Here is a 1,119,004-nt window from a genome sequence, read left to right on the forward strand (position 1 = left end):
AGATAAAGGTAGCTTCGGCAGTGAAGTGGCGTGGTACCGGTGATTATTGAACCACAGCCGAAATGGCGTGTCTGTTTGGCCGATATATTCTTGTCCGCAGATATTGCAATGTAGCATGTATATTACGTTACTGGAGTCACAATTAAGGCTTTCAGTTATGCAGACTTTGAAATCCGAGAAGTTCGCTTTGGATTCACGTGTTGTGACCATCTGTGGGCATACCTTGCATCGAGCTTTTCCGCAGGGATGGCACCCTGATTGAAGTTTGGGGGTGGTTGTTTTTGCTCTGACAAGAATGTCCTTCAGATTTTTATCTCGGCGGTACACCACGTGAGGTGGCTTCGCGAGGATAGAAGTTAGTCGTTTGCTTTGCCTGATTATGTTGAAATGGCGGGACAGTATGTTGTTGATTCGTGGCGCTGATGAGGAGTAAGTTAGTACAAGGTTCGTTTGGGAAGTCGTTTTAGATACTCTGTTTGGTCCCATAATAATATGATTCCTGTTCACGTTGCGAGCACGTAGTATGGCATCGTCAATAATGTCTTCCGGATAATTTTGTTGCAATAAAGAATGCTTTAGGTGTTCCGCGTGTCTGTCGAATTCCCGCATATCGGTGCATACTCTTCGGTACCGGTAGGCCTGAGAATATGGAATACCCGTTTTGCAATGCTTTGGGTGGATGCTGTTGAAATGTAGGTACATTTGACGTTCTGTAGGCTTTTTGTAAAGGTTTGTTGACAAGCGGTCATTTTCGACCGTGACAATGACGTCCAAAAAGTTAATGCTAGTTTTGGAAATTTTGTGCGTGAATTTTATTGACGGGTGGCATTTGTTAAAATCTTCTATGAAGCGGAAAAGACTTCCCTCATCATGGTTTCATATCATAAAAATATCGTCTAAGTATCTTCTGTAGTAGAAAGGTTTCAAGGTGCGTCCCTTAATGAATGGGATTTCAAGTGAAGCCATAAAGGTGCTCGCGAAGTTTGGGGCCATTTTCGTGCCCATTGCAGTGCCACTGACCTGAAGGAAATGCTTGCCATTGAACTCAAAATGGTTATAATTTAGTACAAGTTCAAGAAGTGTAAACAGTACCTCGCCACTTACACTAGTTGATGAGTCAGATTTCACATATTCAGAAACCATAGCCGCTATTCCGTCATGGTGGGGTATGTTGGTCTACAGTGAGCAGACGTCCATGGTCACCAAAAAACTGCCGCCTGGGATGTCGAGACTTGAAGTTTCATAGATGAAGTGGTTTGTGTCCTTTAGGTAATAGGGAAAATTTAGGGGGATGTTTTTTATTAAGAAATTGATAAATTCTGATATATTTTCTGTTGATGTGCTGTTACTCGATACTATCGGACGTCCCGGATTACCTGCCTTGTGTATTTTGGGGAGCAAATAGAATCGACCGGGAAATGAATGGTCAGGTAACATTGCTTTTAACATTTTGCCGGTAATTTTCTCGTCCCGTCGGAGATTGTGTAGGGTTACTTTTACCTCCCTTTCCAATTCGGGAATCGGGTCCATTGGAAGTTCTTTGTAGAATTTTGTGTCAGATAGTTGTCGTTCCCCTTCCTTTAAGTAGTCCGACGTGTTTAGAATTACTATGCAGCCCCCTTTATCAGCCGGTTTAATAGTAATTTCAGTGTTTTTTCGTAGTTCATCGAGTGCCCCTCGTTCTGACTTTGATATGTTGTTTCGAAATGGCCAATTTTTTTTCATACGCTCTGATGATATCTTTTTGAACTGCTGATATATACATATCGAGGTGTTTGTCCCTCTGCTCAACCGGACACCATAATCTGTCACCACCAATCACTCTATTCTCGTCCGTACAGTCCCTGCGATCATAAAAGTACTCACGGAGGCGGAGATTACGCGCAAAGTTATCGAGGCCTTGGTACAGTCCAAATTCATTGAGTCTACCGGATGATGGACAAAAGGTCAAGCCTCTCGATAAAAGTTGAAGCTGAGCGGGTGTGAGTGTTGTGTTTGACAGATTGAGGACACTTTTCTCATAGGTTTTCGGCTGCTCTTGGCTATCACGTGGCACGGGAGTGTCAGCGTCATATTCGAGAGGAAGGATGTTTTGATTAGAATTGCACTGTAGTTTCGAGTTCCCATTTTCTCCTCAAAGTTAGGTTGTGGTATGGTTGGTCCCTGGCGTGCTTGTACGGCCTCATTCCTATTTTCCTGTTGCAGAGCAGTGGAGCTACTGCAGTCCCGCTTGAATTTTTTATCTTTCACTACTGAAATTTCGCCTCTCTTATTTAGTTCATATCTTTCCAGTTCTCTTGCCTCATGCTCTCCGAGATTAGATACCAATTTCTGCGTGGCCTCCGTTACACTGTATTCGGCGGCCTTACGCTCACTATGGTCCGCAATGACCCAAGGACGCTTCTAGCAATATTTTTTTCCCACTTCCCCCTTTCTGCTTCACTTAGTGTAGACATTGAGGGGTCGCAGGCTTGGCGGAGGCCCTTAGGTGCAATTTCGTGAGATAGATATTTGGTTAGTTGTTCCGCGTGTTTTTCGCATTGCACCCGCTTTTCAATGATTTTCCTAATCGATAGAAATGAGTGAGACCATGCGTGTTTAAGACTGCCCGTACCTTTTGTTTCCCCGTGTCATTTGGAAGCCGCCGCCTTGGTCTTCGCCGCGTTTGTCCGCCTCGTGTTGTAAGGCCTCGCTGGTGGGAGTGGCGACGTCATCACTGCTGGGACCCTGGATGGCTCCTTGTGTCCCTCGGCTCCTTGTTGTTGAGTAAGTTTGGCACTGGAGTTTGCCGTGCAAGCCGTTGCCGCCGATCTCTGACTCACTGGTGGGACTCGCTGGCTCGCTGGCCTCGCTGGTGGTAGTGGCGACATCGCTGGCTTCGCTGGTGGTAGGGGCGACATCGTCACTGCTGGTGCGTTGGATGGCTCTGTGTGTCGCTCGGCTCCTTGTTGTTGAGGGGGCTTGGCACTAGAGTTGGCCGTGCAAGCGATTGCCGCCGATCTCCATGCTGCCGACGTCCATCGCAGCTTCACCCTCGTGTGCTGTGCCAGCAGTACGACTCCCTCGAAGCTTGCTTCCAGGAAGCGGCGCAGCGGGAGTGTTGAGAAACCATGTTCGACGTAATAGACGCCTGCTCCCAACAACCCGTAGTGGCAGAGACGGCGGGCCTCTCTGCTGAATCGTTGTACTTCCATATTAAACCAATTCATTGATTGCCAGTTCGAGTCCCGCCGCCGGCGATTGGGCGCGCGAGGTAGTGGCAGACTAAGATGCAGTGTCTCGATGTTCGGGCGCATCTGCCTCATTCGCTTCAATGCCTCCCTTAACGAATCCAGTGATCTTGAAGAGCTCGTCTTCAAGATGTCCGTGGTGCCCACGTGCAGAAACAACGTGTCCACCCGGTAAGGTAGGTACTCAAGTAGCGCGGAAAACATAGCACCACCAAAGGAGATGAAGCACGGCGTCGATGAATCGTTCGGGCAGAAGTGCGTGTGGACGTACCGCATGATTGAGTCCCCGATGACGGCACACTTCGTAGGGTAATTTGGATATCTCCGCGACAAACGCTCCATTGATGATGTACTGGCAGCCATGGTTCAGGTTAGTGGGAGTAATAATTCAATGGGCCAGTTAGTCTTCGTGAAGGTATGGGGTATGGCACAACGGGAGCGTTGTCAACAAGGATAAATATATTTATTTCCCAACAGTTTCGGGAGGGGTCCTCCCTTCATCAGGGGATGAGTTATACTGACATGAACTTCCAAAGTTCATTGCTGCCGCGTCCCTCTCGCCTTGAAAGATGTTTGCTAGAGTGAGAGGGAACTAAAAAAGGAAAGAAAAAAGCAAACGCACACCGGATTATGATTTTACAGTGTCTTACATTTTGAGTGGAGTGTACATGGTGATGGCTGCAGACATCTCTGTGGGCACCAGCTATGCTGTCACAATGTGCATATTGTTGCATGAGACAACTGTTTAGGACAAAAAAAAGGACAACCTGAAAAAAATATTTTTAGGCTAATGTAAGGGCTTGTGGTGAGGAGACTCACGTAAGGTATATGGTGCGTCATCTTGCAATAGAGAAGCAACATTTATACCTAGTCTATGTTAGTAGGAGTCTGCTAAACATTGGCCATACAAGCTTGTGGCTAGAGAAGGATGATGTCCAGAAGATACCCTCCTGAAATGTTAACCTGCACCGTTCTCCTTTGCCCTTCATGGTGCCCTGGAAGTTTTACCCTATAGGTACTAGTTCCTTCAGTTGGTGCTCTTGAAGGACTTGTGAATAAGCTCACTCTCACAACCTGCTTTACCCAAGGGCCAATCCTGCTGTTGGAACTTGTTTGCTTTGCAGAAATTTTGAACAGGAAAAGAAGCTTCAATCGTTACGCAACTAAAGCTACAGCATTGCAAGATTACTATGATGACTACACACAGACTTCCCACATATAGCTCACTAAAATGTCACCAATTACCTCTATGGTGAGCCTGATTGCGCCTTAAGACAACATGTGTGTTTCTTGATGCTATACTTTTTAATCTGTACATGAACCTTGAAAAAACAAGACCGTCACGTGCAGTGCATAAAACCAGTGCTTATGAATTGCAACGATGCCATTGAAAGCACCAGCAAAAGTAAACCCGCCCTGCTAGAAACCAAATTCTGCATGACGCCTGTAAATTTCCTGTTAACAAAGTCTTCCCGACAGCTTTATTACTTATATTTCTGCAATTTGCATATTCCTATCTCATGTATACCTTGCTGTCCACCCAATAGTTATTTACCTCTGCGGTGTTACTCAAGTGACCATGCTCATTTAACATACCTGCAAGCCTTTGTGCTAACCCAATAAAATTGGAGACTTTAATAAAGTAATGCTCTCTGTTGCTCAGCCCTTCAAAAATTTTTAGCATTCCCTTTAAACCCGTTTTTTTAAAGACTCAACTGGCGCAGGGGCGTGACTCATGAAAGGCATTTCCGAAGCTTGTGGAGCAACTAAAATCTCTTTGGAGCAGCATAAAAGCCGCCTCAAGCTTTTAAGCTAGAGCTGTTGCACCACATGTCACAGTGCACCCGTTCATGAAGATACACATTTACTTGAACATCTGCTCAACATAAACGTAGGCTTTTCGCTTTTCTGCAGACATCTCCAATATATATAGAGCTACCTAGCACTTTCCGGGTATTCACATGGTATTTGTAAATGGCTCTGGCTTTCAGTGATAGTTGAGCTACAATATTGAAGCACAGACTGGTAAGACTTTTTAAGCATTCTATTTACTTCCCCCCCCCAAAAAAAGAGGTCTGATTATATTATTGCTTTTATTAGTACAACATAATCATTTAATGTGTGGAGAAGTGTTTGCTGTCATTGCTTATGTACAGAATGTCGTGGTTTGAAGCACGACCTACTGTGCTCCTGACCTGCCCAGCTGGTGGTGGTCTATGGAGCTGCCTGCGCCAGCTCGGATTCCGAACTTCGCCGCCTATAAAGCGCTCGAGTTACCACAGCTGAGTTAACCCAGGTCGGCAATGCGGTCTTGTGCATGAGATCAGAAGTTCAAGGAAAATTGGAAATTAAGCAACGTGGAATAGGTAGGCTTGCTTCAGGAGCTCACGGGAATACACCAAATCAGGGAGTATAACGTGATATGGGATGGACATCATTTGAGGGCAGGGAAGCTAGCAGCAAGATAAAATTTCAGAAGTGATTGAACGAGATGGGGGAGGAGCGTTGGGCTAGGAAGGTTTTCAGCTACTTGTACATAAAGAATGTTAATACAAAATGGAGGAAGCCAACCAGGAAATTGACTGATACATACTTAGAAAACAGCAGGTGGCCAAACCAAAAAGAACTATCGGTTAACAAGAAAGCGAAGGAAACGGAGACTGACATGTGGAGAATTGGCATGATTAAGAAATCCGCACTAGAGATTTATCGAACGTTTAAGCACGAAATTGCCAAGGAAAGGATCTATGATAATACTCGGGGTAGTTCTCTACTGTTTGAGGCCAGGACGGGAGTATTGCGAACCAAGACATATCGGGCCAAATACGAAGGGGTAGACACAGTATGCATTGCGTGTGGAGAGGAAGAAGAAACTGCCGAACACTTGATAATGTTCTGTAAAGGGCTTCACCTTATAGTTCAGGATTATGGCGCAGAGTTTTTCAAAGCACTGGGGTTTAGGGACAGGGAGGGCAAAATAGACTTTAAGCGGGTAGAAATAACTAGAAGGAGGTTATCTGATTGGTGGCTAAAGACAAAGCACGAGTGAAAATTAAACCCTTCACGTCAAAGTACGAAACCTCAACCTCACTATTTAAAGGAAAAAAAAAGATAAATCTATTGATTAATTCACTAAGTATTACGGCTAGGTGGCGTTAGCCGCCGTCCGATCTAAAGGGTACAGCCACATACATCCATTCATACATCCATCCATCCTGAGCAGACATCTCAGCTGGGGTAACTCGCCCTACTTCCGAGCTGTGCGGAGGTGTTTTCGCGCACTCCGCCTGTTCAGCAGATTGAAGGTCGTGCAAGGTTGTGCAAGGTTGATTGGTGCAGAACCAGCGTGCAATGAGAGATAAATTTCTCTTCATTTCTGTATGTTTGTGTAACCATTATTATTTTTTCTCTCCTAATCAATAATTAGCGTTGCGAGTATTGTAGGTGTGGGACACGGGAACGTTGTAGTGACGTTGACCACGTGAACGGGCTAGGCGGCTGTTTTGAAGAAGGTTGGGGCGCTTGGTTAGTTGTTGAAAAGCTAGAGCCGAACACTAAGGGAACCTAGTGAAAGGTTACTAGCGAAATTGAACACGTTGTGTGTGGTGTAAGCGGCAGCTTCAAACAGTTGTTGAGGTACGAGAGTTAACGAAGGTGGCTGGATAGCGGGATTTGGGTTGAACGTAGGCCTGTTGGGCACTCGGTCCCATGGTCGCGCGGGCGATGGCTAAGGAGGCTAGGAAAACCACGAGCGAGAGGGAGCTGGTGCAGTGCGAAGAAATCAAGCGCTGGTGCTACTTAAATGAGACAGCATTCCCGAGTTTGGCTGACGGGCAGAAGGCGAGCTTTGTGTGCAGGCTGTGCGAGGCACTGAAGGCGGCCGTGCAGCGCATGCAGGCCAGCATCAAGGGGCTTCAGGGGGAGCTTATTAGGGCGGAACGGGAGCAGAGCATAGAACTACAAAAACAGCTCGGAGCGTCGCGTGAGCGGGAGGAGGCTACCGCCAGTTTATTAAAGCAAATGAAGGGCGGCCTTCGAAATGAAGGGCAAGGGCGGACCGAGCTAGATCAGCGGGTAAAAGAGCTAATGGCGCTTTGCCCCGGCCCCGAGCGGGGTGAGACGGAAGGTGTGGGTAGCGGAGAAGGCGACAGGCGGGAAGGAACAGGCTAGAAGGGAGGTCAAGGAGCCGCAGTGTTTGGCCACAGCACGGAGGTTCCGAGAACATGCAGCTCGGTGGCGCAGCGGTCTTCAAGCAGGGCAGAAACACAGGACAGACGGCAGAGAGAAAAACAGATGAATCAAACAGGGGCGCCATCACAAACAGGAAGCTAGTGATTGGAGCATAGAAGGGTCCTAGTGGTGGGGGATTGTAACGTGGCCAGGGTTAGGGATGGCGTCTTCAAGACAGTAAAGGAAGATGGGAGAGTCAGGGTGGAGGCACAGTCAGGGAAGAGCATGGTGGATGAACTGGCCAAAGCTCAGGAGGTTGTAGAAAACAGCATGGAGGGCGAAAATCTAGTCCTTATTCATGCTGGGCTCAATGGTGTGTTGAAGGGTAAGGATCAGAACCTTCAAAGAAAGTTAGAGGATGGGATGCGTAAGCTCCTAGAAACCTCTGGGAATGTGCATGTGACCATATGCACAGCCCCAGAGGTCTGGGGGCAGCCTCGTGGGATTGAAAGGAGGGTAGTGGAGGCACATTGTGTGATCAAAAGTTTGAGCAGGCAACTCGGATACAGCGTAATGGAAGTTAACCAAGACGTGTACGAGCCCGGTGCTCGCCTTTTTGCATAGGATGGCATTCACTACAGCGGTGCGACGGGCAGGAGGGTCAGTAAGAGAATGGGTCACCAAGCCCAAGCTTTTTTAGGGCGACCCAGAGCCCTGAGGCCAACAATGTAGCCAAAGACGGACCTAAAGGGGCACAAATATTCAAGCCACACGAAGTCCGTTGTAGAAAAATTCGACGTAAGCACAAGGACCGAGCTAAGTCAGACGTATGCTATATTAACATGCAGAGTGGCAGGAATAGGTTAAAGTGGAAAGAGATAGAAGAGCAGTTGAGGCAGGAGGAGCTGATGGTATATGGGGTTGAGGAGACACATCTTCGGGACATAAAGCCTGCAATCCGGACTACGTATGGGAATATTGCAATAGAACAGAAGGCAGCAAAAAGGGGGTTGGAATTGGTGCATTTATACATAAGAGCGTGGGTTGGCAAAGAGTCAAGCAGGGATGCATGGAACATTTATGATTAAGAGGGAAAGTAGCTGGGCAGATGACACTCCTCGGTTTGGTGTACTTGTGGACGGGAGCAAAGGCCAGAGAGGAGAACCAGGCAATGGTGGATTGTATATTAAAGGGCATTGAGGAATTATGAGATGACACTCCTCGGTTAGGTGTACTTGTGGACGGGAGCAAAGGCCAGAGAGGAGAACCAGGCAATGGTGGATTGTATATCAAAGGGCATTGAGGAATTAGGAGGAGAGTGCGAGATAATTATACCAGGAGGTATGAATGCGCACTTAGGAGACATAGATTGGTTATCTGACCCAACAGGCAAAATGATCATGGATATGTCTGAAAGGCATGATTTGATCATTCGAAACAGTGATGAAGGGCAAATAACAAGGGAGGTAGGAAGGCTTCAGTCGACGATAGATTACGCACTGATGTCACATAGGATGTATGATAGGCTCACGGGAATGCACATAGATGAATGTGGCTCCAGAAGTCTGGGTAGTGATCAGAAACGTATCAAGCTAAGTTTTGGAAGAGCAGCGAAAGTGGGAAGGAGACAAGATGAGCATCTACAGGAAAATTTTCATTCGGAAAGGCAAATAGAAATTGCTATAAACAAATTGAGAAAGTAATCACTGAGGATAATAAAACTGTGTGGACGTACACAAATCTAATTAGACTGTTTGGGCTAAACATGGCTAAGGCACAAGAGAAGTCACCCCGGAAAAGAAGACACAAACCCAAAAGTTGGTGGGATGAGGAAGTTAAGAGAGCCATAGAAAAACGTCAGGAAGCCTCTAGGGAACACAGACAGGTTAAGCGACGGGGTGAACCGACAGAAGATGTTGAAAGAACATGGGAAATCTTTCTAAGCTCTAGAAGGGAAGCATCCCTCCTGATTAATGAAAAGATTAGAAGAAAGGGTGCTCAGTGGCTGGCAGAAGTACATAAAAAGGACAGAAAGGCAGCTGCGAAATTTCGGAACCATCTAAACTCCCTAAGAAATGAAACAAATCTAGAGCAGAGGTTTATAACTACAGCTCAAGGTGCTAGGCTAGAAGGGTACGAAGCTATTGAATATATAAGAACAAGGGTGACCGAAAAATTTCAACAAAGAAGTGACTTATGCACCACAATAGACAGGGGTGGATCAAGTGGCACAATGGCTCCATTTTCACAACGAGAGTGGGAAAGGGCAGAGAAGAGGGTTCCAAGTAGTACATCAACAGGTCCAAATGGCATTCCAATTATACTGATAAAGACATTGGGTGCGAAGTCTAAACAGACTTTGAGAGAGGCAGTGAGCAGAGCTATAATCGATGGTGAAGTCCCTGATGGATGGAAACTTAGCAGGATGAGCATGATTTATGAAGGAAAGGAGGACAAAGATGACATAAACAACTACCATCCTATAACAGTGACATCAGTGGTCTACAGGCTGGCGATGCAGATTATAAAGGAAATACTGTAGGCATGGATAGAGGATGAGGGGGTGCTGAGGGAACTGCAGAATGGGTTTCGGAAACACAGCAGGTTGGAAGACTATCTGTTCTCACTGACGCAGTGCATCGAAATAGCAGAAAAGGAACTCAGGCTCCTGTGGCTAGCATTTTTGGATATCAAGAGAGCGTACGATAGCGTGGTTCAAGAGGGCTTGTGAGAAATACTGGACACACTAGGTGTGGAAGATGGAGTCACTAATTTTTTAAAGGAAATCTTTAAAAGTAACAAGGTAGTTATAAAGCGGAGAAAAACAGGTATCCAAGCCCACAGAAGTGAAACGGGGGCTTAGGCAGGGGTGTCCTCTGTCACCTTTGTTATTCATGACAAACCTACAAGGATTAGAGGCCAAATTAGAGAGAAGTGGACTTGGCTTCAACCTCTCTTTAGTCAAACAAGGAAAACCTATTGATCAGGCTCTACCACCATTAATGTACGCAGACAATATAGTGCTAATGGTCGTCAACAAGGAAGATTTGCTGAGATTGATGATCATCTGCGGTAATGAGGGAGATAGGTTAGATTTTAGATTCAGTAAGAAAAAATCAGCAGTCATGATTTTTAATGATAACGAAGGTACTGAGCTTAGAATACAGGAAGTCACGCTAGAAATAACAGATAAATACAAATATCTGGGCGTATAGATAAGCAATAGAACCGAGTACCTAAGGGAACAGGAAATATACGTGACAGGAAATATTGGTAACAGGAATGCAGCAGTGATGAAAAATAGGGCACTGTGGAAGTACAATAGGTATGATGTTGTGAGAGGAATATGAAAAGGGGTCATGGTGCCTGGGCTGACGTTCGGCAATGCAGTCTTGTGCATGAGATCTTGTGCATGAGTCTTGTGCAAGATTAGAAATTCAGCAACGTGGAGTAGGTAGGCTTGCCTTAGCAGTTCACGGGAATACACCAAATCAGGGAGTGCAAGGTGATATGGGATGGACATCATTTGAGGGTAGGGAAGCTAGCAGCAAGATAAAATTTGAGAAGCGATTAAGAGAAATGGGGGAGGAGCGTTGGGCTAGGAAGGTTTTCAGCTTCTTGTACATAAAGAATGTCGATACAAAATGGAGGAAGCAAATCAGGAAATTGACTGGTAAATACTTTGAAAACAGCAGGTGGCCAAACCAAAATGAACTATTGGTTAGGAAGAAGGTGAAGGAAACGGAGACTGACATAATTAAGAAGTCCGCACTAGAGATTCATCGAAGTTTGAAGCAGGAACTTGCCAAGGAAAGGATCTATGATAATACTCGGGGTAGTCCTCTACTGTTTGAGGCCAGGACGGGAGTATTGCGAACCAAGACATATCGGGACAAATACGAAGGGGTAGACACAGTATGCAGTGCTTGTGGAGAGGAAGAAGAAACTGCCGAACACTTGACAATGTTCTGTAAAGGGCTTCACCCTATAGTTCAGGATGATGGCACAGAGTTTTTCAAAGCACTGGGGTTTAGGGACAGGGAGGGCAAAATAGACTTTAATTAACTAGAAGGAGGTTATCTGATTGGGGGCTAAAGTCAAGGCACGTGTGAAAACTAAACCGTTCACTGCAGAGTATGAATCCTCAACCTCACTATTTAAAGGAAAAAAAAAGATATATCTAATGGTTAGTTCACTAAGTACTACGGCTAGGGGGTGTTGGACGCCGCCCGAACTAAAGGGTACAGCCACATCCATCCATCCACCCATCCATCCATTCTGAGCGCCGGTGAATGCATGGGAATGCATGGGTTGCCGCCGGTTAGAGAAGAGTTTCATCACGCATTGAGTAAATGTGACGGCTTTCTTGAATCGTTTTATTTTATGTGACTTTGAGAACCTTTTTTTGCATTTTAGTTGACATTTCAGTGCATTATGTTCCAAATATAATCGCAAATCAGGTACAAACACGTGTATCAGCATGCAAAACAAGAAAGAATGACGACATAAACAGGTTGTAAATAGCGCTGGCCACGAAATGTTTATTTAACTCATGATACCTGCTATATTTGTATACAATGGTAGACTTGTTGCCGTTGGATTACACTCAGCTTGCTTGCATTTACTGTCTGGGCAAGAAAAGGCAAAGACTATGACACTTGACAGTGTTTGCGGCATCCGGCGCGCATAGAAAACAACCCAATACAGATAATATTGCGCAGAAATAACTTCGTCTCAAATGGCAAATGTAGACCGCAGGTACATGAATAATGAATTAAAGACACTCTGCAATTGTTTTGACACGAAACAGCACTTCAAATAACTTATTCAACCCTAATTCTTCACACAATGGTTGTGTTTCAAAACCTAGTTGCATAACCACATGTAGTGACATGGTTTTCATATGTGCGCTCATCTTTCAATTTTGTTTGTTTGTTTGTTAATAAACAGTTGTGAGTATAGCGCGTCGTCGCTCACTTTCTTGAGGTTGTCGGTTTAGTATTTTTTTTTGCGCTAATATGCGTTTCAGTCTTTCATGCACCACCAACCAGCCCAGCAACTCACTCTTTTAGAGACACGTAGTCCTTTACAACACAGAAATCACCTTGATCCATTTTTTATGGACCTCGGTCACTGGAAACTGAAGAAAAGTCACATCAGAAGCCTTCCTTTGCCATGATTCGCAGAAAGGCAAGCAGCACACCACCATCGTGATGGTTAATTTGCACCAAGAAACCTCGCTTCGCTGGAGTACAAACTGCACCGACCTGCACGCTTCTGTCGCAGCTCGTGCCGCAGCTCGTGCCGAGCTGCAACAGGCAGCAAAAAATCGTCATTATACTTTTAAGTTTATTCACAAAGAGGTCTTTATTCATTTTAATTGTCCAGAGTGTATGCACGCGTAAACATTGCTGCTTTTCTCACAGCGTCACGCGAGCAGACTAAAAAAAAAAAAAGCGTGGCGACCCATGTTTTGGGCGCCAGCAACTGGTGCGGATGGATGGATGGATAGATATGGCTGTACCCTTTAGATCGGGCGGTGGCTAGCGCCACCAAGCCGTAATACTTAATGAACCAAAAACTAGGGCCCGGATTCACAAAACTCACTTACGAAAACATTTTTGCGCAAGAGAAATTTTGTAGCGTAAGTCGATTCACGAAACGAAAAAACGTCGTAAGAGGCCATAGTTGTCACATCGGCCGCTGCAAATAAAGCGCGCTGTGACTGCCCGGGAACATGTCAGCGATGGTGATGCAGTTGCTATATTTGCTTATGTCACCGAAAAGTGCTCGTAAGTGGATTCACAAAGCGAACTTGTGCGTAAAAACAGCATGGCTGAGAAAAAATCCTAAGAGTAATCCGGACCACTCTTAGGAAGAATGTGGCTACTTAGAACCTGCTGCCGCAGCGGTATACTTTGGTGCCCTGGCTGGTTTTGAGTTAATTCACGCCCATTAAGGGCTGCCTGATGACTGCTGGAGCGTTTTTATTTCTTTCGGCGCATTGAGCTTCGCGTGTTGTTTCCCTTGTACGCAGTGGATGGTGTTAACAACCACCATCGTCCAATAAGTTCGAAGTCGCAGTAACGGAAGAATTTTATTGGGCGCCAATGGCATAAAACTACGCATGTGAAGATTTGTGGTTGGATGAAAACCAATGTGATACGTGAATGGTCGGTGCATTCGAACGCGACATGGCATAGGATCAACCTTATTTGTTATGTTGTTGTGTTGCGCCCCATCTCATCCAATGAAAAGTGCGACTCGAGATCCTTGCCTCATTGGTGGAAATTACCACCAAAGAGGTTAATGGGAGCACATTCTTTGCACGCTATTGGAAATAAAAATGAGAGGAAGTTTTCAGTGAGTGGTTCCTAAAGTTTGTGCTCTAGTGTACTTTCATCGGCTCTAACTGTCCAATGGTTGCGATCTCTGAAATACAGCTGTCGATACACTTTGTGACGATGTGAAACAAAGCGTACTTTGTAAACCAAAGCGTATTAGGGGTGCGCGTGATTACGCATGGAACTACAAACAAATCATGCATCTTCACCTTCACTGTTCAGACACCGATATGGACCGTGATATTATGGCAAGCAATCGGAATGAAAGGACCCTAGTAACTTTGTATGACACCGAAAATATGCAAACCCTCACGATTCTGGAGCAAACCTTGGCTGAATTCATCCCTGCGTCAATTACCAGCCATTTAACTTGGCGCACGAACATTATTCAAAGGTAGAGCGAGCCACTGACATGTATTTTGTGCGACGTAGCGACCACTTGACCTGAGAATAATAGCGTTGCGAAGGCGAATCCCCTGTCGCATGCTCTGATCGAAGCAGACGACAAACGCGAGCAGACGACGGCTTGGCCGACAGGCACAGCTTGTGATTGGTTGTGAAGCAATACCCTTTACATCAGCTCACTCCGTGACGTTACCAAAACACTTCTTTCATCGGGCACTCCTGTCCTGTTCGTCATATCACCCCCCTCGCACATAAGAGAAAATTTTGTCACGCCGTGAAAATAGTGCAAGTACTTTCTAAGAGCTCTCTTATCATCTTATGTGCTGCGCAGTTGTCGAAAGCAACATGGCGTCGTAAACAGCATATCGGTCGGTGCGACTTTCAGCAAACGCTTCTCAAATGAGTTACTTCAGCGTTCGACCGGATGCGTTGTGATTACGGCAGCTGTTTCGGTGCGTGTAAGCAGTGCGAAAAGCTGCGGCAGTGCAATGGTGCACAGTGAAGCGCAGCGAAGCCTGTGCGTCAGTGTGGTTATCAAGCGGGGATCGGCGTCGATGTATCGACGGCAACTAGCACTCGAGAAGCCTGCAATGTGTGTTTGTGTGCCGGTAACAGTTTGTTCGCTTGACTTTCCAGTCTCTCAGTTTGGTGCTGTGCGACATTTCGGATTGACAGCGTTTTGACACGTTACTTGAGTGACCCCAAGTACGTACGGAAACGTATGAACTACGCGCTCGGTTCTTGCTTCGCCACTAGTTAGCTCGTACGCTTCTATTTACTTGAGAGCAATGTACTCTTCGGGAGTGAAACGATGTTCGCTGTGAACAGTGGTGCTGTGTTGACGTTCCAAGACTTGTGAACAAGCTGTGCTCGTGTGACCGAAAATTGAAAGACAGCGTTGATAACTATTTTGCCCAGCGAAGTCGTGGTGGGGCAGCTTGGCGCTTTTGTTTGTTAAGTCGTCACTTCTCCTTTTTGTGATAACCATAGTCCTAGCGCTGTGATGTGATCAACCAAAACTGCGAGATGCCACTTTCTGTTGTGGAACGTGTTACTTTGGAAGCGTGACTAGACTGTTCTTCGGTAACAAATTGAGAGTTCTATGTGGCAGCGAGAGCCCGTGAACGCCAAGCTTCCCTCCAGCCCCCCCAAAAAAGCAAAGATTTCACCGGTGCCTTGCTTTGGATGAAGTTGTAGGCCAATATCGCCTAACTACAGGTTTCCGAGTTCGTCTGGCCATCATTTTGCACGGCACTAGAGCCTTGAAAACAGCCGGTCATGGCCAGTTCTTACACTTTATCAATGGACGTGCACGCCTGGCCAGCCCTTCATTGCTGTCATCGTCAGTTTCCAGTCTGCAGATGCCCTTTGCCTGTTGGCCGTAGAGCACACTTGGTTCCTCATGACACCGACGGCTACTAAATGCTGCCATCGGTGAGTTCACCTTGCAGAACTAAATTTCACCGGTACCCTCTTGTATCATTCAGGCAGTTCTATAACGTGTCTATGGTAAGTTGAAGCATGAAAAATTTACTACTACTGTTATATACATACATATATTATAGAGCAAATACATAAAAAGTTTTCTGTGATTTGATACAAGTAAGCTCTTGTTTGATTATGACTCTTCACAGACTCTTCACAGATCTCTTTTTGGCTCTTCACAGATCGCAGAGATTGGTTTGTTAAGGTCCTGTGATGCATCGGTTGCACATTCTGGCACATCAATCCTCATCATTACTTGGAGCACCTGTACAAAAATAGGAAGGACACGTTCTCCCTAACTGTGCAAGCCTATGTCACTGCTGGGGCTGTTATCATTCAGCGGATGTGGCATGGAAGCATGCATGGCAGCCTCATTTGGAAGGACTGCAATCTGCTTGGGAGCTTCGAGGGCACAAAACTGCCTAACGGCTGGCTGCAAGGTTATTTTTTTTAATACATACGATTACGTGAACACCACTTACTGTGCACAAATTGAAAACCCAAGCATGGTTGCTTTCAGTGGATACCTGTAATATTCTTACACATAATTATTATTCAACATTTATAGAACTAAATTACAAGATAATTGGGAATGTTGAAAGCTGAAAGCCTGCAGCTTATGAATGAAACTCCAATTATCTGAGACTCAAAAGCTTGTGCTTTGAAACGAGCACAAATACTTTGACTCCTTATTGAGCTCTCGAGCTTGTGACTTCCTCTGTGGATCAAGTGCTCTGGAAGGAAATAGCAAGTGGGTGAAAATTGCCTGGCTGTTCACAACTTGCAAGCAGAAAGACCTATTGAAGAAGCCTCAGATGACATAGGGCCAGTAACTGCATCTTTTACCTAATGTAGCTTTTTCTCTCTCAGTGCTGTTGCTTGTGTTTCAGCCGAACATGTTCACCACGATTGCATAGTGATATATATTTTTCTGCAAATTGTACCTGACCTAAGTATGCATTATTGATCTCTAATGGCGACGTTCAGTGTGTTTCAAAGCCATGGCTTCTCATTTTTCTGTCTGTGGCTAGCCTATTTCAGCAGCAGAGCCATGCAGCTAGCACACATGCAATCCAAGTCATGGGGCGCTCCTTTGGTGTTCTGTGCAGGACACGGCATATCCATCCGGCAACACACTGGTATCAACAATAATGGTGAGTGTTGGTGGCACCTGTAGGAGCCCGTTGTGTTTGTTGCGTATGATTATTTCCCCTGATGAAGTGCATTTTTGAAAGGTTTTCTTCATTTAGAATAATAGATGTCAGTAACAAGCACACTCATAATCCACAAGTTCTTTGTGTCTTCTAGACTGCCCATTTGCTCCTATATGCGGTATGGTGAGCTGGCTATGTTAGACAGCCCTAAAGTTATTAACATTGGCTCTTGTGTTGTAATGCAGTCTAACTTGTGTTTCTTAGTGAACTTATTTGTGGTCTACTTCTCGCACCTAGTGTAAAGTCGAAATAAAAGAAACTCTATTGGCTTTTTATGCCTGTCAGAAGTTTCATGCCTTCATCTATAACACTGTGGTTTTGCTCTTGTATCATATTAAATATATTTTCAGCCTTCACTGTTTGTGTGTGTGTTGAAGCTTGTCATTGGCTTCTGAAAATACAATATCTGTAAATATGAGCACATAATTGACAACTATGCACTCTTGCATGTAGCATGGTTGTAACAATGATCTGTATTTTTCTAAGTTCCTGCAGTAACAAGGGGTTCGGTGCTCCACGGTCATGTACAGTGTATCAAGAACAGAGCACAGAAGACCAACAAGTATAAAGGGACTGCCAGTGACTGTTCTCCTGCTCAAAGTTTACAACAGCAGAAAGAGCACATTGTGATGTCAGGAGCAGCTGCTGCTTAACTTCTTAGCAGTGCATTATTCAGCAGTTCCTTTGCTTGCATTCGAAATTATTTAAATTTTGCATAGAAGATACCAAACTATGACACTAATTTAAAGGCTGCTGTAGTGTTAGTGGGCAAATATTTTTGAGCTTAAGTTTTTAACATGTGTGTTAAGTGCCTGCGTGCCTCTACATTTGCATGCCAGAAATCACAGCATCCATGGTAGCCAATGATAACTGTGTTTGCATTCTTTGTAGTACAAGAAGTAAAGCCATGGATGCAGTAATTATGTACTTAGTCGATGTAATCCTTCAGTGTACTATCATTTGTATAGCACCAATGATGCCATGAGTGTATAAGCTCTGGGAAGTGAATCTATGTGGATTATTTTATTTGGAAGGAAGAGGATCATCACTACTCCTAGTATATCTTGACAGTAGATTTTAGTGCTTGGGTATTATCCCACTGCCTGTCCGTCCTTCAACAGTCTACTTATCTACTGTGTAAGTGTAACTTTTTAAATGTATACTTTGCTCGGGTAACTTCGTTCATAATGTAATGCAAGTGACTTATCATCTATGCAGCTCTACTCAGACTAGAAATAAAAGTGTTTATTTTTATATGTAGCTATAGCATGCATTCACTTGTGTTTTTCTAGGTGCCTGTACAATTGTTTAGCCCTACAAAAGTGCTGGTATACTCTAATATTGAATCTGGCATCTTAAAATAGTTTGTTAGTGGAAGTAAGAATGTGTTTACAACCAATATTACTATCCTCAGATGAACTGTGAAAACTCTGTGGAAATTTATTGACAGTTTTTGAACGTTGTGAAGGCAAATGTTATGTTTTTTTATTGTGGTCCCTGTTTCATGCAAATGACACATAATCACTTTGCAGTGGCATAGTATTAGTTGTTATTTTACACATATGTGCTGAGCAACATCGCAGTTGAGGCCAGCAGCAAGACATACATGCAGTGCACTGGAGCATCACCTCACATAGTGTACAGTCTTTGCCCACCAGTAAACTCAATATTTTTCAAGCAGACTAATAGACAGCTGTATGGTAACTAACTGTGTTGGTGTGCAAACTTTGAAGTCTTTTTGAGGAGTGTTTTTCATCATTTTGTGAAGTGAAGTAGCTACCCAAGGCCAGAACTGGTGGGAATGTGGTGGTTTCCTCTCTCCAAAAGCACTCCTACCAGCTGCCTCAATGTTAGCATGGGGTGAATTCACGAACTGGAAAAATAATTGGTCTTTGTTTTTTTGGCCGAAAGAGTCACTTTCACAGTTGGGCCACCACGACGCACCAGAATAGAAACTTTTAGCGAAACAAAGTTGATTCTACTTTTAATAAGTGTTTTGGGGAAACGAAATGGCACCTATAGCTATCAATATAAACACTGTTTGCACCAAGGAGCTTATTAGCTTATAATTGTATTATTCATGTATTGTCTATAATTTACTCGCGCTGTGCCAACTTTCAGCCCAAGTGTCCTAACATGCTTTGTTAGTGGGTTGTGAATGAGCCAAGCTATGTAAATAAACAGAGTGATATTGCAGACATGTACAAAATATTGATGCACAGCCCTTTTCTTTAGCATAACATTGTCAAGGGCTTTATTCTTGTGTTTTTTTATAAAAACTGCTTGTCACTGGGCAGCAGCGGAAAACTATGCATCAAGCTTTTGCGAGATGGTTCGAGAAACACCGTGTTCAGACATAATAGTGCCGGTGGATTTCTCTCGTAAGTTACTTTCTGTAGTATATTCAGAATGAGTGTATTAGAATTGTTGTTTTATAGCCATTCATTTTATTATTTACAACTGAGTGTATGTATGTATGTATGGGTGTACATATGTATATGTGTGTGTGCGTATGTGTATGTATGTATGTATGTATGTATGTATGTATGTATGTATGTATGTATGTATGTATGTATGTATGTATGTATGTATGTATGTATCTTTTAAATGAGAATCCGTTTATCATTGGTGAGTAAGTTTGGTAATGATTTGGCTGAATTTATTTCTAGTTATTTCTCTTTTGAGCCATTATTTATTTCCATTTGTTTTGTACTGCATAAAAATAAATGTAACCTTACACAGAATATGTGTGTTCAAAAAGTTGTTTCATTTACCAACCTACAGTCATGGGCAAGAAATTTGGTAAAATGGAACAAACCTGCGAAGATTAGTTTACCGCATAGCTACTCTACATGGCATATCTCGTACACATTGTGTTGGTTGAAGATGTCGATTTCAAGCTTTCAATTTTAATCAGAATAAGCAAGCTATCACCCGTGGTTGTATATGTGTGTGATATTTATGCTTACTGTGATACCGGTTCGCAATGACAATTAAGGTCACAAACCTAGTCAAGCTGAATACACGAGTTTTGTCCATGCACCTTTCATCTGCACTGGAATTGTTGTTAATAAAAAATAAACTTCAGCATTTAGAAATTTATTCTAGTAACCAAAAGCAGGGTATCTCTTTTTCACACAAATCAAATTGCCATTGCTCTGTTCCATTTTGGACAATAGGGGACCCTCTCAGCAGAACTCGAATAACTGCTATAGTTCATTTTAACCATTGACAGCGACATTACACTGAAGCGTGCAGCATGACAAATAGCGGGAGAGAAGACACAAACTAATCACGCTGTTTGCGTCAGCTCTAACTGTCCGTGCTCTTTGGTCTTGCTGCATGTGATGATGCCCACCAAATTAGCACGAAAGCGTGTCCCTACAAAGGCAGTAGCTTGGCTGCAAGCAGTTAGCTCACTGCATGTGTAGATTTTCTTCAAAACACCGTGAAGACTGATTGCTGGTAGAATATCCAAACACGTGAAAAGTGATACACCAGGTATGTTATTGGTATTTCAGTACTGGACACTTTTGCGATAATAGAGGATGGAGGAGAAAATTATGAACCCTGAATTGTTTAATTTTTAAGGAGCACAGTACAGTGCTTTTGGAACAAAAGGGAAGTGAAAGAAGCAAGTGCGAAAGCCTACTTCTCAAAAAATTAGTACCCGCCACCACGCATAATGTCAGGCCGGGCAACCTCTTGAAAAAAAAAAAAGTGCTCAGTGATTCTGCGAATCGAACCACGTACCTCCTAGATTGTAGTTGAGCGCTGTAACCGCTCGTCCACTGCAGCAGTGCTTGAATTCACCCTATTGCTGATATATCGTCATTCCTTCGAATGAAGCCAAATGCAAAAACGTCCGGTGAAACTTTGTCAAAAATAGAAAAAATAGTTAGAATGCGTTTGCCCAAGGTTACTAGAAGATAGAAACCACCACGTGTGAATGTATAACGGTGTGCTATTTATTCTTGTACATTACTATCATGACGTTGGGATAGCCGGCGCTAACGTAGGCTACCTTCTCATAGTTTGCCAAATATAAATAAGAAAATAAAAATATATATCGGCCTGTGACAACGCTAATCAACTATTATAAGTTCACTGTCACTAGTGTCACTATCACTAAATGAATGCTCAGTTTGCTTCCATTATCGTTATTTAGGAAAGTTTTGGGTTATTAACTCAACTTTCCTAATTGGCATTGATTCTCACATCTAAGGACAGTCACACTTCATCTCGCTTTCGTAGTGGCTGTTACTCTCATATAACGCGTACTCCACTTTTTTATGCTCTACGAGCATCTGACGCTGCTTTGCGGAGACTTTCCCTGACGTCTGCTGGGCCAGAAAATTGTCTTTATTATCTATCAATTTCAAGCTTTCGCGAAGCCGAAACGAGAGTCTCTCTCTCTCTTTTTATCCTTTTCGCACGTGTGATAACGTCTCTCGACCTCAAGACTCGTATACACGTCCCTTGCTTTGTTTGCGCACTCAAACAACGCTGGATGAAATATTTGCACCGTGTTTTGTGAAAAGCATTAGCACTTACACACCTCCCGACGAGTCTCCCTCATTTTACGTAGACATATACCTAAGCGTAAGCGTATGCACGTTCTCGCATTCCGGCTTTATAAAAATGCTGCAGTGCATGGAACCAGCGAAATTGCGCTCACAATTTCATTTGATTACTGCTGTTATCGATTTCCGTACAATTCGTCTGCAGGCACCAAAGTCCCTCACGTGTCTTGTAATAAGAATATTGTAACAAAGGCTACCTTTGACTATAGGTACAAAACACCCTTACGTTCACCACTATACCGTGCTATATTGCACCGAATTAGTTAAGTAGCAGCGCAGCTTCAATGAAATGTAAGGTAACTGGTCGCGTTAAATAAGGGAAGGCATTCGAGGCACAATTTAAAACATTGCATGCATCGACTTATGTGTGGTTTCATTTATGTGATGCACCTGGAGTGTTGTTTATACTTGTACTTGGCGAGATAGTGCATGGATTGCTCGGTGGCTTAAGGCCATCGTGCAATTATTTTTTTAGCTACAGTCGTTGATTAAAGGCGAGTGCTTGGCTTTGCACAGCCCACCAGAACGTCTATTACAACGTACGCGGCATCCTGTAAGCGCTGTAGCAGACGCTCGCGGAACTGAAACTTAGATGCAGCAAATCATTGGCTATCATCGTATACTCTCGATGCTAGACGCTTTGCGTGCTACCTTGATATTATCGGCACACACTTCTTTCTTTCCTTGTCGTTTCATCGACTATCGTGTGTCCTCCTTGCCCTCTTAAGTGCCGAATAAGTTAAATTCATAACCGCGCTATAGTAATCCCTCCAGATAAGAGAACTTTTGGCTAAGAAAATGCGTAGCCAAAGAGAAAGCTTTGTGAATTCGGCCCTAGATTTGTTTTTTTTTTTCCTAAATAGTGAGGTGGAGGATTCGTACTTTGCAGTGAAGGGTTTCATTTTCACTCGTGCCTTGACTTTAGCCACCAATCAGATAACCTCCTTCTAGTTAATTCTATAGCTATATATATCCTGACGAAGGCCGTGCCACGGCTGAAACGTAGAGTAAACAATTATCAAATTTTCGTAAGTGTGCTCCTTTATTCTTAATTATATTTGCACCGGACCCACAGAATTTCTTTTTTGAATCACACACACACACACACACACACACACACACACACACACACACACACACACACACACACACACACATATATATATATATATATATATATATATATATATATATATATATATATATGAAAGTAGATGCGCTTTCACATAACAACTGTTTATTGTGCCGACGTTTCGACAGGAACCCTGTCTTTTTCAAGGCATAATACTATATACACATGTTCCATGCCTTTTTATATCCTGTCGAGACAGGAGGGGAGGGGTCAGTTGAGAGAGAGAGAGAGAACAAAAAGAAGAAGAAACAGCGAAACGGGAGAACAAACATTAAATAAAATATAGAAAATCTAGAAGAAGAAGCAAGACCGACACGGCGTAATTAGAAAGGGGCAGCATTTCAACAGAGTAGGGCAGAGGTAGATGAGGAATGTCATCATTGTCAACAATACCTCCCCCGCACCCACACTTCCCCAAGTGGGCAGGGAGCAGCCGGTTTTGTATTTCACCTTTCTGTGTAGTCCGCTGGCGGCTCCTTCCTTTTTGAAGTGTATGACAAGTTAATGGGGAGGGCTTAAGGGCTTTAAGTGCATGCTGGTGGCATCGGGAGGAGCGAAAAAGCCGGTGAATGAGGCACCGCCATCGATATTCATTATATGCATTGGCTCCTTGTCAGTGAAGGAACAGAATGTGCGTTAAAGGATTAACGAAGGAAAAAAAAAGAAGAAGAACAGGGGGGGGGGGGGGAGACTGTACCACTCCGGGACAGTCACCACACAGTTGCGGCGCACTGGGAAGATATGCGCGCATGTAGGAAAAAGTTAACGAAACCACCTAGCTGTCAGCTCCTTGTCAGTGAAGGAACAGAATATGTGTTGAAGCTTGACGAAGAAAAAAAAAGAAGGAAAAAAAAAGCAAAAAAAAAGGGGGGGGGGAACCGTACGACTTCCGGGACCACTTATCTGTGCGTTCCGGCTGTGCTTGATGAGGCAAATCATTTCTATGTTGTCAGATGCATAGGCCAAAAGCTTTGTTAGCGGGTAATATTATTGTCGTAATGAAACCGGACTGATTAGAGAGAAGCGTTTGCGTCTTTTAGCGGTCGTAACGCAGACAGAGTGCCTGGGTGTTCATTTATTCCGTATTTTATCGTGTTAAACTTGTAGATAAAATAAGATTACCGTTGTTCCCGTTCTCTGATTGTTCGAAAGTTGTTTTCTAGTAGTGTAACCCTGATGTCATCAAAGCTGTGGTCTTTTAATGTGCAGTGTTTTGAAAGTGGAAGGCCTGGAAGAGATCGTACATGTGCCCGATGATTGTTGAATCTAATTCTAAACGGAGTGTCTGTCTGGCCAACGTATTGCTTGTTACATACCCCACATTCCAGGAGGTATATGACATTGTCTGAGTCACAGTCTAGTGCACCTCCTTCGTTAATCCTTTAACGCACATTCTGTTCCTTCACTGACAAGGAGCCAATGCATATAATGAATATCGATGGCGGTGCCTCATTCACGGGCTTTTTCGCTCCTCCCGATGCCACCAGCATGCACTTAAAGCCCTTAAGCCCTCCCCATTAACTTGTCATAGACTTCAAAGAGGAAGGAGCCGCCAGCGGACTACACAGAAAGGTGAAATACAAAAACGGCGGCTCCCTGCCCACTTGGGGAAGTGTGGGTGCGGGGGAGGTATTGTTGACAATGATGACATTCCTCATCTACCTCTGCCCTACTCTGTTGAAATGCTGTCCCTTTCTAATTACGCCGTGTCGGTCTTGCTTCTTCTCCTAGATTTTCTATATTTTATTTAATGTTTGTTCTCCCGTTTCGCTGTTTCTTCTTCTTTTTTTTTTCTCTCTCTCTCTCTCTCAATTGACCCCTCCCCTCCTGTCTCGACAGGATATAAAAAGGCATGGAACATGTGTATATAGTATTATGCTTTGAAAAAGACAGGGTTCCTGTCGAAACGTCGGCACAATAAACAGTTGTTATGTGAAGCACATCTACTTTCAAATATATAACCTTGCGGCAACTGAAGTTATTCTTCTGTACATATATATATATATATATATATATATATATATATATATATACGTTTAAAGTTTTTTTTTGCCCTCACTGTCCCTAAACCCCAGTGGTTTGAAAAACTCTGCGCCATCACTTTAAAATATAGAGTGAGGTAAGTTGCAGCGCCACAGGGCGCATAGCGGCAGGCACTAATGCCAGAAAGGGCGTGCTGGCGCTTCGCTCGCTGGGCAGGTCAGTAAAATACAGAAGGTCGTGCTTCAAACCCTGTTCAAACCAAGGAGGATACATAAAACTTGTTGGAGTAGAAACCGCCTATGCACCACTACGGGAGAGAGAACCCGCACCGAGCGCACAGCGGCCATGTTGCGAGTGGCAGAAATGAGCCGAGCGCTGCCACATTCATGCTTCGTCGCGCTGCGGGTGAAGTGACTCGTGTGTTTATAAAGCAAAGAAAATAAGTAGTTTTGGTTGCAAATGTTTATTGCGACTTGCACGCAGCCAAGTGACATGTATAGAATTCAATTAAAGTGCACAGGCATCAAACAGTGAAGCTTAAATCAAACGCATCGTCAATAACATAGGTGCCTTACTGGTCAACACTGTCGAAATTTGGGCTTGTTGGTGCATTGTGACGACAGAAAACAGCGCAAAGAAACGGGGACACAAGACGAGGACACACGGCACAGGACACGCGGCATAGCACCTGTGCCATGTGTCCTCGTCTTGTGTCCCCGTTTTTTTGCGCTATTTTCTGTCGTTGCCTTACTGGTGGTTGAAAATTATTGCCCTTGTCAAAAGTGGTCTCACCTTACTTTTGACCATTTCTCGGTTTATTTCCTTCATCATGTGTTGTATCCTCACTTTTACCTATTGTTCAGCGATTTGCTTGCACAAACTGTAAACGCGATTATCAAGTGGATCGAAGTCTCGGATGTGTTGCTCTAGTTTATGGAACCAGTTTTTTTCGAAGGGCACTCATAGAACTTCCAGGATGAGGTGTTTTGATCCTGACTTCACCATTGTGATGGAATTACATTCAGGCTGTAGCCGCCTCCGTCCTTTCTCGACTTCTTTACAGAGGCTAATGGCGCCTCGCGACGGTGAAACAAGACCACCTAGGTTCTTACACTTAAATAAAGGTGTCATCTTTTCTGAATGCATGGCTGCTATGCACTCTTCACAGGTAGTCGTAGTTCAACTTTTCGAACAATGAAGCCTGCTCTGTATGGCATCACGGAACCGACAATAGCAGAAAGGCTTTCGGGCCAGTCAATGCGATGCGTATAGTCGTGGTCATCGGGCTGCATGACTGTTGTCTTGCGCATGGCAGGCAGATTTCTTCTTGGGTCTACCATGGCTGCAGGAGTCGTTGCATTCAATACGGAGGCAATGTCCTGAGATCAGTGTCCAGAACTTAACGTGACGTCCGTCTGAACCAATAGACGCTTTTATGCTGCTATAAACTGCGAAGCTGTTGGGTTGTTGTTATGGCCGCCTCGTCCACATATTGACCCAAAGAAGTTTTCGGCATGGTCTTGACTGAGTTTGTGTGCCGGCAAGCATTTCAGCTGACCCTGGCTGACAAGTTTGCCAAACATTCTTTCCATGCTTGCCGTGCATATCCAAAAACCAATGAACCCGCTTTTTTTAGTTCTTCTGTCACTGCACGTCCTGTCGGATCTCTCATCCCGTTTGTGTACGCTCAAGTCTAAGAAAAAAACGACTTCCAGCATGCTTCATTCCCCTTCCGAGGGGGCGCTTTGTACGACCTTGCCAGCGGGTTCCTCGAGTTCAAGATGTCAAACAAGTGATCAAAAGTTTTAGTAAACGTAGATGTTCCACTCGCACCCTTGAATTATTGGCAGCTTGAACTCTTATTCGCAGAAGTCCAAAGCGTCGGCAACTGAGGCACTCAGAACTTGTACGGCATATCGTACTTTCTTTTTTTGCTTTTCTTATTGAACGTAGGCTTTCGTAAGTTTTTTGCCGAGCCGCAACCCTTCTTCACGTTGAAGTGCCTCCGAAGCCACAACATAACCCCATTTCCCATGCTTCCCTTCAATGTCAAAGAGGTGGCTCATGGTTGCCAACAATTTGCGTGCAAGCTTAATCATATGGCAGGCATCTAAAATAATGTGAACATTTTTAGCGTTATCAGCTGGGTTGTCAAAGCTTGTAATAAAGTCAGAGTTTTGCTGAAGCTGAGCATCTAAACATCTAGCCATAGTAAAGTTCGACGAGGCCCTGTCAAACGTAAGAGAGACAACTTCGGCCCGCACTGATGCAAGTTTCTTGATACATTGCTTGGTCAGCCCCACCCTCTCTGCGCCAGTGAGTGAGTCAGTTAAGAAGTGCGCAACTGACATTTTGAGTCTTATCGGATGTTTACACCAACAATCATCAACAAACACGCATTTCTAGCATTAGGGAGGCTGCTATCAGCTAGGCCCGTTCCAAAGTCCACATACACGATTACTTTCTTGCGGACAAGTTCTACGTGTTTCTGTATGGCCATATCATCGATGACCAAATGAGCAGTACAGAGGTTCATTCCGTGATTGTGCAAACTTTTCGAGGGAAGAAATTGCTTAAGCCGTCAAGCAAGGAGCTCCATCGATGGATCGATACCAATCCCGAAGTGTGCGCTGTGACGGAAGGGCGCAATTGAATTTCAACCGGACATACTCATAAGCAGCCGGAGAATAAAAATGTAACGTCAACGCGAACGCACGGAGTTCTGGTGGGTACTTGCCTTTCTGTTCGTTACTATCTCTGAAGAGAAACTGTTGAATGTCGCTTGAAAAGGCAGATGTTAACACGTTTGAGCCTTCTTCTGATAGGAGTTATCACTCCCTGATTTTTCTGATGATTTCTCCTGCTGCCTCATTTCTCTTAGCAAGTCTTCACTTAGTCTGCTGCAAAGTCTTATTTTTTTCCCCTCAAGTGTGTTATCTTTTCTTCGGAGGCAGATATTGTTTTTGTACTACTGTTTGGTCGGTGAACACGCAGATGGCTCTTCAACTTCAGGCGCTACGCTGATGGGGGGACAATTACTGGATGGGCTGTCTCGATGCTCGCGCTCTCTGCGCTTTCATTTTACCTGAAATAGACGCAATATACTTTTTCCAACATTATAAGTTAGAGGGAAAAAGGGATAATAAACTTCATGTACTTTATTTGCTACCACTAACATAGCACTGGGACTGCAAAACCCCTGAGTTTTTCGCTTGAAGAAGCAACTTGTAGGCTCAGGGAGCTATCACACGTGAGCAGAGCGGACACTGCAGATACTTTTCTATTGAAAGACAAGGCATTCAGCGAGGTAGTGGTGGGGCAGGAAGGGAACAAAAGAGCCGGCGTCACAGGTGCAAGTAGCCCCCAGGTGCAGAACGCTCCAGCGGAAAAGTCACAGCATGTGATAATCGCCGGGGACTCAAATTTAAATCGATGCACAGAAGCCATCAAAGAGAGGGTAAGAGGTGACAAGAGGGTTGCAGTAGGGGCGTTCCCAGGACGCAAGCTGGAAGCAGTCATGAAGCAAGCGAGCGTCAAGCTCAAAACGACAGCTGATAGACGCAACCTCGTGATAATTTCAGGCGGTTTAAACGATGTCCTAAATGAAGATGCAGCAGGACTAGCAGCCACACTGGCGAAAGGCGTCGATGACATGCGCGCCACTTCTCCTAAGGTGCAGGTAGTGATATGCACGATACCGGAGGTACCGGTGCGTGATAGCAACCTGCAAAGAGCGGTGGTCAACGCAAACAAAGAGATATGGCGGATGAGTCGAGAGAAAGGCTTTGAGGTGGTGGAAATAAACAGAGAGGTGCATAGGTGTGGGGGTTTTCAACGAGACAGAATTCACTTCGATGGGCGGCTAGGTCATGAGGTGGGTTGGCGACTTACAGGACGCGCAGTAGCTTTTTTGGGGGGCAAGCGAGCCCTTCGGGGTGCAGGATAGCTAGTTTCAAAAGTTAATTAGAGCGCGAAAACTTGACACAATCACTCACACACGCACACACCCATGCATCAAACACACAGCGCTCACTTCCAGCTGATTTATTCATGGCTCGAAGGCTTGAATATATACAGGACACATTGTGCGCACACACACCAAAAAAGGCCAACAGCAACATTATCAAAACGTACAGTTAATCAATGTCATCGCCTAAGATCACACGGGAAGCGATGACTGCTACCCAGCCCTCAAGGATTATGCCACAAGTTGTGCCATATATCCATAAGGTCTCGCACAACCTTAAGAAAGTCGCGGCCAGGCACGGCATACCGATGGTGTTTTCCGCACCAGAAAAACTTGGAAGACTGTGCCAAAGTGTGTGCGATAGAAAGAAGCGAGGCTGTCAGAAGAAGCATGAGAGGGCCTTTGTTAAGTGTTCCATGGGGGTTGTGTACTCCATACCCTTATCCTGCGGAAAAGTGAATATTGGCCAAACCGAACGGTGTATTAATGACCAATTAAGGGAACACGCCCAAAAATTAACGAAAAGAGATGACAAGTATGCGCACCTGGTTGCGCATGTCATCTCGTGTGGATGTGACGCACGATTTTCTGAAACAAAGATTCTGGGCAGAAGCGCAAGTAAAACTGCACGTGAAGTGTTAGAAGCATTTTTCATTGACAAAAATAAAGATAACTGTGTAAGCGCCCCTTCAATTTCGTTGATACCAAGCGAACTTCAGTTTATCGATCTTAGGCGATGACATTGATTAACTGTACGTTTTGATAATGTTGCTGTTGGCCTTTTTTGGTGTGTGTGCGCACAATGTGTCCTGTATATATTCAAGCCTTCGAGCCATGAATAAATCAGTTGGAAGTGAGCGCTGTGTGTTTGATGCATGGGTGTGTGCGTGTGTGAGTGATTGTGTCAAGTTTTCGTGCTCTAATTAACTTTTGAAATGATCTACCAACTAGCCCAACAACAAGTTCTCTTAGGATAGCTAGTAACGAGGAAAACAATCAGGAGACTCTTCGACAGGTGGTATGGACAGATACGATTCCAAAGTGGCACCAATATCTAAGATACGTAGAGTCCGGGGCATAAATAGACGTAGCCACGAGCGCCGAGCCAATTCAGACATAGGGTATATTAACATGCAGGGTGGTAGGAACAGGCTGAAGTAGGAAGAGATAGAAGAACAGCTAAGGGAAGAGAGACCAATGGTATACGGTTTTGTAGAAACACATCTCAGGGACATGGAACAACCTCCAAACAATCCGGACTACGCGTGGGAATATTGTAATAGAACAGAAGGCAGCAGAAAGGGGGGTGGTATTGGGGCATTCATTCATAAAAGTACAGACTGGCAAAGGGTCAAGCAGGAGTGCAAGGAACATTTATGGCTAAAAGGGAAAGTGGCAGGTCAAATGACACTCCTTGGTTTCGTGTACTTGTGGACGGGAGCTAGGGCCAGAGAGGAAAACCAGGCAATGGCAGAGTGTATATCAAAGGACATTCAGAAGTTAGGAAGAGAGTGCGAGATAATTATACTAGGAGACATGAATGCGCACATAGAAGATATAGATGGGTATACCGACCCGACAGGCAAAATGATCATGGATATGTGTGAAAGGCTTGATTTGATCATTTGCAACAGTACCGAGAAGTGTGAAGGGCAAATAACATGGGAGGTAGGAAGGCTTCAGTCGACGATAGATTATGCACTGATGTCACATAGGATGTATGATAAGCTCAGGGAAATGCACATAGATGAAGGTGGCTCCAGAAGTCTGGGTAGCGATCACAAACGTATCAAGCTAAGTTTTGCAAGAGCAGTGAAAGTGGGAAGGAGACAAGATGAGCAACTACAGGAAAATTTTTATCCAGAAAGGCAAATTGAAATAGCCACTAAACAAATTGAGAAAGTAATCACGGAGGATAATAAGACAGTGTGGACATACACGAATCTAATTAGACTCTTTGAGATAGAGCTTGCTAAGACGCGTGACAAGTCGCCCCGGAAAAGAAGACACAAACCCAAAAGTTGGTGGGATGAGGAAGTTAAGAGAGCCATAGCAAAACGTCAGGAAGCCTCTAGGGAACACAGACATGCTAAGCAGCGGGGTGAACCGACAGATGATGTGGAAAGAAAATGGGCAACCTTTCTAAGCTGTAGAAGGGATGCATCCCTTCTGATCAATGAAAAGATTAGAAGGAAGGGAGCTCAGTGGCTGGCAGAAGTACATAAAAAAGATAGAAAGGCAGCTGCGAAATTTTGGAACCATCTAAACTCCCTAAGAGATGAGACGAGCCAAGAGCAGAACTTTATAACTGCAGCCCAAGGTGCTAGGCTAGAAGGGGACGAAGCTATTGAATATATAAGAACAAGGGTGACAGAAAAATTTCAACAAAGAAGTACTTTATGCACCACAATAGACAAAGACGAATCAAGTGGTGCAATGGCTCCATTTTCACAACAAGAGTGGAAAAGGGCTGAGAAAAGGGTTCCTAGTAGTACATCAACAGGCGCAGATGGCATTCCAATTAGGCTGATAAAAACATTAGGTCCGAAGTCTGAGCAGGCTTTGAGAGAGGCAGTGAGTACAATAATAATCGATGGGGAAGTTCCCGATGGATGGAAACTTAGCAGGATGAGCATGATCTATAAAGGAAAGGGGGACAAAGCTGACATAAACAACTACCGTCCTATAACAGTGACATCAGTGGTCTACAGGCTGGCGATGCAGATTATAAAGGAAAAACTGCAGGCGTGGATAGAGGATGAGGGGGTGCTGGAGGAACTGCAAAATGGGTTTCGGAAACACAGGAGGTTGGAAGACAATCTGTTCTCACTGACGCAGTGCATCGAAATAGCAGAAAAAGAACACAGGCCCCTGTGGCTAGCATTTTTGGATATCAAGGGAGCGTACGATAGCGTGGTTCAAGAGGAATTGTGGGGAATACTGGACACACTAGGCGTGGAACATGTAGTCACTAATCTTTTAAAGGGTGTCTATAAAGGTAACAAGGTAGTTATAAGGTTGGAAAAACAGGTATCCAAGCCTGCAGAGGTAAAACGGGGGCTTAGGTAGGGGTGCCCCCTGTCACCCTTATTATTCATGATGTACCTACAAGGATTAGAGGCAAAATTAGAGGGAAGTGGACTTGGCTTCAACCTCTCTTTAGTCAAACAAGGAAAACTTATTGATCAGGCACTACCGGCATTAATGTACGCAGATGATATAGTGCTAGTGGCCAACAACAAGGAAGATTTGCAGAGATTGATGGACATCTGCGGTAATGAGGGAGATAGGTTAGATTTTAGATTCAGTAGGGAAAAATCAGCAGTCATGATTTTCAATGACAACGAAGGTAGTGAGCTTAGAATACAGGAGGTCACGCTAGAGATGACAGATAAATACAAATATCTGGGCGTATGGATAAGCAATGGGACCGAGTACCTGAGGGAACACGAAATATAGTGACGACGAAAGGTAACAGGAATGCAGCAGGGATGAAAATAGGGCACTGTGGAAGTACAATAGGTATGATGTTGTGAGAGGAATATGAAAAGGTGTCATGGTGCCTGGGCTGACGTTCGGCAATGCAGTCTTGTGCATGAGATCTTGTGCATGAGTCTTGTGCAAGATTAGAAATTAAGCAACGTGGAATAGGTAGGCTTGCTTCAGGAGCTCACGGGAATACACCAAATCAGGGAGTATAACGTGATATGGGATGGACATCATTTGAGGGCAGGGAAGCTAGCAGCAAGATAAAATTTCAGAAGTGATTGAACGAGATGGGGGAGGAGCGTTGGGCTAGGAAGGTTTTCAGCTACTTGTACATGAAGAATGTTAATACAAAATGGAGGAAGCCAACCAGGAAATTGACTGATACATACTTAGAAAACAGCAGGTGGCCAAACCAAAAAGAACTATTGGTTAACAAGAAAGTGAAGGAAACGGAGACTGACATGTGGAGAATTGGCATGATTAAGAAATCCGCACTAGAGATTTATCGAACGTTTAAGCACGAAATTGCCAAGGAAAGGATCTATGATAATACTCGGGGTAGTTCTCTACTGTTTGAGGCCAGGACGGGAGTATTGCAAACCAAGACATATCGGGCCAAATACGAAGGGGTAGACACAGTATGCATTGCGTGTGGAGAGGAAGAAGAAACTGCCGAACACTTGATAATGTTCTGTAAAGGGCTTCACCTTATAGTTCAGGATTATGGCGCAGAGTTTTTCAAAGCACTGGGGTTTAGGGACAGGGAGGGCAAAATAGACTTTAAGCGGGTAGAAATAACTAGAAGGAGGTTATCTGATTGGTGGCTAAAGACAAAGCACGAGTGAAAATTAAACCCTTCACGTCAAAGTACGAAACCTCAACCTCACTATTTAAAGGAAAAAAAAGATAAATCTATTGATTAATTCACTAAGTATTACGGCTAGGTGGCGTTAGCCGCCGCCCGATCTAAAGGGTACAGCCACATCCATTCATCCATACATCCATCCATCCTGAGCAGACATCTCAGCTGGGGTAACTCGCCCTACTTCCGAGCTGTGCGGAGGTGTTTTCGCGCACTCCGCCTGTTCAGCAGATTGAAGGTCGTGCAAGGTTGTGCAAGGTTGATTGGTGCGGAACCAGCGTGCAACGAGAGATAAATTTCTCTTCATTTCTGTGTGTTTGTGTAACCATTATTATTTTTTCTCTCCTAATCAATAATTAGCGTTGCGAGTATTGTAGGTGTGGGACACGGGCAACGTTGTAGTGACGTTGACCACGTGAACGGGCTAGGCGGCTGTTTTGAAGAACACTCTAAGCCAAAAATGGCCAAAATGGGAGCAACGGCTGTTTTTACTCCTTCAGACTGACTGTTACTCTCCGAAAAGACCAAGCGGAACAAGATGGCCGACTTGTTCGAGAATGGGGGAGCAACTGTATTCATCTTAAGTTTGTAAGAGAGCAACGGAAGGAGGAACCGTTGTAAATGCTCTCGTCACGCAACGGTTACTCCCCGGCAGAACACCGCACACAAATATGCATGCCGCCCACATTGATATTCATGGGCCAGATTATTGTTTGTTCTGTGTGCCAAACTTCACCAAACCAAAACAGTGATTTATTTTATCATCCGTAGATAATAAGATAGCAGCGCTGGCTGAACACAGAAGGCCTGAGAATACAGTACGGCAAATACCTAACACACGCAGCAGCAGAATGGAGAGTTGGCACGTCAAAGCGGACCGAACGCCGAAACACGTGCAAAACAACGATAAAAAAAGCCTAGACACGCCGTTCGTCCGCGAAGTAAGGGCGTCAAAGTCGATCAAGCACCAAAACACGTGCATAAGGAGCCCCCCCCCCCCCCCCCCCCGCCCAAATATATCGGAGAAAAAAAAAAAAGCGCACCCAGACGCGCTTCTCATCAGCCATTCACTTAGTAGCACGCTTCACCGTGTAGGTTGAGGGCAGAATGACAAATCTGCGCCATCTGCGCCCGCACGACAAGTGTGGCGCTAGCGTAGCAAACGATGTAAGTCACAAAGTAATTTTTATTTAGTGTTTATGTTGACTAGCACTAAATAAAAATTACACTCAACTTTTTATATTTATTTATGAGTTTTAGTGTACCTCAGTTGGTTTTTATAATTGTATTAAGAGAACACGCTGAAATTATTGCGCTGACGCCTGTGCTGCCACTGCTCGACGTTTTTTTTTTTTTCGGCGCAACTAGGTTCGCGTTCGCACTACTTACTCATTTTCATATGGTCTGTGGTTGGCGAGCACATGGACGTCCGAGCTGTGAGCTATGTTTTGATCGTGTGTGTGTGTGTCGCAGATTTGCGTTTCTACTTATTCGTGATGAAGGTTAGTGTATATTTATCTTTATGGAGCGCGAAGTAGTTGTGGATTTTGCTGCTTGGTGGAACAAACACATCGTAAACACGTCTTCAGCTATCTGCAAGCCTGTTCGCTCGTCGGACAAAGGACTGTGCATGCGTCAGCGTATAGGTGAGTGGCATTTCCAGCAGCATTTAATGCTCTTACAATACATTGTTGAGTGGTTGCGCTATTGAAAGAGAAATGCTTTGCTCTTATTCACCGTATCCATTGCTAGCCGTATCGGACTAAATTACCTCTATTACCGCCTGCATACCCTTTTGCTTCCCCTGTCACCACTGCAGTGCCAGTGTACTTTTGCAATTAAAAGTTCATTTCCGCAACACTACCTCGCTTGAAAGAACATTGGGGCGGGGTTGTAGCTGCATTCATACTGGCACTTTTCTACCATTGGCTTTATGTAATGTTAACGGCTGAGTGTTGGGGCCTTGGGCCGCATTTTTTAGAGATGTAAAGTGTATGTAAATCAGTAAGTAAACAAATCATTGTCGCCTCACTTCACTGGCATAGCCAGGCGGTTGCGCACAGAATTTTTTTAGGCCGGGCGTAGGGAGCCCAAATTGACGACCATATTCGCTTGCCGGGCCTATTCAGATAAGCGGACCTCCCCCCCCCCTCCCCGCACGCCTAAAAAAAAAAATCTGCCCACATCACTGCGTCAGTTGCTTCACCTCTGCGCTGAACGTACTATTTTATAAGCGCACCATCAAGTGAGCAGTTTACATGTTCTGTTTACATATTGACAGAACAATTGGAGGAGGAATGACCCAAATCTTTCAGATTTCTTTAGTGATGCAAAACCTTAGCAAAACTGAATATTGTAAAAGACAATCATAAATGCTGTATGTTCTCGTTAGCACTGTCATTATTCTGCATCATGAAATCTTTATGCGCTGTGAAAACTTGGCATGCCGTTGAAGTCACATATCGACGTTAATACCAATCGACGAAAATTTTGACAACCTCAATAACGCCGTTTGGGATTTGCCGCATGCACATAATTAGGCTGATTCCCACTTGGCTGTTCTTAACCTGACTTCACTGCTACCAAATGAAACAATATTTGATGCATGTCTTTTACTTTTTTTTTCAGGGATATGACACAAATTTGGTTATACTGCAGATAAAGATGCTCCCAACGATGCTAAAGTACAGAAAGCAAGTGAATTTTGGTAAGTGCAGACTTTTTGTACTACGTATATGAAAGCATCGCTTTTTAGGGGCAAACTGTGCATGTGTTGGCCAGAGAATAGTTCATTATGCCACATGGTTACACTGGCACTGACAATTCGACATGGCTCCGCTGGCCCGTGTGTGTGCTCACACTGTTACCGTTAAGATAAAATGTTTATGTTTTCATTGCAGGGATTGCTGTTTGTACTAAAAAGCCAACTGCCAAGATTTGTTTACGCTGGTACTCCTAAAAGTATGCTTTCCCTATTTACATGGATTTTGGCTTGCACAAAGCATAACACTTGGGCCTAGATTCACAAAGCTGTCCATGCGCAGGCCTTCATAACAGCGTTTCTTGACTTGCCTTTACCCTGTTTTCTGCAGATGTTTCGTGGGTTTAAAAGTGCCACAGCATGTTGACCTCCCCCACTCTGAAATATTCGCGTTCAAAGTTTCACAAGAGTGGGCTTAACTTTCTTGCGCACCTCTTTGATAGTCCAAGATACTGAAGTGTTATGCTCTTACTAGAGGTGGCAGTGTTTCTAATGTTTGTATTTCCATCACATTGACCAAGTATGCGATCTTGGCTTGACTGGTAGCACATCCTCAACAAATGTCTTTGTGGCACATGTAGAAGGCAGTACAAAATAAATAGGCAGACATTCACACCGGGAGCTAACTTCTAATAATGCTTTTTTTTTTTTGGAAACCATGGTGTGCTTATTCCAATTTGTCTTACAAGCAGTGACCTGTTTGGCTGTGAATTAACAAGACGTTGAGCTAATAAAAGCTTCACATCTTGTTGCTCTCAAATATATATGTATTGGCAAGCTATCTGTGACACTGTCAAACAAAGAATCAGAATATCTGTGCATGCCTTAAGATATATTGATATATTGCTTCGTTTACATATCTCGTGGCTGGGACTCGTCAACCGAGTGAACAAATGCACCCTAGTTTTCTAAATTTAAAGCATTTTTTGAAGGTAGCACGGTCTACATTTATTTGTCTATAGTTTTGTCCAGCCGTTTGCGTCAGGTACAAAGAAATATACTGAAGATTATCATGTAGCCTCTGCAAATGGTTGCTTTCAAGCAGGCTTTGCATGCTTGGCTTGTGCCTACAGGTATTGCACAATTCAAGACGCAGCAGCGTATGATATAACAGTAGAATCGAGAGCAACTATGTGCACGAGCTAAATAAGTATTTTAACATGAGCGGACAGTACGTGTTATTTGCCACACACATGACCTCATTTAGAATGCCCATTGGTGAATTGGCTCATAGAAATGTCACTCAGCTGTGTATAGGAAACAAGTTAACTGAACCTAAGGGTATCTTTAACTGCTACAAATATGCCTTGTTGAGGTGCTGCACATTTTCTTCCAGAATATTGCTGTCTTAGACATCATGTGAAGAGCGTCTACCACATCAGCATTTACATGGCTTGCCAAGTAACGTTTGGCCGAACCTTCCTTTTTTTCACATTTCGTTTTGCAGTAGACATCCTAGAATGTAAGCGCTGCTGCAGTGTGTGTGACTCATTGTTATGAATCGATTCTGGCATGTTTAACCTCACACTTCTATTTTTTTCTTGCAGGAATGAGATGCTTCAAATATGCCTGCGGTGACGTTCTGCTGCGCTAGCGTGATGGAAACACCAGCTGCGAAACTTGAGTTCTTCAGAATTGGAGAAGTTGCCCTTCTCTCACCAATGATGACACAGACTGCCCTATGCTAGAAATTCAAGATTGTTTTTCCACGGATGACGCAGAAAACCTTTGATGTATTATGGTGTTTGTTTAGTGCTGGCTGTGGTGTGGCGAAGTCTACTTTTACGTGTGGTCACACGTCGCCTCATAAAAAGAACAATAAAGCATTTATTTTCCTTTCAATATTGTCCACTTTTTGTGTTAGAAGCACCCAAGCAGTGCTCTTCCAAGGAGCTCTCGCCATGTGTTAAGCGTGTGACAAGCATACTCGAGATACTCATTTCCCTAAGGAGTAACTGGAAGCATGTGCAGTTGGTTTTCAGAGAGTAACTGCGAACACGTGGGAGGAACGGTAAAGAGTAACTGTTGCTCTTAAAAGAGCAACTGGTGGGAGTAATGGTTGGTCGGCAGGGAGCAACTGGTGGGAGTAACTGTTGGTCTGCAGGGAGGAACTGGAGGGAGTAACTGTTCATCCCCCGAAGGAGGAACTGAAAGGAGAGCAACGGTTCCTCCCTCTGCAGTTACTCCTTTTAGGAGAGTAATGGGAGTGGCAATGCAATTGCTCCCTGAAAGGAGCAACCCCTATACCCCTGTTGCTCCGTTTTGGCTTAGAGTGAAGGTTGGGGCGCTTGGTTAGTTGTTGAAAAGCTAGAGCCGAACACTAAGGGAACCTAGTGAAAGGTTACTAGCGAAATTGAACACGTTGTGTGTGGTGTAAGCGGCAGCTTCAAACAGTTGTTGAGGTACGAGAGTTAACGAAGGCGGCTGGATAGCGGGATTTGGGTTGAACGTAGGCCTGTCGGGCACTCGGTCCCATGGTCGCGCGGGCGATGGCTAAGGAGGCTAGGAAAACCACGAGCGAGAGGGAGCTGGTGCAGTGCGAAGAAATCAAGTGCTGGTGCTACTTAAATGAGACAGCATTCCCGAGTTTGGTTGACGCGCAGAAGGCGAGTTTCATGTGCAGGCTGTGCGAGGCACTGAAGGCGGCCGTGCAGCGCATGGAGGTTAGCATCAAGGGGCTTCAGGGGGAGCTTATTAGGGCGGAACGGGAGCAGAGCATAGAACTACAAAAACAGCTCGGAGCGTCGCGTGAGCGGGAGGAGGCTACCGCCAGTTTATTAAAGCAAATGAAGGGCGGCCTTCGGAATGAAGGGGAAGGGCGGACCGAGCTAGATCAGCGGGTAAAGGCGCTAATGGCGCTTTGCCCCGGCCCCGAGCGGTGTGAGACGGAAGGCGTGGGTAGCGGAGAAGGCGACAGTCGGGAAGGAACAGGCTAGAAGGGAGGTCAAGGAGCCGCAGTGTTTGGCCACAGCACGGAGGCTCCGAGAACATGCAGCTCGGTGGCGCAGCGGTCTTCAAGCAGGGCAGAAACACAGGACAGACGGCAGAGAGAGAAACAGATGAATCAAACAGGGGCGCCATCACAAACAGGAAGCTAGCGATTGGAGCATAGAAGGGTCCTAGTGGTGGGGGATTGTAACGTGGCCAGGGTTAGGGATGGCGTCTTCAAGACAGTAAAGGAAGATGGGAGAGTCAGGGTGGAGGCACAGTCAGGGAAGAGCATGGTGGATGAACTGGCCAAAGCTCAGGAGGTTGTAGAAAACAGCATGGAGGGCGAAAATCTAGTCCTTATTCATGCTGGGCTCAATGGTGTGTTGAAGGGTAAAGATCAGAACCTTCAAAGAAAGTTAGAGGATGGGATGCGTAAGCTCCGAGAAACCTCTGGGAATGTGCATGTGACCATATGCACAGCCCCAGAGGTCTGGGGGCAGCCTCGTGGGATTGAAAGGAGGGTAGTGGAGGCACATTGTGTGATCAAAAGTTTGAGCAGGCAACTCGGATACAGCGTAATGGAAGTTAACCAAGACGTGTACGAGCCCGGTGCTCGCCTTTTTGCATAGGATGGCATTCACTACAGCGGTGCGACGGGCAGGAGGGTCAGTAAGAGAATGGGTCACCAAGCCCAAGCTTTTTTAGGGCGACCCAGAGCCCTGAGGCCAACAGTGTAGCCAAAGACGGACCTAAAGGGGCACAAATATTCAAGCCACACGAAGTCCGTTGTAGAAGAATTCGACGTAAGCACAAGGGCCGAGTTAAGTCAGACGTATGCTATATTAACATGCAGAGTGGCAGGAATAGGTTAAAGTGGAAAGAGATAGAAGAGCAGTTGAGGCAGGAGGAGCTGATGGTATATGGGGTTGAGGAGACACATCTTCGGGACATAAAGCCTGCAATCCGGACTACGTATGAGAATATTGCAATAGAACAGAAGGCAGCAAAAAGGGGGTTGGAATTGTTGCATTTATACATAAGAGCGTGGGTTGGCAAAGAGTCAAGCAGGGATGCATGGAACATTTATGATTAAGAGGGAAAGTAGCTGGGCAGATGACACTCCTCGGTTTGGTGTACTTGTGGACGGGAGCAAAGGCCAGAGAGGAGAACCAGGCAATGGTGGATTGTATATCAAAGGGCATTGAGGAATTAGGAGATGACACTCCTCGGTTTGGTGTACTTGTGGACGGGAGCAAAGGCCAGAGAGGAGAACCAGGCAATGGTGGATTGTATATCAAAGGGCATTGAGGAATTAGGAGGAGAGTGCGAGATAATTATACCAGGAGGTATGAATGCGCACTTAGGAGACATAGATTGGTTATCTGACCCAACAGGCAAAATGATCATGGATATGTCTGAAAGGCATGATTTGATCATTTGAAACAGTGATGAAGGGCAAATAACAAGGGAGGTAGGAAGGCTTCAGTCGACGATAGATTACGCACTGATGTCACATAGGATGTATGATAGGCTCAGGGGAATGCACATAGATGAATGTGGCTCCAGAAGTCTGGGTAGTGATCAGAAACGTATCAAGCTAAGTTTTGGAAGAGCAGCGAAAGTGGGAAGGAGACAAGATGAGCATCTACAGGAAAATTTTCATTCGGAAAGGCAAATAGAAATTGCTATAAACAAATTGAGAAAGTAATCACTGAGGATAATAAAACTGTGTGGACGTACATATATCTAATTAGACTGTTTGGGCTAAACATGGCTAAGGCACAAGAGAAGTCACCCCGGAAAAGAAGACACAAACCCAAAAGTTGGTGGGATGAGGAAGTTAAGAGAGCCATAGAAAAACGTCAGGAAGCCTCTAGGGAACACAGACAGGTTAAGCAACGGGGTCAACCCACAGAAGATGTTGAAAGAACATGGGAAATCTTTCTAAGCTCTAGAAGGGAAGCATCCCTCCTGATTAATGAAAAGATTAGAAGAAAGGGTGCTCAGTGGCTGGCAGAAGTACATAAAAAGGACAGAAAGGCAGCTGCGAAATTTCGGAACCATCTAAACTCCCTAAGAAATGAAACAAATCTAGAGCAGAGGTTTATAACTACAGCTCAAGGTGCTAGGCTAGGAGGGTACGAAGCTATTGAATATATAAGAACAAGGGTGACCGAAAAATTTCAACAAAGAAGTGACTTATGCACCACAATAGACAGGGGTGGATCAAGTGGCACAATGGCTCCATTTTCACAACGAGAGTGGGAAAGGGCAGAGAAGAGGGTTCCAAGTAGTACATCAACAGGTCCAAATGGCATTCCAATTATACTGATAAAGACATTGGGTGCGAAGTCTAAACAGACTTTGAGAGAGGCAGTGAGCAGAGCTATAATCGATGGTGAAGTCCCTGATGGATGGAAACTTAGCAGGATGAGCATGATTTATGAAGGAAAGGAGGACAAAGATGACATAAACAACTACCATCCTATAACAGTGACATCAGTGGTCTACAGGCTGGCGATGCAGATTATAAAGGAAATACTGTAGGCATGGATAGAGGATGAGGGGGTGCTGGGGGAACTGCAGAATGGGTTTCGGAAACACAGCAGGTTGGAAGACTATCTGTTCTCACTGACGCAGTGCATCGAAATAGCAGAAAAGGAACTCAGGCTCCTGTGGCTAGCATTTTTGGATATCAAGAGAGCGTACGATGGCGTGGTTCAAGAGGGCTTGTGAGAAATACTGGACACATTAGGTGTGGAAGATGGAGTCACTAATTTTTTAAAGGAAATCTTTAAAAGTAACAAGGTAGTTATAAAGCGGAGAAAAACAGGTATCCAAGCCCACAGAAGTGAAACGGGGGCTTAGGCAGGGGTGTCCTCTGTCACCTTTGTTATTCATGACATACCTACAAGGATTAGAGGCCAAATTAGAGAGAAGTGGACTTGGCTTCAACCTCTCTTTAGTCAAACAAGGAAAACATATTGATCAGGCTCTACCACCATTAATGTACGCAGACAATATAGTGCTAATGGTCGACAACAAGGAAGATTTGCAGAGATTGATGATCATCTGCGGTAATGAGGGAGATAGGTTAGATTTTAGATTCAGTAAGAAAAAATCAGCAGTCATGATTTTTAATGATAACGAAGGTACTGAGCTTAGGATACAGGAGGTCACGCTAGAAATAACAGATAAATACAAATATCTGGGCGTATGGATAAGCAATAGAACCGAGTACCTAAGGGAACAGGAAATATACGTGACAGGAAATATTGGTAACAGGAATGCAGCAGTGATGAAAAATAGGGCACTGTGGAAGTACAATAGGTATGATGTTGTGAGAGGAATATGAAAAGGGGTCATGGTGCCTGGGCTGACGTTCGGCAATGCAGTCTTGTGCATGAGATCTTGTGCATGAGTCTTGTGCAAGATTAGAAATTCAGCAACGTGGAGTAGGTAGGCTTGCCTTAGCAGTTCACGGGAATACACAAAATCAGGGAGTGCAAGGTGATATGGGATGGACATCATTTGAGGGTAGGGAAGCTAGCAGCAAGATAAAATTTGAGAAGCGATTGAGAGAAATGGGGAAGGAGCGTTGGGCTAGGAAGGTTTTCAGCTTCTTGTACATAAAGAATGTCGATACAAAATGGAGGAAGCAAATCAGGAAATTGACTGGTAAATACTTTGAAAACAGCAGGTGGCCAAACCAAAATGAACTATTGGTTAGGAAGAAGGTGAATGAAACGGAGACTGACATAATTAAGAAGTCCGCACTAGAGATTCATCGAAGTTTGAAGCAGGAACTTGCCAAGGAAAGGATCTATGATAATACTCGGGGTAGTCCTCTACTGTTTGAGGCCAGGACGGGAGTATTGCGAACCAAGACATATCGGGACAAATACGAAGGGGTAGACACAGTATGCAGTGCTTGTGGAGAGGAAGAAGAAACTGCCGAACACTTGACAATGTTCTGTAAAGGGCTTCACCCTATAGTTCAGGATGATGGCACAGAGTTTTTCAAAGCACTGGGGTTTAGGGACAGGGAGGGCAAAATAGACTTTAATTAACTAGAAGGAGGTTATCTGATTGGGGGCTAAAGTCAAGGCACGAGTGAAAACTAAACCGTTCACTGCAGAGTATGAATCCTCAACCTCGCTATTTAAAGGAAAAAAAGATATATCTAATGGTTAGTTCACTAAGTATTACGGCTAGGGGGTGTTAGACGCCGCCCGAACTAAAGGGTACAGCCACATCCATCCATCCACCCATCCATCCATTCTGAGCGCCGTTGAATGCATGGGAATGCATGGGTTGCCGCCGGTTAGAGAAGAGTTTCATCACGCATTGAGTAAATGTGACGGCTTTCTTGAATCGTTTTATTTTATGTGACTTTGAGAACCTTTTTTTGCATTTTAGTTGACATTTCAGTGCATTATGTTCCAAATATAATCGCAAATCAGGTACAAACACGTGTATCAGCATGCAAAACAAGAAAGAATGACGACATAAACAGGTTGTAAATAGCGCTGGCCACGAAATGTTTATTTAACTCATGATACCTGCTATATTTGTATACAATGGTAGACTTGTTGCCGTTGGATTACACTCAGCTTGCTTGCATTTACTGTCTGGGCAAGAAAAGGCAAAGACTATGACACTTGACAGTGTTTGCGGCATCCGGCGCGCATAGAAAACAACCCAATACAGATAATATTGCGCAGAAATAACTTCGTCTCAAATGGCAAATGTAGACCGCAGGTACATGAATAATGAATTCAAGACACTCTGCAATTGTTTTGACACGAAACAGCACTTCAAATAACTTATTCAACCCTAATTCTTCACACAATGGTTGTGTTTCAAAACCTAGTTGCATAACCACATGTAGTGACATGGTTTCCATATGTGCACTCATCTTTCAATTTTGTTTGTTTGTTTGTTAATAAACAGTTGTGAGTATAGCGAGTCGTCGCTCACTTTCTTGAGGTTGTCGGTTTAGTATTTTTTTTGCGCTAATATGCGTTTCAGTCTTTCATGCACCACCAACCAGCCCAGCAACTCACTCTTTTAGAGACACGTAGTCCTTTACAACACAGAAATCGCCTTGATCCATTTTTTATGGACCTCGGTCACTGGAAACTGAAGAAAAGTCACATCAGAAGCCTTCCTTTGCCTTGATTCGCAGAAAGGCAAGCAGCACACCACCATCGTGATGGTTAATTTGCACCAAGAAACCTCGCTTCGCTGGAGTACAAACTGCACCGACCTGCACGCTTCTGTCGCAGCTCGTGCCGCAGCTCGTGCCGAGCTGCAACAGGCAGCAAAAAATCGTCATTATACTTTTAAGTTTATTCACAAAGAGGTCTTTATTCATTTTAATTGTCCAGAGTGTATGCACGCGTAAACATTGCTGCTTTTCTCACAGCGTCACGCGAGCAGACTAAAAAAAAAAAAAGCGCGGCGACCCATGTTTTGGGCGCCAGCAACAGCTGCGGATGGATGGATGGATAGATATGGCTGTACCCTTTAGATCGGGCGGTGGCTAGCGCCACCAAGCCGTAATACTTAATGAACCAAAAACTAGATTTGTTTTTTTTCCCCTAAATAGTGAGGTGGAGGATTCGTACTTTGCAGTGAAGGGTTTCATTTTCACTCGTGCCTTGACTTTAGCCACCAATCAGATAACCTCCTTCTAGTTAATTCTATAGCTATATATATCCTGACGAAGGCCGTGCCACGGCTGAAACGTAGAGTAAACAATTATCAAATTTTCGTAAGTGTGCTCCTTTATTCTTAATTATATTTGTTGCACCGAAATTGTTGCACACAATTTCTTTTTTGAATCACACACACACACACACACACACACCCATATATATATATATATATATATATATATATATATATATATATATATATATATATATATATATATATATATATATATATATATATATATATATATATATATATGAAAGTAGATGCGCTTTCACATAACAACTGTTTATTGTGCTGACGTTTCGACAGGAACACTGTCTTTTTCAAGGCATAATACTATATACACATGTTCCATGCCTTTTTATATCCTGTCGAGACAAGAGGGGAGGGGTCAGTTGAGAGAGAGAGAGAGAAAAAAAAGAAGAAGAAACAGCGAAACGGGAGAACAAACATTAAATAAAATATAGAAAATCTAGGAGAAGAAGCAAGACCGACACGGCGTAATTAGAAAGGGGCAGCATTTCAACAGAGTAGGGCAGAGGTAGATGAGGAATGTCATCATTGTCAACAATACCTCCCCCGCACCCACACTTCCCCAAGTGGGCAGGGAGCAGCCGGTTTTGTATTTCACCTTTCTGTGTAGTCCGCTGGCCGCTCCTTCCTCTTTGAAGTGTATGACAAGTTAATGGGGAGGGCTTAAGGGCTTTAAGTGCATGCTGGTGGCATCGGGAGGAGCGAAAAAGCCGGTGAATGAGGCACCGCCATCGATATTCATTATATGCATTGGCTCCTTGTCAGTGAAGGAACAGAATGTGCGTTAAAGGATTAACGAAGGAAAAAAAAAAGAAGAAGAACAGGGGGGGGGGGGGAGACTGTACCACTCCGGGACAGTCACCACACAGTTGCGGCGCACTGGGAAGATATGCGCGCATGTAGGAAAAAGTTAACGAAACCACCTAGCTGTCAGCTCCTTGTCAGTGAAGGAACAGAATATGTGTTGAAGCTTGACAAAGAAAAAAAAGAAGGAAAAAAAAAGCAAAAAAAGGGGGGGGGACCGTACGACTTCCGGGACCACTTATCTGTGCGTTCCGGCTGTGCTTGAAGAGGCAAATCATTTCTATGTTGTCAGATGCATAGGCCAAAAGCTTTGTTAGCGGGTAATATTATTGTCGTAATGAAACCGGACTGATTAGAGAGAAGCGTTTGCGTCTTTTAGCGGTCGTAACGCAGACAGAGTGCCTGGGTGTTCATTTATTCCGTATTTTATCGTGTTAAACTTGTAGATAAAATAAGACTCCCGTTGTTCCCGTTCTCTGATTGTTCGAAAGTTGTTTTCTAGTAGTGTAACCCTGATGTCATCAAAGCTGTGGTCTTTTAATGTGCAGTGTTTTGAAAGTGGAAGGCCTGGAAGAGATCGTACATGTGCCCGATGATTGTTGAATCTAATTCTAAACAGAGTGTCTGTCTGGCCCACGTATTGCTTGTTACATACCCCACATTCCAGGGGGTATATGACATTGTCTGAGTCACAGTCTAGTGCACCTCCTTCGTTAATCCTTTAACGCACATTCTGTTCCTTCACTGACAAGGAGCCAATGCATATAATGAATATCGATGGCGGTGCCTCATTCACCGGCTTTTTCGCTCCTCCCGATGCCACCAGCATGCACTTAAAGCCCTTAAGCCCTCCCCATTAACTTGTCATAGACTTCAAAGAGGAAGGAGCCGCCAGCGGACTACACAGAAAGGTGAAATACAAAAACGGCGGCTCCCTGCCCACTTGGGGAAGTGTGGGTGCGGGGGAGGTATTGTTGACAATGATGACATTCCTCATCTAGCTCTGCCCTACTCTGTTGAAATGCTGCCCCTTTCTAATTACGCCATGTCGGTCTTGCTTCTTCTCCTAGATTTTCTATATTTTATTTAATGTTTGTTCTCCCGTTTCGCTGTTTCTTCTTCTTTTTTTTCTCTCTCTCTCTCTCAATTGACCCCTCCCCTCCTGTCTCGACAGGATATAAAAAGGCATGGAACATGTGTATATAGTATTATGCTTTGAAAAAGACAGGGTTCCTGTCGAAACGTCGGCACAATAAACAGTTGTTATGTGAAGCGCATCTACTTTCATATATATAACCTTGCGGCAACTGAAGTTATTCTTCTGTATATATATATATATATATATATATATATATATATATATATATATATATATATATATATATATATATATATATATATATATATATATATATATATATATATATATATATATATATATATATATATATATATATATATATATATATATATATATATATATATATATATATATATATACACGTTTAAAGTTTTTTTTGCCCTCACTGTCCCTAAACCCCAGTGGTTTGAAAAACTCTGCGCCATCACTTTAAAATATAGAGTGAGGTAAGTTGCAGCGCCACAGGGCGCATAGCGGCAGGCACTAATGCCAGAAAGGGCGTGCTGGCGCTTCGCTCGCTGGGCAGGTCAGTAAAATACAGAAGGTCGTGCTTCAAACCCTGTTCAAACCAAGGAGGATACATAAAACTTGTTGGAGTAGAAACCGCCTATGCACCACTACGGGAGAGAGAACCCGCACCGAGCGCACAGCGGCCATGTTGCGAGTGGCAGAAATGAGCCGAGCGCTGCCACATTCATGCTTCGTCGCGCTGCGGGTGAAGTGACTCGTGTGTTTATAAAGCAAAGAAAATAAGTAGTTTTGGTTGCAAATGTTTATTGCGACTTGCACGCAGCCAAGTGACATGTATAGAATTCAATTAAAGTGCACAGGCATCAAACAGTGAAGCTTAAATCAAACGCATCGTCAATAACATAGGTGCCTTACTGGTCAACACTGTCGAAATTTGGGCTTGTTGGTGCATTGTGACGACAGAAAACAGCGCAAAGAAACGGGGACACAAGACGAGGACACACGGCACAGGACACGCGGCATAGCACCTGTGCCATGTGTCCTCGTCTTGTGTCCCCGTTTTTTTGCGCTATTTTCTGTCGTTGCCTTACTGGTGGTTGAAAATTATTGCCCTTGTCAAAAGTGGTCTCACCTTACTTTTGACCATTTCTCGGTTTATTTCCTTCATCATGTGTTGTATCCTCACTTTTACCTATTGTTCAGCGATTTGCTTGCACAAACTGTAAACGCGATTATCAAGTGGATCGAAGTCTCGGATGTGTTGCTCTAGTTTATGGAACCAGTTTTTTTCGAAGGGCACTCATAGAACTTCCAGGATGAGGTGTTTTGATCCTGACTTCACCATTGTGATGGAATTACATTCAGGCTGTAGCCGCCTCCGTCCTTTCTCGACTTCTTTACAGAGGCTAATGGCGCCTCGCGACGGTGAAACAAGACCACCTAGGTTCTTACACTTAAATAAAGGTGTCATCTTTTCTGAATGCATGGCTGCTATGCACTCTTCACAGGTAGTCGTAGTTCAACTTTTCGAACAATGAAGCCTGCTCTGTATGGCATCACGGAACCGACAATAGCAGAAAGGCTTTCGGGCCAGTCAATGCGATGCGTATAGTCGTGGTCATCGGGCTGCATGACTGTTGTCTTGCGCATGGCAGGCAGATTTCTTCTTGGGTCTACCATGGCTGCAGGAGTCGTTGCATTCAATACGGAGGCAATGTCCTGAGATCAGTGTCCAGAACTTAACGTGACGTCCGTCTGAACCAATAGACGCTTTTATGCTGCTATAAACTGCGAAGCTGTTGGGTTGTTGTTATGGCCGCCTCGTCCACATATTGACCCAAAGAAGTTTTCGGCATGGTCTTGACTGAGTTTGTGTGCCGGCAAGCATTTCAGCTGACCCTGGCTGACAAGTTTGCCAAACATTCTTTCCATGCTTGCCGTGCATATCCAAAAACCAATGAACCCGCTTTTTTTAGTTCTTCTGTCACTGCACGTCCTGTCGGATCTCTCATCCCGTTTGTGTACGCTCAAGTCTAAGAAAAAACGACTTCCAGCATGCTTCATTCCCCTTCCGAGGGGGCGCTTTGTACGACCTTGCCAGCGGGTTCCTCGAGTTCAAGATGTCAAACAAGTGATCAAAAGTTTTAGTAAACGTAGATGTTCCACTCGCACCCTTGAATTATTGGCAGCTTGAACTCTTATTCGCAGAAGTCCAAAGCGTCGGCAACTGAGGCACTCAGAACTTGTACGGCATATCGTACCTTCATTTTTTGCTTTTCTTATTGAACGTAGGCTTTCGTAAGTTTTTTGCCGAGCCGCAACCCTTCTTCACGTTGAAGTGCCTCCGAAGCCACAACATAACCCCATTTCACATGCTTCCCTTCAATGTCAAAGAGGTGGCTCATGGTTGCCAACAATTTGCGTGCAAGCTTAATCATATGGCAGGCATCTAAAATAATGTGAACATTTTTAGCGTTATCAGCTGGGTTGTCAAAGCTTGTAATAAAGTCAGAGTTTTGCTGAAGCTGAGCATCTAAACATCTAGCCATAGTAAAGTTCGACGAGGCCCTGTCAAACGTAAGAGAGACAACTTCGGCCCGCACTGATGCAAGTTTCTTGATACATTGCTTGGTCAGCCCCACCCTCTCTGCGCCAGTGAGTGAGTCAGTTAAGAAGTGCGCAACTGACATTTTGAGTCTTATCGGATGTTTACACCAACAATCATCAACAAACACGCATTTCTAGCATTAGGGAGGCTGCTATCAGCTAGGCCCGTTCCAAAGTCCACATACACGATTACTTTCTTGCGGACAAGTTCTACGTGTTTCTGTATGGCCATATCATCGATGACCAAATGAGCAGTACAGAGGTTCATTCCGTGATTGTGCAAACTTTTCGAGGGAAGAAATTGCTTAAGCCGTCAAGCAAGGAGCTCCATCGATGGATCGATACCAATCCCGAAGTGTGCGCTGTGACGGAAGGGCGCAATTGAATTTCAACCGGACATACTCATAAGCAGCCGGAGAATAAAAATGTAACGTCAACGCGAACGCACGGAGTTCTGGTGGGTACTTGCCTTTCTGTTCGTTACTATCTCTGAAGAGAAACTGTTGAATGTCGCTTGAAAAGGCAGATGTTAACACGTTTGAGCCTTCTTCTGATAGGAGTTATTACTCCCTGATTTTTCTGATGATTTCTCCTGCTGTCTCATTTCTCTTAGCAAGCCTTCACTTAGTCTGCTGCAAAGTCTTATTTTTTTCCCCTCAAGTGTGTTATCTTTTCTTCGGAGGCAAATATTGTTTTTGTACTACTGTTTGGTCGGTGAACACGCAGATGGCTCTTCAACTTCAGGCGCTACGCTGATTGGGGGACAATTACTGGATGGGCTGTCTCGATGCTCGCGCTCTGTGCGCTTTCATTTTACCTGAAATAGACGCAATATACTTTTTCCAACATTATAAGTTAGAGGGAAAAAGGGATAATAAACTTCATGTACTTTATTTGCTACCACCAACATAGCACTGGGACTGCAAAACCCTTGAGTTTTTCGCTTGAAGAAGCAACTTGTAGGCTCAGGGAGCTATCACACGTGAGCAGAGCGGACACTGCAGATACTTTTCTATTGAAAGACAAGGCATTCAGCGAGGTAGTGGTGGGGCAGGAAGGGAACAAAAGAGCCGGCGTCACAGGTGCAAGTAGCCCCCAGGTGCAGAACGCTCCAGCGGAAAAGTCACAGCATGTGATAATCGCCGGGGACTCAAATTTAAATCGATGCACAGAAGCCATCAAAGAGAGGGTAAGAGGTGACAAGAGGGTTGCAGTAGGGGCGTTCCCAGGACGCAAGCTGGAAGCAGTCATGAAGCAAGCGAGCGCAAAGCTCAAAACGACAGCTGATAGAGGCAACCTCGTGATAATTGTAGGCGGTTTAAACGATGTCCTAAATGAAGATGCAGCAGGACTAGCAGCCACACTGGCGAAAGGCGTCGATGACATGCGCGCCACTTCTCCTAAGGTGCAGGTAGTTATATGCACGATACCGGAGGTACCGGTGCGTGATAGCAACCTGCAAAGAGCGGTGGTCAACGCAAACAAAGAGATATGGCGGATGAGTCGAGAGAAAGGCTTTGAGGTGGTGGAAATAAACAGAGAGGTGCATAGGTGTGGGGGTTTTCAACGAGACAGAATTCACTTCGATGGGCGGCTAGGTCATGAGGTGGGTTGGCGACTTAAAGGACGCGCAGTAGCTTTTTTGGGGGGCAAGCGAGCCCTTCGGGGTGCAGGATAGCTAGTAACGAGGAAAACAACCAGGGAGACTCTTCGACAGGTGGTATGGACAGATACGATTCCAAAGTGGCACCAATATCTAAGATACGTAGAGTCCGGGGCATAAATGGACGTAGCCACGAGCGCCGAGCCAATTCAGACATAGGGTATATTAACATGCAGGGTGGTAGGAACAGGCTGAAGTGGGAAGAGATAGAAGAACAGCTAAGGGAAGAGAGGCCGATGGTATACGGTTTTGTAGAAACACATCTCAGGGACATGGAACAACCTCCAAACAATCCGGACTACGCGTGGGAATATTGTAATAGAACAGAAGGCAGCAGAAAGGGGGGTGGTATTGGGGCATTCATTCATAAAAGTACAGACTGGCAAAGGGTCAAGCAGGAGTGCAAGGAACATTTATGGCTAAAAGGGAAAGTGGCAGGTCAAATGACACTCCTTGGTTTCGTGTACTTGTGGACGGGAGCTAGGGCCAGAGAGGAAAACCAGGCAATGGTAGAGTGTATATCAAAGGACATTCAGGAGTTAGGAAGAGAGTGCGAGATAATTATACTAGGAGACATGAATGCGCACATAGAAGATATAGATGGGTATACCGACCTGACAGGCAAAATGATCATGGATATGTGTGAAAGGCTTGATTTGATCATTTGCAACAGTACCGAGAAGTGTGAAGGGCAAATAACATGGGAGGTAGGAAGGCTTCAGTCGACGATAGATTATGCACTGATGTCACATAGGATGTATGATAAGCTCAGGGAAATGCACATAGATGAAGGTGGCTCCAGAAGTCTGGGTAGCGATCACAAACGTATCAAGCTAAGTTTTGCAAGAGCAGTGAAAGTGGGAAGGAGACAAGATGAGCAACTACAGGAAAATTTTTATCCAGAAAGGCAAATTGAAATAGCCACTAAACAAATTGAGAAAGTAATCACGGAGGATAATAAGACAGTGTGGACATACACGAATCTAATTAGACTCTTTGAGATAGAGCTTGCTAAGACGCGTGACAAGTCGCCCCGGAAAAGAAGACACAAACCCAAAAGTTGGTGGGATGAGGAAGTTAAGAGAGCCATAGCAAAACGTCAGGAAGCCTCTAGGGAACACAGACATGCTAAGCAGCGGGGTGAACCGACAGATGATGCGGAAAGAAAATGGGCAACCTTTCTAAGCTGTAGAAGGGATGCATCCCTTCTGATCAATGAAAAGATTAGAAGGAAGGGAGCTCAGTGGCTGGCAGAAGTACATAAAAAAGATAGAAAGGCAGCTGCGAAATTTTGGAACCATCTAAACTCCCTAAGAGATGAGACGAGCCTAGAGCAGAACTTTATAACTACAGCCCAAGGTGCTAGGCTAGAAGGGGACGAAGCTATTGAATATATAAGAACAAGGGTGACGGAAAATTTTCAACGACGAAGTACTTTAAGCACCACAATAGACAAAGACGAATAAAGTGGTGCAATGGCTCCATTTTCACAACAAGAGTGGAAAAGGGCTGAGAAAAGGGTTCCTAGTAGTACATCAACAGGCCCAGATGGCATTCCAATTAGGCTGATAAAAACATTAGGTCCGAAGTCTAAGCAGGCTTTGAGAGAGGCAGTGAGTACAATAATAATCGATGGGGAAGTTCCCGATGGATGGAAACTTAGCAGGATGAGCATGATCTATAAAGGAAAGGGGGACAAAGCTGACATAAACAACTACCGTCCTATAACAGTGACATCAGTGGTCTACAGGCTGGCGATGCAGATTATAAAGGAAAGACTGCAGGCGTGGATAGAGGATGAGGGGGTGCTGGGGGAACTGCAGAATGGATTTCGGAAACACAGGAGGTTGGAAGACAATCTGTTCTCACTGACGCAGTGCATCGAAATAGCAGAAAAGGAACACAGGCCCCTGTGGCTAGCATTTTTGGATATCAAGGGAGCGTACGATAGCGTGGTTCAAGAGGAATTGTGGGGAATACTGGACACACTAGGCGTGGAACATGTAGTCACTAATCTTTTAAAGGGTATCTATAAAGGTAACAAGGTAGTTATAAAGTGGGAAAAACAGGTATCGAAGCTTGCAGAGGTAAAACGGGGGCTTAGGCAGGGGTGCCCCCTGTCACCCTTATTATTCATGATGTACCTACAAGGATTAGAGGCAAAATTAGAGGGAAGTGGACTTGGCTTCAACCTCTCTTTAGTCAAACAAGGAAAACTTATTGATCAGGCACTACCGGCATTAATGTACGCAGATGATGTAGTGCTAATGGCCAACAACAAGGAAGATTTGCAGAGATTGATGGACATCTGCGGTAATGAGGGAGATAGGTTAGATTTTAGATTCAGTAAGGAAAATTCAGCAGTCATGAATTTCAATGACAACGAAGGTAGTGAGCTTAGGATACAGGAGGTCACGCTAGAAATAACAGATAAATACAAATATCTGGGCGTATGGATAAGCAATGGGACCGAGTACCTGAGGGAACACGAAATATAGTGACGACGAAAGGTAACAGGAATGCAGCAGGGATGAAAATAGGGCACTGTGGAAGTACAATAGGTATGATGTTGTGAGAGGAATATGAAAAGGGGTCATGGTGCCTGGGCTGACGTTCGGCAATGCAGCCTTGTGCATGAGATCTTGTGCATGAGTCTTGTGCAAGATTAGAAATTAAGCAACGTGGAATAGGTAGGCTTGCTTTAGGAGCTCACGGGAATACACCAAATCAGGGAGTGAAAGGTGATATGGGATGAACATCATTTGAGGGTAGGGAAGCTAGCAGCAAGATAAAATTTGAAAAGCGATTGAGAGAAATGGGGGAGGAGCGTTGGGCTAGGAAGGTTTTCAGCTTCTTGTACATGAAGAATGTCGATACAAAATGGAGGAAGCAAATCAGGAAAATCAGGACTGACATGTGGAAAATGGGCATGATTATGAAGTCCGCACTAGAGATTCATCGAAGTTTGAAGCAGGAACTCTCCAAGGAAAGGATCTATGATAATACTCGGGGTAGTCTTCTACTGTTTGAGGCCAGGACGGGAGTATTGCGAACCAAGACATATCGGGCCAAATACGAAGGGGTAGACACAGTATGCAGTGCTTGTGGAGAGGAAGAAGAAACTGCCGAACACTTGACAATGTTCTGTAAAGGGCTTCACCCTATAGTTCAGGATGATGGCACAGAGTTTTTCAAAGCACTGGGGTTTAAGGACCGGGAGGGCGAAATAGACTTTAAGCAGGCCGACTTAACTAGAAGGAGGTTATCTGATTGGTGGCTAAACTCAATGCACGAGTGAAAACAAAACTCTTCATTGCAAAGTACGAATCCTCAAACTCACTTTTTAAAGAAAAAGTAAATCTAGTTTTTGGTTCATTAAGTATTACGGCTTGGTGGCGCTAACCACCACCCGATCTAAAGGGTACAGCCATATCTATTCATCCATCCATCCATTCATTATCACGACGACAGCCGGTACCAACTGAGCGTTTTTCAACTGCGGCCCCTAGGGGCGCGTAAGTTGACAGTTGTTTGAGACTTGCAACGGTACACCACTATTTCGGAGGCTATGCAAAGTGTTGCGTTGTTGCACCGTCCACCACAGGTGACGCTAGTGACCGAGAACATTCTAAAATAAAGGAGGAAAAGGGTGTGACAGCCGTTTTTTTTCTCATGCGGCAGGCATCTTCTAGAGGAGGCGTTGGTTCAAACCTAGAGGTGTGCGCCGACTGTTCGGCGCGCTGCCGCCAAGAGTTTTCGCCGCCAGTGCCGCCGCCGCCGCCGCCGCCGACGACGTTTTTCATCGGCGCAATCGGCGCGCCATTTATGCGCTAGTACCGACTGTTCACAGATTTGTCTTTTTTTCTTTTTCATCTTGATGTATAGCTTCATTTCACATTTTATGTAGCCAGTAAAAACCAGGCTTCTTAGTTATCTTCATCCAGCTTCAGAGACCGAGAGTACCACTACGAACAGCGGCACAAGTTCGGTGGCCCCTGCATGAAATGACATATTCGACGAATTAACAAAAAATAAATGTAATATTGTGTAGTTCTTCACCTAACGCGCCGCACTCGCGCTGCACTGCTACCTTTTCATTTCTTCTGTGTATACGCCCTGTTTCGGGCACGATCATACGCTGCCATCTTGGACTGATAATGATGCCGTTCTACATCCATATGAATATTATATATACGTTGATGGTAGCATCATGGAAGCTTGATGGGAGCTTCTGAGAGCTGGTTCAGAGCGTTTCGGTGCTCGCCCTTTATGCCCTGGTCTTCCGAAAATTCTCTGCAGGAGAAAACAATGGCCAGTTTGCAAATATCTGCTAGGTAGCTTTTCTGTAAGGTTAGTTTTTCAACCAAGAACTCTCGTTCACAGGCTGCTTTTCTCACTCATTTCGTTTTTGCCATTCCTTTTTTATATCTTGTTGTGCTCGCTTGCCTTCACTGGAATTTGGAGAGGTGACATTTTGTTGTACTCGCGTGCTCAAAATGAGAAATAAAAGCGGTCTGTGAACGAGATGAACGAGAGTTTTTGGTTAGAAAACAAACCTTACAGGAAAGCCACCTTGTAGATCACTGTAGACTGACAGACAGCATGTTCATTCAGTTCAGGGCAGTCCGAAGAAATTGTCGTCTTCATCTCTGTCCGCCAAATGGGGGAGGGGGGCAGTGGTTAGAAGAAGGCACCTAATTTCTGCATCCCAGCAGGGAGCGCAGGGTGCAGAGAATAAGGATTAAAAAATCGAGAGAGGGAGAAAGAGAGAGAAAGTCAAACACTGCTTTTATTTCAACCCAGGAAAGAGAGAAGGTGCACGTTCAGTTCGTCACACGGCGAGAGAGAAACATAACGTAGGTCACAGTGCAATAATACGTACAACACATCACAGTGCAATAACATTGCATCGCATGTGCAGAATAGGGTCTGCAGCGCTAGGCAGGCTAGGGCTTGTGAGAATGGAAGACTTGCAAGCACCACAGAGTGTGAGAAACATACCTGACGAGGGATCCTAAGCTCTCGGCTAATTGTTCAGCGCGTCTCGTGGCACGTCGAACAAATCAAGCAGCCTCGATTTCAAACAGCTCTTCCTGGGCCGTCAGTCAGTCAGGCGTTTCCAAAGAGTTTTTGACGAGGGGAGCCAACAGCCCTAAAGAATTCGAAGTATGACTTGCGTGTTGTCGCCGCTTATGGCGCACCTCGAGAGCGTTGATCCGGAAGAAATCAGGGCAGGCTTAGCTGCAATCGTCCCCCGCGTCCAAGCGGCACCCAGCCAGGGAGGTCGATCTTAACATCTTTTAGACACACGCACATAAGCACGCACTGTTTCGCTCCAAGAGGGAATTGGTAGTGGTCGAATTGACGTACGTAACGTGCATCTACTATAAGAAGGCGTGCAGTGTGTGCGATAGCTTTTTTTTTAAAAGTCTTGTAATGCTAGTATATTTTCATTACATAGACGAGATATGAGGCCGTTGTTACTCGCATATATGTGGGTTAAAGTACTACAAATATTTATTGGCCACGCATGTCTTCTAGAAATGATACTCCGAGAAAAAGGAAATCGCTCCAACATTTTCGAAACTAAGTTTGCTCGTGGGAGTACTTGTTCTCTGTCTTCGCTTTTCCATGGTTCATGAGTGTTAAGCCCCGCTGCCGCTTCTATAGAATGGTGTACAATAAGCCGTATTAACGCAGTTACAGGACTTTTTTCAGACTACCAAGCATACGATCACCAGGCATTTTCCCTCCGGCATATTTTGATTAAAAGAAGCGACATATTTTTGCTGAAAACCCGTTGTATGCACAGGGGCCTGGTGCACAGATGTTGCATGTTGCAACTCTTGATAATGGCGAGTGCGAAGACGGCAGGTAAGAGCCTCTATGCTATTGTCTGTCAGGGGCGGCGCCAGGGGGGGAGGCAAGGGTGGGCTGGAGCCCCCCCAAAATTCTCGCCTGCCCACCCTATGCCCACCCAAGTGCCCGGAAGCATATATTGAAAACCTGGTAGGAGCAGAGCTAGCTTGCCCCCCCTCCCCGGAGGAACTCACTTTTCGTGGTTGCCCCCCCCCCCCCCCCAGTAAAAACATCCTGGCGCCGCCCCTGTTGTCTGTGCGTCCGGTGTAACGAAAACATCTAGTCTTGAGAGTGTTGGGTTAAACCATGCACTTTGCCCATTGCTATTTTTCATCATGGCGATTCTGAATAAAATTTTTGAGGGGCGCTATGTGGAGCACGCGGCCGTAGTGCTGATGTGCTATTTGGTGCTGGTACAAAGAGAAAACTAGCTTGTATCTCTTTAAATGAGTCCTTCAATTAACCCTATTCTAGGGGGCTGCATAGAAGACACACTTGGAAAAGTAACAAACACACTTGGAAAAGTACACACTGACACACTTGTAAAAGTAAAACACATTATAAGAGACCACTTCTGGTAAATGAAGGACTTATAGACCATCACCATCTAGACTGTGGTGCTCTGCAGAAAGATGTTGAGCCAATGACGCGCCGCATAACATTGATGTGTCCAGACAGAAATATACTCACTGCATTTGCTAGCAGCCTGCTCTGTGCACTGACTGTAAGTTTTTTTTTCAAAAAAAGTTTTTTTGTTTTTAGTGAGTTCAATAATTTTTAATTGGCGTTTTACTGATCCCAGTCCTCGAACGAGTTTAAATGAAGGTAATTGGTTTATACCTTAAGCAATGCGTCCTAGCATTACGTGCAAGCTCAGCAGATACGAGAAACATCTAGACAGCATATCCAGCTCTCTAAGTACTTATTCAAGTTATTTCCGTGCAAGTATTAGTTTTAGTCGACAAGGAATTCCAATACTTTTAGAGTGCACCACGTAGACATTTTGTGACACTCTGAAAGGATACCGACGTGTCAAGCTCCTCATGAATTACACCCATAGATTTATAAATTCATACAGCACAACGATCATGCAAAGAATCCGCGAAAATAAAAAAAAGGTATGCTTCGCGGCGGATAAGTTGCAATTATAAACCAACACATGATTATACTGGTTAATTGAGCATGGTCCCTCAAATACTATTCAGTTATTTCATAACTGTGACTTCTCTGTCATGCAACATTTTTTTAATTCTATGGATTCTTTGCTTTTGTCGCACAGGTTGGTATCACTTCCCGGTAAGTGGAGAGCTGCACTTGGTTTAAATGCACCTGGGTAGGGTTCACATTTATTGTTGACTAAAACTATAATAATGTGGCACTCGAAATGCCGAAAATCAAAATGACGAACTTTCGGAATGCTGAAATTTAGAACACCGAAAAATCAAAAGATACCGAAAGTGTAAAATCTCAAAAAATCAAAACACCTAACTATCCGAACGCCGAAGTATCAAAATGTCTGCGTCAGCTAGCTATACTGGAAGATGAAGTATCTAGCTAAATTAGAGGTTACGCCAGCACACTCGTTCACCCTCATTTCCAGTTGTATCTTTACATTTATCTAAAGCCTTCATAAAAATAGCAAACTATAAATTTTTCCACCTCCAATCGCACATCAGAGCGATTTCTTGCTTATTTCAAACAGTTTGCTCTGTAAGAAGTGGGGTTGTCGCTCCCTTGACGATGTCTTCAAGTTTGGCTTGCTTCCTCTTCATGGTAGCAATCAACCAAAATTGCATGGCTGTCGTAGATAACTTTCTTCGATATTGTCATGCGAGTACCATCTACAGGAAGGTCGGTAGTCACTCTGGCGTTGCAGTCTCTTCACTTCTCGCACCTCCAATAGTGCCTAGAATACACCTTCTTGTCAACAACATAAACATAACCACAACTGCAACAAAGTATTGGTTTTCCTTTTTGGTAACACACACCGCCACACATTTCCCTCCGAATTGGGGGTATTCGCGTGCATGGTTCGAGGAATTTTCGGCGATACGTCTTTTCAGCATTTTGATTTTCCAGCATTCGTTGTTTTAGGTGTTTCGATTCAATGGCATTTTAATTTTTTAGCTTTTGACATCCGACCTTTTAATAAATCGGCGTCTTGATTTTCGACATTTTGATAGGGACCCAAGCAAATACTCCCTAACCCAGACAACACAAACACAACCTCAGGACGTCCTCAGTATGCCTCCGTGAAGACAATATGACGCCCTCAGAATGTCCTCTTATGGAACTAGAATGGCACTAATCCCGTCTCTTTGTTCGTACACATAACAACCTCAGCACATCCTCAATACAACACCTCAGAACTTTTTCAGTATCTTTTCAGAACAACGATTGTGTGGCCGGTTCGGTACTGTGGGCAGTGATACTACATAGGATTTACTTCTTTTCTTGATATTTCCATACATCAAAAGAAAAACACCTGCGAGGTCTCGTGTATATATACTGTAATAATCAACAGACAGGTGACAAAACAAACAAAGCTTGTTGACTGAAATTTATTTAACAGTAATTAATCACAACTGACAGTTTTGTCAGGCATTCGAGCCCGCGTAAAGTCTGAAAAAGGAAAAGCAGTATCAAGGCAGTCCACACAGGTCAATCAACTACGTTTGTAATCTTCCTCGAAAGTTTGACACAGTGTCTTCGTCACCACGTGTATCGCGCCCAATGCACTCATTTGTGTTAGACGCTCCGCTCTGACAGCCTATAAGTACACTCGACACGGGCGTCGACTTGACTTGCCCGAGGTCAGGCCATGTGTCAGATGCAGAAGTAGATCCTTCCACGTTGGGACCATGCTGCTTCGAAGCACAATTGATATCTGGTGTGCCAGGCTGCTTCGAACCACACCTCGCCGCGGTCGGCTGGTGACAATGCATCCATGATCAGTCTGAACGTTGTGCAACCCAGCGCACCCATCAACACGGCAATTTACCAGGCGTCATCACCTACGACTCACACATACCTCACTTTTAACCATGCACACAAACAACAAAGGCCATGAACTTCCACTGGTACACTCCACCTTCCCTGACAGGGCCGCCGCTGCCATTATGACAGTCAGTTGGCTTGGAATGGCTTGGCTACTTGACTATCTAAAATGGTGCCGCATAGTCAGTGGTTGCCAGCTGCTAGTTTGTTATTACGCGCTACAGTGGCGTATAATGACTAATTTAAGGTGGTGACATTTGGGAACACACTGTTTGAAATGGACATTTCGCAATACCAAGTTCGATACTTAAGCCAATTATTTACGTGTGTCTCATTAAGCGAAACGCGTAAGTTGAAAATTTTCGGCCAAAAAAGAAACAAACGAGGTGAAAATATACAATAACTTTATGACTGTATGAAACGAACGTGTGAAGAAAGTTTTCACATATGAAATGCATCTATTTGGTGCGCAAAGGCCTTGAGGAATTATATCTAAGTGCTCAGTGCAATGTTCTGTCGTCCCCAAAAGGTCCTTGATAGGACCTTTTCCAGATGAATTGTTGTCCTCAGAAAGCACTCGAAAAAACGTTTGAACCGGATCTCGTGCATTGCTTTTGTCCTCTCCAAAACGTCCTTAAAAGTACTTTTTCAGGATAAATTGTTGTCCTTAAAAAGCACTCGAAAAGACGTTTCTGGGTCAAACCAGCTTCTGTCGTCCTCAGTAAGTACTAAGGTCAATGGAAACAGTGTGAAGACGATTGTACCATTAGAGGACGACCTCAGGACACCGAGTGTTGTCTGGAAATAAATCATTTGAATTAGTCTAAACAAAGCTTAATATGTTCTATAAATGCTCCTCGCTTCCACATAGCTTGTATTTCATGCTAGGATTCATTGTTACAAGGTATGAACACGTGCAAGCACACAGATAACTTAGACAAGCCGAAGATAACTAGTGAATAATTTTCTCACCTAAAACAAAAAGTAAACAAAAACTTTCAGTCAGTTCGCAATGAAAATCACTACTAAATCGACAGTTCAGTATATTTTACCCGGTGCACGTCAATGTAAACTTACGACCATTTATAGGCAAAAAACAAAAAAAAGCTTTGTTTAGCAAAATTTGATACCAGTTGTTCACACTATTTTGCATTACGTACGTTTAAAATTATTTTTCGCCTACAGGAAAACTACTTGACAATTCGTTAATACAATCTATTTCATGTCACTATTATCTGTGTATGGAAAAAAATCTCTAATATGGGCCATATTTTTCTTCCTTAAGGCAGCAATAAACACCCATGAAAGGGTTCGTAAAAATTATTTCAAGTTAAAGGGACAACCCTGTTCAATTGGACAAACTTTTCTCTATTTTAATATTGGAGTGAGATAGTGAAAGTATTATTGAGAATGTAGAACAGTTTTTTTGGCAATACATTTTACGAGTCAAGCTTCAAGCTTTCCGAAAACAATTCGCATGCGTCTCACGGTACTGAAAAATGTATGTCAAGAAGCATTTCAGGGGAAAATCTCTTGCTCTCTAAATAGATGATCCTCAATTTTTTAAAGCTAATCTCTAATGGTCAAGCGCCAAGGTTTGGTGAGTGGGCGTGGAATAGCCCAGTGATAATATTTGCCACATAAAGCTCTTTGTTTGCTCTAGATTGAGGTATAAAGTCACTTTTCACTTGGAGCCCCACGTGGTGTAAATTTCGTCTTAATGTAAACCCAAATTACGATTTTCTTAAGCCCGTATTTTTTTCTCATAAAAAAAAAACTTTAGTCTCCTAAAAATATAGGCACAATATACTCTCCCCAGAGCAAGCATTTTCTTACTCAGGTATTTATGCATAGCGCAACAACACAAAGAAATAGAACAGAAGCAGCGTCAGGATTATTTTACTGGTGGGGCACTCATGATAAGTGAGTTCCTTAAGGGTGGGCAGGGAGGCAGGGAACTTAGCCATTGTGTTGTGACTATGTTCTCTCTTGGGGGGGCAGTGGGGGGCGAATTAAAGTTGAGAGGGGGGGGGGTAGCTCCAGCTACCTGTGCCCACCCCTTGCGCCGCTACTTGGAAAAAATGCAAACAGAACATTTCGGCAAGATTTCTGGATGATTGTATGACAGAAAATAGCAGCAATATTGTTCAGCTTTTAACACCTGGCGAAAACAATTTTGCTTAACATAGGAAAACGAAATTCGTCAATCAAACGAGCAAGGTTATAGTAAATTTCGCAAACAACACTCAGACTACACTCTGCGAAATACGGAAAGATCCCACGTACGGCATAGGTTGGCAAAATAAATAAAACTAAGTCAGACTAACTCAATAACCATATATAAAAATATTTTGCTTTGGACTCACTCGGACCGAGACACAAAATTTCTTTCTATTTAAACTCACTCAAACTCAGAGTCGCCGATTTTTTTGTCAGTCGGATCCACTAATATTTTCCTCAAATATACCCACTCATACTCAGACTGATTAAAACGTTCCTCAAGCGGACTTACTCGGTCTCATAGACTCGCCAAATGTTTCTAATATATATATATATATATATATATATATATATATATATATATATATATATATATATATATATATATATATATATATATATATATATATATATATATATATATATATATATGTATATTAGCTTTCAACATACAAAAACAAAACAAGTTATTTCCACTGCCTCTTAATAAAAATATTAATGAGAAACTTGACATTCCATACAATTTTCACGACAGGCACATGCGTGCTGATAGCACTAAATACAATAAGTACCATATGAATTGGCTGCTATAAATACCTGTGCTATTTTGAAATTTGGTGATACTATGCTGGTATATACATTCGCCCACGCTTGTAATTTGGTCATTGTGCAGAATGCTGTTATATAAAGTTTTTGTCAGCAGAAAATCTGAGAACCATGATTTGACAGGGTCGCGTTCTTTAAAAAGTCTGTTACCTGTCCCGAGTTTCGTATCAGGTAAGGTGCATTCATGGTTCATTATTCATCAAGTCTTCCTGCAAAACACTACAAGAAAAACTTGTCTTCATTGGATGCACTGGTGTTAGTGCACATGTACGTGTTACCTACATAAGCTGAGTCTTTCGACAATACCTCATCAGTTGCAATACAACGCCTGTGTTTGCGTCTTTTTAGGTATGCATGATCGTGTTGTATTGTATGCTGCTTCCTCAAAAGGAAAATAATGACTATGTCGTTATCTAACTGCTGCAACAAATAAAAAAAAACAAGATGCAACATTTTTTTCTTTCAGTACTCCTCTTTCTGCCTCCCACCCCCCGCACACACACGCGCACCACAGCTATAAGCGTCCAAGAAGGAAGAGGGGCTGTCAACGGTTGCGCACCTGTCATTGCTTGTCTAAATGTTTCGGTGTGAGGGGGTTTCTCGGAGCAGCGAGGATGTAATGTACGACAGGAATCAAAGGTGAACATTCGACATAAGCCTGTCTGTTTTGGATAGAAACTAAAGGAATGAGAACTCCAACCAAAATTTATTTAAGGAAAACAAAAACCAGATGTTTCGAAGCTGGTCCGGCTTCTTCCTCAGGGGTGAGAGATTGGCTTCAAAACGTCATTTTTTAAATATGTTTTTGTTGGACTTTTCTCCTTACTTCAATGTACGAATAGAAGTGGGGATGGTGGTAAAGGAAATTATTGCCCTAGTGGCTTTCACAATACTTCATTAGGCAAAATATTTTCTGTTTTCATCTTGCTGTGTAATCTCCTATAGCCTTCTCATGACTCTCGGCTAAGCTTTGTTTTGTGCTCGGTAGCTCAGGGTGAGGTGAGTTTACGCGAACCTTACCTGCCTTCAAAACCAGTTACTGCATGAAGTGTCTCCTGAATGGATGAATCTGTGGTTGAAGAAAGGAAAAAAAAACACTATCTTTTCTTGGGAGAGCAGGGCTCAGTGGCTTGAAGGGAGGGGAGGGGGGAGTGGAAAAAAAAGTTTAGAAGTAGGAAGGAGGAGAAGGTTTGGAAGAACGTCAGTGCATACTCCCCGCGCCAGTCCCCATCCATAGCTATCTTCATCGCAGCCACATGTCGAGCACGTGTCTGTACTTTTCACAAATGCACGGAGCATGATGAACAAGCGGGTGCAGTTATCTTCTACAATTGATTCATGTTCAGCAGATATTATTGTTTGTACAGAGACTTGGCTGTCAGCCAAAATAAAGAACAGTGAAATATTTGAATGCGAAAAATCGTACAACATTTATCGTTACGACCGTGACGTACGTTCTGGGGAGGTGTATTGATTGGTGTCAGCAGTGCTCTGAAATCTTATGTGGTTAATGTTTCTTCCGGCCTAGAACTTATCTGTGTACGAATCTGTCTGCAAGGCTAAGATTTCATTCTCTGCGCATGTTACCGGTCGCCCACCGCCTCACCATCGTTTTCTGACGAACTTCATGATGTTTTAAACAGTGTCGTTATTAGTTACCCGAATTTGCCCTTATTTCTTTTGGGAGACTTCAACCTACCAAACATAAAGTGGCAAAGCGATATTGTAACCCTTACTCAAAATTCGTCTGAGTGTGTTGAATTCATAAACGTATGTTCTGACTTCAATCTAACCCAACTCGTACACAAACCCACACGCAATACAGCTACTTGTTCCAACACCTTAGACTTGATCCTAACAAACAAGCCAGCCTTGGTTACTTCCCTTAGTTACCTTCAAGGAATAAGTGATCATTCCATGTTACACTTTAATCTAAAGGCACGTGTTTCTTCTAACAAAAGTGTTAAAACCATCCGGGATTACTCTAGAGCAGACATCAGGTCAATAACAGAAGAAATAGAGCGATTCGTCGATGAATTCATGGCGAACTTTGAAGAACGATCAATAGAAGAAAACTCGTCTATTTTTAGAAATAAACTTGTATATTTAGCTGAACGTTACGTTCCACAAAGAAATGTCCGCACTAATCCCCGTTCGCCATGGTTCAATGCTACACTTCGACGCTTGCGCAACAAAAAGAAGCGATTGTTTCGCTCTGCCAAGAGAGTAGATAGACCCAGCCGTTGGTCCGAGTACCAAAACGCTAACGCCGAATTCTTCCATGAAGTTGCTAATGCAAAAAATGCTTACTTCAACGTTACTCTTTCCTCTTATCTACAAAACAATCTACGAAAATTTTGGTCCCTTGTGAACGGTAACAAAAACAAGATAGTGCAATTAACACACTGTGGCGAACCTGTTCCAAATAATGAATGTTGCAAGCTTTTAAACGATGCATTTTGTTCAGTTTTTCTGCGAAGTTCTTCGTCTTCTGTTCCAACAGCCCCCAGCCATAATTTTTTTCCTATGGACTATATTGTAATAGATTGGGTAGGAGTTAGAAAACTGATCAACAACTTGAATATGTCTTCTTCTGCGGGTCCTGGTGCCATAAATTCCAAAATATTGAAATGTACAGAGTTGTACTCATCACTAATTTTTTCGAAGATTTTTCATCAGTCTTTGCAGTGTTCATCCCTACCTGGCGACTGGAAAAAGGGCAAGGTGGTTCCGGTTCACAAATCAGGTAACACTAATTCACCGGAGAACTACCGTCCCATTTCATTGACAAGCATTCCATGTAAATGTTAGAGCACATAATATATTCACATTTAGTTAGTTTTCTCGAAGAAAATTCCTTTTTCAACAACTGTCAACACGGCTTCAGGAAGATGGTGTCATGCGACACCCAGCTTTTGTCCTTTACTAACGACCTGTTTGTTAACGCTGATCAAGGTTTCGATACTGACTGCATTTTTCTTGATTTTGCGAAAGCTTTTGACACTGTATCTCACGACATACTAATTCTGAAGCTTACCAAACTCAACATAGACCCTAATGTTCTCTCTTGGATTAAAGACTTTCTTTCTAACCGAACCCAGTACGTAACCGCTAATGACTGTTTATTCCCCTCTTGTGCTGTAACGTCTGGCGTACCTCAAGGGTCAGTACTGGGGCCGTTGCTCTTTCTTATTTACATTAACGATCTTCCCGCCTGCATCACTTTTTCAACCATTAAACTCTTTGCTGATGATTGCGTATTGTATCTGAAAATTTCTACCCCAGCTGACACCTTGAAACTTCAAACCGATCTTAACAACCTATCCGAGTGGTGCAATAAATGGCTTATGCGTCTTAACGTATCCAAATGCAAATACATGCGAATTTTGCGTCGTGATAATACTGCTAACACGTGCACGTATAGTCTTCATGCCGCTTCTTTATCACACGTCGATTCATATAAATACCTCGGTCTTCATATCACAAATAATCTGTCTTGGCAGATGCATGTTGACTATGTAACTAACAACTCTAACCGCATGCTCGGATATTTACGTCGCAATTTTTCATCTGCACCTTCATCACTAAAACTAACTCTTTACAAAACGCTAGTACGTCCGAAATTAGAATACGCATGTGCCATCTGGGATCCTTCCAAACATACTCTAATCCTCGCCCTCGAATAGATTCAAAACCGCGCAGCTCGTTTTGTATTTTCTAACTACTCCCGCTATTCTAGCGTAACTGCAATGAAGATGTCGCTAAACTTGCCCGATCTGTCGTTGCGTCGTAAATGTTCTCGGCTTTCACTTTTTCACAAAATATTTCATCACAACCACATTTTAAAAGATCAGCCTTTCACAAACCCCTCCTACATTTCATCCCGTTTGGATCATGGTTTAAAAGTTGGTGTGCCATCTAGTCGAACTAATCTTTATTATGACTCTTTCATTCCACGAACAAGCAGGGACTGGAACCACCTTCCCGCCGCCATCGCCTCCATCACAGATGTAAATAACTTCAAGGTCATCACCCACCAAGAAGTGCTTTTAATGTATTGTTGCTCGTTTTAGTTGTGAAACCCCACTCCTTTCTGTAATGCCCTCGGGCCCTGAAAGTAAATAAATGAAATGAAATGAAATGAAAACGTGACGGCCATGGCTGCCAGAGCAGAAAGAGAATAGGGGTCATTGGCAGGGCCGTCCCAGTCGTACGACTTGGAAATGTGGAGATGCAACCACGTACGCACATACCTATGGCCATTCCCACAAGAAAAAAAAATGTCCTAGATCACCTTTCTTGGGCAAGAATACAGAAAACTAGCTAAACGAGAAAACTGAAATAAATAAACAACCGATAATCTAACCACGGATTGTCACCACAGCTGCGGAAGGAAGGAAAAACGTAATCCGTGAACTCGGCACGAGCGGCTACACAGAGGCATTTATTCGCAGAAAACTGTGTATAAGAAAAGACACGGGAAACACGACACCAATGGCGCCGCAACCACGCCGCATGTCGACCCAACTTGAGCGCAGGGAACATCGAACGGAGCACAATGGCAAAACAATGCGACACCACTCGCAACATGTTTGCCCCATACCAGTCCCGAAGGAACGGTGTAAAGCTCGTTACGTTTTGTAGTCTTTCTGCATTCCTTGAAGAGCACAAAGAGCGCGAAAGATTGGGTACGAGAAACTTGAGAGTGAAAAACGACTTTGCCACTACGCCTTTTGCAGTGTGGACTGGGAAAACGCAATGATGGGTGAGGGACGACAGGAAGTTCTTTCGCGCTTCAAAGATGACTATGAGTGGAAAAGTGTTTATATGAGAACGAAAAAAATCTACAAAAACAAGGGCATCGCTATGTTGTGTCGGTACAACAGAACTGCATGCCGTTTGGAAAAAAATGGCAGCAATATCTCATAAAGAGACTCGAGAAATAAAAGCCTCTCTGATGGCCGAGAGGCAAAAGAATTCTTCGACCACATTTCAGCTTGAATAAATTTATTTCCGCGAGTGATAAATAATCACGTACGGCATGAACGGTGCGTTTCTGCCTCCTTCCTTCTTGAAATGTGGCCGCGAGAATTTTCATGGTACCCTAAATTACGCAGCCGATGTTTGATTGGTAGCACATGACATGACAAAAGCCCATGGTCTCTGTCATTGTACATTTTAACAAAACTTGAAATCCAGCCAGATGGCGCACTGCTATCGGGAAATTTTTAGCGCAAACTAATGCTTCCTTACGACGTTCACAAGCACCCATCCTGTCTCTTTCGTTCTTCTTAACGTCTTGTTTAGGGCTCACAGATTTCCGAATCGCCACATTTATTCAAGTGAAAAAACTGAAGTGACATCTGAGGGCACAAGCAGTTCAACGCAATAAAGAGAGAGAGAACGGGTGCTCGATTGCTCACGAATCGTGCTGCTTTCTCGTTTTTGAAGACACATGAATAATCAATCTGGAGCTTAGCACTTATTCTCCGTTGATTAGGTACATAATCATAGATCAAGCTCAGCGTAAATTCCTTTGTAACGTAATAAAGGTGACCTGGAGTGGCACATGTGTCACAACAAGCTGCAGAACCTATTCCATGCCTTCGTACCGTCATGCTCATTTAATACAAACGTTTGTAGATTGTATTACAGAAACAACATTAAAAGACCAAGAAATATTTAGTTCCTCCGTTCGTTAGTAACGCACTTCGTTATGTATTCTTCTGTTCTCTGGGAGCAGATCACGTGAGTTTTGTAGCATGAATTAACATAAGAAGCTGTTTCTATTTCACCACAGTCAGCGAATGGTGTACTCTATACAAACACATCTCCTACATTAAACTTCGTGCCAACACAATGCATACAATCCTCAATAACATCGCCAGAAAATATGGGTTTCACGGAAAGAGTTTGCTAGTGCTTCGTTATATATTAAAACGTCAAATTTAAAAATAGCACCACCATGAACGGGATCAACTCCATGGCCAAATTTCACTGCAAGAAGCGCTCGAATAACTGCACGTTCAGGTATGCAATAGACATTGCATGAGGTTTTAGGGGTGTGGTGACATCATTAGTTCAGGTTACATAGTTGTAGCGTAGAATTAGCTTTTTAGTCACGTTTACTATGCTTTTTAATGTTAATATTTCACCTCATCGGTCATTTAGTGACGGTAATTTAATTTCAACATCCTTAAATGAGAGTTATGAATAATTGATATCCAAGCATTTTTTAAAGATATATGGCTGGTGTTTATCAAAGGACCTAGAATGAGTTCCGGGGAGGGAGAGATATGAACAGTTTTATCATTTGAAAAATAAAGTTTTTTGCTTTACACGCCGGAAGGTCAATACGACAACAAGGCACGCCATAGTAGGAGGTTTTAAATATTCGGAACCATAGGTCGGCAAAATAAATGGAGCCTGTATAGACTCGCTCAGTAAATGTGCTTTTACTTTAGGACTCGATATAGGGCTCAGCCTATAGCCGGTATTTTGGTCACATGTATAATGACCAAAACATTTTTCTCTGCAAAACATTTTCGCAATAAACTGCTTTCATGGAGTAAATCAGCCCGACATTTTTTCGAATACACCTGAGGTAGTCACCAAAACGCCTTGGTCGTTTGGCGTGGAATGACCGATCAAACTTTACGTCGATACCATCACTTTTCGTCTCCACTGTCTCTTTCCAAGGTCGTGTACTTGCTTTCTTGACATTCAACTTCACAGTAATTTAACAAATCCGCATTACATTGGTTCTATAGAAGAAAATAGCTTGTGGTATACGCATCTTAAATAAAACTTGGCCGTGTACTTACGCCCCAGCTCACTGTTTTGTATCAATCATTTCTCCGTTCTCATCTCACCATATTGCCACGTGGTTGTGGCAATATGCCTGCAACAATCGGCCTTTTCTTTTTCCTTCAGCACCTTCAATCGAACACGTAGAAATCGGTACTGTTGGTCCTAGCAACCGAAATGGCCCGACGTGCACCGGTAGGCAATCACAGAGGCCTACGGAGGCCTATATTGGTGCCTTTTTATTGGGGAGGGGGGTATGTGGAGATATGTCGTGGGGAGGAGGGGGGGGGGGCACTTGCAAGTTTTTGACACCAGATGTGGCTTGCAGACGCGTAAGTCTAGAAAAATCACAAAGGGGGACACACATCTTGCAATAGCAGCCATTTTGTTTTAATATTTTGCAGGTTTTATTTTTGTTTATATAGGAATGAAATCATGCCTAGAAATCAAATAGACAAACGAACGTAGGTTCCCACGCTCGTAATTGCATTCTTCTATTGAGTCTTTTCCGGAACCAGTCGAGAGTGGCATTTGTGATTTCAAATGTCTCACACACCTGATGGGTGTTGAGCACGTGAACACGCAACAAAAAAAAGCATTAAAAAGTTGAATCTTTTATACATACTTATCAAGCATTCTTATTTGTGACGTCTTTAAGAGAAATTTTAATGGTGCCCACTTGCAAGGGGTGTTCCCCTCCCCTGACCGTGCACAAACGGGTCGGGGTGTCAACGTTCTGTGCAGGCGTGGTCAACCGGCCTCCAGGTCGTGACCAGTGTGGACTGTGTATCTGAGCAAATATTGAATTTCCTATCATCTGCACATATGGCCATCGACAGGTTTTTGTCTTCGGGGTAAACAAACTTTTCTTTCAACTTGCATCATGGCTGAGGGAGGGCGTCGTGTTGGCGTCGCTAGAGTGGGTAGCAAGTGCTGGTGCGGCTTGAAGGGGTCAAGTGCCCCTTTTGCACCACCCGCCTCGCCCACGCCCATGTCTACACTTCATTCATTGAACACTGCGGTGAAGACTAGTTGACTAAATGCGCAGATTTGTTTTCTTCCGCATCTTACACCGCTACATAAATTATTCTCATATTGTGAAAAGTAGGTATTTCGATTCGTTTGAAACTCAAAAGAGCGGTTTTCTGCAACCGCAATACGAAAACTCGTAGCAGAGGTGCTTCTTTTTTCGTGCAGCGTACATGTAAAAGTGAGATCTGATTAGGAAAAAGCGAACTGAGTGACGTGCGTCGGTGCTTGCTCAATGTTCAATGAAGGAAAGTTTCATGAAGTATGACGTAGCCAACAAAAGAAACAAACTGCTGCATCCTGAATAAAAAAAGAGAAGCAAAGTGCTGCACATTCGTGGTAGAACATGGACATATACTAAAATACGCGTATTGTATTATGAAAGCGAAATAAAAACTATTTTTTACAAAACGCTTTGCATTCATCATGATGTCGACACATCTGTGTAGTGTCATTAGTGCTATTTGGATGAAAATCCCTGAATTTCAACTAATTTAGTAACCTGTGGCAGAACAACCTTTTGAATTTTTAGTTTCGGTTTCCGTGCCGCCGGCGCCGCCGCTGCCGACGAAAATTGGCCGCACGCCACCGCCGATGAAATAACCGGCGTGCGCCGACGCCGCCGCCGCCGCCGACTCTGAACGACCCCCACGCCACCGCCGGTCTAAATCGCCTCGGCGCACACCTTTATTAAAACCTAGGCAATGCCCACAATGTTGCCAGCAAAAAATTGATGCACAATGTTGCGCATCATAGAGTTTCTCAATATTCGCAATGCACATGAACTATAGGTGGCGCGCGTGGGGATTCAAGATGGAGGACCGAGAGATGAACAACCATGTGTGATCAACTTGTTCACTGCACGTAGCACGGAGTACCTTTCCTTTCTCCGTGCTACGTAGCGTGTCGTAGCAGGCCAGCCTTTTGTAGTCTCTGTCAGAGTTGATTCTGAACGGCTGTAAAATGCCGCTGCCTTTTACAAAGCAGCTATCACTAGCGAATAATATGGCACACCTCGAAGCTTCTGAAGAAAGGATTCGGTGTATCATCGAGGGAGAAGAGGTTTAGAACGCCGGCCACCTTATTTGTTGTGGCGTCAAAGCATGCAACATTGACGCCGTTGCCATTCAAGGACTCTGCCTGCAAACGTCCCATGTTCGAGGGAAGCCTCATGAGCTGGAGTTCGTTTTTGACGTGAACAGTCGCATCAAGGTACGCACTACGTGTTCTTTATGCGGTCACAGTGGCTGCGCATATGTCTACACCGAACCGTCACTTACCCTATGTAAATATCGATGATTAGCATGTTCAATAAGTAATGCGTACGTGCTCGACATCGTGCCGTCAAGAACAAGAAGTGCGTCCGCGCTTATCTTACTGCACAGTATATGAAAACGACTATATGGCTGTGTGCGTTTTCGGAGTAGGCCAGAAAGAGTACGCTGTTCTCGTTCGCATATTGGATTATGATTGAAGGTAGTTAGTGCATGATATAAGATAGAGATTAGATAGCTAGTGACGGCGCGGAGCTGCGGACCCTGCTACGTTCGTATGCAATGAGCCTGTGAGGTGAAGGACGTGCGCTTCAGCGTGCCGCGCATAAAATTTGCTTACTCTGTTTCGCCTGCCTCAGCAACGAAAACAAAGCAAGATGCTTGGGGCGGGGTTGAAAGCACTGTCGTACAACCTATGTTACGTGGGTTACAAAAAAAAAAACGCCGCGAATAGCCGAAGCTCAAGCAATAATCGGTGTACGTTACGGTGAAAACTTATAATGTAATGTGCCCTTGGTATTCCGTTGAGTATGAAACAGGCTGTACCTTGCTATTTTTTCCTGCATTGTGAGCTGCACTTCCATACTTTAAAATTTTATTGTATTTTTGGCAAACTATCAAACACTCAAAATTCATGCACAGCGGCGATAAACTGTGTGTATGATGCCAATGATCAAGCAGTGTTCTTAACTGAATTTTAGGCCACTATAGTTATGGCGCTCCTAAATAATGAAATGTTACCCAAAGCAATCAAATTTTTTGTTGTAAACAAAACCGCAGTAGTAGGAATACCTAAAATCAGTTTCCAGATTTTATGATTTTATAACTGATCCAATTAAAGCATTTTTAGGTAAACTTTGGGTGGTTATGGTGCATGTGAGGATATGGTGGACCAAGTTTGACAGTTGCCAGCTGCCATCTGGAAGCAGCTTTCCTTTCTGAGCCTAGGTGACTAACACAGTAGTGCAATCTTTATTTAGAAGAAGTGCTACCATGTTCTCAAAGGTGGCTTATGTGCATAACCTACTTTCTTCTGCAGGGCCACTGCTCCTGCAAGGCCGGAAACTCTGAGCGTTGCAAACATATTGTTGCGGGTTCGCGGCTATGCAGCTATGCGGGCGGTGCGAAGAAGAAGACGACGACGTTTTGGGCTGTTCGAATATACACAACGGCTGCCATCTTGACTGCTGGAGTACTTTTCTACTCTAAAGTAGTAAATACATTCGCAACATTTTGGTGGAGGTGCTGGGTACGACGCAAGACGGAACTTCGAAGCGGACGTGTTCTCGACTGCCCGACCATGGCAACAGAAACCAATTCTGCCGCTCCTGTTTCAGCCGCGACTCCGGCGCAGCCTGTACAGCCGGTCGTATTGACGCAACCGCGCGACCCTGGCAACTTCTGCGGCACCGACCATGTTGACGTTGACGACTGGATTCCGAAGTTCGAGCGGTTTGCAGCAGTGTACCGGTGGGATCCTACGATGATGCTCGCCAACGTTGGCTTCTATCTCTGCGGAACAGCTGGCGCGTGGTTCGAGGCTCATGAAGCGGACATAACCAGCTGGGATACTTGCAAACAGAAGCTTCGTGACCTGTTTGGTAAGGCCGTCGGACGCCAGCGGGCCGCTTCTAAAGAACTCTCTGGTCGGGCACAAACTACGACCGAATCATATGTCACCTACATCCTTGACGTTCTCGCCCTTTGCCATCGTGCCGACCCCAACATGTCCGAGGAAGACAAAGTAAGCCATTTACTTAAAGGCATTGCAGATGATGCTTTTAACATACTGGTTTCCAAAGACTGTTCCACCATTGATGACATCATCAAAGAGTGCCGCCGATTCGAAGAGCTGAAGAGTCGCCGGGTCGCCAAGAATTTCTTGCGTCTTCCGAACACGGCCGCTACGTCATCTTGCGAGGACCTTCAGCCGCCATGCAGTCAACCACATAACAACGAGAGTGTGGTTCGCATCGTTCGTAGAGAAATCGAGGCCGCGTCTCCGTCTTTTCTGACCCGCCCATCTGATGATCGACCAACGATCTCGTTGATCCAACAGGTCGTGAGAGAGGAACTGGCAAACGTTGGGCTGCAGCCTGTATGTTCGTTGACGGAACCTCGGGTCAGTACCATAGCGCCTTCTCCTGCACCAGAAAGATTCCGCCGCTATCGTGATCCTGCTCAGTGGAGGACACAGGACGACAAGCCTATATGTTTTCATTGTCATGGTGTAGGACACATCTCCCGCTACTGTCGTTTCCGCACGTATCCACCTCGGTCGTTTCCTGGCTATCGACGTGACGACAACCACCGGCCCCTGCAGTACAGCGCTCGTGACGATGGACCGTACAATGGCACTCCTGCGACGCCAGTCCGCCGGTCCAGCCGTTCGCCGTCCCCGCATGACCGTCGCTCCAGGTCACCTCAGCACCGCCGCTATTCGTCGCCCCACCCTAGTGGACGCCCTTCTTCGGAAAACTGAGCAATGCAGCTCCCGGAGGTGACGCTGCATTGGACTCCCGACCTGAAAACCCTCTGCTGACCTTGACTACGGACAAAAACCTGCTTGATGTAGAAGTGGATGGCCTTCCTGTTACTGCCCTTATTGACACCGGCGCACATATTTCAATTCTGAGCTCTGACCTCCGTGCGCGATTAAACAAGGTCCTTACGCCGCCAGAGTCCCTATTTGTACGTGTCGCTAGTGGAGCGACCCCGGCTGTGCTCGGAATGTGCACCGCGCGTGTGAGATTCGCCGACCGCCAGACGTCCGTTCTATTCCATGTTCTCGCTCACTGTCCACATGACGTCATCCTTGGACTCGATTTTTTGTCCGACCACTCCGCTGTAATTGACTGCTCAGCCGGCGTCGTGCAACTTGACTTGCCTGCGGCCACCGAAGAGTCGAAGATGGTACAGAACAAGCTTTCGTGCGCTGAGTTTGTTCGCCTCCCACCCCAAGCCCTAACTTGTGTCACAGTTGAACCATATCCCAGTGTTCCGGATGGGGATTACGTGGTCTTTCCCTCTCCTGGTGTTTTACTGGCCCGCAACGTTTCCTCCCCGTACACCATATTAACTGTCACAGCGAACAAGACGTGCCTTCCTCTTCTGAACTTCGGACTCAGCCCTCAAATCCTACCACAAGGCATTGTTCTCGCCACTCTTTCACCGTCACACGAGTGCCAGATCTCATCAGTGTCACGTGAACTGGCCACAGTCGCCTCGCCGAACCCGCATAGCACCGACGCAGCCAACTCTACACGGCTCAACAATGTAACTAAGATGATTGCCTCAGACCTGTTGCCGTCTCAGGTCAAAGACCTCACTGATCTTCTCACGAGCTATTCGGACATATTTGACTTTGACGGTAGGCCCATAGGTCAAACATCGCAAGTCAAACATCGCATTAATACCGGTGATGCAGCTCCAATTCACAGGCGTCCCTATCGAGTGTCACCATCAGAGCGCCAAGTTATCCAACAGGAGGTGAATAAGATGCTCACAAAAGGCATCATAGAGCCCTCATCGAGTCCGTGGGCGTCCCCTGTAGTCTTAGTTAAAAAGAAGGACAATACCTGGCGTTTCTGCGTGGACTATCGGCATTTAAACAAGGTCACCAAAAGGGATGTCTACCCGTTACCTCGTATTGATGATGCCCTGGACTGCCTTCATGGCGCAACCTATTTTTCTTCGATAGACTTACGCTCCGGTTACTGGCAGATCGCCGTGGACGACCTCGACCGGGAGAAGACCGCCTTTGTAACGCCCGACGGTCTCTACCAATTCAAGGTAATGCCGTTTGGCTTGTGCAATGCGCCGGCAACGTTCGAGCGGATGATGGACACGCTTTTGCGCAGCTTTAAATGGTCTATCTGCCTGTGTTATCTGGACGACGTGATTGTGTTTGCCCCAACCTTTAAGTCTCACCTCGAGCGCCTTTCCTCAATTCTTTCAGTATTTCGAGAGGCTGGGCTCCAACTTAATTCTTCGAAATGCCATTTTGGGCATCGCCAAGTTACTATTCTAGGGCATCTCGTTGACTCCTCCGGCATCCGCCCCGATCCCGACAAAGTCCGAGCTGTCCTGGATTTTCCTGTACCGACTTGTGTCAAGGACGTTCGAAGTTTTGTGGGCCTATGCTCATATTTCCGACGATTTGTCAGAAACTTCGCAGAGGTCGCACGCCCCCTCACTGATCTTTTGAAGAAAGATGTACCATTTGAGTGGGGTCCTGATCAAGGCACGGCCTTTTCCCAGCTCATAACACTTCTGACCACGCCACCGATTCTCGCCCACTTCGACCCGTCTGCTCCAACCGAGGTCCGCACTGATGCTAGTGGCTACGGTATTGGCGCGGTTTTAGCCCAGCGTCAATCCGGTCACGATCGAGTTCTTGCGTATGCCAGCCGGCTCCTTTCTCCTGCCGAACGCAATTACTCTATTACGGAACGCGAGTGCCTGGCGCTTGTATGGGCAGTTGGTAAATTCCGCCCCTATTTATATGGCCGGCCTTTCACAGTTACCACTGACCATCACGCTCTATGCTGGCTTTCAGCCCTCAAAGATCCAACGGGGCGCCTTGCTCGTTGGGCTCTGCGCCTCCAGGAATTCACATACACAGTGGTTTACAAGTCTGGCCGTTTACACCAAGACGCCGACTGCCTCTCCCGGTACCCCGTTGACGCTCCAGATCTAGTAACCGACGACGCGTCCATCTGTATTTCCTCGCTCTCTGCTTTCGGCAACATGGGATGTGAGCAACGGCGTGACGCGTCCCTACGCGAGCTAATCGACCGCCTGAACACAGGCTGTACAGACAGTTCGCTTCGCATGTTCGTTGTCATAGACGGCATTTTATACCGCCGCAACATGCACCATGTGGGAAACGAACTACTACTCGTAATACCCACTCATTTGCACTCGACCGTACTTCAGCAACTACATGATGTACCAACGGCTGGCCACCTTGGTGTTGCCAGAACGTACGACCGTGTCCGCCGACGCTTCTTCTGGCCCGGCCTCTACCGTTCTGTACAACGTTATGTTAGGTCTTGTGAGTCGTGCCAACGCCGCAAAAGGCCAGCGGTACACCCCGCCGGCCTCCTTCAACCGATCGACGTACCTGCCGAGCCTTTCTATCGTGTCGGCCTCGACCTGCTGGGCCCTTTCCCTCTTTCTACCGACGGTAACAGGTGGGTCGCCGTCGCCATAGATTACTCGACCCGTTTCGCAATTACGAGACCTCTTCCAAGCAGCTGCGCTACAGATGTCGCCGACTTTTTGATTCAAGACGTCATCTTACATCATGGTGCTCCTCGTCAACTGGTCACCGATCGCGGTCGCTACTTTTTATCTAAGGTAATTGACGATCTACTTCGTTCTTGTGCAACCAAGCACAAGCTTACGACGGCCTACCATCCTCAAACAAACGGCCTCACAGAACGTCTGAATCGCACACTCACTGACATGCTCGCCATGTACGTGTCGACGGATCATCGTGACTGGGACATTGCGCTACCCTTTGTCACTTTCGCTTACAATAGCTCACGCCACGACACTGCTGGATATTCTCCCTTTTACCTTTTGTATGGAAGAGACCCGACATTGCCGTTCGACACGCTTGTACCCAACCCTGCCGACCTGTCCACAGCATATGCTCGCCGCACTATTAGCACCGCGGAGAAAGCCCGTCAGATTGCCCACCAGCGCCTTTCGGACTCGCAGCTCCGTCAGAAACGTAGCTATGACAGCCACCATCGGGACATCCACTTTAGTCCAGGTGACCTCGTTCTTCTGTGGACTCCGTCGCGACATGTTGGTCTGGCTGAAAAGCTTCTACCCAAGTATTCCGGACCTTATCGTGTGCTACGGCAGGTAACTGATGTTACCTATGAAATAGCACCTCTAAACCCTTCGATACCTTCCACATCTTCCGACATCGTCCACGTCGCTCGCCTCAAGCCGTACATCTCGTCCAACACCTGCTAACAAGCGCCGGGTCGGCGCTTTTCGCCGCCGGAGGTCGATGTTGCGGGTTCGCGGCTATGCAGCTATGCGGGCGGTGCGAAGAAGAAGACGACGACGTTTTGGGCTGTTCGAATATACACAACGGCTGCCATCTTGACTGCTGGAGTACTTTTCTACTCTAAAGTAGTAAATACATTCGCAACAATATGATTGCAATGTTGCTACACGTCAACAGGCAAGGAGCAGTTTTCTGTTTTTATTCAATTGTATAAACACCCGCCAAGCATACAGATAGCAAAACAACACGATCTAAACTTCCATCAATGTTTTCTACAGCTATGAAACTTGTAGCTCGGCGCTTTGGTTCACACTTGAAGATAAAACTAGTATGTGCTTATAAACTCGGCAGGGACATGGAAAGAATGAACATGAACAGGCGCCAACTTTCAGCCTTTATTTATCATCACCATATAATATATATTCATGATGCAGACATTTTCAAGTGCACGTAGTCACATGGTCATAATCAAACAGGTTACAAAAAGGCATGCAAAAATTTGCACTCACTATCAAATGATGATACTGATCTGTCGTTATCACGAGCATTGCCTTTTACAGCAACTGGCCTTCTCACACTCTCAGGCATAGCATACACACCATTCAAATCCATGGTGTCCAAAAGTCAGAAACAAACAAACATCAAAGGTGGTTCTAATTTTCCCTTCGCCCCTTTCGGCTTATGACTTTTAATGCTGCAGCAGCCAGTATTCAAATGCACTGATGCTTCTGGTGCCTCTAGTATGATTCGATGGGGCTACTGTCTCAACATAAAATGTTTGTAAACTCTGATGGTAGTACCAGAAGCAGCACCACCAAAAATATTTGTGCGAAAACCTTTCGCAGCATTTTTTTTTCAATTTGCCTCTCCTCATTCAAGTAGCTCAAGACTGACTGCACATAAATATTTTGTATACAAATGAGTGAAAAAGTAATTTTATGGTTCATTATGGTCTCTTCATGCTGTTTGGTTCATGCCAGAATCACTGCTAAAGACTCATTGATACAGAGCAAAACGAATTCTCAAAACCGGGAACATTGACATGCACAACAAAATGTTCAAGATAACTGTGTAACAGGCATGTCTCAGAAAGTGAGCCAACATCACAGGTTACAAACCAGTAAACCTTTATGTGCGACTTTGCAAAACATGCTCGACACGTGCTTCCCAAGTAATCGATTTCGCAGCACTGCAATGTAGCAGAAGCTATCTTGAGTGTTATTTGTGGTTCCTTTCATTTTAATAATAGGACTGGCATCCAGAACTTGGACCTGCTCACGTATACTGATGTTACACAAGCCTGGGGCAAGTTAAAGACGAATGCAGTATGTGAGGCCTGTAAACTCAAAGAACTGTGCCATGTACAGTCCAAACCGCTGCCCAGAACAACAAGAAGAAATATGCCAGCGACTGATTGCGACAGCACACCAGAGTGCATTGGCGCTGCATCAGCGTGGCAGAATGCACCATATTGAAAGCAATCAAGTTCGCGAGTGTGCCACTATTCAGGAGCAAATTTTAATTAAGCACATCATGAAGAATGAAATGGAACAATACAGTGAACTAATGTTTTATGACGTGGCATTCAGTGATGCGACAGCAATGAGAATTTATAAGTTTTCCAAAAAGTGACCTTGCGAAAAATGAGCTTCAATTCTACAACACACACATACAACTCACTGAAGAGGAGGCACTTCTAATGTGCACTGAGACAAGGCATCAGGACAACACAAAGTGGCGATGAGCCCGAAAAGTGAGGATAACAGAGAGCATATGTCACGCTTATTTTAGATACATTCCAAAAGAACAACATCTTGGGAAAGCAAGGTGTCCAAAATGCTCTCCGAAAGCTTCTGGGGAAATAACGCTACTTGTTAGGGTAAACACAGCGAACAATTAGCCATTGAGAAATACAGTAGCATAACCAGAAAGGACATTTCAAAGATCGGTTTCGTTGTTCACCCCAAGGTTTCATGGCTTGGATACAGCCCAAATAGTGTTGTTTTCAAGAATTCCAACCCTGCAATTTTGTTGGAAGTCAAGAGCCCTGTACTGGAAAAAACTTCAACTGCGGCCCAACTTGCTACGAAAAAGAAGCTTGCCTACTTAAAGAAGAACGGCGAAAACTTCGCTGTGAACCCTAGGCATGCATACTTCTCGCAGGTGCAGCTTGGCATGTTTCTTTTGAACTTGGCTGTTACAAACTTCGCAGTGTATTGAGAACTGGAGTCGATGATATTAACTGTACATAGAAATGATGACCACATCGACAAACTTGTCCGCAAGCTGCAATTTGTGTATTTCAAGCATGTTTTGCCGAACTTGCTGAGCTTGCTTAAGGATGAGCAGGCTATGCATTTCTGTTCATTAACATTTGGCCTCGTCCACTTGCTCTGCCATGTTAAGTTCTTAAGGACTGAGGGTAGAAAATTTAATAAAATCAGATTATATTTTTTGGTTGTTTGTGGTGATCGAGCTTTTCATAACAATATTCAATTCGCCATGCATTTTTATGTGTTTTGATAAAGCTGAACGATCTGGCTTTTGAAAACCAACTGGCGAGCAGCCAAGTCCCTTTTTTTCTCGGAGCGTGCACAACCTGGGGTTCCTGGCTCAAGTGAATATAAGGGTACTTGCTTAAGCAAGTTAGTATCTATTCATTGTTACGTTATTGCGCACCACTTAGATGACGAAGACTTTTGTAAGACCATGTGATACCATACTTTCACAATGTTTCCCATAGCCTGAAAAAAACTGGGAGCCGTGTCGAGTGCAAGCGGTTCTTCTGGCACCCCGTAGGTTCTCATCAATTTGCAGGGTAACAAAGAAAAATGTGACTAGAACAAATGCTTGCCAACTAACCACACGAACAAGTTTGTGGATTATGTCCAAAAAGTGGTCGTGTTATACCCCTCTCGTGCGGAAAGAATTACGTAGGCCAGAGGGGAAGGTGCCTTAATGAATGAATCCGGGAGCGGAACAGCACTGTGCACAAATCTGCACAAGGACACCCAGGCTTGCATTGTCGAGATTGCGGATGTCAGGCGAAGTCCCATGAAACCAAGGTGGTCGCTATGCAGTTATTATATGCGCGAAATCATTGAGGTGTCAGAGATTATTCGACTGCGGAATGGCTGCGTCAGTATGCCATCTGTGGGACTAATGCAGAAGGATGTAATGTATCTGTATTCGTAATGTAGGGTTGTACGATAGGTATGTGATTTCTCGGCATGTCTGGTTATCAGCAGTGTACTGTTTACATTTTTGTAAATCAATCTTTGTCAACATTTTTTTTCTAACCATGAAACATGATTGTACAAAAACATCATGTCCCCGTCTAATAAACTCAGTTAAAAGTTTGCGCTTGTGTCCGTGTGGTTCAGTCTTTGTCGTCTAAGCGGTGTGCAATAACTTAAAAATCAAGTGAATGGTTTTTAAAAATGAAACCAGCAGTTCTTATTAGCGTAACAGACTTCCGGAAAAGTATTATGGCTACTTAAAGGCACTTGACGCTGCTTTTCTTAACATTTAACATGTGTTGCATTCACCTAGGTTTATTGCCTTGTGTGTCCAGGACGTGCATGTAGGCGCTGTTCTGGGCATCTACTTTGAGTTTAGTTGCACTATTGTTGATTTTGTTGCGGTGGCTAATGATATTCTCCATTTATTTATGTGTAGCTTCCACACACCGTGATTTCGAGTAATTGTATCTGCACAGAATGCAAAAGAACCATGGAACACATACAGAACAGAATGTATCATGTTTATTTAAATTAAAAGCACCCAAAACTGCCATCTTTGAAACTGTTCTGTTTAAAATACCTGCATGGCCGCACTAAACACTATCTAGGCCGTTTGGGCATAACGCTGCGATATGATTTGGTGCAATCGACCGCCATTGTCAGTATTCGGTCAATAGGGACGGAAGTTACAGCAAAGCAAACCAGGAACAAAGAAAGGGAGATGATTCATGTCATGATTTCATGGCAGATGATCTATTCGAACAAAACAAGAAATGAACTTTTTTTTTCCACTTCAGCTCTTTATAAGACGATGCTATTTTTTGTTACCTTTGACCAATTATCAGAGCAACCTAAAAAAATTTGGCAGATCCAACATACCATGATAATCTTATGTTATACGAAACATGCGGAAGGGAAGTGACTGTGCTGTAATTGATTCATTCAGCAAAACATTACAAAATGATGCTAAAGATATGCACAAATGTTTTACGCACGCACAGTCCCATGTGTTTTATATAACCAGTTGTTAAGAGTTCCATAACAATTCCAACAGAAATGTGGATATTACCAACATCAGAAGTGGTTAACTGATATGTATCCCTTATGCTTGCGAGGACAGTAGTCCTGGCTAGTGCAACCTAAACTAACTTTGGAGGATGACACCTAACTCCAAACGATGTTAACTCGACATGAAGCCGGCATCATTGGAGTACATGGGTAATATTTAGGTTTATATAATTAGGTAGCAAGCACCACAATTGACACTGCACTGGCATTATGGCTACACAGGCTTTTTTTCAAAACTGTTTCGAGACCTGGTGTGGTACTATGATAGAATATTTGAATGCCCCAAAGAATCACCAATGTTTGTTCTCGCCATTCTTAGGTATATAAAAACTGTCAATCACCTTTCTCGCATTACCTGTCTACCACGACCCATGATAACAGGTATGGGCCACACGTGTCTTGAAGAAAGGTTTAGACGATGTACGTGACATGATTGTCCCGTTATTAAAATCATGATCAGCCACATATATTCTCAAAACCCTCTTATCCTTCCATACTAATTTTGGTCTACCCCAAGTCAAGGAGGCGATCATGAGGCATAGCATCCAGGCTTAAACAGCGAGACAGATAGCCTGCAGTTCGCTGAGAAATACCATGGTCCCTCAATACTTTTTACTGGTCATGAAACTCCCACGAAAGTTTCATATGGGGACAAAAGTGGCCACCAGAGGCACCACTGTATACAGGAGGGCATTGATCTGCCACGCTTGGTAGGGCAGGTGCGCGTTCGCAGAAGCGTTTGCCATCAAATACACTTCTTCAGATATTTTTCTTCTCTATGTTCTCGCTAACAAATCTTAGCTGTGATTAGTATTGTCAATATTGTACATGATGCGCGTTGTCAAATTGCCCAAGTCATTGATTGCTGGCAATATTTTTACTGAGAGTATCTGTCAAGTGACGGATGTGTTCGTGACATTTTTTTATATTTCTCGATTTCTGTATAGTCGCTTTCGGACTTAAACCGAACACTTCTTTTCTTTGTCCACTTAAATATCTCTTTCATTTTTTTCAGCTTTTTATGTGCGAAATATTTCTGCCTAACGGAGATAAATTTGTGTGCCACTTACCTATCAGTGGGTAGCATTTTGAACTTTGCAACAACGCTGCGCCTTGCAAGGAAATGTGGGCGAAATTCTCGGCATATTTTTTGCTGCAATTACTGGCAATTGTCAAGAATTCCAAACTGCCACGAGCACAGGAACATAGAGTTTATTTAAATCTGCGTGGATGAAACTGTGGATGAAAAGTTGGGAGATAGAGTGAATGACCCAAAAAAGCTCACTGAAATAAAAAATTATGACCCTGGTTTTCTCCCTCCTGTGGCCGGGCAGGATGGGCGACCACCAGCACGAAACAGTTTGTTTTGTTCGCGCGTAAAAAAGTGCAGACGGCACTTAATAAAAAAGTGCACAACTTCTGCCGTGGTGCTCACAAAATGTGTTCCACAGCCAACACTGGCCGAGGAATTGCGGTCGTCCAGCTAGATGTTTTCAAGAATGTTCATGTAGACATTGGCACAGGCTATATTGTCTATGGTGCGCATTTCAACATGTTCCTCCACAATTTGCAAGAGGCGCAATAGTTGCTCCGATAGCACTTGCAAAACTCCTCTCGTCTTAATTGCCGCCAATGCAGTTGGCTCTCGGGAGTTGCTTCTAAGTGTTTGGAGGCAGTCCTTGCCGCTTATTTTAGCAAACTTTTTTGCAACATAGCCGCCAAGGTAATCCAAAATGCAGTCCCTCGTTGACTCTGGATGAATCATATCTTGCATGCATTCAGCAGGCTCCAACAGTATATAATCAAAAAGAACCGCCAAGGTATCAATCTGAAACGCAAATATTTTTTCATACCACAATGGCAAGAGTTAGAAATTTGAAAAATGAAAAAGCAGAATAGAAGCTCGTTGTATATCATACGACCAGACGTGCATGTCATTAGCATCAAAGAGCTAGACAACATTCAGCACATTTCCATACAATGGAGAAACATCCAACGAGCAGCGTTGGTGTGCTATTAAAATGTTTACATGGTTAACAGTACGTTCTTTATGTTGAAAGAGATCCTGCATTTTTAAAAGAAGACGTAGACCATCCCCTTCAACTGAGGCTCGCTGTGGCGGATGGATCAAGTGGTTCACCGAGAGCAACCGGTAAATGAACAAAAATTTCTGAACCGTTGGCTGCCCCCCTGCTCCAGCAACATGCCTTGCTATGCCAGAAAAACCTCTGAAAGAGAGAAAAGTGCAAAGAAAATGTCTTCAACTAGCGAAAACGTTTAAATTTACCTCGAGGTGGTCTTGTCCAAAGTTTCCAACTAAAACATAGCGAAAGCCACATCTCAGCAGCTTTTCGACAAGCGTCACTGTGCAGTGCAAAGTCATTCTCAGAGCATTGCATGTTGGCTTGCTCAGAAAGAAGAGTTGCTTTTGCTTTGGTAAACTCTGGTTGTAAGTGTGCCACCTGTCAAGCCACTCGATGTTCTCCTTCAGTGTCTGAAAAACAATCTGATTTAATTGGAACTTGAAAGAAAGCGACTATAGCTTTGAAATATTAGGGCTTACAGCAATGTGTTCTGCTTCATTATACTGCACACCTTGTGGCCTCTTGGAATTTAAGCAGTCGAATAGAATATTCGTTCGTCTAGCAAAATCAGAGGTTGCTTTGGAGCCACGAAGTTTCACACATTCTTCTCTACTGCGATAGAAGTCCATTGCTGAAGCGGTGCTTTCACCGAAGAGCTGAAAGATTTTGGAGAAGTTATATGGCAGAGTGCTGTATTTTCATGAAGGAACAGCACTTTTTGATACATACTAATAATTAATGACACATGCTAGAGCAGACTTGCCTGGACAGCAAGTTTCACACTCAGTTTTTGGAAATCGTTGGGCCTGATGTGTGCTTTCGTAAGCTTTGGCACAGCCCGAAGTCCAGCTTGCTGCTCCTCGTAGTCTAGCAGAGCTTCAAAGTGGAAATGCTGTACTTCTTTGTCACCAGGCAACTGTTACATTAAGAAAAAGCCTGTGAGACAAAACAGCCAGAGCACTGTGATAACTTATCTTATAATGTGTTTTACCCACCAGGAATTTTCCAGCCTTCAGAAGGCTATTCCTGATGCACTTGAAGATGTGAGGTGGGTCAATTATGACCTGAATGACTTCGGAGGAATCCCATGGATGCTCAAATGACGTTGAGACTCTGGCGATATCGCCGCTGACACCTAAAAGGAAGACATTTCTATTATTAAGATCACGTACTAGATACCATCAGGATAAATATTGTCTATAAATATTTACCCAAAGAGTTCAATGCTGATCGGTTCGAAGTAGAGTTATCGCAAGTGACTGCATCCACAACGACACCGGCATTCGACAGGAGTACAATGCAATGCAGGACCAGTTTATCAATAGCGGAGCCTGGTGCAGCCCCTGACGTGCAAAACGCTCCGACAGTCTGCGACCAGTCACCGAGGAATGGTCGGAAAAGGAACACTAACACATGGTCACCATCTTTCACTTGATCAGTAGGCTTCGTGTGCTCTGCTAAGTCGATCTTTCCAAGCAGTGTCATATCCGATTTCCTTACATGAAGGCTCCTTCTCACGCTCATCTCGTCAAACATCAGGACCCCTAAAGAATAAAATATTACTTCAGCTGTTTACCTAAAGTCCAGAAAAATCAAATGCAAAAAAATAAAAATTGATACCTCGGCATTCTCTCTCTGGAATATTTCTCACTTTGTCTTTGAGGATGGCAAATAAATTTTCATCAAATCCAAAGCCGGCCTTCAGATTTTTTAGGTAGGAGTAGAGTGTGCGAGGGTGTGGTTGAGGCAGAAAATTATTCTCGTGAAGAAACGTATAAACTGCTGTCGATTTGATTTTCAGCAGTAAACAGTCGTAAAGCCATTCTTTTTTCTACCTGCAATAAATAAAATGCATATTTTTGTGTTTGCAGATTCTTGGCGCGGCGCCTTCCACCAGTCTTGGCCGATATCGAGGCAGTGAAACGATGTTCCCATTCAATGTACACACGTCCGCACGTACGATGTCATTTGCATCAAAATGTTTTTCGCACACGCGAACATACTTCGAGTCGAACGAAAATCCGACAGTCTCCTGTCACGGGATTGCACGTTTACACCTGTCGCGTTGTTCTGCGTCGGCTGGTAAACAGAACAGGGAGACTTTTTCAAGGTTGCCCTTGTATCCCGAGCGACAGCCCGGCACACAGCAGGTGTTGGGCATCGCGGTCACGACGAGGTGACCACGAAAAGAGAAAAAAAAAAGGCGCAAGCAGCACAAACAACACCACTCCGCGCTCACACTCGGCTAATGGCGACCAGCAGCAGGCGGCTTCGTCGTCCCCCTTGTAGCTACGCCAGCGCTGCGGCGCGGAAAGTGCGGGTGGTATATGAAGCTCTCCCATAGAGTTACGCGGGAGTTTCATGACCAGTAAAAGTATTGAGGGACCATGGAAATACTCCAAATTTAAGACAGACGATCAATTCTTCCTCAAATAAACCCAACATCAATACGAAGCTACCGAACTATAATGATGTAATGACGAAATGTACATGCTTCGCTAAACAAATGTGAAAAAGATCAACAGTAGATAGATTATTATCATTTAGTTCAACTGCCAGAACATGCTAATGCACAAAATGAAACAAACCCAAACACTTTACATGCAGTAAAGAAATATAGCATGCTACTGAAGCCTTAGAATACAAGGGAGATTTGGGCCTACCCTTTGCCTTTAAGGTATGTGTAATGTCACTCGTCATGTGCTCTATACACGTCCATGGTGTGAGCAGTCGGAAGCATCAATGGGTTTGGGAATAATAATGTGGTAGCATTAAAGAGCTCGTTTCACAGAAATTCAGGCGTCGAAATTGTTGGTTGTGAGTGAACAATCATCTTGTCCATGATTGAAAAATCGAGACATGTGCAAATAAAATAAGTAATGAATTTCTGGGTCCCAGTGAGGATTGAGCTCAAGCCATTTGCGTGGCTAGCAGGTCTTCTACCACACAGCTATGCATATGCTTAGGAGTACATCGAAAATAACTTCCTCAGCTCGAAAATGCAGTTAAAATAACTCTTTTTCACAAACACACGTGTCCTGGGTGGAGGGGGGGGGGGGTACAGCTGTGCATCGACATAGAAGAAAAAGATGGCTTCGTTTTCAAGTCTTCTTAGGTGATTGCCCAAGGGACCCTGTGTGTCGGTTCGTTAACTCAATAGTCTTTACATTGCACAATGGTGTGTTATCCCTCATGTTGTGCTGCTCAGCATCTTAAGCTTCTTCATTGACCTCAGTTTCTGACTACCTGCATAAGTTCTACTACATTTCATTGCGAACACAAGTTCCATAATATCACTCGAACCTTTACTCAGAGAGAATAGGGGAGGAGAGATTTACAATTCCGCCAATCACAATAAATATTTCATCAAGGGCACGGGCAACATCCCAAGGTGCAGGTTCCTTCAGAACTTTAAAAACTTTCATCCTCTGGATGACACGCTCGACATGCACACGTGCCCTGGCTATTTTTAGAGTCTTTTCTGAGTCTTTTGCCGTGAACTGCAGCTGTCCACGAAGAAACGGAGGGTGCACAACCCCCAGCCCAAGGTTTTCGCATAGCGAGCCCAAGTTGAAACCTTTGTCAACCATGACATCATCTTCAAAACTGTCGAGTTTTTCTAGAACTCCCGATTTCTCTACATAAGTCCTGTCCGACGCTCGGCCTCCGAAACCGCAGCTCACAAACGTAATTAAGCCAGCCGGTGAGACGCCAACAAGAAGCTTTGCTGTGTGTGTACCTTTGTAATGGGAGTATGTTAAAATTCTACAAGAAGCACAGTGCGATTTTTCTGCTGCAACTTCTGTGCAGTCTAGCACAACACGTACCTCTTTATATTCTTCAAAACATTTAGGCAGATTGCTTGCAATTTCTTGCTGGTTTGGCCATGGAATTGCACATTTCAGTACCGCTGCAAGGTTACACAGTGTGCTGTAGAAGTGGCGAGAGATGGTTGTGCGGCTCACAGAAAATAGTGGTGCCATACACACAAAGGGTAAGCAAGTTTTAAATCGCACAAGAACGAGAATTACTCGTTCAAGAGTAGACATTTCAGCTACTGTGTCTACAATCCTGCTCACTTCATTAGTAATGGCTACAAGGAAAGTCATTGATGACACACCAGTCAAAGCAAGCACAGTATTTTTTTATGTCAGCATATCTACAAGCCTGAACTGCTTCCCTACAATGGAGTCTACATCGACCTGGATGCCTTTGACTTGTGTGCACATGATATCTGGTACATCCTTCATGCACTGCGAAAGCTGAAGAAGGGCGTCTGCAATCTCCACTGTTGATACAGCTGTAGCAGTTGCACCACTAGCACATGGATGTGATGCAGTTTCCTGGCCCTGCTCTTGTACCTGCATGCAAGAAGGATTTCCCATAAAGACAGATTCAAGCCAATGCAAGAGTGCTGAGAATCTTCTGATTCTTGGAAGAAATGACGTCAAAGTGATTTAACTTGTTTGGGTTTAATTGCTATAAAATGCAATTACATAGCTCGTTTGGCTTTGTAATTGTTTTTTAAATGCTTCATATCATCACATGTATACACAGTTGCCTAACGACTGATGATTCCTGCCATATTGTGATGCCATGATCTTATACTGTTTATATCAATTTGTGCATACGGTTCAACCATTTTATAAGAGGCATACACCGGGGAGCAATTCTTGTCCTGTACATGAGATGTCTCTTGTGAGCAGGGTACCACGTAAGCATTTTCTTATGAACTTCTATTCAAATCTACGCACGCTAGTGTCTCTTATATCCAATTGTTTCTTACATTAGTGTCTCTTATAAATGGGTTCGACTGTATCAGTGTTCTGGCATCTCACTCCCTGCTTATCTTGTCAGCTGCTTGACTCATTGTTTCTGTGATAAAGTGGCATGTTGAAATTTTTGACTATGGAGCAAAATATAAGAAATATAAGGTACATGCTGCAACAACCCTATTTTGAAACAAGAGTATGAATGCTTGGAATAGTGAAATGTGGCATATTTTTTTCCTGAAGCGTCTATAAAATCAGTAGAAGTTTTCACTATATTCGATGATAATACATAAGTTGATATGCATTCCTTGAACCGTTTTGTAGTTTTACCCTGTGCATACCTTGCATACTAGCTCGTGTTGCTCACTTTATTCTCCGCTGTCGTCCTGCCAGCTATTAATCGTGCCAATATCGAAGGTTATATCAGTGTACGGCTTATGGTGGTAAAAAAGTTGCCAGAGGGCGTAACAACGCTTTGAGGGATACGTGCTTCAAGCTATTGACATAAAGTTGTTGTCTCTGGTTAGTATAAATCCTTATTTTAGTTTGCAAGCTTTCACCCTGGATGCATATAACTACAATAGCACGACATATTACAGCATATGATTGAGCCTTTACATCACAAAGGGCTCCATCGGGGTTCTCTTCATAAGGTGACACATGCACAGGTTGAGCAGGCTCCCAACATGTTCCTTGAGAAGCTGATCCTGCACAAAAGCAAAATGAAAGAATTCGTAAACATTCTGCATTACAAAAGAGTATACAGCCACAGTGACAGCTCAGAGTGTACTTACGATATGTTGAACATGCAAGCCTGAGGCAGTTTATATTAGAGTGATTGAAAACTGCTTTATCTTGGCCATAGCACGACATGGGTATACTTTGAATAGTTGTAGATTGGTTTACATTTTCTAGCCCCAGATGAGTGCAAGCAGCTCTACTGAGCAGCACATTTTTATTCTTGTTTGCAGTGATGTAGTCTAGCCATGTAAGTAATGCTTTAAGTTAGCCCTGTTTTGTCCTGAATTGCAAGATATTAGCTGGCATCAAAGGTTGGCAAACTCACAAGTGAACTCGCTCAAACTCGAAGTGGTGAGTCTGTGTATGAGTGAGTCGGGGTAAGTATTTTGTCAATTTGAGTCTGATTAAAAAAAAAAATGTTTTGTAAGCCTGAGGCCGAATGAGCCCTAAGGGCAAAATGTATTTGCCGAGCGTGAGTGAGCGCCACATGTTTTGCTGACATGCGTCTGGCATTATTACGTCTTGTGACCACCTGAAATCACTGCAAAGAAGCCAATTTTTGGAGAGTAAAGTAGTGTAACTGAAAGCTCTCACTTTCTGTCCTGTCATTTCTTCACTGCTTGAGCTGGAGCACACGAAAATGCCGTTTCGATGATGTCACAAGCCACATTCTATGCCTTGTTAGTTTTATTTTTTTTCCTGCAGACTTTTTAGAACATGCACTCGAAACTGCACAGCAGCTTTTTCATGTCAAATAGTCAGAGCGATAAGTTTTGGCAGCCAGCTGTTGCATTTTTTCAAAGACTTGGGCACTCTCAAGTTTCTTTCAAATGTGATTGCAAGGCACAGACTCAACACAAAAGACAAACAGAGACACAAAGGCAGTGTGAACTCTACATAAGGACAAACAACGACACAAAAACGCACTCTGTGTGTGTCTTCTTTGTGCCTTTGTTTATCGAAGTGGTGAGTGCACGTTTCAACCAATTGCTAATATTGGTATCATGCACTTATGATACTTTGCGTGAGTTTCATTGTGTGCATTCTTAGCATTTCCATGACGCACAATTCAGTGGTAGCCTTAATGACGGGTAGCATTGTTTTGCAGTGTCTGCAACATCATGGTTGCAGAAGAAATTATAATTCTAAGAAATCTTGGAGAGATGAAACCTTTGCCTATGGATAGTGTAGAGATCGCTGACAGCCAGTAGTGCTTAAATAGCTTGCAGCACTTTCAAAACAGAATTGGTTTGACATTACACAACTGACTATTTTCTTACAACTGACTATCTTTCATTTTAGTTACATTTCGAGTACATCAGGCATCTATACCTCCGCTTCTACGAGCCGTTCTTGTCAGTTTAATCAGTGTGGTGGTTTGCTGCGCATGCTCTCTGGCGTATTGCATCCAGCTAAAGATACTTCCTGAATCAAGGCATTGTTTGGTAGCCTCACTCTCTCTGTTGGCAATAATTTAAGAGTATTCAAGATTCTACGGTTGGAATAGCTTCGGCGGGCTCGCCTGTACCGTCAAGCCCTGCAAATACAACTTCTCGGGAACGATCTCACAGCAGCTGAACAAAAGAAGTGTCGTGAACTCTTCAGCCTCGTGGACCCTGTCCAGTCCATTTTTTGCTGTGTTCACGCGCTGAAAAAAACTTGCAAATATGACTATCTACGGGCTTACTATCTTTTCTAATCTAGCAGAACAAATGCCGACTGATAAAAAATATACCACAGTGCGACCCACTTATGGTCAATTCCATAGCCTTCCAAGGTTTCTTTGTTGTATGCCCTGTGTGGCGTGTCATAATAAATGTTAATAATAACAAACATACCATGCTCATGTCTAGCAGAGGCACGGGCATCTCGCGCTGCTGCTTCCTGAATCCTTGCCAGATCTTCTTTTTCATGTGTTCTTATGGGCATGCTCCGCGAAGGCACAGCAGTCTTCTTCAGTCGTCTTCGATTAGGTGTCCACAATTTGGGATCTACATAAAATGAGGATTGAAATGAAATCCTGCAAATTCACGTGCCACAACAACAATCTAATTTAGTGCATTACAGAAAAGCACATTTTGAATACCTTACTGTTACACGAGCATTCAATGCATGCGTGGTAGCCAATCATTTTACGTGATTCTGCATTCATAACGATGCATCGGCCATAGGTGGAATTAAAAATTAAATTGTTTTGTTGATTAAACGAAATTGCTAATGCACACTAATGAGACTTAAAAACCAGTCGCAAAGCTATCGTGCTAAAAAGCAAAGCCTGTGTCACAAGGAAATTTTTCTCGCGATCAGGGCTGACTTGCATCGGGCTCGGTCCAGATCAATCGCCCCTACAATGCCACTTGCGATTAAGTGTGATTGGGATTGATATGATCATGGTTTCGTTGACGTCTGCACCAAACATGATCCGGACAGGTTTTTGCCGTGTAACAGCGGTCAGTGTTGATTACGAAATCCAATCCAGATTGGCCCTGTGCACAATGAAAGAGCCTGCGAGGAAAGACACTTCAAAGTGCCGTCGCGTATTACGGTCTGTTAAAAAGACCGACAGAATGCCAAAATTAACGCTCCCTTCATTTTATGTGGGCGACAGACGCCCAGGCATTACCTCCCTAACTCTCCAAAAGCAACAATCAAGTGTTGCGGTGTTTACGTCCATCGTACCGCATCGACGGCGCCGTTTATTTCAACAATATTGTTAGAGCGTAATCCTTATACTTTCGTGAACAATGTCAACAATTAGCATTTGGCTTACCGATGCTGCTACAGAGCCCCGCCGCGGTGGTCTAGTGGCTAAGGTACTCGGCTGCTGACCCGCAGTTCACGGGTTCAAATCCCGGCTGCGGCGGCTTCATTTCCGATGGAGGCGGAAATTTCGAGGCCCGTGTGCTCAGATTTGGGTGCACGTTAAAGAACCCCAGGTGGTCAAAATTACCGGAGCCCGCCACTACGGCGTCTCTCATAATCATATGGTGGTTTTGGTACGTTAATCCCCACAAAATCAATCAAAAATGCTGCTCCAGAAGAAGTCTTCGGTGACAAAATGTGCGCTGCAAACCTTCATTGGCGGCGTCACAGGCTTGCCCATACGGACCCTCTCCACCCACTCCTTCTTGAGTCGCACGTCCAGCGGAAACGAATGAAGGCTTATCTCATCCTTCACCGCTCTGTTCGTGCACTGAGGCACGCAACACATCCTGTTGCTTTTAGATTTTTTTTTGCCATTGCGTGCATGAAAGTTGGTAAGAAACGAGAACCCTGCCTGGCGTCCCTCCTCAACGGATCATCCCGGAAACTCTAAAGTTCAAGTGATCACCTGTAGGGGGCGAAAAAATCAACCTTGGCGCGTTTATGCTTCAAACACCTGGAGTGGATCTACTAACCTCTCTCGGCACTCGCGCCATTGCACTTTTTTATAGGGGCGCCCTCGTCGGGGCCAAGTTTCAATTTTAAAATGATCAAATACTACATCTTTGCGTACAGCTACACATAAAACAACTTGTTATTCTACGAATAGTTCTTCTTAAACAAGTGCTGCGTCATCAGTTTTTTATACTAGTTTTTGCTCCAGCTGGCTCTAGGTGAGCAGCAGGCTATGGCCATCATTATCCTCATTTCAGTGTTCGCGGCGGCCAACGGTTGCGACGGCAGATAACGGCTCGCGGTACGTTCGGATGTGTCTCGGGCTGTTTTGTTTCGTTGTAAATGTTTCGAGCCTCTGCCGACCAACACGCTGTTTCTCGTTCTGTTTATTTTAACTCGTTCAAATGCTTTCGCGAAGGGAATTCGAGTGACTTCCTGGCAACGAAGCAACCGTTGAAGCTTTCATCTAATGAACACCCGTTGCAAGCTCGGGCCGGTGATGGAAACCAATTCAGTTTTTTTGAGGATGGTTGCTTGCGGGGCTAGTTGGTTTATTTCAACATATGTAGTTTTTTTTGTCAATGCGTAAGCGTCACACGGTGGAAGCAAACTGCAATATTAAATTTTAAAATTGTTTGACGTCTCAATCTGCAAACGGCAAAACGGTGCGTTACTTGCGGCTTGGCTTCGCGTGGGAACGAGTCGCTAACTCAATAGTTAATTCTGAAATTCTATCGCCAGGTAACACCAACTAGTCCATTGCGATGAAAGAGGGCCAATAAATAAATCACTGTCGCCTCGATTGTGTCTTCGTAGCTAGCCAATATATTAGTGCTAAAAACCTACGAGTTGATAGTTTACCGCTGTTGCGTTTGAGAAACATCACATAATTATGGGCGTGGTTTTGCTATAGTATGAAAGAAAGCGTCACGTAAATCACAAATACTTCTTTCTCTGTCACAGCCTCCTGGCCAACCTGACATGGAAGCAGCTGTGTACAATGGGCCAGAAACCTGCTACATGACATGCCCTGTGAAGAAGCAGCCCTGAGTGATACACGTGTTATGAGGTACCACTACATATATGTATAAAATACTGCTGTTTACTAGTTAACTGATTTTATTTCTTTACTTTGGAAAATTTCATGCATTTATTATGCATTGATTTCATGCATTGATATCTGGTGATTTTACTTGCTTTTCCAGACTGCCATGCAACGACTGGATGACTACCCCCGAATGTCCACTCTGCAAGTACGTTGAAACATCTGAACGTCCATTCCAACAGGTCATCTCGAACCTCACACATGCAATACTGTATTTGTGAATGTTTTGCCACGCATATCGTGTAGGGATGCTTTAGATTGGTCATAAGCATGGAATCTACACTTCAATAACCTTGAAACTGTTACACTATTAGTTAGATTGTGTGGCACTGCTGAGCTGAACAACACAGGTTTGATCCCAGCCACAGTGGCCATATTTCGATGGGGGTGAAATGCTAAGACGCTTGTGTGCTTAAGGGTTTGTTCAATTCGCTTGCACAACATGAACCGTTTTACAAAGGGCTGCACCTCGCCATTCGTTTCAGTGACGCAGCAATAGTATCCTCTAAACCATGCCATTCATTTCAAAAAGCGCAGGAGAGGTACAGCACTAAACCTAGTGTATGATTCTCCAGTACCTGCGACTCTGACGGCGCTGGTTTGGTGCAGCTGCACGCACAGCTTAACAAACAACATAGCATTAGACGTAGGTGCCGTACCCGCCTGTACAGACGCGGCGTGTTTTGCCAAGATTGCACCTCTTTAAATTAAGAGAACAAGAATAAAGATTCTATTTCGTCATTCACTTGTGATGCCACACTGCTGAACTCGGGCTGAACAAGTTCTGAACTCCTTGTGCACAGCTGTGAACCAGTTCCCATCTGTGCAGATGAATTAAACTGACCATTAAAAGGTGGAAGCTTGAAAATATGAAAAATGTGTCAACATGAAGTGTCAAAGAGCAAACGTTTCGAAGGCAGTCTTTTCTGCTGCGAGGCTAGCTACAATGTCATTTGTTTTAACCCCTGGAAGCCAGAATCAGTCTAAATTTGCCCACTACTGTACGTCTCACGATCACTTCATAGTTGGCATGTGAATCGTCGCAAATTATTAATTGCATTACAATATGAACACCCCCTCAATGCAGGGATCACCAACATTTAGTTGTGCCTTGTGAGACAATTTACAATGTACACTAAGAATTGTTTTGTCTTAATTAACTGTGTTTAGCTCATACAAGTTTACAAAAAATATACACCAAAGCTCATAAGGCTGCACTCAATTGCATTAGCTTTGCACATATGCTCAATAGGCTCCTAAAATAATAAATCATAAAGGTAATGAGCACCTGCAGCACCGCTTCATCAAAGTTGGAATGCTGTCGTGAAGAGCAAGATTGTGATCATTGGATGTGGTACTGTTATTTTTTCATATAGCAGAGAAAGATCCCAGTCTTCTTTGATCACATCTGCTTTTGTTTATATTAAGTTGTTATAGCTATAGTATCTACCACTACTAAGTGAAATCCTGTGCACTACGGTCATTTAAAAAATCTAGGAAATAACACAGGTAGTTGAACCATACCTCATCTTGACTTACCCACAGCCACACTGCAAGATAGTACGTATTTCAAGTCCTAACCTCTAAATGTAGCAGAGAGAAAACTACTTCAGCTCTCAAGCACAAGTATACTGAAAAAGTAAACACAATAGCAAGTGTGAAATGTGACCTTTATTGATCCAGTATTTAGACAGATTCACACCATGTGCCCCCAATTGATTTCAGGAGTGCTTGCTTGCAAGAGAGTGCTCAAGTTCTATCGATATGTCTATGCAAAAAAAAAAAGATTGAGCTCAGAGCTGAGCAGATAGTGTACTGTAAGAGCACCAACACAAATGTACGAAGAAGGAAATTGTACAATGCGTGCCTAAAGGTTATTTTCTTAGAGTCGGGTTTTTCGATCTGTAAGCACAGACCTCAGAACTGTTCCTTAAGCATACATGTTCGCTGCATACTCAGCAGATCTATCATCACCTGCAACGAGAAATTCTAGCTGTAGTAACTGTGTAACTTAACTCTAACAATAAATGTAGCAAGCCTGAAATATTTTTAGGCCCAACACCTAAATACATATTACCTATAATATAGGCTCACGGCTGATAATCAAAACTAGTGCCTACCCTGTATACACGACACGACATTGCACAATTGTGAAGTGCTCAATGCAGCATTGCATAGTGAGAAAGAATCAGAACTGTACGCATCCGCAATCGCTCATTAAACAAATTTAGCAAAACTACATTGCTCTCAATTTTCGAGCTATTTATCGGCAATGTGCAAGTTTTCTTTCCGATTTCACATCATGCATTCACTTCACTTGAAGATCAACACTACAGGGCAAGCGCCGTATCTGACGGCAGAATCGGACCCTTGTCCTGAAGCCACGCTATTTAACTCGGACGCCGCAACACATTGAGAGCGACGTTCATTCAGCGATCTCGATGTTCAGTTATATGCATATGCTTGTTAGCTTTCCAAGAGTCTTTACACATGGGTAGAAAGCTTTCGATATGTATGACTTGTTTTGTTCGGACCCGACCGTATACATTGGTTGTACCGGCTTGGACACTCGCAATAAACGATGCAAACCTTACTTGATTGACGTTGTTTTTTGCCATTTGAGGCCAACTAGGTCACCTGGCGATAATTATAGACGCAAAGCGCGATTTAGCAACGAAAAAAAAAAAACAGAGGAAGCGAGCAGCGCGAACCAGCCGCGAACTCTCCCACCTTCAGCAAAAAAAAAAAAAACGCGTTTGTTTATTGATGATGATACTATTACCCGCGCCATCTGGCCTCGCGGTATTGCAGTTCAGTGCGCCGCCGCTACGTATTTGCATGTTATTTTGATACAACAGCCCAAAGACCCAGTTTCCGTTCTCTAAACTGGTAGGTGTTCTGTAACTTTGCTCTCGCCGGCCGCTACGTGGCGCGACCGTTTGTGTGCATTGCGAATAGTTAATTTTAGGAAACTCTATGTAGCACACCAAAGAGTAGTCCTCGTCTTGCACATGCACAAGAAATCTGGGGACGTTTGCGTCGTGTTGCTTAGATACAACCAAGAAAAACTATATTTCGAGCATTTGTCCCTAGATTCGCGGGCGCTGGTGTGTTGCTGTCTCAAGCTCGCGCCCTGCCGTTCTCTGGCCTTGATCGAGCGAAGTTTTTCTTACACCGCGCTTTGTCTCCGCGAATCGTACAGCTCTCTCGTAGGCAAAGTAGTACGCAAATCACTGTCCCGTAGCCATTTCGTCAACACCGGGGTGACTGTACTACTTGCTCGATCGACAGACGTAGCGAGCTGCAGTGCACTGCCTTGCCACAAAAGGTAAGCAGTCAATTGTTTAGTTGTCCTCTGCGTGGTTGATCTCTATCCAATATGTAATGGCCAGAAATACCTTTCATATCAGACAGCGTGACAGCGTAAAGAGCTATGCTGCCGGGATTTGAGAACACTTTCCCAGAGGCTTCCAATGTAGATAAGCATTAAATTGCTGAATTCTTGGGCACGTGTTATAGCATGCTGAAAAATTGTGTAACTTGCTCCAAATCATCCTCTAATCACGTTGATATGCGAGAACAGCGAAATCAAACTGTGTTTTGCGTCGGCCATTTAGCATTGGAGAATAACGTTGGTGTAATTGTAATGGCCCCAAATGATTAGGTTGAAATATACATACGCACGCTTTTGTGGAACTGTACTGCGCTTAGTTCCATAGAAAACTAAAATTATTGCTTCAAGCGCGTTAAAAGAACAAACATCTTTGTTCTCTGTTGTGCACGTACAAAGGCAGTGAGGCCGAAATTGTGAATTTCAGTTTAGTAAATTTGTATTCGTACTGACTGTGTGCTTCTCCGCAGTGCACGTGCACAGCTGTGAAGCCGAACGTGTGAATGCCAGTTAGGTCATTTTCAATTAACTTTATCTTGTGCTTCTCGGCAGCGCGCGTGCATAGCAGTGAAACCGAACTTGTTAATGCATTGCATTGTTTGCTTTTCTTGCAGGCATAGAAGTGAGCATTCCAAGTTAAAAACAGTGCGTATTTTCCTTTACGTTGATGGAGCGACTTAAATTTTTCTTGAATTATGTGGAGGCATTTTTCATTGACTTGCCACCAAAATCCTAAACTGTCATATTACGGAAGAACACGTCATCTTTTGGTGCTCTCTACACATTGCTGTACCAGGAAATCGACATGGAGGCTGCCCCTCATGCGAATACATACTGGACGACAGAAGCGCCATGGGATGAATCTGTAAGCTACTATTCAGTCGAGCTGACATCCTCAAAGCCCAGAGATTGGGATCACGCATGGACCCAAATTTACTGACACACTTACTGCTACGCTCCACTGTGTACCGAAACAAGTGCCCCTGGAGCGTAGTGGTGCCAACACTCACACATATTATGTACGAGTGTACTTCATGTCCCAGTGAAGTGAACTCAATATAGACCAATACAATACCACATCAGTCATTAGAATCGCAACTTTCTGAGAAGTCCTTGAAGAGCCTAGTGGTTGCCTTAGACTAGGCCCCATTAAGCGGATAGTCGACGAAGCCCTAAGAGCCCTTCGCTCTGAACAACGCTTCAGCTATATAAATGTTCCCTCTATTCTCGCTACAGCCCAACATATGCAAGCTTGTTTGGACAACTTGCTTTGCTAACATCTGTGCATTCTGCCTGCGTGGTGCAATGGCTTCTCAACTTTGTGGGTGGTGGCGTACCTTCTTAAGTAGGCTGTCTGCAACTGAAATGAGGATAGCTTGAGATGGCTAGCACCAGTCAGCCTTTCAGCTTGACGCTGTGGGCAAGGTTTGCCCACAGCGCCAAGGTTTGCCCAGAGTGTCTGAGGCACGATGTGGAAATAGCTTGTTTAATAAGGCGGACTTCAAAGGCAGTAGTGCTATGTTAGTGCATGGTTCATAGCACCAGCAGATGCTAACACCTACAATAGAAAACCGGGTATCTAAACATCTAATTTGGCCATTCACTGGGAGTTCATGGGTTAGGCTAAATGGGCTCATCACATTAGAAAACGCATCAAGTATCACTTTGCTTTCTAGTTCTAAGTCACGCAGGTCACGATTTAAAACAATTAGGTAATCATGAGATACCTTTTGGAATATGCTAAGAACATTTTTATCGGAGATCGAGCCATTGAGTTCATAATTGAAGTGAGCAAGAAGTGGGTCACTAAGAAGAGAGCAATGCAGAAACTAGTGCATACGCCTTGCATCTGTAGGTGTGAGATCCCTTCAAACATTTCATACATAGATTGCTAATAAAAGCTTGGAATTTCTAAGAAACCGCTAGCAGAAATCCCTGCAGAATTTTGGAAAGCAATGACATCGTATTTCTCAGTAGAATGCTCAACACCCTCAAGGATTAGGTTATGAGGCAGGGTATAAAAAAGATCTTTGATGCCAATCGATAAAGCCTGATAGCACTTGTCAGTAAAAGTGTTAAAGACGTCCAAAACCTGGTTAGATTTAGTCACGATAAAAAGGTCATTTATTACTAAAAGATTGAAATTATGCTGATTCAGATTCACTGACAATCGTCCAAAAAGGAACGTTTACCTTGTGCATTTTGCACTAAGAAAGAAATTTAAAAATTGGTTTTGCTGTTATCGATTGCCTTTACCAAAAAAGCTTGTCACGCAGTCTTTTTGCATTAGACTTCTGTTTACTCAATAAAACATTGTAGTGAGAATCGACTGCAGTAATCGCTTCTCTTGACTTTGATTCAAATATTTTCGCTCAGTAAAACCGTGAACCACCTTCCTTATCGGCCAGGAGGATGTGGATATGGTGGTCGCGTAGAAGAGAAGCCGCTCATTGAATGGTTGGGTCGGATTTAAAGTTCTTGCAGCTGTTAAGAATGTTTACACCTTCTGAAAGACAACGTGCACTATCATCGGCAGAGGCTTCATGCAAAACCTTACGTAGAAAAGAACACTGTCCTGGCCTTAACTCCCTGAGTGCCACAGCAAATTTCGGTCCAAGGGAAGGAGCACAGGTTACGACGGCTGACAAAGTTACTTCACCGATGATGTGCGCATTGCATTGTCACTCTTACCTGTGTGGGGTAAACTAGGTCCTCAGTTTTCTCAGAATGGTATCAATATACGTGCTCTTTCCCAATAAACATTGTAGAAAATTCAACACTCATTGTCGCCAATTATGTTCGGTCCATTGTGTCTTTCTACACTGTAGTGCATCAAAACTCTTATTATTTCACGAGCACATTCAAAGACCAAACCATCGCCAAAGTCTTTGAGTCTCCCCATTTATGTTATGAAGGTGCATAATCATCTCTTTCGAGTGCATGTTTGGTAAAACAAACACCTTTAACTCTCATACGCCCTTTTGTGATCGGCAGCAAAGAGCTTCCGAGGTCATGTTAGCTGAACGTAACAAGGAAAAGTTTTATCAGCACCTTTTACTTTTAAATTATTGGTCTGCATTTACTAGTCAGATTTTTTTTGTTTATAAAAAGGGTGTGCTCATTATCACTGAGATGACCAGCCTTGGGGTCATCGTGAAGTGCCTCCAAAATCTGCGCCCTTAGAGAACGAGAAGCAACAGGAACCCAGCGCTGTCCTTCGGGGTGGAAGACAAAGCGGTAAAGGATTTAGTTCTCAGTCTTGAAGTTCCGCAGATGTCGACGGGCGCGAGCGTTGGGAGGACGTTATGTAATACGTCGCAAGGGGCCTTTAAGGGTTCAATAAATGATGATGATGACGAGAGGAGCCTTGAAGGCGCTGCATTATAAAGCGACTGTAAGTGTCGCTGCGTTGGTGGGATGCAAACCTCTCATTGTTGAAGGTAGAAAGACAATCGACAGCAGCGAGTGAATGAACTGACGGAGACACTTTGATGGGTTCACTCACAGTTGGCGACAGGCCAGGAGTGCCTGATGAGGATTGTAAAGGACAGCTGCTAAGGACATTGGCATCATTGTTTTTCTTGCCGGATTTGTAGATAGCGTCAAACTCGTATTCTTGGAGACGAAGTATCCAGCGACCGAGACGTCCACACAGATTCTTCAACATCGACAGCCACTACAAAGCGTGGTGGTCAGCGACGACGGTAAAGTGGCGGCCGTGAAGATATGGTCGAAACTTCTGGATGGCCCAGACAACGGCGAGACACTCCTGCTCGGTGATGGTGTAGTTTTTCTCTGCTGATGTGAGGGTGCGACTTGCGTATGCGATCACACGTTCGTCATAACGCTGTTCGTTGCAGAAGTACAGCGCTGAGTCCGTGCCCGCTGGCATCAGTATGGAGGAGAGTGGGTGCGGCGTTATCGAAATGATAAAGCACTGGCTCAGACGTGAGGGCACGTTTCAAGGTGTCAAAAGCCATTTGGCATTCGTCCGACCATATATGACGACCCCGAAGAAAGGAGTTGGTGAAGTGACGCAGCAATGATGGAGAAGTCTCGTATAAAGCACCGGAAGTACGACGCAAGGCCAAGAAAGCTTCAGAGCTCTTTGACGCGTTGAGGCACCGGGAAGTGAAGAACGGAGGTAATCTTGTCGGAATCAGGCCGGATTCCATCTTTGCTAACGAGATGTCCGAGTACTTTAATACTTTTGCTAGCAAAGTGGCACTTCTTGGTGTTGAGCTGAAGGCCAGTAGCGGCGAGACATGTCAGAACTTCATCTAGGTGCTGCAAGTGCTGTTCGAATGTTGAAGAAAATATGACGATGTCGTCAAGGTAACGTAAGCATGTTTTCCACTTAAGGCCCCGCAATACAGTGTCTATCAGTCGTTCAAACGTTGCTGGCGCATTGCAGAGGCCGAAAGGCATGACGTTAAATTCGTAAAGTCCGTCGGGTGTGGCAAAGGCCGTTTTTTCCTTGTCATCCTCGTGCATTGCAATTTGCCAATAACCGGAGCGCAGGTCAAGGCTAAAAAAATATTCCGCTCCTTGTAAGGAATCTAAGGCATCATCAATGCAATGCATGGGATATACGTCTTTTCTGGTTACTTTGTTTAATGCGCGGTAGTCATCGCCGAATCGCACCGAACCGTCTTTTTTTCTTACGACAATGACAGGTGACGACCAAGGGCTTGAGGAGGGGCGGATGATGTTCTGCTTGAGCATATCGGCAACGTGCTTGTCGATGATCTCGCGTTCGCTGGAAGAAACACGGTATGGTCGACGACGGACAATAGAAGTTCCGTCGGTGTGTATGCGATGAGCCACCGCAGAATTCTGGCTTAGAGCAGTGGAATGTACGTCGAAAGAAAATTTATGCTTGGACAACAATGCCAGTAGTTCGTCTGCTTGCGGGGGAGTGAGATCCGTGCTGATGGCATTGACGAGAGCCGTAGTAGGTGGAGCATCTGTGGGTATTGAACGTGATTTCACCAGACTGCTATCCGAAGCCACTACAGAGATAGGTTGTGTGTGCACGCTGGAAACTACAACAGTTCCCTTGGTCAGCAGAATCGGCTCATTGGTGATATTCAGTACTGCGAGAAATGCGGTGCCGTTGGAGAAGCGGACGAAACTCGATGAAAGCGCAATCCCTCTGGATAGACAACGGGCTGATGGACTGACTAGGACGTCACCGTGGTCAATGGAGTCAGACATAACCGTGATTACGTGCTCGTGGTTAGGTGGCACAAGGAAGTCATTGGCTGTTCGAAGCCGGTCACGTGATAATTACGAGGAAATATCATCCGTCTCTCGCATATGTATGAGTCGTTGTCGACAAGAGATGGAAGCAGCAGCATCAGAAAGAAAGTCCCATCCTAAAATAAGCATAAAAGCACAAGAAGCCAGCACTGCAAACTGTATATTTATTTATTTTATTTATTTATTTATTTACAATACTGCCAGTCTCTTACGAGACCAAAGCAAGAGGGCATGAGTATCAGAATACAATGAATGCTAACTACTTTCTTACAGGCGGCATACAGAACTGTAGTTATTTTAAAATTGGTAATAATAATCCTAGTTACACAGAAACATTAGACATGGGTATTTATGCACTCCAAATATTCACACATCGGAAGCAGCGAACTGAATATTTGCTGCATAAAAAGAATCAATACAGTTTTATACAGAGAAGGCATTGTGTATACTTATACATCCAAATAAATACTACTGGAAAACAATAATGGAGGTCATGGTTGAAGAAAGCCGTTGTCTCAAAGTATAGTCTCAATTTTTGAAGTGAATTCTGCCAGTGATGGTGCGTTAGTAATGGAGGGATCTAACCTATTCCATTCGCTGATTGACAGGGGGGAAAAGGATTGCTTGAAACAGTCATTGTTGGAAGAGTATTCTTTGATAGTGTATGCATGTTTATGTCGTAGTGTTCGTGATTCTGCCAAAGATATGTACCTGGATGCATCGATCCGGCTGTGGTTATGCCGAATGTGGTGTAGAAATTTGAGACACGCGATTTTTGCTCTTGTTGCAAGCGTGGGTAGACCGGAGGTTTCTAAAAGGTTTGTGGGCGAGTCAGTGCGTTTGTACTTATTATGTATAAACCTAATGGCCTTCCTTTAAACCCGTTCAACTTTTGCTATATTAGTAACACCTTGCGGGAACCACACAGTGTTAGCGTACTCCAAGATTGGTCGCACGAATGTGGTGTAAGTTAGGAGCCTAGTATCTGTCGGCGCGAAGGGTAAACGCCTTCGTAGAAAAAACAGTTTACGCAAAGCCGATGCTGTAACATTGTTAATGTGCGCATCCCATCTCAATTCGGAAGTCAAGGTGACGCCAAGATACTTCTGCTGCGTAACTCTTTGTAAAGGTACGCCGTTAATTGTATAGGTAAAGTCGGAGGGTTCTTTTTTCCTGGTTACCGTCATGCAAACTGTTTTTGTTAGGTTAATTAACATTTGCCACTGCTCACACCAGTGAGCAATCTTACTCAATGAATTATTTAAAGATAAATGGTCATCCGAACTGTTAATTGCTCTATAAATAATGCAGTCGTCTGCGAAAAGTTTAATTTTGCAGTCTATGTTATCAGTGATGTCATTTATGTAAATTAGAAATAATAATGGCCCTAGGATGGAGCCTTGGGAACACCTGACTTAACTGGGGCCGTCCACGACGATACTCCTTCGAAAACCACGAACTGTGACCGGTTTATAAGAAAGTCTCTTACCCAGTTCGTAATTTCCCCATCCCCAATAATGTTCTGCAATTTCGAAATCAGTTTAGTATGACACACTCGATTGAACGCTTTTGCTAAATCAAGTAGAATTACGTCAGTTTGGCCACGGTTGTTTATACTGAGTGCAAGGTCGTGGACAACCTCGGTAAGCTGCGTGATTGTTGATAAACCTTTCCGGAAGCCATGTTGATGGGAGGAGAGAAGATTGTTGTTTTCTAGAAAAATAGTTAAATGCTTAGCGATTATATGCTCTAGTATCTTACATGACGTACTGGTGAGGGATATAGGTCTAAAATTAGAAGGAACAGCGGTATCTCCGGTTTCGTGTATGGGTATCACCTTTGCTACTTTCCATTCTGATGGCAGTTTTGCTGTTTCTATAGATTTGCGATAAATTATGCCGAGGTATTTACTACACAGTTCTGCGTATCCAAAAAGAAATTTTTTGCAATATCATCGTGGCCACTGGCTTTCTTCGTGTCTAGATTCAAAAGTAGGTTAAGAATCCCGGGGTCGCTTATAACTAATGGTTCAATGGGAATTCGGGCTGTAGGCAAGGCCGCAGGAGTGGTGCCATTGTCATCAGTAAAGACAGATTGAAAATAATCGTTGAAGATATTGGCCTGGTTTGTTTTATCGCTATCGCTTAAACACGACTTTGTTTCAGCGGCAGGGCGAAAATGTTTCAAAAATCGGTGAGGGTTGTTTTTTATGTAACACGGAAGCGTTGAAGTAAAATATTGCCTTTTGGCGAAGCTAGCTTTTTGTTTGAAGTCTGTAATATGATGCCGGATCCCATCAATGAAAACTCTGTGCTGTGCACTGTGCTGATGGCCGTATCTGCGAGTCATTTGCGCTACGTAAGAGAGTGCCAGTATAAGGTGTGGTAACCTTACGTAGACGAGTACACAAATCCGCATGAATAGCAGAAATAGCAGCCCCCGTGTTCACCAATGCCTGAACTGGTACCCATTCCGCATACACTAATAACAAGTTGGCTGGGCCCTCTGTAGGTCTTGGTGTTTGTTCGAGCGATGCAGCTTTCCCTCCAAAAACTGCACCAGCTAGTTTTCCGAGTGGTAGTCAGAAGTAGGTACAGCCGGTCTCAGAGGAGATGTTGAGCTTCGCAGAGATAAAGGGTGCCATTGGCGTCCTGGATAGCAGGGGCGAGGTGCGGCGAGTGGAGAAGTCGGAGAAAAGGAACGTGTCGTAGGGCGTCGCTGGTACTGGTTCGGGGATGGCTCCGAATCCCTTTCGTAAACATCGTAGCCACGGCGTTCGTCCTGTTGGCGCTTGCGGCAAAATCGTGAAATATGGCCCCAAATGCCACAATAGTAACATATTGGGCGAGGTGAGCGCCAGAAGGCGTAGTGTGCTGGAGCTGTCACAGGCGCTGGTACTGGCGCTGGGACAGGCGAGTGTGGTGCAAATGCTGCTATGTTGGTCTGCGCAGGAACAGGATGCGCGTGTTCAAGCAAGGCAGGCGGCATAGCAGCGACTTGCGCATACGTCATGGGTGGTGTTGGTGGCACCGTAGTGTTCGATGGGAGAGTGCTAGCCATGGATAGTAACACATAGTAGCCATGGAAGAGAGCTCCTCTTTGATGATGTCACGCAGACCAGAAGATTGAGAGTGAGGCCGAGGGGCGGGTGCACATGACAACCCTTGCGCTTGAAGTTCCTCGCGAATCAGAGTGCGAATCAGCGCGCGCAAATCCGCATCCGAGGAAGGCCGGCTGTCACTGGCGTCTGGGTAGTCTGAGTGCAATCGAATGGCTTGGAGTTCATCAAGATGCTGACATGTCGTGATGACGTCCTCAACGGTGGTGGGGTTTTTAACAGCCAGAGCGTTAAACGCGACATGGCCTATCCCTTTGATGATGTGGCGAACACGATCAGCTTCAGTCATCGCCGAGTTCACGCGGTGGCAAAGGGCAAGGACGTCTTCAATGTACGAAGTGTACGTCTCCCCGGGATGTTGGGCATGCCCATTGAGCTTTCCTTTCGACACTTCGGAATGGATGTTCGGTTTTCTAAATATCCTACGGACTTGTTGAGCAAAAGTAGGCCAATTCGGGAAGCTGCTCTCGTGGTTCAAAAACCACGTTTTCGCCACATCGGACAGATAGAAGGCGACCTGACGAAGTTTTTGAGGCTCATTCCATTGGTTATAAACACTGGTCATGTCGTATTCTTTTAGCCCTACCTCGACGTCGTCGCGTGGAAGACCACAGAAGATGGGTGGGTCACGCTGCCGGGCGTTGACAATCCACGCAAGAATGGTTTGTTGGACAGGGATGCTGGATGTTCCGGGCAGCGGTTCTTGAGCCATGACAGCGGACGGGGAAAGCAAGCGGCGACCCGAACGAAGCTCCAGGGGAACGTGACGTCGGAGAGGACTTGGGGATCGAAGCAGCTCCCCCACTCTGTAAGACAATAGCAGCGTTGGAGTCTCGATGGCGTTTATTAGGCCGAATCGCCTGATCAACCCTTTGAACGAAGACGACGTTTTTCGTGATGATGATTATATACAGATGAAAAAGATGAAGGTCAAACGTCAATATTGTGCTTGCAATATATTAACTCCTCATGGTCACAAGCTTCAACTTGGAACTAGATAGAAGTACCATGTCTAAATATGAGTAGACCACATGACGAGAAGTGGCTTGACCAATTATGTGTGAGAAAACTGTACAGAACAGATAAGCTTGATTGCAGTATGAGTGACTTATGTTATGGCGGGGGGGGGGGACTTAGTCAAGAGCTTCATTGGCCTTAGCCGCCTGTTCAACACTTGCGCCTCCCTCTGCTCCCACGTGTGTCTCAGGATCATTTTTGTGCGTGTCAAGCGTGGGGGATGCTTTGAGCAGCCCCAGCTAATGTAATAGAGTGTAAGACTTCCTCTGCAGTAGGAGCAGGAATTCATATAGCACGTAGAGAACATGACACGTAATTTTTTTAAAGAGATAAACTCCAGTTTGAATTTTACTTCTGTTTATGACTTCCTCTTCTGCGATGTGTTTGTGAAGAGAGGCGTACACTTGTAGGGTAAAACACTGATGGGCAAGCAGGTCCTTCGCAAATATTGGGTTGAGATTTTTTTAAAGTGCAGAGACTAAGAAATCTGCTGAAGTGGCCAGTGTTGCTGCTCAGAAAATTCGAGCATGAACCACGTCATCCACCTTTTTTCGTAGTGCCATCTGGTATGTAAGAATCCTACTGATCGCTGAGTTCATTGCTCCATGTATGCATGTATGTGCAATGTATGCGTAGTGTCTAGCCTCATCAACTAATGCTATAGGGCTATACCATTAGATTGAACAAAAACTGATCTCTGCAAACTAAGAAGGAAATCACAGCTTTTTACTCAATTATACCTGGAAAAACCTCACAAAAATTTATATTCTTTATTCTGCCTAGGCCTTTGGTGTAACTTTGGCACGTACGGTGCGCTAGCCCTCCTATTGACTTAAAGGCAGCGTAAGAGCACCATTAACCTTTACCACATTAAGTCTCCTTGCAGATTCCATGAAAACCATTATGTAGATTGATACAAAATGCAAATGTGTGGCTGTCTTTTAACCATATTGTAACGCACTCTTCAATAAACTCTTTTAATTGGCTAACGTAGACAGGGCGAACTTGTGCCCGAGAATAGTAGCACAGCTAGATTGTCTCGAATATTCACTTCTGCCTCTTCTTCTACGTTGTCCTTTTTTTCCAACGCGGTTCGCGCGCAGCTGGGTCCCGCAGGGTCGTGCGTCGCAAACCGTCTAGAGGGCACAAGTATCGGCTAGAACGCGTAATTTGAAGTCACATTGTGTCATTGCCCCCCCTTCCAGAGTGCATCGTCCCGATGCTTGTGTCGAACTGCAGTTGCATGGCAGTCATTCACAAACCCTCGTCTTGGCCGTCGTTAACGTGAAAGAACATTGTACCTTTGGCGTTTCATTGCCTGTCGTGATACGGTTTCATCCTGACGACATGCACAGTTCCCGTGCGATGCCGCCGTCGGCATGAAATATCCTGTCCCTCTGGCATAACTTCGTAGTTGAGCGAGCCGACGCGGCGGAGCACTCTGTACGGACCGAAATAGCGGCGAAGCAGTTTTTCTGACAAGCCACGTATTCGTACAGGAATCCACACCCATACTCTGTCTCCTGGTGCGTGGTGGACGTCTCTTCTTCGCAGATTGTATCTATGCGTGTCGGTTTTCTGCTGTTGGAGAATGCGATATCGTACCAGCTGTCTGGCTTCTTCTGCTCTTTGTATGTAGTCGTGAACGTCATAGTAATTCTCGGGCGTCTCGTCAATAGGTAACATTGCATCTAAAGGTGTCGTTACCGTCCGGCCAAAAACAAGTTGGAATGGCGCCATCCGTGTTGTCTCTTGTATCGCAGTGTTATAGGCGAATGTTGCATAGGGTAATATTTTATTCCAAGTACGGTGTTCTATATCAACGTACATTGACAACATATCAGCCAGCGTTCTGTTCAGTTGTTCCGTAAGACAATTTGCTTGACGATGATATGCCTTCGTTTTCCTATGGCTGGTGTGCGTTAATTCCATAATACATTTCATCAGGTCGGCCATAAATGCAGTCCCTCGGTTCGTGATCAACGCTTTTGGAGCTCCGTGCCGCAGTACGATGTTGGAGACGAAGAATTTGGCTACTTCAACGGCTGATCCTTTAACAAGAAGAAGAAGAAGAAGATATTTTTTATTTGTCGCAAAAAATATACACGCATTGAGGTAGAATATACAGAAGGAGGTCCCATAGCACAAAGCTGAAAGGAGACCTCCTGTTAGAAAATGACATGTTGATAAGTACGACAAAATGGCAACAAAAAGCGATTAGGTAATTATTGATAGTAACAAAAACAACGCAAACATGCAATAAAACATGCCAGTAAAAATGGTAACAAAACAATGTTCAGTAATTGTGCATAACTATGAAAACAACGAAACATACAATAAAAATGGCAGTAGAATCGGGAACGAAATGACGTTAATTAATGATATACAGCTATTAAAAGAACTCCAATGTGCATGGGTAATAAATGTGAAAATAACGCACACAGTAATAGCTGTAAATGTAAGAGAACGCCGATATATAAATGAAGATGAGTTATGATTGCGAGATGAGATGTTTAAGTTCTTTTTTAAAAGCAGCTAATGACAATTGTTTAGTACTTAGTGGTACTGAATTCCAAAATTGGATAGCTGCAAATATGGTAGAATGCTTGCCGTAGTTAGTGCGTGCATGTGGTAGTAAAAAGTTGTTGTTTGAGGCAAACCTGGTAGGATTAGGATTAAACCTACCGGGTAGGCCCCGGTAGGTTTAACAATTGAAATTTCTCTAAAACGTTGACTGTTATGGTACCATTAAGACACTTAAATACAAGAATCCCTAATTTATATTTAAATAAATTACACACTGTTAGTACATTATGTTGCTGAAAAAGTGGGGATGCGCAGGAGATCGGTGAACTGAATGTTAGGATGCGAATAGCTTGGTTTTGGAGACGTTGGAGTGGAAGGATATGAGATGGATAGGTATTCGCCCATGACGTGATACAGTACGTGATATGACTGTGGATGAAGGCGTAGTACAGTTTAGGCAAAGTCTGCAAATTGTAGAATGGTCGTGCTTTAATTAGTGTTCTGATACCATGAGCAATCCTCTGTCTTATAAGTGAAATGTGATGATGGTACTTGAGATGAGCATCTAGAACTACTCCCAAGAATGTGCACTTAGTGGTACTAAGATGTCTGTGGCCGTTGATAGTAATGAGTCGCTGTCTCGGCATATCTGGGTAAATAGTCGGTCGCAACTATTATCCACCGTTTTCCCCATGACTACGTAGGAAATGGGCCCAGTAAGTCCATTACCACTTGTGTGAATGGGGCTTCTGGTGGTTCTATTGGTTGAAGGAGACCTGCTGGTTTTAGCGGTGGCGTTTTACGTCTTTGGCAGTCCCGGCAGGTTCTGACATAGTGTCGTACAGAGCTAAGACACTTCGGTCAGTAATATTTAGTGCGGATGCGTGCTAACGTTCTGCTTACTCCTAAGTGTCCAGCTGATGGATCGTCGTGGCAAGCCTCCAAAATCTCTGGTCGCAGAGGTGAAGGGACTTCAAGCAGGAATGTGACTGTATTGTTGTCAAAGTTCCTTTTATAAAGGATGTTGTTTCGTAGGACGAACGCTGACTTGCCGCGGACAAAAGGTCGTGGAACATCGACAGACGATCCTTGTAGGTACTTGATCAAGAGGAGTATCTCAGGGTCGGATCGCTGCTAATGTGCCATCTCTGATGGTGTCACAGCTCCCAAGAAAATAAAATCTTCACCATCCTCGGTGGAAGCAGAAGCAGCAGGTTGAATCGGAGCACGTGACAAGCAGTCCGCATCACTGTGCTTGCGACCTGACTTGTACGCAAGCGTGATATCATACTCCTGTAATCGCAAGCTCCATCGTGCAAGCCGTCCACATGGGTCCTTGAGATAAGCCAGCCAGTATAGCGAATGATGGTTGCTTATAGCTCGAAAAGGCCTACCATATAAATGTGGTTGAAACTTGCTGGTAGCCCATACCACGACAAGGCATTCTTTCTCGGTCGCTGAGTAGTTCACCTCAGCTTTCGAAAAAGTGCGACTGGCATACGCAATGACTCGTTCTTGTCCGTTTTGTCATTGGATGAGCACGGCCCCAAGACCTAAATTGCTTGCATCCGCGTGGATATCGGTTTCCGCTTCCTCGTCAAAATGCGCCAGAGCAGGATGGTTTTGGAGGCACTTTCGTAGTTCATTGAAGGCATCCTCTTGTTCGCGAAGCCATACGAAAGGCATTCCCTCTTTTGTCAGCCGAGTCAGTGGCTCAGCAATTCGTGAAAAAATTTTAACGAACCGTCGAGAATAGGCGCAGAGACCTAAAAATCGCCTAACAGCCTTTTTGTTTGTTGGCTTCGGAAATCTCGCTACGGCCTCAGTTTTTGCAGGATCTGGGCGAACGCCTTCTGCACTGATGACATGGCCGAGAAAAAGGAGCTCGCGGAAGCCAAAATGACATTTCTGCGGTTTTATCGTGTAGTCCGCTAATTTAATCGCAGTGAACACGGCCCGGAGCCTTTCCAAATGTTGCTCGAAGGTAGCAGAGAAGACTACAACATCGTCGAAATAAACCAAGCATGACTGCCATCTAAGACCACAAAGCACTGTGTCCATCATCCGTTGGAATGTGGCGGGTGCTGAACAAAGGCCAAAAGGGAGTACCTTGAACTCGTATAAACCGTCCGGTGTCACAAACGCTGTCTTTTCGCGATCTCTTTCGTCCACTTCTATCTGCCAATACCCACTTTTAAGATCCAATGAGGAAAAATACCTGGCATTTCGCAGCCTATCGAGAGTCTCATCAATTCTCGGCAGAGGATAAACATCCCGTTTGGTGACGGCATTCAGCTTCTGATAATCAACGCAGAAACGTAAGGTTTGGTCTTTTTTCTTCACAAGAACAACAGGTGACGCCCATGGACTTGATGAAGGCTAGATTACATCATCTTTGAGCATTTCTTTAACCTGGTTACCAATAGCTTCTCTTTCTCTTGGTGACACTCGGTAGGGATGCTGGTGTATTGGCCTCATGAACTCGTCGACAATGATGCGATGTTTGGCGATAGGAGTGCGTCAAACTTTAGATGACTACGAGAAACATTCGGCGAATTCCCTTAAAAGACCCTCTATTTGCTCTTTTTCGCTTGGTAGTAGGCCTGGCTCGATGTCAATGGCTGCAAGGACAGACTCCACGTCTTCGAAATCAGACTCATTGGTTTCGAAAGTGCACAGCTCCGTAACCTGGACGAAATCCTTGAGACTGGTGATGACGGTTCCTTTTGCAACGTGCTGCACCTCATTTCCAAAGTTTGTGAGTAGAACATTTGTACATTCGTCACGTAACTTAACTTGGCCTCGTGCCATGCAGATCCCTTTTGGAGTAGTAAAGCAGTGTTGTTTTCAGCAAATCCTTCGAATTCACTGAAGGAATTGTTGGTTACTGCGACAGATATGCTCGATCTTGGCGGCACCATGACGCCATCATCTGATATACAAAGATCATATACGTTTTCTTCTGTTTCAAAGGTAGCAATTGCGTGTTCAGTCGAGAATGAGACGGAAGATTCTCGCCAGTTAATTACAGTGCCATTAGCTCGTAAGAAATCCATGCCGATAATCAAGTCTCTTGAGCATTCCGGCAGCACAATAAAACTGGCGACGTACGTGAAACCCCGTATTCCGATTCTTGCTGTGCATATTCCAGTAGGGTCGATGAGGTGCCCTCCTGCTGTTCGAACTTGTGGCCCTTCCAAGGAGTCAGCACTTTCTTCAGTATTTTAGAAAGTCCGCTACTCATCACTGAATAATCTGCGCCGGTATCTACCAGTCCGAAGACTTCGTAGCCGTCAACGAACACACGTAAATCGGAAGCAACGTTACTATCAAAGCACCCGTTTCTGAATCGGTCGTCGTTCAGAGTCAGCAATGAAGGTTTTTCTGCATTAGCGTCGACTGCGGCCTTGCCTCCGTAGGTCGCTGACTCTAGTTTTCCCGACGTGGGCTTGGGGAACGAGACCTTGGGGAGCTTGCTGAAGGTCGGGGGCTAGGCGATCTATACCTCCCCGTTGTCGTTGCATGAGGTTGGTGTCGTTGAAAGCCACTTGATGTTTGACGACCTGACAGGTATTCTTCAATTTCCAAAGGGACGTTCACCATTTCGTGGTCGAGGTGCATTAACAGGAAAATCACGTAGTTCTGCCTGGCGGTAGTGGCACGTTCGGTAGAGATGACCAGGCTCCCCACAGTGGTAACACAGCGGTATCCTGTCGGGAGTGCGCCAGACAACGCTCTTCCTTAGTCTCCTCTCTGGCGTTGGCTGCAGGGTGCTCGGCGGCATCGGGTACTACACAGGAGTAGCCGCCGCGATGTCCGCACGTCCTGGAGGTCCTCGTAGTAGCACATCGGCATACATCATTCTCGTCTTCTGTTGTAGTGGCGGCCCTGGCTGTGCGTTGCTCGAAGGTTCGCTTACCACCTGCCTGACCTCCTCACGGATCACATCGGCCAGAGAAGCATCGGAGCGTTCTGGTCAAGACGCTGCTTGTGCAGCTCTTCTCGCAACACAGACCGCACCACCTCGCGTAGTGCTTCCATGCCGTTACCGAAGACTGGTGCCAACATGTCCAAGGAAGTGACGATCACATCCCAGTTGTATAACCTTGCTCGCTGTTGTAGCCAACGTTTTTAGAACAATTCAGTTTCACAGCTTCCCATAGGCGCCCACTATCCGGCGCGGCCGCATAGCGTGTCGCGGCCGCTAGGGGCGCTGTAGGCATGCTTTGCTCCGGTGGTCGCTGAGGCGCCTTCGTCGAGGTCGGACGTGTTTTTGGAGAGCTCCGGAATGACAGCTACAGATAAGTGTTTTTGCATGTTTCCAGCTTGCCTCTGTATGTAGCGTTATGAGAACGTAAGGCGCTAGCGTAAAGCTTGATTAGGTCTAGTACGGTGTACGTTTTTTTTAGTATTCTGTACTGTGTCTTTTTTTTCTCCAGCCACCACGTGGCTGAGGCCTGCGCGTAGACCGACCACGTGCATGCGCAGGTGCTGTGAAGTGTAGCGTATTTATTTATTATTGTGGTTCTTTTTGGCTTAGACCAGTGTATTTTAGTACAGTTTTCTAACACGTGGGCATCGGTAAACTGAGCTAGCCATGGTCAAAAAGACCGTAAACTGTTCAGAGTGCGGGATAGGGAGGAAGGTGGAAATTAGTGCGGAAGAGAAAGCAGAAGATGACGCCAAGTGTAGACAGTGCGAGTTCGAGGAGAAAATGAAAAATATGATGGCGGTCCAGAGTGGGCTCATGGAGAAAATCGCAGAGCTGGAGAATGCATTGGCGAAGGAGCGAGAGAAAACGTCAGCCATGGAGGAAAGGCTCCGGGCAGCCGAGAAAGGCCTATCGAAGGTCGTGAAGGGGAACGAAGACGCAGGTGACGGCGGAAGCATTATGGCGACGACCCCCCGTGCGGGAGAGATGAGGGAAACAGGCATGACAAAGGCAGATACATTGGCCACAGGGCCCAGCTACCGGGAAGTAGTTTTGAGGGAGGGAGGGAGCAAACCAGCAGCCGTGACTCACGCTAGTCACCTAGTCGGCAGCCAGGTGCAGGTTTCAGAAGGAATGTCTGAACAGGTCATCATCGCCGGTGACTCAAATTTAGTCCGATGCGCAGCGGCAATCCAAGAAAGGGTGAAAGGCGACAAGAGAGTTGCGATAGGGACGTTCCCAGGACAAACGCTGGGGACAGTAATGAGTCAAGCGGGTGAACAACTCGCAGCTAAAGCTAACAATCGTAACCTCGTAGTAATTGCGGGAGGGTTAAATGACGTCCTGAAAAAAGAATCGTCAGGACTAGCGACGACCTTGGCGAAAGGGGTGGATGACATGCGCACCGTGTCCCCCCAGGTGCAAATTGTAGTATGCACAGTACCGGAAGTACCAGTACGCAACGTCAACCTGCAAAGAGCGGTAGTCGACGCAAACAAAGAGATATGGCGAATTAGTCGAGAGAAGGGTTTCGAGGTAGTGGATTTAAACAGGGAAGTGCACAGGTGGGGTGGATTCCAAAGAGACAAGATTCATTTCGATAAGAGGCTTGGACACGAGGTGGGCTGGCGACTGGCAGGACGCGAAGTAGCTTTTTTGGGGGGCTCACGGGCCCTTCGGAGTCCGGGGTAGCTCGTAACAGGGAAAACAACCAGGAGGACGCTTTGACAGGTAGAATTGCGAAAAACCAGAGAAAAGGTAAAAGAAAAAGGAAAAAGGCGCGTGTTGCAATTAGTTACATAAACATGCAGGGTGGCAGAAAGAAGGCAAAATGGTTAGAGATTGAGGAGCAGTTAAACAAAGAACAGATAGGCGTGTATGCGGTTACAGAAACACACCTTAGAGACTTGGAAGAGCCACCACATATTAAAATTATGTTTGGGAAGGGTGTAACTGGACCATATCGGAAAGGAAAGGTGGGGGTGTAGGAATGCTAATTCACCGCGGAGCCAAATGGGTTAGAGTGAAACAGACGTGTTCAGAGCACCTCTGGGTTCTGGGCACAGTAGGTGGAAAGGAAACGTGGCTAGGGGTAGCCTACTTGTGGACGGGGAATAACTGCAGAGAAAAGAATCAGGAGATAGTGGATTGCATGAGTGCGGATATTAAGGAATTTGGTAATGGGGCCGAAATCATCCTTCTAGGGGACATGAATGCCCACATACATGACCTTGACGGATATTCAGACACCAATGGGAAGTTATTACTAGATCTTTGCGAGCAACATAGTCTGGAGATAGTTAAGACGGGGCCTAAATGTGACGGCCAGATCACATGGGAAGTCGGAAACAAGCAATCAAGTATTGATTATTGTCTCATGACTGAAGGAATTTACCACAAACTGACAGAAATGAGGATAGACGAGGAAGGCATTAACAGCTTGGGTAGTGATCATGAACGAATAACATTACAAATGGGATACGAAACTAAAAATATGAGCATGGAATCAAAGTCTGGCAGCTCGTATTTAAATGACAAACAAATAATAAATATAGCCGCAAGAGTCGAGGAAGAAGTAGGCGAAATACCAGGCAAGGACTGGGAGTATAGGGAGCTGTTACATCTAATGACGAAGGAGATAGGGAAAGAGAAGAAAACCGTTTGCTGGAAAGGAAAAAGGAAGCCAAAAAGTTGGTGGAACAAGGAAATCCGGGAGGCGATCGAGAAGCGACGCGAAGCATCACGGGAGCATAGAAAGGCAAAAAAGGAGAAGCGGCCGCAGGACGAAGTCAAAAAAATATGGGAAATATATTTGGAGAAAAAATCCCTTGTACAGAAATTGGTAGAGGCAAAAATTAAAGGTGAAAGTGAACGCTGGATGACAGAGATACACGAAAAAAAGGAGGCCGCGCCTAGGATTTTTTGGAGCCACATAAAGGCGCTAGGTAGGAAGTCTGTCACAACGCAACAACATATTCTAGATGAAGGAGGAAATCAATTGGAAGGGTACGAAGCGCTAGGTTACATCCAAAAGGTAACAGCCGATTCGTTTCAAAAGAGCGTCCAGGGGATCTCCTCGGTGAGTAAAAGTGTGGCGGAGAAAGCAACAGAGGAAGAGCTAGTACTAGATAATTTCAACTGGAAAAAGGCCGAAGGAAAAATTCCAAAGCGCACTGCCGCGGGTTTAGATGGGATTCCCGTTAGCCTCATTAACGAACTAGGACATAACACTAAAGAAGCATTGTTAAAAGCAGTAGAAAAAAGCTTAAAGGACGGACAAATACCGGACAGTTGGCGACAAAGTAGAATGAACTTAATCTATAAAGGCAAGGGAGAAAAGGACAAGATTCGCTCGTATAGACCACTAACCATTACATCGGTACTATACAGGTTGGCGATGCAAGCAGTAAAAATGAAAATAGAAACATGGGCCGAACATAACGATATTTTGGGAGAACTTCAGAACGGATTTCGAGTCGACAGGCGGTTAGACGATAACCTGTTTGTTCTCACTCAGTGTATAGAAATATCTAAAATAGAGAATAGGCCCTTGTACGTGGCTTTTCTAGACATCACTGGGGCATACGACAACGTTAATCAGGAAATTTTGTGGGATATATTGAAAGGAATGGGCATGGGCGACGACTGTATACAGCTTTTGAGGGAGATATACCGAGAAAATACAGTTTGCATAGAGTGGGAAGGAATGCGTAGCAAAGAGAACGTTGAGGTTAGCAGGGGTCTGAGACAGGGATGTCCTTTGTCCCCACTGTTATTCATGCTGTACATGGTGAGTATGGAAAAAGCGCTAGAAGGTAGCAACATTGGTTTTAATCTGTCACACAAACAGGGCGGCATGATGATTGAGCAGAAGCTTCCAGGTTTATTTTATGCGGACGATATCGTCTTATTTGCGGACAGTCGAGATGATATACAGCAGCTGGCGAATATATGCGGAAGGGAAGTTGAAGCTCTTGGACTAGGATTCAGTGTAACGAAGTGTGGTTTGATGGTATTCAATGATCCCTGTGATCAGACGGTGTCCATACAAGGCCAAGAAATACCGAGGGTAAGTGAATACAAGTACCTTGGAGTATGGGTAAATGAGAGTGATAGATACATGGAGGTACAGGAAAAAGCCTCGACAGCAAAAGGAAAGAGGAATGCGGCAATAATGAAGCACAGAGCGTTGTGGGGATACAATAGGTATGAGGTGCTTCGAGGTCTGTGGAAGGGTGTAATGGTTCCAGGGCTTACTTTTGAGAACTCAGTGGTGTGCATGAGGGCAGAGGTGCAATCGGGAATGGATGTAAATCAAAGGACTGTGGGACGCCTCGCGTTGGGTGCTCACGGGAAGACGACAAACGAGGCTGTAAAGGGCGATATGGGGTGGGCAGGTTTTGAGGCGATGGAAGCGCAGAGCAAAATAAGGTTCGAAGAAAGGCGAAGAAATATGAAGGAGAGTAGATGGGCAGAGAAGGTGTTCCGTTATTTGTATAGGAAGAGCGTGGACACACAGTGGAGAAAAAGAACTAGAAGGCTCACTAGTAAATATACGGCTGGTATTGTGAGCCATATGTCAGCAAAGAGCGTTAAGGGAAAAGTCAGGGAGGCGGAGAGGATTTACTGGATGGTGGCTATGGAGAAAAAACCGGCTTTGAGTAACTACCGAAAGGGCAAAAATGAAATAAGGAGGGAGGCATTTTACGATAATTCAAGGGGAAGCGCTTTACTGTTTGAAGCGAGATCGGGTTGCCTTAGAACGCGTAGTTATAAAGCAAGATTCAGTAAAGAAGAAGAACAATGCACATGCTGCGGGAAAGATAAGGAAACGGCGGAGCATGTTCTGATTGAATGTGGAGATATCCACCCAGGTGTACGTTTGGGCACGAGCCTACAGGAAGCCTTGGGTTTTAGGGACAACAATGGAAAGCTGAATACACCCGCGATTGAAATAAGTAAGAGACGGTTAGAGTATTGGTGGCAGAAAATTAGAGAGAAAGGACAAAAATAAATATTGGAAAAATAAAATATGGACAGTGTGCCGTAAATTGCAGAGAACTTAAGCTGAAAATTTACCTTTTTTCCATTAAGATAGAATTTATCGAAGTAGAGGCATTAGGCCAACATAAAAAAAAAAGGAAAAAAGGTTTTTTTTTTTTGTCGAGCCTGGTGGCATACTTGTCACCACCCCGTTATAAAGGGGACGCTCATAGCATCCATCCATCCATTCCATCCATGCTCCGCACTCTGCGCGTCGTCTGCTACACCGGAGGAAACGCGGTGCGGCGCGGCCGTGTTACCGCTCGCATTTCAAAGCGTTTCGCTTTGCTGGCGGAACAGTTCGTGCCAAAGCAGCAGTTTCTTCGTATACATGCATTTCTATGTTGCTGCGCCCATTTTCATCTGGTGGAATTACGTGTCTGGGCTCCATCTATAGCTACCGTCGCCAGTACATTCTTATGTGGGCATAGGCGGCCTCGCGCGAGCATAACTGTAAAAAAAAGACACCCTTCAAAGAAAACGTAGATGCAGTAAAACTTTTTAAAAGCATAGTGCTCGTTTCTGATGCCACATAGTCATGCGCCGTTTACCGAACAGACTCGTCAATCTGATTTCGGTGTTTTTTTTCTTTCCCATTCCCGTGAATCTTATTTGAAGATAACATGGTTAGAATAATAATACTGAGAAAGTAAAAATGGCAAATTCAGAAGGAACATATATTTTCTTGCACATACAGAATAGTATTGCATCGTTCACTGAGCAAGAAAGGCAGCTCAAAGCAGCTTAGCTTTTTTTCTTGCATTTTGAACTTTTTCCGTGACAAGCAGTTCACGGTTCTTCTTTCGAGAGAAGAAGTGCATGCGCATCAAACAATAGCATTTGATTATCTTTGCGGTGAGGAATTCATGGTGCTCATTACAACCAATTGCAGGCAGTGCAGTCGCATGAAGCCTGTCCAATACCATCCAGAAAATATCCCCGAACACTGCCGACGTTTCAAGCGTATCGTGCACAACCTCTTCTACTTCCTTAATTAATGCGTACAGCCTAAATGAGGCCTCTCGAAGGCATCCTGGCTTGAATGACCTCAACTCTGTCAGGCGCCTCTGGTTGAGCTGTGTTTCCACGGAGTTGAACTGATCGGGAGAAGCTGTGAGCAACGCACAGCATTCTTCGCACGTTATTGTTTTCGTGATTTTCTTGTGCACATAACCGGCTAGATAGTACACCACCATCTCATGTGCTCCAGCTTTTTGGTACCCATGATCCCGTTCGTCACAGCAAACGTCCTCGGTACAAACCATCCCCAGAAGCGTCTTATCCAGCTTTGCTTCAACGGCGAGTTTTAGCTCAGCTGCCGCTTTCGCCTTTTCAGCAAGACTTTCATGAATTGAAACGAGGACGCCCTTAGCCGGTTCAGAGCAGTTCCCCTTTACTTGCTTTTGTTCACCGCTGCCTTCATTGGCTTTCTTGCTCGCATTTGCCTTTGGAGGCGTAGGCACCGAGCACATACAGGTCGGGTTGTGAGGACAGAACACAGCTTGTGATGGACATTTTCTAATTTTCCTGTCACACCAGTGTGAGCTACCTGAATGCCTGAACAGATTTTCAAGCTATCTGTCTCATTGAGCAGGTGCTCGACGCTAGCAGTGCTGTCTACAGTCTTATGCAGTTGCTTGTGCATCTTGTTGTAACCGTTCACAACACAGCTACCATCATTTTTCACAATAACGGCCTTGCTCACTTTGAGCTCCCCTGCCACAAGTCGCCTGTCGAAAAAACACCGCAAGTTTGCCCAGAACATTCATCGACGATGAGTTCAAGCTTCCAGTCCCTACTAGGTAACGGCACTGTCACCAGTTCGTTCAGACAAACACCGGAGGAGTTCGTTGCTGAGGTGCTAGGTGGTGGCGTGATGCCCACTGCTCCAAGCGAATCGCCTAAGGACAAAGAGGCCTCTCTACACGAGCCACTCGAACAAGACGCACTTTCCGCCGATGCTTTCAAGCCGATTTCGTTCCGCTTTTTCAGTGATTTTCGCGTGCATGTCGTCGTTCTTGGCTTAGATATGTGCTCCGGCAAGCCAGGAAAGAGACGCGGCAACGCTCCTGGCACTAACTTCCAGTTACCACGGGGAATTAAAACCTCCTGGCCCTTTACAACATGCTTGAAATACTTTACAATGTCTTGCTCTTCGAAATGTCTTTCACGTACCTTGGACTTTTGCGTGAGGCGCCTGTTCTTGCGGTGCAGCATGTGTTCCCATTGTTTAAACTCCGTGGCCTTACGTGGTGGGGTAAAAAAATGATGATTTGCGGCGTCATTTCTGTAGCCACTCGTACATCCCGGCGCAAAACACGAAGGCATTTTCACAACAAAAAAGCGAACATTCGGAAACCGGAAGATTCAGGCGCACGTGTGGGGAACGAAATCGCTTCGAACGACGCGCGCCCGCCAAAGCACCCGCCTGTCCGCGCGCCCGATCAGGAGGAAGTGAAGAAAAGCGTGACTGCAGCGCCACTAGTTCGCGTGACCGCCACCACGGCCGCCTCGGGAGCGGAGCTGTGAAACTGAATTGTTCTAAAAACGTTGGTTGTAGCGTCCTTTCCATTGTAGTCGCCTTGGAACGAAACTCGGCGACGGTGCGCGGCGGGCTTCGAATTAGTCCGGCAAAGAGTTCTTGCTTCACGCCTCGCATCAGATGGCGCAGCTTTCTGTCTTCGCTCATATTTGAATCCGCTCGGCGGAATAGGCGAGACATGTCTTCCAGATACATGGCGACAGTTTCGTTATTTCGCTGATTTCTTGTCTGGAGCGCAGCTTCAGCTCTCTCTTTGCGGTCTGTGTTCGGGAAAGCAGCGAGCAGCTCCCGTCGAAAATCATTCCACGACTAAAAGGTAGCTTCGTGGTTTTCATACCACGTCCGTGCGCTATCTTTCAGTGCGAAGTAAACACTTCCAAGTTTGCGCTCTTCCCCCTATCAGTTAGCCTTTGCGACGCGTTCAAAGTGTTCAAGCCAGTCCTCTGCGTCCTCGTAGCTTTCACCGTGGAAATGCTTTGGTAGCATTAGCTGGTTTACTACTATGTTGGCTGGAGGGACCTGAGTTGTCATGTCGGTTGCGTACCCGTTCACAGCCGTTGATGTTCCAAGGGAAGTCGATACAGGGGAAAATTCAGGACCCTCACCACGTAGGCGTCGACTGCAGCGCTGATGAACAGGCGTCAGCTCGTTGGGTTGAAATCGCTGTGGTTCTGGACTGTGCTCCGTCACTCGAGAGGGACTTGGCATCACACCCAGCACCTCCACCAGATTTGTAACGCACTCTTCAATAAACTCTTTTAATGGGCTAACGTAGGCAAGGCGAACTTGTGCCCGAGAATAATAACACAGATAGATTGTCTCGAGGATTCACTTCTGCCTCTTCTTCTACGTTGTCCTTTTTTTTAAACACGGTTCGCGTGCAGCTGGGTCCCGCAGGCTCGTGCGTCGCAAACCATCTAGAAAGCACAAGTATCGACTAGCGCGCGTAATTTGAAGTCACATTGTGTCAATATTATATATCAATGACTGAAACCTGCTTGTGGTTACCTCAGGGTGAGTACAAATGTCTGAAGCCTTTGAAAACAGTTGAAATTGCAGAGTAGTTTTGCATGGCCCTTTAACTTCCTACATTTGTTTTTGTTCCCAGAAAAATCTTCAATTTTTCGGCATATAATTTCTGATATGGACTAGAGCAGCTAATGTGTATATGTAAACGTTTGTCAGGTTACTTTGAGGGCACAGGCCTTGCTCCTGTGATAGCTCCCACTCAGTGCTTAACCTTGTTTGTCTCCTGCTATTACTTTCATCTCTTCACCTGGTCCACTTAAAACCTTTTTCTGGGTGATTTGCCTTCACCTCAACCAGTACTGTTATTTTTTACTCCTTCATATCAAACTCTGTCATGAAAGTTGCTCACGAGGTGAAATCACACATCTTCTCGCTCAAACAGTATCCACTGTTTTTGTGCAGCCAAAGCTTTAATAAAGTGATGTGTGTGAGCCAAATACTAATTTTTTATTCTTAATTTGTAAATAATCATGTTTCCAAACCTAGTTGGTTTGGAAGCGTGGTTATTGCAAAAAGATTTTTACTTGGGACGGTGCTTTATATCCTTAAGAAACTTTCAGTAGCGCCTTGAAAGTCTCTTCTATTTGGGCTACTGAAACCTGCACAGACCCTGCTACCTTTCAACCCTACAATAAAATAATGAACAGTTCTTGTGATTCATATTTATTAGAATGAACGCAATAAGGTTTTTACCTACATTTTAGTGTGTGAAAAGATAGCCTTTATTTGTGCAGGTGCCCATGCTGCAAGTTCTCCGAATTGCACAAGCACAGACACCCAGCATGTACGTGCACTCCATTCTATTGTATAAGAATCCTTTGAGGCTGGGTGTTCTAAACGGTTTAGTCTAATTGTGTGCAGTGTTTATTGCGCAAAAATAAAGCACTCTTTATTACTGAAGTCGTGACTGTCTCTAGTAGATTACTTCAACTTTCACCTGGTGCACTTATTAGCTTAAACTTCATTTGAACTACAGAACGAAAAGGATGCGCTGACCAGTTGAAACAACGTGTTTATCATGTTTTCGCATCCAGGATAGAAGCCTTATTGACAATGAATACATAGCCAGAACTGGTTCATTTTGTTTAGGAGATAAAATATAAACATTTTGTTTGAAACAGCCTGCGTCTCTCACTTTTTTTCGGGTGCACCACGGGATACTGTCGTGATCTAAACTTCAAACCTTATTTAACATACAAAGTTAATGCTCGCTCAACTGCAGCATTTTTTGTTGACAACTGCGTAAAATACTAGGAGTAGCTCAATCAACGTTAAGATCTGTTCAGCATGTTCGATTAAAGGAAGAGGTCGACAAGGGCTTTACCATGGGGACAGTGGCTCATTCTTTTTACTACGTTGCATTTTTCTGAATAAAGCTTTGAAATTCAGTCTCTGGGATACGGCACAAAAAGCTAGAGCTATTTGCTGAACGTGGTAGCTTGTAATGTTTTACTTGTCACAATCTCTCAAGAGAGGGAAAAGTATCTCAATGGAGCCTTTTATCTGTATTTGCAATCACAAGTTGATTAATGGAATGGATAAAAAGGTTCAAGAGCAAACTTCTGAACTTCGCGTCGAATACCCACTGCCCAACAGTCAGCATGAGGTGGCATATTGCAACAATCTTACATTTATTTATTTATTTACGGCCCGTTTCTACAGACCAAAATGTTACAAAGCCTCAGCTAGGGTGAAAAATTTTGAGACTAAGATCTCTTACTTGAACACCTTGAGCTTAGCCAAATGTTTTAGCGTAATAAATTCTTCCCATATAGAAAAAGTTGGTTTCGTGCATATACGGTTGGCACCCGCAAATGACAGGTCAATCAAAGATGCTTATAAAATCGCGATTTCGGTTTCGGTTCTTGATTTCGTGAAGCGCCACCTGCATCCTGCAATAGGTGTCATAGCGACTTCCTATTTACTTTTTTGGCTGCGAGGCGTGCGCTGAACGTCGAAGCTTCAGCGCTGTTCTACATTTTATTGTGAAATGTATACGGATACACACGTGGCTATCATATTTTGCACCATCCGGAACATCGAGCATCAATATTTGATGTGCGACACTTCGCCTACTGGTCGTCAGAAGGTAAGCAAAACGCCACTGCATCCTGCACGAACTTTCGCCGCAGTCAGCGTGTTGAAGCGAATACCTGTTGCTTTCGCGGCGACCGCAGTCGTTGCATTTTATGAACGATGCTTGGCCGCTTGCACGTTGCATTAGCGACCAAGGTCTGGGTCTTTATGTGAAATAACTTGAGCTGCGCAAACACGGACCTCAGAGAAACAAACTACGTACCTCTTCGACACGTGTCCTCACGTATCTATCGATTTCTGCCAACTAGTGCAACTTTTTGACTGAATTTTTAAAACCATATCGCAGTCTTTCGCGTGCAAGGTCAAACATTGCCTTAGCTCTCCCCCCCCCCCCCCCCTTTTCTGCGCACAGAAAAAAAAATCGCTTAATATGCCCTCATTGGAGCGGCCCGTGGTTGCATAAACTGCAGCAAAAGCGAGACTTCAGCTAGTTGGTTTCGGTTCTTTTTGAAACTGCACAAAGACTAAACACAGAAAACACAGCGCTCGTGTTGTCCAGGCTTCTGTTTGAGTCGTCTTTTGGCTGTCTTAAAGTGAAGTTCCATGAAATGCATTGTTTACATGTTTCCTGCACCACTCGAAGCCATTGAGGATTTCGCCACAGCGGCAAAAGCGAGCCGGCCTCCCACCGGCTGCTGTCAATACTGTGCTGGCGTCAACCATCGGGGTATTCTCGGTGCACTTGTAAGCAACCAGCTTCTGTTTTCACCACTATTAGCGCAACTGTGTGTGGACAGCAATTGTAGCCGACCATCTCGAGCACACGTGAACGCGGTGGTTGAAAAAACAGACGCACAGTCTATTTTCTTCATTTTGCAGGCTCATAAATTTGCGCGTACGCATGTACAGCTCAACAGGCGCAAAATACGGCGGCATGCTCGTTTATTCACAATGACACGATATGGAAACCAGTTCGGAAAATTGTGGGCAATTACTTTACTGTAGTATTCGACTTTCTTCAGTATCGTTGCAAAAAAATTTTTTTGCTGTCTGAAAAAGTGATTTAATGTTGCCATAGTGGGTATAACCATCAGAATTACAATACTGCATGAATTAGAACTAACAGACGCTAATGCCAAACAACATTCAAGGGCGTTATTTATAGCAATTGTTATATAAATGCGAAATGGGCAAAAAGACAATTTCCTGCGACATATAATTACTACAAATAATATCTTTCCTTGCATTACTTTATGTTATCATTACTATTATGTCTAACAACAAAAAAGTAAGCCCTTAAAATGATTTCCTTAATACTGCACAGATTGTATTGAACTTCTGCTGAATGCTTGAAAAAGAATGGTGCTTTCTCATCCCTCCCACTGGCCCACACCTTTCCGTCACAATATGCATTGTTGTGAAAGCAAAATGCCAATACTGCATCCATTCTGCCAAATTTTTTTTTTAATTCTACAACATATGCAATAGCATCACACGCCAGCATAGTTTCTAGTAACTGTGTCAAAAAAGCATGGAGGTCGATGACCATGTAGTTTTAAGGAGTGCAAATGTAGAAAAATGTGTAAATTGGGGTGTCACACTGCTTGGTACACCTTAATGGGAATAAATAGCAACATCAAAGTCTAAGTGCCAAGTTGTCACACAAACCTTTTCTTCAATTTATTCCTGCCAAAGAGGGAATCTGCATAGAACCACCCGCTCAGCTCAGTTGCCAATAATCCAGACCATGAATCTTTTCAAGCTGTCTAGTGTAAGATTTCATAATGTAAATGTATTAACCACTCTCTTTTGTACACTGGCATTGAGAGTATAATAATTTATGTTTAGCTCATGCACTTTAGTGATGAAGTTGAATTAAAATTGCATACTTGCACTTGTTTAAAAGGGCATACAAAGAAAATGCTGCTTTTTGTATTTCCACAGCTTTCTGCATAGCCACCGATTCACCAAGTTCTAGGAGGTTCATTTAGACATATACTGTCATAGTAAAATGAAAGTACGCCTCGCCGCTGTGGTCTAGTGGCTAAGGTACTTGGCTGCTTACCCGCAGGGCGCGGGTTCGAATTCCGGCTGCGGCGGCTGCATTTCCGATGGAGGCGGAAGTGTTGTAGGCCCGTGTGCTCAGATTTGGGTGCACGTTAAAGAACCCCAGGTGGTCTAAATTTCCGGAGCCCTCCACTACGGCGTCTCTCATAATCATATAGTGGTTTTGGCACGTTAAACCCAACACATCAAAACGAAAGTGCATAAACACCGTGGATACACCTTTTATTTTATTTTTTTCTTCTGTTATTTGCAGCTTCTCTAAACCTGACTCGTATAGATCATTTCTTGGAGCCATCTGCTGCTTCAGTTTCTTAGACTTGGATCTTCAGAAAATGTCAACTTTGCTCTGCAGCTTACAGCGCCAAATAAGAGTACAGACTCCACAGGTCTTCCTTTGGCCAGATCCCTTGAAGACCTCATGTAACATACACATTGTGAATGCTGACTGAGCATATTGGTTCCTCATCATACTTTTAAAGAGAGCCTGCAAAAAAAGGGGGGGAGGGGATGAATACCAAAAGGGCGGGTGCCACCTTACAAACATTGAGGCATCACTCTCACTCCCAAAGACAGTACGTTTGAAATTCAAGACCGCAGAAATAAAGCGATTGGGGAGCGATTTGTTTCTAGAAGTGATGAACAACCAAAAGCAATTTGCCACTTTCAAATAAAAAAAAAACAAGCTTTTGACTTTCATTGTGAAAATGTGTGGCACATGACAAAGATGTAGACTAAGAAATACAGCGGATTGTCCCGTCGCATTTCCTATTGTTTTTGTGTGCCATACATATTCAGGATTTATCACCAACCAAGCCTATCTTACATCCTGTTAACTTCACTTTGCATAGATTCTCCTGTAGTTCTGACACTGATATAAAAACCGGCTCTGGTATATTGACATAAACTACAACCAAATCATTGCCATCTGTTCTGCCCGAGACTGGTTCCCTCTGCCTTTCAAAATGGCACTGATATTAAATTTTGTAAAATTCAGGCCAGATCACAGAAAAAAGTGAGGCATGTATGTCCCACTGACTCAGAAGGGTGTTCCGAAATGTGGGAAAACACTGTCTCATGAAGGCACCATCTCACGATTGTGTCAACAGGTATTTAGATTATCAAAACACTTCTTTCGCTCTCCCTTCGCTGGTATCCTCTCTCAAAGCCACTTTGCCCTATCGTTGAGCACCCCTCTTGGAGCTTTTCCGCCCTTCACATTATTTTTTTAGGCCTCCTTGATTTAAGCCTCCTTGACACACACACACACACACGTTATTTTTTACCTCGTATAACGCTATGGCGTTAGAGAGCTCGTGTCACAAATTACACCGTCGGCACCATTGGTTGTGAGCGAAAAATCGAGAAAGGAACAAATAAAATAAAGCATAAAATTTTTGGTCTCATTGAGGATCGCACCCGTTCGTGTGGCAAGCAGGTGTCCTACAACAAAACCACGATGTTACTTGCAACTGCTTCGGGAAAAACACTACCCAAATGCCATACAGTAGAAATAGTCTCCTTAACGCATTTTGTTCGACAGGTGTCATGTCGGAAACGAGCCTATTCAGCAATTTGTAGGCACATTTGGGAGGTCATCAAACTATGTCGAAAAAGGCCGTGATAGTGCAGCCATCGCAGCTAAAAACACACAGGAACTTTCAAACAGCTCTAAAAATGCACAACTACGCCCATCTAGCGGAAAACCTATCATGCCTTTCGAGAGGAGTTGATCAAGCAAACAGCAAACGCTAGATCATGTGCTGCCATCTGTGAGGCATTGTGAGACTTTATGCCCCTTCAAGGAAATGCCATTTCAACAAACCACAACACTTGCATAGATTTAGCTTTTCATTTTCACGATACGGTTAAAGAAGTGAAGTACTGCAGTTGCCATTTCGCCAACCATAAGGCGATGCTTGTTGCAGTTGGCTGGAACAGGTCTCTAGAAGAACAAGTTGAACAATTGCCAGATAACTAACGCAAGACAGATGACAGAACGTGACCATTTACAAATACAAGTGTCACGCCTACGCGCAGTTAATAAAGCACCATGTGACTATATCACTGTACAATATTTTCATGATGTTGTTATGAAAGTGCTGTTAAATAGATCAAAAACCTGTACAATTACTATAGATACGTCACACTTGCGTGTGCGTGTGTGTGTGTGTAACAAAACATAATAATAATTATACACTTAGCGGTTGAAGGGCACACTAGGGTCCAGATTTCACTATCATTGTCAACTCTTAAAGGCAAAGCTTAAGGGTCCCTCAATTTTTTTCCTCTCTCCTTACTTCTTTTCGCTCTCACTGTCCCTTCGATTCCCTCGCGAGTGTGTCGGTTGAGGTGTAATCACATGACAGGTAGTGTCAGCTCTAGCCTTGCCTCTACTTTTGTGGAAAGTAGGATGCATGTTGCGTGGAATAGGTGCGATGGACAGTGACTTTCTAGCGTATAGCGGGATGTGCTTTTCCCGGTCTACATCGGCGATGAACGTATCGCTCTAGTTGAGGTAGCGGACACTCTACACCCCATTTTCTTACATTTCTGTCTTTTCAAAAAGATTCATACACCTACCCCCCCCCCCTCCACTCTCGCGTGGCATGCAGGTGTACGTGCGGTCTCTGTGTTCCTAGAAAAATGTTTGCAGCGGGGAGGTGGCACACGCAGGAAACTACACGAACATCGAGGGCATGGATGCGGTGTGCATCAGAATGAGCTGTGCGTCACAAGGAGGCTGGAAAGGCATGGATTAATTGTTGTGTTCTGGGTTTTCGGTTTCGGTTTCGGAATGACATGTGCGGATGCCAGGGGGCGCCGCTCTGGCATTTAGGATGCCAGATCAGTTCGGGTTGTCAAGGTGGATGGACGTGTTTTTTGAGCGCTCCAGGTCGACTGCGCAGATAAGTGTTTTTGCATGTTTTGAGCTTGTCTTTGTAATTATAAGTCAGCGGCTGAAATCTTCGTAGCACTTATTTTATGGTACGGCTTTTTCGGGGGCCAGTCACCAGGTATTTATTAGTTAGTGCGGGTGTGTGTGTTTGCATTTCTTTGTTGTTTTTTTTCTTTTGCCACCCCGTGGGGGAGGTGCGCGTACATTGAACACACACATTTTTGTAGTAGAGCTTAGACTTTTTTTTCTCGTAGTGCAGGGTTCGAGTTCAGTAATTATCGAGTATAGGGACAATTGGTGTCAGAAAGGCATGGTTAAAAAGACTGTAAAGTGTTCAGGATGTGGAGTGGGTTTGAAAGTGGACCCAAGCGTAGAAGCGGATGGAGGAGAGGCTGACGCGAAGTGTAGGCAGTGTGAGGTCGAGGAAAAAATGGAGAAAATGATGGTTGCCCAGAGTGAACTGCTGGTGAGAATCGCCAAGCTCGAGACTGAGTTGGCGACAGAGCAAAAGAAAACGAGGGCAATGGGAGAAAGACTGAAGTCCGCCGAGGAAGCGCTAGCGAAGCTGAACAAAGAAGTGACCTACCGAGAGAACAGTAGGGAACCGGCAACCAGAACGGTGGAGAAGGAAAAGCAGGCAAGTTTGGAAAAAACAGGTTTAGCCGGTTCAACTGTCGCAATGCCTAGCTTCAGCGAGGTAGTGGTGGGGCAGGGAGGGAACAAAGCAGCCGGCGTCACAGGTGCAAGTAGCCCCCAGATGCAGAACGCTCCAGCTGAAAAGTCGCAGCATGTGATAATCGCCGGGGACTCGAATTTAAATCGATGCACAGAAGCCATCAAAGAGAGGGTAAGAGGTGACAAGAGGGTTGCAGTAGGGGCGTTCCCCGGACGCAAGCTGGACGCAGTCATGAGGCAAGCGAGCGCAAAGCTCAAAACGACAGCTGATAGACGAAACCTAGTGATAATTTCAGGCGGTTTAAACGATGTCCTAAATAGAGATGCAGCAGGACTAGCAGCCACACTGGCGAAAGGCATCGATGACATGCGCGCCACTTCTCCTAAGGTACAGGTAGTGATATGCACGATACCGGAGGTACTGGTGCGTGATAGCAACCTGCAAAGAGCGGTGGTCCACGCAAACCAAGAGGTATGGCGGATGAGTCGAGAGAAAGGCTTCGAGGTGGTGGAAATAAACAGAGAGGTGCATAGGTGGGGGGGTTTTCAACGAGACAGAATTCACTTCGATGGGCGGCTAGGTCATGAGGTGGGTTGGCGACTTGCAGGACGCGCAGTAGCTTTTTTGGGGGGCAAGCGAGCCCTTCGGGGTGCAGGATAGCTAGTAACGAGGAAAACAACCAGGGAGACTCTTCGACAGGTGGTATGGACAGAGACGATTCCAAAGTGGCACCAATATCTAAGATAGGTAGAGTCCGGGGCATAAATAGACGTAGCCACGAGCGCCGAGCCAATTCAGACATAGGGTATATTAACATGCAGGGTGGTAGGAACAGGCTTAAGTGGGAAGAGATAGAAGAACAGCTAAGGGAAGAGAGGCCGATGGTATACGGTTTTGTAGAAACACATCTCAGGGACATGGAACAACCTCCGAACAATCCGGACTACGCGTGTTAATATTGTAACAGAACAGAAGGCAGCAGAAAGGGGGGTGGTATTGGGGCATTCATTCATAAAAGTACAGACTGGAAAAGGGTCAAGCAGGAGTGCAAGGAACATTTATGGCTAAAAGGGAAAGTGGCAGGTCAAATGACACTCCTTGGTTTCGTGTACTTGTGGACGGGAGCAAAGGCCAGAGAGGAAAACCAGGCAATAGTAGAGTGTATATCAAAGGACATTCAGGAGTTAGGAAGAGTGCGAGACAATTATACTAGGAGACATGAATGCGCACATAGAAGATATAGATGGGTATACCGACTCCACAGGCAAAATGATCATGAATATGTGTGAAAGGCTCGATTTGATCATTTGCAACAGTACCGAGAAGTGTGAAGGGCAAATAACATGGGAGGTAGGAAGGCTTCAGTCGACGATAGATTATGCACTGATGTCACATAGGATGTATGATAAGCTCAGGGGAACGCACATAGATGAAGGTGGCTCCAGAAGTCTGGGTAGCGATCACAAAAGTATCAAGCTAAGTTTTGGAAGAGCAGTGAAAGTGGGAAGGAGACAAGATGAGCAACTACAGGAAAATTTTTATCCAGAAAGGCAAATTGAAATAGCCACTAAACAAATTGAGAAAGTAATCACGGAGGATAATAAGACAGTATGGACATACACGAATCTAATTAGACTCTTTGAGCTAGAGCTTGCTAAGACGCGTGACAAGTCACCCCTGAAAAGAAGACACAAACCCAAAAGTTGGTGGGATGAGGAAGTTAAGAGAGCCATAGCAAAACGTCAGGAAGCCTCTAGGGAACACAGACATGCTAAGCAGCGGGGTGAACCGACAGATGATGTTGAAAGAAAATGGGCAACCTTTCTAAGCTGTAGAAGAGATGCATCCCTTTTGCCCAATCAAAAGATTAGAAGGAAGGGAGCTCAGTGGCTGGCAGAAGTACATAAAAAAGATATAAAGGCAGCTGCGAAAGTTTGGAACCATCTAAACTCCCTAAGAAATGAGACGAGCCTAGAGCAGAAATTTATAACTACAGCCCAAGGTGCTAGGCTAGAAGGGGACGAAGCTATTGAATATATAAGAACAAAAGTGACAGAAAAATTTCGACAAAGAAGTACTTTATGCACCACAATAGACAAGGACGAATCAAGTTGTGCAATGGCTCCATTTTCACAACAAGAGTGGGTAAGGGCTGAGAAAAGGGTTCCTAGTAGTACATTAACAGGCCCAGATGGCATTCCAATTAGGCTGATAAAGACATTAGGTCCGAAGTCTAAGCAGGCTTTGAGAGAGGCAGTGAGCACAATAATAATCGATGGTGAAGTTCCCGATGGATGGAAACTTAGCAGGATGAGCATGATCTATAAAGGAAAGGGGGACAAAGCTGACATAAACAACTACCGTCCTATAACAGTGACATCAGTGGTCTACAGGCTGGCGATGCAGATTGTAAAGGAAAGACTGCAGGCGTGGATAGAGGATGAGGGGGTGCTGGGGGAACTGCAGAATGGATTTCGGAAACACAGGAGGTTGGAAGACAATCTGTTCTCACTGACGCAGTGCATCGAAATAGCAGAAAAGGAACACAGGCCCCTGTGGCTAGCATTTTTGGATATCAAGGGAGCGTACGATAGCGTGGTTCAAGAGGAATTGTGGGGAATACTGGACACACTAGGCGTGGAACATGTAGTCACTAATCTTTTAAAGGGTATCTATAAAGGTAACAAGGTAGTTATAAAGTGGGAAAAACAGGTATCGAAGCTTGCAGAGGTAAAACGGGGGCTTAGGCAGGGGTGCCCCCTGTCACCCTTATTATTCATGATGTACCTACAAGGATTAGAGGCAAAATTAGAGGGAAGTGGACTGGGCTTCAACCTCTCTTTAGTCAAACAAGGAAAACTTATTGATCAGGCACTACCAGCATTAATGTACGCAGATGATATAGTGCTAATGGCCAACAACAAGGAAGATTTGCAGAGATTGATGGACATCTGCGGTAATGAGGGAGATAGGTTAGATTTCGGCTTCAGTAAGGAAAAATCAGCAGTCATGATTTTCAATGACAACGAAGGTATTGAGCTTAGAATACAGGAGGTCACGCTAGAGATAACAGATAAATACAAATATCTGGGCGTATCGATAAGCATTGGGACCGAGTATCTGAGGGAACACGAAATATACGTGACGACTAAAGGTAACAGAAATGCAGCAGTCATGAAAAATAGGGCAATGTGGAATTACAATAGGTATGATGTTGTGAGAGGAATATGGAAAAGGGTCATGGTTCCTGGGCTGACGTTCGGCAATGCGGTCTTGTGCATGAGATCAGAAGTTCAAGCAAGATTAGAAATTAAGCAGCGTGGAATAGGTAGGCTTGCTTTAGGAGCTCACGGTTATACACCAAATCAGGGAGTACAAGGTCATATGGGATGGACATCATTTTAGGGCAGGGAAGCTAGCAGCAAGATAAAATTTGAGAAGCGATTGAGAGAAATGGGGAAAGTGCGTTGGGCTAGGAAGGTTTTCAGCTACTTGTATATGAAGAATGTCGATACAAAATGGAGGAAGCGAACCAGGAAGTTGACTGATAAATACTTAGAAAACAGCAGGTGGCCAAACCAAAAAGAGCTATTGGTTAAGAAGAAAGTGAAGGAAACGGAGACTGACATGTGGAGAATGGGCATGATTAAGAAGTCCGCACTAGAGGTCTATCGAACGTTTAAGGAGGAAATTGCCAAGGAAAGGATCTATGATAATACTCGGGGTAGTTCTCTACTGTTTGAGGCCAGAACGGGAGTACTGCGAACCAACACATATCGGGCCAAATACGAAGGGGTAGACACAGTATGCCGTGCGTGTGGAGAGGAAGAAGAAACTGCCGAACACTTGATAATGTTCTGTAAAGGGCTTCACCCTATAGTTCAGGATGATGGCGCAGAGTTTTTCAAAGCACTGGGGTTTAGGGACCGGGAGGGCAAAATAAACTTTAAGCGGGTAGACTTCACTAGAAGGAGGTTGTCTGATTGGTGGCTAAAGTCAAGGCGCGAGTGAAAATTAAACTCTTCACTGCAAAGTACGAATCCTCAAACTCTTTTTTAAGGGGAAAAAATAAATATAGTTTTTGGTTCATTATATATTACGGCTGGGTGGCGCTAGCCACCACCCGATATAAAGGGTACAGCCATATCCATCCATCCATCCATCCATCCATCCATCCATCCATCCATCCATCCATCCATCCATCCATCCATCCATCCATCCATCCATCCATCCATCCATCCATCCATCCATCCATCCATCCATCCATCCATCCATCCATCCATCCATCCATCCATCCATCCATCCATCCATCCATCCATCCATCCATCCATCCATCCATCCATCCATCCATCCATCCATCCATCCATCCGGATTTCAAGGCGACTGTAAAATAAAACCAGTGTGTGTTGGGTAACCGTGGAGTGCGTTTGCTGTTCTTCTCTTCGGCGCTTAGCGCGAACCCGCGTGTTCGGGCTGGTCGGCGTTCCCGCCGGCCGCGTACGTCTCCGTCGGCCGTCTTCTTCTTCTGCTTTGTCGGGACCAGCCAGCCCTGAACACATAATTGTTTTTTTGGAATTTGTGGTACACCGACGGCTCGTAGTGCCATCACGTGTGGCATCGTTGATGTGATGACAATCTGCATACGATGCGCGTGTTTATTTGAAAAAAAAATATTGGAGAATATTTGGGGGCCCTTCAAGGAACTGCCCCATACAAGCACTAGGTGGGCTCCCTCTTTCCAATGACGTCAGCAATGACCTAGGTCAACTAGACAGTCGGGTCGGAACAGCCAAGCAAGCCTGCGTCCCAGTCTTTTTGAGATGGGTAGGGTAAAGGGGGTTAGGTTTGGAGTATTGGCACAACCATACCAAGAGGAAAATGTTAAATTTTTCTCAAAGTGCTGGCACATCTTCATGCAAACGGGGTCAAAGTGTGCTATTCCTAGGCACAAAACAGTTTTCTTATTACAACAAAGGACGATTTGTGTCTCTGCCTTCCAGAGGGCCCTATTGGGTTTTGCGTATATGTGACAGCCAGAGTTCATAAAAGTGTGTGAACTTCTTAAAGGTGTGGCTCATAATTGATAGGGGTGATGACAATGTCTGGAGAGCGGAGCGGGCTGCCTTGCCACGGTCGTCAATTGGCTAAGGTGACTGTAACTGCTGTGGCTGCTAACTGTTAGGTGGCAGGATAAAATCCCGGCTGCGGCGGCTGTACTTTCGATGGGGGCGAAAATGCTGTAGGCCTGTATGCTCATATTTAGGTGCACAGTAAAGAACTCCAGGTGGTCGGAATTTCGGGAGCCCTCCACTACGACACCTCTCATAATCATATGGTGGTTTTGAGACGCTAAACCCCACATATCAATCAACACAGGCCCTTTTGTAAAGTTCATGCAAGAAATGTTAATAATGATCAAATATGGTGGACTTTTTCATTTCAGCCTATACAACTTACTTCTAAAGTGCTCTGCGACTAATTTATTCAATGTTTTTCACTGAGATTTAGCTCATGCAGGTCCTCCTCTACTATTGTCCTTTAGCAAACTAGTTCAATAAACATTGTTGTCATATTTATTTCGTCTTTGCATGAAACAACATGCCACGTTTTTACCTCGTATACTGCTACTACTCAAAGCAGCCGCAAAGTCTGTGTGGTATGTTTTAGTCGATGCAGATTTTGATGCTCTAGATAATACTGGCACATTCATTTGAGTGGAGAGGGAGCGATAAGAATCAAGTTTAAAAAAAAAGGGGCAAAGCATATTATGTTTGTCTAAGCCCCAAAGCGTGAATCTACCGAATAAAAAAAAAATCTGTGAGATATCGTTTACTAAAGAGACAGATTCATGTAGAATGCAATATCATTTGAGTAATATTATAATAATGAATGTCAATAAACAAATTAGAAAAAAATGAAAATCTTGCCAAAGGTGGGTACAAGGAAGTGCCAATTTCTTTAAATTTTGCAGGGAAATTATTTTCAAAAAGCTTCGACAATGTCTCTGCGAAAACAGCTATGTGTATACACAGTTATACATGCTTATTCATGCTGCAGCGACACCATCCCTTAATTGAGGCGAACCAGTGTACGAGCATACTTTTCAGGGATTTCTGGCGCTTCATGCAAGAAGCTTGTTTGGAATAGCATTCTCTTGTAGCAATTCGGCAAAATGTGCACTCACTGTACAATTTCTATAAACAGATAGTGCCAATAACGCGGTGCTTTTTTTCATCCAAGATTAATATTTTGATGGTAGAAACTCCTGTTTGACAGTATTCACAGAAATGACTATCACAGCTTTTAAGTGATTTGTTATTGCGATGGCAATTATATGGACAGTTTCGGCTGCTTTTTGCCGCCCCTGCTGCTATCATTCACGTATATGTATGTATGTGTATATATATACACACGCAGAGGGAAGGATGCGCTAGCCTCCTTTTTCTGCGAAGTGAACACCACTGAGTCGTCTGCGCAGGCGCTCGTTTCGTGAGCAAATAGGGAAGAAGACAATCAGCACTTGGATCTTGCCCGTACGGCAGGCAACAGCTTCTACGTGCTGCACTATTAACTCGAAAAAACGATGTCAAAAGAGTACCTGGAATGGCTGTCCACATATACATGCGCTCTACACATATTGAACTGCCACCAGCGGCGGCACACGACGTATAGCCTTTAGTACAAGCATGCGCTGCACACAGGAGGCGTTTCTCTTCATTGCCATCACAACGCACGAGCCTTGTTGTGGTCGTCTACTGTGACCACGCCGCAGGAAACTTGGTTACTTAACAAATGCATATTTACTGCAATTAATGCTGCTCCTATATATGCTAGCCTTGCTTCGCAAAACATTCGAATATGTTGCTATCGCATTCACTGCTTCGCCCTTTTGCCAAAACTGCGACTTTTTATAAAGCACTGATAGTCAAATTTATGAAGTGTGTGCGGACACTGTCCTACCACAAGCAAGCGAGACGCATCCATTAGGGGGCGAGTTCGTAACTTCTGGCCCCTTATACAACGATATGCGATACTTTATGCTCCCTACTCCGCCTAAGATCATTCCTCACCCTCGTTTCCCTTTCCCACCCTTTGCTATACTATACACTATGCGAAGCAATGCTCAGCTGGGAGCTGGTTGTCACATATTTGCTTTTTTGGGTGAATACTTATAGAGTTTTTGCGAACACTTCACGGCAGAACATTCCGCTGAAATAGCTCTGCTCCACTGTAACAAAAATCGCAAAGCCTCCGTGCAACACACAGCAGACTGTCACAATGAAACCTTGAAAGGGGGCAACTAATACTAGTACACATGCAAGGTACCAACTAGGCTATTTTTCGTTTTCCGTGCACAGACCCGTGAACACGCTACGAGTGCTGCCCTCACTAGTTCCAAGCCTAATTCATTTTTTTTGGTACTGCTAAAGCACCAATGTATTACACTCATTTTAGGTTACGATTGCCTGGCAGGTAAATGCACATAAAAATAGAGCAAAAGAATAAGCAATCACGATCAAGTAAAGAGGACTGAATGCCAATATACAGGCTCCTAGGAACCTTGTTACACTGGTGGGGCTATTCTTTGGCCTTTATTTCTGTTGTTGGTGCGTAACGGCTAAATAAAATAGTTTTTTGCCCTCTAGAGCATACCTGAACAGACTTGTACCAGTGCATGCACATGGCCCTGTTTACATTACAGTGTGTTCACCTTCGCACCTCACAGATGTTGCTACAGCTGATGGTGCAAGGAGAATGCCAATATCGTCCTTGTAAATTTTTCAACCATTCTTGAAAATGTAACTTCCATCCAGAAGTGGCAGATACTTTATTCGTCTGACCAGGTTATTCCTGAAATGTCAATAAAGATTACAACGTGGAAATTTTCTTTGGTTTTTATATTTAAAAATATTCAGACTGCATGCTAAGCTTCTAAAATTCATATTTATCAAGCACATTTACTAAACCAAATGAGCATGGCTTCAAAGAACAAGTAGAAACTACTAAAAATTTCAGTCCATAATAAGAATCATCATTGCAAAACTCTCTCCCAAGGCCATGAATCAAAACTATGTTTTGCATCATATTTCACAATAGCAGCACACTTTCGTACTTATAGTACATGCTGAAAGTGGGAAACAGCTTGTTATCCACAGGTTTTAGTGAATCTTTAACAATGTTCGTGCATGTGGTTGTTTAGTTACAATTTCTATACATAGTAGTGTAATAGGGTTTCACTGCAAAACAATGGACGCTCCATAGTGGCGTGGATGCAGATGTTCATAGCCAGCCAATTTAGTGTTAAGCAGAATAGTGAAGTGAGAAAATGCATCTGTTTTTTCAACAAGGCTTTCGCATAGATTGATTGGGCCACTTAGAGGTCCCCTGAAAGCGAAATTTCAGAGCCAGAATCTTTTGTGTTCCATTCTCCCACACACATAGGTATCTCAAACCATTAGATATTTTTCTGTGTTCTTGGGATGATTTCTAGGTCCTGCTTGCTGCTTACGCCAGTGGTGTTTTAAACATTGCAAGAAAGAAACAATCATTCAAATAGTGGTGAAGATAGTTTTTTTTCCTGATGGATATTGCGAAACAGGTGCCCAGCCAGCAGCTGCAAACAAAGTTCAGCAGAGGACTGTACCTGATGCTGCATCACCCACATCATTTTAGTCTCTCAGCAAGCTATGCCACTGCAGTTCGGCCTGGCACATAGTACCATAAAGTCTCATTAATTCAAACTCTGTTAATTCAAACTTACAGTTAATTCAAACTGTCCCCCTGGTCCTCCTACAGCTCGAGTATTTGAATAGGGGAAAACTTCCATTAAATCGAATGCATCGGTATCAATGGCTAATTTAGACTGGAAGGCCCTGGCTCTCGGCTACCTTCACAGAAATTGGCCTACAATCAGCACTTAAATTACTCAAGACTTCCATCTGTGTAAAACAAGTGTAGTCATTGATTTCCATCTGTGTTTTTATGGTTGTAAATCTAGTTTGCTGCTACTGCTGTATGGGTGGCACGACCAGTGTGGCGATGTTTGCCTTTAGCCGTGTTCATTCAGACAAGTTTCATTATTATTATAAATAAACTAATAAAAAACTAAATTTTGATTGCATTAACTCTGCCATGTAAATGAATGTGTTTTAGAACACAAATAGCCTTGCTTATTTTGTTACTTTGGCCCACTGCTCACGCGAATGAGTCGCTGCTTGTATGTGACATATCCCTGACTATTTAAATTCTCTTCACTGTTAAAGAATGAACTTAAGTTTATGACATGACCTGCCAAAATGAGCAGTATATGATAATTAGCAGGAACGAGTTCAAATGAGCCTTCTGTGGATTCTTGCCGCACCGTGTGACAAGATGTCCGTTCATTATAATGACTGCCCGCTAATTTGAAAAATTTTATAGTCTCCTTTGAGTTTGAATTAAAAAGCTTTTACTGTAACATAGTGCTCCACCGTGATTTTGTGCCGATTTCGAAAAATTTTGGTGGGTCTTTTTACGCAATCACTGATGCCAAAAATGCATTTCAACTAATGATGCTGGCACATTGCAGTGGAGCATTTTCAATTCAGTAAGATGATCATCAGACAAACACTTCTTACGGCATAAGAGTTGCTAACACTAGACGCTAAATTTTCTTCCGAGAGCAGAGCTCAGTGGCTTGAAGGGAGGGGGGAGGGAGTGGAGAAAAAAGTTTAGAAGTAGGAAGGAGGAGAAGGTTTGGAACAACGTGACGGCCATGGCTGCCAGAGCGGAAAGAGAATAGGGGCTGTTGGCAGGGCAATCCCAGTCGTACGACTTGGAAATGTGGAGCTGCAACCACGTACGCACATACCTATGGCCATTCCCACAAAAAAAAAAAATGTCCTAGATCACCTTTCTTGGGCAAGAATACAGAAAGCTAGCTAAACGAGAAAACTAAAATAAATTAACAACCGATAATCTAACCACCAATTGTCACCACATCTGCGGAAAGAAGGAAAAACGTAATCCGTGACCTCGGCATGAGCGGCTACATAGAGGCAATTTTTCGCAGAACACTGAGTATAAGAAAAGACACGGGGAACGACGCCGCATGTCGACCCAACTTGAGCGCAGGGAACAGCTAACTGAGCACAATGGCAGAACACTGCGACACTACTCGCAACATGTTTGCCCATACCAGTCCCGAAGGCACGGTGTAGAGCTCATTACGTTTTGTAGTCTTTCTGCATTCCTTGAATAGCACAAAGAGCGCGAAAGATTGGGTATGAGAAACATGAGCGTGGAAAACGACTTTGCCATCAAGCCTTTTGCAGTGTGGACTGGAAAAACGCAATGATGGGTGAGGGACGACAGGAAGTTCTGGAAGACTGGAAAAACGCTATGAGAGACGACAGGAAGTTCTTACGCGCTTCAAAAATGACTATGAATAGAAAAGTGTTTAAATGGGAATGAAAAAAAATCTACAAAAATACGGGCATTGCTATGTTGTGTCGGTACAACAGAACTTCAGGCCGTTTGGAAAAAGATGGCAGCAATATCTCATAAAGAGACTCGAGAATTAAAAGCCTCTCTGATGGCCGAGAGGTAAAAGAATTCTTCGACCACGTTTCAGCTTGAATAAATTTATTTCTGCGAGTGATGAAGGATCAAGTATGGCATGAAGTGCGTTTCTGCCTCCTTCCTTCTTGAAATGTGGCCGCGAGAATATTCATGGTACCCTAAATTACGCAGCCGCTGTTTAATTGGTAGCAAATGACATGACAAAAGCCCATGGTATGTGTCATCGTACATTTTAACAAGACTTGAAATCCAGCCAGATGGTGCATTGCTATCCGGAAATTTTTAGCGCGAACTAATGCTTCCTCACGACGTTCACAAGCACCCATTCTGTCTCTCTCGTTCTTCTTAACGTCTTGTTTAGTGCTCAGAACTTTCCGAATAGCCACATTTATTCAAGAAAAAACTGAATTGGCATCTGAGGGCACAAGCAGTTCAACGAGATAGAGAGAGAGAATGGGTGCTCCATTGCTCACGAATCGTGCTGCTTTCTCGTCTTTGAAGCCACATTAATAATGAATCTGGAGCTTAGCACTTATTCTCCGTTGATTAGGTACATAATCATAGATCAAGCTCAGTGTAAATTCCGATGTCACGTAGTAAAGGTGACCTGGAGTGGCACATGTGTCACAACAAGCTGCAGAACCCAATTCCATGTCTTTGTACCGTCATGCTCGTTTAATACGAACGTTTGTAGATTGGACTACAGAAAACACATTAAAGTCTCCGTTCGTTAGTAACGCCCTTCGTTATGCATTCTTCTGTTCTCTGGGAGCAGGTCACGTGAGTTTTGTAGCATGAATTAACATAAATTGCTGTTTCTATTTTACCGAAGTCACCGAACGGTGTACTCTATAAACAGATCACCTGCATTAAACTTCGTGTCAGCACAATGTATACAATGCTCAATTACATCACAAAAAAATACGTCTTTCATGCAAAGAATTTCCTAATGCTTCGTTAGATATTCAACCGTTAAAATTAAAAATAGCACCACCGTGAACGGGATTAACTCCGTGACCAAATTTCAGTGCAAAAAGCGCTTGAATAACTGCACTTTGCAGGTATGCAATATACATTCATGAGGTTTTAGATATGTGGTGACATCATTAGTTCAGGTTACATTGTTTTTGTAGAATTAGCTTTTTAGTCAAGTTTATTATGCTTTTTAATGTTGATATTTCACCTCATCAGTCATTTAGTGATGGCCATTTCATTTCCACATCTTAAATGAGAGATATGAATAGTTGATATCCAAGCATTCTTTCAAGATATAAGAGTGGTTTTTGTCAAAGGACCAACTCTAGACCGAGTTCCGGGGAGGGGGGAAATATGAACAGTCTTATAATTTGAAAAATAAAATTTTCGGTTTTACAAGCCGGATCGTCAATACGACAACAAGGCATGCCATCGTGGGAGGTTTTAAATATTTGGAACCCCAGGTCGGCAAAATAAATGGAGCCCACATAGACTCACTCAGTGAATATTCTTTTATCTTAAGACTCGATATAGGGCCCAGCTTATTGCCGGAATTTCGGTCACATATAGGTGACCAAAAACATTTTTCTCTGCAAAACATTTTCGCAATAGACTGCTTTCAATAGAGCAAATCAGCCCGACATTTTTCGAATACACCAGAGATAGTCGCAAAAACGCCTTGGATGTTTGGCGTGGAATGACCGATCAAATTTTACGTCAATACCTATCACTTTTCGTCTCCACTGTCTCTTTCCAAGTTCGTGTTCTTTCTTTCTTGACATTCAACTTCCCAGTAATTTAACAAATCCGCATCATATTGGTTCTATAGAAGAAAATAGCTTGTGGTATACGCATCTCAAATAGACTTGGGCGTGCACTTACGCCCCATCTCACTGTTTCGTATCGATCATTTCAGCGTTCTCATTTCACTTACGGTATTGCCACGTGGTTGCGACGTCAAAAAAGATGGTACGTGGGTTGCTCAAGACGACACTTTTTATTGAGTGAACATGTGCATAGGAAAGTGCAAAGTACTAGAAATTCGTGCTTTACACAGATAGCGGTAATCAGAGCATTGGTCGATGCGGTAATATGATCTGCGCGAAGGTACGTCGTCATTTATACTCGTAGCATCCATATCGTAGGTGCCTCAAGCTTATCAAAGATTCTAAAATAATCTAAAGTTTTCGCAGACAGCCAAGCGTCCTTTGCGCAAGGCAATTGATTAATATGTGGTGTTTAACGTTTCAAAACCACCACATGATTATGAGAGATGCCGTATAGTAAAGGACTCCAGAAATTTTGACAACCTGGGGTTCCTTCACATGCACCCAAATCGCAGCACATGGACCTACAGCATTTTCGCCTCTATCGAAAACAATGCAGCCGCAGGTGGACTTGATCCCGTGACCTGCGGGCAGCAGCCGAGTACCTTAGCTACTGAACCACTACGGCAGTGCCTTTGCGCAAGACAGTGACATAAAAATACAAGCAAAGTGGCAGTAAAATAATGTTGCGATAAAATTTCAGCAGATACGACAGGTTCCACTGTGGATGCTATTTTCATAAATAACTGTCAGCGGGTAGCCACGCGTTGCTAGTTGGATCGACGGCTTTGGGTATTTTGAGTAGGCAAAGTTTCTACCTAAAACATACGGCGTGACGACAGCACTCACGTTGGCTGCAAATTTTAGCGAAACGAAGTGCACGCTTCGGTTGGATGATATGCATATTATTAAGGAGCTGTTGTGTATTCCTCAAAGGTCGAGAACATCAACGGTTGAGCGAAACTTCGCTATCACATGCTGAACGAAAGGAATATATCTATGTAATGTTTACAGCCAGCCTATAGTCCGCAACCACAACTGACGGGGTGGGCCGACATCACTCCTGTAAGTCTATATATTTAGGGTTGTATCCGTTACAGTAAAAAGTAACTAAATACCTCACTCGTTACTCTAATAAAAAAAGGGAACGTTTCACGGCTCCACGTTCTATATATACATAAAAAAGGTAACGCATTACCATTACCGTAACCGAAAAGAACATAACGACTGTTACCTCTGCCGTACCTCCGGAATCATCAGTCTTAATCAATGTGTCTTTGCTGCAAAAAGCCACAATGAGAATTTTTAAATTTCCAATTTATGTTTCACACATACTAACCCAAGCAAAGATTATACTCAATGTTCAATGCACCTGGGTAGAGTTCGCACCTGGGTAGAGTTCCTGGGTAGAGTTCGCATTTTTTGTTGACTAAAGCTATAATAATGTGGCACTCGAAACGCCGAAAATCGAAATGACAAACTATTGGAATGCCGAAAGTTAGTACACCGAAAAATCAAAAAGCCGATTAAACAAGATACCGAAAGTGTAAAATGTCAATGGCGCTGTTCTTTCTTTTCTTCTGCTCTTCCTGCTTCACGATATGTTTTTTGCGCCTCAGTCTTCTGCACCAAGTCAAAAAATCAAAACACCTAACTACCGAAACGCCGAAATATCCAAATGTCTGCGCCACCTAGCTATACTGGGAGATGATGTACCTACCTAAATTAGAGGTTACGCTAGCACACTCTTTCACCCTCATTTCCAGTTGTCCCTATACATTTATCTCAAGCCTTCATACAAATAGCAAACTATATATTTTCCACCTCCAATCGCACATCAGAGTGATTTCTTGCTTATCGCAAACAGCTTGTGTGCGTTTCGTTGCCGAAAAATTGAAACGTCGTCATTGTCCGTGTTGCCCAGAGCAGCATCAAGCGATTTTGCAAACAGAACGCAAACGGAGCATTTCGGCAAGATTTCTGGATGCTTGTATGACAGAAAAATAGCAGCAACATTGTTCAGCTTTTAACACCTGGAACAAACGATTTTGCTTAATATGAAAACCAAATTCGCCATTCAAACGAGCAAGGTTATAGTACATTTCGCAAACAACACTCAGACTACACGCTGCGGAATACGGAAAGATCCCACGTACGGCATAGGTTGGCAAAATAAATCGAACTCACTCAGACTAACTCAATAACCACATATAAAAATATTTTGCTTTGGACTCACTCGGACTAAAAATGAGCGATATTCAACGTGGTCCGGCTCATACAATAAACGTCGGAGGAGCACCATTAAAAAACACATGTGAAAGAATTGCGATTGCCAAGCAACCTATATATATATATATATATATATATATATATATATATATATATATATATATATATATATATATATATATATATATATATATATATATATATATATATATATATATATATATATATATATATATATATATATATATTTTCCAACATACAGAAACAAGTTATTTCCCGTGCCTTTACATATTATATTAAAGAGAGACCTAACATAACATGCCATTTCCGCGACAGGCACATGCGCGCTGATAGAACTGTATACAATGAGTACCACATGAATTGGCTGCTGTAAATACCTGTGCTATTTTGAAATATGGTGATGCTATGCTGGTCAATACATTCGCCTACGTTTGTAATTTGGTCATTGTGCGGAATGCTGTAATATAAAATTTTTGCCAGCAGAAAATCTGAGAACCATGACTTGACAGGGTCGCGTTCTTTAAAAAGACTGTTACCTGTCCCGAGTTTCGAATCAGGTAAGGTGCATTCATGATTCATTATTCATCAAGTCTTCCTGCAAAACACTGCAAGAAAAACTTTTCTTCATTGGATGCACTGATGCTAGTGCACATGTACGTGTTATCCTACATAAGCTGAGTCTTTCGACAATACCTCATCAGTTGCAATACAGCGCGTGTGTTTGCGTCTTTTTAGGTGGGCGTGATTGTGTTGTATGCTGCTTCCTCAAAAATAAAATAATGACTAGGTCGTTAGCTACCTGGTGCAACAAACAAAAAAAAACAAGATGCAACATTTTTTTTTCTTTCAGTACGCCTCTTTCTACCCCCCCCCCCCCGCGCACACACACGCACACGAGAGCTATAAGCGTCCAAGAAGGAAGTGGGGCTGTTAACGGTTGCGCACCTGTCATTGCTTGTCTAAATGTTTCGGTGTGAGGGGGTTTATCGGAGCAGCGAGGATGTAATGTACGACAGGAATCAAAGGTGAACATTCGACATAAGCCTGTCTGTTTTGGATAGGAACTAAAGGAATGAGAACTCCAACCAAAATTTATTTAAGGAAAACAAAAACCAGATGTTTCGAAGCTGGTCCGGCTTCTTCCTCAGGGGTGAGAGATTGGCTTCAAAACGTCATTTTTTAAAGATGTTTTTGTTGGACTTTTTTCATCACTTCAATGTACGAATAGAAGTGGGGATGGTGGTAAAGGAAATGATTGCCCCAGTGGCTTTCACAATACTTCATTAGGCAAAATATTTTCTGTTTTCATCTTGCTGTGTAATCTCCTATAGCCTTCTCATGACTGTCGGCTAAGCTTTGTTTTGTGCTCGGCAGCTCAGGGTGAGGTGAGTTTCCGCGAACCTTACCTGCCTTCCAAACCAGTTACTGCATGCAAGCTTCCCCTGAATGGATGAATCTGTGGTTGAAGAAAAGGAAAAAGACGCTATCTTTCCTTGCGAGAGCAGGGCTCAGTGGCTTAAAGGGAGAGGGGGGAGTGGAGAAAAGTGTTTAGAAGTAGGAAGGAGGAGAAGGTTTGGAAGAACGTGACGGCCGTGGCTGCCAGAGCAGAAAGAGAATAGGGGCTGTTGGCAGGGCAATCCGAGTCGTACGACTTGGAAATGTGGAGCTGCAACCACGTACGCACATACCTATGGCCATTCCCACAAAAAAAAAAAATGTCCTAGATCACCTTTCTTGGGCAATAATACAGAAAACTAGCTAAACGAGAAAACTAAAATAAATAAACAACCGATAATCCAACCACCGATTCTCACCACAGCTGCCAAAGGAAGGAAAAACGTAATCCGTGACATCGGCACCAGCGGCTACACAGAGGCATTTATTCGCAGAACACTGTGTATAAGAAAAGACACGGGAAACACGACACCAATGGTGCCGCAACCACGCCGCATGTCCACCCCACTTGAGCGCAGGGAACATCGAACGGAGCACAACGGCAAAACACTGCGACACTACTCCCAACATGTTTGCCCCATACCAGTCCCGAAGGCACGGTGTAGAGCTCGTTACGTTTTGAAGTCATTCTGCATACCTTGAAGAGCACAAAAAGCGCGAAAGATTTGGTACGAGAAACTTGAGCCTGGAAAACGACTTTGCCATCAAGCCTTTTGCAGTGTCGACCGAGGGACGACAGGAAGTTCTTACGCGATTCAAAGATGACTATGTATGGAAAAGTGTTTAAATGGGAATGAAAAAAAATCTACTAAAACACGGGTGTTGCTATGTTGTGTCAGTACAACAGAACTGCAGGTCTGTTGGAAAAAGATGGCAGCAATATCTCATAAAGAGACTCGAGAAATTAAAGCCTCTCTGATTGCCGAGAGGTAAAAGAATTCTTCGACCACGTTTCAGCTTGAATAAATTTATTTCCGCGAGTGGTGAAGGATCACGTACGGCATGAAGGGTGCGCTTCTGCCTCCTTCCTTCTTGAAATATGACAGCCACAATTTTCATGGTACCCTAAATTACGCCGCCGCTGTTTAAATGGTAGTAAATGACATGACAAAAGCCCATGGTCTGTGCCATCGCCGCATTTTAACAAAACTTGAAATCCAGCCAGATGGCGCATTGCTATCGGGAAATTTCGAGCGCAAACTAATGCTTCCACATGACGTTCACAAGCATCTGTCCTGTCTCTCTCGTTCTTGTTAACGTCTTGTTTGGCGCTCACAACTTTCCCATTTGCCACATTTATTCAAGAAAAAGCTGAAGTGGCATCTGAGGGCACAAGCAGTTCAACGCTTAAAGGGAGAGGCTTAAAGGGAGAGGGGGAGTGGAGAAAAGTGTTTAGAAGTAGGAAGGAGGAGAAGGTTTGGAAGAACGTGACGGCCGTGGCTGCCAGAGCAGAAAGAGAATAGGGGCTGTTGGCAGGGCAGTCCGAGTCGTACGACTTGGAAATGTGGAGCTGCAACCACGTACGCACATACCTATGGCCATTCCCACATTGTTTTTGTAGAATTGTAGCTGATTCTCTTGCGAAGGCATCCCTTTCGACACCAATTATTCCTATTTTCCCTCATACAGTATACAATTACGGTGGCGCGATTTCGCACACTTAAAATCAGGCAAAATTTATCTGACCCTGCACTGACGGCTTCTCCAGAGTACAAACACTTGTTATTTCCCTGGCGCAGTGAACTGATTAAATCAAGGATGATGGAAGTTGTCATCACGAAATTTCGTTGCCGCGTTACCTCCCTCAATTTTTACTTGCATAGATCAGGCATATTGAATTCCCCTATGTGCATTTACTGTAATCAAGAGGAAACGATCAGTCATTTTTTATTACATTGTCGCCGTTTCGATTTATTCAGGCAAAGCATACTAGCACCACCTCTTCAAAGACTGGGCTTGCAACTATCACAACCTGATCTTCTTTCATTTGGAGCCTCTACACTGGGTTTCAGCCACAGGGATGTTTTATTCGCCGTTCAAGAATACATCACTGCGACTAAACGATTTTCTTGCTAAATTGCTGTCTCACTAATTTTCTTATTATTTTTTAGCAAACTTGATATCGGTATTTCAAATCAAAATTAAGTTACAAAAAAAAATTGTAGGAATGACGCAATGCTGAAAGTTTAGGGCAAATTCACCTTATAATCGGCCAATCCCCTTCTTTGGGTACGAGCCATTTGCACAGGAAAAGAACAACAACAACAACAACAGTTCAACGCAATAGAGAGAGAGAACGGGTGCTCGATTGCTCGCGAATCGTGCTGCTTTCTCGCCTTTGAAGCCACATTAATAATGAAACCGGAGCTTAGCACTCATTCTCCGTTGATTAGGTACATAATCATAGATCAATTGATTGATATGTGGGGTTTAACGTCCCAAAACCACCATATGATTATAATCATAGATCAAGCTCAGTGTGGATTCCAATGTCACGTAATAAAGGTGACCTGAAGTGGCACATGCGTCACAACATGCTGCAGAACCCAATTCCATGCCTTCGTACCGCGTCATGCTCGTTTAATACGAACGTTTGTAGATTGGACTACAGAAAACACATTAAAGTCTCCGTTCGTTAGTAACGCCCTTCGTTATGCATTCTTCTGTTCTCTGGGAGCAGGTCACGTGAGTTTTGTAGCATGAATTAACATAAATTGCTGTTTCTATTTTACCGAAGTCACCGAACGGTGTACTCTATAAACAGATCACCTGCATTAAACTTCGTGTCAGCACAATGTATACAATGCTCAATTACATCACAAAAAAATACGTCTTTCATGCAAAGAATTTCCTAATGCTTCGTTAGATATTCAACCGTTAAAATTAAAAATAGCACCACCGTGAACGGGATTAACTCCGTGACCAAATTTCAGTGCAAAAAGCGCTTGAATAACTGCACTTTGCAGGTATGCAATATACATTCATGAGGTTTTAGATATGTGGTGACATCATTAGTTCAGGTTACATTGTTTTTGTAGAATTAGCTTTTTAGTCAAGTTTATTATGCTTTTTAATGTTAATATTTCACCTCATCAGTCATTTAGTGATGGTCATTTCATTTCCACATCTTAAATGAGAGATATGAATAGTTGATATCCAAGCATTCTTTCAAGATATAAGAGTGGTTTTTGTCAAAGGACCAACTCTAGACCGAGTTCCGGGGAGGGGGGAAATATGAACAGTCTTATAATTTGAAAAATAAAATTTTCGGTTTTACAAGCCGGATCGTCAATACGACAACAAGGCATGCCATCGTGGGAGGTTTTAAATATTTGGAACCCCAGGTCGGCAAAATAAATGGAGCCCACATAGACTCACTCAGTGAATATTCTTTTATCTTAAGACTCGATGTAGGGCCCAGCTTATTGCCGGAATTTCGGTCACATATAGGTGACCAAAAACATTTTTCTCTGCAAAACATTTTCGCAATAGACTGCTTTCAATAGAGTAAATCAGCCCGACATTTTTCGAATACACCTGAGATAGTCGCAAAAACGCCTTGGATGTTTGGCGTGGAATGACCGATCAAATTTTACGTCAATACCTATCACTTTTCGTCTCCACTGTCTCTTTCCAAGTTCGTGTTCTTTCTTTCTTGACATTCAACTTCCCAGTTTTTTAACAAATCCGCATCATATTGGTTCTATAGAAGAAAATAGCTTGTGGTATACGCATCTCAAATAGACTTGGGCGTGCACTTACGCCCCATCTCACTGTTTCGTATCGATCATTTCAGCGTTCTCATTTCACTTACGGTATTGCCACGTGGTTGCGACGTCAAAAAAGATGGTACGTGGGTTGCTCAAGACGACACTTTTTATTGAGTGAACATGTGCATAGGAAAGTGCAAAGTACTAGAAATTCGTGCTTTACACAGATAGCGGTAATCAGAGCATTGGTCGATGCGGTAATATGATCTGCGCGAAGGTACGTCGTCATTTATACACGTAGCATCCATATCGTAGGTGCCTCAAGCTTATCAAAGATTCTAAAATAATCTAAAGTTTTCGCAGACAGCCAAGCGTCCTTTGCGCAAGGCAATTGATTAATATGTGGTGTTTAACGTTTCAAAACCACCACATGATTATGAGAGATGCCGTATAGTGAAGGACTCCAGAAATTTTGACAACCTGGGGTTCCTTCACATGCACCCAAATCGCAGCACATGGACCTACAGCATTTTCGCCTCTATCGAAAACAATGCAGCCGCAGGTGGACTTGATCCCGTGACCTGCGGGCAGCAGCCGAGTACCTTAGCTACTGAACCACTACGGCAGTGCCTTTGCGCAAGACAGTGACATAAAAATACAAGCGAGCGTGGCAGTATAATAATGTTGCGATAAAATTTCAGCAGATACGACAGGTTCCACTGTGGATGCTATTTTCATAAATAACCGTCAGCGGGTAGCCGCGCGTTGCAAGGTGGATCGGCGTCTTCGGGTATTTTGAGTAGACTAAATTTCTACCTAAAACATACGGCGTGACGACAGACTCACGTTGACTGTAAACTTTAACGAAACGAAGTCACGCTTCAGTGGGATAATCTGCATATCATTAAGGAGCTGTTGTGTATTCTTCAAAGGTCGAGATTATGAATGGTGGAGAAAACCTTCACTATCACGTGCTGGATGAAAGGAATATATCCATATAATGTTTACAGCCAGCCTATAGACCGCAACAACAACTGACGGTGTGGGCCGACATCACTCCTGTAAGTCTGTTTAGTGATGTATTCGTTACAGTAAAAAGTAACTAAATACCTCACTCGTTTATCTAAGAAGAAAAAGAGGGACGTTTCACGGCTCCACGTTATATAAATAAATAAAAAAGGTTACCGTTACCGTAACCGAAAAAAACATAACGAATGTTACCTCTGCCATAGCTCCGAAGTCATCAGTTTCAATCAATGTGTCTTTGCTGCAGAAACCCACAATGAGAATTTTTGAAACTCAAATTTATGTTTCACACATACTAACCCAAGCAAGGATTATACTCAAGATGTTCAATTAACGAGAATTATTTGTACAAATGTACTGAATCTTAGCAATGTTATATAGAAGCATAATGATGCCTGCACATGTGATGGCTTCTGACTCTGCAGTGACACAGGATGAAACCATTTTTTTTATTTGAGGATTACACTCAAAGTGAGGTTCAATAATCCACGGTATTCACAAAGAAACTATCACTGAACTCTCAAGAAATTTACAAATATTGGCCTTTTCTTGATCCTTCAGCGCCTTCAGTAAAGCATGTCGAAATCGGTACTGTTGGTCCTAGCAACCGAAATGGCCCGCCGCACGCCAGTAGGCAATCATGGAGGCCTACGGAGGCCTACATTGGTGCCTTTTTATTGGGGAGGGGGGATATTGGGAGATGTCGTGGGGAGGAGGGGGAACACTTGCAAGTTTGTGACACCAGATGTGGCTTGCAGAGGCGTAAGTCTAAAAAAATCACGAAGGGGGACACACATTTTGCAATAGCAGCCATTTTGTTTTAATATGTTGCAGGTTTTATTTTTGTTTATATAAGAATTTGAATCATGCCTAGAAATCAAATATACAAACGAAGATAGGTTCCCGGCACTCGTAATTGCATTCTTCTATCGAGTCTTTTACGGAACAAGTCGAGAGTGGCAGTTGCTATTTCGATTGTCTCACACATCTGATGGGTATTGAGCACGTTTACGCGCTACAAAAAAGCATTGAAAAGTTGAATGTTTTATACATACTTATCAAGCATTCTTATTTGTGAAAGGGGTCGGGGAGTCAACGTTCTCTGCAGGCGTGGTCAACGGACGCCGAGCTTGTGACCAGCATGGGCTGTGTATCTGAGCAAATATTGCATTTGATTTCATCTGCACATAAGACCATCGACAGGTCTTGGGGGGATGCAAACCCTTCTTTCAGCTTGCATCACGACTGAGGGAGCGGGTCGTGTTGGTGTCGCTAGAGTGGGTAGCAAGTGCTGGTGGAGCTTGAAGGGTTCAAGTGCCCGTGTTGCACCACCAGCCTCGCCCACGCCCATGTCTACACTTCATTCATTGAACACCGTGCTGAGAACTAGTTGAGTAAATGCGCAGATTTGTTTCCTTCCGCATCCTATACCGCTGCATAGAAGATTCTCACATTGTGAAAAGTAGGTATTTTGATTCGTTTGAAGGAAAGTTACATTCAAAGCAAGACAGATACTCAAAAAAGCGGTTTCATGCAATCGCAATAAGAAAACTCGAAGCAGAGGTGCTTCTTTTTTGTGCAGCGTACAGTGTAAAAGTAAGATCGGATTCGGAAAAAGCAAAATGAGTGACGTGACGCTCATTGTTCAATGAAAGAAGGTTTCATAAAGTATGACATAGCCAACAACAGCAACAAACTGCTCCATCGTAAATTAAAAAAAAGCAAAGTGCTGCACATTTACGGTAGAACATGGACATAGATTGAAATACGCGTTATTTTTTTATGAATGTCAAATAAAAACTATTTTACAAAACGCTTTGCATTCATCGCGATGTTGACACATCTGTGTAGTGTCATTTATGCTATTTGGATGAAAATCACTGAATTTCAACGAATTCAGAAACCTGTGGCAGGAGAGCCTTTTGAATTTTCAGTTTCGGTTTCTGTGCCGCCGACGCCGCCGACGAAAATTGGCCGCACGCCGCCACCGATGAACAAACCGGCGTGCGCCGACAACGCCGCTGCCGCCGACTCTGGACGACCCAACGTTACTACCTATTCTAGTAACGTTGGGACGACCCCCACGCCGCCGCCGGTCAAAATCGCCTCGGCCACGGAGGCCCCGGCTTCGGCGCACACCTCTGGTAGTGTCTAGAAATATACTGGCTAGAAAATACTTGAAATATAGTATATTCTAGGCACTATACCTCTAGCTGGTACCGCCCGCTCAATGTTTTTAGACTAGTCTAGAAACGTTGCGCCCGCTGTGATGATAATGAATGGATGGATGGATAGATAGATATAGCTGTACCCTTTCGATCGGGCGGTGGCTAGCGCCACTAAGCCGTAATACTTAATGAACTTAAAACTCCATTTATTTTTTGCTTCAAAAAGTGAGTTTGAGGATTCGTACTTCGCAGTGAAGGGTTTAATTTTCACTCGTGCCTTGACTTTAGCCACCAATCAGATAACCTCCTTCTAGTTAAGTCTACCCGCTTAAAGTCTATTTTGCCCTCGCTGTCCCTAAATCCCAGTGCTTTGAAAAACTCTGCGCCATCATCCTGAATTATAGGGTGAAGCCCTTTACAGAACATTATAGTCTCGGTCGCGAGCGCCACCGCGCGGCGCTTGCTCAAAACTGAAAGCAGGCCAACTCCGCTGGGAGCGCGAGCCATTCCCCAGGCATTGTTTAGAGGAGGCGTTGGGCAGGCCAACTCTGCTGGGAGCGCGAGCCATTCCTCAGGCATATATCTAGAGGAGGCGTTGGTTGTGGAGAGGCCGGCGTAGCGAGGGGCGTTGCTTCAAGGCTGCACCACACAATGAGCATTCGGGCGCTGTGTATCATCAGCGTACCTCACAAGGATGCGGCAACGACCATCTACTACAAGTAGGCTGCTTACTTTGCCTAGCTGTAACCAAAGCAATATGTGTTCTACGAGGCTGCGCGCATGTGCGGTTCGTGAGCTGCCCAAACAAAACGCAGGGTGTGCTGCAGAGGTCTGGTGCCTTCTTTTCTCTGAATGCACCGTTCTATCTCAAAAGTACGTCTCGATTATGTGATATGATTTAGACTCCAACCAAAAGTTTTGAAGAAACCCGACGTTTCGGAACCGACTTAGTTCCTGCCTCAGGGGAAACTGGGACTACGTGGTGATGGTAGTGGTTGTGGTTAGAAGAGGAGAAAACCACCTAATTTCTGCAGCCCGTTAGGGAGCACGTCGCAGTGCCTGGACTACGCAGCAGTGCACTCGCGGGGTGGTGAATGACCCCCCTCTCTCTTTCTCGTTTTGCCGTGAAGCACAGTCCGAAGGGTTCCGAGAGAGTGGTTGATGTTTCGGGCCGCTCGCTTTATATGCCACGACTCGAGTAGTAACCTTCTCCTCTCTCGTCTCGTTTTCAAGGATGGTCGTTGCTTCGAAATTGCCGGTGGTCCAACGTCTCGGCATGCTTGGCGACTGCGCTGCGCACTTTGTAGAGCTGCACGTCGTTGGCGTGTTGTTTGAGTCGTTTCGATAGGTTTTTAGTCTCGCCAATATGCGAAGAAGGGCACTCGGCGGACGGAATTTCGTAAACGACACCGGGGGTCCTGTTCATGCATTGTTGGCCGGTCTTTCGGACGGGGTCGTGAATTGTACGGCTTGGTGGACGGATTTTAGGTGCTGATATAAGACGTCTTCATCACGCAAAAGCAATCGTCCATATAACGGAGAAAAAGCTTGGGTCGTGGTGGGACGAAGCTGTGTGCTTTCTCTGCTATGTACTCTATGGTCAGGTTTGCCATCGTGACTGAGATGGAAGCTCCCATCGCGGTTCCACTGTTCTGCCTGAAAATAGTTCCGTTGTAGGAGAAGTACGCACTGGACAGGCAGAACTCCAGTAGACGGCAGAGCTCATCAACTGCCAAAGGAGGCTTTTCACTTACGCTTGCGTCCCCCTCAAGCGCAGAATGGGCAGAGGAGACAGCTAAGGGCACTGGCACATTTGTGAACTTATGCTCCAATGGCACAGAGCGAAAGAAAGAAGAGGCCCACGTAATTGCGGACCTCAGAAAAAACAGATACCCAAAAAACTTCATTCGAGCCGCCACCCGCCGCGCAGAGCAACAAAGGATATGAAAACCCCAATCAACCTTAATTGGCAGCCCCCCGAAATGCGTACCGGTCCCATACGTTCAGTGAGCCCGTGAGATGTTGGCGCAGATCTTCAAGAAGGAAAGGGTTCGCATCGCACATGTGCCTTCATGTACGCTGGGCAGCCTCCTCCCCTGCCTGAAAGACCGGCCAACAATGGACAGGACCCGCTGTGTCGTTTACAAAATTCCATGTGCCGAGTGCCCTTCTTCGTATATTGGCGAGACACAAAACCTATTGGAGCAACTGAAGCAACACGACAAAGATGTGCAGAAGCTCTACAAAGAGCGCAGCGCAGTCACCGAACATGCTGAGACGTTGGATCACCGAATAAATTTCAAAGCAAGGGCCATCCTTGAAAGAGAGCCGAACTGGTGGAGGAGGTTACTACTCGAGTTGTGGCACATACAGAGGACAGCCCATAACGTCGACCGCTCTCTCGGAGCCCTTCCCCCAGTGTATACACGTGGACTGCGCTCCACTGCAAAAGCGAGAAAGAGGGGGTCATTATCCGCCGCGCGAGTGCTTTGAAGACACCGTTGCTACGTAGTCCTGCAGTCACCCCTGAGGAAGGAACCAGATCGGTTTTGAAAGGTCAGGTTTCTTCAAAACTTTTGATTGGAGTCTAAATAATTTTCCAGTTTCATACCCAACCAGACAGCTTCTGCCAAATGTTTACATTCAAGTCCTAATTATGCATTGTTGTAATAATAAAGCAGACTCGAACAGAAGTGGAAGAGACTACGCTTTCTCCTTGATCCTCGAATACATGGCACCAATTTCACTATTAACTGAGTGAAAAGGGGCGAGCATCAATGAAGTGATAAGAAAATGTGTTTCCTAGAGCGGGGAAGAAAACAAAGATTGAGGAGGTGATCACAACTGACAGGACACCGGCGGTCGCAAGTAGAGCAGCTACAGGGGCTAGTTGGTGTTGTATCTTGGGTGTTTGTGCTTTGTATCGTGCAGGGACTGGCCCACCAACACAGACTAGAACTATTTTATTTCCAGGAACACAATGGAAAGCATTGCAAGAAAATATGAGGCAAGATAGAAACATTCACATTAGCATACTTATGGCAAAGTTTAGCTGTTTTCAAGAAGGGAATTTCATTTGAAAAGAGAATAATAGATGGTGTGCCAATACATACGTGGGCATGTGCCTGTGTCATCATGTGATGTTGAATTCCAGTGGCAGAGTCAGAACAACCTATGGACTCTGTGAGGGAGGACTTTACTCTGGCGTAATGCAATGCCGCCAAATCCGCGATTGAAACACAATCCGCACCACCAGAGCAAGTATAGAAGCGAAGAGGAAGAAGAACTGTAGAGTTGCCCAGAATATCTTGCGTGTAGACATTCCATTCCGCTAATTCCGCTTTCAAATTCTGTCAATTTACCACTCGTACATAGTAGTTTTATTGTCGGTGACACGATTCGTAAAACGGTTCATGCAAGAACTGCAGCTTTTTTACTTAGAGCTGTCGGAAAAAAACAAAAATGCGCGACAGCGGTGGCGCTACCAAGCGGGTGAACGCGTTGAAAGGAGTGTGCCACGCCAAGTTCTGGTCCACTTCGCCGATTTCGGCGGAGCAACATTTCCAGCTCCTCGGAGCCACTTCTGCTCTGAATACACTTCGACTCTCTCATTGACTCCCGCCTTCGCCTTCCCGCCTTCGCCTTCACTCTGCCATTGGAATTCAACATAAGATTTGGTTATGACTTGCTACATTTTGTCATCAACCTGTGACAAGTGATTTTTTCAAAAAGCGGCATACACTGACACTGCGATACACGTGTTTAGATGGCCCGGGTGTGCGATTAGTTGAGTTATTTCGATTCTCTTTTAATCTTGTGTTTAAACATCATTCTGTCGGTCCGTATACCTCCTACTGCATGTCCAGAGAATGTTGGAAACTACTTCCTTATTGCAATCCACAAACTTTCTAACGTAGTTGATGTCGCAAATATTACTCTGGCTTGTTTTCTTGCTCCCGTTTACCCTTTGACACATTTCAATGAGTTTTTGAGAAGCCAAGAAAACCAGTTCGATGTTCTGCACATTAGGAGTCTTTTTTAGCTCATGTGAAACCCATTCATCACTTTAACCATTGTTTTTAGCGTTATTGGCTTTAATCGCTTATAAGCCCCAGGCGCAAAGAGAATTCGCTGTTCTTCATCTTTTCCACTTGTATCTTGGCGCTCTACACCAGCTAAAAAAAGATGGCAAATGCACAGAGCTTCGGACCAGTTTTCAGGCCTCAGGTTTTCGTTTTCTTTTGAAGCTTTCCATGTTTCATATGTGTGAGAAAAGTGCCTGTAAATAAAATAGTTGTTTGTCTGCACTCTGTGTTTGTGGTATGTTCGTTCTGTTTCTGTACGACAAAAAAAGCTATCACCCAAAACATGTAATGGGTGGCACCAGCGATAGTCACCTATGTTAGCAAGGTTAATATTTGAGCGTGTGTAAAAGTGCAAATCAATTTATGCATTTTTTGCCATCATAGGAGTGTTCGTATCAGCTAGTATGGTGAGCATTTTGCCTGTATCGCTGAGATAAGATAAAAGTTTATCCAGATATGCAGAGTGGTGTGCGAAGTATTTACTGGTATTGTTCAAAAAATCTCTCGCTGATGGTTCGTTGCCGGAGGACTGGAAAACCGCGAGAATCAAACCACTCTTTAAATCTGGTGATATATGCAACATCACAAATTATCGGCCGATTTCATTGACATCTACTTCATGTAAAATCTTTGAGCACATATTTTTAAACATACAGAATTTTTTGAAAAGTATGAAGTTGTAACAGATGCACAACATGGCTTTAGACGTGGGTACACAGTTAGTCCGAATTACGCATGATTTTGCCGAAGTTATAAACAAAGGACGCTATATGCATGGATTTTAGTAAGGCCTTTGATAAAGTATCGCATAATAAATAATTTCACAAACTAGGTTTTAATATAACAAATAATACTCTTCTGGCATGGATTAGAGCTTACCTGATGAACCGTTGCCAGTACGTTTCTCTAAATGATACCTGCTCAGGTCGAGTTGATGTTGTTTCTAGTGTACCTCAGGGGTCCGTGCTTGGGCCTCTAATATTTTTGATATTTATAAATGACATCACCACTGATAATAATGTTAAGATTCAACTTTATGCAGACGACTGCGTGATTTATGAAACAGGTCAATCGAGGATCAGAATAAATTAAATGAAAACTTTCAAAGAATCATATCATGGTGTGGTGAGTGGCAAATGGCTATTAATTACAACAAGACGGTCTTTATGCGAATAACTTACAAAAAGAAACCACCTTTTTTTCCTTACGGGCCAAACGGAAACACCCTCTCGGAGGTCGATGAGTATAAATACCGGTGTCTTTGGTTCACAAATAATTTATCACGGTCAGAACACATAGATGTTGTTACGAATAAGGCATTGCATAAATTATTCTTTTTAAGACGATCCTTAAAATCAACAACTCCTTCTGTTCATTTCCTTGCATACAGTCCATTATATCTCCTATGCTTGAATATGCCGTGCCAATTTGGGACCCATACACCAAAACAATTATCAGCAAACTCAGAAGAATAGAAAAAAAGTAGTTTGTTACTTATATAACTCATTTGATCATTCCATCAATTACTAAACTCGTCAAACGATCTGGGTTGCCCTCAGTTAGCAATAGGGGGAGAATTTGCCAGCAAAAATTATTTTACCAAATAGTTAAAGAGCATTATAACATAGACTCCTCTCCCATTATCGCTTATTCTCAGGGTTACGAAACCAGGCAAAGACATTCTTTCACGACAACCCCTTTACTTGCACGAAATAACTGCTTTAAATACTCATTTTTCTCTAGAACTATTGTTTATTGCAATAACCTCCCCGACAATATTGTAACACAACTCTCGCTTTCCTTGTTTGAAAAATATTTGCAGTAGCAAGTTAGCAACCGTATATTCAATACTTTTTATTATTCATTCGAATTTATTGCATAATCTTGTTCAATTTGATAAATTGTCTCCTTGAAATTGTATTCTTTTTTGTGTTTATTGAGGTGTTTTTGTACTCTTGCATTCTACAGTTACTATTCTGTTAAATTCTGTTGTGTTCTTGTTTGTTTTCTTAGCCTTATTGTTTTATCTATATTGCCACGTTCCATTTCCCAAGTTTTTGTTATCGTCCCAAAACACCACACGATTCTCAGCGCAAACCGCGCCTGCAGTTTTCGAGAAGGTTCCAGACTGTAGTAGATCATTTCGATAAGATCACGCCCACTGTACGAACGGTACAGATTGTTCTGGAACCTACGCCACCGCCAGCGATAACACTAGAACATTCGACGGCAAGAGTATAAAATGCCGACGCGCTTCGCCGCTAGTCAGTTGTTGATCAAAGGCCGATGCTCCGTTCGCCGCTATCAGTCCGAGACTGCTATCTGTGCGAGACTGCTGCTGTAATTGGACTTTCCGTTTACCGGGCACAGGTTCGCCCAAATAAACAGTTAAATCCCAACCCGAAGTCTCCTGTCTTCGGCCACGTCACTACCCCGTGACATTTGGTGGAGGTGCTGCTTCGTTCATGTACTCGACGCCCCCGTCAAGCCGTGAACCCAGCCCACGTCGCGGAGAAGACACCGATGCCAACCAAGAGCAGCGAACAAGCCGTCGACAGCAAGGGCTACCACCGGAGTACGGGCTTCTACAAGACAAGGCGCGGAAGACCAAGGCCATGACCGCGACTGCAGCGACAATGACAACCGCAGCGTCCCAGCCCACGATGGTCATGCATCAACCCAGGGAACCACCAATTTTCCATGGGTCATCGTTCGAAGACCCGGAGTCCTGGCTAGAAATATACGACCGTGTGGCCACCCTCAACCACTGGGACCATGACGAAAAGCTGCGTCGTGTGTTCTTCTATTTAGAAGACACCGCAAGGACCTGGCTCGAAAATCGGGAGTCCACGCTCCGAACGTGGGATGTTTTCTGCAGCGCATTCCTGCAAACGTTCGTGAGCGTCGCTCGCAAAGAAAGGGCCGCTGCTCTACTAGAGACCCGGGTTCAGCTACCAAATGAGAAGGTTGGAATTTTCACAGAGGAGATGACCCGCCTATTTCGTCACGCTGACCCGGACATGCCTGAGGAGAAGAAAGTTCGTTTCCTCATGCGAGGGGTCAAACAGGAGCTCTTCGTGGGACTAATGAGGAATCCACCGAACACCGTCCAAGAATTTGTATCCGAGGCGACCACCATCGAAAAAACCCTTGACATGCGCACCAGACAGTATAATCGTCGCTTGACTCCAGAATGCGCTGCTGCTCAAGCCAGTGACCCCGAAAACCTGCGTGAAACGATCCGAGCGATCGTGTGGGAAGAGCTGCGCAAACTGTTGCCTTCGGCGCACCCTCAAGTGGATTCGATCGCCGACATTGTGCGAGAAGAAGTTCGGCAATCACTTCGAATTCCCCAAACACCGCTGCCCGAACCAGAAACTATGAGCTACGTCGCTGCAGTGCGCCACAACGCTCCTCCCCGTTCACGCCAAAACGCCGCCCCGTCGCACTTCCGTCGCCAAACACCACTGCCGCCACCACCCCCACCGACGACCTACCGTTCACCAGCGGGCCAGCGCAGTGCGCCGTGGAAAACCGACGTTTGGCGCACCCCTGACCACCGCCCACTGTGCTACCACTGCGGCGAGGCCGGGCACACTTACCGCCGTTGCCAGTACCGACAGATGGGACTGCGTGGCTTCGCCATCAATGCACCACGTCCGCAGCCAGGGGAACGGCCACGTGACATCGCCGACTACCTGACAGGAACTCAATGGACACCCCGAAGTCCTTCCCGTTCGCCGTCGCCCCGCCGCCGCATGTCACCGCACCCCCGGCAGTACTCCGGCCCAACGCGGGGCCGGTCTCCTAGCCCGTATCTGGGAAACTAAGGGCAGCAACCGGTGGAGGTGCGGTTGCTGTGCGACGAACTACCGAAGATCCTCCGACGACGACGACGCCGCGACGGAGCTTTCCGAACACAACGCCAACCAGGCAAAGCCCTGACGGCGAAAGCTCACTTACCGAAGGTGGCCTAACGACGCAACATGGAAGCAGCGGAACAAGCCGACGCAGCCGTGACCCGACGCCACGCCCTAACTGTAATGCGAGACGGCGAACTAGCGACCTCGACGTTCTTATCGACGGCCACAGTGTGACCGCTCTCGTCGATACTGGAGCTGACTATTCTGTCATCAGTGGGTCGTTCGTCGCGAAGTTGAAGAAAGTTAGGACAGCTTGGAAAGGCCCTGAAATCCGCACAGCCGGAGGTCATCTCATAACGCCTGCAGGAATCTGCACAGCGAGAGTCACCATTAACGGCCGTATTTATCCTACAGACTTCGTAGTTCTACAGCGTTGCTCGAGAGATGTCATCCTTGGCATGGACTTCTTATGCCTCCATGGTGCTGTCATCATCCTAAAAACAAAGTCGATAACATTATCCACAGAAGAAGCACTACCGCCGCGCACGCCGTCAGGACACCATGCCTTGAATGTGCTGGAAGAACAAGTCACCATTCCGCCTCGCTCAAGCGTCATTATGTCAGTCGGCGCTCCTAAACCACCTGACTTGGAAGGCGTCATTGAAGGCAGTCAGCATCTGCTGGTCACCCGAAATATTTGCGTCGCAAGAGGAATTGCAGAGCTGCGGGGAGGCAAAGCAATGGTTATGCTCACAAATTTCAGCAATGAGTACAAACATGTGAACAAAGGAACAACGGTCGCATACATCGAAGAAATTATCGAAGCCACCAATGCATTCACCCTCGCTGATTCTGCGGAACCTGCTCAGAGAAACCAAGCCCCTCCCATAGCTTTCGACGTCAATCCCAGACTTCCGAACGATAAGCAAGAACAGCTCAAGGCCCTGCTCCTGCAATACGAAGATTGCTTTTCGTCGTCATCGAAAATTCGGCAGACCCCAATCACGAAACATCGCATCATAACCGAAGAAAATGCTAGACCACTCCATCAGAGTCCGTACAGGGTTTTGACGCGAGAACGTGAGGCCATGAAGAGACAGGTTGATGAAATGCTGCGGGATGACATTATCCAGCCGTCCAAGAGTCCATGGGCATCCCCCGTGGTGTTAGTGAAGAAAAAGGATGGGACCCTACGTTTCTGCGTCGATTATCGCCGCCTGAACAAAATCACAAGAAAGGACGTGTATCCACTCCCACGAATAGACGACGCACTTGATCGGCTCCATAACGCCAAGTACTTTTCGTCAATGGACCTCAAGACTGGCTATTGGCAAATCGAAGTCGACGAAAGAGACCGAGAGAAGACGGCGTTTATAACACCAGACGGCCTCTTCGAGTTTAAGGTGATGCCCTTCGGCCTTTGCTCAGTGCCTGCAACTTTTCAACGCGTTATGGATACAGTACTGGCAGGATTGAAGTGGCAGACTTGCCTTGTGTACTTGGACGACGTCGTCGTGTTTTCCTCGAGTTTCGACGAGCATCTTCGACGCCTTGAAGCTGTACTTCAAGCCATCAAGAGTTCCGGGCTCACACTGAAGCCAGAAAAGTGCAGATTTGCGTATGAGGAGCTCTTGTTTCTGGGGCACGTTATCAGCAAGTCTGGAGTTCGTCCCGATCCACGGAAAACAGCCGCCATCGCCGACTTCCCGCCGCCCACTGACAAAAAAGCCGTGCGCCGATTTCTGGGCCTGTGCGCCTATTATAGGCGATTCGTGAAAAACTTCGCCCGCATCGCCGATACTCTTACTAACCTTACCAAGGCTGACGTGGAGTTCAAGTGGGAAACGCCACAGGAACACGCTTTCCAGGAGCTTAAACATCGCCTCCAGACGCCTCCGTTACTTGCCGATTTCGACGAATTCGCCGAGACAGAAATACATACTGACACAAGCAGCGTAGGTCTTGGCGCCGTTCTTGTGCAGAGGGCTGACGGACTTGAAAGGGTTATTAGTTACGCCAGCCGATCGCTATCCAAAGCAGAAGCTAATTATTCCACAACAGAAAAGGAGTGCCTCGCCATCATCTGGGCTACGTCGAAATTTCGCCCCTACCTCTACGGCAGGCCCTTCAAAGTTGTGAGCGACCACCACGTATTGTGTTGGCTAGCCACCTTGAAGGACCCTTCAGGTCGCCTCGCACGGTGGAGCCTGAGACTTCAAGAATATGACATTACTGTAATTTACAAGTCCGGCAAAAAACACTCCGACGCCGACTGTCTCTCTCGTGCGCCTGTCGACCAACCGCTACCCGACGACCCGGATGACGACTTCTTCTTAGGAACGATAACTACCGACGACTTCGCTGAACGACAGAGGGCCGACCCGGAACTTAAGGCCCTAATAGAATACCTCGAAGGCAGGACCGCCGAAGTCCTGAAGGTATTCAAGCGCGCACTTGCATCGTTCTTTCTACGAAATGGTCTTCTACAAAAGAAAAACTTTTCACCGCTTCGAGCTAAGTACCTCCTTGTGGTGCCTTCAGCTCTGCGACCAGAACTCCTGCAGGCCCTGCACGACGATCCGACGGCAGGGCACCTCGGTGTGTCTCGCACGCTCGCGAGGATACAAGAAAGGTACTACTGGCCACGTCTTACCACCGACGTCACTCGTTATGTGAGAACATGCCGGGACTGTCAGCGACGCAAGACACCGCCGACAAGCCAGCGGGGCTTCTGCAGCCAATTGATCCACCTTGCCGACCTTTCCAGCAGATTGGTATGGACCTACTGGGGCCGTTCCCGACGTCGGCTTTCGGAAACAAGTGGATCGTGGTAGCTACCGACTACCTCACCCGCTACGCCGAGACAAAAGCCCTGCCAAAAGGCAGTGCATCCGAGGTAGCTAAGTTCTTCGTCGAAAATATCGTCCTACGTCACGGCGCCCCGGAAGTCCTTATCACCGACAGAAAAACGGCATTCACTGCCGACTTAACTCAAGCGATCTTGGCATACAGCCAAACAAACCACCGCCGGACGACAGCGTACCACCCACAGACCAACGGCCTCACCGAGCGGCTTAACAAGACGATAGCCGACATGCTGTCAATGTACGTCGATGTCGAACACAAGACGTGGGACGCCATTCTTCCGTATGTGACCTTCGCATACAACACGGCGGTGCAGGAGACGACGCAGATATCTCCATACAAATTGGTCTACGGAAGGAGCCCGGCAACGACGCTCGATGCCATGTTACCCAACGTCACCGACGAAGAAAACCTCGATGTGAGCGAGTACCTTCAACGCGCCGAAGAAGCCCGACAACTTGTGCGTCTCCGTATCAAGAATCAACAGACGACCGACAGCCACCGTTACAACCTTCGACGACGCTTCGTGGAATACCAGCCCGGTGAACGTGTTTGGGTGTGGATGCCGGTACGCCGACGTGGACTAAGTGAAAAGCTTCTGCGACGGTACTTCGGACCGTACAGGGTGGTTCGACGTCTCGGCCCACTTGATTACGAGGTTGTCCCCGACGGCATCACGAACTCTCAACGACGCCGATCGCGACCTGAAGTCGTCCATGTCGCGCGCCTCAAGCCGTTTCATGCGCGTTAGCAAACTGAACCCGTGTTTTATTGTATTATTGTTGTATCGTAATTTATTCATTGTACTTTCTTGCATTATTATTGTACTTTCATCTTTAGTTAAAGCATCGGGACGATGCCTTTTTTTCAGAGGGGGGCAATGCCACGTTTCATTTCCCAAGTTTTTGTTATCGTCCCAAAACACCACACGATTCTCAGCGCAAACCGCGCCTGCAGTTTTCGAGAAGGTTCCAGACTGTAGTAGATCATTTAGATAAGATCACGCCCACTGTACGAACGGTACAGATTGTTCTGGAACCTACGCCACCGCCAGCGATAACGCTAGAACATTCGACGGCAAGAGTATAAAATGCCGACGCGCTTCGCCGCTAGTCAGTTGTTGATCAAAGGCCGACGCTCCGTTCGCCGCTATCAGTCCGAGACTGCTATCTGTGCGAGACTGCTGCTGTAATTGGACTTTCCGTTTACCGGGCACAGGTTCACCCAAATAAACAGTTAAATCCCAACCCGAAGTCTCCTGTCTTCGGCCACGTCACTACCCCGTGACAATATGCATTGTATTTTTCACTTCATGTGCTTTCTTTTAAAACTGTTGTGCCTTTTTTTTAATACTATTTATCAATGTATCACACCTGCTATAGTCTCTGCTTGAGAATGCAGTATCCTTAAATAAATATAGGAAAAGGCATCCTTTTTGTTTCCCCAAAATGGTCTGTAATTACACTGGTGAAACTATTATTGTTTTATCATGAATAGGGAGGCACTCAATATCTTGATTTAGTGAAAAATCTGAAGCTATCTCCGAGTTCAGATTTTTTTGTACATACGCAGCTAAGCCGCTACTCCAAGCATAAGTATGGTTGTAATAGTTGCAGTTATCAAGCAGGAAGGGTATACGTTACCAGAAAGCTACGTTCAGTAAAAAGTGCATTGATATTTGGTTTGTTCTGTGGAAGCAACTTTATCATGCTTATTTTTTAAAGGCACACTGAAGAGTAAAATGATTTTTTAAGCATTAGTTGAGTGCTATTTCTGTGCTGTGCTGGATCACGGCCGGGAGAGGGGGGAAGTGCTCGTGCAACACCCTGTTGGCGTGCGTGGCCTGGAGGGGGGGGGGGGGGGTGTGAGACAGCAAGTGGTTTGTTAACACCGCCACTCCTCCCCTGCCAAAGCCCGTGCACTCACATTGGTCTCACCGCTGAAAGAGCTTTATCAACGGGATAAACAACTTTATAAATTCACAATGCACTTATGCCGCACTGAAGAATAACTAACGACGGCATTAGTGCATGCTTTTCGACAGTTAACAAATCACACAACCAGAACTAAATAGAGCATCAACTAATGCATACTTGTTGCATACTTCTTGGTGCGTACCAAACCATCCGAAAAACAATGCTGGTCTTGTCGATTCTAGGTCTCATGGTAGCGCTATCTTTCCGAAAAATTAGACATAACTGAACCATTTTTTATGCAACCATTCATCGATGAAGTGATATATCGAATGAGCTTCTGTTTACATGTTTGATGAAGGCAAAATTATCTTAATATTCATAAAATTCATGTACACAGTTACGGAGTAAAACGGAAAACTGCTTCAAGTGCAAAACTATATGATTTCAAAAGTTTTCTAGCATTATCGTGCGATAACCTGATGAGTATTGTGTCTAGCTATTAATTGTATTTCGATAGTGTGAGAAGTTAACTACAAAAGAAGCCACAAAACATCGAAATAGGAAAAAACAGAGCACAAGGGACGTGGCTGCTTTAAACACGATGCATGCCACACCCCTGCTCTCTGTCTTTGTTTCTGCTGCTCTGCTTCGACGTTTTGTTGCTTCTTTTGTAGTTAACTAAGTATGTACCAAATTGATGTACATGGAGATCATGTTTGTGACTGTGTTATTTAGTCGCTCGGTTAAGCCGTTGTTCTGCGGATGGTAAGCAGTCGTCGTTCGATGCCTCGTGTTACTTAGTCGAAAAACTTCATCAACAAGCTGTGCAGTGAACGCTGTTCCTCTGTCGGTTATCACTGTAGATGGAGCACCGTGGTGCAGAACAATGTGGCACATGAAGAACTGTGCTACCTCAGAAGCCGTGGCTCGTGGTATCGCCTGTGTCTTAGCATAGCGGGTCAAATAGTCGCAACGTCCCATCGGACGATAACGGAAATAGTCCCATCGGAGGATAACGGAAATGGGCCGAGAATGTCCATGCCGACTTGGTCAAAGGGCTTGTGGGGTGGATCGATTGGCTGAAGTAATCCAGCCGGCTTGCTTGTTGGCGACTTTCGACGCTGGAATTCACGACAGCTTTTAACGTACTGCTTCACGCTTGCCGAAAGTCCAGGCCAGTAGTACGCCTCACTTACTTTGGCGAGCGTTCATGAGTAACCTAGATGACCAAGTGTGGGCTCGTCATGACACGCGGAGAGGACTTCGTCCCGCATGTCCTTCGGAACGACGAGGAAGTAAGCGCGGCTCGTAGAACAGGCGTTTTTTTTTGTACAGGACATTATCTCGGAGACAGAAAGACGTCACAACGCGAGATAGATGGCGAGGTATAACGGTGCTATGACCCTCCAGATAGTCGATGAGCGGTCGAATCTCTTCATCTTCTCGCTGGCGTCTGCTCAAGTCAGATGAGCCAAGGGCGCCCAGGAGACCGTCATCGTCCTCTTCTTCTTGATTGACTAAAGGTATGGGTTCACACGACAGTGTATCAGCGTCTTCATGCTTCCGTCCAGACTTATATACGATGGTCACATCAAATTCCTGTAGACGCAAGCTCCATCGGGCCAGTCGTCCAGAGGGATCACGTATGTTTACCAACCAGCAGAGGGCATGATAGTGTGTCATCACTTTAAGGACGACCATAGAGGTAAGGGCGAAACTTGGTGATTGCCCACACTACTGCGAGACACTCTTTCTCTGTGGTTGTGTAATTCACCTCGGTACGGGACAGTGAGCGGCTGGCATAGGCTATGACTCGTTCTTTGCCGTGTTGATGCTGGACGAGCACTGCGCCGAGGCCGATGTTACTGGCGTCAGTGTGCACCTCTGTGTCAGCATCATCATCGAAATTCGCAAGAACAGGGGCTGACTGCATCCGCTGTCGTAGCTCGGCAAAAGCAGCCTGTTGCTCGGTAGCCCATACAAACGGTGTGTCGTCACGTGTAAGGCGAGTCAAGGTTTCCGCTATCTTCGAAAACCCTCTAATAAATCGTCGATAGTCGGCGCACAAGCCCAGGAAGCGCCGAACAGTCTTTTTGTCTGTAGGATGCAGAAACGCGGCTACAGCGGCAAGTTTGTCAGGGTCGGGTCGGACTTCTTTCGCGTTGACTACATGGCCAAGGAATTTGAGCTCTTCATAACCAAAGTGACACTTCTGCGGTTTGAGTGTAAGATCTGCTGATTGGATAGCCTGTAGCACACTCCTGAGGCGGTGAAGATGTTGCTGGAAGGTTTCAAAAAAAAACGACATCATCAAGGTATACGGACAAGTTTGCGACTTCAGACAAGTAAGCACAGTGTCCATCATTCGCTGGAAGGTTGCGGGCGCTGAGCACAAACTAAAAGGAAGGACTCGAAATTCATACAGGCCATCAGGGGTCACAAAGGCCGTTTTCTCGCGGTCTCGCTCGTCGACCTCAATCTGCCAATAACCACTTTTTAAATCCAAAGAGGAAAAATAGCGGGCGCGGCATAATCTGTCTAATGAGTCGTCGATGCGTGGCAGCGGGTACACGTCCTTTTTAGTCACGCTGTTCAGCTTCCGGTAATTGACGCAAAAACGTAGCGTTCCGTCTTTCTTCTTGACTAGGACGACCGGAGAGGACCACGCACTGTTGGAAGGCTTGATGATGCCGTCGTCAAGCATTTCTCGAACTTGCGTACGAATGGCTTCTCGTTCCTTCGCTGACACTTGGTAAGGCTGTTGGTGTACTTGGCGGGCGTCGTCGTAAGTGATGATTCTGTGCCTAAAGATCAAGTCTGGCGCACCTTAGAGGAAGCAGCGAAGCATGACTTGAATTCAAGCAAGAGTTTTCGCAGTGCTGTCTGGTTTTCTGGTGTGAGGTTAGAATTAATATCGATATTGTTTAGAGACGTATCGGGGGCCTCCACTGCGTCCGACGAGAAGCAGATGGGAACGATGCCTAATTCATCCGCAAATGCTAACGAAGTGCCATGGAAAAGGTGTCGGTGTTCGTTGCTGAAATTTGTAACGCGCAGTTGAGATCGGCCATCACGTAGCTGTATGATACTCCTAGCCACACAAACACCTTGAGTCAGCGGGTGTTCAAAATTACTTTCAGCAATCGCTTCACGATTTCGCAATTCACAGCATGTGACGTCGACTATAACACTGGCTCTTGGAGGAAGCGGTATACTTTTAGCAGAAACTCGAAGAACGTCGGTACGTTGTTGGTTGTCCTGCTTGTCGATTGCTCGGTCAGCTGAGAAGGTGATGTGATTCTCTTGAAGATCAATGACAGCTCCATACTCCTGCAGGAAGTCAACCCCAAGAATAACGTCGCGTGAACATTCACGGAGCACAAGGAAACTTGCTATAAAAGTATAACCGCAGACCCGAACTCTGCTCGTGCAGGTTCCAAGCAGAGAGATGGTGTGGCCACCAGCTGTTCGAATCACGGAGCCATACCAGGGCGTGATTACCTTCTTTAGTAGTCTGGTCATTTTCCTGCTTAGTGTCAAATAGTCAGCCCCGTTATCAACTAAAACACCTACTGCATAGCCATCCATCAGCACCGGTATATCCAGAGAAAGCAGCACATATCGCTCAGTCGAATCGACACCCTTTACTGTTAGCGTCGATCGGAGTTCTTCAGCACGTCGACTGCCAGCGACCTCGCCTCCAAGGGTCGCTTGCGTTAGTTTTCCCAGCGGGGACTGGGGAACCGTGCGCCAGCATGGCGCTGTGGCGAAGATGAAGAGCGCCTCGGCGACGGTGCGCGCGAGTGCCGTCCAAAAGGCGATGGCATGCGCTGTTCAGTCAGGTAGTCCTCAATGTCCCGGGGTCGCTGGCCATACCGAGGAGGCGCTGGATATACTGAAAAGCCGCGAAGCCCGAGGCGCCGGTATGGACACTGGCGGTACAAATGGTCCGCTTCACCGCAGTGGAAGCACAAAGGTTGGCGATCAGGAGTCCGCCAAACATCAGATTTCCGAGGCGAAGCGCATCTGTCGTCAAGGTAGTGTGCTGGTTGTTCCGCAAGATGCACAGGGCTGGCGTAAACAAGGGGTGGGGGCGTGCGTGTGTTCTCTTAGTACCGTAAAGGCTGCGCGGACTGAAGTGAAACCGTAGGAGGTGCCTGAACAAACAGCGGGGAAGAGGAAGCTGGGCGCTTCAAGGCTTCCGCATAGTTCGCACGGTGGTAGTCAGCCGGGGCGGGTGTGGCGTTATCCAGACTCACAGGGTCACAAAGGGCATGATGCAGCTCGTCCTTGACAATGCTCACCGTAGGTAGTGGTGGTGTGGCAGCCTTTTGCAGCTCCTCGCCTACTATAGAGCGGAAAAGGTCGCGCAGACACTCGGTGTTGCTCCCAATAGTAGTGAGAACTTGAGCAGTGGACGTGTTCACTTGCCGCTCATACAGGGTGGATCCATGCTGAAGCATCTTTTCCATCGTGACGGCTTCGGACAAAAACTCGGTGACCGTGTTCAGAGGGCTCCGTACAAGGCCAGCGAAAAGCTGCTCCTTAACTCCCCGCATCAGTTGACGCAACTTCTTTTCTTCTGTCATACTCGGATCAGCCCTTCGGAACAGGCGCGTCATATCTTCCACATAGGTCATGACAGTTTCATTTGGCATCTGGATGCGGGCCTGGATCGCTCGTTCGTGGCGATCAGCACTTCTGTAAGTATCCAACAGCCGGCGGCGGAATTCGGGCCACGATGTCATCTGCTCCTCGTGATTCATATACCAGGTACGTGCTCCATCCTCCAAATAGAAGTACACACGCCGTAGTTTGGCCGCGTCGTTCCAGTCGTTCAAAGCAGCCACGCGCTCGAAGTCGACCAACCAGTCCTCGACGTCTTCGAGCTCGGTGCCATGAAACGGTGTCGGAACCTGTGGACTTTCGAGGGTGTACCGAGTAACCGGCGGGTTTTCCATACCTGTTAAAGTGGTTTGAACGGACGTGCTTATCATACTGGTGTGAACTGTAGGGTCTGCTTCAAGTGGTAATCCCCTGATCCTGCGGCTTGTCCGATGAACGGTGTTGACTCGCACTGGGCTTGTGGTGCCGCTTCCAGGAGGGGTCTGAAACATCCGTGAGGGGCTACTCAGTACCTCCACCAATTGTCACGTCGCTCCAGGGGGTGTCGACAAGGTTTAATGACATCTGAGCAACGGGGCTCTAACCAAGTGCGCGTCGGTTGGGCGTGTTTGCCGGAGCAGGGCCCACGCACACTTCGTTCTTCTCTGTGGTGTGTGCCTTCACCTTGGCATACGACCCACTACTAGAAGTAGGTGGCAATATATTTAGGCTGAAAACAGTACAATTGTTGTTATAGTCAGCTGTTACGCACAAAAATGAAAAAATATCACCATCTGTACTTTCCAGAAAGCTTAAGACTGTAATAGTTGAGCTTGTGACTGGGAAGTCTGGGGTTTAGTCCACATGTTGAACAAACCTTTGGTATCTTTTTTTATGTTGTAGGACTTTGCTACAAAACAAAAAGAAAAGCTTTCGTACCTGCCATGATGGCTAGTGACATTGAGGCCACTGGTATGATTGTGTTAATAGTTAACACCAGTGTATTTAAATCTGAGTGATTATTAAAGCAGCCTAGATGGTCGCAGTTCATCCAGGTTCCCACACTATCAGTAATGACTCGAAAGACTCCAATTAAAGAGTTTTCTTTTTAATTTTCTCGCCATTTTCCGATCAAGAATGCTGTGTAGCACTGATAGCTGCACGGTCGTGACCGAGGTGTACTGCGCGCGCAGTCATAACGCGAGATAAACGTGCAAGATAGATTATTACTGATGTCTAATAGAAAGATGCCCCAAATACGCCTTTTTGTTGACAAAGCCACAACTCCCGGCAGCGAGGGCACTATTTTGCTGTATCGCGACCCCTTTCGATGCATTGGCTACAGACGGCAGTAACTTGACGTTGGCAAAAGAGCAAAATCAAAGCAACGGTGTAAGCAAGGCTTGATTGCAGGAGATGTCGCACGAGTGTGATGTGCGTACGACGTATTTTCAAAGGCGCTTTTGGGAACGCAGCGGAACTACACAGTAACTCGTCTATCACCTTACGTGCGTCACGGTTACCAGCGGAAAACTATATGTGATCACATCATTGTAACTATACCAAATTTCTATGTTTGCCATTGTGCGGAACATCATTCGTATGACCATATCCCTCACGATGCAATTGTTTTGGAACAATGAAGAGGGCATACATGCTGAAGTAGCGACACAACTGACGGACGGCTCGTCAGGCTTCAACATGTGTGCGTAGGTTTCTACAGTGATCCATTAGTGAAAACTGGCATGGCTATACATGAAACGCGTTACTATTGTACGTCAAGCTGAGCGCGCCTCTAGCAAGTTGTGTACAGTGCATCGCTTACTAAGCTCACTGTATCAGAGCCGGGCTTTGTAATGTATAGGCGTGCATTTGCCCTTGCGTAGAGATATTGTTTCTTCGTGCTCGCTCAGAACGGGACCGAGCAAAGGTATGAAGACCATTTTGTCTAGCCAATGCAGTGGCGGCAAGTTGCCTTAGTTTCCACAAGCGATACACACTTGCTGTCCTGCACACAGGAGCGCGGCAGCGGACAGCGTGGTCGGTACGCGGACGTGAACCGTAACAGCGCTAAACCGTAAAAGTGCTTAAACGGCCTTGCCACATGTACTGCCGTGCAGGCAGTACATGATTTAGATGGATTGAGATATTTATCATTGGTAGCTTTGTCGTGATGACTTGCTGCCGCATTTGTTGGAAGCCGCCATCACGCTTCCATGACTCTCCATGCAGGCATCATCGCACTTGCGCCGAAGTCATAGTAATCAATGATCTACTAAGGCTCTTATTACAAATGTGCGAAATCGTAAGGTCTTCACAGCGACATATGCGAACGAATAAGCTTATGCTTATTCTAGGTTCGAAGTGAATTCTGATTTTGGTCAAATAATTTCTTTTCGAATTCAAGTAGTATATATGACATAATGAAAAATGGGCATATTTATCATGACCTAACTAACCTATACAATATTTTTAATGAAATAGGACCTCTTTGTGAATTCCCCCTTTTTTTTTGCATTCAAAATAAGTCTAAGATTCTATTTTCAGCAGGATGAGAGTCATAACCCTTAAAATACGTAACATTTCAATATTTATTATAGTTAGAGCATATAAGTCATCATAACTGGCTTTTAAGCATAATAAAATGAATTGATTTAAGAGTAATATTTTCACTTAAAGGGGCCATGTGACGCTTTTTTAAGTAGCCATAAAATGGATTCATTAAAGAAGCTTATTTATTGCCTCATGAATTCACCGCCGCAAATATTTTTAGAATTGGTCCAGTACGCGCGGAGTTGCAAAGATTTCTCGCACGCTGCTAGTGCATTCTCTCTTCTCATCCCGACGAAAGCACTGGAAGCTAAGCAGGGAAATTGGCACGAGGAAAGAAAATGCGTCACTCGTGCTTTCTGAGCTTGTGGAGTAATTAGCCGAGAGAAAAGTGTTATTTTTAGCTGACTGAGAATATTTTGTGAATTGCACGCCACGTGCTGTGCTATAATATTTGACTTGCATGTCTTGGGTAGCCTGGACTACCGATCGACAGTGTTTTGTGACAATTTTTCTGAAAAAGTATTGCGGGGCCCTTTTAAGCTTGAAGGAAGGCTTCGCGGCAGAGCATATTTTTTTTCGGATAGGTGCTGTCATGGTTTAGCATTCCTACTACAGTAAAACTGCCTTTACAGGCAGTACATTCAAAGTATCATGTATTTATTCTTTCCTTGTGAATACTTCGAAATTTTCAATAATTTAAGTTTGAACTGAACTAAATTCAATACCGTAATATTTGTTTGAATATTCGAAGCACTAGAACAATTGCACAAACCTGCGAACAAATATTCGTGAACATCAAATATTTGAGAAATATTCGAGTTGGAATATATAAAATTTTCTATATGTGGTTATCAAATCCAATACGAATATTACAAATGCAATATTCGCTGAAGGTTTGAAACTTTAGAATATTCGCACACCCCTAATTGTCTGTAACGATGCAGGAAATTGTGCCATTTTAGTGAGGGTAAAATTGTATCGTTTGTCTGCGTTAGGCAACATGAAAAGTTTAATTAAAGCAATTCAAGCTAGCACCCATATTTCGTTGCTTAAAGTTTTACACTTTTGTTGCCTGATATTGCCACAGACATTTTTGCATAACTGCACAGGCAACGGGAGAAATAACCTTACAAGACACAGCGCTGTGTTTTGTATGCCCCACTGTCTGCACTGCTTCACCACAAACTGCAGGAACCAACTAGTTCTTCAATAAGAACTTGTTGGGCGAGTTGATCATAACATAGTGTTTCTTGCACTAAAGATGCAAACCTTTGTTTCATCGGCTCTCATGCGTTTGTCTTTTTTGTCCCCAAAATCACAATATTTGTTACTCACTTAATAACAGCTTTACATCACAGATGGTCTGTTTTGTGCATAAGATATAAGGGGTTCTTTAAAAAGGTGTGTATATTACTGAATGACGCACCTCTGGTAAAGTGGTACATGTGTGAAACCTGATTTCTGCGTTGCCCACTTTAAGTTTAGCAATTTATGGCTGCTTTGTTGTCAGAGCATGACAGCAACACTAATGATGTAAGGGAATACTAGCCAACTGCATAACTTCAGTAGTAATCAGAATTTATTTTAGTGTGGAGACCGCATTGTGCATTTATGAGCAAAGCCTCTACTGACGTTGACGCTTCTTTTATGCTTCATCAACAGGCGATTCCCAACATGCGAGTTGCGAGCAAAGCACATAGAGGGCTACGTACCACTGCCCTCACCCAAGGGCTTGGCTGCTGCTTTGGCAACCTGCCTGGATGACACAGATGTGAGTAAACTAATCAAGGATCGACTTAAGTTTCCCTAGGCTTTCTGGAAGTGTTTCTTACTGCTAAGTGATATGGTTCCTGTTCTTCAAGCTTGGTATGATGAAAACAGCTGGCCAAGTTTCATCTTACTGATTAAGAACCATTAAAAAAACGTCTAATGATTAGCTAAACTGGGTGATTCACAATTTTTCATTTTTAAAAAAATTTGCATTACTTCAGGCACAATTTTAGTCGAAACACTGAAAATGAGGGGGGGGGGGGGCACATTGAACCTCTCACAATGACGGCTCAGGAGGAATCATCAGTTTTGAAAGCATTCATTAAGACTAAACCTTGCTGATGTTTTTCGTTCACTCACTGTTTCATCAGTGCATTTCGTTTGCTGTTGGTATGTAACAGCTCTTCGTCTCTTCAAGGTGCCTCAATTCGTACAATACCTGCAACGACGTCATTGTGACAAGTGTGCTGAAAAATTATAGGCCTAGTTTTGTTGTCCTCTGTTCACAATTATTATGTAAATGTTTGACATCATCTGTGAAGAACCTCTCTGTAGCCTTTATTGGTGCTGCGCGCTACGCCGTCCAAACATGGCGTGCCTTCCAACAATCCAAGTGTCCCAACAGTCTTTGCTCCGATACTTGTTCTTCTTTGCTTCTTCCGCAATTTTCTACATCCTCCGCCGCCGACAATTTCACTTGCATAATTCCAGGGGAGACAGGAGTTGTATCGGCCTCGTAATCTCAGTGTTGTTTGTTAATCTGATTCTGCATGCCCTAACGTGTCCATCTGTATTCTTGTATACCTTACAAATCCTTCCCATTTTTCAGAATGTTATAGGCACTTTGTCATCGCATATCAATACATTGTCATCAACACCTAATTAAATTTTTCTTTTTTGTCTTTTCTGAAGTGAGTGCTTCTGAGAGGTAGTAGGTATTCTTTGTACCAGTGGTTCCAGAAAGTGGTTAGCCATCGCTGACGTTCTCTCCACAGGCGCAGTGTATCTGTGTTTTTCATGGCCGTTATCGAACCTTCATGGTGAAGGAGGCTAGTTAGTCGTCGAAGAGCTATCGAATGAGCATGTGTTAGAGTTTAGGTTCTTTCGCTTCAGCAGAGACGTATGTTAATGGTATAAAATTGACCACTGCCTCGACTTCTGCTAAACTGTACTCAGTTGCCCAAAGTTGAAGCTGCCCTTCCCTAATGATCTTCAGAGGCAGCCTTTAACCGTTTGTATCATCTTTTCCCAGAATCCTTCCCATCATGAAGCATGTTCAGCAATAAATTTCCACACGATGTAGCTGGTCGCGCAAAAGTTCTGGACCTGAACATCTCGTAAAATCTCGTAGGTGCACTTCGATTCCCTACTAGCTGCTCTAAATGTTAGAGCGTTATCAGAATATATGACACTTCGTATGCCCCGCCGCATGACAAAACGTCGAAAAGCCAGAAGAAATGAATGAACAGTCATATCACTACATAACTCTAAATGAACGGCTCTCACTACTGCACACGTGAATACGACAACGTAGGCTTTCACAGTGCAATTTCATTTTACAAACACAGGTCCAGCTAAGTCGACGCCGCTGACTTGAAACGGTTTTGAGTGGGGAACTCTGTCTTTTGGAAGAGGAGCTCACGTCGCAGTAGGGTTTTTCGTTGGTAACTCTGTACTGCAGGAGCTGTGATTCTCAGCTTGGGCCTGGCCAGTAACTCGCTCAATATTACCCAACTGAACTTGGCCTGGTCCCTCAAAGCATGACCCAGGCCCGGCCGGAACCTCAGGAGAAATCACACCTACCTGGCCCCTAAGGGTAGTGCCCAAACATGGAATGGACAAGGAATTTCAAGTGGCAAATATTTACGTTTCATTGATGCATTCTTCACTAACACTTATTCTTTAACACTCTGAAATTCTTATTGCGGCGACACTTGTTTTTTGCCGTGAAGACAACCAGTTTTCGCGACGATTCTATTTAAGCAGTGTGAAATTTTGTGCACATAAGAATGGCAGACAAGAATGTAAAAGAGTAAACTACGAAGGATCTTTAAATGTCGGGTGCAATACAAAGCATGCAAAGGTGTTTGTAGAATGTATTATAGGCATTTGTGCATCTGATTTTTTTATCATGTGGTCGATACTACATCGGTCAGACGGGGCGCTGTCTGAATGATCGCCTTAGGGAGCAAGCAAATCTGATGCGCGGATCAGTGGGCAGCCACTTGGCAAGTCACTGTGCGAATTGTGGGTGCACACCGAAGTTTGATGAATGCCAAGTAATGGCAAGGTATAAGGACAAGAGGGCACATGAAATGAATTAAGCTTTTTGATTCGCAAATCGGGAACTGATTGTGTAAGTGCCCATCCGTCAATCTGTCTGATAATGAATACGAGTATCTTCTCAGGTTGTCATTTCAAGGTTGGAATAAGGTGGTCTGGCGCATGCGCCATTATTCGTCCCTTTATCTGTGTATGATCTCCTCGCCCTCTTGAATGTACAGTTGAGCCCACATATAACGGCCCCACTTAAAACGAACTTTCGCTTAAAACGAACAATATCCGTGTGACCGTGAAAATATACATTGGTTCAATGGCACGAAATCGCACCCTTCGGCCATCTCCACCGCTTCGCAACGCCTGCCACGCTGGCTCAAATTAGTTTCGTTTTTTGACTGGAAACGCGCCCAGAGCTGTTCCATGCGTTCTGGCATGTGCGTCGCGTGTGCGCGTCTTGCTCAATCTTGGTGTGCGTGTGTGGTCATGATGGCCGACGAGAGGACTAGCACGCTTTTTCGTGCCGCTCAACAAAACATCGAAAGTGTGACCACTTGGCTTGAGCATAATCTGCGCGTTAGGTGCCGCGTTGCGGAGCGATTGCTCATAGCTGTTGACCACCTGGCAGCCAACTTGCCGCTTCGGGTCTCCCGGTATTCAGCTGTGGAGATGGTGAATATTTCGTGGGCGGCGTTGACAGCTACATGTGCGCGAAACTATTTTCGCCAGGCCGACTTCGTCGATCATCAGGCCCGATGCCGAGCCTGAAGCTTCCGAACAGGACCACTGCGGCGGCGATTTGTGGCAGCGCGTCGTCGAGTCGGATCTGAGAAAGCGGGTGAGACATCTGTTGCGATTATTTAATGACGGCCGATGATGATGCCGACACTGCGGAATTGTGCACGGATTGGGGTATTGTGAATGAAGTACGTGGCGAGAGCGATTTGGAGGAATCGGATTGCGAGAACGACGAAGCTTTGGAGCCAGCGCCTCATGCAGCTTATGCCACGGGCCTCGGAGAACGAGCAGCCTGCCGTTTTAAATGAACTCAAGACCGCCCTTATCGCTTCTGCTCTTCGAAACACGTGCATCATGGACTTTTTGGGGCAAAAAAAGCTTGTGTTTTCACTCGCAACTGTTTTTAAAAGCTGTGTTTTATTTACTACGAACTTCGGGATACAGCGAACGGATGCCGCGTCACACTCAGGTTTGTTATAAGCGGGCTCGACTGTAGATATATTCCCGCCATCTGTGCAATAAAATTGGTTTGTCCTATCTCTCGGCTCTATCTTCCTTCTGAAAACATTCCCTGCGCACTAAGCAAGTATATTTCTTTCAAAAATGCAATACCAACCAGCCCAAGTAGCCACTCTTTTACGTTGCATTGCTTTGTGGCAATTAATGCCGTTGTTTCTGCAGATTTGTGGCGAAATCTGGTTGTGGAACTGGCACATGTCAACCACAGTTTTTTAATTAATTGGACTGGTGCCGGCCTCTCCTTTAAATTATCCACTCTAACTTTAACTTTAATTAAGTGGTGTTTTGATATAACTGAGTTCAAATTAACGAAGTTTTATTGTATCTCTCTTAGATTGCCGTTTGTCCTGTCTATCGTGCGGTTAGTCGAGTGAATGTAAAATAATTCTAAAGGAAGACGGGCAGATAAATGTCTTGCTGTTGTGATCATTTCTGCGGCGTCCCAGTCAATACTGTGGCCAGTTTCATTGTGGTGTTCCGCCAAGGCATTTGCAGTTGTGTGGCCCTTGGCGACGTCATTTCGGTGTTGTTTCAAACGTCGTTTCAAATTCCCATTCGTGCCAATGTACATCCCCCACATGGTATCCTGTAGATAACTCCCAGGAGATCCGTGCGCTTCAGAGGATCTTTTGCTGAAAAAGCTGTTGTCAGCGTTTTCCAGTAAGCACGTGGGCTATTTTAACACCATAGCCTTTAAAAATTCTTGCCAACGCCTCGCTTGTTCCCGCTGTGTAAGGAGTGGCTGCACGCTTCGCCCTTTCTTTTTCTTGGGCCATTTCACTACGGGGCTTAGCTGCATTACGCTCCCAAGTCCTGAGAAGTTGGATTGGGTAACCGTTCATTAACAGGTCCCTTTGGACCCTCTGCAGTTCTTGCGTATGTTCTGTAGGGCTGAAGCAGACACGGAATGCCTGGTGTTAGGAAAGGACTCAAAAGTGCTGTGTTTAGGTACGATTTGTGGCTAAAAGGACTTAAAAGCGCCGAGGGACGCCAAACCGAAACTGAAGAAGACGAGCGGAGGGCAGGTGGCACGAAGGCGATAACAAGAAATGAAAAAGAAGAGGATAAGAAGAAGGAACGTGCGAAAGCGAGCTCGAGCGTGGAGGCCACGAAGGCAGACGAAGCAGTGCGCTGCTCGAGAGGACGAGTTCCTGGGAGCGTTCCTGAGCCGGACGTGGGACCCGTACGTGTCGGCCAGGTCGAGCTCCGGCGTGTTTGCTCGGGGTCGAGTCCGCCGGCCGGTACAAGGTGCAAGGACGGGGCCTGCTGAACGGCTCCTGCCTGGGTGCAGTGGCCGGCAGCAGGTTCGTGGGCGAGGCCTACCGGGCGTGGTCCTCGTGAGCCGGGGCCTGACCCTGAACCTCAGGAGTTGCGATCCTGACTGCTGGCCGCGACGTCTGACTAAACGGCGCTGCACACGGTAGCGCATCCGTGTGCCGTCAGCCGTTCCAGCCGCTCCAGCCGTGCCACCTTTGCCCTCGCGCACGTCGACGACCGCATCATGTCGGGACAACGGGGACCCAAACTGTGAGGCAGCGTTTTCCTCTTGCGAACTGAGAACTCTACGCGCTGGACTCGGAGTAAGCGTAGCCGCGAGCTCTCCGCATGCTAGAGGTCTGACTCTCGTACATGTTGCGTGACGCTTGGCGTGTAGGGTTGGACATATAGTTTTATTTTCACCTGCCACTTCGTTTTCTAGTTTACAATATAACGTTTCTTTTGTTCGCATCCATTGTTGATGCTAATCCTTTTTCGTCCGCTATCAACAAACACAGTGACGAACGTCCTTAACCATCACAATTTCTGGCGTCCGCGAGACAGGACTAAGCTCTCGCCTCACATCTGAGAGCCTCACGTTGTTTGTGTGTGGCGGACGAGGATGGACGACAAGAGAAAGCTAGTTGAGCTAGGGAAGGAGATGGGGCTGAGGGGTGAGGCTTTGCTGGCATGGGTGAGCACGGAGGAAAAGGAAATGAGGGACCAGAGAGCGAAAGATCGAGAGGAGGCACGGCTAGCAGCACAGGTGGAGCATGAGCGTGAAATAGCTCGCATGGAGGCTGAAAGGCTCCTGCTCGAGGAGCGACGTCGTGTCGCAGAAGCGCAGCGGCCGAGCACGAGTTCCGCGGACGATAGTATGGGTGGTGGTCAGAGTTTTCGCAGCCCACACAAAATGATTCCGCCCTACAATGAGAGTAGGGACGAACTGGATGCGTACATCCAGAGATTTGAGAGGGTTGCCATGAGCCAAGGCTGGCCAACCGACAAGTGGGCCCTGTCACTGAGCTTGTGTCTAACGGGAGAAGCCTTGACCGTGGTAGGACGGATGTCTGCAGAAGACTCTACGGACTACGCAAAGCTCAAGCAGATGCTCCTCCAGCGGTTCCGTTATACAGAGGAGGGATACCGCACGAAGTTTAGGGATGCCCGGCCCGAGAATACTGAGACAGGTCGACAGTTCGCGGGACGTCTCTGTGGATACTTCGACCATTGGCAGGAGCTGGCGAAGACTCCCAAAACATATGATGCACTGCGAGACAAGATGGTGTCCGAGCGATTCCTCAGGCGGTGCGACGAGAAGTTGGCTGTTTTTCTGAAGGAGCGAGGATGTCATAACCTGGACACGTTGGCAACGACGGCTGATCAATATTTGGAAGCTCAGGGAATTGTGAATCTCGCTAGAGGAAAAGACGAAAAAGGGAAACCGATGGCTACAGCTAAAGTTGACACTGTCAGCGAAAGCAAAGGAAAACCGCTTTGTTTTCTGTGCAACAAGCCGGGTCATCGAGCTTCCGATTGCTGGACAAAGTCTCGAGCGCCCAAGTCGACGTCGTGCTGGATTTGTAAGAAGTCAGGGCACAGATCCGATAGTTGTCCCTCAAACTCGGGAAAACGTAGAGAGGCATCATGTTCCGTCTTGGGATACCAGAAAGCGCAGCATGAGAAATCAATGGAAGATGCGCCTGACAATCAGCATGAGAAACATTGTTATGACATGTGTGATGGGACCCAAAGCAACGCAACTTGCGACAACGGGTCAAAACAGATGCCAACTGTAAAGGGCTATCTCGAAGGGAAGCTGGTTACCGTATTGCGGGATACCGGTTGCAATACAGTAGTAGTGAAACGATCACTAGTTCCTGACTGCAACTTGACTGGCAACACCCGTACCATTCGCTTATTGGACCGATCTGCAGAAGTCTTACCAGAAGCAGAGGTGTACATAGATTCTCCGTTTTTCAGAGGTCAGGTGCTTGCTGTTTGTATGGAGAATCCATTGTATGAAGTCGTGCTTGGCGACATTGCGGGTGTACTGTCAGCTGCCCAACCAGCCCCGAAGCAGCCAGCAGGACGTCCAAAACTAGCACAGATTCACCGTGATCCAGTATGCACTGAAGAAGAACCTGAAGATGCAACCTCATCAGATAGAAGACGACAAGATGACATGTCGGTGGCTGCAGGAAAAGAAAGGAAAAAGCCCAGTGAACTGATTGTTCCTCGGATCCAACCCCTGGATATCAGCCGGGAAGCGCTAAAGAATTTACAGCACGCTGATCCCACGCTGGAAACCTGCTTCGCCGCATTGGGAAAGATCATATCTAAGAAGCCAGCAGTCACTGAGTTTGTGCTGGTACGCGACATTCTTTTCCGGCGCCACCGCACGGCAGAAAGGCGAGACTTGGAGCAACTTGTAGTACCCAAGGATCTTCGGAACACTGTAATGAAGATGGCTCATGAAGGCCTTCTGTCTGGTCACCAAGGGCAAAGAAGGACAACAGACCGTGTCCTTACAGAGTTTTATTGGCCGGGTGTACGGGCTGATGTGATACGGTTCGTGAAGTCGTGCGACGTATGTCAGAGGACCGTGCCTAAACACCTCGTCGGACGAGTTCCATTGGGAAATATGCCTATCATAGACACACCTTTTCAGCGGGTCGTCATCGATATTATTGGCCCGCTGTCACCAACGTCATCCAAGAGCAACAAGTATGTCTTAACGATGGTAGACTTCGCTACGCGTTACCCGGATGTGGTGGCACTACCGAGCATCGAGACAGAGCGCATAGCGGAAGCACTAGTAGAGATGTTCTCCCGCGTTGGAGTGCCCCGTGAGATAGTGAGCGACCGTGGAAAGTCGTTCACCTCGAGTCTCATGCAAGAACTCGGTCGGCTACTTTCATTTCGTCAGCTACCCACAACGCCTTATCACCCCATGGCCAACGGACTTGTGGAGAGATTTAATGGCACTCTCAAACAAATGGTTCGCCGCATGTGTCAAGAACGGCTGCAACATTGGGACAGATACTTGGCTCCCCTGCTCTTTGCATACCGTGAAGTTCCCCAGACGAGCCTTGGATTCGCGCCGTTCGATCTCCTCTACGGCAGATTTGTACGCGGGCCAATGTCGATCCTTAAGGAACTGTGGACAGGGGCCAACATCGATCCTGAAACGAAAACAACATACGAGTATGTTATAGATCTCCGGGAGCGACTGCAAGACACCTGAAAGGTAGCGCACGAAGAACTCCTGAAGGCGAAAATGACACAGAAGAAATATTACGATAGGAAAGCAAGAGTTCGACACCTATCACCCGGCGACAAAGTATTGCTGTTGCTACCATCTGATAAGAATAAATTGATCTTGACATGGAAGGGACCCTTCACAGTGCTTGAAAAACGCAGTGACTATGGCTACGAGATAGATCTCGGAACTCAGAGAAGTCTTTTTCACATTAACCTTCTCAAGAAATACTACGAAAGGGAGCCCGAAAGTGAAGCACAACAAGCTGCCGTTTCTGTGCAGTCAGACACTGTTGATGAGCGAGAAATTCCCTTTGTTGCCCTGCACCAAAGGGAAACATATAAAAATGTGTTAGTAGCGCCTAACTTGAACAGCCCGCAGACAGACCAAATTAATGAACTCCTGAGAGAGTTCCATGATGTATTTTCTGACGTGCCAGGGAAGACGGACCTCGTCGAGTGCAAGTTACGCCTTACCACTGAAACACCGGTAAAGGTACGCCCATACTCCATACCATTCGCCATCCAAGAAACTGTAGAAAAAGAACTACAGGACATGCTATCCCAAGGTATCATTGAGCCCTTGGAGTCCCCGTATCAAGCTTCCATCGTCGTGGTCAAGAAGAAAGACGGGAACACCCGACTTTGCATTGATTTCAGACAGCTGAATCGAGTCGTCGTTACCGACAACGAACCGATACCTCGAGTGGACATGATATTTGCCAAACTAGGTCAGAGCCGCTACTTTTCGAAGTTCGACTTCACCAAAGGGTACTGGCAGGTGCCGATGCACGAAGCATCGAAGGTCCTCACCGCTTTTCAGTCCTCTTCTGGCCTTTACCAATTCAGATTTATGCTGTTCGGCATCAAAACAGCGCCTGCTGTGTTCACCCGACTAATGAGACGAGTGGTAGATGGAATACCGAACATCTATCACTATTTTGACGATGTGCTCATAGCCACACAAACTTGGGACGAGCACATAACTCTCACCAAGTTTCTGCAACGTGCCAGGGCAGCTCATCTCACAATAAAGCCATCGAAAAGTGAGGTGGCTTTTGCCGAAGTGAAATTCTTGGGACACATTCTCGGGAACAATCTTCTCCGACCCCAGATTGAGACATTGGAGAAGATTCAGGCCGCAAAGAGACCAAAGATGAAGAAAGAAGTTCGCTCCTTTCTAGGTTTAACCGGTTATTATCGTGATTTCGTGCCCAATTACTCCGCTGTAGTATCACCTCTAACGGAACTCACTAGGAAGCGAGGTCCAAATAAGGTCATCTGGGAAGAATGCCATGAACAAGCGTTTGTAACACTACAGCGTATACTATCATCTGGTTCGGTACTGCGATCACCGGACTTACAAGAGCCATTCATATTGCGCACGGATGCATCTTCATCCAGCATTGGGGCCGTTTTAGTGCAGCGTCACGACGGCATGTTGCATCCAGTAGCCTACGCAAGCCGTAAACTGCTCGAACGGGAGTCACGGTACTCAACAATCGAAAGAGAGGCGCTGGCTCTTGTGTGGGCTATCCAAAAGTTTCATGTGTACCTCTTCGGAAACCGATTCGTGCTGCAAACTGACCACCAGCCTCTTGCTTACATAAATTCCGCAAAACACATCAACAGCCGAGTACTCCGCTGGAGCCTATTGCTTACTGAGTATGACTTTGTGGTTGAGTACATTAAGGGCTCCGACAACGTAGGGGCCGACTACCTCAGCCGCATTCGACTTCTCCGCTGGTTAGCGTTTAGTGGTGGCACAATTTCTTTTCATGTCAATTCACCTTTTCTCTAACGGAATGAACTTCTGTAAATAATGTTTTTTTTGGCTATGTTTTCGTTTTTGGGTACTCCACCTCGTGCGCTTGTGAAAAGTTGTTTTCCCCCTAAACAACTTTCTTGAGCAGGGGGATATTTGTAAGGAAAGGACACAAAAGGTCTGTGTTTAGGTACGATTTGTGGCTAAAAGGACTTAAAAGCGCCGAGGGACGCTAAACCGAAACTGAAGAAGACGAGTGGAGGGCAGGTGGCACGAAGGCGATAACAAGAAATGAAAAAGAAGAGGAGAAGAAGAAGGAACGTGCGAAAGCGAGCTCGAGCGTGGAGGCCACGAAGGCAGACGAAGCAGTGCGCCGCTCGAGAGGACGTGTTCCTGGGAGCGTTCCTGAGCCGGACGTGGGACCCGTACGTGTCGGCCAGGTCGAGCTCCGGCGTGTTCGCTCGGGGTCGAGTCCGCCGGCCGGTACAAGGTGCAAGGACGGGGCCTGCTGAACGGCTCCTGCCTGGGTGCAGTGGCCGGGAGCAGGTTCGTGGGCGAGGCCTACCGGGCGTGGTCCTCGTGAGCCGGGGCCTGACCCTGAACCTCAGGAGTTGCGACCCTGACTGCTGGCCGCGACGTCTGACTAAACGGCGCTGCACACGGTAGTGCATCCGTGTGCCGTCAGCCGTTCCAGCCGTGCCACCTTTGCCCTCGCGCACGTCGACGATCGCATCATGTCGGGACGACGGGGACCCAAACTGTGAGGCAGCGTTTTCCTCTTGCGAACTGAGAACTCTACGCGCTGGACTCGGAGTAAGCGTAGCCGCGAGCTCTCCGCATGCTAGAGGTCTGACTCTCGTACATGTTGCGTGACGCTTGGCGTGTAGGGTTGGACATATAGTTTTATTTTCACCTGCCACTTCGTTCTCTAGTGTACAATATAACGCTTCTTTTGTTCGCATCCATTGTTGATGTTAATCCTTTTTCGTCCGCTATCAACAAACACAGTGACGAACGTCCTTAACCATCACACCCGGGAATAAAGCGCGGCAATAACGGATCTCCTTGTTCTGATGGGGTGTGCTGAGTCGAAGCTGAGGTACCTTCCCGTGCGCGTTCGTTTTTTGTACACGCTTGTTTTTAAACCATTGGAGGTTCTCTCCACAAGGACGTCAAGAAAAAGAATTTGTCCATTGATTTCTTCTTCCACCGTGAACTGTATGCTTGCCTTGAAAGAGTTCAGGTGCTGGAGAAACTGTGCTCTGTGTTGGTGACGGATAATACAGAAGCAGTCGTCCATGTATCTTAGAAAAAACCTTGGTCGCGTCGCAAATGAGGAAAGAGCAGCACATTCCAGATCCTCTAGTGCCATGTTGGGTCAAACGACGGACACGGATGCGTCTATTGCTGTGCCGAACACCTGCTTGAAATATTGTTTGTTCAACACGAAGTATGTGTTGTCAAGACAAAATTTCCGAAGGCGGCAGACGTCCTCCTTTAAAAGGCATACGTTGAGGTAAAGAAGAGTTCATTTCAAGAAGTTTCTTGCAGAATTCCACAGGATAGTCAATGGGCACACAGGTAAACATTGAGTTCACGTTATAGGATACCATGACCTCATCGTCATCAAGGCGCACATCTCTTAATTGCTCGATGAAATGAACTGAGTCCTTGATGAAACTTTCGGTGAGCTTTGCTAGGGGTCGCGGGATACGGTGCAGGTAACGCGAGAGTTCGCACTGTGGTGGGCATGTGTAGTCCAGAATTGGCCGTACTGCAATGTTGGGCTTGTGAATTTTGGGGAGCCGGTACAAGGCCGAGGCCGAACCATTGTGGCAGAGCAGCTTGTAGTACAGGCTCATGTTTTCGGGCGAAACAAACTGGAATACTTCAACGAGCAACTTTTGTAGTTCAGATTCCACTTTTTTTTTGGGATCCCTCGTTAACTGTGAATATGTCAATGTGTCTTTGAGAAGTCTGTTCACTTTGTTGAAGTATTCGGCGCGGTCCAAGATTACAGTGGCATTTTCCTTGTCTGCGGGAAGGATGGCTATGTTCTCACTGTCTTTTAGTCATTTTAACGCACTTCTTTCTGCTGCCGGTAGCGGCGTAGCGTTTTTCCGCATTGAGGGGAGGGGGGGAGGTGGCCTTTGAGACGATCCCAATAGCCCGTGAGTGAGCCTCGTCAAGACATCGCTCAACAAAAAGCACTGCTTGTTCAATCGCACATGTCAACCGTTCAATGTTTGGTCGTGCTCCGATATTGTAATTAAGGCCGCGACTGAGGAGCCTTTCCTTTGCCCCATCAAGTTTGTACAAAGAGACGTTTCGAACGCCCAGCGAAGTCGAAATACGGAAATTCGTTTCCAAGAGAAGGCAGAACTTCGAATCCTGGAAGGCAAACCTCTTATGACGAGTAGCAGTAGCTGGGCTGTTGGCGTAAGGAAGGATGCCATGAAACTCGATAGGACGGCGGTGCTAAAGTCGGCGCTGGGCGAAGAAAATGTCGTTCTCGAGGCATTTGATTGTTGCCTTCGTTTTCAAAATACGGGCTTGCAGTAGGCGGCGTTCTGCTTGGGCAATAGTCTGTTTTCCTGTGGCAATCTTTACAAGAACTGGCAGCCGCAGGGATTTCGGGATGGGATCTTGCAGTGCTAGGTAGTTAAATTGTGAGTGACACTTAAACGAAGCAAATCTCGTTTTTAAGCTGACAAACTGACGAATGTGGGTTATAACAGCAAACCAATGCTTCTCTCAAGACTGATATAATCGAGCACCTGACGAACCATCGTCTGGTGAGGGAACACTTACACTCGCCAAGGTAAAAATGAAAGCAAACAGACATTGACGTTTTGGCCTCATACGGGACCCTTGATCACAATGAAGATGCCAGCATGGGCATGCGGCTATTTATATGTAAGGTGGCGCAATGCGCGGGGGTATATCTCTTGGTGTATATCGGTGTATAGTGTTGCACGCACTCAAAATGCGCTCACACTCAAGCACAGGAATGTGAGTCATTTAGCGAGTCCGGTTGACTTCAGGAACTTCAGCTGCGCCTTCGTCGCTTTCTGGCTTGAAGGTCGAACGTTGTGATGCTCCAAAATTGACTGCTTCGAAAGCAGCCAGTCGTCGAGCTGTGGTACATTGCCGAAAGCTGTTGTCTTTGGGAGCTATAATAAGGACAGTCGCCACAGTGATCACACGTAGCGTTGTCAGTCATCTCGATCCGGTTAGAAAAACTTCTTGAGAAGGACACTCCAAGCCACAAGTGGCAGTGGATAATTGTTTCGGATCGGAATAGTCTGTATGGGATATCCGTTCGGAGGCTGGAATGCAGCTGAGGATGTTCACCGACCTGCTCCAGGTGGCCTGCTGCGGGGGCCTGATTGGTAAATATCTCCTGCAGCCTTGGCAAAAACAAGCAGCCCAAAGCACCGAGTTCCTGTGGCACAGTACTCTGGCACATTTGCCGAAGTGACATAATTGAAAGCCAGACGCCCACCAAGATGCGGTATTGATTGGGTATAAAGAGGTCCCAGTCAAGATTAACAGCGTTTTGAAAATGGGACTCGAGTTTTGCCTCGAACCGCATGTTCCCACACATGACCTTCTCGCTATTAATAGAAGAGTGGCTAACAAGGCAGAAAAAGAGCAGAAGGAAAGGTGCCTACAGGAGAGTGTAGACAACTTTTTAGCTTAAACTAGAGAAGCCTCAGCGACGTAATGCGACGTAATGTTTCAGCGACGTAGTGTTTCTACAGCTCCACTTGTACAGTTCTTCAGAGGAAACAGTGTGTGTTTGCTTCAAGCTGACAAGGAAGGAATGCTTGTTGTAATGTCATTGGACTGCATCAAACAAAAAGCTGCCTCGATCATTTCCAAGAATATTGTTTCTGTGAAAGCCAGTGTGAAGAAGCTGTAGCTAGGTGCCACCAGCTTGAGCTGAAAAGTTTGGAAAAGTCTATTTCTCGAAGCAAAGATAATTGTTTGTCTATATTTTTCACGACAAGCACACATAAAGAGGGTGTGCCGTTTAGAGCCGTTGTGAGCGAGAAAGGATCCTGGTAGCAGCATCTAAGCAGATGCCTGATGAGGCATTCAAGCATAGCTTAGACATTGAGGATCCTTTTGGAACGAAAAATTTGCTCTAAGTGATAGATCTGTGCACAACAATAATTTTGTCGGGTACTTCTTTTCTGTCAATGTAGAGGATTTGTTTTACAGTATACCACATAAAGAACTCTTCATCATTGTGGTGAAGGAATGCATTGAAAGAAATGGGGAAGTACTGTTTCAAAACAGGGCTGAGAAAAAAAAACATGGGGTATTCATTGGTTCGTGCACAGCACCGGTCTTTTACAAAATCTTTCTCTTGGCCTTGGAAACGCGTTTGAAGAATGCTTTTAATAGTGACAAGGTGCTTGCTGTGAGTGGATATGTTGATGATTTTAGTGGTTCTTAGAAAGCAGGAGGGTATCGGTGTTGATCTTAGTGCCTTTAGCGGCGATGTGCATGAGATCTTAGAATATTTTAATTTGTTGGGGCAGGAGTTGTCATTTACACAAAAAGGGCAGTTGCAGTTTTTAGATGTGAAGCTTACGATTTTTCACTCACATGTATGTTGGGCTTGATATTCCACGCTCTTGCAAACCGTTGCTGCCGTTTGATTTGGCTCATTCAAAGACTGTGTAGCGTGCAATCGCTTCCATGAGTGCAAAATCCGCTCTCCATAAGTCATGCGTTCTTGCAGCCCCCGACAGATTTCATCAGCAAGTGCAATGGCTGCGGTGTTTAGGACATTCTGATGCTGTCCTGGTGGCCAAGTCGTTGCTGGAGAAAGTGAAGTTCCAGGGTTGGAAAAAAAAGAAGACACACGCATGCAAACGACACGAGCTCTGAGGGATCCCCTACATCCACAAAGTAGCGCATAACCTCAAGAAAATTGCGCCTAAGCACAATGTGCCAGTCATCTTTTCAGCGCCGTGCAAGCTGTCCAAGCTGTGTGCGCTAATCCCTGGCAAGGTTAAAAAGAAGACAAATTGTGGAACCAAGCATAATAGGCGTTACGTGGACTGTGCGGTGGGAGTAGTACATGAATTGCCATTTAGCTGTGGTAAATCATACATTGGCCAAATAGGCGGGTGTGTAAACCAGCGGGTCTATGAGCATGAGCTGTCATTCTCAAACGATAAGGGCACACATTTTTCTGCTCACTGTGCAGTGTGTGGCTGTGTGCCTTTGTTTGCTAGACTGTAGGTGCTGAGACGCAGTGAGGAAACGTTTGCACGAGAACTGTTAGAGGCATTCTACATAAAATCAAAAGGTAAAGATTGCGTCAGTAAGACGTCAGTGTGTTTGTAGGAGTGTTATTTTCAATAGCAATGTCAAAATATACTTCAGTTTTGATATGATCAACTCTGAAATGTGCGCGTCGCCACGTTTGGGACACATGATTTACTTATTTCCCACAGTTCTTTCATAATAAAATTTAGTTGGTAGTGAGCGCCCATTTCTATTGATTTGTCTCCCGTGTCTTGTCTTTTTCCCGTTCTAGTTTTATTTTTAGACAATGCACCAACTGGCTCAGTGACGCGTTCTATTTGTTTTCAACTGCATTTTTTAATAGCAGTAGCGTAATTTGAAATACTTATGTGACCTGGGAGTATATGCACGTCAATGTAGTCTCATCCATGTGTGCAACACAGTGAAAGTGTATGTGTTTACAAAATGTTTCTCCACCAGCTGCGGTCATGGCGGAAACAGGTGGACCAGCCACTGCAGCTACCTGCGTTGGAGCTATCCACCTCGGAAGGAACTCTGTGGCCTTTTGTCTTTGTAGAGAAGGTGTGTGTGCTTTTACACATTGAACAAATGCGATGTTTGAAGTTTAGCTTCCTAAAAATGCTCAGCAACACTCTTCAAAATGCTTAGTATATGCTATTGATTGGCAGTCTAGGCTACTGTGAATGTGTGAACTGAATAATATAACATTGCATGCACCAGGGTACTTGGACCTTTGTTTCAAAAACAGCTAAATATAGTGCGCTTACATCTTCGCAAACTACATCAATGGAAGAAAGGCCACATTCGTTTGATGATGTTGTAATTGTGAAAACATCCTTGGTAATGTTTGCATTACAGTTGAAACCCGCAATAACGAAATCTTGAGGGAACTAAATTCTCACCTCAACGAAATATTTTTGGAGCACACAAAAGTCAATGCATTTTGTAACTTGCAACTACCAAAGACTTTTTTATCATACTCCCTCATTAACTAAATTTTTACAACGAGTGCCCAATCATTAACTTTTGTAATAATAACTGCATTAAAGAACTACTCAAATGCATTTGTAGTACACCTAAATTTTTCAAAACTATTGCCACAATGCACTTTAACAGCTGCTGTCATATTTCTTGCCCCCCCCCTCCCCCCTTTCTCTTTCAAAAAAAAAAGAAAAAGCTGGCAATGATGATGATGATGGTCTGGCCATCAATACAGACTGTTTCACAAGCGCTTGCTGGTCTCTGGCAACATTGTTCATTCACTGGAATCGCGCCTTTGGAAACTTGCTGCTTAGCTTGTTTTTGGGTGGTTTTGGCCTTTATTCCTAGCCGTAGCTGCTTGTGTTTCGATGTTTTATGCTGATGAAATTGCTGCAATGAGGTGTTCGCAACTGGGGCACAGCTGTGTCATGCCACAATGCAGTCTGCAAGCCTGAAGTAATTTTATATGCTAGGTAAAGCGTTCTGTTTTTCAACTGATGGAGATAGAAATAATGCCTGCACTGCAACGCCTGCACTGCAGCGATCATGCAGAAAAATGGGATTCCTGCAATGAGGGCGTACGTTTGTTCTGCCCACTTCATTTAAGGCAGTGTAAAGCTCTGCACAGACTAACCACTGAGAGGCGATATTCAGATATTAGATTAGACAAAGGTCCTCCAATTATCGGGAACACCTCGGATGCGGTAAATTTAACTTGAAAGTTTTATTAATGAATGTAGTCTACTTGTGAGTTCGCATGACTCAGCCAATGTTGACGTCTTCACATCATAAGTACATTTTATTTCATTTCATTTCATTTTTATTTCCTTAAAGACCCCCGAGAGGGTATTACATAAGGGGTGGGTAACATACAATCGATATTTTTGTCACAATGATAAATGTGAAGTTACATTTGAAATATTATGCATGAAGCTTGATAGAGAGGTGATTGTGGCCATATCGTGGGAAAGGCCATTCCAGTCTTTTGCTGCTCTGGGAAAAAAAGTAGCAGAACATGTTTTAGTATGGGCACGCGGGCGAAAAACTTGAAGCGCATGGCTGGTGCAATGAGATATGTGAGCTGCAGGGATAATTGAGTGGGCATTGGATCGCAGCAGTGATGCCGGCGGCTGACAACCCCCTTTGTCTTTTTGTTCAGCTGGCTGCAATCCTTGGAACGTGCCCTGCTGCCTGCGCGGATCGACTGCGACTGCCTCCTGAGATCGACGCATGTCCCTTGTTTGACTCGTCACCTTGCGTCGACCATGGTTTGCCGCCTTACGCAACATTGAAACCCTACTTCGCAGAAGAAGCCAGTGTGACATCGTCATCAAGGCAGACGGACCACATAACCGGCTGGCGGAACCCTTCGCCCTTCAGTGGGCATTGGATCGCAGCAGTGATGCCGGCGGCTGACAACCCCCTTTGTCTTTTTGTTCAGCTGGCTGCAATCCTTGGAACGTGCCCTGCTGCCTGCGCGGATCGACTGCGACTGCCTCCTGAGATCGACGCATGTCCCTTGTTTGACTCGTCACCTTGCGTCGACCATGGTTTGCCGCCTTACGCAACATTGAAACCCTACTTCGCAGAAGAAGCCAGTGTGACATCGTCATCAAGGCAGACGGACCATATAACCGGCTGGCGGAACCCTTCGCCCTTCAGTGGGCATTGGATCGCAGCAGTGATGCCGGCGGCTGACAACCCCCTTTGTCTTTTTGTTCAGCTGGCTGCAATCCTTGGAACGTGCCCTGCTGCCTGCGCGGATCGACTGCGACTGCCTCCTGAGATCGACGCATGTCCCTTGTTTGACTCGTCACCTTGCGTCGACCATGGTTTGCCGCCTTACGCAACATTGAAACCCTACTTCGCAGAAGAAGCCAGTGTGACATCGTCATCAAGGCAGACGGACCATATAACCGGCTGGCGGAACCCTTCGCCCTTCAGTGGGCATTGGATCGCAGCAGTGATGCCGGCGGCTGACAACCCCCTTTGTCTTTTTGTTCAGGTTGGTCCCGCCCCGCCCCTTTTTTCTAAACGCTCAAACAACCTCTTTCTGCTGCTGTTCCCATGCCCAAGTGTTCTTGCCTGCACCGTTGTGGAGTGTGTTTTTGTTGCTAAAATGTTGTTGGTCAGCGGTGACGTCGAGCTCAACCCTGGTCCCCCGAAACAAGACCCTAGCAAACAGAGCAGTGACGTTCTTCTGGCTATTCAAGATTTAACAAAACACCTTGACCAACGGCATGACACCCTCATTAAATCCATAGACGAAGTGAAAGAAAACCAAAAGTTACTTGAGTCCAAAGTGTTAGATTTGACCACTCGGCTAACTGATCTAGAAAAACGAGTCGATTCGTTTGAAGAATTTTCAGACGGCTCTCACGTGCAGAAAATGATAGCCACCGCCGTTCGAAGTGAACAGGCTTTGCTCCGAGCGCGTCTGGATGAGTTCGAGGATAGGTCTCGTCGCGAGAACCTGATTTTCTACGGAATCGAAGATTCAGCGTCAGAAACTTGGGCCGATTCTGAAGAAAAGGTCCGCTTGATCCTTACCTCTACGTTAAACTTGCAGCTACCTGACGATGCTATCGTGCGTGCTCACAGGCTAGGAACGTTTTCGCGGCATAAAACTAGGCCCGTGATAGCACGTTTCGCTTCTTCCAAAACTAAAGATAGTGTTTTGTCCCAGAAGTCTAAGTTTCGTGACACAAATACATCAATCTGTGAGGATTTCTGCAAGGCTACACGCGCCACCCGGAAAAAACTAATCGACTTCGCCAAGTCAACTGGTCACAAATTTTCTCTTAAATACAATAAAGTGGTCATTGGCAATAAAATATACACCTACTGCGCATCTTCAGATCGTGTGTGCGAAATAGAAACGGACTCGCGTGTCCCCTCAAATCCTCCTAATCGCAACGATCCTGTCATCAGAGGCCCATCTTCTCCACTGTAGCTAGATGCTAACACAAGTTGTAATACCTCTAACCCTGACTGTTGTTTTTTGCTTTGTAACATCAGAAGTGTTATCAACAAGCGTGATGCCTTGTCTTCGTTAGTAAACACGTGCCTTTCCGATGTGATAGTTTTGACCGAAACCTGGCTGTCGTCAAAAGTTGAAAACCGTGAGATCCTGCAGTGCGACAAAAAATTTTCCTTTTTTAGGTGTGACCGTGGCTCGCGTTCTGGTGGCGGTGTCTTGATCGCTGTTTCAGAGGAATTCATGTCTTTTAAAATTCCCATTGTATGTTCCCTTGAATTGGTGTGCGTTCGAATCCGCATAAGTCACAAAGATGTCATTGTTTGTGCCTGCTATCGCCCTCCGAATGCGCCATCTGGTTTTTCCAATGATTTTCATGACGTCTTGAGTGACTTGCACGTGAGGTTCCCTGCCACACCATTTTTAATCCTAGGTGATTTTAACTTTCCTGATATTTCGTGGAACAACTCCCATTTATCGCCTGGCTCTGGCTCCTCTGAAAGCGCCTGCTTCTTTAACACATGCGCGCAATTCAATTTAACGCAGCTGGTTATGTGCCCAACTCGCATTACACATTCAAGTGCTTCAACTTTAGACTTAGTTCTGACTTCTCACCCCGATCTCGTGCAATCGCTTTCTGTTTTGCCAGGCCTCAGTGATCACGAAGCAATCGTTTTCAACCTCCCCTGCGCATCGCCCCGTAAACAAAAAAGTAAAAAGCGATTCAGGGACTACAGTAGAGCTGATTATGGAACCATTAATACCGAACTTGAACATTTCACCTCCGTTTTTCTAGAAGACTTCAACCAAAAATCTGTCAACGATAACTGGATGCTGTTTAAAAATAAAGTTACCGAACTCGTTAACAAGCACATACCACTACGCGAAATCGCATGTAACAGTCAATCACCGTGGTTCACGCCAACATTGAAACGCCTGTCCAATAAAAAGAAGCGCGTTTACCGCCAAGCCAAGCGTTCTAATTTATCTGAAAGATGGGAGGTTTACAAAAAGGTAGCCGATGAATACGGGCGTGCTTTATCCGCGGCAAAGGAGTCCTTTCTTCAGCAAACGCTACCGTTAATTCTGCAAAACAATCCCCACAAATTTTGGCAGGTCGTTAATGGGGGCGATAGGAAACAGATTGAACTTACCACTGACACGGACGAAGTAATTTCCAGTGAGAACGTTTGTATCACCCTTAACCATGCATTTTCTTCATTCTTTACGAACACTACTCCTGCCGTCCTTCCAGGTGTTCAAGCTCGCGATTTCATTGTGATGAATTCTGTACACGTTGACCGGGCCGGCATACGCAAGTTGATCCAAAACTTAAAAATTTCGTCGTCACCAGGCGTCGATAACATTTCTTCTAAATTTTTGAAAAACACTGACGTTCATTCCTCAATTATTCTGTCGAGACTTTTTGATCAGTCATTAGAAGAAGGTGTTCTCCCAGAGGACTGGAAGGTGGGGAAGGTGGTTCCCTTGTTTAAATCAGGAAACGCTCATAGTCCCGGGAACTATCGCCCATTTCACTAACCAGTGTACCATGCAAACTTCTCGAACATGTAATTTACACCCACGTCGTGAGTTATCTTGAAAGTAACGCCTTCTTTAGCATTCACCAACACGGGTTTAGGAAATATTATTCATGTGAGACACAGCTTCTGGCCTTCACTAACGATTTATTCTCTGCTGCTGATCGTTCATCTACTGTTGATTGTGTCTTCATAGATTTTTCAAAAGCCTTTGATACCGTCTGCCACAAGTTACTTCTTCTGAAACTAAACGCGCTAAATATTGATGCTAACGTCTTAAAGTGGATTGAATGTTTCTTATCTAACCGCACCCAGTTTGTAACTGCTAACGACCATTGTTCCCCGACTAGCCCAGTAACGTCCGGCGTTCCGCAAGGTTCAGTTCTTGGTCCCCTACTATTTCTTATCTACATCAACGACTTACCTAAAGACATCTCATCATCCATCAAACTATTTGCCGATGACTGTGTAATTTACCGTGAAATCCGGACTATCGCAGATAATCTTGTCCTTCAAACAGACCTGGATCACATTTCATCATGGTGCGACGCATGGTTAATGAAGCTAAACGTTACTAAATGCAAGGCTATGCGAATTTCCCGTTGTATTTCTCATAATGTACCGTGCGACTACACACTTAACCACAGCAATCTCGATCTGGTTTCGTCCTACAAGTACCTAGGAGTATATATTTCTAACAATCTTTCTTGGAACACGCATGTCGATTATATTACAAACAATGCGAATCGCACGTTAGGTTATCTGCGCAGAAACTTTTCTTTGGCTCCGACTAACCTTAAACTTCTGCTTTATCAAACATTAGTCCGACCCAAACTCGAGTACGCGTCATCAGTCTGGGATCCACATACCAATTACCTCGCTGACAGCATCGAGGCGGTTCAAAATCGCTCGGCACGTTTTGTCATGTCCAACTACCATCGCACGTCCAGTGTTACCTCGATGAAAGCCAATCTTCACTTACCCACTCTCTCACTGCGGCGTAAAATATCTCACCTCTGCCTGTTCCATAAGATCTTTCATTGTATTCCGTCTTTTAGCAACACTCTTTTCCAGCCCCCATCGTACGTTTCCTCACGCAACGATCATCAGTTTAAAGTGGGCGTTCCTAGCGCCCGCACGAATTTATATTTTGAATCATTCATCCCGAAAACTGCAAATGAGTGGAACCACCTTCCCGCCCCTATCGCTGCTATCACTGACCTCACTCTGTTTAAAAATGCCCTCTCTAACCATTTCGCGTAAATTCGCCACTTAAGTCACGCTGTGTTTTCTCTTGTTAGTTTTTTGTGTGCGCGTGTCATTCAAAGACGCAACCATGTTGAACATTGTTGTTACAACCACCCTGCCTCTTCTTCACATCACGCAGTTTTTCTTTTCTTTTATGGTTTTCAGATCGCCATTGTGCGCATATAATTTTGATTTGCTGTATTTCCTGATTTTCTGTACGATGTATACCCGCTCCTCTCTGTAATGCTTCGGCCTTGAGAGTAAATAAATGAAATGAAATGAAAATGTAAAGAGGGCGGTTAAGTGGAGAGTGAAAAAAACTTGTGAAATAATGAGAGGGTTGCGATGCGTCGGCGACATGATAAAGGGGATAAGTTACACGCGGATTTGAGGGATGAAACACTGATGTTGTATGAGTTCGAAGCATGAATAAATCTAGCTGCACGATTTTGAATGGATTCAAGGGAATTTGTAAGACCAACTTCAGGCAGGTTCCAAATGGGAGGTGCGTATTTTAACTTAGATCTAACTAATGATGTATAAGCAAGTAGTTTTACATGACACGAAGCGCTGCGTAAGTGGCGTTTTAAGAAGCCCAGGGCTCTGTTAGACGTTGATACGATTTTAATAATGTGAGTGTTCCATGACAAATTGTAGGATAGAGTGACTCCAAAGTATTTGTAAGTGGTTACTGATTCGACAGGGACGTTAGCTATGTTATAAGAAAAGCGAAGAGGGTTTAGACGGCATGTGAATGAGATTAGTTTGCATTTAGTAAGGTTTAAGGTCATTAGCCAGTCATCACACCTCTGTAGGATATGGTTGAGGTCTTCTAGTAATAACATTTGGTCAGGAGGGTCAGTGACAGTACGATAAATGACACAGTCGTCAGCAAACATGCGGCAATTTGAAGATAGGTGCATCGGAAGGTCATTAATGTAAATTAGAAATAAAAGAGGACCAAGGGCAGAGCCCTGTGGTACACCCAATGTTACTGGAAGAGGGACAGACAAACTATGATTTGTATACACTGATTGCATGCGGTTAGTGGTTAGTGAGGAATTCTTTTATCCAGTTAAGTACATATGGGTGCAAGTTTAACGAAGACAGTTTTAATATTAAGCGTTTGTGGGGTACTTTATCAAAGGCTTTTGCAAAATCAAGGAACATAGAATCGGTTTTTTTGTTAATGTCAAGGTTGGCATGAAGGTCATGAACAAAGATGGCAAGCTGGGTTTCGCAAGAGTGACCCCATCGAAACCCATGTTGAGAGTGATGAAAGAAGTTATGGGAGTCGAGAAAGTTCATGAGGTAAGAGTAAATGACATGTTCCATGAGTTTCCAAGGTACACTGGTCAAAGAGATTGGTCGGTAGTTTAGTGGAGAGTTCCTGTTACCAGATTTGAAGACAGGAATGTCCTTTCCCACTTTCCAATCGTCTGGGATGATGCCTGTTGAAAGAGATTGCGAAAATAACAAAACAAGATACTCCGACGCAGTGTGATGTATATTTTTCAACAGTTTGACATTAATACCATCTAGTCCAGATGCTGATGATAGCTTCAACTTTCCAATGAGGGATGAGATACCGTCAGCAGTAAAAGTGATTTCAGGCATGACAAGAGTGATATGAGAAGAAAATACAGATAAGAGTGCGTTTGGTTTGTTAGTAAATACAGATGAGAAGGCGTTATTGAAAGCATCAGTGCACTCTGCATCTGAAAGAACCTCTCCAGATTCTTTAGTAAGAGTGGAGCCGATAACTGCTTTAGGGTTAATTACCTGCCAGAACTTTTGGGGATCGTTAGTTAATATATTGGGCAAATCTTTGTTGAAAAATTTGAACTTAGCATCACGGATAGCCGTCACATAGGTTTTTTCAGCCTCGTAGTACTTATCCCAGTTGTGATAGCCTCCTTTTAGCTTGGCAGTCCGAAATGTACGCTTTTTTTTGTTGTCTAGTCGGTGCAAACACTTATTAAACCATGGCTTATGACTGTTAACACGAATAGTGGTTTTAGGGATGAAGTTGGCTATTAGGTCAGTCAGCTTTTGTTTGAAAACTAGCCAGTTCTCCTGAATAGAGCAGTGGTCAATTTTAGACTGAATTGTCGGAAGAAACACTGTAAGTTCATTATTTATAGCATTGTAGTTACCTTTATCGTATAAGGTTATAACTGTTTTATGTATGTGACGAGTAACAGGGCTGAAACTAAAGTCAGCATGTATAACTTTGTGGTCACTGATCTCACGGAGATAGTGAATCGAAGACAGGCTATCAGGACAAGTCGTTAGTATTAGATCCAAAACATTAGAGGAATCGCGTGAGACACGCGTTGGCTCCGTTACTGTTTTAGGTTGTAATCAAGAACAACACTAAGAAAATCACTAGTTTCTGCTGAGTTAGTGGTAGAAGTGTCATGTTCCCAGTTGATACCAGGAAAATTGAAATCACCGAAAAGAACAATTTCAGCTTTAGGATACTTTGATGTAAGCTGGTTTAAAATGCTTTGAAGTGCACGAGAAAAGTTGGGATTGTTATGTGGAGGCCGATAGCAAACACCTAATAATACAGATTGTGGCAGTGCCTGAACTAACACCCACAAAATTTCTAAGTCTGAGTCGATGTTGATAACGGAACATGGTAACTGATTACTGATTAAAATGGGGACGCCACCCCCACGAGAGCCTGTGCGGTCTTTTCGATAAGCAATGAAATCTGGTAGATCGGCGAGCACTTCCGCATCGGTGACGTCATTTGTTAGCCATGTTTCCGTTAGTATGAGAATACTGCTATCTGATGACTTGACAAGATGAGACATGTGATCGCGTTTTGGCATAAAACTTCGAGCGTTCGTAAAAATTACTGAGAAAGAAAGGTTAGCTTTTTGTTTAGGGTGACAATCAGTGGATTTAGTTTGACTTCGACACGATTGCTATTTAATTTCTTGCACTGTTTTTGAGGTTTCATTGAACAAGTAGTGTTTCTGGCCTACGTGTAGTGTTTTATAGCACAAAGTAAATGGGCAGGACTTCTGCTTTGTGAACTCGACCAAATGCTTTCTAGCATTTTGAACACGACGTGAGAAATCCTCCCCTTTGCTGTATGCCATCCCTTTCAGCTTACGTCCGCTTAAAAGGATTTCGTGTTTTGTCTTGTGGAAAGTGAACTTCGCGATTATTGGCCTGCATTTGTTGACTGAGTGGCGGCCGAAGCGATGCACGTGATCAATTTCTTTAGGGTTAATATTTATGCCTAAGTAGTGATGACAATGAGGAATGATTAGTTCCTCAGATTCAGCGTACGATTCCGAAGGATTAGCATCTGGTAGGCCGTAAAAAATTAAATTGTTATGCCGTGATCTGTTCTCTGCGTCATCCAAACGTGTCTCAAGGTCATTTGTTTTGCGAGCTGCATGAACGGTGCTACTTTTAATTAGTTCGAGTTCTGTCTTTAGGGGCAGCAGAGCTTGGTAATGTTTTTCCATATCAGTGATTCGTTTTGTTAGGTCGGAGAGGGCGTGTTCTGTTAATAGTAGTTGACTTTTCAGTACCTGCACTTTCTCTAAGAGAGTCGGCTGGCCCGCGGAAAGCTTTTGCAGTTCAACAAGTATAGTAGTATTAGGACCCGGATTAGACTCGATGTCTCCCAATACAAGTAGCAATAACAATCTCATGGCACTGACACACTCAACCACAGTCGTACAGCAGCAACGTGGGCTCGGCAGCTGCAGCAAGAAGTAATTACTGCTCTTCTTTGCGAAGAGTGATTGCGGAACACTAACCTGCATAGCGAAGAGCAGTGGATTAGTTGGTGACGAAACGAAGCAGCCACCAAGCCCACAAAGCGCTGCCGATGGGGGCACACCTTTATAGCCAGCGAAGTGGATGATGTTGCTGGCGATGGGGCTGACCATCCACCATTCAGGACCAGGCATTGTGATAGTGCTGACAGGCTGGCAGGTACAGGCAAGATGAAATCCGATTTTCCGGTTGTTCGGTCGATGGGCAGAGCAATGTCGAAGTGTCGCAATCCACAATCCGGCGATGTGTGCACAGGGGTGGACACACCGGCAACAAGAAGCAGATGCGTGACGACGGCTGATAACACCTGCATAGCGAAGAGCAATGGATTAGTTGGTGACGAAACTAAGCAGCCACCAAGCCCACCTCAATTTCTGAGTCACACTGAACACTTTGGATCGCAAGTGATCCCAATAAGCACTGCACTCTATGAAAAGTGCTCAGTGTGACACAGGCGCAAGCATTGTATTTGGAGGTTGTTTGCTTAGATGAAAACATAAATATGGCAGGTTGTCAGCTCTAGAGGGAAAGCTGAATGGTACAAGTTCACTATGGATCGGGCAACTCTTCTCTTGCATGATTACATTGTGGGTGCACTTTCAAGGCATGGACACAGAAAAGACAGGTGTTTCCTGCTTCTTCCCTGTCTGTGTCTTCAAAGCACACTCACGTCGCCGACATGCAGAACCAACTGGCGTACTGATAAACTTCTGCTGCAGTTTGTGCATTTTATTTTAGAACCTCTCTCATGTGCTACATCGAGCCCCTTCATGTAGTTGCTCACATAGCTTTAAACACATCCTTAGGAATGCACCAGAAATAATAGAGCAGCAAACTTAAACACACCATGAAAACACCACCGGGACAACTGAAAAAGCATTGCAAGAAGTGTCGCACCACTTAGGCAGGCCGTTTGGCATAAAGAAACACCAAAACTGTGTATTCACCCTGGAAACAGTTCACCCGCACACGCACACTAACTCACTCTTGCACTCATTCACTCACACTCTCTGTCCGCTCCGGACACAGTTCGCTCGTTTTTCCGCGAGCACTATGACGACGGGGCAACGGACCACTTTTTTCAGTGCGAGTCAAGACCTATGAAATTGCTGCAAGCTCGGCAAAGTAAGTTTATTGAATTTTGCGATGAAATGTGTCTTTGTATGGGTGTGGGAGTATTAAAATTTTTTAATATGAATCGAATACGAATACATAGCTTCGAATATGAATCGAATAATGAGGTGGAAATTTTTTCCACCAGTAATCTTTCACTCAATCATGTACTTATGTTGGAAACAGTACAATTGTTACTATAGTCAGTTATCGCACACAAAAATAAAAAAAAAATGTCACCATATGTTCTTGTCAGAAAGCATAAGACCGTAGTAGTTGAGCTTGAGACTGTGATGTGTCGGGCTCAATTCACATGTTCAGCAAACCTTTTGTACCCTTTTTTATTACAAGAAGAAAGAAAAGCTTTCGTACCTGCGATGATGGCTAGTAGGCATGAGGCCCCTAGTTCGATTGTGTAACAGTTAACACCCATGTACTTAAGTCTTAAGCCATTATTAAAGCAGCCTAGGAGGTCACAATTAATTCAGGTTCTCACACTATCAGTTTTGGTGTGAAAGACCCCAATTTTATAGTTTTCTTTAATTTTCTCCCCTGTTCTCACGGGTCACGCCACTAACGAGTACTTGGAGCGTTTTTTTAACTATATAGCAGTACATAGCAATACTCGTTATCTCGCTTGCTTTGGTTGCCTTTCTCGAGGACTGCACGCTCATCATTTTCCAATGAAGAATGCTTTGTTGCGCTGATAGTAGCACAATCGTGACCAAGGTCTACTGGGCGCACAGCAGTAATGCGAGGTAAGCGCGCGAGATAGATTATTATGGGCGGTAACGGCGCACAAACTCATGAGACGAAGAGAAAGGACCTTCTGTTCGTCCCCCGAGCTTGTGGGCTGTTACTGCCCGTAATGTATCACCAACTAGCTTAACTATTAGTCTTGCTTCAGACAGATGATTACTGATGTGTGATAGAAAGACGCCCCAAATATGCCTCTTTGTTAATGGAGCCACTATTCCCAGTGGTGAGTGCACTATTTTGCCGCATCGCAACTCCCTTCGACGCACTGGCTGCCAACAGCAGTAGACTGAAGCTAGCAAAAGAGCGAGATCCCAGCAACAGTGTAACAGAGGGTTGATTGTAAGCGATGTAGCTGCACGGGCGCGATGTGCGCACGCCGGATCTCTAAAGGCGCTGTCGGGAATGCAGTGGAACTACGCATTATACCGTCCGTCACCTTTTATGCACCGCTGTTAGCAACAGAGAACTATACGCGATTTGTCAATGTGGTTGTTTGGGCGAGTTGGTGATAAATGATTGTTTTGAAATGAGAGTGCAGTACTTAGACGCGGACAGAAAGACAGGCACAAGCGCTCAAAACTATACGCCATGACTCGTAACGTTAACAAAAGTGCATGGCCTTTTTTATGTTTTCCATGGCGTAAAAATAACACTTCAGCTCATTTGTATGACCATATCCACTATCATAAAATCATTTTAAAACTATGATGAGAGTATGCATGCTGAAGTAGCGGCACAGCTGACGGAAGACTTGTCAGGCTTCAACATGTGCACGTATATTTGTACGGCGAACCATTAGCGCAAACTGGCTTTGTTATACATGAAACGCGTTACCATCGTATGTCAAGCAGAGCACGCCGCTATTTAGTTAGTTGTGTGCAGTGCATCGCCTACTAAGCTCACTCCATCAGCGCCGCGCCTTGTAAGGTATACGCGTGCATGCGCCCTTGCGAAGAGATATTTTTTTTGTGATAGCAAATTCATGGACAGTCTCGGCTGTTTTTCGTTGTCGCCACTGCCATCATGCACCGTATATGTGCCTATCTATATGTATGAAAACTGAAGAAAAAAAAAATTGGCAGATCCCACGTATCTGGAATTTAGGCGAAGCACGCGTAGGGAAAGTGGCCGTGTTGCATTTTTTTTTATTGAGCGACAAGTCATGAAATGACGCTAAGTATATGTACAAACGTTGCATGCAGAGACATATGTTAAAAAGAGTTGCAGATGTTTATATAACCAGTTTTCCACTTGCACAACGATGTCAGCTGGAAATATGCTTTACCCACACCAGAAGCTGATATGAAGCGCTGATGCTCCCAAAGATGCTGGCCCTTGACCTGCTACATGAATCAACTTCAGCGCATGGCACCTAACCACAATTGATGTTAACCCGACGTGATGACTCTATGAAAAGAGTACATATCTAATGTTTATAAAATTGGGTAGGCAGCACTGCAACCATTGACATTTCAACAAGAATATCGTCTATTTGAAAAGTAGTTCCGAGACCTAGCGTAGCTCTGTGGTAGAGTGCTTAACTGCCACACAGAATCCTTAGGTTCGATTCCTGCTGGTACCCTGAAATTTATTATTTGCATCCGTCGGATGGCCAACGCTCCTTGTCAGGTTTTTCTCAACACTGATATTTGTTCTATGTTTTCGTTGGGTCGACGCTACCAATGTCCGTTATTGCTTAACGCTCACGTGTTAAAATTGACCAATTTCGTTCTCTTCGCTCCTGGGTAGATACTAAGTGTCAATCACCTGTGGCACATACCCGCTTACCAGCGGCACATACCCGCCCATGAGTGTGTGCCACTGTCTGGTGGGAAGTGTTTGACGACATACTCGACGGGATTGTGACATTATTTGAGTCTTGACCAGCGCGTCATATTCGTCAAACCATCTTACCCTCCCGTGCTATATTTGGTTCACGCCAAGTTAAGAGGGTGGTACCCACGAGAGCACCCGAACGTAAGTGGCTAGACAGACGGACGGACGGACGGACGGACGGACAGATACGCTCAAAGTTGCCGAAGTTCACTAAGAAATGCTTCGCATTTAAAAAAAGAAAGCCACCCACCCTTGGCACTCAGCTCGCACTTATCTCCCATGCAGATGGGACCGGGGGAGGGGGGGGGGGGGCTAGGAGCTTTCATTTTTCGATGGGAAGAATTGTGTGCCTTGGCCTTTCACGGGAACGATTGCGTTAGTTGCCTAGGCCACAAAGGTCACTTCACTCGCTGGGCAAGCTCCGTTTGCGAAAAGAGCGCGCTTTTAAAACACAGCGAAGTAACAACAGGGACACTCGTTAGTTTGCACACATATCTGTACCTGTGATTATGTTTTGTGTGTTGTTTTTGCTTAAACAGCCCTTTAAGCATGGAGCTTTAAATGTTGTTAGCTCTAGTCCAGCTGCATGTGCAAACAGCAAAGCACGGAAGGATGAAGATTTTGAAAGGTAAGGCTTTGAAACGGCTCAAACATCATCATTGCTAGCACACCCTAGGAGGAAGCTACTAATCTCATGCGAAGAATCACTGAGCTGACCCTTGACAGCAAGTCGTACGAGGGGAACGCATACGTAGCGACCCCGGACGGGGTTGTTCGCGGAGTCGTTCACGGCGTCGACGCGGGCACCCCACCTGAGGAGCTTATGGTGCATCTTTGAGTGTGCACGCAAGGGGTCAAGATCTTACAAGCCAGAATGCTAGGAAAATCCAAGACAGCGGTGATCACTTTCGATGGGAAGGGGGTACCGAGGTTCGCGAATTACTACGGAGGTGAGGAATCCTGTCACCGCTACTGACCCAAAAGGCAGGTCTGCTACCTTTGCCTTTAACTGGGTTACCGTTCGGACGTTTGCTCAACACCAAAACTCCGTGTGTGCCGACAGTGCCGACTGTGCAACCCTGGAACGGGGCATACTTGTGTGCCCAAGTGCAGGCTATGTGATGAAGCGCATCTCACTGGTGCTCACGAGTGCAAAGACCGCCCAAAAAAAGGCAAGACGCCCGCCCAATCACAACCAAGTAAAAGACGGCGGGAGGAATACCTGGCATAGCCGCAAGGACGGCAGCGATGGGAAAGACAAGCGATGATGGTTCAGCTCTGAGGGGGACACCTCCACGAGCCGCAGCCGGTCCCGTTCAACGTTGGCAACGAGGCAGCAGCAGGACGAAAGGAACCCAAACCCAAACCAAGAGAAAAAAAAAACAAGAAAACCAAAAAGGTAGGCTGGGTAGAAATAGCTGCCGATACCAAAAGCTCCGGCGAACACGCACATAATGCAAGCCATATACAAATTTAACAAATGCGCAAGCATCAGGCGGGAGCTTGAACTTACGCACACTAAATGCAACGAACTCACTCACAAGGTAGAGAGTTTACTGAAAGTTATCAAAGACATAAATATCGACGCAGGCGGCCAGGGTGAAATGCGCATTAAAGCAGAGAAGGGGAACTCTGGAAAAGACATACAAGTGTCACCGGCGATTGCTCTGAGGGTCAACCAGACCGCTTCCATGAAAAGCGCACAAACAGCACCACCGTCGTTGGAACAACAGCTGCAGCAACTGCAGCTGCAGATGCAACTGCAACAAGAACAAATGCAGTCGCAGCTGACACAGCAGCTTCAGCAATTTTAAAGCCATTTTTTCGAGGTGAAGAGTACTCTCAGGAAGAAACTCCACACTGACAAAATCAAGAAAAAGGCATACAATAGGCCTCCGTTTCCATCCGGAAGGGACAGTGAGCCCAAGCATACATAATGGCCAGAACCACTAAGGGAAACACAGAAAGACTAGAAATTTGGCAGTGGAACTGCCACAGATTCCGCAAGCAGCAAAGCACTTTTCGGCAATACAAGCAGACGACCCTTGTCAGGCCCGATATTGTAGCACTGCAGGAGACTTGTTACTCTCACAGCCTAACAGGGTACGACATATTCTTGAGCCAGACAGAGGGAAAAGCGACGACCTTGGTATCCAAAACGATAACGGCAATCCAACACCCGGCACTAGACACTGACATCGAGCATGTGTTAACGGAGATAATATCGCACAGAAGAGGTAAGGGGAGCATGTTCATTCTGAACGTGTACAGCCCTTCTAGGCAAAGGAACCCTGATTTCGAGCCACTAATAAAAGCAGCGAGCAAGTTAGCCAAGAAAAACGGCTTGGTGGTATTGGGAGACTTCAATGCGCAACACAAGAGCTGGGGATATGTAAAAGAAACAAGCAAAAGGAAGAATTTGACTCAAGTCTCAGCACACGCAGGCCTCGAATCGATCACGAACTTCATGAAGCCGACCAGAATGGGGAACAGTGTCAGCAGAGATACGTGCCCAGACCTCACGTTTGTAAAATATACCCATGACGTATATTGGGAAAACGCTGAAGAGAACCTTGGCAGCAGCCACTTTATTCTTTGGATGTCAGTCGCCACCGCAAAAGTGCGAAGAAAACTCGGACAGGTGAAAATAACAAACTGGAATGCCTTTAGACAAGACTGCATAGTGAAATCGATTCAAGCAATTGCAGAATGAAGTAAAGAGATCCGTGAGGCCTATGAAAACAAAGGCAGTGGAAAGGACGGACACCGCTCCTGAAATTGACAATTACCTTCTACTCCTATAGGAAGCTCGTAGAAGCATGACCAAGAGATGGAGGAGACAGAAAGGCAACAGAAAATTGAAAGAAAAATTGCTGCGTTAACGGCCGAAGCAGAGCAATACGCATAAGAGCTCTCTAAGCAATACTGGAACTAATTCTGTGACTGTCTTAAGGGCACACTAGGGAAAGCCAAAACATGGTCGCTGGTGAGAAACATGATCGATCCAACCAAGTCCAAAACAGAAAATAACAAGACGCTACACAAAATCGCCCACAACTTCCAAGGTAATGATGGGGACCTACAAGGTAAGATCAGGGAACAATACATTGGGTCTGTGAACATAAATGCCTGCACGGACCCCATTGAGGTGCCAAAAATGAAAAACTTGACGGCCCCATTATGCAAGAAAAGGTGTACACGGCAGTCAAAATGGCCATCAAGAACACAGCACCCTGAGCAAATAAGATCGGCAATGCAATAATAAGAAACCTGGGGCCAGAACATATAAAATCTATCCCGGAAATTCTCGAACAAGCATCGGGAAGGGGAGACTGTTACAATGGAGTGGCGACGCGCACAGATCATCACCAACCCAAAGCCAGGCGAAAAGCAAAGCTTAAAAAACTTATGACTTATTTCACCGGCTTTGTGCTTAGGGAAACTACATGAACAAATAATCACGATCAGCCTGCAAAACTACCTGGAAGATAACAACCTCATACCTCACACAATGTTTGGGTTCCGTCCAAAGCTATCAACGCAAGATGTCTTTCTTCTCATCAAAGTATAAGTTCTCAGCAACGTCCTTAAGTATGGAGAACACATATTACTGGAACACGTATTACGGGCAGCAAAGGCCGCAGGAGTCCTGGACTGAGAACCCATCCTCAAGCGTTCTGCAGAACACCGCTTGGCAGAACAGCTCCAGAGCCAAATAATGTTTATTCTCTCTCTCTTTGTGTGTGTTGTTTTCGTGCGTCATTTGTGAGCAGTGCGTTGCCTGTTTCTATCTACTAGCCGTTCTCAGAGTTACATTTGAAGTGATTTAATTGTTGGTATAACATTGATTGGTACGCCCTTGCGACAAAACTGACTTTTTTTTTCTTCGTGCCTGTAGCGCGGGATTCAGCAAAGGTGTGAGGAATATTAGGTTGAGCCGATGTGGCAGTGGCGAGTTGCCTTCGTTTCCACGAGCGATGCGCACTTGCGATCCGCGCACAAGGACGCGTCAGCAGATGGTGTGCGCTAAAACGCTAAGCCACACATACTGCTGTGCAGGCAGTACATGATTTAGATTGATTGAGATGTTTATGGTTGGTAGGTTTGCCACGATGACATGCTGCCGCATTCGTCGGTAGCTGTCATCACGCTGCCGTGAATTTCTATGAAGGAAGCGAAAGAAAAACAGCGCGTAACACAAGATAGTGACAGAGACGGACGAAGTACTTCGTCTGCCTCTGTCACTGTCCTGTGTTACGCACAGTTTTTTTTCTTCGTTAATCATGTACCAACCGGTCCAAATAAACACTTTAGTATTCCATGTAGGCATTATCGCTCATGCACCGAAGTCGTAGTAGTCACTGCATGATCTACTGAGGCCCTTATCGCATATGCGCAAAATCGTCAGTTCTTCACAGTTACATATGCAAATGAATATTCGTGGAATATTCGAGTCAGTTCGAATACTCAAAATTATTGAATATGTGGTTATCGAATCGAATGCGAATATTACAAGTGCAATATTTGACGAATATGCAAAACTTTCGACAATTCGCACACCCCTAGTTGTAGTCAGTACTTAGTCTTTACTGCCTCATTCTCGCCCCAATGAAATTTCTGCAAGAGTAAAACTTTTCGCTATCCCTGCCAATGATGATATTGTAGGTTTTAACTGTATTTGCTTTGAAGGGACCCTGTAATGGTGAAATGGCTTTTTTGAAGTTTTGTCAGTGTTTAGGCTTGAGAATCATCTAATCATTTGCACCATCAATCAAGCAACCTAATGTGTACTGAGGCCATTACGGACAATCCTTTTGTTCACCATTGCCTTGCCCCCTCAACTCATAAGTAGAAACCAGAACTTCAGGCGAAATGCCTATTTTTTCCTGGAGTCCAATTGGAGCCTATTCAAGTGTATAAACACAAACTAAGGAAGGGGAAATATTTTAATCCCATGTTTGTGCCTATAAGTGCTTATTTTCAGGTTCTTGTCTATATCAACTTTTCAGCGCCTTAAAAATGCCTTTTTGTGTTTGTCAAGCGCACCTTTTGCTTATATGAGCTTTTAATATGGAGGAAAACAAGGAGCACTTAGTGTGGCCATATTAACGACAACACCTGCATGGCATGCTAGTTTGCTTTTTTTTTTCGTTCATGTTTTTAGTTTCTGTTAAGGTGCAAATATGGTTCAAGGTAGTGTCGATGTGCAAATACGCTCTGCCATGTTGGTGAAAACAGACCATCGGTCAATGCACTGCCACAGCCAACGTACAACTGGACTCGGCCGATGCGCTCCGACAAAGTGACACTTGCCAACGCTCTGATAACGTCGAACTATAAACGCGCCTTTACGTGAGCAGGACTTGAACCCCAGCAAGGCTAGCATCTATAGGGCTAGCGGTTCCCCCTAAAAGATCTCCATTGCTTGGTTCGAGAGTAGTGCAGCATGGTAGTTGCGTGAGCGCGGCTAGAATGTACTAAAAGCGAGGATTATGCTAGTGTACCTTGTCCTTGAAGACTGTCGTCGCTAAGTTCGACAGTAGCGCAGCTCGGCGGTTGCGTGTGGGAGGCTGCAGTACAGTGTAGCTAGAACGTCCTCTAAGGAGCCAGAAATAAGCAAGGCTAGCACTTCCGTCTACAGCCTAGAACTACCAAGTTTCATTGACATTTTTTTTCATAACTGCAACTCTCGGACGTCTGCCGAGCGACCCGGAATAAATAAAAGATGTAAAGTGTCCTGGCGGAACACGGGAGAGGCCTTTGTCCTGCAGTGGACATAGTCAGGCTGATGATGATGATGATGATGATGTAAAGTGTCCTTGTCGGGAAACTGACCTGTGGATCACAGCGATACACCGTGGATCGAGAAATGGTATATGTGGAAAGCAGGGGAGAAGACATTAGAAAGCTAAAATTTTTGAAAGAAAAATATTTTCTTAGTGCGCAGGGAACGTTTCAGAAGGAAGATAAAGCAGAGAAAGAGGACAGAGCGCACTTTTACGACCAACTTTATTACACAGATGGCGGGAATATATGTACAGTCAAGAGGACGAAAAGATCACCCACAGACGACAGGACAAATAATAGCGCATGCGCCAAATCACCTTATTCTAATCTTGAAATGACAACTTAACTGAAAAGACACTTGTATTCATTATTCGACAGACTGACGGACGGGGCACTTATTAACTCAGTAACTGATTTGCGAATCAAAAAAGCTTCATATATTTCACGTGCTCTCTTCTCCTTATATCTCGGCATTCATTATCTCTCTGCTCTATCTTCCTTTTGAAACATTCTCTGCACACTATGGAAGTATATTTCCTTCAAAAATGCAATACCAACCAGCTCAAGTACTCACTCTTTTAAAGCTCAACTATTTTGCATTTAATGTCCACTTGGAAGCATAGGCATAAAGCTACCAACATTGCTTACACAATGGCCAATTTGAATAACCCCTCCCTGAAACTGCGCAAATAGCACGTTATTTTGTGGTCATTTCACAGGTACACAAATTCATTTTGTTATTTTTTTATCCGCATTCGTAAACTCGCATGCACAGAACTGGCATACACCCATTGCACAGATTTCAGCCATATGCGAAAGCTCCACTCACAAAACACACTTTATAGTTTATCATATACACTGTAGTAATCCACAATTTAAATCTTTCGAGCAACATCATGCAATAAAAATTGCCCGCAGCTTCCCTCGGGGGAACACTGAGGAGGATGCGGAGCATATAATTGGTTAACGGGGGTGTTAAAGTGCGACTTACTTGGGTCGATGGCTAAATTGGTTAACGTGGTTGTGAAATGGGGTGTTAAATTGCGACTTACTTGGGTCGATGGCTAAATTGGTTAACGTGGTTGTAGGAGGGGGTGTTAAATGAGTGAACACGTACACACGTATGCGAAAGGGCGGCGCTGGTCGAAGGGACGTCGATCATTGTGTTTGTGGATTCGTTGGAATTCATTTCACGCGACCTTGGACGTCGACGCGCCGTACAAACCAACCGACGAGCGGCAACTGAGCGAGCGAGCGCCGACCTTGAGTATATATACCGCGCGACGGCGCATGCACTGTCAGCTGTTGAATGTTCTCGAAGCGCGACGCCACATGCGCGTCCACTGGAGAATCAGGAGAATTGCAGATGTCGAACGCGGTGTGTAGAGGAGGAAGGGTGCACAGATGGTGGAGGAGTGAAGCGCGCGCGGTGTGTAGAGGAGGAAGGGATGCACAGATGGTGGAAGAGTGGGCGACGGCACGACGGCGCATGCGCGCGCGTCAGCTGTCGAATGTTTGAGAAGCGGTGCGGACGGCGCGGACGGCGCGGACGGCGCACTACAAGGCGCGAGTATAAGATGCTTCCGCATCTAAAAAATATGCACTAAGTGGTTGAATTGCCCACCAGCAACAGGATATCACTATCACCTTGAATGCTTATAAACAAAGCTTAAGGATCCCCTATTTTTTCGGACCGGCAGGAAAAGTTCGCCCAGTCCCCAATAGACCAGTCGCTGACAGGGTCACTTCAGTGCTTACATCTGTCTCGGACAAAAATCCCGAATTTCACGGGTTGTCTGAAGTGTCTGAAGTGTCGAGTGTGGCTGATTTGAATAGTCCAGATGCCATTAAAGCATTAAAAGTGCTAGGCCACAAGTACACTTCTCTAACTTCAGTGGACGTCAAGCGTTCTTTTTCGCATTAAAACAAATACTGACTGAAAGCAAGTACAATGCAAGCCTGAAAACCTTGAGATGATGCTGGTTTGTTACTACTTTCATAGCCTTTCCCACAATGTCTAAATACCCCATATTTCACTGTTCAAATTGTTCAATCTGTTTGAATTGCTATGATTTTTAAAATCATTTTTATGGATAAAATAAATTTAGCTTTCCCAAAGCACACAATTTGCCTGCTGTGTTTGTTAGAAGTTTAATATTTGTTCTGAAACATGTTACTAAAGTAATTATGAACTGCACCTATATAGTATGCCTAAACAATAGTTTTTAAGGTCTATTTATGCTTAATGACAATTTTTAGGCCTATTATAGGCACCTGAAACATTCTTTTTTTTGGGCCTGAAGTTCCGGTCTCTACTAATAAGGCACTCTGGCATCGCTGATTATCGCACTGCCGTCATGAGCAAGCTCGACAGTTTGAGCTTCCCAGTCATGGCCTGGGAGATATGTGCCTTCTCTCAGGCCATAGCCCGGCAGCACACTCTCTGGCAACAGATACAAAGTTCACGGTGTGGTTGATACCTCCTCTGACGTGCGACAACGGCTCAGGAACAGTGTTGCCAATCAATTTTCGGAAAAGGTCCTATGTTAAGGTTAAAACTACCCTCCTTTACCCTAGACACTACCCTACGTTTTATCCTACACCTTGATATAGTGCTGTGTAATGAGGATAACGGACAGACTACACTGTACGATATGTATGGGGATTCTAGAGCTGGTAGTGGCTTCAGTGGTTTGAAAATTTGTTTTGACGAGAGATTAACAAGCTTGAAAGGCAGCGGATTGGGTGAAACAAAAAAATGTTTTGTCATTTGTATGGGAAGAGCATTCACTCAAAGCTGAAAAAAAGATTCATCAGCAAGCAGTGTAATAAGGAATATTAGTGAGAACTAACAGTCGAAATTTCCCACTTTCCATTTCACAGTATCAATGATTGTTAAGGGTGGTACATGGATAATGCATTTTACTGTAAACATTGATGGGAATGCTTATATTTGGCGGCTCTTCCGCTGCCATCTCAAATTTTGGTCCGAAACGGAACAAGCGTGCCTCCCTCAAATTTGGTCTGATTAGCCTTCACCGTGGGGCGGAGCACTTGCTCGACATTTTACCATGAGCTCCTGACACCACCAGTACAACAGACAACACCGGACAGTTGCACGAAAAAAAAAAAAGCACACAGAGATATGTGCATTCATATTTTGGCATGCACATAAATGGCACAACTACAATCTGACTAATTCAGTATCGCATTATAAGTATCAATATAACAAATACGTAAATACATGAAATGAAAGTATATATATAGATTCATCTTTTTCAGTAATTGGAGATGGATATTTTTGACAATACAACAAATGAACATATGAACAGGATATTATAACATAATGTAGAACTCAAACAAACCAAATTATTTGTCGAGAAGGTATTGTATTGATTTTTTTCTGAATGTTGTCTATAGAATGTTTTATAATATTGAATAACACATGTTCATTATTGAGCAGATTGTAAATCTGCCTTTGTAGTAATTGTTTTCCATAGCTGGTTCCTGTTGATTGTCCAGAAGCCTTGTAGTGCTACTTTTGTGCCAAGGAAATGCTCATTTTGAACTAAAATCATGATGATGTACTAGTAGTCTGTGTGGTATTAGCGCACATCAAATTACCCGCTTGAGTGGCCTTCTGACGTAGCAGTTGCCTTGCCCGATGTTGTCCGCCTTTACTGGATGGCTGCTGGCATTAGGAGCAGCAGAGCACTGATCGGAAGAGCACATAGCAAGCCTTACCCAAGTTGCGGTTCATCTCTTGATCCTCCACACGCAAGTGTAGCGAGAACTCACGCAGATTTTTTCGCTGTTTCGTACGCTGGCACAGAAGCACGGCACTCAGCTGCTTCGAGTGTCGGGGTTCGTTCTGTGGTACACAGTGGAAAGCCATGCTGGTGTCTTTGCTGCAGCTCAAGCAGCGTACACCATTTGGGCATCCAGCATCGTCACTTGCATATGGCATTTTGTTGAACTTGCCGTCACTGTGGCTTGACTGCATGAGCGAGCGCTGCTCAACAAAAATGACACCCTTGAACCACTTGGGCTTGGGCTATTCCCCAGGGTAACGCTAATTGGTTCTTTTTAGCCACAAAGCGCACAGAAAGGAGCAAGCAGATCTTTGTTACATTGTGTAATGTACGCCAGGTTCTTTTTTATTATTGCAATTAGTTTGATTGCTAGTGATTAATTGTACTCTGGACTCTTGACATCACTGGGATCATTTCAAAATGTTGCACTCGTAGTGAATCTGGCAGCATACATTTAGCTAAAGAGCAAAACGATTTTTCCCATATTGGTGAGGTGCTATTTTACAATCCCAGAAACACCACTCTTACCGTGACACGACACTTAATAAGCGAGAAAACGTGTAAAAAAAATGTGGGTGATGACCCCATGTTGAGATTCCCACACCAAACACTGTCACATAAGAAACTTCGAGGGCGTGAGCTGGGTCCTACGTAGCTTCCAATTGATATACAGTACATTCTGTGGGTGCCATAGACTTAGCATATGAAGTTTCAGAAAATTTCACATGGTCAATGCCATGAAAATAGCCAAAATAGATTTTGAAATTTCTTACGCCACACATAGAAATTTTGGTATGAAATTTAAAAATGAAACTTCCACCTTGATTTTATTCACAAATAATGAACTTATGATAGTGAAACATATGTCATTAGAGTTCTCAATTAGTAAAGCACTGCTATTGATGGTATAGATGTTTTAAACTTTCTCCAACATTGATCTTTCACTCAGATGTAAATTATTTTTGTTCAGAGGAACTTAAAAAAATTGTACTGGCCTATTTATTCTTCCAGATCTGTTGGATTTATATAATCATTATCTTCCTTTTTTTGCCAGTGAAAGACTGCTTGTATGCTTTGACATGAGTTTAAATAACTGTACATAATGATAAAAAAGTTCCTGATTTTGATGATTATAATTTTGAAGCATGTGGAACAGTGTATTTTCAGTGTGATGTCTGCGATTCTGTTGCTGTCTGCTTGATGTTGGTCACTACTGTGTAAAACTTGAATACTTATGTGCATTGTACTTTTGATAAGAGGTGCTGTTAATTTGCATTACGATTTGTATGGTCTGTATGGTGTAGTTTTGTTTAAAGCTGCCAGATGCATTGTCTCTATTGATTTCACTGTTTAGTGCTTGTGTCTTTGAACAATGTGTGAAAAGTATTTCGGTACTCCCTCCTGTATAGGCCATTTGGTAACAGTATAAATAAATAAATAGATTAAATAAATAAATTTAGCATTCCTTTAAAAATCAACTCTTTCTCCCAAATCTTTATGGGGTCTCTGGCTGACACGTGCCTTCCTGCCTGAAATATTGGGTGATTAAGATACCTGCTTAATGTTTCTGTGAACGGGATAATGACCAGGGTTATACTGCCCATTGCTGAATGGCCTGGCTCTACTAACAAGAGAGGAAGAGAGCGGCCGGCACAGAGAAACTCAACAGCTGAGCAAAGAGTTGTAATGAAAAAAATTCTATCAATGGAAAATTAAAGATCCTCAGCTTCCTAGTCTAATTTTAGATATGCAAAATGAACTTCTTGTGTCATTTAGAAACTTCAGTATCGTCAAATTAATGATAGCAAATCTTTTTATGATGAGTACACTCTGTATTGCTGCACATCCATACATGGTACAATGTCTAGCCACATGTGAAAGAAAATTGCTTTCAAAAAGGTATTTGTGTTCCTGTAATGTTTGTTCCATGCTCCTGTTTGCTCCATGAAAGCGTGGCAAATGATAAAGGCACCTGTTGAAGAGCGCCCATTCCGCATGGAAATAATGAGGACAATATTTTACCTTGCCAATTCCTTTAGGTCACATCACACCTTCTTTCGTACCAGCTCCATATTATTATTGTACATTATTGTACAAAAGAACATTATTGGTAAATTGTCTGCAAAATTTTTCAGCCGAAGTGTTCGGTTATGCGCATAAGGAATAATGGCAATAGTACCTCTACCTGCTGGCCCCCAATTAGTCTCTTGGGTGGGAGCTCTTATTCTTTATATAATGAGCGTTAAAGGTCCACTGAACCACCCACCGGTCGCAATTAAGTTGTGGTGCTGAAATTGTGCACAAGTTTACGACGAACATGGAGCCGTGAGAATTTTTCGAAACGATGCTGTAATAGCGGAGTTAGACGTGCTTGATTATCGAAATCGTGACGATCTCTTTTTTGCTCTCTCCTGCTCTACCCTCTACTGTATCCTCTCCCAAAGCGGCTTTGCTCTCTCGCAGAGCGCCCCGGCTCTCATGCCCCTCCTTATCTCACGTGGCTCTCATGCCCCTCCTTATCTCACGTCATCGCTGATGCACTGCTTCAAACATCGTTTACTGTTTGCAATGCCGTTTACGGTCATGCAAAGAAGAAAAAACTTTGTACCGACGAGTTGTCATGGTATTATTTGCGAGGAAAGGTGCAAGAAAGATCAGCTAGGTTTTTTTTTTCTGCTTACGAAAATCGTCACTAGAGATCAGCCACAGCTTTAACACGCAAGAACTTGCCTTCGACGCAACATCATTGGTTATGTTTTCGAGCAGCTTACAAAGCAAGAACGATTAGCTCTCTGTTGCATATGTTAATGTGCATGTGCCGCACCGCATTTTTTTGAATAAGGTATGTGTGGAGGCATAATATCCAGCATGTTTACCTCAAACCTCATTAACATTGTGTATAGCATTCATATGGGAAGAATTTTTCACTGTTTTTATTGTTCATATAACTGTAGAAGTCTAAGACACGTCAATGAACTATAGGTATCACTCGGTCATCAAGCACCTGTTTCTTTCTGCGTGGTTCATTATAGCAGCAGTAAATGGAAGAATGACTCTGACTATGCTTTTCCTGATTATATGTGGCTGTGAGGAGACACCTGACACGATTGTATCGGGCAGAACTGCTCTGGCTGCAGTGCACTTCACAGATTTTCAAGTCTGTGGGATTCATAGAAAAAGAGCACTCGGGGAACATACCGAGTCTCTTTACGGTCTGTACGCATTTTGCAGCCTCGGCTTGAGCGAACGAATTGGGCCGCGGACCTGGCAGCTACGTAGCCGCATTGTCCCAAATTATAGTTGAAGCATTATAGCAAGTGTACTGTAGATGAACTGCAAACACACCATGGAGCGCCTTGAGACAAGTATTTTTTTCACAACACGTAGCTGGAAGTCATTGTGCCTTAGTTGCTCTTTAAAAGACACCTCGTTGCGAACCAAGCATTAAGACGAAGAACGGAAAAGCAGGAAGTGTCCCGAGAGCACAAACTGAGTGCCTTGCTGGCAAAAGGCAAGAGACTCTCAGAACCCAAGTTCGACAATAGGAACTTGTCTTCATATGGGCGAAATTCTGCAGAGTGCCAAGTTTTACGTCGTGGTCTCAACTTCAACCAAGCCAAGCAACCAGACAAGCAAGGTCGTGTATGCTGTGAAAAGTGCTATTAGTCTACTTGAAAAAAAAAAAAAAATTGATTGCGATGTAGTCTGTATGATAGTAGTAGGAATACTATCGAGGATTCACAAGTCAGGCTGCCAGCAAGTCCTCTCGGAAGACTAGTGAAAAGCGGTGAAGTTATTGCACGAACACAAAAAGACTGCCGTCCTTCTTGCCGACAAAGGCAACGTGACAGTAGTGCTTCACCGGTCAACATAGTACACTCGAACCTCATTATAAAAAACTTGAATCTTACTTGAAAATGAGTGTTATATTCGAAAATTCGTTATAAGGGTTTATCTTTAATACTATATCTATTACAACACTATTTTTCATTTATGTCGTTGTTACAAGCTGCCACTCTAGCGTCGCCAGCGCGAAGTCGGCGACGGGAATGACAGCAGGTTGGTTCGTTCCGTAAGCAAGCAGAGACAGTGAAGAGATCAGAGACGTGGGAAAACAAAACAAACTTTACTCTAGTGATATTACAGCAACACGGGATCTAATACAACACTTCAATACAACTAACAAAATACATCGACACTTGATACAACTAAGGAAATATATAACAGAAACAATAAATCAGCTTACGAGAGAGAACTATTACAAACTACACAAACTAACAAGAATAGACGACGGAGGAGAAATTTCGAAGATATAAACAGGTGAAGGCATACGTGTGATGACCGGCAGCGTTGTGTCGCCGACGGTCGGATGCGAGAAGTCGAAGAGAGTTCTGGCACGACTGCGATGTCGGCGGTGTTGCAACGCTGGTGGCTCCGGGAGGCTAGTGCTTGCAGGTGACTTCGAGCAGGTTGAGCTAACTCGAGGCGAAGTCCCGATGTCTACGTTGCAGACGTTAATATCGCGTCACAACTCGACGAACGGCTAAGTTTAGGTGGCCAGCCGATACAGAGCCACACTAAAAACTTCTAGAAGAGATGCTAGTTGATCTGTTTCTACACCATGTTGGTCAGCGACTAGTCTACCTAGCAGGGCCAAATCCTGCGCTTAAATCCCCCTCGTGTCTCCTCGCTCTCTTCCTTGGGGACAAGAGACCTCTACCTGGGTTCAATCATGCGCGTTTAATTGATGGGAAACACCGCCCCAAAAATATTTTGACCCCACCCCTTTTTAATTGGGAGAGGGCCCTCAACTAGCGAGAGTGACAACCTTTCGGGTTGTTGTCATACGGCTTGGCCACCAGAGCGTTTCCCAAGCTTTTCCCCGTGGGAACGGTCAACCGTTTGGCTCTCAGCCGGCGCGTCTCGTAGTCTAATCCTTGTTCGGGGTATACCGCGGCCTTCTACGACCTTGCAGACGCCACCACAGTTACAAAAGGATTAACCGTCGGCGGCGACGTTCTAAGAAGAGCACCCCATTTTGCACTTCTCGGCTCCCTTTCATGCGCCGCCGTTTCTCACGGTCAGTCGGGGAGTACGGCGCCCGTTAATTGCCGTGACGCGGTGTCGCCAAAAATGGCCGTCCGTGACATTGGCCCCCACTTTCAGAATGTTATTCATAACATTTGTTCACACGGAGGGGAATTTTTTCGACAACAAGGAACAAAACACCACCAAGGGAGACATGAGGACTGTCCCTCTCATACACAACATAAATAGGCAGAGTGCATCAAAGTAACAACAAAAGAAAAAACAAACAATTGTTAGAGTACCAGCTTCAGTTACACGCAACAATATCAATGCGCCATACAAACAAGAAGAGTAAATAGCCGTGTACGGCAGCCCTCAATACAGAATACACTGCACAAAGGTATACTACGAAACAAAACGGAACCGGTGCGCTCCTCTACTGTAGTGCAATCCTTCAATGTGCATTACAACAAGTAAAAACAACCAATGTACCAAGCAAAAAGAAAATAACTCAAAATACACTTCTTATACAATGAAATACGCACATACAAACAGAAAACAACCAACGAAAGGAAAAAAAAATAACATGCTCATAGACCTCAATTCTCAATGCGCGCAACGATAACTGTACCGGGTCCCGCCAATCTTAATCAATTTACGAAATCATTCGGTTTATGCTAACATCTTCCTCAAATGCTCATTCATGCCACATCCCCATGGCAGTGGAGGCATACGATGCCACACTAAACCTTTGAAAAACTAGAAAAATGACACATTTTCTCGGTGTTTACCTTATGCCAATTTTCGCACTCATGATTAAACTAATTCGAGGCTAACTTTCAGCCTTTTGGCTCGGCGGTTTTCCTTCTGAACAATTTACACCGCATCACGTAGCTTGCAAAAATTATGATTGAAGTCTGCATCTGCAAAGCAACACTAAGTAACCATACTTAGCACGCACGTGCAACAATTCTTCAACTGACCGCCCCCCTTTTCTCAATTAGATTCGCTTGAATCGCACACGATGGGTTCGCGTTCCCGGCGGCTTTCGAGCACGCCAGAGGTTACAAAAAGCACGAACGCCAGGCTGTGTCCTGCTGTCACGCCTCCTTCTGCATTTCGGCCGGCTCCCCTCAGGCATGTGCAAGGGACGCCAGAAACAGGGGGGAAGTCTGGGTAATAGTGTCTTTGTGGTCGCCCCCACGCAGTACTTAGCCGTTGTGCCTTTTCGACTTTGAACCTTCGGGCAAGGCCGCTTTCCCGAAGTCGTCGAAATGAACCGCGCGTTTCGTTCGGGTGACGCACCTCCTTTTCCCCCTCTACACCTGGCTCGCCGCTTGTGCCTCCATGAATGCCACCATTGACGTTTCTTGAAACGGATGAATGGCCTAGCCTTTCGTCTTTCTCGAGATGGAGTGGGATCTGCCCTAGGCTTACACAATGTGGTGCGCTTCCGCTTCTTTCGTTTTCGGTGATGTTTGCTTGCTCCCTTTCTCTCGATGTCATCATCATGTCGCTTCGGGACCTCAGAAGTTGGGAAGCTCGTTGGAGCTGGTGCTAGGTCTTCCCTCCCGATAACGCTTTTTGAACTCTGCGTCACGCGGACTGTCGGGCCAAATTAGCTTTGTCAACACTGATGAAGCCATCAACTGGGCCCTCTCCGACGGCATCGCTGCATTCCTGAAGCGTCGCGTCCTCGCTCTGATTCGCCACTGTGCTGATCATGCCTACATTTGACGATGTCGAAACGTACTCTTGAGGCACGAAGGAGGTTTCCAGCATCTCACTGGGCCCATTAGGGCTGCTGGCACTCTCCTCATCCATGCAAGGAGCGTCTTTTGACATCGTCTCTACCTCCAGACCGGCCAAGGCCTCGTTCTCAGCATACTCTACCTTGATGCATTCTAGAATATGCGGGCCCTTTTCTGGCGCGATCTTTGGTTCTAGCGCTTCCTGCCACACTTTAGCGTCCATCGCTTTTCGACGCGCCTCGCTTTCAGACTGTTGTCTTTCTGTTTCGCGCTTGCCCCGCCGCGGTGGTCTAGTGGCTAAGGTACTCGGCTGCTGACCCGCAGGGCGCGGGTTCGAATCCCGGCTGCGGCGGCTGCATTTCCGATGGAGGCGGAAATGTTGTAGGCCCGTGTGCTCAGATTTGGGTGCACGTTAAAGAACCCCAGGTGGTCTAAATTTCCGGAGCACTCCACTACGGCGTCTCTCATAATCATATAGTGGTTTTGGGACGTTAAACCCCACATATCAATCAAATCTGTTTCGCGCTTTCTTTCAGACTCTTGTCTGAGCTGCCCTTCCTTTGTCCAGACAGAAGTTCCGAATGTCCGGAGCATCTCTGCCTTAACTACCTCGTTGTTCGCGTTCTGCTGACTGAGTCGCGTAGCAGCTTCATTTGCCTCGCAAGGCAGAACCGTGAGTAGCCCTTGACACCATGTGTCTCGCTCAAATGACAGTTTCTCGCCGGCATCGCCGTGCTCACTGCTGGATCGGCTAACCCTGCTACCCTCACTGAGGCGAATCTTTAATTGCAGTAACTGCACTTCCCGTTCTCCGGCTTCCCTTGCCGCTTCTCGTTCTTTCGCCCTTTCTTTGCACTCTCTCTCCTTTTTTTGCGCTCTCTCTCCTTTTCTTTTTCCTCCCGGGCCTGTGCCCGCTCTTCTCTGGCTAACGCCTGTTCCTGCTGCTCCTTAACCCATTGTCTCAGTTCGGCGCCCTCGAGACCTAACTGTTTACCGTGCGCGATCCACTTATCCAAATTCATACACTCCATACTGCAAACTGTCACTATAATGCCACTATAAAATCAGCGCAATCTTATGCAGGCTGCAACCGCTTCAACTGTGTGGCTCTATCACCATGCTATCTGCACGGTTTTCGTTCACCCCTCACTGTCTTATTCTTGTACGGAACGTCCTGTCTCGCGGATGCCAGTTTTGTTACAAGCTGCCACTCTAGCGTCGCCAGCGCGAAGTCGGCGACGGGAATGACAGCAGGTTGGTTCGTTCCGTACGCAAGCAGAGACAGTGAAGAAATCAGAGACGTGGGAAAACAAAACAAACTCTACTCTAGTGATATTGCAGCAACACGGGATCTAATACAACACTTCAATACAACTAACAAAATACATCGACACTTGATACAACTAAAGAAATATATAACAGAAACAATAAATCAGCTTACGAGAGAGAACTATTACAAACTACACAAACTAACAAGAATAGACGACGGAGGAGAAAGTTCGAAGATATAAACAGGTGAAGGCATACGTGTGATGACCGGCAGCGTTGTGCCCCCGACGATCGGATGCGAGAAGTCGAAGAGAGTTCTGGCACGACTGCGATGTCGGCGGTGTTGCAACGCTGGTGGCTCCGGGAGGCTAGTGCTTGCAGGTGACTTCGAGCAGGTTGAGCTAACTCGAGGCGAAGTCCCGATGTGTACGTTGCAGACATTAATATCGCGTCACAACTAGACGAACGGCTAAGTTTAGGTGGCCAACCGATACAGAGCCACACTAAAAACTTCTAGAAGAGATGCTAGTTGATCTGTTTCTACACCATGTTGGTCAGCGACTAGTCTGCCTAGCAGGGCAAAATCCTGCGCTTAAATCCCCCTCGTGTCTCCTCGCTCTCTTCCTTGGGGACAAGAGACCTCTACCTGGGTCTAATCATGCGCGTTTAATTGATGGGAAACTCCGCCCCAAAAATATTTTGACCCCACCTCTTTTTAATTGGGAGAGGGCCCTCAACTAGCGAGAGTGACAACCTGTCGGGTTGTTGTCATACGGCTTGGCCGCCAGAGCGTTTCCCACGCTTTTCCCCGTGAAAACGGTCAACCGTTTGGCTCTCAGACGGCGCGTCTCGTAGTCTAATCCTTGTTCGGGGTATACCGCGGCTTTCTACGACCTTGCAGACGCCGCCACAGTTACAAAAGGATTAACCGTCGGCGGCGACGTTCTAAGAAGAGCACCCCATTTTGCACTTCTCGGCTCCCTTTCATGCGCCGCCGTTTCTCACGGTCAGTCGGGGAGTACGGCGCCCGTTAATTGCCGTGACGCGGTGTCGCCAAAAATGGCCGTCCGTGACAGTCGTTATAACTGATATTTCGTTATATATCCGGTTTCGTTATAGCGAGGTTTGAGTGTACTTGAAGATAGCAGAAATAGTGGAGGACTGCACAACGTGCAGTAAGAATAACAGGAATCTAACCTCTAAAGTCTAAAAGGCTTGTAAAAAACACTGATATTTTACAGACGCTTCCTGCATCAGCAAAAAGGCTATATTACCAGCTGCTATGCTTCAGTGATTCTGCTCCAGTAATTTACGGCTTACCGAAGATTTAAAAAGTGGGACGCCTTTCAAACCCAGTGTAGATTTCATTAGGTCAGCCCTGTACAGCCTGTACAGCCTTCACAGCATCATGGCTTCCCTGTCAGGCAAGACTGAAACCAACCTCCGGAATACCAATGACTGCATAAACCAGATTAAGAGTAACAGTGTGGACGCCGACAAAGTACTAGTTTCTTTTGATGTCTGCTTCCTCTTCACAAGTGTTTCCGTCGACCTTGCTGTAGACACTTCCAGACAGTTGCTTCAGAAGGGCACGACATTGGTGGATTTCACACCGTTCAACCTCACTGAGCTGTGCTTCTTGTTGCGGTTTTGCCTATTCAACAATTGCTTCTCGTAGAAGGGCGAGTTCTACAGGCAAGTTTTCGGTTGACATTTGCTTCTTGTAGAAGGGCAACATCTACAGGCTAGTTTTCGGTACCGCAATGAGAGCATCGATTTCTGTCACAACTTCGAATATCACAATGGAAGCAGTTAAACAGAAGGTATCTGAAACATTTCAACCGAGACCTAAAGTATTTCTAAGATACGTTCACAATGGCTTCTGTGTGATCAAAAGGCAAGATGTTCAATCTTTTCTTGACTGCTGTTAGGAAGCGCGCCTCCGTCGAGATTATGAAGGGCGCCACGAATCTCACTGCTGCAACCACTGTTTATGAAAGACGGCGACACCAACAGGGTCCCGAAGGCGCCACTGCTTCGAATTCCACCTGGAAGGTCACCAGCCGTTTGGTAGCGTAGGTTTCTCAGCTTGCGACTGCTTCTGCGCAGAGCTGATAGATGAGCGGACGAGACGATGGTGAGTTAAACAAGGTTTACGTACAGCATATATACAGAGGCAGTAAAAATTCGGCACTGGGGCCGACAGCTTAGAGACCCGAAGAGCCGAGCTCTCCTCTCTAACACATAGGTCTGCTGCTCGCGACGTGCCGCAGGGCTTCTTTTATATGCACCGGGTGGATTCTTTGAGTCACTAAATGTCCAACCAGAAGCGCCGCTGGTCGTGAGGTCAGAATCCTCCAATGGGGTTGCCGCTGGGCCACGTCATTCTCATCGAATCTGGAGCCGCTGTGCTGCACGTGGCTGCACCCAAGGACGAGTGACGTCGCCACGCATTGCGTCAGACTCTCCAGATAGGAAGTCGCTGATTGCTTCGACTGGCTCACTGGCTGAGGTGACTCACAGTGCGTGCGTGGCAGAAAGGCACTGCCGCGTGATGACGCCGTTGAGTTGTTCGCGTCAGGCGGGCTCGCGGGCTGGCCTTGACACAGATTGCCTTTTTCAGAGGCATGGACATTCGCTGTGGACTCGCAGGCATAACACTGCCTAAAAGGCGTCGAGCTTTCCATCAAGTTCTCGATGGAAGAAGAAAAAAGAGGATTGCCTCTCTTTCTTGGACGCAGTTGTGAAATGTGCTCTTACAGGCCTCGTCTTTGCTGTGTACCGAAAACCAACGCACTCTGCTAGATATCTCGACTATGAGTGAGTACATCCGGTATCCCACAAACGCTCAGTGATTCGCTCCTTAGTACAACAAGCCATTTGCATCTCTTCTGATCCAAGACTTGCAGGAGGAGCTCCGTAAAATTGAAAGTGACGTGATCCGGAATGGATGCCTCAAGAATTTTATTAGGTAAACAACTGAAGCCGTCATGCATATCCAGCAGCCAAACGGTCAAGCTCTGCACAACACGTCTCCACACAAGTGCACAGCGATTGCATACATTTAAGATGTAAGCGAAGCCCTACCTGCGTGTCCAAAAAATTGGGAGTGCAGATCACGCAGGTACAAGCAAGCATGCTTAAAGCTGACTTGCTGAATGGGAAGGACCCTCTCCCTCGGCAACACTTTCCTGGTGTGATCTACAAGATCTCATGCGCCGATTGCAAATCGGTGTACATTGGCGAAAATGGCCATTTCTGCAGGCGTCTAAAGCAATATAAGAATGACATCACAAGGGCCACACAGTGACAAATGCACTCGCAGATCTCGTCGAGAAGACGGGCCACAAGATGAACTGGAACAGTGCACGCATCATACCTACGAAGAAGAATTTGACGATGAGATTCAACCTTGAATCACTAATCATTCACACAGTGAGCAACACAATCAATAGATCATCTGTCACACTAAACCACATGTACTTCCAGATGTTGCATCATGCACTCAACGCTGCATAAGAACTCGTTGCTCAGCCATCATTTTATTGAGAACAAGGGATCCATAGAGATCACAAAACTCATTTTTAATTTGCTTTGACATTGGTCAGTGACCTGTTTTCAACAATGTCTTTACCTGACCAAACGGTATTCCATGGAACCCTTAACTATTGTGGATGAAAGCGTCACTGAAATCGCCCTTGTGGGTTGCTAGAATGACTTCTCCAGCACATTTGCTTTATACGAGAATTTACTGTAACGATTCATGGCTATGTACTTTTAGATCATGCATCTGTATATCGTATCCTAGAGCCTCTTGCTGAACTAAGTCTGCCATTCTTGCATTAGTAAACAAATTAAAATGTACATGTGTGACATAGACTGCCTCACCGGGGGTACCATTCGCAAATGAGCTACATTTCTGCTGGTAAGATACCTCATGTTTTGAGGAGCATTGTGGGCAACTGTGGGTGCAGGCTAGCCAGACAAACCAGAGATGGCTCGAGGACAAAAAGAGGTTTGTTTATGTACACGTCGACAGACACGATACTACACACTACATGAACACACACACTTATACGCGTTTGCAGGAGGGGAGTTAAGGTTGAAGTGGAACTCCGGTGCATTTTCGACCAAACTGAGACGATGCTGCTTTCACATATTATTGACAGTCTTGCAATAGCTAAGGTGGTTGATTTTGCCCAAGCACTCGTAAGTAATTTTAATTAAGCAATAAACGACAAGTCGGTACGGAAACAGGGAGCTGCTCCATCATCCAGGGGGGATATGGGATGACGTCATGAGAATCGGTTGCCGATTACATCACGAGATCTGCTACACTCCGCCACGGCTAGCCAGGGCGTAAACATAGCTCAGCCTCTTCCAACGCGTGAAAAGCAAGTTGGCGATGGGATTCGACATGGAATCAAGCTGTAGCAGCTCATCTGAACTTACCTCTGACAAGTTCAACGATGATTGTAGGTACTATCTGAGCACGGAAACATTGCCTTTTGATTTCGACCCACCAGTGCGTGATGCATCTGACACGCCCCGAATCGATTTCCTTGTAGCTCAATATTGGAAAATTTGAGGGCAACGACGACTGGCACGCTGTATGCAGCTGACAAATTTGAACTATGCTCGCGTCATCGTCGCCTCATAGAAGAAAGTGCGCGCTGCATCCGTCTACTAGGAAAGGCGCAGTTTGTAAAAAAGAGTAGGCCTTGACGTCACATACACAAAGAGGGTCACGTTTACAAGTGTAATTCCAGAATTGGCTACCAATTTTAAAATTTGTTTTCTTAAAAACTAAGTGGTTTATCTTTGTATAATTTGGCACTGATCATCTCAATTCCAACAAGAGCACATGCTCAAGGTTTTATTGAAATCGGTGAATATCGAAAAAACACTGGAGTTCCCCTTTAAGGTTCATCCAATCACGCCACACTTCTTGGAGTGTCAGTGTTGCAGTCACCTGAGTCCTTTTGGCGTCAGAAGGCAGGTTGCGTCCGGCTTTCCCGAGTCAGTACGGGGGCGTTGCCCGGCCTGGCAGATGCTCCCAAGGATCGTCTGAGCATGTCAGTCGATGGTACAGCATCACGAAGGGCGCCACAAACAAAATCTTGGACAACTCCCTGGACGACGTCTCGCATCGTGACAGGAACAACAGTCAGCCATGAGGAATGTCCCTCCAGACTGAACCCGAGGACAAGTGGGGCGTATGCCCAGCCCAGAATGAACCCGAAATTGTTGAAGCCAGAAAGAGGTCCAGGCAAGCAGGGTGAAAATGAGCAGCCGGGGCGTGGGCCGATCTTCGAACTCCAATGTCTCTGTGCGGTTAGCTGAGCTGACTCCTCGCTCGAGCGCTTTGCATGAACACACATATAGTCGTGCTTCTTCAGTTCACAATCACTATCAAAGTGATTCCCGCGCACTTCAAATCTACCCCACACACCGACCACAAGTAGAGAATCGGATATGTACATCGATAACAATAAACGTCAAAGCCAGCACACACTTTCTTGGTCAATATTTTACCACAAGCACGTTTCGGGAAGCATATTTTGTGAAGCACCTCATGTTTTGATGAAGCTTTCAGAGCTAGAGCTACACGTCAACACAGCTCATATTTTCATTTCAGAGCCCCTCTTTCAGCCATTGCAAATTCCGCTGTTATGGTCACCGCTTGTAAACATGCATGAAGTGTCTCGATGCACTGTGCTCGGTAGCAGCTTGTGCACATGCTGCGCCAGTTTTCACGCAATCATAGAGAGTGGTGGGGCGCTTTTACTTAGGCCGACTGGGTTGAGCCAACACTTCGCGAAGTTGCTACAGAAAAACTAAATATATCTACGGTGCCTACTGCTCTTTACAAGCATGGAGTTTTTTTTATTTATTTACAGACACTGCAGGCCCTTCTCGGGCCCATGCGGGAGTGAAAACAAAGACATTGACAGAATTTCAACATAGAGCTCGACAATACATCAGTGTTGCATCAGTAGGTCTATAGGCGAGGCTATGCATTTTGACACCAAAAAAATTGTCTGGCGCCTTGCCTATGCATTGTTGTCGCTGATACTGCCTGCTCCCAGAATAAAGCCACCTGGCCAATGTTCAAAATCTTTGATGACATGTGTTGGTTGCGCTGGTCATAAAAATGCCATGTCTCGTGCATATTGGTGTGTTGTGTACCGCTGGTAGCAGGAAAGCGGCGCACATCTGCGTGAAGTACAGAGGGGAGTTAGCCTGCCGTATCGTTGAGTTGCTGCTGTGACCTTAAATATGTATATTTGCTTGTGTGTATAAGTTTGTATATGCATAACTGAATATGTATACAGTAAAACCTCATTATAATGAAGTGGGATATAACAAAGCAATTGTAATTCCCCTTGAAATTGCCATAGACGCCCATGCATTTAAAACCTTGTCCTAACGAAGGGAAAATTTTCTCACAATGAATATAACGAACCATTCTTCATCTGCAATGAGCATTTACTGATCATTTTGGTATACGTCAATTCATTATATTAGACCGCGCCACAGTTTACATCTCATCACGGCTGTGGTCTCATGACGGCTGTGACAGTTTACGCCCCATCATCCGGGAGCCGCCTGCGACCTTCCACCCCTTGGTGCCAACACGCGTGTGGGAGTGAGACTTCCGGCCTCCCCTTTCCTCAGGAACTAATAGACTCGCGTGCGCAGCAACTCCGCGAGCGTGCGCGTCAGCCAGCCTCCACTCTCCTGTGTTGTTCCTTCTTGTTGTTTCCCATGGAAGAGCAACACCACCTCTGTCAGTTTCTGCCGCTAGACACGAGATGGACTACGGCAGGCCTCCCCTCTCCTCTGTCGTTCCTCCTTGTTGTTCCCTGTGGATGAGCAACACCACCTCTATCAGTTTCTGCCGCTATACACTAGATGAACTACGGCAGCGCCACACGTAAGCACAAAAATAAACAATCGAGCAGAAGTTGGCAATGTTGAAAGCCGTTGAGTCTGGCGTCAAGAAAAAAAAAGTCGCCAAAGATTTCGGCGATGTTGCTGCGTGCCGCGGGCGACCAGGCCCAGACATTGTGGGACGCTCTCCTTGACGCCGGCGTTATGCCTACTGCGACGCTTTCTGCATGTACGTCGGTGCCGATGCTAACACGACGACAACTGAAAAGTTGTCAGATGTGGAAATTGTGCCTGTGGTGACGGGTGTGCATCACAACAATGACGAATCTGTCGACACTTTGGAGCCTAATGTAGGCGAACCCGACGCCCGTGCAAGTGCTGGATGCGACAGACCTGCTGTGCTGCTTCTTTGGTGCTTACTATGATGGCGAGGATGGACTCGAATTAGCTGCTGCAGCTGAAAAAGCAGTCATCAGCGTGAGGAACAGTTGGCAAAGTCAATAATATTAAGGACTATTTTTCTTCGAAGTGATCTGCCAGCTGGTGTACTGAATTTGGCAGAAATAAAGTGCATTGTTCTTTGTTATTTTGCTATTTATTGCTTTCCGACGACCTCCTTTCTCTGCGCGGCGTGCTGCTGTTGATGTGTATATTTGTTGGTGTGTACATTCTCTCTTGCTGGCTGATTTTCGGTAGAAATGGATATTGCCTATAACGAACTAATGGTTATAACGAAGTAATCATGACTCCCACTTCAACTTTGTTATAATGAGGTTTTATATATATAAAAAAAAATGGTCATGGGCTGGGCATGTAGCACAAAAGCAAGATAACTGGTGGTCATCAAGGATCACAGACTGGATTCCAAGAGAAGGGAAGCGGGTGAATAGTAAACAAAAGTTTAGGGTGGGGAGATGACATTAGGAAGTTTGCGGGTATAAAGTGTCAGTAGCAAGCACAAGACCGAGTTGACTGGCCGAGGCCTTTGTCCGGCACTGGGCGTAATCAGGCTGTAGATAATGCTGATGTTATGTGTGTGTGTGTGCATTTTTCGCCCCCTATATGTGAAAATAACTAAAAAGAAAAAGGGTGTAACCCGTACCACCAGGAGGTATAACGGGCTCAAGCCAATCTAACTTAAATGAAGAGGGGAAACTTCCCAAGTTCTTTTTTTTAAGAATGCCAATTAATTGAAAAAAAAAACAATGACGAGGGTAAAACCTAATGAGTGCGGCATGAAAATGCAATAAATAAACCAGTTAGCTTCTCAGGGATGAGCAGGTCGACATGCAGCAGCAGTGTATTTCCCTAACTTCAGTGTTCGGGATTGGTGCGTGCACGTGTACGTGCATGTGTGTGTGTGCGTGTGTGCATGTGTGTATGTTTTTGCATGTTTATTTAAAATGCGTTGTCGTTGAATGCGGAAACGTCCAAACAAAATGACGAAGTGGGATGCGAGCCCGTAGTCTTGAGGATGGGCTATACGTTGATAAGGATTGTAGCAGTGGCCTCTCTGATGTCGGAGCCCATTTCTTCACCAAGAGCAGTATAGCCAGGCACGTCTGGCTGTCGTTCCAATCAGCTATGCAACAGGAAACCTTGAGCAGCCAGCCTGTTTGCCGCTGTGACAAGCTTTTCAAAAAAAAAGGGGGGGGGGGGAGGCTAGGGATAGGTACTTGCACAAGCGTTGCGGATGCTATGGTTCGTGTACTTAGGGAAAATGTAGTAGTGATGCTATCGTTATCAGTCGCAGACGTTTTCCCCACCTTTGTTAGCATGACTGCGACTATAATTGAGAGCATTTACGCAAAAGTTATGATAGACTACGATAGTAAGGGAGGTGATTCGGAGTATGTAGCGACGTCCTGATAAAGTATTGGTAGCTAATGCGTGTCTTGTGAATGACATAGAAACAGAGCTGTGCATGACAGTCACTAATTGAAGTAGATATGCACGAGATTTTTTATTGGTTCATAGCCCATAATAATATGCGGGTAGTGTTGTATCGCTGTTGTGCACACGTAAATGGGTCACGTTGTGTTGCATGTTTGGGCATTCATTAAAGTAGTGTTGTTCGCTCAAACAAGGTGCACCACACATACTTCTGTCCGATGCAGTTATATTAAATCGATGAAGATAATACTGAAAGTGTCCGTGACCAGACAAAAAGTGCGTTAGGCTTTTAGGAGAGGGGAACCATTGAGGAATTTTGTACGGACTTGTGATCCAATGAAATAGCGTTGTCTCAGGTTCCTAAATCTGCCAATGAGTGTGCCAATATGACTTCAAGATTTTATGAAACTGAGTCCGTATTGACCGAATTGATATTTTGGCGTAACGCACAAAACTTGATTTCCCTTCTGATGCAGCTGCTGCGTCAGCTAGTTCATTTCTCAAAACTCCCATATGGCCAGGTACATGATGCAGTTTTACAATTTTGCCTGACGAGATTATACGGTTTAGAAGCAGCTTGATGTTCCAAGTTCTTTCATCGTTATCAGTGAGACTTGAAAGTTTTGTAGAAGCGATAGACAGTCTTTGTAAATGTGGTCTGGTGTGTTAAAGTTATTTGTAAAACGGAAATGGGGTGCTTCTTGGAATGCAAATAATTCCGTGTCGTATGCGCTTGAAGCATTGCGGATCTGAATTTTCTTGACAGTTATGATTTTTTCAGTTTTTGTCAAAGCAATATATGCCGCTCTCGCCGCGTATGACGTGTATGAGCCATCAGTGTATACGTGAGTGGCTTTTGTTTTGAAAATAACCGCTTCTTGAGATGGTGAGAGTTTAGTGAAACAAAATTTATATTTTTTACTGGGGTGATGAGTCCACGGACTGCATGAATATAGTATGTCAGCCAGTTTGAATGTTTTTACACCTAATAAGTCAAGTTCCGGAGTATGAATAAGGAAAATTTTGCAGATAGTCTGTCCAACTCGAATGGTAACGGAGGTGCATTAGTGAGAATCTGTAGGGATGACGTAGGTGTGGTGTAAAATGCTCCTGTTAAAGAAATTAAGATGGTTTGCTGAACTGATAAAACTTCCGCCCTAATGAATTTTTATGGGAAGATAGGCCACCATACTGGAGATTATGTGAGAGAGGACACTATCACTTGACAGTAGAGTTGTCTAATGAGAGTACTGTTTAGTGAACGGTGCGATTTAACAAATGCGAGGAGGCGTGACGTGGACACTTCAGCTTTTCCTTTAATGTAATCAATGTGGGCATGAAATTTAAAGAGCGATCAAATAATACACCTAGAATCTTAATTTATTTGTTGTGTTTGAGAAAAACGCCATCCATGCGAATAGATGGGCGGCGTTTTGATGTACCCATGTGTCTGTTGTTAAAGAACAAAAAGAAGGGCTTCTCGGCGCTTATCATAACTTTTTCTTCTCGCGTCCATCCGGATACTAAAGCCAGGACACTATCAGCTTTTGCTTGAAACTGGAGTCGGGACATAACTGTGATGACAATGATGGTATCGTCCGCGTACGCCTGGCGGCACAGGAAGATTGAGTAAGCTGTGTATTACAACGTTCCGCAGTAGCGGACTGATAGGGTATCCCTGCGGGCTGCCAATGGTTGTACAAACTGTCTCTTGTGTGACATTGGTTGAAAAATTTACAGTGCGGTTCGATAAAAGAGATTTGAGTAGGCAGTACAAGTTTTGTGGACACCTGTGCTTAAGTAAAAAGTTTAAGACTACAGGATGCCAAACGCTATCGAATGCTCCTACAAAATCAAGAGATAAGACTATGGTAGGAAGTTTGGATGCCTTGTACGCAGCTAATTTGCTTTGGAGTGTGTACAGGGCTAAATTAGCACTTTTCTTATGTGTAAAACCGTATTGATTATTGTGAAGAAGATGATTATTGTGCAGAAAATAATACAGATGAGCATTTATGAGTCTTTTTAATACTTTACTGAAGACAGAGTTCATTACCATCGGTCTATATGCCTTAGGCGAATTGAGCGGACGACCTGGCTTCGGTATGAATATTACTTTTTTTCTTCCAAGCCTGCGGGAATTGTCCGATTCTTAAGGCAGTATTGAATATAAAATAGAAAAAGGGGGGATGGTATTCAAATAATCCTTAAATGAAGGTTAATCCGTCGTGTCCAGGAGCAGAGTGTGAATTGCCCTGTTTCATCGCACAATCGATCTCAGATATTGTAGAAGGAGGGTCAAAAGTGTGGCACAGGTAAGGACTAGTCACAATGTCACACATGATAGAGTATGGTGCATGTTGTCTTCAGAACTGCTGTCCACTACTACCTATGTATCGAGTAGGAGCCGGGGGGACTCCATTACCGAAGTTGTACGAGTGCCGTTAAGTAAATCTAGAGGAGGAAGAAAAGTTACTTGGTGGTGTTTTTTAAATGCGTTTTTGAAAACATCACCTTATAAACATTTCTTATTAAGAAAGTCCCAAATGTCTTTATTAAAGGATGATTTTGCTTTCCTGGTTTTATCCTTGTAGGCGGAGAATGCGTCAACGTACAATTTGCGATACATGTCTCGAAGAAGGGCGACGGCTGTTCGCTGATATCGTCGTCGCATAGCCCGAGCACGCTTACGTTCGATAGTCCATTCCGGGGTCCACCAACCATTATCTAATTTACTACGCGATGTTATGCGCCGTGAGTAATGTTGGCTTAAAGCGGAGTATAGGGTATAAAACTTGTCTATAACTATGTTTAAGGCTTCAGGTGACCCAATGTTGCAGCCGAATATCTTTGTGAACCAAGTATCGTCCTTTAATTTGTTAATAATTTTCGCTCTTCCTAGATTAATTAATCGTTTAGCATTGCTGGTATGTGCTTGCGAGAACGAGAATTCAATGTAGTTGTGGTCTGAGAGGGTAGGAATTTGGAGAACCTTTCTAAATTAGAGGCTTGACTTGCGCAGGCTCCGCTACTTTGCTGCAAAAGGCCAGCTATTCCCTTTTTCGGCTCTCTGAGTTAGTTCAGGGGTTGCTTTCAAACACCTTGGGATTCCGTTCGACACAGACTCGCCGCAATTACCAGTCGTATCATAGGCCGACCGCTGCCGGTTCCAACATGGCTGGCTCTTACCCGCTCGGATATGTCTGAGCCATAGGCCGTTTCTGTACAGCCTCCGATGGCAGGTGGTCACCCTGGTCTGGGGGATTCACCTCGATCGGATAGTTTGGCGTTTTTGCCGGATGGCAACAGGGCATCGCTCGATACAGATTTGCAGAATGTGCCAGTTACTTCCATTCCGGCAATCCCTGATATTCCTGACATTCAGTTGCCTGCTGCAGTGGGTATGGTGCAAAATGCAAAGCTGCCTGCCGTAAGTGATCAAATAGCGCAAGCTTCTTTCCACCGTGCGATCACACATCAGAAACAGATTCATGATATTTTATTCGATGCCTCATGTAAGGTAACTAATACGCATAGGTCTCAGATCATTGGTTTGCTGCAAGAAATCGTACAGGAGTTTACTGATATCTGAGCACTTGCAGAAAACCAAGGCGGCTGAATGGACGAACTTCGTCATCAGTTGGCCCTGTTGAGACATTCTGCCTCTCTCGGTGCGACACTCTCGGCTTCTCAGGTTGCCCGAACGGTCGCGACTTACGCGGCGGCAGCCGCGCGGAGCACGGCGCGTCCTACCACGATCCCGCTGATTCAGCCGGAGACTTGTTCTCGCCCTCTACGGCCATTGCACTGGTCGGAAATCGCTCATCAACCCACAACGCACACCACCAGGCGAGAGCATGAACATATTATGTTTCTAACACCACTCATTTCGTCTAACAATTTTGCCAATGAGGTCACGAAGATTATTAAGTCAAACATTGACCCCATAAAGAAAAACATTAGTGAACTGACTGTCAGAAAGAACACATCATGGATTAACAATATTAACAAACGACCGTAGCTCTATTACTAGGTTAAAGAATGCACTTGAAAAGAACGCAATCACAAGCATGACATTATCAGTCCGCTTGCCCCAAAAGCGAAAAATTCGCTTCAAACTCACTGGTGTAGACTCCGATATTCCATCCGCCATCATCATCTTTCAGCTAAACATGCGCAACCCGAACCTACATTTAGACCCGACCACACGCCGAGTGGCGGTATCGTACAAGGAGCGATCGGGCATCTTCACACATGTGCTCGAAGTAGATTCTTCCACCCGTCACTCACTGCTTGCTCAGGGACGAGTTCTTCTTGGTTGGACTGCATGTAGCGTGAGTGAGTACTTTAATGTGCGATTGTGCACATACTGTGCGACATACAGCCATACAAGAAAGTCTTGTCCTGTCGCCAACAAACCTGACAAAGTGGTGTGTACGAAGTGCATGGGAACACATCTTGGCGAAGCATGCACTTTTAGAATGAACGACACAGGAATTGCTTGCAATGAATGCCAAAATGTCTGAAGACCTAGTTCTCATTCAACTGGACACGAAATGTGTCCTATATTACTAGAATGTGTTGCCCGTATGAGGGCCAGAACGGACTATGAATAGTCTAAGAGGCATCAAAGAGGGACGCAGCGGCCTCTATAACATGCAGTGTTATTCACGGTTTTCTACATTAGTGCACACATCCTTTTCGACTCATTCCTATGGACTACACGGAGGTCGCTGCTTTTGCCACTGTTCCTCTAATCATGACATATTCATACACAAAATTACGCCAGATGGCACACACTTACAAGTAACTACACATCTGTCTTGGGTACCGTTAATTAGGGAGGCAATCGCCGGCTAATCATAAGGGCCGACGTATCGGCCCCTTTGAACCGCACCACGAAAGCGTGGACAATTCAGAAGTGGTCCTATTTGGCGCGCCAGCGGACGCCGGCTGTGGCCCAAAGAACAAGTCAGAGCCGAGAGTTAATAAACAAAACAAAATTATATTCTCAATTATGGCAGATCAAAACGATACACAAATATGCACACTCGACACTAGTTGAATACGATATGTCACCAATCAAATTACTACACAGTATAATCAGCCACACTCGAAACAACGAACACAAACAACAATACGCACTACAATGCAGTCGCATGCATCGAACAACCAAGACACTTAAAGACTAAAGAGTTCGAAAACTTATTCAGTCCAAAGTCCTTAGAATAAAAGTCTGAATGATACTCTTCCTAGAATCACTCACTCAATGTCCAGCGTTGTTGTCGTTCCGCTGCCCCCGAAGTTTCTCTTCCAGGAAACCTCGCGTCTTCAATCTGCCGCTCTCCAAGCACCAAACTTCTTCGCCGGTAACACGTCGGCTTCCCACGTGCAGCTGTTGCCACGCGTCTTCGCTCGCTGGCGGTAGACACACACTCTTGCCTGTAGCTCGAGTCTTCACCCCTTAGGTGAAAATCCTCTTCTTCTCCTTTGTCACGGAGGGCAAAAGGCTTTGCCGACAAGGCGGAACACCCTACGCACTCTGGCGCAATATTCCTTTTTCTCCTGCTTTGTCACTGAGGACAAAACCTTCGTCGACTACCCGGCGGAACACCCTGTGCACTCTGGGGCATACTTTCTTCTCCTGCTTTGTCACTGAGGACAAAACCTTCGCCGACTACCCGGCGGTACACCCTATGCACTCTGGTGAATACTTTCTTCTTCTCCTGATCTCCCATCTGCTGCTCGGTTAAATACCTTCCGCGCGAGATTCCAGAAAATTCTCATCATTTCGTCGGCGTGATACGCAGCGAAGGCTGGGGAAAGCGCGAGACGGTTCGAGGGCCGTCCGTGACAGATGACGGAACCCTGCATCACCACGCCCCTTTTCATCGAGAACTTTCCAGGGCTTGCTCGGCCGCCGATGTTAGGAGGTTCGTCGGCGTACCTACGCTTCCGAGGGAAGAGAGACGCGCGCCCGGGGAGTCTTTGGATGCTTGTTTTCTTTTTTTTATCGTTGACCTCGAGGCGTCTGCAAGGATTTGGCGGCGCGCCCTTTTGGAGCGCTCGTTCTGTGACACTGCCCCCCACTTTAAAAATATTATCTCATAATATTCAAAACCACACATACGAGTGCGAACAGTCCCCACACTCTCAGAGACTGTAACATAGGCCGTCGCTTATGACACCTCACATTCACAGTATATCACTCAATACAATTGTATATTGTAATTCAATCTCACAAGACATGAAATATAACCACAGGTACATGAGTACAGCACTCCATCACATATTCCAAACAATACAAATGTACAAAGTTCTCTCATTACAACAATTGTACAATACTATACATCACATCACCGTAACAAACGTTTTGACTCGCTCGACATACAGTTGTGACACAAGATAACAACAACATTAACACAACATGTGGCACTCAGCACTGCCAAACACATTCCGATTCGACCTCAGCACCTATCCTGGGTACTTCGAGCGGCGCTTGCGTCCTTTCTTGCAGTGCTCGCTCGATCTATTCTTGTTTTTTCTCGTTTTGTTCTGGCGAGCCCTTTGCAATGACGGTATCCGAGGCGACGTCTCGGCCATCGTTGTCAATTCCGACACCGTTAATGGGTCCTAATGTTCAACCGATCCTGTCCGGTTATTCACCCGCTTGTTCATGTCACGGCATTGGGCCTGGCTGGCCGACTCCGTCACCTTTACACTGTCGCTCGGTTGAAGTCGTGCCGACGTAAGTACAGCTGCCCAGCACGTGAACTCATTCAACACGATCATCTCCTCATTCACTGTGTCTTGCACCGTGGCTTCACCTTGGGCTCGAGTAAGATCCGTCACGGGATGCTCCTCCACTGTATCTCGCGGTCGCTGGGTTGGCGAGGGCTCTATCTTGGGGTCTTCTCCCAAACGTTTTGTACCATTCGGCCCTCGCGTCCCGTCGATGTATCCGATGACGAGGTAGTACAGGGGGGACGTCATGCATAGAGCAGTAACTTTCCCGCTCAAGTACGAAGTTTCAACCTCGATTTCTGCTTCAAGAAGCATCCGAACCGTGCTATTAATTAGGTAAACTGGTTTTGTTTTGCCTGTTAACTCACTTTCCCGTACCAAATTTTTCCGCGCGATAACTGTGGAGCTACTGGTGTTTCTAACACCGTAATCTTCTTGCCCGCAACTTTTCCAGGCAGCGTTGGCATTCCCTTCGTAACACCGGTTGGCTGTTTTGTCATTACCGCACCCACAATAGGAGGTTTCTCCCCATTTTTCAACTCTACGAATCCGTCGGTGATGGCATCACCATCGGATTTCGGTGCTGCTAGCACACAGGATACTTGGTGAGTTTGACTCGCTCCGTTACGACATGCGTCTGCTTTGTGCTCAGTCTGACCACACTTGAAACATTTTACAACCGTAGGGCTCGTAAAGATCGTTCGACAGCTGTTCGCGCGATGACCCACTCGGTTACACAGAAAACATCGCGGAACGCTCTCCGGTGCACGCTTCTTTTGTTCGGGTGCCGAGTTCTTCGAATCTTCGGGACACTCTTTCTTGACTTTGGCCAAATTTGTGCCACCTTGCGCTTCCAAGAATTGGTCAGCTAATTCAAGCATGTCTTCAAGTGACTCAGCCTTCCTCTCTTTCAAGTACAGCGACAGGCTTGGGTGGCAACTGGTGAGAAATTGCTCTCTAATAAGGAGCTCTCTAAGCTCATCGTACTCCTGCGCTGTCCCTGAAAGTTCAATCCATCTGTCGAAATAATGGCAAAGTCAGGCGGCATACTGCGTAGCCGTCTCACCATCAACTGGCTTTCCTGTCCGAAATCTGTCTCGGAATCCTTCCACAGTAAATCTAAGTTGCTTCAGTAAGGCAGCTTTCACATTTGCATAGTTGGCTGCATCGGTCGGCGTCAGCCTATCGTACACACTGAGCGCTTCACCACTCAAGCAAGTACTCAAAGCAGTTGCCCATTGATGTTCCGGCCAATTCAGGCTCCTCGCAATCGTCTCAAATCTGTGAAGGTACGCATCAAGGTCGTCCTTCCTTTCATCAAACGCTACGAGCAGCTTGCTTGGGTTCAAGCAGAAGCCGTGGTCCTCCCGTTCGCTGCTTTCAACTCTAGCTTGGACCGGAGTTTCACTTCGCTGTTGAAAACGGAGCCGCTCGAGTTCCATCTTGTGCTGCCGCTGCCGTTTCCTTTCAGCCATCTCCGCTTCTCTTTCTTCTTTCACCCTCTCAGCTGCCAGTCTTTTTCTCTCCAACTCCAACTTCAATTGTTGCTCTCTTTCTTCCTCGGCCCTCTCAGCTGCAATCCTCTCTCTCTCCAACTCAGCTGCTTTTTCTTCCTTGGCTCTCTCAGCTGCCAACTTCTCTCTCTTCATCTCAGCTGCCTTTTCTTCTTTGGCGCTCTTTTTTTCTTCTTTTTTCTTCTGGGTGACCCACTTCCGTAGTTCGGTGCCAGAAAGACTCATCTTCTCACCAAGAGCTACTAACTTTTCGAGATCCATGGTGTCTCGCAAATAAAACATTGCCGCTTGCAAAAAGTATCTGCCTAAATCAGTCTATCGGAACACTCTCCTGCACTCGTTAACGAGAACACTGAGCAACACACAAAATCATTCCGATAGCACTATCAAGAACTCAAGGCTCTTTCTCACTACTTCGGACACACTGTGCACCAAAAGGTCCTGTCGCGGACGCCATATTAATTGTCATGGGTCCTGTTAATTAGGGAGGCAATCGCCGGCTAATCCCAAGGGCCAAACTATCGGCCCCTTTGAACCGCACCACGAAAGCGTGGACAATTCAGAAGTGGTTCTATTTGGCGCGCCAGCGGACGCTGGCTGTGGCCCAAAGAACAAGTCAGAGCCGAGAGTTAATAAACAAAACAAAATTATATTCTCAATTATGGCAGATCAAAACGATACACAAATATGCACACTCGACACTAGTTGAATACGATATGTCACCAATCAAACAAATTACTACACAGTACAATCAGCCACACTCGAAACAACGAACACAAACAACAATACGCACTACAATGCAGTCGCATGCATCGAACAACCAAGACACTTAAAGACTAAAGAGTTCGAAAACTTATTCAGTCCAAAGTCCTTGGAATAAAAGTCTGAATGATACTCTTCCTAGAATCACTCACTCAATGTCCAGCGTTGTTGTCTTTCCGCTGCGCCCGAAGTTTCTCTTCCAGGAAACCTCGCGTCTTCAATCTGCCGCTCTCCAAGCACCAAACTTCTTCGCCGGTAACACCTCGGCTTCCCACGTGCAGCTGTTGCCACGCGTCTTCGCTCGCTGGCGGTAGACACACACTCTTGCCTGTAGCTCGAGTCTTCGCCCCTTAGGTGGAAATCCTCTTCTTCTCCTTTGTCACAGAGGGCAAAAGGCTTTGCCGACAAGGCGGAACACCCTACGCACTCTGGCGCAATATTCCTTCTTTTCCTGCTTTGTCACTGAGGACAAAACCTTCGCCGACTACCCGGCGGAACACCTTATGCACTCTGGTGCATACCTTCTTCTTCTCCTGCTTTGTCATTGAGGACAAAACCTTCGCCAACTACCCGGCGGAACACCCTATGTACTCTGGAGCATACTTTCTTCTTCTCCTGTTTTTTCCAGCGAAGAACTTGAACAAATGACAGATGCCTGTTAATCGCCTTTTCATGTATGATACATGTGAGCTCCATGGAAGATCTCTGTCAATTATAACACCTAGGAACTTGTACGATCGGAGGTGACGTATCCTTTTGCTGTTTATCAGAACGCTGTAGTTCTGCATTGGTTTGCGTGTAAATACCACAAGTGCACATTTCTCCGAGGAAATTTCCAGACCTCGTTGACGGAGGTAAACAGCAACTTGAGTGGCAGCTCTCTGAATTCGCGCTCGCAGCTGTAGACGTGTTACTGCAGACGTCCAAACGCAGATGTCATTCGCGTACATTGACAATCTGACAGTACTTGGCAGATGCTCATTGAGAGCTATTGGCGTCAGGTTGAATAGTACAGGTCTAAGTATGCCACCCTGGGGAACACCACGGTGGCTGTAATGTAGCGAAGTGTCACCATCCTCGGTTCTCACGAAAAAGGATCGCTCAGAGAGATAGCTGCGTAGCCACTGAAACATCCGACCACCCACTCCTACCTCCTTGAGAGCGGTGAGGACAGCTTCATGAGTGACGTTATCGTACGCCCCTTTAACATCAAGAAATAAAGAAGCGCAAAGACGCTTACGGCCTTTTTCATGTTGCACGTAGCTGACCAGGTCTATGACGCTATCAATTGATGACCAGCCACGGCGAAATCCCGTCATAGCGTCCGGGTAGATGTTGTGATGCTCCAGGAACCATTCTAGCCGTCCAAATACCATCCTCTCCATCACTTTGCCCAAGCAACTAGCCAGTGCAATCGGGCGGTATGATGTGAGCACCAATGGTGACTTGCCAGGCTTCAGTAATGGAACCAAACGGCTGGTCTTCCAGTTAACTGGGAGGGTGCCCTCTTGCCACGAATTATTGTATATCTCGAGGAGGGCAGTCCTCGCACACTCACCAAGGTGACACAGTGCTCTGTATGATATTCCATCAGGCCCGGGTGCTGATGTCCGTCTACACAAAGCCAGTGCTGCTTTAAGCTCATGAATAGAAAATGTCCACAACTGCTATGTTGCGACTATACAGGATTCTTTTCCTTGGATTCCTTTGGTACAGCCTACCTGTGTTAACCAACGCAAGTAAAACAAGCATACGAATGCTTCAAAGTGTCCAGGCTCAAGCACTCCGGATATGTTTAGGCTTGCCCCAAAGTGCGTCAACAGCGGCAACTATCGCCATCACAAGGGACAACCTTATCAAGACCCACATTAATGTGGAAGTGCTGAGGACACATATAAGACACCTTGCTCGAACCTCTCGACATCACCTAGCTTCTCTACCAGTGGTCCGACCATGCACATCTTACTGCAAAACAGTGACCGCACATGGTGAGTCGATCCCAACTTTGTTCGCTCCTGCCGCTAGACCTGTGACTCCGCCATGGTGCCTCGCTCAACCAATGAATAATATTAACATACCTGGCGTCCAGAAAAAAGCCAATTTGTCGTCACCGGCTCTTAAACAGCTCACACTACTTCTCTTGTATGAGAAATATCAAGACTCCACACATATATACACTGACGGATCGGTTCAGCCGGACAGCTTTACAGGAGCAGTAGTGATACCAAGGTTGGCCACGACAATTAAATTCAAGACATCTCACGCAACAACATCAACGGCAGTAGAATTGGCAGCACTTCGTGCCGCGTTGCAATTTGTAGTTGATAAACCTACACGCAAGTGTACTATTTTCTGCGACTCGAAGGCGGCACTGCCGTCTCTACTATCAGCCTTACGCCGTGGACCATACGAGCAGCTGGTACCAGAGATAGCAGAGGTTATACACCACCTGACTGAGAAAGGGCACAAAATTACACTTCAGTGGTTGCCCAGTCACTGCGGAATCATCGGCAATGAACGGGCCGATCAAGCTGCCGGCTCAGCCTACACAGAGGATCATAAACTGCGACTACCACTTTCTAGGACAGATGCTGCACGAAAGCTCCGCAGGCTTGTTCGCCAGCAAACCACATCACAATGGAAACAGCCACACTTCAAGCATGCCCGACTGTACTCGCTTGACCCTACACTATGTCTTCAAGTCCCGTCGAGGCTTTGCCGAGCAGACCAGACCCTGTTATGTAGGCTGTGGTTGGGCGTTGCGTTTACCAACGCCTACGCTTTCCGCATTGGGATGGCCGACACCGCTGCCTGTGGCCACTGTGACAAAGAGGAAACAATTCAACATATTCTTTGTGACTGCCTAGCGTATAGTAAACAACGACTATGCCTTCGCAAGGAACTCAACAAATTAGATGATCAACCTCTGTCGGAGCAGGGAATTCTGCAGTATCGTCAGGATGCGACTTCACAGAAGAGGGCCCTGAAAGCGCTACTAAACTTTTTGCGATCGACCGGCCTTACTGAACGGTTGTAGCTAGGACGCCCTTCCTGTGTGTGTTTTCGTTTTTTTTATGAGTGTGCGTGCGTTTTTTTTGTTTTTTTCTCTCTATCTACCCCCTCTTTCTTGCCCCTACTTCCCTGCCCCCAGTGCTGGGTAGCAAACCAGATGCTAATATCTGGTTAACCTCCCGGCCTTTCCTTTCTCACTCTCTCTCTCTCTTCTTCTTCTTCTCCTGATCTCTCATCTCTGCTGTTCGGTTAAATACCTTCCGCGCGAGATTCCAGAAAATTCTCATCATTTCGTTGGCGCGATACGCAGCGAAGGCTGGGGAAAACGCGAGACGGTTCGAGGGCCGTCCGCGACAGATGACGCAACCCTGCATCACCACGCCCCTTTCCATCGAGAACTTTCCAGGGCTTGCTCGGCCGCCGATGTGAGGAGGTTTGTCGGCGAACCTACACTTCCGAGGCAAGAGAGACGCGCGCCCGGGGAGTCTTTGGATGCTTGTTTTCTTTTTTTTATCGTTGACTTCGAGGCGTCTCTCCGGCGCTTTGTTGCAAGGATTTGGCGGCGCGCCCTTTTGGAGCGCTTGTTTTGTGACAACATCCCACAACATTACATGATATTTCTGTCCTCAAAATATTTGCTGGTTGCGTGGGTCACACTGTAATACATGAAAAAAGGCTCCTTACAGCGTTTCGCATTTTCGTTTCAGGGAAGGCGTCGCGCTTCTCATTTGAAATTGATCAGAACTATCATGACTCACAGCAATAACTTAAAATTCTTAGTCTAATCTGGACCATACACGTGATGCCACAAAATTATTGATAGAATACATGGCGCAACAGCATTGCAATTTCGCCTTCGTGTGTGACCCGCACATCCGCGCAGGCACTGTTCAAGGCATACCACACACGATAACAAAGTTCCACGCACCAAACAATCCTCGCATCATGCTTTTAGTACACAACACATTTTGATTATTCCCATTACACGTAACTGATTTGGTTGTTGCACTAAAGTGTGAAAGCTGGAACCAAACATTAATACTGATAGCTGTGTATGCCCCGCCGCAAAGACCTATCGATCCAGTTCTGGATAAGTTGCAATGTGTAGTATCATTAATCACAGGTTGTACTATCATCATAGCCGGAGATTTCAATTCTAAGCATAGAATGTGGGGGCCGGCTATAGGGGATGTTTGCGGCTCTCAAGTAGTCCAATCGGTGACGACAAATTACTTAGTCATGTTGAACAACCCCACCTCCCCTCCAAGTTTCACAACACCATATGAAGATTCTCGACAGATTTAACTATGGTTTCACACGACCTCATTTGCGATGCTTATCATTGGAACGTTTTCCAAATTCTTACCCTCTCAGACCACAACTACATTGAATTCTCGTTCTCGCAAGCACATACCAGCAGTGCTAAACGATTAATTAATCTAGAAAAAGCAAAAATTATTAACAATTTAAAGGATGATACTAGGTTCACAAAGATACTCGGCTGGAACATTGGGTCATCTGAAGCCTTAAACATGGTTATAGACAAGTTTTATGCCATATACTCTGCTTTAAGCCAACATTACTCACGACGCATAACATCGCGTAGTAAATTAGGTAATGGTTGGGGGACACCAGAATTGACTATCGAACGTAAGCGTGTTCGGGCTATGCGACAACGACATCAGCAAACAGCCGACCCCCTCCTTCGAGACATGTATCGCAAATTGTACGTTGACGTATTTTCCGCCTACAAGGATAAAATCATGAAAGCAAAATCATCGTTTGATAAAGACAGTTGTGACTTTCTTACTAAGAAATGTTTATATGGTGATGTTTTCAAAACAGCACTTAAAAAACACCGCCAAGAAACTTTTCTTCCTCCTCTAGATTTACTTAACGGCACTCGCCCAACTTCTGTAATGGAGTGTGTGTGTGTGGGTTTGTATTTGTTCTTATTTTCTATATGTCCTTTTAATCTGTTGTTATGTACTTTTATGAATTGACCACTAGCCAGTGTAAGCTACTAGTCCAGATAGCTTTTAATAATTGCTTACGATTTGTCAATAAAATTGAGATTAATTAATTGGTTGAACTATACAGTATGCTGTTGGAGTCATTGGAGCCCTAACAATTGCTGGCCTGTGTGTTGCACATTGCACTGCCTTACATTCGAGAGTTCAAATACTTGATGGGAACATTTCTGTGCTTGCTTATTAAGCCACTCTAAAATGTTCTTTCTGCAGGAAGGCTTGTACTTTGGTTGCTTGCCACTTGTGTCTTTGTCACCTACAGAGCATCCTGACTTGATTTCACTGTAAGTACATATCACCCCCACATTTTGGCTGATGCATTAAATGGATGATCATAGAGGACAAAACAGCATTGTAGTTCCACTTTTAGACTGCTATTTTGAACTAATTTTGTTAAGAACTGTGTGTACTTTTGCGTCGGCTGTCGTGTACTGCCCTTATGTGACTCTTGAGGTACGTTTGCTTAATTGACATTCTATAGGTAACCCTCACACTGGGCTCTAAAGCATGTAAATTTCTATACGGCTGGAGTTTGTTGAATGCGGCAACACATCATTTCATGCATAGTATGTTGTTGCTTTAGTTCGACTGTTACCGCTACAGGCAGAAACGTCATACTGAAGCCTCACTCGACCTGGTGAACAGTGCAATGTCATGGCATGATGGGTTTAAAAACAGAACTGATCGGCTGCCTATCAGCTTACTCTTGCCAAGGTTCGAACAGTCTACAAGTAGATGCTGCCAAACAAAAATGTCACATTATGCAGCTTGTATCTCGCATGAGGGGCGGTATTGGCAATACATCTTTATTTCTATCGCAAGAACCAAACATTGGTTCAGCTGAAATTGGCAAACATTATAAATAATACATGAGACCCTGGAAGATGGGTCTCTTCAACATCAGGGTTGAGTGACCCGGCAAAACTATACACTGACTTAAGCAGCCAGCATTATACACAACACCCCTCCCCCCTTAGCTAGGATTTATTTATTTATTTATTTATTTATTTTTACCCTTAAGGGCCTCTCTTGGGGCATTACATAAGGGGGGGGGAACAATCCAAGTACAAATTTCAATGAAAATGCAGTTCATGGTTACAGTTTTTGCATTACTAAAACATACAAGTAGCAACAAAAAACAAAAAGAAAACAGAGCATTTCAAACGAAGTATTCAACAGTCAATTCACGGTCAAAAATATACAGGCGGCAGAGAACAAACAACAAAAAAAAGACAAACAGCGATTAAGAGTCAAGGGTAGCTAGTAATAAATCTCTAAATTTAACAGCAACTTGTTCGCTGACAATAGCATCCGTCAAACCGTTCCACTCATCAATAGCCGTAGAAAGAAATGATTTATTAAAAGCGTTAGTAGAACCAAACAGACGTTGGATACTCAGGGAATTAAATAGGCGACGAGATGTTCGGACAGGCGGAAGTAAAAGTGAACCATGTAGGTGAGGAAAGCTGTAGTAAAGTTTGTGAAAAAGACAGAGACGTGAAATTTTGCGTCGAGCTGACAAAACAGGGAGACCGAGGGATGATTTGATTTGACTGATGCTTGCTCGTTTGTCATAATTTGCGGAGATGAATCTGGCGGCACGATTTTGGACGGATTCAAGAATGTTAATTAGGTATATCTGATGAGGGCTCCAAATTGCAGATGCGTATTCCATTTTAGTACGAACAAAAGTTTCAAAGGCCAATTTGCGAAGGCTTGCAGGTGATAATGACAATGATCTCCTAAGATAGCCAAGGGTTTTTGAGGCATCGGCAGCTAGTTTAGTAATATGCTCGGTCCAGGTTAGTCTGCTTGTAATTACAACGCCCAGGTATCGGTAAGAATCCACTTGGGATAACACTGTTGAGTTTAATGAATACGGATGGATGACGTTAGTGTGTTTTCGTGAGACAGACATGAACTTACATTTGGAAGTATTCGGCCTCATCATCCACTGAGCGCACCAGTTATCAATGATGTGTAAATCTTGCTGTAGTATTAGCTGATCTTCGGGAGTTGATATGCGACGGTAGATGACGCAATCGTTAGCAAAAAGCCGAACCGTTGATGAAATGCCGGAAGGAAGGTCATTTTTGTAGATTAAAAAAAGAAGCGGGCCGAGAAGCGAGCCCTGAGGGACGCCAGAGATTACTGGAGTAGTATTAGAATGGGCACCACCGATAACAGTGAATTGCGACCGGTGGGTTAGGAAGCTCTTAATCCATGATAAGGTCAGGGGATCGAGGGAAAGTGAAGAAAGTTTGTTGATTAGTCGTTGGTGAGGGACGAGATCGAAGGCCTTTGAAAAGTCGACAAAAATAACATCAGTCTGAAATGACGAATCAAGGTTGAGATGAAGATCAGTCGTAAATTCAAAAAGTTGAGTTTCACATGAGAGCTCTGAACGAAAACCATGCTGCTTATGAAAAAAGAAAGAGTGATCATCGAGGTGACGAGCAACATGTGAATATATTATATGTTCCATAAGTTTGCAAGCGATGCACGTTAGTGAAATGGGGCGATAGTTAGATGGGTCAGATCGCTTGCCAGACTTGAAAACTGGTACAACCTTCCCAAGTTTCCAATCATCTGGGATGAAACCTTCAGAAATGGACTGTTTAAAAATTATCTCCAAAAATTTACTAGAAATGATATTAGTAGCCTTTAAGACTTTGGCAGGAATATTGTCAAGTCCGGGGCAGCTGGATATTTTTAGTTTCTTTATCAGACTGCTGATGCCTTCGGAGGTAATGTCAATGGGCGGCATTTGTGAAAAATTAGATCTCGGCATGACTGGAATACTAGGAAGTGGTTCAGAAGTGAAGACTGAAGTGAAGTAAGTATTCATAACGTCCGCCCGTTGTGGGAGAGGAACGTGTGAACCATCGGAGGTGGTTAAGGATATATTTTGCGTGTTATTTTTAGGGTTGAGAAGTTTCCAAAACTTCTTTAGATTAGTTCGGGCAATGTTAAGCAAGTCATTATGAAAAAATTTCTTTTTGGAGCGCTTCAGCAAGTGAGTGTATTCACGAAGGCATGCGAAATATCTGTTCCATTTTGTTATTGACTCAAAGTTTTTAGCAGCGCGAAAAAGACGTTTTTTTCTTTTGAGATAGTTTAAGAGATTAGAATACCATGGTCGCTGAGCATCACCTGGAACACGAATAAGGGGGACGTGGTTATTGATAAGGGTTAATATCCGCTTGAACAATAACCAGTTTTGGTCAACTGTTCGGGTAGAAGCAGACAGGGTGAAGGAGACCAAAAATTTATTAAGTTCAGAGTTAATCGCCGAGAAGTTGGCGTTGTTAAAGTCGCGTATTAATTTTTTCGAAGGTTTTCGCGAAGGTAAGGCAATGGACAATGAAAACAATACAACATTATGGTCACTCAGACCGGAAATGCATGACACTGACTGAATTAAATCTGGGTTGGAGACAAGAACAAGATCAAGAGTGGTTGTGCCACGAGTTGGCATTGTGACTGATTGCGATAGGTTAAAAAGGAGACACAGTTCGAGGAAATCTCTGGATTGTCGTGAACTAGCACACAAGTTGTCCCAGTCAATATCAGGGTAATTAAAGTCCCCGCATAGCAAGAAGTTTGCCTGAGGAAACCGGGATGTCAGGTCAAAAAGAACATTTTGAAGGTCATCTGTGAAAGAGTGTTCGCAGTCGGGTGCGCGGTAACAGGCTATAAGAATGTTTTTGCACGTGGGAAGGATTATTTCAACGCAAAGAATTTCAAAATTGGCAGGATGAATGGCAGTCAGTCTGCCTATTCATCCACTAAGTCTCGAAGGTGTTGGGTTGTCTTTCCGGAAATGGCATGGGCCTGGCGTCATGGGCCTGGTGGCGTTGGCTTAAGTGGTACAGTATTGTCCTAGGGCAGCATAGCTGTTGGTTTTTCCTCAGATTCACTGGGACCTTGTGCCTTGCTGTTGCTGCCTTTGTCAAGTGAAGGGCTTGACGCAGGTGAAACTTCAGGCTGACCAGCTAGGACAGCTGCTGCTACTCAAATGGAAGTGCTTCTTCGACAACGAAGCTGTTCCGCGCACCAGCGGCACAAGTGGCCATTTGAAAAAGCAACCTCATACAAGGCTGAGCCAGTTGCACTGCAGGTCATGGCGAAACCCTGACCATAATTTTATGCAAAGACAGTGTCCTCAGGTTGGAATATGTTATGTGCTAGCAAAGCTCTTGCAAATTGGGAAGACTTTTCATGGGTTCGCATTGGGTGCAACCATTGGAGCAAGGTAGATAGTGGGCGCTCACTTAGTAAATCAGGATGGGTAGCATCTTGTGTGGCAGTGTGTGTAGTTATGTGCTGCTGCAGGGAGTCTGCCAGGCACTGTGCCCTGCTCCCTTGGATTATTTGCAATAGTGCCTCCTTTGTGGTCTGTACCATCCTTTTGGCCTGCTCATTGATGGATGGATGGAATCATGGGGATGTTACATCAAGAGTGAGGCTGGCATTTGTGAAACCCCGAAATTCTGTAGATGTAAATTGTGACCCATTGCCCAATACCAGGGTATCTGGCTGGCCATGTGCTGCTGTAAGGTACTAACTGCACCACTTGATATCATTGATGGCATTGGTATAACCTCAAGCTATTTCAAATGAGAATTCATCATAATGAAGAACATCTTTGGAAGAGGACTGCAAAATCTATCTGCAGATGTCACCATGAAGTCTTGGTTGTCTCCCATGGTTGAACCATTTGCTGTGGCATCTCTGGCCATGTTTCCTGGCAGGGAAATCACCGATGGGCCTGTTCCTCAATAGCTCGATCTAATCATGGCCATCATACATAGCTGCGGGCAAGTGTTTTTGTTCTGATGAAACCGGTATGACCTATGTGCAGGGTTTCGAGAACATGGAAATGCAACTTCTGCAGAATCATTGCATTGTTGCCCCACAGTAAGAATTTCTTGCGGGCAGACAGCTCGTGTTGTCTAGACACACATCATGTGAATTTAACAACTGGGAGCACACTTGGCAACCCTCTTCACACCTAGTTGAGGGCACAGGGAAGAACAATACTTTGGTAGAGTAAATATTTAGCCACATCATCTGCATGGACAGGGGATTCCAGAAGTTCTTCCAGAAGCATGACTACTTCGGCTGGAGAAGGGTCGTTCTAGTGCTGGTGCATTAGGGGAAATCTACTAAGACCATCTCCGTGGCTCATTTGTTTCCCTAGCCGGTGGAGGAGATGCTGGTATTTGTTCTGAAAGGTGCACCACCGCAGCATGCAGCCGTAGTTGTGAAGAAAGTAAAACCATAATGTGAGAAAACACACCTGAAGTTTATGGATTGCAGTGTAGGTATTTTATTTATACATTTATACATATACCAACAGCACCCTCTGGGGGCATTGTTGTAGGGGGGTTTACAAATTCAAAGTACATTTAAACCAGTGGGGACAAGTTGAATTGCACGGCACTCAAAAAATAAAAACAAATTAAAAACACCTAAATCACAGTATACAGTATCGTTATGTGACCACATACTCCTTTAAAAGGGAAGGAAACGCTGTGGAAGGGGCGGTCACAATGTTTTTTGGAAGACCGTTCCATTCGTGAATAGTTTTAGGAAAAAAATATTTGCATACGTTGATGTTCGGCACATATATTCACGCACTTTCAAAGGATGGTCCCGTCGTGATGAGATGTATTTTGGTGGTCTGATGTATTTGCCTTTATCGATCCCAGTTTTGTCGTTTATTAGATTGTAGAAAAGACATAGCCTCGTATATTTACGCCTAGAGGAGAGTAACGGCCAACCAAGTGAACTAACAATTTCGCTAGACCTTCTGGTGAAGTCGTAATCACCCGTCACAAACCGGGCGGTCCGTTTCTGAATGCGCTCCAATGCACCAATATTTAACTCTGCGGCCGGGTCCCAGGCAGTGCAAGCATATTCTAAAATCGGGCGTACATTTGACACGTAAAGAACTTGTTTAAGAACAGAGGGGGCGGTTCTGAAATTGCGGTGTAGGAAGTTCAGCACGCGACTGGCTTTAACTGATACCATGCGAACATGATTATTCCACGATAGTGTGCTGTTCATGACAATGCCAAGATACTTGTATTCATTTACCGTAGATAATGGTATCCTTTCCATGAAGTAATTTGTGATGAAAGGCTGCTTTTTCTTGGTAAACCTAATGACACAGCACTTTGACACGTTAACCTGCATTTTCCACGTACTGCACCATGCTATTACTGAGTCAAGGTCTTTCTGCAATTGTTCGGAATCTTGAGTGCACTTAGTTTCACGATATATGCAGCAGTCATCTGCGTACAACCTCACTTGACTGTCCACGCATTCAGCAAGATCATTGATATAAATCAAAGAGAAGCGGCCCCAGGACGGAGCCTTGTGGCACTCCTGAAATGACGTCTACATGTGACGACGACGCGCTATCGATGATGGTGCATTGTTTCCTGCATGAGAAACAAGCCTGTAGCCATGCCATTGTGTTAGCAGACATATTGAGACACGATAATTTTAGTAAAAGGAGCGAGTGTGTAACAGTGTCAAAAGCCTTGCTAATGTCTAAAAAAATGCAATCAATTTGGCTACCGGAATTTAACGTTGCGGTGATGTCATGTGTAAATTCTACGAGTTGCGTATCGCAGGAAAACCGTTTCCGGAAACCGTGCTGTGTTGGACAGAAAAAATTGTAGTCTGAAGATGCTTTGCCAAGTTCGAGTATATAATATGCTCAAGTGTCTTACAGGACACACACGTTAACGAAATGGGCCGATAGTTGCAAGTACTTGACTTGTCACCACTCTTAAAAATAGGAATTACATTTGCTCGTTTCCAGTCATCAGGTAATGCACCCTGTGATAAAGAACTTCTGAACACAGCTGTAAGAAATGGGCTTATTGAAAGGGCACAGTTCTTTAAATTGTAGTTTGATATTTGATCTGGCCCTGATGCCAAGTTTGCACTAAGGTTTTTTAAAAGAGATGCAACACCTTGTTCTGAAATTTCGAACTCCGCCATTTCCGATAGCGTTACTGTGTTGCACATTGTAGTTTGAACCGCTGACGGAACCAAAAACACAGACTGAAAGTACCGGTTAAAGCATTCAGCTTTACCTGCACTGTCCGACAAGTATTTAGTACCATCGTTTATATCAGGAATACCACCAGGAACCTTTGTCTTTCTTTTAACGTATTTCCAGACGAGTTTCAGGTTAGTTTTCACCTTAATACTCAGATCACTCAAGTATGCTCTCTCTGCTTTCCTCAGATCTTTGGTTATCTTCTTACCAAGTAGTTTCATCTGTGTGTATGTTTCAAGGTCTGACGTGTGACAATATTTGCGATAGAGACGATCTCTTTTGTTTATGAGCACTCGGAGTTCCTTATTTAGCCATGGTTTATCATTTCGTTGTTTGGCTGATATGACTCGTGATGGTACAAAAGTTTGAGTTAGAGATAGCAGTTTTGTTTTCAGCTCATTCCACAAGTCATTCACGTCAGAACACGAGCATAGTTCTTGAAACTCAGGTCGTCTAGTTTTGTTGAAATAGAAGCGTAGTCTACTTTTTCATATAAAAACACCTTTCTGGGCCCCGAAGCTCAATGTTGAGCTACAGCTAAGCACATTTTAACAAGAACAACTTCGTGATCACTAATACCTGGTACTGTAACAACAGAGGAAGCAAGCGTTTGATAATTGCAAAAAAACAGGTCTAATACGTTTGCACTAGTACTGCACACTCTCGTGGGGGCTGTCACAAGCTGGTATAACTGATGGGCATTCACGATTTCTTGAATAGCTTTATGTAGCAGTGACGCACTGTGAATTATCGGTTTGAATGAGGACCATGCAACGTCAGGTAGGTTAAAATGACCGGCAACTATTATGTATGTTGTATTTAGGTTTGACAAAATATTGCTTGAAGTAAATAAAGGTTCGGATGTTGTATTACTAGGGGGCCTGTAGAAGGAACCAACAGCCACAGTTGAGCCACCACTCAGCATAACTTTACACCACACAGATTCACACAAGTCACTAACACCATGAATAGGAACGCTACTGATATTGTTATGGATCATTAGGAATACACCACCTCCGTGCGCCGTGCGGTCCCTTCGGTATACTGCATAAGTCGACGGAAAGAATTCATGATCTGCGATAGTGGTATTGAGCCAGGATTCCGTGCCAAAAACTATGTGTGGTTTAGTCATGTCTAATAACGAAGGAAATTTTGTTCTTTTGTTTTTCAAACTGCGACAGTTAACTAGGATGCACGTTAGTTCATTTTCTCTCAATTCTTTTGTCAGTAAAATGGCATTTCGAGGTGATTGCTATCTACGACTAGGCAGAACTCTATCTTCAGCACTGTTATACAGGAATATTTGTTCATTCTTGAATAATTTATTGAAACGAAATCACCTTAAAATCACCACCCTTTCCTTTAGCGTATTGAATCAATTTTTGCCTCTCTAGCCTGACTTTGGGTGAATAGTCTTCAGTTGGTTTCCTTTAGCTTGCCAGAAGACTTAAGCACACGTTCTTTTTCTTTAAAAGATAGAAACTTCACTATGACGGGCCTTTTCTTCGCCGCCGAATATCGGCCTAATCTGTGACTTCGTTCAATTGTGTCAGGGGCAATTTTGAGCTGTAAGTCACTAGAACAAAAAGAAATAACTTTTTCTTTTGATTGTGCCCACGTTTCATTCTTATTATCTGGGAAACCATAAAATACCAGGTCATTTCAACGATTCCTACTTTCGCGGTCGTCCTGACAATCTTTCATAGCCTGACACGCACGCGCAAGCAATCCACATTGAGCTGCAAATTGCTCAAGTTCTTTTTTGCCCGTGTTACCTAGGGGGGGGGGGGGGTTATTTTCTACACAGGTTAATCTATCATTTACATCTGCCACTCGCTGCTCAAGAGCATGTTGCTCTTTTTGCACTGGATGTATTCCTTCTGTTATTTTTTGTTGAAATGCTTCGTGATTAGCTCGGATAGAGCTAAATTCATCAAAAATGGCAGACTGAGAGGTATGCATTGAAGGTAATGTCATGATGGTGTCGAACATCTGCTTTTCCTGTTGCGGTGTTAGAGGGCCTGGGTTTTGCTCTATATCCCCAGATAACAGCAAAATCATTTTCATCATATGACCACACGCGACAGCATCAGCTTGCAAGGCCGACAGGTAGCAAAGCACCGAACAAAGAACAGCAGTGGGATCTACAAGACTACAAGGTATGGTCTACAAGACTCCACTCTCTTAGGGCAAAGTGTATGTAGTTTTGCCAGGCCGCTTTGTTGATGAGCACCTTGAAGAACATGAGTGATTTCTGCTCACTTATACAGGCTCCCATCAGCTCAACACTGCAATGTCCAGCTTTGTTTAGATTGACCACTGTTTTAAATAGCTGTGACACCACCATGTGGGAAAATTTGGGAGCATTTTTTTTTACTGTCATTGGATTAGAAGTGCATTAGTGTTCCTTCTTTAACCTTGTTTACACCTGCATTTTCTCTTAGATGCGCTATAATGAGTGTGCTCGGTTGACGATTTAGTGGGGGTTGCCAGACATAGTGTACTCTATGCATGTCCTTCTGGTGTCTGGTCATTGTTATATTAAGAGTGGAGTGATGCAATGACATCATTTGACAGTAGCAGTTTGTCCTGTATTCTTTCCTGTAGTGTTGTTTTGTGCTAACAGAGTATTGAATGAAGGAGGTCGTTGACTACTTCGAATAGTATACAGAAGCCATAGTCTTTGATTGCTTGACAAAGAGCATTGCGGCACAGAATGACTTCATCAAGAATTAAGTCAGATACATCAGTAGCGTTGCTCATCAAGAATTCAGTCAGATACATCAGTAGCGCTGCTGATGGGAAGTGCTTTTGTGACAACATACCATATTGTCTAGTCAATTGCGACAGCAGTCGGTCTATTACTGTTGGCTGAAACGGGAAAAGGTCCTAGAGGATAGAGGCCAATCTGAGAAAATGGCGCATTCACTATACTTCAATGGGCAGCCAGCAGGCAACAGCGTAGGTGTCTTGTGCTTCTGACAGTGTAGTGTTGCACAGAGCGCCAAGGACCAGGTCAAGAAAATCACTGGAGAATGCATTCATACGTGTGTGTCACCCCTCGGTGATGGGTGCATCATGGAGCTGGGCCATAACATACGGACGGAGATTCGCAGTGGCAAAATGTCATTGCGCAGGATGAACATCTGTGTGGAAACATCAGGCCATCTGTGATAGGCTGTAAAGAAGAGTCACACCATTGTTTAATAGCTATGTTGACAAAGTCTGTAATAGAAGGAATGAATGCTTTACCTTCCACTGTTTAAGGGGGATCTACAGCAAGCCAAGTCAAGCAGTCGACATGCTTGTACAGCTGTCCATATTTATAAACAGAAAATGTATATTCTTAGAAATGCAGTGCCCAATGGCCGAGGTGTCTTGTTGGTTGGCCTTGAGCGAGGAGAGCAAGGAAAGTGCACGATGGTTTGTAATTACCGATAAGTGCCTGCCACACAAGTGCAGTCAGAATTTTGCAATGGCTCAATTAAAGCTTAGTGCTGGCATTCCGTGACAAAGTGACAGAAATGGCTTGCCTCTACAGTTATGCGGTGCATGCCCTGTTGCTGTTGTGCAAACACAGCACCTATACCATGACCACAGGCACTGACATAAACCTCCATAGCGGCAGAGGGGTCAAAGTGTGCCAGAAGTGATGTGTCGCGGAGGATGGCAACAAGCGATGAGAAGGCATTGGCTTGTTGACGACCCCAGGTGAATGCCATGTATTTTTGGGTAGACAGGTCAAAAGATGTGCTGCTTCTGCAAACTTATGGACAAACCGACACAAGTAGGACCACAGGCCAGGAAAACTGCCAACAACCTTGAACGAGCAGGGCGTAGGGAAATTTCGAGCTGCAAAGATTTTGCCAAAATGTAGTTGTATGTTTGCAGTGTTTACATAGCGGCTGGGTACCCAGATTTGGTGTTGCCCTAAGCGATATCTTGACGAGTTACATTTTATTTAGAAATATTGTCAACGCTCTATTGAGGGTTATTACAGGAAAGGTACGACACACTATACAAACAAATTGCAGATATAACTATACATCTCTCAATGATAAACCAGGTATACATATATACAAATCCGTGAAAGCTCTGCATTCCAAACGGCCCCACCGCGGTAGTCTAGTGGCTGAGGTACTCGGCTGCTGACCCGCAGATCGCGGGTTCAAATCCCGACTGCGGCGGCTGCATTTCCGATGGAGGCGGAAATGGTGTAGGCCGGTGTGCTCAGATTTGGGTGCTTGTTAAAGAACCCCAGGTGGTCGAAATTTCCGGAGCCCTCTACTATGGCGTCTCTCATAATCATATGGTGGTTTTGGGGCGTTAAACCCCACATATCAATTAATCTGCATTCCAAACGAAAAACAAACACCCTGATTCGCAATGCAACGAGTAACAACCGCAATAATATGGTCACGCAGCAAAGCACGACGCAGTTGTCTATGAGGAAAACAAGTTTATTGGAGCCAACCTGTGCTTCCCTAACAACTGAAAAAATACACAGGCGGCGAAGCAGCGGCCAGCAAAATGACGGGCACGCTAGTGAGCGTCGGCGATCGAAATGACGCGGCATCGGCTGTGCGGGAATTTATATCTCTCGGTGCGAGGGTTTCTCGAATAGTCGAATTGTATCGAGAACGCCGTGATAGCGTTTGTTAGAAACGCTGTTCATTCGAACAGCGCCTCTAACAAAAAAAGCTTGAAGAGTTCTTTTTATCTGACAACGCCTGAAGCGTTGTTCGATAGCGTTTGTTTAAAACGCTGTGGTAGCGTTTGTTCGAAACGCTGTGAAAACGGCGATAGCACAGGCCGGCGCAGCCAGGCCGAAAAAACAAAACACAAATAAACAAACCCAATGCATGGTTCGCGGCATTACCCCCCCTCTAAGAGTGCATCGACCCGATGCTAACATACGGGACAGTCCACACAAATTAAAGTTCGTCATCGTCCGTAGAAAGGTTTTAAGCAAATCACATGGACGACTTCAGGCCGCGTGTGTCGTCGTGATGTACGGGAGTCCCCATCGGGGATCACTTCGTACGTTAGTTTGCCAACACGTAGAATCTGGTAGGGTCCGAAATAGCGTCTTAGAAGTTTCTCACTGAGTTCACGTCGTCGAATGGGAGTCCAAACCCACACACGATCTCCAGGATGGTACTTGGAGTCTCGGCGTCGAAGATTGTAGCGTCCAGCATCCACCAGTTGCTGGTCCGTTATACGAGCTCGAGCGAGCTGGCGGGCCTCCTCCGCACGTTGGAGGTATCCTTGGACGTCGGCGTTGAGGTCGTCGTCTTCTACGTGCGGAAGCATGGCGTCGAGCATCGTAGTCGGCCGTCTTCCGTAGACGAGCTCGAACGGTGTCATCTGCGTGGTTTCTTGAATAGCCTTGTTGTACGCAAACGTGACGTACGAGAGGACTTCGTCCCACGTCTTATGTTCAACGTCCACGTACATAGACAGCATATCCGCGATTGTCTTATTGAGCCGTTCCGTTAGTCCATTCGTTTGGGGGTGGTACGCCGTCCTTCTTCGGTGATCTGTGTTGCTGTAGCATAAGATTCCTTGCATGAGCTCCGCAGTGAAAGTCGTTCCGCGGTCCGTGATTAGGACCTCAGGGGCTCCATGTCGCAGCACAATTTGGTTAATAAAGAACTTTGCAACTTCTTGTGCAGTTCCCCTAGGAAGAGCGGTGGTCTCTGCGTAGCGCGTCAAGGAGTCTGTCGCTACGACAATCCATTTGTTCGCGGATCGGGATGTAGGGAACGGGCCCAGAAGGTCCATTCCGATCTGTTGGAAGGGCCTCGTTGGGACGGCGATCGGCTGCAGAAGTCCGGCGGGTCTTGTCGGTGGTGTTTTTCGTCGCTGGCAGTCCCGGCAGCTCCGGACGTAGTGGGTGACATCGAATGTAGGGCGAGGCCAGAAGTATTTCGCCTTGATTTTTGTAATCGTGCGAGCTGTTCCGAGATGTCCGGAAGACGGGTCGTTGTGGCACGCTTCCAAAATTTCGTCACGAAGGTCTGTGGGGATGACAAGTAGATAATTCGTTCTCGTTCCGGGGTTGAAATTCTTCTTCACTAGGATGGAGTTTTTGAGGCTGAACGCTGGTAAGTTGCGCTTGAACGCCGTAGGCACGGTGACGTTGCGTCCTTCGAGGTAGTCGATCATGGCGCGGAGGTCAGGGTCGGCACGCTGCTGGGCGGCTAGGTCGCTCTCTGTCACGACTTCGAAGAACGCGCTGTCTTCATCGGAGTCCTGTGGTGGTAGGTCGACGGGGGCGCGGGACAGGCAGTCGGCGTCGGAGTGTTTTCTGCTGGATTTGTAGAATATTGTAACGTCAAGCTCTTGCAGGCGCAAGCTCCACCGCCCAAGACGGCCAGAGGGGTCCTTCAAATTTGCGAGTCAACATAGCGCATGATGGTCTGTCACAACCTTAAACGGTCTATCATAGACGTATGAGCGAAATTTTGAAATGGCCCATATGATAGCCAGGCACTCTTTCTCAAAGACAGAGTAGTTTCTCTCCTCCTTCGACAGACCACGGCTTGCATAGGCGATTACCTTTTCGTAACCGCTTTGCTTTTGGACGAGGACGGCACCCAAACCGATATCACTGGCGTCCGTGTGCATTTCCGTTTGGCGTTTTCGTCGAAATGAGCGAGCACGGGCGGGTTTCGCAGGCGTTGTTGCAGCTCGCAGAATGCCTTTTCTTGGTCGTTTTCTCAGCTGAAAGGGGTGCTTTCTTTCGTCAGGCGCGTGAGTGGCTCTGCAATGTGTACGAAGTTTGCGACGAAGCGCCGGTAGTATGCGCACAGTCCGAGAAACCTTCGCACACCCTTCTTATCTTTCGGCCTTGGAAAGTTTGCAATGGCTGACGTTTTTGCCGGTTCAGGTAGGACTCCTGCGGCGTTCACGACGTCCCCCAAGAACTTGAGTTCCTCGTACGCGAAACGGCACTTCTCAGGCTTCAGCGTTGACCCCGACGTACGAATGACCTCGAGTACAGATTCCAACCTTGTGAGGTGTTCGTCGAAAGTCCGGGCGAATACGACAACGTCGCCGAGGTATACGAGGCAAGTGTGCCACTTCAGGCCTGCTAGCACAGTGTCCATGACTCTCTGAAACGTTGCGGGCGCCGTGCACAGCCCAAACGGCATCACCTTGAACTCGTATAGACCGTCCGGGGTTATAAATGCAGTCTTCTCTCGGTCTCTCTCGTTCACTTCAATTTGCCAGTAGCCGGTCTTCAGATCCATGGATGCGAAGTACTTGGCGTGGCAGAGGTGGTCGAGGGCGTCGTCGATTCGTGGCAGGGGGTACACATCCTTTTTGGTGATTTTGTTTAGTCTCCGGTAGTCAACGCAGAATCTTCAAGTGCCATCTTTTTTCTTCACGAGTACAACCGGCGCAGCCCACGGACTTTTTGATGGCTGTATTATGTCGTCGCTGAGCATGTCATCAACTTGAGTCCGGATGGCTTCGCGCTCGTGTGAAGAAACACGGTACGGTGACTGTCTGGTAGGTCGGGCTTCATCTTCGGTTATTATCCGGTGCCTCGCCAAAGGTGTCTGACGTAACTTCGAGTTCGAGGAAAAACACTCGCTGTAGCGACGGAGCAACTCCAGTTATCTGTCCCGTTTTTCTTGCGACAGCGCCGGGTTCACGTCGAAAGGATGTGGCAGCCTGGAAGCATCTGCGCGTGCGCGTTCAAAGGTGGCGACCACGATCACTTGACTCGATTCTTGCGTTTCTTCGAGGAACGCAATTGCAGCGCCCTTGTTTAGATGCTGGTACTCCTCGGTGAAATTGGTGACCAAAACGTGGGATCTGCATTGCTTAAACCGCGCAATGCCTCTTGCGACAGACACACCGCGGTCTAGAAGCAACCTTTGGTCAGTCTCCATGATAGCGTCGACGTCAGGAGAAGCACCTTCACAATAGACGGCGATCATCAAGCTTGCACGGGGTGGCAGGGCGACGTGATCGTCGGCGATCCTTTCAGTAGCACGGTGTCCGAGGTTCGGCTGCGGCGTCGTGGAGTGATCCGAAGAAAACGTTATCGACCTGGTCTGCAGATCAATTAATGTGCCATTGTCCGTCAAAAAGTCCATTCCGAGAATTACGTCGCGGGAGCAGTTAGGCGAAATGACGAACTCCGAAGGGTACGTAGTGGCGTCTATGGTGACGCGCGATGTGCACATTCCACTTGGGGTCACGAGGTGGCCTCCTGCTGTGCGTATGTGCGGACCGTCCCATCTGGTCGTAGCTTTCTTTAGCTTGGCCGCGAATGACCCGCTCATGACCGAGTAGTCGGCTCCCGTGTCGATGAGGGCGACTACGTCAAGGCCGTCGATGGACAACTGGACGCCGGGGGCCGCTTTTCTCGAATTTCGGGTGCGTCAGGGCGTCGTATCGCGGCTTGCACGTGTTGATGGTCGGGCGCTATGCGAAGTCATCATCCTCTTCTCAGCGGCAGGCTTCGTCATTTCGGGTACGCGTCGCACAGCGTAGCTGTCGTCGTTTTCGGGGGTCTCGTCAGGGTGTCGTCGGGTCGTCGGGATGAGGGCATGTCGTGAGTCACGGTCTTGCGTCGTTGGAGGGTTTTCATTTTCTCGTCGTTGTGCAACCTCACCTCCAGAAGTTGCTGCTTTTAGTTTCCCCCTTGTGGGCTGGGGGACCTTCCACGGGGGAAGTCAGCATGGCTGCGACGGTTCGGGGATTGGTACGGGTAGGGCGACGGCGAACGGTTGAAACGGGATGGTCCACGGCTGGTGTTCGACAGGTATTCTTCGATCTCAAATGGGCACTGGCCGGCTCGCGGGCGGGGTGCATCGACGGAGAACCCAGGCAAACCCAGCCTCTTGTACGGGCAGCGGCGGTAGACGTGGTCGGCCTCTTTGCAGTGGTAGCACAGTGGACGATTATCTGGCGTTCACCACACCTCGGTCTTCCTGGGCGTCTGGTTTCAGGTTACAGGGGGTCGGGCGGGCGACATTGGGCGGCGGTACAGCGGGGCCTCTTGATGACGGGTTAAGACGGGTCGGGGTCGACGAGCAGCAGCGGAGTAGGTCATCGCTTGTGGTTCGCAAGATGCTTCCAACGGCGTGGAATTCCCCAGTGCTTGCTGAACCTCCTCGCGGACGACGTCGGTGAGGCAGGCGACTTCGGGCTGCGGCGTTGCTGGGAACAATTTCCTCAGTTCCTCGCGAACGACGGCGCGGATGGTCTCCCGCAAGTCTTCCGTCGCCAATCCAGGGGCGTTTAACGGGTTCACCGAAAGGGTATTGAGTGGTCTATCGTATTGCCGCGAACGCATATCCAAGGTCCTCTCGATCATCGAAGCCTCGGCGACGAACTCAGCGACTGTCTTAGGGGGGTTGCGTATGAGTCCAGCGAAGAGCTCTTGTTTAACTCCCCGCATCAGAAAGCGCACCTTCTTCTCTTCTGCCATTTCGGGGTCAGCTCTCCGGAACAGCATCTTCATCTCCTCAGCGAACAGTACACCTTCGTTAGGGTGTTGCATTCGCGTCTCCAACAAAAGGGCGGCTCGTTCTTTCCGCACAACCGTAGCGAATGTTTTGACAAATTCGCTCTTAAAGACAGTCCAGTCGGTTAGGGAGCCTTCATGGTTCTCAAACCACATTCGAGCTGCATCCTCCAAATAGAAGAAGACATGACGAAACGTTTCTTCGTCATCCCACCTGTTAAAGATGCGGATGCGCTCCAGCTTCTCCAGCCACTCTTCCGGGTCTTCACCAGGAGATCCTCGGAATGATGGGGGCTCACGAGGTTGTTGCAGAACGACGGGAGGGTTGGTAGCGCTGGTCATGGTGCCTGCGTTGATCATCGTGGTTTTTATGTCTTCTTTCCTTTTTTTTATCCTGGAGCAGTCCAAACTCTGGCTGAAGGCCTTGCTGTCGGCGGCTGACACGAGTTGGGCGTGCTTGTCGGCTTGGCAATGGCTTAGGGTTCATGTACCCCGCACCTCCACCAGACGTCACGCAGCAAAGGACGACGCAGTTGTCTATGAGGAAAACAAGTTTATTGGAGCGAACGTGTGCTCCCCTAACAACTGAAAAAATACACAGGCGGCGAAGCAGCGCCCAGCAAAACGACGGGCACGCTAGTGAACGTCGGCGATCGAAATGACGCGGCATCGGCTGTGCGGGAATTTATATCCCTCGGCGCGAGGGTTTCTCGAATAGTCAAATGGTATCGAGAACGCCGTGATAGCGTTTGTTAGAAACGCTGTTCGTTCGAACAGCGCCTCTAACAAACAATGCTTGAAGCGTTGTTTCTATCTAACAATGCCTGAAGCGTTGTTCGATAGCGTTTGTTCGAAAGGCTGTGGTAGCATTTGTTCGAAACGCTGTGAAAACGGCGATAGCACAGGCCGGCGCAGCCAGGCCGAAAAAACAAAACACAAATAAACAAACCCAATTCATGGTTCGCGGCAATATTTACAATAAATCACATAAATGTAAATCAAGTAAATGAACAAATTCACTAACATCACCTGCATTGACTATGTTACTCGGTAACCCATTCCAATCTTCAATGACTTTGGGGAAGAAGGTATGACGGTACGCCTTCGTCCATGCAAAATAAGGTTGCAGTACTCGTGTATGGTTTGCCCTCTCGCTTCGTTTCCCAGGTTGTTCTATGTAGTCATTTCTGTTAATTTTAAACTAATCTTCTAATAATTGAAAAAGAAACTTTAATCTATTTTGGGTCTGCGCTTGTGGAGCGTCTCCAGATCACATAGTTGTAGCATTTCTGTGACTGAGTCGTTCTGCTTATATCTCCAGCATATAAAGCGAGCTGCAAGCCGTTGTATCTGTTCAAGTTTATTTGCAAGCACTTTTGGTGGGGACTGCAGACAGTACTGGCATATTCCAGTATCGGCCGTATGAAAGTTTTAAAAGCAAGAAGTTTTACGTCCATACTAGCACCCTGCAGTTTTTTTCTTAATATGTACAATTTTTGTGAGACCCTAGAGCAAACATTGTCAATATGTGTGTGCCACTTTAGGTTATGCATTATTGTGAGACCTAGGTACTTAAACGCATTAATTGTCAACAATGTGTGATTCCGGATACAGTGTTCAAATGGAATTATCGTTTTTTTTCTAAAAATGTGGGTGACGGTAGATTTCGAATAATTGATTTCCATTCCCGAACCTTCACACCATGAGTGTAATTCCTTTAGACATTCGACTATGTTCGATTAGTCCTTCCTACCAGTCACTCGCATGTAAATTAAACAATCATCAGCAAACAGTTTAAGCTTAACATGGGGTTTTGCTATATCTGCGATATCATTGACGTATATCAGAAACAATAAGGGCCCTAGAACCGAGCCTTGTAAAACCCCAGAAAACACTTCTAGTGAGCTAGACATAGAGTTATCAATTTTCACGAATTGCTTCGTGTCAGTTAGATAGGCTTTAATCCAATTAAGTAAAAGTTGACTTAGTCCAGTGCAGTGAAGCTTATACAGTAATCTGTCGTGAAGTACTTTATCGAAAGCCTTAGCGAAATTATGCAGATGACATCAATTTGTTCATTCATATTGACACGTGTATGGAACTGTCGCCCCGACACAGCTGAATTGGCAGCCAAATGAAGAAGAAGACAACGTGGTTGTAGTGGGTCGGACTCTCGAATTTCTCCCGTTGGCCAGCATGACTGTGCGCTCTTTAAGTCGTTAGCAAGACCAGCTCTCGGTGAATAAATCTTCCCCGTAACATCTTTTGGTGGAAGGTGCTGGGTCTTCACACAACCCGGCTCTGGAACTCCGGAGTGGACGCCAGCTTTGTCCAGCCGCGATGCCTGAAACTGGCACTCAAGCCTCGCCATCCGCGCCGGCTCCATCACCCGTGATTCCCCCCCATCTTCTCGACCCTGGCACCTTTTCCGGGACGGACAGCACGGACGTCGAAGAATGGCTCGCATTATTCGAGCGTGTCAGCAAGCACTACAGGTGGGACGAAACGCTTATGCTGGCAAATATTCTATTCTACCTACGGGGTACGGCACGCGCCTGGTATGAGACGCATGAAGAAGAATTAACCAGCTGGGACACATGCAAGCAAAAGCTTCGCGATTTGTTCGGTCGGTCAGTTGCTCGTCAGATGGCAGCCAGGCAGGAACTCGCGTCGCGTGTTCAATCATCGACGGAATCGTACGTCACGTACATCCAAGACGTACTGGCACTGTGCCGGAAGACTGACAAAAACGTGTCCGAGGTGGACAAGATCAGCAACGTGTTGAAAGGCATTGCTGATGATGCTTTCAACATACTAATGTGCAAGAACTGCATCACTGTCGACTCCATCATATCTGAATGCCGACGATTTGAACAAGCTAAAAGCAGGCGAATCACCCACCACATCACGAGACTGCCAAACACTGCTGCGACTTCGTCTTGCGAGAATTCTGCAGCGCCCCGTTCACTTGCGCCTCCTGCCAATATCGCAAGGATTGTTCGCCAGGAGCTGGAAGCCATGGCACCCGCTTCCTATCAGCCCCCTGCGCAAGAAAACTGGGCAAGAGTCTCGCTTATTCAAGCCGTCGTACGCCAGGAGTTTGCTAACCTGGGTGTCCAGGTCCCCCAGCCCGCCAGACTTATGCCACAGCCCATGAGCACTCCTGTCCACAACGCTGACCACCACTCTGCTCCACTTGTCGCTGCGGCAGCTTCGACTCCTCGGTTTCCACCACGCTACCGAAATCCATCTGAGTGGCGCACGCACGATGATCGACCCATCTGCTTTTCATGCTCTCGAGTTGGGCACATCTCCCGCCATTGCCGCAACAGGTGGTATTTCCGGCCAAGCTTTCGTAATGTCGACCGCCGTCAGGACCGTGGGCACTATTCGCAACCCGGTTTTCCGGATGACCATATTCAGGACCCTTCAGCTTGCCGTTCATCTCCACGCTCCGAACCGTCCTACGCTGACGTCGTCGCCCAAAGAAACTGGTCTAGCCGCTCGCCGTCACCTCAGGGTCGGCCGTCACTCTCCCCTCAACGCCGCCGCTCTCCGTCACCCGCTTATTCTAGCCATTCCCCGGGAAACTGACGAGTGCAGCTCCTGGAAGTGGCGCTGCGTTGACGACTCGGAACGAAAACCCTCAACCGGCTACAAGTTCAAGACGCAATTTACTTCGGGTGTTCGTTGATGGCCACGCTGTTACTGCTCTAATTGACACTGGTGCCCAAGTATCTGTTATGAGTTCTACACTTCGATCTCGCCTGAAAAAAGTTCTCACACCAGCTATGTTCTCTACTGTTCGAGTTGCCAACGGAAGTCGAACATCGGTGCTTGGTATGTGCACTGCCCGCGTTACTGTTGCTGGCCACCACACTTCCGTTCTCTTCGCAGTCCTCGATGCTAGCCCACACGACGTCATCCTTGGAATTGACTTCTTAACTGCCCACTCCGCCCTCATCGATTGTTCTACCGGTATCTTACGGCTCGAACTGCCTTTGTGCTCCGATTTCACTCCTCCAAGTCGCACTCGGCTACGATCCGTGGAGTCTCTACGGCTACCGCCCCAGGCTGCTATGTACGTTCCTCTGTCACCCTTCCCGTCCGTTCCTGATGGAGACTATCTGGTAGCTCCCCTCATTGATTTGACCCTTACGCATCACATCGCATTACCACATACTATAGTGGTTGTTGCTCACAACACGGTGCTACTTCCAGTTCTGAACTTCTCTACGTCGACCCAAGTTCTTCTCCAAGGCATCACTTTAGCTGATCTTTCCACCCTCGATGAATGTTCGATTTGTTCCTCTACACCTGACACTAAGACCATGGCGAAACCTGTCATCACGTCGCAAAATAAGGCGTTCCTCGACAAAATGATATCTAGCGACCTCTTACCATCCCAAGTTGCGGCGCTCCGGGGTGTTCTGTTTTCTTACCTGGATATCTTTGACGTCGACGACCGTCCCCTGGGCCGCACAAGTGCCGTAACCCACCGCATCGACACCGGCGACGCCAGTCGACTCCAAAACGCCCTTATCGCGTGTCACATGCTGAGCGCCAAGTTATACAGACGGAGGTCGAGAAAATGCTGAGTAAAGACGTCATTGAGCCTTCATCGAGTCCTTGGGCCTCCCCTGTGGTCTTAGTTAAAAAGAAGGACAACACCTGGCGCTTTTGCGTCGACTATCGCCACCTGAATCGGATCACCAAGAAGGACGTTTATCCTTTACCCCGAATCGATGATGCGCTCGACTGCCTCCACGGCGCCAACTATTTCTCGACCCTTGACCTTCGATCCGGATACTGGCGAATTTCGGTCGACGACCGCGACCGCGAGAAGACAGCATTCATCACACCCGACGGCCTTTACCAATTCAAGGTCATGCCTTTTGGGTTGTGCAATGCCCCGGCTACTTTTGAACGTATGATGGACTCTCTTCTTCGCGGTTTCAAATGGTCGACCTGCCTTTGCTATCTGGATGATGTAATAGTTTTCTCGCCCTCCTTCGAAAGCCACCTGTCTCGTCTCTCGGCAATTCTTGACGTTTTTCGTTGTGCTGGTCTCCAACTGAATTCGTCGAAATGCTCATTTGGACGTCGGCAGATTAAACTACTCGGCCACCTTGTTGACGCCACTGGTGTTCAACCCGACCCTGACAAAGTCCGTGCAGTCCGAGAATTCCCGGTTCCGCGTTCCACACAAGAAATTCGCAGTTTTATTGGGCTCTGCTCGTACTTCCGCCGGTTTGTCTTCAACTTCGCAGATATTGCTAGGCCCCTCACGGATCTCCTCAAAAAGAATGTTGCATTTTCTTGGGGAAGGGACCAAGAACATTCCTTCGCGTCGCTAATTACCGCCCTCACATCACCACCTGTGTTGGCTCATTTTGATCCAACGGCTCGAACAGAGCTTCGCACCGATGCAAGCGGCCATGGCATTGGTGCTATACTCGCTCAGATACAGAATGGCACCAACCGTGTGATAGCCTACGCTAGCCGCCTTTTGTCGCAAGCGGAACAAAATTATTCTATCACTGAGCGGGAATGCTTAGCCCTTGTTTGAGCTATTGCGAAATTCCGTCCGTACTTATACGGACGTCCGTTCGCAGTCATCACAGACCATCATGCGCTTTGCTGGCTGTCGACGCTTAAGGACCCTACAGGAAGACTCGGCCGATGGGCACTTCGATTACAGGAGTACACGTTCTCGGTTGTTTACAAATCTGGAAAGCTGCACAGCGATGCTGACTGCTTATCCCAGCACCCCGTTGATCCACCTAGCTCCACTGATTTGGAATCCGATGCCTGCGTTTTAGCCATCACTGACTTTTTGAACGTGGCTGACGAACAGCGCCGAGATCCATCGCTGCTCACCATCATTGATCGCCTTCAATCGCGTCATGCTGACCCTTTTCTTAGCAGATACCTGCTTCAAGACAACGTTTTGTACCGCCGCAACTTACACCCCGACGGCGCGGAACTTTTACTCGTCGTACCGTATCACCTGCGAAAGGATGTTCTGCGACAATTCCACGACGCTCCAACTTCTGGACATCTAGGAGTCTCCAGAACTTACGACCGCGTCCGACGACGAGTATTCTGGAAGGGTCTGTACGGCTCTGTTCGCCGTTACGGCGCATCTTGCGACCTCTGCCAGCGCCGAAAGAAGCCTAGGACTCCCCCTGCCGGTCTTCTTCAACCTATTGAAGTTCCAGCCGAGCCATTTTATCGAGTGGGGTTGGACTTGCTAGGTCCCTTTCCTACTTCCACAACTGGAAATAAATGGATTGCAGTGGCCACAGACTATGCCACTCGGTATGCAATCACTCGAGCGCTACCAACCAGCTGCGCAACCGACGTTGCTGAGTTCCTGCTGTACGACATTATTCTCCAGCATGGCGCTCTGACTCACCTGCTCACAGACCGTGGTCGCTACTTTCTATCTCGTGTGGTTGATGATCTACTTCGATCTTGTGCTACCCGTCACAACTTCACCACATCTTACCACCCTCAGACTAACGGCCTTACGGAGCGACTAAACCACACATTGACGGACATGCTTTCCATGTACGTATCTACCGACCACACTGATTGGGACATAGCTCTTCCGTTCGTAACCTTCGCCTATAACTCGTCGCGTCATGAAACAGCGGACTACTCCCCTTTTTATCTACTCTTCGGACGTCATCCCTTACTGCCCTTCGACACACTGCTTTCATCAGACCACCCATCCTCCACCTCGTACGCTCAGGATGCAATCACCCGTGCCCTCACGGCACGTGCGGTAGCGCGTGCTCGGTTATCGTCGTCGCAGACAGCACAGAAGTCTCTTTATGACCGTCGACATAGAGATGCCGTTTTTTCTGCGGGATCTCTTGTTCTACTGTGGCTCCCATCTCGACGTGTTGGCCTCTGCGAGAAACTACTATCGCGATACGCTGGGCCCTTCCGAGTCATTCATCAGGTCACACCTGTGACCTACGAGATTGCCGCTACCACAAACTCATCAGCTGCTGCACCCAGAACGGAAGTAGTCCACGTTTCTCGTCTCAAGCCCTACAACGCCGACTCGCTCATTTAACAGGCTCCGAGATGGTGCCTTACGGGCTGGGGTGATGATACGTGTATAGAACTGTCGCCCCGACACAGCTGAATTGGCACCCAAATGAAGAAGAAGACAACGTGGTTGTAGTGGGTTGGACTCTCGAATTTCTCCCGGTGCCTGCATGACTGTGCGCTCTTTAAGCCGTTAGCAAGACCAGCTCTCTGTGAATAAATCTTCCCCGTAACAATATCTAAAGCTGTCGCAAAGTCATGAATAGTGCCTGCATGACTGTGCACTCTTTAAGCCGTTAGCAAGACCAGCTCTCGGTGAATAAATCTTCCCCGTAACAATATCTAAAGCTGTCGCAAAGTCATGAATAGTTTCGATAAGCTGTGTTGTAGTCGAGACTTTACTCCTAAAGCCATGCTGATAAGGATAAAAGTAATTTTTATTTTCTAGGAATGTGATGATATGCTTGACAATGACATGTTCCAATATTTTGCAGCAGATAGATATGAGCGATACGGGATGGTCATTATTGATGGACAACCGATCACCACTCTTAAACATAGGGACAACTATAGCTGTGCGCCAGTCCAATGGCACTGAACTAGTACAAATAGACTTTTGAAAAATAACTTCTAAGTAGTAAAATATCCACTCCGCATAACACTGCAAAAAAGGGGTGGGTATTTCATCATGCCCGCATGCTTTTTTGGAATCAAGAGACAATAGACTATTCAATACTCCTTCTCGACCGATAGTAATCTGACCCATTGTCTCAGATAAGTTGCATACTACATCCTCTGTTTCAGTGTCACATCTGCGCCTTGTAAAAACTGACTGAAAAAAAATTTTAAGAATATCTGCAATATCAACATTCTTCGTCACGATTTTATTTCCACGTTTCAGCTGGTCAATTTTATCGCGCAGATCGGACATATAAAGCCAGAACTTGCGAGGTGAATGTTTAATAAAATAACTCAACTTTTGAGCAAAAAAAGCGCGCTTAGATTCCAACAAGTATTTCTTCAATTCTTTTTGTACGCGTGCTATATCTTCGGAGCCATGGTTTCTTTTCCTCCGCAGCCTTTTTAACTTTCCTTTTTTGTGAATAATATCTCGTGTTATCCACGGATTGCGCTTTTTAGTCTGTTTTACTCTACTAGGACCGAATTTGTCGATGCAATATTTAATAATATCTTTAAAATGTTGCCACGATTCTTCTACTGTTTGGCGCTCGAATGGGTGCTCAAAATGACCAAACGAATACACCAGCATTTATTTATTTATTTATTTATTTATTTATTCATACTGCTATCCCTATTACAGAGATTTTAGCAGGGTGGTTACAGATATAATTTTCACGATGTTGGCACTCAAGAATGCATAAACCAAACAAACAAAAAATAGAACGGCATGATGTGAACAATCAGGTCAAATTTGCTGCAAACAACTTTAAGGACGGCTCCATCACTTGGTTATTAGTTAGTCCATTCCACTGAGTTACTGTATGAGGGAAAAAGGAATATTTGAAGCAGTTATTTCGGGACCGGAAAGGGGTTATTGTAAGTTGATGCCTTTGGCGGGTGGCGTACCTAGAAGAAAAGGAAATGATATTGGAAACATCAAGCTTATAATGCCCTTAATTATTTGGTAAAGAAATTGTAATCGTATTAAATGATTTCTTTCGGTAACTGAAGGCTTATTGGCACGATGTAGGAGTTCAGTTATAGAGAATGTAAAAATTGAAGTGTTATCCGCGTTCGTGTAATCTTTTACTTGCACAGTCTTATAGGTTCTAGCTCGTGAAACACTCAGTGGAATAGTAGCGGAGACCAATCTATGATCAGCAATTCCCTCATCAACACAGATATTATAATTGCACAATTTGTTTGATAGGAACACCAGGTCCAACACTGACCGAGACGAAGATGTTATCCGTGTATATTCGTGCACTATTGGGGTTAAGTTATGAGCGAACATAATTTCCAACATCTTTTCGCCACTATCAATCTCGACGTGCCAAGGCAAAAAAGCGTCCCAGTTAATGTGAGGCAAATTAGAGTCTCCAGTAAGAATTAGCCTGGTGTTCTCATTTACATGGGCACAAAGGAAGTTATTCAATTCATCAAGATAGTCTGATGCTGTTGCGGGTGGTCTATACACGACACCAAGAAGGTATACTGAGTTAAAAAGGCTAATTTTTCACCACACTGTTTCTGGTGCATTGCTTCGAACATGCACGGCCACAACAGAGTTTTTTACTATTATAGCGACCCCGCCCCCTCGCGACTCCCTATCAGATCTAAAGATTTTGCAGCTGTCTGGCACAATGCAGTTATCAGGGACATAACTGTGTAGCTACGTTTCAGTTATGGCCACCACATGAGGACTTTGTGGTAGCAAAACGTATTCAAATTCAGTTACTTTGTTAACGATGCTTCGGGCATTAAATAAAAGAAGTTGGAGCTATGTTTGTGGTGAAGAAAAGGGTGTTCCTAGCGCGTTAGATGACATGCTCTCGTTTCTTGTAGTGCTCCTTCCTGCACCGGCAGCTTCAAGAGCATATCTCTGTTTCTGTTTATCTACATGATTTTGCTACAGGTATCCTTCTTCTCCAGTGACATCGCAGCCGTATATATCACCATTTATTTTAATCTTATCATGCACCAACTTAACCTGCGCACGTCTAGCCCTATCTGAAGCTGCACTTTTCTATAGCTTGCGCCTTTTTTCAACCGTGTCTCGGGCATAGTCGTGGCTTATGGTTATATTGGCCCCTTTAAGTTTCTTCTTCAAATCAACAGCTGAAGCTCCCTTGCTTTCGGGAACACCAAAAACCAAAAGATTATTGCGTCAACTGCGGTTTTCATAATCTGCAAGTTTAGCAGCTTGTTCCTGCACGATATGCTCTAGCATCTCAATTTGTTTATTTATTTCCTGTATAACCGTAAGATAGCCACTTAATTTTTCAGTTTTAGCATTTAATGCACTGATTTCTTGGAAGCTAGTTCATCAGAAAACATTAAGTGTGGTAGACGGGTGAGTAAAATAGCTGTCAAAAGTAGTAAAAAAATTGCATTGTCTCCCACTAAATGGAAACATACATAGATGCAAAACAGCGGACGCTAACGCTTACACTGGCAGCAAAGTGGACGTTGGCACACATCTTGGCATTGTGCAGGAAGGAAACCTGGGGAGTCGCAAAGCACACCGTCATGGACTGGTGTTTCTTTTTGGAGTATGCCTATCTCTGCTAATGGGCAATGAGAGACACAAGACTCCGATTGGACACAGAGACCCGCAGTCCACTTATAGTCAATGTGCACACTTTGAATTTTCATTACTCAATAACACAGAGGAGAAATCTTTTACCGGCACTACCTTGGAAGTCAAGATCCAGTGCCTATATGTACGGGGTGATCAATGAATGGTTGTGCAGTGCTGGCAGTCGGTTTCTTTTATTAAAGAAACTCACTAGCAGACGTTGCCTGAGTGGGTGTTGAGGCGAGAAAGGGTCATGTAGGAAAAGAGAGGGAGGATAAGGGAACACGCATGCGCAGTGGAGGTGTAAACGTTGCGGGCAGGAATGCCAAGAGGAAAGAGAAGGGGAGCATCGGCGTTGCGAGTTTAGTGAGGGGGAGCAGATGTGCATGCGCAGTAAGGGAGGTCACGCTACTTACTGGATTGAGTTCGACCCTCAGCTGCTTCGCATCTAAAACAAAACAACATTGTCTTCACAGCAAAAATGGATGAACCATTTTATACATTGAAGCAGAGTCGATCATTCGTTTAAAGGTCGCAAAAGCTTAAATGGATAGTGCTATAGAATTTGTGGCATGCGTGTTCTTTGCTGTAAGCGTTTCCTTCAGCCCCAGGAAGCATGATACACGCATAAAGATTCGTGTATTTTTGCTAAATACTTCAATATTGCTCTACTTATACGAACCATTTTCGATTTCCCAGCGTCGATTTGGGCAGTGACGTCGATGCATAGGTGGCTTGGTCACGTGACCGCACAAGGCTGTGACGCACGTTAAGCTGAGTTTTGTTTGCTCTTACACACACGTGCCACACAAGCGCCAGCGAAACGAACACACTGGCAGTCACCATGGCCAGCTGCAGTAGTATCCAGGCAAGGCAAAAGGCAGCCAGAAGGAAACAAAGCATTTATATTTACAATATATGTACAGAATGTGGACGAGGAAGCCGCCCGACAGTAGATGCGGTGTACTTTTTATAGGCACTAAGACACTGAAGGAGGAAGGCGCGAAAGAGGTTCACCGAATCTGCTCGGGCAGATTTCGTGACCCAGGGACTCGCTTCGCGATCATGCTTGTATACAGTGAAATCTTGGTATAACGAATTTCAGGGGGCCGTGGCAATTAATTCTTTATTTTGAAAGGTCGTTGTAGTGAAAGCCCAAAAATGAACCTTAAATACTTATCTTCCAATGACCAAAACGACTTACCTTTACAAAATGATGGGTCCTTGAACTTGTTTTTCACGAAACAAAAAAACACATACACAAGTGAACACAAAAAAAAGTGCACGTTTATTAGTCAAATTTTTTTTTTTCTTTGACGTGTGCAGCACAAACTTTGCAGCGCGAAGGCCTCCAGGTAATCCACATTCCTGTGGTGTGATTCGGTTCCTTGTTCAGCCTGCTTTTCACCTTTTAGTTGCTGAAGAATATCCACTTTCTCGCTTAGTGAAAACTGCTTCCGCCTCTACAACGCAAGCTCATGTGTAGTAGCGTTGAGCACGAATGGCGATTCACTTTGCGGACGTAATAAGTAATCACTGAAAAGAGATGAACACGACTGACAAACCAGGCCTTCTAGAGCACATGTAGAAGTGACAAAGAAAGGAAAACCCGAAGCGTCGGGGCTGTGATCGCCTCTTCCGAAAGAATATTGCTAAAAAAGAAAATTTCTCGCGTTTCGTTTTCTGCTCCCTCGCTGTCTCAGGTTTTCTGCGCCCATGTTTCCTGCTCTGCAACTCCCACTCTGCCTCGCTGACCTTGTCCTTTCGTGTTGCCCTCGTCTCTGCGCTTGTAAACCTGCAGCGTCAAACAACAAAAAGAAAGAAAAGAAAGTCGCCCTTTTGCGTTTTTTTCCCCCCTCCACACCGTCGCGCGCATTTCGAGAAGCAAGGCGTCTGTACGCTTTGTCGTCGGCTTGCATACCGCTCCGGCGGTCGCGACGGATTTTAAAACATGAGTAATCGTAGTACTGAGGCGTTGTTAATATAATGCATAATTAAATTAATGTTCGTTATTCTGAAAAGTTTGGTATTCTAAGGTACGCAGTAGTTAAAACTATTAGCAGTCGGCACGGGATTTTTTAAAAGTTTGTTAATCTTAAAAGTTCATTATTGTGTGGTTCGTTCTACCGAGATTTCACTGTACTACTGTGTATCTGCTCGGGCAGATACACAATAGTATACAGGCATCCCAACAGATGCCTTCAGCACTTAAACATGCTGAATGCCTTTGCAGGTTTCAATTAGCCAAGAAGTGATCGAAACTCGGCGAGTAATACAGCAACCGAGGCTTTGTTTGTAAGTTGGGTACACTCGCTTCGGAGATGGCGGAGGTCACTCACGTCAATACAGATCTAGTGTGACGTTTCGACATTACTGCCCTCGCTTCTTTTATTCGGAAACATCAGTGTTTCTGCCCAAGCAATGGGCCTAGATTCCGAGAGTGAGCACTCAGCTACACTTTTAGAAGTGAATTAAAATATATTTTATTTATCTTATTTACAGAATACTGTAAACTCACCATGAGGGTTGTTACAGGAGTGGAAAATACAAACATTGTACAAGCAAGTTAATGTAACGACAAGATATCCAAACATTAAACTTCACTTCACTTTTATTTTCCTTAAAGACCCCGCACTGGAGGTATTACATAAGGGGTGGGGTTAACACACATTTTTTTACAAAATAGTGGCTACATACATTTATTGAAAAACAGCAGATTTTAGTTTTACCGAAAATGATGATGAGCAGGTGGTTTCGACGATATGGCGTGGCAGGCCGTTCCAGTCAACTGATGATCGACAAAAGAAAGATGCAGAAAATGTTGTAGTGCGGCTGCGTGGACGAGAAACTTGCAAGTGGTGCCCTGTGCGCAGCGATGTGCGCGGTGGCGGGGCCAAAATATATGGGGCATGATGAAGCGAGCTGTAGAAAAACTTGTGAAAAAGGATTAATGAATCAATGCGGCGCCGGTATGATAGCGTGTTTAAACCAGACTGTGTTTTTAGTAATGATATGCTGATGTTATAGGAATATGACGATTGAATAAACCTTACTGCGCGATTCTGAATGGCTTCTAGGGTATTGATAAGACATGCTTGATGAGGTGACCATATGGGAGAAGCGTATTCTAGTTTCGGGAGTACGAGTGACTTATATGCTAGAAGTTTTACGTGGCGTGGTGCATGACGCAGGTGGCGTTTTAGAAATCCCAGGGTTTGGTTGGCCGAGGCGGTAATGCATGCTATATGAGGCGACCAGTTTAAGTCATGTGAGAGTGTGACACCAAGGTACTTGAATGTATCCACTGTTTCTAGTGAAGTGTTAGCAATAGTGTAAGGTGTGTATAATGGCTGAAGACGGCGAGTGAAACATACTACCTTGCATTTGTTGGGGTTGAGGGTCATCAGCCATTCGTTGCACCAATCCTGAATATTGTTGAGATCATCTTGCAGAATAGCGTGGTCAGCATTGTTAGTGATTGTACGGTAGATGACACAATCATCTGCGAACATTCGGATTTGAGAGGAAACATGTAGAGGGAGGTCATTTATATAAATAAGAAACAGCAGAGGGCCTAAGACGCTGCCCTGTGGAACGCCAGATGTTACAGGGAGGGGGGCGGAAATGGAATTATTGATATGTACTGACTGTGATCGGCTAGCAAGAAATTCCTTAATCCAATGGAAAATATCGGGATGTAGATTCAACTGAGAGAGCTTAAGTAACAGCCGTTGGTGGGGTAACTTATCAAAAGCTTTTGCGTAATCAAGAAAAATGGCATCTACCTGTTTGTTAGTATCGAGGTTGATGTGCAAGTCGTGGATGAACATGGCAAGTTGCGTTTCGCATGAGAGGCCCTTCCGGAATCCATGTTGAGATGCGTGAAAAAAGTTGTGCCTGTCAAGAAACTGCATGATTTGCGTGTAGATGACGTGCTCCATTATCTTGCAAGGTACACTAGTCAGGGAAATCGGTCGATAGTTGAGAGGAGAGCTTTTGTTGCCTGATTTGAAGATTGGAACGACCTGCCCTTCCTTCCAGGAGAGGGGGATGCTACCGGATGATAAGGACTGCTCGAAAATAATTCTGAAATAGGCTGCGCAGATGTTCTTGGTGTTTTTTAACAGTTTTGTATTGATATCATCTGCCCCTGAAGTTGATGAAAGTTTAAGATTTTCAATTATGGCAATTATTCCTTGTTCGCTGAATTGGATTGCTGGCATGACACCTTGGACAGGGGGTGGGGGCACTGGTAGAGGAGCATCAGGTTCAGTGGTAAATACAGATGAAAAAGCAAGGTTAAATACATCAGCACATTCTTGCTCAGGAATCGCAATGTCGTTATGGTCGGTAATGACAACAGCAGTAGGTGGCTTGGGGTTTAAAATTTGCCAGAATTTTTGGGGGTTGCTCTTGAGTACACAGGGTAAGGTGTCATAAAAGAAGGAGTGCTTGTCATGACGTATAGCTGATAAGTAAACTTTCTCAGCTACGTAATATTTTTCCCAGGCCGTGGTACAATTTTGTTGCCTTGCGAATCGGTAAAGTCGTTTTTTCTTATTTTCTAGAGATTTTAATTTCCTATTGAACCAAGGTTTATTGCGGTTAGCTTGTACTGAAGTAACTGGAATGTGGTTGGCGGCGAGCTCAGTAAACTTTTGTTGGAAGATCGACCAGTTTGCATGAAGTGTGCGGCTGTGAAAATCGGTGCAAAAAGTCGAGTAAAAAGCGATAAGTTCGTTGTTTATGGCATCGTAGTTGCCTTTGCCGTATAAGCGTATTGTTTTTCTCCACGATTCTCGTTTCAGCAAGGTAAAGCTAAAGACTGCGTGGATTATTTTATGGTCGCTAATTTCGCGGAGGTAAGACATCGAAGATAGGCTATTTGGACTATTGGTTAGTATAAGATCTAAAACGCTGGCTGAGCCATGCGCAACGCATGTTGGTTGTAACACAAGCTGACTTAAATTGAAGTTAAAACAGAGATCGAGGAAATCATTATCGGCTTTACTCAGTGATGAAGGCGGATTACTATTCCAATTTATGTGAGGGAAGTTAAAATCCCCAAAGAACAATATCTGAGCGTTAATGTATTTTGTCGTGAGTGTGTTCAAGACGCAGCTAAGCTTTTCAATGAAGTCCGTATCTGTTCGCGGCGGGCGGTAGCATACACCAAGTAAAATAGTATGAGGAGAGGAACGGAAAAGTAGCCATAGTATTTCAAGATCACTGGGTGTATGAACAATGGTGCAAGGCAAGGTATCACTGACGGCAATGAGCACACCACCACCTCTGGAGTTCTGACGATCTTTGCGGAAAACATGAAAGCCCGGTAGGTCATCCATAACCTCTGCGTCGGATACGTCGGCAGTAAGCCATGTTTCGGTAAGTATTAACAAATTACACCCTGACGATAGGGCAATATTACATACGACGTCGCGTTTAGGAAGAAAACTCCGTATGTTAGTAAAAATTGCTGAAATAGCAGTGCTTGGGCGTATTGTTATCGAGCGCTGTGATGGCTGTCGATGATGTGGCAATTGCTATCTGATTTCTTTAACACGCTTCGCTGCGTCATCGTACATATACCTCGCGGATCCTATGTACAGGGTTTTATAACGTAGAGAAAAGGCGACAGCTTTCGCCTTTGCAAAAGCAAGAAGGTGTTTCCGGGCATTTTGTACTGCGCGGGAGTAGTCCTGACCAATTCTGCAGTTACTGCCTTTGAGCTTGGGTCCATTGGACAGGATTTTTTCTTTGGTTTTAAAGCGAGCAAATTTCGCAATTATGGGGCGGTTACGGCTAGTATTGTGGCGGCCGAGACGATGCGCACGCTCAATCTCGTCGGGATTCACAGTTAAGCCCAACTGATCTGAGCAAAGGCGAATGATTTTTTCTTCTATCTGAGAGGCAGATTCCGATGCGCCAGGGTCGGGAATACCGAAAAAGATTAGATTGTTGCGGCGGGCTCGATTTTCGGCGTCATCAATTCGTGCTTCTATGTCTGAGATTGCCTGGGTTGTCTCGGCAGTAGTAGACGTGATGGTTTTGACCTGTTGTTGCAGGGATTCGATGCGTTGACAGTGGCTCTCAACGATATTGATTCTTCTGCTAAGTTCACCTATTATGCTGCTATTTTCGGCGAGTTCGGTTTTTAAACCCTTCAGTTCGATTATTAGCTGTGATTGCCCTGCTGACAGTTTTTGCAATTCGGTTAGTATAGCGTTAGATTCCGGGCCGGGGTTAGTTTCAATGTCGCCTGACAGCAATAGCAAGGCACACAAGACATCAATACACTCTACAATAATGGATAACAAACACTGGGGGCTCGGCAGCAGTACCAGAAACAAGTCGCTCGATTTCTTAGCGTAAAGACTCAAAGGTCGACTAACCTGCATATTGAAAAGTAGCAGCTTAGGCAACTGTCCCGTGGCACAGCCGCCGAGCCCACAGTTGGGCGCGCGAGGGTGTCGCTCCTTTATAGCCGAAGAGGCGATTGATGTTGCTGACATAGGCGTATCCCAGGTGGCAATGGTGACGAAATCCGTGTCAGGGGCGGTTAGCTTATCATATGAGAAAGCAACCGATATACGGCCAATGCATGGTTCCACACAGGTTGAGGGTGCGTGCGGGATGGCCAGTATGGTAGCGGGCAGAGCTGCGCAGATCACTGCGATGGCGACGACCTGCATATTGAAAAGTAGCAGCTTAGGCAACTGTCCCGTGGCACAGCCGCCGAGCCCACCAACACACAAAGTACTAACACACAAAGTACTAACATTTTTACGTCAAGTATCGTGATCATGGGATTTGCTAATGTACATGACATACAAACATATATGTAAGAATACATGGCCTACAAAACCAAGCGATTCAAGAAGACAGTGTGAAAGCTTTCACCCGTACCCTGGTAGTTTAGCCAGAACTTGGAGACACCAACACGACATTTTCAATACCTTCTAAAAATTTTTGAAGTGTTCCTTACAATGACCGTGCTACAATGACTGAATCCGGTGCATTCCGTTCTCTTACTATGCGATAAAAAAAATGAAAAACGGTTGTTACAAAAGTATTCTTTGTACATTTGGGGGTGTTTTTGCTGCACTATTTCTTTCTCCTTTTTAACGGCGAAGGCTGAGGCATTAGTTTTAAAGTGGCCATTCAGCAATTGATGAAGAAACTTCAATCATATTTGCTCTATCGCGAAGTGTAGGCAGCTCTGCTCTGTGCAGAAGTTCGGAGGGGGAATCCGTTTGCCTAAAGCGTTTAAAGATACATTTTACCGCCTTGCGGTGTACATTCTCGAGTATATCTATGTTACTGTTTGTCGAAGGAAGCCACACTCTATTCGCGTATTCGAACATCAATCTTATAAAAGTAATGTAAGATAAGCCTTCATATCAGTAGTAGTATGACGTAACGTCCACTTAAAAAAAAAAACAACTTGTTCATTGCCTTTTTTGTCACCTTTTGTACATGCGCTGCCCATTTAAGGTCAGATGATATTAAAAGCCCTAAATATATATACTGTATTGAGTTGCTGTGTGAAAGGTGATGCCGTCGAGAGAGTATGAAAATAAGTTTTATTTTCTTTTTGCTTTCGTTTATCAGGACCGTTTTTTCAGAATTAATAATCATTTACTAGTCTTGGCACTACTGGGCTACGTTGTTTAAAGAATTGTTAAGGGCAAGCTGATCGGCAATGTCTCTGATCTCACTGTAAATCATGGACTTATCTGCAAACAATCTAATTTTAATGTTTACTGCTTCAACAATGTCATCTATGAATAAGAGGAACAAGAGCGGGGTGAGAACAGATTCGTGCGGCACGCCTGAAAAGACCGTAACAGTGTTTGAGTTATGCCCATTATAGTGCACAAATATGTAGCGATCTGCATCCATTCAACTATTGGATCGTTGCCTAGTTTTTCGATGATGAGTTTAGTGATGAGTTTAGAGTCTGACATGCGATCGGAGGCCTTAGAGAAGTCTAAAAGATTACGTCAATTTGTGATTGTTTGTTTATTGCCAGCCAAAGGTCGTGTATAGCTTCTGTGAGTTGAGTGACTGTAGATAGCCATTTCAGAACCCATGATGAGACAATGAGATGAGGTTGTTTTCTTCTACATACTAAGTTATTAATTTTAAGATAATGTGCTCAAGTATTTTGCAACTGATGCACGTTGAAGAAATCGGCCGGGAGCTGGACGGGACAGAAGTGTAACCCTTGATTTGAGCACTGATACAACTTTCACGATTTTCCAGTCTGTCGGCAGAGGACAATCACCAATTGACTTTTTAAATAAAAGGTGAAGGTACCTGCTAATGGTTTCAGCATAGTGTTTAAAAAAGGCATTCGAGATATCGTCTGGGCCACAACTTTTCTTTTTATCAAGATCTGAGAGCAGTGAAAATAAGCCGGGTGCTGTAATATTCAATGATGGAAGCGATCTGCCTTGGGCAATATGACGGGAACCCGGTTTAATGTTTAGGCTATTATCAGTGCTAAGAACTGAGTTAAAGTATGAATTGAAATTATTCGCCTTTATCTTGCCATCTTCAGCTGCAAATGCTGATAGTGTAGTCCGTTTTATGCCTATGTAGCGCAAGAGTTTATGGGGTGCGCTCCTTATAAACTTTTGTACAGTGTGTTCACAAAAGTGCTGTTTCGCATCTCGTACCTTTCCTTTTAAAGTGGTGGTTAGCGTTGCTATTTGAGAGCTAACACTTTCTAGCGTTTTGTTAGTCATTTTTGCATGCTTTATTTTGCATTTGAGGTGAATAATGTCACGGGTAATCCCATTGTGACTCCTTAAAACCTGTTTTCACTTGGGGATAATATACAGTGCATGATATGATGTTTAAACTGTACCCATCTATGCTTGAATCTTTATCTGCACAGCTTGAATCTTTATCTGCAAATCGGTATACTCATGGGACAAGTAGGTGATTATTGCCGCATCATTTGCTTTGTTAAAAGAGAGTGCATATTTTAGTGAGCCAGAGTGTCGAAACCGCCAAAGGTTACGCAGAACTATTCTGTAATCCGATATATCGTCGACTGTTTTAACACTTGCGCCATCGGTGGAAAAATGATCACTTACAAATCCAAAATCTAAACTGAGTGCGATTCTCCTTGCATTTCTGTATTTTCAAGAGAAAGCTGAGATCGATTGAAAGCAAATAAGAAGTCAATCACAATATTGTTAGACAAAGGACTTGGACTTGATAAGAACTAATTTACATCAGGTAGGTTGAAGTCGCCCGCCATGATAATCCTGCCACCGAGCATGTGCAAATTCTTGTAATCCAGGAGAGGATTTAGGTACATTGCATCGGCATTGAGAGGTCTGTAAACGGTGCCAACGTACATGAATCCATTGTTTAAGAAAAGGTTGCACTAAATTGCTTTAACACCATTCACGCCGGGCATGACCGTGTAGGGTAAGCGATTCCCTTTCGCAAAGAAAGTGCTACTCCTCCACCTCTAGTGTTTCTATCTTTGTGGACAATTGTGCAACTTGGTGGCACGATTTTATGGTCACATATATTTGAGTGTAGCCACATTTCACTCACAGTAACAATATCAGGTTTTAGAGCCAATAAAACAGCTTCAAGTTGGTCTGCTTTTTTTTGCAAGGCTTTGCACATTGACATTTAAAAGAGTTATGGGCGTGTCGTCGAAGAGACTGGGCTGTTAATGGTAGCTCCTCGTTTTTTTTTTTTTCATTTCAATATTTTTGCTGCGTTCATCCCAAGTGAAAAGGCGACCATTGATCTGAACTTTGTCATAAATAAGCCTTATCCTTTCCCCTCTACCACGGATTTCTTTCGTGATATTCCACATTTTTCTTCTAGTTTTACGCACACCAGACGAGTAGTCTTCACTTATTGAATAACAGCTCCCTTTCAGTTTGGAACAAGACTGGAGTGTTTTGACCTTGTCGCGATAATCAAGCAACTCAAGAATCATTGGCCTGTTTTCTGATTCCTCTTTTTCAGTTCTTCCAGGTCGGTGGATTAGTTCAATACCTGCAGTTGTTGTGTCTAGAGTATATGCAAATATTGTTTTTTATACAAAGTTATGAAGTTTTTGAAATGACTCATTTTGTTGTTCCTCAACTTCGTAGACAATCAGGTTTGTCTAACGACTTCTGTTTTCTAGTTCCTCGATTTTTTTTCATGCCTTAGATGTTTTTTAATTCTGCTATTCGCTTTATGCAATCAGAAACTTGCTTTTCCAATTCACTATTTTTTTCAAGCTTATTATCGATTGCACTGAGCTTTTGATTTGTGACAGATTTTTCTTTTTCAATTTCCTTTATATTGTCCACGATTGCCTATAGTTGCTTAGACCAATCGCCATCTGCTGGATTAGTTTTTATGTCGCCGCTCAGTACCAACAGGAGGTGGAGATAATTAGTCATGTTAGTAATCACTCTGCACGGTTACCATATGCGTGGCAGCAAAGTTAGGCAAACGTTATTGCTATGGTAACACTTTCTATATCGTTTGCTCACCTTTATAAAAAACTTGAACGAGTTTGTAACCCGCATCAAGGCATTGCCGCCATGCCAACTGTCGAGTGCTGCGCTGAAGAGCTGTTTTATAGTCCCATTGACAGATACATCCATCAGCGCCCCAAGTGGGTCCGATGACATCATCTTCGCTCCTTCGAGAATGATGTTTAGCCAATGAAAAATGATGAGCGTCAGCTTATTTTGATCGCTGGTCGAGAACATGGCTGGCAATATTGGGCCCTTTTCGATTTGTGGCAGCCCCGCTGGGACTAGCAAAAATCTAAGCTGCTCCTGTACAAAAAACATAATCGGGTTTGTAGACAGCATCGTGGCATCGCCGCCACGCCCATATATTTTACGCGTTTCTTGTGTTTGACCCTTCGTGTGGAGAGTCCTTGCATACAGAGGAAGCCCACAACATGCTTGGAATAGCTTTGAAATTTTTGGCACTACTTCTTTAACGTAGGGCAAGTGGTGTCTTTTTTTTTTTTAACTGTGTACTCCATCAGGGCTGGGGAAGGCAGTCTTTTCTCATTTTCGGTTGTCCGCAGTGGCCTGCTAATACTATGAGGGCAGGTATGCAATCAATAAAGCGCATCGTTTCTATGCGGGAGAGGATACGCAATTTCTTGGTAATATGGCTGAGATTGGGGTCGTAAACACAGAATCTCCAGCTGTAGCCTATCTTTTATCAAGTACAATTTGAGAGAATCAGGAACTTGAGGAGGGTTTGGTTATTTTCTTATGAATGATTTTATCCACTTCCCATAGTAAAATAAGCACACTCCAGGGTTGAGACAAGGTATGCAGTAGTCTGTTAATGGGTCTAGCATCACTGGTGTGTATTTCATAGGCTACGACGACTGCTTTTACCAAGTTACAGTCATTGAAGTCAAAGATGCCCTGGTAGGAAACGAGAATGCGGCTGAAAGGAGAGACTCGTTCTGATGTGATCTGGTTGAATATCACATTCGTGAAGTGGTCGCAGAAGGAACGTGACCAGAATGGCAGCAGTGGAGAATCGGTGGTCTTGGTGGAAACTGTGTAATTGGCTAGTCATGCCAGTTGCACATGTGATATGCCACATGGATAAACTTATGTCAAGAAACCAAACTGAAATTGAGGACAGGAAATTAAGTTTGATTGCATGTCACCACCATGTTGGGGAGCACAACAAAGCTGGTCAAGATAACATGAAGACAGTAATATAATCACCACTTTGTACTGGTGGGAATAACAAAAGAAGAATGTGAACAATGGCTTGTGGAGGAAGTCCTTGCTATCTCTACCTGTAAGTTTCTGTATTCTGCTAAAAGAAAAATTTGGATGGGGTGCCTCCTGTTTGTCTACCGTTCATTCTGTTGTCTCTGCTGCTTTTTATGCTGACTCAGGACAGGCTCTGAAAATGCTCAAGCGAAAAGTAATCAAGCCACGCATGATTACTTTTTTTCTGCTCGCATGGGAGAAAGCATTGGTGCTCCTGTGAATCTCAACGGGTCTGCTCACAATGTCTTGAGAACTTGTCAACTATGCTGACTCAAAGCAAAAAGGTGCTGAGGTTGCCGTGATCTCCTCCTCTTGTACAATGAGCTAACCGAACAGGTCTACCCAGGACACAAAACCTTCCCCCCTCCACATGGTAAACTAAACGAAGTGCAGGACAGTATGCTAGGGCTATTAGTACAAACAAGAACATACCCAAACCTGCTGGTAATTGACAACGTTTATCCATTTATTCCCACAACATGCAATAAGTCCCACGGCACCATATATCTCAATCATATGCTATGGTGTTGTTCGGCATTGTGCATCGACAAGGTGAATACTGAAAAACGGTGGAAAAAAGCTCAAGGCAGTCCTACATTAGAGGGACAATTGTGGGCAGTCCAACGAGCCCGCGAAGTGACTGAAAGTCAAGGTATTTCGGTCCAATTGTAAGAGCGGCCCACTTCGGGCTAGGACACTAGCGTGACTTATTGGAAATTAATCCATCCATCCAATTAATAAGCCAATTAAGAACTTCATTGTTAGCAGAATGCATTTATTTAAAAAAGAAACTTAGCTGCTTCAGAAGTGCTCACTCCTGAGCGCAAAGGTTCATCTAGCAGCTCTGTGTTTCCCCAGTTTTAAAAATAATGATGCTTCTGTTGCTGCAGCCCTGAGGTGACCATTGCTCTCTCGGCGGTCGAGGCGGTCGTCGAAGTTCTGGGTACTAGCATCACTTCTCTCACTGCGGTGCGTATAATTTTGTCGGAAATACAATACAGACCATGTATAACGTAACCGCTTTCAGTGCAAGACAGGTTACATTGCTGTCTGTTTTGACTCCCATTTAGCCTCATATGGAACTCCATAGAAAGGAAAATAAGACCTCATGTACACGTATATCACTTATTTTGCAGTCCCCCAAGATGAAAAACTGGTTATAATGTGATTGCCAGAAAATTTTTGTGACAAATGCAGTAGCGAGTGCACGTCTTAAAAGAGGCGCGCTGGGTGTGCCCCTGAGGAGCGAGCGATAGGGGTCATTATGGAGGAGTAAGGGATACAGAGTGAACGATCAACGGGCAGAAGGAGCGAAAAAGAAAAAAAAAACATGGCATGCTGCGAGTGGTTGGTGAGGGGAAGAAGGGCAGTTAGTTGCTTAGGCAATTGCTAAGCATTTGTACCGATGCCAACGCAGCTACAGTGTAGTTAAGTCGATAGCATGGCTCTGGCCGCTTGCTGCCAGCCGCAAGTGGTTCAACATGACACGAGCGATTCCTTCCTCATCAACTGCGCTAAAGAATTTCCTGTCTGGAAAAGCATCATTGTTACCGAGCTCACTACAGATATTGTGTTTTCTATTTTATTCATAAATTTGAAAATATTTTTGACTTTATGACTGGAGCTTTCGCGTTTGCTGCCAGCTCTCGGCTTTACATCAGCTTTGTGGGTTTTTGTCATTGTTGATTGCCTGGCTGCAAATGCAATCTTTCTATATTGCATGCTGTTCTTGGTTCAGTGCTTGAGTGCTATTTATTCGACGTTATGTCTTGGCCAAACTTCTCACAACCAGAGTTATCCAATCATATGAGTTGCGAAACTACGTTCCGAAACCTGGACACGTGCTTGGCTGACCTTGCAGGAGTGAGCTGACTGTCGCGCCATCTGGAAGCGACAATACAAAACACTGGGTTGTCACCTGTGCATGCGCTTTTTTTTAGGCTGCTCAACGCTGCACCCAACACTGGCGTTGTCGCCTCAATGGCCCTGGCTTGCATGGCGCCCACCGCCCCTGTCAGCTGTTTCCGCTCTGAAAAGGCGTAATCAAAGCCGTGTCAAAGCGTCTAGTTTCATTTTGTCGATGGTGGTGCTTGCGATTTCGTGCTACAATGGTTTTAACGCTGTGCCCTGATTATTCATTACTCCTCGTTTGAAAGTGTGCGCTCGAGACAGATTGCTTGCGGGAAGTTTGAGATGACAAATCCTCTTAGCGTTCCGCTGTGCAGTTCACGATGTGTCTCACAGACACGGTGTGAATGATGGTCGCACAAACAAGACACTGATATGGTAGAGTGCGAACTAAAGCACAACAGTACTGATCAGTACTTACCACAAATTGGCCGCTTTGCTTTGTGCGGAGTGGTTGAATTCCAATAATCGCGAAACCAATGAAACAGGCTGAAATACCATATCATCATAGGGTATCCCTAGCACGATGACAAGAAAGTGGGAACATTGAACATTCCTATTTACTTGTAACTAGCACTGCAAGCACACTTTTTTCATGTGCGATGTTCGTGGAGTTTTTCCAAAGGCACCGGCCTTTGTTGCTCGGGCAACGTCGTCTGCTGTCATTGACAGACTTACAGTTTCGATCCACCTGGATCATTGCTGCGCCCCACTTGCTTCACGCCTTACCACTCGTTATTTTGACGGTATGTAAACATCGTGGGCTCTCCACATGGATCTGGTAAACTATCGACTTCACTACACCATTCATTTGGTTGTGCGGTCAATGAAATTGAGTGGCGACGGATGCGGTGACAGAAGTATTGCAAAAAGCAGGTTCATCGCACGAACACGCTGCCTATAGCCACGTTACTTCTAGCGCAATCCGGGAAACATGAAAAAAAAAAACAGAACACCAAGAGAAAAAGGAGCTCCTCTGTCCTTTATCCTGTCTTCACCACTGCGTAGAAGTAACATGTTCTGCACACTGAGCCACCAACTCACCTGAAACACAGAGCAGGTCGTGCCTAATAACAAGTTATAGGTGCTTCCATGCTGTTTGGCAGAATGTGGCGGTGCTCACAATCCTGCTAAACGCAAAAACACAGACTATTGCGTGTTTTAGTTATTTTTACTGTAAAAGGATGGCGCGACAGTCTGCTCAATCCCACTATTTTGGCCAATGTCGTGTCCAGATTTTGATGCATGGAGCTTATTGGGAGTTTTGCAACTCATATGATTGAATAACTCTGCTCACAACAGTATACCGAACGCAAGGTTAGGCCTAATTAGTGTCATTGCATTTCAGTTGCATTCGTGTGCTACGTAAGTTGCGGTTTGGTACGGAATAAATGAAACTCCTTGTGGTGGCTGCTCTTGAAGGGAAGGGATGCATATCGTTAATGAAAATGAGGATGGCATGTGTGACACTTGAATGGTGGTTCACAATTTGATTGCAATATCTTGAAATGGGGTGCACACACCCGTAAAACCAAACAATTGGGTCTTTCAGCACTGCAAAGTTCAGATGTGATTCGACGTAGTTTCTGTGTAATGCACCTAATTGAGGCCGTGTGAAAAGTAGTCAGTGAATTTTTGTGGTGGGGCTTTTTTTTGTTCGACCTCCCTATCGCATTCATTTCGTTGGCAACATGGGTATTTGAACAATAAATTTTTCAAACTTTTGGAACTTTAAGTGGTTGTAAGCACCTGGCATCACATGCTTCGATTCTCAAACACGTGAGGCTGCATGCGCCATACGTTTGCACAAGTGCGGTTCTTGAAAAAGGTAGTTTTGGTTATAGTGTGGGTATTTACGACTCTTGACACTTACGTTATAAGTGGTCTATATTGTACATGGCAAAGTGTTTCTACAGTAGGTCATTTCTTAATTTGTGTTGATAGATAATTTATAGACTGGTTTCAGTTTGTATGTGTTTGAACGTGAAAGACAATTTTGAATTTGAATCATCCGATGATTATTTTAAAGAATGCTTTTCACGCCAGCGTATTTGTGGAAAGAAGTTGCAATGCCCTCACCTCACTGTGTCTCCACATATTCAAGAGAATGTGACTGTCAGTGAGGAAAGCAGATGGCACACACAAAGTGACTAGCCATGTCTTTGCTGCTTCAGATTGCGTGGAGGGTTAGGAGAGTCGAGTTGGTGCATAGCGCTCTGTTCGCCGGGGAGTGACACTTCTGTTGGGCTCAGTTGCCACCTACATTTTATTTAAGGAGTAAGCTTCAGACCACAAAAAAATAGCAGAGACAAGCAGTAGCGCTTACTAACAACCACTTTATTCTACTTGCAATAAATATATACGTCATAACTACAAACCTTGCATGCACACATGTAACAAGATGTGTTGAATACGTGGATCTGTAGCAAAGCTCTCATGCATGAAATCATATTCTGAGGGGTACAAAGATGTAGACCTATCACACTTACAATCAGCTGCCTCTTTGCATCTGCCGAGAATCAATGTCTCAAGAAATAGCAGAGAACAGTCGTAGCAGGAGTTAGATGAACAACAAAATGTGCTCCTTTGTCAACATTGTTCTTAACTTTATGCCCATGTTTCTCAAGTCGCTCATTCTTACCTGCCAACTTTTCCGAATCATCCGGGAGGCTCCCGAATTTTGACCTAATCTCCAAATTGTACAACTGTATCTCGAATCTCCTGAAAAGTGGTCGCCGCAGCAGAGGTGTTTTTTTTTTATATGTAAGCCTTTCCTGCTGCAACAGTTGCGGGGATGCGGAAAAGTACTCGTCTCTACACTTTTGGTTCACTGCAACCGTACCGCGCAGCATGTGCTGTTCTGGGCACATATAGTATCTGGGCAAAGACCGGCAGCCGCAGGATGCGCTTACCACTGTATTAAAAGAATGCTAGAGAAAGGTACCAAAATTTTTGCACCTGTCTTGGTCTCCAAATTTTGTACACTAGGCTTGTAGGTGCTTTGTGTCTTAGTAGAAAGGTGACAAGTACAGATTCTGTACAATGTGCATCTCTGATTGTTTCACACGATGGCAAGGCCATCTTACAATTCACATCACTTCACAGAAGCATCAGAAGTATGTTCATGTTGTGGAAGGGTAGGGTAACATCAGAAGTTTCTTCCAAAGGAGCTTCCAAGGCAGTGCAATCCGAGCAGAATGCCTATTCACGGGATTTCTTGTGGAACGCAATTCGCCACTAAATGTTAGGTATCACGCTGGGGGGTTGTTTCGAAAATGTCCCCGAAGCGGTACAGGTGGAGATGTACACTTGTCATTGTTGAAGAAATGGCTGCAGATGCCAAACACACAATGTTGGACATTCTTCTGAAACGCCATGCTTTTACAATTGCATTGGATGGAAGCAACGACAGCAGAAAATATCTCAGTCCCAGTAATTTTTTATATGCATTGAGACTGTGAGATTAATTACTAAACAAAAGTTCTTATGTTGTTTGGAATAAGTAAAAATTCATCTCAACCAAGTGTAAAGTTGGGGTAGTTTGCTAGGTAAGCATTCTGTGTTTAATATTTCCTAATTATAGAATCTTCCAAGGGTCTCAGCAAGTTCTCGAATGTTCTCAGCTGCCCTACTATTTGAACAAAGCTCCCTTCTATTCAGTACTCTAGGGAAACATACTCCCTCATTGGCATACCTGTGCTGCAGACATGCACACAGTTGCTGCAGGTGGAAGAGTTCTTGTCGGTGGCTGCCCCTTTTGGTCTGCTGCAGTTCACTCAGCCCAGTGTGGTTCGAGACATTCTCAGGGACAAGGAGCTGTCTGCACCGGCCGATGGTGTCTCCAAGGTATTATACCTTTTATTCTCACTAGCAGCCTCACCTTAACGCCCCGCCACGGTGGTCTAGTGACTAAGGTACTCCGCTACTGACCCGCAGGTCGCAGGATCGAATCCCGGCTGCGACGGCTGCATTTCCGATGGAGGCGGAAATGTTGTAGGCCCGTGTGCTCAGATTTGGGTGCACGTTAAAGAACCCCAGGTGGTCGAAATTTCCGAAGTCCTCCGCTACGGCGTCTCTCATAATCATATGGTGGTCTTGGGACGTTAAACCCCACATATCAATCATCAAATCAATCAGCCCCAGCTTACCTTTTTAAAAGAGTACCGGCATGATTTTGAGACATTGCGAAGCTCCTCATCTATCACACTAACTGATAACTACCGCTGCAGTTCAGTGTTCCACGCTATGACAAAGCTTGGCATGTGCACATGCGCTAAGAAAATTGTAGCGCAACCGCGGAGGTGGGTGAAAAAAAATGAGACCCGTGAGTTAGCTGTACTTCTATAACATAATTGATGAGAAGGTGGCTTTCCTTAAAGCTGCGCAGTTGCAGTAAAGTATGCATGACTTTTTTTTTTGGTCATCTTTAGGGCCTGTGCTGTGTTGTTAATCTTTTTACTATCCATATATATCTGGAATTTTACATTCAGTTGATAGACGGTGTTTGTGTCGTCTTCTCTGTATGTTTCGTTTGTGCTGGCAGTCATAACCTCCCTCTCCTTTCAATTTTTTTCCACTTTTAAAAGCGTATATATTTGCTCTCCAAAAATAAATGCACTTGCTGTCAGCCAGCGCTAGTCCTGTCTTATCTATCTCGTCCTTGTTATTTTCTTATGTTTAATCAACAAGCTCAAGTTCACAATATTGTCAAGTGCATTTCTGGTTCATCAAGCTCTGTTTCCACTTTCACCTCCTTTGATCCATCTGCGTGTTCTGCCCTCCTGGTACATGCCACGTGAAATGCCCGGCTACTTTTCTACGCCATGAAAAATTCATGCCTGCCTACAACGCTCGCCCAGCTAGTTGGCTTCTTTCAGCCATATAAGGGCTTTGTGCCTATGCGGAATACTGAAGTCTGAAACCCGGAGGCAGATTGAACTAATAATAAAAGGCCTCTTCGCATGCTCTCAATGAACCTCATCTGAGCCAAACATCTTCACTTCAAAGAGCACCTGAGAACAGCTTCACAAATGAGTGAGCTCCTCTGGTGTAACATCCTCTGCAACCTCTTGAAGAAGTCTAGGTCGCCTTGCCAGCTGCAGACTGTACTGAAGATAGGGGATGGGGCTCTCTCAAAAAAGAAATAGGTCTTGGAGCTAGGTCCAGAATTTTGGTCGCCCTAAAGGTCGACAAAACTGAGCTACTAGCACTCGGCCGCAGTGCTGCTTGATGGGCGTCCCTTGTGCTAAGCGATCGCATTGTTCTCAAGTGTGTAGAGGCCGTTCCGTCTAAACTAAGGGGTATTAAGAGACAACCTCTGGCGAGTGTTGTGCAGTCTCTTCACAAGGACAACTTCAAGTCACTTCAATCTGACAAAGAGGGCAATTTTATGGTTCTGGAATTTAACATGTACTGCCAAAAGACTTACAAAGCTCTGCAAAATGACTTCTGAGAGGCAAAGGATTTCCATCCTGAGAAAGCCAAGGGAAAGGCTCTTTAAAAATTCACAAAAGTTGGCTGTTCGAAGCAGTCAGCTTTCGTGAAAGGCTCCAAGGAACTGTGCCTTTTAGCATAAACATTGACGCATCAACATTGTTCACCTTTCCGAGCTATTGTTTCTGATGCGGGAACCTGGCAGAAATGTCTGGGAACATACCTACTGAAGCGCCTGAACTTACTTGAAGTGAAGGACCCCTCCATCATTCGGAAACCATCAGACATATCGCAGTACCTGCTTGACACACGCCCACTAGGAGTACAACGTTTTTTCAGTAGACATTAAGGACCTTTTAAGGGGGGAAGCTTATAGTTTTATCCTGTGACTAGTCTTGCATAACTGAGAGAAGAAGAGACGAGAAAGAAAAGAGGGCAAAAAAAATTGATAACCATTTCTTGTCTCATTTCCTAAATGGTGTTACTCTGCTACTACTCTCCAAAGTACCGCTACTCTTCGATTGGCTGCTGCGTGCCTTACTTTCCGATTGGCTGCTGTGCATGCTTTGCCAACGAGTGCCTCTCTCAGTCTTCTGGATAGTCGCTGTACGTGGCGGATCGTTGGTGAAGCATGATGGACGGAGCAGAGCGGCAAGTGTGTTGAAGACGCTTGCGCTCGGCTTCCTTGGCTCGCGTATCGTCAGTGTTACCCGCGCGCCGTCTGCATTCTTGAACATGATGGGATGCATGGGCGCATGCACGGACGGACGGACACACAGACGAATGCACGGACGGACGCCTCACCCCACTCATCATCATTCACTTCGTGGATATGCTGCGATTTTTTTTATTTACTACCCTAGGCAGCTCCTGCTGATGCTGCCCATGAAGGCATCAAAGTGTATGGTGCAACAGAATGTGGTCGGCACAAGCGTTGCCAGGTTCATGGATCTGCTGTAGCTCTACATTTTCTTTGCAGTCATTACACAAGACGGTGTCCTGTACGTGCAGTGATATGGTGTGTGCATCGGATCCTGCACAGCCTCAATCCTAAGTGACCGGCTTCCAGCTCATTACGACACGAAGCTGCAAGAAAGCATTGGAGAATTTGGTGTCTTCATGTATGGGGACAATTTTCTGGTGTTCGTCTGGGCGACTCCTAAAAAGACCATGTTTACAGGGGTTGCAGCGCAAGCACGAAAGTGCTGGAAAAAAAAAGAAGCAAAGAACGGAAGGCGAGGGATTGAAGGCACGGGCTGTTGCTCTTTGCCTTCGGTTCGTCACTTTTCTTGCAGCACTTCTGTGCTTGCACTGCAACCCCTATTAATATTGAATTCAATCATTTAGGCCAAATAGCCGTTCTTCCTGAAAAGACTACTAAAAAGATCGACAAGATTTTCGCCCACTTCTCGACATGCTCCTCCAAGTTCTCAATCAATAAGAAGCTCCATGCTAATGGTCAAATGTTTCCTTGACCCCAAGTTTTACTTTGGTGCAGCGCACATTTTCTGGCAGTATGCGGCTTGCACAGAAAAGGGCCTTCTTCCATTCATTTCTCATCATTCCAAGCTTGTCAAGCATGCTATTGTGCTGTCTGCAATGAAAGATGCCTCAATTAGGTCGTGCTGTCATCAAGCTGCAACAAGCTTTTCTCACCAAGTGGAGTGATTGAAGATGATAGGATTTCCCAAACACTTTTTACCTGGTTTAGCCGAAGTCATCCTGAGGGAGCTGTGGCGATATTCGACCACACCCCAGCCATTCAACAAATGGGTGAAATTTTTGGTGATACACTATTTATATGTAGTATCCCTATCTATCTATATGTAGTAGTATCTATATGTAGATATATATCTATATATGTAGTAGTATTAAGAAAGCTTCCACAGGCACCAGTCGGTGTTAATGTCGTCTCTTTGGCCCCTGAGTACTTCAAGTCAGAACAACTCAAGTACGGCAAGTCAGAAGTGCAAGAAGAATCATGCCACTTGCTTTGTCACGTGCAAGGCGGGTGTTATCTATGAGGTTCGCACAGCCTGTGGTAGCACCTACATTAAACAGACCAGTCGCTGTGTTGACGATCGCCTGCTTGAACATTCTAATGACATCAGAACCAAAACAGGTAGCAATCTGGAAATTCATTGGGCTGACTGCGGACACACCCCAAGCTTTCACCAGACTCGCATTATGCACCGGTACGTGATACATGGAGTCTTTGCCATCCATGTTGCAGGTCATTCATATAGTATCAGCTCCGCATATATCACATTTTATCTGACAGAGATTTACTATATCTGCAGCTGAACGGCTTGTATGACAAAATGATCTGTGCCTGTGCTAGGAAAATTCTTTGGCTCCCCTCCAAAAGGGTATACATTTACACTCCAAAAATAAACACAGTTGGTTGTCAGCACTAGTTCTCTTTGATCTGTTTCGTCCTTGTTGTTTTTGGGCTGTTTTTTTACTATGTACATTTTGTTCTTTTCCTTTGCATGTAGTGTTAATGCCCTCCTTGCACTGCACTAGTAAACACATGATATAACATATTTGAGTTAGATTTATAATTTTTCCTCCCCTAGCATCCATAAGATTACACCGCCATAGTGGACATTATCATGATGAATCGTCAACACAATTCACCAGATTTGTAAACTCTGCATCCCGGATGTGGTCGAAATCGCTTTCGGAGTTACTGGATGTCAATTCACTCTTCATTGTTTACATGCAACATGTACAATAAAAACAACCCACAGAGCGTCATGAGAACGTCAAGAGTCACCTTTTCCTTTCATCTGTTTATCTGTTGTCTTCGAATTTCGTGAGCATATATATGTACGCTCCTCAAAATAAAGATTTTGTTGGAAGTAAGCGCTCCCTTCTGTCCCTTCCCTTGTCCTATGTTTCTAAACGCGCTACGTCGATCAACTATGTCTTACCAACATGCCCAACTTTATACTCTAGTCACCTTTTCCTTTAGACCTGAAACGCACTGTGTTTACGCATCCATGTGACACCATTTCCTCAGTATCGAAATTGAAGATGGTTTTTTCATAGAAGTAACGTTAAAGATATATTTAATGTGTTCCAAGCAAGCATGATACACATTATAAGATTCATGGCACCAGCACCTTTATCAAAAGCAACTATATAAAAATTTCAGAAGTTCATGTCAATACTTCTTTAAGTGACATTCTGCATGCCCCTGACAAAGGACAGGAAGGCTTGCTACTTGTTGGACATCATCATCACTGGCGGAGGCCTTGTTTTCGAGGAGAACCTGGTGCACCTCTCCAGCAGTTGTTTCAACCGAGCTGCTTGCTCTCATTTTTGATATCTCCGGTGGCTGCAGCAGCTAAACATACGGCATATCGCTCTGTGCTGCATAGGGGTAGCAACAATTTGATATTACTATGGCATTATTTTGTGCAGCTGATTCTCCTATTCCGTAATGTATAAATGATGCCATTCCACACTTGTAGCCCAGCAGGACAGTTTAGAGCAGTCAAGAGGTCACTTTAAATATTTCTATCGCCCAAAATTTATATAATCAAAAATACCCCACTCCTCCCCCCCCCCCTAAAGAAAGCAAAGTTCAAGTTTATTTGTTGTGTAATATAGTGCATAATACGCGTCTGCATTGTCTTGTCGCTCCAAAGTGTCAGTTATCACATTCTGGGTAGTAAAAATACACCCACGAAACCTTATATTGGCTTTCTCACCAAACATGCTAAACGGACTGACATGTGTGTCTTGCAAGCAGATAAAGCTTTGTTACATTACCGAGAACCATGTACAATAAAAAAGCTGGTGTGGCCATTAACAAGAACCTTTTTCTGTGTAAAGAGGCAAGGCTAGAGCTTAGTGTAAAGCTGTAGAACTTATCTGCATAAGTTTGCAAGAGATGTAGCCAACAGTGAAAGTGCAGCTCTGAAATTTTCTTTACAGTTAAGACGCTTCGACTTGCAGCCCCATTTTGTGAACAACAGGGACGGGACATGTGGCATCATTGTGTCAGCAAGTTCTTGCTCAAAGTATTAATTAATATTGAGATGAGGGGTCCATTCATTACAAAAAGTTCTGTTGACGTGGTATGTTTTCTAGAAAACCACAATGACATTGGTTTTGCTTTACTATTGACGTGGAAGAGCTCTGTTTTGCATTGCCTCATCGGAAATTGTTTGTCGCTCTGAAAGAGTGCACTGATCCAAATGAAGTGATTGTTTTTCGATAAGCTGTAGGCATGTCAGTAGCGAACCTTTTAGCACTTTTGGAATTTTACCTTCAGACTACTTTTATCCAGTTGAATGGCCAGATTTATCTTCAAAAGAAAGCTATCTTTTTATCATTCATCAATTGCTCTCTTTATCACCATTTTAGTTGTACTACTAACACTGACAAGGTCCCTAAAGTTTTTCGTTATGTGAACGGCTTTTTACCTAATTCTTTTTAAGAAGTGCTCAGCCTCATATGAGAATGCGCTAAATAGTGCTCTTGCAGGTTTTAAAATAATGGGAAAGGACTGGCTTTCAATATTTAGCATCCACAGGAAGTTACCCCTTATGTAATGTCTCCTTCAGGAGTTTGTTGGTACACACCGTGTCCTCCACTGCTTCATGAGCCGGTACGTTGACCACGCGGTAAATCGCCGATGTGAGGCGCACGGTTCCAGTGGTGGCCACGTCGAGGCCTCCTCGTGGTAGTATCACGATCTTGAAATCGCTCCGTGGGAGTAGTGGCATTTTGCTCTTTCAAATGACTTGCTGCCTGATGTTACGTGGTTGTCGACGCGAACGCTGTCGGTTGAAGTCCGCTCCCTCGCCGGTGCAGGAGGGGGCTCCATTCTGGGTGTTGCTCTACGCGTTTGCACGGTTAATTTGGGTCTTAAATCCGATGGTGCACCAATCCGTGCCCTCAAGAAACTCTTCGGGGGAGATATCCTCCCCGTTCACTTGGACTTCCAGCGTTATTGGGCGAAGAAAGCGCCCGCGTCAGAGGAGACGCTCAGCGCATCTCGTCGGGTGGCCGGCTTTCGTGAGCGTTGGGCCAATGGGGCGCGGGTTGAAAACTTCTCAAATTCGGCAAAAAGTCCTTTGCCACCTTGAATTTTGGTGTCAGTGGAATCCTGGTCACTTTCCGCACGCGTTGTTGTAAAATTCATGGGCTGAATGACCGGAAATCACTGGCAAATAGTGAGCGGACGTGCATCACGTCGGCTCCGTCTCCTTCAGGAGTGAAAGCTTTGTTTGCGATTTTTTTACAGTAATTTGTAGCTTTGTGTCTCTGGTGATGCTGAAATTATATTTAAATGCTCTAACGCATAGTATAATTAATGTTAGTAGCATTAATTCAGAACGATTTTATACCAGTTCGAAACACCCACCCAAATATCGCAAGAAACTAGCGCCCCACAGCGGAGCAGCACCTGAAGCTGTTTTCGGATAGGGGGATCTGCGTGCGGTGAAGAATGAAAGGATGTGACAGATGCTTGGGCTAGTTGGTGATTGGGAATCAACATATTTGCACAGCGAAAGACTACAAGTAGTTACCACGTAACCACAGAAGAAGAGACAAAAGAAGAGGCAGCGCTCTTTCTGTCCTTGTCTCTTCTTCTGTAGTTACGTCGTAACTACTCGTAGTCTTGCACTGTGCAAATATGTTGAAAGGATGTGGCTGCTTTGAGTGTGTCCCTCTCAGAAAAAAGAAAAGCATTCCTAGCGTAAGCAGTCAAAATCAGCTTGGGAGCAGCCCAACAACAGAGCAAGAGGGGTGACGAACTAGAGTGCTCGCTGGGGGCCAGTCGGAGTATTGTGCGCTCCCCACAATTATTGATCCTGCAATGTCACAAGGGGAGTCTTGGTCTACGTCACACCACAGAAAATGCTGATTATTTATTTATTTATTTACAAATACTGCTGTCTCACAGTTCGAGACATTGCAGGAGTGGGTCCATAACAGTGAATACACACTAAACTAACAAAACACATGGTTTGGTAGTTCATTCAAAAAACTATTGGTAGGCAACTTTCGGAGAGAAACATCCAGATTATTCCACAATTCCACTGTGAAAAGAAAAAATGAAAACTTAAAACAATCTAAAAATGGCATGAAGGGTGTGATGTTGATGGGGTTAGACCTGCGAGTGTTTGCAACGGAGTTGGCAAAGGAAAAGGGCATGTCAATGGTGATTATCTTGTTCACGAATTTATGTAAAGTGCCGATACGCTCGAAAGTACGTCTGTGTTCAAGTGATTTGAGTGATAGACGTACAGCGTGTGACGAAGGCGAAAAATTGTGATCATAACGGTGATATATGAATCTTATTGCTTTTTTTTGAACACCTTCCAAGTGTGCTATGTCGCATGCGCAGTGAGGTGACCAGACAACGGAGGCGTATTCAAGAACAGGCCGTATCGGGGATTTGTATGCTGTTAGTTTGCATTCGTGAGTTGCATCTTTTAACGTTCGCTTCAAGAAGCCCAATTTTCGGAGCGCTTTCGAGCAGATTAGGTTTATATGTTTATGCCATTTTAAGTTCGGTGAGAATGTTACGCCAAGATACTTGTATTCGTTGACATGCTTCATAATCTGGCCATAGGAAAAACGTAGGGGTTCCTTCTTGTTTGTGAATGTCATGCTTACCGTTTTGTTAAGGTTTAGTGCCATTTGCCACGTTGAGCTCCAGGTACGGAAAGAAGAAAAAACATTATTTAACTGTATTTGGTCACGGGAGGTACTAATACAAGAATAGAGAACACAGTCGTCGGCGTATAGACGGAGTTTGACCTTTGTATTTTTTGTTATTTCGACAACATCGTTGAGATAAATTAGGAAAAGAAGAGGCCCAAGGACCGAGCCCTGCGGCACACCTGATGTGACAGGAAGGGATGACGAATGCGAATTGTTAAACGCGACAAACTGCTGCCTTAAATTTAGGTAATCTGAAAGCCAAGATAACAAGCGAATGCCGTGAGTGCCGCGCAGAAAGGCTTTTAATTTGAGGAGGAGTTTATTGTGGCAAACAGTGTCAAACGCCTTTGAGAAGTCAATAAAAATGGCGTCCACTTGATTGCACCTGAATACTCGGAAGAGCACGCACCCTCACTTTAAAATCAAATTAAAATATCTTCTAGTCTACGCTCGGCCCTAATAGTCGGTTTGAGGTGTCCCCGCATGTAGGACTATCAAACAACACAGGCATCTAAAGTTTGCAAATTTCGTGTCAGGGGTATTTTAAGGTAAATAAACTGAAAATAAACTAAAGAAACGGTCCAGTTTTTAGACCTGCAGTCATAGGTCAGCGAACTCACTCAAGAGTCGACCACTTGGACTCACTGAGACTGAGATCGAGCCGTGAGTCAGAATCAGTCCGCCTGAGTAATATTTCGGTAAGTATAAGAGTAAGAGAGTTTGGCTAAGGAAAATTTCAGTGATTATGAGTGAGTACAATACACAAAATCTATTTCTTTTACCGAACTAAGGTCCTGTCTACTCATTCTCAGCATTACTTACTATCAGCCTTAGCTGCATTCACGTTTATACTCACGTGTACTCACAGGTATTCCAAAGCAGTTTCGTTCATGCATCATTTCAACATTTATACATCAGAAGTGCAAATTACATAGGGAGACGCCCTGACCTCCCCCAACTCTTCCAGAGAAGTTCCTGATGAATATTTTTTATGTTGTCATTTTTTCAGTGAAAGATCTCCTTACTGGTTTGCAAGCACTTAAAAATTGTATTCGAAGGTACTATGTCAAATGTTGCCAAAAAGTGCACCGTTTACATGATATTGTTACGGGGGTGAGAGAATGAATGAAATATATTTACAAAATATACAGCGAGAGTCAGAGGCAGCTGCAGCCAAGATGGAAGAACAGCAGCAACAACAACCCGAGCACGGTCGCTTTCATCGTCTTCGTCGATGATGCTCTTTCTGTCCGACGTCGTGTAACATATAACCCCCCGCTGCTGGCAGCGCCGTCTTGGCGCCTAAAGGAGAGTAGGGTCATATGCGGATATGTACGGTTTGAGGCGGGTCACGTGGACGACGTCAGTAGCGGTTGCGGACGACGATGACTGATTGTCCAACGAAGGAATCTCGTATATGACATCGGTAAGCCGGCGTAAAACCTTGTAAGGCCCTGAGTAGCGACACAGGAGCTTCGAAGAGAGGCCAACGTGGCAGCATGGTGTCCAGAGTAGGACCAATTAACCTGGAGAGTAGGAAACTACTCTGTGATGACTATCGTAGCGGGCCTTCTGAGAGAGCTGCGAGCCAAGAAGACGTTCCCGTGCGATTTGGCGGGCCACTTGAGCCCGAGCGGTGGCATCCAGGGCGTACTCTGTTACCGTTTGCGTAGTTGATGGGAGAAAAGTCTCGAAGGGTAACGCTGGATAAATAGAAGGGGGAGAAGCCAGCGGTATCGTGGCGTGACGAATTGTACGCGAATGTCACATAGGGCAAAGTACTATCCCAATCAAGGTGATCTTTGGAAACGTACATGGAGAGCATTGTTGTTAATGTTCGATTTAGGCGCTCGGTAAGACCATTTGTTTGTGGGTGATAGGCCGTAGTGAGCTTGTGACGCGTCGAACACGAGCGAAGGATGTCACTTACTACTTTTGAAAGAAATGAGTGACCACGATCAGTCAGCAGCTGTCGAGGAGCGCCATGGTGAAGAATTACGTCATGAAGCAAGAAGTCCGCGACGTCAGTGGCACAGCTTGTCGGTAGCGCTCGTGTGATAGCGTATCTTGTGGCGTAATCAGTGGCTACGGCTATCCACTTGTTTCCAGTGAGAGAAGTAGGAAATGGTCCAACGAGATCAAGACCGACGCGGTAGAAGGGAATGGTGGGTATGTCTATTGGTTGGAGCGGACCAACTGGTGGCAAGGTGGAATGTTTGGAGCGCTGGCAGGACTCACATGCAGCAACGTATCGGCGCACAGAACGGTAAAGGCCTGGCCAGAAGAATCTACGCCGCACGCGATCGTACGTGCGCGTGACCCCGAGATGTCCCGCGGTTGGGGCGTCGTGAAGCTGTTCAAGTACAGCGGAACGAAGTGTCGCAGGAACTACGAGTAGTAGCTCTGGTCCTTCGGCGCTGGTGTTGCGTCGGTAAAGAATGCCATCGTGTAGAACGAACAAGTGTAGCGACGGGTCTACGTGGGGCGAGCGTAGACTCAGCATGATAGACCGCAAGTGAACATCGCTGAGCTGTTCCTCGCTTATGTCGGTGAAAGCCGACATGGCGAAGACGCAAGGGTCAGAATCATGTGCTGAAAGGTTAGGTGGGTCTACGGGGTGACGGGATAGACAGTCGGCATTCTGGTGCATCAGGCCAGATTTGTATGCGACATCGAAGCTGTATTCTTGTAGTTTCAAGGCCCAACGGCCAAGTGGTCCTGTTGGATCTTTAAGGGACGACAGCCAGCACAAGGCATGGTGATCTGTAATTACCGAAAAGGTGCGGCCAAACAAGTATGGTCGAAATTTTCCGACTGCCCAGACTAGTGCGAGGCACTCACGTTCTGTAATGGAAAACTTGCTCTCAAAAAGGAGAAAGGAGGCGACTGGCATAAGCAATGACGCGATCTTGTCCTCGTTGCCGCTGGGCAAGAACAGCACCAATTCCATGTCCGCTGGCATCGGTACGAACTTCAGTATGGGCTGACGGGTCGAAATGGGCCGACGGGTCGAAATGGGCCAAGATGGGTGGGGAAGTAAGTAATGTTGTAAGGGTGCTGAAGGCAGTTGCTTGGTCAGTACCCCAATAAAAAGGCATGTCCTTCTTCAGTAGCTCCGTAAGTGGTCGGGCAATGTCAGCAAAATTCTTCACGAAACGTCGAAAGTAAGAAGAAAGGGCGATAAAACTCCGTACATCTTTTGCGGAACGTGGTATGGGAAAATCTTTGACAACTCGAATTTTCTCAGGATCAGGTTGCACGCCTCGAGCACTGACAAGGTGGCCGAGCACAGTGAATTCCCGACGGCCAAAGCGACATTTGGAAGAGTTGAGCTGAAGTCCTGCTTTCCGGAAAACCTCAAGAACAGCCATTAGGCGGCTAAGGCGGCTTTCGAATGTAGGTGAAAATACGATGACGTCATCGAGATAGCACAGGCACGTGGTCCATTTGTATCCACGCAGGAGAGAGTCCATCATTCTTTCAAATGTAGCTGGCGCATCACACAATCCGAATGGCATAACCTTGAACTGGAAAAGTCCATCCGGTGTGATGAATGCGGTTTTCTCACGGTCTCGATGATCGACAGAAATCTGCCAGTATCCTGATCGCAAGTCGATAGATGAAAAGTAGGCAGACCCATCTAGGCAGTCGAGAGCATCGTCAATCCGCGGCAGTGGATACACGTCCTTACGTGTTACTTTGTTTAGGTGACGGTAGTCTACGCAGAAGCGCCAGCTGCCATCCTTCTTCTTGACTAGCACGACCGGCGATGCCCATGGACTGCAGGAAGGTTCGATGACGTTTTTTGTGAGCATTTCTTCAACTTCGTGCTGGATAACTTGTCGCTCAGCATTAGACACGCGATAAGGACGTCGTCGGATGGGGCTGGGGTCTCCAGTGTTAATCCTATGAGTTACAAAGAATGTCTGACGCAAAGGGCGGTCATCAAAATCAAAGATGTCGCGGTAAGATTTCAGCAGGTGCCGGATGTCAGCTGTCTGCGCTGGAAGAAGGTCCGGAGCGATCATCTTGTCGATGGTGGCATCCGCTGCGCTCTTCGAGGATGAAAACGGAGCAGAGGACGACGAAGATTTGGCAAAGAACGCCGAAATGGCAGCATCTATAGAAAAAACTTTTGCCAAAGACATATCATCTGGGATAACTTGAGCGCACCAGCTGAAGTTTAGAATCGGAAGAGATGCTGTATTTCCCGTGACTGTCAAAAGTGTGTGAGGCACGGCAACATTTTCGGCCAGGAGAACGTCGGCAATAGGTGTCAACATGTAGTCACCATCGGGAACAGGAGGGACAGATCTAAGGTTCACGTAAGTAATGGCTTGAGGTGCTAGGCGAACGTGATCTGCAGAACACAGACGGGGTTGAGCTGGTGCTGGGTCGTCATGGTAACACGGTAAATCAAGTTGAAGCATGCCGGTTCCACAATCAATAAGGGCAGAGTGGGCGGATAAAAAGTCCATGCCGAGAATAAGTTCATGGGAACATTTCTCGAGCAAAGCAAATAGCACTGTCGTGGAGAGATCAGCCACACTTATACGCGCGGAACACATTCCAAGCACGAGAAACGTGCCGCCGTCCGCAACCTGGATGAGTGGCACTGTGGGTGGGGTTAAAACTTTCCTAAGGCGGCAAGGAAGTTCTGAATTCATCACTGATATGTGAGCTCCTGTGTCCACCAGTGCAACAACGGGTGTGTCATCTACTTCAACGTCAATAAGGTTGCGTCGAGTCGGCAGCATGGTCAGAGGATTTGGCGGGCAAGTGGTCGATGCAGCATCACCTCCGGGAGCTGCATCATCTAGTTTTCCCGCGGCAGGGGGTCAGTCGGCGACGTTGGTCGGCGAAATTGGGGCGAGCGAGACGATGGGCGACGGGAGAGCGGTGAATGGGACTGGTGAGCATGCGGAGATGGAGAGCGACGACGATATGGCAGCATAGAAGGAACGTCTTCACTGGTGGCCTGAGGTGACTCCCGGTAAGTTTGAAAGCGTCCATGATCCCTCTCTGGCCGATGGGGGTACCCATAGGATGCCTGATGCCAATACCACCGAGTGTTACAATGGCGGGCCACGTGTCCGATACGGTGGCATTTGAAACAAATCGGGCGATCGTCAGCAGTCCTCCACTCGGCTGGATTGCGAGGCCGCGCCGGAAGGTTTTGGCTTTGGGCATACGAAACATGGGGTCGACGACGGTTGATCGACTAAGAGGGAGCTGTAGTGCACTCGGAGGCCAGTCCAGCATTGGAAAGCTCTTGTCGCACAATGGCGTGTACCAGTGGCACCATCTGAGGGCTAGAGTCACAGGCATGGGAGCACGTGGATGCAGGAGACAGAGCTTCAAGTTCACGTCTGATGATCTTTGTCACGTGCTCTGCGCTTAACGGCGTCTGTAGCGCAGGCCTGTCTTCGCATGACCAGGTTGCCGCTGTGTTTGGTAGTCGAGTGAAATTATTGGCGATACGTCGACTTTTTGCGGCCTCAAAACGCTGGCACTCCTTGATGATGGCATCGACCGTGTTGCAGTCCTTGCATATGAGAAGGTTGAATGCATCATCTGCAATGCCTTTCAATATGTGAGTTACTTTTTCGGTTTCTTCCATACTGTTGTCCGCTTTTCGGCAAAGGGCAAGCACGTCCTGTAGGTAAGTCACGTAGGACTCTGATGACGTTTGCGCACGAGATGCCAACTCCTTCTTGGCCGCTGCCTTTCTACCCACAGACTTGCCGAAAAGGGGGCGCATCTTTCCTTTGCACGCATCCCAGCTTCCAATTTCATCTTCGTGGTTCTCGAACCACACTTTTGCTGTTCCTTTCAAGTAGAACAGGATATTGGCTAACATAAGAGTTTCATCCCAGCGGTAATTCTTACTTGTACGCTCGTACAATGGCAACCATTCTTCGATGTCGACATCATCCGTGCCACAGAACGTGCCAGGATCTTTTAGCTGCGGAAGGACAACAGTTGTTGTTGTAGTCGCCTCGGCGGGAGCCGGTCCCTGGTTTGACATGGTGGAAAAATCCTAGCGTCAGCCACTGCAGAGCTCCGTTATATCGTGTTGTACCCAGCACCTCCTCTAAATGTTATGGGGGTGAGAGAATGAATGAAATAAATATATTTACAAAATATACAGGGAGAGTCAGAGGCAGCTGCAGCCAAGATGGAAGAACAGCAGCAACAACAACCCGAGCACGGTTGCTTTCATCGTCTTCGTCGTCTATGATGCTCTTTCTGTCCGACGTCGTGTAACAATATATTGGTGTGAACCCATTGGCTTTCGCGCTCTCTGCGGCCGTTCTCCCCTGGTACTGTACCGGAACATTTTCGTGCTCACTGACGGCATGGGTCGGTGCACCTAAGGCGCAATAAAATTCGCAACAAACGTCATGGAATAATGAACTGTGTTTTGTTCACTAAACAAAGCTTAACTACATTAGGCACATCAGTGTGATTTTTGTGTGTGAATAATTTAAAGCACATGGGCATATGAAAAGCAACTTCACATTTTTCACACTCTCATCGGCTCTAGGGCTTTTTGCTTTGCGCCTTAAAAACTCAGTTTCAGTTTCAATTTATTGCTTTCAAAACAAGATGTTACAACATGAACAATATACAGGCAAGGGTCGCAAAGTAAGAAGCTGTAGTGGGACCTTTGACTAATTATGCATGTACAGAGCGTAATGACTAGTACAACAAAAGAATGCAATATGGAACAAAATCAAAACAAGTGAGTTGGAGCATTTACAATTATATCAGTGGAACATGAATAAGCACATCAAGAAAAAACAAAAGGTACAGGTAATAAAAAAAAAGTTGATTTGAAAAGAAACTAAGCGAAGTCTGTGTGGATTCTGCTTGACTTTCTTTGCTCGGACATGGCAAGGCAAATGAGCCCAATCTGCGACTTGTAGGTGCATTGGTAAGGTCGAAACAGGCGGGTTTTCTACGCGTTTCTTCCACAATGCCTTGTTTAGAAAAAGCCGGGATAGTGCACCCTTCACTACTAAAGAAAACAAACACACTTACAAACAGCTAAAAAACATGGACATCTATGTTTATTTAGCGTATAATAAACTAAGCAAACGCTAAATGCAAAATACTGTGCTATTATTTATAAAACAATCTCACAAATAAACATTTTTTAGGCAGCCGGTGATTCGCTGGTCAAAGCCCTTTTGGCTTTGCCAACCTGGCCGGCTGAATGCCAGCCACGGACTCCAATGGGCTAAAGAGCATTGGCACTATGGTCACAGAAGCTAATTCTAGGCTGACGAACTCATCAGTCGACTCACTCAGACTGTACTCATACCCACATAGAGCTGTGAATCCCGATGAGAAATGTTTTGGCTAATTTGATTCCGAGTGAGTTCTCTTGAAGAAAATATTTGTGAGTGTGAGTTTTGTTCAATTCAATTCATCTTTTATTCCATTTTCCTTGCCATACATAAAAAAAAATAGAGGAAGCCTGAACAAAAAGTGAAACACCGTTCACTTTATGGGGATTTGGGCCCCCCTTACAAGGCATACAGCAGGACAGTAGATGTGGCACAAACAAAAACATTTGGTATGCAAATATGTGTTAGCAGATACCCCTTGATTGTACGTTTTGTATTTTTCTTTGTTTTTTAAGAACATTCTTGGTACTTGCAAGAAACTCCATGCTGTACTTCTGAAATAAGAGAGGTACTGTAAATATCTTAATTACATTTTGCGAACGAAGGAAAGGGAAATAAAAACTTTATATAAATGCATTAAGCTCTCAAGAAAAAAAAATGTAAAATTTCTCATTGGTGTAAACTATCGAAGAGACACACACAAAAAAATGGCGTATTTTTTTCATTTTCTTACTAAATGATTTGATCACAATTTCATGTTTTGTGAAGTAGTTTGATTGATATGTAGGGTTTTAACGTCCCAAAACCACTATATGATTATGAGAGACGCCGCTCAAATAGTTTAGCAGTTTTGGAAGTCTGTAACAAAGCACCTGCTGACTCATAACTAAACATGTATATGGAATGATCCTGTTTTCTGTATTTCAGAAAGGGTATGAGTGACACGCAAGAGACAGTAGGATTGGGCGTGTTGGTATAACATGATAAAGAGTGCTTACCAGCGTAAACGACAGGGCAGGAGGGGACAGGAGAAGAGACGAGACAGAGCGCTGAACTGCCAACAATTTATTTCTTGCGAAGGTCTTCACTTTTATACAGTTACCAGTCGGAATAGTCATGCGCAAAACATGACAATGCATAAGTACATCACACCGACAAGCAAAGGAACAACTTTTCCTTATCGGTGAGCGTGACAGAAAGGATGCTATACAGAAGTAACATATGTACAATGTGGATCACTATAAACAAGGATGGCTGTCCATGTGTGACTGCCGGCCAATATTTTCAGAGTGTACTATTGTTGCAAGATGCAGGGATCGCACCACACGCAAGATTATAGAGGTAGAAAAGATTTGCTCATTGAAAGATGCTTGTGTTAGCACCCCTTCTGTCGCACTCACCGATAAGGAAAAGTTGTTCCTTTGCTTGTCGGTGTGATGTACTTATGCATTGTCACTGTGTTTCGCACATGACTATCGCGACTGGTAACTGTATAAAAGCAAAGGCCTTCGCAAGAAAAAAATTGTTGGCAGTTCAGCACTCTGTCTCGTCTCTTCTCATGTCCCCTCCTGCCCTGTCGTTTGCGCTGGTAAGCACACTTTATCAAGGTATGGGTGAGTTTTCTGAAGCTGGGCTAATCTACGAATTCTTTCATCAAAAAGTTTAAGACATTGTTTGTATCTGAGAGCTAAGCTGTATGTGTGAAGATTTCCAGCACAAATAATGGAAAAATATGTAAAGAGTGGTTCGGTGTGTGCTTTGTGGTGTACTCTAGCTAGATGACGGATAGCTTTCTTTTGTAGTATATGTAGTCTATTTATTGTTTGTCAGTGTTGTGGTGCCTCAAACAAAAAAGGAGTAGTTCATTTGAGAGGAAAACAATACGTGATAGAGCAGTAGTTTAATACTACTTGGAAGCAGAAGTTGTGATTCTGCGAGTAGATCTACAGTTTTTGAAATGGGGCCAACGAGGTGGTTGACATGTGTATCCCACAACAAATTTTTATGAAAATACACTCCAAGAGTTTTGACACTGTTAACAATATCTATGGCGGAATTCCCCAAAACTAAATTACTCGTTAGCAAAACGTTCATTTAGGGTGGTGAAAATATATCTGCTTTGGTTTTGTTCAACATTATTTCTAATGATTTTAAGTTGCACCCCATGCTGCGACCATTTAGAACTTCGTTTATCTCACTTCTTACATTTTAGAAACTCTGAAAATAAAATAATAGTGTTTTATCATCTGCATATAAGAGATATTAAGGTTTGGTATAATTAATGTTATCTATTTATTTATTTCTGCCAGCTTGCGTTGCAAGCCATAAGCAGGAGTGGGTTGTACAAAAAAGCTAGAAGAAACGAAAGTAACGAACTGTGAATACACATTGTGGGAAAAGGAAAAAAAAGTTAGAGATCTGTCTTGAACACTATTTACAGCATGTGAAATACTGGAAACAGTATAATATAAAAAAAATGCAAAGTATTGAAGGTGAAAATGCCAGCAAGCAAATACATAGATAAAAGAACAGCAGAACAAAAGAAATGAACTGTAGCAAAAAAAAAAAAGCAACGACAGAGGAATGAAAAAAATGAAAAACGTGAAAGGAGTGTGCAAAACAGTACTTTGTTACTGAGCACTCACCTCAGCAACAAAAAGAATATCTTCATGTTCAAACATTGTGTGTCATAGATTAGTTAGAGCATGGACAAAAGATATGGTTGTGCTCTGCAGTACATATTCAGGCAATGCATTCCATTCGGGGATAGCACGAGGAAAAAAGACTGTTTGAAGATGTTGGTTCGGCAGGAATATTCAGTTAGTTTGAGTGAATAAGACGAGCGAGTATGGCGCCGGCCACACGGTTTGATGTACAAATCCTTGTTTATTTTGATATGCCCGTGGTGAATTAGGTATAACATTTTAAGTCTTTCTCGATGGCGTCGTATCTCTAGAGGTTCAAGGTTCCCGTCCTGTAGTAAAGCACTAACGGATGTGTGATGATGATAGGAATTCAAAACGAATCTGACTGATTTTCGTTCTCGGTTTAACTTGTGGTTGACTGGGTTTAGGGATCCCAGACAGAAGCAGCATATTCTAACAGTGGCCTAATGTATGTCTTGTATGCCAATAATTTTATGTTTCTTGTGCATTTAAACAAGGTTCTCCTCAGATATCCAAGCTTTTTCATTGCTTTATTTTTAATGTAAGCTATGTGACTATTCCACCTAAGTTCTGACGTGATCACTAGGCCAAGATATTTATATTCAGTAACAAACGATAAGTTATGACTGCTAATGCTATATACAAAGGGTAATGGATTCTCTTTTTGCGTTATGACCATCGAAACTGCTTTTTTTTTATGTTAAGGTTCATCTGCCATTCTAAACACCATGTAGCTATTCCGGATGAAAATGAATTCAGCAGAGCACGATCCTGATCTACCTGTTATGTCATTTATGGAAAGATTAAACAATAAGGGACCTAAAATGCTTTCTTGTGGAACCTTTGTAATTATGGGCTTACATAAGGATAGGTAGCCATCTATTTCCACCTGTTGCATCCAACGGCGGATGTGTCAATCCGGCTCAGGAAAATTTTTATGAGTCAAAGTCCAAGTGAGTCAAAGGGCAAAAGTATATTTCGTTGAGTCAGAGTGAGCTACACAAGCTTTGCCGACCTATGCCTGCAATTAACATGAATTTCACGTGTGCTGGACATATTACTCATGTGCACAGGAAGAGCTCCTTTCATACAAATTCGCTCATTCAAAGATGATGAAGAGAGGCATAGTAACACTTCGTTTAAAATCTGCACTTCAGAAGTCATGCATTCATGCTGTGCAAGATAGTTATGATCAACAATTGAGAGAAGCTTTTTGAGCCGGCCTACCTGGGTTGGTCGTCGTGTCTGTTTCTGAGACCCTCCTTAGGAAGATGAAATATGGCAATTCAAAAGATTTTGTGTAGTGCCTGGCGGACAAGCAGAGGCCAGCTGTGGTTCTGTACATGGACGACATCACTCACAAACTGAAAAAAGTTGGTTCAATGTGCTTCTCGGTCCCTAAAAAGCTCACTCAGCTGAGTGGTTGCACCACCTGTGTGGAGCAAAAAGGAAGCTGCTTAAAGAACTATGAAAAACGTTTTGTCAAGTGCGCTAACGATGTCCCCTGTCCTGCGGCAAACTCTACATTGGCCATACGAGGTTCTGTCTTATTTACTGACTCGGGGAACATGAGATAAATCTAAATAATAAGGAGAGAAGTTACTTCATTGACCAGTGCATGCTGTGCTTGCATTATGAACTGTAATTATGATTTTTAAAAATTTTAGGTATGTCACGAGTAAGAGGGCGCGAGACCCCTGATGGTGCACTTAAGCGTTCAGGTACGAAATTGGATTAGAAGGTTCGTGGCATGCGACACGAGCCGTAATGGGAAATCCCGGAGGATGAGCTGTCAATGTGCATTGGGGCTTCGAACTGTGAAGATCAGGAAAATGTGAGTCACTACCGCAACGGAAGCAGTAGAGCTGCCCAGTTCTGAGGCTGTTCGTTGAAGAGGCTCGGGAAGTGGGCGTTGATCTCGGAAGACTAGAGTGAGACTGGAGTGAGAAGACGACAAAGACTGGAACCCACCGGTAGTGAGGTCGAGTGGCTCGTTCGGCGAAAGAGGACGACAACTGTAGGAATGTGGGGAGGCTGTCAACGACAGAATCTGCGAACCGTCGACACGGCAAGGACACGGAGTCGTCGTGGCAACATGACCAACTGTAAGAACGTTTCGTTACTGAGACACCATCTTGGATAGATGTTGGATAGGGTTAGAGTTGGCTCTAACGCATATTGTAGATAATTTTGGTTTCAGTCTGAGGCATACTCTGTGTTTGTAAACAAACTGGCTCGCGCCGAACACCCTACCCCAGAAGACTTCTGGTGAGCCACTTCCGGTAATCCTTTTTCAATTGTCCCAGCGGTGTTTCCGTGATGTGTTTGAGTTTGCTGCTCTATTATTTTTGGCGCATTCTTTAGGATGTGTTTCAAGCAGCATTGAGCGGCTACACCAAGGGACTCGATGTAGCATACGGGAGGTACAGGCATGGCCACTGCTGCAGGTAACATGGCTCGCGTGGCCGACAGGCGCCGCGCAAAATATCCATTGAGGCGTTCTGATGAGCCCGGCTCCCAGCTGCGTGTGTTACGTCTAACAGGGGCGGACAGACAATGCACAAACTGCAGGACAACTTTATCAGCGAACTTAATTGGGCCAGTTGGTTCTGCATGTAAACGACGTGAATATTCTTTTTGTGGACAGGGAAAGGCAATTGACAGCGCACACCTGTTTTTACCCTGCAGTGTGCGCGTCTTCAAGGGCACCTAAATTGTCGATATGCAGCAGAAGAGTTGCGCGATTCATATAGTGAAGTTGAACAATTCAGCTTTTCGACTGGAACTGAAAACCTTTCTCCTGTCAAACCATTCACATATTTTCGTTTACGTCTAAGCACACAACCTCAGGATAAAACGCTTATTTTGGTGCCTCTGTCACACCGGGCACTTTTCATAGAGGTCAGCGGCGACCACAATTTCTCGTGATCCGAAGTGTTCGTGGGACTGAGAAATTATAAAATGTACTTATTATGCGATGACGTCAACTACGGCTGAGTCACGCACACCTTTATGGCTTACTCACGAGTAAAATATTCATGAATAAACTTTCTACTGTCCATGTTCACGCCGAAAGATAAAAGAGTTAAAATGCGGTGATGTTCATTAGCGGCAGAAAGGCAGGCGTTGAGTCATTTGTTTGCACAGATGAGAGCCCACTCGCTGGCGTCGCTTTAAAAAAATTTATGCAACAACAATAAAACGTGGCCACCGCGACGTACACTGCGCGACAATTCGTGTCGAGCGCGGCTACTTAGTGCCCCATGTTGTTTTGGACAGTGCACATCAATGGTGTCACTCGAGCACCTTGACAATTGATTTTCAGTGTTAGCTTTCAGGTCGTGCTACCCATTTCAAGTGTCAGTACACATATATCTTTCACGGGTGGAAGACGACAACGACTGATGTGTTCCCAATAACTGGGGGCTTTCGACTAATACAAGGTCTAAGTATCGCCTCCGTGCCATTAGTTGGGGCTGAGCTTTACATTGCCTTAAATAAAATGGGCAGAACAAACCTGGGTGCTCTTGGTGAGAATTCAGTTTTCTCGCGTGATCGCTGCAATGCAGGTGCTCTTTCTACCGTCATCGGTCGGAAAACAATGTTTTCAATAGCATATAAAATTTTTCAGGCTTGCAGACTGCACCCTGGCTTGACACAGCTGAGCTCGAGTTACGAGGGCTTCTTCGGAATAGTTTTATTCGCATAGAACATCGGACCACAAGCAGCCACGGACAGCAACGAAGGTTAAAACCCCGCAAAAAAAAAGCTAAACCGGAAGTTTCCTGGAGTGTTTTTCGGTGTACCCACAATGTTGCCAGAGACCAGCAAGTGTTGGCGAAACTGTCTATAGCTTGTGTTGCTGAGTTAATTTTATAGTGCTTAACACGAAATATGTGTATTAGTTTTCTCCATTCTTTGTATAAAGTGTGTTATGTTTTGCCATGCCCGTCTCCCTCAATCCAATCCTTTGGAAGAGCTCCCAAGATGAATTCGTGACAAGGTGGTATTAGACAATAAACGGCTGGTGGAATGTTAGCAGTGTTTTTTATTAGGAAAATAAGCGAGAAGTGCGTAAGCGAGAAGTGCGTATCTCCATTAGACTGTACAGTGCTGAAATTCAATTTCTTCCCACCTTAATGATTGTTTTTTGTTGTTTTTTTTTTATACTGATGTAGAAAGGTGTGTATCTGCTTTCATAAAATCAATTCTTAGTATGCATGTGTGCTCATCTGTTTCTTGCTGTGTGTCTTGTTTGTCGCACTGCTCACGACAGTTTCAATCTCAAAACATCAACTGTACTGATAGTCAACTGTTTTAGAATTTATTTTAGGAGAGATGGAAAGTAATCTACGCATGAACCTAGGGGGCGATAAACTACACCAGCTACAACACTATTCAGTCACAAGTAGCGTTTCAGCTAATTATTAAGTGCTCTAGGTGTCATTTAGACAATGGAAACGTAATTTATTCCCAATAAACATGGCTACTCCACCGATAAATGCCATATTTGGTCTGGGCTGTGACAGCATCGTATATCCAAGTACTCGTCTTGAAGCTGTGTCTCTGTTACTGCGATGACATTGTATTGAAATAAAGCATTGTCATTTTTTTGGTGTGTTAATAAAGAAGCAGAGGCATAAGTCTATATGCAAGAAGCCAATTAATGAGCTAGCAGTGAGAGGGAAAGAACAGGAAATCATAGTTTCACTTCAGAATAGATTCAAGGCTCTAAACAAAGTAACCTCGTTTAGAGCCTTAAAATCACCTTAATAACACAAACTCAATAACACAAGTTAACACAATGAACAATAATCCCACTAGTATTAAGAGTGTGCAGTGGAAGTTGAGGTACAGTCACTAGACAGGACACTGGCAAACTATCTCGGGAGACAAAAAATCTCAATAAAAGATGACAAACCTTGAAAGCCTCAAACGCAACCAACGAAACAGCTAGTGGAGCTATCAAAGTTAATCAATAGGTGTAAGGTGGCAGGCATCAGAAGGTATAGCAAGGAGAGAATTCAGCAGGCTGTAAAAAGCAATAGAAGCTTGAAAGCTGCAAAGGCAAACTTGTTCATCGGAAAAATCAGATGTATGCATTAAGGAACAAAGAATGCAATGTTATAACCAATATCGATAGGATAGTTGAGGTGGCGAAGCAGTTCTACAGAGAGCATTACAAAAGCTGGAACAACCAGGATGATATTGTGAGAAACAATAATATCCCAGAGTAATTCGACATCCCACCAGTAACTACAGGGAAAGTAAGGAAAACCCTAGAAGGAATGCAAAAAGGCAAAGACACTGGTTAGCAAAGGTAACAGCGGACCTGCTGAAAGATGGTAGAGTAATTGTGTTACAAAATCTGGCCACCTTATATGCGAAGTGTCTTTTGACGGGAAGGGTACCAGAATCTTGAAAGAATGGCAACATCATCTCAATTCATAAGAAAGAAGACGTCAAGAACTTGAAAAATTACAGGCCGATCAGCCTACCGTCCGTTCTCTGCAAACTATTTATAAAAATATTAGCTAATAGATTTAAGGTGATTTAGAGTGCAATCAACGAAAGAATCAAGCAGGATTTCGTACTGGCTACTCCACAATAGACCATATTGAGGTTTGAGATTTATTTTGAGGTTTATTTATTTATCTGTACATTGAAAAAAACTAAGCAAAAGCAAAAGGCAATAAAGCCTGAGGGAGGCTTTTGCTTCAAATACAGTCTGACACACAGAAAAGGTGTCTACACAATTTAGACGCAAATAAAACAAATTTTTAAGCAAAGACTAGCGTACAGTACATTATAATAGGAAAACTAAATGCTACAATGATGAAAAAGGAACAGAACAATATGCAGTAAAAATACTATCAATCAGGTAATCGAGAAATCAATCGGGTAATCGAGAAATGGGCAGAATACAACCAATCCTTGTACATAGCCTTCATAGATTACGAGAAGGTGCTTGAATCAGTGATCACTAGTAATGCAGGCACTACGGAATCAGGGCATTAACGAACCCAGCGTAAACATACTGGAAGAAATCTACAGTGGATTCACAGCCACCATAGTTCTCCATAAAGAAAGCTACAGAATCCCAATAAAGAAGGATGTAAGGCAGAGCGACACGATCTCTTCAATGTTATTCACCATGTGTTTACAGGTGGTTTTCAGAGCCCTAGATTGGGAATAGTTAGGGATAAAAATTAATGAAGGTAGGGATAAGAGTTAACAAATTACATCCTATGACTTCTGAACTGGACATAGATAGCAAGAGAGTAGGTCTAAAAATTAATATGCACAGAACGTTAGTAATGTGCAACAGTCATGGCAGAAAGCAGCGCTTTGTGATAGGTGGAGATACGCTGGAAGTTATAAAGTAATATGTTTACTTAGGACAGGTAGTAGCTGAGGAGCTGACCCATGAGATTGAAATAACTAGAAGAATAAGGATGGGGTGGATCACGTTCGACAAGTATTTTTAAATCATGAATGGTAATCATGAATGGTAATCCCTCGGTATGTATGTAAAAGCTGCTTCTTGGCGGTACTTACCTACGGAGTGGAAACCTGGAGGCTTACAAAGAGGGTTCAGCTTTAAATTGAGGACGACGCAGCAAGCGATGGAAAAGAAAATTATATGTGTAACCATAAGGGACAAGAAAAGAGCAGAGTGGGTTAAGGAACAAACCAAGGTTAAGGATATCATAGTAATCAAGAAGAAAAAATGGACATAGGCTGGGCTCATAGCGCGTAGGCAGGATAACTGTGCTTTATTGAGGGTTACTGATCGGATTCTCAGGGAAAGTAAATGCACGAAGAAAAGACAGAAGGTTAGGTGGGCCAATGGGTATAAAAAGTTTGGAAGTATAACATGGACTCGCTCTTCGGATTTCGTGCCGACCGGTTGTGCCCTCGCGATCTCCGACGACAGCACAGCTTTGGTCAGCTGGCTCGCCCTACGCCATCTCCTGCCGCCAACAAGAGCTCTCACTGAGTGGTGCCTCATCCTCGGACTCCTGCGACCGTGTCCATCTTTCCTATCTCCTCCTTGCTTCTGGGTGTCGTTGTACCTGTGCCACGCTCTCTCCTTCCCCCTCTCTATCTCTATACCTTAAATCCCATTCTTTTAATCGCCCCTTATCCCCATCCCTCTTGAGCTACTGTTGATGTGTCGCACTCTGATGCTGACAGTTACGGGTCTCACTTTATGTTCTTTTCTCTTGTAAGAATCTCATAAGTAAAATGTATAACATGGCAATGGAAAGCTTAAGAACAGGTTGATTGGTGGATCATGAAAGAGGCCTTCGGCCTGCAGTGGGCATAATCAAGCTGATTATGGTGATGGTAAACGGAACTCGAAATGATATTCTGCGCTAGCAAACAATGACTTAAGAATGTAGCGCATTGCAGTGTTGTCGCACACCCTTGTTTGCTAGTGCTGAATTTGTTTTCAAGTCATATTGAAACAAATGTTGAGTTAAGTAGGTTAGTAGCTGGTCGAACTTTTTTTTGTGCTCACTGATATTTGTTTATGTTTGTGCCATTGCCGTTCATCCTCTGTGTTATTGTGTTGAATGTTATCTGCTGGACAAATGTGTTCATCTATGAACGCTGGTGAAGCATCCCAAATGCTAATGTGGATGGGGTTCAGCCTCTTGTTTTTTCGCCGATTTTAAAACCAAGTCATTCACTTTGTAAGTGTAGAATTTCAAGTATTTGATGGCGATATTAGGTTGTTTTTTTGGTCTTCTATAGAACGCAATAAGTTCGATATTAAACTGAGCGATTTCAGAAGCTATGAAATTTGGAATTTGTTTCATTGCAAAAACTAAAATTTTATCTCGGTCCTAACATATTGATTCTATTAGCAGGTTGCTTTTATGACTGTAATGGTCTATTTGAATTAAGGTAGAAGTTGTCGTTTTTTGTTTCTCTGTGGTCTTCCCCAGATTTACCTGTTTTGTTCTTTAATGTTTAGACTTCTGCTCTCGATCCCTCAATGCTTTCATTGACGAATTTCATTGCTTGTTTTGCAAGGTTGAGCTTAGTCTTTATCAAGCAGGTAATAGGTTAAGCCCTGTCTCTGATGCAGTGCCTCAACCAGTTATGACCATTGGATTCCTCAAAATTCAGCTTCCCTTGATTCAAAGCACAGGCCTTCCAGCACACGTATCATACATTCTCACCAAGCATCTTACCCTATGGTCAAATTTGCATCATAATAAATGGAATATCTTGAGTGCTTTCGGAGGCAAGTGCATGCTGCCAACTCACAAAAAAAAGGTTATCTTTGGTACAGTACTAGTGTATCAGTCAGCCTAAAGGGAAGAATTAAAAAGTACCTAATTAGGGGCACACCCCAAGTATACCATATTTAATGAACGCACTCGCATAATAAACGCACCCCCAACTTCAGTCTTTGAAATTCGGATTTTTTTCCTCCCGTAATAAACGCACCCCCCACATGCGTCCTCTGTAGGCGAGCTATCCCACACCTGGTACCTTCTTGCCTACTGGATCTCTTTCATTTTTTATTATTATGCTGTCCTCCTTCGGCCACCTCAGCTCGCTTCCTCTCCATCTTCGCCCGCTGCTGCGCGCCATAATGTTTTTCTTTCTATCAGTGCCCGGCACATCCCCAGTCTTTTTTAATTATCTATGTGCCACAGCGGGGTTCACGAACAGCGCGAGTGTAGACACATCAGAGCTGATAAGCACACAGCAAACGAAAGTCACGAAACTGCCCGTGTCAACCGACAGTTGCTTCCTGCAAATATGAAATTTTAAGGTCCAACCACATGCACGCAATTTTCGAGCGACAACGACAGGAATCGCTGTCGTCATGGATGTCGCGAAGAGCCATTCGTAGCTATCGCGTGGCAGGTTTATAGAAAACCAGAATAGAGTCGCGTGTCGCCCAGAAAGGATCATGAAGAATTCCATAACATGGTAGCACCCCCGATTCTCGGTTCAGTATCAATTTGCTCTTCATGCTTGTTATATGCGCGTATTTCAAGGATCGCAAGACTTACCTTTTCTACAGTAAATTCTCATGTGGATAGCAAGGCGGCGGCCGTACTCTGTCGTCATCGCGGTCGTCACGGCGTCATCGCGGTCGTCACGTAAGGTTGCCGTGAAATTGGCAAAGTGCGTCGTAGCGCACGCTTTTGGGTGCCCCTCGCGATCACAGCAGATACCAGTGTTGCGGTTAAACAGTTGGGAGCAAAGATAGCCACGAAAAACTTATGCGGGGGCGGTGCGGGGACAGCTTGCAGAACAAAGCAGCTGTTCCAAAACTTTGTATGCATATGTCAATTGGGAAAGGCTTAAGCGAGCTAGCTTTTTTTGTATTACCCCATTTTTTCTCATCCCAAAAAGGTTTCCATAAAATTTGCGCCGCATAATAAATGCACCCCCAACTTTGCTTCAACTTTTCTAGAAAAAAAGTGTGCCCATTACGCGAGTAAATATGGTATACAGTGGTCGATTACATATGCATATGCTGGCTAATCTTTTCTATCCATCACTGCAAGTCAGCTGATATGTGCAACGCATGCGTAGTCTGTGTGGTACACTTTCCTCTCTTTAACAGTTTCTTGAAGACGAGCTACACCATGAACTTTATACAAGAGACTTCTTGGCTGGTGATATGCTTTCTGAGATCATTTTGAAAGAAGTGTACTGAATGGAGGTGAATTTGCGTGCATCTCAGTTAGAGCTGTCACCTTTGGCTGGTCATCCTCACTGTCCGGCTCGTCACTGTTGAGGCCATCATGTCGAAATAGTTCACACATTAGAATCGATTGTCTCTACTTCCAACAAAGCACTTGGTCATTTTCAGTAACGATGTGATGCAACCTTGGTGCTACAGGTTCTACGACCTGTGCCTTGCAGGTCCATGCTTTATCCGAGATCCTCACCACTTCTCATTTCTTCAAAGTCAGAGTAAAGGGGCATGAGGCATGTGCAATAGGTCTGTGAGTGGGAATGGTGCTACGGAAAAGTACCCGATGATGTGCTTCCCTGCAACATCCGCACATGCATTGGTGGGTGAAGGGCTCGTGGCACGTGACTCAAGCCATTGCCTCCTTTATTAAGACGCCCGATGAATGACTTGTGCTCCCAGCGGAGTCGGCCTTCCTTGAGTTTTGGGTAAGCACCATGCGGTGGTGCTCGCGAACAACACTATCTAGAGTGCCTCGATGCCCGCTTTTCCACTCAGAGTGAAGACATCTGCGGCGGCCGCCATTATCACTCCCGCTGCATACAGGTTTCGTTCTGGCTTGTAATGGCCCACTACCTTAGCACAAGTGATTGTGGCCCTGAAGAACTCAAAATTCAGGTAAAACATGATGAAGAAAACCAGCACGTAAGCTCTATAGCTTGGAGAAGACGCTGCAGGCACCACAATGGCAGAGGAAGCAGTTCAAAAGGTGGCAGCACCGTGAAAGGGAACATGCGCATCAGGGCACCCTAACACTATCGTCATGGCATTTTTTTTACTTGTGGCTCATAGTGGCGCGTCAGGCGAAAGTTGAATATTCAAGATCTGCAACTATATATGACCATTTTAGTGCATACGATACGGTTTGTCGATCTTCTCACCCTGCAAGTTTTGAGGTTAAGAATGTCGAAAGTATCCGGCGCACTGACCACTTTACCCACCATAGGCCCTTTCTTGCAACACTGCAAAAAGATTTGCGCCTCCACAGACAAGCACGTCTTTCCAATTGCCGGGAACCTCCTTCACTCATGCAGTCAGGTGGATTTTAAGCACTTAAATGCAACGTGTTTTTCAGCCCGAGCGTGAGCCTCGTTCTGTTGACTGGCTAGTTCAGCAGCTTTGCATATTTATTCCGTCTTGGCTAACGTAAGGACTTTAACTTTCAGAAGCTTCTCTCGCAACTTTGGCCGATGTATATCGACACCCCTGGTCTCGTATCATTGATTCGGTCAATTGAACGAAGTTGCAGCTTTGGGACAACATTTGCTGATCGCACAGGAAACGTTTAAAGGGCTCAGCTTTGTCTTGGGTTCCCTAGCAGAACATGTACCTTTTTTATCACTTGTTCTTGACAGTATTTCTTAAACTTCTGCACAACCATGGCATTCTGCTTCCAGGAAACTGAAATTGTTAAACCCTTCAAGTGCATTATCACCGGCCACGCTCAGCATCAGTGCAGCCATCAAAGTTTGGCTTTTCCGGGGATGCTGTCACCTTGAGAAAACAGCTCCAACTTCTGTATGACCAAATTCCAATTCCTAGCAATTGCGCTAGTGCTCCAGTGGCTTAACTAGTTTCATTTCATCGAATACACACAACAACGACGACCTGTCACGCCCTCATCGAGCAACACCATTTCTGACAGTTTGTATCAGTCAGCCGGGAGGCACCAGTTAAAGAGTGCTTTATTCGGGACACACTCCTAGTATATATAGCCGTTAACGACAAAGGCATGTGCTGGCTAATGTTTGCTGTCCGTCACTGCAAGCTAGCTGATACTCTGCACAATGCATCCGTAGTCTGCACGATTTGGCTAGTAGCAGTCAAGCTTAGTGAGGGGGATGCTTCATTAGATGAACAATCTGAAAGACCATGGTAGTTTTGTGCATGCATATATTTAGTTTGGCATTGCCTTTTTTCAAAGTGCATCTTTTTTGTGCCATCTTAGACGTTTTGATGCTGCATACATTGAAAAATGACAACTAGCAGAGGCTAGCTAGTTCATTTGGTGAATGGAACCTTTGGTGTCGTGCTACTTGAGTGACGCCAGAGCAAGCTGATGTGGCAGAATGAATGCTAAAGCTTTACCTACCACATTACCTACCACCGCACTACTGCTGTTAGTGTGCGAAGATGTGCTCTCACGTATCTGCGCGAACTATGATTGAGATAGAAGCACAGGTAATTTAATAATCTCAAAAGTGGAAGCTGCATGCGCAACCACTTTATGTATAGTAGGAGAAACTCCTGTCACGGGAAGAAAGCATAACGTTGTATATTAGGAAAGTGCATCCTCTTGCTAATACTGTCGTAGTCGCCAAAGCATTGACGCTCATTCATTTGCGCCATCATTTGATACTTTGTTGATTTTAACAACAGACGCTTATATTGCCGCATGTTGTTAGGCACCTACCGAAGTCTTGCCCCGCTTCCTGCTCTTATGAATTCTGCCACACCAACTGACAAGCCAAACGCGCCAAGCTAAACACGCCATGCAACGCTGGCTGGACGTGTCACCACATCACGCGCTGGACAAGGAACGCTGGCGGTTTTTCGAGGGGCAGCTCGAGGCGAGACGCAAGAGAAGTTGACGAGGTTTTGACCAGTGAGCTCACAACCTTTGTGTATTTAGTTGACGGGCACAAGTTCGCTATTAATAAATAGCTGTTTTAGCTTCCGGCACTGTATTTGTTCGTTACAAACTGGTGGAGGTGCTGGGTATGATTCCAAGCCCATCTCAGTATAGGGAACATAGCCCAGAAGCCCGAAGGTTGGAGCCAGTGCTGTTGACTCCCGTACACCAACGAACGAGTCGTCGCCTACGAGTTGAGCAGCCCGAGTTTGGTGCCCTCTTCGATTCTTCGAGACCAGCGGAGGATGTAAGTTCCGGAGCCCCTGCAATGGCCGCCCAAGCGACTTCATTTCCATCGCATATCGTCATGGACCCGCCCCGCATACCAGTGGTATTTCACGGTGATATTTTCCAGGATTCCGAGGACTGGCTCGACGGTTTCGAACGCGTTGCCAGACTGAACGGTTGGAACGAAGACCGGAAACTTCGTTACGTCTACGTGGCACTGCAAGATTCTGCACGTACGTGGTTCGAAAACCACAAAGCGTCCTTATTATCGTGGAACGACTTTCGAAGAGAGTTTCTTGCTACGTACCCAAACACGGACCGCAAAGAAAAGGCAGAGGCCGCTCTTCAGACGCGAAACCAACGGAACAACGAGAGTGTCCCCATGTACATTTAAGACATGTCTCGACTGTTCCGCCGGGCCAACCAGAACATGGCTGAGGAAAAGAAGTTGCGGCATCTGATGCATGGTGTGAAGGAGGAGCTTTTTGCAGGCCTGGTGCGTAATCCACCGCGCTCTCTTGCTGAGTTCAGATCAGAGGCGACCATGATGGAAAAGACCCTGCAGCAGCACGCGCGCCAATACAACAGGGACGTAAGCGTCTCATCTGTTAGCGCGGCGTCGACAACCCTCACGAGTAACATTGATCTCTTGCGTGAAATGGTGAGGGCTGTCGTAAGGGAAGAACTCCAGAAAATACACGACTCAAGCTCATCCAGCGATGTCCTCACTTGCCGACGTTGTGCGCGAAGAAGTGCGGCAAGCGGTTCTACAACCACAACCGCAGGTACTACAGCGCGCACAACCGGAGCCTCCGCCTCAGTTGTCGTACGCGCAAGCTGTACGACAGGACCTTGGACGCATGAATCGGACGGCTGCGACTGCTGTGATGCCTCCAACGTTTTCTCCGAGTACGCCGCTACCAATGCTGGAAGCAAGACCACGTAAGAGCGATGTATGGCGCACTGTAGACCGGCGGCCCCTTTGCTACCACTGCGGAGAAGCAGGTCACCTTTACCGGGCATGCCAGTATTGTCGAGCGGGACTGCGTGGTTTTCCAGTCAATGCACCATGCCCACGGAACGGTGAACGGCCCTACGAAATCGAAGAATACTTCTATTCACCTCAAGACACGCAACAACGGGAGTCACGTTCGACAGCATTGATGCGCTATTGGTCGCCGAGTCCTCGTCCGTCATCAAATCTCTGAAGATCACGTTCACCTAGCCCGCGGCGGGAAAACTAGAGCCAGCGACCTCTGGAGGTGAGGCCGCTGATATACTGACAACTGAAGACCCTCCATTGTTAGCCCGACAGGACGGCGGCAGTTACGCAACGACGGTCAAGTGCAGTAGTAGCGACGTTACCTCCGAAATATTAGTCACGATCGACAATGTCGAGGCCGTTGCGCTAATAGACACTGGTGCAGACTATTCGGTTGTCAGTAATGCTCTCGCAAAGAAGCTTAAGAAGGTGATGACTGAGTGGGCCGGACCTCAGATACGTACCGCTGGAGGGCACTTAGTTAGTCCCGTGGGGTTATGCACCGGAAGGATAAGAATAAGAGGGTTTGTATATATCGGCAGCTTTATTGTGCTTCCTGAGTGCTCCCGGGAACTGATTATAGCAATGGACTTTTTGCAAACAAACAATGCAGTCATTGACTTGCAAGAGTCCCAGGTTTCGTTTTCTACGGAGAATGTCATCGCCTTCTGTCATGCGGAGAAACCAATCTTTCTACCTCTCCGCATTGTGGACGAAGATGTAACCGTGCCGCCACGTTCCAGTGTGACCGTTCTTGTGAGGAGGGAAGTTCTTCATGACTGTGACGGATTAGCTGACGGAAACATCGGACTGCTACTAGAAAAAGGACTATGCGTGGCAAGAGGCCTGGTTAGCCTTCGTGATGGATGTGCGTATGTCCTATTAACTAACTTTCGAAATGAGCTGCAGCATGTTGCGAAGGGAACATCCGTAGCATCGCTGCATAAGTACGTGCAAGTCTCAGATGTTTGCACTCTTGATAAAGCTTCAGAGACAGTAGATAACGTATTCCAGTCAGTAGACATTGACAAAGAGCTCTCGTCATCTCAGGAGCAACAGATTGCTGACCTCATCAGAGAGTTCGCCGAGTGCTTCTTCACCTCGTCGAAAGTTGAACGTACTCCCGTCGCAAAGCACCGTATCGTGGTCGAAGAACACGTGAGACCTGTGCATCAGCGCCCATACCGAGTAGCGCCAAAAGAAAGGGAAGCCATCAAGAACCAAGTGCAGGAAATGCTCAACGATCATGTAATCCAGCCATCCAACAGTCCGTGGGCATCACCGGTAGTGCTAGTCAAAAAGAAGGACAACACTCTGCGGTTTTGCGTTGACTACAGAAAGCTGAACCAAGTCACAAAGCGTGATGTTTACCCACTTCCACGGATCGATGATGCTTTGGATAAGTTACGCAATGCTCACTTCTTTTCATCATTGGACTTAAAAAGTGGATATTGGCAGATCGAGGTGGACGAACGAGATCGCGAGAAGACGGCGCTTGTGACCCCAGACGGACTATACGAGTTCAAAGTGCTCCCTTTCGGTTTGTGCTCTGCTCCCGCTACCTTCCAGAGGATGATGGACACTGTGCTCTCCGGGCTCAAGTGGCAATCGTGTCTCGTCTACCTCAACAATGTAGTGGTTTTTTTTTCTACCTTTGAGCAGCACATCCACTGACTGAGAATGGTACTGGATGCCATTCGCGTGGCAGCACTGACCATCAAACCGCAAAAGTGTCTCTTTGGATTTCGTGTCAGCTTGGGTTCCTCGGGCTCATAGTGCGGAAGGCGTCCGCCCAGACCCGGAAAAGATTGCAGCAGTTGAAAATTTTCTGAAACCGCAAGACAAAAAGGCCGTCAGATGATTCCTGGGACTATGTGCCTACTACAGACGCTTTGTTGAAAACTTTGCTGAGGTCGCTGAGCCTTTGACACGGCTAACGAAAGAAAGTGTACCATTTTTTTGGCGGGAGGAACAAGAAGCTGCTTTCTGAGAGTTGCGACACCGTTTGCAGTCTCCTCCAATACTTGCCCATTTTGACGAAGAGGCCGATACAGACATACATACCGACGCGAGTAACGTTGGCCTCGGTGTCATCCTCGTTCAGTGGCAGAATGGAGAAGAAAAGGTCATTGCTTACGCGAGCCGCACTCTATGGAATGCTGAGTCTAATTACTCAGCGACAGAGAAAGAGTGTCTCGCAGTTATATGGGCCATCAGCAAGTTTCGCCCATACCTCTACGGCAGACCGTTTCGAGCAATCAGTGATCATCATTTATTGTGTTGGCTGGCAAACATCAAGGACCCTTCAGGAAGACTTGCTAGATGGAGCCTGGGTCTGCAGGAACACGACATAACGGTGGTCTACAAGTCCGGTCTCAAACACAATGACGCGGATTGCCTGCCTCGCGCACCTGTTGAGTCTCCATCATCTGACCAAGAACAAGACATTCCATTTCTTGGAGTTCTGAATGTGTCGGAGATGGCTCGTCTTCAGCGAGAGGACCCGGAACTACGCCCGCTTATTCAATACTTGGAGGGTCACCAAATTGAGGTACCACGTGTTTTCGTCTGTGGTTTGACATCCTATGTCCTCCGGAACGACGTCCTATACAAGCGCAACTTCGTAAACACCGGTGAGACGTTTCTGCTTCTTGTATAATCATCACTGCGAGCAGAAATCTTAGAAGCGTGTCATGACGACCCATTGGCTGGCCATATGGGTAGTAGCCGCACTTTGGCCAGAATTCGCCGCAAGTATTATTGGCCGAAATTAAGGGATTCGGTGCACCATTATGTTAAGTCATGCCGCGATTGCCAGAGACGTAAAATGCCACCATCGAGACCAGCGGGTCTGTTGCAACCAATAGAGCCACCAAAAGGGCCATTTGAGCAAGTGGGAATGGATTTGGTTGGTCCATTTCCTCTCTCTTCATCGGGAAAACGCTGGATTGTTGTAGCAACAGACTACATGACTCGATATGCTGAGACATCACCTCTCGCGAAAGGAACGGCGAACGAAGTAGCCCACTTTTTCGTCACTCAGATTGTACTACGACATGGCGCACCACAGGTTGTCATTACAGACAAAGGAACAGCATTTACTGCCTGTTTGATGCAGTCTGTTATGAAGCTCACCCACACCGATCATAGAAGGACTACGGCATACCATCCGCAAACAAACGGATTAACCGAAAGGCTCAATAGAACTCTCGCCGACATGATCTCGATGTATGTGGACGTTGAGCACCAGACATGGGACAGTATTTTGCCTTATGCAACATTTGCGTATAATACCGCAGTACAAGAAACGACACACTTCACGCCATTTCAGCTTATTTATGGTCGGACGGTCACAACGACCTTAGACACGATGTTACCTGTCAACGATTCGAATGAGAGTGACCCACACATCAGCGACTATATAGAAAGGGCAGAAGAGGCACGGCAATTGGCAAGACATCGTATCATTTTGCAACAAGGCTCTGATGCAAGTCGCTATAATCTGAAGCAGAGAGACGTACAATACAACCCCGGAGACAAAGTGTGGGTGTGGACGCCTATATGCGCACCTGGCCTATTGGAAAAACTGATGCGGCGCTATTTCGGCTCTTACAAAGTACTTTGCCAGTTAGGCACGCTAAACTACGAAGTAATTCCTGTAGGGCAAGTGTGCTCAACCCGACGCAGGAATCGCCCAGAAGTCGTACATGTAGTACGAATGAAACCGTACTACGAAAGGCACTGAACGAGACAACTAATAAATGTGCTCAAACATCAGATAAATACTCCTTTACAAAACTGTTTGACGTCAGCGTACGCATCGGGACGATGCGTTTCAGGAGGGGGACTAATGCTGCATGTTGTTAGGCACCTACCGAAGTCTTGCCCCACTTCCTGCTCTTATGAATTCTGCCACACCAACTGACAAGCCAAACGTGCCAAGCTAAACGCGCCATGCAACGCTGGCTGCACGTGTCACCACATCACGTGCTGGACAAGGAACGCTGCCGGTTTTTCGAGGGGCAGCTCGAGGCGAGACGCAAGAGAAGTTGACGAGGTTTTGACCAGTGAGCTCACAACCTTTGTGTATTTAGTTGACGGGCACAAGTTCGCCATTAATAAATAGCTGTTTTAGCTTCCGGCAATGTATTTGTTCGTTACAATATAAAGAAGGCATGACAACTGTGGCATCTGGTTTTGTTACTGATTAATTGAAATAACTTTAATACAATAGACTTTCAGTAAACGGAAATCTGTTAAACAGAACTACTGCTAAGCGGAACTATTTTCTCTGCTATGCTTGGTTTTGGGCTTGTATTCTGCATCTATGTTCTTCTCTCAGTAAATGGAGCTCCTGTTAAATGGAACATATTTTCCCTGTTCCTTCATATTCCATTTACTGAGAGTTTACTGTAATGTAATTGAAATTATTTTGTGACACTACCTCGTTATTCCAGGTGCCTGCATGGAGGCCAACAGCATTCCATGGAAAACCAGAGCTGCGCATACAGCTTCGGGAAATAGTTCAGTGTACTCAGGTTGGTTGATTTATGTTCTTATGTTTTGATTGTTGGATTTGTGGTATTCACATGTATGAGACTCTCAGTAAAAAGAAATCTCTTGCTGCTTGAATGAAACAGGTCCATTTTGTTTTATACTGGAGTTCTGCTACCCTGTCTCAGTAAACAGTACTCCTACTAAACTGAACATATAATTGATTTGAGTTTATTGGCAACAAGGTTGCAATGATGACTAGGCAAGCTTGAGAGGAACCTGGCCACCTCATGCATTACTTGGCAGCTTCACAGCAGTCGAACAGAATTTTCATCCCTTCAGGCTTTAGTTACTGCGAGCCTATTGTATATCATCATTTATATCACTTCAGCATCTGCCAATTTAACCTTATCACTTCAGCACCCACCCCGTTGTCTTCTACTTTGTGCGGTTCTGTGCTATGCATTCTGCTTAACTGTTTGGTTGCCATGAGAGAATGTTCATTTTTGTAGGTATGGGTAATAAGTCTGTTGCTTCTTTAAACAGTTCTCCAGCATGCATTGTAACCTACGAAGTTATGCATAATGGAATGCTCTTTCCTAAAAATAGCTATACTTCTAGAAAAATGTGGTATATATAACAATTCGGGATGAGCAAATATTCGAAATTTCGAGTATTCTTTGAATAGTTCAGTTCAGTTCAGTTTATTACCTTAAAGGCCCCCCCTTTTCTTGGAGGGGCATTACGTAAAGGGTGGGGTTTTATTTAGGTTAACAATAAGCAGTAAAAGTTGTTTTAGCATTGAAGATGATCAATAATACGGTCTTAAAAGGCAGATGATGAGGCGATGTTGGCGTTGTCCCGGGGGAGGCCGTTCCTGTCCGTGGCTGCTCCGTCCTTGGCCCCTTGTTCTGTCCTTGGCCCCTTGTTATTTCTAATATATATTAATGACCTACCAACGAACTTAACTTGTAACATACGCATGTTTGCTGATGACTGCGTTTTGTACCACACAGTAACGAATGTATCTGATCAAATTAGCCTCCAAAGTGACATTAACCAAGTGAAGCGTTGGTGTGAACGGTGGCAAATGGAACTTAATCCTAACAAATGTAAACTTGTGTCGTTTCAGCGTCGCCATAACCCGCTCACCACTTTCTACGTAATCTCTAACACTCCTGTTCAACTTGTGCAATCCTACAAATACCTTGGCCTAACTTTGTGCAGTGACCTAACTTGGGCTGAGCACATCCGGACTATCATCGCAGCTGCTAATCGTACTCTCGGCTTCCTAAAAGGTCATCTGCGCAACACACCCCGCCATGTAAAATTATTAGCATATCAGTCCCTCGTAAGAAGCAAGCTTGAATATGCATCGTCAATTTGGAGCCCACAACACGCGTATCTCATTGCTGCACTCGAATCACATCAAAACCGTGCTACTAGATTCATTCATTCCTCATATGCCTATCACATTAGCGTGTCATCTTTAAAAGAAGAAATTGGCCTGTCCCCTCTATCTTCCCGCCGCCGCATTGCCACCCTTTGCTTGTTTCATAAACTTTTTCACAGTCCACTTGCAATCGAACCTTACATTTCCCCCCCATTTCGCAGGTCATATCGCATTGGCCATATCTTTCAAGTTGCCCGTCAACGTTCCCGCACCGTTACTTTTGCTGCCTCATTTTTTCTTCGTGCAGCAAAAGACTGGAATGACCTCCCCCACCATATTGCAGCAATCACCTGTCCATCAACATTTATGCATAGCGTCACAAGCCATTTTTCAAACTAATTTATGGCTTTTTTTGTACATTTTTTGTAACCCCACTCCTTATGTAATGTCCCCTGGGGACCTTTAAGGTAGTAAAGTGAAATGAAATGAAATGAAATGAAAAAAGAACGAGGCAGAAAAAGCAGCGGTGCGCGATGATGGGCGGGCAACCTGAAATGGATGACTGGTTCGATGAGATATGCGTGCTGCGGCTGCTATATAATGTGGCTGATTGAGGGAAGAATGAAACAATTTGTGATAAAGCACGAGAGTTGCAGTGCGGCGGCGAAAAGAAAGGGGCAGTCCAGATTTCACTTTCAAAGATGAAATACTGATATCGTATGAGTAAGATAAGTGAATGAATCTAGCAGCACAGTTTTGTACAGCTTCTAATGCATTGATTAAATACGTTTGATATGGGCTCCATATGGCAGATGCATATTCTAATTTCGGTCCGATTAAAGATTTGTACGCACATAATTTTACATGTAGGGGGGCTAGGCGGAGATGGCGTTTGAGAAAACCAAGTGCTTTATTAGATGCTGAAACTACATTAGCGATGTGGGTATGTCATGATAAATGATAAGACAAGGTTATTCCAAGATATTTATAAGATGGTACTGATGCAATTGCGGTGTTCACGATGGAATACTGGAAGCGATATGGGCTGTGACGACAGGAAAAGGACACAAGTTTACATTTAGAAGGATGAAGGGTTATCAATCATGTGTTACACCAATGAAGCACGCTGTTAAGATTGGTTTGGAGGTACAGGTGATCATGCTGGTTACTGATAGTGTGATAAATGGCACAGTCATCCGTGAACATGCGAATGCAGCAGGATACATGATCGGGCAAGTCGTTAATATATATTAGGAATAGACGGGGATCAAGGACAGATCCTTGGGGAACGCCTGATGTGACTGGGAGAGAGTTAGATAGGTGACCATTAACAAACACTGACTGAAAACAGTTAGTGAGAAACTGTTCAATGCAACGAAGAATGTTGACTGGGAGAGAGTTAGATAGGTGACCATTAACAAACACTGACTGAAAACGGTTAGTGAGAAACTGTTCAATGCAACGAAGAATGTTAGGGTCTAGGTGCAGGTGTGAAAGTTTTAGCAAAAGGCGGCGGTGAGGAACTTTATCGAAAGCTTTCGCGTGGTCTAGAAAAATTACATCAGTCTGTATGTTACGGTCTAGGTTAGTGTGCAAGTCGTGAAGAAAGAGCGCTAATTGTGTTTCGCAGGAGAGACCTTTACAAAATCCGTGTTGTGATTGATGAAAAAATTACATGAGTTCAAGAAACTTGTGATTTGAGAGTAAATGACGTGTTCCATGATTTTACAGGGTACACTAGTTAATGAAATGGGGCGGTAGTTCAAGGGTGAGTCTCTGTTACCTGATTTGTACACTGGAACGATCTTCCCCGTTTTCCAGTCATCTGGAATGATTCCTGTGGTGAGTGACTGTCAAAAAATCAAAGATAAATAGGCGGCACGAATTGATTTACGATTCTTCAGTAGCTTAGAACTAATTGAGTGCATACCGGCTGATGATGAAAGCTTCATTTTATCGATTACGGACGCAATGCCTTCTTCGAAAAACGAGATAGTTGGCATGAATGCTTCGATGTTAACTGATGGTGACTGTGAAGGTGCGTCAAGCTCTTGAGTAAAGACAGATGCGAATGCGGTGTTAAATATTTCTCCACATTCATGGTCTGTCACTGGTTTGTGTGCGTTGTTAGTCAGTGTGATGTCGTGAGTCTGCTTTGGATTTAAAAGTTGCCAAAATTTCCTGGGGTTGCTGGTTAGTAGCTTTGGTAAGTCATCGTGATAAAATTTATGCTTGGCCTTCCGGATCTCAACTAGATATGATTTTTTAACTTCCAAGTATTTATCCCAGTCACTCCGGGTCTCGCAACGTTTGGCCGAACGGAACAGCTGTTTCTTTTTATTTCCCAGCCATTTTAAACATACAGAAAACCATGACTTATTGTGGTTAGTATGAAAGGTAACCCTTGGAATGAACACGTTAGTGAGCACACTTAATTTATTTTTGAATATTGACCAATTTTCATGTATTGTGCGAGTGGGAAACACTGATTTGTACTCAGAAAAAAAGGTGTTAAGGTCTTCAGTTATTGCATTGTAGTTTCCCCGGTTGTAAAGGCATATTTTTTTGGGGGATGTGTACTTTGGAGCGGAACTGAATGAGAATAGGGCACGTATGATTTTATGGTCCCTGATTTCTGGGAGATAACTGATAGATGAAAGGTTCTCAGGACTGTTAGTTATTATTAGGTCTAGGATGTTTGCTGTTTCTTGCGTAACGCGTGTTGGTTCCAAGACTAACTGACTCAGGTTAAAATTTAAACATACGTCAATGAAGTTTTTAGCCTCTCCATGACATAATAATGAGGAAATGCCTAGGTTATGCCATTCGATGTTCGGGTAATTGAAGTCACCAAAGAGAAGGATGCGAGCATTGGGGTAAGTGGCAAGAAGTTGCCTTAGGCTATTGTTTAGGTGCCTACAGAAGTCTGGATTAGTATGCGGTGGCCTATAACAAACACCAAGAAGTACTGTTAGGGGAGGAGCGTGACAAATGAGCCATAATGATTCAATGTTGGATGTGACGTGTACAACGGAACATAATATACCTTGGTGAATTGCGACCAAAATACCACCCCCTCGAGTACACTTTCAGTAGCTACAATACACGCGGAATTCAGGTAAGTCAGTCAGAATTTCAGTGTCTGAAATGTTATCGTTGAGCCAAGTTTCAGTTAATACCAGCATATTGCTTCCGGATGACAAAACAATGTTTGATAAGAGTTCGCGCTTTGGAAGGAAACTGCAGATGTTAGTAAATATTACGGAAAATGAGAGTGGTTCGGCAAGTGCCGGGCGTTGTCGGTTTGTAGGTACATGTTGACAGGACGATTGCTATGCGATTTCTTTAACTACCCTAGACAATTTATCAAAAATATAAGGTTTCGGACCGCTGTGCAGGGTTTTATACCGCAAGGAGAACTTAGCAGACTTAGCCTTGGCAAATGCTATTAATTGTTTTCATGCGTGTCGAATGGAGAGCGAAAAGTCCTCTCCAATGCTAAAGTTAGTATTTCTTAATTTCCGGCCATTTGATAGGATCGAGTTCTTTGTTTTGTAACATGCGAATTTCACGATTACGGGACGATTTTTACCGAGCGAATGATGACCAAGGTGATGAGCTCTTTCGAAGTTATGAGGTCCTACGGTTATTCCTAGATTATTATGTCCGAAATCGATAATTATTTTTTCGGAATCGTTCCATGTTTCGCTGTCAGTAGGGTCGGAGATGCCATAAAAGATGAGGCTATTTCGACGTGATCAATTTTCCCCATCGTCTAGGCGGTCTTCTAACTCCTCGATCTTGTGAGACATGCTGCTTGTGTCTGCCTGCATTTTTTCGATGTCGTTTTGGATAGGAATAAGGGCCTGGTAGTGTGCTTCTAGGTCGGCCATCCGTTTGCGTAAATCCGTTAATGTTCTATCAGTAGTGTTTAGCTCAGATTTGAGGCTCTGTACTTCGGTAATTACATTGGATTGGGCTGCGGCTATTTTCTCAAGTTCTGTCAACACGGCATCGTTTCCGCCAAGGCCAGGGTTAGTTTCCACATCTCCTGACAACATCAACAAGGAATGAATAACGGAAACACATTCGGCGGCAATGGTGAGACAGCACCGTGGGCTCGGCAACTGCACCAAGACGTAATTGCTAGATTTTTTGCAAACAGCGCGTAGGATTTACTAACCTGCATTGCAAAGATTAGCGGGTTAGATGGCTGCGTTGAGGTGCAGTCACAGAGCCCACGGGCGGTGTTGGTGGCAGGTGCGCTTTTATATGCAGCGAAGCTCTTGATGTCGATGATGATGTGGCCGTCCACAATGCTTTGGGTTCCAGTAGCCACTGCTCCTCTGGCGGCAAGATTATCCCGGGTCGACTGTTGACGAGTGACGGGTGGTAGCATCCTGACGCCGTTGCAAAGCACGGCAGTGCGTACCCCGATGACGCACCGGCAAAGATGTGCACTGAGGTTAGCAGTAGCTGGCTGGTGATCATACGGAAGATTGTCTGCATCGCAAATATTAGCGGTTTGAATGGCTGCGTTAAGGTGCAGTCACAGATCCCACGGGCTCTGTGACTGCACCTCACGTGTTTGCTATTCGATTCGATTCAATCTGAAATTTTACTATTCTAACTATTCGACCTTTCCAAAGACATGCAGTGAATGTCCAATTTGAAAATACCTCTTTAGATTGTTAATATGCTTCACCTCACTATATTTTCGTACTATTGCTTGAAATTAATCGAATTTCATAAAAACAAATATATAGGGTCAACGACAGATTAATATATAGTAGCCCCTTCAGATTTTTGATATGCTCCGCCACAGCACACTTTCGTATTGCAATAAAGCTGTCTTTTCAGGCTACGCTACATTCGCAGATGTATTGGCTCAAATAAATGTTGGTTTCAACATGGAAATGATTGGTGTGGTCAGGCCCGTAACTAGGGAGGGTTGAGGGGGTTCTGACCCCCCCCCTAAATTTTTTGATGCTTTAACTTTTTGGGTGATACTAAAATATTTACGCGCCTTCACAGTGACCACCAGCTGCCAAAGTTACACTGCAACTTTCCTGGCATTGTTTCCCTCTTTTTTTTTTCTTCAAACCTACCCTTTTACCAGAACACCTCAGCACTCCCTGCCCCGCACGTGCACCTGCCGTATTTGTACAGCTTTGCACTTCGCCCTTGCGTTCCTTCGAGTTTTTTTTTTTTTCGTCTTTCACACCGTAGTAGCTCCTTTATTGATTCCAGATGCTTTCCTTGTGCATTGCCGCTGGAGAAGTTATCCGTCTGTGCAGACCGCACGTGTCGGCTTTGGGTTTCTACGAAAAGCGCGTCTACTTCTGTGAAGTTAAACAGTTCGACAGCAATGGCAACACCAACACGACATGCGCAAATTTGCCAGGGAACGAAACCCCTAAGCGGAAAAACTCAGCGGCGCATTCTGAGGACGCAGGCTGCAGGGCAAACTTTTCTCAAACTGTAGTCCTCGCCACCGAAACGAATCATCGAAGATGACATCTACTGAAAGACTGGCATATCCGAGCAACTTCGAACAACCTTAACCACACGCAAGGAAATCTACCTCTTCTGTACACGGAAGGTATATGCGCCTCCCTACAAAGCGCACAAAGCGAGGATACAGCCGCACACAATCCGGCACCAGCAGTCAACTTTCACAGGAGAAAAAAAAAACGCCGCCAAGCTGGGCTGCGCGCGGGAGTACAGAGGCTGACGTCACAGCCTACAAAGTGCATTATTGGGGGGTCATGGCTATTTAATTAGCGCAGCCCAGAGAGAATTATGCAGGCGCCCAGGGAGCCGTCTGTGAAAAGGTGACTTTTTCACAGAAACGGAGCAACACCTCCTTTCTGGACTGTACCACGGGAGTGCAAATATCTCGGCAGTGCATTCTTGGGGGTTCACGTATATTAAGGGGAGTATGCAGTGCCCATGGAGTCTTCTGTGAAAAGGTCTTTAAGTAGTGTTAATCCAGTTTGCTGCAGCTGGAGTACAATAATGGGCCTGCATGCGCACCAGCTGTAGCGGCGTTCAGAAAACACATGTGCCACGCGGGAGCCGGCGCGTTCATCACGCTTCTACATTCTAGCCACTGTAAAGTGGATAAGAGAGGAAGAAAACATGGCCCGCCATTCACGCCAGGCAGTCGAAGCAGTCGCAAACGTCTTTTTAGAGCCACTGGCCTCTTCTGTGTGCGTGCACAGGATTGCGGCAGCAAAATGAAAAGACACTCTGCAACAACGAAGCAAAGGAGTCTTGCGTCTTACTTCAAGAAAGTTCGAATCAATGAAGCGGACGTAGAAGAACCGCCTCCTTCGAAGGATAATACTTCGCCCTCCTCAGCACTGGTGGAAAGCCAAGCGCGTCCGAACTTCTGTAGCGACTCAGGAGAATGCACCGGTTTATATGAATCACCTGTGAACGAACACAAGCAAGACACCCATGCGCCCCCGGGAAATGATGGTGGCCGCAGTGCAACTCCAAGTGATCTTTGTTCTACAGTCAACGCTGGGCAAAGTGACGCCTTTACCACTGGGCAATGCCCAAGGAAGGTGAGTGGCATGGCGCCTACACATTCTGGTTCGTCTCCCCTCTGTGCGACGAGTGCGAATATTTTGGACTTGGGACTGTCTCGAAAAGCAATAATGTAAATGGTCCAGAGACGATGGAGAAGCTGCTGCTCAATCCGTGGACCCCTCCGGCTATTATCATCCAGCCACAGGGAAAAGGAATCTGAAGTTCCAACCTCACTGGGTAGATCGTTACCCATGGCTTGTTTATTCAGAGAAGCTTCAAGGAGCATTATGCAAATATTGCATAGTCTTTGCAAGCGAGTGTGCAGGAAAAGGGGAGCTCCAGCACTTGGGCTGTTTTGTAACTAAGGAGTTCACCAATTACAAGAAAGCCATGGACGCCTTTAAGAGCCACGCATCCAGCAGTTATCACGCCTTGTCAACAACGCTATCGGAGAACTTTTTAGCAGTCCGGTCCCGCTCACAGCATGACATCTTAACACAACTTGACCACGGCCTTAAAAAGCAGGCGGAAGAAAACCACAAGAACTTGCTGCCAATAATAGAAACAATCCTTTTCTGTGGCAGGCAAGAAGTACTGCTCCGCGGCACAGACGACTCTGGTCCGATAAATATGTCTGAAGTGCTGCCATTCAAAAATGATGAAAATTTCTGCGCAATGCTTAGGATGAGAGCAAAATGTAGAGATGCCGCCTTGAGAGCTCACATGGAAACATCTCCGGCGAATGCGCTGTACACGAGCCCAAAAATTCAAAATGAGTTGATCACCCTCTGTTGTAAAATCATACAAAGAAAGATAGTGGAAAACGTCAACTTAAATTCGTGTTTTCAGTTCTAGCTGACGAGGCCGCTGATATATCTCACACCGCCCACATTTCCCTATGTGTAAGGTACGTTGGACACGACACGTCGGGAGTGCCCATTCTTAAAGAAGATTTTGTAGATTTCGTTCCCGTGTACGATCTCACTGGCAAGGCGCTGGCGAGCACAATCCTGAACAGCCTTAGATTTCATGGCTTTGGCCTGATCCTACTTTGCGGGCAAAGATACGACGGCGCGGCGTCAATGAGCGGCCACCTTAACGGTGTTCAAGCCTTCATTCGTGAAACAGCGCCCAAAGCGTTGTACGTGCATTGTAGCGCCCACTCGTTGAACCTTGCTCTGCTTCTCGCATGCAAACTCCCCAGCATCCGCAACTGTTTGGGAACTCTATCCTCAACCTGTACGTTTGTGAGAGCTTCGCCACAGAGGACGAACCAACTGCGAGACAAAGTAGAAGATTTAACACAAGAAAAAGAAAATCAGTTCTCTCCTTTTGCCAAACAAGGTGGGTAGAGAGTCACGATACACTTCACCGTTTTCTTGAACTGTACGTGCCTATTGTACAATTCCTCGAATATTTGGAAGAAGAGGCCGCGTCATCTGATACTTCATCAAAAGCTTCTCAACTGCTCAATACTATTACGAAGCCCGAGTTTGTCGTTTGGCTTCAGATCTGTAGCGACCTCTTCTCTTTGACACTGCCACTTTGCAAGTTTCTTCAAAAATTGACTGTGACTTGGCTCAAGCGTGCGATCACGTAAAGAATGTTATAGACGTTCTTTCCACAAAAAGGGCTAGTGCGGAAACGGAATTTAATAAGATTTTTCTGAAGTCGCTCTCTTTGCTGAAGATCACAAATGTTGAGAAGGCCCTACCACGCATCACTAGAAGGGAGATGCAAAGAAGCAACGTACCTTCTGCTACTCCCGAAGAGTACTACCGGAGGAATGTGTATTTGCCTTTGCTGGCTGACTTCAAAAATCAATTAAGAGACCGGTTCGATGCCCATAAGAAAGTCGTGGTTGGCCTTAACATGCTGCTGCCGAAATTCTGCGCATCGGCTAGCCTTTCTGATATTGATGATGCAGTGCAGTTTTACCTTGGCGACATTCCTTCGGCTAATGTTATCGAAGCAGAGTTCACACTGTGGGTGAACAAATGCTGCTAGATTGAAGAAAAGAATCGCTCAGCTTGTGCTTTACAGGCCTTAGAGATGTGCAACCGCGACTTTTTTCCGAACATCAATCCACAGCCTACTTTTTATCCTGGTGACTACCCGTGTCGACGTCGACCCCGGAACGGACTTTTTCCACACTGAGAAGGCTGAAGAGCTATCTTCGAACTCATATGAACAACGACAGATTGACCGAACTAGCACTGCTCAGCATCCATCGAGAACTTCAAGTGACCCCAGAACAAGTCTTCAGAGAATTTTGCAAGTTGCCGAGAAGGAAAAACTTCCTCGTTTAAACTTCCCTCTATGTTTCAAGAGTCGATTAAAAGCTAAACCCAGCTAGCCCAAGGTTCAACCCTTCTATCTTTTCGCAATTACGAGGAAACTATCCAGCAAGCAGAATGTGCGAACGGTAACAAGAAGATCGGAATGTCGGGCGACTTGTTTGTTTGCTTGCATACATGCTGTCTCTGACCGCCATTTTTGCGGCCCGGCGTAATGGCAAATTAACGGGCGCCGCACTCCCCCGCTGACCTGTGGAACCGTTCGCTCATGAAAAGACTGGCCTTTAGTGCAGGGAAGTACCGAATGGGGTGTTCTTCTTCAAACGTTAGTCGCCGATGTTTGATCCTTTGTACCTTTGGTGGCGTCAGCAGGGTCGTCAAAGGCCGCGATGCACTTCAAACTAGCTGTAGACTGCAAGACGCACCGGCTGAAACGAAGGAAACTGACCATTCCCACGGGCAAAACTGCTTGTGGACAAGCCGTATGAGAGAACCCCAACAGGTTGTCACTCTCGCTCAGTTGAGGACCCTCTCCTAATTAAAAGGGGACGTGGTCAATATATTTTTAGTGTGGGGTTTCTAACAATGAAACGTGCATGATTGGACCCATGTACAGGCCTCTTTTCCCCCAGGACGAGAATAAGGGGACACGGAGGTTGATTTAAGAGCAGGATTTCGCCTTGCTAAGCAGTCTAATTGCTGACCAACATGGTGTAGAAGGAGATCAAGAAGTATCCCTTAAGTGGTTGTGGCTCCGTGTTGGCTGGCCACCTAAACTTAGCCATTCGTCTAGTTGTGACGCGAAATTAACGTCTGTAACGTAGGCATCAGTACTTGAATCTCAAGTAAGCTCAACCTGCCCGAGATCGGCTTCAAGCACTAGCCTCCCGGAAACATCTGCGCTGCAACACCGCCGACATTGCAGTTGTGCCAGAACTCTCTCTGACTTCTCGCATCCGATCGTCGTGGACTCAACGCTGCCGGTCATCACAGGTATCCCTTCAGCTGCTTATACCTTCGGACTTTCTCATCTGTAGTTTTATTGTTGGTTAGTTTTGTGTAGTTTGTAATACTTCTCTCTTGTAAGCTGATTTATTTATTTTATATGTATTTTGTTAGTTTATATTAAGTGTTGTACTAGATTCCTCTGCAATATTCCTAGATTCCTCTGCAGTGCTACAATATCACTAGAGTTTTGTTTTTCCCCTCATACGTCTCTGATCTTTTCACTGTTTCTGCTTACGTACGGAACGACCTAACCTGCTGCCATTCCCGTCGCCGACTTCGCGCTGGCGACGCTAGAGTGGCAGCTTGTAACACATACATACCGTTTTTGTACCGCGGTTACGTTGTGTTACTTCATCAGGAGCCGTTGGTCGCGGTGTCTCCCCGGCTTTGGTGGTGCTATTGTCCAAACTTATTTCTTGCTTTAACCAGAATTTGAGGTTGACATACCAATTTCTTTACTTGGGTACAAATAATTGAAAAGTACCATCGAATTATTACAAGTAAGCGATGTACTTGTTTTATTCACGAAAATAAGCCAGTATAAATCTTAAAAAATGGCAGCCGTTCTGCACGTGACCCCCCCTCCCCCCCCCCCCCGAAAAAAATTCCTGGGTACGGCCCTGGGTGTGGTAGAGGTGGGGGCTCAATTGATACTGTTGTGAACCTGAACTTTTAGCAGGAAGTTCATAATATTGGATGCCAAAGATTATTAGTATCCAAAATTTCAGATGTTCTTATATAGTGACGTCTCCGAGGCAGATTTGGAACTCCACAACCTTCTCCACATCAATTAGGCTTCCACAGAAGTTGAAAGAAATAGCATGTGTTCCTGAGGTAAGGAAATAGCATGTTTGCCTCTCACGTGTAATGTGTTGTTCACAACACTGTGACTACCTCGTTTTGGTAAAATAATATCCTGGTATGAGCACGTTTGTGACTGTTTTGAAAAGTTTAAAGAAAAACGGGTGTGGTTTACAGTTTACCTTTGAAGTGCCAAAGGAACGATGCATTCAATTTCTGGACCTAAAAATGAAGTTGTCTTCTTTTCACACGTGTTAGACCTTAGATCGAAAAAACTATGGCTGAGCTATCATTCGGCCCATTCGAAGATAGTAAAGAATGGGATCGCAACTTCTTGCATCAAAGCTGCTTTCATGAAATTGTGCATACACTCAATGAATGAGAGCATTTACGCGCAGATCAAGCGCTTGAGGGGAGCTGGTTACCGAGATAATTGTATCCTATTGGCCTGTGAGAAGAATCGACGGGAAGGGAAAAATACAATGATTGGCACACGGGAAAAGGGGAGACAAGTTTAGGGTGAGAAAGAGCGGACAGTGGTCATCCCGTATCAGCACAACATTTCACATCGGTTGAAAAAAGTTGCTTTAAAATAGGGCGTGGGGGTTGTCTTTTCAGCTGAAAACAAATTATCGAAGATTTGCCCAGCAGTAGAAAGGCTAGCCAACAAGAAAGGAATGGGAATCGGACAGATGTAGCATAAACCATGGCAGGAGGTACGTTGAGTGCAAAAAAGATGTATACGGAACTCCTTTCAAATATGGAAAGGAATACGTCCGTCAGACGGGTCGGTGCCTGAATGTGTGCCTTCATGAACATGAGAGTTCACTAAAAGGGGCCCCTAACTCACACTTAGCGATGCACTGCAAGTAGTGCATCTGCCAACCGAAATTCGCAGACATACGGATAATTGATAGCCACAAGAAGTGAACAACGAGAGAAATAATCGAAGCGTATAGATTTAGGAAAGGAGCTGACAGTTCTCAGTCAAGCATTTCTTCTACTAAGAGATGCGGAATTTGCTTTTTTGGATGCTACATAACCAGGCGCATTTTTTTTTACGTTTTCTTTTCTTAGTTCTTGACACGTGGTTGTTTCCGGTTGTGTGCCATTGATTATGGGAGTGATTATTTTGTATATGACGTTGTTGATGATGACAGGAGGAGGTTGGAAATGATGTACATGCGTGTTATGTATTTATTAGTGTTCACTTCTGAATAAAGTTTTCAGTTGCTAGTAAGCGCTTGTCTGTATCCTCTCTGAGTGTAATTTTAGCGCTTGTTTCATCATGAACGTAAATAAAATTTGGCCTCTGCATCGCCTCACTCTATTAGACTACTCTGAAACAACATCTCACCAGCACTCCATCAACCTAGCGAAAAAAAAAAAAACACTTCCATGTTGCTATCTCATAAAATTATTCTTAGGAATCCTGTCCAGGTTCTTTTTTTAAGAGATTTAGCTTCAAACTAATCGAACAATATTCTAGAAACTTTCTAGAAATATTAGAAAAATATTTGATTTGATTCGCACTCACTCTTAAATATTTTGATTTGCTTCACTCCAAAACTTTTGCTATTCATACTGTTCTAAGAAAAACATGAAAGTGTATTTCTTGCTGCGAAGTGATTAATGCACTAAAAAAAAAAACACTATATTTATACAAACATTCAAAACAAAAAAATTCAGAATATGTATTTTGGAAATAAAGAACCCAGAATCGTTTAAATTATTCATAAATGTTTTACATAATGTATAATTATGTTTTATGTATAATTATGTTTTACATAATGCATTATATAAGAAAAATTCTGAAACAAGGTACTGTTTTACTGCCTGTGCCATGCAGTGAAGCATTTCTTTTTTTTTTTTTTGTGAGACATAGTGGTAGTTTTATATACAAACACGGTTATATAGTTGCTAACGTATAAATCGCTCATCCGTCCCATCCTCAAATATGCCTGCCCCGTATGGAACCCTCATAAAAAATCGGACATCAGCCCACTAAAATCCGTTCAGAAGAAAGCCATCCGTTACATTTTCCACCGTTACGACTGAAATTTCTCAACCTCCTCTCAACTTGCTACGCTAGGTCTGCAAACCCTGTCCGAGCGACGCGAGCTCGAATGCCTAAAGTTGCTGCATATTCTTGTTAATACCCCACGTTACGCATTAACTAACGAATATCTGTCTCCTGATAAACTGAAACCCACAAGGAATAGCCACAAACTCAACCTGACACCATTTCATCCACGTACTAACCTATTTAAATTCAGCTTTTTTCCACACACTATAGGAAAATGATTCGAATGTATTGCCTGGGTCAACTAGATCATTGCCTTTAGAAGATTTCTCGCATGAATGTATTGATTTGCGATTTGTTTATTAAGAGTTGTAATTTCTTGCTTGAATGTATTGATTTGGAATTTGTTTATTAAGGGTTCTATTCCTGTTAAGAGTTGTATTCTTGTGTGTGCTGATGTATAGCAAACCCACTCCTGCGATAGCCCAATTCGGGCTGCAGTATGTATAAATAAATAAAATAAATGAATAAATATCGAACTCACATATATTAGATTTATGAGTATATCGAACTCGTAAGTTATCCCCTTGAAATTTCCTTTGTGAAAGTATAGAAATTCGCTCGTTTACATCAAACGGTATTTTTACCCACCTTCGGATATATCGAACGCCAAGCGAGCTTGAAGGTGCGGTTCGGCACTCGCCCCCCCCCCCCTGGCGATCCCCGCGTGCGAGTTAAAGGGACGCTTTGGCACTCGTAGCACCCGGCGACCTCCGCATGGCACCACGTCTCCGCCAAAACCTGAAACGCTCGAAAAAAGGTAAGAGCGAGAGGGCTCGGTCTGCTCAACCTTTAACTTGGAATGACTTTTTTTTTTCGTTTCATTTTCTCTCTCTCATGCTTTCACGGCGTACCCGTCGACTCGGAGAGCAGGCACGAATGAGCTGCCATCCTCTTTTTGTCACCTTTTTTTGTATTTTTTGTTGCTGTTTTGCGAGTTATGATCAGCCAACCACAGCTCGTGCCTTTTGCTGTTGCCCTTGCAAGTAGCCATCGCCTTGCGAGCGCTTTGTTGCTTCCGTTGTTGCGTCACCTACGTAGGTACCCCTGCATGTGCAGCATTTCTCTTTTGCGTGCGTGATGTGCAAAGTCGCTGTGCTTGAATTGTCAACTTCTCGAAGCAGTACGTGCTTCTGCTTGTTGAGTGCTCCTACCAAGTATGGGTGGCATGGTGTTGTGCCGTTTTTGATGGGAAGCGACCCAGGCTTCATGAGGTATTCGCAAAAGTACAAAAGGAGGTCTGGTTCATTCTACAGAGAGTGTGGCAGGGCCTAGGTGCAAAGAAGTTTTATGTGATGTGGCACTGTCCAGCAGTATTTTAGTGCCCCGCCGCGGTGGTCTAGTGACTAAGGTATTCGGCTGATGACCCGCAGGTGGTGGGTTCGAATCCCAGCTGCGGCGGCTGCATTTCCGATGGAGGCAGAAATGTTGTAGGCTCGTGCGCTCAGATTTGGGTGCACATTAAAGAACCCGAGGTGGTCGAAATTTCTGGAGCCCTCCACTACGGCATCTCTCATAATCATATGATGGTTTTGGGACGTTAAACCCCACATATCAATCAATCAATCATCAGCAGTATTTTAGTGAGTCAGGAGGGCAGATACACATCAATTTTTAATGATGGCATTCTCTAAGTTTTTACGACTAGGCCCAGTGAGCCGGTCACCTCGAGTTTAGTTTGTGTGGTTGCTCCCTCAACCTTTGCGTGTGCTACGGGGATTCTGTCGCATTATCGGGCTTTACACGCAAGGTCCGTTGTTGACCCCTCCTTCATGCCCGGCGACTCTACTCGCCGGGGCAAAGGGTGGTTCCTTTCTTTGCGAAGGACTAAGCCGGCTAGCCGTGCTTGTTTCCTAGGGTACATTTGGTTTACATGCAGTGACCAAAGAGTAGTCCCGTCGTCCCCAAAAGACGGATTGTATCTCACTGTGCCCTAGTGGTAAAGACGGGCCGTGACCGCAAAGCGCCTTGCACCGATCGATAGCCCATCCGTCCGAAGGGGACGTCGCAGGCTCTCAGCCACGCAACAATATGAGGGCACGTCCACTTTAATTGTGGTGACTGAAGTTACTGCGCCGAAGGGCAGTCACGTTGTCACGTGTTTGAGTATGTCCGCTTCACGTGCAGCGCCGAGAGTCGCCGTGCCGAAGGATAGCCCCTTCGAGTCTCGCTGGGCCTTAACGGTCAGGAGGCTGGCCATGACCGCAGCGTGCCCTATGCGCTGCAATAGCCCACCTTGCCAGGGTATATTCACTTGGTGCGTCGCGACCGAAGTTGCTTCACCGAAGAGTAGTCCCTTTGTCGGGTCTCGTTGGCTTTTACGACAGGAGGCGGGCCACGTCTGCTTGGCGCCTGGCACCGAGCCGTGGCCCCCTTGCCAGGGTATGGCCGTCTGCCTGAAACAAAACTTCCCCCTCACACGACCCTGGGGGGGGAGGAAGTGCGGGGACAGATGTATGGATGATGATGGGTTGATTAGTTACATGAGACTCTGGGACCTTTGTGCCGCGCCTCCATCCTATGTGACAACGGCACTTCTTGTGTAGTTTTGGCCAGCATCAAAAAGCACAAGGCCCTTGACTTTGCGACGAAGTTGAGGGCTATTCAGTGTGTTGAGGTGGGCGAGAAATGTTTGATCGTCGCGGACGACTTCGGGTACCATGGAGCACTCCGAGTACCTTGTCGAAAAACAAGGCAGATATCAAGGCAAAAAAGGCGGAGCAGGTAATGTCTGGAGCCTGTCATTTGCTCGCTTCTGCCCATGGGAATGCAGAAAATGCACTGTATGCCTAGTTTTTAGAAGTGCGCGCACGAAGAACATTTTGGTGGATGGTCCGATGCTGATTGCCAAGGCCAAATGGTCTGCTGCTGCACTCGGTGAAACAACTTCGCCGACAACAGTGGGTGGCTTCACTGATTTAAGAGCGCTACAACATCATTGGCAAAACCAATTCTGGGGAGAGCGAAGCTGTCAGCAGCCAGGACGCCCAGCAGTGGATGACGAAGGAGTGGCCGGAAATCTCCACGAAGTTTTCTCCCGTGGAGATCTTCAATGCCTGGGGAGACAAAAACGGGCGCAGTGGTCAAGAGCTTCTGCAACGCAGGCTGACGCAGGATGACCACGAGCGCCTAGACGACGTGTTTCGCGAGTTGTCGTCCCGCTTCCCGGCAGCAGTACCACACGAAGTGTCTGCGGACGACTTCGTGGAAGCAGACTCCAATGTCCAGGATCTTCCGGACGAGGCGCTGGCTACGGGCACGTACCTGCCGCTGAAGTGGAGGCAGCATTTGGCATCAGTCGCCGTTGTATCGGCCACATAGAGGGAACCGGGCTGTCGCACCTAGACAGCCTTGATAAGATTGAGACTAGTGGCTTCAACATTTCAAAAACGAAGAAGCAGGCTGAGCTTAGCGATTTTTTTTTTCATGAAAATAAATCATTCCATTGCGGCTTGTGTCCGGAATTAGTTGTCATTCTTGAATGCGCCTATTGTAGGTGATGATCCACTGCAGGTAAGCTCTCAAGGCCTCTATTTTTTATATCGAATTTTTCATATATCGAACTAATTCGCGATCCCCATCGAGTTCGATATATCCGTCTTTGAGTGTAGTAGGTGACAGGATGAATGCGATAAAAGAAGAAGACTGCAAGCATTGTGGGGCATATAACAGCAAGGCTAGAAGAAAAAAATGATGACGTCAAAGATATGAATGAGAATGTGACGTGTGTAAAAGGGCCCTGGGTGTTCAACCGTGAGCTGGTCCCGAGGGTTGCCTGCTTGTGTTCCGGGTGCTTCAGCTCTTGTTCTATAGCATCGCACAGTAGACTCCGGCTTTTTGGAGGACGAGTCCAAGGAACCGCATGGGAGTCACAACGAGCCGCAGCAGCCAGAAAGTGTAATCGACTTGTGTATCGAGCACACCGCACCGTAGGCCTTGTCTGAGCCAAGTCCTGTCCCTAGCAGATGGCGCTGACCAGCTCAAGCGCGTGCGATGGGCTGGTCATCGAACTCGGAGCCTTCTAAAGTGACTGACAATGCAGCTCGTGCTCTATTACAAAGAAAGACTCAGACTCTGAAGTTCACACTCGGGCTTTACGCAACGCCTCTCCTTATGTATCGCCACAGAATGCTGCGAGTGCGAAAGCAATAATCACTTCATACTTCCTAGCTGCTCGCTCCTTTACTTGTCTATGTGATAACTTGGTTTTGAGCTAGTTTTATTTACTGTGCCCATTTTTATACGTTCGCAGTTGTTTTGGGATAGTGTGTGTGTCACATTAGTGGGAAATTAAAATGTGTTTGTTCAACTCTCCCGCCTCATCTATTCCTCCTGGCCGATTGTTGTCTGGAGATTCGTGACTGTTGCACTCACGCACTTCTTGCAAGTTTTTTTTTTTCCAGGAAAGCTTGCTGGTGTTTCAAAGGAATAGTGGCCCGCAGTGTGAACAATTCTTATATAAATCAGAAGTCCAATGAACATCACCAGTTCTTCAGGGGTCACTTCTTACCATGTGTGAACTAGGTTGGCGCTACATTAGCGTTCTGAAATATGCATCCAAGCATACTTTTATGTATCTTAGCAGACGATATTGGTCACCTCCGCTGAGATTTGTAGACTTGGCACGTTACCAGAGTAGGTTTAAGATTGGGTGCAAAGGTCAGCAGCTACGCATGCACCGTGGAGAAGACCCCTTGAGGTCATAAATGAAACCAACCGGTGAACGATTGTCGATGTCCCAGGCTGACGCAAAAGAACATCACTGTCCAAACTATTGGGATTGAAGCTCATTTCTACCTCACTTAACTCAATTGTAGTTGCAAGATAGTTACAAGAGGCACAGATTTCTCACAACAAATGCGCGCACCCACGCACGTGTGATGCCGCAGCCATGTGAGCGACTAGTGAAGTTGTATATACCCCTTTGTCCAGTTTAAAGGGGCATTGACACCAACATTTTGTGTCACTGGAGGCCTGTTAGCCATAACACGACACTTCATTTGCTGTAGCATGCAACAGATAATTAGTTACAGGCTCCTCATTATTGACCTGTCTCAGTGTTGGTTTGGGAGAGCTCTAAAAACGACAAGCTGTTAGGTGCAACTCTCACCACTTAACATGTGCAACTTTCAACCATACCACAGCACACGTAACTGCTGCACACTTCCGCCTGATCTGTATCAAGAAGTCCTTTTGAAGAGGAAACATGACAGCAGTGTTCGCAAACACAAAACTAGTGCTGTCACGTATAGAATTATTGATCGGGATGAGATTCTGTACATGATGCGCATATTTGCTTGAAATGTTTGAAAAAATATCGGAGTTGGTGTACCAGCCCTTTAGCGTTTATATATTGAATACAGTCACCACTTTTCTCCTTTATCGCACGCACATCAGTTATCACTTGAAACACTAGCACATGAAGACAATGTATAGTGTAGTATAGGGTTTTTGTGCACAGGATTTTTGAGCACCGACATCACTCTGTGGTAGAATACTGGATAATTTGTCTTATTTAGTTTCTTTTTGTTATTTCGTGTGATATCGGTTACGGGCACTGGCAGCGGCCGCGGCAGACAACTGTGGCGCGCATGTAAACAACAGCTTTCCTTGTAAAAGCTCGAGGTTAACTTTTTCATTTTTTTTGAAGACGTGTCAGTTTACTGTGTGAAACAGCTGAGAAAAGGCTAAGCCGCCTGTAGGCTTTCACTAAACACCTCAAGAACATATACACTATGCCAATACCAAACTACTAGTGCTGGAGATGCTGGCTCAGTGAATGGAAAAGAGGTGCTTTTCACAATTGGAACATTTCTTTGACGTCGACATGTTGGACAGTCATATTTACAACATGAGTGAGCAAATATTAGAGCTTTACATTAAGATCAGGCTGCACCACAGGACAAAGGAACAAAACCTGCAACTTGTGAAAGATGAAGTTAGGTCTTTACAAACCATCCTGTGGTCTTTTTAAATGCTGCCAGTGTATCAGCTTCTGGGGTATGTGGGCTAGTTTTACTTCTCTAATGCAATCATTTGCGGAAAAAATAGCTGCGGAAACACGCTATATATTACGTGGCCACCTTCCTGCCCGCCACAAGATGGCTGGCGGTGGTTTCACTGTACTGGAAGCTTCCACTCAAGGAAATTTTTGTAACCTCTTTGATCTGAACACCCTAACCTGTTGCTGTTCGAGCGTGTGCTCCATTGCCCCATTTTTTTCACCTTGTCACTGCACGCTTGTATAACGGCATGGACACTAGAGAGTTTTCGAACAGTGCAACACAAAGCTTTGCATTCACGTTCCGCATGCATTGTACACTAACCTCTATTCTCTTCGGGCTCCCATTGAGTGACGAATGCTAACGATCTGCTTGTAACGTCGGCAAGCTTTTCGCATACTTTTCTAAAACTAATTTTCTGGATTTATTTGCAAGAGCTTTTGACGCTGACTGTTTTTCTTCTTCTCGGCATCCGCCCCGCAATGTGCGCTTTGTTTATTTTGAAAGTTGAGGTTTCACCATCTGTTCATCACGTTTTCACTGTTCTCTTGCGATGGGCTGCAATAATTAGATGCATGACAAAATTCAAGCTCACATTTATAAAGTTCGGGGAAGAGGACCGCAAGAATTGTGCTACTGCTAAGCACTCTATCATGAAGTTCTTTATCGTGTGATGATTGGTATGGGAGAAAGCTTAAAAATGCACGCATGCTGATGCACAGATTGTCTGTCATTGAAGACGACCTTTTGAACCATGTGTGAAAGGTTAGGCTGGTGAAATTTTTCGTTGGCAATGGGACCAGAGTCACCTGCTTGTCGTACCCATGGAATGCAGTGTGAACGGCCCGATGTGAGCCCAGCGGCCGAGGTGACGGGAGTCCTGCAAGTGCACGCGGAGCTGGAGTGTCGGGAGCTCTCAGTTACCGTGGTTTCCTGTGAGACTCTGTCGCCTGCTCTGGCGCTTGGTGTACGACTCACGACTTACCAAGGTGCACAAGGTAAATGGCAGATTTGTAAATGCACGTACGATGGCATTGCTAACCTTCTTCCTTCATCCAGAGAAAGGTCAAAGTACACTCACACACAGCGTGGAGACAGCAAGGCAGCTGCAAACTTTCAACTAGTTGTTTAATTTAAAAAGCAGCAGTGTAAATAGATTCGTACACAGAAGGTCCAATCATCGCTCATGAAAACCTGCCACATTCAAAAAGGTCAATTTACACTCAGTGTTACAGACTGGCGATTGACACAGCTATTTCCCCGGCTCACAATCAAGGCAGGTTCAACAACATTTGACATAGTCTTATTAGCATTCCTCTACACAGTGGTGCACTCTTTTAACAAAGCTTTGCCCCGCCGTGGTGGTCTAGTGGCTAAGGTACTCGGCTGCTGACCCGCAGGTCGCGGGATCGAATCCCGGCTGCGGCGGCTGCATTTCCGATGAAGGCGGAAATGTTGTAGGCCCGTGTGCTCAGAATTGGACGCACGTTAAAGAACCCCAGGTGGTCAAAATTTCCGGAGCCCTCCACTACGGGGTCTCTCATAATCACATGGTGGTTTTGGGACGTTAAACCCTACAAATCAATCAATCATTTTAATAAAGCTTTGAATCCACAATCACTAGAATGCACAGATGCCCATACCGATATTGGCCAAACTTCTGCCTATGTTCTCTTAGCCTATCATTCATGCACTTCCCCAGCTGCCCGTTGTAAACCTCACCCCCTAGAAAATGGGAAGCAATACACTACATCATTTACCCATGAAAGCTTACACAGAGAGAGGCCTGCTGCCCAAATTCAGGGCTCAATACCCATCTTCCACTGGTGCGTAAGTGGGCTCATAGAACAGTTTTTTTTTTGCATACGCTTTATGCAACAATGTTTAAATTCCTGCATTGTTCAGTGGGCTGTGATAAATTAAGCAGGCATCACGAGAACTTTCGTTTGCAGGAAATAACACATGTGAGTGCATCTGCCATATCTGTTATAATATTGTGCTTGAATGGCTCTTGTTTCAAGAGCCGACCACTTAGTAGATTCTGCTGAATTTCAATAAGTGGCTTTTAGTTTGTAGAACCTTTGAGCTGACTACTGTTTGCTTTACAAGGTGCTTATGTTATGAGGTCCTATTGAAAGGGTAGTGGTTGAGGGCTTGTACGAAAGTGCTGTTCTTGTGTCCACTTTCGTCGCACGCCTGCTTGTAAAAAAGCAGTACACAAAGGAATTCAGTCATGTGCTTGACAAGGTACCGTTTGATCAGGTCCGAGAGAAATACAGTCGAATCTCGATAATTCTAACTCGGAGGGGCCCAAAAATTTATTCGAATTAAAGGAAGTTCAAAAAAATGAAAGCTAAATAAACGTAGGGTTCTCCATTGTTATGCCTGCGAGTCCACAGCGAACGTCCATGCCTCTGAAAAAGGCAATCTGTGTCAAGGCCAGCACGCGAGCTCGCCTGACGCGATGAACAACTCAATGGCGTCATCACGCGACGGCACCTTTCTGCCGCGCACGTGCAGTGAGTCACCTCACCAAGCGAGCCGGCGCCTTCCTGTCTGGCGAGTCTGACGCAATGCGTGGCAACGTCACTCGTCCTTGGGTGCAGCCACGTGCAGCGCAGCGGCTCCAGATTCAATGAGAAGACACGGCCCAGCGGCGACCCCATTAGTGGAGTCTGACCTCACGACCAGCGGCGCTTCTGGTTGGACATTTGGCTACTCAAAGAATCCACCCGGTGCATATAAAAGAAGCCCTGCGGCGCGTCGGGAGCAGTAGACCTATGTGTTAGAGAAAAGAGCTCGGCTCTTCGGGTCTCTAAGCTGTCGGCCCCAGTGACGAATTTGTAACGCCTCTATATATATGCTGTACATAAACCTTGTTTAACTCATCGTCATCTCGTCCGCTCATCTATCAGCTCTGCGCAGAAGCAGTCGCGAGCTGAGAAACCTACACTACCCAACGGCTGGTGACCTTCCCGGCGGAATTTGAAGCAGTGGCATCTTCGGGACCGTGTTGGCGTCGCCGTCTTTTGAAACAGTGGAGCCAGCGGTGAGATTCGTGGCGCCCTTCGTAACGTCACCGGAGGTGCGCTTCGCAACAGTGATTGGCAGCTGTGGGATCGGCTGGTGTCAGCGACATCGATGCGGTGAGTGCCTGATGTTTTCCCCTCAGTTCACCAGACTACTCTAGCTCAGGTTATAGTAGTTTAGAGAAGGGCTGTGTGAAGCATTAGAGTGAGCTTTGATCGTTTCAAGCAAAGTCGACCTGCTTTGAAACCAAAGTTAATGAGGAGGGGGTAAACACGGGAGTGTTAAAAATTGCTTGCGCGTCTTGCTAGTACACTTATAGTAGGTACGGCAAGTAGAATCTTAATAGGGGCAAACAGCAAGAGGCTAGTTTGAACGATGGAGAACCTTAAAGTGAAGGAACTCATCGAAATTTGTGAGGAACTTGGCATTACTTTGCGCCGTGCGAAACGAAAGCAAGCAATCCTTGATATCATGAAGAATGATGGAGTGTCAGCTGAGGAAGTCGATGAGGCCTGGGTGGATATCAAAGCACGCCGCGAAGAAGCTGAAAGGCAAGAAGTTCGCGAACGTGAAGAAGCTGAAAGGCGAGAAGTTCGCGAACGTGAAGAAGCTGAAAGGCGAGAAGTTCGTGAACGTGAAGAAGCTGAAAGGCGAGAAGTTCGTGAACCTGAAGAAGCTGAAAGGTGAGAATGCCGTAAGGAGGCCGAGAGACAGGAGCGCCTTGAGTTGAAACGAATAGAATTGGCAATCCTACAGTGTTCGCAGGCGCCTAGCGTAGCTTTTCCGACGATTCAGGTCAGCGGTTATAGAATTCGGGACCAACTGCCACTGTTCGTAGTAGGCGAGGATATGGCGAAGTATCTCGTCAAGTTTGAACACGTCTGTGAGCGAAATGCTTTAGAGTGGTCTCTTTGGGCGCAGAACCTGTTAGCTCTTCTTTCGGGCGAAGTGTTCGACGCGATAACTTGCTTGTCGAGGGAAGCGTTTTAGAGCTATGACGAGGTTAAGGAAGTGCTCTTGAGACGTTATAAGTTGTCACCCGAGGCTTTCAGGCAAAGGTTCCAGTATGCTAAAAAGGGGAATGAGTCACACGTTGACTTCATGTTTAATCAATTTAATTTAATGGCTTCATGTTTAAATAATTTAATTTAATGATTTAATTTAATGGCTCAAGGGCGAAGGTGTTTATGACGATCGCGATAAAGTGGTGGAATGCATTGCATTGGAGCAATTCTACTGCTGCATCGAGGAGGATGTCAAGATTTCGCTGCAGGACAAACTTGGTGAAGTACAGCTAAACAAGGCAGCAGTGTTAGCTGAGGAGTATTATACTCGCCGAAAGGTGCATAGCAGGGCAGTGCGCGTTGAAAAGGATGAAAGGAAAGAGGGTTTTTAAAAAAAACTCGATCAACGGAAACCCGTTCCACACCGTAATTTCAAGAAGGACCCGTCTCTTACGAAGGACACTGTAGGGGAAGGGCAAACGGAAGCGGAGAAATCGAGTGAGGTTCCTAAACAACGCACTGATACCACACGGGCGTTTGAATCACGGAAGCCGCTAATCTGCTACAACTGCAAAAAGGAAGGGCACATTGCGATAAACTGTAAGCAAAAGTTTGCTTTTGCAACAATCCTAGAATCGGAAAAGAACATGTGGTTGTTGGAGCCGTATATCCAAGAAATTAGTGTGAATGGGAAAACGTGTCGAGCACTTCGAGACTGAGCGACAATCATGGACGTTGTCCATCCTTCATTGGTGTCTCCGGATGACTTTACAGAAGAATGCGCGTGGATTAGGCAGGTCGCCGAGGAGCAGAGTGCTTGCTTACCAATCGCTACAGTTGTCATTGAAGGCCCATTCGGTAAGCTTCGCACTGAAGGGGCTGTGTCTGTCGCGCTTCTGAATAGTTTTCCTTATCTTTTCTCTAACCACTCAGAGCAGCTTCTCAAAGAGCAGGGTAAATCGTTCTTCCCCAACTTAGCGTACATGGCCCTCACGCGATCGCAAGCGCGGAAGCTTTCGCGGGAGCTTGATCTTGTTCAATGCGGTGAAACAAGTTCAAAAGCAGCAGATCTGTGTGATTACGCGGCGAGTCGACGGAACCTCAGACACGAAATTCTTCGTGTGAGTCATTTGTGCAGTCACTCGAGTGGCCCGTCGCCGAAGCGACTGGGGCGGTTTCCGTAGCAGGGGGAGACGACATGGCGCCATTGAGTCAGAGCAAGAGGAGTGCAACGCTCTGGTCTGTAGCGGAAAGTTGGAGTGACCTGTCGAGGGTTGATCGAGAGACGCTCATTCGAGAGCAACGTGAGGATCTCTCGATTAAAGCGCTAGTGGAAAGCCACATGAAAGCTTCATGAATGTTGTCGAAGGAGTACTACGACAAATTGGCAAAGAAGCGCGCTTTTAAAGTAAAAAGTCGGGTAATGCTGCTGCGGTCGTCCAAAGGGAAGAAGCTTAAGGTTCATTGGGAAGGGCCCGCCAAAGTAATATCGAAGCTTTCCGATATGAATTATGAAGTGAAATTAGGAAGGCGGCCAAACAAAATTTACCACAGTAACTTGAGGAAACCATACATTCAACGTCAAGCAGTCGTAAATCTGCTGTTGATTGCTTCAGAGGAAGAGGGAGCAGAAATTTTGAGTTTTATTGATGTAATCGAAAAGGGATCGGAGGTAATCTTGGGGCAGTTGAACCTAGAGCCTAGGTTAAGTGAAGTCCAGAAGGAGGACCTGAGAAGGAATGTTTCTTTTTATGAGAAATCTGGACTCCCATATTGTAGTTACACAGATGTGCATCGTCGCAAGTACGAGCAGTTGCTGGTACCACATAGGTATCGTCGGCTAAAACTGGCTGGTTACTGAGATGGAGCATGATGCTCCAACAGCTCAACTTTGACGTTTGCTACAGAAAAAAAGGAAAGCTAAACGCTAATGCAGACGCATTGAGCCATGCGTTTAATTAGTACCTTCTCCACCTTTCCGTTTCTCGCTGGCGATTCAGGGCAAAATTTTGACCTCATCACGACCTTAGCTGAGTGCTTTCGTCCAGAGTGAGCTCAAAGAGCCAACTTTATGTTGTATTCTATTTCGTTACGTTGTTGTATCTGTAAAAATTTGAGTTCTCATTTTAAGAGTATTGTGTCCCACATGTGCCTCTTGGAGTAGAGGGAACGAATTTCCGATAGACACGTAGCTAGGTATATGATGTACTATACTTTGTCTGGTGTTCTGTCGGGTGGCCAAGGGCACTTGCTTGTGTCGTGTGTTGTCTGTTGTCGAACCGTTCTTGACAAGTTGCAGAACCATCGACAAGTGCTGAAACCAAAGATCGTCAGAAGAGACGAGCGAAGCTGGTCGACAAGTTGTGGCGACAAGCCAGTGGAGCTGGGATCCGTCTTTAAGAATGGGATGTGTTCCCAAAACAGAGTCTGGTGCTGCATTCTCCCCATGACCCTGGAGGCGAACCTGGAGGGACCTGGCAAACGAGCGCGCCTGACATCTGAGCTACGTGGAAGCAGCTCGTCTTTCCGGCGCATTGTCTGGCAGCGGGGCTGCTGTTATGCCTGCGAGTCCACAGCGAACGTCCATGCCTCTGAAAAAGGCAATCTGTGTCAAGGCCAGCACGTGAGCCCGCCTGACGCGATGAACAACTCAACGGTGTCATGACGCGACGGCGCCTTTCTGCCGCGCACGTGCAGTGAGTCACCTCACCAAGCGAGCCGGTGCCTTCCTGTCAGGCGAGTCTGACGCAATACGTGACGACGTCACTCGTCCTTGGGTGCAGCCACATGCAGCGCAGCGGCTCCAGATTCAATGAGAAGACATGGCCCAGCGGCGACCCCATTAGTGGAGTCTGACCTCACGACAAGCGGCGCTTCTGGTTGGACATTTGGTTACTCAACGAATCCACCCGGTGCATATAAAAGAAGCCCTGCAGCGCGTCGCAAGCAGTAGACCTATGTGTTAGAGAGGAGAGCTCGGCTCTTCGGGTCTCTAAGCTGTCGTCCCCAGTGCCGAATTTGTAATGCCTCTGTATATATGCTGTACATAAACCTTGTTTAACTCATTGTCGTCTCGTCCGCTCGGCTATCAGCTCTGCGCAGATGCAGTCGCGAGCTGAGAAACCTACGCTACCAAACGGCTGGTGACCTTCCCGGCGGAATTGAAAGCAGTGGCGCCTTCGAGACCGCGTGTTGGCGTCACCGTCTTTCGAAACAGTGGAGTCAGCGGTGAGATTCGTGGCGCCCTTTGTAACGTCGTCGGAGGCGCGCTTCGCAACACCATACAGTGGCGCATGTGCATTGAGCTAACACACGAAGCGGAAGTTTCAGAAGACTTACATTTATTTACAAATCACAGGACATCTGTTATTAATTCAAGTAATCGGGGATGCGGCGCCATCTGCATATGTTTGCCTTGCAGTGAGTCAATCCATTTCGCACGCAGCTTGCAAAGCATTTCTACTTTGGTTTCATCGATCTCCTGGCAAGAGAAGTTGTGCGCGGAAATGTCCATTGCCGACACTTTCTAAAGACGATGGCAACAACGACTGCGTAACTAGCGGAGCCTCCCGCTCTCCGTTACGCAGCCCCAGCATGGCCACCGCGTGACAGAAAAGGAGGAGCGTCTGTACGCGGAGAGAAACAGATCGGCATTTGAAGAAAACCAGCACTCCACGGCAGCTTTTTTTTTTCTTTTGCTCTCTTCGCACGCGCCGTTAAAAAGAGAAGGACTAGGTGGCAGGGAGAGGAAAGGAAAAAGTGTGGCACTGGCGCGTGAGAGACCCCCCCCCCCCCCCTCAAGGCGCAGAGCCGTGCCCCCGGAATGGGCAAAAGCTGCAGAAGGTAGTGCCTTTTTCTTTTTCTTTAACCACACATTCATTCAACCCAGCAACATTTTTTTTTTCTTCTCTCTTCGTGCACGGCGTTGCAAGGAGAAGGGTCTTTACATGGCAGGGACAGAAAAGTAAGAAGCATGGCACAGGCGCGTCGTAGATTGGCATTTGAGAGAGAGAAAACATTCCACCGCAGCCTTTTTTTCCCTTTTCATATCCTTCGCGGGCGGCGTTGAGGTGCCGAGGTGCCGCGGCAAGATTGGGCCGGGGGGCTGAGAGTATTTTCGGAGCGGGGTATGTTCGAATTAACCGTCGCAAGTGCTTGGGTGTTCGAATTACCAGGCATTTTTGCCCATTGGAATACACATAGCTTTGACGGGACCTCATCGTGAGTTCGCATTAACCGGAAGTTTGAATTAAACGTGTTTGAATTAATGAAATTTGACTGTATAAATCTATAGTATGTCCTTGGTGTAGCTGAAGGAGGGTGGCAGGCTAAGTCAAGGAACTTCAGCAAACCCCTCCTTTTAGGGGCAAAGCTCCTTAGGGTCTGGGTCGTTCCCTCTATAGTAAAAGTAGTAGTAGTAGTAGTAGTAGTAGTACTAGTAGTAGTAGTAGTAGTAGTAGTAGTAGTAGTAGTAGTAGTAGTAGTAGTAGTCGTAGTAGTAGTAGTATATAGACATCTCTACTTTACGAGTGGCTCAATAGAAGGCATTATGTGAGGTCGGGTTGCCTTGGAACGCATTGTCATGAAGCGAGATTCAGTAAAGAAGAACAATGTACATGCTGTGGGAGAGTTGAAGAAGCGATGGAACATGTTCTGCTAGAATGCATTGATATCCACCCAGGTATAGCTACGTGTAGGTACAAGCCTACATGAGGCTTTAGGTTTCAGGGACAAACATGGCAAGCTGAACAAATCCGCGATAGAAGCAAGTAAGAGACAGAGTACAGGTGGTACAAAAGTAGAGATAAAGGACGGAAATAGGGAAAAAATGAGGTCATTCTCTCTGAAGAGGCAGAGAGATGGAACACAAATTTATATTTTTTTTGTTATATTAAGATCGGTTTAATCAAAATAGATTAGGCCAACATATAAAGAAAGATTTCTTTTTTTTTTTTTTTTTTGCGAGCCTGTGGCACACATGTCACCGCCCCGTTATAAAGGGGACGGTCATAGCATCTATTCATTCTTGGAAATACTATCACTAGTGTTTAATGGTTTTCGGTTTAGTGGTTTTTGTATATTATAGTTAGTGACTTCGTGTAGTTGACAGACAGACAAATGCTTGGCCCCACTCATCATCATTTACTCTGTTGATATGCAGTGTTTTTTTTTTATTTGGGAATAATTATATTAACACTCTCGGTTGGATTTTACTGCCGGCATCGATGTCAGTGTTATTCACACACACACACACACCAACGCACGCACGCATACCGCTGTGGCTAAAGGCTCCGCGAATAATGTTAGTTTAAAAATTTGTGGCGATTTTACCCGCAACAGAGATAATGTTGTTTATCTGCTTGAGTGCGTCCACTGTTTGCCAATTTCAGTATATATATATATATATATATATATATATATATATATATATATATATATATATATATATATATATATTAACCGGAAGTTCAAATTAAGCAAGCTCGAAGTAATGAGATTCGACTGTATATAGATACGTTTTATATATATATATTGTGAGCATTATTCATGCGCGTCATCTTGTCATATGTACATACTCATCATCATCAGTCTGACCTGTGTTGTGGGGCAGACGCTCGGCAAGTAAAAGAAGTGTCCGCAGCAAAAACGTTGCCTTACAAGTGGTGGAGAGTGCTTTCCGGTTCTCTGGTCCTCTCCCTGCAGCGCTTTTTCGTTATCTTCGACTAAGAACCATCCCTGGAGCTCGGGTCGGGTCGCCGTTTGCACAGTCAGCCCACGGTCATGTCGCAAGATAAGCACAACAACAACACGGCTCCATCCACCCCGCCTACACCCCTGGGCATGCCTTCATGTACGGTCACCGCCCCTCAAAAAGATCCCCCGATGTTCGACTGTCACCGCCCCTCAAAAAGATCCCCCGATGTTCGCTGGCCTTCGCGGTGAAGACGTTGAAGACTGGTTGGATGAGTATGACCGTGTGAGTGCGCTTAACTATTGGCATGATTCTGTGAAGCTGTCCTGCGTACCGTTCTATCTGACGGGGGTCGCTAAGACATGGTTTCTCAACCATCAGCTAGATTTCCCCGACTGGCCTACCTTTAAGCAGCAGCTCCGTCACATATTTTCTAACCCATCTGTACGTGCAGACATCGCCAAACGAAAGCTTGCTGAACGTGTCCAGCACTCCGGCGAGTCCTATACTTTGTACATTGAAGATGTCCTCGCCCTGATGTTGACATCGCGTCGCGTCGACAGCTCGATGGCGGAACATGACCGCGTTCGCCACCTGCTCAAAAGCATAGGCGCCGTCGCATTTATCGCTTTGACGGCAAAGAACCCCACGACGGTCGCGGATATCATCAGTACGTGTCAGCGACTCAACGACCTTCAACTTATACGTTTACAACCTGACACAAGAGATCTCAGGCCAACGCACGACAATGAGCTCTGTGTGTTGATACGGTCCATGATCCGCGAGGAGCTGCAATTCCAGGCCACCTCGTCGTCTTGTGAGCTCCGCATTACACCTTCTGCAGGCAGCCTCCGTAACATCGTCAGGGAGGAACTGGCATCCATGACGTGTGAGCAAGTCCCCAGCTCGCATACCACTCCAAAGCCGACATACGCTCAGGTGGTTGCAGCGTCACCTTCTCAGCAATCGTCGCAGTATGTGTGAACTACGCAACCCTCCCTAAATGTCCTCGCCCCAAGGGCACCACCTCCTTCTTTCCATGTCTGGCGTCCATCTCGACCGATTTGCTATTATTGCTCACGTAGTGGCCACATCTCACGGTTCTGTCGTCGAGGTCAACAAGACGAAAGGCGGGGCTATGGTGACTACGAGAGGGATGAGTTTGCCCCTGCTCCACAACATCGCCACCCATACGAACTGTACTAACGCCGCTCACCATACCCACAGCACTTCGATGCAGCCGCTACCTTCCGCTCCTCGCACCGTACCGTCGTTCCCCGTCACCTATGCGCCGTTCCTCGTCACCACTTCGTCCGGCTACCACGGCGTCTGATCATCGCCCGGAAAACTAAACAGTGCAGCTTCAGGAGGGAAAGCTGCATTTGGCGGACTGCATCGAACTCCTCCAGAACAGAGCACGTTAAAAAACCCCAGGTGGTCAAAATTTCCAGAGCCCTCCACTACGGCGTCTCTCATAATCAAATGGTGGTTTTGGGACGTTAAACCCCACAAATCAATCAATCAATCAATCCTCCGGAACACCCTTCAAATGTACTTTCAGTGTGTGTTGAGAGTATATAGACTAAAGCCTTGGTGGACACAGGTGCATCGCTCTCAGTTATTACTGTGGACTTGTGTTCCCGTTTGCGCAAAGTGAAGACACCGTATGATGGCCCTCCCCTTCGCTGTGCTAATGCGGTTTTCGTTCAGCCTTCTGGTGTTTGCACAGCACGGGTTTTTATTGAGGGCATCCTTCACCATATACAGTTCCTCGTTCTGTCATCGTGTACTAATGGGCTCATTTTAGGGTGGGACTTTCTCTCCTCAGCTTCAGCCGTGATATCTTGCCGTGAGAGGGTCATTCGCATGGGAGATACTGCGCTTTTGTCCGATAAAAATGCTCATAGCCAACGCTTCGTCACCGCTGATGACTGTTTTATTCCTCCATGTAATGAGCATATTCTGACCCTGACATCAGATAAGATCAGTACTCGTGATGTGTTCCTGGCACCATTTGGACGCTACATCTCTTGTGGGCTTACCATCGCTCCTAGCCTGGTGCGCTTTCATTATGGCAGAGCATTAGTTACGGCAGTTAACCCTACTTCTTTGCCTGTTGCACTGCCCCAGGACACCAGTGGGGTTTGCTTCGCAGATACCGAACCGCTTTCTTTGGTGCCCCTTCATGCAGGCACGTCATCTTTCTCTACGAATAATGATGACGATACTACAACGGCTGCTTTAACAGCCACAATAAATGCCGATCTCACGTCAGCGCAAAAGCAAAAACATTTGGGTATCCTTCAAAAACACAGTGCTTCATTTGATGTCAATTCCAAGCTTTTGGGTCGCACTTCCGTCGTCGTACATCGAATTGAAACGGAAGGCAATACAATTGCATGCCGCCGCCCATATCGAGTGTCATCTGCAGAGCGGAAAATAATCGAGAACGTTGCCGATATGCTCAAACGAGATGTTATCCGGCCTTCGTCCAGCTGGTGGTCATCACCTGTAGTGCTAGTCCGAAAGAAGGATGGTTCGGTGCGATTCTGCTTCGATTATCGAGCACTTAATAAGATCACGCGCAAAGACGTGTACACGATCCCACGAGTCGACGATGCACTTGACTCTTTGCAAGGTGCTTAATTTTTCTCCAGCCTCGATCTACGGTCTGGTTATTGGCAAATACCTATGCACGAAGCGGACAAAGAAAAAACTGCCTTTGCTACACCAGACGGGCTGTATGAATTCAACGTGATGCCATTCGGTTTATGTAATGCTCCTGCCACGTTTTAATGCATGATTGACACAGTTCTACGCGGTCTAAAATGGAAAACATGTCTCTGTTATCTAGATGACATCGTCATTTTCTCCTCTTCTTTTCGTCAGCATCTTGATCGTTTAGACGAAGTTTTGACGTGTATTTCTAATGCTGGACTTCAGCTAAACACAAAGAAATGCCACTTCGCCAACAAGAACATCAAGGTGTTGGGCCACCTTGTCAGCAAAGATGGCGTTCGCCCGAATCCTGACAAGCTTGCTGTCGTGATACGCTTCCCTCGGCCAGAAAATTGGAAACACCTACGAAGTTTTCTGGGCCTGGCGTCCTACTTCCCCTGCTTCATTAGCCATTTTGCTGCCATCATGTCGTCACTGCATAAGCTGCTGACATCCGGATCAATTTTCGCTTGGAACGACGACTGCGAGCGTGCCTTTCAAGCCCTCAAGCATGCTTTAACATCCGACCCTGTTCTGTGTCATTTCGACTAGAACGCACCTACATGTCTCCACACCGACGCGAGTGGCCAAGGCATTGCTGCAGTTCTTCTACAGCGGGATGCCACTTCACGGGAAAGAGTTATCGCGTATGCTAGTCGTGCTCTTACGGCTGCTGAACAAAACTACTCCATAACTGAGCACGAGTGCCTTGCTGTCGTCTGGGCCATACAAAAATTTCGACCATATGTTCGCGGACGCCACTTCACAGTTATTACAGACCATCACGTCTTGTGCTGGCTATCGTCACTGAAAAACTTGTCTGGTCGCCTCGGTCGTTGGGTGCTCCGCCTACAAGAGTACGATTTTGACGTCATCTATAAGTCTGGCAAAAGACACCAAGATGCAGACGCTCTCTCTCGCTGCCTTCTTCCACTGTCACCTTAGAGTACATCACGTGATTGCTCGTCTAGTGGGCAAAACACTGTGTCACCTCTCACATTATCACAACTTGCAGTTATCGACACGCCAGCTTCAAATCGCTGCACCGAGTTCGCCACACGCCAGCGTGATGATCCGTATTGCAATAGCATTATTCAACGCCTAAATGGTATATCACCTACTCCTAATGCTAGATTGCGCTGCGAGTGTTGAAGATTGGGCGAGTTGGTTCGTCGTACTTGAACTGGTATAGTGCATTACGGGGAAGAAGAAACGGCCGAGCAGACAGACACAAGAGGACAGAGCGCAAACTTCCTACTCACGAGTGTTGAAGATTGGGCGAGTTGGTTCACGAGTGTTGAACTTGAACTGAGTTGGAAGTTAGCGCTCTGTCCTCTTGTGTCGGTCTGCTCGGCCGTTTCTTCTTCCCCGTAATGCGCTATACCAGTTCAAGTAGATTGCGCCGACAACTACGACAATTTAAGCTCGATAACAATGTGCTCTATCGTTACGTTTACACTACTGATGGACACCGCTGGGTTCCAGTACTTCCGCGTTCTCTACTTCACCAAGTCCTTGAAGCCTTTCACGACGACCCATGTGCAGGCCACTTGGGATTTCACAAAACACAAAGCCGCATCAGGAAACGTTTTTTCTGGCCTGGCATTTCTACTTTTGTGGCCTAGTACGTTGTATCTTGCCATCTGTGTCAACGCCGGAAGCAACCAACTTCGTCTCCTGCTGGCCTTCTGCAACATATCCCGTGTCCCGAGACACCTTTCGCCATCGTTGGCATAGACCTACTAGGGCCTCTCCCCATCACGCCAGCAGGTAATCGTTAGATTGTGACTGCTGTCGATCACCTGACACGGTACGCAGAGACTGCTGCACTACGCACAAGTTCTGCTTCAGATGTCGCAGACTTCTTTCTTAACGCCATTGTATTGCGTCACGGTGCACCTCGCGTCCTCCTGAGTGATCGCGGCAAGACGTTCCTGTCCACCATAATCGAAACCCTGCTCACAACCTGGGGTACAGTACATAAGACGACGTCAGCCTACCACCCCCAAACTAATGGGCTGACAGAGAGATTTCATCGGACACTAACAGACATGCTATCGATGTACATCGCACCAAACCACGACAACTGGGACACGATTTTGCCTTTTGTGACGTTCGCCCATAACACCGCTGTTCAAAGAACTACTGGCTACTTGCCTTTCTACCTAGTGCACGGCCGTACACCGACATTCACCATCGACGTCTCTTTCCTAAATGTGGCAACCGACGCCTCGGCAACCGTATCAGAGCAGTTCATCACAAGGCTCGAGGAATGTCGGCAACGGGCTCGCCTTAATACGGAAGCCAATCAGCAAGATCGCAAGCAACGCTACGACAGCTCTCATCGCGACGTCTCCTTCAGTCCGGGGGATGAAGTGTTGCTTTGGACGCCCATTCGTACTTCAGGATTGTGCGATAAATTTCAGTCACGCTTCATTGGTCCCTATACAATCAACGAACAAACGTCACCAGTGAACTACCGTGTCACTTCAGCGACCTTTCTTCGGATCGTCGCTGTCGTGGTTAGGAGATAGTCCACGTATCGCGCCTGAAGCCATTCATTCGACGTTCCGTTTCTGTCTAAGACGCGTCCGGGCTGGCCGCTCAAGCGTGGGGGGGAAATAAGTGTGAGCATTATTCATGCGCGTCATCTTGTCATATGTACATACTCATCATCATCAGTCTGACCTGTGTTATAGGGCATACGCTCGGCAAGTAAAAGAAGTGTCCGCAGCAAAAACGTTGCCTTACAATACATATAAAATGTATCTATATACAGTCGAATCTTAAATAATCAGAACACGCTTAATTCGAACTTCTGGTTAATTCGAACTCACGCTGTGGTCCCGTCAAAGCTATGTGTATTCCAATGGGCGAGAACACTCTGTCATTCGAATGCGCAAGCATTTACGACAGTTAATTTGAACATACAGCGCTTCGAAGAATGCTCTGAGCTTCATGCCCAACCTGTGGCGGCACCTTCTACACCTCAACGCTGCGCGAAGGAGGAAAAAAGAAAAAGGAAAGAAAAGGCAATAATAGCAAAAGTTGGGCTAGTTGGTGGTTCGTACTTGGGAAGTAAAAACAGCGCAAAAATATAAATTCCTCTGTCCATGTCTATTTTTTTTACGCTGTTTTTATTTCCCAAGAAAGAAAAGGCTGCGGCACAATGTTTGCTTTCTCTCAAATGCTGATCTGCAACGCGCCTGTGCCATGCTTCTCCCTTTTTTTCGTCTCTGCCATGTAGAGACCCTTGTCCTTTCAACGCCGCGCGATGAGAAAAAAAAAAGAAGCTGCCGCAAAGTGTTCCTTCTCTTTCAAATGCCAATCTGCTTCTGTCCGCATTGAGGTGCTCCTCCTTTCTTGTCACGTGCTGGCCACACTGCGACTGCGACCAGAGGGTAGTAGTGAAGGCGCAGTTGTTGTTGTCGTCTTTAGGGAGTGTCGGCGCTGGACATTGCCGCGCTCAACTTTTCTTGTTAGGAGAATGCTGACGCCGAAGTAGAAATGCTTTGCAAGCTGCGCTGGAAATTTATTGACTTGCTGCAAGGTAAGCATGTGCAGATGCACATCACCGATTGCTTCAATTAATCATGGATGTCCTGTGATTTGTAAATAAATGTAAGTCTTCTGAAACTTCCCCCTCGTGTGTTAGCTAAATGTACATGCACCACTGCATGGTGAGCCCTCCGTTCATTTACCTTTCATTATTTGAACTTTTTTTAATATGAACAACTTTTCGGGCCCCTTTGAGTTTGAGTTATTGAGATTCAAATGTATATGAAACTGCAAGAAGGAAAAATAATCCTGGAAAAGGCTCTAGAACGCAGAATTGAACCTCCGACCTCTGAATTGTGAGTGTGAGGCGTTAATCATTGAGCAACAAAGGAGCATCTCCTTCAACGTTCAAACGGCAAGCTATTTATATCTACCACTTATCGCTGGCAATGGGCATCTCGGGGCAACTACTATTTTGTTTTCAGTATTACCAGCAAAATGGCGCAATGAGCGCACGTCGCCATATCGTCACGACCAGCGGCGTGCGCTCCCATCTCCCATGCGTACTTTGTCCGAAGGAGAGGGGGCGCTTTTGTGTGTGCTCGCTTACTTCACAGTGGGGAGAATCCTAAACCTTGGGCTCTCACCGCAACGATTCTGTTGTAGTTACTGGGTGCAAAACGGTCACTGCACTCGTTGTACAGTCTCTATTTGCGAAAAGGGTGCACTTTTCAGACACATCGAAGTAACAACTTAGACGCTTATTCACGTTCATCTGTACCTGTGAGTATGCTTCGTGCATCATTTCTGCGGGAGAAATCCGGGGCACGTTTCAATTTGCTTGCCATTTTTTGTGTGACCTTCCAGTTTGTTGCCACCGGGTTCATTGCTCGCCTTTACGGCAAAGCTGGGCCTTTTTTTATTTCTCAGCAGTCTCAGGAGTGCTCATACTTAGATGGACTGAGGGGCATGTGATGATTGTGACTCAGCAAATGTCTAATACAAACAAACATCATAAAAGATGCAAGCAAATTAAACTCATGCAAACAAGACAAAAGGAAACTCTTCAGTTTTCATTACTGTTATTCCTAACTGTAACAGCAGTCTGGTCACATGGGTCTCACAGTTTCATTTTTGATAGAATGCCCTTACTGTGTGTAGAGTCAACTCTGTGCCAAAGTTGGCTTCATGACGCATTTTGTCCATTGTCTACATTCTTAATGAGGTCGTACGGTCGTCCTTAGGTGTTAATGCTGATGTGGAAATGTGTCTCTGTGTTTCTTGAATGCTGATAAAGCAGCTGTTGATGTTGTTGAAGTAGTTAACAATAGTTAGTTGCTCTTTAATGTGCTAATGTATCCTCCCTTTGCTGCAATGTTCCAACAGGCAACTTTGCTTTTGCGTGAGACCTTGCAGCCTGCCGTCTAGCTTTGAATGATTGGATTCAGCTGGTCAGCTACACTGAAGTGCGCAGCACATGACGCACATTGTATTGTGTGCTTCCGTCTTTTGTCTATCTTTAGTCGCACCTTTACAGATTTTAAAAGAACACGGGGCATGTCAAGCTGATTAGTTGCAATTAAGGGCTCGTGAGGAGATGAGAGTGTCTAGGCTTGGCAAGCATTGCACAGTAAAGGAAAAGCACACCTATCATTGTGGCATGTCAGTGGTTCTCAGCCATGGATGCGTCGGGGACCCCTTATGGACTGGTGGAATTGATGGGGGACCCCTTGCATCAGAGGGGAGGGAGGGGGGTACGTAGGTAAATAGCACAACTGAAGCGTGAAACAGGTGTCTTTCATTCCTACCAAAAAAAAGCATCAAACAAACATACCGCATCACTTCATTTAAGAGAGTTCATCAATACGTGGCACAGTCGCACTTAAATTTGAGCGCAACTTAAAAAAAAAAAAAGCAGGTGAGGGATTCGCGGATCATAAAAATGGCTTCGCGAACCCTATAGGGTCCATGGAGCCCCATTTGAGAGCCACTGTGAAGTCAAGTGAAGTGAACTTTATTGCCAGATTGATCAAAACATGTTTAAACAACAAGGACGGTGGGATAAAAGCTGCATGTAGGCAGCTTGACTAGTTTCACCCCTCAGAACAATAACAGCAGCATCAAATATTAACAAGAATTCTTACTTGTCACTATAGTAAAATCGAAATACACAAAGTGAAGCGATAAGAGAAGAAGCAAAAAAAAAAAAATCTGTAAGAAACACACATTTTCAACAAACACACTCATGAACAACAAACATTTCATAAAATTAGTTGAAACATGGTCTTTTTAGAAATATGACTTATGTTGCCATCACGTAGTTTATATTTGTTTAGTATTGTAGGAAGGCAGTAGGAAAGTGTTTGAAAACCATAGTTTGTGGGTGGTCGCGGAACTGCCCAATGTTCAGTGTGTCGGTTTAGGCGATACAATTGATTTATTGACATTCGCGATGTTCTTCATATGAGCACTGCCCTTAATCATTTCATGTTTAAAAGAACTCAGCTGATACTCGTAAAGGTGGTCAACTCGGATAGTTTTTAACTTCAAAGATAAGTCACGCGTGTGTTCATTATGAGGTACATCAGCAATAGCCTGTAGGGCTTGTTTCTGTAGTGTGACTAGATGTTCTAATGATTTTTAGTGCTGCTTGAACAAAGCAGGTGACAATAGTGCAGATGTGAAGCAGATAGTGCATTATAGGGCTTTTTCTGCGCGGCAAATCGTATCGCGAGATTAGGTTGATCGGTCTCGAAAAACAGAAGAATTGTGTCCAGAGCTGTCCAGGTTTGGCACATGTAGAGCAAATAAAACGAACTGTATGTTGTTGTTTTGATCTGTGCAGTGTTGTAGGTGAAGGTTATAAATGGCAAGATGGTGTTTTGTGTCCACAATCCAGATGTTTTGTGTCCAGAATCAACATACATGGAAATCATGTTGACGAGAGTCTTTTTAGTTCGTTCCCTTAAACGTTAAACTATTAGCCCGCGGGTGATACGGAGTAGTGTGATGAAAATGGCACAAACCAAGATGAAGCAGGTCTTCAACATCGGCAACAAATTTCCCCCCGCGATCACTGATAATGACACGTCGGGATCCATGGTGTAATATAATGTCCGACAGCATAAACTGTGATACTTGACACGGCAGATTCAGCGTAGCATGTCAGGTGGTCAATGCCCACAGTAATCTATCGGTTGCCGTAAGTTGATTGCGAAAAAGGGCCTAGATGGTCAACATCGACGACATCAAATAGTGAACCCAAGAGTGCTGTGGGATGAAGTGGTCTGGCTGGCGGGGCTGTAAGACGCTTGTAGCATTGGCGTTGCTCATAGCCCACAGCGTATGCAGTCACGCTTCTACGCATCTTCAGCCAGAACAAGCATTCTTGTGTGTGATAAAATGCAGATAAAAACTCATATGGTCAGATGTTGGGTCATCGTGCATTGCCCGAAGTATCTGTTGTCTCAATGTTGTAAGCACTATTAGAAGTAGACGGGGGCCTACGCGGGAATAATTATTTTTGTAAAGAACGCCATCTTTTACGAGGAAACCGAGTTGACCATTCATTACGGAGGCAAAGAAAGAAGGGATACTGTGGTCACTGTGTTGCTCTATGTGAAAAGTTGTTAGGTCAGGAAATGGGGCATTGACAACTGCCTAATATTTGTCAAAGTTATCTGCGTCACACTTGGTTGTCGGAAGAGGAAGCCGTCAAAGGCAATTAGTGTCGACATGATGATGACCGCTTTTGTAGCAGACTTCAAAGTTGTATTCTTGCAATTGTAATGCCCAATGAGCAAAACAACCGGATGGGTCCCATAGTTTACTGAGCCAACATAAAGAATGGTGGTTCGCGACAATGGAAGATCAGCATCCGTAGATTGAAGGGCGAAACTTGTGCACGGCAAACAACTGTAAGACAATCCTGCTCTGTGACAGTGTAGTTTTGCTTCGGTTTGCTGAAACGACTGGCATAGGCAAGGACATGTTCAGCAGCTGCATGGCATTGGACCAAGACTAGCCGATATCTATACCTCTGACGTGGGTATGAACTTCTGTTGCATCAGATGGGCTGTAGTGGCCAAGTATGGGCCTTTATGTAAGACCAAACTATAGTTGGGAAAAGGACGACTCACATTGTGCTGACCACCGAAAAGGCGCGTCTTTTTTGAGTAGGGACGTAAAAGAGTAAGCAAGGTTGGCAAACTTTGGCACGAAGTGACGGAAGTACGAGCATAGGCCCAAAAAGCTTTGCAACTTTTTTACAGACTGAGGTTGTTTGAAGCTGCTGACTACAGCGACTTTCTGAGAATCGGGTGACCAAGAACTAGTCACGGTTGCCGATGTGACACTTCTTAGAGTTTAAGGTGAGCTTAGCTCTCTCAAGTCAGGTAGGAGCAACGTCTAGACAATGCTTGTGCTTATCGAATGTTCGGCCAAAAATGATAATGCCACCCTGGTAGCGAAGACAAACTTCCCGCTTAATTCCACACAATATAGTGTCCATGACGTGCTCAAACGTGGCTGGCGCATTGCATAGGCCAAAAGGCATTACATTGAATTCAAATACTAGACTGTCTGGGATTATGAAGGCTGTTTTTTTTTTTTTTTTCATTCGGATTCTTGGGGATTCGCCAATAGCCAGATCTCAAATCCACAGAAAAAAGGTATGATGCAGAATGTAAACAATCAATGACTTCATCAATCCTGGGAAGTGGGTACACATCTTTTTTTAGTAACAGAGTTGAGGCGTCTGTAGTCCATGCAGAATCGCCATGTACCGTCCTTCTTCTGGGCAAGAATCACAAGAGCAGCCCAAGGGTTACACGACTGTTGGATGACCCTTTTCTTGAACATCTCTGCTACCTGTTCTGGAACATCTCTTCTACAGCACGTCTTCTCAATATCGTAGCAATATTGATTTCAAGAGTTCTTTGAATAGAAATAACAGGAATAAAGAAATATGGTACGCCAAGAAATTGTCTGATAATTAACTCTTTCGTTACGACGCGAAAATGGTTGCTTTTCATGTCTCGGGAAGATTGTTTTTGCAATTTGGAAAAGTACTCCAGCACTCATTGCAGCATTCCGAACTTTACACAGCAAAATGCTCTTTCCAAAAAAGTATGTTGTAGGGCAACAAAAATATTTTAGAATGAATAAGAATGTGAAAAGTGTAGAATTCTTGGTCACATTCTGGTAAACAGTGCAATAAAAAACACAATATATGCAAAAATATTCAAAACAAAGAAAATTCAGAATATACATTTTGTTGATAAATGAACGAGGAACAGTATAAAAAATAATGAATGTTGTACAAAAATGTTTCTCGTCACATAGACAAAGAAAATCAGAACTGAGGGGCTGCTTCGTTGCTCGTGCCATGCAATGAAGCATTGCATAGTTTTTCGCGAGACACAAGTGTATTCGTACACTTTTTCTCAGTAAATTTTTGTTGTGTTGCAATAAGAGTCTCCTGGTGTTCTAATATAAGTAGATGGATACCTTTGATGTATATAAGTAGATGGATACCCGTGATGTGAATAATCCCTCTATAAAAGAGATATCAAATGAACTTCGCTATTTCATCTAGCGTCACCTCTTTCCATGAACCACCTTACAACGTATAGGTTGGTGTTTCAATATATGCATCCAAGCATATTTCTTTGCATTTTCATGCATATCGTAATAAAAAAAGAACAACATCGTACGCAGTTCTAAAACGTTTCGCGTTGCTCCGTAGTCAGGGCCAAGATGTGCTCCGGGGGCCATCTTGTTGTTAGGGGAAGCTCTATAGCCAGCGCCAGCACACTGCACCCCAGCGAGGTGTGAACCACGCACGTAACCAGAGTAGCTATAAGATTGTGCGCAAAGGTCAGAAGCTATACGCACTTGCGGCGGAGGAAACAACTTGAGGATGTAAATGAAATGAACCCATGAACGGCTGTGTGTGTGTCAGGCTGACGCAAAACATTGTTGCCATAAAACTTGAAGCTGAGGTGCTGTCATCCTCAAACACCAAGCTCATCGTCACTCAATTCAGGTAGGGTTGCAAGACAGTTTCAAGTAGTGTATGTGTTTTTTAGTCCTGATGCGCACCCATGCGCGCGTGACGATAACGCCGTAGGAGTGGCTAGTGACACTAGATGGGACCCTGTGTCTGATATACGGATGCAAGCAAAACCAAAGCTGCTGAAAACTGCCATAGAAGGCCGCCTCAACACTTTCAACATGCGACGGACCCTCGCAAATATTTTTTATAGAACAAATTTTTTCTGACTCCTAGGAACAGCTTTCTATTGAATATATGGCATAAATTTCTAGCAGTCATTACTGCTCAAAATAGTCAAATTGCAAAGCTGACACTTTAATTCGATATTTGGCTTGCAAAGGTTCTTTTCATCACAGAACTTTGATGCCACTGTACTATAATCCCGAGAGGCAGGCACTTCTGCCAAGTTCGCCAGCCTAGTGCACTTTTCCAACAATACACACACATTGGTTCGTGCGAAGGTCTGTCAAAAATCAATATATTGCCGAAATGAGCAAATTCAAATTGATTCTAAAAGTTGAGTGGCTGAACTACCTACTAAAAAGTGCTGGGTGGATGAGAAATAAATTTAACATGCAAAAATCGATGATCTAAAAGCGTCGATCACCGGTGATCGATTTGGATAGGCGGGGTAACGAAAGAGTTAAAGACTCGTTCTATTAGATATAGCATCGATACCAGCAATGCTATGGTTAAAATCTTATTTACACATAAGTCAGCCACATGAAATTAAAACTTACGTCCACAAGGTGCTTCAAATCAATGATGTGTGAGAGCCATGAGATGTGAAGAACATCCATGCTTCAGATTTCGTGACGAAGTATGAAACAAGATAGCGTCATTACAATTTGTGTCTTCAAGGTTAAAATCTTATTTACACATAAGTCAGCCACATGAAATTAAAACTTACGTCCACAAGGTGCTTCAAATCAATGATGTGTGAGAGCCATGAGATGTGAAGAACATCCATGCTTCAGATTTCGTGACGAAGTATGAAACAAGATAGCGTCATTACAATTTGTGTCTTCACTGTTGCACGCATTGTGGTACACAAGGCTGGTAAGTGGCTAAGGGTAAATGTCAGGGCGCTGACACAACTGAAAACGGAAAGAAAAATCGGATGAAAACAAGAGACACGTAGGCAAGAGTGCGAATGTCTATGTCCACATGCTTCATTCATTCATTCATTCATTCTTTATTCCTTAAAGACCCCCAAAAAGGGTATCACATAAGGAGTGCATTTACATAAATATAAGAAGAAAAAATTATGGTGAGAGAAATACAGGCACTTCTTTGATGAACTCAGATGAGTAGGTGATAGTAGCGGTGTTGTATCGAAGACTGTTCCAATCTACAGCTACATAAGCAGAAAAAAAGAAGATGAAAAAGTGACAGTGCGCACTTTGTGGCAAGCAACATTTAAAGAATGGCCAGTGCAACGGGATACTCGTGCTGGTGGCGTGTTGTATGGTGCGATGGCAAGGGAACTGTAAAAAACTTTATCTTAGCTTCATCTGTTGAAATTGCACGGCTGGTGTCATGTTGCTACACCTCAGCAAAAAGGACGTGCCCACCTCATCGCCTGCCCTCCCTGCCGGACTCTAGCAAGAAAATAAAATTATGTCAATGCCTTTAGTTTTGCTCACGTGGCTGAGTGGCACCAATACCAGCTTCAAAAATGGATTTCAGTCAGCGATTAAGGTTTCCCGTGGTAGTGTTGTCATAAATGCATGTCATATCTTAAGATACATGATACTGCCACATGGTTTGCTTGGGTGAGATCGAAGTGTGAAAGAAGACAAAGACGATCTCTCTGAGCTGCTGCTTGAGTAGTCGACTAAACGAGCCCATTTTTTATCAAGTTTGTCGAGAGTAACGTGACAAGACTGGTGGAGTTGCTGGGTACAACGTCTCGCAATCCACCCGATGCCCAAGACCCCGTCCAGCAGCCGGAACACAAGCCCTGCACCCGTGGACACTCCTGTTCATAGAGTAAGCCGCCGCCAACGAGGCCTACCGCCCGAGACACCAACCACTGACGCAGCGACTATGACTTCAACACAAGATCCCATGCAAGCTCCGACACCTTCCACGCCGATCTACTGCACCGTCCAGAACCCGCTCATGCCTAGCCCCTTTCACGGAGCGCAGCATGAAGATGTTGACGACTGGCTGAGTGAGTTCGAACGTGTCGCAGCGATCAATTACTGGGATGATGCCGCGAAGCTCCGGAACGTGTACACGTGCCTAAAAGACGGTGCCAAGACGTGGTTTTTGAACAGGGATGATGTTCTGACATCTTGGCGCGAGTTCCAGCGTCGCCTCCTGGAGACCTACAGGAGTCCCGACCGCCGCGAACGGGCGGAGCGTGCACTTCAATCACGCATCCAGATGCCCAACGAGACCGTCTCGATGTACGTCGAGGACATGACACGGCTTTTTAAGCGAGCGGATCCTGCTATGGCAGAAGAAAAAAAGTTGCGCCACCTCATGCGTGGTGTGAAGGAACAACTTTTTGCTGGTTTGGTGCGTAGTCCCCCCAAAAGTGTTGCTGAGTTCCTTACTGAAGCGGCAACAATGGAGCGAGTACTGCACCAACGGTCTGCCCAGTTTGACCGTCAAGTGAATGCTGGCTCAACTCCCGAGATTTTCGCCACCCCTGGGAGCAAGAGCCCCGAATGGATTCGCGAGATCATTCGATCTGTCGTCCGGGAAGAAATGGAAAAGATGTACGGGACAAGGCAAATCGATGTTGGTTCTATCACCAGTGTCATCCGCGACGAGGTCCAGCAGGTGCTGCACGCCCATCGTTTTCCGCCCACGTCGGTTGATCTGGAAACGGCTCCTGTGTCTACTGACAGTCGCCGTCGTACGTACGCGGAAGCCTTGCGATCTGCCACTCCTCTTTCGGGTCAAGGAGTCCCGATCCAGCCAGTGCCGCACGTCCCGATCCAGACAGTGCCGCACGTCCCGATCCAGACAATGCAATACGTCCCGATCCAGACAATGATGCCGTCAGTCGCGATTCAGTCAGCGCACGCTGATTTGGACATCGATAGTCGCCGTACACCGACGCGCAAGTCTGATCTCTGGCGTACGCCAGACAGACGACCCCTCTGCTATCATTGCGGTGAGGCTGGTCACATTTACCGCGAATGCCCATACCGGCAACTTGGACTGCGTGGATTTTCCGTCAATTCCCCTCGTCCCCGAATTGGTCAAAGGCCATGGGATATCGAAGAATATCTCGCGCAACAGCGTGCACCCTTTACACGACGGCAATCGCGGTCACCATCTCCGAGGAGACCCGCAGCCACTGGGCCACGTTTTGGGGTGACGGCACGGGAACGCTCCCCGAGCCCTCGTCGGGAAAACTGAAGGCAGCGGCCTTCGGGGGCAAGGTCGCTGGGACTCAAAGTGCGGAAGGCCTCCCATCGATGCTTGCACGCAGCGCCGAAGGCATTTCGTCAGAGAATAATCGCAGTGCCGAAGAAACGCCGACATCCGCATCTGAACTTAGTGACCGCGTGTCGCTCGACATACCTGTGCTGGTTGACGGTATTCAGGTCAGTGCATTGGTAGACACTGGTGCAGACTATTCGATCATCAGCGGGAGGCTAGCGAAAGATCTCAGGAAAGTGATCACGCCGTGGAATGGAACGCGAATTCGAACAGCTGGAGGACACGTTGTAACACCGCTGGGTCGCTGTACCGCAAGAGTGAAAATTCGTGCGTCAACGTTTGTGCTCAGCTGCCTCGTTCTTCCCGACTGTTCGCGTCAGCTGATTATCGGCATGGACTTCCTTCGGGAATACGGTGCCATCATAAATCTCCGTGAGCGCATCGTGACTTTCTCGACTCAAGGCGCAACAGATCGAGACGCCGATAACTGCCGTAGACTTGCGCTGCGTGTTGCTGACGACAGTGTGACGCTGCCACCTCGAGCAACTGTTCCCATCGAAGTCACTTGTGAAGACTTCCAAGACGGCGACGTGGTGGCTGAAAGCAACTTATCACTTCTGCTGCTCCAAGGTGTATGCGCCGCCCGAAGTGTTGTACGCGTCCGTGACGGACAGTCAACGATACTAGCTACGAACTTCAATTACGAGCACCGGCATCTTTTCCGTGGAACCACCCTAGCTTATGGAGAACCTGTTGCCGACGTCACGGAGTGCTTCGCGTCCGAGGAAACGCATGAGGATAAGGAATTTCTAGACCACATCGACATTAATTCCACGCTGTCAGACGAAAGAAAGGCTGCACTTCACGACCTTTTAAGTGAGTTTAGATCTTGCTTCGCCTCTTCTTCTAAAGTCCGTCAAACGCACCTCACGAAGCATCGAATTATTACCGACGATGACGTCCGCCCCATCCGGCAGCAGCCTTATCGCGTTTCTGCCAAAGAACGCGAGGCTATCCAGACACAAGTAAAAGAGATGCTCGCTGACGGGATTATTCAACCATCCAGCAGCGCTTGGTCCTCGCCAGTCGTTCTAGTAAAGAAAAAAGACGGAACGCTGCGATTCTGTATTGACTACAGGAAGCTTAATAGCGTCACAAAAAAGGACGTCTACCCGCTTCCACGAGTAGACGACTCCCTCGACAGGTTACGACATGCGAAGTATTTTTCGTCCATCGATCTAAAGAGTGGCTATTGGCAAATTGAAGTGGATGAACGAGACCGAGAAAAAACCGCGTTTGTGACTCCAGACGGACTTTACGAATTCCGAGTTCTTCCCTTCGGCCTCTGTTCTGCACCAGCCACTTTTCAGAGGATGATGGACACAGTTCTCGCTGGCTTGAAGTGGCAAAGCTGCCTTGTCTACCTCGATGATGTGGTCATCTTTTCCGAGAGCTTTGAAGAACATCTGAAGCATCTGAGAAAGGTTCTGGAAGCCATTCGCACAGCTGAACTTACGCTGAAACCCCAAAAATGCCATTTCGGCTATGAAGAGCTGAAATTTCTGGGACATGTCATTAGTGCAGATGGAGTGCGACCTGATCCAGACAAAACTGCTGCTGTCGCCGCCTTCCCTGTCCCATCAGATAAAAGAGCAGTACGCCGTTTCCTCGGCTTGTGCGCGTATTATCGCCGATTTATCGCCAACTTCTCTAAGATAGCTGAACCTCTTACGCGACTCACCCGAGATGACGTACCCTTTACTTGGGGTGCAGAACAAGATACAGCGTTCACAGAGTTACGACAGAGAATGCAAACAGCCCCTGTTCTTGCCCATTTTGATGAGGACGCTGCTACAGAAATTCATACAGATGCCAGCAACGTCGGACTTGGCGCTGTCCTTGTACAACGACACGGCGGCGTTGAGCATGTGATAGCTTACGCCAGTCGTACTCTTTCTCGAGCTGAGACCAACTATTCTACGTCAGAAAAAGAATGCCTCGCAGTCGTGTGGGCGACGACCAAATTTCGGCCTTACCTCTATGGTCGTCCCTTCAAAGTGGTGACTGACCACCACTCGCTCTGCTGGCTGGCAAATCTCAGAGATCCATCCGGCCGTCTCGCACGGTGGAGTTTGCGTTTGCAGGAGTTTGACATTACGATTGTGTACAGGTCAGGGCGCAAACACGAAGACGCCGACGCGCTTTCTCGAGCACCTGTGGGGAACGCTGTCAGGGGCTCCGAAGATGAAGATGCCTTTCTCGGAGCAGTTAGTGACTCTGAATTTATGTCAAAGCAGCGGGCAGACGATGAATTACGCCCAGTCATTGATTCCCTGGAAGGCCGCAACTCTCAGGTCCCTCAACACATTGCTCGCGAACTGTCTTCTTTTTGTCTAAGAAGAGGCATTCTTTACAAGAAAAACGCCCGTGGTAGCGACAAGGCCTTCCTACTCGTTGTTCCTACCGACATGCGTGATGAAATCCTCCTGGCGTGCCACGACGAGCCCACGTCAGGACATTTGGGCTATTCGCGAACTCTCGCCCGAGTACGCCAACAGTATTACTGGCCGCGACTATCAACTAGTGTACATCGATATGTGAAAGGCTGCCGTGAGTGCCAGCGCCGCAAGACTCCGCCTGTGAGACCCGCGGGCCTGCTCCAGCCGATCGCACCACCACGGACACCGTTTGACCTCGTGGGAATGGACCTTCTCGGGCCCTTCCCTTTGTCGTCCTCTGGGAACAAATGGATTATAGTTGCGACAGATTATCTTACGCGTTACGCTGAAACGAAAGCGTTACCCCGTGGCACGGCCTCTGAAGTCGCGCAGTTCTTCGTGCACCAAATCGTCCTACGGCATGGTGCCCCGTCATGCGTGATTACGGACAGAGGGACGTCGTTTACAGCACGAATGATGGAGGACATTTTTAAACTGAGCTGCACAAGTCATCGAAAAACAACGGCTTATCATCCGCAATCCAATGGACTGACAGAGAGGCTTAACAAGACCATAGCGGACATGCTGTCAATGTACGTGGACGTACAACATAAAACCTGGGACGAGATTCTCCCATACATCACGTTTGCTTATAATACGGCAACGCAAGAAACAACGCGATTTCCGCCTTTCCGACTTGTTTACGGACGCAACGTGCGAACCATGCTCGATGCTATGCTTCCGTGCGACGAAAGCAATGAACTTGCTCAAGATGCTGAGCAATACACTCAATACGCCGAAGAAGCTCGTCAGCTAGCTCGCATAAACACCAGTCACCAACAAGATGCAGACGCACGACGTTACAACCTCCGCCATCGAAATGTCACCTACCACCCTGGGGACCGAGTGTGGGTGTGGATCCCTGTCCGGCGACCAGGCTTATCCGAAAAGCTCCTAAGCCGTTATTTTGGACCGTACAAGGTTCTTAGACGAATCACAGATCTTACCTACGAGGTATTTCCGGACGGCGCAGCGTCTTCTCGTCGACAGCTTCGGCCCGAAACCGTGCATGTCGTTCGGCTGAAGCCCTACTTCACACAGTAGCCCTTGTGGTTTCACGTGCTACGACATGCCGTGACATTGCGTTGCTGCTGCTGTTTGTGTTCTCGTGTGTTTTTATGCCCTTTCTTTTTGCGCTTGGCGGAAGCGTTGGCGAAACTTCCTCATTTGCGCTGCGAGTAGTGGCACTCTCCCTCTTTTGGTTCTCTATATCTGCGTGTGTATACCTTCATTTTTTTTATTTACGAGCATCGAGTCGATGCTTTCAAAGGGGGGGACTATTGCCACATGGTTTGCTTGGGTGAGATCGAAGTGTGAAAGAAGACAAAGACGATCTCTCTGAGCTGCTGCTTGAGTAGTCGACTAAACGAGCCCATTTTTTATCAAGTTTGTCGAGAGTAACGTGACAATACATTATTCAATGTATTAGAAATAGAGATACTCGTCTTGTGAGGCATATCACAATACATATACAAGATACCCAAAGAACATCAGATAGTGTCTAAGACACATGTGTCTTCGTTACTGCCCAGCCTTGTATCAACGCTGGCTAGTTGTACAACCCAAGGTCTAGCAAAAGCTTATTGCCTTAACTGAGCTTTTACTCCAAACTCATTTAACGAAGCCTGCAAAATCCTGCGCAGACTCGGTTGAGCATGGCGATAGCTATAGCACGAGAACAAGACGACGACACAGAGACAAGGAGGACACGAAGGACACGAGCGCTAACTTCCAACTGAGTTTATTGCATAGAGCGCGAAAATATATAGAGGAGACAGTAACCTTGTGACAAAAACCATATGGCACAAAGAGCAAAACATGAGTTAGGGAAAAACAAAAAAAAAACAAAAAACAAAAGCACAGAAAAAGGCAAAGAAAAGTCTATAAGGAAATGAAACGGAAAAGTAAAGGTTATATAACTACTTGCACGCACCAAAACCTTCGAGAAACCTTAGTTCCTTCTTGGACAGAAACAAAGAGGGCTTGCTAATGCAAGACACCTGTTCGCTTGCCATATGCGCCGCCTCGACAATGACTCGGGTGCGCTCATCTTTGTGCTTGTACAGCGTCGCTGTGTCCTTGAAAGGGGGCACACAGTTGCACTCAGTGCAGTGCTGAGCAAGAAAACCATCTTTCCCGTTTTTAACATTGTTAGCGTGTTCTCTCAGTCAATCGTTCAGACACCTTCCGGTCGTTCCGACATAACAAGTACCGCATGAAAGGAGGGTCCCATAGACAACTTCCCGGGAGTATGCCGCATACCTGTCTCTATGCTGAACTCTGCATTCCATTGATGACTGCGTTTTCAGGGGGTGTGTAGATTTGGTGAGGCTGATTAATTTGAACGGTGCAGAGAACAGGACACGAACTCTAACTCGTTTTTTTATTTTCTTGAGCCTGTGTGATATCTGGTGTTTGTATGGAATCACGGCTATCCTATTACGCTCTGTATCCTTGTTGCTCGGATTTTGTCACTGCCTCTGCCCTGCCTTATTAGTCCGCAGAATAGTCTCGGCAACGGAAGCAATAAACGCCTTGGGGAAACCCGAAGTTTTAAGCCGGGAAACTAGAGCTTTGACGCTCGCAGAGATGTCGTGGGCGCACAACCTATTTAAGGCATTCTCAAGACAGGTTCGTGCTATGCCTCGCTTAACTAACTTGCTGTGAGCGGAAGATAAAGGAAGTAAAGGTTTCTGCACATGTGGTTCATAGCACCAACAGACGTGCTGTGAGCTAAAAAACAGTCCTAAATCCAAAAAGCGTAACTTGTCATTCTCGGGCATTTCATGTGTCAACACAAGAGTATTTAAACAATCTTCAAACACACCTATCATTTGAGTCGCAATCGAGTGGAACATAGAAGGGTTACAATTTAGAAGAACCAAGAAATCATCCACGTATCTGAATACTTTGACGACATGCGAGCCTTCTAACTTTTCCTGCTGTTCGTTGCCCATTTTTGCCAATAGAAGATCACTGAGTAGAGGTGCTATGCATGAGCCAATCGAAACACCCTTTTTCTGCAGATAAATGCAATCATTCCATTGAATGAAACTAGAGGTAAGGTACAGCAAAACCAGGTCAAGAAAATCTCGTGTACTGATGCCAGTTTTTAATTGGAAATTCCATTCCCCAAAGACTTCTATGTTATCCCTTATACATTCTAATACCTCATCGTGAGGCAGGAAGTAGTATAGGTCCTTTATGTCAATTGTAACACCGAAAACATTAGATTGATTTGACTGTTTGAAAAATTCTATCAGTGCCTGCGAGTTTTTGATCAGAAAGGGGTCATCAATATTTAGACACTTTAGATGGGTCTGAATAAGCAAGCCGAGTTTCTTTTGCCACATGCCACTTTCAGTCACAATGACACGAAAGGGCATGTCGACTTTATGTGTTTTCGCAGAAAAAAACATGCCGAACCCATTTTTGTCACTTTTGCTATTATGCTGTGCTAACTGTTTCAACCCTAGTTTACAACACATTTCTTTAGCTTGCGTTTTTACTCTGTCTAGACGAATGTCGGTACAACATTTTAAAACAGAGCCAATGGCTGTGACAGCCTTTTCTAGGTACAAGCAATTGGGAAGAATAGCGAAACCACCCTCCTTATCTGACGGCACGACACAAAGTTCATTGTCTCTCAAAAACTTGGTCGTCTTCCGCAACGGAAGGCTGGTGCTAGTAGGCTGTTGGAGCATGTCGATGCCTTCTGAGATGCATCTGTCTGAATCCTCTGGCGAGGTGTGGCCAGCAACAAAGCGCACCATTGAAGGAAGCTCGGGTGCGGACCTCTCTCGGTCGATGGCGAACTTCGGACCTAGGGCGAGGGTGTTGTGGACGTAGTCGGGGTGGACATCACTGCAGGAATGGACCACACCTTATTGCCGGGGCTTGGTTGGGCACTGTGTACGAAGGCTACTCTTGGAGGTGTCTTGCATTGACAGGTGTCTTGCATTAGCAAGTCCTCCATGTCTCTGCCCGAGAAGAAACTAAGGTTCTTCGAAGGTTTTGGTGCGCGCAAGTAGTTATATTAGCTAATGTGGTTGCTTGGGCATGTTGGTACGACATGGTTTACATAAAAAACAGTGCCAATAACGAGGGAAAAGAAAAGAAGGAGACAGAGACAGACAGCTGTCTGTCTCCTTCTTTCCTTGTCCCTCATTATTGGCACTGTTTTTTATGTGAATAGTTATATTACCTTTACTTTTGTACTTCGTTTCCTTATAGACTTTTCTTTGCCGTTTTCTGTGCTTTTGTTTTTTGTTTTTTGTTTTTCCTTTACTCATTGATTGATATGTGGGGTTTAACGTCCCAAAACCACTATATGGTTATGAGAGACGCCGTAGTGGAGGGCTCCGGAAATTTTGACCACCTGGGGTTCTTTAACGTGCACCCAAATCTGAGCACACGGGCCTCGACATTTCCGCCTCCATCGGAAATGCAGCCGCCGCAGCCGGGATTTGAACCCGCGACCTGCGGGTCAGCAGCCGAGTACCTTAGCCACTAGACCACCGCGGCGGGGCATCCTTTACTCATGTTTTGCTCTTTGTGCCATATGATTTTTGTCACAAAGTTACTATCTCCTCTATATATTTTCGCGCTCTGTGCAATAAACTCAGTTGGAAGTTAGCGCTTGTGTCCTTCGTGTTCTTCTTGTCTCTGTGTCATCATTTTGTTCTCGCACTATAACTATCGCCATGACATACCAACTAGCCCAAGCTGCCACACTTCCAGGCTACATTTCTAGTTATTTGGGCTCTTTTTCGTGTGTTTCCCTTCATCATTCAGTCCTCATAACCCTCATCGCAGTCTACATTTGCCATGTGCTCACCTTTACCTTCTGCATTCGCACCAAGCAGCTGCCTCCAGACGTTAAATTTAGCCTTGTTTGGAGGTTACCACTCTTCTATCGGCCATGTCGTATGGGCGTGCAAAATTCTTCGGTCTGAATGGCACCAACAAAAGCGCACGTACCGTGACGCCCTGTATGTCTGGCTTCAACAAACAGATCTTACACCGGTAGAGAAAAAAAGAAGATGGCGAGAGTACTGCGACTGAATCGAACACACTGCAAACAGGTTGTGGTCACGTGAGCTCACTAGCCTTTGTATGCAGTGCCCAACCAAGCCCCGGCAATCGGGTGTGGTCCACTCGTGCAGTGATGTCCTCCCAGACTATGTCCACAACACCCTCGCCCTAGGTCCGAAGTTCGCCGTCGACTGATAGAGGTCCGCACCCGAACTTCTTTCAATGGTGCGCTCTGTTGCTGGCCGCGCCTCACCAGAGGATTCGGACAGATGCATCTCAGAAGGCATCGATGTGCTCCTACAGAGTAAGCCTACCAGCACCAGCCTTCCTTTGCGGAAGACGACCAAGTTTTTGAGAGACAATGAATTTTGTGTCGTGCCGGCAGATAAAGAGGGTGGTTTCGCCGTTCTTCCTAATTGCTCGTACTTTGAAAAGGCGGTCACAGCCATTGGCTCTGTTTTCAAATGTTTTACCGACATTCGTCTAGATAGAGTAAAAATGCAAGCCAAGGAAATGTGTCATAAACTAGGGTTGAAACAGTTAGCACTGCATATTAGCAAAAGTGATAAAAATGGGCTCAGCATCTTTTTTTCTACCAAAACACATGAAGTCGACATGCCCTTCAGTGTCATTGTGACAGAAAGTGGTATGTGGCAAAAGCAACTCGGCTTGTTTATTCAGACCATCGAAAGTGTCTAATGATTGATGACCCATTTCTGATCAAAAACTCACTGGCACTGATAGAATTTTTCAAACAGTCAAATCAATCTAATGTTTTCGGTTTTTCAATTGACATAAAGGACCTATATTACTCCCTGTCTCACGATGAGGTATCAGAATGTATAAGGAATAACATAGAAGTCTTCGGGGAATTGAACTTCCAATTAAAAACTAGCATCAGTGCATGAGATTTTCTTAACCTGGTTTTGCTGTACCTTACCTCTAGTTTCATTCAATGGAATGATTGCATTTATCTGCAGAAAAAGGGTGTTTCGATTGGCTCATGCATAGCACCTCTACTCAGTGATCGTCTATTGGCAAAAATGGGCAAAAAACTGCAGAAATAGTTAGAAGGCTCGCATGTCGTCAAAGTGTTCAGATACGTGGATGATTTCTTGGTTCTTCTAAATTGTAACCCTTCTATGTTCCACTTGATTGCGACTCAAACGATAGGTGTGTTTGAAGATTAATTAAAGCCTCTTGTGTTGACACATGAAATGCCCGAGAATGACAAGTTACGCTTTTTGGATTTAGGACTGTTTTTTAGCTCACAGCACGTCTGTTGGTGCTATGAACCACATGTGCAGAAACCTTTACTTCCTTTATCTTCCGCTCACAGCAAGTTAGTTAAGCGAGGCATAGCACGAACCTGTCTTGAGAATGCCTTAAATAGGTTGTGCGCCCACGACATCTCTGCGAGCGTCAAAGCTCAAGTCTCCCGGCTTAAAACTTCGGGCTTCCCCAAGGCGTTTATTGCTTCCGTTGCTGAGACTATCCTGCGGACTAATAAGGCAGGGCAGAGGCAGTGACAGAATCCGAGCAACAAGGATACAAAGCGTAAAAGGATAGCCGTGATTCCATACAAACACCAGATATCACACAGGCTCAAGAAAATAAAAAAACGAGTTGGAGTTCGTGTCTTGTTCTCTGCACCGTTCAAATTAATCAGCCTCACCAAATCTACACACCCCCTGAAAACGCAGTCATCGATGGAATGCAGAGTTCAGCATAGAGACAGGTATGCGGCATACTCCCGGGAAGTTGTCTATGGGACCCTCCTTTCATGCGGTACTTGTTATGTCGGAACGACCGGAAGGTGTATGAACGATCGACTGAGAGAATACGCTAACAATGTTAAAAACGGGAAAGATAGTTTTCTTGCTCAGCAATGCACTGAGTGCAACTGTGTGCCCATTTTCAAGGACATAGCGACGCTGTAAAAGCACAAAGATGAGCACACTCGAGTTATTGTCGAGACCGCGCATATGGCACGCGAACAGGTGTCTTGTATTAGTAAGCCCTCCACATCTCTGTCTGAGAAGGAACTAAGGTTCTTCGAAGGTTTTGGTGCGCGCATATTGCCTTGACTTTTCTGTTTCGTTTCCTTATAGACTTTTCTTTGCCTTTTTTCTGTGCTTTTGTATTTTTGTTTTTTGTTTTTTTCTTACTCATGCTTTGCTCTTTGTGCCATATGGTTTTTGTCACAAGGTTACTGTCTCCTCTATATATTTTCGCGCTCTGCGCAATAAACTCGATTGAAAGTTTGCGCTCGTGTCCGTCTTGTCTCTGTGTCATCGTTTTATTCTCGGGCTATAACTATCGTCATGCCATACCAACTAGCCCAAGCTGCCACACTTCTCGGTTGCGCAGTTTCAACAGTCTGGTTGATTGCATGCAGCCCGATGGGCACCTGGATCATTTGACACGCAGTGGTTCTGAAAGCATGCTTCAGAAAATTAAGACTGAAAAAAAGAAACAGTGACCTTTTAATGAACACTTACCTTTTGTTATGCCGTATTTGCATTCTCTGTCACACAACATTGAGAAAGTAGCGGAAAGGCACGGGATTCACATAATCTTTTCAGCGCCATGTGAACTCAAGAAAGTGTGCCTTGTGCTCATCAGTGAAAACGAAAGACAGGCACGGAGAGTGCAAGCAGGACCACATGACTGGGTACACTAGATGCATGTCAAATGTCATTTATTAAATTTTGTTTTCATGTGGCTGGTTGTATATCGGTCTAATTGCACTCTGTTTCAACGAATGCATGCTAGAACAATACAAGTGACCCATGCGCGCTGGCTGAAGCAGTAATCTAGCCTTACACTACAAGAATTGCAAAAGCTGTTTTTCGCAGCTAGAAAAAACTAAATTGCTTTCCAAGGCAAGAAAAGAGAAAAAGAGAGATCACCAAGGCATTCTTCATGGCAAAAAGAGGGGACCTGCGTGTTAGTTCACCCTCATTAACTTGATCACGTAAAAAAATAGATTTCCTAGAAGGCCATAGTAGGATCCTTCCGAGATTTCAATGCGCACATGGTCTTGCCACATTTCTACAGATTGTAAGCTTGTCAGCGTGACTGCTCCTTGTCACACTTTATAAATCCTCTACCTTCAAGAAATGAACACATTCGGAAGTCTGTGCTTCATGTGTGCTTGTGCCTAGCCAGCACCTCCTCTGTTTCTTCAGTTCCTTGGAAAAGAAGCAGAGCACAATAGTGGCCGTCTATGTTAGTGCGGCTTTTAGCTGCTACCGGAGTAGACGTGCCACGTCGTCTCTTACGCAAAAGAATGCTGCGGCTGCATTTGGAGCTGCTGTACGGTTTGTTTTTTGACTGTATTCGCATTGTTTAAAGTATAATGAAAACTTGTAAACATGAATCGTGAACCACTTATTGTTCTGTGAACCCAGCTCATTTTAAAGGCATGTGTCATTTGCAACTACTTGATCGAGGGAGGCACTCACGTGTCGTCGGCCAGGCCAGTATCAGAAACACATGCAGTGATCCTTGGAAGATCGTTTTGTCACCACTACAGTCGCCTCACTGAGAGTTGGTTTTTTAACTCACTGAAAATCGATTTTTGACCTCAGAATTCGCCAGGAGCTAATACAGCTAATACAGCCCTTTAAAGGAGGCATGCTCTAGGCAGCAATTCTTGTCATTTATATGAGCTATCTCTTATAAGCAGGGCACTACATCTGCATTTTTTTATCTACCCGTATTTTACTGTAGGCATACTGGTGTCTCTTACATCGATTTGTCTCTTATATCACTGTCTCTTATATAGAGGTTTGGCTGTACTAAATGTTTGGGTACCTAATGTTCCCTGGTGCTTGCTACTGTCTATGAGTGTAGCACATTGTACGCAAGCCTGTAGCTCATGTGCTAAATAGCACAAAATTCCGCTAGACTGCTTCCAGGAATCTACGTGATCATCAGTTCTCTTCGCGAAGCTTTTGAATATTATGCGTGATGCCACTGAGAAAAAAGCAAGTGCCAGAAGATGAGGAACTATGCCAGATGATTCTACCATTTCAGAGCTAAGCAATGAAATCGCACTGGTACGAAAAAAAACAAAACAGCTCCATATTCGGTGCAATTGCTGCAACCATGGGCAATGCTTTGAACAGGCACTGTTGTTGAAGTCTTAAGTCTAATGTGCATTCTCACCTTGAGCAAGTGTGACAGGCATGAAAAATTTGTTCTGTTGTGAGTTGCTTGAGTTTGTAATTGTTGACGGATTGTCGTAGCAGTCTTGATATCCAGCTCCTCAGCTATGTTACTTTTTCCTTCCCTCTGGCTTTTTCGGTAGTGAGCTGAGTAGAGGCCGAAAGGCGGTCAACATGGACGCTTCTGTCAAATGGGGCACCCGGTTCAGCCTAATTAAGCATGCATTCATTACAACACTGTACACTGTTTTGCCGATAACTCATTATCATTCTTTATGGTTAATGAGAAACAAAAGAAAAGACAACCTGATTTTTTCATTAGATATGCAGAATGGCACACAGCAGTATTCTATACTGAGGCATGCAAAGAAAGAGGTTGCAATAGCTTGAAAGAGAAAACAAAAAGTGAATACCCTCAAACTTGAATGGAAGTATTCGACCGGTGGCATGGCCTGACAGACTGCTTGAGGAATACGTATAGTGGGCATGGAAAGCAATGCAGACATGTTGTATCTACCTTCTTTTCTGTTTTCCATCTATTTCTAAGGGGCTGTAGCCTGAATGGTTGATAAAAAGACAGTCATACAAGATACGAAAACGGGGGATTGGTACGGGTAGGGCGACGGCGAACGGTTGAAACAGGATGGTCCACGGTTGGTGTTCGACAGGTATTCTTGGATCTCAAATGGGCGCTGGCCGGCTCGCGGGCAGGGTGCGTTGACGGAGAACCCACGCAAACCCAGCCTCTTGTACGGGCAGCGGCGGTAGACGTGGTCGGCCTCTCCGCAGTGGTAGCACAGCGGACGATTATCTAGCGTTCGCCACACTTCGGTCTTCCTGGGCGCCTGGTTTCGGGTTACAGGGGATCGGGCGGGCGACATTGGGCGGCGGTACGGCGGGGCCTCTTGATAACGGGTTGGGACGGGTCGGGGTCGACGAGAAGCAGCGGAGTAGGTTATCGCTTGTGGTTCGTAAGATGCTTCCGACGGCGTAGAATTCCCCAGTGCTTGCTGAACCTCCTCGCGGACGACGTCAGTGAGAGAGGCGACTTGGGGCTGCGGCGTTGCTGGGAACAATTTCCTCAGTTCCTCGCGAACGACGGCGCGGATGGTCTCCCGCAAGTCTTCCGTCGCCCATCCAGGGGCGTTTACCGGGTTCACCGAAAGGGTGTTGAGTGGTCTATCGTATTTCCGCGAACGCATATTCAAGGTCTTCTCGATCATCGAAGCCTCGGTGACGAACTCAGTGACGGTCTTAGGGGGGTTGGGGATGAGTCCAGCGAAGAGCTCTTGTTTAACTCCCCGCATCAGAAAGCGCACCTTCTTCTCTTCTGCCATTTCGGGGTCAGCTCTCCGGAACAGCATCTTCATCTCCTCAGCGAACAGTACAACACCTTCGTTAGGGTGTTGCATTCGCGTCTCCAACAAAAGGGCGGCTCGTTCTTTCCGCACAACCGTAGCGAATGTTTCGAGGAATTCGCTCTTAAAGACAGTCCAGTCAGTTAGGGAGCCTTCATGGTTCTCAAACCACGCTCGAGCTGCATCCTCCAAATAGAAGAAGACATGACGAAACGTTTCTTCGTCATCCCACCTGTTAAAAATGCGGATGCGCTCCAGCTTCTCCAGCCACTCTTCCGGGTCTTCACCAGGAGATCCTCGGAATGATGGGGGCTCACGAGGTTGTTGCAGAACGACGGGAGGGTTGGTAGCGCTGGTCATGGTGCCTGCATTGATCATCGTGGTTTTTACGTCTTCTTTCCTTTTTTTTTTTCCTGGAGCAGTCCAAACTCTGGCTGAAGGCCTTGCTGTCGGCGGCTGACACGAGTTGGGCGTGCTTGTCGGCTTGGCAATGGCTTAGGGTTCATGTACCCCGCACCTCCACCAGATGTCACGCAGCAAAGGACGACGCAGTTGTCTATGAGGAAAACAAGTTTATTGGAGCGAACGTGTGCTCCCCTAACAACTGAAAGAATACACAGGCGGCGAAGCAGCGGCCGGCAAAACGATGTGCACGCTAGTGAGCGTCGGCGATCGGATGTCGCGGCATCGGCTGTGCGGGAATTTATATCTCTCGGTGCCAGGGTTTCTCGAACAGTCGAATTGTATCAAGAATGCCGTGATAGCGTTTGTTCGAAACGCTCGAAGCGCTGTTCGATAGCGTTTGTTTCAAACGCTGTGATAGCGTTTGTTCGAAACGCTGTGAAAACAGTGATAGCACAGGCCGGCGCAGCCAGGCTGAAAAAACAAAACACAAATAAACAAACTCAATGCACGATTTGCGGCATTACCCCCCCTTTAAGAGTGCATCGACCCGATGCTAACATAAGGGACAGTCCAAACAAATTAAAATGAAAGTTCGTCATCGTCCGTAGAAAGGTTTTAAGCGAACCACATGGACGACTTCGGGCCGCGTGCGTCGTCGTGATGTACGGGAGTCACCATCGGGGATCACTTCGTACGTTAGTTCGCCAACACGTCGTAGAATCCGGTAGGGTCCGAAATAGCGTCGTAAAAGTTTCTCACTGAGTCCACGTCGTCGAATGGGAGTCCAAACCCACACACAATCTCCAGGATGGTACTTGGCGTCTCGGCATCGGAGATTGTAGCGTCCGGCATCCACCAGTTGCTGGTCCGTTATACGAACTCGAGGAGCTGGCGGGCCTCCTCCGCACGTTGGAGGTATCCTTGGATGTCAGCGTTGAGGTCGTCGTCTTCTTGGTGCGGAAGCATGGCGTCGAGCATTGTAGTCAGCCGTCTTCCGTAGACGAGCTCGAACGGTGTCATCTGCGTGGTTTCTTGGATAGCCGTGTTGTACGCAAACGTGACGTACGGGAGGACTTCGTCCCACGTCTTATGTTCAACGTTGACGTACATAGACAGCATATCCGCGATTGTCTTATTCAGCCGTTCAGTTAGTCCGTTCGTTTGGGGGTGGTACGCCGTCGTTCTTCGGTGATCTGTGTTGCTGTAGCGTAAGATTCCTTGCATGAGCTCCGCAGTGAAGGTCGTTCCGCGGTCTGTGATTAGGACCTCAGGGGCTCCATGTTGCAGCACAATTTGGTTAATAAAGAACTTTGCAACTCCTTGTGCAGTTCCCCTAGGAAGAGCGGTGGTCTCTGCGTAGCGAATCATGTAGTCTGTCGCTATGACAATCCATTTGTTCGCGGATCGGGATGTAGGGAACGGGCCCAGAAGGTCCATTCCGATCTGTTGGAAGGGCCTCGTTGGGACGGCGATCGGCTGCAGAAGTCCGGTGGGTCTCGTCGGTGGTGTTTTTCGTCGCTGGCAGTCACGGCAGCTCCGGACGTAGTGGGTGACATTGGATGTAGGGCGGGGCCAGAAGTATTTCGCCTTGATTTTTGTAATCGTGTGAGCTGTTCCGAGATGTCCGGAAGACGGGTCGTCGTGGCACGCTTCCAAAATTTCGTCACGAAGGTCTGTGGGGATGACAAGTAGATAATTCGTTCTCGTTCCGGGGTTGAAATTCTTCTTCACTAGGATGGAGTTTTTGAGGCTGAACGCTGGTAAGTTGCGCTTGAACTCCCTAGGCACGGCGACGCGTCCTTCGAGGTAGTCGATCATGGCGCGGAGGTCAGGGTCGGCACGCTGCTGGGCGGCTAGGTCGCTCTCTGTCACGACTCCGAAGAACGCGCTGTCTTCATCGGAGTCCTGTGGTGGTGGGTCGATGGGGGCGCGGGACAGGCAGTCGGCGTCGGAGTGTTTCCTGCCGGATTTGTAGAATATTGTAACGTCGAACTCTTGCAGGCGCAAGCTCCACCGCCCAAGACGGCCAGAGGGGTCCTTCAAATTGGCGAGCCAACACAGCGCATGACGGTCTGTCACAACCTTAAATGGTCTACCATAGACGTATGGGCGAAATTTTGAAATGGCCCATATGATAGCCAGGCACTCTTTCTCGGAGGCAGAGTAGTTTCTCCCCTCCTTCGACAGACAGACCTCGGCTTGCATAGGCGATTACCTTTTCGTAACCGCTTTACTTTTGGACTAGGACGGCACCCAAACCGATATCGCTGGCGTCCGTGTGCATTTCCGTTTCGGCGTTTTCGTCGAAATGAGCGAGTACGGGCGGGTTTTGCAGGCGTTGTTGCAGCTCGCAGAATGCCTTTTCTTGGTCGTTTTCCCAGTTGAAAGGGGTGCTTTCTTTCGTCAGGCGCGTGAGTGGCTCTGCAATGCGCGCGAAGTTTGCGACGAAGTGCCGGTAGTATGCGCACAGTCCGAGAAATCTTCGCACACCCTTCTTATCTTTCGGCCTTGGGAAGTTCGCAATGGCTGATGTTTTTGCCGGGTCAGGTAGGACTCCCGCGGCGTTCACGACGTGACCCAAAAACTTGAGTTCCTCGTACGCGAAGCGGCACTTCTCAGGCTTCAGCGTTAACCCCGACTTACGAATGGCCTCAAGTACAGATTCCAACCTTGTGAGGTGTTCGTCGAAATTCCGGGTGAATACGACAACGTCGTCGAGGTATACGAGGCAAGTGTGCCACTTCAGGCATGCTAGTACAGTGTCCATGACTCTCTGAAACGTTGCGGGCGCCGTGCACAGCCCAAATGGCATCACCTTGAACTCGTATAGACCGTCCGGGGTTATAAATGCAGTCTTCTCTCGGTCTCTTTCATCCACTTCAATTTGCCAGTAGCCGGTCTTCAGATCCATGGATGAGAAGTACTTGGCGTGGCAGAGGTGGTCGAGGGCGTCGTCGATTCGTGGCAGGGGGTACACGTCTTTTTTGGTGATTTTGTTTAGTCTCCGGTAGTCAACGCAGAATCTTCAAGTGCCATCTTTTTTCTTCACGAGTACAACCGGCACAGCCCACGGACTTTTCGATGGCTGTATTATGTCATCGCTGAGCATGTCATCTACTTGAGTCCGGATGGCTTCGCGCTCGTGTGAAGAAATGCGGTACGGTGACTGTCTGGTAGGTCGGGCTCCATCTTCGGTTATTATCCGGTGCTTCGCCAAAGGTGTCTGATGTAACTTCCGAGTTCGAGGAAAAACACTCGCTATAGCGACGGAGCAACTCCAGTAATCTGTCCCGATTTTCTTGCGACAGCGCCGGGTTCACGTCGAAAGGATGTGGCAGCCTGGAAGCATCTGCGCGTGCGCGTTTAAAGGTGGTGACCGCGATCACTCGACTCGCTTTTTGCGTTTCTTCGAGGAACGCAATCGCAGCGCCCTTGTTTAGATGCTGGTACTCCTCGGTGAAATTGGTGACCAAAACGGGGGATATGCGTTGCTTAAACCGCGCAATGCCTCTTGCGACAGACACACCGCGGTCTAGAAGCAACCTTTGGTCAGTCTTCACGATAGCGTCGACATCAGGAGCAGCACCTTCACAATAGACGGCGATCATCAAGCTTGCGCAGGGTGGCAGGGTGATGTGATCGTCGGCGATCCTTACAGCTGCACGGTGTCCGAGGTTCGGCTGCGGCGTCGTGGAGTGATCGGAAGAAAACGTTATCGACCTGGTCTGCAGATCAATTATTGCGCCATTGTTCGTCAAAAAGTCCATTCCGAGAATTACGTCGCGGTGACCAAAACGTGGTGACCAAAACGTGGGATATGCGTTGCTTAAACCGCGCAATGCCTCTTGCGACAGACACACCGCGGTCTAGAAGCAACCTTTGGTCAGTCTTCACGATAGCGTCGACATCAGGAGCAGCACCTTCACAATAGACGGCGATCATCAAGCTTGCGCAGGGTGGCAGGGTGATGTGATCGTCGGCGATCCTTACAGCTGCATGGTGTCCGAGGTTCGGCTGCGGCGTCGTGGAGTGATCGGAAGAAAACGTTATCGACCTGGTCTGCAGATCAATTATTGCGCCATTGTTCGTCAAAAAGTCCATTCCGAGAATTACGTCGCGGGAGCAGTTAGGCAAAATGACGAACTCCGAAGGGTACGTAGTGCCGTCTATGGTGACGCGCGATGTGCACATTCCACTTGGGGTCACGAGGTGGCCTTCTGCTGTGCGTATGTGTGGACCGTCCCATCTGGTCGTAACTTTCTTTAGCTTGGACGCGAATGACCCGCTCATGACCGAGTAGCCGGCTCCTGTGTCGATGAGGGCGACTACGTCAAGGCCGTCGATGGACAACTGGACGTCGGATGGCGCTTTTCTTGAATTTCGGGTGCGTCGGGGCGTCGTATCGCGGCTTGGCGTCGTATCGCGGCTTGCGCTATATGGTTCGCGGCATTATAGTATTGACATTTTATTGCCACCACAATCAGAGCGTGATAAAAACAGTGCGCCACTATGTTCGTGGTACTTTTTATTCCCCTGTACCCGTGAAAGCTGGCGAGAAGCATGAATATAAATAAACTCGCACGAAAACACAAATTCACGGGCTTCCTAATACATGCACTTGTCAGCACCAGCTTCCCGTAGTCCACTCACACAGTGCCACCACGTGGCAGCAGCGAGCATAGGCGGAGCGCGTGCTCGATAGCATGAAGAGAGCATTGCTCAGGCACTTCAAAGATAGAGGAGGTGCAGGCTTAATGTGTTGACTTCTTCGCACAGCTTAAACATGTCTCCAAATTCGTAGTAAACATTATTGCAAGGAACTATGAATGCAAGTACAAGATTCACACACTTCCCGATCAACCCAACATCGGCCTTTCTTAGCCATAAGTTCCAAATCAACTGTGGCAGTGACAGCAACAGAGTGCAGACACAAATTACTGTACTCTTCTACAACATTTCGTGTGTTCCAATACTCACTGTAGATGAGTAAATGAACAACTTAGTGAACAGTAGTGGGTTTAAGTGCCGTTACAGATTTTACCTAGCTGGAAAAGTAGACAGCTTCGAAAATACAGCATAGAAAACAAAAACAGCAGATACTTTAATGTCTAAATAAGATGCCGGCTCAGTGAGATAGTCAGATAGCTCGTATCTCAACGATGTGATGTCTGTGCACACACAGGCGCTTTTCCAACTGCTTAATGTAAGCTGCGCTAAATTTTTCATAACATGAAAAAATTTAAAGTACAGTTACGTTTCTTTCTGCTAGTTTTTTCTTTTCGACGCGTGTAACATCGCATAGATTTTTTATAGACATGTTCCATTTCTCGTTCAACATGGGCTCGATGCCTTCTTCTAAGCTGTGAAAATACACTGTCTACAATGATGTCCAGAATTGGAACACAGCCATTGCAGTTGTGGCTGCACAATCTCCCATTGCACTGACTATTCACATCTAGTCATTTTCATTTTATGCAATACTTTTTGCTTTTAAAACTTCTCTAGTACCACATGCGACTTCAAGAACCTTCCTGTAGACATCACAAATGCTTCTGAGCAGTTCCACTAACACTCCCAGTGTTTGCACATACGTAAGTACCCCACAAAGTAGACGAGCAGCATTTTTAAGAGCCTTGGGTGTGTGATTGCTGAGTTGGTCCCCTTCAGTGGCAAGTTGTCTTTTTGTCCACTTGACTTTCCTCACATCACTACTGTACCCTTTAAACAATACGACTCCCGATTCTTTTCTCGGCATTTGTCGGCATTTCTTAAAGGGCCCTGCACATGGTCGGAAAACGATGCCGATTCGCAATCGAAGCTTCTCGGAACATACGAACAGAGCACATGGCGTGGGATTTACGATAAATTTTCTAAGTCAGCTAAGAATATCTTCCCTTCACTCGACAAATGATGCTACGGACTTGGAAATCACTGCACCACAGGCCAAGTATTAGCCGTGGGCTGATTTGAGCATGAGGCACTTGGTTGTTGCTGTGGCCGCCATGGGAGGCTGCGACTTGTCCCTGGGTGCGCGCGTGATTGTATCAAAGAGTTGCGCGTTTGAAAAAAAAAAGAGAAAAGGTGCTCAAGGTCAAGAGACATGCATGACGTATTTTCTCCCTCCGTGCCATTCTTTCCACCTTAGCTTCCAGTGCTTTAGTTGGGACAAGAGGGAATGTAATTGCAGTGTGCAACAAATTTTTGTACGTAACTCTGCTTGTAAGTGACGAATTCTGAAGATTTTTGCTGAAGTGAGTTTGTTAGGCAATAAGCTCATTTAGTGAATCCATTCCATGGCTACATAGAAAAGTGTTACAAGGCTTTAAAAACCTCTCACTTTCTTCGCTCATAGGCAACTGCTTAAGCTTGGCAGAGTAAGGGTGCAGCTGCTGCTTATTGATGAAAAATGACAATGTGATCTTCATGATAGTGAATTTCACATTGCACAAATGTAAAGAAAAATGGGACAGAGTAGAAAAAGGAGTCATGACTTTCAATTGGTGGTTATTTTGAAGAATGGCTAAATATATACGTACAGATAAGAATTATGACAAAATCACTGTATCAATAGTCAAATCACAACATGTGCTCACAACTATTCATGATCTCATCTTTTTTTTGTGATAAATTATTGCTAAAATATCTCACATATGTATCTGATTTGATTGCCTCGATGCTTGAAGCAGTGTTTAATGAAATTCATACAGGTGCGCAAACATGGTGCATCCACATGAGCCCACCTTCGACCCGTCCTGTTGAAGCTGTGCGCTACTCCCTGCCACCATCAGTTGCAGTGCCCCCCATCTTGGGCCTCTACTCCATGAGGGTCAGTGCACACCTGTTCACTTTGTAGGTATCGAGGGTGGTGCTTTATCCACTGTAATATAGGAAGTCTCATTAGAACAGGCGTGGCTCCATTTATTGGCTGAGGCCCCGGCTGTTTCAGTTGGTTGGTTACATATAGTGAAACTTCGTTAATTCGAAGTCAAGGGGACTGTGAGAAATCTTCCAACTAAGTGGGTTTTCGAATTAATGGAACTTGCAAAAAGTGGGATGCAAGGAACTTGAAATTAAAGTAATTGGGGTGGGTCTTTTGCTGTGCTGGCTAGTTTGCGGCTCCAAGGGTTTTTCCTGGCAATACCTGGTCACGATTGTGCCACAAACAAGGGGGAATGCTGGTTGTCGCTGCTGCCACTAGGAAAAAAAAAAGTGATCAACTGCAATGTGTGCCTGCAAAAAACAAAGCATCTTCACTGCATTACAGTAGTGACACTCGAGCAACATGTCGCCTGCTCCCTGCTCTGCGTCAGCATGTCATGATGCGACTGTTCGTTCATTCTTCCAGGTAAAATAAGTAATTTAACGATGTACAGCGTGATGAAAATTGCAATGTTTTTTTGGCTGGAAAACATGATCATTGAATCTTTTGGACTAATTTTTCGAAAAAGGCGTTGGAGGCAAGAACTCCGCGAGCACTGCAAGTGCACGAATGACTGGAGAAACTGGCAGTCGGAGGTTTGCATACATAATTAATTCTGCCAGACTGTTCTTTAATAATTTCTTTATATTCCCAGAAAGAATGGGTAAGTCATGAAGCGCTGACATAGTGAGAGTGATGCGACATGCTCTTTGCACGTCATTTCTGTGTTGCAGTGAAGCATGTCTTGTTTTCCGCAGGCGCACATTATAGCTGATTACGAGACCTTTTTTTTTATATAATTTTATTTTTCGTGCTCGAAGTAGCAAGGTTGAGCAGCTTCTACTTCAGCTTCTGCTACATTAAATTGCCTTGTGACTCTTAAGAGCCGTCGGTTCCGTGGATTTGCGGCAAAATCGGGATCGAGAATTGACACTGCTGTGCACACAAAGTTTTTGAATGAACTGAATTGGTGCTGACCGCTGCTTCAGATTATACGCTCAAACATTTCAAAATATGGGACTGTGGAAATACTTCGATTCAAGTAGGATTTTGAAGTAATTGAGTTAGAAATAATGAGGTTTTACTGTACATTTTGTAACGGGCAGACGAAAACGACGAAGGGTACGGGGAAAAAGATGACATAGTCAGTCTCTTCTAGCCAGCTTGGCGCCATTTTGTCCGCCCCTTAGTTCATTCTGTATTTTGTCCGCTAAAGTTATTCCCCCTGCAACATCATTGGTAGAAGGTATGGGGTACTCGCTTCACACAAGACGGAGCTTCGTAGCGGGCGCCTAGTAGCCTCCCCCATGGCGACGATATCAACAATGCTGACCCATCTCTAACTACCGTGCCTTCTCCAACCACTTCCGTGCTTCCTCAAACTGGCTTGTCAACCCTCATCTTGCAGTCTTCGAGAGATCCAGGTACCTTTTCCAGCACTGATGACGTTGACGTAGAAGCCTGGCTGGAGTCATACGAATGAGTGGGTGTACGTATGTGATGGGACCCAATGCTCATTCTGGCCTACGTAATTTTTTATCTCACAGGAAACACAAAGGTCTAGTATGAAACGCACGAAGAAGAGCTGACCAGCTGGGAGTTATGCAAGCAAAATCTCCGGGAGAAATTCGGCAGGCCTGTGGGAAGTCAACGTGCTACCCAAAACGAGCTCGCACATCGGGTTAAGACGTGCACCGAATCCTACCTCACGTACATTCCGGACGTGCTCGCTTTGTGCCGCAAGGTGGACTTGCAGATGTCCGAAATCGATAAGGTTGGCCATGTTATTAAGGGCATAGCAGATGACGTCTTTCACCTTCTTGTGTTCAAGGTTTAATCTACGGTCCAGGACATTATTTCCGAATGTCGGCGCTCTGAAGAAGCCAAAAGCCATCGTGTTTGCCCGCCTTCCAAAACGGCTGCAACATCTACATGCTAAGACCCTCGCCTGCCTTCTACGGAAAGTCTCGGGGACATTGTCCGTGTTGTCCGTGGGGAAATAGAAGCCGTGGCTCCACTCTCGTCAACTTCCCCCAACTCCGACAGCTATCCGGCCATGGTCTCCCTCATCCAGACCATCGTGAGGCAAGAATTGGCCAGCTCCAGCTTGAACATCTGCTCCATTCATTGTCTAGACTACGCCCCACCAAATCCACTCGTGACTGTTGTGCCCAACCAACGTTTTTCTGCAACCCCATGCTATTGCAGCTCGGCCGAATGGCGCACCTCAGACAACCGGCCGATTTGATTCAATTGCGTCGTATAGGTCACATTTCTCGCCACTGCCGTGCTTTGTCCAACTCTGCTCCATTGCCTCACCCTCCACACCATCGCCCACCTTCCTGGAATTCACGCTCGTCACTGCAAACAGAGCTGCTAACGCCTCCCAATTCCTCGTCCCCTCTATCCAACCGCTCTCGTTCACCGCAACGTCGTTTTTTCCGCTCATCTCCATCTTGTCGATCGCCGTCCCTAAGCTCCTTCTGGCACTCACCTCCAGAAAACTGACGGGAGCAGCTCTTTGAGGGAATGCTGCAATACCAACCTGATGCGAAAATCTTCTACTGACTGACCCTGCCCACACATCGGAACCTTATCAATGTTGACGTCGACGGTGTACCAACTACGGCCCTCATTGACACTGGTGCACATGTGTTTATCATGAACGCTGACCTGAGAACACTGCTGAAGATAGTCCTTACTCCTGGCTAAACTTCTGTGGTCTGAACTGCTGATGGTGGAACAGTCGCCGTGATTGGTGTGGGCTCAGCTCGCGTCAGCGTCGCCGGACACCACACATCAGTTCTGTTTTATGTTTAAGAACATTGCCCTCATGGCATAATTTTGGGCCATGACTTTTTGTCTGAACATTCGGCCTTGATAGACTGTTCTGCTGGTATACTGCAACTCGCTCTGTCTACTGTTGTTGATCCTCCAAGTTGCCCTCCAAGTCGGCTCTGTTCCACAGAACACCTGCATCTCCCTCAACGAACAGTTGCTTACATAGGTTTCTCTCCTGTTCCACCTGTTCCAGACGGTGTTTATATTGTGTCCCCCAATGTCGACGTCCTGCTTTCGCACAACGTTGCGTTTCCTCACACCGTCGTCACTATAACGGCCAACACATCCAGCCTACCAATAGTGAATTTCGGCCTATGTACACAATTCTTCCCTCATGGTATATCTCTCGCTGAAATCATGCCGGCGGCAGAGTGCTGAGTTTGCACTCTAAGCATCCCGAGTGCAGAGCAAAACTTCACCTACTCTTTCATCAGACCAAAATGTCTTAACAAAGATGATTGCACACGACTTACCGAAAGAAAAAGTCAACGACCTGCATTTCCTTCTTGCATCTTTTTGGGATATCTTCGACCTTGGCGACCGCCCCCTCGACTAGACGTCTGTTGTTAAGCATAGGATTAATACAGGCGATACGAGTACCATTCATCGGCAACCCTACCACGTTTCCCATGCTGAGCGGCGCATCATACAACAGGAGGTCGACAAAATGCTGTCTCAGAATGTCATTGAGCCTTCCTGCCATCCATGGGCATCCCCTGTTGTACTTGTCAAGAAGAAGGACAACAGCTGGAGATTTTGCGTCAATTATCAACATTTAAACAAGATCACAAAGAAGGACATCTATCCTTTGCCACGCATAGACGATGCCCTGGATTGCCTCCACGGCGCAAAATATTTTTTCTTCATCGACCTTCTCTCCAGGGTACTGGCAAATAGCCATTGATGACATGGACCATGAGAAGAAGGTGTTTATTCCTCCCGATGTCATTTACCTGTTTAAAGTGATGCCGTTCGGTTTATGCAATGCACCTGCCACGTTTGATCGTATGATGGACGCCCTGCTGCACGGTTTCAAGTGGTCTATCTGCCTGTGTTACCTGGACGACGTCATCGTTTTTTCTTCTTTTTTTTTCGATGCACCTTGAAACGCTATTGAAAATCTTATCAGTCTTTCATATGGCGGGACTGCTACTCCATTCTGCAAAGTGCCACTGCGGCCGTTGTGAAATTTTTGTGCTTAGACATCTCGTCGATTCTGCAGGGGTTCATCTTACTTCCGCCGCTTTGATAAAAACTTCATCGACGTCGCACGCCCTCTCACTCAACTCCTCAAAAAAGACGCTGGCTTCATCTAGGGCCCTGAGCAAGCTAATGCGTTCTGAAATCTAGTGTGGCTGCTTATTTCTCTTCCTATCCTCGCTCACTTAGACGTCTCAACTCCAACAGAAGTTCTTACAGACTTAAGTGGCTATGGCACCGGTGAAGTCCTGGCCCAGAAACAACAAGGACGCGGCTGTGTTGTTGCCTATGCCAGCTGCCTTCTTTTGCCTGCTGAGAGAAAATATTCGATAACCGAACGTGAATATTTGGCACTTGTTAGGGCTGTCCGTAAATTTCTTTCCTATTTGTATGGCCAGCCATTCACAGTTATCACTGACCACCACACCTTGTGCTGGCTTTCATTCCTGAAAGACCTTCAGGCCGTCTTGGCTGTTAGGCGCTGCGCCTTCAAGAATTTGACTACTTACTCCTGTCAGCGCTGATTGCTGACCCATTGAAGGTTGGCGCGTCGAACGCAGTCTTCAGTGGGCATGGACGCACGACAGGAATTATGGCCTCAAACATCTTTTTCTTCATTCCACAGGTCAGTTGTTTTTCTCTGACAAGACTAAGATCTAAGGATCCATTTATAATCGTGCGTCTATGCCCAGAAGCAGTGCTTGCTCCATTTTGTTCTTTTGTGTGGCGATATTGAAAGCAATCCTGGGCCCCCGAAAAAACAACCATCAGATGCGTTAACCGAAGTTCTGAAAGCATTGCGCGACTTGAATCAAAGAACTAAAAGAATGGAAGATAATCAAAAAGAAATGCTCGGTACTATTTGTGAGCTAAAAACACATCAGGAAACAGTGGCAAGTGCGATATCTGAAATCAAAGACTCGAGAACGTAGAGACTCAAACGGGCAATTTTGAAAAATGGCAGCATGAATTGGGTGAAGTCGCCGAGGTCATTGGAGGCATCACTAAAGACGCTACAGTTCTACGTTACCAATTGGATGATGCAGAAGATCGTTCTCGTAAAAATAATCTACTGTTCTATAGAATAACGGATATTTCCGGCGAGTCTGCTTTTAAATCAGAGCAAAAAATAATCGACATCCTAAAAAGCACTCTAAACATAAGCGTTCCTAGTGATAACATATCGCGAACGCATCGCATCGGTCGGTTTTCTGAAGGAAAATCACGTCCACTAATTGTTAATTTTACTGCCTATATAAAAAAAAAAATCTTATTCAAGTGTACACAGCTAAAAGAAGGTAATATCTTGGTTAGTGAAGATTTCTGTGCCGCTACACGCAACCCCAGAAAAACCCTAATAGAATATGGAAAAAGTCTGAATTGGCCATACAAGTTAAGATACAAAAAGCTATTAGTTGATGGAAAGTGCTATGGCTTCGATGCTAATGAGCAAAAGGTTTATGAAATGATTCCATCGAGACGCTGCTCGAGTCTTACTCGAGCAGCGTCTGCTCGAGTCTTAAGGCCCCGGCGCAATATTTCAACAGCAACCACATGGGATAAGGCGAAGGATAGGGACGCTGAACCGATAACATCCAGCCTACCGGTTCTTTTTACTAACATACGTAGTATCTTACCTAAAAAATATCTTCTATGCGACCTAATAAATGACTGTGATGCAGGTGTAATTGCACTAACCGAGACTTGGTTGACGAGTCAAGTTACAAACTCTGAGTTATTCCACTGCAATAAAAAGTATAATGTTTACCGTGTCGATCGTCCTGAGGGACTAGGCGGTGGTGTATTAATTGCTGTCAATAAATGCTTAGACTGTTTTCCTGTGGTTATAACATGCGACATAGAATGTGTATGGTGCTGTGTTACTGTTAGTTATAAAAAGGTTCTGATTGGTTGTTGTTACCGAGCACCATCATCTGCCTCCACTTTTTGTGACAGCATGCACGATTGTTTGTGTCAAGTAGGTACTCTTCCCCAGTGCACCTATTATACTTATGGGAGACTTCAATTTTCCGAATATTTTGTGGTTAGACACTTGTCCTTCATTAAGTCCAACTTCGACAGAATCAAAACGTTTCATCGACATATGCGCAGACTTTAGCCCAGTTCAAGTTGTTACTTCGCTTATACGTGTAACGAACACCACATCATCCCTTTTAGATCTCGTTCTAACGTCATCAACAGATATGGTATCCCAGGTTTCACACTCGCCTAGTCTGAGTGATCATGACGTATCGCATTTTACCATTATCCTTCCAATTTTCCGGTCTCATAACAGTCTGAAAACCATTCGAGGCTACAAAAAAGCCAATTTTACTGCTATCAACCATAAACTTGGTGCCTTCCTCGATAATTTCCTTCCTAATGCCGCTGAACGCTCATTGGATGCTAAGTGGAATATGTTTAAAGAAAAAATTCATGATCTTGTCAACCGGTTCATTCCAACGAGGCATGTTTTCTCGAACAACAATGCGCCATGGTATACTGAATCCCTAAAACGACTGTCTAACAGGAAAAAACGTCCCTTTCGCACAGCTAAGCAGGTACAAAGCGAGGCTGTATGGACGGCTTGCAAGGAAGCTGCCTCAACCTATACATTTGCTGTAAATAATACAAAATTTTTATTTTTTAACACCACCCTTCCGACCATGCTTATCGAGAACCCGAAAACCTTTTGGAATGTAATAAAACCTACCGAATCCAAAATCATATCACTCAGTTCATCTGCCGGTCATCCCATTCCCCAGGACCACTGTGCTACTATTCTAAACAATGCATTTGTAAAGGCTTTCTCACCTGCAAGACATGATGTACAACTACCATGGCTACCGCGCTGCAACTTTTTACCCATGGATCCGATAATTTCTCACTTCACAGGCATAGCAAAAATAATAGACAGCCTCAAGCTTACGTCTTCATGCAGAATCGATGAAATCACGGCGAAATTTCTGAAAAATATCTTAGAGAGCATTTTTTCACAATCGTACACGTCTTCATTTTTACCTTCTGACTGGAAAACAGCAAAAATCATTCTGATTCCGAAATCTGGTGATACTCATGACCCATCTAATTACAGGCCTATATCGTTAACTTCGATACCATGCACAATAATGGAACACATGATATTCTCTAACCTTGTTATGTTTCTGGAAGAAAACAACTTTTTCTCTAGGTGTCAACACGGCTTTCACAAACTCCTTTCCTGTGAGACTCAACTGGTAACTTTTACTAATGACTTGCATATGTATCTTGATAACGGCTTTTTTACAGACTGTATTTTTTTGGACTTCTCCAAAGCATTTGACAGGGTTAAACATGTATTGCTTCTACACAAACTACGTGCACTAAACATTGACCCGGGAGTACTTGGATGGATAGAAAGTTTTTTTTCTTCCCGTTCTCAATTTGTGGTTGCGAATGACTTCACATCTGATTCGGCTCCTGTCGAATCAGGTGTTCCTCAAGGGTCCGTCCTCGGTCCTCTTTTATTTTTAATATACGTTAATGATATACCCGACAACATTTCCTAAAAAGTTTGCTTATTCGGGGATGAATGCATTGTATATAGCAAAATTACAAATGCCTCTGACGTAGCAACCCTTCAATCCGACTTGAATAACATATATAAGTGGTGCCTCACATGGTGCATGGAACTCAACTTTAACAAATGTAAATCGATGCGCATTTCTCGTTCTAACACAATCTGCCTGGCCTATGCACTAAATAACTGCCCCCTTCAATCTTTTAGCACCTACCGTTATCTTGGCATTCATATTACCAATGACCTCTCTTGGAAGCACCACATACAATGCACAACATCAAAAGCTAACCGCTCATTAGGATATTTGAAAAGAAACTTTTCCTTTGCACCTGTACAATTAAAACGACTGCTATATATCGGCTACGTCCGCCCCAAACTGGAATACGCCTCATCCATCTGGTATCCACATCAGGTCACATTAATTAACGAAACAGAATTGGTACAAAATCGCGCTGTTCGTTTCATCCTAAGTAATTATCATCGCTCTGCTAGTGTTTCAATAATGAAGAGTACACTCCATATTCTATTGCTCTCTATTCGTAGAAACAACTCGCAAATCTCATTATTTCATAAAATCTATCACCACAATCCTTTCCTTCGCTCACTTTGGATTCACCTGGCATCGTACCATTCTGCTCGCCATGAGCACGTGTACAAGGTCAGCGTACCTCGTCACAAAACCTTAGCGTGTTCACAATCATTCCTCCCTAAGACGTCAATAGATTGGAATAACCTACCTGCATCATTAGTAAGCATCACCGACCCCACTCGATTTGAAAATGCACTAATAAACTCAGAATCGTGAACTGTACTAATCGCGTAAGTGTTATTGACTGTTTGGTGTATTCTTTGTGGTTTTAGTTCAGTTGTTTTTTTTTTTAGTAAAGTGTACTCTTTGCATGCAAAACTTCATCATTATATTTATCTTCATGTTAAATGTGTTTACATAATCCTGTAGTTATTTTGTTGTTCATCTGTATTTCTTCCCCTCTATAATGTACAAATGTACCCTAAGGGTTTCACAAATAAATAAAAAAAAAACGGCAGCTTGCATCAAGATGCCGACTGCTGGTCCCTATATCTTGTCGATCCTCCAGACAGTGACCCCTCTACAGCCACCCTTCCTGCCGACGTTCTTTCTTTATCCGCATTTCATAACATTAGAATCGAGCAGCGATGGAATACTTTTTGGGCGGTATCTGAAGGCTAATATCGGTAACGCCCAACCCTTCCCTTCGAGTGTTTGAGTATCCGAGTGTTTAAGTTGATGGTGTATTGTACCGTTGCAATATGCGTCTTGACAGCCCAGAAAGACTGCTCGTCGTTCCCCTTCAATTGCATCAGACTGTTCTTGCCCAGCTTCATGATGCACCAATAGTCGGTCACCTCGGCATGTCACGAACCTACGATCGAGTTCGCCTATGCTTCTTCTGGCCTGTCATGTACCCCGACGTCTGCAATTATTTTGTAGCCTGCGAGCCTTGTCAACGACGGAAAAAACTTAATGCCCCTGCTGCGAGACGTCTTCAGTTATTGGACATCCCACGAGACCTATTCTACCGTGTTGGCATGGACCTGCTTGGCCCTTTTCCTACGTCAGCTGCGAGTAATCATTGCATTGCAGTAGCAACCGATTATACTACCCGATACGCGATCATACGGGCCCTTCCAACCAGCTGTGCAACTGATGTGACCGATTTCCTTTTGGAATATGTCACCCTACACCACGGCGCACCTCGACAACTCTTTACTGACTGAGGCAGCAACTTCCTTTTCAAAGTGGTTGATGACTGTTGTATCGCCGTTGAGGCACCGTCCGACGGAGACAATGGGCATGTTAGCGCCAGGACACTGTGAAGAACATCACGTTAGGCCTGGAACCGGGAGGGGAACTGTTTATTCAGAGAGCACGTATTGGCACACAGCAATGCTTCACAATATCGCCGTTGTGTGGCGCCATGCGACACATCCAATTGAAACCGAAACTGGTCGGAGGTCATGAAATGCCCGACACAATGTCATCTCCCCCTAGAAAGGAAGGAGATGTAAACTCTCTTGTACTTGTACAAGAGAACAGGAATTATACAAAACTAGTGCCACAGTAGGCAATCACAGTTGTTTTGAACATTACACAGCGGCAAGCACTGAAACTGACACATAGCAACACGCGCAAAATAGACCTGTAAAAATGCAAAAATCTTTGGGGCACATGACAATTTGGCAAAACATTTGAAAATATCTTTCAGCAAATCACAAAATAAAACAGCATTATTCAATAGCTACCGCTATCACATGTAGGAATTGAAGTAATATAAATTAGTATGCTCAAGGAACATAATCCCTTAACCCACTGGTTTTTACGGCGGCGCTTAGAATGAGGGCCTGCAGGAAAATAAGGTTAAGGATTAACCAATGAAGCCTATCCATCTCAGTAGATTTTGAGCCTTGGGGCTGACCAACATGCTCATCGTCGGAGAGTGGTAGCGATTCTGGAGTGTCGCCACATGATACATTCGTATCTGAGACATCTTTCCCCCTTTCGAAACAATCTGCACTGGGACTGGGCACATCAGCCGTTTCTTGTGAAAGTGCCTGTAAGGTTGTTTGTGGAAATTGCAGATGAACATGGAAATTGGGAGTAATTTTGTTGCATGAATGAAGGATTAGGCAGAGGAAGTGAATTCTACTGTGAAGTTGACTTATGCTCTGCATAAACTGCATGGCGTGGAAGGAGTGCCCGGAGTCTGCAGGAACGGCGGAGGAGTAATCGCGGAAGTGATGCTGAAATGTTGAGGCATTAAGCAATCGCAGTCGCCAGTATGCGTCAGGGAGTCACTGGTGCCATCAAACATGGGCCAAACGTGCCGGGGTGGCCGCAGTAACGCAGTAGGCTTAACGCATTTGCAGCGTGCAAGTAGAGCGATGCCCTGTATATGCGCCCGAGAAGGTGGCAATCCTCATAGGAATTCGACGGAGGATGCCGACGAAGTATGTAAGTTGCTTACTTCTTGTTCACCTCATCAGCAGTTTGTTGTATCGCCCCCCAGGCACCGCCCAACAGAGACAATGGGCACGTTAGCTCTGGTGCGCTGTGGGGAAGGTTACGTTAGGCCTGTAACCAGGAGGGGAACTGTTTATTCAAGGAGTGCGTATTCGCGCTTAGCAATGGTTCACAATATCGCCGTTTCGTGGCGCCATGCAACACATGCCATTGAAACCGAAATTGATCGGAGGTACGAGCTTTCAAGCACTCCACACATTGCCATCACTCGTGCAGATGAATCCAGTCCTATTGACTAGTAATTGTATATGGACCCTTGTACTAAATCTGTTTGCCCGGAAGACGCACTTTGACCCTGTGGCCAACCTGTAGCTTAAGAGGCTTTGCTCCACACTTTGAATCAATGCATTGCTTAGTTGCCTGTTGCTTATGGAATACAGTTAAACCTGCTTATAACGAACCTCCATATAACCAATTCCTCTACATAACGAAGTTTTTCCATTCGCCGCCGTTGCTCCATAGAAACACATGTAGTCCCGACCTCTATGTAACGAAGTAACAGTGGGAGGCAACTTTGATATGAGGAATTTTTCCCACAAACATTCTAAGAATTTTGCTCTGCATTTTGTCATTTTGGTACAACCATGCATTTTCTGCTGCTGCCCCGCCGCCAACGATTGGCGCGCACGGCGCACCAGGTGAGAGCAAGGGCTCGTTATTGTCCGCCGGTGAACGCGATGCGGGTAGGCGGGCCTGCACACCATGAGCCGGCGTTGCCGCCACCCGCCACTCTCATGCACGTACGTGCGGGTGTGCCTCTCCCCTCCCCCACGCTTTAAACCAAAATAAAAAGAATAAGAAAATCAACCAAATAGTTTCCCCCGGTATTCGTGTCTGTGTCCATGTCGTTCACTCTTCATTTTCGACGTCATGCGCACGTGCATAGTTTCACTGCACGCGCATGGTGTGGCCCACCGACAACGTCCAGCTTTGCTTTTTTTTTTGTGTTGCAATATAGCAATTATATGGACAGTTTCGGCTGGCTTTTTACCGGTGCCGCAGCCGTCATTCACTGTATATGTATAAGCATCTATATATATGAAAACTGAAAAAAAAAAAAAAGCCCCCCGCGCTCGGCGCCCAGCTTCTCACGATGGATGCGCCGGTACGCGCTTATCACCCACGCGTACTTTGCCCGGCGGAGGGGGAGGGGGGGAGGTTTCACTTGCACGTCGCGCTTGTCTTTCAGTGGGAGAATTGCGTGCCTTCGACCTAAGCAGGAAAGATTGCGTTTAGTTGCAAGGAGCACAAAGCTCATTTTGCTTGATAGACAGGCGCGGTTTGCAAAAAGAGTGCGCTTTTCAAACACAGCAAAGTGGTATTTGTTAGTTTGCACTTTTATCTGTACCTGTGATTACGTTTCGAGCATCGTTTTTGTTTTTGTTTAAGCAGGGCGTTAAGTGTCGAGCGGTAAACGTTGTTCACTCTCGTCCTGTGTATGTTATATATTCACACATTATTTTGTGCTTGAGCAGCGCGCTGCATGCTTCGATCTGCTTGCCATTCTCAGCGTTACATTCCAAGTTGTCGTTGCTTCACCCTTGCGGGGAAAGAGTGACTTTACTTAAATTTCGGAAAACCGTGTCGTTACTAGTGAGGGGTTGTCAGATTAAGCGCTGATGGAAACTCCCCGAGACCACGGTGACTACAAATCTTCGGAGGTCAACTGGTCATGCGCTTCTGTCTTTTTGCCGCGCCGGGAGTTCGCAGGCTGGTAGCTTTCGTAATTAGTCGATTAGTTCTGGCAACACAATGGCGCGTTGAATGCAATGCAATGAACGCGATAGAAAAAAATATAATATTATAAGAAGTAAGGCTGGCAGCCAACTCTTTTGGATCTGATATTGCGGCACTCCTACAAAACACTGGTGTGAGCAAATACGGCTGCTCTAGGGTGAAGTGCTCTTTTCACAACATCCCTTCGCGTAGAAACCGCACCGATACTTGCTGAGATAGCAAGCGCGCCAGTGATCGTGACCACTCTTAAAATCCAAGTTCAATATTGCTACTCGAGCGATTCCTTCCTCCCCTTCCTTGCATTGTTTCACGCTTGTTCAAAACGGTTGGTTTATTTTGAACATTCGATGGCAGTTTTAACACACAGGAGATGTTAACACTTTCCAGGCGATTCGAATGGGCCGACTAATTCGTTCTCTGCTAGCACTCCTGCGCTTTTACCAGCTCTTTTGCCGCTTTTACCCGCTCGTGAGAGTTACTGTGCGCGGGGGCATGTTATCAATCTGTACTTGTTAAGGAGCATGGCGGCGATGGCGAAAACCCGCTGAGAGTGCTCATATAATTCTGTCACAATAATAACGCAGTTTTTTTACTGTAAAGTAAGTGTTTTGGGTTAGCTCTGCCTTCAGTCCCCCCTTTGTTACATTTGCACGTTTAGTTTCTCAACTTTCTTACCAAACCTGCATATAACGAAATAATCTTTATAACGAATTTTCTGGGATTTTATCAATTTCGTTATATCTAGGTTTAACTGTACTCGTGTTCTCACAGGATCTAACGTTGAGAAAGGAGCAGAAGACTTTGGGTGTAACACCGCAATGTCGATTCCAGAATGGCGTTTGCGTAAAGCGATACATGCCGAAGTACTCAGTAACAGCATGTTTCAGTGGCCGGCATTCAAGTTGAGCGAGCTGAATTTGCTCTTTCTGAACTCTGTTGAAACGTTCAACTTGGCCATTGGCTTGTGGATAGTAGTTCGATGAGTTAAGATGCTGAATGCCTGTTTTTGGAAAGAAAGTTCCAAATAGTTGTGGCATTCAAGTTGAGCGAGCTGAATTTGCTCTTTCAGAACTCTGTTGAACTGTTTAACTTGGCCATTGGCTTGTGGATAGTAGTTCGATGAGTAAAGATGCTGAATGCCTGTTTTTGGAAACAAAGTTTCAAATAGTTGTGACTTGAACTTAGGACTATTGGCTTGTGGATAGTAGTTCGATGAGTAAAGATGCTGGATGCCTGTTTTTGGAAAGAAAGTTTCAAATAGTTGTGACTTGAACTGAGGACTGTTGTCCATAACAATTACCTCAGGGAAGCCTTCGCTACTGGAAAGTGCTGTCAAGAATGTCATCACCACTTCAGAAGTGACTGCATGAGCAAAACAAACTTTTGGCCACTTAGAGTGGTAGTTAACTAATGTAATTGCAAATCTGTAGTCGTGTGGAGCACGTTCAAGTGGGCCGACAATGTCCATGCCTTACTTTTCCCACGGTGTGCTTGTCCACGGAATAGGCTGGAGGGATGCAAAAACAGGTTTAGCAGATTTATCAGCTGTTTGACATACAATGCAGTTGCAAACAGCACTTTCAACTAGGTTATCCAGGAAAGGCCACCAGTATCTTTAAGCCGTTGCTTCATCCTGACAATGCCTGGGTGGCTTTCATGAGCCGATCGCTCCAGTCTGTCACACATTGATGCATGAATGGTGACTCTATCTGCTATTACAAGTACCTACATCGCCCATTGGGCATTGTTGTAGGGGGGTTACAGTAGAAGATAGAATACAAAACAGAAAAATTAAAAGCAAATAAGTCGTGCATTACAGTATACAGGAAAAATCAACACTCGTAGTACAGCATTAGAACAAAAGTAGAAAACACAGGATTATACAACGAAAGCAGTAATTATACATATAAAAAAATCAACAACCAGGAGAAGTACAAAGCCAGCGTTAAATATATGGGTTATTTCAGCAGCTCAAAATGCTGTTTCAATGGCTGTTAGGAAATTAGAATCAGAGAATATTGGTATCTTTAGCGCATTCCAGTCACTAATAGAATTTGGAAAGGAAGAGTATTTAAGGACATTCAATCGACAGGTATATTCTCTAATTTTATATAAGTGATCTTTCCGTTCGGACATATAACTAGGCATCTTTAAATCTCAATCTGCCACTTGCTCCGACAGCGCTATTACTTCGATGATCGCTTCCAACTTAACGCCGCAGCAGACTGATGAGCTCCACCAGGTTCTGCTGTCCTACATCGACGTTTTTGACATCAGCGGCCGTCCGTTGAGGAAAGCTACCGGTATGAGCCACCGCATAAACACTGGTAATGAGCATCCTATTCATAGGCGTCCATATCGGGGTCGGCGGCCGAGCGTCACATCATCCAAAGTGAGGTCGACAAAATGCTCGCCAAGGACATCATTGAGCCATTCTGCAGTCCTTGGGCTTCTCCTGTAGTGCTAGTCCGTAAGAAAGACGGTGCATGGCATTTCTGCGTGGATTATCGACACCTAAACAAAATTACCAAAAAAGACGTCTATCCTCTGCCACGAATAGATAATGCGCTTGATTGCCTCTATGGGTCCCACTATTTTTATTTCATAGACCTTCGTTCCGGCTGTTGGCAGATAGAGGTAGATGAAATGGACCGTGAAAAGACGGCATTCATCACCCTCGATGGTCTATATCAGTTCAAGGTCATGCATGCCCTTCGGCCTTTGTAACGCTCCAGCCACCTTCGAACGAATGATGGACTCCCTGCTCAGAGGATTCAAATAGTTCACCTGTTTGTGCTACTTAGACTACGTCATCGTCTTTTCACCAACATTTGAAACTCATATAGAGCGCCTCTCAGCCATCCTGGGAATCTTCCGTCGCGCTGGCCTGCAGCTCAACTCGTCCAAATGTCACTTTGGACGCCATCAAATCACAGTGCTTGGCCATTTAGTAGACGCCAACGGTGTACAACCAGACCCGGCAAAAATCAGCGCCGTCAAAAACTTTCCTGTACCACGATCTGCGAAGGATGTACGCAGCTTTATCGGACTATGCTCCTACTTCGGACGCTTCGTGAAAAATTTTGCGCACATAGCGAGGCCGCTTACGCAGCTCCTCAAGAAAGAAGTCGCGTTTTCATGGGGCTCCGAAGAGGTTTCTGCGTTCTCAACTCTCGTCGCTCTTCTCACTACCCCTCCGATTCTGGCACACTTCAACCCTGCTGCCCCTACGGAAATCCGTACAGATGCAAGTGGGCATGGCATTGGTGCAGTGCTGGCTCAGAAACAACATGGCCATGATTGTGTTATTGCATATGCCAGCCGCCTCCTATCCGCCCCTGAACGTAACTATTCGGTAACAGAGCGTGAGTGCTCGGCTCTTATATGGGTGGTGGCGAAATTTCGACCTTATCATTACGGATGCCCATTTTCGGTAGTTACCGACCACCACGCACTCTGCTGGCTCAACTCTCTGAAAGATCCATCAGGCCGCCTTGGTCGCTGGGCTTTGGGACTGCAAGAGTTTTCCTATTCGGTGGTCTACAAATCTGGCCACCTACACTATGAAGCCGATTGCCTCTCCCGGTACCCTGTCGGCGATCCCGAGGACACTGACGAGCCCACGGAGAACTCTATCTTGTCAGTGTCCGACTTCCTTAATATTGGGGAAGAACAGAAGCGTGATCCAGAGCTGCTTGACATCATCAGCCGTATGGATTCCTCCACAAATGATGCTTCCGTCCGCTACTTTGTCATTCAAAAGGGTGTGCTATACCGTCGCGATTTCCGACCAGACGAGCCCGACCTTCTCATTGTTGTGCCTAAGCATTTGCGCCGCTGTGTTCTCACCGAACTTCACGGTGCTCCCATGGCTGGACACCTTGGCATATCCCGCACGTACGAGCGCGTCCGGCGCCGTTTTTTCTGGCCAGGCCTTGCTCGTTCGGTACGCCGATACGTTGCCACATGTGACCTCTGCCAATGTCATGAAACACCGTTGCTGCTACCTGCTGGCCATTTTCAACCAATTGACATAACCGTGGAACCGTTTTACCGTGTTGGGTTAGACCTGCTTGGTCCTTTTCCCACATCAACATTGGGAAACAAATGGATAGCCATTATTACAGACTACGCTACACGCTACGCTATTACGCGAGCTCTACCGACCAGCTGTGCAACCGACGTCGCTGACTTCTTGTTACGGGGCGTTATATTGATTCACGGTGCTCCGAGACAGCTTCTCACAGACCGTGGCCGTACATTTCTATCCCAAGTCATCGCCGACATTCTGCGTTCTTGTTCCACGCAACACACACTGACAACCGCTTACCACCCTCAAACAAACGGCCTCACGGAACGATTTAACCGCACTTTAACAAATATGCTCACTATGTATGTGTCGCCGACCACCGAGACTGGGACCTTGCCTTACCCTACGCAACTTTCGCGTATAATTCATTCCGTCACGACACAGCGGGCTTTTCGCCGTTCTACTTATTGTACGGAAGAGAGCCGACTTTACCACTGGACACACTCATCTCAGCTCGTACCTCGTCCACCAGCGAGTATGCCCGCGACGCGATTGCACGAGCCGATCATGCCCGTCAGCTCGCTCGCGCTCGACTGATGGCGTCGCAAACCAACCAATGCCGTCGGTACGATGCGGAGCATAGAGACGTACATTTCGGTACCAATACCCTCGTTTTACTCTAGTCCCTTCATCGTCGGCTGGGCCTATCCGAAAACCTTGTCTCATTACACGGAACCCTACCGTATATTGCGTCAAGTAACACCTGTCACCTACGAGATCAGCCCCACCTGTCCATCATCATCTACTATGTGGCCCAGTGATATTGTACACATCTCGGGGATCAATCCCTAAGAATGCGTCATATAACGACCTTTAAAGCACCGGGACGGTGCCTCCACCCCTGGGGGTCATACTACGTGCCAGTGCATGGAGTTGAAGAAGACAAAGCAGATAGACTGGCACGAGCTAATCTGTGTGGCTGGCGCTGCTCGCTTAACTGGCTGTAAATACATCGGTGACTACCCCTCTGAGTCAGCCTCCTTCTCGTAACAATATGTTGACTTGGCCAACTTGAACAGCGATCTTCAGTGGCGAAGGACGGCTGGAGGGTTCATCAATGTTTAGAATTGTAACTGTGTTTGTTACAGGAGTATCTTGTACTTCAGCTACGTTCTGTTGAGACGTGCTGACATTTGATGAGTGGCATACTGCTCGGTAGTCGCCTCGCTTCCCGCAGCCAGAACAAGTGCGCTTGCGGGCTGGACAATTAGGAAAATTCGTGTAGTGTTGATGAGATCGCCATCTGTAACAGGCACCTGATTCAAATCCGTGTGGTCCATTCTGGTGGCTTGCAAAGTTTGATGTAGTAGGACGGGAGTCGTGATGCCCGCAGCCATGTTGGCGTCCTGCTGAGTTCTGTCAGGGAGGCGGTCGGCCATGCTTTTGTTTTTGGTGGCCATCTTGTGGATCCTGATGTAATCCTATCTTCTCAACTTGTGCATTTGAGAGTTCCTGCATTTCGAGTTCGTTAGGCTCCTCTTCCTTCGCAATTGGAATTTCTTGCTGTAAGGTAAGGGCAGTACCCAGTTGCGAGGGTCGTCTTCACACACTTTGTGCAGTTATGCCCCAGAACAGCTGATCGCGAACCATGGAATTGGTGGAGGTGCCGAAGTTGCACTTGCTCGCCATTGCGTGTAAAGCAGAAACATAGTCAGCTACTGATTCCCCTGGTATTTGTTTGTGCACATTGAAATGGTGACGCTGTAGGACTTCAGTGTTCGAAGCCTGAAAATGGTTCTTTAGTACAGTTAGTGCTGCAATGTATTCATTCTGCGTGCCTTCGTCCCGAGTCCCGTATACTGTATAAAAAATAATGAATGCTGTACAAAATGTTGCTCTTCACATAGACAAAGAAAAGCGGAACCGAGGGGCTGCTCTGCTGCTTGTGCCATGCAGTGAAGCATTGCATGGTTTTTCGTGAAACACAACTGTACTCGTTAACTTTTGTCAGTAAATTTTGTTGTCTTGCAATAGAGGCTCTAGGTGTTTGAATATAGATCGCTACCCGTGATGTGAATAAGCTCTCTATAAAAGAGATGTCCAATGAACTTCGCTACTTCATCTAGCATCACCTCTTTCTATGAGCCACCTCACCTGCAATGGTTGGTGTTCTAATATATGCATCCAAGCATATTTCTTAGCATTTTTGTGCACTTAATATTAAAAAGAAGGACACTATCGCGTGCAGTTCTAGAACCTTTTGCACTGCTCCGTAGTCAGGGCCAAGATGTGCTCCGAGGGCCTTCCTGTCATTAGAAGCTCTACAGCCAGTGCCAGCACACCACTGGCAAGTAAAGTGTGGACCACGCACATAACCAAAATAACTATAAGATTGTGCACGAAGGTCAGAAGCTATACGCACTTGCGGCGGAGAAGATAACTTGAGGATGTAAACAAAACAAACCCATGAACGGCTACGGATGTCTCAGGCTGATGCAATACATTGTCGCCATAAAACTTACAGCTGAGGTGCTGTCATCCAGGAACTCTAAGCTCGTCCTCACTCTCTTTAGGTGGGGTTGCAAGACAGTTTCGAGGAGTGCATTTGTTTTGCAGCGCTGTTGTGCACCATTGCATGCGTGACGACCGATCACAGGAGTGACTAGAGACACTAGATGTGACCCTGTGTCTGATATAACGATACTAGCAAAACCAGAGCGGCTGGAAACTGGCTGTGAAAGCCACCTTCACACTTTATACATACGGCGGTCCTAGGGAAATATTTTATGTAGACAAAACTATCTCTGACTCCTATAAACCAATGTTGCTAGAACTAGGTAAGTTGCAAATCTGAGCGATGATACGCGGCGCCTGCGCTGCCAGCGACAAATGTGGCACTGCTGTCTCATCCGGTTTCACACACTGCATGCTCGCTCCAGTCACTCCTGTAACCTCTGTCAGCTGTGTATGTTGCAGTGCGTCGCTATCTGTGAAGACTTTTTTCTGCGTGAACAGTTTTGCGCTTCACAACGTCCTTTTGTGCTCTGTAGGTGTTGCGTTCCATCATTCCCACATGTTGCATCTCCGGCTGTATGAGTGGCTATAGGAAATCAGACACCACGACATTTCTTTTGTGCCCATGTGGACCTGAAAAGCGAGAAGCGTGGGATTGCATTATTCCTCGTGCGGATAAAAACTGCCCAACTCCTAACGTGTGTGTGATATGCCCTTTCTTGAGGAGGACATCCTGAAGACTCTCATTCACGTTAAACTCAATTAAAATCGGAACACACCAACTTCTTATGCAATTACGATATTTTTTTAAAGGACCGAGATGATGCGGCCGTGTCATCTGGTGGTGTTGCCATTAGAGTTAATAATAGAACAGGCTGTACACATTTGCTACTTCAAACATCTCTTTAGGCAGTGGCTGTTCGAGGTGTTATATTCAACAAACTAGTGACAATTTATTGTTTTTACATACCTCCACTACACCAACTATAAACACGAATTCCCGTCTCTAATTGATTAACTTCCAGAGCCGTATCTACTCCTTGGAGACTTCAATGCGCATAACGGTCTATGGGGAGACTCGCGGTGCGATGCACGATGTCGTTTCATCGAGGAATTCCTTTTTTCTTCTAGCGCATGTCTTTTGACTCGGAAAACACCAACATATTACAATATCACTAACAACACAAACTCATCAATAGACCTTACATCTCATCTTTATCGCTTTTTACGCTTCTCAATAGGGAAGTCATCAATAATTCATATGGAAGTGATCATTACCCTATAGTTCTCAGCACCACAGTTGCAAATGATAGTCCTCCACAAGTTCCCTAGTGGCTCACCCGAAAAGCTGATTGGCAACAGTACCAAAAAGTTACTCGCTTAACCTAGAATGAGATGAGTACGTTAAGCATAGAGGCTGCTGTGGATTACTTCACTGCTTTTTTGGTTGATGCTAAACCAAGTGTATTCCACAAACAAGCGGACTCTCAGGCAAGCGACATATTCCATGGTGGAACGAAGAGTGTCGTAATGCACGGAAAAAACTAAACAAGGCATGGAAGTTGCTTCGAAACTCGCCGACATCTGAGAATCTTATAAACTTTAAGAACATTAGGTCCCAAGGCAGGAGGACGCGAACATTAGGTTCCAAGGCAGGAGGACGTGCTGACAAGCTAGAAGAGAATGTTGGCATACATTTTTATCGGGCATCACCTCATATACACAAGCGGGTAAAGTATGGAACAGAATGCAAAAGTGTAGAACGAAAACAAGAATATTCACTCCCTCTAGTAAATGCACAAAGCGATAATTTGAAAGACCAGGCAAACTACTTGGGCGCACACTTTGAGCAGGCTTCCAGCTCCTCACACTACTCTCCAGAGTTCCAACGCTACTAGGAAAGAGTGGAAAAAGGTAAACTAGACACCAAATGTACTAAATACGAGGCATATAATCAGCCATTCTGCATGGCTGAGTTACAAGCCTCTCTTAATTGCTGTAGCAATTCCACCCCGGGATCTGGTCGTGTAATCTATGAAACGTTGAAAAACCTGCCTCTAGAAACTCAAAATATGTTACTTTTTTTGTACAATGCAATCTGGTTTTCTGGCGTCATCTCTCCCTTTTGGAAAAAGGCCATCGTCATCCCCATATTAAAACAGGGTAAGGATCCGTCCTCTGTTACAAGTTATAGGCCCATCGCATTAACCATTTGCCTTTGTAAACAATTTGAGAAGATGATAAATCGCCGACTTATACATTTCTTTGAAACAAACAGTCTACTTGACCCTCACCAGTGCGGTTTTCAAGAAGGTAGGTCCACCATTGACCACCTGGAACGTATTGAAGCACAGATTCGAGACGCTTTTATGTAAAAATAATTCTTTCTCTCTGTCTTCCTAGATATAGAAAAGGCTTATGACACAACATGGCGCTTTGGTATACTTCGAGACCTCTCAGATTTAGGTATACGGGGCAGAATGCTGAGTACAGTTGAAAGTTATCTCTCCAATCGAACGTTCCTTGTTTGAGTTGGTACAGTCTTGTCCCAAACATTTGTTCAGGAGCAGTGCCTCCTGTATAAAAATATGTGCCGGGCACACCGCCATCGGGGGGCCGTCCAACGCCCCTTTTCTACGCTGCCGCTAGGGGCGCTGGGTAAACAGGGTGCCGCTGCTGCCATTCTGTCCAGGTGTTGCGTGCAGCCCGTTCAGTGGTGCGCTACTTTGCTTTGTGAGACAGTTTTCGACAAAAACGTGCGTTGGATGCTTTACGATGACCTACTGCTGTGTTCCGCTGTGCAAATTGTACAAGAAAAAAAAAAAGAGTAGTGCTTTCCTTTCATAAACTACCCGCTGACGCAGACGCTCGAGTGCGCTGGCTTGCTGCGATACGACGAGACAAGTGGTCGCCAAACACCACATCATGCTACACCAAAGTATGCAGTCGCAACTTCAAAGAAGAGGACTTCATTGAAGGCAAGCGGCGATGCCTAAAGTAAGGGGCTGTGCCATCAGTTTTTGAAGAATACCCGCCCCACCTCCAGCCGAAATCAACTCCGGCGCGAAATACAGCAAGCATTGACAAACGAGTGAGTGCTACAATGGCGGGCAGCGACTCCGCAAGCGGCAACTTTGCTTCAGCAGTGGAGGATATGTCGGATTGTTGCGCGATGGACATATCGTCAGAGGCCAACTTGCGTGATCAAGGCGTCCAGGTAGACAGCAGGTCAACTTCAAGTGTGCTTTTCGCTGAGAAAGCGAAGTGGAGAAGAAAAGAAAAGGAGTTGAGGAGCCAGCTGCTTCGACTGCAACAGACCGTCGACATGTACAAAGCTGCACGAGGATGCCCTGGTTGCAGTTGTTTCTTACATCAAGGAAAGGGTGCAAGAAAAGGAACCTGCAGCTTTATTCTTGATTTATCAGATTGAGAACTTCGAAAAGAAGAGGCCGAGCTGGTCTAAGGAGACAACCCGACGTTGTGTAGTTTTAAGGAATTTGTCGACAAGGGCGTACGAACACATCCGCGGTGAAATGCTTTTGAAGCTTCTTGCAGAAAGACTTTGAGCAACTATTTGGGAACCACCAGTGGAGAAACAGGCTTCAGCAAACTCGCCAAAGCTCGCCTTAGAGTAAAAGCCGAAAGCTTGACTGTACCACAGTCAAGGGTGTGTTCACTCATAGTCGACGAAATGAAGATCAGGGAAAAGCTGCAGTACAACAAACAGCAGGACTGCTTTGTGGGGCACGCAGATGTCTCTTTGGAGCAACATGGTGGGGACCTCACCTTAGCAAATACTCTTCTCTGCTTTTTAATTACAGGACTCTCGACGTCGTACCGCATTCCAGTGGCCTACTATTTCACCAAGGGGTTAACAAACCCACAGCTTCACAAGTTCTTCATTTTTGTGCTTCAAAAAGTAGAAGCCTGTGGTTTCAGGGTAGTTCGCTTAGTGAGTGATAACCACAGAGTGAACGTCAATTCCATGACACTTTTGGGCAATGGTCTTCTTACGTACCGGATAGAACATCCCTGTGACTGCGACAGGCTCCTCTTTTTCAGTTTTGATGCATGCCACGTTTTAAAAAACGTGTGCTCGTATTTTCTGGCCCACGACATTGGTCCGAAAGGAGAGGTCTTATCCTGCTACATCAAAAAGCTCTACGACCTACAAAAGGACCTGGTTGTAAAGCCTGTCCGCTACCTCAGCCGAAAACATGTCTATCTGAATAACATAGAAAAAAACAAAAGTCGCAAGGGCAATTCAGGTCTTCTTGCCTGATGTTACTGCAGCCCTGGAGCATCTCGAAGACCAAGCTGGGCGTACATCAAGTGTATCATTTGCAGCTGCAGACCAGACCATCATTTTCATGCAAAACTTCATCGTTGGTTTGTGCTGTATGATATAAGTGTAATGAAAATTTTATTCTTTATTGGTGCCAAGGTTCGTCCACGCTTGTTTTCGTGTCGTGCGAAAAGAAACGGACTTTGAGAAGAGACGCTAACTAGACACACCACGTTTATGACAGAGCACGAAAGAAAAACATAGAACACAGAACCAGAAAAACCGTGAAGCCGAATAAGTAACAAAACTGTCTGATTGAATAAGAAAACTACAGATTGCGAGTTCAAGGCGGAAAGTTCCAAAACCTCACGATGAGATAGGGGGCCCGACGAACGCCGAGGTGCAGGGCAGCAGGTGCTGACAGTCGATCGGAAGCGGGTTGCGCCTCGATGTGCGACGCTATGGTGACGGTGACGCTTGGCGGAGTGGGGGCGTGGGTACGACTACGGGGCAGTCAACCTGCATCGGAGACGCGATGCTCCATGCGTGTAATGGGCCAGCCCGTCCAGCGAACAGCTTGCGTTGAGACACGATGCTCGGCACAACCGTGACCATTAGCCAGGCCACGTTCATCGCTGCGCAGTACGGCTGACCGTGGAGACGCCTCGCCGAGATCCGCGATGCCCTCGGCAAGGAAGGGAACAGCAGGCCAGGCCGCGCCCCAAGATGCAGTACTCGTGCCGGCTACGTCACCCCTGCTGGTAGTTGGACGGCAATAGCATGGACAGCCGTGTTCCCTGGCCGGAACCTGGATCGCCTGCGTCCGACGCTTCGGCCCGCTGTCTCCCGTCTGCCGCTACTTCGGCTCGTCCCCAGCCACAAAGCTTACCGCCACGTAATGGTCACACGTGGCCCAATCGTGGTACGCCACCTCTATGGGCCACCACAGGTCATCAGCTGATTGGCTGACCTCACGTGCACATTACACGCGCCTTGCCCCGCACTTCCGTCATCGTCGTTTTCTTCACTCATCACAACAAGCAATACGACCCAGCACATCCACCCAAATGGCCTGACACTCGGCAATTTGACGATACTGAAGATGCAAGACTAGATTGGCTTGAGGTCACGCTGCCCATGTACTTGGATGAACTGGAAAAAAGCTGTCGAAGTCAAAAGGAATTTTTGACGAAAGAAACGTATGAAGCTTTCCTCCTGACCACATATTCCACAGTTTCCTGTATCAAGTACCTGCTCACAGAGGAAAAGTTCTTGTTTGTGCTCACACATAAGTTTAATACTGACCCCATCGAGTCGCTGTTTAGAACACTGAGGATGTCCTGTGGCTGCAATGACATGCTAAATGTTCATTCTGTTTTGCAAGGGCTGAAGAAGGTTTTAAAAACTGGACTTGCCGCATCCAGCATGGCATCAAACGTTGCGCACAGAGAATGTGCCCAAATGTCAACAGGCACACTGCTCACTGAAGCTTCTCCTTCGCTCGCACAGCAGCCGCCTCAGCTACAGAGAGCTGCATATGTTTTGCAACGGCTCAATGCAACAGTCTTGCCTCAGCACTTGCCAACACTTGAGAGTTCTGCAACTGTTTATGTTGGGGGCTATATTGCCAGCGTCATAAATGAGCACATGTGTTGTGGAAGTTGCACTGCAGTCTGCACAAAGCCAGCGAGCAATCAACCTATCTTGCAGTTCACTCGCAGCCAGGACCGAGGTGGGCTACTTTACCCGTCAGACCAGTTGCTCTTTGCCGTTGACGTGCTGAGGGCATTTGCGGATCGTGCTCTGAAGGACAATCTGACTCTAAAAAAGCCATCGTCTACCCTGGTTAAGTATGCTGTGCCAGCACTGTGTGCTTCAAACCTGCTCAAGTGTAAGGAGATGGATGACACTCACAGAGCTAAGCTCATGGAGCTGATATCTGTTTGGTTTTTGCGGCCTGTGCTGGTGAACCATGCATTCACTGTCAGTTACAAGCATGATGCTTGTCACTGACAAGCACGTGGCGAAAAAGCCCCTGTCAACAAGTACGTGGCGAAAAAGCCCCTGTCAAAAAAATACGCAAAACTGTGAGGCTACCGAAAATAGAGGTACTTACAAATAAATGTTTCTTCTTTTTTCAAAATGTATTCGTATCGCATCAGTTGGGTTGATTTTGCAGAATATGAGCTGCTATACATGGCAAGTCAACATTGGAAATTCATGTACATTATGTCCAAGTATGTAGGTGTGTGCAAACGCGGCATGTTTTTGGTATTCATTTAGCGAGGCGTTCTTCGCTTGCGGCTAATGCGTGAAAGCTGGCAACCAGATCTCTTAAACACTCGGTTACAAAACTCAGCGATTACAGCCGCGATATATTGAGGTTTGAGAGCAGAATATTAAGGATTTAATCTGTTTAATTTTGAGCGTGGAGCCAGAACCACGGCGGCTGCGACACGTAGCGAACTCGGGCACCCTGTTTAGGCGGGTGGCGAAATGCCGCACTCGCGCCGTAGGAGTAGTCTCATTGTTCTCTTCCACTTTTACCGGGCACTGAAAGTTATAATGGAGGCACTGTCAGAAGACAGGGGTGCCCAAGGGTGGTGTACTGAGCTGTACTCTATTTATTATCAAAATGAATTCACTGCGCCTTTCCATTCCTAGGAGTAGTATGTTTTACTGCACTTATGTAGATGATTTCCAGTTTGAGTTTAAGTCTTGTAAGCTGGCAATGTGTAGCTTGAACAGGATTTTAAAATGGGCAGATGAAAACGGGTTACAGCTGGATCCACAAAAAAGCACACGCGTCTTATTCTCTTGAAAGAGAGGCATTCATTCCGAATCTCACATTGAACTACATGGCCAGCGTCTTTCAATAAGCACTGAACACAAATTCTTAGGCCTAATCTTGGACACCAAGCTAACTTTTATACCACACATAAAGTATCTAAAAAACAAGTGCTTATTGAAAGTAATCAACATAAAAGTTTTATCACGCTCTAGCTGGGGTAGTGACAAAAAGTGTTTAATCAATTTTTATAGAAGCCTCATACGGACATGCCTAGATTACGGGGCCATAACCCATCAGTCTGCGACACCAACGGCCTTACAGATGCTCGACCCTGTTTATCACCTAGGCATTCGTCTTTCCACGGGTGCTTTTCGCACAAGCCCCGTGGAAAGTTGTATGTTGACTCGAACGGATGGTCTCTCCATTTGAAACGATCCTACGAATCTTTTGTCTACTTCCACAAGGTGGTTGCCAACAAAGAACGCCCCGTACACTCCATCATCAATGACTTGACCAGTTCTGTCCTGTTCAACGACCGCCCTGCCATAAGACAGCCCTACGCACTTCGTGTAAGGACTCTAGCCGAAGAGACGGGTGTGCCGCTTTTTGAACCTGGTTTGGCTGCTCCCGCTGTATATGTCTCGCCGTGACAGTGGCAGCTGATAGACTGCGATATGTCTTTTACACAAGCCACCAAGCATGCGCCAAACGCACATATTAATACACATTTCCTAGAACTGCAGCAAAAATACTCATGCCCAGAATTCTATACTGATACCTCAAAAACTTCGCCTTTCTGTCTCCTATGCAGCAGTCGGTTCATCTTTTTTAGATGCCGGTATTCTGTACCCGAACACCAGCATTTTCACAGCAGAGGCTTATGCTATACTGGTAGCTGTTAAACACATAAAACAACTAAAATTACAAAGTGCAGTAATATACACAGATTCCCTGAGCGTTGTGAAAGCACTTAAAACACTCAAAAAGCAAACAAAGCCCATTCTTATCTCCATTTACTCAATCGTGTGCACATTGTACGCACTCAATACACATGTCATAGTCTGCTGGGTGCCAGGGCACCGTGAGATACAAGGAAATGTTTTGGCGGACCACTTAGCTGCAACCGTCAAAGAAACAGCTGCCAGTAGGTCAATAGTGATTACCGCACTGGACTTGAAACCTTTTCTGAAACAAAAGCTCAGGGCCTATTGGCACAGCACGTGGGACAGACAAACATACAATAAACTCCATGCTATCAAGTCGCAACTAGGTAATTGGCTGCCACTATCAAGAGTGAGTAAGCGCAAAACAGACAAGGACGTAGAAGAGACAGACACATACAGAGCGCTGCTTTCAACTGATCTTTTATTTTCGCACGAACCGATAAATATATACCGAGCGAGCGGAAATAACATAAACATAAAGAACATATCGCGGAATCACATCGTAGAACCAAGCACGTGTAAATTGCACTACATAGTAAAAGTACAAGTCACTGTGTCGAATCAAGGTAATGAAGTTCTTTTTGAGAAAGCGATACTGATGGTTGGCTAACGCACATGTCAGATAATTTCGCGATTTCATATGCCTCCATAATCTCCCTTGTCATTTTGCCAGGAGCCTTAGATAGAATTTTAGTTTTTTCGAAGAGGGGTATACATCCACAATCTCGGCAATGGATGCCCAAATGGCCCGAGATTGCTTTCGTGACATTATAATGATGTTCTTTCAATCTCTGATTGATACATCGGCCAGTTTGACCAATATAGGTTCTTCCACAAGAAAGCAGAATAGCATAAACAACATTGCGAATGCAGTTCACAAAAATTGTTCGATGATTAATAAGGCAGGTGTTTGCACTGTTACACTGTGAATTAACGCGTCGACACAACCTATGTAGACGTTCGGGAGCTGAAAAGATCACATCCACTCCTGCCTTTCCCGCGATCCTTCTGAGATTATGCGATACACCATGCAAGTACGGAACGACGGCCACTTTTTTTGCTGTACGACCATTACTGCCTTTAGGTGGGTGTTTTAGCTTCCTGCTGAAACCCTCTGCGACAGAGCTCAGCACACAAATTGGGTAACCAGACTCTGCTAAGCGCTTGGCTTGGTTCAGAAAACTGCTTTCAACTTTGTGATTACAGGACTTCCTAAGAGAGTTATTAAAACAGGATTGTACAACGGCGCGTTTCACGAGCTTTGAATGGGCGGAGGAAAACGGCAGGACGGGCTTATTGCCCCTCACAAAATGACAAGGGAGATTATGGAGGCATATGAAATCGCGAAATTATCTGACATGTGCGTTAGCCAACCATCAGTATCGCTTTCTCAAAAAGAACTTCATTACCTTGATTCGACACAGTGACTTGTACTTTTACTATGTAGTGCAATTTACACGTGCTTGGTTCTACGATGTGATTCCGCGATATGTTCTTTATGTTTATGTTATTTCCGCTCGCTCGGTATATATTTATCGGTTCGTGCGAAAATAAAAGATCAGTTGAAAAGCGCTCTGTATGTGTCTGTCTCTTCTACGTCCTTGTCTGTTTTGCGCTTACTCACTCTTAATGGATTCAAACCAACTAGCCCACCAACGTGTTTTGCCACTATCAAAATCACGACACACAGAAGTAACACTAACAAGGCTTAGAACAGGACATACACACTCTACACATTCTTCTGTTCACTGGCAATCCATCATTTTGTGAGAGATGTAGAGAACCACTTACGGTTCTTCACATTCTCGTCCATTGCAACGAGCTGGATGCTCTAAGAAAAAAGCACTTATTTCTGCCCTACCGACAGTAGCTCCCATTACACTCTGGGATGCTCATCGGTAGCGATCCGCTTTTTAAACTGCAATCACTTTTCGCGTTTTTATAAGATGTTCATAGCTTTCACCCCGTATTTCGAGGTGATCCATAGCATGACCTCTGTACTGTGGTCGTAGCTGCGGTGACTAGATCTTCATCATGGCTTTATTATCATGACACTTCGCCATCCACTTTCACTGCACATATTTCACACCACCGTCATGACTTTATTACTTTCATTGGTTTACCCGCATTACCGCGAGGAATTTAAGGCCCCTTCACAGCCACGCATCATATCATTGTTCATATCTCTAGTCTATTGAAATGGCGCTCTTTGGCCATCAATTGGCCCTTGCGCCATACAAAAACCACTCATCATCATCATCATCACTCTCAGGTCATCAATGATAAGAAGGTTCAAATCCCCAGAGTAAAGAGGGACCTCGTTGAAGGGTGCATTCCACGGATATTTCTGAATTAGTCAGCTTACCTTTCAAAACCTGCGACAAAGAAGCGAAAGCTGCCTGATAGGAGTGGGGGACTTTCCGGAATATTATCGGCGATAAGAATAGACTATCTCCGAGCACTGAACCCGAAGACAGTGAACTAAGTACCGACATGCTCTCAACGTTGAAGCGTTATTTCGCTTCAAGACATAGCAAATGTTTGCTTGCATGCTGGCGGAAAGTTGTTGAGAATGGCGAGACAGGATGTCTTGTGGTGTTTTTAGTGCTCAAGGAAGAAAAAGGGCGCTACTTGTAGAGAAATGTGTAGTCATCGCAAAAGACATGGTAGTCAGGATTAGCGGCCGTCACCGTCGCTTAGCCGAGTCGCCCGACAATGTAGATACCACCACCCAATCGTCCGAATTTCTGGAGGACATAGAAAAGTTTTGTGTTCAGATTGTCCTAATTCGTCAGCAGGCAGCCTTGTGAGTAATGACTGTGGAGTTCTCCCCCGATACCCACCCCTAAGTGCAGTCCCTGCTCGATCCTTTGGCATAAGCTGTGTTAACTGGTTTGATTAGAGAAGCTCAAGAAGAAGCAGAGAGAAGACATGCTTAAGAAAAGGGCCGTACGTGCAGCTTTTCTACGGTATAAGTTGCTAATGCTAAAGAATGTGACTGACACGAAAAAAAAAAGTCCTGCAGAACCAAACAAAAGCAATGGGATTGCGCCACATAGTAATTTATTTTGAGGCATGAAAAACACATTCACAGAAGAGTACAGGACATTTTGTAATTGTGTATTTCGTGCCTAAAAATCAATTACGAAAGTACACCAACTTGCAACTAATGGACAGACTCGTATGTTGTGCTATATATCAAGCATAATTTATTGTGGGCAGTTCAGAAGCCAATATTATACTGTCTTTGCCTTACACCACCAAATATTACGCAGTGTTACGTTTCTGTGGCATCACAACGAAAAATCCCCATAATAAACTATAGGCAAAGCTCTTCCAACGGCCGCTACGCATCTTGCCACGCAACTACTCATTTTTGTCTGTTAGCGGAAGCTTGTTACGCCGCCAGCTCCACCAAACGAGAAGCTGTCTTGGCACTGCTTGACTCGTTGGCTGACGCAAAGAGTTTTGCAAATTACCTAGTTCTAGAAACGCTATCAACAGCTCTCTATTGATTTTCTGGCAATTATTACTGCTCAAGTCTGTCTAATTGTGAAGCTGACACATCAGTTCAAGACTTGCAAATGTTCTCATAATTGCAAAACTTCGATGTTATTGTAGCATAATTACAAGGGGCACGCACTTTTGTCAATTTTGCCAGCCTAGTGGATTTTTTCAACTACACACGCACATTGGTTCGTGCTAATGTCAGTAAAAACTCGCTATGTTGCCCAAATGGGCAAATTCAAAAAGATTTTGAAAGTTGACTAGCTGGACTAACTATTAGAAAGTGCTGGGTGCATGAGAAACAAATTCAACAAGCCAAAATTGGTGATCGAAAAGCGTCGATCCGGTGATTTGAATAGGTGGGGTAACAAAAGAGGTAAAGGAGCCATAAACCACCCAGATATCAAAATTATGTTGTGGTGAGGAAATCGTGCACGAGTGTACAAGAAACACGAAGCCATGAAAATTTTTCGAAATGTGGCCATAGTAGCGGAGTTAGACGCTGTGATGATTGTTACAGTTCAGTACTTATAATATTGTGGAGCAGCGCAAAAAACAAATAGAGAGGCATTTTCAAATATTTATATAACTCACTAAAAAAAATAAAGCGATGTCGGGGGTGTTGTCGTTGGAATGTCCACCACAGCACGATAGGAGAAAGAACGGCTTACGGCTTTAAAGCAGTAGAAGTGACGCCTCGAAGATGCCTGGACCAGCCCGACCTCGAGAACATTTTGAGCACCGCCCAAGAGTGTGAATCTCGTGCGGGTTTCGTCCAACACAGCTCTGTCTGCACCTTGCTGGGATGCTGCTCGCCTCAGCTTCGGTGCGTCAGCTCAACAGACATTCCTCGCCTCAGCGAGGACACTGCCAGGCTCAGCTCCAGTGCGGACGTTCATGGGCCAGCAGCCCACGTCCCAGCCTGGCACATCGCTCCGTACGGCTCGGCACCTCTCGGCGGCCCTTGGATCAGCGAGTCACCCGAATGCTGGCAGCTGGAGCTTGGGCACATCGGCCATCGCACATCGCCCGGCTGGGTGGTCCTCCGTACTCGCACTCGCCTCGCCCAGCAGAATGTCTCGCTCGTCTTGGAGACTGGAACTGCACTGTGCCTGGCCCAAACCCTGAAAGCGCGCCTCATGCCTCTGTGGCACCACGCTCTTCTTTTTCGTCTCCCCATGCTCAGTGGTCGGTGCCGACGTTGTCACGATATTTACACATGACAGACGTGTTTCATTATCGAAACTACGACGATCACTCTTCTCGCTCTCTCGTGCGCTACCCTCCATGGTATCCTCTCCCAAAGCCACTTTGACCTCTTACCTAGCGTCCCTTTTGGGCGCCTCCCATGCTCGCGTGGCATACGTCATGGCTGACGCGCTGCTTGAAATTCCACCTACTTCCAGTTGCTGCGACTTCATTCGTAGACTGTGTCAGTTGTGTTGTAGTTGCGTGCTTGTTGGCAAACCACGGCTGTCGTGCTCATATGAACCGTACCAGTATAGACCTTGCAATGCAGGGTCCATACCAGTACAAGTTGCGTTTTGCACAAGTTGAACAAGTAGCACAAGTAGCACAAGTAGCTGATTTGTGAGCGGGCACACTCACGTGTGCAATACAACGAACAACAAAAAGCAGGGCAAATAGCTGTTTTCAGACTGACTGGAAGTCGTAGGCTCTTGCTCGACCACTCACAGCATATTTTGATCGGCGCATAAGAGGTATTCAAGCATTGCGTCACGCGGAGGTATGAAAGGCCCGGTACGGAAAGTAGAAGAGATTGTTTCTGGGAATTCGTGGCGTGCCGGTGACTCGAAATGCAGCCACGTGTAGAATTGTTAATGTGACGACATTCTGCTGACATGCACGTGTTTACTTGAAATGCTTGAAAAAATATCAGAGGTGGTTTAGGGGCCTTTTAAGGAGTAATAATCAAGACTTATTTTAAGAATAAAACCACAGGCTGAACACAAGGTTAGATTTATCTGCAGACACAAAAGCCACTAGCAAATAGTGTTTCAAGGGTCCCTGCACTTCAACCTTGCAGATATTTCAAATCGTTGTCAACTTTGGTATGGTGGTCATCTGACTTAGAATCGTCAGCAGTTGCCTTCTGACACAATAAAATTTTACTATCATTCGGCTTTATGCACATGGAAGGCCTGATACGTCTTGGTAGCATTCAGCTGCTCGTGCTGCCGTTGCCAGAAGTGACCACAAATTTCGACTTCGAAGTGCCTGTCGGTGGCACTGTTGCTGTTGTTTTGTTCATCAGCACTTTTAAAGCAGCCGTGTAGCATCCGTATCGCCCGATAACGTAACCACAGACTGTACGCTACGCTATCATGCCGCAACACTTACTTCCCACTTTCGGTTGGCCTAAATTCGATTGTGGCTCTGTAGGTTGATAGTATGCATCATGCTTAAAGGGACACTAAAGTCAACTATTAAGTTGACCTTGATTGTTGAAATGGTGGTCCAGAATCCTCGTAGTGTTGCTTTCATGCCAAGGAAGGGCCTATTTTGAAATAAAATCACGTTTCAGTGTTCCGCATCGGGTTAGTGCACTTCAAACTACCCGGCTCAAGAAGCGAATCGACCTGACCGTCTCGCATCTCTGTTGCCGTACACAGCATTGCCGGGCTTTACTGCGCTAGTAGCAGCAGACCGAAAGCAGCAGAATCCACTGGAGCAACAATGGCCATTGATCAATTTCCCGCCATTAGCATCGAGATTGCAGACGCTCTTGCTTCAACTGCGCCCCGCTAGATGGCACCACCTGTTCCATGTAACCATGGGAAAATCGAATTTTTGAACCACTCGCGCCATTCCTCATAGTAACATCCAATGGTTTTTTTTTTCATGAATCAAACAGGAATGAACAAGCAGCATTTTATTGCATCTCTTGATGTACAGAAGCTTATTTATTTAGTGCAATTAGATGAATTAGTAGCGATTAATTGTAGGCAGTTCGTCTGATGTCATCGGGATCATTTTGAAAATGTCCTACTGCGGCGCTTGTGTTCTTGTGCATTTACTTTAATTTCCCGGTAAGTAAGGCACTGTTGTTGATATTATTGTCGTTTTAGATGTTGTCATACATTGAGTTTTCTGTTTTGAAATGAGAGTGCACTGCTTAGACGTGGACAGAAAAACAGGGACAAGCGCTTACTACCAACTGAACATTTATTTGGAAAACTATGAAATATATACTGACAGATGAAACAGTGTCATGGCACATACGATAAAACCAAATCATGGACCAAAATAACAGAACCATTTCAAAACAGTCATGTATCGCCAACTCGCCCAATCAATCATATTGAGATTTCACTCTGACCTAAATTGTTATTTGACTTTAGTGTCCATTTAAGTTGAGTACTATAATCATCAGTGGTTGAGAGAAGCAGATGACATTACCACTGCAATTTTTGGGAGTGCGATACCGTATTTACGCGATTACCCCCCCCCCCTCTTTTCCTGTTTTAATTAAAAATATTTTAGAAAAAATGTGTGCTTGCGAATCTAAGCACCTCTCCTTTTTTTTTTCCTTTCAACAAGCATGGCGCAGTAGGGCATACATAGTGTTTATATACAGAGTTTAGTGGAAAAGCTTGACCGCAAAAGCTGCGACCACCAAAGCAATGACATCTTGGAACGTTGTCATTGTTGCCATTACAAACATGAAACAAGTGCTAAATACATATATCAATTTATTACACTGAAATTCTTGCAGTATAGACCTTAAACAAGTGTGTTCATGTATAGAAACAAACAGAAATTGTGTGATGTTTATATCACACAATATGGCCATTTATGTAACTTGCTGCCTGCAGAAAAAAAGTTTGCTGCTTTGTTTACTAGATGACGCTACCATACTTGTACCATATCAACATTTGGGAGCGGGCCACAGAACACCTATTTTCCCGGCTTGCTTGCACATCATTGTCCATGTTTTTTGTTGCCATGAGCCAACAGCTTGCCTTTATGTGACAGTCTCTTACTGGGAGATGATTTAGACTCCAACCAAAAGTTTTTAGGAACCCGTCGTTTCGAAACCGACTTGGTTTCTTCCTCAGGGGTGACTGCAGAGACTACGTAGCAGCGGCACCTTCAAAGCACTCGCGGGGCGGATAACGACCCTCTCTTTCTCATTTTGCCGTAACGCGCAGTCCGTGTGTATACACTGGGGGAAGGGTTTTGAGAGAGCGGTTCATGTTACGGGCTGTCCTCTGCATGTGCCACGACTCGAGCAATAACCTTCTCCTCCAGTTCGGCTCGCCTTCAAGGATGGCCGTCGCTTTGAAATTTATCCAGTGATCACACGTCTCAGCATGTTCGGCGACTGTGCTGCGCTCTTTGTAGAACTTTTGCATATCGTTGGCATGTTGCTTCAGATGTTCTAGTAGGTTTTTCGCCTCGCTGATATAGGAAGAGGGGCGCTTGGTCCACGGAATTTTGTAAACGACACAGGGGGTTCTGTCTATTGTTGGCCGGTCTTTCGGGCGGGGGAGGAGGCGGCCCAGTGTACACTGAAGGCACGTGCCGGATGCGAACCCCTTCCTTCTTGAAAATCTGCGCCAACATCTCGCTGGTTCCCTGAACGTATGGAACCGGTACGCATTTCGGGGGGCTTCCAATTAAGGTTGATTGGGGTTTTCGTATCCTCTGTTGCTCTGCGCGGCTGGTTGCGGCTCGACTGAAGTTTTTTAGTTATTCGTTTTTTCTGAGGTCTGCAATTTACGCGGGCCTTTTCTTTCTTTCGCTCAGTGTCATTGGAGTGAGTTCCTCACTCTCTCGAGTAGCGTGGTCACAACCGAGGCCTTGTGGCAGGTGGGGTGGGAAGAATCAAATTGAAGGTAGCGGCCAGTGTGTGTTGGCTTCCTATGAACGGAGAACTCCAGGCTGTTGCGCTTTCTTGCCACCTGGATGTCGAGAAAGGGCAGACATTGGTCGCTTTCACACTCGGTTGTGAATTGTATGGCTGGGTGCCGGATTCAAGAAGTTGTCTGAAGTTTTCAACTTCGGACGTTTTAATGATGCAAAAGCAATTGTCCACATAACGCAGAAAAAGCTTGGGTCGCAGTGAGAAGGAGCTGAGTGCTGTCTCTTCTGTGTACTCCATGGTCAGGTTTGTCATCATGACAGAGATGGAAGCTGCCATCGCGATTCCACTGTTCTGCCTGTAAATAGTTTCTTTGTAGGAGAAGTACGTTCTGGACAGGCAGTACTCCAATAGACAGCAGAGCTCGTCAACTTCAAAGGAGTCCTTTCACTCAGACTTGCGTCCTCCTCAAGTGCAGAATGGGCAGCGGAGACAGCTAAGAGAACTGACACGTTGGTGAACAATGAAATGACGTCAAATGAGACCATGCTGTCGTCGTCGTCGATGCTCACATCTGACCCTAGCTGCACAAAGTGGCTGGAGTCACGGACATGAGTTGGCGTCTTCCGGGTTAGTGGGGCGAAGGTTTGGTGTAGAAAATTTGAAAGGGCTCGGCATGAGGAGGAAGTGAAGTCTACAATTGGTCAGAGGGAAAGGTCATGCTTGTGAATTTTCGGTAGTCTATAGAAACTCAGTGTGGATCCGTTACGGCAGATTAGTCGCAGGTAAACTGTTCTGAGATCCGAGTGATGCTTGAAGATTTCTGCGAGTTGCTTGTTTAGCAGTGCCTGGGTTTGCTTCGTTGGGTCCTTTACTAGTTGCGTGTATGCGCCCCCTTCTAAAAGAGCTGAAACCTTCCGATCGTAGTCCCCGCTGTCCAACACCGCTGTCGAATCGCCCTTGTCGGCGGGCAATGCTTCGATCCCGTCGGAGTTCCCAAAGTGCCTGGTTTTCCTTTGTGGTCAAGTTCTTTTTTCTTTGTAACGGTAATTTCAAAAGGATCCCAATTAATTTTAGACTAATTTCTTTTCTGGCGCCCGGCCTCACACTTTGGACGGCTTCCTCTACAGCCGCGACAGGTTGCGGTAGACGGGGTGTCGTTGATATGTTATAGCCATGTCCCTTTTTCAGGACAGAAGTTTCCCGATCAGTGAGTGAACGAGATGAAAGATTGGTGACAAACCTGCAATATCAGATGCTTTGGATAGAACTCCGGTTCAACAGGTAGGAGAGTTTATTTTGAGTGGTCCGGTGCTTTATTGCCGTCGATGCCGCAACATAGTCTGAACGCGTCGACCGCAGACATGAACTCAGGGATTCGGTGCTTAAGTTGATGCTTGGCAAAGAACAGGTCCAATTCTTTTTTTCGTAGAGAGGCGTTAGTTTCATGAAGTCGGGCGTTGATCAGTTGTTGTTCGGCTCTCGTGATGACTTCTAAGCCTTCAGGGGTCGAGGCAGGTTGTTTTAGGCGCAGGCTTTGAGGAACGACTTTCCTTTCTTTGCAGGTGGGGCTGAAGTCGAGATGAGTCTTGAAGACTGAGATGCCTTCCTTAATGCGTATGTAGCACTTGACGAGCTGCATGGAATCGTGGTCAAGTTCTGTGGTCAAGTTCTCCCAGTTTCATACCCAGCCAGACAAACTTCTGTCGAATGTTTGAATTCAAGTCAGTCTCTTACTGCGATACAACAGAGATCCACAAAACAAGAGAAAATGTCAGGGGTTATTGCAGCATGCAGTGGCAATTGCGAGCTTACATCATACGAAAGCTGAGTATCGTTCCATTATGGCAGCACTTTGGCGTTATAGGTTTTGATGCATGGGCCCTATGGGCAACTTTTTCTCTAGAGTTTTGTACAATAACTATGCAGTCAGGGCAGTCAAGCGCGCCCTCTTTTCACTAATCTCGAAAGCCGCCTTGTGGTATGTTGCTAGGTTCAGACAAGAGGTGGCAGCACAAGAGTCTACGGATAATCGAATCCAATCTGCAAGTCCGGATAGGTTGCGTTGCCTTTGCCATAGCTGTACCGTAGTGGGGATGCCATAGCTTTGCCGTAGTGGGGGGCGTGCACACGTTTCTTTGTCAGTTGTTCGATAGCCCTGACATCGGTCAGTATGAATGTAAACAGCCATTCCTACAACTTGAAGTTTAAGCGAGCTGCGATCGCGTTTGCCGAAGACAATGGCAATCACAGTGCTGTTGCAGAATTTCGCGTGGACTGAGGCGGCATCATCAGGTGGAGGAAACAGCGAGACCAGATTCTCAAGGGCGCCGCGACTCGCAATAAATTGACGAGTTTGCGCTAGGGCAGACACCCTCCTGAATTCGAAGAGAAAGTCTGTGAGTTTGTTCGCAGCGAAAGAATTGGGGGTTTCGCTGTCACTGCTGGTGTCATCCAGACAAAGGTGATAGATATCTTGAGGACAATGGAGATTTTTCGCGCAGTTTTCTGTGCTAGCCATGGCTGGGTGAAGCCCCGGATGTGAACACCGAGCTGCTCAAGAGCAACTGCGACTTGGTTATGGTTCCAGGAGGCATAAAAGGAGTGCTGCAACCCCTGGGTGTCTCAATTGAGGGGGTGCTGACACCCCCTGTAAAGTTGTTGACACCCCCTGTAAAGTTGTTTGTTGTTTGTAAAGTTGATGCGGCCTTGGGGCGCACGTGTCTCGCCCCAAGGCCGCATTTCGGGTGACCCGCCGGGCGATAGATGGCGTTGTGTTCGCGTTGAGTACCACTGTTGGTAGAGTGATAGCACCGGCGGTGACCCCTAGCGGAAAGCAGGCCTTGGTGGCGGCCGAGAGTCGAGCGAGTCTTGTGCGCGTGGCGGTTGCCGCGAACGGTTGTCTCTAGCGTGGGTCCTCGGCGCGGGGCCTGCGCGAAGGGGGCCCACGTGGTACGTCAAGCGTTGGCGACGCTGCCTTGGGTATGTTATTGTGTGTTGGGTGTGTTACTGTGTTATGTTGTTTGTATGGTAGCGTGTTAATCACAATTTATGTATCGATTCGGCTGATGATATCGTCCTTCTAAAATGAGTTAAATAAATGTATGTTGTTTAGTTTCTACCGACCGCATCGGCTGTGTCCGTTCACTCCAAGAGCATGGGGAGGTGCTTGCCTCGTCGAGACCCCACACAATGAACAAGTGGTTCAAAGCCCACCATCAACAGGAGTATGAAGCTCTGATCCGGAACTGCAACCAAAATGAAAATGCCGACGAAAGTTGCAACAAGTGTCACGGTCAGCCGTAGCAACGTAGATTTTGGACGTGTGGAAGCGTATCAAAGTTGACGTTGTCGCGAAGTCGTTCAAGAAGTGTTTCATAACGAACAACTTGGATGGCACCGAAGACGACCTGCTGTGGGACACCCAGAGTGACAGCTTGAATGGTGCGACAGACTCGAGTGATGCGACGGACTCGAGCGTCAGTGATAGTGACGGACCCGATACACGAGTGGTGGGAGCACTGTGTGCACCTATTTTTCTTGTTATTGTTTTTGAATTGAAATGTGATTTCTTATGTCAGCCTCGCTGATATGCTCTCGCAAAAGGGGATCGAGCTGTGCAATAATTTTTTTATTTATCCACCCCTTTTCCCTAACTTTGAATATCACGATTGTCAAAGAACGGGGGGGCTTAGAATTGAGTAAATATGGATATACAGTCGAACCCGGCGACGACAGCGAAATTGAAAGGGCACGGAAAAAATTTTCCTTAAGCAAAAATTTCGTTGTCTGGAAATACAAAAAATATAGCCGATCTGAACTAACAAAACAAAAGAACGTTAATTCTCAAAATTCAAAAAGTGTCCGCTGCTTTTTAATCTATCCCAGCAGCGTCAAGACACGATTCTCACCCACGCATAGTGACGCCATGGTAAAAAGCACGCTGAAAAAGTGACTACAACAGCTTTCATGAACGAACCAAACAGATGGCAGTAGGGTATCGTGGAGTGGTGACTTTTGCCTTATTTTATGCCATTCTTATCATTCATCGATTGCGGCTATCTGATTTTGTTGATAATATGGGCGAACAGCCGCTTTGATTGGTTGAGACACTGGCCAAGCGCCAACAAAATGATAAGCATTGGAATCGGAAAAGGCATCGTTCCGCAGATGCATCCAGCAGCTGTGCGAAGGAAACCATGAACTAAGCTACTGAGCTTCATCTTCGGATCGTCTGCGTCTATACGGTAAACCCAATGTTCAAAATTTTCATGCATTTTCAGAATCTGAAAATACGTCGACAAAAGCACGCGTTGGCATCACCAGAAACTACGGGAGAGTATTTTGGTAGCGTGTTGAAAAAGTCTTGTGGTACACGTTGCTCTTCCGGGCTGTGCTCATTCTGCCCTTGTGCGAAGGGTGTCATGGTTGTCTGGGTGACGGAGACGCACGAACCCATGGCAAGCCACGCAGCGCCTGTGGCGGCTATGCCATGTGGCTGGCTCCTTATGTCGGCGGCAGTGTAAGAAGACGAAAACGCGATGAAGGCAGGAGACACTAGAGTGGACGCACATCAAAATTATCTTTTTCCAAGCTAGCGTGCGGTATCGTGTTCTGCCGTGTTCATTTACGGACGGACTTCATTTTGAGTGGTGGTCAGGTACAGTACGTTTTATTTATTTGCTGACATGAATATTCCTTGTGACGCTGCATTTGAGATGTCTGTCAAGAATTAAGGGCAAGTACTGCAACTAGACAGCGTCAGTGTGGGTCTTGTTCCAAGTAGTATTGTTTTATGAAGATCGACCCACGCACTTTTGTGTAAAACATATAAGGGCCTCTTTTGCCAAATTAAGGTTCTGATGACGTATCTTTGCATCATCTGTGTGGCCACTAATGTAGATGGTCGTGCAATCTCAACTGTAGGACCCACATTGTAGAAATGATTACGGGAAATGGGTGCGCGGCCCCACGCTACGCACTTTACTTTACGCCCCTGAGCTGCATGCTTCAGTAGCTACATTTTGTTTCAGATATATAGTGCATTGCACAGTAATGACAAAACTTGCAAGTTTGCACCTTAACAATGACAAGATTTATCTGTTATAAAAAATTCAATGTACAGTTAGTCATTTTGGCTTCCGCCAACTCCTGCTCCATGCTGCGTATCAGCATAGGGCTGGTCGAACACTCTACAAAGCAGTGAGCAGGCCTGCATACCTTCTCTGCCCATGTTTTGTTGCTGCCTCGACATACAAATTGTTTTTCCTGCAAATTAATTGCGTTTAGCTGCTACATCCGAGTTAATTTCTATTCTCAAACAACAAATATACAAATAAATACTAATGGTGTATTGTTATTTTACTACATTGCACTGGACACAGCAACAGATGGAGGCCAGGTCTCGTCGCGGCTCATCATATTGTTCCTTCGACTCTACATAACTAATCCAGGTGTTTTCCTGCTTTTCTAGACATCGGAGGTGCTTTCTAAGAATGTCCTCCTCAAAAACTGTAGGCACGGTTCGCTCCATATGAACTCAGGACGCAGCGCAACTCAAAATTATTTTAGTTGCAACAGCGTTGCGCCGTCCTGATGCGTTCGCCTAGCAAGGCGCGCACTGCGCCACCCGCATTTTCTGTCACGTGGCTTTTCCAACGCGCTGCCGAAATAGGCTGTGTTCCAATACTCATCATAGATGGCTAAATAGACAGCTAAATGGACGGCGGCCATCTTAAGTTCCATTCGCATTCTCACGTAGCCGGCAAAATAGACAGTTCCGAGAAGACCATATCGTAGACAAATATCATGCAAGCTACTTTGCTGTCTATACAAGATGGCGGCTCAGCAAATCGCCCAGATAGATGAAATCTCGCCGGAATGGTTGCCTGCACACAGACACTTTCCCAGACGCTCAATGAGAATAACATTTATTTGTTTTTGATTTCAACACCAAATAAGCCAGAAAGTATAACTGTTACGTTTGTTTATTTTAGCTTTTTCTTCTCAACGCGAGGTGGCGCGTCGTCGCATAAAAGCCGTACAGAAGTGTTCTAATTCTCGGACAGCATGGGCTTGGTGCTGTCTTCTAAGCAGTCTGCGTAGAGTGTCTACGTGCTGTCTAAGAATTAGAACACAGCCATACTCTCCCAGAAACTACAGCTGTTCAGCAAGCATGGGCACCGCCATTGCTCGATAGCAATGACAATGAGACTGCTCTGCTTTTGCCAGTGACAAAAGCAGGGTAGTCTCATTGCCATCGCTATCAAGCAAAGGCTGCGCCCATGATTGCTGAACAGCGGTGGTTTTTGGTAGTGCTAAAGTGTGTTTCAGACTTTGTCAACGTATTTTCAGGTTCTGAAAATGCATCAAAATGTTAAAGACTAGGTTTACTGTATAGAAATAAATATCTGAGAAGAAAAAGTGTTTGTTGTGGCGACAATATTTATGCATTGACTCCTATGAACTGCTGACGGGGAACCGTGAATTTTTCCTTGTAGCGGCTTTCGTTGTAGCGGGGTTCTACTGTAGTCTTGAAAAAAAAAATCGTATTCAATTTGGTTATTGTGAGGAGTGCGAGATTTATGCGAGCGCAAGGATTATATGAATAAACACGGTATTACAAATGGCTTGTCCATCCTTATCATGATCAGCCACAACTTCAACTAAGTGTGCAGCTATGTAGGTGCGCATATTGCCTTACAGGCATGCCGCTGTGTCAGCTGCCGCTGTGTCAGGTGCCCTAGGAGAGTTTACAGCAGTCAATGTCACATGTGCATATGTTCCTTCCCTCATAGCACTGTTTATAGAGAAGCACAGAACACCATGACAGGCCGATGCAATTGAGAGGGCGATGCAAACACATTGTAACACACTGAAATATTATAACATCATGGTGTTCCTTCCACTCATGAAGGAACTCCTGAAAGCGTTCTCTAAAGTTCTCCTCATTCTTTTATGCTGAGGTTTGCTTTGGTGCGCTCTGGTTGAATACAGATTGAAGAAATAGACTCAACAGTGGTGCACTTTTCGTTCTTGCAGGGGGACAAGCGTATTGATTTTCTTCTCCAATTGAAGCTTCAAGCAGGCATCAAAAACGTGTTCCAGTCACTCGATGTCAGGATTCCATTTTTTAACAGGTAACTTTGTACACAGAAAAACAAAACTAGTCAAGTTATTTGGAAGTTTAGTAAAACAGGAGCTGCACCCAAACGCTGTGCTAGTCAATTTGAATCGCCATAGATGAGCAGGGAGAGGTTAGTTGGCACTGTTATGCAGTATTTTGACCCTGACTACAGAATTAGGCAGGAGAACAAATTTTTACGTGCATATTGGCGTGCTCCTAAGCTATGCTGTGCATGGGCTGCAAACAGCCTGTACTCGCCTTCTGACCTACCAAAAGAACCAACAGCATTTGCATGATCGGCAACACTTGGAAGTGCACTTTTCACTGGTCTTTTTGGTTCTGCTGTGGTCTCCTACCCGTCGCATTGGCCTGTAGGAAAACATTTACATCATCTCCCATTAAAGACGAGTGCTACCATTTATTCATAGTTGCTATCACTAGTTTCATCTGTAGCTTTTTTCATCATGTTGAGATCCTGCACAGGGAAAAAAAGGCATAGCTACTGTTGCAGTGCTTACAGACAGCGGATCCCCATTTCTGGTGAACGTTCTTCCTAAAAATAAGGTGCATCACTATGTCGAAAATCGGCCCTACTATTGCAGAATCTGCTTGCACACGGCTTTATATATGGATTTGCACCACGGTTCACAGAAGTGTTTGAGGGAAAGTCAGAACTGAATACTAACGAGCACCAAAACATCAGAAATGACCCTCACTGTGACAGCACCTGAACAACAGAGCTATGCTAGAGTCAGGCTACGCTAACACTGTAGCTGACCTTATGTGATGTTGATAGCGAGCAGTTAGCTGTCGTTTGGCATTTTGTTATCATATGCAACATTTTGGTTTCACATTCTGGCTTCATGTTCAATGCGATGCGCTGCCTAAGCTCTATATCTGTACATTCTACCCCACGAAAATTCTTGCCAATTTTTTCAACTGTGCCGGAAAAAAAAAAGAGAAACACCTTTTTTTTTTAATTTTCCTGTTTTTTTTTCCACACTTTGCATTTCTATGCAGGAGGAAGCATTTCAGGAGCTAAATTGATACCTTCGTAACTTGCGCATATTGACGAGTTCGCTGAAACAGAAATACGATCAAATCTTGTTATAGCAAACCTCAGGCTAACGATTTTTTTAGCTTAATGACTTCCTTGGTAATTTCCCTCCAAATGTACATTTGTGTAATGTAAAAGTATTTCACTACCACCACTATCGGGATACCGAACATTTCAAAATAATGCGTAGAGTTTTATCCCCTTTACGAAACACTTCAAAATAATGAATAGCGATTTTAAAAAGTTACTTGCACCAGTCAAAATAATGACCAGCTGCATACCTTCCACTATAATAATTACTGAAATGCCCGCATGTTTCTCTATCTGCCCGCCCAATTCAAATGTCACCATCATCACGTGGTACTTGTTTTTTTTGCATCAGGCGAAGTACCATTGCCTTTGTTTTCGTCGGGCAGCTTTACCTGCACGCTTGTTACACGTCTGTTTTTAGTCCTCCTGGTTGGTAGTTCAACGATTCAGATGAGCTGTGGAAGCCACATTACAGCGATAATTGTGATGCGTGTGACCTATGGGATGAAGTTGGCCACGATTACCCATGCATGCTTTATTAACGCCCGAACACTACCCACAGTGCGGCAACGAAGCATGCACATGAGCTTAGCTGACCATTGACAACATCCATACCATTTGTCGTGATAAGGAAGTGGTAACGAGAGCAAAGAGGACGCTGAAACAGCGTGCACGAATCAACATGAAGAATCTGTATTTAATGCTAATGCTTTGCAGTGCATTAGAAAGATTCGCACACTTAAAAGTTTGTCTTTCAGCAGTAAAGCTGCCCACATCAAGATAGATCGCATTGTTCCTTAAATAAAGATGCACTGATTCCGCAATATTCTGTGTTTTTTTTTTTTGCACTTGCTTGAACATGACATAATTGCATATGTATACACAGCGCATATAGGCGACTCACGATTTTCACGCACATTTTTATTACTTTCACTACAACAAATTTTCAACATAATTTTCATATAACTAACATAAATTTTTAGCAGCATCATGACATTCGTTGCATCACAATTTCACTATACACTCTGGCGCAAACAGTGTAGAACTCGGCGCTGCCTTTGGTGTGCTCTTGTTGGGGTGCTCTGATGGACTAGAAAGGGTCGTCAGTTATTGTAGCCTGTTGCTATCAAACTCAGAAAACAACTACATGTATTCTACAACAGAAAAAGAGTGCTTTGCCATCTTATGGACTACATCAAAGTTTGATCCCTACCTTGACTACAGGTCCTCTGAAGTTGTATCTACCACACATTGTGTTGGCTAGCTAACTTGAAAGACCTTTCGGGTTGCCTGACGCGGTGGAGCCTGAGACTTCAAAAATTCTTCCTTACTGTGGTTTACTAGTTCGAAAAAAAAAGACTCGATGCCAACTGCATGTCTCGTGCCTCCGTCAAATCACTGCCACAAGACGACCTAGATGATGACTGCTTCTTGGGAACCATAAGTGCCGACGACTTCGCTGAGCGATAGCAAGCTGAGCCGTAAGCACAGAGCAAGAATTTTTGAGGAGGCGAAACTGCACTTGCTCGGGCACCCCTAAAAAAGTCACGAAATTGGGCACGGCGTTTACACACTTTCTGTCGTGAAACTCAGCTATCGGAGGAGGAAAAATGCACACGTCTCTCTCACTACACTCTCGTTCAAGGCCACTCCGCTCCAATTTGTCGTTCGCACTTCACATCTAACTGGTTGTGTTTCTGTGTGACTTCGCTGGCTCCGAATTTCAACGTGATAACATTAAAGAGCTCGTTTAGCAGAAAGTTCAATCTCGCAGTCGTTGGTTGGGAAGGAAAAATCAGCGTGGTTCTGTCCGGGAAATTAACAGATGCGAATGTGTTAGATTGGGTAGGAATCACACTCACACATTATTCATGGCATGCAGCTGTTCGACCACAAACCTACAATACTGCTGGAAGCTGCTACTTTCTGTTACTTCCTCCTCCTTTGCTCCCGAAAGAAATCCTAACCGTTCTGCTTCTCAGCGTGAGGCATTGCTAAATTTGCTAACGAAACACCAGGTCTCCTTCAACGCCAATGCTTCGGCACTTGGACAGACCACAGTTGCGCATCATCACATCGACAATGAAGGTCAGACTGTTGTATACCTTCGATCCTACCAAGTCTCTTCGGTCCAGCTCAAAATCATTGAGAAAAAAGTGACCGATACTCTAAAAAGAAACATCATACGACCATCTGCCAGCTCTTGGTCATCACCCATTGTATTGCTACAAAAAGCATGGATCGGTACGATCTTATGTTGATTACTGTGCGCTCAACAAGATTACCCAAAAGGATGTATATCCAATGCCCCCTATAGTTGATGCTCTTCGCTCATTGCAAGGCTCCCAGTACTTCTCCACTCTTGACCTTTGGTCTGGATATTGGCAAATTCTAATGGACGAAGCAGACAAGGAAAAGACCACCTTTTCTATGCCAGACGGTCTTTACGAGTTTAACGTAATGCCATTCAGCCTATGCAATGCCCCCGCCACATATGAAAGGATGATCGACACTGTTCTTCGTCGCCTCAAATGGAAAACTTGTCTCTGGTATCTTGATGATATCATTATGTTTTCTTCCACTTTTGCTGACCATCTGCAATGCCTAGATAAAGTGCTCACATGCCTTTCCAATGCTGGTCTTCAACTAAACAGCTAGAAAGAAGTGCCATTTCAGTAATACAGCTATAAAATTTTTAGGACATCTCGTTAGCAAAGGTGGCATCCAGCCTAATCCGTAAAACATTTCCGCAGTGCTCAATTTTTCGCACTCCTTTCGTTTCAAAGAACTACACAGCTTCCTTGGACTCGCATCGTACTTGTGCCGCTTCATTCGCAACTTTGCCACCATTGCTGCTCCTCTCCACAAGCTCCTAGTACGGGTTCCTTCTACTGGAATGATCAGTGCGAAGCCTCATTCCAAGAACTGAAGCACGCACTGACGTCCCCACCGGTGCTTTGTTATTCCGATGACAAGGCGCCTATGTTACTACACACTGTCAATAGAGGACAAGGAATCGGCGCTGTATTCCTTCAGCGCGACCATGCATTTCGCGAGAAAGCTGTCGCGTATGCAAGTTGCACTCTGACCTCTGCAGAAAAGGGGTACTCGATAACCGAACAAAAGTGCTGGGCTGCTGTCTGGTCCATTAAAAAAATTCATCGGTATCTTCGTTGTCGACATTTCATTGTTGTGACAGACCACCATGCTCTGTGCTGATTGTTAACAATCGAAAACTTCTCGGGGCACCTTGGTCGCTGGATTGTTCGATTAACAAGCACACGACTTTGACGTAATCTACAAGACCGGAAGACAGCACCAAAATGCCGACGCTTTGTCGTGATGCCCTTTGCCACCATTTTCGGCGCATATCACATCCCCTTGTAAAATTGGCTATGTGAAGGACGCCTCTTCAATCTCATTTTTTCCCTCCATTCGTTTCCACATCATTCACTACTCTTCACTCACCAGTGAGCCGATTCTTATTGCACAGACATCATCGGTCGGCTTACCGGTGCTTCGTCTTCCCCAAATGCCAGGCTCCGGAAACAACTCCAACTATTGAAGTTGGAGGACAACGTGCTCTATCAGTACATTTTCCACCTGGAAGGCCATCGATGAGTTCCCGTCATACCACGGGCCTTCGCATTGAAGTTCTGCACGCTTCACAAGACGACCCCATGTCAGGCCACTTTGGTTACTTCAAAACCTACGAGCCCATCTGCAGTCGATTCTTCTGGCCAGGTCTTTTCACGACGGTAGCTAAGTATATCGCCTCGTTGGCACTTTGCCAACACCACAAGCGGCCCACTACTGCTCCAGTCGGGACCCTACAACCACTTTCTTGCCCAGCAGAGCCGTTCTCTGTCGTCGGAATTGACCTCTTCGGGCCCCTCCCAACTACTTCAGATGGTAAGTGATAGATCGTCACCGCGGTTGATCACTTAACCTGGTACACTGAGACAGCCTCAATTACTTCAGGAACTGCTTCCAAAGTAGCAACTTTCTTCTTGAATGCTGTTTATGAGACGGGGCCCCTCATGTTCTTTTGAGCGATTGAGGCTAGGAATTTCTTTCAAGCACAGTCAGCGAAGTTCATCAAGCACCAAAAACAGTTCATAAAACGTCTAGCTATCACCTAAAAACAAGTGATTTAACGGAGAGTTTTTATCGCACGCTCTGCGACATGCTGTCCATGTATATCACTGGAAGCTGCTTTGAAAAAACTAAAAGTTGGCATATCCCGCGTACAGTGGGAATCGTTGATATGCGAAGTAGGAATGAGAAATGTTGATATGTCACTTTAAAATCAGCACAACGTTACGAGGTAGAGGTAAATGATGGCATACATGACTTCCGTGTCATGATTATCGTGTTTGGACGTGTCGTTTACCTTTTGCGCGCTGCGTTGGAAGGAGAAGGGTCTTTACGTGGCAGGGACGGAAAAGGGAGAAGCGTGACTCGGGCACATCGCAGATCGGCATTTGAGAGGGAGTAAATATTCCACCACAGCCTTTTCTTTCCTTTTCATTTCCTTCGTGCGCAGCGTTGAGGTGTCGCAGGTGCTGCCGCGAGATTGGGCGGGGTGCTGTGAGCATTTTCGGAGCGCAGTATGTTCGAATTAACTGTCGCAAGTGCTTGCGCGTTCAAATTACTGGGCGTTTTCGCCCATTGGAATACACATAGCTTTGACAGGATCTCATCGTGAGTTCTTATTAACCGGAGGTTGGAATTAAGCGTGTTCGAAATGATGAGATTCGACTGTAGTGGAATTCACAGAACACAATAATTTACGGATTTTGAATACTTTCTACCGAAAGTTAGGGAACCGTAAGTGGACATGGAGGAGCCCTAATGGCAAAAATAAGAACGAAATAGAGTTTATACTGAGGGCACACCCAGGCATCGTGAAGGATGTGGAAGTGCTTGGCAAGGTACAATGCAGTGACCATAGAATAGTACGGTCATGAATTCGCCTAAACTTGAAGAAGGAATGTCAGAAACTGATACGCAAGAAGCCAATCAATGAGCTAGCAATGAGAGGGAAAGTGCAGGAATTCAGTCTTTCGCTTCAGAATAGGTACTCGGCTCCTATCTAGAAGAACAGCCTTAGCGTTGATGCAATTAATGATAACCTGAGGAGTATCATTTTGGAGTGTGCAGTGGAAATCGGAGGTACTATAGTTAGACAGGACATTGGCAAGCTGTCCCAGGAAACGAAGAATCTCATTACGAAGCGTCAAAGCATGAAATCCTCAAGTACAACGGACAAAATAGCGCTGGTAGAGCTTTTAATGTTGACTAATAAGCGTAAGATATCCGATGTAGGAAGGTTTAACATGAAGAAAATTGAACACACTCTGAAGAACGGAGGAAGCGTCAAAGCAGTGAAGAGAAAACTTGGGGTAGGCAAGAACCAGATGTATGCACTAAGGAACAAGGAAGGCAAAATAACTATGAATATGGATAGGATAGTAAAATTAGCGGAGGAGTTTTGCAGAGATCTGTACAGCAGCCAGCACAACCACGACCTTAATATAAGAACTAGCAGTAACCCAGATGACACCCCACCAGTAATGATAGAAGAAGCCAGAAAAGACATGAAGAGCATTCATAGAGGCAAAGCTGCTGGTGAGAATCAGGTAACATCAGATCTGCTGAAAAATGGAGGACAAATTGTGTTAGAAAAACTAGCGACCCTGTTTACGAGGTGTCTCCTGACGGGAAGAGGACCATAATCTTGGAAGAATGCTGACATCATCCTAATACAGAACAAAGAAGATGACAAGGACTTTAAGAATTACAGGCCGATCAGCTTGCTCTCCGTAATATACAAGCTATTTACAAAGATAATTGCTAACAGAATTAAGACATTAGAATTCAATCAACCAAAAGAACAAGCAGGATTTTGAAGAGGCTACTCAATGATCGATCACATTCATACTATCAACCAGGTAATAGAGAAATGCTCAGAATACAGTGAAACCTCGTTAAACTGTAGTTGGCCAGAGCTCGGAAAAAGTATGTACTAAACGGTAGTACTGTTTAACTGAAATAGCGTCAGGTCACTCACTTACCTGTCAAAAAAAGAAACCTTCAGTGAGTGCAATGAAAGAGCAAAGTTTTGTTTGACGTTGCATAAGTCAGTTGCCAGACTTTGGGGTGGTTGTTGCCAGACTGCCATCAAATTTAGTGGATAAGTTTGCCTCCATAGTTGTGGCGTCTCCCTGAGGGTTTAGTGTCATCCGTGGTGCATTTCGCAAATCTGTGAGCTACGTTGGCTATTTTAATTAACAAAATGAATGTAAAACGAGTGTTGCAGAAGTCGGGGCGCGTTTTCTTGCTGTGTGCGCTGCTGTGCAACTAAGAGATCGTGTCTCATAGTTAGGAAATCAACGACGCGTCGTCCTCCGTGCATTTCGCAAGTGCGATGAACTTTTTCACTAGTGTGTGTGCGATGTAATTGACGCAAGGAACCGCACGTTACAGAAGTCGGGGCCCGTTCTCTTGCTATGTGCGCAGCTGTGCAATTAAGAGCTTGCGGCTCATTGTTAGGGACGACGGGAAAAACTGAATAGAGTCACAGCAGGCAGTGCGCTGCCCCTCCCCCCCTCTTTTTTTTTTCACAGCTGATGTGCCGTGTCCACCGCATGCTACGACGGGGACGTGACCAGCCACCGTCGCTTGCAGGGCCCCACCCGCAATAAGCACAAACGACCAAAATTTCAAATAATGAATGCTTATACGGGGTCCCATTTTCATGTACGCGCGATACACGCTTGATTCGCTCCAACTGTGTCGATAAAGCAGCCTTCCAGGCGTATATAGCTGTAGCATATCCGACCTACCCCGATTAGCCAGCCTTAGGACATTTATTTGTCACATGTACACGAGTCTGAACGATGTCTTGTGCTGACACAGCTAGGGGAAGACAGATGGCGCTGTTCTGTCTTCTCTCCTGCTCTTTCTGCTTCACGTTATGATTTTTTGCGCCTCAGTCTTCTGCACCAGGGAAGCGTAGCGTTCCCGTCGTGGCACGCGGTCGACGTGGCACGATCAGCTGTGAAAAGAAAAAGAAGGGGGGGCAGCGCACCGCCTGCTGTGACTATTCAGTTTTCCCCGTCGTCCCTATTACTGAGCCGCGATCTCTTAATTGTACAGCTGCGCACATAGCAAGAGAACAGGTCCCGACTTCTGTAACGCGCGGTTCCTTGCGTTAATTACATAGCACACACACTCGTGAAAAAGTTCATCGCACTCGCAAAATGCACGGAGGACGACGCGTTGTTGATTCCTTAACTCTGAGACACGATCTCTTGATTGCACAGCAGCGCACACAGCAAGAAAACGCGCCACGACTTCTGGAACACTCGTTTAACGTTAATTTTGTTAATTAAAATGGCCAACGTAGCTCACACACCCGTAAAATGCACCACGGACGACACTAAAGCCTCACGGAGAAGCCACAACTACAGGGGCAAATTTATCCACTGAATTTGGTGGCAGTCTGGCAACAACCACCCCAAAGTTTGGCAACTGACTTATGCAACGCAAAACAGTACCTTGCCCCATCAGGTTGTCCAGAGCCACGTGTGCCAAAGTGTTGTCTAAAATAATAACAACTCGTCTGTTCTTAGCCACAAAACGATGATCGATGAGGTGCATGTACTCCTCAAAGAGTTATGCCGTCATCCATGCTTTGGTGTTGCTGCGATAGATGACCCCTGATGGCAACGGGGCGCCTTTGAAACATCTAGGCTTTGCCGACTTTCCAATCACGAGGAGCGGAATTTTGTCGGTTCCAGTGATATTTACGCAAAACGCCACTGATATTCTGTCTTTTGCATGCTTGCCGCCGGTGCACGTCTCGCCTTTGAACGCGAGCGTTTTGTCTGGTAGCAGCTTGAAGAATAGCGCCGATTCATTCATATTAAAGATGTCATCAGGTGCGTAGTCTTCCAAGATGTTCTTCAGCTGACCATTTTGCCACTGCTCCGCGCCATCCAAGTCAGCAGCACCACCTTCTCCCGAAACAGTCCTCGTGGTAATGCCGTGCCTCGCCTTAAATTTGGCCAGCCAGTCATTGTTGCACACGAATTCGTCATGGTTGAGCTGCGAGGCAAAAACCAGGGCCTTCTCCACGAGCAGGGGTCCGCTGATAGGCAGATTTTTTGACTGTGCAGCTTTTAGCCACTTCACCAGCGCCTCCTCTACATCCAAAAACGCCGTACCGCGTAGCCGGCACATTTTCGCAGTTGCAGCACCACTGCCGAGCAACTTCTCTCTGGAATTTCTAATTCCACACACCGTGGTTAACGGCAGGTTCTTTTCGCGTGCCAGCGCCGATTTTTTTCGTGCTACTTTCAATAGCAGGAATTATGTCCAAATTCTCCTCTATTTTCAGCACTCGATGCGTTTGTTCCAGTTTCGGCATGACGCAAGTACGAAGCAGCACAAACACACATACACAACATGTGAAAAACGACGCGAGAGCTGTACGGCACAGATCAACCAAAGAACACCTATGCACAGCGCCAAAGAAACAAAGAAAGCAAAGCAAGCGCACACAGTGTTTGGATGGATGCATGGATGGATGTGGCTGTACCCTTTAGATCGGGCGGCGGCTAATGCCACCTAGCCAAAATACCTAGTGAACTAACTATTAGATTTATCTATTCTTTTCCTTTAAATAGTGAGGTTGAGGATTTATACTTTGCAGTGAAGGGTTTAATTTTCACTCGTGCCTTGACTATAGCCACCAATCAGATAACCTCCTTCTAATTAACTCTACCCGCTTAAAGTCTATTTTGCCCTCCCTGTCCCTAAACCCCAGTGCTTTGAAAATTTCTGCGCCATCATCCTGAACTCTAGGGTGAAGCCCTTTACAAAACATTATCAAGGGTTCAGCAGTTTCTTCTTCCTTTCCACACGCACTGCATACTGTGTCTACCCCTTCGTATTTGGCCCGATATGTCTTGGTTTGCACTACTCCCGTCCCGGCCTCAAACAGTAGAGAACTACCCCGAGTATTATTATAGATTCTTTCCTTAGTAATTTTCTGCTTAAAAGTTCGATAAATCTCTAGTACGGACTTCTTAATCATGCCAATTCTCCAAATGTCAGTCTCCATTTCCTTCATTTTCTTATTAACCGATAGTTCTTTTTGGTTTGGCCACCTGCTGTTTTCTAAGTATTTACCAGTCAATTTCCTGGTTCCCTTCCTCCATTTTGTATCGACATTCTTCATGTACGAGTAGCTGAAAACCTTCTTAGCCCAACGCTCCTCCCCCATTTCTCTCAATCGCTTCTCAAATTTTATCTTGCTGCTAGCTTCCCTGCCCTCAAATGATGTCCATCTCATATCACCTTGTACTCCCTGATTTAGTGTATTCACGTGAGCTCCTGAATCAAACCTACCTATTTCACGTTGCTTGATTTCTAATCTTGCTTGAACTTCTGATCTCATGTACAAGACCGCATTGCCGAACGTCAGCCCAGGAACCAGGCCCCCTTTCCATATTCCTCTCACAACATCATACCTATTGTAATTCCACAGTGCCCTATTTTTTATCACTGCTGCATTCCTGTTACCTTTAGTCGTCACGTATATTTCGTGTTCCCTCAGGTACTCGGTCCCATTGCTTATCCATACGCCCAGATATTTGTATTTATCTGTTATCTCTAGCGTGACCTCCTGTATTCTAAGCTCACTACCTTCGTTGTCATTGAAAATCATGACTGCCGATTTTTCCTTACTGAATCTAAAATGTAACCTATCTCCCTCATTACCGTGGATGTTCATCAATCTCTGCAAATCTAATTTATTGCCTTAGGAGCTCACGGGAATACACCAAATCAGGGAGTACAAGGTGATATGGGATGGACATCATTTGAGGGCAGGGAAGCTAGCAGCAAGATAAAATTTGAGAAGCGATTGAGAGAAATGGGGGAGGAGCGTATGGCTAGGAAGGTATTCAGCTGCTTGTTCATGAAGAATGTCGATACAAAATGGAGGAAGCAAACCAGAAAATAGACTGGTAAATACTTGGAAAACAGCAGGGGGACAACACAAAAAGAATTATCGTTTAAGAAGAAGGTGATGGAAGCTGAGACCAATATGTGGAGAATTGGATGATTAAGAAGTCCGCACTAGAGTTCTATCGAACTTTTAAGCAGGAAATTGCCAAGGAAAGGATCTATGATAATACTCAGGGTAGTTCTCTACTGTTTGAGGCCAGGACGGGAGTATTGGGAACCAAGACATATCAAGCCAAATACGAAGGGGTAGACACGGTATGCAGTGCGTGTGGAGAGGAAGAAGAAACTGCCGAACACTTGATAATGTTCTGTAAAGGGCTTCATCCTATAGTTCAGGATGATGGCGCAGAGTTTTTCAAAGCACTTGGGTTGAGGGACAGGGAGGGCAAAATAGACTTTAAGCGGGTAGAATTAACTAGAAGGAGGTGATCTGATTGGTGGCTAAAGCCAGGGCACGAGTGAAAATTAAACGCTTCACTACAAAGTACGAATCCTCAACCTCACTTTTTAAAAGGAAAAAAATTGTTTTTGGTTCATTAAGTATTACGGCTTGGTGGTGCTTGCCACTGCCCGATCTAAAGGGTACAGCCGTATGCATCCATCCATCCATCCTTTTCTCGCTCTACTTCTGAGCGGTGCAGACGTGTTTTCGCGCACTCCACCTGTTTGGCGAATTGAAGGTCCCGCAAGATTGTGCAGGGTCGGTTGGTGCAGAAGCAGCGCGCAATGAGAGATAAGTTTCTCTTCATTTCTTTGTGTTTGGGAACACCATTATTATTTTTTCTCTCCTAATCAATAATTAGCGTTGCGAGTACTGTAGGTGTGGAACACTGGCAACGTTCTAGTGATGTTGACCACGTGAACGGGCTAGGCGGCTGTTTTGATGAAGGTCCGAGCGCCTGGTTAGTTGTTAAAGGGCTAGAGCCGAACACGAAGGGGACCTAGTGAGAGGCTACTATTGAAATTGAACACGTATGTGTGCGGTGTAGGCGGCAGCTTCAAACAGTTGTTGAGGTAAGAGAGTTAACGAAGGCGGCTGGATAGCGGGATTATGGTTGAATGTAGGCCTGTCGGGCACTCGGTCCGATGGTTGGGCGGGCGATGGCTAAGAAGGCTAGAAAAACAACGAGCGAGAGTGAGCTGGTGCAGTGCAAAGAATGCAAGCGCTGGTGCTACTTAGATGAGACAGCATTCACGAGTTTGGTTGACGCGCAGAAGGCGAGTTTCATGTGCAGGCTGTGCGAGGCACTGAAGGCGGCCGTGCAGCGCATGGAGGCTAGCATCAAGGGGCTTCAGGGGGAGCTTAGGGCGGAACGGGAGCAGAGGATAGAACTCCAAAAACAGCTCGGAGCGTCGTGTGAGCGAAAGGAGTTTACCGCCAGCTTATTAGAGCAAATGAAGGGCGACCTTCGAAAAGAACGGGAAAGGCGGACCGAGCTAGAGCAGCGGGTAAAGGAGCTAATGGCGCTTTGCCCCGGCTCCGAGCGATGTGAGACAGAAGGCGTGGGTAGCGAAGAAGGCGACAGGCAGGAAGGAACAGGCGAGGTCAGAGGGCCGCAGTGTCTGGCCACAGCACAGAGGCTCCGAGAACATACAGCTCGGTTGCGCAGCAGTCTTCAAGCAGAAACACAGGACAGACGGCAGAGAGAGAAACAGGTGAAGCAAACAGGGGCGCCATCACAAACAGGAAGCCAGCGATTGGAGCGTAGAAGGGTCCTAGTGGTGGGGGACTTTAACGTGGCCAGGGTTAGTTATGGCGCCTTCAAGACAGTGAAGGAAGATGGGAGAGTCAGGGTGGAGGCACAGTGAGGGAAGAGCATGGTAGATGCACTGGCCAAAGCTCAGGAGATTGTAGAAAACAGCATGGAGGGCAAAAATCTATTCATTATTCATGCTGGGCTCAAAGATGTGTGGAAGGGCAAGGATCAGAACCTTCAGAGAAAGTGGATGGGGTGCGTAAGCTCCGAGAAGCCTCTGGGAGTGTGGATAAGACCACACGCACAGTCCACGAGGTCTGGGGGCAGCCTCGTGGGATTAAAAGTAGGGTAGTCGAGGCCAATTGTGTGATCAAGGGTTTGAGCCGTCAACTCGGATACAGCGTAATGAAAGTTAACTAAAGACGTGTACGAGCCCGGCGCTCGACCCCTTGCCCAGGATGGCATTCACTACAGTGGTGCAACGGGCAGGCGGGTCGGTAACAGAATGGGTCGCCAAGCCATAGCTTTTTTAGGGGGTCCCAGAGCCCTGAGGCCAACAGTGTAGCCAAAGATGGACCCAAGGGGGCACAAATATTCAAGCCACACGAAGTCCGCGGGAGAACAAATTGACGTAAGCACAAGGGCCGAGCTAAGTCACACGTAGGCTATGTTGACATGCAGGGTGGCAGGAATAGGTTAAAGTGGGAAGAGATAGAAGAGCAGTTGACGCAGGAGGAGCTGATGGTATGTGGGGTTGTGGAGACACATCTTCGGAACATGGACCAACCACCCTGCAATCCGGACTACGTATGGGAATATTGCAATAGAACAGAAGGCAGCAAAAAAGGGGGGTGGAATTGGTGCTTTTATACATAAGAGCATGGGTTGGCAAAGAGTCAAGCAGGGATGCATGGAACATTTATGCTTAAGAGGGAAAGTAGCTGGGTAGATGACACTCCTTGGTTTAGTGTACTTGTGGACGGGAGCAAAGGCCAGATAGGAAAACCAGGCAATGGTGGAACGTATATCAACAGACATTGAGGAATTAAGAGGAGAGTGCGAGATAATTATACTAGGTGATATGAATGCACACATAGAAGATATAGATGGGTATACTGACTCAACAGGCAAAATGATCATGGATATGTGTGAAAGGCATGATTTGATCATCTGCAACAGTACCGAGAAGTGTGAAGGGCAAATAACATGGGAAGTAGGAAGGCTGCAGTCAACGATAGATTACGCACTGATGTCACATGGGATGTATGATAAGCTCAGGGGAATGCACATAGATGAAGGTGGCTCTAGAAGTCTGGGTAGTGATCACAAACGTATGAAGCTAAGTTTTGGAAGAGCAGCGAAAGTGGGAAGGAGACAAGATGAGCTACTACAGGAAAATTTTCATTCAGAAAGGCAAATAGAAATTGCTACTAAACAAATTGAGAAAGTAATCACTGAGTACAATAAAACTGAGTGGACATACACAAATAATTAAACTGTTTGGGCTAGAGCTTGCTAAGGCTAGTGACAAGTCACCCCGGAATAGAAGACACAAGCGCAAGAGTTGGTGGGATGAGGAAGTTAAGAGAGCCATGGCAAAAGGTCAGGAAGCCTCTAGGGAACACAGACATGCTAAGCAACGGGGTGAACCGACAGATGATGTTGAAAGAAAATGGGAAATCTTTCTAAGTTCTAGAAGGGAAGCATCCCTCCTGATCAATGAAAAGATTAGAAGAAAGGGTGTTCAGTGGCTGGCAGAATTACATAAAAAGGACAGAAAGGCAGCTGCAAAATTTTGGAACCATCTAAACTCCCTAAGAAATGAAACAAATCTTGAGTAGAGGTTTATAACTACAGCTCAAGGTGCTAGGCTAGAAGGGGACGAAGCTATTGAATATATAAGAACAAGGGTGACAGAAAAATTTCAACAAAGAAATGCCTTATGCACCACAATAGACAGAGATGGATCAAGTGGCACAATGGCTTCAATTTCACAACGAGAGCGGGAAAGGGCTGAGAAGAGGGTTTCAAGTAGTACCTCAACAGGCCCAGATGGCATTCCAATTATGCTAATAAAGACATTGGGTCCGAAGTCTAAACAGACTTTGAGAGAGGCAGTGAGCAGAATAGTAATCGATGGTGAAGTCCCTTATGGATAGAAACTTAGCAGGATGAGCATGATCTATAAAGGAAAGGGGGACAAAGATGACATAAACAACTACCGTCCTATAACAGTGACATCAGTGGTCTACAAGCTGGTGATGCAGATTATAAAGGAAAGACTGCAGGCATGGATAGAGGATGAGGGGGTGCTGGGGGAACTGCAGAATGGGTTTCGGAAACACAGGAGGTTGGAAGACAATCTGTTCTCACTGACGCAGTGCATCGAAATAGCAGGAAAGGAACTCAGGCCCCTGTGGCTAGCATTTTTGGATATCAAGGGAGCATACGATAACGTGGTTCAAGAGGACTTGTGGGGAATACTAGATACACTTGGTGTGGAAGATGGAGTCACTAATATTTTAAAGGACATTTATAAAAGTAACAAGGTAGTTATAAACTGGGGAAAACAGGTATCCAAGCCCACAGAGGTTAAACGGGGCAGGGGTGATCACTGTCACCCTTGTTATTCATGATGTACCTACAAGGATTAGAGGCCAAATTAGAGGGAAGTGTACTTGGCTTCAACCTCTTTTTAGTCAAACAAGGAAACCTCATTGATCAGGTACTACCAGCATTAATGTACGCAGATGATATAGTGCTAATGGCCGACAACAAGAAAGATTTGCAGAGATTGATGGACATCTACGGTAATGAGGGAGATAGGTAAGATTTTAGATTCAGTAAGGAAAAATCAGCAGTCATGATTTTTAATGATAACAAAGGTAGTGAGCTTAGAATACAGGAGGTTACGCTAGAGATAACAGATAAATGCAAATATCTGGGCGTATGGATAAGCAATGGGACCGAGTACCTAAGTGAACACAAAATATACGTGAGGACTAAAGGTAACAGGAATGCAGCAGTGATGAAAAATAGGGCACTGTGGAATTACAATAGCTATGATGTTGTGATAGGAATATGGAAAGGGGTTATGGTTCCTGGGCTGATGTTCGGCAATGCAGTCTTGAGCATGAGATCAGAAGTTCAATCAAGATTAGATATTAAGCAATGTGGAATAGGTAGGCTTGCTTTAGGAGCTCACGGGAATACACCAAATGAGGGAGTGCAAGTTGATATGGGATGGATACCATTTGAGGGCAGGAAAGCTAGCAGCAAGATAAAATTTGAGAAGCGATTGAGAAAAATGGGGGAGGAGTGTTGGGCTAGGAAGGTTTTCAGCTACTTGTACATGAAGAATGTCGATACAAAATGAAGGAAGGGAACCAGGAAATTGACTGGTAAATACTTACAGCAGGTGGCCAAATCAAAAAGAACTATCTTTAAGAAGAAAGTGAGGGAAACAGAGACTGACATGTGAAGAATTGGCATGATTAAGAAGTCCGCACTAGAGATTTATCGAACTTTTAAGCAGGAACTTACCAAGGAAAGGATCTATGATAATACTCGGGGTAGTTCTCTGCTGTTTGAGGCCAGTGTATGAGGCGTGCGCTCTCTACGCTGCTTGCCTTAACACGATAGCACTGCCATCATACATTTCACCAATATAAGAGCGTGACAATAAACCCTGAAGGCAGTCTTGTTCCTGCCATTGTGTAGTTGCCTCAATCCTTACTTGACCAGCATTGAAAACAGTACTTGGTGTCAGAAGTGGTCACTTCGGGTCAAAGCTTCGTCTCAGTCTCGGCGGAACCCCATCGATGGAAGTACTCAAAGCACCACTACTCCTGCAGCTGACCGGCAACCTCTCCGAGCAATGGAAACGCTTCAAACAAAAGTTCGACCTGTTCCTTGTGGCGACCGCGGCGAAGGACCAACCCCGAAGTGAAGCCGCAAAAACGGTGCTCCTTCTTAGTGTCACTGGTGACGAAGCTCTCGGCGTGTTCAACACGTTCAAGTTTGAAACACAGCAAGACCAAGAAGACTAAAAAACAGTCCTTGAAAAGTTCGAAGCGTATTGCTCTGAGGTAAGCAACGAAGTGCATGAGCAGTATCTGTTTCGCTCAAGGAAGCAGGCAGAAAGGGAACCGTTTGAAAAAGTTTTTCGAGACTTGAAAAAGCAAGCTGCGGAGATCAATTTTGGAGAACAGCAGGATTCAATGATCCGCGATCAATTAGTGTTGGGCACGAATAACTCAAAGTTTCACGAAAAAATGCTTCGCGAAGCAAAGCTGACGTTAGAGAAAGCAGAAGAATTTTGCAAGGTTGTGGAATTTGTGGCGCAATGAAACGAAGTTTGGAAGGCAACGGACAGCCACATTTACGCTATTGCGGGGCGTGCACCACCACCGAGAAGCAGAAGCGCCCAAGATGGCAACAAGCAGTACAGCTGCACAAAGTGCGAACGGCGACACAGACCAAGGCAGTGTCCTGCGTACGGCGAGAAATGTAACATATGCCACCTGCCCAATCATTTTGCCGTGTGTTGTCAACGGATGTTCGAAATTGCTGAGGTCAGAAAAAACGACTGCGATGATGACTTCGACATCCTGGAAGTGGACATTGGCAATAAAAAAGCCAGAGACTGGATAGTGGAAGCTGAGGTCGCGGGCAAGAAAGTCTCCTTCAAGGTTGACACAGGGTCACAGGCCAGCCTGTTATCATTTTCGGCGTACCGGAAAATACGTGCTGCGGGACCCTTGACTGCTGCTACCTCGGTGCTACGGGCCTACAACGGAGGCGTCATAACACACTACAGAGGGATGTCGCAGAAAATAAAAGTAGGAAATGCTTGCAGCACAGTGCAGTTTTTTGTCGTCAAGCATGGCAATCAGGCAATACTAGGGCTGGACGCGAGTGAAGCCTTAGGCCTTTTTCAACGCACCGTAGCAATCGTAAGCGCCTCAATAGACTACGAAGTCGTGACGAATTTCCAGCACCTCTTCCAGGGACTAGGCTGCTTGAAGCAACCATACAGCATGATCCTGCAACCAACAGCGATTCCTGTCGTTCAACCAGTGCGGCGTATTCCCCTGTCCCTGTGCGGCCCTCTTCAAGATGAACTACGAAGGCTGGAGCGCGAGGGCATCATCGTAAAAGAGAAGAATCCCACGGACTGGGTAAGTCCTTTGGTTACTGTCAAAACAAAAGACGGCAGAATTAGAATTTCCATGGATCCCAGAAAAATCAACGAGCACATAAAAAGAGAGCACTTCCAGCTCCCGAGGCGTGAAGATATGCAAGGGGAATTGGCCGGCGCCATAATATTTAGCTGCTTGGACGCATAATCCGGCTTTCACCAGGTCCCATTTGAGGAACAGACGTCCAAAATCTGCACTTTTTCAACTCCTTTCGGCAGGTACCGCTACCTTCGATTGCCCTTCGGCATTTCTTCAGCGCCTGAAATTTTTCAAAGAACAATGAGTCAAGTATTCAAGGGTCTTACAGGTGTACACGTGTACATAGATGATATATTGGTGTGGGGAGCAAACAAACAGGAGCATGATCGCAGACTAACTGCTGTCTTGAAAGCAGCCGAAAAAGCTGGTTTAACGTTCAACGCTAGAAAATGCAGGTTTGGTGTTAAGGAAATTCAATTTCTTGGCAACATCATCGGACGTGAAGACATTTCCCCAGACCCAAAACTTGTGAAAAGCTTGCTTGAAATGCCAGAGCCAAAGAACAAAAATGATGTTCAGCGCATGTTCGGTGTGCTCAACTACTTCGCCAAGTATGTGCAGCGCCTTTCTGAGCGAACTGCGCTTCTCCGGGCGCTTATCAAAGCGCACTCAGCATTTGAGTGAACTGAAAACCACAGAAGAGAGTGGAAATGTATCACACAGGCTCTAACCACGACACCTGTCCTCGCTATTTTTGATCCCCAAAGACAGTCCAAAATAACATGCGACTCATCAAAAGACGGCATGGGTGCAGCACTCTTGCAGTGCTATAATGGTGACGAGTGGCGCCCAGTGCCGTACGCTTCTCGTGCCCTAACGCAAGCTGAGCAGCGCTATGCGCAGATTGAGAAGGAGATGCTCAGCATTTCGTTCGGCTGCGACAAGTTTCACCACTTCGTGTACGAGCACAAAGTTTTGATTGAGACTGACCATAAACCGCTCTTATCTATTGCTGCAAAGCGTATCTGTGACATGCCTCCCTGCCTTCAGAGATTTTTTCTAAGGCTTCTGCAATATGATTTCTGTTTGCAGTTCGTACCGGGCAAACATCTCGTCTTGGCCGACATGCTGTCAAGATCATGCCCGGCTAGTACTAAGGGCAGCGCTGGAGCTGTGGGCGACTCGAAGGTGCACGCAGTACAAGTTCTGGGCTATTTGGTCACAGATGCGACGCGACGGAAGCTGGAGCAAGAAAGTACGAATGATGGTTACCTGAGCACTGTCATCTCCAGCTTGTCAAGCGGTGAGAACCTGCAGGGTGAACTGAAGCAGTTTTTGTCAGACCTTTCTGTCGTGAAGGGGGTACTGCTAAAAGGAACGAAAGTGGTCATACCAAAAAGCATGCGACTTGAAATTCTTGGACGTATTCATGTCGGGCACCTAGGATTGCAGAAATGCAAAGAAAGAGCACGTCGTCTGGTTTTTTGGCCTGGGCTCAGCAATGACATCACACTGCTGATTCAGAGCTGCCCTACTTGTTGCAAGTTTTCTTACAAGCAACCGAAAGAACCATTTCTCATGCGCCCAGTACCAGTATGTGCATGGATCTGTGTGGGCGTGGAAATTTTTTTGTTTGGAGGAAGTTCAAACGTCGTTGCGTTTGACGCGTTTTCAAACTTCCTGGAAGTCTAGAAGCTCCATGACACCACCGCAAGAACAACAATTGCAGCACTGAGTGCTATGTTTGCTAGGTACGGCATGCCTCTGGAGGTATGCACGGACAACGGGCCACAGTTTGCAAGTTATGAGTTCACAGAATTCGCAAGAAAATATGACTTCGCTCATGTCACATCAAGTCCGCACTTCCCGCACCCTCAGTTGGCATCCGCCAGTGGTGTTCCAGTACCAGCTACACCACACCACGGGCAATCTCCTCCCAGGCTGACTTTGGTCCCAAGAAGATCTGGTTGCACCACTAAGCCACCGCAGCGGCTTCGTTACGATGCGGCCTTTAATGAAATAACCTGAACTCATTCCTTACCACTCAGAGGATGTATCAGGCATGCCCTCTCTGCGCTGCCTGCCTTGTCACGATATCACTGCTATCACACATTTCGCCAATATAAGAGCGTGACAATAAACCCTGAAGGCACTCTTGTTCCTGCCATCGTGTAGTTGCCTCGATCCATACTTGACCAGCATTGAAAACAGTACAGCCAGGACAGGAGTATTGCGAACCAAGACATATCGGGCCAAATACGAAGGGGTAATACAGTATGCAGTGTGTGTAGAGAGGAAGAAGAAACTGCCGAACACTTGATAATGTTTTATAAAGGGTTTCATTCTCTAGTTTAGGATGATGGTGCAGAGTTTTTCAAAGCACTGGGGTTTGGGGACAGAGAGGGCAAAATAGACTTTGAGCGGGTAGACTTAACTAGAAGGAGGTTATCTGATTGGTGGCTATAGTCAAGGCACGAGTGAAAATTAAACCCTTCACTGCAAAGTACAAATCCTCAACCTCACTATTTAAAGAAAAAAAAAAGATAAATATACTGGTTAGTTCACTAAGTGTTACGGCTAGGTGGCGTTAGCCGCCGCCCGATCTAAAGGGTACAGCCACATCCATCCATCCAGCCGTCATCATCAGCACAAACAAGCGTGGCGTGTTTTGATCTCTGGGGCTTGCTTTTCTGTCGGGACGCCCAGTGGGGGACAACATGCCGCGGCGAGTGCGCAACGAAAATTGTAAAAACTACTCATTAACCGATACATACGCGATAAGCTGGTACGGCTTATGCGGATACAAAATGCATTATGTTCAATGGCCGCCGAGTCGGGGATTTGACTTCACTATTTTTAAAACTAAACTACTGTTTATGCGGGTACGGTTTAACGAGGTTTCTCTGTATAGCCAAGCACTATACATAGCCTTCATAGATTATGAAAAGGCGTTTGACTCAGCAGAAATATCAGCAGTCATGCAGACACTGTGGAATCAGAGCGTCGACGAAGCATATATAAACATCCTGGAAGAAGTGTACAGGGTATCAATTGCTATCATAGTGCTTCATGAAAAAAGCAACAGAATACCAATCAAGAAGGGTGTAAGGCAGGGTGATACGATCTGCCCAATGCTATTTACCGCATTCTTATAGGAGGTTTTCAGAGGCCTAGAATGGGAACAGTTAGGTATAAGAGTTAATGGAGAGTACCTTAGTAACCTGCGCTTCGCTGATGATCTTGCAATGCTGAGTAACTCAGAGGATGAATTGCAACTCATGATTTTGGAGTTAGACAAAGAGAGCAGAAAAGTAGGTCTTAAAATAATCCGCATAAAACCAAAGTAATGTACAACAACCTCGGAAGAGAACAGCGCTTCGAAATATGTAACAGTGCACTTGAAGTTGTAAAGGACTATGTCTACTTAGGGCAGGTAATAACCGCAGAGCCTAACCACGAGATTGAAGTAACTAGAAGAATAAGAATGGGGTGCAGCACATTCGGCAAGCACTCTCAAATCATGACGGGTAGATTGCCACTATCCCTCAAGAGAAAGGTATATAACAGCTGCATCTTGCCAGTACTTAGCTACGAAGCACAAACCTGGAGACTTACAAAGAAGATTCAGCTTAAATTGAGGACAACGCAGTGAGCAATAGAAAGGAAAATGGAAGGTGTAACCTTAAGAGACAAGAAGAAAGCAGAGTGGATTACGGAACAAATCGGGGTTAAGGGATATCATTGTTGAAATCAAGAAGAGGAAATGGACATGGGCTAGGCATGTAGCATGTAGACAGGACAACCGCTGGTCATTAAGGGTAACTAACTGGATTCCTAGAGAAGGCAAGTGGGTTAATTGGAGACAGAAGGTTAGGTGGCCAGATGAGATTAAGAAGTTTGCGGGTATAAATTGGCAGCAGCAAGCACAGGACCGAGTTGACTGGCGGAACATGGGAGAAGCTTTTCTCCTACAGTTCTCCTACAGTGGACGTAGTCAGGCTGATGATGATGATGATGATGATGAATGTCATACAGTGTCATGTAGCATGTCACGTAACATACATCTGTATGTCATGTGGCATGGCGTGGCAAGAGTCGCCGTCCGAGAAGTGTTTCTCACAAATTTAGTCACGAGATGTCAGCTCACAATCTTTTCTAGGTGTGCCGCGGGCCCACACTTCCAGCCTCCCCAGGTCAATAGAAGCTTTTAAATTGATTACCTTCTCCTTGCATGGCGCGTAACCGCTTTAGCGGTTCAGCACAATGCATTTACGCCCCATTCTGAAGGAGCAGTGCTCAAATTCTGCAAAGGGCTCTTCTTTGTCGCGGCGTGAAAAGCGCACACAAACAGCCAGCGCCACTGGTGCAGCTGGTGAACTTTCCCTCCCAATGCCACCCCCGCATGCACGTTCACAACATGCCAGCGAGGAGCGAGAAGCACGTGTGTGCGGCAGACATCGTTTGCTCTAGACCATTACTAGCAGTGTGTTGAGTAGTCGTCTCCGTTCAGTAGCAGTGTTCAGTAGCCGGACTTTTTGCCAAAAGTCCTCCAGGCTTTACACGAAGGCTCGACGGCTGGACACCTAGTTGTTTTCTGTATGCTCGCGAGAATACAGGAAGAGTACTGCTGACCATGCCTTGCAACCGACGTCACTCGTTACTTCAGGACATTCCAAGAATTTCAGTGACTCAAGACACTGGCAATAAAACCAGCAGGCTTTTTCCAATCGATCGAGCCATGTCACCAAATGTTTCAGCAAATCAATATGAACCTACTGGGACTGCCCCATACGTCAACTTGAAATAAATGGATCATCGCCACCGACTACTTCACCCGCTATGCCAAAGCGAGGGCCCTACCTATAGGCAGTGCCACTGAGGTAACAAAGTTCTTTGTTGAAGACATTATCCTGCATAATGGCACCCAGAGATTCTCATCACTCTCAGACATACAGCCTGTGGTGTACACGTATCCCGAAGGAGTACGGCCACCAGCGTGGGTCCGGTCTTAGCGAGCCGCAGGGCACGCGTCAACCGTCGCCGTGGCGGGAAACACGATACTGCTCAAAGTCGCAACACTTTATTGTGGCAACACCAAACGCAGTACAGCCCGTTGCAAAAAGGCGCGGCGGGAAAGCAAGTAGGCTTATCCACGCCACGAGCACAAAGTACTACACAGGGTGCCACGAGCACGTCTCCGCGGTAAAGGTAATCCACGGAGACACCGAGACAAAGGGGGCCCGGTTGCTCGAGCGAGGGCAAAGGCGCTCGCGTTGGCTTCGAAGGGAGACGGGTCGGCGTAGCTAGGCCAGGCACTAGGACGCCGTACTGCCCTTCGGCCGTGAGTACGCAGCGGGGCAACAAAAGGTGAGCGTTCGCATCGGGGCGAGGCGCCGTCAGCGAAGTCCGACGAGCCCCGAGCGACGGGACTCGACGGACGGAAAAGAATGCGTGGCTCACCGTTTCAAGTCCCGTACTGTACTCACCGCTCCCGACGCAGCGCGCGAAAACCTCTCGGGGGTCCCCGCGCACGGCGCCACAGTCAACATCCGCTACCGGGTGAGGGAGTTAAACGTCACTCCGCCCTTCCCAGCGCGGCTGACGGCAAAGGAGGGCAGACATGTCGGGACATGAGAATGGCAGAAAAGGCGAGAAAGCCCGCGCAAAGGCAGCGGGCCAGCCTCAATTCCCACAAGCCTTCCATGCGGTGTCAACTCAGGCAATTTTGAGATACAGCCAAACTAGCCACTGTCGAACCACTGCTGACTACTGACCAATGGCCTCACTGAGCACGAAACAAGACCATCGCCAACATGCAGGTCATGTACGCCGATTTCAAATGCAAGACATAAGATTCCATCTTTCTGTATGTGTCCTTCGCATACAAATGCCAGTACAAGAAACGATGCAGCTGTTGCCGTACAATTTGGTCTACAGAAAGAGCCCGGCAACGACACTTGACGCAATGCTGCCAGTTACCATCGATGAAGAAAATCTCGGCATCGCTACTTATTTGGAATGTGCAAAAAAAGCTCGACAGTTTGCCCACCTGCTTATCAAAAACCAGGAGAGGTTTCACAGCCGTCACTATAATTTTGGGGGATGCCACATGCAGTGCCAGCCCGGTACAAATACAGCAGGCTTCTTTGTTCTTGACCTACATTTTCACGTTTCCTTCAAATAAACAGTCATTAGTTGGCGCTTGTGTTGTTTTATACCTTTGCTTTTTGTGTGTCTTTCTTAATGTTCAAACAGCATGTAGCAAGTGTCAACTACATGCAACCAACTAGCCCCTATAGCTTGATTGTTATTTCTTGCATTTATTTTTGTTTTATATTCTTTTTTAAGCATCAGGGCAATGCTTTTTTAGAGAGGGGCATTGCCGCACGTTTGTTGTTTTAATCTTGCTTTATTTGGTTTACTGCCACAAAGCCTGTCAGCCATGCTCGGCGCATACAGTGCCTCAGTGTTCGGGAAGCTTGACGATGTTAGTAGATCATTTTGTTAAGATTGCTCGCAAGACACGAACACTCAAGCTTAATCTAGAATGTTTGCCACCACCAGTGTTAAGGTTTGAAAGTTCATCGCGTAATGTATAAAACATGGCACATCCCAATGATAATTCATTTATTGGCAGCCCACACTCTGTTCACCTATATCAGTGTATAAGCGCATTTCTTTCGGTAATCCGAGTTTCTGTTTCAGTACAAGTTCGATCAAATATAAAGTTTCATTTTGCAAACAACTGCAGCTTTCGACAATGCCACGACTCCGTGACATGTTTGATTTGAAGTAATATGACAATAAAAGTTTCACTGGTAATTAGAGAAGAGAAAATTGATTATTTTTAATGTAAACTGTGGAAACTATTGTATGAAACTATTACATGCATTGAAATGATGACGCTGCAGAAGACATCTTGAAGCAGACACTTTACTCATTCATGCTTGCAATGCAGGGGCCGCATCAGGAAGTCAAGCCTGATGCCCAGCTGTGGCAGTGTCTCTCTGGCCAGAGACAAGTGCAGTCTTCTTTGGACGATCGGTAGGTGAGCCTTTGTAGTTGCAGTAGTGGTCGGGCCCATGTGGTTTGAGTCATGGCTGTCACAATTGCTCATACAGCTAAACCTTCTTATAAGAGAAACTGATGTAATAGGCAAGTAGGTATAAGAGTGTGTTTGCACTGATAGGAGACTGCATACATGGTACTGTGCTTATAAGAGGCACCTTGTATAAGGAAGAAAAAGTGGGCTTTGTTGTGCATACAGTCAAACACTGCTACAAAGAAATTCATGGGAATCGCAAAAAATTCTGTTCTAGTGGTAATTTTATTATTGCAAAAAAAGTGCAAATCAACAGAAAAAAAATATGCAGGACACTTAAGGGAGCAGTTTATTTTAAAAAAGAAAATCACTTAGTTTTGACTGCTTGGGCTTTTGCACGAGCGACGGTAGAATGCACTGCTCACATTCTGTGAAGAGCCCATCCGACCCTCCTAACATTGTCGTCATGGGCGCCAAGGAAACGATGCAAGATATCCAAGAAGTCGATGTCCTGCGACGCGATTACTGGTGTCGGGGCCGCCGAAACACCATGCGCGGTTTCATCGTCGTCTGATGAATCGGAAGTGGCGGTATCCACGCGAGCACTCCTGAGGATCTCGGCACTACTCAGCTCCTTGTACACAATCACGTCCACATCGGCAATAACGTAATCGCTCAGGGCAACGCTCTCAAGTAAAATGCTGGAATCCTCGACAGCTGCTCACGCTGTGGCAGTTCCTGCGTCGTTCCCTGGTCCAACATCATAAGCAGATAAAATGATATTGCTTTAGTGCTGCTCAGTTTGAGCATGAAGAAAAGATGCTATATGGTCAAGAAAGAGAAAAACACAGACGACAGTATGAGCGCTAACATCTAAGTTTTGTTTATTGTGTGACCCTATAGCACATTATATAGCTCACCTTGCTGCACATATGATGCCGCACACATGCCAAAATGGTAAACGTGTGGCGCAGCACTTGTTACCCAAGAATCTAGTTGTAAGTTGATATCGAGTTAACAATCTTATATCAACACTTCACAGAACACGCCTGAGAAAATTACGGTAAGCTCTTTTTCAGATAAGGCTACGGGTTTTTACTCCTAAGAAGAAGGTGCAACCTACCTGTGAATAGAAGCATGGAGCTAAGTTTGTTGAATGTTCCCTAGCTGTCGTCTACATGTTCCCTCTGTCGTGTGAGCGGTGTACATAAGACAGACTGGTAGTAGGTGCGTGAATGACTGCTTGTGCGGGCACTGTTGCAATGTCAAAAACAAGATTTCTTCTGGTAGTTTTCTGGCTATACATCGTAAGACTTTTGTATGCACTCCATTCTTTGACCAGTGTGTCATCCTGGGTCGCAGCTATAACCAGTTGATGCGAGAAATTATTGCAGCAAACGCTTTTGCAAAGTGTGCGAAGCTGTGTGTTAGTATACCATCCGTAGCCTTATCTTAAAACAAAATCAATTTTCAGGGTTTGACTGTAGTGGCCGCTGTCAATGATATCATCAATATATAAGCGGTTGCCATCGAATAAGAGGCATTGGTTTCCCGTCAATGGATTGGTTTGTTTATCACTTGGCCCTTTGTGATACTGGCAATATCGCATTCTGGTGCAGTCGGCAAAGCTAGCGATGAACTGTTTTCTTGCCGTTCCAAGAGGCATAACCTACGAAATGGAAGCATATGGACTACCACCACTACCACCTCTCCTGGAGACTCCCAGAAATGTGACAATTTCATATTTCCTGGTAGCAGTAGTGCAACGATTTGATAAGTTTCCTTGAAGCGACGAGGATGGACGCACAAAGGCAAAAAGCCATTTCGTGGCAATGTCTGCGGGTCGAGGGATGCCACGTCTTTCACACATAGGGCCCAGAGCCAGCACAGACGTCACACATGACAGAAGGCAAGTGGAAGGAATGGTTACATCATGGTGCCGGGCCTATTGGAGCATCAGCTCTGAAGCGCCGTCAACATATCGGTCGAGCGAGGTCGATTCACTTTACATCGGCAACTGCCAAATGAACCGATACGAGAGTACGCCAGTGCCCTTTGATAGTTAGCAAAGGCGTGTGACTTCGGGGATTTTGTGGAGGCAGCTCTGTGAGATAGAGTTGTTGGCAGATTATGGAACAGTCAGTTGCTGAGGAATCAAGGAATCGCTCATGAAAGAGTCACAACTTATGCTGGCAGAGGCTGTAGAATTGCTGCAAATGTATGATCAGGCAGCGAAGGGCACCATGGTCAATTACCAAAAATCGCCTCAAACGGACATACTATGGAACTTAGATTATACGTGCCCCGGTTTCGGGATGACCCGCATTTTACGACGAATCGGTTTGGTCGTGACGAAATTCACGTAGGAAGTATTAAAAACCTTGAGTATACGATGAAGTTTAATGCCAATCCAGCATCTTACGACTTTCAGATTCCATCAAAAAAAAAAAAAATAAACTATCTACTCGAAACCAAATATTCACTAGTGCGAGGCGAGTATGAACTTGTTTCCCCTAGGTTGACGATTAGATAAGTAGACAGTGAGACGGGATGTCTTATAGAACGGAAAATTTATTCTCGTGGAAGTTAGCACTGTTACAAGGAGAATGACAGAAAAGGGCGTAATATTTGCAGTCCATAGTAGTGATGGAGAAAACAACCAAGATGGCGATAGCACGCACCACCTAGTCTTCTTCTTCGTCCTCTAGGTGAGTGGCACATAACGTTAACCTCCAGCGGCAAAGGCACCGACTAGGTGCATCCGGAGAAAGACGGTAGAGAAGGTGATCACTACACATGTGTGTTGAGGAAGTCCGGTGTAAGGTAAGGCTTCAGATGAACAACGTGAACAATGTCTGTGAGGGGTGTCGTGGACGAGGATGAAGGCAATTGTTCGATTTCATTCGTGACGTCGGTCACTCGGCGGCACACACGATATGGTCCAGAGTAGGGGAACAGTAGCTTCTCAGAAAGCCTAATACAGCGTGCTTGAGACCACAGGAAAACAAGAAATCCTGGGAGAAAGTAGGCAAGAAATCCTGGCATTTCGGTGACGGCTGTCGTAACGAGATTCATGGCCTACTTGCGAGTCAGTTAGCTGAACGCGCACAAGTTGACGTGCATGGTCGGCGCGAGCTATGGCTTCTTGAGCGTATTCAGTGGGTGAGTACGTCGAAGGAGGCATCATCGTGTTTGTGTCCATAGGCAAAGTTGGATTTCGGCCAAAGAAAAGACTGGCGAAGAGCCCGCCGTTTCGTGCCACGACATATTTAAGGCGAATGTGACTAAAGGCAACGCTGCATCCCAATATTGGTGGTCGGCAGACACGTACATTGCCAGAATGTCGGTAATCGTTCGGTTCATCCGATCCGTCAAGCCATTTGTCTGTGGATGGTAGGCCGTGGTTAGCTTATGTTTGGTCGAGCAAGTCATTAAAGTATAATTGACGACCCAAGATAGAAACTGCCTTCCACGGTCCGTCAGAAGCTGCGGCGGTGCTCCATGCTGAAGGATGACCTTGTGGAGCAAGAAGTCCGCTACGTCGATCGCGCAGCTGGTAGGAAGTGCACAAGTAATTGCGAACAGGGTGGCATAATCCGTGGAAACCGCGATCCTTCGATTTCCCGAGGCAGACGTAGGGAACAGACCAAGCAAGTCAAAGCCGATAGGATGAAATGGCTCACATAGAACCTCGGGTGATCGAAGACAGCCGGCAGGTGGGAGTGTTGACTTCTTCTAGCGCTGACAAAGATGGCACGAGGTCGTGTAACGACGTGCTGACCTATACATTCCTGGCCAGTAGAACCGACGGCGTGCACGATCGTAGGTGCGGGAAACGCCGAGGTGCCTTGCAATCGGCACGTCGTGAAACTGGACCAGAGCTGTCGAACGAAGGTGTGTCGGAATCACAAGCAAGAGGTCAGGACCATCGGGTATCAGACTACGACGTAGCAAGATGCTGTCGCATAGCAAGAAGAGACGAAGGGATGAATCGGTAGCTGTAGAGTTGAGGTGGTCAATAATGTTGCGAAGAGTGGGGCCACGTCGTTGCTCAGCAGAAATGTTGAAGAGGCAAGCACAGACGGAATGGTATCGTTCGCCGAAGAGTCTGGTGGGTCGATGGTATAACGGGACAGGCAGTCGCCGTCTTGATGCAAGCGGCCAGACTTGTAGACAACAGTGAACATGTATTCTTCACATCCTAGTGTCCAACGACCAAGTCAGCCTTGAGTGAAGACAGCCAGCATAAGGCGTGGTGATCACTTACCACAGTGAAGGGTCTGCCCTAAAGATAGGGACGAAATTTTCCGACAGCCCAGACAAGAGCAAGGCACTCTTTCTCGGTTATAGAATAGTTCCGCTCAGCTGCGGAGAGGAGGCGGCTGGCGTAAGCATTGACGCAGTCGTGACCACGTTGATTTTGGCCAAAGACAGCGCCGATACCATGACCACTAGCATCGGTGCGTACTTCAGTCGGCGTAGAGTCGTGGAAATGGGCCAACACAGGGGGTGACATGAGTCGGTCTACGAGATGGGAAAAAGCCGATGCTTGGTCAGGTCCCCATGAGAAAGGGGCGTCTTTTTTTCAAAAGACATGTGAGGGGCTGCGCAATGATTGTGAAATCTTTAACAAAGCAGTGAAAATATGAGCACAGGCTGAAAAACGAGCGAACGTCCTTTGAAGGCTGTAAAATAGGGAAGTTGGTGACAGTACGTATTTTTGCTGGACCAGGTTGTATACCAGCAGCGTCAACTACATGGCCGAGCACGGTGATCTCTCGGTGGCCAAAGCGGCATTTTGAAGAGTTGAGTTGAAGACTGGCGGTGCAAAAGACTTTCGAAATAGCGGACAAGCGTTGCAGGTGACTGATGAATCTCGGAAAGAAAACTACATCTTCCAGGTAGCAGAGGCATGTGGACCACTTGAAAACCCCTCAGTAGCGAGTCCATCATGCGCTTAAATATTGCTGGCGCGTTCATCCCAAAGGGATGACCTTAAGCTGGTATAGACCATCGGGTGCAATGAAGGTGGTCTTCTCTCGATCATTTTCATCGACAGCAATTTTCCATTAGCTCGAACGAAGGTCGATAGAACAAAAGTACCGTGTGGCATGAAGGGAATCAAGGTAGTCATCTACTCGCGGCAAAGGGTAAACGTCTTTCTTGGTGATTTTGTTAGTCAACGGTAGTCGACGCAGAACTGCCAGGTGTTATCCTTCTTTTTTATAAGTATCATGGGCGACGCCTAAGGACTCCAAGATGGCTCGATGATGTCCTTAGCGAGCATCTTGTCAACTTCTGTTGGAATGACGCTGCACTCGGTAGCCGAGACACGGTAAGGGCGTCAATCAATAGGTCTTGCACCGGCGGTGTCCATTCGATGGATCACCAGAGAGTTGGTCCAAGTTTCGGTCAAGCGAAATTAAAAATGTTGCAGTATGACGCCAACAAAAGGCGGTCTAGGCTTTGAAAAGGGTCCTGGTTCATGGCAATCTTGTTGTTGAACGCGTCATCGGGTGTTAGGCTAGCAGCAGGGCTGCCTGGAGGTGGCTGTGGGACATCAATGGCCAGGGCAACAGGGTCTAAAGGTGAAATCGTGCCCAGCGTGGTACCTTCAGGAAGCAGTTGTGCGCAGTGTCTAAAGTTCAGGACAGGTATACAAGCATTGTTTGCAGACACAGTCATAAGAGAGTGAGGCAGAGCCACTCGTCACGTCAGAACATTGTCCAAGGAGAAAGTAATCAAGCAGTCGCCATCACATACCGGTGGGCCTGCAATAAATGAGACGTCGCGGTACCTGGGCGCAAACAAACAAACTGAACGTGGTGGTGATGCGACAGTGAGGTCAGGTACAGCAGGAAGCTGTAACTGTAACGAACCAGATGAACAGTCTATCAGGGTGCCCCGCCGCGGTGGTCTAGTGGCTAAGGTACTCGGCTGCTGACCTGCAGGTCGCGGGTTAAAATCCGGGCAGCAGCGGCTGCATTCCCGATGGAGGCGGAAATGTTGTAGGCCCGTGTGCTCAGATTTGGGTGCACGTCAAAGAATCCCAGGTTGTCAAAATTTCCGGAGCCCTTCACTATGGCGTCTCTCATACATAATCATATGGTGGTTTTAGGACGTTAATCCCCACATATTAATCAATTAATCAATCAGTCTATTAGGGCTGAATGCGTGCTCAAAAAGTCGTGGCCGAGGATTAGGTCATGAGGGCACTCGTCAAGAACAGCAAAGAGGACTGAGGTCTTGTGATCATCGAAGCTCACAGGCGCAGAACACATTCTAAGGACGGTAGGTGTACAGCGATCAGCAACAGGAACAACAGGTGATGACGTGGGTGTAACGACTTGACAAAGATGGTGAGAAAGGTGAGTGCTCATGACTGATAATTGTGTGCCAGTGTCCACGAGTGCTGAAACAGGCTCGCCATCTACTTCAATGTCCAAAAGGTTTTGCCGAATTGCCAGAGTTAACAGAGGATTTCCAGGTCGATAGGTCAGTGCAGCATCACCTTCGGGAGCTGCACTGGTCAGTTTTCGGAGGAGGGACGGCGTGGGAAAGGCGAAGGAGAGCGATGGGGCATAGGTGACCGAGAACGTCGCTAGGTCTGGGGGGATGGCGAGCGATCGTAACGTGAGGTCAATGTTCGGGCATTAGAGTTTGGGGGGTCCTCATGGCTGTGAAAAGGGGAGAATCTGGTGTCGTCTGGACGGTATGATGAACGAGGGGACGATGGCTGACGGTAGCGACAATAGCAGGAAATGTGGCCGATGCCATTGCAGTTGAAACCATATAGGACTGTCATCACTTGTGCGCCAGATCACAGTACCTGGAATACGTCTCTTGTGGCCAGTAGTAGGAAGCAGGGCTGACCGCGGGACGACTTAGGGCACATATTGGCTGGATGCCTGCATTTGGCAGTTTTTTGCGCACGATGGCCTGGATTACTGACACTGTCGGGCGGACTTCCTCGTGAAGTTTTCTGGGGCAAAGAAAACAACCTTCACAATTACCTGATCACCTATTTTTTTCAAGTTGCGAGAAATGCTATGTTGATAGAGAATCATAGCTGTGCACTCAAAGCGCGTGGCTGTGATTCTCTATCAACATAGGATTTCTCATAATTTGAAAAAAATAGGTGATAACGTAGATGTGAAGGTTATTTTCTCTGCCCCAGAAAAGCTTTGAGCGCTCTGCAAATGGGTGAATGCGCAGTCTGTATGAAGGAGCTGCTGCACAATCAAACATAGAAGGCCATTCCTAGCATGTGTGATAGCCCTCATTTATTTGCTCCCGTTGTCATGCGGCAAGATATATGTTGGGCAAACAGGCCGATGCCTGAATGAGCATTTCAAGGAGTATCATTACAGTGTATACTCAGCAGTGCAAGGTCATTTGGGCATCCATTGTAGAGATTGCTGTTGCAGACCAGAATTCGAAAAGTGCACTGTTGTAGCCGAACACCGTCAGCAGCTAACACGATAGATTATGGAAGCCAATGAAATGCAAATACTGGGTGATTGATGTATCAGCATGCTTTCGCTTGCTCTGACTAAAACTGACCAAAAAAGAAATCGAGTTTCTGGCTTTGACACAATAGATCGTGAATTTGTGCTGAGGTGTGGTGTTGTAACCATATAATGAGATGATGATTGTCTTGCTGTTAAGCAATAGGTTGCACCATTGTGCGGTGATGTTTTGTCACGAGTATATATATTTCCAGTGTTATCGCTAATAAAATTTTAGTTGAAGACCGCGCTCTTTCTGTCCTTGTCTCTTCTTCTGCAGTTACGTCGTAACTACTCATAGTCTTGCGCGGTGCAAATATATTGATTCCCAATCACCAACTAGCCCAAGCATTCGTCTTATCAAGACAGTAGGAGATTGAAGAGAAAGTCAAGGTTGTGCTTGAAAAACTTCAACACGGCAACGGACAGAAGCCGACGTGAGCTGTAAGATTGTTCAATTCTTGAGACGTCATATTGAATTAGAAACAGTTGCTAGGACTAAGAAGAGGTTTAGACTGGTTTGCAAATTGTTTTTCTTGTGCTGTTTTGGGGTAATTTTTTGTCTGCGAGTGTTGGAGTTAGTATGAGGCACCAATTACCAGCACGTTGGGTGCAGCGCAATCAATGCGGCTGATGTAGAGCGCGTAGCCAGTTCCCGACCCGTCAACTAGCGAAGCCGATCGGTTCCGCGAAGACGAACACGAAAGACCCCGAGCATGGCAAAGAAAGGAGCCTCCTTCGTTTTCATGGTTCACAAGCGGAGCCGTCAAAGTAATCGCCGTTCGGGACTAAAAGGAGAAGCCTTACTCGGAAAAGCGCCTAGCAAGAGGCAGGTCAGGCGCCACCGTATGAGTTTAAGCCATTGTTGGCATGCACGGGTGTCATTGAGAATGACGCGGGGACGCGACCACCAGGCTGACCGAGACATAGTGGCGGCAGGGAAACGACCATAATCTCCCCCGCTGTTGTTAGGATGTCGGGGCGCCTCGCTGTCGCATGCACACCTGGTAAGGGCACGGAGCCCAACCTACCTACCGCTCTTAAGGAGGCTTTTACGAAGCAACAATTAATGAGAGAGCTGACGGGGCTCGAGCGTGAGAACGGCTGTCGACGAAAGTCGGCCGACGGAGGCAGCACGGCCTGGCATGGGAGAGAGTGTCACACGCGCAGAACCTATATCTTTGCGTGTTTTATTCGGTAACGTGGTTTTAATCAATGTAGTACCTGTTATGAAGATGTTTCTGCGGTTGGTTGTGATGATGTGAGTCCCACCATGTGATTGGTGTTTGTAAAGACTCTTTGTTCAACCGAGGGTTGAAAAGAGGATGTTTGAATTTGAAATGAGAGCGGATGTTCGGGCTTGGACTCGGGCAGTAGCCTGAGGCCGCAATAAAACGTCTATTCACCAGACTACGGCTCTTCCTTCGTGCTGCCACCGTGCACTCGAGTCATTGAGGGGACCCATTTCGAACCTCAAACATCTTCCCTCCTTAGCTAGTGTTGAAGCTAGTCGAGGAGGAAGAAATTAACTGTTGGGTTCGTTTTTGTTTTCGATTTTTTGCCTTTTATCTTTTGGGTTATGAAGTGTGATTGTTTTTTGCCACACCCGTCTGCCGACTCTCAATTCCATCCCATGCAAGCACTCCCCAAATAAGTTCATGACAAATTTGGTGGCGAGTCTCTGCCAGGATTTTCCTCTTTGTGTGGCCCAGTCGCGTTATCGTCGGGGGTTGTAAGAATGGATTATGAGAAGATGACAGCCGTGGCCAAAGGTGTAGACATGAGCAAAAAGGAGACAATCGAGTTTTTAAAGAATCCACAACTAGAACAGGAAAGACTGCATGAACGGATACTAGAACAGCAAGAGAGCGATATAGCTGCAGTAAGCACAGGTGAATATGTCGGCCTGCGATGACACAAGTGACGGTCGCACCACTTTGATGGCGTCATATGCTTTGCATTCTTCCAGCCCTCGTAAGCCGATGGCACCCTTCGACGTGCAAAAGAACGACCTCGATGCTTACCTGTTTGTTTCGAGTGGATCGTAGGCAAGGCGGGGGAAGAACGAGTAGGCCAATGCCTTGAGCTTGTGTCTTGTAGGCGAGGAATTGAGCGTCTTTGGCCGCATGTGAGTAGAAGAATCACTATTATGAACTGGTAAAGAAAACTTTATTAGAAGAATTCGGTCTAATAGCCGAAGGTTTTCTCGAGAAATTCCGGTACTGCAGGCCCGAGAATTTAAAGACAGTTAAACAGTTTGTTTGCCGATTGTCGAACTACTTTCACAGATGCATGGAGTTGTTGGATTAAGAAAAAAACCTACGCAGGTTCCGTGACAAGGCAGCAGGAGAGCAACTCCTCAACCATTGCAGTAGCAAGTTGGCTATATTTTTGAAAGAAAGAAAGGCAGGCACGTTAGAGGAAATGGCAAGGCAGGCTGACCAATTCATGAAGGCACAAGGACTGAAAAATCGTGGAAAGGGGTTTGGTGAAAGTGCTATAATAGCGGAAGGATAGATGAGAGGACAGATCCCAAGGAGCAATTTCAGGATACAGCAGCGATGTTTCTTTTAAACCGGCTGGGACATATTGCTATCAATTGTCGTACAAAGAATGGCCACAGCGAAAAAATAGGGCCGTGCTCTAATTGCCAAAAATAGGACACAAAGCAGCAGATTATCATCATCAGCAGCATCATCATCATCATCAGCCTGACTACGTCCACTGCAGAACAAAGGCCTTTCCCATGTTCCGCCAGTTGACCCGGTTTTGTGCTTGCTGCTGCCAATTTATACCCGCAAACTTCTTAATCTCATCTGCCCACCTAACCTTCTGTCTCCCCCTAACCCGCTTGCCTTCTCTGGGAATCCAGTTAGTTACCCTTAATGACCAACGGTTATCCTGTCTACGCGCTACATGCCCGGCCCATGTCCATTTCCTCTTCTTTATTTCAACTATGATATCCTTAACCCTCGTTTGTCCCCTAATCCACTCTGCTCTCTTCTTGTCTCTTAAGGTTGCACCTACCATTTTTCTCTCCATTGCTCGCTGCGTCGTCCTCAATTTAAGCTGAACCCTCTTTGTAAGTCTCCAGGTTTCTGCTCCGTAGATAAGTACCGGCAAGATACAGCTGTTATATACCTTCCTCTTGAGGGATAGTGGCAATCTACCTGTCATAAATTGAGAGTGCTTGCCGAATGTGCTCCACCCCATTCTTATTCTTCTAGTTACTTCAATCTCGTGGTTAGGCTCTGCGGTTATTACCTGCCCTAAGTAGACATAGTCCTTTACGACTTCAAGTGCACTATTACCTATCTCGGAGCGCTGCTCCTTTCCGAGGTTGTTGTACATTACTTTGGTTTTCTGCAGATTAATTTTAAGACCCACCTTTCTCCTCTCCTTGTCTAACTCCGTAATCATGAGTTGCAATTCGTCCCCTGAGTTACTCAGCAATGCAAAGTCATCGGCGAAGCGCAGGTTACTAAGGTATTCTCCATTAACTCTTATCCCTAACTGTTCCCATTCTAGGCTTCTGAAAACCTCCTGTAAGCACGCGGTAAATAGCATTGGGGAGATTGTGTCCCCCTGCCTTACACCTTTCTTGATTGGTATTCTGTTGCTTTCTTTATGAAGCACTATGGTAGCAGTTGATCCCCTGTAGATTTCTTCCAGAATGTTTATATATACTTCATCTACGCCCTGATTCCGCAGTGTCTGCATGACGGCTGATATTTCTACTGAATCAAACGCCTTCTCGTAATCTATGAAGGCTATGTATAGTGGTTGGTTATATTCTGAGCATTTCTCTATTACCAGATTGATAGTATGAATGTGGTCAATTGTTGAGTAGCCTGTTCGAAATCCTGCTTGTTCCTTTGGTTGATTGAATTCTAATGTTTTCTTTACTCTGTTAGCAATTACCTTTGTAAATAGCTTGTATACTACAGAGAGCAAGCTGATTGGCCTGTAATTCTTCAAGTCCTTGTCATCTCCTTTCTTATGTATTAAGATGATGTTAGCGTTCTTCCAAGACTCTGGTACCCTTCCCGTCAAGAGACACCTCGTAAACAGGGTGGCTAGTTTTTCTAACACAATCTGTCCTCTATCTTTCAGCAGATTTGATGTTACCTGATCCTCACCAGCAGCTTTGCCTCTTTGCATGCTCTCCAAAGTTTTTCTGACTTCTTAATAGAATAAGACGGTTTTCTGACGGTTAACAGAAAAGACTGCATGTGTATTGAAACACAGAGAAGAGGAAAAAAAAAAAACAAGCATGCCCGTAGTACAAGGCGAGGTACAAGGGCATGAGGCTACAATGTTGAGTGACACAGGAGCCAATACCGTGTTGGTACAAAAAAGTTTAGTGCCACCGGAGAATATGACGAGCTAGTAAAACCAGTAGTTCTTGTGAACAGAACGATTCAGTATCTGCCAGAAGCTAAGATACAGGTAGCTACAACTTTTTAGACAGGGCCAGTGACAGCAAAGTGTGCTGAAGTACCCCTTTGCAACCTGTTAGTGAGAAATATACTAGGGATGAGGAGAGTTGATGATCTTGATCCTTTCTGGAGAAAGGCCTAGAAAGGCCTGGAGCGAAGTAACGACTCAGACCCTGCAGGAAGGGAGAAACCAAAGGTAGAAATGTAAATGGCAGAAGCAGTGCAAACCAGGACCTGAGGTAATGTAAAGAAGAATATAAAACCACTATGTGTCACCGACATTAGGGGGTTGAATGTAATGGCCAATAAATTCAAGGATTGTAGGAGAAGGATCCATCTATTCAAATATGCGAGGGGACATTAGAAAAGGTTATGAGAAGGAAAAAGAGTAGAATGGTCGCACTATTTGTGAAGGAAAATGGCCTGTTGTATCACAAAAGCACTTTCAGCTCGGGTAGAGAAGTCATGCAGCTGTGGTACCGGATGAGTTAAAGGATACAGTGCTGAAGTTAGGACATGATGGTGTTATTGCCGGTCACCAGGGCATAAAATATACGTTAGAGAGGATTACGGACGAATTATTCTGGATAGGAGTCCAGAGCAATGTGAAGAGATATGTTAAATTGGGTGACGTATGTCAGAAGAGAATTTCTAAAGGGAGAGTAGGTAAGGTTCCTCTGGATAAAATGCCGATTGGGGAGCTACCTTTTGATAGGGTGGCTATAGATATTTTGGGGCCCATCAGCCCAGTGTTTGATACCTTGGATAATGTGGCTACTAGATATCCTGATGCAGTAGCTTTGAAAAACATAGACAGCATTTAGATAGCAGAGGCTCTCTTGAACATGTTCTCGAGATACAGCATACCAAAGGAGGTACTCTGCGATAGAGGATCACATTTTATCTCAGGAATGACGAGGGAAGTACATATATTGATATTCATTGACCAGAATTTAACTACACCGTATCACCCGATGGCAAACGGGTCAGTGGAGCGGTTCAATGGAGCGTTAAAAACTATGTTCGAAGGGATGTGTAAAGAAAGGCGTAAGGATTGAGATAGATATCTACCCGCAATGTTATTTGCATATCGTGAAGTACAGCAGGCCAGTTTAGAATTCTCGCTTTTTGAGATGCTATATGAAAGAGCGCTCAGAGGCCCAGTAACAATTTCGAAAAAGTTGTGGTCCTAGGCAAAGTTGAGAGCCGAGGAAAAAAAAAGCACTTACATAGGTGCTAGATCTGAGAAACAGGCTAGAAGAAACTTGCAAAATAACCTACCAATAATTATAACGAGCCGAGCAAAAACAAAATAACTACCGTATAAACCGGAATATGTCGAGATATTTCCAATAAAATAGCAAGCTAAAGTCACCCCTCGTCTTATATAGCGGTGTCTAACCGAAAGTGCACCGCTGTCTGGCAACATGTGGCTTGCATGAGCTTGAGGAGCCGGTCGTGGCCATATCCGCATTTAAATACAATCGCAGGCAGTTTTTTTTCTCTCCCTGTCTGTTTTTTTGTGTTCGTGATTTGCTTCCTATATGTTCTGAGTTTTCGCTCCGCTTGACATTGCGCTGCACTTTCAGTGGTCTTTTTTTTTTTCTCGTTCTTTGACTATGAGTAGCGGTACGAGGAGGCAGTACTCTGCTGCTTTTAAACTAAATGGTGTTGAGTTCGCAGAAGCGAACGGGAATATGGTTGCTCAGTGCCGCTTTGGGGTATCAGAAAAAAGCGCGCACTATTGGAGGGCGCGGAAAGGGAAGCTGCAGATGTGCAATCCTCGAAAAATGTCGTTTCGTGGACGAAGTGCCGTTCATCCGCAGCTGAAAGATAAGCTAGCAGACTTTTTGCAGGAAGTTCGCGCGTGCTCGCTGCCACTGACCATGGATATCATTCGCAAGAAAGCCGTGGAACTCGCTCGAGAAGCTGGGCTCACGAGAGAAGAGTTTTATGCATCAAACTCTTGAATGCATCGATTTATGCAATGCATAGGATTTTCTCTCAAGTGGCACACATCCATCTGTCAAAAGTTGCCGGAGGAGTTCGAAAACAAGCCTATAAACTTTCAGCGCTATGTGAACTAGCTTCGTGAGCAGAACGACTGCATGATGGGGCATATTGACAATGCTGATGAGACCCCCGTGTGGTTTGACATGCCTTCATCTACCACGATCACGCAGCGCGGTGCCAAGGGTGTGAAGCTGTTGTCCACTGGAAAGGAGCACTCACGCTTCACCGTCATGCTGGCATGCACGGCAGATGGTAGAAAGCTTCCGCCCTTCACCATTTTCAAACGCAAGACATTGGCGAAGGAAGGGTTCGCGTCAACAAAAAGGGATACATGGACGAGGCTATGATACTCGAATAGATAAAAGTAGTGTGGAGCCGTCGGCCAGGTGCACTGCTTCATCTTCGCAACATGCTGGTGTTGGATGCGTTTTGTGGTCACTTAACCGATGCTGTGAAACGCGCACTCGGCGATGGGAAAACGGACCTCGCCGTGATACCAGGTAGTATGACGTCCACACTCTAGCCATTCGATATTGTGCTAAACAAGCTGTTCAAGGACTGAGTGCAGCTGGAGTACCGAAAGTGGATGTCTGGCGACAACCAAAAGACACCGACAGGCCGCCTATAGAGGCCTCTGCTTGCGACTGTTTGTGGCTGGGTGCTTTCTGCCTGGAATATCGCTATGTACACTCATAGCATCTATAGAGGAGGCTATGGTACACTACGTAGTGCGTCGCCCGCCGGACATGGCTATGTACACTACGACATGTAGTATCATCTAGCGATCGAATGTGAAAGCTGGTTTCAAAATGCACGGTCGGGGCCGCCGGGCTAATGCCCTAAAGCGGCGACGTGTGTGCGTTTGTATCAACCGCGACTGGCTTTATGTGGTATCAACTCAGGGCGCGCTGCCGGTTAGCCACGGCCTGCGCAGTCTTCGTGTTTAGACGCATGATGATTCACGCATCAGACGATCAAAATGATTAGCCGGGTGCTTACCCTGTCCCACATTCGCAACGCGTGTCGGCAATGGAAACGCTTCTAATTAAGCGAACTTCCAATTGAATGAAAGTAAAAATACAGCCGGCAACACGGTAGTGCCGAAATGCAGGAGCGTTTAAAAGCTGCCTGCCGTACCTCCTCGCAATTTCCTTCTTGGCGGTGCACCTCATCGTCGAAAAGTCGAGCGTGTATGCAGGACACGCGTTGCCATGATTAACTAGGCTTCTAGCTACTATCGATGCCTGAAGTGTCCACTAGTACGCAGAGCTCACGACCACATGAACTGTCCGTAACAAAGAACGAAGTCAGCTGGCACGAGCCTCGACAAATGTGCCAATTTTTTTCCTGATATGACGCCCACCGCGGTGCTTCCAATGAAAAAACCTTTTCACGTCGAATGCCTACAATTTGACGGGACTAACTCATTACTTCTGATTAGCCAAAGATCCATCCTTGCAAGAGCATAGAGAAGGCAATGCACCCACAAAAAGGGCAGCAGGTACAGCCAGTTTTTGCTACTTTATACTCAGTGGGTGTCATAATACACTAGTAAAGAAGAATTACGTTTACTTCAAAACGTAAACTTCGTATGGGGACAAAGAACAATAATGGTTTGCTTATAAGGGGTTCAGGATTTTGTTCCAACTGATGTGCGATTGTCTCAGGAAACCCCCCCAAAAAATCTATTATAGCACCAGATTGGCAGCAAGCTACAGCCTGGAATGAACATGCCCCTTACAAAGCTATTTGATGGATAGAGTGATCATAAAGCTGGTTAATAAGACACATGTTGATTCGAGAAAACAGCTAGATGATGAGATAAGAGGTTTGTTTACAATACGAAGAAAGAAAATTGCTTTGTTGAGAAGCTCTGACAGAATATTTTTCGGCTTTCACCACATCAAGAAGGGGTTGTCTTGACCGCATTCTTTACATCAAATTGTATGTGCTGATCACGAGTGCAGTGCACAAAATGAATATGACAAGATGCATTGGTTCGCAGTTGCCAACATCTAGCAACATCCGACATTACGAGTTTATTGCTTCAGACAATGTCATAGCAGGGCCTACAGAACCACAACTTTTTCTTTGCGTCCGCTTGCTTCACTGCAGCACAGGTCCTGCACAAAAAGAGCACGAAAATTACTACTGGTCATTCTGGCATGGCCATGAATTCTTACCAGTAAAGCCACTGTAGGCAATGGTCACAGTAAATCGTCTTGATCTTTCCGCTGTCACGCTCTTGGCAAGCATGGCACAGCTACAGTTCATTTTTCTTTTTGATTGAAACTGAAACACGGACAGTTTCACATGAGACAGTTTGACACGAGGCAAGCCGGGTGACAAGCATAATAAAACAGGCTTATGAGCACACAGCACAATACCTGCGCTGCGATAATTACCTGCAGATGTAAGCAGCTGCCAGGCATCTTCAGAGAAATATTGTTGCAACTGCCGCATTTCAACTCTGTAGTCTAAGAGACCACTTGGCAGAAGCTCTGGTCGTACTTCAACATCAGCCTCCTGAATGATGTAGCCACAGTTCAGCACTCTGCTGGAGGTAGCTTTTCCTACGATCCCAGTGAGCAGAACTGAAAGAATCACAAGATAAGTATGCACCAAGAACTGCTGCCTACACACTATACTCACGCTTGTATTTGGCCATCTCGGTCATCTGCACAAAAAGCGTTGTGGCCACATTAGACTGTTGTTCCCTTTGCCTTTTGCCCTTTTGCACAGACTTGCACTTGGGCCGACCTCTCGGCTTGACGAGCGGGAGTTTTAGCTGCGGTGTCCTCGGGTTTGAACAGGAGCTGGCAGCTTGTATGTTCACTCTGCAGTAGGCCTCATGAGTTGCTATGTTTTCTTCAGGTTTATCCTAAACCTGGACAGGAGAAGTCCTTTTTCTTTAATGCCATCTTTGTGGGTGTCATGCAATTGCTCTTCGAGGTCCAATTCCTTGATCTGAACATCCACGCTGCCACAAGGAGTATCGTGATGGCCTGCTCTAAGTTGTTCTACAGCACTGCTAACACAACCCGAGGATGATTCTGTTAGTCAGTCTGCATAGAGCTTTTCTACAACTGCAAGTTTGGCACGAAAGACATCTGGTGAGTAGTCAGCTAGGTTATCTGCTACGGACTTTAGTGTCCTCATTGCATAATTAAACAGATGGTTTCTATTCATCTTATTAAATGCTGGCCCTGGCATGGTTAGCAGTTCAACGTTTGTGCTTTGATGGGATACAGTGTCACAAGTCTCCTCTGCATCAGCGTCACGAGCCATGATTCTGAGGTGACGAGACTTAAACCACCGAGGCTTCACGACTTTGGACAGGTCAGGAAATACATTAGTCCTTTCACAGACCACCAGAATGTGACGACAAGGAAGCCCCATCTTGGAAAACGCGGTGCAAGTGCATGTCCATGTTTGCGTTGAAACCTCGTGCCATGTGCCACAAGAACTTGAAACAGCATAAACAGTTGCCTCTATTTGCTGTAATTCTGGTGGTGCTTGTCTAGCCTTGGCCGCTTCTTTGTTGATTACAGAGGAGGCATAACCTTGGCACATCTTGCTTCGACATCACTTGACGCTTCGTACGAGTAGAACGTGCACGTCTTCATTACACATGCAGGATGTCTTGCTTCCTGCGTGAGTGCACGTGATAGCTAAAGTATATCTCTCACTGCCTTATGCAATTTGTCAGATGCTGACAAAAAGTGTTTTGTCTTTGCATTGTACGATTCAACTCTGTTCGTAGTGTTGTTACCTGCAGTGAACTGTTTGTCGCACATGCAATTTGTCAGATGCTGATAAAATGTGTTTTATCTTTGCATTGTACAATTCAACTCTGTTCGTAGTGTTGTTACCTGCAGTGAACTGCTTGTTGCACAGGTGTCTTGCCCACATGTTGGTAATGTCTGCCCAGTTTTTCTGGAAGTAGGCACATGCTTCCGCATCAGCATGTCTCAGAAAGTCAGTTTGGGCATCCTCAAACTTCTCAGGAGTTGGTGCACAAACCATTTCCCCAAAGCTGCTGATGAGCCTTTCTCGTTCTTCTGTGGAGTGTGCCAATCGCCAAGCAGCTGCCCTAAAAGCTTTCATCATGTGAAATTGACAGAGCTGCACAGCAGGCTTTGAGTTAAATGTCTCCCGTATTACTGCAATCTCGGTGAAGTCTTTGTCAATGATGACAACATTAGTTTCTGATGCCTTTGCATTTTCCTTGACAAAAGTTTCCAGCAACTTACTAACGACATGCTGTTGCTCAGATGCAGCAAAAGCATATGCCACTCACTACATGGCCGCTGCCCGCACCATCCTCGACCATGAAAACAAACAAGGGCATTCTATGCTTGTTTGTTCTGTAAATTGCATCTAGAAAAAGAACCTCTGGATATCATTCAAACATTTTGTGCATTTGACGTGTTTGAGCAAACAGAAGTTGAAGCTCCTGGCTTTCGTCAGTAATGGGTATGACAGTTGCCTGCTCTTTTTCACAAAGGTCACTGATCATCTGCAGCAGCTTTTCTGTGTCATTTCCTCTGTTGTTGTTGGTCCTCATGTTGTGCACATCCTTTGCAATGATCACTTTACCTGTAAGACAATTGAAACAAAAGAGTACTGGGGTTAGTAATATGTACAGCCAAGATGCAAGAATAATCTTACCTGTCTCCTCCTTTAGCTTCTGTATGATGCGGGTGGGTCGCACCTTCATCTCTATGAGGGGCTGAACAAGCTTGGCCTCATTGTCATTTAGACATCTGCACTTCGGGTAGGAGGCAAACATGTCATCAATAGTCTCATGATTGTGATCCAGTACAGTGCACGTGATCTCCAGCTCTTGGCTTCCACGCTTGGCAGCAAACACAATTTTAGCTGGGCAATCATTTTTCATTGTTCTGGAAAAAAACAAAACAAATGGCAATAGCCAAATTGTTTCACTGAACAAAGGCTGTAAACAAGTTTGCTTTCCAATCAGTTCTCCAATCAGTTCTACAAGTTGCTGTTCCAATCAGAGCTTTTACCTCTGGTTTGGCCGCACTCCTGTGCCCCTTGTCCTGAAGTTACTGCCGTGCTTGCACGTAAACGTAGCGTTGGTGAATTTCAATTTTTCGCCCAACTTAACTGCTCCGGACGTCAAGTGGGCATTCACGACATCTACAGACTTCGTGGTCTTTTTCACGTAGACTTAGTTATTCTCCAGCTGCAACTTCCGAAGAGCCCTTTCGAACTCTTCAAACGATGCAAACCGTGCGACGCAAGACATCACTGTCTTGCGTCGTTGTCAACTGTCTAAGACGCTGTCAACTGTCTAAAAAAACCTGGTTCGAGAATGGTGCGCGAAACTCTCTGTTGTATAACATTGATCCCGGTATAGAATTTAATACCCATTAAAGGTTAGCCGATCGGTAGAAACAGTCATCCATAAGCTTCGACTTGGTACAGCCTACACGAAGGCTTTCCTGTATAGAATAAGGAAAGCTGACAGTCCTACCTGCTCATGTGGAGAAGCTCAAGAAGACGTGGAACACATTCTTCTGCATTGTAAGAATAATGACGTATCTCGAAAGAACCTTTTTCAAAAACTCAATTCTTTGGATAAGCGACCTGCATCAGATGCAAAAATCTTGGGTCCATGGCCAAAAGGAAAGCTGAAAGCCACTGCAGCGCGTGCAGTCGTTCACTTTCTGGAGGAATCAAAAATAGCTCCAAAGTACTAAACAAAAAACTAATGTACTTCACTGTTAACCGCGGTATGTTTCAAAACAGAATTTCGTGTTTCACTACGATATTTTTGGGAAAACCTTTCTGAAAACAGTTCAGTATTTAAGCGACAAAATCACCTTAGACCTTTCATTGAACTTTCACGTTTTTGTGTGAACACTTAAATTGATGTGATTACTTGTGTTTTTACAAACTCAGTGTGGTGCGGACCCATTTATATGTAGTTTGGACGCATTTCTGTTTGTTGTGGACACTCAGTGTTGAAAAACGTGAACTCATTGTGTAAGTGTTGTGCTATGTACATATGTATAGCCTTGTGTTTGCTACAAAATGTGCGATGCCGACTTTTGTGCTAGAGAAGAGGAGTAGCCGGTACCACGCATTGGCACCAACCTCTCCTTACATACATTTAATTAAAAAAAACATCACCTCAACATATCCCCATCACGTTACAACATCGATCGTGTTCAGCCCGACTTACCTTTTGAGAATGTAGGAATTGACTTACACGGTTTGCTTCCCTACACTCCGAGTGGCAACCGCTGGGTTTTAGTGGGCATCGATCATCTGAAGCGGTATGCTAAAAGATGTTGCTAGCTTTATATTCCGAAGCCTCGTCTTAAGGCATGAAGCGCGCCGAGAATTACTCAGCGACCATGGCCATGTTTTCTATCCGATGCTATTACAGCCTTGCTGAAGGAGTGTTGCATCATACACTGCACTACCACTGCATGTCATCCCCAAACTGATGGGACGACGGAGTGTTTTAATCGCACCCTTGGTGACATCTTGTTTATGTATGCTCCATTGGCAGTGACGACAGTGCAACAAACACATTGTTTCTTGCCTTACGCACAATTCTTTACTGCGCAGTTATCCGTGTGTCAAAGCATCGACAAGAAGCCGTGGACGCCAGCCGCTTTATCGTCGAAGCAAGCCTGCTACACTGTCATTGACGACACGTGTGGAGCTGCAGTCATCCTTCTGTCTTCGCACAGCAGGGATAGTTGCTCTGGGGATCCGCTAGATGGCTTCACATTGGCTGGCACCACCATATAAGGAAACCGGATCTCGTGGATAGGCATCATTGGCAGTGACGACAGTGCAACAAACACATCGTTCCTGGCCTTACGTACAATTCTTTACTGCGCAGTTATCCGTGTTTCAAAGCATCGACAAGGAGCCGTGGACACCAGCCGCTTTATCGTGGAAGCAAGCCTGCTGCACTGTCATTGACGACACGTGTGGAGCTGCGGTCATCCTTCTGTCTTCGCACAGCAGGGATAGTTGCTCTGGGGATCCGCTAGACGGCTTCACATCGGCTGGCACCACCATATAAAGAAACCGGATCTCGCGGATAGGCATCATTGGCAGTGACGACAGTGCAGCAAACACATCATTCCTGGCCTTTCGCACGATTCTTTACTGCGCAGGTTAGTACATTTAACAGGTTTTTTGCCGTTCGCTCTGTTGTTACACTGTCGTTGCTGCCATATTGTTAAGACCATCCCTTTCTGTCACTTGTCGTTTTGCGCATATCTGTACTGCTTTGCTGAATTCTGCGCAATGCCTACTGTTGCCGAGCTAAACAAAAAAGTTATCGAGCTTGAAGCAATACTCAACGAATGTCCTGATAATTTCATTGACGCTATATTTAACAAGTTCATCGTCAAAGCACAGCTATCTGGCGTGAACTTCTCTGAAATGAAAAAACAAATGAGCGAGTTGGTAACCAGTGCTGAGCACATGAATGACATCATGGAAAGTTTGAAGAAAGATAATGTCTCTTTGATTGCAGAAAACAAGGTGCTAAAAGCACAAAATGTGGAACTATCCCGTAAAATGACGCAAATGGAACAATATTCACGAATTAACAACGTCAAGATCAAGGGCGTTCCGGCGACAGAAAGAGAAGACTGCGCGACGATCGTGCAGACTATAGGTGATAAGATTAATTGTAAACTGGCACCCAGTGATCTCGACATCGTTCACCGTGTTTCAAAAGTGAAAGCTGACGCAAAGAACCTGCTTGCTCGCTTCTGCTCTCGGACGAAAAAGGCTGAATTTGTCAGCAAGGCTCGGAAGGCCAAACTATGCCTAAGTGACATTGGACTGCCCGAAGCTGCCAACAACCCTGTCTACATTAACGATCACCTTACCCCCGAAAACAAGGCACTCTTTTCTGAGGCACTGGTTTTAAAAAAGGCGAACAACTGGAAATTTTTGTGGACAGATAACTGTCGAATCAAAGCCAGAAGGACAACGGAGAGCAAGGTGCTATGCATCACCTGCGAAGCCGACCTGCTCAAAATCTGCTAGCGAACCATATTGAATTTCAATTTATTCCTCTGTTGCACTTAGGTCCATCCAATTATGGCTACTTATTTCTCAACAGATCATCTGAATTGCTTCCTTTCACCTGTCTCCCGCTCTGCGATTCATATTAACGCAAGAAGCATCCGTAAACACTTTGATGACATACAGCTTCTTCTCTCTGCTCTTGACAATCCGTTTTCACTTATAGGTATCTCTGAAACCTGGCGTAGCTATGATGACAAAAATTTGTTTGGTCTCCCCTCATACAAGTCTGAATACTCGCATAGGCCTAGCAGCAATCATGGAGGTGACGTCGTTTATATTAAATCGAACATACACTACATACGACGACATGACATTGAATTAAATGTAACTGGCTGCGAAAGTGTTTGGGTGCAACTTAACCACGATTTCCTTAAGCTAGACAGCAAGAGCTTCATCTTTGGATGCATTTATCGATCCCCATCCTCATCGGTCATAAATTTCTGTGAAGCCCTTCACAAAGTATTATACACACTATCTCTTAGTCATACAATTGTGATTATGGGTGATTTCAACATTGATATACTTGACCTATCTTCTTCTAGTTCTTTGAATTACTATAGTGTTTATGGCCGCGGCGGCTGCATTTCCGATGGAGGCGGAAATGTTGTAGGCCCGTGTGCTCAGATTTGGGTGCACGCTAAAGAACCCCAGGTAATCGAAATTTCCGGAGCCCTCCACTACGGCGTCTCTCATAATCATATGGTGGTTTTGGGACGTTAAACCCCACATATCAAATCACTATAGTGTTTATCAGGGTTTTCGCTATGAATGTTTAATCTCCCTTCCCACACGCTGCATGAATGGTGCAAGTATCTTGATTGATCATGCACTTTCTAATTTATCACAAGCGCCAGATGCATGGGTTCTTAATGTCGACATCACTGACCATTACCCGATTTTTCTGCGCTTCAACTGTATCTCTTCACCGACTAGCATATCTTACACCAGGTGTGTTCTAGACTAAGAATCTTTCATTGATGTTATCATGAACACTGATCGGTCGTCAGCAATACCCTTGGATGATCCACAAATTGCATTTTCAGAGTTTTCATTCATATTATTGTCACACATTCAGCGTCATACTGAGGTTTGCAAATGTAAAAAAACATACGCCAGTCCTGAAAACCCTTGGGTCACTGAAAAATTACTGAAGGAGCTTAGAGCCAAAGAGAACTTTTATAGAAAAACAAAACGGAAGTCTTTTAATTTAAAATTACTCGCGCGTTACAAAAAATTCTGCAATGCCCTTACATTGCATCTGAAAAATGCAAAAAAGATTTATTATGAACGAAAAATTGAAGATGCTGCTTCAAATGGTAAGAAAAAATGGGAAATCGTCAACTCATTCCTGAACAAGAATGAAAGGCATTAGACATCACTACTATTCAGTATAAAAACGTTACGCATGATACCCCGTTAGAAATTGCGGAGGCCTTCAGTAACTACTTTTTTAACTCTGATGTCATCCCCAATGCTGACTATCATCTTTCCTTTCTCGTATGTCACAATCTTTCTTCCTATTTCCTACCACATCTTAAGAAGTACACGATGTCATTCGTCACCTGAACACAACAAGTGCTGGCCCTGATGGTATTCATTCAACTTACGTAAAAAGGATTGCTCATGTTGTTTCTGATATTTTGGCATCCATCATCGAACCTAGCTTTCAAAACTGGCATCTTTTTTGTAGAATTGAAAAGTGGCAGAGTCGTCCCCGTTTTTAAAAAAGGTGACCGTACACTGATATCCAACTATCGATCCATTTGCATAATACCGTTTCTCAGTAAAATATTCGAAAATTTGCTCGAAATTCGTGTGACGAAATACCTCAATAAGTTTCAAATTTTATTCCTTTCCCAATTTGGTTTTCGCAAAGCATATTCCACTGACCTTGCTTTGTTATCTTTAACTGAAAAGTTGAAGAAAGCAATCGATGGAGGCTACTACGCAGGTTCTGTTTTTGTAGATTTCACCAAAGCATTTGACACTATCAATCACCACATTCTTTTTATGAAGCTTGAATCAATAGGCGTAACTGGTCCTGCACTATCATTAATAAAAAACTACCTCCTCAATAGAAGCCAAGTTGTCAGTCTGTCGGGTCATAATTCTATACCTAAAGTAACAAATATAGGAGTACCTCAAGGTTCTATTTTCAGCCCACTTCTTTTAATTATTTACATAAGTGATTTGCCATCTTGCCTTGCCAGCTCAGAATGCTTATTGTATGCAGACGACTAACAATTGTGAACACAGATAAATGCCTCTAATCTCCGACACAGAAACTAAATCATGGCCTTTCAGGCTTGGCTGCATGGTGTGTCCATAATAAATTACAAATAAATCCCACCAAAACGAAATTTGTTATTTTCCACTTTCACCAACGTGAACATAATTATATCCCGCCAATATTCCTAAATCAATTTGCAATTGAAGCAGACGATGAGGCGACGTTCTTGGGAATTAGACTGGACTGTCATTTGAAGTTTCATTCGCATGTTGCATACCTGCGAGAAAAAAATGGGTTACGGCATACGTGTTCTAATTAAATCTCGTGATTTATTTTTCAAACCCACAATACTTTCATTGTACTATGCTTTTATTCATTCTCATATTAATTACTGTATCACATCTTGGGGCAATACCTACAGCAGTCATCTCGTCTCCCTTCAAACTATGCAAAATCACTCTATTAGAATTCTTACCCACAGTCATTATCGCAGTGATGCTAAAACACTCCTGCATGCCAATGACATCCTAACAGTCGAGAACACTTTCAAATATAATTTAGGCATACTAGTTTTCAAGCAAATAAAAAATCAGCTTCCTTTGTGTATAATCTCTCCATCTAGTCTAGAGAATACAAACTTGACAAGGTTTGCACAAAATCACAATTTTAGCTTACCTATAGCACACACTAACTATAGCAAACAAACGGCCCACTTCACTGGAATTCATCTCTGGAATACTATACCTTCAGGAGTAAAAGCCTTGGAATCAATCGCCATATTCAAAAAAGATATGAAGACATTCCTCTCATCCATTCCATTATCTGGATAGTTTTGGTGACTTCTATTACTCCCGCTCCCTTTCATGCTTTCTCACAACCCAACGTTAACAAAGCATCACATCATCATCATCCTACATTGGTGATATCAGATGTCACTGTTTAGTTTTCTTTTCTCGTAGTTTATTTTTACTATCTTTTACCATGGTAATTATCTGTAAACTACTTAGGAGAGTTGAATTACCTCTATTTTTTATGTTGTCTCATTTCAGTTTTTGTTGCTGCTTTCTGCTAATGTTTTTTTTACGTAGAACTCCTTTTTCGTTTTTACCTGCGATGTATTTCATTACCTGTTTTCTGTACCGCTGTTTGCTGCATCAATTAATTTTTTCTATATTCACTACTGTAGGAGGTCCTGATTCAGCCTCCGACTATGGGACCTCCTTCTGTATACACAAATTTTTGTAATTGATTTGATGACAAAATAAAACCATTTCTGATTTCTGATCTGACCACATCAATCGGGACAGGATACTATCTTTCGTCACGTATGCATACAACACGGCAACACAAAGCACCACCGAATTCTCCCCTTTCTTTCTTCCTTATGGACGTAAACCTTCTTCCACAATGGACACAATTATTTCGTACAGACCTGACCTTTCATAGTTCACAACCATTTCACAAGCAGCTGCATTTGCCAAAGAATGTCGCCAACTTGCTCATTTGTTCACATCACACGACCAAAGTGGTCAGAAACATCGCCATGATGCATTGACTACTGCAACATACTTTGATTCCGGCTCATTGGTATGGTTGTGAGTTCCATATACTCCCGCAGGACTCTTCCACAAGCTATCTTTAAAGTAGTGCAGCTCTTATTGGGTTCTGCAACAAAGTTCCGCTGCCAATTACCTGGTGGAGCCGCTCGACGCGTCTTCGAACAAGCATCGCTGCGGATTAGAAATTGTGCATGTTTCCAGGCTCAAGCAGTACTATGATCCCCTTGTGTCGCCAGGATGGGTTCTTTATTGCTCGGGAGTGATTGTAATGAAGGTAGTGGGCATTCGGCCTAGGTAGTGGACATGCTGGTTGACCAATAGAGTCGACGAGGTTGACGACAAACTATTGCTACCCTCGCTGTTAGTTGGCCCATGTGGCTGTAAAACCTGTGTTCCCTTGTTGCGACTCCTGCATTTAAAACACCTTCATTTGAAAACCTTTGTTGCAGACCTCATGCAATGTTAGCATCAGTTGTGGTTTCAATGGTAGCTTCACTTTTGTAGCAGTCTAATAAACATTACATTGGTAGTCCAATGATTTAGCAAGCTAACAAGGTAAGTGTGATACACACATCGTCACATTGTTGAGTGCACTTCTTTTTAATAATTCTGATGTTTGTGCAATAACGTGAGTACTCAGGTTATGTTTCACCATAAATCTCCTTGTGTGGTCGCCAGTACATTTCAGTGTAATAAGCATTACAGTTAAGCCCATGATGTGCACACAACTACTGCACTTAATGACAGTTCACCTCGTATTGCTTTATTGAAAATGAAAAAAAAATGCATATGATGATATCGGGAGGAGACGCTGCGAGCGCCGACGAGTGCAAACGCGCTTCACGTCGGCTCCTGCTTTTATGAACAACTTCACAGTAAAAATCACCACGTACATTTCTCAGAGTGATATCAGAAGATTCACCTCGTCATCCAGATTCTCAGAATACCAAAGACAAGGTGCGCCAACGGTTTTTCGTCTTTTTACGACCTTTTCTCGGTGCACACCACACGAGATGCTGTTAAGCCTCGCGAAACAGGCCGGTTTCCTCAGGGAGCCGGCGCTGTAAACCCAATGGAATCCACTGCGTCGGCAGGCGACACGCAAGACAATGCTGCTGATTCGAGGATGATGGACGTACAACACGATGAGGATGAATCGCCAGCCACTACCAAGAGTGAAGAAGGCTGGCACACCGTCTACTACGGACGTCGTCGAAAGCCCGGACATGAATCGGTCAGGGAAGCTGATGGCGTCCATGGTGCTAACAACAAGGTAGAACCCGGTTTTCGTAACACACAAGCCAAAATGCAGGAAAGACGGATGAGCCGCATTGAAAAAGCGAGCAGAATGCCCAAGCTGCTAGCGGGAAATTACAAAATTGTCATCCGACCGAGAGGAGGCCTACGCGTAGCCGCACTCGGCCCAACCGATATAACCAGAGGCATACATGAAACCGTGGCTACACCACCAGAAGTCCGGCACTTTGACGTGATATGCCCCAACAAGACACAAAACATCATGATAGTGAGCACACCAGACCCCGACAGAGCTGACCAGTAGAGAAAAATTAAGAAAATGCTTATACGAGGCAAAGAATATAAAGTGGCAGTGTATGAAACAGCACCAGAAGATACAGCCAAGGGTATCAATAAAGGAATCCCACTGAAAGAAACACCCTGTAGCATTAGGGCGGCCCTTGTCACTGAAAAAAACCCCAGCATCATCACAGCGAAACGACTGGGGAATACTACAACGGTCATTGTGCTCTTCAGTGGAAACAAGGTACCCTCCAGTGTGTGCTATGATGGAGTGTGATGCAGGGTTCTTGTTGCTGATTTGTTTTTCTCCCGGGCTGAGCCTCAGAGAGTTTTGTTAATAAGGACAAAGCCGTTCGGTTTCCAAGAAACACACAAAAAGTTTAATTGAAAAGTAAAAAAAAGGCAAAGATTCCTCACAAAACAAAACACTTAATAAACAGTTGACTGGACATGACGAAACACATCTGTAAACACCCAACAAGAACGTTCAAAGTCAGTAACTAAACCTAACGTTCGAAAGGGGCTGAGTGATGGGAGTAGCGCAAGAGTATCGGTGCAGTCTCACCCACAAGTTGGTTTTCGGCGGTGATGAGAAACCGGAACGCCGTGACTCCTGCGTCAGTGCGTGGGCTGGACGAGGACGAGGGAACGCTGGCTGCTGGCGACACGTCGAAAAGCCCTACCAAATCGTGATGGTTTCGGCTTGAGGAGCGTGGACACGTCGGAGACGGGAGAACGCAGGCTGGTGGCGACGCGTCCGGGAACTAGGGTCGACCTAGTCAAGCAGCTGGGCGCACAGCTCGGGCCCGGAGCCCGACGGCTGTAGCTCGCCTGCCGGAACCGAAGTCCGCAGGTTCTGGAAAGGAGTTCAGGACCGGATGGCCACGGTCCTTTGGAGCGGGAACCCGACAGCAGGAGGTCCCGGCCGGTGGAAGCCCTTGTAGGCTCGGGTCCGGAACCCAACGGCCCATCTTCAGCGCCCGGTCCGGTGACGACCTTCCGCTTGCACTCCTGCCTCGAATTCCCCTTGCTCTCGTCTCCCCAGGCTCCTGCTTCAGCTCTGGCCCACTTGTCTCGTTCTCATTGGAGATACTACTGTTTCGTGGTGTCAAGCCATTGGGCCTTGAAATCTCCGTGTTCGCTGCCCATTGGATGTTTTACCTTTTGTTTACTTCACGTCCTGCCACGCATCCTCGTGCTTGACGCTCTTTAACGTCGTCATTCTTGTTTAAGCAGCACCGCACGTGCACTCTGGTATTTCTCCTTTTGTTTTTTTTTTTTTTCCGTGACGCGCACTTTTCGAAGGCGCGCACTTTGAACGCGCACCACACATCACATACGCCCCCCTTTTATTCAAGTTTTTTTTTTTTTAGAAAAAAAAAACTGCCGATGAGTGCGCGTTCTGCACTACGTCACAATTAAACCACATATTTGCACCACGCAGTTCAACACATCACCGGGCTACAGTTCGCTACATCGTCCAAATGTCCACACTTAAACTTTAGGTTCACCCAATTGCATTTAAAAGTTCTGAAACCCGGAATAAACCTTTTTACTACAAAATCGACTATGGACAAAGCTACTTGTGTCCGCATCTAAAAGTCGAAGTCCAGAAAGAGCTACCGGTTTTCTAACCCTACACTCAGGTTATCGCGTCCCAAACCAGACGCACTGCCCTTCTCGCACGTTTCGAAAGTAACTGTGGCAAACATGCTTTTATGCACTTTCGCTGAAACGCGTGTCTGCGCCCCCGCCGGCCACATGAACGCTTACCGGTCACAGAGGAACAGGGCGCGGTCTCGAGCCGTCGGCGTCGACACGAAACGCACTGAGACACGAATGTCCAAATGCCACAATCTCTCACACAAATGCTTTCTTTTAATCCACCATCTAATGAACACAAGCTCGGGGTGCCCTCAGCAAGCCCAAACGCTCCGACAAGCGTGTGAGGTTCCTGGATTCTTGAGAAGGGATGCCGTTGTGCTCGGTCATTATACAGCTCATCTTGAGTGGACTTAATTATAGGTTCAAAACCAATCACGTTCTCAGGTTCAAGACCCTGTCTGGCATTCTCCATACCTACTATCGAGCCCACCTCCGATTCGATACTGTTTATTTTGAAGAGTGCTTCAGCACTCCCATCGTGTTTTCTCGGACAAATAGCAGTTACGCTATCCTGTGAACTAGAATCCCCTCTCTCTCTGAGTGAGATATACGTATGGTCTAGGACCATTGACGTGGTGCCTGCTGCTACCTCTGTCGGTACAAAACAATCAGTGGCCACTATATCAGAGCCTTCATGGCATTCGCTGCCATCTTCCCAATGACGTTCTAGCGCTCCTTCCATGGAGCTATTGAGAGGTAGCCCTACCCCTTCCCGAAATGTGCTCGGCCTCTGAGGCGTTCTGATACACACCTCATTCTGAATGGAGCTTCTTCGTTCCCTGCTATCGAAGCTTTGCTCCACAACATTTTCCACAGCTTCTAGGTCGCCCATATCCAGGCGCTCTTCTTCATAGGTGCTTGGCCTCTCAGAGGTCCCCAAGCAGCTAACGGAAGTACTATGTTCCCAGCCAGAGAAGCTTTCCGTCGCTTCAACAAACTCCTCATGACTCCTGCCTTCTTGGCTGTCCACCTCTCTGCCTTCCTCTATCTGAGCTTCTCGCTCCGAAGTAAGGCTGTCGCGAGGCTCGAGGCCAACCTTGCAGGAATCGACTTCCCTCCAGCAAACGCTGCTATCGGAGCAAACATTCACCGCTTGCTCGACCTTCTGCATCGCCAGCTGCCCCCTTTTCGCCATCGCAAGCTCGAGTCGCCGCTCGAAGTCCACCCTCTCTAATTGGAGCTGCTGCTTCAGTATGCGTGTCTGACGCTCTAGCAACACTTTATTTTCACGCGTTACGCGCTCTAGCTCCTCCTTCTTAGCTCTAAGCACCAATTCAAGCTTTTCCTTCGCCGCCTTTCGTTCTGCAGCCCGTTGCTCACGCTCCCTCTCCATCCGCTCCTCGTACCATACTCTAAACTCCGCTCCCGTCAGTCCCATTTTATCCGCCAACTCAATTAACTCCCACGTGTTCGTCATCGTGTTAACCGCGTCAAAAAATCTACTGGAAAAACAAACGACTTTGTCCTGTCGCGGACGCCAATTTGTGATGCAGGGTTCTTGTTGCTGATTTGTTTTTCTCCCGGGCTGAGCCTCAGAGAGTTTTGTTAATAAGGACAAAGCCGTTCGGTTTCCAAGAAACACACAAAAAGTTTAATTGAAAAGTAAAAAAAAGGCAAAGATTCCTCACAAAACAAAACACTTAATAAACAGTTGACTGGACATGACGAAACACATCTGTAAACACCCAACAAGAACGTTCAAAGTCAGTAACTAAACCTAACGTTCGAAAGGGGCTGAGTGATGGGAGTAGCGCAAGAGTATTGGTGCAGTCTCACCCACAAGTTGGTTTTCGGCGGTGATGAGAAACCGGAACGCCGTGACTCCTGCGTCAGTGCGTGGGCTGGACGAGGACGAGGGAACGCTGGCTGCTGGCGACACGTCGAAAAGCCCTACCAAATCGTGATGGTTTCGGCTTGAGGAGCGTGGACACGTCGGAGACGGGAGAACGCAGGCTGGTGGCGACGCGTCCGGGAACTAGGGTCGACCTAGTCAAGCAGCTGGGCGCACAGCTCGGGCCCGGAGCCCGACGGCTGTAGCTCGCCTGCCGGAACCGAAGTCCGCAGGTTCTGGAAAGGAGTTCAGGACCGGATGGCCACGGTCCTTTGGAGCGGGAACCCGACAGCAGGAGGTCCCGGCCGGTGGAAGCCCTTGTAGGCTCGGGTCCGGAACCCAACGGCCCATCTTCAGCGCCCGGTCCGGTGACGACCTTCCGCTTGCACTCCTGCCTCGAATTCCCCTTGCTCTCGTCTCCCCAGGCTCCTGCTTCAGCTCTGGCCCACTTGTCTCGTTCTCATTGGAGATACTACTGTTTCGTGGTGTCAAGCCATTGGGCCTTGAAATCTCCGTGTTCGCTGCCCATTGGATGTTTTACCTTTTGTTTACTTCACGTCCTGCCACGCATCCTCGTGCTTGACGCTCTTTAACGTCGTCATTCTTGTTTAAGCAGCACCGCACGTGCACTCTGGTATTTCTCCTTTTGTTTTTTTTTTTTTTCCGTGACGCGCACTTTTCGAAGGCGCGCACTTTGAACGCGCACCACACATCACATGGAGTAATAATACCGTGCACGCTATACCGCAAGCAAATTGACTACTGCAAGCACTGCAACAGACTGGGACATAGAAGTGACGTGTGCCCCAACCCCCAAGATTAACTTTGTGCTGGTCTCGTTGCGGCATTCACAACCTCAAAGACGACCACAGATGCAACCCTAGTTGTCAAATCTGTGGAAAAGACCACGTTACAGCCGATAAAAGCTGCACGGCCACGTTCAAGAAACCTTACATTGCAAAACAGAGACAATGGGCCAGACTTACGAGAACATCAAAGGCAAAGCTCATCTCCACCAAGAGGACGTCCACGAGAGCGCTCGACATCGAGACCCGGAAAACGACAGCAAACAAGATTCTGCTCAGGTTCAAGGAACCGCAGCCCTGCAAGCTCCCACCCCAGTTCCAGGTCGGGATTGGCCTCTAAGGGACCAACAAACAAGGTGAGCTGGGCAGATAGAGTATGCGGCTCGCGACCGGAAGGACCTCAAGAGGTTAAAAATAATCACGGTAGCAATAACAACAACAGTCAAGAGTTAGATTGGCTCAAAGATGAAAACAGATGAATGAAAGAAATGATAGAACAGATGCAAGCTCAAATAGAACTCCTCACTATGGAACGCAAATGCGGCAAACCCACAAGCCCTAATATAACTAATACTGTAATTCAGGAGGGAACACCCATAGCCGACGATCGCATGGAGATAACTACCCCTCTGTTAAAACAAAAGGCCAAAACGCAGAAAACTACAGATCCCCCAAGCACTAAACAAGAAAGCATCTCGCAACAAACAAGTTTGGATAACATTGAGAAAAAAGTAGACCAGCTATTAACCGCGTTCCAATCTATCCTGGAAACCACCACTAAGACGTCTGTTGATCTGACGGCACTAGCAGCCAGGGTAGAAATGCTGGAACGAGGACGCAACCCAAAAACATCCGCAGACCTTCACGGTGTAGTCGCGAACTTTCACCAACAACCGCAGGCACCATATCCCCTGCAGGCAACTCCCACAAAACCACCAACCCCTCTCATCCACCCACCTATTTTCACGCCTCCCACACAAATAACGAACAGCGATGATGAGGCGTGGTAAACGACAACTCCGCATATGGCAATGAAACTGTAGAGGATTTAGGGCTAAGAAATCTGTCATCCAGCAGTACATCCGACGAGGTAACAAGCAAGATGTTATTTTACTTCAAGAAACGCATGGCCTCGCCACACTACCAGGATACCAGTCAGTAAGTCCTGAGCGTGAAGAAGGAAATAAAGCTCTCACTACACTAGTAAAGAGAGAGATTACGGTCAGAACCCATAATCTAGAATGTGGATACAATCATATAATGACAGAACTTCTATCTAGGAAAACAAAAGGGAGCATTCTTAACGTATATAGCAGTCCGTCAAATCACAGACAGCAGTTTCACTCTCTATTTAGGCAGGCCGTGATGTTAGCTGGCAACGCCCCGCTCATCATAGCAGGAGACTTCAACGCCGCACACGAGGCATGGGGGTATGGTTACACCACCCCCCAAAGGGAAACCGTTATGGTAGAGCATACAAGATGAACAGCTTACTCCGATAACAGACCCGCATGCACACACACGCATAGGTACAAGCACCCAGCGAGACACAACACCGGATCTTACAATAACCAAGAATGCCCCGGGGGCTACATGGCACAACACATCGATGATTTAGGAAGTGACCATCGCATACTCGAAACACACGTACCATTCACCGATAGCGACAGGATTACGACCATATGTAACACGAGACGTCTAGACTGGGATAAATTTCGGGATATCAAAAAAACGATTACCGAACATCCTGACGATATCCAGCAATAGTGCGAGAGCATAATAGACACTGTCAGGAAAGCCACACATGAAGTAGAAACAGATACCCCAGTTGAGCGCATCGATAACAGATTAATCCATCTGTGGCGAACTAAAGAAGCGTTACAACACAAATGGCGGAGGCAAAGACACAACAGAACAATCCGGAAAAAAATGGCACAGCTCAATAAAGGCATCGAAAGTCACTGCAAGCAGCTGTGTGAGCAACAATGGATGGAGATATGTAAGGACATGGGCACCCAAATTGGAACGTCACAAACGTGGAAATTGCTAAGGTTTCTTTTAAATCCCACCAACACCGAAACTGAACAGAGACACACTATCCATCGTCTCACACGCGAATACGAAGGAAACGAGGAACAGCTAATGACAGATCTACAAAACATCTACATGTCAAAATCACCACCACCACAACATAAAAACTATAGAGGCGAAGCCAAGCCCAACATGGACAAAAACTTTGAGGTAGCAGAGATTAGAGCGGTGCTTCACAAATTAAGTGTAAAATCAGCACCAGGACCGGATGGAGTCACCAACTGAGCATTACGCAACCTGGACAGTGAATTCATAGAATTTTTAACTGGATAAGTAAACAAATGTTGGACAGAAGGGGAAATACCTGACGCGTGGAAAGAGGCTAGAACAATCCTTATACCAAAACCTGCAAAGCCAATCAACAAAGTACGGTAAATCTCCGACCCATCTCATTAACGTCATGCGTAGCAAAAGTAATGGGACATGCATTTTTAAATAGAGCCATCAACTATGTTGAGGATGGTGAGTACTACTCACACACGATGATAGACTTCCGTCGTCACCTAGCCACCCAAGACGCCATGCTACAAATTAAACACCAAATCATAGACTACCATACAAGATCCACACGAGCCATACTAAATCTGGATCTTAAGCAAGCATTTGACAATGCAGCTCATGAAACAATTCTCAGCCACATATCAAGCTTAAACAAGGGTGAACGAGCCTAGAATTACGTCAGAAACTTCTTGACCAACAGGAAAGCAAGGGTCAGCTTAGGAAGCCTTACATCTGATCTCTGAGAATTGGGCTGCAGAGGCACTACACAGGGCTCCGTAATATCGCCAATGCTCTTTAATCTAATCATCATTGGACTACTGAAAGGGTTAAATAAAATCCTGGGATTATGTCACTCTATCTACACGGATGACATTACAATATGGGTCAGTGATGGCAGTGACGGCTACATAGAACAGAGACTCCAAGAAGCAATAGGAACAGTTGAGCGATACTTGGAAGGCACAGCACTCGCATGCTCCCCGGAGAAATCAGAACTTCTCTACAGGCCAGCAATCCGAGGCAGACCACGTAAGTCAGAGGAAAACAAGTGGCAATATGAGGAAATTAGGATTCATACACAGGAGGGCACAGCTATACAGACAGTTACAAAAATACGGGTACTGGGATTAGTCATCGAGGCTAACGGTGCCAACGGCGAGACTATACGCAGACTAAACACCAAAGTCACAAATGCGATGAGACTGATTCACAGGGTCACGAATAAACACCGAGGTAGAAAAGAAGCCCACGTAATTCGTCTAATTCAGGCCTTCGTCATAAGTCACATAACGTATGTAGCAGCATACCACAACTGGCAAAAAGCTGAAACTAACAAAATAAATGCACTCATCTGAAGGTCTACAAACAAGCTATAGGAATACCTGAGTATGTTAGCACAGACCTTTTTCTTCAGCCAGGACTACACAATACGCTTGAAGAGATTGTAGAAGCTCAGCGGATATCCCAGCTCTAAAGGCTCAGTAAAACTAAAACGGGAAGAAATATAATGAGTAGATTAGGGATCATGTACCATGCGCAACATGATGTCAAAAATGACATCCCTAATACAATCAGAGCTAAGATCATGTCTAACCTGATACCGAAAAACATGAACCCCATTATCAACACAGACCGCAGAAAACACTGAGAAAAAGCACTGCTCAAAGCACACAGCACGAACAGTAAATCTCTTTTTGTAGATGCTAGCCCATACCCTGAACGAAAAGCTCACACTGCTGTCGTGATTGACACGTCCGGCATTTGCATTTAATGCGTGCTCTGTCATAACAAACAATATAGAGGAAGCTGAGGAGGTAGCCCTAGCCGTGGCTATCACCTCCAACAAACACTCGTTCATACTGAGCGATTCGCAAGTAGCAATTCGAAATTTTACATAAGGACGGATTTCACAGCAAGCCCTCAGAATCCTCGTTAATAACCAAGAACTACACAAAGTAGATGAACCAAAATACCTCGTATGGTTCCCGGCACACACGGAGACTGATACAGCCAATCCTAACGAGCTGGCTCATAAGTTTTCACGAGAAATAACCCGCCGCACAACCCGACCACACCGCTCAACGATCATCCCTGGCGCTGCCGATGTACCACACAAAGACCGATTTAAAAGCTACACAGAATACATGCAACACTACAGAGAAGCAAGGCGCGTCTTTCCCGCCCCTCATCCGAGTCTAAACAGGAAGAAGCATCGAATACCGACAGCTACGGACGAACTGCTACCCGAACCTTGTGCACCTCCACAGGAGCTACCCAAACTTATACCCGGACAATAAATGTAAGCTATGTGTAACAGAAAAGGTGTCTTACAAACATATATTATGGGAATGCCCCAGCTTATCAGCAAGCTCTTCTGAGGTCCTCCGGGAGCAGTGGCGACTTGTGCAGCTCAGCTCAGAGGTTCAAGACCAAAAATGGGCTATCCAGCAGGCCAGGGAGGCTGTACAGAGACAATGTCTCCCGGTACGTCCTTGTGCGGTCTAGCCCAGACCACAAACATGCAGGATACGAAAATAAAGTTTATTCTTCTTCTCTATGATGATGGCTCACTGGCTGCTTTGAATAAAACCGATTCCCACAAAAAGTAGGATCTGAATTTTTTTTCTTTTTTCTTTTATCATGCTACTCGTAAGTAAGCATTATAAACAACATACGTAGTTAGAAGTTACAGATATCACGCCAAGGGCTCATAACAGTTGGATGCAGTAATTTACGATAGAACGAATCAGTAAAGCTCCTCCTGCTTTTATTTTAAGAGATGTTACTTTTTTTTTTCTTCCTAGGCCAAAAGTTTCCAGCGTCTTCCCAAGAAGTCTCACTAACAGGCACCGTGCACTTTGAGGAACAACCAGCTGACATAAATCAGTCTACACTTTGCACAGGCCTCACATCTTATGCACAGGTGAGCCTACTTTCTGATGCTCATAAATTGAATCGTTAAGCACAGTTAGTCGTTTGCGATCCTACCGAACCTTTCAGCTGAAATGCTGAACTTCGGTGCAGTCATGCAAACAGTTTCCTTTTGATTGCTTGCTTTCTCTTTCACATCATCGAGCTGGCATGTTGCAACATTTGGGAGAATCAGAGACAAATACAATCAAATCAAAAAAATTGTGTGGCTTTTCTTCAGGCTATACAATAATAGCAGAGTGTGTCTGGTGCATAAAAAAACTAAACCTATAATATTGGAAAATGATTTATTTGCACCATTTATTATTCACTAGACTAGCGACAACAGCATATGCTTCTTAATTTTTTTTGACATGCTGGGTTGCATTCTTCATAGAGAAAAAGAATCATTTGTAATCTGCTAATGCATGTTCACATGTCATCCTGTTTAGTCTCAGCTCAGATTAAAACATCTGTGCAGCATTGCCTTCAGCAATTACAGTCATATCTGATGGTAGCAGAGCTCCCCTGAGCTCAGCACTTGTGTCAAGCATGTCTGGTACCACCACAAAAAGTCATGTTAGCTTTGCTGTGTGTTGTAAACAAAAAGTGCTGTTGTCATCTAGAGTGCAGTGGTCAGGCGACAAGGACAGTCATTGAGTAAAATGCGTCTCTCATAATCATATGGTGGTTTTGGGACATTAAACCCCCCATATCAATCGAGTAAGTGCTTTTCTCCTGCATCGATTTCTTTCATGCTAACTCTAAAAGAACTTGAAGGACGCTTGAGCTTTGCCTTCAAGAGTACAACTGGATAGCCTAATGCAACCCTGTTGGCTTCTGCGAACAAGAAATTTTACTAGTTCATGGCAAGTAGAAGTTGGGTCAAATAATTTCAAATCAAACTCGAGTAGTATGCATCGCAAATTACAAAGAAAAATTATCATATTTGTCAAGACTCAACTAACCTGCACAAAATATGTATTTTTTAAAATTTAAACAAGGCTTGTGTAAATGTTATTCATTTTGGCTAAAAAATTTAAGCAACTTTAAATAGCAGCAAAGTTTGACTTTTGGTGGAATGCCAGTGATAACTTGTAATAGTTGTTATATTTTAAAATATGCTATACTTACATCATGTAAGCCTGAAAATAACATGCTTTAAAATTTTTGAAAATGATGAATCGTGGTACGGGTAATATATATTAATTTTACCTTGAAGTGGGGCTTTGCGGCTGTGCAGATTTTTCCTGGATAGGTGTACTCATGCACAGTGCCTTTTTATTGCAGTGAAACCACCTCAGCAGGGGTTTACATACAGACTAATACACTTGTAGTAACATAGTTGCACTGGCCAAAATGGAGGAATGACAGACGAAACAAGAGAACAGGACCAGTGATGGGCATCATTTGACCTGTCTTCTTTTTCTGTCAGTCATTCTTGCATTTTACTCAGTGCAACTGCATTACAAAGACATACCAACTAGCTCAAAATGAAGCTCTTCTGGCCTAATATGCACAAATCTATTCTTTTCGAATACTTTAATATTACCGATACCATATTTACTCGCGTAATCCTCACACTCGCATAATTCTCGCATCCGTCGCATCACCCAACAGAAATGTGATTTTTTATTTCCTCGATTAATTATCGCACCCCCGAAAATTGCTGCAATAAAACATTCAGCCATTGATGATGATAACGTGCGCCATCTGGCACCATTTCTTAAGCGTCAGTGTTATTACTATTGCACAGAGATTCAAGCCAAGCCAAAGCGGCAAATGCACTTTGCGGCGTGTTTTGATTGTTGTGTAAGTTATGTCATGTTATGAAGCGATACTGAAGCTACACGGCTGCTTCCAAGTTCAAAGTGATTGACCATGCACTAAACAACGGCAACAGAGCCGCCGGAAGGCCCTTCAGAGTCGACGAGTTTTGTGTTCCCTACTGCTGACAGCAGCTGAAAGCCACCAAGATGCAATTGGCCTGCCGTGTGCATAAGACTGGGATTAATGGTAAACTTTATTTCTTCAGAAGGGAACTGCAGATTCTGTTAAATAGCCATCAGTCCAATACTGACATTCTACGCTTACCTTTTTAGGGCTCCTGTCGAGTGGCGAATGCTACCGCTACGGCCACAAGCTTTGCGTATGAAATTCCAATTCTCGACTATTTGCTTGCACTTTTTGTGTTTCAAATAAATCTTGCCTTGTGTTGAACTTCTGCTCTTATTTTTGATGAGGCAAATTTTAATTAGTACTTTTCAAAGCTTGCTGATAGTTGCTGGTGTGAGAATCCCGATTCGTGGCCACGTTGTTTTCTTTTTCACTCCGTATGTTTTCGTGGAAAGTTTTTCCCGCGTAATTCTCGCACCCCCCAACTTTTCATTGGTTTTACGCCAAAAAAAGTGCGAGGAATATGCGAGTAAATACGGTAATTTAAATTTGAGGGGAAGCGAATTCGATTACTGTAAAACTCATTGAAATATTTGAGATGTGCAATTATTCGCTCAAGCCTACCTTTTACCATTGCTTTCTTGATCCAAAGGCCTGGCACCTCAGCCGGGCTCTAAAAAAAGAACTATTTTTGTGCATAAAATTGGTCGTTTCAAACTATCCCAAAATGTCTGCTGTAAATACAGCTGTTAAATGCCCACTATACCATAAATATTTTGTTTAAAATTGGCTAAGTACGCACTTCATAACAGGAAACAACATGGGTATCTAGAAAGACTAATAGCGTGGTCTTGTCAGTCCCCACTACACCTCCGTGAGGCAATGTGCAAACCTGCACGGCTGCACAAAATGTTGATGCGTTTGCTGGGAATGATTAAGTGCTCCCATGCACTTCGTAATTGTTGGCTTTTTAGACCAACCACTCCTAGTGCAGTTCACGTGTTTTGACAGCTGGTGCAATTCCATGGTCCTTTGATGCAAGGACTTGGAAGATGCTTGAGTGTCAAGAGAACAGACCTTTCAGGCTAGTTTGTTACGTTCAATGTAGCAATAATGCCAGGGACTGCAGAAAGACCCATAATAGCTTACAGAGCACTCTCAGACATGGACGCATGAAGGCAAGCGCTGACTAATAACTGAATAATACTTCAATCAGACACACTTGTGTCTGATTGAAGCTTGGGCTTGGTGGCTGCTTCGTTTCGTCACCAACTAATCCACTGCTCTTCGCTATGCAGGTGTTATCAGCCGTTGTCGCGCATCTGCTTCTTGTTGCCGGTGTGTCCACCCCTGCGGACACATCGCCGGATTGTGGATTGCAACGCTTCGACATTGCTCGACCAAACAACCAGAAAATCGGATTTCATCTCGCTTCTACCTGCCAGCCTGTCACCACTATCACAAAGCCTGGTCCTGAATGGTGAATGGTCAGCCCCATCGGCAGCGCTTCATGGGCTTAGTGGCTGCTTCGTTTCATCACTCACGAACTGATTCACTGCTCTTCGTTATGCAGGTGTTATCAGCCTTCGTCGTGCATCTGCTTCTTGTTGCCGGTGTGTCCACCTCTGCGGACACATCGCTGGAATGTAGATTGCGACGTTTCGACATTGCTATGGCCATCAACCAAACAACCGGAAAATTGGATTTCATCTCATCTCTGCCTGCCAGCCTGTCGCCACTATCACAAAGCCTGGTCCTGAATGGTGGATGGTCAGCCCCATCGCCAGCAACATCATCTACTTCGCTGGCTATAAAAAGTGTGCCCCCATTGGCAGCGCTCTGTGGGCTTGGTGGCTGCTTCGTTTCGCCACCAACTAATCCACTGCTCTTCGCTATGCAGGTGAGTGTTCCGCAATCACTCTTCACAAAGAAGAGTAGTAATTACATCTTGCTGCAGCTGCCGAGCCCACGTTGCTGCTGTACGACTGTGGTTGAATGCGTCAGTGCCATGAGATTGTTATTGCTACTTGTATCAGGAGACATCGAGTCTAATCCGGGTCCTGATACTACTATACTTGTTGAACTGCAAAAGCTTTCCGCAGGCCAGTCGACTCTCTTAGAGAAAGTGCAGGTACTGAAAAGTCAACTACTATTAACAGAACACGCCCTCTCCGACCTAACAAAACGAATCACTGATATGGAAAAACATTACCAAGCTCTGCTGCCCCTAAAGACAGAGCTCGAACTAATTAAGAGTAGCACCGTGCATGCAGCATGCAAAACAGATGACCTTGAGGCACGTTTGGATGACGCAGAGAACAGATCGCGGCGTAACAATTTATTTTTTACGGCCTACCAGATGCTAATCCTTCGGAATCGTATGCTGAATCTGAGGAACTAATCATTCGTCATTGTCATCATTACTTAGGCATAGATATTAACCCTAAAGAAATTGATCGCATGCATCGCTTGGGCCGCCACTCAGTCAACGAATGCAGGCCAATAATCGCGAAGTTCACTTTCCACAAGACAAAACACAAAATAATTTCAAGTGGACGTAAGCTGAAAGGAACGACATACAGCATTGGAGAGGATTTCTCACGTCGTGTTCAAAATGCTAGAAGGCATTTGGTCGAGTTCACAAAGCAGAAGTCCTGCCCATTTTCTTTGCGCTATAAAACACTACATGTAGGCCAGAAACGCTACTTGTTCAATGAAACCTCAAAAACAGTGCAAAAAATTAAATAGCAATCGTGTCGAAGTCAAACTAAATCCACTGATTGTCACCTTAAATCAAAAGCTAACTTTTCTTTCTCACTAATTTTTACGAACGCTCGAAGTTTCATGCCTAAACACGATCACTTGTCTCATCTTGTCAAGTCATCAGGTAGCAGTATTCTCATACTATTGGAAACGTGGCTAACAAATGACGTCACCAACGCGGAAGTGCTCGCCGATCTATTGGATTTCAATGCTTATCGAAAAGACTGCACAGGCTCTCGCGGGGGTGGTGTCCTCATTGCAATCAGTAATCAGTTACCGTATTCCGTTATTAACATCGACTCAGCCTTCGAAATTTTGTGGGTGTTGGTTCAGGCACTGCCACAATCTGTATTATGAGTTTGCTACCGGCCTCCACAAAACAATGCTAACTTTTCTTGCGCACTTCAAAGCATGTTAAACCAGCTTACATCAAAGTATCCTAAAGCTGAAATTGTTCTTTTCGGTGATTTTAATTTTCCTGGTATCAACTGGGAAGATGACACTTCTACCACTAACTCAGCAGAAACTAGTGATTTTCTTAGTGTTGTCCTTGATTACAACCTAAAACAGTTAGTAACGGAGCCAACGTTTGTCACATGCGACTTCTGTAATGTTTTGAATCTAATACTAGCAACTAGCCCTGATAGCCTGTCTTCAATTTACTATTTCCTTGAGATCAGTGACCACAAAGTTATACATGCAGACTTCAGTTTCAGCCCTGTTACTCGTCACATACACAAAAAGTTATAACCTTATACGATAAAGGTAACTACAATGCTATAAATAATGAACCTACAGTGTTTCTTCCGACAATTCAGTCTAAAATCGACCACTGCTCTATTCAGGAGAACTGGCTAGTTTTCTAACAAAAGCTGACTGACCTAATAGCCAACTTCATCCCTAAAACCACTATTCTTGTCAACAGTCATAAGCCATGGTTTAATAAGTCTTTGCACGGACTAGACAACAAGAAAAAGCGTACATTTCGGACTGCCAAGCTAAAAAGAGGCTACCACAACTGGGATAGTACTACGAGGCTGAAATAAACTATCTGATGGCTATCCGTGACGCTAAGTTCAAATTTTTAAACAATGATTTGCCCAATATGATAACTAACGATCCCCAAAAGTTCTGGCAGGTAATTAACTCTAAAGCAGTTATTGACTCCACTGTTACTAACGAATCTGGAGAGGTTCTTTCAGATACACAGTGCACTGATGCTTTCAATAACGCCTTCTCATCTATATTTACTAATGAACTAAACACACCCTTACCTGTATTTTCTTCTCATATCACTCTTGCCATGCCTGAAATCACTTTTACTGCTGATGGTATCTCATCCCTTATTGAAAAGTTGAAGCTATCATCAGCATCTGGACTAGATGGTATTATTGTCAAACTGTTGAAAAATATACGTCACAATGCATCGGAGTATCTTGTTTTGTTATTTTCGCAATCTCTTTCAACAGACATCATCCCAGACGACTGGAAAATGGGAAAGGTCGTTCCTGTCTTCAAATCTGGTAACAGGAACTCTTCACTAAACTACCGACCAATCCAGCGTACTCTGCAAACTCATGGAACACTTCATTTACTTTTACGTCATGAACTTTCTGGACTCCCATAACTGCTTTCATCATTCTCAACATGAATTTCGTAGGGGCCACTCTTGCGAAACCCAGCTTGCCATCTTTGTTCATGACCTTCATGCCAACCTCGACATTAACAAACAAACCGATTCTATATTCCATGATTTTGCGAACGCCTTCGATAAAGTACCCCACAAATGCTTAATATTAAATTTGTCTTCGTTAAACTTGCACCCATATGTACTTAAATGGATAAAAGAATTCCTCACTAACCGCATGCAATCAGTGTTTGCAAATGATAGTTTGTCTCTCCCTCTTCCTGAAACATCAGGTGTACCGCAGGGCTCTGTCCTTGGTCCTCTTTTATTTCTAATTTATATTAATGACCTTCCGATGCACGTATCTTCAAATTGCCGCATGTTTGCTGATGACTGTGTCATTTATCGTACTGTAACTGACCCTTCTGACCAAATGTTATTACAAGAAGACCTCAACCTTATCCTACAATGGTGTGCTGACTGGCTTATGACCTTAAACCCTACTGAATGCAAACTAATGTCATTCACTCGCCGTCTAAACCATCTTTGCTTTTCTTATAACATAGTTAACGTCCCTGTCAAATAAGTAACCACTTACAAATACTTTGGAGTCACTCTATCCTACAATTTGTCATGGAACACTCACATTAATAAAATCGTATAAACATCTAAGTGAACCCTGGGCTTCTTAAAACATCACTTAAGCAGCGCTCCGTGTCATGTAAAACTACTTGCTTATACATCATTAGTTAGATCTTAGTTAGAATATGCATCTCCCATTTGGAACCCGCCTGAAGTTGGTCTTACAAATTCCCTTGAATCCATTCAAAATCGTGCAGCTAGATTCATTCATTCTTCGTACTCATACGACATCAGTGTTTCATCCCTCAAAGCCGCTTGTGACTTATCACCTTTATCATGTCGCCGACGCATCGCAACCATCTCAATATTTCACAAGTTTTTTCACTCTCCGCCCTCCTTACATTATCCGTCCAGCTCACATATCTCATCGAACCGGCCATGCGCTTCAAGTTTTCCGCCCGCGTGCCCATACTGAAACATTTTCTGCTTCTTTTTTTCCCAGAGCAGCAAAAGACTGGAATGGCCTTTCCCACGATATCGCCTAAATCACCTCTCTATCAAGCTTCATGCATAATATTTCAAATGTAACTTCACATTTATTATTGTGACAAAAATATTGCCACCAACACAGCGTGGTGGACGACAGACTGGTGGACGTGCTGGGTACTGTACTGCAACGTCTTATGCCTGCTGGTCCTGAACCAGAAGCAACCACCGCCAGTGCACCAGTGTCTGCTGATATCTATCGAAGCAGCCACCTTCAAGGACTATCATTACAGTACGGCCCCTTGGCAAGTTTTGTGAGGACAATGTTTGCCACATCCGCAACCCAAACCGAGCGTGACCCACTCGCTAGCTTATCCTTTGTCATCAACACGCCTCGCACACCCAACCCATTCCATGGTGATGCCGATTAGGATGTCGAAGACTGGCTTGACCATTTCGACCGGGTTGCTGCCATCAACGACTGGGACAATCGCCGTAAGTTGAAGAACGTGTATATCTCCCTCTTAAACGCGTCAAGAGTGTGGTATGAGAACCACAAAACTTCATTCACAAGTTGGCAGCATTTCCATCGGCAGCTTCGCGAGGCTTTCAGTAACCCTGAGCGGAAAGAGAATCAGCGGAATAAAGCGGAGCAGGCACTTTCTTCGCGGTTTCAAATGCCCCACGAGAGCGTCGCCATGTTGGTCGAAGAATTGTCGCAATTGTTTCGACGGGCTGACCCCCACATGCCAGAAGACAAAAAAGTGCGCCTGCTAATGCGAGGCGTAAAGGAGCAACTTTTCGCGGGCCTTATGCGCAACCCTCCTACGACTGTGTCGGAGTTCATACGTGAGGCCACAATTATGGAGCGCATGCTTCGGCAGCGGTTGTCGCAGTATGAGCGTCAGACGGCCATGTTCGCTGCGTGCTCGCTTGTACCAGGAGGTGGTAACAGGGAGGCTCTCACAGAACTCATACGGCAAGTTGTACGCGAAGAACTTTAGAAATTTCATGCAGCGTCCCCTCCCAGTAGCGCTTGATTGATATGTGGGGTTTAACGTCCCAAAACCACTATATGATTATGAGAGACGCCGTAGTGGAGGGCTCCGGAAATTTAGACCACCTGGGGTTCTTTAACGTGCACCCAAATCTGAGCACACGGGCCTACAACATTTCCGCCTCCATCGGAAATGCAGCCGCCGCAGCCGGGATTCGAACCCGCGCCCTGCGGGTCAGCAGCCGAGTACCTTAGCCACTAGACCACCGCGGCGGGGCTCCCAGTAGCGCTGATCCTACAGACGTCGTTCATAACGAAATCAGGCACTTCGTTCACTCCTCACCACTATCGCAAGTCGAACCTCCCACGCTTTCCTGCACGGATGCCCTACGCGTCTCTACGCCGTCAACGCCACATTTTGCTCATCCACCTGCTGGGACCCCCAGACGCTTTCTCAGGCCGATTTTCGTTCTGGCCTGCGAAAGTCCACGCTCTGGCGTGCGCCCGACAATCGTCCTTTGTGCTACCATTGTGGCGAAGTTGGACACATGTACCGCGACTGTTACTACCGACGAATAGGCCTACGCGGATTCCACCTAGATGCACGTTGTCCACGCTATGGTGAGCGCCCACAAGGAATCGCGGATTACTTGGAAGGTAGTCATCACGCTCCTGTCCCGCCGCGACGACAGTCACGGTCACCATCACCCCGTCCGACGGCATCAACACACCGCACCCGACCCGCCTTTGGTTCCCCTGGTGTCAGTGGCGCAAGCCCACGCCGGGGAAACGTAAAACGGCGACCTCCGGAGGTGAGGCCGCTGTCACGCGAACCGACAAATACCCTCCGCCGCTGCCTTACGACGTGCCGTTAAAGCCTGTTTGTGAAACCGCCAACAGAACGTCCGCTGCCATTACCGTTTTCGTCCACTGTTATCCGGTGACTGCCCTTGTCGACACGGGAGCTGATTACTCAGTGATGAGTGCTTCATTGGCCACCCGTCTACACAAGATGCTGACAATGTGGGACGGCCCTCAACTAATCACCGCTGGAGGACACCTCGTATACCCTGTAGGAAGGTGCACCGCCAGGCTTGAGATTTGTGTGTCGGCTTTTGTTGCATCATTCGTTGTACTGCCCTATTGTTCTTGGCCGGTCATTTTGGGCATGGATTTTCTGCAAGAGTATGGAGCGATAATTAATCTGCGTGATTTGTTCGTCATCGAGAACGAACATCGTGGCGTGGCCTTACGCGTAGTCGATGATTGCGTCACGTTGCCACATTGCAGTAGTATCTTCGTGCTTGTTGAGTGTCCACGGGAGCAGTCGATTACGGGCACCGCCGAAAGTAACCTGACCTTATTGCTTGATTGGGAGGTGGCCATTGCTCGAAGTCTCGTTCAACTCCGAAATGGCCAGACTATAGTTTTAGTTTCGAACTTCGGTAGCGAACACAGGCATTTTGCGAAATGCACAACCATAGCTTACTTGGAGGCATTGGATGATTTGGACGCCTTTCCTTTGATTACGACGATCTCAACTGAGAACAGCTGCGATACTGACGTGACTAGTCGCCTCAACATCAATCGCCAGTTAGAAGAACCTAAGAGGGCAAGGCTCCTCAGTCTCCTCTCATCCTTTAGTCACTTTTTTGCCACTACTTCGAAAGTCTGGCAGACTCCTCTAATGAAGCACAGAATTATCACTGAGGCCAACGTGCAACCCGTGCGCCAACATGCTTACCGCGTGTTGCAGAAGGAGCAAGATGCTATCCGTCATCAAATGAAACAAATGCTCGACGAGGACGTAATTCAACCATTGACAAGTTCATGGGCATCACCAATTCTGGTTAAAAAGAAAGATGGTTCATTACGATTCTGCATCGACTACCGCAAACTGAACAAGATAACGAAGAAAGACGTATATCTTCCTCCTCGTATTGATGACTCCTTGGATCGCCTGCGACACGCCCGTTACTTCTCTTCCATGGATCTCCATAGCGGTTATACGCAGATTGAAGTTGATGAACAGGACCGAGAAAAAACGGCGTTTATTACACTGGATGGTCTCTATGAATTTAATGTTCTTCCTTTTGGCCTGTGCTCCGCTCCAGCCATGTTCCATTGAATGATGGACACAGTTTTATGTGGCTTGAAGTGGTACTCTTGTTTAGTGTATTTATACGACGTAGTCGTTTTTTCTACGACTTTTGAACACCACATTGATTGGCTTGAGGCGGTTCTTCTGGCTATTCGCACTGCTGGCCTCTCTCTGAAACCCGGAAAAGTGTTATTTTGGATATGAGGAGCTGAAATTCCTTGGCCACATTGTCAGCAGCAGTGGTGTTTGCCCCGATCTTGACAAGGCTATGGCAGTTGCCTTGTTCCCGATACCGAAAACAAAGCATGATGTATGCCACTTTCTGGGACTTTGTGCTTATTACCGCCGCTTCGTGCCGAACTTTTCGAAAATCGCCGACCCTCTACAACAACTTGTCAAAGATGACGTCGCCTTCGTCTGGGGCCTCAAACAATCCGACGCTTTCCGTGACCTTCAACAACGCCTACAAACGCCACCGATCCTTGGTCACTTCGACACCGAAGCAGACACAGAAACGAGCAACCTTGGCCTCGGAGCTATTCTCGTGCAATATCAAGATGGCATGGAACGCGTCATCGCCTACGCTAGCTGCACGTTGTCATATGCGGAGAACTACTCGACGACTGAAAAAGAATGTCTGGCAGTTGTATGGGCTATAACGAAATTCAGGCCCTACTTGTATGGACGCCCCCTCCGAATCAACAGTGACCACCACTCTCTCTGCTGGCTAGCGAATCTGAAAGGTCCTTGGGGCCGTCTCGCAAGATGGAGCCTGCGGTTACAAGAATTCGATATTACGATGGTTTACAAGTCTGACCAGAAACACACCGACGCTGACTGTCTTTCCCGCCTCCGTCGAGTACGCTGAAGAAGACAATCATGAAGACTTCAGCTGCCTTGCTACTCTCGCATCATTAAACGTGGCTGAGCAGCAACGCGAAGACTTAGAATTACAACCACTGATAGAAAACCTTGAGGGACGTCGCCCACAACCCCCACGTCAGTTCTCGCGTGATTTGTCATCCTTCTGTCTACGCCAAGGCATCCTCTACAAGGGCAACTTTCATTCAACGAAAACTGTTTACCTTCTTGTCGTTCCTGCTGCTCTCCGCGATGATATTTCGCGTGCTTGTCACGAGGAGCCATCGTCAGGGCATCTTGGCTTCGCACGTACTCTGGCGCGGATCAAGAATAAATACTACTGGCAGAAACTTGGAAAACCGTCCGGCAGTACGTCAAGAGATGCACAGCGTGCCAGCGCCGCAAAACCCCAACGACAAAACCAGCCGATCTGCTTCAGCCTTTGGGACCCCCTCACGCACCTTTTGAAAAGGTCGGGATGGATTTACTCGACCCATTTCCGAAGTCTACGGCTGGTAACCGCTGGATTGTGGTTGCCATCGACTACTTGACCAGATACTGCGAAACACAAGCTGCCCAGCGAGCAACTGCTTCTGAGGTGGCTGACTTTTTTATCAAGAACATCGTTCTCCGCCACGGTGCTTCCGCTGTTGTCATCACAGATCGGGGTACTGCTTTTACGGCACAGTTGCTCCGACAGATCCTGTTGCTGAGTGGCACGACGCACCGAACAGCAACTGCGTACCACCCGCAGACTAACGGGTTAACCGAACGCCTCAACAAAACGATTGCAGATATGCTTTCGATGTATGTCGCCAAGGATCAGAAGAATTGGGAAGAAATCCTCCCGTATATAACATTTGCCTACAATACAGCTTTGCAGGAAACCACCGACTTTGCTCCTTTTCATCTGGTTTATGGCCGCGACGTCACCACAATGCTTGACACCATGCTGCAACCAACTCTGCCGGACACGATTACCCCAGACGCAGATGTATTTGTTCAGCGTGTCGAAGACGCCTGGCAGCTGGCGTGCTTTCGCATTTTATCGCGGCAAAATCAAGATGCTCGCCGGTACAACACTCATCACAGAGCAGTAATACACGAACCCGGTGACCTAGTCTGGGTTTGGACTCCTATACGTTAACGTGGACGCTCAGAAAAATTGTTATGTCGGTACTTCGGACCCTACGGAGTTCTTCATCGCCTCCGCGAAGTGAATTATGAAGTTGTCCCAGCAGACACGTCACACCGTTCTCGCAGACCACTCTCCTCGGATGTGGTTCACGTCTTCAGGATGAAGCCGTACTATTCGCGTTGACTGCAAGTCAAGAACTTTGTGATATGGCAATAGTTTTCTAGACAAGTGTACATTACTTTCTTGCTTCTTTATTTTTCATCTTGTCCTTTTTATTTTCAATGGACACAGACATTTCTGACAACCTTTCGTTGTTTTTCGGAGCCGTGGCATTTATGCGATGCTTCTTCTTCTTTTTTTTTCTCTTTGGGGAGAGGGTAATGCCACGCTGTGTTGGTGGCAGAAGACGAGAGCGAAGAAGTGAATGGCAGCTGTGGCTGAGTAAACAGTCCTCCTCTTCGAGTTCCTGCCTATTGTTTCCTCTCGCGACAATATCGATTGTATGTTGCCGGCCCCTTATGTCTCTTACCCTCGGGACATACGGGGCGCCTTACGCCCCTTATCTCTCGGGGGTCTTTAAGGAAATAAAAATGAAATGAAATGAAACATGTGTAAATATACAGAATTGCACAGGCACGAGTGCATGCTGTTGAAAACATCCTTTGACAATGATAACATGTAATCATTTATGTCACTCAATCTTAAGAAATGCATGTGAAGTAGTTTGCATCTCGCAAGGATGATAACTGCTTTGTGAATAGCGCTCTTGAAGGTTTACTAATCACCTTTTTTTTTTAAATTGTTGCAGGTTCAATAGTCGGGCTATTTTTTTCACGTGACATTATAGCGACAACAGTAGTGTCACCTAGCCGATAAAGCTATCCACAAAGGAGTTATCCTTGCGGGAAGTGAACTAACTTGCACACATTTCTTAACCTTGAGTGAAATAAATTATAATGTGATTATTGTAAAAAAATGTTTTTGACTGCATGAATTCGCACATGTGCAATTCTGTATATTTATACATGTGTGCCTGATTGAAATAAAATTCAGTTCTTATTCAGCGCTTGTCTTCATCAGTCCCTTCTTCATCTGTGTCTCTGAGTGCGCTGCAAGCTATTATGGGTCTTCACCAAACAGCGCAATCCAAAACCTTGTTACACCACAGAAAGAGATGTGAGTAGCACACGTTCTGTAGTCATTTTATGGTCCCTCTCTTATCAGTGCTATGGCTTCATTGAGCCTAAGTTTCAGCTCAAGAGTAGAATGCGATGGTGTAATCTGACACAGCTCGTAAGCCTTCTCAGTTGCTAACCTCACTTAGTTTTCGGTGGACGGCTCAACCATGCTGCATAAAAACAAACTTGGGCTGTTTCAAGGTTCGGATCCCGGCTGAGACGACTGCAATTCGGATGGAGGCGGAAATGTTGTAGGCCCGTGTGCTCAGGTTTGGGTGCACGTTAAAGAACCCCAGGTGGTCAAAATTTCTGGAGTCCTCCACTACGGCGTCTCTCATAATCATATGGTGGTTTTGGGGCGATAAACCCTACATATCAATCAATCAATTAATCAATCGATTGGGGTGTTTCAAGCTATCCTTAAATGTCTGCAGCAAGTGCAGTTGCGAGGTGCCCACTAGACATCCGTAAGGGAACACATAAAGCTATGCAGCTGCTCTCTTTGTTGAAGTGTTTGCTGCACTGGGGATTAAATATGTCCGAGTTCTTTTCAATATAACAAATGAATGATTCGACGTGCGGCTGAGCCAGCAACTAAGTTCCCAGCACGGTTTATTGATACCATATATATACACATCTGTAACACTTGGTTAGCGCTCTCTTTATTTGTAAGTGTGACAATGTAACATAACAGCCACCTGAACACACACTGATGTGTGATAATTATCACTAATAGATTGTATATGTGTTATGTCATCACTAGGTTGCTATAAAAGATAAGTTTCTAGAAAATAAAGGACAGTGTTTTTCTACAATATTAAGCATGCAGTTTCGTTCAGCTCCTCTCTGCGAATTGGCTATGACAGTGGCGACGAGGATGAAAGTGTGATCTGCTTGTGCAGCCTGGAATTTCTCCTGTTGAGGGTGTATTCTCTACCAAATATTAGAAGGCCTGGAGTCGACAAGCTTGAACCGGTCGACGAGGGGACAACCAGCTGGGATGAGTATTAGTGCGGATAAAAAAGTGTTTCATAGCCAATAGCGTCGAAGATAAAAAAAAAAGCGAGCAGTACTTATGAAACCTGTTTGGGACCGGCCACGTATTCATTACTGCGGAACCTGATGTGAGCGTTCAAGTCGTCAGACACAAGCCTGTCAATGATCCTTGATGAACTGAAGAAGCATTTTTTGCCAAGACCTTCAGAAGTGGTTACAACGTTGATAGGTTACAACGATGAAGCTTAGTTCAACAATGCAGTCAAACCTCGTTATGATTAAGTTGAAGGGGGTATTGTAATTACTTTGCTCTAACCATTAATTCATTATTGCTACTATCTATATCATCTGGCAAATAACCTGAAAGTGAGAAAGTACTCACCGCCGAATATTACAGCAGCCCATCGTGCAGGAAAAAACAGTTTTCAAAAGACTGAAGACTAGCAAAATAAGTAAGAACAATGCACTTTATTTCTGCCAAACTATGCACACCAGCTGGCAGATCACTTAAACGAAAATCAGTCCTTAATAGACTTGTCGACTCTTCTTCATCCCAATGACTGCTTTTTTCAACTGCAGCAGCTATTTAGAGTTCATCCTTGTCATCATTGTAAGTACCAAAGAAGCGGCACAGCAGGTCTGTCGCATCCAGTGCTTGCGCGGTCGTTGGTACGTTGTATTCACCAACATTAGGTTCTCGAGTGTCGACACATTCCTCACTGTCTTCATGCACCTCCATCACAGCGGGCACAATTTCTGCATGTGACAACTCTTCGGTTGTCACTGCGTCAGCATCGGCACCAACGTATGTGCAGAAAGTGTGGCAGTCAGGCACAATGCCGGTGTCAAGGAGAGCGTCCCAAGACACCTGGACTTGGTCGCCTGCGGCACCCACTGGTGACATTGCCGAAATTTTCTGCCACTTTTTTTTTTCTTGATACTGGACTCAACGGCTTTCAACATTGCCGACTTCTGCTCAATTGTCATATTTTTGCAGTTACGTTTGTCGCTGTCGTTGCCTATCTCGTGTTTAGCGGCGAAAACTAATGGAGGTGGTTTCGCTCTACCAGAGGGAACGGCAATTAAGGAAGAATGCCACGAAATTCGCCGTCCTAGCGTGGAGTTTAAGGGGAGAAGGAGGTCAGATGCACGGGCAAGTAAACGAGTTCTACAAGAAAGGGGAGGCCACCGGCTGACACACACACGCTCGCGCGAGTTGCTGCGTGGGTGAGTTCATTAGTTCCTGAGGAAAGGGGAGGCAGGGAAACTCGCACACACACAAGTGTTGGCAGGCGGCTCTCGGGGAGCGCAAGGGGCAATTTTTGAATTACCGCAACTGTGATGAGACATAAACTGCCGCGTGCGATAACATATTGAATTGACGTATACCGAAATGATCAGTAAATGCTTGTCGTGGACAAAGAATGGTTCGTGATATTCATTGTGAGTAAAGTGTTGCTTCGTTAGTACGAGGTTTTAAATATATGGGCATTTATGAGAACCTCAAGGGGAATTACAATTGTTTCATTATATTCATTATTTCGTGATATCCCGCTTCGCTATAATGAGGTTCTACAATTTACATCATTCTGGTGAAAGAGCTGGAGATTTCTTCAGTAGCCTGAACAAACTTGCCAATGATGTACATTCGGCACGTTCCAAGACAGAAAGCTTCGTGGCCGCATTGTGGCAGGTATCAATGAAGGGGCAATGCAGCAACGACTGTTGGAGTCGCCAGATTTGAATGTAGATACCGCAAAGAAGAGAGTTATTGCTATGGAAGTGGCAAACAAAGACTCTTGAGTGCTGTCATTGGCCATGTCAATGACTGTTGCACTGACGAATCAGTGTCTCATGATACAGAAAAGCAGAGGCATAAACTAGTGTCATGTTTCCGCTGTGAAGGCGAGTATCTGGCAACGCAGTGTCGATATGCAAGTGTCTCAAGTGCCGAAGCAAGGGGCACCTGGTGCGAGTATGCAAGGGCAGGCAGTTACAGTTACGAGTGCAAGCGGTTTTGTGTTTTTGTCCCGGAAGTATCAGTTAGCTTATACGGTAGACGACGAAGAAAGCTGCTCCGAGACACTGGCATCGCAAGTATACGAAATGTGGCAAGTGTGCACACTGGGTTACGACAGTAGTCTATACTGGGTTGAGGTGTCCATGCATGGAACTTCACTCATTATAGAACTTCCCATACGGGAGCAATTGCGTCTTTCTTGTCGAAAGAGCCCTTTCACTGCACATTTCCAATATGTCGTCTGAAACCGTCAAGCGTCATGCTGATAGGTTACACCAGTGAACTGTCCCCTGTGCTAGGCAGCCTGCCTGCGACTGAACCACTAGGAAACCATGAGTGCCAGGATGTGTTGTACTTCGTCCCAGCACGCTGCCCATCCCTGATGGTGCGTGGCTGGATGAAAGGCCCCGGAATTAGAACTGCACTGTGCGATGGACATTAAGGCTATCACATCGGTTGAGAGACTCTTCACTGAGTATGCAAGTGTTTTCGATGATGCCTTGGGAACATTCGAGGGAGTGTTTGCGGAAATAAGACTGGAAGACAATGCGAAGCTGAGGTTTTTCAATGCTTGCCCTGTTCCATTCACGATGATCAATCGCGTCAATGAGGAATTGATGCGTATGGAAAGAGTTGGAGTGCTGTGGCCAGTTATGACTTCACAATGGGCTGTACCTATTATGCCAACTTCGACAACATTCTTGTGGTTGGTGTGATGACCAGGACCATCTAACAAACCTAGGCCTAGTCTTAAGCCAACTGAAGCAAGGTAGGCTAAAATTGAAGCTTGATAAGTGTACCTTTCTGGAATGACAAGTTGACTACCTGGGTCACATCATGGCTGCAGGGTTTCAACCCAACCCTGAAAAGGTAGAGGGCATGCTGACTGCTTTAGACTTGAAGACCTCAAGGCATTACAAAGTTACCTAGGCTTAGTCAGCTTCTACCGCAAATTTCTGCTGAGACTCTCTAGTGTGTTGCATCCCTTGAACGAGCTGCTTGTGTGAAAGATTATGGCATGGAGCAGCCTTAGAAGTACTCGAATCCGTCAAGGTAGTAAAAAAAGCTTTATTTACAGGTAAGAGGCCAGTTTGACCCTCGAAATAATAATTTGGAGGATCCCGTCTCTTCTCTCGTGCTTGCTGGCGTTTCTTCCTCTTTGTCTGTTGGTCCGTCAGCGCTTGCGAATAAATCAACATACCTGGCCGCACAGTGAAGCTGGACGCACAGTTCTACTTGCTAGAACTTCTGGGCAGACCTTGTTTCGTCACTGCCTCTTCGTTGTTGCAAGAACAGAGTTTACCACCCGAAGTTGTTGACTGAAAGATCTATGTGAAATTCTGTAGTTGTCTAGCCTGATTTTTCATATTATTGTGAGCATTCTACTTTTCAAACTGTCCCTTCATTTTGCCACCCTTCTCCTTCCACTTGGAATGCAGACTGAAGACTTCTTTTCCCGTCAGTTCATGGGAGAAGGCAATCAAGTTTACAGGCCTCTCACTACTCTGTTTTGACTCTTCCGCCTGCTTGTGCTCTTTGGTAACACAGTCCACCAAAGCCTTCCCGTCTAGGTTGCTGTCTGGCGAGGGAGTTTTGCCGTCTTTTCACCGATGTCCACAGTGCAATCGACAAATGCGTTTTGTGTGGCAAGCTGCAAGAGATGACCTCGCAGCTTCTCAATGGCAGCATGCTCTTGAGTGAACAATAGATCATTCGAACCCACTGCCTGTGGCGACTCTTTTGAATGGCTCTCCAGGCTAGCCAGTCATGCTTCACTTCCTGACGTCTGCTGGTGCTGATGTCCCACAATGCCTGTCTGTTCCTGTCCTTGGACTAATTCACCATGGTGCCGTTCTTTAACAATCTTCTGTTGCATCTAGGGCACCAAAGGGGTTGGTAGCCATAGCTTCTCTTCCGCTGGAAGCAGCCATTTCCGCACCTCATACAATTCTTCAGCCAGTTCCTGTACGTTTGCCTCATACGCCATAATCAACACTTCTTGAGAAGCTTTCTTCATTAGTTCTTCATATTTATACTCCAAGCTTTTACAATGTTGTTGCTCCTCAGAAAGCAGGTGTTCTAGTTCGTTTAGCCTGGTCACATTGTCACTCTGTAGACGTTCACAGTGCATTTGCTTTTCATGCAACTTCACTCGCAACTCAGTCATCTTGGCATCCAGCGATGCTGCCTGCTTTATGTCCCTCCGAAGTTCGACAACTTGAGGTGGTGCGTCATCCTCCTGGATGAGCCGTTTGCAGTTACCGTATAATGCAGTCGTTGGGTGGGTCTTTTCTTTCAAAAGGATGGACCCCGTCTGTATAAACGCCACTAAACGCCACCGTTTATCACCCGAAAGTGCTTCCTTCTACTGCGTCAGCGACATGGTGGTAGGACACGCTTCTGTGCAGTGCTGCTTAGATGAACAGAACACACACATCTCGTAATACTGAGAATTGCAAGTCGATTGACATAGGCTGCTTCCAATAGCGACTACAAGCTGGATGGGTCGCCACATGTTGAGCCCCGCTGTCCCGTCCGCTCTCTTTGTAATCACTTTTTTCCAAGCTCTCCAGCTCGATTAAAAGGAAGGTCAGGAGACTGTCAAGCCCCGAAGGATAAGCAGCATAGTCCATCGGCCCTTGTGTAGCTCAGGAAGGGTGATATAGGACCACGACGTCTCGGGGCATTGCTTTAAGTATCAACAGAAATGAAGTCCGCTGTACACCTAGTGACTCCAGCCTTCGGATGTTGACGAGCACTTGGTCATAGAGTTGTCGAAGGGCTATTGTGTCACGGGATGCACAAACAGGAGTTTAATGACACAATCTTGTGAAATATTCCTGCTCTTGGCGCGTCTTGTCCCTGAAGCGTTTCCGCAGCATGTCTACAGCGTCCTTGTAACATGCTTCCATCATTGGAATACCGGCCACCGCTGAAGCAGCATCTCCTTTCAAAAACTGCCGTAAATAATGGAACTCCTTCGTCGTTGTCAGGGTGGCATTGTTATGGACAAGCTCGGCGAACTGCTCCCAGAGCTCCGTTCATTTACACACCTCCTCAGAGAAGGGCGCAACTGTGGGCTTTGGTAGCTTGGCTCTCGTCCTGTCTGATGGTGTAGCGATTGTATGGGCAGCCGTCCCCACTCGAACTTTTGCTTGTGCGCTTGACATGCGTTTCTGCCTGGCGTAGGAGCTCGGACAGGATACGCGTCGCGTTGTCCTCATATTCAGGTGTGGTATCGTACCCGGCTTGAATGTCCTTGTCCAAGATGAGACTTGATTTCAGAGTTGATCTTGTTCAGCTCATCTATGTTTGTCTTTAGTTTCTAATATATGTAAACAAGCCGTTCCTGCGTCGTGGAGTCATTACAAAGTTGGACACTTGCCTCATTCATGATCCGGCTGTTCAGGGCTCGTAGCGATGTCCGCTTCGCCTTGATATTCATGTCTTCCAGGCCACTCATAGCAGTCGATTGGTCAATCCCGGGTCGATCTGCACCAAAATGTGGGGGATATGGCGTGGAGCAGCCGCGGAATAACTCGTTTCCGTCGAGGTAGTTAAAAGAGGCTTTATTTGCAGGTAAAAGGCCAGTTTCACCCTGCTGATACTCGGAGGACCCTGTTTCTTCTCTCGTGCATGCTGGCACTTCTTCCTCTTTGTCTAGTTGTCTGCCAGTGCTCATGATAAAATCAGTAGCTTGTGGCCAAGGTGTCTTGGGACTGGCGTGAGGATCACGAACATGCTTTCCAAAGGAGCAAGGAGCTACTACTTGTTTCAGCAGAAGTGCTGGCACATTATGACCCCAAGAAGCCCGTGGTTCTTGTATGTGATGCGTCACCGTACGGCGTTGGCTATGTTTGTTCTGGCCCATAAGGAAAACTTGGAGGCTGAATGACCAATCACACCTGCATCACAAAATCTCGCACCAGCTGAGTAGAATGACAGCCATTTCAACGAGAAGGCTCTTGCGCTCATGTTTGGCATAAGCAAGTTCCGACAATACCTCTGGGGACGCGATTTCTCAAGGCTCTTAGGAACCATAAATCATTACTGGGCTTGCTTGCTCCAGGCAAGCGCGTGCCTGAGATGTGTTCACCGTGTATCATGCATTGGGCGGTGATGCTTGGAGCGTATAAATAAAATCTCATGTACTAGCCGGGAGCAAGCATTGCCAATGCGGATGATTCAAGTCGCCTACCACTACCAGTGTACGCTCAACCTGTGGAAATGCCAGTGGGAGTTTTTGTGCTGGAGGGTGTTGTGTTATCGTGTTTGTGCATAGGGGGGCTGACGCAGATGCGCTTCGCTATCAGCGGTGGCCCGGACTCGGACTGTTGGGCTTCGTGACGTCAATGCTCGGTGTGATAGTGGCTCGATCATGTATATAAGCAACCGCCCCTTTTCCTTCCGGGTTGAAAAACAGTTGGTTGTGTGACCGAATAAACATGTGTTGCACTTAGCCACCGTGTGCTGCCTGCCAGTTTCGCCCCTGTTTAAACGAAGATATAATAGAGAGTGCTTATCCTCGAGTCCTGCAGCCGACTGTATTAGAGGAAGCTACTTTCAAGGACCCAGCCTTGGTGAAGCTACGAGGTGCCTTATGGTGTGGAGTTGAGCTACGTGACTTAAAGTTCAGGCTCTAGGCAAATTGAAAACTTCAGATCAATGTGCAAAAATACTATACTTCTTGGATCGCGAGTGGTCGTCCCAAGTGCAGAACAAAAAACGGTAGAAGGGGGACGATGGAAACGTGCTGTGGAAGTTGTGTTCCAGCTTTAGTTAAGTTCGCTTGTCAAAACGATGGCTTGACAGGACCCCTGTTTACGGAATTTTTATTGCAAGTGCAGCTCAGCAAGAAGTTTTGCGACTCCTTCATGAGGGACACCTTGGGATGACCAAGATGAAGGTGGTCCCCATAAGTCACGTCTGGTGGTTTCCCTTGGACGAGAACACAGTCGAATCTCGATAATTCGAACTCGAAGGGGCCCGAAAATTGTTTGAATTAAAAGAAGTTCGAATTAATTAAAGCTAAATAAACGGAGGGCTCTCCATGCAGTGGCGCATGTGCATCGAGCTAACACATGAGGGGGAAGTTTCAGAAGACTTATATAAATTCACAAATCACCCGACACCCGTTATTAATTGAAGTAATCGGTGATGCGCGTCTGAACACGTTTGCCTTGCAGCGAATTAATCAATTTCGCACGCAGCTGGCAAAGCATTTCTACTTGGGCTTCAACATTCTCCTGGCAAGAGAAGTTGCGCACGGAAATGTCCAGCGCCGGCAATTTTAAAGATGACGACAACAATGACTGCGTAGCGGAGCCTCTTCACTGCACAGTCACCTCTCTGCTACGCAGCCGCAGCATGGCCAGCACGTGACAAGAAAAGAGGAGCGTCTCCACGCGGAGAGAAGCAGATCGGCATTTGAGAGAAAACCAACACTCTACGGCAGCGTTTTTTTTTTCCCTCTCTTCCCATGCGTCGTTGAAAAAAAAAGGGTTACGTGGCAGGGACGGGAAAGGGGGAGCGTGGCACCGCTGCGTGGAGACTCCCTTCTCCCCCCTCAATGCACAGAGCCATGCTTCCGCAAGGGGCAAGGGCTGCAGAAAGATCATTTCCTTCAACCACACATTCATTCAATGCTGCGACAGCTGTGTTTTTGTTCCTCTCTCTGTTCGCTCGTGGGGTGGAAAGGAGAAGGGTTCTATGTGACAAGGACGAAAAAGGGAGAAGCGTGACATAGGCGCATCGCAGATCGGCATTTGAGAGAGAGCAAACATTCCACCGCAGCCTTTTCTTTCCTTTTCATTTCCTTCGCGTGCAGCCTTGAGGTGTTGCAGGTGCCGCCGCAGGAGTGGGCGGGGTGCTGACAGCATTTTCGGAGCACGGTATGTTCTAATTGACCGTCGGAAGTGCTTGGGCATTCAAATTACCAGGCGTTTTTGCCCCTTGGAATACGCATATTGCCACCTACTTCTAGTAGTGGGTTGTGTGCCAAGGTGAAGGCACACACCACAGAGAAGAAAGAAGTGCGCGTGGACCCCCGCTCTGGCAAACAAGCCCAACCGACGCGCTTGGTTAGAGCCCTGTTGCTCGGACATCAATAAACCTTGTCGACACCCCCTGGAGCGACGTGACAATTGGTGGAGGTGCGGAGTAGCCCCTCACGGATGTTTCAGACCCCTCCTAGAAGCGGCACCACAAGCCCAGTGCGAATCCACACTCCCGTTCATCGGACAAGCCGCAGGATCAGGGGATTGCCACCCGAAGCTGACCCTACATTTCACACCAGTATGATGAGCACGTCCGTTCAAACCACTTTAACAGGTACAGGAAACCCCCCAGTGACTCGGTACACCCTCGAAAGTCCACAGGTTCCGACACCGTTTCATGGCACCGAGCTCGAAGACGTCGAGGACTGGTTGGTCGACTTCGAACGCGTGGTTGCTTTGAACGACTGGAACGACGCGGCCAAACTACGGCGTGTGTACTTCTATTTGGAGGATGGAGCACGTACCTGGTTCATGAATCACGAGGAACAGATGACATCGTGGCCCGAATTCCGCCGCCGGCTGTTGGACACTTACAGAAGTGCTGATCGCCACGAACAAGCGGAGCGAGCGATCCTGGCCCACATCCAGATGCCCAACGAAACTGTCATGACCTATGTGGAAGATATGACGTGCCTGTTCTGACGGGCTGATCCAAGTATGACAGAAGAAAAGAAGTTGCGTCACCTGATGCGGGGAGTTAAGGAACAGCTTTTCGCTGGCCTTGTACGGAGCCCTCCGAACACGGTCGCCGAGTTTTTGTCTGAAGCCGTCACGATGGAAAAGATGCTTCAGCATCGATCCACCCTGTATGAGCGACAAGTGAACACGTCCGCTGCTCAAGTTTTCACGACTTTTGGGAGCAACACCGAGTGTCTGCGCGACCTTATCCGCTCTATAGTAGGCGAGGAGCTGCAAAAGACTGCCACATCACAACTACCTACGGTGAGTTCTATTGCAAGTATCGTCAAGGACGAGCTGCATCATGCCCTGCGTGACCCTGTGAGTCTGGATAACGCCACACCTGCCCCGGCTGACTACCACCGTGCGACTTATGCGGAAGCCTTGAAGCGCCCAGCTTCTTCTTCCCCGCTGTTTTTTCAGGCACCTCCTACAGTTTCACTTCAGTCGGCGCAGCCTCTACGGTACTACGAGAACACACGCACGCCCCCACCCCTCGTTTACGCCAACCCCTTTGCATCTTGCGGAACAACTAGCACACTACCTTGACGACAGACGTGCTTCGCCTCGGAAATCTGATGTTTGGCGCACTCCTGATCGCCGACCTTTGTGCTTCCACTGCGGTGAAGCGGACCATTTGTACCGCCAGTGTCCACACCGGCGCCTCGGGCTGCGCGGCTTTTCAGTATATTCAGCGCCTCCTCGGTATGGCCAGCGACCCCGGGACATTGAGGATTACCTGGCTCAACAGCGCATGCCACCGCCTTCTGGACGGCAGCCGCGCTCTTCGTCGCCGAGGCGCTTTTCATCTTCGCCACAGCATCATGCTGGCGCACCGTCCCCCAGTCCCCGCCGGGAAAACTAACGCAAGCGACCCTTGGAGGCGAGGTCGCTGGCAGTCGACGTGCTGAAGACCTCCGATCGATGCTAACAGTAAAGGGAGTGGATCCGACTGAGCGATATGTGCGGCTTTCTCTGGATATACCGGTGCTGATAGACGGCTATGCAGTAGGTGCTTTAGTTGATACCGGGGCTGACTATTCTATACTAAGCGGGAAAATGACCAGACTACTAAAGAAGGTAATCACGCCCTGGCATGGCTCTGTGATTCGAACGGCTGGTGGCCACACCGTCTCTCCACTTGGAACCTGCACGAGTAGAGTTCGGGTCTGCGGTTATACTTTTGTAGCAAGTTTCCTTGTGCTCCGTGAATGTTCACGCGACGTTATTCTTGGTGTTGACTTCCTGCAGGAGTATGGAGCTGTCATTGACCTTCAAGAGAATCGCATCACCTTCTCAGCCGACCGAGCAATCGACAAGCAGGACGACCAACAACGTGCCGACATTCTTCGTGTTTCTGCTGAAAGTATAACGCTTCCTCCAAGAGCCAGTGTTATTGTCGACGTCACATGCTGTAGATTGCGAAATGGTGAAGCGATTGCAGAAAGTAATTTTGAACACCTGCTGACTCAAGGTGTTTGTGTGGCTAGGAGTATCATACAGCTACGTGATGGCCGATCTCAACTGCTCGTTACAAATTTCAGCAACGAACACCGACACCTTTTCCGTGGCACTTCGTTAGCGTTTGCAGATGAATTAGGTACCGGTTCCCATCTGCTTCTCGTCGGACGCAGTGGAGGCCGCCGATACGTTTCTAAACAATATCGATATTAATTCTAACCTCACACCAGAAAACCAGACAGCACTGCGAAAACTCTTGCTGGAATTCAAGTCATGCTTCGCTGCTTCTTCTAAGGTGCGCCAGACTTCTATCACTAGGCACAGAATCATCACTTACGACGACGCCCGCCCAGAACACCAACATCCTTACTGTGTGTGAGCGAAGGAACGAGAAGCCATTCGTACGCAAGTTCGAGAAATGCTTGACGACGGCATCATCGAGCCTTCCAACAGTACGTGGTCCTCTCCGGTTGTCTTAGTCAAGAAGAAAGACGGGACGCTACGTTTTTGCGTCGATTACCGGAAGTTGAACAGCGTGACTAAAAAGGACGTGTACCCGCTGCCACGCATCGATGACTCGTTAGACAGATTACGCCACGCCCACTATTTTTCCTCTTTGGATTTAAAAAGCGGGTACTGGCAGATCGAGGTTGACGAGCGAGATCGCGAGAAAACGGCCTTTGTTACCCCTGATGGCCTGTATGAATTTCGAGTCCTTCTTTTTGGTTTGTGCTCAGCGCCCGCAACCTTCCAGCGAATGATGGACACTGTGCTTACTGGTCTGAAGTGGCAAACTTGTCTCGTATACCTTGATGATGTTGTCGTTTTTTCTGAAACCTTCCAGCAACATCTTCATCGCCTCAAAAGTGTGCTACAGGCTATTCAATCAGCAGATCTTACACTCAAACCGCAGAAGTGTCACTTTGGTTATGAAGAGCTCAAATTCCTTGGCCATGTAGTCAACGCGAAAGGAGTCCGACCCGACCCCGACAAACTTGCCGCTGTAGCCGCGTTTCCGCATCCTACAGACAAAAAGACTGTTCGGCGCTTTCTGGACTTGTGCGCCTACTATCGACGATTTATTAGAGGGTTTTCAAAGATAGCGGAACCCTTGACTCGCCTTACACGCGACGACACACCGTTTGTATGGGCTACCGAACAACAGGCTGCTTTTGCCGAGCTACGACAACGGATGCAGTCAGCCCCTGTTCTTGCGCATTTTGACGATGATGCTGACACAGAGGTGCACACTGATGCCAGTAACATCGGCCTCGGCGCAGTGCTCGTCCAGCATCAACATGGCAAAGAACAAGTCATTGCCTATGCCAGCCGCTCACTGTCCCGTACCAATATGGATTACACAACCACAGAGAAAGAGTGTCTCGCAGTAGTGTGGGCGATCACCAAGTTTCGCCCGTACCTCTATGATCATCCATTTAAAGTGGTGACGGACCACCATGCCCTCTGCTGGTTGGTAAACATTCAAGATCCCTCTGGACGACTGGCCCGATTGAGCTTGCGTCTACAGGAATTTGATGTTACCATCGTATATAAGTCTGGACGGAAGCATGAAGACGCTGATACGCTGTCGCGTGCACCCATACCTTTAGTCAATCAAGAGGAAGGCGACAATGACGGTTTCCTGGACGCCCTTAGCTCATCTGACTTGAGCAGACGCCAGCGAGAGGATGAAGAGATTCGACCGCTCATCGACTATCTGGAGGGTCATAGCGCCGTTATACCTCGCCATCTATTTCGTGTCATGACGTCTTTCTGCTTCCGAGGTAATGTCCTGTACAAAAAAAACGCCCGTTCTACGAGCCGCGCTTACCTCCTCGTCGTTCCGAAGGACATGCGGGACGAAGTCCTCTCCGCGTGCCATGACGAGCCCACATCTGGTCATCTAAGTTACTCGCGAACGCTCGCCAGAGTAAGTGAGGCGTACTACTGGCCCGGACTTTCGGCAAGCGTGAAGCAGTACGTTAAAAGCTGTCGTGAATGCCAGTGTCGAAAGTCGCCACCAAGCAAGCCGGCTGGATTACTTCAGTCAATTGATCCACCCCACAAGCCATTTGACCAAGTCGGCATGGACATTCTCGGCTCGTTTCCTTTATCGTCCGACGGCAACAAATGGGTCATTGTTGCAGCTGACTATTTGACCCGCTATGCTGAGACACAGGCGATACCACGAGCCACGGCTTCTGAGGTAGCACAGTTCTTCATGTGCCACATTGTTCTGCGCCACGGTGCTCCATCTACAGTGATAACCGACAGAGGAACAGCGTTCACTGCACAGCTTATTGATGAAGTTTTTCGTCTAAGTAACACTAGGCATCGAACGACGACTGCTTACCATCCGCAGAGCAAAGGCTTAACCGAGTGACTAAATAAGGTAGTCACAAACATGATCTCTATGTACATCGACGTCCAACACAAAACATGGGATCGCATTTTGCCTTATGTGACGTTCGCTTATAACACCGCCGTTCAAGAAACAACCCGATTTACACCGTTTCGCCTTCTCTACGGCCGCGAAGTTCAGACGATGCTGGATGCGATGCTTCCTTATGAAGGCGCTGATCGATTAACAACTGACGCAGAAGAATTTGCAGAGCGTGCCGAGGAAACTCGCCAGCTCGCCCGGCTACACGTTGGTCAGCAGCAACAGGTCGATGCACGACGTTACAATATGCGTCACAATGACGTATCTTACAGTCCAGGAGACCAAGTTTGGGTTTGGACCCCTGTTCGACGCTGTGGCCTCTCCGAAAAGTTGCTCAGCAGATACTTCGGTCCGTATAAAGTAATACGCCGTGTGAGCGACGTAAACTACGAAGTGGTTCCGGACGCTACATCGTCACGATGGGCACAACGAAAACAACAGACCTCTGACATAGTTCACGTGGTGCGCATGAAGCCCTATTTTGCGCGTTCCTGAAAGACCACATTTCCTGTGTTTTATTTTATTTGTGCTCTGACAATTGCCTCATCATTGGTGAACTTATCGCGTCTAACATTTGATTATTGGTGCCCTTTTTCATTGTTTAACCTACTTTGTTTTGGCTTTTTTTTTTCAATAACTTTACTGCATCGGGACGATGCTCTTTTTTTTTTTTTTGTTGAGGAGGAATGTTGCCACCTACTTCTAGTAGTGGGTCGTGTGCCAAGGTGAAGGCACACACCGCAGAGAAGAAAAAAGTGCGCGTGGACCCCCGCTCTGGCAAAAAAGCCCAACTGACGCGCTTGGTTAGAGCCCTGTTGCTCGGACATCAATAAACCTTGTCGACACCCCCTGGAGCGACGTGACAATATCTTTGACTAGACCTGATCATGAGTTTGAATTAACCGGAAGATTGAATTAGACGTGTTCGAATTAATGAGATTCGTCTGTATTACCACCGCAGTTCAACGCTGTCAGGTCTGTCAAGAACTCCAGAGGGTTTCGCGGCAGGCAGTTAATGTGTCGGCGAGCGGTGTCCGACGGCGAGGGCCCGACGACTGAACGCGAGACGCGACGTGCGCCAGCACGCGATCCCGACACGCGCAGTAGAAGTGAGTTGACCAGAGCCCGTGGGAACCCAACGAAGACTGAGCCGGCCAGCGGCCGTTTATTGAACGACACACAACGGACACGCAGACACACACGATTGGCTGCATGCAATCTCGTGTGTGCAGTTACAGACGACATCTGTTGACAAAGTACACACTTGGGCGCACTCAGTGCGCGCACAACTCACAGGTGGCACCACGACACAACATCATACCCCCCATCGACAAAGTGAGCATTACCACAGGGTAACACTAGAGACTCTAAAGTCCCAGGATCTGCACTAAGGAAAGTTCCCGCCACACAAGCGGCGGGAAGAAAAAAAATTCGCGCACAGGCACTAGTGGCCTAATGCAACAGATACGTCACACATCTTGTGAAACGAAATACACTGCAAAAAAAACACGGAAAAGAAAGTCTCCTGCGATGTCGTGGCTGGGTGCACTAGCCACGGCATTATAGGAAGAGCTCTTTTGACCTTAAGTGACAAAATCTTTGAGCCAGTCAGGTCGTTTTGTCTGACGGCGCGGACGCATAGAAGTCTCAGTAGAATTTGTTGAAGTGCGACCAGGTTCGGTCGTCTTTGAAAACCTTGTAGCCCCTTCACTTTCCCCCTCCCCAGGGTTGGGTACCCGCACCGGGTCCTGCTGACTTCCCAACGTTCCTTGGCAAACAACTTATTCTGACGAATCAGAGTCTGGCTGAAAACTGGGGGTGGAGCCCTGCAACGTAGGTGCACCAGGGGACTGACTGCCACAAAGATCTAAATTGGAATAAGAGTAAATAAGTTCTTTGGGTGTAGTAGAAAGGGCGGCATTCTGGAAAGAATCCCTACGAATTACTGTTAACTTGGATGCATTCCACACTTTTCCGTCACTGAGGAGAAAAGTGGACGGCGCAACCTGAGCCTCCACTATAAGAGGCCTACTATACTTGAAAAAGCCTTTCCTATAGAGTCTTACCTTAACCAAATCGCCGACCTTCATGCGGGTTTGCTGCGCACCTTTCCTTTTGTCAAAATACCCTTTGCTCTTATTCTGTTTCGCTGCAACCTGATTCTGGACATGAGGCGACCCATTGGGCGACTCTGATACTTTAGGTCGAATCCTAAAGTTGCTAATGTCTACTTTGGAACGAGGTTGTCGACCGTGCAGCAAAAAAGATAGAGACAGGCCAGTCACCGCATGTGGTGTGACCCTATACGAACTCAAAAATTGTGTGATGCTCCTCGAGGCATCTTTACCTTCGTCTGGCTACCTGCAAATGTTCCTTAAGAACCCTTTTAAGGCGTTCTATTTTACCGTTGGCCTGGGGGTAATAGTTGGACGAAAATATATGACGAATGCCCTGTTCCTTTAGATATTCCTGAGATTGTATAGAGACAAATTGTGGACCATTGTCAGTTACTAAGAACTCTGGTAGCCCTTCTTGGCTAAACGACGATTCCAACAGCTTAATGACATCCTCTGTGGAGATAGAATTTGTGCCAAGAACCTCAGGCCATTTTTAATAGTTGTCGACTAATGTAACAAGATACCTGAAAAAAGATACATTTAACGGGCCGACAATGTCCATACCCAACTTTTGCCACGGCCCTTCAGGCCATTCCGTGGGCTGCAACGGGGCTACACGCGGCTTGGCCGACTTGCCTGTCAGCGGACAGATGTGACAATGCTTGACATGTTCTTCTACAGAACGATCCATTTGGGGCCACCAATACTTTATACGCAGAAGTTGCTTAGTACGTACTATCCCTTGATGATTTTCATGTGCTAATTGGAGGAAAGTAGGTACTAGAACACTAGGAATGACTACACGGTCACCACGCATGAGCAATCTGTCAACACAAGAGAGTTCATTCCTAACATGAAAGTAAGCCATTAACTCATTGTTTATATGCTTCTTAAAAGGCCAGCCCTTCTATATATATTCACAGACTTTTTGCAACGTCACATCTGCGTTCGTTGTAAGTTGGACGGTTTCTTTGTCAACTACAGATGTCACTAAAGACACTATTTCTTCATCCTTGCTAATTTCTGGACAGGTCTGAATTGGCAGCCTAGACAGGGCATCAGCGACCACATTTTCTGAGCCCTTGCAATATTCTATGTCAAAGTTGTAATACAAAAGTCTAGGTGACCACCGCGAAATCCTTAAAGGCCGTCGGCCTGCATCACCTGCGGCTAACAAAGCAACTACAGCCTGATGGTCGGTTCTAAGGGTGAAACATCTACCCCAGAGGTAAATATGCCACCTTTCACATGCGAATAGACAGGCAAGCGCTTCGCATTCACCCACAGAGTACTTTCTTTCAGTATCTGACAAGGTTTTCGACGAAAAGACTACTGTTTCAAGCTTAGGACCATACCGCTGCTGTAACACAGCGCCGATGCCCACGTCAGATGCATCGTTTGTAACCACCACAGGTAGCTCAGGATTAAACAGCCTAATGACAGGCGAACAAGTCAGGCGCGTTTTCAACTGGTTAAAACTGCGTTGGGCATCGTCCGACCAGCAAAGCTTTTGGCCCTGCCTGAGCATGAGACGAAGCGGTTCAACTAGGTCTGCATAGTTATCAATGAACTTGGCATAGTATCCTGCCAGACCTACAAATGACTGTAAAGACTTAATGTTTGTAGGAGCTGGGGCATTTACTATAGCCTTTACTTTACTTTCTAATAGCAATATGCCATCAGCTGAAATCTGGAGTCCCAAGAAGCTAAGTTCTGTCACGGAAAAAAGACATTTATCATTCAACTTCATGCCACTGTTGGCTATGCAAGTCAAGACTTCAATTAGGCTCGCGTCATGCTCAGACTGAGTCTTACCCCACACAAGGACATCATCCAGATAGCAAATTACATTCTTATAATCTTTTAAAATCTGAGACATCATTTTTTGAAAATCTGCAGGCGCGGACGCCAGGCCGAAACAGACACGCTTAAACTGGAACAAGCCATCATGCGTGATGAACGTCGTTAAGTCCCTACTGCTCTACTCTAACAACAGCTGGTGATAAGCTGACGCTACGTCTAGCTGAGAAAAACAAGTGGCTCCATGAAACATCTGCAACAACTCTTCAACGTGCGGGAAAGGATACCTATCGATGATAATTGCCTTATTCGGTTCCCTGAGATCTACACACAGCCGGATGCTTCCATTTTTCTTGCGGACGACGACGAGCGGCGAGACCCACTCGGAAGTGTGGACGCGTTCGATGACATCCGAGTCCTTGAGTCGTCACAACTCGGTCGCCACCTGATCGCGAAGAGCCAGAGGGAGACGTCTCAGCTTGGATGCAACTGGAGTCGCACCTAGCCGCCGTTGAATGCGATGAATGAAACCCTTGACGAGACCCAACTCGTCTCTGAAGAGCTGCTCAAAGCGCGAAGGCACGTTGGAGGGACACTGCACTTCACATGATGTGAGTCGACACGCCAACGACGCGCCGTCAATCTGTATGCCCAGTCGGTGAATGGCGCCAAGGCCCAAAAGCGATGTGCCCTTAGTCACCGTAGAAGACCACAGAGCAAGACCGCTGCAACACTGTGACTGGAGCTTGGAAGGAGCCAAGGATTCCAATGCGCTGCTTGGAGAAGTTTCGCAAGTCGACTACAGCTTTGGACAGGCTGTGCTATTTGCTGAAGTGACGCTGAAAGTCTTCTGCAGTCATCAAGAATAGACGCTCCTGTATCCACCAGTAGTCGCTGGGTAACACCGTCGACCACAGCGTGGACGACTAAGTCTTTTCTGGATGAGGTGCTAACTGTGAGAACGGACAACAAATGACGATCCGAAGATAATACTGATGAGCTTGAAGTTGAGTTCAACTGAGTGGAGGCCTGCTGCTCCGGTACGACGTCGACAGCTCCCCTCGAAGAAACGCGCTGCACAGGGCAGTCTTGCGGCACATCGACGTGAAATTTCCCCAAGCGTTGCACGTGTTGCAACGTCGATTTCGGGCTGGACAATTTCGAAAACTTGAGTGGTGCCGTCTGCTTCCGCAGCGGTCGCACCATTGCAGTTGGAAGTCGCCTTGAGACTTCTCATTTTGGACTGGAGCACAGTACCCCGACGACGACTGCGGCTGAAAGTCGCCATCTTGGCCTCCCGGACCTGGTGACGTGACGTCACGGCCTCCCCGACTGGCGCGGTCATTCTTTCTCTTCGCGTCGTCATATTGGGCGCCTTGCCCAACGGCTTCGACATGTTCAGGTTGACTGGGAGCAAACGTTTGGTTCGCCAAGGACAATGCTTCGAGCGTCCGACCGACTTCTTCCGCTTTCTCCAAGGACAACTCTTCGCCGTATGCCAGCAGCTACTCTCTCACCCGCAAGTTGGACGAGCCGTGAATAATCTGATCGCGGACGTGTTCCGCGTACGTGAGCCCAAACTTGCATCGTACGGCTTTCTCCTTCAGGACTGTCAAGTAGTCGAGGAAACTCTCGCCGGGGAGTTGACGACGACTAGTGAACTCGTGACGTTCAACTAGCGGATTAGTGGACGCGGCGAAAAGTCGGTCGAGCTGATTGACGAGACTGTCATACTTTGTAACGGCCGGAGCGGAAGAATCTGGGTCAGACGCCGGCGTAGTTGCCGCCGCGTTGCTCGGAGTAGACGCCGCATTGCTCTTCTCGTGTCGGGCTTCTTCCTGTTCGGCTGCCACGAAATACCTCCGCTGTCCTTCCCGTCCCAGCAGGCTGACGAGCGCCGACGCACGACACGCGTCGTTCCAGTCGCTACCGCTGGCCGCCTCGAGGTGGGCCTGAAACATTTTTTTTCAATGAGTTCACGGAACTGGGGGCGGCCCCGGCAGCTGGAGGAAGACAGGAAGGTGCTCGAAGAGAGCCATGCCGACAGGAGAGGTGTCGAGCGGAGCGAGGGCGAAGGCCTAGGCGAGAGCTTGCCAGAGTCTGCACACAAAGAGCGCTAGGCCTCGCGGACGCCAGACGCGTCAGACACGGGTTCTTTCTGCCGAGGTAGGAACCGAGGCGAAGAACATCCTCGTCGCCATTCAGTTTTGTCGGCGAGCGGCGTCCGACAGCGAGGGCTCGACGACTGAACGCGAGACGCAATGTGCGCCGGCACGCGCGCCCGACACGCGCAGTAGAATTGAGTTGACCGGAGCCCGCGGGAACCCAACAAAGACTGAGCCGGCCAGCGGCCGTCTATTGAACGACACACAACGGACACGCGGACACACGCCATTGGCTGCACGCAATCACATGTGTGCCGTTACAGATGAGATCTGTTGACAACTTACACACTAGGGCGCACTTAGTGCACGTGCAACTCACAGGTGGTGCCATGACACAACAGCAGTGATGATGCCATTATTGTTTTCGGACAGACCATGGTCGCACCTTTATATTGACTTTGCTGGACCATTGAAGAACCGCTACTTGCTAATTGTTGTCGATGCATTTTCGAAGTAGATAGAGACTGTGCCTATATTTACACTCTCGACAGAGGCAACTATCCCATGCCTGAGGGTCATGTTTGCTACTCACGGATTGCCAGACGTAGTTGTGTCTGACAGCAAACCAGCATTTGTGAGTGAAGAATTCAAAAACTTCCTGCATCGAAATGGCACCAAACAAGTAGTGGCTCCTCTATATCATCCAAGTCAAACGAGGCTGCAGAAAGGGCAGTTCAGTGCATCAAGTCAAAGCTAAAGAAATCGGCTGAAGGGAGTTTTACATGCCAACTTGCTCGTATTTTTTCAATTGCAGGATTACTTCCCACAATACTATCGAGTGCTCACCAGTGTAGCTGATCCATGGGCCATAATTTGAAGACTGTTCTAACATTGTTGCATCCAGAGGTGAGTGCTAATGTCTTGCTGAAGCAACTCGAGCAGAACATTGACCATCGTAAGGGAGCTCGAACCAAACGCCTGTTAGACCCGGAGGCTACATCTACATGTGAATTTTGTTTGGGACCAACCTAGATGCCAGCAAGAGTGACTGATAGAGCCACCGATAACATTGCTGATGTCGTTTTGTCAGACGATAGGTGTTCGGGGCAACATCAAGAGCACCTGCAGTGGAACTTCACTCTATTTTGTGCACCTCCTTGACTGCCACCTGAGCAGCAGATGTCTTAACTGGCACCAGGGTTACCACCTCTGCAACAAGCTTTGTCAACCACAAAGTAGGTGTCAGATCGGGTGGGTGTGTGACCGGCTGAGCAGCTAGTTCCACAACCCAGGAAGTGTGAGTTGAAGCAATCGAATCCTGTTGCTCAGCCATTCCCTAAAATTTGCAGTGAAAGTGGAACAATAGCAACACGTGATCCGGTCATGCCTACTACCCATGACAGTACGCCAATTCTGCGAAGGAGCACAAGGACACAAAAACCAGTTGTGCGTTTCTGACCACGAAGGCCGCTGAACTAACATTGTATTTTTTTGTTTGTTGCTAGGTCGGAGTCTAACATAATAGGCACCTCAATACGCGCTTATGTGTGATATTGTATCGCTGATAGATTGCATATGCATCGTGTTACGTCACCACTAGACTTCATTAAAAGATGAGTGTGTAGTAAATGATTGGCAGTGTTTTTGCACAGCATGAAGCGCGCTGTTTTCATTTCAGCTGTTGTCGCAAGTTGGCTATGACATAACAAAATAATTTACGCACATCTACATGTAAAGTGAACCCTGAGTAACATGTGAAGCAGCTACTCAAATCGATGTACAGCGGACTCCCAATAAACAAAACTCGCTTAAACGAAAGTGCTTCTTTAACAGAACTAAATGGGCTCATATGGCTGGATTTCTATGTGTTGCGCACTAAAGTTCATCAGTTAATCGAAACAGCGCTTATTGGTCACCTTGTGAAGTAAAAAAAGCGCGCAAACATAGACAAGGACAGAAGAAGAGATGACACCGCACTGATACAACTAAACTTTATTTGAAGATGCACGCACATATATCAAGCATTAAACCCAGTCATGTGGAAAACCAAAGGCATCTGCGCATCAAAGCAAACAAGGTACGAAACAAGCCAAATCATATTGAACATCATTACGTGTGTAACAACCCAGAAAAAAAAAAACACACACATCTTCCTGCTTGCCGGTGTTGTCTCTTCCTCTGTCCTTGTCTATATTTGTGCGCTGTTTTTACTTCGCAAGTATGAATCACCAACTAGCCCAACTTTTGCTATTATTGGCCACTTACGGTTAAGCGGCACAAACTCTAAAGACAACATAGACTCGCTCATACCAAAAGTACTCTCACAACCTTGGCAATACCTCGAGATCGAGACAAGCCAATCCAGTAGCCATTTTCGCTTGTAGCTGTGGGAACAGAGTCAGGGAGTCAATCATGGAGGAAGAAAAAAATTGTTCCTTCCTCTATAGAGTCAATTGTGCGTTAGGCCTATTTGTGCAGCTAAGTCGCGGTAGATCACGGTGTTATTTTAGCCCGATGGAAAGGAAGCGGCTGCGCCATGTACTCTCGCTTGAAGAAAGGCTGAAAATTCTTCAGGAGCTCGATCGAAGCGGCCTGCCCAAGATGGAGGTTGCCAAAAAATACATCCCGAAATCGACACTGTTGCGGATCTGGAAAGACGGAGAAATGATTGGAGGCACTATTAAGAACAGGACCTTTACGTCTAAACGGATGCAGATACGGACGGCGCCTTATGAACAACTAGAAAACGTTGTTTTTCTGTGGTTCAAGCGTGCACGAAGTTCCAATTTGCCCATAAGTGGACCAATTCTCGAGCAGAAAGCTCGAGAGATTGCCATGCAAATGAACTTTGTCCTAAGCGATGGATGGCCCAGCCGCCTCAAAACATGCCATGGCCTAGTCTTCAAAGCAATCTCAGGTGAGAGTGGTGCAATCAACAGGGACATTTACACCGACTGGCAACAGGAGCGGCTTCAGGAAATTTTGATGAGCTTTGAGCCACGAGACATCTTCACCGTCGACGAGATGGGTCGTTTTTATAAGGCGCTTTCATCAAAGACTCTCATCTTCAAAGGCGAAGCCTGTAGGGTACACAGTAAAGATCACATCACTGTGCTGGTGGGTGCAAACAAGGCAGGAGATGAGCAATTTAAGCTGTTCGTAATAAGAAAATCAAGGCACCCACGTTGTTTCAAAGGCTTTCGACACCTTTCAGTTGCGTACCATGGGAACGGAAGAGGGTGGATGACCACGGCCATTTTTGAAAACTGGCTTCAGAAGGAAGGCGAAAGATTTATGAGACAAAGCAGGAAGGTTGTCTTCTTCGTGGATAATGGCCCAGCCTACGATCATGTTTAAGGACTCCAAGCCATCACTCTGGAGTTCTTGCCAGCCAATGCGACAGTGATCCAGTCGTCGAATCAAGGGGTAATTCAGAACAATAAAGTTCATTATTGCAGACAATTGCTCCATCAAATGCTGCTTAGAGCAGGCAGCGAGAAATTCTACAGCATAGATTTATTGGCAGCCATCCACATTTTGGCTTGTGTCTGGGAGCAAGTGAAGGCAAGAACAATACACAGATGCTTTTACCATGCTGGCTTTCAAGCGCAAAAAAAGCAGTACCTGATGAAGAAGAAAGCTCTGCTAATGCCGACATTGAGACAGTATTCAGTCAGGTCGTGCACTCTGCCTCTTTCACGCTACAGGACTACGAATCAATTGATGAAAATGTTTGTACCTGTCGTCAAGAGACTGCTGAGGAAATGATTGCCAAAGTGCAAGATGAGGATCAACCTTTCAGCGATGAATGTGATGATACTGCCTGTGCAGTGGTGCCACCAGACCGATCAGCTAAAGAGGCTCTTGAACTTCTTTTTCAGTGCAATTTTGAACATGAGGCTTGTCCAGAAATTTTAGCGAGTTTGTCAGGCATGGGTGTGTACGTTGTGAAAAAAAAAACAACTCAAGTTTGCCAAACAAACCACTCTTCACTCCTTTTTTTTCCCTACTCATCTTCATGAGTAAGGTGAGGTTTGTGCAATTTGAATAAAGGTCTTGGTTCACTAAATAAGTGTACTTTGCTTAAATAAAACTTCTGATAAAAGGAAGAGTTTTATGGATCCCCTTTGAGTTTCATTTAAGAGGAGTGGACTGTATACTGCACGATTGAAAATACCAATGACAAGCAGACAAGGACAAGGCTCGTCATCTGTGCCTTCCACTGCCCAGTATGTATCGGTCATGAATTACCAGCTGACTGAGTTCTCTACTTCAACTACAGAGGTTTAATAACTCGCGCTTGACCCGCGCGTCCATGCCACTCGTGTTAGGCTGTTGCTTCAAGCATTGCACCGCCTTCGCCGCCGACTCACATTGTTGCACCATTTCAGGATCCGCTGCTTGGCGTTTACGGTCCACTTTCGCTTCGCGCTGCTGCGCTGCTTCGATTTTTGCTTTCTGGCATTGACGTTTCAGTTCAGTTGCACAAGCCCTCATCGCTTCCATGAATTCCTGCAGGCGACATTCATGGAGCGCTTCCACTTCTCTTGCTCGAAGTTTGGGTCGGCTTGTCGCTGCGGCTGCAAAACAGCAGTGGCTCGAGCCCTCTTCTGTAGATCAGTAGCAGGAGCATTGCTGCTGGTGGCGCTCATTGCGCTATTGATGGTAGCACTGCTGGGAGGAAAATAAGCAGAGCACACAGGGTTCATTTCCACCGCAGCATCTAACGAAGCTGATGTGGCAACTCTAGTGGTCTCTTCTGGAAGCTTGGGCCAGCTGTTGGCATGCTCAGTGGGAGTGTTGATGGCGCAGGGAAGAAACAGACTGGACTATAAGCTGCTTCGTATCTAATACAACAACACTATATCTCCCTTTTCGAGAGGTACAATTAAGTTTAGTCAAATTATAACTTTGAGCGAACATGAATCTGAATTCTGAACAAAAGACTGAATTTCTACAAATTCAGACAAATTCAGTCATTTGGGTGGGACCTCGTCCCTTCTGGATTTCGTGGGATATGCTGTCAGAGTATGCACTTGTAATCGTATCCTGCTGGCCACTTGATGGTTCCTCTTTGCTGATTCTTTGATTAGCCTCGAGCTCAGAAGGGACACTGGGCATGAGGCGCTGCGATTCGTTTAGAAAAGCACGAGATGCCATCGGTTTCATTGCATAACTCCACTGGGAGTTTTCATGACGTACGATAGTAGACGCTGGGCCCAGCTAAAGAGTTCGGCCTGGCACTCTGCTTTAATTACCCGCACATCGTCTCCTGAAGAGAGGTCCCAGAGCTCTTTCACCCCATGCCAATGGTTGAAGTCCCATGTTCGCCTTTTCTTGACGGTGGCTTCTTTTTGAAAGGTGACGTCTAGTCATGGTAAGACGAATCACAGCTTTCCCTGGTCCCTGGGAATGCGTGTCCATAACAGTCGGGCCATCAGAATTTGGCATGGGCTGTACCCAGTGACATCTAGTGTGTCACGATATGTCAACGGTGCAAGGAACCGGTCCTTGGTCTTGCGGAAAAGATTCTTTACAGTCCTAACAGACCATTCCACTGCACCATACAATTGAGCTTGACCAGGACTGCTAATAATTTGTCTAAACCCATATTTCTGGGCAAAACTTGCAAGCTGACGTGGCGAAAGCTGGGGGCTGTTGTCATTTCGAAGCACTTCCGGTATGCCGAAGCGAGTCATGACACTCTTGATAGCTGATGTCACCTCTTGGCTGGAAGTGTTGGGCCGTGAGATAACCTCTGGACAGCATAAATACCAGTCCACGAGCAGTAAAAATTTTGTCCCTCCATGTGGAACAAATCTGTGATCACTTGTTGCCAAGGGTTACGTCATTGAAGGTTTTGCCAGCCATGCCCTGGCAGTCGTGCACCGTTTAGATTATTCCACCATAGACATGGTATGTTTGCCTATAGGAGGCCATGAAGCAGCATCTGGTGCACGTACCTTGTATCGGTTCACACTCTGATGACCCTGTAGCGACGTGACTGCATCCGATGTAGACGTGCCGTCGTTGCAGGTTAAATGAAAGGACGAGACGTACAGGAGGAAGCGAGCTGCCGAAGTAAAGCAGTGGCCACAGCGTTCAGCTAGCTAGAAGCATCGAACGTTCTAGCTGCCCCTCGCCGCGAGCCACCAGCGCTCATCTTTTTCTCTAGCCGGCTGGCCCTCGCGCTACGCTACAAGGGCTCCCCGTCTAGCGTGTTACGTGATAAAAAACTGGATGTAAAACACGTAAGAAAAAAACATATAAACACTATGTACAAGTGTGTCAGTTCATGTAAGTGTCCACTGGGAAGTCCGTAGGTTGTCTGGGTGGAAGGCATACAAAAGAGTCCGACGATTCCGGCGGACGGCTTTGGGAACCACGCAGTGGGCGAGTACCACGATGAGTGTGCGTTGCTATGAGCAGCGAGCAAGAAAATGAAGCGCGCTTGAAACGCTGGTGGTGGCATTTGTGTGCATGCCATGGCCGATATCTATCCCAGCTTCGAGCGTTGCATCCTTGAGCACCGACAACAGTTCGTCTGTGCACAACGCGATGTGTGTTTTCGACAAAGCACAAGTCGTGCACTGGGCATAGACGTGAGGCTGCCTCTCCTCATTTGATAAGATAACGGAGATACTGAGGAAGGGCTGTCCACGACAATGGATAGTGACGGTGTTACCGATTGGCCATGGATTGTGAGGTGTTGCTGCACAAAAAGATCAGAGAAAATCGTCGCATGTAGATCTTGAAAACTCTGGCTGTCACTTGTGGCATTGGAAAAGAGTTCGTGATCAGGTAGACTATGAGCGATTAAGTGGCATGTGCCGATGTGTTTGTAAATCTGCTGCCTTGCACAGTGAGAGCGGGCTCAGGGTCTATGTTTCGAGTGGTGACGTGTGCTTCCATAGGAGTTGGGATAGGTGTGGAGTCTGCAGTTGGGTCAGCTGGCTGGGCGGGGATCGTCAAATCGCTCGGGGCAGATGGTATAGCTAAGCAAGTTCCTGTAGCCAATCTGATGGTGCGCTGGGCACTGGCCGGCGTCAGATCTGCGACGGAGAGAGGAGATGATGGCTCTGGTGTGAGATTCGGAACATCGAAGGCAGGAGCCGTGTTTTCCGGGTTTTAGGGTCTCTCCGTGGACGGGTCGACGGACGCGGGTGAGTGGCCTCAGAAGCCCGTGTGGCCAGTTGTCAGCAGGGGATTAGTCTGAACTGGCTGCGGGGCGGGAAGCGTCCTGGAAGGTGATGAGCCAGGTGCAGTTGCGTCGTTTGTGGGAGAAGGAGCACGTTTGAGGGCATAAAACTTGAGCACGGCATCTCGCAAGTCATCGCACGTACTAGGGCTACAGGAGAAGTATGTGAAGTGGCACTTGAGGTCATGTGGAAGATGGTATTTAAATACCTCGTACATGAGCTCTTGGATCCAGATGCCGTTGTGATACAAAGCCGCCGCAAACTCCTTGAACCACGACTCTAGGTGAGAGGTCCAGTACGGTGGCAGTGGCGGGTCGAATTGGGGCTGCCAGGCTCGCGCTGACAGAAACATGGCTGCAGAACTGGGTGGCAGTTGTGCAGCATTGGTGGCTTGTCTGTGTGTCCGTAGTCACCAATTGTAGCGACGTGACAACGAACGACGTAGACGTGCCGTCGTCGCAGGTTAAATGAAAGGACGAGATGTACAGGAGGAAGCCAGCTGCCAAAGTAGAGCAGTGGCCATGGCGTCCAGCCAGCTAGAAGCATCGAACCTTCTAGGCACCTCGCGTTATGAGCCACCAACGCTCATCTTTTTTTTTAGCCGGCTTGCTGCCGCGAGCACTACGCTGCAACCCTTGTGAAGTGAATCTACTGCATCCTTCCGCAGAGCCTCTGAAATCATCAGACGTCTGCTCTGAGGGAGCTGTCCATTGCACACTGTCAGCTCCCCTTGGCACTTCCAGTACTTCAAGAATTTTGATGGAATTTCATTCTTTCTAGACCAACCTTGCCTACAGTACCTTACGAGGGTAACACACTTGCTATCTATCTACTGGTGCAGAGGAAGGAACCACTTTAAGGCTAACTGGTGCACATTCCTCAATGCTGAGGACGACCTCATTAATGTACAACTCCTCTTCGTTTTCTTCTGCAGGGTACACGGATGTGACGGAGGCCCTTCAAGACTATCAGTCATTGTCAGGAGCTTCCCCAAAACATACAATACGTTGTTGTTTGGTACCTCATGAGTTTGTGGAATCTTTTTGATCCTTGATGGTAAAGCCATCGACATTCATTGAGCCAAGCAACGAAGCAAGGACATGAACAGTAATTGATTGGTGAAGTGTATACATACTCCTCAAACCACTTGACAGACCACGCAACTGCCAAGCCCTCCTTCTCCATTTCTCCGTACCTCTGCTCTGTTTAAGTGAGGGAGCGTGATACGTAGGCCATGGCTTGACTGTCCTTGTGGAAAAACGCCATTTAAGCCTAAGGAACTGGAATCTGCGGGTGCGATGGTCAGGTACTGTGGGTGGTAGTTAGTCATGCAGACCTTGGACGTCATCATGTCTTTCAACTTTTGGAAACCAGCTGGCTGAGTTAATCCCCACGCCCAGTCGCTTTTGTTGAGCAGTCCTCGAATGGATGCCGTCACCTCTTACAGGAGCTAAGAACCGTCCTACGTTGTTTATCATGCCAAACAGTCTGCGAAGGCCACTGACGTCTATAGGAGGTTCCATGTTCTTGACACTGGCAAGCTTGTCTGGCTCCAGTTAAATACCACTGCCGCAGATAACTATGCCAAAAAATTTGACGCTTGGGACGCTGAATTGACATTTTGACTTGGTCAGTCCGGTGTTTCTCAGTCGAGTAAGCACTAATTAGAGCAAGCTGTTGTGTTCTGCATGATCACTGTCAAAAAACAGAATGTCGTCAATCATGTTTATGACACCGTCTTCACACTCGAGAATATAGCTCATTTGAGGCTGAAAGTATACATGAACAAACGTTATCCCACTTGGCATTTGGCGATATCACTGACGTCCAAGCAGCGTGATGGGGCCTATTAATTCTTCAGACCCTTCTGCCAATTTTACTTGATGTCACATCAATCTTCAAAAATACCTGAGCATTACCCAGCAGTCCCAACCAAGACAGTTGGCGAGATACAGTGGGCGAGATATGGATCTCTCACAACAACACCTACTTCAGTCTGGCAAGGCCGATGCAAATGCGGTATAAACCGAACGCCTTTGGTACAACACCCCGTCATGGTAGTCTACTGGCTAAGGCACTCGACTGCTAACCCGCAGGAATCTGGGTCGAATTCCGGTCAAAGCAGCTGAATTATTGCTGGATTATAGAATGCTTGAGGCCTGTATGCTTATATTTAAGTGCAAGTTAATGCAAGTTAAAGAACCTCTGATGGTCAAAATTTCCGGAGTTCTTCACTGCTGTATCTCTCATAATCATATTGTGATTTTCAGCCGTTAAACCCCAACGATTATTATTATTAGGCCTTCTATACAATGACTATACCTGCGCACCACGATGTAGGCTTTGTCATGGGTCTCATCGCGCCCTCCACTTCAAGTGTAGCAGCTTGGCCTAGTTGGTATGACATCACATCACATCACATCACTTTAATACCTTAAAGACTCCCATGTAGGGGGTATTACATAAGGGGTGGGTTACAGGTAAATGCACACAGGTTTTCAAATGGAAATGTGCGTGGTGACCTTCTCTTTAAATGTTGCTGGACACGTGATGGCTGGAACGTCACAGGGAAGGCCATTCCAGTCCACTGCTACATGGGGGAAAAAAGAGGCGGAAAAAGTAGTAGTGCGAGCATGTGGACGGGCAATTTGAAACGCGTGGGCAGTGCGGTGAGATATGCGCGTCGGTGGGACGATGTAGGGTGCTTGATTAAGAGGGCTGTGAAAGAACTTGTGTAGCAAACAAAGACTGGTAATGCGGCGGCGCACTGAAAGATTCGAAAGACCAGTTTCACGTTTAAGGGATGATATGCTTATGTTATATGAATATGAAGAATGTATGAACCTAGTGGCACGGTTTTGCACAGACTCTAATTCATTTATCAAGTATACCTGGTGTGGGCTCCATATGGGAGCTGCATATTCTAGTTTAGTTCGGATTAAAGATTTATAGGCGAGAAGTTTGATGTCAGGTGGGGCATGACGCAAATGACGCTTCAAAAAACCCAGAGTTCGGTTCGCTGATGATATGACGTTCGTGATATGCGTGTGCCATGAAAGATCACTGAATAAGGTGACGCCTAGGTATTTATAGGATTTAATTTGTTCAAGAGTAGAGTTAGCTATTACGTAAGAAAAATGCAAGGGATTATGAGGATAATTATAGCGTGAGAACAGAACGACGACACAGAGCCAAGTCTAGCACTGAGTGCAACTCTGTGTCCCTTTTCAAGGACATAGTGACGCTGTGCAAGCACAAGGATGAGCGCACCCGAGTCATCGTCGAAGCCGCGCAGATGGCACGCGAACAGGTGTCATGCATTAGCGAGCCCTCTTTGTCTCTGTCCGAGAATGAACTCAGGTTCCTCGAAGGTTTCGGTGCGCGCAAGTAGTTATATGACCGTGTTTACTTGCATAATCCTCACACTTCTTTTGCCAGAAAACCGATGCAAAGTTGGGGGTGCGAAAATTACGCAGGGAAAACTTTCCACAAAAAGGCAGAGAGCGAAAAAGAAAACGAAGTGGCCGCAAATCGAGATTCTCACACCAGCAACTTACAGCAAGCTTTCAGAAGTACTAATTAGAACTTACCTCAACAATAAAAGCAGAGGTTCAACACAAGGCGAGATTTATTTGAGACACAAAAAGTGGGAGCAAATAGTCAAGAATTAGAATATCATACGCCAAGCTTGTGGGTGTTGCGGGCGTAGTGGTAGCGGTCGGCGCACAACAGGAGCCCTCAAAAAGTAAGCGTAGGACGTCAGTATTGGGCTGATGACTATGAAACAGAATCGTCCGCAGTTTCCTTCTAAAGAAATAAAGTTTGCCATCAATCCCAGTTTTAGGCACACGACAGGCCCAACGCGTCTTGGTGGCTTTCAGCTGCCGTCACCAGTAGCGAACACAAAACTCGTAGGCTCCGAAGGGCCTACCGGCAGCCCTTTTGCCATTGTTTAGCGCATTATCTATCACTTGCGACTTGAAGCAGTTGTGTGGCTTCAGTATCGCCCCATAATGTGCCAAGATTACCAACACAACATACAAATCATGCCGCAACGCGCACTGGCCTCTTCGGCTTGGTTCGGATTGGATTGAATCTCCGTGCCAAATTACGCTTGATGCTTAAGAGATGGCTCCAGATGGCGTGCACTATCTCTTAAGCATCGAGCGGTTGGCATGTAGGTTGGCGATGCATATTATAAAGGAAAGACTGCAGGCATGGATAGAGGATGAGGGGGTGCTGGGAGAACTGCTGAATGGGTTTCGGAAACACAGGAGGTTGGAAGACAATCTGTTGTCACTGACGCAGTGCATACTAGACACACTGGGTGTAAAAGATTGAATCACTAATCTTTTAAAGGAAATCTATAAAAGTAACAAGGTAGTTATAAATCGGGAAAAACAGGTATCCAAGCCCACAGAGGTGAAATGGGGGCTTAGGCAGAGGTGTCCTTTGTCACCTTTGTTATTCATGACGTACCTACAAGGATTAGAGCCCAAATTAGAAGGAAGTAGACTTGGCTTTAACCTCTCTTTCGTCAAACAAGGAAAACTCGTTGATCTGGCACTACCAGCATTAATGTAGGCAGATGATATAGTGCTAATGGCCGACAACAAGGAAGATTTGCAGAGGTTGATGGACATCTGCGGTAATGAGGGAGATAGGTTAGGTTTCAGATTGAGTAAAGAAAAATCAGCAGTCATGATTTTTAATGATAATGAAGGCTGTGAGCTTAGGATACAGGAACTCTCGCTAGAGATAACAGATAAATACAAATATCTGGGCGTATGGATAAGCAATGTGACCGAGTAGCTAAAGGAACACGAAATATACGTAACGACTAAAGGTAACAGGAATGCAGCAGTCATGAAAAATAGGGCACTGTGGAATTACAATAGGTATGATGTTGTGAGAGGAATATGGAAAGGGGTTATGGTTCCTGGTCCAACATTTGGCAATGCGGTCTTGTGCAGTTGAAGCAAGATTAGAAATTGAGCAACGTGGAATAGGTAGGCTTGCTTTAGAAGCTCACGGGAATACACCAAATCAGGGAGTACAAGGTGATATGGGATGCACATCATTTGAGGGCAGGGAAGCTAGCAGCAAGATAAAATTTGAGAAGCGATTGAAACGGGGGAGGAGCGTTGGGCTAGGAAGGTTTTCAGCTACTTGTACATAAAGAATGTGGATACAAAATGGAGGAAGCGAACTAGGAAATGGACTGGTTAATACTTAGAAAACAGCAGGTGGCCAAACCAAAAAAAACTATCGATTAAGAAGAAAGTGAAGGAAACGGAGACTGACATGTGGAGAGTTGGCATGATTAAGAAGTCCGCACTAGAGATCTATCGAACTTTTAAGCAGGAAATTGCCAAAAAATTTATGATAATACTCGGGGCAGTTCTCTACTGTTTGAGGCCAGGACCGGAGTATTGCGAACCAAGACATATCGGGCAATATACGAAGGGGTAGACACGGTATGCAGTGCATGTGGAGAAGAGGAGGAAACTGCCGAACACTTGATAATGTTCTGTAAAGGGCTTCACCCTATAGTTCAGAATGATGGCGCAGGGTTTTTCAAAGCACTGGGGTTTAGGGACAGGGAGGGCAAAATAGACTTTAAGCGGGTAGAATTAACTAGAAGAAGGTTATCTGATTGGTAGCTAAAGTCAATGCACGAGTGAAAATTAAATCCTTTCACTTCAAAGTACCAGTCCTCAACTTTACTACTTAAAGGGAAAAAAAAAAGATAAATCTAGTGGTTAGTTAATGAAGTATTACGGCTAGGTGGCGTTAGCCGCCACCCGATCTAAAGTGTAGAGCCACATCCATCCATCCATCCATCCTATCATCATCAGTGGCTGGAACGAGCAGACGACATTATTGCGGCAGTTTTCGGGGGTGCGATAATTACTTGAGGGGAAAAAAATCGCATTTTTCTTGGGCAATGGTGGAGTTCCGAGAATTATGCGAGTGCGAGGATTATGTGAGTCAATACGGTACTTTTACTTTTCTGTACGTTTTCCTATAGACTTTTCTTTGCCTTTTTTGTGTTTTGTTTTTTTTTTCTTTTTTTTTCTTACTCATGTATTGCTCTTTGGGCCACATGGTTTTTCTCAGACGGTTTACTGTATTCTCTATATGTTTTCATGCTCTGCGCAATAAGCTCAGTAGGAAGTTAGCGATCGTGTAAATTAAACAAAAGCGGGACTGAAATCAGATCTATCCTAAAACACTTATTTTACAGTGAAAAACTGCATTATTGTTGCAATGGAAACTATATGGACACTTTTGGCGGATTTTTGCCATGTCAGCGATGTCCGAATGAATGTAGTCAAGGCAAGGCTCAAATTTTAAGAAAAACTGTATTGCGCTAAGTTACAGGTGAATCGGCAGTGGTTACATGTATAAGGAAACTGGACTCGGTGCAGGAGCTCGATCGGATACGTCCGACGCCGCTCGCGTCTCGGCTCGCTCTGCAGTGCGTTGCTCTGCGGTCCCGGCTCGAATCTCGGCTCGTTCTCTCCTTTCTGGCAATGCGTTGCTATGCGGTCCCGGATGCTCTGTGGACAGCACGTATTCTGGCAGGGTTTCCGAGTAAACAACCTCTGGTGTCGGCACTGGCAAATGGCTAAGTTCAGCCCTGTACTCGATGTGGTACCGGTATTGACTTAGGAACAGAGCCCACCCCTGGATATGCACCGACGCCATTGAGGGCATGGGTCGATCTTCTCGAAGACCCGCAAGTGGTTGGTGGTCTGTTACCAGCACAAACTTACGGCCCAACAGGTAGTCTCAAAACTTTGAAACTCCAAACACCAGTACCAGAGCTTCCTTCTCATGCTGAGAACAATGTTTTCGGCACTCGTCTGAACGGAAAGCAATGGGCTTATCCACGTTGCCCATGCTGTGCGAAATGATGGCACCCGAATTTGACATTGATGCATCGCATTCCAATAGTACTGGTTGGCCGGGCAGAAAATATGTCAGCACTGATAAGTGGAGAAGTATTTGCTTCGCCTTCAGATAAAAATTTCCTGAGTTACACACCACTTTAATTATCCTGTTTTTTGAGCAGATTATACTAGCGGACCAACATTGCTGACATTTGGGGCAGAACCGGTGATAACATGACAGCAGATCTAAAAACAAGCGCATCAGTTTGCTTACATTTGTAGGCTGTGGTGAATCACATATTTTGTATCACGTATTACGGTATACAAATTATGCTTACATATTTCATATCACGTATAATTGCGTATTATAGAACTTCACGCGAGGTTTTTTTCTAATGGGTGCAGGCCATTTTTGTGGATCGGCACCGCAAGTAGACGATCGAGCCCATACGGAAGTGAAATTTTTTTGCCTTCAACTTGACACCGTTTTTCTATAGCCAGTGCAAAACATCCTGGGGCACTAAGTCATTAGTCTTGACGCTCTGCTATTATTACGTCATGCATGTACACCTGCATGGCTGGAAGGCCAGCCAGGACAGTTTTGATGCGCCGCTGAAGAATCAAGTGAGCCGAGGCAACTCCTAATGGAAGACGGTTATAGCAGAATAGCCCCTTGTGCGTGTTCATCATAGTCAGCTTCGCTTCCACATCCAAGGGGAGATGGTTATATGTGTCTTTCAGATTGAATGTAGTGAAAAGAGATCCCCCACGAGGTGACACCAAAATGTACACAATGTTTGGTAGCAAATGCTGCTTGGTCTTTTCATGGCAAATTGAAAGTTCCCAGGAATATAAAAGGTGCTTAATTATTAGAAGAAAATGAAAACAAAGTGTAATGCAGTGGAAGAGGTAAGTCAATCAGCAATGTAAAGCAAATTTTGCACTGCAGTAAACCTGTGCACCAAAATAAATGTTTTAATACCGAATTATCTCGGCCAAGAAGGCCTATACAGAGTCAGTAACAGGAAAATGAAGGGGAAAAAAAAGAATAAAAAAAGAGGGATGGGAGAACCGGTCGTACACTTACAAATATCAAACACTTTTTCTGCCGAACTTCTCGCACTCTGTCTTTAACAGCACGTCTGGGTGAAGAAGGGGAGCCATTTAATGGTAGGAATATTTAAACAAAGAACACACAATTGGGCAAAGAATTTTATTGGACAACAAGCTATTCAAACATGAATGTTTCCCTGAGACAAAAGAGGCAGAACGTTAACATTCATTCTAGCAAACAATTTTAAATATTGGCATTGCGAATAGTTTTATCGTATACTATAGTTAAGGTCAATGCAAAAGAACAAAAAAATATGTGTGTACTCTGTCCGAAGACAGGGATTCCCACTACAATTTTTATGCATTTGCGGTTTCTTCGTAAACACAGCAATAACTTAGTCGATATTGACGTGTATCCAGTGAATAGACGTTAGCGTCAGGTCATGAAGCTGCTCCTCAGCAGTCTGGTTTCTCAAATACATTTTCACTCTTTTCAGTGTCGAGAAGCTGCGTTTTGCAGCAGCTGTACTGACTGGGCGCGTTGCCAATATCTTGAAGAGGAGTGTGTGAATGTTCTGGAAGGGGGGCTTTATTGCATTCAGCTAAAGTGTCTGTTGCAAAGTAGCGAAATAAGATCTCTTGCGGGACTTGCCATTCAATTTTCCAGGTGTCCCAGTCATCTTTTAGAGTAAGGATATGATCGATTGTCATATCTCTCAGGTAAAAATTGAAGGCAGGCTGCACAGATTCAAGTTTTCCTTTGAAGGCATGTTTTGGCAACAAATATTTTCAACTTTGCAGTGTTTGGTGATGGTTTCCCAAGTGCCTTTTGAGAAAAGCTTTCAGGTAATCTATGTATGGAATAAACAAAGCTTTCCTTTAGTACTCTTTCGTAGAACTATAATCCCAGTTGGCCAGGCATCTCCGTGTTCCTGCCAGCAGTGGAATCTTGCACTTCACTCGAAACTCCGCTGCTCTGACTTAATATAGAGGAAATACTTTGTGTAGTTCTGCCTCCGCGTGACAATCCCTTCCAGCTTCGTCAGCATCAAGTCAGCCTGATCCAAGGTGATGCTAATGTCAATATATGGGCTCTGCGGATACAAAGACAAGTGGTGTGTCAGGCCGAGGAATGTCTCGCTGAGAGCGAGGCATATAAAAAAGTTTGGCAAACAGATTCCCTGATGAAGGCAATGAGTGGCCGACGCTGTTGCTTTGTCATGGAAGGTGTCCATGAACTCTTCAAGTGAGTGAACCATCTCGGAAAGAGCTTCTTCAAACAATGGAACTGAATTTTGACGTTCTATTCACCTTGTTTCACAATGGTGCCGCAGCCGGTCGAATTAAACTGTAGGCGCTTGTAGATGTTTTTTCAGGACCACTGACCTTTTGAGTGACACCCGAAAGAAAGTGTACCCTTAAAACTAATTGTGCAAAAGGCCCATCGAACTTATTGGAAAGCTGAGGCCTCGAGCTACCAGTCAAGACCGGCCGTACCCGGTCCTAAGAAACTATGCAGCGGTGCGATTCTACTAACCCTTGAGCAAAATCAGGAAAACTCGAGAAATCGAAGCGGCACTGTCTGATTCCACAGACGAATCTGTGAGAAGAATGTGGCCCTTTCCTCACAGCTTTGGCTGTGCTAAGCCTACATGAATGATGCAGAAGCTTCCCTGCCTTCCCGACCCAGGCCTAAGTGCGCGGCGACGGAGTCACGAGGGTCAGCCATTGAGGCGTCAGTTAGTGAATTTCGCTTTTTAAAGGATAGTGTGGTTCGTTCAACCGAGTAGACGTGTTTGATGATGTAGTGCGGTCAGATGAACGGTTGAAAAGTATCAATGGCCATGGCACAGTGACAAGTTTTGAAGAGGGTCGCTAAGGAGATATGTGATCACCTCTTACTGTGAAAGGAGCAAAAACACTCAGCGGCCCAGCACTGCTGTCTAGGCGGAGTGAATCGTCAAACCTGTGAATATGATAGGAACTTCGCGCAGACCAGCATAACAAGGCCCAGATATGAGTAGGAGCTCGTGGTAAACATCCAATTTGTTTTGATTACAAAAAAGACGTCTAAATCACTGCTTGTTCTTTCTGAAGTCAACGATTGCCATATTGCTGTTTTTGTAAATAATACAGAACATTCTAGCATATTGTTTTTGCATAGCAGTCGAACCGAAGCAATTTATGCTTAGGCTACAATAACTTTCATCGTTTACCAGTGTCAGCATGATCGAGGGCATCCAACGAGTGCCGGTACTGGAGAACGAAAGCTTCAGAACAAAAAGCGATGCATTAACTGGCGCAATGTCAGACCGGTTTGTCGGTCCCAATGCACGACGGCGATTCATTGCTCATGTTACTCTTTCTCACATGGTGTTGCAGCAAATGCGTCAAACCGGGTTGTGGACGAGATTTTGTAGGGGTTGAGCACCCCACCCCAGAGCAGTTATTAGACATCTCCAGAAGTTTCAGCCTTTACACATACAAGGAACGTTGCTGTTTCCTAATGGAAACGCAAACAACGCGATACCACACGTACAACGTAAATAACAATGGTGGTTGTCTGCTTACTTTCGCGAGAGTGATGAGCAAGTTTGCCAACTATGGCACTTCCGTCTGCGTGCAATAGATGATTAACTGGAGTGCCGCATAAACATTTGCCACGTACCTTTATTCAAGTTTGTTATCGCCATGTTGCACTATGCTCAGCGCAAACCATGCCTACATTTTTGGAGAAGCTTTGAGGCTGATCATTATAATATTGACACACCTCGATGGGCGCATGAAGAGGAAGAGGTGGAAGCGGTCTGGCTCACGAGCAGCTCGGTCGCCGGTTTTCTGGCTCTGAGCTGTACCGATCTCAACCATTTCCTGTAAATAAACGCGTTCCTTCGTCACAGTTGTGGTGGAAGGTGCTGGGTAAGCCAGCTACTGTCAAGCGAGACCGGAGAGCAGCCGTCTACTAACGACGGAACCGCAAGAGCACGAGCTTCGCCGCAGCCGTCGACTAGCGGGCTTGCCACCACTACCTCAAGATATGAACTTGGACGGAGACATCCAGCAGCCGGTCGCGAGGGCGCCGTCTTTCCACTACCGAGAGCCACGCACATTTACAGGAAAACCTGGCGATGACGTTGAAGAATGGCTCAGCCACTATCAACGGGTGAGCCGAGCCAATGGCTGGAATGCGGCCAGCCAGTTGTCCCACGTGGGTCTATTTCTCGATGGCAGTGCTTTAGTGTGGTTCGAGAATCACGAAGACACCTTGACAACATGGGACCAGTTTATGGAGGAGATCAAGAAGTGCTTTGGCGACCCTGCGACGAAGAAGAAACGTGCAGAGCAAATGTTGTCGCAGAGAGCTCAAGCTTGTGGTGAGACATGCAGAACCTACATTGAGGAGGTACTGAAACTGTGCAAATGTGTGGACACCAACATGACGGAAGAGGACAAGGTGGGCCACATTCTCAAAGGAATTGCGGAAGACGTCTACCACTTCCTTATCGGCAAGGAGAGTCTTGAGTCTGTGGCCGATGTGATTGGGCACTGCCGAACGTTTGAGGCCCTGAAGACTCGCCGCATCACTACGAAGTTCGGACGCCTTGCCAATGTTACGACCGTCGCCACTGTCGATGTGTGCCAAGACTCCGTGCCTACCGACCTTTCGTCAACGATTCGCCTCATTGTACGTGAGGAACTTCGTCGTCACCTTTACGCGCCCTTGAACGCCCGAGAACCACCGTGCGATACACCGTCCACAAGTATCAATGCTACGAGTTTCGAGGAGCGCAGCTATTCCAACCGCGGCCCTCAGCTAAGGGCTCCACCACCGGCGTCTTCTTATGTAGAGCCGCCTTATGCTCCCCACAGTCGTTACGGCTACAACAGCCATCCACCTCCTTTTGCGTCTCAGTGGGAACAGAGCGCCGCGTACCCTCAACATCCAGCGACGTTCCCTATGCCCCGTGAACGGCCCGTCTGCTACCAGTGCGGTGTTCGTGGACATATCGCCCGATTTTGCCCAATGCGACGTAATCCACGTTCGACATTCCCTCAGAGATCCGCGACGTTTGCACAACGAAGCCAACGGCCTGACTACACCTACTGGCCCCCCAACCCAACTGACGAGCGGCACGCCTACCAGCCGATCAACCGGAGTGATTCGCCCGGATCTGTGCGCAGCTTAACGCCGCCCACCACCCGTCCACCTCGGTCACCATCTCCACGGCGCCGGTCACGAATGTCGTCTCCGCCACCGGGAAACTAGCCAGCGCGGCCGACGGAGGTGAGGTCGCTGGACGTACCGATTTTCATCAAAGAATGCCTCCACCAGTTTCTATGCTTCAGAATAAGGTTCAGGTACTTGTTGACGACGTTCCCACGATGGCATTGATAGACACTGGCGCAAGTGTTTCCGTGATGAGTTTAGTTTTTAAGCAACGACTAGGCCGTAAGGTTATGTTTCACTGGGACAAACCTGCCACATTTCGGGCAGTGAGCGGCGCATTCTTGCGTCCTGTCGGCGTCTGCACTGCGTCTGTTAGTGTTGCCGGTAAAACGTTCAAGGCGGAATTCACAGTACTGGCTCAATCAACGCATGACGTTATACTTGGCATAGACTTTTTGCGAGAGTGTCGTGCGACCGTGGATTGTGGAGCAGGTGAGGTTCTGTTGTCTACTCTCGCCCAGCAGCCTGATTGTGAGAAAGGTAACCTCACTGTAGCTAAAGATGTACTTCTGCCAGCGTGGTCCACGGCCAGCGTACAAGTGACCACTTCGGAAACCAACTCGAGTTTGAATTCACGTGACATAGTGATTGAGCCGTTGCCTGTAGCTTGTCTCAAGAAAAACATCTTTGTACCACGATGCATTGTATCTCTCGCAGACGAGACGGCTCAATTATGGGTGATAAACAGCTCACCCGAGTCGGTTGTACTACCGGCTGGTATGCGCCTTGCCCTGTTCGAAAAGCAGAGCAGCACCTGCATTGGAGCTTTAAGCGATCTTGAAAGGGCGGGTCCGGAAACTTCTGGTATGGAAGCTGAATTTTCAAAAATGGTTAGCAAGTCCATTTCCTCACAGAAGCGCAAAGACCTGGTTGCACTGCTGGCGAGACATGCTAAAGTATTTGATTTTGCACGGAAGGTGCCTAGGGCTCAGATACCGACCACGCGCGCTCGTCACAAGATCGATACTGGCTCTGCTCATCCTCTCCGACAAAAGCCCTATCGCGTGTCCGTGTCCGAACGCAAAGTTATTGCTGAACAAGTTGGCGAGATGCTAGCCACTGGTGTAATTCAAGAATCGTCAAGTCCGTGGGCTGCGCCTGTTATTTTGGTAAAGAAAAAAGACGGGTCCTGGAGGTTCTGTGTTGATTATCGGCGTCTCAATTCTATAACCAAGAAGGACGTGTACCCCCTCCCCCGCATTGATGACGTAATTGACTGCCTTCATTCAGCTTCCTACTTTTCTTCGGTAGACTTGCGATCCGGGTATTGGCAGATTCCCATGGATCCAGTTGATAAAGAGAAGACGGCTTTTGTAACGCCAGACGGTCTATTTGAATTTAATGTTATGCCGTTCGGCTTGTGTAATGCTCCGGCAACATTTGAACGCTATATGGATACCGTCTTGAGAGGCCTTAAATGGGAAATTTGTTTATGTTACCTGGACGATGTGGTTATTTTTGGACGAACTTTTGAAGAACATAATCATCGCCTTGACGTTGTTCTAACATGTTTGGAGAAAGCCGCCTTGACACTGAACTCAAAAAAATGTCGTTTCGGTGAACGGCAAACACTGGTTTTAGGACACCTTGTGGACAAAGCTGGTGTTAGACCGGACCCGCAGAAAGTGGACGCCGTCAGCAAGTTTAAGCAGCCACAGTCTATCCGCGAGCTACGAAGCTTTCTGGGCCTATGCTCTTATTTTCGCCGCTTTGTACCTAATTTTGCTGAAAAGGCCCAGCCACTGACTGACTTGCTGCGCAAGGACGTCCCTTTCCACTGGACACCAAATTGTGAGTCAGCGTTTAAGCAACTAAAGTTCGCTCTCACTTCCGGACCAATACTATGCCACTTCGATCCCTCTGCTTCCACGGAAATCCACACCGATGCCAGTGGAGTTGGTCTCGGCGCGGTGCTTATTCAACGACACAACAATGCTGAACACGTCGTCGCCTATGCAAGCCGGTCCCTGAGCAAGGCAGAGCGTAATTATACGGTTACCGAATTGGAGTGCCTCGCCGTCGTTTTCGCCGTACACAAGTTTCGCCCCTACATCTACGGTCGTCGTTTCTCAGTTATCACAGATCATCACTCTCTTTGCTGGTTGGTGAGCCTACGTGATCCATCTGGTCGACTTGCGCGATGGGCCATACGGTTACAAGAATTTGACTTCACGGTCCGCTACAAGAGCGGTAATCGCCACGCAGACGCTGACTGCCTGTCACGGCTTCCTCTACCAACGACCGAGTGTGAAGCTGATAATTTTGACGATTTTATCACAGCTATTGACTCTCATTTTCCTGACATCGCGGCTTTCCGGACAGCACAGCACGAGGATCATTGCTTAGATCACCTGTTTGCCTCCGCGAATGACCCGGCCAGTTCAAGCTCTTTTGTAGTCCATGACGCCGTCCTTTACAAGAAGAATTATTCTGGCCAAGGCGCCCGTCTGCTTCTGGTAGTTCCACGCACTCTACGTCCCCAAATTTTTCGGTTCTGCCATGACAACGCAACCAGTGGGCACATGGGCTTCGCCAGAACGTTTCATCGCATCCAGCAAAGGTTTTACTGGCCCAAGATGCGACGCGACACAGAAAAATACGTAGCGGGTTGCGAACAATGTCAACGTCACAAGCGTCCCACGACTACATCACCCGGACTTCTCCATCCCGTACCACCTCCTAGCTCTCCCTTCGAGATTGTTGGTGTCGACCTTCTAGGTCCGTTTCCGCGTTCAGCCAGTGCCAATCGATGGGTCATCGTGTGCGTCGACCACCTGACGCGCTACGCAGAAACTGCGGCTATACCTACTGCAACAGCCTTTCACGTGTCGCAGTTTATGCTTCGGCATATCATTCTCCGTCATGGCCCTCCACGAGTCGTCATTAGCGACCGGGGACGTCAGTTCGTCGCTGACGTCGTTGAAGAGATCCTACGCCTGTCTGCCAGCCAATTCCGCCACGCAACCCCGTATCACCCCCAGACGAATGGCCTCGTAGAGCGGACCAACAGGACGCTAACGAACATGTTGTCAATTTATGTTGATGCCAAGCACAAAAACTGGGACGAAGTACTGCCCTATATCACATACGCCTACAACACCGCGAAACACGAGACAACAGGGTACGCGCCCTTTTTCCTGCTCTACGCCCGCTCCCCCCGCAGTTGCCTCGACACCATTCTGCCTTTTACGTTAGATGTGGAAACATCGGTTGCCGAGTCACTATGCCGCGCTGAAGAAGCCCGTCGCGTCGCACGCCTTCGAACCATTGCATCTCAACAGCGCTCCAAGACCCGGTACGACGCCCACCATCACTCCGTTGCCTACACAAAGGGTGACCTGGTGTGGTTGTGGACACCTGTCCGCAAACGTGGTTTATGCCAAAAGTTTCTGGCCCACTACTCCGGACCATTTGTAGTCATTGACCGTCTCAGTGACGTCACATACGTCATCTCCGGCGTCACAAGCAATGGTCGGCGCTCTAGCAAGACACAGCTGACACACGTCGCGCGCCTCAAGCCATATCACCACCAACCTTCCTATTGACTCGCCCAGTGGGCATCGTCTGCGAACAGGGGAAATGACACACCTCGATGGGCGCATGAAGAGGAAGAGGTGGAAGCGGTCTGGCTCACGAGCAGCTCGGTCGCCGGTTTTCTGGCTCTGAGCTGTACCGATCTCAACCATTTCCTGTAAATAAACGCGTTCCTTCGTCACAATATTACACCCACTTCGTGAATCTTTCAGATTATTCGGGAAACAACATCGCCGCTAGCGATAACAGTAGAATGTTCTATGGCAAGTGTATAAATGCCGACACGCTTCGCCACTTGTCAGTTGATAGTTGATCGACGGTTGACGCTCTGTTCACTGCTATCTGTGCAAGACTGCTACTGTAATCAGAGTTTTCATTTACTGGGCATAGGTTCGTCCAAATAAACAGTTGAATCCCGATATAAGGCCTCCTGTCTTCGGCCACGTCACGAACCCGTGACGTCTGGTGGAGGTGCTGCTTCGTTCATGTACCAGACGCCCTCGTCAAGCCGTGAACCGAGCCCACGTCGCGGAGAAGACACCGACGCCAACCAAGAGCAGAGAACAAGCAGCCGACAGAGAGGTCTACCGCCAGAGTACGGGCCCCTACAAGACAAAACGCGGAAGACCTAGGTCATGACCTCCACTGCTGTGACAATGACAACCGCAGCGTCCCAGCCCGCGATGGTCCTGCATGAACCCAGGGAACCACCAACTTCCCATAGGTCATCGTTCGAAGACCCGGAGACCTGGCTAGAAACATACGACCGTGTGGCCGCCCTCAACCACTCGGACAATGAAGAAAAGCTCTGCCATGTGTACCTGCCATGTGTACCTGGAAGAGACCGCAAGGACCTGGTTCCAAAATTGGGAGTTCGCGCTTTAAACGTGGGAGGTCTTCGGCGGTGGATTCCTGCAAACGTTTGCAAGCGTCGCTTTCAAAGAGAAGGCCCCTGCTTTACTAGAGACCTGGGTTCAGCTACCAAATGAAAATGTTGCCATTTTCACAGAAGAAATTACCCGCCTATTCTGTCACGCTGACCCAGACAAGCCTCAGGAGAAAAAAGTTCGTTTCCTCATGCGAGGGGTCAAACAGGAGCTCTTCACAGGACTGATGAGAAATTCATTGAACACCGTCCAAGAATTTGTAGCCGAAGCGACCACTATTGAAAAGACCCTGGACATGTGCACCAGGCAGTATAATCGTCGCCTGACTCCAGATTACGCTGCTGCTCAAGCCATTGACTCCGAAGACCTGCGTGAAACAATCCGAGCGATCGTGCGCGAAGGGCTGCGCAAGCTGTTGCCTTCGGCGCAGCGTCAAGTAGATTCGATTGCCGACATTGTGCGAGAAGAAGTTCGGCAATCGCTTCGAATTCCCCAAGCACCGCAGCCCTAGCCGGAAGCTATGAGCTATGCCGCTGCAGTGCGCCACAACGCTCCTCCCCGTCTACTCCAATACGCCACCGCATCGCGCTTTCGTCGCCAGACGCCACCGTCGCCACCACGCCCACCGATGTCCTACCGTTCGCCAGCGGGCCAGCCAGTGCGCCGAGAAAAACCGACGTTTGGCGTGCACCTGACAACCGCCCGCTCTGCTACCACTGCGGCGAGGCTGGGCACACATGCCATCGTTGCCAGTTCCGACAGATGAGACTGTGTGGCTTCGCCGTCAATGCACTACGTCCGCAGCCTGGGAAACGGCCACGTGATATCACCGACTACCTGACAGGTACTCGGTGTACATCACAAAGTCCTTCCCGTTCGCCGTTGCCCAGCCGCTGCATGTCACCGCACCACTGGCAGTACCTTGGCCCAACGCGAGGCCGGTCTCCTTGCCTGTATCCGGGAAACTAAGGGCAGCAACCGATGGAGGTGCGGTTGCTGTGTGATGAACTACCGAAGATCCTTTGACGATTACGATGCCGTGATGGAGCTTTCCAAACACCATGTCAACCAGGCAAAGTCCTGACAACGAAACCTCACTTACCGAAGGTGACCTGACGACGCAACATAGAAGCAGTGGAACAAGCCGACGAAGCTGTGACTGGACGCCACGGCCTAACTGCAACGGGAGATGGCGAACTAGCGACCTCGAAGTTCTTATCGACAGCCACAGTGTGACTGCTCTCATCAATACTGGAGCCAACTATTCCATCATTAGTAGGACGTTCGCCGCGAAGTTGAAGAAAGTTAGGACAGCTTGGGAAGGCCCCGAAATCCACACAGCTGGAGGTCATGTCGCAACGCCAGCAGGAATCTGTACAGCGAGAGTCACCATTAACGGCCGTATTTATCCTGCAGACTTCTCAGTCCTACAGCGTTGCTTGAGAGGCGTCATCCTTGGCATGGACTTCTTGTGCCTCTATGGTGCAGTCATGAACCTAAGAACAAAGTCGATAACATTATCTACAGAAGAAGCTTTACCGCCGCCATCAGGGAACCACGCCTTGAATGTGCTGGAAGAACAAGTCACCATTACACCTCACTCCAGCGTCATTATTTCAGTCGGCGCTCTGAGATCACCCGACTTGGAAGGCGTCATTGAAGGCAATCAGCAGCTGTTGGTCACCCGCAATATTTGCGTCGCAAAAGGAATTGCAGAGCTGCGGGGAGTCAAAGCAACGGTTATGCTCACGAACTTCAGCAATCAATACAAACACGTGAACTAAGGAACGATGGCTGCATACATCGAAGAAATCGTGGAATCTACCAGTGCTTTCGCCCTCGCTGATTCTGCGGAACCTGCTCAGAGAAACCAAGCCCCTCCCTCAGCTTTCGACGTCAATCCCAGCCTTCCAAACCATAAGCAAAAACAGCTCAAGACCCTGCTGCTACAATATGAAGATTGCTTTTCATCGTCCTCAAAAATTCGGCAGACGCCAATCGCGAAACATCACATCATAACCGAGGAAAATGCCAGACCACTCTGTCAGGGTCCATACAGGGTTTCGAGGCGGGAACACGAGGCCGTAAAGACACAAGTTAATGAAATGCTACGGGACGACACCATCCAGCCGTCCAAGAGTCCATGGGTGTCCCCCGTGGTGTTAGTGAAGAAAAAGAATGGAATCCTACGTTTCTGCGTCGATTATTGCCGCCTGAACAAAATCACAAAAAAGGACGTGTATCCTCTCCCATGAATAGACGACCCACTGGATCGGCTCCATAACGCCAAGTACTTTTCGTCAATTGACCTCAAGACTGATTATTGGCAAATCGAAAGAGACCGAGAGAAGATGGTGTTTATAACTCCGGACGGCCTCTTCGAGTTTAAAGTGATGCCCTTCGGTCTTTGATCAGCGCCTGTCACTTTTCAACGCATTAAAGATCTAGTACTGGCAGGATTAAAGTGGCAGACTTGCCTTGTGTACTTGGACAATGTCAACGTGTTTTCCTCGAGTTTCGACGAGCATCTTCGGCGCCTTGAGGCTGTACTTCAAGCCATCAAGACGTCCGGATTCACCCTGAAGCCAGAAAAGTACAGATTCGCGTACGAGGAGCTCTTGTTCCTGGGGCACGTGATTAGCAAAATGGGAGTCCGTCCCGATACATGGAAAACAGCCGCCATCGCCGACTTCTCACTGCCCACTGACAAAAAGCCGAGCGCCGATTTTTGGGCCTGTGCGCCTATTATAGGTGGTTCGTCAGAAAATTCGCCCGCATCGCCGATCCACTTACTAACTTTACCAGGGCCGACCTGCAGTTCAAGTAGGGAACGCCGCAGGACCACGCTTTCCAGGAGCTAAAACATCGCCTCCAGAAGCCTACGTTACTTGCCCAAGACAAAAATACACAATCACGCAAGCAGCGTAGGTCTTGGCACCATTCTTGTGCCAAGGGCTGACGGATTGGAAAGGGTGACTAGTTATGCCCGCCAATCGCTATCCAAAGCAGAAGCCAATTATTCTACAACAGAAAAGGAGTGGCTGCCCATCATCTGGGCTACGTCAAAATTTCCCCCCTATCTCTATGGCAGGCCCTTCACAGTTGTGAGCGATCACCACGCCTTGTGTTGGCTAGCTACCTTGAAGGACCCTTCAGGTCGCCTCGCACAAGGGAGCCTGAGACTTCAAGAATACGTTGTTACTGTCGTTTACAAGTCAGGCAAGAAACACTCCGACGCCGACTGTCTCTCTCGTGCGCCCGTCGACCAACCACCGCCCGACGACCCGGATGATGACTACTTCTTGGGAACCCTAACTGCCGACGGCTATGCTGAACGACAGCGGGCCGACCCAGAACTTAGGGCCCTAATAGAATACCTCGAAGGCAGGACTGCCAAAGTTCTGAAGGTATTCAAGGGCACATTTACGTCGTTCTTTCTGTGATCAAGCCAAGTACCTTTTTGTGGTGCCTTCAGCTCTGCGCCCAGAACTTCTGCAGGCCCTACAGGACGATCTGATGGCAGGCACCTCTGTGTTTCCCACACTCTCGCGAGAATACAAGAAAGATACTACTGGCCACGTGTTATCACCGACGTCACTCGTTATGTGAGGACATGCCGCGACTGCCAGCGACGCAAGACACCGCCGACAAGGCCAGCGGGATTTCTGCAGCTCATTGAACCACCTCGCCAACCATTTCAGCAGAGTGGCATGGACCTACTGGGCCATTTCCGGCGTCAGCTTTCAGAAACAAGTGAATCGTGGTAGCTACTGACTACCTCACCCGCTACGCCGAGACAAAAGCCCTGCCCAAAGGCAGAGCATCCGAGGTAGCTAAGTTCTTAGCCGAAAATATCGTCCCCCAACACAGTGCCCCGGAGATCCTCATCACAAACAGAGGTACCGCATTTACAGCTGAGCTAACTCGGGCGATTTTGGCATACAGCCAGACAAGCCGCCGTCGTGCTGCAGCGTATCGCCCACAGACGAATGGCGTCACCGAGCACCTAAACAAGACTATCTTCGACATGCTGGCCATGTACGTCGATGTCGAACACAAGACGTGGGATGCCATCCTTCTGTACGTGAACTTCGCATACAAAACTGCCGTTCAAGAAACGACACTGATGACGCCGTACAAACTGGTCTACACAAGGACACCGTCAATGACGCTTGACGCCATGTTACCCAACGTCACCGACGAAGAAAACCTCGATCTAAGCAAGTACCTTCAGCGCGCTGAAAAAGCTCGACAACTCGCGCGCTTCCGCATCAAGAGCCAACAGATGACGCATAGCCGCCGTTACAATCATTGGCGGCGCTTCGTGGAAAACCAGCCCGGTGAAGGTGTTTGGGTATGGACTCCCATACGTCAACGGGGACTCAGTGAAAAACTTCGGCGCCGGTATTTTGCACCATACAGGGTAATTCGACGGCTCGGCCCACTCAATTACGAGGTTGTTCCTGACGGCATCACGAATTCTCAACGACGCCTATCGCGACCTGAAGTAGTCTATGTCGTGCGTCTCAAGCCGTTTCATGCTCGTTAATGAACTCAAACAGTGTATTTTTTGTGTTTGTTGTTGCTGTTTCTATTGCTGTATCATAAGTCATTACTTGTACTTTCTTGCATTATTTTTGTACTTTCATTTTCTGCTAACGCATCGGGACGATGCCTTTTTCAGAGGGGGACAATCCAAGTTTTCTTATCGCCATGTTATTCAAGTTTTCTTATCGCCATGTTGCACTATGCTCAGCACAAACCATGCCTACATTGTTAGAGAAGCTTTGAGGCTGATCATTATAAGATTACGCCCACTTCGTGAATCTTTCAGATTAATCTGGAAACAACGTCGCCGCTAGCAATAACACTAGAATGATCTATGGCAAGTGTATAACTGTCGACACGCTTCGCCACTTGTCAGTTGATCTACGGCCGACGCTCTGTTCACTGCTATCTGTGCAAGACTGCTACTGTAATCAAAATTTCCGTTTACCGGGCACAGCTTCGCCCAAATTAACATTTAATCCCGACATAAAGTCTCCAGTCTTCGGCCACGTCACAACCTCGTGACACACTCATAAAAGAGGTGGGTGTCCCAACCGTGGAGGTTGTTTGCACTGTTTACTGCTACTACCCAAGCAGGTGCCTTCCCAAAGACAAAGGCAGCGGACAAAGTGTTGTGGGGATCGCCAATGCGCAAGTGGGGTCGGACGGGTTTATGAGTCGTCGAAGCTATCACATTCCATACTAAAATTCCCTGTTCCAAGTTCTGCGTGTATAGAGTGCCTTTCTCCGCAAATGGTCTTTTGCAATATGTGGAGAGTATGTAGTCTTAGGCTTGTGAGTCACTTGGATGTCTTCTTTCATTATCATCATCTTTTATTAAACTTCAAAGGCCTATACAAGGCATTACATAAGGAGAGACAATGTCAGGAACATGTCATGACCCAAACGCAGTGTTTAAATTGGAAGTAAGAAGCAAAGTAATTATACAGCATATAAATAAAAAAAGGCTGAGTAAAGTGGAATAGTGTTAGAACTAATACACATTGTAAATAGTCTGACGTGAACACCAAGGAATACCTTAAAAAAAACTTTATTGATGAGAAGAAGCCAATTGACAAGCTGGAAAGCGGGAGACTAGCTTAAAATAGAAGACAACCACACTTCAAATTTGTCTGGGTTGCGCTCTTGAAGGACAAGTTCCGGAAGACCATTCCAGTGTTCAAATGCTGAATGCAGGAATGATTTGTTAAAGGCTCAAGTTGATCCATGGAGGCATTGGACACTTTTTTAGTTAAACAGTCGACGAGAGACGCAAGTTGGTTAAATGAGTAGAGTCCCATGCATATGAGAATAGTTGAGGTACAGTTTATGAAATAGGCTGATCTGTGTGGTTTTTCTGCAATCAGCTTAAGTAGCAAGCTCAAAAGTTGATTTGATCTGAGTGACGCTTGCGTATGTTTACTGTACTGAAATGATATTGATACACAACAACCGGCACAACCTTGCTGCATGAAAGAGAAAGACGGCGTCGCCTGCTGGTTGCTGATGAACTGTCGCCATCTTGTTCCCCGAGCACGGTCCATCGTATATAATTTAATAAATAAGTTACTCATAACACTATTGGTGGAGGTGGACGACTCTCGAACCTCGATGGTGACACGCAGCGGTCGCAACACTGGGAACTCTTCGGCTACTTCAACTGCCAGCGCCTCATTACCACCTGCCTCTCCAGCCAAGTCGACAACATGTGTCACCCTGCCACCCCTGCGGAATCTTGGCACTTTCTCCGCTGACGGTACCATCGACGTTGACTCCTGGCTGCACCCGTACGAGCGTGTCAGTGCTACCCACCGCTGGGATTGCACGCTCATGCTCGCCAATGTTGTGTTCTACCTCGACGGCACGCCGCGGACATGGTTCGAAACCAACGAAGCCGAAATCACAAGCTGGGATCTTTTCAAATCGAAGATCCGTGATCTTTTTGATCATTCATCTGGTCGTCAGCTCGCTGCCAAGAAGACTCTCGCCACTCGCGCCCAGACATCAACTGAATCTTACGTCTCATACATTCTTGACGTCTTGGCGCTTTGTAGCAAGGTCGACCAGCGCATGTCGGAAGACAAAAAAGTTAATCACGTCCTCAAAGAGATCGCTGATGATGCCTTCAACCTGCTGGTTTTTAATAATGTCATGAGCATCGACATGATCCTGACAGAATGCCGCCGTCTACAACAGGCTACAGCCCGCCGCGTCACCCACGGCACCACGTGCCTGCCAAACACAGCGGCTACTTTCTCTTGCGTTGACGCCGTCCGCCAAGTTTCCCGATGTGACAATCCCACCCACATCATTCGTCGCAAAGTGGAGGCAGCTCAACCAGTAGTCACTCCATCTCCAACACCTGACCCTTCACCGACCACGATCTCACTGATACAAGCCGTTGTTCGTCAAGAATTATCGAACCTCGGCCTACACCCCGTTCAACCAGTCTACTCTACCGAGCCTTTTTATCGTTGTCCCTCGGCTCCTCGCTTTGGTTCCAACTACTCTCGACAGCGCAATTTGTCCGAATGGTGTACACTGGACGACAGGCCTATATGCTTCAACTGCCGACGCGTCGGTCATATTGCTCGCCACTGTCGCAATCACTGGGCTCCGTCGGCACACTTTGGGCCTCCTGCCCAGGCCACTTCTGTCCACCAGTCGTCCTCACCATTTGATTTTGATTCCCCTATGCCACTATTTGATTTTGATTCCCCTATGCCGACCACATCCTCTGATTCTGCCGTACCTCTGACGAGACCTTGCTACGCCCGCTCACCATGCCCTGCTCGCCTTCAATCTCGTTCGCCCCCACAATGCCATCCTGCCTCTCCGACCTATTTGCAGCGCCCCCGACTGGAAAACTAGGCAGTGCAGCTTCTGGAGGTGGAGCTGCATTGACGACGACCTCTGCAAGAAATTCTCGTGTAACATTACCGACCACCCGGAATCTGTTGAACGTTACTTTAGACAATGTACTTATGCGCGTTGATCGATACCGGTGCTTATGTGTTCATAATGAGTGCTGCTCTTCGTCGCCGCCTGAAGAAAGTTATCACACCCGCCTTGAACCGAACCGTTTGAGTCACCGATGGGGGAACTGCCGCCATTACTGGCATGTGCTCTGCCTGTGTGACTATTGCCGATAGAAGCACTGCTGTTCTTTTCACCGTTATAGAAAATTGCCCTCATGATCTAATTATAGGTATGGAGTTTCTAACCGCTCACTCGGCCCTTATAGATTGTTCAGCCGGCTGTCTTAACCTTGAGATGCCTTTACTTTCCGATCCGACTAACCCACCCGAAAGCTGTCTTTGCTGGATTGATTTCGTTCGCCTTCCGCTTAACAGTGTTGCACACATCGACCTCATCTCTACGCCACCAGTATCTTACGGCGATTACATGGTGGCACCGATTCATGCCCTGATGCTTACGCAGGGCGTCACTGTTCTGCACACCATTTTAACAATTGTTGAAAACGGCACGTGCCTTCCTATTGTAAATTTTGCCCTCCATGCCTAAATTCTTCCCGAAGGTATCTCCCTGGCTGAAATTACTGCCCTACAAGGCCATAGGGTTGAGCCCATCAGAGGGGATGATTGCTGCACCTCAGACCATGACCCAACCCTATCACGTTCATCTGGCGTCGAGGTTGATTACATGGTACCATCAGACCTCGCTCCTGATCAAGCAGAAGCCCTCCGTCACGTCTTGTAGTCCGATAGTGACACTTTCGGCTTCGGCAGCACGGCTTTAAGCCAAACGAGTGTTGTTACTCATCGCATCAATACTGGTGACGCGAGTCCCATTCATTGCCGTCCATACCCTGTTTCCGCATCCGAGCGTACAGTCATACAACAGGAAGTCGAAAAGATGCTTGCAAAAGACATAATCGAGCCCTCGTGTAGCCCCTGGGCGTCTCCTGTCGCCCTGATCAGAAAGAAGGATGGAACATGGCGTTTTTGTGTAGATTATCGGCATCTCAACAAAATTACGAAGAAAGATGTTTACCCGTTGCCTAGAATCGACGATGTCCTAGACTGCCTTCTTGGTGCTATGCATTTTTCCACTATCGACCTTTCATCTGGCTATTGGCAGATCGCTGTAGACGAGATGGACCGTGAGAAGACCGCATTCGTCACTCCTGACAGTCTTTATTACTTCAAAGTTATGCCCTTCGGTCTCTGTAATGCGCCGGCCACATTCGAAAGAATGATGAATTATCGCACTAAGGGTTTAAATGGTCCACCTGCTTATGTTATTTAGACGATGTTATCGTTTTCTCGCCCACATTCGACTCCCATCTCGATCGTTTATCGGCGATTCTTGAAGTTTTTCGTCGAGCTGGACATCAATTGAACTCTTCGAAATGCCACTTCGCTCGTCGTCAAATAACTGTACTTGGCCACCTCGTCGATGCCGCAGGAGTCCACCCGGATCGCAAGAAAGTTCGTGCAGTCACGGACTTTCCTGTTCCGAAGTCAACAAAAGACGTTCGCAGTTTTTTGGGCTTGTGCTCCTATTTTCGACACTTTGCTAAGAACTTCGCAATCATCGCATGCCCACTTACAAATCTCCTGAAGAAGGATGCCCCGTTTTTTGGGGGCGCTGATCAAGCCTCATCTTTTTCCCAGCTCACGACCCTCCTTACAACACCGCCGATTTTAGCTCATTTCGATCCATCCGCTTCAACCGAGGTTCGCACTGACGCTAGTGGGCACGGCATAGGAGCAATGCTATTGCAACACCAATGCGGACATGACCGTGTTATAGCATATGCAAGCCGACTGCTATCTACCGCCGAGAGCAACTATTCAATCACGGGGCGTGTCTCGCACTTGTGTGGGCAGTCGCCAAGTTTTGCCCATACTTATACGGGCGTCCATTCCGAGTAGTCACCGATCACCATGCGCTCTGCTGGCTGGCCTCACTCAAGGATCCCACAGGACCCTTTGCTCGTTGGTCCCTACGTTTACAAGAATACACGTTCACGGTAACGTACAAAGCAGGGCGGTTGCATCAAGATGCGGATTGTTTATCATGCTATCCTGTAAAAGAAGCTGCCCATACTGACACCTTTCCAGACCTTCTGTCTGTGGCGCAGCTACTCAACCTTGGCCACAAACAATGCCGGGATGCTTCCCTGCGAACCATCATTGAAAAGCTTGAGTCAATGCCTCGTGACGCATCTTTACAAATGTTCCTGGTCAAAGATGGGATCCTGTATCGCCGTAACCTCGATCCATATAGCCATGACTTACTCCCCGTTATACCAGCACATCTTCGAGCGACTGTCCTCAACCGACTTCATGACACTCCTTTGACGGGCCACTTGGGCGTCTCCCGCGCATACGACCGTGTGCGTCGTCGTTTCTTTTGGCCTGGTCTTGCCCGTTTTGTTCGACGCTATGTCGCCGCTTGTGAGCCCTGCCCGCACCGCAAAAAGCTGTCCTCCCTACCAGCTGGATTCTTTCAGCCGATCGACATTCCCACTGAATCTTCCCCGCAGGGGCGCCTGCGCAAGTGGGCGTCTGGTGTGTAGTGACACCCTGGACCCGAGCTAACGGGGGAGTTTCGACTCCCTCCCACGCCTAGCCGTGCGTGGCTTTGTCATGTCCGGGGAAAAGGGGATCCTGGGGGTTGAGCCGACGCCGGGTGATTGGACCTTCAAGGCCCCCCGGCAGAGGCAACACACTCCTTTGGCCCCGGCTTCACGTAAACGGCACCCCTGGGCTGACCCACCCAGGGATAATCGGCAGTCGCCTTTTCCTGTCTCTCTACTCCCAAATCTTCGTCTTTTTCTCACACTCTTATCTTTCCTGTCCTCTCCTCACTTCTGTTGACTTCCGATATTCATGGCGGCAAGGGTTAACCTTGTGTAGGTATCCCACCTTGGATAATTACATTGGGTTATATTGACAGCGTACGGCTGGCGTCGGGAGAACTTGTTCAACTAGTCCAACCGCGTCCCCTTGTTGGGCTCCGTGGTGGGTGGTCGCCACTGTTGACTTCCGATATTCATGGCGGCAAGGGTTAACCTTGTGTAGGTATCCCACCTTGGATAATTACATTGGGTTATAGTGACAGCGTACGGCTGGCGTCGGGAGAACTTGTTCAACTAGTCCAACCGCGTTCCCTTGTTGGGCTCCGTGGTGGGTGGTCACCACTGTTGCCGAACACATACTTCTATGGCTTCACAACAATCCGCCGACCTTGATCGGTTTATTAAGAGAGGCCGCACTGAAGCAAGTTATCACTTATCGATAGAAACTAAAGTTACTTTCGCGATGTACCACATTATCCACAGTGACAGCACACCTCTAAGAAAATTATCCCCATTTTTGGTGGCATAAAAAAAGTGAATAAAAAAAAATAGGACCCACATACAAAGCATCCAAAATGTCAAGCGGTGACCTTTTTTTGGAGCTAACCGAAAAAGACCAAGTACCTAAGCTATCCCAACTAACCAGCATTGGAGAAACAGCTGTCACCGTTACGATCAATCGCTCTCTAAACACCAGCAGGGGAGTAATCTCTGAGGAAGAGTTCTTAGACCTTAGTGACGAAGAGCTCCTCGAAGAATTCCAAGACCAAAATGTCATAAAAGTCCAAAGAATAGTAATTCGTCGCAATAATCAGGAAGTGCCCACCAAACACGTAATACTAACCTTTGGAACAAGTGAAATGCCCACCTCTCTTAAGGCTGGATAGATAAAAATCAACGTCAGACCCTACATTCCCAACCCCAGACGCTGTTTCAAATGTTAAAGATTCGGACATGCCTCGCACTCATGCAGAGGCAAAGAAACATGCGCAAAATGCAGCGCAAACAACCACAAATCAGAAAACTGCTCATCCTCACCCCACTGTGTTAACTGTGACGGGGAACATCCAGCATATTCCCGGTCATGCCCATGTTGGAAAAAAGAAAAAGAAGTGATTGCTCTGACCGTCAAAGAAAAAATATCATTCACCAAGCGCGACAACGGCTATCATACCTTTTTCACAGAAGTTACGCCGATGTGACGCAGTTCGGGGGCAGCGTCACAAAGGCCTCAGGAGTTGACCGCTACCACACCCAGTGGTCCTGTGGTGACTCAAACCGCCCCCTTAAATAAAGCAGCGCCAGCTGCTTTATGCACATCAAAGGGCCCGCAGACTCTGGTCTCCCTGGGCCCTAAACTCAATAAAGAGCCAAGGCCTGAGATTCGTTTCTCAGCGCCTCACTCTCGATCTGCCAGCGCCTCAGACAAGGCAATAGAGATCGCCCGCAAAACTCCGGTGTCATCGACACCGAAGGACAAGCGCTCTCTCGAGCGTACCAAACGGGACAAGGACAAGTCCCAGTAACCACTATAAGTAAGCGATAACCGTAATGGTTATCATATTTCTCTCTATTTCTATTTCTTAGTATTGTCACCTATCATCTTTTACTCATACCAATCAATCCCCAGAAGTATATTTACTTAACTTTATTCCGCCATGGCTTTTATCGTACATTGTAACTGTAGAGGCTTAATTCATAACTTAGGTGACATAAAGGACATCATTAACAAATATTCACCAGTAGCCTTTTGCCTCCAAGAGACAAATCTTGGTGCATAACACGGCCATTTCCTAAAAGGCTTCAAAGTTGCCTGAAAGCACCGCGAACATTGCAACCATCTTTCAGGAGGAGTAGCCGTAGTCGTGCACGGCAGCACTCCTACGCGAGATGTCCAAATAAACACATCTTTCGAGGCCGTAGCCGTCACCATCTTATCATACAAAACCATCACCATTTGCTCGCTCTATATTCCACCTCACACCCTTTTCACCACCAAAAACCTAGAAAATCTAGTGGAACAGTTGCCAGAACCATTTATTTTAGTTGGGGATTTCATTGCTCATTCAACCCTTTGGGGTAGTGACAAAACTGATGCAAGAGGGCAAGCCGTGGAAGATTTCATTTTATCAAATGACATCTGCCTTCTTAATTCTGGGGCTTTTACCTACTTTTCACCAACCTCACGCACTTTTAGTTGCTTAGATAGATCTTGCCATGTGTTCACCGTGTATTTTTAACGATTTTAAATGGAACGTCGTCAACACGTCTTATGGTAGTGATCATCAACCCGGCATCATAAATCTCATACCATCCTACCCAACTTTAACAAGCAGGCCACGCCGGTGGAAACTGCAGCTCGCGAACTGGCCAGTTTTCACAGAAAACGCTAAGCTCGATGAAGTTTTCTCATCGGAGCTTTCTGTTGAGGAACTAAACGAAGAGTTCGTCAAAGTTTTAATCTCAGCAGCAGAAAAGGCAATACCGCAATCATCCGGCATCGTATGCAAAAAACTCAACCCTTGGTGGACAAACGAGTGCACTGATGCCAAAAAACAACAAAATAAGGCCTGGGGAATTCTACGAAGATACCCCACCTACACCAACCTCATCAACTTCAAACAGGCAAACGCCAGAGCCCGATCTATTCGAAGACAGACAGAAAAGGATTCATGGCAAAAGTACATATCATCAATTAACAGTTCAGTCACATATAAACACATCTGGGACCAGGTGAGGAAGTTCAAAGGAGAGTACCACTCCTACACTATACCATTGCTTACAAGTCCAGACACACAATCAACATTAGAAGACCAGGCCAACCTATTAGGAGAACACTTTTACAAGGTATCTCTCGCAGCAAATTACACCAATACATTCCTGAAATATAAAGAAAATGCAGAAAGACAAAGATTGCCTACTACCAATACCTCAAATGAAAGTTATAACCTTCAGCTTACGCTGCACGAATTAAACAGGGTACTTTCTGCCGGTAAAAAAACGGCAACAGGGTCTGACCAGATACACTACGCAATGTTGGCACACCTATCCCAAGCATCCGCGAAGGCACTTCTCCAATTCTTAAACAAAATATGGGACTCTGGCATAATGCCTGAAGATTGGAAAAAAGCCATAGTTATACCGTTCCTAAAACTGGGTAAACCCCCAACAACCCCAAGTAGCTACAGGCCCATTGCATTAACAAGTTGCCTTGCAAAAACTTACAAAAGCATCATAAATATTAGACTTATGTTTACTCTGGAATCGGAGCACCTAATAGACGCACACCAGCGTGGATACAAAAAGGACTGTTCCATCGCTGATCACATTGTTAGGCCGGAACAAGAAATACGACAAGCATTTCTACACAAACAGTTCTGTCTCTCGGCCTTCTTTGACTTGGAGAAAGCATAGGACACAACTTGGAGATACGGAATTCTCGGAAATCTAGCTAACTTAGAGATTCGCGGAAGAATGCTGAACTGCTTACACGATTTTTTTATCAAATAAAACTTTTCAAGTACATTTGAGTACGGTACTATCACGAATATTTGTCCAAGAAAATGGTGTACCACAGGGCTGCGTTTTGAGCACCACCATGTTTATAGTGAAAATGAACTCTATCAACAGGGCTATACCCCGTACAGTCATGTACTCCATCTATGTTGACGATCTCCAAATTGCATGCCGTGCCTCCTGCCTGTCATCCTGCGAAAGGCAACTCCAAATTACAATACATCGGCTTATGAAATGGGCCGACCAAAATGGTTACCGCTTTTCAGCCCAAAAAACCACGGCTGTTCTCTTTACGCAAAAAAGAAGATTGTCCCCTGAACTTGCACTCAAACTATACAACATCAACATGCTGGTAAAACAAGAACACAAATTTTAAGGAATCACATTCGACCGAAAACTAAACTTTCTGCCACACATAAACGCACTGAAAACTAAGGCGAACAGAGAACTCAAGGTGCTCAAAGTACTCTCCCATAAGCACTGGGGTTCCGTCGACTCTGCCTTATACGTATTTACCGATCTCTTGTACGCAGCATTTTAAACTACGGTTGCGTAGTCTACGACTCGGCGCGAAACTAATACATCCGCTGTCTTGACCCTATACACAACCTCGGTCTCCGTCTGTCGAGTGGTGCTTACAGAACATCACCTGTGCAAAGTCTATACGTAGAATGCAATGAGCCCCCTCTATGTGATCGAAGAGCATTACTAACCTTGTCATATGTTTTAAGAATAAGGTCGTCACCTGAACACATCTGCTACGAAATTGCCACAAAATGTGACTCACGCTTACACTACCTCAACAAACCGAACCTAATCAAACCACTTGTCCTACGTTTCGAGGAATAATGCCGCTTTTATACCATCCCTGATAGATCACTAAATGTCGCTATTAAACCACCAAGACTGCCGCCATGGTTCGACCTGTCTCAGCTATGCGAATTTCCACTAAGCCGTTTTAACATAAAAAAAGCACCCCACCAGAACACATAATGCAAGAATTTTATACACTTCAGCACGAATATACGGATTACGAAGAATTTTACACAGATGGCTCAAAAACGGAAAACCACGTGGGTATTGGGATTGCGACGACGAAAAGCGAAATTTCTGTGAAAGTACTTTGTAGTTTTTCCATTTTTTTCAGCTGAAGCTTATGCCTTGAGTAAAGCAGTTCGGAAAATCATTGCTGAAAAATACAAGAAAACAATTATATACACCGACTCACTGAGCACACTAAAAGCACTACATATAAAATCCGAATGTGAGCCAATATTGGGCGACATTTTAAACATGGTATACTTAAACAGCCAGGCAGTTTCCATTCGTTTCTGCTGGTTCCCAAGTCATGTTGGGATACCCGGAAATGAAAAAGCAGATAAGTATGCTTCCCAGGCAGCCCATAAAACAGTAACAAAAGTGAAAATTCCCCTTAAAGATATCCAGAGAACAAGTCGCCTGGCTCTACTAGAAAAATGACAAAAGCAATGGGACACCTGCACGAACAATAAGCTCCACCTGGTGAAACCCACACTCGGGGAATGGAAGACCTGCCATCACCAGCAACGGTTTATTGAAGTTGTATTATGCCGACTTTGCATTGGACACACACACTTGACACACAACTTCTTACTCGCAAAGGAAGAACAACCAACGTGTGAAAAAATGCCAAGAAGCGTTAACACTTATGCACAATCTGATCACATGTCCTACCATTGACACAAAGAGACAAAAACATTTTAGCAAGCTATACAAACAACACGTACCTTTACACCCTGCTTTGTTCCTAGGAGATGACCCTCTAGTAATTCTGCCTGACTTGCTAAACTTTCTGAAAGAATGTAATCTGTTAATTAAGCTTTAAAATCTCATCTTTTCACTGTCCATTCCTGAAAGTCTTGTGTCTGGTGCAGAATAGCCTTAGCTGCTTTTGCACCATAAAAACCAAATTAACCTAACCTAACCTAACCACTGAATCTTTTTTTCGAGTTGGCCTTGACCTGCTTGGCCCATTCCCGATCTCCAGCTCAGGCAACAAATGGATTGCTGTTGCCACTGACTATGCAACACGGTACGCTATTACACGAGCACTTCCGACGAGTTGCGCAACCGATGTGGCAGACTTTCTGGTATATGATAATTTTTTAGTACACAGAGCTTTACGCCAACTTCTCACTGACTGGGGCTGGACCTTCCTGTCAGCTGTCATTGATGAAATCCTGCGCTCTTGCTCTGCCAAGCACAAGTTTGCCACTTCGTACCATCCACAAACGAACAGTCTTACGGAGCGCCTCAACCGCACCATAACCGACATGCTTTCTAAATACGTAACGGCCGACCACCAGGACTGGGACGTTCATTTGCCATTCGGGACGTTCGCATATAATTCGTCACGTTACGACACTGCCGGGTATTCGCCATTCTATCTTCTATACGGCCGAGAACTGCCGGGTATTCGCCATTCTATCTTCTATACGGCCGAGAACCCGCCCTACCCTTTGACACCTTGCTGCCCTCGGTCACTGAGTATGCCGGCGAAGCCATCAGGCAAGCCGACCACGCACGCCAACTCACCCGCTGTCGTCTGCAGGCCTCACAGGAGCACCAAAGACAGCTCTACAATTCCCATCATCGAAACGTGCAGTTTTCACTTGGTTCCCTTGTCCTTCCACTCGGCGTGCAGGTCTTTCTGAAAAACTGCTATCACACTACACTGGACCATACCGCGTCACTTGCCAGGTGACTGATGTTACATACGAGATCGTTCCAGCCGATTTAACGGCACCATCGTCAGCTACGAGCAACATCGTGCACATAGCTCGACTGAAGCTTTATCACCCTCCTTCTCTCGCATCTGAGTAGCTCAAGCACTGAGACGGTGCTTCTACCGCCGGGGGGGATATGATACACAACAGCCAGCACAGCCTTGCTGCATGAAAGAGAAAGACATCGCTTGCTCGTTGTTGATGAACTCTCGCCTCCTTGTTCGCCGAGCACAGTCCATCGTATATAATTTAATAAATGAGTTACTTGTAACAATATGAACCGGGCAGCATAATTCTGAACTGACTCAAGGAAAGAGATGACGTAGTCTTGATGGGGGCTCCAAGTGGTGGAAGCGAATTCTAGTTTGGTCCTTACAAACGTTTCATACTAAAGTTTTCTGATGGTGGGAGAGAAGGGACGCAGAGATTGTTTGAGAAATTCAAGGGCGCTGCACGTGTCTACTGCAAGTTTGATGATGTTGTCTGACCAGGTCAGGGTACTGTTTATGAGGACACCCAGGTAACAATAGAAATCCTCTTGAGATGTGAAAGGGGAGTTTAAGGTGCTGAAGCAGAATTGGGAGTTGGGTTAGTTGGTGGATGTTTATCGTGGTATATTTTACAGCGCAACGGGTTAGATGCGGTTTCTTCTCTGTCCGTATCTAACCCGTTGTGCTGTAAAATATTCCACATGGAGTTTAAGGTGTCCTGAAAAAAAAAAGTTGGATTTCTTGCGAGAAATGAGCACAGGTTTGCGTTTTGAAACATTTGGTTTCATGAGGCAGCGCAAGCACCATGCTTCTTGTTGCAGGGATGATTTATCTGTACCTTTCATTATCCTGTGATACACAATGCAGTCGTTGCTGAAAAGACGAATAGATGAGGTAATTCCAGACGGCAAGTCGTTGATGATTATGAGGAACAAAAGAGAGCCAAAGACCGATACTTTTGGAACCTTGGAAAGCATGTCTGCTTTGTCAGAAGGGTCCCTACCAATGGAAGTGAATTGTGAACGAGCTTTCAAAAAACTTACTAACCATGACTATAAAATATCATCATCAAACGCCGGAAGAAGAAGAAAGAAGACTGCTGCCTGGAGCGAGCGCGCGCTACTTCACTTCTTCCAATAAACCGTATTCGTTTGAAGCAATCCCTGGTCCCGATCGTCTTAATAATGGTGCCGTGAACCAGGATACTACCTCCTCGCCGGCAAGAAAGGTCAACCTGCCACGCAGCAGCAGAGAAGAAAACGGCGGAGGAGCAGAGGATCGACCTGGATCGAGCGACGAGACCACGGTGGACAGTACGAGCATCAGAACGAACGATTGACAAGTAAGGAGTCATTGTTAACCGCCTCTATATGAGCAAAGAAGTGATAACGAAGAAAAGGAAAGCGCTTCGCTCCCAGATCACGCAATTGATTAACGCAGCCGAGCAGCAAATTAATGATGGAGCTAACCGGGAGCAGCTGCTTACAACGCAGGCGCAGATTAAAGCAATAAGCGACAGTCTCAAGAGTGCAAACGAGCAAATGGAAAAGTTTCTAATGGAAAACAATGCCGAAGCTGAATTCGAAAGCGTCATAGAGTACGACATGAAATTAACGATGATCTTATCTGCAATAGAAATCAGACTTCGACAGCCTGAACAATCGGATTCAACCGATAGGACAAGGCAGGTGACGCCCTCAAGTACGGAACAAGAAGCAACGGAACTAGTTAAGCTACCAAAGCTTGAAATGATAAAGTTTTGGGGGAAAACTTTGGAGTGGAACCGCTTTTGGTCTCAGTACGAGTCGGCAGTTCACCTGAGACCAAACATGAGCAAGGGACAGAAGTTCAATTACTTGTTAGCATCACTAACCGGAAAAGCTGCGGCTGCTATTGAAGGGCTTCAGTACTCGGCAGAGGAAAATTATGATAACGCAATCAAAATACTGCAAAAAACGTTCGGCAATCGAGAACATTCCATTGAAATGCACATGAATGAGCTATTGAATTTGGAGAAAGTGAGGTCTGTTCAAGATACCAATGACTTAAGTAGGCTAGTACAGAGAGTGCAAGTTAACATATTGGCACTCAAGTCACTAAAAGTGGAAACCGAGAGCTATGCGCCGATGTTGTTACCGGTATTGAAAAGAGCAATTCCACCAGAATTATCAGTGCAGTTTAAGTCAAAAGAGGCTATGAGAAACAGCTCACCTTCAGAAAACAGCGAGCAAAACAACGCAACGGGAAAAGCGTGCGAGGAAACGCTGGACAGGCTTATGTTATTCTTAAGAGAGCAAGCGACTTTTCATGAAGAAACACAACGTGAACAAGAGATGATAACTGCAAAACCAAGAGAGAACCGCGGACAGATGCGCACAACTTCAAGCTTTTATAGCTCAGCGGACAGAATATGCTTAATCTGCAATCATAAAACCCACGCAACCGAAAACTGTCGTAGGAGCATTCCAATGGATGAAAAGAAAGCTATGCTTACCGAAAATAGAGCATGCTTCAGATGCATGCGACCAAACCACACTGCACGCATTTGCAAGGCCCAAGTAAAATGCAAGCAATGCAAGGGACGACATGCCACGTCAGTATGTAGAACGGTGATGCAGAAAACAAGGGCAGAGCTGGTCTCAACAGCGCAAGCCGAAGCGACGACATCTACGCTACAAGCAACCGAAAATATCAAGCATAAGTTTGTGCTTTTGCAGACGGCTGTAGCGTGCGTAGAAGGAGAAACATGTGGCCGACATTGCCGTTTGTTATTAGACAGCGGAAGTCAACGTTCATTTATTGAAGCGGGATTAGCGAAAGACATAGGTGCGAAGGTGTTGCGACAGGAAAGGCTGACGATTGGTTCATTTGGAGGAGACAAAAAGGTCAAACTAATGAACGTGGTACAAGTGACTGTAGGATCACGAGAAACAAGCAAGACAACAGTGATTGAAGCGTTACAAGTCGACGTCATCTCGCACAGTTGTATACCCACTCCAACTAAGAAACTCGGCGAGAAAATGAAACTGCTAAATATGCAAGTGGCTGATCACAGGACCAAGACGACTGCAACAAATTCTGTAGAACTACTGATCGGCTCAGACTATTATTGGGAATTCTTTACTGGTAGAACTCAAAGAATCTAGGACAGACTGATGGCTTTAGAAACTATACTGGGATGGGTACTGCAAGGGCCGTCAAAGCAAAGCAAGACAAAACTAACACATAATCAAGCAGTCATGGCTCTGAAGGTCGAAGCTGCGGAGACAGAACTCCAGCAAGAGCTGCAGAAGTTCTGGAGCCTAGAGTCAATGGGGATCACAAGAAATAGTTTGGATAACACCGGAAATGAAGTGGTCGAAGAATTCAAGCACAAGATTGTACAACAAAACGGTCGCTATCAAGTCAGCTGGCCATGGAAACAGGACGTAAACTTGGAAAGCAACAAGGAAAATGCGATAAAAAGACTACAGCAACTTACTTAAAGGCTGCATAAAAATGAAGACATAGTGTATCGCTACGACAAAGCTATATCACAGTATATGGCATTAGGAGTCGCAGAGGAGGTCCAAGAGCCATCAGAACAGCCAAATGCACTCTGCTACTACATGCCACATCATGCGATCATTAGAGAGGACCGAGCCACAACAAAGGTTCGAGTAGTGTTTGACGCCTCATCACATTCTCGAAAAGGCACGTCTTTAAACGAGAACCTAGAGACAGGACCCAATTTGAATGAGAGCATGCTATCGCTGCTCATTAATTTCCGGAAAGAAAAGGAGGCGTTAGTTGGAGATGTTGAAAAGGCATTTCTACAAATCTCTATACATGAAGATGGTAGAGATGCAATGAGATTTCTGTGGTGAAAGCATGACGCTGAAGGAAGGTTAATGAATGAAGTGCAAACATGGCGCATGACAAGAGTAACGTTCGGAACAACACCAAGCACGTTTATACTGGCAGCTACAATTAAACACCATTTGAAACAAGTGGAATACCAGTTTCCTGATACGACAAGGACACTGCAGAAAGCGATCTACGTGGATGATGTCATTTTGGGAGCAGCAACGCTTGATAAAGCAGTCAAGTTGTACAAAGAGGCAAAGCAAGTGTTCAGAGAGGCAGCATACTTGATAGCAGTATACCACGATGGAAGCAAAGAATCAAGGCTGGTAACAGCGAAAAGCCGTGTAGCTCCAATTAAAGAGCTGACATTGGCGCGACTTGAACTGATGGCAGGGGTGGTAGCATCAAGATTATGCGACTACATCAAAGGTCACTTCAAGGAAAGTTTTCAGGAAATTCACTGCTGGACGGACTCGATGATTTTGCTGCACTGGATCAAGGGAACAAGCAAAAGAGATCTGTTTGTTGCCAACAGAATCACAAAAATTAGAGAAAAACACTTCAAGCAAGCTGGTCATTCGTTCAAAGTGACGACAACTCTACTGACCTACTTACACGAGGAATAAGCGCAAAGGCGTTGATAACGTCAAAGTTATGGTGGAACGGTCCCGAATGGATAACATCACTGGAAAAGAACTTAGTAAGCATAATTGGCACAAATACAGACGTGGAAGACCCGCATAAAACACAATGTCACCAATGCATGGGAAGAGCCAAAATTGCGCCAATCTTGGAAATCGAAGGTATTCATCATACGAACGGCTTATAAGAGTTACAGCATGGGTGTTCAGATTCATAAACAACACAAGAAAGGAAAATCACAAAGGGCCATTGACAGGAATAGAGGTAACAAATGCAGAGAAATACTGGATAAGACAGACCCAAATATCACTGAAACAAACAAAGGGTGAGGCGTATTCAAATAATCGATCATTTGAAATTAATGGACACGAAGTCTACCTTGATGACGATGGAATCATCAGACAGAAAGGACGATTGCAGTGCAGCCAAGAATTCAACAAGCACGTAATAGTAATTCCAAAGGATGAGCATTTCACGGAACTGCTAATACGTCACATGCATAAAATGGTATCACACGGAGGAGTTCAAGTGACGCTAGCGCAACTTTGAACTAAGTTCTGGATATTGCAGGGTAGACAAGCAGTGAAAAGAGTTCTAAACAAATCTGTCGTCTGCAAGAGGCACAACTCCAGACCGGCGACTCAAGACATACCTCCACTTCCGGCAGACAGAGTCACTGAAGCAGAGCCATTCAAAGTTACGGGAGTTGACTTCACAGGACCTCTTTACGCAAAGGACAAGTACCAGATTGTGACGCAATATGTACTAATATTCACCTGCGCGGTAACAAGAGGAGTACACTTGAAAGTTACCAACGATTTGTCATCGTCGAGTTTTTTACAAGCATTCCGATGATTTACAGCTCGACGGGGAATACCTGCAGTAATATACTCGGACAACGCCAAAACATTTATAAAAGCTAGAAAAGAAATCAACAAAATGCTCAAAACAATTAAAAACGAGGTCTTAAAGAACTACTGCAGTGGCCAACAAATTCAATGGAAAACGATAGCCGAGTGCGCGTCATGGCGGGGAGGATTTCACGAGCGCCTCATAAGCAGCTTGAAGACGTCGATGCAAAAAATAATATCGAAAAGCACAGCTTCAGTAGAGGAGCTACGCACTGTTGTAGCAGAAGTTGAAGGAATGCTCAACAATCGACCATTGACTTACGTATATGAAGAACCTGACGAGCAAATGCCACTAACGCCGGCAGACATCATATGTGGACGGCGACAGCTTCAAGACGGACAAACAAGACTGTACAACGGTGACATTGAAGACGCATGGCGACGCAGATGCAAACTCGTGTGCACCCGGTGGAAAAGATGGCATCAAGAATATATCAAGGAAATAGGAGCTACGGTCAAAGCCAAGACACGGCAAGCAAAACCACTCTCACAGGGTGACATCGTGTTGGTTGAGGACAAGGCTCCAAGAACATTTTGGAAAATGTGCCGGATTGAAAAACTCTACCCTGGGCGAGACGGAATAACAAGAGCTTGTCTCCTTCGCACAGGCAAAAAAGAGCTTCTAAGAAGATCGGTGAACCACATATACCCAATGGAAGGTTGTTTCATATAGCCCGCACGAGCTTATCACATTTCAACTTGGGCGGGCGGGAGCCTATAAAATATCATCATCAAACGCCGGAAGAAGAAGAAAGAAGACTGCTGCCTGGAGCGAGCGCGCGCTACTTCACTTCTTCCAATAAACCGTATTCGTTCGAAGCAGTCCCTGGTCTCGATCGTCTTAATGATGACAGTGTAAGTGTGTTGAGCCTTAGTGTGCGGAGTTTAGTTATGAGACACTGTGAGCCACGCGGTCGAAATCTTTTAGACGACGATCAAGATGACGTCAGTCTGATAAGATGAATCGTGGGTCAGTTGCAAGTTCAGCCAACTTTGTTCAACATGATATTCTGGGACGAAAAATGTGCTACTTGCTGTTAAAGACAGAGTTATCTTCAAGATGACAGGCAATATGGGAAAATATTGTGTGCCAATGTTTTTCATGATACACATGTCAATTATATGGGATGGTAATTGGATGGATTAGAATGGTTACCCCTTTTAAATGCCAGCGTGACTTTGGCCATCTTCTGGTACTCAAGAATTTGACCCTCTAAGAGTGACTGCATGAAAATAACGCGCAAAAAGTTGCTCAAGACAGCTTGTGTACTTTTTATAAATTTGGATAAGTTGTTGTCGAGTCCTTGAGCACTAGAAGTTTTTAAGTTCTCAAAGAGTTTAGAAATTTCCTGAGCTGGTATGATGGTCGGTGCCATGCCTCTTAAACATTGATGGGGGAGTTGTGGGAGGACTCCAGGGTGAAAACAAAAGAAAAATTGGAGTTCATAACGTTTGCTGTCTGGGCAAGTAACATGTTAGTGCCATCTAAGAAGACGAGCATGATGCTTTCTGTACGGCCAATGGTTTCGCTGAAACCTCAGATGTAAGAGTGAATGGTGTTTCTGTTGTGGTGTTGATTCACCCGCCGGATGCTGAATTTCTCAGCGACTGTTCTCGTGCTTTCAAATAAAGATTCTTTGGTAGCTATTTTTGGTTAGTTCTTTAAATAGCATTTTTTTTTTTTAATACCGTTTTTTTAAAGTGCACACGCCCCTACTTGTGCTTATGCTTCTTCTATACTGTGGCTTTACTGCCCGATTGGACGAACTTTTTTTGGGGGGGGGGAGGCGAAAGGGCGCTGGGCTCCTATTGCCTACGTGTTTGCATACACAAATCTGTAACCACTTATTAGAGCCCTCTATTAGTGTGTTAGTGGGACACCATTTCTTAATAGGTTAGTGTAAGTGAAGGCTCGTTTTGTAGTGTTGTCTTTTGTTATTAACATAATAAAATACAGTACTACAAGTGAGCTTTAAGACACCTTGTCGCACAGTTCAAGTTTTTTTAGCCTTGGCACGATTTTTCATCTTTGCTGAGCAGTATTGCATGAATTAAAGGGGTCGAGCTATACTTCTTCAGCTCCACGTAGGGCCCATGCATGAAAACCTATAACCGCACGAGTGCCGCCATGATGGAACGATAGTAAGCTGGTCTCACTCACACTTGCCAATGCATGCGGCAATCACCCCTGCCATTTTTATCTGTTTCATTGCAGTCAGAGGTTGTCAGATAAAGTCGACTTGTTGGCTCATAGCAACAAAAAGCATAGAGGATGAAACACTAGGGTGCCATTACAATCGGCTACATAGACATACTCTCAATCACCCCGCCCTAAAATATTAATACGATACGAAGATAGTGGCGTCATATATTAACAAAAACATAAACACTCATTTTTGTGTGCACAGGAAATAGCATAAATGGCCATTGCATATTCTCTAAAAGTACTTAATATAAATATCACACAATTTCTGTATATTTATGATTTGTGAACAAGCCTGTTTATGGTTTTCACGTCGAGAATTTCAGTGTAATAAACTGCTATATTTTGCGGTTTACTAAAGTATTAACGCCATAGCGTTAGAGAGCTTGTGTCGCAGAAATTGTGCCGTGGGCGTCGGCACCATTGGTTGCAAGCAAAACATTGTCTGTGAGCGAAAAATCAAGAAAGAAGCAAATAAAATAGAGAATAAAATTTTCAGTCCCAATGAGGATCAAACCCAGGCCGTTTGCATGGCAAGCAGGTGTCCAATCACAAAGCACAATGTTACTTGCAGCTGCATCCAGAAAAAACACTATATAAATCCCATGTAGTAGAAGGAGTGTCTTTAACGCATTTTGTTTGACAGGTTTCACGAAGAAAACGAGTCCATTCGGCGATTTGTAGGCACATTTGGGAGGCCATCAAACTACGTCGAAAAAGGGCGGGATAGTGCAGCCATCGCCGCTAAAAACACACAGGAACCTTACAACAGCTCTAAAAATGGACAACTATGTCCATTGTGTGGAAAACATATCATGCCTCCCCAGAGGCGTTGATCAAGCAAACAGCAAAGGCTGGATAATGTGCTGCCATCTGTGAGACATTGTGAGACTCTTTACAGCCGTTGAGATGGCGAGCGCACAGCGTGTATCTTGGAGGATATGCGACTCTTGCTTTAGTTCAAAAACCTGTATGTAACAATTTGCGCGCCCGTGTGAGTTTCTGATTGATTTGATTTGATTGATATGTGGGGTTTAACATCCCAAAACCACCATATGATTATGAGAGACGCCGTAGTGGACGGCTCCGAAAATTTCGACCACCTGGGGTTCTTCAACGTGCACCCAAATCTGAGCACACGGGCCTACAACATTTCACGTGTGAGTTTCTGTGTGCCATCTGTGAGACATTGTGAAAAATATGTCTAGACTACAGCAGAGCGTCGTTCCAGCAGAGGCAAGTGGCCACACTGCATAGTCACTGCATTACTATAGATATGTCACGCTTGCGTACACGTGCGTTGTAACATCAATTGTGCGTGTGCGTGTGTTAATGGCAACATTGCAATGTTCCCAAGGTGTCAACGCTTTGGAGGTTATAGCTTTTCTGGCCTAGCTTTTGCTATAGAGTCTGTTAAACTCTATACCAAATAGCCATATGACATAGATTCACTAAAAGAGCTTATTGCCTTATGAATCCACTGCTGCGAAAATTTTTAGGTCCAGTACCTTAGCCGACTTTGAGAATTTATTGTGAATTTCTGGCCGGCCTGCTGCACTATAATATGGGGTTCACATGTTCTCGGGACCCTCAGTTACCGATCGGCAGCATTTCCTGACTATGCTCAAAAAGCATTGTCTCCCTTTAAGGAGGAGCTTCATTCTACAGTGGGGCATTCACATTGTATTTTTTTTCTAAAGCATGTTAAAGCGTGGGGATGACTCTACTAGAATGCCTGCTTGTCGCGCAGAAGCCCTGGGTTAATTCCCACGCCGACCGAAGATTTTTAATTATTTAACTGTTTGTATTTATTTCTAATTTTCACAGACAACCGATGATTCGAATTCGGGAACTTCTGCAAAATGAACTGTTAAATATGAAGCATTTTTTAGCAACCGAGGACACTTAGAGCGTCTGTCTGTCTCACCTAAGTCTGGGTGCTGTTGTGGTTGCCTCAGTAATGTGGTGGCGCAGACCAAGATTGATATGGGAAGGTAAGAGGACGTGTCAAATATGACTGTCTGTTCATGAAACGTGCAAAATTCTGTTTTGGGCATCGTGGAACACTTTCACCCAGACACGTGTGACACATACTCGTTTACAACAAGCCACGGTATGTGTCGCATGTGACCTTCCTAGGAACGGCGAGAACGGACATTGGCAATTTAAATACCAGTGTGCTAAGAAAAATCGACTCGGGCGGCTTAGCCTGATGTGTGCAAAGCATAAAAATCAGAATCCCAGTGACAATCTAACCCGAGCATTTTACATGGCATTCAACTACAGAGCCACATGATGTCTTGAAACTGCCTCGTAGAAAGACGCTATGCAGGCATACTGTCATTGCAACATCAATTGTAGTTGCAGTACTGGTTATCTAATATTCTGGCAAAGCAGTAAATTCATAATTGAAGACAGGAAAAGACACTATCACAAAAGAGGACACGGGAGAGAGTGCCAACTTTTTTTATTGGCCAACTTTGGCCTATGTTCATAGTTGATTGTAAGACATCGAAAGACCCAATCACAAAAGAACGCTCTGTCCCATGTTGTCACTTGTGATTAGATCTTTTTGTGCCTTAAAATCAAGTATAAACATACATAAACTCACCCAACAAGAAGTTTTTTTAAAAACATAGATATTACATTTGTGCTCCTATGATACTAGTGTCGTGCTGGGTTACTGCCAATCGCTCTAATGCTTATTGTGCTTTTATAGCTGTCTATTAAATGTTACATTTGTATTCCTTGATTCAGTAAGCTATATTTATATGCTGCTTGACCTCGAAGGAATATGCTATCGAAAACTATGTGCAATTTTCACATCATTGCATCGTAAACTGCACTTCTTTTCGATAGCACCGATGTCTGTGCTCTAACGTGAGGTTCTGACATTATGTCAAAGCGAAAGTTACCCTTTGAATGCCAAAGTAGTTGACGTTCCGAGTAAACCCTGGATTTGCACACGACTAGTCTGATAAAAACAGGTTGGTCCACCTTGCAATGCTTGGCTCAAAGCCAAAAAATTGCAGCAGAGACTGCTTCGCATGAAAGCAATTTTCAAAATGCATGGAATCTTCCCAATTTTAATGCTGTTGAGATAATAATGATGTTGGGCCTACTAGCTCGGGAATCAAATATTCGTGTCCTTGCATTCAGCTTTTTTTTTTTTAACTATTCAACTGTATTTGAATAATACAGGTTGAATTCTGCATGATGAGTCGGACACTCAGTGGATGCAGCCTAGATCCCAAGTCTGTCCTAGTTACTCCTCTGGTCAAGTACAAGCTCATTCTTGGTGAGTACCCTGCATCTAATTAGGCATGCAAATGTTTATTTGGGGATTTTGAAATTGTGGTGATATTGTTAAGGAGCGACATGGGGGGCGTGAACCATTGGTGTGTCTTCCACAGTAGCTTTATCATAGCTTATCATTCACAGACATAGTGCAAGGTGTCGTGTTGCGCCCTAGCGAAAGGGCCTGCGCGTCCGGGCCGGCCGCAGGAGCTGAGAAAGGGACTGAGCCGCTTCCGATGGGCGCGAGATAACGTCCAACCTTTATTCCATGCAACCAGCATACATATATAGCAGACACTCATGTGACCAATGACGTCACGTACAAACGACACTTTACAATTGCGGGCGACAGCGCCAGATAACGCGGACACTTGACGCGCCTGGGCGCTATCACCACATCTCCCCTTCTTTAACAATACGCTGACAGTTGCAACAAACTTCGCAGCACTGCCAGTGAAAGAACACTTTGCAGAAAACAAAAAATGCGCAAGAACAACACAGTCAATTACTGAACCCGTAGCGGTCCGGCCGTCGAACAAGACGACCAGATCGCGTTTGGTATTCAGGAAGGTCAGTTCCCGGCAAGGAAGGGCTAGATAGATCGTCAGGCGCCATGCTGTCTGTAACGCGATTAGAATTCTGTTCCGTTTCTACCCGACTATCATCTGCCCGAGGAAAATCATCGCTATCTGCCTCATCCTCACCTTCTTTTGGCTGTGAAACAAAGCGCACCAAGGATTTCCTGTTTCTTTCTAGAACTACACCAGTGGAAGTTCTAACCACATACGACCTCGGCCGCTCAGCAAGTCGCAAGACTCGCGCTTTTGCTTTGCAGTCCGTCACCCAGACTTCCGCGCCCGGTTCGAGTGCTCGCAACGAAGTAGCCCTATGACGAAGGTTGAAGTTCCTACGCTGCCGCTGTCGGGCGGTCGTATCATGGCTTCTGAACTCTCTCAGGTTCACCGTCTGAGGCAGAAGGCTTGTGGGATGGACAGGCACTGTTGTGCGTAGCCGCCTGCCCATTAGAAGTTCTGCAGGGCTTTTCCCAAGTGGCCCCGGAGTGTCCCTGTACGCTAGGAGAGAAAGATGTGGGTCCTTCGCTTTTGTAATGAGACCTTTGATTGTCTGGACCATCCTCTCTACTTCACCATTTGCCTGGGGGTACCTTGGGCTAGACGTCACAGCGGGAAACCCGTAGTTGCGAGCGAACAACTTGTATTCCTGCGACACAAATTGCGGTCCGTTATCAGACATAACAACTTCTGGTATGCCATGTCTTGCAAAGAAACTTTTAAGGTGCGTAATGACAGTGGCACTCGTTGTAGATGATAACAAAGCAATCTCTGGGTACCTAGAAAAATAATCTACGACTACCAAATACCATTTTCCTTGAACATGGCAGAGATCAGCTCCTAGTTTTTGCCAAGGACGCTGTGGAGTGGTTGTCGGGATCATTGGTTCTGGCTTTTGGTGTCTGTGCTCGGCGCATACGCGGCAATCGGTAACCAAAGCTTTCAGCTGATAACTCAACCCTGGCCACCATACCGACTCTTTGGCTCGAGCTCTGCATTTTTCGATTCCCAGGTGACTCTCGTGCAAGCGTATCAAGACGACCTCTGTGCGCAATTTTCGAGGAATGACCAACCTCATACCTTTAAGTAGCACGCCTTCAGCAACGGTAAGCGTGGCTCTTTCCTGCCAATATGGACGCAAGACCATCGGAAGAGATGAAAATTTTGGCCACCCTTTCCGGCTGAATTTTACGAGTGCTTGACAAACTTCGTCAGCGGCTTGTTCTGCTTTCACTCTCTCGAAGAGGCTGGCCTCAACCACGTTTTACAAGCATCCTGAAACGTGCTTGCTGACGTCACTAATAGACAGTGCATTATCAGTTTCTTTTCCCCGAATCGGGGCCCTCGACAAGACATCTGCAGTAACTAAGCTCTTGCCCGGGACATGCACAACTTCATAGCTGAACCGCATGAGCCTCATGCGAAAACGCTGAATGCGAGGTGGTAAAACATCCAAAGGAGATTTTCCCAGCAAGGTTACAAGAGTTTTGTGGTCGGTTTCACACACAATTTCAAGACCTTTGATGTACCCTTCGAATCGTTCTGCCGCCCACATCATTGCTAGTGCTTCTTTTTCAATCTGGGATTATCTGGTTTCGGCAGGCGTCAACGATCGTGATGCAAAGGCAACAGGTCGTTTTTCGTTGTTTGGTTGAACTTGCATCAGTACCGCCCCCAAACCGAATGACGACGCATCGGCGGAAAGAATCGTAGGGTACTTTGCATCATAGTTAGCCATGACGCGCGCCGAACCAATAACGTCTTTAACGTATGACAGCGCTTGCTCTTGGGCTGGTCCCCACGTCCATTCAGAACTCTTCAAAAGCAAGTGACGTAACGGCGCCGTTTTTGAAGCCAAATCTGGTATGAATCTTGCCAGATGATTAGTCATACCGAGCAGCCGTCGAACGTCAGACACGTTATTTGGCGTCGGCAGTTCTTTGATGGCCCGGACCTTTTCAGGGTCCGGCCTGATTCCATCTCGACTTAGAACACAACCAAGAAACTTTATCTCGGTTACTCCAAAACAACACTTTTCTTTGTTTAGCGTAACACCAGCACTCATGAGACGGTCTAAAGTAAGACGCAGACGCTCATCATGTTGAGCTTTGTTGCAGCCATAAATGAGCACATCATCCATCATGTTTACCACGCCTGGGATTCCTTGCAGAGTCTGCGACATTTTCTTTTGAAAAAACTCAGGTGCTGACGTTATTCCAAACGGTAGCCTCTGAAAACAGTATCGCCCAAATGGCGTAATGAAGGTAGTTAACAATTGGCTTTCCGGCGACAACTTGATCTGATGAAATCCAGAATTAGCGTCCACCTTCGAAAAAACCGATGCCCCACTTAACAGACCAAGGCTATCTTCAACCGTTGGCATAACATAGCGCTCGCGAAGTACACTTTTATTTAGTTGCGTCAAGTCAATGCAAATACGAACGTCTCCAGAAGGTTTGAGTACTGGTACAATACCTGCGCACCATTCTTTTGGTTCGTCTACTTTGCGGATTACGTCATCTCTCTCCATGTGCTCGAGCTCCTGCTTCACTCGGTCCCGCAGGGGTAAGGCAATGCGACGCGCAACCGGAATAGCAAAGGGTACCGAGTTCGGCTTCAGTCTGATATTGTATTCCCCTTTCATAGCTCCCAGACTACCGAAAAGCTGAGGGTAGGAAGCTTCGATGGCTGTTGCGCTACTGACCGAGTCAGCGAACTTGATCAGCTCAAGGGCTTCGAGCGCTGGGAGACCCAAAAGTATCGAGCGTAAAGGCGAGACTACGTACACAGTTTGTCGGACAATGCGTTGTCTCCACTGTATAGTGGCAAGAAATTTTCCGAGAACATGCAGTGGCTCATTCGCAGGGCCTGTTAAGGTTATGTCGCACTTGTCTAATTTGGTAGGCAATCCCGGAAATGTTGAGGGTACAACAGACACTTCTGCACCCGAGTCAAGTTTAGCGAACACCGGAGTGCCGTTAATGATAACTTGAGCATACCGAGAATTGGAGTGCTCCCCATTTACCGCGCCTACGAAATATGCCCCTTTTTCCATATGGAAAGAAGAAATCGGCACCTTCTTTCGCTCGCCTGCAGCCTTTTTCCGACACACCACTGCGAAATGTCCGGAACAACCGCAGTAGTTGCATTTCGCAGCTCGTGCCGGGCAGGAGGTCCTCGGGTGCTCTCCTTGACCGCAGTTGGGGCACGAACTGGATGTGAGAGGTCGGTAGGACTGTGGTCTGGTGCGTTGACGTTGTGTGACCGGTGCTCTGGTCCTTGACGAGGTGCCGGAACGCTGTCCTGAAGAATTCTTTCGGGGCTGCCGTTGTTTGTTGACCGCGTCCAGGTTGCTGGCTGGCGCTGCCGAAGGTTCGTCGCTGGTTTCTCGCAGCTGTTGCTGCTGTCGTCGGACGGTCTCCTTCAAGCGAGCGTTTGCCAAAGCGCTGGCGAGTGTAAGATTTGCATCCATTTGCAGAGACTCCGAGAGCTTGGCATCACTGAGGCCGACTACAAACCGGTCGCGGATCATGCGTTCCTTTTCCTTGTAGTCGCACCGGTCCGCCAGTGTGTGCAACGCGGTGACGAATTGGTCGACTGACTCGCCTGGTTGTTGTATGCGTCGGTGAAAACATGCGCTCTCGTAAACGAGGTTCCGTGCGGCCACGAAGTGATCGTCGAACTTTTTTCTGACGGTTTCATACTGCTTCTGCTGTTGTTCAGATAGTGTGAAGGTCGAAAAGATCTCTCTCGCTTGCCTGCCCATTGTGTAGAGTAGAGTCCGGACTTGCGCTTCTTCACTTTGCTCATTTAAGCCAGAGGCAAAGCGGTAGTCGTCGAATAGTTGGATCCAGGAAGGCCATTCGGACGTTCGGTCGAAGTCAAACGCTGGCGGAGCTGGAACTGCGAACATGCCGTGAACTGGCTTGACTTCTTTGTCTTCTGACATGGCGCCGCTTGACGAAGAAAGGTGCAACGCCCCTCGAATATCAGAAGAATCCCACTTCTGACACCATGTCGTGTTGCGCCCTAGCGAAAGGGCCTGCGCGTCCGGGCCGGCCGCAGGAGCTGAGAAAGGGACTGAGCCGCTTCCGATGGGCGCGAGATAACGTCCAACCTTTATTCCATGCAACCAGCATACATATATAGCAGACACTCATGTGACCAATGACGTCACGTACAAACGACACTTTACAATTGCGGGCGACAGCGCCAGATAACGCGGACACTTGACGCGCCTGGGCGCTATCACCACACAAGGTACGACGAAAACTTGTCAGGGGAGGAGCGTTCATTGAATAAAACAGTCACTCGAATTGTTTGAAGAAAAATAAAACATAAACCCGAAGGGGTCCGAAAATTTGTTCGAATTAAAAGAAGTTTAAATTATGAAACCTAAATAAACGGAGGGCTCTCCATGCAGTAGCGTATGTGCATTGAGCTAACACACGAGGGGGAAGTTTCAGAAGACTTACATTTATTCGCAAATTACAAGACATCCGTTATTAATTGGAGTAATCGGTGATGTGCGTCTGGACATGTTTGCCTTGCAGCAAGTCAATCAATTTCGCGCGCAGCGTGCAAAACATTTCTACTTTGGCTTCAGCATTCTCCTGGCAGGAGAAGTTGCACGCAGAAATATCCAGCGCCGACACTTTCTAAAGACAACAACAATTGCTGCACAGCGGAGCCTTTCCGCTGCGCAGCCGAGAGAAGCAGATCGGCATTTGAGAGAAAACCAGCACTCCACGGCAGCATTTTTTTTTTTTGTTCTCTTTGCGTGCGTCGTTGAAAGGAGAAAGGTTACGTGGTCGTGACGGGAAAGAGGGAAGCGTGGCACCGGCGCATAGAGACTCCCTCCCCTCTCCTTAATGCGCAGAGCCGTGCTTCCGCAAGAGGCAAGGGCTGCAGAAAGATCCTTTCCTTCAACCACTCATTCATTCAATGCAGCGACCGCTTTGTTTTTTTTTTTCCTCTCTCTGTTCGTGCGCGGCATTGGAAGGAGAAGGGTCATCACGTTGCAAGGACGGAAAAGGGAAAAGCGTGACATGGGCGCGTCGCAGATCGGCATTTGAGAGAGAGCAAACATTCCACCGCAGCCTTTTCTTTCCTTTTCATTTTTTTTGCGCAGCGTTGAGGGGTCGCAGGTGCCGCCGCGGGATCGGGCGGGGTGCTGAGATCATTTTCGGATCGCGGTATATTAGTAATAATTGTCGCAAGTGCTTGCACATTCAAATTACCGGGCGTTTTCGCCCATTGGAATACGCATAGCTTTGACAAGACCTCATCATGAGTTCGAAATAGCCGGAAGTTCAAATTAAGCGTGTTCGAAATAATGAGATTCTACTGTACTGACATCTTGGGGCCACTATGGATTCCTTGTTCACAAAAAATAGGATGCTAAAGAGCGTGACTATATATGTGCTAGGTGGCGCTGAGTGCACATCCATATCTCTAGGAGATTTCCTGTGTACGGTTAATTGCATTTTTAGTTGTGTGAATGTACAAAACTTTAAAGGCAGCCATGCTGATAGGCACTTCTCTGTCGCAATTATGCTGACAGAATATTTGATGAAGTGGTTAGTGTTCAAGTGATGATTGGCCAAGGTGTTCAATCTTACATTGCCTTTCTTGACTTAGTTTTGGTGCTGCTAAATTGTTCTTCTAAAGTTTCCAGTTTCACCTCTGTAGGATGCGTCAAAACCTTTGTACGGCATCCCGTAGATAACCCCTGGAAATTTTGAGCTTTCCAAATGAGCCTCTGCTCATACGAGCTTTTTGGTTTGTTCATTGCCACATGTCAGACTCGAAACATCAGCCTTCCTGACTCCATTATCATCGCGTCCCACCAGGAATTACCATTCTGTAAAGTTCTCGCCTATCACAGCGCGCACTAACAATTTTAAGTATTCTTTTTTTCCCCGCACTATAACCGACTGGAATAACCTCCCGCATGAAATTCTTTCATCTGACAATGTGCTGAAATCTATTGATCAAATGTTTGACTTGTAAAATTTTGTATTAATATTTTACAGTGTTTTCAAAATATTTTGTATTGTTGTGTTTATTGTTTTTACCTCGCTAAAGATTGTATAATTGTTCTAACGGCTCTGTAACACCCCCACTCCTGCTTGGGCCCATTTGTGGCCTGCAGTATTGTATAAATAAATAAATAAATAAACAAATAAATAAATAAATAATGTGCAATTTTAACACTCTATGTGCCAAACACTCTAGGAAGCGCCTCGCTGATGCCTTGTGCATAGGTGACGGCAGCACATTTTGGCATGTCGTCTTCACCAATCTCTTCAGCATAAGCATCTGAAGACTGCAATGGTTCACTCCTGAGGAGCTGTGAAGGGTGGCCGTTGCTGCAGCGGGCCTTCGTTACTACAGCTAGCTCTTGCTTGTGCAGAGCAGGCTCAGAGCAGATGAGCATTGCCCGAGAGAAACAGCTCCGGCAACAAAGCAAAGTGCCGAGGCGAACCTTAGGTATCTATCCGCGTGGGTCGGCGTCTGGTACACACTTGTTATAGGTCTCTTGGCTGTCCGTTTTACAAGGACGTCGTGGAAGGCAACCTGACAATTGTTTTCCTTTTGTGTGGTGAACTGGATACTAGGAACAAAAGAGTTTTCATACTCAAGGAAAGGTCTTGGTTACGAATCACACAATACCTATAGACAGCATAGTGGACAACCACTTTCAAAGCAGCCTTGTATGAGCTAAGTGCAGAATTTTTATATGCCTCAACGGTGATGTTCACAAAAGCTATGGAAACAGACGCCCCCATTGCTGCTCCAATCCGCTGCTTATAAATAAAAAAACATGTTTGCATGCAGAGCTCCAGCAACCTGCACAAGTCCTACGTCTCAAATAGCATACATCATTCTCAAGACGATTCTTGCTACTCTGGACAAAGTTTACCCTTCTTTCTTACATTTATAGTGAGTGTCTCATTCTGGCAGACGTAGTGTCTTCAGGTGGTATGCAAGGGATTATTGGTCAGCTGCCGATTCGAAATAAGATGACGTGCCACGTGACACCAATAGACAAAAAATGAGTGTCCTACACGCGCCGCAATGGCAACGGGCAGCGCTGACTGATGCTTCTATGTTTAATCCACATGCATACCCTATAAAGTGGATGCAGGAATACCCACCGTATTACCTCAGCTGGTAGAGCATTGAACGTGTTATTCCAAGGTCGCAGGTTTGGTTCCTGCCCACAGCAAGCTATCTTTCATCCACGTTCCTTTCTTCACATTTAGATTGTAATTACTTACAATAGTATCCCCTATACTTTCCTTGGCATAATTGTGTGCTCGTTCTCATTAATAAGGTTTGATAAAGTGTCATGTTTTGAAAGAATGGTTCATATGCTAATGTAGATAATTGAAAACGGAGTGTAACGAACACGCCAGGGCCGTGGCTGGGCCAAGACAAAAGCTTTATTGCGATAGCGCGGGTTAATGTAGCGTTGTGCAAGAGGGGTTAAGGGGAAGGGAAGGAGAAGAAGCAGTGGTGATAACGGCGGCTTCGGCTGCCGTGACGTCACGGATACATCATTCCGCTCCCCCTACGGTGAGTAACGGTCTGGGGGTTTGCGTTGCCGGCCCGAGCGACGCAACACCGGAGTTGAGGGGCTCCCGGCGATCTCGCTCCTTGTTGGCGCTCGCCTCGGTGTTCCTCCTGCTAGGGCCCCGCCGGCAGTTTCGAGGCACCGAGAGTCACCGACTTCTCCCTGGTCATGCTCCAACTCCCGTGGCTTCACCTGGTCGCTGTGGCGCCTAATGGTTTCCCCCTCCGGACCATCGGCATTCACCAGGCAGGCTCCGTCTGTCGATGTAATGCTGGCTGGAGTCCACGGCTCGCCTCGCCCGAAGTTCCTCACCCAGACTGGCTCCCCGGGCTGCCACCCATCGAGGGGGGGACGGTCAACTGGTGAGGGCGGAATGGACACTGCGTTGTCCAGCCTGGAGCGAAGATCGTAGCCCATTAGGAGTTGCGCTGGTGTCCGGCCCCCGGCCTGCGGCGTCCTGCGGTACCTGTGCAAAATCCTAGCCAGGCGGGTTTTCAGTGACCCTTGTACATTCTTCTTCAATGAATCCTTCACCGTACGAACCGCCCGCTCCGCGAGCCCATTGGACTGGGGGTGATACGGTGCTGTTCGGAGGTGTACTATGTTATTCAGCTTCGTGAAGGTGTTAAATTCCCAACTCGTAAACTGTGGGCTATTATCGGATACCAGCGTCCGGGGCAACCCGAATGTACTGAACAAGGTGCGCAGAGCCTCTATGGTGGCGTGTGTGGTGGAACTCTTCATGGGTATCGCTTCTATCCACTTACTATGTGAATCCACCACAATCAGTAGCATGTGACCATCGATCGGCCCCGCAAAATCGATATGCAGCCTCGACCAACGCTCATCCGTTTCTGGCCACGCAACAGGGGGTTTCTTTGGGGGCATAGGGGCAGCTTGGATGCAACTGGTGCAGGACTTAACCATGTGCTCAATGTCATTATCGATCCGGGGGTACCACATCAAGGAGCGCCCTAGCCGCTTCATTGAGCAAATCCCTTGATGAGTATCATGCAGCAGACGTAACATCACTGCTCGGGCACTCTTAGGGACGATCACTCGATGGCCCCAGTATAGAAGCCCATAACTCCCCGTTATCTCAGCTTTCCGGTTGAAGTATGGCATCAAGTGCTGGTCCTTAGGCCCCAAATTTCTTGGCCATCCCTCCTGCACCCATTTTTGCACCTTTGCTAAATCGTCATCAAGCTCCGTGAGAGTGCCCAGTTGCTTCGCAGACATGACACCATCATTGAGGGTCTCCGTGAGCAGGACATACTCACCGTCCACAGTTTCTTCCTGCGTCTCTGGCTGGGAAGTTGCTGACGTGGGAAGTCGGCTGAGGGCATCGGCTGGAATGTTGTCTTTCCCGGGCTGGTGTTTGATGACGTAATCGTAGGCGCTCAGCAGCAGGGCCCACCGCTGGATTCGCGCAGCGGCCATCACGGGCACTGGCCTGTCTGGGTGAAAAAGTGCAACAAGCGGCTTATGGTCCGTCATCAATGTGAAAGTATTGCCGAGCAAGTATTGTCGGAATTTCGACGCACCAAACACAAGTGCCAAGGCTTCACGCTCCAGCTGCGAGTAATTTTTTTCAGCTCCAGTCAATAACCGAGAGCGGAACCCTATGGGCCGAAGTACTCCGCCCCCGACATCGTGTGAAAGCACTGCGCCTATTCCGTCCGGGGAGGCATCGCATTCCAGGACTAGCGGCTTGTGTGGGTCAAAATGCGCCAGAAAGTCTGCGGATTCCAGAAGGTCTTTCACACTGCTGAATGACTGCTGTTGAGCGGTATCCCACTTCCACTTAGCTTCCTTCCGGAGTAGTTGATATAGGGGTGCCATGGCGGTCGATGCATTGGGAAGAAACTTGTGGTAGTACGTTACCATGCCGAGGTAGGACCTTAATTCTGCGGAATTCCGTGGTGCCTGAACCTTAAGGATGGCGTCTATGTTTTCCGTCTTTGGTTGAAGACCTCGAGCGCTGATTCGATGCCCCAAAAAATCCACCTCTAGTTGGCGGAACTTGCACTTGTCTGCGTTCAGGCGCACGCCGTATTCCCAGAAACGCTTGAATACATCGTGCAGGGTGATGCAGTCATTGCGTTTCTCTGCCACGATGACGTCGTCTAGGTAGACCTGAACACCCGGAAGTCCCTGCAAAATGGTCTCCATACGCCGTTGGAACACGGCCGGCGCGGACGCCACTCCAAAAGGCAGGCGAGTAAAGCTGAACAGTCCCTTATGCGTGTTTATGGTCGGGAGGTGCATGGCTTCCTCATCCAACGGAAGCTGGTTGTATGCCTCCCGCAAGTCTATCGTGGTAAAAACTTCACCGCCATTTAATGTAGCCAGGATATCCTCCACCCGTGGCAACGGATATTGCTCAGTGCGACAGGCTTTGTTGACCGTTAGCTTAAAATCGCCGCAAAGGCGGATGCAGCCATTCCATTTCACTACCGGTACCACTGGCGCCGCCCACTCCGCATGAGGCACCGGTACAATAATACCCGCGCCCGAAAGGCGGTCCAGTTCCGCGTCGACCTTTGGCCGAAAAGCATACGGAACTTCGCGTGCTTTCCAAAACTTCGGCACCACGTTTTCTCGCGTCTCGAAGTATACCGGTGGCCCTTTTATGAGCCCTAAACCTGGCGCGAACACATCAGCGAATTCTGCTAGCAACCGGTCCACGTTAACGTCGTCAGCACCGAGTAACGGCAGTTGCTCACCTGACGTGTTCACGTTCATTACCGGTGCCTCGAGCATGTGGAACGCTTGAATCAGGTCGCGTCCGCAGAGGTTTGGGCCGGAGCAACCCAGGACTTGCAAAGATCCAGCCGTCGACTTGTTTCCGCACGAAACCTTGAGCTGAAGTTGTCCCCGCACTGGAAGCCGTCCCAGGAAGCAGGTGAGTTTCAATGGCGAACCACGCAGCTTCGGCCACACTGTTTTGTTCCGCTCATATGTGGGCCACGTGATGACCGAAACCGGCGAGCCTGTGTCGACCTGCATGTTCACTGGAACCCCACCACAATCCAAGGTGCGCACGATGGGTTGCGTAATGCCGACGTGGCCGATGTGACTGTCCGCTGCCTCCAGCGCGAACATACCGTCCGTGCCAGTGTCTTCCTCCCGCGACAAGGCGTGTACTTGGCGTTCTGGTGGTACCACCCCGAACCCACTCTCACGGCGGCAACAGGCTCGAGCGATATGACCTCGTTGTTTACACTTGAAGCATGACGCCGAGCGGAAGCGGCAATCCTCGGGTCCGTGCCCTTTTGCTCCGCAGCGGTAGCACCCAACAATCTGTGGCCGGCTTCGTGGGCGATAGGACTGGCCTCCCAGCGCATGCACACTTGCCTCAGCGGTGGGGCTTACTATCTCTTGCGCGTTGGCCTCGGCCATTTCGGTAAATATCGCAATTTCTTCCGCTTCGCTCCTCGTCAGCTGTGGTTTCGCGAGTAGCTGCCGACGCACTCCGACGTTGTGCAGACCACACACGATGCGATCTCGTAGCATTCTGTCCAACGAAGCACCAAAATTGCAGGTGTCCGCTATCTGTCGAATCGCCACGACAAAATCCTTGACCGGTTCGCCGGGCAGCTGATTGCGGGTGAAGAACTTATAAGACTGTGCTATCTCGTTCGGTTGCGGCGAGAAGTGCTGCTTAAGCAAGGCTATCACTTGTGGGTACGAAAGTTCATTCACCTTATCCGGAGCACAACGTCCGCTCAGTACGTCGACGGTGTGGGTGGACAGTGCAGTCACCAGCAGGGCCCGCTTCTTGTTGTCTTCCGTGATGCCATTTCCCTCAAAGAAGGCTTCCAGCCGAACCTGGTACGCGGGCCACTTGTCGCTCGCCTCGTCGAACTGCGGCGGGCTGGCGTATCCTCCCGTGGGTGCGGCGGTCATGACGGACGGAGTTGCCGCACCGCTTTTATCCCATCCTTGTCGCCACTGTAACGAACACGCCAGGGCCGTGGCTGGGCCAAGACAAAAGCTTTATTGCGATAGCGCGGGTTAATGTAGCGTTGTGCGAGAGGGGTTAAGGGGAAGGGAAGGAGAAGAAGCAGTGGTGATAACGGCGGCTTCGGCTGGCGTGACGTCACGGATACATCACGGAGGAGCGCTATTGTGATGTCTTGCCGTATTTGCGTACCGTATTTCTGTAACTTGCTAGAAAGCTTTAATATTCTGTCAACCGCTCAGGACTTTAAAAGTTTGTATACTGACAGCATCTCTAACTCTGTTGGGTAACCCCCGCGTTCTTAGCACTTACGAGGATTATACGCTTGGCCACAGATCGTCGGTATGGTTCCGAAAAAATGACACAGCATGTGCGCAATTGTCGCTCTCCCTAGCTCTCTCTAGGTCGTCTTCAGTCTCGGAGAAGTGAGGGCACACCTTACTATTATCATCACCATCATCAACCTGACTACGCCCACTCCAGAGTTTTGAGACGTTTAACTCTGCATATCAATCATCAATCAACATGAAGCCGTTTGCTCTTTCATGCTCTGCGCCCACTGCGCAGGCACGGTGGTCCAGGCAGCCGAGGTTGCCTAGGGGACAAGACTTTTCAGTGCTTGCAATCTGGTTAGATCTGGTAAAACGCTTCTCCAGCCCTTGACCGGTTGCTTGGCCTCAGCTTTTTTTCTCAACAGGGATCTGTTGCATTATACTCTTTCTTCAACAGTGTATTCAAATTGCGGTGAGCATTGCAACGATGCATTGAGGCCAGCACCAGCTGCTCGTCAGAATGAATGTAATATCTAACCGAAGCTCAAATTTACTGAGCGATGACAACGCCATGCCTGGCCCTGGCGGCGAGTTCCAGAGAACTTGAAGATAGGCGTGGCAGAGGGCACAGGCGATTCACTATGTTTCGCCAAAGGGGGCACGTGCTACACACGCAGAACGTTTTCTGCAGTTGGTGCGGGGAACTTCAGCGCAGTGCCGACAGCTTGGCGCGTAAAAACAAGATGCTCGCTGAGCATAGTTGCATTTCCGCAATAGCACGGGCGACGCCACAGAAGCATCGGCGAGGTCCAAAATACTGTTGTGTCGTGGGCTCCACAACAATGCAGACAATACCAAGGGATGCTTTTCACGTGTAAAGCTGTATCGGTTTACCCCAACTCTTAGGCTGAGTCGTGCATGAATCGACTTCATTATTTATGTGGATGCATACCGCGGCTGCATGCTTGCACTGTGCGTGAAGGTACATGCCAGCTTTGCACCAGCATGTGCCTTCTAGAAAACAAAGATCCTGCTTCTCCTGGCATAACCATGCCAACTATAGGAGGTGGGCTTGGTGGCTGCTTCGTTTCGTCACCAACTAACCCACTGCTCTTCGCTATGCAGGTGTTATCAGCCATCATCGCGCATCTGCTTTTTGTTGCCAGTGTGTTGTTGTGGACACGTCGCCGAAATGTGGATTGCGACGCTTCCACATTGCTCTGGCCATCGACCAAGCAACTGTAAAATCGGATTTCATCTTGCCTCTACCTGCCAGCCTGTCGCCAGTATCACAAAGCATGGTCCTGAATGGTGGATGGTCAGTCCTATCACCAGCAAGGTCATCTACTTCGCTCGCTGGCTATAAAAAGTGTGCCCCTATCGGCAGTGCTTCGTGGGCTTGGTGGCTGCTTCGTTTCATCACTCACGAACTGATTCACTGCTCTTCGTTATGCAGGTGTTATCAGCCTTCGTCGTGCATCTGCTTCTTGTTGCCGGTGTGTCCACCTCTGCGGACACATCGCTGGAATGTAGATTGCGACGTTTCGACATTGCTATGGCCATCAACCAAACAACCGGAAAATAGGATTTCATCTCATCTCTGCCTGCCAGCCTGTCGCCACTATCACAAAGCCTGGTCCTTAATGGTGAATGGTCAGTCCCATCGCCAGCAACGTCATCTACTTCGCTGGCTATAAAAAGTGTGCCCCCATTGGTAGCGCTTGGTGGCTGCTTCGTATCGTCACCAACTAAAAATTCATCGGTTAATCGAAACAGTGCTTATTGGCCACCTATGGTTAAACGGCACAAACTCTAAACACAGCATAAACTCGCTCATGCCAAAAGTAGTCTCACAATCATGGCAACACACCTCGAGATCAAGACAAGCCAATCCAGTAGCTATTGCTTGTGGCTGTGGGAGCAGAGCCGGCAAATCAATTGTGCGTTAGGCCTGTTTGTGTGGCTAAGTGCGGTGAAGCACGCTGCTATTTTAGCCCGATGGATTGGAAGCGGCCGCAACATGCACTCTTGCTTGAAAAAAAGCTGCAAATTCTTCAGGAGCTCAATCGTAGCGGCCTTGCCAAGATGGTGGTGGCGAAAAAAATACATCCCAAAATTGACGCTGTCGCAAATCTAGAAAGACAAAGAAATGATTAAAGGCACAGTTAAGAACGGGACCTTTACATCTAAATGTATGCAGACGATGCCTTATGAACAACTAGAAAAGTTTCTTTTTCTGTGGTTCGAGCAAGAAATGATTGAAGGCACAGTTAAGAACGGGACCTTTACATCTAAACGGATGCAAACAACGCCTTATGAACAACTAGAAAATTTTTTTTTGCGTGTTTCGAGCGCGCACGGTGTTCTAGTTCGCCTGTAAGCGGACCGATTCTCGAGCAAAAAGCTTGAGAGATCGCCATGCAAATTGTTAAGAACTTTGTCCTAATCGACGGATGGCTCAGCTGCTTCAAAATACCCAATGACCTAGTCTTCAATGCAATCTCAGGTGAGAGTGGTGCAGTCAACAGGGTTATTTGCACCGACTGGCAACAGGGCGTCTTAAGGAAATTTTGATGAACTTTGAGCCACGAGACATCTTCATCGTCGACAAGATGTGTCTTTTTTTATAAGGCGCTTCCATCAGAGACTCTCACCTTTGAAGGCGAAGCCTGTAGTGGATGAAAACGCAGTAAAGATCGCATCACTGTGCTAGTAGGTACAAACATGGCAGGAGATGAGAAATTGAAGCTGTTGGTAATAAGAAAATCAAGGCGCCTACATTGTTTCAAAGGCAATCGACACCTTTCTGTTGCGTACCATGGCAACGGAAGAGCGTGGGTGACCACTGCCATTTTTGAAAACTGGCTTCAGAAGGAAGGCAAAAGATTTACGAGGCAAGGCAGGACGGTTGTCTTCATCGTGGATAATTGCCCAGCCCACAATCAGGTTCAAAGACTCCAAGCCATCACTTTGGAGTTCTTGCCAGCCAATCAACGGCAGTGATCCAGGCGACGGATCAAGGGGTAATTCAGAACAATAAAGTTCATTATCGCAGACAATTGCTCCATCAAATGCTGCCTAAAGCAGGCAGCGAGAAACGCTACACCATAAATTTATTGGCAGCTATCCACATTCGGGCTTGTGACTGGGAGCAAGTGAAGGCAATATTAATACACAGATGCTTTCACCTGGCTTCAAGCGCAAAAAAGCAGTACCTGATGAAGACGAAAGCTCTACTTATGCCGACATTTAAACAGTATTCGGTCAGGTCAAGCCCTCTGCCCCTTTCACGCTACAGGACTACAAATCAATTGATGAATATGTTTGTGCCTGTTGTCAGAAGACTACTGTGGAAATGATTGCCAAAGTGCAAGATGAAGATCAACCTTTCAGCGATGAATGTGATGATACTGCCTGTGCAGTGGTGCCACCAGACCGATCAGCTAAAGAAGCTGTTGAACTTGTTTTGCAGTGCTATTTTGAGCATGAGGCTTGTCCAGAATTTCTAGCTAGTTTGTCAGGCATGGGTGCGTAGCTTGTGAAAAAACAGCTCCAGCTTGCCAAACAAATCATTTTTCACTCCTTTTTTTCTCCTATTTATCCTCATGAGTAAGGTGAGTTTCATGCGATTTGAATAAAGGTCTTGGTTCACTAAATAAGTGTACTTTGCTTAAATGAAATGTCTGATAAATGGAACAGTTTTATGGATCCCCTTCGAGTTTCGTTTAAGAGGAGTTGACTGTATGCTTGTTGAACTGCAAAAGCTTTCCGCGGGCCATTCGACTCTCTTAGAAGAAGTGCAGGCACTGAAAAATCAACTATCTACTGAACACGCCCTCTACAACCTGACAAGGTGAATCACTGATATGGAAAAACATTACCACGCTCTGCTGCCTCTAAAAACAAAACTCGAACTGATTAAGAGCAGCACCGTTCATGCAGCACGCAAAAGAGATGACCTTGAGGCACGCTTGGATACCGCAGAGAACAGATCACGGCGTAACAATTTAATTTTTTATGGCCTACCATAAAGGTAATCCTTCGAAATTGTACGCTGAATCTGAGGAACTAATAATTCGTCATTGTCATCTCTACTTAGGCATAGATATTAACCCTAAAGAAATTGATCCCGTGTATTGCTTAGTTCGCCACTCAGTCAACAAATGCAGGCCAATAATCGTGAAGGTCACTTTCCACAAGACAAAACACGAAATTCTTTCAAGCGGACGTAAGATGAAAGGAACAACATACAGTATTGGAGAGGACTTCTCACCTCGTGTTCAAAATGCTAGAAAGCAGATGGTCGAGTTTGCAAAACAGAAGTCCTGCCCATTTTCTTTGCGCTATAAAACATTACAAATTGGCCAGAAACGCTAATCGTTCAATGAAACTTCAAAAACAGTGCAAGAAATAAATAGCAATCATGTCGATATGATACTAAAACCACTGATTATTACCCTAAATCAAAAGCTAACCTTTTTTTCTCAGTAATTTTCACGAACCCTTAAAGTTGTATGCCTAATTTGGGTGCACGTTAAAGAATCCCAGGTGGTTGAAATTTCCGGAGCCCTCCACTACGGCGTCTCTCATAATCATATGGTGGTTTTGGGATGTTAAACCGCACATATTATCATCAGTTATATGCCTAAACGTGATCACCTGTCTCATCTTGTCAAGTCGCAGCAGTATTCTCATACTAATGAAAACATGGCTAACAAATGACGTTGCCAATGCCAATGCTCGCTGATCTACCGGATTTTAATGCTTATCGGAAAGACTGCACAGGCTCTCGCAAGGGTGGGGTCCTCGTTGTATTCAGTACTCAGTTACCATGTTTCGTTATTAATATATACTCAGATTTAGAAATTTTGTGGGTGTTGATTCAGGCACTGCCACAATCTGTATTATTAGGTGCTTGCTGTCAACCTCCACATAACAATCCTAACTTTTCTCACGCACTTCATAGCATTTTAAACCACCTTAGGTCAAAGTATCCTGAAGCATAAATGGTTCTTTTGGGTGATTGAATTTCCTGGTATCAACTGGGAAGGTTACACTTCTACCGCAAACTCGGCAAAAACTAGTGATTCTCTTAATGTTGTTCTTGATTACAACCTAAAACAGTTAGTAATGGAGCCAACATGTCACTTGATTCCTGTAATGTTTTGGATCTACTACTACCAACTAGCCCTGATAGCCTGTCTTCGATTCACTATTTCTTTGAGATCAGTGACCACAAAGTTATACATGCAGACTTTAGTTTCAGCCCTGTTACTCGTCACATATACAAGAAAGTTATAGCCTTATACGATAAGGGTAACTACGATGCTCTAAATAATGAACTTACAGTATTTCTTCCAACATTTTGGCCTAAAATTGATCACTTCTCTATTCAGGAGAACTGGCTAATTTTCAAGCAAAAGCTGACCGACCTAATGGCCAACTTCATCCCTAAAACCACTATCTGTGTTAACAGTCATAAGCCATGGTTTAATAAATCTTTGCACCGACTAGACAACAAAAAAAAGCATACATTTCGAACTGTCAAGCTATAAGGAGGCTACCACAAGTGGGATAAGTACTACGAGGCTGAAAAAACCTATCTGATGTCTATCCGTGACGCTGTTCAAATTTTTTTACAACTATTTGCCCAATATATTATCTAACGATCCCCGCAAGTTCTGGGAGGTAATTAACCCTAAAGCAGTTGTCGGCAGCACTCTTACTAACAAATATGGAGAGGTTCTTTCAAATGCTGAGTGCACTAATGTTTTCAATAATGCCTTCTTATCTGTATTTACTAACGAATCAAATGCATCCTTACCTGATTTTTCATCTGATATCACTCTTGACATGCCTGAAATCAGTTTTACTGCTGAAGGTATCTCATCCCTCATTGAAAAGTGGAAGCTATCATAAGTGTCTGGACTGGATGGTATTAATGTCAAACTGTTGAAAAATATATGTCACATTGCGTCGGAGTATCTTGCTTTGTTATTTTTGCAATCTCTTTCAACAGGCATCATCCCATACGATTGGAAAGTGGGAAAGGTCATTCCTGTGTTCAAATCCAGTAACAGGAACTCTCCACTAAACCACTGACCAATCTCTTTGACCAGCGTACCCTGCAAACCCATGGAACACATCATTTACTCTTACGTCATGAACTTTCTCAAGTCCCATAAATTTTTTCTTCATTCTCAACATGGGTTTTGTAGCCCCACCGCAGTAGTCTAGTGGCTAAGGTACTCGGCTGCTGACCCGTAGGTCGCGGGATCGAATCCTGGCTGCGGCGGCTGCATTTCCGATGGAGGCGTAAATGCTGTGGGCCCGTGTGCTCAGACTTGGGCGCACGTTAAAGAACCCCAGGTGGTCGAAATTTCCGGAGCCCTCCACTACGGCGTTTCTCATAACCATATGGTGGTTTTGGGATTTAAATCCTACATATCAATCAATGAACATTGGTTTTGTAGGGGCCACTCTTGCGAAACCCAGCTTGCCATCTTTGTTCACGAACTTCATGCTAGCCTCAACTTTAACAAACAAACCGATCCTATATTCTTTGATTTTGCGAAAGCCTTCGATAAAGTACCCCACAAATGTCTAATATTAAAGCTGTCTTCCTTAAACTTGCACCCGTATGTACTTAACTAAATAAAAGAATTCCTCATTAACCGCATTCTGCCTCTCTTTTGGTAACATCGAGTGTACCATAGGGTTCTGTTCTTGGTTCTCTTTTATTTCTAATTTACATTAACAACCATTCATTGCACGTATTTTCAATGAAAATTGCCGCATGTTTGTTGACGACTGTGTCATTTATTGTACTGTCACTAACCCTTCTGACCAAATGTTAATTTAAGAAGACCTCAACCATGTCCTACAATGGTGTGATAACTGGCTTATGACCTTTCTTAAACCCGACTAAATGCAAACTAATCTTATTCACTTGCCGTCTAAACTAAACTTTTGTGGTTATTGCATTCAAATATCTGCCTTAACTGCAAAAGCTTAGTTTCTATTTAGTTTTTCAGCATGCCGCAAACCTTTGCACATGACAGTACACGGCTGCCACTGTTAGATACATAATCAAAAAAACACTTATATGACTTAGGTCAAAACAGCACATTGATAGAGCACGCGGCTTCATTTAGGCCAAATGAGACTTACCTCGAGGCATAGGTCGTACACAGTATTGTCCTGGGCCTGAGAAATGCATTTCCCAGTGATTCGGGCCTTCTCTTTTTTTATCATCTGTGCCACATCATAAATGCAACTAACGAGCTTTTGTCTTCTTGTTAAATTCGCTTTTCGGAAGTGCTTGTCTTTTTCAAAAGCCGCACTGCAGGCAGTATGTTGTGAGGTGACTCAAACGCACCAAGCGCACTCTGCAAGAGCAGGTAAGCGAGCTTCCAAAGCGTTGGTGGGAAAGTAAAATGTGCGATATGATTTTTACTTTTCTACCAAAAACGCCGTTGCCTGTCTAGAGTCGCAGCGCCATCTTACGTTGTTTGGCTTCTTATACTCAAGAGCAAAACTTAGCACACGGCTTGGCGTCGGGAAGACTGGTGAAAAAGAGAAGCTGTTAAACTTCTTTAAGCTTGTTAAACTTTATAAAACTGTTAAACCTGAACAATTTGAACTTTGTATAATTTTTGTCCGAATGTGTTTTTTTTACTGTTCGTTTTTTGTTTATATAAGTTGTGCAATGAGCATTGTACTTATTTTCTCTGATTTTGCTCCTGGCTGTCCGACGTGTAAGTCCGGGGTGAAGGCCTTGTCAGGAGACATACGAGTCTCCTTTTGCCTTGCCTCGTGGGCATATTTCATGTCATGTAACTATGTCCAAAATAAACTGAAACTGATGGCTTTTGATTAGCTTTATGGATCTTTAGGGACTGCGCATTTATGACCACACAAGCGACATTTCATGAGCACCTTCATTTCAGAAAAGATATTGCTCCATGCAACTTTGCATGCATCGGCCGTCACGCTATTCGATGATGACATCTATTTGTACTTATCTTGCAGTTCTTCGAACAAGACTGGGGCAGAAAATATTGTTACATAGTTATTGGTTCCAATGTACACTAGAGGACGCTTCTAGTCATAGAAAAGGTTGAAGTGTTTCGGGCTCGGAACCGATTGTGTCGCACTTGTCTTAGGGCGTCTGCAACTTCAACTGCAACTCTGCAGGTTTCATTTTGGTGAAGATGCTGGTAAGTCCATATGGAAGTTCGAGCTGGATCTCTGCAGCAGGCGTTACATCGGTTCCACTGCTGTGGCTAAAGGCAGTGTACCGGCCGTTCAGGCACCAGTGCAATACCTGATGCCTCTGCTACGTGACCCGGGAGTCTTCACCGACACTGGCAAGGTTGACATCGATGAGTGGCTGTCGATGTACCAATGCGTTGCCAACAGTGACAGGTGGGACCCAACACTTATGCTGGTGAATGTGATATTCTACCTGGGGGACACCGCGAAGGCGTGGTTTGAGACGCACGAAGCCAAAATCACAAGTTGGGACATCTGTAAAGAGAAGATACGAGATCTTTTCGGGAAATCAATCGGACACCAAGAAGAAGCCCAGAAGGAGCTCGCGTCTCGTGCCCAAACGTCTACCGAATCATACATTTCCTACATTCAGGATGTCTTGGCACTGTGCTGAAAAGCCAATGAGAGCATGTCGGAGGCAGATAAGGTCGGTCACATCATAAAGGGCATCGCTGACGACGGGTTTAACTTCTTGCTTTTAAGAGCTGCGCAACAGGTGACTCCCTCATCAAAGAGTGCTGCATCGTTGAGCAAGCAAAGGGCAATCGCATCGCGCGACGCTTCGTCTGGCTTTCTAATACAGCTCCGACCTCGTCCTGTAATGAACCAGCGCTGCTGCATCAACCAGCATCACCAAGTTTGACGAAAACCATACGTTGCGAACCTAAGGCTATGGCTCCAAACTTTCATAGTCCCTGCACACCTTACAATCTCGCTCATTCAAGCCGTTGCAAGAAATTGCAAATATAGACATATCACTCACCAGTAGCACATGTCCCAGCTCTACCGCCCCGATTATTGCCTCTGCTATGCCCTGACAGTATTCCGCGAACTGGTACCGAAACCCATCTGAGTGATGAACGCTGGATGACAGACCAATCTGCTTCGTGTGTTCCCGCATTGGCCAATTCTCCCGCCACTGCCGTAGCCACTAGAATTAATCACCTCAACCATATACTGATCGTCGCTACGAACGCTCAGCTTGTCCTCCGTGGCCAAATGCTGAATCGTCCTATTCTGACCCTGCCACTACTCCTCCCCGGTTCATCATTAGCTATTCCCCCTCTCCGCAGGGCTGTCAGTCCTGTTTGCCTACATCTCAGCGAACCCCGTCCCCATTCTACCCAGGGAATTTCTCGGGAAACTAACGAATTAATGTGCCCGTTTAAGCCCTTGTTGACACTGGAGCCCAGGTGTCCGTCACGCGCTCTAACCTACGTAGCTGTCTTCGAAAAGTGCTAACGCCTGCCAAATTGCTTGTTCTACGAGTAGCCAACGGCAGCACAACTGCCATCATGGGAATGTGCACCGCCCGTATCACCATCACCGACCACTCAACGTTAGTTTTGTTCACTTTACTTGCCGAGTGCCCTCGCGAGGTGATTCGGGGAATGGACTTTTTGACTGTTCATTCTGTGCTTATAGACTGTTCAACCAAAATTCTGAAGCTTCAGCTACCCCAGTGCTGTGCCGACGCCTGTACAGATGTCCAGCCCCGACTTCGCTCCACTGACTTTGTTCGGCTGCAACCTGGCGCTGTGACTTATGTCCCCATGTCGCCTTGCACATGACTTAACTACTATTTTGAAGTGGTAGTTAAGTCATGTCTACATTTCACATCGTCACACTAAAAGTTCAAGAAGCTCTCCCTAGCTCCATCATCATGCTCACCAACAACTGTGCGTAGCTTCCTCTACTGAACTTTGGCTCGTCACCATAAGCTCTTCCTGAGGGCGTATGTCTTGCTGTGTTGTCTCCTTTGGATGACTCTGAAGTATGTGAACAAAGCCATTAACAGCCGTCGGCGTTTGCTCAACTTTTGGCTCCAACGACGTCATCTAATGAGAAATTCAACAAAATGATAGCTCCTGACCTACTACCTTCTTACGCTGAGGCCCTCGGTTGTGTTTTGATGTCTTATGAACTATATTTGCGATCCCTTATACAACGCCTCACTTCAACACCTCCGTGTGTTTGTTCTGCATGACGATACTTCGACACAGTATGATGCCACATGGTGCTGAACTGCTTCTCATTGTTCCTCAACATTTCCGAGGAACTATTCTCTCGCAATTACACTATGCTCCCACCTCTGGCCATTTGGGTGTTTATCGAATTTAGGATCGTGTGCGCAGATATTTCTTCTGGCCTGGCCTATACCGCTCGGTTCGGCGCTACTTCGCTTTCTGCGAACACTGCCAACACCGCAAAAAGTCTTCTCTCTCTCCTATTGGGTACCTTCAGTTCATACCTATTCCCAGCGAACCATCATTTCGTGTTGGCCTGGACCTCCTTGATCCTTTCCTGACGTCGTCTGAGGATAACAAGTGGGTGGCAGTAGCGACTGATTATACGACACGTTATGCCATTACGCGAGCCCTTACTACCAGCTGTGCAACAGAAGTCGCTGACTTTCTTCTCCGTGAAGTTATCTTACACCATGGTGCCCCATGTCAGCTACTGACTGGTCAAGCTCGATGTTTCTTTTCGAAAGTTGTCCATTGCTTTCTCTGCTCTTGTGCAACGTCTCACAAGTTCAGCACCGCTTACAATCTGCAAACAAACGGACTTACTGTGCGCTTGCATCGTACACTCACGGACATATTATTCATGTGCGTGGCTGAGAATCACCTGGATTTGGACTGCACGTTACCATTCGTGATGTTTGCCTATAATTTGTCGCTACACGACTATACTGGCTATTATTCGTTTTATCTGTTGTATGGCCGTGATTTGCTCTTGCCTCTGGACTGACTACTTCTTTCCGAGGCAAACTCAACCACATACTACGCTCATGATGCCATCGTTCGCGTGGCTATAGCATGTTGCACTGCCCTTAATAGCCTCTTGGCATCTCATGCCAACCAAAAGCCCCATTACGACAGGCACCACCGCGACGCGAGTTTGAGCCCTGGCTGCTTTGTCTTGCCCTGGCTGCCTTCACATCGCATTGGCTTGAGTGAGAAACTCCTGCTGCACCACGTCAGGCCTTACTGAGTTCTTCGCCAAGTTACCAAAGTCGCATGTGAGACTTCGTCGCTGACCCCCAAGCCTTCGTTCACTTCACCAGCTACTGAGGCTGTGCATGTTGCCCGACTGAAGCCCTACGTCACGTTCACTGATCAGATACACCGAGACGGTGGTTTTGCCGCTGGTAGTTAATGTCACGTAGGTGTTGGTACCAGTGTCCACTAGAAAACGCTTCTAGCCATAGAAGAAGTTGAAGTGTCTCCGGCTCAAAACCGATTGTGTTGCACTGGCCCTAGGGCATCTGCAACTTTAACTGCAACTCTATGCAAATCAATATTTCCATAATGTTGATCCCTCGCTGTCTACGAAGTCGAAGCTTTGACCGAAGCACGTCTGATCGGAAAGTAACATAAAATGAAAAGAGGGGCATGCACAAAAAAGAAAGAAAAAAAAAAGAACAAAAGAAGGCGTTTCGGCTCCTCTGAGGATAGCTTTGTTCACAATTTAGTGGACAAGGCTCCCGTCATTGTGGGCAACGCTTAGGCACGGTCACCGAAACGTCTTTTTCTCGCAATTGTCTTTATGGTCGGTGTCTTCTTTTTAATTGTCATTACACACTTTTCAGGACACAGGGTGAGGAATATTTGCAATATTATAGTGAATAAATAGAACAAGCCTGCTCAAAATAGATCACGTAAATGTCCAATTTTGTAAGGGACTTGATGGCCCGTTGACATGGAGGTTATGGCTAGTCAACTGTGTGGATGACTTTTTGCAGATGGTGGACATTTTGCCTACAGCTTTAAGAGCTTCAATCGTATAGGGGAGGGGGCGGTGTCCCATGGCTATGCCATTGTGTGCAATGTTACCTTAATTCAGGCAAGTTAGTGCACTTTGTGAGTGTTCAGTAATCACTCAAACGACATGAATGAGAGGAATAGATACAAGAAGATTGGCCTTTACTGTATTGGATAAGCACTGCCCCTGTTGTGTTTTCTGTCTTTGTAGATTGTGTATTTCTACTTCCTGCTTTGATTCATTACCAGAACCCCAAGCAGATAGCAGTAGTAGGATCCTTGCTGGTATGAGGATTGTTAATGTGTACCCAAAATATCAGCAAAACTGCCCAAAAATGTAATGCATTTATGGCTTTGTTCATCATACCTTTAGAATAAGGGTGTAAATGGTGTGTTTCAATGATGGTTTTCTTACGAACACCCTAATTGTTACACTAACGATGTAATAAGGGTGTTCATAAAAGTGCTTTTTTAAGATAGGGTGTTAATAAAGTGTTACAAGGGTGTTTCATTTAAGAACACCTTAATTGCTAAAATAAGGGTGTTTGTAAAAGTGCTTCTACCTTAAACACCCATATTACACCCTTAAAGGTGAAAAAATGTTGACTGCAATAGTAACCACATTGAAAAATATCAAGTAAAAAGGGTGTATTTTTGTCCCACAACAATAGTCGTCATCATGCTTGCGTGCGCTTTCTTTCTTGAAAACTCGGCACTGGCCACTTTCCTATCGAGAATGCAATGTAACCCTGATAATGGGCATGGCGATCGTGACCGGAATGTACCGGGCGCGGGGCGATAGAGCAAGGATCGAACGCAATATAGATGACGATTATTGTTGTGGGACAAAAAGACACCCTTTTTACTCGCTCTTTTTTTTAGAATGCATGCAAGCCATTTATTCGTACCTGAGATTCATGTACCATTTATCACTTTCAAAAGTTTGTTTGATACAGCTTGCCGCTAATTCGAAAGGGCCATGTTTGGGAATATGAAACATCCGTGCTCCGGTAGCACTTGGTGCGTTGGGCGCCATGGCTGGATTGTCTGCTAGCATGAAAATCCAGGATTTAAAATATCACGAATTTTAGCAGGTCTCGCAAACTTCTGGAAAACAGAACAGAGTGCTTACAGTGGTGCCTTTCAAAAGAATACTGAACAAGATTTTGAAAAAAAAAAAACTGAAAACACTGAAATACCACTCGAACGATATGACTGCTCCTATAAACAGCGTTTGTTTCATGAAGTTTTGAGCACATAGGTGTATATTTAGTGGATTGTGAGAGCGCGGCGGTGGCACGCAAGTGCGCTTGTCGACTGTTGTGATGTCACAGGCACAAGCAAAGAGTGGGCAACCGGTGCGGTCTCTCCCTCGGAACTACTTCCCTTTCACCACCTCTCCTTTCAAGAACCACACAGAGTGTGGCACTAGCTGTGAATCTCAGGTGCCCTCACCGGGCCAATGTCGAGTCAGTGGAGTCAAGCTATTCTAGCCATCATAGTCAAGCCTTGGAGCAGACGGCGACATTGCCGCTTGCCGTGGTGTGAAAAACGCCGAGTACATTTCGCTTGTGATGTGAAACAATTCCGGATTGAATAAAAGCAATGTTTGAAGTTTGCCGTTCCTGTAAGACAACGCCCATTTTGAAACCACTAGCGAGATCGCGAGCAGCGATGAAAGGCCATTCCGTAGGCAAATACAGTGACAACGACGTCTCGGTGAGCCAGCTGGCTTCGCTTTCCTCTTAGCTTGGAGGACACCAAGAAAATTAATAGAGTATGTCGTTGTATTACATATGTGCTGTGTTATTATCATCTTCTTTCTTGCCCCCTGCCCTGTGTCTCTCGCCCAGCTGAGGCTAGCTCGAGCTGCGCGAGAACGGAACGGGTTCATGCACCTCACGTGTTGGACGCTGGCAGCCGCCACCGCTGAGCTTTGACCCAAAGAATAAAGTGGGAGATGATTTAGACTCCAACCAAAAGTTTTGAAGTCGGATCGGGCATTTGGAATTCAGTCAAGAGCGTCTTAGTTTTCGTTTGATGTTGAAGGCAACGCTTCTTCTTTCAATAAATAAAAATAATAAAAACGATATAATAAGAAGAAATGGACGTAAGTCGGGCATGTAGCATGTAGGCAGGATAACCGCTGGTCATCTGAACTGACTGAATTCCCATATAAGGCAAACATACGAAGGAGAGACAGAAAGTAAGAAGTTCGCAGGTGTAACGTGACAGCATCAAGCACAAGACCAAGTTGATCGGCGGATCATGAGAGAGGCCTTTGCCCAGCAGGGGAGGTAGCGAGGCTGATGATGATGATGATGATGATGATGATGATGATGATAATGATGCACAATTGAGCATTCGCAAACCATACCCAATTACGTAGCATTCACATCATACCCCCCTCTTTCCCATTCTGCGATGCACTTACTTGAGTTCTCCAGCTGGGAAGATACAGGTGCGGTTTTGTTTTTCATTCCATTGTGCAATACACCAAATTTGCAGGAGACTTGCTACATTGACTCAATAACCACAGCCCATATGCACTATATAAAGTCAGAGTATAAATAAATGGCATTTTTTTCCATTTTATGAGGGTATTATACTCCTCAGTCTTTGAAATGCAAAAACAACATATCGTGGTTAGCACTGCATAGATGGGAGAGCCAGCTATGACTCTAATTTTATTTGACATTGCTCCAAAATTATTTCCCAAAAGTGTTACAGGTGTAATTGGCTGGAAATATACACAGGAATAATTGAAGTTGTGGCCCTGAAAGAAATTCTTAATCAGCCCTGGATTTTTTATTTTGGTCAGATGCACTTTTTGTGCGCCTTTTTCTCGTAGTTAGGACCTCAGAAGACCACAAACAAAAAATTGAGCCACTGGTACAAGCAGTTTCGGATTAATTAGCGTGGCATCAAATTAGGTAATTAGGGCCCTGTGATTGTAAATTGAAAAAAGTGGCTTATTTTTTTCTGCCAATCGATGGTTCACACAAAATGGAAACCAACGTTTTACTTTTTAGCCTGAAACTCACTGAAACAGCTTCGGTACGTCGTCCCGAAAATGGCGCTTACCCGCCTCAACTTACGCGCCTAGGCTTCACGGAAGACCTCGGTCACGCTTCTTCTTCTTTGTGGCTGCTACCTCCACAAACATGCCACAATATTGGTGTCAATTGCAGTGGGGATCATTGAAGAACTATGCCCCCCAAAATGAGCAGTATTGGTTACGTTTCCGAGATACTAGGAGAAAATTTGTGCGGTGGTGTCATTTGACACCGCCAGGGCCGAAAGGGTTAAGACACTCAAGTTATTCTGTGTGCTGCATGTATCTACGCAATAATGGAAGACTGGAGAGTGTTTCATTTATGCTGGAGGCATATTTGGCTAAAACGGGCCGGGCCGGGCTGGCCCCAAACTTTTTGGGACCGGGCTGGGTACGGGTGATATTTGAAAACCCCGAGCTGGGCTCGGGCGGGCTGGCTCACGAATTTTTCGGGCCGGGCCAGGCCCAAGCCAGAAAAATGGACCCGTGCAGTGCTCTCTCTCGCTATATATGTAGCAAGAGAGGGAGATGTTAGACGACTTCGTAAAGGTGTTTGATACGCCTGGCACATGAAGCCATTCTGTTCCTCGCGTAGCTCCAGCCAGGCTCGACCTGTGTGAGAGTCGGGGCGCGGTGGCTAGAAATGATGATTAATGGCAATGATGATGACAGTACAGATTACTCCCTCCCTCAGAAATGAACCAGAATGAAAACAATGAGAGCATATATGCAAATGTGCTCAGTTCGAGAAACCAAAGTGTATGTGAGCAGCCCAGGTCGTCAATGGGAAGGGACTATCGACAACCAGTGGATCTCTTGCGGGCGACACTGAGAGAAGCCGAGCGGACAAAGATGAAAGCGCCAGGGCGCTGTGGTCATAGGCATGTGCGTCCCACAATGACTTGGCGGGATCATTTGAAAGTGCTCTTGGCCGCTCGAGCTGGCACGGTTGACAAAGGTACCCACAGGTGGAGCCGTAAGAAGGCGGTGAAGAGGCCACGCTGACGATATGGACGAAACAGTGTGATGAATCGAAGTGCATCGACGATGATCGAGTACTGAAGTGTAACAGCCACGTCGGGGTCTCCGACTAGGTTGTCGAAAAGAAGCATTGGGCTAGTCTTGTTGATGCAGACGTTGCCGTCGATAGAACACTGCTCTCAGCGTTTCTCTGCCGCTGGCATGCCAGCACAGGTGGTCGATTCGACGGACCCGGAATTGCCATGCTCAAAGAGGTGCAAGGCGGTCACGGCGGGCAGGCAGGTTCCCGACTACTGGTGAGTCTATGCGTCGCGTAGACGCAGTAGACACCTGGGCCAATGCGAAGGGCATGCCTGAAGTCAATCTACTGTAGTGAAAAGGAATGCCCACTACTGCAGCCACATCAACACGTTGGCGTGAGGCATGAACTAGGGCTGCCTGGTTGCTTGTGCGAAGTTGCCCGCATACCCGACCAGCTCTTGCTGCTTCTGTCGCAGCAAGAGCTGGTCGGGGCCCCGCCGCGGTGGTCTAGTGGCTAAGGTACTCGGCTGCTGACCCGCAGGGCGCGGGTTCGAATCCCGGCTGCGGCGGCTGCATTTCCGATGGAGGCGGAATTGTTGTAGGCCCGTGTGCTCAGATTTGGGTGCACGTTAAAGAACCCCAGGTGGTCTAAATTTCTGGAGCCCTCCACTACGGCGTCTCTTATAATCATATAGTGGTTTTGGGACGTTAAACCCCACATATCAATCAATCAAGAGCTGGTCGGGTATGCGGGCAATAAAATAAAAACCATTTCGAACCGTTAGGAAACTTTTTTTTTTCTTTCTGGAACGAAAACGGAGCGGAACTTTTTGCGGTGGAACAAAACTAAAACCAAACAGGAAAACCCTACGATAGCATTCGCTTTCCGCACGCTAATCCCTGTGGAACTAAATTATTCTCAGATTTATCAAGAAGGACTGGCCGTCGTGTATGGAGCCACACATTTTCATCAGTACATCGGGGGCAGACTTGTGACTGTTCTGACTGATCACAGGACACTCCTGAGTATCCTAGAGCTCGAGAAGCAGATTCCAGAGCCATTTTCGCTTTGTATGATTCGATGGTGCATTAAGATGTCAGCATAAGATTATGACGTCGTGTGCTATCTAGGAAAGGAGCATGGAAACACCGACGCACTGAGCCACTTACCCCTCAGCGAAAGCATTGAGGATACACTACAAGTTGGCTACGTGCTCATTTTCGAAGCGCTAACAAGGCACCCCACTAATATCCGACGAAGTCACAATGACCACGCAGGATGACCCAACATTGTTCAAGCTGTACAACGTCCTGATGGAGGGCAGAGTTCAACACTTCAAGAATGAGAACTTCAATGCTTTGAACAAGAGAGCAATGGAGTTCAACTGTCATCGTGGTTGTATCAAATTGGGATTAAGATTTGTCATTCATGGCCCACTTTGACAACGAGCAATGGCTCTTATTCATGCCGGACACCGAGGTGTGATCACAATGAAGTGCGCCCGCAGCTACATGTGGTGGCCGAGAATCGGCAAGGTCACCGAGATAGCTGCAGAGTGCACAGCCCGCCACTTAAATCAACGCGCTTCAACACGAGCTCCAGCACCGGACTGGGGCAGACCGAGCACACCTTGGCACACATTCCTGGTAATTCCGGATGCCTACAGCAAATGGGTTGAAATTCACCATGTGAACAAAGCAACATCGACAGCTGCCATCGATTTCCTGCGCTTGTTGTTCGAAAGTTTCGGATTTCCCCACATAGTGGTTTCAAACAATGGAATCGCATTCGTGTCAGCCAAAATACAGAAATCTTACGAGTGACAACTGCATCACAGTGGTGAAATCTGCTCTGAACCACCCAGCCACAAACGAACAGACCAAACGCTGCGTGGTAGAGCTTAAACGTGCTTTTGCAAGTACGGGATCATTACAGCGGTGCATTCCACGTTTTTTTTTTTTTTTTTTTTGCAAGCAACTCGCAACGGGCCAGATGGGCCAGGTACTTGAGAATCTCATGTTTTCTTGCGAGCAGCGAACACACATTTCGGCCATTCTGCCAGAACCACCTTGAAAGGTCACACCACATAAGGAAGACGCCTCACATTGCCGCTAACTCCCCAAAGGACAACTAGTGGTCGCTAGCTGGTTTCACAGAATGCCCAAATCAACGGTGGCCATTGTATAAAAAAAAAGAAGTTTCGGCAGGAGGTTTTGGCCTGTTGAAGCTAAAGCCCCTCCATCATGTCTTCTACTGGAAAACGCATGAAGAGGCTTTAGACCGTGCCTTCCCGCTTCCAGCCAGGTGCAGGGATGCGGCCTGCCCCCCACCTGACCTCGCCCCCGCGATACTTGAAGCCGCCCACCCGGGGACTGACTGACTGTCGGTGCAATCAGTGCGCCCGCGCACTGGTTGCCCCTCCTTTGTGCTCCTCGCCCCCTTTTATGGCCCACAGCGGACTCGAAAGCCAGCTTTTGGACCATCGCAAATGCTTTTCTTGAAAGTAATAAACTCAGTTCCCTGTTACGTACGCTTGTTATTCTGGCTACCGTGGACATAACACAGTGCAAATAGTGTTATTTGTTCTTAAAAAATTTAACCTCCCCGCCTTTTAACATTATATATCTCTCTTTTAACTTACTCTCTTTAATATTTTTAATTTATATCGTTTAGTCAGGGAGTCGCGTAATGAAAAAGAGGAAGTGGACCTATTTATTTATAGATTTGTTGTTCATTTTAGCGAAGAACTGCCAGTCTAGTGCCCGACTTTGGGCAGGGCTGTGTGGTGCAGTGGACGCAACAATGTGTAGGAGTATAGAGAGTTTTGAACAAAAGCGTGATGATGCAAAACGCAAAAAAAAAGAAGCTACATGAAATACGGTCCACAATCTCAAAAGCAAAACAAAAACTACAAAAACAGTGCCCACTAGGTTATGTTATTTGGGTAAAAAGTAAAAAAGAACTCAAATACCAACTGTAGCAAAAATAAAGTCGGCAATATTAAGAAGCGAGACATTGCAGAATCGAAGCATTGAATAATCGTGCAGAAGGGAGGCATTGAACCTCAAGCAATCGGTCAAAGATGGGTATTAAAATGGAGCGAACTATAATATATATGAAGGTGTAGTTATGAGCCATGTGAAACAGCTAACGCACAAAGAGACTAGTTGAGATGAACTTTTTCAAGAATATCAGGTGGCAAATTGTGCCACTCTCTGCTTGTGGGGTAAAAAAAAAAAGGTACCTGTGTATAGGTTCTCAGTCACTCCTTCAAGATTGGAGGCACGCGTTTCATGGTGCAAGATTTGTTCGATATAATTAGTTTTTTGTATTGCCACTTTATTATTATATATAAAATAGAACAGCTTCATTAATTCGTGATAACGTCTCCATTTCAGGGTTTCTAGTTTAGCGCTTTCCAGAAGAACTGACGGAGATGCCTCACCTTTAGCCATTGCATATGAGTTTTACAGGTTTTCGCTGTATTGAGTAAAGTTTATCTGTGTTAGCTTGCATGTGCAGGTTCCAGACAGCCGATGATTATTTAGTATTGTTATTACATACGGTTTGCACGCAGTCATTTAGGTTCGCCACATGCCTTAGCGAGTGCCCGTTTAAGGTAGCCTAGCATTTTCAAAGCCTTTTTCAGTATAACACAAATGTTCGTTTCATCTTAAATCAGATGTTATTACAAGACCAAGGTGCGTATACTGCGAGACAAAGAACAAGAATTGATTGCTTAGGTTGTATTGAAATTTTAATGAATCTTTTTGCGGGTTATGGTTATCCCCAAAGTTTTTCTCGTGTTAAAAGTCATCTGTCATTTTGTGCACCAATCTTGAATCTTAGATAAAAAGTTATTTATTTTAAAAAACCTGGTCGCTGGAAGCATTAACTATTTTAAAGCATGCAGGCATCTGCGAAAAGCTTTAGGTTTGCTGGATAACACGGGTGGCAATATTGATATAAACTGGAAAGAAAAGAGGCCCGAGGGCGAATCTCTGAGGTAAGCCGTATTTAAGCGGCACGGTAGGCGAGTTGATACCCCCGTTCATAATATCGTGCCCTGTGAATATTACTCGCACTTTGAAAGCCTGACCAGGGATGCATTAGTTAATTTGCACTAATTAACTAATTAGTAGATAACTGTAACTATCATGTAACCTGTGAAACTTGAGAATGTATTGTAAATTGAGGGGTCTATGTGGTACATACACTGAATGTTCGGAAAGGCGCACTTCGTCTTTTTAACAATACCCTATTGATGTGCTATACTATCGATCTTTACCTTAACGAATCCAAAATGTGGGCGCGGCAAAAGCACTGGGAACATGTGGCTCACGGCTTTTCGTTTCTTCATCGTACAGGCGTTGCTGAATTCTGCTGCTGGGGCCTTATCATTGATTCCCTCCGCCGAGCCGTTTTATCAAGGCAACTCAAGACAGCAACATGATTTCGACGTCACCGTCATCGAAGAGGCGCTGCTGCATTTCCGGTCCGGATGTGCTACGTCAGTCGCAACCAATGCTATAAGAGCTGGACCATTCCTCAGCATCGACAGTGGGCGCGGCGAAAGCACTGGGAACATGTGGCTGATGGCTTTTTGTTTCTTCATCGTACAGGCGTTGCTGAATTCTGCTGCTGGCGCCTTATCACCGATTCCCTCCGCCGAGCCGTTTTATCAAGGCAACTCAAAACAGCAACATGACTTCAACATCACCGTCATCAAAGAGGCGCTGCTGCATTTCCGGTCCGGATGTGCTACGTCAGTCGCAATCAACGCTATAAGAGCTGGACCATTCCTCAGCATCGACAGTGGGCGCGGCGAAAGCACTGGGAACATGTGGCTCACGGCTTTTGGTTTCTTCATCGTACAGGTTAGATATGAATGTTCAATACGTAGTGACTTGTCAGATTTCTTGTTATTCTGCCGTGCCCACGCACCTGCTTTCTTATTGCGTATGAGTGCTACTGTTCATGCAAAATTATTCTCTGTGGGGACGTGGAATCAAATCCTGGTCCTACTATTGAACAAATGTTTCAGGCAATCCTGGATGGACAGAGGGAAATCAAGGCAGAGATAGCCGATTTAAAAACTCGTCTTGAAGGTACTGAAAAAACGATAGAGAGTTTTGGTGTGCGCCTAAATGCCCTTGAAGCTAATGTCAACGAAACCCATGGAAAACTAACCACTATTGTTGAAACTGTTCAAGAGGCCGTTCAAATCCAGAGCGCGAAGTTCATTGACCTAGAAAACTACACCCGCAGATCGAATTTGATAGTTTTTGGTATTGCTGAATCGCAGGATGAAACTGAATCTGATCTGCGATGTAAGGTTATTGATGAATTGTTTGGGAATAAGTTAGGTGTGAATTGCTCTTCTGTCGCTCGTATTCACAGGCTTGGACGCAATAAAGATAACAGGCCGATAATTCTATATTTCCAAGACTACAGGGAAAAACAGGCTATCTAGAAAAACGTTTCAAAACTTAATGGCTCCAAGATTAGTATTGAAAACGACTACTGTGCGGAAACGCGTCGGAAACGTAAATTGCTTTGGCAATCAGCTAAGACAGATAAAGATGCCGGTAAAGATGTATTTTTTGTTGAAGATAGGCTCCGTATTGGTACCGACCCTTTCAGTTGGAACGACTCTTCAAATTCCCGTCAATGGCTGTCAAAGGTTAAAAAACACCCCGCTAAAGCATAGCAATTCCCAACGTTCCAGCTTCGCTTGATATCTTTTAATACTAGGAGCCTAGCTAACAAAATCGATAAGCTTGAAAATCTTCTTCTTTTATATGACCCACATATTTGCGTCATCCCTGAAACCTGGCTACATGGTCTGATAGGTGACAACGAAATTGTGCCGCCTGGATATCAAGTTTTTAGGCGGGATAGAGGCTCTCGTGGTGGGGGCGTGGCGGTTATTGTAAAAGATTCCGTTGACGCCTGTCTCGCCGATCAAATTGCTGATCATGAAAGCATATTTTTGAAAATATCGCTTGACCATGTTACCTTCTTTCTTTGTGCTCTTTACCGTACACCCAATGCAGATATGTTTTTGATGAAATGATATGATCGACTTCTAGGTTTATGTGGGAAACACGTCTTGCTAACAGGTGATTTTAACTTGCCATCTATTGTTTGGGATAATTTAAGCTATGGCTGCTCTCCTTCGGGTGACTCAATTCTTGACATCATGTTTTTGCTCAACCTCAAGCAAACGGTGGATGTCTGTACTCGAGGCGGGTCGATTTTGGATTTACTCTTTCTAAGTGAGATATTTTCTGATGGCTATGTTGCAATCGAACCGGGCATTTCTGATCATAAACTGATTTTTTTTACTTGGAATAAGGCTTTACATCATGCTAAAAATACCCAGCCTGCCACACTTATAAAGGAATTTACTAGGGCGAATGATGTAGCTATAATTGACTACCTTGAAACGCATATCGGATCCTTGTTACACAATGTTGAGACCTCTTGGCAATCGTTTGTTAGAACCATACGTCATTGTGTTGAAAATTTTGTACCGTGTCGAAAAACTTATAAGCATCGTGCAAACCCTTGGATTAGCCGAGAAATAATCCACATGAAGCGTAAAATTAAAAGGCTTCGCAAGAAGCATGTGCCAATGACACCCCAGCTTAAAGTACTGAAAGACAAACTGCAAACAAGCTTGGTGCAAGCAAGAAACACTTTTTATAGTAATACGCTGACTGAATTTCTTCAGAATAGCCCTAAAAAATTTTGGAGGTATTTAAGCGAGTCTAAGACAGGAAGTAGTAAAATGAAGGTTAATGGTGTAATAATAACGGACGCTCCTACTATTGCTGAACATTTTAATGCATACTTCCAGAGCGTTTTTTCTCAAACCGATGATTTTGAACTTGAGAATTCATTCGTTGACGCAGACAATGACCTATTAGTGACGCAAGAAGGCGTTTTGCACATGCTATTACAACTTGATCCCAAAAAACCTCCGGGGCCTGACGGCATTCCTAATGCTTTTTTTAACCGGTACGCTGAATACTTATCGGAGTTCCTAACTGGCTTTTTTAATCTTTCAATTGCTACAAGAGAAATACCGGCTGATTGGGGTATAGCACGTGTGAAACCAATTCATAAAAAAGGTGACCCCTTATTATTTGAGAATTACCGCCCTATTTCTATTACGAGCAGTTGTTGCAAGCTTCTTGAGCACGTTATTGCTAATTACGTCTATGAATTTCTCAGTGAACACAATGTACTATCAAAGCATCAGCATGGCTTCAGAAGGGGGTTATCTACTGTTACCCAGTTAGTTACAACTGTCCATGAATTTTCACGTGTGCTTGATGTTTCTGGGCAAACTCATGTACTGTTTTTAGATCTTTGTAAAGCCTTTGATAAAGTGCCACACGGGAAATTGTTACACAAATTACAGCGTATTGGACTACCTACAAAAATTGTTCTGTGGATTCAGGCTTATCTTCAAGATAGACGTCAGTATGTAGTGATTGGTAATTCTTCATCGACTGTTCTTCGTGTGTCCTCTGGAGTCCCACAGGGAAGTGTGCTAGGGCCACTTTTGTTTTTAATTTATGTTAATGATTTAGTTTCTCTTATTCCTGAAAATGTGTCTGTGCGTTTGTTCGCGGATGATTGCGTCATTTTTAAGCAAATTTTCTCACCGTGTGATCATGTGGCTTTACAAGATGCACTTATCCCTATCGATAACTGGTGTCAGAACGGGGGCATGCAGTTAAACACTAACAAAACTGTGCTTCTGCGCATCACCAGGAAGCTACGTCCTAGTCAATTCCACTATACTCTAAGAGGCACTAACATAAATAATGTAGACAAGTATAAGTACTTGGGCGTCACACTCTCAAGCAAATTGACTTGGTCGACCCACATAACTGACATTACCACTTCTGCATTACGTAAGCTATGGTTTCTAAAAAGAAAACTAGCATCTGCACCCTCGCGTACTAAAATTCTAGCCTATAATGCCTGTGTTCGTTCTAAGCTTGAGTATGCTTCTATTATCTGGGATCCGCATACCAAGAAAGATATTATGAATCTGGAACGTATTAACAGAAAGGCTGTAAAGTTTATTTTTGGCAAATATCATAGGTTTGATTCCCCGGCCACTTTAATGCAATTAAACGACATTTCTACTTTAGAAGCTCGGAGAAAGTTCAGTCGTCTTTCCTTTCTTTACAATTGTTTGTGTGGTATTGTAAAAATTGATCTCCCTGACTGTGTTAAACCGCTCTCAGTACGACGTACTTGTCATGGTCATGAACATGCTCTAACCCCAATTTTTGCCCGATCAAATGCTTTTAAATATAGTTTTTTTCCTAGAACTGTCGATGACTGGAATTGTTTGCCGTGTGACATCTTTCATTCTAATAAGTTTCTTGGTGACCTTGAGCGTCACCTTCTTTCTTAACCTTTTGTTTCTTTTGTATTGTTGTCTGTTGTTTTCTTCAATTACGTTTTGATGTATCCACTCCTGCTTGGGCCAGCACATTGGCCTGCGGTATTGTGAAATAAATAAATAAATAAATATTGTTTTGCGGGGTCATGAATGGGCCTTCCGTAAGAATCCTCTCTTTTCACGCGTACTCTATCTTAATTTTTACGTGGCACCGTAGAGTACACCGTCTTAACGCTAGATGGAGCTATGAGGGCTTGACGGCTATAAGTACATAAAAAATATATGAAGTACATAAAAAAGATAGAAAGGTAGCTGCGTAATTTTGGAACCAGCTAAACTCCCTAAGAAATGAGACGAGCCTAGAGCAGAGTTTTATAACTACAGCCCAAGGTGCTAGGCTAGAAGGGGACGAAGCTATTGAATATATAAGAACAAGGGTGACAGAAAAATTTCAACAAAGAAGTACTTTATGCACCACAATAGACAAGGACGAATCAAGTGGTGCAATGTCTTCATTTTCACAACGAGAGTGGGAAAGGGCTGAGAAAAGGGTTCTTAGTAGTACATCAACAGGCCCAGGTGGCATTCCAATTAGGCTGATAAAGACATTAGGTCCGAAGTCTAAGCAGGCTTTGAGAGAGGCAGTGAGCAAAATAATAATCGATGGTGAAGTTCCCGATGGATGGAAACTTAGCAGCATGAGCATGATCCATAAAGGAAAACGGTACAAAGCTGACATAAACAACTACCGTCCTATAACAGTGACATCAGTGGCCTGCAGGCTGGGGATGCAGATTATAAAGGAAAGACTGCAGGCATGGATAGAGGATGAGGGGGTACTGGGGGAACTGCAGAATGGGTTTCGGAAACACAGGAGGTTGGAAGACAATTTGTTCTCACTGACGCAGTGCATCGAAATAGCAGAAAAGGAACACAGGCCCCTGTGGCTAGCATTTTTGGATATCAAGGGAGCGTACGATAGCGTGGTTCAAGAGGAATTGTGGGGAATACTGGACACACTAGGCGTGGAACATGTAGTCACTAATCTTTTAAAGGATATCTATACAGGTAACAAGGTAGTTATAAAGTGGGAAAAACAGGTATCCAAGCCTGCAGAGGTAAAACGGGAGCCTTAGGCAGGGGTGTCCTTTGTCGCCCTTATTATTCATGATGTACCTACAAGGATTAAAGGCCAAATTAGAGGAAAGGGGACTGGGCTTCAACCTCTCTTTAGTCAAAGAAGGAAAACTTATTGATCAGGCACTACCTGCGTTAATGTATGCAGATGATATAGTGCTAATGGCCAACAACAAGGAAGAGTAGCAGAGATTGATGAACATCTGCGGTAATGAGGGAGATAGATTAGATTTTAGATTCAGTAAGGAAAAATCAGCAGTCATGATTTTCAATGACAATGAAGGTAGTGAGCTTAGAATACAGGAGGTTACGCTAGAGATAACAGATAAATACAAATATCTGGGCATATGGATAAGCAATGGGACCGAGTACCTGAGGAAACACGAAATATATGTGACGACTAAAGGTAACAGGAATGCAGCAGTGATGAAAAATAGGGCACTGTGGAATTACAATAGGTATCATGTTGTGAGAGGAATATGGAAAGGGGTCATGGTTCCTGGGCTGACGTTTGGCAATGCGGTCTTGTGCATGAGATCAGAAGTTCAAGCAAGATTAGAAATTAAGCAACGTGGAGTAGGTAGGCTTGCTTTAGGAGCTCACGGGAATACACCAAATCAGGTAGTACAAGGTGATACGGGATGGACATCATTTGAGGGCAGGGAAGCTAGCAGCAAGATAAAATTTGAGAAGGGAGTGAGAGAAATGGGGGAGGAGCGTTGGGCTAGGAAGGTTTTCAGCTATTTGTACATGAAGAATGTCGATACAAAATGGAGAAAGCGAACCAGGAAATTGACTACTAAATACTTAGAAAACAGCAGGTGGCCAAACCAAAAAGAATTATCAGTTAAAAAGAAAGTGAAGGAAACGGAGACTGACATGTGGAGAATGGGCATGATTAAGAAGTCCGCACTAGAGATCTATCGAACTTTTAAGCAGGAAATTGCCAAGAAAAGGATCTATGACAATACTCGGGGTAGTTCTCTACTGTTTGAGGCCTGGACAGGAGTACTGCGAACCAAGACATATCGGGCCAAATACGAAGGGGTAGACAGTATGCAGTGCGTGTGGAGAGGAAGAAGAAACTGCCGAACACTTGATAATGTTCTGTAAAGGGCTTCATCCTATAGTTCAGGATGATGGCGCAGAGTTTTTCAAAGCACTGGGGTTTAGGGACCGGGAGGGCAAAATAGACTTTAAGCGGGTAGACTTAACTAGAAGAAGGTTATCCGATTGGTGGCTAAAGTCAAGGCACGAGTGAAAATTAAACTCTTCACTGCAAAGTACGAATCCTCAAACTCACCTATTGAAGAAAAAAAAAAAACAAATCTAGTTTTTGGTTGATTAAGTATTACGGCTTGGTGGCGCTAGCCACCGCCCGATTTAAAGGGTACAGCCATATCCATTCATCCATCCATCCATCGGCTAAGGTCCCTCCATAATTTTTAAGGTAGCGACATCTGCCGCGCGCGCCACCTAGAAAGTTCCTGTAGCAGACGACGCCCAGCTTTAAGCATGGCATTCAACTGTTGGAAAAATATCTGCACATGCCAGAAAATAAAAGCTACTGATGCCTGACTGTGATGAAGGCGGAAATAAGGGCCCAAAATGTTAAAGCTGTGCCTTTATTTCAAATAAACATTAAAAAAGAGAGCGGAAAAAGTGTTTGATCGCCTAGATTCAGGATGTTTACATCTTGTTTATTCGCGTTCGTATTACATTGCGTTTTCAACCTAAATTAGCTGCATATAACTAAAAAAAACGAAGGCACGTTGATTCGCTTTCATTTCACAAAATAGTCGAAGCCCTTGACGGAAACAACAACGAGCCGGGACCGAAGACAACCCGAGGCGAGTTTACCTGCGGCTCCATGGCGCCTGCCTTGGTCGCTGTATTGGCCATACCTTGGCAACTGCGTGCGCTTAATCCGATTGCTCTCCGCCTTTCTTGCTCGTAAGTGTGCTGTGTACATATAGCGATCACTTCGGTTGAACAATGCATCTGACAGCCATCCGGAGCGAAAAAATTTCGACATGGCGTTGCTGAAACGCGATCCTCGCTGAAAGTAAACATCCTGCGCACGTGTGTGGAAACTAAAATTTGGTGGAAACGCTTGCGCTAACAGTCTTCTTCTCACTGCGTGCGGCGATTGCCCGACCACTTGAGTGTCTTTTCCTATTCTGTTCTACGAGTCAACGCAAGCGTCACGACATTCCAAAGCAGCGTGTCATCGCCGATCGTCGAATTTGTGAATTCGTGTTGCAAATGCGACCTAACCGCGCAAAACACCATGGTGTAGCTAAATTTTTTCGACAAGGCTTCTTGTGTGCGGGTGTGTGAATGCGGTTGTATTCCTGATATGAGCAACGTCGGTACGTAACCTTGAGTCACCACGTGGATTTTTAATAGTGTGTTTATGCTTTTTCGATTTGCCTTTGTGCCTCCCTGAAGCGCACAAGCTTCTCAAGGATTAAAGATCCTTAAGTGAAACGCCCGCCAATTGGCCTAATTATTGTTGCACTTTATTTTGCTGGCGATTTTATATTCTTCTGCTGTTTTTCCTACGTTAGTTCGCAGCTTGGTGCTTTTCATCAGTGAAATAGCATTGCTGCTTACCGAGACATTTCGTTTACTATCCGAGTGTGAGGGTAACCTAAGGGTAACAGAGTAGACAATAATGTACTTTGATATAGTTTTATTATTTGGTGGCCAGTAGCTGTGGATATGGGATGTTTATTTATTTATTTAAGAAGATCGATACTGCCTGTCGGAATGCCATACTTTAGGCAGCGGTGAACGATACATATAAGAAATATACAGTGATGGCCAATGGCTATATGGTATTTATTTATTTATTTAAGAACATACAGTTAGTCCGAATGCCATACTTTAGGCAAGGGTCAGCGATACAGTGGGAACAACACAATTCAGAAAATACAGTGATGGCCAGTAGCAATGGCTATGTGGTATTTCTTTATTTATTTTAGAACATACAGCCAGTCCAAATGCCATACTTTAGGCAGGATCAGCAATACAATGGGAATAACACAATACAAGAAATAGACAATGCATACAGAACAATATGAAATATAGAACAGATCATAATGTAGGAACAAGAGTATTATTTGTTACAGATTGTGGGTTGAGGAACACGAACGTTTATTTACGCCAGGCCACACTCCGCCGGCAAACACCAACTGGGAACATGCGTATCAAAAACAACTCAGGACCACTTCAACGCCGCCAGGTGAAGCGGCTACACATCACATGTTAGTAGCTGTCTTTCCTGTTGCCGCCAAACCTAGCGGCCACAGTCACACTACACAACATTATTTGTTTGAACAAAAAGCCTGAATGATACACAAACCCAAACAAAGTTTCATAATACCACACAATTATCACTACACGAGCAGTACAGTAACAGCAACTACCACTTATTTACCATAACGGCTTGACATATACACATGCCGCCTTGCAGGAGCTGAACGAAGTTTTTCATCCATCCATTCATATACATATGCAGCACAAAAATATAATGACACTAATTTGTACAACTACCTAAGGTTATGCTTGCAGACAAAAGCTGCGGCACATGCCACCCACAATGCAAAGTACAGAGTAATGCAGATACTTACTAGTATATTTAATTATACCTTCAATGCACGAAATACGCTTAGGATGTGCTTCGAAGTGAACAAAAGGACATGACATGAAGCTGGCACTGAACAGTAAGGGTAGCTTAAATAACTATTAAAATGCAAAAACAAAGAACAGCCACACTTACAGTAGTACAAGAGACATCATACATTTTACACAAACTTTTCTACCTGTACTACCTAATGCTACCTGCAGCAACATGCATTCCAATGCTTCGGCTACCACACTTCTGTGAGCTTTGAATTTTTGTCATAAGGAGATGGTCTTTCTTTTTCACGAGAATTGAGATTCTAGTTCTTAAAAACATGGCAAGGAGTTTGTCCGACATGCAGTGGCATGTAGGGAAACAATTGCCCAAGTACAAGGAACTTTGAATGGTTTTCTGAAGTTTAGATGCGGAAACTCTGTTTGCAATAAATGCATCTTCATTTCAGCGCACATAATTTTCAGCAGCCTCTATTAACTGCAAGACAGCTGGTGATCGGACTGTCAATGCCGGCTTCTCTTTGTTTAAGCACTTCAGCATTGTGAGCTTGTTTCCCTCGGCTGAGCTTGTGATCACTTCAACACAGGCTTGACAGGAGTTTGCCTTCTTGACTTGTGCAACAACATAACCAGCAAGGTACTCCAAGGATTCATGTTCTAAGTCTTGAATATCAAGGAGGTCTGACGACGAACAACATACATTTTGCTTTCATTTGGTTTGTTGTCATTGGCCATGCTAGTCAAGAGAAAGCAGTCATCTTCAGTGTAGCTGCCTTCCTTACTTGGCCTCAGAAACTGGGCCATCGTAGCAGCTCAAAGCGAAAACTTGAATTCAAGTACACGAGGCACCGGGTTCTCACACCTTAGTGCAGAGAAAAGATTCTCTAGGGCATCTTGGCCGAACCTGCTCAGGAGCAGAAACTTAAAGATGTACTTTTGAAGAAACAGTGCCTGCAGTAGCAACACTGATGTTGTCGCTAGGATAACGCCAGTCTGCACTGGTTTCCAGGTGGCTTTTTTTTCATCCCCAATACATATTTTTTCAAAAAGTGCAATTGTTTCTTCAAGAAACTGAAGGGCCTTTCCATACTCAACATCATCAAAATGGCTCAAAGCCAGTTTTATTGTTCTGGAAGTCATGAGTCTGAACCATCGAAACATCATCTCAAGAAACCATGCAGTTATCAAGGCTGGTTTATCTAATGTTCCATTATCTGCGAGCAAGCGTACTGCAGCAGCAGTGTCGCTGTTGATAAGGCTGAATGCTGGCCCCACCTTCATTTTATCATAATGGCTGGGGTCAACTGAAGAAGGCTTCAGGTGGGGAGCTAGCTTTAGCTCTGCATTGCTGTCTATCTCGACAAGCTTCTTTATAGGCTCGATGGATATTTCATTTCCTGGCAGATTGTTTTTTTTTCACTACTTCTACGGGCAAGTATATCTTCTGGCCCTTAGTAAAGTGGCTCCTCAGGTTCTTAAGGAGATGAGGAACGTCAGCCATGAAAAAAAGTTGCCTAGATGCATCACATGGGTGGGGACACGAGGTTTTAGGCTTCCTGTGCTTGCCTACAATTATACCGAACAGTTTCCAGATGGCTTGGTTCCCCCCTCCCATGTCTGTCACCACAACATCTACTTTCAGGGGAATTGCCTCACATGCTTTTATGATGACGATGATTATATCCTTGACTGTTTTGGCATGGAATGAATTTCCAGTCAAATGGTAAGCAACTGTTTGCTTCCAGTAGGTTGTTATCCCACCGAGCATAAATACCAGCCCATTAGTGGCCAAACAGTCGGGTGGCAGTGTTCCGTCTGCAAGAGGTATAGTTGGGGCTCCAAGCACTGTTCCCGAGGATGGGTTGTATACTAAGCCTGGTGCAAGCTGCATCTCATCGAGCATTAAAGTGGCATGCCGGTTCTCTGGTGACATGAGGCTAACCTATGGAGTGGAAAGATTTAGTTAGGTGATGCAAACAGCGGTACTATGGTAACAAGACAGGTCAAGGGTCATGGGCACATGTCTGTGCACTTACCTTCAGTGCTAGAGACGCCATGATGTCCTCCAGCAAACCTGGTGTGGACTTGTACCCTTGCAAGTGACGATGTAGGGTGCGTTCTGTTGGCAGAGGTTGTCCAAGCTCCCTGACTGAGTCATAGCCACGTGCTCCACAGGAAAGTCTCATTTTCAATGCCTTTATAACAGTCTTCTTAGTCCATCGAGTTCCCTGCATTGTCGCCATCTTCAGACATTTACCTTGGTCTTCATTCAAGTATTTGTTTAGTCCTGCGACAAGGTGCTTATTTGCAGTTAGTGCCTGGAAACGCTGCCTCTGAGCAAGTTGAAGCTTCCGTCGCATCGCCTGAAGTTCAATTTCAAGCTGGACCACTCTCTTCTATAGAGCTGCTTGTATCAAGTGGCCTGAATTAGTGCACCGAAATTAGGTATAAAGCAGTTGTCAATGCTAAACAGGCAAGAGTGGGGGCTAGGTGGTGCTTCATATTGTCACGTAAGAGTGAGGGTAGCCCGAAGACAGGAGACCGGGAGGTTAGTAGAAATAGAAGGAGATCCGTTTATTTGGCGGACTTGCGCTCACAAAAGGAAAACAGACACACCGGCCTAGCGGGAGGCGAACAGCGCGTTGGACGGCCGTCGGGTAACAGAAAAAAATGTCCCACTGGAACGCAAGGCGCATTCGACGGCCGTCGGGTAACAGAAATGTCCCACTAGAACGCAAGGCGCGTTCGACGGCCGTCGGGTAACAGAAATGTCCCACTGGAACGCAAGGCGCGTTCACCATTCGAGATACAGTCGTCGTAGCGTCTGGCGCTATCTCGTTATCAACGAATGGTCGACGTGCGGGCCATGATCTTCGCAGATGAGTCGCGGTGCATCCTGGACCACGATAAGGCCGCGTGCCGGTGGTATCGGCATGCGCAACACTATCTGCAAAACGCCTCGCGGCATTGCTTTCCTCCTCAACGTAAGCATCGACCCGATGCTTTCTTTAAAATAAAACCAAAACAAAAGGACAGCCTGTGCGAAAGTAAATGGCAAATAAGCACGAATCACGCACACATAAACAAAACAAGAGATGCAAACAGGGAGCCTCCTTTAGCGCGCATGATAGGGCTTCAAACGGGCGACGTGTACCACTTCTTGTAGTGCGCGGCGTCGTTGGGATGAGCTAGCCCCATCAGGGACCACTTCATAGTCCACTTCACCCACTTGACGGATGACTTTGTATGGGCTGAGATAACGGCGCATGAGTTTTTCGCTTAATCCTCGGCGGCGAACGGGCGTCCAAACCCAGACTTTGTCACCTGGCCTGTATGTTAAATCGCGTCTCCGCAGGTTGTAGCCTCTTGCGTCGTTTCGCTGTTGGTCTTTTATGCGCAGACGAGCAAGCTGCCGGGCTTCTTCTGCGCGCTGAAGGTAGGCGGCCACATCTAGGTTGTTTTCATCGGTGACATTAGGCAGTATGGCGTCCAGGGTAGTAACGGCATCCCTCCCATGGTTGAGATTAAATGTTGTCATTTTAGTGGTCTCCTGCACCGCGGTGTTGTAGGCGAAGACCACGTAAGGCAGAATTAAGTCCCAGGTCTTGTGTTCTGTGTCCACGTACATAGCAAGCATATGGGCAATGGTCTTGTTCAAGCGTTCCTAGAGACCATTTGTCTGCAGATGGTACGCAATTGTTCTTCGGTGATCTGTATGACTGTAACGTAAGATTGCCTGAGTAAGATCAGCCGTAAACGCTGTTCCCCTGTCTGTTATTAGTACCTCAGGTGTGCCATGACGGAGGAGAATTGATTCCACAAAAAATTAGGCAACTTTTACGGCTGTGCCGTTCGGGAGGGCCTTAGCTTCAGCGTATCGGGTAAGGTAATCAGTGGCCACTATGATCCACTTGTTACCGGATGTTGACGTGGGGAAAGGTCCAAGCAGGTCCATACCAATCTGTTGGAATGGTCTCGATGGGGGTTCAATTGGCTTGAGAAATCCAGCTGGTTTTGTTGGAGGTCTCTTCCGGCGCTGACATTCACGGCAACTCTTGACGTACCGCGCAACATCTGAGGAGAGGTGGGGCCAGTAGTATCGTTCCTGAATTCTGTGGAGTGTGCGTGTAAAACCGAGGTGGCCTGCAGTGGATTCGTCATGCAACACTTGTAAAATTTCTTCTCTGAGGCTGCTTCGGACGACAAGAAGGTAAGCTGCCTTATTCGGTGCGAAGTTCTTTTTAACTACCACCCCGTTTTGCACACAGAAGGAGGATATCCCACGCTTGAACAGTGCAGGCGGTATGGAGGCCTTTCCTTCGATGTAGTTGATCAACTGTTGTAGGATCGGGTCTGAGCGCTGCTGTAATGTAAAGGTGCTGCTGCTGATAGGCCCAAGAAATGCATCGTCGTCTTCATGGCTTGGTGGTGCGCCGAGAGGGGCTCTTGAGAGGCAGTCTGCGTCGGAGTGCTTACGACCAGATGTGTAGACTACCTTCACGTCAAACTCCTGAAGCCGTAGGCTCCATCGAGCGAGGCGGCCAGAAGGGTCTTTCAAACTGGCCAACCAGCACAACGCATGATGGTCCGTTACAACCTTGAAGGGTCTGCCATATAAGTATGGGCGGAATTTCGAGGTGGCCCATACTATCGCAAGACACTCCTTCTCAGACGTGGAATAGTTCACTTCCGCTTTCGACAGTGAGCGGCTTGCATACGCGATGACGCGCTCGCAGCCCTTGTGCTTCTGAACGAGAACGGCACCTAAGCTGATGCTGCTGGCGTCTGTATGTATCTCAGTTTCGGCATTTTCATCAAAGTGACCCAGCACAGGCGGCGACTGTAAACGTTGTTGAAGTTCTTTGAATGCCTCCATTCGAAAGGGGCGTCCGACTTGGTGAGCTGCGTCAAAGGGGCAGCAATGTGTGAGAAGTTCTTGACGAAGTGTCGGTAATAGGCGCACAGTCCTAAGAACCGGCGCACTGCTCTCTTATCTTGCGGTTGAGGAAACTGTGCGATAGCGGCTGTCTTCTCGGGATCTGGTCTTACGCCATCTTTGCTTATAACATGGCCAAGGAACTGTAGTTCTTTATAGGCAAAATGGCATTTTTCTTGCTTCAGTGTCAGCCCTCATGACTTAATTGCGTCCAGTACCGTCCGGAGTCTTTTCAGGTGGTCGCTAAAGTTGGAGGCGAAGACGACCACATCGTCCAGGTATACGAGACATATTTGCCACTTGAGACCTGCCAGTACTGTGTCCATTAGACGCTGGAAGGTTGCTGAAGCGGAACAAAGTCCAAATGGCATCACTTTGAACTCATACAATCCATCCGGCGTGATGAAGACGGTCTTTTCTCGGTCTCTTTCATCAACCTGAATTTGCCAATACCCTGTCTTCAGATCAATGGACGAGAAGTACCTTGCATCACTAAGACGATCAAGGGTATCGTCGATCCTTGGTAAGGGTACACGTCCTTCTTGGTTACACTATTCAACCGTCGGTAATTGACGCAAAACCGAAGACTTCCGTCTTTCTTTTTGACAAGGACGACTGGTGCCGCCCATGGGCTTTTCGATGGCTGAATTACATCGTCGTGTAACATTTCCTCAACTTGCTCTCGGATGGCCTGACGTTCACGTGCCGACACACGATAAGGACTTTGATGGAGAGGGCGGATGTCTTCTTGTGTTATGATTCGATGCTTTGCCAGAGAAGTGTGTCGGACCTGTGAAGAAGTGGCGAAACAGTCGTCATAACGTCGAAGGAGGTTCTGGAGCAGTTGCTGCTTGCATTGAGGCAAGGAAGGGTTAATGTCGAATGACAGCTGCGAGTTGTGGGTCTGTGGGGTGATGGTCGCTGGATTCGAGAGGGCGAGGGTGTCACTGACTTCCCCGATTTCATCGAGAAAGGCAATGGTCGTGCCTTTGGCCAGGTGACGGTGTTCTTGGCTGAAATTCGTTAGCAGCACTGGGCCCTGTTCATTCCGGAAGTCCGCAATGCCTCTTGCGATTGCGATATCACGGTCAAGCAAAAGCTGTATGTTACCTTCGACGACGCCATGAGCATTTTCGGCAGTACCAGTGGTTACGAAGATTAGGGTCGTTGATCGGGGTGGGACGCTCACGTCATTCTCGAGCACACGGAGGGCTGCGCGATTGTGTGGTGCCGAGTATGAATTTATGGCTTGATCCGAGGAAAGTTTGATGGATCTGGACGCCAGGTGAATAACCGCGTGATGTTGAGTCAAGAAGTCCATGCCGAGAATGACGTCACGGGAGCACTGTGGGAGCACCAAGAAAGTGGCAAGGTATGTGTGACCATCGAATGTCACCCTTGCAGTACATCGCCCCGATGGGGTGAGGAGGTGGCCTCCCGCTGTGCGGATCTGCGGGCCGTCCCAAGCCGTCTTAACCTTCTTCAGTTGTGCTGTCAATGGCCCGCTGATGACCGAGTAGTCAGCTCCTGTGTCAATCAAGGCAGTTACCGGGTGGCCTTCGATAGATACTTCAAAATCGGTGGCACGTGGGCTGGAGTTGCGCGTTGGTTTTGGGTTCGGGTCACGGCTTCGTCTGGTTGCTTCGTCTCGCGGCTTGGGTTGTTGTGCGCTGTCGTCGTCGTAGATGATGTGCTGTCGTCATATATGGTCGTCGGTGGAGGGTCTTCAGCTTTTCCTCTTAAAGCAACCTCACCTCCAAAGGTTGCTGGTTTTAGTTTCCCCTACGGGGGCTTGGGGACCTTCTTCGTTCGTTGTTGCTGCGGTTCGGTGACGTGAAGCGTGGGGATGGCGGTGATGGAGAATGGCTGGACAAGTACTCTGTATGGCGCAAGTAGTCTTCGATTGCCGGAGGTTGTTGTCCAGGGCGTGGCCGTGGTGCCTGAGATCAGAAGCCATGCAGTCCCATCCGCCTGTAGGGGCAGTGTCGAAGAATGTGGCCGGCCTCACCGCAGTGAAAGCATAGGGGACGGTCGTCGGGAGTTCTCCAGGTGTCGCATTTTCTTTGGCTCGGGCGTCTCTCGTATGTAGGGTGGGCGGGTAAGGGCGGACGGGTAAGGGCGGACGGCTACTCGGGGCTGCAGCGTACCGTCGAGGACTGGGCTCGTTTCGTCGGGGTGGCCTAGTGTTCACTGCAGCGGCGTAAGTCATTGCTTCGGCCTCTGTTCGAGTCGTCGCTGATGAAGAGCCAAGCGCCTGCTGGACTTCATCACGCACTATGTCCAAGAGAGATGCTCCTTGGGGGGGGCCTGCGGGGTAGGAGGTAGCAATCGGCGTAGTTCTTCCTTAACCACTTCTCGAATAGCTTCCCGCAGATCGTTGGTGCTTAGCCCACCTCGAATCGGTTCCGAATAGAGCGAGCTGAGCTGAAACGGGCGGTTGTATTGCCGAGTCCGGGCATCCAGGGTCCTTTCTATGGTGTGCGCTTCTTCAGTAAATTCGGCGACTGTTTTAGGAGGGTTCCTTATGAGACCGGCGAAAAGCGACTCCTTCACCCCTCGCATTAGGTATCCGACCTTTTTGTGTTCGGTCATGTCTTGGTCCGCTCGCCTAAAAAGACGTTTCATTTCTTCGACGTACACCTTTAGGGTCTCATTGGGCTGTTGGGTCCTCGATTCTAGCAGCAGCTGGGCCCTTTCTTTTTGCATGATGCTGGTGAAGGTCCTGAGCAACTCATTCTTCAGAAATTCCCAGGTGGTCAGTGTGGTCTCATGGTTTTCATACCACGTTTTGGCGGGGCCGTCCAGGGAAAAGAAAACGTATCGCAGCTTCATTTCTTGATCCCACCTGTTTATGGTAGCCAAGCGCTCGAATTGGTCGAGCAATTCTTCTGGGTCTTCAGCGGCATAACCATGGAAAGTTGGGGGCACCCGCGGCTGCTGCAGCATGACAGGGGTAGGTGATTGCGGGGTGCTCATGGTGGCTGTGGAAGCGTCCTTTCGTGGTCGCGTGGGGTTCGGTAGCGGTCCCAGCTCAGGTGGTAGGTTTCGGAGGCGGCGACTGCTTCGAGTATCTGTGTCTTCAGCGTCCTCGTTCATACCCCGCACCTCCACCAGATGTCACGTAAGAGTGAGGGTAGCCCGAAGACAGGAGACCGGGAGGTTAGTAAAAATAGAAGGAGATCCGTTTATTTGGCGGACTTGCGCTCACAAAAGGAAAACAGACACACCGGCATAGCGGGAGGCGAACAGCGCGTTCGACGGCCGTCGGGTAACAGAAAAAAATGTCCCACTGGAACGCAAGGCGCGTTCGACGGCCGTCGGGTAACAGAAATGTCCCACTGGAACACAAGGCGCGTTCACCATCCGAGATACAGTCGTCGTAGCGTCTGGCGCTATCTTGTTATCAACGAATGGTCGACGTGCGGGCCATGATCTTCGCAGATGAGTCGCGGTGCATCCTGGACCACGATAAGGCCGCGTGCTGGTGGTATCGGCATGCGCAACACTATCCGCAAAACGCCTCGCGGCAATATTGAAGATGGCACGCTGATACAGAAAGCGCATGCACGAACAGCCCGTTTGCTGTTCTCTGTATGTGTATGCTTTATCAGTGCGATATCTCCCCTAGTTTTAAATAGCATTGTTAAGAATTCGTTGCTGACAGCAAATGACCTGCATGAGAGCAGGGAAGCGCAACACAAAAACATCAGATAAGCGCAGGAATATCTAACATTCCCGCATGTTTCTTTTCCCTTGTTCCCTTCATGCAGTTCATTTTCTCTCACTCTGCACGAGTTGCACACAAATCGGTACTCTTACGGGTATAATGTATTGCTATTTGTGAAACAAAGGGCCTCGACCTCCTAGTAGCATGGAAACTTGCATTGAAAGAAAGGTTGTGTCAGCTTCTGTATGTATGTCGCTATGGGCAAAAGAGGCATTGAATGATGGCACACAAAAAAATTCGAACAAAACTGTTTAACTTACTAGCCTGTGTACTTTCTGGCTGGAATGGAGCAGGGATCTGTAGGTCTAGTTGCATATCAGGAACATCTGCGTAGAGCACAAAGCAACTTGACAACCAGCAATGTAGAGAGGCATCGGTATCTCACATGGGGAATACACATGCTTTGGGCCTGTTTGCTTGGATCTGCCTGTTTGCTTGGATCATCTGCATATCTGCCTGTTTGCTTGGATCAGCTGTAGACACAGCTTTATTAGACGTGAAGGTAAGTTTGAACCATATTTTACAACATAAAAAAAGATTGTAAATACAAAATATAAAATATCTCTGTGCTGTCTGCACAGCATATATTGTCTGTATGTGAACGGATGAAGAGCATAAGCACGCAATTTACCAGCTGATGGAAAGGTAGGAGCTCACAGATGGGAGAAACTTACCATTCTCAGTGCCGACTGGCTAAGGTTCGACATCGACCCGTGTGTTTTGCTTGCCTTTGGTGTCATCTGGGTAGGATACATGAACATAATGACAAATGATAACTCAAGGATTGTTTTCATTGCAATCAAATTTGACTTGAACGCTGTGAATAGCATTCAAGATTATTTTTCCTAATGAACACCATGAACATACCAGTACTTTCCACTCTTGTTCTTTTAGGGGGTGGCTTGCGTGGCTTTGCAACTGGTCGATGCAAAAAGATGCTTGGCGTCGCAAATGGCCTTAGCTTCTTTTCACCGGTATTCTTGAGAATAATCGGTTCAAACTGGTCTTCTGTAAAATGATCCTGTAGCAGAGTTGGAAACGACTTTCTGAACATGTTGTAGAGCGAAGTTAACAACGCGCACAGAGATAGAGAACTAGAGATAGTAGAACTCACTGCTGAAGTTCATGAATGTTTATCGCTATAGCAATTGAATTGAATTGAAGTTTATTTGTCCTGAAATTCTTACAGGATAGGGAGCAGAGGATAAAGGCTATATAGCCTGACATGAGGCCTCTGCTCCTAAATACAGTTTGGCACGCAGGGCGCTCAATCTGTCACATATGTTTTCAGAAATAAATATATAACACAACAAATAACACACAGAAATAGTATAAATAACACAATAAATAAACGATAACACAACAAAATTTAGCATGGTCTTGTCACTATATTTCAGGGAAAACATTAGAAAAATCACTTAATAATAATCAATAATAATAATTGCTGGGGTTTTACGTGCCAAAACCACGATATGAGTTAGAGGCATGTCGTAGTGGACTGCTCCGGTAATTTCGCGACTACTTGGGATTCTATTACGTGCACTGAATACGCGCCGTACACGAGCCTCTAGCATTTCACCTCCATCGAAAATGCGACCGTCGAGGACGGGATCGAAGCGCGTCTTTCCGGTCAGCAGCCGAGCACCGCAACCGCAGTAACTGCCATACCACGACGGCAGACAAATTTAGGTCGCGTGCAACACAATGCGGATATCTGTCAGCGAGTTAGTGCACTTCCCTCGCTTTATTTACTTGCATGCTAGGCTCGTAGTGCATGACCTACGTCAGCGGGTGCATAAAGCACTAAAATAAATAATCTCGACAAATGTGGGTCATCAAAACCAGCTTGCACGAATGAAATGCTATTGCAGCTCGGCACATGCACGCGTATGCTTTTTCTCGCGCATTTGCGTCGCGTTACTTACCTCGCATAGTCGTGCAGTGGCCGACGGTTCGAAGTCTTTCCGTCCAATTCTGTGCAACCACACTTTTCTTCTGGTTATGTTCTGCTTGCTCCGCGGGATGCAAAATAACTTCTCCGCGGGATGCAAAATAAACGCACAGCAACACGGCATATCGGATCTTCCAGAACGAAATCACGGCACAATGTGCATAGCGGAACAGGCGAAGCGAGCGCTCTCCTCCCGGACCGCGGGAACCTTCATGGCGTAGCAAGGTCGCGTGTCACAGATCAGCCTATCGCGGGCGCCGTCGGCTTCATGAAAGCTTTTCGATACTTTTGAATTTATTGAGGGACTTTATTGACGGCTGTCGCATTCTGAACAAAACTGGCCAGGGAACTTTTTTTTACCACGTGATTCGAACACGCTCTATACCATCATGAACTAGACATACGCCAGTACCTAAATCTCAGAAAGCAATTAGATATCTTCAAGCACGTCTCCACGGCAGCGATTCAAACGCGGTAAAACAGCCAATATTTCCGAGAAAGCCCATAGATGCTGTGCATTATTTTTAATAAGCTGGGGAACTCGCACTATTGCAACTACGATACTGTAACACCGGTAGAAGAAAGGTTCATAGAGTTGCTACTTGAAACTACGAAAGCAATAAGAAAATCGGAAAGGGAGAGGAGTTATTATCGTTTTGCTTTTCGGTCCCATAGAGTGACGCGTGGCCCCACCGCCACCGTGCGGGAAAGCGCGCCTCCTGCTCGTGAGCCCGAATCCTGGGGACGTTCCATAGGCAGGAACTCAGTCACCCGCCAAAAGAGCAAGGCCTCTCTTTTCACCAACGAATGTTCTCAATGTATATATGTGGAGGGCGTCACTGCACTCGCTCTTGTTGACACTGGTGCCCCAGTTTCTGTGATCAGTACCAGACTTTGCCAACTGCTCAAAAACGTTCTGACACCACTAGCAAGTATATCGCTTCGTACAGCCAGCACAGAGCACGTCATGCGGGCCGCTGCCTCTACTGCTCGCGTTGCGATTGATGGCCTCATCTAGGTTGTATTGCCAGTGTTGGATTCCTGCTCCCATGACCTCATTTTGGGTTGGAACTTTCTCTCTGCTAATAAGGTCATCATCAACTGCTCTCAGGGCCCCGCCGCGGTGGTCTAGTGGCTAAGGTACTCAGCTACTGACTCGCAGGTCGCGGGATCGAATCCCGACTGCAGCGGCTGCATTTCCGATGGAGATGGAAATGTTGTAGGCCCGTGTGCTCAGATTCGGGTACACGTTATAGAACCCCAGGTGGTCTAAATTTCTGGAGCCCTCCACTACGGCGTCTCTCGTAATCATATATGGTGGTTTTGGGACGTTAAACCCCACATATCAATCAATCAACTGCTCTGAGGCTGAGGTGGATTTTAAAGTGTCTGGTGATACTATGTTATTTGACGATCTTGGAGCTAGGAACAAACTATTCAGTTGCTGAAGACGTTACTATACCACCACACTCTTTTTTCCTTGCCATGGCATCTTGCAACTCGCTCGCCGAGTCGAGTGCCCTTTTCACGCCATCTGCTGTTTTCGTTCGTTGCAAGTGTTCGCCGCTACCTCATGCCCTTTTGGAACTTCATGACGGCTTCAGCAGACTGCTCATTTTGAACCTGTTGTCGTGTCCTGTAACACTGCTTCAGGGCGAGTGCGTCGAGCGTGTCTACTGTCTCGACCCTTCTGCAATTATCGATATACCGATTGGTCCTTCCATTGAACTTGAAGTTGCCGGAGTGACCTGTGCCTCTTTGTCGCAAACTACTAGGCCTGATATACTGAGCAGCTCTATCGCCGACACGTTAACCATTTCCCAACGTGCTTAGCTTCTACGACTCCTGGACAAGTTTCGTTCTTCCTTTGACTGCCAGCATACTTCCCTCGGCTGCGCGTTAGCTGTGTGTCACCGCATCAACACTGGTACCAATACACCACTGGGTCAAAGACCCTATCACGTGTCCGCGACAGAGTGCCAGGTTATAGACGACTAAGTAGCTGACATACTCAAGTGTGGCATCATACAGCCTTCGAATAGCCCCTAGGCATTTCCAGTCATTCTTGTTAAGAAGGACGGTTCAATCCGCTTTTATGTTGACTATCATCGTCTTAACGAAATAACTCGAAAGTACGTTTACTCCTTACCGAGAATTGACGATGCCCTTGACTGCCTCCAAGAAGCGGAGTTCTTTTCTATTGACTTGCAGAGCAGCTACTGGCAAGTTCCTATTCACCTGAAGATGAACCTAAGACGGTCTTTGTCACATCTGATGACCTTTACGAGTTCCGTTTCATGCCTTTTGGTCTTTGCAAGGCGCACGCAACATTCGAGTGGATGCTGGACCTTGTCGCCAATCTTGCGTCACTAGGACTCCACTGCTCAGACTGATGTACTCACCGATGCCAGCTGTGTTAAACTCGGCGCCAATCTCACGCAGTGCAAATCAGAATTCCAGGAGTATACAGTCGCATAGGCAAGCCTTACCCTCACCAAAGCAGAGAAAAAATATTTTGTGACAATGAAGTAGTGTCTGGTAAATAGGGCTCTAGGTAAATTTGGTTACCCCTTCGATGTAATCACCGATCACTATGCACTTTGTTGGTTATCCATCTTGAAGGGCCCAATCCGTTGGTTTAGCTCTCTGGGCTTTGCGGTTGCAAGAGTTCGACATGCGTGTTGCCTACAGGTCCCGCCATCACACTGATCTGGCGCCCTGTCACGCTCACCTGTGTCATGTGAAACCTCTGCCTGTGTATCTGCTGTGGATGAAATGGTTGGGTTCTCAGCAAACTGCAACATGACGTCTGAGCAACCTAAGGATGACTGGATCAGCACTCTTCTGCGATTCCTTTCAGACTCCTTCACTTCTTCATTTTTTCATACAATGCGCCGTCAAGCAGTTCACTTGGACATCCACGATAGCCTTCTTTATCGCAGGAATTACAAGTCTGACAGCCTAAAGTGGTTACTGGTCATACCTCGCCATCTTAGTGCTGCAATATGTGGAGCTTTCCACGCCGACCCTTAGAGCGCACATGCAAGCGTTTTTAAAGCATACGCTCGGCTTTCCTCCTGATTTTATTGGCGAGGCATGTACACCTTTGTGCACAAGTATATTCAGTCATGTCTGCAGTGCCAACGGCGCAAGCCCTCCCTCATCACGGCTCTGGTCTGATCCAGCCAATCTCTTGCCCAGCCAGGCCTTTTGATCGCGTTAGAATCGACCTGTATGGGCTTCTTCTATTCACGACTTCCGGAAACCGTTGGTCCGTTGTTGCTGTCAACTACTTGACACGATATACAGAAACAGCCGCTTTGCTTGCTGCCATAGCACGCGACGTATCATCTTTTCTTCTGCAGAACTTCATTCTCTGTCTTAGTGCACTGCGTGAACTTCTCAGCGACAGAGGACGTGTGTTCTTCTCCGAAGTCATCAACGCACTTCTTGCCGAATGTCGTAATATTCACCAGAATACCACTGCCTACCATTTCCAAATGAATGGCTTGATGGAAAAATTCAAATAGGGCATGAAATCGGCATGGCTTCTGCAATATCGTTCATGTATTCCCTGTTGTTCTTGCATAGACCAACATTGAGGATCACATCCCGGCGAAAGCTGGGTAAAGGTAGAATAACTGATTGATGGAGCAGCGACGGCACCTGGGGGTAAATTGCTACAGCATACGGAAGGAACGAACGTATGTGCCTCGACAAATTTCAGCAGATGTCCAGTGCTCGACTACGAACATTGGATCTCACATCACCAATAGGTTCAGTTCAGTGGACTACATAAGGCGGGCATTTCTACCGAGTCAGCAGTATGTGAAATCGGCAAGGCTTCTGCAATGTCATTCACACAGTTCCTGTTCTTGCAGATTGTTGGCTTGTCATGCATAGACCAACATCAAGGATCACATTCCGGCGAAAGCTGGGTAAAGGTAGAAGCACTGATTGATAGAGCAGTGATGGTACCTGGCAGTAAATTGCAACAGCATACAGAAGGAATGAACGTATGTGCCTCAACGAACTTCAGCAGATGTCCAGTGCCAGAATATGAACATTGGATCTTATGTCACCAATTAGTTCAGTTCAACAGACTACATAAGGCGGGCGTTTTCACAGAGTCAGCAATGCGGGGAATAGGCATGGCTTCTGCAGTGTCATTCTGCATTTCCTGCTGTTCTTGCAGGTCAGTGGCGAGGTTTTCTATCAAAACTATGGGGTGTGCATTTTGCTGGTTCCACGCCAAATGTTATTTGATTGTGTTGTGTCTCACTCAAATGATACAGTTCGGTTGAGGCGTGCTATTCGCCTCGTACTGCATCTTTCGTTCTACTTTGTACTCCCTTTTTTGATGCGGAGATGTGGAACTTAACCCGGGGCCAGCAGTAGACACAAAATTGCAACATCTTCTAGATGGTCAAAGTGCTATTAAAGAAAAGCTTACTGCTATTTAGGTTATGCAGGCAGAAGATCAAATAGCAGTCGGAGAGATTGGTGGTCATATTGCTACGTTGGAAACAAAAGTGTCGAACATTGACAATCTGAACGGTTCAATATTAGACTGCATTAGAATGCAGGAAAACCAAAAGAAGAAATAGAGTCACTGACCAGAAAAGTTGATGAACTAGAGAACCGTTGTCGACAACATAGCCTCATCTTTTATGGAGTGACAGATACCGAAGTTAATGAAACAAGTAAAGAATCAGAGAACCACATTACTCAGATATGTAGCTCTAAGTTGGGTATCCATTATTTAACAATAGAACATGTACATTGTCTCAATTGAATTCCAAGTAGGCAGAAATGGACGGTTAATTGCCAAATTTCTGTATTTTAAAGAAAAGCAGGACTTTCTCCATAACGCTAGTAAAGCCTCGACTGTTAGTGTCTCTGAAGAAAAATACTGTGGAATTACGCAAAAACACATAAAAAGTAAAGTGAAAAGGTCATACTGAAATATGACACACTGATACTTAATTGTAAAAAATATGATTACAACACAGAGATACACGAAGTTCTATCACTGCTATGACCTTGTCAGTCTGGAAGAGTGAGCCTTTCCTTTCAAGGGCAGAAGCATTAAAACAAAGTGAGGGAATGTTGCACATTTTTGCGATGTTCGGGCCATCTGTGGTCAGAACTGAATCTTGGTTGAATGATAAGATACGTGAAGACGACGTGTTTCCAGCAAACTACACGTACTACGGTAAAGATAGAAACGGTCATGGTGCTGGTGTATTTATTTTAGTGAAAAGTGACATAGTGTCTTCCAAACTTGACGTTGTCGTCGGGGCATGTGAACCTGTCTGGTGTAACTCGAGCTGGCAAATAAGAAGCTATTAACTGTTTGTAGTTGTTATTGCGCACCTGATTCTTCCACAGATTTGATGTTACAGCTTCCAAGTGCCATTGATGACGCGCATTTGGACTTCATAATTATTGGGTGGGGATTTTAACTTGCAAACCTTCATTATCATCAGCACTCAACCACGATATCGTCATCTGGGTCATCTACCCAAGAGATGATCCAATATTTTCAATCTGCATGCACTACATCAAATAGTACTACAGCCCACACGTGGAAATGTTATCCTTGATTTATTTTTTACAAACCAACCTAGTTTTGTAACTGCTATTTACGTCATGCCCAGGATTTGCGATCATGATGCCGTGATATGTTAAATGAATGTACATTACGTTAAAACATCTGTATTTGACAATTATTCTAAAGCTAATGTTAAAAAAATAAACAAATCTCTAGATAATTACTTTGTTGTGTTTGAGACCCTTACTAAACAAATGAACATCAATGAATTATGAATTTTTTTGAAAAACAAAATTATCGACTTACAAGATGCGCTCGTTCCATGGTGGCACTTAACGGCTAGAAAGTGAGAAGTAAGTGGTGGTTCACGAAAGAACTGCGCAGACTTAAGCGAAAACAGTTGAGATGTTACCATACTTTTTGTAATACCCTGACTGTCGTTAATAAGGCAAAACTAAAAAATGCAACAATTGTTTAAACATGCATCTCTAAAGCAATAATTGATTACGCTCAATCTTTACTGTCCCTTCTCAAAGAATTCTGGAAAGACATGAAAATAAACGGTAAAGAAAATGAGTTGATACCAACGCTTATTTTTGCCGATGACACCTTTCATGACAACATTGATAATGTTGAATGCCTCAATCGTTATATCAGGTCTGTTACCCAGAGATCGTGATCACCACCCAAAACAAATACGAACCGATATAATGGAGGATATTAACATCAGCACGCATGGCATTCAAGTGTTGTTGCAAAGATTAGATAGCTCAAAAGGATGTGGTCCAGATGGCCCCACAAACGCGTTTCTTAAGCTTTCGATTTGGGCCTCATTCTGCCTTTTGTTACGTACGCATACAACGCTGCTGCACAGGCAACTATGGGCTTTTTGCCATTTTTCCTGTTTATGGCCGACCGTTTCACCTCACTAGTACCATTTTGCCCTACTACTCCGATTCCTCTGAGTCAACTCCCATCTCTAAAGCTGCTCGCTGCACCGAGGAAGGCCGTGAGCTCACCCAATCATTCACAACCATCGACCGATGGAGACAAAAATCTCGGGGTGACAATAATCACCCGTACTTCAACTTCGTTCTGGACACCCTTGTGTGGCTATGTGTTCCAGGTGTCCCTACAGGCCTTTCCTTGAAGCTCGTTTCAAAATACCAGAGACCTTACTGCGTTGTCTCGCAGAGTTCACCTGTTAACTACATCATTGAACCCGTTACACCATCCCCAGACAACGCAGGGGTCATGTAACGCTCACGTAAAGCACTTGAAACCATATTACAATCCGCTCATGCTCTGTTCACTGTGATTCACCATGATGGCTCCTTTTTCGACGGTGGACATATTGTAGAGAAGTAGAATGCCCACTACTGCAGCGACATCGACAGGTTGGCGCGAGGCACGAGATAGAGCTGCCTGGTTGCTGCTGCGACACTGCCCGTATACCTGTTTAGCTCTTGCCGCTTCTGTCCCGACGCCGCTACTGCTTTTCACCATGCATTTAAATTATAGTAGATTCTTGCTGGGTCGGTTGCCCTTCAAGGACTTTGGAGGATGGTCATGAAACCCAAAAGGCGTGGGCTCTGCCGGAGGGTTGGATAACGTGCCTGTCGAGGCAGCCTGGTGGTTTTTTCCCTACGAGGTTACTACAGAAGATGCGGTGTGTTCGGCTATCGACGAAGCTGCGACCCTGTCATCGGTCATTGTAGCAACATCGCAGAAGTTCTGCCATAGCATGTCACTGGCAGAAACTTCAGCTGCAAGAGATGTTGAGGTAGATGGTAGTGGCTGCTGGCAAGACGCCCATATTGCCAAGGTCATCATCAGGCACTGTGGACAATGATGTCTCCGCAGTCGTGTGGCGAAAGTGGACAAAGGGATGTCTGCACCAGACTTCGAGGCATGCTGCAAGGTAGTCGTTGTGGAGTATGGCGGCGCCGAGGTGGCGCATGCCGTCGATGTTGCGGAAAACGTGCAGGTGGCAGGCACGCACGACTAACCTTCGTACGTGGGCTCCGTGGGAATGCACCTGTCGTTGTGAGGTCAGTCGAAGTGAGAGCGTCTTCTACCTCGGTCGTCGGGGACAGGTGCAGGTTTCGATGTTCCTGCGACCCAATCGGAGGTAGAAGTTGTGGAAATGAAGTTGCTGTCACAGGAACCCCGCAGGCCGGTTGATACCTTGCTTTGCGACGCTGGGAAACCTGCCAGGCATGGGTAAACAGAAGCAGGTGGTACGTGTTGCCGTAGCAGGTGAGAACTGCAGTGCAGAGGGCATCATATGACTGCAGGCTTGTGGTCGATTTGGCAGCAAGATGACAAAACTCGACCCACGGCGCGTCGAGCAAGATGGCGAGCATAAGTCCGTGACCTTATTCACAGCGAGGACAACGTCAAGCCACATGAACCATGCCTGGGGTAAGGTCGGGTGGAACGGTAGCACTGGCGGGCAGAGTGGCACAAGCATAGCAGCCGGCTTGTAGAAGGGCGTGTTCTTCGGGTCACAAGTGTAGTGACGTATGCAAGTGTGAAGCTTATTGGTGTTGTCAAAAAGAAGAGTTCGCATGTGACTGTGAACGGCGTAGGCGACAGCCAGCGCCCTAGGACTGTGTATCGGTGTGGTTAGTGACGGGGGTGCTGTTGCCGCTGATGCGTTGTGCTTTATTTATTATTGCCTTGTAGATTGAAACATTGCTGTGCAAAAATGTTTGTTTTGTACTTCATTACGGGGATATACGAAGTATTACGAGTGTGCATATCGAGGCACCATGTGTGGGTGGAGTCTGCCGCTCCACCCACGCACGATTGAGATTCTGATTGGAATATCATGTAAATAAACGACAAAGCAATGCACAAAAATTATTAGTGTGGCCACACAATAGTCAAAACTCGCGCTGTCATCAAGTGGGTCGATATATTTTTAATTCCTTGCTAGAGTCAGCTGAATCAGTCTGAATAATAAATAGCCTACCTGCTTTTTTAGTTGGCCAGTTTGGTGCCCAACAATGTGGAATGTATCAAACATTGACATAGTCGTCAATAGATTAAAGAAAAATATATACTTCACTAAGACATTGCAGTTTGTGTGCTTTGCTCAATAACACACACAGGAAATAGTGCCTGTTGTCAAGTTTTTAAAGAAACACTTATTTGCTGCAGGTCATCATGTTGAGTCGTTCGAATATCGGATATGGAACAAGTTTGGAGAAGTGCCTTTTGCCACACCTGCAGTGACTGAAGACTGAACTTGGAAGTGAAAGCCCGTGAAAATAATTGTTTCACGTTTAAAAATGAAGTTTTTTGTTTTTAGTTGTTTCAGAAAATAAATATTTTTGAAATTAACTGTGGTTACTTTGTGCCTTCACATAAAACACAATGTAATCGTGGGGCGGTGCGGTCGCTCAAGTGGGTGATTGTGCTTGTTACGTGTTTTTCAGACATTCTAAAATTCTAGAGCGTGTACAGACCTGTTGAATGATGCATGTTTTGAACTCTGCATCCAAGTTTTGTGAGCTTGCAGCGCATGCAGGAGTAGTAAAAGTAGTTTTATACTGTCACATATCGGTTTCTACCAACGCGTCGGCTGTGCTCGCTCTAAAGTGGGACAGCGCGCACTTTTTTTTGGCTCGTCAATCTGCCCTGCAGGTGTTGCACCTGCAAGTGCCAGTAAGCTGTTCAGCTTGTATGCCAATGGACAAGATTTTTAGAAAGGGTAATGATGCTCTAGCATAGTAACAGTTCATTGTTAGAGGTTTTCATTTATGCCTTGCTCGTGCTGCACTTTTTTTTTTCTGACTGGCACTTCGTGTCTGTGTGTCATTTGGGGATTGCATTTGTTCAGGTGGAGTTTACTTTTATTGGCATCTCTAATGGGAGTTTTTAAATGCAAAAATGTTCCAAAAGCCGAGTGAGCTCATTAAAAGTATACCTTGACTTAACACAACAAAACAAAATATATCAAAAACTACACAGGATTTTCGTCACTTGTTGCTTCCTCAGTAATCAGTATGCACTGGCACCAAATAAGTGCAGGTCGCACAGTCTAGTTCTAGTATGGTATGTCGCTGTACACATTCGGTAGGGGGCCATAGTTGTTGCACACCGAGTTGTTATGGCCGATAAACCGTGACTCGAAGAGTTTTCTCTTGGCCCACCTTTGTTCCCGAGCCAGCATCATCGCACAACTAAAGTTGAAAGTATACCCTGTTGTCCAGCATTGTTCGATGAGTCCAGTTTCGGAAGTGTGACCATGGCCAGTGTGGAGGCGTGATCTCACTTCCTTTAGGGCCTGCGCACAGGAGGATGTTTCCACTTATCGCTGCAATCTGGCGGGGGCGCTCCGAGCCAGAGCCAGAGCTATCCTGGACCCTTTGGGGTCCACGATAGCTAGTAACGAGAAAAAAAACCAGGGGGACTGTTCGACAGGTGATATAGTGAAAAACCAATGAAAAGGTAAATTAAAAGAGAAGGCGCATGTTGCAACTAGTTACATTAATATGCAGGGCGGTATAAAAAGGCTTAATGGTTAGAGATTGAGGAGCAGTAAAAGAAGGAACAGATAGGTATTCTAAGAGAACTTGTTGCTGGGCTAGTTGGTAGATCATTTCGAAAAGTTAGAGATGCATGGGTGTGTGCGTGTGTGAGTGATCGTGTCAAGTTTTCACGCTTTAATTAACTTTTCGGAACAGATAGGTGTTTATGGGGTAACAGAAACGCACTTTAGGGACATGGAAGCGCCACCACAGATTTTGAATTTTACTTTGGAAGGATGCAACAGGATCATATCAGAAAGGAAAGGTGGGAGTGTTTGAATGCTAATTCATAGCAAAGCCAAATGGGATAGAGTGAAGCCAACATACTAAGACCACATCCTGGTTTCGAGCACAGTAGGGAGAAAGAAAGTTTGGTTAGGTGTAGCTTACTTGTGGGCGGGGAAAACAGCAAGGAAAAGAATTTGGAGATAGGGAATTGCATAGGCGCGGGATATTGAAGAATTTGTTGTGTGAGCAACATAATCTTGAGATAAGTAACGTTCGGCTCAAGTGTGAGGGGCAGATCACGTGGGCAGCTGGACACAGGCAATCAAGCAATGATTAATGTGTTATGACAGAGGGAATCAATGGCAAACTTAGAGAGATGAGAATAGACGAGGAAGGCATTACCAGCTTGGGTAGTGATCATAAATGCATAACATTACAAATGGGATATAAAACTGAAACTCAGAACATGGAATCAAAGTTCTGAAGCTCATATTTGAACAGCACACAAATGACAAATATAGCCGCAGGAGTCGAGGACAAAGTAGGAAAACTATCGGGCAAAGGCTAGTGAGCTGTTACATGTAATGACGAGGGAGATGGAAAAAGAGAAAAAAACTACTTGCTGGGAAGCAAAGAGAAAGCCAAAAAGTTGGTGGAACAGAGAAATTCGGGAAGCGATCGAGAAGCGACGTGAGGCATTACTGGAGCACTGGCAGGCAAGAAGAGAGAAGCGGCCAAAGGATGAGGTCAACGAAATATGGGAAATACATGTATAGAAAAAAAAAACATTATGCAAAAGATGGTCGAGGCTGAAATTAGAAGTGAAAGTGAATGCTGAATGACAGAAATTCACAAAAAGAAGAAGGCCAAGTCTAGAATATTTTGAAGCCACCTAGAAGCGCTAGGTAGGAAGTCTGTCACAATGCAACAACATATGGTAGATGAAAGAGGAAATAAATTAGAAGGGTACGAAGCACTAGGTTATAACCGAAGGGTAACAGCCAATTCATTAAAAAAAGGTTGCCCGGTGGATTTCCCCGGTGAGTAACAGTATGAAAACGAGTGCAACTAAGAGTGCAATTTCAGAAGCACTTGAGAATTTCAAATGGAAGAAAGCCAGAGGCGAAATTCCTAAGCGCGCTATTACGGGCTTAGATGGGGTTCCCGTCCGCCTCAATAATGAACTAGGACATAGCACTAAGGAAGCACTGCTGAAATTCGTAGAAGAGTGCTTACAGGAGAAGAAAATACCACACACTTGGCAGAAAAATAGAATGAACTCAATCCATAAAGGCAAGAGAGAAAAGGTTTATGTTTGCTCGTATAAACTGCAAACCATTAAATCTGTGCTATACAGCTTAGCGATGCAGGCAGTAAAATTAAAGGTAGAAACGTGGGCAGAGCAAAATAATATTTTGGGAGAACTTCATAATAGATTCCCAATTGACAGGTGGTTAGACGATGACCCGTTTGTTCTTGCTCAATGTATAGAAATAGCTAAAATAGAAAAGAGGCGCTATATCTAGCGCACCTGGACATCACTGGAACGTATCACAATGTTAATCAGGAAATTTTGTGGGAAACATTGATGGAAGTGGGTATAAGTGACGACTCTATACAGCTTTTGATAGAAATATACCGAGAAAATTGAGTTTGCATAGATTGGGAAGGAATGTAAGTAGCAATTACAGAGTTAACATAACAAGGGGCTGAGACAGGGATGTCTTTTGTTCTTGCTGTTATTCATGCTGTACATGGTGAGAAGGGAAAAATTGCTAGAAAGTAGCAACATTGGGTTTAATCTGTCACACAGACAGGCTGGCACTATTGTTGAGAAGAAGCTTCCAGGTCTATCTTATGCAGATGACATTGTCCTATTTGCTAACAGTCAAGACGATGTACAGCGGCTAGTAGATATATGTGGAAGGGAAGGCGAGGCTCTAGGACTAGTTTTTAGTGCAACAAAATGTGGATTGATGGTATTCAATGATCACATGCAAATTGGATCACATGCAATGAATGAATGTAAATTAAAGGACTGTGGGACATCTCGCGTTGGGTGCTCACGGGAAGATTACGAATGAGGCTGTAAAGAGGTATATGTGATGGACAGGCTTTAAAGTGAGGGAAGCTCAGAGCAAAATGAGATTAGAAGAGAGGCTTAGGAAAACAAGGAGAGTAGATGGGAAGAGAAGGTGTTCAGGTATTTGTATAGGAAGAGCGTGGACACAAAGTGAAGAAAAAGAAACTAGGCGGCTCACCAGTAAATATACGGCGGGCAGTGTGGGTGACATGACAATAAGGAGCATAAAGCAAAAAGTCAGACAGGTAAAGAGGATTTATTGGATGGCAGCGATAAAAAAGTAGCCGGCTCTAAGTAACTACCAAGAGGGCAAAAATGAAATAAGTAGAGAAAGGTTTTATGATAATTCAAGAGAAAGCACTTTACTATTCAAACCGAGGTTGGGTTGCCTTAGAACGTATATTCATTAAGTGGGATTCAATAAAGAAGAACAGTGTATACAGGCTGTGGGGCAGTTAAGAAAACAGTGATGTTTAGGACGATTCGGTTGTGTGCGGGGTTGTGCAGCGGCGCAAGAACAGACAGGGAGGCGTTTTCAAATATTTATTTAACAAACTAAAAAAAGAAATGAAGAGATGTCGGTGGTGTATGCTGCCAAAAAGTCCACCGCAGCTCGCCAGGAGAAAGAACAGGTGGTAGTCCCATGATGTGAGGCTCACGGCTTTGGAGCAGTCCAACGACGCCTCGGAGATGCCTGGACCAGCCCGACCCCGAGAATGTCTCGAGCACTGCCCAGTAGTGGTGGTTCCCCGTGCGGGTTCCATCCAGCCGAACAATGTCTATGCCGTGCTGGGATGCTGCTCACCACAGCTTCGGTGTGGCAGCTCAATAGACATTCGTGACCCCAGCGAGGACACTGCCAGGCACAGCTCGTGTGCAGATGCTCATGCGTCAGCAACCCACGTCCCTGCCTGGCACATCACTTGGTACGGCTAGGCATCACTCAGCGGCTTTTGGATCAGCGAGTCACCCAAACGCTGTCACCTGGAGCCTTGGCACATCAGCCACCGTGGACCTCGCCCGGCTCTGTGGTCTTCTGTACTCACACTCGTCTCGCCCGGCAGAACATCTCACTCGTCTTGGAGCCCGGAACTGTGCTACACTAGGCCCGAAGGAAGGAAGTGCCTGGAAACTGTAACACACAACCACACTGGGGGATTAACCAAAAATCGAGTAATTCTGATGAAATACTGTTCATTTGTAGCTCACATTTTTTTAACTATTGAGAAAAAGGGCAAATATTAAATATGAGAAATGGACAATTAAAAATAAAGGATACAGAAAATGAAGCAGATGGTGTCAGTAACAAGAATATATGAATGAGTAAAGAAATTAGGAAAAAATGTAATTTAGGAGTAATGATATGTTCTATGGTCTAAATCTTTTTGAAGTTTTAATATACTCCTGCAAGGCATCAGCAACTTTCCTGTCACTGAACCCTACCCAGTGACAATTACATCTTAGGGACATACACAGGACACCCCTGTCTGGATATCGGATATCCACTGCATTTTCGAAACAGCAGCAGCAGACATCCCTTGCAGATCGATTTGGCCCCACAATCCTGAACCCAGGGTTATCCCTTGCAAGTCTGAAACAAGTTCTGAAGGACACACTGTGTACATGACGGGGAGATTTAGGAATGTCTTCTTTTCACGGTGTTTTAGAAAAGCAGTCTTTTTTAGTCTTATTTAATTCTGTGAAGTTGCAATTTCAGAAGCTCAAATTTTGAATAATCTTTTGTGCCTTCAAATGCTCACCTAATTAGTTCTGGATATGCGCTGAAATCACTGAAATTGGACTAACTCACAAAGTGCATTTTTCAAAAGAACTAGGTAAATTAACATCTGAGAGCATAAAAAATTTATGCGTGATTTGATCTTCTGAAATCGCAACACTTTTCCCTAGAAAAAAATTTGATAGAGGTCAATATCAGTCTGATACAGTTTCCTATAAGTTGTACCAGTCTTGTATTAAACTGATACAAAGTCTTATCTGTTCTTATAGACATCCATATCAGTCTGATACAGTTTTTTACCAGTGCTACCAATCTCATATCAGACTGATACACAGTCTTACTTGTGCTACCAGCTTTTGAATAAGTTTGATTGGTCATTTATATGGCATATAGTAGTCCATAAGTTTTTAGTCTTTGTTCATTTATCCGATCTTCATAAAATCTATTACTGTTATTTTAACAGTAGTTCTTTTTTGAACACACTGCCCATATATATATATATATATATGACTGGTCTTTTCTGCATGTATATTAGTGTATCAGTGTTTTCTATTGAACACTTGGCTACTATTGTGTGAAATATTACGATCACTCAAAGAGGGCAACCGACAGCTTTTGGATGCATAGAATTAAATGTACAATGCTTCATGGCAGTGCATAATTGACGAAGTGAGCTTTAATTATGCAAAGCAGGTTTCAGCCTAAGATGAACGCTTTATTCTATGTACAAATACGGTTGCAGGTGCCAGATAGCAACACAGTTTATGCTGACAATTAGTTTCAGCTTGTTATTATTATTCGTAACAAAAATGAAGTACAATGGGTGGTATTTAGACAGTTAGGACACCAGAAGTCAGCCTGAGTTGTGGAAAGGGTCCCTATGACAAGTAATGTTAATTAAATTCATGTACAGGAATTCAATATATAGGTGTATACTGAAGAAGACAAATCACACAATGGACAAAACAAAGTTAGAAACTATGCAGTATATATTGCCACGTTCCATTTCCCAAGTTTTTGTTATCGTCCCAAAACACCACACCATTCTCAGCGCGAACCGCGCCTGCAGTTTTCGGGAAGGTTCCGGACTGTAGTAGATCATTTCGATAAGATCACGCCCGCTGTGCGAACGGTACAGATTGTTCTGGAACCTACGCCGCCGCCAGCGATAACGCTAGAACATTCGACGGCAAGAGTATAAATGCCGACGCGCTTTGCCGCTTGTCAGTTGTTGATCGAAGGCCGACGCTCCGTTCGCCGCTATCAGTCCGAGACTGCTATCTGTGCGAGACTGCTGCTGTAATTGGACTTTCTGTTTACTGGGCACAGGTTCGCCCAAATAAACAGTTAAATCCCAACACGAAGTCTCCTGTCTTCGGCCACGTCACGACCCCGTGACATCTGGTGGAGGTGCTGCTTCGTTCATGTACCGGACGCCCCCGTCAAGCCGTGAACCCAGCCCACGTCGCGGAAAAGACACCGACGTTAACCAGGAGCAGCGAACAAGCCGCCGACAGCAAGGTCTCCCACCGGAGTACGGGCTTCTACAAGACAAGGCACGGAAGGCCAAGGCCCTGATCTCTACTGCAGCGACAATGACAACCGGAGCGTCCCAGCCCGCGATCGTCATTCATCAACCCAGGGAACCACCAACGTTTCATGGGTCATCGTTTGAAGACCCGGAAACCTGGCTAGAAACATACGACCGTGTGGCCGCCCTCAACCACTGGGACAACGAAGAAAAGCTCCGTCGTGTGTACTTCTACCTGGAAGACACCGCAAGGACCTGGCTAGAGAATCGTGAGTCTACGCTGCGAACGTGGGATGTCTTCTGCGGCGCATTTTTGCAAACGTTCGCGAGCGTCGCTCGCAAAGAAAGGGCCGCTGCTCAACTAGAGACCCGGGTTCAGCTACCAAATGAGAAGGTTGGAATTTTCACAGAGGAGATGACCCGCCTATTTCGTCACACTGACTCAGACATGCCTGAGGAGAAGAAAGTTCGTTTCCTCATGCGAGGGGTCAAACAGGAGCTCTTTGCGGGACTAATGAGGAATCCACCGAACACCGTCCAAGAATTTGTATCCGAGGCGACCACCATCGAAAAAACCCTTGACATGCGCACCAGACAGTATAATCGTCGCCTGACTCCAGAATGGGCTGCTGCTCAAACCAGTGACTCCGAAAACCTGCGTGAAACAATCCGAGCGATCGTGCGGAAAGAGCTGCGCAAACTGTTGCCTTTGGCGCACCCTCAAGTGGATTTGATCGCCGACATTGTGCGTGAAGAAGTTCGGCAATCACTTCGAATTCCCCAAACACCGCTGCCCGAGCCAGAAACTATGAGCTACGCCGCTGCAGTGCGCCACAACGCTCCTCCCCGTCCACGCCAAAACGCCGCCCCGTCGCACTTCCATCACCGGACACCACCGCCGCCACCACCTACCGTTCACCAGCGGGCCAGCGCAGCGCGCCGAGGAAAACCGACGTTTGGCGCACCCCTGACCACCGCCCACTGTGCTACCACTGCGGCGAGGCCGGGCACACTTACCGTCGTTGCCAGTACCGACAGATGGGACTGCGTGGCTTCGCCGTCGATGCACCACGTCCGCAGCCAGGGGGACGGCCACGTGACATCGCCGACTACCTGATAGGAACTCAATAAACACCCCGAAGTCCTTCCCGTTCGCCGTCGCCCAGCCGCCGCATGTCACCGCACCCCCGGCAGTACTCCGGCCCAACGCGGGGCCGGTCTCCTAGCCCGTATCTGGGAAACTAAGGGCAGCAACCGGTGGAGGTGCGGTTGCTGTGCGACGAACTACCGAAGATCCTCCGACGACGACGACGCCGCGACGGAGCTTTCCGAACACAACGCCAACCAGGCAAAGCCCTGACGGCGAAAGCTCACTTACCGAAGGTGGCCTAACGACGCAACATGGAAGCAGCGGAACAAGCCGACGCAGCCGTGACCCGACGCCACGCCCTAACTGTAATGCGAGACGGCGAACTAGCGACCTCGACGTTCTTATCGACGGCCACAGTGTGACCGCTCTCGTCGATACTGGAGCTGACTATTCTGTCATCAGTGGGTCGTTCGTCGCGAAGTTGAAGAAAGTTAGGACAGCTTGGAAAGGCCCTGAAATCCGCACAGCCGGAGGTCATCTCATAACGCCTGCAGGAATCTGCACAGCGAGAGTCACCATTAACGGCCGTATTTATCCTACAGACTTCGTAGTTCTACAGCGTTGCTCGAGAGATGTCATCCTTGGCATGGACTTCTTATGCCTCCATGGTGCTGTCATCAACCTAAAAACAAAGTCGATAACATTATCCACAGAAGAAGCACTACCGCCGCGCACGCCGTCAGGACACCATGCCTTGAATGTGCTGGAAGAACAAGTCACCATTCCGCCTCGCTCAAGCGTCATTATGTCAGTCGGCGCTCCTAAACCACCTGACTTGGAAGGCGTCATTGAAGGCAGTCAGCATCTGCTGGTCACCCGAAATATTTGCGTCGCAAGAGGAATTGCAGAGCTGCGGGGAGGCAAAGCAATGGTTATGCTCACAAATTTCAGCAATGAGTACAAACATGTGAACAAAGGAACAACGGTCGCATACATCGAAGAAATTATCGAAGCCACCAATGCATTCACCCTCGCTGATTCTGCGGAACCTGCTCAGAGAAACCAAGCCCCTCCCATAGCTTTCGACGTCAATCCCAGACTTCCGAACGATAAGCAAGAACAGCTCAAGGCCCTGCTCCTGCAATACGAAGATTGCTTTTCGTCGTCATCGAAAATTCGGCAGACCCCAATCACGAAACATCGCATCATAACCGAAGAAAATGCTAGACCACTCCATCAGAGTCCGTACAGGGTTTTGACGCGAGAACGTGAGGCCATGAAGAGACAGGTTGATGAAATGCTGCGGGATGACATTATCCAGCCGTCCAAGAGTCCATGGGCATCCCCCGTGGTGTTAGTGAAGAAAAAGGATGGGACCCTACGTTTCTGCGTCGATTATCGCCGCCTGAACAAAATCACAAGAAAGGACGTGTATCCACTCCCACGAATAGACGACGCACTTGATCGGCTCCATAACGCCAAGTACTTTTCGTCAATGGACCTCAAGACTGGCTATTGGCAAATCGAAGTCGACGAAAGAGACCGAGAGAAGACGGCGTTTATAACACCAGACGGCCTCTTCGAGTTTAAGGTGATGCCCTTCGGCCTTTGCTCAGTGCCTGCAACTTTTCAACGCGTTATGGATACAGTACTGGCAGGATTGAAGTGGCAGACTTGCCTTGTGTACTTGGACGACGTCGTCGTGTTTTCCTCGAGTTTCGACGAGCATCTTCGACGCCTTGAAGCTGTACTTCAAGCCATCAAGAGTTCCGGGCTCACACTGAAGCCAGAAAAGTGCAGATTTGCGTATGAGGAGCTCTTGTTTCTGGGGCACGTTATCAGCAAGTCTGGAGTTCGTCCCGATCCACGGAAAACAGCCGCCATCGCCGACTTCCCGCCGCCCACTGACAAAAAAGCCGTGCGCCGATTTCTGGGCCTGTGCGCCTATTATAGGCGATTCGTGAAAAACTTCGCCCGCATCGCCGATACTCTTACTAACCTTACCAAGGCTGACGTGGAGTTCAAGTGGGAAACGCCACAGGAACACGCTTTCCAGGAGCTTAAACATCGCCTCCAGACGCCTCCGTTACTTGCCGATTTCGACGAATTCGCCGAGACAGAAATACATACTGACACAAGCAGCGTAGGTCTTGGCGCCGTTCTTGTGCAGAGGGCTGACGGACTTGAAAGGGTTATTAGTTACGCCAGCCGATCGCTATCCAAAGCAGAAGCTAATTATTCCACAACAGAAAAGGAGTGCCTCGCCATCATCTGGGCTACGTCGAAATTTCGCCCCTACCTCTACGGCAGGCCCTTCAAAGTTGTGAGCGACCACCACGCCTTGTGTTGGCTAGCCACCTTGAAGGACCCTTCAGGTCGCCTCGCACGATGGAGCCTGAGACTTCAAGAGTATGACATTACTGTCATTTACAAGTCCGGCAAAAAACACTCCGACGCCGACTGTCTCTCTCGTGCGCCTGTCGACCAACCACTACCCGACGACCCGGATGACGATTACTTCTTGGGAACGATAACTACCGACGACTTCGCTGAACGACAGCGGGCCGACCCGGAACTTAAGGCCCTAATAGAATACCTCGAAGGCAGGACCGCCGAAGTCCCGAAGGTATTCAAGCGCGCACTTGTGTCGTTCTTTCTACGAAACGGTCTTCTACAAAAGAAAAACTTTTCACCGCTTCGAGCTAAATACCTCCTTGTGGTGCCTTCAGCTCTGTGACCAGAACTCCTGCAGACCCTGCACGACGATCCGACGGCAGGGCACCTTGGTGTTTCTCGCACGCTCGCGAGGATACAAGAAAGGTACTACTGGCCACGTCTTACCACCGACGTCACTCGTTATGTGAGGACATGCCGGAACTGTCAGCGACGCAAGACACCACCGACAAGGCCAGCGGGACTTCTGCAGCCAATTTATCCACCTTGCCGACCTTTCCAGCAGATTGGTATGGACCTACTGGGGCCGTTCCCGACGTCGGTTTTCGGAAACAAGTTGATCGTGGTAGCTATCGACTACCTCACCCGCTACGCCGAGACAAAAGCCCTGCCAAAAGGCAGTGCATCTGAGGTAGCTAAGTTCTTCGTCGAAAATATCGTCCTACGTCACGGCGCCCCGAAGGTCCTTATCACCGACAGAGGAACGGCATTCACTGCCGACTTAACTCAAGCGATCTTGGCATACAGCCAAACAAACCACCGCCGGACGACAGTGTACCACCCACAGACCAACGGCCTCACCGAGCGGCTTAACAAGACGATCGCCGACATGCTGTCAATGTACGTTGATATCAAACACAAGACGTGGGACGCCATTCTTCCGTATGTGACCTTCGCATACAACACGGCGGTGCAGGAGACGACGCAGATATCTCCATACAAATTGGTCTACGGAAAGATCCCGGCAACGACGCTCGATGCCATGTTACCCAACGTCACCGACGAAGAAAACCTCGATGTGAGCGAGTACCTTCAACGCGCCGAAGAAGCCCGACAACTTGCGCGTCTCTGTATCAAGAATCAACAGACGACCGACAGCCAGTGTTACAACCTTCGACGACGTTTCGTGGAATACCAGCCCGGTGAACGTGTTTGGGTGTGGACGCCGATACGCCGACGTGGACTAAGTGAAAAGCTTCTGCGATGATAGTAACACCGAAAGTTGGGCGAGTTGGTGATTGTTCATGATTACAAATAAGCAGCGCACGACGTTTTACACAAAGAGAGACGACGTTTTACACAAAGAGAGCGGTGTCCCTATCGTCTCTCTTTGTGTAAAACGTCGTGCGCTGCTTATTTGTAATCATGATTCTGCGATGATACTTCGGACCGTACAGGGTTGTTCGACGTCTCGGCCCACTTGATTACGAGGTTGTCCCCGACGGCATCACGAACTCTCAACGACGGCGATCGCGTCCTGAAGTCGTACATGTCGTGCGCCTCAAGCCGTTTCATGCGCGTTAACAAACTGAAACAGTGTTTTTTTTGTATTATAGTTGTATCGTAATTTATTCATTGTACTTTCTGGCATTATTATTGTACCTTCATGTTTAGTTAAAGCATCGGGACGATGCCTTTTTTTCAGAGGGGGGCAATGCCACGTTCCATTTCCCAAGTTTTTGTTATCGTTTCAAAACACCACACCATTCTCAGCGCGAACCGCGCCTGCAGTTTTCGAGAAGGTTCCGGACTGTAGTAGATCATTTCAATAAGATCACGCCCACTGTGCGAACGGTACAGATTGTTCTGGAACCTACGCCGCTGCCAGCGATAACGCTAGAACATTCGACGGCAAGAGTATAAATGCCGACGCGCTTTGCCGCTTGTCAGTTGTTGATCGAAGGCCGACGCTCCGTTCGCCTCTATCAGTCCGAGACTGCTATCTGTGCGAGACTGCTGCTGTAATTGGACTTTCCATTTACCGGTCACAGGTTCGCCCAAATAAGCCCAAATAAACAGTTAAATCACAACACGAAGTCTCCTGTCTTTGGCCACGTCACGACCCCGTGACAATATATATATATATATATATATATATATATATATATATCTATATATATATATGTATATATATATATATATATATATATATTTCTATATATTGTCACAAAGACACAGGTACGCAGGCACAAAATAAGGCATTTACTTTCATAACCCAAGGGTCAGCAACGCGAACACCAGAGCCCGCGCACACAGAACTACTTCGTTGTCCTCCTCAGAGGCTGGCTACTATAGTGGCCAGCTTACCTTGCGTCATTTCCCCCCTTTCGAGAACGACCGTCCCGGTCGATTGACTGAGATGCTAGAGGTGGCCATGAAAAAAAAATGACCGCGTCAACGAAAAAAAAGCCCACGCTGTTGTGGATAATAATGAAAAAGTTCGAAGTGTTCATAACTCGCGGGCGTGGTACGGTTTCATCCGTACCACATGGACTACTTCTGAACGTGGACATCTTCGGTTTAAACTGGTGTCGGAGCTTTGGGGAACTACCTCGTAATTCCCGTCACTGAGGCAGCGCACAACTTCGTAAGGGCCAAACTAGCGTCGCAATAGCTTCTCCAAAAGCCCACGATGTCGAACTGGTGTCCACACCCATACATAGTCACCTGGTTCATAGTGGACGTTCCTTCGGCCTTGGTTGTAACGGCGAGCGTCAATATCTTGCTGCACGCGAATGCGGTTCCGTGCAAGCTGGCGGGCTCCCTCGGCTTTCTGGACGAAGTCGTCAACGCTGTCATTTCCTCTGTTGTCCTGGTCTACGGGGAGCATAGCGTCTAACGGTGTTGTGACGCGACGGTCATAAACAAGCTCGAATGGTGTTAAGTCTGTGGTCTCTTGCACAGCGGTGTTATAGGCAAACGTGGCGTACGGCAAAATTTCATCCCACGTTTTGTGCTCTAGATCAACATACATAGATAGCATGTCGGCCAGTGTTTCGTTTAACCTTTCCATCAAGCCGTTCGTTTGGGGATGATAAGCTGTTGTTTTCCGGTGGTTGGTGTGCGTCAGCTTGGCGACTTGTTGCAATAACTCTGCTTTGAGATCGACTTTGAGAACAGCAGGTGCACCATGACGCAAAAAAATGTCGTGGACAAAGAATCTGGTGACTTTAACTGCAGTTCCATTAGGCACAGCTTTGGTTTCTGAATAGCGAGTCAGATAGTCGGTTGCGACGATTGTCCACTTATTTTCTGAGGATGACGTAGGAAAGGGACCAAGAAGATCCATTCCCACTTGCTGAAATGGTGCTCGAGGTGGATCTAAAGGTTGGAGGAAACCAGCGGGCTTTGCTGGTGGAACTTTACGCCTCTGACAGTCACGGCAGGTGCGAACATAGCGCTGAACAGACGAATACAGCTGTGGCCAGTAGTACTTCTGTCGGATGCGCGCTAATGTCCTAGCAAAGCCTAAGTGACCGGCCGAAGGATCGTCGTGGCACGCCTGCAAAACTTCCTCACACAGTGCCGTTGGAACGACGAGGAGGAAAATTTCGTGGCTGCTCTCAAGATTTCTCTTGTAGAGAACATTGTTCTGCAGGCAATACGTTGTTAAACCACACGAGAGCTGGTGTGGGACGATAAGGTCTTCTCTTTGAAGATGCTGGATGACAGGAAGTAGCTCAGTGTCCTCACGTTGAAGCTCAGCCATCCGCACCACATTGACGATGCCAAGAAATGGTAAATCTTGTTCGGTGTCAGATGACGTCGGGGAAATAGGAGCACGAGACAGGCAGTCAGCATCTGTATGCTTATGTCCTGATCGGTAGACCACCTTTATGTCGTACTCTTGAAGGCGGAGGCTCAAGTAGGCGAGGCGGCCTGATGGATCCCGTAGATTGGCAAGCCAACAGAGCGAATGGTGGTCACTGACCGCTCGAAATGGTCGGCCGTGTAGGTAGGGTCGAAGCTTGCTAATGGCCCAAACGACTGCTAGGCACTCTTTTTCGGTGGTAGAGTAATTAGCCTCTGCTTTTGTGAGACTACGGCTCGCGTAAGCGATGACACGCTCTGCGCCGTTCTGCCATTGAACTAGAATGGCTCCTATTCCTACGTGGCCTGCGTCTGTGTGGATCTCGGTGTCGGCAGTGTCGTCGAAATGTGCCAGCACTGGAGCTGTCTGCAGTCGATTGCGCAGCTCTAAGAAGGCTTGTTGTTGTTCTCCGTCCATACGAAAGGTACATCTGGCTGGGTCAGTCTTGTAAGAGGTTCCGCAATTTTCGAAAATCCTTCGACAAAACGGCAGTAGTACGCACAGAGTCCGAGGAATAGCTGAACAGCCTTTTTGTCTCCAGGACGAGGGAAATCGGCAACGGCAGCCAACTTCTCCGGATCTGGTCGAACACCCCCCGGGGCTCACCATGTGGCCGAGAAACTTGAGTTCCTGATAGCCGAAGTAGCACTTTTCGGGCTTGATAGTAAGGTTCGCTCTCCTTATTGCAGTGAGGACACTTTTTTAGCCTTGAAAAATGCTCGTCAAATGTGCTTGAAAACACAACAACATCATCCAAGTATACAAGACACGTCTGCCACTTTAGTCCAGCTGGTACAGTGTCCATTATGCATTGAAACGTGGCAGGAGCAGAACAGAGACCGAAAAGCAGCACTTTAAATTCGTCGAGCCCGTCAGGCGTCACGAACGCGGTTTTCTCACGGTCGCCCTCGTCAACTTCAATTTGCCAGTACCCTGACTTGAGATCTAATGATATAAAGAACTGGGCGTGGTGTAGACGGTCTAAGGCATCATCAATCCGTGACAGGGTGTAAACGTCGCGTTTTGTGACTTTGTTAAGCCGTCGATAGTCGACGCAGAAGCGTAGTGTGTTGTCTTTTTTCCTTACTAAGACAACAGGTGACGCCCACGGACTTGTTGAGGGTTGAATGACGTCATTCAGCATTTCTTAAACTTGACGCTTAATCACCTCTCTTTGCTTCGGGGACACATGGTATGGATGTTGGCGAAAAGGCCGTGCCGACTCGGTAGCAATGCGATGTTTTGTAACGGTCGTATGCTGAACTTTTGATGCTGTGGAGAAGCAGTCCGAGAATTCCCTCACAAGGTTTAGCAGCCGCTCTTTTCGTGAATCTGGCAAGTCTGGATTAATGTGAATGCAACTTCCCAGGTCAGCACAAGCTTTTGCATACGATGAAGTCGTATCCAATGTGCCAATATCGAAAAAGTTGGCGATTTTACTGAGGAAAGCGACAGTAGTCCCTCTAGGGACGTGCTGAAACTCATTGCTGAAGTTGGTCAGCAGAACTCGAGAGCGTTTATTCTCTAACCAAACAAGGCATCGGGCTATGCATATGTTTCGTTTGAGCAGCAGCAGGATATTTGCCTCTGCAATACCTTCATAGTCGTTCAATTCATCAAAAACGTCGCAGGCTACCAAGGTGAACACGCTACTCTTCGGCGGTAACGTGACGTCATCGTCAACAATTCTCAAAGCATTGACGTAACTGCCATGAGGGCGGCGCACTAAAGTGGGTGCCATAGAAATCGTCACCTGTGACTCTTGCAAATCAATCACGGCTCCATTATCACGGAGAAAGTCCAGTCTGAGAATTAGGTCCCTCGAGCAACTCGGCAATATTACAAAATCTCCGAGATACGTAAATCCGTGAATACTGACTCGCGCTGTGCACCGCCCCACCGGAGTGAAAAGATGGCCTCCTGCCATACGTATCTGCGACCGAGCCCCACTGGGTAGAAACCTTCTTCAGCCTGCAGGCAAGACCCATGCTCATAACGAAAGTGTCTGCTCGAGTGTCAATTAGCGCCATTACTTCTTCGTCGTTCACAGTTACTGCAATATTTAATGTCACCACTCTTCGTACCACGTTTGACTGCGTCTGTACATCTTTTTGCTGCCGTCGCTGTCGTCGTAGTGGAGGATCTTCCGTAAAGTCAGCGTCAGCGGCCTCACCTCCGGAGGTCGCTGAGCTCAGTTTTCCCGACCTGCAGGACCGGGTAAACGGCGTTACGGAGCGCTGCGTGAATAGGCTGGGCTCGACGACGAGCGAGGCTCTTGCGGCCGATGTTCGATACTGCGACAATTTAAGATGAAACTCATGTATTTGCTGTGGTCACTTGCCAGGTCGTGGACGAAGGGCATTAGGCGAAAATCCATGGAGACCCACACGATGGTATGAACATGTTCGGTAGACGTGTCCGGCTTCCCCGCAGTGGAAACAAAGAGGCCTTTGGTGGGGTGTACGCCAGATGTTACTCTTTCTCAGTCTTGCTTCGGCGATCAACGGTGAGCTGCGAAGACAGAAGCCTACCTCCATTTGCTGAGTGTGTCGCTCATTGGAGTAAAATACGCTGGTTGAACTGCACGATGGAGGACGTCGCACTGCTTCCGCGTAGCTCATCTCGACGGAGCGCCTCTGTTGTGGCACCTGGGACAGTTGGGGAGCGTGAACGGTTTGCCGTAGCTCGGCGCGTACCATCTCCGCAATGGAGAGCTGCTCTACAGGGGAAGCAGTCACCTGCATCTTTTGTAGCTCTTCCTTAATAAGAGCTCTGATAAGCTCTCGCAACGCGCTGATGTCATTGCCGAGAGTGACAGAAGTGACCTCACTTGGGTTTACACCACGGTTATACTGCCTAGCACACTATTGAAGGGCCCTCTTCATGGCAGTGGCTTTCTCATGGAACTCCGCAAGTGTCACAGGCGGGTTTCGAATCAGGCCGGCGAAAATCTCTTCTTTAACACCATGCATTAGGTGGTGAACTTTCTTGGATTCGGACATAGAGGGCTCTGCACGCCTGAAAAGCCGATCCATGTCCTCTACGTAAGTCGTCACCCTTTCGTTAGGGCCTTGAACCCTTGCCTCTATAGCACGCTCCGCTGTCTCTTTCCTGTCCTCTCGGGAACTGCCTTGAGAAACTGCCGGTCAAACTCATCCCATGACGTAAGCGCTGCTTCATCGTTCTCAAACCACGTTTTCGCGGAGTCCTCCAGGAAGCAGTACACATAGCCTAGCTTACGCTCTGGGGTCTAATCGTTGATGACGGCGACGTGGTCCAAATGCTCGAGCCAGTCGTCGGCATCTCCAAAAGCAGCTCCGTGAAATGTCTTCGGCGTCTTGAGCTGGTTGATAACCAGGTGCGCTGGTGCTGGCGTGGTGACGTTAGGTGGTGTTTGATTCATAGTCTTCTGACGTTCAAGCAGCAAACCGTGTTGTGGCTCGAGTCCCTGGAGACGACGGCTGGAACGTACGTGCACAGGGGTAAGCTCAGCTGAGCTACTCGATGGACTTGCATCAGGGGTGCTCTCAGGAGACCGTATCATCTACCGTACTCCGGCTCCTTTACCAGAAAATGTCACAAAGACACAGGTACGCAGGTACAAAATAGGGTGTTTACTTTCGTAACCCAAGGGCCAGCAATGCGAACAGCAGAGCACGCGCACACAGAACTACTTCGTTGTCCTCCTCAGAGCCTGGCTACTATAGTTGCCAGCCTACCTTGCGTCAATATTATAAACTTCGAGAATAGTGCAGTATAGGAAACAAAACAATAATTTAGTTATTTAAATATATAAATAAATTATTGTTCTGTTTTTTATAATGCACTCTTCTCGAAGTTTATAATTTTTCTTATGGTAGCCAGAAGAAACTCTGATCATCTATATATATATATATATATATATATATATATATATATATATATATATATATATATATATATATATATATATATATATATATTATTTTCTGTTATGTTGTCAATAGTTTCCTTTTACTCACTGCATAAGGATTTGTTTTGTTTTCCATACACCTACGTATAGAATATTTTTGTACATTATTCCTCATATATATAAAATATTCTATACGTAGGTGTATGCAAAATAAAACAAATCCTTATGCAGTGAGTAAAAGGAAACTATTGACAACATAACAGAAAATAATATAATCATAGAAGACATCTAGAAATTTCAAGATACTAGTATCCAAAACTTATCAGATAGCAGTATAAACATAACTTGAAACAATACAAACTGAACTTCTCATCATAGAGCAATACTAACATAATTTCTAAATTTTTAGCTATACTGCCATTAAACAGCCCAAGACATAGAACTTCATAATCAATGTACCTCTGTGAAATGAGCACGCTGATACAATAATTTTTTTTTAATGGCGTAGAGTTGAAAGCCTCGGATGGTGCTACAGTTTCGCCCTTTCACAACACAAGCCACCTTCAGCTGTCTGTCCCACATAATGCTTTGCCTTTAATGATTAGCTACTACACTTGTGCCATAGTCTGTACTGGATGAGATTCTTTAAAGAAACAATGAAATCCTTCTTTGGGTAATCAATAATTGACTTCATTGTCAAAATTTAATGCCTCGCGAACCCACTGCCACAAATATTTCAAAGCAAGTTGAGGGGTTTATTGCGCACTTCAGCCGCTTTTTTTTATTTTTTCGTCGGTCCCAACAAGCTGTGCTGAGAACTACAGGGAAGAATGGCACTTAAGAAATGCGTTATGTCAGCACACATTATGAGCTAGAGCATGCTTGAAGAAACACGGTAGCTTTTTCGTGTTGCGTTCCTATGTGGGAGTGTGACTATGCAATGGTATAAAATTTTAGACAGCAGTGCCAGTATGTGGCAGCACCCTGTAGCAACAAGCACATTCGATTGAAATGCTGCTCTTGATTTATTTTGGTTCTAGGCTAATAGCATGCTCTCAGTTGTTTTACACAACATACAGGCATCCAAAAATTCGAATTGAGCACAGTCATCTATACGAAAGAAGTCTCTTGCAGCTGCAAGATTTGGCTCATATGTTGATAGGAGAAACTGTTATTCACAGGTGTATCTTTTTACAAAGCTCAAGCAGGGGCACAGACCTGTTTAATACTTGTCTGAAATCCTCACAAGATTGATAAAACAAAAAGCATTTGACTGCAAAAGAAAAAAAAAACACACACGCTCCAGAAACTGCCTATCATAGGAAAAGTTCAGTTGTGAAGAGAACAACAGTAGAAAAGATCAAGCTATTTTAAATTGCCCTACCTTGCTTAACTCATATTAGACTGGCTATATGTGTCACAAATTTCAAACAAGTTTGGTACATCAGCAACATAGCAAACAGGTCCAACTTTCATGTGCAAATACACACTGTCCACATCCTTTAGCAGAAGCACAACTTCTTCCTCTGTTTCTGAGCAAAAACTAATGTGAGATGTGTTCTTGAATAGCTGAGATGTAAGCCTCACACACATGAGTGCACACACAGTCTGGCAATTTGTTGACATGCACCACTGTAAAATACATACCATTGTTGCTTTTAAAAAGTGTCGCTCATGCCAGCATTGTCGAGAGCCACATCTACAGTTTGGACGGGATTGCTCGAGCGAGCTTTCCTCGGAGCCGTAAGTGTCGTCGGGATCAGGATTTTCATCGCTGTCACCATGCGCATCACTAAGACTACGCGTGTCTAACGCCGCTACTCCAGAACATCCATTACCAGCTAAAGACTGAGGAATGCTCTTGCTGAATGTAGCTGGTTGGCTGACTGCGCCTCCACCGTTTTATGATATAGGTTCATTGTCCCAAAACATATTGTGATCAAGACTGCAAACAGCACTTCCTTCTTTTTGATGGAGGCTTGGGTTGAGTTGCATCCATCTCTCATCGAACTTGACACAAACTTCAAATAGCACGCTTCATGGTGTACACGCAAAATGAGGCTGCGGGACTGATCATAAGTGGCCGGGTAAAGATCGATTACAACGATTAAGGCTTCACATTCACAACCTGCTTGCTATGCCTTGAAAATTGTGCATGGGGCGCGAAATTTCCTGAAAACTATAACACGAGCTGCGAGATCACGGCACAAGATAGTGACCCCACAGAACACCTACCTGCGTGCTTAGATTATGGCGGCTAGTCTAGCCACCATGCTACAGTGTACACTTCTAGTACATTCTAGTGTGGGTAGCAGACGTGGTGACGGAGAAGGCGACAGGTGGAAAGGAACAGGCGAGAAGGGAGGTCAGGGGCCGCAGTGTCTGGCCACAGCACAGAGGGTACGAGAACATACAGCTCGGTGGCGTGGCAGTCTTCGAGCAGGGCAGAAACACAGGACAGACGGCAGAGAGAGAAACATTTGAAGCAAACAGGGGCGCCATCACAAACAGGAAGCCAGTGATTGGAGCGTAGAAGGGTCCTAGTGGTGGGGGACTCTAACGTGGCCAGGGTTAGGGATAGCATCTTCACGACAGAGAAGGAAGATGAGAGAGTGAGGGAGGAAAACCAATCAGGGAAGGGCATGGTGGATGCACTGGCCAAAGCTCAAGAGGTTGTAGAGGACAGCATGGAGGGTGAAAATCTCTTCATTATTCATGCTGGCCTTAATAATGTGCTGAAGAGAAAGGCTCAGAATCTTCAGAGACAGTTATAGGGTGGGATGCGTATACTCCGAGATGTCTCTGGGAGTAAGCATGTGACTATATGCACAGCCCCAGAGGTCTGGGGGCAGTCTCCTGAGATTGAAAGAAGAGTAGTAGAGGCTAACTATGTTATCAAGGGCAGCTCGAATATAGCGTAATGGAGGTGAACCAAGACGTATACGCGCTCACCTCCTTGCACAAGATGGCATTTATTAGAGTGATGCGACAGGCAGGAGGGTTGGAAATAGGATGGGTCGTCAAGCCACGGCTTTTTTAGGGGGACTCAGAGCCCTGAGGCCAACAGTGTAGCCAACGACAATTCTAAAGGGACACCAGTATTCAAGCCACGTGGGGTCCATGGAAGAAGAAGAAATCGACATAAGCACAAGGGCCGAGCTAAATCAGACAAAGGCTATATTAACATGCAGGGTAGTAAGAATAGATTGAAGTGGGAACAGATAGAAGAGCAGTTAAGGCAGGGGGAGCTAATGGTATATGGCGTTGTCGCGACACATCTACGGGACATGAAGCAACCACTTTGCAATCTGGACTGTATATGAGAATATTACAATTGAACAGAAGGCGGCAAAAAGGGAGGTGGAATTGTGGCTTTTATACATTAAAGCATGTGTTGGAAAAGAGTCAAGCATGGATGCAAGGAACATTTATGGTTAAAAGGGAAAGTAGCTGGGCAGATTACACTCCTTGGTTTGGTGTAATTGTGGACAGGAGCAAAGGCCAGAGAGGAAAACCAAGCAATGGCAGAGTGTATAACAAATGATATTGAGGAATTGGGAGGAGAGTGTGAGATAATTATACTAAAAGACATGAATGCGCACATAGAAGGTATAGATGGGTATACTGACCCAACAGGCAAAATGATCATGAATATGTCTGAAAGGCATGATTAGATCATTTGCAATAGTACTTAGAAGTGTGAAGGCTAAATAACATGGGAGGTAGGAAGGCTGCAGTCGACGATAGATTATGCACTGATGTCACATAGAATGTATGATAGGCTCAGGGGAATGCACATACATGAATGTGGCTCCAGAAGTCTGGGTAGTGATCACAAATGTATCAAGCTAAGTTTTGTAAGAGCGGCGAAAGTGGCAAAGAAACAAGATGAGCAACTACAGGGAAATTTTCATTCAGGAAGGCAAATAGAAATAGCTACTAAACAAATTGAGAAAGTAATCGCTGAGGATAATATAACAGTGTGGACATACACGAATCTAATTAGACTGTTTGAGCTAGAGCTTGCTAAGGCAAGTGACAAGTCACCCCGGAAATGAAGACACAAACCCAAGTGTTGGCGGGACGAGGAAGTTAAGAGAGCCATAGCAAAACGTCAGGAAGCCTCTGGGGAACACAGACATGCTAAGCAGCGGGGTGAACCGACAGATGATGTTGAAAGAAAATGGGAAGTCTTTCTAATCTGTAAAAGGGATACATCCCTTCTGATCAATGAAAAGATTAAAAGAAAGGGAGCTTAGTGGCTGGCACAAGTACATAAAAAGATAGAAACGCAGCTGCGAAATTTTGGAACCATCTAAACTCCCTAAGAAATGAGATGAGCCTAGAGCAGAGGTTTATAACTACAGCTCAAGGTGCTAGGCCAGAAGAGGAAGAAACTATTGAATATATAATAACAAGGGTGACTGAAAAATTTCAACAAGAAAGTGCCCTATGCACCTTAATAGATCAGGATTGATCAAGTGGTGCAGTCGATCCATTTTCACAACGAGAATGGGAAAGGGCTGAGAAGAGAGTTCCCAGTAGTACATCAACAGGCCCAGATGGCATTCCAATTATGCTGACAAAGACATTGGGTCCGAAGTCTAAGCAGACTTTGAGGGAGGCAGTGAGTAAAATAATAATCGACGGTGAAGTTCCCGATGGATGGAAACTTAGCAGGATGAGCATGATCTATAAAGGAAAGGGGGACAAAGCTGACATAAACAGCTACCTTCCTATAACAGTAACATCAGTGGTCTACAGGCTGGCGATGCAGATTATAAAGGAAAGACTGCAGGCATGGATAGAAGATGAGGGGGTGCTGGGGGAACTGCAGAATGGGTTTCGGAAACACAGGAGGTTGGAAGACAATCTGTTCTCACTGACGCAGTGCATCGTAATAGCAGAAAAGGAACACAGGCCCCTGTGGCTAGCATTCTTGGATATCAAGGGAGCGTACGATAGCGTGGTTCAAAAGGAATTGTGGGGAATACTGGACACACTAGGCGTGAAACATGTAGTCACTAATCTTTTAAAGGGTATCTATAAATGTAACAAGGTAGTTATAAAGTGGGAAAAACAGGTATCCAAGCCTGCAGAGGTAAAACGGGGGCTTAGGCAGAGGTGCCCCCTGTCACCCTTATTATTCATGATGTACCTACAAGGATTAGAGGCAAAGTTAGAAGGAAGTGGGCTGGACTTCAACCTCTCTTTGGTCAAACAAGGAAAACTTATTGATCAGGCACTACCAGCATTAATGTACGCTGATGATATAGTGCTAATGGCCAACAACAAGGATGATTTGCAGAGATTGATGGACATCTGTGGTAATGAGGGAGATAGGTTAGATTTTAGATTCAGTAAGGAAAAATCAGCAGTCATGATTTTCAATGACAACGAAGGTAGTGAGCTTAGAATACAGGAGGTCACGCTTGAGATAACAGATAAATACAAATATCTGGGCGTATGGATAAGCAATGGCACCGAGTATCTGAGGGAACACGAAATATACATGACGACTAAAGGTAACAGGAATGCAGCAGTGATGAAAAATAGGGCACTGTGGAATTACAATAGGTATGGTGTTGTGAGAAGAATATGGAAAGGGGTTATGGCTCCTGGGCTGACGTTCGGCAATGCGGTCTTGTGCATGAGATCAGAAGTTCAAGCAAGATTAGAAATTAAGCAACGTGAAATAGGTAGGCTTGCTTTAGGAGCTCACGGGAATACACCAAATCAGGGAGTACAAGGTGATATGGGATGGACGTCATTTGAGGGCAGGGAAGCTAGCAGCAAGATAAAATTTGAGAAGCGATTGAAAGAAATGAAGGAGGAGCGTTGGGCTAGGAAGGTTTTCAGCTACTTGTACATGAAGAACGTCGATACAAAATGGAGGAAGCGAACCAGGAAGTTGACTGGTAAATACTTAGAAAACAGCAGGTGGCCAAACCAAAAAGAACTATCGGTTAAGAAGAAAGTGAAGGAAACGGAGACTGACATGTGGAAAATGGGCATGATTAAGAAGTCCGCACTAGAGATCTATCAACCTTTTAAGCAGGAAATTGCCAAGGAAAGGATCTATGATAATACTCGGGGTAGTTCTCTACTGTTTGAGGCAAGGACGGGAGTACTGCGAACCAAGACATATCGGGCCAAATACGAAAGGGTAGACACAGTATGCAGTGCGTGTGGAGAGGAAGAAGAAACTGCCGAACACTTGATAATGTTCAGTAAAGGGCTTCACCCTATAGTTCAGGATGATGGCGCAGAGTTCTTCAAAGCACTGGGGTTTAGGGACTGGGAGGGCAAAATAGACTTTAAGCAAGTAGACTTAACTAGAAGGAGGTTATCTGATTGGTGGCTAAAGTCAAGGCACGAGTGAAAATTAAACTCTTCACTGCAAAGTACGAATCCTCAAACTCACTTTTTAAGGAAAAAAAAAATAAATATAGTTTTGGGTTCATTAAGTATTATGGCTTAGTGACGCTAGCCACCGCCCGATCTAAAGGGTACAGCCATATCCATCCATCCATCCATTGGTCGCGACCGAGCATGGCGGGGCGCGCCGGCTACGCTTTCTCGCGTTTCGCCCTGTTTTTCTATTTACAGGATCTACATACAGACATTAGAGTAGAAGAAAACAACTGAGAATGAATTCAAAGTGACTTATAAGGCTTTCCAACGAAAGCGTGCCATGTATTCTTTTCCGTGTTCCCTCTAGAACACGGACAGCGATGCGTCAATGATACCAATTGACTGATCGGGTCATATTTCTCTAAGAAATGGCCCACTAAAAAGTGTGGTGGTGGCAACTGTATAAATTAGAAGTGAATGCGGTGTCAGTGCGCTAATTTTCTATCATGGAAATTTTCAGCCGCAGTCGCTCGCTTGTCTGAACGCCCGAGAGTGATAGCTGCCGTTGACGTACTACTTTTGCACAGCTTTTCGCACACCCCTCGAAACTGTCGTGATACTTTAGTATCCTTTTTAATTATTGCAATCACTTAAAAGATTTTGAGCATGCTGCGACAGCACGCAAGATTACTCAGATATGCCGATAATGTGCTACACAGAAATAAACTACCAGCGCTAACCTTGTCAACAATTTATTGCTTTTAACCACGGTTTCAAAACAAAAATGTGGAGCCTAAATGTTACAATAAACGCTATGGTGTAGGCTACCAAAGTGGGGAGTGCAGAGTGAGAGTGAATAACCGAAAATAATGCTTTGACAGAATTAAAGGCCGATAACAAGGGTTTCTAAGATTGCTGTAATTGAATCAATTAGGAGAAAATAAGTGTCCAGATTTGCAACAGAAGGCCCACTTGACTATGGTCTAGTGGGCATTCTGTTGCAAATCTGGACCCTTATTGGCTTTGGACCGAATGTACAAAATTTTCGGCCATTTGAGTCAACAGAACAAGCAAATGCCGGTCAACGTGTTTATTCACAAGAGCCAAATGTCATTCCACTCAAAAACTGATGCTATGACTAATCCTGTGATGTCATGTGTACCTGCGCACTTTCAAAAGCTGTGCCATTTTGCGCCTTTCTTCTTTTGCCTTGTTGAGTGACAATGTAGAATCGCAAAATCTTTGCTTTCACTTCGGCTTCATGCGCAGCACAGTCAATAATTTTGTCTTTGCCCTTCACAAGTGACAGTACGTCCAAAATGCTGTCGGCATGCAGGCGGTTCATGCTGAAGCAGCCCGTGAAGACGCCCTCTAGGTAGTTGACGAATTCAAAGAGCTCTTTTGACGGATAAAGCAATCCACCTTTGTCGCAAAAACTTGTAAATGCAGCCTGTGTATCAGCTCTGCCTTCTGACGCCGGAACAAGCAAGAGGGTGCGGCATGCATCACACCCAGTCTTCTCCACACACTTCTTGGCCACATACCCTGCCATGTGGTAAACTAGACGAGAGTTGCTGTTTTTTTGCACGAGGCTGTGATGTTCAACGGGAAAGTTGGCTTCTGGCAAGCAGCATCGTCGAGACTGTCGAGGTCGCCTAGTGCAACATGCTTTTCAATTGTTTCTTGCAAGCTTGCTTGTTGCAGTTGTGCATCCCCTGTGTCCAGAAGTGCTGTCAACACCACTGGCTCCACACTGCTACCACTCACTGGTCTTGCCAAACTATAAAAGCTGAGGCAATTGACCGTAATCAGGAACTGCTCTGGTGTTGGATAATCATTGCAGCCTGATGACTGCCGCACAATCCCGAACAGGTTCTCCACTGGATCTTGACTTAGCTTTGCAGTCATCAGGTACTGGTAGTGAAGTTCCTTCGTGACATACTGCAGCAATGACAGTATGCTAGACAGCGTCACCCGGAAGCCAACAGCTGTTGATTTGCTAATAAATCCAACACCGTTGCCAACGTGCTGCTCCCACTTTGTTATGTACTTAAGGAAGTTTGACAGCGCGGCAACTCCTCTTGAGTTGGGCCACAGTGCTTCGGATTTGAAGCGGGACATCATCACCTTAATCAGTTCATTCATCATTCTGAAACAAATAGATCACAGAAACACGAGATTATCGTAAGTACGTGGGTTAGGAAGACAATGTAACAACAACAGCCTGAGCAGGTCATAATTTTTGTGACTGAATCAACCAAAATACCTGAAGAATGCTTCTGTCGCATCTATGGCTCCTTTTCCATAACTTGACTCTATAGTGCCTTTGTAGTGATGCAGACCACGCAACACATGGTCACCAAAGAGCTGAAAAGATAGGGAGACTCGCATCTTTTCAAATCCATTTGGCTCCAGATGGCTAGCGGTCAACCCTGGCATTGCCTTCAGCGTCACATTATCCTTGTCATGATTGAAGGCTTCTTTGACGAAGTATGTAGAGACCTGCATTAAGAAAGCCATGGTGAGTCACTTCCCAGACTTTTTAAGGTCAACTCCACAAGAGGAAAAAAGAGCCTTACCCGTCCATCTGGTGTGTTGAAGCCGTCCTTCAGCAGGGAGTTACGTAGGCACTTCATCAGATGCGGGAAGTCTGAAAGGAAATGAAGTTCCCTTTTTCGATCAACAGGGTGCTTGACTTTACATGTAATCTTGCTGGCAGATCCTTGAACACCCATTAGCGTCCACATCTTCCTGTTCCATGTGGCCCCATCACATGTCACAAAGTGTACAAAGAGTCCCGCTTGCTCTGCCAGAATTGTCGCCTCAACAAGAATTTTGCACAGAAGTTCCCCTTTTACATTTCCATTTGCGGCAAAAACTCCCAGGATTTGGGAAAACTTTCCGGCAAACGGTACAAACATCACAACCATTCCATGGTCGCATGGAAGGCCAGCGTCCTTGGCAGGTGTGAATGGTCCTAAATCCACAAAGCCACGCAGCTTACCAGTTTTCTCAACAGACAAGTGTTCCGACAATTTCATCTCGTCAATGAGAAGTCCACCATGACGTTTGAAGGAGTCCATTGAGCTGGTTTTTGCTTTTAAGGTATCCAACATTTTTCTGCAGAAACCAAAGCCTGTCTTGTACGCTGCTGTGTACTTCTTTAGTGTAGTGTTGCTGGGAAGTACAAGGATATTTTGTTTCCTGATATGCGTATAAAGCTTGGGGCTCTTCATCTTCATGAGTATGCATTCAAGCATCCATTCCTTCGTAAACTGCATGCCTCTTGTACTCTTGCGTTTTGAGGCTGCAAAGCAGTGACGCACGCTCTCTTCCTGCTTTTCTGGTAGCATGGCTATCTTCTCTTCTAGCGCTTCCATTTTTATTTTGGCATTTTGAGCCTTCATTCTTTCTACTTGGCCTTGTAAGCTCAACAGTTTCTTACACAAGCGTCTTTGCCTTTGTAATGTGCATCTAAGCTTTTGCGCTGCTGTGATGGCTTGTTTGTGACGACGATTCCTAAGACGAGATAGTCGTGTCAGCAGGGACTTTTGTAGGTAGCGACATGGTAGGCATGGTGCTCCTAAACAACAAAAAAGCAACGTGTCACAAATTACCCTCTTTTTGCAGTGGACAACCTTAGAGAAATGGCCAAAAATTCCTTGTCACCATGCATATCTAGAACATCTAAATTTTTATGTATGGGGTTACGGTCATTACAAAGCAGGATATCATTCCATACGCAATGCAGCAAAACCTAGACTAGACCATCAAGTTGCATGCAGGCTCTATAACAGCAAGACGTGTAGTATCCCAGATGCATCGAAGCAAGTAAGTACTGCTCTTCCATCACAAATGAGTCCCTTTAGAGTGATGGGTAGCCATCCCATTGCATAAGTATGCAGTAAAAACTATTTTAGCATGTACGTATTGCAGGGGTCGGCCTGATTTACACGTTGCTCATCATGTTACGAGGCTGTACAAAAAGGCGAACACAAATATTTTTCTATCAATATTTGTGCTGAAATTACATCATCTATTAAGCTACATGAAGCATACACATTTCGGGAAGCGTGCAACGGTTGATGCATTCAAAAAAAACACTACTTTGCATGCGACTTTGATTCCAGGTTACCTTCGGCAGCCGTCGTTCCTGCGCACTTCTTGTTGTAGAATGAGCCGTCTAACACAGTTGTCTGGCCCAGCAGCTTCGTCGTTAAATCCTCTTCGGTGAATGACGAAGTGCTGAGTGCACCTGGACATTTCAGAAATTTAGATGCTTGAAGAAGGGCTTCCTCTGCCTGCAATACAGTTCTCACAAGTCCTTCAGAGACTGGCTTTCCGTTCAGAAATGTTTTGTAACTGGCCTGCTCGATCACGCTCATGTGAAAAAGGACTGCCCTCTCTGAAGTGACAGTGCCAGAGCACGTATCCAACTGCGACAGTGTATAAACAGCGCCTTCATAGCCAGGGAATTGGTGCACCGACCAATATTTGGACGGAGTCCTCAGTTCTCGCACGTTTTCTAGTTTCAACGACGCTGTCGACACGTCGTGCACGTCGTCTTGACTTTCAAAGTCATCGTCGACAGGCGTACTCGTGCAAGCTTTCTTGCTATTCTGGGGTCCCGGCATGGTAGGCGCTTCCCGTTTACGAGGGGCGCGTTTAGGAGGCAGTTTCGTGCTCAAATATTTCAGAGCGTTGGGCAAGATTGTAGGCACTGCGTCTGACGTTAGCGCGGGAACACCACGGGCGATTCTCACTTCTTTGCCGTCAATGATGTGAACGTAGTCACGCAGTACTTAGCGGTCCTCGAAGTGGAGCTCGCACACTGCACAGTATTCCTCGAGAGCTTTGTCGCTGCGATGGAGGTTCCGTTCCCAGATTTTTCTTCTACGTTCATTTTTTGGAACGCTAAAAAGCGACAGCTTCCTATCTGCTTTGACGCCGGCATAGTCTGTGTGGAATCCCGGCGCGTAGCAATGGCGAAGCCTAGCTTTAGTCATGCCGAAGTCGTTGGCACTCACTCATTTGGGCATTCAAGGCTCCCACTACAGCACAGTAGCACACAGAGACGAAACAGCGGCAGCGCTCACGCACACATTACGAGCCACCGCAGCTAATACGTAAATGCGACGACGAACACACTTGGAACACGTCCAAACCAGTGCCGCCGGTGCGAACACCACCAATCCACTGCGATCGCAGCGCCGCCACGCCAACTGTCAACGAACCGCGTTTCGCTACGATGCAGGTGCAGAGCCGGCTGCTCGTCCCACTCAGAACTTCTAGTACACTCTAGCTGAACCATGAAGGGCCAGCGTAGGAGTGGCAGGCTTGGTGGCGTAGGCAGGTGCATGAGGCTCGCCGTGACGCCGCCGCCATCAGAGAGGCACAAACGTGAGTGACCCTCGAATGGTGCGGGCGATTTGTTCTTTGACATAAGTGTATAGTTTCGGGGGCACTGGAGGGGGTTGGCTGCCTGACATCCGCGGCCGGGTTCTACAGTTGACTGGGATGACACCCTTCAGTGGCGTCTCTGGCCTCACCTATCAACAGGTAAGCACTGAGCAGCCGCAGTATCACGGGTTCCTGAGCGGTGCCATGACAGAGTTTGATATCTGAAAGGCTGCCTTTAGCAGAACCTTGTTAAACGGAAAGATAGCACAGGAGAAAGAATTCAAAAGGAGGTAGGTTTATCAACTAAAATCTGTTTGCAGCCCTTCCAGTACAAGGGGTGTTTATTTATCATAAGACACACAATGCCTGCGGGCAAGTGCATGCACTAAAATGGTAACATTTCCGTAGGTGTTTAACATTTCCGTAGAGATAACATTTCCGTAGATGTTCAGTACGTAAGGTTATAAAATAGCCAGAGTAACAAATACCCACTTTCTGAAGAATCATGCTTACGACATTTCTAAAAGTTAATTCGAGCGCAGACACGCGACACTATCACTCATACACGCACACACCCAGGCATCAAACACACAAATGAACTTTTAGAAATGTTGTACCAACTAGCCCAGCCGCAAGTTGTTTTACAATGCTTACGACACTTTCCAGCAGGCAGATGTTCCCACTGCTGCGGTAGAAATGGAAGCCACTGAAGCGGCTGTAGATGGCAGTGACACAGTAAAACGCAAGCATCTGAGAACTTCGTGCTTTATTGAGCGCAGGACTGGAGCCTTGAGCAGGGCAACAAGGTGCTCAAGGTGAGCAGACCCTTTGTTTACATTTTACATAAGGGGCATAAACTTTTTCCATGCTCTATTATGATGACTGAAACAAACTTGGACTGTAAATAAGAACCACACATTGTATTGAGGGCACCATATTGGATATCTGCAATGATAAACTGCCGGGCAAAAGGTTGGTTAGCCCTGAAAAGGGCTGTTTGATGGTGAGAGATGCATTTGAGGAGATGAATAAAGGGTAGTTTCAGCAAATGTTTTTGGTCCACACGAGAAGAGTACAGCTTGTACACGAAGCTTCACAATTTCAAAGGATGCCATCAGGCCAATGGATCTTCAACTGAGGGTAAATTGTTGTGCCCACTGCGATTCTTGGCAGCAGCAGCTTCCAGCCACGAGATGGTAATAGTTTACCGGCAGCTCACTTAAGCAGTTTCACTACGATGATTCATTGCAGGTGCTGCGGGGGATGAAAACATCAACAACCTGCATCGCTTCTGCAGCACGGCGTATGGCAGCAGCACAGGAGAGGGCGGCAGCAGCGCAGGAGGGCGTCCTGCAGGCATCCATTTTGTCCGGGCGTCCATTCCTCTGCAAGGGCCATGGATGAGGGCTTTCTGCGAGAAAGAGATACGTAGTTTAGTTTAATATTTCGTCATGTGTTTAATGTTATTTTGACATCATTCTTTATTGATTTGTTGGTTTCAATGTGTTTAGGTGTTGTTGTTCATGTTCAATTTTATACGCTTTGGGAGACATATACATAGTTTAGTTTGCTTTTTGCCATGTTTTCAATGTTTTGTTATTCATTATTTGTTTAGTGGCTTTGATGTGTTTACGTGTTGCTGTTCATGTTCCATTTTATGCGCTTTTTGTTTGCATTTAGTACATATTACTAGATTTAGGTTAGCATTTACTTTGTACAAGGAGTACAGCATTTTTTATGCTCAATATATGCGTTTCTCAATGTATGTTCGAGCTGCTACAGTGGCAGTGTTTTTTCCCGATATTTCAAAGGTGTCTAGTCATTCACACGGAGACCACAAGCGTATAGTTGACATTTTCTGCGAATGTTTCTGTGATATTTGTATTGCCCCACTATATTTTCTCGCTCACTGCACTTTTTATGCAGCATTACTGTATAGTGTAGGAATGTGATATCTTTTTGCATAACACTGTTTTGCAACTCACTGTGATATTTTCATTTCAGCACAATGAGGCTGAGGTACAACAACTACAATCTGAGTCTTTTTTGAGAGCACTTAGCTAGTAAGTGGTCATGTCGCAGTTTCACAAATGAAAATGGTCATCATCACAAACATGTCAGCAATTGATTTCATCTAGTTTTCATTGTAAACGACTCTTTGCGGGAATAAATTTTAAACGTGGTATGGTTTGGGAGCCGCGAGATTGCTGAGCCAATTATTCATGCTGTATGTTATCAAAACAACTCGCCTGTTGTTTGGTTCTTGATTCTTGATTGGTTGCTTCTTCGTTCTTGATTTACGCATTTTTTAGCATTGCAGCATGACTGCAGTCGAGAATTCAAATCAAATGTTATTTGAATATTCATACAATGTTTAGGACAATGAAAAAAAAAAAAAACAGCACAACTTGACGAGCACAATTGCTCGTCAAGCCTGGCGTGCACAATTGAATGCTTGTAGTCAGTCACTATGAGAAGAGACGGGCTTATGTATCATGTGTTCTTGTAACATGTTACTAATGGCATTGCAATTTTTATGCGTTCTGGTGAAAGAAATTGTGAGACGTTGCTGCATTGTTCGCACAATTTTTTGATGGCAATATTCAATACTGAGTGCCGCTCATATGCTTGCTCCAATTTAGTCTGTTGTGACTGTGATCCCTGATATGGAAAAGGGTGTTTCTGTTGCATATTTCATGTGTCATTTAAAGAAAATGCAGCATTTTCACATTGCCACCTTGCTTCACATTGAAGCACGAGTAAGTACTTTGTGTATTCAAATGGGGCAAGCACAGCCCTGTTATGCCTGTCAAGCACAGCCATGTCATTCTGTTTCACTCAAACGTAGGAGAGGAATTTAGAATAACTAGTGTACTTTTAAATAGTTGTAAAAGGGTAAGTATGGCTGGTGGGGTTCGACGGAATTGTCTGGTGCTCACTAGGTGAGTGGTTGTGTTTCATATGCGTATGTGATGTCTGTTGAGCCAAAATGAAGCAGGTGGTCACTACTTCATCAAGGACAGTCTTCACCAGACCAGACGTCAGCGGTGATCTCTCCGAACTGTGGCTGCAAACCTCAGCCCATCGTGATCTTCACCCCACCGCGCGAGAGACTGTTACGACTGTCGTCATTATTGAAGTTTTTCGGCCTTTGTGAACGGGACGAAAATATTTCAACGCATTCCAAGCAAGGGTGTGCCGTCAAGACGGATTAATTTCCTATGGGCAAAACCTGAACGAGGGGTTCGGGACTGGTTCGCGCAGAGAAAACGCACGAGCCAAGAGAGGCCATTGTGAGCTCGACTCAAGAAAGGCCATTGTGTTTGCTGAGAGCAAGAATTTCGAGGCAGACAAGGAGGCAGCTGGGCCATTTTTGAGGTCACTGAGGATTTGAAAATCTCGGAACCAGCATGGTATTTGCAGTTCAAGCTGAAAGCTAAAGCCAAACTGGTTGTGGCTGCATCTTGTGAGGAGAAGGGGAGCCCTGGATATGCGCTGCTACGCCACAGCTTCTAGCAAACAACCAGGAATGGAATGTGGGGTTGAAGCAAAGAAAAGGGCAGTATCTGCTACAGCACTTGCGGGAACCCGCCTAGACGACAAGGGATTAGTCGACCACTCCTTCTTCCCCCCTTTCTCCATAGGATCGGCTGAATGGGGTGGCATATTTTGACGATATGCTGGCCCACCACTACATTGTCCTACCCAAACAGTCAGGCAAGTTTGACACGTGTACTGGCAGCCGGTTTTTCGAACCTCACCCAGCTGCCAGAAGAATCTTGGAACTTCAACCTCTCTTTGGTCAAACAAGGAAAACTTATTGATCAGGCACTACCAGCATTAATGTACGCAGATGATATAGTGCTAATGGCCAACAACAAGGAAGATTTGCAGAGATTGATGGACATCTGTGGTAATGAGGGAGATAGGTTAGATTTTAGATTCAGTAAGGAAAAATCAGCAGTCATGACTTTCAATGACAACGAAGGTAGTGAGCTTAGGATACAGGAGGTCACGCTTGAGATAACAGATAAATACAAATATCTGGGCGTATGGATAAGCAATGGCACCGAGTATCTGAGGGAACACGAAATATACATGACGACTAAAGGTAACAGGAATGCAGCAGTGATGAAAAATAGGGCACTGTGGAATTACAATAGGTATGGTGTTGTGAGAAGAATATGGAAAGGGGTTATGGCTCCTGGGCTGACGTTCGGCAATGCGGTCTTGTGCATGAGATCAGAAGTTCAAGCAAGATTAGAAATTAAGCAACGTGAAATAGGTAGGCTTGCTTTAGGAGCTCACGGGAATACACCAAATCAGGGAGTACAAGGTGATATGGGATGGACGTCATTTGAGGGCAGGGAAGCTAGCAGCAAGATAAAATTTGAGAAGCGATTGAGAGAAATGAAGGAGGAGCGTTGGGCTAGGAAGGTTTTCAGCTACTTGTACATGAAGAACGTCGATACAAAATGGAGGAAGGGAGCCAGGAAGTTGACTGGTAAATACTTAGAAAACAGCAGGTGGCCAAACCAAAAAGAACTATCGGTTAAGAAGAAAGTGAAGGAAACGGAGACTGACATGTGGAAAATGGGCATGATTAAGAAGTCCGCACTAGAGATCTATCGACCATTTAAGCAGGAAATTGCCAAGGAAAGGATCTATGATAATACTCGGGGTAGTTGATAATACTCGGGGCAATCCAGAGGAGGGGGCGAAGGGGCACTAGAGCTTGCAGCAGGCGCACTGGTAGGAGGGCGAGGAGCAGGCACCGACGCCGATCGATGACCGAAGACGACAGCATCCCGAAAGGAGCGGCCCTGGACGACTTCCGCGCTGCCTCGCTTGTCGATGGTGTGAACAGCAGTTCTGGCTTTCTCCAGCGTTTGGCGGCGCGTCACGGGGCCATCCGAAGAGGCGATGATAACGGCGGCCACGCGCTGAATTTGCCAGGAAGGGCAGCGCGGTTCGTTAGCCGGATGTGTGCCACTGCAGTTAATGCAGCGAGGGCGCTCTGCAGGACAGGGCGTTTTGGCGTGGCTGCCACCGCAGTGGAGGCAGCGTTGGTCCCGCAAACAGGTTGCGGTGGCGTGGCCGAAATGGCCGCAGCGGGAGCACTGAAGGGGCCGCGGCATTTGATCGCGGACCGGCCTCTGTAGCTTGAAAAGGGCCACAACCGGCGGGACCGTGGAGCCCTGAAATGTGATCGTGAGACACCTGCCTCGTCGGTGGCAAGATGACCGGGACAGCTGAGTCGAGGCTGGCCACGATTTCCTCCAAGTCAAGGGTTGCGTCGACCCCATAGAAGGTGCCTACGCAGCTGTTTACCACGAGGAGCTTCCCCCTGACGTGGGTGTCGCAGATCCGGCTGACCTGGAGCAGGGGTGTGGAATCCGCGAGGGGCTGGATGTCCACAGCGACAACGTTGCGCCAAAAATTGAAGCGGACGCGTCGAGTGGCCGAGAAGCCGGAGAGGAAAGCCCCGATGGCTTCGCGGGTCGTGGCGAGGTAGTTGGCCTTCTTGCCAACTGGGTGGTAAAGAATGGTGCCGCCGTGCTCTCCCACTGCTGCAGGAGGGGCCGGGGGCTGTGTGAAGGGCTCAGGAGCTGGGTCAGCGTCCAGTTGAGCTGCGGGGCGAGTTGGTGAGTTGAAGCAGAAGCTGGGGGCGCCAATTTCCTCCCATGTCCTGTCCTGACTATGTGGTGACGACGACGGTGGTGTTTGGTGTTCGCATGAGGAACAAGAGGCGGACGATTCATCCATCTTCGAGGGTTCCGCCCGAGTTGGTGCGTCCTCGATGGAGCGCTCTTTCTTGCGCGCGCCCGAAGGTGAGCTTTGCGATGTTGCTGCCGACGGCCATGGTCGTCGGTCGCGAAGCGTCGGTGTTGAAGACGCATCCTGAAGCTTTTGCTGCTTCGGGTGGAAGTCAGACTTCAGGTTTTGGTTGACCCGAGCCCGGTACCGAAGTACAGGTGGGCCCATGACTAGGGGTAGCCCTCAGAAGGGCTGTGCGCCCGAAGGCGTGAAGCGGGCGTCGAAAAATAACGCACGGGAGGAGCGAAAAAAATGCGACCGTCCCAGAGAAAAACTCGCACAAAAAGCTCACTGAGCGGGATTCACTGAAATGTAGTGAACTGAAAAGTATCTTACAATTCACGTTTAAATATAATCCAACATTTTTGTTGAATTATATTAGCACTCAACAAGCACTCAACAAGGTTTTTTTATAGTCCACCAATTTAACTTGATATGGCAGGTAAACCAGTTTTGATGCATTTGCGAAGTGGACAGAATTAAGGCCAGACTGGTGACAGAAGGCTCAAAATAAACGTAGGCAAGCTGAAAAAAAAAAGCTCATTCAAATGGCGTGTTGACTGAACACGTTGGCGGCGACGGCGCGCCGACCCCTTGGCGCACACCTCTGGGCGTGAGAGCGCAAACGTGTTTTCGCGTGCTCCGCCTGTTCCGCAAATGCAAGGTCATGCATGGTTGTGCAAGTTCGGTTGGTGCAGAAGCAGTGCACAACGAGAGATAAGTTTCTCTTCATTTCTTTGTGTTTGTGAACACCATTATTATTTTTTGTCTCCTAATCAATAATTAGCGTTGCGAGTACTGTAGGTGTGGGACACGGGCAACGTTGTAGTGACGTTGAACACGTGAACGGGCTAGGCGGCTGTTTTGAGGAAGGTCAGGGCGCCTAGTTAGTTGTTAAAGAGCTAGAGCCGAACACGAAGGGGACCTAGTGAGAGGCTACTAGCGAAATTGAACACTTGTGCGTGCGGTGTAGGTGACAGCTTCAAACACTTGTTGAGGTAGGAGAGTTCACGGAGGCGGCTGGATAGCGGGATTAGGGTTGAACCTAGGCCTGTCGGGCACTCGGTCCGATGGTCGGACAGACGATGGCTAAGGAGGCTAGAAAAACCACGAGCGAGAGTGAGCTGGTGCAGTGCGAAGATTGTGTAGCGAGAGAGGAAGACGGGACGGCGGCCAACGTGGTCATGTCGTTCTCTCGCCACTTTATTCCACCCCTGAAACGGAGCCGCGTGGCTTTCCACGTCCGACACACCAAGTGCGCTAGCTTGTTCTAATCCTCGCGCAGCTCGACCTAGCATCCGCTGCGTGAGAGACGCGGCGCGGTGATTGAGAAATGATGATGGTGATGATGGCACTACAGGGCTCCCCTCCTAGCGCTTTGCGCTATTTGAAGGCACCTGAAAAAAAGATAGAGAGCGACAAATGATATATACATGAACGACAATCCATAAAGTGTTCATTTGGCAAGTCCAGGTTGTCAACGTTTATGGGCCATCAATAAGCAGCGTGCCTCCGGTGGGCGACTCTGGGAGAAGCGTAAGGGACGAAGAAGGAAGTGCCGGGTCGCTGTGGTTGCCGACAAGCGGGTCTCACGATGACCTGGTCGGACAGGCCGAGAGTAGACCGTGTGTCGCGAGGTCATGCTGCTAACGTCGGCAGAGGGTCGGCAGTGCGGGTTTTGACGTTGGAGTCGACGCAACACAGACCTCAAAGTCAAGCGGCATCTGACGTGCCGGTATAGATAGACGTGCCGACGCACGCAGGAACGTGTCCTAACAATGCCGCCAAGTGTACGGTGGGTATTCGGGAACACGACTAGTGGTGGGACATTGCGTCGGATAGGCCGAGTAGGCGCTTGCACCGTCTTCAGGGCTGTGACTGCAACTTGTGGCTGCGTAGCAGGGCGGCAAGGTGGTCGTCATGAAGTCTGGTGGGGCCACGGTGTCGGGTGCCGTTGCTTTCGTGGAAAACGTGCAGGTAGCAAGCGTGCCAGAAGGGCCATCGGCCGACGACTTCGAAAAAATGGACTTCGTGGTGGACAGGTTGTCGACAGCAGGAACGACTTCAAGAACCTCGTCGGATCTGTGACAGGGTGCGAGAATCACTGCGCTAGTGGCCGGACCAAAGGTGGAGGGAGACGTTGTCGGGGAAGTTAGATTGCGGTCAGATGAGAGCTTCGGGCCGGAGGGTCCAGCACGCTGCGACGCAGGGAAAACCTGAAAGTGGCAGGTCCCTGGAAGTGGTCGGTACGTGAGGCCATAGCTGGCAAGCATCGCAGAGCAGAGGTCATCGTAAAGCTGCTGGCTGGAGGTTGAAGTGGCAGAGAGATGACGCAACTCTACCGGAAGGGCGTCATGAAGAATGATGTGCATCAGCGGCTGATGCGTGACGCCATTCAACGCAAGAACGGCATCGAGCTGTATGAACCATACCTTGGGGTAGGTCGATTGGAACGGCGGCACTGGCGGGCAGAGTTGCGGGAACATGGCAGCGGGCCGCTCCGCGAAGGGCGTGTTCTCCGGGTCACCAATGTAGCGAGAGAGAAAGATGGGACGGCGGCCAACGTGGTTGTGTCGTTTTCTCGCCACTTTATTCCACTCTTGAAGCGGAGCCGCGTGGCTTTCCACGTTCTACACACCAAGTGCGCTAGCTTGTTCTAATCCTCGCGCAGCTCGAGCTAGCATCAGCTGCACGAGAGGCACGGCGCGGTGATTGAGAAATGATGATGGTGATGATGGCACTACAAATGCATGCGCTGGTGCTACTTAGATGAGACTGCATTCACGAGTTTGGCCGACGCGCAGAAGGCGAGCTTCGTGTGCAGGCTGGGCGAGACACTGAAGGCGGCCGTGCAGGGCTTGGAGGCTAGCATCAAGGGACTTCAGGGGGAGCTTAGGGCGAAACGGGAGCAGAGGATATAACTCCAATAACAGCTTGGAGCATCGCGTGAGCGGGAGGAGGCTTCCGCCAGCCGATTAGAGCAAATGAAGGGCGACCTTCGAAAAGAACGAGAAGGGTGGACCGAACTCAAGCAGCGGGTAAAGGAGCTAATGGCGCTTTGCCCCGGCCCCGAGCGGTGTGAGACGGAAGGCGTGGGTAGCGGAGAAGGTGACAGGCGGGAAGGAAAAGGTGAGAAGGGAGGTCAGGGAGCCGCAGTGTCTGGCCACAGCACGGAGGCTCCAAGAACCTACACCTTGATGGCGCGGCAGTCTTCAAGCAGGGCAGAAACACAGGACAGAAGGCACAGAGAGAGAAACAGGTGAAGCAAACAAGGGCACCTTCACAAACAAGAAGCCAGCGATTAGAGCGTAAAAGGGTCCTAGTAGTGGGGGACACTAACATGGCCAGGGTTAGGGATGGCGTCTTCAAGACAGTGAAGGAAGATGGGAAACTCAGGGTGGAGGCACAGTCACTCTGGGTTACTCTGAAATGCCTGAAGGTGTCAACGACAAAAAAAGTAGATCCAGCGTGGCTGCATTATGCTTGTCTGGAAAACCTAGTGCTTCAGTTCAGCGTCCTGAAGAGTCCCAAGGGTGGCAACGTGTATCACTTAGTGGAGGAGTCGCTCTGTTTCTAGAAAAAATGCTGCATGAGATGGAATAAAATGAGGAAGACTACGAAAGACTTCCATCTGATGCCCTAGTAGTGTCTGTCGCCCATGAATCGTACACCGCTGAGCGGCGGATGGTCGCCCTGTATATTATGTGGCAAGCTACGCTGTGAGAAATGTAGTACTTCGTAATAATCGTGATGAGTGCAAGAACGCCCGCCTTGTTTGGCAGTGTTGGTGGTTATGCGTTATAAGAAACACCGTTGCTGGTGTAGCACGTTACTTTGGCGATTAGTATTTGGCGCTATCGTTATACATGTAAAAATGGAGCTGCTGCTTAAATTGTGCGAGTTTTAGTTGTCAGCAAGTCGTTACTGCAACACGGTAGCGCTCTTTATCAGTTATGTTTCCAAGATAAAATTTGCTTCTGTTGATAGTACAGGTCGCGGAGTATTAGGTTGCAGTACCTGGAAAAACAAGGCTCACGTTTCTATAAACAGTTCACATTCTAGCAGGCCCTGTGTAGGTTAAAGGGGCAAAAATTATTTTCACTGCAAATACCTGCGATTATGGTTCGCAAGCAGAGGCAAGCTGCCAGAATTACTGTAATCTTTTTAATTCATACTTTTGCAGAGAGGGTTGACGGTGAAATAATATTTCGGCTTTCTGTGACAATGAGATATAGATTTAACATGCACCACGTTGTTATAAGTCATTACATGCAACTCTCCGGTGCGCATTAGGCCACTGTTTTCAACGTCCGGCATCATGTGCAAAATTTGCTAGTTTAATTCGCCTAAATTAGCTATAGTTATTTTGGTCAGAGACTTCATTTCTTTTCTTTCAATAGGTCAAGGAGCACGGGACTAAAAGCTCGAGGGATTGACAAAGTACCGACCCAGTCACAAGTTGGCAAAGGAGCAATACGCGACAGAGATTCATACATGTGAAATAAAAAAAAACTTTATAAGTATAAAATGACACCAAGTACGAATACAAAAGTTATGAAGCAAAGCTCCACAAATAGAGAGCGAGGGAATACACATGTATCATGACTTTGCATGAACAAAAAAGCAAAAATTAATAAGAAGAGTGACCGAAATTCCGGGAGATCTGCTATTCGGGAAAGTAAATTAGCTAGGCGAAGCATCTAATGTGACAATTTTGATTATTTAAAATCACATATATCTACAGCGCTATAGTTTGGAATTATTCGTAAGAAATTCATTACACATAATATAATGAAGCCTCAGAAATTATCAGGATCAAAACTATACACTGATAATCAGAGACATCACAGTAAAGGATACAATACAGTAATAAGAATTATTAAAAAATGCGCAAAACAGCCGATCGTAGCAACGTTTCTTGCAATATTTAAATAGATTCATAAAGCTTTCAATGGCAGAAGAAAGGACAAAGCGGGCAATGTCTTCGTGGTTTAAGGTGGTTAATAGGTAAGGTAGCCTGCAGCACAATGTTCATCCTAAACGCTTCAAGGAATGAGTAAAATCTACATTCAATTCTTCGTGCCTTGTGCGACAAACACTTGAGTTTACGTTTTTCTTAGCAAGAATAATTATGGTGCTACAACCATGCTTAGCAAATGATTTATGACATGTCAATTTTAAATACGAGGTTTTTTAAAATGATATTCTGGCTCCCGCAGCGCAGGCGCATTGATTCAAACTTCTGATCTTGTAGTATACTCGATAAAGAACTCCAGGTGGTCAAAATTTTCGGAGCCCTCCACTACGCTGTCTTTCATAATTATATGGTGCTTTTGGGACGTTAAACTAAACATATCAAGGCCTTTCGAAAAATGGCTTTCAGAGATGAGACTTTAAAGAGCTTAGGTGCCATGTACTGCCCCACGCTTGCTCGATCAAAACCATTCTACCGAAAACGGGTCGCCACCACACAGTGTGGGAGCAATTTTTGTGGAGAGCCACGCGTGCTGTCTCGTTTGTCTTTTCCGCAATGTTACCCGATGAATGAATATGGCTGTACCCTTTAGATCGGGCGGCAGCTAACGTCACCTAGCCGTAATACTTAGTGAAATAACAACTGGATTTATCTTTTTTTCCCTTTTAAATAGTGAGGTTGAGGATTCGTACTTTGCAGTGAAGGGTTTAATTTTCACTCGTGCTTTGTCTTTAGCCACCAATCAGATAACCTCCTTCTAGTTAATTCTACCCGCTTAAAGTCTCTTTTGCCCTCCCTGTCCCTAAACCCCAGTGCTTTGAAAAACTCTGTGCCATCATCCTGAACTAAAGGGTGAAGCCCTTTACAGAAAATTATCAAGTGTTTGGCAGTTTCTTCTTCCTCTCCACACGCACTGCACACCATGTCTACCCCGAGTATTATCATAGATCCTTTCCTTGGTAATTTCCTGCTTAAAAGTTCGATAGATCTCTAGTGCGGACTTCTCAATCATGTAAATTCTCCACATATCGGTCTCAACTTCCTTCACCTTCTTCTTAACCGATAATTCTCTTTGGTTTGGCCACCTGCTGTTTTCTAAGTATTTACCAGTCAATTTTCTGGTTCGCTTCTCCATTTTGTATCGACATTCTTCATGTACAAGTAGCTGAATACCTTCCCAGCCCTACGCTCCTCCCCCATTTTTCTCAATCGCTTCTCAAATTTTATCACGCTGCTAGCTTCGCAGCCTTCTCTGCCGCTTGAGGTGCTGCATCCACCCGCGCCGGTGGATGCAGCGCCCCAAGCGGCATTGGCACGCTTTGGGGATAGGTTTCGGCGGCCGCTTTTCACACCTCCCCATTCTAGCCCCTCTAGCGGCGTGGAGCTGACAATCCTGCCAGTCCATGCTACGGCAGCGTCGCCTTGAGAACCGGTTTTTTGTCCACGTGCGCCGCTTCACGCAATGCATGGCGAGATAGGGTGCCTGACACACTACCCCATGCTCTAGCACACTATAGTATAGTGTACAAGAATAGGGGATAGTGTGTTCAGGGAGGAGCCGTGGCTGACGCATTTGGTATCGACAGCCGCGAGATAGCGCCACCTTAGCATGGGCTGTCACCTCACGCTTTGCCTTTTATGCACTTCTGTGCTCTAATGTTAGTAAATGTTAGTAATAGCAGGGATTTAACGTCGCAAAACCCATACAATTATGAGAGACGACGTAGAGGAATGCTCCGGAAATTCGAACACCTGGGGTGCTTTAACGGGCAACTAAATCTAGGTACACGCACCTCAGTATTTGTACCTCCGCCGAAAATGCAGCCGCCGTGGTCGGGATTCGATCTCGAGATATGCGCTTGCATACCTAATAGCTGACACGTCCGCGGGAAGCTTTCTAATGGGTTTGTTAGTACTGCATTCAAAACAAAACGAAATGTGAAAGCCTGAACACACTGTCCACATGCAGGTATCAACAAACAACGGCGAAGCATTCATCCCTGGGGAAACTGACTGGAGTTTTTGATATGTGGGGTTTAACGTCCCAAAACCACCATATGATTATGAGAGACGCCGTAGTGGAGGGCTCCGGAAGGCCTGGAGTTTTTAAAGCTTGGTTGGTGAACGAATAAAAAATTAGGAAGATTGAAGTATCGAAGGAGCATCTATAAACCCGAAAGTTTCCTGTTAAATTGCTGGTATATCGAGTCGTAGTCTGCACAGTGACAGCTTCGACTTCCTTCGTTACGCGCGCGGCACCATTCCTGCCGATAGTTGCATCATGCAATTTTATTATTGTTGTTAACGTGACAAAACTGCCATTTGATTAAGAGGCACGCCATAGCTGAAGACTTCGGAATGATTTTTTAATCTTGGCTCTTTAAACGATTACGCGCCCGCCGAAATACTGCTGCTGTGGCTGGGATATTGCACTGTACATCCAAAAGAAAACATAACTTGGCACCACAGTCAGACTGTGAGAAGAAACTCTTTATCTACGAGCGCGTATACTGCATGAGCAGTAACAGCGATCAAATGCGACGCCATTCCGTGCAATTATCAGTTCACGATCACTTCATCACGGTGGCACCTTTATGAACGACTAATCTTCGCGCACACCTTTTTTTTTTTTTTCGTTTTGCCTCTCGAGACTGGTTGATACCCTTCACGAAAAAATGAAGTCGTGACAGCACGTAAATTACCGCTCTCCTTGACACGAGATGCGGTGCGATCGACCTCACATAAATTCAAGGTAAACAAAGTTTGAGCAAGCATTCCAGCGAAGCTGCAGTCTCTGTAGTGTTCACCACCTCTCGTTCCTAGTCAGCAGGAAGGTCCATCGAAGAAGCTGAATAAGTAATCTCACTGTCAACTCGGGGTGCTGCAGTTTTCTTGGAGATGGTAGATTCGACCGCTGAGTTCTTTCGTTTTCTCGGAGGTCTTGGATGCGGCGCTTTCTTCAATAAGTAGCTTGAAGCGTTAGGCAGTAACATCGGCCCGGCGTACGGCGTTAGCTCAGGTCTCCTACGTGGTACGCGAGTTCCTTCAGGGGGCAGGGACGCTGAGAGCTTCTGTGCTGCATTTCACTATGTTTTTGTGGTGGGGGGGGGGGGGGGGCACGTGGAAATTTTCAGGGGGCTCTGGCCCCCATCAACCTTCACCGCACTGCCCCTAGAGGTGTACTTACTAAATGGCAGGCAACTGTTTGCCATTAGTAATTTGCCTCTGCAATTTTCTGTAAGCCAGTTTTCCATGCAAAAACGTCACTGCACGAGAATTGTTAAATTTGAACTCACCATGTAGGTGGCAACATATGCTGTTTACAATTGCATTGAACCACTTTAATTGTTTCAAAGCAATAACTGATATAGCAATTGGCAAAGTGGTTGCAGACGCACTTCCAAAAACACAACTTTAGTTATGTGTTCAGTTGTGGTACTGCTGGTTCCGTATGATGTCCTACATTGGAAAGTTTTGCTCTAAATTATATATTTTTCGGCTTGGGTTCAGGCAGGTTTGAGAAAACTGATTTGGATCGATTCTTACTAAATATTACTCATTGGGTACAGTTTCTTTATTGGTGTTTGATGCGACACCATGGTGTTACTACAAATAATGAATGGGCAAATATGTTGCGAAGAAGGCATCTTACAACATGCATGCCGACTAGTATAAGCATGACATGCACAGTGTCATCTTCAATGACCCACTTGAAGTTGCTTTCAGTGCAATAAGTTATAATTCCCATAATTCGTCATTAGTGCTTCAAAGCTCGTATTTGGACATAGCTGAGATTTTATTTTGAGGAAATCAGAAGTGGCGGAGGGGCAATATAATCATTATGTACATACAAATGTGAGTGTACATGTTCTCGCAAATTCAAACTGAATCATTTTTCAGGTGTTTCAAACATATCCTTTAGCTTGTTTGTGGCCTGTAGCATAGGCAATATGGGAAGGAATGAAGAATTACTTGTGATGTGTGTACTTGCAGTGACTATGTGAATGCACGATCAATTGACCTTCAGCACAATGGCTTTGCTGCTGTGGCTTTATAACAACAGAGAGTCTTAAATTGTTTTTATAGTGCTGATGGGGCTGTTTCCATTATACTTATTTATATGAATAGCTTAATGTAAAAAATGTTGACAGTACCACATTTGCATTCAACGTATTCTGCACTGTTTTAAAGGGGTGCCCAAGAACTGCAAGTCTGTACTACAACCCAAGAACAACGTGACGTGTTTTCTTGTGTTCCCTATGCTATATCCTGTGTAAGCTGCTAATAAACTACCTTGTGTAATGCAACTGTTATCATCTTTCATTAAAGAATACAAAACTTATTCAGACAAAATTAATAAATTGGTTGCCCACAACTTGCAGCAGTTTACAATTAGTATGCTAGAACATGTGGCTCAATGCTCTATCCTATGTCATTTGTTGCAAGCTTTCATTTCATTGTCCATTTAAGCAGCTTGCTAGAAGGAATGTACATGTGCTAAAAGGTAAACTTTTTTTTCTCTGACACCACTGAACCCATTTTAAATTTTAATCAGTGTATTATCTTGGTTTAGTTTAGACTAAAATACAGATACTGGGCAGCTGTGCATGTCATTTCATTTTATATTTTTTTAGCAAGTGCTGACCTTTTGACACTTTATCACTGTGCTATACATTTCTAAAAATATAATATAGTGGCAGATGGTCAGCCACCAGAACCTTGTTTTGTAGGTTTTGGTGCCCCCTCTACACTTGTAAAGCTTTATACTCAATAAATGCATGAAAGAAATTTGGCACTATGCATCACCATTGTGAGAAGAAAAAACGCCACAGGTGAATTTTTATTTACTGTTATTTATTCTCACAGTGGTGATATTAAAAAGAAATTAAAATCAATATTGAAGGATGCTTTGAAAGTCTGGTTCAAGACAAGAGAAGGCCATGAGCTAGATATAAATTTACTGCAAATAAAATCAGACTTTTTCTTTTAATAACGTCGTTTCTGTGAAGCAAAATTTTCCAGTGAGACAACACTTACAGATAGAATATTTCACATATTACAAAAGTAATCACTGCAAGTAATCATCTTCTTGAAGTGTTCATGTGTATGTTGAGCCATTCCTGTTCTGCTTTATGGCAACAGACTGTCACAGACAGACAAAATGTCTCATCAGACTGACTCAAGAAGGGCTTGTAATTTGCTGATGATGCTTCAGTATTACAGGAGCGATATGAAAGACACTCACTTCATGTTATCAGCAGAAAATAATTGGTGATCTAGCCACTACATTTTCATTACTACCACAGGTGACAGAAAGGAACGGCTCAATGGGCTAGTACAGCATGACTGATATTTGATATTGGGATGATACAACAAAAACATTAGCGTACCAATGCCCCATCTTAACTTCACATGCCACATCATGTTCACCCTGTAGTCAGTGGAAAGAGGCTATGCATACACATCTTATGCTTAGTAGGGCAAGGCATACAACGTTGATGCAGCCCAGTGGCAAAGCCAGGGGTTGGCACACCGAGCTCACACCCTACTCTCTTTTTCGAATATTTTCCCCCGTAGTATACAGAGTGCAAAATGACGCTCGATCACATCCACGGACCGGGCCCCACTTAAGATCATAGTGGTGCCCCTGCTTCGATTCCCCGCCCACAAAAAAATAAAAAAAAATTTGCCTACACCCCTGTGGCAGCCCACTCACATTCTGGTGCTCACTTCAGTGTTGTCAATCAGTGCCATGACCATGTGTAGGCATAATGTGAAGGCACACATTACATGCACGTTTAGAATAGAAGGACATGCATACAAAAAATAAAATGCTGAAGTTCAAGCACTTTTACACCAGTCAAAATTCAGGATAATATGGCCGATTTTGCAAAACAGTCTATACTGGTTAACTTGGCAGCCAAAAAAGAAGACATCAAAAATTGTATCACAAGTTGTCTCAAGGACAAGTAGTTAAAGACAAGGCCATGCCTTGTGCCAATAGAATGGTCTTGCAGAGCGTATTACCCTACGTTGTGGCTGTTCTCGTTTATGTAGCCAGAGTTAAAGCTAACAGAAGTGTTCTCTCTGCCCACTGAAGAGTGAACAAATTTTGTCTGTTCTGAAGCCTTACACATTTCAGCACAATTACATTTTCAGCAGGGTTTCTTTGCAAGAACCTTATTATTCATGAATTGCAGAAGTGACAAATGATTTGAATTTACTGATACTATTATGCCGCAAAATGATTGCTAGCTGCAAATGTGTCTTAGAAGGAGATGTTGTGCACAGCTCAACTGATCATAGAGGGAGTGCCTTAGATGCTGCCCATGTTTTATTGCATTTGGAACTCTGCGCCAGCTAGCAGAATATGAAATAGAGGAATTCAGGCTCCCCAGAAGAGACTGAGATATTGAGTGATGAGAAAGAAGGTTTACTTTAGAGTAAGCACAAATATGCGTCAGTGAACGAGATTCATAGTTTCATTGGTGTCCAAAAAAAATGCGTCTTATTGAAAAATGCCTATCATTGGACTACTGTGAACCTAGCCAAACAGAAGATTTTCTGCTAACAATTACTCAAGCGGGGGAAAAGGAAGCTGAAGCACCAAAAATTTGTCACACATCATCCACAGAACATACAAGTGGGTGGAGAAACCTAATATTCTGAAATAAAAACCTGGTTATAACATCATGTTAGTCCATGTAGCATTGAGGCTGCATCACGGTATGTAATAAATCATATTGCCAATGGGAAAAGATGATGAGGTAAGCAACAGGAATATAGATGTGAATGGGTTGTAGCAAATAAATTGTGATAACCTTCAGATAAGTTAAAACAATAGCAATGTTTGTGGTGTCATTTTTTACGTACAGCAACAAAGAATGTAGACATGTGTTTTCAACAGCAACAAGGTGTCTTACATGAAATGTAAACACATTACACTTCATATTTGCATGCTTTTAAAAACAAGCTATAGCGCTTCTCATATTATACATGACTATTTGATATGCACATTCATTTAATGCCAGATTTAATGGATATATCGCACATACTAAACATTTTCTTCTAGACTGAAACTTCAATTACATCAATACTTGTCGAGCTCATTGTGGCATGTTATACAGCAAACGCGAACTTGTATAGAGCAAAATAAAGAGTGCATCAGCAAGCTGCGCACAACGATATACACTAGCGCCCAATCAAAAACATTACTGTAGATAGCATCGCCGTATCGCAGCGTGCAATGCTGCTGTCACTGTAGGCCTTTTCTTCATTGCAATACAAAGCGTTTGTGCGTGTTGGCGCCCACATTCCTGCTAGCTGTAAAAGATCACCATCACGCAAATGCAACTCGCGCGATACGACTTGTGTGCGGTAATGACGACAACAACAAAAAGGAAGCGTGTAATTAGCCTCGGACACAGATGACTATGGCGATAGAACACTTGCAGCCGAAAAACGCGTTGTAAAAATACAAGAGCCTCAATTTCATAATAAACGCGGCAGCTTGAACCAATGCATTCAAGAACTTGTCAGCGTCGTCAACTGATGGTGATGGTTGCTGACCTTGAAAACTGAAGCTCCGCCAAATAGTTGCCAGCCTCAACAGCCGTCGCATCGTCCAACCAAAGTGTGCATCAGAACCGCTCATGCGGCTAGCGCTTGTGTTGCATTTTGGCGCAGGGCCGCCATTTCGCTCTCCACATATGGGCGGCAGGGGTCCCGCCACGTGCGGAGCGGGTGTACAGCTAGCGCGTGTAACGACCCTAATATTTTTCATAATTTAGTCAATAATATAATCCGACTGTCTCACAAGTACTCTCTGCCAATTAAAGTAATCGAGCTGAAGACCTCAAGTATATTGTCTCTCACTGTTCTCCCAGGTAATGTTTCTGAATGGTAAAGAAAGTACACTGGTGTTTATATTGATATGTATACATGAGAATATTAGTTCAAATCACTCAACAATATAATTCATGCCAGCCTAAATAAATGCACGTTATTTTGCTATGCTCATTCGCCAACCAAGGCCAGCCGGATGTGCTGCCGACTGCTCACACCGACGAGTGCTTGGCACGCTCGGCGTTCACTCTGCCACCCATGGTGGCGCGAACTACGCAGCCGATGTGCGTTCAGCGTGCTTGGCATTCACCCGTCCACCCACGCTGGCCCAAACTGTTCCACCCCGACCTAGTGCCGACATAGCCGGCAGCGCACCTCGGGCCGGCCCTTTTCGAATGTCTGGGGGCCAGTGAAGTCGGCTGCCAACTACGTACCAGCCATCCACGGATCGTTGGCAGTCGATCAAGGTTGCTTAGGTAACAACAGTAAAACGCAAAAGTAAAACGCGGTTTTTTAGAGGTAATCAAATATTCACTAGCCATTGATAAATGAGTGTTTGCTGAATGTAGGTTTTGGTGTTTGGCAGCTATAGCCCCGTTCAACGTGAATGCACTCGTTGGTGCTTGGTACATCTAAATCCCAATGCCTAACATCCATGATAAATTAATTAACTATCTGTAGATGTTAACCGCCTAAACATAATCAGAAAGAAAAAGAGGCATGACAGCAAGATGAGTGTCGCATGAGTGTCCCATGACCTCCTTCTGTATATACTAATCATGTATTCTCTCCTTTGTTTGACGCGAAAAATGATATAATTCTGATTTCTGATTCTGACACCTACAGTGCATATATGTCACAAATGCGATGGTAAAATGGTGGTCACCAGCGATGGGCACGGTTTATAGACAGCGACTTCTTGGTCTTATTTGATATTGAAACATTCTTGTACAGTTTATTTTCCCCTCTATTTCTATTTTGCGTTGAAAACTGTGAATTGTTTGCTGACTACGTTGTTTGGCTGTGTTAATACAGTACGGGTGCTTTGTTGGCACGGGCATACGAGACGGGCACAAGAAGTCACATGAACAAATGCCATAAATCTCGTGTTCACCTCATTTGCGCTTTATTTCTTCCCTTGCCCATGCACCAACTAGCCCAACAAAAAGTGCTAATTGAGTACGTGGCAAAAATGGGTTGACCGCTAGTTGTGAAAACACCCTATGAGCAGATGTGCTTATGAAGAATGTCGATAAGAGTCTACACGGGATTTAAGTATACTATGCGGTAGAAAACGTGGAGGAGAATAAGACAAGGACTGCACTTGTCTTTGCTCTTTTACTGTCCGTGTTTTCTACCACGCACTAGTGTACTTAGATCATGTATTACGAACTGGCCTAATCCTCCTCGTTGACTATTTACACAGAAGTGCGGCTGTTGGCTTTACTGGTCGTCCACTTTGACACAGAGAATAGTTTCAAATTTGTTTTGTTTTTCTTTCTATTCTATGGCACAATGAACACACTCTTTTTCATTTTCATTCTAGAAAGCGCTGCATGTGAAAGTATATGAGCGGAACTGATGTACCTAACATATCACTCGAGTCTCATATGCAGTGATGATGAACCGGGACATTCTACGAAAGACATTTGTTTAACTTGGCAAAGCCTTTTTTAAAATACGAATGCATTTTTTAGTCGAGCTATGTCAGGCATCCTTTGGGATCCTTCCACCACCCTCTCCCATAGCAACAGTTGCGAGCGCACATGCTTATTCTTGCCCCTAGCAACCGGAGCATGTGGTGCGAGAGTGTAGGAGATGGTAGGTGCCTGCTTCGCCGCTCCGTCTCTCACCGTTCACTCCCTGTCCTCCCTGCGCCCCACTTACCCGTCCCCTCACGCCTCACTCTCGACCGTTCGCTGGCTTGGCACCTCTCTGGAACAATCGGAAATGTGTGCTCGAGACTCTGCTATGAAACTCCAATGCCGAGCTGAGAACGCTGTTAGCTCTGTTCACTTCATAGTATTCTTTAACCATGCACACTAGCTACTAGAGCCCGAAATGCATACAGTGTTTCTGAAAAACAGACAAATGCTACGCGTGGCTGCATGGTGTGAAAAAAAAAAAAAAAAGAAAACATTATTTTTCTAACGCTAGGTTCTCAAGTGTGAAATGCCGTTATGGACGCTATGCAATACATTCGCATTTCCCCATGATTCTCTTCGGGGAGGTGGGGGAATTTTTTTGTGATCAATAATGCCTCAGGATATCTTAAGGATAACCCTGTAAACCCCATTCTCAGGAAGTGCACAATATTTCATTGGGAATGTCCTAGACCATCGAAACTATCGCTGTGTGTTGTAGAGAAACACATTTTCGAACCTCACAAGAATTTTCACTCAACAGCAGACTTCATTTATTTCGTTTTCGAAAGCCTGCAGCACATGTACATATATGTATTCTTGCACAAAGGCCTGTCACTCGTTAACAATTACGAACTCTACCAGCAGATTTACCGCGTAGCCAGACGTGGCATGAAGTATGACAAGAAGATCCTGTAATCAATGAAGTTTCTCTGCCATCTGCATGGGTCATGTTTTGTATACTGATGAGACAGGGCAGCTCCAAAAACGAGTACAAAAGCGAGAAGATGACAGTGCACACAATGTACTCTCAGGTGAAGTTTACAGCATAGTCAAACATGGCATGAAGATGACAAGAAGATCCTGTAATATAGATGAAGTTTCTCTTCCATCTCCATGGGTTATGTTTGTATACTGATGTGAAAGGGCAGCTCCAAAAACGAGGTCGAGAAGATGACATGGCACACGATGTACTCTCAGATAAAGTTCACAGAAGATTAATCACTGCAGGTACGAGGCAAACCACATAAAAACATCAACCAGACATACGTATAATATTAATAACACACACAGCAATAATATACACTGAATACTATTCTAATAATATACAATTAATTTACAATTATGTACATTATTGCTGTTTACGTTTCTTTCTTTTTACTAGGCTATGCCCTGCTGGCCGATGGCATCCAGAGCATTTAACTTTGCACCTGTAGTGATAATTTTACTTGGGCGATGATGCTAGCGAAAAAGGGCATTTTGAACATGAAAGTGTTCAATGCCGGGGTCCACCCCAGCTCTGTTAACGTACTTCCATCATGGAAGGGATGCTGAAAAATATATACTAAGAGATTGCAAAAAAAATCAGCGGATCCCACCTACAGTGGGAATCGATGATGTGCGAAGCACGAATGAGCAAAATTGATATGTCACAATAAAATCAGAAAAACGCTCAGAGGCGGATGTAAATTATGCTGTACATGACTTCTAGGTCATGACTATCATGTTTGTGTTTGACGTATGTGTTCACTCATTCATTCACGTCACATGATAGCAAATTTGGTATATGTGAAGCTAGCGAAACGGCTGTGAGTGTGCTATGAGCACAGCATGTAGTCATGTTTACACGACACGCATGCCATTATTACGTTTGAACGTCTCATTTACCTTCATCCTATATTCACGCCACATAATATCAAATTTGATATATGTGAAACATGCTGCATTTTGCGCCAATGCGTTACCCAGGCAGAACTGAGTCTCCTTCTTTTTGTGACGGAGGGATGCCGAATGCGCTGAAATGCGCATGCGTCAAAGCAACGCAGCGCGGTGGTGCGCCTGCGAGTATATGGCCGGACCGGCACCTAGCGTGGCAACGCCTGCGAGCATGCGCACCGTGTCACATCGAAAATGTATTGACGGCTTGACTGTGGCATGTAGTCGTGATCTCACATGACATGCATCTCATGATTATCATGTTTGCATCAGTCATATACCTTCGTCATCCACTGGCGCCAGGTAATACCAAATTTGGCATATGTGAAGCTAGTGAAACGGCCGCGAGCGCATCATGAGTGTGGTGTGTAGTCATGTTGTTACATGACACTCATGTTGTGATTATCATGTTCGGATGCGTCATTTACCTATGTCGTCCGTTCGCATCGTGCAATACCGAGTTTTGTACATGTGAAGCTAGCAAAACGGCCGTGAGCGCATCATGAGCGTAGCATGTAGTCTTGTTGTTACATGACACGCATCTCAGGTTTATCATGTTTGCACCAGTTATATATATATTCGTCATCTATTAACATCGGTAATACCAAACTCGGTATATCAAGCTAGCGAAGCGACAGCGAGCGCATCATGAGCACGGCATGTAGCCATGTTCTTATATGACACGCATGTGATGATTTCCACGTGAACGCCTGTGACCTATGTTCACCTAGTAGTCATGTCATACAACACCAGTTTTGCAATATGTCATGTGAACAAAGCCACCGCAAGAGCAGCAAGACATTCATGACATGCATACATGAATGATAATTTTACTTGTGCGACTATGCTAGCGAAAAAAGGGAAAATTTTCAACACCAAAGAGTTTTATGCCAGAGTCCATCCCGACTTTGCTGACATCACTTATACTCACTTATACTAGTTACTTATGGTAGTCACTTATCGTATTTACTCGCATAATCCTCGCACTTTTTTGACAGGAAACCAATGAAAAGTTGGGGGGTGCGAGAATTACGCGGGGAAAACTTTCTACGAAAACGTACAGAGTGAAAAAGAAAACAAAGTGGCCCCAAATCAGGATTCTCACACCAGCAACTAACAGCAAGCTTTAGGAAGTAGTACTAATTAAATCTCATCTCAACAATAAAATCAGACGTTCAACACAAGACAAGATTTATTTGAGACACAAAAAGTGGAAGCAAATAGTAGAGAATTAGAATACCATTAGAATATGGTATTCTAATTAGAATTAGAATTAGAGAGAATTAGAATACCCACTGTAAAGGAATCAGCCACATTTTTTTTTAATAAATGCTTCCGTTAAGAGAATAGAGCATGTGCTGTGATCGCATTCTTTGTTCGTTTTCGAAGCTGCCCTCTTTTATCGATATGAACTCAAATCAACTCGCCAACTTATTTGTCATACTGCAATGGCTGATACTCATGATCATAAGCAAGCAGCACTATTGCTATATGCAGTGAAGCCTTAACATTCATCATCAAACTATAGAAAAACAGGACTGCTGTGTGTCCCAGGCACTTTAAACATTTCCTTGATGATCACTGCTGTTCACTGAACTGCTCACAGACAAAGCTTGGCGCCACTTGACGGCTTTCTGGCTGGTAGTTCACAAAGCTGAACGGTTGCATCACCTTAATTTGCTGTTCATGCTGGTAGTTTGGCACTTGCTTGGCTGCAGTAAAAGAAAAAATAAGAGTGTGAGACCAAAGGATTTTCTGTTTCAACTAGTGCAATAGCAGTCGATAACTTCAAATTACGGTATTTTAGCTGCTAAAGCAAAAAAATGTGCAACTCAAAAAGACACCAATCAGAGCCATTAGCGATTTTACACCTGAGTATGCTTTTAGGGGCAAAACTCTTTAGGGTGTTGGTCGTTCCCTCCTCCATTTGTATTTAGTATGTATGTAGCCACCTCTAGTTTATAAATTGCTCACTAAATGGCGTTAGTGGTTTTCGCATAGTTGACGATAAGAGAGAAATGATGGCACTGTTATAATAAGGAGTAAATGATGATGAGTAAGACTAAGCGTCCGTCTGTCTTATGCGTCTGATAGGAGCGGATAGATGGACGGACGGACGCTTCTTTTCACTTATCATCATTCACTCCGTGGATATGCTGCAATCTCTTGAGCTCATAAAAGCATAATCAAATAGTTTTTACGAATCGAAAGCTAATTGATCTGAGAAACAGGGCCACTGCTATGCTTATATTTACACATCTGCTTCTGCTTGTATTTTTCTAAAAAGGCCCAATTTCTGTTCGAAGAATAACAAGAATTTCACACACAAAATAGGTCTGCATGTCAGGAGCAGTAATGAAAGTTTGTTATAAATGCTCTTCTTTTTTTACCGGAAAGTACGTCCCATAAGCACCAAGCTACTCTTATTTCTGATTCAACGCAATGACGAATAATCCAAGTATGCTGGACAGTTATTGCCAAACATATGAACCGTAACTAATCTGTTTAGCTACATGTGCTCAAACAGTTATGATACGAAAGAAGTGCAATTCTGTGAGAAATGACTGAACAGAGAAACATTTATGAGATTGTTGGCATTTCTCAAACTTAAAATATTGTTTATTTAGAAAGGGTGCCTAAAAAGGGACCTGAATAAAAGGGGAGGCATACCACAGGCCATGTCTTGACACGGAGCGACTCTGTAGTTGCTTATGTCGTCACGATACTTCTTTGATCTCACTGTAGCACCCAGATACTGCGATAGCTGTGTAGCCTGTTCAGGCTATTGCAGCATTGAGGTGCTACAAAAAGAGACTAAAAAAGTAGGCACCTTAGCACATGCTTTATGTACAAACTTTAATAAGAAGTGATAGCATCAATACCCATGTACATCACAGCAGCTGTAGTGTTAGTATCTGTTTGCAAGGGGCAGTAACTTAAGCATAGCCAGGGCACAATGAGACAATCAATTAACACTGAAGCCAAACAACAACTGTCTTTATTCTTCTTAGCATCAACGCTTCACAGCTAGGAGGGGGCATCACCAACCAACAACGTAGTAGCGACCTCTACACCTCCCCACTTTCAGCAGTCATAAATTAAAATGATCCAGTGAAACCACCCATCAACCACTACATGTGTGCACAACACCATTGTAGCCACCAACACCATCATCACTATCACCACTAAAACAGTCATCAACACTAGCACGATCACCAGCCAGTTTGGAATCACTCGTGATTTTGAGTTAGATGAGCTACTTGCGGAACTGACTAAATTTCTTCTGAAGGTGGCAGTGATGCTGCAACAAAAGGAACAAGATGACACCTATTGCGCTGCAAGATACCGCCCTGTCCTGTACCTATTACGTAGCTCCTGGGACTCTATGCGAAGCTTAACACAGTACCTTTTACGTTTTCTGGCTGCCCCTAGAGTTGTTGTCCTACTGGAAGCTGCATTTGATGCCGCGCCCACTGACCCTGATTGTAGCTCCTTTCTTACTTTCTTTGGTAAGATGCATTTCTCAATATTACTGTGTCTTTCGGTGGCACATTTGGGTGTAGCATTTCTTCCTGCGTGGGGACATTTGTCATTAGTCGACGCCCCACAAAAGCTGGGCCAAGCTAAAACCGCCGACGCCTAGGGCATCCCTGTCATTGAGGGAAAAAAAATGAAAAGAGGGAGCATGACATCACGCGGGCAGCCTTGGCAAGGCATGCCATTTTGAAGCCAGCATTGTAGGCTCAACACGTGATCTTTTGCGCAAAATCACGCCAACAAAAAGACTTGTTGATACTTTGGTGTACGGTGCAAGGTAGCTTTTGATGGAAATGCACTGGTTCGGCGCAGACCAGCTGACTCACGCAGGTGGTTCAAAGACGAAAGAGCACTGTGAGTACTAAAACCTATCACAAGCTTCGACGTTTAGATCACAAGTTGGGCCGATGAGGTGGGGCTTCACTCGTGTGACGCAATGCTCCCTCGTCTTTTCTTCTTCCTCCATGATCCCTGTAGCATGGAGAACCCTGTGAGTGGTCTTTTGGCTTGGTGAAAAGATTTTTGACCGTCCTGCACATCCTCTCCTCCACTTCCGAATTTGACTGGAGTGGGGACTGCTTGTTGTCATATGGACAAAGACATACGAGCAAGCGAAGGCTGCAAAATCTCATGATGAGAATGGCGGGCCATTATCAGGCGAATATGCTTTTTAAACATCCACAACAACTAGGAAGGTTGTGCTCCTCAAGGTTATCAAGTCTAGCTACCTTGAGTAGTAGTCGACTACCAAAAGGAAAGTTAGCCCACGAATGTGAAATATAGGTCCATGCCAAGAAGTTGCCATGAATGATCCGGTAGAGGTGTCGGTACAAGTAGCTTAACAAAGTCAACTTTAGTGAAAGTGCGTGCCTCACAGTTAGCGACCAGAGAGGTAATGTCATTAGAGATACCAGGCCACTACACAGAATTTCGTGCCCAGGATTTGCTTCTGTTACAGGGCACTCATGGTGCAGTGCCAAGACTGCAGAACGAAGTGATGATCAAAGTACCTGTTTGGAATCGCGAAACCTTTGAGCAGCCAACTGTCGCAAATAGGAAGTTGATCAATCGCCGAGGAACACTTGGAGATGTGCAACAGTAGCTTGTTTTTGAAACGACAGTGATAGAGAAAGATTAATGAAGTGCATTCGCCATCCGAAGTTCATGCTGATTCACCTCCTGTACATTTAGCGGCAACACTTCAAATGTTGCACCCACTGTTTCTGCACCATGAAGCCCCATCACATCAAGGGTGTGCAGGCCACAGTTTCTGTGCTAATAAGCTGCACAGCATTCGCAAGAGATTCATTCAGGTTGTTGATGCAACAGAATCACCTGTAGTCAGGAGCTTAAGTACCTTAAATTTATAAAGCAATGGATTGATATGCAGCCTTTGTATTCTTGGAGACAACATGTTTAGCTCGATCTCACCAAAAAGAGGGACAAGAAGTAAGTGATCTGTTTCAATATCAAGTGCAGTGCCTCATTGAACCCTCAGAGAGCCCAGGTTCTGGCCAAAGTTTCTTTTTCAGTTTGAATCTCTGCTCTGTCTCAGTCATAGCTCTTGAGGCAAAAATGACATGATGGCGCTCGCCTGACGGCTGCGTCTACAGCAGGACCACCTTAAGTCCCGACGAACTAGCATCAGCCGAGCAAGTGGAGGCACACGATGAATTGTACTTGGCCATACACCTTTCAGATATCAGTATCTTCTTTACTTTGACAAATGCGGCCTCTTGTACATGCTGCCAGATCTAAATTGAAGACTTGCTGGGAAGGTATTGCTGAGGAAGAAGAAGAAGTGAATAGAAGAAGCCCGTAGCTTCATTTTGCTCTCTTAATTCAGTTATTATATTGAGTTCAGGATCTTTTTACAGTGTGTGCAGTGGGTGGACTGTCTCCAGAGTGACAGCTAAACATCGGTGAGTCGGAGTTTCACTACGCATCGCGATCAGAGTTGCCCCTTAGCGGGCCTGTGCCTCATACCTGGCAAAGCCCAGGTATGGGGGACAACGAGACGCTGCTAGCGCCAAGCGGAGCACCACTTATCCATCCCGCTCGATTTCAAGTTGCTGCAGGCTCAGCAACAATATCGACGTCCCATACAGAGAGCAGCGAGGCCTCGCAGTGCAAGAAGAGGCGTACAGAGGAGGAAGAGGTTGACAACGATGACGCTACATCGACGTACTCTCTTAATGACTAGACACAGATGGATACAGAAGCACCCAAGGAAGACGAGGAAGCTTACACGGTGGTCACCCATCACAAGAACCGAGCTACGGGGATACCGGTGGTATTCAGACCAATCACTGCCGAGGACTCCTTCTGGAAGGTGAATCCCAATCACATAGAATCTGAGATAATCTCTGCTATAAATGAGAAAGTGACATCATCAAGAATCAACAGAGACGGAAGTTTTTGTGTTGGAGTACGGTCTTTGTGCTCAACAAACAAGTTGCTGCTGATCAAGAGTCTGGCTGGATTGCCTGTACATGTGATGATACCTCAGTCTTACATGAAGACCCTAGCAAAGATAAGAGATGTTCCCCTCGAATACAGTGATTATGACCTACTGGATTATCTTAAAGATGCTGGAGTAATCTCGGTCACACGACAAAAGAGATGGGTAAGAAATGAAGATGGAAGTGTCACAATGCAGCCCATACGTAATGTAATACTCCAGTTTAGACATGACATGCCATTGCCAAAAAGAGTTGCTCTCGGCTTTACGGTTCACACTGTCGAGGAATACATTGAGCCGGCGGTAAGGTGTTACAACTGCCAGAGATATGGGCATAAGGCTAAGACTTGCAGGGGAACCAAGAGATGCAAGGTATATGCGGGCGCACATGATTACAAAGAATGCACCTCGAAGCGTCAACCTAAGTGTGCCAACTGTGCTGGACCACATCCGGCGTCGTTCTCAGGCTGCTCTCGAAACCGTTTGGCATCAGCGGCACAAAGAGAGAGAATTGTAAAAGGGTACCATAAGATACAAAAAGGTCCAGCACCCAATGCGGATATAGTCGAAGATGTTCCTGCGGCACAAAGAAGTGCAAAACAGTGGCGCTCCGGCTCTTACTCGGAAGTATTGAAGCGCTCAGCACCAAAACATCGCATTGGCAAAGAAGTCCAGGCCCAGGAACATGCTGAAGTGGAACTTTCTGCCAGGCCAGACACAGCCAAGGAGCCACTGACTACCAAATGGAAGGGTCACAGCAGCTTGCTTAGGAAAACTTCTTCAAGAAATGCGATCTCGGCGGAGGCAGCCGGAAACGAGCAAGTCATTTTGCCAATATTCTTTGCGGCTCTCAAAGCAATTCTACGATCCCTGCCACAAGCAGGTTCTTTACCAGAAGTGAAATTGCTGCTAGATGTTGAGCATCTTCTCTTGTCGTAATCATGGCTACCAGACTATCTAACTGGTACAAAAGAAGTGCAATATTCCAGTGGAACTGCAACGGTTTGCAGAATACGAGTGGAGATTTTCGGAAATTCGTCGCTCAGCACGGGTTTCCGATTTTGTGTATTTCCGAAACAAGAGTATCCACTAACTTTCGCTTGTCCAATTATGTGGTGTACCAAGCAGACCGTCCTGCTGCAAAAAACAGAGTGATGTTGTGTGTGAGACGCGGTATTCCGTCCACACTTGTGGGTACTAACAGATGCGCCGGAATTTGTTAGATGCAAAGTGAAGTTTGGTAACGTTACTGTAACTGTAGTTAGTGTTTACGTGCACCCTCAAGCAAACGTTTCATACGCAGAGTTGGCTGCGGTGTGTAGATCTGACCATGATCCCATAATTATATGTGGTGATTTTAACGCGCACCATGAATTATGGGGTAGTGAGCGTTGTAGTGTAAGGGGATCTGCTATAGTAAAAATATGCGAAGATTATGGCTACACTATACTAAATGATGGTTCTCCAACGTTTCTATGGGGGCATAACTACTGCAGCGTACTAGACATTACTGTGTGCTCCTCTGAATTAGCGGCTGGAGCAGACTGGACTGCAGACGCTGACACAAGAGGAAGTGACCACATGCCAGTATTCATATATCACCCAAAGTTGAAGAAAACGAGAAATAACCGCACAACAAGAATTACAAACTGGGCAATCTTTCGAGAACTACAGAGACAAAATCTTGAACCCTGTTCTGACGCAAAAACGTATGCATCGAAGATAAAAAATTGTCTAACAAAAGCAACTCGTACAGTACCCATTCCAGATGGGTATTCGGGTGTTGACGCTGAGTATGAGAAGCTTCGGGCAATGCGACGCCGATCTGAAAGAAGATATCACAGGTCGGGTAATTTAGAAGATTTCAAGGTTGCACAGAAAGTACACACTGCAATGCGTAACCAACTGCAGAAGCTTTCAACCAAAAGGTGGCAAGATTTATGTGCCTCACTTTTTCCATTTACCTCGGCGCCTCAACTGTCGAACATGGCACGCACCCTCCGACAGCCAGTAGTCCAATCGAGACCGCTACAGGCTCTAGCGCTGTCTCGAGGAGTTAGCGAACGTGTGATTGCCGAAGAATTTTGCGATCTTATACTGCGAAATGGAGAGCCCGCCCAAACTAGCGAATATAAATCCTCAGCAGAATCAGCTTCGGCGGTTGTAACAAAGTCCTCTGCGATCAGTTCACCAGATCTGGATGACAGCTTCACACCAGAGGAGCTCCAATATGTGTTGTCTTCAGTAAAACGAACAAGTTCACCAGGAACAGATGGAGTTACATACGCTGCTCTTGCTAATTTGTGCAAAAAAGGAAAATTACACCTGTTGGACATCTATAATAAAAGTTGGCAAGAAGAAAAAGTTAAGGAAAGTTGGAAGATATCAAAAGTAGTACCGTTGCTAAAGCCAGGGAAGAGCCCTATGCAGTTGGACTCGTTTAGGCCGGTTAGTTTGACAAGTTGTTTTTCAAAAGTGATGGAAAAAATGATCAATGAACGAATTTTATGGTGGCAAGACATGAAAAAACTACTACCAGAAAGCATAGCCGGCTTCAGGAGAGGTAGATGCACAATGGACTGCATTCTGGATTTGGTCACAGATGTGGAAAACCAACGAACGCAAGGAAACATCACTGTCGCCGTATTCCTTGATATCCACCGAGCATACGACACAGTGAGTCACGTTCACGTTCTGGAAGGCCTGGCGTAACAGGGATTCAAGGGCAAGATACTGCGTTGGATCGCTGACTTCCTGAAGCACCGGAAAATTTTTGTAGTTACGCAGGAGGGCCCAACGTCAGAACATGTCGTCAACCAAGGAGTGCCACAGGGCAGCGTACTAAGCCCTACTCTCTTTAATGCAGTCATGGCGCAGCTCCCGTATAATCTTCCACCCAACATCAGATGTTCAGTATATGCTGATGATATAAGTATATGGACGTCTGGTCCATCGTTTTTGGATATACAACAAACTCTACAAGAAGGATTGGATTATGTAGACCATTTTCTAAAAAAAAAGAGGTATGACACTGAGTCTGGCCAAAACAGCCATACTTCCGTTTACATTAAAAAGACCTGGAAATTTCCAGATTATTCTGCAAAATCAGCCTATTAAAATGGTTAAAACTCATAAATTCTTGGGAGTAATTTTAGACCGGAGACTAACATGGTCACCTCATGTCCAGTCCCTGGAACAAAAAGTGAATCAGGCCATTCGAATCCTCCGGCATCTCTGCGGGGCCAAATGGGGTGGTACTACAGAGTCGTTATTAGCCCTACATGTTGCCTGGATACGCCCCATCGTAACTTACTCACTGCCCCTGCTGCACGGACTCCCAGCCTCCACCGAAAGGAGACTTCACTTGTTATTGGCAAGGAGCTTGAGGGTATGTCTGGGTTTACCACGGTGAACTTCCAGTGCTTTAGTGTATGCAGAGGCTCGAGAGCGACCTTTGGCAGTACTCCGAACTAAAGGAACATCTCGAAATTTATTTAGAATTTTCACGCAACATGAAAGTCATTTTTTATCTGGTGCACTAACACAAAGAACGACAACGAGACTACAGGATACTGTATCATCATTTCAAGCAGTAGTACCAAAATTTAAACAATGGAAACCTTCAAAACCACCTTGAACGCTGCCACTTCTCAACGTTATTTGTGAAATAGACGGCATAGAGAAGAAAGCAGACATGGCACCTCTAGTAGCGGCACAGTTGGTACTTCATCAGCTTCATGTAATGCATAATGAAAAAAACGAAGATATATACAGATGGATCATGCACAGAAGAAGCGTCAGCCTGTGCGGTCTTTATACCCGAAATTTAGGAGAAGAAGATGTACAAATTATCGCACAAACCTTCATCGACGACAGCAGAATTGGTGGCTATCTTTGAAGCAGTTAAGCTTATCTGCGAGAATCCCGAGCCACGAAAATGGGTGATATGCACTGATAGCAAACCTGCTCTTCAGCTAATCAGAAATGTGAGATCACCTTACAGAAATGGTGAAATAGCACAATGTATCGCAGAAACTGTAGAATATGCCTCATCACAGGGTCACAACATCGTATTCTAATAGATACTCAGCCACATTGGAATAAAGGGAAATGAAGATGCTGATAGTCTCGCGAAGAAAGCATTGAACGAAGGACGGGATTGCACAATCCCTATATATGGGACGGATATTCGACATTTTGTATCGCAAGGAGCTAACCATTGTTCGATGGAGAAGTGGTTTGAGAGCCCTAAAGCAAAGAAAACGGTACTTTATGAAGTTGATCCATATAGAACATTTTCCATAGCGACAGACCTCCCACGACACCTAGAGACATTGATCCACCGACTTAGATTGGAAGTAGCATACACAAACAGCTTCCTGCACAAGATACATCGATACAACTCACCAAAATGTCATTGTGGTCATGCAGAAGAAAATGTTCGCCATATTCTTTTGAAGTGCGTTAAGTACGCGAAGGAAAGAGAAAAATTAAAGAACAAATTAGCAAGTTTGGACAGACGGCCCCTCACAATAAAGAAACTACTTGGACCATGGCCTGAGATGCATCTCCAGAAAAAGGCAATAATATTTCTGACAGACTTTTTAGTGGAGACCGGACTGGACAAGCGCCTATGACTGACAGCCAGAGATGGGTATTATGTAAAATGTGGTCATGTATATACTGGCATTAGAGTAGTAAGGTGTGCGTGTAAGTGGTTTATGACTGTGTGAACTGCGTGAAGAAAACTGTATTGGCATGTTATTTGAACTGGTTTCAGTGTGCTATTATGTGTTTTTTTTTTTCCTTTTCCACATTGTTAATTTTTGGGTACCGTTCTGTATTATTATTTTATTTTTCGCTGCAGAACTTTGTGATATGGAGTAGCCGAGGCAATAGGCTTCTCAACCTCTTTACAGCAAAACAGTTAAAACAGAACAGAAGACTTGCTGAGGATGTCTCCGATTGGAGTGTTTGCATCAGAGATGTCAGGCAAGAACCTGGCTAGATGATTGATCAACCCAAGAAGATGCCTGAAAACTGCAACATCTTTGGAGCTTCCATGGTTTTGATGGCTGCTACCTTGCTTGGGCCCAGTCTGATGCCTTGTGTGGATACAATTACTCCTAGCAATGGTACCTCCAGCACACCGAATAAGCACCTTCATAAACTTTTTCTCGGGCTAGTTGCCACATACTTAGTGAAATATAAAACTATCCTTACTATCGAGGAAGAAAATTGAAGACAGAAAAGAAAGGGCATCACTCCCAACTAGCTTTACTCTGAAAAAATCAGCAAAATATACAACCGTAGTAATTACGCGTGAACACATCGCCTCAAATGCTAGTAAACAAACATGCAATAAGATTGACAAAAAAAATGATAAGAAAAAAGCCACTAAATAAAAAAAGATTAGACGAATTTAAATTTACTACCATGTAGAGCAACAGGTGTATCACTAACCCATGTATCTCACTTCTGCTTAATAAAGTATGCTTCTACCCAGTATGTAGTGTGCATGGTTGCTATGTTTATATATTTTGCTGATTTTACGAGAATAGGGTTAGTTGCCAGTGACGCCCTTTCTGTTTCGTCCTCAATTTTCTTTCTTGATGGTGCGTGTCTTTTTGTATTTGAATTTATATGTGGAGTTTAACGTCCCAAAACCACCATATGATTATGAGAGACGCTGTAGTGGAGGACTCCAGAAATTTTGACTTCCTGGGGTTCTTTAACGTGCACCCAAATCTGAATACCAGAGCCTACAACATTCTTGCTTTTATCGAAAATGCAGCTATTGCAGCCAAGATGACCTTTTGTATTTCAGCATGAATAAGCATTTGTTCTTTCTTGTTCAATATGACCTTGGCAAGACGTGAGAAAACATGGTTCAGGCAGACATTGAGTTCCTTTAGAGTGTGCCCGGGGACAAGTGTATCATCTGCCACATTTGCCACTCTTTCCTGCCCTTCCATGATTCTGGCTATCTGTTTTTGAAAATACTCGGGAACTGAGGTAATGCCAAATAGAAGGCGGCTGAAGCAGTATCGATTGAACGAGGTTATAGAGGTTAGGAGCTCTTAAGAGTCCGCAGTGAGTTCTTGCTTGGTGGAAACTTGCAGAGGCATCCAGCTTGTAGAACACTGTTGCACCTCTGATAAGCCAGAAACTTGTTCAACCAGTGGGAAAATGTGGCATTCTCAAAGTACAACTTGAGTTAATTGGGTTAAGTCAACAAAAAGACGCTAATCGCCCGACACTTTAGGAACCGACCCCAGACCAGAAAGCCACGACGTTGGACTGTCGACACGGCGCACCACCGTGTAACACTCGGGCTTGTTGAACTCACATCTCATAGTTTCATGTAGCAGAATGGGAATGCAACGAGGCACGCTGAGGGAGAATGGTGTAGCATCAAGCTTCAAGCAGTTCCGTTATTCCTAATCCACGCTGAGGTGATGCCTCAGAGGATTTTCACAATGTTGAGGGCTTATATAAATGGCAGTCCTAGAAAAGGGGCCAAGACTGCTACAATGACAGAGACACTGCAAGGACGTCGTCCCATGCTGATGGAGTTGGGCTGTATAAGAACCAAGCACACGCAACAGTGGATCTCCAGGTCTGGTAAGTACAGTGTCAACCTTGTTTAGCTTGATATTGATATGTGGGGTTTAACCTCCCAAGACCTTGTTTAGCTTGGAGAAGTCATCAAGTATAGCTAAGACCTAAGCTCCAGAGACATCTTTAAATTGCATCGTGTAGCTTTCCATGGTGATGTCAGCTAATGAAGACTTGGACCTCGCCCCGACAGTACTCAGGTGAATAGAGCAGATTTTTTGCTTTAATTTCCGTGACGACCAACTTTCACAAAGTGCCCCTTCTGTTTTATTCATTTATTCAAGTTATCCTACAGGCCTCGAGGAGCATTGGGGGGGGGGGGGGGGGGGTTACTAACAAAATTATCACAGTAAATGAAGCATAAAAAGAAACTACATTTAGGAACAATAAAAAAAAATTGTGCAATGAAATAAGCAAATACAGCCAAAAAAAAAGGAAAACATAACTACTTTATACAAAATCAAGGCAACTTAGCTTGCATTTGAAAAAAGAATTTGACACGATCTTTTAAAGAAACGATTTCATCTGGAAGGTTTTTCTGAAGAGCAATGGCACGTGACAAAGTATAATTATTGAATGTCAGTGTGAGGCTGAAAACATGTTTTAAACAGATGATTATGAAGTTGACTAGATGTACGCAAAGGAAATTGAAGCGAGAGATGACTGGTCCATGAGTTGTAGAAGAGGCAAGTTTCATGAGTTTTTATGGAAGAGGCATAGAATTGTTACAGAACAGCGGGAATCCAAGTTAAAAAGGGCAATATTGTGTTTGATTTGGGTGATGCTGGAATAGAGATTATACTTTGAAGTTATGAATCAGGCTGCATGTTTTTGGATGAATTCCAGTTTATCTATAAGGTATCCTTGATGAGGAGACCAGATAAATTAAGCATGTTCCAACTGAAAGCATACAAACGTTTGATAGGCCTGTTGCCAAGGAGAATTATGGAGATTGCGGTGAAGGAATTATAAAGTTTTGTTTCTGTTCATGCATATCTTTTTGAAGTGAGCACAGCAGGCAAGATTAGTACAAACATGAACATCAAGGCATTCGTAAGTAGATAAGTGGAGAATTTCAACTGAAGAGATAAAATACAGAAAGTTAAAGAGTGATTTCAGACCGGTAAAAGAAAGAACGCAGCACTTAGATGTCTTAAGCATCATCAGCTAATGCTCACACCACTGATTTACAAGTTCAAGGTCATTTTGTAAACTTGCACACCTTTTTTTACAGTTAATTAGTTCTATAAATTACACAGTGATCCACAAACAACGAATTGACTGAGAAATGTTACAAGTCAAATCATCATTATAAATTAAGAAAAGAAGAGGGCCTTAAGCAATTCCGTGGGACACATCTGATGAGACAAATGAAGTAGATAAGCTGAAGCTATTGACAAATGTAAACTGTAGTCGATTGGATAAGCAATTATGATGTCAATGATTTGAGTCTAAGTGAGGATAGTATAAATATCAGGGGACAATAGAGAACTCTGTCAAATGCCTTCGTGTAATTTACAAAGATACAGTTGAGTATCACAATATAACACTTTCCAAGAACCATGCTAATTTGAAAGAAGTTATTTCAACTTATTTGCCTCAAGATGGCTGTATATATCGAAGGCGATGATGTGTTCAAGCAACTTGAAACAGATGCAATGTTACTGAAATATCAGAATCACCTTTGCTATTTTCCGGTCATGGAAAGTTCCTCGGTAGACAAAGATGGTTGAAAAATGTCTCATAAAATTCAACTGGACGAAGTTGCAAAAGTTGCTGAGCGTGCTGAGCATTGTATGTTAGGACGAGACATGGGCCGCAGCATCTGCATGCTTGTGAGCGTGTTTTCACTGTGACGGTCGTAAGAAGGCTTCGCGTTCCGATATGTCGACCAGAGTTATGCATCTGCGTAGCATCCATTCGCAGAGCGTTGGGGCTATTACAACTCGTGCCAACTTGCAACTGCCGCCTTTATTTTTCCACCTTTTTGGCTTGGCGTGTCAGCATCCAAGCCTATTTGAGGGTGAGTTTAGCCTTTCGGAAGAGCTGGTCTGAAAGACACAAGTCGCGCAAGCTGACGACGAATCTGTCAGTAGTAATCTGCCAGTAGACGACAAAGCAGCCAGTAGTAAAATAACCAGTCACTAAGGTGTGGATGCGAGCTACAGTATGGGCCGCTTATAATGCAAGTCATGGGAGTAAAAAATATCTGTGTAAGCAGTACCGCATTATAATCAAAGCAACCTTTTTCAAGGGCTGCACTTGCGTAAAACGTGTTGAGGATGCAGTTACACGTGTCCGTGAATCAAAGAAGCATGTGATGAGTGGTGCTTACAACCATTTATATTGCCACCTGCATGTAATGTGTTGAAACCAAAGCGGCTCTCACCCCTTTTTTTTTTACTTCCCTCCACCCTTTGTGCATTCAATCTATGTCCCCTTTTCCTTCGTAACGACCTCGTCACCAGCCTCTTTTCAGACACGCACTCACTACTGCAGTTGCCACAGATTTTCTGGCAACCACATTATAACCAGTCTTTCATCTTAGAGGACTGCACAATAAGCGGTATGCGTATACAAGGGGTTCTATGGGAGGGTAAATAGGAGTCGATAAAGACCGCATTTTAACCAGTTCTGCACTATATGGGGTTATGTTATAAGTAACCCCATAATAACCTATTTCTTGTGTAAAATTTTTTAGACCACAGATTGCACCCATCAGTGTTTCATCTGTACAAAAAATTTTGCACAAGTTGGTTAGCCAGTCAATACTAAACCCAAACAACTGTGTTTATTCTTCTCAGCACAAATGCTTCAAAGCTAAGAGGGGGTGCCACAAACCAACGGCATAGTAGCGACCTCTATCGCATCATGACAAATAAAATGTAACCTATTCAATGTGGCTTGAAAAATCTTGCAAAAGGCAGCGATCCCCCTCTTTTTCGCATGCCAACAATTCCGTAGTGCACAAAAAATAGAGGTGTACGAATACATCAATGTGAAAGAAAAAGGAGCAAAGAATATGACCCTAGTGGGATCAGAATTGAACAAGATAATTCAACTAGACCAGAAACCAGTGCTACTGGGTGAAGTATTAGGCATATGAATGTCGTCATCACCGGCCACTGCAGAGCGGATGATCGTCAATTTACATGTTTTTACGACTGAGCGCAGGAAAGGTATACAACAGACTAAGAGGAACAGCGCTTGTCCTTATTGTCCCTCTTAGCCACTGTATACCTTTTTTGTGTTTCAGCTGTAAAAACATGGAATGCCAACTGACCCGCTCCCACACCTTGCTTCAATTTACCTTGTCTTGTGAGAGCCGATTTCATTTTATCCTGCAAGCTTCTCAATATATCATCCTCACTCCCCTCAAATGCATTTACCATAGCTAAGGGTCAAGTACCCAATTCTCACTAACCATCAGTTATCTTTCCATACCACTGTTACCTGTCTTGCATGGCACTCAACTCCTCAATCTTTTCATCTTTATTATCTTTCAAATATTGGCTTTAAAGTGCTCAAATTTTCATTTGTTAAATTTTACGAACCACAGCTCCTAAGGGTCAAAGAGAGAGAAACTTTATTTGTGCATAACACAGACCACTGCTAATGGTCAGACCCCTATTCCAGGTCTCCGCTGGCTCTTGCCATCATCTCTGCCCGTGGGAGCTGATTGTCAAAGGCCGAGCTGGACAGAAGTGCCTCCCATTGTTCCTCAGTGTTATTCATGTTATGGTGTTCTTCATTGTAATGTGAAAAAGAGTTGGTGTGGTCCCACACCTTGGACATATCTCTGTGAGATAATCAGGGTGAACAGTGGAAGTGCTTCAGACAGGCTGGCCGACATTGTCATTGGTAAAAATATGCTTTCAGTTTAGTGGCCCACTCAGCGGAATTGCCTCAAGAATTTGCCGGCATGTTGGCTAAGAAGAAGAGAATTGAGAATGAAAAAAAAATCAGCAACTATGACAGAAACAGAAAAGAAAAGGAGAAAAAAAAGGGAAAGAAAAGGCGGGGTAGGTGTAGGTGTGGCGTTAGGCTAAAGAGACGAAAAGAAAAAACAAAAAAAGGCACAGAGAACTTTCTGGGTGGGCAATGACTTTGACGATGTGCAGTAGGAGTGGGTTTAGAAGGGAGTGTTATGATCGGCCTGCCTGGCTTGACGCCGCTCTGTCGCATGAGACGTGGTGGCTGGGCCTACTCTGATTTCTTATGAGTCAGCGCTTCCAGAGATGCACCAAGAGTAGCGACAACAGAGAAATCATTCTTCCAGTTATCCCAGGTCGTCGGCGCCCCTCATAAAACCCTTTGGACACGCCTGACCGACTGACGGATTAGGAAGAGTTGCTTTGTCGTCAGGGTGTCCTGGGCAAGGGGCCCAGCGTCTGAGAACCGTCTGTGGATGCCTTTTCCACGTTCTCTGTGGCACCTTGCTGCCGCTGCCTCCACAATATGTGGTCTGCCTCGCGCGACATGCCCATCACTGCAACAGACTACGAAATGTACTTCCACGTAAGGCTCAACGCCTTCGTGCTGCGCTGTCTCGTGCGCGGAGTGCAGTGTTTTCTCCCTCGCCATGGGCTGAACTGAGCATGCCTCTTCCCCCTTTCGTGGGTTCAGAAGGAGGCAGCGTTTCACCTTCCCCTTTTGAGGGCGAAGGTGAATATGGCAATTTTCATTGGACTGTCCTGGCCTCCATTGTTTTTTCATGCAGGGAATGCTCGGAAGGCCAGGACATAAAATGCGAGCGCCGAGGCACTCCCGACAGGCTCTCCCAAGCTCCCATCATGCTTCCGTCGAGAGCATCCATGATCACGTAACACGCTACTTGTAAATATTGTAATTAAAAGTTACTGTTAACAGCTCTGGGCTCCTTTCTTCGACATCACTCCGAGACTCTGGCTGGCTCCGGTCCTCAGGGCAGAACCCCGGTTACATCAACTGGTGGCAGCAGTGGGATGCTGCAGACAACCGGAACAGATTAACTGGTTAGCAGCAACGAGATGACCTATGCTTGACTCGGGCTTTAACAATATGGTGAGTGCTTGACTTTTTTTGAGTTTTGCAAAGTTTTAGCTTTTGAAGTTTTCTAAATTGGTGTGTAATCTTCTGTGCGTATAGGCTTCATTGTACCCCTATCATACGTCACAGCTATTCACCATTTTAGCGTTCATGTTCTAAACTGGCAGTGTTCTTACCGTGCGTGCAGGCTTGGCTTGTGCACTACCTAACGTCACGGCGGGTAAGAAAGTCCTCACTCGTGAATACCATGAATTTATTAATGAAGCTAGGGAAACCAGACAGACCTCTTGCTACTTTGTGAAGAGCTGGGAATTAAGGTTGGAAGAAAAGAGAGAGAGTCGCAGCTGATTAAGGCTATTCAGGAATGCGGGGCGGAGAGAGATGAAATTGAGGAAATATGGGAGGAAGTTGAGAAGAAGAAAAGATGGGCTGAAGAGGGCAGAATAAATGAGAACAGGCATTGGCTTTAGCACTTTATCAGGCATCAAGTAACCCGAATAACAGGATAGCATCCTCCCACAAGAAATTGAAAGATAGCCCTAAAGTTTACGGCTACAGAGAAACAAAAGGCGTTGAAGGCTAGGAGGCCGGTCGTATGCTACCGTTGCCAAGAGTCAGATTGCGATCGACTGCCGTAAGCCTAAGAGTGTTCTCTTTATGGTGGACAGCAGCGACAGTAAGCGGGAGCAATTGAAACCCCACATTCAGGGATTAGTTAAGGGTAACGTACGTACTGTGGGACTCAGCCGCAACGTTTGAGAATGTTGATCCCTACTTCATGAAAAAGAGGTGACCACAGGGAACACCCCGGCGCACGGCAAATAATTGAGAATGAAAGTGTGTGCTTGCCATTAGCCCGCCTTGAGAGTGAGAGACAGTTCAGACTGCTCGCAACAGAAACCGTCGTGTCCCAAAACCTGCCTGAACATTATCCTTCTCAAAATGACGCGGATATGCTGGAAAAAGGGGCCTTTGATTTGGTGACTATTCAACGACAGCTCTGGCGCATCCGATGGCCTGTGAGTCTGTTCATGTGGTTCCGGAAGCAGAAAGCGCCAATGAAGGAGACTGTAAAAGTCCCCATGATGAAGCTTATCACGAGAGGGAGAGGCGCTTATCATAGCGCGAGGTGATGACTCCCGTCAAGGAGAGACATCTGGTGGTGAGCTGGCTGGCTTAGAAAGAGTCAATGGTACCGTCATTTTGAAGATACAGACAGTTGGAAATGACGCCGAGGATAAGCCACTCAAGCCGCCTGCAGTTTTGAGCAGTGTGCTTCCGAGTATTACTGCCGAGTCGGTGAGCGTTCCATGCCGCCCCAAAAGACGGTCCCGGCAAAAACGTAGAGGGAACGCAAAGGGTCGAAGTTGCCTTGAGCAGAGGCCGAAAATCCTGAAAAAGCGGGCTGGAAATCAAAAGCTGACGGCCCCCCTGAAGTCGAGATTTCAGCGTGCAGCGTGCCACAAAGGCGAAGAAACTCAGACGTCAAAGTGGCTGCCTGGTCTCATCGCCTTTAGCGCAGAATAGACAGCCAAGCAGAACAACGAGGCGCGATCTCGGGAATGACAGAAGCCATCCCCCACCTTTCCAAAAAGGTGACCACTGTTCCCGGAGGCCTACAAAGTCGGGGAAGCTAAAGCGTCTGTATGCTCCTTTGTCCGAATTTGGGGGCCCCAGAACAAAGGTCACCTCCACTGAGTGCTTCGGTAGTTTCCGACAGGCGGGCTGTTTGTCGCTCCGTCGCGATCTGGCATCTCGAAAAATGCGGTATGATCGTCCCCCTAGAGCCCGCCTAAAAGGGTGCCGCTTAATATTTGGGACAAAGTAAGGATATCAAAAATTCTTGTATCCAGTTTTGTTTTGTTTTGCTTTTAATGTTTGCGTGTCTGAAGATGAGCAAGGAGTAAGTTGATTTCTGTAACTTTTATTTTCCTTCTCATCATAACTGCAGACATATACTTGTTGGACTGCGTGTCTTCTTACATTTAGCAAAACTGAACACCCGAGTAAAGGGTTTCGCACAAATTGATTTTAAACAGAGAAGTAGGCTGAAAGTAAAAGCCTATGTTCAAACCTTCTGTTTTACAGCGTAATGTAGGTTTGTGTTTCTCTAATTGTTTAATTGTTTGTCTTAGGCGCAAGTTGATTTTAACAAAGAATTAGGCTGAATGTAAAAGGCTCTGTTTAAACCTTCTGTATTTGCAATGGAATGTGGGTTTCTTGTTTCTCTGTTTGTTTTTGTTATACGCGCAAGTTTGCTTTTGAAAATTATCTTTGCCATGAGAAGCGTTATTGATTATTACTTCCTTTTAATTTTGCGTTGCCCATAGCACCTGCACGCCAGAAACGCTATGAATCTTTCTAAAAAATGATACAAAACGTTAGGCTGTTGATTTGCTTCGCACGTTGTAGGTCTGAATTTGTTATGGCTTAGTTATCTAATTCTTGATTTTCGCGAGTGAGTGCACCAATTAAAAATTTTTAGGGAGTTTTACCAGAACTGTAACCTGGCATTTCTCGAGGTCAGCTGAGTGCTCTCTGCTTGTTGTGCCTTGGGTCTTGTGTGGTTCGTTTCTGGCGTTCGCTAGCCATGGCTCAGGTCCAGAGACAGGCACAGCCTGCGTCAACGTCTACAAGGGAGCCGATCTACGGTCTCTGCAGTGATTTGGTGCTGCAAGGCCTTTGAGACCTCTTGTGGTGGTAGATGGGCTGTTATGATCGGCCTGCCTGGCTTGATCGGCCTGCCTGGCTTGACTGAGACGTGGCAGCCACCACGTCTCTGTCCCATGAGATGTGGTGGCTGGGCCTACTCTGATTTCTTTCGAGTCAGCGCTCCCAGAGACGCACCAAGAGCGGCGACAACAGAGAAATCATTTTTCCAATTATCCCAGGTCGTCGGCGCCCCTCGTAAAACCCTTTGGACACGCCTGACCGACTGACGGATTAGGAAGAGTTGTTGGCCGTCAAGGCGGCTTGCTTTGTCGTCAAGGTGCCCCAGGCAAAGGGCCCAGCGTCTGAGATCCGTCTGCCGATGCCTTTCCCACGTTCTCCGCGGCCTGTTTCTACAATATTTGTGGTCTGCCTGGCGCCACATGCCCACCACTTCAACAGACTACGAAATTGACTTCCACGTAAGGCTCATCGCCTTCGTGCTGTGCTGTGTCGTCCGCGGTTTGCATTGTTTTCTCCCTTGCCATAGGCTGAACTGAGCGTGCCTCTTCCCCCTTTTGTGGGTTCAGAGGGAGGCGGCGTTTCACCTTCCCCTTTCGAGGGCCGAGGTAAATATGGCGATTTTCATTGTACTCTCCTGGCCTCCATTGTTTTTCATGCAGGGAATCCTGGGAAGGCCAGGACATAAAACGCGAGCGCCGAGGTGCTCTCAACAGGCTCTCCCAAGCTCCCAGAAGCTCCCGTCAAGCTTCCGTCGAGAGCTTCTTTGATGCTACCACCATCATGTAACACGCTACGTGTAAATATTGTAATTAAAATTTACTGTTAACAGCTCCGGGCTCCTCTTCTCGACATCTCCCCGAGACTCTGGCTGGCTACGGTCCTCTGGGCAAAACCTCAGTTACATCAGGAGGAAAGATGAAAGAAAGCAGTGATTTAAAGGTTCTAGAAAATGAAAACTATGTAGTTGTATACAGACACATGTATATATATAATTAAAATTGAAAAATTGAAAGAGAACATAAATAGTATGATATGTGGGCTAGGGGCGATTCCATGTAATACCGGCTATGTCTATTTGAAGGTTGAACAAAACTTGTCTGTAAATATTGTCGCAATTATGCTACGTGGTTTCAGTGATTTCAAATTGCCACATGCTACATTGATTTCTGATGGGTGTAGAGACGAATTTGTATATCAATTATGAGTCTATGTATTTTTATCTGTCGTGGTGACCGGAAATTAGTTCCTAAAACATAATGCTTTGCTTGGTCAAAATAGTGGTCATGTTGTTTGAAGCGACCGGCTACTGCTTTTGGTAAATTGTGCTTTGTGTCTCCACGGTGGCCTTTACATGAATTGGCTGCTCAGTTTCGCCTGTATATTGTTTTCTGTAATGTCAAAAGTTGGGCGAGTTGGTGATAGTTCATGATTACTTATGAAGCAGCACACGACGACAAGCACAAAAGAAACGATAGGGACACCGCTGCACTCTCAACTGGTTTATTTCGCAGCAGAACATGGTTAATATACAACAAGACGGTGTACCACGCGTTACAATGAAGTTCTGGCTACAGCACATTTTCACAAAAAGCACACACTTTGCAATAATCACTTAAACTAATCGATGATTGGCTAATGCAGTTCTCTTTTTTTTTTAGTGGTGCGGAAGGCCTCAATGACTTCCCTGGTTGCATGATCTCTGTGACTGGAAAGTATTTCAGTCACAAAGAACAGCGGAGAGCAGCCACACACTAAGCAAAGCCGCCTTATGTGTGAGTAAGCATTATTAGCCAATGCTCTCTTGTGCTCCGTCAGCCTTCTACTCACGCACTGACCAGTTTAGCCAATGTACAACTTTCCACATGACATGAGCAAACAATATACCACCGCAGTTCTGCAATCAACAAATGCAAAAACTTGCTCACCGAAACCTATTCTTTTTTGCCGATCGCTTTCAACCCAGCCTGGTGCAGATTTTTCCAAGTTTTAGCGCACAAAAAACAACATGTAGGCCGTATTGGCTGCCTACATTCTTTTGATTATGTGATATACTGTGTGCATAAGGTATTGAGACACATTTCTTTTTCTTTTCTTCAGAATTCCCATATTTTTTAGGCTGCTCCATAGATAAACCCCTGTGCACATGCCGAACCAACTTCTGCGCTGATATGCGCAGAACATGCTATTCGTAACCTGCACTAGCCAATTTATCCACCAGTTTATTGAAACTGTCATTAAATTTTCGGGAACAAAATTTGGCCAAGGCAGCGTGGAGGCATCAGTAGGATTTGCCGTTTTTAACGGTCTTTGAATGCCCGGAGGAGTAGTTACGCAGGGGCTTCTATGATCGTGGCTATATAACCTGCAAACATGGTCTGGCTTACGTGATAACGACAAGTCCAAGAACTGAAGCTGACCATCCTTTGGCAATTCCGACATAAACTTTACAGCCTCGCTGCTTTCTTTGAAAACATTTAGTATATATACTATAGCCCTGTCAAGCACAGTGCATTCTACAAAAACTAAGCAATCGTCAACATATCTAAATATGTTTTTTTTTGCAAGGCCATTTATATTGGATACAATATTTTGTTCCCGTACCCCAAGAAAATGCTGCTAAGTATCAGGGCCACCATCGAACTAATGCATATTCCAGATCTTTGTAGGTACAACTCTTCATTCCATTTGATAGAAGTAGACTGCAAGTAAAAAGACAGTATTTCAAGGAATGCTTCTACTGAAATGCCACATTTGTTAACAAATTCCATTTCATCATTTTCATCAGCAATGCACTTTCTAACATCTGTCATTAAGAGATGTTATAGTAAAAGTCCTGAACATCAATGCTAAAAAATCGCAATTACCAAGGTTTGAGGTTGTCAAGAATGCAACCAAAGCATCCGAGTTCGTTACACAGGAAGGATCCGATATCTTCAGGCTAACTGGCAGTTCTTGAAGAAAAGTAGAAAAATTAAGTTGCCATGAGCCCCTTTCTGATACAATGTACCTAAACGGAATGTCAGGTTTATATGTTTTAGCTGCAAAAAACAGCTCCAGGTGCAAATTTTTTGCACGTTTCACAGTAGAAGCAAGCTTTTTGAGATTGTGGTTCAAAAGTAGTGCGACAGCTTCATCACTGACATCGCTAGCTTTTTTTTGTTAACAGGAACAAAATTCTTTTTAACTGCCAATAATGCCTTTATTTGGAAAAGCCCATCAAGTAAAATAACAAATCAACCCTCCTTGTCTGAGATAAGAAACCGCAGGTTACTGCTAATGCCAAAGTACACCATGTTCTTACATGCTGTTGCTTTCTTCCTGTGCTTGTCGTCCTCTTTAATACATCCATGAATTCCGTGGTGAATGCGTGGATTTTTCTGCCCCAGGCTGAATAGAAAGCGATGGGCAAAAAAGGATAGGTTTCGATGCTCTGTTAAGCATGTTTTTGTGTTTGCTGAGTGCGGAACTGCGGTCGTATATTGTTTGCTAATATCATGTGGAAAGTTGTACATCAGTTAAACCGGCCGTTGCATAAATACAAGGCTGACGGAGCACAAGAGAGCATTGACTAATAATGCTTACACCCACATAAGGCGGCCTTGCTTAAAGCGTAGCTGTTCTCCGCTGTTTTTTGAGACTGAAATACTTTCCAGTCACTGGGATCAGGCAACCAGAAAAGTCATCGAGGCCTTCTACATTGCTAAAAGAAAAGAGAACTGCATTAGCCAAGCATTGATTAGCTTAAGGGATTGCGAAGTGTGCTTTTTGAAAAATATGCTGTAGCCTGAACGTTATTGCAGCACGTGGTACACCGTCTTGCTGTATTTTAACCATGTTCTTCTGTGAAATAAGTTAGCTGAGAGTGCAGCGGTGTCCGTATTGTTTCTTTTGTGCTTGTAGTTGTGCGCTGCTTTATAAGTAATCATGGATATTGTCGTCTACGGGTGGCACACTTAAGACAGTACGTTAGGTTGTTTGAAGTGCAGGTGAAGCTCGATGGAACTTTGTGAATGTAATCAGATGCTCTGCTTTTTACACTGATGACTGAATGTATATGTTTGCAGGTGGAGCATCTGGACCGGCCACAGGGACCACACGTTGTCCTAGTTTTTGATTTAAAGGGACACTAAAGCCAAATAACAATTTACGTCAGAGTGAAAGCTCAGTGTATAACAACACCTGAAACGACAATATTATTAACAACAGTGCTTTACTTACCAAGAAATTAAAGTAAATGCACAAGAACACAAGCGCCGTAGTAGGAAATTTTCAAAATGATCCTGATGACATCAGAAGGACCGCCTACAATTAATCACTAGTAATCGATGTAACTGCACTAAATAAAGAACCTTCTGTACATTAAGAGATGCAATAAAATGCTGTTTGTTCGTTTCTGTTTCATTCATGGAAAAGAGAACCGCTGGACGTTACTATGGGGAATGGCGCGAGTGATTCAAAAATTCCATTTTCGCGTGGTTACACGGGAGAGGTGGTGCCACCTAGCAGGCGCCGTTGAAACAAAAAACATCTGCAATCTTGAAGCCTATGGCGGGAAATCGATCAATGGCTGTTGTTGCTGCTGTGGCTCTCGCTGCTTTCGGTCTGCTGCTACTAGCACAGTAATGCCGGGCAACGTTGTGCACGGCAACAGTGACGTGAATCAGTCCGGTCGGTGTACTTCTTGAAGCGGGTAATTTGAAGTGCGCTAACTCGATGCGGACCACTAAAACGTGATTTTTTTGAAAAATTGGCACTTCCTTGCCATAAAAGTAACACTACAAGGTTTCTGAACCGCTATTTTAACAATAATTGTCAACTGAATAGTTGCCTTTAGTGCCCTTTCAAGTTTTGCGTGAACAAGCATGTCTTTAAAGTTAGCCTTGGAAGACTTTAGGTGGTTTGGTAAATATTTTAATAAGTTTCTGGTTGGTATTTAGAAGTGAATAGTATTTTGTAAGGATGTCTTTTATGTTAGGGAGTGCATGAGAAAACTTAGTAGTGCGAGGAGGCGTAGTTGCTGTTGTGGTTTTGGAGCACGGTTTGATTGCTTCATTGCTGTCCACTTCCAGTGCGTCCATATGGACTTTGTCAAGGAACATGTGAGAGTGGTTCCAGTCCAATAGTGTTCCTTTTAGGGTGGTAAGTCTGTTTACGTAATCCTCGTTTTCTATATATATGTGGCATAAACCTTGTTGCCAGACTCTTGAAAATTCCCTTTTTACAGTGTCTCGAAAGGTGGCTTGTACAATTTTGTTGCTTGACAAATGGTCTTTTTTACAGACTTGTCTTTAGTATGCCATTTTCAAGATATATGGTCGTGTCAAGAAAGCTGATGTACTGAGCCGAAGTGTCAGCGGTGAATTTTATGGTTGTATGAAATGAGTTTAGAAACCAAGTGGATTTAGCTAGATAGTCTCGCCCATGTCCCTATATTATAAACATGTCATTTAAGTACCGAAGGTATGTGTGAGGTTTCTTCTCACAACCAAGACAGGAATCCGGTTTCTGAATTTCCAATGAATATATCTGCATAGGTCGGAGCAAATGTGGTACCTGTGCTTTTTCCCTGTATTTAAAGGTAGTACTTTTTCTCGAATTTAATATGGCTATGTGACAGTACTAGTTCTCATAGTGTGAAATATAGTTCAATACAATGTGCTCTGTTGGAATAAGGTTAGATCAACTGAATTTAAGCCCTCAGGGATAGGAATATTCGTATATAAAGCAGTAACTTCTAGTGTGATGAGAATGGTGTCTTGTGGTAGAATACAGTGCTTATCAATTTCCTCGATTATTCTCAGTAGGTGGGGTGTATCTTGCTTGCACAAATGACGGTAGTGATTTTGAAATTACACCTAAAAAGTGGTTTAGAAATATGGCGAGGTTCTTGGTTGGGGTGTTGTTTGATACTATTGGAGGCCCCGGAATATTGGTACTGTATAATTCTGTGGACGTTACTTTGTGAATTCTTGGAAGGACATAAAGCCGCCCTGCTGTTTCTTTGCTGTTTGGTGTCCGCTTCTTTGCTGTTTGGTGTCAAAAATTTAAATTCTAATAAAGTTATCAGTTCATCTGCCAAAAGAGATCTAATTGTGAGTGTGTACAGTCGAACACGGATATATTGAACTCAAAGGGGATCGTGAATTAGTTTGATAATATATGAAAAATTGATGTGTATATATATATATATATATATATATATATATATATATATATATATATGAGATTTAACAGACAGCATTACTGTCTGTTAGATCTCATTAATATTGTGTTAAAAACATGGAAAAACGAGCCCTTAGGTATACACATCTTTCCCTTATGTTTTATTTATTTATATATATATATATATATATATATATATATATATATATATATATATATATATATATAGAAACCAATATATATATATATATATATAGAAAACAATATATATATATATATATATATATATAAATATATATATATATATTTATTTATTTATTTCCACAGGAAATTACCATTGCTTCGCGCAACGCGGACGTCGGAAACCAGAGAAACCCTACCGGCACGACTACGAGCGACGAAGTCAGCCGCAGTGCACGCGCCGGCCCTGCATGCGCCCGGTACTCCGCCGAACAGCCAACCCGCGTGAAGAAGAAGAGAACGAGGGTGGTCGAGGCAGAGGCTCACGAGGACTACCGCCCTTGGATCTTCTTGATTGCTGTGCGTCGTTCACTTTGGGCACAACTCGCCCTTAATAAACCGTGTAAATAGAACATCCTTGTTGTGAGGCTGCTACATTTGTTACATATTCTGGAGGAGGTGCAGGGTAGATGATTCCAACCCCCACGAGAGAGCGAAGTCCAAGCACTGACCATCTGCAAGCCATGGAGCTTACGCTGGTGCTCTAACGGATCAGTCGCCATATTCAAGGGGATTCACCAGAATTTGGACCACTTCCCCCTGTGCCAAGGGCACCAGCGCAGAAACAAGAAACGTCGCCACCATGACTAGCCAAGTTGCACCATCACAGCTCATTGTCAGCCAACCCATCATACCGAAGGTGTTCCATGGTGACCCGTTCGAGGACGCCGAAAACTGGCTGAATCATTTCGAGAGGGTGGCGAACATAAACCAATGGAACGAAGCAGGCAAGTTGCGCAAAGTATACGTCTCTTTAGAAGACTCAGCGCGAGTGTGGTACGAAAACCAGGACGCATCTTTGACGTCCTGGGAAGAGTTCCGGCGGCAGCTACTCTGTACGTTTGGCAACAATGATCACCGGGAAAAGGCAGAAGCAGCTCTTCGTGCACGGAATCAACGCACAAATGAGACTGTCGCTATGTACATAGAAGACATGTCCCGCCTGTTCAAGCGAGCTGATCTCAACATGACTGAAGACAAGAAGGTGCGTCATCTCATGCATGGCGTAAAACAAGACGCGGGACTCGTTTGCAATCCGCTGCGCACTGTTGCTGAGTCGCGGTCGGAAGCAACAACAATAGAAACGACGCTGCAGCAGAGAGCCCGGCAATACAATCGTGACGTAGCCTGTACATCAGCAGGGGTCTTCTCGGCAAACGTTTTCGATAATCTTGACACTCTGCGGGAGCTCGTCCGGTCAGTTGTCAGGGAGGAACTACGCAAGCTGCAGCCACCCGCTTCACCGGAACTGTCTATTGCGGATGTTGTCCGAGGAGACATTCGGCAGACCATACGGGAGCCGCAAAGGAATGCACCACCGACACTACGTGCAGTAACTTATTCTGAGGTGCTCAGGCGGCCTGCTGTCCACTGTGCGCCTATCGAGACACCTGGTACTTACGCACCGACAACACGTAGCTCGCGCCATATCGTAGAGGCAACTCGCAGCGCACCTCTTCCGACAGAGACAAGACCTCGGAAAAGCGACGTATGGCGAAATGCGGAACGTAGGCCCCTGTACTTCCACTGTGAAGAGGCTGGCCATCTTTACCGGTTTTGCCGATATCGTCAAGCTGGTCTTCGAGAATTTGCGGTCAACGCACCGTGTCCACGAAACGGCGAAAGGCCGTTTGAGATCAAGGAATACCTGTGCTCATGACAGAGCTTCGACCTGCATCGTCGTCATCAACTGCGCTCACCATCCACTTTACGTCAGCGCTCGCCAAGCCCACGTTCCTTTCCAAACGCACCTAGGCATCGTTCGCCTAGTCCAAACCCGGGAAACTGAAGTGGGCGACCTGTGGAGGCGAGGCCGCTGGTGATTCGAAATACGAAGGTCCTCCACTGCGACACCAGTGTGACGACGACGACGACTGTCTCCAGGTAAAGAAGTGCAGTAATAAAAAAATAACTTCAGACTTGCCGTTGGTAATTGACGGGCTAGAGCTCATGGCTTTAATCAATGCCGGTGCGGATTACTCTGTGATAAGCTACGATTTAGCGAAGTACCTCAAGAAAGTTCTGACCGAATGGAGTGGACCTCAAGTACGTACGACAGGCGGTCACCTTATTACGCCTCTCGGCAGATGCGCCGCAAGAGTTGAGATACGAGGTTTCACTTACGTTGGTGAATTTGTTGTCCTGCCCGTATGTTCGAGAGGAGTTATACTCGGAATGGATTTTCTGCAAGCAAATGGTGCCATTATTAATTTGCGGAGGTCCAGCGTATCATTTTCGACGGAACAAGCTATCAAGGTAGCTCGAGCAGACGAGCAATACACCACTCCACTGCGCATCGTCGATGATGATGCAACTGTACCGTCGCAGAGCAGTGTAATGGTTTTAGTCAGAAATTATACGTTTGGCGACTACGAAGGTGTGGCAGACAGCAACATGGATGTTTTCCTGAAAAAAGGTCTTTGTGTGGCACGAGGAATTATCCAGCTACGAAATGGGTACGCAGACATCCTCCTGACAAATTTTGGGAACGAATTCCAGCACATCCCAAAGGGGACAGCCATAGCCTTTCTTCATGAGGTTTGTGAAGCCACAGAAATATTCAGACTTTAAACAGTGTCAACGGATATAAAACCAACATTTGATGTCTGCGACGTAATATCTGTAAATTCGAATCTTTCAGTGATCCAACGTCAACAGCTATATGACATTGTATGGGAATTTGGCAGCTGTTTCTCCGATAGTTCAAAGGTACGATGCACAACCATAGCAAAACACAGGATCGTAACAGACGAGACAACCAGGCCGGTACGCCAGCACCGGTACCGCGTTTCACCAAAAGAAAGGGAAGCGATGAAGAATCAAGTACAGGAGATGCTTGAAGATGATGTTATTCAACCTTCTAGTACTCCGTGGGCATCTCCTGTAGTACTTGTCAAGAAGAAGAATAACACGCTAAGGTTTTGCGTCGACTACCGGAAATTAAATGCTATAACTAAAATGCTGTAACTAAACGGGATGTACATACCCTCCCGTATATTGACGACACATTAGATAGACTTCGGTGTGTCAAGTTCTTTTCATCACTAGATCTGAAAAGTGGATACTGGCAGATCGAAGTTAATGAACGTGATCGCGAGAAGACTGCTTTTGTTACCCCGGACAGACTCTATGAATTCAAGGCTCTCCCTTTTGGTCTCTATTGTGCGCCAGCAACGTTCAAACGCATGATGGACACTGTACTTTCCAGATTGAAGTGGCAGTGTTGCTTAGTGTACGTTGACGACGTGGTCATCTTCGCCGCTACATTCGAGAAGCATATCAAGCGCCTGCGAACAAACAGTGTTAGAAGCAATCGGTTCGGCAGATTTAACCATCAAGCCAGAGAAGTGCCATTTCGGTTTCGAAGAGCTTTGATTCCTTGGGCACGTTGTCAGCGCCCAAGGGGTGCGCCCTGATCCCGAAAAGACAGCTGCCATTGCAAGGTTACCGGTGCCAGCAAACAAAAAGTCAGTACGGAGATTCCTAGGTCTCTGTGCTTACTATAGACGATTTGTCAGAAATTTCTCGCAGATTGCAGAACCCTTGACGAAACTTACGAGAGAAGATGTACCTTTCCAGTGGGAAACAGAGCAACAAAGCGCCCTCAACGAATGAAGAAAATGGTTGCAAGAGCCCCCAATCCTTTCTCATTTCGATGAAACAGCTGACACGAAAATACACACAGACGCCAGCAACATCGGCCTAGGATGCATCCTAATACAGTGGCAGAATGGCGAAGAAAAGGTGATAGCATACGCCAGCCGGACTCTAACAAAGGCGGAGACCAATTATTCGGCCACAGAGAAAGAATGCCTTGCCTTCGTCTGGGTCATCAGTAAGTTGGTAAGAATCATCAGTAAGAATGATAGACCATTCAAAGCAGTCAGCGATCACCATGCCCTTTGCTGGCTCGCCAACCTCAAGGACCCGTCCGGACGACTAGGAAGGTGGAGCCTCAGACTGCAAGAATTTGACTGATTATTTAACGAGACACAAGGAAACAGACTCCTTGCATTGAGGAATGGCAGCTGAGGTCGCCAAATTCTTTGTACAGAGTATAGTGCTACGGCATAGCCCTCCAACTGTTGTAATCACCGATCGCGGACCGGCTTTCACGGCAGAACTCATGGAATGCCTGCTGAACACGACCCACACTGTTCACAGGAAAACTACCGCATATCACCCTCAAAGCAACGGCCTGACTGAATGCCTTAACAGAACTCTAGTTGACATGATATCTATGTATGTGGGCGTCAAACACAAAAAGTGGGACGAAATTTTACCATAAGTCACCTTCGCCTGTAACACCGCCGTACAAGAGACTACCAAGGTTACCTCGTTTCAACTTGTTTACGGTCGTGTAGTTACCACAACACTGGACGCTATGTTACCTATAGATCAAGATGACTACCCTTCTGATCTCGATGACTATATAGAGAGAGCGGAAGAGGCCCGCCGATTAGCAAGGTACCCAGTATGTCACCAACGAATCGATGCCGACCGCTACAACTGAAGAAGACGTGAAACACGGTATGAAGTTGGTGACAAAGTGTGGATATGGGCCCCAGTACGACGACGAGGCCTGTCTGAAAAACTCATTTGTCGATATTTCGGTCCTTACGAGGTAGTACAGCGACTCAGCGACCTCGTTTACGCAGTCAAGCCTACAGGACATGATCATTCCAAACTACGCAACCCCACCGAGCGTGTACACACTGCGCATGAAACCATACTCCATACTACGACCGGTACGAAGACTAGCCACCCCACTTGCTTGCTGTACAAACATTTCAATTTTACAAACCTTCCGAGACGGAAACACTGCATACATTATCATCGAAAGCATCGGGGCGATGCCTCTTGAGAGGGGGGATAATGCCGCAGGAAATTATCATTGCTTCGCGCAACGTGGACGTCGGGAACTAGAGAAACGCTAACGGCACGACTACGAGCGACAAAGCCAGCCACAATGCACGAGCTGGCCCTGCATGCACCCGGTACACCGCTGAACAGCCATCGCGCGTGAAAAAGAAGAGAACGAGGGTGCTTGAGGCAGAGGCTCACGAGGACTACCGCCCTTGGATCTTCTTGATTGCTGTGCGTCGTTCACTTTGGGCACAAGTTCGCCCTTAATAAACCAAGTAAATAGAACATCCTTGTTGTGAGGCTGCTACATTCGTTACAGTATATATATATATATATATATATATATATATATATGTATATATATATGAAAGTAGATGCGCTTTTACATAACAACTGTTTATTCTGCCGACATTTCGACGGGAACCCCGTCTTTTTCAAGGCATAATAATATTTACACATGTTTTGTGTCTTCTTATAGCCTGTCGAGACAGGAAGAAAGGGGTCAAAAGAAAAATAAAACAAGAAAAAAAAAAGCAAAACAGGAGGAGAAATGTTAAATTATAGAAAATCTAGGAGAAGAAGCAAGACCGACACAGCGTAATTAGAAAGGGGGAGCATTTCAACAGAGTAGGGCAGAGGTAGATGAGCAACGCCATCATTGACAACAATACCTCCCCCGCACCCACTCTTCCCCAAGTGGGCAGTTTGCCGCCGTTCTTCTATTTCACCTTTCCGAGTAATCCGCTGACGACTCGTTCCTCTTTGAAGTTTAAGACAAGTTAATAGGGAGAGCTTAAGCGCTTCGAGTGCGTGCTGGTGGCATTGGGAGGAATGAAAAAGCCGGTGATTGAGGCGCCGCCATCGATATTCATTATATGCGATGGCTCTTTGTCAGTGAAGAAACAGAATGTGCGTTCAAAATTGAAGAAGAAAAAAAAAGAAGAGGGGGGGGGGGGGGGGGGGACTGTAGGACATCCGGGACAGTCACCACACAATTGCGGCTCACTGGGAAGACATGCGCGCATGCATGATAAAGTTAACGAAACCACCTAGCTGTCAGCTCCTTGTCAGTGAAGGACCAGAATGTGCGTTAAAACTTAAAGAAGAAAAAAAAGAGAAAAAAAGGGGGGGCTGTACGACATCCGGGACCACTTATCTGTGCGTTCAGGCTGTGCTTGATGAGGCAAACCATTTCTATGTTGTCAGATGCATAGGCTAAAAGCTTTGTTAGAGGGTAATAGTATTGTCATAATGAGACCGGACTGATTAGAGAGAAGCATTTGCATCTTTTAGCGGTCATAACGCTGACAGAGTGCCTGGGTGTTCCTTTATTCCGTATTTTATCGTGTTAAATTTGTAGATAAAATAAGATTCTCGTTGTTCCCGTTCTCCGATTGTTCGAAAGTTGTTTTCTAATAGTGTAACCCTGATGTCGTCAAAGCTGTGGTCTTGATGTCGTCAAAGCTGTGGCAATGGGTACAAGAATGGCCCCAAACTACGCTAACATATTCATGCACCACATAGAGTCCAATTTTCTTTCATCTTGTGATATTAAACCATTATTCTATAAACTGTACCTGGATGATATATTCATAATTTGGAAACATTCTGAAAACGAGCTCCTCAAATTCATACAGGCATTCAACCATGTACACCCCTGCATTTATTTTCCACACTCCTACTCTAACACTGAAATAAACTTTCTTGATGTACTCATTCGAGTTGACGATGGTGCATTGGTAACTAGCGTATACAGAAAACCTACGGACAGGCAACGATACCTGTGTCAGCGATGGCCAAATGAATGTAGTCAAGGCAAGGTTCAACTTTTAAGAAAAACTGTATTGTGCTAAGTTACAGGTGAATCGGCAGTGGTTACATGTATAAGGAAACTGGACTCGGTGCAGGAGCTCGATCGGATACGTCCGACGCCACTCGCGTCTCGGCTCGCTCTGCGGTGCGTTGCTCTGCGGTCCCGGCTCGAATCTCGGCTCGTTCTTCTCTCTGGCGATGCGTTGCTATGCGGTCCCGGCTCGAAGGCTCACTTTTTGTTTTTTGAATGTTCGTTGAACCAATGGGCAACCGCATCGAGTGGACGCGCTCAGGGCTCGGAGTCCAGGTTAACTCAGTGCAGCGTTTCCCGAGCAAGCACGGAGACGCTGCCGGAGAAGGAGGCGCTGCCGGAGAATGAAACGCTGCCGGAGAATTCAGCTGTGCGAACTCGAGTGCCGCTGACACGGCCCTCCCGAAAATTGCGCCTGTCCTGGCGTGCCTGTCGTTAGATGGCGAAGGTTCCGTAACTTCTAGGAGCGGCTCCTTATATCTACGAAGCTGCTCCACGTTGACGATTTTTTGGTTGATCATGCCCGGTGTGTGGGGTACTCTTTGGATCTCGGCCCTGTTTCCTCCGACAAGGGCCGTTATCTCGAACGGACCTTCATAGCGAGGGTCTAATGTGCCTCGAGCGCTCAACTCAAGCAGGACGAGGTCCCCCGTTATGAACCTCGGAGTTCGCCGCTTCTTGTCGTATCGGACCGTTGTTTTGCGCTGACTCTGCAGTAGCCTCTCTCTTGTCTCCGCACGTCCCCTTGCCAAGTCGTGTAGTCTATGAGACTCGTCGACGTCTCCCTCGACTGAGGCGAGGTTGAGCTCTCCTGGCAGTTTAGCGTTGCTTGGGGTAGTTCCTTCTGCCATTTGTCCTTGTTGTTTAGCATTTTGCGTAGCACCTGTTTCAATGTTCCTACCATTCGCTCGATCAGTCCGTTTGATTGTGGCCAGTACGGTGGGGAGTTCTGATGAGCAATTCCCAGTCTGCGATGGAATTGGTTGGTTTTCTTGTTCACGAATCTCTTGGCTTGGTCCGTAATAATGACGCTGGGAACTCCAAATCGCGGAATCCATCGGTTTGTCATGAAGTCAAGGTAGTGCGTCGACGAAGTGCTCGGTACGGTCACGGCGTCCATGTATCTCGTGGCGTGGTCGATACACACGAAGATGTGGTCTCCCTTCTCGTTTAGCGGACCCATGTGATCCAGGGATATCACCGCATTTGGCTCAGTAGGAATATCGCGTGGGATGAGGCAACCTTCATTCCGTGTCATGCGGGCGTTGATAGTCTGGCACGTGTGGCAGGAGTCGACATACTCGCGTATGTCCTTTCTCATCGATGGCCACCAGTAGTTTCGCTGGATCAGGTCTCTTGTCTTCTCGACGCCTAGGTGGCCGTTGTTGTCGTGGAAAACAATCATCACACTGCTTCGGAGGGCAGCGGGAATGATCACCCTCCGACGGACCCATCCTCCCTCGAGAGATTTCTTCACCAGTATGTCGTTTTCGATCTCGTAGTCTGAAGATTTGTGCTTGGCCTCCTCCCGAAATCTTTTGCAGTCAGTATCCCTCTCCTGAAACTCGCGTAGGCGACTGTGTTTGCCGACCACTAGTGCGTAGCAGTGGAGGTCTTGGGTCGAAACGCCCTGGTCGAAAGCCTCTGCAGATTCCGACTGCCTCGAGAGTGCGTCAGCAGCGGAGTTCTGGCGTCCTGGCTTGTGCTTGGCGTCGAAGGTGTACTCTGCTAAGTCGAGCGTCCACCTCGCAAATCTGCGGTTGCTGGCTCCCTTCTGGACGAGGTATGACAAGCTGAAGTTGTCCGTGAACACTATAAAACGAGGGCCTCCTCTCAGGTAGACCGAAAACTTCTCAGTGATCGCCCAGTGGAGCGCCATGCACTCAAGCATATTAGAGTGTAGACCACGATCGTGCTCGTTTAGTGATCTGCTTGCGTACTCTATGATTCGCTCCTTTCCGTCTTGAGTTTGAGAAAGCACCGCACCCAGCCCGGTTTGCGAAGCGTCGACGTGAACGTTAGTCGGGCAGTCTGGGCGGAAGCTCGCCAAAATCGGTGGGTTCTTCAAGGCGTGTTTTATGGCGTTGACGGTTGCTTCATGAGCGTCAGTCCATACGAAAGGAACGTCCTTCGCCAGAAGGCGCCGTAGCTTGTGCATGACCTTTGCAAACTCCGGTATGAACTTTCGGTAGTGGTTAGCGAACTGCAGGAAGGAGTGCAGCTTCTTTGCGTAGCGATGCGGCTCGAACTTCTCGACAGCGGCAACTCTGGATTCGTCCAGTGTTCGTCCTTCGGCGGAGATCACGTAACCCAGGAAAGATACTTTGTCTTGAATCAACTAACATTTCCGGAGATCCATCTTCAAGCTGTTGATCACGACTCTCCTGAGTGCTTCGTTCAGCAAATCCAAAGCCTCCCTCACTGTTGTGGCTCCCTGCCCGACATCGTCCATGTACGTAGCTGTCCTAGGTAGGCCATCGAACGTGCGACGCACGAGTCTTTGCATGGTCTGAGGGGCCTTGCAAAACCCAAAGGCCATTCGAAGGTATTCGTACTTTCCGTCAGGAGTGACGAATGCGGTCTTGTGTACGTCGTCCGGCTTCATTCGTATAGTCAGAAATGCCGCCTTCACGTCCAACACAGTGAAGTAAGCCGATCCGTTGCGCATGACATCGTCAATAACGTCTTCCATGACGGGCATTGGATAAGAAGGGTTGATGGTTCTCTCGTTGAGCTTGCGATAGTCGTGTACCATTCTTCATGGAGTCGTCGGGTAGTGCGGTTGGTCGACGACTATCGTTGGAGCACCGTACTCGCTTTCGCTCGGCCTTATGATGCCCTTGGAGAGGTAGTCATTCACTTGTTCTCGGATGAACTTGCGATCAGCCGGTAAGCACCTGTACGGCCTCGATGACACTGGTATATTGTCTCTGAGTTCGATGCTGTGCTCGGTGTGAGGACACACTCCCAAAGTGTCGCCTTTGGAAGTGAATGCTTGGTGATGCCTTAACAGAATTGTGTGAAGTTGTTCCCTCTCTGCCTCGGTGGCATCCTTCGTTATCTTCCGTGTGGCGTCTTCGACTAGACTCGTGAAGTCTTCGTCGGGTGCGGGACATTTCGTGTTGAGGCGCACGTACCCTTCGTCTTCGGAAACACTCTCGTCCGATTGCCGGCAGAACGTCGCAATAAGCGTTTCCCCGGTGCGGTGTGGTGTGCTTTGTTTCGGGGGTGGCACTTCGGACGATGAAAAATTTCCGGAGGGCTCGACTGGAACGATAGTCACATCGTTTGACGTGTGAAACGTTACGTCGACGTTCGCGACTCGTCGCCAGTCTGATCCCAGAATCAGGTCGATGCCGCTGGACAGTTCCGTTACCACGACGTCTTCGAGTCGCACATTCGTGGTGCCCAATGTCACATCAAGCGTTGAAGCGAGAGTTGGGCATATGCTGTGGTTGAGAACTTCAATGTTCTCGCGCGATACCCATGCGTGGCCCCGCCGCGGTGGTCTACTGGCTAAGGTACTCGGCTGCTGACCCGCAGGGCGCGGGTTCGAATCCCGGCTGCGGCGGCTGCATTTCCGATGGAGGCGGAAATGTTGTAGGCCCGTGTACTCCGATTTGGGTGCACGTTAAAGAACCCCAGGTGGTCTAAATTTCCGGAGCCCTCCACTACGGCGTCTCTCATAATCATATAGTGGTTTTGGGACGTTAAACCCCACATATCAATCAATCAATCGATACCCATGCGTGCGTGGGAATGTCGTCCGTCAAGGCATTGGCACTCATGATGGATAAGTTGGCGCCACTGTCAATGCACACGCGGACGGGTCGGTTGTTAGCAGTACCGGACACTATTGGTAATGTGCCGCCCGTCGAATGCAAAAAACAGTTCGCTTGCCTAGGTGACGTAGTCCCTGTTGTGTGGCTGCTATTGTCCCTCTTCGCTCGTTTCTCGTCCGCTCTGATCGTTGCTGGCGTTTTCGGCTTTCTGCAATCACAGGACAGGTGACCGATGTCGCCGCAGTTGAAGCACGAACGAGCAGAGATGGGCCGCGGGTGTGGAGCTCCCGAGAAATCGCTGCGCAGGTTGGCCTTCGGCAAGTTGGCAGAGCTGCTGGCTGGCACCCGCTGGTTCGAACTCTGACCACGGCTCGCTGTAGACGATGACAGTTTCTTGTCGTTCTCGGCACACACAGTCGTGCGAGGCCTCGCGTCGAGCAAAGCCGCTCTGTCAATGAGTTCGGTTACTGTGCCACACAGCAGCGCTGCGAGTGGGTTGGCCCATGTGTCGTCCTCGATGCCGCTGAGAATGAGGGAAATGTGTTCTTCCTCTGCTAAAGGGTACGGCGCCTTGTTCAGAATGGCGTTCTTCGAGTACATGTACTCGACGATGGTCTCGTGGTTTTGAAGGCGTCGCTTTGTCTGCAGTTCGAGGAACTCCTGCATTGTCAGCTTTCGTTTGAATCGGAGAATGAGCGCTTCCTTCCATTGCTCCCAGGTGTCATACTGTGAGCCGTAGGCGCTATGCCAATCCTTGGCAGATCCTGTCAAGCGGCTTGCTGCTGTCACCAACGTCAGCGATGGCGTCCAGTGGGCGAGCGCTGCGATTCTCTCCACTTGCGTAATCCATTCGTGAGTACTTTGTTGCGGCGTCCCATCGAACAAGGGGATTGAGGATGACGTGTCGCTTGTGGAATGAATCTGGATCGGGCTCGTCGTCGGTGGACCTCTCGACAGCGTGTTGGCGAGCAGGGCTTGTGTGTTCACGAGCGCGGCGAGGATCTGGGCCATGGAAGGTTCTCCCTCGTGTGTTGAAACGGTTGGCGCGGCGGGGCGTGCCGAGTCTTGGTTGGTGCCGTCGTTCAGTGACGGTGGCCGCGTCGAACGCGAGGACATCGTTAAGTCAGCAGGGACAGAATGATGCAGCCCGAGGGTTGGAGTCGTCACCCGTTCCGTTGGCAGTGAAGCGTTCTGATGGGCTTCGTGCAATGTCTCACGTTCACTCGTGGTCACACGGTTAAGCTGGGCTCGCAGGCTGCTCAGTTCAGCGCAAAGCCTCGCGTTGTCGGCGGACAGCGTCTCCAGGTGCGCCTGCCTGTCGTCGTCGTAGGCAGCCTGGTCCTTCGTTGACGAGTCCATCGGCTCTAGGGCTTGGCGAGTGATGTTGTCGCGGATGATTCTTGCGATGAGCTCGTCCTTTCGTCCGGACCACCGTAGACCTCGTGCTCCCAGCTCGTTGACGAGTTGCTTTTTCGTTGCATTGGCCATCCTGCTGTAGTCGAAGATCGTGAACACACTTTCAACGATGGTCGTTTCGGAGTCCCGAGACGATGCACGGCGTGGCGTCGCTCCTTCTCGTGGCGTCGTTTCCTCCTCCGCATGCAGCTCGGTCGATTCACATCCTGTCGGCTGCGCCATGTCAGCGATGGCCGAATGAATGTAGTCAAGGCAAGGTTCAACTTTTAAGAAAAACTGTATTCTGCTAAGTTACAGGTGAATCGGCAGTGGTTACATATATAAAAAAACTGGACTCGGTGCAGGAGCTCGATCGGATACGTCCGACGCCACTCGCGTCTCGGCTCGCTCTGCGGTGCGTTGCTCTGCGGTCCCGGCTCGAATCTTGGCTCGTTCTTCTCTCTGGCGATGCGTTGCTATGCCGTCCCGGCTCGATGGCTCACTTTTTGTTTTTTGAATGTTCGTTGAACCAATGGGCAACCGCGTCGAGTGGACGCGCTCAGGGCTCGGAGTCCACGTTAACTCAGTGCAGCGTTTCCCGAGCAAGCACGGAGACGCTGCCGGAGAAGGAGGCGCTGCCGGAGAATGAAACGCTGCCGGAGAATTCAGCTGTGCGAACTCGAGTGCCGCTGACACCTGCACTTCAAAAGCTGCCACCTGCGACATTACAAGACCAGCATTCCCTATTCCCAAACACACAGATTCCGACGAATCTGCTCCCGCACCGAGGACTTCCACAAAAACAGCACACATATGCGCGAAGTACTCCTTAATCAAAAATACCCGCCAGCTATCATCGATGACGCCATCAAAAAAGCTGAAAATCTGGACCGCCAGATTCTTCTCAACCACCAGAAAAACGCCGACCAAACACCGCAACAAAAACTTGCTATTAACTTTCACGGGCAACCCACCGAACATAAACAAGCTCCTAAGGAAACACTTCAACATATTGGAACAGAGCGTGCGACTATCCAAAATTTTCACTTCTCCTCCTTGTGTGGTATACAGACGGCCGAAAAATATAAAGGACCATTTATTAAATTCAAAGAACAGCGGGAAATCTCAAATTGGGTGTCACCCTTGCGGAAAAAGCACATGCAAGGTATGCAAACACATGCAGACAACGACAGTGGCGAAAAGCACCCACTCGGATTTTAAGCACAGGATAAGAGGTACACTAGACTGTGACTCAGACAACGTCATATACTTCCTGGAATGTGGGGTATGTAACAAGCAATACGTGGGCCAGACAGACACTCTATTTAGAATTATATTCAACAACCATCCGACACATGTACGATCCCTGCCAAGCCTTCCACTTTCAAAACACAGCACATTAAAAGACCACAGCTTTGATGACATCAGGGTTACACTATTAGAAAACAACTTTCGAACAATCAGAGAATGGGAACAACGGCAATCTTATTTTATCTACAAATTTAACATTATAAAATACGAAATAAATGAACACCCAGGCACTCTGTCAGCGTTACGACCGCTTAAAGACGGAAACGCTTCTCTCTAATCAGTCCGTCTCATTATGAGAATACTATTATCCGCTAACAAAGCTTTTAGACTATGCATCTGATAACATAGAAATGGTTTGCTTCATCAAGCACAGCCGGAACGCACAGATAATTGGTCCCGGATGTCGTACAGCCCCCCTTTTTTTTCTCCTTTTTTTTCTTCTTTAAGTTTTAACGCACATTCTGTTCCTTCACTGACAAGGAGCTGACAGCTAGGTGGTTTAGTTAGCTAGGTGGTTTAGTACATGCGCGCATGTCTTCCCAGTGAGCCGCAACTGTGTGGTGACTGTCCCGGATGTCCTACAGCCCCCCCCCCCCCTCCCCCTCTTTTTTTTCTTTTTCAATTTTTAACGCACATTCTGTTCCTTCACTGACAAGGAGCCATTGCATATAATGAATATCGATGGCGGCGCCTCAATCACCGGCTTTTTCATTCCTCCCGATGCCACCAGCACGGACTCGAAGCGCTTCAGCTCTCCCCATTAACTTGTCTTAAACTTCAAAGAGGAACGAGCCGCCAGCAAATTACATGGAAAAGTGAAATAGAAGAACGGCGGCACACTGCCACTTGGGGAAGAGTGGGTGCGGGGGAGGTATTGTTGTCAATGATGGCATCGCTCATCTACCTCTGCCCTACTCTGTTGAGATGCTGCCCCTTTTTAATTACGCCGTGTCGGTCTTGCTTCTTCTCCTAGATTTTCTATAATTGTTTAACATTTCTCCTCCTGTTTCGCTGTTTCTTTTTTCATTTTTCTTTTGACCCCTTTCCTTCTGTCTCTACAGGCTATAACAAGACACGGAACATGTGTAAATATTATTATGCCTTGAAAAAGAGTCGAAACGTCGGCAGAATAAACAGTTGTTATGTGAAAGCGCATCTACTTTCATATTTATAACTTTGCGGCAACCGAAGTAATTCTTCTGTGTATGTATATATATATATATACACACACACACACACACACACACACACACACACACACACACACACACATATATATATATATATATATGACGTTTGAGATTAATTTTTATTTTTCTGTACATAGAAAAAAAACTATGCAAAAGCAAAAAGCTGTAAAGCCTGACGGAGGCTTTTGCTCCGAAATACAGTATGATACACAACTTAGACACAGATAAAACAACTTTTTACACAAAGACTAAGAATCAGCAAATTATAATCAGGCAAATAAACGATAGAAATGTGAAAAGGAACAGAACAATATGCATAGTAAAAGACAATGTACTAAAAAAAAACATCATCGCAATATGTAGAATAGGTGAGATCAAAAACACATTTGCAGACATTTAAATCTCTATAAAGCTATACAGCTACAATTAGTACACATAAAGTAATAACTAATCAAAATATTATATTAAACAAATTCAATGCAATTATGAAGGAGGATTTCCTTTAATGTAGTTTTGGAAATTTTTTATTTAGGTCAACTACGTTTTCAAGTTTATTGAGGAGACTGGGTATTTGATATAGTCGGTATGTTGCTGACCATAGGTGGTCCTAGTTCTCGGTGCTCTTATGCAAGGTCTACGGAGGCAGTACTCAAGACACCGAGAAGAATCATACATGGGGTATAGTTGATTTTTTATGTGCAAAAGTAACTTAGTGTAGTGGGGAATTCGCAAGGCACTGACTAGTGGGACCATCTCTCTCGGAGTGCGAAGCGCGAGTGTGTGCACGAGCTGTAGACGCTGGACTGCTCGAGCATTTCTGCCCGTACCGGCTCCCTGCCTACTACCTGGCGTCGCTATTAAACTCTCTTGCAAAGTGGTGGAGGTGCTGGGTACGCAAACCTGGAACTTTGAAGCCGGAAGCTGCCCACTGCATCAGCAATGCCTGATCAGACGACCGAGCCAGGCACCCTCCTGCAGAGCACGGCCCAATCTCAACTGGTCATCGTACCTACCACCCTGCGCCAACGGGATCCCCCTTCTTCAGCGGCACCGAGGACCAAGATGTGGAAGACTGGTTGCAGCTGTTTGAAAAGGTGAGCGCCGCCAACAAGTGGGACGACCCCTCGAAATTGGAGTACGTCCCATTTTATCTCAAAGACGTCGCCAGCCTGTGGTTCACAAACCACCGTACTGAATTTACCACTTGGGCCGCTTTCAATACCACCCTTACAGCTGTGTTCGATCGCCCTGCAGTGCGCAAGCTGCGTGCTGAACAGCGCCTACTCGGACGAGCGCAAAGGCAGGGCGAAAACTTTACTAGCTACATTGAAGATGTTATCGATTTATACCGGCGCTTTAACCCTGAGATGACCGAACAAGACAAGATCAAGCATATCTTGAAAGGAATAAACGATGATGCCTTTCAAATGTTGCTGGCAAAGGGCCCAAGTACCATATCCGAACTTGTGACCTTGTGCCAGAACTTGGAAGAGATTCGCAAGCAACGTGCATTAGTTCGAAAGTCAACGACAGCAGACGACTTTCTCGCTTCCCTGGCCGTCGGTGGTGACAGCACCCTGCTGGAGCAGATAAAAGTATATGTACGTGAAGAGGTCGCACGACAGCTTTCGTGTCTCTCGTATCTGCCCAGCACCGAAGCACCAACGAACCGTCTAACGCCGACAATCAGACAGGCTATTCAGGAGCAGGTCTTCGAGGCGTTGCCATTACCTACGCCTGCCTCTCCATCAACACCCGTTGCCGCGCCACTGACTTTTGCGGCCGTCGCGGCAATGCCTCCGCCTTGTCTGCCATTGTATACGCCACAACCTGTGCGACCTTCCACCGCGCCGTTTCCAGCCACACAACAGCATGCTGGAAATCCTTGGCGCACTGCTGACAACTGGCCGATATGTTACTTTTGCGGGATTCCAGGTCACGTTGCGCGTCTATGTCGTCGGCGCTTCGCAGCTAATACACCAAGATACCCTGACTACTCGTTTCAGCCTTCATGCCACGCGCCTCACGCGCCACCTAAAGTTCACGAACCCGATGCGCAAGCTGCTTCCAGCACCCGAACCTCCGCTTCTCGACGTTTTACTTCCCGCTCGCCTTGCCCTTCACCAAGTCGTCGTTCTGTGTCGCCTATGCATCGACGACCCACCTCCATTGTGACAGAAAATAACTGCCGCAGCTCCGGAGGCACGAGCTGCGTCATCGTCTAATCGTTTAAGTCCTCGCCTGTCTCCCGCCAATCTTATCGATGTAATCATCGAAGGTGTACGAACACTTGCACTCATCGATACCGGTGCCGCGATATCTGTGATTAGTCAAAGACTCTGCCACTCTCTTCGTAAAGTGACGATGTTTTTTCCCGTAGTTTCTCTTAGCACTGCGAGCACCCAACAAATTGAGCCCGTCACGGCATGTACGGCAAAAGCGGTTATTCGAGACGTGTTGTACATCATTGAATTTCACGTGTTGGCTTCATGTTCCCACGATGTCATCCTAGAATGGGATTTCCTATCACGCTATCACGCCCTCGTGGACTGCGCTCGGGCCGAAGTGGAGCTGTTACCGTTTCGTAATGCGCCTTCTGTTGATGCAGCCGTACCTAGTGTGGCTAACCTTGTCGTCGCGACGGACATAGACCTTCCTCCTTTCAGCGCCCAGTTTGTCCCTGCCTGCTGCACTTCACTTTTTGACGCTACCGTCCTATTCAAGCCATCTCACATCTTCGGTAGCCGCCATCACACATCGCTGCCATTCAGCGTTCTCGCGCTTTGTCAAGACACTACCGGAATGTTTATTTCCAATCTGAACTCGTGCCCCCTCAGTTTGCGCCGCAACGAGACGCTCGGCCACATTCAGCTTATCGATGAAGGTACTATCGTGCCTGCCGATTTCTTTGACACCAAGCCGAATATGGAGCTGAACGCGTTGGTTCCTCACTTTGCCTCGAACAGTGTGTCGTCCGATGCATTTCATCATTCTATTGACTGCCATCTAGCCCCGGCTCAACGAGAGCAGCTTGTTACCCTGTTGCACGAATTCAGGCGTTCGTTCGACTTTCCCCAAGCGGTTCTAAAAAGAACGAACGTCGTTGTGCACACAATTGACACAGGAAAGAGTACTCCTTTGCGCCAGTGCCCCTATCGTGTGTCTCCAGCGTAGCGTCGCGTAATTGCAGAACAAGTAGACGACATGCTACAGCGTGGAGTCATCAAGCCTTCTTGTAGTCCTTGGTCTTCATTAGTTGTACTCGTCAAAAAAAAGGATGGTTCGATCCGGTTCTGCGTAGACTACAGGCGCCTAAGCAACATTACGAGGAAAGATGTTTATCCTCTTCCCCGCATAGACGACGCTCTCGATTGTCTCCAAGGTGCAGAATTCTTTTCCTCGCTTGACCTTCTCAGGTTATTGGCAGGTCCCAATGGCTGAGTCTGGTCGTCCAAAAACGGCGTTCGTCACACCAGATGGTCTCTATGAATTCACCGTAATGCCATTCGGACTCTGCAATGCGCCCGCCACATTCGAGCGAATGATGGACAGCATTTTACGTGGTCTCATATGGAACATCTGCTTGTGCTATCTTGATGACGTTGTGGTCTTTTCACCCGATTTCACTTCGCATCTCACTCGTCTGCGTGAAATTCTACAGTGCCTTACAAACGCCAGGCTTCAGCTTAACCTGAAGAAATGTCACTTCGGGGCTAAACAACTCACTATACTTGGTCATGTCGTCTCGAAAGCCGGCATCCTTCCCGACCCTGACAAGCTTCGTGCTGTTGCCGAATTTCTTAAGCCTACTACAGTTAAAGAACTACGGAGCTTTGTGGGCCTGTGCTCCTATTTTCGTCCGTTCGTCCGGAACACTGCTTCCATCATCCCTCCGCTCACCAAACTCCTTGCTGGCCCATCAGATCTTTCGAATTGGACAGAAGCCTGTGACGAATCCTTCACAACACTGCGCCAACTCCTTACCTCACCACCCGTACTGCGTCATTACGACCCTACTGCGCCGACTGAAATACACACGGATGCAAGTGGCGTCGGCCTTGGTGCAGTACTCGCGCAACGCAAACCAGGTTTTACGGAGTATGTGGTCGCGTATGCCAGCCGCGCCCTCACTAAGGCAGAAGCAAACTATTCTGTTACGGAAAAAGAGTGCCTGGCGATTGTGTGGGCGTTAAACAAGTTTCACCCCTATTTGTACGGCCAAACTTTTGACATGGTAACAGACCATCACGCACTGTGTTGATTGGCTTCACTGAAAGATCCTTCTGGTCGCCTCGGACGCTGGGCACTACGCCTCCAGGAATTTGACATACGCGTCGTCTACCGATCGGGGCGAAAGCACTCTGACGCAGATGCACTTTCACGATCACCCGTGAAATCTGATGATACGGAAATATCAGCCCTTGACCTTCCCCTCTCTGCTGTCAGCGTCAAAGACATGGCATCCGAACAGCGGAAAGACCCTTGGATTGTCTCGCTCTTGAATATGCTTTCTGACGCATCAACTTCCGGTTACCCGCATGCTCTTCGCCGCCAAGCAACACATTTCACCATACGAGATGGCCTGTTATATCGTCGCAACTAATTGATTGATATGTGTGGTTTAACGTCCCAAAACCACCATTTGATTATGAGAGACGCCGTAGTGGAGGGCTCCGGAAATTATATCGTCGCAACTATCAAGTGGTGGGTCATAAATGGCTGCTAGTCATACCCAGCCATATGCGCTCTGATATCTGCGAATATTTTCATGCTGAGCCGCAACACGCACACGCCGGTGCACTAAAGACGTATGAACGGATTCGCCAACGTTACTACTGGCGGGGTATGTACACGTTTGTACGCAAACACATTCGCTCATGTTCCCTGTGTCAGCAGCGCAAGACATTCCCTCATTCACCCGGTCAACTGCAGCCTTTACCATGTCCCGCACGCCCATTTGACCGTGTTGGGATTGACCTATACGGCCCGCTACCGTGCTCTGTTGGTGGTAATCGATGGGTGATTGTGGTTGCCGACCATCGGACAAGGTACGCCGAAACGGCAGCGCTAACTTCGGCTGGTGCTCGTGACGTTGCAACCTTCATCTTGCATCGGTTTGCTCTTCGTCATGGTGCACCACGGGAGCTCCTGAGTGACAGGGGCCGTGTATTTTTGTCCGAAGTTCTGCAGCAGCTCTTGCATTCATGCCGTACGGTACACCGCACATCAACAGCCTACCACCCTCAGACGAACGGCCTAACAGAACGTTTCAATAGAACCCTCGGAGACATGCTCGCTATGTATATTGATTCCGACCACTTCAATTGGGACGTTGTCCTTCCTTTCGTGACGTATGCCTACAATACGGCGATTCAATCAACAAAGGCTTTTCTCCATTTTTTTCTTTTATATGATCGTGACACATGCAGCACACTTGACACAATTCTGCTATACAATCCTGATGCCTCAGAGTTCAGCCCAGTTTCTGAAATGGCAGAATATGCCGAAGAGTGTCGTCAGCTTGCACGGTCCTTCACAGCCGATAATCAAGCCCTCCAAAAAGATCGCCACGACCGTGATCTTGTTCAGGACACTTTCCCCGTCGGTTCTCTCGTGTGGTTCCGACTGTCTTTCCACTCTCCTGGACTGACTCCCAAGTTTGCACCGAAGTATACGGGCCCTTACCGCGTCATACAGCACCCTTCTTCTGTCACCTATGTGATTGAACCGCTCAAGCCATCCACGGACAAGCGCCGCTTTGGTCGTGAGACGGTCCACGTCAGTTGCCTCAAGCCCTGCTACGACCCTCCTGTTCTCCCGTCACTTTGAGTCGCCAGGATGGCTCGTCTTCGTCGCCGGGGTATTGTAGTGGGGAATGCGCGAGGCACTGACTAGTGGGACCATCTCTCTCGGAGTGCGAAGCGCGAGTGTGTGCACGAGCTGTAGACGCTGGACTGCTCGAGCATATCTGTCCGTACCGGCTGCCTGCCTACTACCTGGCGTCGCTATTAAACTCCCTTGCACTTAGTAATATGTTTGGTTTCATGTAGTAAGAAATGTTTGAAAAATGACGAACGTGTCCTAAAATTTTGTGAGTGACCGTAGTATTGTTCGCATAGTCATACTTTTTTCTGTAACCCAAGTAACGTCTTATAGTCCTGTGCTGTCGTTGGTCCCCAACACAAGACGCAATAACTTAGCCTGGAGTAGAACAGCGTATAACATAACGCTTTCTTTAGTCAAAGGGGTAATAAAGGAAACAGTCTGCACATACATCCAACACTTCTACTTAGGTCTGCTACTAGTTTGTTTATGTGTTCATTACAAGAAAGGTCTTCCTGAAACAACACGCCCAAGAATTTTCGTACCCTTACTTGTTCTAAAGGCTGACCTTCAAAGGAGATATTTAGACTTATCTTTCGTGGCTTGTTGATGGACGCGAAATCCACAAATTTAGTTTTACTCGCATTTAGCCACAACTTGCTTAGTTTAAGCCAGCAAGACAACTTATTTAAATATGTGTTCACAGTACTTTGAAGTTCAGGAATTGAGTAACCAGCTAACAAAATATTTGTGTTGTGTGCACACATGATTAATTTAGGAAAACCCAAAATATCACATAGGTCGTTAACATTACTATACACAAGGGAAGGCCAAGTATCGATCCTTGTGGCACACCTTTGTTAACATTGGCAAACGGAGATATCTCTTCATTAATAGCAACATTCTGACAGCGCTCTATTGAGCAATTCCGTAGTAATTTATTAGCAACACCTGGCACATCGTAGTTATTAGGTTTTTGTAGAAGAATACTATGGTGCGCGGTGTCAAATGCTTTGCGAAAATCAACAAAAAGTCCGAGTGTAAATAGCTTTTTCTAAAAATTGCTTAGTATCTCATTTTTTATATTATCTAATGCAAGCTCGGTAGATTTGCATTTTTGAAAGCCAAATAGGGCATCACTTATGACATTGTACATCGTAGAACATTTTTGTAATTTATAATAATAGCACTCTCAAAAACTTTTGACAGAATCGGTAGTACCGATATGGGTTGGTAATTAGCAATTTCCTGGTAATTGCCATCCTCGAAAACTGGACACACGTGAGCTATTTCTAAATCATCATAAAAAACTCCGGTACCAAAAGATAAATTATTCATATGTGTTAACGCAGGAACTTCAACGAGCGCTATATAAAAAAATAAAGGCCCCGAGAGCTTACCTATAGCAGATCATCATCATAGGCGCATTCAAGAATGACAACTAATTCCGCACACGCATCCTAACAGAAAAATTTATTTGCGTGAAAAAAAAAATTGCTAATCTTGGCCTGCTTCTTCGTTTTTGAAATGTTGAAGACGCTAGTCTCGATTTTATCAAGTCTGTCCAGGTGCGACAGCTCAGTTCCCTCCATGTGACCAATGCAATGGCGAATGATGCCGAACGCTGTCGCCTCTTTAGCGGTGGAGAATGCGCATGTGGCCAGCGCCTCGTCCAGATCATCCTCCTCGTCACATGAGCTGTCAGCCTGGACATAGCAATCCGCTCCAGCAAAGTGGTCCGCAGACACTTCGTGTAGAACTGCTGCTGAGAAGTGGAACGACAACTCCCAAAATGCATTGTCTATGCGCTCGTGGTCATTGTCTTCACCAGTTTCCGCAAGTTCCGCCATCCTGAAGCCAGGCACTGAAGATGTCCGTGGGAGAAAACTTCACAGAGATTTCCGGCCACTCGTTCATCATCCACTGCTGGATGGCCTGGCTGCTGACAGCTTCGCTTCCGCAAGAATTCGTTTTGCCAACGATGCTGTAGTGCTACTTAAATCGGTGAAGACACCCAATGTTGTCAGCGAAGTTGTTTCACCGAGTGCAGCAGCAAATTATTTGGCCTTGGCAAACAGCATCGGGACATCCACCGCTATGTTCAACACTGAAAAGCGCTCTTCAGTGTTGTAGTACCTGTAGAGAACGCCACCTGTTGCTTCTAGTAACTGGGAGGTGGCGCCCCCACTCTGTATAAAAGGCATCGGTGGGCATTAAACGGGGCTTTTTGCTGTTTGAGAACTACGCGTTGTCGGGTCATTCTTCGCGGGCTTCACGCCCACTTTTGGCTCGGCTAGCGGCGTCCGCGCTACCTGGGCACGTCACTACATGGTGTCAGAAGTGGGATCCTGCGACAACCGTGCAACATGCAGGATAACCCAGCCGCCGCCTCCGCCGTGACTGCCAGCTTCACACTGTGAAATCCGCCGCAGTTCACTTTTGACAACCCAGCCCAATAGACGGCGTGGCTTCAACAATTCCAGGATTACTCCTTCGCCTTAGCACTGTCCTCCGCCCCCGAAGAAACCAAGGTACGCACGCTCCTCTACTGTATGGGTCCCCAAGGTCGCGAGGTGCTTTCGTCTCTCATGTCAGACGCCGAGGCCTATCGCTCGTACTCCGGCGTGACAACAAGTCTTTCGGGATATTTTGTACACCCCGTCAACGAGGTATACGAGTCGAGCAGGTTCCACAAGCGCACGCAAGCGGTAGGCGAGTCAGTCGACGCCTTTTTCACGGCGCTCCGAAATCCCGTGAAGAAGTGCAACTATGCCTTTCGGGAAATCGACGATCGGCTGGTTCGGGAAAGATTTATCGTAGGTTCGCTTGACTCTCGCTTGACCGACCAGCTCTGCCGCAATCCAAAGCTTACACTGGACGAGGCGCCGCGTCAGTACGAAGACGCTGAAAATGAGAAATCGCGGCGTCAGGGGACAGGCCTTGCACCAGACGCACTGTACGTCGACGCCGTTGCGAACAACCAGTACCGAATGGCCGACGCCCCAGCATGCGAAGCTGCCCGAAGTAAAAGTAACGTCTGTCGGCCTCCCGAGTACCGCGCCCGCCCGAAGTCGGCATGCGATTTTTTGCGGCCACGCCCCTCATCCGCAATCTGAGTGCCCAGCACGGTGGGCCACATGCAACCAATGTCGCAAGAAGGGACACTTCGCGGCGGTTTGCCGCTCGAATAATACTAGGCGTTTAAGCCAAACCCAGCTCTGCGCGGTGGATGCCTCGCAAACAGAATGCCGGCACGTTGTTGTTCATGTCCACGGACGCCCCCTTCAATGCAAAGTGGATACTGGGGCGGACGTCTCGGCCGTACCTCCGAGCTTCGCCGGGTGCCCAGTAGACCTTGACAAACCCGATAATGAACGGTTGATGGGGCGGGGCCGCTGCCGCCTAAGGTTGCTTGGGACGTTTCCTGCTACCCTGTCGTGGCGAGGCCGGTCGGTATGCAAAACGTTGTACGTTGTAGCAGACAATGACTCTCCTCTGCTGGGGTACTCGGTGGTAGTGGACCTGAGAGTCGTCCAGTTTGTTGACACCGTGGAAGATGCGGAAGCTCCGAATAGGCCCCCAACGTCAGGCAAGGCCGCAGCTTCGCTGTTCTCAGGCCTTGGCGAGATGCCCGAAGAATACCACATTCGTATCAAGCCGGGAGCGATTCCATTTTCTCTCAGCTTTCCTAGGCGCATCCCTATTCCCCTCGAAGTCAAGAAGGACTTAGATGCCATGGAAACGGACGGGGTCATTCGGCGAGTCACAGTGCCAACCCCGTGGTGTGCTGGTATTGTGCTGGTGCCCAAAGCCGATGGCGAATACAGAATTTGTGTTGACCTCACGAAGTTGAACCAAGTAGTTCTTCGGGAGAGACACCTTATGCCCACAGTGGACCAGGTACTTGGCCGTCTTGGCAATGCCGCGGTCTTCTCGAAACTTGATGCAAAATCGGGGTTTCCTCAAGTAAGGCTATCGGAAAGCTGTCAGGAGCTGACTACCTTCATAACACCGTTTGGACACTACTGCTACCACCGCCTGCCCTTTGGCACCACGTCCGCTCCCGAAGTATTTCAGCGCCAAATGTCTCGGATTTTAGAGGGCCTGGAAGAGTGTGTGAACATGGTAGATGACATTCTAGTATTCGGCAGGAGCCGTTCCGAGCACGACAGCAGACTCCAAGCAGTCCTTCGCAAGTTAGAATAAGCGGGTATTACGTTGAATGCCTCGAAATGCTCCTTCGGGATATCTTCCGTCAAGTTCCTTTGTGTAGTGGTGAGCGCCAGTGGCATCTCGGCTGACCCTGACAAGGTATCTGCTATTGTGAACATGAAGCCGCCGACAGATACGCATGGCGTCCGTCGTTTCCTGGGCATGCTGAACCACATTGGAAGATTTTTACCGAACCTGTCTGCCGTCACTACACTGATACGGCTCCTGTTGAACAAGAACGCGGTCTGGACCTGGGACCATGCGCAAGCAACCTCTTTCGAGACATTGAAGGGAATGGTGGCATCTAACGCTTGTATGGCCAGCTACAATGCAGAGCTACCCACCCTTGTGTCGGCAGATGCCAGTTCGTTTGGGCTAGGCGCGGTTCTCTTCCAGGAGCAACAGACGGGAAAGCGACGGGCTGTCGCGTTCGCGTCAAGAGCACTGACTACCACTGAGCAGCGGTACAGTCAGATTGAAAAAGAAGCGCTTGGTGTCTCTTGGGCTATCAAGAGGTTTGAGGAATTCCTGCGTGGACTCAGCTTTGTCGTTGAAACCGACCATCAGCCGCTCGTCAGGTTGCTTGGTTCCGCCGATCTGGACCTCATGCCCCCTCGCATCCAAAGATTTCGCATAAGGCTCATGCGATATCAGTTCACAGTCAAGTATGTTCCAGGAAAGTACCTGGCCACGGCAGACACCCTCTCTAGGGATCCCGAAGGCTCTTCCATGTCCGAAGAGGACAGTACAGAAATTTTTGTGTCTCTGGTCGTGGCAGCCCTTCCTTCAACCCTGGCCGTACGTCTTGAAGACTTCAGGTCTCCCCAAACTTCAGACGGCGAGTGCTCAATGCTGAAAGCATACTGCATGAAAGGATGGCCTCGACGAGACCGTCTGCCGCTCAACATGACGCGTTACTGAGACCACCGGGGAGACTTCACTGTATGCGAGAATATGCTGTTCATGGGCGGACGCCTAGTTGTGCCTGCAGCACTACGCAGAGACATCGTGAACCTGCTGCACGATGGCCACCAAGGCATCAATCGGTGCTTGGCGGTGGCCCGAGGCTCTGTGTGGTGGCCCGGTCTCAACAGCCAGGTTAAAGCAGCCGTAGAGAACTGCCCAGCATGTGCTTCTATACGCGTTCAGCGCTGTGAGCCCATGATTGCGACCGAGACACCATCAGCTCTGTGGGAAAGGGTGGCCATAGACTTGTTTCATTTTGCTAATCAAGAGTTCCTGGTGGTTGTCGACTGCCGTTCTCGGTACCCTGAGGTCCTCACACTCCGGTCCACTTCTGCAGGAACCGTTATTTATGCGATCAAGAGCACATTTGCCCGACACGGCATCCCGGTGACTGTTGTCAGCGACAATGGGCCACAGTTTTCTTGCAAAGCTTTTGAGGACTTTGGGAAGACATACGGTTTCACGGATGTCACGAGCAGTCTACGCTACCCGCAGTCGAACGGCGAAGCAGAGCGCATGATTCGCACGATCAAGGAGTTGTTTCTGAAGGCCACAAACCCGGCTCTGCTAGCATACCGTAACACTCCAGGTGTGTCTGGCTACAGCCCAACCCAACTGCTCATGGGACGCTCTCTGCGAACTCGTGTGCCAGCCACGGCTCAAAGCCTTGTTTCAGATTGGCCCCAGGTGAAGGAATTCAATGACAGAGATGCCGCCCAGAGACGAAGACAACAGAGAGACTACAATAACCGACACGCAGCGCATGACCTTCGTGCTCTCGACGATGGGGAGGAAGTCTGGGTGTGTGACACGCGGGCAAGGGCGACGGTCCTAAGCCCTGCTCAGAGACCCCGCTCGTACATCGTCCAGACACCCAGTGGCATACTAGTGAGAAACCGCAGACACCTTGTCCTCTGCAGCAATCTTCAGTCGGTCCCCTCAGATGAGACGGAAATCCCCAACCCTGCGGCCCAGACATCGGCCCCGTCTCCCGGACCACAGCGGGCAGCAACCGGTAACGCATCGGACACTCAAGCTCCTGCACCTGCTGCAGGATCGCCAGGTCACCATTACACATGATATGGCCAGCGCATGGTGCCACCTCAGAGACTGAATTTGTGAGACTGCTGCAAGGACTGTTTCTTGATGGTGCTCTTTTGGAACACTTGTGTTTGAGAGCTCCGGAAGGAGGGATGTAGAGGACGCCACCTGTCGCTTCTAGTAACTGGGAGGTGGCGCCCCCACTCTGTATAAAAGGCATCGGTGGGCATTAAACGGGGCTTTTTGCTGTTTGTGAACTACGCGTTGTCGGGTCATTCTTCGCGGGATTTACGCCCACTTTTGGCTCGGCTAGCGGCATCCGCGCTACCCGGGCACGTCACTACAGTACCTATTCCTATTCCGCCAAAAACGACGGAATAGGAACAGGTACTACAACACTTAAAGCTCAGTGTACCTGGACTCCTGAACCAGAACAAGCAGTTGAACTTGACTTATATCTTAAAGCTATTACTACAGGCAGACCCTGCTATTCTTGGCAACCTCTTGCGGTGGCAGACCTGCCCGACCATCGCTGGTTTCGGAGTACTTCATGCTTTTTTTTTTTCGTTCGTGTCTCTAGCGGCCGCAGCTTTGTAGCCCACCGCTCCTACTTTACATCCCTTCCTTTTCTTCCTCTTTTTCTTATTTTGTTTTTTAACTTTTTTGCTTCCCCTGCCCCCAACCTTCAACAAGAGAACACTTTGTATCATCGCAACCTAACTTGAATAGAAGCGAGGACTGCACTCTTCTGCTTTATAGATTTTTTTTTGAGAAACTCATCAGGTATAGATAAGATTTAAGCTCCAGAGACAACTTTAAATTGCATCGTGTAATTGTCCATGGCGACGTCGACTTATAAAAACTTGGACCTCAGGCCGACAGTACTCAGGTAAATGGATCAGATTTCTTGCTTCCATTTCCATGGGCGAACAAATATTCATTTATTCAGTTACATTTACGACCATTACCAACAGGGACACACGCCACCACCAAAAGATGACGTCACTATTAACCCCCTTAAAACGAACACGCCAAGAATGACAAGGTGTCTTTGACAAAAATAAATCTTCTTATCGAAGTGTCATCCAGCCAGTCTGAGGCACCTTCACTGTTTATCTTGATTACACCACTACGTGTTTCCATCTGTCAACTCCCATCTTGATTTTCCATTTGTCTCGAATCTGCATAATGTCGCAGATTCCATTGCAGTGAGGTTCTTATGCGGTAGTGAATACAGTTTTTTATTACCCTTGCTATACTGCAAAATTGTAGCAAAATTAGGGGCTAGGGGTATTGGGTCCTCTATTGCAGTGGGCAAGGAAGCTCGGTGATTTGTAAAGCCTTGAGCTGCCTCATCCACAAACTGCTTCCCAATGACATCTTTGTGCAGCGCCCAGATCAAGGTTTGGGCGTATTCAATTGGATAGTTTTTATTAGCTTTGTTTAGAATCTGGAATGCCTTCATACCTATTCCACCCCTTTCGTAGTTCTGACATGCAGCCTTTGAAGCCGTGATTATTTAAGTGGGGCTTTTTGCTCCCTGCCCTCTGAGTGACAGTGCAATTGCTATCGCCTCTGCTTCTGTAATGAAGGCTTCAGCTATGGAGGCAAATCTTGTAATGTTTTCTTTTCAGTCTGTGACCACGGCCACCATGTTTTTGTGTTCGACTGATATGGCGCAGCCTCTGTAAATCTCGCCGTTTTCAAATATTTTGACTTTAGATCTCTGTAAGCTGCTCTTGCTTTATGTCTGTCTTCCAGCACGTAGAATTGAATTCGTGCTCTTTGGTAGGGGGCATACATTTTACCAGACACTGCATAAGCACGACAGTTCTTTAGTTCTTTTATGTGCCTGTACTTATTTATGGAGGCCGATCCTTTGTAGTTCTCTGCTGGGTGGCATCTGAAGCAGGCGGTTAATCTGAGAACTTCAGCCAACTCATCAAATGTATTGTGGAGTCCAAGTGCCAATAGCTTCGCAGTTGAAGTACATCGTGGTAGTCGCAGAGCCGCTCTATCCTTATTATTTTTTCCGCTTTTACTTTCTCCTCCTTATTCATGATGTAGGGTAGTGAGTATGTTAGTGCGAGAGGGGGAAAGAATGTCAGAAAGCTAGGGAGGTTCACACACACAGAGTGCAGGTTTCACAGGTGGTCGCACAGTGATCTTTTCCTCAAGAACGACAGAAGGGCTCGCGTGGCACCCAAGATCTTTTCCAGAAAAAAGGGTCGATTATCCAGTCTCCTTAAAGCCCCCTGGAGAGTTTGGCGATATTCTTCAAAGTCTGGACAATGGCACAGGACATGGTTGAGAGTTTCTACGCAATAGCAGCTATCACAGTCGAGGGAATTATTCGGACTATCATACGAACAATTTATTGGGCAGTTTGTTTAATGATGTTCAATGCGTGAAGGCATTGCTGATTTTACTGTAGTCACATCCCTAGATTTCGAACTGTCATTTTCTCTGGAGTAACATTGCCATCTAACTTTAGCTCAAGGCGAAGGCTCGGGTCTGTCCTTAGTTTTTTTTTACGTTTGAAAAATCGAATGAGTTCCGATTTGTAGCCTGAACACTAAAGTCCGCTTTATCTAGTGTACTTTTTGATTGTTTTAGCTGCTAATAGGAGGCACTCTTCTTTTTCTCTTGGTTGTCCATATCATCCACATAGAAAGAGTGTTGGATGTCTGGAAAATATTAGTTTTTGGGCTAGACCAATCATAGCTATATTTAAATGTGTAAGCAAGACCACAGTACCTTGTGGTGTGCCTTTGCTCGGTGGCTGAAAGATTTTGGATTAGTTTTCTCCTAGACTGATGACAGTGGTTCTTGTAGTAAGGAAGTTCGACATAATAGTAAATACTTTGACTGCAGTTCGTCTCTGCTAGCCCATCTAGTATGCCCTTATCGCTTATGTTATCAAAGACACCTTTTATATCAATGGCGCTAGCAATGTTTTCTCTTGCTTTTGGGACATTTGTTAGTACTTCCTCATTTAAATGTAGAACGAAGTAGAAGTAGACGGCAAGAGGTTTGAGTGGCAACCAAAAATATTGTTTAGCACCAAGTTGTTTTGTTCAAGATGCCATTAAAGCCTGGTACATATACAACAATCTTGAGTGAGGACATCTTTGCACTGGATGCCCTCGAAGAAAAAATACTTTACGGCCCATAATGTATTTTCTTTCTTTTCGTCTCTAGACGCAGGGGTGAAACAGCCAAAACAGAATTTGGAGCAGTTTTAGGAGCAACAAAATGTTACTTTTTCAGCACAGAAATCCAACTTTGGAGCAGGTTACGGGGAACAAAACATTCATTTTTTATCACGAAAGACCAAATTTGAAACAGTATGAAGAAGAAGTCTTACATTTAGAAAAAGAAATATGTACGAATCATTAAACATACCCTAAATCATGCAGTGTGAGTAAGAGGACTGCTTTTTCAATAAAATTAGCATTTTGAACCATCTCACTGAGCCAATAATAATAGCGTGCACATTAGCATTTGCCACGTCTGCCTCTGTGTATTCAAAGGTGGATTTGCCAAGCTGGCGAGCTTAAAGTTCAGGCATTCGTAGGGGTGGCCAAAAAATAAAAACTGGCACAAAGTTAAAGTTTTTTTTAGGGTGCCAAAACTGTCATACACTGCTCCAAATAATTGCCAATAATCGTTTCAGACGTGATTGATCTTACTAGTAACAATCATGCATCGTATACACGCATGAGTAGTTGAACAAATTATGCTGTCACGTGACTAATAAAAATCTCAAAATCAGTACCCGCTTTTCTGTAGAGAACCAGTGTGCTGCGGCGAAAGTAAATTACACGAGTTAAAACAGGTCATGAAACACCGCTACACCACCCCCTCTTTTTTTAATATTTTTTTCGCGATAGCGTTAGGTTTAGGGCACAACTTCTTGTCTCCCTTGCAAGATGCATTCGACCAGATAAAATTAAAACAGTGCGCGCTTGTTGGCCCGGCGATGGCACCAGATATCTATCGCCGGGATGATGAAACTTCAAGACAGAAATATGTTTACCAACTTGATTGCCGGCAATGCCTATTCTCGCGGCACGTCGAGTCCTTTCACACGTGGGAAACGGAGCATATGCTTCCAGCTTCACTTGCTAACAGGCCATAGCCACGTTTGCTATCTAGAAAGTTAATATTTTCCACAGAGTGTTGGTGGCTACAGCAAAGCTTTTTTTTATTTTAAGTTCTCGCCGATGGGAGGTCAGCGCTGGATAGGTAGCACACCAAAAAGGAGCACCTGGTGGAGAGTCGCGACACAACTCAGCTGCTTGCGCCCAGATGACCAGCGGCAATGTGCCGCTCTGAGAGCATGCGCGTGCGCTACTGCCGAGCTTCATTTTGGAATGAACAGTTCAAAAAGCCATTGCACCAGTAATACTGCACTGTGAGTTAGAAAAAAACAACTTTGTACAAAAGCTACTCTCACATATAAAACACTAAAAAACGGAGAGAAGCCCTGCGAAGCAGACTGCATCTATGCATATAGTATCGAAGAAACAGCGCTGTGTCGTAATTGCAGCTCCAGTGTCCTCATTTTCTTGTTGTGTGCAGGGGTTTGGGCTAATGCTAGTGCTGGCTGGCATGCCCCGATTGATAAGTCCGTGCTGCGACGATACCACACTGCCAACATCTGCAGTAAAAAAAAAAAAGAAAAGCAGAGTAAATGGCAGCTGCGTCATTTTTTTTTTTCTGGCATCGCTGGTACTTATGTCCGCAATACGTATGCACAGGGATGTTGATCCAACAAACCACCGTGGCAGCATAGCACGAGTGGTGCCGCACTGCTGTTCTTGAGGGTGCGAGATAGATTAGCGACCACAAAGGCCGCACTTCGATGGGGGTGAAACATAAAAAAAAAGAAAAAAACACCCGTGAACCAAGATATCTGTGCGCATTGAAGAATCCCAAGCGGTCACAATCTTGATACGCACACCACAGCGTATCTTAAAATAATATCTTGTTTGGCACATGAAAGTCTAGCAATTATCGATGTTGAACAGACACCTTCATTTAGGCCAACACAGGCAAGCAAGAAAAATTGAAACCGTGTGTTAGGCAAACTAAACAACGAGTAAAAATCAAAGATATTTAATACTTTTCTGGCAAGGTATAAATTATGATGTTTCTTAGCCATGGCAGCCAGTGAGAAAAACACTTACCGCATCGGCTGACTCCAGATAACTACGCTTTGAGTAGTTCGCTGCTTTGTTCCTAACAAGAACCCCGTATTTTGCACAAATTAAGTTAAACAGAGGCATGTCGGCATCGAGTGTTTATCGCTAGAATACCTTCTATAACAGCTCAGAGGCGTAGGTGAACGTGGCCCCGCACAAGTCTTGTGAACAAGGCAGCTTTCCTTTACACGCAACTGTTTACAAAAAAAAAAAAAAAAAGAAGACTGCCTGCCTACCCTATCATTTACTTCACCCGGTGGCATCAGATGGAGTTTGATGGTGGTGGTTAACTGGATGGAGGCATGGAAAGTTTGTTAGTTTCGACATGCATGAGTCAAGGCTCAACGAGCCAGACAAAAAAAGTTTACATACGCCGTATGTTGCATAATACGCTTGTTTTATATTTGGCAAAACGCCGTTTAAACTCCACTGTTTGGCCCTTGTTTTCAATGGCTGCTGTGTTCACTATAGAATAAATATAGCAGACACGCACCATTCAGTTCAGAAGCGAGCCCAGACAGGAGAGCGACAGGAGAGCGAGAGCAGAATTTCACTCGCCTGGCAGCTTAGATGCAACGACGCCTCCTCTTTTTACATACTCCCTTTTTTTATATATTGTTGCACTTGAATACGCAGTAGTACCGCCAGTGCCCTCTAGTTTTTTTATAGCGATGCACGCACGCACCGCCTCTACCAGCCGCCACTCTCGTCTGCAGGAGCAGCTAAGAAGTGCGCACTCTCATTGCCAGGGTAGTCGTAGACACTCCAGCGCTGGTTCCCTATAAGTACCCACAGCAGTAAGCGGACCGACGGCGCGTGGTTTTGTTACTTTATCTGGTCGATCGCGTGTGGCGAGTGCCCTGACCTAATCTTACACCGTGGTTTAAAATTAGGGTCTGCATTGGATTAATTGATGATGCAAACTGCAAGCAGATATTCAAGGTGGCCTCCGTTTCTCGCTAAAATTTGCGCAACTGAGAAACCTTCGAGAGCAGGTAGGGAATTTTGGCGCAGCGTGGGGCAATTTCAGCAAATTTTATGGTTTTGGCGCAGCTCGGTGCAAGAATGGGGAATTGTATCAAGAGGGCTCAGCCCCTGCAGTGGTAACCCTGCTGCACGTTTGGCGGGACTTACAATGTTGCCATCAAAGATTGGTTGCCGATGTATGAACAGGCCAGCAAGAACCATCGTTGGGATGACACACTTGTGTTGGTGAAAATCCAATTCTACCTTAAAGAAACGGCCAAAAAAGGTGGTTCGAGAATCATGTAGCAGATATTGGCAGCTGGGATGCATGCAAAGAAAACATGCGTGCCCTAGCTGTTTGGCAACTCAAATGATAGAGAGAGAGCAGCCAACAAAAAGCTGGCCTCTCAGGTTCAAACATCCATGGAATTATACCTGTCCTATGTAAAAGACATGCTCACCCTTTGCACAAAGCAGATGGCAGCATACAGGAGTCTGGAAAAGTGGCGCATATCTTGAAAGGTATAGGAGATGATGCATTAAACCTCCTGATCTGCAAGACCTGTGACACAGTAGATGCAATCATTCATGAGCACCAGCGTTTCGAGATCACCAAAAGCCGCCGTAGGAAAAGCCACTGCTGCCCAGGTGGCACACCTAAAATTTACATGATGTGCCGCTCTGGCGAGTAGGCTCAAAGGCAGCCAGTAATACAAAGCCGCTTTGAGGTGTACTACGGCAACATTTCAACGTGCTGTTGTACACTTTGCGCGCTGAGACGCAAGGTGAACGACATGGCGGTGACTGACCTTCACACGTTTATATGCACATACATACCCCATAAAGTGGATCAGGGGATATTCACCATAGTAGCTAAATTAGTAGGGCATCGGACGCATTATTCGAAGACCGCAGGTTCAGTCCCTGCCCACGGCAATTTATGTTTTTGTCCACTTCTTTTTCTTCACAATTACAATACAAATACTTCTCGTAACATCCCCTATACTTTCCTTGGCATAACTGTCTGTCATTTCTCATTATATTGTGTCCTTCACTTCTCATTATATTGTGTATAACAAAAAAAAACTAGCCCTGAAATTTACCTTAATGACCTTCACTCATAGCGAGGGTCTCGCTTTCGCAGACTTACTGCCTTCATGTGGCGTGGAAGAGATTATTGGTCAGCTGCCAGCTCATAATAAGATCATGTGCTTTGAGACACCAACAGGCAAATAATGAGCGACCCACACTCGCTTCAATGGCAACAGGTAGCACTGACTCATGCTCCCTCATTTAAATATGCAAACATGCCCCATAAAGTGGACAGGGGGATAGCCACCGTGGTGGCTCGGTTGGTAGAGCATTGGTCACATTATTCGAAGGTTGCAGGTTCGGTCTCTCTCCGCGACAAGTTGTCTTTTGGTCCACTTTTTTTTTTTTTTTTTCAAAGTTGCATTTCAATAACAGCGGAACCCCGATTATATGACACTGAGGGGACCACACAAAACTGTCGTATAATCCGAACACCGCATACTAAGAAAACTACAATTTTAGGCACTGACAATATGCCTTGCCTAAAAAACGGGTACAGACCACCTGAATAAGCCCACGGCATGACCTTGTGCCTCTGCAAGGAACGTAGATTCAATTATTCTTGACAGTGGCAGCTAGTGGCAGCATTACATGATTAGAGAAGGTGCGACCGAACCCTTACTCTCAATTTGATAAAAAAAATCGAATCCAACGCGCATTTTTCTACTGATAAAAAAAGTCTAACCCCAGCATGCACAAACGCTCCTCGACTTGACTTTCACCCTTCACTTGACAGAGTTGAACACTGTGCCACTGCTCCACTGAAAATGACGCTGTGCTACTCAAGAATTGCAGCAGATTATCGCAGATATGCAGTGACTTGCCGTGCCTATGGAAGGCGCTCCCGTCGGCTTTCTCAAGTGAAGGTGAAGCGTTCAGTGAAGGGACGTTCTAGAATACGGGGGTGAAAATTGCCTGCATGTGAAAACGAAATTGAAACCACGTTGGCAACAGCCTCCTCTCAGAAGAGTCAGACACGGTGACATTGCTATAACGAAATGGTGACAAACCACGAGTTTGCTGTCTTCATTCGTGACTGTGAGCATTATAATTTGGTGGCTTGTGATGTGCAACTTGTGATGTCCCACTGTTATTATGAACGTTGACGTCCAGTGAAAGTAATCTTGCAAGGCGAAAACAGCTGCATCAAGCTTTTGTGTGCGGGCAAGCGTGTGATCACAAATGCAACAAAGGCAGGAGATCAGCTGCATGCGGTGCTGTTAACTGGAAAAAGTTTACAAGGGCAAAAAATGTGACCCCCCTCTCCTCCAGCTTGTCTCTGTCGATTTGCATCCACGGATCCCGATCCGTGCTAGCGTACTCAAATACTGATCTCACATTGGAAAGATATAGTAGAGCCCTTGCTTTTACGGAAAAATTGCTCGGCATTCCTTTTCAGATATCCCAGCAACCGAGATACTTTGGCGACAACATAGTCACTGTGTTGTGTCCATGATAAATCGGCGTAAAGAGCATTCCCAAATATTTAAATTCGCGCACGGAGAGTAGCTGTGTTCCATTAATATTATGAATACTTTAAAACTGTCGAGCTCTTTTTTTAGAAAACCACATATGTATCGTTTTTTCTAACGTTCACTGTCATATGCCAATCTATGTACCAATGTGCAATCCAATCTATATCACCTTGTAAAATTATGCAATTTTGTAAAATTATGCAATCGCTTTAGTCATGAATCACTCTATACAACATGCAGTAATCTGTACACAAATATTATCGGTGATGTAGTTCACAAAAATCGAGAAGAGCAAAGGACCAAGCACTAACCCTTGAGGCACCCCTGATGTAACGAAAGCCTCACCTGACTTTTTACTATTAATTATAACTTTTAAGCACCTTCACTACAAATAATTTTTAATCCATCTAATCATAGTGGTCTCAATACCATACCATGACAACTTTTCAATTATTGTGTCATAATGTACAACATCAAATGCCTTCTGGAAATCTAAAAATATGCAGTCAACGGTGCCGCCTTTGTCGTACAATGCACTTGAGGGGTCATGAGTTAACTCTGTCAGTTGTGCGACACAGGAAAGTCCACGGTGGAAGCCCTGTTGGCAGTTGTTTAACAGCGAGTTATTTAGATGCTTCATTGTGCTTGAGAAGAGTATATGTTCCAACACTTTGTATTTATAAGCACTATAAAAACACTATAATAGCTCTTCTTACATTCTAATTCGTGCCCATATGTCGAAATGGCACGACAGGAATGCAAGAACCAAATAGGCAATTTTCTCAAACTGCAGCTGGGCAATGTGGCCTCTGTTTCTCGCTAAAGCTAGCGCAACTGAGAAAATTTTGAGGCTGGTCTGGCCTTTTGGTGCAGCATGGAGCAATTTCAGCAAACTTCATGGTTTTGGCGCAGCTCAGCACAAAAGGGAGGAATTTCATCTAATCAGCCCAGCTGTGGCACTCCTGCATTCGTTTATTCTTTTTCTAATATTTTCAGTATTTTGACATTCTGTTAGGACAATATTGCTGCATGGTCCTGCAAAATTCGAATGAAAAAGGTCTTCCTGTGGTTGCTACACTTTTCCTTGTCTAAAAGTTTGCTAATTCACCAGGGCCTTTGTTACAAACTTCTCTTACAAGTACAACCTATAAGGTTGTAGTTACTTACGTTCTTTCTGCAACCTCTGTAGTGCATTTTTCCGTTCATTCGCATCCAGATACCACACTGTGATCGCAAACCTGCACAGAAGAAATATTCCAAGTTTATGCTTCCAGTCCTGCACACCAAGAGATTAAGCAACATAAAACAGGTTAAAACTATTGAACAACTCCCTGCAGCAATAAAGAGATGCAAGGAGTCCCCAGTGTTTGTCACAGCGGTGGGCAGAGTTCAGTTCAATTCATAATTGATTTTAAGACGGGAATAAATATCATCACAAGTGGGTAATTTCAGTTTGCCTAAGCCCTTCAAGCTTTTGAGGACTAGCTTTTCTGACGTGTGGGTTATCACCAGAAGCACGGATAGAACAGACACAGAACCTATGGAAGCCTTTATGCTAGCAAAAGAGATGGCGTGTATTGGTGACACTTTCGTAGCGCTGCATAAACACGAGGAAAAGTTCATTGAGCATGGGTTATCGACCCCCATTCACATGGACATGTTTTCTGAGCACACTCTAAGAAATTATATATATATCATACAGTCGAACCCCACTACAATGAAACTGGTCGGGGAGCAGAAAAATTATCCTTACAGTGAAATTGAATAAAATATAGCCGACCTAAGCTAGCAAAACATGGAAACTTTTATTACCAAAATTCGAGAAGGCTCAGTTGCTTCCTTTTTTTTTCCCCCCAGAAGCATCTAGATATAATTCTCACACATGCATAGCGACACCATGTTGAAAAGCACGCTGAAACAACGGCCACAACGGCTTTCGTGAATGAACCTGACAGTTGCCGGCGTGGTATGTGGCGTGACTTATGCCTTATTCTATGCTATACTTATCCTTCACTAGTAGCTTGTCTTGTTGATAATGCAGACGAACTGCCACTCTGATGAGTGATTACACAGGCCAAGCATGAAAGTTACCATATGCACTGGCATCGAAAAAGGCATCGTTCCGCGATTGCACCCAGCAGCAGCATGTAGGAAACTAAACTTCAGCTTCGGATTATCTGCAGCCCAAAAGTAAGCCAGAGGTAAAAGCAGGGCAGTCTCATTGCCATCACTATTGAGCAATGGTGGCCTCTATGCTTAGTAAATGGCGGCGGCTCCTGGTAGTGCTAATGCACATTTTAGACTTGTAGATGTATTTTTAAGTTCTGAAAACGAATGAAAATGTTCAAGAATCTATTTAGTGCGTGGCATTAAATGTCTGAGCCTAGCATTGCATCGTCAAATTTCGTTGAAGAGGAACGGCGGAAGAAAAAGTTCTTGTTGTGGCGAGAATATTTATGCATTGACTCTTATAGACTACTGATGAGGAACCGAGAATTTTTCGTTGAAGCAGCATACATTGTAGCAGGCTTTGACTGTACATGTGCATGCATGTCTGCAAATCAATCGGTTGCTGATCATGCTCTGTTCCGTGTCCTCTCTTGTGATTGTGTTTTTTGGCACCTTAAAATTAATTATGCATATACAGTAGAATCTCTATGATACGAATTCGAAAGAAGCACTAAATATTTGTATCATCCCAAATTCATATGAACAAAAACAAGATACAGGTGATCATGAAGATCAGCGATAACATTATTGTGATCAACTACTTGCTGAAAAAGTCCACAATGTTCTTTTGCACTTTTTTTGCTTTCACCATCATTTAAAAACTTAATGACGACATTGTTAAATTTCAAGTCTTTTGGATCAGCTGAACACTGGTCGATAAAAAGCAAAATTTTTATGTTTCTTGCTGGCATTTTCCGGTCCGAAGTTGTTAGAAACTCGCGGAAAAGATCTGATGTCATTCATACTTTTTTATTTCTTCTGTACAAGCAAGGCAAACTCCTGCCAATCGAAAGCACCTTGGCTGTTTCGATTTGCCCATGACAATAAGCTGTATGTTTTCAGAGCCGTCGGCATTTACCCAAAAAAGCACGGTGACACCCTGGCAAGCCTGCTCCTTCACACACAGGCTTCTCTCCGTCTGAAGGTTGAAGAAGAGTCCCGCCTCCTCACCATTGAATGTCACACGGTGCGTAGTCCAAAATCAGAGCCGGCAGTGTGTTGAGCCAGTAGTTCCCCTGTGACTCGTCCACTTTCTTCGCTTCACCGCTGACAACTCTGTAAACTAATCCGTGCCGCTCTTTGAAATGATGCAGCCATGCGCCGTAAGCTTGGAAGTTGTCAATGCCAAGAGAAAGCCCTACGTTGTTCGCCTTTTTACGTAGCACCTTGCCGTCCAGGTTGACGCCAGCTGCCGTCACTTCACGAAACCACGTAAGCAGAACGTCTTCCAGCTTTACGTGTGCAGCCGTCTTCACCTGCTTCCTGTTCACACCGAAGTGCTGGGAATTTTTCAAGATTACTTCTTGCTGCCCAACAATAGTGCAGAAAGTTGACAGTGCTATGCCTAACTCTTTCATCAACTTCTCAGAAAAGTCTTCGTCGACCTTCCTGTAAAATTTGATTTCTTCCTTAAAAAAAAGGGCCTTCAGTTTCCTAGACATAACGAATGCTTCGGTCTTCCAGAAACTCTCAAAGATGATACGAACACAGCAAGATGATACGAACACAGCAGTTGGAGCAGCGAAACTGGCATTTATGAGAACCCCCACACCACGTAAAAATGGCATTGCAATCAAAAAGCAGAAAAAAAAAGGCCAATGAGCTGCCTGGAAAGGGCTGATGTACCTTGTCGGGCACGTGACCGAGGCAAAAAAGGCCACGCATGCCTGTCACCCAAGGAGGAAGGAAAGAACTCCTTCCTCCGCACCTGTCGCCGCTCTTCCCCTCGCAGACACGTTTCCCAAGCCGCGCCTGAGTGGTCGTCCTTTTCTCATGGGTGACATGCGGGGGGGGGGGGGGGGGCAGGGGCGCGGAGAGCAGGCGAGGAGAGAATGCAATGCTTCTTCGCTGTTTGCACCGCTGGGGCAGCGCAAGAGGTGAAGAAAAGTGGAGTCGTGTCGCTCATGCGAAATGGCCATTCGCGCGTTCATATCATCTGCGGCGGCTGGGGAAACTGTTTGTATATGACCGAATGACGGCCTATCTTACGTAATGTAGACCATCCGAAACAACCTTAAAAACCGTATCATCGTGAAATTCACATCAACTGTAATTGTATCATGGAGATTCTACTGTAGTTAATTTCCTACTCCTCGACTAGCTTCTACACTAGCTATGGAGGGAAGATGTTGAGGTTCGGAATGGGCGCCCCTTGATGACTCGAGTGCTTGCTTGGTGGCAAGCGCGAAGGGAGAGCCGTTATCCGGTGAAGGGTGTCTGCCCAGTACCAAGCCCAAACTTTCCCTCTCGTTTTCACATCCAAACACACTCTTTTCAGCCTTAGGTCGAACAAAGGGTCTCCACTCAAGCCAATCACGCGTGGGGGCTTATATAATCACCGCCGATTGCATGAACACTTTCATGATGTACACTGCATTGGTAAAAACCAGGTTACCAAATACAACACGCAAAGGGATAGATTCTCAGCGTGTCACACTCTCTCCCATGCCAGGCTGTGTGTCTGCTAACCTTCATCCGTAGCCGTTCTCACCTTCGAGCTCCATCAGTTCTCTCATTAAACGTCGCTTTATAGAAGCCTCCTTGAGCGCAGTGAGTACACCTTCAGACCCTGTACGCTGACCAGGAGTGCATGCGACGGCGAGGCACCCTGCCATCCTAACAACACTCAATAATGACGTATAACTGGAGAGAACAAACTTGTCTGCATGCCTCAACTATATTGTCACAGCCTCGTGATGTGGCTGAAGGCAGGAGACTGGATGGTCGAATAATAAACTGTTTATTCGGGCCTAACTTGTGGCCACATAAAAGGAAAGTCAGATTACAACAAGACACTGGCACTGATAGGAGCGAGGAAAACGTCGACATTTATACACTTGCCATGGAGTGTTCTAGCGTTATTGCTAATGGCGCCGTAGTTTCCAGAATAATCTGTAATGTTCACGAAGTCGTCGTAATCTTAACAAAATGATCTAATACAGCCTCGAAGCTTTTCGAACGTCGTAGGCACAGTTTGCACTGAACGTAGTGTAAAAGGGTGATAACAAAACTTGATGAAAGAAACATGGCATTGCCTCCCCCCCTTCCCCTGAAAAAGGCATCGTCCCGATGCTTCAATAGAAGATAAAAGCGCAACATTAATGCAAGAAAGCACAAGTAAAAAATGATCTAAAAAACAGCGATAACAACAACAACAACAAAATACACTATTTCAGTTCGTAAATGATCACGAAACGGCTTGAGGCGCCCGATATGGACGACTTCCAGTCGTGATCGCCGTCGTTGAGAGTTCGTAATGCCGTCGGGGACAACCTCGTAGTCGAGTGGACTGAGACGTCGTGCTACCCTGTATGGTCCGAAGTGCCGTCGCAGAAGTTTTTCATCGAGTCCACGTCGGTGTATCAGCATCCGTACCCAAACTTGTTGACTGTGCTGGTGTTCCACGAAGCGTCGCCGAAGATTGTAATGTTGGAAATCTGTCATCTGCCGATTCGTGATGTGCAAGTGGGCGAGTTGACGAGCTTCTTCAGCCCGCTAAAGATAAAGGGTGACGTCAAGGCTTTCGTCAGCGACGTTGGGCAGCATTGCGTCGAGCGTCGTTCGCTGCGTTCCTTCCGTAAACCAAATTGCACGGTTGCATTTGCATCGTCTCCTGTACGGCCGTGTTGTATGCGAAGGTGACGTATGAAAGGATGGCGTCCCACGTCTTGTGTTCGACATTGACGTACATGGCCAGCATGTCGGCGATTGTCTTGTTTAGCCGCTTGGTGAGACCATTTGTCTGTGGGTGGTAGGCAGTGGTGGCTTGTCTGGCTATGTCTAAAGATCGCTTGAGTCAGTTGAGCAGTAAGTACCGTATTTCTATAGGTGATGACAACCTCTAGGACACCATGGCAAAGGACAATGTTTTCAATGAAGAGCTTGGCTATCTCTTCGGCGGTACCTTTCGGTAGGGCCTGTTTTGGCGTAGCGGGTGAGGTAGTGAGTAGCTACGACAATCCATTTGTTTGCCGAATTTGATGTTGTAAACGGCCCCAGTAGGTCCATCTCGATTTGTTGGAACGGTCGGCGAGGTGGTTCGATCGTATGAAGAAAGCCTGCTAGCCTTGTCGGTGGTGTCTTTCGTTGTTGACAGTCACAGCAGGTCCTGACGTAGCGAGTGACGTTGGCGAAAAGTCGTGGCCAGTAGTACTTGTATTCTCGCGAGCAAACAGAAAACACCAAGGTGTCCTGCCGTCGGGTCGTCGTGTAGGGCCTCAAGTACTTCTGGTCTCATTATTGAAGGAACCACGAGGAGGTGGTCAGCTCGAAGGGGCGAGAAGTTCTTGTTTAAGATAATTCAGTTTCCCAAAAAGAACGACTTTAGTCCTCTCTTGAAAAAGACGTCTGGAACAGTAGTGCTGTTACCCTCGAGCTATTCCACAAGACTTCTGAGTTCCGGGTCAGCTCGCTGTTGCTCAGCGAAGTCATCGACAGTTATTGTTCCTAAGAAGCTGTCTTCATCCAAGTCGTCGGGCGGTGGTGGTTCAACGGGGGCACGAGACAAGCAGCCGGCGTCGGTGTGTTTTCTTCCAGACTTGTAGACGACGGTCACATCGAATTCTTGAAATCTGAGGCACTACTGTGAGAGGTGACACAAAAAATCTTTCAAGTTAGCTAGCCAATACAAGGCGTGGTGATCGCTCACAACTTTAGAAGGCCTGTTGTAGAGGTAGGGGCAATACTTTGACAATGGCCAGATGATGGCAAGGCACTCCTTTTCTGTTGTGGAATAGTTGGCTTAGGCCTTTGATAGCGACCGGCTAGTATAACTGATAACCCTTTTCATGCTGCCAGTCCTCTGCACAAGAACGGCGCCGAGTTCTATGCGGCTTGCGTCGGTGTGTACCTCTGTTTCAGCATGTTCATCGAAATGTGCAAGTATCGGTGGTGTCTGGAGACGTCGTTTAAGTTCTTGAAATGCTTCCCACCTGAAATCTATGCTGGTTTTCGTGAGGTGAGCTAGTGGCTCAGCGATCTGTGAAAAACGTTTGAAAAAACGCCTGTAGTAGACGCACAATCCGAGGAATCGGCAGACAGCCTTCTTGTAAATGGGCTACGGGAAATCAGCGATGGTGGATGTTATCCGCGGGTCGGGACGGACTCCGGGCTTATCACGTGTCCCAGAAACAACAGCTCCTCGTTCGCAAAGCGGCACTTTTCTGGCTTCAGTGTTACTCCAGATGTGTTGATAGCTTGAAATACCGCTTCAGCGCCGGAGATGCTCGTCAAAGCTGGAGGAAAATGCGACGTCATCCAAGTACACGAGGCAAGTCTGCCATTTCAATACAGCCAGTACATGTAGTGTCCATAACATGCGGGAACGTTGTAGGCACTGTGCAAAGACCAAATGGCATGACCTTGAACTCGAAGAAGCCACCTTGTGTGATAAAGACCACCTTCTCTTGATCTCTCTCGAAAAACCTCAATTTGCAAATAGCCCGTTCTGAGGTCTATCGAAGAAAAGTACTACGTGCTGTGAAGTCAGTCCAGTGCGTCGTGGTACACGTCCTTCTTTGCGATTTTGTTCAGGCGGCGGTAATCGAAGCAAAAACGTATATCCCGTCCTTCTTCACTAGTACCACAAGTGACACCCTAGGACTCTTGGATGGCTGAATGATGTCGTCGCTTAGCAATTCGTCGACTTGTTTCTTCACGGCGTCGCGTTCGCGCATCGAGACTCGGTACGGGCTTTGTCGAACTGGTCGGGCACTTTCTTCTGTTATGATGCGATGTTTCGCGACTGGGGTTTGTCGAATTCGTGATGATGATGGGAAGCAGTCTTTGAAAAGCATGAGCAGAGACTTGAGCTGGTCTTGCTTTGCGAAAGGCTTGGGTGGACATCGATATCTGGTTGGGCACCTCGATTTGTTGAAGCAACATCGCCAGCATCGGAGAAAGCGAATGAATTCCTGGCCTCCACTAATTTGTCGATTGGGGCGACCGCCATACCACAGTTGAGGTGCCTATATGTGGCTATATGTGCCTATATTCGTGGCTGAAGTTCGTCAGCAGGACCTTTGCTTCGCCATCACGCAGCCCAGTTATGCCTCTTGCGATGTAAATCTGGCGGTTCAGAAGAAGGTGCTGATCGTCTTCCACGACGCCTTCAAAGTTTTCGGCTTTTTTGGTGCCAATCGAAACGACGACGCTGGAGAAAGGCGGCACGGTGACCTCCTCTTCTAGCACATGCAATGCATGATTCCTTGGAGCTGTAGGGGTTGGTAGTGTGTTTTCTGAGGTTAGAGTGATTGATTCAGACCCTAGGTCAATGATAGTGCAGTGTTCATTTAGAAAGTCCATTTCAAATATTACATCCCTAGAGCAATTTTGTAAGATTACAAAGCATGCAGGATGAGTCTGGTTATTGATGGTGATTCTCGCAGCGCACACTCCAGTCGGCGTTAATAAGCGACCTCGAGCGGTCCGGATTTCGGGGCCTAGCCATGCACTCCTCAACTTCGTTGCGAAAGACCCACTAACAAGAGAATTGCCGACCTCAGTATCGACGAAAACAAGGACGAGGTTGCCGTCAAATATTACGTCGAGGTCGCTGGTTCGTCGTCCTGCATTGCGGTTGGGTCGTGGCGTCGGGTCACGGCTACATCTATTTGCTCCCCTGCTTCCACATTGCGTCATGACGTCTTTTGCAGGCTGTGAAGGTTCGATGCCAAGACCCTTTTTGTCTTGCGGCGGGTGTTTTCGATCCCATTGCGGCGGGGTCTTCGTCGGCGGTGGAGGATCTTTGGTATTTCGTCGTACAGCAACCGCACCTCCATAGGTTGCTGCTCTTAGTTATCAGAGAAAGGGCTCGAAGATCGGCCCCGAACAGAGCTAGTGTACTACCCGGGGTGCGGTGAGGCGTAGCGGCCTGGCAACGGCAAACGATAAGGTCATCAGGGTGTCGACTGCGCTCCCGCGAGGTAGTCGGCGATGTCATGCGGTGGTTCACCTCGTTGTCGAAGCCCCGTAGACCAATCTGTTGGTACTGGTATCGGCTGTAGGTGTGCCCGGCCTCGCTGCAGTGGTAGCAGAGCGGGCGGTTGTCAGGCGCCCGCCAAACGTCAGTTTTCCTTGGCGCACTGCACTGGCCCGCTGGCGAATGGTAGGACGTCGGTGGTGGTGGCGGCGGCGGTGGCGTCTGGCGTCAGAAGTGTGATGGGGCGGCGTTTTGGCGTGGGCATGAAGCAGGGGCGTGATGGCGGGCTGCAGCAACATAGCTCATGGCTTGTGGCTCAAGCTGCGCTGGTTCGGGTATCCGAAAAAAGTGCTGGACTTCCTGCTGTACAAGGTCGGCGAGCGGGTCGATGGGATGCTGTGAGGCCGGCAACATTTTACGCAGCTCTTCCCGTACAATCGCTCATGTCGTTTCGCAAAGGTTATCAGCGCTGAGAGTATGAAGAGCTTGGTTGTCTTCCATCTTTCACCGATTGTACTGGCGGGTTCGCATTTCCAACGTATTCTCGATTGCTTTTGTTTCCGACAGAATTTCCTGAACGGTCTTCGGGGGGTTTCGGATCAGTCCAGCGAAGAGTTCTTGCTTGACCCCTCGCATGAGAAAATGAACTTTTTGCCCTAGAGCATGTCAGGGTCAGAATGGTGAAAAAGTCAGATCATTTCTTCCAGCAAGATTGTTAGATTTTCATTTGGGAGTTGCACTCTCATTTCCAGCAGCGTCGTGGCTCTTTCCTTGCGGGCGATGCTCCTGAACCTATCCAAAAATACACGGCGGAACAGATCCCATGTTTGAAGGGCAGACTACCGATTGTCAACCAGGTCCTGGCGGCATCCTCCAAATAAAAGTAGATGCGGCGTAGCTTTTCTTTTGTGTCCCAGTGGTTCAGGGCGGCCGCCCGGTCGTAGGTCTCCAGCCAGGTCTTTGGATCTTCAAACAGTGACCCACGGATAAATCGGTGGTTTCCTTGGCTGCTGCATCACGATCGCGGGCTGTGGCACAGCACTTGCCATCGTTGCCGCGGTCGGTGTCATGGTCTTGGTCTTCTGAGTCTGGTCTGGTAAAAGCCCGTACTCTGGTGGCAGACCTTGTTGCCTGCGGCTACCTCGCTGCTCATTAGTGGAGCCTTCTTCACGGCATGGGCTGGGTTCACGGCTTGACGGAGGCGTCCAGTACATGGAAGAAACAGCACTTCCACCAGATGTTATGGGGTCGTGACGTGGTTTAATGGAGCACACTGCAAGTTGAATAATAAACTGTTTATTCGGGCAAACCTGTGCCCAGTAAACAGAGAGTCAGATTACAGCAGCAGTCTTGCAATGATAGCGACGAGCAGAGCATCAGCCGTCGATCAACTGACAAGCGGCAAAGCGTGTCGGCATTTATACCCTTGCCATCAAATATTCTAGCACTTTCGCTAGCAGCGACGTAGCTTCCCGAAAAATCTGTGACGTTTCCGAAGTGAGTGTAATCTTAATTAAAAGATCTACTAAAGCATTGAAGCTTGAAGCTTCTTGAACATCGTAGGCGCAGTTTGCGCTGAACGTAGCATAACGGGGTAATCACAAAACTTGAGGAAAAGAATGTGGCAATATCATCATCATCATCAGCCTGACTACGTCCACTGCAGGACAAAGGCCTCTCCCATGTTCCACCAGTTAACCCGGTCCTGTGCTTGCTGCTGCCAATTTATACCCGCAAACTTCTTAATCTCATCTGCCCCCCTAATCCTCTGTCTCCCGCTAACCCGCTTGCCTTCTCTGGGAATCCAGTCAGTTACCACCCTTAACGACTAGCGGTTATCCTGTCTACGCGCTACATGCCCGGCCCATGTCCATTTCTTCTTCTTGATTTCAGCTATGATATCCTTAACCCCCATTTGTTCCCTAATCCACTCTGCTCTCTTCTTGTCTCTTAAGGTTACACCTACCATCTTTCTTTCCATTGCTCACCGCATCGTCCTCAATTTAAGCTGAACCCTCTTTGTTCTTTGTAAGTCTCCAGGTTTCTGCTGCATAGCTAAGTACCGGCAGGATACAGCTGTTATATACCTTTCTCTTGAGGGATAGTGGCAATCTACCTGTCATAATTGGAGAGTGCTTGCCAAATGTGCTCCACCCCATTCTTATTCTTGTAGTTACTTCAATCTCGTGGTTCGGCTCTGCGGTTATTACCTGCCCTAAGTAGACATAGTCTTTTACAACTTGAAGTGCACTATTATCTATCTCGAAGCGCTGCTCTTTTGCGAGGTTGTTGTACATTACTTTCGTTTTCTGCAGATTCATTTTAAGACCCACCTTCCTGCTCTCCTTGTCTAACTCCGTAATCATGAGTTGCAATTCGTCCCCTGAGTTACTTAGCAATGCAATGTCATCGGCGAAACGCAGGTTACTGAGGTACTCTCCATTAACTCTTATCCCTAACTGTTCCCATTCTAGGCTTCTGAAAACCTCCTGTAAGCATGCGGTAAATAGCATTGGGGAGATTGTGTCCCCCTGCCTTACACCCTTCTTGATTGGTATTCTGCTGCTTTCTTTATGAAGCACTATGATAGCAGTTGATCCCCTGTAGATTTCTTCCAGGATGTTTATATATACTTCATAGACGCCCTGATTCCGCACTATCTGCATGACGGCTGATATTTCTACTGAATCAAACGCCTTCTCGTAACCTATGAAGGCTACGTATAATGGTTGGTTATATTCTGAGCCATTCTCTATTACCTGATTGATAGTATGAACGTGGTCGATTGTTGAGTAGCCTGTTCGAAATCCTGCTTGTTCCTTTGGTTGATTGAATTCTAATGTTTTCTTTACTCTGTTAGCAATTACTTTTCTAAATAACTTGTATACTACAGAAAACAATCTAAACGGCCTATAGTTCTTCAAGTCCTTGTCATCTCCTTTCTTATGTATTAAGATGATGTTAGCGTTCTTCCAAGACTCTGGTACTCTTCCCGTCAGGAGACACCTCGTAAATAGGGTGGCAAGTTTTTCTAACACAATCTGTCCGCCAACTTTCAGCACATCTGATGTTACCTGATCCTCACCAGCAGCTTTGCCTCTTAGCATGCTCTCCAAAGCTTTTCTGACTTCTATCATTACTGGTGGGGTGTCATATGGGTTACTGCTACTTCTTATAGTATTAAAGTCGTGGTTGTCCCGGCTACTACACAGATCTCTGTAAAACTCCTCCGCTATTTTAACTATCCTATCTATATTGGTAGTTATTTTGCCTTCTTTGTCCCTTAGTGCATACATCCGATTTTTGCCTATCCCAAGTTTCCTCTTCACTGCTTTGACGCTTCTTCTGTTTTTCAGAGCCTGTTCTATTCTCTCCATGTTATACCTTTTTACGTCGGATACCTTACGCCTATTAATCAACTTCGAAATGTCTGATAGTTCTATTTTGTTTGTTGTACTTTAGACTTTCATGATTTGATGCTTCTTAATGAGATTCTTCGTTTCCTGGGAAAGCTTGCCAGTGTCCTGCCTGACTACCCTGCCTGCAACTTGCACTGTACACTCCGTAATGATTATGCTTCTTAATGAGATTCTTCGTTTCCTGGGAAAGCTTGCCAGTTGCCTGCCCGACTACCCTGCCTGCAACTTGCACTGTACACTCCGTAATGATTATCATTCATTGTATCTACGCTAAGGTTAGTTTCCTCACTAAGAGCCGAGTACCTGTTCTGAAACGAGACTCTGAATTCCTGTACTTTCTCTCTCAGTGCTAGCTCATTGATTGGCTTCTTGCATATCAGTTTCTGCCTTTCCTTTCTCAAGTCTAGGCGAATTCGAGACCGTACCATTCTATGGTCACTGCATCGTACCTTGCCAACCACTTCCACATCCTGCAAAATGCCTGGGTGTGCACTCATTATAAAGTCTATTTCGTCCTCATTTTCGCCATTAGGGCTCCCCCATGTCCACTTGCGGTTTCCTCGTTTTCGGTAAAAGGTATTCAAAATCCGTAAATTCTTGCGTTCTGCGAATTCTACTAGTAGCTCTCCTCTGGCGTTTCTAGTACCGATGCCATAATCTCCTAATGCCTCGTCTTCAGCCTGCTTCTTCCCTTCGCATTAAAGTATCCCATCAGTATTGTATACTGTGTTTTTACCTTACTCATTGCTGATTCCACGTCTTCATAGAAGCTTTCAACTGAAGCGTCATCATGGCTGGATGTAGGCACGTAAACCTGTACTACCTTCATCTTGTATCTCTTATTCAGTTTAATTACGGTACCTACCACCCTTTCATTAATGCTATAGTATTCCTCTATGTTGCCAGCTATGTTTCTGTTGAACCCCACTCCCAGTACTCTTCTGTTAGCCAAGCCTCGATAGCAAAGGATGTGCCCATTTTGTAGCACCGTATAGGCCTCATCTGTCCTTCTAACCTCACTGATCCCTATTATATCCCATTTAACACCCTCTAGCTCCCCGAATAGTACAGCTAGACTTCCCTCACTAGATAAGGTTCTAGCATTGAACGTTGCCAAGTTAAGGTTCCAATAGCGGCCTGTCCGGATCCAGAGATTCGTAGCACCCTCTGCTGCGTTGCAGATCTGACCGCCGCCGTGGTCAGTTGCTTCGAAGCTGCTGGGGACTGAGGGCCGTGAGTTATTTGACGTATGCATGTGGAAGGTAGTGGCCAGATACCGCACCAAGGTGGCCAATCCTTCTCTGGTGAGGGAGTGCGTTCCCGGCGGTGGTTACAGGTGAGGCCGCACCCCAGGCCTCGTAATGCAGTTCCATGACCACGCGGATTTTTTTTTTATCCTGTAGGGAACTGCGCGGCACCGGGATTTCAGCCACAGACCTTTTGCATGCGAGGCGGATGCTCTAACCACTACGCCATTGCTGCCATTGCGGCAATATACATAGGTACAAAACATTAAACCCACCTAATTCGTGCATAGTGAACATGAGCACTGCTATTTCAATAAAAGTAGTATTCTGAATTACCCCACTGAGCAAACAATGATGTCCACATTACCATTTGCCGTGCCGACAGAATCCTTAGACAGACACTGCGAATTCAAATGTGGCTCGGACAAGATGGCGACCTTAAAATACGGGAGATTCATAAAACTGGGGAATAGGAATGGGGAAGGAAAAACTAATGCACAAGGTTTTCTCTTTTTTTTGGGGGGGGGGGAAACAGAAATGTCATTTGCTGCTCCAAATGATTGCAAAATGACAAATGAGTGACCTAGACATTTTTATTGTTAATCACAATGTCACCACTCTCGTTGACACTGGTGCTGACAATTCTGTCATCAGTGGGCTGTTCGTTGCCAAGCTGAAAAAAGCAAAGACAGCTTAGAATGTACCCAAAATCTGGACAGGTGAAGGCCACCTGATAACACCAGTAGAATTTTGCACAGGCAGAGTTACAATCAACAATCGGACTTATCCTCCGAGTTTTGTTATCCTACAACGGTGCTTCACGGAACTGATTATCACGTGTAAATACGGCAAAAACGCTGGCGCATACCACCGAGCATGGAGAGAGGAAAAAGAAGAGCCCGGTGGCATGGTGGCACGAGGCGCGCTTTTTGGGTTTGGGCCAGGCGCAGTGCAGTTTCGGGCTCCAAGACGAGCGACACATTCTGCTGGGCGAGATGAGTACGAGTACGGAGGACCCCGGAGCTGGGCGAGGTCCAGGGTGGCCGATGCGCCGAGGCTCCAGGTGCCAGCATTCAGGTGACTTGCTGATCTAAGGGCCACTGAGCAGTGCCGAGTCGCACCGAGCGATGTGCCAGGCTGAGACATGGGTTGCTGGCCCATGAGCGTCTGCACCCGAGTTATGCCTGGCAGTGTCCTCGCAGAGGCGAGGAACGTCTGTTAAACTGCCACACTGAAGCTGTGGTGAGCAGCATCCTAGCGCAGCATAGAGAGTGCTGTGCTGGACGTTACTAGCACAGGGAACCGCCCCTGTTAGGTGGTGTTCAAGGCGTTCTTGAAATGGGGCTGGTTCAGGCATCTCTGAGGCGTCGCTGCCACTGGGGCTCTTTGATTTTCAGGCCTCTAGCAGCTCTCTGGCAGCCAGAGCTAGCCAGAGGGTCAGTCAGTTCCGGTTTGGATAGGAAACAGCGTCGTGGTCACGTGTGTGGGGAATCCGAGACAACCCGAAGCTGCCCCAAGATCGCAAAAGCGAACGCTGGTACAGCCAGCGTAAACGTAGACAACTCTACCGTTGTGGCAACAAACGAAACAATGTGCCCCGTGCTTGATGGTTTTTTTATGCATTGTCCGCTTGGAAATACGTAGCTAAACTCGGCGAAAAGCTGAAATAATATCCTAATGCGTACGCATTTGGGGTATAACTTCAAACGCTCGCACGATCACTCGCCGCGTCCGCGAATGAAACATCCAGGTGGCGCACGCCTCCTTGAGAACAATGCGAGGTGAGCTGCTGCGACGCTGATGGCTTAACATGCTCACGTCTTTTTAGTAGTACATATAACAATCACTGCACAACACGACGCGAAAGTGATCTTGTTCCCCAAAGAGCTCGAGGATGTATAGCTGCTCAGCTATCACTGCCAATTTACGTTTTTGCCGAAAGTTTAGACATGCGTAGGTATCGGTACCACGAGTGCGTGTAGTATCTAAAATAAACTTTTCCGTGACACGTTTTTGAGCAGTTTTACGACTTGCGTGGTCCTTTTTTTCAGTCCTAAGTGGCACTTATATGTATATCAGCTTCTTTGATTCTACCTACTTGGTCATAAGCGTACATACTGCTTGGCATTATTACAAAGAGGTGAAAAAAGACATATCCCACAATGAAATAGGCAACGAAACAACCTGTAAATTTCTGAATCCATTTCATTTTTTTTTCGTGCATCATAGCGTATATCATACCACATATGCTGGCCCATAGATCGAAGTGCGCCGTTCGCGACCGTTCGCGACCAGCGAGCATTACAAACTTGAAGACAACAGTCGCGATCTAGGGCCTTCTAGCACTATTGAAGATCGATCGAGTAGTCAAGTTCTAAGACGTTCATGCACGCATACATACAACGGAGGGAGCTATAGTTTGACCACAATCGTCTTCGCTAAGTGCACAGAAAGCAGGCATGGCTTAACAAACTACTACTACGAAAAATAAAATAACACAAATGTTGTCTCAATGCGTGCATACGAACATGTAGTACATACCTTTTGAATCATGTGCACAACGCAGTTCGCAGGCAATAGTTCTCCGCATTGTTCAAGAAGGAAGCTTCACGGGAGACATAACAAAGGCAATAAACAGTAGCTTCGAACAGTTGCTGCCACTCGTAATCGCCTCATCTCGCAAGGCGGAGCAGGTTTTAGAAGATTACGCCATGCGTAATGACAACCGAAGGCGCAGTCCTCAAGCGCCCACATTGCGATCCGTCAAGTCTTCACAAAAATGGCACTGAGCGCGTATTGTACATTTTCGGCATCTCCTAGCCCGAAACCTGCCCATAACCTTCCAGAAAGCTTTCACGAGTAAATTGTCCTAGAAGCATCTGGCCACCTTTGGGCTCCCCGCGGGTCGCCAGAACCGTTCAATCCAAGAAAAACGAACGCCAACCGGAAGTGCACCGCGGGGGACGGACAAAGCGCCCCCCCCCCCCCCCAAAAAAAAAAACGAGCGTGCTCTGGCTGGCTTTGGCAGCCTGCGGGTAGTCAGAAGTGGAAAATCAAAGAGCCCCACTGCTCCAAAGCCATGAGTCTAAGAACTACCAACTGTTCTCCTCGCGTGCTGTGGTGGACGTTCCAACGGCGACCACACCACCGACATCTCTTTCAATTCTTTTTTTTTTGTTATATAAATATTTAAAAACACCTCCTTATCTGTTTCCTGCGCCGTTGCACAATATTAGAAGTGCCAAACAGTCCTAACTATCACAGTGATATTTGGGATGGACTTCTTAAGTTACTATGGTGCCTCGACCTGAAGTCTGAATCAATAGCTGCCACCCTATACAATGCCCGAGGATCACGCATTGAATGTAATAGAGTGTCTATTTACATCTCTGGCTCAGCCTGCTCCCTCTGACGCTCGTCACGTGGTGCTCCCAGTCCCCGCCCCGTGCCGGTTTGCCTGATTGATTCCCCTTTCCCAGTGGAGGCGTGCACGCGACAGCGTTAAATGCGTTCTTCCTCCTCCCATTTCTTCCTCCTCTTTCTTTCATTCCCCCTTCCTCCGCGTGGAGCCGTGTCGGTGCCTTCATATTGAAAGACAGTAACAGCTCCGTGCTTTTCCCTTCACTTTTTTCCTCTCAAGAACCTCTATAGAAGAACAAATCTTCGTGCTGCCTTTCTGCAACGTCATCATTTCCGTCGGCACCATTATTACCATCATCATATCCGTCGCCAGCAAAACAAAGGTAGTGCTGACAAACTTGAGCCACTAATATAGGCACCTCAATGTTGGTACAAGGGTCACCTACATCGACGAATTAGTGGACGATAGCAATGCTTTCACTCTCTTCGATGGTGCCAAATCTGCTAGGACAAATCGAGGTCCCCAACCCGATTTCAGCGTCAAGCCGAGCCTTCCGAAGCATGAGCAAGAACAGCTCAATAATGTGCTCTTGCAATTCAAGAACTGCTTTTCATCACGATGAAGAATGCGACAAACCCCTCTTCCGGAGGCTTGCAGCGATATTGGCGCTAATTTCCTGGGACCCCCTCACCCACTGTGTGATGCGACACCGGAGCGTTTGAGGAAGGCCGCAATGACATCGACAGCGACAACGGTGGACTACATAAGCTCGTCCCCGAAGCACCACCCGTTCAGTGGGCATGGGATGGCAGCAGCGACAATGGTCGCTAAAAACCACTTCTGTCTTTATACCCAGTTGGCCTTCGTCATCGGAACATGCATCCCTGTCTGCGTGGATTGCACCGCGCACGTACCCAAGTCTGGCATGTGTCCTCTTCCGGAGGCTTGCAGCGACATCGGCGCTGATTTCCTGGGACCCCCTCACCCACTGTGTGATGCGACACCGGAGCGTTTGAGGAAGGCCGCAACGACATCGGCAGCGACAACGGTGGACTACATAAGCTCGTCCTCAAAGCACCACCCGTTCAGTGGGCATGAAATGACAGCAGCGACAATGGTCGCTAAAAACCACTTCTGTCTTTTCACCCAGGTTGGTTGTTATTCTATTCACCGTAGAAGATGTAATAACGTATGTTTGCTGCTATTCCCATGCCCACACGTTTCAATGGTTACTGCTGGTGAATGTGTTCATGTTGTGAAATTACTTTTGTTAGGAGGTGACGTTGAATTGAATCTTAGTCCCCCAAACCCAGACACCAAAGTACAGAATAATGCAGTCCTATTAGCTATAGGTCACCTAACGGAGCACCTCGATGAGCGGCACGACAATCTTCTAGCATCCATTGAAATAGTCAAAAATAACCAAAAGGTTCTTGATAACAAAGTGTCCGACCTTACAACACGTTTAGCAAACCTTGAAGAAAAGGTGAATGCTTTGGAAAATGTATCCGAGGGATCGCGTTCGGATTGTTCTGTTTGGATTGCATCAACGGTTCGTAATGAGAATGCTACTCTTCGCGCACGACTTGACGATTACGAAGACCGATCGCGACGAGACAACTTAATCATCCTCGCAATTACTGATGCTGCAGCCGAAACATGGTCAGACACAGAAGCAAAGGTTAGGGCAATTCTTTCAAGTTCCTTCGAGATGCAGCTTTAAGATGATGTGATATCTCGAGCCCACAGGCTAGGAGCATTTGTAACAAACAAGTGCCGCCCTGTTGTTGTACGGTTTGTGTCATTCAAAGTTAGAGATAACATCTTCTCCCAAAAAGCAAAGTTGCGCGGTACGAGCATTAACATTAACGAAGATTTCTGTAAAGCCAGGAAAAAACTAACTGATTTTGGTAAAGCCAGCGGTCAAAAGTATTCGGTAAAATACAACAAGGTTGTTATTAACAAGAAAAGTTATGTGTACTGCCTAGTCACTGATCGTGTCTTGTCTGTTGTTCCAGTTGACGATAACAATAAAAACGGCACTAACCTAAGTCCTCCTAGCTCGTCGGTCCAAGCGTCTTCGTAGCAAAAAACAAATCCACGACGTGGTACTATCAAACACAATTATTCCTTTCTGCTTAGTAATGTGAGAAGTGTAATGGGTAAGCGAGACGCCCTGTCATCTCTGATTGACACCTGTCTTGCAGACGTCGACGTATTGACAGAGACGTGGCTTTCCGCAGAAGTAGACAGCTCCGAAATTCTAAATTGCGAAAAAAAAAAAATACAAGTTTTACCGATGCAATCGTGGATCGCGTTCCGGAGGCGGTGTCCTCATAGCTGTTGCAGGCGATCTGGTTTCATCGCACGTAGCTCTCGTTTGCCCTCTAGAATTAGTGTGCGTTAGTGTTCGCCTACACAATAAAGACTCTCTCGTTTGTGCGTGTTATTGGCCTCCTAATGTACCTGCTGGTTTTTCTTCAGATTTGTACGATGCCCTTAACATGCTTCATGTTCGGTTTCCCACCTCGCATATTATTCTTTTAGGCGATTTTAATTTCCCCGACATCCATAGGAATTTGCCTTGTACCTTACCTGGCTCCAGTAATTCCGAACCGACCTCTTCTATTAATACATGCTTAGAATTTAACCTTAGCCAGTTGGTTAACTCCCCAACCCGTATCACGTCTACTAGTTCTACCATATTAGACCTGGTGTTCACAAATAACCCTGATCTCATCCAGTTTCTGTCAGTCGTGCCAGGTCTCAGCGATCACTCTGCCATTCACTTTCTCGTACCGAAGTTGCTCAACTCCCCAACCCGCATCACGTCTACTAGTTCTACCATATTAGGCCTGGTGTTCACAAATAACCCTGATCTCATCCAGTTTCTGTCAGTCGTGCCAGGTCTCAGCGATCACTCTGCCATTCACTTTCTCGTACTGAACACGCTGTCAAAAATTAGTAAAACGACAAAAATAATCAGAAATTACGGGAGAGCTGACTACATGTTAATTAATGCTGAACTGGAGATAATTTCACAGGAATTTTTTCCAGCTTTCCTGAACACTCGGTAAATGAAAACTGGCTACGTTTTAGAGCTAAAATCGAAGAACTTACCGACCACTTTATACCGCGCCGTAAAACAACCGATAACAATTGGTCTGCTTGGTTCACGCTTACTTTAAGGTGGCTACTTAATAAAAAGAAGCGCATCTTTCGAAGTACAAAGCTCTCGGGCAACATCAAAAAATGAAACGATTATCGTAGTATAGCCGACAAGTATGCACGCGCACTCTCACTTGCCAAGCGCTCATATTTTGAACAAACGTTGCCTTCTTTGTTAGTAAATAATCCTCGTAGATTTTGGCAGGTAATTGATGGAAATAACAAAAAACAAATTGACCTAGTTCCAGGGAGCGAATCATTTATTCCAAGAGAAAATTGTTGCCTAGCTCTTAACAGTGTATTCGCATCTTCATTTGTAAACGTGGCGCCTACCACTGTTCCTAACTTGTCTACTCACAACTACCAGTACACCTTGATTGGGAAGGCATAAGGAAATGAATTGAAAATCTCAAGCCTTCTTTTTCCCCCACAGATGACGGAATTAACGCCAAGTTTCTCAAAAACATCGCATTGTTTTCGTGCTTAATACTGTGCAGAATTTTTTCACAATCTTTGGAATCCAGTACCCTGTCAAACGACTGGAAAGTGGGGAAGGTGGTTCCTCTTCACAAGTCAGGTAACACCAACGATCCCCACAATTATAGACCCATCTCACTAACTAGTGTGCCATGTAAGCTATTAGAACATGTCATTTACCGCAACTTAGTCAAATTTCTTGAGAATAATTCTTTTTTTACTAACTTTCAACATGGTTTTAGAAAAAGTTACTCGTGTGAGACTCAGCTCTTATGCTTTACTAATGATTTGTTCTCTGCTATTGATCGTGGTACTTTTATTGATTGTGTATTCATCGACTTTTCTAAAGCATTTGAAACAGTTTGTCACGAATTACTACTTTTAAAATTAAGTAAACTAAACCTTGACCCACACATCTTAAAATGGATCGAGTGCTTCTTACGTAACCGCGAGCAATTTGTGACTGCTAATGAATGTAACTCTCCTCCTACTGCCGTAACATCAGGCGTGCCTAGAGGCTCTGTTTTGGGCCCCTTACTTTTTTTTAATATATATTAACGATTTCCCTCATAACGTTTCCTCCTCCATTAAGTTATTTGCTGACGACTGTGTTATTTACCGTGAAATTTTGACCTCTAACGACACTGACACCCTGCAATCTGACCTAGACAATATTTCTTCGTGGTGTAATAGTTGGCTAATGAAACTTAACACAAATAAATGCAAATCAATGAGGATAGCTCGTAACCCTTCAAAAGTTGCGTCCCCCTCATACCTACTTAATAACACTCCCCTAAACAATGTTTCTGCTTACAAGTACCTTGGTGTTTCTAACAACCTGTCATGGCAGGCTCACATTGACTACATAACATGCAACGCTAATCAAGCTCTTGGCTATTTACGTCGAAATTTTTCTCTTGCTCCAATTAACCTAAAGCTTCTCCTGTATAAATCATTAGTGCGGCCAAAACTCGAATATGCGTCGTCTATCTGGGATCCTCAAATTCACATGCTCATAGACAACATTGAATCCATTCAGAATCGCTCAGCACGTTTCATATTGTCCAATTACTCTCGAACTGCAAGTGTCACATTAATGAAGGCTCAACTAAATTTGTATAACCTCTCAATACGACGCAAAATTCATGTCTCTGTCTCTTTCATAAGATCTATCACACTAACAGAACCCTCTCTGATTCACTATTTTTTCCACCAGCCTACATATCAGCACGCAATGACCATCAATACAAGGTTGGGGTTCCCTTCTGCCATACGAACCAGCACTTCAACTCTTTCATCCCTAGAATATGTACTGACTGGAACCACCTTCGCGCATCGATCGCTTCAATCACAGACACCAACGCATTCAAATGAATCATTTTTGAAAGTGCATTATAATTTATTCTAATCCAACTGTTTTGTTTTACTTCTTATTGATATTTGTTGTCCCACTCCTCTGTGTAATGCCCAGTGCCTTGAGAGTAAATGAGTAAATAAATAAAATGAAATGAAATGAAACCCTAGTCGCCAAACATCACATTGTAACAGAAGAAGGTGCCCAACCACTTCAACAGAGAGCCCGTACCAAGTTTCGATGTGCAAATGCGGGGCCGTGAAGAAACAAGGGGAGGAAATACTACACAACGACATCATTCAGCCATGCAAGAGTTCATGTATGTCACCTGTGGTAGTAGTGAAAAAAAAAAAAAAAAAAAAGGACGGAACTCTACGTTTCTTGCGTCAATTACTGCCGCCTGAACAAAATCTCTATGAAGGATGTGAACCCTCGCCCACGTATAGATGACACCGTGTATCGACTCAACAGCGTGAAGTACTTTTCGTTGATGGACCTCAAGACCGGCTATTGGCAAATTGAGGCCGATGAAAGAGATTGAAAGAAGACTGCCTTCATCACACAAGATGGCCTCTCGGAGTTCAAGGTCATGCCACGTGGTATTTGCTCAGCGTCTGCCATATTCCAGCGTGTTATGAACACGGTGCTGGTTGAATTAAAATTTCAGACTTGCCTCGTGCATCACCAACAAGCCCACATAGCCACTCTTGCCTCGTCTACTTGCAAGACGTAATTTTCTCGTGCTTCTACAAGCATCTCCAGCGCCTTGAAGCAGTACTTCAAGCTATCAAGACCTCCGAACTCACCCTGCAGCCAGAAAAGTGCCGCTTCGTGTACGAAGAGCTCTTGTTTCTGGGACACGCTATTAGCATTAGCAAGGCCGCCATCGCAGATTTCCTGCCACCTCCCCAACAAGAAGGCAGCATGACAATGCCTAAGACTGTGCGCCTATTTTAGGCGTTTCGTCAGGAGATTCTCACAGATAGCCATTCGCTAACTCACCTCATGTAAACAGACGTCAAATTCAGGTGGGAAACAGCACAAGAGGAAGTGTTTCAGCAACTTGAACGACGCCAGCAAACACCGCTGATACTTGCCTATTTTGATGATTACGGCGAAAAAAAAGTACACACAGAGGCAAGCAACGTGGAACTCGGCGCCGTCCTTGTGCAAAAGACCCACGGCCTGGAAAGAGTCATCAGTTACGCTAGCCGCTCACTTTTCAAGGCTGAGGCCAATAGAAAAGGAGTGCCTTGCCATCTCCTGGGCAGCGCCAAAGTTTCGCCCTCACCTCTACGGCAGGCCCTTCAAAATTCTGAGCGACCACCACGACCTGTGTTGGCTAGCTAATTTGAACAGCCTTTCAGGTCGTCTCGCACAGTGGAGCCTAATACATTAAGAATTGCACATTAGCCTCGTGTACAAGTCCAGAAAGAAACACTCCGACGTCGACTGCCTTTCTCCTGCCCCCGTCGATCCGCCACCACAAAATGACCAAGATGATGAGTGCTTCTTAGGAGGCATAAGTGCCGACGACTTTGTCGAGCGAGAGCAAGCCGACCTGGAACTGAGGGGCCTAGTGGAATACCTCAAGGGCCGGACCACCCTTGTCACACAAATATTCAAGCGACGACTGGCATAATTTTAAAGATGATAGTCTTTCTTGGGGACCTTCGATGCAAAAATTTTTATCTGTCTGTCTGTCTGTCTGTACATTTTGGCTGCTTGTCCACTCTTAACAGCATCGGGTACTTGACACAGCCGACCCCATCCATAGCGACCACCAATGTTGCTCAGGATTCAGCGTTCATGGATGTGTAATTGTCAATTAAAAAGCAATTATTACTCATGTCTGGGGCACAATAACAACACGTATATATCTTGCATGTGCATCTTTTCCTAGAAAAGGCATACATACGTAATTTTAAGGACCATAGCGCTTATCACGCTGCGCTGACCATGCAACGCTTGCACGAAAAGATGAGTGTTTCCAGCACTTCGCTGAGACCAGATGGTGGTGACACCTACCTGTTGCCTTGCGTTCTACACTTTATCACCTCTGAGATGAGCGTGCACACTCGTCTCAGATCCAGGCGCCTCGTTTTCCAAAAAAAAAGAAACTTGCCAGATGGCGCTCACGTCTTACGTGGGACGTGACTTGATGCGCTCGTTCACCTCTACTGCACACTTGAGGCACTCTAACGCAGTGTCTCCAGAATACCATTCATTGATTTCTTTGCGCAGAACATCAAATAAATGTTTTGTTTACTCTCTCCATACGCAAGACTATCGTCTTCCCATGACATTTGCAGATTAAATGCAGATACGGGGCCAATTTTTTTTTCTTGAACAATGTGGTCTTAAAAAAAAAATTTTCCCCTGCTCGAGCCAGCTATCTCATCATTGTACCTTCGGTAATGCGACCACAAATTCTTCAGGCTCTACACAACGACCGCACCGCTGGACACCTCAAACTTCCTCACACACTTGCTAGAGTACAAGAAAAGTACTACTGGTTGCGCCTTGCCCCCGACGTCTCTTGCTATATAAGGACGTGCCTAGACTGTCAACAACGAAAGACACCGCCCACAACCAGCAGGCATCCTCCAGCTAATCGACCCTCTCCGGCGACAGTTTCAGCAGATCGAGATAGAGCTCCTGGAACCATTCCCGACATCGAATTCCGTGAACAAATGAATCGTTGTGGCTACTGACTACCTCACAGGCTATGCCAAAACAAGAGCCCTGCCCAAAGACAAGGTCTTGGAGGTAGCCAAGTGGTTCGTTGAGAACATCATCCTTTGACACGGCACCCCAGAGGTTCCAATCACCAACAGCAGTACGGCGTTTACTGCTGACCTGATTCAGACAATTGTGAGATACAGCCAGACAAGCCACTGCCAGACAACTGCACACCACCCACAAACCAATGGCCTGACCGAGCGTCTAAATAAGACCATCACCGACATACCGGCCATGTATGTCAATGACGAGCACAAGACATGACACCACCTACAAACCAATGGCCTGACCGAGCGTCTAAATAAGGCCATCACCAACATACCAGCCATGTATGTCGATGTCGAGCACAAGACATAACACGCCATCCTTCCCTACTTGACCTTCACGTACTACACGGGCATGCAGGAGACGATGCGGATGACACCATACAAGTTGGTCTACGGAAGAAATTCGGCAACAACACTCGACAGCACGCTGCCCAACGTCGCTGACGAAGAAAACTTCGACATCACCGTCTACCTACAGTGCGACGCAGAAACCCGACTACTGGGCCGCTTCTGCATCAAGAACCAACAGCCATAGTTACAATCTTCGACGAAGGTTCGTGGAATACCAGCCCAGTGACCGCGTTTTGGTGTGGATGCTGATACGCTCAGGTGGACTATGCAAAAAACAATCACAGCATATCCACTGAGCGAATGATGATGAGTGGGGTGAAGCATCTGTCAGCTAGTCTGTCTGTTCATCTGCCTGTCCATTTGTCTGTCTGTTTGTCTGCCTGTCTGTTGATCTGTCTGTGTTCGTCTTTCCAAGCGTTCATCTGTGCATCCGTCCATTCGTCCATCCATGCGTCCGTCCGTACATCCGTCTGTCCGTCTGTAGGTTTGTCTATCCATTTGTCTGTCTGACACTGCCAGTTAGACCTGACGCAGAACAAGGTTAGACTAAGAGGAGCTTTGCCCCTAAAACTTCTGCGACACACGGTAGTTCGACATCTCGGCCCGTTCAACTATGAAGTTGTCCCCGAAGGCATTACAAACTCTCACAACGGTGCCATGCATGACCCGAAGACGTCCATGTCATCCGCCTAAAGCCACTTCATGAGCGTCAGTGAACCTGAAGACTGATACTTGTTGTTGCTGTGATTTATTGCTTATACTTATAATATATTTTCTTATTTTATTATTGTGCTTTTATCTTTTGTTAAAGCATCAGGACGATGCCTTGTTTAGAAGGGGGCAATACCACATTCCTTCCTCTAGTTTTGTTATCGCCTCGTTATAGTGTTGGTAATTCTCCGTCCAAACCATGCCTGCAGTGTTTGAGAAGCTTCAGTACTGTAGTAGACCATTTTGTTAAGATTACGCCCCCTTCGCTAACATTACAGATTATTCTGGAACCTATGCGGCCGCTAGTGATAATGCTAGAATAGTCGTCAGCACATGTGTAAATGCCGACGCGCTTCACCGCTTGTCAGTTGATTGATGGCCGATGTTCTGTTCGCCGCTATCAGTGCCACTGTCTTCTTGTAATCTGACTTTTATTTCGCATGGCCACAAGTTTGGCCAAATAAATAGTTTCGTCTGACAATCCAGTCTACTCCGTTCATCTGCGGCACGACCTCGTGACAACATGACCACTATGAAGGACAACCCCACCAGCACTTCGTCAAACTTGCGTGTTCCTCTTACATGCTTCAAAATTCGTTCTAACTTTTTCCTACAATTTTGCTTTCAGGTATTATAAAACTATTCGAGAACTATTTGAAAAATATTTCATGAGATTTGCATTCGTACCTTAATACTCAAATCCCCTTCACACCCAAAATTTTGCTATTCGCACAGCTGTAGTACTAAGCAATAGTGTGGTCGAACACCTGCTTGCTGCGCAGGTCTGGCTTCGATTACCACTCAAACCACAGTTTTAATTATTTATTTGCACCTATTTTGAACCTGAGAAAAAACACAGATTTTTTTGCTCAGAACTACTGATGCCGACACTAAAACGAAAATTTATGCAAAATGACTTGCATTAAATTTGAGCATTCTGCCAGCAGCACTTACGGATGTTGCAGATTGTTAGTCCAATCAAAACCATCCTCTGTTATTTACATCAACACTCGGCAGCATAACAGCCCACTTAATTTCCACTGATATTTAACTAGCAACTCCAGTGTGCCTAAACAACAATGGGCTTTTCACACAGTGAACAAGACAAAACCTAAATGCACAACCAAAGCAGAGCAATGAAGAGGTAGTCTCGTGGACCATTAGTGAAGAAGCCTTTGTTTTTTGGCTTCACCTGATGGCGTAGGCTGGCAGCACCTCGTGAGGATTCCTTCGGTCAGACCAGAAGAAGAGCATGCGGTCAAAGATAGGTTCGATGTTGGCCACACTGGTAGACTGCCCCACGGGAAACATGCGCAGCAGGCCTCCCTGAGTCTGGTGCACACAGACAAGGCATCGTCTGTAGTCCAATATTCAAGCACTTAGAATAAAACTTGAATAGACTTGTGCGAATATTCAGATGCTTCTAACATTCAAATAAATATTACAGTATTCAAATTTGCTTCAATTTCAATTTGAATTATTGAAAATTTCCAAATATTCGAGATGAACGAATGATTGATATATATTAACCCACATATATCTCCCGTAAAGATGATTCCATTGCAGTGAAGACGTGCTAAACAGTGAAAGCACCTGTCTGCATGTAACCACCTACAAAGATGGCTTCACAGCAAAAAAGTGCTAAGCCGTAAAAACACCTACCAAGGAAAAAATCTACTACCACGAAGCTTCATGTCAAGGTTAAATGAACATAGTACCCTCCCATCGATTCACCATTTTTTAAGTTTATAAAAGGTTGTTATAATGGCTTATATGCTTGAAGTATGATAAATTTTAAAGAAACTTATTTTACAGGCTACCACTTGCATTCTCCTGAAAGTCAAATCCCGCTACTATTAAAGTTGTTCCCACTTTCTTTGAAAAAAAATTAAGACATTTGCACAGGCCTTGTGTCAATTTTTTTCAAAAAATTAGGTCATGTAAAATATGCCCTTTTTTGTTATAATTTGCGATGAATAGTATTCATGTTCAATTCAAAATTATTCAACCAAAATCACTATTTGAAGTGAATAGTGATCCACTTTGAACCTAAAATTCACTATTCGCACAAGCCTAAATTTAAATGATAGAAAGTTTTTCCAAGTACATGAAATGAACGAGCAGGTGTACATTTTCCCACATGTAACCAGTCGGTGGTACCATGGCAGCAGACGGGTGATATACCGTGAATACCCCTTTCCAGGAAAAATCCATACTTTAAGGTTAAATGAACATATTACTCTCACATCGATTCTTTCTTTTTCAAGTTAAAAGCTTGTTATGTAGAAATATATGCGCTTAATACAGTAAATTTTAAAACATAATACGTTTTACAGGTAACACTAGCATTCTACTGATACAGTTAAACCTGGATATTAGGAAAATGAAAAATTGCCGGAAAAATTAGTTATAAAGAGAATTTCTTTGCATGTTTGGTACAAAAATTTGAAAAATAAGCACCCAAATTAAGATGGAAACTGAAGGCAGAGCTATCCCAAAACACTTATTTGTCGGTAAAAGTGTTATTATTGCGATAGCCATTATACAGATACTCTCGGCGAATTTTCCCCATCGCTGCCTTGTTCTGAAACAAGCCCAAATACAGTCGAACACGATTATATCGAACCCACATATATAGAATTTTCAGGTATATTGAACTTGCAAGTTATCCCCTTGAAATTCCTTTGTAAAAGTATCGAAATCCGCACGTTTATATCTAACGGTATTTTTATCTGCCTTCAGATATGTCGATCGCCACGCTAGCTGAAAGGTGCGCTTCGGAACTTGCCCCTTCCCCCTTCCTCACCCTCGTGATCTCGGCGGCAGTGCGGCTTCACGAGCGAGTTGGAAGGCGCGCTTTTGGCAATCGCAACAGCGCCCAGCGACCTCCCTGTGGCACCACGCCTCCGCCAAAACTCAAAATGCTCGAAAAAATAAATAAGGGCGAGAGAGCTCAGACTGCGCAATCTCCAACTTGCAGAACGGCTTTTTTTTTTTCTGTTTCTCTTTCTCATGCTTTCTCTGCGTAATCGTCTGCTCAGAGCAGGAATGAAGGAGCTGCCGTCCTCCTCTTTTTGCCTTTTATTTTTCGTTGCTGTTTTGTGAAGTTTCATCAGCCAACCACAGCTCGCACCTTATGCTGTTGCCCTCACAGGTAGCCATCACCTCGCGAGCGCTTTGTTGCTCTCACGCTTTGTTGCTCTCTAGCTATCGCGTCGTCTACGTACCACCGCATGCCGAGCATTTCTCTTTTGCAAGCGTGGTGTGCAAAGCCGCTGCGGACTTTTTGTGTACCTACAGCCAGCGTCAAGAAGTGCAAGACCCCCGACTTTGTGATGAAGTTGAAAGCTCTTCGACGTGTTGAGGCAGGCGAGATATGTTCGACCATTGCGGACGACTTCCGGATACCGCGAAGCACTATGAGTACCTTGTTCAAAAACGGGGCAGATATCAAGGTAAAGGCGGCAGAGAAGCAAACGTCAGGAGCCTGTCATGTGCGCGCTTCTGCCTAAGGGGATGTAGAAAAGGCACTGCCTGGTTTTTAGAAGTTTGCGCAAAGAACATTCCATTGGATGCCGATGCTGATCGCCGAGGCCAAATGGTTTGCCGCTATACTTGGTGAACAACTTCACCGACAGCAGCAGCTGGCTTCACTGATTTAAGCAGCGCTACAACATTGTTGGCAAAACCATTTCTGGTGAAAGCGAAGCTGTCAGCAGCCAGGACATCCAGCAGTGGATGACGAAGAAGTGGCCGAAAATTTCCGCGAAGATTTCTCCCGCGGAGATCTTCGATGCCTGGCGAGACGTGAAGACGAACACAGTGGTCAACTGCTTCCGCAAGGCAGGTTTCGAGATGACGGAACTTGCAGAAACCGGTGAAGACGACGACAAGCGTATAGACGATGCGTTTCCCGAGTTGTGATAAGATCGAGATTAGCGTCTTCAACATTTTAAAAATGAAGAAGCAGGGCAAGGTTAGCGATTTTTTTTTTACACAAATAAACAATCCTGTTGCAGCGTGTCATTCTTTAATGCGCAAATTGTACGTGATGATGTGCTACAGGTAAGCTCTCGGGGCCTCTATTTTTTATATTGAATTTTTCATATACCGAAATAATTCGCGATCTTCTTCAAGTTTGATATGTTCGTGTCCGTCTGTAGATAACGCGCCGCTGTGGATCATAACTTTGGGAGCAGGTAAAAGCGTGCAAGCGCTGTTGAAGCAGAGATCAAATGAGCCGGTCCTTCTCCATTGCCTGGAAGGCACATGTAATAACATCCCCCGTGTGTTAGAAATCCTGTCAAATCTTCAAACAGAAAGAAAAACCAGCCGTCCTGAACGAGCACGAAAAAACCCAGAGGGGGTCAGTAGCTACGGTGAACTTTTATTTAAAGGGTGCGATCGCTGGTGCACATGCTATCTCGGCAAGCATCAGTGCACTTTCAGAGCAAAGAGACTGTGTTTCAAAAAAGCAGTTCTACATGGAGCGGCCACATTTGCTTATACTAGCGTTTTGCAGGACTTTCACTCTATCAGATCCAAAAGAGTTCGATGCCAGCCTTGCTTCATATATTATAACAATTTGTTGCTACCGCATCCATCGAATTGCATTAAACGTATGTTGTATTGTTGCCAGAGCTAATTACGAAGGCTACGGTCCCGCAAACTCGAAACGCGGCGCAAGACGGAAGCGCGTGACGAGTTGACCTCCGACTATCCGTAATTGTCACCATGGTGTCAGAGTTTCCATCAGCACCCAATCTGACATCCCCTAGGTGGTGACAACACGATTGTTTGCATTAAAAAAAAAACAGGGAAAAAACAAAGCTGAACGTCGGCGAGGGCCACATCATACGCGTGCAGTGAGACCATGCCCACACGGCATGGTCTCACGGCATGGTCGCGAAGACAAACGAGATGGATATGAAAAACTATTGGGTAAAGCGCCCTTCATATGCAGGGCCGCCCCACATGCGTGACGCTAACTACAATTGTGGCACTGCCAATGCAAATGCGTATTTTTGTTTGGAGAGAGGAGGAGGGCACATCCGCGCATTCACTCGCGGCGGCAAGAACGGCGAAAGTGCCTGCTTGTGGGGCGCAGGCCCACCTTGCGACCTCACCTGACAGTCACTGGGACCATGAGCGCACTGTGTGCGCCGGGCGGGTCAACCGCGGATGATGCATGCTTGTGCGAAAATGACAAAATCTATGGCGAAAATTCATTATATCAAGCAAGCCTTCCGCTGTTACTTTGTTACATAGAGGTCGCAAATACATGTGCTTCTATGGAGTAATGACGGGAAATAAAAAAACTTAGTTACATCGAGAAATTCGTTATATGCAGGTTCGTTATAAGCAGGTTTAACTGTAGTCAGATTCAGAGCTGCTTACACTTCATTTGAAGCAAAAAGAATGACATTTGCACATGTCATGTTTAAATTTTAGAAAAATATTTTACAGCTTATTGGGGTCATGACAAATATGCTCATTTTTCTTTCCAATATATGATATTCGAATTCTATTTGAAATTATTTGCTTCGGACCTAAAGCTTACTATTCGCTTAAGCTGGCACAAAAAAAAAAAAGGAAGTCGGCTGCACTGCCTCTCTTTTTCCATATGTTTATCTTTGCACTCGTTTTTTCGCCCACCAGGATTAATGGCTTCCATGCCCGACAAATAAGCAAGCACATTCTGAGAGCAAGGACGAAGTGAATGATGATGATAATAATAGCTTCGTGACTAACAGGGCTTCACCAAGTTTGACAATTGTCCAGCTAAAAAGAAACACTTGAAACAGTTATTTATATACTGTGGCTCCCCAATACTGTGTGTTGTGCTCATTATAGGATTCTGCCAATTTCATCATGAATTTCTACAAAAATCTTACACAAAAGACTGATTTTTAATTCAATGACGTTTTCATATAAGAGAGAAAATTTTAGATTTTGCCATCTTTATTACAGTCGAACCTCGATATATCGAACGGCACGGCGATCGAGAAATAGTTCAATATATCCAGAATTCGATATAAAAAAATCACGAAAAAAATGCGTCAACAGCTTGCTGAAAACGACCACGCTTGAACGAACCGTTCAAGCGTGGTGCAGTAAATACTCACTTGAAGATTCAAACATAGTATTCATTGTGTTGGTTTAAAATATTGAAAAAGAGTAGCCTGCTTTTTGTTGGCCATGGCGTGTTTGACGACTGCGTCCTCAATATAGTCCAGGCGATCCATAAGTGATAGGCCACAAAGTGATAAGTGATAGGCGCACAAAGGCCAAGGCAGCTATGACCTCAGTTGATGTCTGGAGCGGGGCACCATCAGCGCTTGCGGGATCCACCTCGGCAGAGTCTTCATTTGGCTGCTCAGCAGTAGCTTCGGCGACAATCTCCACATCAGTGAGCTCGGCCGTGAGCTTTGCCGTTCGGAGTTAGGCCTGTCGCGCACCACAGCGCGCGACAGGCCCAACTCCGAACAGTGCGCGACAGGCCTAACTCCGAACGCACGAACACTGCGAGCACAATGACCGATGACTGCCGATGCTACGGGGGAGGAGCTTGCAACAAGTGCGCAGTGTGCCGTTGACACCATAGAGACTGCAACGACTGCAAGCTGCAAGGCTGCGGCGTCGGTCCGGGTGTAAAGCGCGTACATGGCGCGCCCCTGCCGACTCGCCTGACTGCTTTCCCTTTCCCGGCGGCAGCGCGGGCCGCGTCCGAGACAGTCGTCTGCGTCCTTTCCCTCCTATACTTTCCTCCTCAATCTTTACCTCCCACTTCCCTTCCCCCGCGAAGCCGTGTCGGTGCCTTCGTATTAAAAGAAAATAACAGCTCCGCGCTTTTCTCTTCACTTTCTTCATTCAAGAACCTCTACCACAAGGCTGCGGCGCGTACGCCACTACGTTAAAGTGGCGCTCTCGGCACCATCGATGTGTGCAGCATTCGTAAACGCCCGCTGCTCTACCGCTACTTTAGAGAGTTGCGGGAAAGCTCGCCGCCTGTCAATGGAGCGCGGGCGGTTTGGGGTGGCTGAGTTCGACAAATCCATTATATGTCAAACCTTGTTCGAAATAAAAAATCAATAATGCATGCGATTTCCTGCGTGATATAGGAACCGTTCGATATAGGCACTAATTCGATATATCTGTGTTCTATATATTGAGGTTTGACTGTATACTGAGTTATAACTGTGTAACATAAAACTGGTAGTATCGAAAACTAAAACCAATAGCATAAACAGTATTCTTAAGTGCTTACACACAAGTCCACTTTAAAACTACCACATACCTGGACGTCCCAATTTTTGTTTAAGTAGTAGATGCTGGTGATGCAACGGCCATCTTGGTTTGGATTGTCCACATGCTTCACATAATGCGTCCCATTGCCCGGGTAGCAAGCTATCATGGCCTGTGAACGTCACACAAAAAACAACAAAAGCCTCCTCATGTCAGCGCTGCTGCAATCATTATCAGTCACTTCTAGGCTTGTGTGAATATTTCCAGCACTTGAATATTTCAAATATATATTACCGTACTTAAATTTCCTTCAATTTGACTATCAATTATTCAAAATTTTGAAATATTCGAAATGCATAGAATACCACTCTAAAGGTGGCTTCACTGCACTAAAGGGGTGCCATACCATGAATTGCACTTTTTCAGAGAAAATCCACACTGCTCTTTGGGACCAAAAAGTGACAAAAAAGTTCATTTTTTAAAATTGACATATTTGGTTTCTGCAAGTATTTTTCTATCTCTCTGCAAATTTTCACACACCAGGAAGTAGTAATTTTTTTGTAATGTCATTTTAACTGTCCAGATTCTTGGTGCTGTTAACAAGCAGAACCTGCAAAAAAATGGGGAACCGACTTTGAGGCTTCTTTATAATTTGCCAGCACTTTTGTCTAAAGCTCTACTACCAATTTATGAGCACCTTTATGAGGATTGCAAAACATGCGCACCATCATTGTTGCTTTTTGAAGAAACTGTGTGTTTTCAGTTTTTTCCATTTTTCTCAAAAAAGTAAATTTGTGACTATTCAGTTTTGAGGCCTCAATATCTCTGCAGCTAGGGCAGGTACAACAATACTTATCCTTGCAGTGGAAACCTGTGTGTGTGTAGAATGCAAGTATGAAAGCAGAATTTAGAGCACATGCCTTTTTAATTAATTACTAATCAGAATTGTAACACAATTCCAACTGCTTTTGAAAATGTATAGTTCATTTTGCTGCAAAATAACCAATAAAGGCCTAAAAACAAAAACCTCTTCCATACTTTCACTCTATAGTCATTAGTCTATGTTGGTATATCCTAAATATCACTTTTAATTAAGCACTTTTTTTTCTATGGTGGCCTTAAACAATAGGGGGTGAACTTAAGTTATCTCAGCAACAAAGTGAGTTACAGGAAAACTAATTAAATATTTGAAATCAGCAGAAAAAACTGCATAACCCTTTGCAGTTTTATCAAGATCACTGAAGAAATAAACAAAAAATGTCTAAGACCAGTCTGCCCCCTTAAGGTTTAACGAATATGAAATGTCTTTCTCATATGTAAATATATACTATTCAAATTAAATTAGAAATTATTTGAACCAAATCACTATTCGCTTCGAACCCAAAATTCACTATTTGCACAAGCCTAGTTTTCTCATACAATATGAAGTTTTCAATGTATCTAAGCAATCACGTGCCTTTCTAAGCAAGATTCCTTTAAGCTGTGAAAATTAAAAAAGTGAATCAGCAAGCAGCAATATTCTGTAGAGGGAGATATATGCAATGCAAAAAGAACAGACGTTCTACGGCCATTTCAAAAATGTGACAACTTTTCTCACAAGTCATTCATTCATAGAGATGTTGCTGCAGTCCTGGAAGTGAAAAACCTTAATCACACACCAGTTTTACTGTTTAGGCATACATACTAGCACCATGCTGATTTGGCAAGGTTGCTTTCCATGTTTTTTTTTGCGATACAAGTTTTGATTGATACAAATATTTTTCGTGACCCCACGTTGCTTGTACCACCGAGGTTTCCTTGTTATCCTGTAATGTCGCCTTATTTTCATGGAACACTTTTAGGAAGCGAGAACGATAATTAGTCGTCTGTGGAGATTTGAACAGTGAACAATGTTTATTTTGCAGAATAAAAATACGAAATTTTCCTGCGAGGTCTCAGCCTCCTGACAAATAATACAGGTGCCGTCAAAGCCATATTTTTCACATACAGTTGAATCTCGATAATTCAAACTCGAAGGGGCCGAAAATTCGTTCGAACTAAAGGACGTTCGAATTAATGAAAGCTAAATATACGGAGGGCTCTCCATGCAGTGGTGCATGTGCACTAAGCTAACACACAAGGGAAACATACGTTTATGGGAAGTTTAGGGAAACATACATTTATGCCCAAATCACAGGACATCTGTTATTAATTGCAGTAATCGATGATATGCGTATGCACACGTTTGCCTTGCAGCGAGTCAATTAATTTCGCACGCAGCTTGCACAGCATTTCTATTTTGGCTTCAGCATTTGGCAAGAGAAGTTGCACGCGAAAATGTCCAGCACCGACACTTTCTAAAGACGACAACAACAACGACTGCTGCATAGTGGAGCCCCCGCTGCGCAGCTGCAGCATGGCCAGCATATGACGAGAAGCAGATCAGTATTTGAGGGAAAGCCAAGACTCCATGGCAGCTTTTTTTTTTTTTTTTGCTCTCTTCGCACGGGTCGCTGAAAGGAAAAGGGTTACGTACAGGGATGGGAAAGAGGGAAGCGTGGCACCAGCGCGAAAGACCCCTTCCTCAAGGCGCAGAGCCATGCTCCCGCAAGGGGCAAGGGCTGCAGAAGATAGTGCCTTCTTCCTTTCCTCCAACCACACATTCATTCAACCCAGTGACAGCTTTCTTTTTTTTCCTCTCTCTCTTCGCGCGCGACGTAGGAAGGAGGAGGGTCTTTACGTGGCAGGAACGAAAAAGGGAGAAGCGTGACACAGGGGCGTCGCAGATCGGCATTTGAGAGAGAGAAAATATTCCACCACAGCCTTTCCTTTCATTTCCTTCGTGGACAGCGTTGAGGTGTCGCAGATGCTGCCGAGCGGTTGGGCGGGGTGCTGAGAGAATTTTCGAAGTGCGTATGTTCGAATGAAGCATCGGAAGTGCTTGGGCATTCGAATTACTGGGCATTTTCGCCCATTGGAACACACATAGCTTTGACGGGACCTCATTGCGAGTTAGAATTAAACGGAACTTCGAATTAAGCGTGCTCGAAATGATGAGATTTGAATGTATTATACACATTTTATTTGTTCGAGATGTTTGCTTAGTTTTACATGCTATCCTATATTTTTCTTACATACATAATAAAATATTAAATACATTCAAAATATGCACAAAAATTTACCAGGCATATATCGAGACTGCCAGGGAGGCTTTGCAACCATTCATTCTGCTCTTCAGGGACCAGAAAGACTGTCATCACACTGAATCCCTTCCAGCTTTTGAAAAGCATCTGCTCATTACACCAGTAGGGTTGTTACAGTCGACAAAGTATAGGAGGGAAGTGCAAGCACAAAGCCTTTTACTAAGCAACAATTATTTGCTATAGGAGTGAGAAGGGCCGACCTTGGTGCGCTGGCTGATGCAGTAGTGTCGCAGTTCTTGGCTTTTGTTGCATTGGCTGATAATGGCATCCAGAGTTCGCACAAGAAAACCAACAGCAGGAAAGCCCACCTCGGTGCCATCCAGCCAGAGGGTGCGGTCACCCCTGATGATGCGGCCCGTGTCATCCCGCTCACTGACCAGCTGCCCATGCTGGAACTCACCACTCCCATAGAGACTATACACCTGCAAACACCAGAGCAGGAAAGAGAGACGCTTTTCGCAGGGGAGCTATTGCTCTGCAACAGTTCATCCAGCGACACTCATACATGTACTCGATTTATTTCGTGCAGTGAAATCATGCACGCATGCACGGCATCGAAAATGAACGAGATAGATACAGTGGAAAACTATTTGGTAAAGCACCTTCCATATGCAAGGCAGCCCCACATTAATGACGCTGACTGAAATTGTGGCACTGCCTATGCAAAAGCTTATTTTTGTTTAGAGAGAAGGCGAGGGCACATTCGCGCATTTGCCCACAGTGGCAAGAAGACAAGAAGAAAGAAAAAAAATTGGCCCCATATCTGCATGTTAATCTACAAATGTCGTCGAAAGACGATAGTCTTGTGTGTGTAGAGAGTGAACAAAACATTTATTTAATGTTCTGCGCAAGAAAATCAGTGAATGGTATTCTGGAGACACTGCGTTCGAGTGCCTCGAGCGTGCAGCGGAGGCGAACGAGCGCATCAAGTCACGTTCCACATGAGACATGAGCGTCATCTGGCAGTTTCTTTGGAAAACGAAGCGCATGACTCTGAGATGGGTGTGCGTGCCCGTCTCAGAGGTGATAAGGTGTAGAACACAAGGCAACAGGTAGGTGCCACTACCGTCTCGTCTTAGCAAAGTGTTGGAAACCCTCGCCTTTTTGTGCAAGGGTTTCATGGTCAGCGCAGCGTCATAAGCGCTACGGTCCTTAAAATTACTTATGCATGCCTCTTCTAGTAAAAGACGCAAGTGCAGATTATATACGTGTTGTTACGGTGCCCAGACATGCACAATAGTCGCTTTTTAATTGACAACTGCACAAGTATAAATGTTAAAACTCGAGCAACATTGGTGGGCGCTGCGGATGGGGTCGGCCGTTTCAAGTACCCGATGTTAAAAGAGGACAAACAGACAAATGTGCAGACAGACAGACAGACGAAAATTTTTACGTCGAAGGTCCCCAAGAAAGACTATCGTGTTTAAAAAAATAGCAGAAGCAATGTAACACATACCTGAAACAAGTCACTGTGATCAACACTTCACTGAGGCACCGTTTGCTAATGTCATGACACAACCAAAGTGGTCACGCAAACTTCCAAGCAAACAGCCTCTGGTGGCAATTTGCTTGATGCCCTTCCAAACATGAGTCATGTCATCATTTTTATCACTATCAGTAATTCATCAGGAAGCAATGAGAAGTCCACTAAAGCAAGAAAAAGCATAGCGATCTGTGTTCAATCTAAAAATAAATCATCATTATCATCACCATCAGCCTGACCACGTCGACTGCAAGACAAAGGCCTCTCCCATGTTCCACCAGTCAACTCTGTCCTGTGCTTGCTCCTGCCAATTTATACCCACAAACTTCTTAATCTCAAATGCCCACCTAACTTCCCGTCTCCCCCTAATCCGCTTGCCTTCTCAGGGAATCCAGTCAGTTACCCTTAATGACCAGCGGTTATCCCGTCTACGCGCTACATGCCTGACCCATGTCCATTTCCTCTTCTTTATTTCAACTATGATATCCTTAACCCCCGTTTGTTCCCTAATCCACTCTGCTCTCTTATTGTATCTTAAGGTTATACCTATCATTTTCCTTTCCATCGCTTGCTGTGTCGTCCTCAGCTGAACCATATTTGTAAATCATCCGGTTTCTACTCCGTAGATGAGTACCGGCCAAATGCAGCTGTTATATACTTTCCTCTTCAGGAATAGTGGCCATCTACTAGTCATAATTTGAAAGTGCTTGCCAAATGTGCTCTACCCTATTCTTATACTTCTAGGTACTTCAATCTCGTGGTTCGGCTTCGCGGTTATTACCTGTCCTAAGTAGACGTAGTTTTTTACAACTTCAAGTGCACCATTACATATCTCGAAGCGCTGTTTTTTTCCGAGATTATTGTACATTACTTCCATTTTCTGCAGATTAATTTTAAGACCTACTTTTCTGTTCTCCTTGTTTAACTCTGTAACCGTGAGTTGCAATTCGTCTCCTGAGTTACTCAGCAATACAATGTCATTGGTGAAGCATAGGTTACTAAGGTACTTTCCACGAACTTTTACTCCTAACTCTTCCCATTCTAGGCCTCTGAAAACCTCCTGTAAGCACGCGGTAAATAGCATCGGGGAGATGGTATACCCTTGCCTTACACCCTTCTTGATTGGTATTCTGTTGCTTTCTTTATGAAGCACTATGATAACAGTTGATGCCCGGTAGATTTCTTGCAGGATGTTTATATATGCATTGTCGACGCCTTCATTCCACAGTGCCTGCATGACTGCTGATATTTAAACTGAATCAAATGCCTTCTTGTAATCTATGAAGGCTATTTATAGTGGTTGTCTGTATTTTGAACATTTCTCTATTACCTGATTGATGTAATGAATGTAGTCAATTGCTGAATAGCCTGTCCGAAATCTTGCGTGTTCCTTTGGTTGACTGAATTCTAATGTTGTCTTAATTCTGTTAGCGATTATCTTTGTAAATAGCTTGTATACAAGGAGGGCAAGCTAACCTCCTTTCTTATGTATTAAGATGTTAGCATTCTACTAAGATTCTGGTACTCTTCCCATCAGAAGACACTTCGTAAACAGGTTGGCTAGTTTTTTAACACTATCTGTCTTTCGTCTTTCAGCAGATTTGATGCTATCTGATCCTCACCAGAAGCTTTGTCTCTTTGCATTCCCTCCATGGCTTTTCTGACTTCTTCTATCATTACCAGTGGGATGCCATCTGGGTTACTGCTAGTTCTTATATTACAAACCTGGTTGTCCCTGCCATTATACAGATCTCTGTAAAACTCCTCCGCTATTTTAACTATCCTATCCATATTGGTAGTTATTTTGTTTTTCTGTCCCTTAGTGCATAAAACTGGTTTTTGCTTATCCCAAGTACCTAAGAAAAAATATATTTACTCGAATCTATGTCAACAGTTTTTTTTTAATTTCATTGCATTAAACTCCAGGGTCGGCTTAGATTCGAGGATTTCGAAAAGTGCGCCAGTTTTCATTGGGAAAAAGCGGTGCACAACTAGCTGCAACTACACTGCATTATAGCCATTAGTAGTTGAGCCAACATCTTGCTTAAGTACAAGCATGAGGCCCTCATTTTGATCTTTGTGGCGAGTAATGCAGCAGCCCATTTGTCATTTTGAGTTGTGCTTCGAGTGGTCTGTGTGTGGTGTAGCTCAATGGCGTCAAACAGGCGATGTCATCATAGTGCCGCTTATAAAAGGAAAGTTGCCATGACCGTGGAGTATGTGTCCAACACTTAAGTCGGGCGAGACTTTGGAGTGTAGCGTCGCTGGAGGGGCTGCAGCATGGAACGACAACTCCAGACCTTGTGCGTTCTTTTAAGAAGTGCCGGCATATCCAATGTTCCTGTTGGCACTAAGCATTGCCCACTGTTTGAAGACAGCGACAGAGAAGTCACCGACGAGAGAAGCAGCGACAACTAGGAATGAGCGCGGCATCGGCAAGCGCAGCATTTCTCTGATGCAACTAGAAACAGAGCAGAAATGACAGAACGCAATAAAGCTCTGCCAGTTCTGTGCACTTCAAACGTTGCAAAATCAGAAATGTCTGCATCGAATGATGACCGGCGAGGATGATCCTTGATGGGAGCGGATAACACTAGGAAATAGCTTTTCTTGATGACGAAAACGCCACAGGAAAACCGAATTGACGCCTGCTAGTCTCAGTGCAGCGGCACATCACCTCTTGTCTCAAACAGCACCATGTTGAATTGGTCATGGGTTCATCGCAACTCTTACATCATAGCAAAGAGCGGCCGCAGTTGGACGCACATAATACAAGTGAAAAGTGGTACACTTTACTTTTTATTTTTAGCATGTCACCGACTATAGGTTGCAGGTAAGTAGGTAATAAACTTCCTTAATCCAGCAAGAAATTACTGCCCCGAGGTAGGCCTCCAGGGGTTGTCATTCGTGGTACATCGAGTGAGATCTTCGGCGATAGTCCTGGCCCGCTAGACAGCCCAGAATTGGTCCACTGGATGTAGGCTCTCGTCCCAGTAGTGTCAGCGTTTTAAAGGTCATTATAGAGCCCGTGTGCCGTCGTGTACAAACATATAGTATTTATTTGAATCTAGGCCAATTGCTTTTTTTTCTAATTTCTTTGTACCAAACTCTAGAGTCCGCTTAGATTCTAGGATTTCGAAAAACACGCTATTTTTCATTGAGAAAAGTGGTGCACAACTACCGCCACCTAGATGGTATTGTAGCCATTCATAGCCGAGCCAACACCTTGCTTAAGTTAGATTGTACTAGAATGGAGAAGTGGGTCCACACATAGCTCCAAGCTGAGGCATTTTTTTATAAAAAATTCAGATGCGCCTCCGTTGCCTTCACCTGAAGGTTACCATGGTTATCACTGATGCTGCCATTGTTACGGCCACTCGTGAAAGCCGTCCGCGGCAGCTTCACCATTGCCAGCACTTGCACATATCATCATTCGCGTCTCAAGTGTATCCGGCTGCGTTACAGCAGCGTTCGTACGAAGCCATGCACGGCGTCATACCATGCCTCCCAAATAATTCGAATTTTGGGAGGCACTACACTAATTTCACTGAACACGCTGCTCAAGGTTAACAGCGGCAGGGCTAGTTTCACTGCGTTCTAATTTTTTTTTTTTTTTCGCGCTAACAAGGTTGAAAGTAGCTAGCAAACAAACAGCGAAAAGAACGCCCAGACAATGCCACGCCGGGCAGACGACAGCACGGCACTTCCGCAGTCCTCGCAATAACTACGGGTCACGGCCACGGGCGCTGATGGCCGCTGCTTCACTGGCCCAAGAACCCGGATGTGCAGGAGCATCAGGTGAAGGTGACTGAAGCGCCACCGCAAATTTTCCGCACATTTTGCTTCACCCGCGCTGCTTGACGCCTGGCGTCAAACAGGCGGTGTCATCATAGTGCTGCTTATAAAAGGAAAGTTGTCCTAGCCATGGAGTTGTCGCTCAACATTCAAGTCGAACGGGACTTTGAAGTGGATGAAAAAAATGTGCGTTGCTGGAGCGGGCGCAGCGTGATACGACATCCCAAAAACTTTGTTTTGCGCTCTTTTAAGGAATGAGGCACATCTAATGCACCCCATGACACTGAAAATTGCACTTTGTTCAGAGTCAGCGACGAGAGAAACAGCGACGACTCGGAATTAGTGTGGCATCGGCAAGCACGGTATCTTCATAATGCAAATAACTAAAACCAATGCGACGACAAAAAAACACACGCAGCAGGACTAGCGGCTATATGTTTCTCAAGTTATCTGCATCTTGAACCAACTGATTCGTTTGATCTTTGTGTTCAATAAATGTTTTTTTCTCTTGAGCACTGTCTTCGCTGTTTTGTCCAGCCTACATTTCAAAGTAATTTTTTTTTTCCCAAGCTTCGGACTTTTGGAGATCGGCTAAGAATCGGGAGTGTGGGAATGGGCTACTTTGTATTCCATTATTAAACTACTCAGCGCAAACAAATTTTGACAAGGAACACAAGAGAATTCCACCTCAGACTGGTCCTGGTCTCTTGTGTTTATTGTCTAAAATTTTTTTGCACAGAACAGTTTAACATTAGAATCGGGGTTGGCATAGATATGAGTAAATATGGTGCAAGGATGGGAACACGAACATGGCGACCTGATTGCAGTGTCACTTCGTATTGACCTCATTTTGGTGACCTGGACTATTGGCCTCTATTATTTATAACAGGCAGACCCCACATGAAACCAGCAGATCCCACATGAAACCAGCAGATCCCACATGAAACACTCACATGGGCTAAGCAACCGAGCAAAGCAATGCAATGCAATGCAATGAGGGATTGGAACTTCTTAGAATGTGGCTTAAATGTCGTCGACATGCCTTAGAAAAAATGCAGTGAAGTGCAGCACTTGATTAATCAGATGTTTTACTGCGTATGCGCTCAGTATACATGTGAACCAGCTTTCCTGTGAACCAACTGTTCGGCGTGACGTTTCTAGGATGAAGAATGAAAAAACTGTCGGCTGCACTAAAAGGGGCACTAACAAGAAAGACGCAAGAGACTAACAAAAGACTATTAAGAGACTAACAAGAGAGACGCTCAACTATATAAATAAGTCTATTAGGCACAATGATAGCTCTGTACAGTGGCCACACATACATGTTCACCAAGTGGTGCACTTCCTATAAAAAAGCTGAAAAGGTACGAATTGATCACGAGGTGATCAAATGATGAGAAGTACAGTAGACTCTCAGTAAACGAAAATCTGTTAAACGGAACTACTGCTTAAATGGAACTATCGCCTCTGCAATGTTTGGTTTCGTGCTTGTATTCTGCAGCCATGTTCATCTCCCAGTAAACGGAACTCCTGTTTAATAGAACACATTTTCTCAGTCCCTTCAGGTTTCTTTTACTCAGTCTACTGTAAATTAAACAAAATGTTATGTAGGCACATGCTGGTTCTGTGATTTGACAAAGAAATATCACCTAAAAGATGACATAAGTTGTGAACAGAGCTGTAAAGACAATACTTTCCACCAAATAAACTCGGCTGCGAAACTGAGCCCCTTTTTGAGTGTTGATGCAGTTATTCATTGATGATCTTTCCAACAGATTAACAGATTAGGAGGAAATTATAATTTTTTTTCTATTTTGCTTAATAAACTTCTACAGCACTTCCAAGTCTCACTTAAGTTTACCATATAGGGTAGAATAAATGTACTGTTGGCTTGCTTTATTTCTAAATTTACTATGCCTTAACAAACAGTACATTCTAAATGACAAAATACCAAAGACAGAAATACATATAAACACTTGTTGCAGCCATATTATCATAAGCAGCAGTAGCCAGACTACGCCCACTGCAGGACAAAGGCCTCTCCCATGATCCGCCAATTAACCCGGTCTTGTGCTTTCTGCTGCCGCGTAAAGTAGTTCTTTCTTTAGCACTTAGATTTTCATAGTTTTGTGAGCTCTCTGAACCGGAAAAAGTCAGTGATCAGGTGCAACACCAAAAGAATCAGCCTCAAGCCTATACTGATGCCAAACAGTACACGAAGATGGCGATACATTAATGCGCTTACTTCGTCAAACACCAGGGAGCCACGTTCCCTGCCCAGAAACTTGTCGATGACACAGATACCATATTCTTTGAGGTCGTGCACTACATCCGCACATATCTTCTGAAATCGCTTGGTTGACAATGGTTTCAGGGCTGCAGGCTTAGCACCTGCAAAAAAGTAATAAAGTATAAAATTAAATTCTAAAAGCCTAAACTATCTCAAAACAGCACAAAAATTCTAGACGATGGCAAGAAAATTTACCGACCCCCACCCCCCCCCCAAAAAAAAAAACAGACGAAGCATACATGGACTTTCTCAGAAGTCTCCTGGCTCTCGTGTTTGTGTGGCTCCGTTACTATGTGCTGTGGATTTTTCACTGCATTATGTGCATCTGGAAAACATATGCAAGGACCTATGCTACAGGCAGTGGCCCAAGTTCGTTCGGCATGTGAGCTACACTGACATTTTTTAGGCTTAGAGTTATAAATACCGAAGAGGTGTGATTGGCATCTAAAATTTGTTTTGTGAAACTTCAAACTTTTCAACAGTCTAACCTTCATTTACATGAAGCCAGTGGTCCAGCATATGGTACACACTTTACGGTACAAGAACCAAGGCAGATTGAGCGTAAAAGTACACATATCCCGGTTCATAAATCAGGTGATAAAAAGCTTGTCGAAAATTACAGGCCCATCTCGCTAACAGCAATTTGCTGTAAGTTATTTGAGCACATCATATATAGTGAAACAGTTAAATACCTAGAGTCAATCAACTTCCTCACTCCATCTCAGCATGGTTTCAAAAATAGACGCTCATGCGTAACTTAACTAATCGAATTTCAGCATTACTTCGCACAATCTATAGACAGTGGCGCTCAAGTAGATGCAGTGTTCCTCGACTTCCGGAAAGCTTTCGATACCGTCCCACACAATCTGTTAGAATTTGCAATGCTCACTGCAAACATAAACCTTAAAGTTATCAATTGGGTAAAGAACTATCTAAACGATTGATAGCAGAACGTAGTGCTTATCAGCTCAAAATCATCTGCAGTAACAGTTACTACCGGTGTACCACAAGAAAGCGTATTAGGACCTTTGCTTTTCCTGATTTATATTAATAGCATAGTTGATGGTATTACCTCTCCCATTAAGTTATTCACAGATGATTGTGTAGTGTTTAGAGTGACTAAATTGCACAAGGATGCTGAAACTTTGCAGCATGATCTGTACCGAATATCAACGTGGTGCCAAAAATGGAAAATGAGCCTAACGTCCGTAAATGTTGCTGTGTATCATTTACCAATCAGATTAATAAACTAGACATAACATACTGTCACGTACCAAGAGCCGCAGAGAAGGGACAGGAACAGCGGCGCAGAAAGACACGAGCGTGTATCTTCAAAACGAGGCGCTAACCACACTTCTTCTTCGTTATCCTTGCCCTTTTCGGCTCGCTAGGGCTTGCCGGCTCACAACTCTAAGTGGCATTATTCCCCCTCCCATTAGAGCATCGACCTGATGCTCATACACAAGGGGACAGCAGGGTCGATAAGGGGAAAAAAAAAGAGAAACGGTAGCTATAGTGCACAGGGCATATGCAGGTGCAAAAAAAAATTGTCTGAGGTTGGTCATAAGAGAAAAAGCCATTAACAGAGTTCACAGTTTGTTCGAGACCCAACGGGCAATGTAAAAAAAAACGAAAATGTTTGCTGCCCGGGCATAATAAGGCGAGTATCACCGCGTAATATAAAGTTTTAGGCGGACGACATGCACAATCTCTGTTCGTGGTGAGTTGCGCTGTGTCGTTGCCGAGCCTCCGTCTGGAATAACTTCGTAGTTGACCTCGTTCAACCGCCGTAATACTTTGTAGGGTCCGAAGTACTTGCTCAGGAGTTTTTCGCTCAGACCTCGCCGTCTAACAGGAGTCCAAACCCACACTTGGTCGCCAGGTTGGTAGGAGACTTGTCGGTGGTGGATATTGTACCTTCGGGCGTCTTCACATTGCTGCGATCTTATGTGCACGCGAGCTAATTGATGTGCTTCCTCTGCACGCTGAATGTAATCGTCAACATCGGGAGTTAGTAGCTCGTGCTGGTCGATGTCACAAGGAATCATAGCATCTAGCATGGTTTGCACGTCTCTACCGTAAGCGAACCTTGTCGTTTCCGGGGTTGCGGTGTCGTACGCAAACGTTACGTATGGCAGGATTTCGTCCCACGTTTTATGCTGCACATCCACGTACATAGAAATCATGTCGGCCAGCGTTTTGTTCAGCCTTTCTGTTAAGCCGTTACTCTGGGGGTGGTATGCGGTTGTCTTGCGGCGGTTCGTTTAACTGAGCTTGAAGATGTCGTCCAACAGTTTTGCCGTAAACGCTGTCCCTCGGTCAGTGATGATGAATGACGGGGCACCGTGACGAAGCACAATGTTGTGCATGAAAAACTGGGCGACTTCAGATGCTGTACCGCATGGCAATAGCTTCGTTTCAGCGTAACGCGTCAAGTAATCAGTTGCGACGATGATCCACTTGTTTCTGGAGTGAGACAAAGGAAACGGTCCAAGAAGGTCCATCCCAACTTGGTCAAACGGCGTACGCGGTGGATCGATGGGTTGTAAGAGGCCTGCAGGCTTCACAGGTGGTGACTTGCGACGCTGACATTCCCAGCATCCTTTCACGTAGCGTTTGACACAAGCTGCGAGTTTTGGCCAGAAATATAGCTTTCGAACCCGGTCGAGTGTCCGTGAGTATCCCAGGTGGCCGGATGTCGGCTCATTGTGGCAGGCTAATAGGATGTCATCACGAAGGTCTTGAGGGACGACTAGAAGATAAGATCTGCTGCCAACACTAGTGTTTTTCTTGTATAATATGTCGTGTCGTAAGCAAAATGACGGCAACGTATGGGAAAGGGGACGAGGAACAGGGGCGGTGCTGCCTTCTAAATGATCGATGATGGGTCTTAACTCGGGGTCCGCTCGTTGCTTACTGAGGAGGTCCGCCCCACTGAGAGTCCCCAGGAAGGTGCTGTCGTCTTCTACAGCTGTACGGTCGGACTCCAGAGGTGCTCGTGATAGCGTGTCGGCGTCTTCATGCTTTCTACCCGACTTGTATACAATGGTGATATCGAACTCCTGAAGTCGCAGACTCCATCGTGCTAATCGCCCAGAGGGGTCTCGGAGGTTAGCCAACCAACTTAAAGCGTGGTGATCACTCACAACTTTGAATGGGCGCCCATATAGATAAGGCCTGAACTTTGTAATCGCCCATATTACCGCGAGACATTCCTTCTCTGACGTTGAATAGTTAGTTTCGGCACGTGATAGAGTGCGGCTCGCGTAGGCAATCACACGTTCAATCCCATCTTGTGTTTGCAGCAGGATAGCTCCGAGACCAATGTTGCTTGCGTCAGTGCGCACCTCTGTGTCAGCGTCCTTATCGAAATGACCGAGTACAGGAGGGGAAGACAATCGATGTTGCAGTTCCGCAAAGGCAGTCGCTTGTTCGTCAGTCCACTGAAATGGGGTGTCGTCACGCGTAAGTCTAATGAGAGGCTCCGCATCCTTAGATAAGTTTTCAATAAAGCGGCGATAGTATGCGCAGAGCCCCAGAAATCGCTGAAGACTTTTTTTGTCTGTCGGAGCTGGAAAAGAGGCCACAGCGGCAGTCTTCTCGGGATCGGGCGGAACGCCTGCAGCGCTCACAACGTGACCCAGGAACTTCAGTTCATTGTAGCCGAAATGGCACTTCTCTGGCTTGAGGGTAAGGTCAGCGGGTCGTATGGCTTCAAAAACACTCCAAAGGCGACGAAGGTGCTCGTCAAACGTTTTTGAAAAGACAACGACATTATCTAGATAGACGAGGCAACTTTTCCACTTGAGGTCAGCGAGAACGGTATCCATCATTCGTTGGAATGTGGCCGGAGCGGAACAGAGGCCGAATGGGAGCACTCGGAACTCATACAGGCCGTCAGGAGTTACAAAAGCCGTTTTTTCGCGGTCACGTTCATCGACTTCAATTTGCCAATAACCACTTTTGAGGTCGATTGAGGAAAAGTACTTTGCTCGCCTCAGCCTGTCAAGAGAATCGTCCACTCGAGGCAACGGGTACACGTCTTTCTTTGTGACGTTATTCAGCTTCCTATAATCGACACAAAATTGAAGTGTACCATCCTTCTTCTTTACAAGGACCACTGGCGATGACCAAGGGCTACTTGATGGCTGTATTACACCGTGTTGAAGCATTTCCTTCACTTGCTTTTGAATCGCGCGTCGTTCGGTTGGTGAAACGCGGTAAGGCTGTTGCCGTATAGGGTGCGCGTCGCCGTAGGTGATAATACGGTGTTTGGTAATCGATGTTTGGCGGATTCTCGATGAACGTGCAAAACAGGCATGGAATCCTATCAACAGGTCGTTAAGCCTTCGTTTGTTTTCGTCAGAAAGCGTTGGATTTATGTCGACGCCCCGGAGAGGTGCTTCGGTATTATCGGTTGCCTCGGAAGCAAAACACTCAGTCACATTAGTTACTGGGTAGGCATAGGCGATGACAGTACCAGGAAAAAGGTGTCGGCGCTCGTAGCTGAAGTTCGTAACAAGTACCTCGCAATGGCCATCCTGTAGGTATACTAGGCTTCGTGCTATGCAGACACTTTGGGAAAAGAGTAGGGATCGATTGCTCTCCGCCACCATTTCACCGTGTGCTGATTTGTTACCAGCCACTTGAACCATAACACTAGAGCGCGGTGGTATCGTCACAGCATCGTCAATTACCCGCAGACGTACTCGATCGTGTCCGGGATTATGCTCTGGTGTGGCACTTTTTGAGGAGAACGTGACGAGGCGTTGTCGAATGTCGATGATAGCACCGTGCTCCCTTAGGAAGTCCATGCCAATGATCAGGTCTCGAGAACACTGACGGAGAACGCTCAAGCTGATAACAAAGGTTGAACTACGAATCTGTATTCGTGCTGTGCAAACGCCGAGTGGCATGACGATGTGCCCGCCAGCAGTACGAATTGGCTTGAGGTTCCAAGGCATCGTCACTTTCTTTAGGAGAGCAGCCTGTTTTTCACTTATTATAGAAAAATCCGCACCCGTGTCAACTAAAGCACTGACTTTGCGACCGTCGAGCAGCACTGGAATATCTAATGAAACCTTTTCGGAACCAGCTGGTGTTGTCGTCGTCGGAGAATCGTCAGTTTGCGGAAGCGTCGGTAGGAGGCCTTGAGCTTATCCAGTATGAGCCGCCTCGCCCCCGAAGGTCGCTGTGGTTAGTTTTCTCGGCGCGAACTGGGGGACCGACCCTGCGCCACACTCGAATAGGTGCGGCGATTAGGAGAAAATCGTCGCGGCGACGGGGAGCGTGACTGGTGCAAGGATGACGAAGTTCCGCGCTGTTGAGCCACATACTCTTCAATATCAGGGGGCCGCTGACCGAACCTGGGTGGTGGTGAGTTCGTCGAAAAGTTGTCGGTAAGGACACTGTCGGTACAGGTGCCCAGCTTCACCACAGTGGAAGCAGAGAGGACGTCGATCAGGCGCACGCCAGACGTCTGATTTCCGCGAAATCAGGCGAGGTGTGCTGTAATATGGCGCCGCTTAGACCGTCTGCAGCATGGCTGGGGCCACGGTGGGATGCGGAATTGCAGGTGTTACAGGTTGCCGCAAAGCTTGAGCATACGACATGCGGGGGAAGCCACCGGGTGGTTGATAATCCCACATGCAAGATGGTTCTCTTAAAGCATGCTGGACTTCATCTCGGACAACGCTGGACAACGAAGAGGTAGGGGGCTGCGAGGGCAATGACAGCTTCTGGAGTTCTTCGCGGATGACTGAACGTATGAGCTCTCGAAAAAAATCCATTTGGCCACCGAAAGCTCCAAAGTAGTCCGTAGTTGAAGCATTGACGTGCCGCTCGTATGACGGGGCCCGGTGCCTAAGAGTGTGTTGTGTAGTGTATAGGGGGCGCTGTCAATGCTATCATCTGTATATAAGCGATTGCCATCAAAATAAAGGCAGTGGTGGTTCCCCGTCCATGGATCGGTCCGACTTATCACTCGGCGCTTCGCGATACGGTGATATCACATTCTGGATCCTGTCGACTGCGCCAGAATGTGATATCACCGTATCGCGAAGCGCCGAGTGATAAGTCGGACCGATCCATGGACGGGGAACCACCACTGCCTTTATTTTGATGGCAATCGCTTATATACAGATGATAGCATTGACAGCGCCCCCTATACACTACACAACAGAGTGCTTTCGATGGTGACAGCTTCCATGAGAAATTCTGACACAGTCTTGGGTGGACTGCGTACAAGCCCACCGAAAAGTTGCTCTTTCACCCCGCGCATGAGGTACCGTACCTTCTTTTCTTCTGGCATGCCGGGGTCAGCTCGGTGGAAGAGGCGCGTCATTTCCTCGACATACATCGCAACCCCTTCGTTTGGCAGTTGTATGCGGGACTGCAGATCGCGCTCAGCTCTCTCCCGACGGCCAGGGCTGGCATATGTCCCAAGAAGTTGGCGTTTGAAGTCTTTCTATGATGTAAGGAATACCTGCCCGGTTCTCGTACCAGACACGTGCGCCGTCCAAAAGACTGAAATAGACGTGCCGCAGTTTGTCTGCGTCGTCCCACTGGTTGTGCACGGCAACGAACTCGTAATGAACAAGCCAATCTTCCACATCCTCAAGTGCAGTGCCATGAAAAGGATTTGGCGTTCGCGGTGTGAGTAAGGTGCAATGGAGCGGCGTTGTGCCGTTCGTACCGGTTGGGTTGGTGTCGGCATGGCTGGTCCGAGCTGCCATGTTGTTTGCGAGCAGTCCAAACTCAGGGGATTGCCCTCGGATCCTTCTGCTGGCGCGGTGCACAGGAGTGACCACCGGTATGACGCTTGTGTTCCTGCTATGTGGAGGGGTACGGTGCATAGATCACCCAGCACTTCCACCAGTTTGTCACGTACCAAGAGCCGTAGAGAAGGGACAGGAACAGCGGCACAGAAAGACACGAGCGTGTATCTTCAAAACGAGGCGCTAACCACACTTCTTCTTCGTTATCCTTGCCCTTTTCGGCTCGCTAGGGCTTGCCGGCTCACAACTCTAGGTGGCAATACGAAATAAATATTTAAATAATTAGCAATGAATCCTATTATAAGTATCTGGGCGTCTATTTTTCCGACAATTTCAAGTGAAATAAACACATTGACATAGCTGTGGCTAAGGCAGGCCGGATGCTATACTTCATACACAGAGATTTTAGGCAAGCTTCACAGACCGTGAAACAAACCCTTTATCTCATGTATGTAAGACCTATTCTAGATTATGCTTGCGTAATCTGGGATCCCCATCAGCAATACTTGATTGACGCACTGGAAAAAGTTAAAAAGCAAGCAGTCAGATTTAATAGCAACAACTGTAATTCCTTTGCAAGCATCACAGAAATCAAACGAGCATTGAATTGGGAGACACTGATGATAAGGAGGCAGAAACTGAGGCTTAAATTTCTTCATTGTATATATTATAATGGAAATGCTATTAACCCTCTCGATTATCTGTTCACACTAACGTATGTCTCTAATCGTCAAGACCATTCACGAAAAATATTAGAATACCGCCACAAAACCCACTCTTTCGGTAGTTATTTTTTCGTAAAAACAATACAGGAATGGAACAGTCTACCGGATGATCTCGTCAATGAAACTGATAATGAATCCTTTTTTTCTTTCTTGTAACAATGCCTACGATATCACTACCACTAAGAATGGTTTGTTGTCTCAAAGCGTGTGCGTGTTTACAAATGCATGACTGCGACGTTGTTTTCGCTCACCAATATTCGAGTGTTTTTTTTTCTTCTCTTAAAACATCTTGAGTGCTATTGTATTTGTTGTATCTATTGTTTCGATTGAAGCTATGTAGTCAAATTATTATGTGTACCTCCCCTACGTAATGCCTAACGGCGATGTAGGTGAAATGTAAATAAATAAATAAATATCCCCAATCAGCTTATGCCAAATGTTAAAGATATGTTGCTGCTATAAAGCACAAATGGTTTATCTAAAAATTAATGGCAACTAACAGACAATGATCCCAAGATAAGTATAGAGGATATTATTACAATTAATTGTAATGCAAATGTGATGAAAGAAAAGTTGACTTATCTCTTGCAGAATTCAAGCCTGCGTCTTAAACAGCTGAAGCGCAAAAAGGGTAACAACAGTCTACGGGAACAATGAGGCCCTTAGTCCGTTGTTACCCTTTTTGTGCGCTTCAGCTGTTTAAAACATGGAATACCAACTAGCCCACTCCCACACCTTGCTCCAAGCCTGCAACCTTCGAACAATGCGCCTGATGTTCTACCGCTGAGCTACAGTGGCAGCCATCTCCCCAGCCCACTGTATAGCGTATATATGTGCATTCAAATGTGGGAGCACCACCATAGTGGTAGAGCATAGGAAGCGTTGTTCGAAGATCGCAGACTTGAATCCTGCCAAAGGCAAGTTATCTTTTTTCTCATCACATCTACATTACAATTATTTGTAATAACATCCTCTATAGTACTTATCTTGGCATTATTATCTGTTACTCATCAACAATATTGTGTCTACCAAAGAAAACGAGCCCTTAAATTTATGCTACTTTTCATTATCTATAAATTAGGCTCCCAGAAGCCGTAGTACCACATGTGGAACCTTATCTGTGAATCTAAAAGGCCTAAGCAACTGCCTTGACAACTTTGTCATGTTACTAAAAAAGAAATGAAGTGCTTTTTAAAATTTCTTGTTTGCACCGGTGTTGGCAGCACTGTAAAATGTATAAATAAGGTGAACCTGGGATAAATCACCTCAACTGCAATCACTGTCTGCTACCAGCCATGAGGTGGCACCAATTCGTGTTTTTGTTGTTCTTCATAAAATCTATACACCCTCTTAGCTGCATTCTTCTTTTCTGTGAAAATTAATAGACCCAACTGCAATCCACCACAGCTTTTTCAAGAAATCAGTGATCAAGTTCATGGAGGCACAGGCAGCGCACTGCGAGATCAAAGTGGCCACTGCAGGGCCCCTTCGTGCCTGTGACCATCCAGTGCGTCCCAGGCAGCAAAATAGCTCATGGCCTTCGACTTACATCTCAAGCCTCACAGACAAACCTGATTGGCTTTCATTATATGTCCACATAAACAAGTGACACCGTCCCTGTGCTGCTTTTGAAATCACATTCTATTTAGTCAGGGCACTTGTTCCATCCACTCCTGTGTTTGTTTTCCACCTTAAGCTGGCGAGTCGACCTATATTTTAGCCCAACCTACATTTTAAGGGGAGAAAAGGCGCTTAGCTATCAGGCATTGCATTACTTAGGCTGAGGTGATAAAAACTTATGAGATGGTGTGCAGATGTCAAATATTAACTCAGTTTTTATGTACCTCTTAACATTTTGTTTCTAATTATTGTCACGGGGTCGTGACGTGGCCAAAGACAGGAAACTTCGTGTTGGAATTTAACTGTTTATTTGGGCGAACCTGTGCCCGGTAAAGGGAAAGTCTAATTACAGCAGCAGTCTTGCACAGATAGCAGTCTCGAACTGATAGCGGCGAACGCAGCGTCGGCCTTCGATCAACAACTGACAAGCGGCGAAGCGCGACGGCATTTATACCCTTGCCGTCGAATGTTCTAGCGTTATCGCTGGCGGTGGCGTAGGTTCCAGAACAATCTGTACCGTTCGCACAGTGGGCGTGATCTTATCGAAATGATCTACTACAGTCCGGGACCTTCTCGAAACCTGCAGGCGCAGTTTGCGCCGAGAATCGTGTGGTGATTCGGAATGATAACAAAAACTTGTGAAATGGAACGTGGCATTGCCCCCCTCTGAAAAAAGGCATCGTCCCGATGCTTTAACTAAAGATGAAGGTACAATAATAATGCAAGAAAGTACAATGAATAAATTACAATACAACAATAATACAAAAAACACTGTTTCAGTTTGTTAACGTGCATGAAACGGCTTGAGGCGCGCGACATGGACGACTTCAGGTCGCGATCGGCGTCGTTGAGAGTTCGTGATGCCGTCGGGGACAACCTCGTAATCAAGTGGGCCGAGACGTCGAACCACCTTGTACGGTCCGAAGTACCGTCGCAGAAGCTTTTCACATAGTCCACGTCGGCGTATCGGCGTCCACACCCAAACACGTTCACCGGGCTGGTATTCCACGAAGCGTCGTCGATGGTTGTAACGGTGGCTGTCGGTCGTCTGTTGATTCTTGATACGAAGACGCGCAAGTTGTCGGGCTTCTTCGGCGCGTTGAAGGTACTCGCTCACATCGAGGTTTTCTTCGTCGGTGACGTTGGGTAACATGGCATCGAGCGTCGTTGCCGGGATCTTTCCGTAGACCAATTTGTATGGAGATATCTGCGTCGTCTCCTGCACCGCCGTGTTGTATGCGAAGGTCACATACGGAAGAATGGCGTCCCACGTCTTGTGTTCGACATCGACGTACATTGACAGCATGTCGGCGATCGTCTTGTTAAGCCGCTCGGTGAGGCCGTCGGTCTGTGGGTGGTACGCTGTCGTCCGGCGGTGGTTTGTTTGGCTGTATGCCAAGATCGCTTGAGTTAAGTCGGCAGTGAATGCCGTTCCTCTGTCGGTGATAAGGACCTCCGGGGCGCCGTGACGTAGGACGATATTTTCGACGAAGAACTTAGCTACCTCGGATGCACTGCCTTTTGGCAGGGCTTTTGTCTCGGCGTAGCGGGTGAGGTAGTCGGTAGCTATCACGATCCACTTGTTTCCGAAAGCCGACGTCGAGAACGGCCCCAGTAGGTCCATACCAATCTGCTGGAAAGGGCGGCAAGGTGGATCAATTGGCTGCAGAAGTCCCGCTGGCCTTGTCGGCGGTGACTTGCGTCGCTGACAGTCCCGGCATGTCCTCACATAACGAGTGACGTCGGTGGTAAGACGCGGCCAGTAGTACCTTTCTTGTATCCTCGCCAGCGTGCGAGAAACACCGAGGTGCCCTGCCGTCGGATCGTCGTGCAGGGCCTGCAGGAGTTCTGGTCGCAGAGCTGAAGGCACCACAAGGAGGTACTTAGCCCGAAGCGGTGAAAAGTTTTTCTTTTGTAGAAGACCGTTTCGTAGAAAAAACGACGCAAGTGCGCGCTTGAATACCTTCGGGACTTCGGCGGTCCTGCCTTCGAGGTATTCTATTAGGGCCTTAAGTTCCGGGTCGGCCCGCTGTCGTTCAGCGAAGTCGTCGGTAGTGATCGTTCCCAAGAAGTAGTCGTCATCCGGGTCGTCGGGTAGCGGTTGGTCGACAGGCGCACGAGAGAGACAGTCGGCGTCGGAGTGTTTTTTGCCGGACTTTTAAATGACAGTAATGTCATATTCTTGAAGTTTCAGGCTCCATCGTGCGAGGCGGCCTGAAGGGTCCTTCAAAGTGGCTAGCCAACACAAGGCAAGTCTGCCACTTCAATCCTGCCAGTACTGTATCCATAACGCGTTGAAAAGTTGCAGGCGCTGAGCAAAGGCCGAAGGGCATCACCTTAAACTCGAAGAGGCCGTCCGGTGTTATAAACGCCGTCTTCTCTCGGTCTCTTTCGTCGACTTCGATTTGCCAATAGCCAGTCTTGAGGTCCATTGACGAAAAGTACTTGGCGTTATGGAGCCGATCAAGTGCGTCGTCTATTCGTGGGAGAGGATACACGTCCTTTCTTGTGATTTTGTTCAGGCGGCGATAATCGACGCAGAAACGTAGGGTCTCATCCTTTTTCTTCACTAACACCACGGGGGATGCCCATGGGCTCTTGGACGGCTGGATAATGTCATCCCGCAGCATTTCATCAACTTGTCTCTTCATGGCCTCACGTTCTCGCGTCGAAACCCTGTACGGACTCTGACGGAGTGGTCTGGCATTTTCTTCGGTTATGATGCGATGTTTCGTGATTGGGGTCTGCCGAATTTTCGATGACGACGAAAAGCAATCTTCGTATTGCAGGAGCAGGGCCTTGAGCTGTTCTTGCTTATCGTTCGGAAGTCTGGGATTGACGTCGAAAGCTATGGGAGGGGCTTGGTTCCTCTGAGCAGGTTCCGCAGAATCGGCGAGGGCGAAAGCACTGGTGGCTTCGACAATTTCTTCGATGTATGCGACCGTTGTTCCTTTGTTCACATGTTTGTACTCATCGCTGAAATTCGTGAGCATAACCGTTGCTTTGCCTCCCCGCAGCTCTGCAATTCCTCTTGCGACGCAAATATTTCAGGTGACCAACAGATGCTGACTGCCTTCAACGACGCCTTTGAAGTCAGGTGATCCAGGAGCGCCGACTGAAATAATGACGCTTGAGCGAGGCGGAATGGTGACTTGTACTTCCAGCACATTCAAGGCATGGTGTCCAGACGGCGTGCGCGGCGGTAGTGCTTCTTCTGTGGATAACGTTATCGACTTTGTTTTTAAGTTGATGACAGCACCATGTAGGCATAAGAACTCCATGCCAAGGATGACATCTCTCGAGCAACGCTGTAGGACTATGAAGTCTGTAGGATAAATACAGCCGTTAATGGTGACTCTCGCTGTGTAGATTCCTGCAGGCGTTACGAGATGGCCTCCGGCTGTGCGGATTTCAGGGCCTTTCCAAGCTGTCCTAACTTTCTTTAACTTCGCGGCGAACGACCCACTGATGACAGAATAGTCGGCTCCAGTATCGACGAGAGCAGTCACACTGTGGCCGTCGATAAGAACGTCGAGGTCGCTAGTTCGCCGTCTCGCATTACAGTTAGGCCGTGGCGTCGGGTCACGGCTGCGTCGGCTTGTTCTGCTGCTTCCATGCTGCGTCGTCTGGCCACCTTCGGTAAGTGAGCTTTTGCCTTCAGGGCTTTGCCTGGTTGGTGTTGTGTTCAAAAAGCTCCGTCGCGTCGGCGTCGTCGTCGGAGGATCTTCGGTAGTTCGTCGCACAGCAACTGCACCTCCATCGGTCGCTGCCCTTAGTTTCCCGGATACGGGCTAGGAGACCGGCCCCGCGTTGGGGCAGAGTACTGCCGGGGGTGCGGTGACATGCGGCGGCTGGGCGACGGCGAACGGGAAGGACTTCGTGGTGTCCATTGAGTTCCTGCCAGGTAGTCGGCGATGTCACGTGGCCGATCTCCTGGCTGCGGACGCGGTGCATTGACGGCGAAGCCACGCAGTCCCATCTGTCGGTACTGGCAACGGCGGTATGTGTGCCCGGCCTCGCCGCAGTGGTAGCAGAGCGGGCGGTTGTCAGGTGCACGCCAAACGTCCGTTTTCCTCGGTGCACTGCGCTGGCCCGCTGGGGAACGGTAGGACGTCGGTTGGGGTGGTGGCGGCGGTGGTCTCTGGCGACGGAAGTGTGACGGGGCGGCGTTTTGGCGTGGACGGGGAGGAGCGTTGTGGCGCACTGCAGCGGCGTAGCTCATAGTTTCTGGCTCGGGCGGCGGTGTTTCGGGAATTCGAAGCGATTGCCGGACTTCTTCTTGCACAATGTCGGCGATCGAATCCACTTGAGGCTGTGCCGAAGGCAACAGTTTGCGCAGCTCTTCCCGCACGATCGCTCGGATCGTTTCACGCAGGTCGTCGGCGTCACTGGCTTGAGCAGCATGTACCGTTCGTTCATGTACCGGACGCCCCCGTCATGCCGTGTACCCAGCACCTCCACCAGATGTCACGGGGTCGTGACGTGGCCAAAGACAGGAAACTTCGTGTTGGAGTTTAACTGTTTATTTGGGCGAACATGTGCCCGGTAAAGGGAAAGTCTAATTACAGCAGCAGTCTTGCACAGATAGCAGTCTCGGACTGATAGCGGCGAACGCAGCGTCGGCCTTCGATCAACAACTGACAAGCGGCGAAGCGCGTCGGCATTTATACCCTTGCCGTCGAATGTTCTAGCGTTATCGCTGGCGGTGGCGTAGGTTCCAGAACAATCTGTACCGTTCGCACAGTGGGCGTGATCTTATCGAAATGATCTACTACAGTCCGGGACCTTCTCGAAACCTGCAGGCGCAGTTTGCGCCGAGAATCGTGTGGTGATTCGGAACGATAACAAAAACTTGTGAAATGGAACGTGGCATTATACATTATTTAAAAGTTCTTTTGATCACCTTTTCAGTAAATTGACTGTACAGATCTTGCTGAACTAAATGTCATTGCATTCTACAAATAGCAAAATGCAAGTTTCATGGCTCTAGCTTTCCTACAACAAAAGTTATGAAGTTTAAAAGTTCATCCTTCTATTATCAAGGAACGATAATTTTTTTATTTTATTTTTTCTAAAAATTTATGGTGTCCTATGGTTGCATATGGCACTTTCTTGCACTCACTAAGCATTCAGCTTCTCAGCAAGACAAAAATTATCAAATTCCAGTGTACTAAAGCTGAGAAGCACTTGTCAGAAGAATGAAAGGTGGCTAAAAAACTGAAACTGAGAAAATGGCAAAAAAAAAAAGCTCTGTATATTCAAGGAATTCTACACAAACGAAAAGTCTTCTCTTTGCATATAAATGCCTCAGAAAGCACCAGAGCAGTAGTCTTTGTCACACTTTTGTCGTTGCCGTTGCTTTGCTTGTTGCAGGAACCTGGAAGATGCTGAACGCTTTCGCTCGGCACTCATGATCCAACGAGAATCCTTCCTTCTGCCCTTCGCTCGCTCATGAAGTTTTGCTCTAGCTGAAATTCTTTGAGAATACGTGTGGAGATGTTGTTTAGGGCTGCCTGACCATTCCGTGTGCTTTGCACGGCACGAGATGCATGGATATTGATTTCAAACGCAGTGCATTTAGCCTGACTGGGTACCTTCCCGGAGCTCCACTCACTGTCAAGAAGCCCACAGTTGCGGCACTCTGAAATCAGCCTCATCGCAAGTCCATATTCACGCTCACCTTTTTCAATAGAAATGGTCCCACTGCATGTCGGCATTTAGCCCTTCTTTCAAGGAGCTTGTTTATCGCGGATAAGTCGACGATCCCGTAAGTAGCCGCCGATGAATATGAGTCCTCACGCGCTGTTGCGAGCGTTCGCAGCTTGCGCTCGCTCACCAAAATTGCCGATAAGCTGCTGATCTTATCAGCACTCACTTTCTGCTGTTGCACACGAGTGCCGTTCGTCAAAAAGGTTGGGTCTTTCCTTATGCGCTGCCTATCGCCGACATCGTCCGAGGCGGCCGGGGAAACAGGCGGAGATGTCGGCGTTTCATCCGACAGATCATGTTTTGTCACCGCGCCGTCCTGTACATATGCATGTCGGATATACCTGCGCCATTATCTCTTTTTGCCGTAGATTTCTTGCGCTTTTTTCCAAACTTGTGAGCGGTGCAGAACTTGCGATACGACTTCGGCATGATGAGAGCTTCGAGCCAGGTTCAAAACGTGGCCGAGAGCGTAGGCCTAACGCACCAGCCCGGTGGCTGCGGCACGCTTCGTCGAGCTGGTTTGGCGGCGTGCCTCATCCAGACTTGAAAATTTCTTGCTCCAATTTCTCGCTCCAATTTCTCGCTAGCTCACGCGGGTTCAGGAAGCCAATGAGAACAATGACATGTGAGCGAGACTCGCCGCTTTACGTGCGCTCTACTGCCGCACGCAGCAGACAGCTCGGGAAAACGCAGCCGAGAGCGTAGGCCTACCGCACTGTCCCGGCGGCTTCGTCGAGCTCATTCAGCGCCGTGCCAGTATACCGTCGAACGTAGAGACTATACAGAGATGCTTGCTCCAATTTCCCACTAGCTCACGCGAGTTCAGGAAGCCGATGAGTACAAAGTGACATACACTTCCTTCCTTTGGATATGACGGCGCTACCGTCGCTGTTCGACTGTCGCTACGCTGACTGGCAACCTGGCACATCGGAACTCAACGTCACACTACATAAGCTACCACCCCTGCATACCACCTTGGGATCTGGCGCCAACATGGCTGCTGGTCACTTACGCCTCGTACTTCTTCAGGTTGTTTTTTTCTATTGCCCTGTTAACGGTAAACCATTTCGAAAATTGGCTCCACATGCCAACTCCGCCTTGAACTTTTGTACGCGCAGCATTACTTTTGTGCGAATCAAGTGTTTGTTATGTGTACGATATCTGTGAAAACTACTGCAGCTTGCAGGTGATGTAGAACAAAACCCAGGCCCTCTGACTTCTGAGCAAGAAGAACAGATGTTCACCGCTGTCATAGCAATTCCCACGGTACTGCAAAAGCAGACGGAAATTCTTGGGGAACTTCGTTCCGTAGCGTCACGGCAAGAAGCACTCGAGAAAAGGTTTTCGCAGATAGAGGACAAATTGAACGTCTTTGAGGACAAATTGCTATCGGTGCTTCCATTAAAAGACAAGGAGAAACTGCGGAGACCGACAATCTTGCTGCCACGTTTTCGAAGCTGCAAGAATTGGAAGATGATATGGAAAGTAGATCTCGAAGAAACAACCTTATCTTTTTTGGCTTTCGAGATGCAGCTGGTGAAATCTGGCAAGATTCGGAGACTAAGGTGATCACCTTTTGCGAGGAAAAGTTAAAAGTCGCTATTTCGGCTGATGCGGTTGAGAGGGCCCACAGGTTAGGTCGCTTCACGGCAACTAAAAACAGGCCTATTATAGTTCGGTTTCTGTCATTTAAGGAAAAGCAGCGTGTTTTATTAGCTAGTTCGAGGTTGAAAGGTACAAGCTTTGCTATTAGCGAAGACTATAGCAACAAAGTTCGACAAGAGAGGCGGAAATTAATTCAATTTGCGAAGAGTAAGGGAGGGGACTTCAGACTATCATATAACAAACTAAAGATTGGCAAGGAAACTTTTGTCTATAATGCTGAAACAAACAGCGTGACTAAAACCAAGACATAGCAACTAAAATAGGCCCACGTAACTTCTAGACAACCATCCAGCCCGGATGACATCGCGTGTATTGTGGTAAATTGTCGTAGCGTAAAAAATAAAATTAGAGAACTCGCCGCCCTCATTGAAACGACAAAGCCACATGTAGTACTTGGTTCTGAATCTTGGTTAGAGGACACAATAAATGACAATGAAATCTTTCCAACCTGCTACACAGTCTAAAGGAAGGACAGAAACTCGCATGGGGGAGGTGTTTTCATTTTGATTCACAATGCTATATCTAGCTTCCTCGTTGACGTTGAAGCTGGCTCAACCGAAATTGTTTGCTGCAAAGTACTCTTGAACAACGGCTCGTCTGTGGCATTCGTTTCCTTCTACAGGTCACCCAGCACGAGAGCCCCTCAGCCCCTTTTCAATTTAAGCAATGTGCTGCTGACACTACAAACTACATATATTGTTTTGGCAGGTGATTTTAATTTACCAGATGTGATATGGCAGCAGCTTACACCAGTGTTAGTCAATTCATCCCTCCTGTACACGACCTTCCGCGAAATGATAAATGCCCATTCGTTACTGTAGTTTGTGCAAAAACAAACGCGAATTATGGCTAGTAGTGCAAATGTACTTGATTTATTTTTCTGCAATGTGCTTGATCTCGTGTCTTCGATTACCTTGATTCCTGGTAATAGTGATCATGACTGCGTAATATACTGTAACATTTCTTCTGATTCTGATCGCTTAGCTTTGCAATCTGACCTTAACGAAATTAATCATTGGTGTTCAACTTGGCTTATGTCGTTAAATGTTTCTAAAACAAAGTGCATGTCCTTTACTAACGCTGCTACACGTTTTCCAAGTCAATACTCGTTGAATAATATGACACTTGAGTTAACATCTACCTACAAGTACCTCGGTCTCCACTTTCAATCGAATCTATCTTGGCACCATCATATGGAAGTCACTCTTGCAGCTGGTAACCGGTCTCTCGGGTTACTGAAACGAAATCTTAAACAGGCTCCATCGCAGTTAAAAAAACTTGCTTTTACCAGTTCAATTCGCCCTAAAATAGAATATGCCAGTGCCATTTGGGATCCTCATCAAGCGTACATCGTATCAAATATTGAATCTTTGCAAAACCGAGCTGCTCGTTTCATTTACTCAGATTATTCTACCTATTCCAGCGTAACTAACTTAAGAAACCGTGCTGAGCTAGAGGATTTGGCCATTCGTCGAAAATATGCACGCCTATCACTTTTCCACAAACTTTACAATCACCCATCATTACATGACAGTTTCTTTGAACCCGCCTGTTCCATCTTTCCCCGCCGTAATCATCCTAACAAAGTCAAACGCCCGCTATCTCGCACACTTCGTTTCGCTCAGTCATTCATCCCGCGCACTATTATTGAGTGGAACAGTTTGCCTGCACATATTGCCACCGAGAAAGACTCGGTAAAGTTTTCAGAGCTCATGCGCACTACGGTGACTAACTAAATATTTTTTGCTTTTGTTGTTTTGTTTTCTTTCAATTTTTAACTATTGTATAACGCCATGCAATTGCTGCCCGTATTCATGGTTTGCGCTTTGTTGCGGTTGTCAGGTTGCACTGTATCTTGCTGTAAACCATGTTGTATTGGCCCCCCCCTATGTAATACCCTCTTCTAGAGGGCCTTTAGGGGTAACCTGAATAAATAAATAAATGTTGTCGTCTCTAAGATGTCCTGTGCCACCAAGAATTGTCGTTCTGCGCAGCCTCGCAAGGTCTTTTTTTATGAAAGAGGCGATTACGCAGCAATATCATGTGAACTAGACAATTTTTTCCCAGAGTTTAGGGCTCAATGTTCGTGTCTAGACATAAATGCATTGTGGGATCTTTTTAAGACTAAAATGCTGCCCTTGACACAAACCTTCATTCCCTCGCATGTCATTACTTCCCAGCGTCGAAACGATAAACCATGGATTACTAAAGAGATTCGAACGATGTTAAACAGGAAAAATAGAGCCTTTCGTAAGCACTGCCACTCGCCGAATCCTACATTGTTCGCAAAGATGAAGGTAATGAGCAAAACGATAGCGAGATTGATGCGCAATGCACATAAAAAGTTTCTTTTCACGCTAGGACACAAAGTGAAAACTAATCCAAAAGAAACGTGGAAATATGTCAAGAGCAAAAAGAACTCTGGTGACGCTATCCCTGACGTCATAGATGAAAAAGCCTACGGCGCAGATATTTTGGCAAAAGCAGAGGCCTTCAATGCTTATTTTCACTTCGTGTTTTCATGCTCAAAAGCCGCACTTTTGAAATCACATGACGTCAGAGAGCTTACTCAGATGAGGGAAATTGAGCTGTCTGAAGATGGTATCGCATTATTACTACGGAAGATAAACATCCACTCGGCTACCGGTCCTGACTTTATTTCAAATTTTGTCCTAAAGAACTGTGCATTGTCTGTTACCCCTTTCTTAATACTGTTATTTAAGATATCTCTTCAAGTTGGTGCTCTACCTTCGGACTGGAATACTGCAAATGTTCTTCCAATTCACAAAAACGGTTCAAAAACAAGAACGTGCAACTACAGGCCAATTTCACTCACAAGCGTTGCTTGTAAAACATTAGAACATGTTGTTTATACAAATTTAATGGCACACCTTTAAGAAAATAGCTTCATTATTCCAACGCAACATGGCTTGAGGGCTGGCTTTTCTTGCGACACTCAGCTTGTAGAATTTTGCCATGACATCGCAGCATTTATTAACTCAGGTTTGCAAGTTGACTGCATCTTTTTAGACTTTCGGAAAGCTTTCGATATCGTATCTCACACCCTGTTACTACTAAAGTTGTCCTACCTCAACTTGCCGAACACCCTCCTGAAGTGGTTGGAAGCGTACCTGTTAGATAGAAACCAACGCGTGATACTTCATGGTGTCCGCTCTTCTGATGTCTCTGTATTATCTAGAATGCCACAGGGGTCCATCTTAGGGCCCCTGCTTTTTCTTATATTTATCAATGACCTTACTGAACACTTGTCTTGCTGTGTGAAGTTATATGCAGATGATTGCTGTATTTACCGTGAAATTTCAAGTGAATCAGATAGTCAACTGCTACAGAATGATCTGAACAAAATCATGTCTTGGTGTGCGACTTGGAACATGACACTCAACCTATCCAAATGCAACCTCTTAAGATTCACAAACAAAAGACACCCGTTGATGGCAAACTATGTCATGAATACAACACAACTGTCCCTTGTAACAGAATATAAGTACTTAGGAGTCATTTTTTCCAGCAATTTGACTTGGAATGCCCACATAAATTACATCGTAACAAAGGCCAGCAACACATTAAACTTCTTAAGACGTAACTTTAAACAAGCACCGGCCAGCCTGAAAGAAATCCTGTATATGTCGAATGTACGCTCACTTTTGGAATACGCGTGCAGCACGTGGGACCCTTTTACTAAGGTGAACATCGACGCTCTAGAACGCGTGCAGCTGAGAGCGGCCCGTTTCGTCACGGGTGATTACAACTTTTCTGAAAGATCTTTCGAAATCAGGAGTACTTTAGGATGGCCTCCTCTTGAAGACAGGTGCGAATTCTTACGTTTATCTCTGTTTCACAAAATATTCCATGGTTTAACGGGTATTCACAAAGAAAACTACATATCGGAGCCTACGTATATATCTGCTCGTACTGATCACCCCCTTAAAGTGTGCGAGTTCGCTACCAGAATTAACCTTTTTAAATATTCATTTTTTCCGCGATCAATTGAGCAATGGAACAAACTACCTCATGAAATTGTAGCCGCGTCCAGGGAAACTTTCCCCACTGCGCTGGAACATCATATTTTATCGTAGCCTGAGCACGCATTAAAGTTGCCTACACTTTCGTTTCATCTCTCTAGCCATCTACGCTTCAGCTTTTTTTTTTTTTTTGCCTGCTTTTATCTGTGTGTGTATATATATGTATATATATATATATATATATATGTGTGTGCCTATGCATTTTATATATATATTTCTTTTTTTTTTACTGCTGTACCTTCACACACGTCAATATTTATTACGTGTCACCATTGGATGCTTTATTATGTATCTGTATTTCTTTTATGCTCAACTCAGTGTTAATGGACTGTCGCCTTTCTGCATTTTGAAATCGTTATCTCCCCCCTACACTAATGCCCCTCGCGGGCGCTGTAGGTACTGTAAATAAATAAATAAATAAATACACTCTCCGCTTTGCGTGCGCTCCGCTGCCGCATGCAGCAGACAGCTCGGGAGGCCCGGTGAATCGGAAGGCGCGATTTAGTCACATGTGCTCACCGGACCAATAGGCTCACGCGACGGGGCTTTTCTTTTTTTTTTTACGTGGATTCACGGCGTGCATACTGAGTGGACGAAAACAGGTGTGGCGGGGTATGAAAGAAAAAGGCCGGCTCTTTCGAATGCGATCAAGACGGCTGCTGTAGCAAGCATGGAACGGCAACGGCGCGGCACTGAAAAAGCCCGTTTCTCACGTGTCCATAGCCAAAAATTCAGCTAACGTCGCATAAACTACTCTCATGGCTAAATTACCAATCTAGGACATGTGAAAATTGGCTAGATTATGCAGCGATAGTGGGAGAATCCAAATATAGCATTTTCGAAAAATCGTACTTTTTAGCGATTTTCCGTCTCAAAGACCCGCTTCTGCCCTTAACAGCAGTAGTAATAGCAGGTAGCATGGCATTTCAGTTCCTACTGTGACCACATGCGAGTACACTATTGTGAATAGCTAATAAACGATAACCACACATGGGTGAGATATTCAGTGAATATTTTTATTCTGTATGGGTTTTTATTTGTTACGCTGGCACAATCAAAGAGCCACGTAACATACTAACTTATTTTCAAGAAACACTCCCAGCGTGGGAGTGTACCAAAAATATATTTGAAAGTGACGGCATGGGCATTGTGTTTTCGCTCACTGCAATTTTATTTCATTTTACGACCAAACTTAACACTAGCTCTGAATATTGTGTCAAAAATTTTTCTGTTGGCCTGAATACGCAGTACTTTCAACTGCATTAATGCTTCTTCAATGCAGTCTTCAAAAGGTGTAAAATGCAAAAGAATGGTAAGCACAACCAAAATAAAAAAAGTTAAGCTTAATGTGTCTTGCTCTGTTTGCTTTTTCAGACAGAATTTTAAAAATGTCATGGATATGAGAAAGCTATAACGACTTTTATAAAAATGTTGTTTTCCTACAAGCACTGTAACAGAACAATAAAGAAAGTTAAAAAAAAGCACATTCTCAAAAAAGGAAAATTCAACAAATGACTCAATTTTGATGAAAAGATATATATGTGAAGAAGGCCAATCAATGCACAGTTTCAATATCACAGGTCCTCATTTTCTTTGTTAACAGCACATAATGGGTCAAAATAATCCTTGCTGTATGTTTACACTTGAGTGTTTTGGATGGTTGTTATCATCAGCTTGCACTGGGCGAAAATCTACAGTGCTAATTATTTTGCTCTAGCGAAATTTCACTTTGGAGGCCTGAGTGAGATTTAATTACGTCTCATTCGTGCAGGAGTGGTCTGCTTCTGCTCAGTGGTGCCGTACAAGCACCAGGCGGATGTACCTGCTCAAGATGAAGAACAGTTCTCAAATGTAGACAGGTTTTACTTAGCACAAGTAAAGCAGTGCCAGCAGAGCTCTCCAACAAATATCCGCAGCGTGCAGACTACTCGTCACACCATATTGGCTAATCAGGAGCACATGGTTAGGGTGCATTTGTGAAAACACCTTGAACATGAAACAAGCCATCTCTACTAAATGTCACAATCAGCAGCTTTCTCTCTGCCTGCTTCACTTCCCTTGTCTATGACCATCTGCAACACACACTGCACCTAAATAAAAAATTTATAGTATTTTTTTATTTATTTGCTAATTTTTTAGCCACTTATTTCATCTCCTGCAATCACATCTTTTCGGTGTGGCATATAACGCCTTGTATCATCACAACCTTTACGTCCACTTTCAGAAAACATGATGTGCAGCATGACCAAGCCACCAATGGCTGAAGCTATCCCGTTCACAATGTTTCGTCGGCAGTTTGCAAAGTGCCTTCACACATTGAGAGCAGTAGAAATTACTGGTGGTACCAGATGTGTGTTATTTTCAATTTCAAGAATGAGTGTGGCCTGCAGATTAATCATCACAGTACAAAGCCTCTATGTAGATAATGCCTTGGCCATAAACATGAAAACATGAGTGATTTCAGAAACTATTCGGGCCATGTTGACCATTTTTTCACATTTTTTTTTCTCTTTTGAAGAAAGCACGTAAAATGCATTATTGTAGAGTAAAACCTCATTATTTGCAGTCACTGGGGCTATGACAAAGCTTCAAATTAAGTGTGTTTTCAAATTAGCAGAAAATATAAAAAGTGGGATGCATAAAATTTGGAATTATTCACATGATCATAACTGATCATTTGGTGTGTCGGCCAGTTTGTGACTCCAAGGATTGTGTTTACCAACAATACCTAGTCCCATTTTTGGGCCAAATACGGGCGAACAGCAGGAATTGTTGCTGCCACTGAAAAAAAAAAAATTGCTGTCGGAATCAACTAAAATGCATGCCTGCCGAAAACAAGACAGCTTCACTGCAACACAGTAGTGATGCCCAAACAGTGTAATGCCTGCTCCTCACTGCGTCAGCATGTCATGATGCGACCTAAAGAACTAAACTAAAGAATTTAATAATAGCCAGTGTGACAGAGTTAGCAATGTGTTTTGTGTTGACAATATGATCACTAAAGCTTTTAAACTTAGTGTTCTAAATAGGCGTTGCAGCCAACAACTTCGTCAGCAGTGCAAGTGCACGCATTGCTGGAGCAACCGACAATTGGAAGTTTGCATACATCACGAATTTCGCTAAACTGTCCTTTATTATGTTTCTTTATATTCCCAGACAGAATGGATAAATCATGGCCTGCTGACGTTGCGAGAAGCACGTAATGTGCTGTCTGCGTCTCACTGCTATGTTGCAGTTAAGGCCATCTTGTTTTCCACAGGCACATATTTCATAGCTGGCCATGACACTATTTTTTTTTGTACTGTAAGTAGCAAGGCTAGGGGTGCTTCAGCTGCCACCCATTAATGCATTAATGTCGCTATGCTGCATTGCCTTGTGGCTCTTAGGGTCGTTGTTTCTGCAGATTTGCGGCTAAATAGGAATCAGGAATTAACACAAGGAAGACAAATTTTCTAACAAACTCGACTTGTGATTAATCGCTGCTTCCAATTATTCGCTCAGGCTTACATTGCAAAATACGAAATGTTTTGATTCAAGTGGGATTCAAAAATAACCTAGTTCAAATTAATGAGATTTTACTGTAGTTCACAGTATTGTATTTTAAGATCAATCGAAAAAGTTTTCGGCACAACATTCATAGTTTGTATTTAAATTAGACTGTGAAGTGCGAAAATATTGTGGTGAGGCAAAACGGGACACCCTTGCCACCACAATCACATAATTTTTGGTGCGACGAAAACGTTTCTCAGAACTAAAATTTTCATATCCGAGCGTTTTGAACGTGATGATGATGAAATAACTTTATTGAATATCCGGCGAATGGAAGGGCCGTGCCTGGGGCCACTTGGAGCTGTTGCTCCCGAGCTGCCTCTAGGGATCCCTGGATAGCCCGAAATTGGTCCGCGAGTTCCAAGCTTTGCAGTGTGGCCGACCACCGCACTCCAAGATCTGAAGAGACCGTCATCTGATCTTGGTATATTGGACATCTCCACAACATGCGTTGAAACGTGGCTCTACCAGACTTGCATAGCTTACATGTGTCGCTGTCGTATATGGCAGGGTAAAAAGTCTTCAATTGCATGGGGTTGGGGTAGCTTTCTGTCTGCAATTGCCTCCAAGCAACGGACTCTGCTCTGTTGAGTGTAGAGTGAGAAGGTGAATAAATTCACCTCTGAAATTGGTAGTATTTTATTATATCACTGAATCTGGTTAATCAACCTTTTTCTCTCCATATCTCCTCCTCCACGTTCTGCTGACCCGTAGAAGTCACTCCTTCCTCAGCTCGGCAAGTAAGACCTCGAGCCTCGCAGTGGGCTACCTCATTATCGTTGACTGCGGCAATGTCTGGAGCTGTATGCCCTGGGTACCAGAGAAGTTGTCGGCCATTCTTTTCTACAGTAGAAAATATTGTTTCGTTTACACTCATGATGGCCACCCCTCCGGGGAGATCCGGCCCTTAGCGTAATTTTGAATGGCCACCTGTGAATCACTGATAATGTATTGAGCATTCATGGAGACCAGTGCTAGTTCAATGGCTACTTCCTCTGCTGTGTTGCAAAATTTGGTATTAAGTGACATGCTGGTAACTTGCTTTTAGTTGTGATCTATGACTACAGCAATATAGCTAGACATTTCTGTTTGGGTATTCTGCTGCGTCCACGAAGGCAGCAAATAAAAGACACACAAACCAAGAATATAGAGCTGACATGCATGTTCGATATCGTGGAATCACCCACAGCTTCAAAGCCAGCAATGTGCTCAACATGGCGTGACTGCTTCAGAAGTGTGCATATATAGAGATTGGTAGTGAGCTCAGTGATGCTACTAGGATCTCCTCTATTTTTGGAAGCGGCAAAATTTTTCCTTCTGGAGCAGCAGGTAATTCTGAAAGTACTCTGGAGCAGCTAACTTCACACCTTAAAGTACACTGGAAAAGCAAGTTGCATTGGAGGACATCTTAGAGCTCTAGTGAAGAGCTAGAAATATTTCAATACATTGCTAATTACATGGAGCCAATCATTTTAGGAGCACTCCCTAGTCAACTTGTTCAGCGATTATTTTCATGGCAAATAAACAGAATAAAGGTTCAAAAATACTCTGCTTAATGAAATAACATTATAAACACTATGTGGTTATGAGCGGACATGGTAGACAAGCACTGTGACACACAGCAATGCTTCAACGTTCGAAATGTATTCTTTTAACGACGTCATTTCACTAGCATCATAAAGTCAGCCTCCTCCGACTTCTCTCTATATGCTGCAGCAAGAGCACTCTCGCAGTGCTTTCAGACTACTGTTTAAGCATGCGTTTCTGAAGATATGTTTCAATCAAGCTTTTGTGAAAGTGTCAGCAAGTGCGTTCAAAGCTAGACTAAATAGTTTAGCAAACTTCCTCTTACAGAGAAGATGCATGGATATGGCTAGGACATGCTGTCTCTACACCCTCTACAGCCCTTTGGAAAGCTGTAGAAAAAAAACTTTACCTATGACGACTCAAAGCCATTTCGTTTTCATTGCAACGGCAATGATATGGACAACCCTTACTGGTTTTTGCTATCGTCTTCACATTTTGTGTAATTTCCAGCCCCCCCCCCTCCCCCTCGAGCATGGTATGTTTTACACGCCAATAAAAGCATGTGCAAGCAATGAACGTGGCTGGGGCAGGGATGAAAAATGCTAACTTACCTTCGCTGCATAGTAGGCACTTACGATAACCACCCCATGTACCAGGCCTGCCATCGATTGCTACTCTAGCAAAAAAGAACGCTTCACCCATCTTCAAGAAGCATGAAAAAATTCAGAGAGAGGGGGGGGGGGGGGTGTTGTGAGATCAGCATTTCACTTTCATGCACAATTGCTGGCACATGCTCTATTTTGGCAGGTATTAGAGACGGCTTTTTTTTTTTCTATGCGGGTTGCGCTCTCAACACAAAAAGATGGCGAAAAGTGATTGCCTCGCCGCCTAGAGCTGCCACATAGGGGGGTCTGTACCGAGTGTTAACCGACAACGCAGAAATAGCCTTATCGCCCTATTTTGAAGATCCATTGGCACGCACCATTCTTGTGGTATGTCCATTGGCATGCAAGAGGCGTTCCTGGATCTCTTGTCATCCAAGTCCCCGTACAGATGTCAAACACACTAAATGCAGGAATTATTATAGCGCGAGCTCAGAATCAGGACAAAGAGGCAAGAAGATGAGCACCTTGTCGTAATTCTGAGCTCACGCTATAACAATCGTCATGACCTATCAACTAGCCCACGAGACTGAAGTAACTAGAAGAATAAGAATGGGGTGGAGCACATTCGGCAAGCACTCTCAAATCATGACAGGTAGATTGCCACTATCTCTCAAGAGAAAGGTATATAACAGCTGTATCTTGCCGGTACAGACCAGAAATCTGGAGACTTAAAAAGAGGGTTCAGCTTAAATTGAGGACGATGCAGCGAGCAATGGAAAGAAAATTTCTAGGTTTAACCTTAAGAGACAAGAAGAGAGCAGTGTGGATTAGGGAACAAATCAGGGTTAAGGATATTGTTACGGAGATGATGTAAAAGAAGAAGGACTCAAGCAGCTGACAGGCGCGCGAGTGTGCCAATCAGCCATTGTGACTCCTGCCTGTGGGTTTTCCTTTGTAAATGTATTTTGTACAGAAGTCTCTAACCACATAACATATTGATGAGAGGTGCTGGGTAACCATCAGGCAATGGAGCTCCGCAGCAGACATCTATCAGTTTTCCAGTCATGGCTAATGATCAGCCCTCCGCGTCAACGTCAGCGTCTCCGTCGAACACGATGTCGCAACCATATGTTTTCACGCCGCTTAGAATCCCAGTACATTCTGCGGGACCGATGGTGACGATGTTGACGATTGGTTGGCCACGTTCAAACGAGTGAGCGTGCCGAACAGATGGGATTCTACACTTCAGTTGGCTAATGTGCTGTTTTATTGAGAGGCACGGCCAAAGTATGGTATGAAAACAATGAGGAAGAACTCACAAGCTAAGACCAATGCAAAGAAAAGATGCGAGAGGTGTTTGGCAAAACCCCTAGTCACAAGATCGCCGCCAAAAAGGAATTGGCCTGCCGTGCCCAATCCCCAACGGAATCATACCTCGCATACATTCAAGATGTGCTGGCCCTCTGCCGAAAGGGACATGACAGAAGGTGATAAGGTCGGGCATGTCCTGAAAGGGATTGCCGTTAATGGGTTCAATCTGATGATGTGCAAGGGCTGTTCCACCGTGGATGCGAACATCAAAAAGTATCGTCAGTTAGAGCAAGTGAAAAGTCACCGCATTATGCAAACATTCACCAGACTTCCAAACACCGCTGCAACATCAACTTGCAAGGACCAGTCCGCACCACAATGTTCGTTACCGCCGGGAGACCTAACAGGCATTGTTCATCGCGAACTGGAAGCAATGGCGGCCTCGACGTTCCATCGCACAGTATCGATACCACTCCTGTTACTGTTCCTCTTGTTCAAGCCATTGTACGCCAGGAGCTTGAAAACACCAGAGTGCATTCCGTGTGTCATGTCACCGCGCCCAGAGTCAGCGAACGCCCTATTGCGATGCCCTCCTCCGACCAACGATTTTCTCCACGTACTTGCAAGCGTGCTGAGTGGCGAACTACAGATAACCGCCCTATATGTTTCAACTGCCACCGCATTGGACATATTGCTCGATACTGCCGCAACACATGATACTCGACCCCTCGTGCAACGGCCAATATGACCCGTTTCGACAGTACCGCTCACATGTTTTCATCTGCCCAAGAATCCAATGCCGTTGACCATTCTCGGAACACTTGGTCTAGCCGCTCGCCTTCACCACGTGGGCACCAGTCTCGTTCGCCGCAAAAATGACGCCCAACGTCCCGTTCGCCGCAGCCACGGCGCAACTCATCCCCTGTGGCTTCCAGCCGCATCGTCCTGGAAAACCGAGAAATGTAGCCCTCCGAGGTGGTGCTGCATTGACGACTTCCACAGCAAATCCTCTCTCCGTTCCCACCAGACGAAATGTAATGTAATAGACGTTGAAGTAGACGGCGTACTTGTACAAGCACTTGTAGACACCGGCGCAAGCATTTCGGTCATTACTTCAAGTCTATGCACACAATTGAAGAAATTTCTGACACCAGCGGCAGCACAAATGCTCCGTGTGATTGATGACGGCACGCCGATGGTTCTCGGTCTGTGCACTGCCCGCTTAAGTATAAAGGATCACACTACTTCTGTCATTTTAGCCGTGATTGACCACTGCCCTTATGATGTTATCTTAGGTCACGACTTCTTGTCAAATCATTCTGCTCTTATTGATTGTGCTACCGGTGTCCTTCAGCTAGAGCTGCCTCATATAGTCGGTAAACCCCACACTGCCTCACCGCGCCTGTACTCTCTTCAGGATATGCGACTGTCACCTTAGGCAGCCACCTACGTCGTTTTGACCGCACAGCCACAGGTTTCCGATGGTCAATATGTCCTCCTTCCTCTTGCTGACGTCTTTTTGAGCCGCAACATCACCATTCCTCGTACGCTTGTGACTGTCACTTACTGACAACTGTACCTCGCTCCTACTTCTCAATTTCAGTTTGTGCCCTCAAGTGCTTCCTCTTGACATGTTCTTGGCCAGCGAATCTAATGCTGACGAACAGCGGCTCTCATCACCGAAATTGATTTCAGTTTCCTGCAGCTAACAGCACCTATTCTCTGCCAAATCGTTTCTCGAAGATGATTTCACCCGACCTCAATCCTGCGGAAGCCAACGACATCCATCGCCTTTTCACGTCATACACCGACATTTTTTATTTCAACGACAGACTTGTAGGGCAAACATTCATTGTTGAGCACTGTATAAAGACTGGAGACGCCAGTCCTATTCGCCGACGCCCCTATCGTGTCTCCCACACTGAGTGCAGAGTTATCCAAGTGGAAGTTGACAAAATGCTCAACAAAGGTGTCATAGAACCATAAAGTAGTCTTTGGGCCTTCCCTGTCGTCCTTGTGAAGAAAAAGGACGGTACCTGGCGCTTCTGCGTTGACTATCGCCACCTCAACAAGATCACGCGAAAATACGTATACCTGCTACCATGCATCGATGACACATAGGACTGCCTGCATGGCGCTACATACTTCTCGTCTGTTGATCTTCCGTCTGGCTACAGGCAGATTTCTGCCAATGAGATGGACCGCGAGAAGACAGCCTTCATTACACCAGATGGTTCATACAAGTATAAGGTCATGCTTTTTGGATTATGTAACGCCCCTGCCACATTCGAACAAATGATGGACTCTCTCCTGCGTGGTTATAAGTAGTCTACTTGTCTCTGTTACTTAGACGATGTGATAGTCTTTTTATCTACTTTCGATAGCCACTTGACTCGTCTCGCTGCAATTCTCGCAGTCTTCAGAACGGCTGGGCTACAACTCAGTTCCAAGAAATGTTAATCTGGCTGCCGTCAGATTGCCACTGTAAACGCCGATGGCGTCCAACCAGATCTCGAAAATATCCGCGCCGTCCGTAGCTTTCCAGTGCCCCATTATACATCCGATGTTCAGAGCGTCATCGACTTATGTTTCTACTTTCGTCATTTTGTAAAAAACTTCGCAGACGTTGCCAGGCTACTCACAGATTTGCTGAAGAAAGATACCATATTCTCATGGGGCCCTGAGCAGGCTCGAGCGTTCATGGCTTTCATCGGCTACTAGACTATGCCCCCCATACTTGCCCACTTTAATCCTTCTGCTGCCACAGAAGTTCGCACCGACGCCAGTGGCCACGGTATCGGCGCAGTTCTCGCTCAGGGGCACCATGGCAGACAGTGCGTGATAGCTTACGCCAGTTGCCTGCTTTCTCCCCCTGCGAGGAATGATTCCATCCCCGAGAGAGAGTGTTTAGCTTTAGTTTGGCCTGTCACCAAGTCCCAGCCATATTTATATGGTCGCATATTCTCTGTCGTTATGGACCACTCCACCTTCTGCTGGCTGACTTCTCTGAAGGACTCGATTGGACGTCTGGTTTGCTGGGCTCTGAGGCTTCAGAAATTTTCGTTTAGCGTCAGCTACAATCCAGCCGTTTGCACAAGGACGCAGACTGTCTTTCTTATCATACGGTGGATCCTCCTAATCTTGTTGCGCCTAACCTGGAGAGCAGCATAATGACTTTACTTACATCAACGGGATGAGTCAGTGTGCGACGGGATGAGTCAGTGTGCACTGTCATCGACGCCATCCAGTCTGACAACCATAACGCTGAATGTCATATCTTCGTACTGCATGACGGCATCCTCTACCGCCGCAACATTATCACTGAAGGCCCCGAGCTTCTGCTCGTCATTTTTTATCATCTACGGCCTGCCATACTTGAACAACTTCACGACGCACCAACAGCGGGACATCTCGGTGTTTCCCACACATACGACCGTGTGCGATGTCGGTTCTTCTGGCTAGGACAGTACCGCAGCATGCGTCGATATGTCGCCACTTGTGACCTCTGTCAGTGCCGGAAAAGACCTTTTTTGCTGCCAGCTGGATATCTTCACCCAATTGAAGTCCCCTCTGAACCATTTCATCGTGCGGAACTCGACCTTCTCGGCCCTTTCTCAACGACGACACTGGGAAATAAATGGATCGCCGTCGCCACAGATTATGCGACCCGTTACGCGATAACAAAGGCCATGCCAACCAGTTGCACCACTGACGTCGCGGATTTTTTTCTTCTTGACGTCATCTTACACCACAGTGCACCCCAACAGCTGCTTACGGACCCCGGCCGCTCTTCCTTGTCCAAAGTTGTTGACAACCTCTTTCGATCGTGTGCCTCAGCCCATAAGCTATCTACTGCCTACCGCCCACAAACTAATGGCCTAACTGAACGTCTCAACTGTGCGCTCACAGAGATGCTTTCAATGTATGTTTTCAAAGATCAGCGTGACTGGTACACCACGTTGGCCTATGTGACTTTCGCATATATTTCCTTTCAACATGACACCACGGGAGTCTCACCATTTTATCTTTTGTATAGTCGCGACCCCATATTGCCATTTGAAACCACCTTGCCTCTCAAGCCATCTGCTTCTGAGTACGCTCGCGAAGCCATTGATCGGGCACACATGGCTCGTCAAGTTGCTCAGTCTCGTCTTATATTAGGTCACAGGATTTGCAAAAAACCCGCTACGACCACCAGCATCGTAATATAACGCTTTCCCCAGGTGACCGCGTGCTCCTCTGGTCACCGTGTCGTGTAGGTCTCTCCGAAAAACTTTTGTCCCAGTATGCAGGACCCTACCTAGTTTTACGTCAAGTTAGCGACGTCAACTACGAGATAGCGCCATAGCACTCCAATAGATCAAGTTCATCACTTCTTGACATTGCCCATGTTTTGTGCATGAAACCCTACTTCTGTCGCACTTATTCGGACTCGCGTCGAGACGGCTCTCGAACGCCCGGAAGTCCTGCTACGGAGATGAAGGAAAGGAAGAAAAAGGACTCAAGCACCTGATAGGCGTGCGAGTGTGCCAATCAACCATTGTGACTCTTTCCTGTGGGTTTTCTTCTGTAAATACATTTCGTACACAAGCCTCTAACCTCGAAACAATATCATAGTTGACATCAAGAAGAGGAAATGGACATGGGCCGAGCATGTAGCATGTAGACAGGATAACCGCTGGTCATTAAGGATAGCTGACTGGATTCGTAGAGAAGGCAAGTGGGTTAGGGGGAGACAGAAGGTTAGGTGGGCAGATGAAATTAAGAAGCTTGCAGGTATACATTGGCAGCAGCAAGCACAGGACCGCCAAGTGTGACAGCCAAGTGTGCCTATGACAGGATGGGCCTTCAGGGGTTTCACCCCAAAACGCGTCGACCCGGCAAAGGGGTGCGTTCTCACGATAATCAGCAATACCTAGCAGCGCAGCAGCTGTTACCTTCTGCACAAAGCCACTGGCTACGCTCACCTTCTCTTCAGCGCCTCGGCTTGCCTAGTTGTTACGCCACGTTCTCTGGTGTAGGAAACAGGTTACCAAGTCCTGGCCCACGCCTGGAAAACTGAAGCCAGCGGCCTCTAGGGGTGGGGCCGCTGTTGACTGAACTGACCAACATCTTCCGCCCCGACACGTTGACGACGCTGATTTCTCTGTCCCGAAATTTTCTGAACTCGACGCAGCAATTTCCGCCGATATTTCTACAACAGCCGACAATCACTCGGCCACTGCACTCGTGGATACTGGCGCCAGTTACTCCGCTATAAGTGGTGACTTCGCCGCTGCTCTCTGAAAAGTGTTGACGCGATGGAATGGCCCACAGCTCCATACCCTGAGTAGTCATTTAGTGACGCTGGTTGGGAGTTGCACTGCCCGGGTACATATTGGCGCTTCGATCTTCATCGAGACGTTCGTCGTACTGCGGGAATGCTCCAGGCAGGTCATCTTGGGATTAGACCCTTCGAGAATATGGGGCTATCATAAATCTCCGAGCATTGCTGGTGACGTTTTCAGGTAACGAGCACTCTCAGGATTGTGAATTGTGTGTGATGGCCTTTGCGTGTATTCGTCGATTCAGTGACAGTACCGCCCCGTTCCAGTGTATAGGTTAACGTGCTGAGTGACATCAACCAACAACTCTCGGAGTTGTGTAAAGCAATGTGTCCGTGCTCTTGTCATCAAGTATGCGGTGCCCGTGTTCTTATAAAACTGACACAAGAGCCTCCAAAAACTCTACTAACAAATTTCAGTCATGAATACCAGCACTTCATGAGGCAGTGCGTCATCGCTTACTTCGAAGAAATCGGAGACTCGAAAGCCAGCTTATCACTCGCACAACTCTCTTCCAGTCCTCATGACGACAAACAGTCTCCGGTTAAACTTGACGTGAACTGCACACTGTCGACTTCACAGCAAGAGAGTCTTCGCTCCCCCCTGCTTTCTTTCAGTGATTGCTTTGCCACGACAGCCCAAATCAAACAGACACCCGTCGCGAAGCACAGAATCATACCTAACAGAGCCCAACGAAAGGCCTACCGTAATTACTCGAATCTAACGCGCACCTTTTTTCCGGTTAAGCGAGTTCATAAATCGCATGCGCGTTAGAATCGAGTACGAACCAAAAAATTGCGGTCAATCTATTGCCATCGGCAAATCCAAAATGGCCGCCCCCTATGTGCGTCGGCATGGCGCGTCGCCAATTTCTGCCTATGTGTTTCTCATGTGCGGCACTTCATACGTGTGCTGAGGAGTTCGTCATCTAGTAGTGCATTAGCATCGACGGCTTGGAAGGGCCGACTCCAAAAACTCGAGTGCACCACGATGCCGCTTTTAAAAGAAAAGTCATCGCGTGTGCAGAAACGGACGGAAATCGGGCCGCATCGCAGTCGTTCGGAGTTCCCGAAACGTGCGTGCGGGACCGGCGGAAACAAAAGCAGAAGATTGTCGACAGCAAAGCTTCACGCAAAGGCTTCAGTGGACCACAGCAGGGTCGGTTTCCGCAAATTAAAGAGCTGCTCGGCGAGTATGTGCTTGAGCAGCGAGCGGCACAGCGGCCCGTGACGACAGAACTGCTCCAAGTGCGGGCTATGCAATTAGTCTTAGAAAAAGGTCTAATGCGGAGCCAGTTTAAAGCGAGCAGGTGCTGGCTAACTAACTTTATGAAAAGGAAAAGCTTTTACCTCCGAAGGGGAACATGCATATGCAAAAAGTTTTGCGGAGGAGTACGATGAAGAGCTTCACAGTTTTCAGAGGTTCGTCCTAAACTTGCGGCGCAACAATGGCTACCTGCTTGGGCAAATCGGGAATGCCGATCAGACGCCTCTTTACTTCGACATGCCTGGCACCACAACCGTCGAGAAGAAGGGGGCGAAGCAAGTTCGCGTGCTGACATCGGTCCACGGTAAAACTACAGTGACGGCAATGCTCTGTTACACGTCAGATGGGCACAAGCTTCGCCCGTACCTCATATTTAAATGAAAGACGCTCCCGAAAGGAGTCGTTTTTTTGAGTGGTGTGATCGTGCAGGCCAGCGAGAAAAAATGGGTGCGCGTTGCAATCGATGTCTTACGTTTTTTTTTTTTCGCAGTGGAAATCGGGTGCGCGTTACAATCGAGGGCGCGGTAGAATCGAGTAAATACGGTATTTGACAACATGCTTATCAAGTTTCCTGCAGAGAACAAGATGCCATCCACGACCAAGTGCAACAAATGCTTGCTGACGACATCATTCAGCCATCTCTAGCCCATGAGCATCAGCGGTTGTGTTTGTGAAAAAGAAAGACGGCACATTGCGTTTCTGTGTTGATTATCGAAAACTGAACACCGTGACAAAGAAAGACGTTTATCCGCTTCTTCGAATCGGTGACTCACTCGACTATGGATCTACGCAGTGGCTATTGGCAAATTGAGGTCGATGAGCTTGATCGGCAAAAAACCGCCTTCGTTACTCCTGATGGGCTCTTCGAATTCAAGATTGCTTCCTTTTGGACTGTGCTCTGCTCCCGCGACTTTTCAACGAATGATGGACACAGTTTTGTCCGGTCTCAAGTGACAATCGTGTCTTGTCTATTTAGATGACGTCGTCGTTTCTTCATCGACTTTCAAGCAGCACCTTCAATGTCTTCCTGCAGTACTTGGGGCGCTACGAACAGTTGGCCCGTCGCACAAGCCCTAAAAATGCCACTTCGGCTACGAGGAGCTCAAGTTTCTCGGCCCTGTCGTCAACAGTGACAGAATTTGCCCAGACCCCAAGAAAACACTGGGTATTTCTGCCTTCCCAACTCCGACGAACAAACACGACGTAAGCCATTTTTTGGGCATTTGCACGTACTATCGTCACTTCATTCCGAACTTTTCGAAAATTGCAGAACCCTTACACCAACTCACGAGAGACAACGTTGCTTTTGTGTGGGCCCCAGAAGAACATGAAGCTTTTTCCGAGGTACGACGACGCCTCGAGACTTCTCCAATCTTGGGTCATTTCGACGACAATGCTGACACTGAAGTGCATACAGATGCAAGTAATGTCGGCCTCGGAGCCGTCCTTGTGCAATGACAGGAAAGTATCGAGCGAGTGATCTCCTACGCTAGTCGTACGTTATCATCGGCTGAAACGAACTATTTCACAACAGAAAAGGAATGCCTAGCTGTCGTGTGGGCCATAGCCCAGTTCCAACCGTATTTGTACGGGCGACCGTTCAATGTAGTCACTGACCACCATTCTTTGTGCTGGTTTGCAGGCCTCAAAGACCCCTCAAGCCGCCTAGCTCAATGGAGTCTCCACGTACGATAATTTGACGTTGCGGTGATTTACAAGTCAGGACGCAAGCACACTGATGCTAACTGCCTAGCACGTGCCTCAGTCGAGTCGATTCTTCCTAACCAAATTGACGAAGAAAGTTTCCTAATTGCTGTCACAGCCTCCAAGTTGGCTCAGAAACAGCGTGATGACACAGAACTTCGCCCAATCATCGACTATCTCGAGGACGAGCTTGAGCAGCGACCACGAACATTCAGGTGCTTGATTTCATCATTTTTCCTCCGTGACAGCGTCCTGTAAAAGCAGAGCTTTGATCCCAACGCTCGAATAGCCTTACTGGTCGTACCGTCAGCGATGGAAGACGACATTTTTAAGGCATGCCATGACGAACCATCTTCCGGGCATTTAGGCTTCAAGTGTACTCGGGCTCGTATTCGCCACACGTACTACTGGCCCAAAACTGTCCCGTACCGTCAAGCACTACGTCAAAACTTGCCACGTTTGCCAGCGTCGCAAGACTCCACCCATGAAACCTGCTGCTATTTCATACCCTGTGGAGCTACCCCGAGAACCGTTTCAACAAGTTGGCGTTCAGCGGGGAAACGCTGGATAATAATTGTGATAGACTATTTGACCGGGTACTCTAAAACACGAGCACTCCAACGCGGCACGTCAAGCGATGTCACGGATTTCTTCATTCATGCTGTCATCCTTCGCCATAGTGCACCTGCTGCGATTCTAACCGACAGAGGCACGGCCTTCACTGCCCCTTCACTGCCCAACTACAGGAAGGAGTGATGATACTCAGCGGTACCATACATCGCCGAACGATAGCTTACTATCCACAAGCTAACGGATTAACGGAATAGCTCAATAAGGCCATCACAGACATAATTTCCATGCATGTCGACGTGGACCATAGAAACTAGGACAGTATCTTCCCTTTCATAATTTTCGCACATAACACCCTCGTGCAAGAAACTACAGGATTCGCACCTTTCCGCCTGCTTCACGGCCGCGAAGTTACTACGATGTTAGACGCCATGCTTTTACCTGATGCCGTTACGACTATCTTCCAAAATGCTGACCAGTATGCGCAGCGTGCCGAAGAAGCTCAACAACTACAGGTTTTCCCGCTCAATTCAATCCAAGCGCCAGCCAAATTATTCTAGGCACCAGTCAATTTAATCCAGCCGCCACTCGAATTAATCCAGGTGCCATTCATTTTAATCAAAGTGCCACTGAAATTAATACAAATGCCAGCCGATTTAATCTAGACGCCAGCGAATTTAATCCTAATGACATTGTGACTTCAAAACGACCCAGAATTTTCGGGAATGCGTAGAGTGAATAGCTTTGGAGTGAACTTAAGAGAAAAAACCATGAATGAGTGACACAATGTGACTCGCGCGACTTCATCACGCCTATCACCCGCGTAAGCACTATTCACACCTTCGACATGCATATCAAAGGAAAGGCCGTCCACACAGTAATAACTTGATCCCTATTAACCAGGCCAATGATCTCATCACGAGTGACTCAGGTGACGTCCTCACGCATACCACCCACGCACGCACTGTCTTAACCCTCCTTCATGCTTATCAACAGAAACGTCTTTGAAAGGGCAAGAGCTTGACACCTATAACTCGGCCAAGCCACCGGATCACCAGTGACTCAGGGGACGTCATCACCCATATCACCCGTGCACGTAATTTACTAACCTGCCATCATGTATACCAAACGAAACGTCTTTGAGAGGCTAATAAAGTGAACGCTGTCAATCGGCCTAGTGATGTGATCACTAGTGACTCGCGTGACGTCATTGCGCCTGACACCCACGCACGCAGTGTCTAACCTGCCTTCATGCATATCAAACGAAACGTCTCTGAGAGGCTAATAAAGTGAACGCTGTCAATCGGCCTAGTGATGTGATCACTAGTGACTCGCGTGACGTCATTGCGCCTGACACCCACGCACGCAGTGTCTAACCTGCCTTCATGCATATCAAACGAAACGTCTCTGAGAGGCTAATAAAGTGAACGCTGTCAATCGGCCTAGTGATGTGATCACTAGTGACTCGCGTGACGTCATTGCGCCTGACACCCACGCACGCAGTATCTAACCTGCCTTCATGCATATCAAACGAAACGTCTCTGAGAGTGTAATAACTTGAACGCTGTCACTAGGCCCAGCGACGTCATCACTAGTGACTGGCGTGACATCTCGCTTAAGCCTCACGCAAGCACTCTCTAATGTGCCTTCATGCATATCGAACGAAACGTCTTCGAGAGAGTAATAACTTGAACGATGTCACTAGGCCTAGTGACGTCATCACTAGTGACTCACGTGACGTCATTACACCTATCACAGACGCACGTGGTGTCCTAACCTGTCTTCATGCATATCAAACGAAATGTCTTTGAGAGAGTAATAACTTGAACGCTGTCACTAGGCCTAGTGACGTCATCACTAGTGACTTACTTGAAGTCATCACACCTATCACACACGCACGTGGTGTCCTAACTTGTCTTCATGCACATCAAACGAAACGTCTTTGAGAGAGTAATAACTTGAACATTGTCAAAAGGTCCAGTGACGTCATCACTAGTGACAAGCGTGACGTCATTTCAGCTAAGACTCACGCAAGCACTCTCTAATGTGCCTTCATGCATATCAAACAAAACGTCTTTGAGAGGGTAATATCTTGAACAATGTCACTAGGCCTAGTGACGTCATCACTAGTGACTCACATGACGTCATTACGCCTATCACACACGCACGCGGTGTCCTAACCGGTCTTCATGCATATTGCCACGTTCCATTTCCCAAGTTTCTGTTATCGTCCCAAAACACCACACGATTCTCAGCGCGAACCGCGCCTGCAGCTTTCGAGAAGGTTGCGGACTGTAGTAGATCATTTCGATAAGATCACACCCACTGTGCGAACGGTACAGATTGTTCTGGAACCTACGCCACCGCCAGCGATAACGCTAGACCATTCGACGGCAAGAGTATAAATGCCGACGCGCTTCGCCGTTTGTCAGTTGTTGATCGAAGGCCGATGCTTCGTTCGCCGCTATCAGTCCGAGACTGCTATCTGTGCGAGACTGCTGCTGTAATTGGACTTTCCGTTTACCAGGCACAGGTTCTCCCAAATAAACAGTTAAATGCCAACACGAAGTCTCCTGTTTTCGGCCACGTCACGACCCCGTGACATCTGGTGGAGGTGCTGCTTCGTTCATGTACCGGACGCCCCCGTCAAGCCGTGAACCCAGCCCACGTCGCGGTGAAGACACCGACGCCAACCAAGAGTAGCGAACAAGCCGCCGACAGCAAGGTCTCCTACCAAAGTACGGGCTTCTACAAAACAAGGTGCGGAAAGCCAAGGCCATGACCTCTACTGCAGCGACTATGACAACCGGAGCGTCCCAGCCTGCGATCGTCATTCATCAACCCAGGGAACCACCAACGTTTCATGGGTCATCGTTTGAAGACCCGGAAACCTGGCTAGAAACATACGACCGTGTGGCCGCCCTCAACCACTGGGACAACGAAGAAAAGCTCCGTCGTGTGTACTTCTACCTGGAAGACACCGCAAGGACCTGGCTAGAGAATCAGGAGTCCACGCTCCGAACGTGGGATGTCTTCTGCGGCGCATTTCTGCAAACGTTCGCGAGCATCGCTCGCAAAGAGAGGGCCGCTGCTCTACTAGAGACCTGGGTTCAGCTACCAAATGAAAAGGTTGGAATTTTTACAGAGGAGATGACCCGCCTATTTCGTCACGCTGACCCAGACATGCCTGAGGAGAAGAAAGTTTGTTTCCTCATGCGAGGGGTCAAACGAGCTCTTCGCGGGACTAGTGAAGAATCCACCGAACACTGTCCAAGAATTTGTATCCGAGGCGACCACCATCGAAAAAATCCTGGACATGTGCACCAGACAGTATAATCGTCGCCTGACTCCAGAATGCGCTGCTGCTCAAGCCAGTGACACCGACAACCTGCGTGAAATGATCCGAGCGATCGTGCGGGAAGAGCTGCGCAAACTGTTGCCTTCGGCGCAACCTCAAGTGGATTCGATCGCCGACATTGTGCGAGAAGAAGTTCGGCAATCGCTTCGAATTCCCCAAACACCGCTGCCCGAGCCAGAAACTATGAGCTACGCCGCTGCAGTGCGCCACAACGCTCCTCCCCATCCACGCCGAAACGCCGCTCCATCGCACTTCCGTCGCCAGACACCACCGCCGCCACCACCCCCACCGACAACCTACCGTTCGCCAGCGGGCCAGCGCAGTGCGCCGAGAAAAACCGACGTTTGGCGCACCCCTGACCACGGCCCACTGTGCTACCACTGCGGCGAGGCCGGGCACACTTACCGCCGTTGCCAGTACCGAGAGATGGGACTGCGTGGCTTTGCCGTCGATGCACCACGTCTGCAGCCAGGGGAACGGCCACGTGACATCGCCGACTACCTGACAGAAACTCAATGGACACTACGAAGTCCTTCCCGTTCGCCGTCACTCAGCCGCCGCATGTCACCGCACCCCCGGCAGTACTCCAACCCAACGCGGGGCTGGTCTCTTAGTCCGTATCCGGGAAACTAAGGGCAGCGACCGGTGGAGGTGCGGTTGCTGTGCGACGAACTACCGAAGATCCTCCGACGACGACGACGACGCGACGGAGCTTTCCGAACACAACGCCAACCAGGCAAAGCCCTGAGGGCGAAAGCTCACTTGCCGAAGGTGGCCTGACTACGCAACATGGAAGCAGCGGAACAAGCCGACGCAGCCGTGACCCGACGTCACGCCCTAACTGTAATGCGAAACGGCGAACTAGCGACCTCAACGTTCTTATCGACGGCCACAGTGTGACCGCTCTCGTCAATACTGGAGCTGACTATTCTGTCATCAGTGGGCTGTTCGCCGCAAAGTTAAAGAAAGTTAGGACAGCTTGGAAAGGCCCTGAAATCCGCACAGCTGGAGGTCATCTCGTAACGCCTGCAGGAATCTACACAGCGAGAGTCACCATTAACGGCCGTATTTATCCTACAGACTTCGTAGTCCTACAGCGTTGCTCGAGAGATGTCATCCTTGGCATGGACTTCTTATGCCTCCATGGTGCTGTCATCAACCTGAAAACAAAGTCGATAACGTTATCCACAGAAGAAGCACTACCGCCGCGCACGCCATCAGGACACCATGCCTTGAATGTGCTGGAAGAACAAGTCACCATTCCACCTCGCTCAAGCGTCATTATTTCAGTCGGCGCCCTAAATCACCTGACTTGGAAGGCGTCGTTGAAGGCAGTCAGCATCTGTTGGTCACCCGAAATATTTGCGTCGCACGAGGAATTGCACAGCTACGGGGAGGCAAAGCAACGGTTATGCTCACGAATTTCAGCAATGAGTACAAACATGTGAACAAATGAACAACGGTCGCATACATCGAAGAAATTGTCGAAGCCACCAGTGCTTTCGCCCTCGCCGATTCTGCGGAACCTGCTCAGAGGAATCAAGCCCCTCCCATAGCTTTCGACGTCAATCCCAGACTTCCGAACGATAAGCAAGAACAGCTCAAGGCCCTGCTCCTTCAATACGAAGATTGCTTTTCGTCGTCATCGAAAATTCGGCAGACCCCAATCACGAAACATCGCATCATAATCGAAGAAAATACCAGACCACTCCGTCAGAGTCCGTACAGGGTTTCGACGCGAGAACGTGAGGCCATGAAGAGACAAGTTGATGAAATGCTGTGGGATGACATTATCCAGCCGTCCAAGAGTCTATGGGCATCCCCCGTGGTGTTAGTGAAGAAAAAGGATGGGACCCTATGTTTTTGCGTCGATTATCGCCACCTGAACAAAATCACAAGAAAGGACGTGTATCCTCTCCCACGAATAGACGACGCACTTGATCGGCTCCATAACGCCAAGTACTTTTCGTCAATGAACCTCAAGACTGGCTATTGGCAAATCGAAGTCGACGAAAGAGACCGAGAGAAAACGGCGTTTATAACACCGGACGGCCTCTTCGAGTTTAAGGTGATGCCCTTCGGCCTTTGCTCAGCGCCTGCAACTTTTCAACGCGTTATGGATACAGTACTGGCAGGATTGAAGTGGCAGACTTGCCTTGTGTACTTGGACGACGTCGTCGTGTTTTTCTCGAGTTTCGACGAGCATCTTCGGCGCCTTGAAGCTGTACTTCAAGCCATCAAGACTTCCGGACTCACACTGAAGCCAGAAAAGTGCCGATTTGCGTATGAGGAGCTCTTGTTTCTGGGGCACGTTATCAGCAAGCCTGGAGTTCGTCCCGATCCACAGAAAACAGCCGCCATCGCCGACTTCCCGCCGCCCACTGACAAGAAAGCCGTGCGCCGATTTCTGGGCCTGTGCGCCTATTATAGGCGGTTCGTGAAAAACTTCGCCCGCTAATTCTCTCACTAACCTTACCAAGGCCGACGTGGAGTTCAAGTGGGAAACGCTGCAGGAACACGCTTTCCAGGAGCTTAAACATCGCCTCCAGACGCCTCCGTTACTTGCCCATTTCGACGAATTCGCCGAGACAGAAATACATACTGACGCAAGCAGCGTAGGTCTTGGCGCCGTTCTTGTGCAGAAGGCTGACGGACTTGAAAGGGTTATTAGTTACGCCAGCCGATCGCTTTCCAAAGCAGAAGCAAATTATTCCACAACAGAAAAGGAGTGCCTCGCCATCATCTGGGCTACGTCGAAATTTCGCCCCTACCTCTACGGCAGGCCCTTCAAAGTTGTGAGCGACCACCACGCCTTGTGTTGGCTAGCCACCTTGAAGGACCCTTCAGGTCGCCTCGCACGATGGAGCCTGAGACTTCAAGAATATGACATTACTGTCATTTACAAGTCCGGCAAAAAACACTCCGACGCCGACTGTCTCTCTCGTGCGCCTGTAGACCAACCGCTACCCGACGACCCGGATGACGACTACTTCTTAGGAACGATAACTACCGACGACTTCGCTGAACGACAGCGGGCCGACCCGGAACTTAAGGCACTAATAGAATACCTCGAAAGCAGTACCGCCGAAGTCCCAAAGGTAATTAAGCGCGCACTTGCGTCGTTCCTTCTACGAAACGGTCTTCTACAAAAGAAAAACTTTCCACCGCTTCGAGGTAAGTACCTCCTTGTGGTCCCTTCAGCTCTGCGACCAGAACTCCTGCAGGCCCTGCACGACGATCCGACGGCAGGGCACCTCGGTGTTTCTCGCACGCTCGGGAGGATACAAGAAAGGTACTACTGGCCACGTCTTACCACCGACGTCACTCGTTATGTGAGGACATGCCGGGACTGTCAGCGACGCAAGACACCGCCGACAAGGCCAGCGGGACTTCTGCAGCCAATCGATCCACCTTGCCGACCTTTCCAGCAGATTGGTATGGACCTACTGGGGCCATTCCCAACGACGGCTTTCGGAAACAAGTGTATCGTGGTAGCTACCGACTACCTCACCAGCTACGCCGAGACAAAAGCCCTGCCAAAAGACAGTGCATCCGAGGTAGCTAAGTTCTTCGTCGAAAATATCGTCCTACGTCACGGCGCCCCAGAGGTCCTTATCACCGACAGAGGAACGGCATTCACTGCCGACTTAACTCAAGCGATCTTGGCATACAGCCAAACAAACCACCGCCGGACGACAGCGTACCACCCACAGACCAACGGCCTCACCGAGCGGCTTAACAAGACGATCGCCGACATGCTGTCAATGTACGTTGATGTCGAACACAAGACGTGGGACGCCATTCTTCCGTATGTGACCTTCGCATACAACACGGCGGTGCAGGAGACGACGCAGATATCTCCATACAAATTGGTCTACGGAAGGAGCCCGGCAACGACGCTCGATGCCATGTTACCCAACGTCACCGACGAAGAAAACCTCGATGTGAGCGAGTACCTTCAACGCGCCGAAGAAGCCCGACAACTTGCGCGTCTCCGTATCAAGAATCAACAGACGACCGACAGCCAGCGTTACAACCTTCGACGACACCTGCGAGAAAGTCGTTGAAGATAGCCCAATGGACATTGTCCACAATTGACCAATGGAGAAGGCCATTCGCTGACATGCAGGCTATAACATTTACATTCGCCCCTTTCACACTAGTTGACAAAGAGCATGCTGGAGTACCTCGTTTCGCCCCTCCGAAACTGCGCGAGCACCATACGTTGAAGTTAATCTCGTTGATGTAGTATCGTAGAAGTGTGGCAGCTTGGGCTAGTTGGTATGGCATGACGATAATTATAGCGCGAGAACAAAACGACGACACAGAGACAAGAAGGACACGAACGACACGAGCGCTAACTTCCAATTTAGTTTATTGCACCGAGCACGAAAATATATAGAGGAGACAGTGACCAAGGCACAAGAGCAGAACATGAGTAAGAAAACCAAAAACAAACAACACAAATACAAAGGCACTGAAAAACAGCAAAGAAAAACCTAGAAGAAACCGAACCAGAAAGGTAAAGCTACCTGCCCGCACCGAATCCTTCGAGGAACCTGCGTTCCTTCTCGGACTAAGCCACGGAGGGCTTGCTGATCCAAGGCACCTGTTCGCGTTACCTGCCCGCACCGAATCCTTCGAGGAACCTGCGCTTCTTCTCGGACAAAGCCACGGAGGGCTTGCTAACACAAGGCACCTGTTCGCGTGCCATCTGCGCCGCCTCGACAATGACCCGGGTGCTTACATCTCTGTGTTTGTACAACGTCGCTGTTTCCTCGAAGAGGGGAACACACTTGCACTCAGTGCAGTGCGACCGGAAGGTGTCTGAACGATCGGCTGAGAGAGCACGCGAACAATGTTAAATACGGGAAAGATGGTTTTCTTGCCCAGCACTGCACTGAGTGCAAGTGTGTTCCCCTCTTCGAGGAAACAGCGACGTTGTACAAACACAGAGATGTAAGCACCCGGGTCATTGTCGAGGCGGCGCAGATGGCACGCGAACAGGTGCCTTGTGTTAGCAAGCCCTCCGTGGCTTTGTCCGAGAAGGAGCGCAGGTTCCTTGAAGGATTCGGTGCGGGCAGGTAACGCGAACAGGTGCCTTGGATCAGCAAGCCCTCCGTGGCTTAGTCCGAGAAGGAACGCAGGTTCCTCGAAGGATTCGGTGCGGGCAGGTAGCTTTACCTTTCTGGTTCGGTTTCTTCTAGGTTTTTCTTTGCTGTTTTTCAGTGCCTTCGTATTTGTGTTGTTTGTTTTTGGTTTTCTTACTCATGTTCTGCTCTTGTGCCTTGGTCACTGTCTCCTCTATATATTTTCGTGCTCGGCGCAATAAACTCAGTTGGAAGTTAGCGCTCGTGTCTTTCGTGTCCTTCTTGTCTCTGTGTCGTCGTTTCATTCTCGCGCTATAATTATCGTCATGTAGTATCGTGTTAGCGTAATTCCCTCGCTCTGAAGCCACTGGGCATATCGGCTTCACTTCTTCAATTTTTCAATTCATTATTTCGTGGGATTGTCGCCTGCATTGTAGAACGTCTGCACGTCGTCTGCATGACGACGGGCAGTCATCTGCACCGTTGTCTGCACCGTCGTCTGTCGTCGCCTGCAGCGTCGTCTGCACCGTCAGATTGTCGTGTGCACTGTCGTCTGCATGACGGCCTGTCGTCATGCAGACGACGGGCAGACGTTCTACAATGCAGACGACAATCCCACGAAATAATGAATTGAAGAATGGAAGATACGTTTTAATTCGTGCTAGAATACCCTAATGCTGGTTATTTATGATTTGAAGCAATTGCTTGAAGTAAAACTGAAGCAGACGACAGTGTGTTGTAGCTGTTTTCGGCGAGTCTGTTTCGCGCAAATGACGGCATGACGTGGTGCGACGCGAGCGACAAGCCGGAGTAGTTTCAAACTTCCGCCCAAGTCATCGTTAGGTGAGCGCTTTTGCAGGCCTGGGAATAAGTGAAAGTTTGCGCTTCGACCACTGGTGCTATGGAAGAACGAGACTCTCGGCGCCCTGAAAGCCACGGAAGGCGCCTGATGAACCGAAGAAAAAGTACGCTCGCGTTTTTCCTATAGATTGTTGCCGTATAATAGATGTTCACAGGTGCGGAGGTGATTTAAAAGTGCTCTCCGAAACACTCAAAATCAATATAAAGACCCTGCGTTCTGTTGCCGCTAGTGATCGTGACACAGCTAAAACACGTGGTGGTTTGTCGAGGAAATTTGGACCGGACGTGGTGGACGCCCTGCAATGAATCGTACAGGAAAACCCATCCTTCACGCTGGAACAAATAAAGAGGGCTCTCAAAGATGAGATGCCTAACATTGAAGTGAGCACGTCGACGATTGATCGGCTTCTTGATAGCCATGGTTATTCGGTGAAGCTGCTGACCCCGAGCCCAGTAGATAGAAACCGCGCCGACGTGAAACAGCTGCGGTGCCGATATGACCAGTGGCTTCAGAGCGAGGGAACTACGCTAACACGATACTACATCGACTAGACCAACTTCAACGTATGGTGCTCGCGCAGTTTCGGAAGGGCGAAACGAGGTGCTCCAGCATGCTGTTTGTCAACTAGTGCGAAGGGGGCGAATGTAAATGTTATAGCCTGCATGTCAGCGAATGGCCTTCTCCATTGTACAATTGTGGACAAGGTCCATTGTGCTGTCTTCAACGACTTTCTCGCAGAAGTGTCAAGTAAACTTTCACAGCAAGAACCAGGAATACAGGCAGTGTTCCTATTTGACAACGCACCAGCGCACCGCCGCGCCGAACAGGCTGTCCTTGTGGCAAGCGACCGCACAGTCAAGTGGCTACCGCCATACAGCCCTTTCTTCAGTCCGATTGAGGAGCTCTTCTCAAAGTTCAAGGCAGGTGTAAAAGGATTCTTAAGCGAGCGGAGGGATGATCTCCTCACGACACCGGGAGGGATCTCCAAGAAAGAACATCGCCGTGCTCTGCTGCTTGAGGCCGCGGGGCACTCTGCAGCGCATCCAGCGTGTGGACTGTGCCGCTTATGACAGGCACAATTACACTTTTGTACAAGCTGCCCTCGACTATCTTGATATGTAGAACACTGCTCAGCAGCACAACTACGGGTGCGTGTTCATGAAAACTGCTTTGCCTCTATAATAATAAATTTTGTTTCTCATGGACTTGCCCCGGTTCTCTTTCATCACCCATTTCATAACCAATTTAACAAGCTCGACGTTATTAGAACAACACTTTTTTCTTGAGGTACGGTTGATCTTTTAACCGGGCATCATTTTTGCTTCGGCATTGCGAAAATATGTCAGGTAGGTCGTAAGTATCGAGGCCAGCTCTATAGACTAAAAAAACTGGGAATTGGGCACAAAAATAGCCGGCCGAAACACTGTTTTAGGCTTCCAAAATTGTGAATATAGGCACAATAAACCTTGACAAAACTTAAATTTTTCAATAAAGAGGTGCGGGATCTGTCTCTACGACATGAAAGCAAGCAAACATGCTTTAGTTTATAATGGTACAAATAGATAATGGTTTAGCAAAACCATGCGTTTTTCTGAGGGGTTCGCAGAATACAGTCTCACAGGCTCAATTTTCCTTCTGTCTCTGAACACCTTAAGGGTCATTACACAAATTTAGGAGTTTTCAGAATAGAAAAGGAATGCATGCACTGGGAGCTCAAGATCTCATTTACCAAGATTTGCAGTACTACGCGCGTCATAAAGAGGTGATATGCCAAACTGAACATGGCTTGACCTTCATGTCATGGGCATGCGCCCCAACATGGTGAAGGTGATAGAGTGGTCCTGCATATGTCAAAGTAGTACGTGACACTGCGAGAACTATTTGAGACAACGTGTGTAATTTGTGCAAACAGTTCCCTAAATAGAAGCACGAAAGTTGACAAAAATGTTAGAACACACAGACGAAATCTATTCACCTTATTTATTTAATTTCGTATCGAGAGAGATGCGAGACTAAGGTGCCTCCATTTTGTTTGCATTGGTGTTCTCGCAGTTCGCGCATCGTGTCGGTGCCAGCAATCACAACGCTGGGCGTGGTTTTGATGCATCGTCCCTAACAAAAGTTGCAGCGGTGTGACGCTGTGTATCGGAGTAAGGATACGCTATCCAAGCCAGCCTCTCCAAACGTGCACGCAGATAGGGATCCATCCCACAAAAACTCACAGTACAATACAAAAGAACATCGAGACGGCAGAACACCGCTTGCGCGCACGGGCTGACATGGGCATCTCATGCAAGTGTAGTTTACGCGCGCATGACGTGCTCTTGTACGTCGTGTGATGCTCCAGCTCCGAGTGACTCTGATACCAATAGGGGGGAAGGAATTGGACTTGCGAAGTCTACATAGAGTTAGTGGCGAAGGTTTAAAGCTCACCTCCTCAGATCATGATTTCGCAGCTTCTAATGATCAAATTGAAAAATTCTAGTGATACAAGGCTTTTCATTGGACACGCAACCATTTCCACTGCCTGAGTAAAAATTTTCAGGTGACCCAGTGAAGCACCACATGTCAATGACAAATAAAACAAAAACTACATAGATGTTGCTTTTTTTATCTGCACTTTACTTCCCCTGATGGCTCTCCACAGTTTCGCATTCATTCTTCATCTTCTTGCCGCTGCACCGAAGCACCTCCTGCTCCCTACGCATCTGAGCGGACGCTGGAAAGAGGCTGAGCAGACGACGCGACATGGATGGTATACATGTGTAGAAGCTGATCTACCTTCCTTTAGGCTAAAATGGCTTCTGGACTTGACAGTTATAAAAGTAACTCGCGAAATAAAGTGTAGTTTGCACCCCACAGTGTCCCGAAATATAATTTGCCGGGTAACATGAATACCGGGCTCCGGTGGTACTTGAAAGCGAAATTTCCGGTTAAATAGTGTTTATATAGGCATCGATTTTGAAAACAGGCATTTACAAGCACCTATACGAATTGAGGCTACAACGTCCGTATAGGCATATATAGGCACTATAAAAGCACTATAAAAGCTCTTCTTGCCCTCTAATTTGTGCTCATGTGTCAAAATGACACGATAGGAGCGCAAGAAACGAAACAGACATTTGCATTTAATCTGGCCTCTAATCATAACACTCTATATCCATAATCAAGCGTAAGACGCATGGTCTGCCTGCTCCAAAACTTGCTACAAAAAGATTTGTCTACCACTCCTTCGGCCCAACTGATATTTCATCTGGTTATCCTGTGAAACAAATCCGTTGTAATAGTGGACAGTCCCCATACTTGAGATACCTACTATTGCTATTTGCAAGTGACCATTTGCTGATGCGCCATTCAATGCTGTGCCAGACTCGTGCCTTCCTTTCTACATTCTACGCCACGCCGTTTCTTATAGGTTAGTGTGCTTGAAATAAGCGTGCCTGTTTAGTGTAGAACGCCTGTCCGTTCATAGTAGTGCGGCCTGGCTGCCCGCATTTTCAAGGCATTCTACGAAACATGAGATGCAACAAAAAAGATGCCTACATCTTCCCACACGACGAGCTGGAGTAAATGCGTTGCAGAGAGGCCAGGGTATCGGTTGAATGTTGCGTAATTGAGTATGGTTTGGAAATTGCTTAATTGTCATTTCACCTTTATTATTCCTATTCATTGAATATAGAAGAAGCCTTGCCCTCAACGAGTGGTGGGACACTGATGTTCGGTTGTACCCTACTGCTGCTTGAAGGTACTGTTGCTTCCAGTGCATCTACTCGAGTCAAAAAAATCGTCAAGTCAAACAAAAGCCACGTAAAGACGCCTTTGACTGAATTCGAAACGCGCAATCTGGTGCCTACATATACCGGTTAGCCAGTGAACGGCTGTGCAGCACAAGAAGTCAGTTTTTTACTAGCAGACGCTGCCTGCAACAGCCTTCAAGTTAATGTTCTCTCAATGAAGTTTCGTTTGATATTCATGAAGACACGTTGGAGAGTGCTTGCATGAGTCTTAGTCGTGATGACGTCACGTAAGTCACTAGTGATCAAGTTGGTTGGCTGAGTCATCAGTATGACATAATTGCTCTCTCACAGATGTTTCGTTTGATATGCATGAAGACAGGTTAGGACAGCGCGTGTGTGTGTGATAGACGTGATGGCGTCACATGAGTCACTAGTAATCACGTCGCTAGGCCTAGTGAGAGCATTCGAGTTATTACTCTCTCAAAGACGTTTCGTTTGATATGCATGAAGGCAGGTTACAGAGTGCTTGCGTGGGTGTCAGGTGTGATGGCGTCACGCGAGTCACTAGTGATCACGTCACTAGGTCAAGTGACAGCGTTCGAGTTATTACACTCTCAAAGACGTTTCGTTTGATATGCATGAAGACAGGTTAGGACACCGTGTGCGTGTGTGATAGGCGTGATGACGTCACGTGAGTCACTAGTGATGACGTCACTAGGCCTAGTGACAGCGTTCAAGTTATTACTCTCTCAAAGAGGTTTTGTTTGATATGCATGAAGGCACATTAGAGAGTGCTTGCGTGAGTCTTAGGTGAAATGACGTTACGCCAGTCACTAGTGATGACACCGCTGGGCCTAGTGACAGCGTTCAAGTTATTACACTCTCAAAGACGTTTCGTTTTATATGACGTCACACGAGTCACTAGTGAGCACGTCAGTAGGCCGATTGACAGCGTTCAATTTATTAGCCTCTCAAAGACGTTTCGTTTGGTATACATGATGGCAGGTTAGACACTGAGTGCGTGGGTGATAGGCGTGATGACGTCACCTGAGTCACTAGTGATCACGTCAGTTGGCCGAGTCATAGGTAACACGTTATTGCCCTCTCAAAGACGTTTCGTTTGGTATGCATGTCGGCAGGCTAGTAAATTACGTGCGCGGGTGATATGGGTGATGACGTCCCCTGAGTCACTGGTGATCCGGTGGCTTGGCCGAGTTTTAGGTGTCAAGCTCTTGCCCTTTAAAGGACGTTTCTGTTGATAAGCATGAAGGAGGGTTAAGACAGTGCGTGCGTGGGTGGTATGCGTGAGGACGTCACCTGAGTCATTCGTGATGAGATCATTGGCCTGGTTAATAGGTATCAAGTCATTACTGTGTGGACGGCGTTTCCTTTGATATGCATGTCGAAGGTGTGAATAGTGCTTACGCGGGTGATAGGCGTGATGAAGTCGCGCGAGTCACATTGTGTCACTCATTCATGGTTTTTTTCTCTTAAATTCACTCCACGCATTCCCGAAAATTCTGGGTTGTTTTGAAATCACAATGTCATTAGGATTCAATTCGCTGGCGTCTCAATTAAATCAGCTGGCAGTTGGATTAATTTCAGTAGCACTTGGATTAAAATTAATGGCACCTGGATTAATTCGAGTGGCGGCTGGATTTAATTGACTGGCACCTAGATTAATTTGGCTGGCGCTTGGATTAAATTGAGCGGGAAAACCTGTAGCTCGCTTGAGCATTCGCTCTCAGCAATAACACGATGCTCATAGGTACAACCTTCGCCACAGAAAAGTCACCTACCACCCTGGAGAAAAAGTATGGCTCTGAGTCCTGTATAGTAATGCGGCCGCTCTGAGAAACTCTTGCATCATTATTTCAGCCTTTGCTGGGTTTTTCAGCGCCTCAGCGATGTAAACTACGAAGTTATTGCACAGCCCAGTGCGCGGTCCACCCGTCGTGGTGCCCAGCCAGACATTGTCCACGTGGCTAGAATGAAGCCGTATTACTCACGCTGAAGACTTACTGTTGCCTTCATCTGAAAGCATGGAGTAGATGCTTTTGGAGAGGGGGAGTAATGACACGAGCATGCAGTGGGTTTCTGGTTATTGCGTGACTAGTGTCATCATTACTTGCGAGTGTCGAAGGATTTGGCCTGGAGAAAAACGACAACAAACTCGCACTGCTCAATCAAAGTTGTTTCGCTGTTTGCTGCACTGTTACTTGCACTGATTTTATTACCGTGACAATATATATACAGTAGACTCTCATTAAACGCAACCTGAAGAAACCAGTAAAACGTGTTCCCTTTAACAGGAGTTCCGTTTACTCAGAGATGAACAGGGACACACAATGCAAGAAGAAACCAACCTTGTCAGATGCATTTTTTTACATTTAAGCAGCAGTTCTGTTAAACACATTTCCATTTGCTTAGAGTCTACTGTATATAGAACCATAGAGTTTTGTATAATTAGCTAGAGGGGACTGTGTTGCTGCAATCGTTCAGCGACCATGGGAATGGTGAATAGTACACCCATTTGCCTAGTCTTCGTACTTGCGGGCAGCGAATCGTATTTGCGGCTTCATTTATTGCTGTGTTTTGGTTTTGTTTTGAATGAAAGATGCAAACCTTTTGAACTTTATGACCCGATTTGGAAAGGTAAGTCTAAAAGAACAAGGTAGTGAAGAGCAATTTCTGAACGTTTGCTCATTTTTGCTTTGTGAGAAAACAGCTCCAAGTCTTACAAACACACACGGAGCCAAAAGCAGGCCATAAGTACGAAGATTAGACAAATGTGTGTACTACCCATCATTCCCATGCTCGCTGAAGCACCGTGCCTTGCAGCTCCCATACACACTAGCGCCAAAGTTCCCTCTAGTGTTTATTAGGAAACTATGTATGGAATGCGTCATATGGACTTTTCGTTGTGTATGAGTGTGGTGCTGAGAGCCGTCGGGGGTCTTGCAATTCAAGCCGACGCTTTGTGGTGAGTGATGCAAACCCGTCATTACTTTCGTGCGAAGTGTCTTGCCTTTTGCCTCTTGCTAGAACTAGAAATAATTCGCTCCTTACATTTTTATCAAATGTTTTACACTATCAGGCTGCCGTAGATGTAATTACTAATACATATACCTAACTTCAAACTGAAAGCCACTCTCTACTATATTTATTTACCATAGCTCTAATTACTACTACTTCAAAATGCCAACAATAAAGGATACAGCCTAAAAGGCAGTGCCCGTGTTTTCTTTAAAAGTGAGAAAGTTTTTGCATGAACTTTTCATGTACTCCAACCGCCTGCAACGTATATGCTCAACGTAACAATCACATAGAAGTAACCCATTAGTTCACAAAACAGGTGCGCTGAACTTGTCAGTTGAGAGGAAACATCAAAGTAGGAGTGGGACCACTCAAAGTCAGCAAAACTCAGACATTGCAGACACTTTGAATCTAACAAAACAATGTCCTAATTGAGCGAGACAGGAAAGAGTTGAGAGAGAATAAATGATTGAGAAGAAGGGTCATTCAGGGCACTAAGCCGGCCTAAGCTCGCAAGATTGGAAGTTGAAAACTGTGCCGGTTTCTTTTTTTTATAAAGGGAAATAAACTTCCTAACAGTTAACCTTTTGAGAGATAATGGGACAAAAACATTCTACTTTTTACTCTAACAAAAACGCTGTCGCTGTTAAAATTAGACGAACTTGGACCCAAAAGAATGTGATGCCATCGTTTATCGGTCACTGATAATGTTTTTTGCAGCAGTTTCTAAGTGGTTACATAGGTGGTGTTGTAGATTCAATAATTTCAAATTTATCTTGTTTTGATTGCAGAGTTCAGAATTTTTGCTCCCGTAGGACTGGATTTACGACAGTTCACGATAAATGTTAAGATTTTCCTTTTTTGTGCTTCTTGGCAGATGTTTTCCGCACGCTTCGGTGCCACTATTTTGCTAATCCAAGTATTTGGAGGCTAGATATACTGGTCAGGGCCAGCATACTTAAAAATTTTATGGGCATTTTGCTAACTGACACTGGCCATTCTTGTTCAGATATATTTCTCGATTTGTTATTTTTAGCGGACTCACTCCTTTTCACATGAAGAGGCACTCTCCCTATTTTTCAGCTTGCCGGACGAATCTGAAACAAGTGGGGACGAGGCAGAAAGTAGTGAAGATAAGTTCGTGCCGGAGATCGCACCACCAGACTCAAGTCTCAATGAAGGCGAATATAAACCTGGGCCATCGAAAGGGAAATGAAAAAAACATTGACAAAACTTCAAAAAGCAGAAAAAGAGCCAACCAGGAAGTAATAGGGACTGATCTGGAAGCAGCTGCTATTGAAGAAAAAATCGGTAAAAGGTAGAATGAAAATAAACCAAACATTTCTTTCGCGTGTCCGAAATCATGGAATGCCCGAGTTCACAAAAAAGGCGGTGACACGTGCAGTAAATTGCTTCGCGTAGTATTTTGATGACGGGGTGATTTATATGATATTAGAGCACACTAAGCATGCTGGTGCTGAAAAGTACACAACCAAGTGGGCTGTGCTCATAGCAGATCATCTAAGAGCTTATTTTACCATTATTGGAGCCAACATTCGCTTTTCGACTCCGAAGAAATTTCCGAAGTGATGTCGTTCAAGCGTTTCCAGTACATCATGAACTCCCTTCGTGTTAATGACCACATAAAGAAAACAGAAAGGAGAAGATGGTTATTATAGTCTTGCGAAACTGCGTCCCCTCATCAATAAGCTGAACAAGAACTTCCAGGAGGAGTACTTCCCATCATCATATCAGTCCAGGGATGAAAACATGATCGCTTTCAAAGGAAGGTCTGGAATGAAGCCGTACCTTTCGATGAGGACCATAAAGCGTGGATATAAAGTTTGGTGCAGGACAGACTCAAAGACGGGCTATTTGCTTCAGTTTGAGGTATATGATGGAAAGCATGCATCACAACCAGCCAACCAAAGCTTTGGAGAGCATTTCCTGCTTTCCCTGCCAGAGAACATAAATCTTGAAACGCGGCTGTTCTTTGACAATTACTTCACGTGCACCAAGCTGATGGAAACTCTCGCTGAGAGGATATTCCTTGCTACAGGTATTGTTCGCACGAACAGAAAGGATTTACCTGTGAAACAAAACAATAAGCTCAAGAAAGGAGAGTACGTCTGGCGCACCAAAGGTCAAGTTACAGCTTATCAGTGTCACGACACCAATGATGTCCACTTGTTGTCAAAGTTTCATGATCCAACAGAAACTGTGAAAGTACCACGAAAGCTTACAAATGGCTTTTCGACGGCTGGAACCTGCCCGAAGCCGTGGCAGACTACAGCTTGTGGATGGGAGCTGTTAACAGGTTCGGCTAAAAGTGAAATGCCTACACTTCTGAGAGACGTTCGAAAGGTCGTGGTACCACATCTTTTATTTTCTCTTTGACGCAGCTGCCATCAACGCATTCATACAGCACAACGCCAACAACGACATAAGCTACATGTAGTTTCATAATGTGCTAGGATGATAACTGATAAATGGACATACTTTCAAGCATTACACTAAGCCTGTGCCATTCCAAAAAACAAGCAGGGTCAGAGGAATGGTCAGAAGATGGTTGGAGTCTCAGATGAAATCAGATTCACAGGAGGTGACCACAATCCACAAAAATAAATCTCACGGAGAAGGCGCATATGGTGTTCAGAAACTGGAAATGAGGTCTGCACAAAGTTCACATGTGCAGCTTCCAAGGTGCCACTCTGTCCAACTTGTTTTTATGCCTTTCACTCTAAGTAAGTGCGCATACGAAATCGAGAAAGTACCTTCACGATACAATGGGACAGTGTTGTCTCACTTTTTAAGTGGCCTGAATACACCAATGGGACATATATGTCCCATTTTTTTCTAAGAACCTAACCATGCTATCTACCTGAAATTTTTTGCTTATCATTTCTAAGCTGTTAAAAAACTCAAAAAAGCAAAAATAATTTACTTTTTAGTTCTCTAAGCCACCACTGCAAGGCGTGACACTGCAACTTACCCTATCTCACAAGTCTAGCACAAGCATTACACGTGTACTTGTTATGTCGCTGCTGTGTGCCATGTCCGTTAGTCCTTGCTTTAAGTTTTTGTTTTTATTGATTTCAACTGCGATAGTACTGGTCACAACAGTAAACTATTTAGCCAGTGTTTACTGTAGCGTCTCATGCATGTTGAATATTGTGTAACGACCACGAGTGAGGCAATCATGGTCACGGTTAAGTTCAGATCAGTGTTGGAATAAAGAAGAGGTCGACGGTGGGCTTTGCCATGGGCACGGCAGCTCGTCCTTTTCTCCACATTTTGGTGCCATGAGACCCTGGAAAAAAGGCCTTTGGAAGTGGGATGGAGCAGACTTCACAAGGTTGGACCGCAATCGAAGACTTTTGTGAAGCCGCCTTAGGCAAAGCTGATGTGCGAGGCCCAATCTTACCAGTGACATATACCGTAGAGCATGCCATATCAAAGGTACCTGGATCTTCATTGTGCGAGCCTCTTGCGATGGATGCCATGTTGTCTCCTACTGCCCCTCATGACGCAGCTGGCCAGTGATTTCTCATGTTTACGACAGTGAACCGGATCTTGGAGGCATTCTCCAAAAGGCAGGGTCAAGTACGCAAAGCCGCCACAAAGATCATCGCTGACATCTGTAAAGAGGTTATCTGTAAAGAGGTTTATAATGAGCAGCCACTTCCTGCCGTTTGGTGATTAATTGCGCCGGTACAAGGGGCCACCTCGAATCGTGAAGTGCGAAGCCTGGCGTCGCATTGCTTGAGTGTTTGGAAGTGTCGGTACCCCAGACAAAACGTCTTGAAGCGAAGTTGTCCATGGATAACTTATCCACAATGTCCTCTGCGCTGTGCAGAGGACATTGTGTCGATGTCAAGAGCTGACAGTGGGTGTTTTATAAAAGATATATAGAGGCAGCCTCAGTGAACAGTGATGATCCCGAGAGCGCATCAGCATTGGCAGCTGGAACGGTACACGACGCAGATGTCATACTGTTGAAGTCGCAGAGCCCAACGAGCAAGGCGACCCGATGGATCCTTCAGCGGCAACAACCAACATAAGGCATGTTGGTCTGTAACTACAGCAAACGTGTGGCCATATAAGTATGAACTAAACTTGTCAATCGCCCAAAGTATGGCTAAGCACTCTTTTTCGGTAACACTGTAGTTTACCTCAGCCTTGTTGAGCGTTCTGCTGACGTAGGCGATGACATACTCAGGGAACCAGGCTTGTGTTGAGCGAGAACTGCACAAAGACTGACACTCCTGGATCTCAGTTGCAGCCGTGGGATCATAGTGACGCAATATAGGCGGTAATGTCAGGAGACGGTGAAAAGTGATAAATGCGTAATCACACTCGGTAGACCATGATGAGATGTCGTTGGCACTGCTTAAAAGTTGGGTCAAAGGGGCAATTATGGAGGCAAAGTTGCGCACAAACCTGCGAAAGTAGGAGCACAATCGTACGAAGCTGCGTAACTATTTTACAGCCGTCGGTTTGGGGAATTCAGTGACAGCGCGTAGTGTAGCCAAGCTGGGAAGAACGCCATCCTTTGTTACGACGTGACCGAGAATGGTGAGTTTCCGAGCAGCAAAGTGGCATTTCTTGAGATTCAGTTGAAGCTGCGTATTCTTCAGACACGTGAGGACATGTTTCAGACGTAAAAGATGTGTTGCAAAATCGGGTGCGAAGACGACAATATCAATGAGGTAGCAGAGGCATATGTTCCATTTCAAACCCTGCAGAACCGAGTGCATCATGCGCTCAAATGTGGCCGGCGCATTGCAGAGGCCGAAGGGCATGGCATTGAACTCATATAGCCTGTCCGGTGTCACGAAGGCTGTTTTCGGACGATCGGCATCTGCTAAGGGCACCTGCCAATACCCCAAAAGCAAACCTAACGACGAAAAAAACTCGGCACCTTGTAAGCAATCAAGGGCGTCATTAATCCTGGGCAAAGAATATACGTCTTTGTGAGTGATCTTATTTAAGCGCCTGTAATCAACGCAGAAGCGAATTGTACCATCCTTCTTCTTAACAAGAACGACAGGTGATGCCCATAGACTTTGGGAAGGTCGGATAATGTCGCGCTTGAGCACATCGTCAACCTGTTCGGTGATAACTTGACGTTCCGCGGCGGAAACAGGGTATATCCGCTGTCGTACTGGTGCGTTGGAACCTGTGTCGATGCACTGAAAAAAACGAAGTTCGGCCATGGGTAGGTTAAGCAACGTCAAAGGATTCACGGATCTGGTAGACCAGCTGAAGAAGCACAGAGCGTTTAGATGACGACAGTCTGTCGGGGATCGATGAATCGAAAAGCTCGGAAGGTGGTATATTGGAAGGGTTGACGGCACTGATGGTGTCGTAATCACCGGAACAATCTGGCAGCATGGTAAAAAATTTGTTCTTCATCAATGGCATGCACGTGTCCAAGAGATTCACCTTGAAACAGTTTAACGGGATACGGAAGGGGACTGATGAAGCGAAAAGCACTGTTTCCATCAGAAATGAAGAGGGTTGAATAAGGCAGAAAAAGTGATCTACGACTAAGGAAGAGGCTTGATGGTTCAAAGAATGCAGCTTCGTCCCTAATGCCGTCACAGAACACGGGGAGCGACACAGCTGCTGTCGGAGGGATTTCAGTGCCTTCTTTGACGATGAGTTTGTGTACGGCGGGCTGAATGCGATTGATTGGTCGGTCATAAAACGGGAAGAGTTCAAGTTACGATCTTCCACAATCAATTACGGCGTGATTACTCGATAAAAAGTCCCACCAAAGTATGATGTTGTGTGAGCATGACGAAAGGACAATAAACTCAACAGTGTAGTGGTCCTTCACCATCTTCAGTCGGACAGTACAGGCGGCTACAGGCTGAACCGGTTCCCGATTTGCTGTTTGCAAGGACATCATATCAAGAGGCGTAGTCACTTATTGGAGCTTGGGGCAAAGTTTAGCGTCTATCACAGAAACGGAAGCACCGGTATCGACTAGAGCATATGCTCGAGTACTTTCATCAAAAACTTCAACAATATTCAACGGCAATGTCCGAGGACTTGAACATTCCGACAGCGCAGTTCTTGCCTCTTGAACTGCGGCAGTTAGTTTCCCTGGGGTTCAGGAGCTGGCTGACGACGCATGGGCGACAGGGAGCGACAACGGGGTGAAGGTGGGCGACCAGACATAGTACACGGACATTCCCGTGAAGACGAGCTTGACTGAAGATTCGAATTTTCCAGAGATGAAGGAAGGTCCACGAAGCTGTTCTGCGTCCGGGCGTCTGTGTATCCCTGCACGCGACGACGACAGTATCGGACGATATGGCCAGGACCGCCGCACGAAAAACAGATGGCCTAATTATCGTGCGTTCTCCAAGTATTGGCGACGAGGGGAGCAGCCCATGCGGCGGACGGGTGAGTTGAGGCTGTGGTAGCAATGGGAGGAACCCAGGTGGTGGACGACTGAGTCCGGGCTGAGGTATGCGGCAGTCCCTAGAACGGCGGGGGCTGGTGTAGCTGCTGCTGCTTTAGTGCCTCAGCGTAAGAGGCGCTGTGACGGGGGGCTGATGCATGGGCACCGGCATAGCCTCGGAAATCTGCTCCTGGACCACATGTCGGAGCAAGGGAGCCAATGGAGGTGAGTGTCGCAGTGGCTGTTGCTGCGAGAGCTCTCGACGTTGAGCAAAAGGCAGTAGAGGAGGCTGCCGAGCCACTTCCTCTTGCACGTCTTTCATTTGCGCGAGAAGGTTTGTCTGGTCAATCATGACGTCCAGTGCGGTCACTGGTTGGATTGTCTGGAATGAGCGTCGCGTCTGAGCTCGTTGCCTTCGAGAATCTAATTAACTGATTTGTCACTTCCGGTTTGTGATGTTCACAGTCGACCATATTTAACCTCTTCACAGACAGGCAAGAGATAAGGTCTGTTATGCTGTCACTTTTCTACTTGTTGAAACTGCAATAGGTGAATGCATCTTCCATAGCTTTGATCAGGTCTGTTAAGGACTCGAACGGGTACAGAACACATGATTCTGCCAGAAGCAAGCTGGAATTTTGAGTGAAGCAACAACCTGATACATTCGTTGCACTTCGTCTTTTTCACCATCTTCCGGGCCACATAGCCACTGACGTAATAAGTGATCCGGGAGTCACTTTAGCGTCCAATAAGATCAGTGTGGTCAGGGAGGGCTTCACAAGCAACAATAATTTCATGAACATCTTTGAGGCACCCCACATCTAGCAGCTCATTTAGCTTATTCTACGATTTTATTGAATTATTGTGGATGCCCAAACATAAAATGCTGCTCGGAACTCCAGAAGGTACCGTAATTACTCGAATCTAACACGCACCTTTTTTCCGGTTAAGCGAGTTCGTAAATCGCATGCGCATTAAGCATGCGCGTTAAAATCGAGTGCGAAAAAAAAAAAACTAATACGGTCATTCTATTGCCATCGGCATTTCCAAAACGACCGCCCCCTACGTGCTTCGGCATGGCGCGTCGACCATTTCTGTCTATGTGTTTCCCATGTGCGGCACTCCGTACGTGTGCTGAAGAGTTCGTCATCTCGTTGTTCATTAGCATCGAGGGCATGAAATCGCCGACTCCAGAAACTCGACGAGTGCACCACGATGCCGCTTTTAAAAGAAAAGTCAACGCATGTGCGGGAACAGACAGAAATCGGGCCGCATCGCGGTCGTTCGGAGTTCCCGAAACGTGCGTGTGGGGCTGGCGGAAACAAAAGCAGAAGATTGTCAAAGATTCATGCAAAGGCTTCAGTGGACCACAGCAGGGTCGGTTTCCGCAAATTGAAGAGCTGCTCGCCGAGTATGTGCCTGAGCAGCGAGTGGCACAGCGGCCCGTGACGACAGAACTGCTTTAAGTGCGGGCTATGCAGTTAGCTTTAGAAAAAGGGCTAACGCAGAGCCAGTTCAAAGCGAGCAGGTGCTGGCTAACTAACTTTATGAAGAGGAAAGGCTTTTCCCTCCGAAAGCGAACGGGTATGCGCCAAAACTTGCCGGAGGAGTACGAAGAAAAGCTTCACAGTTTTCAGAGGTTCGTCCTAAACTTGCGACACAACAACGGCTGTCTGCTTGGGCAAATCGAGAATGCCGATCAGACGCCTCTTTACTTCGACATGCCTGGCACCACAACCGTCTAGAAGAAGGGGGCGGAGTAAGTTCGCATGCTGACATCGGGCCACGGTAAAACAAGAGCGACGGCAATGCTCCGTTGCACGTCAGATAGGCACAAGCTTCCCCCGTACCTCATATTTAAACGGAAGACGCTCCTGAAAGGAGTCGTTTTTTTGAGTAGTGTGATCGTGCGGGCCAACGAGAAAAATGGGTGCGCGTTGTAATCGATGTCTTACTTTTTTTTTTTTTCGTCGTGAAAACCGAGTGCGCATTACAATCGAGGCCGCGGTAGAATCGAGTAAATACGGTATGTGTAATGTAGTAGATTGTAAAATGCGAGCACAGCAGACAACAGTGCCACATCGCTTGGAAGATGACAAGAATGAAGGGGCATTGCAGCGCGCCCATTGGAAATTCGTTTCGTCTTTTTCACCACCTTTCGGACCACATAGCCACTGACGTAATGAGTGATCCGGGAGTCACTTTAGCGTCCAATGAGATCAGTGTGGTCAGGGAGGGCTTCACAAGCAACAATAATTTCATGAACATCATTGAGGCACGCCACATCTAGCAGCTCATTTAGCTTATTCTACAACTTTATTGAATTATTGTGGATGCCCGAACACGGAATCCTGCTCGGAACTTCAGAAGGTATGTGTGATGTAGTAGATTGTAAAATGTGAGAATAGCAGACAACAGTGCCACATCACCTAAAAGATGACAAGAATGAAGGGGCATTGCAGCGCGCCCATTGGAAAAAGAAGAGGAGACGCTCGCGGAGAACGAAGCTGTTCGGACGCCGACAAGACGACGCAAGGTTGCCTAGGGCGAACCCGCAACTACGCGCGAGGTTCGAAAGGCCGGGTTCCTGTCCTCGAGCCATTGACGGTCGCGGGGCACAGTGTGTCAGCGTGACCAGGCACGAGTTCTGGGTGATTGGTCCTGCGGAAATCTCCGGTACGGCGAGCGCCCTCGAAAAAGATCGAAGCTGCCGACCACGTCCAGCGAGCCGACTTCGCTGACAGTGTGCGGCTACGCCTAGACCTGGTAATGCCCTCTACAGTGATATGCTGACCTAGCACCGAAACGATAACTGCATCCGAGCACGCAACGGGTCCCACTTCAAGGCACCGGGCTACGGCACGGACTGTGAGACTGTTTACTCTTTTCTTTTGTGTGTTGTGAACCACACGCGTGTATGACTTATAGTAGTGTATGTGCAATAGTTGTTTTTTTTTCGTCCAATATAATTTCCTTTTGTTTTCCTCACTGTCTCCATCTTCCTCACGTCACATGCCTTGCTACGTGACGAACCTAACCACGACATATCTGGCGTCCACGAGACAGGACTGCTCTTGTTACATCTAAGAAGAGCATCACATAGCATATGTGTGTTTGACGGTCGATGATGGAGGCAGATAAACTGACGGCAATCAGAAAGAAATTGGGGTCCAGTGGCTCTGCACTAAAAGATTGGATGGACCAAGAACGCGCACGCGCACGTGAAAAAGAGGAACGTGACGCTCGTCTGGCTGAACGAAATGTCATGAAAGAAGCCGAGGCAGAGGTAGTCGCTACATTAAAAGCAAAGAAGGAAGTTCTTGAGCTCAACTTAAGGTTGCATCAGTTAGGTGCGACAGCAGGTAGCAGAACTACTGGGCAGCTTACCAAGGGTGCGTCCGTAGTCACCACGTAGAGCTACCAAAGTCCACATAAACTCATCCCAGCCTCTAACAGCGATATGAGCGCGCGGCTACTAGTCAAGACTGGCCGCAAGACAAATGGGCCCTATCACTAAGCCTTCGCTTGACCAGAAAAGCCTTGAGTGTAGTTGGTAGAATGGCACCTGAACATGCCACGGGCTACGTAAAGTTGAAAAATATGCTATTACAACGATTTAGATTCACGAAAAAAGGCTATCCGACAAAATTTCGATTCGCAAAACCAGATAATTCTGAAACGGGCACGCAGTTTGCCGGGCGTCTATTAGGTTTTTTTAACCATTGGCAAGAAATGGCCAAGACAGACCGGACCTACGATGCTCTGCGAGACAAAATTGTCTGAGAGCAGTTTCTTCTGCAATGCCATGAGAAACTTGCTGTGTTTTTTAAAGAAAGAAATTGTGAAAGCCTTGAAAAACGTGCGGAGGCTACAGACCGCTACTTGGAGGCCCAGGGATTGATTAACCTTAGCAAATGTAAAGGCGATGTCCTGAGCAAGCCCCCAGGTTAAACTCGAACGTCTGAGTGGCAAGACGATAAAGAGATACCGCAGAGCTTCCTTTGTAACAAAAAGGAGGACAGAGCTGCTGATTGCTGGACCAACACAAAGGGTCCAGGTACAAAGCAACCCTTTTGTGAAAAATGTCGCTGCACCGGACATAGAACAGGTGAAAGAAATTTATGTAGCGCGAGGCGAAAAAACAAACACAGGAAAGAATAGACTGAGAAGACAGAGCGCTACTAGCAACAACATGCTTATTTTCGACCTCCAAGCCGCTTTTAAGCCATAATCGTCAAGCGAGCAAGCATATAATCACGTGTATTCAGATAAATGCACGACAATGTCATCTACCTACAAGAAAAAAACGATAAATAGGACAACAAAAAAACCTAACAGATAAAATCACGTCGCACTGCGTACGCAGGAACGCCAGTTCCTTGGGTGACAAGGCAATTGAAGGCTTGCTAATACATACATCTCCAAGAGCATCAATAAGTTCGGCTTCTATGATCAACCGAGTCATCTCATCCTTATGCCTACTCACAATGATTGTACTCTGAAACAAAGGCCGGCACCCACACGCGTGAATGTGAAGAGCGAGAAAACTTTCTGGTGGCAGTTTATTCGCCTTGTAATTGTGTTCTCTCAATCGGTCATTCACACACCTACTGGTTTGGCCGACATATTTTTCCCCACATGTGAACAGAATAAGATAAATGACGAACGAAATGCACTCCACAAATTTGTGTGTATGCCTTTTTGTGTACAACACCCTTTCCCCATGTGACGGATTCGTCAGCACACACAATTTCCCCAGTTTATCACGTACTGAAAATAGCACCCTAATATTGTCCCGAAGTGCCACTTTCTTTAGGTTATGTGACAGCTGGTGAACATATAGAATTATGGCCGTGCGTCTTCATTGTGCCGGTGAATCGACATGAACATTAGATAGGCTTGACCTGGCACGAATCCTTTTCAACTCTTTTTCCGCAACTGAAACTTGAACATTATCTGGATAGCCCGATCCTTGCAAACGTGTGATCTGATTATGGAAGCTCGGCTTCATAAGGTGCGCACATGACTTGTTCAATGCGTTTTTGAGGCAAGTCGTCGCGATGGCTCTCTTGGTTAGTTTGGAATGACCGGAATGAAATGGGAGTAAAGCTTTCTGAGCACGCAAATCATAGCACCAGCATAACTGGTTGTCAGAACACTGAACACTGAACACTTAAATCTAAAAACCTTATTCGTCCGTCGCTAGGCCATTCTACTATCACTTCAAGAGGCTTAAGACCATCACGAAACACATTCAACACACTAGTACTCTCACTTTGGAAATTTTCCCCCGAGCTGTCAATGAAAATATTAAAATCATCTACATATCGGAACACTTTCTTAGCCATCGTCTCTGCGAGACGATATGCCACGATATCAAATTCTGTCAGAAACAGATTGCTCAAGACAGGTGCGATGCAAGAGCCGATACATATACCATACTTTTGCAAAAGAATATCATTGTTCCATTTAATGAACGTCGAAGTAAGATAAAATTCCAACAAGGTAAGAAAATTATTAGCGGGTATACCTGACTCAGAAGAAAACTTAACAGCACCAAATTCATCAATGCTACTTCCAACACATTTTAGAATTTGTTGATTGGGAAAGGAATGGTACAGGTCTGTCACGTTAATTGAGAAAGCTCTTAGCCCTTCATTTTCATGAGCTTCCATGAACGTTAAAGTACTATCAGAACTCTTTACTAAAAACGCGTCTCGGACTTCGAGAAGATTGAGTTTGTCTAACAAAAAAGCAGCGAGCTCTTTCTGCCAAATACCTATTTCCGGGACTGTTACTCGAAAAGGAGTGTTAACTTTGTGAATCCTCCTTGTATAGCCTTCCTTTGGCCATACAAGGAGGATTTCAAGATTTTACGCGCTGAATTGTATTCGATTTGCCTCTTGGATGGACGGTTGATAAAGCTGCCTGAAGCACATGTGGAAATTTTTTCACCTTTCTTCACTGGCAAAACTCGAGCCCTTTATATGGATACTCCTTTATATGATGTTGTCTTTGGAAATGTGGAAGGCGTTCAAGATTTTCACTATCCTGATAATATTTGGAAGAGCCGTCTTTACACCCAGAACACTCCAGAAGGGTATTCTGGCGCAGAAAATTTTGGTTCTGCATACGGACCCTTGTATGCAAAAACTTCGATGTCGGCTGCAAGGAAAACACGTTTCAAGACAAATGTTCCTGCAGTAAACCGACAGGCAGGAAATCCACATCTACTCCCGGCTCTAGTAAAACCCTTGAACATCAGCCCACAGGAATTCAGAACCAAACAGGAGGAAGACAGGAGCCTACGGAAATGCTTCGAAGCCGTTAACAAAGAGGTCAAGACAAGGTTTGCTAAAATATTGTTTTTTATGAAGGACGGAATTCTCTATCGCAAGTACACCCTTCAATCTAAGAGGCAGGTAGATCAGCTTGTGGTACCAAGGTGCCTCCGACATTTTGTGATGAAAATGGCCCACGAAGGCATCCTTTCAGGCCATCAGAGAATTAAACGAACCACAGACCGGGTGCTAGAAGAGTTCTGGCTATAACTTCAGTCAGACATCACACAATTTGTTAAATCGTGTGATATATGCCAAAGAACTATTCCCAAGCACTTGGTGGGTCGTGTACCTCTCGGCAACACTCCTATAATTGACACCCCATTCAAGAGAGTAGCCATTGATATTGTGGGTCCATTATCACCAATATCAGAGGGCAGAAACAAGTACGTACCGACAATGGTGGACATGGCAACTCGTTATCCCGATGCTGTAACATTGCCGAGCATCGAGACGGAGAAAGTCACTGAGGCGCTTCTGGAGATGTTTTCTCGTGTAGGAGTCCCACGGGAGATAATCAGCGACAGAGGCACGTCATTCTCGTCACGCCTAATTAAGGAGCTAAGCCGACTTCTCTCCTCCAAACAACTGCCAACAACCCCATATCATCCCATGGCTAATGGCCTCGTAGAGAGGTTCAATGGCAGCCTAAAACAAATGATAAGAAGAATGTGTCAGGAGAGTCCGAAGAAATGGGACCGGTACTTGGCGCCCTTACCCTTCGCTTATCGCCAAGTTCCCCAGTCGAGCTTAGGCTTCTCCCTGTACGACTTGCTCTACGGCCGTTACGTCAAAGGTCCCCTGGCGATATTGAAAGATTTATGGGCCGCTGATCATCTTGATGATGACGTAAAAACATCCTACGGGTACGTAGTCGAACTGCGGAATCATCATGAAGACACCTGCCAATTAGCCAAGGAGGAGCTTCAGAAAGTGAAAATGATACAGAAGAAGCATTGTGAACGAAAGACTAGACCACGTATATTATCCCCTAGAGTGAAGGTTCTCCTACTGCTTCTATCGGATACCAACAAATTGGTTCTGACGTAGAAGGGACCCTTTAATGTTTTTGAGAAGAGAAATAATGTCGATTATTTAATTGACCTCAGTACCAGAAGCATGCTATTTCATATAAACCTACTGAAAAAGTATGAGGAATGGTCGCCTGCACCACTGCATGAAGCATCAGCTGTTTGCCAGGTGGATGACACCGAAAGTGGCGAGCTACCATCCGTTCCATTCCAATAAAAGAAATACTGCACCCAGTGTCACACACAAGCCGTAGGCTGCAACCACGCGAAACTGCTTACTCTACAGTGGAACAAGCGGCCCTGGCTATTACGTGGGTGGTACAGAAATTTCACATCTACCTATTGGACGCACATTCATTCTACAGAGTGACCACAAACCACTTGTGTACATCAAGTCGGCCGAGCATGGGAACAGCCACGTGTTACGGTGGAGCCTCATCCTTATGGAGTACGACTTTTCGGTCAAATATATCAAAGGCAGCGACAACATAGGTGCAGATTACTTGAGCCGCTTGCCAACTCCGTGAGCAACGTCTACAACAAGAACTGATGTCTCGTGGTATTAACAGTTTGTGATATGAACCTTACAGCGCGATACAAGTATCATGACGTTTTAGTTCTGTGACTTGTTTCTATTTTTTTTCTGGTGTGTACTTTTGTGATCGAATGTGCCGAGTGTGCGGGGCTTGGAACTGCTATAGTGTGCAGTGGTGCTTACGTGTGTGTTTCCGACTGCGAACCAACGTGTCCCCAGTGCCCTCAAGTTCTTCTACCGGAAGAACTTTCTTAAGTGGGGGTTGGTGTGATGTAGTAGATTGTAAAATGCGAGCATAGCAGACGACAGTGGCACATCACCTGGAAGATGACAAGAATGAAGGGGCATTGAAATAATTTCCTTTTGTTTTCCTCCCTGTCTCCATCTTCCTCGCGTCACACACTTTGCTACATGACAAACCTAACCACGACAGTATGTTTCCACTGGAGGGTGACTGCGTCAAACTGTAAAAACTGAGGCAATTCACAGAGATCAAAAATTGTGTCGCCGTAGGGTGATTATTCGAGCCAGACATTTGCTTCCGAAGTCCAAAAAAGATTTTAAGCACGTCTTGGCAGAGGCGAGACCTCATCAAGTATTTATAGCCCAAGGTTTTCATGACATAGTGCCGGATGGAATGGGTGTTAGTTAAAGTGACGCGGAGTCCTTCGGCAGTTGATTCCCTCAGGAACCCACCCTCCTTAGGTACAGCTTTTTCCCAAGTTGCTATGAACCCGTTGATAACATGCTTGTAGCTACGGACGATGAATGTTTCGTCAAAATGAGCTTCGCACACAACGCAGTTCTTTTCCAGTGGTTTGTCAGAGCGAGAGATCGTACGCTCCCAGGCCTTGCACTGTTCATCGCCAGCGGGAGCAGAGAAGAGAGATTCTTTCTTCCCTTTTTTGCGGGCCGAAGCATATTCAGCATTGCATCCAGGTGCAAAGCAGTGTCTTTGCTGTTTACTCATCACTGTTGCATGGTCACATTGGCACGTATTGATTCCGAGCAAGTCCAAATAGGCAAAGCGCAGACGTTGCGACTTGCAAGCACACGAGCAAACGAATAAAAGTGCCGACCTAGCGGCTGGCAAGCGCTCTCGACCGATCGCGGTGGCGACTTGTGTTCCACTCCGCGGCGAAATGAACTACCAGCACACCTCCTTTCAAGGCGCGGCCGGGACGATGCTGACACCTCTCCTTCTAGCCACCATAACTGCTGTTCAGCAAGCATGAGCGCCGCCATTGCTCGATAGCGATGGCAACGAGACTGCCCTGCTTTTGCCAGTGACAAAAACAGGGCAGTCTCATAGCCATTGCTATCGAGCAATGGCGGCGTCCTTGCTTGCTGCTAAAAGTGTTCGCCAAGAGGTCGGCGCGCCGCCGCCGATGTGTTCTCTCGGCACGCCATTCAAATAAGATTTTTTTTTTTTCAGCTTACCTACGTTTATTTTGCACCTTCTGTTACCAGTTTGGCCTCAATTCTGTCCACTTCGCACACCCATCAAAATTGGTTCACCTGCCATTTCAAGTTAAATAAGTGGACTATAAAAAAAAACTTGTCGACTGCTCCTAATAATGTTGGATTAGATTTAAACCTGAATTTTAAGATACCTTTGAGTTCACTATATTTCGGCGAATCCCAGTCTGTGACAGCGCCAATGGTGAAGTTTGGCGAAGACTGTCGACATATTCTAGCTGACGAGAATTTGTAATAAGTGAGGCGGGTTTTGAACAATGATGAAAGGTGTGGGAGTCGGTACTGGAATATTCATAATTATGACTAAGCAAGCGATTCGAAGAACAAAGGCAGTTCAAATGGGAAGGGTGGGGGCCAGAACTGGGGACGGGCAAAGTAGAAGCACGATGTGCATGCAAGATATTGTTATAACTGAGGAAGGGCTAGATGTTTAAGGCATATTTACAAAGAAAGGTAAAATGACAATTATTATACGAAATGTTCTATCAAACAGAAACGATACACATTGTATCGGCAGGTTGAGCAAGATCAACAATATTGGACGAAATGGTGATCACCATAAATTAAGTTTCTGTAAACTGTGAAGTAACGCACAGAAGATGAATGCGGACAAAACATTGAAGCGTGGGCTTGTATATCAAACGTGCTTTGTCCTGCACACCATGCGATGCTCCACGCCGCGCTATCAAACCAAGTAATCTGCGTTTACTTCACCAGTTTTTATTTCGGACTTAATTCAACTATAGATGTCGATTTATCATAGCCGTGTTTCAAAAAAGGACACCACATATATAGCTTGCTCGGCGAGTTGGTTTATAATATTTTTTAGAAGAACAAACAAAGGAGCTCAACCTGACTCTTTTCTTGCTCCTACGCTGCATTCATGTTTTTCGTTGATTTCCTTTTACGTAGATCAGTAAAGATCATCCCTATTTTCGTCATGTGTGCATAGTAACCCCCTTCCTCATTCTCCCATATTTCACCACCGTGAACGCGCACTAAAGGTCTTCATCAACATGAGACGTAAACAAGAAATGTGTTCCACTTATAAGTCGGCAAACTCATTGATGAGTCTATAAGAGGAATTGAAAGACTCGGATTGAAACCTGGGTCAGAGTCTGAGTGAGCCCAGCTGAGTTATACTTAGGTAAGCCTCGGTCCAAGTTAGCCCGGCTGAGTTTTACTACGGTGAGTCTGGGTTTGAGCGAGTTCCTAGTTTGGTTAAGCAAAATTTTAGTTAGTCTGGGTTCTTGCGAGTCCTATGCAAAAAAAAAAAACTTATTTAATGAGGGCGTCCTTTTATTTTGCTGACCTATAGTTACAAATATTTAGTCTCATTTTATGGCGTGCATTGTAATGGTTTATGTGCGGGCTTGTAAAGTAACAGAATTGATTTTCCTTATTGTAAATCTGTCTAATTCCCCACACCCTTGGAACTCGTTCTAGAGAAGGTCCTTAATGAAAACCCCTTGCTTATATCTTTGAATAAGGATGATAACCTTAACTGAAAGGCATGGAAGAAATGGCGACCGAAAATGCACCACTGAGATGAGATATCAACATTGAAATGTCAATTGACTAAGAAGCTAATGTAAACTGCCTACTTCCAAGGTGCACGTCTATTTGTAAATTTGTTTGCTGTGTTACGGACCTTATGGCGTATCGCGCTGGCGTGATTTCACAATTTGAAGTTAGCATTTTCAACAAGACGTTAAGAGTTTCTCCTAAAAAACTCGTAATTTTTGGTGACATAATAGTGATTTCATGCACCGCACTGGCTTCAACTTTAATGCTAATAGGTAATGCGTTTATGGAGTTCACCATTCGCATACTATCACAAAGCATATTGAGCAATTTATGCTCATGCATGCTACAAAACTCTTATGATCTTTTCTCAGTGCAGAATGTTTTCTGCATTATCGGATTGCGATGATAACGAGAGGAAAAATTGAATAATTATCCGTAACTTAATTATTGTGTATCTAGTATAATTCACAATTGTTCGAAATAAATGAACATGGCTTTAAGAGGGTGTGAAAGTGGGTTATGCAGCATGTTCTGGCTTATGTGACTCTCCAGGGAATTTTATTATGCAACATCATGATTTACATTGAGCTTGATCAACAATCATCTACCAAATTGAAGGAGAAAATCACGGTATTCCACCTTCATAAATCATGCGGCTTCTAAGGCAACAGAGCGGCACGATTCGCGAGCATCGAGCGCCCCTACGCTCTCTCCTGTATTGAACCGCTTGTCCTCAGATGCCGCTTTCATTTTTGTGTTAATAAATGTGGCAATCGGGCAATTACGGAGTGCAGAACAAAATATTCACAAGAACGAGGGAGACGGGACGGGCGCTTGCGAATGCCCTTTCGATGTATTGTTTTGCGCTAAAAAAGTTTACATCTCGACGAATTTCAAGTTTTGTAAATGTAGTGACAACACATGCTATCAGCTTTTATATCTTTTCCTGCCTTAAAAGCTTTCCGAATGGATTCCAAGGAGGAAGGGGGCAGGAATTAACACACCGCTCCTGCTCGCACTCCTCTCCATTCACACTCAGGTTTGACAGCGGAAGCAATTTCGGCGGTTCCTCACCCGTCAGTGTGTTTGCCTAGTCCATTCTGCGAAAAGCTTGATCACACGAGCTTTTCCCAGGCTGAAGTCACTCATACCTGAGCTTTTGCTCTCTTTGTACACCCCAAGGAATGCAGACAGGCTAGAAAACGCAGCAACGAGCTCTACTCTCCGGGTTTAGGGTGTGCAGCGCAGAGATCTGTATTTATTTCAAAGGTGAGCATTCGGCAGAAGCCTGCTTGGTTGGGATAACAGAAAAATGGAAAAAAAAACTGAATACTCTAGCCAATATTTACATTTAAAAACCTGATGCTTTGAAGCCTGATCGGCTTTTTTCATCAGGGGTGAGAAGGCCCGAGATGTTTGCCACAACTCGTTGCAAGCCCTGGAAGTAGACGGAGGGCAGTGTCCTCAGTAGTGTGGTTGTCATCTCCCACTGTCTGCGGACTATGCCAGGATTCAAAGGGGAGCCACCAGCAAAGGTTTCTTTCTGTTTAGAAGATTACTGCGCTGTCGGCTCTGGTATGGTGACCAACCCGCTTACTATGTTCAGCCTCTGCGCTCCATTCACTGTTCATTGGACGGAAGTCATTCCTGTGCTGCCACATTTTTTCAAGCTGTAGGACCACTTGATGTATCCTGCAGCCCACACTTCCAAGACAAGGGCTGCCCTGCCATCGGCCCCTATCTACTTTCTCTCTACCAGCCATGGCCGTCAGATTCTTCCAAGCTTTCTCCTTCTACCTACTTCAAATCTCCCTTCTCCACTCCCCCACCCCCTAACGCGCTGAGCCGTGCTCCCCCAAGGGCTGCAGAAGATAGTGCCTTTTCCTTTCCTTCAACCACACACATTCACTCACATTTTTTCATAGAAGCCTTGCCCTCTTCCTGCAGGTGCAAGATCTTTGGACCAGCGGATGAAACTGCTGATTGTGGTGAAAGGCTTCTGGCAACATCGACTTCTGCCTTTTTAACTTCTCTGGCCCCTACAATGTGGGGGAGCGACACATGGCGTTGTTGCAATGCAGTTGGTGTCATATTTTCCCCTTCTTTTCTCTTACGAAGGGCTCCGCGAATAAACACTTTTGTAAATAACCGTTGGTGCCGAGCTCATGAATTATTTTCTCCCTTCCACAGCTGTGATGACGAGTGGTGATTGACTGATTGGTTATCTTGATTGGAGTTTTCACGTTTGTTCAGATTTCTTTATTCTTGCCCGAGAAAGAACGTTGGTGCCGAGCTCATGAATTGTTTTCTCCCTTCCACAGCTGTGGTGACGAGTGGTGATTGACTGATTGGTTATCTTGATTGGAGTTTTCATGTTAGTTCAGATTTCTTTATTCTTGCCCGAGCAAGGTAATCTCAGAAATTTTTGTACGTGTATGGTTGCTTTTCAGGGGAAGCCTGCAGTAACTGATCTGTGAGGCTGGTGGGATTAGCTAAAACTCGCCTCACCCACAACTGGCAAGCACAAAACAAAGCTGAGCGGGGGGTCAAGAAGGCATGGAGATAGCACGGCAAGATAAAAAAAAAGGATCTTTTGCGCAATGATGTGCTGCTAAAGCCTTTGCTGCAGCCATTTATTTATGACCATCCCCACTTTCAGTTGTACATTACGCCTTAGCACCCTCGTCTTCGACACACTGTGATAGGAGATAAGACTAATGCGCGTCATAAATAGCCCCTATTTTTTTAACCTCTATGAGCAAAGGAGCACTTACGCAAAAATTTCGCTTTTTTTTTGCAACCCAGGGCTGAAAAGCTCGTTTGCTCGAGCGCGCGGTGTTAATTACTGAAGTCTTGGTTCCACAGAGTGCCAAGAGAGGTGGGACCCAGAGAGGTTTTTGCATGGAGGAAAGGAATTCTGTGTTTTCGTGCAAAGCTAACTGGCTAGGTAGACGCACAAAACTGCGTGCACGTGAATCACCATGTCGACAAGTCTTTTCAACGAAGGTTTTGTGGGCGCTCCTGCAATATCTTCTCCGGCGTTGTAAATATGCGTGACCCTTCAAAAAACGCCGCTGAAGCTCGAACACTAGCCTTTGTATTCCTGCACAAGTCTGCCCCTCTTTCCGTTGAAATGGTTTGCCAAGAGCAGCCAACATAAAAAATGACGAAGCCATAATTAGTATGTTGTAGGGCGGCACGCGATTCAAAATTAATTTTGAATACGTTCTGGGTGACAATATTTGTTCACATTTCATAGATAATGTGTGTATCTGCCCAAATCTATTGACAGGTTATCTCACTTTCGAAATTTCGTGTCAGTACTCTTTTTAAGAAAAAGAAAGGGGGAGAGAGCATGGGCTGGTATGTGGATAAAGAGGGGTCTCACAACCAAACGAGACTCGAGCATTGCTCTCCACCATACCCCCCCACCCGCAACTCTTCGCATCTTACAAAAATGGAGTCTTCGACAATAGAAACAAAGAAAAAAGTGCATGTAGTCTTACATTCATTTCGCTCGTTTTGTATTCGTTGCGTTGTAGCACTTGCATCGTAAGTTGTTGAGCAGTGTCCCCTCATGGGAGATGAATTAGCGCCTTTCTCGTGCGTTTCATGAATCACTATAATGCCATTGTGACTTACATGAATTGCCCACCTGTCTGTTACTCAAAAAAAAGCAGCACATTACACACGAAGACTGCGAGCTCCACTTGCCCCTACTTACCCATTGAAAAGAGGCTACTCCATTATTCATTTATTTAATAGTAGCCTGAAGGCCGGAAGGCATTACAGAAGCAAGTGGTACATTTGATAATAATTAAAAGATTAACAGTTACTTGGAAGTAAAAACAATACAAGTGTAAGTTAATAAGGAATAATATCTAGCAGATATAACAGAATTGCTGTGAGAGTAAAAAGAAATGAAATTTCTTGTGATACAGTGTTGACTATGTGAATAAACGGGGCACGCTCAAAGAACATATTCAATATCTATGCTCAAAAACAAAACATTTACGGGACATTTGCCAGTCCTCTTGCATCTCCAAGCCGTTCTCTCAAGCATTACTGTTAAAAGTAGTTAATTTCAGCTGAATAAGCAGAGAAAACACAGTAATTGAACTGGTATAGCGCATTACGGGGAAGAAGAAACGGCCGAGCAGACCGACACAAGAGGACAGAGCGCTAACTTCCAACTGAGCTTTATTGTCAAATTGCATCAAATAAGTAGACCGGCGCAAGCATACAAAACCACCCTAACGCAACGACAAGATAACACACAACATCACACCGTCACATATCACACATTCATAGGCGGTTACCTTGATTAAGGAAGGCCAGTTCATGTTCAGATAAACCCAAAGAAGGGGCGCTAATACACGTGCTGCCAGCTCTTGCTATACAATGCGCTTCTATAATTTCTCGGGTTAATTGTGACGGGTGCTTTTTTATCACTTCACACTGGTCAAACATGGGGGTACATCCACAATCGCGGCAGTGAATTCCAATGTGGCCCTGGATTGCTTTGTGAGCATTATAATGGTGCTCTTTTAGCCTTTCATTAAGGCATCGCCCCGTTTGGCCGAAATACCACATACCACATGAGAATGGAATCGCATAAACAACCCCCACTACACACTACACACAAATACAAATAACAATTTCTTCTACTTTGCGACTATCATCTTTTCTTTATTGCAGGAACTGCATTTCAATTGTACTGGCCTTTTTACACAATGTATTAAGCTTTTTGCGCATGGATTAAACTGACTGACACCTGAATCAAAGCCATTGGCAATTGGACTAAACATGGTGGCACTTGGATTAAACTCATATGCACACACCCTAATTGAGTTGGCGCATGGATTACATATATGGTGCTGGGATTAAATGTATGGCACATGGATTAAATAGCGTGGCACTCAGATTATTTCAATGACGTGTGGATTATTTAAGCTAGCACTTAGATCAAAGTGGGGGGGAAAACCTGTAGGTAGACACGCGACTTCAAAAGTTGGGGTCCGCATAGCCGCAGAGAGAGCCGGTATGAGCAGGTCACCCTTTATAGAGGAGATCGTAGTTCGCACTCCATTCCTTGTTTATTAGCATAATGGTATGCGAGCCTGAAAAACATGGCTTTTGAGATGTGCAACTTCATGACGTATTTAACGTTTTCGGTTTTCGAAAGCAGCACTCGGAGGCTACGCTGCTTCTATTTTCGCATCAATGTAGCTGAAAGCAGCGGCTTCCAGTTTAAAGCCACAAGTGACATCAATGTAATCAACATGTCGACAGGAACTCGGCTAGCCACCATAAACTCTGTATTGTCTTTGACGCCTATTGGACTTGTGTACTTTTCGCCTCGTTCCTTATAAATCCTCATTCGGGAATTGAACACAACGTTGAGAAGCACGTAGCAATAAAAATTGTGACTGGAGATTGGAGCGACAACAAGTAAAGCACCATCATAAACTTTTTTTGTGGGCCAGCTGATGACCTCGGGTGCGTCATGACAGCTAACAATGGAGTGCGGTCAGCGTTTCCGGGAACCATCTTGGATAGTGAGCGACTTAATCCCTGCAGATGACGACGCAGCTGTTTCAGACTGCATCGATGCGGCTTCTGTTGCCGGTGCTGCCAAAGTGTACCTGTGTGGTTAGAAATATCCTAAAAGCCTTTACTGCCACTGCTAACCAACCTTTTTTCGCGCTTCAAAGCTTAGAACGACGTTCTGCTTCAATCAATGCTGTTGTAGCTGAAGAAGCAGAATTCACTTATTTGAAAAGCATCAATGATATTGAGGATGAGACAAGTTTACGGACTATTTTCAAGCAAGACGCTGTGCTGAGGGAGCGAAGGCTACACGTGACGAAGCCCAGATGTACTTGAGAGTGGAAACAAGCCGGTCACTCACTGTACTTCCACAGTATACACAGCTCAGAGCACTAAAATTGCTGTGCAACATTTTTCGTTTGAATGGTTCATGAATTTATAATTTTAGAGCAAAAGATAGCTAACATTCTATTTATTTCTTTTACCATGATGCTTCACTGACACCACATGTTAGGGCCCATGGCGGACGGTAGGGCTGCATGGCCTTTTCAAAACACTAAAAATTGTGATTTCAAACGGGTGTCATTTATTGTGGACTGAATATTGCACTAAAATGTTCAAGATTTTGCATGTCTATTCCTTACTGAAGCAGGCAAAATTACAACTAAGCAGCCCTTTCAAGTTTGCACTTCTTTCCTTTAACCAAGGCAAGCATCTCATAAGCAGTTATGCCTGTGTGAAAGCAACATTCAACCCCGTTTATTCACCTACTGTGGCTCCTTTTGATGCTTTCTGCTATGACCCTGACACAGTTCGTTCAGATCCTAACCCCAAGAACGCTTTTTTGCAACAGCCACCCGTAGTGTCAGTAACACAAAACTAACACCACTACCTATTGAGAGAGCATTTATAGCGGCTGCGCAAACCACGCAGCAGGCAGTCATCATTTGTGTGAACAAACCCTGTACTTCAAGGTGAGGGCATGACAAGAAATGTGCCATTTCACATAAGATTGACCGAAGAAAAGGATCTACGCCACTGTGTCACAAAACAAGGATCTACGCTATTGGTTTATAATAAAATAATGACATCAAAAGGATTACTACTGGCTCATTGATTGATTTGTGGGGTTTAACGTCCCAAAACCACGATCTGATTATGAGACACGCCGTAGTGGAGGGCTCCGGAAATTTTGACCACCTGGGGTTTTTTAACGTGCACCCAAATCTGAGCACGCGGGCCTACAACATTTTTGCCTCCATCGGAAATGCAGCTGCCACAGCTGGGATTCGAACCCGCAACCTACGGGTCAGCAGCCGAGTATCTTAGCCGCTAGACCACTGCGGCAGGGCAAAATAGCCACTTTTTCTGGGGGCATTCCTTCATTCTCATGAAAATATACATTGAAATAAATAAAGGATGGCATGTCAGTCCATAAGTCACACAGCAATGTCGAATGAACAAACAGGTTTTTTGTGTGCGGAAAGTGCTCCCTTTTTTTCTTTTTTTCCATGAGAATTAAATGCACATTAGAATGCGGGTTTTATTAATTTCTTTTCAATTTGCGAAATTAGGCAATATTTATTAATTTTTCTTTCATTCAAAAAATTATTCATTAAAATCACACTTAAAAAATTTAGCAGATCTCGTGTACCATGGGAGTCAATGCTATGTGAAGCATGCGAAGAAAAAGTGACCATTGCGTAATTTCTTGTATTTTTTGTAGCAAAACGTTGCAAAATTGCAATATAGATACGTACAAATGTTTCATGCAGAGGCACATTTTGAACAGTCATATATGTTTTATATAATCAGTCGTTTACAGCTACATAACAATGCCAATACAAGGGTATAACACTAATACTTGGGTATTAGTAACACCAGAAGCGGTAAGATGATGTGTGTCGCTTGTGCTTGCGAGGATGGTAGCCTTCACATGTGCGTCCTAGAAAAATTTCATAGGATGGCACTTAAGTATATCATTGACGGTAACCCGATATGATGCCTGCATCATAGGAGTACACATGTAATGATTATAAAATTGGATAGCCAGCACTGTGACCACACTTAACATTTTACAAACACTACACCTACATCGGGTCTTCTTTCAAAGTAGTTTTGAGACCTGGTGTGGCTCTGTGGTAGAATACTTGATTACCTCACAGAATGCTTGCGCATGACTCCCGCTGGGACCCTGATATTTATTCTTTGTGTTCATCGAGTCTACACTGCCAATGTCAGTTTTTAACACTCTCACATTTGAATTACTCAGGTCTGTTTTCATTGTAGCAGGGTATACAGTCGAACACGGCTATATCGAATCCACATGTACCGAATTTTCAGGTATTTCCAACTTGTAAGTTATCCTCTTGCGCGACTCCGCACGCGAGTTGAAGGGCGCATTTTGGCACTCGCACGTCCGGCGACCTCCGCACGTCACCACCCCTACGTCAAAACCCAAAATGCTTAAAAAAGGGTAAGGGCGAGAGGGCTCGGACTACATAATCTCTAAATTGCGGAACGGCTTTTTTTTTTCGTTTCTCTTTCTCTCTCTCATGCTTTCTTCGTGTACCCGTCGGCTTGGATAGCAGGAACGAAGGAGCCGACAACCTCTTTCTTTTACCTTTCATTTTATTTTTGGTTGCTGTTTTGCGAAGCTTGATCAGCCAACCACACCTCTTGCCTTTTGCTGTTGCCCTTTTTTGTTTTGTTTTTACTAGTTTTGGTTTTTAGAGAAGTTGATATAACTGCTATAAACACCATTATTTTTGGTTTTTTCTAATCAATCTTCGGTAACTTGCATTGTGGGTACTGTGGGGGTGGGCCACGGGCAACGTTGTTGTGGCATTGTCCACGAGGTGAACAGGGTAGGCAGCAGTTTTGAACAAGTTAGGTGCGCCCGTTTAGTTGTTAAACTAAGACCCGCACACGAAGTGAACCTCGTGAGAAGCTACTAGCGAAGTTGACACATGTGCGCATGGTGCATGCGGCAGCTTCATACGATTGCTCAGGTAGTAGAGTTAGCAACACCGGTTGGATAGTGAGATCAGGGTTGAACTTGGAGCTGAGGAGCGCTCTATACGATGGTCGGGCGGGCAGTGGCTAAGGAAGCTAGAAAAACCTTGGGCGAGAGTGTGCTGGTGCAGTGCGAAGAATGCAAGCACTGGTGCTACCTGGACGAGACAGCCTTCACGAGTGGATGACGCGGAGCAGGCGAGCTTCGTGTGCAGGCTGTGCAAGGCACTGAAGGGGGCCGTGCAGCGCATAGAGGCTAGCATAGAGGGGCTGCATTGGGAGCTGAGGGCGGAAAGGAAGCAGAGGATGGAGCTCCAGAAGCAGCTCAGAACGTCACGTAAGCGGGATGAGGCTACCGCCAGCCTATTAGAGCAAATGAAGGGCAACCTTACAAAAGAACGGGAAGGGCGGGCTGAGCTCGAGCAGCGGTTAGAGTAGCTAATGGCGCTTAGCCCCGGCCCCGAGCAGGCTGATGTGGAGGACATGGGTAGCGGAAAAAGCAACAGACGGGAGAGGAGGGGGCCGCAGTGTCTGGCCACAGCTTGGAGGCTCCGAAAACATACAGCTATTTGGCGAGGCAGTCTTCGAGCAGGGCAGGAACACCGTACTCATGACAGAGAAAAAAATAGGGGGAGCAAACACGGGCACCATCGCAAACAGGAAGCCAGCGATTGCAGCGTAGAATGGTCCTGTGGTGGGGCACTCTAATGTGGCCAGGGTTAGGGATGGCGTCTTAATGACAGTGAAGGAAGACAGGAGAGTGGAGTCTCAGTCAGGGAAGTGCATGGAGGATGTGCTGGCCAAAGCTCAAGAGATTGTAGAGGACAGCATCGAGGGCAAAAATCTCGTCATTATTCATGTTGGTCTCAGTGATGTGCTGAAGGGAAAAAGACAGAACCTTCAGAGACAGTTTCAGGGTAGGATGCGTAAATTCCTTCAGAGACAGTTTCAGGGTAGTATGCGTAAATTCCAAGACGCCTCTGGGAGTGCACATGTGACCATGTGCACACTCCCAGAGGTCTGGGCACAGTCTCATGGAATTGAAAGGGCGGTAGTGGAGGTCAACTGTGTGATCGGGGGTATGAGCCGGCAGCTTGGATACAGCGTAATGGAGGCGTGTACGAGTGTACAAGTGTTCCAAGGCATGTACGAGCCCGGCGCTCGCCCCTTTGCACAAGATGGCGTTCATTATAGTGGTGCAACAGGCAGGAGGGTTGGTAACAGGATAGGTCCTCAAGCCACAGCTTTTTAGGGGGCCCCAGAGGCCTGAGGCCAACAGTGTAGCCAAAGACGATTCTGAAGGAGCACCAGTAATATTCAAGCCACATGGGGTCCGTGGAAGAAGAAATCGACCTAAGCATGAGGGCCGAGCTAAATCAGACATAGGCTATATTAACATGAAGGCTGGCAGAAATAGGTTAAAGTGGAAATAGATAGAAGAGCAATCAAGGCCGGAGAAGCTGATGGTATATGGGGTTGTGGAGACATCTTTGGGACATGAAGCAACCACCTTGCAATACGGACTACGAATGGAAGTATTGCAATAGAACAGAAGGCAGCAAAAAGGTTGGTAGAATTGGGCCATTTATACATAGAAGTATGGGTTAGAAAAGAGTCAAGCAGAGATGCAGGCATGGCCTCCGAAATTGCAAGCGCGCGGCATAGTTCTTTCTGGCCGTCCCAATCGCAGCGCTCCGCAGCAAAACAAGCGAATCTCGCCCCACGTGCACAGCTACCGCTAGAGGGTGTGCTTAATGACGGTTCCTCATGTGGCGGAGACCAGGGGAAAAAATAGAGCGCGCGGGATTTCAGCATGCGTATGTTATTTTTTGTGCGTGCGATAAAAATCACTAACAAATTTTCTGGCTGGACTCAAGGCAAGAATTTTTTTCCTGTTACTACTTTCATTTTGGTTCCATTGGCGAATAAAAGTATGGCAACTGCTAAATTTTTCTTATGTAAATCATTGCAATGAGGTATTATTTCGTCTGTGACAGAAGCATTCTAGCATTCCTCCTTTATGGAGGCGGGTATATGGGTGAAAAATGGGCTAATTATCGTCATTAAATTACGTTCCCTTCATATCATTATTTCATCACGTACGACATTTATTCGGTTGTCAACGGAATTTCACTGAGGCTCTAGATTAGGTGCCATAATTGTGCCACTTAGTATTGTGATAAGCAATTTTGCCGGAATATTGTGAAAAACTACGATTCGCTTATCTACATTTACTCCCCACAACCTTCATAGTGAAAGTGCTTGAGTTATCACTGTCCCCTTTTTTCGTCATCCGTCTTTTGATTATGTTTCGGTAGCACAATAATAATATCAGTATCGTGTTCATTTAGAGTAGTCTCGACTTCATCCAAATAAAAGGGTCGCACATGCGGTTGTACGGCGTCTTTCAGAAAACCAAGTAGTCGAGGTAAACTACTGAAGAATAAAAAGTGTGAATTGTCACTGGTATGGGGAGGCGCTACTGAGCGCCCACGATGGCCGACGTGCCTGACCTCGGCTCCTTGTTTTCTTGTCAGTTTGACTACTTTTTTCGGATGATAGGCCTCGGTTCATTGCCGCAGAAGTGAATGACAGTTAGACGGTGAGCCTGTGTCGCAGAGACAGCGTTTTTGTAGAACCTTTTTTTCTTTTTTTCTGTGGTTTGTGAACTGACCACCCTAAGCCTAGTGAGCAGCTTCAGACTGGCCTAGGGCACAGCTGCCGGCGGCCGCGTTCGCACCGCGTCCGCGCAGCCGTGCCGTGCCTGGTAAACCTGTTAAGCCCGGCAAGTTTCACTCCGAATCTCAAGACGCCTAGTATGAAAACGACCACGGCATGCACAAGCGTTCCAGTGAACTCAAGCGATTTCCCAACGTTATCTGACGAAAACGAGACAATAGATGCAACGCAGTCTACGTTGTCATCAGAATCGTCTACCGGAGCTCGTGTCCCCGACACGGCAGCGGGCTCTTCTACCGGCACCACTGAACTTCTCGACAACGGGGTACAAAAGAATAACGCCGTGTACTACCGACGCCAAGTGTCACCGAGCAGACTGCATGCCTAACGGGTGAGTCGGCCCCGCTATACTGTTTTGATCAGGCCGCTAAACAAAGTGCATGAGACAGACATTCCGAAACAAGCCCTTACAGACGCCATAGAGCAAAGCGCTCCGTTAACCTTTATTGCAGAAATGTCAATTCTCCGCTTTGACATAACCAGTAACTGCGCACGGATCACACTTCGTGACGAAGGTCATTTTCGCAAACTATGTACACTCTCGCGCTTAGTGGCAACAGTCAATGATAGCGTGCAAGTAATTGATGTCGAGACATCGACTCTTCAGCCACACGCAGTCGGCAGCTCTCGTGGGGTAATAAAGATCAGACCTGGCCTAACAATTAAGTACATCAAAGCGCATCTGCGCTGTGAACAGGCAACAATCACCGATGTGCGCATGCTCGGTAAAACACAGCCGCTGCTTTTGACATTTGATACAGACTCCTTACCGAAATGCTTGGTGTTTGAATATGAAGTCATCCATGTTCACGAATATCGGCCTCGCCCGATCGCATGCTACAACTGTCATCGTTTGGGCCATGTTGCTAAATACTGTTCCTTCCCGCCAGTATGCGGAGACTGTGGCAAAGCTTCGCATGAGGTCGACCCAAACTGTAAGCAGTTTCCTCATTGCGTGGCTTGCAGAGCGTCCACACATTTCACTCAGCCCTCACTGTCCTGAACGAAGTATATCTGAATCAGCCCTTCCTCGGAACGCTAATGATTCATTATCTACGACATCTGCCACACAGCCCACCTCTCAAACGCCTCGGAAAGTAACCTGGGCTCAAACAGCCGCTTCTTCCGATTTGACTCAGATTATCAACAGCCTTCGCCAAGAAGTACAGGAATTACGGCAGGATAATCAGAGACTTCGCGACCTCATGCTGGACTAAAAGAAAGGAAATCAGTCCCCAACGCCAAGCCGCAGTCGGTCTCAAAATAAAAGAAAGAGCCGTTCTCCGGCACGTCGTTCTAAACCGGTCACAGACAAGGACTCCGCCTGTTCTCACATTATTGGGCTCTTGCGACATGAACGGGCTCAAGAATCTAGTAAGCTGGCTAAAGTATAAAGTTGGGCATGTTGGTAAGACATAGTTGATCGACGTAGCGCGTTTAGAAACATAGGACAAGGTAAGGGACAGAAGTAAACTGGAGCATGCGATTCGGTTGGAGATTGCTAACACTCTAACACAAGCCCTTGATACCATGCAAACTCGGTTTCAAAATATGTTTGATGAAGTGCAGCGCAATGTCCTCGCTGATGACAATAAGCGCCGCAAACCAGGGTCTTCCTCATTAGCTCTTTCGCTCAGGGGGTGCAGTGGAATTGGCTTAGTTTTAACCAAAAGTGCTCCACTATCCGTAATTATGTTCAAAGGCATCGCCCCTTGTTCCTTCTTCTCCAGGAGACGCGCGGCACGTGCTTGCTTCCTGGTTACCGTGCTTTTCAGACACCAACCATAAAACATAAGCGGAAGCTTCCCAAAGGCCAGGCAGCGCTTCTGGTGCGTAATGACTGCCCGGCCTCTCAATCAGACATTCCTGATCTCAGTTCTAATGCTCGCAAAATAGTAGCTGTTAAAATTTGTCCTCCTGGCCAAAAGCCCTTTGTGGCCGTGTCTGCGTATTTTCGCCCAGGAAATATTTCAGTTGGACCATACACATGGCTGGAGACGCTTAAGCAAGCATCTAAGAACCTCCCTCTGCTCACTGGAGGTGATTTTAATGAGCTGCCTGGGGTGCCCGAAAGGCGAATAAACGCGAAAAATATCTTTATGACGCTATTGAACTCTCTTCTGTAGAAATTTGTAACACCCCCGACACTTTTGCAAGAATAGGACTACATCAAGTGCAGAGAGACATGACCCCAGATCTCACGCTCGCCAGCCCCCAATTTGTACGGCACTGGACAGTCTCCAGCCAGTCATGGGGCAGTAATCATCTCCCGATATTCATGGCACTTGATAGAAATTGCCTCCAGATCAAAACAACAACAACGATGACTAATTGGAATACTTTTCGTAGTAATGTTACTGGATCATTCTCGACAGTTGAGGGCCTTCTGGACATTGTTCAACAGGCCCGTGAGCTGACACACGAAACAGTGCCATGCAAAGACCATACTCAGCCGATGGATAACCATTTAGACAATTTATGAAAAACAGCAGACTATTTAGTCAAAAGATACCGCTCGCATAAACGACACTCCAACCTCATGAAAATTAAGTGCCAATTTAAGCTTATCAATGAATATCAGCTCCAACTTCAAAGTGAATCGCTGGCAATCCACTTGCGAACGCCTTGGCCGTGTATTGGGCCTCCAAAGTCTATGACGCATTGTTCGGAGCCTCAACGGGAAAGGAAAAGGCAACTCTCCTCTGGCCGAGCTGTTCCTCAAAGCAGATCCCTCTGTTGTGGAAGACGAAGTTATTGTTATTACCACTTTCTTTCCTCACGCTTCACTCACTCCGCCTACATCTCCGAAAGCCTGCACCATAACGCAACCTGTTCCGAATCTTGATCGCCCATTTAGCATGGGAGAAATGCTACCAGCCATCAAACACGGGCGTCCTCGATCAGCGCCTGGCCACGACCGAATCACATGGCAAGAACTCCGCAACCTCGAAGATGAAGCCCAGGACACACTTTTGGCGGTAATCAATGACCTCTGGGCCTCAGGAAATGTTCCGGAGAACCTTAAGCTGTCTCTCGTTTATCCTATTCCGAAACATGGAAAAAAGAAGACCCTCTGCAAGAACCTCCGGCCAATATCTTTAACATCTACTTTATGTAAGCCCATTGAACACATGATTCACACATGCATGTCCCATTACCTTGAGATAATCCGGTCGGGATACCATCCAGCCCAGGCGGGTTTCGGCCCTAACTTCGGCACCCATGACTACCTTTGGCTGCTTATCAATGGTACTTTAAGAAAGATGTTACCTGACTACTTTCTGGCCGTCGACATGCAGAAATCGTTCGATAATGTTCACCATAACGCTATTCTTGAGGAACTAGCTAAGCACTACCCAAGTCAACGTGCGCAGACATGGATTCGAAATTTCTTTGCCGCCTGGCCCATTTGCTTAAGCGGTGCATCACCTGGATGGAGCCCGAAGACTTACTACTTGGACAGAGGTGTTCCACAGGGATGTATTTTAGGACAGGACCGACGCTGTTTAATATGGCCATAAGCAGGGTAGCCGAAAAAGGGTAGCGAGCAGGGGCCATGAGCAGGGTAGCAGGGTATCTTGAACGGGACACCACCGCTAGATTCGCCATCTACGCCGATGATATTACTATATGGACAGAGGCAGTGGATCATTCTGACAAAGAATCAATGGAGACTGAGCTGCAGACAGCCCTCCTTAGTTTAGAGTCCACTCTTAAGGAGGTAGGCCTACAGCTGGCTCCACATAAGACAGAACTTATAAGCATAGACGGCAAGAATCGCACCAACCCGAAAATGTTTATCTCACTCCACATTGGATCACACACTATACAACCAAAAAACGGACAAATAAAAGTTTTAGGTTTACCAATAGCCAGCTGCAACAGCCCACAAAAGTGGGTACATGGACTGCGGCAGGCATGGCCAGCCACGATACATACGATACGTCGTCTTCCCAACAAATATGGAAGTGCATGACAACAAGCCTGTCGCACTCTTGCAAGAGCTGCGGCTGTTGGAAAGATTTTGTACGGTGCACCCATATACACGTTCTCTCCAACGGACATCCTAAATTTGGAACGCCTTCATCGGGCTACTCTCCGTACCATCACGGGGCTCCCTAAACACACTAAGATATCCGCTTTTGAAAGCGCAGGGGGCTTTGCCCCCTCTGCAAGATGTCATCCGTGAAGCCCACACTCCACACCACATCCGCCTGGAAAACACGCCACAAGGTCATCGCCTTCTGGCCTGGGATTGTCAGCGGCATGATGATGCACCTTTTCTTAATCATTCCTTAGCTCCATGGGAAACTCCAATAGCCTCTCGACTGTTCCGTCGCCCCATATCTCGTCACAATAATAGTGCCTGCCAGTTTCTTGCCACGCGACAACTAAGGAAAGCGAGCTTAGATACCATCGACATATACGCGGACGCTGCCATTACCGATGACGAAGCTTGTATAGCATGGATCTGCGCGCAGACCACTGAGTTCACTGGGGCCTACAGGTGCCATCTACCGAACGGTACCCCTATGCATGCCTAACTACTTGCCATATGGGGAGCGACTGCAAGCCTCTCGTACACTATACAAAAACCCCTTCGTGTTTTTACCGACTCGCACGCTGCCTACTCGGAAATGTTTCGCCCAGCGTCCGAGGATGCTACAGCTGCTGCTATTCAAAGCATCATTCGTAAGCATGAAAAAGCCAACAGGCCAATAGAAATTATCTGGACGCCGGGGCATACGGGTGTGCCCGGGGCAATACGGCGGCGCACGCCGCTGCTGCTTCCGCAGGTGGGTCGACCAATCTTTCTCTGTCCCCACCCCTCAGGGTGAACCCGTATGAGCTATTAAGTCAAATAAGTCAAATGGCTCCTTTGGTAGCCACAATGCACTACGTGCGCATGTCCCTGCGTCATGCTAGTCAAAAACGCATTGCGCAGGTTACCCCACCAGTCCTATTTTCCAGCAAGTGTAAGCTTTCATGCTCCCAAGAAATCTTCAGTAATAAGGTTTACGCAAATTCTGCATACACACCATACTCTTTAGCAAAATGGCGACAACCGGACATTGCGACAGTGACGTGCAATCACTGCGGGCTGTGTTGCCGCGAAGACCTTCACCACTTACTGTGGCAGTGTTCCGCGTTTGAAAAAGGGCGAATGGCCATACAAGCTTTGCAAACCACAAATTATCGTGAAGCACTCCTTACGGACCCGGACACGCAGTTATTATTTGCCCAATATGAAAGTCAGAGCGGCCTGATTAGAGTGGTTTAGGGGGTCCGGCAAACCACAGTACTGACCCTATATCGCCTCAGTACCAAAAGTGTTGGTGAATACAATAAGTGTAAAACCCGTGACATTGTGAGCTAGTAGTGTAGTTAGAAAGTCCTGCTTGTCCCCACAGAGGTCCTGTGCCTCCCTTTTTTTTTTTTTTTTCCAAAAAGGACTTTCCATCTATCCATCACTGGTATGTACAGCGCAGTGTTTCATATCAGATCTCGATGTTCGTTCTTACATTCCTCAACATATCTACTGAACACCGTAGAACTCACAGTACGAATGGGCGACCATAAGTGACCAAAGCGCCTGTAATCAACCCGTGGTCGTTGCAGAGCTAGTGACGTTCAGTCTAGACGTAGTCTTGACCTCTTTCCTGTTTCCTGCTTCTGCGGCGTGACGGAAGATAGTTGGAAGGAAAAACTGAGGAAGCCTCGCGGGCAAATGCAAAGCGTTGTACACTTTGAGAGCGTGGCTTTCGCGCCAGGCTTGACGGCGTCGACACATTGCGGGGAAAAAGCGAGACATTTACTGATGCTGAGCACCGACTTTGGTTGGCTCAGCGACCGTTCCTCTCCAGCGGTTGTAATTTTATCATAACGCGCTCATGCTGCGGCGTCCACGTGGCTACTTTGCGTGCATGCGCCGCTGGCATTCTGCATAGAGGAGAGAACATTTTGGAATGGAAGTCAAAATGAATGTTTGATTCAATAGTAGCAATTTATTAATTAGGTTTCCATGGTTATGGTTTATACAATTGATGCTATGTCAATGCTATAGTTTTTTCCTGCTAAAGAAAGTGACGTCAGGTCTTGTTTCTTCCATTATTTTCATGAATATGTCATGCTGTTGCATGCCCTTCTAACAATTAGATAGGAAAAAAAAAAAAAAAACTTGGGCAAGAGACGCCAGCATGCGCAGTGGCGGTGTCAACGGCCTCGCCGCCGCCAGATTTGCGAGTAGGTGCGATTATTGAACGATTCACATTAAATAAAACTGACAGCCCAATCTACAAGCAAAATCAGAATGCTGCATTGTGCGCTCAGGGGCTACACTTAAATAAATGGGTCACTTTTGTGTTCTTTTCATGGAACTACCCGATTTAAATTGGACGCTGTTTAGAGAATTATTACAGACGCACTGATGTAATCACAGCTGCAACGCGTAGCGCGACGTGGTTTTATTGCTTCTAGGAACGAAGCTTCTTATAGCATTACTTGGACAATCATCCTTCTATCCAGCGTAGCCAGCATATCCATGAAGTGAATGACATGATGAGTGGGGCGAAGCGTTCGTTGGTCCGATGCGTGCAGTAGTGTGATAGGAGTCGACAGACGTATGGACGAATGAATGCACAGACGGACGTACGGATGGACGAACGCTTCAACCCACTAATCATTCACTCCGTGCATATGCTGCGATTTTGTTTATTTATCGTTGCACGCTGAACAGCGTTTTGGTTGTCGTTGACAAGTCCCACTGAATGTGCCTCATTTATAAGGAAGACCAGTTGCGGCAAGCACGGCTCGACGGCCGGCACGCCAGCCTAAGAAACAAAAACGCTTTTAAGAAGCAATAAAACTAGGTCGTGGTGCAGCTGTGATCACATTAGCACGTCTGCGAGAATCCTCAAACAACATTACAATGAAAAGCAGCGCTAGTTCAATGATACCAAGAAGAATCCATTCAATTGAGTGTAGAGTAATCCACGGACATTGAACGCTACAGTCGTCTGACCTCCCTTGCGGATCGAGCTGCCATTTTTCTTTCTTTTTCGCCGGTGCCCCCCCCCCCCCCTTCTTCTACACCGCCTGCAAACTTCGAAGTATAGTTTCTAGTATAATGCGCATCTTTTGAAGAGACATCGCAATTTCAACTGCTCTAATACGGGCGGCACCAATCTACAGCAAAATAAAAACGCCATTTGAAAATAAAACGCCCCAGCATTGACTTTGCCTCTCATAGTCCTTGACCCAACATTTCCTAACGAACACAAAAGCACAAAACCATTTTTTCCTCGCCACATAGAAGCTTCGCCAGCACCTTTTCGACCGAAAGAAAGAGTGCCGCGGTGCGGAGAAAAGAGCGGGCCTCGGCCACCTCTGGAAACAAATGCTCTTCGTGCGATTGGGACGGCCAGAGAGAAACCCGCCGCGCACTTACAATCTCGAAGGCCACAGATGCAGGGAACATTTGTGGTTAAAAGGGAAAGTAGCTGGGCAGATTACACTCCTTGGTTCGGTGTACTTGTGGACGACAGCAAGGGCCAGAGAAAAAACCAGGCAATGGTAGAGTGTATCACAAATGACATTGCGGAATTAGAAGGAGAGTGCGAGATAATTATACTAGGAGATATGAATGTGCACATAGAAGATATAGATGGGTATACTGACTCAACAGGCGAAATGATCATGGATATCTGTGAAAGCATGATTTGATCATTAGCAACAGTACTGAGAAGTGTGAAGAGCAGACAACATGGGAGGTAGGAAGGCTGTAGTCAATGATAGATTATGCACTGATGTCGCATAAGACGTATGATAGGCTCGGGAAAATGCATTTCGATGAATATGGCTCGAGAAGTCCGGGTAGTGACCACAAATGCATCAAGCTAAGGTTTGGAAGAGCAATGAAAGTGGGAAGGAGGCAAGATGAGCAACTACAGGGGAATTTTTATTCAAAAAGGCAAATAGAAATAGCTACTAAACAAATTAAGAAAGTAATCACTGAGGGTAATAAAACAGTGTGGACGCACACGAATTTAATTAGACTGTTTGATCTAGAGCTTGCTAAGGCACGTGACAAGCCACTTTGAAAAAAGAGACAAATCCAAAAGTTGGTAGGATGAGGAAGTTAAGAGAGCCATAGCAAAACATCAGGAAGCCTCTAGGGTACACAGACATGCTAAGCAGCGGGGTGAACTAACAGATGATGTTATAAGAAAATGGCGTATCTTTCTAATTGTAGAAGGGAAGCATCTCTTCTGATCAATGAAAAGACTAAAATAAAGGGGGCTCCGTGGTTGGCAGGAGTACATAAAAAGGATAGAAAGGCCCCTGCAAAATTTTGGAACTATCTAAACTCCCTACATAATGATACAAGCCTATAGCAGAGGTTTATAACTACAGCTCACGGTGTTAGGCTAGAAGGGGACGAAGCTATTAAATATATAAGAACAAGGCTGACAGAAAAATTCTAACAAGGAAGTGCCTTATGCACCTTAATAGACAAGAATGGATCAAGTGGCGAAGTGGCTCCATTTTCACAATGAGAGAGGGAAAGGGCTGAAAGGAGGGTTCCTAGTAGTACATCAGTGGTTTTCAGCTGATGGATGTGCCAAGGACCCCTAGTGAACTGGTGGAAGTGATGGGGGACCCCTTGCAGCGGAAGGGAAGGAGGGGGGTATGTAGGTAAATTTGAGAAGCCCTTGAGAGAAATGGGGGAGGAGAATTGGGCTAGGAAGGTTTTCAGCTACTTGTACATGAAGAATGTCGACACAAAATGGAAGAAGCGAACCAGAAAATTGACGGGTAAATACTTAGAAAATAGCAGGGGGCCAAACCAAAAAGAGCTACCGGTTAAGAAGAAGGTGAAGGAAACTGAGATATACATGTAAAGAATTGGCATGATTAAGAATTCCGTACTAGAGATCTATCGAACTTTCAAGCAGGAATTCGCCAAGGCAAGGATCTATGATGGTTCTCAGGGTAGTTCTCTACTGTTTGAGGCCAGGACAGGAGTATCGCAAACCAAGACTTATCGGGCCAAATACGAAGGAGTAGACACGGTATGCAGTACGTGTGGAGAGGAGGAAGATACTGCCGAACACTTGATAATGTTCCGTAAAGGGCTTCACCCATTAGTTTAGGAGGATGGCGCACAGTTTTTCAAAGCACTGGAGTTTAGGAACATGGAGGGCAAAATAGACTTTAAACAGGTAGAAATAACAAGGAGGTTATCTGATTGGTGGCTACAATCGAGGCACGAGTGAAAATTAAATCTTTAACTACAAATGCCAGTCCTTAACTTACTATTTAATGAAAAAAAAGACAAATCTAGTTCTGTTCACGAATTATTATGGCTAAGTGACATTAGCCGCCACCCGATCTAAAGAGTAGAGCCATGACAATCCATCCATCCGTCCATTCATCCATCTCGCAGGTGGCCATCGCCTCGTGAGCACTTTGCTTCTGTTGTCGCGTCGTCTACGTACCATCACATGTGCAGCATTTCTTTTTTGCGTGCGTGGTGTGCAAAGCCGCTACGAACTCCTTGAATTGTTGACTTCTCGGGTAGCTATGGCCAGTGTCAAGAAGTCAAGACCCTTGACTTTGTGACGGAGTTGAAGGCTATTCAGCGTGTTGAGGCGGGCGAGAAATTTTCGACCGTCGTGAACGACTTCGGGATACCATGGAGTACTCTGAGTACCTTGTTGAAAAACAAGGCCAATATCATGGCAAAGGTGGCGGAGCAGCGAACGCCGGGTGCCTGTCATTTGCACGCTTATGACCATGGGAATGTAGAAAGGGCACTGTATACTTGGTTTTTAGAAGTGCGCGCGAAGAACATCCCGGTGGTCGACCCGATGCTGATCACCAAGGCCAAATGGTTTGCCACTGCACTCGGTGAAACAACTTCACCGACAACATTAGTTGGCTTCACCGATTTAAACTGCACTACTATATCGTTGGCAAAACCAATTCTGGCGAAAGCGAAGCTGTCAGCAGCCAGGACCTCCAGTTGTGGATGACGAAGGATTGGCCGGAAATTTCCGCGAAGTTTTCTCCTGCAGAGATCTTCAGCGCCTGGCGAGACGTGAAGACGGACACCGTGGTAAACTACTTCTGCAAGGCAGGCTTCAAGATGGCATAATTTGCAGAAACCAGTGAAGACGACAACGACGACGAATGCATAGAAGATGCATTTCACGAGTTGTCATCCCGCTTCCCAGCAGCAGTTCCACACGAAGTGTCTGCGGACGACTTCATGGAAGCGGACTGCATTGTTCGGGCCGTTGCGAGCCTCGCTATTGAAAAAATAGTAGCTGCAGTCACAGGGACCCAGGATGCCCAGTTCGACAGCTCAAGTGATGAGGAGGATGGTTCAGATGAGGTGCTGGATGGTCTGGATAAGGCGCTGGCTACACATGTGTACTCCGCTGCTGAAGTAGCGGCAGTAGCACTGGTGTTTTACTCTTCTTTTCTTTGTCGGTGTGTCAATGTGCGTTAAAAATAAGTTACAACGCGGCAGCGTTCAGCATTATTTGCCGTTGTATCGGGGACATGGAGGAAACCGGACTGTCGCACCTGGACAGCAATAAGATCTAGACTAGCCTCTTCAACTTCATTTCAAAAAGGAAGAAGCAGACCAAGGTAAGTGATTTTTTTTTTTTTTCACGCAAATAAATCATTCTGTTACGGCATGTGTGTGGAATTAGTTGTCATTCTTGAATACGCCTATTGCCGGTAATGATCTGCTACAGGTAAGCTCTCAAGGCCTCTGTTTTTTCATATCGAATTTTTCATATATCGAACTAATTCGCGATCCACTTTGACTTTGACATATTTGTGTTGGACTGCACAAACTGTCAGCCACCTGTGGCATATACTACAGCTTCTGATATGTGGGTATGTACCACAAGTGTCAGGAGGAAAGGGTAAGATGATGTATGGGACAGGATTTCGATGTTAGTCATGTCACGACCAGCTAGACATATTCGTGAAACCTTCTTAACCTCTCATACTAATTTTCGTTTACTGCAAGTTAGAGGCAACCATGAGAACATCCACATGTACGTGACTAGATAGATATGCAGATAGAATACTAAAAGTGCCTGCAGTTCGCTAAGAAATACCTCACATTTAATATGATCACTTAACTAGATGAGACAGGGTAAAGTGCATTAAAAAAATCAGGTGCATGTTAGACTTAGGTAGATACGATGAATGTCACTCATAAGCTTATCAATACTTGCATTATAATTTGGCCTTGAACAAAGAAAAAATAATACTGCTAGTAAACTAACCTAAACAAACATGCTTCATGAACTGATAAAACTGCAGACCTTCATTTTGAGCTTAGGTACACGTGTAGAATAAGTAGTTTTTTTTTAATTCAGTGGCTCACCATAGATTGGCTATTTACATAAACAGGTGAGATTCCTGCGAAGTGCTTATTTCACAGTGTTTTATTCTTCAGAACACACTGAGCTACTTATTTCACAGTGTTTTATTCTTCAGAACACACTGAGCTTCTGCCAAAAGGAATGCTAAGCTGTAAAAGCCTTCATTTTGAACTTAGATACATGTGTAGAACAAGTTGTATTTTTTTACATTCAGTGGCTCACCATGAATTGGCTGTTCACACAAACAGGTTAGATGCCTGTGAAGCGCTTATTTCACAGTGTTTTATTATTCAGAACACACTGAGCTACTGCCAAAAGGAATGCTAAGCTGCAAGGGCCTTCATTTTGCACTTAGATACATGTGCAGAACAAGTTGTTTATTTTTTTTACATTCAGGGGCTCACCATAAATTCGCTGTTCACACAAACAGGTGAGATGCCAGTGTAGTGCTTATTTCACAGTGTTTTATTATTCAGAACACACTGAGCTATTGCCAAAAGGGATGCTAAGCTGCAAATGCAAGTATCAGGTTCGCACCATTGCCGAGCAATGCTATGAACCTAACCCACGCTTTCCTTTTATTCTCATATTTAGCTCAATACATTCTCAGCTGCAGCATTGTTTTTAATGATCACATCAAAACACTGCCATGATTCAGTGCAAACAGCAAAGGGCATACAACTTTCACTTGAAATGCAGCTTTCTAAAAATTAAAGACTGCATGTAGTTTCTAGTATGACATGTTAACGACTTTATTGCTATAACAATTATGTGGAGACTACAGCTGTATTTTCGCCACTGTCATGAAGGTCTTTGCATAAATGTCCACATTGTTAACATTCTCTCGCACATAGTACTTCAATGTGTGCCCAATCATGGGCTACACAACACCAACAGGAAGTGCCTACTCTGTCTGGAGCAGCACCTTCATGGGGACTATCAAAATGCTCGTAACTGTACATGTATGTACATACCGCAAAGTTTGCGTTAAAGCCATAAATAGCACAAAGGTCAATGGGCCTGCTGCAGTGACTGCATTTCCTTACGGCAGTGATTTGTTGGGCTACCACATCTTGCATACTAAAGAAGCAAGGTGGTAGCTTACCGCCGTATAACAATTGAATTTGTTGCAATTGGATTCATTGCTTTGCCCTCTAATAAAAACTGTAACTTCTTTCTTTATTCACAGTCGCGGTCACCATCCAGTGACTTATGTGTCCTGCTCATTTGTTTAAAACATCCGAAATTGGTGAGTAGCACTTGAACAGCTAGCTTGAACAATAAATGGTTTTAAGAACCTGCACTGCCTGCATTCATTCAACAGATATCCTTTCCTTAAATGTTTTCATGGTCATTGTATTTTGTTTTTTTAGCATATCAGAAGATGAACGCATTTAGTGTTTGCAAAAAAAAAAAAGATGGTACATCAAATCTTAACACCATGATGTTTTTCCTACCATTATTAGCCAAGTCGGACCCACTGGCCTCTGTGCCGAGTCCCAAGGAGGACAAGGTGTCATTCCACCAGGCCTGGTTGACTGGGTCATTGGGGTCGTAGTTGGGAATGTCTGCAGCAATGCCAGCATCTGGGGGTACTGCCGTTGAAGGTGCCAGCACCTCCACAACTGTCGTCACGGGAGGCGTGGGGGGGTTCAGCACACTGGCTGAACCAGCCATTAGCAGTGGCGGTGGTGATGCTGGCGAGTGCTGCACATCACATTCATCACACCTCAAGCTTTGCTCAATAAAAGTTTTTCTGCATCAAGATTTAACATTCACGCCCTTCATGTGGGGTCACTAAGCGTTCGACCACTTATAGGGGTTCTGACATCTTTTTTCGAAGCACTAGTTTTTTTCGTCATACAAATCTCCTGTACACAGAGACAGCTCCGAGCAAGTGTGAAGCTTAGCAGCAAATGCTGATAAAATGTTTTATATTAATGAAGTCAATTTTCCCATGGCACACCTTCCGACATCAACACTAGCTTCACTAGTGTTGTCAGGCTACAGTGCTGATTCTGGTACCTCATGCAGCCTACTGGCTAGTTGCAGTCAAGTCAGGCACCGAAACATTCAAAATGGCCGCCTGTGTGCCACCAACAGTGCGGAGTGGCACGAGGACGTGACAAAAAGCTGTTATCGTGTTGGGACATCAGGGTTCAGTGAAAAATGAAATTAGCACTAAAAAACATTTGACTGATAGATATGTAGGGGTTAACATCTCAAATCCAGCAGACGATTATGAGAGACGCCGAAGTGGAGGGCTCTGGAAATTTCGACCACCTGGGGTTCTTTAACGTGTAACCAAATCTGAGCACAGGGGCCTACAGCATTTTCACTTCCATCGGAAATGCAGCACGTTCGATTCCGCGACCTGCGGATCAGCTGCCGAGTACCTTAGCCACTAGACCAACACGGCATAGGAGCATTTAAAAACACACTGTAATTACTTTATCAGGGTGCAGAGCCGTACATTTTCTAGACTCTCGGGGAATTGACCCCTCATTTAACACAAAAAAAAACAACTGATGCTTTTCTTGTCAATAGCCCTATTAAGTATAAACAGCATTCACCTCTAGGTCCAGTGATGGAAGTGGATATTTATCGATAGGACGACGCAACTTCAAGACAGACATAGCTCTATTTACTATTGCTATAGTAACCAGCAAGGTTCCCTGCTACACTGACACTTTCCGAGTGTCACTTTTTCACTCTCAAAAAACTTCCCAAGCAGTTCAAGCTTTAGTTGCTAGCATGGCACAACCACATTCACTGAACATCAAATCAATGTTTCAAGCATGCACATCTGCAAAATTAACTTTTGCCGTCTGTTTTTATCACGATATTTTTTTTTTTTTTCATCTTGCGTCGTCCCACCAATAGAGATCTGCTGCTGTCATTAGAATGTGCTGTCGCTACATTATCTGGTTGACTGCAGTTCATGAGGGCCCTTACCACTCGTACTAAACAGGTTGCAGAGCCATAGCTTAGTATTCAATTATCACTAAGTTAAACCCTAAATGCACTTAATGTCTTGATAACCTATAACTTTATTCTCTAGGCCACAATAACCAACCAGTGCCAGCTGCCACTGCGCTTCCCAGTGACCAACAAAAGCATCAATGTTGTCCCGCACTGATGTGTACACTATCACAAAAGTAAATGTCCCAGCATAGCTTCATACTATCTAGTGTTGCTTCTTTGAAAACACGCCTAAATATACAAACCAGAAAACATTTTCGTACTTTTTATAGTGTACATAAACACTGCGATAGAAAACATGTACTACTCATCGCCTAACAGGCAATGGAAACAAATTACAAACTTTGCCTGTGTCTTGAGTATATGACAAAATATGAAAAAGAGGACAACGAAAGGATGCACGTTTGATTTGAATAACGCCTATTAAATTTGAAGAGAAATTAGAAAAGAGAAAGATGAAAAAAAAAAGAAGAAAAGGGGGCACGGGCGACGATGTGGCCGGGACAGACAGAGGTGTGTGACCCTGAAGACACTAGACTTGCGACCCTGAGCATGAAACACTTTATAAGACACTATCATTGATTAGGTATTCGGGAACATCAATAGAACTAACGGTGGGAGAAACTCGCATTACCTTGCATTTATTAGCGCTAAATCGCATGTTCCCATTTAGTGCACCAGGAAGAAACTTCGTTAAGACCTTGTTGCAGGAAATGAGCATCAGTATTAGTGCAAGCGTTTCTATAAATAACACAGTCATCAGCAAATAATTTAATTGATAATAGAATACTATTAGGCAGGTCATTGATGTAAACAAGAAAGAGAAGAGGGCCTAAAACTGACCCCTGTGACACACCAGAAGTGATAGAAAACTCTTGTGAATTGTTATTGTTGGTGGTGACAAACTGAGTCTGGTTAGCAAGGAAGTATTCGATCCATCTTAATATATGGGTCAATGTTTATTTTCCTTGGCTTAAAACAGAGTAACTGGTGTGAAACAAGATTTAAAGCTTTAGAGAAGTCCAAGAATATACAATCAATGATTAGTCCACTGCCCAATGCCGCGAAAAGATCATGTGTAAAGGAAACCAGTTTTGTTTCACATAAAGAATGATTACGGAAGCCATGATAATTGGGAGAGAGATAATTTAATTTGTATCTAGAAAGGCCACGAGATGAGAATAAATTATGTGTTCTAAAAGCTTACAAAGTACACTGGTGAGGGATATCAGTTAGTTATTCAAAGGGGACTGAGCATTACCAGATTTAAATAATGGTATCACTTTGCCCACCTTCCAGTCACGTGGTAAAGAACAAGATGTTAAGGACTGGAAAACAGTTTTGACAAAAACATCGAAGAATAAACATCCGTACTTTTCAAAAACTTTGGAGTGATGCCTTCCACTACGCAAGACGAAGACAAGTTCAGGCCACGAATTAGCTTCTGTACACAATCAAAATAAATAAAAGCAGGATCTATAACAGAGAAGTTATGTCCTAACAGGCAAGTTATGTTCAGTAATACAAGGAAAAGACACAGCTGACGATAAAAAGGATTTCGAAAATACATGATTGACCACAGAACAACATTTAGAACTCGGAATCGGTACACCATTACTGTTACTTAAAGATATTGTATTCTGTTTATGACTACCTACGACATTCCAAAACTTTTTCGCGTTCATTACAAGTAACGAGGGAAGTGTGCTTTTATAAAAAATTTCCTTGGTTTTCTCGACTGCCTCCTTATACTGCGTAGTACATTCACGATAAGCACACCATATTCATTACTCTGGTTTTCTAAACACACGCTTCTTCCTATTCAAAAGGCGATTTAACAAAGAAGTAAACCAAGGGGACCGATGTTTACCTGAAACAGCCTGCAGTGAAACCAAACTTAAAACTTTATCCTTAAAAATATTCCAGTTGGATTCAACAGAGCGTTCTTCAAATTTTAGCATGTAGGCTTCAAGGAACACATCAAGTTCGTGGTTAAAGGGGGACACAGGTCTTAAAAGTCCAAAAATCGCGAAAAAAAGGACTTTTTGATGTTGACATTTCCGGAATATGCAACTATACATAGTGTGCACGTGCGTCACGCAGCACCTATTCGTCACTTCCGAAATACACCACCGTCATGCCCTGGTACCCACCGACTCCGTCGCCTGCCGCTGCCGTGTTGTCTCCTCGTGCTTGCACACGTTTAGTTGAGCCATAGTCCCTCAATACTGTTTTTGTATTGAGGGACTATGGTATTGAGGGACTACGGTTGTGCCTCACGATGCAAGTTTGAGGGCTGCTAGTGAGGCAAGTTGATTTAGTAGTCCCCGAAAAGGGAGCAAAGTTTCGGGGTGTTTCTTCGCCGAAAGTTATTACCCAAAATTGAGAACGCTCATTGCGATTTTCCAAAAAGTACCGGCTTGTTTGGCTGGCGCGGATTTACAAAAAAACTACTTGAAGAAACTCGGTGATATTTACATCTTCAGGTGTAACTTTCTTCCGGGTTAGTGCCATAGCCAAGCACTAGCCTGCAAACAGAGATAGCTTACCAAGATACTGTAAACTTGTCCGGGACCACCGCATGCACAATCAGCGTGTCATGGAGGCGGTTAAAATCTTGATGGTGATCGCGGAAACTCGGGTATTGCATTGAAACAAACTGTGAAAATGGATGCGAAGCAATGTTACTTCACCCTGAAGAATAGTCGATCGGTTCGAGTTGGGGGGGGGGGGTCAGGATTTTGAAAAATTGGTCCATTAATTCCCTAACACGGTCTCCCATCATTTTCAGGAACTCCACTGTACATTAGCATACAAAAAAAGTAAAATACAAGATGAAAAGGGTGTCAAAATATACGCGAAAAAAAAAAGTGATGACCGGCATTACTGCGGCACGCACCACGCGAAGTCTCTATCTGCCTCACTTATTTTCCTCGGCTGTTTCCGCAAATTTCAGTCAAATAGGCTCAACATAAGCACTGTTTAAAACACTTGAGGGGGAAGGCGCTGCTACTTTGGTGGCGTGGGCCGCAGCGATATATTAATATTAATATATTATCTCTTGTAAACTTGCCCAGCTCGGCACGGCTCATTTAATTTTGATGGGAGCTGCTGCGCTTCACTCATCCACTCTTAAAATTGCGTCTCGAGAGACTTTTGGCTTTCACTTGCTTGGGCCACGCATTTTGTGGCATTTGTAGTGAAAGCGAGAAAATGGGCCCTCGTAGGTTTTGGCGGGCTGCCGGTGTACGAGGTGGCTGGTATACGTGTCGCCCATCTTGACTTTCTACTCTTGAATCGAGTGAACAAACGAGGCCTGCCGGATCCGATGAGCTCGTTAAAGTACGACAACAAAAAACCGCAATGCTTCCCTTTCAACATCGTACACAGCAACAGATGACAAGCCCCCAATAAACCGCGCTGCAGCACGCGAACTGCCGTAGGTACCCAGGCATGGCGGGAGAAGGCGACAACGAAGTGACATCACATGAACACTATGTATTTTTGCGCTTACCTGAGAAGTTTGAAGCTTCTCGCGTCATTATTTCTGGCACAAAATCAATTTGTAACACCCCTGTGAGATGAATCTGAACACAAATAGACGCTAAAGTCGCGCTTTTTCCACGCCGAACCGTTGCCGTTACACACGAGCTATCGTGGTCATCTTGGTCTAGTTTGGAAGGGTGGTTCATTTTCAATTTCCCGCCTCCAGTGGCTTGCCTTGCTCATTAGTTAAAAAAAAAAAGTGTCATCAAGAAGCACCAACGCGTGATTTTATTGGCTGCTTGGGGCACGTGACGAAACCTGGGCGCCCGATTGCCCAAAAGGCGTTTCCGGCATCTGCTTTTTCATCGTAACGCGCACGGACATGTGCTATTGTGTCATGGTGCTGTCGACTGCCTGCCGCAGTAAAGAAGTTCCTCGCCGCGCTAATTTGTGAAGCGAGTGTGGCGATCGTTCCTTTGCTGTGAACTACAGAAAGAGCCCTGCTATCACTCAGGACAGAGAGGATAGCAAACTCGCGGCGTTCAACAGCGGTCGCCGAGTCACCGGTGTAGGCCTAACTCACGTAAGAACCCGTCGGTTGTCGACAACGTCGCTGAAAGCGGCCGTGTTATGGAGCTTCAACAGTTACAGGACGGCAAGTAAAAAAGGCAGAAGTGAAGCTACGAGAGACGGCAATCTTTGCAACGATAAAACAGAAGCGCAGCCTAATCGCTAAACGTGCCGATGCCGCGCGTCCGCAAACAGCAGATAATCAATCCGTTTACGGTGAACGTGCCCGCCGCCCGCACAATGAAGGCTACTGGCAACAGGTAGAGTGCTTGTAATGAAGCGTCTGCAACGATAAACATATTGCGCTGCGGCCTGCACTCGAAAATGTGGCAATCTTACTTGAAAAGGAAACTAACGCCTCGCTGCTCTTGGAGCCTTGAAATTGATGAGCGAGTGCACGAGTTCGGTCCGCGACATCAACAACTCAATCTGGACAAGCCGGAAAATCGCTTTATTATGGGACGGATCGCGGATTACGCGCGCAGATTCGTCGCGCATAGACGTCACCGAACTGGTAAGCGGCCTAGTCGGCAGACGAGCCCAAGGCGACCGCATCAGCTCGCAAGTGTGCCTCTGCAGAAAACATGCAGCGGGCATTGAAAAAACGTCATTTAGGTGATGCAAAACAGGACTACATGCCTGGTGCCCACTGAGAAAGCTGAATTTGCAAATCATTGTAAATACACAGCTTTTTCCATGCTACTGTCTGTCCAAAATGGACTTCTTGTGTTTTTGCATGATTTCTGAGGATTCAAATTTTGCTGCAGTTGCAAACTTGTCTAAAAGATATCTCTGCCTCCAGAGCAGCTAGGGCTGTCATTTTTGTTGCGACATGTAGCCGTATCTAGTTTACACAATGATAGGTGTGAATTGTCGATTAAGATCTTAAAAAAATCAATTTTTTTGCCAGAAATTGGAGCATAATGTGGGCATGTCTGCAATACTGGAGTGCAAGGTGTGACAAACCTTGCTAAAATTATCAAATAAAAAAAGCACTCCCACCGTTGTGTAGCTTATGTTCATAAGTATACAGGCATGTGCCAATAGCAGCTCTGCAATACAAATTTCCCGTCTCAGTATACCGGCAAACAATAGGTAATGAATTTTAGAATATTTTGAAACTAATTGGTTTAGAGGAACAGTAATTGTATTTTTGAAATCAGTACCAAAATTTTATATTGCTGTAAATTTTCCTTATAAATTCATGAAAATATCTGACATTTCGTCTCAAGTACAGTGTCCCCCCTTAACTGCAGCAAAATCTGCCCTGTTGTAATTTCTAATAAGCTTCGGTTGGGGAACAGGGTGTTTAAATTTACTGTGAATGGTAAAGTATACGGAAGAATGATTGCTTAAACCGGGTAAAAAGCATAGTTCATAAACCACATCGGAGGAAGTGGTTAACACGAGGTCGAGTATATTTGCACTTGTCGAAGTGGTTCGGGTTGGTTCGGTGATAACTTGTGAAAGATGAAAGTCATGGCACAAGTTTAGAAATTCTGAGGATTCACTGGACACATTGCTTGAAGAGCACCTGTGAAAGACCACTTAATGCTTGGAAAGTTAAAATCACCCAACAAAAATAAAGGCACGTATGGGAATTGGGCAATAACATAAAGACTATGTGTCATGCAAATCAGTGCAAAACGAGGAAGAAAAAACAGGCAGTCGGTAGCAGCAGCAAGAAATAATGTTACGGTGGTTGATGCGTGAGCACACACAAATAAGCTCTAAGGAACACGTGGTAGGTACAATGTATGAGCGCAAGTGATCTGAAATGGCAATTAAAACACCTCCTCCCAGTCTATTATCGCGATCACAATAGATGTTGAAGGCCACACTACATTCAAGTATTTTGTCGTTGGTAACACTTGGGGAAAGCCACGTATCGGTGAGCACTACTATATCAACTTTACACGTGTCGATAAGGGAGGACAGGTCAGTTCGCTTGTTCATTACGCTGCGTACATTTGAAAAAAAGAAAAGAAACAATTCGACCGGTAACTTCGAGATCATGCTGCTCACAGGCCGATAGCTATGCTGAAGAGGCCTGTCCATCGGATAAAGTAGTGGCGTCCTTCACAAGAGGCACTTCGCTGCTGTCCGTGTCTATTTCGCATACGCTACCAAATGACGGGAAATAAGCATAGCACTTTTTATTATAAATATTTATTGTCGCGAACAGAAAATTGCTGGCCACTGGCCTTTCCATATTCATGTAATTGCTTACGTGAAGTGCGCGTGGCAACAAAATAATCCTCTGATATTTGAATACCGGAATTCCTTAGCTTTGACTGAGCGGCCAAAACAGACTCCTTTAACTTAAAGCTTCAGAACTTCGCAATAACTGGGTGGCATTTGTCAGGAAAAAATTTCTCTAGTCTATGTGCCCATTGAATTGCGTCCTCAGATAGTTGCAAGTCAAGCGTGGAAGACAAAAGCTCGCGCATTCTTTTTTCGGATTCAGACCAAGATTCAGATTGACTGTCCTTGAAGCCATAAAAAATCAAATTATTGCGCCTCAAACGGTTTTCGAACTCGTCTAGACGCTTGGCAAGACTGCTTGCTTCCTAACGGACTGCTTCTGTGTTTACTGTCTGAAGTTTGCTCGACTTTTGCGTAACAGCCAGTTTTTGCTCGACAGTTGTCTTTCATTTATGCTGTTTACTTTCTGCTCGAGATTTAGTTGCATTTGTTTTCCTTCAATAATCTGGTAAAGTACTTCCGCATGGTTTTTGTCCATTTCAGTGCCTAAACTTTTGAGAAACACCATCAGTTCTTTATTAGAATGGCAAGGGTCTTCTTTCGGAGACCCAGGGTTAAGTTCCACGTCGCCACCAAGCAACAATAGCTTTATAACATGCACACATTCACAAATGCAGCTCATGAGAACAGTGAGGCATGGAAGGAGCAGCAAGTTGACACTACTAAAATGCTTACAGTGCGAAGATTGACAAGGGCTAACTTGTAGAAAAATGCGCGAGTCTGTGTATCCTTACCGCAATACACAGTCACACCACTGTAACTGCTCTAAGGGGGCGATGCACCAAAAACACGCCAAGCGTTGGGAATGCTGGCACTAGTATGACGCAAGAACACCAACGCAAACCAAATGGAGGCAGCTTAGTTGCACATCTCGCTTGATACGATGTCAAAAAAATAAGCATGGATTCTGTTCGTACGTTTTAATATTTCTGTCAACTTTCATACTTCCATTCAGGTAACAGATTGCCCAGATTACACACGTCACCTCGAATAATTCTTGCAGGGTCACATACCACTTTGATGTACACAGCACCACTCTTCGTTGTATGCGTCACCTTCACCATGTTAAGGCCCGCACCCATGAGATATAAGTCAAGCGACGTTGTGTCTGACATTTCACCTCTTTCCCGGGCATGTACCATTGCAAATCTTGGCAGATGAAATTGTGAGCACTCAGAACATGCATTCCTCTTGCCTGCTTGAAATTCTCAATCCTGGTTGAGAATTTCGATAGACAGAAGAGATATTGGTCCTGTGCGACTAGCCCAAGTTAATATGAGGTCAATATGAGAACCGACTCTTCTAGCCTATTAGCACTCTGGCTACTTGCTTCCGTCTTGCCCTTCTCAGCCATGCCGAAGAAAAAGAGACCCAGAAGCGTGTTTATTCGACGGTGGACATTTAACTCACCATGCTGGACTAGAAAACGAAAGACCGTATTCTGCAAACCCCATGGAAAAAAATTGCATGGCTATGCTATACAATTGGAGCCTTTGTACTATAATGAACTAAAACATTTCTGCTTGCTTTCCTGCAGTAGACACAGATCCCCCACGTAATCCTTCGAAAATTTAAATTTCGTGAAGGTTTATTTTGCCTAGACTTATGATTTAAGAGAGCCTAAAAATAGTGTTTGGCCCATCTATTTCTGGCGCACGAAATCCGGTTTATTGGTGCCTTTAAATCCGACCTCTAGTGACTACACGTCTTGCGCAGAGGACCTATCCCCTCAGGTAATGTATATGATGATGTGTTTGTTGCCAATGCTGTGTCTGTCATGCAAGTGTTACTGCAACTGGTTGTGGTGGTGTGCGTGCTCAAGTGTGATTGGCCTGTCTGGGGATTCTTTATCTAGTCAAGGGTTAAAGAGATGATGTTTAGATGTAAAATGAAGAGTGGAAACACGTGCTTGGACCCAGTCAGGCCCACAAGTGCTGCAATGAAGCGTCTCTTCACCGGACCACGGCTCTTCTTTTGCACTGCCACTGAGCACTCGAGTCATCGAGCGGCACCGATTCTGAATCTCAAATACCTTCCCTCCTCAGCTAGTGTTGAAGCTAGTCAAGGAAGAAGCAGGGAAAAGTGAAAATAAACTCGGATAATCAATTGAAAAAAGCTACATGCTGAACTGTTACTTTTTATACTGTTGTTGGAGTAAGAACAAGCACACTGCAGCACTGTCACTGGCGTACCTTTCCTGAATAAGCTTATCAACTGTCCTACGCCCTCCTGTTAGGCACTAGTTCTTTATGATTTGAGGTGGGTGTTTTTAAATGACGCTAAAATTGGTTACAATCAATGTTGCCAGCATTACTTTTTATGCCGGGGTACACCAAGACTTCAGTGACCTATTTCCGTCATGGGTATGACGTAAAACTAACATTTACTATATGCTGTTAAATTCCATTGTGTTCTTGATCAGTTTCTTAACTTTATTGTTTTACCTGTATGTATTGTGTTTTTCACATCATGTATTTTCTTTGAATACTATTGTGCCTTTTTTTTAGTATCATGTATCAATGTTTCACACCTGCTTATATTCTCTGCTTGAGACTACAGTGTCAATAAACAAACATTACCAAATGAGGAAGAAAAAAGTTGCAGAATATCCACGAGGTGAATGAAGACAAGTAGGGCGAAGCAGACGGATGAGCGGACGGACGCATGGATGAATGCATGGATGGACGGATAGACAGACGACTGGCTATATATGGCAGCAAACTGGCTACTACAGGGGTGGAACAGGGTACATGGGTTTGGGAGCAGTCCTAGGAGCAGGCAAAAATGCTTTTTGTAGCAGGTTTGGACCAGCCAGAAGAGCCATTGCGAGCAATTTCAGAGCAGTAAGAACATTCACAGCAGGTTTAGCCCCATGCAAAGCACCTGTGAAGCTGCATTTGTTCAATGCTGAATTTTTTTAAACATTCAACTTAATTATCCAATAGCCCCCTTATTTCGATAAAAATTATATGGACATTCCCCTCAGAAGTTTGCTGTTGCCGTCATGTCCCGTATAAATTCCAAAATGCTAACATACTCTCGTGCACCGTATGTTCAAACGTGAGTAAAAGGCAGGAGTGGGGGCAACGAACCCAGCTGAAGCAGAGGTCAAACGATCTGGCCCATCTCTGCCACTCGGAGGGCACGTACTATAGCATCCAATACCCCTGCCCGGGAGGCCTGTAGTCGAAACAGAGAGAAAGCAATCCGTCTGTCTTGGAGGAGCATTAGAAAACAACGAGCGAGAGAGGGGCGGGGGCAGGTGTCGCTTGTGCAACTATGAACTTTGCTTCTAAGGGAGTGGTCATGATTTCTGGCGCGCATGCTAGCTCGGCAGCCATCAGCGGGCGACTCGCATACACTTCTACGTGCTGCACTCCGATGGCGAAGAGAACGCTCAAAGAGTATTGCCCTCCTTGAAGTAGTCGTATGCTCCTACATCAGCTTGTACATTTGTACAGTTACGTGAGATCAGGTCCAAATGAGTTACCTGCCAGTCTCAATTCGTATAACCTTACAATTGCCTGCTACCGCATTCATTGCTCCACACTTATAGTGCAACTGGGACTCTTTTACTTATGAACAGCCGTCAATGTTTATTTTTATTTTGTTTTTTTACCTGAATGCACGATCATCAACTGCTGAGTTGCGCAGTGGCCAAATAAACGACAATACGCACATACGCTCGATAAGCAGTCATATGCACAATGCAACCAGTGCACCTGTCTTTTCTAGGCTGTTCCAGGAAATGGACATCAACCAAATGACAGCACTCACCGGGCGCACGCCGGTGAGTGCTGTTACTGCCAATTTCTTGATATCTTTTTCAAATGCTGCCTTCATGTTACAAAAAAAACAGTTTCGCCAAAACGGCGAAGCAACAAATCTGACTGAAACAAATTGTTGATTGATTGATTGATATGTGGTGTTTAATGTCCCAAAACCACTATATGATTATGAGAGACGCCGTAGTGCAGGGCTCCGGAAATTTAGACCACCTGGGGTTCTTTAACGTGCACCCAAATCTGAGCACACGGGCCTACAACATTTCCGCCTCCATCGGAAATGCAGCCGCCGCAGCCGGGATACGAACCCGCGCCATGCGGGTCAGCAGCCGAGTACCAGCCGAGTACCTTAGCCACTAGACCACCGCGGCGGGGTACTGAAACAAATTGTAAGGCTAGCAGCCAACTAATCTCTTGGATCAGATATCATGTAACTCTACAAAACTGGGAGAGATGCTCTTCTCGCCATCTCTTTGCGCTGAGAGCGCAGCACCTGTGGAAGGGTTCACAAGTTATTTGCGCTGACACCTGCCGTGATTACTGGTGCATAGCGATCACGACCACATTGTTAGGATCAAAGTTCACAGCTGCTCCTGCAGCCATCACAGCCTTTACGAAACGAAACTATAACCATTTCGATCATACCAAAAAGATAATGTTTTAGCCGCTTTTCGAGGCACGCCACTTGATGGCTTTCGCATCTTGCGGCTGAATTCTGGTGCTGCGATGCATTACGGCGCTAATAGGCGGGTCTGGCGCAGCAGGAGTGGTTTGGCGCAGGTAAGCGAGTTTGGCGCTCAGTGGCTCAAATGGCATACCCCTGCTACTGCGACGACAACACGGGACATACGACCTATGGCATAAGGAGCTTCGCACTGGCTACTACAACGACGACGACCCGAGACATACGACTCACAGTGTAAGAAGCTTCACTCCTAAAAGCATTCAAGAAATAGTTCTCCCACCGGGCGTCCAACCTCTGACTCCTTCGGATACGAGAAAGACCCCCCGATGCTCTACTGACTGAGCTATAAAAGCAATTGCTAGGCTCTGTACAGACGAACCTTATATCTTTCATGCATTCTTTTTCGCTGCGTGCTTTCTCTTGGCAAAGCGGGGCGGTGCCACTATCTGTGAGTGCTCAAGAGAAATAATGCTGCATGATGCAGTTAAAGCATGGCAAGCCTTGGGCACCTTAATTAAAGCTTCTCAAAAGCAGTAAAAATCCCTGACTGAGCAAGCATCAGAGAGTCGTTGACGCAGTTTTGTTCTTCGCCTTTTACTTTGAGTGAGTGCGTGACAGCTTGTTGTTGAGATTGTGCAGTTTCCACATGCACCAAAGATATTTCGCCACCGACTACTTTGAGTGTTATAGCACCAACCTTATTTAATGAAACTGCTGCAGCAAGCACTGCACCTAGGCAAAGATGTCCACAGGTGAATGTCGTGCCTTGGCGGAGCAAAACTGAGGCCAGCAGAACGAGGAACGACCAGGAGCTCAAGCTACGAACCTCTGCTACAATTCTGCATGTTACGTTCCTGAAGTGCAGTATGCATGAGTGCAGGCGTAAGTTTCAGAAGCGCACACCGTGCTATTTCTCTCCATAAGTTATGATCTTTAAAAATGTGCATATCAAGTAGCCGTGTTTAGTGTGCGCTTGTTGATGTCACATTTGTGTGCAATCAACGATACACTGTGTTCAGGTATACGTTAAAAACTTCAGTTACAACGGCTAAATCATGATCATGGGTGGTAGCCGTCACCATAAATACATGCCACTAGGCGTAAATATGGCTGTGTGCTCTTCAAACAGTGTTATAGCTGTGAAACAACAATAAAAACATGTCCAATTTCTATGATGAAGGGATCAGCCAGGTTTTGTTTTGTTTTCTTATATGTCAGAGTATATGATTCGATTTCGGCCCTACCAGACACACGCTGCAAATTGCAGTAATAAAGTCATAATATAATATTTTGATGTTGGGGGTCCTTTAAGATGATTAATGGCTGGTAGTAATGATAGCTAGTCCTTTTTCTATGGGAGCAAACTGGTCTGCCAAGGAAAATTTTAATGAGCAGGGTGCTTTTTTTTTACTTTCCTCATTTTTCTTCTCCTTTATCGACTCTCTTTGCTTTTCAGTTCCAGTTTGTTACTCATAGTTAGCAGTGTGCAGACAAAGATCCCAAAGTTGACTGACCGCAGTGGAGCCACAGTTAACAATTACATATTGCCTGTAAGCTCTCATTATTATTCTGTCAAACAAAGAAAGCGAGCCTTTAAAGTTACACTTATTTCCTTGATAAATAAAGTAAGTTATACAGCATGTCAAAATTACACAAAGCTTGCGGAAGTGAACAGTATATGTACTAGAAAACAAGACTAAAAAAACAAACACCTTCAACACTATACCCTTTTCCATACCGAATTTTTAGTAGGGTCGGACAAAAGTGTTTTATGCACATTTCTAGCTAAAAGACTATTGAAAAGCACGCAAAAAATGTTTCGGACACTCCAAGTGCGATGGTGTTGACAGACGGTTCCTTTGTTGCACTTATGGTGGGCAAAATAAATGGAAGTCGCTCAGACTCGCTCAAGAAATATATTTTTGGCTTAGGACTCACTCGGACTCACACTCACGAACTTTCTCTCCAAGCAAACTCACTCGGACTCGCCGATGATTTTGTCAAGCTGACTCATGCGAACTCACTCACTAAAATTTTTCTCAAACAGCCTCACTCAAGCTCACCAACCTTTTCCACAAACGGACTCACTCAGACTCAAACTCCCAAAAATATTTTTAAAGCAGACTCGCTCAGACTCGGAATCACCAAAGTTTAACTCAGCCGGTCTCACTCAGACTCAAGAAAATATTGCTCAGCCAGGCTCACTCAGGCGCAGACACACGAAAATATACTGCAATATACAGTGTAGCCCGGTTATAACGAAGTTTGCAGAAATCGGACATTACTTCGCTATAACCACTTTTTCGCTATATCCAGACATCAAGTTCAGACATCAAGCAGACCAAGTACAAAATTTTATGTATATCCTTTGGGAAAAGTGGACGAGGGTCGAGCGCGCGTTTTAAAACCCTGGCCTCAACACTGTCCATCAGAGCGCAATCATCCAGTTTGGAACATACCCAGTGTGTCGACAGCTGCGAGAGCTACTCCAGAGGCTGAGGTGCAGCAATATCGTCGCCTTCACGAATCATGGAACTGCTATCAACGATTGTTTCCTTTTCTGAGACACTAGTGGTAAGTTCGTCGGTGGTGAGCTCTTCAGTTACGAAGAGGTCTTCATTCGTGAGATTAAAGTCCGTATCACCCAACCGACGCGGAAAAAGGCTTGCATTGCCAGTGTCACCCAAAAGCTGCCATAAGCTCGTCAGCACAGTTTTTCGGCAGCACTGCTTCTTCGTGAGAAACCCGCTTTTTGGAAACAATGAAGGATGGCCCGAGACCTCACGTCCCTCCAGGCTCCACTTGCATAAACTATTGCTTTCACCAGCGCACCTTCAAGTCAGCCGAGTTATCAGCTGTCCACATTTCGATGAGAAGACGCTCAACGACACAGCGGCGATAATTGACTTCGAAGTTTGCGATCTTGACGGTTGTTTTGCGACGCAGGAAAAAGAGCTCTACAGTGCTTATATGTGCATTGACATGGTGTGCACTGCAGTTGTCAAACAAAAGCAGAGAGCACTTTGCACTCCTTCGAGCTCATTTCCTTATCAAAGTCAGTGAGCCACTTACAAAAGATGTCCTCCATTCCATTCCTTAGTGTTGTGTGTGAACTTCATTAAAAATGGTGCATTTCCCATTGAGGGAGAGCACCTTTTTTTTGGCTGCAAATGAGGTTGACACTCCACCTGTAGCTGGACTCGACTTTGTCAAAGAGTTTGTCGGTGCACAGGGAAGACTAGGTAGCCACCGCGGGAGGTGCACCCCAATGACCCGCTTTTCACCAGTGGACAGGGCTGAACAAACATTTGAGTGCTTCTGCTGTTCAAACTGTGCTGCTTTGTGTACACAAACCACGCCAAAAACCCGAACAAGCATGACGAGCTTAGGTAGACTGTACTGAAACGGCGGAAGTGAAATGAACGAAACGGCCGCGCCGCATCTTGGCTGATTCTCCGGCGGATGACAGTAGCGGCGGCGCTGTAGTCACTTCGTACTGAAGATGTGGAGGGCGTCTGCATTTAGAGAGCATGTGTCATAGCCTGCGAAAGTGTGTGATTGTTCATTTTTAGCACGTTTAATGCATCGTTGAGCTTTCATTGGTGCATGCAGAGCAAAGAGATATTGGTTTGGTTTGGGAGAACTTTATCCTGAAAGTCCAAAGGTGTGTGCCCAAGCAGACAGCGAGCTGCTCCCACAATGGGACAGTAAGGCCCAGACCTACCACCACACTGTGGACCCTCTGGACAGCCCAAAGTTGTTATGTGATGGCCAGACTCCGCAGAGCGGATTCCCACTTGCTGGACGATGCTGTATCGGTGCATGTGGCACCGATACAGCATCCTGGTGAAGGGCCCTGAGCATGTGGTGTAAATTGCCTAACTGCCACATTTCGTACAAGAGTTAGTTAAATAAGCCTCCGGATAAAGCTTGTGGAGAAAGGCAGGGTTAGGGTATGCTTCCATTTGAAGTAACTATAATGTCAATGCTTGTGGTCTATTTAGCTTTCTACGTGTAGGTGGAAAGCTTCTCTTATCCATAGTGAAATGCTGGGTAATTTCATTATATGCAGTTTGCAGATCCCTTTTTATCAAATCTACAAGTCGAACGAAAGGTCCCGCATGGCTGCGGACAGCTAAGTCTTACGCCCTGCAGTGGGCCAGCTCATTGATACCGATAATCTCTCCGTCCATGTTCCCCACATAAGCTACGAACCATGTAAGCTTCCCACATAAGCTGGGAGTCATGTAAGAAACGATGCACCAAAAACGCGCCAAGCGTTGTGAATGCTGGCACTGGCACGGTGTAAGAACGGCGGAAACACCAACGCACGCAAAATGGAGGCAGCTTGGCCTCGCACAGTGATGTTCCGTACTATGCCGAAGAATTCTCATCCAGAGAATTCTTTATTTCGGAGATTTTTCCCTGCAAAGGTTGACGAAACTCCCTGCAAAATTACAAACACAACAGTATTACTTTCTACCCCCCTTCACGCACACACATATTATAATTACACATGTTTCACAGACTGGTGACTTTTAATATGATGACTAGCCCCTCCACTGCCTCACAACAAAGCACAATTTTATTAATTGATATACTGTTAGTACATTTCACAATGTGGGCTTCAAGTCTAACAGCAATAGTGAACTATAATAAATTGCTCCGCGTAAACATCAGAAACAATTCTCAAAGGATAAGCTTGTGTGGTGCACGCGTCAAAACAGATTACATCAGATGAAGGTTCACAGTGACCGCTAATTATCGGTTGTCATGGGAGAATTTAACCATTCCTGAAATTCCCTGTGATATCAAGAAGATTGCCTTTCCCTTTGGTTCTAAATGACAGGCGAAAATTCTCTGAAAAAGGGAAAATTCCCTGCACGAAACATCCCTGGCCTCGCATCTTGCTCTATGCGAAGTTAAAAAAATAACGTGCAAAGATTCTGTTTGTATGTTTTAATACTTCTGTCAGTCTTCTTACATCTATTCAAGGAACAGATTGCACAAATCACACATGTCGCCTCGAATAATTCCAGCAGTGTCGCATACTACTTTGACGTACGCAGAACCATTCCTTGCTGCCTAGTCCCCTTTACTATGTAGGGGCACGCGCCGGTGAGACAAAGGTCAGGCGGCGTTCAATGCGACATTTCACCTCTTTCCAGGGCACGTAGCACTGTGAAACTCTGCAGATAAAATCGTGAGCACCTAGTGCATGCATTCCTCTTACCTACTCTGAATTCTCAAACCTGGCTAAAGGCCTTTCAAGGTGTTCACATACAGAGAAGAAGCGGACCCTGGGTGGTTCGACCAAGTTAATACGAGGCAAAAAAAACCTTCTGGCCTATTAGCGCTCTGGCTATTTGCTACTGTATTGCCCTCTTCAGCCACGCTGAAATTAAAGAAACCCAGGAGCTTTTTTACTGAATATATTGTAGCAGGACGGTAAGTTGGGCCAGTTGGTTAGGATCCATCGTGAACTTACTTACAGCGCAACACCAGAAAAAATACAGGACAGGGAAGGACAGCGCCGTCTTTTCTTTCCGTTCTACTCCTTCCCTGTCCTGTATTTTTTCTGGTGTTGCACTGTAAGTAAGTTCACGATGACTTTTTTACTCAACAGTGGATACACATCATCATGCTGTAAAACAAAAAGACCGTATTCTGCAAACCCTTGGAAACCCTGCTTGAAAAAAAAATTGCATGGCTATGTTAAACATTAGCACTTTTGTACCAACATAAACTACAACATTTTTGTTTCTTCCTCTCGTAGACACAGATCTCGCACGTATTTCTTCGAAAATTTGAATATTGTAAAATTTTATTGTGCCTACATTTATAATATTTGGAAGCCTAAACCATTGATTTTCCTGCCTATTTTTGGCATCTAAACCCCAGTTTTTAGTGCCTATAAATACGGCCACTAGTCATCATATTGCACTGCATCTACGAAACAGGCACCCCTGTCGAGATACGCAACTTGACGGAGAAGTGCCTGAGCAGGCGCTCTCCTCCTCGCAACGTATTGTTGGGGATGCATATTCCCGAGGGCAGGCGAAACAATGATATCTCCTTCTGGTTCCTTGTACAGAGCTGTACCATTGGTACAGAGCTTCAACCTTAGATAGTGGGGTACCCATTTCCGCTAGAACCATCCTCATGGTTTTTTGAGCCAGAAAGCCTCATTACCTGTGTTTTTTTCTTGTGCTTTCGTGATTTCTTTTAATGTATTATGAATTACTAACAGCAGGAAATGGCTATTTGTGTGTATGTGTGGGTGTGTTGGAGAGCCCAAGGTCATTCTTTGCCATCCTCCTAATTCTTGCATTAAGCTTGTCTCTTTCCACTTTCTTCCAAACGCGTATAGCAGCAGAAAAGCATGTACAAGCCTGACCAAGTTGTCCTCTAATGGTTCTGCCCTTCGATTCGCCACTTGCCTTATAGACCTAATAACACTATCTCTCTTTTTCGCTAACCTTTGAATCCTGATGTTATCGGTGCCCGTTGCTTCTAGCATCATACCCAAGATTCGAATGGAAGTGACCTTGGGGATTAATCGTCAACTTTTGGTACGTAGGTGGATGTCTATCAATAGGGGCAGCCCCTTCACGGTCGATGGCCCTTTTTGACTGGGTAATAGAGGAGAAGCTCAGGCTTTTCCTGAGAGCAGGAAAGGCGTGTCCACCAGAAAACTCTCGGTTTACCTCCCTTCCAAACCCTATTAATCTCATCAGTGAGGAATTCAAGTCTCCTTCAAAGTTCCAAGGAGTTTTGTTAGTGATCCTATCCGGACCAGTGCCGATCGGCCATTGAGTTTGTGCAAAGCATGTCGCACATCGCTGATGACAAAGGGTTCATCCAAAAGGGGACAAGATGTTCCCATACACCCCGCATAGGCTTGCATGTTGGAATCTGCTACTAGCGGTAGATACTTCTTAGCAAGCTGACCCAATAACTCCGCTCCTGAGAAGGACTTTTGAGCAAGATGGAGTATTTTAGCGAGAGCCCCCTTCTGATTAGATTTTGTGCCTGACTCGTCAAGCAGGTGTTTTAAAGGATTCCATTTACCTCTGGTTCGCATTTGTCCAACAACTGAGATACAAGTTTCATCCCACTACTGTCTCGACAAGACTTGTGTAATGAACTCTGCAATGGACTTGCGTAATGAATTTGCGTAATGAATTCTGCAATCTCTTTCCAAAGCTTATGATTAAGCCTCTGGCCCTTTCATTTTGTCAATAGCGACTGCTTTGCTTCCAGTAAATGCTCAAGCTGACTCTCCATTCTTTGTGTGTTCCTCTGTCTCAATGGTCTTAATAACCACCTTAACATCCTGCAGTGGCATCTCATCCACTGCTCCACAGAGTCGGAGTTTTCTCGCTGTTCTGCTCAAGCCCTGCGGGACTCCCAAAATTTATCCCAATCCACGTAAGTAAACATGACTTTAGATTTCACCTGCATCTTCAAGTTAGTACTTGAAGACGGGGCACGTATGTGGTATGAAAATCGAGAGGAGCAGCTGACGACGTGGCCCAAATTCTCTTGTAGACTTCTGCAGACCTATGCTAGTGCTGATAGCCAAGAACGAGCGGAACGAGCTATTCTAGCCCGCATTCACCAAACTAAACTGTGACCACGTACGTCGAAGACATGACGCGCCTCTTCTGACGGGCCGATTCAAGAATGATGGAGGACAAGAAGTTGCGTCATTTGATGCGCAGTGTCAAGGACCAGCTTTTTGCCGGCCTCGCACGAAGCCCTCCGAAAACGGTTGCGGAGTTTTTGTCCGAGGCCGTGACAATGGAAAAAATGCTGCAGCAGCCATCCAACCAATAAGACAGGCAAGTCAGTGGCATGTCCACTGCCGACATTTTCACTGCCACTGGAACCAGCAATGACCGTCTCATCCGTAATATAGTACGTGAAGAATAGCAAAAGGCTGGTGTAACACCTCATCCTACGGTTAGCTCTATTGCAACTGTTATCAAGGATGAGCTGCACCAGGCCCTCCGGGACACCTTACCTCCTGATACAGCTGCACCAGCTCCTGCTGAATACCGCAGTGAGACAACCTACGCGGAAGCCTTGAAACGCCCTGCTGCATCGCCACCATTGTTCGTTCATACTGTTCCTGCCCTTTCGCTCCAGTCAGCGCAGCACATACCGTACTACGAAGGCACGTATACACTACCGCTCTTGCCCTTTGTCCGTGACACTTCTGTCGCCCATTGTTCAGTGCAACCGGTCTAGTACATCGACGATCGGCACACGTCTCCTCGGAAGGCTGATGTTTGACGCACACCTGACCGCCGACCTCTTTGCTTTCACTGCGGAGAAGCTGATCCCTTGTACCGCCAGTGCCCATATCGCCGTCTTGAGCTTCGCGGCTTCTCCGCGTACTCACCGCCACCCTGTTATGGCCAGAGACCACGCGGCATCGAAAACTACCTCTCCCAGCAGCATGCAACACCATCACGCTCGCCATCACCAAGGCGATTTTCATCAATGCCGCAGCGGCATTCCACCACATGGGCTCCGAGCCCCCGCCGAGAAAACTAGCCGAAGCGACCTCTGGGAGTGGGATCGCTGAACGTCGAAGCGCTGAAAACCTCCTATTGACGCAGAACCGTACAGAAACTGGTCCGACATTACCTGCTGCTGCAAAGGATAGCCGACTTTCGCTCGACATAGCAGTGACAATTGATGGTTGTGCGGTTAATGCGCTAGAGGACACTGACGCAGACTATTCCATACTCAGCGGGAAACTGACAACGCAGCTGAAGAAAATCATTACGTCATGGCATAACTCACAGATTCGGACAGCAGGTGGCCACGTCGTTACTCCACTGAGTGCCTGCCTGCACAACTAGAGTACAAATTTAAGGGTTTACTTTGGTAGCAAGCTGCCTTATTCAACGTGAATGCTCCCATGGCGTCATTCTGAGAGTTGACTTTCTATAGGAAAATGGAGCTATCATTGATCTGCAAGAGCACCGTGTCACATTCTCAGCCCAGTGAGCAATCAACGTGCAGGATGACAGAAGACGTGCCGACGTACTCTGTATTGCTGCACAGAGCGTGACGCTTCCTTCACAAACAAGTGTTCTAGTCGACATAACTTGCTGTGGTTTGGGCGATGACGATGTGGTGGCCGAGAGAAATTTAGAGCACCTCCTGCAGCAAGTCATTTGTGTAGTTAGAAGTGTAATACACCTTCGTGATGGCCGATCTGAATTGCTCGTAACCAACTTTAGCAACCAGCATTGACACCTTTTCCGTGACACTTCGATAGCGTTTGCCCACGAAGTAGCAAACGTCACCAACTATCTCATGTCAGAACTAGTGGACACTGCAGACACGTCAACAAGTAATATTGACGTCAATCCTGACCTGTCTACCGATAACCAGACTGCGCTGCGAGCGCTCTTGTTCGAGTTCAGGTCTTGCTTCGCAAGTTCCTCAAATATCCGCCAGACACCACGTACGAGGACGCACGCCGGATACACCAGAACCCCTACCGCGTGTCGGCTAAAGAACGTGAAGTGATGCGTATGCAAGTCCGCGAGATGCTTGACGATGGCCTCATCGAACCATCCAACAGCCCGTGGTCATCTACAGACGTTCTTGTCAAAAAGAAGGATGGGTCGCTATGCTTCTGCGTTGACTACCGAAAGCTCAACGTAAACAAAAAGGATGTGTACCCGCTGCCACATATCAACGATTCACTGGATAGCATTCGTCGTGCTCATTATTTCACTTCTCTCTATCTAAAAAGCAGGTACTGGCAAATCAAGGTAGATCAGCGAGACCACATGAAAACAGCCTTCGTGACTCCAGACGGCCTATACCAATTTCGAGTACTCCCTTTTGGCTTGCGTTCAGCGCTGGCAACTTTCCAGCGAATGATGGACACTGCCCTCACAGGGCTCAAGTGGCTGACTTGTCTTGCTACCTTGATGATGTAGTAAGTCTTCTCTGCCACGTTCGAGCAGCACCTTCACCGCCTGCGCAGCGTGCTGGAGGCTATCCGATCGGCAGACCTCACACTAAAGCCGCAGAAGTGCCACTTAGGCTATGAAGAACTCAAATTTCTTGGACATGTAGTTAGCGCCAAAGGATTCCGGCCCGATCCGGACAAGCTTGTCGCTGTTGCCGAATTACCAGCTCCTGTCGATAAGAAAGCCGTCCGGCGCTTCCTTGGTTTGTGTGCCTACTATCGCCAATTCATTCATGGCTTTTCACAGATAGCAGGACCTCTGACTCGTCTCACAAGGGACAACACGCTGTTTGTCTGGGAAAACGAGCAACAAGCAGCTTTTGATGAGCTGCGACAGCGCATGCAATCAGCACACATTCTCACTCAATTCGACGATGATGCTGACACGGAGGTTCATACTGACGCTAGTAACATTGGGCTCGGTGCAGTGCTCGTTCAGCGTCAAGAGGACATCGAAAAAGTGATAGCCTATGCCCGACACTCTATCCCTTGCCGAGGCGAATTATTCCACTACGGAGAAAGAGTGCCTCGCAGTCGTGTGGGTAATCACCAAATTTCGCCCGTACCTTTATGGTCGTTCCTTCAAGATAGTGACGGACCACCACGACCTCTGTTGGTTGGCAAGTCTGCGCAACCTTACAGGACGGCTAGCACGGTGGAGGTTGCGGCTGCAGGAATTCGACATCAGCATCGTCCATAAGTCTGGCCGTAAGCATGAAGACGCTGACACACTGTCACGTGCACCCCTTCATGTCGTCAGTCAGGAAGCAGAGGAAGACGAAGGCTTCCTGGGCGCCATTAGCGCTTCAGACTTGAGCAAACGGCAGCGAGATGACGCAGAGATTCGTACAATCATCGATCATTTAGAGGGCCAGAGTGCAATCATACCATGTCAATTATTCCGCTCGTTGACGTCATTCTACCTGTAAGATAGTGTGCTGTACAAGAAGATCGCTTCTTTCGAACAACCGTGCTTATCTCTTGGTGGTTCCTTGAGACATGCGAGTGGACGTCCTTTTCGCTTGCCATGATGAACCCACATCTGGTCATCTGGGCTACTCAAGGACACTTGCCAGAATGAGCAAAAGACACTATTGGCCAGGACTTTCGCAAGCGTCAAGAGCTGTACGTCAAGTACGTTAAGCCAGCTGGTTAAGCAAATTGCACGCCGTTCGATCAAGTCGGCATGGACTTTCTCGGGCCATTTCCATTGTCTGCGGACAGCAACAAATGGGTGATCATCGTGACCAACTATTTGACACGCTAACGCTGAGACGCAGGCGATCCCACAAGCCACGGCTTCTGAGGTAGCACAATTTGTCATGCGCCACATCGTGTTACGACACGGTGCTCCTTGCAGTAAAACAAAGGACAAAGGGACGGCATTTATGGCGCAGCTTATAGCTAAAGTTTTCGAACTAAGCAACACCAGACACCGAAAGACAACTGCGTACCACACGCAAACCAAAGGACTTACCGAGCGACTGAATAAGACACTCGCAGACATGATCTCAATGTACATCGACGTACAGCACAAAACATGAGATTGGATCTTACCTTACGTGACCTTCGCGTATAATACCGCCATGCAAGAGACCACGCGATTCACACAATTTTGGTTTCTCTACGGCCGCGAAGTGCAGACCATGCTGGGCTCTATGCTACCGTGTCAAGACGAAGATGAGTTGGCAACTGACGCCGAAGATTTCGCAGAGCCTGCTGAGAAAGCCCGGCAGCTCGGGCGGCTGCACATCGGCCAGCAACAGCAGGCCGACGCACGAAGCTATAACACCCACCACAGAGAAGTGTTTTACAACGCCAGAGACCAAGTTTGAGTGTGGACGCCCGTCCGCCGCCGTGACCTTAGTGAAAAGTTACTGAGCCAGTACTTTGGCCCATATAAAGTGTTACGCCGCTTCAGTGGCATGAACTACGAAGTGGTTCCGGACCCAACATTGCAGGCACGAAGCAGGACACGACAGAAGCTGGACGTCGTTCATGTGTTGCGCATGAAACCATTTATTGCGTGCAGTTCATAACTTTTTCTTTACCATACACCGTTCTTTGTGTTTTTGTTTATTTTTGTTAACTTGCTTTCTCGTTCATTGACTTTTCCTATATTAGCACACACTTTCACTTTATCCGAATTTCCAATTTCTTTTTTTTTTTCACGCACCTATGTTGTAACATTGGGGTGGTGCTAAGTACTTTTCTTTCCCTCTTTTGGGACTTTCTTTTTCTTTTCAAAAGGGGGGATAATGCCACCCGCATGTAGTGGGTCGACAGCAAGATCGGCTCTTAATCTGGAGGAAAAAGAAGATCGCCTGCTTCTCTGCTCGAGAGCCAGCCACGACTGACCCATCTTCCTAGAGCTATCTACTCGGTGGTTTAATACACCCCCCCCAGTACTTGATTCATCGTGACAATATTAACGCCTCAGTACAACAAACTTATGTTCTGAAATACGTCGCGACCACCGGAGCGGTACGCAAGCAGACGACAAAGCGAACGGATGCTTTGCTTCTCAGAAGATGCGCAATGGTGCGGAGGGGGAAAAAAACAAAAGGGCGACTTTTTTTTCTTTCTTTTTGTTGAAACGCCGACACTGCAGGTTTACAGGCGCAGAGGCGAGGGGTGAAGGCAACACAGGAGGGCAAGGTCAACGAGGCAGAGTGGGAGTTGTGTAACAGGAAGCATAGGCGCGAAAAACCTGAGACAGCGAGGGAGCAGAAAACGAAATGCGAGAAATTTTCCTTTTTAGCACTTTTTTTTCTTCGGAAGAGGCGAGGACATCCGCGACGCTTCGGGCTTTTTTCTTTGTCACTTCTACATGTGCTCTAGGAGACCTTGTTTGTCAGTCATGTTCATCTTTTTTTGGTGATTACTTATCGTGTCCGCAAAGCAATTCGGCGTTCATGCTGCGATGCTACAATAGTTGAGTTCATTTCTGCTTGCGAAGAAGAAGAGAAAGCAGTTTTTAGAAAGCGAGAAAGTGGATATTCTTTGGCAACAGGAAGGGAAAAAGCAAGCTGTTGTGACCACAGACCAAATCGCACCACAGGAACGTGGATGAGCTCAAGGCCTTCGCACCGCAAAGTTTGTGCTGCACACTTAGAGAAAATCACAGACTTCTTTAAAGTAAACGTGCATTTCTTGGTGTTCACTTGTGCATGTCCTTTTCTCGTGAAAAACGAGTTCAAGGACCCACTGCTGTAAAGGAAAGTCGTTTTGGTTGGCGAAAAATAAGCAAGGTTAATTTTTGGGCTTTCACTATAACGGCCTTTCAAAATAACGACCAAATTGCCTTTGCCCCCTGTAGTTTGTTGTACCGAGATTTAACTGTATAATAGTTGACTCAAAAACAAAAGAAGCGTATGGAAGGCACTTGTCACAAGTTTTAAAAGCGCTAAGTGTTGCATACCTCAAAGTGAACTTCAAAAAAAGTGCTTTTTTTTTTTTTTCAAATAGAGGTAATGTGCCTAGTAAGAATCTCTGACGGTTCCACAAAAAGCACAAAGCAGGAATCCATGGAGAGAATCTCAAAATTGGTAAAGCCCTATGACATACATTCATTGCGTGTTTCCCTGGGACTGGCTGGACACTTTTGGTCATTCATTCAAGACAGCGCAACTAAAACAAGATGTCTCACACGCTTGACTCGGAAAGGTATACCGTTTCAGTGGGATTGCCACTGTGAAAGGGCTCACTCTGAGCTTGTGAAAACAATATTGTCAGACCCTATCTTACTTATCCGACTTCTCCTTATTGTTTTTGCTGGATACAAATGCGTCACATTATGCGACTAAAGCAGTCCTTTACCAGAAGCCAACAGACTTGAATCATGTAGGAATGTAGTAGAATATTACAGCTACACACTGAAGCTGGCTGAACTACTTAACAACAAAAAAGGAAGCATTGGCCGTACTGAAAAATGTTCAGTATTTTCGTACATATCTAGAAGGCACAAATTTTACCCTTTTTACGGATCATCAAGCACTGAATCACCTCCTTGGTATGTCGCAACGAAAAGGCCGAATTGCCAGATGGGTAAATTGCCAGCAACAGTTGGATTTCGTCGTTTCGCATTTTCCAGATCTTCTACTGACTGATCCAGAAGCACTGTCCAGGCTTCTGACACCCACAGCGGTTGACAAACCCCTACAAATCAATCACTCAAAGCTATCGGAAGGAACCGAGGAACTGAAATTCATCAATGGAAAATACCACGTCCTATCAACATGCTATGACTGCATCTTTATCCCGACACTTTTGAATCAGGCTGACATGATGGTTTTTGGTGCACGTATTGCAAACTTCTGAAACGATTTACGTAACCAGGTGTGAAAGAAGACATCAGAAACTACATAGCACTAGTCACGATAGTCAAATGAACAAAGTTCAAGCAGCCCACGGACATAACGATAACAACAGAGCACTCCAATGTCCTACTCGACGTTATTCATTTGGACTTTGCAGAGCTCAAAAAGAAAGGGAAAGAGGCCATGAAGACGTAAACAGCGTCATTAGTCTACTGAAGGCAGAATGTTTCTCGAATACGAATACATTGGTGTGTGACAACAGTCCGGCTTTCAAAGGCACAAAGCTTTCAGAATGGGTGAAGGATCACGGCATGAAAATCAAGTTTTGCTCCCCTTACCATCCAGCAGCCAATGGCCTCGCTGAGCATGCTATACGAGACGTGAATCAGCACATGAAGATGTACCCAAACTTTCCAGGTGGTTGGAAATGCTGTCTTGAAGCCGCTTTAAGACACCACAAATGTTCCTCCACAAGTGGTCTCGGATCCGCTGAAGTCCGCTGTTTGCAGCTTCAGGGACTGTACCAGTGTTTTCAGCAGACCACGAACTCGGCCTTCCCAAGAACCTGGTCCTTTCCGAGACAAAGTAAACTGCGAAACAGCAAGAAGCCTACAAAAGAAGGATGAAGATGAACAACGACAGCAGACGTAGCAGTGCTATACCAGACATACAACCAAGCGACTACGTTCTAATACAAAAAGGAGTAGGAAAACCCAATGACAAGTTTTACGGACCCTTTCAAGTTGTCAAAACGGCTTCGCAACATGGCATCTTGAAAACCATCTGGTACCAGGGACTCTCAAGGCAAACAGAGTGCTTCTCAATTAGTAACATTTTTAAACATTACATCTCTGAACAATGAAGTCCAGAAGAGTGAAGTGGTCCGTGCATAAAGCATCGAAAGGGCAAGAGCAGGGTAAAAATGAAGAGGAAAATGAGGTTGACACAGGAAGAATAAATGGCAGACGACATTTGTCTCTCTTTCACTCAATGAGTTAATTACCTTCAGGAAAAAATAATATTTTATTAGCATTTTGAAAAATCATCACAGAAATAGCAAACTGGCCTGCCAAAGCTTCACTGGGCTTGAAGGGCAGACCCGACAGACAGCAGACTACAAGACTTAATATATATAAGACCACATAGATGCAGACACTTTTTTTTGTGTACCTATACAAAATAAAGAGGTGCTTGTATAGCAGTAGAAAACGAAATGAAACTGATACTAAGACAGGTAATGCCACCTTGTCTGACATTTGATCATACATTAATAGGACACCATCAGCTTTCTGTTGATGCAAACAAGAGAAAAAAACAAGAAAACAAAAAATGACATGACAAAGCATTATAACATCATTCTAATGTGTGAAGAGAAAAAGAAGAGAAAAAAAAAATAAGAAAAACTTTAAATATATTTTCTATAGTACACCAAGAGCAATGCATAGCCTGATGCAACATGGCAACTTCTAGGTTGTTATACAGTCGGTGCATTTACCCGAGAAAAAGAACAAGTATAGCCAAGGAGTTACAGATTATTGTGACGCAGAAGTTGCTTCAGTTTGAATTTTCATTTAGCACGAAAAGCACTCACGGGTATTTAATTAAATCAAGATGGTATGAAGTAGCTGCGAGTGCACTGACCATATCTGGTGGAACAGCGAAGCCTCATCTTTTGAGGAGTTTGAATGTTGTAGCGAATTTTTCAACGTAGATTTGCTCTTTTCTAGGTTTTGCGACATTGATGGTTGTGCGTGATTGTCTATCAAAGTATGTGCCTCAAAAATATATTAAATAGAACCCAAAACCACCAAGGTACCATAAATATATATTTCATCTCACTCGTCACATGAAACGCTTATGTAAGAATCATCATTAAAGTGTAATGATAATGCTTCTTCATTTAATGCGTTGAAAAGTGAACGAGAAGCTAAAATGAAACAGGTAAGCACTACTTCTTCAGCAATGCCTTTGCTATATTTATGAAAAAAACCCATCTAGGTTCCAAAGTTCAATTGCTCCTGCATTGTCTAATTAGTAATCACCCATCTTTATTCTTGATGGTCAGTCCTCTTCAAACTATCAAGCTTTAGCAAATGCCTTTAATAATTACTTCAAACCTGTTTTTTTTTTTCTTATACCGATAACCACTCCTTCAGTTTCCGCGTGCACCAAACTACCTGCTTTTTCCAATCTTAAATTATTCTTCTCTGGAGTACATAACCTCATACTATATCTTGAGGTTTCGAAATGATCTGGCTCAGATGGTATTTCGAATATGTTTCTAAAGTGGGATTCTGAATGTTGTGCTCACTATCTTAATATCATATTTAGAAAAATGAATAATCTTTGCAACAGTCCCCAGCTGTGAAAATAAGAAAACGTAGTGCCCATATTTATGTCCGGAAACTAACAAATAATATCAAATCACTGGTCAATATTTTTGTTTTCTACCAGCTCTAAACCTTTGTAGTTTCATTCTACAAACACATTGTAGAATACCTAAATGCACACAATATACTTTCATAATCACAGTATGGCTTTCGTGCTGGCTATTCTACTGTTACACAATTACTTCAACTTGCATACAACAATGCTTGTTTCCTTAATTACTGAAAACAGTTTGATGTCATACTTATTGACTACTCGAAGATATTTGACATGGTTTCCCCTGCTAAACATTCAGCCTTTTCACAAATTTTTGGCTTCAACAAGCTGGTTGACTAAATAGCAGATTTAGCTGTCAGGCTCAAAATTTGTACGTTTAACCACCCAAAATCATCCCCGAAATCATCTGAAGTACATACCCCATCAGGAAGAGGCCTTAAGGTGCGGTTTTTGGTTCACTTTTGTTAATTATTTATATAAATGGCGGGAAAAAAATTATCAGTGATACTCAAACTAAACATAGAATGAATGCATACGACAGCGTTATTTGTAGAACTAATACTCAAGATCAAGATGCACTGAATAGTGTTTTTTTTTTCTTGACGTCTTGAAACGGGAGTGAAACATGGCATACTTCAAAAGTACCGTAGTCGTGACCTTTTCAAATATAAAACAGCCTCTTTATTTTACATATACTAATGATGGTCTAAGTCTGTAAGTATTATGTACTTTAATTACATTGGTATAACTGTCAGAGCAGATTTAAAATGGCACATGCACATGGAAATCGTCTGAAAACTTTGGTGTCTCCAACGCATGCAAAGCAAGTAGACAAAAGAATTTTGACTGACAGCGCATAATACTTAGGTGAGACTCGATCGTATGCGTTGGTTGTTTGGTGGCCTCGCCCCAACTATGTTAGAAACCTTTTGAAGCAATAGGCATATACATATACTTTGTCGCTATGACCATCATTGTTCACCTACTTCTCATGCCCATGTTCTATCGCTGCAGTCCCTCTCGAATATGTACCATCGCACTTGCAATTATGTCATCCTGCTAAAAATAGTTCACATCGTTACGAGTGTTTTGGCACCCACAATCTTTGTCGAATCTTCTTCACACCGTACCCGGTGATTTGACCCTCCAAATATTGCGCCCGTTCGATCAATTCCAAATTGTTTTCGTTTTCTTTTGTTTATTTCTCGCTTTTCTCCACCACGTGCATTTTTAGAATTAACTTGAAGGGTGTCTCCGCGGACGAGGTGCTAACACATATTAATAACCGCGCAAACATATATTTTGTTACATTGTGTCTTTTTCAAGGTCATGAACATTTGTATTTACACCTGGTATGTCTGGAAAACTGAGATAGCAGCCTTTGTAAATAAACAACATTAAGACATGCTGCTACCACGATAATTGCTTCGACTTTTCGGGAAACTTTCTTTAATTCAAGAGACAAGTTTCTATGCCCACCAACTCTTGAATCGTTGTAAGTATTGAATTGTTGTAATCGTTGTCAGTATCTTTGTAAGTATTGGCAGTGGTCTTGCCATGCACCTGGGCTAGGTGGCGAGTCCCAGAGTCATCTGATGAGGCAAGAATTACAGCGGCTTTGCGCTGAAGCTGCCAAATAAAGCAGTGCATCTCAAACGCCACTCGAGTTCCGTGACAATGAATAATGAGTGTGCTGCTGTGCATAGTTTTGCAGTGTGGGTGCCACTGCAACGCCAACAGTGTTGGTGATGTGAACAGGTGGCCGTTGTATGTATTTCTTGGTAACCTTAAGCACCAATAACTTCGTGAACAGTAAACTGATTCAGAGCTCAAGAGCCTTGAAGAATACCTTGAGAGAAAGGCCAGCGTTATTTCAAAGAAATTCAAACAAGCACTGGAGTCGCTTGTTTTGTGGAACAGCATTCTCCTTAAGAAAAGCTTTTCGTCATGTTAGGCCAACTACCTCATCCTAGTACTATCAGCATTACATCCAGGAGTTCTGGACGGTCTGCATGACAACCTTACGGCTAGACACCTCATTGTATTCCCGCACACTTGGGAACATACAAGAACAGTACTATTTGCTTCGATTTACTGCCCATGTCCCTACTACAAGAACACTTGTTGAGATTGTCAGTGACAGAAGACACCGCCAATTAAGCCAGCCAGACTTCTGTAGCCAATCGAGCCACCTTATTGACAATTCTGGCAAATTGGCTAGGACTTACAGGGGCTGTTCCTGACGTCCAATTCGCCAGACAAATGAATAACCGAAGCTATTGGCTACCTCACTCGTTAAGCCAAGACAAGGGCCCTGCTCAAAGACAGTGCCATTGAGGTAGCAAAGTTCTTCGTAGAGAACATCGTCTTGCATCATGGCACCCCAGAGGTCTTCATTACCGACAGAGGTATGGCCTTTACTGCGGACCTAACTCGGGCAATCCTGAGGTAGAGCCAGACAAGTAAATCACTGTCAGACCGCGGATTATCACCTACAGACCAATGGCCTCACGAAGTGTCTAAACAATACCATCGCTGATATGTTCGCCATGTACGTCGACGTCAAGCACCAGACATCGGATTCCATACAACACGGCAGGTCAAATAATGACGCACCTGTTGCCATACAAGTTGGTCTATGGAAGGAGCCCGGCAACGACACTTCACGCAATGCTACCAGTTAATACAGACAAATACAATCTCGACATTGCCATTTAATTGCAACATGCTGAAGCAGCTCAATTGCTCACCAGCCTACACATCAAGAATCAGCAGACGACGGACAGCCGCCGCTACAATCTTGGATGACACTTTGTGGAATACCAGCCCGGCTACCGCATTTGGGTGTGGATGCCAATACAACGATGTGGACTTAGCGAAAAAGTCCGATGATACTTCGAGCCATACAAGGTGCTTCAACATCTAGGTGCTGTAGACTCTGAACAGTGCCATGAGCAGCCCAAAGTTGTGCATGTCAAGCTGTTTTACATGTGTTGAATAACCTAAAGACTGCACTTTGTAAATTATTATTGTAATTTCACGCTTGTATTTACTGCTATTCATACTTTCTTGCTTTACTATTGTACTTTCATCTTCTGTTGAAGTGTCAGGACGCCTTTTCCGAGAGGGCAAGTTATATTATCATCTTATTATTTGTGTACGAGCCGAATCGCGGAAACTACATCGAATAGCTAAGAACCACAGAGATAATCTTAAAACATTCCAATACAATTACGCACACAAAGCAAACATTACTGGTTTTTTGGCAACTTACATGTCTGCTAGCAGTAACGTTGAAATAGTCAGCGACAGGTGTATAAATGCCGACACTTCACTACTTGTCAGTTTCATTGCAGATCGCTGCTTTGAGCGCCAATACGTATCAGTGTATGCAGCATTCATTGCTTGCTGTAATTTGAGTTTTCGCTTCGTGGCCCCCTAGTTCAACGAAATGAAGAGTTTCATTTTGAAGGCACCAACTACTTCCCTCGTCCACGTCGCGACCCCATGACAACATTGTTACGCACTCTGGAAAGGTTTGAAGGGGAAGTTTAATGAGAGCAAAGGCACGAGAGACCGTGGTATGTAATTGCCGAAGCAGCGCCATCGTTCTCCACTTCTTCTCCAGTTCTCACTTGTAGGTACACTTCTTTGTAACAATCCTCCTCTCTCAGATGAAGCTCTCCGGTTGAATCCTTCATGCGAATGGCTTCAAGCGGCCAGCATGCGTCCCTCAGTCTTGGGTGAACGATGGTCACTTGAAGTGAGACGTGCTATCTCCTAATTGATCTCGCTTAGGCGATGAAGAGTAACAAATGGTCCGGTGTAGCCTGCGAGAAGTTTTTGGCTTAAGCCACATTGCTGTACGGGAGTCTAGAGCCATAAAAAATCACTGGGAACATAGGTGACGTGTCGTCGTTGACTGTCATAAAGTGTTTTAGGTTAGTCTTGCACAGCTAATGTGCGTAAGCGTGCAAGTCGCCAAGCCTCTTTTGCGTGAAACACATCTTGCTGATAGGCAAATCGTCCTCACTAACAAAAGGAAAGATAGTGTCCAGCGTGTGGTGCGGTGAATGAGAGCAGAGGAGGAAGAAAGGGCTATAACCTGTCATTTCATGTTTCACAGAGTTGTAAGCCTGCGTCACGAATGGTAATACTTAGTCCCAGCTCTTGTGGTCCAATGCGACATACATTGACAACATGTTGATCAATGTTCGGTTTGTGCGCTCGGTCAGTGCATTAGTTTGTGGGTTGGATTGGATTGGATAAACTTTTATTTGGTCCTCCAAAACACAGATCACTGTGTTGCGGGCAGCTCCCACGTGGGGACTGAGATGCCAAGCTCCTCAGCCGCCTCGCGGGCTTGGTGGACAGCCCAGAGCTGATCTGCCAAGGATGAGCTGCGGATTGCCGCCTCCCATCTGGCAGAGGTGATGTGCGATAAATGAGCGAATTTGGTGCACTGCCAGAGCATGTGTTCTAATGAAGCTATTTCCCCACAATGTGGACAAAGATTACTTGGATATAGGTCAGGGTACATGATGTGTAACATTTTCAAAGTAGGGTACATCCGCGTTTGCAAAAGCCTTAATGTAAGTGCTTGGGGCCGGGTTAGATTTTTGTGAGGTGGAGGAAAAATCCTTCTAGACAGGTAGAAATGTTTAGTGAGCTCGTTATATGTTGTAAGAATTTCCCGGTTATCCCCTTCACCGCTAGAACGCATCCCCGGGGAGGCGCGGTTGGAGAGTTCTCGCGCCGCCTCGTGTGCTGCTTCGTTGAGATTGGGAGGGGAATCGTTGATTTGTCCAAGGTGAGCTGGGAACCAACTCAGAAGATGATGTGTTATGTTCTTGCCTTGCAGTATTTTTAGCGTTTGTTCACAGACCGTCCCCTTGGCGAACGCCCGTAGTGCTGCCATGGAATCACTGTAGACCACTTCAATGTTATCCATCTTGAGTGCTAAGGCGATGGCCACTTGTTCCGCAATGATTGGGTCTTTCGTCCTGACCGTCGCTGAGTTGACGACATGGCCAGCCCCATCGACTACCACTGCCACAAACGCTTTCCCATTGGCGTAGGAAGACGCGTCAACAAATGCGACCCCTCGTTCCTCGTTTGAGACTTGACGAAGTATAGTCCTGGCCCTCGCTACTCTTCTTCCGACGTTGTGTTCTGGATGCATGTTTCTCGGTATAGGAGATACCGTGATAGTCTCCCTGATGTTGTCAGGGATATCATTGTAATTGCGTCTGATTGCTATTGGGTTTTGGCCCAGCTCCTGCAGGATCATTCTCCCCGACCTTGTAGTAGATAACCTTGCAAACTGTGCTCTCTCTTGGGCTTCTGCTATTTCTTCGAGCGTGTTGTGTATGCCAAGCTCAAGCAGACGCTCGGTGCTGGTATGTATGGGTAGGCCCAGGACCTTCTTGATAACTTTCCTGAGGAGCACATTCAGTGTCTCGGACTCTGCTCTTGACCAGTTGTGCATTGCTGCCTCGTATGTGAAGTGACTTAGAACAAACGCATGCATCAACCTGATGAGGTTGTCTTCCTTGATCCCATTTCTTTTGTTGGCCACTCTGCGTATGAGGTGCACCGCACTGTCTGTTTTCCGAGTTAACTTGGCTATAGATTTGCTGTTGGCGCCGGTAGACTCTATCAGCATTCCCAGGACTTTGATGGAGTCGACCCTCTGGATGGCATCCCCTTGATTTGTACGGAGATGGATGTCTATCTGGTTTAACGGCTTCCATCCCCTGGGCTTTGGTCCCCGGCGTGCAGTCCGATAAAGCAAAAGTTCTGACTTACTCGAGGAGCACTTGAGCCCGGAAGGGCGAAGGTAGTCTTCTACGGTGTCAATCGCCTCTTGCAGAGCGCTCTCAATCTGCCCCTCGCTTCCACCTGTGCACCAGATGGTAATGTCATCTGCGTAGATGCTGTGCTTCAATCCTTCAATGCTCGATAATTTCTTTGACAGTCCAATCATGGCAATGTTAAACAGCATTGGTGAAATCACTGCCCCTTGTGGCGTGCCCCTTGCTTCTAGTTCGATTTCTGCGGTCTCGATATCTGCAATCTTCATCACGGCTTTCCGATCTGTAAGAAAGGACCATACGTAGTCATAGAAGGCTTTCCCTAGACCAAGCTTGGAAATTGCTTCGAGTATGAATGAATGGTGGATGTTGTCAAACGCTTTTTCTAGATCTAGGCACAGAATGGCTCTCACGTCTCTGGTTTCATTGTCAATGATCTGGTGTTTGATAAGCTTCAATGCATCTTGTGTGGATAGCCCTGCCCTGAATCCAACCATATTGTGTGTATATATGTTGTTATCTTCCAAGTACTTGTTTATCCTGTGCAGTATGGCATGTTCTGCGACCTTGCCGATACATGATGTCAAGGATATTGGCCTCATGTTGTCCAAGTTAGGGGGCTTTCCTGGCTTAGGAATAAGGATCGTGCTGGCCAGCTTCCACTGCTCTGGCACCCTGCCTTCTTTCCATGCTGAATTGATCATATCCCTCAGGGTTTCAATTGAATCGTCATCGAGGTTACGCAGGGCCTTGTTTGATATACCGTCCGGACCAGGGGCCGACCTGCCGTTGAGATCATGCAAGGCTCTTCTGATCTCCTCGATGTTAAAGTCGCCCTCAAGATCTGGATTTGGCGTGCCCTGGTACTGTCTACTTGGTGGTGCCAATCCTCTTTTGATTGGGAGGTACTTATGCACGAGCTGCTGGACAACTTGCTGTTCTGTAGTGCGCCCTATCTCTTTATGCAAAATTCGAGCGATGACATGCTTTTGATTTGTTTTGGTGGTGTTTTCGTTGAGGAGATGCTTTAACATATTCCATGTCTTGCCATTGCGCATCTGACCATCGACGGAGTTGCAGATTTCGTCCCATTGCTGCCTCGATAGTGTGCGACAATGTTCCTCGACTGATCTGTTTACCTCAGCTATCTTCTTCCTCAGCCTTCGGTTCAGGCGCTGACCCTTCCAACGGTTGAGTAGTGCTTGCTTTGCCTCAAGAAGATGAGCAAGCCGGCTATCCATTCTTTCAACCGGAAGATCTGTGGTAATGGTGGAGGAGACGGATTTGATGTCATCTTTAATCTGTTTGACCCACTGCTCCAAGCCTTGTCTGTGGCCATCTTGTTCCCTTTCCATCCTTATTTTCCTGAACTTATCCCAGTCTGTGAAGTGGAATTCTCTCTGCTTTTTACGCTCCACGGAGAAGGTAGTGGCAAGAATGCAGTGGTCACTCCCTAGGTCTACAGCAAGGTTCATCCACTGGGGCTTCTTGATGTTCCTTACAAATGTAAGGTCCGGGGTGGAATCCCTGCAGCAAGATGTACCAAGCCTTGTTGGTAGGCTGGGGTCTGTGATTAGGGTGAGATCAAGTTCACTGGCGCTTTGCCAAAGTCGATTTCCTTTCCCAGTGTTGTACTTGTAACCCCATGTATAATGAGGGGCGTTGAAATCACCTGCTATGACGAGTGGACATTCCCCGGCGATATTAACAGCTTTCTTTAGAACCGTCTTGAACCCTTGCTTTTGTTCCTTTGGACTGCTGTATATATTAAGAATGAAAATGCTCTGACGGTTGCTGGTACCCGGCACGATCTCTACCAAGACGTGTTCCAATCGGCCTGCTTCTATCTTGAGGTCATGGGTTACGTGCGTTAGTTTGTTGCATACGAAGGTGCAGACTCCCCTCCCTTCAGTATCCCCTATTACAGGCCGGAATCCAGGCAACGTTGCTTGCGGTGAAAGGGTCTCTTGTAATAATATAATATGAGGCTTTTCTTGGCTGCTCCTGATATACTGCTGCAGGGTTGCCTTCTTTTTAAGGTAACCTCTACAGTTCCATTGCCAGATACGAAATGCTTCACGTAGCGCTGCCATCATGGTTATTACATGGGTGGCCAGAGCCTAATGCTGCACCTGTCGACAGGTTTGGTACCACTAGTATTGGTGGCCGAAGGGGTGAGCTTGGTGCATGAGGAGGCCTTGCTGTGTTGTGCAGATCTGCTTCGAGCTTTGTAATGCGCAAAGTCATATGCTCTTCCAGTGCCGCCACGCTTGATTGTAGCCTACCCATCTGCTCGCTAAGATTGGCTACTACTTTGCTGAGCGTGTCAAACACCTCTTTCATATCTGACATGGTCGTTTGGTTGGCTTCCACGTGTTCTGCCATGACTGCCCTCTTTTTCGCGGTTCTCGAGTCCCCCACGTTTTCAGCCACAGGGACATCAACTGGCTGAGGCATTGGCTGTGAAGATTGCGCGCTGGTTAGCTTAGTGAGAAGAATTTTTATTTCCTTTAACTCAGCTGATAGCCTCTCATTTGATTTTGTAAGTCTCGCGTTTTCTTGCTCTAGCTGTGCAATTCTATCATGCTCTGGCAGCTTACCTGTCATCACCTCTGCCCCGCCGTTGCGCACTCGCTCAGCCAAGCTGCCTTTCGAAGTAACTGCAGGCGTCCTCCCCGGATGTGAAGCCGTGATCTCGAACTGAACGCCAGGTAGCTGGCCGTTCGGGTGCCGCCCAGGCTGATCCCGACCCTGATGGTGACCTTGAGAACACGAGCGCCCCCGTGATTGGGAGCGGGCCTTGGGTCTAGAACCTCTTCTGGAACGCGACCTCCCCCTGGAGTGGGGCCGCCTTTCCTGTTCTTGTGTAGTCTGGATGCTCTGGGTCCCGTAGGCTGGAATAAGCTGCTTGTCATTGATGTCTGGACTCGATGTGATTGATGCGTCCCGGGCTTCTGCGGCTGCTCGCGATCTTTCCCAACGTCTGCGTCTGACGACGTATGGCACTAAGAACCTGTTCTTGCACTCCTTGTCTGCCGTGGGATGGTGACCGTCGCACAGCCTGCATCTTGGATTGCACTGGTGCAGGCTATCTGGGTTCTTGATTTCGCAGCCTCTGCAGATTGTTTCAGCTGGGTTCGGACAGACGTCAGCCCGATGTCCCAGCTTTCCGCAGACGTAACAAATATCGATGTTCTTGCGGTAAAGGGAGCACTGCAAAAGTGAAGGTCCATATCTCACGAATCTGGGCACCTTGTGTCCTTCGAACGCTATGATGATTGTCCCGGTGTCCTTGATTCTCTTCGCCTGCAGCGCGAGCGGGTTGTTCGCGTTCACAATCTTTCGGGTCAAAATGTCCTGAGTATCACTTACGGGGATCCCGCGAATCACTCCTTTACAAGTGTCGTGGGGTGCCGCAGCGTACGCGCTAACCTCGAAAACTTTGCCTCCAATGTCAATTTGCTTGACCTTGAGGTATCTTGAAGCTCTGTCTTGGTCCGGAGTGCTTGCCACCATAATGTTCTGCTGCAAGTTGGAACAGATGATGTCCTGCATGGCCTCTTCCTCTTTGACGCCGGCCGCCAGTACTATCGCGTCTGCCACGGCTCCAGTGCCAATTCTCGAGATATTTAATCCTCCACGTGGTCGTAGCACAATTTTGCTGAAGTCCTTAGGTAGTGGCGGCATGCGTCCAGCTCGCACGATTGTATGCTTGGTGTCATACCTACTACGACTGGCTCGAGCGTCTCCCGCAACGCCGGCCTCGGTCGAACCCTTGGCAGCAGGAACGCTAACCGCGGCTTGCTTATTCCTTGAGCGTCTCGTTTCGGCTTCCTTCCAACCCATTTCTTCCGTGCAATCCTCTGGAGAGATGTCCTCTCCATCTACTTGGTATTCCATTTTCAGTTGCAGATACTGGAACGCGCAGAGCGTTGAGTCGCGTTGGCGCCGGGCCGGCGCATCGGCGACAATCGCCTCCTTGGTTAGGCCTAAATCCCCCGGTGGCGTTGCCGTGCAAAAATGTCCCAAAAAACGGTTTAAAAGTCCACTCACCGGCACAAAGTTGGTATCTGCTGATTTCTTAAGAACTTAGGCACACGATGAGAGTAAAAACTCGGCGACAAATTCGTGAATACCACAGGAAAGCATTCTTGAAAGCAGGAGCCGATCTTCGCGCGTCCGCACTGGTCGGCACCTAGAGCGTCTCCCCCCTAGTTTGTGGGTGGTAGGCTGTCAAGTGTCTGAACTCAAAGGAACACGAGCGAAGTAATTCTTCGATAAGATCAGCAGTAAACTGACGACCACGGTCACATTACCACTTGAGGAGGCCCTTGCCAGAGAACGGCGAAACGAAGTATAAACTCAGAAACCTGGGCTGTCATGAAGGAGGATAAGGCCGCCGTCTCGGAATACCATGTCATGTATTCAGCACATACTATTATTTACTTGTTGCTTCTCGACGAACCTAGGAACGGGCCGACCAGGTCTGTGCCGACCTTTTCAAAAAGAGTGCTAGGTGGGGTCATTGGTTACAGGTGACCGGAGCTGAGGTAGGTCGCTTGTAGCTCTGACATTTTATACAACTAGCCAGATAGATCTTGACTCTTTTGCTCATTTGAGGCCAGTAGAATAAGTTTTTGGCACGACTTAGTGTTCACGCGGTACCTAAGCGACCAGACGTCGCGTCATTGTGCGTAATACGCAGAACAGACGTGTGTAGATAATCCGGAACCACCAGTAAGAAGCGAGGAACCGTCATCGACAAACTTCTCTTGTAAAGAAGACTATGTTTGATGTAAAACGGGCCTTCGATTACCGAGCCTTACGTTGGAGGGAAAAGACTTTTCAAGGTGGAGACCTTGCACTGCTCAGTAGCAAAAGTCCATGTGTTGGGAAAGTCAGCTGACAGGGAAGCAACAAGATGGTCAAAATTGTCAGCTTCGCACTCTGTTGTAGATAGAGGCATCCTGGAGAGGCACTCCGCGTCAGCATGTCGGCGGCCACTTTTGTGCGAAACAGTGAACACACATTCTCATAGATGAAGGGCCCATCGAGCGAGGCGTCCAGATGGCTCACGAAGGTTCACCAGCCAGCACAGAGAATTGTGATCTGTGACTACGGTAAATGAGCGACCGCAAATGCATGAGCAAAGCAGTTGCACAGCAAATGCTACTGCGAGGCATACTTGCTCGGTTACAGTATAGCTGCGTTCAGGCTTGCAGAAAGAACGGCTTGAGTTCACTACGACACGTTCTTTGTTTCTAGAGCGTTGAGTGAGAACGGCCTGGATGCTGACACCACTTGTGTCTGTGTGAATTTCTGTCGGAGACCAAAGGTCGTAGTGCCATAGTATAGGTAGTGAAGTTAACAGAAACTTCAGCTGGCGAAAAGCGGCATCACAATCAGGAGCCTATTGAAAGGAAGTACCTTGCCTAGAAGATTCGTCAGGGGGGTAGCAGATATCTGCAAACACAGATATGAACCGCCAGAAATATGAGCAGAACCCTACGAAGCTGTTTCACAGATTTAGGTGGTTCAAATGATGCAACGACTGCTGCCTTCTGTGGGTCGGGTCTTATGCCATCTTTATCCATGAGATGTCCTAACACTAAAGCATGGCGCTCTGCGAAATGACAGTTTCTTTAATTTACTACAAGCTCCACGTTTTCCATACAGTTAAGCACAATATCCAAACAAGTGTTGTGCTCCTGAAATGTGCATCCAAAAACCACGACATCATAAAGATAGCACATAAAAATATGCCATTTCAAACTCTGCAGTATAGTGTCCCTGAATATTTCTAATGTTGCAGGCACATTACACGATTCGAATGTCATCACGTTCAATTCGTAAAGGCCGTCTGTACTAACGCATGCTGTTGTCGGCTGCGTGCATCGAAACTTGCCAATAACCATATCTTAAATCAACGGATGAAAAATAGGAAGCCAAATGTAAACAGTATGTGGCGTCATCAATACATAGTAGCGGATAGATGTCGTTCTTGGTAACAGAATTCAGTCGGCGATCGTCCACACAAAATCTCCACGTACCATCTTTCTTCTTCACAAGAATGACTCGCTCAGGGATTCACCGATCCTTGAATCACCCCCTTCGTTAGCATCTCTTGGACTTGCTCACTGATAATCTTGTGATCTGATAGTGCCACTCTGCAAGGTTTCTGCCGTATGGGATACGCCGACGAGGTGTTGATCTGATGACGTATTCGAGAAGCTCAAAGTCGTTTGGCTGCTTTTGATGAAGTTGAACACTTTGACATACTTGGAGAGAATGTCGCGAAGGGCACGACATTCACTTTACTTAGCGACTGGCTGACCATTGTAGGATGTTGTGAATCTTCCGAACGTTGAGAGGCTATATGTCCGTTTTCGCCTGCATCATCAACAAGTGAAATAAACGTCGTCGAAAATTTCGGTTTGCACACAGCGAGTTTCATTCCACCAGGCAACACTGTGGGCTCCATTGAGTTGTTGATTGCCCACACAAGTTTTTCCGTTAGCTACCACCGACACTAAACAACAGGGAACTCAAATGTTCTTTTTCACACAGGCTAAATGGATGGATACGAGTATAGTGTCGAACACGGCAAGGTCGTTACAAGACAGTAGAATGCACCTTCTTCGTAACAATATTTAAGTCCTGCCCTCCTGTTTAGTGCAATAAGTCTTCTGTAACTTGTTGCTATGTTATATGCTTCTTTTAGGGGCGAAGCTCCTTATAGCGGCACCTGTTCATCCCTTGTAGTCGTAGTAGTAGTGTGTAACCAGTCTTACATTTTGACCTCCAAGGTGGTGCCAGTGGGAGATTTCTTCTGTGTGTTGTTGAACAATAAAAAATTTGCAGCGTGCGCGTTAACTAAAAGTCGTATTCTCCTATCTCTCATTCCCCCTTAGCAGCCATTGGCATGTACGTTGAGCACTATCTAACAAGAAAGGGTTGCTACGTTATACTCACAGGGCGTAACCTCCTTGGTTTTAGAAATGTTTAGCGAGCGTTGGGCCGCAGTGCCATGAATACAGTGAACTAGTATATACCATGAACTCGAGGTGGTTAAAGCTGGAAAGTAGACACGAAGCGCAAGTCGTAAGAAAGTGTGCCTGTGCCTCCTCTCATTAGGTCCTTGGAATGTCCGCTGGATGGCGGTGCTTCTATATGAGCAATATATGATGAAAAGATACGAGATGGTGGTACTTGGAGTGTTGAATAGGCGGACAAACGGACACACAGACAGATGGATGGACGGACGCACGGATGGCTGCACGGACGAATGGACGCATGGACAGACGCAGGAGCGGATGCATGGACGAACGGAGGGATGAACGCACGAACAGACACATGCACGGACGGGTGGATGGACACACGGGTAGCCACACAGACACACGCATGGACGGATGAAAGCAAGAACGAAAGGACGGACATATGCTACGTCCCACTCTTCATCATTCACTCCGTGGATATGCTGCCATTTATTTTAATTTCATTTGCAGGGTTTTTACAGGTTTCAAAGAAGAACATCTAAGCATATTCAGCTTTTAAGGCCCTATAGGAGCATTTTTCAAGGCCCCCTTTGATAGGTTAATTTTTTTCCATGTCAAAAATTTACACAGTGCTGTCAAAAGGTCTTACAATTATTCCACAAGTAAAATACACTTCACAATATATATCTGTTAGTATTGCATGCAATAAAAAATATAAAAAGGTTTACCAAATATCACAATGTAGATTGCTTCGAATGCACAGAAATCTTCAAGCACCAGCTCCTCATAGCTGCGGCCACATACGTATCACAATGCGATTCTGCTTGTGTTCCATACCATAAAAATAAAGTTAGGTTCACCAAATATCATGTAGATTCTTTCAAACGCACAAGAATCCTCAGAAAGCAGCTTGTCACAGCTGTCCACTTATACATATTGATACATAACAGCCGCTAAACACGGCTGCATGAAAGAGGAGGACAAAGTGAGTTTTCGTTTGATGCTGGTCTGGCGCCATCTTGCTCGTCGAGTTCTGTGCGCTGTAAATAGATCATTAAACAAGTTACTCGTAACATTATTGGTGGAGGTGGACGGCCGCCGTACCTCGATGGAGACGCGCAGCGATCGCACCATCGGCGACCTTTCAACTGCTTCGACTGCCGGTACTTCCTCTACGCCGCCCTCATCAGTCCAAGCCACCATACTCCCGCACCTCCGGGATCCCGGCACTTTCTCCGGTGATGGTACGATCGATCTTGACACTTGGCTGAACCGGTACGAGCGCGTCAGTGCTACTCACCGCTGGGATCCCACGCTCATGCTCGCCAACGTGCTTTTCTACCTGGACGGCACTTCCCAAACATGGTTTGAAAGCCACGAAGCTGACATAACGAGCTGGGATCTCTTCAAAGAAAAGATACATGACCTGTTTGGCGATTTATCTGGTCGTCAGCTCGCTGCGAAGAAGACTCTTGCCACACGGGCCCAGTCTTTTACCGAATCGTACGTCTCCTACATTCTTGACGTCTTGGCCCTTTGTTCCAAGGCCGACCAGTGCATGTCGGAAGACGAAAAGGTTAACCACGTCTTGAAAGGCATTGCTGACGATGCTTTCAACCTGCTGGTTTTTAACAACGTCTCGAGCATCGACACAATCCTTAAGGAATGCGGACGTCTCGAGCAAGCTAAAGCCCGCCGCGTAGCCCAAAGCATCGTGCGCCTTCCGAACACAGCGCACACTTCGTGTGACGACGCCTTCCACCAGGCCCCTCGATGTGACAACCTTACACGCATCATTCGTCGAGAGGTCGAGGCAGCACAACCGGTAGCCACGCCATTACCGACGCCAGCGCCTTCCCCGACCACGATCTTTTTAATACAAGCGGTCGTTCGTCAAGAGCTATCGAATGTCGGCCTACATCCTGTTCCTACCCTATACTCTGCTGAGCCTTCTTATCGTACCCCTTCTGCTCCTCGCATACAATGCAATCCATCCGAATGGCGTACTCTTGATGACAGGCCCATATGTTTTAACTGTCGACGCGTTGGTCATATCGCTCGTCACTGCCGCAGCCGCTGGGCTCCACCGTCCCATTATGCACCTCAGTATTAGCCACGTCTGTTCGCCAGTCGTCCCTATCACCTTCTCCATCAACGCCGACCACATTTTCCGCTCCTGCAGCACCTCTGAGCAGACCTGGCTACGACCGGTCACCGTCCCCTGCTCGTCGTCAGTCCCGGTCGCCCCCACAACGCCGTGCTGCCTCCCCGACCTATTCGCAGCACCTCTGACCTGAAAGCTAGGCCGTGCAGCTTTTGGAGGTGGAGCTGCGTTGAGGACCTTCGTAAGAAATCCTCGATTAACACTAACAACAAACCAGAACCTTTTGGACGTTACTGTCGACAATGTTCGTGTCAGTGCATTGATAGATACTGGCGCGCATGTGTCCATTATGAGTGCTAACCTTCGCCACCGACTCAGAAAAGTTGTCACGCCCGCCCTCAACCGAGCTGTACGAGTCGCCGATGGAGGAACTGCCGCAATTCTCGGCATGTGCTCTGCGCGAGTGTCTATTGGGGAGAGAAGTACTGTCGTTCTTTTCATTGTTATCGAACATTGCCCTCATGAACTCATTCTCGGTATGGATTTTCTAGCCATGCACTCTGCCCTCATAGACTGTTCAGCTGGCTCTCTCCATCTCGATTTACCCCTCTTTTCCGACCCGACCAGCCCACCGCAAACCAGCCTCTGCTGCATTGATTTCACCCGCCTCCCTCCTAACTCTGTCACACATGTCGACTTATCCTCCACGCCGCCAGTACCTGATGGTGATTACATGGTGGCCCCGATTCCTGCCGTGATGCTTACGCATGGGGTTGCTGTGCCGCATATGATTCTGACGATTACGAGAAACCGCACTTTCCTTCCACTGGTCAACTTTTCACTCACCACCCAAGTTCTGCCACAGGATATCTCCCTGGCCAAAATTACCGCTCTCCAAGATGACCATGTCGAGCCCTTCAGAGTTGACGATTGCTGCAGCTCAGTCAGTGGTTCCACTCCATCACATTCTTGGGGTGCCGACATCGAGCGAATGATGTCATCGTACCTCACGTCTGAGCAAGCTGCAGCAGTTTGCCACGTTCTTGAGGGCTATCGTAGCATTTTCGACTTTGCCAGGAACTCTTTAGGCCAAACTACCATTGTCACCCATCGCATAAATACTGGCCATGCAACTCTCATTCACCGACGCCCCTACCGTGTGTCTGCGTTGGAGCGTGCAATATTACAACATGAAGTCGGCAAAATGCTTGCGAAAAACATTATTGAGCATTCATGCAGCCCTTGGGCTTCTCCAGTTGTCCTTGTTAAAAAGAAAGATGGAACATAGCGCTTTTGTGTCGATTACCGTCCCCTTAACAAAATTACCAAAACAGACGTTCATCCTTTACTTCGCATTGACGACGCCCTTGACTGCCTGTACGGTGCCACTTATTTTTCAACTATTGACCTTCGGTCAGGGTACTGACAGATAGCCGTCGACGAGATGGACCGCGAGAAGACCACATTATTCATTCCTGATGGTCTTTATCAGTTTAAGGTGATGCCCTTTGGTCTCTGCAATGCACCAGCCACATTTGTGGACTCATTGCTCCAAGAATTGAAATGGTCCACCTGCTTGTGTTACCTTGACGATGTTATTGTCTTTTGGCCCACATTCGAATCGCATCTTGATCGTTTGTCAACTATTCTGAACGTTTGTCGTCGAGCCAGACTCCAGCTTATTGCCTCCAGGTGCCGCTTCGCTCGCCGTCAAATTTCTGTGCTCGGTCACGTTGTCGATGCCCAAGGCGTGCGTCCAGACCCAGAGAAAATTCGCGCAGTCACGAACTTTCCCGTTCCGAGGACCACAAAGGATGTCCGCAGTTTTGTGGGGTTGTGCTCATATTTCAGACGCTTTGTTAAGGACTTTGCGACCATTGCACGCCCCCTCACAGACCTCTTGAAGAAAGACGCCTCGTTTATGTGGGGCCATGACCAAGCGTCATCGTTTTTGCAACTTACGACACTGCTTACAATGCCACCAATCTTGGCTCACTTTGATCCATTAGCCCCAACCGAGGTTCACACAGACGCCAGTGGACACGGCATAGGAGCTGTGCTATTGCAGCAACAACGGGGACACGACCGTGTTATAGCCTACGCAAGTCGACTGCTATCGCCAGCCGAGCGCAACTATTCCATCACGGAGCGCGAGTGCCTCGCCCTTGTATGGGCAGTCGCCAAGTTTCGTCCATACCTGTACGGGTGCTCATTCCGTAATGTAACGGATCATCACGCGCTGTGCTGGCTAGCCTCCCTGAAGGACCCCACGGGACATCTTGCTCGTTGGGCCCTACGCCTTCAAGAGTACACGTTCTCTGTAATGTACAAAACAGGGCGATTACATCAGGCTGCGGATTGTTTATCCCGCTAGCCTGTTGACGAAACAACCGATACTGACGCTATCACGGACGTTTTTTCCGTGTTGCAGCTGTTGAACATTGGCGAAGAGCAACGTCGGGATGCTTCTTTACGAGCCATCATTGACAAACTGGAGTCAACGCCTCGCGACCCATCCCTACGAATGTTTTTGGTGAAAGACCGGATCCTATATAGCCGTAACCTTGATTCCTTCAAATCAGACTTACTTCCTGTCATCCCAGCGCACCTGCGTTCCACTGTCCTGCATCAACTTCATGACGCTCTCATAACAGGCCATTTGGGCGTTTCTCGCACATACGATCGGGTACGACGTCGGTTTTTTTTTTTACCAGGACTTGCCTGCTCTGTTCGACGCTATGTCGCCGCTTGTGAGCCCTGTCAGCGCCGCAAAACGCTGTCTGCCCTCCCAGCCGGCTACCTTCAGCCGATCGACGTTCCCAACGAGCCTTTCTTTCGAGTTGGTCTCGACCTGTTGGGCCCTTTTCCACTCTCCACAGTTGGAAATAAATGGATTGCTGTTGCCACGGACTACGCGACGCGGTACGCAATCACACGAGCACTCCCGACCAGCTGCGCTACCGACGTTGCGGACTTTCTGCTGTACGACATATTAGTGCACGGTGCTCCCCAACAACTTCGCACCGACCGTGGCTGCACGTTCTTATCAGCTGTCATTCATGAAATCCTGAGGTCGTGCCATACCAAGCACAAATTTACTACTTCCTACCATCCCCAGTCAAATGGCCTCACGGAGTGCCTTAACAGGACCCTAACCGATATGCTTGCCAAACACATTGCGCCAGACCACCATGATTGGGACATTCATTTGCCGAATGTGACGTTCGCCTACAATTTATCTCGTAACAGCACTGCCGGCTATTCGCCCTTCTATCTACTATATGGCCGGGACCCAACTCTACCCTTAGACACTTTACTACCTGCGGCCACTGAATATGCTGGGGAAGCCATTGCCCGCGCCGACCACGCGCGCCAAGTTGCTCGTAACCGTCTATAGGCTTCACAGGCGCGCCAACAACAGCTCTACAATTCTCACCATAGGGACGTGCACTTTTCTCCAGGTTCTCTGGTGCTCCTCTGGTCACCTACTCGGCATGTGGGACTGTCAGAAAAACTGTTGTCGCCCTACACTGTACCATTTCGTATCGTTCGCCAAGTGACAGACGTCACATACGAGGTTGTTCCAACCGATCCAACAAAGTCATCGTCAGCTCCGAGCGACACCGTTCACGTGGCTCGGCTAAAGCCCTATTACCCCCCTTCGACATCATCTGCGTAAATTTAGCCCCGGGACGGTGCTTCTACCGCCGGGGGTTATGAAACATAACAGTTGCTAAACACAGCTGCATGAAAGAGGACGACGAAGTGAGTTTTCGGTTGATGCTGGTCTGGCGCCATCTTGCTCGTCGAGTTCTGTGCGCTGTAAATAGATCATCAAACAAGTTACTCGTAACAATATGATGATGATGATGATGAGTGATAAGTGGGGTTTTATGATGCAAGGGCCACAGTTGGCCAACGAAGAGAGCCAGTTCAAAGCACTTTTGATATAATGGCATTGAATGTGATCAGTGATAGTGTTTAGCGGCTATATAAGGGCCCAAAATTCAGGGAACTAAAGGTGCATAAAACATATAATTATGAAAATCATGACAGTGATGTGAGACATACATAAGCAAAATCCGTGATAGGCAATGATGGGGCTAAAAGAAGGAAGTATGTCATTAGCATGAGTGCCTCGTCGAAACCCTAAAAGCTAAGGGCTGGGAGGCCAGTAATTTTTTATTGTAAATGCCGTAGCAGTGACCTCAAGAGAAAGGTCATGCTACTGATTCCCTTGGCATACAACATTGAATTATTGTAAATGTTTTAAAAATTCAAAAAACCATTTGTGATTAAAAAGAGATTCATTTTTTGGAAGCATTGATGAACGAGATGTGATATAATAACGAAAGACCCTTCCTCCTGTAACATTCCAGTCATGGGCATCGTCTCTTCCTTCCGCAGTTATGTCACAACTACTTCTTTTCTTGCGCTGTGCAAATATGTTGATTCTAAGTTGCCAACTAGCCCTAGCATCCGTGTTATCAGGTCTCTTGATATTCCAAAGTGCCATGTTGTGTCGTAAGCCTTTTCTATACCGAGGAACACAGAGAGAAAGTATTTCTTATGGACGAAAGCGTCTTGAATAAATACATACCGGGTGGTCAGTGGAACATCTACCTTTTCGAAACCTGCTCTGGAATCAGTCAAGCAAATTGTTTTTCTCAAGAAAATAAAAAAGCCGGCGGTTTATCATATTTTTGAAATTTACATAAGCAGCTTTCAAGTGCAATGGGCCTATAATTTGAAACAGAGGAAAAGTTCTTGCCCCGTTTTAAAATGAGAATAACAATAACCTCTTTCCAAAAAGTAGTGATAGTGCCAGAAAACCAAATAGCACTGTACAGAAAAAAGAAGATTTTTGCATTTCAAGGGGTAGGTTTTTCAACATTTCACACACAGACATGGCCAAAACCTAGGGCAAAATTACTGCAGGAGTTTAGCGATATTTGCAGTGATGCCACTGAGGTCTTCCGATTTAGAGCAGCGAAATTTTCATTTTGAAGCACTTTGGAGCAGTAAAATATTTCATTTAGAGCACTTTGGAGATGCAAAATTTTCTATTTTAGAGTACTTTGGAGCAGCAAAGTTTTACATTTTGGAGAAATCTGGAGCAACTAACTTGAAATCCGGGAGTACAAGCAAGTTGCACTTGCATTCAAGGACATGAAAAATTATTCTGACGCTCTTGTGAAGAGCTATAAATATTTAGATTCATTTCAAATTTCATGAAGGCAATCATCTTAAAAGCATTCCCTATTTTAGTTGATATAAGAATAATGACATCATGCTGTTGAGCATTCTGGAAAAGACTTGTTCAGTGATAATTCCCGTAGCAAATAAACAGAATACTGGTTGAATAAAATTGTACTTCATGAAATAACAATATAAATACACCTAAGTGGTTATCAGCAGATATCGTAGACAAACGCTGTGGCATAACACTGGAGACTCCCACAGTCCAAAGTGCATTTTCCTAAGATGACTTCAAGAATAAAAAAAGATTCATGACAAAAAAATTGGCCCCGTATCTGCATTTAATCTGCAAATGTTGTTGAAAGACGATAGTCTTGCATGTGGAGAGAGTGAACAAAACATTTATTTGATGTTCTGCTCAAGAAAATCGGTGAATGGTATTCTGGAGGCGCTGCGTTAGAGTGCCTTGAGCGTGCAGCGGAGGCGAACGCGCGCATCAAGTCACATCACACGTGAGACATGACCGCCATCTGGCAGTTTTTTTCAAAAACAAAGCGAGTGGCTTTGAGACGGGTGTGCGCGCCTGCCTTAGAGGTGATAAGGTGTAGAACGCAAGGCGACGGGTAGGTGATGTGGTGTCGTGGCGCCACCTGTGAGTGGCGCGCGCACTGAGTGTGCCCTAGTGTGTACTCTGTCAACAGATGTCTGTAAAGGCACACACGTGATTGCATGCAGCCAATCACGTGTGTCCGCGTGTCCATTGTGTGTCGTTCAATAAACGGCCGCTAGCCGGCTCAGTCTTTGTTGGGCTTCCGCGGGCTTCGGTCAACTCACTTCTACTGCGCGTGTCGGGGCGCGTGCTGGCGCACGTTGCGTCTCCCGTTCAGTTGTCGGGCCTTCACCGTCGAAGCTGCTCGCCAACACAACAACATGGCGACGAGGATGTTCTTCGCCTCGGTTCCTACCACGGCAGAAAGAACCCGTGACTTTCCTGTTACTCCCACCTGTTTCTGTCCTGTCTGACGCGTCTGGCGTCCGCGAGGCCTAGCGCTCTTTGTGTGCAGACTCTGGCAAACTCTCGCCTAGGCCTTTGCCCTTGCTCCGCTCCACACCTCTCTGTACTACCTCTCCTGTCAGCATGGCTCTCTTCGAGCACCTTCCTGTCTTCCTCCAGCTGCCGGGGCCGCACCCGGTTCCGTGGACTCATTAAAAAAAATGTTTCAGGCCCACCTCGAGGCGGCCGGCAACAGCGATTGGAACAACGCGCGTCGTGCGTCGGCGCTCGTCAGCCTGCTAGGACGGGAAGGACAGCGGAGGTATTTCGCGGCAGCCGAACAGGAAGAAGCCCGACACGAGATGAGCAATGCGGCATCTACTCCGAGCGACGCGGCGCCAACTACGCCGGCGTCTGACCCAGATTCTTCCGCTCCGGCCGTTACAAAGTATGACAGTCTCGTCAATCAGCTCGACCGGCTTTTCGCCGCGTCCACTAATCCGCTAGTTGAACGTCACGAGTTCACTAGTCGTCGTCAACTCCCCGGCGAGAGTTTCTTCGACTACTTGACAGTCCTGAAGGAGAAAGCCGTACGATGCAAGTTTGGGCTCACGTACGCGGAACACGTCCGCGATCAGATTATTCCCGGCTCGTCTAACTTGCGGGTGAGAGAGTAGCTGCTGGCATACGGCGAAGAGTTGTCCTTGGAGAAAGCGGAAGAAGTCGGTCGGACGCTCGAAGCATTGTCCTTGGCGAACCAAGCGTTTGCTCCCAGTCAACCTGAACATGTCGAAGCCGTTAGGCAAGGCGCCCAATATGACGACGCGAAGAGAAAGAATGGCCGCGCCAGTCGGGGAGGCCGTGACGTCACGTCACCAGGTCCGGGAGGCCAAGATGGCGACTTTCAGCCGCAGTCGTCGTCGGGGTACTGTGCTCCAGTCCAAAATGAGAAGTCTCAAGGCGACTTCCAACTGCAATGGTGCGACCGCTGCGGAAGCAGATGGCAGCGCTCAAGTTTTCGAAATTGTCCAGCCCGAAATCGACGTTGCAACACGTGCAATGCTTGGGGAAATTTCACGTCGATGTGCCGCAAGACTGCCCTGTACAGCGCGTCTCTTCGAGGGGAGCTGTCGACGTCGTACCGGAGCAGCAGGCCTCCACTCAGTTAAACTCAACTTCAAGCTCATCAGTATTATCTTCGAATAGTCATTTGTTGTCCGTGCTCACAGTTAGCACCTCATCCAGAAAAGACTTAGCCGTCCACGCTGTGGTCGACGGTGTTACCCAGCGACTACTGGTGGATACAGGAGCGTCTGTATTCTTGATGACTGCAGAAGACTTTCAGCGTCACTTCAGCAAACAGCACAGCCTGTCCAAAGCTGTAGTCGACTTGCGAAACTTCTCCAAGCAGCGCATCGGGATCCTTGGCTCCTTCCAAGCTCCAGTCACAGTGTTGCAGCGGTCTTGCTCTGTGGTCTTCTACGGTGACTAAGGGCACATCGCTTTTGGGCCTTGGCGCCATTCACGACTGGGCATCCAGATTGACGGCGCGTCGTTGCCGTGTCGACTCACATCATGTGAAGTGCAGTGTCCCTCCAACGTGCCTTCGGGCTTCGAGCAGCTCTTCAGCAACGAGTTGGGTCTCGTCAAGGGTTTCATTCATCGCATTCAACGGCGACTAGGTGCGACTCCAGTTGCATCCAAGCTGAGACGTCTCCCTCTGGCTTTTCGCGATCAGGTGGCGACCGAGTTGCGACGACTCGAGAAGTCGGATGTCATCGAACGCGTCCACACTTCCGAGTGGGTCTCGCCGCTCGTCGTCGTCCGCAAGAAAAATGGAAGCATCCGGCTGTGTGTAGATCTCAGCGAACCGAATAAGGCAATTGTCATCGATAGGTATCCTTTCCCGCACGTTGAAGAGTTGTTGCAGATGTTTCATGGAGCCACTTGTTTTTCTTAGCTAGACGTAGCGTCAGCTTATCACCAGCTGTTGTTAGAGAAGAGCAGTAGGGACTTAACGACGTTCATCACGCATGATGGCTTGTTCCGGTTTAAGCGTGTCTGTTTCGGTCTGGCGTCCGCGCCTGCAGATTTTCAAAAAATGATGTCCCAGATTTTAAAAGATTGCAAGAATGTAATTCGCTATCTGGATGATGTTCTTGTGGGGGGTAAGACTCAGTCTGAGCATGACGCGAGCCTAATTGAAGTCTTGACTTGCATAGCCAACAGTGGCATGAAGTTGAATGATAAATGTCTTTTTTCCGCGAAAGAACTTAGCTTCTTGGGACACCGGATTTCAGCTGATGGCATATCGCCGTTAGAAAGTAAAGTAAAGGCTATAATAAATACCCCAGCTCCTACAGACATTAAGTCTTTACAGTCATTTTTAGGGCTGGCAGGATACTATGCCAAGTTCATTGATAACTATGCAGACCTAGTTGAACCGCTTCGTCTCATGCTCAGGCAGGGCCAAAAGTTTTGCTGGTCGGAGGATGCCCAACGCAGTTTTAACCAGTTGAAAACGTGCCTGACTTGTTCGCCTGTCATTAAGGTGTTTAATCCTGAGCTACAAGTGGTGGTTACAACCGATGCATCTGACGTGGGCATCGGGGCTGTGTTACAGCAGCGGTAGGGTCCTAAGCTTAAACAGTAGCCTTTGCGTCGAGAACCTTGTCAGATACTGAAAGAAAGTACTCTGTGGGTGAATGCGAAGCGCTTGCCTGTCTATCCGCGTGTGAAAGGCGGCATATTTACCTCTCGGGTAGGCGTTTCACCCTTAGAACCGACCATCAGGCTGTAGTTGTTTTGTTAGCCGCAGGTGATGCAGGCCGACGGCCTTTAAGAATTTCGCGGTGGTCAGCTAGACTTTTGTATTACAACTTTGACATAGAATATTGCAAGGGCTCAGAAAATGTGGTCTCTTGCAACGAATGAAGATGTGACGCAAAAAGTCTGTGAATGTGTATCCAAGGGCTGGCCTTTTAAGAAGCATATAAACAATGAGTTAATGGCTTACTTTCATGTTAGGAATGAACTCTCTTGTGTTGACGGATTACTCATGCGTGGTGACCATGTAGTCATTCCTAGTGTTCTAGTACCTACTTTCCTCCAATTAGCACATGAAAATCATCAAGGGATAGTACGTACTAAGCAACTCCTGCATGAAAGGTATTGGTGGCCCCAAATGAATCGTTCTGTAGAAGAACATGTCAAGCATTGTCACATCTGTCAGCTGAAAGACAAGCCGGCCAAGCCGCGTGTAGCACCGTTGCAGCCCGTTGAATGGCCTGAAGGGCCGTGGCAAAAGTCGGGTATGGACATTGTCGGCCCGTTAAATGCATCTGTTCCCAGGTATCTTGTTACCTTAGTCAACTACTATTCAAAATGGCCTGAGGTTCTTGGCACGAATCCCATCTCCACAGAGGATGTCATTAAGCTGTTGGAATCGTCATTTAGCCGGGAAGGGCTACCAGAGTTCTTAGTAACTGACAATGGTCCACAATTTGTCTCTGTACAATTTCAGGAATATCCAAAGGAACAGGGCATCCGTCATATATTTTCGTCCAATTATTACCCCCAGGCCAACGGTCAAATAGAACGCCTTAACAGGGTTCTTAAGGAACATTTACAGGTAGCCAGACTTGAAGGTAAAGATTCGTCGAGGAGCATCACACAATTTTTGAGTTCGTATAAGGTCACACCACATGCGGTGACTGGCCTGTCTTCAGCTTTTTTGCTGCACGGTCGACAACCTCGTTCCAAAGTAGACATTAGCAACTTTAGGATTCTTCCTAAAGTATCGGAGTCGCCCAATCGATTGCCTCATGTCCGGAATCAGGTTGCAGCGAAACAGAATAAGAGCAAAGGGTATTTTGACAAAAGGAAAGGTGCGCAGCAAACCCGCATAAAGGTCGGCGATTTGGTTAAGGTAAGACTCCATAGGAAAGGCTTTTTCAAGTATAGTAGACCTCTTACAGTGAAGGCTCAGGTTGCGCCGTCCACTTTTCTCCTCAGTGACGGAAAAGTGTGGAATGCATCCAAGTTAACAGTAATTCCTAGGGATTCTTTCCAGAATGCCACCCTTTCTACTACACCCAAAGAACTTATTTACTCTTATTCCAGTTTGGATCTTTGTGACAGTCAGTCCCCTGGCGCACCTACGTTGCAGGGCTCCACCCTCAGTTTTCAGCCAGACTGATTCGTCAGAGATCTCTTATAGTGAAGGGTCTGAATCAGTTGTTCCCCAAGGAACGTTGGGAAGTCAGCAGGACCCGGTGCGGGTACCTCTTACAAGTAATCCACTAAATCTCAACCCTGGGGAGGGGGGGAAGTGAAGGGGCTACAAGGTTTTTAAAGACGACCGAACCTGGTCGCACTTCAACAAGTTATACTGAGACTTCTATGCGTCCGCGCCGTAAGACAAAACGACCTGACTGGCTCAAAGATTTTGTCACTTGATGTCAAAAAAGTTCTTCCTATAATGCCGTGGCTAGTAGGCCCAGCCACGACATCGCAGGAGACTTTCAGTTCCGTGTTTTTTTTGCAGTGTATTTCGTTTCACAAGATATGCGACGTATCTGTTGTATTAGGCCACTTGTGCCTGTGCGCGAACTGTTCTTCTCCCCGCCGCTCGTGTGGCATAAACATTCCTTAGTGGAGATCCTGGGACTTTCTCTAGTGTTACCCTGTGATAATGCTCATTTTGTCGACGGGGGGGGGGGGGGGGGGAATGATGTATTGTCGTGGCGCTACCTGTGAGTGGCGCGCGCACTGAGTGCGCCCTAGTGTGTACTCTGTCAACAGATATCGTCTGTAACGACACACACGTGATTGCATGCAGCCAATCCCGTGTGTACGCATGTCCGTTGTGTGTCGTTCAATAAACGGCCGCTGGCCGACTCAATCTTTGTTGGGCTTCCGCGGGCTCCGGTCAACTCACTTCTACTGCGCGTGTCGGGGCGCGTGCCGGCGCACGTTGCGTCTCGCATTCAGTCGTCGGGCCCTTGCCGTCGGACGCCGCTCGCCGACACAACAGGTGCCACCACCATCTCGTTTTAGCAAAGAGTTGGAAACACTCGTCTTTCTGTGCAAGCGTTGGATGGTCAGCACAGCGTGACAGGCGCCACAGTCCTTAAAATTACGTATGTATGCCTTTTCTAGGAAAAGATGCACATGCAAGATATATACTTTTTGTTATGGTGCCCCAAACATGAGTATTAATTGCTTTTTAATATTAGTATTACTTATGTACGCCTTTTCTAGTAAAAGACAAACATGCTGAATATATACGTGTTGTTATGATGCCTCAGATATGCACAATAATTGCTTTTTAATTGACAATCACACACGTATGAACGCTGATTCTTGAGCAAAATTGATGGTCGCTGCGAATGGGGTCGGCCGTTTGGGGTATCGGCTAGTGCTGTTTAGAGTGCCCAGTTCGCGGTAACGGTAGACAAACAGACAAATATACAGACAGACAGACCAAAGTTTTTGCATCGAAGGTCCCCAAGAAAAACTATCGTCTTTAAAAAACTTCACGACTCAATAGACTGCTTGGCGTAATATGACATTCAGCTCGTCTCAGAAAGGCAACCTCCTCATGCACTCATTTGTGTGCTCAAACTACACAATTTATTGAACTTGATTTTCTTTTTGCAGCAATATTTTATCTGGCTAGGGTGCTCTGTCTATACTGCAAAAACCCCCTACTGTGTCCTCTAGAAAGCAGTGCATAAATAGAAAATCTCACAGGCTACCTTTTGCACACCAACCCGAAGGCAAAATCCATTTCATTTTCAATACGATAGCAATTATTTGGACATTTTGACTGTTTTTTTTTCTGTTTCCAGGGGTGTAGCCAGAAATGTTAAAAACATTGAGGGGGTTGCACCTAGCTTGATCTGAAGGAGGGGACGGCAAAAGGTCATTTCGCGCTATATATGGCATGGCGAAAAAAATTTTCGGAAGCGAGGGGGGGCTCATCTGCCCCTCCTTCTCCCTTCCTCCGGCCAGTGCATAGCCAGGGGATGTGCCCCTCCCCCCACTGTCTACGCCACTGGCAGTTACGTTTTGTGTAATGTCCAAATCGATAACATTCCCTGGCACATCGTATTTTACACCCAAGTAGAAGCGCGCAAGAGGGGGCAAGATAAGAAGAGCCGACCTATCTCCTTAGCACTGATGGCGGATGAGATAACATCAAACACAAGGGGGGGGGGGGGGGGCATCGTTATGAACTTTTTACTTCAAGGGTGTGATTCGCTGGCGCACGCGCTATATACAGCTGGTATACTCTTCTACCTTGCTTGTACTCTCAAAGCGAACAGACTCTGCGAAAATTGCTTCGCTATCTGGAGCAGCCATATAGTGGTATGCACTGAGCCTTGATCGCAAGGCGGCCACACCACCGTCGCGCCGTCTCAGAGGTTCATCATTTGTACGTGCTGTTGGTGCTCTATACAAATGGAATCACACTGCTCTAGAGCAGGGGAGCGCGCGCCTGTCGACACTGTAATTGGCCGTGGCTTCTATCTCGCGTTAGCTGCGAGCTTCCGTTAATGCTTACATGACAGCACTAAGGCCTAACACGCAGTACGACCATGTTTAGTAGCATTACGGCGTCTCTGCATATTTCAGAAGATGATGCCAGCTGGAGTGGCCGGCTGGGTGCTCTAGACCAGTCCCATTTCATCTGTACGTGCATCGGCGTGCAAGATATTTCGGGGTTCTCTGTACGTGCATCGGCGTGCAAGATATTTCGGGGTTCTCTAGTCACCCAAGTCGCAAATATCGGACACCGCACGTGCAGCAAGTTTCTGCGAGTGCGCAGACTTTAGACATGGTATCCCCGCCGCTAGCGCTTCTCACGGTTGAAGTCAAATCTTATTTAGTATAACGACACAATTTATTGGTATCTCATTCATTGCTAAGAGCGTAAGTGGAACTAACACATGTATTTTTTAGATCTGATATCTCTTAACCCAAAAGAACGCTGGCTAAAGGGACTATGATCACTCTAGTTGCCGAAGCTTTCGTGCGTTCAGTTATCTAAACGCGAAGCAGATGTTCATAGCACCGAAAGTTCACGAGCATTCTCATTATGTAAATATCACGAGCATTCTGATTATGCCTCGAAACAGTACGTGCCAGCTACTTCAAGCGACCTAGCAGCCTCCCTTACACCCCTTCCTTCAAAATGAAAATGATGTGATGCCATGTTCAATTTTTTTTTGCAGTCGGCTATCGACCCCGGAAAGTGAGAGGCGGACATGTAACAAAGTGCAGCTGCTTCACAGGCCTTCTAGCACCAGAGGCGCCAGCAATGGCCTCATGACTGCACGTATTAAAACTGAATGGCGGCTGCTACGACCAGGAAACATACTTTTATAAAAAAGATGACATTTTAAAAGAAAGCTCGTGAGAATTTTGGAAACCGGCGCATTCAGCATAGTATGGCCGGTTTCCAAAATTTTCAATTCGGACCCTAGCAATATCGAGTTTGAAAAAGTAGGGTCTTTTACGGCCACAGCGATTATAAACGCGGATGTGCTGGTGGAAGGAGTCATAAAACAGCTCTTCTGTATGATGATCCATGGATAAAGTATGTTAGAAGAAAAGTGTTAAAGCGTTCCCACCATTTACACGTTGCTCTGCAGACGCGATGCACGAAGCATCAGATCACGATTTCCAGACATAAACCTGACAGGCATTCTGGCGACATGCGTGCAGTTACTAGTGAAAATTGCTTTATTACATGCCGCACAACTCTTCAAACGAACTATCAGCAGCGTTCTTGAAATGGGCGACATCCGCCGATGGATCACCACCACAATTTCACGCAACCGATCGGACTATCACCAGTGCCTGCAAAAAGCGTGTTTCGCCGCTAAGCGGACTTGCGCAACAATGTTGCGTCAGCACCACACGTAGTCGGCACCAAACATAGCCTCGTGTGGATTCTACGACGCACACGCGATCTCTGTTTATTCAGCATAATAAAATAGGTACGTGATTGCGATTTTGGTTGGCCCGAAAACAAGGTGCACATGTTATTGACGCGCCAGCGCGGCTATAGCCAGTGATATACGCTCCCAAATCCGACTTTGACGCAGTTTGGTGCAATTTACCTTGGTATTGTTACAGAAGAGAAGAGACGCCGTATCGACGAGGCTGTGAATGAAATGTATTTCAAACCAGCAGCAGCGGCGTGACTAGTTGACCAGACACCGAGCCGAGACCACTCTTCGCCCTCTCCATCAGGCACACACGGGCATCGTCCAACAAAATGTCAACATGACTGTAGCCTGATCCCCGGCCGCAGAAGCACCGTCTCGGCGCATCTAGATGTCAACGTCAGCGAGAGAGTGGTAAGGTTTCAATTGTGCCACATGTACAATATCGGTGGTCTATGGGGAGTTGAGGCCGATAAAGCAGCAGGGGCAATTTCGTATGTCACAGGAGTAACCTCACGAGGTACCCGATATGGACCTCTGTAGCGGGAAAGATGATTTTCAGACAAGCCGACTTGACGGGTCGGGGACCACAGTAGGACCAATGAACCGGGTAAAAAGTGCACATTGCGGTGCCGTAGATCGTACAAATGCCGCTGGTTCTCTTGAGAGGCCAGAAAGCGAGTGCGGGCGATTTCGTGTGCGTGGGCAGCCCGAGTGATAGCGTCAAGGGCATATTCACTGGTCGGTGTCGTGGCAGATGGAATGATCGTATCTAGGGGTAATGTAGGTTCGCCTGCACACCGAAGAAAGCGCTGAAAAGTCAAAATTCTTCCACACATCCAAGTGGTGCCAAGACACAAGGGCCGATCATAACAGCTCGTCTGCAGCCACAAAAAAGGACTTATAGATGAGCAGTCCAACGCTGCACCTTGAAGAGGCCTGGCAGCGCAGCAGCTCTGGAAAGCTTGCACATAACCACCTGGATCGGGTGCACGCACCGCCACGCGCGCCCGATCCAGGCGGTTGTGGCCTACGGCTCAGGTTTTCTTTCTCGCCCAAGTAGGGTCAGCAGGTTCGTCACTGGTGCTCTCCGTTGGAAGGATCCCCGCAGGTCAGTGGCTGGGACTGATATTAGTGATCAAATCCACACAGTGCACAAGCAGTGACAAGGCGGCACACAACCCCTCTCGAGATATGCCATGCTACTGACCCTTTTGCTGAAATCTTATACCTGAACCCATTATAGGCAAAGCAGCAGCCACCCTAGAGAATTGACGGAATGGTCCTAAACAAAACAATATGGCAATGCCCCTAACGTTTTGAAGAAATTTGGTTGTGATTCCATTTCATTCAACACGCAAGTCACTTAGCTTCGAGGCAAATGGTGACTGAGAAGAACGTGAAACTCAACCAACAATTATATATCTCTCTCAATGCCTGGCCTTGGCAGACTAAGTGTAAAGGCGCACAATGCAGTAAATGTTTAAAAAAAATGAAAAAAACATGGAGAATGAGGAATGATATCGCAAATTAAACACTGGCTGTCGTAAGTATATCCGAATGCGCTGGCTCCTTACCACAGAAAACCTCAGCAAATGACCAAACGTTACAAAATGAAGATCCTCTCACGATACCAATGCATCCTACTTCTGCAGTTCCTTTCAGAATATCTTCCAACGCACCCATTTCAGACGAGCTCTGGGGGGGGGGGGGGGGGGTGCCTTCCACAATTTTTGAGGCGTCAGAGTTTGATGGAAAACAAAGGGCTAACCTGTCCGGTGCACTCAGTGGCAGTGACCCTTGGTCTGCGGCACCCAAATGACACACAGGCATACCGACAATCTCGCTTGCTCAATGTACGCCTCCCGGTCAAGCAGTCACCTTTTCACTGAGGCGGGGGACAGCTTTTGCCCTTACTCTCGTCTACGCGCCATTTCGAATTGCTTCCCCGACTAGTCGCATAAATTCCTCGATAAGTCTGCCCCTAAGGAGACAAGACCAGGCGGTCACCTCGGCATCTCAATTTGTTTGAAATTCTTTCCTTCGTGGAGCGCTTCTCACCCAACCTCAATCTCAGTGGAGCTCTCAACCTCAAACTTTCAGCGTGCCCTTGCGGGATTGCCGGCCTGAAATTCAGTCCCCTCTCAGTGGGCCCCCTACCGATCTGTCTCCTAACACTGTGTTTAATGTGCTGAGAGCCCAAGGCATGGCTTTTGCATTTAGCTATCTCAGCCTGCTTGTGGCAACTTCGACCTTTCGCTCTCACCTCCCATTTTCGCCAGCACCTTTTTCTTTCGGGGCAGCAAGAAACACTCTCATCTTTGATACTAGCACTCACAAGCACGTTGCTTTTGACATCTTCCAAGAGTCCAGGCAGCTCAACTAGCTTATCCTCAGCATTCCAAGGTGCTTGCGCTTCTGACACAAGGGTGCATCCTACACTTTCTAAGCTAGCCGGTTCACCTTTCATGTGACGAGATCTATCTCAGTCATGGATAATCCTTTTTTGCGCGCCTTCGTATTTGGCCTCCTGCTCCTTTGGACGAGCTTCCATATTTTGTGTCATGCGGAGCGCCTTCTTCTTTCGCGCAATGTAAGAGCCTCATTGTCAAGACTTGCACAGTCTTTGTGCCTTTCATTTGTGCTTTCTGCTCCCTGATTATTAGGCGTGCACTCGCAAGCCGTCGGATGCGTCACAGCTTTCGCCGTCCCGTCACCAAAACAAAGGCCCTTGAAACGCATATCCGAGTCATTAAAAAGATGGGGATCATGCTTTGGCAGGTTTCGTACGACGGCAGCCTCATTTGCGGGCAGTCTGAACGGTCCCTCACTCCATACGTAGGCAGACAGTAAGCACACACTTTTCTCTTCCACTCTCGTTTCTTGAGACTCCAATGTTTCATCATCTGCGCATTTGTCGTGTTCAGCCACCGGATCATTAGCTCTTTCTATCACCGGAATTTCGCGGCTGTCCACTGAAGAGAGAACACTCTTATGTCATAAGCAGCCGATTGTAATGTGACCATGCTCTTGGCAACGGTAGCATACGACAGGCTTTCTAACCTTAAATGCCTTAGGTCTTTCTTCTGCTTTGCGAAGTGCCTCCACTTTTAATGTCCTGCGGCAAACCTCATCTAGCGCTGCGTGATAGACCGCTTTGTGTTGCGCCTCACTTTACAACTCCTGCTGCCTTCTCCTGCTGCCACTCTTTTAGACTCCAATCTTATTCCCTGAATCTCTCATTCTAACACTTGCATCTCTTTTTAATGTCTGCGCTCAGCTTCTGTATAATGCGTTGCTAGGCGAGTTGGTGCATGTCTAAAAATAAAAGTGTAGCAGGCGATGACGCCGGTGATCGCAATAATTTTATTTGTGTGCACATACCAATTCGTATGTCGAGGCGCACGGCGTTACGACATGCCTCACGTTATCTTCGGAGGGCCGCGGAACATACGCAGCCTTGCCCCTTTTGATTGTCACTTTCCAAGCCTGTTTTTCTTGGAAAATAAACTAGTCTTGTCCCAAACTTCCAAGGAGTGTAGATGCCTTCTTTTCGCGCCTCCGTGGGGCGAGTACGCTACAAAAGTAAAGCGCAAATAAAGACAGGACACAGGAAACAAATAGACAGATAGAACGCTCACTACCAGTAAATTTATTTTAGAAAAAATTGTGGGGAGAAATGCGAAACATATGTCACAAACACGCCTGCGCACATCACAAAGTAGCTCATACGAAAACTAAAGTATATCAAGAACTAGAGCATATTGCGGCATAGCAATTGATATTCGCATTCCCGCAAACACACCGACTGATTCAGTCATCGCTCTTCAATTTTACATGAAACGCCTCTAAGAGTACACATGCAACCGTTTCTCTACTGCGTCCCAGCACCTTCAGTTTATCAAACGAAGGCACACAACTACACACTGCAGAGTGCGCAGAGAGATGCGTACTTTTATTGTTCAAGAGCGTCAATTCCTGCTCCCGGGCCCGCTGGTTTATACACCTGCCCGTTTGGCCGATGTTTGATTTGCCACAGCTCAATGGCAATTCATATACCACCCCCACTCACCGTCCACGTAACGTCTAGTGTGTTTGCTTCCAAAGTTTGTCTTCTCTTTAACTTCATCGGCAATATGCACACACAGCTTGGACAGCTAGCGCGGCGCCGGAAAGACGATCAGCATATTGTGCCTATTCGAAACTTTCTTGAGGTTATGGTGGTGAAAAACATTTACTGAAACTATTTACATTTGAGAAAGAGGGACTATCTTAAGGGCCGGCCCTTTACAAGCTCTAGGAGGAGTCCCTAGTCCGGGACCCCTGTGGCTTCTGCGGCGTCACGCGCCCTGGCCACGAGGGCTCTTTGGCCCGTCAAGGCCGAGCAGGGCAGCCTCCCAGCTCTCTCGGGTAGGGGCTGTAGGTGAAATGATTGGGGGGACCGCCGGGTTAGACGGGCATGCCCACACCATGTGAAAAATATCCGCAAGCGGATGGGCACAGTGCAGGCATTCCTCGGAGAAGGCCGGATTGAAGTGCTTAAGTATAGCCGCGCACAATACTGAGTTGGTGTAAAGGTGCAAGAGCCAGCGCTCGTAAGACTTAGTCAGGCCCGGCGCTGGGGGCGGAAATTGCAGCCTATTCGATTTGTGCATCGCTGTAATTTCCCCAAGGGAGGTTACCGGATTAGGTTCTGGATCATCAGGCGATGAAGGGCAAGGCGGGTCCCGAAAATCAAGCGCGCGAGCCGAGGCATTGGCAGCCTCGTTACTACCTGGTCCTGCGTGAGCTGGAGTCCAGATGATGAAACGTGTATTCGGGCGGTCCATGTAATCACAGCGCTCAAGGATTCGAGCAGTGCGAACGGTGATACGACCTTTAGCAAGATTCTTACACATGCTCCGCGAATCGGCAATAATAAACCGAGATGCGGGGTCCGCTACGGCGAGAGCTATGATGACTTTCTCCACATGAGTGATGTCCGTGGCTCGAAATGTGAGCCCTTGGACAGGCACGTTTTATGGACTACGGCCGCCGTGTACCACCCCCCATGGTGAGGGCTGGACCCGTCTGTATAGAATACTCCAAGACGGGACCTATAGCGTCCCTGCAAAGCTGTAACTCACGCAGTTCGCCTGCCTTCGTGAGTTCCCCTAGCCATGTTTTGGGGCAGAGGCTGGATAACCAACGCTCCACGCCAGTCCTCTGGGATCGTGGTCCGCTGCTCTGCATTGTAGGTGTAAAAGATATGGAGGCGATGTAAGAGACATCTCCCAGCGTGCGACTTGGTAAGCCGCAGGTACTGGTTGTTGAGATGGGCCTCTTTGAGTTCCCCGTACGTGTTGGTCATGCCCAGCTCAGCAAGACAATGATTAGACGTCGTGATCGAGAGGTCTAGGGCGCGCTTGCATATTTTTCGGGGAATGCTGTCCAGCGTGTTCTCATCACATTTGTGCAAACGTAGGTAGGATGTCGAATAAAGAATTCAACTGGTCACAAAAGCGTTGGCGAGGCGTAGAGCATCACGGCATTTGAGACCTCCTCGCTTGTTCGAGGCTCGGCGGACCATGCGGCCAACCTGATCCCCGACTGTACATAATTTGCGCAGGGTGGTATCGACTTTTCGGCTATTGTGTATAAAGAGCCCTAAGACGCGGATTTCTTCGCGTTTCGGGTAGGCCCAGTGCGCAGGGAAAGTACGATTTCAGTCGTGTCTTTGGTTTAGGGCGAAGATGCACGTACTCCGATTTCGTGGGGGAGCATTCGAGGCAGCAGCGATGGGCATAGTAATCCACGACTATTGCTGCTTGCTGCAGGCTAGCTTCAACGCTGCAAAGAGAACCGTGTGTTGCCCACAGCGTGATATCGTCGGCATACAGAGCGTGCCGTACACCGGGGATATTTTTCAGCAGTGGGGGGAGATGAGCCATGGCGAGATTGAACAGAAGGGGAGAGAGGACCGCTCCCTGTGGTGTTCTTGAGGTTATGCGCTATTTTGTGGATGTAGGGGATCACCTCAGGCCTCGTGTTGTTCTCATGTGTGTGTCTTTTCTTCCCCCAGCCCGGTCATTTTACCTTCTGGAGTAGAGACTCGGCGGTAGCCACAAGGACCGCGTCAGAATACCCTGACCACAGGAACCGTTGTACTTGCTGATAAAAACTGTCAGGTGCTGCATGAACCCAAGACTTCTTGAGGATGGATTCTAGGCCCATGGAAGCTATTGCACGCTTCACGATCTTTGAATGAGCCGAATCAAGCGGCAGTAACAGTTTGCAGGAGTGCGGATTATAAGCCAAACATAATACATGCGAGTGCGATCATATTAGCTTCACATTTTAACACTGTAACTGCCCTTCTCCATTTGGAGAAGGGCAGTCGCAGTTTCCAGGCATCCTGGCATCACTGGACTCTGCGGCAGTGTGTTCACAGGAGCGTCGTTGTACGAGCGTTCATCATCGTACGTAGCGTAATCAGGGCAGCGAGGAAATCTCGAGTACTGAGCGTCGCGGTAACGACAAACTCTGCAGACGTGCCCAGCTTTGCCACAATGAAAGCATACCGGTCGACGGTCAGCGGTACACCATAATTCGGTTTTCAGATGCTGGTAGGCAAGTGGGGATTTACTACTGGACCATGTTGTGGGGTTCATATATTGGCTACACAGCATTCGTCTTGCTGGCGAAATCGGCGAGGTTGGAAAAGTCGGCGGCTGTGTTTGCAGGGTGGTGGTGGTCCAGTCATTGGAGCCCGCTGTGCGCAAGGCGCGGCGACGGGGCGTCTGACTGCATCAGCATAAGTAAGATGTCGTCGCACATCACCATAGCCAGATGAAAAGAGAGCCTGACGGACCTCATCCCGGCTCGGCTGCTGAAATTAAATCAAGCTGCCGAAGCTCCTCCCTCAAAATCTCCCGGATGACTTCCCGTAGAGGCCTGTCGTTGTCGGAGAGGCTCGCCGCAGCCGCAACAAAACTACTTGCTCGAAAGTTTACCGGGTTTTGCTGGCGGTACCATTGCTGTAAAGTCCGTTCAATAGCTATGGCTTCTTTCGTGAATTCAGCTACTGTGGTTAGTGGTTTTCTCACAAGCCCAGCAAACAGTAGCTCCTTCATGCCTCGCATTAGATACCGCAGCTTCCTGTCTTATGGCATTTCGGGATCTGTCCTGCCAAAAAGACGGGTCATGTCCTCGGCGAACATAGCAACACTGTCATTTGGTTTTTTAATTCAAGCTTCCTAGAGACGTTGAGCATACTCCTTTTTGTTGAGACTAGTAAAGGTGTCAACCAGCTGGTTGCGGAAGTCGTCGCACAAAGCCAAGCTTCTTTCCCTGTTGATGTACCACGTCTGGGTGTTGTCTTTCACATAGAAGTACATATTCGCAAGCTTGTCTTCTGGGGTGTCCCACTGGTTGTATTTCGCACAGCGTTCGAACTGGTCCAGCCAGTGTTGGGCGTCTTCACAAGTCTCACCATGAAAACAATCAGGAATCATGGGATTCTGTAGTGTCATGAGCACTGGAGATGCAATGGCCGTGGTGGCTGAAGGAGGCAAGCGATTGCTGGCAGTTTCTCGCAAGGAATTGAGCTAGGGAGCCAGGCCTGGCAGACAGCGACTAAAATGATGGACTGGTGTGTTGACGTGTGGTAGTGATTCGGGGCTCGAATGTCGGGTCCGCGAGGGGGTGCCAAGCATGAATGAAGACTACCCCGCACCTCCGCCAGTGTGACGATGCGGAATCCACGAGCACACAAAGCACCTCGAACAAATACGCTTTATCGATCACACAAAAAATACTGCATCTTCTTCGCTCTACCATCGGCCAAGGACTCTCGCGCTGCTTCGTTGTCGCCACCACTGGCACATACACCCGTCAATATACAGGACTTGCACTATTGCCTTTTCATGAACTTGTGAAGAGTGTTAAGCTGTGTGTTACGAATGACAGTGACGAACAAATGTTAACAAGCAAATGCAGTGTCATTTTACACCTTTTTAGACATCTTGTATTATTTAGTCAACTTATGTTGAATGATAAAGGGTGCTTACCAGCGCAAACGACAGGGCAGGAGGGGACAGGGGAAGAGACGAGACAGTGGGATTGTCCCCTCCTGCCCTGTTGTTTGCGCTGGTAAGCACCCTTTATGATGTTATACCAACACGCCCAATCCCACTGTCTCTTATGTTGAATGGAATAGACAGTTTTACCTTCAAAAAACAGGAGTCACAGGAGTCTGCATAACTTCCATGGTTGCCTTTATCCTGAGCAACATTTTTCTTGGAAGCTTTGACAGTCAAGTGGCGCAGAGTTTAAGGGCATCATCATCATCATCATTATCACCCTGACTACACCCAATGTAAGGCGAAGGCCACTCTCATGATCTTCCAATCAACCTGGGCTTTCGCTTTCTGCTGGCACGTTATACCTGCAAACTTTTTAATCTCATTGGCCCACCTTACTTTTTGTCTCCCCTTCGTGCGTTTCCATTTTCCGAGAACCCGGTCAGTTTTCTTTAATGACCAGTGGTTATCCTGCTTACGCACTACATGCCGCCCCCAGCCCATGTCCACTTCTTGATTTTGACAGTGATATCCTCAACACCGGTTTGTTCCCTCACCCACTTTGCTAGCTGAACCCTTTTTGTAAGCCTCCAGTTTCTGCTCCCTAGTCCAGTACCGGCAAGATCCAGCTGTTATATACCATCCTCTTCAAGGTTTGCGGTAGATTACCATTCAGGATTTGAGAATGCTTGCTGAATGTGATCCACCCTATCCTTGATCTTCTTGTTATTTCACTCTTATGGTTCAGCTCCACGGTAACTAATTATCCTAAGTAGACATATTCCTTTTTAATTTCCAGTGTCTCTCCACCTATCCTCAAGTACTGTTTGCTGCCAGGTTGTTACTTTAGTTGTGTGCATATTAATTTTCAGACCTACTTTTTTTTTGCCTTGTGTGTCCAGTTCAGTAATCATCACCTGTAATTCGTCCCCTGAGTTACTCATCAAAGCAATGTCATCAGGGAATTGCAGGTTACTAAGATACTCTCCATTAACTCTTATCCCTGACTCTTCCCAATCTAGAACCCTGAAAGCCTCGTGTAAACATGTGGTGAAAGCACCAAGAAATTGTGTCTCCCTGCCTTACACCCTTCTTTATTGAGAGTTTGTTGCTTTCTTCATGGAGAACTATAGTGGCTGTGAATCCACTGTAGATTTCTTCAGGAATGATTATGTAGGGTTTGTCGATGCCTTAATTACACAATGCTACATCACCGCTGATGTCTCGGCTGAATCTCACACCTTCTCATAATCTATGACGGCTATGTATAGGGGCTGGTTGTATTCCGCGCATTTCTCCATCACCTTATTGATAGTATGAATATAGTCTATTAAGGAGTAGCCTGTACAAAGTCCTGCTTGGTACTTTGGTTGATTGAACACTAACATTACCCCGATTCTATTAGCTATTATTTTTGTAAATAGCTTGTAGAGAACGAACAGTAAGCTGATCAGCTCATAATTTTTCAAGTCATTGACGTCTCCTTTCCTTAGGATTAAGATGATGTTGGCGCTCGTCCCAAGATCCTGGTACCCTTCCGATCAAGAGACACTTTGTACATAAGGTTGCCAGTTTTTCTAACACAATTTCTCCACCATCTTTAAGCAGGTACCGCTGAAAGATGGTACTGCTTTGAGCTACTGCAGCTAAAGTCTCAACATCTGTTGAGAGTGTAGGTGCAGTAGCGACTAAAATAGTTTTTTATGTTGATGGTTTCCTTGTGTTAATCAGGCTGGATATCTTTGATCACAGTGTGAATGAAGTTTTGAAGGTGTTTAGGCAATGTGGATACAGATTTAAAGGGGTGGTGCCCCCTATTTGTGGCTTGCACGTTCTCTGCTGCAAGCATTTCTTATAGCTACCGGAAGCATGATATACGCAACAAGATGAATTTATCATTGCTGAATAAAATATTGTCTTTTTTATGTGGATTATTTTCAGTTTCACTTGCTGGACGCTGAATTGGGCTGTGGCGTGGCAGTATATGTGGCTTGGTCACGTGATCACACAAGAATATGATGCACATCAAGCTTATTAGAACTTGCTCTCTCATAGACGTGTCACACAAGCACCTGCAAAGGAAACGCGCGATGCTTTGACCATACATACGTAATGGCCGTCTTCAGAGGTCCCTCATCTCACTACAATAGACGTACGCATAGAAGGGTGTTAAGGGGGGATGCAAACACAGTCCCACTCACTGACATAATAGGGAGGGGGTGCTGTGACTTGGGGGGGGGGGGGGGTGCAAGGTCCGCCCTATACAATGGCATAATAGAGAAGGGGTGCGCTATGACAAACTTTAGTCTCCTTTAGTTGAGAGCAGGTAAACCTGCTCTCAACTATGCTCACTACAGCAGATCTGGTGTGACATCACTGCAACTTTTGTTTTCCATCCTACAGAGCTAAAACAGTTCTGGACGCACTTGCGATGGGCTTTGGTTGGGAGAACAACAGAGGAAACCCAAAAGAGGCTTGTTTTAGCCTCGAAATTCGGTGGCATCACCCCTTTATTTTTACAGTGGAAATTTCGAAGGATGACAAAATTCAGTTTTTAAAGTTAAACTTGCATTGCATCACATGCCATCTTCAAAAAGGAAAAAGGACTTGAACTGAGGGCATTTGGAAGTTCTTACCACGGGAATCTCTATGTCTCTCTGAGCTCTGCCATTAAAAAATCATACTCTGATAAAAGCAGAAAGTCTTTCTGATCAATTAGAAAGACTGAGTAGAGCTAGCTTCTTTCAGCTCATCCTATACAAGGTTGCGCAGAAGCTACTAAATACGATAAAACCCGAAGACCAGCAACTGATGAAATAAAGGAACCTGTTAAGAGCCTTCTATTATCCCTTACATGTCCCGACCAAACCAACGAAGGCCAAAAACAACAAAGTTTCGGTGTGAATTACAGCCAGTTGTTTGTAAAGTGTGAAATAGATGTTTATTTAGTTCCACTATACTGTGGTCACATATACATAGGCCAAGCAGAATGATGAATCAATACGAGGTTGCAGGAAGATAGAAGATTGCTGGATACAAAAGACAGTTCACACATGCCCTAACCTTCGTGCAGTTCTGCCCGCATTTTTTGTGCTGCTATGTTTCAATTTAAACCCCCAGATCAGACCATCAGAGGCATTTCACTTAAAAGATATGGGGGCAAATGCGCAAGTGCACCCATCATCCCATGAACAAATTTTTATATTACAATAGCACTTTGAGAGTTTGCTCTTGAAGCAATCGTGGTGTCTGCGCGCATGCCTTATCCAGTCTAAGCCGTGAATCCATGCCAACTAGCCCAATTATCCGCACTACTGCTCAGTTGTGCACCTCTGTGTGTGGTGATTTGCATATCAAAACTGTGACTGTGCTGCCTATACACAAACAGAGGTCATGGCTGGAAGATTTCAGCGACCTTTTGAACCTCTTGTATTTGACTTAAATGGTTGCCTAGACATAGGCAACATACATTAACTAGAGAGAGCTGCATTTCTCGCACTGCCCCGTCCCAAGTTCGCTGACATTAGCCGTAAGGGGGCACGGAGCAAAGAGATGCGATAATGCCCCTGAATAATATAAAAGTAAGGACAACTATTGTTACTTTCTCTTGTCCTCTCCTGCGCTTAGCCTCATTGCTTGGTGCAACCATTGGCCAAACGCCGTCCGTGCCACTCACACGCGCTTACTCTTGTTTTTTACTTCTTTAGAGCTCGACCTCCATAGCAGTGCATAACAGGTCAACGTGTGTGTGTGCATAGCCTGTATCGACCTGCTTTTCGCACTTTTGTGGTGTGATTTCAGTTGGTTTCTGTTTGCAGTTACTGGTTGGTGTACTAGAAGTTGCAATATACGTTAAGTTGATGGCAAGCTACTTTTTGGATTTTGCCTGAAAGCGAGTCGCACTACGCCAGAATATTTCGCTTCATAAAAGCTGCTGGGATGACTTCAAATCGTGTTGGCTCTGTGAGGAATGCAAGCATCTCTTCACACTTCGCTAACATTGTTAGGTTTTCATCTTTATAAGTGCCGCATGTTCATTTTCCACTTATTTGTAATGTTCGTCCACGCACATCTCATTTCTGTCCACCACGACATAAGATCAATGATTTTTAGGTTGGGACCCTTCTCAGCTTGCAATGAAGGCACATTTTATGGCAGCATCGGCATTCACTGCATTTAAGATTTTTTTTGAGAGAAGAACATGGCGTGTGCATTCATCTTTACTTGCTAATATGCAATTACCACGTTCTTTGACTAATAAATTCAGATATTCAGCACAGCGCCTGTTGCTTCGAGAAAGCGTGTTTCTCTTTGTGCCATCTCGCCAATAAATAACCGTAGCTGTCAGCAGTCTGATAAAGAACACCATGCTGCGAGGTAGTTTCTCGCCACCAATAACAAAGCCACCCAAGCGCAACAACATTTCGATGTCACCTGACGTTGCAGCTTTCTGCTGTAACTCGGGCTGCCAATGTCATTGTGATGAGAGGCATGCATGCAATAGGATGGAAGGGAGGGTTAGTTGGTAATTCATGATTGTTCCGCGAACTGAAAGCATGGGGGTAAACACAAACACAAAGCAACGAGGAGGCACGGCCATGCGTGCCGTGCAGACATAACATGGGACCGTGCGGTGGTCCAGATACCCAAGGGGGTCTAACACACTTGCCAATAAAGTTTTTCTCTCTGTATGCCAGCCTGTCTATGATGTCCTCTCGGGCTTCGGCAGCCAGTAATACCTTCATATGAAAAAACCTTATCGCAATACCAGCTGACAAGCGCGAGCGATTTGCGGCAACAGCGTTTGATGCAGAGAGCGTCTGCTCGCTAAGTGCCGCATAGGTGGAGCCACGGTTGCAAGAAGAGAGAGCGAACAACGCCACAGAATGAGGAGAGAAGAGTTGGCGTTACTTTTTATTCAGGGGCTTGAGGACGCCAGCAGCCATCCACCAGCCCATTCATGCCGGGATCAGACCCGAGCAGGCCCCACTCATGCGGAGACCAGACTCGCGCATCGTGTTTCATTTTGATTAACCCCGTCTCCTCAGGGTGTTTTCGAATAGCGTACCGCAAGCCTTTGCAGTGCGGTACTGCCATTCGCACTTGTGGTCCACCCACAAGAAATCCGAAATAGCGTGCGGCCCGCAGAGCCCCTTTGTGGTGGTGGGGGACAAACGTTATTTGAACTCATATGGCACCCATACGCAAACGCTACACCCAGAAACTTAGAAATTTTAGAATAATGTTTGCAGGTGTTGCGGGCGTTGCTTTAGTTGCGGGCGCCGTACGAGTTTTAAAATAATGTTTGATTCCCGACATCAAACCCAAATGCACGGAAGCTACACACAGCTCTTCGTGGAACGCATGCGGGCCTCACACGCCGCCCGCTATTTTGGATTTTCTGCAGGCGGGCCGCGAACGGCGGCTCGCGTTACGACGCATTTGCAGTGGCAGCGACTGCACCGCAAGGGCTTGCGGTGCGCTATTTTAAAACTCCCTATTGTTTCCGTTCTGGCGCTGTTGTCACAATGGAAAACTCGACTGCACCATGCCTATGCCAGAAAAATGGGAGTGACAATTGCTGCTTAACGTGCTAACTCCAATGTTTATGAAAGGGGGGATTATAAAGCAAGGATGCGAACTCGTGCAAAGAAGTGCTTGTTTAAACTGCCACACGCAGCCTCGCCGTGATAGATGGCGTCGCAAGACACATCAAAATGGTCATAAATATTGGTCACGGCGCGTCTGCTCTCGGCATGTGCGCACATCGGTGACAATAGTGTCGCAAACCCAATAGCCTTGCCGAAAATAGGCGACGATTAGGCTCGTGAATGTGCGCCTGCTATTTCGCGATGACATGCTCACTCTCACTTGCGCACTAACAACAAGCACCAGAGTGGTGCTTGTTAACACTGATAACAGAAACCTCGTACCTGCGCGTTGCCACGCTTGCAGATGTGTTTGTGAGCAGGCCAGTGCAAACGCTGGTGCTCCTTGCTGCAGTAGTAGATGCCATGGCATTGCGCGCATCGGCGCAGACCAGACGTACTACCGCAGAATTGACAGTAGAAGTCGTCGGAAACGCTTGACATTACGCGAGACGAAATAACAGCGACTGACACTGTTGAATTTCACGGAAAGGCAGTAACGGTTCTACCACAGAACACAGTTTAGAGAACAGAAACTGTACCTTTGGGCTGTTGTATCAAAATAACATGCAAATACGTAGCGGCGGCGTACTGAACTGCAATACCGCGAGGCGAGACGGCCAAACTCACGGAGGAAGTGGCCAAACTGGTAGGTGTTCTACGAGACGGCGCTAAAGTGTTCTAGAAAGGGGTAGTGGGCTGACTGGAGGCCGTGCACTGACACACTTTATATTTCACCTGGTAGATGGCGCCACAACCACCTGCAATAGATTTAGGCCGGGTCGACGCTTGGAAGACAATCTTTTCGTCATAACCCAGACCATCGAAATTTCGGCAGCACAGGGCAGACCAACATGGCTACTGTTTCTGGACATAAAGGTTGCCTATGACAACGTGGACAGGGGATTGCTGAGGCATATACTGGAAGAGGAGGGGATTGGGTCAGAATTTGTAGGGCTGCTAAGGGCAATATATGAGGATAACAAGGCACACATTACATGGGAAGGGCGTACATACACAGAGCCCGTGTACATTCGAAGAGGTTTAAAACACGACCAGAGGAGGTCGTGGTTTAAAACAGGGGTGCCCTCTTTCGCCATTGCTGTTCACACTGTACATTAGAGGAATGGAAAGACGACTAGAGGAGAGTGGATTGGGCTTTGATTTGTCACACCGACGCAATGGAGTGTTAGTGGAGCAACGGATTCCGGGATTGATGTACGCAGACGATATAGTGCTGCTGGCGGATAATGCGGAAGAACTTCAAAAACTGGCTGGCATTTGTGGTGATGAGGCAACGTACCTAGGCCTACATTTTAACCCACAGAAATCTGGAGTCATGGTGTTCAACGAGGAAGCTCATGTAGCACCAATAAGGATACAACAGGAAGCCATACCATTAGTAAATAAGTACAAATACTTGGGGATCTGGCTTAATGAAGGAAAAGGCTACCTGAATGCTCATGAAGAACACCTCAAACTGAAAGGGAGACGAAATGCAGCAGTAATGAAACATAGAGGACTTTGGGGACACAATAAGTACGAGGTAGTACGAGGCATCTGGAAAGGGGTAATGGTGCCGGCGCTCACGTTCTCTAATGCCGTATTATGCTTAAAGTCAGATATCCTGTTGGGGCTGGAGGTTAACCAAAAACCAAAAGGCAGTCGGCAGGTTAGCTCTGGGAGCTCACAGTAAGACTACAAACGAGGCTGTACAAGGCGATATGGGTTGGGCTTCATTTGAGGCGAGGGAAGCACAAAGTAAAATACGGTTTGAGGAGCGACTTAGACGTTTAGATGAGAAGAACTGGGCAGCCAGAGTGCACAGATACCTGTACCTGAAAAGTGTGGACACCCAATGGCGGAAGAGGACGCGAAAGCTGGTGACTAAATATAACTTGACCGCGGCAAATAAGCAAAGGGGGCCAGTTAAAAAGCAAGTGAGGGAGACAGAGACGTTCATGTGGAAAGAGAGGATGGAAAAGAAGGGATCGCTGGGAATCTACAAGGCAAGCAAACAAGAGATCCGGAAAGATAACTTTTATGACAACAATAAAGGTAGTGCGTTGCTCTTTGAGGCGCGGGCTGGCTGCTTGAGACCTCTAACTTACAGGAGCAAATATTCGTCACAGGATGAGACATGTACTGGATGTGGCATAAATAAGGAAACAATCGACCACATAGTCATGGAATGCCAAAAGATTCAGTCGGTAAGAAATGGGGGGAAGGTCACACTTCCTGAGGCGCTGGGCTTCGCGGTTGATGGAAGCATTAACTGGTCAGCAGTAGGTATTACTAAGCAGCGGCTGGAGGAAAAGCAGAGAAGTCGATAAAATAACATCCCAGCCAAGAGTAGCGGCTGGGGAAAATTAAAAAGACATCCGAGTTGAGGGACAAAATTTAAACTCGAACTATTAAGGTAGGCTAGATGGCGCATGCCGTCACCCCGATACAAAGGGGAGGCCTTTAATCATCATCATCATCATCATAGAAGCGACGCATTGCTGCTCCCAGCCAACGCAGCGCGAAGGTTAGTTTGCCAGCGCTTCAAGCACAAACTACTCTTGTGCAACCCCGGTTCATAGGCATTTTCATTGCTTTTCTTCTTTTGCCTGAGCATATTCTTGCTTTGGCCGTCGTTCTGGCGCATGAAGTATCGCTAAACATGAGCGCGTCATCAGCGGGATGCAATATACGCTGTAAACAGCCAGTTTCGTATTGCGCTCTCGCAGTTTTAGTGCCTTTAGATAATTTATTTATGAAACTGTTGTGACGCGTCGCTCGGCAGAGCTGCGCAAGTGAACAACTCGCGTCCCAAACAACAACTGACTTTTATTATCACCGTTCCTCTCGAAGATAACTTTCTTGTGCGGGCGCATGCGCTCTCTGCACCGCACACAGAAGCACCGCTTTGCGTCGCCACAGTATCCCCCCCCCCCCCCCCTAGTGAGTGCGCGCACAACGGCCGCACTCGGACGACCCACTACGGTTCATAAGTTCATGCGCACCGGGGGTCTCGTACATTGTCCACTCCGCATGAACTGCTCGAGGAGTTGTTGGGGCTGCGCTACGTGGTCTGCCGGGTGTGCCTGCGAAGATGGAGCTCTAGGTGGTGCAGGTGCTTCACTGTCGGAGTCCACGTGTGCTGATTTTACGTGGTCTAGAGAAACCACGTCGTGACGACCACCTCTGTCGATTGTAATGTGCTTGTCTGCCCGTCGCAGCACCTTGAAAGGCCCGTCGTACGGGGCCGGAGTGGAGGCTGTACGGCATCGTGCCTCACAAGCACGTGAGAGCAGGAGGAGAGTTCCCAGTCCACGTAGACTGGCCGGGCTGTGGGCGGACGCGGAGGAACAGCACGTAGCTTGCTCATGATGTCTCGCAGTCGCACGGCGTAGTCCGCGTTCGCGTACACGTTTTCGTCCTTACTGGTAGTGAAAAATTCCCCTGGGAGGCGAAGCGTTGTTCCGTACACCAGTTCAGCGGAGCAGCATCCAATATCCGCTTTCAGAGCCGTCCTAACGCCCAACAGAACAAACGGCAGTGCCTCTACCCAACTGTGACTCGAAGTAGCCGTCAGGCTCGTCTTCAGATGGCGATGGAACCTTTCCACTATACCGTTGCTAATCGGATGGTAGGCAGTTGTTCTGATGCGGTGAGTACCCAAGAGCCGGGTGACGCTTGCGAACAGGGCGGACTCAAACTGTGTTCCGCGATCCGTAGTCATGGTTGCCGGCACTCCGAAGCGGGCCACCCAGTGGAAGATAAATGCGCGGGCGACGGTATCAGCAGTCATGTCTGGAATGGGCACGGCCTCCGGCCATCGCGTGAAGCGATCGATGCAGGTTAGCAAGTAGCTTTGCGCCTGGCACAATGGCAGTGGTCCCACAATGTCAACATGCACATGGGCAAATCGACAGTCCGGCAGAGGGAAGGATATCCCAAGGGGGTCACAGTATGTCGCTGAACTTTGGAGCGCTGGCATGCGATGCACTCTCGTGTCCAGTATCGGACGTCCCGGTTTATTCCTGGCCACGCGAACCTCGCTGTGCATAGCCGTTGCGTGGCTCGAATCCCGGGATGCGCCAGGCTGTGCAGCAAGTCAAAAATGCTGCGACGGAGGTTCGAGGGTACGAACGGTCGGGCCTTGCCTGTAGACATGTTGCAGCATACGGATCCTGTGGGTTCTTCCAACCATTGCAGCTTCAAGGCGCTGGTTGAAGACGTCAGTAGACGCTTCAATTCTCCATCACTGCGTTGAGCCGTCGTAAGTGTGGTGAAGTCCACGCCGCTCAGCAGGCTGATGGCATTCACTAGACCGCGCGAAAGAGCGTCGGCAGCAGCATTATCTGTGCCACTAACATGGCGTATATCTGTCGTGAATTCTGCGATGTACGACATTTGGCGGAGCTCCCGTGCCACGTGCGCACCAGAATCGGAGTTCGCGCGTAATGCGTAGGTGAGTGGCTTGTGATCCGTGAGCACCAAAAAATTCTTGTCCTTCCACATAATCTCGGAAATGCCGGATAGCCGCGTATATAGCCAGGAGTTCCCTACCGAAGGTGCTGTACCTTCGTTCGGACGGGCTCAGTTTTCTGGAGAAGAAGGAAATCGGTCGCCACACTCCGCTCACCCTCTGCTGCAACACGGCTCCAATCGCTGCATCGGAGGCGTCCACCATGACGCACTGAGGAACACCCAGCTGCGGGTACGTGAGCATGGTAGCATTTGCGAGAGCTTCCTTTATCATCCGGAATGTTTGTGTGGATTGGTCGTTCCACTGAATGGCAGTTGCCTTAGATCCAGATGCCGCAAGTAGGCTGTGGAGAGGGTGAAGGATGTTGGTGCATTTCGGGATAAACCTACGGTAGAAATTCACGAGTCCCAGGAACTCTCGAAGCTGGCGGAGGTTTTTCGGCTGTGGAAACTGCCGTACTGCTTCCACCTTGTCCTTCTGGGGCTGTACTCCGGCACTTGAAATGCTGTGGCCCAAAAATGATAGTGTCGGTACCCCAAACACGCACTTTGCCGTATTGATAACGATGCCGTTCTCTGTCAGTCGCTGAAGTACGTAGCGCAGATGCCGCTCGTGCTCTTCAGGAGTGCTGCTAGCAATCAGAAGATCATCGAGGTATACCTTGCAAAATCGAGGCCACGGACAACGCCATCCATAAACCGTTGAAAAGTTTGGCCGGCATTGCGAAAGCCGAAAGGCATGCGTAGGAACTCGAACATTCCGAACGTCGTTGTTATTTCGGTCTTGGGGATATCCTCCGGTGCTACGGGTATCTGATGATATGCTCGCACTAGATCTATTTTAGAGAAAATGGTAGCACCATGCAGGAAGGAGGTCATGTCATGAATGTGTGGGACTGGGTAACGGTCTGGCACGGTTACCCGGTTCAGCGCTCGATAGTCCCCGCAAGGGCGCCAATCACCGTCTGTTGATTTTGGGGCCATGTGAAGAGGTGACGCATATGGGCTGGATGAAGGACGTACTATCCTGAGTTCCATCATGTGGGCAAACGCCTGTCGAGCCAACCGCAGCTTCTCGGGTGACAGGCGCCGTGGTCGCGCATAGACCGGTGGGCCTGTGGTTTCGATGTGATGCAGGACGCCGTGCTTTACTTCTGGAAATGCCTGTGGCTGTCGTGTCAGCTCTGGGAACTCTTGTAGTATTGCGGTGAAGTACGCTTCTCCAGCCGGACTGAGCAAGGCCGGGCTGATAGGGGGGTGCCAACACGGCGTGCCTTGTACCACTCCCCGAGAAACGGGATCTTGAAGCCGTTTATGCGGACGTCGACCAACAGACCGAAGAACTGGAAAAAGTCTGCGCCTAGTATTGCGAATTTGACATCAGCAGCTATGAACACCCAGCTAAACGTTCTGCCGAAACCGAAGTTCAGCGACAGTGAACGATGGCCATATGTTGTTATCACCGTGTTATTGACAGCTAGCAAGGGCGATGTACTAGGTTTCTTTTTTTCAGCTTGTGACGCCGGTATAACGCTCACCTCGGCGCTTGTGTCCACTAAGAAACGTACTCCGTTGTTGCGGTCGGTAATAAAAAATACGGAGGGACGACTTGGAGGCAACGTAGTAGCACTGGTCGCCCTCAGTGCCTGCCGCGGCTGTTTCCCGAGTGCGCGCACGGTGGGACACATTTACGCGCATTACTTCCGAACCTCCGATGATACCAGCAGATATGCTCGTGCTGCTCTTGCGATAGCGGCGTGTTAGGTTCGGTTATCGTTTGCGCCCTCCTGCTAGCGTGCAAAGCTGATACTGTTTCGGCGAGTCGAGCAATCTCCTCACGCATCTCTTGAAGTTCGTTTAGAGGCTGTTGCGCTTGCACGGCAGCCATGGGTGTGGGCGGTGTCATTGCTACCAGTTGGTCAGCAAGTTCGGCGGCTGCGGTTAAATCCTTGTGTTCTGAGGCCGCGATGACCATGCGGACGCCTGAAGGCAACTTTTGCAAAAAAAGTTCTAGGAGCAATACTCCATCTATCGTGTTTGATGTTCCGCCAAGCAACTGTTGCATGTGCCGCAAGAGCTGACTAGGAGTACGGTCGCAGAGTTCCGTGCCGCGAAGCAATTGCTGCAGTCGTTGTGGTTTGGAGGGCGTAACTCGGCGAATAAGGGTTTCTTTTAGCATTGCATATGCGTTTTCGACAGGTGGTGCGAGCAACAGATCCCTGATTTCACTGGCTATGGCGGGCGGCAGACTGCTGACTACGTAGTGGTATTTCGTAAGGTCTGCGGTGATTCGTCTGGCTGCGAACTGAGATTCCACTTGTATGAACCAAAGTGCGGGGTCGGCAGTCCAAAAAGGGGGCAGCTTACCGTCGACTGAGGAGACTGTCGGAGGGGCGTCGGTCGTGGACGTTGAATCCATATTGCGGCTGGTTCGACACTCCGGTCGCTGTGTCTGTATTCTAAGTCCGGGTCACAAATGTTGTGACGCGTCGCTCGGTAGCTGCGCAAGTGAACAACTCGCGTCCCAAACAACAACTGACTTTTATTATCACCCTTCCGCTCGAAGATAACTTTCTCGTGCGGGCGCTTGCGCTCTCTGCACCGCACACAGAAGCACCGCTTTGCGTCGCCACAAAACCACTTTCTGCTTATGAAGCACGCCGTATTGGAGGACTCCGGAAATTTTAACGTGCACTGACATCGATTGCCTTTAGGTAAAAGAGACTAATTTTTTCATGATCACTAATTTAAAAAGTCGCAGAGTGGCATATAAGCGGCTCACATTTCTCCACCAATATGCTAGCGTTTGAACTCAATAGTAACTTTAGTGAAGTCGTACTCTCACTAAATAAAATTACTACAAACTTAAGCACCTTACGCGCTCTCAGCTGATATATTATCCTGAAAAGTGCAAGAAAATGTGTGGTAGTGCACAGAAGGAAAGACCTATCCTAATCACGCCCAAAAAATAGAAGTGAATTTGTAATGAAGGTGTGGAAAAAAATATAGACGACAATCGTGCACGGGACGAAGTTAAAAGTTCATTGGGTGGGGCAGCACAACGACCGTACTCCACAAAAGCCATGCATATTGTAATGATGTGGATTGTGTGGCCCGTGATGGGGCGAAGAGGGAACGGCAGCTGCTGGTCGGCGGTTCGGGTCGCGACATCGCTTAACCAGGCGTCCGGCAGCCTTGCGGACCTGGTGAGCTGGCTTCCTGCTCGGGCTGCGTCACTCAACCATGTGTCCGGCAGCCTTGCGGACCTGGTGAGCTGGCCTCCCGCTCTGTGGCCGGCGCTGACACGGGGACCGGCAGCATAGTCTGTTCGTGGCCTGAGGTCCTGGGGCCCGAGTGGTGGCACGAGGTGGCCGCGGCTCATGTTGGCGACGGGCCATTAACCTGCACTGCAGTGGCCTGGTGATCTACCGGCCTGAAGCACCACCATCACCACCACCACCACCTCACCACGGTCAAGGCAGCGTGACTGCACAAGGAACACCGGTGACGACCGACCTCGCCGCAGCGGCAGCAGTCATAACGGCGAGTAGGACAGTTCGTGTGCCGAGGCGCGTAGGACGTTTGGCATGTAAATAAGGAGCGCTATAGTGTGTTGTGTGTGAATTGTAAGAGTAGGACAGTTCGTGTGCCGAGGCGCGTAGGACGTTTGGCATGTAAATAAGGAGCGCTATAGTGTGTTGTGTGTGAATTGTAAGAGTTATCGGTTGTGTTGAAGTCTGTGTTGTGTGTACAGTCACCTGACTACCGGTTGATTTATTCCGGATCCTGGGCCCACATTACACCATAACAAACTTGGCGAGCCTGCCAGGATTCCGCCAGTAACATCTCGAACGCGGAAATCGCCAGTCAGGTGTGTGCACGCAGCACAAGACGAGAGACATGGATCTCGACAAGTTAGCGGCTGTAGCAGCTCAGTTAGGCTTGTCTGGCGCAGAACTTCGCGAATGGATTGAGCGAGAGCAAGTTAGGCAGAGAGATGAGCGCGCAGCTGAGAGAGAAGAGGCCAAAGAAGCAGCCGAGAGACAACGGTTAGCGGACGAGCGGCAACGGTTAGCAGACGAGAGGCAGCTGCAAATCCTCCAACTTAAGCTCCAGCTACAGGAAAGTGCTCAAAGTCAGCAATCTGCGGCGGCAGCACTCGCCCCATCGGCAAACCCGTCATGCCCGAATCCGCAGTAGTTACTACCGTTATTTGACGAGCGACGCGATGACCTGCACGCGTATTTGCAGAGGTTTGAACGCGTGGCTACTGGGCAAGAATGGCCAAGAGAGAAATGGGGAGTAGCCGTAAGCATGTGCTTAACTGGTGAGGCACTCACTGTCATTGGTCGAATGACTGCTGACGAGGCCCTCGACTATGATAAAGTGAAAAAAGCCCTACTTCAGCGCTTCAGATTCACGGCACAAGGATATAAAGACAAACTTCGGAAAGCCCGGCCTGAAGATGGCGAAACAGGGAAACAACTAGCAGCAAGGATCTCGAGCTATTTTGATAACTGGATTGAGATGGCTGATGTGCCCAAAACATTTGAGGGTCTTCGTGACCATGTTATAGCCGAGCAATTCTTGCGTTGCTGTAATCCGAAGCTGGCCATCTTCCTGAAAGAGAGGGAATTCAAAACCCTTACATCCCTTTCAGAGTGCACCGACCGCTTTCTCGAAGCACAGGGAGTCAGTAACATTGGTAAAATTGCAGATGATACAAAGGAGGCAAATAAACCCGGTGCTATGTCACAGTACAAACAGCCGAGTTGCTTTCTGTGTCACCGCAAAAGACATAGCGCTCCGGATTGTCGTGTGGTTCCGAAAGAGTCTGTGAAATGCAAAACATGTGGGCGGCTTGGCCACAAAGCCACCGAGTGCAAGGATCAGAGCAAAGACAAATCGGTGTCTTGTGCCATGATAGAACAGAAAAAACAGGATTACTTCCCTATGGCCAAGTCCAAGGATGAGACATGCGCTGCTGAATACCCCAAGAAGGGCGAGAACCAACCTATGTTCTTAGTCGACAACATGCCAGTGGTCGAAGGACGGCTGCTTGGACAACGCGCACGTGTCTTACGAGACACAGGGAGCAACACGACCATTGTCCGACGCGAGTTCGTGCCGGGTCGATGCCTGACCGGAAAGACGGCAAGAGTTATGCTTTTGGATGGAAAGGCCAAGGAACTACCGGAAGCAAACATACAGATACACACGCCCTACTTCGTTGGTGATGTAAACGCTTTATGCATGACTAACCCTTTGTACGACCTCGTTCTCGGCAATATTTCAGGAGTAAAAGGACCACAGGAGCCAGATACTACCTCGGAGTACTCTGACACCCTGTTCCCTGAATCGACTGGTTCGAGCAAAATCCCAGCATGCTGGGAAAAGTCAACCTTGCTTTCTGCCGTCGTCCGCACGCAGGGGAAGACGGAGAGTATGATGAAGATTCCGCTAGTTGGTTCGCTAAAAGTGACACGAGTGCAGCTAACTGAGAGCCAAAAAGACGACCAAAGTCTGAAGAGTTGCTTCAGCAAGATTGGGGAGGAGTTTCACTCCAATAAAGACACGACGTACCACTTTTCTGAAGAGGCTGGTCTACTGTATCGACATTACCGCCTTTCTACGGGGAGGACCTTTAATCAAGTAGTCGTGCCAAGGACACTTCGACAACACATTTTGAAGGTTGCATACGAGGGCATTATGGCTGGTCACCAAGGCGTGCGACGTACCACAGACCGTATCCTTGGGGATTTTTACTGGCCAAGTATGCATGAAGAAATCAGACGGTTTGTCAAGTCGTGCAACGTCTGCCAGAGGACAACGCCGAAAGCGAAAGTCGGAGTCGCTCCGTTGGGCAACATGCCTCTCATACGGACACCATTCCAAAGAGTCGCCATTGACCTGATCGGACCGTTATCTCCTCGATCAGATAAGGGAAACCGCTATGTGCTTACCCTCATTGACTTCGCTACTCGCTATCCTGACGCAGTAGCCCTACCCAGCATCGACGCTGTCAGTATTGCAGAAGCCCTCCTTGAAATATTTTCCCGAGTGGGCCTGCCTCGAGAAGTGGTTACCGATCAAGGTAGAAGTTTCACGTCGGAACTCATGAAAGAAGTGGGCCGACTACTAACTGTATAATTTTTTCGTACCACCCCATATCATGCCATGGCCAATGGATTGGTCGAAAAATTCAACGGTACGCTGAAGGCCATGCTCAAAAGGGTGTGTCAGGAGAAGCCGCGGTCATGGGATCGCTACATTGCTCCTCTTCTCTTCGCTTATCGCGAAGTACCGCAAGCCAGCTTGGGCTTTTCACCATTTGAGTTAATCTACGGCAGACATGTGCGTGGACCTTTGAGTGTTTTAAGAGAGCTGTGGACGAACGAGAACATTGAGGATGAAGTGCGAACAACGTACACTTACCTTGTGGACCTTCGAAACCGACTCGAACACACCTGTAACCTCGCTCATGAAGAGCTTGGTAAAGCACGTGAAAAGCAAAAGCTTTATTACGACCGTAAGACCCGCCATAGAAGGCTACGGCCCGGTGACAAGGTTTTAATTCTCCTTCCTACAGACACCAATAAGCTTCTTATGCAGTGGAAGGGCCCGTTTAAAGTTGCTGAAGCCAAGAATGATGTTGATTATGCAATTGACTTAGGGCAGAGCATCAAGGTCTTCCACGTGAATATGCTGAAGAAGTATGAGGAAAGAGAAATAACGTCTCCTCATCAGGTGGCTGCAGTGAATACTACAAGTGCAACACCTGGGGAAGAGGCGAACAGTGAGAGCAACGACTCTGAGGATACCATCCCCTCTCTCAGTCTATGCCAAACACAAACGGCATCAGACGTCAAGATATCGCCCAAACTGCAGACAGACCAACTTCAACATGTTCGACAATTGTGCGAAGAGTTTGCAGACATATTTTCGGACCTTCCCGGCAAGACACAACTTGTCGAATGCTCTCTTGACCTCGTCATCGAGAAGCCGGTTCCCGTGCCTCAGTACCCGATTCCTCTAGCGCTGCGTGAGAACGTCGAAAAAGAGGTACAGGAGATGCTTCGAATGGGAATAATCGAGAAATCAAAGTCGCCATATCATGCGCCGATCGCTGTCGTCAAGAAGCCCGACAACACCATACGGTTGTGCATTGACTTTAGGGAGCTGAACAAGACATCGGTTTTCGACAGTGAGCCAATTCCGAGAATTGATGTTGTTCTAGCTCTTGTGGGGAAACAGAAATTTTTCTCGAAATTCGATTTCACGAAGGGCTATTGGCAAGTGCCCATGGTTCCAGACAGTCGTGAAAAGACGGCATTTTCAAGCATGTCGGGGCTCTACCACTTCAAATACATGCCTTTTGGGATTAAGACTGCCCCAGCGATATTTGCACGCCTTATGAGGAGAGTTCTAGGCGATTTGCCGAATGTGCATCATTATTTTGACGATGTGGTCATCGCTACTAGCACCTGGCATGAACATATGGAAGCCTTACGACTTGTCTTCGAAAGAATCCGCAATGCAAACCTCACAATCAAACCGAGCAAGTGTGAGATCGGAGAGCGTACCATTACATTCCTCGGACATCGCGTTGGCGAGGCGAAGGCAGAACCAATGCTGAAAACGCTGGACAAGATCCTAGCCGCCAAGCGCCCCACGACGAAGAAAGCTGCACAATCCTTTCTCGGTCTTACGGGCTATTACAGGCAGTTCATTCCGAACTACGCAGAGATTTCCAAGCCCTTGACTGACCTTACCAAGAAAGGCCAACATCACATCGTATCGTGGGGACCGACGCAAGAAAAAGCATTCACCGTGCTGAAAGACAAGCTCGCCGCAAGTCCCATACTGCAAACACCGGATCTTTCGAAGCCTTTCGTGCTCCGTACTGATGCCTCAAGCACAAGCATCGGCGCAGTGCTTCTGCAAAACAGTGGGGACGATATTTTACATCCGGTTGCTTATGTTAGTCGCAATCTGCTGCCTAGAGAGGCCCGCTATTCCACAATAGAGCGTGAATGCTTAGCGCTCATGTGGGCTGTTCAGAAGTTCCACATTTACTTATGCGGCAGACCCTTCATTATTCAGTGCGACCACCAGCCACTTCGGTATTTACAGTCAGTCAAACACGTCAATAATTGAGTGTTACGATGGAGCTTACTAATGCAAGAGTACAGCTTTACCGTAGAATACATAAAAGGCTCAGACAATGTAGTAGCGGACTACTTAAGTCGCATCTGAATTGCTCTAATCTTTCTCCACTTGTGTATTTTTCATGTGTGTTTTTTTTTTCATTACGAGCTGTGTGGATCACAACCATTCGGATTCGTGTGAACTTGTTCCCTCTTTACAAACGCGCCTGCACTTTTGCCTACTCACCGCCTGGCGTGGAGTGGAATAGTTGCTCACAACTATCTTAAGTGGGGGGTGGTGTGATGATGTGGATTGTGTGGCCCGTGACGGGGCGAAGAGGGAGCGGCAGCTGCTGGTCGGTGGTTCGGGTCGCGACATCGCTTAACCAGGCGTCCGGCAGCCTTGCGGACCTGGTGAGCTGCCTTCCTGCTTCGGGCTGCGTCACTCAACCAGGTGTCCGGCAGCCTTGCGGACCTGGTGAGCTGGCCTCCCGCTCTGTGGCCGGCGCTGACACGGAGACCGGCAGCATAGTCTGTTCGTGGCCTGAGGCCCTGGGGCCCGAGTGGTGGCACGAGGTGGCCGCGGCTCATGTTGGCGACGGGCCATTAACCTGCACTGCAGTGGCCTGGTGATCTACCGGCCTGCAGCACCACCATCACCACCACCACCACCTCACCACGGTCAAGGCAGCGTCACTGCACAAGGAACACCGGTGACGACCGACCTCGCCGCAGCGGCAGCAGTCATAACGGTGAGTAGGACAGTTCGTGTGCCGAGGCGCGTAGGACGTTTGGCATGTAAATAAGGAGCGCTATAGTGTGTTGTGTGTGAATTGTAAGAGTTATCGGTTGTGTTAAAGTCTGTGTTGTGTGTACAGAGTCACCTGACTGCTGGTTGATTTATTCCGGATCCTGGGCCCATATTACACCATAACACATATCAATCACTTTCATTTTTTTTCTCAAAGTGAAAGCAGATGGAAAAAGCTGAAATAGCTTGAAGAGGGCCAGGCCCTCTTCAAGCTATTTATTATGTACTTATTATGTATTACTGTATACTTACTGTATTATTATTATGTATACTTATTATGTATCTTTATTATGTACCCATTATGTACTTATCATCGTGTGCGACAAAGAGCATGTCTCCTAAAACAACCCAATAGATACTAGAAAAATATTCACAACTACAAATATACACAAAGAGATGCTAAATATTTTCAATGGCACACTTGGCATAAAAAAGTTCACAAAAACACATGAACACTCAACACATATTGTTCACACAATAACTAAAGACACTGAATCAGAAGAAATACTGAAAATGACAAATAGACACATTTCCATTCAAATAACATGCATTTTTATAGAGATCTACAGATGTTCTCGTAGATCATATTAATCGCACTGTTGATGGTATGCCAAGGACCAAAGTCACCATTCACAATTGAATTAAGCAGAGTTGCCACTTAGTCAAGGGTTTATTGCTATAGTAGTATTGCTATAGTAGTATGCTATAGTTCGCTATAGTATGTGTGGCGAGTGGCAACATACTATTTTGCTTGTTTTTCAAATCTGGCATTCTCTTGTATTTGGGTCAGTGAAACAGAAAAAGAATATTCAGAAAAGATTCATACATCAAGTTTAACCTACACTTGTAAAATCCACACAGAAACAATATTAAATTTTTAAAAATCTTCTAAAGCAAGGAAAAAATATTTGAAAGCAGTGGCTTATCTTTAAGTGCTTTGCTTTCTGGCGTTTGCCTGCTCTGTCTGTATTTAGCCCCTTAATGTAAAAATGAAGTCGTGTAACAACATAGAATTGTATTATTTTTTGAGAGAGCATTGAGACATGGCCTGGGCACCCAACCTCTTGCCAAAGCCTTGCTTTCACAATGGTCAGCACATCTAAAATGCTGTCTGCATGAAGTTGTTCACAAGAAAAACAGCCCGTGAACAAGCCTTCAAGCTTCTTTATGAACCGACATGGGCAAGCACTTGGGTAGAGGAGTCCACCGTTGTCACGAAATAGTGTCAGCCTTGCAAGCTAAAAGCTTTCGTCTGGGGCAGGCGCGGTAAGTAGTATCAAACAATCTTTACAATTGCTTTTCAAAATGCACTTTCGTGCCACGTAGCCAGCAATGTAAAATATAATTCTCGAGTCGCTCCTCGCAACATGCTGGCTGTGGTCCTGGGAAGGTATAACCAACGCCGGCGCATTCGGAGAAGAAATCGGTGCCATATCCATGCCTGCTGCATTTTGCGATGTGTCTCGTGGGCTACTAACTTTCAAAAGGGAACCTAGCATGCCCTCTTTGCAGTTTCTTTTACTGACACCTTTAACTAAAGCATAGAATGACATGCAGTTTACTTTAATCAAAAACTGAGTTGGTGTTGGATGATCATTATTGCCAGAAGATTGCCTGATAATAATACCGAAAAGGTTTTCCAAAGGATCCTGGCTAGTTTTTGCAGTCATTAGGTATTTAAAGCCAACATTTTCAGTGAGAAAGTCTAGCAACTCTAGTGTACTCGAAATGGTCACACGTAGGCCAGCAGCAGTGGAATTGCTCAGAAAGCCTCCTCCACCTTTCGTATGGTGCTCTCATGCTTTGAGGTAGGACAGAAAATCCTGCAGCACTGCTGTTCCTGATGAACACGGTCTGAGGGCTTCAGCAGGCAACCGCGATGTCATCACTCTTATGAGCTGGTGGATTTTGCTGAAATATGCAAAACAGCTGTTTCCATAATTTTGTAGTTTACATTGCATGATGCATTCTTCATAGTTATGAACGGCGCAAAACACACGAGACACAAAATGACGAAAAACACAAGGACGTCATTTTGTGTCTCGTGTGTTTTGCGCCGTTCATAACTATGAACCAAAACCAACTCACCCAAATGTCGGTGCTAATGATGCATTCTATTAACATATAATTTTCATTTACAAGTTGGTTATATCAGACATTTCACTACCTAATTTTAACCAGCATATGACAAGAGACGACTCACCTGAAGAACTCTTGTGGTACATCCATCCTTCCAAGTGTTGCTTCCAACTTGTCTTTGTATAGGTGGAAAGCTTGGAGGACTTTTGTCCCAAAAAGCTGGAAGGCATAGCTGACCCTCATCTTCTCAAATCCATTAGGATCCAGGTGACACCGTGTTATGCCCGGCATCAATTTAAGGGTCACGTTGGAGGGGTCTGTTTTGTGAGCTTCCCTTACATGTTGCGTATCAACCTGCAATGAAATTAAGTGGACCATATTGAAATGCACCTGGTTAAGCTTGGAGATAATGTAAGCATATATGAAATTCAATGTGTGATATGCGTAAAAACATCAGACTTACATGACCTGCAGGGGTGTTGAATCCAGACTTCAGCAGTGAGTTCCGTAGGCATTTGATGAGATGTGGGAAGTCAGATATAAAATATAGGTGCCGCGATGCATCACTGGGGTGTTCAATTTTCGAAGTAGTAGAGTCAGCTGTCGCTTGGATCCCAAGTACTTTCCACATATTTCTATTCCAACTTGCACCATCGCAAGTAATAAAATCCACAAAGAGCCCACTCATTTCAGCTAGTATGGTTGCTTCAATGACAACTTTGGCGAGTGTGTCACCTTTCATGTTTCCATGTGTAGCAAAGTAACCAATAACTTGACTCCATTTGCCTTGGAATGGGACAAAAAGGATAACCATACCGTGGTCACATGGTACACCTTTGTCCTTGGAAGTTGTAAATGGACCTAAATCCACAAAACCCTCAATTGATCCGACTTCTTCACTGAAAAATGTTCTGACAGTTTCAGTTCGTTGATGACCAATCTACCGTGTTTCTTCCAAACATCAAGCTCCGCTGCCTTTTCCTTTAGCTGCTTTAGAAGTCTCTCACTAAAGCTAAACACAGTGCGGTATGCATGTACATAGCGCTTCAGGGTTGATTTACATGGAAGGGCTAGGATGTTATTGCGACGAAGGTGTGCATACAGTCGAGGGCTCTTCATCTTCATGATTAAACAATCTAAAACCCAGCTTTTCGTATAGCGCAACCCATTGGGTTTTACTCTTGAAGCTGCAAAGCACTGTCGTACAGCTTCCTGCTATCTTGGTGGAAGCCTTACAATCTGTGCTTCTAAAGTTTCTGTTTTTATAGCAGCATTCCTAATTTGCATTTGTTCCAGCTTCTTTTTCACACTTTTCAAGCGAGAAAACAATCTAGTGTTTCTTCTGGCCACAACACGCAACTTCAGCGCTGCATATTGGCAATTCCTTGTTGCTGTTCGCTTCACCCGGGCTCGTCGGATTTGCAGTGCTCGTTTCAAATAGCGGCAAGACACACATTGTGCACCTGAAAGAAAGGTGCAGTGAATTAGGGTGCAATAACTGGCAAGAAATCTTTCGTAGCGACAAGAGTTAGAGCTGTCATACTAGTAAAAATGCACATTATAAATACCTTTTTTATCAACCTGGCCAAGACACTTAATGCTGAAGTACATTTCGTTGCATGTAACCACATGGTCCTTTAGCTTCTTCATAAAAAATCGTTCTTCATAGTCTTCGAGAGATATTGCTCCAACGCAAATGCACATACGATCACTTGTTTTCAGCACTACTTCTGCGGCTGCCTCTGTTTCCACGGTGCCTTCTTTCAACAGGGTACCTCTGATGAACACTTTGCAGTAGCTCGCAATGCGTGACTCAAAAAACATGACCACTTTTTCCGATCGTACTTCATTCTTCGGTGTCAACACGGACGTGCAGTACACAATGCCTTTGTGATCTGGAAAGATGTGCTTAGTCCAGTGCGGCGATGGTACCTCAAGACAGCTAAATAACGACATACACTTGCGGTCTTCCTGCGGATTTTCTGAAGAAGAAACATCTACATCGATGGCCAGCTGTTCGTCTTCTGGCCTCGATGCTGCAGCGTCTGGATCCGGAGTATTTACGGCGTTTGTGTGCAACACCGTCGAGTTGCCACTCGTGCACAGCCGGCGCTTCACTGGCGAAGCATGACTCTCAGACTTCCTTTTTCGAGGCAGCCTTTCTTTCACTGCTTTTTTGGTGAGATACGATGGCAAATTTGGCAAAATAGTGGGAACAGCGTCACTGCTCAACATAGGCCTCCCGCGTGGGATCCGCACTTCTTTACTGCCGATGGTGTGTACATAATCGCGAATTACGTACCGAGGCTCGAAGTGGAGTTCACAAACCGCACTTGTGTCTTCGAGTGGCTTGTCCGTATGGTGTAAATTTTTCTCCCGCAGTCTTCTGAGTCTCTTATCCCTGGGGACGACGAACAGTGACGGTTTTGGAGCACCTTTCACGTGAACGTAGCCCGTCTGGCATCTGGGCGCATAACAATGGTTCTGGCGACGTGGTGCCATTCCGTACTAAGTGTCGATGACCGCGAGGTGTTCACTACCAATCTACATTATTCACAACTATAAGAACTGAAAAATGGAACGTATTGACAAAGCACTGCTAAGCTGTAAACCTGCAGCGACGACGAGACACAGCCAACACAGAAGCGGAGTGAAAAGGTGAAAACTCCTATGGATGGATGGATGAATGGATATGGCTGTACCCTTTAGATCGGGCGGGTGCTAGCGCCACCAAGCCGTAATACTTAATGAACTCAAAACTATATTTTGTTTCCTTAAAAAGTGAGTTTAAGGATTCGTACTTTGCAGTGAAGAGTTTAATTTTCACTCGTGCCTTGACATTAGAAACCAATCAGATAACCTCCTTTTAGTTAAGTCTACTTGCTTAAAGTCTATTTTGCCCTCCCGGTCCCTAAACCCCAGTGCTTTGAAAAACTCTGCGCCATCATCCTGAACTATAGGGTGAAGCCCTTTACAGAACATTATCAAGTGTTCGGCAGTTTCTTCTTCCTCTCCACATGCAATGCATACTGTGTCTACCCCTTCGTATTTGGCCCGATATGTCTTGGTTCGCAGTACTCCCGTCCTAGCCTCAAACAGTAGAGAACTACCCCGAGTATTATCATAGATCCTTTCCTTGGCAATTTCCTGCTTAAATGTTCGATAGATCTCTAGTGCGGACTTTTTAATCATGCCCATTCTCCACATGTCAGTCTCCGTTTCCTTCACTTTCTTCTTAACTGATAGCTCTTTTTGGTTTGGCCACCTGCTGTTTTCTAAGTATTTACCAGTCAACTTCCTGGTTCGCTTCCTCCCTTTTGTATCGACATTCTTCATGTACAAGTAGCTGAAAACCTTCCTAGCACAACGCTATTCCCCCATTTCTCTCAATCGCTTGTCAAATTTTATCTTGCTGCTAGCTTCCCTGCCATCAAATGATGTCCATCCCAAATCACCTTGTACTCCCTGATTTGGTGTATTCCCGTGAGCTCCTAAAGCAAGCCTACCTATACCACGTTGCTTAATTTCTAATCTTGCTTGAACTTCTGGTTTCATGCACAAGACCTCATTGCCGAACGTCAGCCCAGGAACCATGACCCCTTTCCATATTCCTCTCACAACATCAAACCTATTTTAATTCCACAGTGCCCCATTTTTCATGACTGCTGCATTCCTGTTACCTTTAGTCGTCACGTATGTTTCGTGTTCCCTCAGATACTCGGTCCCATTGCTTATCCATACCCCCAGATATTTGTATTTATTTGTTCTCTCTAGCGTGACCTCCTGTATTCTAAGCTCACTACATTCGTTGTCATTGAAAATCATGACTGCTGATTTTTCCTTACTGAATCTAAAATCTAACCTATCTCCCTCGTTACCGCAGATGTCCATCAATCTCTGCAAATCTTCCTTGTTGTTGGCCATTATCACTATATCATCTGCGCACATTAATGCTGGTAGTGCCTGGTCAATAAGTTTTCCTTGTTTGACTAAAGGGAGGTTGAAGCCCAGTCCACTTCCCTCTAATTTTGCCTCTAATCCTTGTAGGTACATCATGAATAATAAGTGCGACAGGGGGCACCCCTGCCTAAGCCCCCGTTTTACCTCTGCAGGCTTGGATACCTGTTTTTCCCACTTTATAACTACCTTGTCACCTTTATAGATACCCTTTAAAAGGTTAGTGACTACATGTTCCACGCCTAGTGTGTCCAGTAATCCCCACACTTCCTCTTGAACCACGCTATCGTACGCTCCCTTGATATCCAAAAATGCTAGCCACAGGGGCCTGTGTTCCTTTTCTGCTATTTCGATGCACTGGGTCAGTGAGAACAGATTGTCTTCCAACCTCCTGTGTTTCCGAAACCCATTCTGCAGTTCCCCCAGCACCCCCTCATCCTCTATCCACGCCTGCAGTCTTTCCTTTACGATCTGCATCGCCAGCCTGTAGACCACTGATGTCACTGTTACAGGACGGTAGTTGTTTATGTCAGCTTTGTCCCCCTTTTCTTTATAGATCATGCTCATCCTGCTAAGTTTCCATCCATCGGGAACTTCACGATCGATTATTATTGTGCTCACTGCCTCTCTCAATGCCTGCTTAGATTTCAGACCTAATGTCTTTATCAGCCTAATTGGAATGCCATCTGGGCCTGTTGATGTACTACTAGGAACCCTTTTCTCAGCCCTTTTCCACTCTTGTTGTGAAAATGGAGCCATTGCACCACTTGATTCGTCCTTGTCTATTGTGGTGCATAAAGTACTTTTTTGTTGAAATTTTTCTGTCACCCTTGTTCTTATATATTCAATAGCTTCGTCCCCTTCTAGCCTAGCACCTTGGGCTGTAGTTATGAAACTCTGCTCTAGGCTCGTCTCATTTCTTAGGGAGTTTAGATGGTTCCAAAATTTCGCAGCTGCCTTTCTGTCTTTTTTATGTACTTGTGCCAGCCACTGGGCTCCCTTCCTTCTAATCTTTTCATTGATCAGGAGGGATGCATCCCTTGTACAGCTGAGAAAGGTTGCCCATTTTCTTTCAACATCATCTGTCGGTTCAACCCGCTGCTTAGCATGTCTGTGTTCCCTAGAGGCTTCCTGACGTTTTGCTATGGCTCTTTTGACTTCCTCATCCCACCAACTTTTGCGTTTGTGTCTTCTTTTCCGGGGTGACTTGTCACGTGTCTTAGCAAGCTCTAGCTCAAAGAGTGTAATTAGATTCGTGTATGTCCACACTGTCTTATTATCCTCCGTGATTACTATCTCAATTTGTTTAGTGGCTATTTCACTTTGCCTTTCTGCATAAAAATTTTCCTGTAGTTGCTCATCTTGTCTCCTTCCCACTTTCACTGCTCTTCCAAAACATAGCTTGATACGTTTGTGATCGCTACCCAGACTTCTGGAGCCACCTTCATCTATGTGCATTCCCCTGAGCTTATCATACATCCTATGTGACATCAGTGCATAATCTATCGTCGACTGAAGCCTTCCTACCTCCCTTGTTATTTGCAGTTCACACTTCTCGGTACTGTTGCAAATGATCAAATCAAGCCTTTCACACATATCCATGATCATTTTGCCTGTCGGGTCGGTATACCCATCTATATCTTCTATGTGCGCATTCATGTCTCCTAGTATAATTATCTCGCACTCTTTTCCTAACTGCTTAATGTCCTTTGATATACACTCTACCATTGCCTGGTTTTCCTCTCTGGCCTTTGCTCCCGTCCACAAGCACACGAAACCAAGGAGTGTCATTTGACTTGTCACTTTCCCTTTTAGCCATAAATGTTCCTTGCACTCCTGCTTGACCGTTTGCCAGTCTGTACTTTTATGAATGAATGTCCCAATACCACCTTCCTTTCTGCTGCCTTCTGTTCTATTACAATAATCCCACGCGTAGTCCGGATTGTTCGGAGGTTGTTCCATGTCCCTGAGATGTGTTTCTACAAAACCGTATACCATCGGTCTCTCTTCCCTTAGCTGTTCTTCTATCTCTTCCCACTTCAGCCTGTTCCTACCACCCTGCATGTTAATATACCCTATGTCTGAATTGGCTCGGCGCTCGTGGCTACGTCTATTTATGCCCCGGACTCTACCTATCTTAGATATTGGTGCCACTTTGGAATCGTATCTGTCCATACCACCTGTCGAAGAGTCTCCCTGGTTGTTTTCCTCGTTACTAGCTATCCTGCACCCCGAAGGGCTCGCTTGCTCCCCAAAAAAGCTACTGTGCGTCCTGCAAGTCGCCAACCCACCTCATGACCTAGCCGCCCATCGAAGTGAATTCTGTCTCGTTGAAAACCCCCCCACCGATGCACCTCTCTGTTAATTTCTACCACTTCAAAGCCTTTCTCTCAACTCATCCGCCATATCTCTTGGTTTGCGTTGACCACCGCTCTTTGCAGGTTGCTATCACGCACCGGTACCTCGGGTATCGTGCATATCACTACCTGTACCTTAGGAGAAGTGGTGCGCATGTCATCGACGCCTTTCGCCAGTGTGGCTGCTAGTCCTGCTGCATCTTCATTTAGGACATCGTTTAAACCGCCTGAAATTATCATGAGGTTTCGTCTATCAGCTGTCGTTTTGAGCTTTGCGCTCGCTTGCCTCATAACTGCTTCCAGCCAGCGTCCTGGGAACGCCCCTACTGCAACCCTCTTGTCACCTCTTACCCTCTCTTTGATGGCTTCTGTGCATCGATTTAAATTCGAGTCCCCGGCGATTATCACATGCTGTGACTTTTCAGCTGGAGCGTTCTGCACCTGGGGACTACATGCACCTGTGATGCCGGCTGCTTTGTTCCCTCCCTGCCCCACCACTACCTCACTACCACGCTGAAGCTGGGCCTTGCGACAGTTGAACCGGCTAAACCTGTTTTTTCCAAACTTGCTTGCTTTTCCTTCTCCCCCGTCCTATTGCTGACGATGGTAGCGCCGCCACGCGGGCACTCAAGAAAACGAAAACTCGTTGACATCTTTTGCGCCCCGGCAACGTACCCTCTTCCTGTAGAGTTGGCTCACTATCCATTATTCTAGAACACTATAACGGCGGTAGTCATCGAGTTTCTCAAAATTATCTAGAGGGCACTCTGGCGCTGCGAGCATTCAGCGACCATGGGAATGATCGGTAGTACCAACGCGTCCTCTAGGAAGATGCCTGCCGCATGAGAAGAAAAACGGCTGCCACACCCTTTCTCTCTTTTATTTAGGAATGTTCTCGGTCGCTAGCATTACTTGTGGCGGACGGTGCAACAATGCAACACTTTGCATTGTTGCAAAGACAATGACGAATACTATGAAGAACGATTTTTTACGAAGAAGCTAAAGGACCATGTGGTTACATGCAACGAAATGTACTTCAGCATTAAGTGTCTTGGCAAGGTTGATAAAAAAAGGTATTTATAATGTGGATTTTTACTAGTATGACAGCTATAACTCTTGTCGCTACGAAAGATTTCTTGCCAGTTATTGCAACCTAATTCACTGCACCTTTCTTTCAGGTGCACAATGTGTGTCTTGCCGCTATTTGAAACGAGCACTGCAAATCTGACGAGCCCGGGTGAAGCGAACAGCAACAAAGAATTGCCAATATGCAGCGCTGAAGTTGCGTGTTGTGGCCAGAAGAAACTGTACACCTCCGAAATAGCTGTGTACAGTTGCAGGTCTCGAACAACTCTCGACTGACGTGCCCCTATGGTATGGTGGTAGCCACCATACCTATGGGCCGCAGATGAAAAACGCTTAGCTGGTACCACGACCTTCTGTACTCCTGACCTTCCCAGCTGGCGGCGGTCTACGGAGCTGCCTGCGCCGGCTCGGATGCCGGACTTCGCCGCATAGGGGCGCTCAAGTTACCCCAGCTGAGCGTCGGTGGATGCATAGAAATGCATTGGTTGCCGCCGGTTTGAGAAGAGTTTCATCACGGTTTGAGTAAATGTGACGGGTATGATGAATCGTTTTATTTTATGTGACTTTGAGATCTTCTTTTGCATTTTACTTGACATTTCAGAGCATTATTTTTCAAATGGAACCACAAATAAGATACAAAAACATGTATCATTGTGCAAAACAAGAAAGAACGATTACAGAGACAGGTTGTAAAATGTGCTGACCCTCCAAATTTTATTTAACTCATGATACCGGCTATACGTGTATACAATGGTAGACTTGTTGTCGCACAATCAGCTGGATTGAATTTACTGTCTGGACAAGAAAGTGCTCTCGGCATGTGCGCACATTTTGACAGTGGCCATTTTGACACAGGCCATTTGACAGTGGCCGCGGCATCCAGCACGCATTGAAAACAACCCAATACACACAATTTTGCGCATAAATACCTTCGTCTCAAATGGCAAATGTAGATCGCAGGTACATGAGTAATCAATAAAAAACACTCTGCAACTGCTTTGAAATGAAACAGCAAACAACTTTACCTGCAAGACTGCAGCGTTTGCTCTTTTGGAGAGCAGATTAACTTCTCCAACTTCACGGTTCAGCTTGGCTATTTGCGCTTTGAATTCAGCATTATTCTTTGCCATGGTTTGGCATTTCCGGTGCGATGCTTTTGCGGAAGTCATCACACGGCGCACATTCTGGCTGGTTATAGTTGTTTGCGTGGTCAATGAGCGTCGGTCGATCTTTTTTTTACTTTGTCGCCAGGTGCAGTTTCAGGTGGTTCTGTGCGTTCGAATTCGGTGAGAGGGTGCATAAAGTCTGAGGATGGTCCCGAAGTTGTGTTTGCGGATGGTACTGATGACATATGTCGCTCGATGTCAAGCTCTGCTGCGCGCCCGAGCTGAACCTGTTTTCTTCCTGCATTAAAAAAATGTTTTCTGTTATACGCCTTTCCTTGAAATTCGTTTTCATTGGTCCTATTCGTATGCAAGAGCCGTGGGGAGACGTCAAGCATTAAACATTGTTAGTCACTTTTTTTCTTTGGGCAGGGCCCATGTTCTTGAACATTTGAACGTTTCAAGGTGCGGCGGACTTTTGCCTCGGGTGGCACCATGTACTTTGGATAGTGTGAAAACATTGACGGCACAGCATTTGCTTTCAGTCTTTTTATCTTTAGTCCCGGCTTATAGTCGGTTGGAGCAAAGTGCACACTGCACACCTTCGACCAGTCATTTGGGAGCCAAACTTCATTGCCAGCACTTTGAAAGGAAGAAGATGAACATTCAGTGAAATATTGTGAATAAAATACAAAATTTTTTGTTCTTTTTTAAGGAGTATATCGTGCAATTAAAAGGTTACACCATGGTGGCGAAGTGAATAAAACACAGTTATGAAGTGAGCGTATGACTTCACCTCGTTAACCATGTAGTAGTAGTAGTAGTAGTAGTAGTAGTAGTACTTTTATTTACAGTAAGCCGGATACAGAGCTCACTGCAGAGGCAAAGGGCTAAAGGCGAACAGCCTGACAAAGGCCCTTGTCCCTCCGCAGTCAGTGACAGTGCAAAGCTTAGACATCAGCACTGGCAAAGGATATTCAATACATTGGTTTCAAGCAACCTGCGATTGTACACACAAAATTCAAACATAAAAACCATAAGAAGTTTGTATAAGACATTTTAAGAATTTAAGAATGTGACACACGTAACTGGCTGAGATACATCAGCACTAAATAAAACGGATGACCACAAGAAAGAAGAAAAGGACACACGCTACTCACAACTTTTCATTATATATAGGAGAAAACTTTTCACGTATATATCCTTTTGTCATGCATGCGCGTAGACGGGTAAACTAACACGTTTATATCACACGCGGTAGCACATAAATTAGAGTTCGAGGTCAAACTAATTAAGCGGCAGAGGATAAATATTCACCTATGCAACGATCTCTGCTCTTTTTGGTAATGTAATTAAACTACCAAAGCAATCTCGAAGAAGCTGCTTCTTCCCACAATGGGTGTGTTTGAAAACCTAGTTGCATAAACACATGTAGTGACATGGCTTTCTTATGTGCACTCTTGTCATCTTTTCTTTTTTTTTTGCTAATAAAAACGTTGTGAGTATAGCACGTCGTCATTTACTTTCTTGAGGTTGTTGGTTTTTATATTTTTTCGCGCTAATATGCGTCTCAGTCTGTCATGCACCACCAACCAGCCCAGCAACTCAATCTTCTAAAGACACGTAGTCATTTACTACCCATTATACTTTTAACATGCCAGACAATGCCTAATAGAGCAGACTTACCCTTTCTAGAAATCACTTCGTTCCATTTTTCACCTACCTCGATCACTGGAAACTGATGAAAAGCCACATCAGAAGTCTTCCCTTGCATTGATTCGCAGAAAAGCATGCAGCACACCACCATCGTGACGGTTCATTTGCACCAAGAAACCTCGCTTCGCCGGTGTACAAACTGCACCTATCTGCACGCTTCTATCGCAGCTCGGCACAAGAAGACGGTAGCAAAAGATCGTCATTATACTTTTAAGCTAATTCAAAAAGAGGCTTTTATTCATTTTTGTTCCAATCGTCCAGAGTGTATGCACGCGTAAACATTGCTGCTTTTCTCCCAGTGTCGCGCGAGCAGACGACAAAAAAAAGGCGTGGCGGCCTATGTTTTGGCCGTCAGCAACCGGTGCGGATGGGTAAGTTGCAGCGCTACAAGACGCATAGCGGCAGGCACCAATACCAGAAAGGGCGTGCTGGTGCTTCGCTCACTGGGCAGGTCAGGAGTACAGAAGGTCATGGCTGGTACCACTCGCTGCCATGATAATGGATGGATGGATGGATGAATGGATGGATATGGCTGTACCCTTTAGACCGGCCGGTGGCTAGCGCCACCAAGCCGTAATACTTAATGAACCCAAAACTATATTTTTTCCCTTAAAAAGTGACTTTGAGGATTCGTACTTTGCAGTGAAGTGTTTAATTTTCACTCCTGCCTTGACATTAGAAACCAATCAGATAACCTCCTTTTAGTTAAGTCTACTTGCTTAAAGTCTATTTTGCCCTCCCGGTCCCTAAACCCCAGTGCTTTGAAAAACTCTGCGCCATCATCCTGAACTATAGGGTGAAGCCCTTTACAGAACATTATCAAGTGTTCGGCAGTTTCTTCTTCCTCTCCACACGCACTGCATACTGTGTCTACCCCTTCGTATTTGGCCCGATATGTCTTGGTTCGCAGTACTCCCGTCCTAGCCTCAAACAGTAGAGAACTACCCCGAGTATTATCATAGATCCTTTCCTTGGCAATTTCCTGCTTAAATGTTCGATAGATCTCTAGTGCGGACTTCTTAATCATGCCCATTCTCCACATGTCAGTCTCCGTTTCCTTCACTTTCTTCTTAACTGATAGCTCTTTTTGGTTTGGCCACCTACTGTTTTCTAAGTATTTACCAGTCAACTTCCTGGTTCGCTTCCTCCCTTTTGTATCGACATTCTTCATGTACAAGTAGCTGAAAACCTTCCTAGCCCAACGCTATTCCCCCATTTCTCTCAATCGCTTCTCAAATTTTATCTTGCTGCTAGCTTCCCTGCCATCAAATGATGTCCATCCCAAATCACCTTGTACTCCCTGATTTGGTGTATCCCCGTGAGCTCCTAAAGCAAGCCTACCTATACCACGTTGCTTAATTTCTAATCTTGCTTGAACTTCTGGTTTCATGCACAAGACCTCATTGCCGAACGTCAGCCCAGGAACCATGACCCCTTTCCATATTCCTCTCACAACATCATACCTACTGCAATTCCACAGTGCCCTATTTTTCATGACTGCTGCATTCTTGTTACTTTTAGTCGTCACGTATATTTCGTGTTCCCTCAGGTACTCGGTCCCATTGCTTATCCATACGCCCAGATATTTATATTCATCTGTTATATCTAGCGTGACCACCTGTTTCTTAAGCTCACTACCTTCGTTGTCATTGAAAATCATGACTGCTGATTTTTCCTTACTGAATCTAAAATCTAACATATCTCCCTCATTACCGCAGATGTCCATCAATCTCTGCAAATCTTCCTTGTTGTTGGCCATTAGCATTAAATCATCTGCGTACATTAATGCTGGTAGTGCCTGATCAATAAGTTTTCCTTGTTTGACTAAAGAGAGGTTGAAGCCCAGCCCACTTCTTTCTAATTCTCGGTCGCGAGCGCCATGGATGGATTGATGGATGGATGGATATGGCTGTACCCTTTAGATCGGGCGGTGGATAGCGCCACCAAGCCGCACTACTTAATGAACCAAAAACTAGATTTATTTTTTTTCTTTAAAAAGTGAGTTTGAGGATTCATACTTTGCAGTGAAGTGTTTAATTTTCACTCCTGCCTTGACTTTAGCCACCTATCAGATAACCTCTTTCTAGTTAAATCTACCCGCTTAAAGTCTATTTTGCCCTTCCGGTCTCTAAACACCAGTGCTTTGAAAAACTCTGCGCCATCATCCTGAACTATAGGGTGAAGCCCTTTACAGAACATTATTAAGTGTTCGGCAGTTTCTTCTTCCTTTCCACACGCACTGCATACTGTGTCTACCCCTTCGTGTTTGGCCCGATATGTCTTGGTTCGCAGTACTCCCGTTCTGGCCTCAAACAGTATAGAACTACCCCGAGTATTATCATAGATCCTTTCCTTGGCAATTTCCTGCTTAAACGTTCAATAGATCTCTAGTGCGGACTTCTTAATCATGCCCATTCTCCACATGTCAGTCTCCGTTTCCTTCACTTTCTTCTTAACCGATAGTTCTTTTTGGTTTGGCCACCTGCTGTTTTCTAAGTATTTACCAGTCAACTTCCTGGTTCGCTTCCTCCCTTTTGTATCGACATTCTTCATGTACAAGTAGCTGAAAACCTTCCTAGCCCAACGCTCTTCCCGCATTTCTCTCAATCGCTTCTCAAATTTTATCTTGCTGCTAGCTTCCCTGCCCTCAAATGATGTCCATCCCATATCACCTTGTACTCCCTGATTTGGTGTATTCCCGTGAGCTGCTAAAGCAAGCCTACCTATTCCACGTTGCTTAATTTCTAATCTTTCTTGAACTTCTGATCTCATGCACAAGACCGCATTGCCGAACGTCAGCCCAGGAACCATGACCCCTTTCCATATTCCTCTCACAACATCATACCTATTGTAATTCCACAGTGCCCTACTTTTCATGACTGCTGCATTCCTGTTACCTTTAGTCGTCACGTATGTTTCGTGTTCCCTCAGATACTCGGTCCCATTGCTTATCCATACGCCCAGATATTTGTATTTATCTGTTATCTCTAGCGTGACCTCCTGTATTCTAAGCTCACTACATTCGTTGTCATTGAAAATCATGACTGCTGATTTTTCCTTACTGAATCTAAAATCTAACCTATCTCCCTCATTACCACAGATGTCCATAAATCTCTGCAAATCTTCCTTGTTGTTGGCCATTAGCACTATATCATCTGCGTACATTAATGCTGGTAGTGCCTGGGCAATAATTTTCTTTGTTTGACTAAAGAGTGGTTGAAGCCCAGTCCACTTCCCTCTAATTTTGCCTCTAATCCATTTAGGTACATCATGAATAATAAGGCTGACAGGGCACACCCCTGCCTAAGCCCCCGTTTTACCTCTGCAGGCTTGGATACCTGTTTTCTCACTTAATAACTACCTTTTTACCTTTATAGATATCCTTTAAAAAATTAGTGACTACATGTTCCACGCCTAGTGTATCCAGTATTCCCCACAATTCCTCTTGAACCACGCTATCGTACGCTCCCTTGATATCCAAAAATGCTAGCCATAGGGGTCTGTGTTCCTTTTTTGCTATTTCGATGCACTGCGTCAGTGAGAACAGATTGTCTTACAACCTCCTGTGTTTCCGAAGCCCATTCTGCAGTTCCCCCAGCACCCCCTCATCCTCTATCCACACCTGCAGTCTTTCTTTTATAATCTGCATCGCCAGACTGTAGACCACTGATGTCACTGTAATAGGACGGTAGTTGTTTCTGTCAGCTTTGTCCCCCTTTCCATTATAGATCATGCTCATTCTGCTAAGTTTCCATCCATCGGGAACTTCTTCATCGATTATTATTGTGCTCACTGCCTCTCTCAATGCCTGCTTAGATTTCAGACCTAATGTCTTTATCAGCCTAATTGGAATGCCATCTGGGCCTGTTGATGTACTACTCGGAACCCTTTTCCAAGCCCTTTCCCACTCTTGTTGTGAAAATGGAGCCATTGCGCCACTTGATTCGTCCTTGTCTATTGTGGTGCATAAAGTACTTTTTTGTTGAAATTTTTCTGTCACCGTTGTTCTTATATATTCAATAGCTTCGTCCCCTTCTAGCCTAGCACCTTGGGCTATAGTTATAAAACTCTGCTCTAGGCTCGTATAATTTCTTAGGGAGTTTAGATGGTTCCAAAATTTTGCAGCTGCCTTTCTATCTTTTTTATGTACTTCTGCCAGCCACTGAGCTCCCTTTCTTCTAATCTATTCATTGATCAGACGGGATGCATCCCTTCTAGAGCTCAGAAAGGCTTCCCATTTTTTTTCAACATCATCTGTCGGTTCACCCTGCTGCTTAGCATGTCTGTGTTCCGTAGAGGCTTCCTGATGTTTTGCTATGGCTCTTTAACTTCCTCAGCCTACCAACTTTTGGGCTTGTGTCTTCTTTTCCGGGGTGACTTGTCACGCGTCTTAGCAGGCTCTAGCTCAAAGAGTCTAATTAGATTCCTGTATGTCCACACTGTCTTATTATCCTCTCTGATAACTTTCGCAATTTGTGTAGTGGCTATTTCAATTTGCCTTTCTGGATATAATTTTCCTGTAGTTACTCATCATGTCCCCTTCACACTTTCACTGCTCTTCTGAAACTTAGCTTGATACGTTTGTGATCACTGCCCAGACTTCTGGAGCCACCTTCATCTATGTGCATTCCCCTGAGCTTATCATACATCCTATGTGACATCAGTGCATAATATATCGTCGACTGAAGCCTTCCTACCTCCCATGTTATTTGCCCTTCACACTTCTCGGTACTGTTGCAAAAGATAAAATCAACCCTTTCACACATATCCATGATCATTTTGCCTGTCGGGTCGGTATACCCATCTATATCTTCTATGTGCGCATTCATGTCTCCTAGTATAATTATCTCGCACTCTTTTCCTAACTGCTGAATGTCCTTTGATATACACTCTACCATTGCCTGGTTTTCCTCTCTGGCCTTTGCTCCCGTCCACAAGTACACGAAACCAAGGAGTGTCATTTGACCTGCCACTTTCTCTTTTAGCCATAAATGTTCCTTGCACTCCTGCTTGACCGTTTGCAAGTCTGTACTTTTATGAATGAATGTCCCAATACCACCTTCCTTTCTGCTGCCTTCTGTTCTATTACAATATTCCCACGCGTAGCCCGGATTGTTCGGAGGTTGTTCCATGTCCCTGAGATGTGTTTCGACAAACCCATGTACCATCGGCCTCTCTTCCCTTAGCTTTTCTTCTATCTCTTCCCACTTCAGCCTGTTCCTACCACCCTGCATGTTAATATACCCTATGTCTGGATTGGCTCGGTGCTCGTGGCTACGTTTATTTATGCCCCGCACTCTACCTATGTTAGATATTGGTGCCGCTTTGGAATCGTATCTGTCCATACCACTTTCGAAGGGTCTCCCTGGTTGTTTTCCTCGTTACTAGCTATCCTGCACCCCGAAGGGCTCGCTTGCCCCCCAAAAAAGCTACTGTGCGTCCTGCAAGTCGCCAACCCACCTCATGACCTAGCCGCCCATCGTAGTGAATTCTGTCTCTTTGAACCCCCCCCCCCCCCACCTATGCACCTCTCTGTTTATTTCCACCACCTCAAAGCCTTTCTCTCGACTCATCCGCCATATCTCTCGGTTTGCGTTGACAACCGCTCTTTGCAGGTTGCTAACACGCACCATTACCTCCGGTATCGTGCATATCACTACCTGTACCTTGGGAGAAGGGGCGCGCATGTCATCGACGCCTTTCGCCAGTGTGGTTGCTAGTGCTGCTGTATCTTCATTTAAGACATCGTTTAAACCGCCTGAAATTATCACGAGATTTCGTCTATCAGCTGTAGTTTTGAGTTTTGCGCTCGCTTTCCTCATGACTGCTTCAAGCTTGCGTCCTGGGAACGCCCCTACTGCAACCTTCTTGTCACCTCTTACCCTCTCTTGGATGGCTTCTGTGCATCGATTTAAATTAGAGTCCGCGGCGATTATCACATGCTGTGACCTTTCAGCTGGAGCGTCCTGCACCTGGGGGCTACTTGCACGTGTGACGCCGGCTGCTTTGTCCTCTCCCAGCCCTCCACTACCTCGCTGAAGCTGGGCCTTGCGACAATTGAACCGGCTGAACCTGTTTTTTCCAAACTTGCTTGCTCTTCCTTCTCCACCGTTCTGGTTGCCGGTTCCATACTGTTCTCTCCATAGGCCGCATTTTTTTCAGCTTCGCTAGTGCTTTCTCGGCGGACTTCAGTCTTTCTCCCATTGCCCTCGTTTTCTCTTGCTCTGTCACCAACGCCTTCTCGAGCTGGGCGATTCTCATCAGCAGTTCACTCTGTGCAACCATCATTTTCTCCATTTTTTACTCGACCTGACATTGCCTACATTTCGCGTCAGCCTCTTCTTCATCCGCTTCTACACTTGGATCCACTTTCAAACCCACTTCACATCCTGAACAGTTTACAGTCTTTTTAACCATGGCTTTCTGACACCAATTGTCCCTATACCCGTTAATTACTAAACTCGAGCCCTGCACTACGAAAAAAAAAGAAAGTCTAAGCTCTACTACAAAAATTTGCGTGTTCAATGTACGCGCACCTCCCCTACGGGGCGGTAAAAGGAAAACAACAACAACAACAACAACAAAATTTATAACACACACACCCGCACTAACTAATAAATACCTGGTGACTGGCCCCCGAAGAAGCCGTACCATAAAATAAGTGCTACGAAGATTTCAACTGCTGCCTTATTATTATAAAAACAAGCTCAAAACATCCAAAAACACTTATCTGCGCAGTCGATCTGGAGCGCTCAAAAGCACGTCCATCCACCGTGACAGCCTGAACCGCTCGCCCAAATAATATTGTCGGTCGCGAGCGCCAGAGCGTGGAGCTTGTTTAAAACTGAAGGCAGGCCAACTCCGCTGGGAGCGCGAGCCACTCCTCAGGCATCTATCTAGAGGAGGCGTTGATTAGACAAATGTGTGTACTACCCATCATTCCCATGCTCGTTGAAGCGCCGCTCGTTGCCGCTCCAATAGACACTAGTGCCAGAGTTACCTCTAGTAAGTATTGTGGGAAACTCTATGGCGCTAGTAGCACTAACATCAATTTGACTTCTCGCCCTACTTCTGCGAACGTGTTTTTGCGCGCTCCGCCCATTTGGCAGATTCATGATCAGTTGGTGCAGAAGCAGCGCGGAACGAGAGATAAGTTTCTCTTCACTTCTTTGTGTTTGTAAAAACCATCATTAGTTTTTTTCTCCTAATCAATTATTAGCGTTGTGAGCACTGTAGGAGTGGGACACGGGCAACGTTGTAGTGACGTTGACCACGTGAACGGGGTAGGCGGCTGTTTTGAAGAAGTTCGGGCGCCCGGTTTGTTGTTAAACAGCTATAGAGGAGACCTATGCCGAGGGAGGCGCTGCGGAGCGTGGCGCTGTCACTCAATGTGGCCAGTAATACCATCATATGTAATACCTTCATGAAGGTAGTGAGCTTATAATAAAATGAAGGTAGTCAGCTTAGAATACAGGAGGTCACGCTAGAGATAACAGATAAATACAAATATCTGGGCGTATAGATCAGCAATGGGACCGAATACCTAAGGGAACACGAAATATACGTGACGACTAAAGGTGACACGAATGCAGCAGTGATGAAAAATAGGGCACTGTGGAATTACAATAGGTATGAGTTTGTGAGGGGAATATGGAAAGGGGTCATGGTTTCTGGGCGGACGTTCGGCAATGTGGTCTTTTGCATGAGATCAGAAGTTAAAGCAAGATGAGAAATTAAGCAACGTGAAATAGGTAGGCTTGCTTTAGGAGCTCACGGGAATACACCGAATCAGGGAGTACAAGGTGATATGGAACGGACATCATTTGGGGGCAGGGAAGCTAGCAGCAAGATAAAATTTGAGAAGTGATTGAGAGAAATGAGAGAGGAGCGTTGGGCTAGGAAGGTACTCAGCTATTTGTACATGAACAATGTCGATAATAAATGGAGGAAGTGAACCAGGAAATCGACAAGTAAATACTTAGAAAACAGCAGGTGACCAAACCAAAAAAGAACTATCGGTTAAGAAGAAAGTGAAGGAAACGGAGACCGACATGTGGAGAATGGGCATGATTAAGAAGTCCGCACTAGAGATCAATTGAACGTTTAAGCAGGAAATCACCAAGGAAAAGATCTATGATAATACTCGGGGTAGTTCTCTACTGTTTGAGGCCAGGACGGGAGTATTGTGAACCAAGACATATCGGGCCAAATACGATGTGGTAGACACGGTATGCAGTAGGTGTGGAGAGGAAGAAGAAACTGTCGAACACTTGATAATGTTCTGTAAAGGGCTTCACCCTACAGTTCAGGATGATGGCGCAGAGTTTTTCAGAGCCCTGGGGTTTAGGAACAGGGAGGGCAAAATAGACTTTAAGCGGGTAGACTTAACTAGAAGGAGGCTATCTGATTGGTGGCTCAAGTCAAGGCACGAGTGAAAACTGAACCATTCATTGCAAAGTACGAATCCTCAACCTCACTATTTAAAGGGAAAAAAAGTTGAATCTAGTGGTTAGTTCACCAAGTATTACGGCTAGGTGGCGTTAGCCGCCACCCGATCTAAAGGGTAAAGCCACATCAATCCATCATCAATAAACAAACGCATTTTTTTTTTTTTGATGCAGGTTAGGAGCCCGCGGTTGGTTCACGCTGCTCGCTTCCTCTGGAATTTCTTTTCGTTGCTAAATCACGCTTCGCGCCTGTGATTATCGCCAGGTGACCTAGCTGGCCTCGAATGGCAAAAACGCCAATCAAGTAAGGTTTGAATCGTTTCTTGCCAGTGTCCAAGCTGGTACAACCAATGTATACGGACGGGTCTGAACAAAACAAGTCACTCATATATATCAAAAGCTTTCAACCCATGTGTAAAGATTCATGAAAGCTAACAAGCATATGCATATAATTGAACATCGAGATCGCTGAATGAACGTCGCTCTGATTGTCTTGCGGCGCTCGAGTTTAATAGCGTGGCTTGAGGACAAGCGTCCACTTCTGCCGTCAGGTGTGGTGCTTGCCCTGTAGTGTTGAACTTGAAGTGAATGCATGATGTAGAATCGGGAAGGAAACTTGCACATTGCCGATAGATAGCCTGCACAGTGAGAGCAATGTAGTTTTGTTAAATAAGCAATTGCGGATGCGTGCACTTCTGAATTTTTTTTCGCGCTGCAATGCTACATTGAGTACTTTACAATTGTGTAATGTCGAGTCGTGTCGACAGGGTAGGCACTAGTTTGAATTCTCAGCCGTGATGCCATATCAAAGGTAATATGTATTTAGGTGATGGGTCTAAAAATATTTCAGGCTTGCTATATTTATTGTTAGAGTTAAGTTACACAGTTACTACAGCTAGATTTCTCGTCGCAGGTAATCACCGCTCTGCTGAGTATGCAGCGAACAAGCATGCTGAAGGAACACTTATGAAGTGCGTGCTTACAAATCGAAAAGGCCCAATTTTAAAGAAATAAGCTTTAGGCATGCAGTGTACAATTTTGTTGTTTGCACACCTTTGTTGGTGCTTTTGCAGTACACTATCTGCTCAGCTTTGAGCGCAATTTCTTTTTTACATAGACATATCAATAGAACTTGGACACTCTCTTGCATGCAAGCACTCCTGAAATCAATTGGTGGTACATGATGTGAATCTGTCCGAATACTGAATCAATAAAGGTAACATTTATTACAGACTTGTTATTGTGTTTCCCTTTTCAGTATACTTGAGCTTGAAAGCTGAGGTTGTTTTCTCCCTGCGACTTTTAGAGGTTAGGACTTAAAATACGTACTATCTTGCAGTTGCTGTGAATAATTCAAGATCATGTATGTTTTAACTACCTCTGCGATTGCCTAGCTTTTTTTCCTTACCCTAGTGCACAGGATTTAACTTCGTAGTGGTAGACACTATAGTTATGACAACTTAATGTAAACAAAAACAGATGTGCTCAAAGAAATCTCGGACGTTTGTCTGCTATATGAAAAAAAAAAAGCAGTAGCACGTGCAATGAACACAATCTTGCTCTTCACGACAGCATTCACGTTTTTGAGGAAGCTGTGCTGCAAGTGCTTATCGCCTTTATGACTTATTATTTTAGGAGCTCATTGAACATATGTGCAAAGCTAAATCAATTTAGTGGAGCCTTATGAGCTTTGGCACATCTTTTTGTAAACTTGTATGAGCTAAACACAGTTAATTAAGACAAAACAGTTATGGGTGCTGTTCGTAAACTGTCACAAGGCACAACTAAATGTCGGAATGGCTGTTGATGCCCCTCACTGCGGGATTGTTTATTTTGCAATTAATAATTTCTGACGATTCACATGCCAATTATAAAGTGATTGTGAGTCGTACAGTAGTGGGCAAACTTAGATCGATTCTGTCTTTCAGGGGTTCAAACAAATTACATTGTAGCCTCACAGGAGACAAGGCTACTTGTCGAAACATTTGCTCTGACACCTTATGTTAACAGAATTTTCATATTTTCAAGCTTCCATCGGGTCAGTTTAGTTCACCTGCACCAGTCGGAACTAGTTCACAGCTGTGCACGAGAAGTTCAGAACTTGTGCAGCACGAGTTCAGCAGTGTGGCATCAGAAGTGAATGACAAGGTGCTGACAAGGTGCTGGCAAGGTGGAATTCTTTTTTTTTGTTTGCTTAATTTAATGAGGTGCAAACATCTTGGCGAAACACGCCTCATTTGTAGAGGTGGGTACAGTACCTACGTCTAATGCAATGTTGTTTGTTAAGCTGTGCGTGCGGCTGCACCAAACCAGCGCAGTCAGGGCAGAAGGTACGGGAAAGTCATGAACTAGTTTTGGTGCTGTACCTCTCTTGCGCTTTTTGAAATGAATGGCACGATTTAGAAGATGCCATTGCTGTGCCACTGAAACGAATGGTGAGGTGCAGCACTTTGTAAAATGGATCATGTGGTGCAGACGAATTGAACGAACCCTTAAGCACACAAGCATCTCAGCGTTTCACCCCCCATCGAAATATTGCAACTGTGGCTGGGATCAAACAGTGTGTTGTTGAGTTCAGCAGTGCCACACAATCTAAAAGAGTGACAGTTTCAACATTATTATAGAGTAGACTCCATGCCACGAGAGACAGCCAATGCTTGTGGCCAATCTAAAGCACCCCTCCACGATATGCGCGGTGAAACAATCACAAATACAGCATTACATGTGTGAGGTTCGAGATGACCTGTTGTAGTGGACATTCAGATGTTTCAACGTGCTTGCAGAGTGGACATTCGGGGGTAGTCATCCTGTCGTTGCATGGCAGTCTGGAAAAACAAGTAACATCACCAGATATCAATGCATGAAATTTTCCAAAGTAAACAAATACACTCAGTTAATTAGTAAACAGCAGTATTTTATACATATATGTAATGGTACCTAATAACACGTGTATCACTCAGGGCTGCTTCTTCACAAAGCATGTTACGTAGCAGGTTCCTTGTCCATTGTACACAGCTGCTTCCATGTCAGGTGGGCCAGAAGGCTGTGGCAATAAAAGAAGTATTTTTCATTTATGTGACACTTTCATGGTCACGCTATAGCAAAACCAGACCCATAATTATGTGATGTTTCTCATACGCGACTGCAGTACATTATAACTAGTAGGTTTTTTGCACTAATATATGGGCTAGCTAAGAAGACACCTGCGGGGCGATAGTGATTTAATTTATTTGCCTTTCATCAACACGGCCTGGTTGGTGTTACCTGGTGATAGAATTTCGGAATTAACTATTGAGTCAGCGACTCGTTCCCACGTGAAGCCACGCCGCAAGTAACGCACGTTTTTCCGGTTACAAATTAAGACGTTAATTAGTTTTAAAATTTAATACGTCAATGCGCCGCCACCGTGTGAAGCCTACGCAGACATTGGCAAAAAAAACTACATATTTCTTTTTTATTTCTTTTATTACTTTATTCATTTCCAACATCAAGTCGGAGGTCCTTAGGCGAAAAGATGTCGGAGACATCTTGAGAGAGCCCAAGAACCCTTCAAGAGCAGCAGGCATTATACAAAAATATAGCGTAATTCACTGTACATGCATAGGCAAAATAAAAGCTTAGTTCTTTTTCCTTTTAGTGAACAAAATAAACACACAATTTCACATGGGTCAGAAATCTTGTACATGCGCAAAAACAACAATTTTTATAGAAAAGAATAACACGTGAAAAAACTTGATAACATAAGATAGCTAGTGCTATTTAAGTAGTTTCTATATCGGTAGCAACATACTTCGCACATGTTTCTTGAATTTACGTTCAGGCAGTTCGAAGTCAATACCAGTTAAAAATTTGTTCAATACTGTTGGTATCTGGTGGTGTAGCAGGCATTCTCCGTAACGTGTACGAGAAAAGGGAACTGGTCTTAGTTGATTTCGGAGAGTGTATCGGCATTAGCTGTCAACTGAATGCCGATGAAGTTTGTTTTTCTGAGTATAAAGTATTATTATATATGCGTAAGGGTCACGTGCTCTAATAAAATAACGATTTATAAAGAGCTGATGAGTACGTAGTTCGCTAGGAAGCCCATAAAAATTTTCGAATATTCTAAGAACTTTTTTCTGTAACATCTCTAGTTTGTTGAGGTTCTGAGCAGACGTTTTTGCCTATACTAGGGCGCAGTAAGATAACCGAGAATAGAAATGGGCGTAGTATATAGCCTTTTTAAGCCATAATGGTACAAGGTCTGATAGCTTATACATGCAACCTACAGTTTTGCCTAAGTCAGAGACAAGTTTTGACACATGCGTATTGCACGACAAGTTTTCCTCAAACCATACTCCTAGAAATTTTTGCGTTTTAACACATTCCAGCGTGGTGCCCTGAAAGGAGAACTTCAGATTAATGCTTGGCTTATTAGGAGGCCTAAATATAACATATTTTGTTTTACTTGCGTTTAAGTCAAGCCTGTTTTCATGGAGCCACAGTTCCAGGTGTCTTAAATAGTTAGATACAGTAACTTGAAGATCGGCCATTGTATCAGCACTTAAAAAGGCATTCGTGTCATTTGCGTACATGACTAGTTTTTCTGTGTAAGGAATATTACATATATCATCTATATAAAGTATAAATAACAAGGGTCCTAAGATAGGACCTTGTGGAACGCCTTGCTTAAGTTCTGTTGCTGCTGACGCTAAGCTAGCGAGTTTAACATATTGTTTTCTATCAGATAAGTAATTCATATTTGTTTAAGATCAGCGCCACGCAATCCGTAGTCAAACAATTTTCCTTCTAGAATGTCGTGTTTTATGCTATTGAAAGCCTTCCTCAGGTCAAGGAACAGTCCAACTGTGTATAGTCTTTTTTTCAAAATTGTTTAGTATCACCTCTTTTACGTTTAATAGGGCTAATTCAGTGGACTTTCCTTTCTGGAAACCATACTGAGCAGTGTTTATTATTTGATACTTTAAAAGAAAGTTCCTTAGTCTACAATTTATGGCACTCTATACCTTCTTGTCTCTGTGTCGTCGTTTTGTTCTCGCGCTATAACTATCATCATGCCATACCAACTAGCCCAAGCTGCCACACTTCGATGGCACTGGTAAAACAGAGATTGGCCTATAATTTGAAATGTCATTCAAAGCACCGCATTTGTGCACAGGACATACGCGCGCAAGCTTGAGTTCAGAGGGGAAAATACCAGAAACTAACATGCAATTAATAATATGAGCCAAGGGCTCCGATATAAGGTCCGCAACGTGCTTCAAGGGCGCTGCGCTTAATTCATCAGCGCCTGTTTCTACGATGTTTCGTAGTCTAATTATCGATGATAGTTATAGCGCGAGAACAAAACGACGACACGTCTCGCGCTATAACTATCATCATGCCATACCAACTAGCCCAAGCTGCCACACTTCTAATTATCGAGCTGTGAAGCTCAGAAGGTGTTACTGGACTTAGACTGATTGTGTTAGACTCTCTCGTTCTACGGGTAATCCTTTCTTGCGTACAATGTCCTGAAGGAGGCACATAATCACCAGAATGGGCAAAATATTTGTTCATAGCCGTAATAGCTGCATCGTCGCTCATATCTCGGGAGAAGGCTTTTACATTAATACGCATTTTACTTTCGGTAAATTGGCCCAGATTATTCACTTCGTTCCACAGTTTACGAAGATATGGTGAAATGAACCAATTAGCTCTGCAAGCAACCGTCCTTTGAAAAAAACTAAAGTGGTTTCTACTCACCGGCCCGGGCTCGCAACGGATGTTCATCCGAAGAAAGCTTCAACGGTCGTTTCGTTCCCCGGAATTCACTTGAACTTCCTTCGCGAAAGCATTTGAACGAGTCAAAATAAACATAACGAGAAAGAGTGTGTAGGTCGACAGAGGCTCGAAATATTTACAGCGAAACGAAACAGTCCGATAGACATCCGAACGTACCGCGAGCCGTTACCTGCCGTCGCAAACGTTGGCACCGCAAACTTTGAAATGAGGATAATGATGTCAATAGGCTGCTGCTGACCACGAGTCAGCTGGAGGAAAAACTATTACAAAAAATTGATGACGCAGCACATGTTTAGGAAAAACTTCTTGCTAAAAAAACAAGTTTTTATGTGTAGTGGTACGCAAATATGTAGTATTTGATCATTTTAAAATTAACACTTGGCCCCGACGAGGGTGCCTCTACAAGACAGTGCAAGTTTCCGGGGCCTGGTTCTACCACAGAACACTCGGTTCTACCAGGTCACAACACAAGGTAGTTATAAAGTGGGAAAAACAGGTATCCATGCCTGCAGAGGTAAAACGGGGGCTTAGGCAGGGGTGTCCTCTGTCACCCTTGTTATTCATGATGTACCTACAGGGATTAGAAGGCAAATTAGAGGGATGTGGACTAGGCTTCAACCTCTATTTCGTCAAACAAGGAAAACTCATTGAACAGGCACTACCAGCATTGATGTTAGCAGATGATATAGTGCTAATGGCTGACAACAAGGAAGATTTGTAGATATTGGTGGGCATCTGCGGTAATGAGGGACATAGGTTAGATTTCAGATTAAGTAAAGAAAAATCAGGAGTCGTGATTTTTAATGACAATGAAGGTAGTGAGCTTAGTATACAGGAGGTCACGCTAGAGATAACAGATAGATACAAATATTCGGGCGTATGAATAAACGATGTGGCCGAGTACCTAAGGGAACACGAAATATACGTGAAGACTAAAAGTAACAAAAATGCATCGGTAATGAAAAACCGGGCACTGTGGAATTACAATAGGTATGATGTTGTGAGAGGAATATGGAAAAGGGTTATGGTTCCTGGTCCAACGTTTGGCAATGGGGTCTTGTGCATGAGATCAGAAGTTGAAGCAAGATTAGAAATTGAGCAACGTGGAATAGGTAGGCTTGCTTTAGAAGCTCACGGGAATACACCAAATCAGGGAGTACAAGGTGATACGGGATGCACATCATTTGAGGGCAGGGAAGCTAGCAGCAAGATAAAATTTGAGAAGCGATTGAAACGGGGGAGGAGCGTTGGGCTAGGAAGGTTTTCAGCTACTTGTACATGATGAATGTCGATACAAAATGGAGGAAGAGAGCAAGTAAATTGACTGGTAAATACTTAGAAAACAGCAGGGGGCCATACCGAAAAGAATTGGTAGCGTCTCCTGCGCCGCGCGGCGCAGCAATCAGCCCCACACAGAAGTGGCTCTTGCGCCACACGGAAGTGACCTCACTTTAAAAATTATAACCTAAAGCTAGTTAAATGTGTAAATTATTCGTATGTAATGCGTTAAACCTACAAAAATTTCACTAAGCAGGTGTTTAACGAATCAATTAGCCTAGGTTTGTTATTTAAATACAATTACAAGTATTTAAAATACAGGGGGTGCAATGGGCGCTGCGGCTGCGAAAGGTAAACACTGCGAGATGGTAGCCGCCTGCGATGTTTGTAGGTGGTGAAAACTCCGATGAAATCGTGGCCATGGCCTAGGCCACTCCCAAGGAGGACTGGAGTGTCGTCGCTGCTTCATGTGATTGCTGGATGCTTAGTTGAACCTGGTGGTTGGAGCTAGCGCGGCCGTCCACCGCGCCGCAGCCTCATCTGAGTGTGTGCTCCATAAAGTTTCTCAGTATGATGTGCGGATTAAAGTTGTTGGACGTAATGCATTTCCTAGATTGCAATGCCAAGCGTGGTGTTGTCAAATGTGAAAGTGTTCTTGCTGCCGAGGTTTGCTTGTCGCGAAGGGCAAGGTCGACGATGAAATAAATGCTTTCGCACAGTTCACGTGTGACTGACCAAACGCACATGCATGAAACCCCAGTGCGTCGTCGGAGTCTTCATACGATGGATGGAAACAACTTTATTGTTATGTTCTTACGAAGCCTGTGATCTCCAAAGGCCAGAGATACTGCATTGCCGGCTGTTTTGTCAAGTGCGAACACGTACGGCCGTTCTCATCCGTTGCTACGTGAATGCTCCCGTGCTGTCACAGGCCGTGCGTGTTAATCAGCAAGGCAGACAAGCTACTTTGTACTTAGATGGGCTAAAGCCGTCGGCACTTGCCCTTGGGCATCGTTTATCAAGTGCTGATCACCTAGAACATTGCGGTGACACGTCAGTATTTTAAAAGAAGCGGCCTGCCGGTTACCTCGTCAAGTGATGGTACACTGAGCGACATAAAAAAAAGTTGCCCGAGACTACGTTGCAGTGCACCTTTCTGTCATCAAAACTTTGATAAACCGTGGAAATAAACATTCCTGACACCTGTGCCGAAGAAACCTATGCAGCCAGCTGCATTGAAGTTTTTTGTGTCTTTTTGCGTCTCGCCAATTAAGAGCACTAATTCGCAAAACACTTTATCATAATAAATACAGTCAATCCTGCAAGAGTCATCGAAGATCCAATATTAAAGGGCCTGCCGACGGGACCACCACCAGCAGCAAGTCGGGCTGATGTGGAGGCACAAATGTTAAAACAATACATGCGTGAACAAAAAAAAAACTAAAAAAACACTGCAATAGGACTTGAACCACCAACCTCACCAGTTGATGTATTGCTTTAACCAACTACGCCACAGCTGCCAATCGGATAGAGATGGCAAACAAGTCAGTTTTGTATTGTTGTCACGCTAAACCTAACTAACAATTTTTGTTCACTTTTTGTTTGGACGTAATTTTAACGGCTTTTATCGTTATGTATAGACGTACCGCTAGACACTCCCGACCATTCAAACAGAGTGACTAACCGGAAAATACGTGACGTCACTTCCGTGCGGCGTAGCAGCCGTTACTGCGTGGGGGTGGCTCGTGCGCCGCGCGACGCAGCAGTCTCTGCCAAAAGAATTATCGGTTAAAAAGAAGGTGAACGAAACTGAGACCGATATGTGGAGAATAAGCATGTCTAAGTAGTCCGTACTAGAGATCTATCGAACTTTTAAGCAGGAAATTGCCAAGGAAATAATCTATGATAATATTCGGGCTAGTTCTCTACTGTTTGAGGCCAGGACGGGAGTATTGTGAACCAAGACATATCGGGCCAAATACGAAGGGGTAGACACGGTTTGCAGTGCGTGTGGAGAGGAAGAAGAAACTGCCGAACACTTGATAATGTTCTGTAAAGGGCTTCACCCTATAGTTCAGGATGATGGCGCAAAGTTTCTCAAAGCACTGGGGTTTAGGGACAGGGAGGGCAAAATAGACTTTAGGCGGGTAGAATCAACTAGAAGGAGGTTATCTTATTGATAGCTCAAGTCAAGGCACGAGTGAAAATAAACCGTTTACTGCAAAGTACAAATCCTCAACTTCACTACTTAAATAAAAAAATCTAATTTTTGGTTCATTCAGTGTTACGGCTTGGTGGCACTAGCCACCGCCTGTTCTAAAGGGTACAGCCATATTCATCTATCGATTTATCCAGCAATAGCGCGAGTGGCGACAGAGATTAGTAAATCACCTCTAGGTGCTTGAAGCAGAAACGCTCGGATGGATGGATGGATATGGCTGTACTCTTTAGATTGGGTGGTGGCTAGCGCCACCAAGCCGTAATACTTAATGAATTAAACACTACATTTATTTTTTTCTCTTAAATAGTGAGGTTGAGAATTTGTACTTTGCAGCGAAGGGTTAAATTTTCACTCGTGCCTTGACTTTAGCCACCAATCAGATAACCTCCTTCTAGTTAATTCTACCCGCTTAAAGTCTATTTTGCCCTCCATGCCCGTAAGCCCCGGTGCTTTGAAAAACTCTGCGCTAACAACCTGAACTACAGGGTGAAGCCCTTCACAGAACATTATAGAGTGTTCGGCAGTTTCTTCTTCCCCCACACGCACTGCATACCGTGTCTACCCCTTCGTATTTGGCTCGATAAGTCTTTGTTCGCAATACTCCCCTCCTGGCCTTAAGCAGTAGAGTAATACCCCGAGTATTATCATATATCCTTTCCTTGGCTATTTCCTGCTCAAAAGTTCGGTAGATCTCTAGTGCGGACTTCTTAATCATGCCCATTTTCCACATGTCAGTCTCCGTTTCCTTCACTTTCTTCTTAACCGATAGTTCTTTTTGGTTTGGCCACCTGCTGTTTTCTAAGTATTTACCAGTCAACTTCCTGATTCGCTTCCTCCATTTTGTATCGACATTCTTCATGTACAAGTAGCTGAAAACCTTCCTAGCCCAACGCTCTTCCCCCATTTCTCTCAATCGTTTCTCAAATTTTATCTTGCTGCTAGCTTCCCTGCCCTCAAATGATTTCCATCCCATATCACCTTGTACTCCCTGATTTGGTGTATTCCCGTGAGCTCCTAAAGCAAGCCTACCTATTCCACGTTGCTTAATTTCTAATCTTGCTTGAACTTCTGATCTCATGCACAAGACCGCATTGCCGAACGTCAGACCAGGAACCATGACCCCTTTCCATATTCCTCTCACTAGCATCATACCTATTGTAATTCCACAGTGCCCTGTTTTTCATTACCGCTGCATTCCTGTTATCTTTAGTCGACACGTGCATTTCGTGTTCCTTTAGGTACTCGGCCCCATCGCTTATACATACGCCCAGATATTTGTATATATCTGTTATCTCTAGCGCGACCTCCTGTATTCTAAGCTCACTACCTTCATTGTCATTAAAAATCATGGCTGCTGATTTTTCCTTACTGAATCTGCAATCCAACCTATCTCCCTCATTACCGCAGATTTCCACCAATCTCTGCAAATTTTCATTGTTGTCGGCCATTAGCACTATATCATCTGCGTACATCAATGCTGGTAGTGCCTGTTCAATGAGTTTTCCTTGTTTGACGAAAGAGAGGTTGAAGCCCAGTCCACTTCCCTCTAATTTGGCCTCTAATCCTTGTAGATACATCATGAATAACAAGGATGACAGAGGGCACCCCTGCCTAAGCCCCCGTTTCACCTCTGTGGGCTTAGATACCTGTTTTTCTCACTTTATAACTACCTTGTTACTTTTATAGATCTCCTTTAGAAAATTAGTGGCTACGTTTTCCACGACTAGTGTGTCCAGTATTCCCCACAATTCCTCTTGAACCACGCTATCGTACGCTCCCTTGATATCCAAAAATGCTAGCCATAGGGGTCTGTGTTCCTTTTTTGCTATTTCGATGCACTGCATCAGTGAGAACAGATTGTCTTCCAACCTCCTGTGTTTCCAAAACCCATTCTGCAGTTCCCCCCGCACCCCCTCATCCTCTATCCACGCCTGCAGTCTTTCCTTTATAATCTGCATCGCCAGCCTGTAGACCACTGACGTCATTGTTATAGGACGGTAGTTGTTTATGTCAGCTTTGTCTCCCTTTCCTTTATAGATCATGCTTATCCTGCTAAGTTTCTATCTATCGGGAACTTCTCTATCGATTATTATTTTGCTCACTGCCTCTTTCAAAGTCTGCTTAGACTTCGGACCTATTGTCTTTATCAGCATAATTGGAATGGCATCTTGGCCTGTTGATGTACTACTAGGAACCCTTTTCTCATCCCTTTCCCACTCTTCTTGTGAAAATGGAGCCATTGCGCCCCTTGATTCATTCTTGTCTATTGTGGTGCATAAAGCACTTCTGTGTTGAAATTTTTCTGTTCCCTTGTTCTTATATATTGAATAGCTTCGTCCCCTTCTAGCCTAGCACCTTGAGCTGTAGTTATAAACCTCTGCTCTAGGCTCGTCTCATTTCTTAGGGAGTTTATATGGTCCCAAATTTCGCAGCTGCCTTTTTATCTTTTTTATGTACTTCTACCAGCCACTGGGATCCCTGCCAGCCACTGGGCTTTGCGGTTGATTTTTTCGCCCCCTACAGGTGAGCACTTGAACTTGAGAGTTTCCGGGGCCTGGTTCTACCACAGAACACTTGGTTCTACCAGGCCACAAAACACCTCAGAAAATCTCAAGTTCCACCCATCGCCGATGGCGGGTGAAAACATTAACAGCTAAAAATGTGTCATAGAGGCTCCTTCAAATATGCGCTCGAGAACGCCGAAAAATCCGCTAGGGGCGCCAAAGTAAGCTCAAAGTTTGAAGCAATAAAAACCACTACTTTTGCAAAAAAGTTTTTTCATATAGAAAGGTAACATTTGAATTCCACGTTGTGCGTAGTATTTTCGAGCGCTTAATTCGTTTAGCAATCGCGGTGCCATGTGAGTTCTACTGTTATGCAATGGATTCTTTTATCTGGGACGGTGTCAAAGCGAAAAAAAAATGCGCTGCCGCTGTTCGACGAGGGCACGAAAGAAGGAAAGGTAGGAGAGGCCCTGATGTCACTCGTTGTGAAGGCGCGATGAAGCTGGAAGTCGGCCATATTGACTGGCGAAATTTTCCTCTCTTATTTACATGCGAATGTAAACCAGAAGGCACGACTCTCTTTCCGGCTCAGAAAGCATGTGAGCTGCGCAGCGTGCGTGTCGTCACGATCCGAAACTAATGGAACGGAGCTCAACACTCTGAACCAGGCCAACACCTTCGGCGAAATCATTTCGGCCCATAATTAGCAGAGAGTAACAGCTCACCGACAACGAAGCAAGTACAAGAGAACGCGCGCTAGATACACTGACAACAGTGAGTGTTTTCTCGTTAATAATTCAGCAACTGTACAGACAACAACATCGGTCGTACGCCTTTACAGCTGTATTCCGCCACGCGGCTGACGCAGCATCCAGCCTCTGTGTCCATGTTCTGGTGGAACTCACTGGCGTCAGCATTCTGCGAATGTTGTGACTTTGAGCATGGCGCAAGTGACACTTCAACGCGGTTTCTGTTACGTTGACATTACAAGCAATGCTTGGGGAGAGTATACGAAGCGGAAAAAAATGTGTTTTATATGCACATGCAAGTTGTTACTGTACACACACAACATGAAACTATGTATGTGCACATGGTCCTCATTGCGTCTTGCTGGGCTCAAAAGCGTCCTCCGTTGTCACAAGCAGGAGCACTGCCCAACCGTCACTTACCTGCAAGCCGTTCGTCGTCGTTCCGGTTCGTCATGGTGTCCAACGCAACTTCGCTGAACACTCATTGCGTCATCCGCCGCACGACATATAAATATGCACTCGTTCTACGCACTGTTGAAACCCCGTGATGAACAAAAGGATTTGTAAACGTTGCTAAGAGTACAGTAACTCACAGGAGAACACTGCGTAAACAATAACGTGGCGCAGAGCACGGATATTGTTTTCCACGGCTGAGCACGAGACCTGGGGAAGCACACATGCCACCGCCAGCCGCGGCCGCCCACCGCATGAACAGCTCCAATGCGCAACAGGTAACCATAGCAACGCCGCCATTGTGCCCAATGAATATGGCCGCCATGATGTCATTTTCTCCACACTTTTCACGCCGCGCGCCGGCTGGGCTGGGCATGTTTTCTCCTACCTTTCCTTCTTCCGTGGACGAGGGCAACCGACGCGCATATGCGCAGTTAGTTTTCTTCTGATGGTTTGCGTGGTTATGATCGTCCCGGCCACGCCTCGAAAGAAGGCGTGCTGGCGGGGCGGCGCGCAAGTCGCCACCGAGAATAGTCGTCACCGAGTGCATAGAAAATGACGAATTAGGAGAAGAATTCGAGGTAACTATATTAAAAGATATGAATGCGCACATAGAAGATATGGATAGATATACTGACTCAAGAGGTGGAATGCTAATGGATATGTCTGAAAGGCATGATTTATTCATTTGCAACAGCACCAAGAGATGCGAAGAGCAGATGACATGGGAGGTGGGAAGGCATGCAGATTGAGCAATAATAGGAGTGTGGCAGCTTGGGCTAGTTGCTATGGCATGATGATAGTTATAGCGCGAGAACAAAACGACGACACAGAGCGCTCGTGTCCTCCGTGTCCTTCTTGTCTCTGTGTCGTCGTTTTGTTCTCGCGCTATAACTATCGTCACGTAGGATACGCGAGCGTCGATTTGTCGCATAGATTTTCCTAAAATTAAGTAGAGGTGACTCTGGCGCTGCGATCGTTCAGCTACCATGGGAATGATACGAGACCTTCAAACACGAAGGAACCAAGGAGGATATAAAAACTTGCTGAGTGGAAGCCGCCTATGCGTACTCATGGGAGCGGGTGAAGGCGCGCCGAGCCGCCGGCGGCCATCTTGAAAGTGGCAAGAAACAGCCGAGTAAAGCTGTGCTCGCGCTTATTTAAGCAGCAGGTGCAGTTTCTCACGTCTTCAAAGCAATAAAAACAGTTGCGTCAGGTTGTAAGAATTTATTATTTGCTTTTTGGCGGTGAAGTGGCCTACGAAAACGCTTAAAGGAACTCGAAAATGGCAGAAAAAACACAATCATATGAATATAAAAATATATGCGACAGTATAGCCGAAACGTGCACGGCGGGGAGACTCACTGATGTTGGAATATGATCATTCTTGAAAGAACTGGCCTGACCCTGTCCTTGATGATCTCGTGGTTTCTTTCTTTTGTCATGTTGTGGATGCGGATTTTCAAATACAGCTCTGCAACTTTTTTGCACAAGCTGTAGATATGATTGTCGAAGGGATCAAGGTCAAGAATGTGCTGCTCTAGCTTCTGAAACAATTTTTCCTCTACGGACAGTCGTAGCACTTCCAAAATGAGATGCTTTGACTGGGAGTTAACTGCTTGATGTGTTCAACACACAATCTGTAGCCGTCGCAGCCCCTTTTTAACGGCTACACGCAAGCCAATAACATCTTTGGACGGGGACACCAGCCCACCTCTGTTTTTCTGCTCAACTAGGGGAACTGGCTCATCTGAGTACAGGGCTGCAATGCACTCTTCGCATGTTCTTGTCTTGCACACTTGGTGTACAACGAAGCCTGCGATATAAGGCACCACCGCAACAACTACGGCAGAAAGGTTTTCGGGGGGCGTGTAGTGGTCGTCATGAGGCTCCAAGATCGAGGATCTGCGCATATATGTGAGCGTGCTCGCTGCGTCTACCTGGGCGAGAACAGTAGTGGCATTCAGGATGAAAACCATGTCTTTGGTGCAGTTTCCCGAACTAGAAGACGTCACTTCTGCTTGCACCAGCAAACGCTTGTATGCTGCCATGAACTGGGCAGCGGTTGGGTTGTTGTTATACCCGCCTCGGCCACGAACAGATCCGAAGAAGTTCTCAGCGTGATCCTGGCTCAGTTTGTGCGTCAACAAGTACTTCAGCTTACCCTGGCCAACAAGCTCGTCGAATATTTTTTTCAGTGCTTGCCATGCAGATCAAGAAGGCCAAAAAACCAGTCTTTTTCAAGCCTTTTAAAACTGGCCGCCCAGTCGGATCTCTCAATTCCTTCATATACGCTTGGGTATATGCAAAGAATGGCTTCCAGCAGGCTTCATTCTGCTTCCGCAGAGGAGCCTTGTACGACCTTGCAAAAGGGTTCCTAGAATTAAAAAGGTCGAACAGGTGATCGAAGACCCTCACGAACTTCGATGTTGCACTGGCGCCCCGGAACTGGGGTACCTTCAGCACGTTTTCACAGAAGTCGAAGGCGTCGGACACAGAGGAACTCAATGCTTGCGCAGCATATCGCACCTTCATCTTTTGTTTTTCACATTGCACGTGGACTTTCATGAGTTTGTTGCCCAGCGCAGCCCTTCGGAACGCTGCAATGACTCCAATGCGACTATGTAGGCCCACATTATGTGCTTCCCTTTAACATCAACAATGTAGCTAAAATTCGGAATGGAATTGCGGATAAGCTTAATGGTAGGCATCTAGGATAATGTAAGCATTCTTAGCATCGTCAGCCGTGTTCACAGAGCTTGAAGAAATTTGCTCACAGTCAACACGAAGTTGAGCACCTAAACACCTGGCCATAGTGAAATTTGACGAGGCTCCGTCAAACGTGAGAGAGACTACTTCAGCCTTAACTGACGCAAGCTTCTCAATGCACTGTTTGGCCAGATCGGCCCTCTCTGCTCCTGTGAGTAAGTCTATTAGAGAGTATCCAACTGGCATCTTAAATCTGACGTTGACTCCAACGATCATGAAGACACACGCATTTGCAGCTTCAGGAAGACCGACATCGTCAAGCCCAGTTCCGAAGTCAACATACCCTACTACCTTATCTCCAACTAGCTCTACGTGTTTACTGATGACCATGCCGTCTACAATGAGAGCGCAGAAGAAGGGTTCATCACGTGCTTCCGCAAACTTCTCAAGGAAAGCAAATGCTTCGGCTGTGAAGCCAGGAGCTCCTTGAATCGACTTGTACCAGCCCCTTAGTGTTCGCTGGGATGGGAGGGCTTCGTTGAACTTGGATCGTACATACTCTTACGCGGCTGGACTGTAAAAATGCAAAGTCAGTGCAAATGCTCGCAGCTCAGGTACGTACTTGCCCTTCTGCTCATTGCCTGCCCTGCAAAGTAGTTTCTGAATGTCATCCGAGATACAGATAAAAACACATGCCAGCCTTCTTCTGACAAGGGTTTTCGCTCTCTGATTTCTTTGATGATTTCTCGGGCTGTTTCATTTCTCGTGACCAGCCTTCGTTTAGTTTCTTGCAGTGTTTTGACCTTATTCTTCAACTGGGCTATCTCTTCTTGTGAAGAAAGGACCTTGACATTGTAGAACTGTTGGTTGGCGAGTATTCAGGAAAATCTTCAGCTCCAAGCAGGTCGCACAACTTAGAACGCTCAGGACCAGGCGGGGCAAGGAAATCTCGAGACTTGGGGTAGGGACGCTTCCGTTTGACCTGGATTTAAAAACATACGTTTTCTCAGACGAGTCAAAAAGGCAGCAAGCGCAAAAACTAAATAAAACCTCACACAATGATGTGGGTACGATTAAGCTACACATTTTCTTGGAAGAAATAATAAATGTGTTATGTAACAAGATTTTTCATAGTCGTGCACGAGACGTTGTATGCCAGCAAAAAGGACATGCACCCGCTCTGGTATAACTTTCCATTCGCCGGATGTGTATTGATCACCAGTTAACAAGCAGTTTTAGCATATTAAGCATATTGTTACCGTGTTTGCGTTACCGTTGACCGTGTTACCGGAAGCCGCTGGCGAAGGTGAAGCAGTTACAATTACCGGTAACTTTACCTTCGCTAGCGGCTTCCGGTACACGGTAAGCGGTAATGCAAACACGGTAACAATATGCTAAAACTACAGCTACTCCTCCACAGTACCGCCAATTCTCGGCACACAAAAATGCCGCGTATACCCGCAACAACATTTAGTGAAACAAGTATTATGTAGCGGCCGTAACACCACAAGCGTAATGCACGCTAAACATTACGCTTCTCATCCAACGATGGCAGTAATACCAGGCCCCGAAAACTCTCAAGTTCAAGTGCTCACCTGTAGGGGGCAAAAAAATCAACCGTAGCGCGTTTCTGCTTCAAACACCCCGAGTGGATCTACTAAGCTCTCTCACCACTCGCGCTATCGCAATTTCTTGTAGGGGCTATAGTGAACTAGAAGACTTCTAGTGGCGCGAGCAGCGAGGCGTGAGCGAGCCGTTTTCATACTGACACCATGATGTGGCACCACTTCAACTTTTTATAGGACGAGATCTCGCGGCATTTTTAATAATTTTGCTTGTTATTTAACGTTTTTCAGCTCATTTATCGACTCCATTCGAAGTATACATCCTTCTCACTGGTGAAAGCCCACACGTTTTGATGGCTAGCGTTGTTAAACATTTAAAAGACGTGTACGAAGGCCACGTCACTATTAAAGCGCGAAGAATACCGCATTCCGATTTTTGTGCTGTCAGCGAAACTTTGCCTTCGAGAGCAATTTTTTTTGTTATAAATGCCACCAAACAAGGACGTACCATTCTGATGACGTGCAAAGCTAACTGTTCGCATGACCATAGGCGTGCACACGAGTCCCCCCCCCCCCCAGCCGCCGCTAATGACCTAATGGGCGCAAAGTTTTCCCCATACTTTTACTCAGTCGAACCTTTTCCATCATTGTTTAAACGACATGGTTATGGCCACAAAAATTTTTGACGATTATGGCGGTTTTATTTAGGCGTAATTATGAAAAATGACACCACAGCGATGTTCATATGAAACCACACTTCAAGAATTTATTGACAACTTACTTCACTACAAAAATAGCAACAGGAAACATCTTGACCGTGATGATCAACAGCTTTCATGTACACACTCATTTAGCACCTGCTCAACTTCAAATGCTTTGACGCCTGCCACCTTTTGTCGTTAGCTCGATTGATACCTTTCGTAAAGAAATGAAGGCGTGTCGTTAAGTAAAATGCAGTTACGTCATCAGCTATGGCTTCAGCATGTTCTGGGCATCCAAGCGTAATTTGCTGCTTTTTTTTACAATGTCTAACACATCAAGCACGCTTTCAGAGTGCAGCTCTAAAAGGCTAAAGCAGGTTGTGAATGACTCCTCAAGGTCGGCCACAAATTTGCACAGCTTGCCTGCAGGATAAAGTAACCCGCCATTGTCCTTCAAACGGACAAGCTCAGCCATATTCAAATCATCAGCTGCCTCCTTGGTGAGCAAAAGAAGGTTTTCTTTCTTGCGACATAACCGGCAATGTAAAAGATTAGTCTGCGATCGCTTGATGCCACAACAACAGGAAAATGATCTGGCGCAGCCTTGGTGAGTAAGACATCTGCGGCATCTAGGTTTCCATCATCGAGAAACTTGTCAATCAGCTTCTGCCTCCCAGTGCAAGTGTTCTGCTGACGAGCAAGAGTGAACTGGAAACAGCAGGCTCACAGTTCCCCCTTGAAACAGAGTACGCAAGATTGCTGAAGCTGAGACAGTTCACTGTAGCAATGAACTGCTGAGGTGTCGGGTGGGTGTTGCACCCCGAAAACTGTCTAACGATGCCAAAAAGATGTTCGACAGGGTCCTGGCTCAACCTGCTCGTCATGAAATACTTGAAACCTACATTTTCAGTCAAATACTTTAACAGCGACAAGGCACTTGATAGTGTTACTCGCAGTCCAGTTGCTGTCCACACAAAGGGCAAAGCCCCTTTGCCCATTTGTGCGGTGTTCCCACTCTGACAAAAAGATTAGAAAAGAGTTTGGCTTCTCAACTGATCGAGAGTTGGGGCGGAGTGCTTGAGCTGGAAAGCGCGATGTCATGACTCCTATAAAACCATGTATGGTCCTGCAAAAGATTGTTTCAGTGAGCTTTATGCGCAGCTAAGAAAGCTGCAAAGAGTTACAGTAGCACAAAATTAGGTCAATATAAAATTTTGCAATGCTTACTCAAAAAAGTGAATTGTTGCTGCTATGCTAGCACATCGATGTTCCCGCCTGGGTTTGTGCAGCTGAAGCCCATGTGTTACTTTTTCACTGAACAGCTGGACTGCCAAGCCAATTCGCATTTTTTCGAAGTTGTTAGGGTTTGTATGGCTGGATGTGATGCCATGCATAGTCTGCAGGGTAACTTTGCTGCCATTCAGTTCCAAAGCCTTGCGAATAGCTCGCATAGTCACCTGCATATAACCAAAGCAGTGATAATCCACTGAAAGTTAGAGCGACTGGAAGCAAATTTGTGGTAAGGTAAATAGCACATTATTTGGATTGATTAAGGTACTTACTTGACCCTTCGGTGTTTGAAAATCCAAGCATACCAGCCGGTTTCGAAGGCACTTAAGGAGATGAGGGAAATCTGATATGAAGTAGAGCTGACAGTGCTCGTCTACTGGATGTGGTGCACTGCACTTGATTTCATTCAAGAAGGCCTTGACACCCATTAGCGTCCACATGCGTCTGTTACAACTTGCACCGTCTGATTTGATGAAGTCCACCTTCAGGCCTGCTTTTTCGGCAAAAATTATGGCTGGTCAGGTCATGATCTTGGTCAGGGTACCTCCATTGACGTTTCCTCTTGTTGCAAACGCTGCCAGAATTTGAGTCCATTTCCCAATAAAAGGTACGAAAATTAAAACCATTCCATGGTAACACGGTGTGTGCTTATCTTTAGGAGACTAAAAGCTACCTAGATCCACAAAACTATCTATGTGGCCGGTTGTTGTTACAGAAAGATGCTCAGAAAGGTGCATTTCGTCTACAATAATTCCACCGTGGCATGCGTATTCCTCCATTGTGGCTGTCTCTTCACTCACCACATTGAAAATCTTTGGGCAGAAGCCAAACCCTGTTCTGTACGACTTCAAATATTTGCGCAATGTTGTTTTACTTGGCAATGACAGAATATTTTTTCCTCAGGTGCTCAAAAAGCTTGGCGCTCTTCATTTTCATTATAAGACATTCCAAACCCATTCATTGGAATATCTCATGCCTTTTGCGCTTTTTCGGGATGCCGATTTAAACATGTGAAGTGTTGCTTCACGCTGTTTCGGAGGAAGGGCTTCTATCCTAGAAGTAAATTCCTCCTCAGTGATGGCTTTGTTTTTAGCTGACATTCATTTCAGTTGATTTTTCAATGCAGCGGCGCTATTCTTCAAACGCCTGGTTTTTTGCCTCTGAAGCTTCAGGCGCTGGGCAAGGGCTCCTTTCTTAGGCACATGAGCTTTTTGGCACGACTTTCTGGTCAACAATAGCTTTCGATGCGACTTGCACTCTGGGAAAATAAGTCCTGTGCACGAAAGAAAAACAATTGTTTAAATACCCGAACAATAAATACATGCGGCGCTTGTAGATCAAAGCACTTGAACGCACTTACCATTGGACAAGACCTTCCCGGAGCACTTGGCACTGAAGACGTAGAGTCCGTTGGTGTATGTTGCTGCTTGCTGCTTCACTGTCAAAACCGGCAACATTCGCCTGAATTCGTTGTCCGACATTGCTCCTTTGCAAACACACATTGCCATGACATCATCTAGTACAGCTGCAGCGTCGCCAATGGAGGCGATTGTTTTTTCTGAGCACAAAGCGCCTTGACAATAAATGGCAGCACAAACTTCGTCTCCTGAGGACTTCTTGAAAATGACAGCTCGCTCATGACAAACAACAAACCTTCCTTGCTTCTTCAACGAAGACGTCGCGAAAACCAAGCCGACACTATCATCTTCAATGCGGCACCACCTCGGCGATGGTGCTAGTGAACGTAGGGTCCGAAACTTGAAAGGCGAGGATTTTGCAGATTCAGGTTCTTCAAGCACCTTATGTTCGTTGTTAGTGTAGTCAGCGCTTCTGACGTCCTGGCGCAGCTTCTATCCTCGAAGTGGAACTGAACGTGTAGGTCTCTTCTTTTCCGTTCTCTGTTGCAAGGTTTTAACGTAGAGGTAGGCTGGGCACTGAGGAAACAGCGTAGGAATGGCGTCGGGAGCTAAAGACGGCTTGCCTCTCGGAATGCGCACTTCCACGCCATCGACCACATGAACGTAATCGCGCAATATGCAATGCGCTTCGAAATGATGTTCACACACAGCTGATAATTCCGTCAGGCTCTTGTCTGCTCTTCTTAGGTTTCGCTCCCATTTACTTCGAAGCGAGTCGTCTCTTGGTGCGGCGAACAGCGATGCTTTCGGCGCACCCGGATAGCCGGTGCGGCATCCTGGTGCAAAACAGTGGGAATCTGTTCTTCTTTTCGCCATGTCATCGCGAAATTCCCAGTCGCTGGTACAATATAGATCCCGCTCACTGCATAATCTCAGAAAATCTCAAGTTCCACCCATCGCCGATGAGGGGTAAAAAAATTAACAGCTAAAAATGTGCCATAGTTGCTCCCTTCAATTATGCGCTCGGAGACGCTAAAAATCCGCTAGGGGCACCAAAATGAGCTAAAATTTGAAGCAATAAAAACCACTACTCTTGCAAAAAAGATTTTTCATATAATGAAAGGTAACATTTGAATTCCGCGTTGTCCGTAGTACTTTTGAGTGCTAAATTTGTTTAGCAATCACGGTGCTATGTGGGTTCTACTGTTATACTATGGATTCTCTTATCTGTGACGGTGCAAAGCGAAAAAAATGCGCTGCCGCTGTTCGACGAGAGTATGGTGGCTACGAGGGCACGGAAAAAGGAAAGGTAGGAGAGGCCTGACGTCACTCGTTGTCAAGGCTTGCTGAAGCCGGAAGTCGGCCATATTTATTGGGCAAATTCTCCTCTCTTGTTTACATCCGAATGTAAAGCAGAAGGCATGACTCTCTCTCCGGCTCGGAAAGCACGTGAGCTGCGCAGCGCGCGTATCGTGACGATCGGAAACTAATGGAACGGAGCTCAACACTCTGTACCAGCGCGACACCTTCGGCGAAATCATTTTGTCCCATAATTAGTAGAGAGTTACAGCTCACCAACAACGAAGCAAGTACAAGAGAACGCGCGCTAGATGCACTGACAACGGTGAGTGTTTTCACGTCAGTAATTCAGCAACTGTACTGACAACATCGGTCGTGTGCCTTCTACGGTTGCATTCCGCCACATGGCCGACGCACCGTGCGGCAACTAAGCCAGTGTTCCGCGTGAAACTCATCGGCGTCAGCATGCTGCGACCATTGTGACTTTGGGCATGGTGCAAGTGACACTTGAACGCGGTTGCTGTTACGTTCAGATTACAAGCAATGCTTGCCCTAGCAAAATTTTGATAATGGTCTGAATCAGTCTGATACAGTTTCCTATAAATTGTACCAGTCTTGTGCCAGACTGACACAAAGTCTTACCAGTTCCTGTAGATATTCATATCAGTCTGATACATTTTCTTACCAGTGCTACCAGTCTCATATCAGACTGATACACAGTCTTACCAGTGCTACCAGCTTTTGAATAAGTTTGATTGGTCGTTTATATGGCAAATATTAGTCAATACGTCTTTAGTCTTTTGTTCATTTATCGCATCTTCATAAGATGCATTACTGTCACTTTAACGGCACTTCTTTTTTTTAACACACTGCCCACATATATGTCATTGGTCATATCTGCATGTATATTAGTGTATCAGTGTTTTCTATTGAACACTTGACGACCATTGAGTGAAATATTATGATGACTCAAACAGTGCAACTGGCAGCTTTTGGATGCGGAGAAAAAAATGTACAATGTTTCATGGTGGTGCATAATTGACAAACTGAGCTTTAAATATGCAAAGAAGCTTTCAGCCTAGATGAACGCTTTATTCTGTGTACAAATGGGATTGCAGGTGCCAGATAGCAACACAGTTAATGCTGACAATGATAGATGACGTCTAGAAATTTCAAGATACTAGTATCGAAAGCTTATCAGATGAATGTATAAACATAACTTGAAACAATACAAACAAAACTTCTCATCACAGAGCAATATTAACATAATTTCTAAATGTTAAGTTATAGGGCCAGTAACCATTCCAAGGGAGATAGCTTAGTAATCAGTCCACTACTGTGAAATGAGCATGCTGATACAATAATTTTTCCAAACGGCGTGAATTCGAAAGCCTCGGGTGGTGCTGCAGTTTCTCCGTTTCACAACACAAGCCAACCCCAGCTGTCTCTCCCACATAGTGCTTTGCCTTTAATGACGAGCCACTACATTAGTGTCATAATTCATACTGGATAAGATAATTTAAATAAACAATGAAATGCTTCTTTGAGTAATCTATAATTGTCCTCATCATCAAAGCACAATGCCTCGCAAATCCACTGCCAGAAATATTTCAAAGCAAGTTGAGGGGTTTATTGCGCACTTCAACCACTTTCTTTTATTTTTCTCGTCGGGCCCAACAAGCTGCGCTGAAAACTACAGGGAGGAATGGCAGTAAAGAAGTGCGATATGTAAGCACACATTATGAGCTAAAGTATGCTTGGAGAAACACACTAGCTTTTTCGTGTTGCCATTCCCATGTGCGAGTGTGGCTATGCAATGTTATAAGATTTTCGACAGCAGTGCCAGCATGTGGCAGTACACTGTGGCAAGAAGCACATTCGATTAAAACGCTGCTCTTGATTTATTTTGGCTATAGGCCAATAGCATGCTTTCAGTTGTTTTGCACCACATACAAGCATCCGAAAATTCGAAGTGAGCACGGTAATCTATATAAAAAAAAAGTCACTTGCTGCAACAAGATTTGGCTGATATGTTGATAGCAGCTTCTGTTATTCACAGGTGTGGCTTTTCACAAAGACCAAGCGGTGGCACAGACCTGTTATAAAACTTGCCTGTAATCCTCGATTGATAAATCAAAAATGATGTACTCATTAAGGATAAAGCATTTGACTGAAACACACACACACACACACACACACACACGCACGCACGCAGGCAAACACACGCATGGACAAGAAACTGCTTACCATGAGAAAAGTTCAGTTGCGAAGAGAACAACAATAGAAAGGACCAAGCCAACATTTAGTTGTCCTACTGTGCTAAACTCATATTAGACTGGCTATATATGTCACAAGCTTCAAACGAGTTTGGTACATCAGCAACATAGCAAACACATCCAACTTTCATGTGCAAACACACTGGCCACATCCTTCGGAAAAAGCACAACTTTTTTCAAACAGAGAAAATACCAATGTGAGATGTGTTCTTGAATAGGTTTGGTGTAAGCCTCACACATATGAGCACACACACAGAGCCTGGCAGTTTATTTATATGCACCAGTGTAAAATACATGTCATTGCTGCATTTAAAAAGTGTCCCTCGTGCCAACATTGTCGCGAGCCGCATCTGCAGTCCGGTCGGAATCGCTGAGCGAGTTTTTCTCGAAGCCGTAAGTGTCGTCGGGATCAGTATTTTCATTGCTGTCACCACGCGCATCTTTCAGACTTCGCGTGTCGAACGCTGCTACTCCAGAACATCAATTACCAGCTAAAGACTGAGGAATGCTCTCACTGAGTGTAGCTGCTTGGCCGACTGCGCCTGCACCGCTCCTTGTCCGAGGTACTACATATTGCGATCCAGGCTCCAAATAGCGTTTTTTTTTCTTTTTTTTTTGATCGAGGCTGCGGTTGAGTTGAATCCATCTCTCGCCGAACTTCACACAAACTTCAAGTAGCGCGCTTGATGGTGTCCACGCAAAGTGAGGCTGCGGGACTGATAATAAGTGAACGGGTAAAGATCGATTACAACGACCAAGGCTTCACATTCACGACCTGCTTGCTGTGCCTTGAATGTTAAGCACGCGGCGCAGATTTTGCCGTAAACTATAACATGTGCCGCGAGATCCCGGCGCGAGGTAATGACCTTACAGAAGACCTTGCATGCTTAAGGTGTATTGTACTGTCATCACCCCGGAGGAAGGTAGTCGTCGCCATGGTGGTTGCTGACTGTTATTATGGCTAGATGATTGTAGCCATAATGATGTGATAGATGAATGGATGAATGGATTGATATGGCTGTACCGTGCTGTACCCTTTAAATTGGGTGGCGGCTAACGCCACCTAGCCTAACCAACGCAAATATGGCGACACAGCGCATGACCTCTGAAATTGCTGCTGCGCGTCCGTCATTGCGCGTTTGCCATCTCGGAGGCTTTGCACAACGACACCATTTTACAGTAACTACGTTTATTGTTTATATATTATTTGCTGTGAGCTCTAAAAAAACTACCCTATAATGTTGTAAAAACATGAAGTAAATGTTTTGCAAATAAGTACTTTTGTTTTCAAAAACTAAATTGCGTTGTGTTGAGAAAGAAGTCGTGGACTCGTGGTTGCATAAACTACTCGGGAGATCCACAAAACACCTACCAGTTTGGAGATCCACAAATGTCACTGCCATCGTCATATATAGCAAGTTCGTGGCAGCCTTGGCGCATGTGTAGCGCATGTGAACATTGTTGCGTCTCCTAATTTCTCAGTATCGCGCCTGTACACTCGTAATTCTCCAAGATGTTTGGTTTCGCGATGATAATTAAAAATTAATGGTCCCAGTAAGTGCATGTAAGTACATCAATCCGAAGGATACGGGCAATTTCGATCCTCACAATAGGTACCGGGTGTTCTGGAAGGATAACAAACACTGGGGCCACTATCACGCTCAAGTAATTAAGCTTTACGGTAAGTCCGCGCCTCTTGTATTCCCAATACGAAAACAAAGAGGAAGAAGCAGTCGTTCTGAAGTTATTTACTGGTCATATTTTCTTAGGCACAGAGGATGATGCAAGGAATGCAACAGAAAAATGACTATCCATTACGCAGACCCGATTGCGACCCTTCCGATAGCTGCAGTTCAAATGAAGTGGACAATGAGTCGTTTTAAAAAGGTAAGTTGCATTTGGTCACACTGCAGCTGATATGCTACTTGCAGCGTAATTATTACCGACAGCCAAGTTTGGCTATCGTTGACATTGCGGCTGATGTGCTACTGCGGCGTTATTATAATCGACAGCCAATTTCGCTCTGCACGTGGTGCCGTGTCACACATGAAGCACCAATGCTCTGATATACCCTCCGCCCCCTTAGCGAATATATCAGAGCATCACTGCTCCAATACTGCGCGGGCGCCAGAACGTCGTAATAAAGGTGGTAGTAAAGTTGCAGTAAGCTGAAGAGCTATTTTATTTTATTCTATCGTGGTATCAGCAGAGATTAGTCACATTTTTTGTACAATTGACTGGTTTAAAATTATTTTTGCTTGTGCGGATATACGCCCTGTTTGTGCTTGCGAACTAGCAGTAAAACTTGTGTGTTGGGTTGTCTGCAGTTGTAAGAAACATGACGTCAAGCTGCTGTTAAGCAGAAGACAAAGCGCGTCAGCAATCATGGTAAGAAGCAGCAGGGAGGCCTGCTGTTTGCTAATGCTGAAAAAAGGAACAGAGAAATAGTTTCTGAAAGAAGTGAATATATATGCTGAGGGCTCAAAATACAAAGTATTAGAAACACTAAGCCTACTGGAAAATGCCCTTCGCAGCAAAAATTTCCAAACAGATTTATCATTTCTTCATAAGCTGTTGTAACGCACTGCTGCTAGGGTTGTATGCAGCAGCAAGTTGCCCTATTCTTATAGCGTGCAATTTCGCTGAAAAGCAGAATGCAATGTAAGCTCATGGGTGGCAAGGGTGCATGCATGTTTTTGTAATTACTTGTAAATGTGCTTTACAAATTTCACAATGTGGTGGATATTAAAAAGAACACCACTTGGTCAAAATTTCTCGAGCCCTCCACTTCGGCATCCCCTATTGTCACACCATGGTTTTGAGACGTGACATGCAACGTATCATTACACTTTAATTGCATATCTCAACTGCATTCTCTGTTTATTACGTAGCGACGGTGCGGATGGTCTCCCGCAAGTCTTCCGTCGCCAATCCAGGGGCGTTTAGCGGGTTCACCGAAGGGGTGTTGAGTGGTCTATCGTATTGCCGCGAACGCATATCCAAGGTCCTCTCGATCATCGAAGCCTCGGTGACGAACTCAGCGATGGTCTTAGGGGAGGTTGCGGATGAGTCCAGCGAAGAGCTCTTGTTTAACTCCCCGCATCAGAAAGCGCACCTTCTTCTCTACTGCCATTTCGGGGTCAGCTCTCCGGAACAGCATCTTCATCTCCTCAGCGAACAGTACAACACCTTCGTTAGGGTGTTGCATTCGCGGCTGCAACAAAAGGGCGGCTCGTTCCTTCCGCACAACCGTAGCGAATGTTTTACGGAATTCGCTCTTAAAGACAGTCCAGTCGGTTAGGGAGCCTTCATGGTTCTCAAACCACGTTCGAGCTGCATCCTCCAAATAGAAGAAGACATGACGAAACGTTTCTTCGTCATCCCACCTGTTAAAGATGCGGACGTGCTCCAGCTTCTCCAGCCACTCTTCCGGGTCTTCACCAGGAGATCCTCGGAATGATGGGGGCTCACGAGGCTGTTGCAGAACGACGGGAGGGTTGGTAGCGCTGGTCATGGTGCCTGCGTTGATCATCGTGGTTTTTACGTCTTCTTTCCTTTTCTTATCCGGGAGCAGTCCAAACTCTGGCTGAAGGCCTTGCTGTCGGCGGCTGACACGAGTTGGGCGTGCTTGTCGGCTTGGCAATGGCTTAGGGTTCATGTATCCCGCACCTCCACCAGATGTCACGCAGCAAAGGATGACGCGGTTGTCTATGAGGAAAACAAGTTTATTGGAGCGAACCTGTGCTCCCCTAACAACTGAAAAAATACACAGGCGGCGAAGCAGCGGCCAGCAAAACGACGGGCACGCTAGTGAGCGTCGGCGATCGAATGACTCGGCATCGGCTGTGCGGGAATTTATATCCCTCGGCGCGAGGGTTTCTCGAATAGTCGAATTGTAGCGGAAACAACGCTTCAAGCGTTGTTTGTTAGAAACGCTGTTCGTTTGAACAGCGCTTCTAACAAACAACGCTTGAAGCGTTGTTTCTATCGAACAACGCCTGAAGCGTTGTTCGATAGCGTTTGTTCGAAACGCTGTGGTAGCGTTTGTTCGAAACGCTGTGAAAACGGCGATAGCACAGACGCAGCAAAGGACGACGCAGTTGTCTATGAGGAAAACAAGTTTATTGGAGCGCACCTGTGCTCCCCTAACAACTGAAAAAATACACAGGCGGCGAAGCAGCGGCCAGCAAAACGACGGGCACGCTAGTGAGCGTCGGCGATCGAATGACGCGGCATCGGCTGTGCGGGAATTTATATCCCTCGGCACGAGGGTTTCTCGTATAGTCGAATTGTATCGAGAACGCCGTGATAGCGTTTGTTAGAAACGCTGTTCGTTCGAACAGCGCTTCCAACAAACAACGCTTGAAGCATTGTTCGATAGCATTTGTTGGAAACGCTGTAGTAGCGTTTGTTCGAAACGCTGTGAAAACAGCGATAGCACAGGCTGGCGCAGCCAGGCCGAAAAAAACAAAACACAAATAAACTAACCCAATGCATGGTCTGCGGCATTACCCCCCCTCTAAGAGTGCATCGACCCGATGCTTACATAAGGAACAGTCCACACAAATTAAAATAAAAGTTCGTCATCGTCCGTAGAAATGTTTTAAGCGAACCACATGGACGACTTCGGGCCGCGTGCGTCGTCGTGATGTACGGGAGTCCCCATAGGGGATCACTTCGTACGTTAGTTCGCCAACACGTCGTAGAATCTGGTAGGGTCCGAAATAGCGTCGTAGAAGTTTCGCACTGAGTCTACGTCGTCGAATGGGAGTCCAAACCCACACACGTTCTCCAGGATGGTACTCGGCGTCTCAGCGTCTGAGATTGTAGCGTCCGGCATCCACCAGTTGCTGGTCCGTTATACGAACTCGAGCGAGCTGGCGGGCCTCCTCCGCACGTTGGAGGTATCCTTGGACGTCGGCGTTGAAGTCGTCGTCTTCTACGTGCGGAAGCGTGGCGTCGAGCATCGTAGTCGGCCGTCTTCCGTAGACGACCTCGAACGGTGTCATCTGCGTGGTTTCTTGAATAGCCGTGTTGTACGCAAACGTGACGTACGGGAGGACTTCGTCCCACGTCTTATGTTCAACGTCGACGTACATAGACAGCATATCCGCGATTGTCTTATTGAGCCGTTCCGTTAGTCCATTCGTTTGGGGGTGGCACGCCGTCATTCTTCGGTGATCTGTGTTGCTGTAGCGTAAGACTCCTTGCATGAGCTCCGCAGTGAAGGTCGTTCCGCGGTCCGTGATTAGGACCTCAGGGGCTCCATGTCGCAGCAAAATTTGGTTAATAAAGAACTTTGCAACTTCTTGTGCAGTTCCCCTAGGAAGAGCGGTGGTCTCTGCGTAGCGCGTCATGTAGTCTGTCGCTACGACAATCCATTTGTTCGCGGATCGGGATGTAGGGAACGGGCCCAGAAGGTCCATTCCGATCTGTTGGAAGGGCCTTGTTGGGACGGCGATCGGCTGCAGAAGTCCAGCTAGTCTCGTCGGTGGTGTTTTTCGTCGCTGGCAGTCACGCCAGCTCCGGACGTAGTGGGTGACATCGGATGTAAGGCGGGGCCAGAAGTATTTCGCCTTGATTTTTGTAATCGTGCGAGCTGTTCCGAGATGTCCGGAAGACGGGGCGCCGTGGCACGCTTCTGAAATTCCGTCACGAAGGTCTGCGGGGATGACAAATAGATAATCCGTTCTCATTCCGGGGTTGAAATTCTTCTTCACTAGGATGGAGTTTTTGAGGCTGAATGCTGGAAAGTTGCGCTTGAACGCCATAGGCACGGCAACGTTGCGTCCTTCGAGGTAGTCGATCATGGCGCGGAGGTCAGGGTCGGCACGCTGCTGGGCGGCTAGGTCGCTCTCTGTCACGACTCCGAAGAACGCGCTGTCTTCATCGGAGTCCTGTGGTGGTGGGTCGACGGGGGCGCGGGACAGGCAGTCGGCGTCGGAGTGTTTCCTGCCGGATTTGTAGAATATTGTAACGTCAAACTCTTGCAGGCGCAAGCTTCACCGCCCAAGACGGCCAGAGGGGTCCTTCAAATTGGCGAGCCAACACAGCGTATGATGGTCTTCACAACCTTAAACGGTCTACCATAGACGTATGGGCGAAATTTTGAAATGGCCCATATGATAGCCAGGCACTCTTTTTCGGAGGCAGAGTAGTTTCTCTCCTCCTTCGACAGACCACGGCTTGCATAGGCGATTACCTTTTCGTAACCGCTTTGCTTTTGGACGAGGACGGCACCCAAACCGATATCACTGGCGTCCGTGTGCATTTCCGTTTAGGCGTTTTCGTCGAAATGGGCGAGCACGGGCCGGTTTTGCAGGCGTTGTTGCAGCTCACAGAATGCCTTTTCTTAGTCGTTTTCCCAGCTGAAAGGGGTGCTTTCTTTCGTCAGGCGCGTGAGTGGCTCTGCAATGCGTGCGAAGTTTGCGATGAAGCGCCGGTAGTATGCGCACAGTCCGAGAAATTTTCGCAAACCCTTCTTATCTTTCGGCCTTGGGAAGTTCGCAATGGCTGATGTTTTTGCCGGGTGAGGTAGGACTCCCGTGGCGTTCACGACGTGACCCAAAAACTTTAGTTCCTCGTACGCGAAACGGCACTTCTCAGGCTTCAGCGTTAACCCCGACGTACGAATGGCCTCGAGTACAGATTCCAACCTTGTGAGGTATACGAGGCAAGTGTGCCACTTCAGGCCTGCTAGCACAGTGTCCATGACTCTCTGAAACGTTGTGGGCGCCGTGCACAGCCCAAACGGCATCACCTTGAACTCGTATAGACCGTCCGGGGTTATAAATGCAGTCTTCTTTCGGTCTCTCTCGTCCACTTCAATTTGCCAGTAGCCGGTCTTCAGATCCATGAATGAGAAGTACTTGGCGTGGCAGAGGTGGTCGAGGGCGTAGTCGATTCGTGGCAGGGGGTACACGTCCTTTTTGGTGATTTTGTTTAGTCTCCGGTAGTCAACGCAGAATCTTAAAGTGCCATCTTTTTTCTTCACGAGTACAACTGGCGCAGCCCACGGACTTTTTGATGGCTGTATTATGTCGTCGCTGAGCATGTCATCAACTTGAGTCCGGATGGCTTCGCGCTCGTGTGAAGAAACGTGGTACGGTGACTGTCTGGTAGGTCGGGCTCCATCTTCGGTTATTATCCGGTGCTTCGCCAAAGGTGCCTGACGTAACTTCGAGTTCGAGGAAAAACGCTCGCTGTAACGACGGAGCAACTCCAGTAATCTGTCCCGATTTTCTTGCGACAGCGCCGGGTTCACGTCGAAAGGATGTGGCAGCCTGGAAGCATCTGCGCGTGCACGTTCAAAGGTGGCGACCGCGATCACTTGACTCGCTTCTTGCGTTTCTTCGAGGAACGCAATTGCAGCGCCCTTGTTTAGATGCTGGTACTTCTCGGTGAAATTGGTGACCAAAACATGGGATCTGCGTTGCCTAAACCGCGCAATGCCTCTTGCGACAGACACACCGCGGTCTAGAAGCAACCTTTGGTCAGTCTCCACGATAGCGTCGACGTCAGGAGAAGCACCTTCACAATAGACGGTGATCATCAAGCTTGCGTGGGGTGGCAGGGTGACGTGATCGTCGGTGATCCTTACAGCAGCACGGTGTCCGAGGTTCGGCTGCGGCGTCGTGGAGTGATCGGAAGAAAACGTTATCGATCTGGTCTGCAGATCAATTATTGCGCCATTGTCCGTCAAAAAGTCCATTCCGAGAATTACGTCGCGGGAGCGGTTAGGCAAAATGACGAACTCCGAAGGGTACGTAGTGCCCTCTATGGTGACGCGTGATGTGCACATTCCACTTGGGGTCACGAGGTGGCCTCCTGCTGTGCGTGTGTGCAAACCGTCCCATCTGGTCGTAACTTTCTTTAGCTTGGACGCGAGTAACCCGCTCATGACCAAGTAGTCGGCTCCCGTGTCGATGAGGGCGACTACGTCAAGGCCGTCGATGGATAACTGGACGTCGGATGTCGCTTTCCTCGAATTTCGGGTGCGTCGGGGCGTCGTATCGCGGCTTGCACGTGTTGATGGTCGGGCACTATGCGTCGTCATCGTCATCTTCTCAGCGGCAGGCTTCGTCATTTCGGGTACGCGTCGCGCAGTGTAGCTGTCGTCGTTTTCGGGGGTCTCGTCAGGGTGTCGTCGGGTCGTCGGGATGAGGGCATGTCGTGAGTCACGGTCTTGCGTCGTTGGAGAGAGAGAGAATAAGCTTTATTGAAGAATTAAAATTACGTGACTAACCCCGGGTGGAGCCCTCTTGTAGAGCCCCACTGGCCACAGCGGCTCACCGGGCCTGGTCTAGGGTCACCAGTTGGCTCCCCAGTGCCAGCTCGGAAAGCCGTGCCTCCCAAGACCACGTTGTGAGTGTTTGTAGTGAGCGCACCAACCTAGATACTGCATTGGCTGGCCGTTCGGTACATTGGTAGGTTATGTGTGTAAGTGTGGCTGTGTGGTTACTACACCATGGGCATACCCCTGTTGTGTATATCTGTGGAAAAATTGCGTGTAGTTTTGATATGTGGGGGTATGTGTTCGTTTGGAGGCGGCGCCAATCCCGGGCTTGTTGGCTGCTTAAGTTCGGATGTGGAGGGGTGTACGTGCGTCTTGTAAGGCGTTGGTTTTCCAATATCTGCCTGCTTGTTACACTTTGCTCTTCATGATGCCCTGTGAGGTGTCCTGAGGAGAGTCCTGCGTCTCGGCCAGTAAGTCCGCGAGCTACGCAGTTTGCCTCCTCGTTCCCCCCCAGGCCGTCATGCCCTGGGCACCAAGTGACGCCATGTGCCTCCATCAACATGGACCCCAAAATATCAGTGACGCACCTTGGAAGTGTGCCTCTAAGGTATAAGCGACATGCAGCTTGTGAGTCTGTCGAAATATACGCTGAGCGCCCCCTTCTTTCGGCTTCTCTGATTGCCAAGGCTATGTCTGCTGCCTCTGCGGTGGCACTTGATCTGGTGCGTAGGGACGCGCAGGCCACGACTTTGCTTTGGTTAGTCACTGCCAATGCATATGCTTGTTTTCTGGAGCCTTGTGGTGGCGCGGAATAAAGACTGACGTCGGTAAAGTAAGCGTCTGTATTGCTACTTCTCTGCAGGAGTTTTCGTGCTCGCGCTTGACGGCGCTTTTTGTTGTAGAGCGGGTGCATGCTTTTTGGAACTGGTTCCACGATTATTTGATCACGTATTTGCTTGGGTACAATGACTGTCTCATCGCCACAGTATTGAGGGGTGAGAGGGTATCCCAGCTTCTGTAGCAGTGTTCTTCCCTGGAGCGTAGTGGTGAGTCGTTCTCGCTGTGCGATTAGCGTGGCGGCGGCCAATTCTTCATACGTATTATGCATGCCGAGTCCCATGAGTTTTTCTGTGCTTGTGCTGTTCGGAAGTCGCAATGCTGCTTTGTACGTAATTCTGATGAGCCTGTCAATCTGCTCTATTTTGGGCTTGCGTGTTGATTGAAAGGGAAGAGCGAACGTGACTCGGCTGAGAACGAAGGCATGTACAAGGCGTACCGTGTCGGCCTCTGTCATCCCATCATTACTTCGCGCAATTCTAGCTATAAGGGATGCAATACTCTTTACGGTGTGTATGAGTTTGCCTATTGCAGTCTTTACGCTGTTGTTTTCTTGCACGTGCATGCCTAATATTCGAGCTACTGGGGTCCTATTGATGATCTGTCCGGCAATTTCTAGCTGCAGCGCGGGTGCACGGTTGGACCGAGTGCGTGGGGGTCTTATTTGCAAATATTCCGATTTGCTAGGTGCGCACGACATGCCTGCAGCAGTGAGGTAGCCTTGAATCATGTCTATAGCGGTTTGCAGTACATCTTGTCGTTCTCCATAGGAGCCCTTTGTTGCCCATAGCGTAATATCGTCCGCGTAAAAGGCACAGCCCAGGTTTGGTACAGTCTCCAGCTGGAGGACTAGTTTCCGGAGGCCGATATTGAATAAAAATGGAGACAAGATGGAGCCCTGAGGTGTGCCTTTCAGTGGGAGGTCGTATGGTGATGATTTGGTACCAGCTATGCCAATCTGCGCCTTGCGATTTCCAAGAAAATCAGAGGCATAGTTGAATATGCGTTGTCCGCATCCTATGGCTGCAAGACCGTCTAGTATGGTAGAGTGCGCAATATTATCAAATGCTTTTTCGATGTCGAGTGCAACGAGTAGATTGTTGAGACTACCTGGCGCTGGGTTAAGCACTTCCTCTTTGAGCAGTAAGAAGATATCCTGGGTAGACACTTCTCACCTAAATCCGTACATAGATGTTGATAGAAGCCCCCGTTCTTCTGTGTATTGGTCAAGGCGAGTGAGTATAACTTTTTCGAAGAGCTTGCCAATGCATGACGTTAAAGAAATTTGCCTGGTTTAGGTATGAGTACAACCTGTGCCAGTGTCCATTCTGCAGGTATCTTTCCACTCGGTGTCCAGACTTCCTGATTAAAGTGGTCTGTGATGGCTTGTAATGCTTCATCGCTGAGGTTCCGTACCATGGCATTTGTAATGCCATCCAATCCGGGCGCTGTATTTCTTTTGAAGCTTTGAGCCGCTGCATAAACCTCCGCAAAGGTTATGGGGGCGTCGAGCTCAGTGTTGGGTTCTCCATTGTATTCTTGACTGGGTGTTGGGCTAACGTTTCGCTTGCGTTCTCCTGCGTAGCGTTGTTTCAGCTCTTCTATTAACTGATCCGGATCACCTTGAAATTCCCCAGCTAGCCGTTGAAGGGTAGCGTTTGTTTCGGTTCTTGTTGCAGAGGGATCCAAAAGACTCCGTAGGATGTTCCACGTCTTTTTCGTGCTTAATGTGCCTTTTAAGGAATCGCAGAAGGTGCGCCAGTTGTTGTTGTAAAGTTCCTTTGAGTATGCGTTTACTTCCTCCGTGATTTTCGCTATACGGAGTCTGAGTTTCTTATTTAGCTTTTGTCGGGGCCACCGTTTCATGAGGCCTTGACGAGCTTCCCAAAGATGTGTCAAGTGGGTGTCAATGGCAGGTGCGTCGGTAGTTGTTTGATATATCTTGGTGTTCTTGTCATAGAGACCCTTAATGTACGATGTCCATTGGGCTATAGTTGTTGGCTTGGGCCCGTCTACTTCCTGTTGCTCTCTATATTTAGTCCAGTTAGTCAGTCTGGCTTTTCCGAGCGGGCGTCGCAGTCGAGCTGTTTCATATGTTATTTGCACAATATTGTGATCGCTGCCCAGATTGTCGTCCAGCACACTCCAGCGCATGGTCGCGGCATTGTTGGTTACGGTAAGGTCGGGAGTGGTGTCCCTGTTGACACTGTTTCCTATACGAGTCGGTATGCCCGGTGTCGTGAGGAGTGTGTAGTCGTAGCGCTGTATCTCTTCTAAAAGTCGCGTACCTTTGGGTCTGTCTGCGCTATAACCCCATGTGGTGTGCCAAGCGTTGAAGTCCCCAGTGACGATCAAGCGGTCGCGTGGTTGAAGCTTGTTGTTCAAATAGTGGAAGATATTGCTGAATTCTGCTTTTCTGTCTTGTGGGGGACTGTATATGTCACATATAACCTGCCTCGGGCGTCCTTTCTTCGCTGGCCAGAGCGTTACGATAAGGTGTTGCGTCTCTTCGTTCGGTGCCGTTATGCATGTAGCTGCCAATTCTTTCCGGACGAGTGTCGCAATCTTAGGTGTATTTGGATCCATGTACAGTTTGTAGCCAGAAACTGTTTTAGGCCTGGCTCCCACCTCTTGCAAGCAGATTACGTCAGGAGGAACCAGCGCTGCCTTTATGTATAGAGTGAGCGTAGCGTGCTTGTTGTGCAGGGAACGACAGTTCCAGAACCATATAGTGAGATTCTCGTTTGCTATGCGTCGGTTAATTGCCATGATGCGAGGAGGTGGGTGTGCTTTCAGCGTCCGAGGTAAGCATGCTTTTGGCGTCGGACTCCTGGGACCGCGGTTGGCTCTGCTTACGTCGACGCTTCGTTTCTTTGTCGAGGCTTTCATGAACGTATCGCTTCAGGTCTTGAAATTCGACAAAGAACTGTTTCATTTGGGCTTCTGTTTGCTGCAGTATGTGCTGTTGCATTAGCTGCAGTTGTTGCTGTAAAGTGAGGTTTGTCGCTGTTTGTTTTGTTCCTATATTGGCTACAGGATCTCGTGGTGGTGTCGATTGCGGTTGGATGTGCCCATTGTCCCGTAGCTTTTCGCTTGGGTGGCTAGTTAGATTTTGAGAGGCCTGGACTGTAGTTTTCGGGGTGGCTCCCATTAATTGGGCCAGCTGTTTTTCGAGCCACATTATTTTGTTCTCGTATTTGTCAAGGCGTTGCTTAAGCTGTTTGTTTTCAGCGATTACTGCTTGATAGTGTACGTTTTGTGTGATGGGGGGAGTACATGCAGACTTGGGAGCCACGGCTTCCGCTTAGCTTACCGGAAGTGATGATGCCTGTTGGGTGCATCCTTGATCCCCGCCGTTGCCTTTGGCTCCCCCTCCTGGAGGACTGCGGTGGAGGTTCTGCTGAGCCGGTGCTGGCGCGTGCTTCTTGGATGGTGAGTGCGGCTTTCTGCCCGGGGACCGTGAATGCGACCGGGAACTGTGCTTGTCATCGGCTGACTTGTAGGGGTTTTCTTCCTCTTCGGAGGAGAACCAGCGGAGATTCTTGGTCCTCGGTGGGTCGTTGTTAGTTCCCTGTTGAAGCTTATCACTGTGGCCTGCTTGTACTTGCGGCTGTTTAGGCTTCGGCGGCTTAAGTCTTTTTTTTTGCAAGTTGGATCTCCTGTGGGGTGAGCCTCCCCGCACGAGGCGCAACTAATAGAACACGGATGTCCATCCGTTGGATTAGTCAGTCCACACAGCCGGCAAATGGGGCGACCCGGATGCGGGCAAACGTCCGCGCGGTGTCCTTTTTCTCGGCAGACCTTGCAGACTTGAATCGTAGGTCGGAAGGGGTAGCAGCGGAGTTCACCCCCGTAATAGTAGACGGTACGAGGTAGCGTTGGACCGAAAAATGTAATGGCTGCGCTTTTCGTTGTGCCTATCATTCTGGCAGTGATGGTCTCCACACCGTGCGTTCTGACACGTAGGTGCGCCATGAGAGTTTCGGTTGAGGTGTTCATCGGTACGCCATGAATCACCCCTCTCAGAGTATCGTCTCCATTTGCGGCGTAGGCACGGACCGCGTGAGCCCTGCCGTTAAGCACAAGGGCGCGTATCAGACGCACTTTGTCCGCCACTTCCTCATATTTGGTCGACAGAATCGCTATGTTTGACCCTGGGTTGATTCTAAGGATAAAATGGTCATCTCTGATGCCAACTTGGCATGCCTCGATGATTGCTTGCGCAAGCGTAGGAGTCAGAATGTTTCTCAGCGGGAGGCCCTGGTTTGGACGAATGACGATCTTGTAATCGTCCTTCGGCAACGGCGGTAGCTTCGGCAATTTCTTGAATGTTGGCGTGCCTGTCTTAACTTGGTCCTGGAGCCCTGCGCTGCCGCGCCTCCGCTCCAGTGCCTCTTGCTTGCGTTTTTTGGTGGATTTTGCTGCCTCCCAGCTAGCGTCCTCTTCTGCATGCGATTGAGCGCCGATAGCGTCTCGGCTCACCGTATCGTGGTCGCCCTGGAGTTGATCCATTTGGTCGTCTGCTGTACCATCCTGGTCTAGGAGGTGGTATTGTTGGTCGGTCGCCGCGTTGAGAGCCATAGCTGGATGAAGCTCCGACGCGGGCGTCCCCAGCGTCGGTGCAGCTGCCGGCGGCTCCCCAGGTCAGCGTTTGGTGAGCGTCCTAGGGGTGACGAGCTTTCTGAAGTCCTTTGGCACCTCCAAGTGGCAAGAAATCCTCTTGAGTGGTACCCAGGCATTCCTCGGAACTTCTTGAAGCTGATTATAACGTTTTCGAGTGGTTGCAGACGGAAAACACCACTAAAAATTATGAGAATCCAGAGCGCGAAGCGAGCGCGTCTGCACTACCTCGAGCCCCCTGGCGGTCTCGTCGTTGGAGGGTTTTCATTTTCTCGCCGTTGTGCAACTTCACCTCCAGACGTTGCTGCTTTTAGTTTCCCCCTCGTGGGCTGGGGGACCTTCCACGGGCGAAGTCAGCATGGCTGCGACGGTTGGGGGATTGGTACGGGTAGGGCGACGGCGAACGGTTGAAACGGGATGGTCCACGGCTAGTGTTCGACAGGTATTTTTCGATCTCAAATGGGCGCTGGCCGGCTCGCGGGCAGGGTGCGTTGACGGAGAACCCACGCAAACCCAGCCTCTTGTACGGGCAGCGGCGGTAGACGTGGTCGGCCTCTACGCAGTGGTAGCACAGTGGACGATTATCTGGCGTTCGCCACACCTCGGTCTTCCTGGGCGCCTGGTTTCGGGTTACAGGGGGTCGGGCGGGCGGCATTGGGCGGCGGTACGGCGGGGCCTCTTGATAACGGGTTGGGACGGGTCGGGGTCGACGAGCAGCAGCGGAGTAGGTCATCGCTTGCGGTTCGCAAGATGCTTCCGACGGCGTGGAATTCCCCAGTGCTTGCTGAACCTCCTCGCGGACGACGTCAGTGAGAGAGGCGACTTGGGGCTGCGGCGTTGCTGGGAACAATTTCCTCTGTTCCTCGCGAACGACGGCGCGGATGGTCTCCCGCAAGTCTTCCGTCGCCAATCCAGGGGCGTTTAGCGGGTTCACCGAAAGGGTGCTGAGTGGTCTATCGTATTGCCGCGAACGCATATCCAAGGTCCTCTCGATCATCGAAGCCTCGGTGACGAACTCAGCGATGGTCTTAGGGGGGTTGCGGATGAGTCCAGCGAAGAGCTCTTGTTTAACGTTTAACTCCCCGCACCAGAAAGCGCACCTTCTTCAATTCTGCCATTTCGGGGTCAGCTCTCCGGAACAGCATCTTCATCTCCTCAGCGAACAGTACAACACCTTCGTTAGGGTGTTGCATTCGCGGCTGCAACAAAAGGGCGGCTCGTTCTTTCCGCACAACCGTAGCGAATTTTTTGAGGAATTCGCTCTTAAAGACAGTCCAGTCGGTTAGGGAGCCTTCATGGTTCTCAAACCACGTTCGAGCTGCATCCTCCAAATAGAAGAAAACATGACGAAACGTTTCTTCGTCATCCCACCTGTTAAGGATGCGGATGCGCTCCAGCTTCTCCAGCCACTCTTCCGGGTCTTCACCAGGAGATCCTCGGAACGATGGGGGCTCACGAGGTTGTTGCAGAACGACGGGAGGTTTGGTAGCGCTGGTCATGGTGCCTGCGTTGATCATCGTGGTTTTACGTCTTCTTTTTTTTTATCCGGGAGCAGTCCAAACTCTGGCTGAAGGCCTTGCTGTCGGCGGCTGACACGAGTTCGGCGTGCTTGTCGGCTTGGCAATGGCTTAGGGTTCAGGTACTCCGCACCTCCACCAGATGTCACGCAGCAAAGGACGACGCAGTTGTGTATGAGGAAAACAAGTTTATTGGAGCGAACCTGTGCTCCCCTAACAACTGAAAAAATACACAGGCGGCGAAGCAGCGGCCAGCAAAACGACGGGCACGCTAGTGAGCGTCGGCGATCGAATGACGCGGCATCGGCTGTGCGGAAATTTATATCCCTCGGCACGAGGGTTTCTCGAATAGTCGAATTGTATCGAGAACGCCGTGATAGCGTTTGTTAGAAACGCTGTTCGTTCGAACAGCGCTTCCAACAAACAACGCTTGAAGCGTTGTTTCTATCGAACAACGCTTCAAGCGTTGTTCGATAGCGTTTGTTCGAAACGCTGTGGTAGCGTTTGTTCGAAGCGCTGTGAAAACAGCGATAGCACAGGCCGGCGCAGCCAGGCCGAAAAAAACAAAACACAAATAAACAAACCCAATGCATGGTTCGTGGCAATATATATTATTTGACCATGCACACCTAGGATGCTACCGTGACAATTAAGGGTGCAATATACTTTATTTCTGCACACTTTACCTTTTCATTGCAGCAAAGAACCTTGTCCTTTGCGGGTGTTGCAGCCGCAAGCCTCAAAAACAAAAACGACTTGCACCTTTGCCACCACTATGTGCTGCCACGCTGGAACCACCACAGCGACCACGGACAGCCCTGAAGTAGCCCACTCAAGTGTGAGGGAGGCTGCACTGCTTATCAATTATGTGCCCACTGACAGAGAGGTATCATAAAACTCTAGTATGCTTTGTCTTGAAGATATTTTGCTTTGCTTTAATGAGAAAATGTGCATTGATAAACTAATGTGTGCACATCATCTTTGACTTGTTTTATAGGTGCATAGGAGGAAAGGAATTGCCGTTCCCAAGAGGTTGTACAATCACCTCATGGGCTTGAAAAGACAGACCCGTTTTGTTCGTGAGGCAGCCGTTGCCATTTTTTATACAGAAGGCCTAGTCGGTAGAAATGTTACTGGCGCAGCCTACAATCTGTCTAAAGGGGAGGCGAAATCTCCCTTGGAAAAAGAAACATATGCTGTGTTTTCAGGAAGGTGAAATTTTGCAACCTGACCAAAATTCACGGAAGTTGGTGGCTCCATTTTTGCACGTAATCAGCCGAAGTTTCATTGCCAACTTGTGTTATAATTACTTACTAAAGCTTCAAGTGTAGCTTTTGCCTACTGGAGCTGGGTACATATATGGAAGAATCCACAGACTAATTTTAAACAATATAAGAGAGGCAGACTGGTAGCACTCCTACTTATTTCCTTGTCATATTGACTCCTTTATTTAGAGTGCACATAATTGTCGCTTAATAAGTGCCCGTAACTTGCTTTGTTTTTAATCATGAAGATTTCTTCAACCATTTTTTTGAAGCACACCGTTCTGATTAGAGAGGTTGAGCAAATGAAGAAGCTCCTCAATAAAGCTTTGGCAAACAAAATAATGACTTTATGAAATCAAAAGAATATCCAAGGAATGGCACACCAAATAAAATATTTTGTTTGATTTCTGTGTTCATACTTGTGTCCTGCTTGCTCCGATATAGCGGTGCACCCGCCAGTTGGCTAAGCACCGATTCGCTTGTGGGCCTATCAGAGTAGAATGCTACATTTATAGGCTGGTACACCAGTACTGGTACACTGATAGACTGATACACTCATAGACTGATGCATTCATAGACTGATACACTCATAGACTGATACACTCATAGACTGATACACCTATAGACTGATACACATATAGACTGATACAACTGTCAATAACCTGATAGCCTATCAGTTGTTCTATCAGAATTTTCGCTAGGGTGAGGAGAGTGTACGAAGCGGACGAGAAAAGGTGTTTTATATGCACATGCAATTTGTTACTGTACACACAAAACATCAAACTACGTATTTACACATGGTCCTCATTACGTCTTGCTGCGCCCCTAGCAAAAATTCTGATAGAGGTCTGAATCAGTCTGATACAGTTTTCTATAAGTTGTACCAGTCTTGTACCAGACTGATACAAAGTCTTACCAGTTCTAATAGAGATTCATATCAGTCTGATAAATTTTCTTACCAGTGGTACCAGTCTCATATCAGACTGATACACAGTCTTACTAGTGCTACCAGCTTTCGAATAAGTTTAATTGGTCATTTCTATGGCATATATTAGTCAATAGATTTTTAGTCTTTTGTTCATTTATCGGATCTTCATAAGGTGCATTACTGTCATTTTAATGGTACTTTTTTTAGCACACTGCCCACATATATGTCATTGGTCATTTCACCATGTATATTAGTGTATCAGTGTTTTCTATTGAACACTTGACGACCATTGAGTGAAATATTATGATGACTCAAACAGTGCAACTGGCAGCTTTTGGATGCGGAGAAAAAAAATGTACAATGTTTCATGGTGGTGCATAATTGACAAACTGAGCTTTAAATATGCAAAGAAGCTTTCAGCCTAGATGAACGCTTTATTCTGTGTACAAATGGGATTGCAGGTGCCAGATAGCAACACAGTTAATGCTGACAATGATAGATGACGCCTAGAAATTTCAAGATACTAGTATCGAAAGCTGATCAGATGACAGTATAAACATAACTTAAAACAATACAAACAAAACTTCTCATCACAGAGCAATATTAACATAATTTTTAAATGTTAAGTTATAAGGCCAGTAAAAATTCCAAGGGAGATAGCTTAGTAATCAGTCCACTACTGTGAAATGAGCATGCTGATACAATAATTTTTCCAAACGGCCTGGATTCGAAAGCCTCGGGTGGTGCTGCAGTTTCTCCGTTTCACAACACAAGCCAACCCCAGCTGTCTTTCCCACATAGTGCTTTGCCTTTAATGACGAGCCACTACATTAGTGTCATAATTCATACTGGATGAGATAATTTAAATAAACAATGAAATGCTTCTTTGAGTAATCATTAATTGTCCTCATCATCAAAACTTAATGCCTCGCAAATCCACTGCCGGAAATATTTCAAAGCAAGTTGATGGGTTTATTGCGCACTTCAACCACTTTCTTTTTTTTCTCGTCAGTCCCAACAAGCTGTGCCGAAAACTACAGGAAGGAATGTCGGTAAAGAAGTGCGATATGTATGCACGCAATATGAGCTAGAGCATGTTTGAAAAAACACAGTAGCTTTTTCGTGTTGCCATTCCCATGTGCGAGTGTGACTACGCAATGTTAGAAGATTTTGGACAGCAGTGCCAGCATGTGGCAGCACACTGTGGCAAGAAGCACATTCGATTAAAACGCTGCTCTTGATTTATTTTGGCTATAAACCAATAGCATGCTTTCAGTTGTTTTACACCACATTCAGGCATCCGAAAATTCGAAGTGGGCACAGTCATCTAAATGAAAAAAGTCACTTGCAGCTGCAAGATTTGGCTGATATGTTGATAGCAGCATATAGTATTCACAGGTGTGTCTTCTCACAAAGCCCAAGCGGTGGCACAGACCTGCTATATTACTTGCCTGTAATCCTCACAAGATTTATCAATTGAAAACCATGTACTAATTAAGGCTAAAGCATTTGACTGCAAAACACGCACACGCACGCACGCACACACACACGCACACAAGAAACTGCCTACCAGGAGAAAAGTTAAGTTGTGAAGAGAACAACAATAGAAAGGATCGAGCCAACATTTAGCCGTCCTACCTTGCTAAACTCATATTAGACTGGCTATATATGTCACAAGTTTTAAACAAGTTTGGTACATCAGCAACATAGCACACACATCCAACTTTCATGTGCAAACACACTGGCCACATCCTTCAAGCATAACTTTTTTTCTCTGTTTCGGAGCAAATACCAATGTGAGATGAGTTCTTGAATAGTTTTGATGTAAGCCTCACACACATGAGCACACACACAGAGCCTGGCAGTTTGATGACATGCACCAGTGTAAAATACATGTCATTGGGTCGTTTAAAAAGGGTCGCTCATGCCAACGTTGTCGCCAGCCGCATCTGCAGTCCGGTCGGAATCGCTGAGCGAGTTTTTCTCGAAGCCGTAAGTGTCGTCGGGATCAGTATTTTCATTGCTGTCACCATGCGCATCACTCAGACTTCGCGTGTCGAAGGCCGCTACTCCAGAACATCAATTACCAGCTAAAGACTGAGGAATGCTCTTGCTGAGTGTAGCTGGTTGGCCGGCTCCTTGTCCGAGGTACTACATATTGCGATCCAGGCTCCAAATAGCGTTTTTTTTTTTGTTGATCGAGGCTGGGGTTGAGTTGAATCCATCTCTCGTCGAACTTGACACAAACTTCAAGTAGCGCGCTTGATGGTGTCCACGCAAAGTGAGGCTGCGGGACTGATAATAAGTGAACGGGTAAAGATCGAGAACAACGACCAAGGCTTCATATTCACGACCTGCTTGCTGTGCCTTGAATGTTAAGCACGCGGCGCGGATTTTGCCGTAAACTATAACATGTGCCGCGAGATCACGGTCCGAGGTAATGACCTTACAGAAAACCTTGCATGCTTAAGGTGTATTGTACTGTCATCACCCCGGAAAAAGGTGGTCGTCGCCATGGTGGTTGCTGACTGTTATTATGGCTAGATGATTGTAGCCATAATGATGTGATAGATGAATGGATGAATAGATTGATATGGCTGTACCGTGTTGTACCCTTTAAATTGGGTGGCGGCTAACGCCACCTAGCCTAACCAACGCAAATATGGCGACACAGCGCATGACCTCTGAAATTGCTGCTGCGCGTCCGTCATTGCGCGTTTGCCATCTCGGAGGCTTTGCACAACGACACCATTTTACAGTAACTACGTTTATTGTTTATATATTATTTGCTGTGAGCTCTAAAAAAACTACCCTATAATGTTGTAAAAACATGAAGTAAATGTTTTGCAAATAAGTACTTTTGTTTTCAAAAACTAAATTGCGTTGTGTTGAGAAAGAAGTCGTGGACTCGTGGTTGCATAAACTACTCGGGAGATCCACAAAACACCTACCAGTTTGGAGATCCACAAATGTCACTGCCATCGTCATATATAGCAAGTTCGTGGCAGCCTTGGCGCATGTGTAGCGCATGTGAACATTGTTGCGTCTCCTAATTTCTCAGTATCGCGCCTGTACACTCGTAATTCTCCAAGATCAGCAAAATGTAATTAACGCGTTAGAATCTGTTCAGAAACGCTCAGTTCGGTTCATTTGTTCTAATTATTCCCGTACTGCTAGCATATCAGAAATGAAATCTAACCTTGACCTACCCAATTTAACTGTCCGGAGGAAACTGGCGCGACTGCATTTTTTTCATAAGATATTTTTTCACAATCCATCAATGAAACGAGACCTCATTTCACAACCGTCATACCACTCATCGCGCATTGATCATCAGCATAAGGTTGCCATTCCGTTTTGCCGCACCAAATTCTTTTCAGCAGCCTTCTTACCGAAAACAGCCGCCGATTGGAACCACCTTCCCTCTTCCGTTGTATCAATAACAGACCCTTTGTTATTCAAGACTGCAATTTCTCAGCAATGCTTGTAACTATACGCAGTTTTCATTATCTATCTTTGTCTTGTATGTGCTTGAATTCTTATACATTTTTAGTTGACTTATGTTGCCTTCCTGATTTGCGCATCTGACACTTGTTTCTTTATTTTGTCTTTTTTCTTGTGTGTTATATATGTTGTACCCACCCCCTCTGTAATGCCCTACGGGCCCTGAGGGTATTCTAATAAATAAATAAAAGATGTTTGGTTTCGCGATGATAAATAAAAATTAATGGTCCCAGTAAGAGCATGTAAGTACATCAATCCGAAGGATACGGGCAATTTCGATCATCACATGTGGTACCGGGTGTTCTGGAAGGATAACACACACTGCGGCCACTATCACGCTCAAGTGATTAAGCTTTACGGTAGGTCCGCGCCTCTTGTATTCCCAATACGAAAACAAAGAGGAAGAAGCAGTCGTTCTGAAGTTATTTACTGGTCATATTTTCTTAGGCACCGAGAATGATGCAAGGAATGCAACAGAAAAACGACCATCCATTCCGCAGACCCGATTGCGACTCCTCCGATAGCTGCAGTTCAAATGATGTGGACAATGAGTCGTTTCAAAAAGTAAGTTGCAATTGGTCACACTGCAGCTGATATATGCTACTTGCAGCGTAATGATTACCGACAGCCAAGTTTGGCTATCGTTGACATTGCGGCTGATGTGCTACTGCGACGCAATTACAATCGACAGCCAATTTTGCTCTGCACGTGGTGCTGTGTCACACATGAAGCACCAATGCTCTGATATACTCCCCGCCCCCTTAGCAAATATATCAGAGCATCGCTGCTCCACTACTGCGCGGGCGCCAGAACGTCGTAATAAAGGTGGTAGTAAAGCTGCAGTAAGCTGAAGAGCTATTTTATTTTATTCTATCGTGGTATCAGCAGAGATTAGTCACATTTTTTGTACAATTGACTGGTTTAAAATTATTTTTGCTTGTGCGGATATACGCCCTGTTTGTGCTTGCGAACTAGCAGTAAAACTTGTGTGTTGGGTTGTCTGCAGTTGTAAGAAACATGACGTCAAGCTGCTGTTAAGCAGAAGACAAAGCGCGTCAGCAATCATGGTAAGAAGCAGCAGGGAGGCCTGCTGTTTGCTAATGCTGAAAAAAGGAACAGAGAAATAGTTTCTGAAAGAAGTGAATATACATGCTCAGGGCTCAAAATACAAAAGCATTAGAAAGAATAAGCCTACTGGAAAATGCCCTTCGCAGCAAAAATTTCCAAACAGAATTATCATTTCTTCATAAGCTGTTTTAACGCACTGCTGCTAGGGTTGTATGTAGCAGCAAGTTGCCCTATTCTTATAGCGTGCAATTTTGCTGAAAAGCAGAATCATATGTAAGCTCATGGGTGGCATGGATGCATGCATGTTTTTCTAATCACTTGAAATTGTGCTTTTACAACTTTCACAGTGTGGTGGATATTAAAAAGAATACCACTTGGTCAAAATTTCTTGAGCCCTCCACTACGGCATCCCCTATAATCACACCATGGTTTTGAGATATGACATGGAACGTATCATTACACTTTAGTAGCATACCTTAACTGCATGCTATGTTTATCATATATATTATTTGACCATGCACACCTTGGATGCTACCGTGACAATTAAGGGTGCAATATACTTTATTTCTGCACACTCTACTTTTTCATTGCAGCAAAGAACCTTGTCCTTTGCGGGTGTTGCAGCCACAAGCCTCAAAAACAGAAACGACTTGCACCTTTGCCACCACCATGTGCTGACACGCTGGAACCACCACAGCGACCACGGACAGCCCTGAAGTAGCCCATTCAAGTGTGAGGGAGGCTGCACCGCTTATCAATTATGTGCCCACTGACAGAGAGGTATCATAAAACTCTAGTATGCTTTGTCTTGAAGATATATTGCTTTGCTTTAATGAGAAAATGTGCATTGACAAACTAATGTGTGCACAACATCTTTGACTTGTTTTATAGGTGCATCGGAGAAAAGGAATTGCCGTTCCCAAGAGGTTGTACAATCACCCCGTGGGCTTGAAAAGACAGACCCGTTTTGTTAGGGAGGCAGCCGTTGCCATTTTTTATACAGCAGGCCAAGTCGGTAGGAGTGTTACTGGCGCAGCCTCCAATCGGTCTAAAGAGGAGGCGAAATCTCCCTAGGAGAAAAAAACATATGCTGTGTTTTCAGGTAGGTTAAATTTTGCAAACTGACCAAAATTCATGGAAGTTGGTGGCTCCATTTTTGCACGTAATCAGCCGAGGTTTCACTGGCAACTTGTGTTATATTTACTTACTAAAGCTTCAAGTGTAGCTTTTGCCTACTGGAGCTGGGTACTTTTATGCAAGAATCCACAAACTAATTTTAAACAATATTAGAGACGCAGACTGGTAGCACTCCTACTTATTTTCTTGTCATATTGACTCCTCTATTTAGAGCGCACATAATTGTCGCTCAACAAGTTGCTTTGTTTTTTATCATGCAGATTTCTTCAACCATTTTTTTGAAGCACACCGTTCTGATTAGAGAGGTTGAGCAAATGAAGAAGCTCCTCAATAAAGCTTTGGCAAACAAAATTAATGAATTTATGAAATCAAAAGATTAACCAAGGAATGGCACATCAAATAAAATATTTTGTTTTATTTCTCTGTTCATATTTGTGTCCTGCTTGCTCTGATGTAGCGGTGCACCTGGCAGTTGGCTAAGCACCGATTCGCTTGTGGGCCTATCAGAGTAGAATGCTACACTTATAAGCTGGCACACGAGTACTGGTACACTGATAGACTGGTACACTGATAGACTGGTACACTGATAGACTGGTACACTGATAGACTCATACACTAAAAGACTGATACACTCATAGACTTATACACCTATAGACTGATACACTCATAGACTGATACAACTGTCAATAACTTGATAGCCTATCAGTTTTTCTATCAGAATTTTCGCTAGATGTGCTCAACAGCGTCGTCTGTTGTCACAAGCAAGAGCACTGCCCAACCGTCACTGACCTGCAAGGCGTTCGTCGTCGTTCCGCTTTGTCATGGTGCCTAACGCAATTTCGCTGAACACTAGTTGCTTCATCCGCGGAACGACATAGTGATATGCACTCGTTCTACGCGCTGTTGAAACCCTGTGATGGAGAAAAGGATTTTTAAACGTTGCTAAGAGTACAGTAACTCACAGGAGAACACTGCGTAAACAATAACGTGGTGCAGAACACGGATATTGTTTGCCACGGCTAAGCACGAGACCTCCGGAAGCACATATGCCACCGCCAGCCGCTCACTGCATGACCAGCTCCAACGCGCAACACGTAATCATAGCAACGCTGCCATTGTGCCCAGTAAATATGACCGCCATGATGTCTTTTCCTCCACACTTTTCACGCCGCGCGCCGGCTGGGCTGGGCATGTTCTCGCCTATCTTTCCTTCCTCCATGGAGAGGGCAACCGACGCCCATATGCGCAGTTAGTTTTCTTCTGATGGTTGGCGTGGTTATGATCATCCCGGCCACGCCTTGAAAGAAGGCGTGCTGGTATTTCATTTCCTGGTGGGGCGGCGCGCATGTCGCCAGCAAGAAAAGTCGTCACCGAGTGCATAGAAAATGACGAACTAGGAGAAGAATGCGAGGTAAATATATTTGAAGATATGAATGCGCACATAGATGATATGGATATATATACTGACCCAAGAGGCGGAATGGTAATGGACATGTGTGAAGGGCATGATTTATTCATTTGTTACAGCACCAAAAGATGCGAAGAGCTGATGACATGGGAGGTGGGAAGGCATGCAGATTGCGCAATAATGTCGAGTAGGAGTGTGGGAGCTTGGGTGTAGTTGCTATGGCATGACGATAGTTATAGCGCGAGAACAAAACGACGACACAGAGCGCTAGTGTTCTTCGTGTCCTTCTTGTCTCTGTGTCGTCGTTTTGTTCTCGCGCTATAACTGTCGTCACGTAGGATACGCAAGCGCCTATTTGTCGCATAGAGTTTCCTAAAGTTAGCTAGAGGTGACTCTGACGCTGCAATCGTTCAGCGACAATGGGAATGATACGAAACCTTCAAACACGAAGGAACGAAAGGCTTCCTTCCTCCGTGCCAACGCCGCCTCTAAAAAGATGCCTGAGGAATGGCTCGCCCTCCCAGCGGAGTTGACCTGCCTTCAGTTTTGAGCAAGCGCCGTGCGGTGGCGCTCGCGACCAACACTATCGCCAATCTAATCTACTCATTATTCATGCTGGGCTCAATGATGTGTTGATGGGCAAAAATAAGAACCTTCAGAGAAAGTTAGAGGATGGGATGCGTAAGCTCCGAGAAGCCTCTGGAAGTATTCATGTGACCATATGCACAGTCCCAGAGGTCTATGGGCCGTCTCGTGGGATTGAAAGGGAAATTGTGGAGGCCAATTGTGTGATCAAGGGTTTGAGCCGGCTACTCGGATACAGCGTAATGGATGTTAACCAAGACGTGTACGAGCCCGGCGCTCGCCCCTTTGCACAGGATGGCATACACTACAGTGGTGCGACGGGCAGGAGGGTCGGTAACAGAATGGGTAGCCAAACAATAGCTTTTTTAGGGGGACCAAGAGCCCTGAGACAAAAGTGTAGCCAAATACGGACCTAAAGGGGACAAATATTCAAGCCACACAAAGTCCGCGGGAGAAGAAATCGACGTAAGCACAAGGGCCTAGCTAAGTCAGACGTAGGCTATATTGACATGCAGGGTGGCAGGAATAGGTTAAAGTGGAAAAAGATAGATGACCAGTTGAGACAGTAGGAGATGATGGTATATGGGGTTGTGGAGAAACATCTTTGAGAAATGGAGCAACCACCTTGCAATCTGGACTACGTATGGGAATATTGCTATAGAAAAGAAGGCATCAAAAAGAGGGAAGGAATTGGTGCATTCATACATAAGAGCATGTGTTGGCAAAAAGTCAAGCAAGGATGCATGGAAAATTTATGGTTAGGATGGAAAGTAGCTGGGCAGATGACACTCCTTGCTTTGGTGTACTTGTAGAAGGGAGCCGAGGCCAGAGAGGAAAACCAGGCAATGGTGGGGTGTATATCAAAGAACATTGAGGAATTACGAGGAGAGTGCGAGGTAGTATACTAAGAGATATGACTGCACACATAGAAAATATCGATGAGTATACCGACCCGACAGGCAAAATGATCATGGATATGTGTGAAAGGCTTGATGTGATCATTTGCAACAGTACTGAGAAGTGTGAAAGGCAAATACCATGGGAGGTAGGAAGGCTGCAATCAACAATAGATCCCGCACTGATGTCACATGAGAAGTATGATAAGCTCAGGGGAATGCACATAGATGAAGGTGGCTCCAGAAGTCTGGTTAGTGATCACAAACGTATCAAGATAAGTTTTGGAAGAGCGAAAGTGAGAAGGAGACAAGATGAGCAACTACAGGAAAATTTTTATTCAGAAAGGCAAAAAGAAATTGCTACTAAACAAATTGAGAACGTAATAACTGAGGATAATCAAACAGTGTGGACATACACAAATCTAATCAGACTGTTCAGGCTAGAGCTTGCTAGGGCACGTGGCAAGTCACCCCGGAAAAGAAGACACAGGTCCAAGAGTTGGTGGGATGAGGAAGTTAAGAGAGCAATAGCAAAACGTCAGGAAGCTTCTAGGGAACACAGACATGCTAAGCAGCGGGGTGAACCGACAGACGATTTTGAAAGAAAATGGGACATCTTTCTAAGCTCTAGAAGGGAAGCATCCTTCCTGATCGATGAAAAGATCAGAAGAAAGGGTGCTCAGTGGCTGGCTGAAGTATATAAAAAAGACAGAAAGGCAGCTGCAAAATTTTGGAACCATCTAAACTCCCTAAGAAATGAAACAAGCCTAGAGCAGACGTTTATAGATACAGCTCGAGATGCCAGGCTAGAAGGTGACAAAGCTATTGAATATAAAAAACAAGGGTGACAGAAAAACTTCAACAAAGAACTGCCTTATCCACCACAATAGACAAGGATGAATCAAGTGGTGCATTGGCTCCTACTTCACAACGAGAGCGGGAAAGGGTTGAAAAGAAGATTCTAAGTAGTACACCAACAGGTCCAGATGGCATTCCAATTACTCTGATGAGGACATTGAGTCTGAAGTCGAAACATACTCTGAGAGAGGCAGTGAGCAGAACAATAATCGATGATGAAGTCCCCGACAGATGGAAACTTAGCAGGATGAGCATGACCTCTAAAGGAAAGGGGGACAAAGCTGACATAAGCAACTACCATCCTATAACAGTGACATCAGTGGTCTACAGGCTGGTGATGCAGATTATAAAGGAAAGTGTGCAGGCATAGATAAAGGATGAGAAGGTGCTGGGGAACTGCAGAATGGGTTTCGGAAATACAGGAGGTTGGAAAACAATTTGTTCTCACTGACGCAGTGCATCGATATAGCAGTAAAGAAACTCAGGCCCCATTGGCTAGCATTTTTGGATATCAAGGGAGCGTACGAAAGCGGGGTTCAAGAGGAGTTGTGGGGAATAGTGGACACACTAGGTGTGGAAGATGAAGTCACTAATCCTGTGAAGGAAATCTATAAAAGTAACAAGGTAGTTATAAAGGGCAAAAAACAGGTATACAAGCCCACAGAGGTGAAACGGGGACTTGGGCAGGGGTGTCCTCTGTCACCCTAGTTATTGATGATGTACCTACAAGGATCAAAGGCCAAATTAGAGGGAAGTGAACTTGGCTTCAACCATTATTTAGTCAAACAAGGACAACTCATTGATGAGCCACTACCTGCATTAATGTACGCAGATGATATAGTGCTAATGACCGACAACAAGGAAGATTTGCAGAGATTGATGGACATCTGCGGTAATGAGGGAGATAGCTTAGATTTTAGATTCAGTAAGGAAAAATCATCAGTCATGATTTTTGATAATAATGAAGGTAGTGAGCTTAGAATACAGGAGGTCACGCTAGAGATAACAGATAAATACAAATATCTGGGCGTATAGATAAGCAATGGAACCGAGTACCCAAGGGAACACAAAATATACGTGACGAATGAAGTTAACAGGAATGCAGCAGCGATGAAAATTAGGGCACTGCGATATAACAATAGGTATGATGTTGTGAGAAAAATATGGAAAGGTGTCATGGTTTCTGGGCTGACGTCCAGCAACGCGTTATTGTGCATGAGATCAGAAGTAAAAGTAAGATTAGAAATTAAGCAACGTGAAATAGGTAGGCTTGCTTTAGGAGCTCAAGGGAATACACCAAATCAGGGAGTACAAGTTGATATGGGATGGACATCGTTTGAGGGCAGGGAAGCTAGCAGCTAGATAAAATTTGAGAAGCGATTGAGAAAATGGGCGAGGAGCCTTGGGCTAAGAAGGTTTTCAGCTACTTGTACATGAAGAATGTCGATACAGGTTGGAGGAAGCGAACCAGGAAATTGACTGGTAAATACTTAGAAAACAGCAGGCGGCCAAACCGAAAAGAACTTTTGGTTAAGAAAGTGAAGGAAACGGAGACTGGCATGTGGAAAATTGGCATGAGAAGTCCGCAATAGAGATCCATCAAATTTTTAAACAAGAAATTGCCAAGGAAAGGACCTATGATAATACTCGGGGTAGTTCTCTACTGTTTGAGGCCAGGACGGGAGCCCCGTACTGCGAAGCAAGACATATCGGGCCAAATACGAAGGGGTAGAGACAGTATGGAGTGCGTGTTGAGAGGAAGAAGAAACTGCCGAACACTTGATAATGTTCTGTGAAGGGCTTCACCCTATAGTTCAGGATGACGGCGCAGAGTTTTTCAAAGCATGGGGGTTTAGGAACAGGGAGGGCCAAATAGACTTTAAGCGGGTAGAATTAACTACAAAGAGGTTATCTGATTGGTGGCTATAGTCAAGACACGAGTGAAAATAAACCTTTCACTGCAAAGTACGAACTTAAACGGTACAGCCACATCCATCCATCCATCCATCCATCCTTCCATCCATCCATCCATCCATCCATTCATCCATCCATCCATCCATCCATCCATCCATCCATCCATTCATCCATCCATCCATCCATCCATCCATCCATCCATCCATCCATCCATCCATCCATCCATCCATCCATCCATCCATCCATCCATCACTGCCCCCAGAGGTCTGGGGGCAGCCTCGTGGGATTGAAAGGAGGGTAGTGGAGGCCAGTTGTGTGATCAAGGGTTTGAGCCGGCAACTCGCATACAGCGTAATGAAAGTTATCCAAGACTTGTTCGAGCCCGGCGCTCGCCCCTGTGCACAGAATGACATTCACTACAGTTGTGCGACGGTCAGGAGGGTCGGTAATAGAATGGGTCGTCAAGCCACTGCCTTTTCAGGGAGACCAAGAGCCCTGAGGCCAACAGTGTCGCCAAAGACGAACCTAGAGGGGACAAATATTCAAGCCACACGAAGTCTGTGGGAGAAGAAATCGACGTAAGCACAAGGGCCAAGCTAACTCAGACATAAGCTATACTAACATGCAGGGTGGCAGGAATAGGTCAAAGTGGGAAGAGATAGAAGAGCAGTTGAGGCAGTAGGAGCTGATGGTATATGGGGTTGTGGAGACACATCTTCGGGACATGGAGCAACCATCCTGCAATCCGGACTACGTATGGTAACATTGCAATAAAACAGAAGGCAACAAAAACGGGGGTGGAATTGGCGCATTTATACATAAGAGCATGGGTTGGCAAAGAGTCAAGCAGGGATGCACGGGATATTTATGGTTAAGAGGGAAAGTAGCTGGGCAGATGACACTCTTTGGTTTGGTGTACTTGTGTACATGAGCAAAGGCCAGAGAGGAAAACCAGACAGTGGGGAAGTGTATATCAAAGGACATTGAGGAATTAGGAGGAGAGTGTGAGATAATATACTAGAAGATATGAATATGCACATAGAAAATATAGATGGGTATACTGACTCAACAGGCAAAATGATGATGGATATGTGTGAAAGGCATGATTTGATCTTTTGCAACAGTATTGAGAAGTGTGAAGGGCAAATAACATGCGAGGTAGGAAGGCTGCAGTCAACAATAGATTACGCATTGATGCCACATGAGAAGTATGATAAGCTCAGGGGAATGCACATAGATGAAGGTGGCTCCAGAAGTCTGGATAGTGATCACAAGCGTATCAAGCTAAGTTTTCGAAGAGCAGAAAAAGCGGGAAGGAAACAAGATGAGCAATTACAGGAAAATATTCATCCAGAAAGGCAAATTGAAATTGCTACTAAACACATTGAGAAAGTAATAACTGAGGATAATCAAACAGTGGGGACATACACAAATGTAATTAAACTGTTTGGGTGAGAGCTTGATAAGGCACGTGACATGTCACCCCGGAAAAGAAGACACAAGCCCAAGAGTTGGTGGAATGAGAAAGTTAAGAGAGACATAACAAAACGTCAGGAAGCGTCTAGGGAACACAGACATGCTAAGCAGCGGGGTGAACCGACAGATGATGTTGAAAGAAAATGGGAAATATTTCTAAGCTGTAGAAGGGATGCATCCTTTCTGATCAATAAGAAGATTCGAAGAAAAGGTGCTCAGTGGTTGGCAGAAGTACATAAAAAGGACAGAAAGGCAGCTGCGAAATTTTTGAACCACCTACACTTCTTAAAAATAAAACAAGCCTAGAGCAGAGGTTTATAACAACAGCTCAAGGTAATAAGCTAGAAGGGGACGGAGCTATTGAATATATAAGCGCCATGGTGACAGAAAAATTTCAACAAAGAAGTGCCTTATGCACGAAAATAGACAAAGATGGATCAAGTGGCACAATGGCTCCACTCTGACAACGAGAGTGGTAAAGGGCTGAGAAGAGGGTTCCAATAAGTACATCAACAGGCCCAGATGACATTCCAATTTTGCTGATAAAGACATTGAGTCCGAAGTCTAAACAGCTTTGAGAGAGGCAGTGAGCAGAACAATAGTCGATGGTGAAGTCCTTAATGGATAGAAACTTAGCAGGATGAGCATGATCTATAAAGGAAAGGGGGACAAAGCTGACATAAACAACCGCCGTCCTATAACAGTGACATCAGTGATCTACAAGCTGGTGATGAAGATTATAAAGGAAAAACTGCAGGCATGGATAGAGGATGAGGGGGTGCTAGGGGAATTGCAGAATGGGTTTCGGAAACACAGGAGGTTGGAAGACAATCTTTTCTCACTGACGCAGTGCATCGAAATAGCAAAAAAGGAACACAGACCCCTGTGGCTCTAGCATTTTTGGGTATCAAGGGAGTGTACGATAGCGTGGTTCAAGAGGAATTGTGCGGAATACTGGACATGCTAGGCGTGGAAGATGTAGTCAATAATCTTTTAAACGATATCGATAAAGGTAACAAGGTAGTTATAAAGTAGGAAAAACACGTATCTAAGGCCACGGAGGTGAAACGGGGGCTTAGACAGGGGTGTCCTCTGTCACCCTTGTTATTGATGACGTACCTACAAGGATAAGAGGCCAAATTAGAGGGAAGTGGACTTGACTTTAACCTCTTTTGTAAAACAAGGAAAACGCATTGATCAGGCACTACCAGCATTAATGTACGCAGATGCTATAGTGCTAATGGCCGACAACAAGGGAGATATGCAGAGATTGACATCTGCGGTATTGGGGGACATTGGTTAGATTTCAGATTCAGTAAAGAAAAATCAGCAGTCGTGATTTTTAATGACAATGAAGGTAGTGAGCTTAGAATACAGGAGGTCACACCAGAGATAACAGATATATACAAATATTTGGGCGCATGGAGAAGCATTGTGGCCGAGTACCTAAGGGGACACAAAATATACGTGACGAATAAAGGTAACAAAATGCAGCGGTAATGAAAAACAGGGCACTGTGAAATTACAATAGGTATGATGTGTTGAGAGGAATATAGAAACGGGTCATTGTTCCTGGAGTGACGTTCGGCAGTGCGGTCTTGTGCATGATATCAGAAGTTCAAGCAAGATATGCAATTAAGCATTGTGGAATAGGTAGGCTTGCCTTAGGAGCTCACGGGAATACTTCAAATCAGGGAGTACAAGGTGAAATGGCATGGACATTATTTTAGGACAGGGAAGCTAGCAGCAAGATAAAATTTGAGAAGCGGTTGAGAGAAATGGGGGAGAAGCATTGGGCTAGGAAGATTTTCAGCTGCTTGTACCTAGAGAATGTCGATACAAAATGGAGGAAGCGAGCCAGTAAATTGACTTGCAAACACTTAGAAAAATAGCAGGTGGCCAAACCAAAAAGAACTATCGGTTAACCATTTCAGCCCTGGATTTTTTCATTTTAGTCGGATACATTTTTGTGCGTGTTTTTGTCTTAGTTTGGGCCTCAGGAGACCACAAAAGAAATATTGAGCCAGTGGTGCAAGCGTTTTTGATTAAATAGCGTGGCAATAAATGAGGTTATTAGGGCTCAGTGATAAGGAAATGAGAACAATGGTTTCTTGATTCCTGTTATTAGTGTACACAAAATGGGATCCAACATCTGACTTGTCAGCCTATTACTCATTGAAACAGTTCCGGTATGACATCCCGAAAATGACGATTTCCCGCTTCACCCTACGCGCCTCGGCTTCACTAAAGATTTCGGTCGCGCTTCTTCTTCTTTGTTGCTGCTATCACCACAAACGTGCCGTAATATTGATGTCAATTGCAGTGGGGATAATTGAAGAACCATGCCCCCAAGAATTCGCAGTGTTAGTTACGTTTCGAAATGCTAGGGGGAAAATTGTGTGGTAGTCTAAATGAACACCGTATGTGCCAAAAGGGTTAAGAAGAAAGTGAAGGAAACGGAGACTGACATGTGGAGAATTGGCATGAATGAGGTATCGAAGGAGCATCTATAAAACCGAGAGTTTCTTGTTATATTACTGACATATCGAGTTGTAGTCTGCATACTGCGACAGCTACGACTTCCTTCGTTACGCGCGCGGCACCGTTCTTGTTGATAGTTACATCATGCAACTTTAATTATGTTGCTAAGGTGGCAAAACTGCCACGTGATTGAGAGGCCCGCCGTAGCTGAAGACTTGGGAATAATTTTGACACTCTTGGGTCTAAACGATTACGCGCCCGCCAAAATACTGCTGCTGTCGCCGGGATATTGCACTGTACAGTTCAAAGGAAACATTACTTGGCACCACTGTCAGGCTGTAAGAAGAAACCCTTTATTTACTAGCGTGCTTACTGCAGTGAGCAGTAACAACGTGCAATAAATTCCTCGCCATTCCGTGGAATTATCAGTTCACGATCACTTCATCACGGTGGCACCTTTATGAACACCAACAGATTTTCGCGTGCAGCGTTTTTTTATGTTTTGCTTCTCGAGACGGTTGACACCCTTCGCGAAAAAATGAAGTCGGGACAACACGTGAATTATCACTCTCTTCGACACGAGATGTGGTGCGGTCGAGCTCATATAAATTCAAGATAAACAAAGCTTGAGTAAGCGTTCTAGCGAAGCTGCAGTCCCTGTACTGTCCGCCACCTTGGGTTCGTAGTCAGCAGTAAGGTCCATCGATGAACCCGAATCAGTGGCCACACCGTCAACACAGGGTGCTGCAGTTTTCTTGGAGATGGCAGATTCGACCGCCAAGTTCTTCCGCTTTCTCGGAGGTCTTGGATGCGGCGCTTTCATCGATAAGTAGCTTGGAGCGTTAGACAATAACATAAGCAAGGCGTCCGGCGTTAACTCTGGTCTCCCACGTGTGACGCGAACTTCTTTGCGGTTTATAACGTGCACGTAGTCTCCGAGAACACGTGAGGACTCGAAGTGTCGCTCACATATACCGAGCACCTTTCGTTCAAGGTCCCATTCTTTCGATGTAAATTCTGTTCCCAAACCTTCCTCCGTGCTTAGTCTTTGAGTGATGCGAAAAGCGATGGCTGCTCACCTTTTTTCCAAACGTATACCCTGTTTCGCACCTTGGTGCAAAGCATTGTCGTTGCCGCCGATGATTCTGCATCGCTTCACTGTCACGTGGCCTGCAAAAACATTGCCTGAAAAACTTTCGTTAAGCGGACACGAACACAATCAACAGGTCACTGAACAGCACTCGAGAAGGCAGAGCGACACAGAGCTGACAATCCTGCCAGGCCATGATATGGCAGCGCCACCTTGAGAACCGGTTTTTTGGCCACGTGCGCCGCTTCACGCGATGCATGGTGAAAAAGGATGCCTGAACACACTATCCCTTATTATTTTATTTATTTATATTTTTATTATTATAGGGTACCGGCACAGTGTCTAGAAATATACTGCCTATATAGTGTGCTGAGCGCGCGCATTCCGTACGAGAGTGGGTGGCCGCGCATGTATTGACTGCACTCAGATGCCACAAGCGGCGCTGCATGTTGAGAGGGTGGCGAAAGGCGAAAGGCGTCGATGACATGCGCGCCACTTCTCCTCAGGTGCAGGTAGTGATATGCACAATACCGGAGGTACCAGTGCGTGATAGCAACCTAGAGTCCAGGGCAGAAACAGACGTAGCCACGAACGCCGAGGCAATTCAGACATAGGGTATATTACCATGCAGGGTGGTAGGAACAGGCTGAAGTGGGAAGAGATAGAAGAACAGCTAAGGGAGGAGAGGCCGATAGTCGAGCATGGTCGAGCAGCAGCTATGCAGTCGACTAAGAACCCGTTTTTTCTTCTACTCCAGTTGCTGACGATGCTGGCTTCCGCCCCCTGCAAAGAAGCTCTAACGGACGGCTTTCACCTACCTTCGAAGGGCGCTTCCAACTGGAGCGACACGGCGTGGTTCTCTTCGTGGTGCCTTGCGTCACGGGTGCATGTTGTTCAGGGCGGACCGCCAACGCTTCTGCAGTCTTCTTCTTCGGCTTGGAATCATGCTTGGCAGTGCCCCGTGTTTGATAGCACAACAAGCCTGCCTGTTGTCACTCCGATAATCTCCGAATGCTCATCAGCATCGTCATCACCCAGCCACAAGTTTATAAGCAGCCGTCATCCCCCGCGCGACTTCAGTGGGCATGGTCGAGCAGCAGCTATGCAGTCGACTAAGAACCCGTTTTTTCTTCTACTCCAGTTGCTGACGATGCTGGCTTCCGCCCCCTGCAAAGAAGCTCTAACGGACGGCTTTCACCTACCTTCGAAGGGCGCTTCCAACTGGAGCGACACGGCGTGGTTCTCTTCGTGGTGCCTTGCGTCACGGGTGCATGTTGTTCAGGGCGGACCGCCAACGCTTCTGCAGTCTTCTTCTTCGGCTTGGAATCATGCTTGGCAGTGCCCCGTGTTTGATAGCACAACAAGCCTGCCTGTTGTCACTCCGATAATCTCCGAATGCTCATCAGCATCGTCATCACCCAGCCACAAGTTTATAAGCAGCCGTCATCCCCCGCGCGACTTCAGTGGGCATGGTCGAGCAGCAGCTATGCAGTCGACTAAGAACCCGTTTTTTCTTCTACTCCAGGTTGGTAAATTTCACTCATGCCACTCTAAAAAGTCAAACAACCTGTGTCTGCTGCTTGTACCATGCCCAAGTGTACTTTTTTTATGTATTTGCGAATGTGTTCATGTTGTGAAACTATTGCTTTTGAGTGGTGACGTCGAATCCAATCCAGGTCCCAATAATTCTTCTAGTCTTCCTGATGAGCTGGCTGAAGTCGTGAAGGCAATTAATGCGCACGTTGACGCACGCCATAAAGAATTAAAAACAGTTCTTGATGAATTGAAGTCCAGTCAGGCGATTTTGGAGCAAACTGTGTCAGATATTAACTCAAGATTGGTTGCTGTAGAAGCTCGTGTAAATTCCTTCGACAAAATGCCTCCAAGTAACCTGCAGCAAACTATAAGTGATACTGTTCGTGGGGCGAACGCTGAATTACGTTCACGCCTAGATGATTTCGAGGATAGGTCACGGCGAGAAAACCTTCTATTCTTCGGAATACCTGATGCTGCAGCCGAAACATGGTCGCAGTCCGAAGATAAGGTTCGCGAGATTATGTCCACTCTAGGTCTCCAACTGCCGACCGATGCCATTTCACGTGCGCATAGGCTTGGTTCATACGCAAATAAGAAGTGCCGTCCTGTAATTGTAAAGCTTTCTAATTTTAAGGTTAAGGAAAGCATTATGGCAAATAAGGCCAAATTAAAAGGTATCGGTGTCAGCTTAAGTGAAGATTTTTGCAAAGAAACTAGGAACACGCGTAAAAAATTGTACGAGTACGGAAAGTCGACTGGTCAACAGTTTGCAGTGCGTTACAACAAGTTATTCATTAACAAAAAATGCTTCGTTTACTGCAGTCAAACCGACAGCGTTTGTGAACTTACCCGTGAATTTACTTCTTCACTTTCCCCTTCAAGTACCAATATTCCTAGCAGTGTTCTTCCCTCTTCCTAGCAATCCCAACCTACTAAACGTGCCGCAACACTTGAACCAGTTTCAGTCTTGTTTACAAATATTAGAAGTGTGCTAAGTAAACGTGACGAGTTATCTTCTATAATTGATGACTGTTCTGCGGACATAGTAGTGTTAACAGAAACTTGGTTGTCAAGTAAAATTCGCAACACTGAGGTTTTACACTGCAAAAACACCTACAATTTTTACAGATCAGATCGTATAACAAGAACAGGGGGCGGTGTTCTTATCGCGATATCAGATAGATTTTCCTCTCATATTGTTCCCATAAGTTCGCCACTAGAAATTGTATGCGCGTGCGTTCGATTTGCGTATCAGGACGTGATTTTGTGCGTTTGCTACCGACCGCCTCGCTGCCCCTCAGACTTTTGCGAAAACTTCCATGACTGTTTGCACGCAGTTTCTGTCAGGTACCCAAATTCTCATATATTTGTCATGGGCGATTTTAATTTCCCAGAAGTTACTTGGGGCAGTGGGGATGGAACGGCTAGCTGTCTTTCAGCGGAAGGTAATTGCTTTTTAAACATATGCAATGATTTTAATTTAACCCAAGTAATCCATGAACCCACGCGCATCACAGCATTTTCTTCAAATATACTTGATTTGGTTTTCACAACTAATCCTTCGGTCATTTCATCGATTCACTACCTACCCGGGCTTAGTGATCATCGCATTGTACACTTCACCTGCGCAATGCAACCACAGCGTCCTATGCACGCAACTAAAGTTATAAAAGATTATGCGAAAGCTGATTATGCATCTATATGTACTGAGTTGGAAAAAACTTTATTGAAGGGGAAAGGGAGAGGGGCGTTTTAGAGCCTTTATGGTTGGGGCCCTACGTCCAGGGCTCCACTGGCCTTAGCCGCCCGCCGGACTTGATCCAGTAGTGCGAGCTGCACTCCTGGGTCCGAGCTAGCGAGGTGTGCCTCCCACTGCTCCATACTAGGTGTTAAAGGTTCGCCGAGAAAATTGGTTATGTCACTTGGTTTACGATCGCACCCCCACGATATGTGGTAGAGAGTCGGTCTTCCGCCGCACCACGGACATACAGCCGGGTAAAGAGTTGGATGTATCGCGTGTAACTTCAGTAGGTGCGGAAATACATCCGTTTGAATTTTTCTAAGGTCAGTGGCCTCTTCCCCATTAAGGGATCTGTGAGGTGTTCCACATTTTTGACGCGTGAAGCGCTGGTGAGCTAGAATCTCCCTAGGTAAAATTGGCATGGTCAATGAAAGAGATGGATTCTCCGCTCGGTTACAAAACGCACGAGCTAGAGCGTCCGCCCTTTCATTGCCTTCGAGACCTGCGTGTCCCGGGCACCAGATCAAGCGATGGTGGTGAGTGAGTTTGGATCCTAGCAACCTCAGCCCCATTGCTGGAAGGCGGCCCCTTAAAAAGAGCCGGCAGGCTTCCTGGGAGTCGGATAAAATAACTGATGGCTCCCCTCTACGCTCCTGAAACCTTAAGGCTAAGGCTATGGCCATCGTCTCCGCCTTTGTAGCCGAGGTCGTGCGTACGGAGGCACTCGTTAGCAGCGTCATGTTGTTGTCGACAACAGTAATTATGTGTCTCTGCCAATCGAAACTGGCCGCATCGACGTACGCGACATTTGAAGCTGAGCCGAATTGCTTTCGAAGCCAGTTTACCCTCGCAGTACGTCGCTCAGCGTGAAAGTCGTGATGCATATTTTTGGGCACCGGTGCGATTGAGATTCGCCTGCGGACCTCTTGGGCTACGTCGACCAGCTCCTCATCAATGTGCTGTGGGTGGGGCGAAATTCCTATTCTAGTGAGTATCGCCCTGCCTGCTGAAGTTTCACTTAGACGATTCCTCTGAGACATGAGGACTGCGGCACTGAGCTCAGCATAAGTGTTATGTATACCGAGAGCTAGGAGCCTCTCGGTCGGTGTGCTGGTGGGTAGACCAAGTGCTGCCTTAAAAGCGCTTCTAATGAGCACATCCACCTGGCTCTCCTCACTTCTGTCGAGTGAGTGGTACGGTAGGCCATACGTCACTCTGCTCAAAACTAAGGCCTGGACAAGCCGGAGAGTATCCTTTTCTTTCATGCCTTTTTTATGATAAGTGATGCGACGGATCATTCTAGCTATCTGTTTAACCGTAGTCTTTAAGGTGGTTATCGTGTGACTGGCTTTGCCATTGCTTTGGACCCAGAAGCCAAGTATACGGGCCTGAGTAACCTCGGCTATGGCATGGCCGTCTACCTGTAAGTTTATGGCACCGTTACTTTTGTAATACTTACTGTGTATTCTTATGAGTTCAGATTTTTCAGGCGCACAGCTCAGCCCACTATTTCTTGCGAACTCTGCCACAGCTGTCGCAGCAGCCTGGAGGGTCTGCTCTTTCAGCGCCAGTGAACCCTTCGTAGCCCAGAGTTGGAAGTTTCACTGAGTTGGAAGTTTTCACTGAAAAATACATTGCATGTGCCGCTGATAACACTGTAGAGGAGAACTGGGTATCGTTCAAAAATAAGTTTAATTCACTTATAGATTGTTATGTTCCTTTACGAACTGTTCGAACGGCGTTCCGCTCTCCGTGGTTCACATCAGCACTTCTTCGCTTACGTAATAAAAAAAAACGACTTTACCGCAGCGCTTCATCATCTGACACCACGGAGAGATGGGCGGCTTATCACAACGCAACATTAGAATACAAAAAAGCTTATGCAGTTGCTAAACATAGTTTCTTCAGCGATACCCTTCCCTCTCTTCTACAGTCTAACCCTCGTAAGTTTTGGTGTCTAGTAAATGGTCCAAAAAATAAGAACATTGATCTTTGTGACGAACTTGGTTTGGCGATTGCAGGTGACAGGTGCTGCGAGGCTTTGCAAGACGTATTTAAAAAATCATTTTCCGTTGACAACTCCAATCATTTACCAATTCAAGCCGATCCTGGATATCCCCGAATGGAACCAATCATCATTGATCAATTGGGGCTATTTCACCTCATATTAAAAATGAAAGCCTCGGCACCTGGCATAGATGGAATCGCTCCCCAATTTCTCAAACAAACTGCCACTTATTGTTCAGTCATTTTTTCACAGCTCTTTTCACAGTCATTACAAAATGCCTCATTGCCCAGTGACTGGAAGGCGGGGAAGGTGGTTCCTGTGCCTAAACCAGGTGACTCATCTAATCCTTCTAACTACAGGCCCATCACTTTGACTAGTATTCCATGTAAGCTTCTCGAACACATAATCTATTCTAACTTAATTATATTTCTCGAAGAAAATAACTTCTTTCACAACAGTCAGCATGGTTTTAGGAAACACTACTCATGTGAAACCCAACTACTTCTCTTCACCAACGACTTATTTTCAGCTTCTGACACTGGCTCCATTATCGATTGCATTTTCCTTGATTTTCAAAAAGCTTTTGACACCGTTTCTCACCGTTTACTCCTACTAAAACTAAGCATGCTAAATATTGACTCAAACACATTACGATGGATCGAATGCTTCTTATCTAACAGAACCCAACATGTAACAGCTAACGATCATGACTCACGCAATTGTTCAGTAATCTCTGGTGTGCCGCAAGGTTCTGTCCTTGGACCCTTACTCTTTCTAATTTATATTAATGACCTTCCATCCAGCATTACATCAACAATCAGGCTATTTGCCGACGATTGTGTCATCTACCGCATAATAACTAACTCTCATGATTCATCACTACTTCAATCTGATCTTGACAACATTACATCTTGGTGCTCACTCTGGTCAATGAAACTAAATATTGGCAAGTGCAAAATAATGAGGATCTCTCGAGGAAGTACTGACTGCACTAGCCCTGTTTATTCAATTTCTAATTTTCTGTTGTCGTCTGTCAATACTTACAAATATCTTGGTGTTCACATAGATAACAATTTAACATGGAATAATCATGTCAGTTATGTGATTAACAATGCTAACCGCACTCTCGGCTTCTTGCGCCGTAACTTTTCATTAGCACCTGTTTCATTAAAACTTCTTCTTTATAAAACACTAGTCAGATCTAAACTCGAATACGCCTCATCAATCTGGGATCCTCATTCTTGTTCACTTGTTAATGCACTGGAAGCCATCCAAAATCGCTCAGCTCGCTTCATTGTCGCTAATTACTCCCGTACCGCTAGCATCTCATCAATTAAAAATTCCCTAGACCTTCCTACCCTTTCTAACAGGAGGAAACAGGCCCGACTCTGTCTCTTTCACAAAATTTTTTTTATGAATCCTGAAATAAAGGGCACATTGTTCTCGTCACCTTCTTACGTTTCATCTCGCATCGACCATAACTTCAAAGTCCATGTGCCACTCTGCCATACCAACATATACTTCCACTCCTACGTGCCGAAGACTTCATCCGAATGGAACCACCTTCCTGCCTCCATCGCCAGCAACCCTGATCATGCATCATTCAAGACTGCCATCTCTAACTTGTAACCACTCCTCTCTGTAACGCCGCAAATGGCATTGAGAGTATTTAAATAAATAAATAAATAAATAAATACGGTTTTGTAGAAACACATCTCAAGACATGGAACAACCTCCTAACAATGCAGACTACGCGTGGGAATATTGTAATGTAAGAGAAGGCAGCAGAAAGGGAGGTGGTGTTGGGGCATTCATTCATAAAAGTACAGACTGGCAAAGGGTCAAGCAGGAGTGCAAGAAACATTTATGGCTAAAAGGCAAAGTGGCAGGGCAAAAGACACTCCTTGGTTTAGTGTACTTGTAGACGTGAGCAAAGGCCAGAGAGGAAAGCCAGGCAATGGTAGAGTGTATATCAAAGGAGATTCAGAAGTTAGGAGGAGAGTGCGAGATAATTTTACTAGGAGATACGAATACGCACATAAAAAATATAGATTGGTATACTGACCCGACAGGCAAAATGATCATGGATGTGTGTGAAAGGCTTGATTTGATCATTTGCAACAGTACCGAGAAGTGTGCAGGGCAAATAACATGGGAGGTAGGAATGCTGCAGTCGACAATAGATTACGCACTGATGTCACAGAGGATGTATGATATGCTCAGGGGAATGCACATAGATGAAGGTGGCTCCAGAAGTGTGCGTAGTGATCACAAACGTATCAAGCTAAGTTTTGGAAGAGCAGTGAAAGTGGGAAGGAGACAAGATGAGCAAATACAGGAAAATTTTTTTTCAGAAAGGCAAATTGAAACAGCCTCTAAACAAATTGAGAAAGTAATAGCTGAGGATAATAAAACAGTGTGGAGATTGTAGAGATAGGTTTGCACTGGGCTTACCTACTAAGCGCAACCGTGTAGGGATGCGACGTCCTCCACTGCCACTGCGTGCGAAGACGCTGCGGCCGGGTTCGTCGATTTCTCCGGCATGGCGCAGAAACCACGCAAAAGGCAGGATAACAACAACAATGGCTTTATTAACCCAAGATGCAGCATAATGATACACTCACGGGCTTGCAGGCCGTATAGGGTACTCCACAAGACCGAGAAAGTACGCTTGCCTAGGGCGCGACGACTCCCGCACAAGGGCCGAAGTCGAATGCATGAACGAAAAGCCGCCTGCTAAGCAGTGCTCAACCTCTCGTGGAGGCTTAGAGCATCTGCCGCGACGAGCTAATCTTCGGGCGCAGCACAGCTCGTAGGAGAGGAGGATGTCACGTGCGGCCCAAAGGAAAATGGCGCGGCGTTGTGACGTAGGCCCGCGCAGCGCGCCAGCGTAGTGTGCCCGGACATGCTAGCGCGGGAAGGAGCCGACGGTTGACTGGCCCAGACCAAGAGGTGCCCTGGCAGCCATCTTGGCGGATGCCGGTGATTATGCGCGCCCGGGCTACGCTGTCGGCGCGGGCGTGACAGCTGGGGAACGAGGCACCAGGAAGTAGAGTGCTCTCGATTCCCACATCCCCCCTCCTAAGACCGAGGCCGCCCTAAAGACGCCGTAATAACAGGATCCACCGACCCCGAAAAAATTGAGGTCCAGCTCCGTGCCGTCCACGAGATCGGCGGGGGCCCCGGTGTCTCCGTTCGGCGGCGTCTCAGCAGGAACCCGGGGCCGCGGAAGGGATGGCCGACTTGAATGAAGAGTCCGTGACGAGCACCACCACGACCGCCTGAACGGAGTCGGTCGACAGGGCGGGTTGAAGGCCCGGGCCAGGCGGCACCTCCGGAGCGGACAGGACCGCAGGGGGCACCGCCAGATTTCGCTCGGTGAACCCATGAACGGAGGTGGATAGCCTCGTGCACGAGCAGGACACTACAAGCATCGCAGTAGGAGGCCTCAGGAACAGGTGGCATCGAGGCACCTCCGGAAGCGTCGAGAGGGTCCGAAAGGGTGCGTCCGCAGAAAGGACGTGGTACGCTCTCGAGGTCTACCCACACCCAGACTTTGCGTTGCTTGGACCAGCGACGAGTCGACACGAAGGCGACTGTGGCCTCAGTGCCTTGTTGGAACGTCCACGTAGCGACTTCATGACGAGGTGGTGTCTTGTTAGCCGGGGCCAGGGGAGCATTCGACGGAGGCGGCATGGACGCGGCCGGTGCCTGAGGAACGACCGAGCACGCGGCTGGTCTCCCGGGTTTTTTTCTTGGAGGAACGGGCCATCAAGGAGGACATCACGAATGCTGGGGTGTTGGTGAAAAGCAGAAAGGCTTTGAAGTGCGGCCTCGGAAGCGCAACAGGCTGAACCAATAAAGAGAGCCTACTCCGTCGGATTGAAGGTTGCGTGAGCCAATTGGGCGCACGCTTCCCTTCTCCCGCCGACTAAGCGGAAGATACCCAGTGAAAGAGCGAGCCACCGGGGAAAGGGCTTTTCTCTCTCGAGCAGCCGGGAGCGCTGGGAACCGGGTGGATATTCCGTGCGCAGCGCGTGTAATGGTGCTACCAGGGAGAAAGCTCGCCAGGCAGCCGTTACTGTTGCTGCTGGATGGGCAATCGCATAGCAGCTATAATCTCCACTCCCTTACATTGAGGGGATGATGTCCCGCTACATGCCGGGGGCGAAAATCAGCCTAGGTGCGTTTTCGCTGGTTGTACCGGTGGCGTCATTTGGTACCAGCCTTATCCCGGTTTCCCTGCGGTTCGCTGACCGCCTTCCCCTCCCCGAAGTTGTTTCAGCGGGCATCAAAAGGTTTGAGGTCAGAGACGTTAACTGGACCACCGACTGGTCTCCCTTGGAAGTCAGCCAGCTTGTACACCAGGGGCAACACTTTGGTGTGCACTCGGTATGGGCCCAACCACTTGGCCGAAAGGGAGGCCGAGATGCCTTTGGCGGCGTCACTCAAGACGTGATTGTTCCTGAGGACGAGATCACCGAAATCGTAACGGACACCTCATTGCGACCGGTCGTATTGAGCCTTCTGACCAGCTCGCGCTTTTGCCAGGTTGGAACGCGCCCGGTCGAGGGCGGCGTCCATCCGTGAGCGCAGTTCCGCCGCGTAGCCAGACGGGCTGACCTTCGCGGCGCTTTCCCGCCTCCACCCCGTAGGATGCGGTCCATGCGGTTAGACAGCTCTTTCCCTAAATTAGGAAAGCGGGCGTGTACCCTGTCGAGCGATTGACCGTAGACCGCAAGGAGAAGCCGATCTCGTTAAGACAAGCATCTCAATCCCTGTGTTGCTGCGCAAAGGCTGTCAGCAAGGGCTTGAGGTTCCGGTTGATCCGCTCGGTCCGGTTGGCCTGTGGGTGAATCGTGGGTGTTTCATGGTGCGTAATGCCAAAGGCAGCACATGCATCCACAAACACCTTGGCCGTAAAATAGGACGTATAGTGTCATAATCATCGCCATTCATCATCATCGTCATTTTTCTAGCCACCACGCTGCGCCTCTCGTGCAGCTCATGCGACAGCTCGAGGCACGTGCTGTGAAGAAGGAGCTTCTGGCCTGGCGGTTCAGACGTGGCAGCCGCCACCACTCTGCTTCAGCAAATCGCTCTGGATAACGCCGCCGCTTCGCTTCGGTAATCGCCCTGGATAATAAAGTGGCGAGAGAACGACACGACCACGTTGGCCGCCGAGCTACGCGGCCATGCTCCAGTCAGCACAAGCCTGGCAGCCTCAATTCGACCCGCCACTGCCCCCGTTCTGGACCTCTCACCTAGAGTCGTGGTTCGAGGAGTTTGCGGCGGCCTTGTATCACAACGGCATCTGGATCCAAGAGCTCATGTACGAGGTATTCGAATACCATCTTCCACATGACCTCAAACACCACCTCACATACTTCTCCTGGAGCCCTCGCCCGTACGATCACTTGCGAGATGTCGTGCTCAAGTTTTACGGCCTTAAACATACTCCTCCTCCCAAAAATGACACAACTGCACCTGGCTCATCACCTTCCAGGACACCTCTCGCCCCACAGCCAGTCCAGACCATTCCCCTGCCGGCAACTGGCCACATAGTTTCGACACCACTCACACTATGGACCCAGAGCCCGCTGTGACACTGCACGCCATCAGTTTCCCCTGCACACCGGTTCCTGCTGCTCAAAACCTCGTGGACTGCCAGCACCTACTAACATCATCCTCGATGTATCCTACAGAAGTTCAAGCCCCTGAGCAGGCACGGCTGAACGTGCATGATGCTGTGACGATGTCAGGAAATCCCGAGGGCCGCACGCCTGGCTCACCACAGGTGGAGCACACCGTGCATGCCCCAACAGATGCGCAGTTAAACCATCCGCCTACCACTACGTACCCGTGCTTGAGCATTTCAACGCCGTCGACGGCCCATGACAACTGGGACGCCACATACCCGCCGCTCGATCTCGCATCACCAAACGCCGGTTCTAGCTCGAACAACGCGACGACTCATCGGCGTACGCCTACGCGTTACACGTCGTCAAAGGTCGGAAAAAGCAATCTAGCAGTGCCCTCTGAGCCGGCTCGTTATCACTGTAAACCATGTCGCACTTCATCGGTCCAAAGCGCACCGTTTCCAACTTATCTGCACCCTACTCGGCCGACCAGGCGGCCGCCGCAGCCGGTAATGTGCCACCGCAAGCGACGGTACCAGCACGGTAAACACACTACCAGGGTTGACCGCACTCCCTGTCGACGTTCCCACCAGCTCCAACAAGGAAGTAACACTAGACCCTCTGAACTGGTCGTGCTATGCTCATGCTACAGTCCATCTTTTAAGCATCAGTGCCCGAGTGCGCGCGACAATCGACCGCACCGAAACGGCCCGTGTGTGTTCTCGGCCCTTGACCATTTTTCACCTTGTCCTTGGTACTCGCTATCGACAAAAGTGTCCCTTCCTCACGACCCTCGCCCGCTCCTTCCAACAGCGTGCCTGCGTAGCCACCCTCGTCCACTGCGCTATTCCCAGTGTCGCCCGCCAGAGACCCACTGGTTGCCGATTGTCCCTTCCAGTTGACGACCTGGACTGCTCACGGACAGCGTTTCGTTTTGCGAACCTAACTCGCTTGTATATACGATCTCATTATTTTCATTCCGGCTTCATTTCTGCGGGGGGGGGGGGTAGTCTGTAGCGTCATCATCATCGCCATTCATCATCATCGTCATTTTTCCAGCCACCGCGCTGCGCCTCTCTCGCAGCTCATGCGACAGCTCGAGGCGCGTGCTGTGAAGAACGAGCTTCTGGCCTGGCGGTTCGGACGTGACAGCCGCCGCCGCTCCGCTTCAGCAAATCGCCCTGGATAACGCCGTCGCTTCGCTTCGGTAATCGCCCTGGATAATAAAGTGGCGAGAGAACGACACCACCACGTTGGCCACCGTCCCATCTTCCTCTCTCGCTACAGACGCATTGTCCATGATCAACTCCACCGGGAAGCCAAAGCGGGCAAAGATCTCCGTCATCTTGTCCCAGATTGTGCGTGCCGTTAATTTCCGAAGAGGAAATAGGTTGACCCACTTCGTGAAGTGATCTGGGACAGCCAGAAGAAAAACATGGCCTCTCCGGCTTCTTGGGGAAGGTCCCATAATGTCACAGGCCGCGACCTGCAAAGGTTGTTGGCTGTCGATCGGCTGCATGAGCCCGGGAGGCTTGCCCCCGCGAGGCTTCACGCATTGGCACACGCGGCATGAGCGGGCGTAGTGAAGGGCGTCAGGCTTCATGCCATGCCAGGTAGCGGAGCGGCACAGCTTTTGAAAAGTCTTAACCCCTTGTAGGGCAACGGGAAATATATGTCCCATTTTTTGTTCCCCACAGAATTGCTCGTGAAAAACAATGGGACGCATCAAGCTTAATTTTTTGTGCTGCCATCTACATTGAAATTTTTACACTTCTGTTGAATCTCGTTTGGAAGCTATACAGTAGGTAGCGCTAGATGTACATTATTTTCAAAATTGTGTTTTTTTGTTTCATCGGCGGTACAAATTTCCGCATTGTGAGTCTCCGGAAAAGAATAATTCAAGATGACAAGTGAGTGTACCTTTTTCTGTACTTCGAAAGAAATAGTTCCAGCATGTATTAATCGGTTGTTTTCAACAATAGAAGCAATACTTACTCCTAAAAGCTTTTTCGAATGGTGTCAGGGCAAAAACTGCATGACGATGGGATAAGCCTACTGCCACCGCTGCCTGCATTCGATGTGTAGTGAAACATTTCACCAATTCTTTTGTTTTCTGTTTGCTTGTAAAAACGCAGGTAAACGATTGCTGACGCGAGAGGAAGCGCTGGAATTATATTTTAGCCTTCCTGACGACCCTACGTCGAGTGATTCCGACAGAGATACAGATGAAGACTTCGCACCCGAGCTCGCTCCGCCCGTTCAGATGAGCAAAGCAGTGAAGCCGAAGCGGCGGAATCAACAAGGAAACCACAAAAGCGAAAGGTTACCTATTCAAGAAAGAAAAGGAGGCAGAAGGAAGTGCCTAAAATTTGCGACGAAGCAGAAGTCGAAGAGGAGGAGGTTTGGGCATGGAATAGCAGCGAACCGGATGCCGTCATTCGTGTTCAAAAAATTTGGGACCCACAATACAGTGCAAATCTCCCGACGACACCTTGTGAAGCTTTTGCTCTTTATTTTGACGAAGGTATCAAGAACACACTGGTGACTGAGACAAACCGCTTTGCCAAACAGAAAGGCCGACAGCTTTGGAAAGAGCTTACAATTTATGAACTCTGTGCATACTTTGGCATACTTCTGCTGATGAGCACAAACCCCAGACATCAAATGTACCTGTACAGTTTATTCAATTCTCCTGAAATATCAAAGGTTATGTCGTTCCGTCGTTTTCAAGCCATTATGAACTGTTTGCACCTCACCGACCTAACCAAGGAAAAAAAGAAAGGTGAAGAAGGGTACGACAGATTGGCAAGAGTGCGTCCTCTCGTTCTTGCCCTGAATGAAAGTTTCAAGAGACAATACACTCCATCAGCGCACCAAGCCATTGATGAGAGTATGATACGATTCAAAGGCCGGTCCTCACTGAAGCAGTTCCTTCCAATGAAACCTATCAAGCGGGGATACAAGGTGTGGTGCAGAGCCGACTCTCAGACAGGTAACCTGATTGAATTTCAGGTCTACGAAGGTAAAGGTGCAGACCGACCTGCGAACGTAGGTCTCGGTGAGCATGTTGTGCTCTCCCTCATTGACCGAGTAGAGGCTGGCACGCAGCTATATTTCGATAACTTTTTCACGTCCACACGCCTAATGGAGGCCTTGAAAGAAAAAAAAACATTTTGACCGCAGGAACGGTTTGCCCAAACCGCAAGGACTTACCTGACGAAATCAAACGGGATAACAAGCTACAGAAGGGACAGTATATCTGACGTGCGAAAGGGAGCATCACAGCTTATCAGTGGCGGGACACGAAAAACGTACACGTGCTGTCCAACTTTCATCACCCCAGCGACACTGAGGACGTTGTTCGAAAGCTTTCTAATGGCTCATCTATATCCGTCCAGTGCCCAAAAGCAGTCTCCGACTACAATACCTGGATGGGCGGAGTCGACAAGTTTGACCAAAGAAGGAACGCATACCCGGTGGATCGACGATCGAAGAAGTCGTAGTACCGAATTTTTTACTTTCTGCTGGACGCAGCAATAGTAAATGCTTTTCTTCAAATGAAAGCAGTCAGTGAAATGAGCTACCTTTGGTTCCGGCTCGTCCTTGGTCGCCAGCTGATAAACGGGCAAACATTCAAAGGGTCCAGCAATCGCCCGTATCGAGTCAACAAAAAAGGTGCCAAACATGGCCAGAAAATGGTAGGCGTTGCTGATGAAGTCCGATTTCTGGGAGCTGGACATCACCCTCAGAAGATTGCAAAAAGGAGGCGGTGTCGTTGGTGCTCGACTGCCAAGAAAGAAGCGCGCACCAACCTTCTGTGTTCTGTGTGCAATGTGCCCCTTTGTTCAACGTGTTTTGGACCTTTTTATGCCGGCCGAATGTAACCAAGGAGCCCTCAAGGAGCATTGGTTCAACGTGTTTTGGACTTTTTCACGCCGCCCGAATGTAACCCCGGAGCCCTCAAAAAGCATTGGGACAAATGCGTCCCATTTTTTGAATTTTAATTTAGCGCCAGTGGGACAAATGTGTCCCAGTTTTTTTTAATAAAGTACTCGTTGTACATCCTTGAAATTTCTTTCAAACTACTTCTGTTGGCTTGGTTAGTAAAATAAGACAACCTCTTTCTGGTTTTTTTAAAAAAAACATATCCTGCCCTACAAAGGGTTAAGGTCACTCGCATGTCCCGGGAGTCGTGGAAATAACCTAGGGTGGCTTTCCTTAAACTGCGGGGTATCACCACCTTCAAATACTCATGGGGAGCTTCTTCAGATGGAACGTAGCACAGGAAAACGCCGTCGGCATCAAGCAGGTAGGAGTCCAACGTGCCCGCAGCAATACCAGCCTGCGTACGGCACTCGGCGCCGACAGCAATACCAGCTGTCTGTTGGCGCCCGGCGGCTTGACCACCCCGCTCCACTCGGGAGCTCAGCTCTTTGAGCTTGTCAACGATGTGTTGACAAAACGGATCGTCCTGCTGTGCCTTGAGCAGTTCCTCTCTGCTAAAGACGATACCGGTGGACGTGACAGGGTCTACTAGGTATGCGTCCTCACCCGAGGCTGTTGACTCGCAAGTGACATCGCCATCGGGGTTCGCACATTTCAACCTTTCGGAGCTAGAGGGCCCGGGGTCTACTTGATGTGACTTCTCTCGGGAGTGGCGGACACAAGTGCCGGTCGCCAAAATGGGGGAATGTGATAAAGCGTCAGCCACGACGTTCGAACTCCCTTTTCGGTAGCGCACAACAAAGTTGTACGGCTGCAAGGTCAACGCCCAGCGCGCGAGGCGGCCCGAGGGCTCGCGCAAGCGCTTAAGCCAGGTGAGCGCCATGTGGTCCGTTTCCACCACGAATGGCACGCCGTCGACATAGCAGTCGAACTTCCGGAGAGCAAAAACTATAGCGAGACATTCCCTTTTTGTGACGCTATAGTTACACTCAGTGGCGTTAAGTGACCGGCTCGCAAAGGCGACTGGCCGGAGGACGCCGGCGTGCTCCTGAAGCAGTACCGCACCGAGACCCAGGTCACTCGCGTCCGATTGGACAACGAACTCTCTGTTCAAGTCGGGCAGCTTTAACTCGGCTGTGGCGACTCGAGCTTCGGAAAGCGCCTTGAAGGCTCGCTCTTGTTCTGGCCCCCAGCTCCATCATGCCGACTTTTTCAAGAGTGCAGTCAAGGGCGCTTGGAGGGCCGCACAGTTTGGGATGAACTGTTGATAGTAATTCACCAAGCCTAAAAAGCGCCCCAGGCCCTAAATGTTTGCCGGCGTCGGGTACTCCACAATGGCACGTACCTTGTCCTCGCACGGCAGAACACGACCGCTCTGAATGGTAAAGCCTAATAGTGAGATGCGAGTCTCAGCTATTTGAGCTTTCTTTGGGTTCAAAGTCAACCTGGCAGCACGCAACCTCCCAAGAACATCGTCCAAGTGGTGAAGGTGTTCCTCGAACGTTCGAGAGAAGATTACGATGTCATCGAGGTACGCCATGGCGTGTTGCCATTTAGCGTGCCTTAGAACGCGGTCTATCAATTTCTGGAACGTAGGTGCAGCTCCAGAACAGCCAAACGGCCTGCGGGTAAACTCGTACAAACCTTTGTGAGAGGTGAACACAGTTTTCTCCGCGTCAGCCTGCTCCATCTAAACCTGTAGGTAACCGCGGCTAGCATCCATGGTGCTGAAGTAGCAAGCACCGCTTAGAGCAGCCACGATCGAGTCAACGTTAGGCATAGGATAAGCATCCTTCCTCGTGACCTCGTTCAGCCAGCGGTAGTCCACACAGAGCCGGTGAGAGCCATCTCTTTTGAGGACCATTACCACCGGTGAACCCCAAGGACTGCTTGAGCGTTGATCAACTCCGGTCTCAATCAACTCATCCAATGCCTGGGCAATTGCTTTCCTCTTTGCCACACTAACGGGGCGAGGATTGCATTTCCACGGTAGTGCGTCACCTGTGTCAATCCGGTGCGTCACTAGAGAGGTGCAACCTGGGCGTTCCGTGAACGTATCGCTGAAACGTGTCAACAGTGACAACAGGCGTGCTTTCTCGCGTTTCGACAAGCTGTCTGGCAAAGGTGGCAGCGAGCCATCCGAGCTGCTGCTTAGCGGGGGGTCACCGGCATAGCCGAGACCTCGTTCATTGCGGCAGTGTTATGCTCGAGCGAAAGCTGTACGCACGGACCATTTTCTGCCGCGCCGGCCAAAGGACCAGTCTTGGCATCGGAGGGGGAGACGCGGGCTGCGGGGGCAACGCTTGGTCTCCTTTCCTCCTTCCTCCTCGTGGCGTCTGGCGACTTACTGGCAGCCGAGACCACGGGAGGTGCAGCGAAAGGCCGTAGGGCGCCGGAAGGGCCGTCCCTGTAGCCTCCGCTTGCGACGTCAATCACGATACCTGTGCGCGCGAGAAAGTTGCGACCGAGAATCACAGGCACAGAAAGACCAGGGAGATGCACAAAGCGCTGTCGGCGCGCGCGATTCTCCCAACGCACAACCAACCGCACAGCGCCCCACGAGGTGGCGGTACCGCTGGCGAGGTGGAAGGTAGTGTCGCAAGCTCGAATGCGGACAGAGCGGTCGCGCAAATGAGCCCTAACCTCTTCGACGAACAGCGAGATAGATAGAAGCCCCGCTATCCAGCAACGCCGCAAACTCTCGACTAGCGATCGTAAAGTGCCAACCACTGGCACGCGTATGCTCGCGTCTACGCGTCAAAAGCGTCAAATGCGCCTCTCGGCGTTGGCTTCGGAGGGGCATACGTAAGCAGGCGCGAAGGATCAAGCCGGACTTGATATTTCGCCTCGCGTACGCTCCGTCACCACGCGTACAGCGGCGCCAACCAACCAGAGGCCGCGATGACTCCGAATGCTGTGTAATGGCCGCTGCTTCGAAGGCACAGCCGAGTGCTGAAAGCAAGCATGAAAACTACTCCAAACGTTCCTGAATGACCGCTTCGTAATCTAGAACGACGAACGACTGCGAGAGCTACCAGCGTGACGCGGTTTCGTGCCGAGTTCGAGCGACGCCGACAGATCCAGCGAATGCCGGCCGGCTGTGCTAGCGCCGGTCCCGTATTTGATCGTCGGCCGAGCGAAAGGAGCATGTCGGTGTTCTTGTGCTTTGATCTGTGACTTTCTGTGCTAAAAATGAGTGTAAACAGACTTCGGAGGCCGGAAGGTTTTAGCGTGAGCCCTCGCCTATCGCGGAGGCAATTCAGATCGGTGTCATCTGCATCCAGCGCAGGCCTCTACAATCTAGTTCGTATGAACCAGCGCATGCGAGGCACATCGGCTGAAAAAACTCTACAGTAGTTTCCGCCGCTACATAGACACCATATACGACGCCAGAAATATCGCGTAGTTCATACGGAGGAGTTTTTATCTGCACTGTGTTTGTTTTCAACATCGGTATTCATCATCGCTGAAAGCGAACCTCGCACTAGGCAACACATTTCGGTGATGTGAAAACGTACGTACTTATATAAGTGTATTCGCGAATTGTATGATGCGGAAACATTCCTTGGCTTCGGTGTTAATCGTTTTCGTGTGTTGCCAAGCTAATAACAAGCGTGCACTGGTTGGTAGCAGTGAGATGTGACTTCGTGTCGGGTACCAGCGACGCTGACACATTGAGCTGTCAGCGGTCTCATTTCCATTCACGTACAAGACAGAAACTCGAGCGTGCGTTGCTGCGCTGATCGAAAAAGAAAGTTGCATGATTAAGTGCTGCTGTATTGCCTGCTATTTCACTTCTCGCTTCTTCTGCTTCTCTGCCACGCTCAGTTGCACATACGTTGTTTGGAGGCATTCTAACATACACATTCTTAATTTATAGTTCATTCTGATACTCATAGCTATAGGCATACAATGGCGCTTCTCCGTCGTTTTACAGTTTACTATAACATAACGGGCGTTCTGTTTACAGCTGGACAGATAACTGAAAACCTTGTGAGAAGCACCTGATTTGAAATCAGCTGCACGATGACACGATTGTTGGAAGAGAAGATCATCACATGTATGCGCAGAATGAATGAAGGTGCACTAGTTTGGTACTGCACTTTGTATAGAAGAAACGCAAAAAGTACCTCATGTGACTTATGAGACCTTACAGAGCTGTGCATGTATTTATTTGTTCCTCCAGACTGTAATCAGCTGAAGATATTCGATGGTTCCGAACATTGAATATTTGTATGTGTTTGCAAGGAGTCCTTCATTTCTGTTCAGTTTTTTAGTATATGCATTAACTTGGATTATATATATGCATGCACTTAAGCATATTAAGTTTCGTTCTGTTGGAAAACTCGCCAAAACTTCTGTACGGTGCTCTGGTGCAATCCTTTGATCGGTATCTGCCCCATCAAAAATTTTTGGCATGCTTCATTGCATTATAGGGTATTTTGACAATTGATGACATGTGAAAGCCACTGTGCTTGGCTGTAATCTCAAAAACAATGTCTGTCTCATCAAGAAGTGTCAGGTGCATTTTGTAGATGTTAAAGGATATTTAAACTACCAGCAAAGCGCCGAAGTCTTCAACACAGCACTGATCCGCAATTACCACCCAGCTTAGAAGTCATCTGTAGAGATCTCTAACACGTTCAAATAAAGTTATCAAACACTGGATTGATCTACTTGGTTTGATTCCTAATACCAGTGTGTCTGACTTTTTTGAGGCACTTGTATTATAATAATGTCCTATTTCTCTCATTTATTACAGGGGTTCACTCAAGGGTAGTGATATTTGTTTACCTTTGCACACTTAATGTCATATTACTGTTTAAATCCTTTCATTTTGTATATATGTACGCCACTTTTGCAGTAGCCTCACAGTGAGCAGCTGTATTTGAAAATAAATAAATATACCATCCGAAAGTGTTCAACGCTGTGCTCGGTTCCAATCTGTTCGCTAATATCTGTTGCATCATGATGTGTCGGGTGTGTTTTATTGCATTGGAGAACATTTTGGCTGCCTTCCATGAAAGGTGCAGTTCCAGTATTATGACCGATATCTGTGACTTCATGAAGAGTTGGGCGTCATTCGTCGTTTTAGGGACTACTTTGACTAAAGAAAACGTCCAGAAGTCTTCCACAAAGGGTTCAGTTCCAATATTATTACCGATATCTGTGACTTCATAAACAGTTGGGTGTCACTTGTCGTTTTAGAGAATACTTTGACTGAAGACAACGTCCAGAAGTCTTTCATTTAGGTTTAAGTTCTAATATTATGACCGATATCTGTGACTTCATAAACAGTTGGGTGTCACTTGTCGTTTTAGAGAATACTTTGACTGAAGACAACATCCAGAAGTCTTTCATTAAGGTTTAAGTTCTAATATTATGACCGATATCTGTGACGTCATGAACAGTTGGGTGTCGTCTGTCGTTTTAGAGAATACTTTGACTGAAGGCAACGTCCAGAAGTCTTGCATTAAAGTTTCAGTTCTAATTTTATGACCAATTCATTTCATTTCATTTATTTACTTTCAGGGTCCGAGGGCATTACAGAAAGGAGTGGGGTTTCATAACTAAAACGCGCAACAATACATTCAAAGCACTTCTTGGTGGGTGATGACCTTGAAGTTATTTACATCTGTGATGGAGGCGATGGCGGCGGGAAGGTGGTTCCAGTCCCTGCTTGTTCGTGGAATGAAAGAGTCATAATAAAGATTAGTTCGACTAGGTGGCACACCAACTTTTAAACCATGATCCAAGCGGGATGAAATGTAGGACGGGTTTGTGAAAAGCTGTTCTTTTAAAATGGGGTTGTGATGAAATATTTTGTGAAAAAGTGAAAGCCGAGAACATTTGCGACGCAACGACAGATCAGGCAAGTTTAGCGACATCTTCATTGCAGTTACGCTAGAATGGCGGGAGTACTTAGAAAATACAAGACGAGCTGCGCGGTTTTGAATCGATTCGAGGGCGAGGATTAGAGTATGTGTGGAAGGATCCCAGATGGCGCATGCGTATTCTAATTTCGGACGTACTAGCGTTTTGTAAATAGTTAGTTTCAGTGATGAAGGTGCAGATGAAAAATTGCGACGTAAATATCCGAGCATGCGGTTAGAGTTGTTAGTTACATAGTCAACATGCATCTGCCAAGACAGATTATTTGTGATATGAAGACCGACGTATTTATATGAATCGACGTGTGATAAAGAAGCGGCATGAAGACTATACGTGCACGTGTTAGCAGTATTATCACGACGCAAAATTCGCATGTATTTGCATTTGGATACGTTAAGACGCATAAGCCATTTATTGCACCACTCGGATAGGTTGTTAAGATCGGTTTGAAGTTTCAAGGTGTCAGCTGGGGTAGAAATTTTCAGATACAATACGCAATCATCAGCAAAGAGTTTAATGGTTGAAAAAGTGATGCAGGCGGGAAGATCGTTAATGTAAATAAGAAAGAGCAACGGCCCCAGTACTGACCCTTGAGGTACGCCAGACGTTACAGCACAAGAGGGGAATAAACAGTCATTAGCGGTTACGTACTGGGTTCGGTTAGAAAGAAAGTCTTTAATCCAAGAGAGAACATTAGGGTCAATGTTGAGTTTGGTAAGCTTCAGAATTAGTAAGTCGTGAGATACAGTGTCAAAAGCTTTCGCAAAATCAAGAAAAATGCAGTCAGTATCGAAACCTTGATCAGCGTTAACAAACAGGTCGTTAGTAAAGGACAAAAGCTGGGTGTCGCATGACACCATCTTCCTGAAGCCGTGTTGACAGTTGTTGAAAAAGGAATTTTCTTCGAGAAAACTAACTAAATGTGAATATATTATGTGCTCTAACATTTACATGGAATGCTTGTCAATGAAATGGGACGGTAGTTCTCCGGTGAATTAGTGTTACCTGATTTGTGAACCGGAACCACCTTGCCCTTTTTCCAGTCGCCAGGTAGGGATGAACACTGCAAAGACTGATGAAAAATCTTCGAAAGAATTAGTGATGAGTACAACTCTGTACATTTCAATATTTTGGAATTTATGGCACCAGGACCCGCAGAAGAAGACATATTCAAGTTGTTGATCAGTTTTCTAACTCCTACCCAATCTATTACAATATAGTCCATAGGAAAAAAATTATGGCTGGGGGCTGTTGGAACAGAAGACGAAGAACTTCGCAGAAAAACTGAACAAAATGCATCGTTTAAAAGCTTGCAACATTCATTATTTGGAACAGGTTCGCCACAGTGTGTTAATTGCACTATCTTGTTTTTGTTACCGTTCACAAGGGACCAAAATTTTCGTAGATTGTTTTGTAGATAAGAGGAAAGAGTAACGTTGAAGTAAGCATTTTTTGCATTAGCAACTTCATGGAAGAATTCGGCGTTAGCGTTTTGGTACTCGGACCAACGGCTGGGTCTATCTACTCTCTTGGCAGAGCGAAACAATCGCTTCTTTTTGTTGCGCAAGCGTCGAAGTGTAGCATTGAACCATGGCGAACGGGGATTAGTGCGGACATTTCTTTGTGGAACGTAACGGTCAGCTAAATATACAAGTTTATTTCTAAAAATAGACCAGGTTTCTTCTATTTATCGTTCTTCAAAGTTCGCCATGAATTCATCGACAAATCGCTCCATTTCTTCTGTTATCGACCTGATGTCTGCTCTAGAGTAATCCCGGATGGTTTTAACACTTTTGTTAGAAGAAACACGTGCCTTTAGATTAAAGTGTAACATGGAATGATCACTTAGGCTCGTATTCACAAACGCTCCTCCACTCGACCCTTCACTCGAAACGCTCCTTAAGTGGCGTTTTCGCATTCACAAACCGCCCTTCACTTGAAATGCTTCCTTCACTTGAAAAAATCTTGAGCGTTTCCTCGAGATTGTCAAAGAAGCGATCGAGCTACCTTGAATCGTTCCTCGAGTGAAATATTTGCGCCAGCATCGCGTCCATGGCGGAGCCCGTCTCACTTTGACGGCGTTTTTCGATCAAGTAAGCTGCCACCGCCGCGTTCTTTCGACAATGACGGTGCGCGTTTACTACGGAGTTGTCTTCGAGCGGTTCAGCAACGGCTACTGTGGCGCCGGGACAAACGGGCGTGGTGTCAAAAGGAGCACTCGCCAGTGCCGTGATGTGTTGCGTTCCGTGCATGAGCCAGTGGATTAGCTGCCTTCGGGTGTGCGTATACTCTTCGTGCGAGTGCTCCATGACTTACTGCGGATTACAGTGCTTTGAAGTGTTTTGATAATCTCGAACACCGCATCAGTTCAAGCACACCTCCGTTAGACGACCATCTGTACCAATGAGAAGGTAAGTTCTCCTGGTTTTTTTTTTAATTTTTTTTCCTGCTTCGGTCATATTATATTAAAGACAGTTTAAGAAAAGCACAACACAATACATTGGGCGCCATGAGTGTGCTGCTGTAGCTACTACGCGTGAAACGTAGCTTCTTTTTACAGTGTCTATGCAGCTCACAATACCAATGAACAACCAAGTACACATTTAGGGGATCAAGCAGATGATCATACTCTGTGAAACCTGCATGTACGCAAAAGTGCGTCGAGTGTCGTATGAAAACGCAAACATATGAAATATAAATACAGCAGATACATAATGAGATTCTTTTTTTTTATTTAACCCCATTCCTACCCCCCGAAGAAGAATTGCTGGCTATGGCACTGATTTGTGCAATTAGATAATGAAATGATATACCCATATGCCTGGTCAGCTGCCCATGTGCCTGAGCCAAACATGTGTCAAAATAGTCAAAGCTCAATACTTCAACCATGTCTGTTCTTGAACGCGAGATATACTAATGAATGTGGGCACAGCTAGAATTAAAGAAAAATGCGGCTTTTGTATGCAAGCCATTACGTTTTCCTAATATTATTTCTTGCCTCTTTTGTGCAGGGAACCAGTTGCCGACAGAAGAACACAGAGAAAAGGCCTCCTAGAATCTGCCGTATTATCAATGCATTGCAGAGTTTGCACGACTATATACAAAAGCACAAAAACAGCAGTGAATGCGTGCAGCTACACTGCATTAGGCGTGCTATAGTGTCTACTTCCTTAATCTTATTTATGATGTCCTCTGAGCTCGTACTTTATCTTTACAGTGTGGAGGTTGCATATGTTTGATTGATGAACACTTTTCATTTGCATTCTTATGTTTGCCACGTTGCTCCTCATCAGCCACATGTAATAAATGTCCATTTGCCATTCACAACTTCTGTTTTGTTCATTTATTAACACATAATTATCGTCGTGTTTGTCTTTTCATGATGAGACAGGACTGCAAAAACCACTTCTCCGATTCTACAGGAAAGCAGTTCTAGGAAAATTAAACTTGTTTTATATAAAGCAGCACCACTTTTCTTCCACGGAACTGAGATGGCGTGGTTCTTACTGGTAGACTTGCTAATGATGCAGCAATAGCGGATATTTTATTTACAGGGTTCTGACCAGGTGTATCCGCGATGACTGCAATACTCTTGAGACTTTTTCACCGCTTTGTTGCACTGGTCTTCAATAAATCAGCAGAATAATATACGCTGCTCTTGACGTCACTTTCTCGAAGGTTGAGAGAACCCACAGGATAGTTTTTAAAACAGAACAGCACCAAAAGTCAGACGCGACTTCAATTTTAGGATTTCCAAAAAAAAAATCAACCCCTATAATTTATGTTGTGCCGGGGCTTTGGAATGCAGCACAGACACCACGATTTTTTTCAACAGGTATTTCCAGTAGTTATTTTGCAAATAAAATACAAAACATTAGTGTGAAGGTCATTCATGCACTAATGATTGTGCTTCTGAGCATGCAAATGAAGGAGACGGGAAAAAAATTTAAGACGTTGCCGCTGTGTGAACTTGGAGACGGAAGCTACACAAATTTAATGGTTACTTCTATGCAATTCTGTCAAATTAGACACATCCACAAATGCAGGGCAAATAGAAAAACAATGCAAAAACAACAACTTATTCCTTGGAAGTTTAAAATGTTAAAGTTGACACACACACACACCAGTCCCTGTTAACTGACTATATATGTTAATAAATGAAGAAAACAACTTTAAAATGTATTTTTCACCAATAGTGAAAGAAAGGCACACGATCGCTTTTCTTTACTTGTGTAGCAGTCTAATTCGAACGCTCAGCCACGAGTATAACATGCCTAGTTTTTAACGCTACCCTGGTATAACCTTGAATATCAGTTGCGAGTGATGTCTTTCAAGTTTCCTATTATACGCAGAGGAACAACTACAAAAGCGCCACGGTGAAATTGGCAGTAAATGAGAAAAATTAACATTGCACAGGCCCCTGAAATTAGCAACTGTGCACTTACTCCCGTAGCGAGAACGAACTTACGTACCAGTAATCCTTATACATAATGCGGTGGTGAATGCTAAAAGCACGCCAACATACTGTGATATATAGTAAAAATACTCATTCCACCGCGGTATACATTCGGTGGCTACATTAGTGATCAGAAGGCTCTCAGTAAAAAGAAAGTAAACAAAGCAACAAACCATCTATTGCGCTTCCTGTCATCACTCACGAAGTTCGTTAGTCACCCCGGCGAAAGTAGGCTCTCAAACGACACACACGCAAACACTACCGAAAATATAAACTGCAATTATTAGACGCATACAGGACAAAATAAACTAAGCAGGTAGACACGTTCAGCAGCAGGCGAAATGCCATCAGCTGTTCGTTCAGCTGCCTGGGTTCTACTGTTGCCAGACTTGAAGGAGGGTTTCGCTAACTCTATCAGCCCAAGGCTTAGGGAAACAACACTACCACTCTAAATGCACGTATTTTGCTGTAATGTCAATTTAGAAAAAAGAATAACTAGAAAAGGTGTTCTCTTAGTGTACATAGATAGGCGATTCTATACCACAATTGCGAATACTTTCGTCATCAGGCGCTTTTCTCGGCGCATGCAGTTCACTCAAGTGAAGGGAGCATTTCCAAGGCCTCCCTTGGCGAAGGAAGTGTGAAGGAGCGTTCATGAAACGCAGCGGCCCCTTGAGTGGAGAAGCACGCTCCACCTTGACTTCGTCAAGTCGAGGGGAGCCCTTGAGTGAAGGAACGTTTGTGAATACGGGCCTTACGAAGGCCCGTATTCACAAACGCTCCTCCACTCGACCCTTCACTCGAAATGCTCCTTAAGTGGCGTTTTCCCATTCACAAACCGCCCTTCACTTGAAACGCTTCCTTCACTTGAAAAAATCTTGAGCGTTTCCTCGAGATTGTCAAAGAAGCGATCGAGCTACCTTGAATCGTTCCTCGAGTGAAATATTTGCGCCAGCATCGCGTCTATGGCGGAGCCCGTCTCACTTTGACGGCGTTTTTCGATCAAGTAAGCTGCCACCGCCGCGTTCTTTCGACAATGACGGTGCGCGTTTACTACGGAGTTGTCTTCGAGCGGTTCAGCAACGGCTACTGTGGCGCCGGGACAAACGGGCGTGGTGTCAAAAGGAGCACTCGCCAGTGCCGTGATGTGTTGCGTTCCGTGCATGAGCCAGTGGATTACCTGCCTTCAAGTGTGTGTATACTCTTCGTGTGAGTGCTCCATGAGTTACTGCGGATTCCAGTGCTTTGAAGTGTTTTGATCAAGCTCGCACACAGCATCAGTTCAAGCGTGGTGCGCAAGCTTGACAAGCAAGCGGCATATAGCAAACTTTTGATGTGCTGGGTTCACCGTACTTAGAGTGGCTTCCTCTCCGGTGAACCTTTGCTGCCCTAGCCGAAATTCACGACGAAGCACACCTCCGTTAGACGACCATCTGTACCAATGAGAAGGTAAGTTCTCCTGTGTTTTTTTTTAATTTTTTTCCTGCTTCGGTCAAATTACTATTAAAGACAGTTTAAGAAAAGCACAACACAATACATTGGGCGCAATGAGTGTGCTGCTGTAGTTACTACGCGTGAAACATAGCAACGCAAACATATGAAATATAAATACAGCAGATACACAATGAGATTGTTTTTTTTAATTTAACCCCATTCCTACCCCCCGAAGAAGAATTGCTGGCTATGGCACTGATTCGTGCAATTAGATAATGAAATTATATACCCATATGCCTGGTCAGCTGCTCAAGTGCCTGAGCCAAACATGTGTCAAAATAGTCAAAGCTCAATACTTCAACCATGTCTGTTCTTGAACGCGAGACATACTAATGAATGTGTGCACAGCTAGAATTAAAGAAAAATGCGGCTTTTGTATCCAAGCTATTACGTTTTTCTAATATTATTTCTTGCCTCTTTTGTGCAGGGGACTAGCTGCCAACAGAAGAACACAGAGAAAAGGCCTCCTAGAATCTGCCGTATTATCAATGCATTGCAGAGTTTGCACGACTATATACAAAAGCACAAAAACAGCAGTGAATGCGTGCAGCTACACTGCATTAGGCGTGCTATAGTGTCTACTTCCTTAATCTTATTTATGATGTCCTCTGAGCTCGTACTTTATCTTTACAGTGTGGAGGTTGCATATGTTTGATTGATGAACACTTTTCATTTGCATTCTTATGTTTGCCACGTTGCTCCTCATCAGCCACATGTAATAAATGTCCATTTGCCATTCACAACTTCTGTTTTGTTCATTTATTAACACATAATTATCGTCGTGTTTGTCTTTTCATGATGAGACAGGACTGCAAAAACCACTTCTCCGATTCTACAGGAAAGCAGTTCAAGAAAAATTAAACTTGTTTTATATAAAGCAGCACCACTTTTCTTCCACGGAACTGAGATGGCGTGGTTCTAACTGGTAGACTTGCTAATGATGCAGCAATAGCGCATATTTTATTTACAGGGCTCTGACCAGATGTATCCGCGATGACTGCAATACTCTTGAGGATTTTTCACCGCTTTGTTGCACTGGTCTTCAATAAATCAGCAGAATAATATACGCTGCTCTTGACGACAATTTCTCGAAGGTTGAGAGAACCCACAGGATAGTTTTTAAAACAGAGCAGTGCCAAAAGTCAGACGTGGCTTCAATTTTATGATTTCCAAAAAAATAAAACATCCCCTATAATTTTTGTGTTGCCGGGGCTTTGGAATGCAGCACAGACACCACGATCTTTTTCAACAGGTATTTCCAGTAGTTATATTGCAAATAAAATCCAAAACATTAGTGCGAAGGTCATTCATGCACTAACGATTGTGCTTCTGAGCATGCAGATGAAGCAGACGGGAAAAAAATTTAGTACGTTGCCGCTGTGTGAACTTGAAGACGGAAGCTACACAAATTTAAAGGTTACTTTTATGCGAATCTGTCAAATTAGACGCATTCACAAGTGCAGGGCAAATAGAAAAACAATGCAAAAACAATAACTTATTCCTTGGAAGTTTAAAATGTTAAAGTTGACACACACACACACACACACACACCAGTCCCTGTTAACCGATTATATATGTTACTAAATGAAGATAACAACTTTAAAACGTATTTTTTGCCAATTGTGAAAGAAAGGCACACGATCGATTTTCTTAACTTGCGTAGCAGTCTAATTCGAACGCTCAGCCACCAGTATAACATTCCTAGTTTTTAACGCTATCCTGGTATAACCTTGAATATCAGTTGCGAGCAATGTCTTTCAAATTTCCTATTATACGCAGAGGGACAAATACGAAAGCGCCACGGTGAAATTCCTAGTAAATGAGAAAAATAAACATTGCACAGGCCCCTGAAATTAGGAACTGTGCACGTACTCCCGTAGCGAGAACGAATTTACGTACGAGTAATCCTTATACATAATGCGGTGGTGAATGCTAAAAGCACGCCAACATACTGTGATATATAGTAAAAAATACTCATTCAACCGCGTTATACATTCGATGGCTACATTAGTGATCAGAAGGCTCTCAGTAAAGCGAAAGTAAACAAAGCAACAAACCATCTATTGCGCTTCCTGTCATCACTCACGTAGTTCGTTAGTCACCCCGGCGAAAGTAGGCTCTCAAACGACACACACGCAAACACTACCGTAAATATAAACTGCAATTAATAGACGCATACAACACAAAATAAACTAAGCAGGTAGACACGTTCAGCAGCAGACGAAATGCCACCAGCTGTTCGTTCAGCTGCCTGGGTTTGACTGTTGCCAGACTTGAAGGAGGTCCTCGCTAACTCTATCAGCACAAGGCTTAGGGAAACAACACTACCACTCTAAATGCACGTATCTCGCTGTAATGTCAATTTAGAAAAAAGAATAACTAGAAAAGGCGTTCTCCTAATGTGCATAGATAGGCAATTCTTAACCACAATTGCGAATACTCTCGTTATCAGGCGCTTTTCTCGGCGCATGCAGTTCACTCAAGTGAAGGGAGCATTTCCAAGGCCTCCCTTGACGAAGGAAGTGTGGAGGAGCGTTCATAAAACGCAGCGACCCCTTGAGTGGAGGAGCACGCTCCACCTTGACTTCGTCAAGTCGAGGGGAGCCCTTGAGTGAAGGAGCGTTTGTGAATACGGGCCTTCGAATTCTTTAGGGCTGTTGGCTCCCCTCGTCAAAAACTCTTGGGACACGCCTGCCTCACGACGGCCTAAGAAGCGCTGTTTGAAATCGAGGCTGCTTGATTTGTTCGACGTGCCACGAGACGCGCTTGGGATCCGTCGTCAGTTATGTTTCCCACACTCTGTGGTGCTTGCAAGTCTTCCATTCCCACAAGCCCTAGCCTGCCTAGCACTGCAGTCCCTATTCTGCACGTGCGATGCAATGTTATTGCACTGTGCTGTGTTGTGCGTATTATTTCATTGTGACCTACGTTGTGTTTCTCTCTCGCCGTGTGGCGAACTGAACGTGCATTCTCTCTCTTTCCTGGGGTGAAAAGAAGACAGTATTTGACTTTTTCTCGCTTGCTCCCTCTCTCGTTCTTTTATCCTTATTCGCTGCGCCCTGCGCTCCCTGCTGGGCTGCAGAAATTAGGCGCCTTCTTCTAACCACTACCCCCCCCCCCCCGCTCCCAGTTCGGCGGACGAAGATGAAGATGACAATAGACCTCTACCGGGGTACGTCACCGCGTGACGTCACCGGTGCACGTGCAAGGCGGTGGTTGGCAAAACACTCCCGCCCGTGCCTGTGTGGGTGCAGTCACTCGGTGTTTGCTGGATTTCGGGCCGACCGGTCGGGCGCTCGCACGCTCCGCGCGCTTGTGATCTCCGGCGTCAGCGTGGCTCTGGCCGACTGGGCTCGCCCTACGTCACCTCCTGCCGCCGACGACCTTGCACCTCCGACGACAGTGCAGCTCTGACTTATGTTGAATTCCAATGGCGGAGTCGGTGCAGCCGACCGACTTCGCGAGCGAGCGCTCGACTCTGGCGTAGAGCAAATCCTCCAAATCCGCCATCGGAACACAACCCGCCCTGCTGGAGCAAGGCGGAAGCTGCCGCGTTACCCAGGATACCTTGCGCGTGGTCTTTTCCGCTGTCTGTTTCTCACGTGGTTTACCAGCATCGCCGCATCGTTCGTTTGCTTGTTCAGCGCTATTCACCTGTGTGGAATGGATATTTATTTATTTATTTATTTATTTATTTATTTATTTATTTATTAATACTGTCACATCACTTCACATCACTTTAATACCTTAAAGACCCCCAAGTAGGGGGTATTACATAAGGGGTGGGTTACAGGTAAATGCACACAGGTTTTCAAATGGAAATGTGCGTGGTGACCTTCTCTTTAAATGTTGATGGACACGTGATGGCTGGAACGTCACAGGGAAGGCCATTCCAGTCCACTGCTACACGGGGGAAAAATGAGGCAGAAAAAGTAGTAGTGCGAGCATGTGGACGGGCAATTTGAAACGCGTGGGCAGTGCGGCGAGATATGCGCGTCGGTGGGACGATGTAGGGTGCTTGATTAAGAGGGCTGTGAAAGAACTTGTGTAGCAAACAAAGACTGGTAATGCGGCGGCGCACTGAAAGATTCGAAAGACCAGTTTCTCGTTTAAGGGATGATATGCTTATGTTATATGAATATGAAGAATGTATGAACCTAGTGGCGCGGTTTTGCACAGACAATTCATTTATCAAGTATACCTGGTGCGGGCTCCATATGGGAGCTGCATATTCTAGTTTAGTTCGGATTAAAGATTTATAGGCGAGAAGTTTGATGTCAGGTGGGGCATGACGCAAATGACGCTTCAAAAAACCCAGAGTTCGGTTCGCTGATGATATGACGTTCGTGATATGCGTGTGCCATGAAAGATCACTGGATAAGGTGACGCCTAGGTATTTATAGGATTTAATTTGTTCAAGAGTAGAGTTAGCTATTACGTAAGAAAAATGCAAGGGATTATGCTGGCGTTGAAAAGAAACGAGTTTGCATTTAAAGGGGTTAAGCTCCATCAACCACAGGTCGCACCATTGCTGTACACGATGAAGGTCATTTTGAAGTGCAGTTTGATCAGAGGGGTTAGTAATTTTGCGGTATAGAACACAATCGTCGGCAAACATGCGGATATGAGAAGATACATGCATGGGTTCATAGTAATAAGGGCTGCAGCGCGAGCACGAATGTGCTAGAAGAAAGAGACAAAGTCGAGGTACGAAGGCAAAAGAGGACAACACGCTGCAGCGCGAGCACGAATGTGCTAGAAGAAACAGACAAAGTCGAGGTACGAAGGCAAAAGAGGACAACACGCTCGTGTTGTCCTCTTTTGCCTTCGTACCTCGACTTTGTCTGTTTCTTCTAGCACATTCGTGCTCGCGCTGCAGCCCTTATTACTATGAATTCAAACCAACTAGCCCAAATCGCCATTCTTCTTACGTGCATGGGTAAATCGTTAATATATATTAGAAACAGAAGGGGTCCGAGGACGGAACCTTGGGGGACTCCCGATGTTACCGAGAGGGAGCTGGAATGTTTATTTCTAATATCAACAAACTGGGAACGGTTAGCAAGAAATTCTGAAATCCATGCAAGAATTTTGGGGTGCAGATTCAACTGGGCAAGTTTTAGTAACAGGCGTTTGTGTGGTACCTTATCGAAAGCTTTAGCGAAGTCTAGAAAGATTGCATCAGTCTGGAAGTTACGGTCAAGATTAGCGTGCAAATCATGAGTAAATATAGCTAGTTGTGTTTCACAAGATAAAGATTTACGAAATCCATGCTGGGAAGAATGAAAGAAATTGTTAGCATCCAGAAAGTTTATTATGTGAGTGTATAAGACGTGTTCTATGATTTTGCATGAGACGCTGGTTAGTGAAATGGGGCGGTAATTTAGGGGTGACTGTTTGTTACCTGATTTGTGGACCGGAATGACCTTTCCACTTTCCAGTCTTCTGGCAGCATTCCTGTTTTAGGCGACAATGAAAACAGCATCGACAAATACACTGCAATAATTTGTTTAGTGTTTTTTAACAGTTTAGAGTTAATGTTGTCAACGCCAGCCGATGATGAAAGTTTAAGTCTGTCGATAAGGGATGAAATTCCAGCAACAGAAAATTCCACTGGAGTCATTATCGGTAACGTCGTAGTAGGTGGCGAGGGAAGTGGCGAATCGGCTTCTTTTGTGAACACAGAGCAGAACGCGATGTTAAAAACGTCGGCACAATCACCGTCGCTAACTTCCTCACCATATTGGTCAGTAAGCGTTATTTCACGCGGCGGTTGCGGGTTTATAACTTCCCAGAACTTTCTAGGGTTATTTGTTAGAATTTTAGGTAAGTCAATGCGATAAAACGTCTGTTTTGCACTTCGAATTGCAGCATAATATGCGTCTTCTGCAGCATAGTACTTCTCCCATGCGCACGCAGTACCATTACGTTTCGCAGTACGAAAGAGACGTTTCTTTTTATTTTCCTGCCTTATTAAAAGTTTCGAAAACCATGGTTTATTTTGATTAGCAGGTAAGTTCATCTTTGGGATATATGTATTAGTTAACTCGAATATTTTGTCCCTAAAGACTAACCAGTTGCTGTTAAGAGATCTGGAATCGAAACTGGATTCAAACTCAGGCAGGAAATCTCGCAGTTCATTATTGATTGCTTCATAATCACCTTTGTTGTACATATGAATTGTTTTGCTGGAAATGTGGCATGTTTTAGGGATGAAGTTTAATGTAGTATGAATGACTTTATGATCACTGATTTCACGTAAGTAGGAGATAGATTCTAAGCTTTCGGGGCTGTTTGTTAGTATAAGATCTAAAATGTTCGAAGATTCACTAGTTACACGAGTTGGTTCCGACACCAGTTGCGTAAGGTTAAAGTTCAGACAAACATCGACAAATTCTCTTGCTTCGGCATTTCCTGTAATTAGTTGTGTTTCGTTTATCCAGTCAATATTCGGGAAATTAAAGTCGCCATAGAGGAGGATATGTGCGGATGGGTGTTTATTAGTAAGCGTAGACAGCACTTCATTCAGTTCGCGGGCGAAATTTGGATCAGAGCGAGGGGGCCTGTAGCATACGCCAAGTAATACTGTTTCGGGTGGGGCACGGCACAATACCCATAATATTTCAAGTTGTGAAGGAATGTTGATAAGGGAGCAAGATAGCTCTTTGCTAGTGGCGATTAGTACTCCCCCACCACGTGCGTTCTTACGGTCATGACGAAAAAGATTAAAGTGCGGCAAGTCAGCCAGAGCCTCTGTATCCGAAATGTCGTCAGTAAGCCACGTTTCGGTCAATAAAAGTATACTACTGCCAGATGATTTTAATAGATTAGACAGGGGCATGCGCTTAGGAAGAAAACTGCGGATGTTAGTATAAATTACCGAAAACGAAAGCTTAGCTTTAGTGCTTGTACGTGGCTGTTGGCGCGCTTGCCGTCGGCGCACTGATCCCTATGTTTTTTCTTTGGCAATTCCTGCTTTGTGGTCGTAAATGTATCGCTTAGAGCCGATGTGCAAAGTTTGGAAGCGCAGTGAAAATAGCACAGATTTGCTCCTAGCGAAAGCAATGAGCTCTTTTCGGGCTATTCTAACATGGTGTGTGAAATCTTCGCCAATGCTAAAGTTAGTACCTTTTAGTTTTGGGCCGTTTGAAAGGATAGATTCTTTAGTTTTGAAAGACGAAAGTTCCACTATTATAGGCCGTTTGTTGTTATTGGTGTGCCGCCCTAGGCGGTGTGCATGCTCTATGTCTTTCAGTTCGATTGTGAGTTGAAGTCGTTCAAGGCAGTGCTGGATTATTATTTCTTCTGACTGAGTGTATGTTTCCTTAGGATTAGTGTCAGGGAGATTGTAGAATATTAGATTGTCACTCCGGGAACGGTTCTCGATGACATCAAGATGCCCGTCTATGTCGTACACACGGTGCGTTAGCTCAGTGGTATTAGTATTTATTGCATCTACTTCCGCTCGAAGGGTTAGAAGATTTTGGCAGTGATTTTCCAAGTCAGCAATACGATTTCCAAGATCGGTGATAGTCTGGTTTGTGGTGGCTATCTGGGATTTAAGACCCTGCATCTCAGATAATATTGCCGACTGGCCCTGCGACAAATTTTTCAGCTCAGCAAGTATATCTGCCCGGGGTTCGTCTCTACATCTCCCGATAGCAAGAGCAAGGCACGTACGACATTCACACACTCGGTAGCAAGCAAGCAGCAGCACTGTGGGCTCGGCAGCTGCACCAAACGGTAGTTACTAGATTTTTTAGTAGACGTAGGATACGAACTACCAACCTGCATGATCAGGAGGAACGGGTTAGCGGCCTGTGTGGTGGCACAGCCGCGAAGCCCACAGTGCGCGCTGGATGGTGGCTGCTGCTTTATAGGCTGCGCAGGGGATGTTGTCGACGGCGATAGGGTGGCTGGATTTATCTCGACGATCCACGGAAGGAGGGGTGGCGCTGCCGAAGATCCGGAAGCATGGGTGCCAGGGAGAGGGCAAACAAAATGTTCGCCTTCGTTGGTAGCAGGTAGGCGGCTTCCCGGGGTGGCAGACGATACAGCCAGCAAGGCAGGCAGTAGCAGGTCGGCGATAATGCGGGCGAAAACCTGCATGATCAGGAGGAACGGGTTAGCGGCCTGTGTGGTGGCACAGCCGCGAAGCCCACCGACCCTCACTTGAGGGTCGGTGGGCTTCGCGGTGGGCTTCGCGGTGGGCTTGTGTTTATATTCCTCCCTGTAATGACCCTCACTTGAGGGTCATTACAGGGAGGAATATAAACACAAAACAAAAACAATACACAATGACAAAACAGACATTACGTTTCATGTTGCCGGTAGTACAATTCTAGCGAACGCTCAAACTCTTTGACATTTGCGCTAGTAACAGCGTACTCTGGAAGTCTGTTCCACACTTCTATACTATACGGAAAAAAAGAATTTTGAAAGCCATCCAGAAGCGCCCAAAAAGGCCTTATCGGGTGACTATGGTTCAACCAAGCTCCTCGTTTGGGTGCAGGTTGTATGTATGTGTCTTTATTTATTTTGATTTCGCCTCTTATAATTTGAAACAGGAGCTTTAACCTTTGCTTTTCACGGCGCACTTGCAGGGGTTCTAGCGCACATGATTTTAACAAATTTGTGACGGATTCTGTCCTCCGGTACCGCGAGCAAATGAAGCGCACTGCTAGCCTTTGAATTTTTTCTATTTTATCTCTCAGTGACTGCTGATGAGGACTCCATACAGAAGATGCATACTCCAAAATAGGGCGAACAAATGTCTTATATGAAAGTAATTTGACATCTCTAGGGGCATCTTCGAGTTTTTTCCTCGAGTAAAACAACTTCCTGTAGGCCTTTGAACACACCTCCTCAACATGAGTGTGCCACCCCAAATCGCTGGTAATAGTCACCCCCAGGTATTTAAAGCTGTGTGTTCTGGTCAGAAGGCTATTTCCGATTTTATAATCATATGCGAGTACGGATTTTTTCTTGGTTATATGGGTGAACGTAGTCTTTGAAAAGTTAATTTCCATCCTCCACTGGGTGCACCAATTATGCAAGGCTTGCAGATGGCGATTAATTTTGATTTGGTCGTTTGCGTTAGTTACAGGGGCGTAAATTAAACAATCGTCTGCAAAAAGTTTGATTTTAACCGGGCTTTCGACAACTACGGAAATATCATTTATAAAAATTAGAAACAACAAAGGACCCAGCACAGACCCCTGTGGGACACCAGACAGTACTTTCAATGAACTAGATGTGCAATCATCTACACGTACTTTTTGTTGACGGTTCTCCAAATACGCGGCTATCCAATTTAGTATATCTGAGCTAAGTCCTAGTTGCTGAAGCTTAAAATTTAATTTGCATTGAAGAACTTTATCAAATGCTTTGGCGAAATCACACAAATGACGCATATTTGTTGTCGACCTTGGAGAGATAAATAAAAATCATGAACTGTTTCTACCAGTTGAGTAACAGTTGACAACGCCTTCCTGAATCCGTGTTGAAGGGGATAAAAAGACTCTTTTGACTCAAGAAAAATAATAATGTGCCTTGCTATGAAGCTTGACGACATATTGAGCGCTAAGAGACAGGGACAGGAGAGAGTGGACACCACAATGCGCTAACTGTCTTATTAACCAACACGCCCAAAAAATGGCACTGCTATGAAGTGTTCTATGATTTTGCAACACACAGAGGTCAGTGAAACGGGGCGATAATTGTTCACATGAAGTCGATTGCCAGCTTTGTATATAGGCTTTAGAATTGCAGTGCGCCAGTCTTGCGGTAAAATGAGGATGTTTCAAGAGATTTTCTGAAAATGATTGTTAAATAAAAGGACGACCATTCGGCATACCGTCGTAAGAATTCACTGGGAATTTCGTCTGGTCCAGTTGCCTTTTTAGTGTCAAGCCCTAGCAAGTGACTGAACACCCCTTCCTGCATGATAGCTAAGGGCTCCATTGCGCAGGCGCGCGGGCAGGCCTGGTCAGCATCCACCTGATTTGTTTCATTTCTAGTGAAGACCGACTGAAAGAACTGGTTGAAAGAATTTGCTATCTGCGGTTTTTGCCTCACTGTCTCGGGTCCAATTTTTTATCTGTTCAATTTCTTCTTTTTTATTCTTCAAGTGAAGCCAAAATTTTTGAGGGGAAAACTTAATGAAGTCAGCAAGGGTTTCGGTATAAAACTTTCGTTTGGATTCTTTTAATGCTGTCCTTAACTGTCCACGCAATTGTACGATTGCTACCAAGTTCGTTTTGTTTTTCCGCATGCGTTTTATTTTTCGTTTGATATGGACGATTTCCCGGGTTATCCACGGACTGCGCCGTTTCGTTTTCTTTTTACGAGTTGGAACAAATTCATCCGTACACTGCTTTACAATGATTTTGAAACGTTGCCATTACTCTTCTACAGATTCTGAGACAGAAGCAAGTTCAAACTCATGAAGGGACAATTCTAGATAGTCAAGTATAGATGTGTCATCGGCCCGTGCAAAGTTTTTAATCTGAACCGGGATAAATGGCTGCTTCTGCGGCTTTGCGTCTAGTTGGATATTAATAGTTATCAGCTTGTGGTCCGATATTCCCTCTTCGACCGATAAACCGATAAAGTGCTATGTGTCACTCTGCGTGATAGAAAGACTAAATCAAGCAATGTTTCTGAATTAGCAGTTACTCGCGCATTCTCTTTTACAATCTGTGTTAAGTTATGAGAGAACATTATTTCCAACATTTTATCACCGCTCAGAGTATCTATATGTCCAGGTGTGACACTTTCCCAATTTATATGCGGTAAATAAAATCGCCAGTCAGTATCAACCTCGTGTTGCCATTCTGAAATTTGCACAAGAAACTGTTCAGTTGGTCTAGGAAATCAGGCGTGGTACCAGGAGGCCTGTAAATTGCTCCGACAATAAAAACCACTTTTTCAACGAATATTTTGCACCAAACCGTTTCGGAGAGGGAGCAATCAATTCTTTCTGTCGTAATAGGCGACTTCACAAGAATGGCCACTCCACCACCCCGTGAATCCCTATCCCACCTGTGTGCAAGATATCCGGGGGGAATAATACAATCGTCGGGAATTAAAGGACTGAACCATGTTTCGGTAATGACAGCAATTTGTGGGCTATGTGACAGCAACAAGAGTTCGAGTTTCGTGACCTTATTTACAATGCTACGAGCATTTAGTACAAGCAGGCGTAGCTACGATTTTGTGGCGCAGAAGTGGAAGGGGAAGTGTTTGACGTAGATGCGGCATTCGAGCGGGTAGCAGGGACAGCTCTGCCATCCCTCTTGCCTTTGCTGTTCGAAATCGCACAACGCTCATTCTTGTTCTGATCCCAAGTGTAGAGCTTATCGTTTATTTTGAGCTTATCGTGATTCAGGGAAACCTTCATACCGCTATCACGCTCAGCAGCCGCACTTTGCCATAACTTCCTCCGCACTTCCACTGTTTCACTCGCATAGTCATTACTAATACTTATGGGACTTCCCTTCAGCTTCGGACAATTTTTCATCACACGCTCCTTTTCCCGGTAGTCATAGAATCTCATAATAACTGGCCTAACCTTCCCGGGCTGTACCTTTCCCATGCGATGTATTCTCTCGATCGTCTTAACTTCTACATCAAGTTTTTCCTTAAATATCTTGTCCACGACCGAAACCATTAAATCAGATTCTGATTCTATACTTTTTTCAGTGAGACCAAATACCAAAAGATTGTTTCTCCGGCTTCTGTTTTCGTATTCTACCAGCCTTTCCGCCTGCTGCCGGACAGTAGCTTCCAAAATATCAATTCTCAGGTTCATTTCATGGATTAAAGCAAGCGAACTGGTTAGCTTATCTGTTTTAACGTTTACTTCAGATATTTTGTCTCTAATAGCATTCAAATCACGTTCAGACTTGGCCTGGTTTTCCAAGATTGTTTGCAAGAGCTCTTGCGTCGTAGCAGGCCCGGGGTTTTCCTCGACATCTCCCGACATAACAAGCATCCTCACAGCAGACCAACAGTCAACTATAATACAGTAACATCTTCGAGGGCACGGCAGGATCAACAAGCATAAATCATCACTACGACAAGAAGCTATTTCATTGCGGTAACCAACCTGCAAAAGCAGCAGCAGCGGTTTAGCCATGCTGTCCGCAGGCCGGGTGCCGTGCCCTCTATCACGCCAAGCATGCAACAGTTATTGTCCACGATGTCTGCTGTCGCTATCGAGCAGCAGAAGCATTGCCGCACGCTTTGCCGAGGTAGCCGAGCCGTCCATGCCATCCGCCATTATCAACACAACTCGCGCCGCGCCAGCCGCGCCCCCAAGCAGGCAAACGTGTTAAAGGAAATGCGTCACGCCGAGTTCCGGTCCACTCCACCGATTTCGGCGGAGCAGTTTTTCCTGCTCCACGTAGGGACTCCCGCTCTGAATCCCCTCCGGCTCTCTCATTGGAACTTTTGACTCTCGCTCTCACTCTGTCATTGGAACACACTTGTTCTGAAAGGAGCAGAAAAACTTGCTCCGACTCCGCCATTGGAATTCAACATTACTGGACTTGCTCTACGCCATCCACCGACGCCGAAAGAAGCTCTCGCAGGTGCGCCCCGTCCTCGGACTCCAGTGACCGTGCTCCCATATTTCCTATCTCTTCTATCCCCTCATTTTGTCGTCGCTCGCTCTGGCTCACCACCTCACGTCTCTTCCTCTCTTCTCCTTCTTCGGCTTTCCTACATCTTTACTCCTATCCTTTTTATCCCTCCTCACCCCCATCCCTCGTGAGCTACTGTGGCGGTGTCGCTCACTGAAGCAGACAATAACGGGCTCACTTTTCTCTTCTTTTCTCTTTTTAAGAATCACTTTAGTCGCTCGGTGCTTGGGGCAATTTTTTCTTCTTTTTGAAAGCGTAATCTTCATCTCACAGTGGCAACATTAGCTGTGGCATGTGTCAGAGAACATCTAGGTGTGAGATAAAGTGCGTGATGAAATGTTCGCCACGCTGGCCGGCTGGCTGTTTATCTACGAGAAGTGAACACACGTGGCGGTCTGTGCGAGGAACAGCGGCATCTTCTTTGAAAATGTGCAGTGTTGACGGTGGCGTAGTGTGCGTTAAAAGGCATCGACAATATTGGTTCATCTTTACAGACGGTAAAATTGGAAATATTGTGCATAGTGTGTGCAGTGTGAATAATGCAATGCGTCCTGTTTGCGAAAACACTGGTATTCATTGTGGGCCGGTTTCGGTATCAGATTGTTGATATAACTTTACGATCTGACATTTTACTCAAGGTAAAAATGCATTTGACGCGATTATCTGTGAGTGGGTACATTTCAACGTATGTGCGGCTTGCAGAAAAATAAAAGTGCATGATCTCCTGGTGATATATACGACTACGCATGAGCTATAAGCATGTTGTAGCGTTGTCGAAGCTGCATATATGCTTCACCACGGCTATAACTCGTAATATCGGATACCTGATACGTGTTAATGGAAACAGCGGATATTTTGGTTTTTCATCTACTTTGTACTTTTACTACTCGATCCTTATGAAGTGAAAATGCGCGTTAGAAGTTTGTGTATCAGGCCTAAAAGAGCGATAGGTACGAAAACACGTTATAGGTGTCAAATGAAGCAAGATAACTGTGCCAGATAATATTATATATAGTATCAAGATGTCGGGTTTTACATAACATAAATTTTTACTAGGTTATTGAATACGCAGCGGCAGAACTTCACTTTGATTTTCACGAGCATATTGTGACAATAGAACGCGTTTATTCACAAGATGGGTAATGCAGAGGTGTAGCTCAGTGAAGGATCCACAGCGTCGCTCACGAGCCAGTCGAGTCTCTTCCTCCTCTTCGTCGAATCTTCGCTAGCGCGTTTCACTTCCCGGTTCGCAGACGATGCCCTCTGGGCGAGTCACTCAGATGGTTGATGGTGGCATGGTTTAAGGCGCGCAACGTGTGTCAGTTGTGTTTTGCTAGAGCGGCGACCATTGCTTGTGACGCTCGAGATTACGTACGTGACGTCGCTGAGGCGGTCAAGAATGACGAATGGACCGGAATAGTGAGCCAAGAACTTCTGGCACAAACCACGTTTGCGGACTGGTGTCCATAGCCACACAAGATCGCCCTTACTATAAGATAAGAAGCGATGGCAGGCGTCGTAACGTTTCTTAGAACGCTGCTGGGATGCCAAGGTTCGGAGGCGTGCGATGCGACGGGCTTCTTCTGCGCGGCAGAGCGTCTCGGCTATCGAGGTTTCCACGTCTAGTGTAAAAGGTAGTATAGTGTCGAGACAAAATCGTGGGGAGCGAGCGTACAGCAGGTAAAATGGAGAGTAACCTGTAGTCTCATACTTCGCGGTATTGTACGCGTACGTGATGTAAGGTAGCACTTCGTCCCAGTTTTTGTGCTTAGAATCGACATAAATAGACAGCATGTTCGTAAGAGTCCGGTTCGTGCGCTCTACGAGACCATTGGTCTGCGGGTGATATGGTGTGGCATGGCGGAAATGGCAGGCAGACAGAGGCAGGATCTCTTCAACGACGTCGGCAATGAACTGACGTCCGTGGTCGGTAATGACAACTCGTGGAGGACCATGGCCGAGAATTATACAGCGAAGCATAAACTGCGACACGTGCATGGCCGTTGCAGCAGGTATTGCAGCAGTTTCTGCGTAGCGCGTTAGGTGGTCAACACAGACGACGACCCATCGATTGTTACTGCTCGATCGTGGAAATGGACCGAGCAGATCGACACCTACAGTCTCGAAGGGAGAGTTAGGAGGTGGAACAGGATGGAGAAGTCCTGGCGACGTAGCCGTGGGACGTTTGTGTCGTTGGCATTGTTCGCATCCAGACACGTATTTTTCCGTGTCGTGTCGCATCTTGGGCCAATAGAACCTTTGCTGGATTCGTTGAAGCGTTCAGGCGAAGCCCATGTGGCCACAGGTTGCGTCGTCGTGTAAGGACCGAAAGACGTGAGCCCGCAAAGTGCGTGGAACAACTAGAAGCAGACGGGCGCCTTGTCCGGAATAATTCTTCTTGTAAAGGACGCCGTCATGAACCACAAAAGAGCTTGGGTTTGCGTGTTCATTTGCGGAGGCGAACAGAGAATCTAAGGAGCGGTCCTCTTGTTGGGCTGTCCGGAAAGTCACGAGATCAGGGAACTCAGAGGCAATAGCGCCGATATACTGGTCGAAGTTGTCAGCGTCGCACTCCGTCGTCGGTAGAGGAAGGCGCGATAGGCAGTCGGCGTCTGCGTGCCGCTTACCGCTCTTGTAGCGTACTGTGAAGTCGAACTCCTGTAAGCGCAAAGCCCATCGCGCCAGTCGTCCAGATGGGTCTCGGAAGCCTACCCACCAGCATAGAGAATGATGGTCGGTGATTACCGAGAAGCGACGGCCGTAGATGTATGGGCGAAACTTGTGCACGGCGAAAATGACTGCGAGGCACTCCTGCTCTGTGACTGTGTAATTTTGTTCTGCCTTGCTCAACGAACGACTCGCGTAAGCGACCACGTGTTCAGCATTGTCATGGCGCTGAAAGAGCACTGCACCAAGGCCGATTCCACTGGCATCTGTGTGAATTTCCGTTTCAGCAGAAGGATCGAAATGGTGAAGTACCGGTCCTGAAGGCAGTATGAACCGAAGCTGCTTAAAGGCTGCTTCGCAATCCGGTGTCCATTGGAAAGGGACATTCTTTTGCAGCAAGTCAGTCAGTGGTTGTGCTTTAACAGCGAAATTCGGAACAAATCGACGAAAGTAAGAACACAGGACCAGGAAGCTACGCAACTCCCTGGGGGACTGCGGCTGCTTGAAGTTGCTGACAGCGGCGACTTTCTGCGGGTCCGGTCTCACGCCATTTTTATCCATCAGGCGTCCCAGAACTAAGGTTTCACGTTCTCCAAAGCGACATTTTTTTGAGTTCAGTGTAAGCGCAACTTCCTCGAGACAGGTTAGAACGAGGTCAAGGCGATGATTATGTTCTTCAAATGTTCGGCCAAAAATCACCACATCGTCCAGGTAACACAGGCAAATTTCCCATTTGAGGCCCTGTAAAACGGTGTCTATATATCTTTCAAATGTTGCCCAAGCCGAATGGCATAACATTAAACTCAAACAGACCGTCGGGTGTAACAAAGGCCGTCTTTTCTTTGTCAGCCGGATCCATGGGGATCTGCCACTACCCGGATCGCAAGTCCACCGATGAAAAATAGGACGCTGAATACAGGCAGTCGATGACATCATCGATGCGAGGAAGCGGGTACACGTCCTTCTTAGTTATAGAGTTGAGACGTCGGTAGTCAACGCAGAACCTCCAGGACCCATTTTTTTTCTTGACCAAGATAACAGGTGCGGCCCAGGGACTTGACGATTCTTGAATTACGCCAGAGGTTAGCATCTCGCTGACTTGCTCTGAAATTACCTTGCGCTCTGACGCGGAAACTCGATAAGGTTTCTGTCTGAGGGGGTGCGCAGATCCGGTGTCGATCTTGTGACGAGTGCGTGTGCTGGGCGTCTGAGGTCTATGCGACTTCCGTGCAAAATCAAATACTTTAGCGTGCCTGGCCAGCAGTGTAACCAACACTTTGCGCTTATGCGAGGGAATAGACTTGCTAACCATCTTATAAAATTCGTATTCCGTGCCGGATACATCAGCATAGTCCGAATTTGCCGCATTGCTGAGAGCTTTTACGCAGATACTGCACTGCCCTTCAAACATGGCAAGGCACATTCCCTCTGGTAGTACAACAGACTCGGATGAGCAGTTAACTACCCATAATTTAGTTTTTCCCTCGGTGAGAGACACAACGCAGCGCGGCAGAAAGATGTTTTTCTTCATGCAAGGCAAAGGCAACGGCTCAATCACAATATCAGGAGAACTGAAACTCGAGTCGGCATTCGAAGCAGCAACGGGTACGCTGGCAGTAGACCATGCCGGTAGAATAGTGTCTTTAACTACAACGAGGTTGTCGTCTCCGCTACGCTGAGGCTGCTGGGCGAGGGCGGACAACAGAACCTCGCCTGCCCCGCAGTCGACAGTCGCACGGCACTCTTGCAAGAAGTCAATTCCAAGGATAACGTCATGCGTGGAATGAGCGAGCACTGCGAATTCTGCCTTGAACGCTTTACCAGCAACACGAACAGACACAGTGCACACACCTACTGGACACAAAGCCGTGCCGCTGACTGCTCGAAAAGTAGAAGATTGATCCCAATAAAACATAACCTTGCGGCCAAGTCTCTCCTTGAAAACTAAACTCATTACAGAAACTGTTGCACCGGTGTCTACCAGAGCCATCGTGGGAACATCGTCAATGAAAACATGAACCTTGTTGTGAAGCATGTGAACTAATGGAGGCATACTTGTGTGCAAAGCGGTACGTCCAGTGACCTCGCCTCCATCGGCCGCGCCGACTATTTTCCCGGTGGCGGAGAGGAAAGCCGCGGCCGGGGACGGGGAGATGGGGACCGTCGCTGGCGCGTAGTAGGTGGCGTCAAGCTCCTCACAGAGGCAGGCGAGTCACTGCGGATGTTTGGACGGTGCCCGTGCTTCTGGGCAGTTGAATCCGAAGGCCAGTAGGCGTAATCGGGCTGTTGGCTTTGCCGTGCAAACATCGCTGGTCGGTCAGAAAACGTCGTGCGTGGGTGACGTCGCGATGGGCAAAACCGGGCGATATGTCCGCGAACACCGCACTGGTAGCACACGGGGCGTTCCCGATGCACATTGAATGCTGCGGTGTGGAGAGGATGCTCAGGGAACTGTTTCCACTCGGACACAAACGGAGGTGGTTGGCTGTCGTAGCTATAACTGCTGCGGGGCGCATAAGACGACTCGACGTAAGTAGCCTGTGGTGGCGGAGCCCTCAGGCGTGGACTGCGGGTGGAGTAACTGCGCTCGTCGAAACTCACAGCATTGATGCTTGGCGATAGTGTATCACACTGCGGGTCTCCAGCTTGCATGGGAACAGAGACATGGCGACGCAGTTCTTCCCGTACAATCTGACGAATGGTGGAGGAAAGGTCGGCAGGTAGAGAATTCTGGCAGACATCAACGGTGGCAACAGTCGTGACGTTGGCCAGACGTCCGAACTTCGATGTGATGCGACGAGTTTTAAGAGCCTCGAAGGTTCGGCAGTGGTTAATCACGTCGGCCACGCATTGCAGGCTCTCCTTGCCAATGAGGAAGTGGTAGACGTCATCGGCGATGCCCTTGAGTATATGGTCCACTTTATCTTCTTCCGTCATGCGGGCATCCACCGACTTGCACAACTTCAAAATCTCTTCAATGTAGGTTCTGCATGTCTCACCGGTGACTTGAGCCCTCTGCGACAACGTCTGCTCGGCACGTTTCTTCTTCGTTGCTGGGTCTCCAAAGCATTTCTTAATTTCCTCCACAAACTGGTCCCAGGTTGTCAATGTGTCTTCATGGTTTTCAAACAATACAAGCGCCATGAAATCGAGGAAGAGCCCCATGTGAGACAGCTGGCTAGCCGCATTCCAACCGTTTGAACGGCTCACCCGCTGGTAGTGGCTCAGCCATTCGTCCACGTCATCGCCGGGTTTCCCTGTGAAGGTTCGCGGCTCCCTGTAGTGGTAGGGTGACGTCCTTGCGGCTGGTTGCTGGTTGTCTCCGTCCGAGCTCATTTCTTGAGGTAATGGTGCCAAGCCAGCTAGTCAACGGCTGCGGCGAAGCTCGTGTAGCGGTTCCGTCGTTAGGGGACGGTGCCTCTCCGGTATCATTGGTAGTAGCTAGCTTACCCAGCACCTTCCACCACAATTGTGACGATGGAACGCGTTTATTCACAAGATGAGTAATGAAGAGGTGTAGCTCAGCGAAGGATCCACAGCGTCGCTCGCGAGCCAGTCGAGTCTCTTTCTCCTCTTCGTCGAATCTTCGCATGCGCGTTTCGGTATGTTAACCTCAGCCTACCCAAAGGAAAAAAGTGGTGTTTTTTTTTCATTCATCTCCGATGAGACTTTTGGGCAATGAGTGAGAACCTTATCCGTGACTTTGCGCACAGCAGCTCAAAACCATGCTGCCGCCAATGCTGTACCTCGTATTACACATGCCACGATGGAAATTGAGTAAGTTTACAGCCATACCATGCAAATGTTTCTCAAAGTGCCAGTAATCGTGTACATTCAAAAGGTTCGCTTTCAAAAAGATCAGATTTTTTTAAGGCTATCATCTACGTGGGTGAAACCCACTGCATGTTAGTCGCGTCTCTCAGTACTCTAAACAGTTTCTCCGTCCATCCAACTGTGATGAGCGAGTTTCCACACTATGGGCAGTAACCCTTCAGCGACCCCCTTCTTTCAAAAGCTAAAAATGCATAAAGATGCCGCCGGAGGAACTTTCTTGCTAACAAGCACCTGTTTCGAGAGAGGGTGTAGGGGGCGGGGTGCCCACAGTGACCTCACACTGTTTACAAAGAGGAAGAGGTCTATTCCTTTGGACTGCCCTGAACATTTGAATGGACATGCAGTCTGTCAGTTTACAGTGATCTGCACGGTGGCTTTCCTGTAAGGTTTGTTTTCCAACCAAAAACTCTCGTTCACAGACTGCTTTTCTTTCTCATTTTGAGCCCGCGAGTACAACAAAATGTCACCTCTTCGAATTCCAGCGAAGGCGCGCGAGTACAAAAAGATCTCAAAAAGGGGAATGGCATAAATGAAATGAGCGAGAAAAGCAGTCTGCGAACGAGAGTTTTGAAAAACTAACGTTACAGAAAAGCTGTCTTGCAGATTATTGCAAACTGTTCATTGTTCTCTCCTGCAGAGAAATTTAGGAAGACCAGGGCTTAAAACGCGAGCACAGAGACGCTCTGATATAGCTCTCAGAAGCTCCCATCAAGCTTCCATGATGCCACTATCAACATATAGTATTACGCTACCTATAGTGTGTAAATAATGTATATAGACGTTCCTCTTATCAGCCCCGGTTACTCAGCTCAACTTCTACCCGAGAATTGGCTAGCTCCTTCGAATACATCACGAGCAAGCAAAAGGGCACGGAGTTGTACAGGTGAAAATGTGCAACATCACATCGCTTTTATTACGTGACAAATTCGTTTTCCCTGCATTCGCCCGCTCGTGTCCACCAATAACGCTCCAGTTTTTATTGCGACGACACACCGTTGATTGCGGTCATGTCATTGAATATCAATTAAACAGTGGTTGCATTATTTATTCGCAAATTACTTCACCATAAAAATGGTAAAGTAATTTATTACTTGCCACCTGAGGAGCTTTCTAACTTTACTTACTGTTTATCAAGACCTGAATATAATTTTGAGATTTATTTGGTTGATTCTGAGCATTACCTTCGCAACAGAAGTACATCACCACTGCCCGCAGCAATTATTAGTCATCTTTCCAAGTGCCAGTAGGTCCGTTCAAGTTACGTGATGAAAATATGTTTGCTGGACTATGTTATATAAGACATTCCGCTTAAGTGTCTGTCTCCGCATTATTGACGAATTCATCTGTCTCATGTAAACTTTCTGCTGGCAAGTTTTTACAATTTTATTGTGTTCTTTTTAAAACTGGTGGCCTCAGACAAGCTTAATACGCCTCTGCTCACCACTGGATAGCGTTGTTACGCGTGGCGCCTGGGCCGACGGGCGAGAGAGGCGTTCTTTGTTCATCAAACAAGTCACCAAAGGGCTGCCAGCCTGCTGTCCGCCGTGTTTTGTCCATCTTAGTTGGGAAGTGAGGTGGCATTCCGACACTATAAGACGTCCGACGAGATGACCACAATGGTTTCTTGGTGTTACAGGTGCAGTGTGGTGACCACACCCCAATCGCAGACGTTGATTTGTTCGAGTGTGAGCGGCACCGTCAGAAATGGTGTGTGTGTCCTGTGATTCAACCGCGCATTCTGGACCCATTACCTGATTTAGTCAAAACGCACACTTTATAATGAGCCACCTAGCTCATTCGCAAGAGATCTCTCACCCTGTCTGTACAGAATGTAATAAATCCTCTGTTAAGTTTGCCATCCTACTCCTAAGTGCACATGCGTTTTCTTTTCTGTCTCTCTACACCCCCTTTCTTGCCCCTATTTCTCCACCCCCCGTGCTGGGCAGCAAACCGGATGCCAAGATCTGGTTGATCCCCCAGCCTTCCTTTCTCTCTCTTGCCATCTTACTGCCTTGGCATCTTCATCCCGGATATCTGATGCCTGAAAAGGCCGGTACCAACGGAGGTTGAAGAATAAAACTGGTGGTGAATATTTTCTGCAGCATGTTGAGACGCTGCATATGAGTGGTCATCCTCGAAAATCATCAACTTTAACACCACGGACAGGTGATGATATACCCTGGGTAGGTTCGAGCATGTATTATGCCTCGGCGTTTTTAATCTCCATTAAACTTCTCCGTTTCGATTTCATCCTTCGGGGCTTTGTGTAGTTCTTCACCCAACGCACTGCATTCGTGCAGCACTGCTATTACTTCATTTCTTCTGTATATACGCCCTGTTTCGGGCACGATCATAGGCTGCCATCTTGGACTGATAATGACGCCGTTTTGCATTCATATGAATATTGGAATAGTGCTACGGTGAACTCACATGCATCAACACGCTGGGCCAGTACATTCAACGACGTATGACCATAATCATTGCTAATTACGACACAGAAAACCAGCAAAAATTGCTTTTAAGCCTAAGATGGCAGTGTCTATGCTTTACCGTAACTGTTACATTCATTTTTGTCAATTTGTTCGATATATCATTACATGCAGCGGCCGCAGAACTTGTGCCGCTGTTCATAGTGGTACTCTCGGTCTCTGAAGCTGGATGAAGATAAGTAAGAAGCCTGGTTTTTACTGGCTACATAAAATGTGAAACGAAGCTATAAATTAGGATGAAAAAAGACAAATCTCTGAAAAGTCAGTATTGGCGCATAAATGGCGCGCCGATTGCGCCGATAAAAATCATCGACGGCGGCGGCGGCGCGCCGATCAGTTCGCGTCGGCGGCGGCGCGCCGACCAGTCGGCGCACACCTCTAGCCACCATACCCTAGAATCATTCGGCCGCGCATAGCCGTGCCTTGAAAGGAGGCGTGCTTGTATTTCATTTTGCCGCCGAGTAGCGCGCAAGTCGCCACCGGGATCGGTCGAGAGCGCTCGCTAACCGCTAGCGTGGCACTTTCAGTCGCTTGCTCGTGTGCTCGCAAGTCGCAACGTCGGCGCTTTGCCTATTCGGACTTCTTCTGGATCAATGCGTGCCAATGTGACCATACCACAGCGATGGGTAAACAGCAAACAGACTGCTTGGCACCTGGATGCAATGCATGATATGTTTCGGCCTGCCAACAAGGGAAGAAAGCGTCTCTCTTCTCTGCTCCCACCGACGATAAACGGCGCAAGGCTGAGAGCGTACAATCCATCACGCTGACAAACCACAGGAAAAGAACTACGTTGCGTGAGAAGCTCATTTTGGCGAAAGATTAATCGTCCGTAGCTACAAGCATGTTATCAACGGGTTCTTAGCAACTTGGGAAAGAGCTGTAGGAGGGTGGGTTCCTGAGTGAATCAACTGCCGAAGGACTCCGCGTCACTCTAACCAGCACCCTTTCCATCCGGCACTATGTCACGAACACCTTGGACTATAAATACTTGATGACGTCTCGCCTCTGCCAAGACGCGCTTAAAATCTTTTTTTTGGAATTCTGAAGCAAATGTCTGGATCGAATGAACACCCTTCACCGACACAATTTTTGATCTCTGTGCATTGCCTCAGTTCTACAGTTTGGCACAATCACCCTCCAGTGGAAACATACCTTCTGGAGTTCTGAGCAGCCTTCTATGTCCGAGCATCCACAATAATTCAATAAAATTGCAGAATAAGCTGGATGAGCTGCAATATGTGGGGTGCCTCAATGAGGTTCATGAAATTATTGATGCTTTTGAAGCCCTCCCTGACCACACTAACCTCATTGGACGCAAAAGTGACTCCCAGATCGCCGATTATGTCAGTGGCTGTGTGGCCCGGAAGATTGTCAAAAAGACGAAGCGCAACGAATGTATCAAGTTGTTGTTTCACGCATAGAATTCCAGCTTGCTTCCGGCAAAATCATGCCTTCTGTGCTCGTCCGAGTCCTTAACAGACCTGGTCAAAGCTATGCAAGATGCATTCACCTATTGCTTTAGCTTCAACATGTTGTAAAGTGACAGCATAACATGTTACCTCTTGCCTCGCATGCTGTCTGTAGAGGCTAAATATGGTCGGCTGTGAACATCGAACAACAGAAAGTGGAAGCGACAATTCAGATATCTACATTCTTTACACTGACCAGAATGCATTCTCTCGTTGCTGGAGAAAATGCGTCCAATCAAAAAAAAAGAAAAATGATGTTCTTGAAGTTGAGACGTATGACTTGACTGCCATAATGTTAACACAGCGAACAAGGTTTTGTTCTATGTTATTGTGCATTCCTCACATTGTGTTGTTTCTTGTGACTTTACTATTGTATTGTTCACATTGTTACGCATTTCCCATTAACAATTGGGATGTCATTGTCTGGCTGTGTTTGTGGCTGTATCTATGTTTACCAATCAAATCTCAATGTAATGTGTCCATGTATGCCCATTGTACCATCGTATATATACTGTTCTTTTAAGTAGCCTTATTTACTTGCTTTATAGCTGAGTTTCGTATCACATGCAGTTCTCTCCAACCTTAATGCACATGCTGTGTTTATTTTCAAGTTCTTTTTCGCTTTCGTGAAAATAAATGCCTTAATTGTTTGTATAAGTAGACCTTCATTGTGGAAGTCATAAAAATAACAGTTATCGATACCTTTACCTGCATTGGGACGTCACTGAGAACACTACGGCATCAAAGTAAAAACTGCATGGTTTTTCTTTTGCTGTCAAGCTCACGGCAAGTCACTTGATTCTCTGTCCACTAAGCTTCGTAGCTATAGACTACGAAGTGAATTGAAAACACTATTTTTCAGTGCAAATACACTCTTTGCAACGCGCCGCCAGAATTCTGACAGGTAGACTTTGTTATAATCCGCAGGGTAGCGCGAAATATTTGCAACGAAAAACGACAGATGCGCGGGCGCGAGGAGGGGCATCTCGAAAGCGACCGCAGCGCTGCCGCATCCGGATGAATTCTCGCTCACTCTCCGGCGTGCCGATGCTAACACCTCTCCTTCTAGCCATCATACCCTAGTGCAATGATGATGATAGGCCTGCTACCGCCGTCTCTAGGTCGGGTAAGTTAGTTCACAACGCCACCGCTACCCTTATTTTTGTTGCACTATCAAAGGTACAGTTTCCCTTCTCTAACTGGTAGTCTATAGATGTTTTGTGCTTCTACGTTGATGTACAATGTCACGACCCGTGAGAAGTAACCAACGGCTGCTAAACTTGTCAGGCATACGACAAAGCGAGCGCTCTTTCCGCCACGTTTATGTCGTCTGTTCCTTCACCGTTTGGTTGTGCCGTCAAGGTGAGTGGACGTTTATTTTAGAATGTAATACGCGTGAATCAGATCCGCTTGTAAACGTTTTGTTTTGGAAAAGCCTCATTTATGCAGTCGTATTCGCTTTTGAGACGAAGCCTCGCTCAACACCAGCCAACACAAGCCTTGCAGATACATATCAACACACGGAGGAAGGAAAAGGTACCTTTTTCCTTCCTCCGTGTATCAACATTTCCAGAACTAGGTAAGCTGCAAAACTGAGAGATGTTGCGCGGTGCCGCCAGGCCCGTGGCATGTTGCGAGCTTCGCGGCCACAGCGTGAGGAGTCGCCACCATCGAAACCACGACAGCGCACTAGGCTGCGTAGGTAAACGCATAGGGTAAACGAAACCGAACGAAGCCCTTTTTCCGACGATTTTATTTGTAAGACTTCGGAATAGTAAGCATAAAAACCGTTCCTCATTTAATTTCAGGCATTCAGAAGCATGCAAAGTGCGAATGCGTAGAAAATTGGAACGTGCGTCACTTTAGGTAGTAGTGCGGACCAGGAAACAAACAGCCTCACCGCACTGCTCGTGAAAGGCACGCAACTATGTTGATATCAATTACAGGAAGTTTACCGAATACTGTCAAAAAGTTGTTGCGAAATCTTGAGCTACACAAGTGCAGGGACCTAAGCGGTATGCCTTTACTTACTGCACCAAAGGTTTCGTGCATAGTGATGGATATAACAGCCAGCGCTGGACAGCTTCTGTGCTCCGGGCAACTGCGTTGAGGCTATGTGTAGTACGTATATCTTCTTTGAACATGAACGCTGATGCATGCATATTGTTCACTGTTGTACGTGCTAAAATTTTACTTATGTGGCCTTTGTTTTGTGTAAACATCAATCGATTGACTTACAATAAAACGATTTATTGTTGCAAGCTTGTGTGACCAGCGTTGTCATTTCGCTCGGCCTGTATGCGGCATCACAACTTACTAAAGTAAGTACGCAAGATACTTATGAGCTTATATTGCGCAGTTTACTGCATTGTACTATGTGGAAACGATAGAAATTGAGACAGGGGGCTGCTACATTGAGCGGGGGTCAGCCATGACGCAGAAGCAGATGACGACGATGTCGTCTGCTATGAGGAAGGCCACCCGCCATATGAAAACACCCTGGTGCTTTTGAAACTTATTTCATTTTATACGCAATTTTAAATTATACAAACAATATTTTTAGTTATATTTGATTCTAAAATACATTTATGTGCAGAAGGTAACAAAACCTTTTTCACTTATTAGTGAAATAGTCATTTTGCAATCTATTTACGATTTCCTACAAAACCCGGAAAGCGCTACCGTCGCTTCCGAATTGCTATCCCTATTGGCTCTATTACAGTGCACAAGAATATGGGGTCGTGCTTTCAGGCACCCTCTCTCACCATGCATCGCGTGAAGCGGCGCACGCAGACAAAAAAAAACCGGTTCTCAAGGCGGTGCTGCCGTAGCATGGGCTGGCGCGGAGCGTCTATTTGTCGTACAGAATCTTGCCTAAGAAGAGGATTTTCTGGGGATTTTTAGATGCGGAGCATCTTATACTCGCGCCTTGTAGTGCGCCGTCCGCGCCGTCCGCACCGCTTCTCGAACATTCGACAGCTGACGCGCGCGCATGCGCCGTCGCGCCGTCGCCCACTCTTCCACCATCTGTGCATCCCTTCCTCCTCTACACACCGCGCGCGCTTCACTCCTCCACCATCTGTGCACCCTTCCTCCTCTACACACCGCGTTCGACATCTACAATTCTCCTGATTCTCCAGTGGACGCGCATGTGGCGTCGCGCTTCGAGAACATTCAACAGCTGACAGTGCATGCGCCGTCGTGCTGTATATATACTCAAGGTCGGCGCTCGCTCGCTCAGTTGCCGCTCGTCGGTTGGTTTGCACGGCGCGTCGACGTCCAAGGTCGCGGTGAAATGAATTCCAACGAATCCACAAACACAATGATCGACGTCCCTTCGACCAGCGCCGCCCTTTCGCATACGTGTGTACGTGTTCACTCATTTAACACCCCCTTCTACAACCACGTTAACCAATTTAGCCATCGACCCAAGTAAGTCGCAATTTAACAACCCATTTCACAACCACGTTAACCAATTTAGCCATCGACCCAAGTAAGTCGCACTTTAACACCCCGTTAACCAATTATATGGTCCGCATCCTCCTCAGTGTTCCCCCGAGGGAAGCTGCGGGCAATTTTTCGATCTAGGGATTTTCGATGGTGGCACCGTGACGTTGCACCGGAGATATTTGGAACGCCGGTTCAGAGAACCCGGCAAGTGGTAGTGGTAGGTGTTCTGTGGAACCTGGTGAGTCCTCATCACTGGCTGATTCTCACTCTCAAGGGCTGCAGAAATTAGGAGGCGTTTCTTCCTAAATCGAACCACCACCACCTAGCGCCTTAATTGAGCGCTCGGGAAGTACCATTCATCGTGCTTTGTCTCCGCAAGTTGTGCAGCTTCGGGTGGACAACGCAGTACGCGAACTGGTGCCTCGTAACGATTTCGTCAACGTCGTTATGGCTACGCTTGCTCGATCGACAAACAATGTAGTAAACCGGCAGACAACAGACCGGCAGACAACAAACCGGCAGACCGACAGACAATGTAGTAAACCACGTAGCGATTTCGTTAACATCGTGGTGACTGCTAGTTCGACAGGCGTCGCAGGTTGCAATACGCTGCCTTGCATCAGCAGGTAAGCAGTCGTCTCAATTATCTGTAGTTGTACACTGCCCTGTCCTGTCGCTATCCCATATGTATTAGCCAGAAATACTTGTACAGTACATATCAGACAGCGTCATAATATGAAGATATGCTGGCGGAATTCGAGAAGACTTTCGCAGAGGCTTCCCATGTGTATAAGCACAATAGTGCTGAATTCTTTGGTGCTTGTTATAGCATCCTGAAAAGTTATGTAACTTGCTCCGAGTCATTCGCTCACTGCGCTAATATGCTGGAATGGCGAAATAAATTTTGTTTCGCGTTGGCCATTTGGTACTAAGAGAGTAACAATGGTGTAATTGTAATGACCCCAAATGCCTAGGTTGAAAGATGCATTCACCCGCTTTTGTGGAACTGAACTGTGATTAGTTCTTATCGAAAAAAAAACATTGCTTCAGGCGCGTTAGGAAATATTGCACAAACCCCTTTGGTTTCCGTAGCACACGTACAAGGCGGTAAGGCCGGACTTGTTAATGTCAGTTTGATAAATTCGTATTTGTTTCTACCGCGTCCTTCTCCGAAGCGTATGTACATGGCGGTGAAGTCGAACATGTGAATGCCAGTGTTTTTATTGTGTGCTTCTCCGCAGCGCACTTGTATAGCAGTGAAGCAATTCTTGTATATGTCAGTTTGATCAATTTGTGCTTGTTTTTACCGTGTGCTTATCCGCAGTGCACGTGCGTGGCAGTGAAGCTGAACTTGATCATGCATTGTTTGCTTTATATGCAGGCATAGAGATAAGCATTCCAAGTTCAAATCAGCATGAAGTTTCTTTACGTTTATCCAATGAGTTAATTTTTTTAATTATGTGGACGTATTTGTCATGAACTTGCCACCAAAATGCTAAGCTCTCATATTATAGAAAACACGTCATCAGTTGTTGCCTTCTACACACTGCTGTATCAGGGAATGAACATGTCAGCTTTCTCATGCTAATACACACTGGGGGACAAAAGGGCCATGAAATGAGTTTGTAAGCAACTATTCAGTCGAGCTCACATACCCAAATTTACCGACATACTCAAGGCTACATTCTACAGTATACTGAGACAAGCGCCCCTGGATCTTAGCGGTGCGAACACTGACACATATGTACGAGTATCCGTCATGTCCCTGTGAGGTGAACGCAATACGGGGTATGCACTGCACCTTGATCCACGAGGTAGCGAAAGTATCGACGCCATTTTGGTCATCTGGCCATTTTTGAGCGCAGTACTGGGCTAGGCAACGTTCTGTGTGCGCTCTGTCTTTACTAAGTCCGCACGTCATAAGAGAAGTGTCAAAGGTCTCTTCTGTGCAAGCCGTCCTCTTTGTCCTCTTTAATTTACATACAGCAGTGTCTTGTGCGCAGCGCGTATTTATTACGTGAAGAATCTTCGAACAGGTTTATTTGCGTTTGTACCGCGTCGTGGTTGCACGCTAGCCAGCCGGGACCATGGTGAACTTTGCCTTATTTGGTTGTAACAGCCACGTGAAAAAGAAGCCAGGGGATAAAAATGTTGCCTCGGTAGGTTTGTTTTTTACACCAAAGGTGTTGAATCATGCCAGATGACCGCAGAGCTAACAGCACAACGAAGGATGTAGTTGTTTCACCGCATGAACCACCGATACATCCTGCCTTCCCCTGACCTTGTTTATTAGATTCACCGGGGCTAGCACGTCAAGAAACGCAGTTAGAAGTGATTGGAAAGTCAGCTTACCTTTCCAACAACAACGATCGTGCTGAATGGCAGAACTTTCACGCCTGCACTAAACAGCTGTGATCGCTGGGCTACACAAGCTCTGAAGAACGCTTCAGCTATATAAATGTTCTCTGGAACTGGCTAACCTCCCTGTCCTTCCTGTTTCAATCCTCCTCCTCTCTAGTCTTGCTACAGCGCAACAAATGAAAGCTTGTGTGGACAACTCCCTTCGCTAACATCTGTGGCATTCCCTCCTGGTCCTTTAACGCCGATGCCTGCAAGAGACACTAGCAAGCTTCGCTTCTGAAGTTTTCTTTACTTTCAGCTTGATTCTGAGTCTTCAATTTAATCTACTCGGTAAACCCCTTGAAGCAAACTGCTGTACTAAATTAAGAATATAGCATCTTAGCCAATTTAGCAAAACTGCAACCAAAAAGCAAATGAAACACTTTGCGGCAATAATCCAGAGAGGGCACCTTGGTACTCATTCTTTCTAATTAGATGGCTGTGCACATTTGTGGCAGTTCATTTCACAAATTAAGTTCATGCTCTATCAGTGAACAGAATTTATTTATTAGCCAGGGACACTCAACAAACAACCAGAGACGCATTCACGTGAGTAGTGGCTCTTAGTGCCAAAATATACGAAGCTATTTGTGTTCCAAAACACATTTATTTACATGGCAGGGTTAATTAAATCAAGATTCAAAGTCTTTCTTTCTTAGTTTACTTAGAACAATTGTAAAATTTGTCAAAAAAAAACATGGCTAAAGGCAAATATTGCCAGACTAGGCTGTTCTACCTATACAGCAGTAGCAGCAGACAGACTGCACTTACAACCATAAAAGTTTACATGGAAAATAATTACTGCACTTGTTTTACACAGATGAAAGTACTGCGTAATTTGAATGATCATCCTAGGCCAATTCATGCAAATGTAGACGAAAGCGAGGGGGCTCCCAGTTTGAACTAATCGTTGTTAATATCTACATGTTCAAATTATTTGTAGTTTTCCCCCATTGAAACACATCAAGCTGTCTTAAGACTAGGGTGTCAGTTTTAATTAAAGCGGCTCTGCAACAAGTTTTGAGCATGGTCGGAAATGGGTATCAAAGGCTCCCGAGAACCTGTGAGCCAAATAATATAGCAGAGCATACAGCCCGCAATTCACAACAAATTGGCCAAGTCAGCTAAAAAATACTTTCTTTTTCTCGTAAAGTGATGGAAGAAGCTCAAAAATTGCTCGTAGAAGGCCATCTGTCAGCCTTTGGCCGATTTGAACATGGCGCATTCAGTCGTTACAGGAATCGACATGGGAGACCGGGACTTTCCCATGCGTGAAACCACGATCATACTAAAAAAAGTTGTGTATTCGAATAAAAAAAAGAATAAAGTGCTCAAGGTCTCGAGGCAAACGTGGCGTATTTTCTTTGCCCGTGCCATTCCAGCTTAGCTTCCAGGGCTTTCATCCAGACAAGAGAAGAGAGTAGACGATTGCAGCGTGCAACAAGTCTTTGTAACTCCGCTCGTACTCGACAGATTCTTAAAATTTTTGCGGCGTTGAATTCATGACACAATAAGCTATTTGATTGAATCCATTCCATGGTTACTTGAAAAAGTGCTTTAGGGCCCCTTCAACGTTTAAACGAATGAGCTTTTACTGTACTATGTACCAGGCCATACTTCTGTGACATAGCGAGCATGATGGAAGAACTGAAATGATGTGGGTGATGCAGTGTCAGGCACAGCCCTTCGCCAAACATTGTTTGCAGGTGCCGGATGGTCACCTGTTTCACAATATTCCTCATAAAAACAATTTGAATGTTTGTGTATTTCTTGCAATATTTAAAATACCGCTGGCGTAAGCAGCCGACACCAACTAAAAAGTAGGCCAAAAACGCAACAAGAAGGGTGAATGACGATAGCCTTCGTCGTGGACCCTGCAAATTTGTCTGTCATTGATGTCTGCTATACTCGCAGAGCAGGTGAATTGTAACATTGGGCTTGAGCGGCGACTAACTTCATTGTACTGATAATGAGTTCACGAGGTGTCATGACCCGATAGAGGCACTCGTGATTACTTTGAAACCATATTTAAATGGGTTTAAGATTACAATAACCAGTAATAGATGGTTTGTATAAGAAGCTCAACATTCAGTCTGAATATCTTTAAATAGACAAACCAAAGCAAATTATCACATTGTAATTTTATTGGCATCTCAAGAACAACATGGCCAGACGACGAAAGTACGTGCCACTTCTGGATGGAAATTGGATGTTCAAGAATGGCTTGCAAAATGTAAAAGACAGATATTGGCATTCTCCTTGAACCATCAGCTGTCCAACATCTGCAAGGTGCAAAGGTCAACACACGGTCATGTAAACAGGGCCATGTGAATGCACTGATACAAGTTAGTTCGGCTCTTGCAGAAAGGACCAAAAACATTTTGGTTCGCACGCACGAACAGCACAAATGAAGGCCAAAGATTAAGAAAGTTGCTAAGAGGCTGCATATCAGCATTCAGTCTGTTTTACTCGATCATAATTACTTATTCCTTTGCTCTATTTTTGTGAGCATTTACCAGCCAGGTAATCATAGTCTAAACAGCTTGTACTACATTGGTTTTCTAGCACTATCAAACAAGAAAAAAAACAGGCGAGTAACTAGTGAGGGCAGAGCTCTAGCTCGTCCGCGGTTCTCTACCCAAAAACGAAAAATGGCCTAGTTGGTACCTTGCATGTGCGCTTGTATTAGTAGCCCCAGAAGACTCTAAAATAACCTTTAAAAGGCCACTCTTCGCTGTGATAGTCCGCTGCGTGTTCCACGGAGGCCTTGCGAATTTCGTTTCAGCTGAGCAGAGCTCTTTCAGCGGAAAGCTCTGCAAAGTGTATATGCGCCAAGCAGCTCTCAGCATAGCTTCGCATAGAGTAAGGGTGGGAAAGGGAAACAAGGGTAAGGACGATCTTAGGAGGAGTTCAGAGCATAATGCATAGCATGGTCTTAATAGTCCAAGTTGTCACACAAACGTTTTCTTCAATTCATTCCTGCCGAAGAGAGCATCTGCATAGAACCACCCGTTAAGCTAAGTCGCCAACAACCATGAATATTTTCAAGTTGTCTAGCGCAACATTTCATAACGTAAATGTATTAACCATTCTTCTTTGTACACTGGCATTGAGAGTATAATAAATAAATTATGTTTAGCTCATGCACTTTGGTGATGCAGTTGAAATAAAGTAGCATGGTTGCACTTGTTTAGAAGGGCATACAAAGAAAATGCTGCTTTTTGTATTTCCACAGCTTTCTGCATAGCCACCGATTCACCAAGTTCCAGAAGGTTCATTTAGATATCGGCTGGTTCAGTTTCTTACACTTTGATCTTCAGGAAATGTCGACTTTGCTCGGGAGCTTACAGTGCCAGTTGAGATCACAGAGTCCGCAGGTCTTCCTTTGGCCAGATCCCTTGGAGGCCTTATGTATTATAACCATTGTGAATGCTGACTGAGCCTATTGCTTCCTGATCATACTTTCTATAGAGAGCCTGCAAAAAAGGAGGGGGGGGGGGGGGAATGAATACCCAAAAAGGGCGGTGCCACCTTACAAATATTGAGGAATCACTCTCAAAGACAGTACATTTGAAATTCAAGACGACAGAAATAGAGCGATTGGGTAACGATTTATTCCTAGAAGTGGTGAGCGAACAGTTAGAAAGCAATTTGCCACTTTCAAATAAAAACAACAAACTTTTGACTCTTTCATTGTGAAAAATGTGTGGCACATGACAAAGACATGGACTAAGAAAGACAGTGGATTGTTCCGTCAGATTTACTATAGTTTTTGTGTGCCATACAACTTCAGGATTTATCCCCAACCACGCTTATAATACATCTTGTCAATTTAAATTTACATAGGTTCTCCTATAGTTCTGACACTGATATAAAACCGGCTGGGGTATATTGACATAAAATACAACAAAATTGTTGCCATCTTTTCTGCCCGAGAGTGGTTCCCTCTGCCTTTCAGAATGGCACTGATCTTAAATATGAAATGAAATTTGTCAAATTCAGTCCAGATCACAGAAAAAGGTGAGACATGTATGTCCCATTGACTCAGGAGGTTGTTTCAAAAAGTAGGAAAAGACTGCCTCATGAAGGCACCATATCACAATTGTGTCAAAAGGTATTTTGATTATCAAAACACTGCTTTCACTCTTCCCTTCACTGGTATTCTCTCTCAAAGCCACTTTGCCCTTTCGCTGAGCACCCCTTTAGGTGCTTTTCCGCCCATCACCTTGTTTTTTTAGGCCTCCTTGATTTAACCCCCCCCCCCCTCCCTCCCTTCACACACCGACTATTTGTGCCTCGTATTGACGCGATGGCGTTAGAGAGCTCGTGTCGCAAATCACACCGTCGGCACCGTTGTTTGTGAGCGAAAAATGAAAAAAGGAGCAAATAAACAAAGAAAAATTTTGGTCCCATTGAGGATTGAACCCGTTGGAAAAAGCACTACCTAAATGCCATGTAGTAGGAGTCTCCTTAACGCATTTCGTTTGACAGGTGTCACGATGAAAACGAGCCCATTTGGCGATTTGTCGGCACATTTGGGAGGCCATCAAACTATGTCGAAAAAGGCGGGGATAGTGCAGCCATCGCCGCTAAAAACACACAGGAACTTTCCAACAGCTCTAAAAATGTACAAATACGTCCATCTAGCGGAAAACAAATCATGCCTTTCCAGAGGAGTTGATCAAGCAAACAGCAAACGCTAGATCATGTGCTGCCATCTTTGAGGCATTGTGAGACTTTACGCCCCTTCAAGGAAATGCCATTTCAACATTTCAACAAACCACAAGACTTGCATAGATTTAGCTTTTCATTCTCACGACACCATCACAGAAGGGAAGTACTGCAGTTGACATTTAACTGATCATTAGGCGATACTTGCTGCGGTTCCCAGAAGAACAGTCCCAGAAGAACAGGTCTCCAGAAGAACAAGTCGCACAATTGCCATATAACTCACGCAAGACGGATGACAGAATGTGACCATTTATGAATGCAAGTGTCACGCCTATGCGAAGTTCATAATACCGCACCATGTGACTACATCACTGTACGATATTTTCATGAAGTTGTTATAAAAATGCTGTTAAATAAATAAAAAAAGCCTGTACCATTACTATAGATACGTCGCACTTGCGCGCGTTTGTGTGTGTGTGTGTGTGTGTAACAAAACGTATTAATAATTATGCACCTAGCGGTTGAAGGGCACACTAGGAACCGGATTTCACTATTGCGTTCAACTCTTAAAGGCGAAGCTTAAGGGTCCCTCAATTTTTTTCCTCTCTACCACAGTCTTCGTTCCCACGGCCAGTTTATTGAAAGCATTGATGCAACATGCCCAGATTGTGGCGCCGTATCTACGTTAGACCGCATGCTGTGGAAGTGCCCCTCATCACGCGATTCTCGGCACATAACCGAAGAGGAATGAAGCTCTACGCTCAGGAGCTCAGAACTTGCACATACTCTCTGGTTTGTCCAGAGGGCCCACGATGCGGCGGTGAGGCTCGGCCTACCCGTTTCGACGTGGGAGTGGCCCACTGCTCTACCTCTTTGAGGTAGTGTTCCTTAGGACCTCAGTTAAGTTCTGTGTCTGTCTGTCTGTCTGTCTCTCCTTAATTCTCTTCATTCTCACTGTCCCTTCGTTTCTCTCGTGAGTGTATCGGTTGAGGTGTAATCACATGAAAGGTAGTTATCGTGCCCTCTACACCCCATTTTGTTACCTTTCCGTCTTTTCGAAAAGATTTATCCCCCCTTCACTCTCGCATGGCTTGCAGGTATACGTGCGGTCTCTGCGTACCAAGAAAAATGTTTGCCGCGGGGGAGGTGGCACAAGCAGGAAACACAGCGAACAGCAAGGGCATGAATGCGATATGCCTTAAAATGAGCTGTGCGTCACAAGGAGGCCGGAAAGGCACGGATTGATTTTTGGAATTTGTGGCACACCGACGGCGCATAGTGCCATCACGTGTGGCATCGTTGATCGTTATGACATTCTGCATACGATGCGCGTGTTTATTTCAGTGCTTGAAAAAATATTGGAGGAGATTTAGAGGCCCTTCAATGAACTGCCCCGTCCAGGCACTAGGTGGGCTCCCTCTTTTCAATGATTTCAGTGATGGCTTAGGCAGTCGGGTCGGCGCAGCCTAGCAAGCCTGCGTCCCAGTCTTTTTGAGATGGGTAGGGTAAAAGGGGTTAGGTTTGGAGCTTTTGGCACAACCATACCAAGAGGAAAATGTCAGAAATTTTTCTCAAAGTGCTGGCACTTCCCCATGCAAATGGGGTCACAGTGTATACTATTCCCAGACACAAACTGTTTTCGTATTACAACAAAGGACAATTCGCGCATCTGCTTTCCGAAGGGCTCTATTGGGTTTTGGGTATATGTGACAGCAAGACTTGATAAAATTGTATGACCTTCCTAAAGATGTAGCTCAGAATTGATAGGGGTGAAGACAATGCTTGGAGAGCGAGCAGGCTGCCCCGCCATGGTCGTCGATTGGCTAAGGTAACCGCTAACTGCTGTGGCTGCTGACATCACATAAGAAAACTTCTGGAGGTGCTCGCATTATTTTTAGAGGACGCAGAGGCAACGATAACAAGCAGAAATCTTGGCACCGATCGGTAATGAGCGGGCGTCTGACGTTCGTGGGTCCAAGTTGGTGAAACGCTATGTTTACTCGACCAAGAAAGGTGTTTTCGCAGCTCAGAATTGATAGGGGTCAAGACAGTACCTTGATAGCGAGCGGGCTGCCCCACCACGGTCGTCAATTGGCTAAGGTGACTGCTAACTGCTGTGGCTGCTGACTGTTAGGTTGCAGGATCGAATCCTGGTTGCGGCGGCTGCACTTTTTATGGGGGCGAAAATGCTGTAGGCCTTTGTGGTCAGATTTAGGTGCACGTTAAAAAAAACTCCAGGTGGTCGGAATTTCCGGAGCCTTCCACTACGACGTCTCTCATAATCATATGGTGGGTTTGAGATGTTGAACCCCACATATCAATCAACGCAGGCCCTTTTTAAAGTTCATAGAGGAAATGTTGATAATGATCAATTATGGTGGACTTTCTCATTTCAGCATATACAACTTACTTCTAAAGTGCTCTGCGACTACTTTTTTCAATGTTTTTCACTGAGATTTAGCTCATGCAGGTCCTTGCCTACTATCGTCCTTCAGGAAACTAGTTCGATAAACATTGTTGTCATATTTATTTTGTATTTGCATGAAACAACATGCCACGTTTTTACCT

The 1,119,004-nt window shown here is 46.1% G+C and overlaps 7 protein-coding genes, 2 long non-coding RNA genes and 1 pseudogene across 42 annotated transcripts in view; 4 read left to right on the top strand and 6 right to left on the bottom strand.

The window, feature by feature from the left end:
- The first annotated feature begins 14,365 nt into the window (after positions 1-14,365).
- On the top strand, positions 14,366-19,592 carry LOC142765182 (uncharacterized). 3 transcript variants are annotated; one of them, XR_012884076.1, is made up of 4 exons: positions 14,366-15,583; positions 15,817-16,074; positions 16,666-16,788; positions 17,335-19,592. XR_012884076.1 is itself a non-coding variant. In XM_075865777.1 (4 exons), the coding sequence occupies exons 2-4, from the start codon at positions 15,978-15,980 to the stop codon at positions 17,499-17,501; spliced, it is 309 nt and encodes a 102-aa protein (XP_075721892.1). In that variant the 5' UTR covers positions 14,368-15,583; positions 15,817-15,977; the 3' UTR covers positions 17,502-19,592. The 3 variants fall into 3 exon arrangements, 1 of the variants encoding a protein (XP_075721892.1); XM_075865777.1 differs by having other exon boundaries at positions 14,368-15,583; positions 16,744-16,788; XR_012884077.1 differs by lacking the exon at positions 15,817-16,074.
- A 57,863-nt stretch (positions 19,593-77,455) lies between these two features.
- LOC142765184 (uncharacterized) lies at positions 77,456-96,298 on the top strand. The gene is made up of 3 exons (XR_012884079.1): positions 77,456-77,492; positions 93,564-93,669; positions 93,806-96,298. It is a non-coding gene; the product is annotated as an uncharacterized LOC142765184 (long non-coding RNA).
- Positions 96,299-123,495: 27,197 nt separating this feature from the next.
- On the top strand, positions 123,496-719,317 carry LOC119167755 (uncharacterized). Of its 12 annotated transcripts, none has more exons than XR_012883841.1 (17): positions 123,496-123,653; positions 124,245-124,345; positions 173,761-173,869; positions 189,431-189,532; positions 191,112-191,957; positions 243,940-244,010; positions 283,289-283,367; positions 288,012-288,152; positions 324,315-324,395; positions 345,308-345,470; positions 390,046-390,164; positions 432,593-432,690; positions 457,638-457,723; positions 494,298-494,416; positions 578,955-579,051; positions 611,904-612,413; positions 640,077-640,259. XR_012883841.1 is itself a non-coding variant. In XM_075865245.1 (17 exons), the coding sequence occupies exons 1-17, from the start codon at positions 123,555-123,557 to the stop codon at positions 719,191-719,193; spliced, it is 2,523 nt and encodes an 840-aa protein (XP_075721360.1). In that variant the 5' UTR covers positions 123,496-123,554; the 3' UTR covers positions 719,194-719,317. The 12 variants fall into 12 exon arrangements, 9 of the variants coding, with proteins under 9 accessions (XP_075721360.1, XP_075721361.1, XP_075721362.1 ...); XM_075865245.1 differs by lacking the exons at positions 611,904-612,413; positions 640,077-640,259 and adding exons at positions 717,632-717,701; positions 719,052-719,317; XM_075865246.1 differs by lacking the exons at positions 611,904-612,413; positions 640,077-640,259 and adding exons at positions 717,632-717,701; positions 719,052-719,317 and having other exon boundaries at positions 288,078-288,152.
- Positions 324,416-345,301, top strand: LOC142764733 (uncharacterized). Its single transcript, XM_075865262.1, has 2 exons — positions 324,416-339,627; positions 339,890-345,301. Exon 2 carries the CDS (start codon positions 341,468-341,470, stop codon positions 341,789-341,791), a length of 324 nt encoding a protein of 107 aa, XP_075721377.1. The 5' UTR covers positions 324,416-339,627; positions 339,890-341,467; the 3' UTR covers positions 341,792-345,301.
- On the bottom strand, positions 474,763-476,581 carry LOC142765115 (uncharacterized; annotated as a pseudogene).
- Positions 580,720-583,571, bottom strand: LOC142765116 (uncharacterized). Its single transcript, XM_075865689.1, has 3 exons — positions 582,713-583,571; positions 582,098-582,364; positions 580,720-580,745 (listed from the first exon to the last, which is right to left on the bottom strand). Exons 1-3 carry the CDS (start codon positions 583,569-583,571, stop codon positions 580,720-580,722), a joined length of 1,152 nt encoding a protein of 383 aa, XP_075721804.1.
- LOC119167754 (prolyl hydroxylase EGLN3) lies at positions 644,290-965,544 on the bottom strand. 15 transcript variants are annotated; one of them, XR_012883845.1, is made up of 10 exons: positions 964,198-964,536; positions 892,125-892,374; positions 798,109-798,254; positions 790,786-791,007; positions 787,456-787,575; positions 781,351-781,490; positions 755,301-755,371; positions 752,028-752,128; positions 751,735-751,826; positions 693,848-693,957 (listed from the first exon to the last, which is right to left on the bottom strand). XR_012883845.1 is itself a non-coding variant. In XM_075865259.1 (9 exons), exons 3-9 carry the CDS (start codon positions 892,342-892,344, stop codon positions 749,863-749,865), a joined length of 1,113 nt encoding a protein of 370 aa, XP_075721374.1. In that variant the 5' UTR covers positions 892,345-892,374; positions 919,164-919,368; positions 964,198-964,333; the 3' UTR covers positions 733,452-749,862. The 15 variants fall into 15 exon arrangements, 9 of the variants coding, with proteins under 9 accessions (XP_075721372.1, XP_075721369.1, XP_037275179.2 ...); XR_012883844.1 differs by lacking the exon at positions 693,848-693,957 and adding an exon at positions 749,934-750,056; XR_012883846.1 differs by lacking the exons at positions 693,848-693,957; positions 751,735-751,826 and adding an exon at positions 644,778-644,892.
- Positions 965,545-967,072: 1,528 nt separating this feature from the next.
- Positions 967,073-970,294, bottom strand: LOC142765155 (uncharacterized). The gene is made up of 3 exons (XM_075865730.1): positions 970,199-970,294; positions 968,546-969,049; positions 967,073-967,777 (listed from the first exon to the last, which is right to left on the bottom strand). Exons 1-3 carry the CDS (start codon positions 970,292-970,294, stop codon positions 967,073-967,075), a joined length of 1,305 nt encoding a protein of 434 aa, XP_075721845.1.
- Positions 970,295-1,059,688: 89,394 nt separating this feature from the next.
- The window catches only part of LOC142765185 (uncharacterized), a 94,861-nt gene continuing 35,545 nt past the window's right edge, over positions 1,059,689-1,119,004 (bottom strand). Inside the window, exons 2-4 of the long non-coding RNA XR_012884080.1 lie at positions 1,090,598-1,090,912; positions 1,081,489-1,086,463; positions 1,059,689-1,060,997 (exon numbers count right to left, since the gene is read on the bottom strand). This is a non-coding gene — a long non-coding RNA (uncharacterized LOC142765185). The remainder of the gene's footprint in view (positions 1,060,998-1,081,488; positions 1,086,464-1,090,597; positions 1,090,913-1,119,004) is intronic.
- Positions 1,113,892-1,119,004, bottom strand: part of LOC119167752 (uncharacterized) — a 39,482-nt gene continuing 34,369 nt past the window's right edge. For 5 of the 7 annotated variants that reach the window (XM_075865781.1, XM_075865778.1, XM_075865779.1 and 2 more), the window contains 2 exons: positions 1,115,072-1,115,241; positions 1,113,892-1,114,047 (listed from right to left, as the gene is read on the bottom strand). Coding sequence is in view for 1 of the 7 variants with exons in the window: in XM_075865783.1 (XP_075721898.1) it covers positions 1,115,231-1,115,241 (11 nt within the window). In the remaining 6 variants the exon portion in view is untranslated. The remainder of the gene's footprint in view (positions 1,114,048-1,115,071; positions 1,115,242-1,119,004) is intronic. The other 2 variants (XM_075865780.1, XM_075865783.1) reach the window with 1 other exon arrangement.

This window comes from Rhipicephalus microplus, chromosome 6 (genome assembly GCF_043290135.1).
Source record: "Rhipicephalus microplus isolate Deutch F79 chromosome 6, USDA_Rmic, whole genome shotgun sequence".
Lineage (NCBI taxonomy): Eukaryota > Metazoa > Arthropoda > Arachnida > Ixodida > Ixodidae > Rhipicephalus > Rhipicephalus microplus.

What these genes read in the sequence shown, in the direction of transcription:
- LOC119167755 (XM_075865245.1), top strand. Translation starts at nt 123,555, where the DNA reads ATGTATACGGATACACACGTGGCTATCATATTTTGCACCATCCGGAAC. An exon ending in CGCCTACTGGTCGTCAGAAG is followed by an intron (nt 123,654 to 124,244) that starts GTAAGCAAAACG and finishes CACCACTCGAAG; the next exon opens with CCATTGAGGATTTCGCCACA. An exon ending in TGGGCCTCTACTCCATGAGG is followed by an intron (nt 390,165 to 432,592) that starts GTCAGTGCACAC and finishes TCGTTCTTGCAG; the next exon opens with GGGGACAAGCGTATTGATTT.
- LOC142764733 (XM_075865262.1), top strand. Translation starts at nt 341,468, where the DNA reads ATGACGAAGGAGTGGCCGGAAATCTCCACGAAGTTTTCTCCCGTGGAG.
- LOC142765182 (XM_075865777.1), top strand. Translation starts at nt 15,978, where the DNA reads ATGTGGCATGGAAGCATGCATGGCAGCCTCATTTGGAAGGACTGCAAT. An exon ending in GCCTAACGGCTGGCTGCAAG is followed by an intron (nt 16,075 to 16,743) that starts GTTATTTTTTTT and finishes TGTTCTGTGCAG; the next exon opens with GACACGGCATATCCATCCGG. An exon ending in CACTGGTATCAACAATAATG is followed by an intron (nt 16,789 to 17,334) that starts GTGAGTGTTGGT and finishes TATTTTTCTAAG; the next exon opens with TTCCTGCAGTAACAAGGGGT.
- LOC142765116 (XM_075865689.1), bottom strand. Translation starts at nt 583,571, where the DNA reads ATGTCAGAAGACAAAGAAGTCAAGCCAGTTCACGGCATGTTCGCAGTT. An exon ending in GTGTCGGAAAAAGGCTGCAG is followed by an intron (nt 582,365 to 582,712) that starts GCGAGCGAAAGA and finishes TGGGTCTCCCAG; the next exon opens with CGCTCGAAGCCCTTGAGCTG. An exon ending in ACCAAAAGAATGGTGCGCAG is followed by an intron (nt 580,746 to 582,097) that starts GTATTGTACCAG and finishes CCATATTGGCAG; the next exon opens with GAAAGAGCCACGCTTACCGT.
- LOC119167754 (XM_037419281.2), bottom strand. Translation starts at nt 964,356, where the DNA reads ATGTCAAGCGTTTCCGACGACTTCTACTGTCAATTCTGCGGTAGTACG. An exon ending in GCAAGCGTGGCAACGCGCAG is followed by an intron (nt 892,375 to 964,197) that starts GTACGAGGTTTC and finishes TGTGATGTGCAG; the next exon opens with CACTCGCCAGCATCACCACC. An exon ending in GTCCGACTTGGCTAATAATG is followed by an intron (nt 798,255 to 892,124) that starts GTAGGAAAAACA and finishes ACTTTTTTGCAG; the next exon opens with GTGCTAAGCCTGCAGCCCTG.
- LOC142765155 (XM_075865730.1), bottom strand. Translation starts at nt 970,294, where the DNA reads ATGACACCGCCCACACCCATGGCTGCCGTGCAAGCGCAACAGCCTCTA. An exon ending in TTGCTCGACTCGCCGAAACA is followed by an intron (nt 969,050 to 970,198) that starts GTATCAGCTTTG and finishes CGATTTTGCAAG; the next exon opens with GTATACCTCGATGATCTTCT. An exon ending in GAGCCGTGTTGCAGCAGAGG is followed by an intron (nt 967,778 to 968,545) that starts GTGAGCGGAGTG and finishes CCATTGTGCCAG; the next exon opens with GCGCAAAGCTACTTGCTAAC.